Source organism: Larus michahellis, chromosome 7 (assembly GCF_964199755.1).
Source record: "Larus michahellis chromosome 7, bLarMic1.1, whole genome shotgun sequence".
NCBI lineage: Eukaryota > Metazoa > Chordata > Aves > Charadriiformes > Laridae > Larus > Larus michahellis.
Window position 1 is genome coordinate 52097955 of NC_133902.1, and position 942050 is coordinate 53040004.

At 39.6% G+C, this 942050-nt stretch overlaps 7 protein-coding genes across 23 annotated transcripts in view; 4 read left to right on the forward strand and 3 right to left on the reverse strand.

Annotated features, from left to right (window-relative positions):
• Positions 1 to 24973: 24973 nt before the first annotated feature.
• GPR39 (G protein-coupled receptor 39) lies at positions 24974 to 106573 on the forward strand. Its single transcript, XM_074593524.1, has 2 exons — positions 24974 to 25844; positions 106050 to 106573. Exons 1-2 carry the CDS (start codon positions 24977 to 24979, stop codon positions 106571 to 106573), a joined length of 1392 nt encoding a protein of 463 aa, XP_074449625.1. The 5' UTR covers positions 24974 to 24976.
• Positions 103106 to 123911, reverse strand: LYPD1 (LY6/PLAUR domain containing 1). Of its 3 annotated transcripts, XR_012588249.1 has the most exons (5): positions 123542 to 123911; positions 122360 to 122497; positions 105061 to 107160; positions 104537 to 104957; positions 103106 to 104052 (listed from the first exon to the last, which is right to left on the reverse strand). XR_012588249.1 is itself a non-coding variant. In XM_074594108.1 (3 exons), exons 1-3 carry the CDS (start codon positions 123591 to 123593, stop codon positions 106925 to 106927), a joined length of 426 nt encoding a protein of 141 aa, XP_074450209.1. In that variant the 5' UTR covers positions 123594 to 123911; the 3' UTR covers positions 104414 to 106924. The 3 variants fall into 3 exon arrangements, 1 of the variants encoding a protein (XP_074450209.1); XR_012588248.1 differs by lacking the exon at positions 103106 to 104052 and having other exon boundaries at positions 104414 to 104957; XM_074594108.1 differs by lacking the exon at positions 103106 to 104052 and having other exon boundaries at positions 104414 to 107160.
• Positions 123912 to 124752: 841 nt separating this feature from the next.
• Positions 124753 to 496261, reverse strand: NCKAP5 (NCK associated protein 5). Its single transcript, XM_074594107.1, has 19 exons — positions 495876 to 496261; positions 388170 to 388243; positions 345980 to 346043; positions 320618 to 320751; positions 270269 to 270350; positions 250772 to 250921; positions 225559 to 225627; positions 219518 to 219556; positions 213242 to 213361; positions 191102 to 191206; positions 187758 to 187949; positions 183401 to 187251; positions 182544 to 182664; positions 178207 to 178285; positions 159149 to 159463; positions 156820 to 156956; positions 154525 to 154654; positions 151661 to 151848; positions 124753 to 126377 (listed from the first exon to the last, which is right to left on the reverse strand). Exons 1-19 carry the CDS (start codon positions 495942 to 495944, stop codon positions 126096 to 126098), a joined length of 6201 nt encoding a protein of 2066 aa, XP_074450208.1. The 5' UTR covers positions 495945 to 496261; the 3' UTR covers positions 124753 to 126095.
• Positions 496262 to 629315: 133054 nt separating this feature from the next.
• MGAT5 (alpha-1,6-mannosylglycoprotein 6-beta-N-acetylglucosaminyltransferase) lies at positions 629316 to 759026 on the forward strand. 2 transcript variants are annotated; one of them, XM_074595016.1, is made up of 18 exons: positions 629428 to 629638; positions 660996 to 661039; positions 676945 to 677333; positions 681951 to 682118; positions 697205 to 697281; positions 698695 to 698784; positions 710142 to 710213; positions 711325 to 711486; positions 713149 to 713318; positions 714208 to 714342; positions 720312 to 720445; positions 724380 to 724513; positions 736193 to 736342; positions 744213 to 744359; positions 748330 to 748446; positions 749284 to 749358; positions 753882 to 754039; positions 755980 to 759026. In XM_074595016.1, exons 3-18 carry the CDS (start codon positions 677096 to 677098, stop codon positions 756176 to 756178), a joined length of 2226 nt encoding a protein of 741 aa, XP_074451117.1. In that variant the 5' UTR covers positions 629428 to 629638; positions 660996 to 661039; positions 676945 to 677095; the 3' UTR covers positions 756179 to 759026. The 2 variants fall into 2 exon arrangements, with proteins under 2 accessions (XP_074451116.1, XP_074451117.1); XM_074595015.1 differs by lacking the exon at positions 660996 to 661039 and having other exon boundaries at positions 629316 to 629638.
• Positions 759027 to 768494: 9468 nt separating this feature from the next.
• Positions 768495 to 869493, reverse strand: TMEM163 (transmembrane protein 163). Of its 2 annotated transcripts, XM_074595025.1 has the most exons (8): positions 869016 to 869493; positions 863777 to 863896; positions 808007 to 808050; positions 806844 to 806935; positions 789017 to 789113; positions 775645 to 775756; positions 771059 to 771200; positions 768495 to 769628 (listed from the first exon to the last, which is right to left on the reverse strand). In XM_074595025.1, the coding sequence occupies exons 1-8, from the start codon at positions 869167 to 869169 to the stop codon at positions 769568 to 769570; spliced, it is 822 nt and encodes a 273-aa protein (XP_074451126.1). In that variant the 5' UTR covers positions 869170 to 869493; the 3' UTR covers positions 768495 to 769567. The 2 variants fall into 2 exon arrangements, with proteins under 2 accessions (XP_074451126.1, XP_074451127.1); XM_074595026.1 differs by lacking the exon at positions 863777 to 863896 and having other exon boundaries at positions 869016 to 869455.
• Positions 869494 to 870400: 907 nt separating this feature from the next.
• On the forward strand, positions 870401 to 917637 carry ACMSD (aminocarboxymuconate semialdehyde decarboxylase). Of its 7 annotated transcripts, XM_074595018.1 has the most exons (15): positions 870401 to 870529; positions 871382 to 871542; positions 873796 to 873957; positions 874717 to 874773; positions 875690 to 875805; positions 882550 to 882657; positions 896643 to 896687; positions 901377 to 901473; positions 904743 to 904792; positions 905910 to 906146; positions 908379 to 908472; positions 910300 to 910395; positions 910868 to 911040; positions 916526 to 916624; positions 916849 to 917637. In XM_074595018.1, the coding sequence occupies exons 6-15, from the start codon at positions 882619 to 882621 to the stop codon at positions 916909 to 916911; spliced, it is 993 nt and encodes a 330-aa protein (XP_074451119.1). In that variant the 5' UTR covers positions 870401 to 870529; positions 871382 to 871542; positions 873796 to 873957; positions 874717 to 874773; positions 875690 to 875805; positions 882550 to 882618; the 3' UTR covers positions 916912 to 917637. The 7 variants fall into 7 exon arrangements, with proteins under 7 accessions (XP_074451119.1, XP_074451121.1, XP_074451123.1 ...); XM_074595020.1 differs by lacking the exon at positions 871382 to 871542; XM_074595022.1 differs by lacking the exons at positions 870401 to 870529; positions 871382 to 871542; positions 904743 to 904792 and having other exon boundaries at positions 873822 to 873957.
• Positions 917638 to 921600: 3963 nt separating this feature from the next.
• CCNT2 (cyclin T2) overlaps positions 921601 to 942050 on the forward strand; it is a 25452-nt gene continuing 5002 nt past the window's right edge. For 2 of the 7 annotated variants that reach the window (XR_012588370.1, XR_012588371.1), the window contains exons 1-7: positions 921602 to 921837; positions 922385 to 922466; positions 930369 to 930497; positions 931432 to 931492; positions 932606 to 932668; positions 939085 to 939446; positions 940465 to 940628. Coding sequence is in view for 4 of the 7 variants with exons in the window: in XM_074595027.1 (XP_074451128.1) it covers positions 921632 to 921837; positions 922385 to 922466; positions 930369 to 930497; positions 931432 to 931492; positions 932606 to 932668; positions 939085 to 939130; positions 940465 to 940628 (751 nt within the window). In the remaining 3 variants the exon portion in view is untranslated. Of the gene's footprint in view, positions 921838 to 922384; positions 922467 to 930368; positions 930498 to 931431; positions 931493 to 932605; positions 932669 to 936032; positions 936177 to 938094; positions 938305 to 939084; positions 939447 to 940464; positions 940629 to 942050 lie in introns of those variants that run through there. The other 5 variants (XR_012588369.1, XM_074595028.1, XM_074595027.1 and 2 more) reach the window with 4 other exon arrangements.

The following is a 942050-nucleotide window of genomic DNA, read 5'->3' on the forward strand; positions in this document are numbered from 1 at the left end:
TAGAAGCTACAGCTGGGATTCACAGTGCTTGAGGAACTGACCGAGGCTGCCAAAAAACCTCATCTGTATGAGACTAAGAAAAGGAGGAGAGAGAGGTAAATAGGATAGCACAAATGCAAAGTGAAGGCTGTGCAAGTCCTCTCCATCTGCTCATCTCTAATTCTGCCTCTTAAGGTAGTTATCAGCAACTCCTGAAGCTGGAAGAGGTGGATCAGATCAAGCTCAAGCTTCATACAGGACATCTCTGTAGATTAACTTGACTTTGATGAGGTGATCCCTGGAGATACCAATATATGGAAGGGACATAACATTTACATCAAATTCACAGGAACCTAACAGGTCCTGTTGCCACGCTTAGATGAAGCCAAGGCACTCAATGGTATGCTGAGGAGCAGTGCCCACCAATGTGCAGTAAAGCAGAGCCTGATCTTCAAGTTCTGGAGTTAGCCAAACACTCTGATACCAGTTGGACTCTGATGAACACAGTGCTCTTGACTTTAGGTTTATCTACATGCAGAGGTATGTCTCATTCTGGAGAGTCACCTCAGCATCCCCTTCTGCACAGCTGTGTCTTTAATGCTGCAATGTAGGACCTCTAACACAAGACTTATCCTAGTATGTGTCACCCTACTTAGCTGCTTTCATAGCCAGGAGATAACTCACAGAGAACATGACAAAACCAGGCCCAGTCTAGACACAACATTTTCCATGTTTAATTATTCTATGAGCTGTTTCTTTTTAAAACAGTGAAATCATTTTTATGTTCAGCATCCCCTTAGCCCAGATGCACCTTGCAGCATCAAAACACCCAAGAGATGTCTGCATATTTATTTTTCTGTCTTAGATAATTCTGCATATACTAAAATACATTTTGAAAACATCCTGGTAGCAATAACATCTCATTGCTCTCCACCCACGATGTATTGAGATTGAATGTTTGCTTCCTCTGAGCCACCTCGTTGCCTCTAAAAAAGCTTTTGCTGCACTCTGCAAATCACCAAGCTCAGGTTAGGTAGGAGAAATTCCTCCGCTGGTAAATGGACTGATTATAGTGGTACCCTGGTGTGGTTTTTGTCTTGTTTTTTAATCACGTGGTAGTCCCATAATCCTACTGCATTTTTCTTCTCCTCATCTCTGTATGCACAAACTTACTCCTTGGAGATAGTCTAGCTTCCAAAAGTTGGGAGTCTGAAATGTGTATCTTTTACAGAAGGGATAATTACTTACGTGTAAATTGTAGTTCTCTGAAGATATATCTAAAAAATTACCCCTCGCCCACATACTCACCTTCCCACTGAGCTGAGATTTCTCTGCATTTTATGGGCTTTAAAAATAGGGTGTCCCTCCCCCTCCTCCTTAACTTGCTGCTGTATTGGGAGGGTTTTTTTACTTTCTTTTGCAGACAAAAAGAGGACTTTTGGAGAATTCCGGATGGCAGAAACATCTCAGCAGGTGTGGCGTGAAACGCTGCTTGCTGTGAACACTAACTTACAACTTTGAGCTCACAGGCGTCCCACTGAGTCTCTGTTCAGGTGAACAAAATCCCACTTCTTCCATGTTACAGGCTGGATCATCAACTGGGACAAAAAGGCATGGCCCCATTTATTTGAATGGAGCCGTGCTAATTTGCACAGATTAAAAAAGCTGATTTTTAAAGGATAATCTGTAGCTAAACACTACAGTGGGTAAGTAACAGTCTCCAAATGTGGCCCTTATGGTACTTATTTTCTGTTAATTTAATTTTGTAACTTTTGTGTAGATTTTTTTTGCAGCAAATTAAAATTTATGTAACTGAAAGGGAGAGATATACCTGGGGCTCATTGTTACAGTGAAAGTGAGAGAGTAGGTGGAACAGAAATTTATCTTTCTCCTTGTTGATTGTGCAAGGCGATGTGGATCACGTGAATTAATTCTGTAGTTTGGTGTGTTTTCTTTGTTGCCTACCCCCTGCAAAAGTAATGCGGAGTTCTAAATTTTATCCTTCCATTTCTGTCTTAATTATTCCTTCAGTTCTTCTCCGCACTGTACTTGGAATGGCATCTTTTAATATTATTTCAGAAAATAGTTTTAGGAATTATATTAATGTTATAATAATTATATTATTGCTTATCACTTAGTAACTGAAGTGCATAGCTTCTTGGGTTTAGTAGTTTCGTGGCTACAGGCTTGTTATAAACTTTTGGATGTGGCTTAACAAAACATGCCAGGAGAGCAGAAGGCCAGACTGCCCTTTACCTTTACTGATAACTGCCATTTTTCCTGCAGGCACTGGTTCTTATGTCATTAGTCTTGATCCTTTTGTAAAGTAGATACTTGCTACTATTTTAACTTCTCTGTCTGCACAGCATCCTTTTAAGAATCAGTTACGTACACTGGAATAATTATTTACTCTAAATTAACATGCTAGTTTTATTCATGGCTATTAATGATCCCTTCCTGGTAGTCTGTTCTTTTACTTTAAATCCAGGGCTGGCAAAATTTTCCTGCCTGCCGTTGCTTGACAGAAAGGTATACAACTAATTGAACCCCTTGGCTCTAGTTGATGGCCTGTAAATGTCCATCTTGCTCAAACGGCGGTATAGGATTTTCCAGGTTAGCAGGCTGGTCTGGTATTCAGAGTCTAGCTTTATTCACTCAGTTCAATTATCATTTGTCCCAAGTGAAAGAAAGGTGAAGACACCTTGTGGTGAAGTATGCTGCAAGAATTAGGAAGCTGATTCACTCTTCAGGTGCTGAGTTATCAACCAGAGATCACGTTATCAATTACATGCTGTATGAGTTGATTTATCTAAATAGTAATATCGTGTTATGTACAATTTTTAAATTTTCAGGCAATTGCAATATAAATGCAGGAAGCCTAACCTGATAGCTGTCACAATACCTGGTGTTCAGCAGAGTATTCCTCCTTGCCCCCACAGGTAGCAAGACATGGCCAATCAGGAAGGGAGCAGATGCACGTGTTGCATTAATGGATCATCATACTGAAGTGTGTCATTCAAATTCACTTTAGGAAACAGGTCCAGGTATGTAAGGTGCAATAATGAAGTAATCATGTGTAATATTGACTGATGTTGAAGGGGTTAAATGCATTGAATTTGCAATTCTACAGGGCGTAATAGAAATTGAGTAAAAGTACTGTGTCAAAGATGGACCTAAATGGGTATATTTGTATAGATACTCTATACAGCCTTCACAGTTTTCAGCCCACAGATTCTGTGCTGGTGTCGTAGAGTTTACCGTGAAGTGAGCTAACCCGGGCAGGAGTACTAACAATGTGGTGTTCTTGTTGACCATTGCGATGCTAGTCTAAGTAGTGCCACCAAATGTTGTCTCCATCAAGAAATGAGAAGAAAAGCCTTAGCTGTTAGACCCTGTCATTCTTTCTAATCACTTCAAGCACTTAGACCAAAGGACTATTTTGCTAAATTTACATAAATGTATCCTTGTATCTTATTTTCACTTTCATATCCTGACTGATTTTTTTACAGTGTTCTTGGAGGTGGCAGGCAGCGTGCACACACCAGCAGGCCAGCTGCATGCTCCAGAACATTTCGAATCATAGAATCATTTGGGTTGGAAGAGACCTTTAAGATCATCAAGTCCAACTGTTAACCCAACTCTGCCAAGTCACCGCTAAACCATATCCCTCAGCAGTACATCTACATGTCTTTTAAGTACCTCCAGGGATGGTGACTCCACCACTTCCCCAGGCACCCTGTTCCAACGCTTGACAACCCTTTCACTGAAGAAATTTTTCCCTGGTACTTAGGAGGGAGCAAGATCCTAACAGCTGTGCTCAGCCTCCCAGGTTTAAATGTCAGAGGGAGACAAGAGAGTGAGAAGCTGCGGTTCATTGCCAGCAACCTGTGTGGATGAAGAGGGTTCTGCGAGTTCCTAACCACTGTTTTATGCTCAGCCTTATGAAGGGAAAATTCGTTGTCCGTATGTAAAGCCAGAGGTGCCTCTGCGCAGCACAAGGCAGGTGTGGTGGGCTGGCCTCAGCTGAGGGCCATGCGCCTGCCCAGCCACTCTCTCGCTCCCCCTCCTCGAGAGACCAGCGGGAAAAATAAGAGGAAAAAGCTCAGGGGTGAAGATAGAGACAGGGAGATCGCTTAGCAATCACCTTCATGGGCAAAACACACTTAACTTGGGGAAAATTAATTTCATTTATTGCTTGGGCACTGGGAGCTCCTCCTCCTCCTCCTCCTCCCCAGACCTGGGCACTCGCTGGGCTGTTTCTCACACTTTTTTCCTCACACCTCACCGCCCCTGTGGTGTTTTGCCCTTTCTTTACGGCCAGTGGTGTTGCTGATGGGCCCGGCTGTGGCAGAACCGGCTGGAACCAGCTGGAACCGGCTGGGTGTGGCAGGGGCGGCCCCGCCCTCTCCTCACAGAGGAGCCCCCACAGCCAGTGGTGGGACACGCACACCCGCTGCAGCAGGAGCCCTGGGTTGAAGTCTTCAGTCTGGGATGTTTCTGGAGGATTTTGGTGTCGACAGCTGTGGAGAGGGACAGGTAAACTCCAGAGGCTCCTGCCACAGACCCACCTGTGTGGGTATGGGGAGTTTATACTGCAGTTTGGAGTTAAGAAGCTGGCGAAGCCATCGAGTCGGTATCTGGCTCTGTTAGTTTATTCTTTCCCCACGAGGAAACATCTTTCCCTGCGTCTTTCCATAACCTTGTCCTTCCATGGCCTTCTAGTCATGACTGCACACCCACGGGTTTTCATGGACAAAGTGTTTTGCCTGTTGCCTAAATGACATGAAGTGGTTCTCAAGGACTTGCCAAAATATGGCCTTGAAATCATAATCGTATTAACATAAGCTCATAGTGGTGCTGTTTCATTTTGATCTACTTATGTGGTCTCTACAGACTTGCTTTAACATTGTCTTTGTTTCATCTGGACATTACAGTGTGGCTTACATAAATGCCTGCTGAATTTATTTTACCACTGTCTTTAGCGTGATACCATCCTACACAGCTGGCGTGCTGCGCTCATCAACGTGATCGTGTAAATAAGCTCAGAAAAACACGACAGAAATTACTAGTTTGCTTACTTAGCATGTGTGTGCTTTCACAGACTGGGAGCTATCTTCCTCCCATACGCCTTTGGTTTGGCGCGGTTTGATTGCACTGGGGAGTTTACAGGTATGTGCTTTCATTGCAAAGTCTGAGAATTCACCCCCAGCACCTATTACCCTGTTGACGGCAGCATGTCTGTGCTTGGCTTGGTCAGATGCTTGGTGGGCAGCAGGTTGCTGGCAGAGTTGAGTGTGAGTTGATGGCGATTTTCTGAGGAAGAGAGCTTGCCTTCTTTGTCCAAAGACAAAGTTTTTACTTTAGTAAAAACTTTTGAAGATCTAAAGGGGGGAGCTAAAGGACCTGAAATATAAAGTATAAAATACCAAATAATTTTGCAATAACATACGTCATTGTGTAGTCTTTTTTTACCAAGAACAAACGCGTCCATCACATATGATAGTCTTTCAGATAGTATTAACAGTAGTGTCAACTGCTCTTCTGCATGAAAAAGGAAGTGAATTCAAATAGCCAGAGTTGCCGTTGCTCCAAAAATTATCTTTCTTGAAAATGAAATAAAACAAATATACAGAACAGCAAAATAAAAAATTCTTGTCTAGAGGTAATTCTCACTTGCAGCCTCACAGCTGAAGAATTACAGAGACAGCAGATAGTCAGCCACTCAGAGACTGCAAGTTTGCATGAGAGCCAGGGTGCTTTCATTGCTTCTCAAAGCTTCTCTCCTGGTCCACAGCTGCCAAAGACACAGGCTTAGCAGCATATGGGATAACAGTAAGAAGAGTAGTTTACAGAAGGAAAAGGATACACATCAGGGAGAGGACAGTATTAGGAATTAAAAATCCATTTGCCTGCTAGTATGTGGGTTGCTTGAGCTGATGGAGATAATATCTCCGATTATTTAATTTTTACTTCTGTGTCTGGTCAGGATTTCTTCAAATATCACGTGGATGTCTCAGGAGCTCTTGAGTATAAGAGGAGAAGCAGCAAATTGTTTTGAGTTTGTCATTATATGGGTGCCTAACAAAAATCTTATATAGGTACCCCAATGGGATTGGTAAATAACTAACTACCACCACTATATTTTTTCAATAATCTATTTTTAATCTTGGCATATCAGCTTTGTTCCACTGATTTTCTAGTTCATTCTCCTTTTGCTTTCTACTCATAATCAGAACAGAGTTCTTGGTAATGTTAGCAATATTTATTTGGATAAATTTAGACCTAATAATCTTTTTGTACTAAAAATTTGACAACGTTCGTCATCACTGGTAACTGACCATTTATGAGCTTTTATCTGTGCAAGAGCAGTGATGTTCAGGATCCCCTGAGTCCCAGTTCTGAAAACATACAAAGAATGAAATTAGAACCTTACTGAAGGTAAGTTCAGTGGGAAAATACCTTCTTCAAAGAAGGGGATGAAAGAACGCTGTTTTGGGAAATGCTGGACATCCGTAAATACAAATGCATATAGTATGCCTCTTGTTATATATCACCTTCAGATCTATTAAAAGAGGCTACAATACCTGCTATGTTCTCATGGGTTTTATCCCTTTCCAGCTCCCATCACAGTGCCTTTTAGTAAGCTTTGGAATCTGTGTAAATTTCTGACTCCTAGAAATGCTTTTATTTTTAATTTAAGACTTAGAAATCTTAAATGTTGTACTCTTTGTAATGTATTCTGCAAAGGAACCATATTCAGCTGGCCTCCACAGTATCGTTGATCCAAGTAAATGCGTGGGCTAAATGAATTGTCAGGCACCAAATACCAAACGTAAGCATGCACTTACAAATAAATGAGTATGCACTATTCATTCTCATACAGCGTGAACATAGCTTTCCTATATTTCTAAGATTTTTTACAAAGCGTCGTGATGGTCTTAATTATTCAGTACCTATTACGAGCCTTCAAGAGTGGAACGAGAAGCACATTTCCTAGAAACGAAACTCTAAGCTATTTTAACGCTAATTCTTGTTCACTTTTTCAGAGGTTGAGCTTTAAACACCACAACTGTGGAAAGATCAGACCAAACTGAGAAATGTATTTTGGTCATAGAGATGAAATTGTGAATTGGCATTTAATCATGGAAAGTGATTCTGTAGCAGGTCGGTTTAGATTTTTCAATTGGTGTGAGTCAGTGAGCTTTTATGGTAACAAAATTGCACAGTAGGCTTTAATTGTGCATAATTATTGCACTGCATGGTGCAGAGTACTATATTCTAGGCATTCAACTGCATTCTGTTAAATTTTCTTATTGAACTCTGTGAAGAAGTGTACCTGATGCTATTTGATACGTGCTTGTTTAATCTGCTCATGCTTTTTTGTCTTAGGAAAATGAAAATAATTAAAATAGAATATTTCTTCCCCCTCTCCCCCAGTTTCCAGATGGCTAATTATACTGTATGGGCTACCTATGGACATCTGCTAAAATTAACTGGAGTCTTATTTCTGATTTCAGCTGCAAGAATCTTATGAAAGGTCTTTGGGGTTTAGGAGTGTAACTTTAAATAATAGAGGGTTCAGGGTTTTTTTTACATTCATCTGTGCATTCTTAAGGCTGAATGATACTTGGTGGACTTTAATTGTGTTACTTCAGTAATCTGTAGCTGTTCCCAATTTGATTATTTTCCTTTCCTGAGTGTTTTATGTCTGTTGGACAATCACAGCCGGTGATTCAGAATTAGGAAAACTTGACCTCTATAAGTAAAACATTTTTATCACTGTGGACTTAGTGATTTGTGAAATCCTGTTGTACTTTGTTTTTTCTGCTAAGCCTTTAAGTTGTCAGGAGTGATCTAATTGTTTCCCATCTTTCCACCAATAATGGAACCCAGGCCAGCACTCTGTTGCTCTCATGAATTCAGTATTACAGCTCTCAGTCATCAAAAAGCCTTTATGATGTTTCTGGGATGTGACATTTCTGCGGAAAAACACCTTTGGGTTCAGGGCTTGTTTTTTTGGGGGGGATGAAAAAATAGAGTCTGATATTATTGTAATTACTCTACCACAAGATTCTGTAGTTCTCTTTCCCTGCCAGGGATGAAAGTACTGTATAACAAAGAGTAGCTCTAGCAGATCTTTTTCCTGTCTGTATTGATGAACTTGCCATTGTTATGATGTAGATAACAAACCATACAATAATCCTCTTTCTTGTTAGCATCTTCCAGCACAGCAACATCTTTAGATGGCCTCAAAGAACAAACCCCAGGAAGAATGAATTTTGATTGTACCACTGCAAAGCCTTTTTTGTTGTTCTTGTTTGTATAGTAAAAATGAAGTAGCGGGAACAAGCTGCTTTTTTTTTTTTTTTTAATTAGCTATTCTGTATTATTCCAAGACATTCTGAAGAATATTGTTACAGGTGGGGTTAAGCCAGGTAGGGATTTCTTTTCCCCTTCCAACCTACTTACCTACACTTATACCTGGTGATCTATATAATTCAAAAGGAACACGTGAAAATTTCTCTAATGGCTTTACAGTTCTTTCCGTAAGAATGAGTGCATTCAGGAACAATGCAGGATCGTTGGCATCCCACCTTACTCTGAATTGTTGAATTTTACCAGGGAGGTGAGCAGTATCTCTAGTTTTTATGATTTCTGCTTCACTACTTATGTCAGTGGGAAGTAACTGTACAAACACAAAGTCCTGTCTGATGCCTGCCTTCCTATGGCGCTCTCGGCCAAGAGTGCAGAGAGAACGGACGCCTCTGTGGGAGGGTGAGGGGTAACTGTTGATAGGAACTGTGAAAGGAAACATTTACACACATCTTAAGACCTTTCCCTTCTTTATAGGCAGCAGCTGTTAAGTGTGGTCTGATCCTCAGTTAAATAAGGTCACTTTAAAATATGGCAGGTCTAAATGTTTATTTACTTCAAAAGCCATTTCACTTCTAGAGATAATAAAGCCTTTGACAATATGCCATAGAACCGCATCAACTGTGATGCTTCAGTCTGTTTTTTCTGTTTTGTGTTTTTGGTTTGTTTTGTTTTGTTGTTTTTTTTTTTTAAAGGTTGGTGTGGTGTGGTTTTGTGTGGTTTTTCTTTTGTTTTCTTTTTCCCTGCTTTAGTTTTTAGGGGACAGGAGGAGGAATGAGCAACAATAAAAAGGAAGAAATTCTTACTAATTATCTTACTGCCGTAGAAGACAATTTGGATGTAGTCCCAGATCATACATCTGCCCCTCTAATGTACATCTGAAATAATATCAATACCAAATCTGACATCTGTGTGCTAGATGTGTTCAGCTGCTTGCAAGTGTGCTGCTGCTGCTGCATCTGCAGAGAACAGCCTGAGCTTCCTCCTCTGCTTAGCAAGGAATGGCAAGAGGAAAGAGCAGCCTTCGTGCCTGGCCTCACCACACAATTCAGAAAGGTCTGTTTGGCATTTCAGTCTTCAGTTTTCATCCTGGTTGCTCTAACATCCATAATGTTCTCTAGCTCACACCCAGAGTCAGGTTATGCTTCAGAATTACAAAAGCAATTAAAGTAAAAATGTTTTCTCAACGTATTGTTAGCTGGATAGATGCCAGCATGGAGGTCCTGATGGATCTCTGATGGGAGGTCAGGGCAGTTTTTCCATGCAGGGTTGCAGCCTGAAATGGACAAAAATGCAATGGCCTGGCTGCACCAGTTACTCAGGTATACTCCTCTAACTGTTCTTAGCCAGTACTGTTAAATTAATTAAAGTTACTTAAACAGTTGTAGTCTTTCAAAGAGAGCTGAAGCTTTTTTGCAGCTCAGGTGAAGTTACAGGCTGGGGCAGGATAGTGAAAAGTCTTTATTTATATAAATGTATTTATATTTTGTATTTTGCTAATACATATAACTGATGTATTAGCTAATACCTCTAAGCTAGTCCCAGAGTGGAAAAACCCATTTATATTTGACATCTTTTGTGAGATAGCTTCATTTCCAATGTAGAAAGAAGACTGATATTCAGTAGGTCCCTCCTTTCAGGTTCCTTTTCCAAAGACTTAATTTATAGGTTGCCAGGTAACCAGAAGTCTTTGACTTTTAAATAATACTTCATACAGGTACAAAAAGTGAGATTTTTTTTTTTCCAGACCTGAAATGGCAAGAACTATCTGAAATGAACAGTAGCCTTGGCAAATGCCTGTGGAGCTGACCACTGATATGCATGTGCACAAACGTGAAAGAAGCAATTTGCTAAACTCTTCAGTGGCTGTATGGATCAAATTTCAAGTACAGATAGTGTGTATTTTCCTAGCTGATTATTAAATTGAATCTGCATATTCTTATTTAAGGTCATATTGCTCTTCAGTAGATAAATCATATTCTTCGTCTCCTCCAAGAAAACCAGGTGTGTGCTGCTCCCAGTCTGCTTTTGCTTCTCCACTGAGTTGACTAGGGTTTCTGAACTACAGAAGAGAGGGATAAAAAAGATAAGATTAATTAAAGTTGTCAGCATTAACATGACCAGCCAAATGTCCCTAGAGGACAGTGGCAGCTCTTCTTCCTTCTCCTCCTCCCTTGATTGTAGAAGGAGGAGGCCAGTGCTGTGGATTACCCAGACTCACTCATGGAGCTGGAAGAAATGTGGAGTGCCCCAGAACGAGCTTAGTCACCAGTTTTTCAGCCATCTGCAAGGCTCACTTACCATTTAGGTAGCTAACTTATATTGGATTAGATCCTTAGAATAAGTAGAAGTTAAATGCGTGTGTCTTACAGCCCTATGCTACTGGCATCAATGAGAGGATGCAGTTGATTTTAGTTGTAATCCCATGTAACTAAAGTGTCCCAGTCCTGACAGTGAGTAGGGACCAGAGAGGCCAAGCTGGGACATGGAGCCTAGGGACCAGGATCTTTCTCGATCTTAAAAGTTGTTGGTGTGGCCAAACACAGAATCAACCTTCACAGCAGTTAAAGTTGTGAAGCAGTTAAAGTTGTGTGTGGAGCTAGCCTTAACAGCAAGAAGCTCATGCAATAGGATTGCTTGAAGACTCCCACCCTAGCTGGCTTTGTGGTGGATCTTGCACAAGAGCAGCTTTTGGTCTGCATCGTGGCATGGTGAGTCCAAGGGGCAGTTTGCCTGCCTCGGAGTGATTGCCTCTAATTCTTGCACCTCTCTGATCTTTATTAGGAGTTGCGGTGCAGCCCTGTTGACAGGGAGCTGGCCTGAGACCAGTATCTTGTTTCATATAGTTCCCTGAGAGTCCCAGGGTGGCAACAAATTTCAGGTCTTACTTGACCAGCTTTGAGTTTAAGCTCTCCATATAATGACATATTTCCTTTCCCTTTAAAGTCTAGGTTTTGAAAGTTTTCTTTTTCACAGTATTTTTACTGCGAAGATAGCTTCTGAGGTCACTGTGAAATATCTTACTCAAACATTCCAGCCAACTCAATTCTATTTCCAGAGCTTTGTCATGGCAGCAATGTGTTAGAACAACTTAATAAAATGTTTATATCAATGTCTGAAGTTCACAGTAATCTGAGAGTGTGCAATGACATCTGTAGGATAAGTTATACAGCTCAGCACTGAGACACGACCATAGTACAAAGTATATTGTTTGGAAATCTGCTGTCAGACATGAAATCCAGCTTTGCAATTTTTACTTCAGAATTTACACTGACAACTTCTTTATCATAAATGAGAGACACTTACATGCCATCCTTTGGGCATTCAAGTCCAATCTGAGTACTTCAGAATCAAAACTAGTGCAGAAAACACAGGCTGTGTACCATTTAAAAACAGACAGACTTTTCCTAGCAGTGTGCTTATGTTAGCGATTCAGATAAAGTAAAACTGATAACACATTTACCAGGTGTTTTGCTATGTCTATACCTCTGATGGAGTGCTCTGAAATTATAGCATAAAGACTGCAAGTTTATTTCAGTAGAACCCAAAAGTCTTAATCCCTTATTGCTGCAAAAGCAAACAACTATCCTTATAATCAGCCTAAAACAAGACAACAAAACACAGAGAAGATTCCTTCCACACACTTACTGTAGTTCTTGGGTAATAGGTTCCCCACTTGTACCTCAGTATATGTTTGTTTATATATGTGAAACTAGGACTAGTTTAGTAACATAAAATAGAAATTTGACATCTACAGCCTGCATTTCTCTGTTTACATTCCCACCCAAACGCAGTAAAAAAACCACAGGTACACGCCACCCAAAAGTACCAGAAAGCCTACATCAAAGCTAATACATCAATTTGCTAAAATTGCAAATGGAAGTGATTCATCCCTTCCAGATACTGGCTTCCTACTATTAGTTCAGGAATAGTTAAGAGATGTGGGGGACCTGGAAAAGCTCATTTCAACAGCTTTTTTAAATTTGTGATTCAGTTGGGGTTGGACCCAAAACTATTGAAGAATTATTGCTGTTGATTGTGGTAGGATTATAGTATCCAGCCCTTCACAATGCAGACAGAGAAAAGAAGAGCTTAGAAATGAAATAAGGCTATGGGATGCAATGGAATATTCCAGTCAACTCGCAGCCAAATCCTTCCAGCCCTATTCAAGTGTTACGCTGTTTCCAGGTGAAGGCAGCAAAATTATTTGTAATGACTCAGAAATGTTCAGTGAAGCTTCTTGGGCGGTATCACAGGAGGATGACTGAAGCAAGTTTAAATCAGCAGAATTGGATGTCTTGCACTCCACCAAACTGAAAAGAGGATTTTTAAAAGGGCATCTCTGGCCCCTTGTGATGCTTTTTTAAGATCATGAAATATGGGGTAAATTGGCTAATGTAATAACATATTCCAAAGATTTTAAAAATTTGACGTGGGTAAGATACTCTTAGCCTTTTGTCAGTCCTGGGAAAAATAATGGAAAAGTTAATAGGGGATTTAAATGATAGAGATTCAAAGGACAGAAATATAATAAATGCTAATCAGCACAGTTTTTCTGAAAAATATAGTTTATGCAGCAAACGTGATTTTGAATGAGATTATAAATGTGTTGATAATAGTGATTGTGTAGATTTTGATAATATTTTCCTTATATTCTGATGAAAAATTTTGCATTCTACAGCTTCAGTGAAGCATGCATTAAAAATGAGCTAATGGATAGATCTCAAAAATGAGATATCACTGGCAATTATTACAGAACTCTTAAAGCGCTCTAGGGAGGTTGATTCAGGGAACCTTAAACAAAATGTGTCAGATAGACTAAGTAGCTAGTGCTAATCAAGGGCTGGAGCCAGGCATCCCCTCCGGGAATCGGAAAAACTTGGATGTATTTCAAACAACATCTGAAACTACTGGACATTTTCATCAATGATCCAGCTGCAAATACATTAATTGAAGCCTGTGACAGTGTTGCAGGATGAGGGTAGGGTATCCCAGCTTGTTGTATAGGTTTTTTGATAATCTGAGCCCATGCACAAAATGCAACCAATGCAAAAAGACAAGCTATAAAGGACATGTCTGCAGAAGACAGAATTCCCTGGAAAACACCAACTTTAAAGATGTTTTAGGAAATCAAGTGAAATTCAATGCAACTTGTCAATGTGATACTGTAGCAGAAAGGAGGAGGAGGAAGAAAGAAGCACATGCTGAGGAACAGCTGATAAGACCAAGAAGGTATCTCCCAAGTGTACCATCCTGGTGAGACTAAATGCAGTAATGCTTTTAACTGTGAAACCCTGACTTAAAAGATGTAAAAAGCTGGATACCATGTATAAAACAAACAAACACAACTACAGAGCCAGAGGTAGCACCTTGATATAAATGGAAAAAATAATCAGAAAGACCACACATAGGTGACAATACATAGGTGACTGCAACAGACTGTAAGTACTTTTTCAAGGGCTGTTTAACTTAAATTAGAGTCACAAGAACTAGTGTCTGGAGGCAAAAATCAAACAAGTACAAATGAGAAACTGTACTCAAATTTTTAAGGAACTACAAAAAGAAATGTTGGTGTCTTCATCTCTTGAGGTCTTCAGGTTAAGAAGGGTATAGATACTTTAGCCAAACAGAAGCTAATGTATTCACTGCAGGAGGACTGGGTGATTGTCATGGGATCCAACTAGCCTGTTCGCTTCTGATCTTAAATGTAATGAACCTATGAATGAAAAAGCAGAGCTTTCATTGAAGACAGTTAAATTTCGCCCAGAGAAGTACTGCAGCATAATTCCAGGTTTTTGAAAATTGAAGAAAGTTCTTGGTTCTGAATACAAATCCTGCCTTACAGTCTTGCTGTTTGCACACATCACAGAATTCTTGAGCTATTTAATCCTCATTAGTGAAGCATTATTAATCCACAACACTGAAGGACAGGAGGTATAATTTAGAGAAATCCTTATGGGAAGGATCTCATAGGAGATAAAAAGGAATTACAGTGTTTCCACAGACTAGTAATACAAATCATGGCATTCTAATGCAGTTATTTTTTAATGTTGCAAATTTAAAATTATGTGGAAGAGTTTTGGTTTCCTATGGGTGCTATAGGGTTAGAGAGTAATTTTCAGTTTTAACCTGTGTTATATCTAAACTTGGTCTATGGGGTTACCGTCTTTGGTGTTCCATAAGGCTTTACAGTACTGTAATATGTTAGAGAATCATTGAAGTGTTCGGTTTACTATCTTGAGATTATTTTCTTTTACACTCACTAGCAGTTTAACCTGTCAAAACCAATTATTAAGAAATTTGTAACATAGTAGAAAAAAAAACGGTCTCAAAAAGCTTATGGCTGAAAAAAAGAGCAATGACTTGCTGGAGCTCGCACATTTGTAGAAATCCATAATAACTTGTTTCCCAAAGGTTACAATGCTTGAAAATAATTTGGAAAGTTAGAATATTTGGAAATTATCCATCTGGATTTTTGACAACTTCCCTACTGAGATAAACATGGCCATCTTGTGCAACGGCCACCTCTTCGCTGTGGAGCAGGTGCCACATTCCTCAGACAGAAGGCCTTGCAAAGACAGTGGTGCCTTCAGCTGCACGAACCGCTATCAAATGGAGTTGTCATTCTAGTCAGCTCCTGACCCTATTAGACAGCAGTGCTCTTAACAGAAACCCCCCAAGTTTGCACTAAGTGAGCCACAGTCACCATGAAAAATAACATAGCCATGTCAGCATGGCACTGCAGAGGCAGGGCTTTTTCCCTTGACTTCCTCTCAGCATTTAAAAACAGAGCTGACCCCTCTGTCCACCCCACAACACATCTTGAGAGAAAGGGGGAAGAGCTTTACGGCCACCTGCTCAGGGAGAGAGAGAAATCCCTCTGCACATGCGACTCGCTTCCTGTGTTTTTGGTAGGCATTGTGGACAGGAGCATTTCTCAGGAACACATCCCAAGTCCCCTGTGCCTCCCCTCACTTTGAGACGCTGGGTCTGTCATTTCTCACAGCTTAAAAGTAAGAGATGCAGTGCCTTGGAAACAGCAGTCTCCATGAGCGATGCTGCAGTCAAAGTGGAAATGGAACAATGGTGCTTCACACAGCACAGTCACAGAACGGGTACAAGCGTGATACGATATTCCAAAATGTTTCAGAGTGGGAGGCAAATTATCTGTCAATAACAGCGAAGTGAGCAAATAAAAGAGCTTGTATTTTCACTTAACAAAAGGAAATGGCTGTTTTGACCACATTTAGTGCTTCCTCAGCTCCTTCTTGCTGGATTCATCCCATAGTGGTGTTAAAGACATAAAGTATTTACGTTAATACTGACATTTATTTTTACTGCAGCACTACATAACTTCCAGAGCAGCAACCTGCAGTCTGGGGCTTCTTACAACCCCCGCAGCAGGCTTGACCTCAGTGTTGGTAATATCCGACTTGGCCATTTTAGGACACAAATACTGGGCAGAGCCCAAAACAGGACAGAAACCTCAGCCTGTAGGAGTCTTTTACTGCAAGTCTGTTGACCATGGTCTAAAATATTAGATAACAGTTATTCTCTGGCAGCCACCGAGCCTCAAGCCTGTCTGTCTTGCCTAGGAGAGGAGGATGTTCATGAAACCGCACTATCCTACCCACTACAGGGTTTCTGTGTGAAAAAGGGGTCTTTAGCTCTGTTTCTCTAAGGTAGTCTTGGGTACAGATCCTCTACCAAGGATTTCTTTTGGAGATGGATGCTGAAAATTGGACTGCGGTTTTAAGTGCTACACAGCCTCCAGAGCTTCACTGTAGCTGTGAAGTCCCCGAGTCAATCATTTATTTGGAGATCTCTGTGCAAGTCTCACATAGATTTTGCAAATGTGTTTTTAAACTTCACTTACATGTAGACAAAACCCAAGACTGACTCTAATTGCAACTGCCTACACACAAAACACTTCCTAGGAGACCTTCCTGCCTTAGCACTCTATCAGGATTTTGATTTGATGTTTTGCAGTTGCAGGTTTCTTTTTTCCTAGGCAGTCTTCTCTTCCTCTGGGTAGTACAGCTAAAACTTTGTATTTTTACAAATTCCACTTCCTTCTTTCCAGGTAGTATCTGGACATAGTCTCTCCAGATGTTATCTTCCTAGGATAGTGTCTCCAGATAACTTCTACTCCTTATCAAATGTTTATTTAGGAGCAAACCAGGCAAAGTCCATCCTGGAAGAATTATTTCCTTTGGCCTAGAGCCAAGTCTTTTATCTATTTGAATGGATGTCCTGTAAAACTAATGACTTGCGAGCAGTCTGTATTGCTAGCTCTTCTCTGTGTGCAATGATTCTTCCTGATAGCTCTTAAGTGAAAGAGAAGTTAAGACTGGAAGCTACAATAACAAAGAAAAGTCACCCAACAGTTGGGCAATCAAAATAACATTCACAAAACATGTGGGATATATCAGCTGATATATACACAAAGATTGGATTTGTCTCACTTCCCTTTACGTGCTGTCTCTACAGTGTAGATATTACAGCTGTTATTTGTGCTAGGAGCCCTTTTTGTCAACAGAGAGAAATAGATGCTCCTGGGGCTGCAGGCATATTTTACACATCTTCTTTAGGATGGCATCAGTCAGGTCTCGGTTCCACTGAGGAAGATCTTCCCTGACATCAGGCAATCCTGGGATGACAGTGTCAGATGTCAGAGCGAGCCTTGTGGCAGCAGGTTGGCGTTTACAGCTGTTTAAAGCACGTATTTTCTTAGTAGGAATAGTATGCCAAGGAACAAAGATAGAAACTATTGTCAAGAGGGGAGGGAATGAGGGGGAGAGAATTAGAGATTCAGAGAGCAAAGAGAAAAAAGTGATAACTAAAATATTTTCACATGAATTTTATATAATTCGTGCTTCAAAAATTATATAATAGCATTTGGTTTGCTCCAGACAAAGGAGTTTCTGTATTTTTCCAAAACAGAAGAGCTCTACTTACCTGCTATGGGAAGTCACAACAATTTATTGATCATATATATGTACTGATAGGTAGTCCTGTTTGTTCTTTACCAACCACTTGGACAGAATATGGTACCATATAAACACACGTGAAAATACCATTGAAAAAACAGTTTGGGATCCCATTTCCTATTTATTTCCATGTTCAGTTTCAGGATTTAGATCTGTAGGACAGTGAGCAGCCACTTTCTATGTCAATGTTTAGCAGAATTTCAGAAGTAAAGGAAGTTACACAGGTAAAGTAAGCTTAACTGCATGCCCAAAGCAAATGAGGACCCCCCCCCCGCACCCCGAAGCACTGTCCAGGGCTGTCAGAAATAAGCATTGCAAGCAACACAAACGTTAACTCCTAGGTAAAGTGTGTGCTCTAAATTTAGATTAGCTCACTTTCACATTTGTTTATTTTATGTTTTCGTTGCTCGACTTACATTTACCAATATAGTACTAAATTGCCAAACAGTCCCATTACACTGTTAATATTTGCCTCTGCATTTCAATGACAGCTAAAATGCAGTGAAGAAAAAATGCAATTCTCCCATGAGTCAATAACGAATTGACTGGTGGGGAAGTATGCCACTGCCACAGAGTTAATTCATTGGCCAGCATAAGTAGAGGGGAGGAGACACACAGAGCTGCTGGGGACCAGTGGGGAGCAGTTTCACTGTGCCCCCAGGGCCCTGACATGAGGCAGTGAGCCTTGCTGAGCCTTTACTGCTTCTCACTCCCCAGCCAGGTTCTCTTTCCAGGGCTGCTCTGCATCTCCACGCCACCTCCCCTGTCCTCAGGCTGTCATTCAAGGCTCTCCAGCTCGCTTCCCCAGTTGCCCACGTGGCAATGCTTTTGCCGTGACTGGCATGCATGGGACTTTTACATCAGACCCAGTATGTTGCTGCTAGATCAAGATGGCAGGCAGCTGACCTGGAGCGAGGCTGCAGCCTAAATTATTCAAGCACAGATTGTCCTCCAAAGCTTTCTCAGATTCCCCTGGTTACTGTGTGCCAGGGTGGAGGAACAGCCCAGCATGCAGCAGCAGAGAACACCTGCCACGAGAAGCCCTGGTGACATGCACCAGCATGAGGAGAGCAGGAATGAGAACACTCCTGGTCAGTAACTGGAGTCTGGTGGTTCAGCTGGACGGTGACTGAAAGTTCAGTGTTTCACAGAGCCTGCGGTGATGGCATAGCCTGGTGCCAAAACTCCTGAAATTCACTTAGTGTTTTCCCTGAGAACAAGAACTGAAGCCCTGCATTCTGGCCAATTTTCAGCTCTGACAGATTTGACGTGTTTTACTTAGAAACCCAGATGCGGCATCCCCTACCCCCACAAATTACTATGTAATCTTAATTGTCCTGCTCTACCCAGAGGTAGCTGCACCATTGCAGCAACAGGTGAAGTGCTCTGCCTTTTTTACAAGCTACTTAAAATTGAATTTGTTCAAGTTCCTGCAAGGGAATGGACTATATAATAGTAAAATACAAGTTCCTTAAAGTGAGAAGTTGGATGTTTTGACCCTTGGCATCATGTATGTATTGTAAATGAGAAAGAACAGGGTGAGAGAAGTGCCCTTGCTGTGGTGACATGCTGCTAGGACTCCTTAGAAGCAGGTCAAAAAGCTGTCATTAGCTTGCTTCAGGCTAAACTCCATCAGCTGAGTTCTGAAGAGAGGCAAAATGATCCTGTAATAGCTCAGCTGGGCACATGAGTGCAAGTCCTGGTGGTGATGAGATGGCAAGCACAAGAAGGAAGCAAGGAGATATTTTTTTGCTTCTCCTTGCACTAGTAAACCTTAATATTGCTATAAAAATATTTTTCAGAACAAGAGTGAACTATCAACATTTTTTAGAAGATTCCCAGTTGGTTTGTTAGCAAAAAAAGAAGAGTGTGTCCTCTGAACTGCAGTGTTTTGGTACCTGCGCGTGACAACCATTTCCATACATTATTGACCTTGCAGATTCCTAAAAAAATTACGGAGAATTCAGGTTGTCAGAAGGTGCATTTTTGCAGAAGTTCTTTCTATCTTGTAACTTTAAGCAACTAGCTACATTCAGAGAAAGAAATGTGAAGTTCTTTCTAGGGAAATAGAATAACAACATCTAAAAGTATGAACCTCTGTTAAATGATGAGTTGGAAAACTACACTGCATAGAAGAGTTTTACTTTACAGCTTAAAAATATGGCATAAGGAAATAAGTATGCTCTTAAACAGGAGCTTTGAATTGTATTTTGAAGCCATTAATGTCTATTCAGACAAGGCAGTTTAGAGGTTACACAGAGAAAAATTCAGTGGGGGAATCCTTGGGGAGCCCCAGGGCTCGCAGTGGTGATTTCTTGAACCAGATGTTGTGCTTTGGTGCCACTGTGCTTCAGACAAAGTGGAGTCTGAACAGATATTTCAGGAAATGCATTCAATGCAGTCGATTCATGATTACCGAGACCTGAGCTTAGCATATGTGTTCATTTTGTTTTTAAGTTACAGCTCTTTTGTCAGGCCTGGGATATAAATAAACTCATTTCCTTTGGTGCCTCATTCCCAAAGGATGCAAAAAGGACCATCTCGTTTCAGGAGAAGACTTGCTTTACTTCCTTTTCCCACCCTGTCTAATCAGCTTCTCTCCATTTGGGGCCACAGCTGCCAGCCTTTTTTTGGCCTCCTAACAGCTACTGCTGTGTCAAGGGACAGAGAGAAGTGCATTTCTTTCCTCACTCCAAGAATGGAAAATTAACCCTTTCACTTTCTTGCCAGGCAGAGTGTACTCCCATCTAATCACAGCAATCCACAGAACTCCTGGTGCATTTGGTTTACTTCAGACAATGCCGTAGTTGAGTAAAGGCTTTGAAGAGCTTTACTGCCTTTAATTTACCAAGGTGATCAGAAAGCAGATGGTGTACTGTTCAACAATTCCAGATACGACTAAATAAAATAATTATGTGTTTTGGTGCTGTAAATGTGTTTTAATTATTATGAATTAACATCAGTTAAAACCACCAGAGCAACTAGTGAAGAGCTGTGTAAATACATTTCTTGCTCTGTAGTCTGTATGCTGCAGGTCATGTGAGGAAGTTGGCTGAAATCCAGCGTGTCAGTGAGGAGGCTCAGGTGTTGTACAGATTTTCTGTATCTTGGATAAACCATTTAGGCTCACTGTCCCCAGTTTCTTCTCATGTTGTGTGCCACACTGGAAGTAGTGAAGTGCTTTGATCTGTTTATTTAGATGGAATGATTTGGAGCAGAGATCACTTTTTACTGTGTATCCTGGAAGCACATTTGAAACCACCTTCTCTATTGTCCAGATACACAAACACTCACAATATGATATTCTAAGTTTATTCCAGGTAACACTGCACATTGTTAAATAAAAGGTGGCAGATTTCCATCTGTGACCTTTCTAGAGGTTATCTAATTAGATTAGAATTCATTATGGACATGCAGGTTACACAGCACATCATTGCCCAGATTGCATAACCCAGTCTCTCATGTTGCCAGAAGAAAAGGAGCCAAGCAGGAGAACAGTGGTTGTTAGCCCATGTTGCCCAAAACCAAACTCTTAAGGAAATGAGGAATAAATAAATTTCACAAATGACTTGTATTTATTTTATGATTAACTATCATCATAATAATCTTCCGAAGAAAAATATAATTCAAGAATAACTCACCAGAAGAATACAAAGGGACTTTAACAGTAAAGAAGTCTTATTAGATTTCAGAAAACAGAAAAGAAACCTCAATTTATCTGAATGCAGTCTTTAATTATTTAAATTTTTAATGAAAAATAATTTTAAAAGCCAACATGAGCTGTCTCACACAAATTGATTTCCTAAAACATTTAAAATCATTTGGATGATTCACTTTTGTCTGTGTTGTTTCTTCCTTTTATTCCCACAGCCCTTTCACCTCTGCCTGTGCGGATCAGAGTAGCTGACTTCTGCAGAACAGCAATCTCATTTTGTTTACCTTGTGTTTCAAAGAGAATTGAACAAGGCCAGGATTCGCCTTCTCTAAACAAATACTGGCAAGACAAAGGTATCACAGCTATTCTTGGGACAAAAGGTTTGTTGAGATGGGGAACAGTAAAGACTGGCAAAAAAAAATTCAATGTGTTTTTATCTGAAAAAAAGCTAATCCTTTTCACAGCCTCATTTTCTTTGCTTTTGAGATAGCTCTCCTTTTTCATTTAAGTTTTAGAGTTTTTCAGCTAAAGGAAGCAAGAAACCAGGGTATTTTCTTTGTTCCTGTCAAGTAGCTTGAACAGTTTGAGAACAGAAACCAGTCAGAGCAGTGTGATTAGCGTAGCCAATTAGGGTAGATTTGCATATTCACAACACAGCGATCGAGAAATAATTCTGCAGAGATAACGCAAGTGTGGCAATGCCTGTCTGCCAATCAGAGCACCCTGGCTCCCGCGCTCTATGGTGATTGAGAAATAACCATAGAGTAATTCTGCAGATTGGGCACCCTGAGCCAATCCACATGCTGGAACCATGCAGCTGGGGAAGAAAGTGCATTTGTAGGGTGGCAGCAATATGATACCCTTGCACATCGGAAAAAGTTGATCTACAATCCATTTACCTAAAATGCAACAGCATGTGTCAAATGAGTTTGTTCTTCCAAGATTCATTCCAGCTACAACTTGTGCTAACTGCCACTTTTGGGGGCCCAACCTCATCAGGAGTTTGGGGGACTTGGCTTTTAATGAGATGGCAGTTGGCCAAGAACTGAGTGTCTTGCAGCCCTCCTGCCCTTGAGCTCATCCAGTGGCCCACTGGCATGGTGGGGTGCTAGATGGTGCGCTACACAAGGTGCAGAAGGTGAGCTTTGTGCAACGGCCTAAAGGATGGTCAATAAAGCTCTGCTTTCTTCTGCCCCTAAAGGCCTTTCACCGGGGCATTATCCAAGAAAGCAAAGAGCCCTTCAGGAAACCTTGGAGATGCTCTTGGATAACAAACTGGGGCGGATGATCACAGCAGCTTTATTATTTTTGAAAGTGAAAAATCCCCTTATAAACTACAGCGACAACAATCCATGCTGCATCTCAGTGTTTCTCTGGCTCCCACCACTTGTCATCTCTTCCCAACAACTGCCTTGCCGCAAGCCTTCAGGTGAGCCTGACTGTGGCTGCACGAGTGGCGCATAGAGCCAGCTGCCACTCTGTGCCCATGTAATCTGCATCTTCGGGATGCTCTGGTTTCTTACCAAGGGGCTGACAAGTGTTTGGCTGCAGTGTGCACCATCCATGTGTGCAGATTTTAAAAATAAATATGGCGATCTCTATCCTTAATGTTCTTGACTCCTCTTCGGTGCTGGGGGCTGAAGTCATGGTGTGCAATTGTAACAAATTAGGTCGGGGGGACTCCCTGCAGTGTTCTCCTGGGTACAGCTACAGAGGCCACAATCACTTTGAAAACTGCTAAGGGAAAGGCAACAACACAAAAATTAACTTGTGGTACTTGCTGCAACAAGGTATCAAGGAAAACTTAACAAAATCCCTAAAATTAGACCATTACACAAATCGTAAGTTTTTAAACTGATATATCCACCAGGGTTAGATGATGAGCTCCATGCCACAAAGAGGCATTAAGCACATTTAACTGGGGAGAAATGTCTCCCTCCAGGAAGATATATTTTTTTATAATCATCCATGATAGGGATTTTATACCTATCTCTGGAATACTCACTGCTGGTTTATCTAGTCCAGTAACCTATGCAAGATTTTTTTTTTAATGGTCTCCGTCTGTGAGCATCCAGAATTGTCACTTTCCTTCCTATCCCCTTTGTGGCACCAGCTCTTTATTAGAAAGTTAATAAACTTTGTGTATGTTCTAAAGATAATATTGAAAACTGCAAAATTGTGTTCTGCATTTTATAATTGGTGTGGAAAAAAGGGGGAGATCTAATCCTATTGGGCCTTCTCTCTCTTTTGCTCTCTCTCGCTCCCTTTCTCCCTTTTGATGGTAAGCAGCAAATTTTAATTAGCTTCATTTCCACAATTCAGTCATGCATATGTAATCTTTGTTCACACTTTTATAAAGTAAAATTAAGTGAAAGAAATTGGGTAATAATAGAAAGCTTGTCTGAGCAGAACAAATGTGAATTATCAAACATAAGGAAAGATGACTGGGACTACAGGGCTTGAAGTTGTGCAAGGTTTGAGGTGATTTTTCTGAAACAGGAATGCATAAATAATGCATAGAAACAGGTGCTGATTATCCTGTTTTGGGCATCTTTTGTTCATTATATACTTGGGCTGCTGAGGTACAGTGATAACCACTGAATGTGAGGAGACTGCTTAATAACAGCTTTCTAATGTTTCTCTTTTATCATGAGCTGAAAGTGTCACATGAGCTTGTCTAGCTAATAAAAATCACTTTGTGAACGCACTGTTCTTAGATTTGGTATTGGAGCAGATCACTGTACTGGGCCTCTCTCTTGATTATAGCTGCAAAAGCTGTTCTGCTGTTTTGCATTGTAATTTAAAGGTTCCCTAATCCATATACACACCCTCTAATTAAATGTTTCCAGGGGTTACCTTGGGAGCCTTCAGTGCTATGGTTTGAAACTAAAACTAAAGAGTGCATTAAATTCATTCCCCCTGGGGTGAGACACAGGAGGGGGAAGTACGTTTTCATCCCCTGTTACTCTGGATTGTTTGAAAGCATGAGTATTATTGGGATTACTAACTTCATTATTTTTGTTATCTAGCATGAGGAGATGGCAATTTGAAGGGAGACAATCAATGTGTCTAAATCTACAGTTCAGCTTGTTTTATAACTTCTGAGAAGAATCTTTAGAGTGTAAACAGTTATTTTAAGAAGTTACCAGTTCAGCAACAGCAACTAAAAACCAGAACATCCTGGTGATGTAAATCAGTCTATGGCTGCACAGCCTGTGTAACAAATACTGCTGTGGCTGATACCAAGGTCTTCATTAAAGAAAATGCAGAGTAGAGAAGTGTTGGCATTAGCGCATACAGAAGTAAAGTCTGAAGCCCAGTTAATGTTAAACTCACGAGCAGATATTTTCTCTTCAGCGCCTGCTCACACGTTCAGCCTGACCCCACCAATCTAACAGCTTTAGGAGAAACACCTCTTTTTGTCCCTGAGAAGGAGCTCCTGTTACAGGAAGTGAATTTCTGACATGGGTGGCTTGCCCTTTTTTTTTTTTTCTAAACCTGCTTTGCTGCCGGTGACTAGGGATAGCCAAGATTTAGGTTAATGGTTAACAGAGCAGCTATAACCACACAGAAACTCTTTGACTTCCTCCTGCTGGGGCCAGGACCAAAAGCTGCCTTTGCTTGCAGAGGTAGAGGCAAGCGTTGAAAGGAGAGCAGTTCACACCGCAAAGAGCTGAAGAACGGCAGCTTCACTCAGTAGAGAAAGGAGGAGGAAAATCCAAAAGGAGCAAGAGGTGTTTGCCATAAAAATAGGTAAGAGCTAAAACACTTTCCTGCTTGGCTTATTGACCCAGTGGCTGTCACTAACAAAACCGACAGGTGTGGCTAGTTGAGACACATTCGTTGTACCTGACTGCTCTCACCTGTGTGTCTCAGTGAGAGGGGCAAAGTGAGAAAGGATCTATTTGCTGTGAATTTGAACGTCAGAGAGGACAGGAAGGCTATTCCTCCTTGCTCCTCCCCTCCCCAGGGGTTGCTCATGGCAGGGCAGATGTCCCCTTCAGACTGTTCTCATCTCATAGACCACAGCCACGTTCCTGAGTTTGAGGTGTCTCTTTGGATCAAGATCACTCTGGCCTTAGTGTATGTCTGCATCTTTGTTGTGGGCATCCTGGGCAACAGCATCACCATCAAGACCACCAGGGTCCTGCAGAAGAAAGGGTACCTGCAGAAGGAGGTCACGGACCACATGGTGAGCCTGGCCTGTTCTGACCTGCTGGTCATCCTGCTGGGCATGCCCATGGAGTTCTTCAGTGCCATCTGGAGCCCCTTTTCCACCCCCAATGGTAACATAGCTTGCAAGCTCTACTACTTCCTCTTCGAAGCCTGCAGTTATGCCACTGTGCTGCATGTGGCCACCCTCAGCTTTGAGAGGTACGTGGCTATCTGCCACCCCTTCAAGTTCAAGGCAGTCTCTGGATCTCGCACGGTGAAGCTGCTCATCGCCTTTGTCTGGGGGACATCTTTCATAGTGGCTCTGCCCCTGCTCTTTGCCATGGGCACAGAATATCCTTTGGAAACCATCGAGGGCTACCAAGGTACGACTGCCTGTGTCAAGCCTACACCAAGGCACCACCTCCCTCAGCTGAAGCACAATATGACCATCTGTACCAGCCTCTCCTCCAAGTGGTCTGTCTTTCAGGCCAGCATCTTCAGTGCCTTCGCTGTGTACATCATAGTGCTGGGATCTGTCACTTTCATGTGCCGCAGTATGATGAAAACCCTGATGATCCACAAGGAAGGAACTGTGGCTGTGAAGGGTGGACTAAGACACCAGGATCAGTACCTAAGAAAAAGTGAGAGCTCAGAGGGCAAGAGCTCCAGGAGACAGATCATTTTATTCCTGGGTAAGAGCCCCATCCTACTCTGCCTCCCCTCCACTGCCCCTTTTCCACATAGGAGGAAAACCCAGAGACCTCCATTTTATCTCACCAAGTTCCCCCAAATGGAGGATGTATGGTTTGAAACTGATGCGAAATGAGGGAGAGGGATACTTCTGGTTGCGATGATATATTTTAAGAAACCTGATTTCCCTTTATGGTTTTGACTCACTCTTTTTGTCATTAGAACAGGTGGGAGGGAAGAAAAAAGAAAAATCCATTTACTCTCTGCTATCTATGTTGATTGATTATACTGCATGCCTACATGCAGCAATATGGGTAACAGGGTGTTACTGCTTGACCTTTGGGTAGCAATAGGCAATGGTTGCCTGTATATAAAGTAGCTCTACTTGCGCGTTTTCCCATTAAATTACAAATATGTGCATATTTAGTAAGGCTCTTGATGGGAGCGAAGACTGTCTTGCAAGATGTGAAGCTTGTCCCGCTCCAAAGGCATGTCCCTGTTAATTCAGGATGCTGCCTGGAGGGTATAGATTGCCTAGGTTGGAAGGGACCTTTCAGATCACCTAGTCCAACCATCAACCTAACTCTGACAAAAACCATCACTAAACTTTAAGCACTATGTCTATCAATCTTTTAAATACCTCCAGGGTTGGTGCCTCAACCACTTCCCTGGGCAGCCTGTTCCAGTGCTTAATAACCCTTTCAGTGTAAAAATTTTTCCTAATATTCAGTTTAAAGCTCCCCTGGTGCAATTTAAGGCCATTTCCTCTTGTCCTGTCACCTGTTACTTGGGAGAAGAGACCAAACCCCACGTGGCTACACCCTCCTTTCAGGTAGCTGTAGGGAGCGAGAAGGTCTCCCCTCAGCTGCCTTTTCTCCAGGCTGAACACCTCCAGCTCCCTCAGCCGCTCCTCATAAGACTTGTTCTCCAGACCCCTCACCAGCTCCGTTGCCCTTCTCTGGACCTGCTCCAGTGCCTCAGTGTCTTTTGTGTAGTGAGGGGCCCAAAACTGGACACAGCACTCGAGGTGGGGCCTCGCCAGCACCAAGTACAGGCAGGGGCATGGTCACTTCCCTAAGTGGCTGTGTTGCATCTGGGCATTAAGAAAACTGGGCTGGAGAGTTGATTTGGTCTTGCAAATTGCTGTTGCCCTCTGATTCCTGTCCCCCCCCCCGCCCCCCCTTTTTATTTGAGGCCTGTACCCTTGGAATTATGTTTGGTTCTGATCTCTCTTGCCACATTTGTCAGACAAAAACTAATCAAGCTGTCATTTCACCAACTTGGAATCTTTCTGGGCTGTGATCCATGTAGTCTCCATGTTTGTTGATGTTCTTAGAAGCACCCTTAATCATGCCCTGGCTGAATTACTGCTAGTTCTTGTTTTGTTGGGTTGCTTAATACGATACTGGATATAATAAATGAACCATCTAGAGTGTGAATGCACAGTAGACCTAGTATTCTGTGTTGCTTTTTGGTGCTTTGCCTGATATTACAGGGGGGGAATTGAAACTCATGTGTCTGTCCACTTCTACAGCTTTAAGTACTTTTTTTTTCTTTTTTTTTTCTTTTTTTTTTTTGAGCATTCTCTGCTTCCTCATCTAGTCCTGAGCCCTGGCTGCACCCAGCTCCTTGTCCGCTTCACCTGTGTTAGATTTGGGAACATGGTGAAAACCTGTCATACAGAAAATGCTTGTGCCTCGGAGGTTTGGGGAAAGCGTGGAGCTACACACTGTACCAGTAGGGATGGTGACAAAGGCTACAAATGGGACATGTGACACTCCAGGCTATACAGAGCCCTTCCTCATGCCCAGGGTGTACATCTAACAATAAATCATCTCCTCGCACAAGATGTCTGTTAGTCTGGAACAAGAGGCCCCAGATCTGTGTGATTAAAAGGGCTCTCAGTATCCTTAGTCCACCAAAAGTACTGATTTCAGGGGTAGAGGCTTGGCAGCTAACGCTAAATACAGCACTTTGCACAAAGCAGAGAAAGAAATAAGACTCTGCTCTTTAAGTGCTACTATGGGATCCTTAAATGTCTGTGGGTCTCTCTCCCCTTGTAAATTATCATCCACGTCTACATTAAAGCCCAGTCTAAGATCCAGACCCTGCAGCAAGTTCTAGCTAGGTTGGGATATGAAGGCAAATTGCCACAGCTTTTCTTCCCCTCCTTGATTATTGTACCTGCTTGGTGATGGTCTAGTGTAAAATAGGGCAGACCCAGTGCTGCTGCAGAAGTGTTAAAAAGCTAAATGAAAGCTTATCTTAATAGAATTTGCCGCCAATATCTGATGCTTTCTCTGTGCTCTCAGCTTTCTGGAGCCAGGAGATGCTTCCGTGAATTCCCCAAAATGATTTCAGTGGCAAGACTCTTAATACGAGTCTTGCTAATTTACTTGGGTTGGGAAATAAATTAATAAACTGAGGAGGAAGAAACTGTGGCCTGCATCCTTGAGAACAATGCAAAGCAATTTAATTTGGAGATTTCATAAGAGTGATGCTTTAGGGCAGTTTTAACCCAGAAGAAACGAACATATAAATTGTTTACAAATCACTGAATTTAAATATAGTGATTTAGAAGTCCTCTTTGTTTTTCATTTAACAGATGGGTCAAATTAAAATGAATACTTGTGCATTCCCAACATATTTCACTTTTAATGTGAAATGTAAATGACAGTATATAGCATGATGTCTTTGAACTTCTAACAGTAATAAAAACAATTTAGCATTTTCTTCTTCCAGTTGTTAAAAGTGATAAGTTCTACAAAACAGAGATTAAATTATTATATCTCCTGACGATGAGAAAAAACTAAGTTGAAGGAGGCACAAGAAGGAACTGATCCTTTTTTAGTGTCATGTTATTGTGTGGCACTTGAGAAAATTTACAAAAATGAATTGTAAATGTTGCAAGTGGAAGTCTACTTGCTGTAGGTAGAATTGCAGGATGGCCTCCAGATGGGGTGACACCACTGCTGTGACGGATGAGGAAGGTGACAAGGGCCAAGCGAGGAAAGCACCAGCATGCTGGGCAGCCTGAGCTCATGTGAGAAAGAGCTTTTGTCCAAGGAAGGTGGCTACAAGGTTCAAATCTTTCAGCTTATAGCCCAGATGGTCTGGTTGGGGATTTGAAGTCCTTGATGTAGAGATGTCAGTTTCTTCTGTTTCTAGCTACCTTGGTACTCTCATGGTGCAGAGGAGGGACTGGCCCAATGGCTTCAATAACAACTCTATGCCTGGTGTTGGGGAGGGGGTACTTCCAGGGGCTGTTCAGTTCAAATTTTGGTAATTTGCCCCAGTGGAGGAATGCAAATTTGTCTCAGTATTTTGGAGAAAATCAATTCTGTTTTTATAAAGTAGGCTGTGCAGTGCTGTTCCTTCCAACTTCCTTCCCAGTATTGCCGTTGGCTTCAAGAAAAACGTGATAGCACATGTAATTCTCTGCTTAATGCTCCTGCTGTTGAAATAAGGCATTTTGTGCTTTTGGGTAGACTGGGGCATACGTCCCGCGATCTCTGTGTGTGCGATTTAATTAGTCATCTTCTGAGTCATGTGGTAAAACTCTGCTGCCTCCAGTGCGTCAGCCCATCTGTATGAGCAGCATAGATCAGACTGGTTGAGACTGCGTGGGTTACCTATGTTTGTTGTTCTTAAAGCAGCTTTGTTCGCATCGGGACAGCAGATTTTTCTTCTAGTGAAGGGCTACATTGGTCTGGATGAGTGTAGCCTGTCACGAATAGCAGGGAAAACATAGCTGAACTTAATTTTTTGAGTGGTTCATGGCAGCATTTGCTAATAAAAGTTTCTCCACTCCCAGCAGCAGAAACTGGATAGCTATAGTGCTTATGAAAATACTTGGCTGATGGCATTTTGACGAAACACAACATTTTAACAGTATTTAAAACCTCCTAATGCTTGGCCCATCCTGACAGGGATTGATTCAGTCTTTGTGGCTGCTTGATCTTGTCTTTGTCCTGTGGCTGTGAAGGCCATGGCAGTGATCAGAAGGCTACCTAAATGGTCACGAGGTGCTGCTGGGGACCTCTTGCTGCTCCAACACCGGAGCTCAGGCCCCTGCAGTGAGCTCTTAGGAAGGGGTGAGCTTGGAGACTTACATGTATTATTATATATATTATAACTGGGTTATACCAAACAAAGAAGGAGAATGTAATGGAAGGATCCTGTAGAAGAGAGATCCAGCTAGTGCCGTAATTATAAATGTTAAAAAAAGAAGGCCCTTTCATAGCTGAAACTATGTAAGTTAAAAATCTTTAGGAAATGTTAACAGGTGACCTGTTCACTGGGAAAGGGTAGCGGTATGGGACAGCCACCATGCAAGCTGCTGGTGGGGTGGGCTTTGGCACCAGCAGCTCCATGCTAGCAGTGCCCACTCGCTGGCCATGGCTACATCCTTTTTAATCTGGTCAATAATATAAAGCCACATTTATACAAAAGCAGCTGTATGGTTTGTCATCAAGTCTGACTGACCTGAACATGTACTCTACAACGAAGTGAGTTTTGACTATCCCAGATGAAAAATTTATCGTTTCTAAAGCTTCTGTGATATTTCCTTGGCAGCTTCAGTTTTGTGCTTCTGCTAAAAGCCTTAATTATTTTGTATAAAGCAGCTTCAAGCCTACCACAGTAAACACGTTGAAATAACGAAGTCCTTTAGTGTTGCTACATCATCTACTCTTCTTTGTATATGCTTCCAACGTGCCCCTTAGAGCAATACTCTTCTGTGTGCACAGCAGAGGGGTCCCACAGCATGGGGCTGCTGGGCACTGTGGGTGGTTTGCCATTTGCCAGTCAGCATCCAGGCAGAGTTTTTCTGTCTCCTGACTGTGATGAGAAGTCCATCCTGAAGTCTTCCTTCTAGAAGAGAGAAATATCAAAGTAAACTGGCTGCTATGAAAGTGTTGAGGTGGATCCATTAAAACACTGTTGTAGCTGCAATGGTTGACAGGAGTCACAGATGCAGCTGGACCTACCTGGCTGGAGACCCTGGTACTACCAGCCCAACTCCGCCAGCTCCCTCATGCCAAGCGAGACAGATAATTCTCTCTGCTGTCTCTTTCCCATCACTACTGAACTGCAGCTTTTCTGCTTTGGGAGCTTCTGCTGTAAGACGAATCTTACTTACGTACCTGGACAGCAAATATCTTACAGCTCCTTTAATGAGCAGGGAAGGGAATTGCTTATCATAACCTATGGCAGTACCTCCATTCGAGAAAGGCAGTGTGGTGGTGACTTTTTAAAAATTTTTTCTTTGGTCTAATGTTTAAGTATGTCAAATACACCAAGTGTCAACCTGAAGGCAGTAGCAGTGGTGATTTTGTGTGATGTGGTATGGTACAGGTAGATTCAGGTCTGGTCTGATTTACAGAGCAATAGCAGCTAGAGGCTTTACTGAGACTCTGGTAAGTGCTGTAGAAAGAGGGAGAGTCCCTGTCTTTAAATCCTAATAAAATGGGCAAAAGGGAGAGGCTGGAAAAGCTAGACAGAAAGAGGTCAGTGACCTGACCCAAGGTCACAAATGCTATGGAGAGTCACAAATGCAGCTACTGAATCTTGTACTGGTGCTCTGTATGCTGGGATGCCTGGCCTCTCTCCTGCCGCTTTGGTGGCGACTGTTAAAACAATGCCGGCCTGTTCTATAATAATACCAATGCCACTGTAAGCACCATGAATACATCTGTACCTATCCGTAAGCTAATAGCTAGGTAAAACTCTGAGTCAGAAGTGAAAAGATCTCTTAGAACATAAGCTGGAGCACTGGGGTTTTTTTCTCATATGCTCGTGCTGGCAGTTAGTGTTTTGTTCAGAATAAAGGTATTGTATGTAGAAATAGCCTTTCCAAAGATCACTAAGGAGATGTATTTCATAAGGCACTTTGCAAGTGGGTTTTCAGGAGGCAGATTACTTCAAGTAGTTGTGAAAAATATGTGGTTGTCATCTTGAGATGACTCAGGCACAATATAACTTGACAATGGTAGAACTTCTGTTACAGGAAAATTAGATGCTTCTTCATAGTCTGGAAATTGGCTGGGTTTTTTCCTTACCAAAAAAGGTAAAGCTTGGAGATAGAACAAAAATTCGAAGAATAACCTAATTGATTAGATTCCAGAATACAGCTCCAGCCCATGTTCTTTAAACTCAGCTTCATTGACTCCTCTTGGTTCATTTCTTTCATCATTCCACTCAGCTGCCTTTCTTCAGAGACTTTGTTGGAGAGGTGCCTGAAGATAAATACGTTGTAGGCTAGATATGATTTTCATCTCTTGTGTTTTATATGGTGTTTCCATCCATTATTTCCCTGAGCAGGGCTTTGAATTACACAAGACAAGTAGGAGACTGAATGCACTGAAATGGGTAGCAGGGGCTGCCCAGGGAACGTGAAATACTTAGACCAACAGACCAGGGTCTGGCCATTCAACTGAATGGGACACCCATCCTCTGTCACTAGTAAGATTCTTCTTTTAGGTGCTGCTTTCTGGAAAAGAGATAAAAGCAAAGGATTTACCCACTGGTGTTCAGTAAAACTTGCTTTCCTCTTTTCTGCAAAAGTAGTAACCTGGTGTCAATGACAAAACCAATTAATGCTACTGAATGCTGGTAGCACAAAACCGACGCTCAGCTATTCAACAGATGAAAATGGAAAGGCTGCATTCAGGGATCATGGCTTTTCAGGCCATCTGTGTACAAACAACCTCCTCTGAAGAGCTGTGGGACTTCTGTTGGTTTTAAAAAAAATACATAGCCATAGTAAAATAGACTCACGGCAAACTTCCAAAATCTAGATATCTGTATGTTCAGTTTTCCCACACTGTAATTTAAAAATGAACATAAGCAGAAACCAGCATAATTTTCCTCCCTATTGTACAGAAAGCAATTTGTCTACTGCTGCTTTTAACTGGACTCATATAATAGAAAATCGTGCTTTTGGCTTAAGTAGACAGTCTTCCTGTCCTCCTATGCCGAGGGATGGCAAAACGGTATGGAGAGAAAAAGAATGGGAGAATAGGGACTAATTGAGGCCAGCACCCCCAGGGTATTTAAGACTTTTGTAGTTTTAATGGAAAAATCAATGTGTGATTACACTTTGCATTAGAGTACTTAAAAATTGCTTCAACATGAAACGTCTGCAGCTTTAAAAACAACCTAACCCTGCAAATACTTTAGTCAGAGAACCAAATTCACTACTAGTGTAATATACATAATTCTCCATATGTGATATCGTGGCAGATATGGTCTCTATGGACACGTGACTACTGTCTTTGCTTCTGTGCACGAGAAGCCCACGAGGATGATGAGTGCTTTATTGGTGCTTAGTGGTGTCTTTCAGCTGATGCCTACAAGGAAACTGGTATTTTACCTGGTCTGATAGTGAGCTACAGGTGTTGGCATGCTGCTTCAGCCTAGCTCATCCTGTGGCACAGGAAGCACAAGTATCTTTCTACTTCTTTATGCTCTACCATCTGTGTTGTCTAGAGACTAAGTGTACAGCTGAGATTTCTTAAGTATTTCTGCCTTATGCTTGCCTCTGCCCAAAGTCTTTAAGCCTCATTAAAGACTGTTACCAGTGTTGGCCTTAAACTTAGTATTATTAATATCTCTCTCACGAGCTGTAGATAATAAACCTATCAGCCGTTGGTTCTTACGGCATCTCTAGGTATATGCTAAGAGAAGGAAGGAGGGAAGTGTAGGCAAGATCCCTTGCTGTGGCAGTGTGAACCAAGAAACAGGCAGGGGGCTGCTGCCTTTGGGGAGCTAAGGTCTGGCGGTGTCATTTCAGCTTCTGAAAAATACATTCTGTATCATGGCAAACCCTCTCTAGGACATGTTTTCTTAAAAGTAGAAGCTTTGGAAGCTGTCTTGTTCTTCAAAGAGTGGATAAGAATGCAGGAAGATATATTTCTCTCAAAGTGGAGAAATACAGATGTTGTTCCAGGTATGAAATGAATTGAGGGGGATAGTCCTCAGACAAAATACAGCAGTCATACATTAAGTAACCTTGTCCCATCAATTTTGGTCTACTGCCCTCATTCTTTGGTCAAGACACTATTGTTTTAAGCATTAATTTTCCAATTTCTCTCTGTTTTCTTGCTATGTCTTCTGAGCCAGACACCATCTCAAATGTAAATTGCTCTTGCAGCTCCCCAGTTTCAGTAGAGAGGACTTATTTGTGGCAAGTTTACACATGATTTATTGAAGTCTTCACCTGTGAGAACTAAATGCATTATCTATTCCTCTATTGTTTCATATTCCAATTATACCACATTTCACAAAATTAAATCTTTTGTTTTCCTAGCTGATGTTAAGACCATTATCTTTAAACAATGATTGCTAGCCTGTGAATTGTAATGGAAGAGAGCTTTAATATCTGAGCATTTATTAGTAATATGAAGCTTTCAATTTTATCCTACATAACTTCTTGGTTTCCTAGAGGCAACATTTGTGTTAGAAACTGAGAACCAACCAACTGCCAACCCTTAGGTTAATAATTATTTTCTTCCCTTTCATTGTTGCAAGCGAGTTCCTAAGCCTACAGTTTTGCTGGAGAAGTAGTATGGTTGAAAAAGTAGTAAGAAAGAATTTTAGAATTATGTTTTCCACTGAAGATAAACAGTTAAGATTTCAACTTACGTTTGGCACAATGTGCTGTAGCACTTTTTTAGGCTTTTTTGAGGGCATCATAAGCATGTTTATGCTGCTAGATGCCAGCTCTATATTTAAATTAGAAAGCAGTTATCCTTCTGATCTCTGTTCTGGATGCATGAGTAATATCAAGGTCAAAATATTATGGATTAAATGAGTCTGCCAAGAACCTCTTAATCGTATAAATAGTGACTTACAAGGAAAGGTGAAACTGAGAAAGAGGCCTCGTATTGTTATGAGCTAACTTTTCCTTCTTTCCCCTGAAGCCGTTTTCAAGCCTCTGGTTTAATTCTCTCTTAAAAGCATTTATTATGTTTGTTCTTATGAATTTTTAGAAGAAAGTATTTAAGTTGAAAGTGCAGCTTATGGGGTTAGAGTAGGGGATCTCTCTGTCAGCAAGTGTATACTTGTTATGGAAGCATATAGAGAGAGTTCTGTGAGCACTCAAAAAACACTTGACATCCACCTGCAGACAGGTGCACATACCTAATAATTACTGGGAAACTAAACTTTACTCATGAGTATAAAGAAACCCAGACACAGAGGTGCATTAGAGAAGATAACGTTGCTTAGCTATCCATCCTTGTCCTCACTCAGCTTTCTTTTCTCATGTTTTATTAGGTAGCATCTGCACAGATATTCAAGAAGCTGTTCTGCTCCAATCTCTAGCTGAACCCTGTAAAAGAGCTCAGATACAAGTCCTTTCAGAGGGTTGTCTAAATATTTTGTCCATGTTCATATAGAATTTCTGCAAATCCACCTTGCTTTGCTCCTCCATATAATATTGCCAGCTTGCTTTTTGTGGATGTAATGATTGTCTTATATAGCTAAAGGAGGGGCAGCCTCACGCTCAGCCATTCGTTTTAGTGGTATATCTAGTAAGGTGCTGCTGAAGGTGATTTTGATTTGAAGAAATATTAGAAGACTGTCCTGATTGCTCCTTCCTACAAAAATCCCTGGAGTTCAGTATTTGTTTACCCCTTCTATTAAATTGCAATATCTACAATTATTCTAGCACTTCTTACATAAAATGTAAAACTTAAATTGTGGATTTATTGTTGTGGAGGCCAAATGTAAAAGTGGGCTCCAGAAGAGATTAAATGTAACCTTGAAGGATAGTGCTGTCAAGAACAAGATATAATCTCCACTTCAGAAAGTCCTGATATTGCACTGTGCCAAAAACTTGGTGTGAATAGTACAGGAAAATCCCTCTATGCTTATTCCTTCTCCCGCAGGTGTCTATGTAGGATCATCACAGAGAGAAATGAATGGGCAGGTGAGTCCTTGGTCTGTCCCAGTATGTCTGCTCTTAATCTGAAACTTTCTGTATATGCCAAACCAGGCAAGTAATCAGAGTCTGCCTTCAGCCAGGTACAGGAACACGAGGTTTTTAAGATGGTAGAACAAAAAGTTTGATTGGACAAGAAAAAATTGCTTAAAATGCTGTCCCTCAAATTTTGGTTATTTTTTTCCTACACCCCGCTGCCCCTCAAACATAAACTTTTAAAGAAAAAAAAACATTTCTTCATTACTGGGTGTGGGTTTTATCTGCGTGTATGTCTGTATCAAAATGCATCTCATTTGATTAGCTCCAGTATTTGTTGATTTTTTCCCTTCCTGTGCCTCACATTCTGTCTCTCCAATAAAGACAACTTTTGAGCTCCCTGATTTTGAAAATAAAACTGAACTTAAATTTTTCCCTTACGGGCATTAAGAATGAAGGTCTTCAAGAACTGAGTCTCTTAGTAATGCTTAAGGATATCTATAGAAGCGAAGTTCTCGAAAGTGCTATGACTGAGCCAACAATCAGAATTAAACTTTTAAAGTAACTAAAGATTGCAGTACCTCAGCAATAAGGTACACAGAGATTCAAACAGTCTTTATTGTGGACATGACTTTTAACATGTCAGGTTTTTAACCATTAGATAAGCACTAACGTGGTATGGTGAAGGACAAACAGAAGTCAAAAGCAAGCACGCTGGTCAAGTCTGCCCTTGCCCTTCAGATAGTGAAATTGCTAAAAGCCTAATGACTTTCTGTCACAAGTTTATTCAACAGATCTTTCTGATCGGTTGACAGAAATGCAGGTCTAAAATAGATGGAATGGGTTGTGTAACAGGTGTTCAAAATATGGTATTTGAGTTTGTTTTTTTTTTCCTTGAAAGCCAAAATACCTAAATTCTAGTGGTGGCAATGATGACATCAGCTCCTGCCAAAATGCGTAAAAGCATCTATTGGTATTTGCAGCTTTGAAAATCTTGGACAATGGTTCTACGGGGGTAACTTAGCTACTGAAGTATAATGAGTTAAAATATATATTTTTTTTAAACTTGAACTTTTGAAAAAATGCAATGTCTAACTACCCATGTTGAGGCTGGAGAAAAGGACTACTAAGATGACTGGAGAATAGGGAGACAAATAGAAGCTAAAACAAGGTCGTATTGTTTAATGTAGCAAAATGAAGAATACGTCTGTCTTTGAGTTGCCAATAAGTTCATTGGGGCAGCAAGTACCAAGGAAAAAGCAAGATCTGGTTTATACCCTGATTTGAAAATTTTGCAAAACTGATTCAGTAACAGCCATATGCAGAGTGACTCTGGGTACAATCAGTCTGATCTCATTATGCAATGGGTTAAGCTTAGCAGCCTTGATGTGCATCTTTAGAATCTGCCCAGGGAGCCCAGCCTGTTTAAGTTAGGCCTTCCATCAAGGAGTTTGCAATTACCTTTGTTTCAGTTGTAGGGCCAAGGATCTTCCATTCAGCATGCACAAATCCTCCTCTTCAGCTTAGAGACTTGAGTCTGAAAGTTGTAGTACCCTTGATTAACTCTGAATTTACAGAGCTTTAAATCCATGCTGAGCATGGTTTTGCTAAATTGGTCTATAAAAAAACCCCAGCAATAGAAGACCAAAAAAAAAGAGTTCTTCTGAAACTGCTGTCTGCTGCTGTGGTGGGTATGAAGGGCCATCCATCACCCCTCAGTTGGAGCAGTCTCGGAGCAAAGCCAGAGCACAGCTGACCTCTGTGGCTGTGGAGGTCTATGAGTGTATACCTATTCTCTCTTTCAGTGCTTCTCTTGTGCCCTTTCTTAAAAGATTTTCCCCACATGGTGTACTTGGAGGAAGTTCATTGTTAAAAGTTAATGTCCAGAGATTGAAACTTTCCACTGTCTTGATTCCCTTCCCTTTTCCTATTCCTGCTCACATACGCGTCTACTGAATTCTAACAAGCTTTTTGTTAGCAACTTGAAATTCAAATGTCCCCTTTCTGTTTGTCTTCTGGTCAAGCCAACATTTAAATGCATTCTTTTCTATTATAAAGAGCATATTGACAATTTAGGAAACATTGTCTTGCAGTGCAAACTCTCTGATATTACAAAATATTGCCATGTTCTCTGCATTGACCTAAATGATGGTGTTGGCACAAGAGCTAATAGGTCTATAGGGGCCATGAATGAGTACAGACAGAAATGAGAAAATTTCTAATAATGAGAAGGACATGTTCAGGCACAGTCTTCCAAATGGAGAGCTGGACCAAACTAGTTCAATTTCTGGGGTAGAGACTATGATTGTTTCTGCAAGTCCACGACGTAGTTGCCTGTGCCGGGAGTGGAGGCATGTCTCTGCTCATAAAGCCCAGATCTCCACTGGGTTAGAAGGAAGAGGATATGTTTATTGCTCCTTGGTGTGGCACTGTGTGAGTCTGTATGCTTCTTTGGGAGGGTGCTGAACTTCAAAAGAAGGTCCAGCAAGCTTAACCAAGCTGAACATATTCTTAGCAAACACCTGTTGCCAAAAGGAGACTTTCAGAAAGCTGGCCTGGGACCACACTGCTTGGTGCACACATGGGTCTCTGCTCGTAAGTGAAGGATCCATTTCCTACATGTTTTGGTCTCTGAATCAAGGGCAAGGTATCACCTGTGCTGCTCTTGCTGCTGCAGATCCACTCTGCCAGCCTGCCTTCATACGCTCCTTCACAACCTATGTGGCCATCAGTCTCCCAGTGACTAAAGTTCAAAAGCCTGCATGTGAGTCCCTATCTCCAAGAAAGAATTGCTTTAACCTTATCAAGTAGAAGTGAAATTTAAAATGACTTAATGTTTATTTGCTGACAGGAAGGAATGTTATCTAAATTGACTGTCACAGCTTGAACGCCATGCTGTAGGACCAGATCATAACCTCTTGTTGGCCTTCAAGGAAACAATGTTAAGTTTGGGGAGTGGAAGTATTATTTTGGCCTCCCCCTGGATGTATGGATAGCATTCTCATTTTGAAGTTTTATACAATGGAGTTATATTTTATATTTGCATAATTCAAATAGATGAAATCCTCAAACAGGCACAGCAGACTTGATTTCATTAACTAGGGATGCAGTCATTCCCATCTCTCATGCAAATGGCAAATACCTTTCCTGTAAGTATACTTTAAAAGATTCATTTCTTTCTCTAATCAAGTGGTGAAATCCTACCCACAGGAACTAGAATTGATTTCTTTTCCCTTCAGACTGAATAGCTTAGACCTTATTTGGGTTAACTTCTGTCATGAATGTAAGGTTAACCCTTCTGTGTGCTGCAAATCGGCTAAATGGGTTCCTGTTTGCTGCTCCAACACACTGAAAATGTACCTGGTGCAGTCGTCCTGCAAATGTAGCTGTCAGCTCTGCTAAGCTCGGGGAAGCTCTGCCAATTGTCAACAAGGATCTATTTCCACTGAAACCCTGACCTTGAAAGCTGGTTTTTAAATTTTCTCCTGGGCCTTGAACACTGTAATTGATTATGGTTGTTTTGGTTTTAGTCTTTTAACAATCAAGGTGAAGAATTGCTGCCAAATTTGTTAAGATGTCAGGAGTAAGGCAGCTTCCCCACACCCCATGTCAAGGAGCCACAATGGACTCTTCCAAGCCTTTTGCGAAGCACTCATGTTTTTGGTTGGAAATGGAAATCGGATAGAAATGCCCTCTCTTGGAGCTGGCACCTGTGCCTTGCTCTCTAGGGGGGACCTCTCGGGGCATGAGAGCTCCACTGCATTTATGCAATTTAATAGGCATCAGTGGAGAAGTGAAAATATCTGATGTTGGTCCAAGTAGTCTTTGGTAATAGTCCTTCACACTATGTAGTCTGAGCACACATCTGGGACTCCTGTCCATAGCAGTCCTTAGGTGAATTTCCCCCTCTCCTTACTACTGAATTGTCCGCATATCTTTGTATGCTATTTTCTGGTTCACCTTCTTGATAATAGAGCTCTGCATTTATTTTCTGTCATCCAGATGTATCACTTTTCACTTCAATTGTCTTATATTAGTTGAAACTGATAGCCTGACCCCTTGGCCACTGTGATTCTCTGAAACATTTCCCAGTGCTTTCATCGAAAGCTGGATGCTCTGCTACATTCTAATGAAGACCTGCTGTAAAAAAAAAAAAAAAAAAAAAAAAAAAGAGAGAGAAAAAGAAAAAAATGTATTTTTCTTGCTAATTTGGGATTCTTGGTTTTCTGGTTCTGTTTGTCTTAGAACACAAAGTAGTCATTGGGGAGGGTTTTTTTTCTCTGCACTGAAAGTGAATTTATGGTGTGCTCTCTGCCTCCTACCTACTAGCCTGCCCTATAGAAGATGGCAGTAGGAGGTCAGCTGCATTGAACGGCTCAAGAAAAGCCAAGATGTCCTGGGTTTTCCTCTTGTATTAAAGAAGATTTTACTTTGTAACTGGTACTAATTAGTAAACCCTCCCTTAAGTGTATACACGTTGTGGTATATGACCTCTACAATTCCTAGTGCAGGAATGCACACTGGGTAGCAAGCACTGAGCTTGCTCTGGTGGTTTGGTTCCTACATCAGATGTCAGCTGCCTTTCACAAATGAGTTTTAAAGTTCAGCACTGTGATTCCTGAGAGCTTTTCATCCATCCGGCTTTACTGTTTCATTTAGTTAAACCTTGCATTGCCCCTTCAAATCTCTGGGTTGGCTGCAGTGCTGGGGCATGCAAGGCCTGAAACCTGATATCAGCTCAAAGGCAGCAGCAAACTGAGATATGCTCCGTCTCTGCTTTTCTGAGTGTTCATGTGACACCAAAAAATGTGAGGGTTTGACACCAGGGAATGCTGAAACAGTCTATATACGCAGACATGTGTGTATGTGTATATATATACATACATATATAAGAGTATTGACTAATTAGGAGTAGCCATTCTCCCCAAACAATCTGTTGTATCTCAAGGCATGTTCCTAATTCTGAGCAGCTTCCTCACGCTTTGAAGTAACAGCAGCCCAGAGTCCTCTTGGTTGGCAACATGTTGCATTTTACAAGAAAAGCAGCCCAAAATAAGAGGGCTTGAAACAACTGTGTCACCTTTGAGTTTCTGGAAATTTTGGAGGTTTCTCTTAATTTTTGGGGTGGGTTTTTGGTTTGTTGGATTATTTGTTTTAGTCTTTAAGCAGACGCAGCTCAAGGCCCCCTAGCTCCCGTACCGAGCAGGCATATTTTGGAAAAAGCCTCATTCAGCAGAAGCCCCAAGAGCCTAGAGAGTGAGGCAACTACCACGCTTGTCAGGGTGCAGTGGAGATCAATGCCCTGAATTCAGGAGGAGCTAGAAGCATTTCAGACTCTTGGTGACGAAAATCTTGTTGACTGAACTCTACTGCACTCTACGTTCAAGTCATTTCAGGTCAGGAGTAATCGCCATCTTTACATCACCATTTTCAAATTCTTTATCCCTTGAAGCAACATGAAGAAAGTCACTGTCCCTAAGGTTCAAATCTTCTTTATTTAATTTTCCTTCTGCTTTAATATGTCAATGGTTCTGATCATTTTTGCTCAATATGGTTTTGAGGAGAAAATTCTGAGGTGTGAAAAAATCTGTTTAAAGTGAAACATCATGCTTTTGATCCAAGGACTGATGTTCTATAGGAGGAATAGAAACAAAAATCTCATGATAACCCCTCTGCTTTCCTAAAATAGAAAACCTGCCTAGTTAATGAATATAAATGAATGTACATTCACTTCCTTTTTTTTGAGGTTACTAAAGCTGATTAACATTAGGTACCACAATTTATTTAAAGCAGTTGAGTAATTATTCTGCTTCCTATCCCATGAACATGCAACTTATTTATTACGGAGGGTCTGGGTTTTTTTTAAAGTGTATCCTTGAAATCACATTGGAGACATATCTTTGTCATCATCAGAGTTTTAAAATAAGTATTTTACTAGAAGTAATTCTGGTACAGAAGGGAAGAAGAAAAATTGGGCAATGCTATAGAAATTCAATAAACTTGTGATGCATTGTCTTACAGGAAAGGACCTGAAATCCTTAGGAGTGAAATAATGTATTGACAATTTGGGGTTACACAAGTAGAATTCAATATTCAGCATAATTAAATTAGAAATTGATAGCTTCAGCAAAACAAAACAGTTTTTCATATAAAATTTAAAATGAGTGAAGCTACTTTTCTTTATTGTGACACTGGGTGGATCAAGGTGCTTTGGCTGAGAGTTGTTTTCCAGCAGATCATCATAAAGTGACTTGCGTGTGTTGGCCTTTCCTGTTATGTTAGTCTAATGAGAATTTATTCTCTGCTTGCTAGTACACGCTGCCATAGCTTCTGCTGTGTTGTTAGTTATGCCAGACAGGTTAAGTTACTCTGTCTAGGTCTGTCTTTGCTAAAATTGCATCTTCCCTTCTCTCCAACCATCCATGCTCAGGACTGACAAAGACAAACAGAGAAGTGAGCAAAACTGGCTGCTGCCGGAGGTGGCCAGGAGCTGTGCAGTTGTGGAGATTTTGCAGGCTTGTTCTTTGTTGTCCCTTTTGTTAACTTTAATGAGCTTGCTGTTGAACAGAAAGCCCTTTAACCCGGTTAAAAGTTGTTCTCTAATTTTGCATAGTTTGAGATATTATCGGAGTCTTATTTGGGCTGGGAGCACTTTAATTCCTCATGCTCGGTAATTGTCAGAAAGGGCATGTAAAATTGTGTGTGAAGGAAAAGAAACACTGAGATTCTTAAGCACAATATTATTATTTAAATGTAGTAACACCATTTTATATTAGCCATCACACCAGTGTGAAAATTCTATTTCAGAATTAATGACTAAATCATAGGCACCTCTAGCCAAAATAAATGAAACTGTTGGAGTGAGCACTGTAACAGAGCAGAGAGTTTCAGTATTAGGTCTGCCTTCCCACAGGAACACATGCATGGCTCTCATTAATATTTGCAAGTTCTGTTTATGTACCAGTAGAGTACTACTGATCAGTAGAGGAACATACACGACTTAGAAACTGGGGGAAAATCAAAAAGAATCTGCTCTGAAAATTTCCCCGCCAAAGCACTTGAACCTCATCTAAGGAGTGTTATGGAACAGAAAAAAAGTTCTGCAGCTGGTGAACTTTATGGCAAAGTTGCATTTCATCCTCAGACCACTTGTAAAAAGACAACTTAAAATAAATCTTCTACATTCCGCAGATGTGCAGACAATTAATGAATAAAACGTAATTCTGCAAGCAACCTATGATGGCTATAATAACAAGTTTAAAAGAATCTAAGCAGCTGGATGCTGCTCGTTTAGAATCACCAGCTTCTGAAAACAATGATATCTGGTGGTCTGTCCTGACTTAGCAGAAGCAGTATTGATTTATACAAATGCAGGTACTTCAGTGAAGTATCTTGTAATTTCTCTATAACGTGGTAGTATTTTGGAGCCCAATCTGAGACCGAGAACCCATTGTAGTATTCACCGTACAGACAAGAAGAAAGAATCTCTACATCAAAACATACACAATCTACGTAGTTAGAACCAGAGAGAATGGTAAAAAGGAAATTTGACATACGCAGTTGATCTTCTCTAGTTTTTATTAACACAGTGGTTGTGTCTTAAGTGCATGTATTAAAGATTTTGAAACCAGATAAGAAACGTTTATTTACTGAAGAAAAGTGGCACAGCTACTTCTGAGAACTACAGGCTATGTAACAACTGTGTAGCATGTTTTAGGTAATTCAGTTTTGCATTTCCTGAAAATGCACATGCAAGAATCTCCCTTGTAAAAACAATTATTTTTCTTTGAAGAGTTCACCGTTACTGGGAGCTCCAACACTTGTTGCATTTTTAACAATATTCATCATGGGTTAGTAGATGAAAATGAACTGCAGTCAGCTGTCAAGGGGAGATGGATTTGAGTAGCAAGAAATGCCGCTAGCAGACTTTCATTGTCAGTCACCTCTGATGCTGGTGTTGCAAGATGAAGAGGATTATTTGCACCAGCTTGTAGCTGCTCAGAGGAAAAATAACTTATGTGTGTTTGCAGATTAGGCTAGACATAGGCTTGGCTTCTCTGAAGAAAACTCCTTAATATAACTTGCATTGAGGCTCTGAAATGCAGCCTGTTTGTATTCCTCCCTTGGCAGTGTTAGAAAATCTCATCTCTGCCTGATCTGCATTTGAACAGTCTTCATTTTTATCTCTTTTAGATAAGGGACTTCTCTGCTTTAAACACTTCCTCTCTTTCTCTCTTATTTAAGCATGAAGATGTTGGGAGTTACTTCTCTTTTTTTTTTTTTTTTTTTTTCCCCATCTTGAGCCTGTGCAATAGTCCAACTATTTGCTTTATAGTGTCTCTGGTTTGTCATTGATGGGCAGTTATATTTCCAAAAGGACTGACTACAGCTCTCCTGGGTGAGTCTGTTTTGTCTGCTTGTGTCTTGGAGTAACACAGGGAGAGCCTGCAGGCTTGTTTGTTCATTGTCTCCACATTCAGGCTCATTGGTGCATTAGATGTCTGTGTTCTATGCATTTAGGATGGCAGGCTTCCCGTGACACGCAGAGTGTAGGTTTATAATTCCTAATAAATCTGCAGTTTCATGTGCAAAAGAATTATATGGAGTGTAGAAAAATTAAGAGAGCAATGAAACTGTACAGTTTAATTCAGGCACCCATCACTCCACAGGAATAACCATTTGTGTGAGTGATGTGGATGTCACTTTAATGCTTGGTGCACAACCAAATATTTTTGACTTTTGAAAAGACCAGCGTCTGATGCTAGTAGTCCAGGTTTCCTGAGCCCATGATATCAAGATGTGAAGAAATGAATCTGAAACCTCTCCTTCCTTTCCCTTTCTTCATTTACATCTTCTACCCATATGCCGGTTCTAGGTCAGTCAACAACGAACAAATGTGCAGGATCTCTAAATGGGATAAATGCATGCAGTTTACTACTGGCATTTGATTTGAGACCAAACATGAGTAATTAATCACTTTTGGGAGACTGCTTTTCCATTTTGCCCTAGCTGCAATCTCTTTCTCCTCAGCTGGCTGAACAGCAATCTGTGAGTATGTACCTGCAGATAATACAAGAAATTGCTTTGAAGCCTTCTCTCTCTGAGTATCTTCCCTGACTTTAATTTGGCAGCTTATGCGTGGAAAATACGATTATATAAGCTGTGATTGGACAGAGGCTGTTCTCCTCTTGAATGCCCGTAAGACCAAAAGTGATTGTGAAGTGTCCACCACTTTATGCTTCAAAGACAACTTCCTCTTTGTAGCTTATAAAATCCTGTAAGCCAGCAATGTCTCATGTTCATAAAAGCTATGGCTCCCTCTTGCATCCTAGCCATAACCGTTTTTTTAAAGCTCTTGTGCTCTTTCTCAAGTGGGCAGGACAGTTGCCTGAAAACAAGCACCATTGACTGGAGGTATATGCATAGTCTGATTGAGGAAGAGGTAATATTGTCTGCTCTCTTGTTTTGGAGCCAGGCCTAATAGGATTTTTTTAATTCTCTGGTTGGAGAAAGAGGTGGCAGCTTCATAAAGCCGTATTACTTGTTAACTGTTACAGATGAAGATAATCTGAAACACAAGAACTATCAATAACAGAAAGCACTGGACAGAAGAAGATTTTCTATATGGGAAATTGCCCATCCACAGCATACTAAAGATTTTATGCCTTTCATAAGTCAGGATTCTGACTTCACCCAAAGCTTTTACAACTTCCAATTTTAATCCTACTGTCCAGCTGCCTATTTGTTTCTTTTGGAGAACCAGTTAGTGGTTTTCTTTTTAAAACACCTTTTCCATGCTCCAGCACCAGACACCAAAGTAGATGCATATCCTTTGCTTACAGTCTGGCCAGGGTTATTTATTATTTAACTTACTTGCAATTCAGATTCTAAAACTGAAACGAGTTTTATCCCTTCACAGTTATGGAGCAAACAGCAACTTTCTTAGTGCTCAGTAGTGCTTCATTCTCCCCTTCTTCCCCCAAATCAAAAGTAAACAGGATTTCATTTCATTCCCCCAGCCCCTACCTTAAGTTGTTCTGTCTCAATGGCACCATCACCATGATTTTATTTAACAAGTTTTGTTCTTTACACCTTTTGAAATAAACACGTTTACTAGCAATAACTTTTCTAAATTTGTAACCCTTGCACTAAGGGACTATGCCCTCAGGTCCTCCGTGTTTTTGCTATAGAAGGATTGGACAGAATTTCAAATGGTGTAGCTGGAAGAACAACCACCTTCTGAGTATCTTTTCTTTTAAAAAGCAGCAGAAATTATTTCAATGACACACACAAAGATTTGTGTTGCAGAATAGCTGGAAAGAGGGTTTCCCTCCACTTGTATTCATGACAGCTTCTACATCTCCAACTATCAAAACCTATTATGAAGAGCTGTATTGTAGTGCAGATAGATTTTTATGCTTGTCATAATACAGACCTATAGGTAAATTTGTCAATGATACACTCACTGTCATGTTGCCACATTTCTTATAGAAAATATTCTTAATAAGAACTACCAACTTAAATATCCTTACTGTGTAAGCCGGAGTTTATTTTGTTGCTCGGTCTTAAGGAGAATGTTTTAAGTTATCAGGGTTTTTTCAGTTTAGAGCAAATTTAGAAACACAGCACTGAAACCAAAAGTAATTTACTGGGTTAGTTACTTTCTACATCCTGTTTTTTAATAAGGTATGCACGGTCCAACAAGCGTCTTTCTATGACTTACAGTGCTAGATTTTTCCTTCTTCTCATTTATACATGAGTTGTCCGTCCCATTGTAGCAACTTATTCTGGAATGAATTTTGACAGTTTGAAAAAAATCAACCCTCCTTGATTCCCATTTTGAAGGTAGGGTTTGTTTGAGCTCTAGGGCTGTCTTTAAAACTAAAAAAGAAAAATCCTCTGTGTGCTTTTGTTAGAAAATCTCCCAATGAAAGGAGTAACTTCCTCCATTTCTTCAGTGTTTTGGTTCTCATCCTGTCCTCGCTCCCGTGTTTCTCCATTCCCTGTTATTTGCTGAAATGGGGCTGAGGGTGGGGTAACCGTGCAGTTATAGGGAGGGAGCGTGAGGGAAAGGAATGGGGGGAGGGGGATGGGGACAAAAGGGTCATCCATTTGTTTCAGAACTGAAGCTCAGGATTTTTTTCTCATCGAACTGCAGATACTTAGAACAACACTTTTGTTTTCTAAAAATCTTTTTTTTCCTCACAAAGATTAAAATAAAAGTTCTTGGTCTCTTTAGCTCAGCACTTAGGAATACAAAGCCCCTAATATATCAAGAAGATAAAGCCAAAAGGCATTGTCATGATGGTTTGGTCTGATCTGCAAAATCAACAGTTGATGTGTCCCCTCTTCCTCCCAGCCCATAAACAGCAAACACATCTGGGGCAGGGGAGAAGGAAGAACTGAGGACGCACCCTGGTTTTGGGGCTCTCCAGGTTGTGCCACATCCGTGGTGACACTCCCTAATGCCCACTAATGCACACTAACCTCACTTCTCACACGCATAGACCCAGAGGCGTACATTTGTGCAGTACCAGAAATAACTGCTGTTATCCTTAAGCTCTGACTAATTTCCTTTCCAAACATAAAGATGACATCAGCCACTGACTGAAAAATGAACTAGGTGATGCCAAGCGGAAAAAGAAAGCAAGAGCTAAAAGATGCCCCTCCCCAAGGAAAATTCCATGAGAGTGTTGGGAGTGCCCAGTTATAAGTGCCCTGTGGAGGTGACAGAGCCCAGCCACACCAGGAAAACTAAGTATGTGCTAATGGGACGGCTCAGCTGGCGCAAGTCAGTTATTGCATGTTGACTTGCCCCGTGGGCGGTTGGGGATCCACCCAAAACATGCCTTGGTGTGAGGTGTGACACAAAGGACAACTGGTATTCCCTGCACACAGTGCTTTCCCCGAGTCAGGAGCTGAGTGGTGTGACCTTTCTCTGCAGTGATTTGCAGGGCCTGGTTTTCAAATGAACACGTGTTTGTCCACTTGAAACTAAAGCTTATGTATGGGCACTGCACTCTGCAGGTACTAACAGCCAGTTGAGGCACCCATGCAGTATGGTTTGGCAGTATTGAGTTGGATCTGCCCACAACTATAAGCCTGCTCTGTGTGAGATTTCTGCTAGATCTCTGCATCTGTTTCTGGGTTCATTCACCTCTCCCAGTCACTCCCTGTCTCTGCAAGCTCTGTCATAGCTTCCGGTTTGGGTACTGAGAACATGCAAAAATCTGCAAATTAGCTAATTTCTGAGACACAATGCATAGCTTCCCTGCTGAAGGACTTGTGCTCTGAAGAAAAAGGTATAAATCTAGTCTGAAGGACTTGTGCTCTGAAGAAAAAGGTATAAATCTAGTCAGAGGAGCCTTTCTGACTCCATTTTACTGGGATTCTTCTGTGTTTTTTTCCCAAATTGCCCTGCAGGTTAAACCACTACTCTGTGTTCCCTATCACTCAGCCCCAGTTACAGTATATACTGTGGCGACAGCATTCAAGTTTCTGAAGGAGAATAATGATAAACCCAAATTAGGTCTGTGTCTGCGAGGGACACAAAATAAAAAGAGCAAACAACTAGTTTAATTACTCCCCATTCATACGTAATTCATTTGCATTGCACTAAGAAAAATAAATGCTGCTGGGATGTTATGAGACAATTAGTAAGATAATGGAAAATAGTTAATACCCCTCATGTCTGTGAAAGAATGCTCTCCCTTCTGCTTCGGAGTAGTCTTGAAAGGGTTTTCTGAATTGTATTTCCAAGCAAGAATATCTTTTCCCTTTGGAAATATAATAAAATCCTGTCACAGTCCAAAATGGTTATTTACAGTTTAGAAATCATACAGCTCAAAGAAATCACCTTGGTTCTGAGCCAGCCACAGGGCGCAGATCCAGACGCTGTGAGAATACTCCTCCTTTGGGAATGAGGAGTGATAGGTACATTTTCTCACCCGGCAGTTTGGAGTGCGCCCTGTGTTTCCTAGCAGACATATCTAAACGTATCCTTGGGCCTTTCACAGTAGCCATTCAAAACGTTTCACTAATATCTCAGGCACTCAAATGTGTCACAAGTATCTTCCTTTATTACATTTGAGATGGAGGACTTTTTCCTCTTCCACTGTGACAGCAAAGTTAGGACAGCAAATTTGCCATAAACTTGTCAGCTTATCTTCCCAGCACCCATCAGCCATAAGCGCACTTGCCCCTTGGCTACGGCATCTGAGACTGGGGCTCTGATCCCAGCTGCTCTACAGTCCCGCTGAGTGACCTTGTTCAAACTGTACGGTCTCCCTGTGCCTCGGACACTTCTGCACCATAGGGATAATGATTTCTGATTCCTTTTTAAGTGTGTTTTATTTGCTACAGTAGAGTCAATTATCCTGGCTTTTGCCACTGAATGAATTACCAGCTACCAGCACCCGTGGGCACAGCAGGGTGAGCTTGAGCACGTGTAGGCATTAACACAGATTTCCTCACTTCTCTTGTTTTGAAGTTCTTCCCTAGGGATAAGGAGTTTGGGGATTTTTTTTCTGTGTGTTAGTCTCTCAGCTCTGCAACTCCCATTAAAAGTCAACCTTCCTGTGCGACTTCATCGAAAAAAAAGTCCTGTTTAATGTGAGATTAGTTTAGGCTTTTGTACTTGGTTTCCTTGGGACTCTAATGGCAGTCTGAAAAAGAAAATCACCCCTGAGAACGTCTAGCACATTGGGTTTCACATGAATGTAATCCAATTACCTCAGTCTAGGCCATGCAGAACTATTTGGTCTGAGGTATACATCAATCTAGGAGAACTACAATATACTGAACTGAAAAGAAAGCAGATTGGGCATATTTCTTAATAGCATAACACAATGCAATTGCCAAAGGAAAGGCATATGCTTCTGTCCTGCATTACTCAGTGCCTGAACTGAGTAATTTCGGGGGGGAGAAGGAGTGAAGTCCTTGCAGGGAGGGATTTTAGAGGTATCTTCCCTGGAGGCCAGTTTTGTAAAGGCATACCATCTGGTGCATTCAAAATGCAGAAAGATTTGTTCTTCAGAAGTCTGAGCCAGGGATAAAAGTCCATCCCTGCCAGGGATGGCTTAGCTGTATCCAGAGAGAGGGATGAGTTTTATCACAAACAGTGAAATTCTCCTTTTCCTCCGCCCTTAACCTCTAATTCAAACATCAAATAGACTGATCTTACTGTAGCTGCTGGTTTCTGTAATGAAAGTTTCTGATGCCCTTGCTTACTGTGAACCGAGCAATGAACTGTTTCATTACTATTTCTGCTTTGCTTCCAGGCACCTTCATTTTACACAGGGGTCAAAAAGGGGTTAAACACAAATGCTGACTTTATCCCAAGCAAAGCCTGTACTGTGACTCAAACTGTCTACTCCTCCCTCGCATGCCTTGAGCACCAGTCAGACCACTGTGGTGCAGAAGCTTATGGCTGCACTCAGTATCAGCCTCAATGTTGGCATCTCTCAGGCCTGAGCTGAAATGGTTGAGTCTCTTTGCAGAATTAAGCATTTTTTGCCCCGTGCCTTGCAGGGTAGATTTCAAATTGCCTTTTAGAAGAATGGTTGGATGTTAGCTTGCCTGGGAGACACCGCTGGCTCTGGTGATGGAAGCCCTCAGTGCATCACTGTCACAACTGAAGTTCTCTGAGGAGGCTGAAGGCCTGCAGGAGGCAGCCGCTGGCTCATGCTTTCTCCAAGCACAAGCTATTTGGGGCTTACAGTGTGCTTAACGCTCCTATCGGATGGGCTCAGGCTATTCACGAGCTGACCAAGGGAATTTGCTGTCTAAGTAGAAGTTAAGAGTTTACAACAAAAGATAGTGTAATCACCGGACAAAAAGACATTATTGCATCGTGCCTGAATGTGATCACAGCCCCACAGCTCTTGGCATAGCTCATGGCTATGAGGTGAGTTTCCCTCTGGAAACTGGGTCTGGGAGCCATAAAACAGGAATCTTGAAATACAGAGAAATTATGCTAATCTCTAGCTATTAGTGCTGTGTATATCTGCGCCTGCACAAAAGCAGCAAGACAAGCGCTGTGAGCTGCACCTGCTTTAACTCAGCGGAGCATAACACTCCTGTGGCTCCCCAGGTCTCAGGTATGCTGCGTGCACAGTGATGTGATCCCCATGGACCACTTTCCCGCAGCTGGTGTCCTGGCAGCCCTGCTCCTCGCTGTTCATGTCTGCAGAGCTTCAAGCTTGTCTTTAATTCGTTAACTTTAACTTCTCTTTAGCATGCAGCAAATTGATGCGAGATCTGAGCTCTGTCAAACCTCTTTCAGATGTTGCTTTTTGGTCTAAGCAGATATAAAAGAAAAGCTAACCTTAATCAATTACTTTATTTAAAAACACACCTTACACTGGCTTTTCTCATACTAGTGAAAAAAAATCCTGTCTGCCAAGTAGAAGAAGCCTGTGCAACTTCATCTTCCACAGGTACTTCTGCAAGTGAGAAACTCATAGAAAATAACTTCTGGTCTACTCCTTTTAATTTCTTCTGCGCTTCCTCCAGATTTGTGGATAGACTTTCCTGTGTCTTTGAAGCTTGATAGCTTTAATCTCTTTCCAGACTTCCTTCAATTTGGGCACCTAATGTGTAATATCATGGACCTCAGAGGGTAGTAACTCACTGAAAAGTTATTGGGCATCTTCCTGACGCCCTGTAACTAATGGATGCTTCAGCCTTGAGGAAGTGAGCTGGGTCCTAGTGGTGATGCTTTGCTTTGTGTTCCCTTTATTTGTTCCTTATTGATCTCTGAAATCCATTTGCTGCAATATTATTGAGTTCTAACAACTCCCACGTGAAATCTGGTTTTTGTCACTAATTTTGTGATGCTTTCTTGGTTAAGCGCTTACCTGGGTATAAGTACACCTTTTAACATTGGCCGCAGCTTCTGCCCTGCCCATCTTATTCCTGTCAACCGAAGGAGAAGAGACAGCACAAGAGCAAAATCTGTTTTCTTATTGTGATAACCTATGTGATCAGGCAAATTAACGCAAAATAAATCTGTTACAGAGCAGCAATAACAGAGCCCTTGCATTGTCCTTTGTGTGGCTATGGTAGGGCTGGCTATTATGAATAAATCATTATTTAAACTGAGGCTTTTTCCTGGTAAGTCTTCCTTTCTTATATTCTCTGTCTGTCCTTTACCTTGCTGGGAGGATCTTTGTGGACTTGACAGAGCTCAAGAGCTGAGGGAATCTTATTCAAATATAACTTGTATGGTAGGGTTAAACACTGCTCTTTGCTTTCCCCGTGTGTATGTTCCCCTTCACACCTACCTCAACTGATAGAGCACCACGTCAGTGAGGCCAAAGGAGTGTAGTCACTATCAAACTTGGGAGAATGTATTAAACCCCTCTGAAAACTTGTTAAAGGTCAAGTTAGAAGCAGTGTTATTCTTCACCCACCCATTCCTTTTAAGCTCTTTTCTAACCATCCATGTTGTAAATATCTCTGACCCAGAAGAGTGTTTCAGGTGGAGGCCAGAGCAAAACAAAAAATGTGGCTTAATTTAAAGGCTTCCTGGGAAAAAATGTGTTGACCGTTACAGCAAAAGGCCAAAGCATCATTAAGTGCTGTAAATATCCTATTAATAAAATACAGTTATTTAGAATGGTTAGCCTTAATTTACCATGCTGTGCAAAGGACTTGTGATTTAAAACTTTTTTTTTTTCCCCCTGTCATCCTGAATAAGGAAGAGCTTGCAGATTAATGGTGAGATGGTGAAGGGGAGAACCAGCGAAAGAGGCGGTAGCTAGAATAAATTACCCTCAACTTCCCACTTTAAAAGTCAGTACTGCTGCTCTTCTCCTTCTTTTTGTGGCACCCTTTCCTCCTTAGCTCTGAGAAACCCTCCAGAGGCTCATTGAGGGCTCAGCCAGAAGGGTAAACTGCTTTATGCTCTTTATATGCCCACGGTCCTTTTGTGCCATACGGGACCTTGAGTGATTTCAGCTGTGAGGGTCAAATTTCCCTTCTGTCTCCGAGGGTATAGCACTTCTAGAAGTCACTGAACTGTTGTTGGCAACGAGCAGGAAAGGTGTATGATGTTGATGTGAGTAAATGCCAAGGCTGTAATGATACAGCTTTCCTTCTGTCTCGTTCCTCCCTGGAAATGCTCAAGACAGGCAGGACATTTCAAGTGTCTGTAATTGAAGGCATTAAGTTCTCTGCTTAAATCAGTGGTCTCAAGCATGTAGTCCACTGCAATTACATATTGCTCTGTGCTTGATTTTATGGTTCTGCTCACATAAGCTTCTGCTGGAGCTTTTTCAGGCATAAGTAAATCTGAAATGTACAGATCATTAGAGGAAGTATTGAACCATTTACGTGTAGAATAGACATAGATTAACTGGGAATGGATCAGTGCGCTTTTATCACATAGCATCAATAGTAACACTGAAAATTTCTTTGGGATAAAAAAATTGTTTGCAGTTACAAGGAGATGAGAGCATGGCGTGAGATGCACGGCAGCATGCATACTCTAAAGAGAAGTAAATATTTGTAAGCAGACCTCAGTCCTAGTTTAAGTGAAATTTCAGAAGTAAAAATAAAACACTGAGGGCGTACACAGGGAAAAGAGACTGGCACTGAGCCGCGCTTTCTCCCCTCACCTGCTTGGGTGCTGGTAACTTGCTCTCTGTCACCGAGTCTCTACCCTCCAGCGTGGTGTGGAGAAGTGTTGCTCTCCCTCCTTCCTCCATGCTGCAGTGGCAGCAGAGATCGATTCAGGGGGAGAGTCCTATGGCCCACGTTTATTGAGTGGGTCAGACTAGGAGATTATAGTGGTTCATTCTGCCTTTCTAATCTAATAACCTGCTTTTATCCAGTTACCCTCTGGACTTTAATTTGAGCTACTATTCGATCAGAGTACAAACAAATGATAGAAACCCTCAATGACAGCATGCCAGAGGAAATGCTACAAAAACAGAATTAATTGAAAATATATATTCCAAGAGTGAGATATGGACCCTTTTTCTAACAGACTTAGACTTGGATATTATTACTGAAATACTGGCAAATTCACACATCAATGTAAATTGTCGTGCTGCATCTGTCAACAGGCACCTAAAGCAGTAATAAAGGCAGAATAGCTCCTCATAAATATCCAATATCCTAATTATCAGAGCTTGACTTAACCAATGGCAGGGTAATAAAAAATGAGATTTTTTTGATCTTTTGCCATGAAAAATGCATACTTTATTCTTTGAAGACTGACTGCAGTGTCACAACTTTTGTGGCAAATAGAGCATGAAGCGTATTGTCAAAAATATGGTTAGGGAATATGAAGCCACTAAATATTTTATCTTCCTGGCAATGTACTAGGAGAAAAGTATAAACCTTAAATCTATCAAGTTTCTCCTCCCACCTCCCAAGCTGTTTTAATAATATAGAAATTCAAGTTCCTGAGAGAAAAGCAACACATCCATTTTCCAGTATGCTTTGATATAGTGAGTATCATGAATTATGTAGTGTTTGCATTGGGGTTTAAAATGTCATCAGTGTATATCTCTAAGAATTGTTTAGCAGTTGTGCCTTATGAATGTCCATTTTTTTCCTTTTTACTTCTCAATCAAGATGTGCTAGTTGTATGCAAACCTCTTCTGACTCGGTGTTGAGGGGCAATGGGAGATGGGAGGCAGGAGGGACCCCAGGGAGGGACAGGTGGTCACATCTGCTGGAAGAAAGCATTGTACCTCCTAGCATGCTGTTCCTTTCACACAGCCTCTGCCAGCCATTTTGTCACTGAATCTCCTCTCTGAAAACCTGGCAGGACATCCTGCCTGCCTGGCTGTGGCACAGCCAGCGCTGGCCCACTGGGACGGATGCCCCAGCTCTGCAGCGAGCTGGCCTGCGGGTCAGGCAACACTACAGTATGGCATTGGCTTGCGATGCACCTCCTGGGCTTTTCACATGGTGCTTGCCTGTGGCCAAGTTGGAGTTCAGCCATGAGATTAACTCTATGGCAAAGAACAAACCATGTTCTTCTCTGTAACTTGTATCTCTCAAAGAGTAAGCGTGACTAAATGAGCCTTCCCCCTTCCTCATCACTTTTATGAAAATCAAAGCTTTACGATGTATTACTCCTGTTAGCTTTGTGGCATGGTGCGAGACTTTAGTCTTAAGAGACCCTGTGTTTGATTGCCAGCATGGTCTTTGACTTTGCATGAGTAAGGAGATGATCTGCTCTGCCTCTTTTCCTCATTATGCACCCTGTCTTACCTTGCAGGGGCACCTGATTTTCTCATTAATGAGTATTTGTCTCCAGGTGCTTTTAGGGAGAGGGTAGGAACCATGACACTACTTGAAGCAGTTATCCTCTGGATGTCAAAGATCCCTCCAGCAAAACAGCTGGATTAATAGAGTTACACTTGAAGGGAGATGAATGGAGAGGCTCCAGAAGTAACAGGATCCATCCCGTTTTTTCCCTCCTGTGAGTGAAATTGCTGTGGTTGGGGACACATGACTTAGTGAATTGGTGAAAATAAGTACTAAAACTATGGATCTATACTGAGCACCTGGATTTATGCTTTAGTTCACAATTTATTAAAACAAAGCACCTTTTTACAGTGTAATCAGGACGTATTACCTTCATGGCAAGGATACATAGAGCCCTTGACTGACTGCTGACATTCACCTGACCCTTGTGAAAAAAGATGTGCTGATGAGAAAGTGTCTGGGTCATAAAATGTTGTTTTCTGCTGTTCATTACTATATAAAGCAAAGGGGTTTCTGTTACATCAGTGATGTGGGGACAAATGATTTCAGGGTGAGAAATCAATTCCTGCTTTATAAGTAGGAATCTCTAGGCTTAAATGCTGCCTTTTCCCTCCTTGGACTCCTTGAAAGAGACAAAGGGAGGTTTCTGAGACTTGCCCCACACATGTCTGTGGCCACAGCCTCTATCAGCCTGACGGGGAGGAGAGCTGGCCTTCCTCCTGGGGAGGACGTGTGGGGCTCACATCCTCCTCGCAGACTGAGTGAAAGCTGGTGTTTGCTTGAAGTGTCAAAATCCTGTGCATCTAATTATTTTTTGAGGAGACCTGGAAACAGGAATACATTACATACAGTGTAACATTACATACAGTATTGGTGAACTCTGCTCTTTTGGTGTAGGGATTTAAGTGCTTTGTATGATGGTGCTGGCATAAAAATATTGCATTCACTACACTCCACGTGGTTTGAAATAAAAAGGACTTCAAGCATATAGTAATGTTTTGACACCAGTGCTTTTTGGGAGGCTTTATAACAGAGACTGTTGCTTTTTTGATGACAAAAGCTTACAAATGAATGTGCGTAAAGCAGAGGAATCCAATTTTTCACAACATGGGGAAAAAAAAAAAGCTCTTTTTCATAACACATCGCTCATGCTCCAAGTGTGTTCACCTCTCTGTTTTAAAGCATGAGAATGTGTAACAGCCAGGACAGCTCTGAGAGTACCTCCTTTAGAAAGGATAGTCTATCATCTTGTCTCCAGCTTTATACTCTCTGTTGAACAAATCTGCCAACACGACACTGGATACTGATGAGCAATTTTTATGGTTATAAAAATATTGGCAGAACTCCATTGTTTTGTTATTTAATTCTTAATTTACATTTTTAATGTGCTGTGTCCTCATTCATATTACAGGTTTTACTCTTGTGTGTACATCTATAATAGAATGAATTTTTTTCTAAAAAATATTTATGAATACTAAAGAGCTGTTACAATTGCACTGTGTTTGAATTAAGTTCTGCACTTGTCTTTTAAGATACACTTCCTTAGGAAGGGAGCACATTTGCAAGGGACGGGAAAATAGAGTCGCTGTGTGGTATAGAATAGGTATATTTTTAAGTGTTCTGCCTGAGCTAGAGATTGCCTTCCAGTAATCAGACTGGCAAAAAATGTAATGAATGATGGGGACTGGAGACCCAACCTCTAAATGGCCTGTCTCAATGTATTTATTAGTCTTCCCTCCCTCCCTCCTTCTCCACCCCCAGTTTTTGATGAGAAGGATGGCATGTTTTTTGTCAACCCAAGGAAATAAGGGCTTAGCAACAGTACCTTCACTATCTGTATCCACGCTGTGTTTTTAAATTGCTGTGTCCAGTAAAACTTTTTTACTGGACTATGATTTGCGCTAGAACTGAACTGCTGGTAATTGGTTTGGTTTTCACCTCCAGAACAACTCACCCACAGAAAGCATCCTAATATGAGCGTATTTTTTGTGCTGTATTCACATAAGGCTTGAGCTGTTAGGGGAGGCAGAGAAATACCACGTCTGCTGGCTGAAACGGGCTGAGCAGTAGGAGTGAGCTGCAGCCACCCAGGTCCTGCCCTGTCCTGCCTGCCCCGCGAGGGGAGCTGGGAGTGAGCAGCCCTGCCGTGGAGGTACCACCTCCTGCACAGAGAAACCGTGTAAGCTGCCATAGGGAGAACTGTCTGCAAGCATTTTGTTCTATTAAATAGACCATCGTTCCCGGTGATTAATGACTTATGGAATAGCAATACAGTGAAAACATTGACAGTAGGCTTAAAGTGTAGTTTCAGGACTCTGAACCCAGAGAAATAACAGCAAACAATTGTATGTGGGACAGGCTTATAAAGTTGCTGCTGTGAGAAACTAGTGCAAAACACAAGAAGAGAAAATGGATGTGTTGCTGAGAGCAGTGGATGCGCAGGACACCTCAGTGCTCCCGTGCCAGTGCTGTGATTCCTGTGTCCTGCAAATGCACTGGGGAAGACTTTTTACTTAAAATGGTTTGCTCCAGCAGAGAGCTTTGAAGTTGCCATGAAACCTGGCAACTTTAGGGCCCCTTTCCTTTGTGCATGCTTTCCCCCGGCGGGGACCATGTGTGTGCCCATGCTGAGGGCAGGCACCAGCCTGTGAGGGTGCAGCAGAAGCAGTTTTTGCTGTGTAGTCACAGAGGGACTTGCAGGAAGACTTGGAGAGAGTAGGAATTAGACTAGAAACCAGGTTTCCATTAAGTTATGGTTGAGATAAAAGGGCTACGGGGAGCGGGAACCAAGTTGTTCAATGGAAGAAATAGGATATTGGTTTGATTTGGGACATATAGTGAACAGTGTTGAACCAAGAAACTCTTCTTTGGGAGGTGCTCCTGGGAGAGCTTTCTTGAAGTTTAAAGCACGGATTTTGCTCAGGGAACCTGGAAAATACAGCAATTCTTGTAGTGAGGCGCCCCACTGTGCTGCTAGGAGCTGAAGACCTGCAGGGCACAAGCGGAGGAAGGGGAGAGGGTGAGCAGAGGGGGATCATTAAAAGAGAGCCCACGGCCCTGCTCAGTCTGGCTCAGCTCTCACTGAATCCCAGGGTTACCTGTTCATCCCTATCCTTCTCCTCCCTTTAAAATCTCTTAAAATCTCTGTGTGCAGATTACAGGGTCTGTGGGCCGGTGAAAGTGGTGGGAGCTGGGAGCAGAAGCCCTCGCGGGTGTGGGGGAAGCAGAGGTGAACAGTGGAGTGGGTGTCACTTGCCTATGCCCCAGTGGGAGAAGGATGACACGAAGGGGTGCTTTGCATCAGGAATAAAAGGGGACAAAGGTGCCCAACCAGACCACAGGGCTTTTGTTCTTGTTGCTGTCAAAGTGCAGCTCCCAGGGCACACTGAGGACTTGCAAGTACTGGAGACAGAAATGCTCAATGAAGCTTGGACATCTTAGGAAATAAGACAAATCTGATCGACGCAGTCTCCTCGTTCGGCACTTACACTCCAAAGTTAGATTAAGCCTTGCAGTGTAGGGGAGATGCACAGATGCATGTTTAAAATGAAATAAAGGCAGTCAGGAGAGCTCTGTTGTGAACATTGTGACTAATCTGTGCAGTCAACAAAGCACACCTGCACCCTGTACATTAATGTATCTCTCAGTGAGCTTTCAAGGTACAAAAATGTCTGCAGAAACTTGTTTGACCCCTGGCTTATTCTGTATTTGAATGTAATATTTTACAGTTATCAAAATCTGTGATGAGCCAGCTTACTCTCTGAGCTTGGTTCCTGAGCCTTTTTCTCAAACATGCTCAAGTTTGGAAGAAAATGATACTGTGTCATTCGGGGGCACTTTGCTGCTAAATGTTGTGTATGTGAGAATTGTTAAGTAAAGCTCTTGGTAAGTCTCTTGTTCTGAACAAACATTAAAAGCTGAAGTATGATTTAGGAGCCCAGACAACTGGTTTCTTTGACTGCAAGATATTGATGCTAGGTGTTTGCAAACTGGAATAATGCTTGCTTTTGTGAGTAGTCCCACTGGTTGCTTAGTAGAAAGCTCTTTGTGGGCACTAAGACTTTTTTAGGCTGAGGACCTTACTAAGCAGCTCTTTGAAATGAGACCACTGTCTTTAGATCTGTTTCTAAGATACCCACGTTGTTTTTAAGCTGATGTGCTTACCTAAGAGAAACATAAAAAATTTAATTAATCTACTCTGTTTTGAATTCGTAAGACACTCTGCATCCTGCGCAGTTTTGCTTGGATCACTGGAGATCTGTGAGGTATATTTGGACCCTAAAAGCTCATTGTATGGATTTATACTCTTAACTAATCATTTAATGCTTTATTTTCTTCTACATTGAGTAGTCACAATACTGATACTGATAAAAATAAATGTAGGGGAGTTTATTTGTCCAGATTTTGATTTCTCTTGAATCTACCAGTCTTTCGAAGACATTGGTGGGGAAAGAACTGGGGCATCCTCTGACTCTCATGTAAGAGGAGTTTACCATCTTGGTGGCGCTTTATTTGTTTGTTTTTTCTTTTAGTTCTGCACATATTAGATGTTTATTAAAAGAAAAACCATTACCCAAAGAAATTACATAGGCCCCAGTGAAAGTCAGTTCTCTCCTATGTGATTTCATGTAGTCATACTTCCTTCAGAAACACTAGTTGAGTGTTTGGGAATTTTTGAAAAGTGTCTTTTGCAATGATTTTCCTCTTAAAAGCAGGCTAAGAGCGCACGGCAGTGCACGTGAGAGCTTTGGGTGAGATGCTGGAGGGGAAGAGCTCCCCGCAGACCTGCTGTTTTAGCGCATCCCCAGGACTGTTGAGGTGGTCTTCGTCTGGGATGGGACACTTCCAGTCCTGCCCTTCTTCCCGGCGTCAGGGTTTCTAAAACGTGGGGTAGGTCAGAAAGCACAGAAAGCACAGCCCCTGGAAGGGACGCTGCCGTCTCTGCTCTGCCAGCTGAGGCCCTGGGAAGGGCACGGCAGCCGGGCCGGGGCCGGTTGCCAGCCGCCGGAGGTCGCCCACCCCGGCGGGCAGGAGGGGGCGGCAGCGCTCGCGGGGACTCGGTACTCACCAAGCGGCCGCCTGGAAGGTGTCCAGGGCGGGAGGGGGATGCACCGGGAAGGGTTTATACCTGCTGCTTGTGCCTTTTCCAAAGAAATATATTGGAAATGCCACCCTCGGCTCCCTGGACAAACGTTCTTTTCCTTCCTCAGAGCTGCATAGGGTGTAATAAACTGTTACTGCAGGGAGTCCACCAAGCGCTTTAGTTTTAATTCAAAAGATGTCTTTAATCTTCCTGTTGCTTTGTGTAAGTTGTAAATTACACAACCCTGCAGAAAATTATATGTAAAGTAGGATTATGATCCTCATTTTTATTATAAAACTGTCTCTGCATGGCAAAACCTGATTCTCACAATCACTTAATTTTTCATTTACTCTCTGATTTACATTTCTTGTATTAAATTCCTTAAAATCTGTGTGGATTATTGTAACTGGGATATTCCAAATTTATTTATAAAGAAACTAGCTAAACAGATGCTGTACACATCAACTATAAATGCCCATAATAGTTGGGCCTGACATGTACATGTAGCAGCCTCAGTGTGCCAGAGGCTGTTTCCATGCCTAGGGCTGTGCAGAGCAAGAGCTACTGGGGCAGAGGCTGCAGTCTGAGACGGCTACAGAGGTGTGGGGCAGCAGGGTGCTCAGTGCTACAGCTGGACCACAGCAAGTGGCATCCCCACAGCACCCACTGCCCTGCCCTAGGGGTGTGGGGACAGGGTTCAGGGAAGGTTAGAAGTCAGATTTTGAAGCAGTGCTGCAGACTTTTATGGGAAGGCTGTACTGCGAGTGAAGAGGGCACAGAAACAGAGGGAGCATCTCAGAAACTTGACATTGGCTGTAATGCCTGCTAGTGGGGGCAGTGCTGGGATAGGGCAGTGACTTGATAACATTTAGACGTTTACTGTGTTCTTACTGAGTTCTGCATTTCTCTGTATCCTCACTGTTTACTGCTTTGGGGGTTGCAGTGGCTCTGACAAGGGAAGGAGAGTGCAGTAGGTGAGCTGAGGTGCGGAAGGCTTTCCTGAAGGGTCAACTTGAGGTGGGAGTGGGAACAGAACATCAAAGGGAAGGGAAATTAAAAATCCTGACAGGACTTTGTCTCTGATGCTCCAGATCCCTGCAGGCAGCGGTGGGTGGTACCAATGCTGCACTGGCCAGTAGACACTTCCCTCTGGGAAGTTCAGCCTCTCCCTGCCATCGCTTTCCAGCTGGCATTGGAGTTATGGTACTAATTGGATCTTTGGATTAAAATAAGGGTAAAAAAAAACCCTCCAGGTACTATGCAGCGCCATTTGCTTGCCACCTTTGTAGGACTGCAAACTGGGTGCCATGGTGCTGCATGGGAAGAGAAAGGGGGAAGAGGCTCAGTGAGGACATAGGGATAACTCCCAGCAGCACAGTGGAAGGTGAGGAATGCCCTTCTCTGTGGGATGTCCTGGGTGCGACTTGGGAGTACCCACATGTTGAGCCCACAGCTGCCTGCAGCACTGCCCTGTACCCAGCCCCTCCTGGGGCCGGGCTGCACAGGATCCCCATAATTTCTGCCTTGCCTGGCATGCTTTCCCCCTACTCCTTTCTGTTCCCTGTCCTATATTGTAACACCCTCTCCCATGCCCTGAGGCTTACAGCTCCTGCCTCTGGAAAGCACAGAAAGGATGGTCAGGTTTGGTTGATGGAGGAAGTGTAGCTGCAAATCTTGAGCAATGGTGAAGTCCTTGGCAGTCTCTGAGTCGGTCCTAAATGGCACCTGAAAAATCTGCTGAAGACCATTGCTTTTGTGGGGATGGATAAGACTGGATCTGCCTCAAGTGGCAGGGGGAGATCTGGCTTGTACATCTGTGTCCCACTAATACATAGTCATATGAATGGCAAGGAGGAACGGAGGAGCTAGAGAGAAGTAAGGAGGCTCAGTAGGACAGTAGAAGTGGGGGAAATGAAGAGGAAATAACTAAATGCAAGAACAGGAGAAGATTTAGTATAGCACATTAGGCACTAGCTCAAGTAATGTGAAGATCCTCAATGACTTTCTGAGATTTTAATCCTAAAATAAAATAATATAAAGTAGTGCATTATTTCACTGCTGATGTGGAGTGCTCAAATGTTTCCTGTTAGGGATTTAATTTTTTCCCCACCTTAGGTTGAAGTTTTTGTATTTAGCCTTTCCCTTCTTTCCTCTCTCTTTCTTCCTTCCTTCCTCAACCCTCTTTCCTTCCTCTCTCTCTCTCTGTCTTTCTAATTTAAGCAAAATTGGTTCAGCTGTTTTTGATTTATGCAAGCATGGGGAAAATGTGTTTTCCCCATATCTTCAGAATAAAATATGTGCACACTCATAAGTCTAAGCTGGCTGGAACTAGCGATGTCAAATTAGCTTGTTTATAGCCCTCACTGGGGAGTTCCAAGTTTTGGAGAAAATTGGTTCCATGTATTTAAGTTCTGAATGCGCTGGAAGTCAGCGTTTTCATGTACACACATTAGGTGGTGTTTGTTTGTTGTTTTTTTTCTCCTTCCCCTAATGCTTTTAACCTGCATCGGCTTTGAGCATTTAAGGATGCATTGCTAGGAGACTTACATTCAGTTCAAGTTGTCTTGCTAAAGCACTTTGGTCACACATGGGTGCAGAGAGTAGCACACTTTCCTTCCTTCTAAATAAACGTATATGAGAAGCAAAATGCAGTGGGGAATCTTGAATAATGCAAGCCTAGTGTTTCTAATGCAATTTTAACCATGGGAGATACTTAGTTTTCAGAACGATTGGATTTGTTTCAAAGACCTCTACCACAACATTTACGGCAGCTGCTGAATGATACGCTCTGTAGCACACAGTATCAAACAGGTGTACAGTAATCTATAAGTGCTTTAAATGGCACCAATGTGTGCCACCCGTTGTGCCTGTGTCCTCTTGGGGAAGCCCTGTGGGTACGAGCCTCGTACCTCTCTCTGGGGTTGAATCTGTCCCTGTGATCCCAGCCATGGCCTCAGCAGCCCGGCCAGAGTTCAGACCTGCTACTTACTCTGCTTCAAGACTTGGACTCACTGTTAATACAGATCCTGCTTTAGACAAGTGTTGGCTGATGTTAACTCTGGGAATAGAGTGCTAAGAGCCGAGGGCTAAAAATAACAAGCAAATTAACCTAACCATAAAGTCCTTACCCAGCCTTTTAGCAGTTCCTGGCCTACTTGCTTAGAAAGATCTTTGCTGGGTAAAGACCCAGCTTCCTCCTGTGGCCATGCTGCCAGTGTGCAAATGCTGCTGCCCCCTCCCAGCCAGCACTGCCTCGCTCCAGCTGGGGTGCTTGGACTTCGCAACCTTTGGAGTGTTAGCATTTCCTTATTTTTGTCTGTACATGATATTTTTTTCCTCTCCTGTTTAAGCTGATCCCTGGCTGCCTTCAAGTGCAAGCAGGTGGTAGTACAAAATTTAACAGGGACCCCTATTTGCACAAAATAATTCACACCTCAGAGCTGTTCTCACTGGAGAGGAGGAAAGAAAAGGAGTTGGAGGCGCTCTCTCTTCTTTACCTCAGTACTTTAGTCAGTGAGTGGAGCTCTTGGTGCCCGTCTCCCCACCCAGGAGAGATAAGAAAGCGGGGAGGATCACTGCTGGCACAGGAAAGGAAATGTCAGGCTTGAGGCACCTGGTGAAAACCCCTGTAAAAGCAAAGGCAAGTCGCAGGAAGGATGGGGCTCAGAATTTGAGGGGCACAGAGGGCATGCAGTGGATGCCGGGCAGCACAGCATGTCCCTGTCCATGCACACTTTGGCACCTGCTCCCAAGCCCTGGGGAAACACCTTTATGCTGCAGCATTTAACCCAAGTGGCTGCATTTGCCTGTCTGGGAAAGTGATCCACTTTTGTGCTGTATTAATGTACCACATCTCTAACGTAAAATCTGATAGTTAGACTGTGGGTTGGAAAGACAGTTCCTTAACTCCTGGTGGATGTGTTTGACTCTTGTACATAACAGTGCTTATTGGTAGCCCTTCAGCATAACCCACTTCCGTGCAAATGTATCCAAAATCCCTCTCTATCATCGTTAACATTTATCATTGTTAATGAAATTACTTACTTAATCATCTTAACCTTGATGCTACCCTGGATAAAAGACCTGTGATATATGTGTAAAGGAATAACTACACATTCGATACAGTTGAAAAGATAGCACTAATTTATTTTAGTCTGATTTATGATTAGTAATGCACAGCATGAAGCATGCTGTGCTGCTCCGAACATCACTTATGGTCCATAGGGTAAATAATTGCTGTACTCACCATCCTAGAAGCTGCATGCGTGGCACTGTGTGTGGCGTGATTTTAGTTTCCACAAAATATGTTTGTGTTTGGGCAATAAAAAGGCAGCTACATGTGCAGCAACAGGCGTTTGTGTTATTGCCCCTGCAGTGTCTGTGTGCATAATACCTGCTGTGGGTGTTGGCGTGCTCCCACCGCGGGGAGATGCTGAGCCAAGAGAGGGTGGGAAAGAGCCCAAAGGGCTTCTGGAATGCCAGGTATTGACTCCATCAGAACAACAAAAAAAGGCTTAATCAGGATCTTACACACTTCTTTTCTTTTAAGAGTAGTCACCTCCAAAGTCTTTCCCCTTTGGCCAACAGAATGACTGTTCAGGGCCCAGATTTCCCCAATAAAGATGGCCAGGTTTAAAAGCTGCCTTTGTCATTGTGCCGGGCAGTCTGACAGTGAAGCAAGATATGCTGTATTATTTTTGGTTCTTAATTTTAATTTAAGATGACTTTTTCAGCCATACCTTAATCACGTAGTGCATCTCCAATCTACAGAGAGGACTGGAACATTAGGATAATTAGAAGTCATTAAGAGTATAGGATAATATCACTATAAAGCTGTACAGATGTTCTGTATTCTTCAGGTCTCTGTCAAAGGAAGAAATTTAACATATGTCAAGTCCTATCGGTGATGTCTACTTTATTCCTGTAGCACATAGGAAGCTTGGAGGGATTCGTCATGCTGGAATCAGAATATTTTTTCCTTCCTTGTTTTCCAGTAAAAAAGTGTTTTCTTCTTAAAATCAGTAAAGATACTTTTCTCTCGCTCCATTACCCCCTCCCAGTATTTGGACTCAGAGGTATAAAACTGGGAGCTCTTGCCAGTTGTTATTTCTCTCTGAATTGCTTGCCTTTTTGTCCCTTGCATTTATTCAGCCTGTGATCATCAATTCTGCATTACATGAACCTGTCTAACCTATCATATTTTACTCCAGTAAATGGAAGGGATGGCTCTGTGTAACTGTTCCCATCTGTGATAGCTGTGGCACTGGGACTGGACCTCGTACACCCACATGTCCAGGCTGTGACAACTGTCCCCACAATATGGTCACACTTTAAATGAGACTTACACCTAGATGACCCCTGATAATTCTGTGGGTAAATCCAGGTGTTGGTGATTTTATACACCATTTTCAATAAAATTTGTTATTGGTATTTTTTTAGAGAAATGTGGTTGCTTTGTCATGTTGCAATATGTAATTTTAGACCGCACTATTTAGATTTTGCCTCCTCTCAAATGTATATTTTAAGGTGGTTGTCATTTTAGATAGCATCTCTGAAATAGATTTCCAGATGATTTGAATGGATACCAAAAGGTATTTTAAGTCTTAATGTTAGATTTGGTTCATATCTTTCACTCACTCTCTTTTGCTTGAAAGATGCTTTCAAAATACAGAGCTCTGGTCCTGCATCTGAATGATTGGCACAAAGATTTAATAATCTCTTTTGTCTTTATGGCAGTTCCATTTGTAGCAATTTAAGCATCAGTCTCCAGTGAGCCTGAGTCAAAAACTTTATTTAATATGAGCCGGCTAAATATAATTTCCTACTTCTTTGATCTCCCCTATTTTAATTTGCTTCTTATCAGGTACCTGTAGGGCTAATAGATACAGTTGATGGTTTTCTGCTTATGGAAAGATCTCGTTTAAGCTGCACAGATTATTGTTGGTGAGATATTGCGGTATTCTTCTCATTACGGATGTGGTAGTATAGGTTAGAGACGTTGTTGCTAACAAACAACCTGCAGCTGTTGTGGGTAAAGGTTTTGCTTCTGAATCTCCTTCCAGAAACTTCATTAAAATACAGGGAAGGGATCTGATAAACAACATCTGAAGTAAGTGCCTGTTGGTTAACACTGGGGTTTGTACCTCTGTCACTTCAATGTGGCCATGGAGGGGTGCTGAGAAACCAGAGGCATGCCAGGCTGTCCTGAAGATTAGGAAAATGTGAGCACAAGCACACCATTTGTCTTTTGCCCTGCAGCAGCAGTTGGGATGGCTGGGTCAGGATCAGGCCTCTCAGGCTCCCATGCCCTCTGCCTGGCCCAAAGCGTTGACGTGCTGCTCCGCGGTGCAGGTTGATGCCACCAGTGTTATGCTCTGGGGACCATAGTCTTAGCTGTGAAGTTGCGGAGAGAGCACCCCTTCTTGAATAGCATCAAATTCGGGTGTAAGCAAGGCAAGGATGAAAGAAATGCAAAGAATAACTGAGTGTGGCCATCGGGTGTCCCAGCTGCCTGGACTCACCTGCACGTCTCCTCAGCCAGGGCCACCTTTTGCAAGCAAATTGCATCCTGAAATGCCTTTTGTGGAGGCAGCTGGGGAAGAGGGAAACATCCAAGCCTCCAGTTTTTCTTTTGCTGCATCACTTGTTAGTCAGAGCAGCAAGAGGCAAATAGTGCTTCAGAAACCCTGGAGGAAAGCATCTCAGGAACAAGTGTGAAAAGCAAGAAGGACGAGCCAGGCTTGACTGATGTTTTGTGCTGTCACCTGTGCCCACTGGAGATTTAACCTGCTGTTTGCATGTTCCTTTGCCTGAAGATGAGTGTTGAGAATTGGTGAGGGTTGCTCTGTCCCTGTGTCCTCCTCACCTGTGGAGACCACCTGAACATGTATTTGTAGAAGAAAAAAGCAGCAATCTTTCATGTTGTGGATTTTGGTGCTTCTGTTCAGTAGTCTGATAAAAACCCTGGTGCTTGTGAAGTAGAGATCAGGTGTGCGCATGCACGCACAAGTACATTATACTAATTAGAGGCAATTTAAAAACCAAACTCTTCTGCACTATTTAAAACACAATAAACAGCTTTGCTCCCTAAGTGTTAATCATCTCCTGCTGTTCAGTCTCTGAAGCTAAAACCCTCTACTCACTTCAAAACACTCTCAGTAACCAAGTGTGACATCGCAAAAAGGATTTTGAGAACTTCAGTCTGGGAAAAAGCAGATGTGTTTAGGAGAATAAAATCGCCAAGGTCTTTGCATCTACAAAGAAACTCCAGGCAAGAGAAGGAGAAGAAATGAAAAAAAAAACCCTAGTCAGTGTTAGTGGAAGTGCTCCAAAATTAGGTTTCTCAAGTCTCTCTGGAAGATGGCGCAGGCGCTGTGTTGAGTGCGCACATGTCCGGGAGGAGTGCAGCAAGGAGGGAGAGGAGGTGTTGGTCTGTGGTGCTTTGAGGATCCCCAGCGTATGCCACGTGCGCTTGGGAAAGGACTCGAGGAGGGCATGGCTGTCGCTTTACCTGAAAGTCCAAATGTGAGAGCAGGCACATCATGCTCTAGGTCAATTACGTGAAATCTGTACGCTCCCAACAATTATCCACCATACAGACGCATGTAGTCATCTCTCTGCAGAGAGGAGCCATGCAGCTGGGGGTGTGGGGTACTGCTGGGGGCCTTGAACTCGCTGTGGGGTGAGGCTTGCAGGTGGGCTTCTGCCAGGCAGAGGGAGCCCGTCCCCTGGCTCTGTCACCTCCTGCTTTCTCAACCACACTGACGATCAGATCCTGCCACACTGTCACCACTGTGAGATGGAGTGTGTTATTAAGCTGAACCTAGAAATAAAGAAAGGGTTGAGAAATTGCTACAATCACTGACCCATGCATTTATTATAATCGAGTCCATTAGCCTTAATTTTATAATTTCTAAATTAACTTTGCAGATTTACAAATGGCCTTAATTGCTTGATGGAGGGAGTTAGGCTTTAACAAAGCTAAATGCATAAAAACTGTATCAGTTACATCAGTATCAGTGGATTCGTTTGCAATATAATGCTGCCAATTTAGATCAAGCAAATTGTTTAGAAAATACATTGTTGAAGCATCAAAGTTACTTTAAGTCATTTTAGCTAGTAAGAAAAAAACCCAAACCTCAACTGGCTGATTCCACATGCAGGTTCCTTCCTATGCTGAAGCCTTTGTGCATGTTAAGCACCTATTTTCAGCACTATTTTAGTGCTTGCAAAAGGTGTCAGCGTGCAAACATTGAACCTGAAATTACCTCTCTTGACTAACAGTAGCCTATCTATATCAAAGTCCTCATCCAGAATTCAGGGTCATTCTCTGGAATTTTGATGCCAATCTGCAAAGAAAGTTCAATTTTTGTATTATAATCTTCAATGTGGCTTTCTTTTGGACCTGCTGGAAGTACATTCCAGTTTCTGGTCCCACAGCCTGGTGAGGGAAGGACACCTAGACAGGAGCTATTTAACCTACAGATGCGTATTAGAGGAAACCATGTTCTTAGGGGACCGTGCTGGAGAGCAACCAAATCCCTAATATTTATTTTTTTGTAGCAAATATAGCGAATAAAAGAAGGTTCCTCCAGTCCATTAAGAGATGTGAAGTGATGAGTGGTTTCAGAGGGCTTATGGGCTCTGCCTACTGGAAACAGCTGTAAGGAAGCAGACGATAAAAAATCAGTTGCCTTTCAACTTGTCGTGATTTTTTTTTTTATTATTTTTTTTTTTAAATTCACATAAATGCAAAAAACCTCCACGCCTCTTAGAAACCTTACTTTCCTTTTGAGGAAATTATCCTTATGATGTTGAGACTTGAATTCAGTCCAACTGCCACATTACCCCAAACATTGTTGCTGGCATCCATGTCCTGACACGAATTTTTTCAGATTGTTTTCCTGATTGACAAATGCGAAACTGTAACGCTGAAATGCCTTTGTTGCCAATGACTGCAAGGTGAATATTTTAATGTTTTCCATGAAACTTTTATGCTTGGCCTTCTTCATAGGTAGCATTTCCTGAAGGCACCGTATCAGCTACTGCGGCCACAAAATTGCTGCTGTACTAAACTTTTTAGAGCAAGATGTTAAAGCTGAAATTTTACTTTTGAATACTTTTGTTCAAAGTAAGAAGGGATATGAATTAGAAGTTGTAGTTTTCTCATCTTCATCTAGAGGAAGTAAATTGAGGGGAGTAAGAAAAACAAGGGTTGGAAAGTAATGTATTCAAAAGAAAAGAGAATTTTATATATTAGGGGTTATTAATATGCAGCAGTGGCATCTGTGCTTGAGAAGAAAGTGAACATAGAGACTTCAGCAGACAGCTCCGGTACAACATATGACGTTACAGTATGTTTGATTGTCAGTAGTTCCCTGCAACTGACATCGAATTGGGACAGGAAAGACCAATTTACACATGTTTTTATTTGAAGATGGCAAATGTTTCTTTGCAGATGTGGATGCTTTGATTGAAGCTTAGAAGCGGAAGACTCTTAAAAAGTAGGCAGTAGCAAGAGGTATAGCTAGATTAAATACTTTTTTCCCTTCCATCTTCGATTTCAAAATATCAGTGCTTTTCTCTTCTTCTGCACCAGGATGAACTCCCTCCACCTTTCCTCCCCTTACTCCCTCAAAAGAAAACCTACCAGTAATTTGATGGTAGGGGTATTGTTGAAGGTAAACAGCAGAGCCAAGGCTATGACCTAGTGTGAACTTCCAGATTATTGGCTATTTTGAGGTTGTGTCTCTGTGGCTACGTCAGAATTTTCCCCTGTGACTGGACGATCTTTTCCTGGGGAAGGTTTTGTTTAAAACTATACATACATTTCTATAAAAACTTAGGTTAATACATATTTTTTCCAAGCTTGGGAGTGGAGAAAACAAACCCCAGATAGAGAATCCTCTGGAGTTCTGATCCCAGTGGGGCCTAGGTTATTTTCAGAAAATATGGACCTCTTTAATGGTGTTTTTATTATTATACTTTAACAACTTATTCTGTTGCTTACTTAGTTGGTTATGAATCTGAAATACCTCTGAGAAAAGGGGGAAAAAAACCCAACAACCAACTTTAAAGAACCAGTGTATGGGGAACAGACAATATTTCAGATGGTGGTGATTTTAAAGACGTCACCCATGAATTGTAGCATTCAGGTGCCAGGTGAGCTTTGGTGCCCTTCACATTTGTGTTGCTACGTTACTAGTAACAGGAGTCAGAGAGGGAGTTGAGGAAATCTTTGCAGAAGTAGCTCACGCTGCTGTCACTGTACCGATTTCCACTGTCTAATCTTTCACCTCCGTGGCCTCCACTAGATGCTACGGTCCTCTTAAGTGCAGAATAGCAAATATTTCCCAGTGTGCAAGGATGTATCCCAAACCCATTACATTCTTCAGCTCAATTATTTTGTTGGAGTACCTGGCCTGGAGGTTATAGCATTTGTTTTTTCTAAGGGCACTGAAGTCCTCTTCAGTTACAAGTACTGGAAGGAGTCAAAGAGTCCATTTAAACTGTGCATGACCCTTTTGTCTTGATCACTGTCTGACTTTATTTGACTTGGGTTTTCCTTTATTTTTGTTGAAGATTGCAATGTTAAAGCCTATAAATATTAAAAGTTTAGAGAAAAGGGAAAGTGACAGGACGCAAAGGGTCTTGTTGAGGACCTGTAAAATCCAGAAAGGCAGTTTCTTCCTTTTTTTTTCTTCTCAGAGATAAATGAGCAATGAGATAAATTAGATGGACTTCTTGAAGTTTTGTTGTACTCTTTCATTGAGTAAAAAGCATCTGTAGAGTTACAGGAATCTGGGCTCTCTGAACAAGGCCTGTAGAGAGCTGTCATGTGAAGACGGTGTAGAAATTAATATAGGTGGTGGTCATGACCTAACTGAAAACTACCTTTTTGATTTGCAAGAAGTTGCAGTACAGATGATAATGTTCAGATTGGGGGCTTTAATGGGATGATATGTACTGCATCCTTTGATGTTTGATAACAATCAACATCCTTTTATGTTTAATAATACAGAAACAGCAGCCACAAGCTGTGATCGAATCTTGGTGAGGCCTGAGCCACAGGGCTAAGCTCATTGTCCTCCTCCCTGCAGCTGTCCTGCCCTACTGAATCTCATCTGCCTGATGCCTGGTTTGTGTAGAGGCTTGTTAGCTCAGAAGAGCCCATGGGTGTCTAAGTTTGGTCTCCCCGTGGCAGTGGTGTGAGCTGGAAACCCCGCAATTAAATGAAAGAATTTTCGACCCCGGACAGTCCTAGAACCACTGCACTACCACGCAGAGAAGAAATGCCTTTCTCTTCAGTGAGGCTTGGAAAAAGCTGGCGCTATGTTTTGTGAGGCACTGGAGGTGAGGTGCTCTTTGGAATTCACCTCCTTAGGGGACTGTTGGGGAAAGGAAAACCCCTTTGCTGCATCCCCAATGAACTGAGTCCATGAATATGACCCCAGTTCATTTCAGACTGGGGAGTCAAGGTGACCCCATGGTGCCCCATGTGCTTCCATGCCCATGACGGCCTGCAGTGGCCCACCACACTAGGGTTGGGCACCTGAGTTTGGGAGAGGCTTTGCAGCTCCTGTGTGACACCGGTATCATGGGTTCCAGGCTTGAGAGGCCTTCATAACTTTCACCTATCACAGGTCTTTTCAGATAAGAGTCTGCAAACCATAATCTTTGAGATTTAAAATTTTGGATTTAAATAGAGCACTTGGTTTTCCTACCAAGAAAATAGCGGGGTTCATGAAAAGTGTGTTCGTTGTAAGGTAATGACATGTAGAGGTTAGAACTGCAGATGAGCTACGTACAGCTACAGGGGTTTCCTTCAGGCTTCTTAGCAATGAGGCAATTGTGATCCAAGAGAAGCCTTCCTGGGAAGTTGGGGTAATGGACACTTTTTCTGTCAGTGAGGTTTCCTCTGGAATATGGTGGGGACTTTGGGGGCATTCAAGAAATGGAGTCCAATGGAAATGATGTCAGGATGAACACAGGGATGGTGCGATTTGGTTGCACTAGGGTATTAGAATAGCCTCCTTGTTTATCCCAGCATAATGAAAGTGGAGAGGGGATGTGAATTGCTGTCTATAAATACATTGGAGAAGTAAACACCAGGGAGAGTACGAAGCTAGTTCAGCTAGAGGACAGTGCTGGCACAAGAACAAATTGGTAATAAACTGGCCATGAATAAATTTCAGATGGAAATTAGAAGCAGCTTTTTAATCAGTAAAAAGGTGAGGTTCTGGAAAAGGCTTTCACTGGGATTTTGGGGGCAAAAACCTAACTAGTTTGCAGATGGATCTTAATCAGTTTATTAAAGGATTGTGTGATGTGGTTGTCTCCACTATCAAGGGACTGAGCTCCTTGACCTATACATCCCTTTAGTGCTATGTTCCTACATATTATATTTAGTAATTCTCTCTGAGTTGCCGAAGTGCACTGAGGACAGAGAAATGCTGTATTCTTCTGATGCAATGTTATTTTTCAAAAGGCATATCAAACTGTAAATGCACAGGGATAAGGATAGTGCTGGGCACCTTTTTATTTAACCTACTTTAAAATGAAACCTAGGGACTAAATGGCTTTAGTCACTCAGAGGACATTGGCCATATCTCTCCCCTGTCTATAACTAATTTCATTTCTGAAACTTGCGCTTCCAAAAAATATTGGCTGCTTAGAATTGGAGGTGTTAGAGGCTATATAATATTCAAGGTTACTGTATGATTAAGGACAGCAAGCTGCCATCGCATACACGAGGTGTTAGCACAGCCTTGTCCACAAAAAGACCAGAAACTAATCATTACTGCTTGCTACTTCCCATAGTGGTAGACACTTCAAGCAATAGAGAAAGCAATTTCTTACCTAGAAATTGTTTTTACCCTTTTTCCTTTGAACATCTAGAACCATCACTCTCATGTCCCTCCCTTCTGATCGATTGATTGACAGTTGCAATGGAAAATGCAGTTGACTGCTAAAAAAAGCCCAAACCCCTCTCTGTAGTTTTGTACTTTGGAATGTGAGTTTTGAAATGAATCCTGTGAGACTAATTGAATGTGATTGGCATCTGCCACTGGTACAGTGAGGAGGGGAGAGACCTCCATTCCAGACTGGGAGAAAACTGACACCTTGCACAAAGCTATTCTTTTTCCTTCATTCATCGTCTCTCAGAGTTCACAACAATAGCTAAATGACAGAAAACAAATTCTAGATTCTGAGTCTGCTTTTTGAAATGCTAAAAAGCAAATCAACAGCCTGATTCTTCCTAGGCTAAGAGGTCTCAGAAATTAAGTCAAACTATGATGAATGTACTATAATGCTGAAATTCCAGCAATGATTACTGTGTAAACATTGTAAACAACTAGTTTGAGGGAATAATTTGTTTTGCATTGAACAGAGTGCTCTAGTTGTGACTGTCAGCAGAATCTAATACTGGTCCTAAAACTCATTTTTATTTTAAAAAAGGTGTAATAAGCAGATCAAAGGATGTGAGAGAAGAAAGAAATCTAAATACAACCTCATATAAGCTCAGAAAATATCTTCTGCACGAAGGATGAGCAGTCATAAAATGCAATTTGTTTATGTAGGTTTTAAGAGATTTTTGTGCATCTTATTGACTGTTGTGTGTAACAAAGCTTTTTGCGTTTGAGCATGGAATTCTGCTTTATGCCCCATTGCTGGGGCAAGCACTGGGTGGCCCAGAGCTGCTTGTGTTGGCAGGTGTAAAAGTGGAGGGTCTCCTTCGTGCAAGTCGGATCTACTTTGTGTCCCCAGTCGATAATTGCCTCAAATTTTGACAGAGCTCTGATACGTCAGATTTCTGACATGTCTGCCAATTGCCTCAGCAACACATACAGTGCAACTGCTCCGCACACGCAGAAAGGTTGGTGCTTTGGGGCTGTATCTGCAGTAGATGCTTGCTCAGAGCACTATGAATTAGCACTTCGATTACTGGGAAGAAAACGGTAATCTACTGCCAAAGTACATTGAATCGGGAGGTCTCCTGCAAAGACTGGAGGTTAGCCCCAGATTTCCATATGTTCTAGTCCCTTTAACCAAGTTACTATTTATTAATGCTGGAGTCTGTTTTCCTTCTAGCCAAGGGGTAAGTGTTAGGAGGGGAAACCCTGATTAAATGGTGTTTTGCAGGACTTGACGTTGTGAGTGCTTTTCCGTCTAAATCTCTTATTCTCTGTACTGGATGGCCAACTTCTCCTTCAAATTTAGTTTGTTGAACATGCTAGGTAAATAAGAAATGAAATACTCCATTTTCCAGGGGAAGAAAGGAAATATGACCCGATGGACGCTTAGGATGCAAACTGAAAGTAATCTTTCAAACCTTAAACATTTTTTTTTAATGTAGGTATGACTCATTTCATTACCTACTAGACCAAATTAATGCATTTTGAGCATTTCTGTTTGGTAATGCTGGTAACACTCTTGGGTCCTTAAGTATCTACTCTGTGCCCTTTGCAGCCTGAACGTGCAGCAACAGTAAACTGAGCTTGTGTAAGAGCCCAGCTGAGGGATTTTGACACAAGAAGTTATTTCTGAAAAACATGATGTTGGACTAATCTACCATGGAGCAATCTCCTGCTGCAGTGGATTTTCCCTGTCCCCTGGCAGCAGCTTGTTAGGAAAAGGGAGTGAGTGGATTTCAAAGCATTGGTTTGAGAGCTCTATGGAAGAGGCTGTGCTACAGGAGGGGATGGAGAGAGCGTACCACAGGGACCACAGCTCCCACCGTGTGAGCTGCTCTGCCCCAAATGTGTAAATTCCCAAGTCAGGAGTTCATCCTGGAAAATTGTGAATAATGGTTGAGGCTTTCTTGGCCTTTTGATTTTCAGAGTGAGAAGGAGCAGAGAGGAGCTGAGATTTCACCTGGGCATAGGCTCCTGGAAATCAATGCTCGCAGATGGTCAGCAAAGGCTGTGGCGCTCACTGCCCGTGGAGGCACTGTCTTCTGGGTTGCTGTTGCTCTAGTTAAACCTCACTTCCTTGAAGTGTATTTATTCTGTTTTCATTTCAATAGTAAAGAGTGGCAGTATTACAAACTTGCAGCACTGAAACTCGTAGCAGCCTGTGTCAGGTAACCAAGTGCCATTTTATAAGTACAAAGAATTCTAAAAAGAAATGTAAGCAACCAAATACTGCAAAAAGTCCTATAGAGATTGAAAGGTTTCTGGAATAAGCTGAGTCCAGTTTTGCAAGTGTTCACAGTGTGAGGAAACACCTGGGACAGAACACGAATTGCTGATTAAAACCAAGAAGAGTATAAGAAATTCTGACGCTATGGGCAGAGGAGATGTGGACATCAACATCTCATCTGCTAGTAAGGAGTCAATGTTCAGCAGGAACAGGCTGCAAATTATGTCACTACTTGGCATTCCTTCTTTTATTTGGTGTAAGGGAGAAGCGGGAGGCAGAGGGTGAGGTGTTCATCTCAGCAGCATGGGAAAAAGGTCTGTTGAGGACTTTGAATGGATGCAAGCAAAGCACAGCAACATTTGCTAAGGCTGATGAAGAAATGAATGCAGTGTGTGCCGTATAATGAAAGGTCAGGTCAGTCCCAGGCATTCAGTGAGGATGAAGCCCAGGTTGGTAAGCCCCACCAAAGGCCAGACAGGCGGCTGAGCTGCAGGCCAGGGAGATGGGCAGTGAGGTGGCAGGGTCTGGAAAAGATCAGGAAAAGTGCTGGTGGTGAGAGGGGGACTTCAATTTTTGCTCTAGCCAAACTGTTCACAAGCTGACAGCTGGACATCCAAGGGTACGTCAGGGAGACAGGCTGAGCCTCTCGCTGGGACACATGGAGACAGGTCTGTAATGGAGAGGCAGATCTGCGTTGTCAGCATGGAAATGGCAGCTGAATTTGTGCTGACAGCAGAGTGGGGACCCAGCACTGATCTGTGCGATCCTACAGGAAGGAGAGTGAGGAATTAATTGTTCCGGTGATTAGATGAAGCAGGAAAAAAATCAAAGAGGCTGAGCTACTTGGGGCTGTGGAATGTTTTCCATTTAGTAAAATTATGATGATTGAAACTATTAATTTTTCATTTTAATAGTTTTTTTTGGGAATCGCATGCTCCAGATAACCAACAGCCTCACACTTGCTAGAAGGACACGGCATCCAAAAGGTGTGTCCTAACTTGAAAATCCACCCTGTGACCAAAGAGCTCTTTTCCATCATCAGCAAAACCAATATATCACAGCTAGAAGTGCTGTGGACAAAACTTCAAAACAGAACTGCAGAACAAATGTTTTCAACATGCTGGTTTGGTGGGACCAGCTCTGATGATCGATTATCTTCAGCTCACTTGTGCGAGGGTACCCACAGCAAGCTGGGTGGGCTGTTTATGCCCTTGCAATAACGGAGATTTTCGTTTCATATAGCAGGAGCTAGAAGAGTGGAGAAGACAAAAATAGTGTGGTTCGTAAATCACACAGCCATTGCTCTACTGCGAGTACTGTAGTCAAACATCAAAGCCTATGGATGTATTAATGGGGAGGCAAAGATCAAGGAGTACTGGCAGAGCAAATAGCGTGGTGGCAGCTGTACGCAAGCAGGCAGGCTGCTCCTCTCAAAGCTGTAATTTAAAAATGAAAGAAATGCCCCTGCATTGACAGGAGGTATATTTGTCACCATTCAGTAGCGTGACGTGGCTTTTAGCAGTGGCATGTTGTGCTTGCAGCTCTTCAAAATCCCATGCCTTGTCTTGCCTTAGGTTCTCTCTCCCCGTGCCTGTACCCGCAGATTCCTGTTACGTGTGGCAAGTGGAGTGATGGCCAGGAGCTGGTGTGTGCTGAGCTTCTGCATATGCTGGCTGGGTGCTAAACCCTGCTGACTTCCACAACTGTCCGACTTGTGCACTGCAGAGATCCACAGTGAACCAACACACACAGTAAGGAGAGGGAGTGATCCAGTGTCTGTGCAAGGTCCTGACAGTGCACCAAAATTCCCAGATAAACAGGGCAAGTGGGTGGCCAGAAGCCCCAGGCTGAGCAGGGCTGTGGGCAGGATTCCTTGCTGAGCTGTAGCTTTCTGATGCCACTTTTCTTTGCATTTTTTTAAACTTTTTGAGTAATGTACAATAGCTGTGTAAATTATTAAAGGCAATTAATGCAGAGGGCTTGCTTGTGAGAACACAGTAGGGTGCTTTGCTTTGGAAGATGCATGGTAGCCTTAGTGAGTTCAGTAGCCATGCCAGCAGGAGGTGTGTGGTAGCAGTGATGTAGTAAAGGATTAAATGGGTGCTGCTGCCTCCCTCTTTTTGGCACTAAGAGCTGCCCTTGGCTTCAATATCTTGGTGCGAAACAAACCACAGAGGAAGGAACGCTGAGCTGAATGCAGTCTGTTCCCCCAAACCTGCCGGGTGGGAAACTCCATCAAAGGTGGAGCAGCAGAGACCAAGAGTTGCCAGAGACTGCAAATGAGTTTTAAGGCCAAATCCTATGACTTTGGGAGCATCATTATCTTTTCAAAGCTATTTCTTAGAAGAAGGAATTCACAGAAACCCAGATGTTTGCATGCAAATCAGTCTGTTAGAGGAAATCAACAGGAAATAAAAGACTTGTTTAGCATTTTCCCCTCTGACCCTATTCTATCCTGGCATGATTGCTTGGAAAGGCAGCAGTGCTGAGGTCTCCCTTGCCATGAACCCCAGCACAGTTGCCACGTAATCAAACAGAAGTGCAGCAAAAATGTTGCCAAACTACCTTGCAATCATTGGATTTACTAGGGAGGAAGCAGAGAAAAAACTGTGAAAAGCAGTCACTTCAGCAGGGCAAGAAAAGGGACGAAACTGTCATTGTTAACCTAGTGGTTGCATTGCTGGAAGGTTGCAGAGTTTTTTTCTATAGCAATGCCAACTGCTGGTTTTATTTACACTATCTTAATTTTTTTATACCTCTTGTTAAGTTTTCTTTTATAAAGACACACATGAGGCTCCCAGCAGCATTAGCTCAGGGACTGTCTTTGTGTATTTCCTGCGTGCAGTTGCAGACTGCCATGGAAACAATTCCTGGTCCAATTGGAAGACCTTTTTTTTTAAAAAAAAATAACTTTCTCCTGGGTCCTCAGTTATTTTTATTTTTAAATATTTTGATGCGTGAGTGAAATTTTTATAAAAAGTATCATCAATTGACTTATGGAATGCAATTTTAGTTAAATTGCAGAAACAGTATCTGCTACAGTACTAACAAACTATGTTATTAAAGTAATAAAAGTGAAAGAAACAATTTATTGAGGACAAAATAGAGGAAAGCAAGAGCAGAAAGATAGCTAATGAAAGGCAAGTAAGGATTTGGCAGCCCTCTACAGGGCAGAGTGGAGCTGGCAAAAGTCCAGCTGGAATATGTTTCCTAATTAACTTTAATTCTCCCCTTTTAAATTCAGACTGGATTGCAATATTGTCATTTCTCTGTCATGTGCGTTTCTCTTGCTGAGTTCTTCTCCTGAGCAGAAATTTTACGCTGAATGGCGAGCGAGTAAATAAATAAATAAAATCAATTGCCATGAACCATTTCAGTTTTCAAGACTACAGGATATGCTTTTAATGCCCCTCTCGGAGCTCCGCGCTCAACTGCGGGAACTTCATTAACACGCTCATTAGCGCTATCTGATTCACTGCTGCAGCCTCTCACTGGGAGCTGCGAGCAGCAGCTGGGAGAGCGGATCAGCTTGAGCTAATGCATATGTTAATAACACTAATGTTGTAGCATTTGGTGTTGCTGGAAGAGAGAGACAGTAAAATATCTGCGCCGTCTCCTGCAACACTTAAAAAGAAAAAAAGACCAATGCAACATAAAATAAAGCTATCTGCTAGGAATGTTTATAGTCAGTATTTATACATTAGTGCAGTATGTTGGAAAATCAAACACTACAATGCACACATGAAGACCCATTCAATGAATTATTCAGGAAGACCTATTGTAAAGTGCTCCACTGACAAGGAAAGCAAACTAATGTTTCAGAAAGTTGAACTGAATCCGCCACCTCTGACCCACCAGCCTTGTACTGTCAATAGACCTCTGCCAGCCTAAACTCGGTTTTCCATCTGCTCTTTGCGTGTTGCTGGTGGTGGCACGAAGGAGGTGCCGCTGCCACAGCAGCACCTTGGGGTTGGGCTGGAGGTCCTGTGAGGAGTCAGGCAAATTAGCACCTTCTCCGCTGTCGGTGGGGCAATGAGCCAGGTTGCTCCACTCCAAAACACACCTGTGTGGCTCCATATTTGTTGATTTGAAAAGTGTTTGGTCTAGCCCTGTGCATTTGCTGTGTTGAGTGAAATGACCAAAGTAGGCAGAAAAAGCAACCTGTTCATATTTCAGCAGCACTGTAGGCTTTCCAGATTTGTGGATGTGTGTTGGCCCGTTTCAGTCCAGTTCGCTGTGAATTTCAGTGTCTCCACCATGAAAGGTCAAATTTGGATCCAAGGTTAAGGCCTTTTTTTTAATTACACCTGCTAGGCTTGTTGGCTTGTGTCCTTTTCCTGTGGCCTTAGAAGGTCGACATGGGGGTCAATGAGCAGTGTCTGGTGTCAGGGGAGTTTCTCTGCTCCTGTTTCCCACTCACTAAAATCATGTTAATGTCACATTAGCAAATTGTGCCCTTGGACACCATGGGAGAGCTCTCTAGACAGTAAATGCTTGTGAAGGGGACAGGATTAACCGTGATGAATAGTTTAAAAAGGTGGGCTGACTTTTAATAAAAAGATCTTGTACATGCTGCCTTAAAAATTTAACTTAATTCTGGTATGAAAGGTGGTCTCAGTGCCTCTGGACACTCACCGGGGCTAAGATACTGTGTAAAGTGCACCTCAATTCGTAAATAAGGGAAACTTTAATTTTGCATTAACTGCTTAAAGCTAAAATAGGTTTTCATCCCTCTTGAACTCATTGCAGTATTGCCACCTGGTTCCTCTTATTCACATGGGATAAATCTTCACTTCTGGCCTTCAGTGTATGCTTGAACTTGTGGATTTGTCATGCTATTTACTGTGGTTTTGTTTTCCTGAACATAGTCCCTGTTAAATACTGATACATTTTTCAATTATTTTTTAAATCTGATAAAGCTTTCAGCTAATTTTATTTGAGCTAATAAGCATTTCACCCTTCCAAACTGTGTTTTCAGATCTTTTATCTGGAATCACAATCTCCATTGCAAATGCTGCTTTCTGCTCACCCACTGAGGCTTTGCACACTGAGATGATGTACAGCACACTCGAGTGACTCCGTGATTGTAGACTTGAAAAGTATTTGGTCCAGCACTGGGCGTTTTTTTTTCCGCTCCATATCTTTATATTTCACATTTGAATGTATCATAGTGCTGTATTGATATTACAGTGATACTGCCTTTGTACCCACAAAGTCTTTTATTGCTGTAAACAACAGATGCCCTTCAAGCTGCGGTGTGGTGGCAAAATCTGAGATACTCTGTAGAGCTGCAGTATGTGAGGAGGACTGGAGTGAGAGGGATGTGGAAAGCCTCAGCTCCTTCCTTCTAATAAATTCACGCCTGGTCAGCGCATCATTTTGGTTATAACCTCTGAGGAGAAGGCTTAGCCAGCGGCAACTCTGACTGAATCAACAGCAAATTCCCCAGTGACCTGGATACACTTTTATTGGTACAGGGTGAATGAGTTGTGTTTAATGAAAATTACAGGGGATTTCCTATTTATATTACAAAACAAAGTGCTCTCATCTTCCTCATCAGTCTTGCATGGACAACTTGCCTCATGCCGTAACTGCAGCCCAGTTTGTGTGCCGCATGGGTGGGATCTCTCTCTTACAAGCAGTGGATATTTTCAATTTTCTTTTCTGTGCTCTGGAATTAACAAGTTAAAATAAGAGCCAGGACCCACCCTCTCCCCCTGGAGCAGTGAGAATATTTATGGCACGAGGGTGTTTATATTGTGTGCACTGACCTTTGCTATTGAGAGGATGTGTACGGGAGGTCAGGGTTGCAAAGCCGGGCGCAGCCGCTGCCGTCCATCAGAAAGTCACTGCAGTGCCGGCTGTGAGCCGTGCGCCTGGTCCGCTGAGCTGGGGCTGGTTCTCTGGGCTTTTTGTGATGCCCCATCCTATACATACAGCTCTGCTATTAAAGCCAACATGATTGTAGCATGTTATGAATTACCTACTGTTTCTGACACATATGGGGACCTTGCATACAAAGTATTGTCACGGAGCCAATTTTTACTGTTGAATCAAATCCCTTAGAAACTACTTTCTAATGGAAATTATAATGAAACTTTAATTATAACTGTGCTACTTGGTTCCCTGAGCGTACACATCCCATTAGATGGTTTCTGCTAAGATAGTGACATCTTTCAAGCTCAATTCCAAGCATATTAAAAAAAAAAAAAGGATGGTATTTTACCTGTGACATGTTACAACTGTTGGTATTTTTTCTGGGTTCATCAAAATCTCATTAGCATTAATCAGAGATGTGACCAGAGAATAATATAATTCCTTCGGTTGTAGACTGAACAAAAATATCTGCATGAGCCAGAAACGTATTTTTTCATGAAGTTTTAGATTTTTAATTTTTTAGGAATTTTCAGTACAGCAGAAGGGCTTGTACAGATAATTGTTTGGGCAGTGTGCAATACACAGAATCATAGAATGGTTTAGGTTGGAAGTGACCTTAAAGACCACATAGTTCCAACCTCCCTGCCATGGGCAGGGACACCTCCCACTAGACCAGGTTGCTCAAAGCCCCATCCAGCCTGGCCTTGAACACCTCCAGGGATGGGGCAGCCACAGCTTCTCTGGGCAAACTGTTCCAGTGTCGCATCACCCTCATTGTGAAAAATTTCTTCCAAATATCTAATCTAAATCTCTTCTCTTTCAGTTTAAAACCATTACCCCTCGTCCTATCATTACACTCCCCGATAAAGAGTCCCTCCCCAGCTTTCCTGTAGGTTCCCTTTAGGTACTGCAAGGGGCTGTAAGGTCTCCCTGGAGCCTTCTCTTCTCCAGGCTGAACAGCCCCAACTCTCTCAGCCTGTCTTCATAGCAGAGGTGCTCCAGCCCTCTGAACATCTTCATGGCCTCCTCTGAACCAGTTCCAACAGGTCCATGTCCTTCTTGTGCTGAGGACTCCAGAGCTGGACGCAATACTCCAGGTGGGGTCTCAACAGAGCAGAGGGGCAGAATCACCTCCCTTGACCTGCTGGCCAGGATTCTTTTGATGCAGCCCAATACAGGTTTTATTCAGGCGATTAAGCATCGTGTTCCCACATAACTAGTAAAGTAAAAATACAGTGTAGTCTTTCCTTGCTCATATCTGTATCATCGTCCTAGGCAATAATTTTGCAAAAAGGGATATTTAACTTATTTTTATCAAATGAGCCATTCCATTAGCTTCAGTTGCAGGACCTGCGTGTAGGATTAGCCATTACTGCAATTCAGAAACGTGTAGCTGGAACTAGACTACATTAACCTGGCTATTAATGAGATTATTTGTAGAGAAGCTACAAAACCCCAGATCTTTTCTGCATGAGAAACACAGCGCAGTTTAACGGTTTGTGGATTAAATGCAGGTTGCTATGCGTCTCTGGTAAGAAATAATCCAGGATTATTCCAGATGTCGGAGTGTATTGGAATCTGATTGCTCCTGGCACGAATGAGCAGGAGCCTTTCCTATGCTTACCTGGGGTGTCCCCTCAGGCCACCCTTTTCTTGGTGGCTTGGCATATTGAAGGGCTGTGTGCATGGAGGCAAGAGTTGGCAGACACATAAACAGGGCTTGAAAGGGATTTGTGTCTTCAGCCTCAGCGCTTTGGGGTGTAACCAACCCATGTAACATCACCAGCAACGATAAACAGCTTTAAGACAGGCGCCTCTGCATACTGGTGCTGGGATGCAAACAGGCAGGTTAGCCCAAGGCACTGTCTGCTCTCAGGTGTTACGTGACTCAGCTTGGCTGTCCAGGGTGGCGGATGGCGGAGTCCAGGTTTTAGAACCCAAGTCTTTGTCCTTTTCTATGTGGACTTGAAAAAGAAGAAGAAGGAAAAAAAAGTGGCGCAATCTTTCTGATACGGCTGGCTAACAGGGACAGGAGAGGCCTTTGCAGCATTACAACACTGGAAAGTTAGGAGAGAATTTTCACTGTTGATTTTTGAAAAGGGGAAGAAAAAAGGCAGCCGCACCAGTGCAGGAGAGTGTAAGAAAGGCCAATGTTCTTAGTTTAAAATAGCCCCAGAAAGCAATTACTCTTCTTGTGGGAAGTGCAGGATTCCTGGGTACATCTTAAGCTTGTCCTGCAGGTACAAATGTGCCTTTTAAAGTTTAACCTGCTCTGTGAATCCTGCTGGGAACTCTGTTTTCTCTCCTTGGCTTTGTTGCTGTATCTCCAGCTTGTCTGTGTGAGCAATGCCAGATTGCAGTAAAGAAAAGTTGACATTAGAACTTGGAATAAAGTCGCCTTCCCTTTGCGACGCAAGGGGCTTGCTTTTTAGAGATAAGGTTAGCACCTTCGGCTCCAGAAGTACCCTCGAGTTAATGATTATCATATCCCAAATGCAGAAGTAGGGGAATGAGGATGGTGCCGGTAAAGGGAAAGATACTGGAGGGATGCGCTGCCTTTGACATGACAGCATATATCAGCTGTGAGCTGAGGGCCTGATCTGTTACTTAGTGCCTACAGTACCCTGGGTGTTACTTTGAGTGCTTTCCCTCTGCTTTCATTTCAGCTTTGTATTCCAGCTATTAATTTATATAAGATACTGGGATCAGGAGAAGCAAGGGAAGATAATTCAGGCCAAATACCTCACTATGGGGTCAGGCCTTTGCTCCTCGCTGCTAAGCAAAGTGACAGAGGAGCTGCGGGACAAGGTAGATGCAGTGTTTCCAGGTGTGTATTACCTGTTCCGCATATACTGAACCCAGCTAGTGAACAGTCCAATCTGTCTGTATTTGGGAAAAAAAGAGAAAGAAAAACCTGTGTATGCTGCTCAGGAGAATATTTTAACATCTGGAATAGCCAACCTGTGTAGATCTGGTTCAGCATCTTCTTAATAGGCACTTTCCTTAATGAGCTAATTGGTTGCAACACAAAGTGGCTATATGAAATTGATATAGCAGGTTGCTGCACAGTGGCTGCACGAACATCATGCCCGTAACTTTAAATCATCTCACTTCACAGTGGTGCATCTTCTTGGGGTCTCAGAACCCCTGGTCTGCTCCTTGTCTGTCTGGTGTGTCTCCCTGCCGGCTTAGGGAGAGCTTCTCTCCACCAAGGGAACGCGGGGCAGCACTGTGACCTCGCTCCTCACTGCCCCAGGCCTGGAAACAGGCTGCTGTCTCCGCCCAAAACACCTCTCATTCGCACAGGCAAGATATGAGTTTATGTACCCTCCTTTTCGACAGAAAAAAAATATCTCTTGTGCCTGAACAGTCCGTGCAGAATGGATTTTATGTCTGCACTGTCTCAGGTTGTGTCATCTCCGTTGTTCCTCTGCGCGCAGGGAGATGGGCGTCTAAAGACAGGAGTTCAGGGAGCCGGGGCAGCTATGGGCCCCCACTGGGGTGCAGGAAAAGGTGGGGAGGTGCAAAGCAAATTTGCACACACCAGGTTTCTTCTTGCATTGCTTGTGCAGAGCCAAACCAGGGGAGGAACGATGTCTAAATGATACCAGGTGGATCCAGAAGGGAGAGATGCAAAATCAGAGAGGGGGATCAGAAAGGAAGAGGTGCAAATTGCCTCTGCCTGCACGCTGGGCAGTTGGGTGCAGCGCAGCACGTGCCCAGCGTGGTGTTCACCGAGGGCAGGGTGCACCCCGCACAGTGTGCCTGCTGGGCCAGATGGGGAAGGTGGAGAAGCTGGAGCACTCCCAGCAGAATCGGTGACCAGCTCTGTGAGCTTTCAGGCCCCTCAGTCGTCCCCTGCCACACGTTACAGGGATGGCCCTTCACCTGTGGAGTGGTGGCACGTTGCAGTGGGGATGTCCCTGTGCAATGCAGTACTTGGTACGGAGCCTGTCCTTTCCTCTGGGAACAGAGACTGAGCCTGAATGCAAGTGCTTTGTTATTTCATATATATTGGAGGATTTCTCATTTAATAATTTTGTCCTTAACATGGTACTCTTAATTTCTACTTCACGATCTCCCGATTTCAAATGAACTTGCTCTGTGGAGCACCAATGTGCATGGGAATCTTTACAAATCTGGGGGAAAGCGCTCTTTGTCTCTGCAGTTTGACTTTCTATTCCAGAAAGTTCCTTCAAACATAAATCTGTACAATTCCAGTTAAAAAAAAATTACTGTGACACATGAATTTTGTTTTAAATTAGACTCTTAAAGCACAAGCTTTACAACTGAGTCAGGCCAAGATCTGTAAGGTTTCAGTACCCGATATTATAAGCCTAAATCCACGTTTACAAATTTACCCCTCAAACATCCCCCAAGTGTTCCTTCCTGCCCCACACACAGGCACCAGCAGCTGAAAACCCCCGGCACCAGCAGCCTCCCTTCTTTTCAGGGAACAGTCTGGAATACAGAAAATCTCTGCAAAACAAAGTGCACATTTTATTATACAACCTCTAAATTGCAATTTAGAAAACAAAGTGAAGGCCAGCTTCTCTTTTGGCTGCCTAAAGCTACTGTGAAGAGAGATACACTTTGTCTTACCAAAATATCTAATCTGATCTACCGTGTCCCTGTTTTTAATTGCTATGATAGTATGGGAATTACGGAGAAGAATACCAACCTGCAGGTTAGGGACGAATCAGAGCAACCCCCCCAGCTTTCCAGGGGGGCTCTACAGAGGCTGAAGGAGCTGATTTCAGTAGTACTGTGGAAGTGTAACCTGATGAACTGGAAGGACAACCAGATTACAATGCAGCCAGGACCAAGATTTTGAATTAAAAGAAAAGCGTGCATTGGTGCACAAGCAGATACAAATAACCAAAGCCTCTTCATTTGAGGGCTTGCAGAGGAATATCTTTGTAAGGTATGCTTTTATAAGCATTAAACAGTTTTTGGCACTTGTGATAATCACAAGGTCCAAAAAACTGAGGGTAGAAAATTGCCTTTTTCTGGGAAAGAGCACTGTTAATATTGAAATCATTAAAGCAGCCAAACTGTGTGAAGGGCATCTTTATTCCCCTTTGGCACGTCATGACTACACTTCGATCAATGCAAGCTACGTCTCCACGGTTTTCTTTGTCTAAACCAGCTTTGATCAACTCAATTGCACAAATTTCTTCAGGCTGCCTCCATAGTAAGGATGTTTGTGCTAGGCTGGTCGCTGGTGACCTGTCCTTATCCATATGACCCTTATGATGAAGAAATAAGATTTAGAAATGAGATTTTTAGATGAAGAAATAACATTTAGGTCTCAGTGGAGTTAGCGAAAGGAAACGATTGTGAATTGCTGCCTGTCACTGGAGCCGCTGGGGTTTATTCCAGCCAGTGGCATGGGGTACCCGCTCCTTCGCATGGCCACCATCAAAATGTGGAAACTTCATTGCTCTTCAAGAGGGGAGCCATAAGCAAAAGACTGATGGTTAAATAGAAATGCCTCCTGCGGTTGTGGGTTGAGCAGGCTGGGTCCAGCCAGGTTTGGCAGCCTGGACTGGGAGGGGAGGCTTCAGGGGCAGATGGTTTGGTGGGAGCCGGGGGTGCCTGCGGCATCAGGAAAGGGAGAGAGGGGAGAAGGGGAGGATTCAACAGGCAGAAAAAAACACCTGCTTTTAAGGGCTGGGTAGAGAGAAGGTTCAGCTGATAAAATGCTTCTGTTTTTAATCTCCTGCTTGAACCGGTGACTCTTCTCTCCCTCGATTCTCTCCCCAGTGGGAGCAGGGTGCCTCACAGCCGGGCGGGCAAGCCTTTCCCTCTCACCTGCCCCAGGCAAAGCAGAGAAGTGGGGAAGGACACAGGAGACATACAAAACTCTGGCATGTGTGGAGAGTAAATCAGGGTGTTAAACAAAACCTCTGCTCTGAGCTGGCTAATGTTTCAAAGGAAAACATTTCAAACGCTGAGAGAGATTGTGCAGTTAGCCGGTGATGCAATTACATGGCTGTAAGCTGTAGAAACTCTTTCAATGTGGCACATATTAAACCTTTCAGAGGTAATGCTTTGATTTTTAATTTTACGCTGTTGGCAGGCAATCAGGGTCTTTAATAGTATGGGGGCCAGAGGGAAAATGTTTCAAAACAGCAAGGATCTTATCATAGTGTGCAATTAATGAATAATTATTAAAAACCAGAAATAGCTGGAAGAGCAGGCAAGAGCTGGCAATGCAATTCTTTGGTTTCAGGCCTATAATGAAATCTCAAGAGAGGGAAGTATGATATGCAGCTTTGTGCAATTAAAGCTGGGATTTTTTCCCCTTAGTTGAAAGATCAGTGATCTTGAAAAAATATACCTGTCACTTGGTTTTGTTTTCAAGTCATTTAATTGTCGTGGTAAAGCATTTAACATCTAACAAGCATAGAGACATTCTTCTATAAATTATGGAATTTGGGGGTTCTTTTTTTTTAAACAGGAATATTTTTATATTGGGGGGTTTTTTGTTTTGGTTTGGTTTGGTTTTTATTTTTAAGATGGTTGAAAAAAGTCTGCCATCATAGTTTGAATGTGTTAACCATGGGAAAGGGCTGCAGTAATGCTTTCGGATTGCTCTGGCTGGTAAGTTTGACCAGGAAGACATCAGGGCTGAGAAGGAAAGGCCTGATGTGGACATCCAGATCTGTTTGATGCTTTGCCACAGGATAGTGCTTTCTCTGTGATGTCGGGGAAATTTAACACCTGTGGTGTCTTTCCATTTCCAATCTATTAAAAAAAAAACAAACAAGAAAAAAACCCTTTTGCATTCTCTAATGGAGGCCTGTACATTTTCCCTGTGTGTTTATGCATTTCACCTGTTCTGTGTTCAGGCAGGAATCTTACTGCTAGGTCTGTATCGTACCCAGCACAGTTCAGCTGCGACCTCACTGAAATAAGGCAGCTCGATGTCCTTGCTGACGCTGCTTGGGAGTCCTAATTGTACATCTTTGGATATCAGACACTTCTTCACATGAGGCAGGTGCAGTCTCCAGCCTGGTGCAATATCCCGGTCCCAACAACTGAAACTATGTGTAAATTAGGAGCCGAGAACCAGTGTCTAAAGGGCCTTGGTGCTCTACCAAGCCAGGGAATGCTGACACGCGTTGTGCTCAGCTTCAGCATGATGTAAGAAGAACCCTTTAAACCAAAAAGTACATTATGGCCTTACCAAATAACAAGAAATGTTAAACTCCTCCACCAAGGAGGCCTTTGGAAGGAGCAACCGTGATCTTCAGATTCAAGGCTTTATGTTTTCTTTTTTCCTAAAGTGCAGCTATGGCTGTGTGTTATCACTGGTCTTGTTTTCCTAATCAAAAGTGAACTTATGGTTTGCATTTTCACTTGGAGAGAATAGGACCTTCCTGCTTGGAAGTGGGGACAACTGTTTTGCTTTTAAAGCTGCATAACAAATCTAATAGATAAAGGTGTAACGCTTGCATTTTGTCACTGAAATCCATTAGTCTGTGGCACAGTGAGAGTGGCTCTGGCATCCAGGCTTGAAGATGCATTTGCTTGAGCAGCCTCTTCTTTTGAGTACTGAGCCGCATTGGCTCGCTGCTGTTTCATTATATATGAACTAAACACACAAAAAGTTATTTACAACTATCAGGCATTTCTACATGCAATATTAAGGGAGGTTTTTCCATTAGCTTCGAGATAGAACAGCTTAAATTGTGTGTGCGTATTTGAGAGTGTGGGTGTTTCTTGGCTGCTAGTATCTTGCATTCTTGTCCCTGGTGTTAATCCTGTTGTATTGGCACACTGCAGGAGCGTGAGGTGTTGCACCCTTCCGTACCAGTTCGTGTGCTCTAGTGCATGACTGGTGCTGACAGAAACAAAGGGTGAACTACTTGGATCCACGCTGAACGGGGAAAAAACTCTCTTGGTTCCTTGGAAGGCTTTCTGGCTTGAGCACACTTTTGCATATTTATTTAGACACTTTGATTGCCATGGAGCATGGCAGCTCTAAAGAACTTCACGAGCTAGAAAGTGCTTTCAGAAACAATTAGATTTCCCAGACACATTACACTGAAAACCAATGGCACGCAGTTGGGGAGGATGCCAAATTGGCTGGTGGGGGGCAAGCAAAACCCAGAGTGGATCAGCATAAACGAGCTGTGGCGTTTTCTTGAAACTAGGAGACAGAAGTCAATCTTCACCACTGCGCCTGGTTTCTCTGTGCCGGTGTTTTGTTTCCTGGCCTCGGGGTTTTTTCTGTTTTTCTTCTCTCACAACTCTGATGCCCCCTCTTTGCTGCAGGGCGTTGGTAATTCGGTGGTGTGAATGTTCGCTGGCTTGTGAGGGAGTCTCCCCAGAGCCCTGTCCTGGCTCGGGACAGGGACTTCCCGAGGAGACGTGGAGGAGGGGAGCCTCGCTGAGCTTTGCCAGCCAGCGGTGTGGGGAAGCTGCTCCTCTGAGTGGACAACTGCAGGCGTAAGAAAATGGACCTGTTTTGGCAGAGATTTTGCTGTCCCTGACCCTATTCCCAGGCAGGGCAGGTGGGTGCACCGCTGTCCCAGCCAGTGTTGTGTGCCTGTGAGTGCTGTGGTACCAACCGGGAGTGGTGTGTGCTCTGCTCCGCACATCACACTGGTTTTGGGGATGGTCCCCATGGCGTTTGGCTGCTGCTTTGGCCCAGCAGCCCGTCATCCTGGGGAAGTGCTTTGAACCTTGCGTCCAGTTCTCACCAGGATTTGAGAGTGGAGGCCATTGCCCTTCTCTGGGGATTTCTCTCAGGTCTGAGAAGTACCGGCCACTCTCGGGCTCACGGGAAGTTCTCTTTACCGCAAGGTGTTCTTAGCGCTCATGAAAAGTAGGTTGCTACTGTTAATTTGTTCCTGAAAGACCTTCTGCAGGCAGCAGCTTTTTTCTTTTTTCTCCCTTAAAACCATCGAGGCAGAGTGCGCACCAATGGAGTTCATTACAGTGTCGTAACTGGCTCCAGCTCCTGTCATTAATTGATAATCTTGCCGTATCTGCTACAACACAGTGCCAGCTCAGCAAGCTCCAAGGAACTCTTGGGTAAAGTGCTCTCCATTTTGAGACCATCGTCGGCAGCTTATCACTTGATTTACCTCCTATTTCCAGGTGTGGAACTAAAAGTAAACTGTCATTGTAAATCACTAATTCCAGCAGAGTGAGAGAACGGCGCACAGTTTGCATATTTCAATACCCCTTAATTGGAAAAAAAAAATATCCCTTGTTCCATACAAATGTACAATACAAATTCTTTCTCTTAATGCTTCAGACGGATAAAATGTCCTTTTGAGTCCCACATGTCTGACGCTGCTGCTCATCTTGTTACAACAGACTTTTAATTTTGCCCCTGGGACCAGACTGGGAAGTAGCTTTCTTTAAAGCCCAACCCAGTCCGTGTCTCCATCTGGGAGAGAGTCCCTGCCTGCTGCTGGCACATGCACCAGTGCTGACACCTCCTAAACCAGCCTTGAGCCTCCTGACCGTACTTATTTATTTTTTAGTTAAAATAGCCTTTTGTGCTTGCTAATTGTGTAACTGCCAGTGTATGTCCTAGTAGTCCTAGATGAGGTTGAGCTATGCGTGTACCCTAAATGTGTTCTCATCTGACTCTTGTTCAAAATCAGCTTCCAGCTGCAAATTGTGCTTTTGCATGACTACAGCTTCTTCTCTGCCAGCCCCTTATTTCCTTGAAGCCACCTCCATGGAAAACAGAATCATTTACTGGATCAGTGCGAGTAACATTTACTTGTGGCATGCCACTTCGGAAAAATAAGTGATTCTTGATACGATCACTGCCTTCAACCCTCCTTCTCTTACTGTCCCCCTCTCTCCTTCTTCCATTACCCTTTATGCTCCTGCTGCGCTGCTGGATGACTGCACCTCCAGCATTTGCATCTTGTCCCTCCCTCTGCTCTTCGTCTTGGCAGTATAAATTGCTCCAGCAACCTCATAATTTTGATCCGCAATAATTTTGCTCCACTAGCTTATGGCAGCGCACAAACCAAGCACTCGCCTTCTTTTCAGACCGGCCTGACTGCTGGTGTACTGATCTCAGAGCAACTTTGGAGCTGAGAGGTTTGTGAGGTACCAGGTGCACCAAAATATGGATTAAATATTAAAGCCAGAAGACAGACCATCCTTTTTAAGAAAACACCCAACGTTTCCATTCCTGTTTTTTCCCTTTCAGCACATGGCAGTTGCTATTTAAACACAAACCCACTATCCCGTTATAAAATGAAATATCCTGCTTTAGAAACAAACAATAACACCACCTTTGATTTATTGGTGTGATTCTTTTTTCAAGGGTGATCTCTAACAGGCTTTTCTATTGTGGCTAAAAACATTGCATTGTACATAAGATTTTCTTGTTCAGATCAATTTGCTAAATTTTCATTTAGTTTCAAAGTGGTTCATTTTGTTGAGGCTTCATTTTGTTCAGACTAGCAACTCGAGAGGTTTCCTGTAGCTTAGAGAGATTGCTTTTGAATTGGTACATTATTCAGTCATGAATTGTTCCTTTAGTATATGAGCAGCCGAGTGGGGTTTTTATTACAAATATGAGTTTGAGCGCAGAACAACCACTATTTTGGCCAAATAAAGAATGTAAAATTAAGCACAAGTCTTCATAGTATGCTGTGATGGTTTTTTACACTGTGTGCATTGGGGGTTTTTTTTGAGTACTTAGCAAAAACCTCCTGTAGGGCATGGTAATATGATTGACTACACACAGAATTTTAAAAATAATACCGTATACTGTAGAAATATGGCTACGCTAGTAAGAACTGAAATCGGTTTCCTATTATCAGAAGATACAAGCGAGTAAATTTTGGTCTTTGTTATCAACTACTAATTAAATAGGTCTTCAGCTGCATTCAGCATCTGATCCTATTGCAATGTTCTGAGAGAGTGTAACAGGATTTCTGCAATCAGTGAGGTAACGAGGTGGCGTTGGGTAGCAGAGCAGGCGCAATCCCAGTGTTATGCACCAGCCTTTTGAAATATGGGTTTCCTCTGTGTTGTTTCGTGTTGTTTACCAGTCGACATGATTGCTTTTACCTACCTGGAATTAGTTTCCACCTCTGCAGGATTTTTTTTGTCTGATATAGTTAACTCGGGTAAATGAAAAGCAGTAGGAAAGAAATGGCTGGTTTTTGAAGATGCCACCTCTGGATTTAGGGAGATTCTGTCGATGGAAGATTCTTGTAGCATACGAGGTGACATTTGCTTAGCGTGTGACAGCGAATTAAAAGACCTTGTGTGTTCCTGCTGCCTTAGTAAAGACATGGAGGATCTTGTCAGTGCCCCAAAGCAGATTTCCTGCTGTGTTTTGCTGTAAGAGGCTTTGCTGGTACAGTCACCAAAAATCATGTTCACTGACTTTTGGAGGGAGCGCAGGGTTCGCAAGGGCAGCCTCCTGCCTGCAGCGCAGCTGCCCGCGGTTCACTCTAGCACCAAGTCCAGGCCTGGGGCTCTCGGACTTCAAGGTGGTAAGAGTCCATTTTTGCTCTGATATCTTAAGAGAAAGCTGCTTGTCTTTTGCTACATGACTTACTGGTTAAAGAAGTTTAGTGCCACATGAGGACATGATTTAGACATTTTATTTTAATCTCTTAATCGTGAGTATTTTAAGAAAAATTAGTTCTATTAGCTATTGGGAGTTAGAGTTTCACTCATTAGTAGGTGAAAACCTTACAAAGCTCAGTAAGAAGGTATCTAGAAGCCTCTGTTCCCAAGACATCTTAGGTCTGAGTAGAAAAACTTGTTTCAAAGTAAGAGACCATTCTGGAAAGAGGATGACAAATGAAAGCCTAGTGGATATAGCTATGTTAATGGGGGCAGAGCAGCTATTTAATTACATAGCAATGTCAGAAGCAATAGGATTATCTATTTCTGTCATGATACAGGTCAAACTGAAAACCAGCAGTTGAACTTAAGGTGCTATATAAATGCATAAGAAAGTTCCCAAATGCTTATAATTGCCCTCTCAGTTGCTGTAAATTCTGATATTTAGTGATCTTCTTTCTCTATTTCATAGTCGTATATTTATTACATGTGAAAGGGTTATTGTAAAAGTCTTTTCTCCGTTACTGTGGTCCTGCGTGCCCAAAGCTGGAGCCAGCTGCATGAGGCTGGAAGATGAAATGTGTTTTGTAATTTACAAGTAAGGTAGATTTAGCCCTTGCTAAAATCCCCTGCATCTTCACTGTGCTCCAGAAAACATCATCTTTGTCACCAGATTCCAGAATTTACATTAAAAATGGCATAATTGAATCAAATACGTTGCCACATCATGATTGCTCTTCTTTGTTTATAGGGTTTCCTCTAAAAAGCACTGTCTTGTTCCTTATTTTCTAGGAGAGAGCTGTCGGGTAGTTGGAGCTCTGCCTTAATTAGTTTTCTCAGGTCTGCAGTAATATCTTATAGTTCTTAGTGTTTCTTGGAAAGGTGCTACAAAAGATAGAGAGCGCTGCATGCTCCAATTCCACATGGAATACTCTAGTTAGCTGTGGATTCACCTCAAGGAAATAAAAGAGAGTTAAAAGGCTGGCAAAAATGTACCCTGTGAGGCTTGGATAAAGAAAGGAACATGCACTGTTTTTTTCTGAAGTTAAAAATCATTATAAGGGAGTTTACTTCAAATAAATTATATATAACAAAATGATCTGACATCTTTTACTAATACTGAGATACAAGACTGAGATTGCACTGGTGGAGGAGAGGAAGAAACGCTGTCTGCTCTTCGCTGTGAGCCATTGCTGCGTGCCGGCGGGCTGAGACATTTTGGAAGTCCCCAGCAGCTCTCTGAAAGCAAAGTGCAAATATCACAGCACAGACACAAGGCTCCCAAACCAAACGGTGCCCGTGAGCTTGGCGGAGCCATGTTCAGGTGTTTATTTGAATGCCATTTCGCAGAGCACGTTCACCTTCGCACCTGATACGGGGAGACTTTGAGTCTCACAGGCTTTGAATTAGGCTGCTGCCAAGGCTGTGGCGAGGGGGAGGAATACTCTTTATCTTGTATATATGTTGCTTGAAAAGGTTTGGGAAAGGAGTTTTTGACATGTTTGCACTCATTACAATTCTCTGGACAGGTCTGAAATGTAAATAAAATCAGATTCAGGTGTCAGCAGAGAAGAGACTTCGCTGAAATACTGCTGCTCCCTGAACAGCCTTCTGGGAGGGAAGCCACAAACAAGCCCTATGTGGCCAGTCTTCTGAGTGCCCTTTCCAGTAGCTTCACCACCACCCAAGGCTTTGATAAAAATTATCAAAGGTTAGGCCTAATTTAAAGAATAAAACTGTCTTATTGTGTAATGGGTACTTTATGTTTCCCCCATTAACACCATAGCCAGGACATACTTTAAGGAGACTGGAACTCGGTCTTCATTCACTTGCGGTGTTGGAATTGCCGCTGCGGCTGTATTGGAGGTGGCTGAATCAGAGATTTGCCCTCTCCCCACCCTTTCCAAAAGATAACTGCCTGCTGCCCCAAAATACCTCATTTCCTTTCTCACGAGACTGTTTCCAGGCAAGAAAGTCTTCTGTGCTCTCCTGCAGATTATGATCTTCCTTAAACCTTAAAACAAATTAGTTCTGAAGATGTGTGAAAATTCAGCTTTCATTTTGACTGAATTTGTTTACTGTTTTCCCTCTGAAAAGAAGAGGAATCTGTTCAGAGCAGAAAAAGGCTCACTGTTGTCAGAAAGAGCAGCTGTTGGTGTGTTTAGAAGAATGTGAGTCCTTCAGGCAGCCTTTCACCTGCCCATGCCAGAAAAAGAAATAGTTGGGCTGTGTAGGTGCTTTCCTGGATGATTTTAGAATCATAGAATCATAAAATAGTTTGGGTTGGAAGGCACCTTTAAAGGTCATCTAGTCTAACTCCCCTGCAATGAGCAGGGACATCTTCAACTACATCAGGTTGCTCAGAGCCCCGTCCAACCTGACCTTGGATGTGTCCAGGGATGGGGCATCTACCACCTCTCTGGGCAACCTGTTCCAGTGTTTCACCACCCTCATTGCAAAGAATTTCTTCCTTATATCTAGTCTAAATCTTCCCTCTTTTGGTTTAAAGCCATTACCCCTTGTCCTATTGCAACAGGCCCTGCTAAAAAGCCTGTCACCATCTTTCTTATAAGCCCCCTTTAGGTACTGGAAGGCCACAATAAGGTCTCCACGGAGCCTTCTCTTCTCCAGGCTGAAGAACCCCAACTCTCTCAGCCTGTCTTCGTAGGAGAGGTGCTCCAGCCCATTTTACCTGAGGATTAGCTCCTGGGGACTAGCAGCTCCTGGGTCCTGGTCTATGGTGGGACCTGTTTGTACCCACAGTTTGCTGCGATGTCCCTGTCCCCCCACTGCCCTCTTATACCACACTGCGGCCCTGTCTGCCTTGGTGCGTTTCTGCTCTTCCCCTCCCTGGATCCTGCTTCCTCTTGTGGGTTTTGGTGTAGAATTTGGATAACTGCACATAATTTTTATGGCAATTTGCTTTGGTTTCTCTTCTCAATTAGGCTGCTGAACATAAACTCCAATTGCATTTGTTTTTTAAAGCAGCTGGCAAGCATGATCTTGCTACCATTTGTGCATCAATAATTCCTTTTTCATCTCACTCTCTACAGAACAGCAGGTTTTCTTCATTTGAGGGTTTTTGGTCAAAAATCTGAGTGGGAGATTGATAATATCTCTCATTTAGGAAGAGCTTTGCTGATTCCCCCATGATGGTTGGCTCCATATAACATATAGCTCAAGCTTATCTTTCTGGTGGAGCTCAGGAGTATCGCATGTATCTGCGGAGTTAATATATTGTCTTTCTGTATTTGTATTCTGCAGTTGATTGTTCAATGATTTCTCCTGCTGAATTGCAATAGATGAGCTGTTTAATGTTGCAACGGCTGAGTTTGTAATGTAAAAACAAAAAAACCTCTGAATTCCAAATTGTGTTTGCTAGTTAGAACGCAGAATTTAAATGAGATATATATGGAAGATGTATTTTTTCCATTGTTTTGCCAATGCAGAAAGAAAACAAGTCTTCACTCTTTCTAAAAGAAAATCAAAGCACGCACGGCAAGAATTTGTTTTGCAAGGAAGAAGCATCAATAAAAACAAAACCCGTTCCTTTCTACACATTTGTGTCCATGTCAGTGTTTTTTTAAAAATACTTTCTCAATGCAGAAATAACAATTATCAATGAGCATGTCTTTTCTGACAGCTGGAATGTTAAAATTTCTAAAAACAAGCAGCTTAAAATACATTTATTTTACCATGGCATGTCTTCTGGTGCTGAGTCTATGTGTATTTCCACAATATTCCTGATCTTTTTGCCAAAGTAGCCCTGATTTGACATTTCTTTTATGTTTTTACTGGAGAATTGTTGCAGTGAATGGAAATGAATGACTCAAAAGTAGATGTTGGATTTTGTAGCTTTTATTGACAAACTGCATGAGGTAGGCACCTAAATGAAACTGTGAACCGTTGCTTCAAATGCCAAGTTGGTATTTACTGTAAGGCGTAACAATTTCATGACTGTTTACCCACCTATGTGAAGGAAAGCACCAAAGAGGACAAGGGAGTATATGAAATGCTCCTATTAGCTGGTATTTTTTGCAGCAGCTGCGGCCACTTGCTTCCTCCACAGAGCTGGGATGCCCAGAAGAGCACGGCAGCGTGTCGGCGCAGTGACCTGAAAGGCCAACCCACACACCGTGGGCTCACCGCCCTGCGGGGATGCTGCGTCGGCACGCCGCTTCGGAAAGGAATTACCCAGTTACAGTATCATAGACTAAACCATCATTTCTGTGTAAAGTTGGACACATTTAAGACTGAATTATAGCTGATGAGGAGTGCTAAGATGAAGTTTGTGATCGGAAGATTAAAGCTGAGGAGCAAGATAAACTCGTATTTGAAATACAAATTTTAACATAATGAACAGAAGAAATAAATGACCATTAAAGGTACAAACTTGTGTGGGGAGGATTTTCAAAGGTGCTGTTGTTGCTGTGTAACAGTGGCTATGAATGTGTTACCGTCTCCATAATAATTTTTAAGTATTAAAACTAACATTATTTTCTCTGGTAATGTATGAGCATGTATGGCTTTTAAAAGCATATCATGACTTTAATCACTGTTTTGCAAAAAAGCTGCTCATGTTCAGTAACAATACTTCTGTCATGTAACTTCCTTGAGTATTTTTAGCTTACTAGTGTTTGCACTGTGAAATGACAGTATTTAAAAATATTTGAGAAGCAAAACTTGACCCTGCTAAGAACTGAAGGTAATTGTCAGAGACTTTAAATTGCTATGAAGTAAAACTGTTAACACTTGTGTCCTCACTAATTATATTCTGCATATCTATGTTCCCCTGACAACTTCTGATGCATCCGGTATCACTCTACCGAATGGCTGAGGGCTGTTAAGTGACGGTGCAAAGCAAAAATAGCTTATTCCTCCAAAAAGCTCTGTTTGCCATGGCTTGTGGAGAAGTGTGTGAGGGAATCTCCAGAAGCTGTTACGTTTTAGTGCTGCGATCAGAAGAGGTGTTATTGTATTGCCCTGTAAGGCCCAGAGGGGTGGATCAATGATACACAGACCTGAAACTTTGGTTCAGCTCCGTGTAGCTCTTTCATTATCTTCTCCTTGTTTATTGTGAATATCCGAGTTTCTCAACCCAATACACTGTTTATCAGTTGCAGAGGACTGAAGTACAACGGAGACTGAAGGATTGTCACTCTGGACGAAAGTGCAGGTTCTTCTGGGCAGGTTCCTTCAGCGTTAGTTTCTATTAGAGGTCAGGTTGCTGGAATCACAAAATTCATATCACTCTTTGCCACTGAGATGTGGTATTGCTGTGCCGCGTCCAGCCTAGAGCAGCTCTTTGTTGCCAGTCAAGGAGAAGGAATGTCTGCAGCAGAGCAGGGAGGACCTGAACTGAGCAAACCCTTGGGTGATGCAGGGATTTCTACTGGAGAGGGGAGTTGTGGTCGTGCTGTTGTTCCATTGTGTCATTGATTTGACCCAATGACACAACACTGGGACAAAACCTCTGACAAGCCAATTTGGTGTCAGTGATTTCGTAGCCCCCTTAGGTGCTTTGAGGAGTGGAGAGTGTAGTCCACGCCAAATGGGAAGACGTATGCTTCTGCTAACATCTCCTGAGTCTTAGTGCTGATTTACATTGGTGTGTAGTCACCTGTGAAATGAAGTATCAAAACCATCTGCAGGTGGTTTTCTGATGCCAAAGGGTGTCAGATACTTGTGTGAAATTCTCAATACGTCTGACAACTCCCTTTATCTATGGAAGCTTTTAATAAGGGTAAAAATTTCCCCATGTTGTCATTGCCCCACACTTGAACACATTGCTGTTTGGAGGAAAGAATGGCTGTTTACGGGAAGACTGCACGCATCGCTTTAGCATTTGTGATTTAGCGAGACCATTAATGGTGTCTTCTGTTGGAAGAAAGATGACTTTACGTGCAATAGAACAGCAACATATTTATTAACATTTTGCAGGTTTGGTTCATTTATTGCACCAAGAGGCAGCTTGGTTCATCTTAGTGCCTTTCATTTATTACACCACTTGATGGGACAGCACTGTCCTATCCCCCAGCCGTGCTCGCTAATGAGACACGGCCTCGTGGTACAGCACCCTTGGGGCTGGGAGGAGCATCATGAACACTAGATGGACCCAAATTCCCCTTAAGGCCTTGGGAGTTGCTGGCCCATTGTTTTTTTGCCAGAAGGTGTTGACAGGATCAGATGTTCATGGAGCCGGTTTTCAAATGCTTGTCCCAGGCCTTACACTTAGTCCTTCCAGTGGTATTTATGAAAATAACTAGTTTGCTACTGGCTTCTGTTCACTCTAAACCCGTTATGAGAAGGGCTGTGGGGTGTTTGCCAGAGCCTCTGTGTGAGTGCTTGGAGATTTGCCTGCTTGGTGCTGGTGACAAAAATGCTGTCTCGCTGCGTCCTTTGTCCTTGTTACCCCTGCAGCACCAGCGCAGGCAGGAGCAGGGGCTGGGCTTTTCTCTGTTTTGCTTTGCCAGTGGAAGCCCTGTCTGTGTGGTCTATACGCGAGGTGGCTCCACAGCAAAGGCAGTGAGACGCTGATGGGCAGCGGTGGGGAAAATCCTGTTCTCTGTGGAGGCCGCACACTTAGCAGCCAGCCCGGATCCAGCGTCAATTCCCAAAGAGAGCCTGCAGATCTCCCTGCTGGTTAGAAGACCTCTGATGGGCAAATCACTGGGAGATAAACACTGGCCATATCTTCTCCCTGTAGTTACTGCCAGAGTGGGGATAGTTTACTTATTCCTGCTTCCCTTCCAGAGAAGCATTTTTGAAAGGCAAATCTGCGATTCTGAAAGTTGAGGATAAAAGGAACAGAGTTGCTGAATAATTTGAGCTTATACAAAATGTATGTAGCAATGCACATATTGACTTATTTCAGTGAATATCAAAATTTATTGTCCCTTGAACTAAATATTGACATAGACAAAGAAGTATCAATATTTATCTCTCAGGTTAATACATTTTTATATTCACCTCAACATACATCAATATGTGCTTATTATTATTATAATGTTTGTCCTTCAGCAGAAGAAACTTGCATGTGGTTGAGAGGGAAAAGGGAGGTTTATATTACTATTCTTCTCCCATTTTAAACTTCATCAGGTGCTTTAGCCCGCACGTGGAGCACGCCGCAGCCCTCGTTCAAGCAAAACCCTTGGTGGTGGTTGTGACACTCTATGCAGTGAATACAGGATTGAGCAATTGATTTGGGGGCAATGTGACATTAACTGTCACTAGTGAAAGGGGCAGCAAAGCCACCGCTTCTGTCTTATAGCCTAGTTGTTTGGTGGCGCATCGTGTAGTAACTCTAAGAGTGAGCTATTTCCCAGCTCACAGCTCCGGAGGCGTAGCGCGGAGTGCAGGACACAAACTGACAAGACTTTGATTCTGAGATCCAGCTGTGACTCGCTGCCTACGAAGTGATGCTGTTAACGCTGAACAGGGGGACACCTGCAGATCTGTTAGGAACCTTGTGGTGAGCTTGTCTCATGCCGGTGTTACGTGTGGCACTCCGTGCCTGCGTGCCAGCTGGAGCTGTTTATGGGCTGTCTTTAATACCGTAGCGAATGCGGTGGCCTACTTGGGCCTCTTGTTCCAGGAAGCAGGGGTGTGTGGGCAAGATGCGTGTGGGCACTTCACTGTCTCTGAAGGATTATCCTTCCAATGTGTCCCATCACCACCTTATCCTAATTCTCAGTCTCAGAGAACAAGATGACAGAGGTTTTCTAGCTAGATGATGAGGGCAGGCTGCACAAAAAGGACGCAGGCATGACTGCACTGAATGTCACAAGACTTGTTTGGGATCTACAAAGGCCTTTTAGCACATGATTTACACTATAGGGACCCATTCACGTGGAGGTGCCAGCTCTGGCAGTTAGGCAGAAACACTGTAAGTTCCACAGAAGCGCTGAAGAAATCCCGCTCTTCCTCTCTGGGTCTTGTTTTTAAACCTGCTGACCTTAAGCACAAGGGGGCTGAAGGGGTGGGCAATAACCAGGCTGGGAGCAGTAGTAAAAGGTCTGTTCCTCCCTGCCACCCCACGCGCCCTGCTGCTCACCAACAGCTCTGTAGGTCAGAGTCAGCGAGGGGTTTGAGTCACGTGTCGATCTGGATGGTGGCTGAGCACCAGATATTCACAGAAGCTGTTAAAAGCTGAAAGTTTGGATCTGAAATTCTACCCAGCTGCTGGCAGATCAGAGAAATGCTTACCTGCCAGAAGAAGCAGTGTAGGAAATCCTTGAGGCTGGAGAGCCGAGAAGACAGTCCCCTCCTTGAGGTGCTCCAGTCTTCCTCAGGTTACCACTGCTGAGGAAGCGCAGTCTGCATCACTCCTGCTGCCGAGCAGTGCCAGCAGCCATCCGGCATCATTGGGGTTGGTTTCCTTGCTGCACTCACGAGTCAGACTCGCAGCAATGAAACCACAGCTGTTTGTAACCTGACATTTAAATGACAATTGTCAGTAGACAATAAGCATATGGTAGGTGACTGCTCACATGCAGACAACTGCAGCGGCGGAGGCACAGAGCCGCTGCAGATGCTGGAAGACAGCACCGCATTGATCTGCAGTTGGGAAGGTCATCTCAGTGATTGAAGACTGAGTTTTGTGGCTTGGCTTTTTTGTTAAAAGCAAGAGAGACGATAAACTATTGACTTATTTCCCTATTTCTAATGAAAAGGAAGATTTTTGAGTCCTGGTTAAAATAATAAACATAATATAAATAACTGCCAAAACCCCACCTCCTGAAAGTCGCATTTTTAATTAGCGCTGGAGTCTTTGCTTTTTACCTTCTCCCAAGTTCGTAGTGACTGGTATTATGACCATCAAGAACTGGGTTTGTGAGAAGGTGTATTTGCGTGTGTGTTTGTAGCAGAATCAAATAGGGACCAAGGACTTTCCTCATGATTAGTGTTGCTTTATGACAGCAGACTTAATAATGAGGGATGGATTCAGTACGTTTCCTCTTCTGGGAGCAGATACCCTTGATGTGTGGTTGGGAGGCTTTGTGAGTAAGACACAGGGCATTGATGGCATGTTATACTTTTGGGTATAGTCGGGCCAAGTATGCAAATGTGAACTGAGCACTAACAACCCTCTCCCTCTGAACCAACTGCATCGCGGCTTGCACTTGACTCATAACTCAGTAACCATATGTTTATATGCCACTGACAATTGCCATTTAAATGTCAGTTTACAAGCAGATGTTGGGAACCCGCCTTTGTGCCATTAATTAAATCAGAGAAAAGCAAAGTTTGAGTTTAACGCTGCTCAGGCTAACTGCGATGAGAGTAGCAGCAGAGCCCAGCAGACCGTCTCGCACCAGGGCAGTCAGGGTTGAGTGGCACAGGCAAAGGCCCATGTACATGGGGTCACCGCAACAACCCCGGTTAATGGGCTATGGCAGCCAAATAAAGCCTGTTGTTGGCATTTCCCAGTGACAGTTATGATTTTGTAGACAATTCCAAGTTTTGTGGGACAGCCGGCAGTGGCCAGGATAGAGGGGAAATGTTGGACTATAAAATGAGACAGATTGAAGTGCTCAGGTGCAGCGAAAAAAGTCAATAATCTGTTCAATAGAAGAACAAGCAAACTCTGGAAGGGTGGAGATGGAAGCCCTCTCCACTCTACCAGACATTTGCACATATTTTAAATCCTTCCCAATAAAGTTCATAATGAATTTAATTCAGTCCCCTATGGCCCAGAGGAATGTTCTGAGTAATAAAAAAGTATTGCTAAGGGACAGATGACTGCCAAACTCCTATTCTGAGCCGGCAATGCATATTTATATTATTGGCACTTAAACGCTAGGTTTATTTTACTACATAAATGATCCTTTGTCACATATTAAGAATTAATACTGCAAGATCCACTTTTGGGAAGTTACAATAACAATTCCCAAATTTAAGTCATTGTTAAATTTGCATGCTTAATTTTTAAAGAGGTTTGGGGTGGGTTTTTCTCCAAATTAAAACAGTAGTTGAATGTGGAAATTCCTGTGTTGGGTAAACTATTTTGTGGCTGGCTTACGGCTTAGCTTTTTAAAAGGGTTTTAGTCAAGGATCTTTTCATGTCCTTTTTTTTTTTTACCTTGAAATATCTACATCAATGTTAAATAAATTATAAAATCAAACACTTACTTAAAGGTTGAGATGTATTCACTTACACATAGTCAACTAGATAATACAAGGGCTCCCGGCTTCTGTTGGCATGGTCTAATGCACTTTTGATGATTAAACCGAGTAATTCAAATGCGTGTTAGAAATTTGAAGTGCCAGTGATGGAGGTCACTGGTCCACAGCATTGCTTTGTTTATAAACATCATTATTCCATGGAGGATAAATCTCTGCTCTCATCTAGTGTGTCACTTCAGCGCAGTTGTCAGGAAAATGGGAAAAAAAATGGAGCTACTAATTTTTTTTCACTTTAGTAAGAGGAGTGGAAGGGAAAGTTAGATATGAGATGAAACGTGAAGGAGTTTAATTCCTATTAGGATGCAAACGCTAGTGAAAAACGGATCCGTATCCATGTAAGATGCAGTTTAGTTTACATTCAAGCTGATACAATGTTCTTTAAGCACCTTCTGCTCATTACAGTACAATACAAACTTCTACAGCCTGTGTACCACTTCAAATTGATGGCAGCAGTGATTCAGTCAAAATATTTAATATGCTAAGGTCTGAACATAAAGCTTCTCCTCTGATGCACTTCAGTTTACTTCATACCTCCATGTCAAGTGTGAACAGTTGGAAAAAATATGGTGAATTTGTCAGCATGTTTATTTACATGGTGCATCTCCTTTGAATCAACAAGCACTTTTTTCAAGTGTAAAAATGAACAATTACTCATCCCTGGAAAACACGAAAGTTTTACAGGCATCTCCTCCCGTCCTGCAAAAGCCTGTCCTCGCTGCACTGTGCAAGGGCACAAGCAGCTCATTTTTCACTCGCTGTACATGCAACGAAATATTCAATTCCCCAGAACAAAAGTGTCAGAAGAATATAAGGGGAAATCTTAAGCATTCCACAGTTTGAACTAAAAAAGAAAGGTCAATGGCAAAGAATTCAGATACAAGCAAAAAATCACAAATCTCAGAGCACTGCATTTGAGCTTTAAAACTGAATGCACGCATTGTTTGCTCGCAGTTTTTCACAGCAGCATTCATAATTTAGGAAACTATTAATCAGCACGATGAAGTATCCTGTTTCTAATGAAGAACAAAAAAATTACTCTATAGAGCTTGTTTTCTCTTCCCTTGAAAGAGATCATCTGGTCAACTTTGACGAGAATTCTGCAGAGCTGGGTTTGTGGGCTTTGTGTTTAAGTTGCATGGGACAAAAAGCCACAACAGAGCGGTACCATCCTTTCGCTGCCTCTTTATAAGTCACTGCTCAGAGCTCCTTTGTTATGCTGAGAGAAGAGAAAAAAGCACTGAAGGCTGGAAAACTTGCAGGATTAATACAAAATTGAGATCAGCTTATAACAGAGACACAACAGCTTCTGAAAAACGAGGCAAGAAGGCAGGGGAAGCGTAAGGCAGCCAAGCAAAGGGACATGGGATTGTGTAGGAATGGGAATAAAGAGATAAAGAGACTTTGTCTGAGGAGAGTTATGGTGGATAAAGAACAGAAAAGAGCAAAGGTAACTGCATTTATCACCTGCCTCCTAAGAACAGCCTTCCAGGGCCCTTCATCTAGTGCTATAGATTGAAGATACGCTACTTCCCCATCCTAGCAAAATTATTGTGACATTAAGTGATTACAGAAGCAGATGATCAAAAAGACAACTTTTATTTAGTATCTCAGTGACATCATAAAGTTGTTAAAGTAATTATAGATTTCATTAGGAAAACTAATTTCTTAAAAAAAAAGAAAAAATAAAAGACAGTTCATACCTTTGCTTGAGGGTGGTGGTGGAGAGCACTCGGACATACCCTGTTTAAGCTCTGGCAATTTCAAAGTTATAAAAAAATCTTTTTCCTCTGTTCTGCTCCCCTTCCCCATTACATTCACGTCTTCCCACCACTGAAGTATCATTTTCCTGGCTTGAAAAAATCAGTGTGCACTATTTCAGAAGTGCCTTCCTACAGCGATCTGTTCAATGCGGGCAATCTGACTTAGTCTAGACAGACAAGAATTAAAACATTTCTGTGCTTCTGTTGAGAAAGGAGGCTAGACGTTGAAGATTAACAACAAAAGTCTACTGAAGTGCAAACTGTGCACCTTCAGGGTACTCTCTGCAGTTTTGTGCCTCTGCAGCAGGGAAGCCAACCTGCAGCTTCTGCTCCCTTTAAGTGTTCACACGAGACACGTTTCCTGCAAAGAGAAAAACAAAGTGGAAACAATGAACTGGTGGCTGTATTGTGTTTCAGAACTAACGCTTGGTGGGGGGGACACCAAGAGGAATTATTTTGTGTACCTGGTATTTCATGCAAGATGCCTGGATTTCCTGTGCTTACGTGCACCAGAAGCAGCGGATGCCAGTGAGGATTTGAGCGCCTTTCCCCGGCTGCAGCTCCTGCCCGGGAACAGAGTCTGCTCAACTTCACCCGTGTGTTTCTTCAGGGCTGCCGTTCTGATGACAGCATCGCCGCTGCAGCCCTGGGGAACACCGGTCCACAGAGGCAGAATTTTCAGACATCCAACACTTAAGTCACCCTCTTTTTAATGCCATTAGTGATGCAGCAACATGTATTTATATTTACATATAAATACAAAATGGTCAGATACCACCTTTTTAAGCATAATTTATAATCTGAAACTGCTTACACTTTCATGACTAGGCTTGGGTTTTTCTCATTTACATTCGTAATTTAATTCCACTGGAATTTGATTTTTAAGAAAGCCCAACATATCTTAATTACCATAAAAAGATCCATACATATTTTACTTAAAAATATCTTCTGTAACTGGAAATTTACCAAAAATAACACGAAATATATTATTATGCATACATATTTTTTTTTGTAAGGTACAAACAAGAATCTGATCTCTTCTGGGTATTGCCTGATCTAATATGGCTATAGGTTCTATTTATTTTGTTTGTTTTTCAAAGTAAAGGGAAAGACATAAGAAATGTAAGAACACAAACAACAAAAAAAATCGCATTCTTTCCAAAGATACAGATTTCAATGAAAGAATGCTTTGAAAACTAATAAATGACAATAGGTACCAAGAAACACTATCCAAGCACTATGCAGTCTTTTGTCAGAGCATGTGCTGCAGTGACCTTGTAACAGTTATTAAAAACAACAAACAAAAAAATGCTACTGGCAGAAAAAGCTGTCAAGCAAAACATTGAGAAATTGGTACTACTTCCTAACAATTAAGTGCAGAACTGATACTAAGTATTTTATGGGCTTTTCCCCCCATGTATGCACACTTCTTTCTTCCCCTCTCTGTTCGCAGGACTGATTGTTGCAACTCTGGCAATATGCTGGATGCCAAACCAGGTTAGAAGGATCATGGCTGCTGCTAAACCAAAGCAGGACTGGACTGTCCCCTACTTCAGAGCGTACATCTCTCTTCTCCCCATCGCCGACATCTTCTTCTACCTCAGCTCGGTGGTGAACCCCCTCCTCTACAACATCTCTTCTCAGCAGTTCCGCAGTGTGTTTCTGCAGGTCCTCCGCTGCCGCCTGACAATAGAGCACGCCAACAAGGAGAAGTTTCTCAGAGCCAACCTGAGCTCCAGACCAAGGAGCAGCCGGTCTCTACGCCCACTGCTCTTCATGTCGTCTAGGCGCAATTCTTCTACAAGGGACAATAAAAAAGTTTCCTTAAGTACTTTTCAGAATGAGACCAAGCCTGACTGCAGTCCACAGAAACGGGGTCTTGAACCACTGGAACCCAGCTTGGAAGTCGTGCCACTAGAGAGTAGCTCAGAGCCCAGTCCAGACGCACAAAACGGCCTTTGTGAACATCAAGTATGACTTCATAAGGCAAAGTTAATGATTAGCAATGAACTTAAAAACATGGGAATTAAAATGACGGAGGAATTGCCTGCATTTTAAAAGGAATAACACAGATGGATTTGTTTCCAATTATGCAAAAAGAGCAGGAGTTCTGTATCCTGCTGCTGGGATTTTTAAGTGCACACTGGAAATTCAATCTGCTAACCGAATTCATTAGCTGCCAAAAATATCAGCCCCTCTCTCCCCACAGCCACTGAGCTTCCCTCGCTGTTGACAGGGATTTGGAAACAAACAGAAAATAATTGCAGTGGCTTTGAAGAAAGGAAGAAACAGAACAAACTGTGTCAGGGCAAAAAACTTGCTTGAAGTTTAGCAATACAAAAACAAAAGAGCCAATTTAAGGAGCAGAATGGTGGTTATCGTGTGTGCCCTCGGCACCACACCAGAATTCCCTCTCTTCTTCGGCCGGGGTCCGTTGCAGAGTGGAGTGTTGCAGCAGCTGATACAAACAGAGTTCACCTTCCCTGGAGAGCAAAAGGACTGGTACCCAGCAGAGGCTATCAGACACGCTGCCGAAGACGCGCAGGATTTGCGATACATGATTCCTGTGACACAGAACAAATGTTACTTAGTTTGATATGAACACAGTTTTGCTTTACAACACAATTCATGCTTGCAAACTGTTGCAAACCCAGTTTACGTTTCCAAAGCAATGCTGGCGATGAAGCCAAGACACCTCAGCTGTGACACAGCTAGCAGCTCTGCACTGCAGGAGAATCACTCTGGTTTGGAATTTTCTTTTATTTGATTCTGGTTGGAACCAAAAACATTACAAACTTGATTTACATAATGTTTATCAAACGATGCATTTTATCTCCAGAATTCTTCATCTTTTGGAATAAGCTGTTTGAATAGCTGTAACTGAAATGCAGTTAATTTGAAAACGTCTTCTGTTCCTCTTGCTGAACGTGTCTGAATTGTTTAAGGTGTCAAAGTCATTACAGTTTTCTATGCTGTTAATTTGTCTTTTGAGCATTTTTTTCCTTTTCTTGTTCATTGCCACATAGAGACAAGTAACCAAGAGTAAAAGGAGAATGACTATCAGCAAAACTTTAGGCTCTCCCCCCTTTTATTTTTTAAAGAAAAACTAGAAGTACTGTTCCAGGTAATCTCAGTTCTTGCCGTCTTTGAAGCTTAATACCCTCAAGAACAAGAATTTCCATTTGTACAGAAATGGCTTTTCTGAGTTTAAAGTCTTCCTTTTTTAATGTAATTTAATTTAATCTAATTTTAATTAATAATCTAATTAAGGTTACAATTTCTCAAATTGTTTTTATCTGGAAAAAGTACATTCTGATACACATAGCTGTTATTTTAAAATGGTTTATAAAGGCTTTAAAATACATAGTTGCATTTTCCCCTGTCACAGTGGGAAATGGCTGTGGCAGTTCCACTTTTCATTACTCTAAAATTTTCCCGCAAGTGATACAGTAGAAATTATGTGTTGGGAAAACATAGACATAAATAGATAATGGTGGTTCGCTTGTATTGCCATGCAGTTACAAAAAGAGGTAAATATTTCTAAGGATAATAAAATCACTATTCCTTTTGAATATGGGATTCTCAAAAGTTTCTTTTTCTTCTGAAGAGCTCGGGAACAGGACGCCCTTGGAGAAGGGTGCCTCTGCATCCTGTAGCATGGTCCCAGAATGTTTTTAAATCAAGACTTTTTTGGAGGGGGTGAAGCAAGAATATTACCTGTAGCTACTGAATTTACAGCACCTGCAGATACTTGTTCAGTCCCTGGGGACTTCAGAAATAAGCACTGCTGCACCTACACAGTCCAGCAGATATCCCTGCAGGAGCGACTGCCACTGTGCTACTATGTGCTGTGTAGAGCAGCAACAGACTGTTTGTTTGGGTTATGCTCAGAAAAGATTTCGTGTCTTCAGAGAGTTTTAATTAAAGCAATTCTTTTATACTGTCACCACATCACTGCCATCCCAACAATGCAGGGGTTTCCCTGTTTTGTGTTCTCCCTCTGCAAATCTAAACTCTGAAACGTGTTTTAAGGCTATCTGTCTAGTTAAATTTATGAAGAGAAGCCCCCAAGTCAGTGTTAAATCTTCCTCTGCCTCCAGTGAGCTTCAATCAATCAAAACAGCAGGTAGAGCCTTTTTTCAAGAAGGAAGAGGAGCTACAGGCTGTTCTAGCTGTAACAGCAAAGGCACACAGATCAAGAGGCAGAATCTTTATTACTACAGTTTGCAAAAAGAAGAGCGCTCTGTCTCTATTGACAAACCACTGCTGTCAAGGAGCCTCAACTGTGCTGCCACTGATCGGCTTACAATACTGAAGCCTCAACTATGTTTCCCACAAAGTCCTGGTGCTTTGTCCATGTTCCTCCTGCAGCCTTCCAAGAGCCGAGGCAAACATGACCCTTCCCATAGCTACAATTAACTTTTTTCCTTCCCCTTCCCTCTCAAAAAAAGAATCCTGTATTCAGTGAAAGTAGGCACAGTGATTGTTTTCCCATCTCTAATCCCGCATCTCCTCATCACAGATTCCTTCCCTGCGGCTACAGCCACCCATCAAATGCAGCCATTCCTCAGTCTTCCCTATGAAGAGCGGTGAATCTCGACTTGCCCCTCAAAGACGAAGCCTCTAAAAAGCTTTTGACGTTGGCAGATTTCCTATTACTGTTGTTTTATAGATCACTCTCTTCCTGCCATTTCCTTTTCACAGGATTCCTGCAAAGCCCTGTTCACATTTTGAACTAGTAAGTGATTTATTAGTTAGGTCCCTGAAATATCATATACTTTGCAGTTTTCCTATAGACTAGGAGACTAGAATTGTTCAGTGCTGTGAACAATCAGATAATGCCCTCTGAGGCATGATTTTCACCAGGCAATTCCAGGACACCTCTTCTGCAAAAAAAATCAAAGTCCTGCAGCTTAACTCTGTGTGTTCTAGAACAGTTCTGTTCTCCAGCATAAATTCCACAGAATAATCCCGAGCTCCTTTTGAAGTCAAAGCACAGCATTCCTCCACAAACTGAAATTTTACAACTCAAAGTTTCACACACAGATGGACCGTGTTCATGCCTAAACAGAGAGAATAATCTAGCTAGTAGTAAAACCTTATTGTAATGCTTCTCCTGTGGCTTTTCTGTAAATATGTCTTACAATAGGAAATTCCACTCCCAAATGATTGTTTATTCCCATTCCCAGCTCTAGAAATCTGAATTGTAACAAGATTCTTTACATAATTAAAAAAGTCAGCACTTCCATGAAGTTTTCAATAGCTACTTGGCTGAAGACATGCCCTTCACATCCAAGTTTTTTTTCTTTAAGTACTAATAGATTATTTTGAGCTCACTAATCAGCTGCTATCCTACACTAACTGTGCTTTTTACGAAGCATCAGGGATGAACTAAACGTGATCAGCACAGAAAGGCTCTGCTTTTTTCTCGGAGTATCTTTATAGCAAGATACAATGAAAAGAGGCATAGAAGATTGACGGGAAAAAAAGAGAGAATGTTAGCACTACAGGAGTGGCATTTTTAAAACACTTCAGCTGTGATTTCCACTTTTTTTTTTACCATGAGTGTGAAAAAGCAATGACACTTTAAACAGTATGAAGTAAAGAAAGGCAGGATAAATACTCTTAAACCTTCTTCCTATCATATTGTGAGTCCAACTTAATTGTGGTAGGAAACAAATCATTACAACTGACTTCCATGGTATGATGCCAGGGTCACTACTCTCGTTGCTCCAGCAAACAGGTTAACGTACCCCAGTTACTGCAGTTCACCCACTGAGTTCAGATGGGACAGCTGCATCCTTTTGGGCTTATCTCTAGAGATTTTTCCTCAGACTCCTCTTGTGCAGTGGTTTATGGTTCTGTTGAGCCAGTTCTGAAACTGTTTCTGAGATCTTCCCAAATCATTTGCCACCAGCAGGCTGAACTGCTGACAGTTCTTCAAAGTGGTTATCTGCCTCATAAGACTCATACCACAGACATAACTGCTAATGACCGGATATTCTTGCTTGAGCAATCAGCTTGATACATTCATTAACACATCACCTAGAAATACAATTGCGAACTTTTCTGGGGGCTTTTCTTCTACCTCAGACTCTTCCTAGTTGCTGGCTAGGCAAGGGGACTACACTCTGCTTTTACTGGGATGGCATCATTCCCAGCTACCTACCCTCAACAGCTTATACTAGTGCTCAATTAGTATATTTACTGCCTAATCTCTTGATGGATGAGTACCAAATAATCTTTTTTCATGGATTAGCAGCCCCCCAACAGCAGTGTGGGTTGTGCGTATGCACAGGCACTATAATGATGTTTTACTATGAAGTACCTACTACTGACCAGTTGATTTTCCTTCATTTTGGCTTTGAGGTTTGTGGGGTTCGCTGAGGATGTAGTTCAAGTACAAGTTCTTGAAGAGAGGGGAGTACACAAGGCTAGAATATCTGTGTGATAACGCAGTAATATCCCACACCCTCTCCTTCCATGTACACCAACTACTTTTTCTTTTTTCTTAAAAAAAAAAAAAAGGTTTGGACTTAAATCAGGTATTGAAAGTTTACAAAAATTTACTCCTAGACTGAATAACTTTCCCTTTGTTACACCTCTCTCCGCCCCATATGTGATCACACATTTAGATAGTGTCAAGGCCCAAGCTACTGTTTCTGCAGGATTTCTGCCTTATTCCATGCAATGAAATGATGTTGTAAATCTCACGGCTTTTCTATAGCTCCTGCGTGTAATACTGATTTGCTCACCTACATCCATTCTATTCACATGTGCCCCCCCGTCAGCTCAACCCCCTGCTTAGCCGCAGTCTTGTGCATCCACACCCTGGCACTCTGTTTTGGCCACATGCAGATGCATTCAGTCTTGGTAGCATCAAATAATTCATGCTACAATTTATTCAAATCCAAAAGTGAGAGTTCTTCCACCTACCCTGTCTGCAGAGCTCAGTACACACTCTCTTGAATAACAGCTTAACTTGTTACTAGGACAACCAAAAAAGGTGACATCACACCTACTTTTTACACTGTGTGTATGCAGAAGGCACCAGAAGATCCAAGCTTTTCCTCTTACTGCTCAAAAAGGATCTTATTAGGCACCTCTGACTCTTCTGTTACAGCAGGTACAGACAAAAAAAGAGCAAGTGTAAGCATGACTCTCCAACCATAATCCTAATAGTATGTAGCTTTCGTTAGCACCTCTACTCTCAAGCCTGTCCTTCAGCAAAGTACACAGAGAGTCTCTGAAGCTGAAATAGGCAACTAGGATATCGCCTTTGAGATCAGTGACCTAATTTCTAAAAAAGACAGTCACCTTCCCACTCTATGACCCAACTACTCTGAAACTACTTTCTGCAAGAGCACACCTCAGCGGGAAACTGCAGCCCTCTGCTTCACCACAGAACAGTCTATGGCCTCATGGCCATGAAACTCTTAAAAGTTTGACTCCCGTCAAGTAGATGATGTCGCTTTGACTAACACTAACTTTTCCAAGCCAAATGCTCTATCTCATGGGCAATGACTGACACTCCTCATTTTTAAAAAAATATTTTGCTACAGTGTTTTGTACATATACAATTTCGTAGGCATACATAAAGTCAGATTTCTCTTCTGCAACTCATTCCACAAATACTGCTTTCGCAAAATCTTCTGTACCGAATCTTTCAGAGCATTAGAAAACAGTCTGTGCCCAGCTAGGGTCCAGGAACAAGGCATCCTTGAGCAGTCACAAAACTGTCTTCTCGAGATTGGCCCAGGAGTTGGGGATATACACTGAGACACAACTTAACACAACCCAGAAGGTTAGCAGGCAGATCAAGGCAAGTTTTGAGGTGTGCCATTAAGACTTCGCAGCATTTCTCCACTCAACTCTTTGATTTGGTGCTTAATCTTGCCCATCTCCTCCAAGCAAAAAGCAGAAAATGAGCAAACAGTGGACCATTCGTTTTGTGGCACACACAACCCACGTGAAGCCTCCAACAGTTGTCCCAGCTCTAGCATTAGCATGCTTTCATGATTTGTATGTGATGTGGTTTGGGTATTCTCTTAATGTTGTTCATAAAGACAAGTATGAGGACTATGTGCATGAACTGATACTGCTCTGTTGTTTTAGTACTCTGAATAGTTCCAATTACCTTATTTCACTGAAACTTTCAATTTTCTGGTCTTGGTGAATCTGCAAGTTTTCCTTCTTTTTAGTTTTTTAGTTTTCATATTAGTTTTTATGCCCATCTTTTTATGCCTTCAGTGGTTTTGGTATGATAATTGTCTATTCCTTAGCTGGTACCTGTTCACATACATCATACAGTGACAGACTGCAAAAGGTCCTATTGTGATTCGCTCTCTGTTTTCTAGAGAAAGTGATTATAAATATTTTATCTAATAAGGTTCTGAATATGTTAGAAGGTGATTGAATGTTGAAAAAGCAATCATTCTTCTGATAGCGTGCTTCCCCAGACAGATCAAGTTTTCAGTGGTTTAAAATATGAATTAAGGTTCCCCAACACAAATCCTGTCATCTATGATTGTAAATGCACTGTTAAAGTAACAGTTTAAGCCAGTGTAAGGTATAACCATATCCAACCATGTCCTCTGTGTTTCATTTTACAGTAACTCTTCCTCTCCTTGTATTCTCAACGTTCTCTCTGGAGCTTATGACTGGTTTAAATAATTTGCACCTTGCCAGAATTTTTATCATGAAATTTACTAATTGACTTACAAACAGCTAATTAAATACCGTAAGTATTATTACTGTAAGAAAATCAGTGTTTTCCAGATGAAAAAACAAAGGCACTGAAATTAAGTGACTTGAAATCTATCGCAAAGCTCAGACTTCCTGATTTTTAGTCCTGTGTTTTAGGACTGCAGCTATTTCATCCGGCTCCCCTCCCTTTGATGCATTTGGTAGACAAGATAAAAGCATATACATGCCATTAGGCTCTTACAGAATATACCATTCTGTAAAAAAAAAAAACCAGACAAAACCAAAATAAAATACCCCCCACCAAACGCTACCTGGTTGAATTAGCATATTTTCTTCATAATTTCTATGAAAACTTACTCAATATCATCACAACTTCTACATACATTTGGCACTTTTGAAAAGTGGCACTTTTTTGCAGAAACTAATAAGGGGCTTCTGACAATGAAAGACAGGCCTCCTCACTTTCCTTCTGACCCTAAATGATATGGCATCTTGTGGAAATTAAATCACCTTCAAAGAAAACTGGACAATTGTTGACCGACAAAGGACAAGGGTTTGGATTACCATGGTATCTCTAAGTCATGCCTTCTAATTCTGGTACCGGAAATATGAATCAAAACTGCATTGTTAATAATGTAAATAATGGCGCAAATAAGTCTTTGTCATTGCTCGCAGTATCACAAAGCAGAAACAAGGTATTAAACTACTTAAAAATGCATAGGCTGAGAAAGTTAAGTACAGCTATTAATGGTGATATTATCAAATATTTTTTTAATGCCACAGAAGGCTACAAACCAGAAGTCAAAGCTCAACTTTCACCTGCAGATCTGATTCTTTTGTTTTCTACTGTTCATATTCATTTCTCTGCTCATTAACATGGACTTAAGAGTCAAGCACTAAAACATACAATCTTTCAAACAAAGCTGGCTCACAACCTTCCATATCTATGCTTTCCTGATACAAAGGTAAGTAAAAGCCTTGGATATCAAGATCAAAATATACATTATCTTCCAGCAAGAGAGGTGAACTTAATTTTCAGAATCGTGTATTAGCATTTTTCTTGACAATCCTTATCTGTTGAAGCAAACTGGGAAGCTGCAGTCCTTATGCCTTTACCAATGTTAAAGTGCTGTACTCTTGTAGTAAGCCCCATAAATAATTTTACACGTGAATAGTCTTGTTGCATCTTACTAATTAATGTTCTTACAAATTTCAATGGAAGGGCTCACGTTTGCACTTGCATGCCAGTACCTTTGAAATCCGTTCAGCTTTTGTATCATTAGCTATTTTCATGCTTACAGTTTTACAGCCTGTTCAACTTCAGAGTAGGATTTGCCTGGTTTTTATTTTACTTTTTCCCCGTTCAGAGACTCATTGATAATTTGGAAAAATAGGTTGCATCAAGTTTTCTAAAAAAAAATATACAGTCTACAAATGAAAAGTGGAAATGAAAACAGTTTGGATTAATTAAAACATGCTTACCAATGTTTTGATAAGGTCACTGGGAACTAAGGCAAATGACAAGGTCAGATGACAAGAACTTTTTGGAAGCACAGGCTCATTTGTATGTGAAAAGCGAGAGGAAATGCTTAAAAGAGGTTTAAGAGACCCGAGGCTGTGGGCACTGTATTCTCACAAAATTCATCTGTATATCTTTCATACAAGTATGAGAAATAAAATAACATAAAAAGCTATTGTCCATGTCCTGTGAAAAATGAAATTCACTGAACCAGATACCACAAAATTCCTTAAAATAATAAAGCCCTTCATCACTTCTGCTCTTGGATCTTTGTCCTGACTTTCAAGTCATAAACTGCTTGAACTGTTAACTCCACTGTTGCTTTTCGATATTAAAAGGCAGACAGAATAGCAATCTACTAAATACTGCCTGCGATTTCTCCTTAGCTGACGCACGTAGTTCAGTTCATCCCATATGTGGCTGAAAGTTTTCCGAGCAACCCAAAGATTGGAAGGAATTTACTAGTAAGAAAACAGCTTTGGCATCTGAAAAAGTGTTTCTGAACGGTAATACATCCACAGCTCCAAGCTTTCAGCATATACCTTATTCATATTATATGAGTATATATTATATATTCATATTCAGTGATCTACCTGGACTTATGCAAAGCATCCTGCATGACATCCTGGTCTCTAAATTGGAAAGGCATGGATTTGATAGATGGACCACGCAGTGGATAAGGAACTGGCTAGATGGCCGCACTCAAAGGGTTGCGGTCAATGGCTCAATGTTCATGTGGAAACCAGTGACGAGCGGCGTTCCTCAGGGGTCAGTACTGGGACCAGTGCTGTTTAACATCTTTGCTGGCGACATGGACAGTGGGACTGAGTACAGCCTCAGCAAGTTTGCTGATGACACCACCTTGTGTGGCGCGGTTGACATGCTGGAGGGAAGGGATGCCATCCAGAGGGACTTTGACAGGCTTGAGAGGTGGACCCATGCAAACCTCCTGAAGTTCAACAAGGCTAAGTGCAAGGTCCTGCACCTGTGTCATGGCAATCCCAGGCACAAATACAGGTTGGGTGGAGAATGGCTTGAGAGCAGGCCTGAGGAGAAGGACTTGCGGGTGCTGGTGGATGAGAAGCTCAACATGAGCCAGCTATGTGCGCTTGCAGCCCAGAAAGCCAAGCGCATCCTGGGCTGTATCAAAAGAAGTGTGGCCAGCAGGGCAAGGGAGGGGACTCTCCCCCTCTACTCCACTCTGGTGAGACCCCACCTGGAGTACTGCATCCAGTTCTGGAGTCCTCAGCACAAGAAGGACACGGACCTGTTGGAATGGGTCCAGCAGAGGGCCACTAAGATGATCAGAGAGCTGGAGCACCTATGCTATGAGGACAGGCTGAGAGAGTTGGGGCTGTTCAGCCTGGAGAAGAGAAGGCTCCAGGGAGACCTTATAGCAGCCTTCGAGTAACTAAGGGGGTCTTACAGGAAAGCTGGGGAGGGACTCTTGATCAGGGAGTGTGATGATAGGATGAGGAGTAACAGCTTCAAACCAAAAGAGGGTAGATTTAGATTGGATATCAGGAAGAAATTCTTTACTGTGGGGGTGGTGAGACACTGGCACAGGTTGCCTACGGAAGTTGTGGCTGCCCCATCCCTGGAGGTGTTCAAGGCCAGGCTGGATGGGGCTTGGAGCAACCTGGTCTGGTGGGAGGTGTCCCTGCCCAGGGCAGGGGGGTTGGAACTAGATGATCTTTAACGTCCCTTCCAACCCGAACCATTCTATGATTCTATGATATAGTACAAATTAACAACATATATTGCAAGTCTCTATTCAGCATCAAAAATAACTGCATGTTTCCAATATTGGTTACAATGTCTTCATTTCATTGGGCACCAAGTAGCACCAGACAAATTGCTATAGGTAACAACTGTCACATGCCAAGTTTTTCTTTATTAATTGTCAGTAAAGATTTATTATATTATACTTTTCTTTGATTAAAAAAAACCCCACAAAAACTTCTTTTGAGTTATGTTGATATGCTTTGACCAAAAGAGACAGTGTAGAAGACGACCAGGCTGGATGGGGCTTTGAGCAGCCTGGTCTAGTGGGAGGTGTCCCTGCCCATGGCAGGAGGGTTAGAACTAGGTGATCTTTAAGGTCCCCTCCAACCCGAACCATTGTTATGATTCTAACATAAATAAATAAATAAATAAATAAAAAATCCACCACCAGCTCAGTGGTTGTTTCTTACTGTTTCTAAAGGGATACTGGGGATGCAGCTATTACCTATAAAACTTTAATGCCTACAGTGATTATGAAGACATTAAACTTTGTTTGCTGTTTTAATCACTTTGTCAATAAACAGACACCAGAGTATAATCTCCCCTTGATACGAGTATACAATTAGTATTAGTACTAATGGAAGTACTATACATGAAAACAGAAAAAAGTATGTGCTTCTGTAATCCTGAACACAAAACAGCTTAATCATGGCAGCAACACAGTAAGATATAAAAAAAATAATAATCATGGGTAAAGAATTTACCATAGGCCAACTCATCACACAATTTAGACAAATTTTCCTCTGCCTGATAAAACAAATGATTGGGAAACCAATACTGAGAAGACTTAAATAAATAAATTAAATGCAATAAATAATAAATTCATATTCAATAATTGAATAAAGTTCAACAGTGAGATGATGATCTTTTTCATGATGTTCCCATGCACTGCTTTTAAGCACACAATTACAGCAATTGCTTTAATTACACTGCATTATTATATCCTATGTAAATTCATTAAAAGGACTATTGTAAACCAAACAAATAAGAGAAGTTTCTTAATGCAGGTTAATAGAAATAATGAGGCTGTTTCCCAATTCGCTTGCAAAGGAAAATTCATAAACAATCAGAGTTTTATATAGACAGACATTTTAATGTTTTGCCACTGTGGATCTTTTTTTTTTTTTCCTTGCAATAGTAAAAGTTTATGAAAGTACGTTCACAACTGCATTAGGGCATATGGTATATTGTTCAAAACATACACATGGGAAGGTTTACTTACAGAGAGTTCTGAGAAATTTACACTGGCTGCCTTTCTGGGCTGATTGTCTCATCCTTCCTGGTGTATTCCTTTCTGATCTATTCACATTGCAAGTTTCGTTTTGCCTTAAGTAGGTTTTAGATCAGCCTTAACGCTCAGACAGCTCTTGCCTTCAATAAAAGGTAAGCTTCATTATCAGTATGTTTTCTATGATATAGGTATAAAATCATATATACGTTATATACATATCATCAAGAAGTTTCATCTGATCCCAATATACTGTGGGATTTCTTTGTTCCTATGTATATTATAAAAATTAAGGAGCACTAACATTTCTAAGTTAAAAGTTCATGGATGGGAAGGAGAGAGGCAAGTGGGAGAGGGCAATCTGCCATGGGTATTTCCTCAAAATATCTGCAAGTGGAAGTATTATAAGCAAGAACTTTGATCCTTTGTCAAACATTTAATTTACACACTACTAGAAAAGTATCACTTATGTTAATTTCTGTGGAACAAAAATTACTTCCTGTAGTCTACAGGGCCACTTCCCACACCCACCATTCTTCCCTCAAAGGAAGAAAGCACTGATTTTTAAAATTTTTTTAATTTTTTTTTTTTAGGATTAAATTAATAAATTAGTTTGTAAGATTTTGCATTGCAGGCAAAATATTGTCCTGTATTTCTGTATCTCCCACTGGGACGGAATGTTAACAAAACTGCATAAAACTTGTTCTAGCAAAATTTTTAAGTACAACTCTGCTTTAAGTGAGAAAAATATTTTGTCATTTACTTCACAAAGCCTCCAATTCTGTGCACTGACAGATCCCCAAAGTGCAACTGCAGTATAAACTGCCATAACAAAGTGCATGTTTGCAGGGGAGGCAGAATTATACTAGTTCCACATAATCACTTAATCAGATACATGCTGACGTACTGCTCAATTCATTTTAAGTTGTGAAATGGAGCTAATTTCTACCTGATACTACAAACAGCTGGGATAACATGCCTGCCAATCTAATCCAAAACATTAGTGACTAAGACCTGCATTCTTAGCTAGTCACATCAGACGCTGTCACAGTAACAGCCACTTTCTAAGCTCTGGGTTAGGAACATGCTACTGTTATTTCTCACCTGAAGCCAAAAAGTACTTCCAAAGATTGGTTCTCCAGAAATAGAGATAATGTTCTGAAAGAGCACAGTGACATTTAAAGCACTAACGCTAATTTTATAGGAACTGGAGTGGTCTGTTTAACTATGATCAGGCATAAGGAACTATTTACAATATAAATGAAAAAAACTGCACAGTTGTAGATCTCCACTGCCTTGTTTATAGAAAGCTTAATACAGAAACGAAGCTCAGCCTAGAGCCGTCACTGCACAACTCAGTGAACACTAACATATACGTAAGAAGGAAAAAAAAAGTCACTGGCTACACGCTGTGGACTATATTGTAGGCACACCACAGAATGTGTCAGTGACCCCCTTGATAGCAAAACACACAGATTAATGCGTACTGCAAAGGAAGGGTGACTACATCAATAGGTTACTGATTCAGACCATGAACTTTATCTCAAAATATTGCATTTAACTTTTAAATAAGGTTTAGCAGAACTTGTAACATTTTGCTCACTGACACAGCTATATTTTATTAAGGACAAAAATGGGTTAGTCTATACAAATTAAATTATACTCCTTGACTGTATCTAGTCAAGAGGAAAAACTCTTAATTATGAGACTACGCTGTCAAATAAATGCAAATTCACATCTTTCATATTCTGGGTTAAAAAAATTCAAACTCAAGTCTATTATAAATTAAAATCAATATTTGAAACATTTCAGCTTTCGGTGATAAGCAACAACCAAAAGAATCAAGTTATGAAATATGCTGGTAGAAGTAGAATGAATTATTAAATAAAACTTGGGAGAATAAGGCATTTATATTACAGACATTTAAATATCAATTAGGAAAAAAAACAATAAAGGATGATGAACTGAATCGTCTCTGTTTTACAACCAATCCTCTCTAGAATTGACTGAGGATAACAGAGAAACCAAGCTTGCAATGTAAATTTCACTTAATTTGAAATAGTTGGGTTAAAAATTTAAATTTATTCACTAGCTGAAATTTACAATCTCTAAGCTTAAAATGAATAAGAACCACATTTATAGAAGTAAATTAAATAAAATAGAACAGTGGTACCTGCTATGCACAGCATGCTATTTACCTCCTAAAGGGAGAAATCCAAGGATCTGCTCAGAGACAATATAAAATTCTACAGGAAAAAAAAAGAAAAAACACCCAGAAGTTTCTTTTAAGAGCTCCTTATTTACTATATTGCAAACCAATTTCTTCACAGGAGCCCAGACAAGTTATGCATCAATGTATTTCTAAAATCCATTAAAACAGTTCCAGTTTGCATTTTTCAATGAGGCACAGTCACACTGGCCAGACTGCAACCTTGCCTGCCCGTCTGCGAGAAGATGCATGGCTGCCTGCCCCATCCTACCCAGGCAGCACCCAAGTGGCTGCCTCTTAACACATCCGCAGGTGTGTGTATGCACACGTGCAAGCCCACTGATCCGGAAGACTTGCACTTTAATCTGTGAGGGGTTTACTTGACTGAAAACACTTCTCTAACATTCACCTGAAGAGAAGATTACAGATATGTTTCTGGAAGGCTGATACAGTCTGAGATTGTACTGAAATGAAAACATGAAGGAACCAGGGAAGGTACTTAAAAAAAACCCCAAAAAAAACCCTAAATCAAAAAAACCAAATACCAAACACCTGTTAAGAATTAAGTGAGAATTGACTTTTCTGTCCATGTCTACATACCATGTTTACAGCCCTTCAAATCATCATAGCATCCATTCAAAGATATTCAAAGTATTATAGAAGCTGTGGTGTGCAATCGCAAAGCCTTCATTCATTTAGAGATACTCGGACTTTAAAAGTACCTTGCAAGCCCTAACTCTCTCCCATCCCCACCACCCTTTCCACGTAAACTTGAAATAAAATATTCAAATAACGTATAGCTTGAAAGAGACTGATCTTCCTTTAAATGTACAGCTTTTTTTCTCTACACTGGAGAGCTTTAAATATTTTACAGAAATACTGTCACTGTGGCTGGTGTTACCCAGGATGAAACAAAGTGCCAGCAGTTCAGCTGCTGTTGACAGGTAACACCAATTCTTACTACTTTTCTATGACTCCTACTACTGTAGTGATCTGAATCCACCAGCACAAATGGACCTGGCCAATTGATAAGCACCTTGAAAATATTAATGAATAGTTTCCTAACACAAAGAAACAGTGTTAGTGTTCAAGATGGAACAGTGTTTGTGTTCAAGGGGCTGCACACATTTGCTAGGTAGAGGGGGATCCTGCTGTTACTGAAGGACTCGGTGAGAAAGGACAGACTACAGCTTGATTTATATTAACAGTGTTAACAGTCCTTCACATCAGCGAACTCCAGGCAGATGCACAATCCCAGAGAGCAGCTTCCCCTTCAATCAGGGTTCTGAAGTCCCAACCTGCCCTCTGCTCCTAAGCCTACCACTTGGTACAGAGGCCACATCTACGCTGAGGCACACCAGCAAGTTACGTCTACCTTGCCCTTTTTAACACCTAGTGCCTTAACGGCTGTCGGCAGCAAGAGCAGGATGCTGCAGGAACTCCAGCTCCCCCCCCCCCCCACTTCCTTGCCACCCCACCCAGCCCTGAAGTCCCTAATAAAGCTGTAGTCTTCTACTCACATAGATAGCTACAGAGCAACATGGTGGTCTAAAAACTAAGACAGTTCTCCCTAAATCTCAAATGCTGTCCATGATGCTGAATAAAAAAAAAAAAAAAAAAAAAAGTAATTCATAGCACAGCTCAAAAGACAACAGAAATGAGAGACAGAATCCAGCTAGTTTCCAATTGAGCATTTATCTCCAGATACGCTAACTTTCATTTCAATTACAGTATGGGAAAAGCCACCTTAGACTTAGAAAAATGAGAATGGCAAATATGTCCATTTGTGTCCTCCTCTCCCCCACAAACTCACAAAAATGTTTTTTTATCCCCCACTTTTGCTTGATGCTTTTTTTTTATGGATGAAAGCAAAGATGACTACACTTCCCTTCCCTCAAGATGAACCTTCAGAGTATATGAATTGCTAGAGTAAATAAAAGAAAGGAGGGAATTACTAATTTAATGCTCTTCCATCTCCTGGGGAAAAAGCCCATGTAATTAACTGTAATGAGATTAAACTAACTTGTTGTTATTAATTTCCCAGTGCAGGGAAACTAAATCTGAGACCCGTAAGACTGTGTATTAACAGCTTTATCAACATTTGGCTGGCATCCTTCAGTCTTTACACCAGTTTTAAAGGAAAATGATTAACTTTATTGAGTTGCAAAGTCACTCAGAAGTCCAAGAAATTGAATCTGGTCCCTTTAGGTAGGAACACCAGATTCATCTGTAGCTGAAGACTGTGAATGGGTGAAGCCAAAACAAATAAATGCCACTCAACACAAATAAATAGAAGCATAATTATTAATTTCTTACCAAAACTTTTTTCCATTACTTCTTTCTGACACATATCTTGAACATTCACTGTACAATTCACAATGAACTCTGGAGCAGAGCAGTCATTATTTAGCTGGAACTCCTCACACTGGTAGCATTGTATCTGCAAACCCAAGCCTAGAACAGAGAGGATTTTGCTCAGAAAAATAGTAGTAATAATATTAAAAAAAAAAACCAAAACACCACAATCAACATGTGACAGAAATCGTCCTTATCTTTCCCTCATCGTATTTTGCTGCTCCTAACTACTCTGCAGCTCAGCAAAAGTACGACTTTGACAACAATAACGTAAAACAAACGTGTCGCCCACTCAGCTGAGGATATGCCTTACGTGCTCAGCACCTGCTTAGGAAGTGGGCTCCTTTCCGCGGGGACTCCGGCGGTGCCGCCGCTCTAGCCCGGCCTCCCCGCCGCGGCGCGGGGGACGCTGCCGCCAGCAGGCGGCGGGGCACCGGCACCACACGGGCACCGGCACGCCAGCCGCTGCCCCTCGCCCGCCCGGCCCCGGGGTTGCCCTCTGCGCTGCGGGATAAAAACTATCCGCGCTCCCTAGAGAGCGACCCGGCTAATAGATACGCTGCGGCTCTTATCTGTGCCGACGGGTTTACTTAGCTACTAATTAATTACAAATGATTTAATTACTATTTTGCCATGCACAATTACAGCTGCGGAGCATCCTTCACCTCCCTCCTTTATCATGCAAACGAGACTTCTCCTCTCAGCCCTCCGCCGAGCACCGCAGCAGCTCCCGGAGCCCCGTCGGGGAGCAGCGAGGACCCCCCAGCCCGCGCCTCCCCTCCGCAGGGAGCGCTGCCGCGGCGGGACCGAGCCCGTTTCCCGCAGGGGCTGCCCGCCAGCCCAGGAGAGGAGTGCGCGGCGCCGGTGGTCAGCAGGCGGCATCCTCCGCGTCCGGTGCCGGGCGCTGCCTGCGGAGCGCACCGTGCCTCGCCCGCGGGTGGCCAGCGCCGGGGACACCGGGCTGCGCCCTCGCCAGTGGCAAGGAGCTCTCCGGGCCGCGGGCAGGACGGCGGGCTCCGCTGCACCGTTCCCGCTGAGCGCCGGCGCCAGCTCCGTCGAGGGGCTGTGAGGGCACGAAGCCTCCCTGCGGTCAGCGCCGGGCTCGGCGTAGGCGCCTCCGGGAAGCGGTGCGAAGCCCCTTACCTGGAGCCAGGCACAATCCCCAGAAAGTTGCGGCGAGGAGGAAGAGCCGCATCCTCCCGGAGCCGCGGCCGCCGGGCTGGCGTGCAGGCGCGAAGGGGCATCAGAAGGAGGGAGGCAGCGGGGGCGCCGCGCACTTTTGCCGCTTCCCCGCCGCCTCCGCTGCCGAGAGGCGCCCCGGCAGCAGGCGGCGGAGCCCGCCCGGCTCCCGCCCTGCCCAGCCCTGCGCTGCGCTCCAGCCTCACCGGAGTTGAGTGCTGAGGCTGGAAGAAACTGTACGAGAAGCGAGAGCTGGGGGCGGCTCCCTCCTCCTCCCCCCCCGCACCATGTGATGCCGGCGGAGCGGGGCGGGGATGCCCGCAAGCCGCCCCGCACAGTGCCACGCCTCGCCAGGCACGCTTCGGAGACGGGGAAACTTCAGCGAGCGAGCGGATGCCCCGTTCCTGCCCCCGCACACGTCGCGTCGCGGCGGGTTCCCGCCACCCTCCGCCCCGGCTCGCTCACCCCTCCTCCCCTCCCCGGCGGCGGCTCGCCCCGGCCCCCTCTGCTTCCCCGCCCGCCCGAAGCCTACAGGTGGCTGCAGTGCTGTTACAGGCCGGGCCCGGCTGCCACAAACGCCCCGCAAAGCCCACCTTCCCCGGGAGGGACTGAGGGAAGGCGCGGCCCCCGCCTGGCCCCTCGCCCTGGCAGACGCCGTCCTCGGCCCCCTGAAGGGGAATTAAACCGTACAAGTGAACGGGCGCGAGTGGCCGCGTACGTGGCGGTGCGGCGCTCCCTTGCCTCCTCCGCGGACACTCGCCTGGGCGGTTCCGGAGCCGCCGGGCAGCCCCAGCCCGGGGCGGGGGCTGAGGGAGCGCGAGCCGCGGGAGCCGTTGGCGGCGGGGGCTGAGGGAGCGCGAGCCGTTGGCGGGGCGGGCTGAGGCGGCGGCGGCCGTTGACGGCCGCCCGCCCCGGTGGAGGGCCGGGGAGCGAAGGCCGGGGCGCTGCTGCCAGGTCGTCGGTGCTCGAACGGTCTTTTTCTCCCGGTTTTAACCCAGCCTGAGGGGTGACTCGCCCCGCCCCCCGGGTAACCACGGCAGGGCTGCACAGACGGGCCTGCCCGCACTCACCCTCCGGCGCTGCTCCCCGGCCGAGCGGCTCGGTGGGCAGCGGGGGCTGCGCTCGGCCTCACGCTGAGGTGTCTCACCGTCCAAAAACCCCTCCTCAGGCACAGGTATGCGAGAGAAGTTTTATTTACGAAAGATGTTTCAATGAAAATGTCTTAAAAGTCGAAAAAGACGATGCAAGTTTACGGCGGAAATTACTTAAAATATAACAAATTGCACAAAATATTAACACTGATCATACAATATTTCAAAGATTAACAGGCATGTGCTAAAGAAACTGTAGAGTCTAGAAATATCCCAAATATATCTAGTTTACAGATTGCTGTACAAAAAGCAGTTATAAATACTTCACATCTAGAAAAAATACACAGAACCTTTGAAATAGACTTTCCCTTACATATAAACAACCTTTGTAGAAAAAAACCAAAAACACCCAACACAGGCCAATCCCCCGGCTCCTAGATATGTTTGAACTGGTTAGCACCAACATCTTCTTTAAGTGTGTCACAAACAGGAGTTGAGTTTCGACTGTTTAAAAAAATTATTTTAGCATTTACAATTTAATTAAGACCAGATGGGAGACTACAAAGGGTAACACACCACGGTACATTCAGAAACCGATAGGAAATGAGTACGGGGGGGTGGGAGCAGAGAAGCTGCATCGCGGTCAGAAGTAGAGGGTGGTTTGAGCAGTTCTCATTCCTACGAGGCTCCTGTTTGTGTCAGCGGTGAATTAGTTTGACCCCGATCTTTCAAACAGTTATGCACATGATTGATGAAGTCAATACCAGCAGTATCGGGTCTTTTAATCTATTCATTTTCTCGACATGTCAAAAGTCAAAACCCTTTCGAAATTAGACGCCTGTTGTGAAGTCACAGTAACTGAAATGCACATTTCCCTAGACCACCTGTATGGAATTGCGCTAAGAAGAAAAAATAAAGTATGTTTTGTAACAGGGAGTTGAAGAAAGTTTGTTACAGACAATTTGGCAGGCTCAGGTTTATGGTAATGCAGTGTTTCTACATACAGTTTTAAGACTAGAACAATTATAAATCTTTTTTTAAAAATCTACTAACTTTTCTTGTTAATATTAACATCAATTTCTTTTAAGTTAGTAATCTGCCATTACGGGAGCATAGCACCAATTTAGTATTTATTGCTGTCGTTTATCCCTACAAATATATTTTCGCAAGATATTTACAACTGTACAAATATTCACAAAAGTGCAAAATTAAGACTCTTTTCTGTGTAACCATTCGTCGTGTTCCGTGTTGCATCTGATGCAGTGCGATGTCTGCCGTCCTGACTTTCTTATTGCTGCGCGGGGACAGTCGGAGCCCCCTGCCGTGAGGATGGCGATCTGGAGGGACAACTTTCATCCACCGTCTCTGCTCCCCACTTGCCTCCAGCTCCGTTACATGCCGCAGTCACGGCCCACTGGGAAGTGTCTCTATACATCGTTGGAGCCTTGGCTGGCACAAGAGGAGAAGCTATCGTATAGAGAATCGCTCAAGGATTCTAAATTGTCCACGTCGTGCCTACTCGAGCTATTTAAGGAAGCTTCTTCGTTCTTTCCATTTTCTTCCTTTTGTCCTTCAACTGTGTTCAGACAGTTCTTCTCCTTTTCTAATAAAAGTACGTTATTGCTGTTAAATTTATTGAGAGACTCCAGGGAAATTTTAGATAATCTATTCTGGGAATCCTCTTTTGTTTCTTCAGTTTGCTTCAATTTCTGTAATAAGCAAGGGAAATATTAGAAACATATTTCTTACAAAAATGAAGTTATCCTACTGTACACCATTAATTTCTGTCTTTCCAAAGTTCACAGGGTTAACAGAAACAGATTGTTCGACGCTTAAATCTCCATTATAATTAAATAGAACATTAATGTCCATTTTAGGATAAATCATAACTTTAATGATTCTGCTGAGACAAATAGGACTGCATTTACAAAACAGTTAAGTGCTATTAATGACTTAAGTAGCAGATCCGGGGTATGCATGTGTTAAGCATCTCCAGCATCTTCACAGTAATTTATATCTTCTCCTTTAAGAATACTTTGGGGGGTATGTTTAAACAGGCATTTGTTTAAGTAGAGTTTGGAGTCTGCTAAAAAAATGGTGCACAGACACGTTCAGAGGAGAAAATAGCATTTTCCATAGATTACAGACGCAAATGAAACTTGCTAGAGAATAACCTCACGTTTTGCATGTGTAAGCCTATTGATTTCCACCGACCCAAACCCTCTCTAATAGACAAGAAAGCAACAAGACAGGAAATTATACTGAACTGGGCCAATCCCCACAGACCAGAATCAATCAGATATTGGCCAGGCCTACTCGGAGAAGTGCTGTAATTCTGCAGGAACACCGGACGGTGTATTAGCACATTATATTAAAAATGCACAGTAGGATTATACAGGAGTAATTTTATCCCTTTGTTAGCTACTGGTATTTTCAATCGGAGATCTGACCAAGGAAGAGTTAGGGAACTGTGTAGGGAGCAGTTCAATAAAAATGCCCCGCCGTTCATACACAGGGTGCTTCAAAATCCGTGTAACTAACTCCTCTTACCGATAATATTATCACAGGAATACGAGATAACATTCAACATTTTACATTCAGCATCCAACAGCCTCGCGGAGAGGTAAGATGCACGAAAGTTGAGATACGCTGTCAGAGTGCAAGCCGTTCCTCAGTTTTGGTATTGCCATCAGATAGCGAAAGCTCAATCATTAAATTACTGTCAATCCAAGACATTAATATTTTGGTTTAGACACAAAATGAAATGGTATTTTAAGCACACTGAAAATAAAGCATGGCCAGATGTATGGATGATGTGGGTCATTACATACGCAGTTGTGAAGGGTCATAAGAATTTTTTGAAGAAATCAAGTTCCAAGTAAGTCAAGTGTTGTGCATGCTGTGCTGCTTATCCTTGGAAATCTTGAGCAAGAGGAAGACAAAATTGTTAAACAGTTTGATTGCTTGTTTTTATGGCTAGTTAGATAAAAATTGAAATGCCAGTCCAATGACTGTTTATATTGTGATCCTGTCATATTTCATAAGCTGACAATGCCTGGATTGGGTTAGTATTTCTATCAAATGTTTCAAGCAAACTTAGGTAAAGGAACAGGAGATGCTAAAGTCTTGGAAAGTGAAAATTTGCTGTTTGGTTCATTAACTAATCTTCAGTCTAAAAGGTTTTAGGGGACGTTATGTTAGATTCTGATTTTAGATGACAGTTAAAACTAAGGTCTTCAATATCTGTAATTACAATGTTTTCCAAAATAGTCATATAACCCTTGGTGAGAGGAACAAACACAAATTTAGGACCCTTCAATAGAAGTTCTCCACAATTCCAGCTTAAAATGTTCTTCCCTTTGCCCTCATTTGAAATATTATACAATCCTACTGAAACAGTTGTTTCACTTCTCTGTAGGCCAGATGAGGAAATTCTCAGACATGGCATCAATAACATACGTAGTTGCACTTTCTGCTCTTCAGAGTACTAAACCTAAAATACTTTATTATATGACAGACTAAATGAATTTTCTTTGTGTATATTTTTCCCACTTCACCGCTTTTCTTTAGATAAATTGCATGTGGCTGCTTAGCACAGACTTGGGGCTGCAAGAACTCGATACTGGTCTTAGTAAGGTCTATGATAAAAATTTTATTGATTCAAATGGGGGCAATTTCAACTCCTGGGTAAGAGGAGCAGAGACACCTGGAGTATTTGCTGCACAGGGCAGTCCAGGTGAAGTATCAAAATGAGAGCAAATGGAACTAATTCAGTGGTATATTCTGCATATATGTAGTATCAATAATTTATTATCCCCTACAAGCACAACCTGGGCTACAATCCTACTTTAATCACACCCTAGTTCGTCATTTAATATAAGGCTATAAAATATATTTGAGAAACTGCAGGGAACAGAAGTATTCTCTACAAATTTTAAGTAAAATCATTGAATCAAATGGAAGTGAAGTGAAGCCCATCAGTGAAACCCACTGGCAAAAGATACAGAGTAGCGAACAGTACATCCAGGATACATCAAGAATTAAAGGAAAAAGTCATTCTACAAGTTGCTGTAGCAAAATTTATTACTAAAATAGAGACAGAATTCAGAAATAAGTTATGGATTTTTTTGGACATATTGTCCTTTTTAGATGTCTTAATGCTTTTTTCTTTTAAAAAAAAGGAAAGTAATTACTGCAATAGTATGCAAGTATGCAAAGGTAATGCTCATGTGATGTGGACTGTAATACTTTGCATTTTTTCATTTGCTGTAGGTGTAACCTATTTGGCTACAATATACTGTTTCAGACACAGCATTGTTCTAGGAGCTATGGCCACCTATTGCTAATTTTATAATCAGGTAAGAATGTGGGGTCATCTGGATGGGACTTTTGGTAGGGAAAATTAATATGCTAGAACTCTACTCAGATAGCAGATGTACAATATGTACCAATATGATGTTATCTCACGATTTCATTAGTACAGCTGTACTTATATCTATTCATTTTTCTGTTAAATTTTATATGAAATAAAAATATTTTTGTAGTTAGAGAATTAAAATAGGATATTCTAGTCCTTGACACATCTTGAGCTCCATGAGCAAAAATAAAGAAAACTTTAAGCAGAGATACTAATGTAAGAATCTGCATGATCCACAAATCATTTTCTCCCACAATAACAAAATTAGGTACATTCCTAGAGTTGAAAAGTCACTGATAATTTCTTTAAAATTGGTGTGCCAGAGCAAATGTCACCCCCAGTTCTTTAAGATTTTTTTTCTGTAGTTACTAGAGAGACAATTTGGAAAAATTACCAAAGAGTATTTATTTAGATTCATCCTTAATTAAAGTTTCTTATTTTTCATGGCAGTCACAACAGCTGCTAGATGAATCAAAAGGCAAAACCAAAGCAACTATTATTAGAATTTGTTTGATAAATTGCGTATGTGGTTAAGTAGTGTCTTTAGTTTTGTTCATGTCGATTTGTTACTGACCTCAGCAGAGTCACAGATATAACAAAGAACAAGGGTTAGCCCAAAGATGTTAGTATTGTGCATTTTAAAGCAATTAGTTCATTAAAGCATTTCAGAGTCACACTAATGTGAGCCAGCAGCTTTTCCTGCAGATAGGAACATTTGGCAGCAGATCAGATGCGTTTTGCATCCACAAGAACTGGGTGAGATTTGGTAACGGTGTAGAGAGCACCTCACCCCTAGGTCATGGGTTCCAGTCATATCTTTCCTATATTAGTAGCAACTTTCTGCATAATGAATATATGGTTTTATCACCTCAGGAAAAAAAAGGACTTGGTGATTTTGCTCAGTGTTGCTAGAAAAGCCAAGATGGGACCAACAGTATGTGCTTGCTCTGAGACACGATTCTTCTCAGAAATAATACTTAAAGCTATTTCAGCCTGGAGGTGTTGACTTCGTTGCTGACTATTCTGCATCTGTTCTGTGAATAAATAAGATGTCTGCTGCATTCAGTGTGGTCAGTTAGATGTTTTCCTGAGTACGAACTTAAGGGGAAAGATAAAAAGATGTAGTCATGGGTTTTGGTCTAAGCAAAAAGAAAAAGAAAGGCTCAGCACTGAAAAGGACTGATTTTCACATTGCCTCTAAAAGCACTGGTCCATCACCCTAAGGCAGATCAATGGATAGCTTGTTTTACTTATACTAACTGTATTTTTGTATAGAAAATCTATATTGTTATAGCCTTAGGATATGAGGAACATTTGTTGTTCTACTCTGTGTAAGTGGAGAGCTTCCCATCATTGGAGTTTCTTAGCTAGGTGCTTCATACCACCTGAGAGTAGTGACTAGTTGTCAGAAGAGGAGAAACTCTATCTGACATAATACAGACATTCATCACAAGTCACATCACTTTGAAATAAACTCATGAGTCATGAATCAGAATAATGTTTCCTTGTTGGCAACATCCTAAAGGGAATAACTAAAACCCATTAGTGATATAATAAAATTTGGCATGTCACTTCAAGCACAGCAAATTAGGAAAACAAAACTAGCCTGCAGTTACACTGATACATTATAAATAGGTGTTATTTCTACATTAACACATCAAATTAGATTATTTTTAAACTTTAAAAATGAGAGGTTAGATGTGGTTAGAATGCATTTTCAGTGCTGTGTGATCAAGGACCAGTCACAAGTGTAGTTGTGAATGGCACAAAGACTCTGCAGGTCTAAAAGGAAGGAGCGGGGAAGGACGGGCTCGTTCCTGGGTACAAAGGACCCACAGCTGGCTTGCAGAAAGGAATGCAATAGTAAGTCCATTTCTTCTGTATAGTAACATGCAGAAGCTCTGATTGCCTGGAGGTCAGGCTATGCTTATAAGGCACGGCAGTGCCCAATATTAGCAATGAACCATTCTGCAGGATAAATGTATTTTCCAGCTGTCTAAGTTTAGTTAACCAGCACTTTAAAGGGTTCAGAATCAGTTACACACAAGAATAAAATGAACTTTATTTATGTCTCTCATGCACTGGGCAATTTAGTTTTTAGATTAACACAAAAGCAAGAAGGGCATTGCTTCAAGTGAAGTATAACTGCAAAACACTATTGGGTAAAAACAACTAAATTGCTATGAGAATTAAATATAGATCAACAAAATCAATACTTAATTGTATAACTCAAGGTCTTGCATTTCAGATCTGATCTCTAATAGGAGATACAAAGTATGTTCCCTTTTTATTTTTTTAGTTATTATTTAAAACTTTATTGTGAAGGAACGATTTTCTAGATTTTTATCTTTTTAAAAAATTGTTAGTTACTTTTCTGCATATGTTCAAGGTAAATTTGATCCCACAATGCCACTGTTTCTTATTTTAAATTCAGAGTTTTACCAATTTAGATATCCTCTGGTCCTACAATTGCTTTGTATTTATGACACAATGGTTCTAAGTGAGATATGCAGTTACAGCATTACATAGGTTGCTGATATATAACATAACCTGTTTAGTAGGACATTTTTAATATGTTCACAGCCTCTTGTAAGACAGGTGTATTGAGATACAGAGCAGTATTCTGATCAGAGATATGCTGGGGTAATCAGAAGTAACTTCCCACTGAATTCAGTGGTGTTACACGACCAGTTTACAGTAGAAAGGCGTAACATAAAAGGGTTGGTTTTGAGCTACCAGGTAGTAGCTTTCTATCAGCCGGCCAGGACAGAATGCAATGGCAGACGCTCTGTGGAATGTGAACAATCTCCAGATCTCATTTAATGTCAGGTGGACAGGTAACACTCTACAGTGAAAATGGTTGTACAGTCACATCCAGGAAACTACAAAGGTGAAAGCTGTAACTGCGTGACCTCTGCTGTATTACAGCTGAGCTAAAGATGTGATGTTTGAACTTCTTTCTCTTTAAAGCATAACCTTAAATAATAAGTTAAGCCTTGCTCTCACTTGTATATTGTCAGAAGCTTTCATCTATTTTCTTGGACTGACAGTAAAATAATTTTTGAAATAATGAATCACTTTTCTTTTTTCTACTTGAGCAGAAATCCCACAATTATTTTGCTGTACCAGACAATGACATTCTCAAAGACACACCATCAGATTTTCAAGATAAACAGTAAGTGCCAGTTTCTTTTCTTGGGAAAAAGTGCATCGATATGGAGTATTTTAAAGTTCATTAGTCCGTTCAGCAATTTATCGGAAAGCCATATATACATATACATATATCATCCACTTATGGCATTATGGGTAATATAACAATGGCAAGAGAACCAAAGCTTGCCTACCGTATTTAAGAGTATAACGATCTACAAATATATGTTAGTATCATAAGGACAGCATTTCTGATGATCCTGAATTGTAAATAAATTACCTTAGAGGAAATAAAGCTGATTAGCATGAACTGTGTATGATTCATAACTGCAAATCTGGACAAAACAGCTATTGCTTAATGAATGCTTAATGAATGACTGAGGAGTTGAGACTTACATTGTCTATAGCTTGAATTCTTGTGTGGTTTAGGAGATAAAAGATGGTTTAGTGAATTAAGCTTTATGCTTTCTAAAGTGTAATTTTCATAAAATGATGAGATGAATAGGTACATTCAGCATTCTAATGCCAAGAATATCATCCTCATAATTCACAAAGTATATAAATATTTTGTTGATATGACAAGACTGTTTGACCTGATTAGGTATATTCCAACCCTCTTTGAACTTTTGCAGAATTTAATAAACCAGGATTTTCAGGTCCCATTTTCCATATCGGCAAATCCAGCTTTCAGCCTTCTGCTCAATTATGTACTGAATGCCACAAATACGGTTGTTTTCTCATAGTGCCGCAGAATGGCCACTGGATGCATCGAGTATGCGTGGATGAAGTTTATTTAAAACAGAATGAGAAACTATAATTCTAAGTGCCAATACCTTGGAAAATGGTCACAATGCAGGTGCTCAGTCAAGTGTGTTGAGAGGAGTTATTAAAAAGAAAAGCAATTAAACACTGATACTTTCTCCAGAAGGTAAAGCAGGGCCTCACTCTATTCACATTGGTGGAATCACCAATTTTGCTTCTCACAGAGGGAATCTACCCACTAAAAGCAATGCTTACTGCAATCAGAGGCTCATCACAAGGCATTAAAGAAGAAATATCCATGGTGAGAAAGGAAGTTGATACTCAGTTTGTAGAACCTGATAGACTGAAAATGAGCAAGACATGCACAGGATACACTTTACTTTTCAGAGATCCTTTTAGCTTTCCTAGTAGAGGGAGTTAAATAACAAAATTGTTCTGATTTTACAGTAATGGGAAAAAACTCATAGTGAAAAAAATTCATACTGAAAGATAAGATTGCTGATGAAGTTATTGAACATGACTTAACCATTTGAAGTTCAGTACTATTCCTTGACAGAATTATGTTGAGGGTTATGTTGCCAGTGATAACCTACTGAATGGTACTGGAACTATGCAGTGCAAAGTCACTTCACTATTTCAGTCCTCATTAGACTGTGTTTAACCACACAGCATTTAAGTATACAGAGCTTTGTCCTACTGAATGAAAGTACTTGTCCTTGCCTTGATGAAAGTATGGTTGATTGTTTCAATAAAGAAGGGGGCTTATGAAAAAAGGGCTACAATTTTATCCTAGATTAGAGGCTTAGAGGATTTTTTTTTTTTTTTAAATTGGGATACTTACTCAGAACTGACTCAAGAAGCAGAAAAAAGTATAGTTCAAGAAAGATTTTTAAATCTTATACAAAACGTGGTTCGTAAAAAGACAGACTCTATCCCACATTACACTGTAGCAAAAAATTCCTCTCAAAATCAGTAAATGCAGGATAGTACTCATACAACATATAATCTCACTGACATTTTCAGTAATCGGGGTCATTCTTCTCTATGGCTGAACTGTTCTCAGACTACGGTTCGTAAGTATTAGCTGTGTTCTTACCTGTCTTCATCTTCCACCTTTGGCTTTTTGAACAAGACTATTTATTTTGGTAATTACAAAGACACTTATCCTCTCACTCTCCAGTGATGTCTGAGTTTCTGGCCTGTAATGTCTGTATGTCAGTCACCCAGCATACCGATGGAAAACGGGATTGCACTTAAAGACTGCACTGCAAATGGTAATTGGTAGTGGGTCATGATTTTCCACACTAGTAATCCTCTCTTTTGAGTACTGGACTAAGTTTCACTTCAGGTTAGCCTGCGACTGTCCAAGGTACATCAGCTGACCTAAGGGCAAAAAGACAGAAGCAGCAGATAGAGAAGGAGCAACGTTATGTGGCAGCATCAAGAGCAAATCAGCAGTATGAAGAAACCATGTAGAAATAATTCTCCCAGCTATGAAAATTGGCATGCATGCACTGAGGGCTGCACTGTCTGCAGGGGAGTTCAAAGAGGATGAATCTCTGCTAGAAGATCAGCAGAGGAAAGAAAGGGAACGTCCCCTCTTATGAGTTTTAAAGATGACTCATAGAAGTCATTTAAACAAAGGAGTGAGCTCCACAGCAAATAGTTTTCTCATTTTTAGCCTTTCAGGAGGACAGCTGGGAAGAGACAAACAATCTTTCCAGACCCATCAGCCCTCCTCTGTATGACTGCCCATTTGTTCACTGTGGAGGGAGCCTCCATGTTCGCATACATGGTGCACACACATCAGAATGATACGTCTTCCAAGCTCTCACCGAGAAGAAATACAGAGGTGATAATTTTCACATTTGGAAGCAGGATTTTCTTTAAACAAATCTGAATTAGCATGCTTAAACCCCACCCCAACAAAATAGCTTACTTAGGAGCCTGAAGTTGTCATTTTCCTTTCCACTCCAGATTGTAATCAACTCTCTACATATCAGAGTTTTTTTTATCTCTAATGAATCTAACAAAAAAACATTGCCCTTTCTTTCTGCTTCTGTGAAAACTAGCCCCTGGAAGACACTAATGAAACCCACCAGGTGTACCCTCCTCTAAAGGACATGGACACCACCTTCCTTAAGTGAGGGTTAAGGGATGCAGCTGGGCAATCATGCCACATGTTGCCCTGGTAAGTGCTCCAGGAGGCAGCAGAGGAAGAGGCTGTAGCCCAGGTTGCCTTCCCAGTAAACCTGATGCAGCCTGAGCTATGTGCATACTGTTTTCTGACCCTGTGCAATGAGACTACAAAAGTTCCTTTGTAATCAGACAAAACTGGGACAGGATAGATGCAAATAATGATGCTGGTTACATGACTGCACTTGCCACCTCTTCAGCTGACATTATGATCTGCACAATTTTCAGTACTGATTCATGAAAACCATGAACTGCAGAATGAAAACCTATGTTTAAGTTAATCTGCCATCAAATCCTCCACAACAGTACAGTTATTTACATGGGCTTTCCAAATTTATGCAAACAATTTATCTTTGCTGTAGGGAAGAATATTTTGAGGGACAGAGGCACAACATGCACAAAAATCTGAGCAACAGTTTCAGATATAGGCTGCAGAACCAAATTAAAGTAGAAGGATAAATCCTCTCTTGCAATTTTTAGTTCATTTCAGTACAGCAAGTTGTATCAATAAAGAGCCCATAGTATAAGTCAGCCAGAAAATAAATGCTGTGAAGGATGTTCCATTTTATGTCGTTTGAATTTGATTAGTGATTAGTCTTGGTGGTTAAACCACATGGGAACAGTAATCAAGGTTTCTCTACTGCGGTTCTGTAACAACTGGAAAACACTGTTGGCTCATGTCCTATACCACGATGGGATATTAACCTAAAATCTAATTAATCTATGAATGAATAACGGTTCTAGAAACATACTATATTACAATCAATTTTAAGTGAGTTCCTAACAGAAGATAAGATGAAGAAAAAGCTGTAAAATTACCAGAGGTTGATAAATTCTGTTTACTATGACTGATGATTTTTATGGATGATACTTTTACAATCCATCAAACTTTTGTCAGTTCAAGAATCATGCTGCCAAACGTATGCAGTAAATTAATTTTTAAATTTACATATTTATTAAAAATCTTATTGAAAACAGCAGGAAGTAAGCCTTGTTTGAATAATAAAATAACTTGTTATTCTACTGGAAAGAAAATAAAAAAAAAACAACAAACCTTCTATTAAGATGATTTTATGGTAAGGCAATAATTATAAACAGCTACATGAATTAGTTAACCAAACAATGTATTAAATAGCCAACCTCAAATTAATCAAGAATTAAAAAAACTGTTGGAAGATAATCAAGTAAAAAATGTAATCTAAAAGCTGAGAAATTCATGGCTGAGTTTCAGATGTGCTTGAGGACATGTTTGTTAACTCGGGCCCATTGGCAGGGGCTCCCTGTGGTTCCCTGTGAAAAGCATGGGGAGCTACAGGTGTCTGTCTGCGTGGCTTCCCCACTCAAGGTGCTGAAGAGGAAAGGCGTGTTAGCAATCTTCTCCTGCACGTGGCCGCAGGAATGTGCCCAGTGTGATGTGCTGCTGGCTCAGGAAATCATTCTGTCACCTCAGCCTGTGTTTATTCTCACAGAACAGAAGTCCGCTGTAAGAAGGTGTTAGACCTGCACCCTGGGCACCTCCCAATAAAGGCTGAACAAGAACCATAGGGACATCTGCTGAACAAGGGAATAAACAGAGACAACAAAGGAGCAAAGTCCACGGCATGTGGTAGAACGTGGCATACCCATGAGGAGAGGAAGAACTACTTCCCCACCATTTCTACAGGGAAGGATGCAGAAGTGTGCCAAAATGGTGGAAATGTGAAGCACGGTGATATGATCTGAGGCAAGTAAGGCACCTCAGAGACCAGACAAGCAGAGTTCTTGGCCACGTCTGCTCGCAAGGCCTCATCTCACTGTTACCCATCAGTTACGTTACGAGGATTTTCTGTTTCACCTTTGACGTATTACTCCACTGCTGTGATTCCTGTGCTGTCTATTATCTCACAGACATGCTCCTGGTATCAAAAAAAACACTGGAGCCAGATCTCATTGTTCTCTTTGTTTTCTTCCCTGGTCTCACCTCCACAATTGCTGCATTTTTCTTTGACCACTACCATTGCTGGGGCCAGCCATACACACTCGTAAAATTCCTACTTTGTGTATACAAAATACATAAGCCATCCTGCCTGCATCTATCAGAAATGAGACTTGCAGTAACTGTAACAATTGTGCTTCCTCGTCCAGCCCTCTCACTTGTCTCATGGGAGACTAGGGGTCAAGGAACAGGCCAACTTATTTGATTTATGGATTATGGAGTACCTGGTGTGTGTTCATATACGACAGTATGCCTGGTACCTGAGAGCATCCGTGTCATTTGGGGTGTCCGCCACAGTTACCAGGAGAAAGTACTATGCCTGTGCTCGTGGTGACACCACTGAAAACAGAAACAGGCTAAGATTAGATTTAATAATTTAGCCAGAGGACTAAAATATATCTTGATGGAAAAAATATAGATTGTAACTAATCTCATGTTTACCAGACAACTCAAGGATACAGTCCTGGGCTGTGACTCAGTAGCCACATGGATTAATCTAAAAGGAAACGAAAGAGACAGGGCTACGTGCAGGGAATAGGGAATTTATGTCATAAATGCAGATTGTGGATTATATTCCTTTGCCCAGCTCTAAAGGATGATCAAAAAGAAGCACTGTGACATAAGCAGAGTAAAGCTGGGCACCAAGATGACCACTGCTGGAGATGCCAATGGAATTTCCTACAGCCAGGAGATTTATGAATTGTTCAACTTGCCTCCTCACAAAATTAAAGCAGTGATATAAATTTTGATTAATACACATATCATTTGGCTGTGATCCGAGGGGAATTTTAGTTAATTTACGGGTTTAAATTTGTTTGCTTCATCTTTTAGATACATCTGTTTCTGGTCATGAGAACCTCTGTCCTACTTTGTGGACTTTGTGGATAGCCAGGCATACAAAATGTCTCTCACTTGGATCTGGTAGGAGGCATCAGTGAGAAAACTTTCTGTGAGGGGCACAGCCTCGAAACAGAAGGGAGTCAAGGACAAGTGTGCTGGACAGACCTTTGCATCTCCACCTTTGCCTTTCCTGGGTACCAGCAAGGTTCAGGATCAAAAAGGCTGGTAAACATTTGTGCTGGGTCCACCTGGGCAATAAAAGTCCCCTCTTAGAATGTGAGGTGTGCTTTTGACAAGGCTTTGGAGGCTTTTTCAGAGCAAGGAAGTACAGTGAAAATATATATTGGGAATCCCAGTTCTGTGGGGTCTCACCCCCCTATTTGGCTGTGAGAAAACCTTTGCTGGGAATGATCAAAGAAGGAATTCAGTGTGAGGAACCAGGACAGGCTCCTCTTCCCACAGCGGACTACCTGCAGTGACAGAATAATGTAGTATTTTTTGTATTGATTTTGCTACAATTTGTGTATAAATAAAGAAATGTGTACACGAAGTGATAGCCAGTCACATTAATGTACTTGGACAAACGCTTTAGAAGACTTATTTACCTTAGCAATACAGAACTGTTACTGCAGTATCAACACTGCAAACTGCTGTGAGATACTGGCAATACAGAACCAGTTCCTATGCCTAAAATACAGATTATAATATTGTTAATATAATAGGCCACTAGGAGGACTAAAATACAACCGGAATTCATGCAGACACGCTGTAGAGCTAACATGGACTCATTTTCTGAATGACCAAAGAGGATACAAACAGGAAACTTGGATAAAAATAGAGAACAAAGCAGTTCCTGCGCCCTATTAGCCAATGAATAATTTGAAAAGCGTTGCTGAAGATGAGCAGGCATTTGGTATTTATTGTAATACAAAACCCCCCATCTTTAAAGTGCTGATTCCTTTGATATTTTAGATTATTCAGGATTCAAATATTTGTAAGAATGGAGTAATAATTTCCTCCATGTGTGGACATTGTTAAGAACCCTGTATGGACAGCAGGACTGCTCAAGGCGGTATAGTTCTGCTCATGCAAAACTCTTTGCAGGATCAGGGTGTGAATTTGCTTCTGACATCCTGAAAATTCCTCAGCAGAGGGGCGATGTGTTTGCAGTTAGCCCTTGTAATGCAAGATCCCATCTTGAGTAAGAATGCTTGATAAGAATATTAAGTGATAATGGTTATTTGCTTAGCACTGCTATGGGGCCTTCAAAGCCCTCAAAGCAGCCTGCTAACAGTACTGGATTAAATTCTAAATGCAGCTGGAAGGTATTATTTATATTCTTTATTTAAAAATGCGAAACTTAATAGCAAGAGAGGTTTAGCAATTTGGACAGTTAGCCAGAGCACCATCCTGATCTTCACAGTCCTGCACTCTTAACTGCTAAGATTTTTGTCACTATTTGAATATCTATTTTTGTCTTTGCAGGCAGAAAATTCTCTGCGGAAAGAGAGACGCCTGTATCGTTCTCCTCACTAGAGAGCATCTGAAATGCTCTTCAACATACAGGACCTGGCATTTTATCCAGTGTATGTGGTAGTTAATCAAATGTTTTGCACTGACTTCAGGAGACTTTGGATCAGACTCTTGATGCATTAGAGAGATAAATTATTTAACTTGCTGAGTTCCCCTAGAAACAAAATATTGAGCTGCAAACAAAGCTAACAAACACCAAATGGGACACCATCTGCTGCAATGAACAGAACATGACCAGTTTCCTCCATGCTTGAGATTCTTCCAAAATACAATCTGAAATAGGTTTGTTAAACTCCCAACTGTCTCACAAAATTGGCTTAGCACAGGTTAGCAAATGCTAATGCCACCAGCAACAGCAAGCCAGACTCTGATATATCAATTCAAGTTGTCTGTGATTTTATTTCTATTGGACTGCCCTGCATAAAAGCTCAGGGGTTTTCTCTTATCCAGAGCCTATCGAGCCTATGGAGATGCTTCTGTTCATGCCGCGTGTCCTAGGGCCTATGGACACTGAGTAGTTTCTGCCACTAGGTAAATATGAATGGTAATTATCTACATCTATGTCTATTATTTAAGCAATCATAAATCTGTATTCTTCTATCCTTTGACATCCAGACTCTATGCCTTACAACATCCTGGAGGAACAGGATATGGAGGCAAAAGAAGCTCTATCTCCCACAGGAGTGGCAGGAGATACCTGAAATCCCAAGTCCCTACTTGGTATCGAAGTTTTCGGCTGTGGTGGAGAACGTGTGGCTTCCCAAACACTTTCATAGGAACAGAAGGACACTCCTGTGAGTGCATGTGACACTAGTGAGTGCCATCAACATTAGCACTATTCCCACTTAGAAAACATACTAATTGAGCAACCAAATTGAGCAACTAGTTTTTATGTAACGTGAGGAAAAACCCCAAGAGTATTCGCCTTGTAGAACAAGAAGATAAACGTCTTCATACCTAAATTTCCTACATAGCCAGACACTTCATCTTCTAGTATCACCACTACAAGTGACGAAACTACCATGAGCAAACAGAACCTCCAAAGACTATTCAGTCTTCAGCAGTTAACCAGAAGGGCTACAGGTCTCCACACTATGCAGCTCTTTTAGATGCTGACTGTTCTTTGCCTTGCTCTACTGCCTCTGTTTTCATCACTGTGCTGCTAATGATGTCATAATACAGATTCCATGTTTTTACAATGGATTTTATTTATAGAAATGCTTTATTATAAATGTTGAACTCTAACTCTCTGGTACCGTGGCTTGTTATAGTGGTTCTCAGAAACATGATAAGAAAGGAAGGTGTTCCAATAATAGTAATAATAAAAATATTCCGTAGAATGATACAGATCAAAGTTTTAGCATTTTCCTCATACTCTAATGTTATGGAAAATGCGATAAAGAAATGGGTTTAAAAAAACAAAGAGTTTCATTATGATATGATCTTCACTGTACATTGTAGGACCAGATTAAAAAATACACAGTATTTGGCCTTCCTTTTGACTCAGGTGAAAATGTCTGCTGACGTTCCATGACATTGCTCACAGAAACAATGTACAGAAGTACGGTGCTACAGATCCAAATTCTGACAGATAGATGGAGAATATCTAAACCAATTTTCGAGCACCTATATAAACACCATGATTTTCACAGGGTCCAAGTACGTGCATCTGTCAGAGAAATCATCAAAAGTTGCATATTTCCAGCACCTTTGAAAACTGGGCAGCTGAAGTGTCTAAATATGAATTTAGGCATACCCATTAGGAAATGAAGCTTCAAAAAAATGGCCTATGTTTTTACCCATTAGGGGCCACAAAAAAGACTCTCCAGTTAGGCTATGCAGGGCAAAATAATTCTTGTAACAGTGATCAGGAAGTCTTGTTGGCTGCTTTGCTACTTCTGTTCCTCGGTTTCAGGCATTGCCTGAAAAGCTCTTAAATTTCAAATCTGCTTTGCATCTTAGTACATGTGTTACCAACGGGTTTCCCAATCTGGTAACTTTTCTCTGGATACAGTGTCTTGGTGAAGTTTAGACACTCCTATTATAAGAAATATCATAGATTATTACTGCATGATTAACATTTTAATTTTATATTGCTCAGCAATATAATTTATTCATATTTAATTTCTTCATTCCCACGCACTTCTGCTTTACTCTTCATCCACCCAAATCTATCTGAGGTCTTGTTTTACAGTATGCTTTATGGAGCATTCAATAGCCCATGGGATATACGCATATGTAATAGGATGTCAGAAAAATCACTTTTAAATGTTTGACTGGCAATTATTCAAATAATTTTTCAAATAATCACTTGGGTTTTATTTGCTGAGAATAACACTAGAGTAGTTAAGGGAAGTTCTTAAGGCTACAGCTTTTTATAGTATGTAAAAGTTTTAGTGACCTCTATTAATGATCAGGCAAAGAATGGAGTAATCCAGAAAAAAGCAGCAGTTATGGAAGTGGAGCTCTCAGGATGTGTCTCACCGATTGATGGATTGATGGGCAGTTCAGGCTGTGAGGACTCTGACATGTGCTATGAAAACTTGTATCACTCTTCTTAGCCTTTGTGAAGGATAATTAGACATTTAAATTACATATCTATATCTTACAAACTTCCCAGACTTCCCTGTGTCACCTACTGCCAATAAAGCTGCTAAAACCCATGTTTGTTATTCCTACGAAATACAAATATGACTTTCCATTAAAATAATATAGATGCTGCAGAAGGCCTGGAATTCATGTACCAGGGCCAAAAAATACATTAAGAAATAAAATATTTCCCTTTGGGACTTGCTATAGAGTGTTTAATTTCGCAAAAAATATTTAACCAATATTTTTCTTAAGGATTTAGACAATCTGCACAAAATCCAGTATAACTTCTCATTTAAATAAAAGGCGAGTCACTTTTGAGAGATGACAACAGCTTGTGGAACAAACTATAAACACCTGCAAATTATTTCAATATGATTTTTCCTGATATTTGACATAAAATTTGCCTTCTTTTCAAAGAATACATTAATTAGGATATAATTGTCTGTGTACATATGCAAAGAAAAAGCACCCTCTTAAAAAAAAATAGTTTGCTAGTATATTTTCAGTATACTGCCATAGTTCCTGCTACCATCAGCTGTGTAGCTTACTCCTCATATTCTGCTCAGAACAGAACTCTCATACTAAAAGATCAGTCATTTCCTACCCTTCCCTGCATGATGTTTGAGTGCTTTATGCAAAACATATCACTGTTACAGATGGGGAAGGCAAGTTTCAGCTGGAAAAACAATTCACAAAAATATTACAGCATTATTCATCTCATTTAACTCTGCTAATCAGATGCTCCTCTCGGAGTCAAAATATTTTCCAGCTTCAGAAAACAAACAGCTCACTGAATACCTCTCTGCCCTACTGCTCTTATCTTGATTGAGTCAATCCAATGTTTATTGTATCCAATTTATTTTTTAGCTTTTTCTTTTACTGCTAATAATAAATTTCTACCATTACAACAATTACACTATCTCACAAGCTTACTAATATTTATCATTTGTTGCTGTTAATGTGCCCTGAATTCCATTTTGGCCTCCTGTATTATTATAATATTCCAATTCAACACAGAGAGAAATGAAACCTAAAGCTTTATTTCCAAAGATGGAGGACTGAAGAGTTTCTGGTTACAAATGGCAGAAACATTAGTGCACTTTGGGCCATGCTGCAAATCACAGCAGCTCCATCTGTCAAACCTTTGAAAAACAGCTCAGAACATTTTCCACTCAGGGAAATCACTAGCAAATGATACTTTTATTCAATATGTACTTTTGGTTCTTATTAGACTAAAGGATCTACCTACTTACTCCTAAGAGCCACAGTGTCTATTAAATCCTTATGAACTCTTCAGTTATATAGGCAAATTGACATTATAGTGCTCAGGGTGTATCTGCAAGGCACAGTGCAGCGTGCTGCAAAGGTACTGGTGAGCAAGCTGGGTGCGCTGGGACCAAATGTGGTGGCGTCTTATCAACACCCTGCTTATTTCAGCTACTCAGCCCTGCTGAGAAATGGCCTGGAGTAACCAGGCCATAAGGAGCTGTGCTAACACTGTGCCCAAGCAGGCTCACTGTAAATTATCTCTGTACAGCTCTGCGTTGCTCTGGGCATTCGTACACGAGCAGTTTTGGACCGTTTCTCTGGGGACTCCGGCAAATGAGCTGCAGGACTTTTTGTGACATCTGGGCCAGTGTGTAATGTGGTTACGCAGCTCCTACATGCTGAAAAGACAAGGTTCTCTCTGTAATTTGAAATTACTTGCTGAGATGGTGGGATATGGGGTTTCTGCTCCAGTGATCAAGTTTTTCCACTCAAAAAAGGGCAAAGTTCTTCCCTCCTCACAGTGCCAAAGGGCTTATATTCTGTGAGCACAACACTCCAGCTGTGGCCACAGGACAGCTCAGTGTGTTGCCTTAAATCAGACAAGCCCACACATCTGTATCTGGCACTTGACAAACCTCATAGGCACATTTCACTCCGTGCTGTGAGTTATTTGGGGATTTAGAGTTACATGACACTGTGCCATAGGCACTAGAACTGCACCTAAATGCCAATGATGCTTCAAGTCCTTAACTTTCCTCCTGTAGCTACAGCTTTTCACTTCCTCCGCGTCTTCTCTCAGACTCACATCCAAACTATTCTCCTGCTAGCCTTGCACACCATGTGTTTCAAATGCCACGCAGCCTGCTGTACTATGCCAAAGACTTTCTGTCCCTCACCAATATCCAAATACTCTTTTAAAAAATGCTGTGCTGAAAGATATTTGAGTTAAAATGTCGCCACCTACCCATCCCCATAAATACCCTAACCAAACATTAAATAGAGAACGTTTACACCAGCTGGAGGGCGTTAGAATGGGACTTGGTGGCACAGTACTAAAACTAGTGAGTCCATTAGTGCTAGAAGCAGAACTGTATCAGCAGATAACAGCTTCCAGCTTTTTTAGGGTATGCTTTTCCTAAAAATATCCCTTGCATACCATTAAAAAAGTTATTTTCTCTGGCGGACTCTGCCTTCCAAATGTCATTTTGCCTTGCCAAAGCCTTTTAAAAACTTGAAAAAGTTATGGAGAATGTTATCATCCTCCTTGCTGAGCCACACGCCATTGCATGACTTTTTCCTAAAACTCTCAGCAGTGTAAGAAGCCTCAGTTGTTTCACCTAGAAGGCACACGGAGAGAAATGAGTCTCTGTATAACTGCAGCTTTTTATTGTTGCCAAGCTAGTTCCTCAGGCTAACTGTAAGAATGTTCTTCCACACTACACAACATTTCTTTTAAGTGATACACGTCAAGTGAGACTTTGGTCCCAGGAGACTGCCTAGCGGTCTTCAAATTGCTTGTTTTGCTGTCTCTTCACTTTACTTTTTTGGAGGCAACTTTGATGGCAAGATACTAGAAACAATAAGACTTGATTAGGAATATAAGGCTCGGTAGCAGATCTCGGAATGCGAACCTGCCCTATGGAGGGGAAAAAACATGCAGAGACGTGGGATTTGTTGACGTTCAGAGACATTGTAGCCTATTTCTAATTTCATGTTTCCCCACATGAGTTGAATCAGACTTGAGGCTAGGAAAAGTATTTTTAATTCTGTACTACTCCCATGGGTGGTATGGTAAAATCTGTTTTCTTATCAGATCATGCTCCTGTCGTTTTTGTCACTTACGTTGTCAAATACTCCTATAAAATTCCCCTGACAATAGATCTTAAATCAACTTGGGTAATTACTCGGAGAGTCTTTGCTTTGACGGAACAAGTATTGCATCATTCATCTGAGAATCAAAACCCTTCGATTCAATAGAAAGGAAGTCTCGCAGCCCCAAGCCTGTCAGTGGGTAAATTCTATTCAGACAATTTTGGCAAATGGAAACGTGTAGCTTAAAGACCTCCATACATACCATGTTGAGGGAGAGTGGCGAGGCTGTGGTGCAGAGAGTGGCTATTTCAGTAGCGCAGTCCATGCCCAGTGAGGCCTTGTGCGAGTGCTCTCAGTGGCCTCCTGGTGGTGATGGCAGACAGATGTGACCTTTCCTGGCAGCACCAGCTCCAGAGGCAGAGGTCCAGGGCAGCTCTGAGCAAGCATGCACAAGGCAAGTGAGCACAGGGGCACCCAAGCTCCACCTGGGCCACTTCAGGGCTGCCATGACTGGACGGCACTCTGACCTGAGTGGGTACCTCTGCATGGCTTTACAACACCGTGAGACTTCTGGCTTGGTCCTTGCCCATTTGAGCACAGTGCTCAGTACGTGCTCCTTTTCTGTGGGTGAGGTAGTTCACTCTGCTTTCAAAACAGAGGTGAGTCCTACATGGACATACAAGTCTGCGGGGCAGTTTACTTTCCCTTTGTAACACTGCCCTTTTTAAAACTGCTGCTGGATATTCTACATACACCCTGTGCTAACATGATCTGAGTTTTGAAGATCTAATACAAAAAGATAAATACAGAAAATGTTATTTTCAGTTTCTGTGGCAGGGAGGATGAAAGGATAGCTGATCCCGACTGAATTAGAACCTCTGGTTCTAGGCTGGCATCACCTAATGTTTGCATTAATAAACCATCTCCCCAAACATATGCAATGATTTTATATACTGATTCCTTACATAAAAGAAAAGCATTGATCTTGAAACACAAAAGCCAGGTGAATGAGTCTGCAGACTTATTCCCTATCTTCAAATTGTAATATGGTAGTATCTTCCTTAACATCTTAGTTTCATCAGAGCAAGGAAAGGAAATACAACTGATTCCTTCCTCACCTCATAAGCTTCTGCTGTCTTAAACCTGTCAAGGAAAATAGCAAAGAGGAGGTGAGGTTCCTGTGCTTGATACACAGTAACTGAATTATACAATCAGTACACAGAAATCCATAACCAACTAATTCCTGGATTCAATCCAGACCATCTAGATACTTTCTCTCATTGACAAGGGACCCCTTGTATCTTCTATTACTTTCTAGTATAATAGCTTGTAAGAGTTGCTTCAAATTCTATATTTGCAATAACACACACATTGTACAAAATAAGCTGAGACCTAGGTCATCTAGAGCATTTGCTGTTCTCTTTCTGTTTGTGACATGAGACAGGTATTGCTGTCCCCAATTTACAGACAGTGAAACTGAGATCCTGAGACCAAGCAACTAGCCAAATAGCACCCAGTGCTGCCCCAGCCTCTGGAACTCTTGTTATTATGAAAGTATAAGAAAGGTAATTATTTAGTGCTCACCTGAGGGTGCACTGAGACACAGTTTTATTCTCTAAAACACAAATGGTAGCTACAATAGCTGCTTTTTACTAGTTCCCCGCAGAGGAAAGCTTGGAGTGATATTCATCTTGCTAACTTTGGGTTGAAAGTTTAGTACTCGGTATAAGCTAGCTGTGCAGGCTCCCGTTCCCTGGTCAATGCAAGGAAGCAAGTAGTTCCATAGGTCAATACCTCCTCCCCACTTTAAACTCTTAGGATGCAGCTCTTTCCAACTGCTAATTGGACCCAAATCATTATCTTAGGCTTTTTCACATGTGATAAGCAGAATCTCTCCCTAAGCATATCTGATAATGTGAAAAAAATTAGTTCTCTGTGAAAGCAGAGTGCACACGGTCTCCCTGGAACTACTTCAGACATTTAAATATGGAGAGTCTCTTTCAAGAGGAGCTCCATTTAAGAGCCTAAGAGCTTCTCTCTTTCAGAGAGAATAAGGCGCCTTCAGAACGTGACTCAGAGAACCCAAACCAGGCACATAAACCTTGCTGGCGCGTTCTCCAAGAGCTGCCTAAACAGGCGAACAGTGCAAAGTGCCCAGCATGCTGCCAATTCATACCCTAACTCAAGACTTACTGATCTCTGCAGGAGACTAGACGCAAGCAGAAGGAGCTCGTGCCTGCCTTTGTTTTCCCCTTACTTTTGTTTAGTGTAGCCTGCAGAAGTGTCTAGGCTGCTTTAACTATTGCTGTAATTCAGGAATGCTGGAACATCCTCTATAGTATCAGCTTAATGCTCTGGGATCCTTGAGGATGGCAATTTTTGTGCAATTACCAAACTTTCTTCTTATTCTTGCTTCTAGTCCTTTTGTGGATATTCCCCTCTGTTAATATGACACATTAGAAGGCTCATGAGCACAATGAGTCAATCATACAGCATTAACTCCCAATCAGCTTACTCAGCTGTAAAAAACCTTGAGTTTATCTGGGAATGCCGCCACGTCAGTCCCATTTGTAAGTGCAGCCAAAACAGCAGCAACTTCTCTAATTTTCCCTTTTTCTCTACTTGCCAGCAAGCTCTAATATCTGCTTGAATTGCAAGACATGGTGATTTGAGCATTTGGTGTCCTTCATGTATCATCCGTACAACACATACAAACTCTGCCATGTTGAGTAAGACCATAACTTCACATTGCACATACAAGCCTCTTTTGTTACATGAGCCCCCTCATGTACATTGTAACTGTGCCGGAAATGTGAGATTTCTCATGTAAGTCATCACAACTGAGGGAAAACAAGAGGATTTAGAAACTTGTGATGGGCACCAAACCCTTCCATAAAGAATCTTTTCTTTAAAGTATTAACTCATGGCTTGAAATACAAGCAAGCCTTGATGATAACTCAAACTGAGTAAATCAGGGACAAAAGAAACCAAGAAGGGCTGTGTTACAGAAAAAAAGTATGTGATGGTTGGTTAAGGACAGAGAAGAAAACAATTTTTCATGATGTATTGGGATAATAAGGGTCATTAAGTAATAAAATCTTTGCCAAATCAGTTACTTCTCCAAGAGAACAAAGAAGACAAGAAAAAGTTTTGTGTCAGTTCTCATTTGGTCATAAAATAAGTTAACAAACAATGGGCGTGGGTGATAGAAATTTATCTTGTTTTTTGAACTGTTGTAAGAAAAAATAAATCACTGAGCCTTTAAAGTCTAAACAGTTAATTAATTGCAATGTGAAACAATTTTTTCATTGCAAAAATATGGTAGCAATCATGATGTCAGCAAACTGCTCAAGGCACTACCAGTTACTGCCACAAAGAAGAGGAACAGCTGTCTAATGCAGGACTCTGAAGTTTCACTGAATGGGGTGATTCACGGTCCCATGGGGTGACTGCAGTGGACTTTGGAGCAGGTGCTGCATATGCTTTATTAAATCAGAAAAATTTCTGTTTAATTAAAAATAATTCAACTGATACATATAAAAATTACTGTTTCTAGTTTTCAAAATCCTACATGAGAAAAATACACCACAGTTGTTAATTTAAGTGAAAGTTCTATGTCCATGATTCAATGCATTTTATTCCTTTCTTTGAAATTCTGATTTGTTTTCCTTGTCCAAAATTCTGCAGTGTACAGAAGGATGACATTATTTAAGAATATGTTTCCCAGGTCAAAATAAATGTAACATCAAATTGGTCTTAGCGCCAAGATAATTTAACCAGGATTCTGTCCAAGACTTGGCAGATAAGAAACTGGAACAATAAATATTTCTCCTTTCAATGTGTAAAAGCTTTTTTTTATTCCTGAAACTGTCCATTCGGTGTCCCTTTATCATCGTAATTGCCTATTGGTTGTTTCCCTTCTGAAACTCCTGTGCAACACTTTTTTGCTGATAAAATTGTTGTGTATATACTTTGGGGGTAACACCGGTGGATATGCTGGGTGAGAAGGAGACAATTCAAATGACAGTAAGTCTGGGTTAACGGAGCTTCCTGCTAGAACGGCTCATTAGAGCACCCAGTCTGAAGCCACTATTGTACTGGTGCTGTGCAGTCCCATTTAATTGGGCTGAGGGACTGATACAGCACACTGCTCTTTCGACAAGCGGTGTGAACTCATCACGACACTTTGTTGTTATTTTTTTTTCAAGGCTTCACACACACCATTTAGGAATGAAATTCAAAGCACGTAGCATTTCAAAATGCCAAATATTCTGCATAAAAGCTGCATTTCCCCCCCCACCCCCAAAATTTGTCTGGTTCTTTTAGAGTTGTTGGCCATAAGTGCCTCAGTTTGTGGTGTCCCCCTTTTTTGTGGGTAATGTTGCAAATCACACAGTTCCCATTTAAACAGACTGTGGATCTTCTTGGGTTGGACAAATTACAGCTTAGAAAAATTTGCCATGCTGGTTCAAACAAGGAGTTCAGGGCAACCTGCTTTTCATGGTTAGTGCTTCTCATTTGTCATTCTAAAAAGTTTAATACTAATAGGCAAATCTCTAGTGCTTTATTGAGGTTTCACTGTTCACTGAGAGGCAGTGCTGTTTGGAGAGCTATTTCAGATCCTCAAAAAGTAATCTCAAAAGCGCCGCAACATAATGCACAAAAAATGCTAGTGCTGAGTTATACCTGTTGCCTTCTAGTTTAATGATGGATTTTTACAAGGCTCCTAAGGCTATTTCAATGAGTTTTGTTCACGTTTTGATGTTGATTGGGCACATTGCAGAGATGTCATATACAAGAAATGCACGAGAAGAACGAATTAAAAGTAGATGCAACTCTGAGCCATTTTTCTATAGTGGAACCAAACCTAATTGCTCTGTTGATAGCAAACGACCTTGTCCTTCAGAAGGCAGAACTGATTTTTATATATTTTTATATATATATATACATACATGCATTTATATATAATTCATCTCATCTGCATAATTAAGCTATGAATTTCTAGATGCTCAAGATTAAGAACTAAGTGGGTGCTCAAATTATTTTCTTTCATCTATCTTTTTTAATACTCTTCTGCTACCTTTTTTGTTTTCCTTTTCTTCTTCCTAACTATGAAGACGGATTCTTTAAAATTGTTCTTTCTAATATGACTCAAATATATTCAAATTAGATCATATTCTGGGTACTAGTGGAATTTGGTTGATTGGGAAAGGAGGCAGATACATTTCAGGATTTTTCTTTTGAAGTTTGTGAGTCAATTTAATATTCAGTTAAGCAGGGCTTTCATGCCAGCAGAGATGGAATAAACAGGGGCATTGCCAGTTTGTTCCACACACTCCTTCTGCATGTTTGGCCCAGATTCCTGAAAGCTGTAGGACTCTAACTTTGGTTAATCACCTATGCAGTTACAATACACAGTGATTTTCTGAAGCTGAAAATGGGGGGCAGGGAAGAGATAAAAATTCTTTTTCACCTATGTACTACACCAGTATGCTGCAAAACCGCAGCTCATTCATTATTTTCTGCTACCACCTTTGTTTATACGGTGACATACCCAAAAAGTGCTGAGTGCTACACACAGAAATAAAAGAGCTTGTATTTAAAAAGAAAAAGAGCTGGGGAAAGAGAATGAACATGGAGGCAAAATGATTATAGTGGATCATGGCTGGGTGACTCTATTTTCAAACAAATAGGCTTGTTAGAGCAGAGGACAGAAAAAATGAGAAAGAAGTGTGACGATGAGAGGAGAAGGCATAAGAAAGGAGTACAAGAGCAGGTTGAGAAGCTGCCTTTCAGGGTTGTTGAGAGTGCATGATGTCAGGTTCAATGTTTTTAGAGGCAGAAATAAATAGCAAGCGGATTCACATGAAGTAAGTGCAGAAAACAAAATTGTTTCAGTTTAGCATCAAGATCTGGATTGGTCAGGAACAGATCAGGACTGATCTTCATCAAAATAATGTTTAAAACCCTCAAATCAGGAATTTCAGAGCTAACACCAAGAGTTATTTCAAAAGGGATCAGAAGGATAGCTGACTTCCATAGCATAGTTCCATCTGAATTTTCAGGAATACTACTTTAGATGTTTAAATCATTTACTACATGTTGTGCTATACACATTAACTATATGTGAAGGAGCAGCCTTAAAAGATGAATTCTGTGTTTTCTTGCTAGCCTTAGATTTCAACTCCTCTCTAACGGCAGAGTGCTAGCACTAGCCTGTCTCTACTTGTCAATTTTGGAAGTCTAATTCTATGACAGGTGAGCATCAGAATGTAACATTCTGTTCTAAAAATATTTAGAACTTTACTCTTGTGCAGGTTGTGCTGTTTTTTTTTCAAGTCCGCCTGGTTTTTGTAATCAATCAACACACTGAGGAAAAAGACAAGAGGCAAACAAAAACAATAATGAGGAAAATGAGAAGCAACATAAAAATCACAGTAACTCACACTTGGGCTCTCCTTGCCCTTGATGTCTTTACTGGAAGCTCCACTCAGCTGCTCAATTAAACTGTAATGTGTTAATTGTTCAGGTCCATCCTCTCCAAAATGGCCATAGAGACTGTGCTGGTATAAATCCAAGATTGACATCGGGTTCCCCAGAAACGACTTTCTCTGATTTTGTTTTTCCTGCTCAGCTGTAAGAGATGTTCAAAATAATATCGTTATGGCATATTTAATTGATGAAATGCAGTCTACATATATTGTAATGTAATTTTACAATTTTTAAATGTATTTCAAATGTTTTAAGCTATCTGGAATTCAATGTAATAAAAGCATTAAATACTAGGTTCTAACTCTCCAATCAAAGCATATACAGGGGACTGTTCATATTTAATATTGAAGGTGAAGGAGATGGTATGAGACAGCCAGAATTAATTTCCTTTCTTTTTAAATTACAGACGAGGTGGTTAATTTGGGGGGATCGTTCTACTTATGTATTTTCTGTAAGATTTTCTTCTTCTATCTTAATAGCCTTACATGGCAGATGTGCTAAGTTCCTTTAGCATGTCTTTCAGTTTGACTATATTTGATAATTCTTTCCTTTTCACTACATTTTTAGCTAATGAATTCAACAGTATAAAAAAATACACTAGTACCGTAAGAAACAGGTCCTACCCATTTGTTATAGATCCTACTGTAATACAAGAACATTAGGAATAAAATCTCAGTTTCAAAGTCCAAGGCTGAAAACTCATTCAGAAGTTCAGAACAAAAGCAAACAGATTTTCTGCAGCTTCATGCAAATACACAGGAGTCGGAGGCCTACATGATCATTAGCTTCTTTCCTCATACTTTTTGTTACACAAACTTCAACTCTGCCTTATAACCTATAGCATTAGAAGAGCCTCTGCCTCCAGCGCCTCCAACAGAATCACATCAGGATAAAACCTTAATGGAACTGGAATCAAAACATTTTCATGGTTGAAATGGAAGAACCTGGAATGTTTGGCTTATTCCCTGCTATTCTACTGACTTTCTCCGTAACATTGGGCAATGTGCTGGGAGTCTCATCTGAACCCCACTAAATCAATGCAGGTCTTACCATTGACTTTTAATAGCCTTTGCATTGGGCATTCAGTGTCTCAGCTTCCCTCCAATCACTCCAACATTATAACTGTGCAACCAGTGAAAGTTCATTAATATTTTGGGGACTCATCTAATAAATATAATTATCTATATATTCTCTATGAGGCCCCTGCCACAGCCTCATGTGGATATTTTGAGGTTATATCACTTATGTGCATAAAGAAGCTAAGATCTTTGAACACAGCGTGGAATAAAGTATTGTTATTAATACGATGTGAGAATTGCATTTATAGAGCACAGAACAAAAATCCTGACCATTAAGAATGACCACAGCAGAAGTACTTTATAATGCTTTATAATTTTCTTTTCTACTTGTCTCAATCACAATTATGAATTTTAGTTCTGTTACTCACCCAAAAATTAGGCATATGCACAAAATTAATGATTTGCTATGGAAATTGGTGACTTCAAGTCATGCTTAGTTGTTAAACTTGGAATCTGCTGCCATTTAATGCAACTGCTTACACATGATAAAATTCTTTTTTTTGCAAATTGTGATCAATACAGAAAAAAATGCTTATCTACCTCTTTAACAAAACACATTTTTCTTGTACTAGAACATGATTTGTACAAAGCAAAATCTGTAAAAAGAAGTGTACATGGGCTGAGTTAAATGACTTGCAACATTTCTTACAGATTAAAAATACAAAGTTACAGGAGTAATGTAAATAAACCCTCCTAGCTTCCTACTCTGCTCTCTCTCTGGTGGAATCACAAAAAATGGATTTGCTCGGGAAATGCCGAATGTTTAAGCCCAACTCCCAGCAGACACCAAAGAGCACAGTACGTTTGTCGACAATACCTAGCTGTCCACGGCATTTTTAATACCGTAACCACTGTGGTATCTACTGTAGGTGCTAATCTCTGCTAGGTCAAGCTCACTGCTGTGCAGAGGGTCAGCACAAATCCCATGAATCACTGAAGTACTGCTTAAGCTCTCAGGGCTTCTGTGGTGCAGAGACCTTGCAGTGGCCTTTGCACTTGCCAGAATTTATCTCCTGCAGGGAAGCCATCGGCTGCGTAGGCAAGGATATGAGCCACGCTCTCCTCCCCCTCCCAGAGGGCACACAGCTGCGCTGGAAGGTGGCTTGCAGCATGGGAAGCTGGTGGTCAAGACAAGACAGCAATTTCTTGGGTTATTAAACACACAGAAAACTATTATCTCAAGAACTACACTTAATGTGTTTTTATCTACTGGATTTCAGTAAATTCCAAATTGCCATCAATTCTTGCAAAAAGGTTTGATACTTGAAAATGGCAATATAGGGGGGGCCTATATGGCAAAGAGGGGACAATGAGAGTCTTCACTATGGCACCATAACCAACATCACTTTGATACAGAGGTTGGAAAACTATGGCATCGATCATTGGGTTATTTCAACTGGCTACTATAATTAAAAAGAAAAAAAGGGAAGCTATCTTTATAGTTGCCTTTTAAATTTTGTAATAATGTAACAGAAGACTTCTTTTTACTTACACTGCAGGGATTTATGCATGAAAACCTACAAGTTAAGCCCCTACTAGCAAAAACTGTGAAAGAGAGGAAAAAAAGATACACAGAAGAAAAGCCAGAAGTAATAAAAAGCTAATGGAAAATTTGACTGAAGGAATATCTGGGGTTAGAAAGTTAAATCTAGACAGAAAGTTCAATGAAGGACACTATCTGCTGCTGAGTCAGGGTGGAGATGAGGGATATACATTTTTACGTACAGATTTTCAATTACCTTGTTTGTTTTTCTTTGTTAACTCTACAAAAGTCTCCTCTGCAGTTTTAAAATAATTTGTTTCATCCTCTGGCTCCGGCTCTGTGTCACTGCTGCTCGCAGAGTAAGTACACACTCTCAGAGCTATGTCCTGTACAAATAAGGGTATTGCAATCATTCAGATGATGCATATATATCAAAATAACACCAAAGATGATATTAGGAGTGGAACACTCTATATTCATCATGCAGTATAAATGGATAATTCAACTAGAAAAAAGTCTGCAGTACCAGTTTAACTAACCACTTCTTCAAGTAAGTAATCATCAGTCCCATGTGGGAGAAATAACGCATTCTTGTCCTGGGTTAAGTCTGGCAGGCACAGTGCAGATTTTACCGTATTTTTCACTGTAGCATTGTTTTCAAATCTACCAACATTTTTAGATAATTTCAACCACCTAGTTCAATTTTAAAACTTCTCAAGTATGTTTAATACAGCATATTCGTAACATATAAAATTATCACACCACAAATGGGTTGCTGCAAGCAATTCTAGAGGCAATTAGGATGGTCAGTAGACACCACTCATGTTCTCTATAGCAGTAAATACTAAATTCTTCCTAAATTCATGTCCCTTGTCCTGGCATTTACATTGCAGTACTGGAGAGCCCGTAATTCCCAGCTGATTCCTATCCCATTTCTCCTCAGGAAGCAACACTAAGGGTTTTCTTCTGGGAGTAAAGAGGAATGCTGACAGCTCTGGACAGCTTCTAATCATGGAAGGCCTGAAGGCTTAAACCTTTCAGGAGCAGCAGCTCAGTACAATAAACCCCACAAAACAGGTATGGGGAAGCCAGGCCTGATACTGCGCAGTTAATGGCATCTAGGGGTACAATACCACCTACTATCCTAAACACAATTGCCTGTTAGTGGCTCAAAAGTTTTTAATTCCGTTTTTCAAAGAGTGATATTAATTTCCCAGTCTTCCCATCCATGTTGCAGTTTTTACCTGATGCAGAAGGACATCCATTTGATAGGAAGTACATACTTGTGGAGAGGGGACCAGACCTGAGCATACCTGCATGTAGCCAGCTATGCCCAACACTACCCGTAAAATTGGGAGATTGCAAGTCAGCTGGAGTCCCAAAGCCATTTAGACACACTCACTCCAGCTACACCCACAGTAACCTTCTGACTCTTAGGCAGACTAATTAGCCATAGCACATGTATCATGTTAAGATGGTTTTGGGACTGGAGGTGTTCCATCATGACTGGTTCAAGGTGACGACCACACTGATGTGGTTATTACTTGGAAGCCAACACTACTGCACTACAGAGGATTCACCACTGGTTTGTCGATGATACGCAAGACAAGTAATTGTATCTCTCTATTTCTGTTCTAAATATCCAGAGCATGGGCCATATAAAACATGCGAGATACCCCAGTCACTAAATACATGGATAAAGCAGACGTGCAAAAAAGTTACTCAACAAAATGTTTTTAGCCTCTTGTAACATAAGGCTTATTAGCTAGTAGTGACTGACAATTTCCTTGCCTAATGCCCACTTTATGATAAAGTTTTTTTCTCTCTTTGCTAACCTGCTGACCCGGTGCTTCTCTCAGGGCTTGAGAGCCAGGCATTGCTGAATATGAATAACGTGACAACCATCAGCACTAGCTTTTATTACACAAGTATATGCATTTGCCTGTTTGTTCTTTCTGCAGTTTTCGTGAGAAGACTGATGGACAGACAGATCATTGCAGGGATTAACCAAAACCACACAGAAAGATATAAGAAGAGTATTTTCCCTTTCACAATACTTTCATAGCACATCTGCTCAAACGCTCATGCTACGCAGCCAGACAGACAAGGAAACCTAGGCCTGGGGAATAAAAAAGAGATCCAAATCTCATGGAAACAAACAAACAAGATCAAGTTTCTTGAAGAGAAAAACAGGGTAAAAGGTCTCCATTTTCTTGTCTATAAAATGCCTGTGACGTTTTTAATTAAAACATGTTTATAAACCATGAGGACAAAGCACCTTTGGGTGCTGTATTATTATTAATAATTATTAATTATTTTTAGTATTATTTTTATTTAATATTTTTATTTATTTAATATAAGTATTATTATTTAATAATAATAAAAGTATTATTATTAATAATAAATAATGAGATTGCAAATGAAGGGCAAGAAAGGAAATGTAGCTGTTAAATTGCTAGTTACTCTCCCCGCTATATTAAAAACATTCACCATTTATGATTCTTTACACCACAATACATATCTCATTTAATAGATGACACTTAATTTGTACCTTTGTTTTAGTAGTTTTCTTGGTGGTCCACTCTGGAAGAACTTTTCTATTTTCCACAGTTTCTTCAGTGTGCTCTAATGAGGCAGAGGTCACAGAACTTGGTTCTTGTTCACTTTGCTTTGCAAGGTTAATTATTCCTGAATTAAGAGAGACATTATTTAAACTGGAGGTCTCATCAGCATCTTCATGACAGTGTTTCAATTATAATTCAGTAAAAACTGGGGGCAAGTCATGATACTTTCATTATGTCAAATAAACTCTTACTACTCAAAGGAACAACTTACTAACTTACTGGAAAAATTCTGACAACTACAGTGGCAGAATTTGATCCAAAGCCTTTTCCAGTCAACAAGAGAAGAGGAAGGCATGGATTTAAATCCCTCTATTAGTTTTAAAATATATACTCTTTCAAATAAGAAACAACATTCAGTAACTACTTCTAGGCGTTGTAGGATCTGCTTTGCTATTTTATGTTCTCAGAGAGAGAACAGTCTGTTAACATAAATATAATTAGAAGTACCTTTCTAGCAGAAATTCTCAATCAGCTAGCCTTTTTATTTGCTATATTTGCACTATGCAAAATCGGAACATCAAAGAAGATAGATGGTGCATATGAAATAGAGTGATAATTGTAATTTGGATGAGAAAGTGAGGGAGAGAAGAATCGAATGAAAATATTCTAGTAAAGAATGAGTTGACCCCACCATCTGATGTATACTACCTTTTTTTAACATCTCTTCATGACAATTTAATTAAGATACAAACCTTACAAGGTTGGTGCAGCGAATATTAGCATTAAGATCAGAACAGTCTTACTGCTACTGACTTCTTATGAAGCAATTCAGTGCTTGCAGTTTCTGTTCAATTTGTTATAATGACAGTGTTTAATCATGGACTCTATAGCACACTGCTGAATTGAGGTCACACATGTGGCTATTCAAGCATGTAGCATATAATCTATAACTAAGATTTCTCTTCTGAATCCTTCTTAGCTCTACCATTAATTAACAGTGCATGTATTTAAAAAATAGTAAATATTAAAATATCTTTTATTTAGGTTTGATTTGAAACAAGTTGGGGAGTCTGCAATGAAGCATGCAATGTGTGTTTGCAATCTATTATACCATAACAATACTGCACTGGGAATACTGCTAAATCAACTAAGTTCTAAGATGTTTAATTAGAATTCTTCTGTTATGCATCTTATGATGATATAAAAGAGGCTTCTTTCCTCCTAGGCTCAATATACATCACCTCATTAGCTGAACACATATTTGATGGCCTTAAACTAAGCTCAAACTTGATATTTAACCTTAGATGCTAATTACATGGAATCTCTCTTATAGACAGAGTGATACAGATTTATGCAATTTAAACACTGACAACTTTTATAGGAGCAATAAATACTTATGCTGACAAAGTTCTAACAACCATAACCCCAATAAATACATGACATTGCATTTGGCCAAGATAAAACAATACTCTTCTCCATTAAACCAATTACTTTTACTGCGTTTTGTACCATATCTATCATGCTGACTATGAAAAATTCCGTTATAAACCCTATATGTAATGATTTCTAATGTTATTGACATAGATATTAATAACGCAAAAACCTTCAAAAATGTATATAAATGGTCAGTGTGCATTTATAAAGAATTGCACAGAGTTCCATGGAACTATTTACTAATACAAAGTTATTTGTTGGTGCTTTGCCGAATTGCTAGTCCTTTTATTTGTTTGTCAGCTTTTGTTTTATAGTTTAAACACACACGTAGCTGATAAGTGAAAGTAAGTTATTTTATACTTGTATATAGAAATGTATTTGTATAATGTACTAATGAGAGCCTTGTTTGAGGTCAAGGCCATATATTCATTGGGACAGAATTTAGGCATTGAGTACAGATGAGTCCTTAGTCCAAATCTGGTTTCAAAAACAAGCCCTTATGAATATTTTTCTCCTATGTCACAACATGGCTATGCTTTGTACTTTGCCGCAAAATCTGATCCTGAGTATTGCTGAACATCTGCACTCTTATTCAAGTCAAATTCCAAGGCTGGCATATGTTTTTTTCTTCAAATACTGTTTCTTGAGAAAAGGATTTAAGTACTTAACACATTTTTCTTCCTCAGATAAGCATTATGTGTAACAAAATTTCCATATGGCTCAGGTCACAAACTTGTTAACCTTATGAATTCATAAAAAGAATATCTTCTGCTCTGCATTTAACATTTTCTGTTATCAATTGTCATTATTATAAGACTTCTGCTAATCAAAACTGATGTCAGGACAGAAATAATGTGATTTTCAGTGTAATTGACATTTTACCTGAGGAAGCTGGTTTTGGAAGGCGACTTTGAAAAGGTCGTATACCTTTGGCAGTCATGGCTGGATCAGACGTTGAGTGACTAATTATGCTTTCCACAGACTCCTGGCTCTTAGTTATTGAAGGCACTTCTCGCTCAAGAGTTTTGCTTTTTACTGAAGGATCTGAAAGAAGAACTTGCTCAGATGGTGCACGGACTTCTGTTTCCAAGGTAGATTCTTGCTTAGAGACGTGTCGCCCTGTAGATCGGTTCCCTGAGTCGGGGAGGGGGAAGGTTCCAATCCCGCTGTCCAGTGTCCTCATCTGGCAGCAAGACTCTAAGACACAGGAAAATTGTGTGACAGGGTGGAGCTAAAGGTGTCGCTGGTATTTAAAGACACTGAAAGGGTCTATGGGAAAAACGGGCATCTTCAAGGGAAGGTTTCAAGAAAAAAAAAACATTTTGCATTTTGTGAGTATGCTGTTACCTATCATTTGTATGCTTTTGACACAATACACCTATCTAACAGAATACAGTGAAATACCATTTTGAGGTGAAACTGAACTAACAGATGCTGAAACATTGAAACTGGCCTGCTTCAGAGTTGCAATGTGACAATGAATAAGAAGGGCATGTCCCAGAAAGTGATTACAGTTGAATTTAGTTTGAAGGCCCACAGAAAGTCTGAAGAGTACCAATGTGAGGGATCCAGTAGTGCAATGCATTTCTTCCTACATAAACCCACACTCCACAAAAGCTTGGTCTCTCCCTACCTCTGCTTTCTTCACGGTTTCTCTTACAAGAAGGCGTTAATTGAAATGTATCATTTATTCTTACACAAAATAAAGATCTACAGAAATTTCCTAGAGATAGCCATCTCTCAGAGCATCCTGAAAAACTTGGACAGCAACAGCCATGCCTTTGTTTACCTTGTTACGCTCTCATTCTGCACATCCCATTTTGGGTAAGCGTACACTTTCCAACACAATGCCAGAGAAGGACACCTTAAGTACTTAGTTTGGAAGCAGTATAGTCACACACTGCCCTCCAGCTAATTCATCCTCCTGCAAAGGTGCTCTACTAACCATGGAACAGAGAAAGACGCAAGTGTGGAGAGCTGCACATTGCTATTCTGGCAGCTACGATGTAACAGCACCATTTTCTAGAGATTCTGCCCTGTCATTTTCTAGAGATTTCCAGAGACTTGCCTTTTGTTTGTATAATGAGCAAACAATATCAAAGGGACTATGATGGCACAGTCCTTCTGAGAGGTACAAACGCCAAGGAGGGAACTTCAGCACTAATGGTTGGAAAACGAGCATAATTTAGGTTAAATGTCTGGAAACATCCCTTGACAATGAGATCTTCAGTCTGTGGCAGACAATCCCAAAGGAGGTAGAGGAATTTCCATTGCTGTGAAAAATTTAAGACTACACTGGATAAAAGATATACTGCAGTGAACAACTGTACTCTAGCAGGAGATGCAGAATATGACTCAATATATCTTTCCCATCTCTATTTTCTGTGTTCTTGAGTATTGATTTTTTTTAATGATATGCCCATTTGTTATTTAAGTCTGTTGTCGTTAGCGGTCCTCTGTCAAGTCATTTTCATGATTTTTTCCTCTGCAGTGTTTCTAATCCTCTCAGAAATTCAGAAATATTTGTCTTCTATGGGCTTTGCCTGTTTGTTTTTGAAATAAGAACACGAACGTGGTCATTTTCTGTTAATATCTTAATCTCAATGGGCCTTATTTGATAGCAAGTAAGAAATTACTTAGAGATAAATTAGATGTCTATTTATGTTTCCTGGTTCTTGTCAGAAGAGGAGCAGTCTATATTTACACGGTCCTCATTACCTTATCCTCGTCACTCAGGATGAAAGAAAGATTGAAAGTCATACTGAGCACATTAACCTTGCAAGGCCTCGCTGAGCTGCCACAGCAAAACGAACTCCACACTATCTTCAAAAAGGGCAACAAGTGACTGATTTCTCTCACACAATTGCTGCATCCCAATTAATTCTTTACATAGGTGTCCTGGTTCCGGCGGGGACAGGGTTAATTCTCCCCAGGCTCCGGCAGGGACACAGGTATCCCACCCCATGTGAGCCAGGCCCACCCTGAGCTGCCGGGGCAGGAAGTCGCCACTTGGAGCCGGGTGGGGCGTCCGGGGTCTGGTTGGGGAGCTGCAGTTCCGTAATCGTGTTTGCATATTCCTCTATCCGTATTATTGTTGTTGTTTTCTTGTTCCCTTTGCTGTTCTGTTAAACTGCCTTTGTCTCAACCCAAGAGTTTTGCCTTTTTCTTCTGATTCTTCCCTTATTGGGAAAGCCCGAGCGAGCGGCACGTGGTTCTTTGTTGCCGTCTGAGGCCAAAGCATGACAATAGGTAAAAGAAGATAAGATGTGGAAGCCACAGGTAGCTGGTGACTAGGTTTTCCATGACATTTTTGAGCTAACGTGCCATAATGATTTTAGAAGTTGCTAAAGGTTATCCAGGAAATGTGAAAAAGAAGAGAATTATATTTGGATCTGCTGCATCAAAGGGAGGTATCCCAGACACTGAACCCTCTTACTGCAGTTATCCTTTCCCTAGGATATTTTTTTGTTTTGTTTTTGAACAGTAAAATGCCTAGCTAGAAGTGGGTGAAGTGCTCCTTTCAGGATATAACAAAGTGCAGAAAAGTAAGTTAAAATGCTAGGTGTCTGTCCTTGCCATTTACTCTGTAGATAATCAAGCTTAAACAGCGTGTTAGCTCATGGACAGGCAATGCTTCAACTAAGGACTATCAGGGACAGAGTTAGTACATCAAGGGAAATATAGAATAAGAAAGGACTTCCATTAGTTTCCACTTGACCAGAAGACAGACATTTGTGCAACTGGTTATGTTGGATAGGCAGAGCTCTTCAGAAGAGACGTGGCGGAAACTGGAAGCACCACAGAAAAGCGCACACTGAAAACAAAAATCTGAAGAATCTCCCCTCTACTCTCTGTATGATTAATGCTGAACCTGATTTTGCAACCCAGTTCCTCAGGCACTTTCAATGATTTTGTAGCATTGTTTCCTTTTCAAGCATTCTCTAAGACACTAAAAAGTCCGTCCCTCCTAATTATTACAGGAGTGAGTCTATTACAGTAGACTCAAAATCTATACCAAAGAGCAAAGCTCAGTCTTTTGCTCAGGGCAAACTGGAAGATGAACCCTGTTTTATCTTCTACGGTCCTGTTTCTTAAAATGACATAAGGATTTGTCTTACTCACTCTTACCTTGTGTATGTCTAGGAACGGACCATGAAAGCAACGGCATAAAATCAAAAGAAATGAATACCGAGGGCCGTATTTCCAAGAAAATAGTCTCCTGCTGTTCCCAAAATAATTGGAAGAGTGATGGAGGAGCACACCAGCAGTGTCACATTTAATTAAAAGGAAAAATAGTTTTAATCGATTATAGAGATGTTCCTTCATAGAGACGTTATCCATGATAAAGGAAATACACCATGTGGAAAACAGATTCTTAAAACAGCTCACTAATTTTTAATTCTGAACAACCACAAAAGGGCCTGGCTTTCAAAGTACTCAAAGCTCAGCAGCTCCCATTGTGACACTCGAAGACAGATTTTTGAAAAATCCTGTGACTCAGCTATGTTGAGCAATTCTCAAAACGCTAGTGCTAAATCTACAGAATATACCACAAAGTTCTTTATACATGTTAATTTTTCACTAATAAAAGTAACTAATTCACCCCTAAAGCTATATTATAGAAATAGAAAACTATCTCTCAGAACAATTTGTATTACTGAATGAATGAATATACATTATCTTGCGTTGTTTTTAAACTTTTATGAAGCAACTGCAAAATAAAAAAATACATTATATATCTCAGTGACAGCTTTCAAACCAAACCGTTCATGGTCCATCTGATTTCATCAGTTGCACTGACACTTCAAATGACTGTTATCAGCGAAAGCTGCACAAGACTGCATAATGAAAATATGTAAAGTTAAATCTCTGATGCTGCGACAGTACTACTCAATAGATGAAAAACGATTCTGCAAAACATTAAAGTCTGAAAAGAGTTATATATGAGCTTAATTGCTTTTGCTTGCAAATTTTCCCTGGCATATAAGCCAAATTCCTTGCCTGATTCTGTTTCTTTTTGCCTCTTTCCCCGCCAGGAAAGAAGCTCCCACAACGGTATGAGTTTTTATAGTGGACACAGACAGACTCACCATCTGCCATTCCACTGAACAATAGGACTAGAAGCAAAAGCCTGAAACATAGAAATAGCTCCTTCCCTCCCTCCCATCATGTAGACTTGAGTCTGGGCAGAAAACAAAGTCCCTGGAAGTCCTACTGTAGAGCAATATTTCTCAAAACTGAAAAAAGAAATAAGGAAGGATTTAGAGAAATTTCTTGGAGATCAAGAAACTCCTTACTGCAAGGGAATCTTGTGATGACAGGGCGTTGTGGCCAATCTGAAGAAGACCTTTAATGTTGAGAAGCTTCTCAGCCACTAAGCAAAAGGAGTTAGAACTGCATGGAAAGTTTTTTGAAAGTTTGTTGAAGACTCTACTCCTTAATAATTTTCAGATTTAATATTTTCACAGGCAAGGTGGTCATGCAGTTCATGTCCTACATCAGCTGGACATGATGGTAATTTTTACAGTTGGACAGGCTTTGGTGTATTCCAACATGATTGGTGTTTTGCCAGAGTCTTTTGCTATCAGTAGACCATTAAGACCTCTTCAACATAGAGTCAGCACCCAAATGAGATGGAATAAAAAAGATCTTTGAAAATTGTGCGCAGTTCTGAGGGTATGAACAAGGGAAGAATAGAAAAGGGACATTCAGGCTGGTAGGTATCAGGAATTCTAAAAATGAGATCATCACTGGAGAAAATTACAATAGCAGCTCCTTCTGTGCGTTTTTTTATATCTTTGAAATGCAAAAATTAAAGAGTTAGAAGTAAACATAGCCCACTGATGAGAACTGACAAGCTAGAATTCATTACAGTCTTTTAGGGCATTCTCTTGCGCCTATGTAAAAATGCAACTTAAATATCAGCAACAGATCATCAAACCTAATTATTTTTCAACTTTTTTTTAATTTCTTCTGAAACATTTGCCACAAAGATACCATAAACACACCACCTCCAGCTCAGAAACTACCTTTGGTACGAATCATTGGAGACTGGGAGAGAATACACAGGAAAGCTGACTGCTGACCTTGCTTTTGTGTTCCTTCAGCGGCACTGGTATCGGTCACTCTGTGAGTGAGAGGAGCTCTCAGACTGACCTGGTACCGTGCTGTTTTATGTTGTATATAGCAACCTTCTCTGTTAATCTTTACACAATGCATGTGAAAGAAAAATCCATTTGGGAAAAAAAAAAAGAAAACATGGAACAGCTACTATGAAGGGAATTGCTTCCAGCACAACACAAGAAACGTGGGTCCAGCCTCTCTCAGGCTAGGTTCTATGCTGATGGTTGCAAAATAGGGTACTACTCAAAATAAGCAATGGAGCAAAATCTGTCCCACTTTTAGATTAGGTACATGTTAGTCTTTCTAATGTTGAACTTCTGTAAACCTATGTTGAGTCCTAGCACATATCCAAGAGATTTCATGAATTTCATACAAGCGAAGACATAAGGTGATGATATAGCTTTTAAACACAGCTTCTGATACACAGTTCTTCAATAATGTGAAATGATACTTTTACTAAGGGGGATCTGATGACTTGTTATTCTAAAAAAACCTTTACTTGAATAACTGGAGAGTGTTTAAAAATGTTTCCTCAGGTAAAATAAAGATTCATATTCTAATAAAGTCTTTTTATGTTGTATCTTAAAAAGAGTTTCACAGATGCTTAGTCTATTCACAAATCACATACCAGTCTTTCTTTACATAGGGACTGTTATACTTTGAAGAAATCTATATATTCACTCATGGTTATTTTGACCATCTAGTTAAAACAAAATGTGAGCTTTAATATGATGCTTAAATCATCCATAAAAATCTTTACAGAAACCACGAGATCAAAAGTTTTACCCACAGAGCTAAAATAAGGTGTCGATCAACAATTCTGTTAAGCAGGTATATTGCCTTATGTGCATACATAATGTAATTCAAAATGGTCAGGCAATTCAGCCACTTTGAATTAAACATAATAAGGCGAGACATTTCTGGATGTGAGCATAGAGGGAAGGACATAAAGGTCCCAAGAGGAAATAATTATAGGCCCTACTGTGTTGTAAGTAAAGTTTTGCCTCTCTCCTGACTTGTGCCATGACTGAGAGAGGGCAGCCACCTCTCAGTGCTGCTTGAGGGGGTCAGGATTTCCAGAAGCAGCTCAATAACCTCAGCCATTCCCTGTCAGGTAGAACCACAATCTCACTAATGAAACATACTGATGGATACCAGAAGCAATTATTGCAAACAGACATTATCTTTACTTCAAATGTCTGACACAAACTAAGTTTCTGTTTGGAGGTAGGAAAGTTGCAGAAGTGTGTATGTTACTTAACTTTGACGGCCAATCTATCTTAACATTAAAAATAAACAGTAACAAAGAGGACAACCATATTTTAGGTCAAAAAGATCACAGGTAGTTCTGCTTACAGTAGGTTTTCTATGTATAATGCTAGTAGCGGAGTGATGCATTTTCTTTCAAAGAAACATCCCACCTCATGAAAAATGTGGAATTCTCCCTTGTGCTCACCACTACAGCTGGTTTGAGATCTTCCTCACATAAATTTGCAAGTTTTGGCCTACAAAACTGCGCATGATTGACACAGATTTCAGCTGAAATCTTTGAGGAACCACCAGAATTTTCCACAGAAAGCAGACATTTTCAGGAAAAAAAGTATCAGTCAAAAATAGCTCTGTATCAAGAACAGTTTCACTGGGAAATTTCCAGCAAGCTGTTTTCAGAAGTACAGACTCACTTCAGCCTTTAAAGAAAGTTTTGAGAGATATGTATCACTGAATGGGCTTTCTTCAAGGAGTATCTAGGACGCAAAAAATAAACGGGCATAATTCCCATCAGTAACAGAATACAGAAGTTCTAACAAATTACCTTTCTTTGCATTATAAAGTTCAAGGCTTCCTACTAAGCTGACACATGGAACCAGAGAACATGTAATTGGTTTTTTCCGACACACAAAGGGAGTCCAATTTTTCTAGTATTTTGAAACATGCCAAATTATTAATTAGCACTTTTTCTTTTTTCAGAATAATATTGCAAATGTAACTAGGTCTCTGCAAAATTGCTTTATCAGTTAATAAACATCTTTAAGCTACATGTGGCATTGGCAGGAAGAACTTAAACTACAGATGGTAAAACAGATCTCTTTATTTGCACATCCTTCTCTTCATCTGCAATGCTAAAGCAACCACAAAAAAATGAATGTATTTCTGCCAAATCAATGTCAATTTTAAGTAGATTATTCCTTCTGGGTTTATACCATAATTTGATCCAATTAGTCAAAGATGAATGCATTATTGTTTTCTATCTAGATCTGAAGTACAACTAGTATGCAAAACTAAAAAACCCCGAAGGCTATCCTAGGTAAAACTAGAAAAGACACGAGTTTTCACAGCCCTGATACTCCCATGGGTACTGCATTGGTGAAATGGAATTATTTCTAGTGTATACTAAGTAAGGGTAAACGGGAGGACTGTGCAGCGTATTTTCAATGTAGATCCATCAATCTACATTCATGGCTGCTTGAATCTCGGATTACAATTTATGCTTATTCATAATATCAATAACAAACACAATAAATACAGACTTTACTGACTTATTCAGTGTTCTATTGCTTCTTCCTAGTCAAGCTTTTTTTTTGCAAAACCCACCAACTTCAATATGTCATTTGTCCAATAGTTTGACAGTTATCTTAACAGTTTTCCATGACCACAATCCCATCTTCGAAATGTATTTTCTGAGTTGAAACAGATAATTGCTGCCTCATTTTAATTCCAGTCCCACCTTAAAATACTAGTAAGTCAAAAGATTAGTTTTAATTATTAGTGAGTACTAATAATCTTGTACTCCAGTCTGGCAGTCATCTATAGGTTTATTTTTTATTTGCAATAAGTACTTCCCATCCCCCTCCAGGCATTCAGATCCCTTCCTTGCATCTGTGAAAGAATGGAGAACAAAACTTTAAATGAGTTGGAAAAAGAACTTGGATAATTCTTGGAATTTTCTACTCCACATCTCACAGTGTCTATTAAATACAAAGGTCATAAATACATAAATACATGCAGCTTCCACCTGGGAAAGTCCCACAACTGATGATGTCTGGAATAATCCCTCTGTATTACACTGTTACACTTTCTAAAAATCTACTTTAGTCCTACTAGAAAAGAAACACTGAGACTTATAATTCACATGAAGAGCAACTTTAAGCTCTGCGTAGAAGATAACTAAACACAGTCCAGCTGCAGCCTGGCTGTCAACGAGGCCAGCCTAGAAATACTTTGGAGAGCTATCACTCTTCTTTTTTGGCTGTATGTCCCCCTTTGGTTTTACTTCAGCACTTGCCAATCAGCCTTACAGATTTGCAACTATCTTTAAGAAATCCTTATAGATGAGTAATAGTTGAGAAGAAAGAGAAGTTCTCACATCTGATGCAAGATGTGAATCCAAGGTAAGCAATAGATCTGCTGCAATGCAGAAATGTGGCTTTTCCACGTTCTTTCACTGAGAAAGAACAGCCTTCTGTTTCCCTTAGTACCCTGAAATGTAAAGGTTGGGAGCTAACAATTGCACACTGTCTAAGGAACACCTTACTGGGGATTGCTCATTCAAGGCATGGGCAGATGCTTCCCTTTATTTGCTGTTCTCTAACAGAAAAGACATATCCCAGTTCTCAGAAATTGTACCTATAAGTAGCAAAGCCCAAGAAAGGAGGGTTTATTATTTATAGAAACATAGAATCACAGAATACTTTGGGTTGGAAGGGACCTTTAAGGTCATCCAATCTAACCTCCCCTGCAACGAGCAGGGACATCTTCAACAACATCAGGAGCCCCGTCCAACCTGACCTTGAATGTTTCCAGGGAAGGGGCATCTACCACCTCTCTGGGCAACCTGGGCCAGCGTTTCACCAGTCTCATTGCAAAAAATGTCTTCCTTCTATCTAGTCTAAATCTACCCTCTTTCAGTTTAAAACCATTACCCCTTGTCCTATTGCAACAGGCCCTGCTAAAAAGTCTGTCCCCATCTTTCTTATAAGCCACCTTTAAGGACTGAAAGGCTTGGATATATAATTGGTATAATTGATAACTCAGGTGAAAATGTATTTTTCACAAAAATTCTACTAGACGTCATTGTAGAAAAGGAGCACAAAGTCCACATGAGCACAGTTGAAATAAATGTTTACAATAACTCAACACATACTCATTCAAAATGCTTTTCAGTTTGCTCAGTTGTACTTCAGGTATATGAATTAGAGTTAATAGGAAATGCATGACTGAGGCTTCATACACACATCTACAGATGGTCCTAGCCAGAAGCAAAAACCATGTAAAGTAGAAAAGTTTCAAATAGAAGGTCTCATACTGTTATAGAGAATACTGGCATGTACTATCCTGTAGTAAGTATGATAATCAGGCACAGTCCTGATCTGAGGGATAAAAACGAATATAGATTGGGCCAGACTGTAAAGCAGTGCAAATCAGCATTGCAGCATTAACTTTGGAGTTGAAGAACCTGGCCATCCTGTTTAATTGACATTTTAAGCCTGAATGAGACCAGCAGATTCTCAGTATCTTGAATAATAATTAGACTTTATCCTATACATAATGTGTAAAGAGCCACGCTTCTTCTCGTTCTAGTGATAAAATTTGGTACTTCTGGGTGAATAAATGTAATGACAAAGAAGGAAATTAACAGCAAATCATTGTGGCTAATAAGAAAGTGTTGATCCAAAGTATTAATTCTCTCCACAGAAGGACGAAAAGCTAGACAGTAGACTGCAGCGGTGCTGCAAAAGAATTGGCAATTAGACAAGTGCTATGTGTACTATCTTTTAAAGTACAAAGAAATGATTTGTCATTGACAGACTGTGAAGAAGGTAAGCTGACATAAATTAGAAGACACTAATGGACGTTAGTTTCTTATTATTCACATTGGCAAGGTTCTCCATCATCTTCAAGGAACATAAGTAACAACTAGAAAAATACACAGAAAGTTTCACTCTATTATTATAGGCTCCTTCAGACCATCACTTCAAAATTAATCCCTGCAGAAATGCCCAAGTGCCAAACAAGACTGAAGAACACAGTACAGCAGACACTATTCACCCCATTTCCAGTGGCCCAAACCCACATAATACTGTTCCTCTCGTAGGTCTCTCCATTCTGCAAATTCTGTTTGTTCTGCAAAGCCTGTTCACCGTCTCACCCGTACGAAAAACACGCACTAATAAAATGCCACTGAAAAGATGCAGAGCAATTCAGTAGAACGAGAGGATATTTAACCAGCTTTATACATCCGTGTGAGTTGTTTCTGATGAGCAAGTCCTGGGATGGTACATGCAGAATGTGGCTCCACATCGCCCTGGAAGGCCACTCAACAGCATCACCACCCCATATCTTCAGTAACATGAGTACTGCAGTATAAGCACACAGGACTGCTAAATGTTGTGTAAAGCCTCACAAAGAAATGGCGCATTGGTCACGGACAGATTTAGAACAATATGCTTGAAGATACTAAAAACTCAACTAATGAAGTCCCTGAGCAGGAGGACTTCCAACCTATGTGCTTCTAGTGTAAGTTTCTACACACACGACCGTCAGTTGTTCTTGCAATGCCTACTGGTTATTAAAGATTTCCCCTCAGCGATGCCTCATTTTAGCTACTCTCGTTCAGAAAAGTAAGTAAACCACAGACATAGGTAATTTCAGTGCTGTTGAAGGATCAGAAAGTGAAGAATTTGAAGTACAAACTGGGAAAAACTGTGCTTGATAATTGTATTAAAACGTAAATGCTTTGGGAATATTAGATGAAGGCATGAAATGGCATAAACTTTGAGGAACTGACAGAGGCATTTGGGTGAGTGAAAGTACAAATGTAACTGCCTTTTACCCAGCTGACCTCAGTTCTGTTTGTGGACTTTCACACGTCTCCTGTTTGAAGTATTCTGAGGGCAGTGAGACCATGATAGATAAGGAGATTGTGAAGGTCTCTTCCATATCTTCCAGGCCCCTTATGGCACTAGGTTTTGAGACTTTTTTGTTTTGGCTTGGTTTGGTTTTTTTTAATGAACAAGTTTGGATCCTGATGTTGCTAGAGGCAAGCAGCTTATTTTAGTATTTATTAATTCATCATTGTTTTAGCAATTGGGAACCTAGTCCTTTGGATTAACGTCCTAGCTGGTTAGATGTAGCAAGTGAGGTTGCTGTTAAGTCGCCTGCTACACTGAAGTCCCATTTCAAAGCTCCAGCCCAGGAAGCACGCTTACTAAAGCAATACAGTCAGCACCTACAGATTTAACACCCACCCCCAGCTTCCACACGCACACAGGGCTTTAGAAAATGGCTTTGTTACTGCTGTACAAACGAACACATGCATACTTGTACCATTACTCCTGTATAGGGGATTCACGGAATATCTCATACCTTGTCATAACTTGTATCAAAACATAACTTTTTGAGCATGCAGATCTGAAATAGGAACAGACCCAGATTGGAAATGGATTCGGTGATAACTGGTTTTGTTTGACGGCTTTTACAGACAGCAGCCTCACAGGTAGAGACTTCTAGGTATTCCACGGCTTTACTGGGTGGATGGGGAAGATAAAACAAACATTTTTCCTTTATCTGATCATGTGTAAATGAATGATTCAACTGCTGTATCAGTGACAAGACGATTGCTAAATGGTTCTTCTCAACTTCTATCAATGGCCTGATGAAAGGAATTAACACTGACAGTGATAAGTTGTTTTCTCAGGCATTGAGACTCCATGACAGGAGAGGATTTCTTTTGCGGTCAAAAGACATTTTATCAGTTGAATATTGTTCTTCATTAAATGCATTAGAAGCGTCCCAAGGATTTGCCTGACATTTAAGCAACTTCTGGATTATCCTTTTGCCTCTCCACAGTGATGTGGATCACCTCTTTTTACTGAATGCACAGGCTGTAATGCAGATCAATTTGTTCACCATCTTTCCTCTGTCACTTATTCTGTTACATTTATCTCAGTAATTCATTACAGACCTCACCTAATCTGCCTCCAGGTTTTGAGGGTTCTTTAATGTAAATGTGTTTGCTCAAATATGTCAGGCTTAATGGACATGTTTTAGGATGATGCATGTCAGACTTAATGTATTTACCACATTAATCAGGCTTGTTTCCTTCACATCTATTTCCATTCCCTGAGAATGAGAAAACATGAATTCAACAGCTGTTTACTTAGTACTCCAGTAAAAACACCCAAAGTTTAAGTAGTTTACATAATGGTGGATAAACCCAAGTCTTTTGTTTGTCAGAGGGGGGTGTCCAGTACTTTTTCTTCTCTTACTGGAAGCTGGGTACAAGCTTATTCAACAAGCAAATGAAGTGCTATTATTTTCATCAGGCTTCATCAATTCATTGGCAATTGGATAATTAAGCATTATGAGTATGTACATTAAACAGCACATTCAGAAATTAAATCTGAAACATACTTTTTCAGTTCCAGTGTTCATCAGATCTAGATTTCAGAAAGAAACCAAGATAAAAAACGCAGATGACACCGGAGCAAGGATCTGTTGTTTAGAAATGGTATCGGTATGGAACAAAAAGACAGACTCTATATAGTGGTCTACATTAATGGGGAGTCAGGTAATGAGGCACCACACAAGCAGTAAAGAGTGACAACCAGTTTTAAATGATGCAGGTGAACAAACATGAGGGGAAAGGTGAGTAAAAAATATCTTGGCAGTAAATGGGTATATCTGCAGGAAAACCATACAGAAGAACCAGACAGAAAAGAGGAGTCATAGAGAAACAAATTAAGCTGGGGTACTAGAACGAATGCAGGTCCTCCTCCTCATAGAAAAGTCTGCTTATCAAGTGTGGCTTTTTATGCTTATATATAGTCTCATAGTATGGCTACTGGGTGCTGAATAAAACAATACCAGAATACACAGATAAGGCTATCATCTTTAGTATTTTGATACTACAATACAAATAATTGTAATGCTGACATTTCATTTTAAGTCAAACCCACTTACATGTACAACGTATTATATGTCCTATGTTTGCTACTGGTATATCTGTAAAATTGCTATCAAGGTGCTAGCAACTTATCTATAAAACTTGCTGTGAAGGATATTCCTGCTTTCCACTGAAAATGTAGTTTGATCACTTTTCTTTGTTGCATATAAAGCTTAAAGGAATGGACTTTAAAACACAACACACTGTACAAACTACCAACAACACTTCCTTTCTGGAACATTGGGCATCTACGGGATTCAACCAAATGTTCTCTAAAGAAAAAAAATCTCCAAAAAGTTGCTTAAAAGACAGACCTCCCTTTTTCTGACCAGATAGCCTTTAAATTAAACTGCAAAACCCTTCTGCAAGGTTGTTCTTGGAAAGTAGAAAAAAAAGATTATAAAGCCTGCTATAAGGCAGATGATTATCAAGAACTTTAATGGAATTGAGCGCTGGGCTACAGCAGAGCTACAAAAGAATCCCTTGACCTCAGTGTGTGTTTTTGTTCTAGCACAAAGCACCAAAGTCTACAATGCACTTTTAATGTTGCTTTGATAGTGTGGAAGCCCAACCCTCTACCTAGCTAGAGACTTTTCAAAAGCTTTTTAAGTATCTGCAGGCGTTTTCTCTGTATTATAGAAATGCCAGTATCTACAAGGCTCCCATTTAATGTTGGATGAATCAATTTTGAGCAAGTGACCTGGACCTCTAATGAAAATTTGACCAAAATTAGACCCAAGTCTTTCTTCAAAGTTCCAAAAATATTGACTACATTTATCTTCGTAATCTTCATCTGGCTCTGAATTTCACCTGAAATACTCCAAACAAACAATAGGGGTCAATGCCACAGTTGGATAATTTCTTTCCAAGAACTGTGAATCTTTCTACTGTGAATCTTTCTAACCCCAGCCTGCCTCAGGGAATTAACTCCCCATACAACTTCAGCAGGTAGCATCTGGTGCTTCCAGTGGAGCAGATAGTACCAACGCCACCCAGATAGATTTGGGATTGCTACTAACAATTTTTGTGTTATCAAGTATCTATATCTAGAGTACCCACGATGCTCAAACAAACTGCAGGTCTATTCAGACTTTTTAAATTTATTTTTACCAGTGATGTCATTCTGAGGGCAAAACCAACCTGCAGTGATGTCCCTGATGTCAAAGCTCATGCTTTTATTAAAGAATTAATCTGGCCTTTTTGTTCAATCAGTGACACAAAACTAACATTTGAAAGCAAAAAAATTTCCAGTTCAATAAAATAATTCCTTTAGGTGAACTGTCCATGCTTTCATGTACTCCCTGAACTTCAGTGCTTTGAGCTACAAGTGCTTGTTTGATTCATTTAGAAATTGCTAAGGATAGAATGGAAATCCACTATGGTGAATAACATATTTACGCATAGAAATATCTGTGACAAAAAAAAAAAAATCATCTTTCTTTGTATTGAAACCTGAGTATAAATTTAAGAATAGACTTGAAACCTTCTCAGACATGTCTCATCAGCCAATTTAGGCTGGTGAGTATATGCTGAGATTGTGTTTTGTGTGAAGCTTGAGTATATCATTAGAAAAAAGCATATTCAATGGTGACTTGCTTCTCTAGTGAATTTGTCACCCATTTGGGGTGACGAAGAGAAAAGGGGGCTGGACCCAGAAAAATGATTGTCATGCAGCTTTCAAACATGGGGTTTGACAAATCACCAAAGTGTTGATGTCTGAGAAAACAGCACACTGAGTCTTTCCTCCTTCAGCACCAGCATAGGTTTATGTCAACACTGAAGAATTATATGAATAATTATGACGAGTTTTCCTCTTCATTACAGATACGTATTCCTAAAAAGAAAACAAGGTCAGGAACCTTTTAATCTGTGTAGTGACCTGTATAGCCAAAATACTTTTGCTCCTTCAAAGTGCCTGTATTTTAGCTATAGCAGATGAGTATTAAAATCAAGGAAACTGTCTTTGGTGTGACTGCTACTGTATACCATAGTATTCACGTGTCAAGCTGTCTGAAAGAATTAATTCTTCAGTAATTAGCATGTGTTTGCTTGTGCCATGGATTTTTGGCTTTTCCCTTGAAGCTGTTTATCAATGAAAACTCTTAATACATTATAATTAATACAATCACACTTTTCCAGAAGTGGCTGCTAATTTGAAACAGTACTTGAAATATGAAACATTAAACTTTCCCACAAATACTTTTTTCTTCTCAACATGTCCAATTATTAACTTCTCTATGTAAAGATGTCATTTTTAACTGCCTTGCAATTTTTTTGGCCATTGTGACAATGGGAAATTTCAAGAAAAACACTGACACTTCTACTCCCTTGGGGGAAACAGAATTCTTTTTCTTTGTAAAATTAAGGCTTTTTTATGTTTACAAGGGAGCAAGACTGGCAGAAGCTTGACACATCGTCTTTGCATTCAATAAAAGAATTTTATTTATAGGAATATTTAGAGACCCTGCTGTACCTGTCTGAGCTGTGGAGTCTCTCATGACATGAAGAGAAAGTCAACCTTTTCATCATGTCCTTCCTCTTATTAGGTACTTCAGCATCTCCCACTTCATCACGCTTTCAAAACCCAACTATTTTATTGCAAAGGGCTTGAGGAAGGAGCTCTGAGGATGACTGGACCTGAAAGTGGTAATTGTGGATTCTTGCGTCTCCTGTCTGTGGGAAGTGGGAGCACAAGCAGCATCTGTGCTGCCTGGGCCACATTTGGCATCCTCACTGACAGTACAGCAGAAGCATCCGGGGTATAACATACTTTGGTTTTAAATTTAAAAAAAATATTTAAAATATATGTTTAAGTACAATATGGCACAATATAAATGACTGCTTCATATGGAAATGATCACATGTTCCTGCGATACAGGCATAGCAGAAGGGAAATTTTATATTACTGGGCATTCTTGTATTCTTTCAATTTAGCAAATCAAAAGAGTCAGCAAAATACTTAAATTTGTTTAGATCAACAACTGACAATAAATTAAAACCTTAGCAACTGGCATTTTACATGCTTTTTCTTTAACACACCCAAGAGTAATTCATTATTAGCAAGCGATGAACCAGCATTGGTTCCAGAACGTGATATCAACCCTGAAGACTGTTCAGTTATATGTATCTTGTTTATTAGCTAACTGTTCTGTGAGAACCCCCAACACTGTGAAACTGTTCCATGAGAACAATCAACCAAAAGCCTCCACCAGGATGTGAACTGCCCGCTTTGATCAGCCTGGCTCACAGTCATGGGCTTGACGGCAGCGAAGCATAACATTTACAGAGCCATCCTTCCTGTATAATTCCCTTCTGCTTCTGACAACTAGAAGCTTAGGAGTTGATAACAAAGAAAGCTGAATTTAGTGCTCTCACATCTCAGGTAATTCTCCATACCAACAAGGTTCTTTATAATCTTCACAAGTTCTTCCTTGTGTATTTTTTTCATTAAAAATCTCAAAATGACATGGGAAATGTTCTAAATGAACTTTTTTAAAAGCTGCATAGAGTTTCAGTCTCGAAAAAAATCAGTATCTTTCTAAGAAAACCTTTGTATCAGAAAAATGCCAGAATCTCTATCAAGGAATTTGGTAAAAGAATCTCAACGATATGTAGGAAAGCTCGCTATTCACAAAGAGCAATGTAGACATATAGCAGCAAAAATACTAATGTAAAATAAAACATAGCCTGATGAGAGTGTAATAAAATACAGCACAATACTGATTTAGGGGTATTCAGGAAGTGCACTTAGATCCATGTTTCTAATTTCCCAGGCTTGGGCTTGTCCTGCTGAAATAAGTAATGACCGGCACATTCTGCATTAGGACTCAACATGCTAATGTTAACAAATTTGCTTAGACTTCTATAATTTTTACTGTGCCAATACTATCTATTGCACATAACGTCTCTCATCATCAAAGAGTTTCCTGACATTAACAACTAGATCCCCAGAGCAAAGTCCTTGAGTTATTTTAGATGGTTTGACAAGGCAGAACAAGGATAGCTGGAATCCTGTGTTGAGCCTTTAAGAGATGGCATTGTCTAGGGAAAAGAAGATGCTTTTGTAATTGGTATAATTCAGATGATGGAAAGGTCTTTGTATGAGCTATTGGAATTTCCAAAGGGCAGCACTGCCTGGCATCTCTGTGGACTTCTACAGACCTGGGCCATAGACCTACCTGTCACTTTCTTCACGTCATCAGCCCTGAAAAAGGTGAAGAAAAAGGTATTTTCTTTGCTAAAAAGGACTTTGGTGCACAGGTGGGCTGGACCCACAGTGATGATCTCTCCTAACTGAGGGCATCATGAACACAAGGCACAACCGAAGTCTGACTTTGGGGAACGCCAACCAACCTGCTCCATAACCACTACGTCCTGTCAGAGACTCAGATTTGGTGTCAGTAGGAGAAGCAACACATTAATGCTCTCAAAAGCCACCTGCATGACATATTACAGGAGCCAATAACAAAGTAATATATCGAAATATATAGCAATTAGGTCTCAGCCACAACCACCAAATACACTGATGAACACCATGGAAGCACTGGAGTCTTTTAAGATAAAAGTTCTGCAAATAGCTGTTTTTTCTTGTTCAGTATCTGCATTAAAAAAAAATTAAACCCAAACATTTCACATCAAGTCAAAGTCAAAGTTTTAAGAATTTTTGGGTGGAAGCAAAAAAATTACTTCAGTCTGAGGAAAAATAATTCTGAACAATCTTAAGTGAGTTATATTCTTTTGGGCAATTTCTAGTAACAGAAAGAAAGTCCTTTATTCACAGAGTGAGGAGCATGTATTTCTCTTCTCAGGGCTAGTGCCTGCCCACTCACAGAATCCTCCCAGAGCCTCACACTGCATTGTTCAAAGTTCTGGTCACTTAGTTGCTGTGATGGAGCCAAGTTATGGCTGGGTTCTTAGAGAGGGAAGAGTTTAGGGATCTTTTCTGCAAGTAAGCCAGACAGACTTTATTTGGTTGAATTTGGGACTGAAAAGGCTGTTCAAGTCAATAAAGCATGCAAACATTTTCCTACTACCCCAAAGAGAAATGTGTTTCGACATGATACATCTATTCAGCCCCACTTGCTGATTGACAGTATTAGTGAAATGAAAGAGCTTCTTGCTAGCAAAATCACTTATAGTGTCCTGAAAACACTGAATCAGATTTTAACTATTGCTGCAGCCTCTGCCTGCAAAGGGAACTTGCTAAAGGAGAATCTTTGTCATTCGGAGTTGGTTCCTTATGCTGGTGACATACTGCTCGAATACAGATCCCAAACAGAGTTCTGTTTTGTCCCCCATTGCCTATTAAATATTTTAACATGTACTGAGGTTAAAAATTAGTACATGCCAATCAAGAAACAGGGCGGATAGTGCTACCCTCCTGAAATGTGTAGAGCACAGGCACCTTTATTTTCAATAACAGCTTTAAGGTTTTCTGAACAGACATCTGGTTTGCTACTCCTGATTTAGTTTATCACAGTAGTTATTATGCTATTCAGAATTTTATTCTGAATTTTACTAACTCAAGGCCAGATGACAGAGTTACAGTATATCAGTATTATTCCCACTGCAAATATCATGCACGACAACCCTCGAGTTAAGCCACTATATGTAACCCACTAGTTTTGCAGGTTGAAATGATCTTTCATAGCCAGATTCCAAAGCCCTTCTGTTGAGCATTACTTTGATTCACAATTGGTAATAGGACCTACTCATCTTTTATACAGTTGGTGAAATATGGCTTTCCAGGAACAGATCTAAATAAATGCTAAAGCTGACGTTAGGTGGGCATACAAATAAAGTAATGAGAATTAAACATGTTTTTTTCCAAGATTTGAGACAGCAATAAAATCCAGTGTAAAATATAATTTTGTACCTATCACATGACTCTGACATGTAGTCCTTGTCATGGTGTCCTCGTCGTCTTCTTGCAGGTTTTCTGTGACTACTTTAGCCTGTACATAGTACAACAACAAAAGTGAAGAACATCTGTGACTCTGTTTATGTTGCTTCATGATAACTACAGAATATCTTTTCAGAAATAAACCAGAGTAAAGTTACAGGGCAGCTAGAAGTGGAAGCATATGTCTGTCTCATTGTATGAATGATTTCGGAGGATAACAACTTTTAACTTCATTCAAAGTCACAACATGCAGCAGTCAAAAAATACCCTTGGAAGATGCAATTTCTCAAGAAATTATGCTCAGGTCTCCTGACCTCTTTGTTTCTCTCTAGAAAAAACATGTTTCAGATTCTCTGCTAAGAAAATGTGAACTTAATACATGATGTGGTATCTCTCTAGTTTAGTTTGCAAACACTGAACTTTGGTGGTTTTGCTTCCACCTCTGTTTAAAAGCATTTATTAGCTAAACGGGGAGAAAAGATTAGTTTAAGAATGCAGTGCACACTAAGATCCTGTATATGTCGTTCAAGTATGTGTTATTCAAATACCCTAGATAGTCTATTTTTCAGATGAAGGCGTATTTTCGCTCTGTTCTTCTGCACTCCTATTTCCAAAATGTATACATAATCTCAGCATCTTCCTAACATACAGTGAAAACCCCCTCCATTACATGCCATCAGATGCCATAATTCAGATCCAGGGACATATTTTTCTGCCACACTACATAAATCAAACAGGAATGAAGATACTTTCAGGGTGATGAGAGGAGGAAAGCCAGCACTGCAGAAAAAATTACTTTCGATATCTCAGAGATCTTAAATTATTTGTTAATCACTCTCTGCTGTTTTAAACCACATATAGCACATTCACAGTAACATTAAATATGTTCTATAATCTAAACCAGTAGAAGTTATCATCATTTGCATGACATATCTTTGATCATAGTATATATTTTGCTTGTCTGGCTTACACAAGTAGCCCTGTTGACCTCTTGTGACTAGCCTCAGTAAGACATGAAAGACTCGCTCTCTATATTTATAAAAGTGCATTTATAATCTCTTCATCCCAGGGATCTGATGACATCTTTTTTCTTCTGAAATGAGGCTCTTCAGACTATGGGAAATGAAGAGGAGAGTATGTGATCATTTGGTATCGAATTCTGGGTAAAACAGTTTCTGCCACTTGCATGCTGCGTGGCGGTCTGTGGCTTGCTGCTCGTGTGTCATTTCACAATATTAGGATAGATCTCTGGGTATTCCCCAAACACCCAGACTGCAGACAGACAGTGCTATACAAAACCCTGGGTGTCTTGATTTTGGTGCCACGCTTCCACCTCACAAAGTAAAGCCCATGGCTTTTCTAAATTACAATGGGCTGTAATAAAATCACAAAGATGAAATGAAGCAGTGCAGCACAAAAATGATTGTATCTCACCTTAAGCTCCAGCCAAGGACACGGAAAAGTATTGGAGAATGTGGAATATCCTTGGTGTGGGCTAAAATATTATGTATTTCTGTTGGCTGGCCTTTAGAGCAAAGTGCTTTTTTGATGAACACTAACGGGAAGCGTATCCCTCTGAAGGTGAATGCACAAGGCTGCCATTGGTGGAACATTGCTTTTTCCATAAATTCAGTGGCAGTCAAGCAATAACATTCTTTGCACGAACAGAAATCAGAGGTAATTGGTGCATATGTTATGGCATAATAGTGCCCCAAGTCTTTACCTGGTATATCATAAGATAAGAGATTTAATCATCAAAAATTAAATAGGTTTTTAAAGAAAAAATGCTAGAAAATTAATGTTAAGAAATGTTATGGCCAGGATTTAAAGAAGCAGTATATATATGATGTGCACTTTTGAAATACAGAAGCTTCTGCACTGAACCTGTATGACTAAATACACTTCACATTGTTCAAAAAAGAAAAGAAATCTTCCTAAGTTTAGGGCTTTTGAAAAGATTTGTGCTGTTTTCTCCAAAAGCATTCATTTTGTCTTTTTACAAGTAAAAAAATGCACAACACGCCAGTCTACGCATGTGACTGTTTTCACTCACAGCTATCTCCCAGTCCTTTGCAAACTGCTTCAAAGTGAGCAGACACCAAAGAATAACTGGAAAGATAGTAATAAGATGCATGAACTTTGAATTTAAAGACTTTCCATTGTTTTTCTTATACAAGTTTGGAGGACAAGATGAGATTCCACAAACCGTGTATTTTACGGTATATCTCTTTCATAAATTAGCATTAAGAACTGTAAGTATGTTTTTAATCTCATTATTTTAGATGTCCTCAGTCTTTTGGCACTAGATATTTCTTTCAGGAATTAAGTGCCACAAAAAATACAATATGAAACTCACAATGATGAAGCATATCATGTAACTTAATCTTCAAGACAATACAAAAATACTTTGATTCCCAGCGAAAAAAAAGTGTATGGTATAGGACAGGTAATGCCTTTTCCCTATGACTAACATGTCCTTAAATAGTATAATTAGCACTTCTCCGTTATTTATGTATATTAAGGACAATCTTTGTAGTTCCCTGATAAAACAAAGTGTGTTTCTTGAAGATATACTTAAAGTCCTAAGTGACTATTACTGCTGCATTTAGAAAGACTTCTCAAAATGACAGACAAGAAGCACAGCAAATTATTGCAGCATTAGAAAATAAAAAGCTAGCAAGAAATTGTAGAAGCAATGTGTAGAGTTTTTTGTACTTCTGTACAGTGAAGATATACCCTAAGCTGTCAGGACCATATTAAATGGGGCATAGTTAAACTGAGTGGCTCTGATAAGGGGCTCTGCTTTGCTATCAAAGTTCTAGATCAGTTGGATTGAATTTCCTGCATATTGCACATTTCCAGACTTTCATTCTCTCTCTTTCCTTTCAGTGACACTACAAGGACAGCCTTAGATATGCTTATAATTTGTGGTTTTATAATGCAGGAGACATCTACATTTTCGAAGAAGAGACGATACCACAGGAGTCAGGAGGAAAAAGTCTTCCAACACATTCATTCTGCATACGTTCCCCATAAGTTTTAAAAAATGACCTTGCAGATGTTCTTAGGAACGACATCTGCATTAAAGTAAAAAAACATTTGCCTGAAGTTGAAACCATGTGTGGGATACTTAAGCACCCTAAACACCAGTACTTAGCTAAAAGTTTTTCCAGTTCCCATTATGAAGATTTTTGAAATTTGTTTTACCCTTGAAACACATCCCAAAGAATTTGTATTTCAAATTCTCTCAGATGTAATAGTTGCATGTGCTGTACTTCAGTAACTCAGTTTTATCAGAACAACAAAAGTAATAGGCTCAAATTCATGTTCAGAATTATATTTGGCACAAGTTTTCAAACTATTTTCTGAAAATTGTGATTATTTTTAATAATCATAATAATAATACAGTCAAGACAGCTATCAGGAATGAGAAAATAATGCTCACTGAGTTAAAGCACATCTGTTCTCCTGGTGCTTCTACTTTAAAACATCATGGGAAAGGTCCCTGTTAGGCAAGAAATTGCTCACTAAATTCTAAGGTTAATTATTAGAAACTTCACAAGGAAGGGAACCCATTCAATCTGACTTTAGGCTACAATCCTAGACTCTGTGTGTATGCTTCTGGATGCAGAAAAGTTAGCCACTCACATAATCTTTCGAGAACCAGAATCTAGCAGCTAACAGAAAATAAAATTATTTTTCTTCTAAATTGCAACTTTTCTACTCGCTGGGTAAATTAAAGTATCAAGTATAGCTAATACCTTATGGAAGCATAAAACTAACTACAGGGCATTAACAGGAAAATTTTCCATGGTACAAAGAGAGACATGGGTCAAATATACGTTTTAGCTTTTGAGACTCCCTCTTAAGTGAAAAATATTCCCAAACGTGGTCAAATACTTTGCCTTTTCCCCGCCAGCATTGCACTTTTCAGGTTTACTGATTTCTATAACGTTCAGAGGAATGTTTAATACTGGCACGCAATTTTGAGGGAAAGGAGGAAAAATAATAAAAAAAAAGCAAATGGTCTTATTATTTCACTGTACTGCAGTATGATTATAGCATCATTGTGCATATATCTCCACTGGAATTGAACTGCCAGCAGAAGCAGTAGAATCTCCATGACTAGCTGTATAATCTGGCCTATAGTCAAGCTGCCAACTTTCATACTAATTCAGAATTCTCTAGCTAGACAAGGTCTTTCTATCATATATAAACACTTACTATCCCGTGTGTCTGTACCGGCAATAAGGAACACATCCAGAAGTTAAAAAGAAGGTAATAATGTTTTCATGTACCAAAGCACTTACCAGGGTCTGATTCTGCATTTCCATATCAGCTTTTGTGTTGCTGTTTTTCTTGTGGTTTCCTTGAGAGCTGATAGAGTTGCCGTGAAGAGAGGAGCCCTGGGAGCTGCCCTTCGACACACTCCTGTAGGAAACATTATTTGATCCACTTTCTGTCTGCTGAGCTGCTTTCTTATCAGCTCTGCAGGTAGAGAGTGATTCCTCTGATAAATTACATTGCCCTTCTTCAATCACTCTACTTTTCCATTCCTTTAATGTTTAAAGTAACCTCTCTGTATCTTTCTGTCTCTAGACCTTTGAGTGATAAATGTTTCTAACTAGCCTTGATCAAATCTGTCACTTGCAATTTCAGGTAGTATATCAATTTAGTCTTTCACATATAATGATTTATATTATATTTTGGACTGCTGTGGGGCAAACGTGCAAACAGAGTATAGCAATTGCTAAGTTCTTCTATGACCAGAGGCTGTAGTAGTTAGAAATGTAATTAATTCTGACTAGTTACCAAGTATGTTTGCTGGTTACAATACACGAAGATGGAATACATTAAAACATGTACCTAATTATCCTCTATCTTTACGCACCATCTGCTTAGATTCTTGATTACTGGAATCATTTGAATCTCTCTGAACTTGGATGTAACTTGCCATTCTTTAATTTCAGAGTTTGGTTAACGAAGTAACATGAACAAAAACATTATTAATGTTTGTTCCTGTAGAGATTAAAGTCCTGATAGTGTACCTACTGATTGCTACTATGCATTCTTTGTCAAAAAGGAAAATACACTGAACTCAGCATCTGGGCATCTATAAAGCTAAAGCATACAACACCACATCCCAAATTCTGTTCCAGAGTTTTACCTGTTTAAAAGCTCTTTCATAAAACTGTCTTTTGGTGAGTATGTAGCTGTGGTGGAACCTTTGACTTTTTCACACTCAATCTCACCAGGCGTGTCTCGTGAAGATTTCATAATTTTGCACTCCATGACATCAGCTAAAATGTCACCACCGTCTGTTTTCTTGTTAATTTCATTTTCTATTTCACAGTGTTCAGTTTTCTTTTTCTCTTTTCTTCTTTCTAATTTTGCCTGCTTAATTCCAAATCCTGGAACTTTTGCATCTTTTTTTTCTACCTTTGTTTTAGGAACATCAGTTTTCCTGCTACTCAGTGCTGGGAGCTTACTCTTTCGAAAGCCAAACCAACTAGCTATAGAGGGCCCAGTTTTTTGTTTAGTCTCCGCAGTGGGAGATCTGGTTTGTCCCTGACCCTTTTGCATATTTTCTTGGATGCATAACATGACTTTCTCCTCTATTGTAGGTTGTAGAGCTGGTGAACTCAAAACATCGGTAACCTTCTCAGAGGCTTCTGCTAACTTCAAAGACATTTGCTGTCTTTGTGACTTTGTTCCTTCCAGTTTATGAGGACACTTTATTCGATCCGAGCTTTGAAACGACGAAACTTGTTTGGAAGATACAGAAGCTGACGCTTCTAAGTCCAATTCTGCTGGCAGAACACTTTTTTTACTTAGAGCTTCATGTTTAAAACTTTCAATGCTTTTCTCACTCTGGACAGATAGACTGTGTGCATCCTTCTGAGAAAATGGTTTGTTTCCATCACATTTTGAAGTGTTGTGAAACAAGTCTACTTTTGAAGATGATCTGAAGGGCAGTTTGCTTGGGCTTCCCTGCTGGCTATTGCAACTACCCATATTTCCAAGAGAATCTTGTCTAGAATAAGAATTTTCTGTGGTTTTAGGAGTATATGAAAGAGTCTCTGGTGTCACTGCTGACCCAGGACTGGCCTTGATTTGAAGTCCTTCCATGGCTGAGTTCTGCCTTGTTAGAGAATTTCCTCTATCGGAAGTATTTGTAATTATCTGAGTCCGTACTTTTCCGAGACCTTCTGTCACAGGGGCAGATGGCTTTTCCCCTGTATGAATGCTAAAACTCTGACTACGAGCTTTTGCTCCATTCATGCCCAGTGCTGGCTTCAAGTGCGACTTGTTACTAGAAGAAACAGATCTCTTAACTAATTTGTTTTCTAATCCATCTACTCTGTCTACCACCAAGTTGCAGTTCTCATGTGAATAAGGTGATGCTGTATCCATACTAAGTCCCACAGCAAAATTATTTTTTCCTTCGGTATCAGATGTAGAGTCTTTTAATTCAGCATCTGTTGCACCTCTAGTGCTTAGACTTATAGATTCATTTTGCTTGTACTTACTGGAACTCACATTACTCTTGGAAGCTGCATTTATACTGTCTTTTTCCTGCTTCCCTGGTACAGTGGAGCTCTTTCGGAGAAGTTGGGGAGATTTGACAAATAATTTCAGTCCTACAGGGAGACGGGTTTTCATTCCTTTCTCATTAGAGTTTTGGGTAGCATGTGCAGTGTCACTACCATGAAACAGTGTTGACAACGGGGAATTGTTTACCTGAGACAGTAAAGGCTCACTTGTGCTTGTTGTACGACATTGAGGAGTTGCGGGGAGAATGTTTGGCATCTTTTGTGGCTGATCCACCCCACTGTCACTGGAAATAACTTTTTTGCTGGAATGTGTGTTTTGTGAAGAAGTTGTTTCCAATGACGGACAACCTAGAGAAAAGGACCTGTCTGTTTGAAAATCTGTGTTGGAAAATTCATGATTCCTGTGGAGACCCAGCTGATTAGAGCTTTTTGGGCAGACTTGCTTTGTGGAAACTTTGGAAAGTCCTTGGCATGCACTATGGGGTTGCTGAGATATGCAGTTATTTTGCCTAATTGCTTCTGCATTTTCTTGAAGGTAAGATAATTCAGTTTTGGCCCCAGAAGATACATTTTTTGCTTGCATTTCATGACTAGATTGATTATGAAAGCCAGAGTTCACAGTTCCTTTTAATGGTGATGATTTCAGTATATTTTTTGCGGTTTCGCTGGGACCAGCTCCTCCTAACTTTACCGCTACAGGTGGTGAATGAGCATAATTAGGCCGAATCAACAGGGATGTTGACCTGCCTGGGGGAACAGGTGGGGATGGTGATCGGGCTTCCACAGTTGCTAAATCACAATGAAAGTCTCTGGTTGGAGGTTCTCCATAGTCACTGGGATCTATAAGGTGCTGAGGCAAAAGTGGTGATGCTGGGCTCTGACTCTTTGGATACTTTGACCTGTTGCCTCTGCCTGGACGTTTCAAGCCGGGCAGGAGGTGGGCAGGGGGCTTTGGAACCTGGAAGTTGACTTTTGAGTCAAAATTATGAGGTGGACTTTGTGCCTTTTTGAATTTTGAAAGCTTTACAGGTGGCAGAGCAGGTGATTTTTCAAGGGTTACAGGGCCCACTGGTTGAGCTACAGGTGTGTCCTCGCTCTCTGTCATCACAGTTTTTTGTGGAGAAAATTTACCTCTGCCAGGTATTTTAGTCAAGTTTGCCTTTTGACTGATTCCTGCATGCACAGTGGAGCTTGAATTGGCCTTGTATGACACATCATACACTGGCTTCACTAGTTTTTGTCGGGGAGTATTTTGCAGTGTCACTCTTCCACAGTGTGAAAATTCACTGGTGGTCATGGGGACAACTGTATTTTTATTCCCTGTATTATCTTCAAGAGTCTGTGTCTCGGTTTCATCTTCAGGTCTTTGTAAAGCAGTGTAGTTTCTAGCATTGGTTCCTGTCTGCAAATCAGTTATTCCCTGAGGTATAAGTTCAGTATATTCTGCACTGGACCTAGTTTGTGGCTCGTTGATTGAAATTTCATTTCTTGTTACAGTGACAACTCCTGTTTGATGTGAGCTGAATTCAATAGGCTCACCATCCTCAGCATCAAATATTACGGTAATGCACTCTTCAGAAGAGGTCTTTTTTATAACCTTTTGTTGTTTAATGAAATTACATGTCTTTGGCCTAGCGTCTGAGTGAGCAGATATGTGTTCTTCCTCTTTGTCAGTAGATACAAACTGAGAATTCTCCGTGACTTTGAGCACGTCAGAGATCTTTGTGTACTTCTCAGAAAAAGGAGTTGCTAATAAATCTGATGGACTTTTCTCATCACTGCTTTCTATATGCAATTCATCCAAGACTTCATTGTCATCAGTATCTGAAAGCTGAAAATTAAGGTCCTTCCAGCCTGTATTAGCATGGCTTTGATTTAACTGTAACTCAGGCAGCTTTGCTCTGGTGCACGATTTTACTTCTGCCTGAAAACCACTGACAAAACTTGTCAATTTTTCAGGTCTTTCCTTTGAATTAAAATATGAACTTCTTTCTGGCAAATGTTTCCTATTAGGATCCCAGTCAAAGAAACTGTCAGAAACGCTGTGAGTTAATTTGTTGCAATAGGTCCTGCAGTCTTTGCTTGGTACTTCCTGCAGCATCAGTAAGGATGAAGAGTCATCATCTGCATCATCATGTGAATCTGAATCATAAGAGAAAGTTTTGTTATGTTCAATGCAAATACTTCCTATTTCCATTGGCTTACAATGAGCCTGTTCATTATGGCTGCCGCATTTAATGCCAGGGGAATATATTCCTTCATTAGAGTTCATGCAATCTTTGTAACCCCATTTTGATATTACTGAAGGTGATTCAAGTAATATTTTTTGCTTCTGTAATTTCTTCAGCCCTTCTAAGATATGGTTTTCCTTGATACGAGTTGGAGGTAGATCATCTGCAGGACTTGAGAGGTTGCTTGGGAGCGAAGCACCAATGCTTATTCTTTTATCCCAGCTCACGGACGACTGTTGAAACAAAATAAAACTCACATATTACTCACAAATGCTGTTAATAAAAAGTGTTACTGTTTTAGTAAAGAGATTTAGGAGTTGCACAGAGCATTACATTTCATCCATTGCTATTAATAGTAATGTTCTTTTTTTAATAAAGGATTTCGTAGTGGTGTGAAGGCTGCAGCGCACTTAAAACCTGTAGGAAGAACAATACGAATGAAAGGATTAAGATAAAAAGAAGAACAATTTGGATTGTGAAAGACAGAATAAATGCCAGAATAAATGAGGAAACTGTGAGCAAATGGGAGTGATAAAGGAATTGTTAAAAAAAAATTAAAAGAGAGGAGAATGAGAGGGAGGGAGACATCGGGGAGAGAACTCTTACTGGGTTTAGTGATGACTGTTTTAAATATAAAAGTGAGAAGAAAGTGAAAAAAAATTCTGAAATAGCAGCTTTTCAATTAATCTTGTTTCAGATGAATTTAAGCTAATAAATGAAGAAAATTAATTTGATTTACCCTTTTGCTGCATGTCTTTCCATCATTCCAAGTGTAGGAGGAACCGCTGGAATATTCGCTGCAAGCACTTGAGAGGGAAAGTTCACTGCTACTGCAGCTGCTCCGGGGATACAGGCGGCTAGGACCTGTCATATTTAATTGACTCTGGCATTTCAAGACAGGTGTACTGGATTTCACATTGTGCCGGCATTCCTAAAATATGAGAAGAAATAGAAATATCTTATGGGTGGAAAAAGATCATTTAACTTCCCCTTGATTAAGAAGGACAAAGAAAAAGCAAGCAAGCTACTTACATCTTCCTGTTCTGCCATTAGCATCTGGTGAATTTAATACAGAGAACCAAATTAAAAATTGCTAACATTTTCATTTGTCAGCGGGATAATCTACGATCCTCCATTTTTTTCTTCTTTATTCTCAAACTGATATTCCGCTCTTGTTGCTAAGTATTATTCTGAGTCTATTTGAATTATGCTTCCTACATAAGCAGCGTGCTCCAGTAAGATACAGAAAACAAAGTTATAAGAATACAAGTACATCTTGACAACTGCATTATAGCCCTACAATGTAACAGATGAGGCTGTACACCCTGGACAAGGTAAATTAATTTAGTATCTCAACCAGAATGTCCACTGAGAATGGAATCTCTCCATTACAGTCTAATTTTGGTTTCCTATCTAGTTCAAAGCTTTGTCTAAGAAACTCTCTGACGTAGGACAATCCATCTTTGTGTCGCTCGCAGACAGCTGAAGCCTCTTGCTTATGCAATTTATTGACACTTTATGGCTGCCTTTAGTACTTGTGTAGTTATCGCCCCTCTCCAAATGCAATTTCAGCTGACTGTGACTAAGTGCCAGCTTTGAGGAAGAGAGTAATGAAGAGCAGATAGCACTTTAGGTAAAATATTAAACCTCTGTAGGAGTATCTAGGATGCCTTTAATTTGTTTTCAAACTAATACTCTTGTGCCTAACAGTGTTAGAGCTTCTTTAATGTTAAGTGCCTGCACCATTCTTTTACGCTATTCTCCAGTTTCCTCGCAGAATCAGACATCTTTTTAATTACCAGGAACACCAGACAGTGCCATGACTCTCTTCCATAAAACTTTGCTTTGGATTTAATTAAGGCAGAATATAATTGTGCAAGCTCAAACAATATTTATTGATTTTTGTATGTAGATATAGCCCAAATTAATTTTGCTTAGATGAAAATTTTACGTTCATATTCAGAAGACACAAGAAATCTGGTTATAGAATCTACAAAGCAATTATCAAAACTCTATATGCAGCAGATACAGCTTCTTCATGCAAGCCTCTGGAAAAACGCTCAGTTTATAGGCACTTCCCATACGCCAACATGTTTGTTAGACTTCTGCTAATTTCTTCCATTTATTCCCTCATGTCCTTCCATTTATTACTACTAGGGTTGAACCTTTTTTCAGTTAAATGGGAGAGAGCAGAATCTTTACTGCTGAGGAGTTCATCAGTACAGCTGTTCATTGCTCAACTGACATAATAATGTTCTGTTTTTGACAAACGTAACTACAGGGCAAATCATTATTCTCTGTCACAGGCAAAACCTATGAATGGGAAAATCATTTAGAGGTAGCAAGAGCACATTTCACCTCTGGGAGTTATTGGTACATGTTCTCCTAGGAAGTCAAATGGATGCAGGAGGAATAGCCTTTAAATCCACTGGCTCTGGGAAGAATCCATCTTTCAGCATCAGAGGCAGGCTGATGCCTGTGTTTTTGGCTCTGAAACAGACTTTCTCGCTTTGTTGAGACAAATTACTCTTTATTTCTGACATCGTGGTTCCCATGGGAGACCCTCTCTCATCAGTTTCCTCAGCTATGACGGCGTCATTCCCTGTAAGGTTGACTGTGTAGAGGCCAACGGCAGCATCTGCTTGTTCTGGCTATTTCATTGTTTTTCAGCTGCGGCACTGGGAAAACATGTCATGTCAAATTTCTGCCCTTTATACTAGGCTATGTCCCAGTCATCACAGTGTTTAGGGGAAGGATGCCCGTAAAATCCTTTCCTGTAAGAATCTGCTGCAGGAGAAAAGAGGAGATCAGAGGACAGTGACAAGTACTGCCTTCCCTTCCTGTCATCTTCAGCTAGCCTGAGAGCCTTTCCACCCCCTCACTTGGTTTCCTTTGCACCTCGAGAGAGGAGAAAGGCATTTGGTCCTACAGTTTTAGCATCGGGGCAAATGGCGATATCTAAGCAAAGCAAAAGAACAGTACATTACTGTAATCATCTTTATTGTTTAAGAGATGAGAAAATGTGCAAAAAATATCATGCTATTACAAGTTCTGAAGTAGGATATCTACCCAATTTCTAGATTGCATTCAGATCACTAAAGAGAGAGTGGGATTTTCTCCTGTGATTTGCCTTTATTCTCTAAATTATCCGAGAAAGTACTTTGAACAGTAAGTTTATGATGCATTAATTAAATATATTTAACTTGCATATGGGTCTATTAACTGACATGGTGGAATTTTAGTTTTTTGTAATCATGACTCTTAAGTCATTACCTTTAACGAAATTAGAGTAAATAGGCCTCAACGTAGTATTACAATTTAAATACCTAATTTTTGCTAGAAATCACAGAAAATTGAAAGATCAGACTACTAAACCCACAAAACTCTGTATTAGAAAAACCTAACCTGAAGGCTTAATTACATATAATGCAAAGGTTCATTAGCATTTTTGTGAACCTTTGAAACAATGCCTTTTCATTAAAGTATGCATTACAAAGGAGATTACATTTTTGTTGACACTACTATACTTCAAGATCAAAGGCACACACAGGTTCAATGTTCTGCTCTTGTCCTCTTTGTTTCCCTCTATCTGTATGTGACTTTTGTTTTTTAAGCTACTTTTCTCTTTGACAATGAAACATGAAAGCCACACTGGCTAACGTTTTGCCAAATAAGCACAAAGCTAACCCCATCTGAAAAAAAAAAAAGCAGAGCCCATGAATTTTTAAAAGTTCATACATAATATATCATAAAAGTAGGATGAATAATATGGTGTATGGGCTTTAATAAAAAGCTCCTTGACCGTTTCTCAGAGATTCTGAGATGTAATCAATACCCAAAAAGGTATCTCGGGGACATTGCTAAGATTTACGCTTTTTTGCACAGAGTGACACTATCTGCTTACTATATCAACTGAGGACACAATATTGAATTTCAGAGAACAGAAGGAAGAAGAAGTATTGTTATCTGCCTCAACAGTGTTTCAATTCAGAGATCAGCTTTACGGCTCATCCCTGACATCAGACTTCGGAGGCCAAAAGGAGGGTTCCAAACAAGGGGTACAAGGACAGCACAAAAACTCACGTGGATCTGAGCCTCAGCAGCTCGAGATTGCATCAGGCTTCTGTTTCGTTCTACTTCTGAAAGCAAATCCCCAGATGAGAGGTCCAAGATGCGTGAATGGAGTTTCTGGGGGGGCAGACGGGAATGAGCAGAGCATAAGCATTTGTCAAATAAGCAGCAGATCAGCATTTTTAAAATTCCAAACTCTGCTGTTAAATTTCAAGGGAAATGAAGAGCCCGAGGTAAAAGGATTTGTTCTAATTTGAAATGTTGCTCCTTGTGCTTAGTTTATCCAAGACTTCCCGTCTGCAGAACAGATCATTCTTCATCGAAAACAAACTCTGCTTTTTCTTCTAGTCACTGTTTTGCAACTTATCATTACTTCACATGCAACAATGAAAAATGAACACAAGTCCCACCATTATCCGTAGTTTGACAGGCTTCAGGAAAAAAGCATAAAAATGAACTCCAAAATTAACATTTATAAACCAATCAACATGTTAATGTTGTTTTATTTACGAGCTGTTACACCTTAAGTGAATGATTGCAAAAATGACCCTATTTTTAAACAGCATTGATCTGCTGAAGGCCTCCTTTGCGCACATTTTAACTCAAAGTCATTAATGTCATCTGTTAGGAACAATTAATGTGAATAGAAAATAATTGCATCAGGGAACTAGGGACTCAGAGGATTTTGTGCATTAATATTCACATGCTGTTCGATTATATACACAGTTCTTTTTTCAGTTTTGCTTGGAAGGATGGCTAAGCTTGTGCCTTTTCCTCTATGTTCACCTGTATACTAATTACTAAGGCTTTCAGTGTGCATTAAGCCTGATTTGTTTTAATTGCAGTTTCAATAAAATCCATGATTCATGTGAATGCCTTGACCGATAACTTAAAAAGAAGAAATATCTGCAGTCTTGTCAGTCACTGGACCAACATATCATGTAACAGGCAGTATGGATCTGACTCATAGTCCACTCAAATTAATGAAAAAGAACTTTTAAAAAGCCTTCAAACAAAAGGACTTCGGATTAGGCTCTTTTCATTTTCCCATTAATTCTCCGGGCTTGCAACCTGAGAGACCACATCTACCTCCTCCTCAGCACCAGGGTGCTCAGCTTGGAGGAACAAATGGTGCAGACCCTGCCAGGGTGCTTTGCCAGCGCGACCCTGTGAAGGATGCAAACCACGGAGACTTGTTGAGGCTGCATGAGTGGCCCATCAACCTGTCCATCCAAAAACCCTGGTCAAAGAGGAAAAAAGAATCTGTGGACCCAAAAGCCCTTCCATGCTGTGCAGTAGTAGTAATGGTAAGACAGTTCTTTGCAGGGCCCTGAAACATCAGTCATGCGGTATCTTATGTCCCGCTACTCCCCAGCCTGCTCTCTTGGTACCCACTGCAGAAATTCATCTGCTAGAGAACAAAGCAGGCAGCCACTCCTGCAGCCTCTGTAATTTATCTACATGCTGTGCTTCAGGCATCTATTCCAGAGAATCTAGCAATTTTTTTAAAAACTGCTAATTATAAATTTGGGAGTGATTTCTCAAGAGTTACATATTCATCCAGGTTTTTCCACAAGGTATTATCTGTTGCAGACTGATTATGGAAAATATTTTCAATGATCAATATTCTGTAAAAACTTACTTTGTCCAATATATTGTTGAACAGATTAAAATGCTATATGCATTCAGTATCCAAGATATTTTTCATTATAAATATTAACTACATCCAGGCTATGTGGTTTTTAACACCAGTGATACCCACCGCCTAGTTATTCAGTGTGCACCTTTTAAAGTTTTATTACTAGAGCTACTGTCAGGCGTTTGTTCAAGATTTAAGCTCCAGGTAAAATGCCTTCCCAAACTCATAGATTTACTTAGTGTATGTGTTATTCTTGACAATAATTCCAACTGCATTGCTGAACCACCAGAGAATTCCACTGTTTTCAGAATCAGAAGTCACCGATGTTATGAACAAGCGGTGTACTTGCTCTTTGCAGAGGAATTAATTACTTCCTCCAGTGAAACCAGTCACCTGATTTTTGCTTACAGATACTTTTTAGCGGAAGTTACTCTAGTCAGATCTGTGCGTTAGAGATGATGACTGGGGACATCTGAGATGGATGAACGTTTATATTTGAACATCTATTTTCCCAGAAAAAAATATCCTAGAAAAACTGCTATAGGAGTTTTACAGTTGTAAAACTGTCTTCCCATTTTTCCAGCAAGGCATTTTAAATACTTCATTGCCTAAATGGGAACACGTATGCATCTCAATAAGGGAAACTAAATATACCCCTATAATGTCATCCAGTGGAATTTCATGTGCTGCTGTTATTGCCCATATCAGACATAAGACCAGAGATCAGCCTGATTGGAACAGGCAGAAAACAGGAACAATTTTTGGGCAGTGATAAGACGTAGCCCAGCAGAGCACGCTGTAAACGGCTCGGAGGTAGGGCGGTCCCTCCACACTGGCTCAGTGACCAGAAGGACTGGGCTGCACAAGGGTCATGCTTTGTTTGAATCATCTTTGCCAGTGTTAAACTCTGTGACTCTATAAAACTGTAATAACAAAGGTGAATCAGCAGACTAAAATGATTAACAAAGAAGGAAAGTGTGTTTTCAAGATGTATAATGTGATTATATTTCTGTATCAAACAAGAGATCACCACACTGGGAATATTCTCCCCCACACATATGCAAATAAACTAACAGACACACAGCCAGCACAATGACTAGCATTAACAAACAGCATAACAAAGTTTGAGATCATTAATTAAATATAGTCACAAAGCACTGAAGCAAGTCATCCAATTACAAAAGAAAAATGATAAGAAAATTGTTTTTCTTTCATTTATTTTTTCTTTTTCCTTCTCCATTTTCTAATTCAAAAATGGTAAAACTCTACTATTTGTTAAAAAACCTCATTAATGATCCGTTTAAAATCAAGTATCAGATTGTGCTAACTATGTATCCTGATTCTGAGTTCTTCTCAGATGCGCAAAATGTGCTGTGTCCTTTATGGTTATTTTCAGACGACAGTCACATAACTAGATCAAGGAGTTACTGCTGCTTTGAAAATTGTACAATATTAAAATCACTGTTGATGCTATCATGATGCAATGGAACAAAAGGTAGACCAGAGCACAGAAGGACTTCCACAAAGATCACATCAGTTTAAGTGAATACTTTTAAACATGAAACCGAGGAGTTACAGCTATAAATCCAAGTCACCTGCCCCATTTGTTGGTGCCCTGTATAATGATATGGGGAAACTGGGCAATATTTGTACATGGTGGGGAATATCTGGGCCCTTCTGAACAGAGGAAGCCACCAGGAACACTGGACTGCAAAACAGAAAACCATTTTGGAAGTGAATACAGCATGGGCTGGGCCAATTTGCTTGGAAATTACCCCATACTGAGTACTGCTGGGGCAGGTGCAGATCAAAAATTTCGCGGCATCTTAGCTAGGCTGGACCCATGTCTCTACAGAAAGTGGGTGCTGAGAGGTACAGAGGGCAGGGCAGAGCAGAAAGGGCCTCTCCGTGGCTGCCTGTGACCGGCAGCAGCAAAGCCCCTCCTTCACCTGTGAGACTGACAAAGAAAAGGCAGTGCCCTTTGTGGCTCAATGTCAAGATTAACTCCTGTAACCCACATAAAAAATAAAAACAAAGTAATTGATAATTTAGGTGGAAACCTATTATATCAAGTGCAATAGGAAATACAATTATCTGGCAGGCAGATAACCAATCCATCAAATAGTAGGCCAGTTCCCTCTCCCCCTAGCAGCATCCTTATTAAGGCTTTCTAGGAAGATAAAAGAAGGCTACTACCTGCTGGCATGAGGCAATATTACAGAGAGACTCCCCTAACTATTGTGCCTCTTGCCTGTATCTGTGCAGAATATCTATCAGTTCCCATCTACTTTTTGAAACGTCTAATGGCCTGCAGCATTGCCAGAACAATTTTCAATGAATTATGCCAAACTGTACACGGCTCTCCAATATTGGATGAGTTAATTGCTATTAAATCAATTGGCTTTGCTTTTCTCACATGAGCCAAAGTCCATCATTCACAAGAAAGAAATTCTCTCACTAGGTTCTAAGGAGACATTTTCATCCTGGTGCTCGGTGCCAGAGCTGTAAATGTTTGTTTGGTTTGTGTGGCCTCCTCCCATCTCTGCTGTTACCTGGGGCATCACAAACCTGAACTGGCGTACTCCGGACCGCTCTCCTATATAACCTGACCACTGTAATTGGACTGGCAGCGAATACCTTTTCTGCAGGCTGATGAATTTTAACAATTCCTCTCAATTTTAATAAGCACTCAATTTTAATAATTCTCTGCACAAAGAAGATTCTGCACAAATCCACCAGTCTGATTCCACCCTTTTTGTACTAAATGAGATAAGTCTCAGTAACTCTACCAAAAACATGCAAAAAAATGTGCAACAGGAGTGTTGGAAAGTGATCTCTTTATAGGTGTGATAGAGGCTCATAAAAGACAGCTCTTTCTAGCTGACTTTTTTTCACAATCATCTGACTTGTCTTCCTCTTCCTGTTCCCTTGTTCATCTTTTAACTGTTATATTCATCAGAAGCAGAGTGCAGCCATGAATTAATGACCAATGACGAGCTTCAGTTTCAAAAGTCTTAAGGAAATAGTGCTCTTTACTACATTCCCATTACACCACAGAACATCGCAAACCAACGAAAGAAAAAAAATATGATCAGGTACGCAATTTATATTGTATTAATTTATGCAGAAATATAATTTGTCATGAAACCAAATCTTGATTTTTTTAGTCATTAGATGCATTGCAGAGCGGATGTTCAGCTGGAGATGAGGGAACATCCTTTACCTACCCCACCAGAGGTTACCTAGATTAAGAATACACACTATTCAAAGTATGAAGTGTGAACATCTCATACGCTAAATACTCTGAAATAAAGGAGACAGTCAAGTATAAGGACAAAATAATAAAACCTCTGAAAGCACAAACAGATTTTGCCTTTAGACAAATCAGAGTTAGTAAAACATATGCTTTTGACATATGGTAATTCTGCTTTCTAAAGAGAGCAGAACAAGTGGTTGTCAACAGAAAACAGCCAAATCTGAAGCAAAAGTGAAAGCAGCAAAAAGATGTTTCCATTTTAGTTAATTCTAATAATCACTAACATCGAAATGTACTTGCAATTGTATACTGTGCACATACAGCAATGCCTCATGGTTTGTTATATACAATTGATGTATTGAAAATAAAATTATAATAATTTTTTCAGCTCTTGAAAGTTATATATTTAATAGAAAATTCAGAATTATGATCCTACTTTCCTACTATTCACTTCCTATAAACAGAACTTCATGGCCATCACTGTTTAGCTTTCTAGTAAAAGAATATTATTCTTTCCATTTTCACAGTTGACAACAGCAATAGCAATTGTCATACCGAGCACTTTACACTAGTTAACCAGCTTGGTTAGGGACTTGCCTTCATCTTTCCAGCTGCTTACTGCATGTGAAGGGAGGCAGCTTCCCAGCAGAGTTATTGTGCATGGTACGTGCCATCCCAGATTCCTTTTTATACCTACATCCTTCGTGGTAATTTCAAGGACATGTCACTGTGGAAGTAGCCGTGCTTTTTTCCTTCTAATTCTCTAACAATTTGCTTTGCAATCATCATTTATCCTAACAGTGTGAAGTCAGGATGTGGCTGTGGCTTCTGACTGTGGCTGTTTCTTATAAATATTTCAGACTAACATGAAGTCTGGCATTCTGGTGGTTCAGCTGCAGAATACTACGTGTCTTTAAGAAGCACTCCTGTCCTTTTCACCACTTTTCAGCACTGTCTTTACGTGAAATAAAGTCCCCTACGCACAATCATATTCTTGCATTTCTGCCCAGAAGTGAACAGTTAATAGTGTGATTTTTTTGGTGCCAGTTCTGGGAAGAAAACATGACCTTATCTTAAAAGCTACATTAGACAGGTGTATGTCGCTCTAGGTTTTCACAAGTGCATGAAAAAGAGACCAAGCTTTAAAGGATGAGGAAATAAGAAAACAACTGTTATTCCTGGGGGGGGTAGGGGGTAGGGGGGAGTTCAGCTTTTTCAAAGGAAGCAACACTAGGTTTAGATAATAACTTTCCTTGCTCTCAGTATTAGGGTAGCGTTCTGAGTCCCTGTTCACTTTCACTGGTAGTAACATCACAGCTCAGCAATTCTTCTGGATTTAGATCTTTTGTTTATAATATTTGTTACACGTTTACAGGTAAAACACACAGGTTTGACTATATGAGATTATTTTGCAACATATATTTAGACTCATATTTTCACTTGTACATATAGCAACCATGACCAATCAATCTGTACCTGTGCATTTCCTTAAGCACCAAAATTTTGCATCAAGCAGCCAGGGAAAAGAAAATGGCAAAGTACCAGTGAAGCACAGCAGCAAACAGAGCTCTGTCCTGGCCTCGTTCTTTTGCTGCAGAGCATCTTCTAGAGAAAGTGAATGAAGCTCTGCAACATGGCTAACAGGAGTTAGTCACAGGAGACATCTAGGAGAACATGTGATATGCAATCAACTTGTCAAGCAACTCCTCTGTTGGGCCATGTTTAACCAGGTACAGGATTGGGGCTAAAATTGGAGTGAGAAGCTAAGAGCCATTAAAATACTCCTCTCTCACCTGAAGTAGTTCTATGCTCATCACTTCTTAGACCTGTAGAAGCTATTAATACACCTCTGTGCAGCAAGAACTTCTGACTGTAAAACTCATGCATCACACTAAGCTATTTTTTCTATTTCTCTGTCGCTCCTCCAATTTCCAACACCATTTCCAATAGACCAAACTGTTAATACTTGATATTTGGCAAAAGCTCGTAACATAAAACGTTATAGAGCTCAGTCTGGAACAGGCAAAGCAACTCAGAAGTCTTATATCCCTTTGCATTTAGTATGAACATGAATGTTGTCTTTGATATTTAATATTCTGTTCTTTCTTAAGGTATGTCTGACAGGTTAACTGAAATTAGTTTGCTCTATATGTTGCTGCAAGGCTTCTCAACAGCTGTATCTCAGGAGATTTACCACTAGAGCTGGTTGGATTTATTTTTGGTGGGAGGAAGGGGTTAATACACAGTAAGTGAACCCCAGGATAACTCTTACAGTGGTACTAGCAAGCAGGCGGAGACTGTTATTGGTCTTACCTACAGCTGTGTAAAATACAGAAAACAATCACAAACATGCAGCGGTAACAGGAGGGAGAGTCATACATAAAATGAATATTAAAGGATTAACTGTAAAATACATTTCAGTAAGCTAAATCAGTTCTTAGCACAAAAACTCCAAGGTTCCAGCTATTCCAGAAATTTCAAGTCAAGTGGATTTGAATTTTCCATTCATCTAACAAAAATGCTTCCAGGAAAGTTCTAATTTGATATTTTCCATTTGGTTTTGTGGTTTTTCCCACCTCGTAGGCTGACTTTGCTAAAAATCCTAGAAGCCTGGTGATACCAAAGACGCTAGACTTTAAATTGAAACCCAGTATTAATAGGGTTTGTCAGTTTTGCTGGCAAATCCTCCAGGCAAGTTTACTGAGACTTAACTGACAACATCCAAGACAAAGTACAAGGGTATGACATTACAAACATTTGTATGGAAGATCAGGGTGCTAAAACTACATCAGAAAATCCTGTTAACAAGGCAAATCCAGCACAAAAAATAAAACAAAGGTTTCACTCGTGTCTGCTTCAGATTTTCCAGGCTTGCTGCTCTCCGTTATTATCGAGCCATCCAGAGATGGCAAAACCCAGTGAATTACATTCCAAAGTAACTTGGAAGGTTGAAAACCTTATATCCTAGGGTATAAATTGGGAGGTATTAAGCAGATATTTGATGCATAAACATAAATAACACAATCTCTCTGTATTCTTCAGAGAGTTGACAACATTCATGTAAGCCTAAAATTACTCCTGTTCCAAATCCCTTAGTTTTATTAATTTTTATAAACTGCTTTAAATAAAAGTTACATTGAAAGGCACAAAGTAATCCTCTCTGATCCTAGTTTTCATTTTATAACTCTATCAGTGTTTCCAAGCTCTGAGACTCCAAAGTGTTAGTTCTCATTTTAATAGCACTATGGCAGGAGTCTGTAAATATTGCAGTAATAATAAAATGAGCTAATTTAATTTCTTAGAAAAATGTATGTATAAAGTTCCCTGTGGTTTGTAATTACTGTAAAGTCAACAGTTTACATCAATGACCCGGTAATCAGCTAGTCAGAATGTAAATAATTAATGAAATAAATGTTTTCAATGAGCTTGCTCATGGAAGACTCCTTGGAGTATGGTAAACCAGCAGTTTTGTGAGAACAGTATTGTAAAAGAGTTGAGCGTCTTATTAAGTACGTATTTGTATTTTGTTTCTAATTAATTTGGTACAAAGCAGTGAATGCTTTTTATAAATACCTTTCTGTTGATCTAATACTAATTAATATGTTAATTCCACTTTGCTATATGAGTGCCAACATCACATAGCCGCTAGGAATTATGGGAACACCAAAGAGTGAAAGGCAGAATCCTGCACATCCCGACACCTTCTCTTGTTACCTTGCTCACAAACAAAACTATTTTTTCTTAACATTTCAGCATGGTCAGAATCAGATTAGGAAACAACTTTATACTGAACCCCTGTGACAAGGAAGAACTATACCATTAATCTTTTATGGCATGCCCTACACATCCTATCTATGCTTTAGCAGTAAGAAGGTGGGCTTTTTTTTATTATTTCATGCTATTTAAGAAATGCTTTAACACGAAAACACAGATGAGAAGTACTGATGTTTCAGTCTCACACAACAGGCATTGCATCATCAATAATTATCTGATTAAATGCTGCCCACTAATTCCAACGCACTGCTAAATTGCTGGTACTATGGCAGTCAGTGATATTCCTGGTAGCACAACATAATTTTGGTCTTTGTCTTTGTGATTCCCATGGTTTAAAATTCATTTTCACATTCACTTTCTGACTATGCCCCAAAATCATCTAAAGGAATTAGGCAGACCTCAGTACGATCTTGTTATTGACATTTATGTTGATCGATGTTGGCTCTCACAGAATTGGAATCTACAGATCAATTCCCTTATTAGATTCGTTCTCAGTGCTGCCATGATCATTTTATCACAGAAGCTACTGCCATCAAATGCTGCTTTATCACTTTATAATGGGATAAGCTGAAGCTTTCCTCTAGCATATAGTTGGAAATGAAAACTGTCTGAGCTCTAAAAATTTCTTCCACAGATTTTCAAAAATATCCCTATTAACTGCATATGCCTATTTTAAAAGCTATTTTAAACTCAATTTACCTAACCACTAATAATTTTCGCTCACAAGAAAATTCCAGTTCTCAGGGTGGTAAAAAAAAAAAAAAGGCTAATGCTGGAGACTGGATCTATTAATCACCTTCTTCCTGCTGAGTCTATGAGTCAGATGATGGGAAAAAATGAGGTTAAGAATGAAGATATGACAGAAAAAAACAAAGTTGTCTCAGGAATGGTAAGTAGTATTATGTGAACATACAAAGACACTCTCAAATACTCAAAAAGCCCATGGAACATACACAAGGTTTGTCACAAATGTTTTATCTGGTTTTGAAAATATACAGGGCCATGGTATTTTTCTAAGAGTGGTGTTACATCTCCTGTTGAGAGAGGAGTTCATCACATTAATTTAAATCTCCGATAAAATAAATTAGCTTTTTTATTGCCAGGTTGAACTACGGGGCTATGATTGTTATATATTGCTACAATCTAAGTCTTAATGGCATTTTAGCCCTGTGGTGGTCAAACAGAAACCATTTCAAACCTTCTAAAGGCTATTAAAACATGTGCAGATGTCTGGAAAATTAATACTATTATCTAACTCTAACCTTTTGCCTGTAGGAGGAAAAAGAGAGAGAAGGCTCAGCGAAGATGTTTCAGATCAATACATGGCAACAGAGGAGGGCAAGCGCTGTTTCACATGGAAGTTCATTGGCTGTGAACAGGTGATTCAAGTGAACAGATCCATCTTTATTTGGATTTCATTGAAATCATTCATTTGCTCAGAAAAATAATTTAAGAGAGATGAGCATCATTTTTAAAGTCCTTCCTCACTGCTGTTTCCAAGGTCCAGCAAGGCAGACACTGGAAAGGTTCATTCATTTAAATGACAAGAGCACGAATTTGTCAAGGTTAATGCTGAACAAGCCATATTTTCCTTGCCTCAGTATTATGCATTTAAAAGGTTTCTCCATCTCTTCACCCTCTTTTCTTTTCTTTTTAATGTTTTTTGGTTTAATATTGTTGAAATGTCAGAGAGACTGAAAGGAGTTTCAAAGTAGGAGGAGGATTTCAAGAAATACTTCTATTGTTACTTTAAGGCTTTTACATACATATGTTCTCTCCAACTCTAATGCATTCTTTTTGGCTCTGACAGAATAATTTCAAATAAGGAGAGACTTTTTAAGAAGGTTTTCTTGAATACCTGGATACAAGGTACTTTATCCTTGTCCCTCAAAGCACTTACTTGAGGTATGGTTTACAAGGAGTAAGTGGGCAGATTCCCAGCTGGTAAGAATTACTGGCTCCACTTGTATTGAAATTAAAAGAACTTCTGCCAGAAATAAAGCTTCTAGAGGGTCATGTTGTGCGTGTGTTGTGGTATTTCATTCTTGAAAGTCTCAAATCTGACCACAAGATCTCCAAATGGCAGTTCAAGCTCTGCAACATTTATTCTGATATACAAAAATCTTGTATGCAGGCTTGTCTGCAGGACAGATGATCTGAATAAGCATCTCAAATCCTGGCTTCAAACCTCTGTAATTCCACCGACCTACTCCACAGTGGTAAGAAACCGCAGAAGGATCTCGCAATCAGCCTTGCCATGCAAGCCAAGAAATCTTAGTAAGGCTGAAACTCAGGTGAGGTGGGAGAGCCAGTGCTGGTACCAACAAGGAGGACGCACCATACTGGACGACATGAGGACACAGACCTGCCCTGCCCATGTTCATCTGCACCTTGCTCCTATTGCTGTAGCCAGGAGCAATACCAGGAAATGGAAAAGGGGAAGTGTCAGTCGTTGCTGTGCTTTTGCAAGGGAAGGTACAGTGCCCTCTAAGCACTGTCCAGGACCTGGACCAGCCTTGGGAGTGGCAGGCCCTGGCACACGATGACATTGAAGAGTCCCCTCTTCCACCCTGCAGCCAGTACCAGGCTTGAAGCAGCTGTGAGCAGCACCTCCAGCATAGACGGCCAATAGCTGCAGTGCCTTTCGGCAGCTGTCTGTCCTCAGAAGAAGTGGTGCCAACAGTTGATTAGGAATCTGTGCCCTCGTGAATAGATCGCTTTTTCATGGTAGATAAAAGCAGGGCTTAGGAGTTATTATATAGGAATTTCAAAAGGGGTCAGCTCCCAGTTCGGCACCAATAAGTAGCCAGATTTTTAGAAGAGCTCAGCACTATGCCTGAACACCTGAAAGTCTGGTCCCATGTGCATGAAGGACCTAAAGACCTAAATTAAAGGTTAATTCCATTTGTTATTCCCTCATGAACTGGTGAAGACTGGTAAGAGAGCTGAGAGTACCCATATTTCTAATTATCGTCAAGATCTCCTAAGGACCATTTAGTGTAATAAAGTGAGCCTCTAAAATACAGTGCTAATCTCCGATTCATGTTCACACTTGCAGTATCTATAATCTATAATAATTGTGTCTAGACCTGTGCCTGTGTCTGTATCTACCGTACAGGAAAAGTACACAAAGCTTGTTTAGAGAAAAAAATGAAGGGTGAGTAATGGGAAACTGTAAAAAAAAAAAAAAAAAAAGATGGAGCATTTCTGCTTTTAAAATATGACTGAATATAAAAATTTAGACTCAAAACGCTACAAAATTAAGTAGTTCATCTCTGAAACTGTATACCAGAAAGATGAACTGAAGAGTGGGCGTATATTTGAGATTTTTAAAGCATTGATATTAATTTAAGATGCCATTACTTTGGCAGCCTGGTTTCCATACTTTTAATGCAGTAAGATGGAGTTTAATTCATGATGTTGAAGATGCCCTTGTAATGTACACAGGACACAGACAAATCAGTGCTCCTCCCTGCACCCAGACATCAGTTATTGACTAATGAAACACAGCTTGCTCACACCCAGAGGAAGAAATGAGCATGAATGCAATCTACACATGCTAAAAATACAGAAAGACTACAGTCTGTCAATATCACATTGTTAAAGATTTAATGACAAAGGTAACTTTTCCTTTTAGCTTGTCCTTATCAAGAGAGATACCCCGATGGTAATTTAAGAGTTAAGGCACTAATGGACTCTTCAGTTTCACTGAGCACCTACGTGCTGATTTTATCTTGCAATACAGTATTTCACATTCTCAGCGAAGTCAACAGAGATTTAGTCAATAGTGTCATGGCCTTTGGATGAGGATTTGAATCTTACCAGTATCCAAACCATCATTAAAGAAGATACGTTATTTGGGAAACAAAGGAGAGCATTAGTAAAATTCAATACTAAAAGATGGGGCTGGTTCAGTAGGTGTTTTATGATTCATTATGAATAGCTTTTTATTCTAATTACCACCCCTTTCTTCTATTCGCAGTATCTATAAGAGTATACAAACCATACAAAGCATATCACAGGAAAATTAATCTTTTCATAACAGATGGCAACAGTAAATACCTATTGAGTAATCTTATGTGCTAAAACCCACTTAGCATAATGTCAGTTTGATTCATTTGATGGAATGTATAATTTAAAATTACTAGCAAATTACACTGACCTGATATAATCTGAATAGCTTAAATGTTACCAAATGGAATACTTATTGGCACACCTATTTTTAAGTAAAAGAGCCATAATTCCATATTGCTTCATGTCTGCAAAGTGCCACTACACTTAAATAACAGTAACAAAACCATGGTTATAAAGTAAAACATAAATTTTTACATGTATTGAGTGTGACAACAGATGAAATTAATCCTTTACCCATTGTTATTTGTTTCATATACACACACTTTTGCAATTATCCTTCATTTAAGTTTCGAAGTCTTAAGAAAACAAAAATGAACTACATACTTAGCTCCATTAGTCCAATAAGAAGAAAATGGCACATCTGTAATAATAATGGTTATATTTCTATACTGCTTTAGCATTTCAATAGATTCCCACTTTACCACAACAAGAAGAAGCCCTCTAAATCTTTGAATCATTTAATTTTATGCATTCTTTTGGTATTTCATTTGGGAGTTATGGAGTGTGAAATATGCACCATGATGAGAAAACAATTATCTAGCACACCTGTTGTTTGTGCATACTGTATTTAAGCTGGGCTTGCAGTGGCTACTATTTTATTCCACTGTGAAATGCAAAACAGGGAGTCTTGAGAAGCTGACATGATGACATGAACTTACACTTTTATATGTAACATGTGGCTTGTACTTACCACATCACATACTGTGATAACATGAGAACTAATCCATGCTAATTTTTGCTATCAGAATGTCAGCAAGGAAGATTTTTCCATTTCAAAAGGAAACCTGAATGAATTATTCTTGACTTAAATGCACCAAATATATTACAAAAAATTTTAAATGTTATCAAAACCAGAAACATCAGAAAACCAAATGAATCTGTTTGTCATACAAAGCATAACAACCCCAAGCAGCGCGACGGGCTTGGGGAAGAGTGGCTAGAAAGCTGCCCGGCAGAAAAGGACCTTGGGGGTGCTGGTGGATGGCCAGCTTAACATGAGCCAGCAGCGTGCCCAGGTGGGCAAGAAGGCCAATAGCATCCTGGCTTGTATCAGGAATAGGGTGGCCAGCAGGAGCAGGGAAGTGACCGTGCCTCTGTACTTGGCACTGGTGAGGCCTCACCTCGAGTGCTGTGTTCAGTTCTGGGCCCCTCTGTACAAGAGGGACATGAAGTGCTGGAGCGTGTCCAGAGGAGAGCTACCAGGCTGGTGAGGGCTCTGGAGACCAGGTCATATGAGGAGAGGCTGAGGGAGCTGGGCATGTTTAGGTTGGAGAAGAGGAGGCTCATTGCCCTCTACAACTACCTGAAAGGAGGTTGGAGAGAGGTGGGTGTTGGCCTCTTCTCCCAAGTGAATAATGACAGGACCAGAGGAAATGGTCTGAAGCTGTGGCAGGGGAGGTTTAGATTAGATACTAGGAAGAATTACTTTACTGCAAGAGTGGTCAGGCACTGGAACAGCCTGCCCAGGGAGGTGGTCGAGTCACCATCCCTAGAGGTATTTAAGAAACACATAGATGTGGGGCTTCAGGGCATGCTCTAGTGGCAGAGATTGTAGGTTGTTTGGTTGGACTTGATGATCTTAAGGGTCCTTTCCAACCATGAAGATTCTGTGATTCTGTGAAGTAGCTCATGGAGTTTTCACAAAGTTCACAATCTCGAATAAAGGCTGCCTCTACCCAGCCTCTGTACTTACACTTTGACCATCCATAAGTTGCTAATACATTCAGCAAACAGCAGGCTGAAAGAGCATGCAACAAGTTAAGCATTGGTATAAGTTAAATATTACTGCATGGAATAAAAAAGGCACATCTTTTTAATGTTAATTAGAAGTCTGAAGCACAGGGCAAGTTGGAAAGGAATATAGCAATAGTATTTCCTATTGTGGAACTCCTTCCATTTTTTCATAGATTTATTCCCACATTGAACATTCACAATAATAGGAAAAACCATGAAAAACATTCTTGTACTTTATGAGTCTGCCCACATGCTTGCTTAGGGTTTCAAATGCCGTATTGGATTCCTGCCATCATGTGTATCACCACTGATAATAAAAATCTATGCATAAAATAAAGAGAAATCTATGGTTCACCCAGTGTCAGTTGCTTATTTTTCTTTGTCTAAGAAAAAGGCAGTAAAATCTCACTTTTGTTGTTAAGACCCGTCACATCAGTACAGCCCCGTGTACTTATTCTGCAAGACTGTCTTTGCTCTTGAGAACAATGCCTGTATATTTCAAAACTTAAAAAATATTGCTCTGCTTAGTCAAAATAATTCATAAATACTTCACCAAAGATCACTTCTGTATTTCCTAAAGATTATTTGCTCATTTGATTTACTGGTTTTGGTATCCCTCTAGCAATTTATTGTCATTAGGATGATGGAAAAACTCACTTTTATACTTGGTATCTGAAAATGATATATTTAAAATTGTATCACGAAATGTCATGTTTGTGTATATATGGAAAGCCTTTCAGTGCTTTTCTTTGGAACTTCTCAAGACTAGTTAAAGTACTTGGACATATGAAATTCTGGCAGTCGGGGGTCATTTTCTTTTAAAACCATTACCATTCTCATCAGGACTACATGCCTAGTGAGCTTACATTAATATTTCCTTTTTGTTTGCGAGCAAATTGGTAAGAATTGAGGTTCTGAAACAAGGGACAACAGTCTGACAAGAAGAGAGACCACCAAAACACAAATTACAGATGGAGCAAACTCATCAGGTCAGTTGATCTAACTCCCTCATAATAAAATACTGTTCTCCACTGAACATTTAGCTGTGCTTTATTTGCTTTAGTTTTAAATGTTGTGAGGGACAATGCCCTACCTCTCCTCTCATACATCATACCACAGTCTATAGCAAAATTTTTTGTGATCCTGAATTAGATTTACATCCAGCAAATCATTTGGCAAATGTTTTATTTTAAGAAATTAAAGTTTTGTAGTTTCCTTAGTCAGGAAAGAGCACATCGGGATTCCCCCATGTTCTTGAGGGACAAGAAAAGCCGCCTCAGCCATTTCACTCAAGGGATGTCACAAAGCTGCTTGGAGGTCTACACATCACAGCTGTGATTTACATACTTAGAAGCATAAGTCCCTGTGATTAGAGATGGCCTGTAGAGAGCGACTGCTGCGGATGACATCCAGTGATTCTCAGTGCTCTCCCAAAAAACTGCTTATCTCAGAGCCTCCTTCCAGAGCTGGATGGGTATCAGTTATCCAGACTAATTCTGTCAGGTATTACGCTGCTGCTGTTCATTCAAAACTAGCAGTCATAAGGCTCAGGGAGGTTAGATGGAGTTTCTTTGGAGGGGGCTATTTCCTTTCCTTCTCTCATCACTGACTTTGGTCACCCATTCATCCAACCAGTAGGCTCTCATGAACACTTCTTCTGTAACATTTCTTCAGCATGTATTTGAAGCTGCAAATAGGGCAAATACGAAAAATGATTTATGATGTATTATTACATGTTGATGATTTAAGCTGAGATGAAAAGCTGAGATTCAAAGCTTTTTATTTCTGCCTTCTCAGATGTTATTGGTGAGTGAAGACATGACAGAAACAGAAAGTAGGTACCACTTTACTGAGAGAACACGAGACTGGAAATAATGATGTCAGCATCTTCACCTGAAGAAATGTTCCTTTAATTTGTTCTTGAAAGTCTCAGAAATCTTTATGCTTTCCTTATTAGATCGCTGTCTTCATTCCTGATACACAGGAGCATTCTTATAATTTCTGACTGCTACAAGACTGGATGCTCTTTCTTGGGACAGGATCTTCAGGACAGTAATTGTGAACCTTTGGCAGCCTTGATCTGGAGAAAGCACTCCAGCAGGCCTATGGCCTGAAATCTTTTGAGAACTGCAAATGGTGTAAAAAACACCACCTCACTTCTTAGTAGGTGCTCTACTGGCAATGTAATTCTTGGATAAAGTTTAATGTAATAATTTAAACATTACCGTTTCTCAAACATGCTTTAAATTTATTTGATTACCTCTTTGTCTGTTGATACAGCCTTTGAGATTGTCGTAACTTTTAAGCAGTTTTCCACTACTGCTGAAACAATTAGCAGATCTGACATTAATTTCTCCTTCAACCCACCAGTCCCAATTCCCAAGTAAATATCACTACAGATACTGTGACATCTGATTTATATTTATATGTTTACTGAGAAGAAAAAGAAAGTGTTTGTTCTGGAGCTGGAACTTTTCAGATTTGCAGGTAAGAGTTCCCTGACAATCTGATGGATACAAAGGAACAAACGTGAAGAAAATAAGCAGGTCAACTGCAGGAGTTTCAGATACAATTTGCTGATCTTGGTGTCAAGTCTGCCTGCTCTCTGAAGAGCCCAGAGGCACAAGGCAAGACTAGTAGCTGGCTTCTGTCAGATGGGAATTATGCTGCTGCTCAGCATATACCGATCCAGTTATTTAAATATACTTTGGACTGCTGACAAACTGTTTTCTAACAGTGTGTGATGATCTTGAGTTTTAATTTCAAACCCTCAGATACTTACTTTCTGAAACACTTAAATACTTCGGGTATTTGACTGCTGTAAAGCAATGCAACTTCACTTTTAACCTTCTGCATTCAGACATCACCATGTCTAACGATGTCTGAACCAGAGGTCAGGCTCTGAGGCCAGACATTCCATCTCCTTTTGTCAGGTGTTAGGGCAATTAATTGTCCTCTTTTTCTTCCCATATATAATAATGTCGTTGGTGCAATTTACCCCTTCCTGCTAAGTTGTACAACTGTTTCCATCTAAGTATGTACAGCTACACTCTACCTCATATGTCAGGGCATAGTTGTCAGGTTATTAAAAGAGCTAATATTAATGCAGTTGTAACAAAGTAGTTATTATTTAAATTGACCTGCTGAGAATTCAGCGGAATGTGCTGTAGCATTCTAGACAAAGTTTTAGACATAAAATTAAACAATGTGGATGGTCCATGAGTAATAAATTAAACTAATCTAGCCAGACAAACACAAGGAGAGAATAGATGCTTCAAGAGTCCTCTCTGCTTTGTTCTGGAGTTGATAAAGTAGAATTTTTATGATGGAAATAAAATGGCAATGAAAATATAGTTTAGGATCAGAGATACTGTAAATCTTACAATGAGAAATATTATTTTATACTTTTCCAACTATGAAAATTTTATTACTTATTTAATCAAATAAATCAACCCAATAAACGGTGCTACTTGCCTCTTTTTAACACATCTCACTGAAGGTTCTCTGCATACTTTATAAAAAAAACTGTGACAGCAAACTTCTGGGCAAAAAGGGAAAGCAAATCTTCATCCATAGGGAGTATTCAGCTAACAAACATGTTGAATTTATGTAAAAAGAGATACATAATATAAAGAAATTACTAACATACCTATAAGAAAGCAAACCTTGACCCCCATTATCTTCAGTAACTATACAAGTCATCATTGTTGTAAAAGAAGGATATGTAATATCAGAATCAAGTTCAATGTCATTAGTTATATTTTCAGTTAGGAGCCGAAAGGGAGGGCTAACTAGAAGGAAAGGATCTGTGTCTCAAGACTGAGCATCCCACACCCGATAAAGTTAAAACAAGTCTGTAAGACAACATTGCTAAGAAGTGGAAAAACTGTAATTTTGTGACTTCAGTAGTTTAAGGTTTCTTTGAAGAAAATACTGCATCATTGAGAAAAAAAGAAGGCAAAGACAGAAATATAGTGATATTGACATTTACAATTTCATAGATGCTATACGCGGCCATGGGCAAAGCAGAAGTGTTAAGTTTTGTCTAAGGCTTCTTATTCCTACTCTTGTATCCTCTCTGGATTTATCTTACCTCTTCAGCAACCTTCTGTATATCACCTCCACAAATTTCCCTCTTCACTTCCAAGCTGTTTCTCTCTACCCAATTTTAAATCTTAAGTCTATTATTCCCAACTGTTTCTCCCACTGCCAGATGAAATACAAGGTGGCTCACTAAAATGGAGTTCCTGGGTTTCTTTTCCCAAACCTCTCTTGGTATGACAGGCAGAATTTAATCTCTTTTTAGCAACCACATTAACTGAGGAAAATGAAGGTTGCTTTGGCAGTAGCTACTCCTCTGTGCTAGATTTTAACTAAAACTATTGCTCTTCCCCAGATGGTGCTGAGACAGAAACACTTTTCCAAGGCTTTTTCATTTTAAGACCAGAGATTGGCTGAATAAAATAAAATTCTAAAAAAATAGGTGATTAGGCTCCTTTTTATTTATCTACTCTAATACCAGCTCAGTAAAGCACACTCTTCAGCTAGAAAGAATATCCCCAGAAAGACAGGGCAGCTCCTAAAATCATCTACAATAGGAAAGAGCTGACAAAAAAAGAAAAAAAGAAGCTTGAGTTATCTCTTTTTCCTCCGTACATTTTGCATCAGTATTACTTAATCTTTTCACGACAGGAGTGACGTATCCTCTGTGTCATTCTCCCTACAAGCAGTAAGCGCACCAAAATTTCTAGTAGCAGAGAACTTATACGGCTATATACATAATCACATGCCTCAAGAAAACACGCATATTTCTTTTAAAATACTGTTAGGCCCTTTGATTTCACAAGTACTTACACTTCTGTAAATCCATGAAAGTGTAATACTTTTTAATAATAGTTTTACAGTGAAGGATTCCTGAAGCAGACATGAAAACCTTACTACATGATTTTTTTGGTAAATTGGTAGCAATCAGTTTTTCTTTTGATCCATATGAGAAGCATGAGGAAAACCACACAGTGCAATTGGTACAGTATATGGGCCGTTATTCTGCCGCCAAATTCAGGACACTGGTACCAATCTTTTCATCAAAAAAAATGTGAATGATTGGATTTCTAAGAAGATGATACCTGAATCATGTATTATTTGCTTAAAATCAAATATACAAAAATCCTAGGACAATGGTGAAACTGTTGGGGTTTTTTTGCATGTAAATAAAGTTGAACCGTATTGTATTAGACAGTACAGGAAAGGTGAAATTAACACCACATACAGCCCCGCCGTTAACAGTATTTGCCCAATCACTTTGATTAGGGTCATGATTTAACAGGAATGTCCTTAACCACATATTTAGTACTCCTCTGTAGAGTGACAGATTTAAACAAATATTTAGCTACTGCTCTAAATCTGGGAGATATGCATTTCCAGAAAGACATAATCCAAACTGTGCTTCAATTCTATGTGGGCACACAACAATATTTGCTTAATTTCAGTCCTAAGGAAACACCCTTCTTCAGATTTTACGTCTCAGGCTGCAAGATCACAGACTACACACCATTTATTCAAGTCCGGAGTAAAGTTAGAGGATAAATTTCTGGAAACAAATTTACTGGGGTTTTTTTTGGTAAAAATGACACATGAAGTGTTTTAATAGAAGCTCTTCATTTTCTGATGTACACTGCAACTTGTTCTCTGCTTTTTTAATCCTCAAGGGGGTTAAAATCTGTTGACAGCAAGCACAGGGACATAACATCAAATTTTGCTGCTGCCTGGGAGACACAGACTTTGCAAATGATCTTAATTCTCTTTTTACTTCAGCCAATAAAGACAAAGCAAGTGAAAAGGGGGAAACAAAAATCTATACACATTAGTTCCTGCCAAACTGTGCAGGAACAATGATGTAAAATAGCCTGAATCCCTCAGGAAAACTTGCAAGATCATTTGGTTCTTTCTTACACTTCATGCAGGTTCATCTCTTTCATCTTCTTTCACAGCAGTGGCACAATCCAGTTCCAAGGAACTTAAGTCAAAGCATTGATCTCACTTTTCAGATGCTATCTAACACTTCTATAACATTCCCGGAATAACCCCGCTTTATTGTTGCCACACAAGGAATTGGGAAGAAGTGCCATATCTGTAATAAAGAAGGTGCAATGTACGACTTTTGTGCAAGCTAACCCAATACTAACATAGACTAGAGTCAGATACTAGAAGGAAAGAAAGAAAGACAGAAAGACAGAAAGAAAGAAAGAGAAAAAGAGAGAAAGAAAGAGAGAAAGAAGGAGAGAGAGAGAGAAAGAGAGAGAGAAAGAGAGAGAGAGAGAGAGAGAGAGAGAAAGAGAGAGAGAGAGAAAGAGAGAAAGAGAGAGAGAGAGAAAGAGAGAGAGAGAGAAAGAGAGAGAGAGAGAAAGAGAGAAAGAGAGAAAGAGAGAAAGAGAGAAAGAAAAAGAAAGCAAGAAAGACCAGAAAGAAGGAGCACGTGATGTGACTGGCAAAAGCACATATTATCAATAAAGGTCCAAATCAACAGAAAATCAAGAGACAGAAGAAGAACCTGAGGATAGTGCAAGAACCTAGATCCCTGTGATGGTGACCTGGCACCGCTCTGCCTCTGCTTTAGATTTTCACAGGAAGTGAGTATAGCCATTTGCCCTCACTGTGGAGATGCCCTTGCCTATAAGCACCAGTTGGTGAGGAGACCATGTTTCCTCAATAAACAGCCCAAGCTGATGAGAGTTAGGAACCCACAGCTGTTGAGCAACAGTGCAAGGGCCAAATTTTATTTTGAGATATAGATGCACAGAATCAGGGGATTTAAATAAGATACACATTTAATATCACTTACCTAGCTGACATGATTCAAATTTTTCCTCCACACTTAATGAATTTTTCTCTAATAAGAAATAACATATATTGCTAAAACCACAATTTGCCCATTGTTAGAAACTGTCAGTTTTAATTAGGCCTTTTACCATTCTCCTAGCTCGTGGTCAGATTTGTCAGAACTTCTGCAAAGCAATTCTACTTCTACAATAGGATGACAAAGCAACGGATTCGTTCACAATAATGGACTTTGCCAAATGAAAAGGTATACTGAAACATCTCTTATTATTCCAGAACAGCAAAGGAGTGGGAGATGGGTCAATTGGTTTCTCAGCTATATCCTCCCATAAAATGTTGGGGAAAAAAAAAATCACTCTAAGCCTGTGAAGATGTACTTAAGTCCTTGTAACACATATGGCAAAAGTTAAATAAATGGGCTGTCTTCTCACAGGAAATTACACTGTTCACCATCAAGCAGAACGTTAAGGAATCTGAGCTTCTCCCCTGCAGAGGGATAATGAACCCATATCATTCCATTTATCATAGTGAAGAAGCACCTAAAAAAGTAAGTTACTCTGCAGGTGTGCTCCTTTCTCCACATTTGCACATAATATGTAGTCATAGCTCATTGGCGTACACTTTCAATGGTATCAGATAACAGATATTCTTCTAATATATTAAATCTATCAACTGCCATTTCCCGCCTATTGACATGACCTCAAAAAGAACAAAAATATTTTATAATTGTGAGAAATATAAAGCTCATAGCTTGCTTTCTGCAAAGGCCATTTCCTACCTGAAGAAGGAGGTCAGAAGCTGGTTTGACTCTCTGCTGGAATAGCACACTTAATGTTCGATTCTGTTGTTCCAAATCAAAAACTCTCGTTTTCAGCTTTATACATTCCTCCCTCAGATCCTGCAACAGAAGGGTAATTAGGAAGATTAAAAAGCAGGTAACAGAAGCACTTAAAAAGCTCAAAGTAGTGTTAGATACTAAGAAGAAATACATATGCAATTTTTAAAATAGTACAAATCAGAGAAATGTGCCACTTCATTTTCTCTGGTTGTTTGATCATCCCAGGATAACATTAAAAAACACTTGTGATGAGAAACAGTAGTTACCTGATACATCCTTTTGGAGTTTTCTGTTAATATAAAAAGTGACTTTGCTAGCAATGTGTTTCATTTTGCAGCCAACACAAAGCAGAAAGCAGCAATTAGGATATGAATATTGTAATAAGCATAAGCTAAGGAAAAAGCATAAGCTATACCAAACCAGGAAGAAGTTCAAAGTGGCACTGTGCCTTCAAGGTACTCTTCTGAAGTCTGATCCCCTCCTTGCTTTTTCTGGAATAACCAAGTCAGCATTGCTGGCTGGCAAATTGTGGATGGGCTGTATCTTCCCCACTGTAACTTGTCACTGTAGAGGTGGCTAGGCCATAGTAAGATGTTGGTGCACCAGACACATGTGATAATATGATCCTGCCTGACATTTCCAACATGGGGTACTAAAAAGCCTTAAAACAGGCCACTAGAAGCAGAGGTGGAGTGTAAAACCTCTGCATCTTAAAGTACGTGACATCACTGTCAAAACTGAAAGATGCAGATCTTTTAGCCAAGGCTGAGTCAGGTTCATCATGAACAAGCCATTAATGGCTTTCAGATACAGCAAATACCTATGTTCAATGTAAGGCCTGCTTTTCCTGCCCACTTGAAGGAATACAGGATTCTATGAGAAAGAGGATTCCGGAGAGAGAACAGAACCTGATGCTCCCAGACTTTCAGCATAATTTGTGCAGTTGTCCATTTTGAGGTGTGAGCGCTTCAAAAATCAAGAAGAGTGGTCTCCTAATAAAGATTAAATGTAAAAATAATAAGCTGCAGCCACATCTAGCTTTATTGAAAAAAAAATAAAAATCTCCAAAATACTTTCCTGTATTCCTTTAAATTTAGGCCAGTTGCTGCCCTGTGGTATTGCCTAGCTGATATTCCTTTCTGCCATATGAAGGTGGAGAAACAGGCCTCTGGATCCCCATATGCTGTCCTGTCAATACCATTACCAACACGATGACCTAGCCTTATGAGAAAACAACTCAGAGGAGGAAATTGTAGTCAGATGTAGCTTAAATTCTTGCCTACAGTTGCTCTAGTCTCCACTGTAACCAGCACTGAGGTTATAAGAGGTGAACACACAATAAAATAAGCTCATCTTGAGACTTTCAGAAAACTGTAAACATCTTTTTATGCATATAGTGTGTATCATTTTATGATGCTACTGAATGAATGCAGTTATTTTCTCTTGATAGTTTCTTCATATTAGTTTTAGGTAGCTGTCAAGTGGCTGTTCAAGTAAAATTGCTAGAGCCTTCCAACATAACCTCAAAGAAACTTGAGTTTGATGTTTGGTAAAGCCCTAAAGCTTTGAATTCTGCCAGTGAGACCTCTTATCTCTGGTCTTGCACAAGGCAAGCTCTATTAGAAAACTACAAGCATCAAGACCCATCATTATCTGCCTTTCACAAATAATCAGACAATTTAAAACAGAGCCTTAGCTGTTACTAAATTAGTGTTTAACATTTCAACACTACTATGTGCACTGAAAGGGAAAATGATTCTCAGAAACTGACTATGTAAAAAAAGAATTAAATCTCAGCAACACCTCTGCTCAAAACTTTCCTATCTTACCATTTTAAAACCATAAGATTTATGTTTCAAACTTTAGACTTTCTGCAAAAAGTGAAATATAAAACAGTAGATTACCCACCCAGATGCTATAAACCATGCCAATGGTAAAGCCAGACATAATCCAGAGGAGAAATGAGGCACATTAAGGTGGCAATATTCTGGTAAAATAAAGTCCGAGTTTAGAAAGCTGGAGTCCTAAAATTGCCAATTAATACAACTACCAAATGTCTGAAGTACATAATTCCTCTCCTGTGGGCAAAACAACCAGCTATTAAGATAATAATCTCCCAAATATCTAAGGTATTCCTATGGCCTCACTATAGTAATATCCAAGCATCTCTGTATTATTACTTTTTCTCTTCAGTAGGAGACTCACTCTTCTCCAAACTGGGATTCAATGCCCTCATTAGAGGTTCCAGAAATACGCTGCTCTTCCTTTGAAGATGGTTCTTCTGTTTTAACACTTAATTCACTTCTTTTTTATCTCATTGATAAAAAGGAGGAAGAAATAACTTTCATAGAGAACCCAGAGTAAAAAAGTATTCTCCTGAATACACTGCTGTGGAGGAGGGTAATATGCAAAGAGCAGATATACAGATCTCAAAACAATTTCATTAAGTGGCGTAACTCAAATTTCAAACTGCTGATCCAGGTCTTGTATGGGGAGGAAAAAAAAAAAAAAGAAAAAAAAAATCCAGTTTCCAGCACTCCTGTCATCTCATGTGATATGTCTTTGGGTGGAAGGAGAAAGCATGGATACATCCAGTAAGTATCAGAGCACACAGGTTTATCTCAAATCACTTTGTTGTTTTTCTGACTTTTTAAATTTCCCAGAGGTAAAGTTTTCTATTAGTAAGTGGTAAAAAATCCATATAATTTTGCTACATAGAATTATGAAATTTTGCTGTGTGGCTAATTCAGCACAAATCTCAATTTAATACAGCTTCTCCATAGTCACAACAGAAAAAAAGCCTCTCATATTAGAGAAATTCTATATGTATTGTAACAAATTATATACTTGAAAAGTGCACATTTAAGACTGTAATTCCATTTCAAGGTTTCAGTGACATTGATAAATCACTCAAGCTTTGCTCACTCAATTTGTGTCACCAGAATCTCTCGGTGGAATCACAGTCTTTCCACATACTGGCGAGTACACAGTGCTTTTTTCGTTACATTACAGCATGTACTTAATTTAAACAAAAATTAGTCCTTGAGGGACAATTTCAAATTCACAGCAAAGCCTACGCAGTGTGCATTACTGTACAAAATCACTCTTCTCCATTTTCTGAAAGCTCTCAGCTTTTCTTCATGTCTTGCTATGTCCCAGAGGTATGTTATCTCACTGTGGCATGACTGGCTCTGTCTTACTGCTTAGCTGCACGACGGTAGATTTATCTGTTTACTAGTTACTATTTGGATTCCGATATCTACCTATTTGGGACTGGTGTGGGGAGTCCAATTTCCTCTTTATTGTATGCTATTGTGTTCCTGTCTTTTCTTATAAAAGGACTCGTATGAATGGTGTCAGGAACACTGTAACAGTTAACATTCATTAGCATTTAGAAGAGTACCCTCTTTCCTCTTCCTATGGATATTAAATTAGCTGTTATTACTCAGTAATAGGTAAGCAGCTGTTAAATCCCATCAATACTAAGTAAGTCACTTTATTAAATGTATTCAAGTCTGTTTTTATTGTATCCATATGAACTCCTTGGCTCCTATGGGTTTGGGAGGATTCATTACCGAGAAAGTATGTAGTCATCAAAATGTCTGACACCTTTGCGAAGGGACTCAGGAAGCTCCTCTCTTCATTTGTGAAACAACCATAATATTCCCAAACCAGACATTAATATATTGAGATTAACCCTCTGGTAAATATTTAATCTCATATGGTTTTATATTACAAAATGTGTATGAGGTTTTGTGTATATTAATATGAGAAAATGCCTCCATTTCCATTTAAGCTGCATCGAAACACATATTTGGGATTTTTTAAAAAAATAGATGAAGTTATGTTTCTGAAAGGTGTTACAGCAATAGCTCTGCAGACTGCAGTCCTCTGACGATACACAGACCACACAGCATATGTGTATACAGAGTACAGGAAGAGCAATACAGCACAGACAGCAACAGTGCGAGCTGCCCCATATGTTGTGGTTTGCACAAATCACCTCCAAGCTACAATACTTCCAACGGCTGTAAGGCAATATCCCTCTTCTAGAGTAACAGGCTTTGTTGTGCATCAAAAAGCCATGGGATTGAACAATGAAACTTTCAACCCTAACCTGTGCTAACAGCTGTATGGCTGTTTTGTGGCCACAGCTGTCGGGTGAAGAGATTTAGGGAATGTTATTTCTTCTGGATTCCTGATGTGAGCTTGGGCCACAGGAATGTGTAATCTATATAACAGGCAACTGCACCCTCCAGAGTCTTGCATCACTCACCTACAGGTCACCTAGATGTCTCCGTCTTCAGGGCAGGACATCCAAGGGCAGACTTAAAGGGGTCAGAACATCTCCTTGCACATCTTTTATCCAGAATGTCATAAAATTGATTCACAAAAAATCTGCCCAGTACAGAACTGAGATGGATATCCAGCCTTCTCCTTGATGTGCAGATGGTCAGATGCAACCTTCTACACCTAGCTACCACTCACTTAGGTGCAGATGTTTATGGGTGTGATGTTTGTCTATCCTGCTGTGAGGGCACACTCCCCACTCTGAGTTCAAGATCATCTCGTTCCCCTCTGAGTCGTGCAGCAGCCACCTTGCAGCTATGCCCACACCCACCCTTCTGCCTCCTTGATCCTGAGCTGCGTTCTGAGTCCCTGGCTCGGCTGCGCTTGGACCTGCCTCCTGCCCATAGATGTGCCCAGCAGACACAGGACCAAGGCTGACCCTGATCACTGCCTCCAGGCCTGACCCTGACACTTGGTGCTCAGCATCCTGCCTGCCCTGTTGTCACGCTTGGTCCCAGCTCACTCCCTTTGCGGGGCTGTTCTGCTGTTCTGAATGCTGTCCGTGATAGAGGCTTTGGAGCCAGTCCTCAAAATCTATTCCAGTTCTTTGCTCTATTTGCATCTAGAAAGCTTCTGGGCGCATGGCAGAGGTTTTTGATTATCTTAACTTGGTGTTTCTTGCTGCATTTTAAGAACATTAGTTCTTGTCCTGTCATTCAGTGTAGACAAAACCGTTTATATTCTTCTTTGCTCTGTCTGCACTGAAAGACTGCATGTATGTCTTTTTCAGACTTGTCTTTTTAAAGCTAAATGATCCAAAGCATTTTAATAATGCGACATTCATCAAGTGGTCTAGATCTCACAAAGAATCATTTCATGAATATTGAAAGCGTCATAGCTTATTATTATAAATCTTTATATTTTGTTTGTCTTTTTTTTCCCCCCCTCAACAAGATGACATAATGGAATCATGTTCAACTCGAAGACCACTTTTTTGTAGAATTTTCCTAACCGTTATGCCCCACCTTCTCTGGGCAGCTATGTTCATTCTCTGGAGCGTGTCCAGAGAAGGGCTACAAAGCTGGTGAGAGGTCTGGAGGACAAACCTTATGAAGAACGACTGAGGGAGCTGGGGTTGTTTAGCCTGGAGAAGAGGAGGCTGAGGGGAGACCTTATCACCCTCTACAACTACCTGAAAGGAGGTTGTAGAGAGATGGGGGCTGACCTCTTCTGCCTGGTGACAAGTGATAGGACGAGGGGAAACGGGTTCAAGTTACGTCAGGGGAGGTTTAGATTAGATATTAGGAGACATTTTTTCACTGAAAGGGTTATTAAACATTGGAATAGGCTGCCCAGGGAGGTGGTGGATTCACCATCCCTGGAGGTGTTTAAAAAAAGGGTAGATGGGGCACTTAGGGACATGGTTTAGAAGTGGCTCTTGTCAGGGTAGGCTAAAGGTTGGACTCGATGATCTTAAAGGTCCCTTCCAACCTCAACAATTCTATGATTCTATGATTCTACGGCAGCTATTGACATGCACTGTAATTTATCTGTTTTACATTCCACAGGAATGGACTGTGGGAGCAACATAACTCCTTATGGATAGGGAATGGAAAAATCACTCTCTGGAGGAAGGATTTTCAGATGCTATTGTCTCAATATAGGTAAACAATAAAAATTGGATATGGGTCCTATATGATCAAGCCTTAAAGATTTATGGTCTCATAGATTTTTATTCACTTTATTCACCTTTATTCACTTGGATTACAAAGACTTACCTTTGGGCCTGACATGTGTCAGCCTTGGTAATTAAATGTGTGAACATCATTTTAAAAACATATGCTGTATAAGAATATATATCTCTCAAATGAACAATGAACATCTGCAAGCTTTAAGTTATACCACAATATGCAAACCGCAACTTACCTTTTGAGTTAGTAGAGCCTGAACAACCTGATTAGCTACCTAAAATAAATAAATAAAATAGTTTAAGTATGTTATCATGTGCATTTATGCATAACAATATCTTCTTTTGTGGCTTTAAACTCCACTTCCCATGTACAACCACCACCAATTCTAGCGTTTTCATTATTCACTAGTATTTTCACCAGATAATGCTCGTAAAAATACATGAAATGGACGCTAACTGCTTCTATGCTACTCCTGATTATAAAAAAAACATGTATCAATTGCAGTACAACATGATGGACATTTGGTTAACTTCTGCCATCTCTTCGTTGGACTAGATTAAACTTTCACCATTCTATATGCAGCTGCTGTGCACCAGCACAGATTGACTGCGTTCACTAGAGCTGATTTTTACCAGCCGAGGATGGAGTCCTGAATGTTTTCATGAAGTTTAATTGTTTCTTGATTCAATATTGACAAAATGGTACATCTATCATGACAAGCAGAAACCATAGTGCCACAGAAAATTAAAGTACCTACTGTCTTGAGAACGTGGTTGGAAGGCATTCACACCACATAGCATAATTGACTTGAATGAGATTACACACCATTGATCAGTAGAACTATATTCTCAACAGGGAATTTTTTAAGTTATTTATTTTATACATCCTTTCTAATTTACATTTACCAGCAGGCATAGAGGCAAGGAAGGGGAAGAAGGATGGACAAAAAGAGGGACTGAGATAAGATTTTCTGTTGATGATGTCTAACTTGTATGTTACGTTTCTAATGTAATGTGAGTTGTGAGGAAAGAGTTGACGCTAATTCATTTCTGTAAATCATTCAGTTCTGTTAGATCCAGAAGTTACATTTGATTCATACTCTCATAAAATTTCCCAATATCTTTTTTTTTCTCCAAACTTGTCCCTAACTTAAGGCAGCCCATGGAACACTGGTCCCATAAAATAGCTCTGTACATGATTTAACAGAAGACACAGACTAATATTAGAACAGTAATAACCAACAGAAGTAAATATGTTAGAGTTTTGAAAAACCACGTGCCTTGCCCTATAGGCTTTCAGGATCTACATCTGACAACGTTCCTTCTGGTATGTACTTTTAACGTCTGTTTGCTCTACCTGAAAATTGAACAAACCATACCAAATACATTATTTCTTTACTTTCTGACATGGAGTTACTTTACCAAGGAAGAACTAAAAGGTTCTTTGAAGTGTGTACAAGTCACTCACAACAGAATAGCCTACAAAATTACTCCTATAGCTTTATATATTGCACAGAGGAGTGCAAAAAGCATAATCTTCCAAAAGGGAAAAAACAGAACTTGCTGATGCATATGTGACAAATTTTCCAATTTGAGTGTATGAAGTGAGGTATCTAAATGAAAGTACCTGCCAGAGATCGATAACTCCCATAGATCTCAGTGAGAGAGGTATATAACTAGTTTCTTTACAAAATGAGGTTATTTTATTCTGGTATCTGGCAACTTGGCAAATTGTGTTGCTATTACCATTCAAAGATTTTCAAGTCTGTATTCTTGGTTTTCAGCAGGAACAGAGGTGGGAAGCCTTCAGTGAAATGTTCTGCAGTTACTAAAATTAATTTAGGAGTCAATAAGTGGAATCATATCCAAACTTTTGCATTTCAAATGAGGTTGCCATTCCACTCCTACAGCAGCGCTAGTGTCCAGATGGAAATAAACTGCTAAGCTAGCGGACCTACTTCATTTTTACTTACAGGTGTCAAGAGACACCACAGATATGGATGAACAACATAAGCCAGCACTACAAAACTGATAATCACGACTACCGAAAACTGAGACCACTGAAGGAAGAGAGACTGACTTCTGAGATGCAGAATATGTGAACTTCCCACTGATACGAGGCAGAACTGCAGCTCAATCCCAGTAAAAAGCGGGCTGTAAAATGACTTGACCTGTGATTCATGCAGTTAATCAAGGTGAAAGAAGGAATAGAATAGAGACAGCCGGATCCTTAGTCTGCTATTGTGTAGTAGATGACACTGCTTGCCTTCACACTGTCTGCCTTTCCTGTGAACTTAATAGCCAAGATCTTTAGGTGAGGTTTCCTTTTGTGGATTGCAATAAAAGAGATAAAAGATCCAGCTTCACTTTTTCCTTACACAGTTATGTTTACATATACATGTTATAAAGCGGTCTTAATAGAAAAGGTATAAAAGAATGAATCAGAAAAAAGAGACTCTAGTGTAACATCTATTATACCTTTTACAAGTACTGAGATTTTACACAGCTGCCTTTAAAGTATGGTTTCATACACACAAAGACATTTCAAGTGTACTGAAATGAAAGGTCTTATACTTTATTCAAATCTTAAAAAAAACAATGTCTTTTAAAGATAAATCTGTATTTTTGATTAGCTAATTCTTAAAACATCAGCAAAAATATTATCTACCCTAAGTTGCACAATTTCCTGCATGTAAGTATGGTGAAGCTTGACAGAATTCTCAGCTGGCACAGTGATGTGAATAAATATGACACCAGTTACCAATCAACTGACAGCTGAATTCCAGGATAGGAAACTAGGATTAAGCATGTTAACCTCAAACCCCAAAGGTAAAAGAGAACAATCCTGCGTTTTGCATTAAATTTTTCAGAGACAGAAAGATACGTTTATGGAGTAGTTCTGAAATTAAATGACTCATTTCTTATTTATCAAGTACTGGAATATATCAATGACAATTTCTTCCAAATACTGTTCTAAAGTTGTTTACCTGTACAACATATGTACATATGTATATGTATGTTTATATGTATATATGTTATGTGTACAACATATGTACATATGTATATAGACGTGAATATTTATTAAAATTCATAAATGACTCACTTCAGATTTACTCATATTCTTTTCAGATTTTATCTCTATGAACATCAGAGTTTCCCTGAATTTTACCATGAAAATGATTACAGAGCATGTGTTTTTAAGTCACAGGTGCAAGCATTCATACAATATTAAATGTGGGACATTATATGAATGAAGAGAACTATGTAAAATAATTGATAACAAAAAGAAAACAGAGAAAATAATGGCAGGCATATATTTAAAAACTCAGCTCTGGTATCTTTTTGTGAGACATAGACAGAAAATCATGGTGGCTATTTTTACTTCCTTCATGTGCAGCTTAATGGTCGCCAACATCTCAGCAGAATGCCAACAGTGCATAGCGAGTTTCCTTATCACACTGCTGTAGAGGCCTGAGGGACCAAGCAGGGACACTATTGGCAGGGTGGCCAGATTAAATGGAGCTTTAGTGCCCTGAGCAGAGTTTGCCTGTGCCCAGGGGAGAGAAGCTGCAATTTGAGATTGCTCAATGATGAATGGAAGATGGCAACATTCTCCCAATAATTACCAAACAATGTTCCCAACCTTTATCACCTCAAGGGACCGTCAAGCATCCCAAACACATAACGAGCCAGAATGGCTACGTACGAGCTTTGGAAGTTAGTCCTCCTTGTCTATCAGCCCAGGAGAAGTTCAATACACTCATAACTAATTGGACTGCAGAGGCAAAATTAAAATAATGGTTGTAACAGGCACTCAAGCTTTTTGGTGGCAGGCTTAGCTGTCTCAGTCTTGGGTGTGATCACAGCCTTGTGTTCTCAGGAACATCTGTGTTCCTCCCTTTAAACACATCAGGTCTCCCCGGGGCAAAATGTAGCTGCAGCACAAACAGATACATAGCTGTAGAGGATATGTCTGCTCATAAAAACTGTTGAAGAAGTCCTGAAGCCCAAACTACGGAAGGTCTGAGGAGATTTTCACCTTCAAGAAGCTGGGTTGGTGTAGGGTGAGTTATGAACAGAGGAAGCATCAGACTTAAAGTCTTAAAGGAAAGAAAGTTTCAAGTGTAAGTAATTGTATTTTTTTTTTTAATTAAAATATTTACAGGAAGAATTTTATTTTCTTAAGATCTCCAGTAAGAATCCCTGTTTGGAAAGGACTTTGTCACATACAACACATCCTCAGAAGATTCTGGTTGGAGGTGAAGGTTCTCACTATCACTGATTGGGTTATTCATTAATTACATTTATGTCTCATCTCCTATTCTCTTTATTGCTGCTATAGGTTGCTAAGTAGGTTGAGAATGTGTGATTCTTTGTGAAGTTCCACCCAGGGAATGAGCTCAGGTGAGTGCAAAGCTGGGACTCCCGCAGAACTTGCAATTATTAAATATGGTTTTGTTGCTTGAGTCACTGGCAACAACTTCACCTCAGTGATCAGAAAGGATTAGGTCCAAGTATTTTTCGGCTAAAATAATGCTGGTTATGGTGCAACTGCCAAAGCATTGTGGGGGCTGAAAGGAGAAGGAGAATAAAAAAGTGATACCAAGCCTGGAGAAAGACAAGAGAGGTCACTGCACACGAAACAGAAGACAAAAAGAGGAAGAAGATAAGCAAACAAAAAATAAAGCAGGGAAGCACAAAACCACAGGTGATGAGAAGCACTTTCTCCTGAAAAATTTGACACAGTGGGAGAAGATGGATACAGCTGTGATAATACGGAAGAACTGAAAACAGATAACGTAATATTGAAGATAATAAAGTTTAGAGCATAGTTTGATATAATTATTTGCTCTTTAAACTGCAACAGCATGTAAAAAACACAACCCTGGGTCAGAAACCCATCATGTTACTGCAAACACAATAAAAACATATCTTCTGTCCTTATAATCTGTATGGAATATTTTGTTGGAATGGATAGTTATGGTGCTTTACTCATTTACAAAATTAATTATGTAGGCAGATTTTGTCCTAGACAATCAGAAAATAATTTTAAGTTAAACTCCGTAATTTAAACTAAAGTCAGTAATTATATGGTAATTTCATCCTTATCACCAAGATGTCCAAATATAATTCAAATGTGCACTGAATACAGTGACTCAGGCCAATGTAGACCAAGGTTCTGCTGGTATCGAAGTGCCACAGAACAGAGCGTAACCTAGTAGGAAAGTGTATCTGCAAGTCTTTTACTCCAGATCCCTGATAAAAATATGCTATAATGGCAAAAGTGTGGATTTACTGATGAAAATCTGCACTAAACTAGAGGCTTCTTGTACCAAAGCTGCATTGCTCATGCCAGTAACACTTCAGCAAATCCCAATAAAAAACTTAAAAAGCTAGCATGAAGACATGAATTGTCATCTGCTATGCACAGTCATGCACTCTTTTCTCAAAGGTACAGCTGAGAAGTCCGTGTAGTTTTGTTTTGTTTTGTTTGCATGTCAGCTAACTACTTACGCTACTATGCATTCTTATTATGGAATGGGGAAATGATTCCTACTAAGCAACTCTTTGAGCTACTAAAAGTCTTAAAACTATTTTAAGCTCTTGCACATGCTGAAGAGCCTTATTTCAGGATAAATGAGAGGAACAAGTAAGCATCAGTAAATGTATGGAGAAAGCTGCATGCAATAGGAGATTCTAGACGTTTCTGGAATGGTAAGCATTGCTGGAGCGCTCAGACAGTAACTGATGGGTGAATTATATTGTAGCTGTAACTGGAAGGTCTCATCAGAAGCTGAGCCATGTAGCAGCAGTGAGCCAACAGCTAGTAAAAACCCAGCGTAAAAAGCTGTGTATGTAACCTTTGGGGGGAGCTGAGAGACTAAATTCCCTGGTTACAGAATACATTACATAGGAAGGCTGGGGGACCTTTGATGGAAGAAGCCACTGCCACCTGCGTTCCACTCTACAGAAAAGGAGGAGTACACACCTAATAGGTAAATTATCATTTTCTCCTCCTAATGAAAGCAAACCAGTTACAAATGTTGGTCACAGGGAAATCAACTTTTTGGTGAAGAGGTGTGGTCAAAACAGGATTTACAGCAGAGGTCATGGAGAACATTACCTATGACTGCCAGACACATGTTCCTGGAATTAATTAGAATGAGGTAATACTAGTAAATTGCAGAACAATGTCAACCTTGAGAGAGAAGGAGAGATTCATTTCTATTCATCTAATTATAGTACCAGGTAAGAACAACCTTTTTATCTACCTTACCTCATCAAGACATCTTTCATACTGTTCTCTCTGATTTTCATTTTCCAGAGCCAGCGCTGAATTCTCTGCCTACAGTAAAGTAGAATAAACAAATAAATATATATGTAAACTAATCAAAGGGTATCTTGTACTACATGACAATTGATAAAAATTGTCAGGGTGCTTATTTTATGTACTTCTTCAAGATCCAGAATAAAAAGAACCATACAATTTATTTTGCTACAAGTTGGTATTTTGAGTAAAAACAGAAGCGACATTCGTTTATGAGATTATTCACACCATGCATTTACAATTTAGAACAACATCAGAGCAGATATTCAAAGTATGCCCATGATTTCATCTTGTCAGGTGCAATAGAGTTGGCAATGAAACGTTATAAAAGATATTGGTATAACTTTTCTTCCCTCCCCAGGTCTGTTTAGAGTGAACTTGTTGCCTGAGAAAGCCACTTGGAAGCTGAGGCAGCTACTATCAAAAGGAAACAAAAAGCAATCTTATGTAAACTTTTAACTGTGGCAGCTCTTCATAAGCCTGGTTTCTGCAGTGGGTAACTCCAGATGCACTGGTCATACTACCTCTAATTGGTTAATTATACCCTTTAACTGAACCAGAGAAATTTGTTAGTCTTTAGTTAAAAAACAATTCCTATCATTTCAAGAGTGAGAGTGGTATTTTACTACATGTAAATGCAATCTTAAAGTCAGAATTTTTTTCTCTCACATATGTCAGTTTAAATATGATAAAGTTTCCGGTATAGTAGTGCCTTTCATCTATCTTTAATTTCCATTACACTCATATTTTTGCATAGCGCAGACTTCAAAATGGCACAATCTGGTATGTAGATTACAGTAAATCAATGAGTTTTTCTATATATTTTGACTTGACTTTAGGAATTCTTTCAGCTTTGGAAAAGGAAAATCTCTGAAGTGTGCTGTATACAGTTGCATCAGAGCAAGTTTCAACTAGTCTCCTCTTAGAGACTGAGAAACCAAAATATATACCAATATAACCAATATATAAACCAATATATAAAAACCTGTGAGTTAAAACTGGCTCTAGAAACCTCTCTGGCTCCCTTGCATAACTTCACATCACGTAACCATAACACCAAAATCAATGCACTCACATAATTACAACTATTATACAATTTACACTACCTGCTTCACTTTAACCTTCTGTCAACCTATAAAAGTTAAACAAATGCTGCTTCAAAAGAATTGTGGTTATACAAAACAACAGTAATAAACTAATTTTAGAGAAAAATTTAGTGTAATGTATGGAAAGATTCTGTGGAAAGATGCACACTTCTCTCTTCCTTATTAAGAAAAGTCAATGATTGAACAAAATGAAAAACCCAAAGTCCAATAAATTGATTCATTAACAACAATTTCAAATTCAGCTAAATCCTAAAAATCAGATAAGGAAGAAAAATATCCAGCATATTGAAAAAGAGTAAAGAACAAAAGAGTGGTAAGAAACAAGGGCATATAGAGTTTACTTATTTACAAGTCTAAATAAACAACTGTACGGAATCAGTGCTTTATCTTGAGGGTATAATCAAAGCCAGCAAAGGCGGTAAAATGCTCTGCATCATATTTTCACAATGTCACCTACCAATGGATTCAACATATGGCTATAAAAAGTCTATGGGTGATCCTGCAGAGAGCACTGTGAGAGGAGGCAGCAAAAAGTACAGATGCAGAAGTAAGTGGCAAAGTAGAAGCAGAAGCCGCAAAACCAGCAGTACGAAATCAGAAGCTGGAGGGTAAAGAGTCCTCCATACTGAAGACGCTATCATATACAGTTATCAGGTTGCTTTTACAGACACGTTCTTGTAGACTGGTTGATAAAAATAAAAAGATAATTGCTACATAAAAATGTATTTCTATGAGTTAAAGATTTTCAGATGTTTTCTGTATGAATACCACCCAAAAATGCAATCCAAAATAAATTCTTCTTACTGTTTTGAAGCAATCATTAAACGATTAGTCTGCACAGCCTTTAACTCATGCATGTTAGTATACCTATGGGTTTACTCTTTTAGATTTTCATTTTCACTAACATAAAAATATATTGTATGATTTTATCCTAAAATAGTTGGGGCAGACTGCTCCCATATAGTTGTCTACAAGAACTACAACATATAGTTGTACATACAAAATACCCAGAGAGCTCTCCATATTTCCGTTAAACCATTTTTTTTTTTTTTTGAATGCTGTAAGGCTGTAAAATGGAAGCTAAGTCTTCATGGAACTGTTAGCTGAATCTCTGATTCCAGTGAGTTATTCCTTTACAAACAGGCTACCAAAATTAGGAAATCTGAACTTGACAGCATTATAAATAAATGCTACATTTCCCCTCTTATCAAGCCACAGTGGAAACATCTGTATAATAAAACCCCTTCTCACACCACTGGCTTCGAAAGTGTAGTGAAAGGATGTAATGCAGTCAATGTTAGCTTGACTTCTGTGCTTCTTGATTGCTGAGCAAATCATGCCTATTTATTTGGCATTTTTGTAATGAGGACTGGACTACAAGGGAACACTTGACTGCCCTTGCTTAAGATCCTGTGCCAGTTCCCACAACATGGGAAAACCAGTACTTGATATACTAAATCACTCTATATTGCAACTGAATACTTGATAATAATCCTCACTCGCCCAAAAGTATTCATTTGGAAAATTTGTAATAGCACTCGTGGTCTCAAAACCCTGCCTCCTAATCCAAACCTTCATTTATTTAACAGAAACCTCTGGGTTTTTATGTTATTGAAAGTCCGATCAATTTTTGCTCAGAGGAATCTGCCTACCTCCAGTATTGCGTACTCTAGGCATCTTTTGCCAGTTAAGCAAAGTAGGTCTCCTTAGAGGAAACCACTATTACATTTTATTTTAATTTTTCTTTTCAGGCCATACTTACATTAGGCTAAAGTGCAATAAGAAGCCCACGCTTCTCACAGCCTGAAAGCTATTGCTCACTTGCAGGCATCCAGAGGCAGTGGTAGCAGGCACTTCTCCTGTATATAACCTAGCAGGGGACTACGCAGGAAAAAAGACTAGATTACTGAGAGCAGTACTCAGATATCAACTGATTTGTATAGTGATTTCTAGTTTTAGGTATAGCTGTCCTCTAGGAATTCATGTATATTTTACGTTACACACAGAAATAAGCCATCTCTGTCCCTCAGCCTCACAAACACTAAAAGTGATGCAGCCCAGCAAACTGCTGCAGACAAGCCACACTCAATGCCTGCCACCAGCACCTACAGGCAAGCATGGCTTTACCTGGGGGGTCTGCTCTCAAAGCACAGCACCATTCAGTCAGCCAAAAATAACTGTGGCATAACTTACCATTAAATGGTACCATTAAACAACTTGCCATGATGCTTTTGGATCATTATAGATTCAAGGATCCTAAAATGTCAAAACAGAGGTACTTCCTAGTTTTAATTTGAAAGAAAGTATTTTGCGCAAAAGTCTCTCCAAACATTGGAAAATTTAAAGATTTCAGCCTTCAACTGCCTAAATTAGAGACAATTTTGCTCTGAATTGTGAGACTGAGTTTATGGAAAATCAATTGGAAAGTGAAAACTTCAGACTACTTTATATAAACCAGAGGTTGACTTGTATTGATACCATTGCTAAGACACAATCAGTACGAGAGACGTTGTCAACTCTGATTTTAATCCCTTTCTCAGGATGGAAAACATAGCTCTAGTAATGAAGAAGAGTACCTTTAGTTCAGCTAAGAGCTTTCTCTCTCCTTCAGAGATGTTGAAGAACACTCTATATTTTCTCCTGTAGGCAGCTGTTTGCACAGTTTCTTTCAAGGCTAGTAACAGACAGGCTACACACCTGATGGACTGAGGTTTAGTCCTGCTCCTGCTGAAGTCAATAAGAATCTGCTATTTATTTCCCATGAATGTAGACACAAGACAGATGCAACAAAATAAACCCTATTTGTTTCACAATACACAATCTTTCCTTAAAATTTCTTCGGGGCAAGAGGAAGTTCCTTAGTTCATGATGATTTGTTGTTCATTAAGGATAGAAGAAACAAGGAGACAGATGGCAGCCTTAGCCTTTTTCATGTTTCTGTAAATGTGTTACATACTGGATCAGTAAACGCAGGCCAATTAATTACAGTTCTTAAAAACAATTCTAAAATGGTCATGCTAATTAACTTTAGGATACCCTTAACACCAAAACACAGGAAGCATCCACTCAGGCAGTGCAACCACCTAAACTTTAAATCCTTGTGAAAATGCATCTTCACCTGAAGTCTAAAATGCATCTCAAATATATCTGTATTGTGGTCATATTTTCATTTTTGTTAATGAACAACAACAGACACTACAGCTTTTTTGTGTCATAGGAAAAAAACATAAATATAAGCCACCCCACCCCCTTGCTCCAAAACAGAGGGAAAGGGTGTCTCCCGAAAACCATTCATTATCAGCAGGCTATGAGCCAAAAAGTGCTCTGCTCCTTTCCAGTTCGCAGCCTTTTTTTCTAGGTTTACATGGTCAAGGCACGAGATCTCCCACCAGTCTCATTGTGCCAAACGTGAGATTTTTTGGGAGGGTCAGTCCTCACCTACACTCATAGATCATAGCACCTTTCAGCTGAATAACAGCAGCAGACTACAAATAGCTGAAATAAATATACACTAAATAAACATATTCTTACATTGATATAGACATTTAGGATGAATTCTTCATTCTCTCCTCTTTGTTTTTAACAATTTTAGAGAGGATTATTACAAGCAGTTAAGGACTGTCTGCTAACTATACTTTGTTAACATGTACCTCTCTTTGGTAGAAGTGGCAGACACATTCTCATTCCTGAGAATGTCATGAGATGTCCATGTCTCCTCCAGATTTGCCTCTCTAAGTGGAAATTGAGAGGACAATTTTCACTTAACATCCTGCAAAAGCCATTTCCGTGTGCTTCTTGAAAGAGCGAACTGAAGCACCTAAATCATGTTTGAAAATAAGATTTGGATTTAAGTGTTTTTCAAAAAGTTTAAACCTTACCTTTCTGTGCCTTGATTTATTAAGTCAAGAGAACAGGAACAACAACATTTTGTTATCTAGCTAGCCTGTTCCAACGATTTATGAATTAAGATATATTTGGTGCACTGGGGTCTTTAAGAGAAGAATTATTTCATGTACCTATTAGGAGGTCTTCAACAGACAATCCTCTACACTTTTATGACCACAATGAAATGAATTAAAACACTGAATTTTCTCCTAGAAGACACAAATAAAAGAGAAGCACATACAACAGTTTTCCTTACTCAACCATTGTAGAGTTGAGACAAAACAAAAGGATGGGAGGAGGAAGAGACACGAAAGAGGAGAGTAGTATGTATTTTCCACAAAGGGAAAAGGAGATCATAGAATCATAGAATGGTTTGGATCAGAAGGGACCTTTAAAGATCATCTAGTCCACCCCCCCTGCCATGGGCAGGAGATGAAGGTCTAAAGGTTGTATGTCAAGTTAGCAGCTCAACATGCTTTGAAGGTATCATCAATAAAGGTCAAGAGAAACAAAGTTATGACAGTGAACTTTAAAATCCCTGACAGAATGCTACAACACCAGTTACCATGTGCACTTCTTTGTTATTCATACTAAACCATTTGTCCGTTTATAGAAAGCGTTATTGATTTACACAGACACCCATTTGTCATGCCCTGTGCAGTGTATTAATAGCTGTCCAAGCACTTCAAATGTGCTCAGCAATTTTTACCTGCTTTCAGCCTCTGATTTTGTATATTTTTGTGGTCACAGCTCTATATGGTGCACATGAGAGGTCAAAACCTAGATCAAAGCCTGCTGTTGGTAAAGTAAGAAACAGTGTTGTTGCAATCCTTCCTTAGGTCCTTATGGCATTTTTTTTAGTAAGCTGCTCTTCTAGGTAGCGTCTATCACTAGAACCATCTCCCTATCTTTGGTCACAGGAAACTCTTTGTATTATTCTGTCCATGTTACACAAAAAATTTGTCCAACAAATTGTCAGAGAGAAGTTTAACAGCATAGTTAATGTTGGTTAGAAGTACTGAAAATTACATTAATGTTTTTAAATCAACACAATTATAGCAACAAAAGCCTTATTTTAATTCTAGCACTACAAAAGCATTTCCACTGGCCACTTTCCAGTGCCTTTTATATTGCTATAGACAGCTCTTTGCTAGGAGTACAATGGGAACTGCACCTCATGACCTGCCTGTCAACATTTGGATGCTTCCACCTTCTGCTTTACCCTTTCCACAGTAGAGGAACGCTGGGGCAACCATGGAGCGCCTCCCTGCTGAACTGCAGCCCATGTGCTACAGCTCTGCTCCCTGGTGCCCTGGCCCCAGGACAGAAACCAAGACTGGAGAATGCTAGCTACTCATGAAATAAGCAAGTGAACTTAGCAGACTAATACTTCACAAAGTATTACTGTATGCTTTTTCAAATGTCCCAGTCTTAACTATTTCTTCCAGCTCAAGGAGATGGGGAAAAAACCCAAAAGGACAAATTAGTGATATGATGACAGCCAGGCTTCTCAACCTTGCTTCAAAACAAATAGGCCCTTAGCCTTCTCAGTTGCATCATTTTCTTATTTTTAGCATGATAAAATAGCCTATTCTCTTTAACCACACTTAAAGCATTTGACACGTTTTATCTGAAACACTCAGACAATGTTCAATTCACAAATCACATAAAAGCAACACATATGTGATGTTAAATAATAAAATACAGAACAATACAAGTGTTAATTATAATTCTGTTTATAAAAAGGCCATATTAAACCTTACTGGGCAGTACTGTTAGGCCTCATTCTTGCAATTCGAAATTTCAATAATACGTTTTTTAATTCTTTACTAACATAAAACCACAGTGACATTAGAACAAGTTGTCATAAGCAGTCTGTCTCACAGGCCATGCTATGCTATAGCTGTGATACCAAGAAAATGGGTTTGTAGCTTCCCAGACAGCAGTATAACCTTCTTCGTCTAATGTATGCTAGAAATCAGAAGATATTTATTCAACGTCAGAAAGCTAACCACTTAACATTACGTAAAAACTTGGGCTTACTTGCTCCTAACTTGCTCCTAACAAAAAGTAGCCCAAGGCCTGTGCAGCTGCATATATTTTACAAATTATTGATGAGCTGATTCATGTATTTAAACATGAATTTACACCGGAAGCTATGTAACAGCTTTCAAAATTGTACAGATTTCCTGCTGCCGGAGATCAGAAAACAGAACTCGCTTGTTTATCTGCAGCAGATTGCAGGAAGGGACCCCCACCCAGGGTCCCATACTGGGCTCATAACCACACAGCTCTTCTCGGGTCTGTCGAGTGCTTCCCCGTTCCCATGAGAAGAAACAATGAATGTTCAACCTAAATGATGAAGCCTCCTTCTTGAAAGAAGGGGATAACTAGAATTTAATCCTTCAAATCTACTTATATTGGATAAATATATGAACTTCAGGAGTTCAATCAAACAAACCACACACAAATGTGATTCACACACTGCTGATGAGACTGTCTCCTAAAAATAAACCTCATATTCCTGGGAATTCCTCTGGGAAACACCTTTACTTTTTTATTATTTTTCAGAAGTTGAGGCCAGAAATTTTTAACTGGTTCAAGAATGGTAATATTTGCCGGTTTTATTTCAGTTGACTCTAAAGTAGTTAAGAATGACGAGTCTTTAAAACCTTCAACATTTTCCTTTCTGACACCACAGAAATGTCTGGAGCTGACATTTTGAAGAGAAGGTTAGGAACTGATCTAGCAAAACAGACTGCATTATAAGCCCAGGCTTATCTTCCAGCAAATAAGTATCTAGGCTACTAACAGATACATCAATAATAGCTTTGTATGTTTACCTTCACGCAAATCGCAGAACACAGCAAATTCTACCATTATTTACAGAAAATATAATAGACTTACAATATATCCACTGTCAATACAGGCCTTTGAACAAATAGGTTAAAATTATGAAAGATGCCTTTTTTTCTCCAAAATTCTTCCAAATGATCACATATAAAACATTTTTTGAGGACAAGGATTAAAAGAGATCTAAGTACGTAGAGACAGGCAGCTGTGTGTATTTCCTGATGTTAAAGACATACACACGATGGTCTATATAATGCATATACACTTGATAAAGCATAGAAGTACGAGCATGGAAAACCAGAAGTCCCAGCAGGACTCCTGTTTTTTATCGCTCATCCTCTGAACAAAGTGCTGAGCTGCGTGTCTCAGTGCGATGCATTGCTCCGCACAGAGACCAAGGCACTCATCTCCCATAAACAATACTCCTCGGCTGCCTAAAGAGAAGCAGCTGCTATTAATGAGAGGTAAAATGCCAGACGAGAGAAAGTTCTCTCACTCACAGTCAGGCAGACCCATGAAGCCATCTGATGCCAATCCTGTCATACAGCAACACTGGCTTGGGCAGTCAGGAAGGAGGAACGCTGAAAGTCCTTCACTGTGGTCACAGCACAGGGTGTCTCCCTAGGAGAGTGCACTCAGGCTCACATCGTGTACGGGCCCCGATGCCATCACACAAATGTAAGACATCAGACTGAATGTTCATGCAAGAAAGAGTGCATGCGTGTCGTGAAATTTGTTTGTTTTCTGATTTTCCAATATTTACACTTGGTAATCCCTCCCCTTGCAAACTGTGAATCAGATGCAGCTGTTCCATCTCGTTCTTTTTTGTTTTTTTCTCTTGTATTAAGTGATTTGTTCCCTTATGGAACTGTTCTCCCTTAAGAACTGAGAGCATTTCACTCTGACAGACTTACTGTGCTTTCCCATGAAATATTAACGGGCAGTTATTTCCTCTATCAAAGAACTAAAAATAAAATCCCTGGTCCATGAAAAAAGTATGAGATCCTGAAATTGTAAGTGAAACTAAGATTCTTACAATTAACACAGGCAGATAAAGGCAAGCGGTGTGGACCTGATTAATCTTAAAGGGCATTTTGTGTTTAATATCATCTTGTATTTAACACATACATAAACATCTTTGCATTGAAAACTCTTATATGAATTAATCATATCATATTTGGTCAGCCGCATTTGTTTCAATTTTTCTTGCAAAAAGCCCAAACTCTTCAGGGAAAATTCTAATTCTTTGAAATACTAATTCTTTGAAATTAGTAAAGAATAGTTGAAAACCATTTGCTATCTATACATCCAACACTGAAGCTCAATAAAAATCTTTTCAGTGCAGCCATTTCCAAAGAAAATATTTTGCAAAAGATTTTGATTAAATTTAGAAGTGACATAGAAACCTGTACAAACACTTCCAGGGCTTTGGGTCCTTCTGAAATGATGCATATGGCAACCACTTTTTAAAAAATTCACTTGCCTAGTCACAAAACAGAAGGTTTTTTTTCTTTTTTAAAATTCAGATCTTGAGGAAAACTCATATGCATTCAGGACAGTTTTTCAAACAATAAGAAAGGCAACTTCAGAATTTACTTTAAATGAGTTATCCTTCAAACCTTTGCAATTTTGACCATGAGGTTACTGACACAGCGACAGTTTTCTACCTTCTGTGACTCCATTATCCCTATCTTCCTGAGTAGCATACTCAACTTCAAGGTTAATCTAATGCAGAGTTTGAAAAAAATAGGGCATTTCAGATCTATGTATGACAATTAATCTTTGGGCAACTTTATTCCAACAGAACCCATTTCTTATTTTCTTCACTTGTCTGGATGAGATATTCATAGTAAATACAGGCAACACTACTACCGATTCATGGCACTGGGAAGCGGGTGTGGAAAAAGAAGCCCCAGAGACAAACAGTTTGTCTTTACAGGACACACCTCAATATCTAAGTATAGGAATAAGTCACAAAGGCCTTAAGCTCATTTTTCTGTAAAAGCTGAAATTCAAGAATTTAGCTGTTCCTTTTAGCTAACTTAATTTACCTTCAGAAATTTTGGCAGGTCACACTAAAATACTGAATTCAGGAATAGAATGTAATTTTAGAATCTAATAAATTAAAACAAATTGTGACTTATTTTTCATTAAAGTTAGATAAATTAAAAATCATAGGTAATGCAATTAAGTAGAAAACCTTGAAATCAAGTGCCAGGAAGCCAAGGATTACACTTATGTATATAGAGGAATTTTTTTCTTTTAATTTCTAGAAATTCTACCTATCAAGAGCAGCTCTTCTCCTTTAAAGTGGCTTTTATATATTTTTTTCTAATACCATTGGAATGAACATGAAATATAATTTCATAGGTCAATGCAAAAAATAGCCCTAATGCCATAATCGCTCAATGCATGTGAACTGAAGGGCCGCTATTAAATGATAGTAAACAGTTCAAATCTGGAGCTAAATTTGGCAGTAGCTTCAAGGAACACCAACACCAACCTCCTCCTCACTCACTCACTTCCCTCCCCCAGGAAACTAAGGAATTGAGTGTGTTTGTGGTTGATGATAGAAAGAGAAGATTCAAAACTTTCTGTCTTTTTTCCCTGAGTGTCTTTTAATGTATAATCAACAATACTATTAATTGTCTCCCATAACCAGTTGTTTTGGCTCTCACTGGAAGGCGAAACAACAGATGTTTTGCTCTGTCTTCAGAGAAAGCGAATGCTGAATTCTTATCAAGAAATACTTTCCCCCCAATTATTTATCCTAAGTTTCTTCATTTAGTTCAACCAAAAATAATTATTAAATAAAGTGATTTAAACTGACAGCCTGGAAAACACTGATCCCATATGCTTAAATGTCACGTTCACTGGCTGTGTGGGAAACTCGTATCGGTTCTCTGTTACCAATGATTCTTTAAGTGGGAAAACCTGATTTTTTTTCTTCTCCAAAGAAACACATGTGACTTTTTATGAAATGGAAAAAAATACAAAACTGGTTTTTCTTTTTAAAAATATCCTTTGAGCTAATTTTTATTTGAATTCTGAGAAAAAGAGTGACTTTTCTTTGCTATAATATGCAATAGATTTAAGGTATTACATGATGTTATAATTGATATTGTCACAAAATATTTTTAGACATAGTAAAATATATAATATATTATTTTCCTTCTCCTATAATGAATCATTTTACTCTATTCTTTTAAAGACTTGGAGTTAAAAGGTTTCCACCACAATAAGCTATTAATGTGCACCGTTTCACAATTCATAACATAAATTTATAACAAGTTTCTCTGTTTTTAACTACACGGGAGCATTGAGTTATTTCTGAAGGCAATGTTTCCTGCAATTTCCCTTTCTTCATCAGAAGTCACCCATGAGTCAGCAGCCCCAGGTATTTCAAAATGAACTTCTTTTGATGGCTTCAGTTATTTCTCTCCCTTCCAGCTAAGGAGTTGTGAAGCAAAGCGAAGCAGAACAGGTATTGGTGCACCGTATTACGAACAGGATCAAATGCCATGTAACATGCAGCAATTGTTTTGTAGCCAATAGCTAACTTCTAATAACCGAAACACAAAATTACTGTTCATTTCTTGCTAACTGAAATAAAACTCTATTTGCAAACATCACCTTGCTTCTCCTGAAAGCTCTGAACATTTTTCTCTTTTGCTTTTATAGGCACAGTAAGTAGCAAACAATGCCCCTCACTCCACGCAGCAATATGCGGTAGGTTGATTTCTGCACTGACATTTGCTAAATTAAAAGTTCTGATTCATTTCATTTTTAATCTTTTAGAGTGGAATAGTGAATTTGCAGAGTAATTGTATTTTGCTCAAACGAACAACAACCCACACCCCAAATTCTGTCTCTTCTAAAAGCTTCAACAGTTTGGAGTCGTGGCTGCCTTTTCTGCCCTGCAGACTGTGCTCACTTCAGAGAAGATGGATGTAGAGGGATAAGGATCCTTTAGAAACTGTCTAATGTGTCAGTACCCGAATGTTATCCTAACTAGTCATATGAAATTTCTCCTATTGTGCTGGCTGGCATCAGGTGCATCTACATCAGCTTTATGGCTTGGAGGAGCAGTGAATGTCCTTCTCAAGTTATTTTTCTGCTAATCGCACAGACCAGGCTACACTTCACACCTCGGTGTAGCCTTGGAACCAAAGGACTGGATTTCTTTTACATAACGTTGGAAAAGGAACTCCAACTGCTGCTGGGCTTAACTAGAGCTCAGCCAAAGTAAACTCCCCGAAATGTATACAATGTGGACCTCAGGTTCTTAGCACAAAGAGCCTGGCTCTTGAGGATGTGCTCCTGTTACACTGCGCTGCTTGCTCAGACAGACATATAATTACAACAGGCTATCTTCAGAACCTAAATTAATCGGGATAGGCCTAAGGAAGTCAACGGCCAGGATAAGAACGTAGCCCGTAACACCAAAATAAAAGACAAGGCTGTTGGGAAGGCTTTTTCCTACACACAACAGAGATGTGCCAGAGGCATTTTTTAACTGGATAATTTTACAGCTTTGCACTTTTGAAAATAGAAAATACGAAACTGTACAGAAAAAATATACATTAAAGCCAGCTACATGGAAAAGAAATTCTATTTTTATTATATACTATTGTTACTGTGCAATACTAAATACTTTCCCATTCTTTACATAACCTTGCTCTTCGGCATATAAAATTTATCTCAGATTTTGTTCTTTCTACTTATATTTGTTGGTAAATTACCTCCCTAGGAGGCTTACGAAAAGCCTTAGACTACACACTTTGGGAGAATGTAGCAGTACTGTAGAAGTTCTTAGAAGAACAGGCTTTGGATGACAGTAAGTGTGTCACATGGAACATAGATTAAATCAAAGTTGATGGGTTCAGTGGTGCTCCAGTAAGAAGCTCAGGCATGAAAAGCGCAGCAGCAGCAGCCCCACAGCCTGGCTCTGATCTCCATAACGAGCCAAATTCACTTCACACATAAGTGAGCACAACTCAAGTGCAGCCACTGGGAATGCACCCACCTTCACATGTTCAAATTTAATAGCCAAATACACTAACACTATTATCAAACATGAGGAAACGTTGCTGTTATCTCATTCCAAGCTGCTGTTTAAGAGCAGTATCAGTGATTAGTCAGTTTGTCTAATGGGAAAACGTGAAGAACAAAAATAAATCAATGTATGAAATACTGTGCAATGTAATATATACCTAGGATCGATCACATTACTGCTCTGTCAGATTGGCCTGCAATTGGGAAATATTCCTGCCTGGCAGAGGTCACTATCAGGGCAAATCAGTTGCTTAAAAACATGAGAAGTTCTCACCTCTTATTTCTATTAAATTTCACTGGGAAAAATACAGGTTTTGTCTATACTAGCAAGTTCTTTTTTTACAATCAACTAAGAATACCTGTTTTTACCCATCTAATTGGGTAAAATTTTGAATAGTTACCCCAGGGTCACTGTGAAGGACAAAATATTTGATAAAAAGAGTACAAAGACGACCACCACTGGAATGGAAAAAAAATTATAATCTGCCACATCAAGAGAAGCCAAAAGGAAGACACAAGCTGTTTCCTTAGCAGTGAAGTTATGTCAACACTGCACCAAGCAGCTCTGCAAAGATCCACTAAAGCTGGCTCAGGTTGCTAATGCATTATTCTACTGGGATAATACCCCGGTTTTCAAGAAGAGTCAATTAGTCCAAATGAACACTATGCCATGCAGCTACACTGCTTCTGCTACCTGAACTACCTTGCATGGCAGGGCACTATATAAAAAGGCTATATTGTTTATGAAGCTTGTAATGGCCTACTTCTCTGTTTCACTCATCCTATCTTAATTTAATCAAATTAATACATGAATGAACAGAACGGCTACCTCTGCATGGCACTGGGGAGACACTACAATGTCTAACTAAATTGTTTTTGTGATGATGAAGATCAGATTTAAGGTTACAGAAAGAAAATTCATTGCTTATTTAAGAAAAATAATATTACAACTGCCATTACTGGTAATAGCAGTTAAAGTATAATGTTATGAAATGCAATATAGGACTGAAGGAAATTATCAAGGAGGAGGCAACAGGCTTTTCTCTGGCACATGTCTACAGTCTAAAGAAGCAAGCTCCATAACGTTTAGAAGAAGGAAAAAAAGGAGCTATTAGGAGGCAAGTAAGGAGAAACTTCAGTGGTTTCAGCCATGTAACCTTTTCACTGAAAATCATTCTGATTTCACTCTGATCATTTCCAACTTACTATAAACTGTTAAGAGAAATGCTAACCAAGTATTTCATCAGAAGAGATGCAATACAAGAAAAGATTTTAGATTCTTCCATCTAAATGCACAAGAGTATCACATAATGCACAATCCTCAGACCCATTTCTTCAGCTGAGCTGAAACCATTGCTGCAATAACTTTACAGAGGACTTTGTCTAGCAGAGTAACCAATTTATAAGTACTCTCTTTCTTACAGTTTACCAAAAAGCTGAATGACAAACCTAGGTCTTACTTGCTTCCTCTTTTTAAAATAACTTTTTCCTAAAGAACTTAAACATTAAGACACAGACCATTTAAAATCAGAAGGATTATTCTGGAGGAACAGACCATTTGACTGATTGAAGACAAGGAAACCTGCAGGCTTACTGAAGGGAAACAGCTGTAATTACTAACTGAGTGTTTCTTTTCTCCAAAATAATTTCCCAGCTTTGGCCTTGTATGAGTGCATGCTAACCAGAAGAGGAATAGGAAAATGCATGAATGGCAAAGATGAATGAGCACTGTCACCACATGTGATGGAAGGCTGTCAGAGACCACAGGTATTCCTGTGGGAAGGGAAGAAACTCAGCCCTCTAGATGGCATTATGCACCTGTATATCCCAGATGCAACTGGAGAGCCCTGACAGACAACCTGATCATTTCTCCACCTGCACAGGTGAATGGCAGAACAGAGGCTATCCTGGGGCAGAGACCCTGTTTTAGCTGTTTGATGTGGGAAGCAGAGGAAAGGTGCTCAACTTGAGATGAAACAGAATGGTGGATCTCCCTGTCCTCATATGGGGAAAGGCAACTTACAACTGTCAGGGATGGGTGATATGTGAAAAATTATAATTTAAAAAAAAAATAGGGAAAGAAAAAAGGCTGTTCTATGAAAAAAACACCTCTTGTTCTACTTGGCATTTAATAGTCCTGCAGATCTTAACCAGACAAATGTACATTAAAACATGTATGTGTGTGTGTGGGTATACGTGTCCATGCATATAAGGTTATATTGTACCCATATATAGCTGTTTTGATGATACACTGAAATTAAATAATTAGTGAGTAATCAGATATCTAAGGAACCAACAGCAAAAATCAGTCACTTTTAATGGACCAAAGTCAGACTATTCCATATTTGATTTACCTGTTCTCTTTATATGTTTATAACTAACCTTAAAATCTTTGCTTGTCACCATGACAGATTATGCAGACTTAAAAATAATCGTTTGAGTATTTTCTGCTGTGGACTATTAAAGTGGCTGCATAATAAAGCCAGTGACTATTGAATTTCATGAGTATGTTAATCATACAGATTTCACACGTGTAGTGCAACATATGGCCACCACAGGAGCCAAGACCCTTATATGCTAGAAGTCAGCACAGCTCCAGTAATTCTAGTAATGTGAATGTAACTATACCTGCCCAGAATCCAGCTATGATCTCCAATTCTGTATTTCTACAAGACGAACAAAAAGGAAATCACTATCAAATTAAGAAAAAGTGCACCACCACACAGATCTCATTACTGTTTCGTCATTTTCCAAGACCAGTAAAGAGAAATGAAACAAGATATGTTATTTTGCTATGTAAGAGTTGTAAGGGATTCAGTTCTAACAGCTCAGGTAAATTAATTGGAATTTCCTATACAGCCAGCGGAGAATGACCACAGAATACCAGCATTTTCTTAATAATGTTAATTGGACATGAACTGCAGCACTTCATTTAGTTTATGAACTATACAACTGTCATTACTGTCAGTGAAATTGCATGCATTAGTATGTAAATTAAAAATATAAGGCATGATTCTAAATTCTCTGTCACAGAATCTTTCCTCTGGAAGAAGTGCCACTGTGAGCAATGAGAAGGCTCACAGAAAGTGCTTGTGTAGAACCGGGCCCAGAGTGCATACCTGATAGGAACTATTTTAAAAACATACTGAGTCTCACCCTCTGAAATGATAGATGTGTTGGGATAAACACAGTCACCTAGATCTATAACATAGTGTTGGAAAATCTCATTTCATTCAGCGAGGAGAGTGAATTTTCAATTGCACCACATGCCTGATTGCTAAAAAAGGTAAGTTACATTATCTACTGATTACGTGCAAGGAGGTACTACACACAGCAAGAAGGGCACTGAAAAACTATCATTATTTAAATTATAAAAGTCACACTGAAATATCGGATTCCTCCACTGCAACCTAGCAAGGACTTTTTGCAGAACATGGTTAACATTTATTTCAATAGAGAAAATTTGACAGGTTTAATAAAACCAAGATGATTTTCCTTGACTTCCGTGACTTACCTTTTCTTCACTGACTACACCTATTTCTCAGACCTTCTGGCACCAAATCATTCTTCTTGTAGCCGTATTCAATACTTTGAACTATTTAAAGAGTGTTTGTTATGTCAGCCAAGTAACTACCACAGAGATTTCCCTGTCGTACATAACTGTAAGAAGAGTCGTACTGAAATTTGTAATATCATAGAAAAAAACCCGAATTTATAATCTGCTTTTACATTAAATATATGAAATTACATTTGGTTGTGCTAAAATGAACAATAAATGCTTATCTATGTTCTCCTTATTTTTCCAGAGCTCATTTTACTATCTTGAGTATCCTATAGTTCACCTATAATTTTCACAACAGTATGCACGTAGTTTAGGCAAAAAATCGACACTATAGGTAAACTAAAGGATCTTTTAAACAGTATCCTGACTAAAATATCAATGTGAATTAAAAACTGCATGTAAGAAATGTTTCTTCCACCTGGAAGATGATGGATTGACTGCCCTAGAAAAGGATATTTCATGTCATTCTACCTTGAGAAGGTACAAATCAGGAACTCTGCCTTTCCAATGTGCCTTGTCCCTCACTTGGATAGATTGATGTGTGTGATAAGAGCACTGAAATATCTGATGCTAGAAAGCTAGTAGCTTTTATTGAAATCTAAATTGACTGCATGATCAGGCTAAAGGAGAAAAATTCTGACACCCAGCAAAATTCCCTTTATACAAGTAGTTGATGCGATATGACATAATGTCACACTTAAAACAATTAAGCACAGTTTTAAAAGTTAACAGAACAGGAACATGAGTCAGAGCATATCCTATTGAGCACTTCACGGAATTAGCAAATTTTGACACGCTACTGCTTTGTGGGTATCTCATAGTAGAAAGCAGAGTTCATCTGAAAGTTTTCACCTTTTCAACATGTGCCAAAAACTCAGAAGCTCTGCATGTTGAGACCCAAAACATTTAACTTCTGAACCGCTGTTGTGGTGCTTCACAGGAGATGCGATTCAATATTCTTTTTTTTCCCTAGACTTAGTTAGAAAAGAAAACAATACCATCTGTTACTCAGACTAAAATTCCCAGGAGGCACCACGGCTGATTTTAGAAACCAAGTATTTTAAGTTTTCATTGAACTGAATATTCATAAAAATGCAGATATGCATGGCCTCCTCCATGCCTCTTCCACCAGTCATGGAGGCAATGACTTAATGTACAGACTTATTTATATTAAGGCACTCTCCCATTTCAGGAGATGGAACTGTTTGGTGGAACGGTGGACCAGCAGTCTCTCCCTAATGATAGCGGCAAATGGATGCAGCAAATAGTTACGACAATGAAAAAGAGAGAAAATCTGAACTGTTCTTCCTACATCTAGTGGACAAAGCTATTTTCAACATCCCTGGGTAAATTCATATCCCTACTAGATCATCTTGATTTTTGCATGCCAAAAAAGAATTTGCCATGAATTTTGACTGGCTTAGAAAAAAAAGTTTAAAAGGAGAGAGAAAACAAGAAAGTCCTTCAAGATCCTCAATATTCTACATGTGTGCAAGAAGCATATTCTCTTCTCTTAAATACTCATCACATACTAACTGAATTTAACTCTCTACCCAGAAGAGGTTTCTATTAGTCTTCCTTTTCTATATGAACATATTATTGCTATTAACATCCCAACTGATGAGGAGCATCGACCACTGAAAGCTATTCAGTTTCATTGCCAGCTATGGAGAATGCAGTTTCATGCACTCATGGGCAGCATGTAGGATGGACAGAAAAGACGAAGTGGAAGATGTAAACAGCAGGAAGGCATGAGCTGGCAGAAGGGAGGGTACAATCATCTGGGAAGGAGCTGCATTTAAAGACTGCAGCAGGAGTGGGTGAGGACAGCTGGCAAAGAGGAAAGCACCCAAGAGCACACGGAGAAGCATGTAGCAGCCATGAGATCTGCTCCTCAAAGACTAGGAACAACTAAGCCCCTGAACACCTACAGTAGAAGAGTTCAAGCATCAACAGATTACAGAATACATTCAGCTTGATAGTACTTGTTTGGTTTTAATTTAAAATTTACTCAGCTATTGGGAAGCTAAAACAGTTTGCCAATATTATTACCAGCAAAGGGCTGGAATAAACTGGGCTGTTTTTGAAACCGGTGACGCAAGTCAATGCTGATTCATTATCAGCCACTGGATAAGTTTGGAAATAAGACCTTCCCTGCCTCATCGTCTGATCCTTGGCTATAAAAAAGAAAAAAAAAGTGTTCTTAGGCACATTTCAGAAAACTAATTATAAAAGTCTCCTATTGAAAAGATTTAAAAGTAAAATAATCCAGTAATTAGGATTAAGTAGGTTGGCCTTTGGTGACTGATCAGCATAATGAATCTAGTTATGTGGATGGCCAAGGCACTGAGCTAAGAAGAGGCTTTTGGCTGAATCAGATTAAATGCATTGGCTGGAACAAGACTGGTTGCTACAAAATATTTAGAACATTGCTACAAAATATTTAAAAGTTTCATTATTTTTCTATGCATCTAAGTAAAGTGATTCCAATTTCCCAGAAACCAAAGTGAAGCAGCTGACTTTCAGTAAGAAAAAAGTTTTTCTTCACAGTTATTTTAGAAACTCAAGCTCTTTTCCTCTGCATACTGTATGTTTCTTAATATGATTATTAATTTTCTTATAATTTTACATTGTAGTACATGGAAAATGAGGAATTAAAAGAGGGAAAATAGGAAAATAATGCAAAAGCAAAACAAAACCACCAGCACCCCACTCAAAATAGTTATCTTCTCAATCCACTCAAAGGAAATACATACCCTTCTCGTATTTCTTTTTTATCTTTTTTATAGTTCATTGATATCATGCCTTTCTTCCTCTGCAGGGTAGTAAAAACATAATATGGGAAATACTTGACATACTTCCTCATTTGTTTAATGGTGATGATACAAGGGAAATTACCCCTCTAATATATTTGAACATTTAGCTTATTATCCTGAGTGAGTTTCCCCCCAAAGCTCAATTTATTAAAACAAAACACATCTTTCTACGATGAACTGCAAAGGGCAAGAGGGCAAAATTCTATAATTAAAATTAGAGTGGTTTTGCGGCTCTTCCCTAGCAGATACTGCTTCTACTGCAGCTTAGTTTACTGAAACTTTCATTGAGCCTCACTCACCCGCAAGCAATGAGATTTTCACACATGAATTAGGCTTTTCACTAGATAACTTCAAGGTTACAATTTAATGTTACCCCAGTGGCTTGCTATTTGGTGAAAAATGCAAGGTTGTGAGCAGCCTTCAGTCATTATTTTTTGAGGCCAATGGAACTCGTGATCATTGCAGAACTTCTGTGAGGGAAGGGGGCTACTCAGCAAACCAGGGGAACCACTTCCTTGTTGAACATTGTTTATTTTAATTTGACTGTTAATACTGTGTTTTTAGCAAGGCGTTTGTTGTGTGCCATCATGGGCTAAAGTGGGCAAAACATCTCTTCCGAAGAGTGGGAACTGCCTGCACATAACCAGAACTCATGATTTCCCCATAACAAGATGATGGTGCGCTGCCCATCTAACAGAGGGGAGTGGAATGGGACTGTGTGTGATCAAATGACACATGCGCATACAGCCATGAAACAGAATAGGTGCCAGGAAAATATATGATGTTCTATCCTAAATGCAGGCACTACTCATCCCGTAACACATAGACAGCTTGCCATAAGACAAGCATGCTGCACCATATGATGCAGCGTACAAGCCGACTCCTGCCACGCAGATCTACTCACAGGCCTCACAGGAAGGAGCACACCTGCTTATGTGAAAGACCTTAGGGATCTCTGGGAGGAAGGGCTGTGGGCTCGTCAGAAATGCAGATAAGAAGCCAATCCTGTGCCTGCCTTCACAGGGGAAGCAGCACAGAGAGAGGGCTGGAGTGAGCAGGGGCAATTCATATTCTTTTTTCCTGCAGAGTGGATATAGCATCTACAGTTCAGATGTTCCTTATATGTGGTAACTCAGCACCTAAGAGCTGGACAGACACATCTAAACTCGAAACCTTAACTCCACCTTTTCTGTAATGTGTTTTCCTCTTTGTTTCCTGTGTAAAACATGTTACCCTACCAGACTAAACCAGAGCATTACAGCCCCCTCCTCTGAGTTGTTTCCAGTTCCATGTCTTTGAGTCAAAGTGTAAGAATACATTCAGATGGAAGAAGCCAGAGGAAGCCAGCCAGCTTCCCAAGGTATTTGACCGCATGCCACATTCTAGCTCTTTACCGGCCTACAGATGCGGTACGAAAGCACAAATAGATGAAACAGACTGTACAGGATGCAGGAAATCTGCAGCTGAGATGGGAACTGAATCCAGTCTTCTTGAGTCTTCATACAATACCTGCTCATACCCCCCTTTCTTTTTGAGGAATTGAGAGGACACGCACCATGTGAAAGGACATAACACCATAAAAAAAGACTTTTGTATCTCACAGATACCTTTTTTTTTATTAGCAAAGCAGAGCATTGTCCAAAACAACCTTCATTAAGTACTCTTTGGTCATTTAGTTTGGAACAATCCCAGTCAACTTACCTTCTTCATAATCAACCAAAAGCAAATACTTTCTAAGAAAGTTTCACTACTGCAGTTGCAAAGAAGGAAGTCCAGGAGAGCTGTAACATTTCATGAAGTCAGACATAGTTAATTCATACTGAATTATCCTCACTGCATAAATGTCTGTGCAAATGACAGACTTTAATAAGCCTTCAAAGCCGACACAGTATTTATCACTGATTAAATTTTTAAAATCAAAGTAACTATAGCTTTTACAGACATGTTTAGATTAAGACTGACACTAACTCAGTATATCAGTTTAATTCACTTGCAATTATGCAGGTGCTCGGGCAGCCTGTATTTCAGTCATTTAAGGCTAAATTGGGGCAGAGAGCCCAGAGCTCCGTACTGGATAATAAAGCCCTGGGACAGTCTTGAGGCCTTTACAGACACTGTTTTTCAAATGCAGAATATTCTCAAGGCTTTCCACTGTGCACTGTGACTTTGTAAACTGTTCTAGCTGGAAACAAGAAATAGTATACAATCTCGCAATGAGAGTCCGTATAACATCTAACATACCCAGAAGCGCAAATTAAGGTTTTGTGAAAATTTTCTTAACTTAATGCATATTCCTTTGGAGATACAACATTATTGTTTTACTGTAATTGTGCATATACCTACATATACCTGAAATTGCTGTATAGGGGTTGATGCACATTCAGAATTAATTATATTTTTATTATGTTTCTGACTACCATTTAAAAAAAAAATAATTGCAATTCTTCTGGTGTGATGAAAACGGGCTAAAAAAATGAAATTCCACAAAGGAGTTGATATGTTATTCACCATACTTCATTAATATTTCATTTTTTGCAGCAATCCAAATACACAGAGAAGTTATCAGAGAATTTTTTTTTTTTTTTGCTTTGTAAGAGTTAGAAGGCATTTGATCATAACTGCTGAAGTAAATTAAGTGGCATTTCAAGAGCAGCCAACTAAAAATGCTGAAGGCACAAAGGAGTTTTGATATCCAGGAAATCACAATTAATTTCAACTACATAAAATGGGATACGAGACGGTATGAACCATTTGTTATTTGTCATCTGTTTCATTTGATTAGAAACGTATGGTATTTATCAGTCAGTAGAGTGGAAATAGAATTCGCTGTAAACGATAAAGGATGTAAAAAGATTATAGGTAAAGGGTGCAGTGGGAGAATACTTATATATATTTCTTATCAAAGTACATGATAGCTTTCACTTGGGCTGACTACAAAGAAACTTTATTATACTGATTTGTATTGTTCAGTGAGAAAATTTCTACTTTAAGCAGAAGTTAATAAAACCTAAAAAGCATTACAGAAATTTGTTTGGCAATACATTTGACAACACCCAAGTATAAGAAAAAAAAACCAGAAATGGTAAACACAACTCAACTGATATGGAAATCACTTAACAAAGGTTTTCTGTGAAAATGAAGTTTCATCCCTTTTTTTTACACTTAGATTTCGTAATTTGCTGGTCCATATCTAACAGTTGAAGATGACTACCGTTTTCCTCACATTGACAGAAATTCCTCAAGAAAACCACCACTCACCTCATATCTACCATGCCAGTACTCCAGTAAGGGCAGAAACAATTTATTTCATGTATGGAGCAGGAATGTTTTTCCCATATCCATATTCAAAAGAAAAGACAGTAAATAAGCTATTACACTGAATATGTACTGGCTACTACCATTTATCCCTGTGCTGATGGATAGAATTTCTCTTTTGGTACTTCATTCACTTGAAACTTAGCTTGGACTTATCCAACTCTCTGTTTTAATGGGACCAGTCGATAGAAGCTATTAACCAGAAAAAAACTTACCCCTGAATCTGAACGTTTACATAATGAAACCATTACACCACTTTCTCAAAGATGTATACACTGTAGTATACATTTATATACATGTATGTACATATATACATATAGTCCCCTCATTTCAAGAGAAGCTCACTCTAGCAACAGGACAATGAATACAGGCAGGCAGGAAGGATGGAATATTTTTACAATGCTCTAACAGACTAGGCTACATCTTGTCATGAGCTACACTTGAGTAAAAAACAAACTAATGTGAAGAGATATAAAAAGATGTCTTAAAAGTGCTAATATTCATGAAATTATATTAATAGGCATTAATGGCTTAGGTCCCTTATTTTGACTAGTACTTCTACTAGGTTCAGTTCATAGGCAGTCTTCAGATTCTGCAGTGCACAGACGGAGGACCAAGTTTAGAAAGTACTTTATTAGCCTTGCTGATTTTATTAATTGTGTATGATACAGTAACATCTAATCATGTAAAGTAAGATTAAACATTCTGCACCCACAGCATGGGAGCTAACAAACAGCAATTTTTTGTTCTTTTCTATATAAATTAATAAAGTATTTAGAATAATTACTCTGCAACCAGTAAAGGATTAGAACTGCTAATTGCATATAACTTTAAAAAAGTATGTCTTTTAACTAATTAGCAATAGTCTTTGACATTACAATTTATATTCTTCAAGAGAAAAATCAAGGGCGAGAATATATAACATTAAACAACACAAAATTAACAACACTTTGTTTCAATTATCTTGGGCCACAATTAATGCTGGCCCTGCAGTTCATCTTTCTACTTCGATAGCTCCTTAGACTACTTACGTAGATTAATTCTTGAAGTATTGGCATTCCCTATTACTTGTTTTTGGACAAGCCACTGCACAACACTGACATCAGTAAGAAGACCTATTCACTGACCTTCCAGAACTAGACTCTGTTTCTCCATAACATCACGTTATGTATCTGGGCAATTTGCCACAACTGATAAAGGTTGTGACATTATTGAACAACTTCCTATCAACTGAGGATTTAAAGAACTTCAACTGTCATTCAGACTGATTAAGAATAAGGTGATGCAAACACAAGTCATGCATAGTTGGAAATAAAAAACCACAAGGAACATAAAGTCATTCTCCATAGATAGAGAAAGCAAGACTATAGTAAACTGCACATTTATCAGTTTTATGGGCCTCAAAAATTTAGTATCATGTGTTTTTTTTCCCAGGGCAAAATTAGAGTTAATTAATATTAAATGCATTTGTTTTACAAATGGCCTAAGATTTTAAAGGAAAGAAAAATCTGAGACACTGCCTATACCTTTCAGATTGCAGATTCTGTATTTAGATCCAGACATGCCTATAACTGTTCATGTTTTACTTTTAACAAGGTCCTCAAGAAAAAAAATACAGTTTTCACTTGATCAGAGTACAACTCAAAATAAAAATCATGACGCGAAAGAACTTTCACACTTAACCAAAAATGTATAGGCCCAGCGATGAAGTCTGTGTTTACCAAGACCCTACATGGGAAAAATGCCACTAAGATCATTCTAAGGCATTCATTTATCCATACATTTAACACTGCATAGATACTTGAACAGAAGAGAATGGAGGAAACACTTGATAATTTAAAAATATGCCTTTGTACTAGTTCAAAATTATATTAAAATATGCACAGCCTTATTTTTTGATACACGTTGAAACTCATGCTTCTATCAAGGAGCACAAATGAGTCCATACACATAGCAGCTACAGTCTTACCTGCACCTTGTCCATGATTGCCTAACAAAACTTTAAAACTTTTCCTCTAGTTAGGAAGTACCACAAGGTGCACTGTTTTGTACATCCTATTTTTCCAGAAATGCACTCAAAATATAGGTGCAGTTCTCCATGTGGTCTACAAGGAAATAGATTTTCCACAGTCTTACAGTAAAAAGACGTGAGCTGAGTCTTCCAGCAAGCAGTCCAGCAATTAAAAGCTGAGCAATAAACTACAATGAAGCAACACTGGGTTTATGACAGTTGTTAAACCACCTATATTAGTCTTAGAATATTAATAATTGAAACAAAACCAATAAAACCAATTTTTCTTATTAAATAGTCTAAGCTAAATTAAAATAATACATGAAGTTATTTTTAAAGATATCTATTCTCAGCACTAGAGAGGGATCCTTTCAGAGGTTCTAAGACTAAGCTTCTTGTTCATCCTTGGTAAATGAATCATTAAAAAAATACCCCATAACACGAGTACAGGTGAAGTGTGAAAGATTAGATTTATACTACAGGGTGATTCAGTGCCAATAAATGAATGAGGCAAGGAGCAGAGTGGTCTTTTTATGTGTGAAACCGTTGTACTTCTTACCTCCAAAGCTTTTAAACGCTCCAATAGCAATTTCGTCTTTTCTTTTTCCTCTTCAGTGCTGCTGCTCTCATTTCTTGAATCTTCATCTGCTGGCGTGTGAATTTTTTCCATGCCTTCTTTACATTTCCTACTGTCTTCTGACAGCTTTTCCTGAAATGATTTTTTAAAATGTCATTACTCCAAGGCGGAAATTAAGTTAACTATGCAAATATCTTCAAATCTCCCATGTATATGTATGAAAAAAACACCGAGCAAGTTGCTACGTACACGATTACAGTATTAAATAAGTGGAGTCATGAAGGGTCTATGAAACATGCTGATATGCACAACTTAACTGCTACATCTACTTAAGATTTTTTAGAAGTGGAACTCATAATCTTTTTAATAAAATAACTTGTGTATTCTTCTTGCACAGAAGTTGCAATGAAAATTGCGCCTACCAGATTTCAATGGAAGCATTTTGCCACTGAGATATAAAGCAATTTATTGAGGAAAAGCTAACATATGTTCATGCCTAATGTATTTCACCTTTCTTCATCTAGAGCTAATATTTGAAATACTAAATAATGGGCTGAGAACCAAGCTACCAACTGAATACTGATTTAAGACCCACACTAATATATAACTGGAGAGAATCAAAGTGACAGCAAAATTTTCAGAAGTGCCCCAGTCTATTACAAGTCAGTCAGTTTGGGTTATTATTAGCTGCTGCTGCTGAGTGGACTATGGCTGCTGAGTTTTACAAGAGGTCTATAAAAATCATAGGACTGAACAGTGAATCCTACTAACTCCATTAATTATGTGTCCAAGTTCCGTGTTGAGAGAGAGAATGAGACAGAGCAAGCGAAACATCAAGACCACAAGCAGGCAATGTAAAATATTGCTCAAACAACAAGGCAGGCATAAGGGGTAAAAAGAGAACTACACAGATGTACGGAGTGAATTATCATCTGAGTGCAACACAAAGTGGACAGTCTACCTTGTAAACCATGTTCTGTAACTGTATAAGCAGATGCAGTGTGACAACTAATGAGAAGATTAAGAATGGAAAATTTGAGGTAAATCATCATTAAATAATGGATGTCAGCACAAATCTAGAAAAGTGCTTTAATGAGCATTTAGTTTTCTTTGTGTGCCTTTTTGATAATTCTTATATACAAAGGCACATACTTCATGATCTTTGGGTTAGTCTACAAGTGAGATGTATTTCCTGCAACTACTACAGAATGCAAACTCTAAGCATAAAAATATGTATTTTCATGAAGAACTGATCCAGCTTGAGTAACTATGCAAATATAACTCTTCGAGAGTTAACAGTAAGACATTATCTTAAAACCCATAAACACAACTGAATTAAAAATCAGCACTGTAAATCACATTTCTAACAATGTCTTTTTAAAATATTAACTAGCTTAGAAATTGACTATTACTATGTTAAAACTTTAATCAAGAATCAATTTTATAAGCCATGGGCTTAATCACTGAATACTCTTAAACAAACCATGAGGCACAAATCTCTTTCTGAGCCTCAAAACATAGATGTCAAAGAGCCAGTCCCTCACGTGGCCAGCATCAGTGCTATCCTGATCACAAAGGAACCATAAATACAGTAGGTTGTGGGCGTCTGGGGTTTTTTCTTTTTTTTGTTGTTTTTTTTTTTTCACACTCACTACTCACTGGTGCAACGATCAAGCATCTGTAGAAGAGCCATTAAACCATTTTCCCTTCAAGTTGCCCTGACGAGTGCATTGGCATAAAACACTTCGATGAACTCGGGAAAAAAAAATAATTGACAAAGGTACCTCTTTGATGTAATTCAAACACAAACAATCACTTTTAGAAGAGAATGTGACATCACATAGATGTGGCCAACAATGAAAGAAAATATAAACATCTGCACCTTTCCTGCTCAAACTAGAGGACAAAATTCAAAGGACAGGTAGAAGAAAGCATAGGTTATGACATTTCATCACAGAACGGGGCCTAATGCAACTTTTCACAGAGTAAATCCCAGATGCCTGAAGAAGTAGCCCATTCATCTTCTAGTTACAAAATTTTATGAACTTTACACGCTAGTGGCATAATCAAGAATGCACACCCTGTTTTACTATGATGTCCACTAGAACACCTCAAGATAATTACTAATGTTACCTCTGCTCGAGTGTTTAAGTACAGCTCACATATTTTTGAAACTTGTTTATTACTGAGTAACAATAAATTTGTTTCAGTGTTTCAGGCATGGGCTAAAAAGGTCCCTGATGTGTCATCTACCCGGAAAAGCTACAGAACAGAGGAAAAAATTACTAACCTGAGAAATTGTCCTTAGGCTTGCAATTTGCTGAGGGCACTGTCCCGTCACTTTAACCAGTTCTACCTGGGTGACATACAGAAAGGGTGGAATGGAAAATCCACACTCAAGAAAGCAAAGAAAATAGGTGCTTCTAAACACCCTTTGTGTTTAAAGTCAAGTCAAGTAAGAGGGAGGATGACAAAGGCTTTTGGAACAACAGAATCCTCTTAAGAGTGAAAAATCTGCTAATATAGAATCATAGAATCATAGAATTGTTGAGGTTGGAAGGGACCTTTAAGATCATCGAGTCCAACCTTTAGCCTACCCTGACAAGAGCCACTTCTAAACCATGTCCCTCAGTGCCCCATCTACCCTTTTTTTAAACACCTCCAGAGATGGTGAATCCACCACCTCCCTGGGCAGCCTATTCCAATGTTTAATAACCCTTTCAGTGAAAAAATGTCTCCTAATATCTAATCTAAACCTCCCCTGACGTAACTTGAACCCGTTTCCCCTCGTCCTATCACTTGTCACCAGGGAGAAGAGGTCAGCCCCCATCTCTCTACAACCTCCTTTCAGGTAGTTGTAGAGGGTGATAAGGTCTCCCCTCAGCCTCCTCTTCTCCAGGCTAAACAACCCCAGCTCCCTCAGTCGTTCCTCATAAGGTTTGTTGGCATAAGGTTTGTTATGGCATAAGGTTTGTTCCTCATAAGGTATGAAAGGCAGCTGCCTGCTGGGAGGAGGCAGGAAGAGGCAGCGAGAGAGCGAGCGAGCTGCAAGAGGAAATCTCTGTCTCCAGAACGATGTTGATCAAATCCTACAGAAAACTCTGCAGCGAGCACGCTGCATGTTGCAAACAATGGTGTAGAGCAGCTTATTCCCTCTTTTTCCTAGATAGCTATACTTGTGTTATCTTGACTAAAGACCATATTTGAATCTTCTGAACAGTCTCTGTTGTATGCCTCAGGTATTGCACAATTAAAGGCAGGCTGGGTTTTCAAGCTGAAGAGCAAAATGCTCTCCAGGTCAGAAGTCCAGCAAAGGCAGAGTAAGTGCTATCCTGCTGATCAATGCAGTTTCGTTTCTGTGAAAAGGTAAGAGATGGAAATGGTGCTCTGGAAGTGCGCTGGACAGGGGGGGAAAAAAAGGGCAATAAAAGCAACAACCCAGCTCTTGTTCTCCCCAGACCAGTAAGTTTAAGACATGCCTGTACTGTGAGAAGATGCAAACACAGCAACCTGATAAAAATTCTACAGTAAAGGCTCATCTACATCTCTAATGGTCTTTGTCAACAAAGAGACAATAAAAATATTAAATATTCACATTTCACTAAAAGGAAACTAGGATTATGGTGCTCCCTGTAGACCTGTTCCCACGGAAATTAATGAGAAACTTACAATCAAGTCCCATATTGTGTAGCTTCCCAAGCTGGCTTAAACTGTCATTGCTTTTCTGAAAGCAACAGTATTTTGCAAATCTAAAATGACATCCTGCCCTGACCATTATTTCTAAGTATTCAGTTTGTTCTATAAATCAAACAAATAGTACACTGATGGTGAACCCTTTGATCAAACACTATGAGCCCTATAGCCAATAGAAAACAGCAGATGAAAACAGAGCCTGCAGTCTGGAAATGGCAAGCTTTCTAGAATCAATGAGAAGATATAAATCACTGAAGACATTGATCTATGAAGCTGTACAATGCAGCGACCTGACTGAGACTTATCAGAAAGCTGGTTTTCAGTTAGACGAAGTAGTAAGGAGCAGTTTAACACTCCTTCTTTCCACTAATAAATAAAAGTAAGACCAATAAATTAAGAGAGCAGGAAATCCACCTGAAATTCCAAATGATAATTTACTGGAATTTGTAGAACATAAAGAAATATATAGAATATAAAGCCAACCTTCTCCCTTTCACCCACCTTTCAGAATACCAAACAAGAAAGCATTTTCACTGTTTATAAACAAAAGGAGTAACTATAGTGATAGAAAAGATCATATTGAAGCTTTCAAAAGATAAGAGACCAAACTGCCTATTTCAGAAATTACCTCCGCCTTCATCCCAAGAAAGGGAAAAGGCTGCTGACCCTCTGGACACAGTGTTAGTCATTGGGATGCCTTTCCTCTAAGACTCGTCACCTTTTCCAGGAACAGACAAGTGTTAAAGGGACACTTAGCCAGCTATTTCTTAGCCATTATTACTTCAGAAATTACTATACTTTTAAAGTTTTATTGGTAGTACCACCAGTTGTCTGTTCTTTGTCCCTTCTTCTTTCTTAAGATGCTTTCTAGGAATTACACGCATACAGAAAAAAAAAAGGAAAAAATGAACTCACTTTAAAATATTTCCATTTGTAACTATGAAATTTCAAACCAAGAAGAGTAAATCTCAGATGACACAGTGAAAAAAAAAAAAAGGAAGCTAGCAAAAATCTAGTCTAGATTTTCTTTTTCACAGTGAAAACCTTGATTAGGCCCTAACTGGAATAAGGGCTCATCTCTGGTAGTAACAACAAAAACATGATACAACATGATCATACGGTTTCCCCCAGGTAACTCATGTTCCAATTTTTCCTAATTTGACATTTTACAATGCAGGAACTACCTACCCAAGGAAGAAGCCTTTAAGAAAACAGAAATCATTAACACTGTTAACCAGCAGATGGGCTTCCAGAGGAGGAGGCCAAACAGAACCAGCAGCAGCATAGCCCCTGCCACAGCCCTCAGCAATGGGAAACGCAGAGTCCTGCACCTGGGGGAGGAACAAGCCCCTGCACCAGCAGAGGCTGGGAGTCAACTGCAGAGGAAGGTTCTGTTGCAGGGAAGAGAGAAGATGGAGCCAGGCTTTTCTTGGAAGTGGCATGATGACAAGAGCAGATACAATGGACACAGCTTGGAACATGAGAAATTCTAATTAGATATTAGGAAAATTTTTTTTTTTTTTTATTCCCCTCCCATGAAGGTGGTCATATGGTAACTGGAACTGGTTATCCAGGGAGGTTCCTGAATCACAGAGATATTGCAAAGTTCACTGTACAAGTGGTTATAGTAATACAACATAGCATAATCTATTCCTGATATAATTGAATCTGGACTCTACAGGACTGATTATAAACAGCAATCTTTCACAAGGACATATGACAAAATTCTGCTTGAACCAAACAAGAGTTAAAAAAATATAACGATCGTTGAAATGCTGATTTTCCCAGTGAGTGCCGGATGACATGAATTGCTTGTCTGGAAACTGATAAGTAATAATTAGAGATGACACCTTTGCTTACAGAAGCTAAAGATCATTTTTGTGTGATAAACACAGGTCCTCCAGAGAAGTATTTCAGATGCAATATGGTAAAGATCCCTCAGATACAAACGATCTCTATTTCAATTTTGGGTGTCAGATTGTGATACCTGAGTGGGTTTTTTATTCTGAATTCCTTTTAATTCTTCAGCTTCTGAAATTTATTACAGACAATGGTTTTATAATGGTTACAAATTCAAATTCTTCTGACAATCGTGCCTGCAATTTTCCAAAAACACACTCTAATCACATGTTTAACCCAAGAATAAAACATACGTAGGATATATAATTAAATACTGCTTACGATTGCTTATAACCACTTATTTGAGAAAAAAAACTCAAAATGACTCACAATGTAGTTATCAACAGACTGTATACAGAGGCAATGGTAACAGGCATCCAAGAATCCAATCAATATTGCACCCAAGTTAAGTGGCTAACTCAGCATCTCAAAATATTTAGCACTCTCCACGGTGTCTCAGGAGCTTCCACAAGACCTTCTAAATAAGATATTTACTATATTGTTCAGATACACTATGCTATACTTGTAACACTCTTCCCTGCTATAATAAAGGCAGACTCTTAACCTCCAAACTCAAACTGCAATTTACAAATCCATACACAGAATTGTTTATGTAGTAATAAATTGTGAATGTTGCTTCTTGCAAGGCCATTCTATAGTCTTGATGTATTCTTAGATGATGTACTTTCAGTGTTATTTCCACTGCAGACCTCCTAGTGTTCAGCACTATTCTTCGCTGAGAGTGAGCGATATGAAATGAGAATTTTCAGACTGTTGATGTAGATAAAAACTGTAGATGCGGGTTTCTTTGTACTTTCATGAAAAAAACAGCCCCAAGCTATGCACAAGTAGCTCTGACTGCACAAGCTGAAAAAAGGCAGCAATTGCACCACGGACTATTGACTCAAAATTCCAACAAGGTTAAAATTGTTTTCCAGTGGCACCTTGCTCCCCTTTCTCCTCCCACCATGATGTTTTTTTCCTTAATCATAACTAACACTTGTTTACAGTGGCCTCTTAAATATGTCCTTTGAAATTTTGCAGTTTCTTCTGATATGCTTTAGAACGTATTTCATTTGGTGAAACCTGAGATGTATAAAAGACAAGTGTATGTTAATTCAGAGCAACGTGAGGTAAGACTGATGAATTCATAGAATTACCGAATCATAGAATGGTTTGGGTTGGAAGTTCCACCCCCCCTGCCCTGGGCAGGGACACATTCCACCAGACCAGGTTGCTCCAAGCCCCATCCAACTTGGCCTTGAACACCTCCAGGGATGGGGCATCCACAACTTCTCAGGCAACATGTTCCAGTGTCTCACCACCCTCATAATGAATTTCTTCCAAATATCTAATCCAAATCTACCCTCTTCCAGTTTGAAGCCACTACCCCTCATCCTATCTGTAAAAGGTCCCTCCACCTTTCCTGAAGGCCTCCTTTAGGTACTGGAAGGCTGGGATAAGGTCTCCCCAGAGCCTTCTCTTCTCCAGACTGAACAACCCCAACTCTGTCAGCCTGTCCTCATAGGAGAGGTGCTCCTGGATCCTCCTCGTGGCTCTCCTTTGGATCCGCTCCAACATTCACAAAGTGTTTCCTGCAAGATGCCTGGTACAGGAGTAGTCACTGATGTCACTGTGACCTTAATATGTCTGTTCCACCTGCAACCTTTGTTTTTATATTTTCTTTATTTGCTAACGGGAATCCCATTAAACACCATGACCGTAACTGAGCAAACAAGTTAGAATGCAAAAAAAAAATTATTACATGCAACTACACAGTGCAATTTAAATGATGTCTGAGTATAAGGCTACAAACATGACTTCTGGTTTTACCTTGCTTACTTCTATCTATGTATTCAGCTGTTTTCTCTTGCTTTATTTTCTCCCAGTGGAAGAAGAGACTAAAATATAGCTTTGCTTTAGACAGCACACCAGCAAGTGTAGTAATAATATATTTCTATTTAGCTAACAGCTTTTGTTCAGAACAAGCTGACCAAAATTGAAGGAAAAGAAAGGAATGCACATATATCACAAAATTTTACAGAAACATCCCAAATTGTTCACAGTTTACCATTACTGTTGTCAGGAAAAACATATAAAATTCTTCTTTTTCATTTCTGGATTTCACTTACAAAGCGAACAGAGTGAGCAGTAACACTCCCTAGATTAAATATCTGTGATGGATAAGAGAACAAAGTACTTTCTTTATGTTTCTGATATGAGCCTCCCACCACTTGCATATCAATCTAAATATACTACATATTATTCTTCATTCAAAACACTCTTCACTACTACAAGCTATCACCCTTACTGAACAGTTCTGCAGTTACATTAATAGATTTCCCGATGATGTTTTTATTGGCTGTTCCATGCATCAGAAACACCTATTTCTTTTGAAAAAGTTCAGACAAAAAAGGACTGTAAAAGAAGAAAACCTTCACAGTGGAGTTCACTATTAAATGTATTTATCAGATCAGTAAGAGTAGATGGAGTTTCTCATCTTCTGGTTCCCAGCTGAATGTCAGTCCTGGGTGTCAAAGTGAGCTATGCTAACCTTGTGACCAAATACCGCTGTTGACACCATCCTGTCTTTAGTGAGTGCACCCTCGCCCCTGGCACTTCATCTGTTAGAGGCGAAACCAAAGACTGACCATTCTGGAGATGACTCTTCCAAGAAAGGTTTCAGGCACGGTGGTGGCAGGGCAGTGTGGCAGTAGCTCACTGTGGTTGTTCCTTTTGAATCTGAAAGACTTCAGCTACACTGAATAGCAAAGTTATCAGCAAAAGAAAAAATGTTCTAGAAACTAAGCTGTTCCTTCTTCATACGTGTACATATGATATTATGAGAAGAATATGCAGTGTGATTTTTCATGCAGATATTCTCTTATAAATTGGTTCATTATAGTACCATACTTAAAGTAATCATCTTTCCTCCCAGGAAACCTATATGCAGCATTTAAACTTTCCTGAAGGAGTTTGTAAGTATTAAAGTAACTACACTTGACTAAAGTGACAGTATCAAAATACCTACCTTTGATTGAAGTACAAACAAGCCAAAGTATTCTGAAAATTAAATTCAGTAAATTTTATGTAACAGCAATTAAGGCAATAGAATTACTCTAGATTTAAATTGCTAGAAATAAGCCAATTTTCCTTCCCTTTGCAGCTCTTTACTTTTTTTTTTTTTTTAAATAATGTCTTTTCACTACTTGGATGAAGGCCAAATTACTCTTTTTAATGACATGAAAAACTTCAAGTGCAATTTTTTTCTTTTTGGCACCAGAAAGTCTCCCAAGTACTTATACTTGTTGATAGTTTTCTATAGATGGTTTCTCTAGGGAACAGCACAAAGAGGCTCTAAAGGACATACCTGAAGATGAGTATTAACTGGTATTTTGGAATGACAGCAATACATTAATTGACTCGTTCTGACCATAAGCACAATTGCAGAAGATGACCTAAGAAGTTACCTGTGCGATTAGGACAAAAAAATTAGTATATTATCACATAACCAGGTAATTTTTTGCAAATGCCAGGCAATAGTTGGTTTGTTGCACCATCTTGTCAGGAAAACTCCTGAAAGAAGCTCAGAATGCATCTTCACATAAAAATAAAATGTAGATACAATCATTCTGGATCAGATTAGAACTTCAACTTTTCAAATACGTTATTATAGCTCAAATTAAGAATAATTTTCTTGATCAGCAGTGCACATTTTTTCCAAAATAAATACACTGGTGTATTGGTAAGTGTGTTCTTCTGTTAAAATAATTTTCAAAGAGAGAATGTTTGTGAATGCAGCATAATCTCTTTTTTTTCCCTCAGGAAATAAGCAAAATTTTAGATCTTTTTCAACTTTTTAAAATTTAAAAAATAGCATTGCTTTCTGCTGGCTTGAAAACATAAATCAATCACAGTTCAAAGTGCAGAGTGAACCATATCTTTTATGGAGACGTGGAAATAGGGAGAGAGCAAGTGAGTTGGCCATACCTAAGACCCAACCTTGCAATACCAAGGAATACAAACTGTTTTTTCAACTTCTCTGTCCAAACACTTCTGTTGCTAGACAGCTGATTGCAGTAAATGGTTTGTATTTATTGTTTCTTCATCATGATCCTTACTCAGAAAAAACAAAGGATTTGATAAATAAAAATGCTTCTTATTTCCTTGCCAGACCCTCTTGCCCAACCAGAACCTCATCAATACCAGCCCAGGATGGGCAATGCTGTGTCAGGTCAACAAAGCACATCTGGATCCCAACAGGGATCTGGCTAGGCTACAGATAGGTAAGACCCACTTATTAAAATCTTTTGGTCAAGAGCCAGGAGACACACTACAGACCTGGGAGCTCTAAAAACAGTTGCCAGATGGGAGATGACAACAGCTCCCTAGGGATCTCATTGCTCTGCTGAGAAACAGAGCGGGGCTGGAAGTGGCACTGGGTGCCACGGCAAGCGTGCCGCAGCAGCCCCGCAGCCTTGTTTTCTCACCCAGTCACAGCGTGGGCTGCCCTCAGCCTGCCTGCCAGCACAGCCCTGCTGCTGGTAGCCCTCATGTGACCTGCCTGAGGAATACAAGCAGATAAAGGGCTACAAGGTGGCCTTCATATACAAAGATACCGGCATCTCTCCAAGCAACAGATACATTATCTTAAAACTGATATTTGCTAAAAACTCCAGGAGGTTATTCCAGTCTCTTAGGACTACCAAGCAGAGGCATGTTAGAACCGCACTCTTTTCCCTCAAATCCATCCCCTGAATTAGAAAAAAGGCAACCAGAACACCACCATTAAGGTCAAGATTAAGGCTGCAGAAAACCTGCTGTGCATAAATGGGAAGTCCCCGTATGCACTAGGATGACCTGTGCCAGTCAGGCTGTGAACCACATCATCACCTTGCTTTCCCAGGAGTGCCTCTGAATTTCCATTATGACTGTTTCATATGTATAGGGTTCAGGCAATGTATACGGGCTGATTTTTGCGGATTCATTCCAAAAGTATGAACTAGAAGAAAGATATAGCAAAAGATAGAAACACTATATTGTAGAGGAAAATCCAAATGTAGAATTACAATCAGTATAATACGTAATAGTTCCATCAAATCAGTCAATCTTCACCCCTTGCTACTGTAGATATATAGAGGATTTTGGGAAGGAAAGAACAGCTTGTTTTCTGAAAAACAAGCACACAAACGGAATATTTCAGTTATGAGACTTTGCTGCGTTAAAACATAACTCCATTGCTCTGTTACTGTTACTAAAAGGGAAAATTATTTGCACATATGTTCCTTGCAACAAAACTGCAATTCTGAACAGTGTCTGAGGAGCACCATCACTCTCCTTTGGGGGCAAGAATCCAATCTCAATTTAGTTAAATATGTGAACAAATATTTATCAGAATCTTTGCACAGTGGTGGCAAACTACCAGAAGAAAAGCCATAAGGAATCAGTTGCTACTGAGCTAGCCCTGAATTTCTCTGGATGGAAAAGCACAACAGACAATGTTGTGTCCTTGACAGCCTGGGGTTTCCGGTGGAGCTCCCAAGAGTGCGAGTGGCTCCTCTTCTGTCCTTCTCTGGGAGACACAAAACTGCTAAGCTTTTCCTAGTAATACTCTCCTTAATAACTTAGGAGGCCTGGCTGCTGCAGTCTCTTGTGTGTACTTCCAATCCAGAGATATAAGTTTAATTTTAAGGATATATTTCCTCTTTCTGCAATAAAAGTTAGTATTAAAAATCCTATGTGGATTTCAGCTAGGGAATTCAACTACTGCCTCTTTTTCAATTCATGGCCATGCCCCATCTATAAAATGCTACGTATCAATGGCCTGAACATTAAGCTTGTATAATTTTGTGTTAAGATAAAATTATATTGCCAATAGATACAGTTTTTCTTCTCATGAAAGAGCTGTTGACACCAACGGCTGTGCAAATTAGAAGTGACAGTCGCAACAACTGTTCCATATTTGAGTCTCACAAAGCACGCAGAAAAAAAAAATGGGTTGGTATGGCCAACAATGCCACCTGAACTGTGCCAATATCACTTATGTAGTCACACCTCTCTGACACCTGCTTCGGAAAGCCATTGGTAAAATGCTCCAGACTTCATGACTAAGAGCTAGAAGTCTTGTAGGACTGGACATTGAATTTATCAGTATTGAGTCCTTACAGATAAATATTCTGTCTTAGTTTTGGATAAGGAAGGCACATGTTCTTGTATTTATATCCAGCAAGAGGACAGGAAATGGAATTGAACTTTCTTACGTTCAAAGCCACTCCCCCTGTGAAGCTGCAGCGTGAGTTAATGATTGCAATCGTGGTGATGCCCTGCACATGGGACAGATGTGGAGCTGAGTGCCATTCTTCTCATGGTGCACACTGAAGCCTGAGAAATCTCTTCTGAAGTCATTACTTCTCAAAATCTTCTCATCCCTCCAGAGTGAGAAAAAGAACAGAGCTGAACCACAGTCACCCAGCCAGCTCCTACTCGGGGAGAAGAGCCCATCAAAACGCTTAGGCTGCAATTACTCAAACCGTCTGCCATCACTTTGATGTCAGCATAGTCAGATGCGTGCCGAAATGAGCAGTGAAGCAAAAATGAGACAGGACACATAGAACTTTCAGAAATAAATGGAAGGAAGCAAGATGCTCGTCTCCATTGCACTCAGGGCCTAAGAAACCTGAAAAAGTGCCCTACTATTAAGGCTACCTGTAACCCTCATGGAGTCTTTGAGCCAGACTTCTCTTGCTGTAGACTCAACAGCATTGACTTCAGCACAGGGGTCGTTCTCCTTGACAAACTCCCTACCCCATTACTCATATCTTTCTCTTGAATTTGTATAGTCAATCTCTGAAGACCTGTGCTGTCCACCATGATGAAAATCCTTTCTGCTAAAAAGTAGTCTAGGTCACGTCAGCTGGTGAACAAGCACTGTCAGAGACACTCTGCACTAGCACAGAAGTTGAGGGATGATGGGGCCCGTAACATCAGATGGGGCAGGTTTCAGGCTGCCTAAAACCCAGGATTTCAGTTCCTGCTGATCAAAAGAACATGCCTGGTCCCCACAGTAGTATTTGTTTGGAGTGTAGATCTCAAGGAAGCACAATGGGGTTCTGAAAAGGTTACAATCCCTGCAGTCATGAGTTTTTATTTCCCTAAGTTTTTCATACGAATTCATGCATCAAAATCCCCAGATTTCCAACAGCAAAAACTCACTCCCATATTTTTTTAATACAAGACCGGATAGTCCCGCTTGAAGATCATCCACGCTCCACTTTGAAATTGATTCCTTTTCTATTAAAAGTATTCTATGTTAAGCAAACTCCTTGGAGGAATTAAGCCTTGGTTTCCAAGTTTACAAGGAAATACGAAAAGCCTTTTTTCTTTTTTTAATCTCTTTATCTGGCTCAGTACTACTCAGTTCCTGTTATGGCAGAAGCAGTAGTTCATATATATTGATGACATCTAAAACATACCTGAGATTAAATGATACATCGTTATACTCTTTTTACAGACAAAGGTTAAAGATGGACAGATAAAGTGAATTTGTCCAAGGAAATGGACAAATTTGTTGTAGCAAATCACAGAATCACGGAATTTCAGAGTTGCAAGGGACCTCCAGAGATCATCTAGTCCAACTCCCCTGCTTAAAGCAGGATTGCCTAGAGCACGTTACTCAGGACTGCATCCAGACGGGTCTTGAAAATCTCCAGAGAAGGAGACTCCACAACCTCCCTGGGCAGCCTGTTCCAGTGCTCTGTCACCCTCACCGTAAAGAAGAAGTTTTTTCTCATATTTGATCGGAACTTCCTATGTTCCAGCTTGTGCCCTTTACCCCTCGTCCTGTTACTGGGAACCACTGAAAAGAGTCTGGCTCCATCCTCCTTAAACCCAACCTTTAGATACCTGTAAACATTAATAAGGTCTCCCCTCAGCCTTCTCTTCTCCGGGCTAAAGAGTCCCAGCTCTCTCAGCCTTTCCTCATAAGGGAGATGCTCCAGTCCCTCAATCACCTTTGTTGCCCTACGCTGGACTCTCTCCAGTAGTTCCCTGTCTCTCTTGAACTGCGGAGCCCAGAGCTGGACACAGTATTCCAGTTGTGGCCTCACCAGTGCAGAGCAGAGGGGGAGAATGACCTCCCTTGACCTGCTGTCCACACTCTTCCCTATGCAGCCCTATTGCTGGCTCATGGATAATTTACTGTCTACCAAGACCCCCAGATCCTTTTCTTCAGAACTGCTTTCTGGCAGGTCCACCCCTAACCTATATTGGTGTCTGACATACTTCCTCCCCAGATGCAGGACCCTACACTTGTCCTTGTTGAACCTCATTAGGTTCTTCTCTGCCCAGCTCTCCAGCCTGTCTAGGTCACACTGGATGGCAGCACGGTCCTCTGGGGTGTCAGCCACCCCACCAATTTGGTATCATCAGTGAACTTGCTGAGGATACACTCTGTCCCCTCGTCCAGGTCGTTGACGAATATGTTAAACAACAGTGGTCCAAGTATTGACCCCTGGGGGACGCCACTGGCTACAGGCCTCCAACTCCACCCTGCTCCATTAATCACAACCCTCTGAGTCCTGTCACACAGCCAGCTCTCAATCCACCTCACTGTCTCCTCATCTAGTCCACACTTCCTCAGTTTCCTAAGGAGGATGTTATGAGAGACAGTGTCAAAAGCCTTGCTGAAGTCAAAGTAGATGACATCTGCTGCTCTGCCCTCATCCAGCCAACCAGTTATAACATCATAGAAGGCTATGAGATTGGTCAAACATGATTTTCTTGGTAAATCCATGTTGACCACTTCCAGTAACTTCCTGCTCCTGAACGTGCTTGGATATGACATCCAGAACAAGTCACTCCATTACCTTCCCAGGGACAGAGGTGAAACTAACCGGTCTGCAGTTCCCTGGGTCCTCCTTCTTGCCCTTTTTGAAGACTGGAGTGATATTGGCCTTCCTCCAGTCCTCAGGCACCTCTCCTGTTCTCCACGACCTTTCAAAGATGATGGAGAGTGGCCAAGCAATAACATCTGCCAGCTCTCTCAGCACTCGCGGGTGCATCTTGCCAGGGCCCATGGACTTATAAATGTCCAGTTTGGCCAAGTGGTCTCTAACCTGATCTTTCTCTACTGGGGAAAACTCTTCCTCTCTCCAGACCTTTTCCCCCTTGCCTCCAGGGCCTGGGATTCATGAGGGACAGCTTTAGCAGTGAAGACTGAAGCAAAGGAGGTATTCAGTAGCTCTGCCTTCTCTGTGTCTTCCACCAGTAGGGCACCCATCTCATTCGTTAGCGGGCCTACATTTTCCCTAGTCTTCTTTTTTCTATTGATATACTCAAAGAACCTCTTCTTGTTATCTTTAACCATGGTGGCCAAGATGAGAAAGAACTAAAATCTAGTCTCCCGAACACAGCAGTTTAAGCAGCAGATCACCCTTCCTCTCCGATGTGACTGCACCATGTCTCTCCTGAGCATTAGTGCACATACTGACAATTACAGAATTATAACAAATGGTGAATTTACAACAAACTGTCTTCCTCATCTATTTTGATCACTTTACCCTGACATAAAGTCAAAAGGAGTTAAAAAAACCCAAACTTGAAGGTCTTTGAGTGATCTGTAATCAGGTAAGACTCTACCTAGATACCCAGTATAGTGTTCAAACAGGAAAGAGACTCTAGTTTTTGATATCCAAATCACAAGGACAAACTTAGGAAGCTGGGAAACTTGAGGTGCTTGTTTGAATGTCTCGGGTTCAAGTACTGCACACAATTGTTTCTGGGGATCACTCTCCCTCTTAGATAAAGTACATGTGTCTTGAATGAGAATACTATTAATATATGAGGTATTGGTTTGGCTCTTCATGGTCTTACTTTCAGGTGGACGATGAATCCTGGAAACATCACAAAGCTCTTACATACTAGAGCCTTTTAGTCAAGTAAACTTTTAAGCAAGAGATACAATGGTTCATGGCAATTCAAATAACACATATTCTTGCTCACATTTACATGAGCGTTCATTATAAATCCTCCCCCAAGTTATACTTATGTAAAATGATAACAGAGGAAAATTTTATTTACAATCCTGCTTCTAAATTCATTTACCCTAAAGAAATCATATCATCCATCTCTAAGTCCAGCAAATTAAATTACCATAGGGCAGCTAGCTCTATGGAAAGGGTTAGAATATTTTGCTTCAAGTAAGAATCCCAGCAAGACCTAACACAATATCACAATAATACTGCACACTCTGGGCTCCATGTTGTTATTATTCTTCTAACATGATCACTATGCAACATTTCATGTTCATTAGCAAGAATATTTATTCTGGAGTCAGGCATATTGATATTATAATAAGAACTCAATTTCATACATCCCAGAAGAATAATTAGATTTGTAAAATACAAATATGTAGACAACGGTCAATAGATCAAAAGCGTTTATTGCACAGAGGTATCTTTTATGACTATTCAGATATTAATTTGAATGGACCTCACACACTAAAACTACCCTACCATGGAGTCAGAGAATATGAGACATATGTTGATAAGTCACACTGGAGATCGTCTAGGTCATGTCCTCCTTTGTTATGAAATACATGGTTGTGAAACTGCAGTAAAATCTGATACTCTATTGCACTAAGTACTGATCATATACTTCTGATCATATCATAGTAATCACAGAGAACGGGTACGATTCAGAATGTGTTTTACAAGGTAACTGTTCGAGTGTAGAGGATGGCTTTCAAAACAATGTTTTTATGTATTTATACATTCAATAAGTTTTGTGTACGTATATGAATATATATACATATCTCACCTGGAATTCAGATCATAAAAATCTTTTTTTTGCACATGTTAGCTCACAACTATACTTCATTTACAAATACAGGATGACAATATGGTTACCATGTTCCCAAAAACCTGAGTACATCAGTGTTTTTAAGAAATATTACCTAGGTTGTACATTCAAGTTCTGTTCCCATTTGTGAATTACGCTTATACATGTATCAAAAAACTGTCTGAATGCATTTGGAAAGATACAAACAAAATGCTTCTATTGCAATATTGATGCCTCTTGCCAAACCTGGACACAGTATTTGCAATAAAATTCATCATATATTTAGATGATGTGTTTCTCCATGATTTCTACACAGTTGGTTTCAATAACATATTAAGGATTCATATAATGCTTTATTAATATGTTTTCCAAAGTTAAAATACTTTGTACACATTTCAAATCACAGATTTTTTGCCAATTATTTGTTTTGAGGAGCTTTCAGGTATTAGCTTTTATTATTACACAGAGTTGTTGCCTAAAACACACTGGAGAGTTTTTACCGTGTGACTGAATAACAAATACACATCAAGTGAACCCACTACTGACCTACATAGCAGGTAGCCATATGAGGGCAGGAATGCACTGTTTTGTATGTGAATAGAGCCATTCCTTGCAGCTCCCAGAAAACAAACTATTTGTTCAGAAGTTTGTCATAAAAGTGAACAAAAGGGATGCGAGGATGAATGAGTCAAAGAGACATTCAGACAAAACACAACACTCATGGCAACGTTCCGTATTTTTGACCTGTTTTACCAATCACAGACCAGTATACGATGCAGTAGCCTAGCTATTCCTCCAAGGAAAAGAAAAAACATTGGTTTTGAGTCATGAATTAGGAAAAGAAATTCATAAGCAAAGAAAATTGCATATTGGCAATACAGAAGAAACGAAAATTTCTAAAAAACAAGCCCACTTTGATACCATGAGCAAAAGTGTTCCAAGAGAACAGGCAAAGAAGGAAGCTGTTATATGCAACGTGGACTACAAGATTAAAAATAATCCTAGAGTAACGGGGAAATGGGTGGCTTAAGGTCCTGGGACACAGACGGCTTCACTCTGTAAGAGAGCTAGGCTGAGGTTTGGGGAATCAGGCCTGTCTACCACCTAGCAGATTCAAACAAAACTCCATGTCCAGAAAGAAGGGAAAAAAGGGTTAGATGGCAGTTTGCTAGGTGGAGGGTGCTGTTTGCTAGAACCGACAGGAAACAAAGAATTAGTGGTTTTGTTATTAACTGGGCAGAACTGCCTTGTTCTTTTGTTTGTCAGAAAATAAACACAGGATATTTTACACTAAATACACCACAGTACCCATTCCCCTGGCTGGCAGGAGACAACAAACGCCTATGTCAGTATGGCCCCAAAGGAAAAAAATAAATCCAAAACAAACCCAAATTCTCTCTTTTTTCAAAAATTAAGAAACAAATAAAACGTGATGGAAAAACCACACAGAAATACACAAGCACTGGAATTGGAATGACTAGTTTATCTCCCGTCTAGGGCAGCAGCACACAAAATTTCAAATTTAAAAAAGACTCCATAGCTAATTTTTGTCCAGCTCAAAAGAAAAATAAAGAATACCCAAACCCTCAGTTCAACTGAAATCAAAATACTTTATTGCTTTCCTTGTTGAAAGTGCAAAAAAAACCAAACAAAAAAACAACCAAAGAAGCTAAAACCTAATCGTGGTAGCACCTTACTGTGGTTTCCAAGGTAAGACAGCATACAGAAAAGTAGATAATAAAATCATTCCAGCTGTCTGTTATAAATAGAGAGACAAGTAATCCACCCAAAGGAGAGACTGACACCAAGCCCACTTCAGAACACCTACTGTATGGTGGCAGGAGAGAGCAGGAAGTATAGATTTAAACTGAACAAAGAGGAGGGAACAGAGTTTCATTTTTCCATCCCAAAAGGGTAGTGAGTAAAATACAGATGCTTTTATCACCATTTTCTAAAAGCACAATGTTCTATTATAACTTCAACAAAAAGTTTAATTTGTCTTGAAATTAAATTTTACAGGCTATAATTTTAGCAAAAAAAATTTATTATTTTGGAAGGTTAATCTCAAAGACTCTTTTCCCTTCAATCCAAGCTTAAAATGAAAATTTAATTACAGTGATATATACTCTTTAATATACATTTTTGTTTAGCTATATTGCTGTATTTTTGATCCATCAGTTGTAAGAATGGACTGATATAACTAGAGTTTTTGAAAAGTGTTTTATCTGAAGGATCACTACCTAGTATAGACTTTCATATATTACTTCAGCATTTTATATCTTTATATAGAATGCTTATTCTGTTTAAAAAGACACAGGATAGAATTGACTTCATTAAGTGATGGTGTGTTGTGGTTTTTTTTTAATTCATGCACAGAATATCTGATTAACTGGGATGTATCTTATTCCTGTTTCCAGACACTTGAAAAGGCTTTCCATGACCTCAGGTTCACTGCTTCCAGAATACAGCAGTACATTAGGAAAATGTAAAACTCTCCTTCCTTATGAACAGCATAAACAGACCTAGTTCCCGTTGAAAAACCTCTAGAATCTTTGCTCTCCTAAATTCTATCCTGAAACACTCTCTCTCTACTCCAAGTGAGGCTGATAAAACGCACCTGTCACAAACAGAGATAAGAAACTATGGAGCTTGATAGGGAAACCTCACACCCAATAAGAATATGAGCGGATAAAATTATCTACCACAATCTGAAGGTCAAGTTGTCAAAAGCATCTTTTTCTAGAGATGCTAGGATATATTACTTTTTAAGTAATACATTAGGTACTTTAATAGTCTTCAAAAGTAGTTTCTCTGTAGAGGAGCAACAACTGCAGACAACACAATGACAATAAAAATGAAAAACCTTAAACTGTGGTGAGAGAACACCTGCAAAAATGTAGATGGTACCAACCACCATTTACAAGTATTCATAACTAATAAACAAATAGAGGAAACAAAGTCAAACAGGTTTACCTCAGTGGTGCAATTTTTGTTTTAAAGAACTTTTCTATCACAAGAAAACAAGTAATAAGTCACTAATACCTGATATACCTTCATGATATTGACAGTTCCTTCTCCGTGCTGGCCTGGGGATCCTTGGCTCTGTAGTAGATTTCTCACCGTCTCCTCCATTCTAGAGAACAAAAATATATATGAGTCAACTGCGTGGAAAAAAATTAAGAGTTGCATTCAGTCTTTTTGCTGTTTACTAGAGCCTAATGCATCCATGGCTACCATGAAATTAATATTTAAAGACAATCCTGGCCTTATAATGTTCTCATACTCCATGTTATGAATAACACATTAAGAGCACTCTTTTATCTTTTGAATATGCACAGTAATTAGTTGCATTGTTAAAATCCTACTGGAGCTCAGTTACAAAAATTGTATTAAAAATTGTGCAAAAGATATCAACTTGTCAACAGTGTAACCAAACACCATGATAAAATTACTGTCATTTAGGAACAAAATCAGTCAGATTAAAAAAAACCCAAACTGCTGTATGTCTAACCAATTGTCAGGTTTGTGCAATTTAGACAGACTGTCAAACACATTACTAGTATTTACTCTCTCTGTTATAGGTGCAGCAGCGTGTGCCAGTACATTTGTTTATAGAGGCACAGCTGCTGAACACATTCACCCTCCTCTGCCCTTTTGAAGGGATGTAAAAAGCAAGTGTAGGCTACAATCTGGTACTACCATCTCATGAAAACGTAATCAACTTCAGTTCCATCAGTGAAAGGAGGAAGGTTTGCACATTCATTTTAAAAGGTGTTAATAAACACCATCCAAAGTTGTCTTTGATCTACACGCATTCATCAAGCAAGTTAAAACTGATAATAATGCTAACCCTCCTGAATGGAGGCTGAACAGAATAAAGAGTTCTGCTCCTTTGCACAATAGGATGGCTGGGGATAACAGAAGCCACCTACGAAACACTGGTCTCATTCAAGATAGATTAGAAATTAAATTCATGGGCTTAGGAGATGTCATTGAAGCTGACCACAAATAAAGGCTCTGGGACTACAGCTGGTTTCAACCCTCTGAGTACTGATTAGAGGAGGAAAGGGATCAAAAGCCAGAGAAGCAGTGATGGGACACAACAACAAAGATGCTGGATTTTTAAAAAAATTAAAAAATGCTGAGTGCCAATTCCAGCTGAAGGTCCTCAAGCTTCTCCCCAGTCCCATCTTCTCACCCAAATTCTCACCCCTGTACAGCTGCTTCAGCTGTGTGGATGCAACTGTATTTCTCACCCTCACTTACATGTTTTCTGTTCTTTCCCTTTGAAGCAGTCTCCAGCCCTTGATAGGCCTGGGCATGGGTGCCATGTGCGTGTGGTGACATGAAGGCAGGAAAGAGAGAGGCATACCTTAAGCCATATTGCCAGATATGCTGTATATTAAAACTGTGACCTTGAAAAAAGAGCCAGTATTCATAGGCATATCAGACCAGAAACTGCCTGCTGTTGTTTATTTCTACTGTGTTTAGGGAAACATGACTTTTGTGTCGCGTTTTTGCAAATGCAATTGAGCAGAAGAATTATTCACAGCATATCAAAGTTTTTTATTTCTAAGGTAACAATCCAGCGAGACAGCAAATATTAGCTAACTGCTCTGGCCAAAGCCCAATAACGTTATCTTTTATATAAGCCTCATTGTCTTTCTGTTCTTTCAGTCTTATCAGAATGAACGCTATTGGCTAATATAGCAATAATATCATGTTTTGCTAGCTTTTCTCCTTTCAAGTCAGCCAGCTACGCTACTTTTCAAGAAGCCGACACTAGGTATTCATTCTACTCAGATGAACACTGATATTTTACTTATTCGTATGATGGGTTTTTGTCATTGATGTGCAGACTTCTACATTGCCAGAATGCCCACAGAATAGTTGGACCATCTGTTGACCAAATGTGAATAAAAACAAGCCAGCTCTAATCTCTAGTGCAGACAGTGGTGCAGTTTTTCAGTTGCAGATTGGAACCGTTTCTGCTCATAGGCTGACCTTAATCAGATGCCTTTTACACAAAAGAACAAATCATTTTTGGTTCGTAATATAAATTCCTCTGCAGTCCGCACCGAAAGATTTCATTTCTTAACATGCTACTCATTTCATTTTTAAATTAATGATGTAATGGGATGCTTAATTATTGTGTTTATATATGCATGTACAGTTCCATAAAGTTCTTACAAATTAATGAACAAGCAAAAATGGAAGAAAGAATAGATTCAACTAAAATCAGAGTTTTTCAGTGTAGGCCTAATAGTATTAATGAAAATATGAAAAATATTAAAATAGTCTAGTTGCATATTAGTATCATCAGTTAAACCAGCTCAGAAAAATTTTGAAGAATTCTTAAATTCAATGGGTCATTTCATCTTCAGTCAAATTCAGATGGCCTATTTTGGACAACAGGCCCATCTTGTTGAACAGCCCCATAGGGACCAGCGAGCACACAATTTCATGTGGCAATTAGAAACACCTCCCATCAGCACTCAGATTTCCATGCAACAGATATGCATATGTTTCTATCCAACATCTTTGCAACACACCGAAGAGCTCAGTTAAACACAGTTAAGAGTTTTGTTATTTGCAGCTATTATAAAAGTTTGTAAGAGTTGACAGCCATAAAGCCGAACCGCAGGCGTAACAGAGACACTGTCTGTGTGGTCAAGTCACTATAAAACCAGCACTGAAAGGATCTTACCACTTTTAGAAACCCATGAAATATCTGAAAAAGGAAAGAGAAAACTAGTTTCTGTCAAACGAGGAGGTGAAATTTGCTTACAGTCAAGTTTACTGCAGAGCTCTGATGGCCAGTGCTCTTGCAGTATAGAAGCTGCTGCTTCTCCACTGACATCCCAGTTGTCCATTTGAAGGAAGGACTGCCTAACCAAAACACAGGACAATAATCAAGACTTCGTTTCTTATAAATTAGAAACTTTGAAGCATGAATTAATGTCACCTTAATTGAAAAGTGACTGTTATATTATGATCTATAATACCCTGAACAGTGACCGTACATGCCAGAAAGATTTAGTGTAAATTCTTTTAAAGAATGCAAGAATGGCTGAGCCTCTATAAATTTAATTTGAAGTCTCACGTTTTGCTCCCTGAACAAGGGTTCCAAAGGACACGTAAATTTTGGAAGTGAAGCAGAAAAATTAGGAGCTTTATGAAAGGCTATTTCTACACATCAACCTATATTTTTCTCCCTTCTGGTAACCACGAAAGGTTGGCTTTTCTTGGTTATGATTCTAATATCCAGATGGACCCACTCCAACATCAAGCACTTTCCAATTACATTTAGAATAGCTATCCCCCACGCGTGTATTCTGCCTGCTTGCTGGCCTGTGCTAAAAAACCTGTTTTGCCAAGGATCCTGTGTTTCTTATGTAACTATCAAGCTGTTACAATCTGCAAAAACAGTCTCTAAAGCTCACCATTCCTGAGTCTACATTCTTCAATCACTATTTAAGAACATTTATTTTCCCCTTTCTTCAGTGTTCTATTTACTGCCTATTCACCTGAAGTGCCTCAGTACCATTTTTTTTTTTGTTACATCTATTATTTGAATAGAAAATTCAAGTTTTCTTGAAACTGAAGCGTTCCTTTCAATTTTTCTTTTTTTTTTTTTTTTAAAGCTATTTTCTTTAGGGGAAAAATAAATGAAACCTATGCTTGATAGAAGCTTCTTAAGTTTCTTGACAAAATGTCAGTTTAGAGTAGGGAAACAGTCCTCCACCAGTCCTAACCTAAGGATAAATTTCTCAAAGCATTAAACAGAAGAAGAAATGAGGCACTCTGAAACCAGAATCTGTTCGTGCTATATGAGAGTTTAAGTAACATAAAATATTAATGCTACAGTGGAAAACGCTGTCAAGATTTCATCTGGAATATTATCTGCAATTACGATCACCAGTGTTCACAAGCAGCTCGTTCAGACAGGGTTCGGTGAAGAGACAGCTCTGAGGTTGTTTAGAAGAATAGAGAATCTTGGCCATGACAAGAGACTAAACAACTTATCTTGCTAAACCTAAGGGACTCAGGGCTTACACAGGTATGACTTCCACAAAAGAATCAGTGACAAAAAGTAAAATGGGAAAGAAAACTACATCGACCTAAGGCCAATGACTGACAAAACAAGATGAGAATAGAGTGGTTACAAATACATTTAGGCTGGAATTAGGATGGTTTTAATGATTGAAAAAGTGAGACTCTGAACCAGTCTGCCAAGTAGAGTAACGGAATGAGAAACCTAAACAGTTTTAAGCCAGAGCTGTGCAGTTTATGAAATTAATTACACAGCTGGGTTGAGCCAAGGACTTGAATTTACGATCCACAGGTCCTTGCTGCTATTCCTCCTGAAACAAAATCAGTCATTCCTACATTTAAAAATGTAATTTGTCCTGCGCTGTTGAGAGAATACTAAGAAATCAATCCAGCTTCAATGTATAGTTACTTATTTTGCCTTTGCTTCTGTGTGTGTTTCTGGTCAAGGGAGCCAAGGGAATCTCTGGAAAGGAGTAAACATCGTTCCCTGCCCAGGGATCAGCACACAGGGAGTTCTCAGGTCCATCTCCTCCATAAATAGGCACCTCCTTTGTGCCCTTCCCCAGCAATGCTGGGAGCATGGTCAGAAAACCTGCCGCCTTTGTGCCTCTCCCAGTTCTGTTGGGAAGCTATTTTGTTGGGGTCCTCCCCAAGAACAGATTTTAAGACCATAAAGGAATTAATCTTTCCTCAAATATACAAATGCAAGGAGGCACAAGAGTTCTCTCAGCCCTCCAACTCTGCAAAACCTTCCCCATATATTTCTCTGACCAACCTCTACACTGTGTAGGACATGTCTGTGTGTCCTGTCTCACTGCAGAGGAAACCTGTTCTCTTCTCCTTTCTTCTGTAGCAGATCCCTTAGAGGGGTTTATCTCCCCAAAATGTTTCCTTGACAGAGCAAGCTTTCCCTGAAAAAAAATCACTCCCATATATCCTGCTCTTTGATTCCCCTTCTAGCTTAGAGAATAAATACTCTCTATAGCCCGTGCTCTGCTCAGCCATGTCCCACACAGCCCTTTTCACGATTCTCCCTCCAAGGGATAGGCAGCATGTAGTTGTTCCAGCTCTAGAAGGTGCATGACAGTTTCAACCCCTTCTCCATTGACTTAATTCCTTCAAGATTTCCACATGCTAGCAGCTACCTTTTGCTGGGTGCTATCACCTTCCCTTTTCATCATCCTCAGGCTGAGATGACAGTACTCGGTGGTTATTTCAAATGCACGTCACAAGAATTCCTTCAAATTGATACTGACTTCCATCCTTAGAGATGTGTCCAAAAGGTTCTATAGAATCTTACTGCAGCAGTTGAAGTTTGTATTTCAGGTTTTTCCATCTCCTCATGCCATGCAGCAGGTGCAGGACTCTTCAGTCTTAGAGAAAATTATCAATGACATATCTTTCTCCATCTTTAGCTTAACCTTTGTGTAATCAAAATTCTCAGGTGGGTATTTTCTTCCAGCTTCTATCTGTGAGACAGTGAAGCTTCCTGGCTCTCTCCAGTCTCCAGCTTAAGTCTCTTCACTTCCATTTTCAGTTATAGCCTTAATGGAAATGTGGCCTGGGTTTCCACTCCTTGAGCTGTCTGGCCCCTCCCTGCTGCTGCCTGATCATGGACCAAGGAACAGGTTCCCATGTGGTTTCTCAGCTCTTTCAGCTCTTGGTTCAGCTGTGAACCAGTCAGCACTTTCACCAGCTGGATTTTGGTCATCTTTGGAGGCTGTAATCTGTCTGGCTTTGGTTGCAGACTTCTGTGCCTCTGTCCAAGTCTTGCAGCTCTCCCTCCAAACCCACAATCCAACCAAATGAAAAGCTTCTGTCTCTCTCGGCTCCCACATAAATTTGTTTGCTTACTCATACATAGTTTCAAACTTCAGGTTTGGGGTTACCTGCATCTCAGTTCCCTCACTACTCCATTCAAAGCTCTCCAAAGGATCAGGTTAGACTTTCTCCTTCCAGTGAGTTTCTCAAACTAACAAAAGACTTCAAACACACACAACGCCCCTTCCTGAACAAATAAACCCCAAATATTTTAGATTAATCATCAGATTTTTTTTAAGGAGGAAAAATATGAAAGTGGCTTTACAAGACATAACAGAAACAAAGACAGCTCATCGAATAACGGTTCCTGTTCACTGCATCCTTGCAGGAGTGTCTTTCCTTCTACCTGGTTTCAATTAAATTAGTAACTTTCTGAACCGCAGACTCTGCCTACTCCCCTCTGGCCCCGACAATTTCCATTACTTCTAGATATGGCTGCCTGCTCTCCTCAGCTCTCCCTCTGATCTGCAGGCTCATCTCCAGACTCTGTAGTGACCTGCCAGCCACACCTACAGTCCCAAGACCCTCTGTTCTCTGCCATGAGCCATGGTGATCCTCAGGATGAAGTGGTCCCGCCTTCCTGGGGCTGAGTCCAAGCCCGCCGTTCTCAGTGCACCTACTGCCGAGAGCCTGCAGCATGCTGTTAGGCCATTGCTTCAAACGGGTAGGTAGCCAGGAGACAGACGTAAGCTTCTCCAAAGAATTAAGATATTGAAAATGGATTAAAAAAAGCAAAGAGAGAAGTGAAAACAGATACGCGATAAACTCAAAAGGGAACTGACAGATGGGAAATGCTGAGGCTTTAAACCCTAAGGGGTTTTCTCTGCATTTTCAGTTCTGCTTAGTATATGACATTGGTACGTGCCTTACAGCAGTATGCTGGGCAAAGCCTATAGAATGCACAATATCCATCCTTAATATTTCAGTTGGAAAATAAAGTTATAATATCCTCCATAACAGCAACAGAAAGACACACATAATGTATAATTTATGTTTATTCTTTCTGTTCATCAGTATAGGTAGGTGCTTTTCAATCCAGAAATACCAAGGCAAATTCTCCTCCTGCAGCATCATCACAGCCCTTTCCCCATCATGGGCTCTGAACAGCCAGTTCAACCCTGTGGTATTTGCTACTGGTAAATCCAAACTGTACAAGCCATGCTCTTTTCGCATACTCATGCTAAACCCTCCTTCTAAAAACATCCTTAAAGCATACTTAAACTGATGCCTGAAGGGCAAACTATCTAAAGAAGAGAAGCACATCACATAAAGTATCTTTTACATGATGAGGGCAACTAGTGGAAGGCTGTGATGGAATGAAACAGGTCTCAAGCTCTATTTACACAAGTGGAAATGGATCTTTCTTTTGAGCGGACAATCTAATCGGGTGTCCTGTCTGCTAGACCATACCACCACCTGAAAATAAAACAGAATTGAAAGACTGAGCACAACATTAACTTAGTTGAACCACTGTCCATTGAACCCACTGGAATTTTTCAAGTAATCCTTAAAATAACGTGAGTATGTGCCTTGAGTGTCTGATAAGTCGGGTAGGACTTTGAAAGACCTCAGCGTTGGAGTATCACTGCTCCCACACAAGTCTGAATTCTGTCATCACACAATGGCAGACCTAATACTTCTCTGAAACTGCCGTAACTACCTTCTGAGCCACGAAATGTTGGAAATGTTTCCATTGTCTCTTTCAGCCATAGAGGTTTCACTCATCAAACTAATACCTACAGCAAAAAGTTTCTGAACTGCAACAGAAACCAGTGGTAATGTTTCTTTCTGTGTTGACAAATGCCATGTGCACTGTATGGGTGACTTCCATCACCAGCCCAATATATGATTTTGTAAGTTACAGGCAAAGACTAAACCTCACAGAAAAGCTTCTCACAAGCAACTGAAAGGATTTTTCAAATGGAGGGACCATCCCTCCCACAATTTCCCAGTAACATACTCGGGACCTTAAGATAGGAGATATTTTCATTAACTCTAAGTGGATAAACCAGACACTTGCAGAAAGCTAATTCTCATGTCAGCTTAAACATATGCTCGTAAATTCAAACTCTACTCATGCTGGGGGCACCAGAAATAGTCAGAGTGTTTCAGCATAACTAAAAGCATCAGAAATATTACAGACTACACAATCAGACTGCAAATATTTCCAATTTCAAATAATGGGGTTTTTACATTTTTTCTTGTTTTCTACATTTTAAACAAATACTTGTTTTTCCATGTTTGCAAATATATAGACAGATGGATAGATATATCTACCAGCTCCTCCAAATACACATAATTAATTTGTCATATAAGGACCCTGTTAGAGACAAATCACTATTGCTTTAAATTACTTACAGGAATGTAAGACCACTCAAAATTAAAAAGCTCTTGTTCCATTCTGAGTTACAGCTTCAAGGGGGTACCAAGACCACCTTGACATAACTACCTAAATTTCTGTGTTTTCCATGAATAGCAAAGATGCTATATGGAGGGAGGCAATTTTTGTGCGGTTGAAGTAGGTACAAGAGAAATACAAGATGAAAAAGAGGTCTGTCATCAACGAGCATTTGCAGAACCCTCTGCAATGCAAAAAAAATTATTCTTACGAATTTTCACGCTACCCACCCCATGGTGAAGCTTTCAGGCTCAGACTGCACAGTGTTGTGGTAGACACCAACTTGTGCTGTGCAGAATACAGACGGCAGCTCAAAGAGAGCTACCCTACAAAGAGGGACTTTTTTTTTTCCCTCTGCAGAAATTATCATTACTTTTTTCCAGCCTCTGACTCTGCAGTGAAGGTTTTCTTAGGCCATTGGATTCCAGACTTCAATCTTAAGGTCTATGTAATATAAAGTTATTTCATTCTCCTCATAGCTCTACCTCTTTGCAAATCTTACAGGAGTTCTGAGACAGTTCCACTGTTGTAAGCAATACCTTGTGAAGATGGGTGGATATGGTTTTCTATAAAACAACAACTTCATGGAACCAATAAATAATAGTATTTTCTTCACTGTAACATATTCCACTTTCTAAATTTACACGAAGTATTGCAAAGTATTGACATTTTCCAATTAGTGAACAACTGCAGTAAAATTCCAAGGATGATCTATCACAAAGTTGAGTTTAATCTTCTAACTGACAAATCACACTAGCTTTAATTATCATGACTCTTCATGTGCTAGTAAACATGGTTATTCTATTAGAAAGATCAGTGATGTGAGGCCTCATCCCAGGATATACCAAGTCCCTGCTTGTAAGAGCTCTGAGGTCCCAGCTTTTGTGCTGTGAATATGCAGGTTAACGTAATATACTGTGTTTTCATCTTACAGGTGAACAAACAGGCAGAGCAAGGTCAACCAACATGGCCAGTATCAGCAATTTTTAGAACTCAGGATGCCAACTCTTCACCCTGCTGGGTCTAAGCAGTGGATGACATGTCCTCTCTGTATCATTTTGTTGGCATGGCTGTACAAATCTTCAGCTCTTTCCATCAGTGATCCGAGCTCTGTAGCTTAAAAAAGATTTCAGTAACTTCAAATAAATCTGCAGTTTTGCTATATCTTTACTGCTATGTTAACGTTTCACACATTTCATATGAATAGCTTATGCTAGTGCTTGCATAACCTTAAACAAGCCTTTCGATCTGGAACGAAGCATCATATCGAAAGCTTTGTTCTGTCTTTTTATCATTCCGACATTTCTGTTCTGCACTGAAATGAAACCTGGAGGATTTGTGGGAGGATATAGAGAGATATTTATACCTCACCATTCTACAATTGTTCAGCATTAAGAAATTGCAAAACACTTAATCAGAAGAATTTTAAGTGACTAGTGAGCATGCATATTGTTGCTATGTAGAGAGATATGTAATTCTTTTGATCAAGTGACTAAGTATGCATACCGTTAAAGTTGTTCAGAAAGTTTCATTATATTGAATGCATCATGCAATATGCCCTGATGCCTTCAGAGGCAAAGACTGTAAAGTTTATTAAAGTCTTGCATTCTTTTTATGTTGTTTGTGAATTTAAAGCCTTTAAAAAACTAACTACTAATGAAGCTAATGGGACTCTAAATAAACAAACATTCAAGAAATCCCTCCTGGTTTGGTTCAATAACCTAAATTTTACATCAAAAATCAAATTCACAAGAAAGCACCAGTCCCTTCCTGACACTGTACAGCCAACTGCAAAGGCCCAAAGGCCAAACGCCTGCAAATGTAACTACACAAGACGCAAGTATGACAGGAAAATTTCCCTCTTTGAATCTGTATCCCCCTAAAATGGGTCACCTCAGATATTCACAAATACAAAGAACAGCAACAATCAAGAGAACAGCAAGAAACAATGACTCTAGTTCCCAACCATGAGATTCGCTTAAAAGTACTTTAAAGGACAACATGAAGTCTTAATAAATATAATTTCTTTTGGCTTTCTGGACTTCAGCCTTTCTAAATCTCAGCTCATAGAGACTACAATAAGAAAAGAAAAAAATTGAGATTTTCAATTCAGCTGTTACTTCCTGAAAGCCTCTATATGTAAGATCAGCAAAGATGGATTAAATGTGTACGGATATTCCAAATGATGTCTGTGCTACAAATAACGAAATGATAATATTTTAATTCCTAAAGGGGATAATGGGCTGATGTAGGTATATCCCAAATTTATCTTTCCTTTTTTCTCCTCAGCAGAGACGTTTGGATGTTCAAACAGACGTTCACAAACAGAGACAGCTCTTGGCCGATCAGCTACGATCAAGTATTTTCTCTGTACCCTTCATGAACACGTGATGCCCTGATGCCCTCTCTGTGGGACTATAGGACTTTCTCACACGACAAACCCTCCACATTTCCAAATTATGGAATGAAAAATATATAAATAAAATGCCTCCATATGTTTTTCCCCAAAGTAGATTGGGAATGACTGCCAGGGTAGTGAATGCCAAGTAGCTTCTCCTGAGCCTGAAGAATGCCTCGTTATGTGCAGGTTTCCCACAGCACTGCCCTGGAACAACACAGTTTCTTGTTCTAATGGTGCCCCAGCTCAAAAGCAGTTTAGCCTTCTGGAGGACAGATTCAGTAAACAGCCATACATATCTACTACCAAAGAAACCCAAGATGTGGAAGCAATTACTCTTCCAGTCTTAAATTTCAGGTGTTTAGAAAACAACCACAAAGCCAAGTCATGTCAGAGACACAGGAATGAAAGCTTACTGGTTGTAGACTTACAAACCCTAGCAGCATAGCAAAATGGCCTAAACAAGTAATATATGGTTAGAATAATGGTCTCCAAGGGCTTAATTACCTGTATCATTAGGTAGTGGTAGTCTCTCTAAAATTATATTGACAGCTCTTCTACAAGCAAGCAGTTGATAATGAGGCAATAAAAATACATGACAATGCACACAGAAGAGGGCTGGAATAGCATCATATATAGCATCATCAGCTTTGATGCCAACAAACACGAAGGGCTGAATTAAATTATTTGTGAACTGGTCACAAAAAATTAAGAAGAACCTAGATACATTTTGTCATTAATAACTTTTAATGTTCTCCCTTTCTGTACGTGTGCAAGCCCAACAAAAGCCAAGGAAGCTAAGAAAAAGAAGGGAAGAAAAAGAGCATCAAGGTGCCAATGAGATGCAAGAAGAAAGAAATAACAGCTGCATTTAAAAAAAAAAAAAGAAAAAGGAACGGACACTTTCATACCTCTATGTTAAGTGCCATAAAGCACTCCCCGTATCTTTCCAAACACATTACTCTGTCACAGCCTTTATCCACTGTATGAACTAACAACAGGAAAAAAAAAACACACCAGAAAACACAGGCTCAACATGCCAAATTTGTCACTATTGAAGCCCATCTCTTTAAATTGCATTATCATGGAGACAAAGTGAATAAAAGCAGGGGAAAGTTTCTGTATGTGGGATTTGCACTGAAATATACAGAAAGAACACTGGCTCTCTGCTGCAGCTTTGTGCTTCCACTACTGCCTGCTTCTGTTTTCCCCTTGCTGAAGGCATGCAGAATGCTGCCCCTGTATCAAAGTGTCTGAAATCTCTCTCACCTCATATGTTCAGAAGATAAGTGTACAACGCCAGAAATCTGGTGAGAAGAGTAAAGGACACTTTGGAGGGATAACCAGCTGTCAACACGGAAAACAAAAGGAATAGAGGAGAGTAAAGGGCTCTGGAAAGACATATCCCATTATTTTGGCCCACAAAGTAGAGCAACTGGACAAACTAAGAGTTGGATTAGGAGAAGAGAGAAGAAAGAAATACTCATAAACAGAGAAGGAAAGCAGAGGAAAACATTTGAGAAAGCATCCTAAGGAAAGAGGAGAAGAACAGCACAAGACACGAGGACCAGAAATAAAGGCAACAGTAGCATAAAAGATGTAAGGGAACTTTGAGGAGAGGAAAAAAGGACATGAAAATGTACGGAAGACGTAAGAAAACAGAAAAAGAATAAAGTGGAACAGCAACAAAAAAGGTAAGCATAAATAGAAGTGACAGGACATCTAGACATCTCTAAGGTGCAAATGTTTATTGTAATTATTTGTAATGTAGTAGCTCTTTTGCAGAAACAGGGAGAGCTATTAGCTGGGACTTTCAACAGATCATTTAAGAAGTATTTAGAAAAGGATTTTTAGTCTAACTGCAGACCTCAATGGAGAATCACTACATCACTCCCTCCTCCCTGTTCAAGCACTCATTCTTTAATCATCTATCTTCAGCACAGCACGGGATACATTTTCAAACTGCTCTGCAGGATTTTAGCCACGCGGCCCCCATTGTGTTTAATGGGAATCCTGTGGACAGAGCTCTGTATGAGGCTTTCAAAATGTACTCCAAAAATCTCTAAATAATGCACTAGTTGAACATTACCTTGTTTACTTCTCATAGGACATGACTAAAATGAAACAAAGGTTAGGTCATTTATAAAAGTAGTATTTATTGGGAAGCTCATCAATGTTTCCTATAGGGATATTTTTCCTCTATAGAAATATTTAACACAACTATTTAGGATTTACCTTTTCCATAGCATCTAAAACTGAGAACAAAACCAACTCAAATCACATTTACTTCAGAAAGAAGATCCAGCAGTTAACACATCAGCCTAAGATTCGAGAATTCCCTCTTTAAGACTTTTCACTGTCATAGGATAACTTCGTGGCTTTGTTTCAGATTTTCCTCTGAAAATGGATTTAACAGTTTCTATTTCATAACAGCTTTATGATGACAATAAACACCAGTGAAGCATTAATCAAAGATTCATCAGATACAGAAAAAAATGCTACAATACTAATTCCCTCTCTTCCTTCAAGAGGAGGGCTGTTTCTGTGATCAGAATAACATGAGATAACATGAAAGTTTTGGGAAATGTAAATCCTTGGCATCTGTGCTCTATAAAGAAAAGCCTTCATTTCTGTGCTATCGCCTTTCAGAAGCAGCGTTCAGAGTAAATACATGAAGATGCAATTTTAATCAGCTTTCATGCACCCAAATAGCGGATCATATTCCATCATCCTTTGGAATATGAACCAGACAGGCTCAGCTACATTAAAAGCTTCAGGGGTTTCAATTTAGGGGACAGATCCTCAACCTGTGCAAAGCAAACAGCGTTACTGCAGAGAAAAGAAGGCTGGTACATTCACTAGGCAAGAATTTAGCTAAGGAACCGCAAACATTACACACAGAGCCTACATTTCTGGCTTCAGAAATGAACCTTAGATGTAATATTAACACTAACAGTTTACTATAAACTGTTACCTTATCCATGCAATTTGTGCCACCATGAAAGTGGAAGATCACCTTAGGAATACATATATTTATGTTAGGATATCTCAGAGAATTGGGCTCAGCAGATAAAATTCTTTGGTCGTGAAGTAGTTCAGCACTTTTTTCCTGGACCTACAGAACAGATACTGGACATGAAGGTCTTCTTGTAGACCTCGGGAAATACCTCTAACACAAGAAGTTCAGCATTTTGCAAGATTCTGAGTTTATGTCAATGGAATGCTGAAAAATTAGATGACACTAGAAACTACTATGCCTACCAACCTCAAACTGTACCGGCATGAATTATTGCAAAATTGAATAACTTTGGGCAGAAGTCATTCTATTGAACTTAACAGTTCATTTCATAGAATCGGGGCCTTTGTGACTTACGTGAACAGACAGCATGTATTTTAGCTAATCTGGTGGAAACAAAGCCTCACAAGCCTGCCTTACTAAGAAATAATTTAGTAGTTCTCCTGAGGGACTTTCTTCCCCCTCTAACCCAGAATCAACACAAAGAAAAAGATCCTTTTGAATCCTTAATTAAATATTATAAAAAGTTGAAAGAAAACAAACATTATCTTATAATACACCATTACAATGCAGGAGTTCTATTTCTGAAAAACCAATTTAGATATCCATGTCCAGGAGGGAGAAAGGGCAGTAACAACAAAAAAAACCGGAATGATACATGAGGCTGGGTTGGACATGCAGGGAAGGTAGGGTAAGTGCTCCACAGCAGCACCTCAAAGCTTTTTTGTTCTTCTTTTTTGTCCATTTGTTCTTCAGAAAGGAAGGATAGTTTACCTTCATCATGAGGAAAAATGCTACATAGAGCAGGAAATTTTGTGCGTGACAGGGGATTCTATTAACGTGAGAAGAAGCTACATCAGGGTCCTTTTATATGCGTAGCTGGGGAGGGGGAAAGGCAGGACTCCCACCCAGTTATACAAAGGCAATGTAACCTGTGGGTAGAGGAGACATTTAAGGCTCCTGCTCCCTCAGTTACAAAGTTAAGCTCTGTTTTATGACACAATTACAATAATCCACTCAGGTTTTAATGTCGTGTAGTTATAAGGAAAAAAGATCACGTTTATTACAGATGTGACCTAGAGAGGCCGAGTCAGCGTTGTGCCCTCCTGCTGCTGCAGAGGAGCCAGGCAGAGATGCGCAATGTGGGTTATGACTAACAGAAACCAGCACCTTGCCAAAAAATCGCATCCAGACCAGACCCTGGTTTTGCACACCCCTGCAGAGCTTGTAGAGTAGATTTATCTGCTGGTTATCTTCACTGCAAAGACAATCCTGCCTGACACAAATGCAAGTATCGTCATCTTGCAGAAAATCTAATACTGGCATTGACTGTAAAATGAAACTAAAGTGAGACTGAATTATTTTAGATCATCCATATTAACTTTATTTTTGAAATAACTTCTGTAATAGTAATTTGTAAATTATCCATATTTGCCTGCTTTGTGTCTTCTAAACAGCATTTTTATTTCAAGATTATTATAAAATAAAGATGCTGACAGTCTTTTTATTAGCACAGTGCTAGCACAGTGTTTTTATACCTTTGTTAAGCTCATTGCTAATGATTCATTCCAAAGTAATTTCAGATTACTAAAAGGAAGTGTAATAGATTTCCTTAATCTTCATCATCTTAAACGCTCATTTGTTGTTCATGCCACAAAGCACATGGTATGTTTTGAGAAATTGCCTGGCCTGCAAATGGCATAAACTAAACCTGCTAAAAAAATAACCTTATTGTTTGGAAATGTAAAAACTGTAAATTCAACACTATTTGGAATTGCTGAAGGAATATGGTAACTCATTTGGCAACAAAGGCCACATTCTTCTGTAAAACACAGTCTTTTTTGTTTTGATATTTACCCTGATGCATCTTCAAATGGAAAATAGTCTAGGGGGAGGAAGAGAGACAAATCTGTATCTGGTGGGGTGATCACTTTCAGCATTTGACTCCTAACACTGTTTGTTAAAGACAAATCTTTTAAAATTTGAGCAAATACATCTTCATTTTGTAGATTACATGCACACCTCTCTGAGCAAGTGGAAAGCTTCTGGATTTTGAACTCATTTGGGAGCAAATCTTTCAATATATCACTGATGAGAAATTATGGAGAGAGAAAAAAGCTATTCTTAACTTAAAATGCAAGCAATCATCTACTCATTTTATTATTGAGTACTATTTATTATTTATCAGAGGCTGCTGTTAAGAGAGTTGTTTTAAGGAGCTGCTTACAAACAATATAGCGACAAATACAAACTGGAGGAATCTGAGTGCAAGTATTAAGGGCTGAAAAATGGTTAATACACCTAAAAGAGTGTATATTATCGGAAAATTTAAAGAAAAAATGTACCTCTACTACAAATTTGCCTTGTAATAAATAACAGTTTTCAATTGTGAATATAATAATCACATATTCCTATATTCTGTAGGATACCCGATGATACAAAGATACCCGATATTCCTTTACTTTTATAACTTATCTCACTAAGGCAATCACACAGTTAAAAAGTCAAACACTAGTTGTTCTAGGTGCCAAGAGCTAATGATGGGAATCTGCACCTGAACGGTATCTTACACAAAGATCCACCCATTACTGAAGTTTTTCAAAACTAGCAAGTGGACTGTATATGCTGTCCTTTCTGAGTCTACTTTAAACAGGAATAGGTTTCACAACAATAAATTTCCACCTTGGGAAACCAAGGACATTTTAGCAAGCCTCATGTTGGGTAACCAAGAAAAAAGACATCCAAAATCATTCAGCACTTCTCACACTCTGTGTTTTGACCTACTGCTTTCAGGTTTTTGCTAAAAATAAAAGCCACAGGACAAGTTAGTTAACATGACTAGAATCAGTCAGTCAGAAGGGTTCAAACTTCCTTTCAGATTTCATTGACAGCAATATCTGGCTGGGTTAATAATTTAGTCAAGAACAAAACCCAGCAGCCCAGCTAAGTCTTTTATTTCCAAACCATGCCAACTATAATTTGCCTCCTATTTTCTTTAATAATGTAAAGACATTCTTTTACATCTTATTTCTTTATGTAGACACAATACGAACTCTATGGTTTGGTTTAATCTTTGCTCTGAAATCCCAATATTTAGAGAGTAATGCAAAGGCAAATTGTAAGGTATTTTTGTCTAAGCATTAATATGACTTTCCCTAGCACATGAACAGCACATGCAGAACAGAAACAGAAATAATAAACAAATAAGAGTTAATAATTTGTACTGTCTTGGTATGGCTACAGAAAAAAAACACAGTATGAGAGCAATGTACATTAAGAATTACAGGGAAGTTGACTGACAAAAAAGCAGGTTTCTTCTAAAGTTCGGAGAATTTTTTTACCAATTATAAGTGTAACAATCATAATAAAGTCAGATGCATGCATAACTGGCTATTTGCCAGGCTGACTAAGATTTACCTCAATCAGAGCAACCAGCCAGCCATTACACAGAGGGAGGAAAAGCTATGGATGGATACGAGCTGCACCACCGGATTTAACTGCTAGAATATTCACAGACCTAGTATATTTGTCATACTCAACATTTAATATGTATGCCTGAATATTACTTCTGAGAGTTTGTTTTGAGTTGAGAAACCACTCAGATTCCACAAAGGACAGCAATATAAAACCATGACAGGCAGGTAATATCTACCAAAATATCCTGTAAGGGTGCCTGGTCTTTAACACTAAGTCAGACAGACAGTATCATTCCTTGCGTTCAGCTACTCGTGGTGTCTAACGGATATAAATTCAGAGCACTTAAAACTTTTGCATGTCTCTACATTGCTGCTGCTAGATTACTGCAAACCAATGTCCAGGCATCAGCACTGGATGTGTAATGTCAGTGCTGTGAGCACCTTCCCTCTGCACTCCCCAGGTGTGACTGGGCTTTACACGCTTTAGATAAATCTGGTACAGTCCCTAAAACACACAACTGGATTAAGACAGCAGTCGCCATCATGAGTTCAGGCTCCTCAGCAAAGATTTTTCAAAGGCAGTGTTATTTACAGCAGGACAAAACCATAAGGCAGGCTCATGGATTATGGCCAGTGGAAAATAAGATGTCCCACTCTACCCAGGGAGGCATGAAACAGACTGTTTCAGAGCTTGAAAAAAAATAATCAAAAATTCAAGCTCGTGAGGATACAAAGTGATAGTATAGATGGCACTTGGAAGAAAAGAAAGTCTGAATTCAGTTAAAATTTTACAGGATTACCATATACAGATAGGCAATCTGAAAGGCTCTTCTGTTCAAAGTAGTCAGAACCAGAGCTTACACATCCCTCTCCACCAGGTACTTAAGGAAGAACAAGGAGAAATCCCGACTTGAAATTTGCTTTGATACTAGCAGCCTGCTTTTCATATTCACTAAGATTTTCATATAAATTCCAGCAGAATGCCAAATACATAGTCCCTTAACAGAAACAGACAGTTTAGAGAAGCGATGCAAACTTACTTAGCATTGTCCAGAAACTTCAGAAGTGGAAGGAAAACTGCAACAGCTCACTGAACATATATCAGTGTGTGAGAGTCCCTTTCCTAGTAACGCTCAAGAGGAAAGTATCATCTACAGTATCAATATATACTATCAAAGTACAATCAAACTATAATTGTTTTGGTAAAAAAAGAAAGTATCCTTTCAAACTGGGCTTTGAAAACTTACATTCAGTATAGATCTAGGACAATGAATATTTTATGACATAATATTGTGCTGGGTTTAAAACACTTTTTCAATACATGGAAAAAATGTTTAATCTTTTAAAAATTAAAAAGATATTTCATTTGCCAGTAGAAATGAACTAAACATACATACATACATAAACATACATAAACCTGGGAATCCATACATAAAACCTGTTTTTAAAAAAAATATTACAATCCATGCTATATGAATGTGTAGCAATATATAAATGTGAGAGTACCGTAAATGTGAAAGGCTGATTTAGAAGAAAAATATTTTTTAAATTGCAATCTATTCAAGTTATAGAAGTTGAACTTTAACCTTGCTAAAGAAAAGCCAGTTCCAACATTAAGTATTTTTAAAATAGCTTGGGAAAAATGTTATCAATATCTATTTTTTCACTTGTGTTTGCTTTGGGATACAAAATTTTGCTTGAGGTTTTCAAGCCATGTAGACTGCACAGATTATACTGAATTACAAAACTCATGCTTTATTAAAAGTCACAAGTATATATACTAATGAATGGTCACCTCATATAAAATTTATATATTTTTGCCCACACATTGCATAAAATTAAGATAAGATGTCACATATATAAACAAATGATAGCTAAAGTTTTATGAACTATAAACACAAGGTCAGTAACACTTCAGTTCTGCAAGATAAATTTGACATTTGTACAGGGTTGTGAATCACAACCAGAAATACAATGGCCAGGGAATATAAGCTGCCTATTAAAAAAATGAACAAAAAATACAGCAAAACACTCTCACATGGAGTTCCCAAACACTGAACCACCAAAAGCTAATGCTTCTTTCAGCTGCTGCTGAAACTGTACCATCCTCCAAAGAATGACAAAATCATCTTCTGAGCCAAGGTCTTTTAATACAATTTTCAATACTTGTATACAGAATTTTTATATGATCTAGTAATATAAACTTTACTTTAACCTAGTGGTGCCCATTTTTGTCGCCTTTTTTTTTTCCAGGAGGTATCCATGCTCAACACCATAAGAAGGCACGCCTTGCTGTAGCAGTATATAACGGTTCTGCCATACATTCTTAAGTCTAAATATTGACAGGAAAATACAGTCAGAAAAACAGCTGTATGTTAAATAAAAAGACATGCATATTAAAAGTCTATTTAATTACAATGAATATATTAAATTTTTTGGTTGAGTTTTTTGGTGAGTGTGCCTGCATTTAGGTCTTTGTATTTCATCATGCAACAGGAATGACAGGCAGAGGAAGCCACTCATGTATGTTGTTAAAATAATCGTCTCATTCAGGCTATCTCCTAGAACACAAGTCTTAGTAGTTCGAAACAGCTCCTCAAACTTCTTCATTGAGAAAATGTTCAAACCTAGAGTTGGATGATTGAATAGCTACATTCACACAGTGCCGACTGGAAAAAAAGGCAACATTGGCCAACATACAGAATCTGCAATGTTAAAGATCTGCCCAACTCTGTTCTTGTGAAAGACACAGAGCTGAAGTAAAATACTACACATGGTTCAGGTTTTGTGGCATTTGAGCAGTGTTACAAAAATGCTGGGTTTTTTTGGTTTTTAAAAGAAGAATCTTTTAACTCTACCTTTGCTACTTTAGAGTTCCATTGTCATTTTGATTGAATGTTACTTACACCATTACATATGCACTTTATCAAGCTGGTTCCAGGGCTTCATTCTTGGTGCCCTATTTTTAAATCTCAATAGAAACTCAGTCCCTGTGCTAGATTACTATGTTTACTGCTGATACTGCTACAGACATGATAGGCAGATTTAATTTACTCACATCCTGAGCTACCTTGACTTTTCAGATGAACTTAATGTTTAGTTAGAGGAAAAAATGGCAAAGAAGAAAGAATTACCATGAACATAATTTTTAAAATTCTGCTTTTCCTTATATATTTTGACTGCTTTTATTTCCACAGTTAAGAAAATGGTATCTCAGAGAATTAGCGTTACTTTCAAAGTGAACTTATGATTGTATTTTTTATTTTTTTTATCTAAGAGTAACTGACTGAGTACACCAAGCACTATAAAAAGCAAGCTTGGGGATCTTAATGCACTATTTTTCTAACTTCTGAACTAGATAATAAATGCATACTTAGGAACACTTAAAATCTATTCATAAATTTCAACAACACATTCTCCAGGAGATGCTCTGACAGCCTACTCTGCATTGTCCTAAAGATTTACTTTGATTATCACTTTGTTGAGGAATGTATTATTATGGGTCCAGTCCAACCAACAGTGGAGTACAGATTTTCAAAGTTTACACATTCACACCAATTTAACCAACAATTCACACCAGTTTAACAGTAATTTACAACTTTTTCTTTTTAAACAGAGAACCTTCTTTTAATGCTGACTTGTTTTCCTCTATACATTCCATTATGAACAGAAACACTCAGACATTACTCATAAGGAGAGCCACGGAAGTGATCACCAATACATAAATGCTTTAGGAGGCGGCTACCTTTTCTTCTATATTGGGCTTTCATTTTTATAAGCAAATATTGATTTACAGAATGTTAAGAAAAAAATGTACTAAAAATGTAAATGGAGACGTAAAAATGTAAGAGCTCGAAAGCAAGAGGAAAAAACTACCCCACTTCTGGTCCAACCCCAGTCTGCAATCACAGGGTTATTCCCCAAGCCCACTGCACAACACCATCCTTAGAAAAGGATAATTGGGAGCTGGAATCAAGTGGATATTGCTGAAAAGTATGATAAAAGATGACATAAGCACTCCAGAAATACTTCCAATGTCATTAACTCTTCAAAACTGACAATTAACAGAGACATAACATCTACGAATTGCAAGAAGCTTTAAAATTACTGAAACCTTTTGTATCTACCCTCCTCGTGGGGAATATAATCAAATAAATTCACTTGTAATTACATGGGACTCGTATTCAATTTAATTTTAATTATTTGAAATGTGTACACACTCCAGGAAACCCTCATTAAGATGGCTCAGCCAGTTTGTTTTCAAATGGGACCGGTAAGTCGACATTTACGATTATCCATCACAACAGCCATCCATTCACTCTAACGGTTCAGATTAATCAGTTATTACAGTCAATTCAAATCAGTAAGTAATAATGAATATTATTGTTCTCTGGTTGTGTAAGGAAGATCTGATCTTCCAAACAAGAAAAAGACACTGTTGGAAATTTTTGTTTCCGTTGCTGCCTCCTACTTTTCCTTTACTATAGCACATTATATTGTGGGGATGCTATCCCCACTGTTTTCCTCAAACAAAACAGACTTAAAATTCTATGGATTCCTACTAGAAGCAGAGTATTGCAATAAAGAGGAATGTTTTGACGTCAACTTCAACAGCAATAGGCTGATTTTAGTATACTGCCTATCTGGAATACATTAAACAGCAATGTCTTTCCATTTTGCCCTAAGTAAGAGTACAATCAACTGTTCAGAAAAAAATCCTTCATGCATGGCTGTTACATTTTTCCGTTTCTCCCCTTTCATGTCTTCCTCTCCCCATCTTAAATACTGTTTCTCCCTTTCTCTGAGTAATTCTTGGAACACAAGACTAAACCACTGCAGAACAAACAGCAAGTGTTTGTGACACATTACTGTGATTAAGGGAAACTTTTGAGCAATGAAATAGATTTTTCTTTTAATCTTGGCATCTAAAAAGCCAAAATATGTTTCTTTTCCCACTACCTGGCATATTTTTGTAACATCAAAATCATTAGCATATTAAATCTGCTGGTTTGATGACAACAAATGTAACAAGACCTCAGGCATGAACAGGAGCCCATTTCCAAAAGCACTTCTGTGAAGTCAGCCAAATCTAAATCCTGGGGTTCAGTGGTAGGTCAGTACATAGCTCTTTCCAGTTCAAGTAAACAATTGAAAAAGAAATCAACAATATCGGGAAACCTTGTTTGAAATCCTTATTAAAATACATTGTTAGTAAACCCAATCCTTTTCTTCATGGGATCCCTCTCCCAGAAGTATCACCAATCATGCTGTCCGTGTATTATTACTATGCTTTTCTGTATTGGTCACAACAGATACTTCAAAAAAATTATTCATACATTCATTTCCCCAATTATAATGAAATTTCATTTAAAAAAACCCCAAACCAGTAGTTATTTTATTCTCAGCCTAAAATTCACACAGCATTAAGATGAAACAATCATAGAACGCTTCACTCTCATTAGCTGGTCATTAGCTTCTCCAAATTATCAACATCCAAATGCTGTATAACTCACTTCCTAGATCCCATTTTGTCCAGTTCTTGTCTGGAAGCTCTCAGCTCATTTTTCTATCTTCAATTTTCACTTTTTATTAATAGAGTCATTGGCTGGGAGCCATTACAAAAGTTCTGGGTTTTGCCATTCCCTGCAACATGTCTGGGGGGGTCATTTAGTTTCTGTAAGAGTAGCTGCCCTGAATGGAAATGATGCTGATAACAGGTGAAGAAACTGTGGAGGGTCTGACTGAGTTCAGTAGAACGCAACCAAAATTAGGTTTATGTTTTAGGTGATGTAACTTTACTACCAGCGCAAGTATTTTGCAATAGCAGTAACTTCTACTTAAAAGAAGAGAAAAGGAGTATGAGTTTACGTCCTTCAACTTACAGGAAACAAGAAAGGTATTTTAGAAAGGCAAAATAGTTGCATTTTTCCCACTGTGTAAACATATAAATTCAAACACTGCATCTTCCCCAATGACATGGGGAGTTATGACAAACAATCACAGACTGTAAGTTCAATAAACGTTCACACATCTGCATTGCTGCTACACATGAAAATTTTGTAATATTTTTAGAAAAGCAACGTACTGTAAAGTAGGAACGCAATAGGTTTAATTTTGTTCCAGGACTAAGTGTGCGCAAGTAATGTTTTTGTGAAGCACTAACATTATCCCACAGTAAAGAATTGTTAGAAAATAGATGTTAACCAAATACTTGAACTAAATATACTGTAACATATACAGTCAATAAGGTTCAGTGGTTAAGCTTGAATACTTATCTCTGCACTGCACCCATCATCTCTTGTTACTATTCATGTCATTACTTAGCTGTAGGTCAGTCAAATTAATTTTCCCAGGGTAATATTATAACCTTGCAGGTATTTGAAGCAGGCATAATAAAACAAAAAGGTTAATTGTGCAGTCTGTCAGGACCATGTGGCATCAGGCCATGACCATCATTTGCCTGGTAAATCTTATCTCAGTTTTCTTTGTTATTTAAACTCTCCCTGGCTGAATGATAATTTTTCATTGTCTAAGCTGCCTAAAGGGTAGGTTTCAAAATAAAGTTTTGGTTTCTTTTGCTTATACCTTGGGTTAACTTTCTAAAATCCCTAATTTTGGGAATGCTTACTGTACTCTTACAAGCTCTCTCACCCCCTAATTATTTAATATTATTTGCTTTTGTAGCTTAAATGTATTATGAGACTAGTTGCCTTAGTACATGGTTACAAGTGAATGCATAAACCAACTCAATAATATACACTTAACAAATTGTATTCCTTGCTATCAGCAATCAAGACACAATGAGGTTTGTGCACAATATAAAGCAGGTTGAAACATTAAGCACTGTAGCAAATTTTGATTCTTTTGTCCAAATTTAATTCATACAGGAGAAAGCCCAGCCATACCAAGGACAGTTTAGGACTTCATCACTAAGATCGCTGTGAGTTGGACCCATAAATAAGCTTGCGCATCTGAGACAGAGAGCTGAGTCTTGAGGAATCAGAATGGTGGAGAGCAGCACTAGAGTCTTCCACAAGCACCAGATGTGGTGCACACACTTGGAGTACAGCTATCACTTATGCTAAGGGCCAAAACTCTCTTAAAATATAGTCAAAATAACCATATTTTGTGGGGAGAGGAAGGTGATATTGACCTTCTATGTGCCAGCTCTGGAGTCAGAACACACATTCAACAACAGGAACAGCCAGTGTGAAGAACAGCACAAAGGGTTTCTAAATTAATGTTTGGGACACTCAGCTAGGAGACATGGACAATTTTATCCAATGACTGCATAGTTATATGGATCCATGTAAAATGAACTAATTCCAGAAGTCCAGCTTTAGGGGAAAAGAGGAGACTATTTCCAGGAAGAGGCCACCAATGTGCCAGTTAGGGAACACCCTCCCAAAAGACAGGATAAAGCAGCTAGACTCCCTCAGTTTAAGCAGTGCATAGTACTATGTCTTCCAATTCTGGCTCAAATGCTGACTTCATTTAGCAGTCAGAAGAGAGGTCCCTCTCCACCATCATTTCTTCTTCCAACCAGTTTAAAGACAAATTCCGAGCAGTTCGCCTGTAGCACTGGTTTACATGCATGAGCTCTATGAAGGCACATAGTCTTTCCCTCAGCTGTAGCCAGCTTCTCACTCAGCATGAAGGCTTTATGAATCACCCTTCAGAAGCACCTTTCTCCGTGCATTATAAAGGGAACTTGAGCATCTAATTTTGGCTTTTTTATTCCCTCTGCAGGTATCTGTTTATTTCACTTGAAAGTCCTTTACTTTTTCGTATTATATTCCAAATATACAACAGACAGACAAAGCTCAGAGAAAGTGGAACTAATTCAGGCCTGTGTTCCTTAAAGATGGCAAATGCTTTCTAATGCCATTTAATACGATACTGGGCGTATAGGAGCAGCCGGGCAAGGATATTAATATGATCACTCTGTTCCAGTAATTAATAGCAACTCCCCTCATAGCTCTGATAAGCTAGGAAACACATTTCATTTCTTGTCCTTTCCTGCTTGTAAAATACTAATGGAAGACAAGAGTCTTGCAGTGACCTTGTATTAGGACTGCAGCTCCTTTAAACTAACCCAGAATCAGTATGGAGCCATTACGAGTCTCCAGCAGTAAATGGTATGGGACACTCACTAAAAATTTAGAGAGCGTGCAGCTCAATGAGGCATTTCAATTCTATCACAACACATTATTAATGCCAATTATAGCATGAAAGATGCTAATGCAAGGTACTTCAGAGACTAAGCAAAACATGGATCAATTTTGAAGATGTTTGTCTAAGTTACCGGTTTCCCCTCCCAAGCACAGATTTATCTGTTGAAATTTTGCAGCCTGCTTCTTTCCCTGTCACTTTCAGAGGTACATAGAGCTGTAGAAATGGAAAGCTAGGTACAAGCTTCCCTCTCCAGAAGAAGAAATAAATCTCTCCTCTTACTCACTGTGGAAGAGTGACACACGCATCCACATGTAGCTTGGGGAGGGGTGTGGAACAGACAAGACAGACATTGCCTCAGTTACATTTCTTCAGTGAGTCACACTTCGACACTGCTGCCTGGAGAGATACTAATGCAGTTTCATAAACCAGAAAGACAGTATATGTTGAGAGCAAGGTATATCTATGACAGCAAACGGCACAAAACTCTCTTTAGACCCTGACAAAGCGTATAGAAAGAAATATACTTGTCCAATGCTAGACCTCAAGATCCTCAGAAGATGGTACATGAAATTTTCGGGTATTTTAAGAAAACTTTTTTTTTTTTTAAGAAATAAAGGCATATAGGTGCTGACCACCAGCATGCAACTCAAAGGACTTGAATTGTAAGTCCTTGGAAAAAACCTGAGGATTTTAAAACAAAAAGCTAAATAAACCTTTTAAGAAAGAAATTAGGATATTATCAAAGAACACGTGGAGTCAAAACACATTTGACTACCACATGTTCTCTTGATATTTATTTTTCTTGTGATTTCTGCTGTGTAAGAGCCATCACTAGCAAATCAATCGAATTTCTAAAGGGAATAAAGTGTGCTCTTCCAATAAAAGCAAACAGAAGTTCTCATTAAAAAGCAAAACAAAACAATAGGGTTTGACTTTCTCACTCTATATAACTCCCCTACCCAGTGCCTGCCATCCCCTCGCACAAGTTTCATGGCACAGGCATTGGGCTGGGGCTACACTGAGCGAATCCAGGTAATTGAAAGAGATCTTACTTGTCATCAATATCCTGGCAATCATAAGTAACATGAGATCTACAAGCTACTAAAAACCATTTAAATGGCAATAAGGTTTGAGTAAAATAATTTAAAGTAATTTTAATTATAACAGCATCTATGTTTCAGGCGTAACTAGCCATGGGGAAGACACTTGCACCACAGAAGTATGAAGCTCTGCTGAAATCAGTGGGAGGTTTTTCCCAATAGAATAAGAATATCAGAAATTTAGTAAGGATATCAGAAATTTAGTAAGGATATCAGAAATTTAGTAAGGATATCAGGCTCAGATGCAAAATCACAAGAAGAATTCAAGATACGATTTTCTTGTACAAGGCAAAGCTTTTGCTTAAGGACTTCTAACAAAGATGACAGTGGGCAGCAAATGAGATGCTAACCATGTATTAACATGACTTACTCCAACATCAGCCACCACATTCATCCTCAGCTGGAAGACATTTACTTTCCTCACTTGCAACTTCCTCTCTTCAGCAATAGCTACAGGGATTGTTGCAATCTATATTCACGTATATATTTCAGTACAAAGACATGATTCTGAAGTATTATGAAAGCCTGGTTTATGTGCATGGTAATGTATGCCTATGAATTATGTAAGTGCAAGGAGAGCCAAAGAATACATCATAGAATATCTACTTACTTCTATTCACATAATGTCTAACAGTATGGCTTCACAGCAGAAAGGTGACAGCCACAATTCACACAGTTTAGGTTTTGACTGCTCTTAAGTAGCTTCACGTCCTTTTGCTTCTACATGCCTGTTGGCAGCAGAGGTCTGTACTCCACTATAGGGGGATTTTCAATCTAAACTAATTACATTTCAGATCCGTAAGAGCAAAACACCAAAAAGAAAGCTCCTATGTGAACTAGCAGTATTTGTTCTTTCTGGTTAAGTATCTTGGTTTATTTTGCTCCAGATGGCCACAGTGGTGCCCAATTTCTTTATCAACAAATACCTTCCCTATGTCTTTCTTCTGCATCCACTGAGATAACTTCTTGAAGCTATAAATGAAACAAATTCTATTTTTACTCTCACGTAGTTTTAGTAACAGATGCAGGCATATATCTGTCTTTGGACAAGTTGATAATCCTCCACAAAATCTGAGTATATTAGGACTTTGCTTATCTATACTGCACTAAGCTTCAGCTTCACAGTTTAGAATCACCGCTAGAATATTTAACTGCAGGACATTGCAACAAAGACTTTTCCTTGCTTTTTACTATATTTGTAAGACATTCGATACAATCAACAAACTTCATAGCAGTTACATAAAATACTTTTTTTTTCCACTTGCAAGTGGAATTTGGGAATTATATGAACAAAAGGTATTTTCCTGCTTTTTCCTTTTTTCTCACGTGCATATTTCAGCAACTACAAGTCACAGGTGTCATATACCCAGCTATGGGCAAAATATGTAAAATTTTCTTTTGGTTTGTGGGTTTTATCCTTTCAATTAAAATAGTTCTCTAAAAACATCTCAACTTCCTATGCCCTTTACAGACACAGAAGCAGATTTCCTGATTAAGTGGAAAAGATTTTGTATGACTAATTGGATAAATTTGGATTTCCTCTATATAGTCTCTTCATTTTTGGAACTGAACACCATCAATTATGTTTTGACAGAGGCTTATGGTCAATGAATCTCCTGAGCACAGCACTGCAGCATGGAATGCTTAAACACCAGATTTTATACCGGGTAACTTCCCTGCAAGAACAAAAGATATTCATGACATTTTAAGCACATGAGAATTCATCATTGATAGAATTTGGTTTAACAAATGAGTACCTTTAATTCAGGCTTAAATTATGATTCAGAAGACAGATGAAAACTGAAATGCAAACTTAAACCACTGAAGAACAGAAAATTCATAAAATAATTTCAGAATGGCACTATCAAAAACTGTCCTATTTATAATTCTTTGAGTTGTGAATACAGATAAGTTCTTGCAAGTCCAACATGTGAACGCTTAACACATGAGAGCTCAAACTGAGGAAAACAAGCCTACATAGTGATTCCTGTCAGAAACCATTAACTTCACCTGCTAAAAAAGTCCCTGTTGTAGCTGAAACAATCCCCCAGAATACAGTTCACCAGTTTGAAAGACAGGCTGCACACTTATCACAAAATTCCTCTGATTTTATGCAGTGCTGAGACATACAGAAATGCCTATAGATAAGTTTTCCCATTGAACTGCTGTATTACACTGTGTAATACCCGTGTAAGCAGCACTGTTAGAGCTGCTATATGACCAAAATTGCCGTTTGTATTAATGTAACTGCAGAAGTTGAACTTAAAGGGACTGATGGTGAAGAATGTGATTCCTGGAACTAGAACATCTTATTATATACTCGTACATCAAAAACCACGTGGCAAAAGGAAAGAAAATCCCAGCTGTCAGGAACCTGTAGTCTAAATAAACCTCTCACCATCTCACCTCAACTATTTTCACATAGGATAACACTGTAGATAAAAGTCCTACGCTATTTTTGATATCCCTAGATATTACATATAGCCAAACTTTTAAAAAGATTTTTTTTATCCATAGAATCTTCTCAGAAAGCTGTCTATCCAAACTAGACAATGAAAAGAAATACCCAAAACCTCTACATCAACCTTATCCTCCCAGAGTGCTGGCAGTAGACTGGAAGGAGGATAGACAGTGTTTTCCAATAAATGTATGGAAAATAGTCTCCTGATGCCATCACCTGCAAATGAGAACACTTATACTGGAAGGACACAATGTTCTACAATGAAAAATGCCCACAAGAAGTCTTCAGAGATGTTTAAGCTACAGCTTTTACAATAACAATATCAATGCACAACTACTTTGATCAGCAAACCAACAAAACACAATACAGCACTTTTAATTCTTACATTTCTTTTGAAATTCCGCCACTAATCTTTTTCATGAGGCACCCATTCAAAAGACGTGATAGAAACCAAACAAGGGGAATGATGATGATGATTTCATTATCTGACCTTGGAATTTAAGATTTCTAGCATAAAATTAAGTTGCCAATAATTGAAAAATAAAAAAGTTAAAAACTGACAGATTTTCTGCTTCTTACAAAGACTGCACAGTACCATATTAAGAACTTTTCGCTTTCTAACAATCCTTCCATACAATTTAAAAACCTGTGCACTGTCTGTTCCTAGACACCAAGGGTCTTTCTTGATATCAAAGCTTAAAAACTCAGGGACTTAACAGCATAGACACAATCCTCCATTTTTATTCTACACCTTTGATGACTAAACTGAGCAACTTCAGACAGTGGAAGCAAGAATTTTTTTTTTTTTTAAATTATGCCTAGTATTGGGTTTATTAGCATGGGTTTTTTTCCAACTGTTTACAACTACACTCTGTCTTTGATCGTATTTCTAACTACTAGCCCTTAAAAGAGCAACATGTTATTGAGCAGCAAAAATATAAAAAAATGTAAATGTTAACTGTAAGAGTGAAAACATCTAAAAAATTATAAATAGGATAGATGCTTAATGACAACTGTAAATTTGTCTATAAAGAAGGCAATACTTCTAAAGATCCACAGTCAGAGATGCAAATGAGATTGAGCTGGTCTATGTGCAGTCAGTTCTCAGAAGTTATTGACATGACAGTTTTCCAAATAACAGGAATTTTAAATTCAGACTAAAAATGGAGAGGAAAAAGGCAGAAGACGACTAAAATTTGGCAATTAATTTCTAAGTCAACAATACCATTATCACAACTTGCAAATGAGATTAAGAAAGCCTTCTGAATGTTTTTTCTGCAATGGAACTAGCCCATGATAAATCTATGAAACTATTGTACGTATAATAGTAGTATCTAAACGACGGGTAAATGACACTTAAATTTGTGTCTTGCATAAATCACACATTGCTATACATCAGAGTTACACGCTTTCCGTGGCATGAAAAATGATGAGATTTCACATAAAACACTGAAAGAAGAAACAGTTCTTCAGACCAACATTTACAGTGCTATAAAAGAGGTCTTAAGACCTCTTCAAATTCATTGCCCACAAGTGTGAACTCTAACTATTAGTAATATAATCAGCTTTATGAATTTCATGGTATCATTCATCTTAAATTCTCTCAGACTTAACACAACCAATAAGAAAAGTTTCTCCAGAAAGATGCAGTACCTGCAAACAGCCTCTCTTAGCATGAAATTAAAGTCAGGCTCCTGTGAATAGGCTCTCGCGGGGACACTCCTCTTGTGCATGTTCCGGGACATTGCCAGTTCCTTTTTCTGACTTGGACAAATGACTTCTCACAAAAGGCTACTCAGGAACTGAGCTGCTTTTTAAAAAAGCATTAACGTGGCCCCACACTGTGCAGTCAGAGAGTCTTCTGCATGAAGCCTTCATTACTCATACATTTCAAATCTGTTGCATAGCACGCAGGACATCAAAACTAATCATTCTGTCCGGTCCTCTGCTTCAAAGTCTGCAGAGCTACTGTTCCCACTTGCTACTGTGGAAAACAGGCTTTTTCTTCACCACGTGTTTGCTAGTGTCTGACCTACATCATGAAGAAGAATGAATCTTCCACTAATCCACATCCTAATAGCCAGACTTTCTTAAACCCCAAACAGGAAAGCCAGGCATGTGACAAGAAGCATTATTCCTGCCCCCACCTTTTATTTAATATTCTTGCTCCTCAACTTCTTTTTCATCTCCTTTTGTTCTCTTGGCAAAAACATATCAGAGTGAATTAATGACATTTATAATAATCTACTATGTTCATAAATTACAAAGATATGATCTGCCAGTACTCTGTTTATCAGAAAGCTAGGTATCTCTGTTGTAGTTTTTAATACAATAAACCTTTTAAATCAGCTTTAACAGAACTCAATCAGAATGTGCTTACACTAAGTAATATTCTGTACTGCACCTGCAACTTTTTTATTGAAATACTGTCATCTATGCCACATCGAATTTTGAAACCCAAAATTATACAGTGGATTTTTTTTCTTTCCAAAGATTTTCTTCTTAAGCCGATCTGGGAGCCTACAGACTTAGAGCATCAGGTAACTGGAGCTTTCATCTTCTCAGTTAATGAGAAGACTGGTGCTGACTGAAAACTTCATTACACTGGACAGGCATCTCTGGAAATGGGTATCGGCTATTTTTCAATTTAGGGTGGTTTTCTCTCCCCTCTTTTAGAAAAGGTAATTGTAAAAGGTCTTGTGCTATCAGTAGCATACTGGCAGTTAGACCATGAAGCTTGGAAATACAAACAGGAAAACAGTTTCCTGACACCCAACAATGCTGTTCTCTCCCACCCACCTCATTTTTCATGTGCAATTTAAACATTTTTAAATTTTTTTTTAGGTTTGTTTGTATTGTGGGTTGGGTTTTTTATTATTACCATTATTAATTCAGTGCTGCTTAATAGGCTTGATCAACTATTACCTCACTATGCTTTTCAGGTTAGCATTCAATGCCTGATGAAGAACTCAATCCTATCACGCGCCTTATAAAGTTCATCACAGAGACAAGACCAGGATTTTTAGTCCTGGGGACTCCTGGGGAAGCTCTTGGGTCCCTGTTCTGAAGACCTCAAGTCCTAAAAACCATCGTCAAACCAAAAATTTTGTGACAAATTTTTGGCCTTGCTTTGTTTTTTAATGTGCTTTTTCAAAATTTTATTTAAAATTCTTGACAAGAAGCATTTTGGTATTTGCTTCCTCATTAAGCACAAGTTACCTGAATTTACCATTCCTGATTCTGGAAAGGGAGACAAGACATAAAACACATCTTCCCTTTTCCTGCTTGATTCCCTCAACATTGGCTGCTCTGTATCCTTTTAAATGTTAGTTGGCTAGGTCTGAGCAAAGGCATATATTTTCCATGGTATAACCACTGTCTCTGCCCATATATCCCATTTCATAAGGTAAGTGTGTGACTGATTAATCACACCTGATACAAGTGGACTGTGCTCTTTGTTTATAATTCATTAAGAACACAATACCAAACAACGTACTGGATTATGTAATTGCAGGGCTCTTTTCAGAGGTCCACAAGGCAGATTTTCTTATGAGCATACATGTACTACTTTGAAAGACATCAGGTCTGATGTCCTGCCACTGAGTATGGGGTTAGAAACAATGGGGGCAGAAGCCACCTTAACCATTTATATGGCTTCCATTAAATGCAATCTGCCTGTGAAAGACTTGGTTAAAGTTCATTTGTGTCTTTTCATTTGCACACGTCTTTTTTCACCAGGTAGCTGGATCAGATTTGCAGTTACCAAGGTTTTCTTCCAGTGTTTAAGTATTTCCCATTCTATTTCTTAATGCTACATCAGTATTAGTTAGTAAATTGTTCAGAATTTCTCTGCTTGCTTAGCTGTAAAACGTCATTATTTTCATTTAGCAGCCAACAGAGGAAACAAATCCTAAGAGATTTTGAATCATTTTCATAATCTCTTTTTATAGCCAACTGATTTAGATACAGAAAGAATGAAACATGTTTACACCAGTGTTTCTTCAGGTCAGAAACAGAAGATTTCAAGCTAAGTACGGACTGAATTATTAGGAAAAGACAATATTGTTTATTGGACTTGTTTGTATCAGCTTCTGTAACGAAAGACAATACCAATCTATACAAATCTTCTCTATTTCCATGGACCAGGAAGGCAATGACACTATTACTACCATGAGATAATCCTTCTTCCATTTTTTTAAATTAATGTAGTTTTCAAATGTAGATTTTAAATTTCTGAAAGTGTGATTATTTGCCCTCTAAAGCACTGCTTATCTTCCTAATGTAATTTGCTGAATGTTATTTCTGCAAGACACGCATGCTCTTCATCAAAACCATTGTTGCAGCTCAAATAACCAAGCTAACTTTAAATGAGCTGGCTTAGATCCTGACCAACAGCACTGCATGAAGGAGCTCACTGCAGGGCAGTCAACAGAATACTCATCCAGAGAACAGGCAGGCTTAGAGAATACACTGATAAACACGCTATTTCTGGTGCTGTGTTACTCACTGAATGCCAGCTCAGATACTTGCATGTTAGCTACGGTCATAATTTGGACTTATCTTTAAATATCCCAGTGGGAGTAGGAGCGATATTTACCTTTTTAATTTACCTCTCTAGCTTGACAGGTTACTAGTTAATGGTAAAACCAACACTTGTCTTGGAAAATCATAAAAGAGCAGGTCAGTCAAGCATGTTCTCAGCCTAAAATGTGCGCTTGTGCATTCTTACTAGTTTGAGCAATAGTATGTAAACACACCACATAGCGGCAGATGCAATTCAGAGGTTTTACTGAGAAGTATTAGTACAAAATATTAAGAAATAAAAGATAGAGAATATAATACTCATCTTTTTTATTTAATCCCAATGCATTTATGAAATTGACAGCCATATCATTTACAGAAAAATCAGCAATGTTTTGGTTTTGTCTATATAGCAGAAATAAACACAATTAGTACAAGAACTGGCTAGTACTTTTTGTATTTTAAATTAATCCCAATACTGCAGACATAAATTTCTGTTACAATTTATATAAGAATATACGTAGACTAAACAAGATGCTTAAAATAAAATACAGTCTAATCTGCTATATTTATGGGATCGCAAAATCACTGGCCCTCTTCAATTTAAGCATGATAGAATAAAATCACATCCTCAAAAGAATTAGTTAAACAGTCCTAATCCTTCATCTTCTAAATCCAACCTTACCTCTTGGCCTTCATATTGTTTAATCTGAAGAGTAAAGAGGACTGTCATCTAGTTCTCTGAACTCCATGATGATTAACCCTTCAAAATGAGGATGTAAGGCACAGACTGAAGATTGAAAGTGATTAAGATTCCACATCTGACTCAGGCAGTATTTTTAACTAGAAATGTGCCTAACTATATAAGCTTTGCTAAACAACAGCAAATACACAGCAAATAGCAGTTTCTCCTGGATGCAAGAATTATACTACTGGCCATTCAGAAACTCAGCTGGGTGTTTTAAGTGAAGGAGAAACCAGATAAAGAGAGACTGAAGGAAGAACAGATAAGAGAAGATAGATGGGAAAGGATTCAGGACAGCAAGAAGAGAAGACACAGGAATAGATCAGAAAGAGAGATGCGTGTGGGCAGCATGAACACCAAGCGTGCTGGGAACTTAGCCTGTGCTTCCACTCCCTGTAAGGGTACTGCTAAAGAAAGTCCAGAAATTTACTCTCAAACAAGTCACCTACAGACACCTATGGGCATCTTACTCTGTGCCAGGTATATTTCCTGGCAGTATTCTCCTCTCATCTATACTGAGGAACTAAATCCAACGTGAGGAAAAGCACCTGTTCTAGGAAGACGGCAGTAACAGACATAAAATACCTGTGAAAATGGTAAAACCCATCTGAAATACATGTTCAGACTGCGTATCTTCAAGAAAAATTAAGAAAAATTAACTTATATTGCAACAGGCACAGGAAAGAGGCTAAAAAAGATGGGCACGTTTAGTCTTGTAAAGCAAAGGCTGGGGACAGGATTAGTCAGTATGTATTTATAAAATGAACCTGATATAAGAACAAATATGCATAAACTGAGCAGTAGTGTATGTACTACAATTAAGAGCGGTTCAGTACAGAACAGGCGTGCAATAGCAACAGTCGAACAAAACAACTATTCTACAGCGGGTGTGATCAGATTATGGAAGGATTATGTGCCATGATTGCTTCTGACAAAGTGGGGGATGAAGCCTCTTGGCCTAATTTTGGACCCTAAAATTTATGGGCAATAAATACCTGTCAAATAAGTAGAATAAGTCAAGAAATTGGAAAGAGTGAGCTAAATTACCTGATTATAGTATGAATTACAAATTATTCTCCACCACATGCATGTTATTTTGTATTTATAACTAGATTAATATCCATATTAAAATGTCAGGTTACTATACATAAAGACTCTGTGTCTTTTATCTTTAAAACAATATTAACTACTCAATAACCTTCATAAATTGGAGGGCACGGTTCTGAAGAAGCTAGGCAAAATAATGAAGCACGAGTGTTTCTCAGTGCATAGTATTTCATTTCATTAGAACTTCATCAATGCCAATACTGCTCCAGTAGCATGTGCCAACCTAATGATAAAAGGTTATTTCACATTTTTATATACTCCAGATGGCAATGATTCAGAAAGAATCTCACTCCTTAGTTCAGCAGGATTAGGAAACCTCTTACAACCACCTCAATTGACATTTCTCATCCTGCCAGCACCACAATGGAACATGATGCATGTGTTTCACATTGCAGTTGCCAGTATAATTGTCCTATTACAAACATACTGATTGAGAAAACACATATAGCACTGCAATAAGCACTAAATATGTCACAAAATATGCAACAGAGGGCTCACAACGAAATGCAGGGAAGTCTGGGATGGGAAAACATTGCTCGTTATTTTGCAATGATATATTTCAGAAATTCAGCACATGACTACAAGAGCTGAATGAAACCCAAAATACTTAAAGTATTTTTACAACACAATACTCACTGCAGTATGAAGCCAGTGACCCATTATTCTTCCCTGTATACACTAACATTGTCTTCAACTAATATTTCAGAAATAGATCCAAGTGGCCTCCATGAAACTCAAATACATATATATTTTTTAAACTGTAAGTTTCCCTCATTCTTTCTTTAACAGGTTCTACAATAAATTCACACCTAAATAACATACTCTCCCACTATTCACTACTGCATAGTCTCAGACAAAATGAGCTCTTTTCTCTGTGAACGGTTGAGACATAAGAATTGAACTTGATAGATATTTGCCTTTTAAGGAAGACATTGACAATTGGGTTGTTGGTTGTTTTTTCTCTTCAATTTAAGACTACAAGCGTAGCAGCAGAAGAAGAAATTTACATTATTTGCAAAGATTAAGAAATACTTTGTCTTGAACAGAATTCATATTCTGAGATACACTTGCATTCAACAAGCCATGGGCAGGGTTCTCTGCTGTAGACCACTTTTAGCACAGATGCACTTTGATATACCATAATTGTAACTGTAATTTTGAAGTCAGTCAATCTCTGGCTTTTTAATCTACTGATTACCTCTCTCTGACAAACTTGCCTTTCTGAAAGTAGTACAGGTGGTCAGAATTTTCTGGTTTCTTAGTGATTTTTCCAGTAAAAAGGAATATACACAAAGGCTTACTGTTATTTGCTTATCATCTGTATGTGATCTATACATGATTAGTTTTCTTATGGTTAGTAGCTACAAGCTGGAAGGTACCTGGCAACTGAAGACAAATGGAACACAGCAATAAAACCACAATCAACCCGGTGCCTCTAAAAAGGCTTTAGGATGAAGGATGAAACCTATAGCTAAAGACAGGAAAAGGTTACCTTCTGATCAGGTGAGACAGTATATCAACCCATGACACATTCATTCAATTAATAGACTCTGCAGCTTGCAAACACCGATAAGGGCACTACAACTTAATGATCTAATCTGTATTCCTAGAGAATGAAAACTCAGTTCAAAAAAAACAGTTTACTTGGATTTCCAGTGCAGGCACAACGTATGTTAGGATGTGTTTTCTCTGCTAGGTACTAGTATGAAAAACTGGACAATTAAAATCCCAAAAATATAGAACAAAAAGGAGGGTTAAAAATGCTTGCAGAAGAAGGTACGTCAAGTTCTAAAATGCAGCACAACTTCCTGTGCCAAAACAAGAGAATACAGAAATCCCTGTTCCCTTGCAGCGTTAAGCCTCATCGTCTCACATCTCTTCGTAACCACTTTTCTCATGACAAATGCAACTCTTCCTCAGCGTGCCACTTTTTCCCTCCTATCTGGAATGGTGGTGAAAACCAAGAAGAGTAAAATCCCTTATCTTGAAGAAAGCAATTGAACTGGGATTCAGTTATCATGAAACAGAATGATGCAAAAGAAAAATCTTCTCCAGGGTATATGTAAACTAAGAGTGTGCATCAACAACCTATAATACTCAGCGTTCTCTGGGATGTGACTTGTTCTGAATGGGATTTGTAGTTTCTCTGCATCCTTTTGCAGCATATCCTTAGCTATCTGATTCTCAGAAGAGGAACCTATCATTTTATGCAACATTATTCTATTGACATCCTTCGGACAATGTTTTCAGAATAAACCATCCATAATTATTATACTGCATGCTTGGAAGATAATGGAAGCTTTCTGAAATACATATTTAATTAATGCTATTTAATTAATACACAACACAACTGAAGGGTACCAGTGCCCAATTTGTAAAATTTGAGATGATGAGGCAGGCACTACACATGGAATTAAAACCATGTTATACTGTAACAATCATTCAAATCAATCCACATTTTCTTACAGCACCTAGAAATGGAAGCATACATTATGACCAAAGATAATCACGTTAAAATTTTTGGCAATGCTTTACAATAAAAGCTATCTGCAATAGTAGACAGTAATTGTTACTAAATTGTAGCAGAATCCCTATGGAGTTAGGTATTATAACCATATTAGTCATATCAGTTCAGCGTGATTAATGATACCGCAAAAAATATCAAGATTTTAAGCAATAAATCCCTTACGAGCAAAGCCCATGATAATTATTTATGTCCATTCCTGCCATAAGCCTGATATAGTCGACTCTTGTTGCATTTTCAGTGCTGTCATCTAGCACCTTTCAGGAGCCGGTGAGGATCTGGCCCACCAATTTTCCTTATTTATTTGAATAGTTCAAATAATGTCAGATGACTTAAAACTAGCATTTGTCCTTCAATGCTTTCTTCATCCTTAAGAAGGGAAATGCCAATTCCTTTCCAGGGGCCATTTCCTCTGACAGGTCAAGATCCAAACTCTGTGAGAATCCTAAGCCCTTCCTTCAAAGAGGAGTGAAGGAAGACCTCACAGCCATCCTTACTGACACTGATGGACTAAAACCAAGTATCTTTTTTTTTTTAAGACCCATTTTTTCTCTAACCAAGTTCCATTACATATATCAAGAAAATACACAAGCAACATCCACGCAGCTGAAACAAACTTCTTATGCCTTCAGTGCATAAAACCCTGAGGATGTACCTGTAGAGTATCTAACAAAAGGTAGTCTCAGACTAAGGGATGAATAATTACAAGATCTAGGTCTAGAAGACTATACAAGAAAAGCAAATCCCATCCTGTTCTCTTAATGTTTATCTGAGAAGAAAAACTCCAAAGCAGTTTGCACCCAATATAATAGCTTTTCATCTTTAAATGTACTTGCTGCAACTTTTAATAATCATATTTGAAATGTGCTCATAGAGGAAAACACACACCCAAAACATTTTTATAAAATAAAAAGATTAAAACTAAGTTTTTAAGTTGCCCTGTCCAATTTTGAGCACTGACAGAGAGATGAACTACCGCATGGCCTGTTACATTAGAACAATACTGTGGAATAATTACAAGTTCTAAGATAAAATTAAAATTACCATAATAATTCTCCTGTGAAACAATCCAATCTATGCAGACTACAAATTGCTACTAGGTTGAAAAAATGTATTACCACCTCAAGTCAGGCAGATAAACTATTCTATTTCCATTAGTTAGTGTAGGTACTTAAGAGGTTATGCAGAGCAGGATGACAAACTGATTATATTTGCAAATTATGCCTTGGTCACATTTAAAGACCAGCTCTTTACTTGCACACCAGCATTAGAAAGTCAGCTATGCAAACTGTGAGCAAAGATATGATCCTACAACAGTTTCTCACTGTTGAGAAAGTGAGAAGCAAAAGTCCCAACCTATAGGGCCCACCGTCAGAGAACACAGGCGATACCAAGTCAGGACATCGTTGTGCGTGTTTTCCTGTTCTGTTGCCTGTACCACTTCCTTTAGAGTACTTTAGAGAAAGTCCTTTTCTCATCCCTGCCTCATACACACATTTTCTGTATGAAAAACAGAAAACCTTGCTTTGAAATCTAAGACAAAAGATTCCCCTAAGATTCCCCTATTATTCTACTCAGAGGGATAACATCCAGGCTTTCATGTTCTTATCCCTTGTACCACAAATCTGCACATCTGTACTATTTAATGCACCAAACTCCCCAAAGGTACCTGAAGCACTCCTTTCCTTCTGCCCTAAAAGAGAGCAGAAGGCACACCAGTTTCTCAAAAAGGCTGAGCATTTTTCTGGATCAGATTTTATGTGTTTGCGAGTAGAATGGGAGTGTAGGCTCCCTGTTTTAGTTTGTTGTAAAATTGTAAAGATGAAATTTAGACTCGGTCAACCAATGATCCTTTGAAAATTCCAATCATGCTCATAAAAGAGAATTATAACTATCAACATCATTTGGTTTTATGTCAGATTTTTAATCATAATATTCCCTCATGGTTTAATTTGCTCTGTACCTACCACCATCAATCTGAATATACACCGCTGCCCATTAATGATACATTTACAGTTTATAACACAACTTTTATAGTATAGGAAAATTATTAATACAAGCCACCTCAAGCATCTAACAGAAAAACAACACAAAGATCGTGATCACAAACTCAAGCTTCTCTCTGACCCATTAGTAAAGAGAAATGGTCTATAATCTGCAAATGGCATATCAGATATGGCTTTTAAGTACAGGTTTACAGTCATATGTCAAAAGGAACCCCAAGCGTGATGAGACCAGAAAATTAAAATGGGATAAATCCATGTTATCTGGGTAGTGACTTAAATCTAATCATGGAATCAGAAGATCAGTCTTAACTAACATTATACGCATTGATTTTAAAAGCGTGTCTCTTTTTGACTGTCCAAGAGAACTGCTCACTTCGAAGAAATTAGTCTCAAAGCACGGACAGCACATGTATGCCTGGCATGAGCATACGTAAGGTTCTCAGTTATGAAAAGCACATGCAATGGAGGTTTCAAAACATTCTTGTCATTTCCGTTTCATATCCTCTCCCTTCCTAGGAATGGGTAATTAATAAAAGGTAATACTTTACAACACCACAGGGAATCGGAATATTATAAAGAGAAACTGAGCCATCGTGTTGGTGTAGTAAACAACTGTGGTAGACAATCCTGTAGCTCAAACCAGATCGATGCTTTTAAAAAGTCTTTAAATTTACCACAGTCATCCATGACAGACCCCAAGGTAACATCTGTTCTTTACCAGCTTTCCTCTTGCCCATTCTTCTTACCTAGTTTAACTTCTCTAATCATTTCACTGGGATGTAATTTTCATTTACACAGACCTCTTTGAATTATTGGATTCAGAAATGTAAATGACAATGATGTTTCAAAGGTGATTCTCGGTAGTATATTCTGCTGTAAGGATTCAAGATCTTCATTACCACATTGTCCTTCTCTCAGAGGTATTCCCTCCATTTCCTTTTTAATATTCTTTTGTTATACAGGTATTACGAAATTAAGAGAATACTTTTAAAAGACAAAGGTTCACATACAATCTAAAGTAGAAAATTTTTCCATGAATACACTGTTGAAGACTTCTACACCACCAAAATTAAAAAGAAAACTCTGTCTTATTTATTTTGGTAGGAAACATGGCAGAAAGAATTACTGGTAGTTTTAAAAGCACTTAGTTATTTGAAAGGCCGCCTTTTTTGAAACAGAAGAATTTTCAGATTACATGGAGCCATTACTATATGCTTCTTCAAAGTATGTCATTGGTAAAGTCCTTTAACAAGGAGACGAATAGTATATATAATTGACAAAATTAGGAGGTCTCATAAGCAAAGGCAATCTTCCATTTTAATATCTTTAAACCACATGTGAACACATATACAAAAGTGATTTACAGTTTTATGATTGCAATCTAGACTGAAGCTTGTCACCTTTGAATACATTGCCTACCATCTTTTCTGCAAAATATTGTAAAGTTATTCTAATACATTTGGTTGGTTCCTAATGGGTCAAGTAAGGGATTAACCTCCCATCACAGGACATGGGAATATCGCAATTTTTTTCCATCATGAAAAAGTTTTCCTAAAGTAGTTCATCTCTAGCTGCCACTAAGGATGTGGCATCTGATTCTAGCCATGTTCTAACTTCAAAAGCACTTCAAGAGAAACACTACAGAGCACTGTTAACCATGGCAGTTCTTCTCTGAGTATATTAAATTTAATAAAAATATTTGTCCTGGAATAGTTTCTCAGAAGCTAACGATTACAGCACAGGCAACTGAACTGAGCACTGGGACCACAACTGTTTAGTCTTCTTCATGAAGACTATTATGGAACCATATCTAAATTTTATTAACAACAAATCAGTCTAATGTTTCTGTGCACAATTTCTTAGTTATATATAAGTAAATAGCACTCCTTTGGGACTTCACTCATTCTTCAACTGCCTACACATATAATTGTCAGAAGTTGTTTGACTACAGTTGGTGTCTGTGAGTATGATCAAGACATTCTGGCTGTATCTACTTCTCTTAATTCTTTAACTGGTTACCTTTCACATTCTATCTTGCGATCTCAGATCATCCTTGTCAATCTTTATTGACATAACATGTATGCTGTTATTTTCCTTTAGGGAAAACTAAGACAGAACAGCTGTTAAGCATTTCTACTTTCTCGTCTATTATATGCCCTTCTATCCTCCTAGCTTCTACCTGATTTTTGGTTTAAAATTACTTTTCATCCTTTTATAATCTTTGTTAAAACACCTTAGTTTATCCTATTAGTTTATAAATATCTAGATACATCATACCTCCAAATAAAAAGGTGACCTAAGTACCGGGAACAAACTTTTTAGGAGGGCCTACTGTGATAGGACAAGAGGTAATGGTTTTAAACTAAAAGAGGGAAGATTCAGACTAGATATAAGGAAGACATTTTTTTACAATGAGGCTGGTGAAACACTGGCCCAGGTTGCCCAGAGAGGTGGTAGATGCACCATCCCTGGACACATTCAAGGTCAGGTTGGACGGGGCTCTGAGCAACCTGATCTAGTTGAAGATGTCCCTGCTCATTGCAGGGGGGGTTGGACTAGACGAGCTTTAAAGGTCCCATCTGACCCAAACTATTCTATGATTCTATGAAGGAGTTTGGTCTTTCACATAGAGAGATATCATGCATGGGATAATCAAGGCAAACTATGAAGAAAAAAAGATTATGATCTTCCAGTGTAATCAGAGCAGGTTCTTTCTCAAAAAATGGCTCAGAATTGACAATATAATGTTAAAAGAAAGCATTTTAAAACACTTCTTTTAGACCACAGCTAATTAATATCAAATGGCTTGACTTAAGGGAAAAAATAAACTAAAGGAAAACAAATCATTTTGTGCTGATCTTTGCAGATCTTTTTCTGGCAGATCTGCTGATCCTTCTGCTGGTCCTTGGAATTAAGGTATCTGTAATGTCTAACAAAAGAATCTTCTTACAAAATATGTGAAGGAATGTGTTGGTTTGGATCAGTGTCTTTACCTTATATGGCATCAAGGAACTGCAGAATAGCACGTGATACATCTGTGACTTTCCAGATTTCCCAAGATTGAAAGAAACCAAACTATGGCAAGTTCCACAGGAAAGAAACAGTCACTACTTTGTATGTTCCAACGCAATTTTAAAAATACATCTATAAAACCAGCAAACCACCAATAAGTAACAGAAGTCCTCCTTACCACCAATCGTCCTGTCTTACCATACATCTTACATCTTACCATACATGAGAGCACAGCTCTTAGACAGCAACGTTACTCAGTAATAGAACTCAGCTCCTATATCAGCACTGTCCTTTCATAAATCTGAACATATTTTACAATGGAGAATTATCTGTAGCTAGAAATACTTGCAAAAAAATGCCTATTATTGTGCAAAATAAAATGCACAGAGCTGTGAACTTTGACAGGTACAGGGTTTCACAGCAAAAAACCACCAAACGCGAACCTCAATCTCTTTAAACAGCAGTAGCAAGGGAGTCTGCAATTTCACCAAAATGAGGTTCTCACTGTCCTCCAACATAAAAGGGTCTGTAAACCCAATCTGCACAGGAATCCCTGCTATTACTCTCGAGCGCAGTATTATTTGGTACATGCTTCCAGGAGCTTCCTTCAGCACCGGTGGAGATCTCTCACTTTGGGAATGAAACAGACGTAGAACAAGAGAGATTATGGACCCATACCCCACACTATCTAATATAGACAGGTTCTGCGTGGTCGGGACCATGGCACGGGAGTGCAAAGAATGTTCAAATCATCTTCCTATTACAAAAATTACTGCATGGAGGGGATTATATGCTATGTGTGGACAGAGTGTACAGGGGCATTGGTAACCTAATGTTAGATTGTGGTAAAAATGTTAATATATTGTTTTTATGTTAAGCTTTGTCTTGTATGTTTTAAAAGACAGGGTAAACCAAAGGATTAACACTGCAACCTAGCACTACTTTAGTGCTAATCTGTCACAGTATGTAAAGGGAAAAAACCACTATATCCTATTAAACTGTAATGCTACCTAGAATAGAGGAAGCAGAGTATCATTTCATGCCCTGATAAATCAGTAAAAGGCCATAGATGCAACCTTCCAGAAATACAAGTATGACGCGTACTGTCAGCATATAAATAAATACAAACCAAACCCAGGATTTTCTGAGCAAACAGATAGCCATTTTTTTGTCTGTGGAAGACAAAAATTACCTATTTCCCTGGACCCCTTGAAAGAAGCTTTCAGCAACTAAGAACTGCCATGAAACACCACCACATGATTTACTAGTGCATCAGGGTACTGAAATAGGACTGGCTCTTAATGTAGCTTCAGCGCCTGAAGTCCATAGAAGATTCAGAAACTGCATGTACCTCTACGTGCATCTTTAATAATGCCTGAAGCAAAGCAATCCATTGCTCTCTAAAAGTGTTACCTAAGTCAATATACGTCACATAATATAGTCTGCTATAACTTCTGGTCCTTGCATGACTTCTGTGCTTTGAGTTTAGATTGGTTCTTCAGTTCTCTGCAGTCACTCTGACCTCATTGCTTTGGTTCTTTCTCAAGTTCTGTATGAAAATATGTATTTCAAACTGATGGTTTCTATCATAAGAATGAGAATTGTAGTTTTTGAAGACAACTGAGATAACGCATTCTTTGAAAATATTTCTTATGTGCATGTACTTTCAAAACCACCATATTCATACACAGAACAGAAGAGTGGAAAAAGTGATGCCTGGTATGAAAAATTACAAAATTCCTTTTTTTCTTCTTGTTGGTAAAACAACAGTAAACCAGCACATTTAGTTCAAAGCAGCGCACAAACTGAGTGGGGCCAGACTCCACATATAACTCAGGGCAACCTCCTCTTTGGGTTTAATTCCATGGGTGTAGCAAAACCATTCCTTTATTTTCTGTGAGATAAAAACTATTCACACAAAAGCTCCTCAATTTTACTTAAAATACTGCTTGACACTTCTAAGCAACGATTAGAGATGAAATATGTACCTAAGTGTCTTACATGCACATAAATAAAAATACTAATATACTCACCCCATCAGTGTTAATCTAAAAGAAACTTCATCCTTTTACTCTGTCAATGCTAATCAAAAGACAAGATCGATATCCTAAGCATTAGGTCAAAGCCCTAGTAAAACATTATTCACACCACCTCCTGGGGCTCAGCAAGTCCAGCCGAGAGCTAAGCAGTCCTCCAGTGAAAGCACTCTGCCCACCGCGCTGCTGTCTGTGAAGTCGACCCCCCCACCATACACCGGAGAGGCCTCCCAGCACTCTAAGACCACGGTGGGAGGGACCCCACGCTGGAGCAGGGTAAAAGTGTGAGGAGGAGGGAGCAGCAGAGACAACGTGCTTTGAGCTGATCACAGCAGCTCCCTCCCCACCTGCTGCCCACCATGCTGCTCAGGGGAGGAGGTAGAAGACTTGGGAACGAAGGAATGAAGCTGAGCCTAGGAAGAAGGGAGGGTGGGAGAAAGTGTTATTAGTTTTGTCTTTGTTTCTCACTATCCTAAACTATTTTTAATTGGCAATAAATTAAATTGATCTTTCCTGAATCGAGTCTGCTTTCCCCTTGATGGTAATTGGTTAGTGATCTCCCTGTCCTTATCTCAACCCATGAGGTTTTTATTATTTTCTCTCCCAGTCCTGTTGAGGAGGGTGAGTGAGAGAGTGGCTGGGTGGGCACCTCGCAGCCAGCCAAGATCAACCTACAACAACATGTTTGAAGATGGACACGTTGTCGTCAGCAGCAAAGGAGGAAGTAAGTGTACAAGTGAGATATGCACCAGACATGGAGCACTTCCAAGTCAGCAAGTTGTGTTTTATACTTATTCACTAGTTTTCTTTGTAATGTTTCATACAGCCACATCTAATAAAATCTGGCAGTATCTAAAAACATAGGGCAGGATGACAAGGTCAGCCTTTGATATTGACTCTATCTTTGTGACAATCTGCCTCCCCCAATAACCCTACCTACATGCCACTTAGGGAGGATGATAAGAGATTACTGCAGAACTACACAAAAGAAGAGAACTGTAAACAGATCCTTCCGTAACCCTCCTCTGAGACAAGGAGTGAATTCCCACATAGTAGTTTACTCATCCCTGCTATGACAGAATCAAAGGAATACCGTCAACGGCTGCCAGGAGAGCATTTTAACCTCCCCAGAAACTAAATACAAAAGTTATTAATGGTTTAAATTGGCATTTAATGGACATTAGACAAACTGACGAACCACAGGGGCTACTGAAGTGTTCTACTAGTTTATACTTTCCAGACATGGTCTCTATTGCATGTGGATTACCAGTCATGGCAGTAAGGCCACTGAAGTGCAAGCAGGTGGTGACCTCTAGACCAAGCAGACGCAATACGTTAGAAATTATGATGTGATGATGCAACATCAACATGCTGATGCAATGCAAAAAATCTCTTTATCACAGCTGCTAGGAAAACAATTACCATTTCCACTCACCTGCTGACAAGCCAGAATGGAGCAAGGGGAATTAACAATAATTGGAGAAAAGCAAGTAGAATGTGCTTAAAGCAACACCACACAGTCCTTTTATGCGAAGTGTTATCAGATTTGTAGTAGTCATTTTTCCCCTTGTCAGAAGTGACAGGCTTAACCCTCCGGTCAATATTAATGTGAGGGGAACGCTGAAATACAATCTAATGAGAACTGCACTCATCCCATTCGCAGGACCCTGTTAGATCAAACAAGGACCATTTCCTACTTTTCCAATAACATCCATTCTTAAAAGCCTGAGGCAGTTTTCCAGTCACAGACATTGATACCTATAAACAACATCATCTTAACTGAAAGAATTTTTGAAATTTACCCAAGGGGGATTTTAAGATTTAATACTAGCCTCTTCAATTACTGTTTATAGATATATTTTACAATAGTGTGTTTTATTGAACTTGTTTCATTTAGACCAAAATAGTAATCAAAATAACTTAAGTAAAGCCACCTCTTTTACTGCTTTAACATTTAATCCCAGTTTGAAGTCACATGTACTGTACACACTCAGCAGACAACAATTTCTATTGCTCTACTGATGTACAGCAGAGAAATGTAATCAATTTATGTTGGGTGTATTAGTGTGCTTTTTAGAGTGATACTATAAATCACACCTACTGCTTTGGGCAGGGTTGTTGCATTTCTGTTTCTACTGTTGTAGGAAGATGCTGAAAGTAGGAAGAGCACAGCTGAAACCAAGAACAAGGAGGTACACAGCGTATTTTCTTCTCTAACATCCAAGATATAAGAAGAAACTAATGTTAAACTGTTAGCAACCAAAAAAAATCCAAACCCAAAATGAACAAACAAAAAACAAACCAAAAAGAATAAACTTAATTTCTTCCAGAGCTGGATAAAGACGCAGCAGGCAAAATACTAACTTAAATGGTGACCCACCAGTATATACACGACGTTTGCCAATAATCAAAATGGGAAAGTCAGACTGTCTGACACTGTCTTGGAAGAGACTGGGCTGATCGGTATTTATAGGGATAGTGTCGTGGCTCGGGCCGGCCTGCCACTGAAACCAAAAACAGGTGCTCTTCCCATACCTCTCCCTGGAGGCGCGGGGCTCAAACCCACGACCCTGGAGGGGTCTTTGTGCATTGAACAACATTCATCTATACATTATCATGCCAAAAGGGGCCTTAAAAAATTTAACAGGACAGGTGCAGCAAGCAACAGATCTCAGTGGTTTTGAGAATGAAAACATCAAGGATTTTACCTAAAGGTGAGATTATACTAAGGCAATGCAAAAATAACTGTATTCAACTACAGTGCAAAATCCTAGCTTTAGCATTAAATGGTTTTCCTGTAGGATCTTTCCACACCTTAAATATATTCACCTCCAATAAAATTGGAAAACAAAATTAAAACTACATGGGTACGCCACAGTAAAATTCTGGAAAATAAATTTGGTTTTAAAAGCTTTTTCTCTTTCTACAGAAACTGTCATATATTTATCAAACTAACCACTGTGTCACTTTAAGGCTCTGGCAGATTTATACACATGTTAAGAAAGAGAACTTCGATTTATTTCAGAGTCTTAGCCTGGAATATTGCTTACTTGGTAAGAACAGAAATGTCAATCAATAAAAAAAACCCTTGCCTTCTGAACTCTTCCATCTCAAACTATATGCTTATATGACAGATTAAAATTTTCACACAATTTCAGATAGGAATAGGCAGCTTTCCTCCCCGGATTACAAAGGTCATTGTACAGCTTTCCACAAACTATTATGTTTCATTCTTTCAAAGATGCAGAGAAAATATTTTGAGATGCAAAGAAACATCTCCAAATAACAGTTAAACCTACTGCACTGCATGTATATGTAGGAATGTCTGTGTAAATCCACTCTGTTCAGGAATTACACAGATATAAAAGATTTGTGCTATATGTTCTTATGTTAGCCTATCTGCACCTGAAAGCCAGAATGTTTGGGCCTAAAGTATTACTCTCTAGCCATCTTCTTCCAAAGTAATTCTAATTTGCTTGATTTTAACATCTCTTCCCATCACCACCAGTCTTGTCCCATTTAATTGTTCTCAAACTGAGAAAAGAGTCTCAAATCCTTCAAACAATACAAAATCCGTAAGCAGCACAAGATTATCTAGTTGCCGGTTTCATTAATTGCTCAGCACACTAAAAAAAAGTACACTCATTTAGGGAGAAAGTCTGTTTTTGTAAGCAAATATCTTAATATTCTACTAAACATAAGAAAAAGTAAGGTCTAATATTCATCATAACAAACGTAATGTTTTAAAAGCAAATTAAGTATTTAAGTGATGTGTTCCCTTCCTAGCATCTGGTCTACACTAAAACAAAATCATAGCCCAATGAAGCCAATGGCAGTTTTCAACGCTGGTAATAACAAGGCCAATCTCAGGTGCCATTAAAGAAAAGCAATATTTAAATTTGCCTTCAAACACGATAGCTAACGTGCAGACAGCCTCACAAAAAACGTAATACTGATTTAGACAGCATTCACCTTTATCTAAATCAGAGGTATGAAATTAAAGAGACAAACAAATTTAATCCAAAGAACTTGCATTCCTCTGCCTCTTCATAGACCAGAGCAAGTTAGACTGCAAATAGTAACAGAAGAAAAAGAATGGATTAATTTGAAGATAGTGGACTTCAGGGATCCTAACTAATAATATAGTTATTCTTTTCAGAAACACTGTAGAACTGGATCTTATTACCAGAGTTTCACAGGAATAATGAAGGGTTATCCCGAAAAGATCTGAATATGCAACAGTTAAAATTTTACCAAGTTACTGGGTGCATTACTCTGGAGACTGGTTTCGCCTCACCTCCTCTTTGCTTTTTTTCTTAATCAGGGCTGCTCCATCTTTAAAGTTTATTTCAAAGGCTTCTAGCTATTGTAACAATAGTACTGTTCTAAATTCAGGACCTCAGGAAATTCTTCCATAAACAAAGATTAATATATAATAGAGAAAAATATTCTAACCAAAAATACTCATAGCATGGATTTATTTTGTGTATATTACTTAGGGAGTCTCATCAGAATAAGTAAAAAATTAAACCAAAGAGGAAAAAAAACACCAACAAAAAACTAAAAAAGAAATATCCTTAGCATTTTTAGTAAAAGAAACACTTTGATAGTTTTTTTAAACCTGAAGAGGATTAATGGAAATTTTCCAAAAACAAAATAACAGATCAGAAAAAAAATTATTATTGCTATTAACGGCTTTTGCAGCGTTGCCTAGAAACCCAATCTCAGATCAGAGAAGCAGCATGGCACACACTGAGGAAAAAAACCCACAAAAAATGCCTAACACAGAAAACCCTAAAAAAACTCCCAACAAAAATAACCGAAGCAAAAACCCACCCCACAGCTTGTTTTCACCATATTAAACTGAACTTGAACTTTTCAACAATTCAGGGGCCTGAGGGAATGAGTTAATATTCAGTCTTGATGGAAAAGACACAACATAAAATTCCATTTTCTCTTTTGGTTTTGTTTTGATTGTTTTGTTTCTGCTCATGTGACAAAAAACAATAAAAAAAATCAATTTCATGTAGAAGATCTCATCATGCATCACAAAAATAATAAATAAATCAAATCCTTACTGTCAGCACATGAATGAACAGTTTGTCTTAAATCCCAGTTCTAAGATGGTTCCCTTGTAAGTGGAGCTCTGTTGTAGCACAAAGCTCTGGTGCAGTCAATGCAGGAAGCGATCTGAAGCATGCTCAAGCAGGATGATTACCCAGCTGGTAAAAGTCATCACTTTTTTTTTCCTTTATTCAGATTGATTGAACCCATTCTTGTTGGTTAACAGAAATAAGCAGCCAAATATCGACTTATCAATGGCATGCACTTTTTGAGAAGTGAAGACTTGTACTTGGGAATTGTAAAAAATGCAAAATCTCTAGAAATGAAAATTTTCACTGTTTCATAGAATGATGGTATAAGCCTTTTAAGTTTTATAGGATGCTAACAGTCATTTAGCCAAAAGCCCACCATGTGTACAGAATTTCAGAGGGAGAGCAGTTTTTGCCTTAGATTACATCCATTCAAGCTATCAACAGGTTTGATCAATCTTTTTGCACCAAAGTATGTTCTTCCCATATTTTGAATATAGTTTACTTATGCAACATACCTGGAAAACTGTTCTTGCAGCCCACGCATCTGAGCTCTGCTACGCTCCGACTCCAGTGTCACCTCCCGTAATCTTTTTTCACTCTCAAGTCTTAAATGTCTTTCTTCCTCCAACTCATGTATCAGCTTCTCACGCTGAAAGACCATAAAAGATTATTTATTAATTGTACACATAAAACATACTTTTAGCAAAAACTTCAGATTTGAAAAAAATCATCAAACAATCAAAATAATTACCTTAACTACCCAGTCCCATCATTTTTTTGTATAGCATACATAGAATAATAAACTAGAGCTGGAAAGACTCTCAGAATATCCCCATCATGCTGAGCTACTCTTACTCAGCTCAGACTCACAGAAGTCAACATATTTAAAAACAAACACCTACCCTCTCATTCAAAGCTCTTTTTCTTTACCTCCACTCAAAATAAATGTAAAAAATTATATTTGAGATTTCCGATCTATCTTGCTTGAAGGCAGATATGGGAAGCATGAAACAAGTCAAGAGGACAACTTGTCACCCATCTCCTAATGCTTCAGTTTCACAAGCAGAGAAGGACCAGATCCTGCAGCCACTGGTTTTCTTGTTTTGGCTGAGAGGAGGATCCCCATCAGTAGGACAGAGTCTATTTGAATCTCTTTATTGAAATACTATGACAAAGAATATGCTTTAAAAAACTGAGTACCAATCAAACAAATATGAGAGAAATAAAAATGTCATTAATTTTACTAATATTTCTCAAAGGCAAATACCATATGGTTGTCGCTAATTCTTAAAACTTAGGACCAAAAAACTCAGCTCACAACATACTGTCTGCATATGTCATGGCCTAATCTTTTTTTTTTTTTTAAAAAAAGAAAGAACATCATATAAAAGGGTACCTAATGATTTTAAAATCCTATTTTAAAAGTACCTAAATGCAATTTGGGAGGAGGAGGGGAATGAACTGAAAAGTTATAAAAAATGTATTGAAATTAAATAAATGTATCTGCAGTCTTTTCCATGTGACTCTGTTAAACGGAAACTAAATTAAATTAAATTTTTCCTTGCCCACTTAAATGACATAACAAATCAATAAAAAAACCCAAGCAATTTACGTGGTAGTACGTTATACTCCATCAGCAAAGGGGTTCCAATGTCAGTTGCCTAAGAAAAGGTTAAGTCATTGTAAAGCTACAGTGGGTTCACCACCTCTGTGCTTTGAAAAATCTCTGTGCCCATGGTGCAGTGCAATTTGTAGCCTGTCAAACAGTCTGACGTAGTTCCATTGCTGACCTAGATTTTCATTACATACCTGCGAAAATTTATCTGGAAATTATACATACAGTTTCATTAGAAAATAACAAAGGCATCTTAGTGTTAAGCCATTAAATGGTGGAGACAGATTATTTGTACAAGTCTCACAGCTATAAATCTTGCTGGATAATAATTTACAATAGCAGTAACCAAGGGACCAAAAATATGAACATTACCAAGTGCAAAAGGGATCTTAAAGACAGTGATAAATAAGCAGATGCCACAAAGGGAGGCTGCAAGGGATTAAATGAAATATCTATATGCTTGTGAAAAAATAGGGGGAATTACTCAGAGAGAGAGGGCTTCTGTCTAGTTGGTCATATGTAATATCTGGAAAATGGAAAATGTAAAACAAGAAACAAATTACTGGAAAATAAATACATTGTTCTAACTAAATTATCTAATTACTGTCCTTACTATTTCATAACCATGTTCTGCCAGGTGCTGAGTAATCCTTGGTTTCTGCCAGGAAGAGCAGAAAGTGCTCAGCACCAGGCAGAAGATACACAGCACCTTCAGTACAGAGAGTACGGCTCGTGAAGGATAACTCAGGCTACTACACGGGAAGAATATTCAAAGCAGTTAGTATTTCTCCAGCTTAGATCCCACCAACGCCAGCTTCAAAATAATACTCTTCCAGAGGACCTTGCTGAACACTGTTAGCATCTTCTCTTATAGATGCCTTTCACTGCTGCTAACAGTCACCCAGGGCTTCCAGAGATTAGCAAGGAAAATGACATAAAAGAAATATATGGTTACCACCCAGGGCTTAAGACAAGCTTTCAGAAGATACTGGTGTCTACAGAAATTGGGCTCAAAACCAAATTTGTAACTGTCCCCACGGTAACGGATAAGCCACCTCGGAGGAAAATCAGGTACTGCTATGAACCCCTGAGTGCCCAAGCTGACTCAAAGCAGGCTGTGCCTGAGCTACCTCATGCAGTAACTATGGTAATGGACTCAAGACCAGTGATTCAGACATGCCTTCAACGCTCATTCAGCATCATTACTGCCACAATGATCTTACTCTGATACAGCAGCTACCTTTATATCTCTGCTACGCTGACCATGCTCTCGTCCTCAAATAAACCTTCTTTCTACATTAAGTACAAAGCCAGATCTCCACGGGGGGAGAGACAAAACGTGACATTTCAGAAAGCAGATGAGTATCCTGTCCTCCATGTCACTGCCAGGATGTTTTGCAGGTTGCAGACATCTCCACTGACTGTCCTGCAGAAAGAGTGTGCTGTATCTACATGCATGGCCATGCTGTTGCTAATCACAAAACCACATTTCCAGTAGAGCATTGAATATACAGCAGAGATTCACAAATCCAAACTTTCCCCTACAGGTCAAAGAGCTACATAAGCTATTTCTAGGTTTCATTTACCTCTTGCTGATAGGTCAGAGAATGCTGTTGCTACCATTTACTCCTTCTATTCATGTAGGGAGGTCTGTATTATCGCCTTACACAAAAAGATCAGCACATCCACTTTTTTTTTTTTTTTAAAGAAGAAAGGACCTGGCAATTACCTTAAGAAAAGTACCCATAAACCAGCAACAAATTCACACTGCAAGAACAATAATGTTACAGGAAGGAAATGCCTAAACATTAGGAACTTCTGGAATTAGTTAAATATCCAATTCCAAGTCAGCCACCTCATGGGCGAGCATTATGACACAGTATTAGTTAGATGAGCACATACTGTTGCTGTACAAAACTTGTGCTCCTTTCAGGGTAATGGATGAACAATGAACAAGTCAAAAGGCTACAAGACCAGAAACAAAAGCACTAACCAATCGCCCTGAAATTCTCGGTTTTCTTCCCAGCTACCAAAAATGCCCTGTATGAATGGGGAGAAGACTGCCCAAAGGACAGCTTTACAGCAGTAACACCATCAGCCTACATTTTCCTTGCTCTTCACAAGAATTTATTGGCCGCCTTGAGGCACTTCTGCCATGTCTTGCAGGCAGAAAGCAGATTCGTTTTCAGCCAGATGACAGACATTAAATACTGTACAGGGAGGGGAAAAAAGGAGTAAGAGACCACCCACACTTGGAAAGTTTTCGGTCTCTGGGACGCAAAACACTCATATACAACGCTGTATACTACACAGAGAAAGTAGCTCCCAGCATTGGTGATCTTATCTACAAGAAAAGAGAAGTATATTTTTATTCAAACCCAGAAAAGTCATAACGAAGTGTCAGAAGACAGAAGTGAGCCTAACGTACAGAAAGGCCAGGATTAAGCAGAGATTTTTTTTTTCGTCTCCTGGAAGCAGATAATATATCCCTGAATTCTCCAGAAATTTCACGTTGTCATAACCTCTTTTATAAGCTCTTCTGTGCTAACCCCACTTTATTCCTGTGCAAAACTAAGGTGTGTGAAAGGAAATGAACTAGTCAGAAATGGTTCAAGGTTTTATAGTGAATATAAGCTTACTGGAAAGGGATACAATTAGCATGCCATGCGAAGAAAAGGTTAAATAAAAAGAGAGTCATGTGAAATGCATCAGTATGTTTTAACACCAGGAAAATCACTGCCATCTTCCAGTGAAGTTATATGTGCTACCACTTGCCAATTCCTCTTTAATTGCAGCTTCTTCTCTCCATGAGCTCTGCTCAGACTATTTTCCCCTGCTTCCTCTCCCTGCCTTCTGCAGCACAGCTATAACCTTCTCCTCTTAGAAGTATAACCCTTACTTCACTCTTGCTTCCCTTTTTCAGCCTCTCCAGATAGCCTGACTTTCTTCACTTCACCCTGTCAAATTTCTGACAACTTTCCAATATGCAAAAATTTTATGTGAACAAACTAGAGTGAAAGACAGGGTTAGCAAACTCCACCAGTACTTTTGTGCAAGTACTGGCATATTTTAACACTTGAACAAATACTGTTTGCAATTACTTTTTCATGAACGTTTCAGCAATCAAGTTTCACTAGCTGCTCATTATGCTCATGAGCCAGCCCTTGCACTTCAACAAGTTCCTTTTTGTGTAGCTGTAGAAATGTTCGTGTCAAAATGTTTCATTTCTCAACCAGTCAGGGACATGTACCACACATTAACTCATCTTCTCAAAGTTAAGGAAGGAATCCAATTTAAGATACTTGTGATCAAAACAAGACGCATGAATACTATTTAAGGCTAGACTGAAAATAGTACATGTATTTGACAGAAAATTTTGAATTGCTGCTCAGCACTCTGTGAAGAGACCAAGAGATAACACTTATTTTCAGAGTTACTGATTAATAGCCATGCTCTCGGTCTAAGGACTGACCCAGTGCAGCTATGAGATAGATGCCTGTCTCCTAAGAGGTGCTTAACTGTTTATGTCTCCTTCAATTCATTTGGGATGAACATCAACACCTGGTTCCTTCATGTTCTACCAAACTGCAAACATCTCTCTTGAGGGACCCCTGACGTTGCAACAGCCAGCAGAAAACACAGAAATGACAGAACATGAAGGCAGACATGGTGGGCGGCTGCCACAGGAGGCAGATGGCAGTGGATGGTGCTGTGGGGCCCGGAGCTACACAACAGGCCCTTCATTTCTGGACAGAGTTTGGCACCGAGCATGCAGACAGAACATGTAGCACCTTAAGGTTTTGTACAGAAGGGCTGCCGCCTTACCTCTTTTTCCTTTCTGGGCTACTTTGCTGTCAACTTTAAATTTAGACATGGACGACACTCAAGCCTTCCAAGTCAGGGACTTGCAGTTTAACTCCTTCACCTGTCATTACATATAAGATCAGCAGATGCCTCAGTTGAATGAGGCGACCGACTCCATGACAATACCTTGTCAGAGAAGTACTCAGGGACTTATCGCCACCAGACTCAAGCATTTGCCTAACTCAAGCAAATCTCTTATTCCAAAACCCTCTAGTCTTATCCCACGCTTTCTGCTGGACCTGCTTGACTCCCCTCCTCAGGACTGACGATCTTGTACCCTCCGAGCTAAAACTCTTTTGTTGACAGCTCATTCCTCCATAATGTGCCACCCTAATAACCTTACTTTTTCTTAATGTCGGTGGATCAGATGTGCTCTGTGTCTGTGGCCGGCTGTTGGCAGTGGACGGCTGAGGGGGCTCCTCTGTGAGGAGAGGCCCGGGCACACAGCCGGTTCCAGCCGGTTCCGGCCAACTCCACCACAGCCCCACCACAGGGCACAGCCGGGCCCATCAGTGGCACCGGCGGCCCTCAAGAAAGGGCAAAACACCACAGGGGCAGTGAGGTGTGAGGAAAAAAGTGTGAGAAACAGCCCAGCGAGTGCCCAGGTCTGGGGAGGGGCAGCAGGAGGAGGTGCTCCCGGGGCTGAGGCGGGCGTTTCCCTGCAGCCCGTGGAGGGACCATGGGGGACATTCCCGGAAGGACCACAGCCTGCGGAAAGCCCACGCTGGAGCTGGGGAAACTTGTGAGGAGGAAGGTCCAGCAGAGAGGGACTGTCAGGGACTGACCTCAACCCACATCCCCGTCCCTGTGCACCGCTCAGCAGGGGCACATGGGGAGTCAAACTCCCCAAACTGCACTTTGGAAAGTGTTGTCTTACATTAATCTTCCCCAAGCTGAGTTTGTTTTGCCCGTAAGGGTAAAACGGTAAGCAAATCTCCATGTCTTTATCTTGATCCATGAGCTTTTTCATCTTGTTTTCTCCCCGGGTCCTGTCGAGGAAGGGGAGTGAGAGAGCGGCTGGGTGGGTGCAGGGCCAACATCAACACACCACACCAGAGTATTTTCTTTTTAAATTTGTAATTTATATTTCACATTAAAATCATACTACTCCTTTGATCAATAATGTTACCTATATGTTAAACGAAAATGTGGCTGTGCATCAAGATTTAGAACGATAGATAATTGCAAGTGAAAAATTAAAGGGATGTGGTATACACACACCATGCATACTATACAGAGCACTGCTATTCATAAGGGAGTCAGCCCAGCATCTGCGGAGGAACTGGTCCCTCCTTTTTCTGTTTAGCTTATGTTTGAGTCTTATGGAAAGCAATTCTTAAGAACAGCTAGGTATAACTGGACTGATTAGTTCAGATACCAAAACTGTCCTGAAAGAGGCACAAATGTAATCTCTTCTCATCTGTAAGGTTACCTTATAAGTAGTGAAAAGGGCTACTGTTTCAGTAAAAATAAGATTCTTCTGTATTCCTGAATTTGTTCTTTGCTTCCCCAGTGCATTGTTAGAAGGGTTTTACTATGGTACTACTAATTATGCTAACACGGGAGCACTATTTCGTCAAAAAAAGTCTACATGAGAATATTTAACACAGGCGTAATGTTGCTCAAAATCAGGCTAATAACCTTCACATTAATTTTTTAACAACTATTTTAAAGCATTTGCTAAAGAGGGTCACAATTTCTGTGTAATTAATATTGATTTCAAACAGATACTTTGCTATGAATTTAAATGAGGGGAAGAAAAGAATACAATTTTTTTGTTTACATTTTAAAGTATCATTAAGTCATTGCTAACCGAAACTGAGTATTTATGTGTTTATTTTTAATGCATTTTCTGATGCTATGCATCTGATACCTTGCCATAAAAGTCATAATACAATAGAATCATAGCCTGGTCTGTATACAAAATCCTACAAGCCAGAGAGAATCAACTGGCCACAAAATAGATGACGACAACACCACCACAAAGGTAGACAACGATGACAACAGAATTAAGCAAACAAATAGCAACTACTAGAAGCACATTAGTTTTTCTAGCAAGTCAATGCCCAATACTGATATGAATAAATATGCATATTCAAAGTACTCAAAAACACTATTTTATCATGCTTGTATGCCACTTTTGAAAGACTGCTGTAGGCAGGAGCCACGGAACAGCCTGGGATAAGGGATGAGAGAGGGACTGTGAAACAGTTCCATTTTTCACAAATTAATTATGAAATATTAATTGAAATAGAAACTGGAATTTGCAACTTGGTCTCCCAGTTGGTTACTCTAACAAAGTAACTAATTTTTTCCAATGCAATGAATATTTAATTCCCCCAACATAATGCATGGTGATCAAATGGTATTTGTCCAAGTGCACAGAATATATCTGAGCCCCAGCCCCACAGCCCAAGCTGTTGTTTAAAGGGAAGTGCAAGTTGTTCTCTATGTTATCGGTATTTCGTGAGATCTTATGTTTGGGTCTTGCAAAAAAACCCAAACAAACAGGTCAAAGAGTCCAAGGTGGTCCCCCCTCATCTGTCTTACACAGAAGGTGGGTGAAATCTCTTTGGTATGGTCACCTCCAGAGACAGAAGGACCTGGCTGTCACCCTTCTTCAAAACCCAGGACCTCCACAGGAGGCAGGAGTCCTCCATCCAAACCTCCCTTGTGCAACCTGGTCCCACACCCAGCGCACAGTCCTCTGTCTGTCTAAACTTATTTCACCCACAGATGACAGGAAAGAAATGTGATTACAAGAACAGACAGCAGATACCATTTTTTATTTCATCATAAATTGCACCACGTACTGTATTTTCGTTCAAATTAGAATGAGTCAAACTTCAGAGTGTCCTTTGTTTGCTTCTCATCGATCGCTGTTAAACCAAATGTTTCTCATTCTGTAATCAATACTTCTCTGCAAAAATAAACCCAGGCACTGACAAACAACTTTGCAGCACATTGCAGCGTTCCTTGTAGTGGACTCTGACAGCATGAAAAAACACTACCCCAAAGAGCGGGGAAAAGAAGTGCATTGCTTATTGTGCTTATTACAATTTTTACAGGCTGCTTACAGCTGAATCATTTTACTGTAACAAGACTTTATTAAATTAGCCAGCTATTGAAACCAGAGCTTTCCAACAGTGGCAGTTAATATGGCTTTGTCCCTCGTTACTGTTTCCAGCTATACTGGGAATACTGACAAATACCCTTAAACACTCAAAGCTTTCCCAGGGATGAAGTTACATGTGTTTTTAAAGCACAGTGAAGCATTAAGGTATGAACAGTAATAACTTAAACACCTGGACGGTTCATGGAGGGAGAGGTAGCTTTATTTACACATCTCTTCAAAATAAGAAAGCTAAGGGTGAAGTTTTGTGGCTGCTTTGTAATCAAAATCAATTACCCTTTCACCTGATACAGATTTGTACTGCAGAGTCTAAAGAAGAAATTTCCTTGATTTATATTAGGCTCTACTTTTGTCCACAATTATTTTATGATGTAATCATTTTTCCTAAACTTATTCCCTCTAAAAATCTGCAACAGCAAGATATAAATACTATAAAAAGCAGTATCCTAATTTTAGGCTGGTATCTTCTAGATTCTCATTCCAGTAAGAAAAAATGATGGTTCTTTAGAAGAGGATTCTGTTCCCAAAATGACGGGCTGCCCAAATAAGCCAGGAAAATCTAATTGACACTAAATAATTTCTATTAGCATTTTCTAAAACTGCCTTGAAAACAGTTAAAGTAAATAATTTGACGCAAATAATTTATTTTCCACTATGAGATTTTAATATGCTAATGTATCTCTCTCTTTAGCCCCATAACAGCCTAGCACATGTATCCCATGACTACCAGATGTAAACTTCAAGCTTTGCTTGGCTCTAAAATGAAGAGCAAGATAGGAAACGCTTATTATTATTAGTGATATTTTAGTGACAGTAGTTTACACACTTTATATTCTTGGGCGATAACACTGCTCCAGAGCAATTCAAGTAAATTGGAAACTCTTTTCTCCTTCTGAATAAAATAAGACACTAGCTTTCATTGTGCACTAGCTCAAAATTGCCACCATGTGGCAGGACAGCAACTTAATTTAGCATTATTTATACTGCACTGATACGGTTTTAATTGCATCTGTACGACAGAGTAACTGCTGTGCTGAAGCTCCTTTATCATTGCAAGCCTACAATTAATCTGAATTAGGCAGGCTATTACACGAGCAGTACTGTATATATAGTTGGAGTTGTGACAACACTTGTGGTACAGAAAAAAAAATAATTAAATGATTCATAAACGCTTCCATCCCAGAGCTAGATGGCGAGCACCACACTCTGCCCATCGCTTTCAACTGCTACGGTCTACGGCCAGCCCTCTGAAAGGGAGCGCTTTAATTCTGTGAAACACACAACAACAGGCCACACAAAATTGGAGTCACCTTTAAAAAAAAAAAATTAAATACCAAAACCCCCCATTTACCGTATTCCAGACACTAATAAACTTGAGACAACTATGTGGACCTCTTTTAGCACCTTTCCGGGAGACGCACCTACAGCCACAGTGGTTACACCCAAGCCAGGACAGCAATACAGGTGCAGACGTGCCTTCTCCAGGTGCAACACCTGCACCCCCAGGAGGCGCCGTTCCCTCAGCTTCTTAAAGTTCATCTCTCTATCGTATTTTCAACGTTGAACAAAGGCAAGCAATACATATTTTGATAATCCTGCCTCCTTAATAGAAAAATTGCTATTCATTCAAATTCACAATTGATAGCCCAATATCAAAGACTTGTACTGATCTTCAGTTCTTAGCATAATTAATTTTTCCATTTGAGACATTATTTCCTTATAGGGGGAGGGGTGCAGAGACTACTCTTAGTGAACTTGAAAGTCCCACATAGTCTGATCATGGATATTTTTTTATTATTATTAATCTTAAAATGATAATGCTTTTAAAAAATGAATTTGCAAATGTAATTGAGCTTCCAATAGCTCCCACACACAGTAATTAAAGAAATCTTCTTTGTCTAACTTAAACATAATGAAATGCTTTTTGAGATCAAATAAAAACTTGAAAACAATACTAAGACAGACATAATTCCTACGAATGCCTAATAGTTGGAAGTGTGTGGAAAAAAGTGTGTGGGGAAAAAACCAAAATGAAAAATGGTGGAATTAATAAGTAATATGTTATTTTTTTCCCATGAAACATTTTAGATTATAATGGCTAATTATAATTCCAAACCCTTTGCTACACTTTTGGTTGTTTTTTTTTCTATAAGGTGACTTGCATTATATTAAGATGTCTAACCAAGCATAAAGGTGTTGCTTGTTTTCTTCACCAGGTACATACAATCTTTTCTTATGAGAAACAGAGTTTTATAACCGAGGTAACTTGTTGACAATGTACTTTTATTAATTCAGTTGCAATCAAGCAAAAATCCCCAAGCTGTGCCAGTTGCTAGTTTACGTTTCCCACTTGTTTGATTCGAGAAAATTTATAATTATGGTGTTTGCACCATAAAACAGCACAAAAGAGTGCGTATAGACAACAACTTGCAAGAGAACACAGCCAACCCACCTGGGCCAGCAAAGTGTCGATTGTTTGATATCACCTACCATTTCCTATCAGCTCTGCAATTCTTGAACACTTCCTAAAGAGACACCAATGCAGCAACATATGAAGCACAGAAGGGAAAGGTTTTTGGACAAACAAAAGTGACAGTGTCTGCAAAACTGACGTTTTGCAATTTTATTTTTTCAGCAGAACAAAACTAAGTCTTTGAATAAATAAAAGTCACACCAAAACTTTAAGCGGTGACAGTTATCGCCTGCATTTAACTATATAGAGATTTCACAGACTTAAGAGCTACATTGGTAGATTTGAATTGTCTACTGATAACTGAGTGCAAGTCTCTCTAGTAGATTTATTGAAATAAATAGGCCATGGGAATGAACTCCCCCCACACAGAACAAAAATTAGGAACAAATGAACCCAGAGGTGCATGAGATGAGCTCTGGGCTGCATGATTTAGCAGGGTTTCCACATTTGCACTTGCTCAGATTACATTTAATTTTTCATATGGCATGGTTTTGTTTTATAGTTAAATAACAGAGATTTCTTGTCAGTTTTGGATAAAATTCAGGCCTAGGCATAGACTTGAAGAGGAAAGAGGGAAGAGATCCCTTGAGCTCTGTAAACCAGTGTAGTTCCACAGCTGATACTCTTTGAAAATTTAAGAAAGATTCTCAAAGGGGGTTTTAAAAGGCAGGCAGTTTCCAGATCTTGTCTGCATTGTTTGGAGTGTTTATAAAAGATAATCCCATGAACTATGGCAGCCAATGGTCAGTTCAGACTCAAAAGATTTGTTCAAGTTCCTTTTAACCAGGTAACTATATTTTGATAAACCACTATGTAAACATTACTGCAAACCAGTATTTTTGGCATACTTGCAAACAGCTAGGAAGTCTAGACAGAGTGGGGAGGAAGAAGTCATGAATTCACAGTCATGCTGGGTTTTGATGTCTGAAACACTGATGCCTATCCATTTAAGGGGACTTGCTGCAATGGACCAGTGCCCCGACAGAAATAAAGCATAAAGGGTGACCAAGAAGACAAAGGACAGATAAAAAGACAATGAAAGGTAACATGTCACTCAAACTACACAGTTTATACCTGGTATTGATTTTAACCTATGGAATTCATATGAAGCAATACAGTATCTGCAGTATTTATTCCTATGCTTTCCACAGTATGCAAGGAAGGGGCACGGTCCCAGAGTACCAGTGACAGGGAGGGCACAGCCACCAGGTTTCTTCTAGATCCGGCTGTAATGGCAGAAGAGGTCACCGTCTCACTCTGATCACTCCTGATCACTAGCTGGAGGTCACCTGCCTTTCAAGTCGGCAAAGAATTGCTTGAGGCTGGGATGGGGTACAAGGCAGCCGGTTTGACTGAACCCACCACCAGACGTGCTTCGAAGCAACCTGACAGGCTGTGCAATGAAGCAGAAGATGGAGCACGAGTATAATCCCCCCCAACTCCACTGTGGTGGCAGTAACCCCCAGCAGGGAGACGGTGACATCCTAAATGACTCTCCCTTATCTGCAATGCCTGTGTGCCTGCGCCCAAAGTGAATGGGTTTTCTCCCCTGTAACTGACCGACGTGTTCTTTAGATGATATAAATGGGTTATTTTCTAAAGGACTGTATGCTCGCAGAACAAATGGGCATGTGGCTGAATCAAGCGTTTCCCACTTGGATCTGTATTAGTGAGATAGGAGTTAGGCAGCAGGACACATATAGGATAAGCACTAAGAAAAAACAATGCTTCTAAGAGTTTTATTTGGCTCTAAAGGATCGGCCAGTGGAACTCTGCTTCGTTGCTCTAGGGAGCTCTGGGATTTACTCACAAGCTAGGAGTAGCATGTGTTTCTTGCCCTGATGCTGGGGAGAATGAGGGCTTCTTCACTTTCTGGACTTCTCATGAATGTATTTGTACTTCCCGTTAATAAATAGGATATCAAGAAGTTAGCTGAAATAGATGTAAGGCTAAACAAAAATTCGGAGGATGGGAGAAGTAGAACGTAACCATGCGAATTGTGGCTCAGAACTGTTTGCAGTGCCACCAGACCCCATGGATCTGGGATATGCTGGTATTTCAGGTTTTCACACACACACTTCTATTTGCTGACACACTCAACGCCTCCAGCATCACCACTTTGCTGCTAGCTACCTTTCCATACAGCATTTCTTTTTGCCAGGCTCTTTACAGCATTGCTCATGAACATGTCAGATCTTATTACAATTTTTCTGTGTTCTCTTGTAAAGTCCATTTATGGTTGGTAAGTAACTGCAAAAAAAAGGTACTCAGCTGTTACTCGCATGTATTCCAGAGTCCTACCGCTTGAGTTTTCTGACAAATGTATCTCTTTATCGCATTCAATCCTTTAGCACTGCAGGCACTGCTATAGGCGATTGGGAAATGCAGTGGGTTTTTTGTTGGCTGCTGCATCTTCAATGGTACTTTTAACAGAGCTGCCACTGCAAAAATCTTTATTAGTGCTGACAACGCACACATGCAGAAGAACTGACTCAACTTTCAGAGGCCAGACTGAGTTTGCAAGCCTGATACCTGGGAGAGCTTGAAAAACTTAAATAAACTAACAAGTTTGCATGCTGCTTTTAATTTGTTCACTGGTCAAACTGGAGTAATTGAAAGACCGTGTCTCCACATGACACCATTTTGTGGTATCAGTTTTCAGTAACAGGTTCACTGGATTGTCTGTTCATGTTTCCAGAGACCAAATTCAGCTCAACTCCCAGTGCCAGCCAGACTCTACTGCTTTAGTTCCCTTTCCTTAACAGAACAGGTAGGTTAGATACGCTTCTACAGCAGAAAATCAAAACCAGATACACAAACTCTGACACTTAGTTCTCTGGTCTTCATTTCCATGTTTATCTTCTTACACAGGATGTAACTCTTTACTGTATCTAACCATAGTTTATTCCAATCTAGTAATTGCACAGTCACGTACACGCCTGTCATTTAAGACATGACTAAAAAAAAAAAATCTGCTGTTTTTTAACTTAACAGCAAGTGTTGACAATTACAAGTGGTAGTTTGATTTTCTTGAAGAGAAAAAAGAAAATATGTTTCTTTCTCTGCAGAAAAAAACAACTACTAAACCCAAAGAGTGCAGCCCTCCTCTCTTCTGCCTCTTCCACCTTCAGCACTGGTTCAAAGAAAACCCAACAGAAGTAGTTGCAGTTATTAGGCTGCTCCTGGGTAACAAAACACACATTCATGTAATTAACACGCAAGAATTTCCATGTGCACTCTCTACTGCGTAGTTATGAGAGTTGCTCTAAGTTTTTTGGTACGTTTTGGCCAGCATACCAAGGTTTCACATCACTTCCACACACAGTTCCCTCGTTTTTTGCAGTGGCAGATACTCTGTAAAAGAAAGAGACTGACCTCCTCGAACCAGGGCAGCCCAGCAATGCTTTAGACTTCCCAAATCACAGCCATACCAGCTTGTCTGTCCACTGCATACAAGCAGCATGAAAAGTGGGTTGAGAAACTCTTTGTAATTATATAGTATTTAAGCTTTAGCAAGGAAGAAATTTTGCTGTGCATCTGCAGAACAGGGAACTTGCTCTTCACCAGTGCTTCTGTGGACTGCTGTAATACATTACTACAACAAACAACTTCCTATCACTCGCTCAAGACATCAAGTTTGATATCAAATTCAATACAGGAGAAACATGAACAATCTTTGTCTAAATGGAAAAGAAACACCCTACGTGCACTGACCATGCAAGCAAAGCCAAGCAGAGCTGGGTTCATGGGAGTCAGGGTGCGCAAGTGCTGAGTTCCACTCTTCAGCTGTTGTGGGGTAGGGGATGAACCCCATCGAGTACTGCTGGTCCCACTCCTGCCCTGCCATCTACATGTAAGGCAATAGCTACATGAAAAGAACAAAGCCAAGAAAAGTTTCTCCTTCCCATCTCTGTTAGATTAAACACATTTCCAGAAGCTGATACTCTTGTTTCCTGGGGGTTCACAAGGACATTTCTGCTCATCTGTTTATGTTCCTTCCAAAGCTTTTCCCTTTGAAATGTGTTAGATTGCACACCTCGACTTCCACGCGCCTCCTCCTACATCTTTCAGTTATGAACACCTTTCCCTTATCAACTGATGGAAGATACAACCAGTGGAAACCAGCCTTTAGACTACCACAGCTAGCAACTCTGAAAGTCTAGTTTTAGTGTGAAAATAATTTTCAGTTTCTCATTTAAGGCATGTATTTTCCTATGATGTTTCCTACACCACCAGTTTTCCCTTCTGATGCAATTCATTATCAATGAACATAACGCAACACTTCCAACAACAACCTGGGAATTCTGACCAGCTCCTCTAGTAACAGCCACGGAAAAAGTTTCTTAAATGGAAAACTCTGCCAGTCACTGCCGCAGCGCACTTGTTAATAGATACTACCAGGAAGAGGATTTTCCCAAGAGATAATAATTTTTGTCCAACAATCAGAAATAATTTCTAAATAAGCAGTGTCACCATGGATGCTGATCACAAACGTGCAGCGTAAAGATGTAACTACAAAATGACAGGCGTATGGACTGCAGATACTGAGCCAAATCCCCTCTTGGTATTCATCCCAAGTCGCCGGGCTGTGATTATTCGTGGCATATCGGCACCCCAGGCTCCAAGCGGCTCTAGGCACTATTTAGATGCCCAGTAAGACCCCGCCTCTTCCCCAAAGAGTTCACCACCTACACAGGCAATGAGACAAACAGCAGCAGAGTCAGAATAAAGCCTGATTTAGAAATAAGCGATTTAGATCAGAAATTAAATATTTTCCAAGATTATAAAGAAATTAAGTGGCAAAAGTAGTAGCAGGCCTTGCAGGATACCAAAGTTAAAGAGTCTGACCCTTGAAAAGTGTAGTGAAGAGGGGTTTTAGCAGCTGGTTATTTGAAGTCACGCGACAGGGGACAGCGCAGAACACACAGCTTATCGCTACAGTTTGGAGAATGAGCGAAAGCCACTTCACAGCCAGGTAAGGTCCCGTATCAGGCCTGGTACTTTCATTGGTTTCCAGAATAACTACAGAGTGCATCATGCCAAGCGGTATGGAAGTAACACAATCCAAACATCACAGCCATTCCCACAGTCTAGACAGTCTCCTCTCGCAGGACGTGCAAGCAAGTCTGGTCACCAGTTCCAGACTTGGAAAACTATGTCATGAGATCTTCATAGAATATCAAAAGATGCCTTATCACAATGCAACAGACACAGAGCCAAAACAAACAGAAAGTACGTAAAAGCAAATTCCTGACAAAGCAAAAACTGAATTAAAGTTTAGGAGACTGGAGTAGGGAGGGAAAGAAAGGAAGGATCACGCTTACTAGCTCAAGCTATATGAATCTATACAAAGCTACATAATTGTAGGCTAGGAAGACATTATTTTCTTACTATGCTTTAACATTTCTTTTAAATCTTAAACAGAAGTTGCAGAGAGGGGTGATTACGCTCTGCCAAGAGAAAAAACCAACAAAGCTAATGGGGCTGAATGGCACAAAGAACATTGACAGGTTCAAATCTTGCTCAGATGAGCTGTGACTAGTTTTCATGTCTACCTGCAAAGTGGTCAGTGGCCAGAAATGGGCCAACAGTTTTTCCCAGTTTCTGCTGTCTCTCTTTTATTCACCTCTGACAGACTACTTTCTGTGTATATATACACGTGTATATAGGTGTATGTGTATATATTTATATATATATATGTTTTGTCTCCGCCCAGAGACTGGCCAAGACAACAGTACCTTACCATGCTATCCTAGTGCCATGGAGCAATTATGGATCAGGGCTCCATTGCGCAAGATGCTGAACAAAGACTTGTTGCATAAAGACATTTTAGTCTAACAGGAGGCAATCTAAAGCACTGCTCGACCTGACTTGTTCCAAGGGCCAGCACCGACTTCACGGTACAAGCTCCAAAAGCACCGCGTTCATTTAAATAAATGGGCATTTACTGGAAACAGCACAACTGAGCAATGCTCTTGGTACATAAATTTTGTCCTTCCCTATACAGAAACTTTCTCTCCCTCCTGAAAATCTTTTCTGTCCCATTTGGGGGAAACAGGTAATTCTTCTGGACCCAGACAAAAAAAACAACCTTGGTTTGTGCAGGGACTAGTGCCACACATCGTGAAAAATAAAAATCACTAGAGCGATACTGAAGTTCACCTTTAGATGACAATAACAACGCAGAAATTAAAGACCGTACTCCCTGTCCAGCAGGGAAAATGCTCACCTACGCTGGTCGGCTTGATTAGACTGAGGCGAATCTGGGGAATTGGTATTTCTGCACCATCTTGTCCTCTCTGCTTTAACTACACTTTACAAGAGAAATCATTAACGAGCCCAAATCACCACGAGGCTGACTGTAATGCATCCCACAGAACCCCTGGAAGAGCTGATACAAGTAGGGAAACAACAGGAAAAGGCTGGAATTGTTGCAATGGGTATGGTGAGCAGATTTGAATCAACCGACTCAAACCAGTGAGACAAGTTTTTATTTGGTCTTACAAATGGGCCTACAAGATTTAAGAACAAAACCTGAAAATACTAGTAAAGGGTTTTATTTTTAAAAATAAGTATGAACAAAATCTTAAGAAGATAGGATTTTTCTCTTAAGAATTCTTAAGAATGGATTTTTCTCTGTTCCCAGAACTAACGCTGCAAACAGACCTTTTAGATGGACGTTACAGTTACCGGTGAGTGTTATAAATTCTACTCTAACAGTTTAACTACTGACCACCAAAAAAAAAACCAAACAAACAAAAACCTAATGATTTCTTTTATTTGTAATATGCTAATTTTCCCCACCTACTTCAAAAAAAAGTTACAACACCAAGTATATCACAGCAGTTTCGCTGCTATTAATCTGTATAAATGTACCTTCCTAGTTTGCATAAAATTCAGGTTGCTGGCCCAGCGCAGACATTCACCTTCCCCCTTCAGAGCCTCAGACATCGCGACTAATTCTGTCCTAGCGCAGATCCCTTTCTTCCACGAGATAAAACCCGACCATAAATGTTCTGCCTCTTCAGCCCGCAGATCGGTGGCTCTATTCAGGTCATCCTTGCAAAAATATTAATCCAGTGAGTGTGTGGCTTGCTCGAGTCAACTCCTGCCATTGCCTGGAGGAGCTCGGGATTGCAGAGCTTAACCTTTGATATGAAAATGGCTGCAATTCACTGCTATTAGTGCATGGGCGCATCACTCCTATTAGGCGGTGAGCTATTGCCTAGAGCAGGATACATCTGTTTCTAGTCATAAAGCGGGATTTGCTTCATGCTGAAGCCAACTGCCATTCCGATATTCCATACACCCATGGACGCTATGAGACTGCATGCGCCCCTTCTGTACTTCAGCATCCCCTGCCTTTGTTATCTAATGTATAAATGGCAATTTCTACTTGAGGGCAATTTAGTTGCTATGACATACTTTCTACAGATTGCCTGTGTTTTACTTTCAGACCTTATATAAATGCATTTTTATGTATTTCTTTCTGTGTTCAGTGATTCTTACATAATTCTACTTGACTCTTTTTTTTATGTCGACTAAATACTAGCAGGAACTCGTTGAAGAGACTTCGGTAAGTGAGGGGCAAAACTTATTTCCACACCTTTGGATATAGAAATGGTCGTTACGGTGCTGGTACCTACAACATCCTTGGCAAAAAAAAAAGCAAGAAAACCCCAAACCCAAGGTTGGCGTACGGCAAGGACTTGCTATGGCAGGTACCAAGAGCCCCCTCAAAGCCCTGCGTGTTTTAAAATACTGCAGCTAATATCTTCCAGCTCCACAAAAGCGATATCCCAGGGAAGGCCAGAGGACTGCACTGCCAGCACGGCCGTGTTCCAGCGGGGCCGTGGAGGCGGGAGGTGTTTCCCGTGGCTGCAGCTCCCTCTCCTGGTGGAAAGCCGGAGCCAGGGAGCCCCAGCAGCTTCCCCGGCGCCCTCCGCACCGCTTCTGCCACGCTTTAAACAACAAGGGAACAAAAGGAAACCGATTTTAACAATATTTTGGGGAAATTGGTGAATAAAGCAGACTCTGAAATTAATTAGGCAGGTTTGAAAGCTGGTTTTGAACAGCACTGACCAGAGGCAATGGGGCTCTTGGTACTTCTGCTTCTGGAAGAGAGAGCAACGCGGTGGATTTTTTTCATTGGAGAAACACTGTTGAAAGATCTCAGCAGCTTTAATTCATAAAGAATCCTTAGATTCATAAAAGCCTTAAAATACAAAACCTGAAAATATTTGCAAATTCAAAGCAAACAACAAAAAAGACTCAGGACACAAGACGAACTAAAAAAATCTTCTATTTTAAAACCACCGCTGGCGTTAAAACTGCAAAGTTTTGAATGAGGACATTTGGCCTAATGAAGTATGAACAATTAATGAGGTTCAGGAGCATTAAACTAGGCTTGTAAAGAATTTCAATAATCATTATTGATGCTAACTACTACTAATGTCACTGAGTTTCCGCGAGGGCCGTATGATGAAGTTTCTAAGAAAAAGGAGCTAGACAGCACGGGTAGCTGGGTGTCAATACACAGCGTCACAGAGAAGACAGCACCAGGGTCAGACTGCTGCTTTACGGTTCAGGATGTTTAATATTCAAACACATATTTTAAAACGGCGACTTTGCTTCTCTCTCTGCTACTTTCTAATTAAAGCACAGATAGATACTTTCATAGACCTAAGGACCCAGAAGTTGGGAAAGACAATTTAGCCTTTTGTATCGCATCTTTAACACTTCATTTATTACTAAATATCATCTATTTTTGAATGACCTGGGTTCTTCTGCAACAACAGCCTTCCCAGATGCTGGAGGCTATTGCAGAGATTCATCACGCCGGTGACAGAAAGTGCCTCGGCGCTCGTGGCAGTACATTGTGCTGCCATCTGTAAGACTCCAGCTCAAAAGCAACCTCAGGATTCCCCCTCCTCCATAAAACAAAGGTACATAGTGCAGATGTTAGGAGCCGGGCCTCCGAAAATGCTGACCGTGCTCCTTTTCAGAGGGCTCCCTGCTCACTGATGAATGGGGCAGCATTAGTATCAGCTGTGGTGCTGACCACAGAGCCAGGATGGTGGCCTGAGACAGTGACCTGGCCAGGAGACATAAAGGCAGCTCTCGAGAGACGTGTGGAAAAAGCACAATTTCTTACAATCATGGGCTGCCGCTATAACTGTGCATTTTCAGCCTCCTACAGAAAAAAAGAGATGGAGATTAGGCTTTCTTTCATTTCACTCAGCTCAACAAAGCATCGTCAAGCCAGGGTCTGATCTCCTCTTTCTTCTCACCAAAAACCAGCACCCACATTAAAAGTCTAAATTTGAGCAAGAGAGCAAACAACTAAAATTACACATAAAACACCCTGGAGTTTAGAAAAGCAGAGAATACGGTGAGACCTTCTACTGATTTTAATACAATTTCAATCAAGACCTTTTCTGCACTTCAACACATCCGTCTCCATGTGAACGCTCCAGTTCAGCAGCGCGTGATGAGGAGAAGAGGCAGAGATCTTATCAAATCTGATTACTTTAAAAGTTCGGTTTCAATCTGGAAAAAAGACCGGTTTGCACTTCCTGTGGTTTCGTAAGAGGCTATTACATATATCTAAACACATTACATTAAAGAAAGTTGTAACAAGCAGAAGTGACTCTCTTCCTAGTAATAATGCAATATCTTACTGACAGTGCGATTTTTTTCTGCCTTTCCTTTTTACTTCTTCCATTCTTTATTTAAAAACTTGCAGTCTCTACTGTTTCACAGCAAAAACTGTTTGTAAAGCAAGAATTGTGCTGATCTCATCAAAACTCATTAATATAACTTGTTTTTCCATTATTAGCACCATCTGAGCCTGTTGAAAGCCTTAACCAGAGCTTTAATTTTTCCACAGAGAGCTTTAAATTAATTAGTGGTTTACATGCTAACAAAGAATCTGATACATTCATAAATCAATCTAATGCAGAAGGATTACCAGAGGGTGGAAACCTATTTACTGGGGACCTCACATTCACTTAACATGGTGGGTTTTTAACAAAAGGGTGCAGGTGTGGAATAGACGGGTACCGGGAAGAGCCCATGATAATCACTTTGCATCACTTAAAGACGCAGCAGGACTCACAGTAAATCAGAGCCCAGGGCCCACCCTAAGTGAAAGCCATGTAGATATAAAAGGCAGTATCATCCCACTTTAACCTTCACAGCTAAATTGCCAGAGTGGTACAATTTCTTTTGTGTAGGTTACAGGCCACTGAACTAATGGAATATAGAGTAGAATTAAAGGACTTGGATGCAGAAATACAAACTAGAAAAAACCCATATAAAATATACGTAAATAAAGGCGGTTTTTCTGGGAAATTATTAAATGAATTAAAAGTTATTAAAAGATTATAATAATTGTGTATATATTTGGTTCATTTTAGGTTTTTAATCTAGGTTTCTCCTAACACAACACTCACTCTGCCACGAGAACTCTGCTATGTAACCATGGCAGCATTTTTATCCCATTTCTCCTAACCTGCACCGTTTACTATTAAGAAAATTTCACAAAAATGAACACTTGACCTGGTCTTGTTCTGTGTCCTGAAGGTCCAAAGTCATGGGTTTAAAGGCAAAAAAAAAAAAAAAAGAAAAGAAAAGAAAAAAGGAAGCCTTTGATGACTAAAGCAGTTTTCAGTCTTTACTATGTTTTGAAATAAACTTGCGATCTATTTTGAAAGCTGCTCATTGTAATAATGGAATCTCTGTCACCACAGACACCTGCACAGTCTCCATCAAATGCTGTAGGAACTGCACACATATGAACTAATCATCTTTTCCTTTACAGAAAGGTAAAATATCCTTGATGAGTCAGAAGAAACACGACTAAGAAAATTGCGAACATGCACGTTAAGAAATTAAAGACCATAAGCAACAGGAAGAGCCACCCAGCAATCCAGGCTCGGTGCTGCTGAAACTTTCGGTAGGTGGACTGGCAGTAATTGTGCATTTTGATAATGAATAAACAGTATTTATTGATGGTGGTTCATAAAATAAAGACACCTGAGCAATTGTCAGGCTTCTGAATTTATTATTTATTACTGAATTGTCAGTCTGAATTTACTCAGTTCTCCAAGTAATTTATAAACACATCCACGCTCAACCCTATACATGAGGTATCAGGTTTTCCATACAACCACATGGAAAAAATGTATTACAGGTTATTCATATGTTTTTGGCGATAAACATTTATCATTAAATGAAATATCTTAATTTAAACTTTTATAATAGCTTCCGGTACATATCTACTTCCAATAATAAATCGGTCATGAAAAACGTAACTCTGGGACATATTAAAAAATTCCTTTCTTACGGGGCGCTCTGTGGGGCAGACACATTGGTGCCATATACAAGTACCTACTGCCTGATCTTCAGCCTCAGCTGAGGTCTCCCCAGAAAAAGTTCTCCTCATAAAAATGCATTTCATTATCACCCACCGTATGTTATTTATACAAATGTGCAAACCCATTTTTGAACAAAGATATCACAGTATAAGTAGTTTCTACAGCACATGCTTCCTATTTGTTTGTTGTTAGTGATTTTATGCATGTGGCCACCTCGCTGCAGCAGTTCCTGTGACACTGGGCGAATCCGACCACCGGGAGCCTTTCCCGCCCATCACCTCCAAGGACCACATGCAAAAAGGCAACGGCTGGTTGCAGGTTACAGCAAAGGCTAACTGGCGACTCCCCACGCAGGAAAACAAATCCCACACAGCATATTCTCTTCTTGATTTGTGCTGGGAAGGCAATAGGGAAGAGTATCCACAGCTTTCTCATGCTCTGATCAAAAAAGGTGCCAAACGGGAAGCAGGAAGGAGAGGGCAAACGCACTGCCCCGTGTCCCCCCAGCACGCACAGGGACAGGGCACACTCCCTGCTCACCCTACAACGGGTGGGGTTTGACATAACATGCTCACCCCTTGCCCTCATGACCTATCCATGACTGCAAAACCCAAATATGAAAAGAAGCAGTATTAAACGAGGTGCCGTCCTGAGGAAGGCTTGCGTGATGTTGTGCAGGGCTCCCGCGACGCGGGGAGTGGTGTGGCAGCCCGACTCCTCCTGCTCTCTGCCCTCGGCACGACTGGTGGAAGAAAGGCTCTCCATGAGACCGAGCGAGGCACTGAAGGTGGCATTAAAGGTGGCATGTGCTGCCACCTGTGCCCTTCCCAAATGAAGGACTTAGTTCACAGAAAACCTTCACGCCAATCTAACTAGCACAACAAACAAAAAAGAAAATGTGAGTAAAGGCGATTAGCTAATTAGTGATTAAATAAAGCTGTGGCCTGTCACAGACTGCGTTGGCAGGGCTGCTGCGGGGGGTGCCATCCCTTTTATCCGGAGCCGCAGCCGGTGGCAGCATGGCAAAACCCCTCGGGCGCCCTGTGGCTGGCGGGTACCACTGCCCAGCATCCTCACCGTCAGCCCCAGAGGAGTCCGTGCCGTCTCCGGGGGGATGTCCATCACACCAACAAGAGCAGCATATGCGATTCGGTACCCTGCGGGCACGCTGCTGACTGCCAGCACTTCTCCAGAGAAAGCCTTGCCGTTTGCTGAAGGCTTGCTTGCTCAGAATCCCTTGCCGAAATTTCTCTGTGAATCTTTCTGAAGTATTTGCCCCGAAACTGGTATGTGCCGCAGGCTCCTTGCCACATGCCCCGAGAACGCAGCCTACACAACTTACTTCATCGCTGGCCTCCCCTGTGTTCAAACACTCCATCTCCTGGACCCTTACTGCTCCTGTACTGCTCACAGCCAAGCAAGTTCATTAATGTTAATTAATGACTGCTGTGTTTCATATTAAAATCACTGGTTCTGAGCTCTGAGACACAAAGAAGTTTCCATACATCAACAGCTTCAAAGCAATTTTCTCTATGGGCGCACTCATCCTTGGCTGTAGTTGCAGGATAATTGTGGAAATTACCCCTCGGGGAAGAGGAGAAAAACTACCTAGTATTTACCTTGGGGGAAGATTGCACCCCCAGAGAGCTACCTATCAGCTCCTAATGGGTTACAACACTCAGCCTCTCAACAAATTATACAAAATTACACTCTGGTTAGCAGGGCGATGTGATTAACACCACCACCCCACAGTAAAAGCACAAAAAGCGTCTGACCCTCATGAGATAAAGCCACGAGGTGGGTGCCTATACCAAAAGCATTACCAGGTCCAGAAGGTTAATCAATATTGCGGATTACATAAAGTCTTGAATTATTCCACTAACTGTATTTTACACTCAATGCATTATATTATTTCTATGCCTCCAAGGGAAAGCTAGTCTAAAAAAATTAAAGGAAACATTTCAAATAGAGTAAACAGCTCTCCAGATTTTGAAAATTGGTTACACTGAAAAATAAAGTGCAACTGCAAATCCAATGCCCGATCTTCGTCATTCTTCCTCAGACAAAATTCCTCCTGGAGGTAGCAGGAATTTTATCTCAGTCACAGACTCCTGGATTACAGCTTAACCTCATAAAAGTTTGTTTCTCGGTTCCTACAGGTCTCCTGCCCCAAAAGACACAAAACATTACCCAGTGGACAGTCTTCCCAACTGCTGACACACCATCTCAAAGTCTTCTGGTGGCCAAACCCGCCATGCTGCAGGTGGCGTTGGGATGGGAGAGGCCACCGGCTCCCATGGCCGAGCTGGGCACGCAGTGGGGGGTCAGAGCAAATCAGCAGTGTCTGCCTGAGCAAACCCCACTCGTCTTCTTCCCTTCAGTACCAGGCATTCAGACCTCCCAAAAGCCCCTGTCCCAGCAGAGCCCCCACAAGGCACCACTAGCTCTTCCGGAGCCATGTGTGGGCATGGTGAGAGCAATAGATTCACGGCAGGTCTTTCTTACTTAGATCCCTCCAAATCTCATTTCATTGTATTAGTCACTAATAATGATTTATAAAATGCACTCTCTGGAGATAGGTGGGGTTTTAAGGACCCTGCATCGCACAACTAACAGAGCATCCGCTCCACAGAGACCCTCTACAGCTCCTCTCCACTGAGTTAAACTTTGGACAAAATTCTCTCAGAGCCAACTATGCAAGTCACTCAAATCAGCAGCAGTTTCATGAGTATGTTCAAGGGGACTGGTCTGGGTTTTAAGGTTTTTGAACTGGTCTGCTTTATCCCATGGAAGCCTAAGACATTTTATCTGAAGACAAGGACAAACAAACTCCTTAACAGATGGGAAGAGTTCCTTAGATATTAAGTAATTAAGCACACTCAGCATATGTTGGCTCCCAAAGAAAATTGTTTTGAAGAGATAAGGCACTCTATAAATTGAGATTTGCAGTTAACCAAAAATCTCCCACTTCAACTTTTGCTCACAAACGTAATCTCATAAATTGCTACGTGAAAAATTAAGATATAAGGAGCATTACATGATTTACAAAATTATCAGATTGAGGTTTTTTTAAGCTTCCATGCTTGTATTCTTCCATTTTTCTGCAGTGGGCTAAGATTTAACAGGCAAGTAAACCTACTGCATTTTGAGCTGAAATTGCCTTTCCCTGTTCGCCCTGCTCCCAATTCCAGCAAGCATCACCAGCAGGGAAAAGGAAACAGCTTTTCCCTACCGCAGCTCTTCCAAGGAAGCCAAGATAGAGCCTTGAGTTTCCTCAGATTTATGAATGGCAACCCATCATTTTGTCCAAGACAGCCTTAATGCTCTGGTGACCACCTTCAGCAAGACAAAATGCACCTTAAGGCCTGAAGCAGTAAGACAAGAATTGCAAAGCAGCGAGTTGCCGCAGCTTACCATTGCTCCTTCCCTCTTACTTTGTGCAACTTCTCGCTGCAGCCGAGCCACAGACAGCTTCTCCCTACAGAAAGAAAAGCGTGTGAGTAGCAGTTCATTTTTCACCAGCAGGGAGAACGCGCCGCTGCCCTGTCGGGGTGGCATTCCCACACATCGCTCGGGCAACCCTCCCGGCAGACCCCGCTCTCCTCCCCATGTGCCTCTGCAATATTAGAAGGCTGCGTTATTGTTTCATTTTGTGGCAGTTTGTCAGAACTGTCAATAAATCAACTGAATCTAAACATCATTTGCTCCATTCAAACAACACAGTAGCTCATCACGTCGGGGATATGGAAACAGCCTGTGCAAATCACGTTGTGTTATTTATTTTCCTACAGCCTTGCACATCAGCTTTATCTGCACTACATCAACGCAAGTTGGAAAGCTGTTATATTATCAATAAATGTATGCATAAACATGAAATCAAAAAATCCATTTTATTCCTAAACATACTGTGCTGCACTTTGTAACTACTGAATTATTAGACTATTTTTTTTAAATTAGCCTTTCTTCAAGTAAGATCCTTACCCAAATGTTTGGCTCGACTCAAGTAGCAATTAACTTGCCTAATTAAGGATTTGGCGATCACAACACACTTTCACCTGAAAAGTTGTATGAAAGGAATGAGTATATGTAGGACAGGAAAGAGATTTCCATAGCGTATGGACTGGGAGAATGTAGAGCACGTACCAAATATGTGAACTGCAAAACCCAGACAGCGGCAGGTGGCTGCAGGAGGGGTACGGGAAGAGGAGAATTTGCTCTGGAAGCTCAGCAAAGAAGAAAAATACTTTACAGAACAAGTGGGACTTAAGTAACCTACCATAATTTTTAAAGGATTTAAGAAAAACAAAGACACTTTCTCAAGTAGGCTATTTTCAAAGAAGAGTATCTATTTTTGAAAGAAAAGCACCCTGCACGAATGGCAGAGGAATTTATTAGCGCATGAAGAATTTATCGTTACACAACAAAACATAAATTTGCACATGAATAAATTATTTACAAAAGATGATCAGCTTTCAAAACGTCCAGCAAAAGGATTTTAAAATGAGAATATATCCTTTATCAAGTTTGAAATTTTCTATTTACTCCTGGCTTGCCCAGAAATTCTATTTGGTCTAATTGGAAAGACAGATCTGAACCATCCCAACGCAGCACCCCGGCACCTCCCTGGGATATTCAGAATCTCTGTCCCTGTGACTGCTCAGTATAATGCAAATGTCAGAGTGCCACAGCTCAGGCCTGCTGAGACATGGCAGCAGGACGGCAGCCTCTGCCCTCACATTGCCCACCAAGGGCTCCCACCGGCCACGAGTCCGCCAGCCACAGCGCCCGACTTTACTGAGACATTTTGAGTTCAGGAAAGAAAACCTTCCTGCTGGGCACAGAGTCCTGAAAATGCAGAGACACATCTCCCAGCTCTCGTGGCAGAGAATAGCAGGGGCTGGAAACTCCTGTCCCTCAAAACCTGCAAAGGTGCCCAGCCGGGGCTGAGGGAGGACCCAGCAGATGATGATCTGCCGGGGTTCTGTAGGCACTGCGGTCACTGACCAGGGAGGTGATCTGCTCAGCACTGGTGAGGTCCCACCTCAAGTGCTGTGTCCAGTTTTGGGCCCCTCACTACAAGAAATACATTGAGGTGCTGGAGTGGGTCCAGAGAAGGGCAAAGAAGCTGGTGAGGGGTCTGGAGAACGAGTCTTGTGAGGAGCGACCAAGGGAGCTGGGGGTGTTCAGCCTGGAGAAAAGGAGGCTGAGGGGAGACCTTCTCGCTCTCTACAGCTGCCTGAAAGGAGGGTGTAGGAAAAGTGAGGGTCGGTCTCTTCTCCCAAGTAACAGGTGATGGGACAAGAAGAAACGGCCTCAAGCTGTGCCAGGGGAGGTTTAGATGATTGGATATTAGGAAAATTTTTACACTGAAAGGGTTATTAAACATTGGCACAGGCTACCCAGGGAAGTGTGGAGGCACCATGCCTGGAGGTATTTAAAAGACGGGTAGACACAGTGCTTAGAGATATGGTTTAGTGATGGTTTTTGTCAGAGTTGGGTTGATGGTTGGACTAGATGATCTGAAAGGTCCCTTCCAACCTTGGCGATTCTTTCATTCTATGACTGGGTCACTCTCATGCAGCATGAAAAGGTAAATGTTCTACGATATTTTATTCCCGATCGTGTAATAAAAGTAGCCTTTAAACCATTTCTCAGGAACCATTTCTGCTGAGGAAGATGTGCGCCTACCTGCCTAATTACTGCAGGAATGACAGCACTCATGTCACTCAGCCATAGCTCAACATAGGCTTGGGTCACCAAGCCAGTCCTCCCTCCCCGCTTCAGCGGAAGACATGGTATCTAAGTCTCCCTAACAGTCACCTGCCCCCAGGTGCTCGCTGCACCCCCACAACACTCCCCATACAGCCGGCTGGTGGCACCCTGCAAGCACAATTATCGGATTAATACCAGGTATTGCTAATATTGTGATTTGTAAACATACACGATATTGAAACCACTGAATATTGGCAAAACCTACAGATGATACAGCCACAGCTCAGTGAAGTGTTATTTGCACTACTCCAACATGATATCAAGATCCTCTTTTGCGCATCTAAAAAATTACCGACAATTGAGAAGTGGCATTAGTACAGCATTGATAGCCTTAACGCAAGTATCCCAAAAACAGTTTCGAAAAGACACATACTGCCCTCCCTCTTCCTTGCTCAGATACCATCACAGGGAAATTACAAAATTGGTTAATCCTATTTTAAGGATTTAGTTGATCTGCTGGAAATAGCCCTTTGCATTTTTGCACTGCTTCAGTGCCCTAATTTTTTTTTGTGAAGAAAGCGAGTATACCCTTTGAGGGGGTTTTGACTTTTTCATTGCAAAACAAGTGCCTGAAGATATTTTATGAGAAAAGATGCAGGGGGAAAAAGAACAAACAAACAAAAAAAAACCACAAAGCACTCCTCCATACACTTTCTGCCAGTGGTCTGCAGAGATTTATTTAGTTATTCCTCCTGCATGAGGAATACTCCTACTTTCCTCTCTCTGTGTTACCTCCATCAGTTCCACGTATCTGGAATTCTGGAATTTTATCACAGTAAATTCCATTCGAGCTCCATCCGCATAGAGGGCTCCTCCTAACGAGGCCAGGTCTTCCCCCTCTCTGGGTGAGAGATGTTCAGGAAGGGCCTCCTTAATAATTTTCCCACCAAAGAAGAGCATAGACTGCCACTCTTGTACTGTTTTTGTAATATTCCTGCCACTTTACATTAGCAGAAAACAAAAAAGAAACTAAATAATCACGTATGAGAAAAAAACGGCAACTGGGGATACAGAAGAGCCATCTGTTCCCATGGTGTCTAAAAATCAATCAACTTGGAGGCAAGCAGACTCTGTGCTCCCACTTCAAACAGGTCCCAAAGCATCTTCTCCATCCCGCCTGCACTCCCCAGGTGAAGGAGCTGTGCACGCACAACCAGACCTCTGCAGATGGTCACCTTCATCTAGGCAGGACAGCAGCAGAGGCTCAGCATGCCTCTGGACCACAGTCATCCCCCAGATCATTCCAGGGAGCTTCATTTGTCATGCACTTGGCCCATCGCCCGCAGCAAGCCGTTTCCCACCACCTCTGTGCAAACGTATGCCGCTACACTGGGTGAGAAGTGTCATCAAAATCCTGCTACGAGCCAACAGCATTTAACACCAATCTGCAGTGTTGGACGTTTTCATACAAGATACGTGGTAAGAAAGAACAAGGGGAAAGACAGAACAAGGACCTTCATGTCTAAGCACGACCAAATAAACCCACTGGTTACTCCCCACCATCTCAGACAGTTTTGATTAAGACAGCATCTTCAGCGACTATTCTCAGCCCCCGTTTTTTAACACAGTGTTACAATTGGATAAGCATTTTACTATGACTGAGCTGCAAAAATAATAAGCTTTTAGCTGCTTTAGCCTTTCAGATGTTTCAAATGCAAAGAACATTTGACATGCAGCTTCAAAGTTAATCTTGTTTTTTTAATCTTTGCCTGTAAATAGGAAAAATCAGTAGCATTACTTTGTTGCTATATGGTTTTATTTATTTTTAATCAAGCATGTTTCATCCCTATAGCATGATTAATTAACAAAGTTAATTAGCAACTACAGCCAACCTGCAAGAAAACAAAATCTTCTCTGAGGATTAAAAAAATTAAAACATGTTCATTGAGAAGTTCTCATGTTCGCTTTTGAAAAACCGCCACATGATAAAAGGTTTACAAAAACGCTCTTTGAAAGCACAGTTTATGCTCTTAAGTTTGAATATTTGCATTGTAAGCAGCAAAATTCCGAGCCAAGGACTTTGCAATGAGATAATTAAAGGAGCCAAACAAGGATTCAATTATATCCTTTCCAGATCGAACGAAGCACACAAGTATTCACTGTGTGGATGGAAGAGAGATACATTTCAAGTCTCAATATCGCTAGTAGATATTGCAGTAGCTTGTTCTAAAAAACAACAGTTTGAGGAAGCCCATTTAGTCCAAGAAAAACACAAGTGTGCTAAATAATCCTGCAAATTCTGGACTCTCCTTAAACTACACTTTCTCCTTCGCTCTCCCTTCCCATCAGTTCAACTCATTCAACTACCAGACAAAAAAAAACCAGAATCGTATGACGGTATGATGAGCTAACACGCACAGCTCATGGCTCCGCTACAAAACTGTGCTACTTGAACTTCTCCTGCATAAAGGTATCTAAGTTGATATATCACAAGCCCCCACTTATCACATAATTTTGAACAAATGCCAACATGGTTCCTGATCTGGTAAGAGGTATCCTCTGGTCAAACAGCACAATAAAAGCTACACCGGATGCCTCATGCTCCCCTTTTTCTTAGTTCTCCTTCTCTAGATTGCTATTTTACAGAGGTGCAACAAACAAGAAATCCTAGCAGTGAACTTCAGCTTCCCAAATTTTGAAATAAGATTTTCATTTGTATGTTCAAACCTCAGATTCAGAAGCTCTTAGACACAGGGTTTTGCTTCTCCATCTAATACAGAAAGGTATGACATAAAATAGCTTCTGGATAAAGTTGTGAAATAAAGATTCCCATATAATGTGCTGAATTATATCTATTTGCCAAGATCTCAGCCATACAGGACCAAGATAGACTTTCAGTGGCAAATAAAAATTTTCCAATTTTAATGAAATAAAATAATTTTATAGGTTTGACGAAGAACACGATCGAAACTCAAAAGAATGGAAAATGTCTTAGTAACGCCATCCAAAAGTTAATGCTTTGGTGAACTGTAATCTCCATGATCCACTGGGAAGACAATGGTCATACCAAACCCTGACATTGTCCTTTCCTGTCTTGATCACACACAGCAGTCCCACAACCTCCCAGCGCCTATAGACAAGTCTTCCATTTTCAACATTGACATGAAGATTTTTGACTTTTCCAATTTTTTGTTTCCTAAGTAAATTAATACTTTGCTACCCAGAGAAATAATGAGGACAAAATTTAATAGGTATGACAGCTTCCAAGTTACTCATTTAATAGTTTCTCGCCTTTTTTTCCATGAACAGGAAGGTGTCTCCTTCATCTTTCATCCTTCCTCGTAAACTTTCACTGAAACTTTCACTCCAAAGTGATTTCATTCAGAAGTGGTTGATTCTGCACCATAAAATGAAGCCCAGCTTCTCCTTTCATTTTATAGCTTTCACTGTACATAAAGCCAGAAAACAACCACTTGACCTACTGAAAAAGTCAAGCTTTGAAAATACACTTTTAACACTCATTTTTCGTGATTGTGTCCAATCTGAGCAGCCAAGACATATGCCAGCGAGACCTTCTCTGCCTTCTGCAGGACATTCTGGAGCAGAGAAATTCAAACCAATTTTTGCTGTGAGACTCAGAAAGTGAATAAATACTTTGTGCAGATAAAAAGCAAACAGGAAAGTGATAGAGACTCAGAATCTGAATTTGCAAGGCCTCCCTAACCACTCTGCCTTGGAACTGCTCCTTATTTATCACCTTCCAAAATAATTTAACGTTTTTTCCCCCTACGTCATCACTTATTGCCACAGCGTTGTTTTTCAAATGAACCAGAAAAAACACCACTAAAATCCATTAAACGTGGATTAAACATAGTGTGGTGCTAACAACTGACCTAGGGGCAGGGTGTTAGTCTGTGCTGAGAGCCACAAGCCCAGCTGCTTTCAGCTCCTGGTTTTCCAGGGAGGTTTCCCATCCGAACGCTGACCAGGCTTGACCCCGTCGAGTATATGAGATCTGACAAGGGAAGAGCCGAGGGTGGAACAGCTGCAGTGAACTAATGCGCCTCTTTCAGCTCCTATTGGGATCGCGGTGGGTAGCGATGCTGCAACCTTCCCCCCTGCCGGAGCTCACGTACAACCGAGGCGTTCGGCGCTTTAGAAACGTCAGCGTCGGGTGCGTTTTGAAACTGGTCTGTTACAGTGGCAACAGTTTAACAAGAGCTGGCAATAAGAGAGTCACCTCGCAAAGAAATGTTCATTGCGAATTTAATGCTGATAAAGTACAACTTTATTTAATTATTTTTACAATAACAGCAAAGACTGGAGTTACACTAATGGAAGCACTAACGCTGTCAAGCAGAAGCCGAATAGATAGGATAGAGCCACCAGTAAAGGCACAGGCTCCTATTTATTACTAATTTATTTGTATTCATTTCTGAATAAAAGATAAGCATACAGAAAACATCGTTTACATGAAACTTCTCTTCTACAGGACATGATACTTCCAAATTCAGACAAGCAAAACAGGTAGTAACTTATTTAAACTGTACTTTCTTTGGGCAATACTAACGATAGGGAAAAAAAAAACCACCCAAGAATTACAACCATAATCTAAAATATACATCAAAAATCCCCAGGGGCCCCTCAACGATTTCCAGGGGTTTTTAATGTATATGAAATCTGAATTAGAAGTTCAAAGAAGACCATCTTTCCAGAAGTATCCTAACGACATTAACTACAAAGAAATTCCATGGAAGAAGCTGACGGGGTAACACAGGGCTGAGTCACGTTCCTGGTCAGAAAGGAGGAGGCAGAGGAGGAACATAGTGGGGGCAGAGCCTTCACTGGAGATGCAAAAAGGTTGCCTTTGGCTAGCAAAGAGGGGCAGAGCCATGACAGAGAAATCGGAAAAGCAAAGGTTATCAGAAGTCCATGGCAGATCATGACGGGATTGTTTTCATGACAAATTACTCTCCCAGCAGCAGCACGGCAGCCAAGGGCAGCCGGCACTTGAGCTCGGGGACTCCGTCCTAAGCACATACGCAGGGACGGGCAGCGACGCATTTTCAACAGAAGCATCTTCTCTCACACTGGTAATCATTATAGCTTCACTGACATTTATTGTTTTCAGCACTGAAATTATGGATGCAAGACTGCACACTTCAATGATTCACCAGTACTTTAGACAACGCTTCAAATGCATATATTTGTTAATGTTGGGAGGGGGATCTCATTCCACTATTAGCGCTGACTCCACAACGCTGCCCACCTCTCAAATTCTCTATAGATTTTGGCCAACAGTATCAGACATAGTCAGGGAGGTCTAGACCCAAAGTTTGAAATGTTGGGTTTTCTTCTCTCAAGCTTTTGAGATGGTTTTTAACCTTGGTAATGCAGAGAAGCCAGAAAAGCCAGCAAGTGAAGAGCAAAGCTTTTTAAATAGAGATCTTTAAATAACGGTCATTAGCAACTGCTAAATAATTATAATGACAATAACTGGAGCCACCAACCTGCCTTTCAGTTCCTTGGCAAGACATGGAGACGGTACCAACCATCACAATCAATGCAGTTTCTTGTTAAGAAAAAAAAAAACGAAAAAAAAACCAAACCAAAAAACAGGCAAAAAAGCGCGATTCCTTCCCCATGATGCACACATACAGTTGTAGGATAAAAGATTAATGTCTGTATGACACAATGCCGAATCATCAGGATAATTATGAATTATACCAAGTAATCATTTTACAAATCTCCTGGAACATCTCACTTATGACCATTATTCATAAGATAATACATTCGGTTGCAGTTTTTCTTCAGATACATTCCTCTGAAGCCTTTCTTTTGGGCTGAGATTCCAGACGGAATAAGAAAATGGGTGGGTAAAGAAAGCTGATTTTTTTTTTTTTTTTTTTTTCACGAAACCGAAAAACAGAGGGGAAAAAAAAAAATTAACATTTTCCTAAGAATTTCTAAAGTCTGCTGACAGTAGTGAGAGATACTTTAAGATTTATTTTAAAAATCAGCCCAAGCACAAAACAGTAAACTGCAGCAGGGAAGGGAGTTACACCTGGCTCTCAACTTTAATGCAACATCGAGTATGAAACATCAAACACCGAAGTGCCAAGAAGCACCAAGTAAACAGCACTACAGTACTGAACTCTGAAATACATCTGAAGTACAGGTTTTCACATTATAAATTAAATAGTTCATGCATTATGTAAACCTTGCATTTATCAAACAGCATAGTTCAGGTTTTAGCCGGGTCAAATTCTGTGCAGATTTGCTCCCTGTTTAAACCTATTGATTGAATATATCCCATAAACTACTGAAACCACTACTTCTAATAACCGAGCACAGGATTGGTCTCACAAAAGTTATTATTGAAAGTGGTACATTAACCATAAACTTTATTGTCTCTATTCTGCAATCCACACATTAACTATAAAATACCTAGCAAAAGCAATCTGACAAATTCACACTGTTGTAGTTTGGAATTTCTTGACATAAGTGATTGATTTATCAATTTTAATGTTACATTAACAGTAATATTTGTATTTAATGCTGTATTATTTCTGCCAATAAGTTGCAATCCAAGAAGCATACAGTGGGAATTTGTATGATTAGGCAAGCTGCCAAGTTCTCAAAGACTTACCATCATGGAAAACCTCAGTGTTCAAACAGGGAAAAAAAAGGAGAAAAGGACTAATAGAAGTCAGTTTGGAATATTAAATCAGCAAAAGAAACTTTAAATTATAATATAGGCAGCTGTTGCACACCAGTCCCCATCCTCTACTATAAGAATGACTGCTTGCTCTTCTTTTCAGGTGCTACTTTAAAATATCTTACACAAATTAAAGCATCTGTTTAATGAAAGTCCTAACATGCTCTATAATGGTACCGAATTTCTTCCTGAGAACTCTTTCACAGTTTGCACTTTCCTAATTAAAACAAAATAGTAATGTCTATCTTCTTTTTGACAGCACCCTCAGAGCCCCTGCATCACTGTTACGACCCTCTCCAGTACTGGTCACTGCGAAACGCAAATTTCACGCTACCATCTTTCCCTTCTGGTACACTACTAATTCACCTGATCCTCCATTAGTAGTATGTGGTCCAGGAGCTCCACTTCATTAAATGGGACGATGAGACAGTAAGGCAGGCTGCTAAAAACCTCCCAGTTTAGCTTGATAGTGCAGCTGGGTTCAAAGTGGGTAATGAAAGAGGCACACGGTCATTGCTACATGACAGTCTGGGCCATGGGAGAAAGACAACAGTTTAAGCCACCACCTTTTACCCCCTCTTATTTCCAACACACACAACTGCCACTCTTGGCCGTGGTTGGACTCAATGATCTTAAACGTCCCTTCAAACCTAGACGATTCTATGATTCTTCAATTCACATGCCCACAAGATGCTTTTTTTGGTCCTGATCCCCAAACAGACCTGCTCTCGTTGCTGAAGTACCAGAGTGGGTGACATGTGCTTGTCTGGCGGAGCTGACACCACCCTGGCAACACATCAGTCACCAATCCAAGGAAGATGCTGCTCAAGCAGATGCCACTTTCAAGAGAGTCAGATTTTGATTTCTGTGCTTCAGTAAATTGAAAGCAACAGCCGCTTACAAATTGAATACAAGCCCTCTCTCTGCGTAGCTATCGAAAGATTATTTTTTTTAATGCACATTCAAGAAAGAAGAGATCGAGCAAGGACTAGAAAGAAACCACTACGTATAAGGGTGCTTTTCACATCTTGCCTTTCTTCAGCATGTCCTTCAGCACTTCTACTCTACTCTAGATTTAAAACCATCCTATTGTTGTAGGTTGTGCACTGCATCCCCCGTTAGGGAAAGCATAGCTGTTTCTCCTCAGTTTAATTACTCCTAACAGTATCTTTCAGCTTGTGAGTGTGTGAGTTCTTACTTGGTGCTTTGCTGTTCATTTTTAAGCTGGGTCAAGCCGTTCTCTAGACCAGATGGAGTATCAGTTCTTCTGTTTCTGGTTGGAGCATTCTGTATGGTCTGAATTACTAGATCCTTACAGCATACGGATTTATACTATTTTTATTGCATTGTTTACTTGTGTTAGTTTAAAAAAAATATATATTTGGAATCCAGAAGATATCTCCTGATACATGAAGAATTTTCTGGATTGTGACCCAAACAGAATTAGCTGTGAATCCGCAACACCTTCAGCCATTTCAAGCAAAAGTCGATTCTTTTTTTTTTCCACTAAGCCTGGACTTAAGAAGACCTTGAAAAATGAAAAACAAAGGAAGAAACAAGCAAACAAGGTTTTCTTTTTGCAAGGGACTTGGAAGTTGAGCTAACAAATCCCCCAAATCACTGGTTGCTCATATATACTTTTTCTCTGGAGATTTGTCACATGGAGATGATGTGCTGTGGAAATTCTTTTGAAAGGATATGTATTTCCCTAAAGGATTTTTAATGAGAATTTATTGCTCATGAAAGATTCAGGATTGGCAGCACTTCAGTCTTCAGTTAATGATCTTTGTTTATTAACATAAAATGCATCACACTTACCAGGAGTGTAACTTTCCCAACCAATGCATCAAAGCACGAAAGAATTCTCACTCTTTCAGTCTTATCCCCTGAGGTTGTCTGACGGGGTGCAAGCTGAAATTTATATGGTTGTCCTCTATAAAAATGAAGTCAGAACCCGTGTTTCATATAAGTCTGAAAATTATGGAAACGTTTTTTCATAACCAAAATTACTCAGACATCAACTAATAGCAAGAAATGGATGCAGACTGCTACTACTTCTCACAGTGTCTCTTCCTTCCTTGCAAAACTTTTACCAGCATCAGCAGATCTTTGCTTAGTCCTCATCCTAATTGCTCTTAAACTCCGTGGGTAACACTCATGCAAAGTGCTGATTCCACATCCTGTTAGGAAATTACCACCTTCTGAAACTCAATTTGCAAGAGAGTGATGAAGGCTATAGACAACCGGGTCTGCAAACCCGCGATCCCAGAAACACACCACTAATAATACTATTGTAGTTCTATGGAAATAAAAAGGCAGAAGTGCATTTCTTCAGACAAAAAGGACCAAAGGCACAACTGAAGAAAAATGGGGTGTAAGGCACAAAACCCAAATACATTGTTTTGGACACAAAGCCTAATACGACTTGGGCACTAAGCTAAACCAAACTCGTAGATCCCACTGTTTTCTTCATAACTAGCTTTGCTTCTGCTCTGCCGGAGTGACACATCCAGTTTGCATTTGCTCATGAGAATTTTTAGAAAGATTTTTGTCCCTGTTCTCTACGAAGCTTTTCAGTTTTGCTCTTACAATTCAAAGAAGATATCTGATTTTGCTTCATTATTGGTTGACCTCTTACCTCTGTTTTCCAGTCCTTTGTTCCCAGATCATCACAACATATTTCTGGTATTTTTCTTTGTAATCTCTTTTTTAGGGGGGATGTTACACAGTGTGATGTGGTTTTATCCATCCAGAAAGACCACCGCATGAGGACTTCTGTTTTTCTTCACAGGTTGTGCTCACTATGCCTTTTCTCTCTCTGAGCTACGTTTATTGCACCCTCTCTAACCTTCCAGTTGTCACTCATGTCCTGTTCTAATCGAACATTAAAATACCTCAGAAAAATCATCCTTTGTTGTTGTTGTGGACAAGGAACAAAAGTGATTTTATTCCATTTCACTTACTGGACTTCCCCTCTCTCTTGACTTTTTTTCTTTATGCAATTGTTCAACACTTAAGTATTCTGGCACAAATCGCTAGAAATCTGCAGTGACCTTCCACTCAAACAGAAACTACAAAAGAGAATCAAAGTTGTTCAGAAATAGTCCTTTTCTTTACTGCTTAAATTGGTTTTATGTTGTTTCTTGTAACTTCACTTCACACCCTCAAGAATAATAATACTATTCTATTAAGACCCAGAAATACTGCTTAGCCAGGTGGACACATTTCTGCTGGGGACTGTCTCCATTTTAAGGCCAGAGGCAGCTGAAACTCCAATCAGGTCCCCAGAATAGCATTTTGTGCTGCAACCCACCTTTGCTTTCCACTACCAACTCACCCGAGAGATGAGAGAATTTCTTCTCACATCATTTTACAGGAAATTAAATAAACTGAAGAGTGAGATGCCACATACGCCTTTGGGTACAGCAGCAGAACAGCAGCACTGGTTTCCATGGGTGTTACCTGCACACCTCTAGACTGAGCATCGGGCACTAGGATTACAGAGCAGTAACAGGGAGTAATTTATACTTAGGAAATCATCAGAATCAGTCAAAGTATATACCAGACCAGTTTATCAGATATAAATACCGATGCTCTCTATACAAGGGAAAACACCCACATGTAGACCACACACCTCCTGTATTTGTACTTCCGCATTTCCATTCTGTGACACAGCATCTAGAAACCGCGTACAGGAGGCTGTGGGTGCCCAACAAGAACATGCAGCAAAGGGAGCAGAGTTAAAAACTAAATGAATGCATACAAGAAAAATTATTTTTTTTTAATACACTTTGAAGCCACAAGCAATATGAGGGAAAAAGGCTACTAAAATGACAGAAATGCGGTTTGCAGCATTCAGTCTAATAATTGGTCAATAATGAGCATATATGCTCAAAGACATGCAGTTTTTGCCATTTTTACAAGATTGCCGTGAAATCAGCAATTTGGTTTTACATGTGTATATCCATAATCTCCATCAATCATTCAATCATTTGAATTTACACTGTAGTAGTAAAAAAAAAAAGAAAATAATTTCAGAAATCCATCCATTTTTCATAATTCTGAAAGTAAAAAGCATGTTTCACAGTTAGAAAGGACATTTAAGATAAGCTCTGCCAAGATCACCTTTTGTAAAATTATCCGCTTTTGGTAAAAATGTAAAATGGACGATTTGTACTTCCAGAGCAACAGGTCCTTTAGAGATGTGCAACAGCTGGTTCTTGGGCCACCAGACAGCCACCAGCACAAACGCTTCACTCACGGCATGCACTTGGCATCAATGCAGAGCCTGGAGGCGCCTTCCAATAGGGCTCCCAGCAAGGTGACAGGTAAATTAAATGAAATAACCATTTTCTGAGAGCATTTCTCAAATGTCTACATAAAATATATTTTGGATGTATCGATAGGCAATAACTGCCACTTAGTTTTCAGATTCAGGAATGCGATCCTGTTTATTGACTCCAAAGATCCAGAGAGAGAAGGCAATTCAAACTTTTCTATAAATCTCTGTGAACTTCAGTAACCTATTAGTTTTGGGAAGAGAAAAAAAGAGGAAGGATAATAACAGGGAATTTTTTGTTTGTTTGTTTTTTTAAAGTGACGCCATAACAAATTTCCGTGGAAAAAGTTATAAACTGCTGGGCTTCCCTCAGTCCTTTCCCAGGGTAGGGAACATGCTTCAGTACTCTGTACACAAAATAATGCTCTCTAAACCATGTCTCACTATGCCAGAAAGACAAAAAACTGTGTTGAAAATCACTTTGAAGTATCCTTCAGTAACCCAACTCACAAATTCATATTCATGCAGCCTTACAGCAATGAAATCACTTCCATGCTAATGATATAATTGTTTCTTCTATCACTCTGTCTACAAAAGACAACTAGATAAAGTCAAAGACAGTGGCCTCTGGCTGATTATGTGTTTTGACAAATTAGATGATTAACTGGAACCTCAAATTCAAGCTTCATTGTCTCAGTAGACCTAAAAGAGGAGAAGAAAAGACTTGCTTTTGAAAGGACACGGATCTACAGGGACCCCAGCCCGGACTGAGAAACTTGTACGGAACCAAACCGTGGCTGGCATGCACACAGGCTAATTTTAATATAGAAATTATAGTTGTCACTTTAAATAATGGATGCCGCATATGGTAATACATGCAAAACACTTTACAACGTGTGCAAGTAGAGATGGAGAAACTAAGTTATCAATGACAGTTTTATCACATAATATACCAGTATAACACTTAACAACACTGACAATGAAATCCAGAGCACATCAGAAATATTAGTGGAGCAATGACAGTATTTTTGTGTGTATTTATGAAGCCATTCAAATTCACATATAGTCAAATAACAACCCTAGCCATTGCCTAGGGATGAAACAGAGAAGACTCAATAGCAACGGGCACAAGGTCCACCTGTGTTACTGAACTTGTTCTACTGAGCTCACTTCAAACACTCACATGTGGTGACCTGAACTTGCTTCAGCACAACATGTTTAAAACCTGCTCTTCCCCAAACAGTAAATGAAAAGACATTATCAGATGAAACCTGGGTACTGTCTATCCTTTCAGCTACTACAGCTCAACAAAATTGGCCAGAACTGTTACTTAAAACTTTTCCAATTCGTGATGTGATTGAAAATCCTATTATGAAAAAGTGTGCTGCCATCATGTTACAAGTAAACACAATCTAAAAAAAAAAAAATAGCTTTCTGTTTAAAACCTGAATCAGGGAAGCAAACACCTTCAAGAAATCACAGACAAATTAAAGCCTCTTGGGGCATCTGAAATGATTCTCCCCAAAGACATCAGCCAGATCTGCTTCGTGAATGAGGCCAGCTTCTCAAAGCTCAAATAGCACCAACTTCAACAGACCGTCAACTTTAGCAAACAAAAACAACTAATTTAAAAGATTCGGGTGGAAAAGGATTAAGATGTGTCAGCATTCAGGCATTTCCAGACATATTAAATGTAGATTAAGATATACTTAAAATATTAACTGTCTGAAGCATTAAAATGGAAAGTTTTTCAGCAGGTCAAATGTCAACCAAATGCTTAGGCAAATCTGCATTTCTCCAGTTCCCACAATTCCACAAACAACATGTTTTGAAACCAACTTGATGTTTGAATAAAGCTCCTTGCCATTTTTCACAGCAGAAAGATTCTACTATTGTACCTGGGTAATGAACTGTGCTCTGAAATGACTTCTTATAGTCATCACCACAGCCAGCTACATCACCTTTAGTAGGAAGCAAAATAAAAATCACTCACAATGCTCACATAGCATCACCACAACTATTACCTCATTTACAGAATCAGGAAAGAGTCCATTTCAAATCAAGGTATTGATTATTTCTTCAAAATTTAGTTCCCCAGTCAAAAGCTATACCAAGAAAATAAATCCGGTAAAGGGCATCTGCCAACTTAATAAGTGAGCCTAATCTTGATTTTAAGTCACGTTGATATTAGAGATCATAAAACTAGAACCACTCTTTAAGTACCTGTGTTAATAGAGTAGGAAAAAAGCAGCCATATACAAAATCGGTGATAAGCTTTGTAGATAAATCGCCTGTGTCACTACATGGCTATGCCTTTAGTTTATGAGAGACCAAAACAGCTGCCAGAAAAGACAGACATAGGCATTTTGAATTTTTGCTGCTTAAGCCTAAAGTACACATTTACCTTGAATTCAAAGGATCGGAATGGGGCTGCGATCGGCACTTACTTGAACATTCACCACCAATAATTAGAATTTTCTTAGAGAAAGCCAACAGAAGCAATCTCCTCAATACCCAGGACTCATTAGCAAAATTGTAACAGTGGCTCTTCTTAACAGTGCTTTACAAGAGTGCAAAAAGAACTGGAAGTACTTTTATATACATAATATATGTTATTAATGGCTTAAGTTGCTATACAGGTGTTCAGAGCTTTTCCAAACTCAAGGGATCAATATCTAAGAGATGTTTGCATTCACTTTCCTTTCTGAAAGTCCCCAAAGCTTCTCCTTTTTCATCATGCTGCAAGAACAAGCGTATTTTGATACGCGAAGATACTTCCATGTTGACATATTTTTCTTAATAACATATTGTCTTAATTAGTTTCATCTATCATTTGGAGGTTATGTGGAAGACACTTTAAGGATATTTTTTAGTGAAGCAGAAAAAAACCATATGGTTTTAGATTGTGTATTATTTCTTACTATAAAACCAGTACTTGCTCATTACTGCACATCCCATAAAAACAGTTTTCATAGTTGAGACGGAAAGCCGCTATCACCTAATTTCAGGTGAAAATTAAATGCTAGGATTTTATTCTGCATGAAATACTCACATATTCATCCCTTCATTAAACATGGTGGGTGAGAAGGCACGACCAAGACACAAAAGGTCTTTCTTTGCCCCGCTGCTGGCTCTGGCAATGAGGTAAGGCATCGCATCAGCGGCTCTTCTGCTGGACTCCGTCAACAATGCTCTCATGATGCTGAGATCAATATGACATCCCGGTGTGTTAAATGATTATACAGCTACTTGCTAAATTCAGAATTATTTTAGTTCTCATCCTCATGCGTTTTTTGCAATCTCAGATGTAGGAAAAGATAAACTCCCCAGGTACACGAGGTCTGTCAACAGGTACTTTCCCCCAGTACTGTCTTGTGAAAACATTATGAAAAACTTCACCTACCTACAGACAGTACCTTCTGTATGCACACCTTAAAAACTACAGCTTTACTTAAAAATCCAAAGCTTACAATTTCTCAGAATTGCAAGTGACAGAGAAAATTATTAATTTTCTAGATAGGTACTGAATAATTTTCATTTTCTTCTATATACAGGTCACATTTTAAAAGGCTTCCCAAAGCCGTATTTTCTTTACAAATAGTGATATCTTTTAGAACCGCACAACTTACAATAAACCAACATCAATCAACTTTCTTTTTATGAGGAAAATGTTTCTAAGTAAATGCACCCACGTACCTCATAAGCGTCAAAGGTATCAATGAAGAAAAGTATTTAAAAACCCTAGAAGATCACGCCCATCACACCGAGAAGCAATTACAAACTTTAAAGAGGCAGCCAGATGGCTGGTTTCAGTCTGCCTGTTTCCACTGACGCGTATTTAATCAGCTGGGTTACCTCACAGATAACGACCCTGGATTTTTAAGGGACCGTCAATGACAGAGAGGGACAGCTCTAGCGCTGGTGACCAGCGGGGTTTAGCCATTCCTTAAGGCCAGGGGCGGCGGGGCTCGGCATCCCCGCAGCACAAGCACCAGTAGCCTTGGGCGTACAACATTGCTTTCGCTAGAGCCTAGGTGGCCAGCCAAAACTTGGGCAGGTAGAGTTCTACCAGAGCGGAAGGGGAAGAAAATGCTCTAATTGCCACAAAGCAAAATGGCCCATTGACCCTTCAGACTTTTAGTTTATTCATCTCCTCTGCAGTAGAGGCCTCCAGCCACCCTCACAGTCGGGTTGGAGTTTTTCATTACAAGGTTGTAAACCTGCTCCTTCCTCAACAGGCAGAGGATTTTCCCAGGAGTTCGCTGGCCAGCCATCAAATGGCCGCACTGAAGGACGGGGCCATGCTTCCATGTTTCGGTGATGGCTCTCCTAAGCAAATTTGGTTTGACCCTGAAGTCAATGATTATGGTCAAAGCCATTTAGCGCTGTCCCTAGACAGCACAGAAGAGGACAAACCTGAGGAGTGAGAGCCAACGTTAAGACCTCTGAAGAGGTCAGAGTATGGCGGCTGCTTGGGAGAACAGTAACAGCAGCTGGATCTATAACTGCAGAGAGCAGACAGAGTCCCTTCCATTACTTTGCATAGAGAGACTGAGAAAAGGTGTCATAAATTTACACAAATTGCTCAAATATTATGATCTGAGTACTCAAACACTTATTTCTGCCTCAGCAATCTACGGGAAATGTGCTGTTTGAGCTGGGAATCCAACCACGTGTTAATGACTCCCAGGACCAGCCTCAGCTTGGAAGCAGCATGCCCTGAAGCCTCATCGCACAGCAAAATGAAGACATTACCCACGCTAACCTCAAGAAAGAATCTCATACTCAATGCTTATTTTCATACAACAGACTGACGTAGTATTTACTGCCCTTTTATGCTCTACTATACGCAAGAGGCACACAGAATTGTTTTTATTTTAAAACAGTGAAAGTTCAAGAGCTTCTCTCACAGGTTGGGTTGGGGTTTTTTTCCATGTCATTTTTAAAAGGAATTAAAAATCTAGATCACAACATCCAACTTGAAGCAACGGTGAAAGTCAGCGCCAGGCTCGCTTATTCTCAGGCATAAAGTTGAGCAGTTTCAGGACCTCGTCTTTTGAGCATAGATTGCATTCTAGCATATCAGATGCTGCAGTAATGGGATTTTGTAAATCTGAAATGCATTCATATTGTGTACATAAAGAAATCTCTTGATGTTTTACTTAGTTTAATGCGCTTTTTCATCATATGTACCCATCCATGCCCCCCTGCTTTCAACAGCTAATAACCAATACATCTGATGAAAATTAATTGTCTTGACAGCTTGCATAAAAACTAAAAAGGTCCAAAGGAAAAATGCTGTGGCAGCATTTTCTTTCTCTGTAGGACAGTAGCTATGGAAACTATCTTTAGAGGCCAACTGGCCTTCATCCCAGTACAACACAAAAAAAATCAAAATGCTACTTTCAGTGGGTTAGTCAGTGGCACCAGTCTTAATTGTCAACCTCTACAAGGTTGCTGCGTGTTAGCACAGCAAAATATTCATTGATTTGTTGGGAGCAAAGCTGATGTGACATTATAGTACTATTACAGACTTAGATAATACAGAGTCTTTTGAACTTATGATAACCTGTCACAAAGAACCTATAAAACATGTAAAACTAGACATATATCTAAAATATCAATGTGCAAATTATCCATTTTCTTAATAGAAAATATTTTATTAATTTTTATGATAGAAACAATCTAGTCTTATCCTCAGGTAAGCACTTTCAGCCAAAGAGGAAATCTCTGATCTTATTTAACTGTCACATTTCACTAACTGAAACTCCTACCCTTTTGGGGGGGTTCTATCCCATATAGCTAGCCTGAACAAAAGCCATGATTTGTAATACAGCCTGAAAAAATCATCATTTTTCTTGAATGTTGAGAGATTATGAAGGGGTTTTTCCTCAAAAGGTAAGACACAAAGGAGCCAGAGGCTCCTTTGCAAATGCATGTGGCAACTTCCATTGCCAACCACAGAAGAGCTCCTGTAGAACAGCAATCATAGGTCATTAACGAGGCGCTCAAACTTTTGAAGAGAGATGTCTTTCATCCAGAATGGTATTCAAAAAGTAGTGAAAGATTTCAGTCATTAAGAAACCTACCTGTAAGGAAGGAAGACGAAGTATACATATACCTCAAGCATACATACATTGCCGTCTTTGCAGAGGTTGGTATTTCACCCAACCGTACCATTTTGCGACACTGCGGCACTCTGATACCTTTCTCTTAGTTTTCTGGAAAATTTCTTCCGCCCACACTAGCAATTCTTATTTAAACGGCTCATGGGGACTACGCAGACAGGACAGAATTACATGGATCAGGTTCATGCCCAGTCAAGACCCAAATCCTCCCCCGTGCCACTTGACAGGAGCTGGGTGTGGGTCTACCGGGGGCTATGGACATGCAACATCTTGAAGGATCTGGCTTGAAACATTGGTACTTTGAAGTGCACTACAAAAACCAAACCTGAGTGTACGATTCGCAGGCCAATGTACCAAGAGAGGCACTGGGATGGCTGTTAGCTGATTATCCCGGTAATCACCGAGCATCCACAAATCAATTCTGGTTGCATTCAAAAAAGTCTATGCCTATTAGCAGAAGATAACTAAAAAGCAAGGAGTGTGCCTAAAACACAGGATACCTACAAAACTTCAAAACGTAATTTAGCTCACAGATCACAATCACCGCTATTCATGGACATCTAGATCTCCATCCCACCGCTTTCACAGAGAAGTTATGCTTCATCTCCTCCTCACCTCAAGAGGATCTGCTTATAAGAGGTTAGACACACACAAGCTGGATTTGCAGCAAGGCTGTGTTGGTGTAGCTCCATTTTGTCCATTGGAGATACACTTCTCTAAACCAACTACTACACTGGCCAACTCATTTTAAATTGAAGCCAAACATGTTATTTTCGGGCCATTAAACCAATAATGATTATTATAAGTACCAAAGCAGGTCTAGACCACATTTGTTACTGCATTTTCTCCCACTCACAACTAATAACCAATTTATTACCCCTGCAGGTCCCTCGTCAGGGTGGTACCGCCATCCCTTTGGGGTGGATGGGCACAGGTGCCACAGCTTCCCAGGGGCAGCCCCGGGGAAAGCCCACCCAGTATTTTCTGGCCACCCCAGTCTGCCTCCTTGTAACCTTAGCAATGACCTTCACCAATCTTTCAGGTGCTGTATGATTTTCCACAGACAAAAGCTTCTTTCTCTTACTAGAGGAAAGAAGAACTTCCAGCTGTATTTATGAAAGATCCAGCAATGAATGTCTGTTCCTTCTTTTTAATAAATTAGCACCGTGTCGAGCAGCTTTCTCTATAAAGCAGTGGATACGGTCTCTCAGAAATATGTATTTAGTTGCACCGCATATAAGACAGTCAAAGAAATAGATTAAGACCTTCAATAAAGTCTTAATCCAAAATGTTTCACTGGCCGACTGCTTGTCTCACCATACGGGAAAGGAGCTTTCACATTACCTACCCAGACCTCACTGATGGGATATTTTGTAATATCACTGTAAAAAACCAAAAAGGGGCAAGAAGGCAGAGAGAAATTCACTACTGATCCAGATGGGAGAAGGGTGCAGACACCCTTCATCTTGTCACATAGGAGCTCTGCATCTGAAATACAGACTGGGGGGACTGGAGGGAAGAGGTCCATGCCATGCCTAGGTCCCCTCAGTGCCATCAATAAAGCCATGCCTGACTGGAACGACAAGTTATATTTTAGATCTAACAGTAGTTCTCATTAATTTACTTTCTACCTTTAAATAGATTTATCAGTGTAAGACTGCAGCAAAACACACCAGAACTATTTATTATGTGCCTCACACTGAGGTTTGATCCAGCTACTACTAAACAAAACAAGTATGTTTCAAACAACTTGGATCTGACTCAAAAATATGTGGTCCATGCTGCCATCATAAAAGAGAGGAGATAACAGAACTGAAAGGACAGATAATAGGGCTTATGGGCCAAAAGCCTGACTTCTTTTCCTGTGTTAATCTCATAAGAGACACCCATGACTGAAACCTTGTCTTGCTTACCATCCTTAAGGCTATCATGGCTACACGACTGCTGAGTGAAGATGTCAAGGAGATTAATCCAGACTCTAATAATATTTATCTAAGTATTGCTATAAATACCTTTCTTAGAAAAGCCTTTACGTGACAAGGGAGAGATAAATCGCATATTAATACATCCCAACCTATCCAGCCTTCATTCACCCTAGCACAAAACTGAAAATCAGCCCACAAAACGCACAATAAATACCCAAGCATGTTTTCATTACTCTATCAGGGACCACTGCCATCATTTCCTTTACGTTAAGCGCATACTATACCAATGAGTTATGGCATTAGCTTTTATCAAAGCTATGAAAAATTTGATCCTTTCTTTGATGCAAGTATCTCCACCCCAAAAAACAAGTCCCAGTAAAACAAAAGATTTCTAACATCTGTTAATACCACACTTGCTCTCCTCCAGTTTCACAACTTGGTTTCCTCCCTCACTGAAATACATGGTTTTGCAGATCCCAGTATCTTTCTCCACTCCTGCCTTCACACTTCGTAACATCTGTATCACAAATCTCAAGACCTGACAGACTGTTCCACTGCAATTTCTTTTTATTCCTTTAGTTCTGACACTTTCCTAACACAGCTTTTCAAACTTAATAGAATATCCCTTCGCAGTTGAGCATTTTCTTCCTTTGATTAATTCCTGTGTACCTACAGTTCTCTTCCTGAGCCCAACTTCACCATTTTCTTCCAAGAGGAAGTAAATCAAAATCCAACAATTTCTTCCTTCTCTCCTGCCAAGATGGTGTTGATCTCCCAGTCCCCCCTCTCACCTGTTCACATCGCCTGCCCTACTCTTCCCTAGGGTTCTGCTGCCCCTGGTTCCTGTTCCTGGGCATACAGGTCTATTACAGTCTTTCCTGGCTTAAAAAAAAGCCAAGAGTCATCCGTGGTCCTACTTCATTCCCTGGGATCACTGAACACGGTCTAGACTGCCACTCATCCTCCCCATTTGTCACCTAGCAAAATACCAGAACCAGTGTCCAACCCTCTGTGAGTCTGGTACCAACTTCTAGCTCCCCGCCAGGGAACCAGGAAGCCCCAAAAATCCTAGCTCAGATCATGAGCTCCTTTACGCGGGGTCCGAAGCTGGAAACCTGGGGATGTTTTGGGACTTTCTGGCTTTCAGACATGGAGTCTGGACAGAGGCAGTCCATGTTTACAAGTTAGGAGACACTGCGTTTGTAGGCTCCTTTTACCTAACAGCCTGGTACGGATCTGTAAGACACAATGCCAGCCATGGACAGTCGTAGCAGTTTAGAAATAACTTCCAACATCTGATTTTGTGAGAATGTCGGACTTTGAGAACAAACAGAAGTCTTGATTTCAGAAGAAATCTACTCCTGCTCTCTGACCAATGTCTCCTCCTTTTTCCTTGTACTCTGTAGCCTGTTTCTCTGATCATTTGCTGTCCTTTGTTTCATATGTACCTTGTCAGGTTTTTGGGCCACATTCTTTCTGACCATATTTTAATCCACTAGGTGTATTTGCACTGGTACCAAGGGGTACTTCTTAGGTGAAAAATTGTCTTGCATCAACTTTAAAGGTCTTGAGCACACTGTTCATAAGGTTGTAGATTCCCTCCTGCAGTTGTGCACCAGGACAACCAGCAGTGTAATGTAGACACAAGGTCCCCAGCAGTTGACCCAATCCCCTGGTGCACGCCCAGGACCAGCAGCTGGTGCAATCTCTAAGGCCAACCGGGAGACAAACTGCAGGGGTGGTCCTGGACCCACAAAGGATCGCAGCAAATAATCCAGTTATTTTCTTATTTGTGCCATGTCAATCAATAATACTGATGCGTCTATTGAGTCCTTGGCTAGGCCTCTACTACAATGCTAATGCAAATATAAAAGTACTTCTTTTAACAAGAGAAAGCATTAAAAAAAAATAATCAAACTATAGCAGCATATTACAATACAGTAATTCTTCATTTTGTTTAAGTAACTCTGAAAACGATGACTGGATGCTGATACTAACTTACTTATCTACAAGAGACAAGCTATAGCAGTCGTAGTAAAGCCAGTGCTACATGGGAGAGAACCCTGCAGTGAAACACACAGCAAGTCGTTCCTACTTCATGAACAACAAATACCCCTCCAAAGCTTAGACACCAGAGGCATCCCCAGCAGTCCCCTGTATTACCACATGTGCTAATTAAATGACAAAATATTTTTATATGTAGTAAATTATTTTGAAAGTTGGCGTGTCAGATTGCCATTAGCACCAACAGGAACGATTACGGCTCAATCTCATTTTCAGTAGCCACCAGGAATCACTTTGCTGCAGAAGTCAAGAAGGCCAGGGCGTTCCTCTACATGTTGAGTGTGGCTCAGTTGGTAGCTTTGGATTTCATCCAAAGTCACCAGAAAGATGCGTTTACGGCAGTGGGTTTGGCTTACGCTACCACTTAGTGCATTTTACACAGTCATGTTTTTATTAAGGATATAGCTGCCCTTCAGGATGCAGTAAGTCAGCAGGGTCATCATTTCACAAACTGCAGGTTGGCTTTTATACCTGAGATGAGGAACACAGGCTGGAACAGAGACACAGTGGGCATGGAGAAGAGGTACACGGGCAATTAATTCAAAGAAGGAGAAAGGGAAAGAAAGAGCAGAAAAGTTCTGTAAAGCTCAACTTCTTTGCCATGGAAATGGCTGTGCTTATGGCAATGAAACCTGGAATTATTCTAAAAGCATATAGCTCATCTTCAGAAAAAACTAACTGGTGAGAACAAGGAAGTAGTATACTCAGTCACAAGTAATTTATTATCAGCAAATATACAATGGGATAAAATTTCAGCTTCCTGTAGTGGCTCAGACCAACAACACGGGCAAAATCTTGGCAGGGAGAAGAACTGAAAAGTCTAAAGGACTCAAGTGAACATAACGAGAGAGCAGCTGCATTGTCTATTTAGAACAACACGGGCCACCAGGAGCCAAGAGTCTATTTAAAGGGGTTTATACACAATGCAAGGAAAGTTATTAGAAGATGGAACAAAGATGTACATGGAAAGCAACTGGTAAATGTTTGGCTCAGATACTCAGAACCACATGGATTTAAGCAAAATCCTAAGAAGAGAGATGGGGAAAAGGAGAACGTTTCATTTTGTTCTGCACGCAGCAGTGTTGAAAACCCTGTTTCTGCGATATATCAAACTTTTTTTCCCATGTCTTGGTTTTTCCTTCCTGATTTTACTTGCATTCTGATTATTCTGAGGAATAATTTATGTTTCAGATGTGAACTGTCAGTGCACACACCACAGCAAGAGAGGCAGAAGTACTTGACTCTCCTTTATGAGCCATTAATTTCTGTATTTTAAAGATTCTCTCCTTCAAAAAAAAAAACCCAAAAACTTCCCATTTTCATTTCAAGGGATAAGTATAGAAGAAAAATAAATTCTCAATGAACTAGAGAACTCCAGGGTCTCCGACTTTTAGAAGAATTTTGCATATAGGAGTCTTGCTGGCAGAACACCCAGTCGTTCTCTTAATGTTTAAATCATTTGAATATATTTTTAAACAAACAAAAAAAAAGACACTGCCTTTTTTTAAATTTTTTTTTATTTCATCCACATCAGCTTGGGTCTATATCCATCAGCTAATATCCGACTACTATCAATTCTTTGGTCATTCCTAGGAGTTTCCATTACACGTAGAACCATAGAATCGTAGAACCATAGAATCATAGAACCTTCGTGGCTGGAAGGGACCTTTGAGATCATTGAGTCCAAATGTAAATGAGATCTAAATATCAAAGAGTTAGAAACAGTAGACAGAAGTTTGCTGTAGTAATCCCTCCAGACCTTCTTCAGAATGGAAGCACACAAATGCTACCAGGCTTCTCGTTGGTGTTTTTACACGAGTGTTATTAAAATGGCCTTTTCATCAACTGGTTTCTGAGCAGTGGCAATGCTGCATTAGGGCTCTGACAGCCTCAGCCTCACCATCGGGCAGGTTCAGGTGGAAAAAGCAGCCTCAAACCTCCATGGAAACATCAGCCAAAAAGCAGAAACACAATTCCTGCTGCTTAAACACCAGTCCCAAGCCAGCTCCATCACACTATGCAATTACATTTTAACTAAGTAACCAAGCCAAGAGCAGCTACCTACCATAATTCCTGAGAATAGAAGAAAAGCAAAAGAGGCTTGGGCTGTTTTGGGGTTTTTTTTGTACAGCACCTCTGTGCAAGCTTTAAAGCTGTGAACACCACTACAGACATGTTTAACTTGTCACACAGAGCGGCCTATCTATTTCAATGCTGTAGCTCTAAGGCTAAGCAGGTGTCTAACTGGTTGCAAAACCAGGGTCTTAAATGGAAAATTAATCAGTGTAAGAAGTGGTTTTATGCACAACACCTGGCTGCTGCTGCTGAGCTTATCTGTGTAAGGATTTATCTGGCCAAGTCAAGCAGTGGTGTAGCAGTAATGCTCTACAACAGTTGTAACTGACCCTACATAGCACACAAGTGGAGCAGTTAACCATTAATAATTATCGCAGAAAGGGAGGTTCTTTGCTTAAGAAAGGTGAGACTAAATACCTATGAAGTATACATTTATACCTTACTCCAGCAAGAAAACTTGTCAGCAAGTGTGTGCTACATGCAATTAAGAGCAAAGACGCAGATCAGAAAAAGCTGAAGTGGGAATAACATTCCTAGGAAACTCTCTAAAAACACCAAGGTACAAAGAGACCAAACTGAAAAAGCCAAAAAGTACAACACATAATAGGATACAACAGCTAAAGGATATAGTGTTTCCCATACACAATGTTCATCAAAAGAGGAAACTACATGAGAGATGCCGAAAAGATCCTGAAGTTTCGATTTTTTCCGTCAGAGCTCTGCACTGAACTTCCAGTTCATCCTTAACCATCAGCACACCACCGCGCTGGGGAGGCTGCACCATATGGCTCACTTTAACCGCGTAAATTGTACGCTGTGACATGAATGGGACTGCTCCGTGCAGACAGTCCATCAATAGTTTCCAGGATTTGGCGGAACGGGGATCGCACCGCACACTGGAGCCACTGCCGGAACAAGCTGGGCTTCAGAGAGGGGCAGCACAGAGTCAGGCTCTGGCTGCTCTTCTGCACCTCCAAAATCTGCTGGGTCGCAACAAGTTCTGGCAGCATTTTAACCTGGATAACTCAAAATTTCATTTGAGTACTTTAATGCAACGGCAGTCTAACAATGTACTTTTTCATACTGTTTTCCTGCACAGCACAGTAATTTTCAAGTTTTACAAGGAACACATAAATCTCCAACAGCAGTGACTTGATGATACTTTTATTCCTGCTACTGGCAAGCCTCATCTAGTGCCAGTGACATTAATCCCAGTGTTCACTGGCAAAAAGAACTAAGTCCTGGTAAATGCAACTGAGGTGGCTTCATTCTGAAAGGGAATACTGTATTTAGCTTATATGATTGGTTTCCTCTTTTAACAAGAAATGGGAAAACATTTTCAGTATTCAAGACAAAAAAAAGTATTTTTGGTTCATCTTCAGTGACCAGCATCAAAATTCAGAGAAAAAAATTCCTTAGCGTTCTGATTACTGCCTAGTTATTCCCCAACCACATTTGAAAATCCAGCCTGCCCATTCCAGCATTTCAGTGCAATTTTTATTGACCTACTAACCTGTAACTCTGGGAAGCCTGGAGCTAAGAATGCAATAATGGCTAGCAAATACAAGTCTCCAAACAGAGTGTAATAACCTTAAGTAAACTACTGCCAAGCAAAAGTCCTGCAGATCAAACAGTTCCCACGAAGCCTTATGCTATTAACTAGCAAAAAAGTCCCATGATATCTCCATAGTCATGCACAATAACAGAGCACTGCGCTTCTGTTTACTTACATAGCTTATCTGCAATCCAGTAATGTATACAGTCAATCCCTCAGATGTAAATCACTTGTCTATTTAATGTTACTTCACTTGTTAAAAACTTTGCTAGCTTTCTAATGGTAAACAAGGGGTTTATCTGGAATATCAATTTTTAAGGGATGTAAAAATTTACAGTGGACGTTTATAAACCATTTCAAGTCGGGAGTCAATTTTGTATCATTACATGGAGAAAAAGAATTGCAAATGCATAAAGTTTGCGACAACGCGATATTTGCATGGCTGTGCTTTCTTCCTGAAGGAAAATGCAAGGCCTGGTCTCGCTTATTCTACCTTACTTCAGTCATTTTCTGGGTAAACCCACCTCAGCATACAGACAGAGGATCTAACACCCTACTAAAGCCACCAGAATCAACAGCGGCGAGCCTGGTGGGACAGCAGCGGGTCACTTCCCACTCTGCATTCACTTTACACCCTATTGCTTTGTGTACTTTAACTCATCTCAAAAGGATCTCTTTTCAGCCCAGTGTACTTATTCCATCAGCACAGCCTCCTCCCGGTGACCTGTGCAACGTGGAGGAGTCAAGCTTTAAACCAAGGGGAATAAAAATAAAAAAGAAATAGAGCTCCTTAGGATGCTGCCGCCAGACTCGCAGCACAAGAAAACCTGCTGCCTCTGAAGCAACAGGGCTCGAACGCGGAGACACCGCCGGTCCCCTCCCGGAGGGGAAAAAAGAGGAAGAGGAGAGAAAAGAGGGAAAAAAAAAAAAAAAAAAGAGGCAAAACAATCGCATTGCACTTTCCCCCCCGGCTGAGGAGGGCCAAGCCCCGGCCGGGCCGGGCGCGCACACGGGCGGTGCGGGGCTCGGGGCCGGGCCGGGGAAACGCTCCCGGCGGCCGCGGGGTGTCGGTGCCCCGGCGGCGGCCCAGCCTTCCCCGCGCGGGGCGCTGCGGGCCGGCGGGGCGGGGAGGAGGCCGGGCCGGCGGCGGGGGAGCGGCGGCAGGTGCCTCCCCCCGCCCGCGGGCCGCGCCCGGCCCCGCACGGCCCCGCGTCCCCCGGGCGGGCGGGGGAGCGGCGGGCGCCGCCGGGGCCGGCCGAGGGGAGGAGACGGCGGCGGGGCGGGCAGGTGAGGGAGGGGAGGCGCGGGCGGGTCCTTACCTGCTGGGCGGTGGGGCATGCTGCGGCGGGCGGGGGCAGCGCGTCCCGGCGGGCCGGGGAGCCTGCCGCTGCCGCCCCCCGGGCCGGCCGCCCCGCCGCCTCCGCCGCTCGCCTCTTCCGCTTTGTTCCGCCGCGGCGGCTTCTGCTCCCGCTCCCGCCGCGACCGCGGGACGCGTAACATGTGCCTGGGGAGGGAGAGGGGGCGGGCGGGGGCCCGGGGTGGCACTTTCGGCGGGGCGGGGAGCGCGGCGGACGGGCCCCCTCCGCCCCCGGCCCCGCGGAGGAGCGGGGCTGTCAGATCCAGCCCATCTGCCGCGATCGCAATCGGTCGCAACTGAATGGCTCCGGCAAATCTGCGCCGGCAGCAGCAGGGGCTCGCCGCGGCGGGGGCGGGGGGGGAGAGGCCGGGCGGGGGCGGCCATTGTCTGCGGCGGCGGGGCCGGGGCCGCCGGGCTCCCCCGGGCCCCCCCCGGGCGGGAGTTGCCCGGGGACGCGGTGTCCGGGTGTCCCCCCGGCGGCACCGGGGCAGCTGCCCTCCAGCCGCCCTTCTGCAGGGCCTGGGCAGCTCTGCCCCGTGGTTTTGCACAGCACCATGAGAGCCCTGATTCCACGTAGCCCCTAATTAAATGCTAATCTCAAGTTGACATCATTTCACGTGTCCCCAAAAGTCAGAGGAGAGGCCACCCAGCCTGGTGAGGCTGCCGGGGGTGCGACAGGGAGGTACCAGACTTCTGGGGGATGGAGAGTCACAGGCATACACGGCACGTAACTTAAAACCTCGTGTTTTGTGGGAAAACAGTTTCTCAAGAATCACTGAAAGCTTTGTCATCTGGTAGTCAAAAAAGCGCAAGTCAAAAATGATTCCCAGTTCCAATTGATCACATTGGTGCCATTTTCAGATGTGGTCAGATCATTTCTGGATACAATACGTTTAAGAGAACCTAAGTGGAGAGCAAGCAAGAGCTCAGGCAGGATTTTCTGCTTTAATTAGTGAGAGATAGGGGTCTTGGAAACAAAGTGAGAACACCTGAGATGATGGAAACGAGAGATAGCTGGGTATGCTGGAGGCAAGAGGCTGCAGGAAACACACCAAAGTAAATCCTCATTGTGCTGAGACAAGAATTAAAGGGTAAAGCTGTATCTGAGAATCAGAAATGAAAATAAATACTGGAGAAATAAAGCTTCAAAAATGCAGGTGGCAGGAGTTTTTCTGCATTTTGAATTTGGAGGCATCTCAGCAAAGGAGCGATATGCTCTCAAGAATGAATAAATCATTGGAATTAAATATAGCACCAGAACTAATACCCAGATTTTACTTAACAGATTGGCTGCAGCTGGAGACAGTGCATTTTGCAGAAGGAACCTCCTCCTGTGGTGGTACAGAGAGCAGTCTTTGCAGCCAACTACATGACTGTGGTGTTTTAGATAAACCGGTAGCCAGGTCTGTTAGCCTGCCAGATTTTCTTCCAGGTTGAGAATTCCTGTTTCCAGTGTAGAATGGGAACCTCCAAAATTATTTGAATATGTAAAATTTAAAGTGTCCTTTCCAGGACAGCAGCTTACACAGGCACCTGGGACTCTCCTGATTCAACGGTTCAATTTTCTGAGGGCTGATACAGAGTCCTGGGCTAGTCAAAGCCCTTGGGTTTAATTCAGTGTAATTGGGTGAAGTATAAAGCCTATAATGTGCTGCGAATCAGAGTAGATGATAGAGTGATGTTCTTGGATACTACAAAACTCTGTTACAGAAAGCCGCAAAGAAGCGTGAGAAGGGAACTGGGCAGAAGGGCGGTAAAAGGTCAGAGTCTCCAAATCCAGCAGAATTTGGGAGCTCCAGATGGATTCTAACTGTCTGTTAGAACAGGGCTGTCATGGTTTAAGCCATGATCCTGTCGCAGTCACATAGCACTGAAGTGATGTCTACTGACGTGCTTTAATTGCTTTGTTGTGCAGGGAAACACCTTGAGCCACTCTCCTAAGAGCTAATTTTAATTACTGACTTTAAAACATGTTAATTTTCTGTTTAAATAAAAATAAAAACATCCCAGTGTAATCACATTATAATGCCTGTTGCTTGCACAGTCCACCTAAACCGCCTACTGGATTCCTTTATAATTAACGATTGAAACTGCAAAGGCTGAACGGTTTTTGAGAGTTGGGTACCACACGAGTGGCTGCACTGGATCTGCCCAAAAGGCCTGTGTAGCTCAGTATCATTTCTCTTCAGTGGCAAAACCCAATATCCAGGGAAAGATACAACGCCTTTCCACTTTCCAGCTACCTGGGAGCTCAGGGACTTCCTGAGCCTCTTTGAGTTTAGTTCGTCTCACTGGATCTCTTCCATGTCTTTGTCCAGTTTCCAGCTGAACCCACGTATGCTTTTAACATCCATGATACCCTGTTGCAGATGCTCTGAACCTTGCTTACATGAAAAATCTCTTCCTTTTGTTTTCAATGTGCCACCTCTTAGTTTCATCCGATATCCTGTATTTCTTGCACTGACAGAAACAGTGGACAATCTGCTCCTCTCCACGCTTCTCACATTCTCAGCTCTGTCATTCCCCTGCCTCAGTTACTGCTTTTTCAGAGTCCAGAGTCTTAGTTGTTCCATAAATGAAAACCACCTCCTGCTTCTGATTACCCTTTTCTGCCCTCCTCTGAACTTTTCCAGTTCTGGTGCGCCTTTTCTGAAGCTGGGGGCCAGAACTGCAACTAGTGTTCAAGATGCAGTAAAATCACCCGCATAATTATGATCCCTTTCTAGGTGTAGCACTGCAGATCTTAAAATACTGTTCTAATTTACTCAACAGATCTTTCTATTAGTCTGTAAATTATTGCCTAGAAAGCCTTTCTTTAAAGACCACATCTGTCTTTCCATAGTTCTCCTTTCCCGAATTCCTAGTGCAATCATTGATTTCACCAGATATGCTAGGTTAACCGGGACTATAGGAATGAAAACAAATATTGTTAGTTCTTTAATTACTTTCAGGCCTGAGCTTAAATCTACTGAAATCAAGAGCAACGGAATTGGATTCCTGCTCTGTAACTAGAAGTGATATAGAATTATAGAGAAATAGTATTTATCTACAATTTAAAGCTATAATTACAACTTGAAAGTATTTTTATGCACATCGAGCTGTACTGTTCCTGACAGCTGAGATACTGTTCTTCTGTGTCTCTTTTAGATTAATAGTATCTCAGTTTCATACACAGCAATAAGTACATGTTCTAAATCATTAATTACGTCTTGTCCCTAGGCTTGCGCAATTTTATCTAGCATAGACGTTTAGAAGATAATACACTAGTCTTCAAACAAAATTAATGATTTTTTGCTTACCATTGCTTTGGAAGGATACTAAACAGCAATGCTCGTACTTCAGAACGCTAAAATGAAGTGGCATTAGCTCGATACATTAATGGTAGCCGTAGTTTTAAATATAGAAACCTAACAGCTGGCACTGACAAATGCAGTAATTGCCCAGTATAGGAATTTTGTCATTTTCTCAGAGACACCAAGCTCCTGTTGGAGGGACAGATGCTCCTTGAACTGAATTCTGATTCTTGCCTGGCAGTGTACATGCAGAGGTGATTTACTTCTGCTTGCTGTTGCATTCCGCAGCTCCTTCAAATGGGAGACACCTGGGACAGAACAGGTACGCTGACAGGCTGGAAGTGACCAACTTGCTCAGTAATCAATAATGCCAAAATTACCGTGTAATCTTCAAGAGTGTCTGTGCTTCAGGGAGAAACTTCATATGTAAAAATCTGGGGAGAAGAAACCTTCAGACAGGTACAGTTTTTAACTCGCTTCTTGTCCTTTTTAATCGTGATTTATTTACTTAGGACTGAAGCTATATATTGGTGATGTAATACTAGATTTTCAGATATTCTACCTAAAGGTTACTAGCACTTAACACTAGCCGTGTTCCAAAACTCTGTTATAAACATGAGCAGGGTAGAGATCGCGTGCACTGATGTCATTTATAGAAACAGTTGCTCTTTCAGCCTGAGACAGGACACTGTTCAGTGAGACCTGAGGCAGCGCTGCCCTTTTGGGGACTTCAGTTAAAATATCAGGACGATTGCCTGCGCATCTGGGAAAACTGCCAGGCCAGGCTATTACACAAAAAGCTGCGCAGTAGAAGCTGATGGGGACACTCACTGAGCACCCTGCGCTGGCAGGAAGAGTCACAGATCAGTCACTCGAGGAGAGAATCCGAGAGGGTCTACAACAAGCTGGTCCCCAATAACCATGTTGGTATTTCCCAGTACAGTCTGGTAAGCAGGACTACAGGAGGACTTGACATCTGTTACCGTCAGCTCCTGCTGCTGATGGTTACGTTCAGCCTGAAAAATAGACTATCAAAGTTTTCTCTTGATCTCAATGGAAATTTAGAATTCAGATCCTTCATGGGAATTCTGAGTATCTTTTGAATTGGCTGAAGAAAGGGCCAGGCGCTGCCATTTGCACATTTCCACATTGCAGAACAGAAGCGAAAGGAAATCTTGACATTCCCATCAGTGGGAGAAGGACAGCAGCTGGCCATTTTTTCAAGCATTTATAACAGTGTTATTAGAGACAAGGAGAAGAGGGATGGAGAGTGCTTACAGCTTTTGATCTGTGTTTCTGGACCAATCTCTCCAGGGCTCTGCAGGAAGATAGGTACTTCCTTTGCATTTGATCTCTCTTCCCCTACCAGGAAGAGTGTAAGACCATAAAAATACAGGAAGCCTTAGAGGAACCACGCGATACATACTTGTTTCTCTCAAAAGGGCTTAAGAGGCTCTCGACTTGCCTGGCAGAGGACTAAGAATCTGCTGTATGAAAATGAATATTGGATTTATTACGGCAGCATCCAGAACTGAACTGGGAAGAATTTGAGAGGTAGCATCAAACTAGCATCAGACCTCCTCAAGTACTGGGCAATACAAGCGTGTGCCTGTTCTGGCACCACGTGGAAGGAGATGGGCTTATCCCTCTGCTCTCTGTAAAGGTGCTGCATAAACTACAGCAAACTAAATACCCTGCAAAAGCTGGTGTCTCCTTGCTGCTAAGCATTTGCTGGAGATTAATCTAGTTTTTCTATTTTTTGCTAATTTAAGTTACACTTTCTAGACTCTGCTTGACTAATCAGGTGGTAATAAAACTAAGAGCTCTGTATTTTGCAAGCTTTTATTCATTTTTTTAAATCTATGGGGAATATCTACATAAGCAAGAGTTTGCAAATTCTGAGCTATGCTGATTTAAGTAGGAAAAAAATACGCTCAGGTCTTTAATAACTGATGAATGCTGCCTTATATTTGAAACCTGGTCCCTAGTGGAACCCATTACAATAATGTTTATACAGGTTTTTGCTGTAAATGCATGATATTTTCCCTACAGCAGAATATGTTGGAATTTACTCCTGATTAAAAAAAAATAACGTGCAAATGGGCCTTATCCCAGAATATGGGTTGCTATAGACATAATTATGTCCTTTCATTAATGAATAAAGCAATGGAAAATATAATCTGTTAACATAAAAAAGCATTTCATGCAGCAGGCAGAATTGATAGGAAGCGCACCCTGCATCTCCTGCAACGTGTCTAAACAGGAAACCAGCCAAATCCTACAGAATTAAAGGAAACTTTCAGAAAGCTGTGGATTACCTCCCCAAGCTCTTCCAGAGAGCTGATTACAGTCACTGCTAGAGAAACAGGAGACCAGGTGAGGCTCCTGCTAGCTACGCTAGGTATCCTGCTAGCTAGACAAAGGCTAGCTGCAGATCTAAACTTCTGCAGAACTAGACTCCTGTACATCTGGAGCTTTAGCTGCCAAGTGCACCCAAAGCCTGGAGAGCCCCGATGAGTGTCACGGGCGAAAGCGGGAAGATGACAGTGATGGATCAGCGCACACTTGACATTAAATAGCAGGAAGAGGTGATGTCACAGCTATCTACATCCGTGGTTTTCTCTATATTAAAAATATTTGCACCAGCAGATCAACATCAATATACTTTAAAATAAACTGTTTCATGAGAAGAGGGTAGAGCCCTTCTCTCCTCCCCTTGACAATACCCATCTCCTGACAGAGATCATTTACATGGACTTTATACTGCGGAGGGCCAAGGGCCAAGGACAGGAGTTGGAGGGGGCACTTCCAAAGACAGCTCTCTTTTTCCACGCCTCATCACGCCATGAACCATAGACACAAGAAAGTGCTTCTCCATCACGGAGCGTGGAATAAGATTGTCACCGAGCCTGCTTTAAGCTGTAAAACCTTTTAAAGATTCAAGCAGTGATGTGGGAACTTCATCCCCCAGATAGGAGTGAGCAGGCTGATAACACACAGTGCTGTGACATGAGACGTACAACCTTATTATTGATACACTGAAGTGGAACACAGAAGAACTCTGGCTTAGACACAGATCTCTTGGATAAGCTCCATTACTTAGAATATTCACGAATTTATTTTTCTCTGTAAAAGGGGAATTATGTTATTTCTGGTTTCATCTTTGGGGCTGAGGAGATGAAAACAATTTCTCACGTTGTGTATAAACTGGAACAATGAAGCCCTGTTCTCACTTGGGGTCTTAAAGTCTTGTTTTAATGTAATTTAGAAAAAATAAAAATGGTTGAGCATTACAGAATGAAATAGAAATGCTACGCTTGATTATTTAAATTCTCTTTCATGAGTGAAACTGATTTACAGGGAAAGGCGCTAACCTGACTCCCATGACTTCATGTACATTTTCTCACCGGCCTCTTCTACGTCTGCCATCAGCACTGCCCTGTTTGTAGGCTTTATTAGTGAAACACATCAGTGACGTACCATTCCTTTAAAAATAACAAATTCATACATTCTCCACTTCTTCTTCCTCAAACCCACCATCCCATCTAAACCCCTGCCTCACAACCTGCGCCTGTGCACTACTTATTTCTATAACACATTTTGACATCCTGTTTTTATAAGAGCCCAAATTCTCGTTTGTTGCCTTGATGTAAATCCACGGGTTTTCCTCTCCCAAATAGGAAACAGAGGCTCCGAGTAAAGATAGGGTTTTTCAGTCTTAGAGAAGACTTGAGGGCAATGTCACTGTTACTCATAGGAATTATTCTTTGCTCTGTGAATAATTCCAATAAAATCATTGGAATTATCTGAGGAGTGAAATATGATTCAACGTGAATAAGCGTGGCTGTGCCTAGACATTAGTGGAAGACTAAATTCAACCCCAAATAACAAAAAGAGACTGCAGAGAAGTTTCCCTTTGGAAATGTTTGATTTTTTAAAAAGGACTAGATGATCTGTGAGCAACAACAACCGATAATTGCATATGCGCTTCTTGTAAATTGTTACTTCGACCCGTTATTTGGTTTTGCATCTGAAAACTGAGGTATCATTTCGGATGAGTGGGGGGTCTGATGTCTCCCCATGCGGCCTGTGCTTTGGGAAAGGCCTGTGTTTCCCCCATGCGGCGCCGCAGTGGTTGTGCCCGGTGCCGGCTACCTGAGCCCATGTCTGCACTCAGGAGACACATACAAAAATCCTGCCGTACACACTTCCCTTCAGATAAAATCAGCTCAAAGCATTTTTTTTTTCCTAACCCTAAGTAGCCACTAAGGTAGTATGCGTATCTGCATACACAGAAGAGTTTGTTCTTATAAAAAATCCAAACCAAACAGAGACCCATGCCAAGATTATACATTTCATTTCCCAGCATACAAATGAGGATCTAATTTACTCTGGGCTGTTCATGCATTTTGCTTTTAACAAACATCCATATGTCAAATAGACCTTCCATATACTTCCCTGCTGGAGTTTTTTTTTCCTTTCAACTTGGTAGGGAACATTTGTGATCCTTATTCTACCAAATATATCTGAAGAATATATTTTGCTCAAGGCTTTCTATTTTTTAATTTAAGAGAAACAAATCAATTCGTGGCTCTGGCAGTCTCGCTATTATGACAAGCACACATCTGTGCAAAAATACCCCAATCCCTAATTAATGTTATTAACATTTTTAAATTTAAATTGGTTAATTTATTTAATTTTATAAATATGACCAGATGAAGTTACTTTTTGAAGAGCGCTTTTTCATCTTTTGTCTGCAGTTTTGATATCTGCGTAGTTTAGCATAGACATGGAGATATTTGCTTGTTTCAAAATAACTTTATATTCAGATGGTTCCAAATCCTTTATGTAATGACTTCAGTAACTGAGGCTTGACACTTCACTCCTGACTCACGCAGCGCTGATGCCCAGTGTTAATGGGAGTTTTCTCCAATTAAAGGAAACAGGCTGAGAGTCATATTCTTTAAAATTAATACTTGTTACTATGAATGTATAATTCAAAAACCATCCCAGATCATATTTCTCGTATACCACAGCGCATAAAATTGAGCTTAATTTTAAGTCATCTTAGTAAATACTGCACAGAAATATGCCCAGTCAGAGTTAAAATGACTCATTGTTGAAAGAGATTTAGTTATTGATCAGGTAAAGAGTTGCACATAAAATGGCTATCAATCAACTTTAATCAGTTGAGGTCAGTTATTTTATATGATTGGTGGAACCAATAAATTTTGAACAGCTGTAAACTTTTGTAAGATGTCTATTTTACTTTCTATTTCTTTAAAAGACAGTGATGAGTCTTGAACATTGAGATAAATTATACGGAAATAGGCACTTCTTTACTGCAACAAGTGTTCTAGCGGCCATCCAGTCTTTTCCCTTAGTTACCAGTTTAGTATTTATAGTGGACTGATGTCATATCTAGGGTTCATTTGGAACCTTTAACCTATTCTGTCTTACTTTTCTGTGATCCTATTAAAAAATATGATTTATAAGGCAAACAGTAATACACTTGCTTTCCTATATACTCGTATTCACGTTACTCTCATCCAGCTCAGTCGTGAAAAGGTATCTTTAACAAGTGTGGTGGGAGAGGGGCATTGTGCCGGGGAGTCAAAGGAAGCGAGGGGTTTCCATTCACAGATAATACAATGGCGGTGCTTTTTGTGGCCTGTAACTACATCTGCACTGCTCACTGAACCATCCAAATTTACACTCAGCTAAAGAAAAGCACATTTGGCCAAAAATCAGATACATTTTTAATTGGTATCCTAATGCGCATATTCAAATACTAATCCCTGGTAGAAATGCATATCTGAAGCAGTATTGTGAACTGTTATACAACTTGGTAGCCTTATATGGTTTTTATCTACATTTTTGTGTTAATTTATTCACGCATAAAGTCACAAATCCAACGCCTCAGCTTTAGAGAGGCACGTGTGATGTTATAATGTTAGTTGGCAACATCTGAGTACCTGTGGTGACTGACTGACTCCTAATTGCCAGGCTGGGTTCTGCCTTGCTTCAGCCAGCCTCGCCTCCAAACACTAAGGAAACTGGAAGGAATACATCAGTGCTTTCATGGATTTTACAGATTTATTATATATATCCACTTCTGTATCCAGCAGTGGTGTAGAGATGTAGCAAAAACTACCTCCAAAAACCACCACCCCCAAAAGAACACAGCAAAACAAAAAAATGTGAAAGAGATGAGGCAGGTGTTAGTGGCTAATAGCACAAAACACCTTTGTCCTGGCTTTATCCATTGCCAAGATGGTGTGGCCAGACAGGTGGATCGAGAAGCAAAGAAGAAGGAAGCCTCGTGCTCTTACAAACCAAACCAACCAACCAAGTCAAACCAAACCAAACCAAACCGAACCAAACCAATCTCTGCCTGCTGATCATGGGGTACAACAACGATTTTGGAAGATAACTCATTCCAAATACAGTCTAGAACTCATGTTCACATCATAGACCAGAGGCAATGTTTGTTATCAGAAACTTCCAGAAAGGGTTAAAACGGGGTGTCAGCCCCAGGACCTGGCTTGCTTTGACCTTAATTCCGCTCGGGCCAAGTTACTAAGCTCCTGACAAGAAAAAGATACTTGTGCAGAGCATGACCTTATGTAGCTGGGGTGGCATTTGGTTTTTTTCACAGCCTTCTTTACTGTAATATCATACATAGGGTTTTTCATTTGTTTGCCGTGCAACTTATTCCACTAAGATTAGTCCTTTTCTAGTCAAGCAGTTTAAAGCTAATCACAGTTGTTATTTTAATCTGTGCTCACCATTAAGAATTCTTGCAGAGCTCTTTTGCTTGTTAGCAATTATGGTCTCCCAGTGGAAGTTTATGATTACAGCAGAAGCAACCTGTTTAATGCTTGGCACCTCTTTAGTATACAAGCATTAAACCCAGGAGCATAGAAGGATGCTAATGCTGGTCATGAAAAGTATAGCAAATCTATTTAACAAACTCTGTTTTGAAAATACAGCGTTGGAGAAATGCCATGCAGTCCTCATGCACATTTGTGGCCCTCCCCCTCTGTGTCTTTCATTACTGTAATACGGTAATTAGGTGCTGTTGATCCTACATTCATTTTATGATTGTCATGTGTGACATGCAGGATATCCTCGTGCTGTTACCATGACAGACTACTGGTTCCAGCAGCACTGATAATAAAATTCCTTTGAAAGGTCTTAAGAACAGAGTCTGACCCTTCCATATTCAGGCAAGCATCCTATGCTGAAATACGAATTCTTTCTGCTGTTAAGGGAACTAGTAATTGCTCTCACTGATCCATGTGTCCAGACTTAAAAATTATCATCTACTGTCAAGGTCAATTAGCAAAGACTGCAGGAGCAAATTTCTGCTTTTCATGTTGATTGTCCATGTGATTCTGCCATAAAAATTATACATAGTAATAGACATTAGCTGAATTAGAGTATTAATAGACTATGTGAGAAAAACCACTGCAGGGGAATCCCCTACCCCTGACTAAACTCTATCCTATTTAAATCTCTTTCCAGACAGGGTAGAGCAGAGAAATCTAAAATAATCCAGTGTTCTGGTTCAAGCTGATACAGGGAGATGTGCAATCACTATTGGACATCACCTCCAGTGATAAATGTTGGTGATTTGCATCAACGGGGGTCAAATTTGTCTCATGTTGGATAAATTCATTTTGTTCAAACTTGAGAAATGGGAGAACCACTGACAAGCCAAATATGCTCTCATTTTCATCATTCTTCATGTGAAAATAATTATTATAGAATGTTCAGTGTAAGAAAAGCTGTGTTAAAAAAAGTCTGCATTTCCACATAGTAGTGAGGTACCTTCACTCGTTGTTGTAAAGGTTTTAAAGAACAGAACATCTGAAGCTGGGCTAGAGGTCTATTTTAGTAGAAAGCTATAAAACGTGACCTGACCATAGTCAGTTCTCCTGGGACGGCAATTACAGCAATAAATGTTCCACAGCAGATGCTAATGCCGTGTATAAACAGTCGTCCTCTAAAATGAAAAGAAATTTTTGCCCCCACATGTCTTTTAGGGTCCCATTGTACGTGTGGAAATGTAAAGGAAATGTAAAATTGATATGCGCACCATGACATCGGCTTTAGTCTCCTCTGTCTTAGCCTGGCCGCTATAAATCTGGCCGGGCTGTAAGTAATGCTGAAGGAGCTAAATGGTCAGAATTTGTGTCTGTCTGTTTTATTAGCTCGCCTGGAGTAAAGTAGGGGTTATCGGTCAATGTCAGGTTCAGCGCCCAGTGACCCACTGGGTTAAAATCATGGTAGTCACAAATCAAGAGCATAATGAAGTCTGAGAAGAGGGCTATGCTGATTTATTAGGACATCTGTCTGGCTGTAGGCAGCCTAGTACGGCCCCTGCGTAGGGCGAGCTATTAGCATAATCCTCACCATCAAACATTTTAGAGATTTAAAAGAGAGAAATAAAGTGTTCAAAGAAGACCGGCAAAACCAGAAGGGTTTATCTTGTAGTGCTTATTGTAAGTCTTAACTTTTTATACCAATGCCCCATAAAAATGATATTAAAAATAAATTAATATTAAAAAGAAATTACTGTCTTCAGTTTTCAAAAACCACTGGATTTTCAGAACGCATCTGAATGTCTGTTCATATCAACCCCTGCTACTTTTCAAAGACTTTTTGATCTTTTAATTTTTTATTATTCGTTTATATTTAACCATAGTAGTGTCATCCACATATAAAGTTATCACCTTCATTCTCACAAAAATAATCTCCTGAATTCTGTAATCTTAAACGTAAACTTCTATTTTTTGTGGCCACTTTTAAAGGAAAGCAGGAATTTTACACAGACTTTCTGAGTTTTGCCTGTAAGACTAAGTCCATATCACAACTGCTGTACGCTGTAAATACTATAATACTACTTTATATCCTATAGGCCAGGAAGTGTGTGAGCTGCATACCAACTCCTACTGCCATGTGCAAAGCTACTTTTTTTTGTACATGAGAGGCATTCAACTGAAAAATCACACGGATCGTTATTTCTTCCTTGATCAGAACTAGGGTGAAATAGGTTTTAATCTATGAAGATTAAGTTATTCCCTGAAGACTATTTTATATTTGACTATGCATTAATAAAGATTGTCGCCGCTCATACGCCTTCAGAAAAAAAAAGTTAAATATTGCATTTAAAAAAATATATGGCTGTGAAGGTTGAATGAGTCTCATCACTGGTATTATTCCATTTCCTCTCTATTAATAGTTATTCCAGACAGGAATTTAGCTTGTAGCTATAAAAATATGAGGTGGTGAGTAGTTAATAAATAGATACTAAATACTTAAGAAAATACAAAGTAAAAGCAAATACTGCAAAGCGCTGTCATCCAGATCTGTTTAAACCAGCTGTGATAACAACAATTCTATACAAATGAAAAGTCTGGAAGAATTAATTTTAAAATGATCAAGAGATAATTAACTCATTAAGGGTGTGAGACTTCTGAGGTTTCTGAAGAGTAGGTAATTTCTTTGCTATTTTTACCATGTCATACCAGAACAGCCCTGAGACAACAGCTAGAGAACAGTACTGCTGAAATACAATAAAGAATCTATAGATCGAGACATTATTGCCATGACGTCACTGTTATGAATGACGCTTGATCAATTTTGGAAGGATGCAAACAATGCACAACCTCTCGTCCTACCTAACGAAGGCATCAGCAGCCACCCAGCAGCAAAGCCACTGAAGTACACGATGTAATAAAATTGCTGTTGCAAAGAGGAAACTATGTCTGGAATGAGGTGAGCACCTTTTTGTGAGAGCTGACGACCTCCCCCTGCGAGTAGACGACATTTCCTAGATCAGACCAAAGCATGGAGGTTTGCAAGGTCCTATAGCCATCTTACCAGAGGGACGCAGAGTTTGAGGAGATCTTCAAAGTGCCCATGCAGTTATCACACGTGCTGTACGGCAGAGTAGAAACACCCACTAGCTGCCCACCAGCATGTGGAAATCACGGCTTTGCTTAAGCCAGAGTTAAGTCTGGGCAGCCTGCACTGAGCAACGTGAACAGAGAAGAAATAGAAAATCTGGACAATCAAGAGTAGTGCAAAATTTTACACCCATGTTTATTTTACTTTCACAACTCTCAGTTCCTCATGCTGACAGTTTGTACGCCATGCAGTGAAAACACCTATACTCAAGAATATAAGACCATTTCTTAAATTCAGTCCAATTAAAAGAATCTGAAGTAGAGTTAACACCCGCTGCTTAGAAAATGAAACATGAGGAACCCCATGCATGTGTGTGACTGCCCTGATTAGCAAAGGCAAGATTCAACTCATGTGTGATCCGTACTTATTTCACTTAGGTAAGATTTGCTAGTCTGCAAAGCATTAAAAAGTGGAGAAACTAAATACCCAATCATTTATTTGAACTCAAGAATGAAAACTATGGAGTGCAGTATTTTTTCCAAAATAGCAACATAAATAAATATGTATGTGAATAATACTTGCCTCCATAAATTCCAGCGTTGTTCTTCCAGCTGAGTCACTAAATGCTCTATGTATTTGTTTGAGTCCATATATTCCTAAATGAAAAATGATTAAAGGTTAGTTTTTCAATGTGCAAAGCATTTGTAAAATTTTGAGTAAAAGACAGTCAGAGTCAGTTTGTGGAGTCCACTTTCATTTTGCATCCAAGGTTATCCCATGTACACAGAAATCACAATGATGTAAAAATCTAGATTAAAGCCAAATTTGGATTCATACCAAGTGTACAGGGCAGTAGCACAATACATTTTTCAGAGATTATTTGAGCGGAAGACAAAAGGCGGTGAGGATATTCAAGCTGCAAAAATAAATTAGAATACATATGAATACGTATACCCATATTCTAAGACCAGAATTATCTTCCCTCGATCGAGACTGAAAAATAGCTTCTCAACAGTGCAGTCACCATTTTGGTGCACGTTTTGTTTACTTTAGGTATAAATCAAAGTGAACCCAAGATTTGAGTCAAATATTTATTTAATGGAGAGTATGAAAGATATTATACTAGGTACCCTATTTGAAAACGAAACTCTAACTCAGCTCCTATATAATTTTCCAGTTCAACTTTTGCAGATGCTATAACTTGCAATATCAGCTATATGAAGGCTACTGTATTTGTGTCTAGACAGAATTTCTGATAAATAATCATGTTCAGATGAACAATTCAGATTTTTTTCTTATTGAAGGCTATTCTTTAAACTCAATGCAAAGAGGTGATGCTTATTCTCAGCACAGAAATACGTCAGTAATAGAAATACACCACTTTATTTCCAGGAGGAAGGCAACTTCAGTGTGATTTATATAAAATATTTCAGAGTGATCCCATAGAATAACATGTGATATAATATGATATATTTGTATGACAGCAGTACCAACACAGCCACATTACTATTATTCTGAGAACCTATCAGTAATAATATAACTATCTTGAAATATCTCAGCAAACCAAAAATATGATTCAAACCTCATACTTCAGGAAATAACAAGTATTGGAGTACTGTATGGAAACAAATCCATCTTCACTTTCTGGAGACAAAAACTCCACTTTTTTAGCTTTGGACTCATCACAGAACCACTTCACGGGGGTCTAGTTTGCCTTAGGGATTGTTTCTATACTATTATTATTTATTTTGTGTACAAATACGGATTTTTGTTGCAAAGTAGTTGGTTCTTCTTAGCCATTTGTCTTCATGTCCAGGAATATGAGATAGCTACTACAGGGACAGTACATCACCGTGGCTTCTCAAGGTGAAGATAAATGTTAGCTGATTTTAATTATCATAATTTATATATAGATGTACATTTTTATTTTTCAGGACTGGAATTGGAAGTGATTTTGTGTTTCTGCCCATAGTAATTATTTTCTTGTTCTGATTGAGAGAGAGAGAGAGAGAGTGCCTGGTTCCCCAAAGGCTATCGTGACACAAAGGAATGGTCCCTGGCACAGACGGGAAGGAAGAGTAAGACTCTGCTCCCGAGGAGTCTCTGCAAATGCATCGGGGCCAGATCCTGTTCCAACTGCCTTGCTCGAAAACCTTTGGGTGTTGTGAAACTTTCCATTAAACTCTGTGGTTGCCCCAAGCTTAAATTTTAGTCTAGATAGATGTATCTTGTAGTTGTTACTTTCATAAAACATTGAATAATGTAAATCCCGAGAAAAGCCATGAAGTTCAGCGGCATTAGTATAGCTTTTGTACCAGTGCTGCTTGGATTAGATGCTGGCTTCAGCACCACCTCTTACTCTCCCTGTTGCTCGCCTGAATTGAATTTTACTTAGAGTACACCACGTCAATTAAGCAGCAAGTTTTTTCTAAGCCAATACAGGTAAAGTCACTCTGTAATACACGTATGTTACAGTTTAGAAAAATTATACTGTACAAACGTATAATGATGATTAGTTGCAGTACCAAGTTCATTAAAACAAGCTGCCTTCGTTTACTTTATATTTTTTACTACATTGAACCTGGTATAAATTAGTATTAATACCTTTATATCTTTTTAATGTAATATTAAACAATATTCCTGATTTATTCATCAGTGCACTTTGCCCTACAGGCAAGGATAGAATCAGCAGTTTTATTCTGCATGGTTCTACCATGATAATTTAAAAATCTCATTCTGAAGCAATTTTCTCAAAAACATTGTCTAGAAATAAAGCCAATGGGGAAAAAGAAATCAGTGCGTTTATCCTGTATGACTGCCTTAATGTTAAGTTTTTCCTGTGCGAATCAGAAATATTATTGTATTTCTCTTTGAAGACCTGCATCTCAGGAGTATGTAACCTGTCAGTGTGCAAAAGTGATGTAAAAAAATCAACCAAGATTTGACAGAAACATCACGATTAGAAGTACCTCCTTTCTTCTATGCTGCTATGGCACGTTCATGTGCCAGCTGTGTCCAAAGCAAGCCATCTGCTTCAGCCAAGGTTCCCAAGCCCAGGTTTCTGCTCTTTCCTGTTATCAGCTATCCCAATAAGCCAAATTCTGCAAACCCTGGGTCAGAACCTGGTATTATCATTTTGTCTACATGAAGCAAATAGCAAACAGTCATTTGAGATTTAGAGCATTAGAGCAACTCTGTGATTTAGAATAACTCGGCACATTCGGTGAAAGCATAAAATCTGAGAAAAGCCCCATACTAATCACACTTGTTCACAAAGACTATTTATACAATTCAGGAAAGTACTGACATTTTTCAGTACCAAATAGATCACATTGAGAGGAGTAAGACAAATATTTCATAGCTTCCTTGGAGCTCTGTCATACGAGTGCTTGCATCAGGTAGACTTTGAGTAGCATGGCTAACTGTCGAGTCTGAGAAATTAGATAAAGCATCGTTTTCTGATGCAAGCGTATGACTTCAGGAGTTTGCGTTATTGGAAGGAGGATCCAAGTGACTCATACATACGTAAAAAAAATACCTTTTCATTATTGAAATGGAGACAAGATCCAATAACTGAGTAAGGATAAGAATCATTTAGGTAGACACGACCGGTACTTATACTAGATACTAATAAGACAGATCAATCAAACAGGAGAGAAAGGCTGTGAACGCACAATGGCCCCAGGGCTTCAGAAGTCGCTCACAATTCTGCCTGCTCCCACCAGAAGGCTCAGCACTGAGCACCTGAAAAGCTGGGGAGGGGGGTGAGGCTGTGTAAGGCCAAGTTAACATTTTCAAAATTATACGGCATTTTTAATCTGAAATTGGAGGCTTCAAATTAGTGTATTTTTTATAAATCTGATGATATTGTATAGTAATTCTGCCGGTTGTGGAATCACCATCTGTGCTGTTATTCACCATTGGACTAGAGCTCCGCAGCCTGAGCTGCGCTGGCTCTGCTTCGAGCCCCACTCTGATCTCCAGCTATTCCTCCCAACCTACAGGATTACTGAGGAGTCCATGATTAAAAATAAAAAAATAATTAAAAAAAAAATTTTAAATCCTTTTCAGAATAATGGGTGAAACCTGTTCCCTTTCCTCTCAATTACTTAGCTTCCAGCCAGGAGGATTTCTCCTGTGATGCCATATAACTTCACTGTTTTAAGGAAAAAGAAAAAGCCTTCTGTAATAAGTTTAAATGCAGTAGAAAATCTTTCTAACAGCTGCATAGATTCTGGCATCCAGGAGGAGTTGGTATGCAAATGTCACATACCAGCTCATCTAATTTAGAGAGCATTAGAGAATTGCTTTACCAAAATTGTCACTGTTTTGAGCTGAAGCACAAGCCTAAAAATATACCTAAGTATGTTTTTTTGACAGAACTAAATATCTAACTTCGCAATGCGTAATTGTTTTGCTTTTTTTTTTTTTCTTTTCTTTGTTAGCTGGACGGCTGTCAGGAAAAAAAGAGGAAGAGAAAGGAAATGAAGTGCCTCCACTGAGGCCCGGGATCCACTGCTCGGTATTTTGGTTGGTTACGTGGGTATTTGTTCTGGCATGCCCATGTTGTTGTGCTGGGCAGGGTATCAAAAATTATACAGCACACAGAACATTTTCCCATCCATTGTTACAGAGCAAACCCTTAGGGCAACCTTCGGCTTATAACACAGGAGTCCCTCGCTGGAAGCTGGAGGTGATAAATTTAAGCTAAAGAAATAGCACGTAGTCTCTGCCTCTCTTAAGGAACTTGCACAGCTTGGTATCAAAGAGAGTTTAATGAGCTTAGCAATATGTGAAAAGGATTAAGGATACAGTCGTCGATCCAGCAAATCACTTGATTACGCACTTAATTCAATAGGGCTACTCATGTGCTAGAAGTTCAGCATGTGCTTCAGCGCTTTCGCTGGGCAGTGGTCACTGGGAGGGGGGCGGTGCGGTGGTGGTGGACCAGGCCATCCTGTGGCTGTTGTGCCCCAGATCCTGGAGCCGCTAAACCCAGGCTCCTCCATCAGGCATGCAGGGACACAGCGGCTGCCCTGCCACTGCTCTCCCTGTTACGAACAAGCTCCCAGGGAAAGACCTGGGCATACAGCTGAGATGCCGGCATTGTGCAGAAAATAGGGAAATCGGGATAGAACCTAGAATCATAGAATAGTTTCAGTTGGAAGAGACCTTTAAAGGCCATCTAGTCCAACCTCCCTGCAATGAGCAGGGACATCTTCAACTACATCAGGTTGCTCAGAGCCCCGTCCAACCTGATCTTGAGTGTTTCCAGGGATGGGGCATCTACCACCTCTTTGGGCAACCTGGTCCAGTGGTTCACCACCCTCATTGTAAAAACTTTCTTCCTTAATATCTAGTGTAAATCCACCCCTTTTTAATGTAAAGCCGTTACCCCATTACCCATAACCTAGGCTGGCACTCATCTTCCTGCAGACCAGCTTTGAAACCGGGCTGGGAGGTGAAAGTCATACACAGCCCCATAGAGCCCAAAGGGTCCCTTTCTCCCTCTGGCACATCTAACACTGCTCCTGGTTCAGTTGGGACAGACATGGAGCAGACAACCCTAATGCAACCCTACCCTTTGACTCCACTAATATTTTTATACCAGACAGGAAAACATCAGCATGAATTCAGGCTGTTGTGCTTCAGAGAGGAGGATGTTTGTTGTTGGGGAGTAGAGAAAAACACGGAATGAACAACCTGATAAACGCACAGACAAGTTCCTGCGAGTATCTGGAATCATCCAGCCTCGGAGACAGGGAGCCGCACAGAGAGCCCCCAGTCATCTGCCACAATGCGGAAAGTCGTATTTTCACAGGGAAAGGTTATTAGAAATCAAACAACAACAAAGCTGTCTGCAGCCAAACAGCAGACTGTTGCAATTAGGAAATGATGTTAGCAAAGCAACGAGTGGATGGGATTGACCTGTGAGGGGCAGATCTAAGCTGTTACACCAAGTGTGGAGACAGAAGTCATCTTTGAAGGATCTTGGAAGAGTGCCCTGGGGTAAAGATTTAGATGTAGGGAGAGTGCCTTCAGAGACTATTAGAGACTATTATAACTTTTGTAAAATATTTATTTTTGTTATCATCCTGCTGCATAAACCTTTGATAGAAAATAGGCTTTTTTCCAGCAGCCCAAGAGGACATACACATATGTATGTATTCTTGTCTGGACTGTGTTTTTCGCATGTCTGAAAGTGTTATAATTAAGGATTTGAGTCAGCTGTCTGTTATACAACATTACACAGCTGCACACTAAAAATAAATCAGGTATAAAAAAAGATAAAATCTCTTTGCATTAGATTTTTTTTGTCACTCCCTTCAATACCACACCTGGCTAGACTGCTCACCTTTGGTGCTAAATAGCAATAAAAGCTAAACCGTGCAGCTCAAGAAAAGATCTTTTAAAACTGCCATTATTGCTGATTTATTCTTTTCCTACCTGATTTCACCATGTTATTTTAATTGTCAGTTTTATTAACAATGGGCACGGAAGTGTACACTTAGAGCATCTGCAATGGAGCAGAAGGCTGGCAAGAGCCCTCGTGCACATACTGTGGAATTACACCATTATGGTAAAAACCAGTAATGATTATTTTAATAAATATGTTGAGCAAATTTCTTAATTGTTCAAAATCACTTAAGCCTCAGTGAACAGTTTATATTACATCTCAGCTGCAGTCATTAAAACTGATTTACCGACTCATCTGCAGCCAGTTGTTTTTGTAAAAAATCAGCTGGGTTTTCCTCCTGCTGCTGCTTGGCTTCCGCTTTGCACCCTGTTAAATGGCTCTATCCACAGAGGACAGCAGAGTTTAATAAAGCCTGAAATAGCACAAGCTCGTTAGCTAACAGACAGATTCTGCACCCTGTGCACTGTGAATGCGGAGATGGTTCGCAGAGGAACGCTATCCACATTCACAGCTGGCATCCAGAGCTCCACTGCATTGGAATTTTTGCCAGTTTGTCCCTGAAGATATACAAGCTCTGGGATAACCAGTGGATACTCTGCTACTCAGTGACACCCGATGTTCGTGTTCTTCCCAAAAGGGGCCGTGGAGAATGCTGTAGTTTTACGTTATCTTCCACCAGCTTATAAAACCTTCTGTTTTCCAGTAAGACACTTTCTGCAAGGAAATCTCATGGCTCAGGCAGGCATGTGCAGACCAATATCCTGCGAGGGCTCTTCCCTGGCTTAGTAGACCATAGCTGGAAAGTGAAGAACAGATTTGGTGAAAACCACCGCCACCATTCAGATTTCCAGACGCTTGGCTGGTTTGGGTGGCTCACACTTTAAGGGTTTTACATGTCCATTATACAACCTACATGGGCCCTGCCATGAAGGATAAATCGTAGCAGGTAGGAGGATAGCCATGATGCTGGACTTAAATTCTGGAAAAGAAAAAGCTAAAAAGTTGACCTAATTGAGGTTAATTACATTAAAGTAGATTTGCAGTAAATCAGCAAAGTACCTTGGTACTGGGGATAAAGGAAAGAATTCCAGAGCTTCCCAGCTGCTACCCCATGATGCTACAGAATGAAACTAAAAAGACGGAAATATATTTGTCAGCTTTCCAAAGGGAAGCCTGATGACAGACACAGGCAGAAAAATAGCAGAGTTTTCAGCTGGACTGAATCAGTATGCCTCTGCTGAATTCCACCTTTTTTGATACGAGTGCTGTAATCTCAGAGGATGCTGCAAAATTCACAGTAATACAATATTGTATCTCCCTTGTAAGACCTTTCCTTCTAAGGAATGCCCTGCTGTCTTCTAGCAAGGACACACAGCTTCAGTTCAAAGCTACCTGATTTCTCAGTGTCCTGATTCCTCACCAAAAGCAGATGTCTATGCAGAGGACACAGCAATCCTTGCAGCATCACCTGCAGGCTGCATCTCTGTAACCCAAGCCATTAGGATCAAGGTAAAAATAACGGAGAAGCTCCAGCAGATGCCTGCATTTTTCCATGACCTAGAAAATCTCTGGCAGCAGTAAAACCAACATACTGGATCTCCCATCGATTTAGTACCCTGACCCCTAACTGTCTAAGCAGTTAATGGTTTAAGCAACAGCTGGATTAAAGGACGAATGTCAATTCATAAAACAGCGTGACAGCTGTCCTCTTTCAGGGCAATGGGGCAGAGCCCAAGATCAAGTAGGTGAGTGCTGGGATAAATTCCAAAGATCAAACAAATAGATGAAAATAATATTTTACAGAAAATAGGCACTTGGACAGACGATTTCAAACTGGGATTCATTAAAAAAAAATTAAAAAGTGCTTATTTGACAGACTGGAATATTTTTCAAAATAAGATAGGATATAAAGTAAGATAGTGAGGAGTGAAGTCAGAACCAAGAAGATGGATGAAATACAAGAGAAAGGGATAACTAAAAGCAGAAAGAAGGACAGCAGGAGCAAGTAAGTACAGTGAACATGTCTAGAACTTGACATTGCTTTTGTACAATATTCTTTACTCCAAAACTTCCGCATTTCTTGGCCCTAAAAGTCTCTGTGTAAGTAACAGGCGATGGAAGTTTTGTCATTTCACTAAATACTGAGCAAATGATTCTGTTTGGCTGTATAAGTAAAGAAACTGGACATTTTGTCCAGCATGCAAATCCATGCTAATTTTAGCTGAATTTCTTTCCCTGAAAGAAGTGTAAATCAGTAAAAGCATTAACTGGAATTTACTAGAATTATAGAAACATAGAATCATAGAATCTTCATGGGTGGAAAGGACTTTTGAGATCAAGTGCAACCATACACACAAAAAAACCCAAACTTACAATCTCTGCCACTAGAGCATGCCCTGAAGTGCCAAATCTAGACATTTCTTAAACACCTCTAGGGATGGTGACTCGACCCCCTCCCTGGGCAGGCTGTTCCAGGGCCTGACCACTCTTTCAGTAAAGTAATTCTTCCCAATATCTAATCTAAACCTCCCCTGCCACAACTTCAGACCATTTCCTCTGGTCCTGTCATTATTCACTTGGGAGAAGAGGCCAACACCCACCTCTCTCCAACCTCCTTTCAGGTAGTTGTAGAGGGCAATGAGCCTCCTCTTCTCCAAGCTAAACATGCCCAGCTCCCTCAGCCTCTCCTCACATGACCTGGTCTCCAGACCCCTCACCAGCCTGGTAGCTCTCCTCTGGACACGCTCCAGCACTTCCATGTCCCTCTTGTACAGAGGGGCCCAGAACTGAACACAGCACTTGAGGTGAGGCCTCACCAGTGCCAAGTACAGAGGCACCATCACTTCCCTACTCCTGCTGGCCACCCTATTCCTGATACAAGCCAGAATGCTGTTGGCCTTCTTGGCCACCTGGGCACACTGCTGGCTCATGTTAAGCTGGCCATCCACCAGCACCCCCAAGGTCCTTTTCTGCCGGGCAGCTTTCCAGCCACTCTTCCCCAAGCCCCTAGCGTTGCTTGGGGTTGTTGTGACCAAAATGCAGGACCCGGCACTTGGCCTTATCAAACCTCATACGGTTGGCCTTGGCCCATCGATCCAGCCTGTCCAGGTCCCTCTGTAGAGCCTTCCTACCCTCAAGCAGATCAACACTCCCACCTATTTTCGTTTAATATCTTTATTATCTTGAAATAGAAAAGGATGATATTGTACCAGAAAAGTTTGAATTTATTAGGCATCCTCTGAGTCATGGAGCTTTTAACACCAGTTCACAGCTTCATTGAGCAGCACATCAGGGGTACACGCTGTTACTGCAAGGAACAAGAACCAAGATCATACAGCAGTGTGTCCTACAGCATCAACAGGTGGATGCCCTTGATTTGTATTTGGGGTCAAACCAGGAGATCTTTTTGGTCATCAGTCTACATAAAGGCCAAGTGCCCATGGATACCCATCTATCCAGAGAGTAGCTCACTGGGAATGAAGTTCAAGCAGGCTGGTTGGGGACTGATCCTGAGCAGAGACAAGGCGCAGGAACTGCAGCAAATGCAGATGACGGTGCAGATGATAGGCTCTGCTTACCTGTGCTAGTCCCAGAGGAAGGAAAAGCACCAAGAACTCTCTGAGCTTCTAAACTACCAAAAAAATCAACAAGGCCATTGCAGCAAGGACTTCATAGGGAAATGGGAAAAACCTGCCTTTTTGCCAGGAAGAGGAAGGGATATGGACGAGCAGGTTGCACCACGGCGCCCTGAGCCATGTCTCCTGGGCAGGTTTGGGGCTGTTCTCCCAGTTACCTCAGCATATGGAAAGTTCTTGCCCTCAGTCAGTATAAAAAACCTCTCTATATAGTGAAATACAAAATGAGTATACAAAGTGAAGCTTAGCATAGTGGTGCATGTGACATTGCCCGGTTGTTCGGAGTTATTGATGACTGTGTGTAAGTTAAGGAGGTGTCAGAGTGACAGAAATGTTTATATCCCAGAAATTCCACAGATGAGAAGGCATCAGTGTTATTTCGGGCAATAGGAATTTGCTGTATAGCTAAACCAGACATTCAGAGTCAAGAAAAATGAGTGCAAGAAGATGCGCAGATTTTATGAGTTTGCTGCTACGCAATATGCATATTTACATGAAATAATTAGCTGCAGTCTTGTTTATGTCAAATCCAATTTACAGTCATAAACTTCACCCGGCAAAGACAGTGATGCTGTAAGAAAATGCCCAGAAATGTTAGCAGCTATAAAGATGCAGAGTAAACACTGAAGCATTTAATTATTCAATTTCTGACATTACCAGGTAATTACAATTTGAATAATTTCTTGGATGTTTTTTTTGAATATAAATCAACCACAACACACAGAAGAACTGCTGGTTGGAGGCATTTGACTTGCGTAGACATATGGCGCTTGCATGTGACTCACGGTGACTAAAGAAGACAAGGAGTTATAACAAGGATAGAAAAACATTCATGGGATCTACTGCAGAGTTGGGGAAATCTAACTCTAAGGTTATTACAGACATTTGGAATTCACAGATAAAGACTTGCTTCATTCTCAGTTTGTATCAAACTTGTTAACTCATTTGGAACAACTGCTATCATCCATCCTAACAACAAATACCTTGGAACCTGAAGTTTTCTACCATTTTCTTGCGCTGCTTCGTTATCACTTGTCCTCACATTTAATCTGGCAACTTCTCACAAGGAACAAGGTACACACATGCAAATCAAGCGTATCTACATATGTTTTTATTTCTACTTAAAATCAAACTAAATACAAAAACCATCGTAGAAGACACTCATCAGTTCAGTTGCTCTCTTACTGAAAGTCCATAGAAAAAATATTAAAATATTTTTATTCTAATATTATAGGGATATCAAGCTGATGATCCCAAAATGTTTCAAGCATCAGTGGGCAAAACAAGGCGAGGAAAAATTCTGAGGGTTTCCAGCTTCCATCCCCTGCTTTAGGTACCAGGGTCACCTGGGGTTTAGCAAAATCCAAATTATCGACCCTTTAGGGTTTGTATGAACGCAAACCAGAGAGACTGGAGATGAGCCGAGAGAAAGAACGTGTAGCCCCAGAGGCTGAGACTTTTGTTCCAGACAGGTCTCACTTGCTTTCTCCTGCTCTTCCTCCTTCACCCACTTGCCAGCACACTCTGCTCTAGCCACAAACTTTTTCAAACAGAGGAGGGAACTCGTTATGGCACATTTTGAAAATTAATCTCTGTGGCAGCCACTCTGCTTGCAATACATTGCATGTGCATATCTATAGTCAAGAAAAATTCATCTCAGTGTTAAAAATGTAGGAATGCTCAAGAATTTTCAGAAGCTGCATCTAGCGCTCTGCCTCTTCCCGGTACACTGAATTCAGTGGAACTACTCTATCTCATCTACATGATACACTCACATATATGATAAATGATAGAATATGCAAATAAATATGCTCCTAAACATCCCCTGTTCATTGGTTTAATTTTTCACTCTGCGTTTGTATAGAGAAAAAAGTAACGAAACAGAAGTTAACACGTAAATATACCTATGCATTTTCAGAGTTCTATTATAAACAAGCCAGCAGCCGTGATCTCATGCTCTACCTGAAGCACATTTACTGTCAGCTGTCATTACCAGGGCTTGCAGCTGGTTCAACTTAGGGCATTGATTGATTATAGGACACGACGGAGTCTAAGGCATGAATTAGTTGTAAACTGTTGCCCAAATCACACTTTTTCTTCAACCAAAATTCCCACTAATTTCCATAAGTTATTCAAGAAAGTATAAACATTCATGAATGCAACAGAAATGGCTCTGCTTGTATTATTTGTGCAAATGAAAAACAAAAAAAATCTCTAAAACTTTCAGTGTATTCTCTTGCAGGTAACAATTCAATGCAATGCATGTGGGGAAGCTCACTGTGCCCTGATGGTTTGGCAAAGCGGGTCTCCCCGAAGGAGCCCTGACCCCAAGCGCTGCAGCTCAGACAGCCATCCGCTGTCACCGCTTATAAGAGGAGCTGGCGGTCCCAGCGCAGGGCAGGCGAGCACACGCTCTAACCTGACTTTCTGCGGTTGGGGGATTAATCATAAGAAGTATGGCATTTCCTAAGTGGTGCATGGGCTAGACGGCATCATGTGATACTGCTTGGAGATAAACTTTAAGTATATCAGGGATTTAGTGAAAGTGGATTTAGTGGAAGGAAAATGTTTCACTTTAATGTAAGCGATAAGGAGAAAGTTCAGTAAAGTCCCAGAAAGAGAATAAGAACTGGAACATTTGTGTCAGCAAACAGCACACAAGCATGCATTTACATTGTGTAGGCCTGTTAAATACTTAAGCCAAAGCAGTGCCTTTAGTTATAGCCACTAATTCTTGCTAAATTCTGGATGGAACAGAAAGCACAAAAGCCCTGAAAGCACAGTTTCTTGCCAGGCTGCAACTCCAACCCTGTCATCCCTAACAATGCTACAAATGCTCACAGGCATCCGTGTCAGCCTGGGACAGTAGTGGCAATTAGACGCATGAACTAGATTAGAGCGTACGTGGACTAAATGGGATGCGAAGTGACACAACAGAGTGCTGCTTGGGTGCGGTTCCCACCCAAGACTGGGTCGGATTTTGACATGAGCACAATGCTCCAGCTCTTCAGTTGGCCTCAGTGACAGGAGTGGCTGACGCACCAGAAGGCTGTGCTGCCATTCAGCGAGACCTGGACAGGCTGGAGAGTTGGGCAGAGGGGAACCTAATGAAGTTCCACAAAGGCAAGGTGCTGCACCTGGGGAGGAATAACCCCATATGCCAGTACAGGTTAGGGGTTGACCTGCTGGAAAGCAGCTCTGCAGAGTGAGACCTGGGAGTCCTGGTGGACCATGAGCCAGCAATGTGCCCTTGCGGCCAAGAAGGCCAATGGTCTCCTGGGGTGCATTAAAAAGAGCCTGGCCAGCAGGCCGAGGGCGGTCATCCTTCCCCTCTACTCTGCCTTGGTGAGGCCACATCAGGAGTACTGTGTCCAGTTCTGGGCTTCCCAATGCAAGAAAGACAAGAAACTACTGGAGAGAGTCCAGCAGAGGGCTATGAAGATGATCAAGGGACTGGAGCATCTCTCTCTTACGAGGAAAGGCTGAGACACCTGGGTCTCTTTTAGCCTGGAGAAGAGAGAAGACTGAGAGGGGATCTCATCAATGCTTATCAATATCTAAAGGATGGGTGTCAAGAGGATGGGGCTACACTGTTTTCAGTCTTGCCCAGTGACGGGATAAGGAGCAACGGACACAAACTGGAACACAGGAAATTCTGTCTGAACATAAGGAAAAACTTCTTTACTTTGAGGGTGACGGAGCACTGGAACAGGCTGCCCAGAGAGGTGGTGGAGTCCCCTTTTATGGAGATATTCAAAACCTGCCTGGATGCGTTCTCTCCAACCTGCTCTAGGTGACCCTGCTCTGGCAGAGGGTTGGCCTAGATGATCTCTGAAGGTCCCTTCCAACCCCTGCCATCCTGTGATTCTGTGACAGGCATGTTACAAGTGGCCATGCAGTAGCCTCTGTGTCCTTTTGAAAGCCAGAGCGAGCTGTGCACCAGCCGAGGAAGGCAAGTATAAAAGGTTCCTTTGGTGGAAAGCCAAGAGCTAGAGCCATGCTCCCAGAGCAGCTGCAGCACATGGAGAGGGGATTTTGGGGGACACCTTTATTGACCTGTAGTCAGAAGTGGAGCAGGGAGATGCTGCACTTGGGTGAATATAGATGCAAATTGTTGAGTTTAATGTGTAGGAGTAACTGAGCCTAACGTAAAGGTTTTCATAAAGTAGAGATTGGTAGTTTTTCCTCCTCACTTACGTTTCAAACAAAGCAAAGAACTGCCTGCTCAATTCCTGCATATAGGAAATTTATTAATAATCATTATTATCTTGTGCTTTTATAAATGGTCTAATGCATTATTAATGTTTTATCTTCTGAACGCGTGTAACTTCAGTATGCCATGTGCAGTAGACAACTAAACAAATATAATGACACTATTCAATTTAACGAGAATCTATTCCCTGTTCATAAAAATTAAAGTGAACCTTTAATTTCATTCAGCATTTTAGAATTCACAGGTACATGCAGTACCTGTGAAATCAAAGCTGTAATTTAGCTCCTGGGTAACGCTAATAATTTTTCTGCAGTTGAGTATCGCTGCACTGAATTGTAGATCCATCTCAAATGTGACGTGCTTAGAGATATTAGTTACAGTTATTGCAAAACATTCCATTTATCCAAATAAGACTGAAAAAACATAAACTGTAGCATGAGAGGCTTGAAAATACTTGTTTAGATAAGTATTCAGTTGGCTGCTAGGCAGAATATATAGTGACAATTCAGATTACATGATAGCTTTTTGTTTTATACACTCTCTTGCCAGTTAGCATTCAAAAATGTAACTTCAAAAATGCCCTTAATTTTATGTGTGAAATAGCAAGTGATATACTTAGCTGTCCATGTTTCTTAAACATGAATCTTTCAATCCACAGGGAACATAATGTAAATGAACAGTGAGAACATAAGCATAAACCTTTATATTGCTATTAATTTTTGTCACTAACAGCGGCTTACTGGAAAAGCTCTTTACAATATTTAACTGAATTACATTTTAAAGATTTTTACCATCATTATCTGGAAAATCTATGACAACAAGTCATGAGTCATGTTAGTGTACCTGCTGCTCTACTGACGACTTGGTGATGTTTAGATACCACATCTCTCTCTTGGGAAACAGAGATATACACAACTTCCTGCAGAAGCCTTGGTTCTCTCACTGCTCTCAGACACAGAGGACAAATTAAAACAAAATATGTATCAATCCTGTACCTAAAAGCATTTTTTTTCACACAAAGGTGAGATCCCGTTTTCTGCATGTAAGGGTGTTCTGGGTCAGCTTCAGCTGGAATCGTGCCGACCTCGATGGAATTAACTGTCAGTCCAAAATGAAGACAGACAAGAGTAATCACTTTTTCCTCTCTGCTGTTAATGAGTGATTTTTAGAGTAATAGGACAAAAAGATTTTTAAACACTGGTTTGAAAAAGTGTCTTTGGGAGATACTAATTATTTTACATAAACACGCCGATACATACTGACCGCTTGCTGTCATCTGGCATTTGTTAAGCATCTCGTGTTTCTGAGTATTCAAAACTAGTGGCATTAATTGATATACAACAGAAGGGTTGAAATACTGCATCTGAACTGTGTAGGTGCTCCATGTGTGAATCACAGACAATTTACTGTATGATCCTTGCACGGGCCGATGATTTAGATTAATTTCCATAAGCCTTAAGATGTTTGCATGCATACTCCAGATCAGAAATACGGAGCTTATATTAAATCACGGGAGAAAAAAAACAACACGACTTTAAGAAACGTTTCAACGTTAAGATTCCATCCCAAAAAGTACTAAAGAATGAAGGACACGTTCCTTTTCAAATTTTGCTCATCTACGCTAACATGCATTTCATGTGTATTATCATGGCAAAGGTTGATTAGTCCTGGCGGCTCTGCCCTGTCTCACGGCGTAGGCGGTGGCAGAGCCCCGAGCAGGTAGGTACAGCGGTGGTGGGGCTGGTCTCGCAGGGGTCCAGCTCCCACGGGAAGCCTGCAGAAGTGGTAGGAACTTCTCAGATCTCGCTTTGCACATAGAGAGAAGCCTACCACGGAAGTATGGTTATAAGGTGTTACAGACATCAAGGTAGTCGTAAAACTGAACCATTGTACCCACTCAGCCGTACTCATGTAATCTTGCTTGGCTTCGCTGTGAAAAGTGCTGAGTGTCTGCAAGTCTCATTGACACTGCAGAATTAAACTTATTCAGGGGAGGAAAAGCAATTTTCAAACTTTAGATACACTCCTTAATCATTCATTTAAAAAGCATTTCCATAGCCATCAACTTGACAGTATTTAAATGAAAAGACTCTGAAAATCTCTTGTTTTCCAACAGGAAATGTTTTCAGGGATTGGCATTTCACATGTATAGAGAAATTTACAGTAATCATATCCTGATGACAAGTCTGGGAGAGGATTTACATCTAACAGGAATGATCTAATTTATCTGTCATACAGTAATACCCAGTGGCTATTGTGAACATTTCATTATCAAGGAAATTAAAGACAACACAAGAAAATTAATGTTTTAAGAGAAAGTTGTATGGTCCATTTAACTCTTCTTTTGACTGTCCACATAACGTAATAAGATAATTTGCTTCTTTTCATATGCCTGAGTAATAGAAATAACACTTTTCATAAATCATCTACAAAAGCTTTAAGAACAAAAGCAAGCTAGTCAGTATAAAGCTTTCAAATTACTTCTATATAAATGCATATCTTGTGTACTTCAGCAATCTCCCTCTCAAAGAAAAAGCCCTTACACTGAACAGTAACCTTCCTTCTCTTCTCCTTCCCAACTGTTTCTGTTTGGATATCAAACACCCTCACTGCACAACAGCACTATGCTCTGGTCGTACAGGACCCAATGGAAATTTTGTCACAAATCCAAGTGTCACAAGCTCACTATTTGGACGTGGAGACAGTGGCATGCTATGAAAGCACGGCAAACTCTCTCAGCAGAGAGATGCCTCAACGCTTCATGGTTGGAGATTTGTAGGGAAGTGCTCAAAAGTTTTGTTGGTGAGCAGAACCATTTCTCTGTCTCACCTCCCTTTCTTCCAAGCACCCTTTATAATTCCAAGTCTTGTAAAACAAAACTGTTTGACTAAAAGCTTTTTGCAGTAGCAGTGAAGGAATAGGACCTTAAAAGAGAATGCTTCCTCCATGCCCCTGGGATGTGGCTAAAACAGCCTCCCTGCAGAAGAGGCCCTAGACCCGGCATCCCCATGAGTTCTGACACACCGGAAGGCTGTGCCGCCATACAGAGAGACCTGGACAGGTAGGAGATCTGGGCAGAGAGGAACCTTATGAAATTCAACAAGGGCAAGTGCAGGGTGCTGCACCTGGGGAGCAATAACCCCATGCACCAGGACAGGTTGGGGGCTGACCTGCTGGAGAGCAGCTCAGCTGAAAGAGACCTGGGAGTCCTGGTGGACAACAGGATGACCATGAGCAGCAACGTGCCCTCGTGGCCAAGAAGGCCAATGGCATCCTGGGGTGCATCAAGAAGAGTGTGGCTAGCAGGTCGAGGGGGGTCATCCTCCCCCTCTACTCTGCCTTGGTGAGGCCGCACCTGGAGTCCTGTGTCCAGTTCTGGGCTCCCCGGTTCAAGAGGGACAGGGAACTGCTGGAGAGGGTGCAGCAAAGAGCTACCAAGATGATGAGGGGACTGGAGCACCTCTCTTATGAAGAAAGGCTGAGGGATTTGGGTCTCTTCAGTCTGGAAAAAAGACGGCTGAGGGGGGCTCTTATCAATGCTTATAAAAACTTAAAGGGTGGGTGTCAGGAGGATGGGGCCAGGCTCTTTTCAGTGGTGCCTGGCAACAGGACAAGAGGTAATGGGCACAAACTTGAACATAGGAAGTTCCACCTAAACATGAGGAGGAACTTCTTTCCTTTGAGGGTGGCAGAGCACTGGCACAGGCTGCCCAGAGAGGTGGTGGAGTCTCCATCTCTGGAGACATTCAAAACCCGCCTGGATGTGTTCCTGTGTAACCTGCTCTGGGTGACCCTGCTGTGGCAGGGGGGTTGGACTAGATGATCTCCAGAGGTCCCTTCCAATCCTGTGATTCTATGATTCTATGATTCTCCTGCTGTAGTCTCTCCTGATGAGGATGCTCAGGGTAGTATTTCACATTATGCCCAACCCTGCAGTGCTCACTTAACCAATTATATCTTGGAGCTCAGTATGGCCTGAGTCTGTCAGTCTAGCCACTCTTGCCTGTGTCACTCCTGTTGAAGGGAGAAGCAAAAATCACAAAGGAATCAAAACAGCATGGGGTTAGATGGGGCATCTAAAGATGGAGATAGGCACCTAATGAGATTTTAATGAGAATGTGCTCATTCTGCTCCCTTGGAGATTTCTGGAATGCCTCTAGAGTTTTGGTCAATTTTCAGTTCTGTCTCCCCATCCCTTCCTACGTATCCAACAGCTTTACTTTTCTCTTTCTGAGAAGGGGAGGGCAAGGAAGCCCAGCATATAAATTCCTTTCTTTTGATACTTGCATTCATACCACGTAAGGTAAAAAAAACACAACCTCCTCTGTACATATTTGAAAGACACAATCATTTCTGTGGGTAGCTGCATTCCCCCTTATATTACTTTGCATTCACGCATCAGATGCCTGGGGCCAGAAGGACATGCTGCATGTGAGAGAGTCTGTCTAGCCACAAAGTAAATAAGGTGCACAGGGAGGACTAAGACAAGGTAAATGAGTCTGCTATTTCAGACTGCAAAACTTTGCAGGCTCTCCTGCGATGCCAGAAGAGTAAAGAAAGTCAGCAAGCTGATCAGACTGATCTCCATGCCGGGGAAACTGAGTCACTGAACAAGTCCCGTTCTTTGGGTCATTCTGGCAAGACCCTGTCTGAAAGCAAGATGTCCTCAGTCCTTCCAGTCCTTTAATCTGATTACATCCATCTCTCTAACCTGCCATCAGAAACATACCAATTAGGTATGTGCATTATACGTACTCACACGCACATGTACAAAAAGTAAGCTAATTCAAACAGTGTGTATTTAGTTAGGCTCCGGTGACTTAATCTTACGGTCTTCAAAATTGGAGAGGCCCTTCCCAAAAGAGAGTCATGCAGTCAGCTGTAGTGACATCTCAGGGACAAGTGATGTTTTGCTGCTTTGATAGATTGTACTGCCTGTGCTAAAGTGTATCAGCTGATAGGTCTCAAGCCATATTGAATGGTTTTATCTTTGAAATTTTGATGAAAAAGACCTTTAGATCATTTGTCTCCTAAAATGCTCCTGATTAGAGGTTCTTCTTTCAAATCTAATACTGACTTATTAATCAAGGCAGAGTTTTCTGTTTTTCACAAATCAGTAATTATTCGTTTAGCTATGATTAGTGCTACATGGGGAAAACCTTTGTTTTAAAAAAGGCAGCATTCAACTCTTAACAGATATGGTACACCATAAATGTAGCTTGGAGCTGGAATAATGCGGAGGTGGACTATTCTTCTGGGACATCTGAGGATTTCCTCCTCATCTAATTTTAATTTGTAGCACTGATATGCTATAACTCCTTTATCTGACAATGGGTATGCACACCAAAGATAAGAGATACATACTAATATCCACCAAGAGGAAATTCTTGAACACGATTGCAAACTCCAGAAGTATTTACTAACTTATAATCTATATGGGAACACTAATGAGTTCCACAATGATTATATGCATCCCCTCAAAGCCTTGGGAAAGTCTGCAAAACAGGCTGCTTTCCGGTGGATAGCACAGGAGTACAATATTAGGCTAGATTTCACCACTTCTACTGCCAATTTACATTATGATTTTCATCGGCATGTATTAGCTCCCAGAGAGACAGTCAGACGTGCAGCCCAGCTATACTGCTGTACAAAGGCACCGTTCCTGCCTTGGCCACCCCAAGGTCAGAGGAAAACCTCAGTCTAACCGAGTTTGCAGCTAGGACTGCGTTTTGAAAAGAGCTCCAGGTTCAGGCTCTACGTGAACAACGGCAGAGGAAGGGATGCAGTCCGATATCGATATCAGATATTCATTAAGAGAGGTAAAATATTATTGCTATCAATGAAAATGATAGAAGAGCATGTGCCTGCATTGCTAAATGCAAAGAGCAGCGTCAAAGCCCTTGCTGTGCGCATCCTCTCTCTGGACCAGCCCGTGGAGCTCTGTCAGATTCACGGCGCCGCGGCACAGGCATCCTCCCTGCTCCGTCGAGGTGTGCTACCCAGGGCAAAACCAGCAAGGAAAAGGAACAATAAAGAGTTCACGCCATTCTCCGAACTTGAAAAATTTCAGTTAATTATTAAATAATATCATATGGGGACTTGCGGCTCAGGGACAATGAACTTAGACTTGTCAATTAATGTTTTAATTTTGGGCATTTAGAGGCTCGCTCATGCATGCAAACAGCTTTTCCAAGACACAACTGGTGACATTTCCCACTTCCTCCTCTGTTTTTCTCCTGTTGCTCCTGTTATGACTAAAAGCAGCAGGATTATATTTTTCTCAGTGGGAAATGTGTCACCTGCTGTTGAAAGGAAAGCAATTATTGTGTCCTCGCTAAATCTTGGGCCTATTTGTGTAGAGCTTTAGAGCTTAAAAACACAAACATCCCGCTCTGTGCCAGTGTAAGTGGTTAGGCACTTGGGAACCCCAGCTGGGATCCCCCTGGATGTCACCTTCGGCGCCTGTTAAGCGCAGGGAAAGATGCCAAACCCGACTGCCTTTCCCGTAACTGTGTCTAATCAACGGAATGTAAAAGTGAATGATGTGCTCTTAGTTTCTGCACAGGACACCTCAAAACATTACGTTCTCCCTCTCCCCTCTTATTCCAGGAGTCAGATTAGGCTTTTCAGCTTTACTGAAACAAGATTTATGTCTGCCCTGCATTTGTGCCGTTGTTTTCACTCCTTTTGTGTGTTTTTCTGTGACTATAAACCTGTCTGACAAAGCGACAGGTATTTTATTTGCACACTGTCAGATGCTATTTCTCTGTGCAGTCTCCTGTTATCAAACAGCAAAAGTCTTATAATCAAAATGGGAAATAAAGCAACTGGACATTTACATTTGCAGCTGGCCAAAAGCAATAAAAGAACGAAACTCACAAAATGTGTGTATTGATATATAGAGAGATGTATACTCACACACATGAAAGGATGAATAGGTGCATGCTAAAAGACAGTAGCTTTTAATACACAAAGTTTGTTTCTGATGAGTCTATTGCTATTTAGATATTATTTTTTTTCCATAGAAGTGAAGAAAATGCATATAAATACTGGAAAGGGAAAGAGCACAAGAATGACTAAATCTAAGAAAAAAATAATTTTACACTAATTATGAAAGGAAGCTTCTAACACTGTTGATCAGTGCCCTAGGATCTGGGAAGTGGATCTAGAATTACCTCTAGGAAAGGATCAGCAGCCTCAGTATTGGGCATCATTTCAGGTAGTAAAAGTGTTCTCAATTTTTACTACCGTATGATCCCAGCCAATAATAATAATGATCACGAAGATTATTTTCCCTAACATAAACATTAATATTTAAAACAGGGATAACATACAAGCACATTTAGGAGGTACTGTCTATGTAACTGTGGTATTTTGGGTGAAAATACACCCTTATACATATTCTCATTTCTAACAAAGCATGCAAATACAAGCTGGAAAGCCATTTTTTCATATGAAGCACTACATGTAGTGACCATATTTATAGAGAACTGCCTATTTATAGGCATTTCTAAAGTATCTGTCTTATATTAACCATGTTGGATGGACCACAAAGGTCTAGTATCTGTTTACTGAGATAATAATTATACTGATACTTTTGCTGTCTTCTATAACTTAATAAAAATGGATATCTGAGATTTACTGAACCCAATACATCTACTCCATTGGCCCTGTCTCCTATGAGCCTGAGGAACAGCATAGAATAATTTAGGTTGAAAGGGACCTCTGAGTTATCTGGTGGAACCCCCGCTACGCAAAGCAGTGTCAACTTCAAAGTTAGATCATGGTAAAGAAGGTCATATCCAGCCAAGTTTTGAATGTGTCCAAGAGTCCACAGCCTCTCTGAGCACCCTGTTCCAGTGTTCACTCACCCTGAGGGTAAAATTTTTCTCCTAATACCAAACCCAAATTTCCCTTCAAGCAACTGTTGCCCATTGCTCTTTCTTTCACTGTGCACCTCCAAGGAGAGACTAGCTCCATCTTCCCCATTACCCTTCCCTTAGGTAGATGTAGACAGCGATGAAATCTCCCCTCAGCCTTCTCTTTGTACTCCTGAACAAACCAGCTCGCTCACCCTCTCCATCTACTGTCCCAGGCCCATCTTGGTGGGCAGCTCTGCACCAGCTCCAGCATGTCCAGAATGAACCAGAAAGGAACCACTGTGCAAGATGGACTCCTCTGGGTTCCCATCAGCTAGGCAGCTCCTGCTCTGAAGCCCACAGCTTCCTATTTATTCTTCAAAACGCCTATTTTATGTTAAGTAGCTGTGGATATACTTAGAGACATATGAATGTCTAAATCCTAAATCTACATAGCTTCTGAAATCTGTGGTAAGTAATGTAACAGATGAATTATGTATTAAAATCTATAGTGTTTACAATATATTTTCTATCACATTTCTGTAAATCTTGGATACAGCCGGTTGACATCAAAACAGACACGTACAAATTTTCAATGAGTACATTGAAATAGGGAAATTTTACCCCTCTGCAAGCTAGCGCTAAATAGAGCGATTCAGAGAATAGTAGTCACATAGTAAATTAAACATCTTCCCCAGTTCAGATAAAGTATGCAGGCTGCTCCTTCAACAGCCACTGAGAACTAGTCGCTCTGCTGGTGAAATGCTATTAGCTGCGGAGGTCCAAGCACTGTTTACTTGCTGATAGTGTTCAGCAGGGTTCAGAAAGGATCTGAAGTGCTACAATCCTTCCTCAATTCCAAAGGCTGCAGGAGACATGTATTATCCTACTACACAGTGTACAGCATACATAGCATGCTGCAACTTAGCATTTAAATTTAAATATGTAGCATTAAAATATTCAAGGAAAATTCTACAAAGAACACTAGATTTGCGGTCTTTGTTTCAAAAAATATCCCAAATTCTGTTTGCAATGTTTGATTACTGACAGCTTTCCTCTGTTTTGTTTTACCACGAGCGTACATGGTGCTCCATGTACTTTCAATGTGTACTTTCCCAAAGACACCAATTCTTGCCGGCCAAGAATTAAATTGAGGTGAAGAAGGAACATTGTATAATAGAGTAAATACAATATTGCCCCAGCTTGTCCCTTTCTGAACCACCACACTCTTCTCTAAGAGAATCCTTTTATCACAAAATTAAATATTGTGCTTTAATGCAGTGTATTATTAGGGAAGAGAGGAACATTGCCATGCTGATCACCTAGCTGCAACCATCCTCTTCTGTTTTATTACCGAATTTCTGATCAGAAGCCCAGAAACAGCTCAGTAAAAACCAGAGGGCTACACATCACAGATCAAGTTTCCTTCACATGATCTGCTAGAAACAAGAGCTTTTAGCATTCAGCCAAATTCAAACACTCTGGCATGTGCATAGGTAACTGTTGAAAATTGCAGCCCATGAAATAAAATGGTATTTAACAGCTTGACCTATAAAATCTTTCCTAAGTTGTGACTTTGAAAATAAATACAGCATATGGTCTTTGCTGAGACATACCAAAAGATTCAGCGATAATATAAACACACAAAGGCTGGGTGCTTCCTTTCCAAATCTTTTTGTATATGGGTTGCCAAAATCTGTAGCATATGGATGTATTTTATTTTATTTTATTTTATTTTATTTTATTTTATTTTATTTTATTTTATTTTATTTTATTTTATTTCATTTCATTTCATTTCATTTATTTCATTTCATTTCATTTCATTTCATTTCATTTCATTTCATTTATCTTCTGTTTTTCTTTTCTTAAAACACTCTGGAAAAACTGACTTTTAATTCCAGATTCATTATTACAGCCGCTTTGATCAGGAAATCACAGCCATCTCAGTACGCCCAGTGAAAGTTCATGAGGTTCACTATGGCTCTTGAAATAGCACTTTGTATCCTCTGCTTTCTAACTTTGTATGGCCTTCTGATGTTGAGTCACAACTAGTATCACAGTCGTATCTACAACAGATTTGTACTGGAGACTACAAAAGAGACATACTTTATTTCTATTCTTTTCTCAGCTGTGGATAAAAATGGTACCAGACCACTAATCCTTTCTATATGGGCAGATGGCCGTTTGATGTATGTACTCATCTACAAACAAAATTCAGAAATTCATTTGGCTTTATCTCCATTCATTATGTATTATTGGTCTCTCTTCATTTAACATCAAAAGTGCAAGTAAAGAGGACTGCCATTCTTTATGTTAATTGTTCAGTTGATTACTCATGAATAATAACACTTAGCATTTATATAGTTCTTTACATCTCTAAATTACTTTATAAATCTTGGCTCATCAAAAAGTCTTAGACTTCTTACTAGAACTTACCTTCTAGGAATAATGTCTAACCAAAAGAAAAAAAGCCCAGTGTCACAGTCTTATTTGTTAAATATTTAGTAGTTTGAGGCACCAAAGCAACTCAGTGCATGAGCTTTGACAAGGTTTTGCGTTTCAGTCTTATGTCATAAATTTTTCTCTTCTGCCTACGTGGAAGCAAGCAGCTACAGAGGAGATGAGAAATGGGAGAAAGCGCAGGGAAGCATTATGCCACTGAAGATGAATTTATTGAAGGATTTTATGCCACACCTCCTGTTCCCTGAGTGCCCAGTACAGGTCAAATTTCAGAACAAACGTCGCCTGCACAGTGCTCCTATCTAAGGCTTCACCCAGTTTTGAGAGTGAAGACTAGTGATGGATAAATTGCATCTCTGTGGCTCTCCATACCCTTTTTGCTCAGAACCTGCTGCTGGTGTTTGGCAGATTTTTGATACCAGATTCAGGGTAATAATATTCCTAATTAACGCTGACCTGCCCCTCAACTTATAGAGCTTCTTGCACCAGTTTTCTTTGTATACGGCTGCTAAATTACCCAACATAATGGCCATAAGTAATGAGACCAAGGACTCAAATGAGTACACTCACGAAGTTATAGATGTCAACAGAATGTCCTTGTAATAAGAAAGGAAAAAAATTAATCATAACGTAACTCAGTGGCCGTGTAGTTCAAGATAAGCGGTACCTGCTGGATGCAGGCGTGCAGCTGGCAGCCTGGCTGCGTGTTATGCCTGACACAGGGTGTCAAGAACTTTCCCTTTGCATTATTTCAAGTAAATGAGAAAGTGTATTATACCTCAGTGTATTTTGTAGGAGGTTTAAGCATGGAGTTTATCCAAGATGCTGCAAAACCAACTTTCTATCTCAAGCAATATATTCTCCTCTAGGCAGAGCAAAAACAATACAGCTTGTGTGTCTAAATGCAAGACAATTTACATATAGATTTGTATGACAATAGATTTTGCTGAAAATAATAGGATTATCATGGAAGTGGTCACTATGTCACAGAGCAGTGCATGGAAACACGTTCATGAAAGAATCCTAGTCCTTTCTGTAGGGAGCTAAACACACCTTCATGCCATGAGCAGATGCACAAATAGACACGTAAAGGTGCCGATGCCTATTTTGGTTGCTGGCCCATCACAATTACTAGGGCTGCCTTAGGTATATGATGGTAGGTCTATATGTTGCGACACGTGTCAGGGCCAGCTGTGCTCCTGCCAGCTCGCTTTAAATACTAGGTGACTCTACAGCTATTCTCTACCTCTGCGCTGCATAAGCAAGAACTATTAAAATTTGTCTTCGATGGAACAGCTCACTTGAATGTTACTTATTGTTCAAGCATTTGCCAGACTGAAAATTCAAGTAATGTAAAAAAGAAATAATTTCTCGATATTAGTTAAAACCAATGTTTTAACAATTGTAAAAACAATTGCAGGCTTCAAAATGTGCTATTTAAGTGAGGCAATTAAAAGCAATGGTCCAGTGTCAATGATAGCTTCTAGGGGTTGAACGAAACAAATAATGAAATAATAAATAACGAATTAAAGTAAGTGGATGCCTAACCTCAAATCATCAAATGATGTTGGGTATTATTTAGAACATTTTTGCTCATTTGCAAATGACAATGTCATTGCAGTATAATTTTTGTCATTAACTGTCCAGAAGTCAAGAAGACTCCAGCGATGTAAGGCAAAATGTGGCCTCGTACCGGTAAGAGTAGTCAGCCCAGGCTGCAGTTACACTGTTTTATACAACCTTTCAACCCAGTAAGTCTAGTTAGAATTTGAATCAAATGCAGACGCCACAATGTCATCATACCACAATTTTCACATGGTGACCAGCGCAGGTATAGTATGCTGTTACTGAGAGTTAAAAGCAAACTGGAGGAGCAAATACAAAGGCATTTCCTTACCTAACTTTCTCCCGTATTCCTTTTTTTGTTTGTTTAGGACCAGCTTGCTAGGAAATCTGCTGGAAACTGCTACAGCAAACAAACAGCAATATGTCCTTGGGGAACAGCTGTGACATCATTTATATTATTCAAATATGTAATACAAACCAATGGCTAGGGTTTTTTTCACTTGGGCAACAAATGTGCCAGTGTATCCAACTTCTTTCAGAAATCTTTACATTTTAATGTGTAAACTTGGTATTTTATGATGCCGTTGAGTATGTGCAAATACATGAATTTGTGCACATCAGTGGAAGAATTCCTTCATACAAATTTATAACTTTACATCACCCCCCAAAACTGTGCGGAAAAAAAAAGCCACTAACTGAATTTTGCATAAGCAGCAAGAGATACTGAAGTTTTCAGGCTGAGAATGGCAACTTGGAACATTTTAAATTAATCTGATTTTGTGTTTCCTCTATATGTAACAAAAGTCAGGGCTCATAAAGGCATCTCCTGTCAGATACTTCAGCTTTGGAATTATGGAATGGTCAATTCCTTGAGATTAAAACTTCATTTCTGTCATGGCAATGCTCATATAAGGAGGAAGGAGTTAGGGGACCACAGCACTTGGAAGTCCTGCAATCTTAGGGCCATTTTTAGTCTGTGCAGGCAAATTCTTGCCCCATGTTGGCAGAAAACTGCAGAAACAGAAACACTATATGTGCAATTGTTTGTAATATCAGGAGTCAACACAGTTTTCTAAAGGAGTCCTAACATTTTAAGTCTTTCAATTTCGGATAGATTTCTGATCTTCTTTGTTTTAAGCATGTATTACTGCCGCAGTAGTTAGAGATGTAAGTCTTCTTGTGAGGTTCTAAAGCACATTAGCCAAAAGCTGAGTACTGTGAATGTTTCATTTCATCCCTATGGCTGTTAGTGTTAGGTTAAATAGTAACATGCAATAAGCCCCTATGTTTAAAACAAATAATAATAATGTAATTGACAAGAACTAATTCAAGTATCTAATTTCTTTTTTGCTTGATGGAAAATTTGGTCATTGACTTCACTAACAGTAAAATGATTGAAACAGCAAGAACAGTAGTAATAGTCATGCAATCCATCTGGACCATAAATACTTCGAAAAATCTACTTTACCAAAAATGTTTTGATTAAATAAAAGTGGTTTCCTTTTTTAAATAACTATGCAATTCATCTTTATTATAGTTATAGTGAATGTAATAGAACCTTGACAACACAAGAAAGGATATAAAGGAATTAACAGCCCATTTTAGCCATCTTGACGTGATTATTTTGTAGCATATATTTTGCCACGTATCAATTGCATTACGACTTGCTGGAGATTCTTGTACATTACAAAAATGACAGATATTTAGGCTCCTGTGCATTTTTTAGATTCATTTTAAAAGTGGTCTCATGGGCTTTTGCTTAATAAAAACCAAGTACATTGCTCTAGTTGTAAGTCATAAATAAGCCTGGGCTTGGGTCAGGGCTAGCAGAGGGATCCTGGACTCCAGAGGCAATGAAGAAATGCCAACGACATTTGACATCTTGCAATTTTTGTGCATGACTTCATGGGGATGGGCGGGTGGGTTGTTGTGATTGCAAACAGTTGAACAAATTTCACTGGGAGCCCTGAGAGCTTCATAGGAGGTAATAAATTCTGAATGCAGGCATTCAGAAAGAAACATTGAAGGCAGATCATTAAGATCTCAGGAGGAACTTTAAATTACTCAAGAGAACCCCATTACAAGTGAGCACACCCTTCAAAACTGACCTCTTCTGAAAGGCTTTTAACCTCAGGCTGTCCCCAGACTTCTGTGTGGAATAACCTGACAGCTTTCCATCCTCCTGTATTCCCTAAGCATCATGTGCCAGATGATCTCTTCCTGTTTCTTTGAACTAAAATGCGTAAAAGATCGTGAGGAAGAGAGGACAGAGATAGAGAATTCTGGGTCCTCTGTTTTCAGCAGTACTGACTACAGGTCATTCAGAAGAACAGGTAAATTTTAGTGCAGGAGTCAGGGACATCCCTGAGTCCCTTAAACAGCCATTCAGTTCCTTGCAGGGCTTGTGATAATTAAAAGGTAGCACTGAACCCAGCTGAATTTTACCTTTTATCCAAGCATGTCAAAAATTTCTGTTCATTGTAAGTCACTAATATGTAGTGCACTGCTCTCCTCCCACCAGAACACGAACAGAGTGAACAGTAATACATGTACTAGGGCTACAGCAACTAGATCTGCTTGTGCTGTCGGCATCAAGGGGGGGGAACTGGGGCTGGCAAAGAGTAGGTGGCTCATTCCTATAAGCTCCCATTTCTGTAAGCACTGCTGCTGGCAATGGTGTGGGGTAGGTTTGGACTTCAGGCGGGAGGTGTCAGCACTCCTGGGCACTGGTTCATGTAGCCCTTTCACTGAAGGCTCAAGATTCCAAGAAGCTCAAAAAGGCCTCAGGTTTCAGTAAAGAAATGTGACCTTTCATAAAATAAGGGGAAAAAATGCGGGGACCGGTGTTTGCTTGCGGATTACCTCAATCCGTTGCTGTCGGCTCCAGAAGCAAAGTCCATTACTACAACTCTGCTGCTGCCTCGAACAAGTTTTTACAGTGTAAATGAAATGATTCTTATTATCTGCCCACGACGGTGATAAGTTTGCACTTTACAGGAACAGCTCACTGCTCTCAATTGCCTCATCATTGATTTTCTCTAGGCCATGCCTCTCCTGTCATACCGCAGACAGAAAGCCTCCTTCTGTGAGGTTAGTCCAGATGCAATGAATTTCACTGCTGCTGAAACGCACTTTATCCCAGTGGAAATTTGCAGAGATGGAGCTAATGGAAAATCCCATTACCTTCTCCTTGCTGGCTCTGCCATTTGCTTCCTGCAATCCACCCCACTGTGTTCCCACCAAGGGCCTGATTTCTCATCAGGAAGGTAAAAGCCCATCGCAGAGGACAGAGCAGAGAGAGGACGAGCCAGCACAAGTCCCTCCACTGACAGGAGATGGGCCGTGTTGTAACTCACACCTGCTCAGTGAGAGGCACTAAGCCTGCATCCTCCTGTGTCGTACGAGATAGGTGTACGGGTGTCAGTGGAAAATTAAGGGTGAAAGAACCTGAAAAGCTCACAGGATAAATGTGATTACATTTTTAAAAACCTCTAAAACTCAAAAGCCTGAACCATATATATATCTCTCTAAAGAAAAACATTTCACTCCATCTCACTTAGGCTCAGAATTTCTTTCCCACTGGTATACCAAAATTAGAAACACATTTTCAGAGAAAGCCTAAGTCCCAAATTGATGCGTGGCCTTCAGAAAGGCAGCTTGGTCCCTACAGCCTTCTCATCTTCCTCTGAGCAGCCATCTGTTTGGCCAATTAGATGTCTGACTATTAAAAATCCAATTCCAGGGAAAATGGTCTGATTCATATATAGTGGCTATACACCTTTTCTCCCTTGCACAGAGCGAAATGCAGAGGCTAACACCAATCCGTCTGCCTTATGACACAGATATACAGCCATCAGTTCCTCTGTCTGTCAAGCTCCAACCAAACTCTGCTTCCCTCTGAGTTGAAGCACGGTGATAATAAGAGCATGACAAATTGATCTTCTGCTGTGGCGAGTCCTTTGACGCTGCTCTAAGAGCAGTTTGAATTTGTTGGGAACATGAGATTAAAGCAAATCTGAAGTTTAAAGATCAGATCGAATTGCTCACTGTATCTGCAATAACTGAGTGGTTCCTGACTGGTAAATGTGAGCCATTGTTTTCTTCAGCTACTTCCACAAAATATCTAAAATAGATGATAAAGATGATAAACTCACATAATTAGTTATGGTTAATCAACACATGAAAGGTTAGCATTGTACTGTGATCAGTAATTACCAGTTATTTCAGATTCAGTCTTGTGACTGCTACTTGTCTGTGACTTATCTATGTGTGGTAAGTCAATTTATCATAGGCTAATAACGATGCCTCAGAAGTGGCTCAGAGACTATCCACTTTCTGGGCTTAAACATTATCTGTTAGCCCTTTTGTGCATAAGAAAATAAAATGAATATTTAAATTTTTTTTTGGAGTAAAATATTTTTTTTGTCACAAGGCTCCATGCACAGCTTGCATTGGCATGAAAGGGAACCGAGTGCATAGACTTGAGCCCGTCCCACAGCAATGTAGTGGTTTAAGCTTTGCCTATGGACTTCTGCGACTACTTAGCATTTTCCTTTTTTTTTTATTTTATATATTTATTCTATTTTCAATGTTAAGTCAAAATAGGTACACATGTAAACTGAGGTAGCTTCGACTGCTTCCCCATGTTGTCTCGCACACCCTCTGCCCATTTATCACCCTCTGTCACCAAGCTGTGCACTCCTTGGCACGGGGACATTGCCTCCTGGGGAGTGAATAGCCCACAATTTGGAAGCTTCAACAACAGCAGAACTGAAGTGAAGGAGTTTTCTGTGAAATTCTCAAAGATCATGCATAGTGAGTGGCAGCAGACTGTACTGAACTTTGTGAGACCTCCTTGCGAAAGCACGTGGTTTGGGCCCTTGTTCCCATGTCTGCTAGAAACTAAAAGCAGAAGAGGATGTGCTCAGCCTGCAAAGGGAGAGAGCGCTGTCTCCCAGTTCAGAGAGTGAGGGCACTGGGTGAACTACAGATATTCTGACCCTTCCTCCTGGAATATGAATTAGTTTATGACTATAAACTATGGGGCCATAGTTATGGAAATGGGCTGGAAGATTTCAATCAGATCCCAGCACAAAACACTGCTCTCCAGAGCAAATGTGGTAAGTGGAGTATGGGAAAAATGAAACAGATTTGGATCTCATTTGTGCCCGTACAAATCTGGCTCTTTGTACTAATTCCCTCTGTATGTAATTTGCAATCAGTATGAACCTTCCTTGCAGCTTAAGTTAATACACTCAGTGAAGAGGACAGGAACATCCTGCCCGGTACTAGGAGGGAGTGGAACACTGCAGCAGACCAGAGCGTCCCCTTACACACTGTCCAATTCCCTCCTCTCTTCCTCATCTTCAATCCACGTAACTTTCAAAAAATACAGAAAGAGCTAAAGTTTATAAAACTTTGTGTCAAGACCCCTAGGACAAACCAGCATGAAAATGTATTTAGAAAATGCCTTCTCTTTTGGCAGACCTGCTGAAAACCTTTTATCATAATTAGAACTACTAAGTAGCTTTATAACTGCTTTCAATATAAGGTGTTCATAATATCTGAAAAAGAGCAACACTTCTGTAAGCTTTTTGAGCTCTGGCATAGAATGACGGGAAACACAATACATATATCGTTTAAGCACACTATGGAACAGAGTGCAGCATCAACACAAAGCCAAACATAAAAAATACCGAGGAGCTTTTTGTTAAGATAATTCCCAAAATGCTGTGTAAGACAAACATAAATACTTCCTTGGAATAAAATGACAACATTTTGTCTATCTTCAGCTTTGCCAGCTCATTCTAAAGTATTTCAGTAATGTACATGAATGATTATGAAGGTTGTCTTAGATGGTTGCCCATTGCCCTGAAGAAAATGTTTATGACCTGAATAGATTAATTATATTCTCCTCTTAAATATCATTCCTTCAGGACTAGTTATTGTTGAGTGTAAATGTGCCACTTTATATGCAAATAAAATGGACTGAGAGTGGAATAAAAAGTTTGGCATATATCTACTGACAAATCATCTTATTATGTTTTATATTAGCAGACGGAACATCTTGTGGTATGAAATGTTAATAGAGTTCAACAGGATGCAGTACTTGCTTCCTTGTTTCTATAAAATCTTAGTCAAACTTTCAATTATTTTCTGTTAGTCACCTTTGCTTCATTTGGAAAGCATTTTGACTGAATAATAAGAAAAAGCGATGCATCGAATGCAAGAAAAATATTTAAAATCATTAATACTTAATATTAGTGAACCTATTTAATAGAAGAGACATAAATTAAAAATAAAAGCTAATGTAATGTTGATCGCTCTATAAAAGAGGATTCGAAACAAATAATTCATATTAGTGCAAGTCAATAGAATCAAAGCCCAGAGAATCCTGGCATAAAAAAACTTGCTTATAGTTAACATGGCTTATCGTTAGACAGCCAAGGCTATTCCACTTTAGCACTACACACTTCAGTCATGCAAATGTTTAGATGTTCATGAGAAGAAGGAATCGCAAGACATAGACTTTAAATTTTGTCCTTAGTCTTAGTTGTATGTCTGAGTATTGACCACCATCTGGCTACATGGCAACAGACAATTGGTGATAATTTTCAGATATTTTAAACAAAAAAAAAAAAAAGGAAGTTGCCTACGCCTTCATTCATAATTTGTCAGTAGTCCAAACAACTCTTTTATTACTAACTGCCGATAATATTTGTTTAGCTTGTTACTCATTTTTATAGAAAAAGATGCTTTGGAGTTTGCCATGCCGTGACATTTGTTTCTGAGGTGCCCAAAGTGACAGCCCGCTGCCTGCCAGCAGCCATAAGAAAAGTGAAGATACTTACCAGCTCTTGGAAGACAAGACCTTTGGCTTTTAAATAAAGGAAAGATCCAGAAGACCTGAAGAGGAAAAGATGATGTCTCTAGAGGACTGGAAAGTGTAAGGGCAGAGAAATGTCTTTGATTCTCACATGGGAGTTTCATAAAGGATTAAAAATTCTTGAAATTAAAAATTACTCATCGCTCAGGGACAAGAAAAACATGGACTAGGAATCATGCTCAGATCTTGGTTTAACTTCCCTTGTCTATGAACAAAACTGAGAGTCTTCAATAAGGTAAATTTTTAATGTGAATATGTTAATGGGGTAGCATATTAAAACCACTTCTGCTCTGCCTGTGATCTGCTGTTTGAGGAAGACAATCTTGGAATGAAGTTGAATTTTTGCATAAAATATTAAATGTAATAAGTTATCCATTCATATGGCTTAAATTTGTTTGGGACTGAAATAAATCTTTGGATTTAAATAAATCACATAACATTAGTTGAACAGAAATAGTTGAATGAAATTTTATGGATCGGTTTAGTACATCTTCTTCTCCCATATTTTTAGCCAAAATTTTAATTGAAGTGATTATACCATTTTTATATGGCATTACTCAAAATCAGCTGAAGTCAATGTCAAAGTACCTGACTGCATTCAGAAGAGCCAGGTTAGATCTAGAGCTCTGGATCAGGACATGATAATTGAAAGAAAATCACCATCACAATGATTTAATCATAGATATGTCTTGACACAGGATATTGCCCTTGAAGCATGAACTTAATTATTGAATCTGCTGCTCGGAATCCTCAAATACTATTGAAGCTGAAAATACTTTGGACCCCTGAGATGCCCCCACTTCTGAGATGGACCCGCTCCAACAATGGGATCATTGGGTTCATCAGCACAGGAATATATAAGCAGAATATATAATCTATGTGTTGCATTTACACTGCTAATGTGTTTGCTAATGCTACAGAATGATTATATTCACCAGTGGATTGGCTCTTAATCTAGGATGTCGTACAAAGTGCTATGAGCACAGTAAGAAAGAAAAAACACTGCAGTATGCATAAAACAATAATTTCCCTTGATCTTCCATCCTCTCCCTAAATCCATGTGTAGTTTTGAAAACAAAAACTATGAAAAAGCCCTTCTTTTGCTAGCTATCTGCTCACGTGGAAGGTATGGCAATCTTTGAATTCCGGACAGATAGATAAATAAATAAATAGATAGATAGATACAGATCACTAAAGAAGGATGATGACAAAACTCCCCATAATTTTTTCAAGCTCATGTTAATCAATCTATCCAGACTGAAAAAAAATTTGAAAAAAAACAAAACCCCAAACAAAAAAACCAATCGAACCCTGCTGCATTTAAATCTTGCATGCCAAGTTACATCTCAAAGATCATTTTTATAACTGTAATAATTCTATGAAAGTGGGGTAAAATTGCTGCTGGCATTCATCAAACTGTTGTGGCACTATCAGGAACCTCTATATTATGAGGAGATATTTGAGCCCATCATCTCCAATTTCCAGATAATGTACTGACTTAATCACCACTCTCCACAATGCAAAGCAGGCAATCTTTCTCTCTTTTGTTCATTTTTTACATCTTAGAACAGTTGCGTTTCAGTCCTCTATACACCATCTACTCCCACATCTGTCTCACACTATATAGCTATTCTTTACAATTCCCGCCATGCTTATTTTTGTTGCTACATTGAAATCTTGTGCATAATTATGTGAGGTTGCTATGGAGATTATGTGTGATTTGTCGTGAGGAAAATCTATTGTGTTTGAGATAATTCTGCACGCTAATGACCACCAAATCTTTCTTCTCCCCCGCCCCGGGGATTAGGAGAAACTACCTGCCTGGATGTTCACAGCTACAAACCAAACATTTTATAAACAGAAAAGTTTGTGTTCTGCACAGAGGACAAGAAATTTCCCTTTTTTAGGCAGATGGATATGAACTGGTACCAGGTGATGGCTTCACAAAATGTTGATGTCCATGTTTCTGAAGAATGCATCAGAGGTAGTTTTAAAGTGTCAGTAAAATTAATTTTTTCCTTCAATGAAAATGTCTTTAGGCAACGATTTCCCATGTAAAAGACATGGTGCAGTATAAATTTGAACTAGATACAATTGAGTGGACAAAACTTTGACAATGATGTAGACAACAGTACTTTGAAACGTTAACTTCTCTGTCCCAAGCTCTGTCTGCTTTTCAGAGCTGGGAAAGCTTACAGTGTGATTGATCACCGCACATCAGTCACAAGCAATTCAGACCATCCAGCCCGGGCTGAACAATAGCTGGAGGCTCACACACAGCTTTTAACCAAGGTCACGGGTTAGTCCTTCCTCACCCCAGCCAGCAACTTCCCTCCTTCCTCGGGCTGGGACTGTCTCCGAAAGCACACGTATTTGCATAGTGAGTGGGCAGGAAAACACAGAAACATGTCAAACGTTTCCACCGTGGAAGATTCAACTAAAGAAATCACAGGGATTAGGTAGGAAAATCCCTCCCGTTGAAACGGCAGAGGTAGAGCACAAAGACAGCGAGTTGCTGGGAGTGAAGAAATGTGCTCATAGAAACAGGGCTTTCATAAGGAAAGTGCAATTCAAGGAGCTGTTTTAAAAAAAACAACCTGTTCCTGTGACAACTCTAAATTAAAATCTAAAGCCTTGCACAGTCACAGACTCTGCAGTTCAGGTCATCATCATGTGGTTGCCTTTAAGTTTGCAGGTGTGATAGCCATTACTGCCCTGGTAACGCTGGATGGAAGGGAAAGAGCAAAAAGTAGAGATGCAGAAAAATAATGAGATCTTTAAAAACTTCAAAACATTCATCATCTTCTGCCATTCTTTCATTCCTCATAAGTGACCCTCATCATTTTTACTGCCCTCCTACAGATCACCTTGTAGTTTTTACTTTTATGCAATTAGTGATGAATGTTTGCCGGCCTAAGCATTTCTCAAATCACCAGTAACAGAAAAAACCATTAAGATGCAGCTTGTAACAGAAGGACAAACACACCCTGAGGTGTATGTATCTTTATGCAGAGCAACTGCTGTCTTCCCCACATAATCTTATATTAACCTGCTGCTCAGGACTGCTGACTATGAGCACAGGAATAAATCCGAAATGGAGAGACTCCTTAATTAAAACCTGACTTTTGATAAAAAATGTAACTACTACAGCCAAGTCTTTGAAAAAAAAAAAAATCCATATGACACTCTTTCACTCAGTGATTTAGACTTCAGAAGCAACAGGACTTTGAATGATTCTTTTGTATCTTCCATCCCCTTCATTGCCCGCTTACGGTACAGCCTGGCTGAGGTTTGCAATACTTTGATTGCTGCCCTACCATGCTCTGAAGGGGTAATCTGCCTCAAAAGCTGCGGAAATTGATTGGCCTGACTTTGGTGACATTCAAAAAAGAATTGGAGTTTGCTCTGGTGGTTCATAATGTTGCCAGAATCCTCCAAGGAATTTACAACCTCATTATGCACAAATGGGAATATATTATTCTATATATTTCTAATGTTACAGTAGTGTTGAATAATGGAGTTTTTTAGTATTTGAAAAGCTCTTCTATAGCGCCTTTTGAAGGGAGTTGATAAAATACAGTCAGGTAAAGCCAATTATTGACTTTAACAAAGCTGTTATACTACTCTATGCATTTTTAAGCACATTTTTTTGTGGTTAGAATTAACACAGAAGTCTGAAAGAGTTATTTTAAAATAAGAATAACTGGGAGAAAAGGGAGGAATAGTGGTTAAACACTCAACTGCGTGCCTTCCTTACACAGCTCAGGCTTGCAGGTTTTGAAATGCTGCATACAAGAAAATTGTGCAATTCACTGTGTCCCAGATATACGCCAAAGAAGTTCTCCAAAAGAAAGGGTGAGTAGAGGTGATCTGTAAAGGGCTTTTAATCCATGTGATAAATTGCCAAATACCATTACATTTAATGAGTCCCATCAATGCAATGCTGGAATAGCAGAAATAAATAAATAAATGAACGTATAAAGCCCTATCAAAAAACTAGTATAAACAATTATATGAATTAATAATAAGAATCCCATTAATGCCTGCATAATTTAGAGAAGTTAATGAAGCAATTTTTTAAGTTTTAGTAATGTATATTTGTTGCTTTGAAGTCTAATTTTCTAAAGAGATCTTAATGCTCCTTTTCCCTATTTATTCCCCCCACCCCACCCCCCATTAAAGGAATGAGCTCGTCTGGAAAAAAGCATGAAATTTAATGGAAAATTGTATTTTCTGCAGGATCTAAGAACTGTATTGTGAATCTCTCTTTCCTGTAGAATACCCAGTGGCTTCAATAAACAAGCCTATGAGAAGCACAGAGCCATCATTTACATCTGTAACAATTGAGAAAAATGTCCATTCGACCCTTGGAAGCCCAGTAGAAGAATCTATTGTTTCCAGTATTCAGATCCTATTACTGTCATTTTATTGAAATAAAAAACCCTTGAGGAAAAGCTTCATATTTGCCCAAATGTTAAGGAAATATTCAAAGGAGAACCATCATGCATATACATATTTTCAGGAGAAGACTTTTACACCTTAGCACTTTCACACAGGAAAACAGACCCATTGTGATCTGCAATGCAGAAATTAGGTTATGAGTTAAAATTCTCCTACACTTTTTTCTAAGCAGGAGATACTATTTGTGCATTTCGAAGAAATAATTCCTGGTCACTTGATGATTAAAAAAATTTAAGACAGTATGTTTTGAGCAGAGAATCAGAGTCATGAATGAGAGGCATCTATACTCAGAAATAATGAAATACAAGTCTTGGGTAGTTCTACAGTAGAGAAATGAGAAAAATGTTGTTTGGCATCAACATGTCTTTGCTGAAAATATTGGTTGTAATTTTCAGGTACTGGCTGTGGCAAATCCACTTTTGCCCCAGCTCCAGAAATGACTTCTGTAGTCAGCAATTGTGAATTACTGGGAGTTAACGTACTGATCAGTGTCTGGGATGAACCCCTGATCCCTGCATAGACCGATGTCTAAAGCTCACATTGGCTTCAGCAAGGTCACCATGATATTCCCTGCCCTTGCCTCCCACAAATAGGGTTTATTTGGCTGATCGTAAGTCTCCCCATAAAATTCATTTAGAGAAGTAGTTTCCAGATTACAGTGAAAGGGACAGTCTCACCCTCTGCTTTACCCAGCTAAGCAGAGATCCAGACTCCTAAATTTGTTCCACGTCTAGCGAGCACAGAAAGGCAGATACCTCCAGGCTAAACCAGAAGCCTGCAGGTAGGTAATGTGCAGTTAAGCAATGTGAAGACCTTGCAGGACACCATTTGCTCCGTGGCTCTGTGAAGTGTTTACCCACTCTCTATAAATAATTCTCTAAACCTGGATGTTTACAGCTGACACCCGGGCTGTCAGAAAGTAGAGGTTTGACTTCAGCTCCGGTAGCAAGTGGGCTTTTTATTAAGGGTCTGCGCTGAGACAGTGTTGAGTCAGTCTGGGAAATGCTCCTGCACATCACCTTTAATCATCCTGGTATTTGCGGTATATTTATAACCCCAGTTTTTCACCTCATCTCTGAATAGAGGGATTCAGGTTTTTTGGGTTATCCTCTTGGCTTGTCTCACCACGCAGCACATTTGCAGGCGGTCACTTTAGTTTTGCCCAATTAATTTGGGGCACTTTTACCTGAGAAAATTCTTGTGTATGGCACAAGATTCTTTTATTTACCTTTTCTTACACAAAAAATGATCTGTGAAAAAAAAAAAAAAAGATTGAATTTGAACTGCCAAAAATTTACAATAGCTCCACTGGAAGAGTGCCAGAGACGAATGAAGAGGGCAACGTGTTATCCTGTAAGGCACGGGGCTTCGTGATATGACTCTGCGGAAATAAAATGACATTTAAAAGCTCCTGGTGATGTCTGTTTTAAGTTACAGTGCAACTGACAGTGAATGTTACCAGCTGACATCTATCACAGACCTACACTTTAACAAGGAAAGAATTCACAGATATGTATTCTCTTAAAAGCAGAGAGCGGTGATATTGTTTGCTGCTCTTTTCTCCTCCTCAAGTGGTACACTCAGTTATGCTTTGAAATTCTTATCTTCTATTCGGTAAGCATATCAGATCCCTTCTGTTTTGCTGTGCAGCAAGTGGTAATTATTTATCTGTTATGAGAACGTATTTAAGAAAATATAAGATATGAAAAATTGCTGATGATAACCCATCTATGGCGAGGGCTGTACACTTATATCTATGTTTACGTTTCAAGCTAAACTAATAAAAATAAGTAAATAAAAGTAAGGTAGAAATTGGTTTATGTGCTCAATACATTGAACGCAACAAAGCTCAAGCTCACCTAAAAAGCTATGCATTATATGAGCAATGTGATGTAGTTGAAGGTGTCCCTGCTCAGTGCGGGGGGGCTGGACTCCATGACCTTTAAAGGTCCTTTCCATCCCAAACTATTCTATGATTCTCTGATTTTACGTTCAGTCCAAACACACGAGAGAGTAAACATTTTAGGTTTAGGTGATTTTCATTAAAGATAGTAAAAACTACAGAGAAATATCTGAGAAATATTTCAATTAAACTTGTTTTTAAATGAGCTATTTCAGCTTTCTGCCCTGCGAGGCCAATAGAGAGAAAACCTGACCATGAAAGCTGGGGAAAGAGAGCAGCGAGCAGCAAGCACCTTAAGAAGCTGACTCCGCAGCTGGATACTGGTGAAGCCTTTGTATTTCTGGCTGGAGTGAGAAAATTTAAATCTATCTGCCAGTGTCCAGCATTTCCAATTAGCGACGTTTGCAGAGGTGTTGAGCCAGAAGAGGAGAGTTTACACTGCACTTCAGCTCCACACTTATCTCAGTCTGAGGGGATACAGTTTCAGGTCTCTAAAAAAACTACTGTTCACCTCTGTTCAACCCCAGTTCCCTAAAAACTGAATATGCCTTTCCAAAGAGTCACAACACTATTTACCTTGTTCAACTGCAAACCAGATACTAGAGCTCTACATGTCCTCTAAGGTATGAAATTTAATTCTAAAGGATTCAGACTCATCCTAGCTCTCCTCCTTCATTTCAGCAATATTTTTCTCACTCAGTTGCTTGCAAAAGCCTAAGCTCATTACCTGCTGTCCAACACTCATCAGAAGATTATCATGTATTAATTTTCAAACCTAATATTGCATTTCTTCCTTGTGATAAAGTTTCTCAGAACAGAGAGCGAGAAATTACTTTAGAGTGGCAATTTGTAAAGAAGATTAGTCTGGCAAAGTGGATCTGAAGAGTTTGTTTCTAATTATTTCCATAAATGAGCTTTACAGGAAATTCTAATAAGAAGTTCCAATAATCAAGCAATTTATGCCAAAATAAGCTCTAGTATTCTCCACCTTCAGATACTGCATTTATTCCATTAAGATCTATAGACGTTTGTGAATAACACTAGAGTCCTAAAGTAACAATGAACATTTATTTTATTATCCAATTTATAAAGTACACACATTGTGTGCTTGTGTTTGGATTCTGTGTAATTGTGCCTTATACCAAGAGGAGTTTTATCACATTAGGTGGACTGTGTTATGCATCTGTGATCAATTCTAAGCATTATTTCACAGCTCAGTGCCTTGAGCAAAATAAGGAGAAGCTAAAGGCTTTGGCTATCATTTTGCATATGCATTAAAGTTGACCTGGAAAAGATTGCAGCCTTTAATAACATCTTGCAACTTTTAGGTTCCTCATGACAGAACAAACAATCATTCTGGGATGCATCATCTTCCCTCAGTATCAGCTTTCCAAACCTCAGAATTACGAGATCAAAGTGACAGCAAAGAAAACTTCGCACATGTCACGCAGGCTCAGACAGGACCTTGACCCACACATGTACCCTCCTTTCAAAATGTACAGGCACTCACTACCTCCATTTGGATGGGAATTATGCAAAACTGTAACACAGCAAACCAAAAAAATGAACATTTGAACACCAGTGAACCCATCACTTCATATATGGGCTCCAACATTTCTTTATGAGAGCATCCATTTGTGTTCGTGTCTTATATAGCTATATATATACAACAGAGAAAGATCTCTGTGAACAGCCACTCTGCCAGTCTTTGACTAGCCCCTATCCCAAAGCAGAAGAACCGTAAGACTGACATTTCTGAAGCAAGGTTCATGTTGAAATGCCGGCTGCAATGCGGCGCTGAGCACCTGGTGACAAGCAGTGCTGTTATTCTGGAGGTGACAGTCCTGCTGATTCCTGCCAGCTGCTTCCCAGATGGGAGGATCTGAGGGGACTGATCTCATTGAGGATAGCACGTTAAATAATGTCTAACTAAATATGAAATTTGTTGCCAATCAGGACCATAGTAATATTCTTAGTTCAGTGTCACTAGGAGAGAAAGTATTTCCACACTTCAGTCTTTTGGGTTAATTAATAAAAATTGCTGATAACATCTATTATTCATTTGCACTCTTAATATTTTTGGTTTCGGTGATGCAGCCCGGATAGCATCAAACAAAGCAAGCACAAAAGAACAAAAAACAGAAAAAACTGCTGGGACTCATTGGTGAAGTACCCCCTATTCGCGTTCCATGCATGCACATATGCCCACTGACAGGTAAGAAGCAGAAATCATGGAAAAAACACCCAACTGCAGGTCTTTCTGGCCTATTTCATACATCTTCCCTAAGCTGCTATCCCTCCACCAGCTTATCCAAGAAACTCAGGGCATCTATAAGGAGAAATAATAAACCATCCACTTTATCTTTCCCTTCTCATTCTACAGGATAAATAGCCTAATTTACTGTGTGTCCATCTGTGTACTCAACTGAGCCAGTTGAGTAGGTTATACGTGGGATGAAATTACTGATGTAAATGTAAAACTGAAGAAACAAATTTGACCTTTAATTCTGGGAAGAGCTGATATTACCCGTATTTTACATGGCTTCTGGAAAAAATTGTATTTCCTAGTGTCTCAAACTTCCGACAGGAAAAAAGTAGCTGCTCTGCTCTTTGGGATGCAGCTGTTTTGAAGATGTTAGTCATGGAAGGAGAAGTGATCTCAAAGGCAGCAAGGGCCAGTCAATAGATGGCTTTTAAAGATGCGGGGTTGAGAGCTTGGGCTGATCTGTCTACTCAACAGAGCGTCAGCATAGGGAACAGAGAACCAAGGTGATGTCCATAATGACTTACATTGCTACGTGGACTGGCACTCCACTTGGACATTTTTCAGGCTGTTTGGCTTCATTCTGATATATAATGCTCTGTAATAATCAAAATTATGAACATTGAACGTGTTCATGGGGTTGGCCAGGTGTATGTCCAATAGCTTGGGTTGCAACCTACCGACTGGTTGCAGATGAAGCTGAAAAAGTAGCTGCCAGAGAGCACTTCCCACAAGTGCACAAAGCAGCTCCACTCAGTAGAGGGCAATTAAAAGAAGAGGCCGTCATGCTGTTGTAGCAAGCATCAATTGTGCTTTCATCAGTCCTCCGGCAGAGCCCCTTCGTTCCTGCCAAGACTCCCTCTGTGCCTCTCTGTCTGCTTGGATTGCTGCGCAGGAATGTCAGTCAGCTAACAAACAATGAATTTAAAGGCTAACGAGTAGGGCTTTGTTGAATGCTCCTTTTGATATAAGTTCAACCATGATCGAATTTGCTCACAAACAAAGCTGAAGGGCTAGCAAAAACACTGGGGAGAAGAAGAAAATTGTAGTGACCTATAATATCAGGACACATGGAAGCTTGCAATTATTTCATGCTTTGGAGTGAATTAGCATAGAGAAAATAGTGTAAAAGGGTACCTAGGAAATTTTGATAGATTACGCAGAAGTCTGGTGATATAGTTCAGATATTTCACAGAAGTGCGACATAACTGTGTTGTCATCGCCAGGAAATGCTTTGTGGGATTTTAGGACAAAAAAGAACCACAAAAACATATTAGAAAAAGTTCAGCTTCTGCTGTTTGTAGATTGACATCTGATCTGTGAAAACAGTTCAAATTTGAGATGTTACTTTATTTTAAGGCTATACGGCAACCACCACCACAGCTGGTAGGTGCAATACGTAACCCAAGCATCATTTAAAAAACTGAAAGGAGCTGACATACAGAACTTTACCCGGTGCTTTCTGATAATAAGCAAGAACTCTGTAAAAAGTTGAGGAACTGAAATTCTTCAGTTGAGAGAAGAGTTTTGGGTTTTTTTTATCATGGAGTTCTCTTGTAATAAATTCAACCTTACATGGCTGAAAGGGTGTTAAATCTTGGTTTTCAGCAGGAATTCAGGAACCAGCTACTGACCGCTTGTTTTATTTATTTAACCTTCAGAGGAAGACATGTAGGGCTGAAGCCATCGCAGCTGTGCCTACAAAGGTACATCATTCATGAGCTTTCTGTATCTGACACTAGTACAAAGTGCACAGAGTATCAGGGATGTTAGAGATAGTGAGAAAAGGACTGAGCTGATGTTAAAATTATTTTCTCCATTTCATCATGGAGACAGAGTAATCATTTTCTTTCCGTTTTGCATACTGAAAATAAGTTTTCCTAAGAGTTTTTAGCAGCTAATCCACATTTTATTACTCTCTTCACTAACTCTGAGGAAATATGTAGCTTATTTTAGTGAAAATTCACTGTAGATTATGGCGGCTTGAAAGTTATGTGATGAAACCCAAAACCAGACTCAGTGCTGGAGATTTTCCACTTCATTTCAAATGAAAGGTGTGCCAAGCTCACAAATATTCCTACGAAGGCAGCCAAGCAAGTACAGGATAATACAGCATCTGAGTTTTGGTTGTCACAAATAACTAAAACCCCAAGTCAAGCAAACTTTCGTTCATGTGAAAATCCAAAGAGCAGTTGTAAAAAAGCTCACAAAACCTCCGTGACACTTCTGATTTGTCCACCTGCTTTCCCAGAGCACCTTTCGGGGTACAAAGAACAGCCGAAGTAATGCACCTCCTCTATCCTACACTGCAATGAGTTGGACAAAACATGTACACAGCATTTTAAAAAGCATTAAATGGCTATTCAGTGTAACTGCATACTTGATCACATTCATTCTGATTAAATAAGAAATACATAAAGTAAAGCTACTGTGTTCCTCTGGAGATCTCATCTTTTGTGCAGACTGCAACACACTTCAGGAGATATTCATTGTAGCTTTTGCCTAAGACTGGCTCCACTATGACAATTCCACCACAGAGCAGCATAGTCTAATTTATTTACTCTAGAAAATAATCTGCCGAGTCTGACCCAGTAATACAGATTACAGCCATTTACATATGTTTGAAATACTGCTTAAAAAGGTAAAGAGATAACTTAGTGAGTCTATCTATAGCATGTAATCAGTAGAGTATGCCCTGATACTGATACTCTGCAGATACTCTACTGATACTCATAATCTATAGTACGAAGAGAGAGAATCCATTCATCATAGAGCAGATTATTATTTATAAAAACCACTCTAATTCTGAAACCTTTCATCATCTAGGTTATAACAGATCAGTGAACCAATAAACACAACTGGGGAATCCAGATGTGCCTTTCTTTACCAGAGCAAAGCCTGCCTGCTCTGCACCCTCGGATATAGAGTTAAGCCCCTTCTTCAATAAAGACAAGCTCAATAGATGTAGGGAAGCTACTGTCCCTGTGTTAGGGCCTTTGGTAGTATTTAAAGGTGCAGGCTTTTAAAGTTGGATTGATACATCCCTAGCTATAATTAAAAAAATGTTATAATGAATTTATATAGTAATCATGTAAAGGCAAATTCCAAAACAGTCTGTGGTACAAAAGAGTTCCTTCATCATTACCTAGCTGTTTTAATAAATGAAGATTTTTATATTTAATCTGAATCCCATGGTATGTATTATTCATTGTTATGGTCACATGCTACGTGGTATTTAATTCCTTCCCTGGGTGACTGAAGCACTGACAGTGTCAGGGATGCACTGAGGATCTCTGGCCACTCAACCAAAGCGACACGTGGTACTGGTGAGACGATTTAAATACATGACAGTCGGTACCTGGGTATCCAAACCCTCCAGTCTAACCAATCTGAAGTCGCAAGCTGTGCTGAAGTAACGGGCAGAATCCCAGGTGGGAGACCCAGGCTCAAGAGACAGAGAGGATACTTCCTCATTCGGTATCTTGTAAGTTACCGCTTGACTTGTTCTTTATACAGAAAAACTGCAACTTATTTCAGGCTAAAAAAATATTCAAGTGCTGCGAAGTACTTGAGAAGTGTAATACAAGCGATGAAGACAAATATGGTAAGCACTAATTGTTTCTCTGTGTGGCATTTCTTTTATTTCTGATAATATGCTCACACTACCACAACGTTGTTAGCTCAGACTTAGGAGATGGCCATATTGCATCTCAATTTGTATTTGTGAAGAAAGCACACAAAGGTAAAACTGCTCCCTAACCTGCAAGAGGCTGATGGCTGCCGAAGTGAGGAACAGCACACTGAAAATAGAAAGTGTTTTTAAGTTGTTGTTTTAGTCTGGTGTCCTTTGTGAGCTTAATACTACCTAGAGTTTCTTTTCACAGGCTTTTAAAATGTAAGCGCTCTCTTGGTAAAAAACAAAAACAAAACCAAACCCCCGTTTCTCTAAAGCATGCAGGGATGCAGACTTCCAGGACTGCTCCATACACAGAGCTTCTCATGGGGATAGGCAGGGAAGAAGGGTCGGACTCAGGGCTCCCATCCCACCCTCACCCATCTCTCCACGGGAACTCGTGTCCACTGACACACTGCACTCATCTGCGCCCTCTCCCTCTTTTTCCTCTTTCAATGCTCTTTATAAATACTGTCATTTCCTGGTAACTCGCCGTGCTATTTTATGCTTTTTTTACTATTTTGTTTACATTTAAACTTCCTCTTCTTTACAATTCCCTGGACATATTTACATTCACATGGAAGAGTAACCCCCCTGGGTGCAGAGCAGCACACTGGGAAGCTCTGGAGGGCTTCCTGACCGGGGGGAGCAGCTCGTTGCTGTTCTATTTTAAACCCAATGTTTGTTAGTTATCTCCAAGATAACATCAGATGCTGACTTACATGGATCAAGGAGAAAAACCCAGTTCTCCTTCATTAAAAGTGTTTTCCCTATTCTGCCCGAAGCCAATATAGAGTAGACATAAATTTCAGAGCTAATGAATGGTATCTCAAGGAGCTGAGCTTTAGCGGGGAGCATTACTAGAGTCCTGTCATGAAAGTCATTTCTGTCCTTGCTGAATCCTGGATAAACAGAGGTTTTAAATGCTGGAACAGTGTCAAGGGTTTTATAAAGCTGCCACCATTTATTTACTCATGCAGCAGAGTTTGAAAGAGTCTAAAAGAGTGTATGCTTGTAAATTACTCTGCGGACTGGGGGACCAGAAGATGTGTGACTGTTTTGTGTAATTAAGAGGGAACCAAGGAAACTATTAATAACATATGAGACCTGTGTTATTAATACCCTATATTATTTCTCATGTTAAACAGGCAGTATCTTCAGCCCCCCAGATCCATCTGTGGCCTTAGCTCTGCTCACCAGAGATACCTCTGGGCAGATCACACAGCTTCGTGCCCAGCACAGAAACAGTAACCAGTACATCTGTCTGCCGGAATGAATTCTGATTTTTAAACATGGTTCGTCACATTTAATTCCAAGTTGGGAGCACAAGAAGTAACTGAAAACTGATAATCGGAGTGTAAAGAAAGCACAGATTAATGTCAGGCGAGAACAGAAAAACCCTAGTGATGCTCGCCAGATTTTCTATTCCTGGTCTGTCTTTGTACAGTATATAACCAACTATGCAAGATGTCTAAAACACAGAGCTTTGGCAAATAAAAGACTTTCACTTATAATTTTCCCACTCTCCCTTCTCCTTGTAGTTATATATCCTATAAAAGGAAGATATATTGAGGCATGTTCCAATAAATGCTATGCATTAGCTATAGCTATGTATATCCTTAACATGTCAATCCTTGAAGTTCTGTACTTCACACCAATTTTTATTACAGGAGCCCAAATCCAGTCCTTACACTAATTGTTCCCTCATTTCAATCCACGAAGCATTTGCCAGGGTTAAAACTTACAGGTAAAACCACAGCCTCTCGATCTCTGTGGGATCTTCAGTCAGACAATAGACAGAGAGTTTGCTCTTCAACATGGTCCTCTTGGCAGGACCCTAGCTAGAGGATGCTCTGCTATGGAGTCTTTGCTTTAGATAACCACTGAATTAAAAAAACAAACTAAAGGAGAACTAGAATGTACCTATCTATTATGTACTGGCAGTGATTAGTAAATATTTTGCCAAACAGATGTTTGTTTGATTGTTATTGTAGGGGAAATAGCCGTCCAGAGATAGCTCTGGACTCTTGATTATGATTGTTGGGATGGTGTTTGCCTGCAGCCTCCGAACCCGGCCCCCGACAGGCAGTGAGTAGAGCAAGGCACCTCCGTCCTCAGCTTGCTGGCTACCGTGCAGCCCCACATGAGGCACTGCCCCTCCTTATTCTGCAAAGGCTCTAAATGCACCAGAAACACGGCACCCCATACTTGGTGCCAGGCTCTGGGGTCCATAGTCATGGAGGGCAGACATTGCAACAGCTCCGACTTTTATGGGCCCCAGTCTCAACTGTCCCCTTGGAGAACCGAGCAGAGTTCACCCAAGAGAGTTTCCCCCGTCCCTGGCAAAGCTCAGTGTGAGCTGATCCTTGTTGTCGCAGTCTCGGCTCAGACAGCATCGGCAGCTGAATGAGGTATTTCCCTCCCTAAGACCTGAGGCTTTCCTGAGCCTTTCTTGAGGGTCAGGTTTTGAGCCCAGCTGCTGCCACTTAGGAACCAACAGAGCGTCAGTACGTCATCCTGGGCTGGTGACAGAAAGGTGACATGAAGTGCTGAGAGCCAGCTGAAAGGTTCGGCTCTAGCTCAGCCTTTGATTTATCCCGGCCCAGCAGAAGCGCTGGGGAGCACTGCGCAGTGCAGCAACATACTTTTTATCTAAACTTTTGTCATGGGCTGGTGAGTTTGAAAAACTTAGGGGAAAAAAAACCCAGCTACCTGATAGATTTTCTTTGGGATTATAAAATTCTAATTAAGATTTTCAATGAAGTTATTAGAAGCACGGGTTAAGCTGAAGTCCTTGTCACCAAACATGACAGAGTATTAAAATATTACACAATGAAGCATAAACAACAATGTGCTTCATTTGTCCATTTACTTTACAGTCAGCTGAAAGAGTATTTAGGTCATTACATTTAAAATGCCATTGCATTAACTCATCTCTCAAACGACACGATATCCAGACATTAGCAGACCTGCTAGGTTTCCTAATGCCTTCCTGGAAAGATAAAGAAGTTCTGATCACTACGACAAAATATTTCATAGAAAAGTTGTTCATAGATATTTTGGTGGCTTCTAAATAAATGTCTTATGTCAAGCCACAGCTGAACTCTGTGCGATGCAGAGGACTGATGTAAATTGATGCCAGTTAAGGAAGAGGTGGACCGACGCTGGGAGCGCAGCTGTCTGTGTTGGTGACTGATAGTGAGGATAGTGATGAGGGGCAAAGAGGTTTGGCTGACGTCAGAAATGCCATTTCAGGATGTCAGATTTGAAAAACAATCCCACAGGAAACACAGCCAAGATCTGGAATAAGAGAGGAAAGATTACAGAAGAGCATGAGAGATAAAAGATAATGAACACCAGATAAAAGACAACGAACATCAAGCATGAAAGAGCGAGGTGCCCACACAGAGCCTCTCCAGCATGAGCCAAAACTGCAGTGCCGGGAGCTGCACCCAGGAGCCCAAGGGTGTCTATGTACAGCAGTTAGCATTGACAACACTCTGCAATTTAGACTGCAAGCAGAAAAAAACCCAAACATAAAAATAATAAAGTTCTTGAGAACACATTTTATAAAGCAGAGACAAATCCAGGATTTAGATGTATGTCAGAATTGGAGCAGAGAATAATTCAGAAGAGATCTCCCTGTCTGCATTATACTTGTCTACTTTTGAGTATTGCTGCATCAAGCATGCCAGCAAGAACTCTTACTTCTAGTTCAAAAATATTTTAAACTGGGGGATTTCTTTGCCCGGATTGCGTCTCTCTAGCTGACCTGTTTCCTCAGGACTCCCAAGCTTCTGCAGAACAGACTTGTATCTCTCACTAGTGCAGTTTACATCATATACAAGCGAAAACCACTGCTACTGGTAAAAGGAGTGAGAAAATTAATAATATCAGTACTGACTTCCACGAACGTGTGTACATATAGTATGTGAAGCAAAATTTCAATTCTGAGAACAAAGATGTAACACACTTAAATATAGTCAAAGCTGAGCATACATAGGGCATGGAGTACCATTGTCCTTGACACCTGCTGTGTCAAACAGTCCAGTCCACCACCAGTTCAGGAAAGCCCTTATGTCAATGTTTGCTAGCTATCAAAGCATCTCTAAAATCATGTCCCCAACCACCACTCACAGTTACAGGGACTACCTACCTTTTAGCATTGCATTCACTGACTGTCTTTTTCTATCCTGTTTTTTCTATAATTCCTCAGTCGGTGTTTTCTGTATGTGCCTTATCAGGCACTGGCATTGACTAGTAAATATTTTGCCAAACAGATGTTTGTTTGATTAAAATTATGGGGGAACTAGATTGATTTCTGTGACTGTGTACTGTAAATAACTTCTCTGCTTTTGAATGCCTATGAATTAAGAACTGGAGATGTGCAATAATAATTCAATAAGGCTAGAAAATGTCTGCAGTGACTCACCTGACAATCAGCACGTTCAAATGTGATATGGAGAAAAACAAACCCTTTGAGCCAACCGGACCTTACTGCAGAATATCTGAAGGCTTTAGCTGGCCTGTCATTGTACGTGCAATCCAAGCTTTTCTTTTCCCATATGTCTGGCAGTCTGCAGATAGACCATATGGAATCACAGCAAACTGTGGTAACAGAGGGGCCATCACTATCTCGGATGATACGCTGAAGGGACAGACAGGCTTCGCCCGCTTTTTGTGACAACAGATTTACCTGTAAGATGCTACTTGATTGTTTCCTATAAAACAGGCAATAATTCACAAAGCCATTCTTTACTCTCATATAGAACATAAAGAGGCCTTATTATAAGCTAAGATTTATTTACAAATAAATAAATAAAATCTTTCATCCTTTTTATTTTTAGAAGTAAATTTCTTTTACTACACACTGCTGACACACTGCATTTCTGTTCCTGCTTCTACAAACGCATAGCTATTTCCAGAGTTTATTTTCCTATTAGGCTTTGAAGATATTCAACATATTCCATACAGTACTGCTTTAAAAATATCATTTTATGTCATATTTTGGAACCCGAAGAGTGGATTACATAGAGAAATGAACACAGTAGACAGAGAAGTTTGAGAAGGATTCAAGTCACATTTCAAAACTAAAATCCCCAAATTGGATTTTAAAGCCCCAATCTCAGGGAGGAGTTGCCGTGCAATTTTATTTCTGTCCTAGGCAGGGCCAAGGATCAGAACACAATCCAAAGAAAATACAAGTTGCAAAGATTCTTTCCTCAAAACTCAGCCTGAGTTGAAACTATACCCTTCACAGAGATATTACGATTAGGGAGAGCTACACAGTACTGGGATCTCAAGAAAGGGAAGCAACTGGGTCAGCCTTGTATTACGGCCACAGAACCAGAGACATCCCTGTTTATTTACAGGAAGGTGGTTCTGCATGAGGATAACGTACTGCATTAATGGACAAATCCGAGTTTCTTTCCAAGGCAAAATTCCTTTTGATACCAAAAGGAACTTTACCAGAAACACCAAATGTAACTAAAGAAAACTGTTTTCTGTAGCATTTGTAGGGAGAGCCTGATGAAACCCCTTGTGTCTGACCCAAATGTGATTACATTCTATTGCCTGCTTGTGTGGAGTGGTTATTAATCACTTTTAAAGCCAATTTGTGAACTTGGCTTAGAAATCTGTTCTTACAACATCTTTGCTGTTCTCCTTGGCTTTGTTTAAATTGATAAAAAAATACAATGAAAAACATTACCAAAACAGATGTTGTATTCTTTTTCAAACTAGCATGAAAACCCAAACTACCTTGCTTCATATGGGAGACTTTACATGCAATTTATTTTCACCCATTTAATCACAAAGTAAAATTTTGTTCGTCTCAAGCTTCTGTTTCCATAGTTAAACAAAACCAGACACCAAAAGGAGCATCTTCTAATTTTTAAAATCCCCATTCTCCTGCCAAACATTTGGTTTAGCTCAATCACACAGAATAGCTCCAGGGTTTCACTGCATAAATAGGAGTATGATATTAAGTGAGAACTGACTAAAAAATAATATGTTAAGTCTGCTCATTCAAAGTTAAGTTTGACCCAAACTGCAGTCCTTTGTTACAAGTTTCTGAGAGGCAGATGAAAAGCATTTCCGGATTTGTTCAAAATGTTTTATATGCTTCTATAAGTAAACATTTTCTCTGACTGCAGTGAAACAAGCAGGAGAATCAAATCAACTTCATTATATTTATTTTATTTCATAACCTCTGGGCCAGATTCAATAAAAGCTCAATCTGATTTTAGTCTGTGTGACAGAACATTAAAAAGACATGGTATTTATTTAATTTAGCACTCACTACTTTTTGAGCAAGGAATGATAACTTCCTGCTGACTCTTGTTTACTATGACTTATTCATGGGAATTGTGCTTTAAATAGCTGACGTCCATAGGATGTCAAAATCTGGAGTTTGGACTGGAATGCACACAGATCTTATTAATTAACGAGGCCTGGGAAAATAAATGGGACAGAGAAAATATATTTGGGCTCTGGATTCAGCATGAGAACGGAGTCAGCATTCAGATTCAAAGCCAAATCATGCTACCATTCAAGTACGTGTGGCATGAGGTCCCTAGCAGTGGTTATTGTAAGATTCCTACCCTGTCAGAAATCTCCTGATATTTCCTTCATTTCTAGCCAACTCAGAGCAACTGTCTTGATTTCTCTGTCTCTTTATTCACCTGGTTTTAGACCCAGGGATTGATATCCTCGTCCTGCAAATTCGAACCATACACTTAAGGCTGATTCACGATGAGGCTCTCTTTGGGAAGAATGTTACCACGGAGAAGAGGTGCGATTGCAAGTTGTCTGCGCATCGCTAAGTGCTGGGCAGCTTTTGGAGCGAGGCACAAAGCAAGGAGCTTCTCTCAGGATAAAGTAGCTACTTTAGCTGCTACTTGAGCCCTTTTTTTCATAGAAGAGGTAAAACTGAGCACACTCTGTCCACTTGCAGCAATGAAAAATGAGAAAACCTTGAACCTGATGTCTTGCCCCAACTTTGTCTTAAACCACGTTTTGTCCACCTGCACATGCACTTCCTCTTCGTTAAGGCTTATTGCAACATTTTGCAAGAACTGCCAAAAGAATGAATAGAGGATATCTTACACTCGCAATATGGCTGGGCTTCGTTTGCAAAAGAAATGATTCTTCCTTCAATAGAAGCCAAAAGAAAATGTAACTGCTCATTGTACTGACTGGCATTCATTGTCCTGCTAGGCATTCATGACTCTTCCCTGGAGAATGGGCTGATAATCTCCGGGGGGTTTAATCAGATTTCCAAAGTATTTGCACAGCTTTGATGTACGGGAACATATGTGTGAGCTCTGTGCATCACTCCCAGCAGACAGTCCTTTATGTCCGCTTTTACAGAAATTTACCTTTCTGCGTTTTAGCTTGTGCTCTGGCAAAGCACATGCCTGAGAACATGCACTTCTGCTTCAACTTCTGTCTGCAGATTTTCTTTCCTAGCTTCACCCATACCGAAAATTTGAGGGGTATTTCTTTTCTTTGCTCTTTTACATGAAGTTTTCATTTAAAGAAAGTCACTATGCTTTTGAAAGCCTGAGGGCACATGCAGGCAGTCTCTCTATATTAAGAATCCCCGGTGGGAAATCCATAGTTGCATTCCTTTCTGCATCAGCACCAGGAAAGCAGGAACATGAGGTCACCAACAGCAGTGCAGAGAACATACAACCCTACCAGGCGCTTGCCCCAAGAGGGTCAAATTCAGCCCAGGTGAATGCAACGAAACCCGTGACTGCAAAAGCTATATGAAGATTCATGTAGTACCTCAGAGTACTTTCCTTAAATCACGTCTGCCCTTCCCCACACCCGTATATATTGTTGCATCTTTCAAGTAGGTTGTTTGAACTGTGTCACTAAATTGTTTGCAAAAAAGGTGCAATTCCATTATTTGTTATATATACTAATGTCAGTTCCTTATATTGGATTGGATTCCTAGCCCCATTTTTCCTTTCTGAAAAACTATATTCAGTTTGGAAGCCTTTCCATGTGCAGAATTCCCTCCTGGATTAACAAGGCTGATGTCACCACTGTGCAATTCTGGGTTAAGCCGCAGTAACTCCCCTGATCTCAATAAAGCTGCAACAGCAGAAAACTCCAGTAACGCAACAGTGAGTCACACCCAGGCGGCTCTACATGTGGAAGGGTTCTGGATGTGTCCAAAGAGTAATCAACAAATGCTTTTCATTTTTTACCAAATGCTCGCTGCATTACACTGCAAAACATGGATTCAATATGCCAATGTACACTTGGAAAACTTACGCAAAACAAAAAACCAAAGCTGATTTTGATGTTAGTGATCTATACACATCGGTGACCTGAAGCTATTTGAGGTACCAAGGTTTATCATGTTATAAGGCAGCAAAATTGATTAAATTTTCCTAATGAGATGAAGTCACAGCATACTAATCCTTAATCAAATAGTGTCACATATGGCTTTCTTCTCAGTTTTGTACCTTGGCTGTAGCACCAAGGGACAGGCTCCAAGTTTTTTATCAAGCAACGTGCTTGTGATTTCTGCCTAAGAACAAAACAGGAATTCAGTGTTGCGCCCAGTGTTTGCAGAACAAGGCAATGTTGATTGTACCTTCGTTTGCATATATGTTAGACTTTCCTCTTTCCGTAACCCTCTTATTTTCCTGTAACAATTCATATTGAGGGACTACTAACAAAAAAAAGAGTGCAGGGAATTTCCCAGCTTTAGAAGCAACAAACATCAAATTTAATGTGCCCAGCATCATTCTATTTAAAGCACTGGTAAATGAGCCAACAAACTACTGTCCATGAGCATTACATTGCATGTTGCCACGTTTCTCTAAGGGTATATAAAGCTGTAATATGTTCACTAATGAATTGCACGGTATGTTCAGGCCATATGGCACACTGGAATCGTACAGTACAATGCTCTGGTTATGGGGGTACATAACAATCAATATCTGACATCTATATCATCACATGTTTATGAAATGTCTCCCAAGGAGACTACATGTTAAAATAAATAGTGAATATTTTATTGCTTGCTCTCTTGTGTGCTTGTTACAATTTGGTTTATATATTATTTGTTTATAAAATCATTTGTGCTAATAACCCAAAATGCTAACACATTTTTTATTTTCTTCTATGTCCTGATTTCACTGCTGCTGTGGGAATAGAGAGAAGGTGATTGGCTCCTGTTATTTTGTTTCAAAAGTTCCAGCTGCTGACTAATTACCCTGTCGGAAAAGCAAACACGGCTGTTTCCCATATCTACACTACATTTTCTTATTTCCAAATATGAAACTACAGGAATCCAAGGCAGTTAATATGTCAGGTTCTATTTACATAGCTCTTCAGTTATCATGTGGAGCAGCATCTCTGCCCAACCTTTTGGATTATAAAAGAATTTTGTTTAAAGATAAAATGCTAGGGAAGGAGTTAAAGTATGTAAATAAATTTAAACAAACACATAAACAAAAAGCAGAACACTTGGACTATCTCTGTGCATTATGGAAAATGAAGCCATAATCTCCTAATACCCCTGACAATGAGGTCTCTCCATTAGCTAATAGCCGGTTTTAAATACAGCCTTATAATAATTCTACCAACTAAATAAACATTTTAAAATGAACACACACACACATGTGCATAATCATTCCAATTTACATGGCAGAAAATGTACAACATTATCTTTCACTGACTATTTTTCATTCATTAAATTTTGAAGAGCGTAAGCCTGCATTCATCTGCGTGACCCGTGATAAAAACACCCCCTCGAAGTTAAACCAGCTTTGAGTTATCCACCCGGCTTCCTCCCAGGGTGCTGCACCTACAGGAGCTGCCTTTCTGGGAGAACAGACCTACCTTTAACAACTGAAGAAATGATAAGCCACGGAGGTCATTATACTGGGCTGGATCATTCGAGTTCCTGCAGCCATTCATTCTGCGTATGAAAATCCTGGATGTGCTCAATCAGAAAAGCAAGAGCGTGCTTTGCTCTTCAGCCCGAGTGCTGCTGCTCTTCCGCTTCTTGTCAATATTTAACTAGTTTGTCAAGTTGGATTATATCGCCTGTCCTAAATCCTACTCCTTTAATTCCAACTAAGTGGGTGTGCTTCCAACGCAGCCTCTTAGTCAAATATTGATAGCTTATCAAAGTCATTTGTTTGACCTGAAAGGTTTCTTCCTGAGTGCATTATCATATATAGGTGATACAGTTGCCAAACCAATGCACCAGAGAAACCAACATGGTAAACAAGCAGCCATGATTTCTGTGTTCCATAGCAACATGCACAGAAAATAAGGACTTCACTGGATTTTCAGCATTTCTTGATGATTATTTGCCACAGAATGAAGGCTATATAAAAACATCTTTCACAGCAATGGGAGGAATTCCAATATACACATACTTTTTGACAGATTAGTATAAAATAACATGTTTTTTCAGACTTTTTTTTAAAGGAGGCTGAAGGAAGTGTTTCTGCAGGGCTGACCCCACCTTCAGACGTGGCCTGCAGCCGCCCTCTCCCTGCAACCACTCCACCACGACAGGAGCTATTTCTGCTGACTGCAAACAAGCCATTTCTCTTTGACCCACTGAAGATGCAACTACACACTGCTGTGAACAGGCTCGTATGAATTCATTTTGTGTTCCACTTATGTACATTTATTTGCAGGCTAAGTGTGTCTCTAAGGCACAGGCAATTTGCCCATACCGTCCTCAATGGAACAAAATTTTGCTCTCCAAATTTAAAGGCACTAATAATATCAAGCAGCAAAAACAATGATGCAAAGCCCATATGCTGTTTCAAGCTACAGTAGTTAACATTAAAAAGTCAATTATTACCAGCCCATTGCAATATTTTGTCTCAGGAGGCAGAATTTTAAAAGAAATGTTACAATGTCTCAGTTATTTTTTGGGGGGGAATATGCTGACTTTTAACAACAAACTTGGCTTATTCCAAATAGGGACAGGAGGCAAAAAGGCTTTGGGTTTCGGAATAATACATTACATAAAAATATTCCTCTCTTCTTCCCTGTTCTCCCTCTAGTCTTTCTAACAACAAAAAAAAAAAAAAAAAAGAGATATTTGGAGCCAAAGTCCAACCATATCATGGGAGAAACTAGATTCACACTGCTTGCAAGGAGCAGTGAAGGTACAAGAAGGTGCAGTCTACCCAGTCCTATTCCCCAGCTAAACTTCTGGAAATTTGTGGCTGCTGGGCAATTTCCCATGTCTTTGAAAATACAGAAGGTTTACATTCCTGTAGAGTCATTTAGTGTTATCCAGTCGTTATTAATAACTAAGGTCTGAAAATATCTATCTACACATGGATGTACATGTTGAGTTCTCATAATAAGTTATCAAGTCAAGATCATTATAACTGTGCATGACCCAAAGGCCGCTGCAGCAACTGGAAGTTTTCCTGCTTATTCTCCACACTTTGGGCTGGGCCAGGCTTCATCCACACGCCTGCGCTGGAGGTATTCAGGGTGGCTTATTCCATTCCCATACCTCTGGCTCCAAGAGAACAAACTCTCCATGTCCAAAAACATCACAAGGTGGCTCAGGGTTGATGTATAGGGTCTTGTCCATCATGACGTGATTTTAGATCATATTGTTCAGCCTGAAGAGAAGGCTCTGGGGAGACCTTATAGCAGCCTTCCAGTACCTAAAGGGGGCCTACAGGAGAGATGGGGAGGGACTCTTGATCAGGGAGTGTAGTGATAGGATGAGGGGTAACAGTTTTAAACTGAAAGAGGGTAGATTTAGATTAGGCATTAGGAAGAAATTATTTTTTCTGAGAGTGGTGAGGCACTGGCACAGGTTGCCCAGAGAAGCTGTGGCTGCCCCATCCCTGGAGGTGTTCAAGGCCAGGCTGGATGGGGCTTTGAGTAGCCTGGTCTAGTGGGAGGTGTCCCTGCCCAGGGCAGGGGGTTGGAACTAGATGATCTTTAAGGTCCCTGCAACCCAAACCACTCTATGATGATTCTGTGATGATGAAAAACTGGTAGAAGCTCACATCTGCTATTCAGATAGATGGCCACTAATCTTCAGGTTACAGTTATCAACTAGTGAAATTGTATATGCAATACAAATGGTTATTCTAGATATAAAGGGATTCTTAACCTATATACAATCTCTTGAGCAACTTAATTCCCCACCCCTTTCCCCAGTGCTTCTCTGAAACCCACAGCCTGCACTGAAATAGATGCTGAGCCTCAAACAGTCAAAACGATTTTGTAGTTCTAAATCCAAACCATGCACAATTGGTCTCTGGAACTAGTGGAACAAATGCTACTCTCTTGCAGCAAGATATTTTTGTCTTTGATAAATATTAACTGACGTGCAATAGTCATAGCCAAAGCAGCTGACCCATATTTCATAACTAGTGGAGCTCTGCAATGGGGAAGTTTTCTTTGACACTGTCATTAGAAGCACTCAGCTGCTGGGGGCTGTGAGCCGGATCCTGGTGCAAAACTCCTTCTCAGATCCCCGAGTACAAGATCACTGCTTGTGGCCTCAACAAGCATCGGAGCTCACTTGACAGAAGGTTTTAATGTGGTCCATTACATCTTTTTAATTGCTTAAAAAAAGTTAAAAAAGGAAAAATTGGGGACATTCCAGTTATGTCTTATTAAATGTTATTTTTTACCGGGAAACTCTCTAGACTCATCACTACCAGCACATAGAATCAAGGGGAAGAAGCAGATACTGGGGGTGTGTGTGGAGTTTTGTCACAAGGATATCGTGTGACAGAGCTCACCTAGCTGCTGGGATTACAAGATAACATACATCAATTTGCCATGAGGTCATCTTCAGTGTAATTGAATTCCTATTTTAAAAAAAACTATTATTGAATGTAATTTTGTGAAAATTATTTAATACCTGAAATCTGCAGATCTGAACAAGAATGCTAGAAATCAAAAAGTCTTTATAAAAGACTACATTCTTGAGCCTAGAAGGTTTTTTATTATGGAGCTGAAATACTGCTAATGTTTTCAGGGTTGTGTTGAAGTTTGGGTGTTTTCTGCTTTTTTGCAAATACTAATTAGATTCACAGTTCACAAACCAAAAGAGGAGTGCAGAAAACCTGAAAACAGTCAAATTCTGACTAATATTTTCAGTAATATAAAATACCATGAACCTCAGAAGAAAATATGACAAATCTGGTACAGGAAAATCTTTGTTTACTTAATGCAATTCTGACTCCTTATTTATTATTTATTTATTTAAGTATTGCGTGAACTTCCCCAGCCAAGCTGTTCGGGTTGCCAACATGAATAGCTTTCCACATCTGCTGCCAACTGATGTCTCCCCTGATGGTATTCAGAGCTAAAGACCAAAAAATTCAGAATTAGCTCTTTAATAAATGAGCCTGTGGAGCAGTTCAGCCTAGTATAAAGCAGCTGTTTGAGCGGTCGTATGGCTTCTGGCAATTGTCTCCAAAACTTGCCTTTGCCACAGCATCCATGTCAAGGAGTTACCCTGTGATTCCATTGCAAGGCCCCACTTTTGCATTCTTAAAAAATATTTTAAGTGAAATGGGGACCTTGAAGGCTGTATTTGCATTGCTCAACATTCTGTGTTGTTTGGGAAACGAGGGTAAATTCTGACCTTTAGATCTCACTGAAGATTTTTCATGCTTTTCTTGAAGCCCGTTAACGCATGTTAATGGTTTCGCCCGTGTATAGAGGCAACATTTCCTGCCACAATTGTAACTCACAGACTCACTTATGCATCTTAAACAAATCATTTGAGGTCTTACCATCTTACAATGACTGCTGAGCTAGTTCTGTCAAACTCCCATTGCCCTCAGTGTAAATTCATCCAAACTGAAATGAAAAAAACCTGGACCACGCTCTGTGTTTGGGAGAAAAATGAACTGTCTTGGTAGCTGCCACATTTGTGTGCCAGAAATTGTTGTGTGGGATTTTAAAAGGTGCTTACTTTCGGCCTCTGTTCCCAGTGAAATCAGTCAGTGATTAAACTTCCATTGACCTCAGTGGGAACAGATTTAAACTCCCATTAAGCATTTTAAAATCCAAGAAGGCAGGTTTTCCGTATTGGACAACATACCTTCCCGAGCACTATTATAAAGCTTTTTGTCCCATCAAATCTATTGGCAATGCATCTCTTGCAGTAGATGTTGGAAGAAACTGAATGAGTGCAATTGTTTTCCAATGTCACTTAAATATATTGCAGATAGTGCCATAGGCTGAATATGAAGAGACAAATTTTGATAAGCTCATAATGTTTTTCTTTGTCTTAGAATGTGCTCATTAAACTTTGAACAGTGTACACCTCGCAGCATCTGATATAACTGCTGTGCTAACACTGCCATGTCTGCCCCATCACGCAACAAACCGAACATGACTTTTTCATGAGAAACAATAAAAAACATTCATCAATTATTAAAATTTTCTTTTCACTATGTATGGTGGAAAAAACATATAAATAAAATAAAAACATATATCTTCCTACATGTCACTTACTTACACACACACTAAATATTTTGGTTTTCTTGTAGTAGGCCCAGCCACCCCAATACCTTGTTTAGAGCATTGTCTGATATCTATAGTTCACTATTTCAGGCATGAAGGAATTCAAGACCCTCACTGCTGTCCTACACACAGCTATGGCCTTGGGCTAAAGCATAAATACCTGCCTTTCACAGAATGCAGTAGGCAGTTAAGCATTTCCACAAATAAAATGATACTTCCTCCATATCGTCTATTTTGATCTTTTCAGAAAGAATCAATTAGGCAAAAAAATCTCTGAAACTTTAAATATTTTTGAATGCAGCAATGTCGATAAAACCGATGGCGCACACAGCGTGGAGAAGGTAATTAGTGCTGCAGCCCAGCACTCCCTCGCATGAGTGGGAACACTCTGCCTCTGCGGCTTTCAGTGACCTGAAGGTCATTCTTCTGTATAAGGACATTTGCTACAAGGAGGTCACTAGGCTTTTTTTAAACCAACAGAGAAAACAAGGAAACTGCTTTTCTCCTCTGCCAGCTTCTCTGCAGAGCATCACTACATCCCTTCCAAACTTCTGCTGCCTTCTGCCCCACACTACAGCCTGAGCAGTGGACTTTCTTTTCTTTGCACTTCTTTGCCTTTCATCAAGAAAGCGTCTTATCAGGTGGAAAAGACCCTCCTCTGACCACACTTTTCTCAGTTTTTCTGTATTTATGGATGCCAAGGGAGAATGATGTGGAAATTGGTCGTTTCCTTCCCTCCCCTTCCCACTCATGTCCCTGTTTCCCAAGAGCGATCACAGTGGAGCTTGTAAAAGCTTATCTCCCCAGTGCCTCACCCTATGCATCCTATACTTCCCTTATCTCATCCAAGAGATAGCACCTGGGCTAGTACAGTGAGTATTAGCTCATTCTGGGGTTCTGTAGTGGATCTGAGGTGAGTGTGTCACCCAAGAGCTACAAACACCATTTCCCATGGTATCCATATATTGAAAGGCTGGAAAATCTAACATCCAAATATTGGCCAGACAAACTTGGCGTAATGCAAGATTGGAAGAGATCACAGCCCAGGGAAGGATGGCTGCAGGCCATAAATGCAAATAGCTGTGCGATTAACAACATGTTATACCCATAAAATTCAAATCAAACGTTGGTTAGCTGAAGGTCATTAAAGAAAGTCCCTTAGTTCTCTTTCACTCTGCTCTGAAAGGCTGATACTCGCCAGTGCAGGGTACAGTGGACTAAGAGGAAAAACACAGAGATCTAAAAAGATTTTGTTTCAAAAAGTAAAATGGATTTGCTGAATATTATGGTGAGCCTAATCTGTGCATGGAAAGCAGTAATAAGCTATAAATTACGAGGAATAACAAAAAGAAGACCTTGTTCATTTGAGTGACTATGGTCAATACGTAACACTTCCCTAGCACCCGGAGAGAGCACTCCCAGCACCAACGTTATAAAACTTTCTGGAGTGCTCTGGACGCTTTGCCAGCTTTTGTCAGCAGAGTTCAAGAAATGTGAAACTACTTATTGTCAAATGGCTACTTGCTGACTCTGAATAGTCACCTTTTACAAGGGCTAGAGGAGATTTGAATGTTGTTTCTACAAGACTTAGAGCTCCTCAAAGCAGGGGAGGAGACTTTGATACCTAAGTGCAGGTACCGTCAGCTGTGCAACACATCAGGTCACGCTAGTATGAAATAACTTCTGAATAAACAGGATCTGCTTAATTTGACCACTATCTCCGTATAAATCAAACCATGCCTGCCGGCAGTACAAATGCTAGCTTTTTTTTATCTCCACTGCTGGACTGAATAAAAATTTGCTGGATTTAAACCAAATGGAGAAAAAGACTTTTAATCCTTGATGAAAATGCCTATGACCAAGGTATGTGTTCTGTATCTATAGTAAGATAGAAGATTATAAACATTTAACTCATAAATTCATTTAAGAATTACAGGCTAGTGAAAGAAACTCAGGGAAATTGATCCAGAGTTGCACATCACCAGAAAAGTGAAATGCTGATGTGCACTTGAATAGTTGGAGGAAAAATTAGCTTCTTTGGAAGGTGTTGCAGCTTGTGACTCTTTCAAACTTTAACAAGGGATTAATTTTCCTTGGCAGGTACCAAACAATAGGAAAGATCAGTAGAAGTCCAAAACTGGCCAGCTGAGAAGCATCTATTACACCTGGCCCAGGATTCAATGGCAGAATGTGTGAAAAAGTCCAAAGAGCAATGAACCTCTACAATGAAATTAGCGAATTCAGTACATTCACGTAAACATTGATTTAAGTGTGTTTACAGTGGTTTATATATTTATGAACATATTACTATTGCATTATCTTCCTTGGCTTCTTTGTAAAGTTAAAAGGAAAAGAAAATCATTCTGGTCTTTGTCTGGGAAGTTTTTCTGATGTTGACTTTATTTATTTGTTTATTGCCAAGTAGAAGCCTTAAGGATGTGTAAAGTATCTGTTGTGACACACAGCCTTTCTTACTAGATCAAATCTACCTCTCCATAGACAGCAGATAATAGCACAAAGGGGGAAGTGTGAGATGAACTCACACTAGAATTAGAAAAAGAAAGGATTTAAAGCTGAAGGATTTGAGGGAAAACATCCATTATGATACACTTCACATTCACCATTAGGCCGCCTTTGGGAGGGAGAGAATCAAGAAGCTGTAAAACAGGGTTTAAAATGGGCTTCCTGGGACTTGAGGAACAAGTAGACCTCCATTAGACAGACTTTTGACAGGCCTCTAAGTTAGGATATCCTATATATAAAAATAAATACAGCTCTAGCTGACAGACTATTGTTTCTACAGCAGCGTAGATCAAGACCAGCCAGAACTCTTCGAAGACTTTGAAACCAAACTATTTTCTAAAACGACAGTGAGCACACAGTACAGATAAGGCATTGTTCATGGCTTGGAGTTGGTTAGTGACATCTGCCTTCTTTCTTAAAGCCCGTGCCCCCGGGGCTGGGCAGGACGCGTGGGCTGCTCTGGGTTTGCTTTCGCGGGGAGGCGTCTGAGTATCTGGGACTCTTGGGACTCAGCAAATGCGAAACTGTCGATGCCCAAACCAAAAGGTCTGAGCCAACCAGGCAAACATGACAAATGTCAAATATATGTTTTCATTCTCCTGTTTTGTAAACCAGTTTTATCATTTTTGGTACAGTAATGTTAACTATTGCTTTTCCTAATTCTGACCATGCAGATACAGAGTAGAAAACTGATGAATCCATTCAATTCTGCTCAATTTGAACCCTGTTTTCTCAGTTACTTCAGCTTTTATCATTCTGTTCCCTTTGGAGAAGACTCTATTCTGATTTTTGCAAATCTCTAGAGAACATTTGCAGCAGGACAGGTTCTGTCACGTGAAGAAATGTGTGTTGGAATATTGCTCTGTAAAGGCGAAGAAAAGGGCTGATTTGAAAGTGATTAAAGACTGAGAAATAGAGGAGCTTTGAGGATGGAATACATTGTTTTACACAAAAAAAGTTCCTTGGTCAGGCTCTCTTGTTGATTTACTAGACTACAAAGGGTTTTACCAATGGGAAACAAAAGCAGAAGGGGCAGGCTGAGCTCAGGGCAGTGGTTTTAAATGAGGCTGTATTCTCTTAATCTCTTGTTTCTGGAAGAAAATCCAGAAGAGAGATAAATCTATGGCAATGAAAATATATGCATTATAACAGTATTGGTAAAGTATATATTTATTTTGGAATGCCCTTAGCAAGCTTAATAAGAACTGACCGAATTTAATAAAGGAAATATTTGCTTTCTTGTTGATCATTCATGTATGGATCTGCATCCTTTGCTTTCCACAATTCAGCCTCAGAATCTAAGCAGAAACATCATCTTCTCCACTGCGTGTTTTTTAAACAGAAGGTTATTTACAACACCCAAGTTAAACAGCTGAACACAGCCACGTAAGGCAAAGCTGGATAATGCATCATCTTCCCCAGTGGAAATCTTAGCTTCAGGAGCATCCTCTGAGTTCAGCAAAAATATTTCAGTACATTCACAAGTTGTCAGGATGGTAACACAGGGTTCGGATCGGGAGATTTGTTTGTAAGTAAATTCTTCTCCCACTACTACAGCTGTGTCAAGGCTTATGCCAACTGGCACTTGAAGCTGTTCTGGTGCCAAAATTTGCTGTCTCCAAAGCAAATGGGAATGAGCCAGCATCCCGTGGATCTCGACTGTAAGTAGCCATCTAAGCAGAATATAAAATGAGTTTGCAGAAGAGACCAGCGATTTCCATAGGAACAGTAAACCCGGAGACAGAGAAAGAGCGAGAAAGAGAGAGGGAGGTTATGTATATTGGATAAACAGGGTTCATTTTTGTCTCCTGACTAATATTTAGGATCAGATTCTCCACTGGGGAGATTAGAGCATCTTTAGCCCTGCGTTTGCAAAAATCTTGACATCATTGTATAAACCATATTATTTGAGATGATAAATCTGGGGTCTGTTTTCTTTGCCTTATAGTTTAAAGGGCCTCTAGGCTATTGTTTTCAAGGCTCTTTCCAACATCAGACAGGCAAGACACTTAGTCACACTTCATCTTCGTGCAAATGGAGACTGCATGTAGTTCCCTGAGTCTGGGTTTCAGGGAATGAAAGAAAAACCTGGAACCAAACACCACAAGGCAAGTATCAAAACCATGAGAGCTAGTGGCTGCAAAATCTGTCCAGCTCCAGCTCACATCACTGGAAGTATGTGATTTTGTGCCAGCTGAGGACCCAGCCCTCAGTCTAAATATTGACTCAGTGTTTGGTCTCATGGACTAAACAAGAAGTTTCATGAGGCATTTCCCAACCCAGTTGAGTTTGGAGGGCCTGAAAGCCTCCACTTCGGCCTTTCTGTGATCAAAGTTGAGAGCTCTATTTGAGTTTGCCCCCGAATACAGTCAAGAGATTTTTCAGCTGCTTTAAGGTTTGGTTCTTATATATGCTTGCTGCAGCACCTACAATCTAATAAGTATTCTCCACAAATACAAGGAAAAAAATATTCCTGCCCCTGTAGTCATATTTAAAGCTGGACAAAATACTTAAGAATTATTTTTCCCCTCAAAAACCAAGTGATTTATATGATTCAGGAAAAGGAAATCAATCTTTACTGCTATGCCTGAAGTGAAAATTATCTTCTACCCTACTGAGAGCTTTGTGTTTTATTTGGCCAACTAAGTATGTTCTATAGGAACTTGGGAAAAAAGGCAAATTGCAAGCATTTGAACATTTATCAAATTCTTTCAAAAATATGGCAATAATTGAAAGACTTATATTTTTTAAACATTAAAATAGTAAAAGGATTTTTCTGTAACCAAGGAGAAGGCATCAAATATCATCTTCTGCATTAGATGTGTAAGTTCGATCTTACCCCAGGATGACAAGCAGAGTAGAGTACGTATTTTTGCTTAAGAATTTCATTTCTTCAATCCATTTTCGTCCCTACAGCCACTAGAAATCCGAATTTTCTTTGACACTTGTTCTGTCTTGAGCCTGATCCTCCATTCTCAGCATACTGACTGTACTGCAAATTTTGGAAAAAGAATGAATCCTTGTCCTGAGCAATTGCCTGTTTTTCTCTGATACTGTTTGTTGGCTCTGAATTCCTATAAACTGCTTTTCTAGATTGGACTCCTCTTTTACAGGCTCTGTCAGTAGATCTCATCAATGTACCATCCTCTGTTCTCATCCTGTTTTTGTAACTGCCGTAATCAAGGTAAAAGCTCTTAGTTAATTATTTGCTTCCTTAAAGGGTTATTGGAAGATTATAGAAAGAAGACAGGTACATTATTGTTAGCTATAATACCGCTGCCTCACTCGAAGGCCATAAAAACCTCTTAGAGATCAAAGTTCCATAGTGAGAATTTACACTGTGCCATATCCTAAGGAGTACAGGCTGGGATCAGGAGTCCTCAGGGCTCAGAAAAGAAAATCACCTCTTTTTATCTGTAACCTTTTCTTGTGGCTGTTTTCCTTCACTGCTTAAGTGCTCTTACTTTCCTTCACTCCTTAAGTGCTCTTGTGCACCAGACTCCAGCCTCCGTTTACAAAGGGGTTACCCCACCAAAGGGACAAAAGCTACATTACCTCCAGCTTTGAGAGCAGCCACATACGCTGGGAATTTTTTCCAATAGAAAAATATAAATGCTTTTTGCTACCTACATTTTCAATTTGCCACATCCGCCTAAAATGGGATCCTTTCTGTTCACCTCGCAATGACAACAGCAAAAGCAAGCGCACGTCTGTCCCCCATTCACTGCCCGACTGCCTGACACAGCGTAATGGACATCGCCGGTGGGGACACACTCGGGTGAATGCCATCTGTGCTGAGGGAAATTGCCTACGTACAAATGGATGGGGCAAAAAGCACCTTATGAAGAGGAGAAGAAAATTCTATCTGTTTTGAAGGGCTATCAAGGATTTCAATAAAGGGCAATATATGCATTGCTTTTGATCAGCTCATAAACCCCCCTATTACCATTATGGGGAAATAAAGCTCTACTTAACAGTCTCTGCTTTTTCTCATAGAGATGGGTGGAATTTATCTCTGATGGCTCTTCACTGAAAAAGAGTCATCACTTATATCCCAAGAAATACTAGGATAATGAAAACTGCCATACACAGCGCAGATACTTCCCCCATTTTCTTTTTGGAAGCTTATTAATTATCAGGACTTTCTGAGAGGTTTGTAAATAAGAAGCTGCTTAAATAATCTATGAATGTGTAATAATGCTCGTTATTTTCAGAAAAACAAGCCCATTCCTACCCATAAGTCCCATAAACCAGGCAATTCCATCACCACAGCAGCACGCTTGTTCAGCCAAATGAGTGTGGGAGGATCCCCAGTCTGTAAATATGAGACATCTTTTCTGTATTTCCTATTCAATGACACAAAGCAGCAGTAATTGTTTACCAGGGATTCAGCTAAAGGTCTTTATTTTATAATATCTATGTCCTTTTAAGCCATTTGTTTGCATTTGTCTTAGGAGATGTGCTACCTTCTAAGAAAAACACACAACGGCAACAGACACCTGGAGAAGAGCCGCATCACAAGAAACACCTGAAGTCTGCTTAGGAAAAGGGATCAGACAGGCACACCCTTAAAATAAACAGAAAAAATCGTCAGCTCTCACTTGATCCCCTGCCTTCCCACCGCTCCTCCTGCCCTCGAGCCCGTGCTCAGCCACCGCGGGGGAAGGGGCAGCTTTACAGGGCCATCGCCACCTTTCCCTCCCCACTCGAATCCAGCCGGGGACACGAGATGCCCCACACGCAGGTGCACAGAGACGCAATTCAGAGACTCCTGAACCAGTTTGAAAGAATACAGTCCAATAATTTCACAGGGAGTTTGGTCAGAGGAGGCCCACGGGGCTCATTCACTTAAGGAAAAGAAAAAAAGAGCAGGACTGACTTCTGCAATGCAAGTATTTACACAGGCAGATCACAAATGCAGTGGTTTTAGCTGATCAGTCATGGGGAATGACTCGGTAAGGCCAGAACAAAAAACAACACTTGGGAAGAGCTTAATTTCATTGTCTGAAGGTTTCTCTGCTGAGTTTAACCAGCCCTGCCCTCTGCTTGTTTAGGCAGCTTTTCTCAGTAACAAAAGACTTTCACACTCCAACATACATGAGAGAGACAATCTTCAGAAGCACTGACGTGACGCAGGCTTGGCGCAGACCGAATGTCATTAGGTCCTGGTCACTGGTCTGCGGGGAAACACCAGCTTTCCATCCGCCGATTAATTCATCTTTAGCCAGCACAGTGACATCCAAAATCGACACAATTCACAGTGGGGAAGGGGGAGATTGGGAGGTTAGAAAATTATCTTTTAAGATTTTTAGAAAATCCTGTGGTACAATACTGTATGCTACAAATATCCAGAATGTGTACCCCAAACTGAGGGGCTGCGAAAAGCACAATTCTCCTTTCTGTACGGTACCAACAAGTGTGTAGGGAGTAACTCACCCTATTCTTCGGTTTGTCAGACACCTTCCTCTATCCCTATCTCTGCTGGCACCACTTCCTGAGCTTTGCTAATTAGTGCATTGAGCCATACACATGGATATATAAATATAGATTAGATATAAAGACCTTGTGTTTCTGAGCTTTAAGAATACCCCTAAAAATAGATGGTAATTGTGTCTAATATGGAGCACTGTTCTCCATATTTCCTTCCTTGCCTCCATTTTGTGACTACAGTATAAACAATGATTTTACCATCATAAATAATTCAAGTCAGTCCACAAGATATCAGTAATGTCAATTAGACATGTTTCTTCCCATCAATGAGAATTTCCTGTTTTCTGCTACGCTTTGGGAAAATCACTCTTAGCCTTGATGCATAAGGAACCAAAAAAAGAGTCTTCTGTTTCTCATTCCCGGCATTCAGAGTTCACCTTGTACACTGTGAGCCCGGATTCACAGGTTTGTGCTTCCTGAAGTTTGTATCCTCATTTCAAAGTGCCGTCCAGCAATTCACGCAAGGCTGGCCAACTTACGGTCCTTGTTGTGAAAGCACCATAATGCAAGTTTATTGGGCCTGTAAGTGACATATGTCCTCACATCACCGGCCCTGAAAAATATGTAATCCATATTAAATAAAACCCTGAGCCATTTTCAATAACATTTGCTCAGTTTTAAAAGGTGATTAGAGGGTGAGCAAAGGTTGAGGGAGAACTTTATGTAATGGACAAGAATAACACAGCGCAGATGTAACGTTTCTGGTGGGTGATCCACCAGGTTTTACAAACATTAATTAAGCCTCACATGTTCCATATGAGGTAGGTAAACACTGTCACTCCCTTGCTCTCAGGTCTGTAAAACAAGGCCAGTAAAAGACTTGTGACTCATAAGACATCAGAAGAGCCAAGAGCAAAATTAAAAAAGACTTATCAGCCAGCCCACATTCTAACAACTTGAATTAATTCAGTCAGTGATGGGATCCTGTGCTGTACTCATGCAGGGTCAGGTCCCGTTTCCCTTGCCAATGACAGCAGATTCCTGTCTGTGTTTGACTTCCAGTTTTGCATAACTATAAATAATCTGCTACGTCTCATTCTCCCAGAGTCCAGTCATCTCTAATTTCCAACGTGACTTCTTTCCTCCTCCTCCTCTACTCCACTGCTTCGACGCTTAACCCCTCAGTTCTTTTCTTTGCAGCGTGGTATTATGAGAAACCTCTGAAGAGAGGGAAGCTGTGAACCAAATGATGAACATATTCAGCGTAGAGTCGACAGCTGTGAGAAATTCAATGTTAACAAAAGCCAGCAGGAAAGTGTTTAAATTCTCCCTTCTGTCCTCAGACCTGAATATCAGCAGGGTGTAAGTCGTTCACGGACATTGTACCTCTCATCTTCACCATGGGATGAATTTCACTTAAACACCACAGTCATATCTCACAGCTTTGGTCTCATTTCCTACCTATTTTCAGTTCTGAGACATATCCAACACAAACTATACCTAATAATAAATAATAAAGCATGCTTACACTAACCTTCAAACAGCTGTGTACCTGTAAATCCTAAGTGCTGCCCCAGGCACGTGGAATCAGAGATGCCACAAGACTCGAGATGAATACATTAGAAAAAAAAGAAGGAAGTTCATATACCCCTACTCCAAATTTCCTATGCTGCTGGGCTTTCTATATTACATAAAACAGATAACCACACTTTCTCTTTCTGTAGTGAGTCAAAGATGTTCAAAATTCTGTCCTCAAGAGGACTTTTGAAATGAATGCACTAGGAAGTTGCTTAGGACAGAAGTTTCAACTATGAAATACAGGCTCGCAATCAGAATTACTGTAAGGGTAATTGCATATCCAATTATTGAATCTGAGGTCCCATTTGCCTAAGTTATTGAGAAAAACATATTTTATTATTTTTAACTCTTTGAGCCAACAATCCTGCAGGAAAGAACTTCACTCTGTTCTCTTTCAAACACTAACAAAACAACTGCCAGAAAATTTTTACCTGTAGCATTCGTCCCTGATGCAAACCCATTTATATTTGTCAGCTCTGAAATTAGATTCATTGTGCTGGTAGTCAAAAGAATCAAAATGATGGTGGAAAATGGTGATGGAAAATAGATACAAATCCTTTACCTGAGTATCAGGGCACAATCAGCTCTAAGAAGCCCCACTGCCTTATGTTCACAACCAGATGCATTAAAATTAGCAGTATTTGTGTAATTTTTTTGAAATATTGTATTAATATCTACACTCGATCATGGAGTTCCCATTTGTTTCTACTTGAATTCAGTGGGTACTGCTGAGGGCAAAAGAGGGTCAAGTCACCTCTTGACCTGTGCATGAAAGTCCTGCATGATTAATGAGATGAGAAAGGAAGCGCCACATTTAGGCAGGTGATCCAGCAGAATAAGTCTCTTGAGCTGGAATCACGTAGTTAATTCCACTGCATCAATATTTCAAATGTGTCAGGTTCAGAGGAAAATACACTTGCCAAAAACAACAACAGTTTGGCTTAAAATCAAAACCTGTAACCTGTATTAAGTGCCAATGTTCTTAAAACGCTTCCTGGTTTTATGAATACAACCTGCAATTCAAGTGCTATCATGTAACCAGGATAGAAGACATTTGAAAAATAAAGGTATAAAGGTATAAAATGCAGCATATTTGGCTTAAGAACATAAATAAATGTAGAGTCAAGCCATTGTTCATAAAGTATCTTTTCAATAATGTCAGTGAATGACCTAGTTTGTCTAGATGGCTTGTATGTGGTGGTAAATATGCTGCTATTTTAAAAGCTCACAGGCTCCTTTAAGACTGACAGGGTTGGAAATCCTAAGCTATACTGTGCCAAACAGGCTTCAGTTTATTCGGATATAACATGTTCTGGGATCTGAAGAGGTGCGTTCAGTCTTTCAGTACAGCGTTGACCAAGCCTAACTTGCTTTCTCAGTTGAAATTCACTGAATATTATATTTTACTCAGGTTCTTCTTGTACTGGTGTGACGGTGCCTTGCAGCTGCCTACCGCTGCCAGCATCTCATTTCTCCGGACAGTGAGGCCAGAAATTCATTGCAACATCCTGAGAAAAAATAATAGAAAGCATAAGACCCGCAATGCTGGAGACATCCCATGCTTGGGACCACAGCGTGGTTTGGACAAAACTGATGAACCGAGGACACGCCACTGGAACTGATAATTTGAGTAAGCCTGAGATAAGTGATTCTCGAATGGGTCTCTCCCTCTCTTTGTGTTCAAGCTTCCCCACTTTGCACTGAATACTTAATTAGCCAGAAAGGTTTTCTTGTTCTATAGTGGGAGATTTAGATTCCTATTCCTGTACCAGTGGACAGTCAATTATTTATACAAAGTAGAAGAGAGTCAACAGAAGGGACTGCGAATGCCCCGTGCAACAAAATGACCTATCGCTCGGAGGCTGCGATGCTCTCGAGGCAGAGGAGAGAACTGAACCTTAGAAAAGCAGGACAAAATCATCTCCTTCTCCCTGGATAATATAGCTCTTGTGCTGTTTTGCTTCTTTTCTTTTTTTTTTTTTTCCTGAAATGAGAAGGAAAATTTGACCCAAATTCACAAGCAGTTTCCAGGCAACTGAACTTTGCCAGAACATGTAATGAAGCTCTGAAATGCTATTTGCCATCCTGCTGTAAAAACTTAATGGACTGCAGTCGTACCACGAGGTAAACTAAGGACAGCCAGCTACTTCTGAAAGGCAGGGTGGAGAAGTTTCCCTCACTGAGGAAACACTACCTACTTATCACCAGGATGTATTTTCATCTCCAAAGGATTATTATCCAGATCTTGAAAGTGATGGGAGTCCTTCCCCCCCACCATCAAGAATCTTGTTTACATTTCTGCTGTATGAAATTACTATTAGTTCCCTACACTATCTGAGGACCTAGAAGACCCACTTATCATCCAGAACCCTCACTGATTCGATGCTGTATAAGTTGTGGATTTTGGTCAACAGAATAATCAGAACAGGAGGCACCCTAACCATTTTTTTTCAATACACGGGGCAGTAAATATGTGTTTTAAAGGCTCTTGAAGGAGAGCAGTGAAGCATCTTTTGGCTATTGATGGAGTATTTTTCCGAAGCATGAGGAAGACGTGGGAAGTAGTACGAATGCCTTTCAATACCTCTCCAAGCGGAGCGGGGAGTTGAGCTTGACACTAATGGCGGGTCAGAGAGCCAAGTCAACTCTTCACAAGAGGCCTCGAGAGGGACATTTCCTTCAAATGTACCTAGGGAAAGCCGAGCTCATGAACTACCACAAAGAAAGAGACAACCTGACTGTGTGAGCAGATTGCAAAATTAGTCTCTCCCTTTGACAGACCTAAATTAGTGGGTTTTACCTCTAACCTGGCTAATAGATTCTATGATAACAGATTACTGAAGAAAATCCAAATTGACCTCTATTGCACTCTCTGATCAGCTTAGAGAAAACTGTGTTCCAGTCAAGTTCCCACATTTCACTCTCATACTGTGTGACCATCATCACATATGGTGATAGCCTGCTACGACGGCTCAGCCTGGCGTACTGACGAAGGTCCTCAGAACTTCCAGCGAGATGGCTCCTGCTGGAAGGGAGACTCTCAGATGGCTGACAAGCAAATGCTGAGTTTTTTTTTTTGGAGACAAGCCACGCAGTTTTAGCACAAGGTTGAATGTCACACAGAAAGTAGAAGCCTGAAATCTTTTAATATCTTAAAATTTAACCAATTTATTTAGTAACAGACTTCTATCCATTTCTAATTCTGGATAAAGCCATGTTAATTAGCCCTTGAGTTTAACGATATGCCAAGTACTACCAGCTGTCTTTTCCCTATTCTTCCTAGATATATGTGTATGAAGACAGAGATACTTAAGAGGATAATTGCACCCCAGCTCTTTGTTCACAGAAGAAATCCCCCATTGCAGGTTGTGCTTCCTTCTCGCATTGAGAAACCCATCAGGGCAGCTCATTGCAGAACTGGGGAGGAGCATAAATCATCTGTACATTTTATTTTGTTTGCCTCATTGTGTTTTAATTATTGGCAGTAGTCCAGTCCCTCAACTATATTCTATATATGATACTTTCATTCTATATATGATACTTTCTCTCTCAGGTTGCCCAATAAATACAGATTATATTGTTCAATAAAATAACAACAACAAAAAAAGATACACTGGTTTGGATAGAAACACTTCAGAAAAAATAAATATTTCCTCCAACTGTTTTTTACTTTGTGGCTTGAATGATCATATTCCACATTAATATAATTATAACACCCATTTTCATTTGAGTTATTCTACTGACACTGGTAAAGTGCATCACTGGTTAAGATAAATATCGTCTAACACTATGTCAGTTTTGTACTTTTATTGCCCCCTGCCATTCAGCATGGAGGGCACAGGAGAGGAGATCATCTTCTTTCTTCAATTAAATATATGGCTATTTATTTCTTCTGCAGTCAGTGGGGTTTTTTATGGTCTCTCAGATAAAGATGTGGGAAACAGTTTGTGTCCAGATTTGCAAGGCAAAACAAAACACAGTATAACTACTGCCGAGTATTACATTCTTCTGTATGTCACAGTGAGTGAACTTAATTACGGTTCATTAACCCCAAATCCACTTTCTCATTCATGTACCCAACAGTGTGGTACCAAGTCATCTCTCATAACTTCAGCATGATGTTCTTAAATCAATGTGGACTCCTTTTATATCAACATACCCTATAGTCCTTGCATTTTTCATTATATTTATAAATGGAAACATGGCACATTATAATTAATGATTTCAGGAGCTAGTTTTGAAGAGAAATAAACTGGGATTATCAAATCTCTTCCCTGAGGACAGAGACAGTCTGATTAAGTGCTTCAGAAAGTTCCTTTTAGATATCTTTTGCAGAAAATGCCCCTGCTGTGTCTGCCCTCTGGTTATTAGTTTCACCTGTAAACAGTTCACTGCCACTGCTGACTCCACTAAACATCTTCTTTGTACTTCAATCTGCATTTTATGTGAACTCTGGAGCTATTAGCCACTAATATCAACAGCATTGCACAGTCTAGGAACATTTATTGCTCCCCTGCTTAGTTTAATGTTTCTGCCTTAGTACCGTAATATTATTAATAGTCACAAAGTACAATAAAAGAAAATTAAGTGTTTATTTTGTTTAGGCTTTCGCCACTTTACCTGCAGCCTTTTTCCATTACATTTGCACATAAATGAGCATACACTACATTTTTTAGATGCAAATCAGGGTTTAACTCCCGTCATCATATTGTTCTATTTTCAGTCATCTTCCAGGCCACTTTATTTGTTATTGCAAATGCAAGTATATTCTGGTAAATTTATACATGTATGTATTTTATATAAATGCAGAGCATGCATTTGGTAGCTATTCACCTTGCTAATAGACTTCATTTGTATATTTTTCCCTCTTTTAAAACAAATATTTTATAAAAAGATGGTCTTCAGTAGAGGCATGACATAGTTTGCAGAATATGCTGACATCACATGCGTGCCAAAATAGCCTATTTGCTGCTTGTGGTGCTGCTTTATTTTTCCCCTCAGTTTCATAGACATAAAACCAAAATTAAGGTTAGGCATTGATTCAGACATGTTTCAAACTAATGTGCATGAGATCTGGAGACAGTTGCCTTCAAATAGACAATGAAATTCTGAAGTGTCCACTTTCTCAAGAAACATTGACCTCCACAGACAACGTGCTGATAAAAAGCGAGCCAAGTCATATCTGGCCACAAGAATATAAACTGAAGTGCTTCCCATGGATATACACAATTATGCGTAAGAATAGCATTAACCACATTCTTTCCAAAGACCAGCTCAAGTACATATTCCTATTAAAGAAACTAGATGGTGGATCAAATTAAAGATTACGTGGTTAATGAGTATGTAAAACTGCAGCTGCCCAAAGCCTCTTGCCATATGGCGCAGGTTTGTGTGGCACCGTAGTGGGCACAGCCCTGGCGGCTCCTCTCCCACCGCGTGGCAGAGGCTGCCAGTGTCTCAACAGCCAGTTCAAGAGGTACCTGTAGGGAAATGGGATATAAAATAACACTTTCTGGGGCCCACATACTAACAGAGTTAAAATTTAACCAGGCCCATAATCTCTTTAGTAGAGAGAAGTTAGTCATTTTCCCTGGCTAGATAATTGAGCTACGCAGGTGTCCCAGACAGCTCTGCCGAACTTGCACAACTTTGTACGATGGCAGCATGAATTCCCTAAACCAGACGAAATTTTGCTTGTGAAAGTGCAGTTCCAGGGAAGCCTGATGGGCCCTGATTTCCCAAATGGTCCTTGGAGTGGCCTTCTGCCAGCCTGGCACAAGTATCCACCACTATTGGGCTCGGCACCTCAGATTCAACTCTCCGTGGTTAAAGCTTCACGCTTCTAAGCGGCTTAATGAAAGACAGTAGGTGGCTTACATTTTTTCTGAACCGCTTCTAATTTGACAGTATTTTTCCAGTATTCAGGGGCTTAGATTATATGCCAGGAGTCCTGGCACCATAGGAAAGTATCAGGTTCTCTATTCTTTCCCTATGAATCTAGATTAATAGCCCCAAATTCCTGCTCCCAGTGAACTGAAAAGAGATGCTTCGAAAAGTATGCATTTGTTGGGCTATATTCGTTTGTACACATAACTAATTATAAAGTAATTAGTATTATCTCACTACATCTAAACAGGCAAGCAAGGGAAGACAGAACCATTTATTATAGTGACAAAGGGAATCAGCATTTTCTTATGATAAAAATCCAAGTTATCTTGTTTTCTTGTATGTCGGTGTAATTAATCACTGTATTTAGCATTCATAGATAATAACACCCAGTATCTGCTTTGATGAGATACAAACAAGCATATTATGAATCACTTCACATCCAGACCATCTTAATTGCTAAAATTACTGTCTTCATGTCTGCTGCTTCCGTAACAGCAGTTAACGCAATGAAACGCCTGCAACACCCGCATACTTTGGCAACCAGTTTAGCTACCGAACTAATACGGCATTTGTCATTCTTATTGCGAAGCCATATTCTTCCTTCATTTACAGTTGCATCAAGCCAGAGAAGTCCACGGGGTGATGCGGGGCATAAACAAGGGCATAATCAGACTTCCTATAGTGGATGACTGAGGCAGTGAAAAACACTGTCAAATTCACTAATTCGCTAATCGCATCTAAATAAACCTCTTAACTGGATGGAACACAAAGTGAAATCTTACTTTTATCTTTAACTGAGTAATAAAATAAAATTAAAAAATAAAAGAACCTTTATCAGTTAATTGAGATTGTCTTCAATTATATAAATATGACTGACTAACCTTTAGGGCTTTTCATTAACCAAGGTTCATCAATTCTAATCATCTGACACTCAAATACACTAATGGCCATGCCAATGTAATTAAAGTTGCCAATTCTGCTGACAAAGTTCTTAGGTTACAAGTACAGTTATCAATGTAGGATAAGTAATCTTGTACCACACTGATTTCATAGATACTGTCCTATCCCATTAATACCTCAACTGGTGAGAGATTTTATTAATGAAATTAATCTTTAAATATGTACTCAGTCGTTACTTTCTGTTCAAAATCAGAAGTAGCCACCGGTTAGCAATCCTGTGTGATATTTTATCACAGTTAATAAACACAATAGGAATCCTGGTAGAATGAATCATCATCTTTAATCAAAATAATTAAGGCTTTAATCTTCTAAGGGTAATTTCTTTGACCCCATCCTACCAAATACATTCTCAAGCATTCTGCTGTATGGATTGTGACTGCGGGCAGAAGGAGAGCTGGGGTGTAAGAAACAAATTCAGCAGCTGCTTTAGAGTGTCTTTCATATTGCACTAATATCCACATGCAAGACACAAAGATTTCTTATGGCTACAAGATGACTTTCCAGTTAAGTCATAAATTTGTTCAAAAATGTGCAAAAATTCATTTAAACAGCATATAATACTATCTATTAGAATAATTAAAAAGCATTCTACAAGCTACTATGCAGCTGCAGGCATCCAAGCAACTGCCAGACATTACACACTGGAAAAGTTTCATTGACTTCCATTAGGCTGAAGACAAGAGTTCTCAGTTCCTCTTGTCTGAGGACAAGAACAAATCTTGTTCAGATTTGTTTTTCTTCCTCCAGAATCGCTATAGGATATTTAGGAATAAGTTTTCAACAAGAGGTATCCCCTTTCTGCCTTCCATGACTTGCTAAACATTGTTGCTCATGAGCCATTGAAAGTTACAGGTTGTCGTCTCCCTGCTCTGCTTGCAGAATTGCTTCTGACAGAATTGCAGGATTGTGCCCACATTGAAAGGAAGAATAATAGTACTAATTTACTTATATCTTGTAAGAGTTGCTAAGCAAACCCATACTGAAAATTTACATCAGCACTTGAGCTAGCCAAGAGTAAACGTAAAGCTGAAAGCAGGCAAAGGTTTGGGTTTGTTGTTGGGTTTTTTTAGTTTCGCAAATAAATTACTTCAGTAACTACATAAGCTTCTACCTACACTACCTTGGGGCTGCATCAGCTTAGGTCTTAGCTTCCAATGAATTACTTTGTGTATTCTTTGACCTAGAGCCAATCCTGTTCAGAATATTATCTGCCCAACTATTCTGGAGTCAGTAAAGCCTTGAACTTGCAGGCTGAAGCACATGCTTTTTTATACACTGCAAATAGGCTGGCTGATGTCAATGAGAAAAGGCACAATGAATAAGAACTGAAATATATATAAGAGTTTGTAGGAGGAGTGCCTACAGAAACAGCACTTGACTCACAGGTTTTTGGTATAAAGGCGTATTTCTACATGCGTTTCAAGAACATTTGACACTTTGTAAACCACATTGCTCAGAAAGAAAATGTAGAAGCTACAATGAGAGCTTAGCACAAGTTCGTGGTACATCTGCATCACTTCATTAGTTATATGCAGCTGTCCTCATACACCACGAATGGTTATGAGCCACACACTCACACAAGGGTATATGAAAGAGCTCTCTCTATTCAGGCTGAACAACGGGACAAGAGGTGGCAGTGAAGTGCAACGTTGTCTCAGAGAAGTGCCTGAGAGGTTCAGCGAGCTACCTGGAGAAGTATACGGCAAATTCAAGAATGCAGGTCTGTTCTCAAAATACAACCTCACTTTTTTCCTCATGACCACCAAGTAGATGCACGTGTCAAACACCGTAAAAAAAAAACCTAGGGAATCATATTATTTCCTTGACATTCCACCATTCTCAGTTGGGCTGTCAGAAAATGTATGGTAGCAATGCTAGGCACTGAATTTGTCCGCAGTGGAAAGAAAATCAGAAGCAATTAGAGAGCAATATTAGTCAAAATTATCTCAATTCTTAGAACCATTTCTTCCCACAACCCACATTTAAGGACAAATTCTGGAAACTCCACTCAATTTTTATTCAGCTTAACAGGCACTAACCCTCTGAAGTTCCTGGGAATTGTTTTCAAAAGGGGGCTGAAAAACAATGTCAACTTTTGGCCCGAAGTCAGCTGGAAACAAGCCACAACGTAGACACAGTTGGCCCTCAGGATATGCTTGCAAAGACCTTGACAAACTTAAAATTAAATTTTAATTATCCCTGTTCAGTTTGATTTATAAGAATTGTCAATATCTGTGGTTTGAAATAACACATTTTACAACATGATCAGTCAGAGAAAATATTTTCCTAATGACGAACGGGAGGAAGAGTAGGCAGTGAGTCCAAGAATTATATTATCAATCTTATTTATTATTTTTTTAAACCATAACACACAAACATTTAGGAGACATTGATTTGAAATTGGGGTGAAAGGCTGAAGAATACTATGTTTTCCTGGTTTTGCAGCAGTCAGATTTAGGAGTCTAATCCTGTAGACACGAGACCAGCTGAGGCCCCAGGAGTTCACAGAGATAATTAATGGCATTTGAAATGTTCACAAATTTTGAAGAGTCCATAGAACCATAAAAAAATGTCTTGCCAATTATTTTTTTAAAAATAATTATGATATGCCGAGAGTTGATAATCATTCATTTGGACAAAGATTCCTGTGATGTTCTTCACAGCAAGTAAACCCACAACCATTTGGTACCCACAACAAGTGCTGTTAAAATATTCAGCTCTTTCTGTTCCTATAGAGCTGCAAGGAAAAGGTCACTTTTAACACTGGACTTTCAAGCTTACCAGCTTCTGGGCGATATTTCTGAAGTAAACTGCCATGACTGATACCAGGCAGAACAACAAACAAACTCTCTTTCTCAACTGGTGTCAGTGTTTCTTGCCTTCAAGCGATGGCCACTCGCAGAACCACAGGCTCAAGCTGTGGTTGTGCCAGGAATTTTCTAAATCAATACTTCAAGTTGCTCAGAAATCATCTGCTTTCCTGCTTTGAATCTACTTACAAAGAAATTACTGCATATGCTTTTAAACAAGAGGAGTAAAAGGGCAGATTAAAAATATAAGAGCAACTCAATTCATGTGAAATAAGAGCTGCTAAGCTACAGTGAAAAATAGATCCCAATAATGTCAGCAGAGGAGCGTTCAGAGGTCATAAACCACAGAAATATTGCAGTTACTGTCCCTGCCCTGAGTAAACGGCTCACCAGAAACAAATCCCATTATTTGCAACTGTTGTATTGGCAGGCCAGTGTAACAGATGATGTACATATTCTCAACGATTTTTTTTTTCCTATATAAAATGGATAAAACTAATACACGTTTCCGTTTTGATTTTTTTGCAGCTTGACTCTGAAATTGCTTCTGCCATGGGTCTGTGAATTCCCGGCCATTGCTTGATTCGTTCTTACCAGCAGTCACTTCAGCTGAAAAGATATTATAAGCTTTTGGAATTTTGTTTTCTTTTTAAAGGTAGCCTCCTGTAACAACTTCTTTCTAATAAGCTATTTGTTTTTCATAATACCAATTGAGTGAAACATTTTGCTTTATGCTTCAAACCTTCCCTCATTTGCAACATTAATCTATTTTGGCTATAAATAAAATTATCATTGCCTTTATTTTAAATAACTAAGGTGAGTAAAACTTGCTGATCCTGAACCTCATATACAGTGGGGAAAAAAGAGGACTTTCCAGCTTTTCTGCATTTTACCCCTCAAACATACAATTCCTAAACCAAGAGGCTTCCTCACGCAAGTTCTTTGCTTATTACCAAACACAAGCTTAGAAACCCCACATATCATCTAGAAGACTGTATATTAAACCTATTGATTATCTCGTGCCCTGCCTTAAATCAAAATTTCTCCTTTAAGAATTACAGTGCATTATTCTATAACAATATTTTTCCTCTCCTCTCACCCAGGCAGCAGAAACACGAGAAGGTGGTGAAAACCTCGGTGGGAGTCCACTGAAAGCCACAGGAGGGTGAAGTCTACGGCTCAGCTCAGCTCCAGACTTTACGCTGAAGTCTGATTCTCTGCCTCTTAGAGTAATACAGCTTTTAAATGTTTTTTGACAGACTTTTCTAAAGTTATAGCATCAGTTATTGTCCATGTATATGTAACACTGGCAGCTGTTATGGGCTGCACGGAGGCCTCAAGTAATTCTGCACAGAATCTGTCCTCCCAGAAAGGAGGAAGAACTTATGCCCAAGATCACTAAATTTGAGCACAGACTCTTCTACAGCCTCACAAACCATGAAAACCCTCCTGGTTTCTAGACTGCTGTCCAAAGCAATGTTTAGAAGGATGAGCAGGCAAGACTTACACAGCAATTCAAGAGAACAGGAACAATCGTTGCTGCAGAGGAAGAAGTCTTTAACAGCAACGGTATAAAAATATTATTGGGTATTGAAATTCCATTAGGCATTTTGGGGAAGTGATCAGTGGGGTTTTAGAGGGCTGTAGGCAGGGGAAGACGCACTCAGTTTGTGTTCCCTGGCCTGTGTGATCTTAGGATAGAATAGGAAGGCAGGGTCCTACCCCTGAATAAATTTTGCCTGTGCTGGAGGTCACAGTAATTGCCCCTTCAGTCACCTGGAGGAAAGGTCTCTTTGTTGCCTCTTCCAGAACTGACAGATCTCAACCCTGCTGTGCTGAAACCATATTTATTTATACAGAGCATAAATGCCATAGGAGCTGGTGCTCCAGGGGACAGCTTCACTCCAACATACAGCATCCTTGCTCCATTCAGTTCCTTTTGATCGAAGGAGTACCCCGCTATGGGATATTTAACCACAGAGAAGAAACTGAAGAGTTCTGATACACCCCATTGCAAAGCCTTGAACCCTATGTAAAGGCTTCTCTGCATTTTTTGGGGGGAATTAATTTATCAATCAAAGAACAAGTCACGATCATGGCTCCTGCTCTGAGCCTGTGAATCACTCAGACAACTTCTTAGCTCAGAGAAAGGCAGCAGGCCATTGCAACAGCACGTAAACACAGCCACACGTGCATGGACGAGACTTCTTTGGCCTTGAAGTGTCTAGTCCAGATTTAAACTCCCGGGCTATTGGCTTGGCATCAGGCTGTCAGTTGTACAGCCTCAGATGGCAGCCCACATTTTTCTGCTAACTCCGTGCCTTCTGTTCCCAAGCAATGGACACTGGATCTTTGCAGGAGTCAGGAATTATTGGATGCATTTTAAAGGACCTTTAGGAGACAAGTAGGAGGTAATAATAAAGATGAAAAAAAAATATTAGATTGATTCAAGTTTTGATTTAAAACCCATCTCTCTCAATTAGACTCTACTCTCTTCAATGGATTTACATCATATAAATACATCAAATGCAATTGCAGAGGTTTTCAGCACAAATGTGAACTGATCTAAGTAATGTTAAATTAGTTTTTAAAGTTCTGTTAAATAAATGGTATGGGTCAACATAAACACATGAGATTTCACACTCCCTTCAAGGGCCACAGTAAGAAGAACTTTTCCTTACTGTTGCATGTGCTTTGCTCCTCTCTTTCACAAAGTTACATTGGTGAGTTCTACAGGTGTTCGGAACAAACAGCATAACCAGGAGAGGGAAGCATGCGGGGAACAGCTTCTCTGAGTCTCTGGCATCTCCTTCACCTCTGAGCTGAATCCCACTTGGGAAAACAGGATTAGTTAATGCCAAAATGGCTTTTCTGAGTCCCAGCAGCTCTTGACTCACTGTTCTAGCCTGCACAAATATAAAAGGCAGCACAGCCAAACACAAATGGTGTGCTGTACATCATACAGGGACTGCAAATAGCACAGGGTGATGACAGCCGAAGCTATGCAGTCCAAAAGAGACCAAGATTTCCCTTGGTTTCCTTCCCTTTCCCCCATCCTGTCTCTCTTCCATTCTTGCAGCTGAAAGTGGGAAACCCATAGGGATGTGGGCAACCCAGCATCCAGAGAGATACACCCCCATGGTCTTGGTCTGCCATCCCTACAAGAGCACAGAGATTGTAGAATGCAAGAGGAATTTCCAGTCTGTCATTTCTAAGACCTGTTACTACACATTGTAACACATGACGCATGAAGGATCCCAGAAATGACACCGCTGTGTATGTTCTTTGGTATGCGGAGAATCACACTTATAACACATGCAGGAACAGATCCATAGAGTGGCTCCACGTACCACATTTTCATTTGATTTTCATTTCACCCTTAGATATTCAATATTTAAATATTACCTGTCTAATTCATAAGTTTTTTGAGCGATGGTATCTCTTCAAATGAGACAATGTGACAAAACTACTATTTTTGCCAGTAAAATTAAGTCCTTTGCCACTTCCATGTGTACCCTGTACATGTGCAAGACCTTTAGCCAAAATATATGTGGAGTGATTTCTTCTTCTGTCAACAGTACGTGCACTGACTGCTGAGTGCAGGATAATCTAAAAATTTTAACTTCAGCTTTCAGTTTTCCTAACTTTATACAATCACTACAGTCATGTCTCACTTGATATGAGTTGACTATAAATGTTTTTTGCTTACCTAGAGGGCAAAAAAAACAGAAACAGAAGACAGAATATAGCATTTCAAAAGAAATATTGTAGCCATTAGTTCCACAAATACACTGTACCTAACTCAGAACCAAATTCTGCCCTCAAAAAATGATGTGTCATTTATAATTATGTGTATGTGTGTAGATACAGAAAGTGAAGGGGACAGATAGAATATGAGAGGACAGTCAAGCCCCTAATTTTATAAAGAAATGTCTGCCTCAGGTGTCTCAATGTTGTGGAGGTCTATCATATCGTTATCTTTGTTTAAGAAGACGTAGAGTGTATTGCAAATGGAGTTCATCAAGAAAATGAATTAATTATTTTACAGAAAAAGTTAGGGTTTATTTTTGCACTGACTTTTATTTTTAATTCAGACTGCTTCTACCAGCTCTAGCTGTCAACATTGGTTAAAATAAAACAGGCAAGCAGGAGATCTGGACCAATTTTAGCATACTTTATATGATAAAAAATGTATAACGTCAAAATAGCTAATAGAAATCTGGCACAATATTCATACATTGCAATTTCATTCGAATATGATTCACAAATCCTTGTGGGTTAAGTATTACTATTTCTGTGATATGGAAAGACTAGCTAGAAAGTCAGTGTCAGAATAAGCTCCTAGCTTGTGTTTCTGTGCTCACCCCACTCCTGTCCTATAGCTCCCCTTTGAAGAAATCTCCCATTTCAACATACGTTCACACCATTTATGCCGGTTCTCCTAGGAAAAGGTAATTTTTGTGTGATGTGTCAATGGCACAACCTAAGATATCCCACAGTGGGTGCAAAGACTGTGAATAGAGTTTGGCAAGAAATGTCTCAGCATGTAACATTTTAGAATTTTCCTATGCTGAACTGGGAAATGACAGAGACCTTTGTAAATAAAAATGGGATACGTTTCAGCATGAAATTTCATAATTTTCAAACTGACATTTTACAACAGAAAGAAAAAAAGTAACGATATTCCTTTTACTCTACTGGATGCAAACCAAAGTGATAAAGGCATCTATCTGAGACTCATCACATGGTCTGCACTGGTTGGGGCAGTCCTCGAAAACAGTTCCCCAGGTCTTCTTTGGAATGCTTCTCTGTCTTGGAAAATCCATAGTTAAAAATCAAACTGTGGATTTTCCCCATGTTCCCCTCTTGAGTTTTGGCCCTAATGCGAAGAACATGATGCAACGAGTTGTCATGTTTCAAACATCCCACTTTTCTTCTTACTTTTTCCTTTTTTCTTTAATTTGTACCAGATCACCTTGGTCTTTGATAGATCAGTTTGAAAATTCCATTGGGATTCTAAAAGCAAAAGCAAAAGCAAAGCACCTGCAATACGTGGCAAAGATAAAACAAATAGCTCTAAAAATTGCTGGAGGATCAGCACAGTGCTGATAGAGTAGTGAGTCAAAAGACACACATTCTTTAAGGTTTCATTGTGACAGTCCTGCAATGAAGGCATGAGAAAACTCAGATGAGTCATACTGCATTAGAACATTTATCATAAATCAATGCTATTAATGCAAGCAGACAAGACAAGTCACAATCTGATGCATTAGTCCAGAGAGAACAGGAACAGACAGATTTTCTACAAACCAGCTTAACACAAAAAAAATATAAAAGCATCTTTGTTCTTTGAAACAGCCCTCTCATTGGTGAAAAAAAATTCACCCACTGTTCATACTTTTTTTAGAAATTCTTGGTTTTAAATTGAAGTTTTGAGTACAGTTTGAGTACAGCATTTTCCTCTGGCCAAAAGGTCAAAGAAATTTTAAAGCTGGTACATTTCTGTTAAAAGTACAGTGGCTCTTCCCTCTGTCCCCAAAGTCAGGGAAAGGAGAGGAGCTCAAGGCAATCGGCTGCTGCATTAGATGGTGAAACAATTCCGCCTTGGTTCTTCCCTTAACTACCCTTGTTTCCCTTCACACAACTTCCCTCACTACTATTCATACACCGCTTCCAGCTACTCTTCACGCACTGCTTCCACTCAGGATGATGAAAGTTTGTCCATGTGTCAAATTATAGGGAGTCACTTCTACCTATAAAATAAAAAAGTGACATACCATAATGATACCCTGTCCTCCAGAGCACTCTCACAAGATTGCAAAGCACTTCAGAAAAGGTATAAACTATCAGCCTCAAGGTACTGGTGATGAAACCGAGACACAGCATTAGCCACAGTAAAAGGACAGCCATCACTGGAAGCAGCCACTAATTTCTGGTTTCTCTTTTTTACCACCATTTTGCCCATCATCTTTGAAAAGTTATGCCAGATCTTGCTTTCCCTGGTTCTTTGTTTACAAAGAAGAATAAACTTCTGCAAATCTCTTTTCCCTCCGAGAACAACACTAGTGACATCGTGGCTTCATAGCATTACAGAGCTCAATAACAAGGAGAGGTACTGCCAGGGCTTGACATTGAAATCCAGTTCCTGATCCTTAACCCTCTAGAACTGCAGAAGAACTAGATTTCATAGGCAGCAGGACCGTCATTATCTTCAAGTCTGACCTCCTGCATAATGAAGGCCACAGAATTTCTTCAGTAATTCAATCAGTGGAGGGAACTAATAAGGGATGCTTGACTCTGCCTGCTAAAGCAGCTCTTGAGACTACTGAGGTAGTAGTGGTAAGGTTAAAAGGAGGGTAAGGTTATCTGTTGGATGCTCCATTCCAGACAGTAAAACCTGGGTTAACTCTGTACTGTCCAAACATAAAAAATGGCAGATTTTGTTTATAAGCCTTTATCCTCATTTTTCTGCTCATTTATCAATTCTTCCAGGCTGTATCTACAAGGACAGAGCCATCACCCTGAAGCTCTGAGCTACTGGCCACCTATACAGCAGATTTGCTTAAACCTAACCGCAGTCCAGCCCAATCCTGGAGCCTTCACCAAGGAGAGGAGCCAATCCCTTTCACCATCTCCCTTCTAATATATACTGTTCTATGGTTTATTTCATATTCATTTGTACGAACTTATGCCATGAACTCAGAAAGTCCATCAGCAATTCACAGGTGACCACAAACACATAAACAGCTTTGTAGGTCTGACTAGAGATGTCCAGCATCTCTGATATGACTTGGAGCATCTCAGTTTGGTAATGTTGAATTAGGGTTAGCCTTGTGCAGAGGCAAAGGTCAGCTGCCCTACGAATTTAGCTTTGTATTCTGAATTACTTTAACTCCTGACATTGTTTGTGTATTGGGACTGATAGAGTATACAAGACCGATGCCTGAAAGTTGTATTTGAATTTAATGTTGTTGCCATGTCTAATAGAAAATACAACATTAAGGGGAATGTTTCTCAAAGACAGAGTTCTAAGGCTAGATGCAACATCCCTCTGTTTTTCAGGGTAGCACACGTTGCTTGTTTGTCATGAACAAAAATTAAACTGTGTGTTACTCACAGTTACAGAAAGCACAAAAGATCAAAATGTTGCTGGGGATGCACACTGCCTTTTCTTATCCCATTTTTTCCAGTTCTGTACTGCCTAGAAACCTCAGTAGGGAAGGGAAAGAAAATGGAGGAAAACAGTCTTTGAAAAGAAGTTTGGCAAGGCTTTTGTATCTCAAATACAAGAAAAACATCATACTAGAAAAACACTGCATAAACCTTGCTTCGAGGATTACTTTTATCCTTATTTTATAGAGATAAAACAATGAAGAATGAGCAGAATGAAAAACAAGAAAATACTAATAGCATCAAATTTACAGGAGAGAAATCACAGTAAAAAACACAGCAGTATTGCCCTCCTTCAAGCAAGTACATAGACAGAAGTGTCCATGCTAAACAGTTCAGAACATGGGCCAATTTCTCAAACACAGAGATTCACCATGAGCTGTGAGTTGTCAGCATTTTAAGCAAATGAACAGTAGCCCATTGTGTACATTCTACCTTCTTAAAGTACATCAATTGCAACAGATGTTCCCCCCAGTACGAGATCCCTCTTGCAGAGCTTTCCTGATTCCCACCTGGGGATTTTGTTACGAAGCAGTTCACTGTGGCCAGGCTGGGGACATTTGCTGTCCACAGGAACCACAGGAGAGTCCGTTCCCCAAACACTCCGTGTGCCCCAACACCGCAGTGAGGACAGCCACAAGAAGACAAGTCCCTCACAGAGCTCTGACCTTTCCTTTTCTGCCAGGACAGCACAATCCTCCAAACCCCATGCCTGTACCTGCGCCAAGGCATCCCACAACCACTATCTTCCTGCAGTGGCCTATGATGATAGCGGTGGTTCCCTCAACAGCCCTACTTTTTCAGAGGGTTCCTGTGAACACCTAATTTCACTTCTTTTCAGAGAGGCCTTGATGATAACTGGTCATGCCCCAGGCCTCCTAATTTGATCAAATGTTACATTCTACCATATCAAATGTGCCTCCTCCCGTGTAACTCACAGGCTTGTACTTGTCTGGAAAATTGTAACTTAATGATATTTAAAATACTGCAGTTACTTCATTCTTTGTACGTGTGGAAATGCTGCAACTTTACAAAGGTGGCTTTCCACTGCCCGTACCGTGATACGATGGATGCACTCTGTGTATGCCCATTTGGCAGGAATTGGTTTGGGTCAGTGGTTTATTAGCCATTTGTTTGCTGTTTGAAAGCCCCTGCAGAGATGCTGGATGTTTTGTTTTCTTTTCCTGATTGCTTTCACACATGAAGCTGTAAGGACATGTGGATTGATCAAATGAAACTATTGCATACTTAATCCCACATGGAGCGTGCCAGAGGAAGAGTCCATGTAATTGCCTGCCTTGGTCAGTGCTGCTTGTCACAACCTGTCATCTCTGTGGCTTCCTCCACTTCCAAAATAGTTCAAGTGTTCAAAAGCTCCAGTCCCATCCCATTTGTGCACCCCAGAACAAAGGTCACCCTCCAAATAAACACCCTTAATTTATATTTTACAAACTTTTATGAAGATAGCCAAAATTTGCAATACAAGAAGTCTCCTGTCATGAAACTGTAGTGGAATTACTGGCAAAAAAGCGTCATTGCCTCTACTGGATGGATTTAGACCCAATTTTAACCATTTTGCCCTCCAGTGGCTCTTATTGACTACATGGCAATAGTCTCCTTTAACCTCATCAGTTCCGGTTCAATTATAGGCACTTTGAATCCAAAGGCTAATTCCATTTTTTCAGCTATAACACATAGATATGTTAAATAAATCCATTAAATAAATTTAAAAAATTGTCCAGTTTTTAAACTATGCTCATTTACTTATTTATTTTATCATTAGAGAAAAATTATTCTAAAGTATTGAACTTGTTACATACACTTTGTCAAAACATTAGGTTTAAAACACAAGTTTTAAAGAATTATAAAGATTTATATATATACATATATATAAATATAAAGAATTATTAAAGATTTATAGAATCGTATTATGAGTGCAATTTCTCTTTCTGCAGTTTCATCTGTTGCGAAGCTGAAGATACAGCTTTTTTAGCAAGGACAGTCATTATATTTTTGAACAAACAGAATTCATTCAGTGACAGGTTTATTGCTTGTTTATCTCAGAAATATTTGCTACAATGGACATCATAGAAAATTGCAAGAAACCAAAATATTGAATGTGTTTTGAATTGCATTATATGGAATTCTACAGCTGGAGTGGTATTTGATAAAACAATGTTCTCAACTCACATTGTCACATCCATGAAGGATGTTTGGGTTCACTAGAAAAAGACGCTTGAGTACACTAGAAAAAGCTGGATCTTATTTGTTTTCTGTCAATATTTTCGGTTGACTAAAGAAAGGCCTGAATCTTCTTGACATCATAATTTCATTGTATCCCAGGTTCTGCACAGAACTGAATAACTGCTTGCTTGAACTGCCAATGTTATTGCTTTAAAAGTTTAGGGAAGCAAGGAGTGCACTGTAAATTTGACAATGCTGTAGGATATAGAAATGTCTCATTTAAAAATATCCCTCAAAATGCTTTTTCAAAATGGCAGGATTAGGGACCAAGGTCACATTTTTGACATTATTTACAGTCAAGTTGCTCAGATTACTTATGGAGAAAGCAGCCATGAGACTTATTATACCCACAACCACCCATCATTGTGATATATGTTGTGGTGAAAAGATAAGACCAGCTCCACTGGGGGGAATGACTGAGATGAGAAATGCTGGGTACTACATGTGGCAGCATTTCAACCTGCAAACTCCCCATACATAAAGAGTTAAGAGTCAATCTAAGGCCTCTCCCTAAATACTGTATTCTCCTCCCCACAGCAAGAGAGCTGCAGCTGTGGGAGCACTAAATCAGGGAAGAGACAATATAAACTTTAAATGAACAGGAGATTTCAAGAGGTCTTAGAGAAGTTAATTCTGTTTCCCACTAGAAAATGAATTTTCTTACCTGACTGGAATATGAAAAAGCAAACTCTGAAAGGTCTGTCCTTGTACTCTAACTGAGTATAATTCACCTTATAATTTCCCTGGCATTCCTTAAAATTGACTTAAACGGGTGCCTAAGCAGCACTGGTACACAAGCTCTTGAGAAGTATCAACAAAGCCTGCTAATGCGATGCTGCACTAACCACTGTAATGTCAACGCTTTGGGCTCAAACTTAAATATACTTTCCCTGCCCTGGATCCTTCCTTACCTTTCCCACCCTCGTCAAAGATGAGCCTCAGTAAATGAACATGGTATGTGAATTCCTTAGACAGTCACCTGCATTTAAAAGTTACAGATGAGCAAATCCTCTCCCCCATCCACTCGGCAGTGTTTTGAAAAGCTGAACTTCTGTGGCAGCAAGTCACCCCCAAAAAGGAGCCGCACATACAAAGGCAGCACGGGGTACCTCTCCGCAGCAACATGTTGGAAGGAAGAGCTGAAGGCAATGCTTAGATAGAAAAAAAAAAGCCAAGGCTGAGCTGGGGGTGTTCAGGCAGGGTGAGTCAAACCCCATTCAAAGACACAGAATAACAAATTGTAACAGTATCTGACTTGAAAGGATTTTTTTTTTTTTACATTATTTTGTTCTGGAACTTGTAATAACCTGACATTTCTTAAAATATAAAAATTGAAGTACAAAGAGTCCAATTAAGTAATCCTGAGACTATGAAACAAACCAGGTGCGGCAAGAAAATTCAAATTAACACTCATCTCAAGCTTCAAATCAAGTGTCAGTTTGTTCCTTTTTATTTTAATTTATTGTAGTCAACATTAGTTAAAGCTGGAGACATTTGTTCTCCTGCTAATGATATACACATAACTCCCACTTACATCCCCTTACTCCTTCCAATTAAGAACTTCTTCTGAACATTCCAGCTAGAAGGCTTATCTGGCACAGATTATTCACTGTATCATATGGATTCAGGTTCTTATGTCTGCAAGCTCTTTAGAGCAGCAATTTGTTCTTTGCTTAGCATATTTTGCAGTGTACAGTGCTAAATAAGCTTAGGGAGTGCTATTCACTGAGGCATGTTTGTGCTCAGTGGGTTCAGCGTTGCCTTGTGCTTTGTTGTTCCAATCTGTGCAAAACCCCTCTCCAATGCACTGTAGAAAATCCAAGCCGCCTGTAAGTCAATCTGTTTCTTAAGAAAATCTTCAGACTAAACACACAGAAATTAGCTGGTCTGTGAAGCACTGTAGGTGGAAATGTAGCACGCATTATATTACCTTGCTATTCCCCAAGTATACACAACGAGCACCAGCTCACTGCTTATCTTCTCTGCACAACTAATTGCTTTCCTTACCACATGGTTTTGACACATCTTGCGTGCTCACTGGGAATATTTAACACCAACTGAGCAACAAAACAACACCCGTTTCTTCACTTGTTAAATTCAACACAGCTCATCCAAGTTAACCATGTCTTTGTTGCGTTATTTCTTTACTTTTCGGTCTTATTGAAATAAACTTTGGAAAGTATAAAGACACGGTATTATTCCTCCAAGAACCATGGAACAGGCTCCCCCCGCTGATGCAGAGCACGTGACATTTTATGAAAGCATCACATCTGTTTAGCTGCCAGCTCCATCCTGTGAACTCTCAGGCTCTCTGGACAAGCAAAACAGATATGGGGTAGATGGTCCCTGCTGCCACGTTGTCTGTGGGGTGGGAGAAAGCTACAGAGCTGCCTCTTTTCCCCTTCAGGGGTCTGAGAAGGCCTTACTAGCAAACTGCATGAGAGCAGGGCTTTGTCAGGTCAAGCTTATGGTCAAACAGAACAGCACCATCTGACATGTCCTTCCAACAAATATCAGGTAGCAACTTAGCAAATACCATTACTCTTAACACCATTAATCTAGACGCCTTTTATTTTCTCCCGTGTCAAGCTAGCAAGCAGCACCATGGCTCTGGACCAGGCGGGGCATGGACACCAGAGTCTGCAACACACAGTCTTGGAATTCATTTCTGTAGAGAGGCAAAATCTTTGGTCTTTGAAATGCCCTCTGTGAGAAAGAAATGCTTTCCTCTAAGAAAATATAGGGGAATGTCCTCAGTTTTATTTCAATAAAACTTTCTAATCATTACCGTTGTTAAGGGACTTGGAAAAAGCTAATTAGTAATTTTTACTCTTTATAGGTTTTCCCTGAGGGAAAGGGAGATTTAACATAACACATCTTATATCTTGTGTGACACTCATCCTCCTGGCTCATACATCAGAGACTGAGCAAGGGATGTTTTGATAAGACACCATAAGTTGTTACAAGGACTGTGTAGCCAAGGGGTGAAAATATTCATGCTCTCAGTTGACTGATACAGGAGAGGACTTGTAATACCTACAGGTTATAAGACATTTGAACCCAGCCTGAATCCCTAGGATGACTGGAAGGATACTTGAATTCTGAAGTTGCTATACAAGCCAAGCAATCTGTTCAAAACACCGAAAAAGGCTTAAGCACTTAAGCTATGGAGAGTTCTTTCTCTGATGGAGATCCATGAAAACCAGAGACGAGAGTATGCTGATGAGATTTCCACTGAGGGAACAAAGCGATTTCAGAGCTACAGGGCCAGGCTGCTGCCTTCACACAGACCAGCAGCAATCTGTAGAAACTTCACCAGCCTGTCCTTCATGGAACAGCATCAAACCTTTAACAGCTTTAACCAAAGGAAATATTTCAGGTTTCTAGTCTACTGACCTGATTTTAGTCACACTTGCTTGACTGCGAAGCTCTTAATTGCAGCTGAATCTAACTCAGTATAAACTGAAATAGCTTGATTATCGTCAGTGCCGACTTGTATCACATAAGAGCTTGGTCCACTGACTTTCATAAAATGATTCTTGATTTACTCTGAAGCTTATGGGGGTGAAATCAGGCCTTGTCTCTTCTTTACATTGAAGCTTCAAGCTGCAAGCCTAATTTTGAAAAGGAGGTTGACAGAAAAGTTCTTCTGTAATATGTAGATTAGCAAGGCAGAAAGTGTGCCAATTAGCATTAAACCTAACTGCCCCCCCACTCCTTCTGCCCGTCTTAACCTACCATATCATTTAACGTACTCTTTAAATAAACAAGAACTGGTTCAGGTTGCATATTTTATCTCACAACTGCTTCTGGTGCTCCAAGATCACATTAAAAGTGATTTTAAACACATATATTGTATATAGGTTTATATGTTCCCTATCTTGCCTGTAGGGACTGATAGTTTCCTGAAATTTTACATATGATTGTATATGAATGAAAATAAGAGCAAGTTCAAAGCCCAAGTAGTGTGCTTAGGACTTCGTATTTTAATAAGCATAACAGGCAATGATAAAAAGACCTATCAACCTCCAGTCCTAAAGGAAGAAAAGGACTGAAATTACAACTCAAACAGTCAAAACAAGGTAAACAAGAGTTAGAAGGTTTCTCCTTATTTATTTGCAACAAAACTTGATTTTTTTCTGCTTTTCAAATATGGTACATCTCTCTTTTGAAATTGGAAACCTGTATCTCCAAACTTCTATGTATTAAGACATCTCCCGAAATACGTCCGAGGTTTTAACATTAATGGCAGAAAAAGGAATTCAATATTGGTTGTAGTATTAATCTTATTTCTATTTCATACATGCTAAAACACTGAACTCTCTTTCTTGATGTTTGTTTATCTTTTAATCCTATAGGAACACACATGACAGAACACAGATCAAACCAGACACCTATTGAGTCAGCTACCTGCCGTACTGGGATCTTAGTGAAAGGCCAGGAAAGGACAAACTCTCTCCTGATTTTACAGGAGACCATGTAATACCCTGCAGCGAGAGATCAAATTACGGTTACCACCATTAGCCAAGGTTGGAAAATTATTGAATATTATAAAAAGTTCATCCACAGTATTTATCTCAGCAACCTCCAGCAACATTGAATTCCACTGGGGGACAATATATTGGCTTAGTTATTGCTTCTTATTTCAGATGGACCCTAAACTAAACATATGAAGAAAGGATTTGGGTGAACATAGTTTTAATTCCCAGTAATTCTTTCATTTCAGAAAGTGTCTTATTTCCTCCTCTCGGGCATCTGTCTGAGAACATGCAAATCATGATGAGCACGCTTGACTAAAAGCTCACCATACAGTATCATTAACCTCAGCTGATTACACTTATGGCCTCGGGACTGCGGACCATCACAGAAATAAATACCAGAGGCTAGTCTTACAAAAGGATTGGACACATTTATGGTTGTTAATAATACATGTGTCTCTGCAAGGTAAGTTGAGGCATACAGGTAGGAGTTTCAAATGCATCTCACCGAGTTAAGTGTAACAAGCACATTCAAATCAGTACATTGACCCAGCGTCAGTTTATAGGGCACCCCATCTCCATCCCTCCTGTAGACCCTGTGTCAACTGAACTTTCCATGTGAGGGCGGACCTGACAGCATGTCTGCACAGAACCACAGAACTATACTAACTAAATTATCAGTGCAAAAGGGCTAAAACTAGAGTTGACACTATCAGCAGAAGGCTACAGGCAAAAGCATTGCAAAGATATTTTAATTATCTTGAAAAGCAAGCATTACAAATTTGGAGCCAAAGATTTAAGGAGGTATACGCACATTAGGGTGTAAAACTCACAGGCACGGAGGTTAGCTCTGGTAATGAAAAGCATTTGGCATATAATTGTGATCAGCAGTAGTGCAGTCTACAGCTCTGTATGTGGTTATTTTAATTTTCAAACTTTTTTTTTTTTTGGCTGCACTGCATTATCAAAGTACAGGGTATTACAATTGCTTCAAGACTATCTTGAATTCAGGCTCAAAGTGGTAAAACTCTTCAAAAGAAGGCCACAACTATGAGTGCCACTAGGGACACAGTGGGTAAGAAAGCTGCAGGCTGTGTTGGACTTCCTTTCCTTGGACTAATATTTGTCCCAACTATGAGCATGGAGTTGTAAGGGACACTGTCCTTGGCCCAAATATCAGCGACACCTATAGTCAATAACGGGCAGACAAGTCAGTCACAGCATCCTTCTTAGAAAGGCCTGAGATTATGAGATGAGTCAATATGAGTCAACATTATGCCTTAACTCAGTCTGTCTTCAACCACTGTGAGCTCTGGGAGTGCAGGAACTGACCTTCTGCCTTGCCCATCCTCTGCAGGTAGCAGAGACGCACAGCACATGGATAAAAAGCCAACATCTTTCCAGTCTTGCCCCATCCCAAGTAATGCATTTTTCAAGAAAGAACCTATGCTCTCTGCTCTATGCAAATGGAAGAATATGGAGTATGTGTTTACCATCTGGAAGGAAAAAGAATATTGCGCATGAGTCTGCTGAAGAAGAAACTTTTAGCTATGAAGAACAGTGTGAAAAAAATTTTAAATGTACTTACTGTAAGCCTGACGTTTTTGAAAGTTTAAAGAGTTGGTACTATTCCTCTATTAATATAATTTTTAAAATTATTTCACAATCCTGAAATACTTAAAATATTTCTTTTTTAATTAATGAATTAACTAATATAATTGCTCATTTCAGAAAGTTAATTCTGTTCTCAAAAGAGTAGATGCTGTAATTTTGGTAACACATAAACTATACTTTATAGATAATAAAGTAGTTTTAATTGTCAAATCCACATTAGCGAAGTTTTGGCAGATGGAGAATTCTTTGATCTGTGAAAAATTACAAATCTTTACCTTTGCATGGTAGGTAAGGCTTGCATTTCTGCAGCTAGCAACTCCCTGTCAAACACACCTTTGTAAATGTAATTTCTAGAGAGGTGAAGGCTTACTGGTTAAGACTTTCAAAGGAACGGGTGACTTAAGGCATCTGAACGTTTCTAGTGTCCCAATTAATGGAGCCTGTGTTTCAAGATTTCCAACATTTCTATAAATAAAGTACCCGAAGTTGAATGCCCAAAGCAATACACCTGCAGTCACGAGTCAACTGAAAATCAGAACCAAGCAACTATAAATCAAAAAGCATTCATTTAGTTGCTAACCAGTAGTCATAAAACTGGTGAATGCAAAAAAAACTTAATTACTTCGAATCACGCAGCCTCCATCGAAGGAGATTCCCAGGTCACTTAGGACTTTGAAAGGAAACAGAGTTTCTGCACGAGAGGGAAACAGCAACACGATGACACCAGCGGTGTCTGACTCCCTCAAGGTCAGTAAGTGAGTGGAGCCTGCGAGACAATCCTCTTCAATGATGTATGTTATGCTCATAAAATTAATTCATACAGCATACAAACACTGGGATAGTCCAAGACGCAGACATGTGGGGAGGGAAGCATATTTAAAACTTACTTGGTTTAAAGAATGCCACATTCAAAAATAATTCACTGCCTTGTATAGGTGTGGCATGCTGACTCCTGGGCACGTTTAACTGTGTGTCCTTTAGCCCATATAGTGAATTTTGCACAAACTTCAGAATACCATGTAGCAGCCAATCTGGGAGTTTGTGAGCCAGCTACTGCAATAATTCGACTTGTGCTGTTATCTAGACATAAATCAAACCTTCTGCGTCCTGCTGAGACAGCAAGACCTGAGCTTTGCTGAATTCCTACATGGATAAAAAAAAAAAAGCCTTGACAATGTAGTTGATGTGGTACTCAAAGGAAAGCCTGAAGTCGCAGATGAAACCAAGATTACAAGGTGGTTGGAAAGTAAATAACAATCCCATCAAACAGAACCACACACGGAAGAGGGTTAGGAGGAACCTGCTGTTTAGCCAGTGACAACCAGCGTGCTTCAGTATCACAAGAAGATCCAATTTACAAAGACAAAACATGAAAGAAAAGTCCTATCCAACTCTCAGTAACAGCAGGAGAAACAGGTATGAGACACTAGTGGATAACTAAAAATGTTTAAATCAAAACAGCTATAGAATAAACAGAGGATGTTAACTTGATTCTTGTATAATTTAGACAGATTAACATCAGGAAAAAGCCCACTGAGGTTCCTGGAGCTGAAGGGATACAAAAGACACCAATGAACTAAGTTGTAAACACTTGCAATGTCAGATTCTGTCACCGTAACCTACTGGAGTATGTGCTTTCCTGGTGAGATGTCTATCTAACCAGTGCCACTGAAGTTTCTACTTAGTGGAATAACGCAATAGATAGATAGATTGGTCAAAGGTAAAAGCATCATCTTGTATTTCTATCGACTAGTCTAGAGGAGATGGCAGTTTCCACAAGAAAAATCAGATTTTTTGAAGGAAAATGGCAATATTATTATTAAAAAATGGGTTTACACTAGGATAATAGAAAATATTTGATTTCTGGGAGCAATTCACACAAATTTAATGCACACACACATGCCCACACACCCCTTCTTACTATGAGTCAGAAAGTTCTTGTTTGTACTCTCAGGCATGGCGTGTTTAAGGTCACAAAGAGCTCTGTAGTTCCCCTGCTGAGTACCCCCACCTCCTCCATCTCGTGCACCAGGTAGAGTCTGGGGTTGCTTCCCCTCCGGAGACAGCACTTCAGAGGATGACAGCTGTGTAACCCGGGGCTCCACACGTGCCATAGGGTAGCTGGGCAGCAGGGGAACGTACAGCATAGAAATGATGACTCTCTGATGGCATTGCAGCAAAAATGGGAAGAAAGTAAATTCAGTAAATTCAGTTTAAGAGGAGATATTTTCAATATTTCTAAGTAAAAAAATAGTTTTAGTTGACAAGAAAAAAAAATCAAAAGAATGAATTGAATTTTCTAGGATGGAAATACCTATTCTGTCCCGGTCTAATGCTTCAGTCTAAGAGGAATTCTGCATTACAGCTTGTGGACTCACTTGATTCAAGCACTTGTCTTTCAGGAAAGCTCTTTGACAAAGGTATATTTGAACCTACTTACAGAGCAATACAAACAAAAGAATTTTCATTAAGAGTCAAATCTTGCTCTTTTTGACTAGGACTGCAATTTATGCCATAAAAACTTTGAAAGAAGTTGGGAAGTAAATAGTACTTCAAAAAACTGCTTCAATACACTACACAATGAATAATACACTGGACGTGAAAACAGATTGGTAGGATTTTGGAGAGCCAAGTCCCATATGCGTACATCGCCAAAGACACAGAGGAGCTTTCTGAACAGTTACACGTTGGTTTGGGATTCAGCGCAAGAAACCACTACCCTGAAACACGATCATATTGTGAGTTATCTTGGCCAAAACTCATAAATTCAAGCAAAGGGAAAACATATTGGGTGTCTGGAAACAGTGGAGGTAATTTTTCCCTTCAGACCTGCTGGAGATTTTCACTATAATGAAAAACTCTGAGGTATTATTACAGAAATAAGTTGTGAAACTGTTTCCCAGCCAAAATTACTTGGATCCACTTTATACGCTAGAAAAGATACCCATTGAAATCATAAAAACTCTCTGGATTTACACTGTTAGCTTCCCATAAAGCCAGCTGTTGATACCCAATTATTTTAAATGCTTCGCGATGATCCCAGCTCACTTCCTATCTGGGTCAAACGAGGCCCTAAAAGCAAAAGCAGACAGGCGAGCTCAGAGGCGCAAGAACAGAACTAAGTAGAAATGAACTGCGAGCAGAGCCATTCACAGCAATTAGAGCTCGACAAGCACTTACAGACTCCCTAGAAAAGAAAAATGTCTGCTATCGGAGTATCTACCCTTGAATGTCCCTGCCTCCAGGGGTGCTGAGCAAAAGACATATTTACACTGCAGAGTTTTGTGTAGCTCTGTTGACAGCATGAAGCAGAATATTTTCCATGTGAAAGATTTAGCTAGTTCTTTGGCAGCTTGCTTTTTAACCAGAAAACACTGATTCCATAAAGGCAAAGCATAGTGTGATTTAACTGAAATTTTCAGTAAGACACAATTTATCTAAAGATCAAAAGTGTAACCTTGTGGAGCAAAACAGTGTATGTCACGTCTTTTAGTGCACATCATCTATTACAGCTATAGAATTAAATGAGAAAGAGGGCCAAAAGTATATATACATTTTTTTAGAACAAAACCAGGATTTTGCAGCTGGGACTAAACCAAGTATCAATATCAAAGTCTCAGAATTTTTAACACAGGCTGGAAATTCTGGTTTGCAGGCTGTTCAAAGCTGTAGCTTGATTTGAGGCTATCCCAAATTCACTGTGATTAAGTGGACAAAATAAGTAAAATTCAAGAAGAGCAGGGTAGGTTGAGCTATCTGGATATGCCTACATACCTTTTTGCAGAGATATTTTTTCCCTTTGTACATTTAAATGCACACAAGTCCATGAGACAAATGTAGATTCTTCTAGGGATGCAACAATATTCAAAACAGGACATTTGAGAGGATGCTGTGACTGAACTAGCAGGAGGTGTACTCATTATCCATTCTCGGTCTTGCGGGGTAGGGAATTATATCAACACTGTAAAACAACATCGGGTATAATTTCTCTCTCTCTTCTCCCCGGGACTGTATTCAAGTGGAATCAGGCAACTGTGAGAGACAGAGGAAACCTGTCCTTCTCAGGGTGTGTGTTATGTTTAATTGCTGAAGGCATGAAGCATTTTAAAACGTTTGTCAATAAAATCCCTATTTAGTTAACCCCAATCTCCTCAGATCTCTTGTTACAGGCGGCCTTCTGCTCTTAACATCTGGGCAGGCAAAGCCTCCAATTACACTGCTGCATTTGGTGGCTTAATAGACCTAGATAAGGGTCCCTGCTATATCCATTTCCCTTGGCGACTGCTTATCTCTGGCTAGTCCGATGATACGCAGCCTTTATGTCACAGCGAGGCACATAATCATGCGGCAGGCCACGCAGCGTGTGTGCATATTCACATTAAATCCAAAGCTTCCCGTGACCTTTCCTCTTCTGGGGCTGGACTTACATCTGTCACAGCTACACTTTGTAACTGATGGGGAAGGGACAGGGGGAAAGGGAGAGAGTGGTCCAAGATCGCGGCCCGGAGCAGGCTCGCACTTGCTCCAGCTCTTCTCCCCTGTGTTGCAGCCTGCTCCTTGCCGGCATCTTTGAGGAGGAGGGCAGGAGCAGGCAGGAGCAGGCAGGAGCAGGCAGGGTGCTGCTGAGCCGGCTGGGGACGAGATGGCAGGCACTTGCCAGCTACTCCCGCAGGCCCCGGGGAACAGAGCTTGGTGCACGTGTTGCAAATCATCAAAACTCCTCTGAATCATGATGTGAGGCTCCATCCAGAATGAAGATCTACTATCAGTCGAATAGCTCCACAGTAAGATTTCTCCTTCGCGTGTCCCTAACTGGATGGTATTGAAGAAAACCTGTAAACATCAGCTCTCAGCACCCAGCTGTCTCCTCTGCACTGCGATGAATCTATGACCATTTGCTGCTAAGCCTTGCTATGCAAAACTGTAAATCACCAGAAACCTCACATAATTCAGTCTCTGGAGTTTGTCAACTTGAATATTTGACACCCATTTCTTTTTGTTGCACCCAAATTTTGTATTGTACCATGCTGAGATTTCCTTCCTGAATAACTCTCAATAGAAATGCAGACACTTGCCCTGCTTTTTCCTTCGTTTTCATTTTTAGTTCCCCTTCTGCAGCAAAATCAGTGTCTTCAAAAGCTTTTTAGAAATTGTTTCAGATTTAATATTTTGATGTTGAAAGGAAATTTGCTGAAATTCTGTGGCAATACGGACTGCTTTTCCTGCTTTTTTTAAAGGCCATAGAATATCATTGCCCTCTGGTTTTCTCAGTCCATCTGCCGGCTAATTGGCAGGCACTAGTAAAATCAGCTTTTCTGTTCTCTGTACTTCTTAGTTTTCCTCCACTTTTGCATCAAGTTCTGTGACAATGAACAAGGGCAGATCAGCTACAGAAATTTCTCTTAAAGCTTTTATTTTAACCTTCAAGTCTCATGTTTGTCGCTTTAAGTTTATGTGCCAAAGACATGAGAAAGCAAAAGCCAGCAGTTTGTCAAAGCAAGCTCTCCAGGGACTTGGGCTCTGTTTCAGCTGTCACCCTGTCGCCATATATACCTATTGATGTAACTTCTGCTGTGCAGCAACAAATGGTGAATAATTCCTCTCTCGGAGCGCGCTTCTGCCTGTGTTGGTGTCAGAGTTTTTGATCAATAAACCATTGAGGCATCTTCCATCAGAAATATTGTTTCGACTGTTGCTCAGGAGCAACACGTTCCACACACTATTTCCTTGTTTTCAATGCTAGATATGGGCTTTTTACTTTTATTTTCTCCTCAAGCAGCATCCTCTCTAGCTTACTATGCAGCTACTGCTCACTGTTTATTCACATCTCCAGTTCTTGAAAAGGCTCACTGGTTTCTATTGGTGTAAACTAGCTTTAATCAAAGTATTAGGTATCTGTATTACTCCAAGCAAGGATTTCAGTTCTTTCTGTGGCATTGGCACATAATAGAGCCATTTCTTCCCATTAGGCCTAACACTTAGTTCTTCTAATGCAATTCCCTGGGTTCACTCAGTCCTTTTGAACTTGCAGCCCCTGTATTTTTTTATTATGATGTTAGGTTTTGCCAGGCTGCTCCAGAGCCCAGGAATGGCACTTACAGTAACTGCCTGCTAGCAGAACACCCAGTGCTTTACACGCTTCTCTGTTTTTGAATCCCTCTTCTGCAAATGAAATCCAACTCAGACATCTCCAGCACTGCTACATGGAAGTGCCATCATCCATCTTACTTGGTGAAACTAGTGACTTTATGCTGCCTTTATCCAAGCTGATACGGATTCTACTTCTAGTACCTTAAATGGACTGCTGTGCTGCTAAACGATGTCCTTAAACCCATGGCAGACCATAGTGTTTCCCACATTATTAGCATTAGTGGTACGCTAATACCAGTAAAGCCTAAGCACTGCTGTCCCACACCAGTGGTTTTGCTTTTCTCCTCACCTGTCCCCAGCTTCTGCTGTGAATTGACCCATTCAGGTGGTTCCTTTCTTGTGTATTTTCTCATGCCTGATATACCAGAGCTCTTGTTCCGATTTCCACTTTATTAAAAATGCAAATGCAGACAAGTATGTGCTATTGGCAATACATTTATAGATAGCTCCATTTTTGCAAAGTCTTGGTGTTTAAAGGCACTGGGTGTGCACAACAGACAATCTGTTCTTCTTCTGTTTAGATGGTTTTTACACACTCTACCTCCACCGGAATTTTCTTTTTCCACAGTTTCGAGCAGATTTCAGGGCTGTCTGTTATACAGACAGCTGATAGCACTTCATTTGCCCAGTCTGTGGAGGAGATGCCTTTACTGTCAGATTTGCAGAATAGTGCAATCAATACTAATCTTACCATAAGGAATAGACTTTTCTAATATTGCCTTAGTAATTTGATTTACCAAGTCCTATGTCACTTCTATATTTTAGGGTTTTCCCTACAAATGTGCAAACATTAACCTATTAAGTTACTAACACTACCTGTACTTCATTGCTGTTTTTTCCTGTATTTTGCCTTCTACCTCAAAACAACACACTTGTCACCTTTATTAAACCGTTCTCCTTGACTTACGCTCCAGCTGTATGTGCTGAATGTTACGGATGCGTTAGCTTGCCTCTGCAACACACTCTGAAAACTATTTGTTTGAGGGACACATTCTGCATGTCTTTTCCAGTGCTGCACCGTGCTTTTGCAGTGCCTGATTAGGCCCTTGGCACATGCTTTTCTTCTGATGTATCCAGATGAATAAAATTCCAAAGCATAAATTCACACACAAATAAATACACAGGAAAATATTTGCAGTTTCATAAGGAATTCGGCTGCAGTTTTAGGTGGGAAAAAAAAAAAATCAGGCTGCAAATGTTAGAACATTAGCCAACATCTGACTAGACAATATTTTTAATGCCACCTTTCACTTCAAAATGCTGGATTACATTATGTTACACAGCGATGTTAGACATACCGTGAATGTCACAGTCAACTAGCAAAGACTCAGGGCTATTCCCTTCACTGAATTTAATTCCCATATAGGAAGAGTTCCCCTCCCGCCTTGCTGGCGCAGCACTCTTCACAGCTTTGCTATTATGTCGCTTTCTCCGTGGCACCTTTCATCTAAAGATATCAAAGCAAGCTACAGACACATGTTAATAACAGACTGTTCTTAGAATATTTATGAGGTAAGAAATTATTATAATCTCCAATTTATTGATGAGAAAACTGAACTAGAAATTTGTTAAACTGTGTTAGAAATTGATTAGAGGTCACAGATGTTGGATTTACCCCCCAAATGGGGGCTCCCAGCCCCCTGCATTACTCACAGGCAACGCACACTTCTCAAAAAAGGTCTCCCATTCAACTTAGTGTTTTTGCACATGATGCCAATACAACTGCAGGTACGAAGGTATTACTCCCACGCCCCAGTACAATTCATTATATTACACTGCTACCCTTATTACAACAAAGTGGTGTCATTAAAGCTAATCCTACAGAGCCCCACGGGAGCGTGTGACCAGAATGAAAGCAGCAGGGCACAGTTCACGAGCCACCAGAGAAGTACTTCACCGAGCTTGCTTTCAGAAGAAAAAGCCTCATTTTAAATAAAACAAAAACTTTTACTTTGATAAATGCTGGCTGCTTCAAAAAGATATTCTGTTCTCAAATCTCCCCAGCTAAATGCCACCACAGCTGTAAGGGCCAACCACGTGTGTAGTCAGCCTGGGAATTACCCACACAAATAAAGAGCACAGCTTGAAACATTGACTTTTTCCTGATCAAAAGGGTCTGGGAGACAACTGGACAGTTTGGATCAGGCAAAGGACAGGGCTTTTTTTCTTTTCAAAGAGCACCCCTGTGAATAGAGTAGGCAATGTGGCCCTGGTGGCAGCGATACGTTCTAACACTCTCCTCATCCCACACAGGTTACTTAAAAGCTTGGCTTTGGGTCTGTGCAGGGTTTGGGTTTTTTCCATTTTTCATTTTGTTGAAGAACTTCTGTACGAAAAACCTGAAATACAATCAATCCTTTCATTAGCTTTTTTAATAGCATTCCCTGTCTAAGCTGCTTCCTCCACGTACCAGTTAATAAATTGCAAATGTTACCAAAGAAACCTTGTCACATCAAAAATGTCTTCGCTATACCCATATTCAGGAAATACAGGCTTTAATTTTATTAAAGTACAATTTTTAATTTTCTATGTATTTCCATATTAATTGTCTTCAAATATCTCAGTTAAGTGAATAAAGAATACAGGAAAATCCCTTTCTATCCTGGTTTTACCTAGATTAATTCACTAGTTATTTTCAACTACATATGCTGAAATGAAAGATTTAAATGGAAAAAATATTAATGAAAAAATTTAAAATAATGAAATATTCACACTATTTCACTTTGTAAAGCTGTTCTTTTTAACAAAACCTAAAGGAGTTAAGGATTTAAGCCACATGATAAGGCAGAATGTTCTTCAGAAAGATCTGTTTCTCTTTTAATAGCCATATATCCCAGCCTAAACAGAAAACAATCTGACATGGAGGTATGTGACAGCTAAGCAATATATTCCAAATAAATATATTCCATCAACATTATGAATTTTGCAGTTTATTTTAATTCTAAAAAGAAGCGCTACAGCAATAACAGCAATGGCTTTGGTCTCAATTTCTTACACAGCAATCCAGAAGGACATAGAGTTCTACCTTATTCTCCAGTTCTTGTCTATCTTATCATCTTATAACCACATATATGATGAAATATCTTTACTAATGTCATAACAACATGATGGGATGGAGATCTGTTATTTAGAACCAAAAAAGAATCAGAGATCTTCTTTAGTCCTCCTATGTCAAACCAGTTTGATTTTCAGAGTTGTGCTGTTTTGATTGTAATCAATTTGCAGAAGAAAATTTATAAAAACAAAACAGGGTATCATCACTTGTACAACAGATGAAACAAGAAGGTAGTATAAAATGATATTGAAACTGTAAGAAGTATACCCTTCTTGGGTGGTACATTTTGTTTTTTAAATATCAGGCAGAAATTACAAAGATATTATTTTCTTTAACTGATCTCATAGCATTACCTGTAAGAATTGTTATGAAGTTAATATTTCATAATTGTTTCACATGAACATGAAGCTATAAAACATCACTGTCACTGCAGGCTTACCTGGTTTGTCTGCAAATGTAAATTAGCATCTGAGTGTATATAAAAAATCTCCAACTTGTTGCCAATATTGGAAACCTACAGAGCAATAACAGCCATTGGCTATACTAGAGATTTCTGGAATAATACCTGTGATATTAAGACTAAAAGCTGATAGGGATCTAATTTCATTGAAGTGAACAGCAAGATTCCCCCTTGACCTGGGTGGCAGTTATATTGATTCCTCTGTTGCATTATCTGGCATTTCTTAACAGCAGTAGAATTCTGAATCTTGTTAAAATACATGGCTTCAAAGTACCAACTTCCAGTAAAGCATTAATTCAAATATTCATGAGGCCCATAATCACTCGCTAAAAGAACATAGCCTGTCAAGCACATTCCATGAAAATATTTGTGCATTTATATTTTTTAGTTTTAAAAAGGTTTATTTGCCCTCATTGTAAAGCTTATTTCCCCAAGACACCAGCTGGAAAGGGGTAGAGTAGTATATGAAACAACACTGAACTTTACTCCTTTATCTGAGGTGATCAAAAAGTAGTTACTCTGCCTGTCGTGTGAGGAAGAGTGTTTTAATGTCTATGAAATTTCCCACTGGCATGTTGTTTGAAGGATGGTTCTGAAATGGGTCCTCCTCATCTGAAGCCTGAAACTCATTGTTTGATGGGATAGGCCTGAATACAAAACACTCTGATGCAATTTATGTTCATATTTTGAAGGCCCAGATCCATATTCTATGGAGTTTGAAGCCATGTCTTTTTTTTTCTTTTTTTTTTTTTTTCAGAAACAACTCTTTCCTTTTCTCACTCTTCCATCAAAAACCATCACAGCCTATATATTCAAGGTCCGTAAGATGAGGGATGAAGAGGGAATTTTTTTGTTTTAAACATCAGTATGCAATACTTATAGATTAAATCATGGAAAAAACATTCCAGAAGAAGATTACAATCTGATGCAGATGGGAAAAGCAGCCCAGCCAGGCAGGGTGAGGAATGTTATCAGAAACGCCTATTTGTATCTCATGGTCCAGAGTACAAAAGTAGAAACATGTTTCCTTTAAACACACAGAATTTGGAATTCTTTCAGCGATACGATAATGCTGGAAGACTCCACCAAACAAGGAGAAGCTGGTTTTGAGCAAATCAGGGCCAGATTTTCCAAGCAGAGTGTCCAGCCCTGAATGCCTGAGAGGTTAAACACGAAACCTTTGGGAAGAGATATGAGAAGAGAGACAGAAGGACTTGTACAGGCAGGGGACTGGACTCAAACATAGTGCTCAGAATTCAGTAACGGAGTGAATACAGGGGTAATGAAGGCAGACATACAGTACGAAGGCAACAATTAAGAGGAGGTACAGGAGAATAGGAATTTGCGGAACATAAGAGGAACACAAAGTGCTTTGTTTTGCCTGGTTGAATTTCATGGACTCAGAGAGCATCCGGTGTGATTTACTAACAGGCTGCTGAAGGCACTTGAATCTCAAACCATTTCTCCCAATTTATTATGAAATAATAATAGCTGGCAGTAAATAACAATCAGTGCTCACATCTTTCTAATTAAATGTATGGATTACACTCTTTAGTTATACATATGCTACTCAATATAAGGCTTCGATGGACACTGACCTGTAACACACAAGTACTGAAACTGGATGTATGCACTGAGAAACTCTACAGGCAAGCAAAACCTGTAAACGCCACGTGGAGCAGAAGACATTGTTTTAAAACTGTGTGTGTCAGCCTCATTGCATGATGGGTTTATATGTTCAAAATAGTGAAATATTGCAATATTTCATCTTCCCCTCACGTGTTTCCTTCAACACCTTCGCAGCAACATGGGCCAATCAGACACAGATCTTCAGCTGGCACTTACTGGCAGAAATTCATTGACCTCAAGCCAGGGCCTGAAGAGTGTTTTCATGGGTACAGCCTCCCACCCTACTTACCACTTGCTGAAGAACAGAGAGAAAGCTTCACCTTCTCATGCAGCCACAGTTTCTGTTTCTCCTCTAATTTAGTCATTATAGGCATTTTAATATACAGGTAGCACTGATTATTACACAAAGTACTTTTTGATAGTGTTACACATGCAACATTCCGTATGACATTGGCAAATGTCTCTCTCTCACTCCCCCTCCCTGATGGGAAAGGGTAAGAATTAAGCATAGTGCACTATCTTGGCTATAAATTAAGCCCAAACTAGCAGTAGGTGGGACTGGAAGCCAGACGTACCTAGTTCCTTGTTCCCATCCACACAGCAGACCTCATCTCAGGGGAAAGAAAATTTCTATCTTAATGCATTAAGTAAAGGCTAACTCTAGTCCATTGCAGCAGTGAAAACATTTAGGGAAAACCAGCGATGATTCACCGTACTAAGCAATATCTTCACGCAAAATTCACAATTGCTAGCATTTCCCTCAGCTTTCAGTACCCAGTTACTATGAGTGTTCTTTTCTCCAGGCAAATATTGATAGTTTGTGGCCTATTGTTTGGAGGGCAGCAGTACATGTTAGCTGCAGGATTTAGGCTGGAGACTGAAAACCCAAAATACAAGTATAAATCTAGAACGTAATCTCAGTGAATTAAAAGGAAATTACATAGTTGTAATAATGTGCAAAATTCAAGGTAGACTAATCATCTTAAATTTGCCTGAGACAAATGGTCACCACAAATTAGGGCAACACATTACAGCATGGGGGTACAGAAGTCAGACCAAAGAGATGGGACAGGAGAGTTTCTATTTTCTAGGAGGTCTTTGCAGCTTTTTGGTGGAGAAAATCTCAACAGCAAGCCACAGTGAGGGCAAGGCAGGAGTGGTTGGCCAGAGTGGGCTGTGGGCAGCTCCTGCAATGGGGTTAGCACAGGCGTGGGTGAGTCCTTGCTACCCAGGCTGGCGGGCAACAGGGCTCTGGGGTCCCATAGTCACTACGTGTGTGTAAAGAGATGTTAAAGGAGATGGCAAATGTCTGCTCAAGAAGTCAGCAGAGATGAAAACTTCAAATGACTATTGGTACCCTCTGGGAAGGGAGTGCTTGTTTATTCTCTAATGTCTGGTTGCCTTGCTGCTCTGCTTTCCTCCTGTTAATCACGTACTGTTTCGTGAATCATTTGACTCATTATTTATGAGTGAAGAAGTACAGTTCATTGGGCAAAGTTAAATATTTTTGGCTTTCATGTCAGGACCCAAACTGGTGTTCATTACTGACCCCTAAAAAGTGAACCCAGCCCTAGCAGCTACCGATGCCAAATCCACCAGCTCCCAGCACTTCCCAGCATCACTCCCAGCAACACAAGTACTCAAAATAAGAGGCAGCTCTATTATCAACACCCAGGAAAAAACTTCTTCCTTGGAAGACAACCTCTGAATGTCAAAAAGATGGCATAAGTCTACTTGGCTCTCTCAGCTTTGCTTGTTTCAGTATTTGTTACACTAGCACGCTGAGTACTTGACATGGTTGTGTGTTTATCCTCTTACACAACTGCTCAGCATCCATGAGCATTTTCCGGTCATGTATCCATAGTAGAGCTATAAAAATTCCATGTTAATCTCAGTCATCATTTGAGAACATTAACTAAAAATAAATCTAGAATGTAATCTCAATGAATTAAAATCCTATGTATAGCAAAAACAATTATTTTACAGCATGTGGCATTTACATTTCTCTTTTAGGTGCTATTACAGTAGTTTATACATTCACTGTGGTGAACAAATTTTTCCTAGTATCCTCAACAGTAAAACAAGCATTTCTGATTAGATGACCTCAGGTACCTACAGCTCTCATACACTAAGTATAAAGCAATAACGAGTGATGCCACAGAGACTGAGTAGGATTTTAATTGCAAGTTTGGTATATTTGTCTGGATTCCTTGCTTGTGTAAATCCAATGAATTCAGGGACATGCTTCCACATGATGACATTTTTTCTATTTAAGATGCTGTAAAATTCCTCCAGCACTTTCGCTCTGGAGAATCTTAAAAATCACGAAAGGCTGTGATATTGTGATGAATAGATAAACATCTTTAAAATGTACATCATTATGAGTATTGCCTCTAACAACTATATTTTTATGACAGAAAATCTATTCAGTAAATTCAGTAAATATTCATTCTTACCACAAGACTGCTGTCCAGAGAAAGTCTTTTCCCAAATTCCCTTTTTTGTAGCTGTCTCTTTCTCTCCATAGCTGAGGTTATTTGTTTTCCTTTTGATCAACTAGAAATGTCAGACTGTTTCCATCATCACTGCAAAAAAAAAAAAAAAAAAAAAATTAAATGCACATTTCAATATCCTACTTAGCAGTTTCTGTCTTTCATCATTAACTTTGTAATAACCCAGCAGCTAATGACTTTGTGTCTATAGTAGGCTGTGTTCCAGGAACAAATTTTCTGTGCCAAAAACGTTAAACTCTCCAGACAGAAATATTACCAATATGTTTGGGTCACTTCTCAAAGAAAAAAAATAATAATCTGCTACTACTGTCTTTATCAATACATCCCGTGTTTTCATAGTCTCTTCTGGACTGGGCTGGGAGCTGGGTTTGCAGAGCCAATGGACTACCTGGGGCCGAGGAGGGGGAGGCGGGGAGGGAAACAGTTTGTTTCACATTAATTGCACTCCTCAGTAAGCCCTGCTTGTTGGCACATCTGTGCTGCTACTATGATGTACAAATTTTGGACTTAGTCCTGAAGAGTTCTAAAAGCTTTCAACTCCCATTATCCTTAATGAGAGACGAATGCCCTCAGCACTTTCCTTACATTTTTAAGGTCAAAGATTCTGCTGTGATAATCAGACATTCCCACTGCCCCTACAGAATGGCTGGGGAACTTCATCCCGTAAAGCTATCACAGAGGGAATTAGTCTTTCCAGTTTTGTAGGGTTTGGTTATTCCTGGCTGATGGTTTCTCCCAAAACCAAGCCACAGCTTACAAGTAACAACTACCAGCTCTCTCTTTTCCTGAATGTTCTTGATGATATATGCATTTGAAAGTTTTAGCTTGTATTTTAAGGTAATATTTATTATGTGTAATACAGGAACATGGGCAAAGCTAATGAATTTATTCAGGATTTACAGAAAGTAGTAGAATAATAACAGAAATCAGAATCTACCCTAAATTAAGGCAGGCAGATACGCTCATAAATACAGAATCAAATACAGGAATTTTCTCCTGCATCTCAAGGGGATGCATTTGCTGTATCAGAGGGCAACATGCTATGTCTCTTCATCTGGGCTAACTCCCATTAAGGACAAAGAGCTTCCACTACAAGAATTGTCCACATTTTTAAGTCAACATTTGATGTGGAAGCCTATTTAAAAACATCATTCTGGTAAGGCTGAGATATTCATACAGTGCTACTTAATGTTAATCCTAGAGCAATTAATTGCTTTTGACTGAAAAACAAGACTAAGCAAAAGACAAATCTGTCTGTTTCTGCTCCTTTTTATTTATTGCAAATAGCACCTTCCGTCACAAACAGCCAGGTGACGCATGAATAGCACTGGGCTTGGCTGTAGTGTAGCACAGCTGGCATTCCCAAAAGAAGCCCTGCATGTGCCCTCCAGATGTACTTACACGCCTGTAGACAGACTTGACTTCTCATGCACCTGTGAATGATCCCATCTGTCGCAGTGCTGATATCAAGCAGATAAAACCACAATTCTTTCCCCAAGCTGCCCCCAAATGCTCTGCCACGAGGGCACAGAGGAGTCTGCGCGTGGGGCAAGCACAGGCCGCCTGCGAGCAGAGCAGGATGCCCCATGCAAAGCCTCTGAAGCCAGCTGGAATTCAGAGGGGTCCCAGGGCCACACAAACTGGGATCGTCAGGAGCAATGTGGACATCACAACTGGGACTGCCCTTGTAAAACACTTTCCGGGGAAGTGTTTTACAGGGAAACCGTAATTGTTGCAGCTACCAAGCCACCCAGTGGTAAATTCAGCCTTCTATTAAACAGCACCTGGCATCTACTACACTTGTTCTGTACTTCTGGTTTACACTTATGCAAGACCAGAATTCAAGCTATTTTCTCCAAAATGGATAAAAATTAGCCTCTATACACATTCACCCGAAGAACACATGCAATGAGAACATGTAGACGCAATGGCAGGAAAATCTCAGTTACTGCATTACGATCATTCTTTCCTTGTTTGGTTGGTTTTTTTCCAGGTTTACCTGGAAACCCTTGCTTCCTTTCTGTAGTACCAATCCTAAAGCTACACACAGTTTTTAATTCAGCTAATAAGGAACCTCAGTGGTGTGCTATCACATAATTACCATTGTTTCCTGATTAGCTATCATTTCTCAAAAGAAATACCACAATAGAATTGAACGAACAGAGGCAATGTATTATACTGTTCTTGCGATTATGCCAGAAATTAGCAGAAGAAAGACCTTATGTAATCTTTATATCATTCTTCCGTGCGTTCGTCATGCCTGGAGAGCATGACTTCCACCGAGGGAGTCTTTGTTGATCAGTGAGCACAGAACCACTTAGGAGTGAGCGAGTGAGAGCTATAGTCGGATCCAGTTATCCCAGTAAAAGGTCAAGTATTTAATATGAATAAGCGCCTGAAGTTTCTGTCTGCAGGTATTTGGTGGAACTACCCCGAATCCTAGTTTAGAAGTAAAAGGAGAAAGGATTATTATTAACTATTCCTATATGCCATGCTGCCTTGGGCACTTCAAGGAGTGGATTTACTGTAGCCCTACCCATCACAGCACATGGACCTACTCATATAATGGAGAAGAAACCTCAGACCTGCAGACTCCGCTCCTTCACCCCCACACACCACGGGAGCTGAAATCTCTGGGCATGTTACCATTAGCAGGCTGTCATGGATCTCTCCTGAAGAGTTAACAACCTAAGGCTGAACCCATTTAAAGTTTTGAATCAAAGGTAATTATCAGACAAGACAATACAACACATCGCCTGTACCAACATATGCCGGTGCCTCAAAATACTCAACTCAGGAGCCTTTAAAGAAAACTGATCATCAGAGTGAAGCACTTAAGAAAAACAGAACAATTTTCCATCTTGGAATGGTCATTTTTGTACATCATACTGGTTGTCACAGAGAAAAAACGACCCTCTCAGGTAAATCTCTCTTCCTCTGAGACCAACCAAAAGACTAACAATTCAAAATGAAGTAACACATCCCCTGGAAAGCTCAGCAGAGGAGAATGGTTGTCCAGATGGAACAGTCTTGAAATGTAAAAGCACTGAGAATCAGTTTGCCCCATCATCAGAAATACTATTTTTGTGTTACCAAGAGAACAGACTGTAAAAATGTATTCGCTTTCCCTGACCTATTTGCTTTTCGATATCTTTACAGCAGAGACCCCGGTGATCAGCATTCAGACCTTGACTGTCCCATTTAGCTCGGCCAAACTGTGAACTATTGCAAAGTCACTTCTGATTTACGGTGTCTTCACTGATACTGCGCTCACATATATACATTGCCTAGTCTTTGGGGGCACATCTTACAGTTCTTTGTGCCGCAGGAAAATTTTCCATGGTAGGACTCTACCCTAAGGGACTATAGACTTCATCTGTGCTGAGCATACTGGGGAAGGAAGCACTCGGCGATTAAGCCTGTATCCTCAAGAAGCGTATGGGGATCAGTCTAAGAGAATGCATGTCTCAGATGTTTGCCTAATGCTTTCTCAGTTTTGCATTGAGCTCAGGGAAGAAGGTTTTTGTGCGGACACGGAAAAAACTCTTGGGGGAAGACCTAAATGTGATCTTGCTTCAATATGGTATACCCTCACTTTCATCAAGCCAGCCATCCAGAGGCATCAGCTTGATTATGTATCCTAAAGTGCAGTATTTTTAGTATTCAATACAAGAATGTTCATTACTTCAGGAGATGGCTCTAAAACTATGCCCCAGAGAAATGGTGTGATTAACATAGAAAAGCCGTCTCTAAAATCTATGCAAGAAATTTCTTGGATTATAACACCTTCTTCATTTCTAGTAGTAACAAAGGATGATTGATGTATATTGCTTTAGCTGATGAAAACGTATAACATTCTATTCCTCAGATCCAAGATATTTTCAGACAGTTTGAAACTGCAGTTATGTTTCAACAGAGCTATGCCAACATATGCCAACTGAGAACTAGCACACAGTATATCTCTTTGGTAACTGGAAACGGACTGTATTTATTTTTCTGTCTCTTACAAATTAGTATAAATTCAGCAGTTATGACACATGACAAAAATGACAGCTCTGCAAACTAGCATCATTTAGTTTAAATTCAGAATAGATAGAATGCAGCCACCCCACCCTCTGTAAGCACACCTTAATGCTGCCAGAAGTCAAAACCCCCGTAGTGCAGCAAGGTATTCCCTCTCGGAGGTCTGCTTCTCTTTCCAAGCTGTTAATGAGGGGACAGGGTTTGTGATGTGGACATCAAACTGTTGGGTAATGGAATGAGGCCAAAGTGATCACCATCAAGCACTTTTTTCTACTCTGATAGTCCTGCTTGTTCAACAGCCATACTTGAAGGTGAAAGGGAATAACCAGAACTGGTATTATCCCTCAGCAATGAAGAGAGACAGAAAATAACATCACTAGCATAGGTCAGGAAGCAGCTATGAGAAAGTAAAAATTGTCATCAATGCAAATGTTAGTTAGAATGAACAGGTGACCTAAAGGTGAAAGATTTTCTATCTCATTACCAGTCTCTGGAGTGATTCAGTTTCCTGAGAACCTAATTGAATTGAATTGAATCTGTCATTGTCCGGCTGTGTTTCTTTTGCGGCCTCTGGTGCTAACACCAATGTTTTCTTGTGGTATTTGTAGGAAAAGGAGGAGAAATAAGTACAGTACACTTTGTCTGGACCTTCTCACAACTGAAAGAAAAAAAGATTCCAGAATTATGAATTTGATCTGTATTTAACAGATCACAGATTGTTCAGTTCTATAAAATCACTACATTTATCTTCCCAGTCAAAAATGTTTTTTGAGTATTTCCCTGATTTTTAAAACGGTAGAGTGGTTAAACATCAGAGCAGTAACAGCACAAAACCCCACCTTCTCAAAAGATGAGAAAATTCTGCACAGTGATTAAAAGTGAGGCATGAAAATGGTTTCAGTACCACACCCCTATCTCTCCCTGTCATGGTATTTAGCCTGGTCATGACTTCAAGTGACGAAGTGGAAAAGTAATTCCAAAATTCTCTTTTGAGCTGATGTTTCAGACTTCACCAGTTGGCAAATGGAAAACTACAGCGACATCTGCATTTCTGCAACCTGAAACTTAGCTAAATGTTTTTTGTTTTGCCCACAGTGTATTTCCTAGTGATACTGCATGCAGGGCCTGCCTGCCTAATGCCCAATACTCCCAGGTATTTGCTTAGACTGGTCAGCAGTTTGTTAGTGCTAATGTATGCATTGTACATTCACACCCACTGGATTAGGTTGCTATTTAGATAAGCAAGCCGCATTTTTGCAGAGAGGGAAGGAGAATGTGCCATGTGCCAGCATTAATGAGTTAATTAAATTAGAAAAATTCCAATGCAGGAACCTAAAATGCTTAGATAAGTAGAATACTATGGGAATTACAAGGCAGCAAACACAGCACTGCTGTACCATTCTGCCTACATATCTAGATATTCTGACTGGCTTTGGAAAATTATATTAAATTAAATTTGTCTAGTCAGTCAGAAAATATCTAGCTAGTAAAAGACTCTTTCCTAGACCTCCTTTTTTGTTTTGCTGTGGGATGATTCATTTTGATACACCCTGAATTTCCTATAATCTCTAAAATTCTTCCAAAGGATATTGGAACTGTACAGGCAGCGCACAGAGCCAGCCATGCCCTACAAGTAACGTTGTGATTCAAACCACTCCCTAATCCAGTAGTCCTCTAATTCTGGTTGAAAACTGTCCAGTGGTCATCCACAAGGCTATGATAAAGTAGCCCCAAGGAAGTGCGGGAGGGGCCGGAGCTAGACGAGGAACCTTCTCATCTTTGTTGGGATTTTAGTTAAGTATGATGGCACTGACACATGGCCGTCTACAAAGAAACTGAAGGTTAACTAACTTGAGAGCCAAATGCTGTGGATCTCTTCTGCCCTCACCCCATCCCTTGAAAGGGAATCAGCAGAGCACATAGGATGGCCTTGTGCAATTTTTGACTGGTGATCACTTGCCAGCAAAGAACAGGCTCTTAGTACAATGTTCTAGAAACATAGCATTTAAAATAAAGTGTCTCAGCTACTAAATTCCACCCTATTTCAACCTCAGTTTTCAATATACATTTATGCTTTCTTCATGCAAGATAATCTTCCATTTATTCAGCAAACTAAACAACCAGTAAAGCTTTCTATAGCATTGCTTCTAGGATTTAAACAAGTTAAGATTAAGGGCTTAAATCTAGCAAACCTATCAGTGCGCTCAAAATAATACTAGGAATTTCAATAAATCAGAAAATAAAGAATATGGCATTAAAGATGTTATTACTACGACAGCTGTCAAGATGAATTGCATGAGAAGCATTTAAAAGATTTATATCTCAGTATCTCACCAGGTTAATTAAATGGATGCATGCATTCATTTAAGAGGATAAGGTGGGTTGCAGTGACATAAAATGAGAGGGCACAAGATTATGTTCTTTCAGCATTAACAAGAATGGGTTGAACCGATATCATTTCCGTATTCTGTAATAAGTATGATTCATCCATTGCCATTTTCAGCTCTCATTTTCTTTCTGGCAAAAAGAAAAAAAAAAAAGACTACGAACATTTATAGACTAACATAATCAAAGCTTTAACCTTTTCAGCGTTTTCTGTTTGGATTGGCTGTCCATTTTTATCATGGGGTTCCAGGGCCATGCCGCAGGGAGGAGAAGAATCACCAGTAAATTACACCAAAGAATGCTGGAGAGGTCAAAGGATTACCCTCCCCTGTTTGCTTTTATGGGACATATGAAGCATTCATATCATGCAATAAAATTATTGAGAGAAAAATGATGAAAGCAAGCATGAATCTGTGTCAGGATAGCAACCGACCAGCATGGAAGAGAAGGATATATTACAGTGTTATCATCAATAAAAAATAGATTATGACAGCGGTGTTTGTGTATCCTTAGTTTCTGCACTGAAATAAAATCCTTCTGAACGTTATAAGACCTGCAGCCAAGAAAGGATATCCAAGCAAAACTGAGGCTATTCAGGCTCAAGAAAATGTTAGATGCAAAGCTCCCATTTCTTGGGGGAGTTTCTAATCACTCATTATGATATATTATTTATTACTATATACTATTATAAATTATATGATGCAAATTATTATATGGTAAAGACAGATTCCCTTAACCATTGAGCCTCCTCCAGCAGAGTTTTGCAATCTAGGCTGTTAATCTCCAAAAGGCATTTTCTGAACACATCTACAGCATCAGCTACCTCTGGGGGCTTCAACACACATTTGTCTCCCTTGAGAACCACTGCTGAACTTAGCTCAGGAATGGGCAGTTCCAGGTCCCTGGAGAAGCAAATTCCAGGACCTGAGGAAATTTCACTCAGGAAACTGCTACTATTCATACACCTAAAAGGTTATGTAGAGATTTTGAGGTTCAAAAACAAATGACCCCTTTATGAAGACTCCTCTGGCATTTTCTGGCTTAAGGCTGCTAAATATGAAATGTTAGATGCAACTTCTGCAATCTAGTATATCATTAGTAGAGCTAGCTGTTTCTCATGGTAAAATGGTTGGTTGGCAGCAGAGAACCAAGAGGGAATCTCATTAGGTTTCAAACACTGAATTACAAATCTTCATCAAAGGAAGTGGCATCCCATTTAGGAGGCAAATAAAGAAAATTCATACGTATTCATCTAATATATTGCAATGCTCAGAAAACTGCATGCAATTGAATCCAACACCTGAATGGGTCTGACAGACAACTGGAGGGAAGAATTTAAAATATACGGTCAAGTTTCCTACATTTTGGTCAGTTTGATTTGTGTTTTCTTCTCATTTTTCTTTCTTTGGTGTAAATCAAGGCCCTACTCAAGAAAGTACAAGAATTTCAAACCCATATGTAAGACCTGTATTGGGGTCTCTGCTGGAAGCGATGGTAGATTACAATTCAATTTTGGAAACTAGAACTAGGAGCTTGTGCCTAAAGATCCCTTCTTTGAGATAGATGCGTTTCAGTCTGCCTGCCCATCTGTCCTAATCATAGTCCAGAGGGACCACTTAAAATCATCAGTTCTTTGTGCACGCTCCACCCCTTCCACCTGCCGTGCTGAAAGGGATGATGGCTGCGATGGACACAGGGTGGCTCCGTGATTTGAACGCAAGCCCGTCAGACACCAGGGACTGAATCTACTTAGGAGCTTTTTGTCACTATCGCCTCTCTTGTGTCTCATTCACTCATTCTGCAGTCTGCGCACAATAAAGTATTTTGCTAGGAACATTTTCTAACAGTCCATTTTGGTAAATGAAAGCACGTTTGTGAGATGAAGAATCCCAAATGAATGCTACTCGGTTTGGTCCTCCCTGGCAGCAGAGATGAAAGGAATGAAAGATCATTTATTTACTGATATATTCGAGCTCATGGATATGAGGAATTATTAAAATCATCTTAACTTAGTGATAGTGTTCAGGCATCTGGTTTTACTCCACAGAGCACTGGGTAACACTTCAAAATGTTCACGTGACTCAGAGGAAAACTCCCAATATAAAATAAGTATTGTAAAAATATTTCCTCGGGTACTAGTTACACCTTCAGCACCCAGCTCTGCACATCCTCCTTAGATAACCAAAGTAATTTGCATCAGAGGGAATATTTCAATGTCTACACTGCAGAGTTTGTTTCTAATGAATCTGGGGCTTTGTGGGTTGTAACATGGTGTCTCACATTTCACCTTGCTGTACAGGCATTCCCCGTGGACCAGGGCCTATCCTTACATTACAGGCAATAACATTATAATGAAGGTACTAGTTCAGTAACAGCCCAGAAAAGAAACTGAATCAAGCTCATAATCCTCTCTTTCATATGCAAAATAAGGGAGGATAAGGTACAGTGAAGTATATGTCACCTCCATGATCCAGGAAGAGGGTAACCGAGAAAGGGCTCTATTCATCTACCTGAAAATAGCCCCTGCACCCCACCATGACTGAAGCCCATCCTGGGGAAGAGCAAGAGAGGAAAGACAGCACCGATCTCTCTCAGTGCAGCAAACCCAGAACTGAGACCCTGGTTTGAAAGAATGGACTGTAGCAGGGGAACCAAGCAAGAACATGCAGCCTCATTAGGCTGAGTAGCTCCAGGTGCTTCCCACACAGGACACCATGGATATTTTTATCAGAAAAATTCTTCATATTTCACTCATTTTGCTGTGCATATACCTTCACTGAGTCCTGTAAATCTGTACGGTTAGGCCAACTATAACTACAGCTGCAGCTCCTTGGACTCTGCTGTCACCTCCATTCATTGCTACGGAGAGCACACACAAAAGAGATGCTGTACTGCAGCTGAGTTTGGAGGTGTCAGAACTAACTTAGTTCCTGTAAGGGTGGGCAATAAAATCCTTCAGCTGGCTCCCCAGCTGTTCAGCCTTTGCAGAAGTTAGAAGTCTACTCTAATTTCAGCCGACCTAACATCATCCAAGGATCAGACCCAAAGGAATTCAGCTTCAGCATTTCCAAACATGCTTCAGTGACATCTCTCCTTCATGCTCATTTCTTGTGGGATGTATTCCCTATACATCAATGAGCATACATAAAGAAAAACTCCAGAGAGATTTCCCCTGCCAATTCAAATTCACTTTATTCTTACACAACAGAGCATGTAGGGATATCAAGGCTGTAAAATTAAAAGGAACAGATACACATTGATTAAACTCCATCTTCAGCTTATGGCCAAGAAAACTATTATGAAAACGTTAAAAATGAAAGATGTCTGTCCTCATCCGTATTTCCTTAGATGGCAACAGAACACTGAACAGCACTGGCACACCGAACAGCCCTTCACCTCTTTTTTCTCTGCAATTCTGTAGTGATCTCATCTCAAACGCTGAATTCAGTTCTGGGCCAAAAGGGTATAGGCAAACTTGATGGAATTCAGACAATAGCAGCAAAGACGATTAAAGTATCGACTTGTTGGGAAACGATTAACAAGTCCCTTCATAGTAGCCTCCAACAAAGACAAAGAGTGGACTAAAATGGGAAGGAACAACCATCTACGCAAGTTTGAGGCACATATACTAACACTAGAGACAGTGAGGAATTGATTAGGTTATTGACAATAGGCTGAAGAGAAGTAAAGAGGGGGAAACAATGCTGAGTATCTGAAGAAATTACCTAAAGTGAAATCCACTACAGATTGATTCCCAGAGAATCAAAGGAACATTTGTCATATAAAAAAAATAAGGCAGGATGAAGTACAATAAAATACACTGAAAGTGAGGATGCCGCCAGGAATGAGTTGTCTGAAGACCCTGATGGGGAAGAAAAGAGCCCTGTCTCCCTTTCTTCTCAGTCTCTCTTTATACATTGCGGTGGTTGATCCACTTTAGAGACAATTAGAGTGAAAGGCTTTCGCTCTGGGGGGAAAAAAAAGAGCCACTCCTTCCATCCCCCCGTGCAGTCAGCTGCTGGCAGTGCTTACTCCAGTTTCGCTGTGTGAAGACTGGCTGTCACACACTGATTTCTAATTTCTCCATCTGCCAGAAACTTAATAAAAATGTAAATTAAAAAACATTCATGAATTTCCTACTTAAAAGGTTCATAACTCTCCTATGTTTTATGTCATTCTACCAGTTTTTAACTCATCTGCACTTCGTTCTACCAAATGAAATGGGAGAGAACATATAGTCTGCCATCACACATAATAATCCAACAAATTGGGATTATGGATACAGTACTATCCAGAATTTATTAGAAAGATAGGAGGCATACTATTAAAATTCTCTAGCATCTCTCTCTCTCAAGCTTCTGTCTGTTTAGAATGCAAAGTAAAAACTCTTTAAACTACCAAAACTAGCACAAAAGAAAAAAAAAAAACAGCAAACCACTATTGAGATTTCAGAAGTTCATCATCCACTAAAATCTAAAAGATATTTTTGCTTGCAGTAGCAACAGTTTGGTTGGCACAGGGTTATTCTTTCACTTTTTCTTATAGAATTCATGTCAATGCCTTAAACGGGATTTTTTTCCATAGATTATTTCTTGGAAGTAATGCCATGCAGGTTTAGATGAAAGTTTTTAAGATTAGAGTTCATGCACCTCCCATCTTGGAATAATATAAATTATTCAATACTACTGTTTAGCTTGAACTTTGTCTGGGAAAAAAAGTAATTTTAATGGGGAAGGGGAAAGCATTAATACACTTGCATGTTCTAAGTGATCCACTTTGAATTTTAAAGTGTGTTTTGAGACTAAATATAAGTGGTTTAAGTATTTTGTGCTGCATAAGGTTTATTAATTTGGCAGGGGAGTAGAAAGAGTTTTGGACATAAGCAAGGAAGAAAGAAGGTGTACTTGGTTCATTTCAGGTAAGCCCTAAGTGTTTGCCCATATTTTGAGTTGGATCCCTGCTCTTGAGTGGGTGGTTTAGGTTGATTCACTAACTTCCACTGTCTCGTTTTTTCTGCTATACGGTGAAGGTAATAATATATAGTATATATAAGTGCCATTTACAGAATAATTCCTCCTTGTCAAAGACTTCAATAGTGAAACTTTCTATTAGTGCTGATGCTCTGTGTCATTACTTTTCTCTATCTGCCAGATGTGTACATCACTATACACCCAAACAGGGGAATGATTCTTTCTCCAAATTCTGCATGAGGCAGCGGAAGACTCTCAGTTCTCATTCACCTCTTGGCTATTCTGTCAAAACGAATCTGACTGTAGAAATGCAGCTAGGACAGAATTAAAACCAACAAAAAGGCAGCGAAGAGTCTGCCACCAACCAAGTGAAGGCACCTACGTAGGCAATGAGCCAGATATCCTTGACTCCATCCACAGATTTAAGCCCAGCTCTCATTCCGGTGCAAATCAGGAACCCCTAAAGCAGCATTTAAAAAAAAAAAATTAGAACAGTCCCCTGTTTTTCTGTAATAGTTGGGGGTCTTAAGCAGGATGCTGCAGCCTTTAGTGCTGTTCACCTTTGGTGTTCCCTGTTGGCTCACAGTGATGTTACCTGGAGCTATGGGAGAGAAGAGAACCTCTGAATGGGACTCCAGGAAGGGGAAAAGGAAAGAAAGGAGAAAGCCTGGTGGGGTCTTCATGGGACTTCTTGTGCAAGGGTATGTCCCAAACCCACCAGAAAGTGTCATATCCTTCCTGTCTTCTTGGGTGAGTTCCTTTGAGTTAAATCTTAACCTCTGCTTTGCTCCGCACCTGGGTGAGCCACCCCATCTCATCGGAGTATGACAGGAGCTAAGGGCATCTAGCCTCCCACTGCTGCTGGTTAAGTTAGATATTTCATGGGGGGTCAGAAATATGCCCCCCGGGATTATAAACTCTTGAACTATGCGCCCAAGCTCAGAATCCCCCTGTGACCTGGAGTTCAGGTAGAGTGGAATAAGTAAAACAAGTAAAGAATAACTTGCTTCTACAACAGATGATAGCCAGTGGGTGGAAGTGAGATTTTAGTGCTTTAGTAGGGAGACAGGAGCCATCAGTAAGATTACCTCCCTGCCACGAGCAAGGGAAACATCACCTGGGGTTTGTGGCATATGCCTGCCTCTGCATTGTCATGCTGCCCATGGCTGTCTGCCTTATGAACCTTTCCTTTCTCAGGACTGTGCTGAAAACTATCATCTGGTCGACAAATTCTTGTCAATGTCTGTTTAAAGCTTTTTCTTGTGACAGGAGATTTTTGTGGTAATCAAGAAGAAAAGCAATTCACTTGATTAAAGATTGGTAAATATAGATGACAGAAATGGTTTCCTACGAACATCATGATGTATTCCCAATCAATAATACCATGACAGAATTGCAGTTTAAGGGAAGGAAGTTATTAGTTTTAGGAAAGGCACATAATTAAATACAAGATAAGTCTACAGATTCTCAAGCAGAGAGACAAGGAAAATGGCCAACTCAAGTCTTTGTAGATTGTGCTACTGTTGTCTCTTTTCAGTTCATTTGGTGCTGTCTTTCATTTACTTGTGCAACATTAAAAAAAGATGACGGTCTTAGTCTCAAATGTTAGGGCTAACAGCCAGTGACATAACAGAGAGCTGTTTATTAAAATGTTAGACCAGGTTTCACTTTAATACTTTCCTTCAGTAGCAGCTACTAGTGGATGTTAAAAATCCCTAATGATTTAGCTGAACTTTTAGTAATTCCTAAATGTTTCTCATGTGTAACTGCAAAGAGGACCTAGGCCTTTTCCCACCAGCTTGATATGGGGATTGGCTAGATCTGATTATTGGTAACTGGGATTTTAGCCTTTCACCTCTGGATAGTGTTTCAAACCCAGACCAGGTTGGTATTGAATAATAGTCATTTTCATCAGCTGGCTGTTCAGTGACCTCTATGAAATATTACAAGTTGGTAGTGGACAGGTGTCTATATAATTAAAACACACTTCGCAAGCACAGTTGGCACCCTGGAATTTTCTTATTACGAATCTGTAAACTGCTCCCCCCAGCTCATAAATAGGAAGTATTCAGGAGCACTGAGATGTCATTTAAAAACAAAGAGGATACAGTGCTCTTTGTTAATCCCACAAACAAAGTACCTCTGTTTCTAGAGCAGTTTTCAATCCCCGGACAAATGCTTTTGTGAACTGCAAAGATTATTATTCAGGCTAATAAAATTCATGAATTAGAAATAAAAGATCAACTTCAAAAACCGATAAAAACCTAGAGCTGTAGGTTATGTTGCAAAATCTCACAGCCAGCACTATTTATGGTGTTCACTGTAAAGAAAATATATTTCCACACAGTATCAAAAAAGCAGAATCACACAGGACATCCCAAAAATCCATGAATCTGCATTAATTGAGCCAATATTCCCAGACATCCACACCAAATTCAAGTATTTTTTGTAGCCAAAAATACAAAAAGGGTTTTGACAGGAGAAGGTATGCGCAGTCTCAACAGGAGGGGGTTCCTCTGACTAGGAATCGAGGCAACAGTTTTATGTTTGAGTAGGATTTGGGCGATGGGCAGGGGGAACAGCACAATATTTTATGGCTTTTGAATAACCAGGCTCATAATTCAAGCCTCAAGCCTTCAATCTGTTTCTCTTCTTTAACCCGTTCCAAGGTTTTGCCAGGGAACGTGTGAGAAAATACTCTCCATTGCCTTTGCTTTCTTATACTAGTTCTGAAGTAAGCAAGGCAGAGCACTTCAGCCTGAGGACCTGTGAGAGATGCAGCTCCATAGCACAACGTCTGTGGGATGTTCAGAGGCTATCATGGAAATCTATGTGGACTTGCCAATGACTCACATCTGTGTCAACGAAAGAAGGAAGGAAAACGTTATATGGAATCCAAACAACATTTAAGTACAAGTAAACCCCCAGTAGCAAAATACATGTGCAAGATGCTTCACTTCTCTGAAAAGAAACATTGTTTGGTCTGACCTAGTTCAAGATGTTAAAAGATTTATAAGAACATAAAACAACAGTTGGTAAGCTTGGCACTGGTGTGCTGTAGGAGAAGAGCTATGAATCCACCGGAGAAGAGAGCCCTCATCTCAATGTGGGAACACAACAGAGAAGAGATTAGTTAGCTCAAGAATTGAGTAATATTAATGTTGCGAGAAGGTGAAAAGAGAAAAGAGCCACGAAAAAAAAAAAAACAATCAAAAAACAAGCAAACCCAAAGTTTTCTCATGATCCTACTAGGGACCTACTAGGAAAGTCCTACTATAAATTTTCTGCTACTAGGAATTTTCTTCTTAAACTGGTTTTCTCAGCCACTAATTTCCTCTGCAATTGGCAACTGAAATATAGGGACAAGAGTACTTCTAAGCCAATTTCAGCATTTACCCCTCCAGTCTCCAATTGATAAGCATTACGACTAGACTGCTTTTTACATACAATTCAGACAGAATGCTTAAAAGGAAGAGGAAAAACAGGAATGTGAGGAATCAAAGCAAGTATTCACACACCTATTTTTCACACATTTCTGTCACATCCAGAAGAACATCTATAACCTGCTCAAACTGAACCACAAAACCAAAAAGTTAAATGCTGAAGACAGCCACCGTTAACAAATTGCAGATGCACAAGGCTCATCCAGAAAGACCTCACAAATCAGCAATGAGGGGAAGGGAGAGCAAATCATGCAGAAACTATTTAATCAATGAGTAAAGACAATTATAACATCTGTTAATCTTTTGTGTAGGTTATAATTAGATGCTGTGGAGGAGTAGCCTTTAAGGGGGGAGGCAGGGAATCCTTTAACATCTGCTAGAAGGGCAAACACTGTGCAATAAATGACTTTAAATGCAATCAGCAAAATGAGAGCTGTGCAGAGTTTACAAAAGGCCTGTATAAAAGATTGAGGATAACAAAATATTTTGCCAAAGGTCAACTCCTGCAGCACTACAGCCTGAATAATGACTGCTAGTTTAGAGGCCACATCAAAAACAAACGTGATTGTACCTCTGAAAAACAATTCTTTTCTCATTTGTGTCATTATAGCAAAAGCACACGCTGCTGCTGTATATCACGTCAGCTTAATGACTTATTAGGGCTGTATCTATCAACCTTGAACAGTTTAGAATAAACAGGTAGGTATGATGTATCTTAAAGACCAGAATTTGGTCTAATTAGACTGACACAGAACTGTGTTGTACTGTAAAAGTGATGTGATTCTGATTTTAAATAATTAATCATTCAGTAGCTTCTAAAAAATCCAATTATTTACTCATTTTGCCCTTGAAAACAACCATATGCTTTAAGCTGTTACTCACTGAAAATGTGAGACCAAGAGGGAGCTATTTTATCCAGTTTAACACGGCCCTCTACTGGTAAAATAACCCCCCAAAATCTTATCACTATGAACCATTTTGTCACAGATCATTTGAGAGCAGCTGAAAAGATCCTACATTTTACAGCAAAGTTACACCAAATCTTAGAAGACTGCAGCATAGATTGGAGCTTGAGGAATTTGCATAAATTAAGTCATCGCTAAATCTCTCTAGAATTCCCTTGCCGAGAGCACTACTTTTACCCAGCAGATGCAGCTCAGGCCATCACCAGGGAACCAAAGAAAAAAAGCAAGTGCTCATATCTAGTGGAGTAAGTCATTTTAGAAGCAAATGCAATCCTTTTCCTCACATCCAGTTGTGCTGTATTCCTCGAGGAGTGCCACTGCTTCCCAACTGGATCAGTGCACACATGTGATTTCGGTTTGCACAATTAGGAAATACTAAGTATAGGCGAAGTAAGCAAGATATAGTCCAGCTGCAAAAAGAATACTGTGCAAAATACAAATGCTAACTACCACCAAAAAAGCAACTTCACTCTGAAATAATTCCTGCTTCCTTCTTTTCTCCACCATTACTGAAAATCCACAGTGGTGATTCAACACAGCTTCAATCAAAGCGAAGCAGACAATGAAATTCCCCTCTGTTGTTGCATGCAGTAATTAACTCTTACTATTTGTATTATGTCTGAGCAATGAAGAAACAAAGGAATACGGTAAACTGTTGAATTTAACAATTTAGATAATGATGAATTATAATAATCAATTAGCGCTGTCAAAGAAAATAATTAGTGACATGCATTTGATTCTGCACAGACCTATTGTGTGCACACACTAGCCAAGGCTAGTTTGTCCTGGAAAACAAATAGTGTTGTCCTGGGGAAAGCTTATCAAACATGCAGTTTAACAGTAGCATTTGTTCTTGCTGTGTGTCAATACTAATAGACCATTTTTCAGCAACATAATTTTCATCCCCTGCTTTATAATCCAACCTGCTTTTCAGGGTCTGCATCGTTCACAGCCCACAGACAATGTTACTGCCAGCTTCCAGAAGCCACTGCTGCTGTACAAACCAGGTTTATGTGATTCACCTGAATGCCAGTCAATGGAATCATAAAAGATTTCCAAGTGTTTCTCACACAATAGCTATCTAACTTTTCATTCCCCAAACATCATGACTAATTTATGCAACCATCAGGGAGTACCTAATGTAATTCAGGTTTCTGCATGCTACATGAGCGGTATCATTAGACAGCACAGAACAGAGTATTACAAGTGTTAATGGTTCGTGTTCTATTTACATTGTACATTTATCCTGTTTTAGTAATAAAACTGCATATTAGATGCTATAACTTCCAAAGATGTTCTGGCAGCTTTGGCATGGATTTTTTTTAAGCATGACTCCGATCCTGCCAGGAGCTGAACACGTGCAGGACCGCAGAGGAGCTGTGGAGCATCACACCACATTTGGCCCTAGCTGTGCTGTGCTGAGCTCCCCGGCCAACAGGGCTTCCCTTTGGCACCTTTGTTCTGGGGCTTTTATCCCAAACTCAGTCCCACTTGTCAGAGGATGACAGGCTGGAGTCTGCACTTATTCTGTTTCTTTTCAGATGGTGAGAAAGCCCAAAGAATTTACATTCTGCTGGCAATTGTCCCCTTTAATGCCATCCCAGAATGTTATCAGATTATATGCGGTATCCTTGGGCAGATTTCTCAGACCCAGGGAAAATTCAACCAGGGGATCCCTCTGCTGAAAAGTGACTTTGCTCTAGATCCTAATTTGCTACCCTGGAATATAAGAAAGAAAATGTAAATGTGAGAAGGGAAATGTAAGAGAGGAAAATGAAAATCAAATGCCCCTGGGTTCATCAGGTTTTGAGAGTCTGCTTCTGCTCTTAAGGTAATTAGCTGAAGATTTGCTCTTGTCTGAAGTGGAAGTGGAATTATACCCTACCGCTTTACATTTACTGGGGCAGGATTTCTACTTCTTTAAATCTGTCTCTAAACAGTTATACACAACTCACGCACAGGAACAACAGCAGAGAAGTCCATGAAGTTTTCTTAAAAAGCAGTAAAATTCACATTTGTACGATCGGGACTTGCACTTCAATTCAAGTGAGACCTGAGCATTTTTTTAATCTCACTTTGTTCAAAATATTTTGAGGATTTTGTAGGCGTTTGCCAACATGATACCTGACTGCTTTGCAAGTGTAAATACCCTTATCGGTTCACAGCAGTAGATCATCATCATTGCTCACAAGGTGACAGGGGAAAGGAAAGACTGGCCCACAGGAGTCAGTGTGGTAGGGATCAAACCACCTAACCTTAACCCCATTCCTTCTCCCCACGAAAGGCTCTATCACGACTCTCTGTTCTTCACCCTGGCATTCAGTGGAAGTTTCCGGGCTACAAGAACATCTTTTAAAGAACACATAAACTTTTTTTTGTACTATTTCTGAAGGAGGAGGAGGAACACCTAAAGAATAAAACTCTATGCTCTTATTTAAGCGCCTACTTAAAACCCCCAGAGCCTTTGCCATTCTCATGGCATCAATGGGGAGCTAAATTTAGGGCTTCCCCCCGCTCCCCAGCAGGAGAATCTGCTTCAGTTCCAAAGACAGAACAATGACTCCTAAGTTGCACAATATCTTGACATGCCAAGCCACATTATAACATCAAAAGAAGAGACAGACAGGTTTTGATCTGCTGTAGAAACGGGGTCACTTGAGAGGGGCATCTGCAGTTGTAGCCACCCAAACCTTAATAGGAAGCCCCCAAAAATCCGTTGCTGGGAGGCCTTGTAAACAAAGTCAGTAGCAAGAAAAGCAAACCCAAATCAATAGCACTAATAATTCACAAGGAATTCTCCAATTCCTATTTGAGTGCTTTGTACTGATTTACCCTCATACACTTGCCAATCATAGTTTTCTGATTACATTCTTCAGAAATGTGCTTTGTCTCCACAAAGACAGATTATTAAGTAGAGGTAAACTGTAATAAAAGAGTTCCTCATACACAGGACTGTGATCTGGTTACTCCCTGGAAAAGCCACTACAACTGAAATTGCAGTAATTTAGAACGGGCTTCTGGTGAAGGGGTGAAATGAAAAGCAGTAGACCTGGGGTTTGTTACCAGTTTTTGAAGTGGGTAAACTAAGTTTTAATAAATCACATCTATGGGCCAGTTTCCCCCTCTGTAAAATGGGAATAAGCCCATGCCAATCACAGCTAGTTGTCTTGAAAATGAGTTAATCGGTGGTCAGAAACATAGTTCTGTCCCACAAACAGCAGGCAGTATAGAAACAGGTTTTTTCACAGCAGTTACCAGTGTACTAATGTTTATGCTCTGATGTTTCAGGATTTGTTGGATTTCTAACATAAACACTCGAAACAAAGCAAAAATAACTGTTTCTCACATAATTGACAACTCATTTTATCCAAATGGCTTCAGATTTCAAAGCACTGTATGATTCTTTCTTTTAAACTTATACACCTCCAGAACTTGAATGGGGGCTAAAAGTAAAAATAGTCACGTTTCACTTTAAATCAATGCCTGCATAAGGAGCAAAACATTTTTTGAAAGAAAACTGTAGTAAAAACTATAAGGAAATTATATTAAAAATTCAAATTAATTTTGAATACTCAAATAGATACCACGAAAATATAAAAGAACAATGTTAAGACAGACTAGTTTTTGTTCAGTTAATAACAGTACTCATGAGAGTTTAAGAATCTTCAAGCTTCATCACTTAAATTAAGAGAGAGCCACTTCAGTGTAATCTCATGCAAACAAAAGCCAGAACCAAGTTTTCATTTGTCCTTTAATCTGTTGCTGAACCACACTCAGATGCATGGCTGTAATTACTCCTAACAACTACATACTTGCCGCTCTTTTAATTAAAGCAAAACTACAAATAGCAGTGCTGACACACTTCTACAGAAAATAAGCTTTACAGAGATGATAAAAACACCAAAACAGCAAAAGTCTTACTTGCAGTAGTTCAGTCAAAACATGCCAGCCCTGGAGAACTCAGAACCGTAAGAAGTCTTTGCAGTCCAGAAATTCTCTTGAGTTTATCCAGTGTTTATTTACCAAGCTTTAAAAGTCTGTGGTCAGAAGAACAGAGTTAGCTTTCTACACCATCCACAGCACTCCTCAACTCCTCCAGTAAGAGCAGACATGAAGTTTGCTGATAGTTGGGTTTGCTGCTGCTATGTAGTTGCTCAGTACTTGTAAATACAAGCTCTGTGGACAAAGTCCCAAATGACATCACAGGCAGCTGCTTATTGTTGAGTCTTTATTAACCGACTGTCAAAAAAGAAAAGCGAAGAGGAAAGAAAAGCACAAACTATCTTCCCTGCAGCATAATTTGCATCTTAGTAGGAGTTGCAGTGCTACACATATAAATACTTCTGTTTACCCAACTGATGTTTTCTTAGAATGAATAAACAGTGTTTGCAGGGAAAGCAGAAAAATAAGAACAACTTAAACAGCTTCAACATGGAAAGAGTGCAGGGAGAAAAAGAAAAATTTAAACTGCCAGCGGTGCCTTTTCAGAATTTACCCCTGCATTCTCCTAATTCTTTTGTTTATTTGAAAATATGTAACTAGAAGTGCAAATCTGCATGGATTTTAAAGAACAGAGCAGAGGACTTAGTAAATTGAAGTGAAAGTTTCAACTCATTCCTAATTTTAAAAGTTACAGAATTACAAATCTTTGCAAGATTTAAGACAGCTCAACTTCAGTTACAATGTGTTTTGAAGAAAATTCTCTCACTTTCCAAAGATGAAAATATAAGAAAGCACGAAACAGCATCAAACGTAGTTATTCACCAGGTGGGTGCTAAAAGCATTAATACTGACCTTTCCTTCTCAGAGGCGGAGGTCCAAGACTAAGCAGCGCTTTGGAGCTGAAAACACACTCAGTTCCCAGCGAGGCACGGGGTACTCACTCGAGAACTCGAGTTCAGCTGCTGATCTGAATCTCTCCTCTGTCATTGAGAGTTCCCGCTGAAAGAGAGGGGCTGGGACTCTGTGCCTTGATTTCTCAGAAGTCAGTCCTTTCAAGTCAGAACTTCAAATGCTGGAAGGGCACCACCAAGGGTTGTGACAGACAGAGCTCTGTTATCTATGTACGCTTCCACACGAAGAGCTTCAATATTGGGAAACACCTGGCCACTCGCATCCAAACACCCTAGACTGCACGTTCCACAAACAACAAAACAACCGAAACCTGAGCTCAGTGAGGAGCTGAAGCCAAGTTTTTGCTACATTTTTAATTGCTACATGTAAGAGCATCAACCCAAATTCTGCCTGTATTTGCAGAGAGTAAATCAACCTTGGGTCAGACCCTCAGCTGATGTAAATCAAGCTAGATGTAATGACACAACTGAACAACAGCAGTCAGCAGTGGCTGAAGATCCTGCTTTTCCCTGCAAGACTGCCATTAAAAAGACTTGTGTGACCTTAATGACAGAGTGCCTGATTTTCTTGGCGCTTGCCCTGAGTGGCAGCAATACCCTGCTGACATAGTGCCGCTGAGCTCGCTAGAACCGCTCACACGGGCAATCCCCAGCTCTGCCACTTGCTGCCTCTAAAACATAAGTTTGTGCTTTTGAAGGAGATCTGTTATAAATCCCCCTACATTTATTCCTGTGGCTAATCAGCCTGCAGCACACAAGAAACACCACACTGTGTAACTATGAGTTATATTTACCGCCCTGACTCAAACATGCGGGCTTGCGTTCCTCTTCCATTACAGTCAGCGAGGTTTTATATCTTGCTCATTAAGAGCTTGCTACTTTGATCCAGGAAGTCTCCAAAATACTTTGAAGATGAAGTGGGCTATGGGAGTAATAAGTACTAACATATAATATTCAGCAACATGAATTTCAAAACATAAAGCTTTATTCCTAGCTTCTCAAGTGCCGTAGTGCAGCTCCTCTATTTAAGCAAACATGAAGGAGGCCATGTGTTTGCATATACAACTCCATAAAGCTTCAGCTCATTCCAGCAGGAACAAGTCCATCCATAAGATCAGCAGAAGAGTCAGATTTTGTTTAAACTTGATGCTGATTTACAGTGTGATTTCTCAGGCCAAGCATAAGATTCATTTTTTCACCTGCCATTTATAAAATTGCAAAACACGGGTTACGCTATAGCTCTCTTGATAACAAAACTGGCTTGTCCTGGGGCACTAATGCAGACACATACATGGAGAAGAAAGGAAGAGTGTACAGATTCATCAAACAAGCAAACAACTGATTTCATTGAAAAAGCCAAATATTTAATGAAATAAAAAAGATCAAGCCTTAAGGAAAAGTGCAGCCTGTTCCCAGGAAGAATTTGTATTATTTAGCAAAACGTAGCACTTACTAAACTTTCTAGAGAATGTTAATGCATTTCCGGGCCACGCGCACCCAGGCGAAGGCAGCACTGCAGAGCCAGTGACTTCAATTGCCTGAAGGCAATGTTTCAGAGACTTCCATCTAAGCAAGTTCTACCTCAATCATTTCCAGAACTGGTGGATCTTGTAAAAATAAATGTGCAAAGAAACAAGTATTGAGAATTGTGGGTTTAACCAGCAAGCTATTCTTCCCAAGAGGAGAATTCCCATGCGGGCGGACATACAGATTCTGCATTCTTCAAATTACGGCCCTTATTAAGGGAGTGGCCATTAGCTCACCCTGTCAGTGCATTTATCCATCTAATTTCTATTCTAAGTCATCGTAAGATATAGCTACTGGCTGAGCAGATACAGCTTATTTTTAGCAGCAATGCCACAGCTTTAGTTAGGACAAAATTCAGGACAGAATTCAGTGGTTGACTAGCTACAGGTTGAGTGAAAAGATAAAGAAGTTGAAGTCACGGGCTGCAGTGGTTGCTCCTGGCCTGATCCGCAATAGGCTGAACTGAGTCAGGCATCTGAGGAAATACTTCCTACTGCCTCATTTTCAATGGGCAAACAGGCAAGATGAGATATAATGAACTGATCTCAGTACACATAGGTATTACTAAAGCTTATCAATTAACCTGCTGCAGTATAGGATCTGTTAAACATCCCGTGTCTCATACTGACACAAAAGCTATACTGTCTTCAGATACACTGTCCACATTTGATTTTTCTTTGTTATTAACTTAGAAAGTTCCTCCTCACTGAAGAAGCCAAAACAAAGGTCTGATCTCAGAAAACATGAGAAGTGGATGGGATCGAGCCACCTAAACTGCACAACCTTTTCCCTGAAGCACTGCAGAAGTCCCTGCAGTCGTGTGAAGTCCCGATGCGCATGTTCACTTCATACCAGCACAAGAGCAGAAAACGGCTCAGACACAGGTGCCTCCGGGTCCACTCTCTCATTACAGACCCATAAAGCTGTGGCATGAGGTGACCAGCCTCACAGCCTGGCGGGTTAAAAGGGAGGTGGTAAGAGCTAAGAGCATTTCCCCTGGGCTTGTCTAACTATGCCGCCAGCTGTGTGTGGTTCAGTACAGCTGCAGATGGTGAGCCTGCGGGCCACCTAAAAGCCTTGTTCTACCCTCTGATACTGCTCCTGGGGCTAGGACAGACAAGCCGACAGACTGAAGAGCAGTTTAGTCTAGGACTAAATTGCAGGACATTAAAATCCCAACAGATGGGAATAGAATAGAATAGAATAGAATAGAATAGAATAGAATAGAATAGAATAGAATAGAATAGAATAGAATCCTAAACTGCTATATTTTCAGCCCACAATAAACACTCAGATCTCTAGAGGGCAAGTTTTAAAAAACAGTAAAATAAATCGGAGGCTGCAGAATTTGCCCTCCTTGGAGTTGCATATGGTTAGGGGTCTTGAGCTGGTTCCTAAAATATCACAGACATTTCTCCTGAATGACACCAGGGTACTGAAGAGCAAAATGCTCTTTGAAAATTACTATTATTCTCACTTTTACCAACACAGCTAAGTTAATCTCAAAAAACAAATACCTACAAGCACGTGGGATCCTCACAAGTTAGCAGAGTAAACACTTTTCTGAGCCTGGGGTAGCTGGCAGAGAGGATAAACAACTGAACCAAGTAAAAATATGTGGAGCGAATAAAAGGAAGCGTGTGGGGGCGGTGTATGAATCTCCTCAGATACTCACTGTCAGTTGAAGTGGTTTGATCAGGCTGGTACGCTTTTGATCACAAAGATAGTTTGGTTTTTAACCTTACTAGGTGATTTTTCAAAGCTTTTTACCTCCCCTGCATGTCAAGAATAGGGGAAAGGTCTTTAGCAAAGGCAGGTTTCAGCGCTGGAACGAACAATAGCTCTCTCCTCTGTCACATTTCTGAATTTAAGCTTCAGAGAAAGCAGCAAACAACATATAACAATAATAACTGCCTTCCGATCGGCCATTCCGCTCCATATGGGGTCATGGGATATTATCAATCTGGTTTGTCCTTTTCCCAATGCCTGGCACTGCCATTCTCCCCCTCCAAGAGCTCCTGCACAGCTTTCTGTAATGACCTGCGTGCTCCCCAGTACCTGCCACTCCAGCAGCTGAAAAGAGGAGATTCTGCCTCTTGGAAGAGGACATTTATATAGCAACATTTACTCTAGCTCCCATCCTACACTATGGGAAATCCTGTCCTTAAGTGTCAGGATGAAGCCTTAACACCCTATTGTGACGCATAAGAAAAAGAATGGCTGAAATGAAATGTTTTATCTAACCTTTTCAGATGAGCTGAAAACTAAAATGAGCATATATGATTTTTCCAGCCATAGCAGTGATTTGCAATCAATTTCTAAGACTTTTTCAGTTCCATAATTTTTGCTTCAGTAGAATTCTATGAAAAGCATTCATTGGAGAAAATTGATGGGATGTCTTTAAAGGACATTGGATTTCACTATAAATTTCCTCATCGTAAAATGCGATGTTAAGCAAATCATACAAAGTCTGTTTTGAGTGCTGCCACTTGAAACTGGAAGAGGTAGGCAGAAGGTGGATTTTTGACTTACAAGAGAAATCAGAAACATTACAAATGCGATTACTAAATATAAGTACATAGGACTGGCTCTCATTAATTCCATGGGTTAAGCCACTATTCCTTTTTTGCCTTTCCTGTTGTTTCTGGAATCAGGCAATTGATTCAGCCACCAGCGACCATATCCAGAGTTAATTGAAATCAATGGCATTAGTGGATTCTGGAGCAGACCCAAAACCAATGTGTGTTCAAGGGCTTTTGTATATCCTTAATCACACAGATAAGCCTCCGCAAATTTAGATTCCAATGGATCCAATTATTAAATCAGTTATGCAGTGTTTAACTTCACATATGGACAGTGGTCCCCTGCTGGTTATTGAAAGTGGTCTCTATTAAGAGAAGTTTATGTCCATAATCTATTTCTGATGAAAACATGTATTTATACAGGTGTCAGTGTACCAGCAAGGTTGGCACCTAATGGGAAGGCTGACTAATTTGCGCTCTCCTCCTGCCTTTTCGGACATGTCGCTGTGTGTCAGAAAGCAGAGGTACTGGCTTGTGAAACACACATTCCTCTGATGCAAGCGTCTGGCTTCTTGGCAGCCAAGTCGTGACAGGTTCTGCAGCAGCTGTGATGGCTCCATGCGCTTTCAAATGGTTGAATAGTCTTGTTTTTTAGCCTAGCTGTTTGTTTTCTGCTATACTCCTGGATGAAAGCCCATTTGCCCTTTTAATCAATGAACTGGCCATTGGATTGGAGTAATCAGTTACATTTTTGTACATGTCAGAGCAGAGATTCTTGCCTGGAGACTGCCAGCTATCCAGCCCTGTGCTCTTGACTGGATGCTTAACCTTGTCCTGCTCTGTCCCGACACCTTTATGCACCAAAGGAAGGGTCATCCTCCCAAAGTGAGAGCAAGCACTAGAATAGCTTTCTTTATCCCTCAGGCATAGCATTTCATAGCTTCTGCTTTGTTACAGGAGGTGGTAACCAGATCAAACAGAGCAAATAAGGAATACAATTTATTTATTTCAGATGGCTTTATAAACTGTCCTCCCATGTGCACACACCAGATGGAGATAAGAATCTGGCTGGAAGCTTTAGCCTTACGCTGTGCGGCACAGAGGTAGCAGCACATCAAATTATTACGAGAAAAAATTCTTCAGAGAAGATTACATAAATTGGAATTAAATTTTACTTAAATTGCCTTTAAACATATTATGCAAATCCACAATATAACAAGCAGTTCCAAGTAGTTCCCTCGAACAAATGAGCACACGGCACTCCTAACACCGAATGTGATAACACAATATTAAAAAGGAATTTTCACAGGGATACCATGAAGATCAAAAGCTGCCATCTACCTCTCAGCCATTTGTAAGCCCATCTCCACCTTTTCAACCCAAATGATAATCTGTGTCCCTCAGTGATAGATATCCTTCCTCCTTTTTCCCCATGTATTGCTGATTGAAAAATAAGTAATAAACTGACTGAGGCAGGCTATGTTCTCCCTTGCCAGGCTTTTACTCCATGTTCTTCTTGTGCTTGCTCTTCCTGTGGGGTTATTTCTATCTTCCCTAGAACAGGGAAACTGCAAGAACAGGCCAATTTCTGTTCCTGCCGCAGAGAGATCTTGAGGAGGAAACAACCCTTCCTCTCTATCTACCTTCAGGTGTTTCATCGATCCCTTGATGAGGGCCTAGTAACAACCTGATCAGTCCTACCATCCACTCTATTTGCCAAATACGCACATACTCAGTTAATCAGTACCCACAAGTAGCTCTGGTCACTGGCCAAACAACGCCTGTGAAAACAATACATCAGTGTCACCACGGGTCACAACCACACTGAGTCATGCATAGCCAAACAGTGACCAAAATCAGCACTCAGCACCATCCTTTTCCAAAGACTCTAAGAGAACAACAATCCTAAAACTGTTTGAGATATATCAGTATCATTTAAAGTTCTCTTTGGGTCTTTCAATTCCATCTTCAAAGCAGGACAGGGAGGAACCACTACCAGCTTATGACTTATTAAATGAGAGCTGCGACAACATGCCTCATTTTAATACAATATAATTCCATATTGTGGCATACAATATAAGTTGATAAAAGCATCCCATTTTACTGAGTGACTGTTATCAACAAGGGTCTATTTATCTGAAACATATTGCCAGTATTCTGGTCTCTTAACACCTCTAAGATCCACAGAAAGCTGATCCATGTCACAGGTAAAATACTCAGGGGGTAAGCTGCTTGCTTAACGCCCGAGTGGAGCCACCAATCAATTAAAGTCTAGGAATTACTGCTCCCAGTAGTTCCAGCAAAGCCCTGGACAATACCGTGAAGTCTTACCCAAAGGTACCTCAGTGCAAGTCCTCAGGCCTCTCTCTGCTCTCCTTTTGAAAAATCCTGGATTGCTGTAGAAAGCAGTAATAAATTGTACATGCACTAGGATTCCAACAATATGCTATGATTACTTTAAATCTACAAAATATAACAACTCGTAACAGCTAGCTAGACACTTTCCAGGGAAGGAGACCAAAGTGTATCTTTGCAAAAAGGATGATGAAACAGCCTGAAATTATTTTTGTGAGGAGAAAGGTTTCTTAGTTTTCCTGCAAGAAAAAAACCCTCTATTCTGTTTGTCTGGATAGAAAAGGGCAGGTATATCAAATGAAGGCTGTTCTGGTTTATCACGCTGCCTTCTCGACTACAGTACTGAAGATTTTATTGCATGCTATAAACAGAGAAAAAACTCATCTTGTAATCATATAAACACAGTGAACAACACAGAATAAGTATCAATTACTTTTGCAAGTTTCAGTGATAGCCTCAACCCCTGTGGATAATTTCAAATGGTATGATAAAGACTTCAGTTACATTAAAAGCATCAAAAGCAAACTAGCATTCAAAAACAAACAATTCCAACTCTGCTATGTAAGTTACAATAAATTTTCTGAACTGGCAGATTTTCCTCTTAGCTGTTCAGCTGTTCCTTCCCCACAGGTAAAACAAGTCAATCTGTTTGAGAAGACAATTTGCCACCCAGCTTACTTAATGCCACACATTAAAATAAAATGACTGAATAATCTTGATGTCAAAAGCTGTTTTAATGTGAATCCATGGTTAAAAGAAACAAGCGCAACAGAGAAATGCAATCAGACAATGCTGACTTCCATGTGAATTAGATCTAAATAAAATAACTGTCCAACTTTTGTCTCATCTTTTACATGGAACATTTCTCAAATCCTTCAACAGGTCCATGCATATATGTTATTCACTGTTTACTTTAATCCCACGATCCAAATTTTGCTCAGTGACGTTAGTATAAACACAAACGTGACTAAAAGACATTAGTAGATCTGTGATAAACTTTTATTTGTCTGGAATGAAACATGATAAAGTCCCGTAGCATACTAGCAAGTCAATGTAGCTGCGTTTTCCATTCCCTTTGTGCCAACATATGTGACTATGGAAAGTGCACAGAAGCGCAGAAGACTGGTGCTAGGTGATACTCAGCGCAGTGCAATCACTTCCAGAGATGTTTGGAGTAGCTTTGAATAAGCTACTTTGGTTCTGGGAAGCAACTTGGCCACCTTAGCTCCCCAGCATGGAGCAGAACGCAGGAAATACCCTCAGCCAAGCCCAATGCGAGCGTGGTTACAGCCCTGCCCCGGCCCAGCGGGCAGGTTCAGAGCCAGCTCAGTTATCTCCGCATGGCACTGCCACGCTTCCCAGGCCAAGTTGCTTTCCAGAACCAAAGTAGCTTATTCAGAAAGAGAAAGCAGGAAAATGCTTTATCTTCACAGTGTAAGTCACGACCTGAAAAGGCTTTCCTAGTCATGGTGTGAGCTCATTTGATTCATCCTAAAACACCATTTTTAGCTGAAAAATAAAAGCAGCTCTGAAGTTGAGCACCAAATCTGAAATGGTCTGTGATAATATGAAAACTCACGCTTGTTTTTTGATTAAATGAAGAGCTAGGGGTCAGGCCAATTAACTGGCTTACTATACCTGCTAAAGATCAAGAAACTTAAGTGCATACTGACCAGCATTGCTAGTGCCTGCTCTGTGTTCCATTGATTTCAAATACAAGTGTAGCCATTCAGATGAGCAATTCCAACCTGCTGTCAAAGGCTGAGTGCCATGCACTTTGCTTTCATACGCTCATGGACATATGTATTAATGAAAGGGATTAGCCGTCACTAGGCAAAACCAGTTCCTTAATATATTTGTTATATCCTGAAAATATGAAGTCTTTACAGTTTTAATCCAGATATTCCTACTCTGCTTTATGTTTTATGTTGGTTTGCTGAACTACTTGGATCAAGCCTTGTGTGTTGATCAAGAGGTTGGCCATTGCAGACACCTGGAACAGCTGCTCTGATGTCTCCCCTGCCCTGTTGCTGCTTCCTTACCGCTCCAACATTACAGATACAGCAGCTCCCAGCATGCAGAAGTGTATCTTACTCTGTATGAGTTGGCATTTTCAGTTAGTATTGTTTATATAATGTCCCAGGTAAATGGTCACTGTCTAAGAATTTTAAATAAGGCCCATTCTGCTCATTGTCCACAATATCGACAACTTCCCTTTAGAGCTCTTCCAAACATCCCAGAAACTTGGACATGAATAATTTCTACAGTGCTCTAACCTTGGCACACTTCTTTAAACAGATGGGAATTATTGTTATGCAGCCTTAGGACATATCAAGATCTCTTTTTGTTTCTGTAATGAGACCCAATTAATACCTAGGACTTCCTGCCACTCAAAGGATTTCAAAATATCGGGTTTTCAGCCAGAACTGTAATACTGATGCGTACTTTTATGATACAATCTAACTATAATTACCTAAACCAATATCAACATAGGTAATGATAGTCATTCTAATTCTGTAGGAAACTTAGGTATTCCACCGTATTCAAAAAATGTCTACTATAAAAGTCTTTTCTCTTTCCATTGGAGGGTCAGCATCCCACATTATAGAGCTAGACAGTCTTTGGGCTCGTCTCCATGAAAATTTTGCTGCAAAATAAGATGGGGTAGTACAGTTGTCACTCTGTGCCGTCTTACCACATAGAGGGCGTTAGAAATATCTGCACAGAGAATTGGTGTAGAATAGCGATTTTGTAGTGATTTACTGCTAATTTTGCAGTAACTTCTCCATGTAGACAAAGCCCTAGAACTAGGTTTTTCTTTTTAAGGCTTACGCATTTCAGAAGATTTACATAAAATGATAACAATGAAAAACAGTATTTATAAAACATCACAGAGTAATAACTTAATTATAGCTTATTCACCTGGCAGGACCGTTCCACCCTGAAAAAGCCAGTTTATGAATGCTTGAAATGCCTACGGTAATTTTTCAACTTTGTCTTGTTCATGAGAAGTTTGCTCTGATTATTTAGCAGTTCTGGGCAAATGATAAGATGACGCTTCCTCCTAATTAGCTTTACAGTTCACCTTTTTTTTTTCCTCCGCCTGCAGCACTAGGAACCCCCTGAATTAAATCTCAGCATCTTTGCTGGATCCAATAGGACTGTTCACTGGATCCAATAGGACTGTTCACTGGATCCAACAGGACTGTTCGCTAACTGTGGTTTCCAGCTGCCACCTGAGATACCTGAAAATTTCCACCAAACTCAGAATCCTGGCCATCATACTCTGAACAGATTGACACTGAATTAGATGCATTGCAAAACAGAAATTTACAAGGAGGACTAAACTGAACCAATGTTATTTAAATATAGAGAAACTGAATGCAAACAAGCTTGGTATCTTCTTTCCTCTCCTTCCCTCCTCTCCTCAGAAAGATTCAATCACCACATAGTTGGCAAGATAAACAGTAAATGCCACTGTAACTTAATGGGAACTATGCACCAGAAATGGTAAATATAATGACAGGAGTTGGTTTAATATTACATGTTATGTTTTTTAAAAATATATTTAATGACTACTGTCAGAAACTGTGCTAAAAATAGGCTATTGAGTTGCATTTTTTCTAAATGACAGATAACTGTAGGAATGCAGCATTCACAAGGAACTGTTTGTACTAGGCACTGTATTTCCTCTCCACCCAGCAGAACTTCCAGAAGAACATTAATCTGAATTTTGCAAATATATCAAGGAGAGAATAGACACCAAAGGCTGTAAAAACTAGAAGATCACAGACATGCAAGTATATACAGGTGCCATAAGCAAAGCACATTTTCTTCCTGCCAAAAAGGCCTCTCTAATCTCCAAGTTAGTGAGAATGTCCTCATCGCTCCAATATTTTCCCTGCAGCCACAACAATTTTTTTAATACATATGCAGCCATTTGATTTTATCACCTAGAATGACAAACTTAGCAAGTGACAGTGTCCATCAAGTCCCTTGAAGGTTACATACATTTTATATACATCTTGCAAATTAGTCTATATATTGAGGCTCTCTGTCCAGTTATTAAAATACTATCCTCAGTTTTCAAGAAAGAGAAGGAAGAATTTGGATTTTAGCTATTCCTATAGCCCTGACTCAGGCATAATTGTCCCTAAATTGAGTGGAGAATCAAACCTTATGAGGCAATTAAATGACTTCAGCTCACTGCTCCACTACATCATCCATACAGAGCTGTTTTTGGTCGGAAACGTTTGGTCTCAGGAGCTGAAACCACAATTGCTCGTAATCTAAGCAGCTGCTTAGGATGAGATACCCCACGCTGCAGGAGGCTGTGGGTAAGGCAGGGCAGTGTGCTGGAGCGGGGCTGGCTGACACCAGGCACTTGTGCCCCCCTCACAAGGGAGAACTGTCTCTCAAGCCACTCAAGACAGCACAACTTTAATTTACTCAAAATAAGGGTATGGTCGTGCCTTATATACTTATATGAATGCCCCTGCTTCCACTGGGAATAGCAGTGTTGTCTGGTGCTATGAACTAGAATACCAGTTGCCCAAAATGATTGTGACTCGATGATCTTAAAGGTCTTTTCCAACCTAAATGATTCTATGATTCTAAGCAATGCCAAAGCAGAGGAGAAACAGCGCAGCTCCTGTGCTGCCTCTCCTGCGGCTGCCTCTGCAACTCAGTATCTCCTGGCCTGGCCGGGTAGCAGGGAGTGCCTGACTTCTCCAGAAAATGCCCAGAAGCCACCTCAAAACTATTAATGTCACATCTTCCACCTATAAAGTATTCATTTTCTATCGATATCTATGGAAAAAATTTGCCTTCAAGATGGCATATTGTGGAAATATTTTTGAGGAAAACAACACGGGTGTTGGGAACAAGCCAGGAGCAGAGACACTTCTCAGAGGCAGATGTTCACTTGGACTATCTTCCATCTGCATACCCTTGAGTGCTCAAGCAGTCTAACCGGCCACCTCAGCTGCAAACAGACTTTATGGCAATGTTTTCTGTCTGCCTGGGAATTACACAACGACCAAGTGTCTGCGTCTCACCACAACACTTACCCCTTGCTCTAGAATTTAAGCTTTAATTAAAAATTTCTACACCTTATGCCTGGAAGGAAGATTTATCAAAACATGAGCAGAACACAAACCTTCAACCTATATAAAGCCTGAGACAACAGCTCGGAAATTCTGTTATTCTTCTTAGCACAGCGCTGAAATGAAATAACAGCATTTCCTAGAGGCAGCTTCACTGAGAACACCAGCTTTTTAATAAACATTAAAGTGCAGTTCTTGGTGGTTTTTCGCCATCCTTCCCAAAGTGGCCTAACAGATTTTGCCTTCAGCCCAACTGCTCCCCCCTCTACAATCCCAAACAGAAACCTATATTGTTTTCCTATCTAAAACATATTTAAAGACAAGATATTAACAGACTACAATAAATTGAACTGAACAACAGTATAAGGGATTTATTTAGTGCAGCTTTCCTAAAGGCATGTATTTACACATTTGTTTAGGTGAAATCTCCTCCTTTCAAATAAGCTTGAGCTGCAACCAAGAGTTTCAGAAAATACCGTGAGGCGCGAGGGCTGGGCAAGGCCCCTCCACGGGGGACAGAGAGGTTGCTTCATTAGCGTCTGTGTCACAGCCCTTCAGAAACTGCCCCTTGTCCACATATTTACCACCACCATTAAAAACCTGATCTAAAGCCCGTTGATGTCAATGGGAATCCGTTACCTTCCGCGGGATCTGGGTAAGTGTACCGCCAGCTGCACCGCGCCAAGCACCGCCGAAGGAGGAGCACTCCACAAAGAGCATTCCCGAACAAGACCCAAAACCACAGGGGCAAGTCAAACCCTGCTTGTGGCTGATCCCTATCGTGCAGTCCTGTCTCAGACAGCAAATCTCCCAGCCTCCAGGGAACGGCAGACAAACACTTTAGTCATGGCACACTGCGGAGGGCATACAAAACCAGTTTTGTTTCAGGACAAAACCACAGAAACAATGAGGCACAGCAGCGGTTTCACAAATCTGCAGTCACTCATGTCACAGTTTCACATTATGCCAGGTCCGGTGCTGCACGGGGAGCTGCCAGAAGCCACGGTCCCTCTCCCCAGGTCAGGAATGCCCTCCCGCCTCCTCTCCCATGCCCTGTCACACAGCTGAAGGGTGACTCAGCTCACCTCCCTCCCAGATGGAAATCATACCTGCTGCTCATGCACACAAAATCTGTCTGTCCATAGAGATACACACACACACGCTGAGCGGAATCACCCTGCGGCCATGCAATCATGGGACACTGTGAGAAGAAGGGAGGAAGAGAAACCCTTCCCCATCTGGGGAATGGTGGGGTAGAGATCGACTGGCAGCCACAGCCACAGTTATCCTAGATTAAAATGAAGCTACATTCAGGTGGGTTTCCAGGAAAAAGTCTGCTATGTGATCTTCCATTGCACATCATTCAGCACAGTGAGGTGTTCTGTGCTTGAAGGAAATACCCTCAAACTCTTGCATATTGGTTTTATTCCCTGCTGTAATAAAGAGATAAAGCTACTAAAACTTCCCCGTACAAAAATCAAATTTATGATCAATACTGAGCCAAATGTATGGATGTTGCAATGCCACCAATATCCACTGAAGAGGGTTATAGTAGGCAGTTCTTTTGCACAGATTGTCTTTAAAGTCTTGGACACCTCTGCACTGTCAGAAATCTATCCAGTATTTATTGCTTTCAGTCACTTGCCTTATTACTATGCAAGTGCCCTCATGGGATTATATGGGGGAAGAGAGGAAAACAAAGGGGAACCCGATGTATCATCCTCTCTTCTACCTTAACTGAATTCCGGAGATTGCCCCCTATTCCCATTTCTCTTTCTTCATTCCTGATCAAGTACGAATGATAGCACCCAGAGGACATAACCCTAGGAAGAATGGAACTTCCTTCACTGTAGAAATGCTGCTCTTTTAAAATGCTTCAAGCTGCTAAGTATCCTTAAAACACACAGGTTCAAGGGATAGGTCCTCTGCCTCCATAGCACTCAGCAACCATACTGGTGCTAAAAAGATTAATTAAGCTCTACCTACACGCTCTGTCAGAGAGAAAAAAAGACGAAAAAAGCCAGTGGTCCTCACTCCTTTTAATGTAAATACATTTTCTAATCTCATGTTCCCAATCACGCATTCATAGGCTGGTTGTATGCAGGGTCTGATAGATACTGAGCCAGTTCAAGATTAACATATGCTGCTAAAAGATCAGTCTACAGAAGTGAAAGGTTTGGACAAGAGGAAACAACTTCAGATTGTTGTTAGGGCAGTGCTTTTTTGCACCATACAGACTGAACAGCTCCAAGACCAAGGCTGGTACAAAGATGGGAATTCAGCTGAAACATGAAGAAGCTCTTCCCGCTGCTACCGGTGCTTACTCATGGAGCCGCAACCAAAGAATGCCTCTCACCTGAATTTTGTTAAGACACAAAAATGAACTACCATATGATTCACCATTTCTAAGTTTCTTACTGAACAAGAGCAAACGCAAACATTTTACAAACCACTTTGTGCAACACAATTTCCAATACGTTGCCAAAGACACAAATCACTAAAAAACCCCCAGGCCCAAGCGACGCTGCATGGCAGGGAAACATTTGTGTTTTGAGCTCTACCAATTCTATTTGCCAAGATATACTACTGTAGCCACTGAGCACCTCGGGGGATTAAAGAGTTAATAAAAACATAAGAAAATGCACAATTACATAAAATACAATCTGTCAATCAGATACTGGAATGGCCTATGAAGATGCCAGTATAAGTGCATGTACTTATACCCAGAGAATACTTTAAACAGTCGACTGTGATTTATACATGCTGCAGCTGTCACACACACCATTTCTGGTGTTCAAGAGCCTATGCATACTGTCAGTTGAAGAAGTTTCTAGTTATTTGCTATTTTGTAGATCTGTAAATCACATAAATGTTCGTATTATTACCATGTGCTCTGACAGTTTGCATCAACAGACCATCTCGGAAGAACTACAGTGATGAATTATTGATAGTATCTCACATAGCTGGCAAACATTTATTTGAAATGCTGTGATACAGAACCTGCCTCTTTCCAGTCTCGGGATCGACCCTAATGTAAACTATAGCATACAACAGATCAAAAAATATATAGCCTAGCTCTCAATTCATGATCTCATTTTTATCATTCGATGGTTCCCATAAAGATTGTTTATTATTGATGTGAAACGCTGGAACCAAAATATCCTGTAGCTGGAAGCTGGAAGTCTCAGCAACTGAGTCAGCGTGACTCTTTTGGCCTCCTCTCAATATGCTTTATTTCTTGTATTGAATAAACAAACAGTCCCAGTCTGTAATGACAAAGCAAGCCAGGATTTTCCCATATTGTTTTGACAGATGTTGTCAGGGACCGATTACAAAAACCTGTATACCTAGTAGATATTTACTGCTGAGATTTTCCATAATGTAACTGAACTACACACAGAATAAACTAATGTCATAGGAAGTTGTGCTAACGAAAAGCCTCTGACTATGGAAATTATACTGCAAAATAACTTTTCCAACTGCAGCAAAATCTATTTTTAAAGGCATTGGAGGAAAAAATATGTTATTTGTTACATTGTACTAACAGGACACAGAAGACTATGATGGAGATGAAAGGACCGATTATCAAAACACCTCAATGTCTGGTTCAGACACCTTGCAGGAAAAGATCCAATCTTTTTCCAAAGGTCTCATTACTCAAAAGCTCTCAACAAGAACAGCCAGACCAACCTTCATCTGCCTGCTACTTAGCTCAGTACATTCAGTCAGCATTTAGTCTATTAATAATGTTTTTGTGCTCTGTTTTTGCTGGTAGTTGGAAAATGCATCAAAGCTGCTGGGGTTCAATTATAACAAATTATTTTAAAGGGGTTTCTGGGTTTTGTGTTGCAGGGGAGTTAGGGGAGGATGCTGTTCAACTGACCACACCTGTGCATTATTTTAAAAAACCATAAATAAAAGTAGACCAATGCCCCATTACAATTACACGCAGAATTGTGAAACAGAATGATTTTCTATTATCAGGTGTTAATGTGCCCTTTGTAACTGCTAAAAGGAAGACCTTAGACACTGCAACATCACAGGGCTTCCTTTTGAGTATTATTTTTCAGGTTTGCAGCCCCCACTGGCTCTGACATTTACTTGTTAGATAGGAAATCACAAGTGAATAACAAGAGGACAATATACTTTTGAAGCTAAGGGAAAATGAGACCTACAGGATAAGGGGCATCACTGCAAGGGTATCTGGACCAGCAGATTTACATAGCCAATGGGTGGTTTTGCAAGTCCAGGGGACTAATAACTCTGGAAATTAAAAACCTGTATCTCTGTATGACTGACAAAAGAGATATTTCATTATATCATTTTGTCTGTGCAGAGTGAAGAAATACACAAATCATACGTAAAAGTGTATTTCCCCAATATTTCTCTAGATTCTGCACAGCCACAGAAATAGATGTGCATGTATGTACGCATACACGCTACACCTAGGACTGAAAGAATAAATATAAATAAAAAGACATCAACAACACATTGCACATTTACATCAACTGAATCCTTGTGTGGTTGGCTGGAGTAAGATCTTAACATGGTATGAGCCAAAAGGTCTAAAAAGTTTCAGTGATCAAAAGTTTTCACTACTCTCTCTAATAAAATAGTTCCTTTAGTGAAAAAAATAGAGGGTTTTTAATTATCTGTGGAAATGTATCATTTGATGGCTTTTCTTATGTTGTTTGTCTTCCGGTGTGTTAAACAAGCCCAAACCTGAGTGTTTTGCAATCTTTCAACTTAGAATTAACTTTAAATGAAAACAACAACTGAAAAAAAGGCATAATCCTTCACCAGTGTGAAGGAAAGTTGAAATATATTCGTGCAACTCAGTGCAGTTAGCATCTGGGAGGTGAAGTATTTAGGTGGGAATTCGGGTATCTTATCTCTCGAGGGATATGAGCCTAAGTGATTTAGGCTTCCCTGGATATCAAGGATAAGATCCAAAGCCCATTTTAAAAGCCATACATTTTTCCAATGACTTACTTTACCATTTGACTACAGACCTGATTTGACAGAAATTTCACAAAAGTGGAAATGACTTTTTTGGTTAACATGTGTCTTTTCTTAAAACCTTAACTTTCTTCATAGTAAAATATATAAAAAGCATTTGTTTAATAAACACAATACCACTGAGCTGAAAGCAAGACAGCTGCCTGGGTATGGCAGACTCGTGTCTGTTGCCATACTCTGAGAAGGATAATGAACTGCTTATCATCCCCCTGTGCCATAAGTAGGGTCAATGTGTCATTCCTTCCATGCAGATTATCACATAAGAAATTACAAAGGGGCCCTATTTAGATGACATTTCTTTTTATTTCATATTCTAATTGCCCAGGAATGGCAAGGTGAACAGAACTTATTAACCCAGCGGAAATTTTAGGAATAGCACTGAGCGAGATGCGTGTACAGTAACAATTACATATGTACTCTGACCACTCTCAACGCTACAGATCCTTTTCTAATTTCCAAAAGTTTCCAAGAGGAGGCAAAGGAAGTCGTCTCTGTCTATCTGATGTCTCAGTGACATTTCACCGAGATGATAGCTCACTGGGATTTGCACATCTAAAACTCTCTCCGGGGAAGCTTGTGAAAAAAATCGGTCTAACCTACTTTCAGGACTCAGCGGAGTAATTCTGTTTCAAGCACCAGCAGCCGCTGTGGTCGGGAGGATGCAAGGGAGTGCAAAGGGACCTGCTTCAGCTCAGCCCCGTAGGGCCTGGTAAGGCCTAAAAGCAGCTCATAGAAATAAAATGCCCCCATGAAGTTATTTAAAATTGAGATATGATTTAAGGAAGAAAGCAAAATCTTTGGGGGATGATATTATTGAACTAACACAAAAACAAAATCTATGACAAATATGCCTACAGATGAGAATCAAGCAAAACCTTTTTTCAAAAAAATACTCCCTTGAAATAACGCATTCACCCTCCAATAACTTTGAAATCACTTATGCTTCCAGCTAAAAAAACTGTCGTTGTGAGAGATACGTGATGATAGTCATAATATTTCTAGCTACAGGTTGCATTAGGCATTTGGAAAAACAGAGGCAGGCTAAATCCAGCCCGATCTTTGTTACCCGAATTCCAGATTGGAAGTAGCCACGGCAGAGCAGAGTGCTCTCCTGATACATTCTCAAACCCTCACACTAAACTCTTTAATGATGCCCCCCCAGATAGCACAAGTTATGGGTGTTTCCTCCTCCTTCTTTTTTTAATTTGTCTCACACCAGAGAGTCCCCAGGGCTATATGATATACTACATTTTAAACCCTTACTTCTTAGTGCCTCCTGAACCCAATTTAAACTTCAGACTTCATTTGATTGAAGGGAGATGGTGCTTAGTACCCCTGTGGAAAAAATAAAGACTGTCAAAACCATGAGCAAGTGATTCATCTTTCAGATGAAATGAGCACCAACAGAAAACAGTGGAATACAATAGACACCCAAAAAACCCAAAATGGGCAGGCATCACCTTTAATTCAAATACCATAATTCACACAGTTCTGGTCACCTTCAGCAACTGTAACTTACTGCATACAATGAAAGCAATGTAAACCACAGCCAGTATGTGAACGCAAGATGCTAAGGAAACAGAGTGAATCAAAAAGGAAGGAGAATTTCAGCTAGACTGACATGCAGAAGCACTTTTCTTGAGCGATACATGACTAGAGTGAGAGATAGGATGAGCTCTGATTGATTTCCTTGCAATTATACGAGTAAAGACAAGAGGGCATAGCATTGCTCATTATACCACCATCATCCCAGGGGGTTATATACAAATAAGGACTAGCCAAGCAAAGTTGAGGTATCCTTGTAAACAGCAATTACAGCAGATGGACACAAACTGGGTCACACGTGCTTCACCCAAAGGTTGGCTGTGTAAGTGCTGATTCCAACCCAAAAGACGTCAGCCTTGCTAATATCAGAGCTTCCCGCTTTATGTTACCCAGCACAATGTATTTTACACAGTAAGCCAAGTTGCACTTCTCCCTTTCTTTCCGATGCTTCCCAAACCATATGAGAGGAATGAATCCCTTAAATTCACTTCCATTACACCTTAACTAATAGGGCTACAGGAAAATGCTGTTTCCCCGCCCAGGAAGCTCCGGCAGCCAGCACTGCCCACCAGCTCCGGCATCCCACAGAAGCCACACTCAGGGGTAACCACAAGTTACAACAACCAAAAGATGCGCAAGTCCATGCATAAAGAGGAAGACTTCACACAGCTGCTCTTCTTATGATCTCTCTAGATAAGGGTAAGGCAGCGTGCCCTGCTGCTGCTTCTTGGCCGGGAAATGAAGGTGTGGGCTTTGCCTCACAGCAGTCTAGGAAGACTTTACAGAAATTTGAATCCTCATTCTGTGGGAAGAGAAACTCTTGAAGCACTACAAATATAAAGTAAAAAAGTGCTGTTGGCCACAACTCCTGCAATCTAATTGATCCAAGTAAGAAATACTTGTAGCTATCCATGGCTGTCAATAATTCCAGAAAAAGTTTTGCTTGGTTGAATCTACCCAGCTGAAGCCTCTTCCATTAAAATTTCCTGGGCTTTATATACAAAGCTCTACGGATTTATTTCATATCGATGTTATGTTACTCATATAAAGTTGTCATTTGAAATTATTTTAGGCATAATATTTACAAAATTAAGTCAGTCAGAAAGCTTATTGCAGAGGGATTCCAGTTTTGACTGCTGAAAGCGCTTGGTCCAATCATTTATGGTAGTAAATAAATGTTATGAAGCTTCATGGAGAAACTATTATCCAAATTACTGAACAACAAGAGAAAAGCCTTTATTATGTTCCAGGAATGCATTTCTGGCAGAGAAAATAACATTCGTATACAATGTCTTTTTATAGATTAGTGAGAGGAAAAAATGACTGCATTGATGTACTGCAAACTGTAGGGATTTTTTTCTTTCCTGAGGAATTACAAGTGACATCAGTTTTCATAATATCGGAGAAAAAGAGAATATACTTTGTTGAAAGAATTCCAGCTTTTTTATTCTGCTAAATTGTGTTACTGAGACAAACTTTCCATTGTTTATTGTTTGCCAAGTTGTGGCTCTGGTGTACATAAAGAAAAAGTGTTTCAGGCCCTCAAATATTTTTTCTGAATAATTATTTTATTGTTTTCTCTCGAGCAAAGCTGCAAAATGACCCTACTGAGATCTGTGACAGCATTTGCCAGGGGCTTGATGCCTCCACCTCCAATGCACAAAATAACATTCTTTGTGAGAATGTCTGTCTCAGCAGGCTGTTCTCAGGATGGTTACTCCTGGATCATGTTAGTTCAAGAAATCCTCTTCAATGGTCAAAAATCTTGTTCAAAAAACTAAGCAGTAAGTACTGGGGTTCTGCAGAGGAAAACAGTTTACAAGATTTTCCCCAAGGTGGTAAACAAAATATGAGGTGTAGAGGGAAAAAAAAAAGAGCCAATATATTGGGATTTTAAGGTAAATCTCCAGGGAATTCCACTTCATCACTGTGTAACAGGCAGAGCTTTGGGCCACACTGGTGAAGCTCTCTGATCCATCAAACAAATCTTTGCTCTGAAATAATCCTGAAGATCTATCAGACGCACAGGATGTATTGTCTATCCCAGAACAAGACTCTCTATGTAGCATTTTTTCCCATGCAGAAACAAGAAGGACAAACTTCCACTCTGCAAGTTAAACTTTTCATATAAATGATTCATTACACCGTATTTTTGTTAGCAAGGGAATCAACAGGTTGACTACGCTGTTGACTCAAACTTCAGCAGTTCAAGAATTCTTTTGGTCATTTCAATGGGAAATGGACTAAAAACATGTGTGACATCATTGGTGAGCTACTGAAATTGCCACATTGCCACCAGTTACTACCATCATCTACGTCTGCATCACAAAACCTTTCTTAATACAAGTAGACTCATATGAAGAATGGACAGTTTTGCCAGCCCTGTACTCTTACCACTCACTCTGTGGGAAGTGAGTTACTTTTTGCAGATAAGGAAATCCCAATATTCGTTATATGTAATTCTATGACAGGCCAAGAAAAATCACACTTGACAATTGCAGTCACAAAGGAAGAGTTTCTTAGTGTACATACTTCATTGTGAAAAAAAAAAAAAGCTTTATTTTTAAACCACATCTATTAAATATATTTATTTGTCTTCAGCATGTGCTTTTTTTAAAAAAAAACAATGATGTAGATATACAGGTGCCAGCTCCTTTCTGGTCTAAACTGGCTCCCCTGACAAAAGTGGACTACAAAAGTTTGTGCCAGTATAATTTTTCCTCTATTTCTTAACTGCATCCAGATATTTCATTCAAGAGTATTTCCCCTTTATTTTTGCACTGATAATACCTTACATTTTGTGTTTAAAAAATTAATTTTGGTGTGGCATACCTTCCCTCATAATGAGTGACCCCAAATGATTTGTTGTGTCAATTATTTGTATCCCCAGCATGTCTTAGCATCTCTGTTTTGCAAAAGACAGACATAGTGTGGTGCAGTGACTGTCCCACATGTCGAAAGCAGGACCTCCTGCACTGGTCATGGTTCAGAGTGAGGGGCAGAAATTGGGCGAAACATCTGGACTCGTGGTTTTGTGCAGCCATGTTTTCAGATTGGTGTTGGTCTTTTGCTTGTGGTGGAATCCTGATCTCACAAGAGCCAGCAGAAGTATTTTTCCCCCCATCCAGGACATCCTTACTGTCATTGTCTAAAATCAAAACTACTAAAATCTTTGACAAACTTAGTCTCACTGCAGAGGGTCATTCTTTGGCCCTTGAGACCAAACGCATATCCTAAGTACTCACTGCAGGGTATCAGCAGAATTTCACAGCAGAATGTGTTATGCAGCTGTCTGCCTAGTGAGCGATGTCACACAAAATTACTTTTTATTCCCTTTTCTTTATTAAGAGGAACACTTGACAAAAGACGAACTCTGCTGTTGAGTCAAACGTCAGCAGGTGTTCCACCAGCCGCTGCTCTACGGGAGGTACAGAGCAGCAGCTCCATACAATCAGCATTCATTTCTGGAAGTTGTTCTTTTGCAAAGCAAAGATTATAATAGTTCAAAGAAAATAATCTGTGCAACTGTCAAAAGGCAAGACCATGCTCATCTTTTGAAGATATTCTATGACAAAGACTGTCATTCTGATGAATAAAATTATTCAGGAGCTTCACAATCAGAGGAATGGTAATGTGGTTGTTAAAGTACAAACAATTAAGATGATTTGGGTCAGCCTTTTTTTTTTTTTAAAATCAAACTTTACCACTGTCACCTGTGTGAGTTTTGGCCAACCACTTGCGTGCATTTCCGCTGCACTCTGTACCTCTCTCACTTTGAAATAGCCTTTTTTCCAACTTTGTTCATTCTGACTGTCAAAATCTTGGTGCAGGCAGCAGCAGCAGGAGCAGCAGCAGGAGCAGCAGTGAGGCTGAGATGAATGAAATGCCCTGGGGAGAAAGACATTAACCAAGCACCTGGAGTATCACTGCAGGATTGCTTGTGCTGCCCAGCACCTGCTGCATGAACATGGATCCTTCTTTGGACTTAGCGAAGTCCAAAATAAGCTGCACCTAGATTCTGACGTCTTAAATCATACTGAAGAATACGTTACTCTCTAAAGCCACCTCAATCTGTCAATAAAGCATGTTCTTGGATGACACCAATTGTCACAGCTGCACTGAGGCTCAGCAACCAAGTTCAATATAGCAACGACAATAAATCCCATCTTAGGATTCATTCCAATGATAAAAAATTAAGTATTTCCTCATGTTTGCTCTGCTCTTTTCTTCCCTCCTCCCCCTTCTTGGATTTTTTTCTTGTGTATGAAGGAAATAGCTTTGTAGGGGAAAAAAATCCCTTCAATTAAATGTCCTTGCACATAGATCAGCCTGCTGCCTTGCAGAAAGAGCAACAGTTTTGCCATTAAAGAAAATGTGTCATTGCTCACAGTACAACCTGTGTGAAATTGTTAGTAATCAATGAAAGAAACACCTCATTAACAGATCTTCCATGAGGGAGGAAAGGTTAGCTCAGAAGAGATGGAAGGCAATCTCGAAGAGCCAATGCAAACTTCAGGGTTATAAATTGCATTCTGGTGAAACTGTAGAGCGTGCCTCACATTGCTAGAAAAGATCTTGTTAGAAGTACCCACATCTTGATTCAAACACAGTCTTTGGGTTGCACAACAAAGCCATGATGTTCCCCAAAGAAGCCTCCATGCTCTTCCCTCTATCTCCTTTAAATGGACAAAGAATCCATTTACAGATGCTTAGTTTCAAAACTACTCAGTTTTGGCACTCCATCACAGTCTGCTGAGGGGACCAAGGGCAGTACAGGGGATTTGCATTCTGTTCTTGTCATTGAGAGCTAGTCAATAAAATATTCTTTCAGTTTGTACTGTCAATAGTGATACATCATGTTTGCATCAGGCACACCAAGCCAGGCAATCACGAAGCACTTTACAATACCTGATTTCACAGCACAGCTGTAAATGCACGTCCCCCACATTCAAAGAGAACCCTGCAGCGCTGAGTTAGAGTGGGGCCTGCGCTGTCGGATCACCGTGGCCATTACCTGCGCAGCCTGGGGAAGCCTTCAAACCCCCCAGCCCAGTGCTTACCCAGCCCAACTGGATTTAGATTGCAAGAGAAAGCAGGATTATATTATTCTCTACAGGGTTTTGTAAACCGTGTTACAAGAGTGCATAACAATTCATGCTTTTCTGAAAAGCAAATATACATTGCAATATTGAAAGTAAGGTCTTAGCAACAAAAATGGCAAAAGAAAAGAAAATCAGCTCTGTGTTTCTCCACAGGAGCATCAAGGAGGTATAAAATAAGGAGGGGATGGAGTGGAAAGAGTAGGAACTACACAGCTACTGTTATTTTCTCTGGAAGGGCGATTTGGAAAGAATAAAGAATTGACTTTTCCTTTAGGACCAGTCACAAAACCGAGCCAGTGTGGGTGAAAGGCTGGAAAATAGAAGTAAATTACTTTTCTTCCAACAAATTAAGGAAATAAAGGCAGTTCCTTCCTTGTAGCAATCACATTTATGCAAATCGGTGTCTAGAGACACAGCTTAACCCTACAGAAACAAAGCTCACAGTAGTGAGTCCGACTGCCTATCCAGGCAAAGTTCTCCTGGGCTGATGTGACAAAGACAACGTTCATGTGGGCTACCACAGAAGAAGTCATATAAAAATTATCCTGAATTCCTGCTTAGTGGAAGACAGGAAGGAGACAACTCCTTGACTTTTGACAGGAAATTTACTTTGGTCCTGTAGACAGGGTGTATGTCTGAAACAATAATTTCATTAAGGTCCAGGATCCATTTTGTGATTCACAGCTATCCTACTGATCACCACGGCCTTAAAAATCGTTTAAGTGCAATGTCCTCATTTATCAACTCTAGTTATCACAACAAGATTAAGGTTCCGGACTACTGCCCTGAATTGTCAAACTCTGGTTAACTAAAATAGTATTTCCATTAGAATTGTTTTCTAGAGAGTAAAGGATCGTCAGCAACTTCCTTGTATGCATGATGATTTTATTGCTTAGGTGAGAGGCTGGGGAGTTGCCCGTTCTGCCACCAACAAACTGCACAAGCAACTTTGAGCAGGTTAATCTTCTCAATTTATCCATAGGCTCTCGGATAGTGTGAGATTTGAAATGATTGCATTAAATAAATTAAGAGAGACTCACCATTGTGGTGAAGTTCTGCAGAGAGAGGGCTGCCAGAGCTCTTAGAGCTTCCGAATTTTGAAGGACAACCTGAACCAGTATTGCCAGTCCCATAATTTGGGTAATTAAAGGATAGGTCTACATTTATGCTTTGTCACTGACTATTGATCATTTGTCATTGACTCAGCAATGACTATTGATCACGCCCCTTACCCTTATGACATAAGAATCTAACACGAAGAATAAAGATTACCACAGAACTAGCTCCACAAATAGTAACAAGTGCTCACACAGCCCTGCCAGTAAGAGATCTCCTGCAATATATTCTGATTTGCCCTATTTACCTTCTACTATTTCCTAATGGAAATCATTCCTACCAAAATTATATTCCTTGTGATATACATATCTGGTACACATTACTCTTCCATTTAGGTTTTCCACTAACCATGTTAGATGGTGTAACCATTTATATTACTTTAGCATTTCTTCTCTTCCTCTACACATTACACAACTTCTATGTTTGGTAATAATCATCTGTCCTCGAACAACTTGTCCCCCAACTTTCCTGCATTTGATCCATAGAAAATACTAGCCAAATCAATGACTGACCAAACAAAATGGAAAAATTATTTTAAAAAATCCCACAAAACCAAAAATCTCAGAAATGAAGCCCCAATAGCCTTTATTTTGTAATAGAAGACATGCTCAAAGTGCAACAGCAATCCACAGTGGGGCTTTACGATACCACCAGCAAGGGACATGGAATGTTCTTTTGTTGTCCTTTGTGAGTAAATTACTAGTAAGAGAAGAATGAGGAAAGAACTAGTCACCTCACTGAAGACCAAAACCTAGTGTTTGGTAAAGCTGAAGAAACATTATTATTCTAGTTTCTTCCAACAATTTCTTTATAAATACACAGTGCAGTACTTACTCTTGCTTTCAGCTCACAAGTCACAAGGTTACGAGCAAACTATCAGACGCAACTTTGGTGTAAATGACAAATTCAACTTTGTAATAAACATCGGGATTTTCACTTTTAATCTGGAAACCAAACACCATCCTTTTGGCTTTAAAATATTTTGTTCCAAGTTGTTCGTGCTCTGAACGTCACTCTCAAGTCCTTCATGACTCTCAAATCTCAAAAGATGTCTCCACCACCATGTTGCACATTGTCGTAGTGATATTTATCTGGCCAGCACTGATAAATAGAAGACTCATAACAATACAGGGTTTTCACGGAACATCACCCTGGAATGGTCATGGAAATTTAATGATGTTCGCCATGCTTATTAGAAAAGGCTATCATCATGTTTACCGATTACTCTGAAATTACTGGAATCTGAGTGTGGTAATACTAAGGGTAAAATGAAGAACTCATTTGCAAAATTCAAAATACAGGCAACATAATTCCAGTTAACAGAAATGAACACAAAAATCAAGAATATAGCCACTTATTTCCTTCATGTTTCTGACCCTGCATAATCCACCTAATGGTCTGCTAGATATTCACAGCTGAAGATCCAATTTTTATAGAAAAATTTGTGTTCTTACACTGCGTTTGTGGAAAAGGATCTAGACATGAGGATCTCACTTCCCATTACTCTCTGACACTCTTTGAAAGAGCCACAATCACCTTTTCCACCTCTTCTCTCCCGCTTCCCCCAAGATTTCCTCATCCTTATCTGACTTGGGAATAGGGTTTGATCCTTCCCAGGCACTAGTTCTGTCTTCAGCATGGCCAGGTGTGACAAATCCCCCTTCTGCTCAGGTAGAAGGAGTTTTGATACTAGCTAGGCTCAAGGTTGGGTGAGACTTTCATCTTTACCCACTGATTAGCTTGATCTGCTGCTGTACCACTTCCCAAAAGTATGGGGCCAGGTTCTGTCCTCAAGAGTTCTCCAGAGCACCAGCAAAATTATAAGAAAAAGAATAGTAAATTCTACCTCAAATTAATAGATTTTTTAATGTAGAAACCAAAGTGCACTTTGCTTTTCAGGAAACCAGCAGAATAGCCATTCTCCAGTCCTATGGGCAGTATAAGCATTACAGACTCCATGCAAGTCTTTCAATAAAGGAGGGTATATGTTCAGATACCCAAAGATTTCCGAGTTTGACCTGCCAAAGACATGAAGTAGTAGTGGCTTTTACTGTAGCAGAATCACTGAGTAATACCACCCAGGGGAAAACTCCAGGAAAGTTCTCATCTGTTTGCCATTATAAATTATGCCGACCCTTCAGTTGGCCTTATGTAATTTTCCCTGTGGAGACACACTGAAGTTGTACAACTTTTCAGCAAGTCATTCTGGGGAAAAGCCCAATAGAAACCTGCCTGTGTTTTGGCAGAATTTAAGGGCTAATAACCAAGGAAACAATCCAGAAAACCAGCTTTCCAAAGGATATTTAACCTTGGGGACACCTAAAAGTTTTTAAGTATTCCCAAACTATTTCCTCAACACCTGTGCAGAAGTGCACTGTAGTTTGGAAAGTTTCATACGTAACTTCACTTAAGCTCCACCAAGCTCCAGAGACCAGGCAGCCATGTGCCTACAGGTCAGAGAGTTTCCTGGAGGGACACTTGCTCACTGTTTAATTGTGCAGCAAAGGCGACTCTGGTTTGCAAACAGCTAAACCCCAGCCTAATGCTGGTACAATGAGATCAAGAGGGAAATACAGAAGTGCCAATACATTGTCTTCGCCTGTGTCTTTGGATACTTTCTAAGCACCTCTCTTGCTTTCCTTAAGGTAACTGATGTAATAGATGAATCACTGGACCTAGGAGATACATCTATCATTGCACATATGCATAAAGGAAAAGTAAATGACATGAAAAATATTATTATGCAGGAGGACCTAGATTCATCTTTTGATTTATAGTGAGTGAGTCAAGCCTGTTTAAGACAGAGGCTTAGTTTGAAACAAGTTTTGTCACCGTTAGCCCTGAGGTTCCATCAAAAAAAGACAACAGCCTGCTTTTTGGTGGGTCTACACTCAGTTATCAGCTTCCTCATTTACCAACTTTAGAAGGTTTATGTGGCGTTTTGTAATAAAAATTTACTTATATTGCACTGTCCATCTGCAGATCTCAGAAGTACCCTGAACTGGCAGTTTATTAAAAGTCAGATAGCATACAAAAGCAATTTCTACTAGTATTAGCAAGATATCATAGTCTTAGCTGTTTGGGACTGTCCCACTTCCTTATGATGAGCTAACTCTTCTTTGCACTCTGCTGTACTCCTACTGCCTTTGGGCTTGTATCGAATCTTTAATGCTGTTATAGACCAGGTGCTGCCAAAACCTATAGGCATTATTTTTTTATTATTTTATGTATACTATCTGTTTCATAAACATACAGACCTCTCTATTTCCATAATACTTATTTCAATTAAATTTTTAACAGTGGCTGGTGATGGGACTCACCCAAACAAAGCAATTTCAATCTATTCAATAGATTTCCCTCTGTGAATTACTGACAATCAATAAGGGTATTTGAAAACTCTTTGATTCAGAGATTTTTAGCGTTGATTCTCTTGAATTTTCTTGGGTTTAACTGCATTACAGTTATTTTCATAGCAAATGTGTATTCATGTTTATGTTTCTTGACAAATGCCTTTACAACTTGATTTTATAATTTTATTGACATTTATTTTGGCAATAAGCTGATTTCTTACAAGCCTCCCTTTGGCACGTGCTCTGTGCTATTTACACATGAACAATTAACAAGGCACATTTAACTGACCCCCTACTGCTGCAAAATGATCTGTCGCTATGAAATTTGCAGGAGTCTTTACTCACAGTTAACAAAAGTGAAGCCAAAACAGACTGACTGAGCATGATATTCTGGAATAGGAAGGAATCAGAAATTTCAAATGATTTCATATGAAATTCATGGGAATTCAAATGAAATGAAATTTCTGATTCCTTGAATCATATAACAACAGGCAGAAACCAACACTTGTTAGTTCCGTAAGACATTTTTCAGATTTCATTTATTACTTCCTGATACAATTAAGAAAAACATGAGACAATATAGGAAACCCTTTTCATTCAACGAATTTCAACTGTTTGTTTAATACCAAATGGGTAAAGACAGTATTCTCAAATAAAATATTACATACAAAAAAACCCACTCTGAACTGTGTATAAAAATCTTTGTTTCCATTTCTAAAATCAGCACAATGATCTATTAAACAGATTAAAATTAAATTTTATAAAGGTATCTTAAAAGCAGAAAAAAATTGAAATCTCACTTTTAGGCAGATGCAGGCGTGCTCATAACATGTCTGGAAACTTTCAAATATAGTTGTGTATTAAAAAGTCTGTAGAGGTTTGTGCACCTATCGGACACGGTCACCCCACACAGCTACTTCCTGGGTAATGTCTTTTACCTATTTACACCATCTGTTTCATCAGCTGAGCTTTTTCGCAAAACATGAGGTTAAATCAAAAGTGTTAATGGCATCTTTCAGTGCTACTAACTATAAACCTCTTTTATAATAACATTTAAAACATTAAACAAAAAATCTGTCCTTACTTACAAGGCAAAGCAGAAAAGGAAGGTCATTCATTACACCCCATTCACTATTTTCTGTTTCATTCTGTAAATATTATAGTGCTACTGAGAAAAAATATAATGTCTGAGGTTCTCAGATCTTCCCTCAGAGTTTTAATCATTTGCTTCCCAAGAAGGGGTTTAACAAATACCACACTGTTCTGTCAATATTTGTATGCAGCACCACATAGGGCACGCTGCCAAACTCGCATGGTTTAAAAAGCCAAGGGTAGAAAACTGACACCCGAACAAACACACTCCCACTTTGTCTCTTTTAAGGTGGTGGTAAAAGTGTCATCTTTGCTTCTGACTGCAGTTTCGGAAAGCTCTTTGTTTGATTGCTTTACTTCTCCAGAAATGCCATTATTTAATAATCGCCGTTCACCAAACTTCAGGGATTTGTTTCATGCCCAAATGTTTCTTACGCAATTATAAGCCTTTTGCTCTCCACCAGCTGCACTTTAAATGTATTTTAATTGGCTGGAATTTAGAAAGAATCCATTTGGCAGTCATTTACATTTGCAGCACGCCCCTAGCAGCTGAAACAGGCCCCAGAAGCAGCCCGATTACTTCATCAAAAGAAACTGCTTGAATACCGGTGACTCCTACATAACTACAGCGAACTCCATTATATAGGTGTGGTGATGTAATTAATAATTCTCTGTTAAATTTTTGCTTATACTGGGGGCAGAATGTATTACCAACTGATACATTTCCAGAGCAGCCTGCAGAATAAGTGCTCAGCATCAGCTTTCAAACATCCCTGCGTTTCCAGAGAGGCCTTTCTTGTGCTTTTTCTCTATCTGATCTAAACAGCGACGTGGCTCGAACACTGGTATTATTGTTTCTGTACTTGCAGCACATCAAGAATGTTACCAGCTGGATTTTTGTACATAATATTATTTTAAAAGCTTCTAATGTGCTAGTTATTCAAGGATCAAAGTATAAACTAAGTTTAGTACATTACATTAGGAATGGCTCAGTTTTCCATTTCTCTTTATTTTTGGGTTCCTAATGTGTATCGTAAGCCAACTTTGCAGAGCCTTAATTTAATGGCGTAAGTTCACCCTACTCTGCAGTTTGTAATGCAGAGGTTTAAGAGTTGACAGCAGTAGGGAGAGCTACCAACAGCTGCTCAGAAAAAAAGAATGATAAGATATTAAGGAGAGAACCACAAGAATTCACGCTGTAAAATGCAGTATTTAGGATGAATGTAGCGACATTAACAAGTCAGATTTAAAAACAGAGAGACATTCCAAGTGATGCTGATTGAACGCATGGTATCTGAAAAACCCAGAGCTCTGCAATCCATGAAAGCTCCTGTGAAATTGTAACTGCTTGAGAGTTCACTTATCATCAGTGTACCACGGAGGATGAAGGAGCGAAAGAAAAGGGATTATTCTCTAGCTGAAGTACAATGAGAACTGTTTTCTACATTTAAAAGGTGAATAGTTCTTGAAGTGAAGTTATGACAATACTTGCCGCCTACAGAGAAAAGCAGCGTTTCAAGTGCATTGTATGAAAAAGAGAAGGATTAATGCCACAGAGAGAGACCATTATACTATAGAAGAGCTGCATATTTTAATAATTTGACTCCATCCAACTCTGGAAATTTCCATAGTTGACTGGCTTATACTCCTAAGAAATGGAAACCCTCAGTATACTGAGGTCTTAAGGGAACTGGAAGTACTACTTCGGAAAAAAAAAAAAAAACCCAAACAACAAAAAACCGCAAATGGCCAAAGCAGATCATAGAATAGAATATTTTAGGTTGGAAAAGACCTTTAAGGTCATCGAATTCAACCGTTAACCTGGCACTGCCAAGTCCACCACTAAACCATGTCCCTCAGCAACACATCTACCCATCCTTTAAATACCTCCAGGGATGGCGACTCCGCCACTTCCCTGGGCAGCCTGTTCCAATGCTTGACAACCCTTTCGGTGAAGAAATTTTTCCTAATATTCAATCTAAACCTCCCCTGGTGCAACTTGAGGCTCTTTCCTCTCGTCCTATTGCTTGTTACTTGGGAGAGGAGACCGATCGCCAGCTTCCTACACCCTCCTTTCAGGTAGTTGTAGAGAGCGATAAGGTCTCCCCTCAGCCTCCTTTTCTCCAGGCTGAACAGCCCCAGTTCCCTCAGCCACTCCTCACAAGACTTGTGCTTTAGACCCTTCACCAGCTTCCTTGCCCTTCTTTGGCTTCCTATCAGAAGCTCAATCTTAGTATCTTTTAACTAACTTCACTGAGAGAGGGCCAAGCAGCTGCCCAAACTCAGTCTGCATTGTTATGGTAAGCCACTGTATCACACTCACTTCGTGTATTTCATCTTCAGCTACGTTAATGACATACAGAAATATTCTCGCTTTCCTCCTTTTGAAGGCACGATGCCAATGACCAAGCTGGGACATGAACCCAGCTCCTCAATGTGTTCCTTCCTCCACTGCATCATGCATTTATAATTGTCCCACGTAGAGACACTTGTGGCTACAGCCGAGATCAGAGCTGACTCAGGTTAACAGCTGAAAAGTACAAGGAAGCATCTTAGATATTTGAAAGCCAAATGAAACAGAAGTGGAGGCTTAAATCCAGACCTCTTTCACCCTCATCTAAGCAGAAATGGAAGATTAGAGAGCTGCTTACCTTTATCTCATCTATAGCCTACGAAAACAGATGACAAAACTCCCACTGAGTTCAAAAGTTGGTGTGGGTGGGAGAAAAAGAGAAGAATTGCAGAACTACTTGTGACCTCAGCTATAAATGAAAAGAAAATCCTAGATCATTACAAACAACGAAAATACACCATATTTGAATCCTTACCCATGCATCACTGAAAACTTTACACTCTTGCCACATGACTTTATGTGTTTATTTAAAATAAATAAAATACCTTCCTGATAATGCTGCAGTGTAAATATCCAGGGAAGTATCAGTATGAACTGTGTGGTGGATGACGAGGAGTTGCAGACAGGAGGGCAAACGGCAGCATGCGTAACAGCCTGCTCCTGTCCTCCTGCCTCTGCCAAGTGGCAAGCAGCAAACCTTGGAAAGAGAAAGGTCAGCGCTCTATTCATGCTGTCACTCTGGGAATCCCCTGCGTTGTCATGGGCTGCGTGATGACAGCCATGAAGCCTAGATGTGCCATTGATTGTTAGAGGACATTGAAGACAATTGGCCATTATTTAGCTTCAATATCTATCTTCACAATTATTTAAATGTGAGACACTGGCAAACGTTTCCAAAGAAACGGTACCAGTGTGATTTTCAAAAGAGGAGGACTGATTTATTTCCAAGCTTCATGTGAGATTCGAGTCACAGCCACAATAAGCCTCAGAAAATCTGTACACTAAACTGATTTTCTGGTAGCAGTTCTGCAAGAAAACCCTTGCACTGACAAAACTTAAGCATATGAAACATTTACTATTAAGACAGTTAATAGCCCTAAGCACAGTGAAAAGGAAAAGCATTACTTTGAAATTTCAGAAACTATAAAAAAAAGAAGGCAGAGAGAGAAATACGGGTGCTATCAAAGGAAAGATAATCAATCCTTCAAAAGCAGAGATATCAAGCAGCAAAGAATACTTCCACCGTGCCTAATGGCAATTCTTTGCTGCCTTCCTTCCCTAACTGCTGTTGGCGTTCAGCTGGACGAGAGGGAAAAAAAACAACTTTACAGTAGTACACACAAGCAAAAACAAACTATGACAAAGGAGAAACCCCACAGTGAATGAAAAGCTGGTTTTCTCTTATGCAAATGCTATGCATCAATGAACCACTTCCCAGTCTAACAGAACCATCTTCAGGAGATATATAAGGCTATTAGTATAACTGATACCTGGTTAAAAATGAAGGAGGTGAGGGGCATAAGAATGCAAGCGTGTAGGATTTATTAAAACAGCAGCCCAGCAGAGTCCTTGTGACACATATGACAAAAGACGAGGAGAATGGTGTCTCTAAAGAGGACACTAGAAAGAATGTGTCATCTAACTGGTGTACCAGAAACCAGGAGGTGGAAGTATTAAAACAAGGCTTATTACAGGCTTTTAAAAACTAGGTGAGAACACTGACCACTCAATTATTTTTCTTTAATCCACAGATTGCCCATGTGAAATGCTGGGAAAGCAAGTAATTGGATGATCAGACTCTACCTGGTCCTAACTGAGGTGGGCAGGCAGAGGACAAACTGCAGCCTTTGCGCTCACAAAGTGGCATTACCTCTGTACATTTTACATCACTTTCTGCCTCCCCATCTTCCTTCTGTACATTTCAAGATTTCCAGATCTGTGTAGGCAAGTATAGGAAAAAAGTAGACTTAAGCTCTGCTAGCCTGTAACATTCTCCTACGCATCACCCAAAAGATGTCACAGCACATGCACAACTCCACCATGCTATGGTGTATGGGAAAGAATGTTTATTTATGAAAATACATTTCCTTCTCTGACCTTCTTTTGAAGTCCGGTTCTGCATTCGTTGCCCTCTTCCTTGAAGGAACTACATCCAATTCAGCCCTACATACATATAGGGTGTATCTTCATGAAGACCATATAAAAAAAACCTGAAACTCACAGCATGGATGCCAGGTCCTTGGCACAATTATACTCCACTACACCACTCCTGCTGCGTTGCACTCCATACTCAGGTTGACATATCCCCAGTGGAAACAGAGTTTAACGAAAGCAAGATGCCCAGTTTTATTTAGATATCTTATGCTTATGCTTCTGAATAGCAAAGTCAAGGCCTTGTAAACAAAAGAATATATACAAAAGATACCTGATTTTTTTTTGATGGCGGTGACTTGATTACAAGAGCTTGATACTGTGCAGAAGTGGAATGGGTGAGGAAGACAATCATCTTCCTTGTGCATTTACACCTCACTTTCTTGAGAACAACAGCAAGGGATTTGGGGATTTTAGAAATAAGCTACCTCCTTTGCAGTAAGCAGCACTCTGAGAAATGCTTCCATGTCATCAGTCTACTGGGAGTTCAGACATCATCTGTCTGTTCCTGCTTTGAAGGAACGAAATCTCTGATACTGGAACTGAAACACAGGGCACGTTATGGAAATACCAAGAGCTGAGATGATAGACACCCTTTGACAGATCAATTCCCTAAAGCTAAGATGCATTGTTGGTCCACTGTCTGCTACACATACTCCTGTGACAAGGTATTTGCAGCCCTATTACATTCTTCTAGTAGGCCCCAAACAGTGCTAATTATGGAAAAGATTTTTCAAAAAATAACAATTAGTTTGTGTCCAAGGCCAAATTCATACCCTCAGCAAATCTGGCTAGGCACAAAGTCATATTACTCAGCATTAACGCCAATTTGGAAGCTTGTTGTAGTATCAGTGTCCATGGGTTTCTTACCATCACTTCTCAGTTTTTCCCTGCAAAATATTATCACTTTCTTTTTGCCTCATATCACTTGAAAAGGGAAAAGATCTTTTAAACATAAGTTTGCATTCAGAATTGCTGGAATCATACATCTTGCAAATCACTGCTGTCAGAGAAGGTAGTAATCTTCTCAGGAAGAGGAGAGTAAGACCAAACATGGCTGATATGAAAAACTTCAGACCATTCCTGTGCAAGGGCATGGTCTGAGAGTCCAGGTTTTCAAGGCAGAAGACAGGCATGTGCAGAAGACACCAAAGGCTGTGGGATAATGCGGCTGACTACAAGCAGGTCTGGACAACATAACTGACTGGAGGGCAAAAGTAAACAGGGGTGGAGCAAAAACAACCCAAATTATGCGTCCTGCGTGGATGCACATTCACCTTCAGGGGAGTCAGCCTGCTGCCCTGGAGAGATGTGTCATCTTCAAGTGAACAGTATTTACTTTGATGCATTAAGACAAATGTCATTTTCAGTTGCTGCATGCTGGCTTACCTCATGACCAAGCAGATTCACATGTCAAGCTGTGACAACTTGAAAAGAAATACAAAAGAATATAGAAAAACTATATATATAGAAAAAGTATCAATGTGTCACTCTTCCCTCGTAGATAACATATAACACCCCATTTTAGATATTTAAAAATATTTAAAACACCTACTGCTGTTCTAGGACTTTTCACTGAGGATTAAGTTACAGAAGTTGGGGGAGACAGAGAAATCCGTGGCTGCTCATTCTTATTACCTTTATACACTTAAATTTCTATTATGCAAACAATTAGGTTGAAGAAGACTAATAGACAGTCAGCATATGAGATTTAGGACCTCTAGAAAAGCTGAATGTTTTGTTTATGCACATTCTTATCAATCTTTTGGTCATAAGGACTCACAACTTGTAATAAAATAATGCCGGAAAATTCATTTCAAGGACATTATTTTCAATAAATATTAGAAACTATGACATTCTCATTAGCTTAACAGCACAGAATGGTAATGCACAGTGTTACCAATGTGACTGGTAAAATACTGATTTTTGTGAAATAAGGCTCTGATCCAGGACACCAGCCACACCAGCAGATCGTTAGGACCACCGGTGTTGGGGAATTTCTATATGAGCAAGGAATTCTATTATTTCAGAAGAAAGTTCCAGATCACACTTTTATCACTCAGGTTTTCACCACTACTTAGCAATTATTATAACAATGCATACATTAAGAATCCTGTTTCACATATTCTTTTAATAATAGCACTTGAAACTTTATACAGTATTAGAGGATTCAGCATCTAAACCTTCCCAGAGGCAGGCAAATAGCAAATGTCATACTCTCATAATGCATTTAGGTACTGTATAGATGGGACATAATTAAAGTAGGACTTAATTAAAGCTTTTCTTCTCCAGAGGCAGACAGGTAAAACATAACTTACTGTATTCTCGAGTACAAAAGAGTCTAAAATTGTCTTCACAATTACACAACTGTAGACTATCAGTACAGCAAAGGAGAAATACAGTAACAGTTTGGAGTAAGTTTTGCTTCCACCTGTTCCCATTTCAGTCTGAACTAATTTCTAATCCCTTGAAACAAAGCAGCCAGGATCTATTCTGCTTAGTATAGAAAACTTGACTTTTGTAGCACACAGTTAAAAGATTGTATAGGCGATCCCTTCTGCTCATGCTAAGCTGTACTGTTTTCAGTGGTGCACCACAAAAATCCACCTGGGTGGAACCAGCCACTTCAAAGTGTGTCCTTGGGCAAGTTACTTAACTTTCTTGGTTAACAACCTGGTTTCTTTGTGGTGGTACTCACCACTCACTATCTGTAGGTAGAGAAAGTACATCCAACTAGGGAGCCTCAGCTGCCACATTACTGAACACTATATAAACTTAGTGTTGGTCACTTTATGTTTGGAGGAAGATCTCTGAGATGATGGCTGGCCTCAATGTCCTGTATGCTGCATGGGGAGAGACTGGGAAAAAAAAAAAACAAAAAATCAGCAGCATGTGCTGAAGTCAGGACTTTAATATGAAGTCACATACTAAACCTCAGTCCCTCTTGTACCTGAGGCACTGATTCAAGCCTGCATAGAAATCTTTCTGCCTACTTCTAATCTATGGCTCCACCTCTTAAAGGTATTTGGCAATAACAGTTCTCTGAAAAGTCTTACACATAAAGCCGACAGAGGAAGCAACCTACCACTCTGTGCTTTCTGAAGAGCAGCTAAAGGTAAAGCATGTTGAGGAAAGGTGCCACCAGTCAGTATTTTCTAAGTGAGCAGCGAGTCAGGAACAGACATGTACCGCAGCAGTGTGGTTCCTACTGGAGAATCCCTCCTGGTTAGCTGTGATGAATGGGATGTCTGTGCTTCAGGCACTAGTCTCTCTTAAAGGCTAACTTTCAAGCTAGGTGCCAAGACGGAGCCCTGCGAGAGGGGAACAGAGACTCTCCTTCTGCAGACACCCCCACACCTCCACTGCAGGTGGGCGAGGGAAGTGCAGTCTGCTTGCTCAGTGCCCTCGCCAGGTAAAACTGTCGGCCAGCAATTGGTTTTGCCAAGGGAATATAACCAAGAAGGCTGGGACGCATTAATATTGAGAGCTGATTATTTTAGATCCACTTTAGGGCTTCTGTATTCCTTTGGACTAAAGAAGAGCCTAAAACAATGTGAAATAACCACCTTTTGAAAGCTAGCTTGTCTGTGTTAAAATATTAACCTAAATAGTGAAGTTACAGGTGGCCTTAAGCTTGGCTGCAAAGGTCTGAATGGCTTTAATGCTTATTGCATGAATGTGGGTGACTGTGCTCTCAGCAGCCACTGGTGTGGTTGTTGGTTTGAGATTCTGGGTGATGCAGAGGCAAAATCCAGCATGGAAAGGCAGAGCTGGGCCAGGAATCACAGCCACGAGAACTGGCATCTGCCAGTCAGCTACAGATTTACTGTCATTGTCTCTTCTTTCAGTTCCTCACCCTGCAGAATGGGGAGAACCTTTTCCTCAAATGACTGTGGCAGCAAGAGGCAAGGAATTTATCTATGAAATCCTCTGCTGGAAGCAGTTACAGGAGTTAAACATTGTATTATTACATGAGAAATATTATTCTTTAAAAAATCTATTCTAGTCACAATGCTGTACTAAATTTTCCTGAGCATAGGTGATATTTTAGCAGAGTTTTCTTTGTTTATAGAGGCATGGGAAAGAGAATGGGACAAAGAGTTACAGCATGACTAGTAAACAAGTCCAAATTTCCTAAGATCGTAAAAATACAGCAGGACACAGAGCTCTGTATATTAGCTGTAAGATCTTCCAATCGCTTCACTCTTCCTTCAAAAGCCATTGAAGCTTTCTGAACACAGCAGAGAATGATATGGTTGAACCTCCTGCATCAAGTAATTATGCGGTTGAATTCTCAACAAACTGAGAGCACTGTAGGATAGTGGCACTTACAATTACTCAAATTAGTGGACATGAGCATATATAAACACTCCAACCAGAACGAGAGCATTTTGGTCAATGAATGAGCAAATGAGAGAAAGAAAAAGGCAAAAGAGTTGACAAAAAAAGGATAAGACTAAAACAGCCACGGTCTGGGAAGAAGCAGCAAGTTTGGCATTTCAATTTGTCAGACCTGAAATTCAGGTTTAAGGAGTTTTTCCTTCTTCACATCACTCCTGCACTTTCTGAGGCCCTTAGGTGCTACAGTATGGGAAGATGAATTTTCTGTTCTGTTTCTATTTCGAAGACCACAATAAGTATTTACCAGATGAAATGAGATTTGCGCCAGGACAGTTTTTGCCCCATGTCTTCTTGACCACACAGCCAACATACATACAACTTTTCACAGATGGGTTTTATCTAAGTGCAAAATAATACAACGGATTACTTAAAACATCTCCTGATGACAAAGCACGTTAAGCATATTCATAGAGCAGGACTGAGAAAGGACAGCTGGATATCTGCAGGAACAAATGGGGGATTTGTTTATAGTTGGAGTTTCCAGAGCCTCAGCAGTCATGCTCTGAGTCACCGCACCCTTTAGCTACCCAGGTCAGTACCATGTATGTGGAGGTCACATTAACCCTTCTCCACTTGCAACAGAGATTCAAACACACCATGTTCCCGCAAATGATTGCTTACACCATCTTTCTACTCCAGAAATCCTATTCAAGGGCTTGTGTTGATACACACTGACAGAGAATCAGGCCTCAAGTATTTTGACAGTAGAGCAGCACTTAACTTTTAAATATACTGCCCAGCTGTGGACTTATTAAATCCAAATAAACTGCATGTCTAAGGCGATTTTCTTCCTTGCATGACAAACCTAGGTTGCTTTTATTTGGATCCCTAAATAGACCTCTCCCATTTGTATTTAGCCAAATATTTTTTTGCTGTAAAACTTTAACAAGGGGAATGATGATTCACCTGAATTATAGCTATACATCTGCAGTAACTGTTTGCAAGGATGCTTGGATGCTCAACACACCCATGGGATGGCTTGCAAAATAATCCACAGGAATGTATATTAGAAAAAAACAGCCATAAACATACCAAGATGAAGGTTTGACTGGGATTTAGTCGGTTAAAACAAATATTTTTGCATTGAGCAATTAGAATCACAATTAAAAGATGTTCTCTTCACTATGCGGTACATGCATATGGTTCACATAAAAGAAATTGTTAGCTCTTAGGTCAGTAAATGCATTCTTAACAATTGCAAGCAGAAGGGGCAGATACAGAGCCCGAGACCAGGTTGGCCTCATATCACGCATGAAGATTGATTGAGCCAGAGCAATTGCAATAACAGGCATTTCAATCATGCCCTAGGCCTCGCTAGAAAAGCGCTTTTAAAAGGCAACAATAGAGACACAACTGCTGATACAGGAAAACTACAGTGTGTATCATCTGGATCTCCCAGATGCTCGGCTGTGCACTCATGATGGATTGACTTGTCTATACCAGGAGAGCACGTGGGGAGCAGCTCATTGTTCTCTTCTTCTGCCACTATTCTTTGGACTTACTCCCTGCAGTAATTGGGGACCGGGCTGCATGGGGGCTCGATGGCATCACATTACTTCTTTCTTGAACTATCATCGCTATGTTCTGGTTATTACTTTTCTTCAAAAAAAAAATTGTACAAGCTCTGCTTTTCATTGCACAGAAAGCAGTTGAAAATGAAGACCCAGAAGATAAGCCTTAACAACCTTAGCAGATATAACATATTTGATATCCTATTTTTATTCTACTGTCATGTTGCAATTAAAAGGAGAGATTTGCCACCTCCTTCTTCCCAATTAAAAATCTCCAGATGGAAGTTGACTGGGCATGCCAGATAGCACTCAAAAAAAAAAAAAAAAAAACCCTAAAATGAAATGTAGAGGGAATTTATCTTGATATTGACAACAAATCAAGCTGTAGGGGAATAAGAAGTTACATTCTTCCAGGAAAATAGCAATGCTGTTTGTCTACAGCACCAAAGCAGTAGCCTGCAGCTGCACAGTGGGAATCTACAGGGATGCAGCAACATTTCCATAAGGAAAAGAAACACTGGATGAAAAATATAATAGGAGGAGGATACATTCAGTTGGTCACTGATCAGAGAAATCCCAGGACTACGAATCACTGCACAAGTGATGCTGCAGCTTTGCAGCACAGGAGCTATGTTGGTCTTTGTGGATCTTCAGGTTGTCTGAGTGGTTTCCATTCTGTGTTGTGGGATGGATTCTATTTGGCGTGGAGTTGCTGCTATAATTCCTCTTTATTCTGACTGTACAAGAAGGGAACACTGGATATTTGTGGGACTCAGTGTAATTTCATAGAAAAAAAAGATGCAGAAAAGCTGACCAAGCCATAGAACAGTAAAGATGATCTGGGAAGAGAGAGAGAAGAAAAAGCAATGTTTTATAGAAAAAGATTTTGGAGCACTGGAAGACTGTTGTAGCAAAAAACAATGACCTGAGTGGAAATTAGACTTTGATAGATAAACAAGAGGGAGGATGGGCTCCTCAGAGCTGCATGGTGAAGAGTTCTGCTCCTTCTGCTCCATCACCTACTCATGTCATTTTCTAGTGCAGAAAACAGAGTCTCAGGGTCGCTGAAGGTTTAAAGATAGATCTGCTAATCTGTGGTTTAATAATTATAAGCAAAGAGTGTACAATTTGTTACGTTTCGGGCCAAGTTTAGTCATATTTCCCCAGCACAGCAAATCCACCTACCCCTCTGGCAAGAAAATGAAAGACATAAGAATCAAGAACTAACACGTACTACTGGAGGACACACATTGCATTTTTAAGCTCAGACGCTTAGAAGCTTTCACTATAAAGCAGTTAATGATGGGCCAAAACCCCAAAGGTTTTTTCTTCTCCTTCACCAGCTGTCAGCTTCAGCTGCAGATAAAACAGGATCCTCCTTCATAGATCAATTCAGCAAAGCATGCAAAGTTTAGGTCATCCCCACAAACACTGGTAAGTACCTTACACACAAGACTATGATGCTTCTCAGTATGCCTTTATCTTTTCTTCTATTTTGCAAATAGCAAAAACATTTACTTTATACTTTTGTTTCTGGGAAGTTCAGTTGTCTCCATAAACCTCTGAACTTGGCCCAAGAGTCAAAGGCCTTAAAGCAGTTATGGCAAATTGAGACAAGAGTTCAGTGTTGCAGCACATGTCTGATGGATGTAAAGCAGCCCCAAGTGCACTTGGTGCCACTAGGGATCTTTACAGTAAGTGGATTGGTATGGTTTCCTTCTACTGACTTCATTACCCACTTGATTTCAGACACGTAATTCAGCTCTGTAAGCAAAATGCTCGAATTCAGATTGACAGAGCCTGTGAAATCTGTGGATACAATGATTTTTACTAAAAAGCAGAAGGAAGAAAAAAAAATTCCCGACCTCCTCAAATCATGAAGTTTGCATACAAAACAAGACAATAAAATTAATCTGCAGTTATTTTATGGGTCTCTACATAAGGTATGATAGCTGAGTTACTGATTAGCACTGAGAGAACATACCTAGAGAGGAAAATCACTTCACAGGAATAAGAACATGAAGAGTTTCAGGCAATGAAAACTGTATCAGTCATACATTTCTCTGAAATAGGCATCATTTATCTTAATATACCTCCTTGTCCTCTTGCTTCATTTGAGTTGGAAAAGAATCTGATAAAACTTGGTATATTTTTGATACAAATGAAGCAGTGAAAGAATTATTTGATGTGAGTATTACCTAAACCTGAATACATCGTCATTTTTTAAAAAACATAGATTAGGATGAAGACTTTTTTTTTCATTTTACACATACCAGATCTATAAAGGAAATATAACCTAGCTTTCGATTCCGGTGAAACCACAGAGTACTTTTCCAAATCTACATCTACATGAATGCTACTGTTCTTCATATTTGAAAAAAAAACAAACCAAACATTTAACAAAAAGAAAAGACAGGATATTAAGTGATTTAAATCACAGTACAGCCTACAGAACTGACTCAACAACCAGCTGTGAAAAGAGTCAGATTCTAGATGAAATGAACTGTAACATATTTACAAAAGAAAGCAAGGAACATAACCTTCGACTTTCCCTTAGGCCTCATAAAAGAGATTCAGTTGTGATTTAAGAGACCTCAGGCATGAAGGTATCACAGAGCATAGTAGGCTCATTTGGTGAAAAAAAAAACAAACCCCAAAACAAATTTAGTTGCTTAAACATTATAGACAAGATTATTTGCAATTAATTATATATCTTTCATCCTTTCTTCTTCTCCTATCCCAAAAAGTATAAAAATCTATTACTATGTTGATGTGATTCCTTACAAAGTATTCTTGAGGAAGAAAAAAAAATTAAAAATTTAGAAGTACTCTTTGTAGCACAATGAAACCAAAGCAACAGCAGGTAAGCAGGAGGAAGTCCCGCTCTATCCGTCTGCCTGTGAAATGAAGTTCAGACCTGCACCAAAACCCTAACCTTCCACCCAAGAGAGTTTCTCAGTACAGTCTGAAAAACTGAGGGTAAACTAGAGGGGAATTCAGAATTTATTTAATGATTATTTAACAACTTCATTTTACCATAGTATTCACCACCTTCCTAGTGCCTTACATGTATGCAGAAAGCCATTGACCCAAGGCACTGGCAGCCAAAGCTACACTCTCAGCAGCACTAAAACGTTGAGGCTTCAATGGGGCTTCACTGAAGACGAGCCTCGCAGCCTTTCCTTTACAGTAAAAAAGGCGCTGTTTGCCTTCCCATCTCACCACACAGTTTCATTTCAGGTCAACCTTTCGTAGCTCTGTTTCAGTTTATGTCAACCTAATGTTACTCGCTCCATTTCTCCTCCACTTACACAACTTTGGAGCAGACATGCTACTCAAGGAATCCTCCCCCATGCTTCCAGTTTATCAGACACCAACACAAGCCTCCTGGTAAACCTGTGGTGTAGCATCAGGCAGTTCCATAATTAGAGGAAATATGCCCCGTAAGACATTTTCATATTTAGTGAGGAGGAAAAAAGAAATCGAGAAGCAAAAAAAATTCAGTCAGGTGCTCTATGAATCATGATGTGGTTTGAAGTCTGAATTCCTTAATAATAATGTTTTTGCTGACACATGTTGTTTGTATTTGCCTTCAGAACTGTCTGTGTTAATAATGAGTAATTCCACTTGGAAAATATTTACATAAAAGTATTTATTCTTATGTCACAGGCATAGATAGTGTCTTCTTTAAAGGGAAAGAGCAGTGAGGAAATGACTAACACTGCAGATAATTTTAATGTGCTGCCCTGGGATATCCCACCAGAAATCTCTACACCCGCAAGGGCTGTGACTCCAACCTCAGTTACCACCACTTGGAAGAAGCAAGGCTGCGCTGGCCCTCAGGTTTTGGACACTATGCTGCATTCTGCCAGTCAGACACAAACTTCAGATGTTCCCAACACTGTGATGGTTTTCAAAGCCACTCCAGTGAGGCCTGCAACCACAATTTAGATGCACGGGTATAACATTTACAGGAAGAATTAATATGTCAGATAGAGAACTGTTTATCATATTTCACTAAAACCACACTATTTTCCTGTACTAATACTAAATTTAGTCTACACAGACATTTTCATTGGGAGATAGAGGGAATGCAATGCTCTGTAAAGTAGGTGGAAGGGATTAATGCTCTCTTCTGGAGCCTGTGCAGAACAAAAATAATAATTCAGGGCTGTGCTGATAGATTTTAGATGTCAGGCAATAAGGACCACGGTGACTCTGAACTCAACTACGAAGACAGCAAAGCTCCGGAAAAAAGCTGCACTGGACATCAGCCATCAATAATTCAAGCATGGTTCTCCTCCAGGAACAGTTAGGTTACATCCAAAATCAAGTTTTCAGACTAACTTTTACACCCAGTAGGAAAATCATCTGAGAGAGCAGGACAAGGAAGGTAAAACAGAAGGATCCGTACAGAATGTTGTTCCTACTAATTATTTTCTGTAATTACCACTAAACAATACCTAATCACACTTTTTAAAGAACAATTTGCATTTGCACTAAAGAGTTTGTAAATTATGTACCAGGGATAAGATTAGAAAGATGTTTACTGATGCTTTTGTTTTTCAAAGCATCAAAGATGCTTCTGCTTTTTCTTTGCATCGTTTTTAAAGATACTCAGTTGTAGGTAAGAAATATAACAGCTTGTGTTTGTGTTAGGTTTAACAGTTAAAAATTACGTGGTCTACTGTGGTTTCAAACCTGCCAATTGCAATTGAATGTATCCTTCTGAAAACAAAGATGTTGCCTCTGTAAAAAATCTTGCCCAGGAAAACTTCTCCACTTGCTGTTTGCTGTAAAAGAGCTGCCCAGTTCAGGCAGAAACAAGCTCTTCTGAGAAGCTGGGAAATTGTAGTTAAAAACATAAAAAGTGGACCGGAAGGGAACTTCCCATTGATGAAACCAAGGAGTAAAGACAATGCAAAGTGCTGCTGAGCACCAAGATCAAAAGATTTCCCACAGTTATCAAAGTAGACTATAGGTAAACCACCCCAGCAGACTGACATGCAGAATGTGGCTGTGCCTATAATACCCATTTGAAACCGAGAACGGAGAAATAAAACTTAAAGAAAAACAATAAAACATTACCCACATCATGTATTTTTCTACACAGCTGTATCCAAAGCTGAACATCCCAGGAATTCTGCTGATGTCTCCCTTAAATTCCTAGCAGAAGACAAACATCTGCTGAGGCTGAAACAGAACCAAGTGGATAAACATCTCAGGTTGAAAATACCCAAAGGACTTTGCATGTCTTCAATATCTTTTTGGACTCTTGGACCGTGGGAGACAGCGATGAAATACAGTGTGAAGCAAAGCCGTTTAACAGACCCACAATTAAGATATGCCCTAGCCTCTAAAAATTCTAGCTCCCAAACTCAGCAGGTTCTCTGTTTGCTTTGCATGACTGAAGGAGAAAATCCAAACATGATACATTACTTTCCCTTTTGAACTTGCACTTTTAAACATTTCCAACAGCCTGTGCAGGAGGCAATCAAGAAACTAATGAGATCACTACATATGGCCTTTGGATGTTGCAGCCATTGTAAGCTCCACAAGCCACACTGCCTGCTGTATATCATTCGTTAATGACATCTGTCTCTTCGTAGGACAATCCACCCCAGCAGCACCTATACGTGGGAGAGCCAGTTGTCTCTGTTGTGGCCAGGGACAAAAGGCTGACATGGGCACTATTCATGCAGTTCAGTGACAGATTGTGTGACACAGCATGGCTCCTTGCACTGTCTTCTGCTCAAAGTATCATACTGAATGGAACGGGTTACAAGCAAAGTTTTTTCCAAAAAGCTATTATCATTTCTAAATTATGAATGGATAAACGGTGCAAAAGGCTTGCAATCATTTTGTCGGTGGTCCGACCCACAAGCCGTCCTTAGTTTTCCAGATTGCTTTGCAGATACAGAGCCAGCTGGTGATTGCGCGTAACCTGTACGATGGACTGGCTAATACCTTGGTTGTCTGGCAGGTTGTGTATTTGATGACTTATCCGTGGTTACGAATCACACCATTATATTGTGCTACTTTTATAAATGTTTCTAGGCCTGCTTTTAAAAAATGGCCATGATTTCCAAAAGTGACCGGTCCACAGTCCTTTCAGGTGAACCGGAGCTAACTGAAGTACAGCTCTGGTTCTCTAAATCTCTGACAGTTTGCTCAAGAGATGGATGAATTTAGCAAAGCCGGAAAGCATCGCTTCCAAGAAAGGTGACATGAGACAGCTGCTAGTCGTATTCCCTTATTTTTTTTCCTGAGACGCACAAACATGAGATGAAATTTACCTCTGACATGAAATAATATGTAAACTCTTGTTTCTCTGCCTTGAAAAAAAAAAAAAAAGCTGTTTATTTTTTTCCAGGGCAAAATATACAAAGACATGCCTGAATATCACCACAGGCATCTTTAATGAAGATTTAAAAGACATTTCAAATGGAAACCTTGGCAAACCTCCCCTCCTCCCCAAAAAATCAACTGCCAGCAGCAAATATTTCTGCTGGCAAACACTCTTCTGCTCTATAAAATTCTTCCCCATTAGGAACCTCCTTCCCCAAAGGCCTGGTAAAAAGGGTTTGAGAGAGCTCCACGAATATTGTCAAGTGGAGGCTGCGATTTGCCTTAGGGCCACAAGGGACCATTAGATCATCTCATCTAACACCTGCATTTAAAAAACAAAACAAAACAAACCAAACAACAAATCAACAAAAAAACCCCCATAATTTCCCCCACTCACTTCTGCATACAGTCAGCAAAATGTGTTTAGTTAGCAAATATCTTCCAGAAACTCATTCCTCCACCCTTGATCATCGAGAAATGGAGAGTCCATTCAGCAGTTCCCAGATTTTTATCTCTACAGAAAAACTACATAATACATCTCAAGAAATGCTTCCTTGTAAAGAGCCACCCCTGTTCTGCTACTAGTATCTGTGTTTGTATTTCTCAAATGCCTCTCTCTAAATGCAGATTCTACATCTCACTGGGATGTACTTGAATGTTCGGTGAATGTTATTGTGCAATATTGAACGTATTAGCAATTTAGGAGCCATCCTGTTCTAAAGTTCACAGTATGCCCATCGGTAAGTGTACTGTGCTAAATGTATAAGACAGACATATGTTCTAGCACTATCAAGCCTAAGAGTGAATTTGGAGACAGATCTTTTTTGACGCTGAACTACATTGATTCACGGTCATCTGTAAAGTAAAAGGACTCCACCTGTTAGAGCTTCTGGGTATGGTTTCTATGCTAGACAGTTAATTTACCTGCTTATGCAGAAGTATTGCATTTTTAAATACACAACAAAAGTCTTAAAGTAAACACAAAACAAGAGAGAAAAAATTCTTCACTACATTTTTGTTTTAAAGTTATAAAATATTTTAAATTTCTAATCAATTTGTATCTTACTGTATCCATATTAAAAATCATGGCACTGGCACATAACTTTCACATAAAATTTACATTAATATCTGATGTATTTAACATTGTAACACATTACCAAACAGTTTGCTAGCACTTCACATTTATAATGCATTACACGATTTTTTCTTACCCTCACTTGCTGGAACATTTCCCATTTGGGGGAAAAAATCCAGATTGGAGTTATTTATCCATGAGGTAGTTTAGGTCTCCATTTATCAGCATATGATTATGTTGGCTCCTGGTTTGTATAACTATGTTGTTTTCCCACAGTGTCAAGAGGAGAAGACATTTCTGCCTTTTTGTGAGGAAGTGTAATGATGACACAAATTGACGTCCATTGTCCTCATAAAAAGATAAAAGATAAAGAGGTAGAGAATAAAAGGAGAACAGAAGTTTAACCAGGAATAAATCCAACAAAAATGGAGGAATGCAAACTTTTGAAATGGTAGTTAGTGTGCCATAGATCTCAAAGTCAGCACAATTAAAGCCTGTGTTTGGGTATATACGTGACATAGAACTGCATCATTGTCCCGCCAGGGATACCAGGAAGTATCGTGCTCAACAGTAACCGTTTGCAGGATTGGCCTTCACGTGGTCAGATCTGACACCTAGTAAACAGCTTTAATACGAAAAATTTGTTTGCTCTTCTGTGAGTGGTTTTGCCAAGAGAAGAACTAAATGATGACATCATTGGAAAAAAATCTTTCCAAATTACATTCTTACCTGAACAATAGTCCAACTCGATGTTTTATGCTGTTTGCGTACAATAGCTGTAAGTAAGTATTTCAAAGCAATCATTGCCAGTACTTCTAAATTTGCATCCTTGCCCATCCAAAGATAATGAAGTGCTTTGCAAACACTGGCTTTTAATCATTTGGGGAAATACATTCATCGTCAAACACCACCCTTCTGAGGCACGTATGGGAAATTGCTTTCTCCAACACTGATGAATGTAGGCTTTCTTAAGGAAAAATATAGAAGTATTTTATACCACACAGCCCTCTTATCTCTGCATAGCATCATTATAAGCTTTCTCAAAAACTACGCTAGCCATCTGCAATAGGCAGATGTTTTTTCTCTGGGAGAAAAAAAAAAAAAGAAAGAAAAATGAAGATTTACTGGTTTACCATAATTTATGGAAGAACCTTCATCATTATAGAAGAGACTTCATCTTTCACAGCTATTAAAAAAGCACCATGCTCTGTTTTCAGATGCCTCCACTGGGAGGCATCCCTCAAACACTAGATAACACTGGCAGACGAAAGACTGGAACTCCAGTCTCCTCCAGGAGTGGAAGTGGAATTGAAGCTCAGACTTCAGGATTTATAAAATTGCTTGAGGAAAGCAACTGCAATTAGAAGGCGTATGCTTAAAAAAAATTTCTTAGAATTTGTGAAAATCTGCAGGACTGAGCCATCTACCTAAGGCTAATATAAGTTTGAATGCTTTCTTGATTTAGGACCACAGCTGGGAGGGAAGAGTTTCTCATGGGAGTCAGCTCAGGCTCCCAAATGTCTGTCAATGGGGAAATTAGAAAGCGGATACCTATTTGCCCCCATTCAGTTTCTACGCTAAATAACCTGCACTGACTAGAGGTTTACACCAAATCTTGCTCAAAACCATGTGCTAGCTGAGGAAAGAAAGAAGTCATTAGTACAAAATGAGGGAATCAACGTTATGAACACATCTGTGAAAACCTACAGGAAGACACTGCTTTCTTATAGAACTCAAATGGATCATTTCTGTAGCTCCTATGTAAGAACTGTGTATAGACAGTTCAGTGCTTTACACACAGCATAACAATAATTCCCCTCAAACAGCTACAAGATGAAATAGATCACACTACCTCATTTACATGCACAGCGGTTTAAATCTCAATGGATATCAAAGCATTTAATAAATTACAGCCTGTGATAAGCAGACATAATAGATGATGAACTGTGTTGTATGTTCCTGGACACTGCAGAAAATCTCCCACGGCGTCTTTTAGGAAGATAAAATAGCAGATAGCTGGTTGGAATTAATTCCCTGAAGTACAATATAAGCTACTTATCCAAATTAATGAATAACTTAATGTTAATTTCAGCCCTGTTGCAAACATACATCCATGGACCATCAATATGAAATTGTTTCCAGAATTGTTGCAGAATAGTAATCGATTATCTGATACAGTATAAAAGCAGAATAATCTCCTCCCCTTAGCTATGTAACCTTTTCTGGCTGGAAGTTTGTTGGTTACAAGAGGTTCTATTTCCTCTGAGATATAGCCACACACAGGAGGATTTTGTTATGTTGTGGACAGAAACAATGAGCGTGTTTTATGAACCTGACATAGGTGGGGAAAGTGGTCTGTTCTGAAGTTCAAGGAATTACAAAAAGCCCCTATTGATGAAGGGCTGTATTCAGCTAAAGAATTAAGATCATATTGTCTTAATTTTGTCTTAACATGTTACATTTTGGTATACTGTCCTCTTAGAAATATTATAGTTCAAGCGAAGTGATCAGAGCCCACTGAGCACAGATCAGCTGTGCATTAAAGATGAATTAAAGTCTTAATTTAATTAAAGGCTAGTTAAAAACTGTGCATAAAGAACCCTCCAGACCAAGTGCTTGTTGCCTTATCTGAGCATGGCTACTGAAGTCATTTCTACAGCTGTCCTTGCAAATCTTTATACATAACATCAATGCTGCAATTCCTCTTCAAGTCTTTTCAAAGTGCCTATCCAGTGTCTCATTTTTACTGCTTTTCTCCATTTCCAGATTTGTCAGACACAATTTATTCCTTATGAATCAGAAATAGCTTGCTCTTGTCAGCTGATATTTCTCCAGATGTTTTGTGATCTCACATCTTATTAATGTCCCCAGGATCTTGCCTGCCAGTAAGGTTACGCACATAAACCTGTAACTGTCTCTTGCCCTTCCAAGCGGCTCCTATGCTAACAGGTCTCGTCAGCAAGGTCAGCCAGAGAAAGCATGTGTATAGCCGTTCACTAGTCATACGCTGTGTGTTTTTCATTCATTCAGTGACCATCTAAAATATATAGCTACTGGCACAAAACCTGCAAATCCAATGGTGAAATGGGAATGAAACAGTTATAAATAAAAAGAGAAAAAAGAAAGAGGGGGAGATGTTTCCCACACCTATCATTTGAAATCATTGAAATCATCATTGAAAGAAAATCTCTCTCTGTGTCTTACAAATACTCTTTTGTGTCTGGTGTATTTCCAGTTGCTACTAGTCTTCAGATTATGCCCTGAAAAGAGCCGAAACACTAGAAAGAGCAAGATATGACAAGAGAACTGGCAGGAATCCAGAAGACATAATTTGCACAGTATAGATTTGAGACAGCCTTAATATTGGGGATAAGTTACTGGGGGCTTCGAGGATGAAATCTTAGGCGTTTAAATTCTATTTATGCTAAGATCTAACGAGTATTTCTGTAAGGGTGGTGTCATTGCCATCTTTACAGTTGGTTTAGACCAGGTAATGGTGAAACAACAACAATGTTAACTACCCAACATTTGTTAATTCTTCTGTCCTTTGAACTAAACAACCTCAAGTACACTTGGAGACAGCATGGATGTAGCAGAAAGCTAAGTATGAATGATCACCTCATAGAAACTTTGCTGGCACTAGACAGCTACACAAAATCTTCTAACTGCTTCTGCTGCTATACCAAATTCACATTTGCCTCCATGTCATTAAACAGTATTTTTCCAAAATCCGTGACTTTGCATAGTTTTAGAGTAAAAAACAGCATGTCCGTGCTTGTGCAGACGCTTCCCTCCTCTCCTCTTTTGAATGTTTGAAAAGTCCAGACACAGATATCTCCCTATTTACACATTGATTAAACATCCTGGTTACTGGCCGCGCAATTTCATCCATTAGTTCATTCAGCATGCTACAATGGAGATGATTTAGATTATCCTAAAGGATGTCATCAACATTTTTGAAAACTATGTCAAATGATCATTCAGAATTGGACTTTACACAGATTACCCTTGAGGTTCTGTACACAACAGGCCCTCCTAGCTCTTTTGATTGTATATCTGTACTGAGAATCTCTGGGCAAGATCCAGTTCAACCGGGTTTTCAGTCCTTCTCCTTTCTTTGCTTATTCCTAACATCAAGCTTTAAGTTCTTGCCCACTGAGAGGCACTTGGCCCATTCCCCAGCTCTTCTTTTTTGTAGGTTTGGATTTAAAGTTTCAGATTGTGTCTCTATTTTTAGCTGTAGTTCCAGGCTGTCTCTAGATTGATATCCTTGTGCTCATTAGTTTTGCAAGCACTGCTAACACCCTAAGCATCACAGCACTCAACCCCAGGTTTATACTCATCTTTTTCTACCTTAAAACTGAACGGAATTCATTTGTGATGATTCGGTCCCGGTTGATGGCCAGCCAAAATTGGCATTTCTTGTTGGTTCACTTACTATTCAATGTTATGATCTAATTCCTATCAAGTCCAGGGGTATCTCAGCCCTGCCTTTTATTTTTCTAATCTAATTCTGGGAAATTAAATTCTTCCATTATTGCACAGCTAGTAATTTTACTTATTTTTCTTGTAATCTAATAGATTATTGTACTACTGGACACCACAACCAACTCTACCATCATCTCTGGTTTATTCCACAGATACTTTCTTTCAGAAATTCCCTCATTCCTTCCTCTCATTGTCTCCAATGGCCTGTCTGTTCCTTGTTGACACTCCGTCACACACTACTGGTCCCCTTTCTCCCTCGCATCCTATTTAGCTCTGTTTTCCTGCACTAGCTGATTTCTCCATCATCCATCCTCACATTCACATTCTTCCATTTATTAACCTCCTCACAAAAGGGTCTGCTACTTAGATCCTCTTGGGCATTAGCTATCTGCAACTTACAGGCTTATGACCTGGCTCATCCCCCTCAAGAGTCTCTCAAAATTCAATTAGAAATCCCAGGATTTCTTTGATTGCATTTCTACTGTATGGATTTTTCTGTCCACAAGGTTTATTAAGTGCTCTTTTATACCAGCTGCACAATTCCATAAATCACTTTTCTATCTTCCTTATCCTTACCAGATATAGAGGGGGAGATGCCCCCTCTTTACTTATATGGGCACTAAAAAGCTCATATAAACTCTCACAAACAAAAATTTGCTGACTTGTCCTACTTGCTGGACTTCCAGTGAACACAGTATGTTGTGCTTTCAAAGCCTTCTCCCTCACACAGCTCCCAAATAAATATAATCTGTGACCACAGGCAGGAAAGAGGTGCCAAGCCTGTCAGCAATAACACCTCCTATAATGTGTTCCGGAGAAGGACTCCACTGACAACCAACTGCTACAAGTTGATGGTACCATACTACATAAAAAATCTGCTCCACAGGCAGCCTTTGTGCAAACCCTCCTTCCTCATGCTCTGCTCCCTCTTTTCCACCGGTCAGTTGGACTGAAATGTCTCTCTACTCCTCCTATTAAAATGTGCTTGGGAAGGATCATCATCCAAGGTGAAATCTTGGCATCAGGCAAGCCAAGTGGCCATTAACATCAAAGGAAGCAAGACTTTGCCCAAAGGTTCCAGTGCCCAAAGGAACCAGTACAGTCATTTTGTCAAGTTTCTGCATGCAGAGCTGGATTAACTCTGTAGATTAAGGCACTCTATCATCTTCTGAGTATTTACACTTTATTTCATCTAATACCAAGTATGAATTTTGTAACTAGCTAGTGCATATTAGGCTGCTTCATTTTCATGATTTATGTTGCTAGTCTCTTGGCATCCACCTCAGAATATAAATCAAACCACATATAAAAATGATTGCCAAAAAGAAAAAAGATTTATGCACAACTCACAGTGGTCATGCAGCATCTCTAACTGTAAAAGATGTTCTCTAATCAATTTAAGATACATCATCTTTCCCATCTCAGAGCTTTAAAAATATACATTATATTGAAAACCTATTCACAGTACTCCTCAAAGGCTGCACTTTAAACCCTCAGTCAGTTCTGCAGCCAAATAATGCAGAAATACATCTTACAGAATTACATCATATAAATACAGTCAAAAGCAAACTCCTAGTATTAAGAGAACTACTTTTGTCCTAATATTTAACAAAGAATTATTACTAATGAAATTCAGTGTTCTTAAGGCACAAATGAAAGGTAACACCTAATGACAACTATTTCCATCATCCCTTATGTGATTCAGAATGTTTTTTTTCTGTTGCTATTGTTCTCATTATGTGAATATAATTACTTTTAGAATTATAGGTGTTAGTAAAGTCTGTAAAGACAAAGCAAGCCATATCTATCATAGAGATTATTACAAAAAATTCAGTGCTGCTGCTCTTTAAAATTTTTCATGGAAGAGTTGCATATCATAAAGGGTAAACTTACCTTCACTAAGTGTGAAAACATCATTTTTTTACATTTCCAAAATAGTCATTATGTTTTTAAATTTTTGACAAGCTTTCTTCTGTAGTTTTTCTTTTAAAGCTTCCTTAAAAATGTTCTAAAACCAAATAAAATTCCATGTAAAATCTGTAAAAAAATTGCAACTTTTGAAGTTATACTCTTATGATATTTGTGGAAATGTAAAAAAAAGCACATTTTTCATGCTCAGAAATTAGGATGAAGTCACAGATCCACAGTTTTCAAAAAAATCATCTTTCTTATAAAAAAAAAAAGACCCCCCACTAAAGAAACACAGCTTCAAATATTTTTGTCAGTCCTGTCAGCTAATACATGGATGGAAACTCACTGCACCCCTCCTCTAGATGCTTCAGTGCTAGTAAAAATGTAAATCAAGAAGCATAAAAGCCCAAGGAAAATTATCAAGGCAGACCTCCCATTTATCATAATCATTAATTAAAATAAAAATAATTGCATTTATATAGATCTCTAGCTACTGGATGAGAGACACAGATTCTTCCACACAATTCTCCCCCCCATACCATTAAGAGCCCTGTTCCAGGGCAGGAGAATGGACGGTAGCATCCCCCCTGCATAATACTTTCTCAATTTAGTGCCTTCACCTACATGAACCGACCTCTCCCTCATACAGGGGAGTTTAATGGCGTGGGTTTCAGTCTAACCCCGACACCTGAAAATCCTGGCTGCCCAGTTCAGCCCAAATGGCCTGCAAGTCTGTGCGTGGTTCCCCAAGTATTTCTTTGTGCAGCTCAGTGAAGGCCTGCAGGGTTTAGGACTGAATAGGGATCTCTCTCCAGCTGATTTCCAGCTCTCATTCCTAAGCAAATGTCTGGTGGTTTTAAAAACAAGACCCTCATGTTTTACGGCCCTGACCAGGCATTTGATTTTCACAAGGAAAATAATATAGAAATTATGATAAATTGTCCAATAAGTCCTCCAGTAGGAATGCAGAGAGAGAAGACATTGAAGAACTTAAAATTAAAAGTAGGAGACACAATTTAACAGCACAATGGTTTTGTTTTGGAAGAGTGCATGTGAAATGTTACTGTTGACTGCTTGTTTTTTTAACTAGGTTACTTCTGCTGAGAATATTTGTTCAAAGTGACCATGACACGTGGAACTCATTCTGTGAACATTGCTGTAGTTCTCTGTAGCTCAGTGCGGCTTGCCCCTGAAAGCAGGGTTTACAATCTTGCAGTGCAAGCAAAGACTAAAATCTTGCAGTACAACTGCAGAAATAAACATTTGCTTATTTAGTATGTCCTTTAATCACCATGTGAATCTCAGCAGTCTGCTGCAGTCTTGCCAAGAGTCATACTCTGAAAACTCATCATACAAGTGATGGGAGAAGAAGGAAAAAGGTGTATCCTCTTCTGTTTTCTCACTCAGGATACAAGAATTATCCCAGCTCTTGGGGAACTCGTTAACAATTTACACAGGTTGTAAAGATGTCTGTTTATATGCATACAGCAGCACATGCATATACTCATGCACCATATACTCATGTCTTTCCTTGTAAAGGAAAAGAACAGGTAACCCTCATGGCTGAAAGATTATCATCCTTGATTTAAAAGTCATATTACTAAACTCTAGTAGAATTGAACTTTTTTCATGGAGATCTGGCTGTGCCTCGTGACATTTAAGTATAATGAGAGAGGGACAGTCATAAAACACCGTGTAAAAATTTTGGCTATACTGACATCAGTGCTAAACCTCCCATTTCACTTCAGAAGGGCCAGAATTTTAGTTTGAATCTCAGTGAGGCGATGACACAAAGCCAAGGTCAACCCCCCAAAAATCACAGATAACTGAAAGTAGTTGATTTACAGCATTAAAAAGGAATACGATCAATGCCCTCCTGATGAAAGCAGAATGAATCATACCAAACTACCCAATCCAGACAAGAGACATATGTCAGGAAAGCTTCAGAAAAGTTTAGCAATGATCTTTGCAGCGCTCCTTTTCATTCCTGTGACTTTGTAATTGTAAAACACATTTCAATTCATTCATTCAGAGCCAGCTTGAAACACATTCCAGTAAGAGCTCTTTGCCTTGGTTCTGCATAATGCAGAAAAAACAACTAGTTAAAAGAAATGCTGCAAATGACTTAACTTACTTAGACAACATGGACATTAATTTCACCGCATGGTATATGTGCACCCAAAAAAGTACAAAATAAATACAACTCAAATAAAAACCCACAGAGATCAGAGACGTTATTTGTCCACAAGACAAGACTTCTTTCAGGATACAGGGAGTAAGGTACTGGATCATTAGGAGAATGACTGCTTGTCCTTTTCAGTCACAGAAACATTTAATTCCCTACATTCTCATCCACCTTGACAGAGGGCACAGAACAGATGCAGTTGACACTTTCACAAATTCTCCCTCTTTGAACGCTGAATGCTAAAATACTAGTTTGCTTTAAACCCGTTTTTGCATCTTCATATAAGGCAATAGGACTGGGGCACTCACATCCCATTGTAGCCAAAGAGAAGTGTGAGCCTTTTGTCAAAAACTCCCTCTGATCTTTTATGTTTTTATATTAATGCAAATTCTCTAGGAATACTCTAAATTGTTACTCCTGCTGAACGTCTTCATGCAATTCAGCACCAAATATACCTCCATTATGCATTCAGAGCCCACTGTTCATTACTAATGTTATTTACCTCAGAAATAAAGTCACTAGAAGGACTTATTACCTGGTGTGAGCTTTTCTGCAAAGTACTTATCTATGTGCATGTATGCGAGCAGGCATTTTTCAGTGTCCCTTATCTGTATCACTGGCACCGCATAGTCTATTTAGGCTTTTGCAGGTGGTGGGCTATGCCTCTGTGCCAGGTTTCACGTGCATATTGTAAGAGTAACCACTGCAGTGACGTCAGGATGACAGCTATAAAAAACTATTACTGACTTCTTCACTCTTGCTTTTGTCTTGGGTTGAAGAGATAGCACTCTTAGCAACAATACCAACATTTCATATTTACAGTTTATAGTAGTGAATCAGTTTTTCCATATTCAGTCATTAACATACCATATCCTGTGATTATAAATTACATGTATAAGAGTCACCAAAAGGAAGCTGCTGCTAGAAATACCTATTAAATGAGAGATGTTCTTGCTGGTTTTCAGGACCATTGTATGATGTTTTGGTGCACTGCAGCAATGTCATTTCTGACTCAAAAGCTCTGTGCAGGGGATTTGGGAAGATAGGATAGACTGTAAATCGTCTAAAAAAAACCCTGAGAAATTTGGGACAACTTCATTGTGAACAAACTTCCATTCATCCACTGAGTGTAATATGGTGAGTGACAGCTTATACAGAACTTGGCAGGCTTCAAAAAAAGAGAAATAAAAGAAAACTTTTAGCCTGTGATAAGCTTTATGACAGGGCAGTAAAATCTTAATTGAGATACACTGAGCCATACAAAGAAGTTTGTATAATACAATACAGGTTTAAATGAATAGACACAGTCAGAAGAAGATGAAAGAAACCTCCTTTAATGATAGATCCCCTGAATTTTTTAGAGTATTAATTTTTATAATTCTTGGATTTGCTGATTTTCTTACCTATTCTTGTCATTTATATTATGAATAAGCAGATAAATTGTCATATTTCCTATCATTATTGTAATTATTTTGACAAGCTTTAATTGTACTCATCATTTTTAATTCCCCTTTTTATAGGAATACATAGCATGGCCTCAAAACTTGTACCATCTTGCCTTAAAAATTGTGTTACTCCAAACAAAATTCTAAACCTGCTGAAATCCAACAGATGTTTAGTTCAATACTACGTATGGAGTGTGGGAATAGCTTTTACCATGGTCCTATTTCAATGCACTCTCACTACAGGATTTAGTATGGCAGGATGACCTTTATAGAAATTTAGTCAGCTGTAACTATAGAACAGGAGATATTCAAGTTGCAATCGACAGAATTCAGCACAGCTCAGATGTTCGTGCAGACATACCACCTGAAACAGTCACGTTGACATTGAAAGACTCATAAAGGAAATAAAAATAGATAGCTGATGGCAGGGATTTATTTTATATCCTCTTTTGCAACATCATGACAAGGCATCTGTGAGGACATGATCTGTTGAACTCTAGTCTCTCAGAAGGTGCCGCATGATTTGGTCTGCATGAAATAACGACCACATAAAAGGCTGCATGATTTTTAACTCAGACTAGAAGCATTTCTGAATATAGTAACAACCCTAGCTCTGATCCCAAACTCAGATCCAGGTCTGCCTTTATCTACCCCAGTAATTCTTCCTAAACGGGATCTAAACTTGTGGTCCAGATAGACGAGAAACAGCCCTAAAATCAGACCAGATGCCCATCCCTGATCTCTAGGGTCTTGTCTGGATCTGGATCTCTAGGAGTCCTATGTCCCTTTTAGACCCATCAATAAACTCATCTCACCAGACTCTGCCAGTTCATATTCTGTCCTTGGTGCTATCCCAATGCTAACTGGTAATTCCTGAAGGCATCTGCCCTGACTCTGCCCCAACAACCCCTAGTTCATCAGCCCTTTTGACCTTCATCTCTGCCCCCTGCTCTTAATTCAGATTTGTTCTACACATACTCTAGACCATGTTCTGTACTCTGAGCCCATATTTCTATCAACTCATCATTTCTATCACTCATCTTTAAAGGTGCTAGAAAATAATTTCTGTAATAAAAGGAGGTTTAGTCAAGTTTGTTTGTGGTGTCTCCGCTTTCTGTTAAGCCATGTAGTAACTGCATGGATTACTATTTTGGAATCATGCTGATACAGTACGTGGCCACTATTAGGTAAATTTGAAACAAACAGGGAAACCACTGTATTCCAAAAACCAACTACCATGCCACCACTGCCTGATCAGAAAACATGAGGCAAGGATATCGGTCCCCGTGAGACCAGGTACAGGATGAACTAATGGCTGTTATTTTCTATTTGGTTACCTTGACTACAGTTTTTTTCTATGAAATAGTCTGTAAAGTTAGGAGTTCACTTTGCAAACATATGATCCTAACCTTTCGGTGGGGTATTGCTGAGCCTCTTTCATCAGACATTGATAAAAGTTCCCCTCCAAGATAAAGGATCAGATGAATACAGACTTTCTTGATTCTTTCATTTTAGCTCCAATTTCCCCATTGAAATCTGAGCTTTAAGGATGAGACAAGCCAATTCCCCTTCAATGTGTTTTGCTCTGCATGATTGCTTTGATGCCTACAAATTATAAACTTACGTTTATGACATTTTTCAATTTAGTGAGTGACCTTCATACCTGGTTGCCATGTGGAGTTCATACATGTATGCCAGTACTTAAATGCTATCCAAGTGGAACATCTTCTTTTTGAACACTTCATTGAAAACTCTTCAAAATTTAAAATCATTAACAGTTTCTGTCAGTTATGTTTGCATAAACCATCACCATTATCCAGGAACGGCAAGAGGATGAAGATGTACCTACCACAGTTGAAAAGAGCCCATTCATTGCTTGAAAAACTTCTATCTTACAAATACCTGGCTTTGACCTCAAAGCAGTTTTATATTTAATTTTGGAGAAAAAGAGGAGAGGAATGCTTGAAAATCCAGGGAGAGATTCTCACCTTGTCATTTGACACTGCTTCATCAATTTCAACAAATTTATTCACTCAATATTAGCTGGTGAGGTAACTCTCGGTATTTAATTATTAGGGTTTTACTTACATTTTAGCATGGCTACAGTTTTAAAGAAACAGATACTGTCTGAGAGAAACAGACTGAAAAAGGAGGAGAGTGTAAAACTGTTTCCATGGCAACTCTTGAGATAACAGTAACAGCCTACCTAGCCTAGAGGGATAGGTGAGACTAAAATACGTATTCAAGAGAAATACTTTCAAGGTCCCTTTTCAGTTTAAATACATAAATTTGAATTTAGGTACTGCCTGAAAACCCTAGATATTATGAACCCTGTATGTTCAATATAAACAGTAAAAGAGCATCTGTTTTACACTGAATAGAATGATTTAGGTGAGAAAACGTTTTCTGAGAAAAGCCTAGTATCTTTCCATGGAAAAACATCAAGACATGACTATACCTTCCCTACGTAAGTTGCATGGGCTTTGTGTCATTTAAAAGTCACACCAAAGTGGCAATGAAACGGATCTCTGTACTATCTTGCATTTTGTTTCAGCATGTAAGTGGTTGACTTAGAAGGTCTAAACAATTATTTTGTCATCATTAGCTAGAAAACAGTTTCTGACTTCCCACACCAACACCCTTTGCACTAGCACCATGAGAACGCCCTGTCGTGGCAAGAATTTGAGCAGCAAGGAAAGGCCAGCGGCATGGCTGGCAAAACCAGAGCAAGCAAAAAAGCTTGAAAAATACGTAGGAAAGAAAGGTATTAGTGGAGAGCGTCAGACAGTAATAGAAGGGTATTTAAAAAAATAGAGAGCTTGGGCAAAAAAGCTCAGAATAGATCATGGATAACACTGAGATAATCCCAGTCACAATGAGCTCCATGTTTCACATTCAGAGGCAGGAACTGTGGTGGGGAGGCCAGTCGAGGCGATTGCCCCAGCCACACTGCAGGATGGCTTAGGAAGCAGACTCTGGACTGCAGAAATTTTAGCCCAGTATATTTAGACAAAATAATACCAATCACAATTTTCTCAAGAGCATGTTGAAATTTACCCCATAAGGGGTTTAGCTGTTCTGCAGTGAGGCTGTGGCTACACCTCCACCATCTCACCTCTGCCTAAAACGCCTCTCTCCTCAGACAGCAATTAGAAATCCAACTAAAAACCTCAAATCCTGTGCAAATCTTTGCTGCAACTTAAATGATTCCTTTTTTCTTTGAGGGGGAAGAAATAATCATCATTTATCTCCAATCTCATGTCTTCTAAACCACATGCTGTTCTCATTACTCTCCTCTAAACTCTTTCTAACTCCTTCTGGAAGCGCGGTGCCCAGAGCTGAAGGCAGGATTCCAGCTGAGCCTTCACCAGCACAGAGGTGAGCAGAGTAGTTACATCTGACACTCCTCCTACGACATTCTGGAATGATATTTGCCTTTTTACAACTGCATCATGTAGTTGGCACACAGCTGAGTAGCCAAAGCTCTGTGGTACATATGTATTTGATTTCCAAAAATAGACCTTCACTTCAATCTCAGTTTAGCCTCTATTCTGATGCCATCCTTCAGAGATTTTCTTTCCCCTCCTCTTCTTCATTTTTTGTCATAACAAATTTTGTTATTGCACTTGTTGCTTCATTATCTAAGTTATTAAAGGAAAGTGCTGACCAGAACTGAATGTACAACAGATCTGGTCTGCCCCAACTGCAGAAGCCCTCCCAGTTCCATACTAAGCCACTGCTCACCACTCAGACAGGTGAACAATTGGCTTTAAAAAAATTTTTTTAAAGCTATTGTGTTATGGCAATGACCTCTAGAGCAGCTTACCTAGCTGGTTATAAGCAATAGCATTTGGGACTGTCAAAAAAATCTTTACCTAGAAAGTACTTAAAAACCCTCAGATATATCAAAGATACTACTTCCACCCAGTCGGTATTTCAGTTATTCTACCACAATTACATTATTTGTCAAGATAAAAGTCTTGATTGTCTTAGCTCAGAATCCATAAGGAATCAAAATTTGACTGACTGCTCTAGTATCCACTCGATCTTCCACATTTTTTCACTGTAAAGGTAATTGCTATTTTCTCCTCTCCCTTGGGATATAACTCATAAAATCTTACAGATCAGCACTAATAGTTGAGAAATCACGCCAGTGAACTCCACAGGTACTCTAGACCAAGCCTGAGATTCACTGAGCCCTTTAACTAGAAAACACAAAACTTATTCTTTCCTTGCATTGGCCTGCACGCTTATCCCCTTGCCTATCCCCTGGTTTCAGCTGGGATAGAGATAATTTTATTTCTAGTAGCTGTTGTGTTTTGGGCTTGGCATGAGAATGGTGCTGATGGCACACATTCTTTTCATTGTTGCCAGGTGATGTTTTACATTAGTCAAGGACCTTTCCAGCTTCCCATAGAAGCTGAGAGGAAGCATTGACAGGACAAGCTGGCCAAAGGAATACTCCATACCACAGAAGTCACACTCAGTATATAAATGGGGGTTGGCCGGGGGGCAGGAATCCTCAATCGCTGCTCGGGATAGGATGGGCAACCAATCATCGGGTGGTGAGAGCAACATGTGTTGTACCACTTTATTTTGTATGTTCTCTTACAACTATTGTTATCATTATTATTTTCCTTTTCCATTATTTTTCTATTAAACTGTCTTTATCTCAACATATGAGGGTTTTTTTCCTTTCCTCTCCTTTTCTCCCTCTTCTGCCTCCCCTTCTGGGGGAGTGGGGGAGCAGTGAGCAAGCGGCTGCGTGCTCCTAGCTGCCAGCTGGGTTTAAACCACGACACCTCTTACTAAAATTAATTTCATTAACCATCTGATCACAATTAACTCTTTGGTGAAGACTGAAACAAAGGTAGCATTGACTATTCCAGCCCTGTCTGCCTCACTCTTTATTTCCTCTCTTCCTCTATTAAGCAGGGAATCTACATTTTTCCTTTGTTTTGTTTTGTTTTTTTTCTTTTTTCCTTATTCCTAACACATTCCTAGAACCCACAGGTTATCTTTTACACCTCTTCTGAAGCAAAACATTCAGGAGTCATCTCACTAAATAGGACTAACATGACTGAGACTCATATAACTGGGTAGTTCTCATTTTAACCCATAAAACTGTTTTTGAGACGTTCCAAACAAATGCTTGCTCGCTCTCATGCTACTGATAAATATCAGCTGTGGATCAGCTCAATTCAAGTAGATTTCACAGGAAGAGCAGTTCATCAGCTACCAAATATCTTCCCCCTCACACAGAATCCACTGCAGAGAGCTCAAAGGCGACATTTCTACTGAGCGTCCAGTCTGAGTCTAACCTGCACCTTGTTGTTAAAAAGTCAAAGCTCACACTTAACCATTCCCTTACTCTCACTTCAAAACGCACCGTGTTCTCTAGCACCAGTGTGATGAGTGATTTCTACCACAGACCAGTAGGGACTGTAAAAGTATTTCAGCCGCTACTTCAGGGTTAGTCTTTTTTAAGTTCTTGCCTTCTAGGATCATTACGAACTTCCTTCTATTTTTTCCAATACTCAGCTGTTACTATAGGGCTTCGCACTTGTACCTAGCTCCCTCTTCATAAATTGTCAAGTAACTGCTTAAACAGTTTAAAAAAAAATCATAAATTCTCTGCAGAGTTTTAAATTATTTATCATTGGCAAGTATCTGGAAATTAGCCTACATACGTCTGTCCAAGAGATAAAGAGACATAACATTTTACTGACTGCTAGAGAAAGAATGGCAGCGCTACAGAGGGAGCTGTCAATAGTAATGTAGGGAAAAACGGAAAACAAAAAATATTCTGCTCTTTTCTTCCTTCCCTCCTTCCTTCCTCCCCTTATTCCTCTGGTGACTTTAGTACGATTTCCTAGCAGCCCATCTTCTCCACTGGCCTTCTGAACCCAGCCAATAACCTTATTTAAAGCACCTACAGCACCAAGCATGACAAACACAAAGTAGCAGAATGCTAACAGCATTTATCAAGCACTTACAACTCCCTCTGTAAAATTCTATAATCGATATTCTATGTGTAAATGGAGAACCTGAAACGGTAATGCTATTCCTCATAGAAAATGCTCGTACCAGCAGATCCTGTAGATGAGGTTAAAAGGCTATGAATTGGGTCTTATTTGAAATATGAATGTATTGAAGGATTACTCCTGTATTCTTCACTCTTGAGGTAGGTTTGAAAAGGGAAAAGAAAAAACTATACTACTAGGTTAGAATACATAAATTCATACAGTTTTGATAGATTTTATCATATTAACATATACTTAGAAATCCTTTGGCAATTAAGTACAGCGCAGTCAAGAATACAAGCGCTGCAGGTTCTTCAGGAGGCCTCATTTTGCCTCAATTTGTGCCTCACTCTCTCTTGATTCTTTCACTCTTAACAAGCAGTAATTACTATACTACAGAAGAATTATATTTGAAAGCTTTATTCTAGTAACATGAAGTCTGATTTAGCATTCCAGAACCAGAAACCAACTTCAAACCAAACAAAAAAGTAGGTAGGACGTTAAATTTTTGCACCAGTAAACAGTACTGAATGCAATGTATTATAAGTCTTACAAGAAAGTCCTGTGTAATGAAATGCAGTATTATATTGGGTTACATTATATCAGTGTATATACCTGAACTAACTCTGAATCATCTCACACAAGCCTGAGTTGGCAGCATAGCTATGTCAGCACGATGCCTGCGCTACTTATCCCAACCCAAACCATCATACCCAACTGCAGTTAATGCAGCTATATTGCTTCTGGGGTCCCAGAACTAGCTCAAAACCTACATTGTGCCATGTAGACGTACACAGAGCAGTAGCAAAAAGTGCAGTTTGAATGGATAAACTGTGCCATTTTTCAATTAAGTGACTTAATGGATGCAGCACTTCAAATCTGTTCCCATGGCAATGTAGAAACAGCAGTGGAAATACAGGCAGTTTCCTCTTATACTCGCAGTACAAGGAGGAGAACAAAAACCTTTTCTCCATTTGAATGAACAAAAGCAGGAGCATTTTCCAGTGCAAACATGTAAAGCCAAAATCTTTCCCATGTCCTGACCACAGCAAAATTCATGAATAAATAGAAAAGACTTGCCAACAAGGTCAAAAAACTTGGGTTTCGCTTTGTCAGACCAACAGAGGTTAGGGCTGATTCACAGAGAACATCCTGCTCCCATTCCTCCTGAGCTAAAAATCAAAGCGCTCTTCGAAGAAGACTCCCAGATGTTCTTTCAAGAGGGTGAATAAAAGGGAGAGAGAGCCTGTAAGGTAGTCTCAGCTTCCCTGATTACTCATCATTTTCCATTGTGTTTGGAAACAGACAGCTAGCGCAGTAGAGGAAGCACCGCACTAAAAGTGATCACCCAGAACATCTCCAATCCTGAGGGCAAACAAAGCACAGGCAGCTATCACCTGGTTTACACCAAAAAAAATAGCAAGTTCCAAGACAAACAAAATTCAAACCAATTCTTCTAGTTGCCTCTGCTGCCTCAGGAGTCTGCACCCTCCCATCACTCCCAAACAGAAAATACCTCTTAAGCTTGAAACCTCATTAACCGAGGGTATTTCCTCTGGAAAAAGATATCCCTTTCACCACATTGTCCTACTGTCTTGCATCATCTTAGTCTCGTCTAACTTTGGAAAAGCTTCCTTTTAGGCAGGCCCCTAAATCAGGAGACTGCATCATTGGGCTGTGATTGAAGTGAACGCGATGGATATGCATACCCAGCTGTCCAGGTATGTATCTCATTGTGTATCGTAGCAGCTTGTTATTAATATTTGCATTCTGGTTGTACCTAAAAACACCGCTCAGAAGCAAGAACTCCATTCTGACAGACTCGTACTCACATCTGTCTACAACTGCCTCATGCACACACAGCAGACATACTGAAGTAGTACAACAGGCTGTCCTGCGTACTGGAGAACTAAACTAGAACGTAACTAGCTTTGCTGACTTTCTAAGCTCAAACACCTGAAAAACTAGTGCAAAGATCACCTTGCTAAAGTACTTGTAGCAGTAGTGGTAAGTTCGTAGGAAGATTCCTTAACTGATTCAAAGGAAACTGCAGATCCTGAGTTTAATCAGAAACCTGACCAAAGAACACAGACATTTCATAGCATTTTCCTTAAGGAAATACAAAGATTCAAAAGGAAACAGATGAAGATTCAGAATAAGCATCCTGACCCTTAATGCTATGTAAAATATTGTTATCATGCCACATACCACCCATCACCTCTTGTCTATCTTCAGAGGCCTAGGTCAAGTTCCCCTGTTTCTTTTGTGGAGTCCAGGAAACCAGTTTCCTTATTTTTTCCAAATGGATTTGTCATTAAGAGCTTAATTTAGGCCTTGCTTCCAGCCATCATTTCAGATCTAGATCTGGCAGTAAATCTGGTACAAGGCATAGCTTAAGTCTAGAAAAGGAAAGTGAGAGCAGGGAGTTTTGAAAGCAGACCCCCCCATAAAAACACCATTCTGATTACATTGTCTGTCCACCTTATTGAAAAGTCCTTTGTCTGCCTTCCTTGTTTTCTTCTCCTGAGCATTAGTCATGAAGCAACAAGATGCAATAATATACATCTTTTCAATGAACACACAGTATTGTCACTGTGCCCTGAAATCCAGGACACTGCTTGGGCAGCTGCTTTCCACCTCATACTGCATGACACAAAGCTGAGCACTAAAAAGTGAAGGGCTCCAACAGAGGAAATGCAGGTCTCCCGCTACCGTGCCTTTTAATTAAATAATAAACAGGATTAAATGGAACTTAATTTAATTCCATGGGAAACTCACACCCACACCATGGGACTGCATCACTTGCTAGCAGTCAGCACTGTATGGACGTCTCTTTTTATTAATAAATGCTCCTCCACCCCAGACGCCGTGTTTGTGTGTCTGTCTCCATGTCACTCTCGACATGGGGGTTTTCTAATCTCTTGCCTATAAACCCTCAAAAATCCATCATTGGGTTATCCTGAAAGAATTAGGACTGGATGTCTTTGCACATGTAAGCTGCAATATATTCAAACATTCACAATACATTCTTGAATTTAACCCGACAAATGTGGCTGGGTATTTTTTGTTAATATTAATGAGACAATTATTTTCTTTACAAAGGACACAGAGGCAGCTTCTCTTTGCTGACTGTCCTGTGACAGCCCATAATCCTCAGCTGCAAGGAATAGTCTTTATACCCACCGTGAACTCTGAGTGATGAGAATTTGGGATGTTCGCTTTTGCAATGGTTTTCTAACTGTATGAGATAAACGTGGTTTGGAGACACAGTGTATTTGGTTTCTCACAGAAAGCACTGACACCTTATGCCACTTCATCCCTGGTGTAACGTTAGCTGAGTCAGTGGAACTTAGCTGGCCCCGGTATGATTTATATATGTGCTGTACAGACTACTGCAGTAATTTCAGAACAAGAATATCACGGTGACCTTGACATGCCTTCTGTTCTCTGTTATTTTTAGCAGTTTTAATGAATACGTCTTTCTTGAGCAAAGGATCAAGATATGGTCCCTTAGATTACCCACACAGATGATGGCTTCTAAATTCATTTTAAAATCGCAGCAAACAGATTTAAGAGTTATTACGAACAATTCAGAGATGGTGCCTGCCGGAAGCCTGATTATGCTCCCAGCCATCATTTTTCAGACATGGGGAAATCTGTTAAAGTAAATCTCCAATTAGGATGCTTGTGTTCTTTTAAATTAATGTTTCATTTCAATTTTGTTTCCTAGTTCCTCCTGTCATTTTCTGAGGAATACATGTGCTGCAATCATTCCTTTGATGAGGCGCAGACAAGAAGCTTAGTGTGCTTTGATGTGGAAAAGGAAAATGGGCCCTTTTTGTTTCTATGGAACCAGCTTGCAAGTCAAGGAATGATCACAATCGCTGTAGTTAATGCAGGGTAAGCCCAAATTTTTTTTCAACCAATAAAGAAGGCTGGAAGAAGCAGCTTATTCAAAGAGTTATGAGCAACCAAGTAAACACAAGACCTCCCATAATTACCCAAGCTTCCATTCTCCTTTTTCTTCAAAGCATCATGAACCAGTGGACTGGGAAACCAAACTATGTTTGGATGGGGAGCTCCGCAGGACAAAGCCATGCCAGCTAGGCATCAAAGAGCTACAAACCTCTGGCATATCACTCGTATGGAAACTTTGCATACCTATGCAACCTTTGCATCTCTTAACCAGTAAGTAGCAGGACTGAACCACAGTGAGAAGTTCATCTTTGGCTGTATTTGTTACTCTTACTTCCCTGTACCCCTCAAAGAGAGGAGGAAAGGGCCGAGGACATCCAGAGCACTCGTACTAGATACATTCCAACTATGCAGACAGAGGGAGCAGACTTGGACTACAGATGAAACACATTACATAAGGCTGTAATGTACTTTGGTGTGTGAACAAAAGAGCTCCAACTGTACAACCACAATCTTCCCCTATAAATACTGGTCCCTTGATTTCATCTTTTAGAAAAATCAGAGGAAAGGCTTAAAATTGCCCCAGCGAAGTCAAGAACAGAAGTATTTTTTATGTCAGTGTAAGAAGGGTCAAGTCTACTTTCTGCTGATGGGGAAGACACCCTGCTATTACAAACTGGAAATGTGCATATTTCAAACCTTTACATGCTGAAAATTGTGAAACAACTTTGTCTATCTTGCTAACTTCTCTAGCTGTCAATCTAGAGTCAGAGGCAGTTGCTATCAGACCTTGTACTTTCTGACCTTGCTGCATCTAGAAACATTAGCAATAACATCATATTGCTGTATCTATCTGGTTTACATATACAACATGATGCTTCAAAGTGAAAGTCACATTAAAAATGGACTAGTTTAGATGCGCTAAGTGCCTACTGCAAAGTGCAGCATGCCCTCAACTCCCATGGACTTCTGTGAGAAAGGAAAGTACCAAGCATTCGGCAAGAGTTGGTCAGTTATGACAGGCATGTTTCCTTTTAGTGTTTCAGCACCTTCCCATACACACTATTAGTAAAAGGAATAACTTCTCCTGTATTTATTATGAGCTGGATCATATATAACACATAAAACGTTTATTCCTCACATACCTGGTTCAGTAAAAACTACACTGTTAACTTTAGAATTAGAAATACGCGGTTGTGCTAAGTTTCACGGTTCCTTTGCCTAATTGCACACAGCAGAGAGAAGGCTGCTACTTCACTTTATGCTACAAGGGAATTTTTAATGCTTTTTTGAGCAAGTTTCTTCCAGGTCAATTCCATGTACAAAGTAGGCTGAGAATTAATAATGTTAATAAAAATGTGCATTAATCAACCAATTCATTTTTAAGACACTCTTAGTCAGCAAAAGCTGTCATAATGAATGATATATCGTCACTCTGCTTCCACAAGCCACCTGCAGCTTTCCATGAAGCTATAAAGTAAACTCTTCAAAGAGAGACTAACAATCTTCAGATCCAAAAAAATAGAAAGAATGAAAGGAAACAACACATTCCCTCCATTGTGAGTCAGCTCTCCTGCAAAAAGAGAAACCTGGAGCAGTTACATTTGAGGAGCTGTCATGTTCCTACTTCTATATTCTTTTCCATTTCTTTGATCTAAAAAATCTCAGTCACTGGGGGCTAAACCAATCCAGGAGATTTACATGGCTTCTCTGTTCTCTCTTGGGTACTTATCATATTCTCTACTGCAGGCACTTTTTAACAATTCATTTTATTTTCAATCTGGAAAACACAGACGCTATTATGGAACAGACCTTAGCAGGGGAGGCTGCCTCTCTTAAACCACCACTGACCTCCAGGTTAAGAAACTGAGATTCTGTTCCTGGCTCTGCCGCAGATCCATGCAAATCACTTTGGTGCTGGGTTCCTCTCTCTTACACAAGTGCATACCATTTTCTTACACTATCCTTCATTGGTGAAAAGGGTGCGAATTAGTTAATACCGTGCTTTGATCAGCCAAACTTTTTTTCTGAAGACAATTTCTTTCCTGAGAGGAATCATCAATGCCTCTAGCCAAAGACGGATACGCTCTCACTGTAATGCCCATAAGTCCTCTGCAGCAGGAAGGATATGGAGACCTGCAGAAAGAAAGAGCTTTTACACCACTAACAGAGGGCGAAAATCTGAGCTCTCTGCCTCACATTAAATTACACTTTCTGGTAAAACACTCCTAGGCAAATTAGCAACACAGGGTAGTAGCTGTTGTTGGCAGCCATACAGCAAACTCAACTACATAGACATACCCTGTCCTTCCTTGCCAGGCAACCCATGAAGAAGCATCTTAAATCCCAGAGAAGCCAATGAATGACATGTCTGCTGGTAGGTGCATAATGCAGAACCACACAAAGGAAAGGTGGTAGCAGGACTAAGCCTAAGTGTACATGCCATAGAAATATAAAGACTCTGTTTTACCTATCTGAAATCAGAAAATCCTTCCAATATGCTGTAAGACAAACTTCTGAGAGTGACAGATGAGTTCCGATACATTTTAGACTGCCATTGTGCTGCCTCCTACATGTACACAGAGACCTCTAGCTGCAATTTCGCTTAGGACAAGCATTTGCCTGAGAATACCACTTAATATCATTTTAATTGAATAGTCAGGTTTCATTTTTAGCAACCACCACATGAAGCTGCAAGACTGTATAATGCCATTGCCCTATACAGTATACTTGGCGAGGTCTCACAAATTTCCAGTGGCAAAAGTTTGTCAATCATCTATGCAGTTTTCCACTGAAAGTTCTTGGCTGAAGGGTAGCTAAAATGTACATTATTCCCTATAGAAGTAATCAGAACAGTCTGTCTCTGAGCAGTATGATATCTACCTCAAAACTCTGTGAAAACAGATGTACCACCGGGCATTATTTGGTTCTTATGAGAGACGCACTGGGAAGCTCTTTAAAAGTCGGTTACATGACCTTTTATGCTTAGATGAAGTGCTGCCTCCCCACTGCTTTCAAGTTCCCCAGCTCACAGGCAGTCCCAAAGATGGGATGCACGTAGCTCTGGAAGCGCAACAGGAACAGATCTGAGACTGGCGGCACAGGGCAGACTGCAGAGCAGCTGTAGGCATGCCTGCCCCCAGAGCCAGCCTCCTGCCTACAGAGCTGCCAGACAAGCCTAACTGAGCTGGAGTCTAACTACATGTGCCAGATCCCTACTACAATGCCAGACATGCCCGGGCACACAGGTTCTGACCACCCTCCTCTGGAGGGCTGCCTTGAGGCCAGACACAACAAATGACAGATGTGGCCAGAGCCAGGCACAAGCTGAGCCAGGTCCATTTTGGGGACAGTTTACTTGTGTCCTTGTTGTTCCTGCTTAACTCTGTGTTCACACCTCACTACTAAGATTCCCCCTTTCCTCTGTGCTCTTGGAACAGTATTTGTATCCTCCTCTCTCGACACAAATACAGTTACTGATTCAGCGAGGAAGTGAAAGCCATACTTGCCCTTACACTTTCTATTTGTAAACTGATTTGTGTGAACACCAAGAAACACATGATCCCGCAGGAGTGATATATGCTTCCCTATTTCTCTCGCTAAAACAAAAAAAGATTTAAAATCACTTACAGCTTCATAGGATCAGCACGTTCACCAGGAGAACTGCTTATATCAGCTGACTCACTTAACACAGTAATGAGCTTTTGGCCAGGTGATAGGTTACGTTGAATCCTACTGGATCAATGTGAAGGTGAAAAAGCTCAGCTTATTTGAGTATTACATCCTCTAAATGTACAAAGCAAGATGCCATGATGGCCCACATACACTATACAAAGGAAATTCAAACTAATTCTACAACATTATATTGCCTTTTCCTATCTATCTTGCTTTCTCTCACTTATGCTCAAGATATTATGATTTTAGCAAATAAAACCTGAAGGGAAGAAAAAAGGGTGAGACCTCATTACATCTTCTTTCCAAATCTTCTGCCACTTCAGTTAAATTCAATCAATTTTCACTGGTAAAATATCTTTTGGAGAAAATCAATAGAATGATCAGCTGAAGTACTAACTCTCCATTTGAATGCAAATATTGATGAGCAAAGCTCTTAAGCAAAAAAATACTGAAAAATATGTACAAAAGGCAAATGAGATTGTAGCTGAGCATGTTACTGAAGTGGAAGAGATGCAAAAGCTAGACAGAGGAACGGGAGACTACAGTCGTGTTCCTGTTGCTCACATAAAGATGATCATATTCTTTTTTTTTGCCCTAATTTAAAGCAAAATCTCAATATCAAAGCAACTTCTGACATGTTCCCCACAGAAAACAAGCTCTGCAGGGAGGGCAGGAGCACCTGGACAAGGGCAGCACATCAGCTGCTCTACATGTATCCCAGGTGCCTGCTTTCACCTGCAATAATCGCAGAGGAGCTCTTTGAACAACTTTGCATTTAGAGGCACACAGCTGTGTACCACACTGCAATGTATTGACCCATATATGAAGATAAGTGGGCAAGCAGGAGAAGAAGAGCAATGCACTGTGAGGCCCAAGAGCAGTGCTGGATTCTTCATTGCTCTAGTTCAGGTAAGGGGAATATCTACCTCTCACAAGTCAGCTCTGAGCTAATCCTAAACGAACTAGTGCTGGGACCTGAAGAGCTGCAGCCACAGGTGGTTTGTGCTTAGGCTGATGAGCCCAGCTGAGAGCATCAGCACCATGTTCCTGCAGCCACACGGCCTCCAGGTGCTTGCCCAGTAAGTCCCTACAGAAACCAGCTGGGCTGTGTAGATGTATCAACCTATTCCAACTCATATGTATTTTATAGGCATATCCAATATAGTCTTGCCATATATCGCTTCACCAAAATATTTAGAAACACATTACAGTACAATACAATACCAAAGAGCATTGTTTTGGACATTCATGGCTGGGAAACGCTCTCCTGAAAACAAACAAGCAAACACCATAGTGAAGACTGACTCACTTTGTTCACCTGCATCCCAAAGTAATTTTTCTGGCCCAGAGTTTGTCATACAATACTTCAGGCTAAATAACAACCCTATGCACATAGGAACAACCTGATACAATGATCTCCAATAAAGGTTTCTAACTATGGCAATGAGCAAGCAGCTAATTCCTCCCTCTACTCATTGAAAAGAAAGGAATTTACTATATGTGAGCACATTCAGAGAAGAAATGTCCCATTAAGGACAAAGGTAAGTCGCATTTTCATTTCAAAGGAGATAAATTTGGCTTCCTAAACTCTAAAGTATCATGAGGGGGATTTTCTACCTGCTCTGCCAGTCATTAACAAGAAGTCACTCATCTGACACAACTGTCTATAAAAGAGACAGATCATGAAAGCGCCCGAGTCTCTGAAAAGAAAGAGATCTATGAATAAAAAGTGCTATGGCACAAAAGTAGATATGCAGGACAGTGGTTATTCATCATCCTTGACTTCTAATAAGACAGCTTTCCAGACACCTAAGCAATTTCTGAAAAATAGTTTCAACAGTTTTGATTAATGGTGGCTTTATTGCTTTCCTTGTTCAAAAAAAAAAAAAAAAAAGATATTTTAAAAACATCTATAAATGTGTGATCAAGGTATATGTTGGAACACCTCTTAAAACAAAGCATTTCTTAGTTTCAGTCCAGCATCCAAAGAATACTCTCATCAGATCGGAGAAAGTGAACAGGCACGTTTAGGCTAATAGCTAACTATCTACACAACTTTAGAAAAGTATGGACTGGTATGTAAGGATTAAAGGGCTATAAGACAGCACATCTTCACCCGTGGTTAACAGAGGGAGATTTAGAACTCTCATAAATTCTTTAATGTAGAAGTTAAGTATAAAAATCACGTGTGAGTAGAGTGACATGAGGTTTTTGGGAAGCAGCTGACAGTTGCTAGAAATTAATTGCAAAGCATATGAATTTTGACCTTCCCTTTACAACCAACCAAGTTATCAGCAAAGGCCAAGTATTTGCCGTTCTACTTTTTCCTGCTTCAGGCTACAAATCTTAATGTTATCTCAATAGGCATTATGAATTCATGCACTTCATTAGGAATAACTAGGCAGGGAAACATGAAATAGGCACTTTAAGGGCTGTACAATATTTCTCACTGTGAGGAAGAATGCCAAGGAATTTGGGAGAGCTCATTTCGGGGGGGATACACCAGCTCTGAAGTAAGGGTCACTCCAGAAATGCAACTTATTAACACCTAACGTGTAGGACATCAAAATGTATTTGAAGAAACGTTTTGGGTTTTTTAAAAATATACGTTACAGTTATTTATGCCACTGCAATTACTCAGCGTCCCACTGATTCTGTATTCCTTGTTGACTCCTGTGGAACCAGACGGAGCCTATCTCAGTAACACCAGCAGCCTGCATGCCCGTGCGAGCCACTCAGAGCTTCCACGGTGCCACGCTGGTGCTCGCAGGCTCCGTGTGTCCCCCGGCACCCCCCGCAACCCCCGCAGGCTCCGTGTGTCCCCCGGCACCCCCCGCAACCCCCGCGTGTCCCCCCGAGCCCTCCGGCGTTCCCAGCCCTTTGCTGCCACCTGGCGGGAAGCGACCGCCCCGGTCCCGGTCGCCGTCCCACTCGTTTGGGGAGGGGGTGGCCCCTCATAGCTGTGAACCAGCGGCCTGGCACCGGTCCCGGCTTGCCTTGCCGGAGCGCCCCGGTGCGCAGAGCTGGAAGAGGTTACGGACGAGAAGCCACGGGGCCTAATGCAGCTGGGGGGAACGGCACTGAAATCACCCGGGTACAAACACGCCGACGATGAATCTCTCTCATCCTTTGTCTAGATTATTTAACAAGTGAAGGATGGGCACTGTAGGCTGTTTTTCACCCAGCCAACCCCTTTTCTCATGCATGCAAATCAGCACACAGGGGATTTTATGCCCATTTTTCATTTAGAAGGGAGCTAGAAGAGTATAAATTCGTCTCAGTCCTTCACGCTTCTCCTGTTCGCAACTGGTCATAATTTTCATTTATTGTTTGTGCTACCCTTTAAAACTAATCACACTTTGCTTTTCTAGCTTTCCATTCCGCTGTCTTCTGTTATTGCATGACAAATGGCAGCACTTTTCCAAGAAGTGCCTCAGGAAACAACTCGGAGGAATAATGTGGCGGGTACCCTCTGGCTGACTGGCAGCTCTGGCGCCTGGTGGGCTTCCAGCTCTCCTGCTTCCCCCCCCCAGGCCTTCCCTGGCTTTTCCTGGCTTCCTGCTCCCCTCTGGCCTTTCCCGGTTTTTCCACACCTTCGTACTGAGTCAAAACAAACTTATGAAGAATCACCAGAGTCATGGCTGGACCAGCTGGTCATGTGTCACTATGAAGCGTGTTGCTCATTTTAGGACTGTAGGTACTACTGCTGCCACACAAATTTCATACCTTTCTTACTGAGAATTTTCTTACTGAAAATACATAAATTTCATACCTTTCTTTTCATACCTTTCTTACTGAAAATACATAAATTTCATACCTTTCTTTTCATACCTTTCTTACTGAAAATTCTTAACATTAAAAAAAATACGGATACAGAAGTGCTGGAACAGAAGTACAAGACAGCTGCTAAGAGAAAAGAGACATATTCAATACGACATGAGCTTTCAGAAAAGCCAACTGCAAAGTCTGAAGTTATATCCTGATTTTTCTGCCAGAGGAAGTGGCATTCACTGTGAAGGCAGCAAAAAAAACAACCCAAAAACACCCCCAAAAAAAGCAAGTGATTGTTTCAAATGCCAGATTTGTCAAATAATAGGTAATTTCTGAAACCTCATCTGCAAGGAATAACTAGAGCTGAACCAGGTCACGTCCAGAGGATCTCAGTAAATCACAGTAAGGAACAGCATGCATCACTCACAATCATTTCAGTTTCTGCAATTACATGGGTCAGCAGAAAATTAAGTAGAAAGAACTCTGTACTTAACAGATCTTTTTTACTTATTGTGCCCATACTGTCCTTTGCTGCATCTCAGCTTCTCCATACTTGAAGAGTACAATGTGCCCACGTGGCACAGTGCAGAGCAGAACAGTACTCTCTCCAGAAGCTGGTACACTCTTGGAGACGGAGGACCAAGGGAATTCTAAAAGAGGACTACCCATTATAATACAGCACCTCACTTATAACCCTAAGAGGTGCACACACACTTGCTATCTCTGTCATAGGCCTTAGAAAGCTTCACAGCTTTTCAATAGGGCTTGTGAAAAGTGGCACCTGGTTCTATAATCTGTTCCTGGGGGTTGACCATAGTTCACTTTTATTTTATGGCTTCTTCACAGCAAAGACCTTTGATGAAAATCACAAGCCACTAAAGTTATCTTTAAGTTTTACCACGGATGTTAGCTAGCCAAAATATTTCCCCTTTTTTGTAACACTTCTGTACTGGGACTTGTTCCTTCTGCTGAGTGAACAGGCTGTGAGTGAACAGGCTGGCAAGCCTCGGGGAGAAAGAGCACCTTGTAGCTACATGTAATGAAGGGGGTTGCAGTTAAGGCAGGGGACCTCAACCTGATTTGGAACAGAATGCATATTATTTTTTAATCCAAAACCACTTGCATGGTGTCATCTAGTGAGGTTTTTCTGCTGCAGAGTGACTGCATAGAGGCCTATCTTAGAACCTATGCACTAGGTGAGAAACCTAGGCCAGCTAACCTCTCTCTGGAATATCGGCCCTTCTTACACTTCATTTAGCTACACACAAAAAAAAAAATCAAGATATGATGAGAAAAGGTTTCAGAACAAATGAAGAAACCCTAAAATTATCATTCAGAGGCTAAATGGTGTCTCACACAATTTTAACTGAGTGACTGGGTTGATCCTGCTAAGAATTAAACATTCTAATCTAAGAAATATAGTTTTAATTAAACCTAGCCCAGTACACATCAGGAACAGGAGCCACTGCTCTTATACATGTCTTTCCATCTAGATAACAAATGGCCACAGGCTTCTCCTAAAACTCCTTAACCTTGGATGGAGTCTACTGGGAGCGAGGAAGCACATTTCAAAAGCAGCACGGCATTTTGGGGAGACAAAGCTCTTTAGGCATTGATGTGGCTTCGCAACATTGGTATTGAATCGTTACAGCGAGAGATAGAAGAGGGAGTTAGAGTGACACCTTGCTGGGAGGCACCCACAAACTGCCTGTTGATTGCTCTCACAACTGAACTATACAAAGGCAAGAGGAACAAGGTGGCAGCAAGAAGGTGATGACGAGTGCAACAGACAGCACTTACAGCAGCTCTAGCACTCAGAAGAGCTCCAGCTTTCCAGATAATAAAGTGAAAACCTCTTTAGAAAGAACAGAGGTACCAAGCACCGGGCTGAGAATGTTTGTGCTGATGAGATGCCTCTGTAACACCTGCATCCAAAAATTGTCCATTAATAGGCACAAGCAATAGTCACCTTGCATGACTTGTGATCTCTTCCTCTCTTCTGTTTTAGTACAAACTACAAATGGTTAAAAGCAACCAGCTTTTCTCTGAACTGGAAGAGAACAGAGTGGCTTATAGATGCAGAAGCAACTGAAAGGTATTTAAGGAAATGACAGACTTTGATCTGAGACCACTTCCTGACTAGTACTGCAGATAGACTAATACACATTATCATCAAACACATAGGTATGCTGATAAGTATGTGCGATGGAGCTTCCAACCACTACATCTGTTGTGTAATCATGCCAGCATACCCTAGTGTTATTCCAGACATAAATTTAAATGTAGGAAACATAGACTGATGGTATATGTTTGGCATAAAGGGAAGCTAGATCAAAGCTGGGTGTCAAAGCTGAAGGCTTTTCCTGATTGGAGGGAGGAAATGTCAGGACAGCCTGAACAGTGCAGAACTTTATTTTTGTATGTTTCCAATCTTACCAAAATGAGTAACCTCAAAAGGATTTCACAGACAAGTTTACAAGCAGAGGCATACCTTGACTATTGAAATCAATCATTTTCAGTGGCAAAACATTACAACGGGATGAATGTTCAACCACCTGTAGGTCGCAGCAATTACAGGAACATTACAGAAGAGGAATCCTCCAAGCCGCCATAAATGTTTTAGAAAATATTTCCTTCGCCGCTCATTTGTTGCCTTCCCCGGCGATCCAGGAAACACGTCCAAATCATGCGAACGCACACTTTCTAGCATTCATTCGCTCTGAAGCAAGAACATGCTTTACCTGCCCCTGCACATCACAACTCATTCTTCCAACACAAAGCAATGCCAGTGCAGCAGGATGCAGAACAGTTTGCTGTGACAGCTGTGTGGCTGTAGCTAATCTTGTGATTCGCAGCCCTTCTCAGCCCTTTATTATCAGAGAAAAAGACAAACAAGAAAACCTGTTGGTATTCTGTTGTCTCTATAGATTGTTGCAGGTAAGAGCTGCAGGAGTCCAGAAAACAGTGCTCTTTCAGTGCAAACCAGTACATTGCTGGCAACTCGCACTCAGCAAGGGATGCTCGATTTGAATTGGCACCAGTTACAGAGCTGCTAGTCTTCTGGGTGCACCTTCCCCAGAAGCTATTGAGGGAGATACCTTAAGGACATTTTCCTTCCATCGAGATAGCATGGGGCACCAGTTCAACCACTAACCTAAGACAAGAAATGTAGGCTCAACTACCTGTTCAATTACAAGTTCTTGTATGACCTTCTACAATTCCCTCAGTTTCTCACCACTTCGGTTCCTTTACTGGAAAATGGCACTCATGGTAGAAGAGGAGTTTAGACACCCAGAACATATGCATGTTGGAATAAAAATGTATGAGACAGACATGCAGTGCAAGGAGTGATAACCCTCTGACATGCATTTCTGTATAATACAGTCTGTTGTTTCTTTTCCTCTCCAGCAATACACCTTATACTACCTCCAGCACTTCCCAATATTGCATGTAAAGTAGGTCCCATGGCAGTGAAACAAGCACCCCCTGCCTGGCCGCCCATCCTTCATCTGCACTGCAGTGGCATCCAGCCCTGTCTGCAAACATATTTTCCCCAGTGAACAGCTGCAGGCTGATAGGGCTTAGCAAAGAAATGGTTCTCCTCCATTAGCTTTCACCCCCATGCACTGTTGTGTTCTGATACTATTGTGACGGGGAAATAAACAGGCCGTTTTTAAGCCAGCTGTGTCTGCTGCAATGTATTACCAATAGCCTCAGTCAAACTAGCTTCAATTTCTCAATCATGTTTGCTATCCAACTCTCCAAGCACTCCAGCTCTGCACACACTCCAGCACAGACTAGTAAGGCAAAGCCAGGGCAGCCTTCTTGACTGGCTTCTCCATTGGTCTAATGCCACAGTCACAACAGTACCGAAGATATAAGGCTTAAGCTGGCCACCACGTGTCCTGGTTTCAACCTTTTAGATGAAAAAAACGTGAAAAAGTGCCAGATACAGTGTAGGAAATTAGTTTTGGAGATATTTTATGGCTTCTCCTCTTGTTATCTATTGCACCCAAGATTTGACTTTGATTCTGGTGCACTGAAATATAGGTATAGTGGGTATTTTTTTTTTTTTAGTAGGGGTAATTTACTCTTCCAATCATTTACAAGTATATGAACGTAAAGCAAATGGGAATCTTTCTCGCCTCAGAAAAAAAAGTTTACAGCAACACTGTTAGAAGGAGGGGTACCCAAGAGAGCTCATTTCATCCTTTCTCCCACTCACAAGTGGTTCCTAAAATTGATTTTCCTTCCCATAAGCTATCTGGATCTTTAATGAAAGTTACTTTAAGAGAAAGTAGCACTTTCATTCATGCCTTACAGGGAGACGGTAAACCCGTGACACTTTTGCTACATGCTCAAAATACTACCATCCCACTTCAGAAAATGGAAAACAGAAACAAAGAGATCAAATGCTTGCCTGTTTAACCACCCAAAATCAAATGGGTACTTGGTCTCAACATCTAGGATTTTATACTCCTGGACACTAAACAACAGTTAGGTTTTGCTGTTATAAAACAGAAAGCTTACGAATACAATAATATTTAAGAGCTCATGTGGAAACTAAATATTGCCACCATTATGGACAGATCTCTCTAAAGGACTACAAATGAAGACAGAACTTCAGTAATTTCAAAATCTTGAGCTAAAGAATCCATCTGGAAAGTCCAGTTTGTCTCTGCCTCTGAATTTGACTGTCCACTTCAAAAAGCAGTGGCTGACAGAAGAATCTCAATCCTGTAAGAAATGGCTAATTCCAGAGCACATTCTGCCTGTTTCAAATTCCACACATAGCAATTATGAGTGAAACACACATCATAAGCTTATATACATATTAAAGTGTTAGAGGTTCACTTCAACAATAAGCACATTCCATTCTCTTGCATGGTAAGTAGCATTTTTCTTTTAATCTTCTTTAATTAATATCCTTCAGCCAATTTTTAATTCGCCTGTGTATTATGACCAATGGGCAGATGATTCATAAACTGATACAGCATTTCAAAAACTCTTTAATCAGTAGTTTGCATTCTTAATTATTTTGAAACTTCTATATTTGTCAAAACCCACAGTGCTTTATCTTCATTTGTATTTTGCCTGAAGGTTTCAGTGAAGAGTCCATAATAAGTGAATGAAGTTTTGATGGAGCCTGAGAAGTCGTGAATACGTCCTTCTCCTTTGCTTGCTTTGTACTTTTATGTTTCACAAACATAACTGTCTAAAGAAACATGGATTTGGCATGATGCCTACGGATTGAACTGCTGTGGATAACCCCAGGTCGTTAAAAATGTAATTGAATGGAATCTCTATATACCTTACATAGACCTTAAATAAAGCAAGTGGTGAGATTTTAGTCTATAAAAGAGGGATTTTACCTGCTCAGATGACAAAATCCCATACAGAACAGCTTACTCAACAATCAGAAACACAAAATATCTTTTTTTGAGCAATAATTTGTTGACTGTCTGGGGTTCTGTACAAAGCAAATGCTTAGGACTGACCTGCTTTATGCATCTCAACATTGAACTTGCGGGACTAAACAAAGTGCAAGAGAGAAGGAAACAACTTCCATTTAATTCTCACCTCAGGTCTCAATACTGCACGCGCAATTTACATTAAACAATCATCTCTCTCTGATCTCCTCTTTGCCTCAGGAATACTGCACAGTGACCCACTTTTTAAATGTGGAAAATCAGACTGGGCATGAGATTTCTCCCTCCATTTATAGCCTAATGATGAGAGCCTCTTTGGTGAAAAAGAAATGGGAAATTACAGCCACTGAAGTCACTGAAAGCTATATTTGGGAGCAGGTTGTGAACTTCAGAGCATCAGCTCTCTTCAGGTGCCATAATCTCCCTAAACAAGGCGAAAGATCTCAGATATAGATAGCACCTAGCATTTCCTATGGGCTGCTTCAAGTCTCTGCATTCAGCACACATCTGAGATGCCATACTGAATTCTACTTTCATTTTGCTTTGGCTGTTGTCTCTCACTCCCTTGTTCTTTCATAACACTTCTCACTCCTAAACACGCAGTGTGCCTCGTGATGACTACACTGCTTCTAGAGCTTTGAAAGACTGTAAGCCAGTCCCTGTGAGCTGTGACATCCACAGTGCATGATGTCCAAGGTGGAAAGGCCTGAGCAGTTCTGTAAGTTGCCCCTGACCTGAAAATCCAAACTATAAAATCTAGTTCTAATAAGGAATGAATTTTCAACACACAGTTGAAAAGCACTTCCAGGACAATGGTGCTGTTTTCAGGTGCATCCACATTCCTTTAAAATGCAGCAATCATGAGCTGCTTCAATTCACCTTAAAATTTCAATATAGGCAAAACTAGATCTATTATTACATTTTTGCCTCTGAAATGCAAACTTTGAGAAACTGAAGAAACTAATTAGCAAGGTTGTCCAGAGTAACTCAAGTGTGTGAATAATGAAAACCACTGAAATCAAATCTCAAAAGAAAGAAAAACTCATCAAAGTAGACACCTCAATGTAAAACATGACTAAGTAGAGAACTCGTATAGGAATGGAAAGGGCATTCATTGGCAAATAGCATTCTTCACATGGGAAAGGTACGGAAATACACTCAGAAGGGTTTAGATGGACCTACAAAGAAAACAGAACCCTGGCTTTTAAGTTCATAAGTAGAGAAAGGCGAGAGAGGGAAGAAGTAAGGCCTTTACCCAGTCACGGTGTGGTGAAGCCAAAGGTTAACTTAGATTTGGCCTAGCAATTAATATGCAACTTTTCTTCTATTTTCAATAGGGTTGATTACATTCACCACAAAAAGAGCAGGGCACCTCATGGAAGTGAAGCATTTACCACATCCTATGAATTACCAAAATTTGGACCATCACAACAAAACTGAAAATAAAGCAGTAAATAGTCTGCATTCAAAGGTGTAAAAAAATCACTGGTACAGCAGATAGGATATTTGTTCCTACAGTTTGACAGCAATACCCTGTGACCCAGAGCAACAAAATGTTCTATGTGCATTTTTAAAATGAGCAAGTGAGGAGACAGAACTGGCATTTTGCAAGACTTCAGTGCCATTACTGTAGAATGAGTAAATCTAGAACAGAGAGGTAAATTAAAACTGTGATAAAATGCCACATGGTTTTATCAAGCTAGATTGTGGAAGTCTATAGTGTCTCTCTTCAATAAGATACCTGTTTTTTTAGACAAGCTTAATGCATTAGAACTAATCTCTATAGACTTAAACCAAGAATTGCTTTCACTGCCTCAAGGGAGATTAATTATTAAAGTGGAAAAAAAGGAGATTAAAAGAATAACTATTAGGTAGGTAAGAAGAAGAGATTATAACTGTTTATACTATTGGGAAGAAAAGGGGTGTCTTTCTGAAATCAGTGCCAGTCGCTGTTCTTAGTATTTTAATTAAAATATTGGTCCAGGGAGAAGATGGTCCAAAAAGCTACATTATACTGAAGCTTCAGGTAACACCGGTAGTGCCAATTACTAGAACAAGTTTTCATGCAAAAAGAATTGCACAGCCCTATGGCGTAAAGTCACAGAGATGAAAAGAAATTCAACAATGCCAAGGCCTGCATTTATAAGCAAGCACTTTGTTGGAGCCTGGGCCTTATTACATGAAGGTGACAGTAAAGAAAAAAAGCAAAAGTTAATGGTAAGATAACAACATCGTGCCACACCAGTTACCTCCAGGGACCACCAGGGCTGCTCGTAGGTGATACTCCACTATATATTTACTTCTAGAAAAGAGTCAAAATGTACGCAAAGTTGCTGGGTTTAAGCTCTATCCCTGTTAAAGAGCAAAAGGGATAAAGAATATTAAATTAGAAGTTTGTAAACCAGAGTACCAGTTGACAAGGACAGATATGAACTAAAATCTTGATTTTGAAAATAAACTCATGTTCATATTGGGATGAATTCAAACTTCAGGAATGCCTCAGTTTAAGCCCGGATCTCAAACTCAGGAACATTCAGATCTGATGCTGGAGTCAAGGCTTGTATCTCTGACACTGTTCCATTGCATAAAATGAGAAGCGACACAGAGTAGGCCATAAAGGGCATGCTGCCCTGTTCCTGCAGTGCATGACCAGTTTATTTTATTGATTAGACTTAGAGAGGAGCAAGGTTCCTCTCCCACCCGTACCCGAAGAACAGGGAAGATGAATCAGTGAGCAGGAGAGGGGTCTAGACAGCTACTGCATGCAGGCTCTGAACGGCCTGGAAATGGATGTCCGGCCCTCACTGAATGAGAAGGTTGCTTATAACCTAGGTGTGTCTTGATCCACGTTCTCCCCCTCCTGTGAAAAGCCTTTCTGGAAAAAACGTCATTATATCAGATAGTAATGTTGGGACACTGTTCTCCCAGTCTACTTGCTCTAATTTTCTTTATCCTTTTCATGAGATTTGGTTTTGAGTTTAGAAATTAGGAACCGGTCATGCTTACCAGAACAAGAGATGAGCAGGTTCTTACTTCCCAGCACCCCAGTATAAACAAAAAGTAAGCAGGAGAATTATTATAAATGCTCAGGGATTTTCCTCTGCTCCTTAAATGTATTTACACTAAACGGGTATTATAAGTGATGAACATAGACACTTCAGTCAAGCCTATTGAAAAACCTGAAGCAGCTCTAGCTCAATTTGCTACACGCATTCTGTACGGCCTCCAGCTGGGGACAGTGAGAGGAGGAAGAAGTGAGTCCAGAAATGGAGAAATACAGTGCCTTTGCCAAGTCCTTGGCTTCAGATTATGGACTTTTTACCACAGTGAAGGTAAAGTAGAGCTAATAATGACAGCAACGAGATCTGAAGTACATACCTGCATTTAACTAAACTAGTCACTAGATGTCACTGTAAAATGTGTCGAAGTCAACAGAGGAAAAAATATACTTGTCAGTAAACATGGTCGCCACCACTCAGCACATCCCAGCGACGACAGTGCATTCTTCATAAAGAACCAGGAAATTGCAAAGCCTTAGTTGAAACAGTAAAAAACTTGCAGAATCAGATATCCATCGAAAAGTTTGGGCACCAAATGTCCCGGGTGCTGAACACAGATCTCAGACTTGCTGGAATTTCAGCATTCTCAATGTCAAGCATTAATGGGAAACAAAACCATGAGTCAAAGGTAGCTTATACTTGTCGTACTAAAATGTTTGAGTTTCACTCTACACCTATAAAATATCTACCTGGGACCTTTTGCCAAGGTTATCTCATTTTAAGCACCACGAAAGCCACTGCTGAAACCAAATCTTTTTAAAGGATTAAACTGTCTCCTCACAGGAATGAATACTTAGCAGCAGCTACAACATAATCATCTGGGTCATGTGCACTTCATAGGAAGTTATGGCAATTAAACTGCTTTTCTCTCTGACAGAGAATTCTGGATAGCTGTCTTGCAAAAGTGAATTTTTAATGCCATCATGTTTACAGTTCTAGTTACTGCTTTTTACTCAGCATTACTAGATGGAAATTTTAGTTTCTTGATTATGAATCTGATTCCCATGGTACTGCCTTTCTAGCAAAAAAATTCTTGTGGGCCTGATCCAACTGGAAAAAGTTGTAATTTTGATTTTTTCACTTTAATAAACCAAACAGGAAGGTTCCTATGGTTTGGGGGGTTTCTTCCCGTAATAAAAGAAAGATCAAATCTTCATTCCTTATTTTATAGGAAAGATTCTTTGATGACTTGCTGACACAAATACATATCCAATGAAAGTCAGCCTTCTGTAACTCTGCTCCCCACAGAACATTTAATCACTGTCAATGTAGCACTGGAGCTCCTTTTCTGTCTTTTTTTTTTTTTTCCCACTTCTAATGAATTTATAATATACTATCCCTTCCTCTACTTCTCTCTCCACACTTTCACTTCTCCCCTTTCTGTAGAGGATGTGAATTACTGTTTCTCACTTCTTTCTCACATACCCGTTCTTCCTATTTTCCCACCTACAGTGGAAGAGGCTCAGTTCTTGTGAAAATGCATTTGTTTCTCCATCCCATCTCAGGCATGACACCTACTCTAATGTAACAGCTGTTAGTTTCTATGCCTGTCTTTCCTCCTTGTTGAGTGCTTATGCAGCTACTCAGTTTCCAGTAATTCTCTAACAGTCACTGCTGTCTGGGCAGTTCCAGCAACTGGACTCTCTAGTACTGATATTCCTTTCACAGCAGCAAGAATCAGGGGTAAATCCATAACCTTGCTGCAATCAACAGTAAAATTCCCACTGGTGTGAAGAAAATTAGGATTTTTTACACTTATACCACTAGAAAAGAAAGGAAGTAGGGCTTCCAATTTTGGATTTGTCTGTCTAAGTTATTAAATAAATTCATCTGCAATAATTCTGTGTTAGTTGTGATTCAGCAGGTCATTCATAGCGGATTTGATGAATGAATGATTTTGTGATTCCTACTCTGTGAAAGTATTTTTGACAGGTCTCATAATGTTACAAAAACCCACACTGATTATTTATTTCCATGATTAGAGATCATAATTCTCTATATAAATTTGAATATATCTTTCAATGATTTGTACTTTAAGTACTTTTATGTGATTTTAAATTTTAATGTACATTTTAATTTTCTTTTTCCCCGCTCTTTCCTAAGTCACTTCAAAATACCATTAAAAGTCACTTGAGCTTGCAGCAGCTGTACCAAGCAGAACAGTGGGAAAGGAGGCATTATTTCCCTCACAAAAAGATGAATTAAACTTATATTGTAGGACCATTTTAACTTTGGTCAACTTGAATTCCCAGCTATGAACAAAAAACACTAGAAGTCTGCCTGCATGAGGGCTTCAGGACTGATCCCAGCACTTGGAAAAATAAATGACAAATGACAGGGTATTTCTTAGTTCTTATCTCTATATTATACATGCAAAAAATGTTTTAAAACTAGATTTTAGAAGACTTCACAAATAATCTGGAGACCTTTCTACTGAGTGCAGCATGTTTCGCCTTTGCAATTCAGACACGTTGAGGGATATAGTTTCCAAAACACAAATAAAATCTACAGAAAGTGTATTTGTCTCCACTTCCTAACTAGGGAGCTCAGATACGAGATTGCTGGAGTGCCTAATTTAAGCACCACGGCTGGCTGGCTGCGTTCTGGAGTCAGGACTACTTCTCACCACAGATTGTATAGGAAGTCTGACTCTGACAGCTGAGGGAGGCTGGCAGACTAAATCACTTGTTGCTCTTTTGAACTATGTATCGTAACACCCAATGCAGTCCCGTATATTAAGGAGACAGAATTCCATTTTTCAGCGTTGTACCTCCACAGAAGCCTGTGAACAGACAGCTTTAAGACAAAGACCCTAACTTGTTACCAGCATCATTTGTCAGACCTTCAGGGCTAGCGCAGCAACCTGTATTTCATTTTGCTTTACATATTTTCAGTAGAATCACTGATGATGCATGAGTTAGGAAAAAATCCCCAGGCTGACCGTTTTGGGTCCCAGGGTGAGTACACAGTGCTTATTGTCAAGGAGAAGGGTAGAAAAGAAAGGCATAATTGTCTGCAAGAGAAAGCTAGAGATTTTAAAACAAAAGGGTCATAAAATGACCGCTTTCATGAGGTCACTGATCAGCATTTAGCCCTATGGCACTAAATTAAATAGATTATTTAAATGTAAGCATTCCAAGCTTAAGACACTGAAAAAAAATCACTAAGCGTTTAATGAAAAATCCAAAGAATTGGATTGCTTGGACGATGCAACTGATTTAGCGACAGGAGATTTTAGACTTAGGCAGCACAGCTGTACTTCCTTCCAAAGTGAAACAAAGCAGGTTGAAAACAAAAGTTTGTGTTACACACAAAGTTTTAGGATGAGTTTGGTTTCTGAAACAAGATTTCAGTCCACTGGGACCAAATCCAAGAATCTTCAAGGATGGAAATTTGGCAGTGATTTTGTTTGAGAAATAATATAAAGCATGTTTCAGATATGTAATAAGCTGTCTGGCCCAAGCAGCGTTATGTTACTGGCTACTTAGAACTGGGCTCTTAAACTTCCCAATGCAAATCCTGAGATCTCCGGAAAAACTGCCTGCTTGGATTCCCAGGGCTGCCAAGCCTGAAGCGGTTTAGCTGGCAGGTCTGCCTTAGAGCTACTGATCGTGGAAAACTTAGGTTTCAATGCCAGTGTTCCAGTAAATTTGTTTTGATTTGGTGGAATGAAAAATATTGCCACAGCAACAGCAGACAAACAACAATCCTTAAGTATGTGTTACATGCATCGTTAATGCCTAGGAAAATGAATACATTGAAATTACTCTGTAAGACAATGAATTCTGTTGTGCATATGAAAGCTACAGGAACTATTCAAACGCTTCCTTTTCATGCCTTGGTGACCACGATCTTAAAAGAAGTCCCATTATTTCTATTTAAATCATCAGATAAAGCTTTCCCTTTGGAAATATGAGGAAGAGATGATTCTCTTTGAATCCTACAACAATGGACACGGTCATGTATATTTTTATTATGTAAAATATAAAATAGGTTTTTGACATAGACACAAAAGGATTGATTTCTTTTCAGTCGTTAGTATATAAACAATCTTGGGAAATGTTAGAAGATGCTTTCAGTATTATTTTATGTGGCAGCTGGTTACAAGTAAAAGACCTTTTTTTGTTATGGAATGATTAACACAGATAAACTTTTAGGAAATATTCCCAAAGGCAATTTAGAGAGATTTTGCTATTTGCAGAAGGCACTGTTACTATTTAATTTATAAAGTTAATAAAATTACTTCTAAATTATTTAATAAGTTAGGGAGTAATCACAAAGTTAATACTTGTCTGCTTTGTTAGTGGTATGAATCATACACCAGATTGAAACATTCTGGTCATGAAATAAACAACTATAACAATTTCATTTTAAATAAAAAATAATCACAAAGCAAATGGATTTAGTTTTACTGTTTTACAAAGAGGGAGGCAGGTGTTGTGCCAGGGAAATGTTTTTTTATTTTATCTAAAAACTTTTTACTATTTTTTTTCCTTTTAATGCATGCATTTTTACATTCCTTTTTCTTTATTATTGTAACGTGTCACTAATTTATAGCATTATTGAATGCAAGCACTTTATTTTAGGCTTTAGTTAGTTGCCACAGTATTTCTAGGGCAGGGTGATCTGAGGGCAGAAAGAAACCACTTATGGTTCCAATCTCAATATAAATCCTTGGCAAGAGGCAGAGAGAAGATCTCAGTCTAAAGATCAAGCCTTTCAAATCCCTTATAATACACTTTCAAAAAGATTGAAGTCGCTACAAGTAGCAGAGTGTCTGTCTCATTGTGGGTTCGGCCCTTCTCTGCTGCTAGTTGATAGAGGTAACATCATGCAATCTGTGTACGTATAGTGTGTCTGTGTGCGCACACAGTGAAGAACTGACCATGTAAATAAAACTGTATAAGTCTAAAATAGATGGAGAGCTTTGTATTTTTCATTTGACCAGTGCCTAATGTTGCACTACGTGCAGAGCTATTATTAAAACTTACCTGCAATCAAACTGTTGTTCAAAGGCTTAGAAATATTTGGGGAACATTAAGAGAAAAAACCCAAGTAATTGTGTCAAATAGCCAGGACTCTTGCATTTAAGAAAAATAAAATATTTTTTTCCTGTTGTTAAGTAGAAAACAATGAATATCTCCTCCTTTTCAGTTTCCCAATCAAGACTGAAAATGGAAGAGAAGTTTTCATTTGTCTTGGAGTCATATTTTTAATTAACAACAACTGTTATTATCTACCTTGATCTATAGCTTCAGGATGTGCATGGCTTCCATAAGAACTTCTTAGTAAATCCACAGTGAATCACTCGAATTCACGTCTCAGTGTAACAGCCTCCTATTACAATTACAGCCTGGCATTTAGCAAGTACAAGCGGAGCAAAGCAGGACAATAAAGAAGATTCTCAGAAGCCAAGGGAGAGCTGTCTGTAAGTGGTGTTGGCTCTTCCTTCCCTAAACCATTCTGACAGCTGAGTCTCCTAGCCTGACCACACTGTAGTAAGGTAAGCAGCATGGAAAATCAATCATGCAGAGTAAAATACTTGATTCCCACTGATTTCATAAAGGTTGTGCACAGAGGGGCAGCATCCATTGCTTTCACTTAACCAGTGGTCATATGAAGTCAAGTTCATTCAAGACTTACCTCGTGGAGCTTCTTTTCACTTTTAAGGATTGTTGGTCTGGCAGGCACATGTGATGCAAGAAGAGGAGGAAAATGACACTGTCTCCTCAGGCACATTTGGCAGAATACTGCAGAGAGCATCCCAACCTTCAGCTTTACTGTGGCCAGATGAGCTTTGGGAAGGAAGACTCTCTTCTCACCTATCTGCAGACATGTCTGTCTCTGAGCTCCACCAAACCCACTCCCACCCCCAATCCGCTACCTCCCCAGCCCTCCCTAGCAGCGATTGCCAAGTGCATCCTCCTGTTCCTCCCACAGCCTCACCCAGAGAGTCAGGGATAGACTTGGCAGTCCCCTCCTTTAGAACAAAACCAGCCACCGCTGCCTCTCTCTGTGGCAGGCACAGGAGGGCTGATTCAGCCATGTGGTCTACCTTCATCCCTTGAACAGCTGCTCCCTGTCTCCTCCAGCAAAGCGGTGGTAAGCCAGATGAAAGCATTGGACAGGCCACAAGCTGAGCCGCACTCACCGTGCAGCATTCCAAGGGGTTTAGTTCTGATCCTAGGGACAAAACTTCTCACGAACCTTGCTACCGGTAAACACTGGAGCCAATCTCATCTTGTTCCTTCCTTCCCTGCCCCACTGGCACACACCAGAACAGCGGATGTTAATTAATGGCTTGCAGACATAAAAGTGTAAGTCACTCACATATTCTTTCTTGCCAACCTGTTCTTTCTTGCTTCAGTCAATCCATTTGTCAGTCACTACAGCAAACTCCATATACCAACTCTTTCTGAACAAAGACTTCTACATACACCTGATGAAGCTGCTACTATGACTGTTAGTGCTAAAAAAATATTATCTTATGCCAATGTTTGTTTTAATAAAAGAACTGTAATAGGAAGCTGCCGTTCAAACTAGAAATATGGAAAGGGCTGCAAGGTAGCTCCTGAGTCATGCAGAGCTTGCTTTTCATGATAGGGGACTGAATATAACTTAATTCCTTTGATCTATGTCTCTCACAACACATACGTGCACATGCATACTCTTACCTTGCTGCTCTTACTATTAAAAACTTTTCTTTAAAGTTATTACACTTGGCTGATTTATAATACAGATTTCAGAGGTCAGGGTGACATACATGAGAGCTAAGGATAGACCGCGGTTAGTCATAAGGATCTAGCTATGAATATTGCAGAGGAGATTAGATGATTTCAGAGTCCAGGCATCTTTAGAGAAGATGGCAAGACAAGCTTTCCTTTAAATAAGTCCACCATGACACAAACGACTCCCACAATACCCACCAATCCCTGTTTCCCAGATACAAACACATCTATAGCAAGGGGCAATGAAGCAGTCGGGGCACGGGGGGGAAGGGAATAAATACATTTTCATTGGAAACCGTAGAACATGACAGTAAAGCACATACAGTAAACGAAATTAGTAAAAACTGAAAGTAAAATCATATCCCACATTAATTTCTCAAGCAGAGATAAAAAGGCCCCAAAAAGAAAAGAAATAGAAAGATACCATTTAGTCCCTTTACGGACTTCTTGTGCTGGGTAAATTACAAGATATTATTCAGGGGCACCATGGAACTCCAGGGTATGCAGCCAGATGTTACTTACCCTGACTTCTTCTGAAGACGTAGCAATGTAAGTACATTGTTTTCTGCCAACAGTAGTCAAAGACATCGTTTGTACTAGGATGCGTGTACTAATTTTAGTTACATGTATGTTCCCCAAGGACTTCTCATCAGTGAATGTCGTGAAGGCATGCTGCTCCTCTCCAAATCAATCTTTGTATCAGTGTCTTGATAAGCTAACTGATAAAGGCGTTTTGTACTATTGCTTTCTAGTAATTGGTTCTCAAGGCTTGCTTTTTTCAGACTGCTCCTTTGATATGCTGTAATGCCATAGACTGTCTTTGAATAGTGGATAATAATGGAGAGCTTTAAAGAGACTTGTAAAAATTATGAAGTCATAAAACTACTTGATTCCTCCTTCAGTCTGCTTTCTGAAAGTGTGCTGAATTTTAATAGTGAAGAGATCTTATGGGCTTTGAATGAAAGATTCTTTTTCTTCTCAAGCTACAGTTTCTACTGCGTTAGCCTCATTGATATTTCATTGCCTTCAGGATGACGGGGTGTCCACAGGATTTTTTTTCCAAGTCCCTTATCAACAGTGTTTTATGACATTCGGCCAAAAAAACTGCATACCTACTTTCTAGGGTTTCCTTTAGAAATGTATGGTATAAATCAATGCTGTATGGAGCTACAGTCATTGTGATAAAGAAGGTATTCCAAAACACACTTTTGCAAATAGGGGTCTTACTTCTTTTCCTTTCCCTCCTTGTTCCTGGCAACTGTGTATAGGAGCTTCCCATAAATTGAGTCCATTTCTTTTCTTCTTTTTCCTAAGGTGTGACTATGTTGTGAATAATTGATGTTTCTGCAAAGAAAAATAGCTTTCTTAGTCATGTTGCACAGTTTCAACTTCCACCAGCCCATTAACTCAAAATAAACTACTAAGCATTCTAACTGTCTGCTCGGTGTCTGCACAGTGATGTTTACCAGGAGAGAAGCAGACAAGAAATACTCAGTGACTGGAGATTTTTATGGACCAGAATAGTGACACTGTAATCTTGCTCTTTCCCTCCCTATACCCGTCAACCCCTTTTCCAATCTCTATGTCCTTTTCTAGACACAGCTAAAATGACAGGCAGAAGTGCCCCTTGACATGTGTTCAAATCTTCAAATCCAAAATACAGGTATTAGAATTCACTTGAAATTAAAAAAAAAAAAAGAAAAAGAAGAAAAAAAGCTATTTAAGCATTCTCTGGTTCCAGGACATATAGCAGAAAAGACATTACCGTTACTAAGCTCATTTCTGAAGTCAACAAACGATACTGCTACATTTAGAGCACTTGGAAGTTGTTTGCTCTATTCTTTGTTACAGGAAAAACCTTGCAAGTAGTTTCAAAAGACTGTATCCAAAAGGCTTTATGCCAATCCTACTTAAACCAGCATTTCTGATATAGCTGAAAACAACTTTCACAGTTGTGAGTACATATAAATGTCACAGGACATTTGTAAGTACACAAGAGCCAAATTAGAAACAACAAAAGAAAGCCTGATGTTATCTCCCCAGGATATTCCATGCAGCCAGTCAGTGACAGGAGACCACAGATGCTGAGGCCAGAGATGCTTTGGTAAATAGAACAATTTGCAGCACTGTATGAGCCATCAACATAGCAAAATAAACTTCTTGGAGGCATGTGGTTATGCCTCTTCCTGAAAAAAAAAATTGAAAAGCACAAAATAACCTCTTATCTACAAGAGTTCGTAAGACAAGAGTATAGTACAAGCGGAAGCAAGAGCTATTTCAATGGTAACTTATGGAGGTACTATGGCACTTGAGTAATTAATACAATGCCCTTGTATAAACTACCTTTGTGTCTTGCTTTAAGGAAAAAACTCACACCTTTTTCTTGTCATGGTCTTATACTGCTATCAAACACATGATACACAGATGATCAATATTTAACATTTCTCCCTACCCTTGTCACATCCAGCCTTATCTAGTAATTGATGATTCATTCACAGCAACTCCTTGCAATTATCACCACAAAGATTGGGAAGAGATAGGCATACTAAAACTGAATATCCACAAAGTATTTCACCCATGCATTCTCCATTTGCTTCCTCCATTTATGGATAATAGCACTATTTGCAGACAACGGCACCAAAACTTTTCTCCAGAGATTTATTTGTATCACTGTATTTCTTGGATTATGATTTGTACTTTCTAGTGTAATAAGTGCCCCAGAGAAACACCTAAGTGCAGCAATCAAGAGAGGAGATCATTTTCCTGCCCAATAATCCCTACATCCTAAGCCATTCAATAGGAGTGCATTAATGCCACACTGTACTGCGAACTGCATTCACCCTTCCCCAGCCTCCACTACTACTAACAGAGGACAGAGGGATTGCAGTCTTCCTTACTCAAAGGTAAATAATTAACTCATGTCAACTATGCCCATGGACTGGTGAAAGCAAAAATATAGCTTCTGTGTTTTAGTAGTGTTTGCATTTTTAAGTTATGACCCAAAGATATTGTTAAAGTCCACTAATAGAAAGAGATGGTGAGTGAAAGACTGGGTTATTGACATGCCTTTCCTGTGAAAAACTTGAGACAAAGGTGAAATAGTGGTCTACTTCTTTGTAATTTTTTATGTATTAATTGGTATAGATAGAATGTACTCTCAGTGATGCCCTGTGCTTCTTATGTAGATTATCTAACGTCCATTGTCCTGTGTCCTAAATTACAAGTCCCTGCTGCCTATGCTGAATAATAAGGTACTTGTAACAGCAGCTGAAAGGAATAAAAACAAGCAACCAAAACCAAAGCTTTTACCTCCTTTCATTCTTACTTTTCTCTGTCCTTTTAACATCCAGCAGGCTACAAAATGAATGACAAGGATTAAATTATTTGGCTGACAGATTATCTCAGTGGCTGTTCTTAGCAGAATATCCATGCAAATCATTGAGAGAGCAGGATATGAGCAGGTGAATCAGTCTCTGCAGGGTCACTGCACATCTGACTCTCACTGTATTAGCTGCTCCCTGGTATTAGAAAGACTCAGGAAAAAAAGATATCCCATCTAAACGAATGCTAAATATTGAATTAAATTGAAGCAAATAGATGTAGACTTCGATCCTGTAACAAATCTGACCTAAAAGGAATAGAAATTCTGCAGGTGACCTACCTAAAAACCCCCATCATGCTTGCACCTGCCCATCCTTTGAGGTACATTTTGTTTAGTTCCTATAAAATAAAGACATGCATCACTAACAGAACATACTAAAGTGTAGAAACTAAAATTCCAAAGCTACCATCTTGTCTTCAGAAACCTTAAACTATGATTTCAAAATGCTCATTGTTATGATGCAGTCCCATTGTTTCTTTGCTACATACATTTTCTCATTAGATTGAAAGGTGGTTGGAAGAGCGGACATCCCCCTGTATTTTACCTGTGCAGTGCTTTGAGCAATGAAATATTCATCTCCAAATGGAGATTCCAGGCTTTATTACTACATGAATAATATATGTAACTTGAATTATAACCTCCCAAAGACCTATTTACAAGTCAATTTTTCTGTCTGTTCAGCATTGTTCTTCCTAACTACAGCCAATGATAATATTTTCTTACTTTACAATGAAGCTTGTATTTTAAATAACCTCACTGCTCTAGGTATCAGTTAACTGTTCTTTCTCCCCTTGTCTGAAGTACACCACTTATTTAAATTAAACTACTTATTTTTAAAAAAATTCTCTCCCTCAACTCACGAAAAGTTGCTGTTAGCAACTTAACCTAATGAGCAAGTTACCCCAGTGGATGAGACATCCAAATGTTTAACTTAAATAAAGAACAAAAGAATTTGCTATGATCATAGGGCATCGTTTGGCGGGTAAAACCAGCAGATGAAAAAATTGATTCTCATGACAAGCACCTACAAAGACAACACCTTTTATATTCCTCAGATACACGCTCCACTTTTTACAAACCACTTTAGGACAATGGACTGTGCTTCTACTCAGCACAGCTTAATAGAAGAGAAAAAAAGATTTTATTGAATTTTTTTATAGAGAGGAGAAAGAACTGAGACAACACAATTTGCTTGTCTAGTCACTCAAGTTTTCCCTGATTCCTCTACATAACTGAAGAGAAGCTAATTTCTAAGGATATTCAAAGTGCTACTTAGCCCAGACATACTGTCAATTCTGGAACAATCTCTCTCATGCTAAAGATGCTTAGCATTGGCTGCCCTCTAAAAGGCATTCTGTAAAAATAACTGAACTTAGTCAACAGATGTAATAGAGTAAGTCAAGAGCATTTGTGTTTAGTCACCTTGGATTTTTAGATATCTTTAGATAAATGCCTCTCTGTATATTTAAGTGGATGTTCCTTTGGGAACATTACTAAGCAGTGGTGCTACAGGGAAGAATCTACTACATAAAAAGCTAAAAAAAAAAAAAAGTTCCTCAGCCATTGTGCACTTATCTTGGGCTTTCTAAGATGGACTGCACTTTCCAAGTCTGACTAAAACACTAAATGAAAAAGCTACAGTTGCCTTCTTAGTTATACGGGCTTAACATCTTCCATTGTGTCTCAGACTCTTTTAGAGTTGAAATGTCCAATAGGCCAGAAAACTGGAAAAACTGAAAAAGAAATGACACTTTACTTAAGCCTGTTGATTAGGCTAAAAGTTTCCAAATGCTAAGTACTACAGATAAGGCATTTTTCCCAGCAGTGGAAAATTGAATATTGAGTTATAAAAATTACAAGTGCCATTTCTGAGCCGTCTAAGTGATGAGTGGTTTCATTACAGACAATGTTGACAGCATGACAGCTCTCTGTGAGACAGTATAAATACCTGCCATACAGCTAATACAGTGTGCTTACCTGCTGCTGGCAGCCAGAAGAAACTATCAATGCATACGACAAGACACTAGAATGGGCTTCCTAAATTAACAAATTCAGCCCCTGCTATCAGCCAGATATATCACACAATCCCCTTCATAAACTGTTGGGGAGAAAGGGACTTTTTTCTCCCATTACTTTTCCTGAAAGGACATTGCAGAACTTCAAACGTCTGACATTTAGAAACTTCTGATTTCCTGCCTAAATGTAATTATAATACAATTTGTTCTTATGCCAAATTTTCCTTTTGGGTAAATGGTGGTTTTCCCTCTCTGGTGTTTTTCAACCAATACATCTGTATGCAGCAACTGCATTTTCTCTAAGCCTTAGCTTTGATAAGGTAAACAAACCAAGTTATCTTATTCCTTCTTTCTTAGGATAAAAAGACTTCATCCTAGACTGTTTGCCTTTGTCAGTTTTTTCTGGCTTATATTCCAGTATTAGTTAATCCTTCTTAAACAGAAGCACCTGTACATAGTGAGAACAGTATATAGTACTGTAGACCTTACAGGATGGATCCATGCATCCTCATGTCTACCCATCTAACTCATCAAAGATTATTTCTTTTATGGCTGCATCATATAGTCAGATCTTTCATATTGTTCCTAATATTTGAATCTTCTCTGCTACTGGCATTTTGAACAGATAATCTCCCAGTTGATAGCAAACATTCTTTGTTTTATCTGCCTAAATTAGGACTTTGCATTTTATATCACTAAATTGATATCCATTTCTACAAGCAAGGTAGTTTAGCTCTTCTCATACATTTGCAAGTCCCTGTGGGGAATTCAATATTTTCCATCTTTGGGGCATCATTTTATCCCTTAGTTCTTAGCAAAAATAGAAAATAAAACTGGTTACTACCTCAACTGAGGAGCTTCATTGTTATTCCTTCTCCAGTATTATATATCAGCATAACCTCTTTTTAATACTAATTGTGGTCCTTTAGGCTGTTCCTCAAGTCTGTTTATATTTTTTACACTAATACCAGTTTTAAAATTATCTAACATGTAAGTTTATGTAAATGTAACATGCTCTATCTCAACCCTCTTCCCGGTCTGCAACTATGGTGTTCAAGTACTTTTCTTAGTATAAGAAACTTGCTTTTTGCAGGAGACACTTGCCAGAACCCAAACCACAAAAAATGGCGGTTTCCTGCACAATAAGAAGGTTTCTTAAGAAGTTATTCTGGTAAATAATACAGTAATAGAGTCCAGAGCTTCTAATATTTTGTCATGGCAGACTATCCATACAGATATTTCCACACAGTAGACAGAGCCCAAAATTTTGTACTAATGAGGGCCCTCCTTTTCTTCCCCAGTCCTTTTCTTCCCCATTCCCACCCCTTCCTCCTTGTGGTAGGTTGGCCCCAGCCAGCAGCTGCACCACACTGTCACTCACTCACTCACCCCAGCCAGCAGGATGGTGGAGAGATTAGGAAGAGCAGAAGTGGGAAAACTCGCTGATCCAGATAAAGTCAGTTTAATAAGTGAAAGAAAGTGGAAGAAAAAAACCCAAAACAAGTGATGCGAAGACCATCACTCACCACTTCCCTCAAATACACCTATGTCCAGCCAGTCTCTGTGCAATGGCCACCTCCACAAAACCCCCATTCCCATATTTTTTATTGCTGAGCATGACGCTATCTGGTATGGAATATCCCTTTGGTCATTTTGGGTCAGCTGTCCACATTGTGTCTCCTCACAACTTCTTGTCCACCCCCAGCCAACTTGCTGAGGGAGCTGAGTGAGAAAAAGAGGAAGCCTTGCCACTGTGCAAGGGCTGCTCAGCAATAGCCAAGCACTGGTGTGCTGTCAACACTGCTTTACTCACACATCCAAAACACAGCACCATATGGGCTGCTATGAAGAAAATTAACTCACTCCCAGCCAGAGCCAGTACACCTCCAAAGCCATCGCCAAAGCTTTCAAACTGCAGACAAAGAGGAGGAGTCACATGCACTTTCAGTTGCCTAAAAGAATCTTGCTTTTCAGAGAAGTTGTCATACTAATTTACATGTCATGTCTGCTTTCAAGGACAGCACGTCAGTGCTGCCAGCATGTGAAGGAAAAACATGAATGGTGCCAGAGTTCTCATTCACTCATTCTTTCATAATGGATACTTTAAGGTTTACTGAGGTCGGAACCACACATACATCCATAATACAAGAAAGCACTAAAACAATGTATTTGTTGAGATAAAGAGGCAGGAAAACCAAACAAAAAAGACACCCATGCTGTAGCTGATTTTACTTTTAAAAGAGTCCATTAGATGTCTTTTGGCAAATTACTTACACAGTTATTTAAGCCAATGGACAGCTCAGGGAATTGTTTCTGTGGCTTCTAATAGAATTCTAAATTTCTTTATTCGACTTCTTTTATTGCCATTGGTTGCATCACACATCTGGGAACAAGTTAAAGAAAACCCAACAACAAAAAAGATTTTTGACTCTGAGGTCAGAGAATAAAAAGCTGCACTGAGAGATCAAACCTACCACAATGAACAAGGCGTATCCGGCAAGGAAAGGAGGACCCCTTCTTTTTTTCCCAGGGCAATACCATTTTCCTATGTGAATATATACAAAGAGCTCAAATTATTCATGCAAACGTTTCCATTAGGGTCAACGGGAGTGCAGTGAGCAGGATGTGTAATAGCATTTCCTTGAAATCAGCAGGGACCAGGAACTCTGTTGTGCTAGATATAGTTTATACACACTGAAAGGTCTTTTGGGCTTTTACTGTCTAAACTATAAAAAACTAAGAGGAAGAGAGAACAAGAGGCACAGTGCAATCATACCTTCAAGTATATAAACGTTAGTTTCTCATTGTACACATCTTTAATTTTTTGCTGGACCAGGGCCAAGCTGACTTGACAAAGGTCACATACATAATTTCTGTGGAAGAGTTAAACATTGAGTTCCGTTATTTTAAAATCCAAGGTACATCAGTATTCAGCCCCAGACAGTTAATCCTGTTGTGCCAAATCCAGGCAATAACATGCTACACACATTTACTTCTGTAACAGCAGTTTTACTGTATCTTTGTAAAGTGATAAAAAAGATTAAGAATAATAAAAAAGATCTAACAGTACATGAAAAGTTTTTTTTTTCCTTAATTTAAATGATGGAAAAAACCTAGAAAGAATAAAAGCAATCAGGTCAGATTCCTCGATAGCACCTGCTATATATTATTCATGTCCCTAAAGCATTTATAATGAGTAAAACCATTCATTTTAAAATAAATATTGTAAAACTGCCTCATTTACTATCATTTTAAATGTACTTGCCTGTAGGGGATATGATAACATTCTCTATGACAGAACAGAGCTATCTTTTTTTTTTCCTTAATCAAGCCAAATATCTGCTAGAACAAGTTAAAATCAAATCCTCCTCTTAAGCAGTATTTGCAGTATGTAGTCTTTCCAGAATAGGCGGTTGCATGTTGCATTTATGAAGTTTCTGAAGTCATGGTTGGACAACATGACAGCACATAGCATGAACTCTTTGACTGAAGCAGCTACAATACAAAAGGAAATCACGGAGTGTCACATCAAACAGGAGGTATCTGACAGAAACCTCCTGTGACAAATTAGAACCTCTTCGGTCACTGAAAAGTGGGTAGCAAAGCAATGCCCTAAATAAGATTCACTATTCATCAGTCTTTGTATTTGCAATGTTTCTCAGTCATTTATTTCTGGTTTTGCCTCATTCCTCCTCAAATCATGTAGTTAGCAGGAGCTGCCAGTCTTTAAGGAATGTGCTGTCTGATGCACTATCTGATGCTGGATTTATTTTGTTCTGTTCATAACAAAAATGGATCACTTCAAAAGTAAAATCAGCTACAACAGTGATGTCTTTGTTTTGTTTAATTTGCTCAGTTTTAAATGCTGGAGATGGATTCAACTTAGATCTGTAAGTACGAAATAATACACCAAAATAAAGACATGGAGACTTTTCCTTTTTGTCAGAGGAGATGATAGGCTATTATACAAAATGTATGTTTTTACCCAGATAGTACAACACAGCTTATGGAAATTCTATAGAGCCCTTATAAAGCTCTGTTCTAAGAGCTGACAGGACCTTACAGCACTCAGCATCTCACAGAGCTGAGCTCTTCAAATAGATAAGTCATCTACACATACATTTATGTAATTACATGCCAAAGACCCTTAACAGTTCGTAAATAGAGAAAAACAGCCATGTCCACCAGACACCACCCACATGACCAACTTCCACACGTATCTATATGCATTTGCCTCAGGAAATGCATTATTAAGGACCTGCCAATCATTTTTTCTGGATTCTAAATATTTTTCTATGAAGTACTGAGAAATTTTTAGCAATTGCATAACTGCAGCTCATCTGGGAATTACTCAAACCCCAAACAGTTTCCTAGTTTAAGTTTTGTCTCCCTAAAAAGCTGCCTTATCTTTATTTCGTATAGCAATGCTTCCTCATATAATTAAGTAAGTAAAAATAAACAACTGAACTCTAGTGGCTATGGTGAATCGTTTTACATAGATTGCTGCCATGCATTGCTTCATTTCCGCAATGGTAGTTCACTGCATACTGACAACTGAAAACTGTTCCTTTAGAAATCTCTTTCCACATGCCTTAGTCTTCACTCACCAATAGCTTATTTATTTATCTTTTCAGTATAGACACTGACAGGTCACATGTATCAGAACATAAAAAGTTGTCACGGCAGATCAGACTACTGGTCCATCAAGCCTGGTATTCTGTCTTTACTATATCTCAGAGGAAGGTGCAAATCCTCATAATGCAATAAGCAATTATGCAATGGTATCCATAAGGGCAACATTTCTTTTCCACTTTGACAATCAGCTTATACAGAGAAGCAAAGATGCTATTAAGCTTTAAACAGTTTCCTATGCTGTGCATGACTGAGTCCCCTCCCTATGATTGATATTCAACAGGACACTGTCATGGCTAATAGGCTCAAAATCTAATTTGGCCAAAAAAGAACAAGACTAAAAAGCAAGGTTAGCAGTAAAACTGTTTTTCAAAATGAAGACTGAAGCGTAGAGAAAAAGCTGGATTTACTTTAACTTTGTTAAATTTTTATGTGCAAGCTGTTTGATGATTTCAGATTCCCACACGACTAATAAGGAAGACAAAACAAATTTCAAGATCATATGTTAACAGCCATTTGGAACAGTCATGGAGTCCATGACCTACAGTAAGTTCTGAATATTAGCCTTTAATGGCAAAAATCACTCATATAAAGATACTGCTTTAATTCATGTTTCCTGGTGGTATTTTGCATGTCAGCTCCCCTGAAAAGGACTGTCCAAAAGAGTAGCAGTGATGTTTTACTGAAATTAATCAAAGCCTATAATCCCGTTATCCTGTGATTCTAGCATTTCTGGATCTACTGCTCAACAGCCTGCTGATCTTGCAATAACTCAATTTACGTAATTTCCAGACGACTTTGTAATTATTTTCCATAATTTATAGCAGATTATGCAGAATGTCTCACAGAAATCAGCAAACCATCTGAACTCTCTCTAGCTCTGACAAAAATCATTGAGATGTCAGATGACTCTGTGTTCAGATTTCCTTTCTATTAATGGCTATTGCCATTCTTTGGAACCCTTATTTTTATCCAAAATCTGACATCTTCTCCCTTGAAAGGAGTCAGCTATTAATCCATGCTGGCATTTGAACTTAATCAGTGGGAAGGAAGATCAGAAGTAGAAAAATGAGAAAGAATATCCAGGCAACATTTAGGAAAAAGGAAGTTGTATAGAAATTCATAATAGAAAGAAAAAATAAGTATGTTTTCAGGGACAAATGAGCTACCTATTGAAGATTATTAGCTTTGTAGTTTATACTAGAACATGTTATTTCCCAAAACATTTGAAAGATCAAAAAACACAGGAGAGGAATTTTTCTGAGTTCTGTAAATGGAGACAACTGGAAGTAATTACCTGAAACCAAAACTGAAGGAATTAATGAGATAAAAGCAAAGAGAGAGCTGTTAGTTTCCAGAACATCAGTTAAATATGGTATGTCAAGCTCAATAAAGTGTAAGAAATTGGAAAGTTCTTAAAAACAGATAAAAGAACATTAGCAAATACACTGTGTGGGAGAAGGAGATTCTACATGCGTAGCAGGATAGACATGCCCTGACTGGTCTTTTCTATTTATAACTGTTGCAATTCTGTGCATGTAAGTAACATGACAGCAGAACGAAAAAGTTTCTGACTTTTTGAATAAGTACATATAAATGAGTACATTTATGATTAATTTCCATGAAAGCAAATGTAAAATAAACATTTTAAATACGATGTGCATTGGGTTATCTGCAGTACGTACATATTTCTAAAATAAATATACCATCTAAAAGGGAAATGCCTACAGGCTTCTAAGTTTATAGGAGTCGGTATTGTTTGTCCAGAGTTTGCTGTTAAATTAGTCTCTATTTTAGCAGCTGTTTTCATACAGGACGTTTTCACCAGAGGATTGCTTGTGGAATTTTCAGTGATACGACATCTAGGAATGTTGGTATAAAACAGACAACTAAAAGTTGTGTGTATGTTTTCAAAAGGGACTTTACTGTTTTTAAGCACCTTCATAATAAAAGACCAATCTAGAGCTCTCCAGAAAATTGTCAAAGACCCACTGATGCATCTCAGAGTATCTAAGCCCATGGGCTAGAACTGCACTCGCTTTACAAGGCCTTTCTGAAGGAAGAGCAGTTTGAACCTAAGCAGCTCTAAGTCTGCTGCAATCATCTGCAGTTACACCTATCTGAGCTGATAGGATGGGTCTGGTATTTACTACACTATTGATACACTATTAGATTTACTGAAGTAAACATTTCATCTGCCTGATCTGATGGACTGATATAACTCCACCTGCAGTATTTTCAGGCAACAACTAACAGTAAATTAGCCAGCATATGAAAAATACCCTCTTTCCTGCTGGCATCCTATGTCTCATTGATATATCTCCCTGTAATATATATAAAAAGATGACATTTCTTTAAACACTGGCTTTGTCACTTGGCAATAACCCTAGCTCCTAATGACTTCAAAAAAACAAGTCTTCAAACCACTAACTTGTATATTATTTAGCCAGATTTACTTAAACTTCAGGCATGTCCTAAATCACCTGCTACTCTCCTAAACTATATTGGTAACATAAAAATATATAATGTGATTGAACACAGTAAATTAATGACAATCCATTGCCATCCCTATACAGACACATTTTCCAGCTTGCTAAGATTTAAATGATTGCCTCTAGGGCCTCTACCATGTGCAAATGTGAGGCTGCTAAGGGTCAATGGGTTATAACCTGAAACTCTCAGTCACACCTCTCCAGACTGGGCTGATGGAGTCTATATTAAAAGGTTTTGTCCACTGATCCTTCTCTAGCAAGAAATAAGAAAAGATACTTAGAAGGTTGATGCTGAAATAGTATCTCAGCTATAAATCTGGTCAATATGCAGTTCCACATGTTTGGATGAAGCCACCCAATCTTTCCTTGTATCTCATGGTTGTTAGGCACTTATGTCTAAGGAGATACAATTGCCTATGAGAAATATATTCTAGAATGTCTAAGAAGAAAGTAATTTGAAACCAGAGACCTAATAAGGAATGCATTAAAATTCGAGGCTCCTAGCTGTACTAGAAAACTCAAAAGTTTGACTGCATCTGCTTAACATTGGGCTGTATCTCCAGGGATAACCAAGTATGTCTTCCTGCTTCCAATCCACAGGGACTATTACGGGTCAAAGACTGGAGTGACGTGAGAACAGGATTTGGAGACTGTCCTCTTGAATATTGCTTGAGATTGTTAATTTTTTTATAATGATGGCAAAGAGCAAGGCAAAAAAACCCAAAAACAAACCCAAAAAAAACCCCAAAACCAAAAAACCCAAACCCAAACAGGCTTATTTCAGTGTTTGGACAACCCACAGAACACCTGAATTCCAGAAGAAAAAGTATCTGCCCGTTTTCTAGCAGACATTTCATGTAGAAATAACATTGATTAGACTGGACAAACTGCTGTAAGTTCATTGAGTCATGTTCCACATTTGGTCCCAATTCCTTTCTGGCTGCAGTTCAAGTTGTTTTTTGTCACATTTACAAAGCCTTGAATAGCTTGGGGTCTTAGTACATTGGAAAGTTATTTTCTTAAGCTTCACTGTAGAATCTTCCACAGATGACTTGTTTCATTGGCCATCTACAATACAGAACTTCTTCCAGAGGTGGTAGATCCTGGTAACAGCAGAAGTGATGGCAGAAGACAGAACATAGAAGGAAACTGAGCTTTTGAAATGACTTAATAAAATTAGAGGGTAAAGACAAAGAAAATAACAATTCCATAAAACTTGATTTTTTTTCATATGAAGTCTAGATCTTGGAAGAAGAAGTCTTAGATTACCTAAATCAAAACTTCCCTGAATTCATGTGTATTGATTGATACTCCCTCCTGAGACCTTTTCTGTTAATACTTCTTATTTGATAAGAGATATGCAATTCACTCTCTTTTGTGATCCTGAAGAATTTGAATTTTACAGTTGCAGAAAGCAAATATAACTGATCCAGCTTTGACTTTTCAGCTCTGTCTCACAATGTCTATACATTGCCAGAGAGCAGACCCGGGTGAAGTGACAAAGATGTATTGTTATTTTTCACATTTGCAGGTTTAGGTTGTTGGGGGTTTTTTTTGTAAAAGGACTGCATTTCTGAATAAGCAAAAACTTTCCAATGTTCCAGTTAGAGTGCTTTCCATTTAAATAGATCGTCTGACAAAAGAAATATTTTCCCTTCAGGAAGCCTACACTTTCTGACTTCCTAGAGCAAGACTTCTCTCACAGCACTTATAAATGTTTCTACTATGTCTTTTGCTCCTGTGTTGTAGGTTGGCATATGCATCAGGTCAAATGACTCAGTGCATGTCCAGTGGCTGCATTTACCATTGTGTAGCTTATTATTTTAAAAGACCTTGTACAGAGGTCTTCCTTTCTCGTACGAATTTCTCTTCAAATATCTTTTTCTCATGCATAACATGTCCTTGTTCAAGAAAAGCACCTCAAAGAAAGCAGTCTGTCTGGTTAAGTTTAAGATACTTCAAAGTCAGCATAGCCCATTTCCAGAAAGGCTTATGTATTATATAACTGCAAAAAATAAACAGCATTTTCTTAAAAGATCTTCAGCTCCATGGAGTAAAAATACATTAAAATAGCAAGTGGTTTGAGAGGGGAAGGTAAAAGATGGAAGGCAGTGTAGGACAGAGAAGATGCGATAATTCTTCTAGTAAGTAATGAAGACGTTTAATTTGATAAATTCTTGTAAGAGTCAATTTAGGAACTCCATTGTATTTTGTCAATTCTAAATATATTAAGTGAATATTGACTTTGGGCTAAACTTTGCATAGTCAAGCACCAAACTCAAAAAACCCCATAGAAGTAAAGGTGCTTTTCCTCTTTTTGCAATAGGAATACTATCCATAGACACTCTATTTACAGAAGTTTCCAGTAACAAGATGAGAACACTTAGAGGTCACTGAAATTCCAGATGGATGAACATTCCTCTGAGACTTTTGCAGTGCTTGAAAGATTGCACGTACCGTCTCTGTTGTACAAACTCAGTGGGACTACAGATTGCAAAATGTCAGCGGTTCCAGGCAACTGCAAGCACCTCAAAGATTCTCACCAAAGTCAGATTAAAATTTTCCAGATGATACTTTAAATCACGTTTAAGGAGAGATCATTTAGGGTAACCTACAAAATTCAGTTATTATTTAGCAACTAAAATTCCACCAAAACTTTCATTTACCATCAACAATGCGAACACATGCTGAGTATTGTCCAGACCTTAGCCAACCTGATTTTTTCTCTATTAATAACACAGAATAACAATATAAATAGACGTCAGCCTGGAATTCATTGACCACAGGACTCTCAACCTTTTAGATTTTTGAATTAGACCAAAGGGGACCTACTAGATCTGTTTAACCAGGAGGAAGCCTACAGGTAAGCACTCATATGTGGTAATTCTACAGTCAAGAACCCTCTCTTTATTGCGCACCTCATAAAAAAACAGACAAGACCTACTGTAAATAATTTCTTGGTACTGGAACATATTTCAGGATTTCAGACATGGGGTACTCTACAGTGTACCCTACATAAAATTTCACTCATTTGAGGGTCTGAGGGGAAAAGAGTGTTTGAAGCTGATGATCTAAATCTCACAGTTTGAATTTGTTTCTAATAACAACAGAAGCTTCACCTACCTCCTGTTGAAGCAAGAGACTGTTTTGTCACACTTCATAAATTGCTGAAAACAGTTTCCTTTTTGTGAAGTTTTATAATCAGTCCTTTTTAGCTTTATAAAGCAGTCGCCAGTTTAATGTCTTCTATAAATCAAATGCCTCCCACTTTCAAACTTTAATTGCCAAAATAGTGACAACAGCTCCCTTTTAAGTAGGTAGAAAGTAAACTAAATTTGTTTTTAACACTCTGGTTTAACAGTTCCCATAAGTGAAATGTCACCCGGCTATTTGAGAGAGAAAAGATGCCAATTTCAGCGATTGCCTACATGATGTGTTTTCTTCACCCTTGTGTGATAATGCATGTAGCATTAATGAAGAGTTAACTTGATAAGGGACATTTCCGAGTATGTATATCCTTTTGAGTTTCAAATGAACAAGTTAATAAAATATTTTAAAGAAAGAAAAGAACAATTAAGGGTCACTTAAGAAAAATTACAGGTGTGTACAACAGTACTATCCAGATTGTGAAGTCTGTCAAAGGTACTGGAGATTACCTAAAGCAGTAGGCCTGATGTTGAAATCACAATTCATATCTTAGTTCGAACTGTAAAATCAGATTTGAAAATAAGGATTATTTGGCTCCTACTACTTGTTTGGGGTATCAAATAACAACACAAATGTAGATACACTTAACTTAGTTAGGGTTGAAAAAGAATTGACTTCATAATTTCATCTTGGCTTGACTTGGAGTCTTTTGTTACACTAGTGATAATGTAGTAGAGATCCAAGTAGATACTCTATATTCCGTATTCATTGCTCTGTCACATGGGCCACAACCACACTATAGCACTAAGGGTGCACATTAGTTAAAAATTAGGAATTTGACTTTTCGCTACCAAGATTTTCCAGATTTTGTCCATGAGACACAGTTCCATGAGATGCGGTACAACAGCAGCAAATGACTGGGGCTATACTGGGGGTAAAGAGGCATGGAGAGGTACACATATAAAGTTCACCTGGGACACAGCAGAGTAAAATTTCCAGGATGTTTTTTAAAACTGTTGTTTTGACATCATACCAGCTCATAGGTCATTTCTGTTAAGGTGAGGGAGTCAGACCTTAGAAAAGAAGCACATCCCCAGATGAGTTAGCAAATAAAAACAAGGAATAAGGACAGAGTAACAGTTGCACTGAGTCAGATGAAGGACCAGTTGCTCAGTACCTCAAAGAAAGAACATGAGGAGATGCTTTTGTGAGCAGTGTAAGAAACAGGACAAATACAGAATGTGATGCCTCCCAGGGAATATTTCCCCAGCTTCCTAATGGTCAGAGACTTAGAAGCTTCTTTTAAGTTGTTACCTATTTAACAGTCACCAAAAGCCCCTAAAAGACCTCTTATCCTCAAACCATGTAACTCTTTCTTGAATCCATTTATATTTTTAGCCTCCAGAAAATTCTGTGGATTCTGCAATTTAACTTTGATTTTGCCTGGACAAGTTTTTTGGGTTTTGTTGTTTTGGTTGTTTTTGTTTTTTTTTTTTTTAAATCCACTATTCAAAATTTCATTGGGTGCCACAGGGTTTTTTTGCTGTGACAAATACTGAACAACTCTGACCGATTCATTCTTGTGTGATCTGTGATTTCATAATCTTGTTTTATTCAATCTTTACCACCTCTTTCCCAAGTTCTGCTCTTCTCTAATTTCTAGTGAGCTGCTTCTCTTCTCAGATGATGTAATTCAAAGTCTCTAATCACTCTTATCATCCTTTATCGTTTTACTATACTATTTTTGAGGTAGGGAAAATGAACCACCAGATTCAAATTTGAGTGTATCATGGATCTATACAGACATAGGGATGTTTTTGTTTTGTTCACAAATCCTTTCTTAATAATTACCAACATACTGGTTTTTGATCACTGTTGAACATTGAGCTGATATTTTTCAGAGATTCTTCAAAAGTAATTTCACAGTCTCATTCCTGATTAGTAATATCAAAAATGCTTTTGGTTATATAGGTAGTCACTTTTCATTTTTTAATGTAATTTTGCATTTATCATACAAAGTAATATCAACACTAAATTATATCTGCTGTTTTATTTTCCTGTCATGTAGTATCATAGTATTCTTCTGCAACATTTTTCAATCAGATTTAGATTTTATTATCCTCAGCATTTTTATATCATCTGCAATTGTTACCTCAATATTCCTTCCATTCCCGGATCATTTACATATATGCTGAAAAGCAAGGTCACAAAACAAGGCCCTGAGTGATTCCAAAGTTAAAATACCTCCACAGCAACAAAAGATCCCATATCCCTACTTCTGTTTTCTATCTTTTTCTACTTTTCTACTCCTATCTTTTAAGCATCTTATGACAAATCCCATGACGATCCCATTTCTTTAATGACAGCAACCATTTCACTCAAGATTTTGTGAAAAAATTTATAGATATAAATCGAGACTACTATCCAGATCAGAGACATAGTTACTGAATCCTTCAAATAACAAACCAACCTGTGATCTTATTGTTTACCTCTATAGAAGAGGATCATGTATAGATATTAACCTATTAAGCATATGCTATCTACATATATCTTAACTATATTTCCTGATGACTCATCAGTGCAGAAGTCAGACTAAGCCATCCATTTCAGGCCTCTCTGAAATTGATGCTTCTGATAATTATGAAAAGAGGCTGATTAGACAACATAGCAGAGAAAACCACTCAGAAATTTACTACCTAAGTTCCTTCAAAACTCTTGGACAAATACCGTCAAGCCCTGGTACTGTTACTTTTATTGATTCAATCTAAAAACTCTTTTATTGATTCTTCAATCTGAGACCATAGCTCCATAAAGCTTATACTGGAGGGGAAACTTACAAAACTACTACCTCAATACTGAACACCGATACAAATAACCCATCCAGATTTTCTATTAGGTCCTTACTGCCTTTGTTCTTTCTTAGCCTTTCTCCTTTTACACCTAAATCATTTATCTGCTGCACAGTCTCTTTGGCAAATCTCCATGAGTGGCCAGTGACTTGTTTCCTCAGGAAAGTCTCCAACTCCCCCAGGTCCAATGAAATCTCTAAAATAAATAATGATGCAATTTCAGTTTGCATTCAGATGAGAATACAGAGTATCTCTTGCACCTTGAGCAGTCATTCAAACCTGTGCAAGATGGATGTAAAATATGACCGTTCTTACCAATTACAAAGAGAAGAAGACAGCAGAGAATCAGCTCTACCAGATTTATACTATGCCTATGAAATTGTACAATTACATGCCACTTTGCACTGAAACACTACTGTGATGTCTGAAAAGAAATCTCAAATAATTTCTGCAAATGGAGAGCTCCTCAGTACATTTCTTGCACACATTAAGTACCTATTGGAAATGTCTGGTTTGGTACCTAAAAACAAGGGTTTATTTCCTGTTTGATAACTCAGTGCAAAGTTAATGGAAACATTTGTACAATTTATGTTTACGATGTCTGTAGTAATGGGAAGATCTGTTGGAATATAGATCAATGTTTTCTGGTGATGGAAAATTTTATAGCCCAGTTGTTACATTTATGAACAGGGGACAGAATAAAACATTCAAAGGCAAGAGTCAAATAATAATTTATGGGTTTGCTCTTTTCTCCTGGGCAGAGTTTATAATACCTTTTAAAAAATTGACTTTTTCATATCCATAAAAGCTTGGTGGGAAGGATACAGTTAAAGCCTAACTGCAAAGTCTTACTCATGTTAAAAAACAAGGGGGTTATCTGAATACGGGGAAAGGACAGGAACATTTTCTATTTCCTATGCTTCTGATATTTAATCAGAGTTAAACCAAGGCTATCCTACAGCAACTTTGAATTGTGAATAAGGAGCAAAAGGGAGGGAGAGGGTGACTCTTCAAGATTTTACTTTGTGATCAGAATATCATTAGGGTTGAAAATGACACCTTTTCAGAATTATATTGTACTGTAGTTCAAAAAACATAAATGAGGTCCTGAGAAATCAGAGCAATCAAGTGAAAAAGAAAGATACATTCTTGAACAAGAACACATAGGTTTTCTGATCTCCAGCACAGAGGTTGGAGTCGGTTATCATTTTGAAGTAAATGCATTTGTATCAACAAAGCTGAGGGAGACATCAAACAGAAAGCTTTAAAAGCGTTATGTTGGAAGCCTCAAGACACAGTTACTGTGTTTGGCAACAAAGAGACAAAGATACTTTTCAGGAAGGTCTTTTTTTATCTTATCTCTGGTTCAAATTTCAGTTTTTCCTTCTTCTTTTTCCTCTTCTCCGTTTTCATTTTATTGAAATCATGTTCAACATTAATAATACAATACTCAGCCTACAACCAAAGAATCCACTTAGTATCTGCAAAACTAGCAACTAACCCTTTATTTAGAGGAGCATATGGGGGGTTTATAAAAGAAAGTAAGAAACCCTGCACAAAGGGATGGAAACCTTCCAGAGACCAAGCAACAGGGCTTTGAAGGAGATGCAGATTGTAACGCAGATGCTCCCTAGTTCCTGTCCCAAGTGCTTTATTGCTGTGCTGATGCAAGTGTAACATGGTGTAATGCTGTCTCTATCTACCGGAGACAAGAGGGGGCTATCAACTGGCGTGAATGTTGGATGTAGTCCATCTCAGAAGAAAGAGATTTCCATATCAAAAAAAAAATCTGTATCGATATTCTCTAATAATATATATCTCCTAATAACAAATTTTGCTATTAAGAAAGGCAAACTAAATGTTATTATATGCATGCTGCAATTTTGTTATACAGTGTTACAAGCCAAAAGGAAACACAGTTTACAGGTACCTCCCTAAGGAAAGGTTTATGTAAGTATTGTCTGTAAATAATCACAGAATTCTTCTATGTTCTAGACACATTTCTCCACATTACAGTAGCTTATTTTTGGGGCAGAGGTGGAAAATTCAATGAGTACACTACTTTAAAGGTGACATTAAGCAATTCTGGAATTAGCACTGGTGAATTCTGTGCACCTACATTTTAGGTTATCACCCAGTGCTGGTCCCTAATCAGAATTCTCCAAAAGTCAGTATAGAGAAGTGCAAGGAATTGGTCTCACAACACAAACACTCCTTAAACAGTCCCACTGCATTCAATGTCTTCTGAGGATTACTTCTGCCCTTTTATGTTGAGTTTAGAGTAAGCAAGCAGAAGTTGGTACAGGTGTGACTTCTTAACCTGGTCTACCTGAGTTCTCTACTAATCTGAAGCTGCGACTGACACAGAATCACACAAGGGAGTTTTTGTTATCCACCCAGGCCAGGGCTGTACCCGCACCTTTTGGACACAAAATCAAGCAAGAAAACAGTATCAGTAGGTGATATATTGAATGTCTCCACCTCAGAGTAATCCAAAATTTCTCCACTAACAACACGTATAGCCAAGATCTTCAGTCATAGCCTTCTAGAACGTTTAGGTGTTTTCACACATCCAACAGACCTACCAGCTAATCTTCTTTATTCACTAAACATTGGCTCACAGGATATGTTTGGTTGCAGGTAGGGCAGCTATACATGTGGGGACACTCAGGAAGCACATGTGGTGTCACATGGTGGAGTGTGACTACCTCTGGGAAGTATGCTTCCTGGCAGATCCTTGAACAGATAGGGCACCCTTAGGAGACTCCCTAAATTGCAGTGTAGCACTTCCTTACCATTCCTCCCTGTACCCAAGGGTGATGGGATCAGTACGCAGAGTCCTGGAACTGGAAAGAGCCTGTGGCTCTGAGATGCAAACAGGCAAGATGAGATGCCAGCATCAGGGCCCTCCCTGTTGGAATTAACAGGCCTTAATGGTCCTAATCAGCTTCACCTGGGGCCTCCACCCACACTCTCTTCCCAGTGGCACAGAATGAGTAAGCAGATGGGTGAAGCTTTAACAGTGTGAGCTGAATGTGGGACAGGCCTGAGATAGATAAATCTGAATAATTGGTGGCCTACTTGTTACACACTAAAATGAGGAATAAACATGTAAAACATGCTCTTGGATTCTCCTAATACTTTAATGCTGCAGGGGTTTATGTTCTCTCTTCTTTCAGTTTCTTGCTCCCTATGCTCCAAAAACCCAATCTTTTGTCAGGGAATACTCCTTGAGCAGGGAGACTACTCTCCTACGCAGTTTTCACTTCCTTAATAAATGCACATAGTTTGTTCACCTCTGATGTATTTTTTCATTTACCTATGTCAGACATACATACTGTAAAATATGTAGTGTAAGTTCCTACTCCTGAATGAAGGATCTGGTTGGTACGTTTCAGTTTGAAAACTGTTAGCTAATAAGATCTGCTGTTCCCTTCCCACTGTTGTTATTTTCTGATATATAATATTGCTATAACAGAACATTTCAAACTCAAAAGCAACTGCAATGTTAGGTCAGCTCCTGCATATGAGCTTCCTAAATTAAAAGCATAATAAATGGAAAAGAATGAAAGCACTGTAGATGCTGTTATTTCACCTGCTTTGTTTCTCTGTGACAAGAGCCTGTTCCACAAATCATAGCAGATCTTTTTAAAAGTTACCCGTCTTACACAGAAAGAGGCCCAAGCCTTTGATCATTCATCACATTGTAAAACTTTCAAATCCCTAGCCTCTCATTTAATGTCAGTGAGAACTAGGACCACAGCATAGTGCTGGGTGAGAAGTAAAACTCCAAATTGCACATCATTATGCTTGTGGGTACAAACAAGTGTCCTTCAGCATGCATTGTCCACATCACAATTTTCTGTCCTGTGTGGAAAAACCCAAAATGAATAGTGCTGAACGCTAGCAGAGATTTTTTTGCATTGTCACCAAAACCATACTCATTTACTTGATTTTTTGGATTTATTTTTTTTGTGTAACCATTTTTTGATGATTCATGGCACATGAAGATTATTGTAACAGATATTGATCTAAATTATGCACCTTATTACAAGCAATACCTACTCTAACTTATATTAGGTTGTAGAGGTAAGCAGAAACATATTTTTTCACTTTGATCTTGACCTGCTGCTTATGAAAGAAGCCTTTATCAGTACCAGAGAGTAGGATTGGCCACCAGGTGTCACCCATCTCCTGTTAGCTACCCCCAAATCTGCGTATGCAGGCTTGGGAAAACACCATTCTCAGAAGCTGTGCTAAATAGAGACTGTCTCGCCACTACAAAATACAGTCATCTTCTCATTACAAAAATACATTCTCTTCCTTTGCTCTAATGGTTCCCAAACCCTGATACTCTAATAGCTTGTCGACTGTGTGTTAAAGACAACCTAAGAAGTAGATGAACACCCTACAACTCCTGGCACAAATACCTATGTCTGTGTAATGCTTAGAAAAAATGTTAGCTGATATAATGCGTCCACCTAGTCCGGCCAAAACCGCAACCGCTACCGAAGACGAGATGCACGCCTAACCTTACGTGTTTGCCGGGGCTGTGAGGATTTCGGTGGACAAGCTGGGGAAGGCAGGAGCGGGCTCGTAGGATGCCATTTCGGGGTGCAGGGTCAAGACAGCGGCCTTCCAGCCGTGTCTACCTGTCCCTGCTCTCCCGACCTCTGGCTGACAGACTGACATGACCCGGGAGGCGGCAGCCGCCCTTTCCCAGGCTGTTCCTCTCCGCCGGCCCCTCGGCGGGCTCCGCCAGGCCTGGGCGCGGCCTACCGCCGGCTGAGAGGGCCCCGTGGGGGCGGCCGGGCCGGCCACGAACAGGTGTGAGGGGGGAAAAGGACCTGCTCGAGGGAGGGCGAGGCCGGGGCTGCGGCGGGGGCCAAGGCCGCCCCTCAGAAACGCCGGGCTGAGGCGTCGCCTCAGCCGGCGGGCTCGTGGGCGTTCCCCACCGGAGAAAGGAGCGCGTTTCTCCTCACACCCGCGGACGCCCAGCTCAGCGCCGCGCCCCCGCCCCGCAGCCGGGCAGGCACTTTGCACACGCTCCCTTCGCTCTGCCTCGGCCTGTCACAGCCGCTTCCGGCCTGGGCAAGGCCGTTCGCGCGCGCTCTCCTCCTCTCCTCACGCGCCCGCCTGCACACGGGCGGGTGCTGCCTGTGCCGCGCCGCGCCCTTGCTGGCGGCTGGCAGTTTGCAGACGCTCCCTTGCGCCCGCCCGCCTCCAGGTGGCCCGGCCCCCACGGCGGGCGCGGCGGCCGCCCCTCAGCCCGCGCCGGCCTCCGCCGCGGACCATGGGCGATGCGCTCCTGCCGGCGCGGGGGGCTGCGCACCGGCGGCGCCGGAGGAGGTGAGGCGGCGCCGGGCTCGGGGGTGGCGGGGGAACCGGTGCCGCGCCCAGCCCCGCTGGAGGTTGCGGGGGGGTCGCCGCCGCCGTTGCCCCGTCCCCCGCCCCCCCAGCCTCCCCTCAGGCCGCTGCGGCTCCGCGGGCCGTGAGGGAGAGTGGTCTCCTCAGTGTCCCCGCCGCGGCTGTGCGGGGCCGGGGGCGGCACAGCGCGAGTGCCGGGCAGGAGGGATGGAGGGAGGGGGATCGCGGAGGCAGCCGCTCCGGTGCGGCGGGGCCCGTCCTTGCGGCGGACCGGCCGCCCCCGTCACCTTGCGTAACGACCTTCCGCGGCCAGCCCCGCCGCGGAGCGTCTCGGCTGCCGCCCCCCAAGCGGAGCCGGGCCCCGGGAGGTGCCTCCGGAGGTGGCGGGGGCGGCCCCAGGGAGCCCGGCGGTGGCCGCCCGCCGTGTGCTGGGCTGGGCTGGGCGGGCGGAGGTTGGAGCGAAGCGCGGGTGGGAAGCGTTGCAGCGGGTGGGAGGATGGATCTGGGGCGAAAGTCCGTTGAGATGTCCCCCTTGCGATCCCTTGACGGAGCTCTGGGTTCCACCCGATGCTGGTTTCGTTTCCTCTTCGGACTTCGTAAACCTCTAGGAAGCGAATTTGGGAGAAAGGTGCCTGAAAACTGTCATCTGTGCGCCAACGGTAACGGTGCTGTGCTCTGCCATGGCTACTACTTTATCGCCAGAGGTGCATTGAGCTTGAGGTTGGAAGTAACAATTTGTCAGGTTTGGTATTTCTTACGCATCATCTTGTGGTTTGGTCGTAGGGATTTATCTGTCTGTGAAAAGCAGTGCCTGACCTGATGTGGCTGCATAGGGGTGCGGACCTATGTGAAACAAGAATTGCAGGGGCCACTTTAATTGTCTCCCTTGAGTTTTAGCAACTATTTAAGATAAATTTATTTTTCAATGTATTTAGGGGCAAAATAAATGTCACTCAGTTTTGAGGAATTAAATCTCGCTAGAGGCTTCCTAGGTGTTAACGTAGGGAGTGTAGGTTCCATCTTTTCCAGATATGGTATAATATCAATCTTGTCTTCTGAGTGCACATTTCTCTTTCTGGCATTGTGGTAGGTAGACTTGGGAGAATGAATTCCTAATTCTTACATTAGGTCTTGATACATCAGTCTTGCTTGATAACTGCAACAAGAATAAAATACTCTTTAAATGAAGGCTCACTCTTGAGATTCATGTTATACTAGTATACAGTCTTACTTGTCTAAAAAGCTGTATCACCTTGTCCCCATGAAATAGTATGATAGCTTTTTCAACAGCATGACTCATAATCCTAAATACAGGAATGAATTTTGACTTAGTGCAGTGCAAGTGCTTTATCTCAGCAAGCAGCCTTGTGTGTAGAAAATGCAAGTAAGGTGGAGGGAATGTCTGGTGCTGTATCTGTTAATCTTTGTCCTCAGGAGGACAGCATTTGAAGTTGTTTGCAAGCTAGGGGTATGTCTTTACTCCCAAATCAATGAGGTGATCTCATTTCTTTCAAAATACTTTCGCCATTTCATAAGAGACTGAAAAGCTTGCAAAAAAGGAGGAACCGGTTAGTTCTTGTTATTTATTATTGAAACCATTTTGCCTGGGGACATGGAGTCCAATTTAGTCTGAGTGGATGATTTACCTTTTTCCTTCTTCATCTCTGTGTAATGACTCTCACTGTTCTTCATGAGAAACTCTGCCTACTGCAACACCCACAGTTCATATAATTACTGGTGGCTGTCCTGAGCCTAATAGTAGGAAAGAAACCTTCGCTTTTTCTTTTCTGGTGGTTTTGTTACATATAAGGTAACTTTCACTATTGCTTCCTGATCTTTACCTGTATGAGATGATGTAGGGAGTAGTTTGCTCTTAAAATGGCACATGGAGCACTATGCGTAGGGAAAGGAATGTATCTATCTTGTTCATAATTTAACTTATGCAGACAGTTTTCTGTTCCTCTTATATAGAATATGGATTTATTCTGTACAAGCAGAATAAGGATTAAATAAGAACATATGCTTCCTCTTTCCTGGGCGATAAATCCATCGTGCTGTCCAAGAGGAAGGCAGCTTATACAGCCTGGACTGAAATGATGCTGAAAGACAAAGTGACTGAATATAAGAAGATCAGGTTGTTTAAGCTCCCAAAACTAAACTGCCTAAAACTTAGGAAGCAGCCAGCAATGCTGGATGCAGATCATCTAAAATCCTTAATCTGTTTCATGAAATCGAATCTGGCAAAATAATCAAGTGTTCTGAATTCCTAAAATGACTTAGAATAAAGAAAATTGCTGTACAATTTTAAGTCATTGCCCTCCAACCAGATTCCCTTCCTTTCCCTTTTTTTAAAAAAAAAAAAAAGAAAGCTTTATACCATTAACTTCTGTGCTTGAGATAATATGTAGAATTTTATTAGCGCCACACATGTCCCCTCAAGTTCGAATCTTTATTTTTTTTATTTTGTTTGCAAGGCTATGTTTTTGGCATTGTATGCTATTGTCATCTAACAACTTCACTCTGCTTTTGCTTCTGTTTAATAAAATAGCTTAGTATGCAGTTTTCTTTCTCATCTTGGCTCTAAAATTCTAATAGAACTTCAGGAGTAGTTGGCTTTAACTGCCCTTTGCTGATATAGTAACTTGATTATTAGCTATGTGGTACGTGTTTCAAAGGCTTATGTGAATGCAGTGTTCATGTTTTGAGCAGATTGAGACCTGAAGAAGACCATATCAGTGTTTGATGAGAGAGTGGGAGAATTAGTTGAGTTTTATTGATAGGAAGAGGAGTGATAAGGGAGATTCAGTGGCAAACATTACTTTTTTTGTTATTTGCCAACAGATTGTGTGACTTAGTCTATCTTTAATAGTTGGTGAAATAGTTTAAATAGTTGGTGGAAAGAAATACAATATGATGAATATCAAAAAAGCTAGGTTCTGATAGTATTTTCATTTATGTCATGTTATTCCCAAAGTGTCTGCAGAACTCTTCTGTGTAGCCTGGTTTGGAACCAGAGCAATACTCCAGCAGCAGCACTTGGTAATGAACATCGGAAGCATCTGCTGAAAGAAATGAACATGCTGCACAGTGCTAATCAGCTGGGAATCAGATGAGTGGAAACTCTTTCAGGAATCAAGCAGTTTTGCTATTACTGCATCTTCAATTTCAAAAAATTCTGAACTGATTGGAGCGGAATAAGGTCATCCTTTATTCCTTTATTCCTCTCTGCTTTTGCTAAGTATTTATGCATCTCTGCATTTCATATACCACATATACATATGGACTTAAACAAACAAAAAAACCCCAACACCAAAACCTAAAAACTATTTTGTATTTACCTCTGTGTGTATGCATGCACACTCAAAACCCTGTTGTTTTGTTCTTTTAGCCTCCTGTTATTGGCATGCATTATTGAAGTTGTAAAGGCTTCATGATCTGTTTCACTTTGTTTTCTTGAAGACCCCAGATCTATAACATAAGGAAGTATAAATTCTGTGAGAATAAGTCTCATTGAGATCGTGTTTTGAATAGTGGCTTGATTTCCATTACTTCTGACCCCATCTTTTTTCACCACTTCTTGTTTGTTTATGTGAGTTGATAACTCACGTACTGTAACTCATCACTACAAAGAGAAGCTGACTAGAGTTTTATGCAAACTTATATTAGTTCAGTTTTGGATATTGGCATGGGCTCTCTGAGCTGGATGGCATTTGAGGAGCAGCCACCATAATGATGGAGAATTGGTGACACAAGTGCTGACACAGCCTCCCAGATATGAGGCGGCATCTCTTTCTGACAGTGCAAACTCTTATCAGGGTGGATAGCCTTATTCTTCTATTCAAGCTGGAATAGTTCAGCTGTCTTAAGATGAATTCGTGGGCTTTTGTTCTTGGCTTACAACAAGAAGTCTTGTCCGATTTAATCAGGTGAATCCTTCAAGCCCAAGGTCTATGCGTGCGCTCAGGCCAGGATGTAGGTCCTTTGAGGAACTTCTGCTAAAATTATGGCATTTTCCTATGTCTGTAGTGGCTTGCGTACTAGGGCGACACTGCAGTGAAAGAACAGAGAAGAGCAAATTAGTTTGGGGGACAGGGATTCCCTCCTAGAGTACTCTAAGTAGCAACATCCTGTTCATGAGGAGAGCTTAAGTCAATGCTGTGATTCATTTGATTTATTATTTATGGTTTGTATGAGAAGAATCCTGTGATCCTGGGCCTTTGAGTCTCACAAGGTCCTCTTATTCCTGTTAGCTAAACGGTATTTCTTCATACATACCACAGGCATTCCCAACTGTTTAACCTTGATTATTAGTCTAACCTACTGACGTTTGTCTTACTGATTTTTATATCCTGATAAAAGCCTGTAATCTTTGAAAGCTATCAACTGCCTCTTTTGACCTTTTTGTCCTTTAGACAAAGGGATTTTTGTTGGTTACAAGTTTTCAGGCAGAACCTGATTTTACTTTTATTGGTTGTTGCTCATGCGTCGTGTAGTTTGTTGCATTTCTTTGTATATACATTTTTGCCATATAACGTATTCCTTGTGGTTGCATTTACCTAGAATAGTTTATAACTAAAACCTTTTCATCATTCTTGTTAGAGTTAGGTAATGAAGTTTATTGCTTCTTTTTTTCCATTGCCTGTTAAGGTTGTGTTCCTCCCTTCCCTAGGAAACAGACAAGTCATACGTGCACCCTGACTGGTACAGCTTTTTATATAACCTGTACTGAGGTCCTAGCAAAGCATTTTCAGATAGCTACTAATCAAGTAGTAGATAGCATACGAGGAAAAATTTCTTCACTGAAAGTGTTATCAAGCATTGGAACAGGCTGCCCAGGGTAGTGGTTGAGTCACCATCCCTGGAGGTATTTAAAAGATAGGTAGATGTGGCGCTGAGGAACATGGTTTAGTGGTGGACTTGGTAGTGTTAGGTTTACAGTTGGACTCAATCATCAAAGGTCTTTTCCAGCCTAAATGATTTTATGATTCTAAGTTGTCATGAAAGGCACAAGCTGCAATGAATTATCATTCCTGCTAAGGTTATATTTTATGATCTGTGTGTTTTTTGGACATGTGACATCTCAAGATGCTGAACCTTTAGACTCTACCACGTTGTCTAATAGTCCTCTTGTCTGTGATATGTGTGACTAAAGTGGATTAACACGTTCTTACATAAGATCCTTGTTAGTACAAAGGTATCTGCATATATTCACTTAGGCAGTAGTTCTCTTGCATGTAAAATGCTTTTTCCTTTTTGTTTTTTTTTGGTCCCCTCCCTCTTTTGTCCCTCTGTGTGTTTCTTTTCTCCAGAGAATTAATACAGTGCAGTGCAGCTTCAATGCATTTTTTTTGGGTTTCCCTGGAACTCTGCAGAGCATGACTGTAGTATGCATGTGGTACACCTGGAAGATAATTTCAAATATGAGGGACCATGTAACTAAACTTGTATTTTTTTTGCTATTATGACCCTTTTTTTCTTTTTTTGTAAAATGTCTTTTGATTGAAGGTGATCTATCTGAAATGTTTCATTAGTCATGTAAACCTTGTCTACATAGAATACATGAGTTAAGAAAAATATACGTAACTCCTTCATTCAATTAATTGGAACATTGATATGGTATTCATAGCAAAAATCTTTGAACAGATCATCTACTTCCTAACAATCTTTTAAGTAACTTCCATGAATCTTTCTTGACAGATTCTGTTCAAGTACAGTTTGTGCAACAATTTAATTTTCTATATGGTAGATAAAGAAGAGCGAAAATATTAGCTTTAAGTTTCTCTTGAGAAAGTTTTATGCTGTACCGTTAGACCTCTGTATCAGACATACTTTTTTTCTGAAAAGCTTGTTTAAAAAACCCACAAAACAAAACCAAAGCCTAGAATAAATGTGAGGAATGTTTCTAAACTGGTAGTTACCCAGGTTTGATGTTATTTATCCATTCTACACCAAGACATTGTAACATGATTGTATTGAATGATGAATGAAACTGTTTGCATGACCTAGCTGTAGAAGTCCTGCACTGTTCCAATGCGCTGTAGTGTGAAGGCTATTTCTGCCTAAAAGAAATGCTTCCAGTACTAATGCCGTGAAAATATTACTACAAGTAACATGAACCATGACATAGTTTGCTTCTCCTGATGTTGGTTTAAATTGCCCATTTCTGTGTAGATGTAATTAAAGCTTGCTTTTTTAAATAATTAAAATAGCAATAAATAAGGAAAACACAGAATCTGTCTAGAAATATTCAGCAAAGAGCAGCAACCAGATCTTCATCTTCAGATTCTCAGGATGAGTTTTCTCTTTGTCTTGCTTTTGGTATGAATTGTACATTAAAATGGGCCCATTTTTCCTAAAAAGAATATAGAGTATTATCTTGGTGTGTCTTTGTTTGTTTACCTGATCTTGGAATTTCTGAGCCGCATGGCAAAGGAGCTGTCTCCCTGAAAAAAAAAAAAAATTAAGCAGACAGATATATTTCATACCTAGGAAAAACCTGTAATATTCTTAACATAGAAACTTTCACACCTATTTGGCAAACTCCTGCAGTAAAGTTAAAGGAGCTTGACAACAGTGTTCTCTTTAGGTACTAGTACATTGTATATGGATACGAACTTTCCCACCTACTTCACACACACAAGTACATGCATACCAAAAGAAAAAGAAAAATCAAGAGATGCCTCCAAAACCCTCCAGCACCTCAGCTCTTGAAACATTCTAACAATCCTGACAAAAATGCATTTGGTTAATGGTAGACATATAGTGGATTCAGAGATGATACTGTCAGGAAGAGGGTCTGCAAAAGCTATTCCTTGGGTAGCAATGAGATGTTTAAAAAAAAAAAAAAAACAAGGGGGCAAGCAGTCTAAGTGAGGCACCAATGTGATGCTCGGGTTGTGGAGGTCTTAGAAGCATATTTGCAAGCAGTGAGTAGAAGCATAAAAATGAGTATTTCTTGGTCTCCGTGTTGGTGGAGTTTAAGGTAGGAAATGTTAAAATACATACATCTACTGCAGGGATTGTGGAAAAAAGTTCCAGAGAGATCAGGAAAAAGTCTGAAAAAATATTTGGAGGACTGAACCAAACGAATTGTTTGAGAGAGGCTTTTGAAAAGCTCAGACTGTTTGTCTGGACGTCAACTACATTTAGGAATTGGACATTAAATTTGAATAGGCATATAGCCAAATTAGAATATCTAATGTTTTTCTTAGATTTAATTAAGAGCTGTCACTTCTGTATTTTGGTAGGATTTGTCGGTGAAATCAGTATTTGTGTTTCCTGATCTGACAGAACAGGAAAAGGATGTGGAACACTCTGTATAAGGGGGGAAACAGACACAAAGATTTCTCAATCTTTACCGCTCAGACTTCAGCCTAGGTTGTACATGATTTGACCAGATTATTAAAGCGATATTATTCCAATCAGTTCTGTAGCACATTGATTTGTTTTTGTAAGTTCTTGTGAAAATGAACAGTTTCCCTTCCTCTATTTCTCTTCATGAAATGCAGGTTCTCAGTCAGTGCTATTGATCCACCAAGAACATGGTGAAATGCAGTATTGTTCTGTTTATGCTTAACATATATTTGTGTTGTGCAGCTACTTTTCTTTTACTAGTCTGGGAAAAAGCATGCAGGAGGAGAATGCTGCAAAAAAATGCTTCCAGTGGTTTTTCTACTTAAGCTAAAAGCTATTTTACTATAGATAAAATCAACCAGTTCTGAATACTTAGTCTAATTTTAAAAGCCTGAAATCAAGTTAAATTAATATGTTACGGTTATACTTTAAAATATTAGATTATTATTTCTAATAGTTATTTTCTAAGATATCAGTTGAATTTTTTTATAAATCAGTTCTAGAAAAATATTTTTTTGTTTTGATATCATAACTTCTCTTGAAAGCAAAATATAAACTGTACTCCTTATAGATAAGATAGTAATCTGTAGTTCTTGTTAGAATACTTTCCCAGATTTTTTCGGTAGCTTCACAGTCATATGTTCAAGAAATTAGATAATCAGTAAAATAAAAACTTCTGACTTCTTTAATGATGTGCAAAATGAAACTGAGTTGGATGAGTGTTTGACAAAGCGATTTGACATATGTCTGAACCTAGATCTGAGTGGTTTGAGACTTCTGCAGAAGCTTATTGTTCTCATTTTATGGCCCCCGTGGTTAATCTTTGTGAAATCTTTGTTTGAGTCTCTTAAGTGACTCTCCTTGGGTTCTGGATTGATAACCATATAGGACTACACATGATTCCTTTCAGGAAAAGGTTACAGTAACCTTCACCTAACCTGTGTTAACAAAATTCTCACCGTGGTAAGTTAAAGAATATTTGAGGGAGCAAGGAAGAGCTTTAGGCTGGAAAATTATTAAGGTTTTGGCCTCTCTGCTGGAGTCCATTACAAATTGCTGCTTACTAGCAGCTGAGATGAAGTTCTGTGAAAATAGTACTTTGCCCACTGGAAGTTTAAAATTTGAGTTCACTAGTTGATCCATGCTGAATGTCCAGGGAGTGAGCAACTGTTGCAGTGCTGTTGGTATGCTACCAGCAGTGATTCAGTCTGCCATCGGCCTGTAGTGAAAGGAATGCATTTTTGTAATGATATAATGAGAATTTAAGTGCAGCATATAAAGTTCTGTACTGGTGTAAAAGTCATATTGCAGTTTACTTAAGCTCTTTTTGAGTTGATGCTACTTAAACCCCTGGCTCTGCGTATTGAAACTAGTACAATGAGGCCCGAGTGTGCACTTAAATTTCCTTTGAGGGCTGTACTGACTGATGCAGAGCAAAAACTTGTAACAGGTTTAGCTTCTGTTCAGCTTCTATTAAAGTCTTTGTACTTTGATTCATTTCCTGACATAGTAGTGTGTATCGTATAACCATGTGTACCGGTTGCATAGCTTGTGCACTGTGTAATGTTACAGAAGAATGCCAGTATTGATTAAGCTCTTAAAACATGTCCAAGAACGCTTTCTTACATACTCAGATATTGTCATGCGTGTGGCCACATCTAGAGCAAAGAAAACAGTGAGTCTTATAAATGGAAAAAAAGATACCTTTTAAAAAACCTGTACTTGAAAAATAGTATTATAATTTAAATATATGGGAAAAACCATTTTACATAAATCTTGTATTTCTTAGACCTAAAAAGGGGGCTTAGATGGAGATCTGAAGAATCTAATTTCTCATAATTGAGGTTAAAAAAAAATATAAATTAGCAAGGGGCTCTTTTCCTTGCATTCGAAGTACAGGTTTTCTACATCCCATGTATTTGAAGAACTGATCTTTTTTTTTCTCATCCACTGTTTTTTTAGAATTGTCTCGGTCTCTAGTCAGACTGTTGTTTGTCTCTCAAGTCTTGTTCTGCCCTTGAGTATTGTTCCTGTTGAATAGGGCAAACTCAAATTTTGTTGCCCAACTCATAATCTTGTACTTCAGGATATGGTGTTCAGAATACTCTGTGTAAATCGGTAGTCTTATAATGCAGTTTTATGATTTGTACTACGTCTCTCAGGGCAGAATTAACACCAGCATTTGCTGGTGCTTTTACCTGGAAACGCCATTGGTCTTCCTGGTCTTCACCAAGACTGCAGTTAGATGAAATTTAAAATCTAACTGTCTTCACCTTTTAACCACATAGGCTGGGGAAGGAGGTTGGAGAGGGATAAAAAAGCTGCTTTCAGTGAGAGTGCTGGCTTGAGGTGGTTGAACATGGGTCTAATTTAGAAGATTGTGTTGTTATTACTTCTTAAAATGTTAGGTTAACAGAGGGTTAATGCTCTGTCCAGTAGGTCAAATGGCCCTAGTTTTATCTAGCCAATTAATGTGTGTTTTTTTCCAAAAAGACTTACTTTATGTAAATACTATCAATATACACTTTGTTTGTTTATCCAATTTTTAAAAAAATAAATCTTTCTCATTGTATAAATTCATGATATATACCTCAGAATTCACACTATTGATTTTGGATGTGTCTTATGAAAAGAGTTTTTTAATGAAGGTGTACTCTTGCCCTTTCACAAGCTACAGAGTATTTTTAAATATGCCACCCACCTCATTCTTTAAATAACTAAAATTTGACATTTCATTAAAAAGGCTGCTGATGCAGTGTTGTAGTTTGGCAGAAATTACTCTAGGAACGTTACAGCACTCAACATGTCCACCTTCCCTGTACTATGGGGATCAAGCCTACTGCTTAGGATAAAAATGTTTGTCCAGGCCACAAAAATACAGGATTAACACCTTTTCATTGTTTATTTTGTACTGACCAGCTCTGTTATCCTTGCATGTGACGAATAGGGGAAGAAATCTGTCAAATGTTATTAGCATACTTTTTTTTTTTTTTCTTTAATCTCACTTGGCTTGTGTCTGTGGCTGAGTGCACTGCTGACAGTTGTCCAGTTTATTACGCTGTTAGGGTCTTTATTTCCTCATAAAAATTTATTTAGAATATCACATAAAGTACACCAGTGTTTGAAGTGTGAAAGTGATTAAAAAAAAAAATAAATGGGGACAAATCTTAGAAATTCTCTGGAGTACTGTGTTACAGGGTTTTGGTCATACTTTTCCTTCTATCTTAGCTTGTGTTTGTTTCCTTCCTCCCCTATTTTGTGTAATTTGAAACATGTTTTCTTTGTCACCGCTTCTTAATTACTGCTATTACCACTGCCTCCACTGTTCCACATCCTAAAAGACTGAAGGGCTAATCATATTGTGCCCGCTTTTCATTTAGCCTTCAGGAGCTATGCAGGCAGTATATGTATTTTCTTTTCTGTTCAGCACTGGAAATATCCTTCCACTAGACTGTGAAGATTTTAGCAAATATAATCTCTTATTCAGCAGATGTGTTAAAATTCAGCTGTCTGAATTCTAAGGATGCTTATTTTGTGTTTGGGTTTTTTTGTTGTTGGTCAAGCTGGATTTCAGTTATGTGTGAGAAATGCTTTGCGTATCCTCTGCTGTGCTTGGAAAGAAGCAAAATCTCCTTAATCCAGACTTCTGAATGGCTTTTGTCTTTTTTTCTCCAAACATCTGATCTTCAAGGATGAGACTTCACCATATGACTTGAAATTTTTTCACACACGTTACACTTACACTTTACCTCATGCATTCCTTCCCATCCCCCAAAGTGTACTTCTGAAATATTTCTCATGTTCGTGGAACCTGTTTCTTTATTAAATCATTTAGGAAATGCCCTTATTTGCTGAACTCATTGACTTCTAGAATTGGACTAAAACAGAACTCCTCATCCTGCCCCACCCACCCAACAAATCTGGATGGATTTTTTTTTTTTTTTCTGTAGAATTAAATTGAAGTCTCTGAAGTCTCTGAATGGTATATGCGCAGTTGCGCTGAATCTTTGTTGTAATCAGCTAATAATAGATAGAAGATGAACTAGAACCTTTCTATTGGATTCCTCACCACCTAATTATCAAAACAGATACTTTCAAGCAAGGATTGTATGCCTTCAGAAGGCCAGTTGATCTTGCATCTTTTTCTTTGTCACATCAATAACTCTTTCACACATATCCCCTTTCCTGTCTTTTTTCTTATGTGGCTTTTTCAACTCTCCTCAAGCAACTGTCTGTAATGATTGAGGCCATTTTTGCTGAAGGTTTGACTCTCTGCCTGTGTTGCACAAGCTTTGAATCTACAGAAAATGAAAGTAGCGCACTGAAGAGGCGAGTGATCACTGATCACTGAGTGTCCTGTAGTTTGCCTGAATCTGCAGATTTTTTTTCCCTGAGGGTTATTGGGACCAGAATTGACTTCCATATTTTTTGATACAGTATTCAGTATATTATTGCAATAATATATTTGGCTTGATTATTCTAAATGTTTGTATAGGAATCTCTTATAAGGCTGTTGTTATAACCCCCAAAAAAAGCCAGTTGGGATAAAAAACCGAAAATGTTATGGAGAAAATATAAGTTCACTGCTTTAACAGGCCAGTGAGACAATTTAGAACATAGGAAAGCCGAGCAAAGCAAGGCATCAAATAAATCTGAATTTTGACAACTGTTTGAATAGTATCTTCTGCAATTTCTGGTAAATCCATGCTAGCTACTGTCTTTTTGTAATTAAGCTGCTTCTTTTGTAAGCTGGCTTTTTTGAATCTCTTTTTGAATTTTCATTGTATAGAGATTTTAGGTGTCTAATGTGCAATTGTGAATGTCATAGCAGCCATGTTTACTTACGGCCCTGAAGCAATAGTTGGTTTTACTTTTTATTTTTTAAAATAAATGAAGGAAAAATCCTTCCAATTCTTAAGAATCTTACAGTATGATAGGTAGAGGAAGATCCGGTAGTATTGATGGTGAAGTTGTTCTTAAGGAGTAATTAAATTCACGGGTCGGGTGCTGCTCTCTTTATGTAAAGCAGATGAGTGTGAAGAGCAGGAACAATGCAGTTAATGGGAGAGAGGCTAGGAGTTAGATGAAACCTTACCTATGGGAAAAACAACTTAGCTGCTCAGCTGTCTTGAGGATCAGGTATTTTCTCAGGTTTGTGAAATTAATGAAAGCCCCTCAAAAGTCATATGACAAAATAATTGTATGCAATAATAATTTTGTGTTGAAATAGATATTACAAGAGCATAGAGATGACTTCCAAAGCACTCTTCAGACTTAAACATCAAGCCATGTCAGACTTACGCATCAAGTCCAAACTGTAGGATACATCTTTTCTCAGCTTTAAAACAGCAGCCTAAGTTGGAGTAAAGCCTGGAAGCTATTAAGTGATACAAAGCTGTATTAAAGAAATATCATATCCCTCTGAAATACAGAGGGAAATGCTGAATAAATATATCCCTCCTTTTGTCAAGCTATTAGCATGAACAGTTCTTCTCTTTAAAACCAGACCTAATGAACTTCGGGAACTGACTGCTGTTGGGTTTTGGTTTTTTCCCCCCTCTCTAATTAGAGATACTGTTATACACGTATACATGAGCATGCATGTGGCTCGAATACAGGTTTACCCACTTTCTACAGTGGAACACAGGTGTAAGCCAGCAGGCTAAGATATGATAGAGTGGTAGGATAGTCTGTGTTGGATCCTTGTGGCTGTAGCTCACAAAGCAAATAGACTGCTCTGGATGTTGAAATATGCTTAAGATAATCTGCAGGTTATCTGTCAAATCCTAGCTGTTACAAAGATAAATCAATGTAGCCCAGTGATGCGGAGTTTAAAAGAGAAAGTCTTTTTGTAACAGCTTACCTTTTAAAGACCTGTTTGCCAGCATGTTTTCCCAGTAAGTAGAAAGGAATGAGTATTTTCATAATATTACAGAATCTGTTCCCCTGTCTCTGCCTTTTTCTCTTCATTAGCTATGACTAAACAGTAAAGAAATCCATTCTTCTGTAGTAGTGTCAGTCTAGTGGTCTCTCTTCCTCTCTGGTAGTACTACAGTACTGTTTCAAGACCATTTAAATTCTGCTCAGAGCTGTAAGTGATCTTTTTGTCAGCCTTATATGCATTTACGTTATCTGTTGGATTGCAATAACTTTCAAAAGGATTGTTTGAAAGTAGATTTATATTTTTTTTGGTACATGTTTATAGATGTGTATTCATGTCTTAGAATTGTGGGTTTATTTCATGTCTTTTCCCTTTACCTAGCTGACATTAACTTGATTCTAGGAAGATGCTTCCTGATGCGGGCTGGGAGAATGGATGCTGAACCTGCCCTGGAAGTCCAGAAGAAAATTAGCAAGTAGAAATAATTGTACTGGTCTTCCACCTTTAATACCAAGTGTCTTCTCTAAGAGCTCTTTTATCTAATTAAACATCAGGTAGAGTATATGGTATACTGCAAGAAAGTGTCGTCCTTGCTACTAGTGGAAGTTCCTTTTGAGGCAAACCTCCTGTCACTGTATTTGTCCTGAGAAGTCTGCTAACTTTCCCTTGTTAGCTCAAATCACACTGTTTTTCACTGTCACCATTGTAGAGATGGACAATATTGCCTATTGAATTTCCTTTCTGATTCTGGAAACCATTTTGGTTTAGAACACTAAAGAGGTTTGCAGTAGGATGTGTCCTACTGTAGATGTTGGCTAGAGTTTAGCATGCAGCTATAGTGGAAGGATGTTATCTAGATTATAGCCATAGCAGCTGTTCTTCAGCTGCTAATGGCACTAATTGTCATAACTGGAGATATTTTTTTAGGGCGCTTTTTTTCTTTTAATGTTGGGAGAAAGGAGGAAGGAAGCCTTGATGCTTACATTTATAATGCATTTGTACTGTTGAAACGCTAGAGACATAACCTAATAACTAAGCTAATGTGTTTGAATGGACCATGGAAGTCTGACTTAACTGACTTGTAAGTCTTGCCCATATGATTCAGATAATATTTGACAAATATGTGGATACTTTGTTGTACATGTGTGCTGTTTTAAAATTATATTAATCTCTGTAGTGTGTGAAGGAGTTGTATGCTGCAAGATTTTCTGCTAGAAGGGACCTGGTTTTCTTCTTCCCCTTCCATCCATACAACTATGAACAACATCTAGACTGGTCTCCGTTGTGGTGTCAAAGAGATTTGCTAATGTTAAGTTTTATGTGCCCTTTTAGAGAGTACTTACTGAAGTGTATCTGTTTATGCTTGTTTTTAGACAACCATTTAATGTGATGAGAATGCTTTAGTTTATATGTGTTGTCTAAGAACTGACTTGTGTTCGCAGCTCTGAAGGGAGAAAAGCTTGAGAACACGCCATGGAGTATGCATGGTGGAATTCCAGGACAGGTGAAAATGTGAGAAGAGGGTAACAGGTATTCAATGTGGCTACATAGGTTTAGATGATATAATTCTTGTACAGTTCAGCCAAGTGCAGAATGACCTCACCAGATTTGTCTCTCTCTTTTTTTTTTTTTTTCTTTTTAAAATTGATTTAAAAACACGGAGAGGTACAGAATTACTTAAACTGAGAAAGTTCAGAAAACTATGTTAGGCAGGTGAGAAAAATAATTCTCTGATGTGGTTCAGACTGAAAAACATAAGATTACATCCATAGTAAGGCAAATATAATCTCATTTTATAGTTACATAAGACTGTATAAAGTGGGTCATCAGTGTTGGTGAAAAACATGCCTTCATTTTTCTAGGGGTGTTTTGGTGTTTTTGGTTTTTTTTCAACATACCAAATAAGGTTGTTTTTTTCTCCTCCCCTTCCCACACTAGAAGGAACCCTTTTCTCTGCGGACAAAGATAGGATGAAGCTAAATATATCACTTGTCTACTTTATTCTCCATCATGTTTCTTCAGTGGTAATCACTTGTTTGAGATTTACCTTCAGAGATTCTGCCTGACATATGGTGATGTGCATAATGAATATATGCAAACATATAGCAATTTAAAATTCATTCTTTATTGCACTTTGGTTTTAGTTTACAAATGGCTTTAACAAGTAAAGGGATTTTGTAAGCATTAATCTATGGATTTAGGAGAAATTTCACCTTAATTCTTTATTATTTGTGTGCAGTGGAGAAAAAGCAGCTTAGGGCCCTGCATGAGAGTTGGAGTTCTTTTGTTTTCTAGTTTCCAATGATATACAGGAAAGTTAAGTTTCGCTTCGTTGAAAGTACCACCCTTTTCAGGGAAGGAGAGGAAGTCGATAGAGTTTGAGGATCACGGCCTGTGTGGCTAAGTTATGGATTTGGTTAGTGTTCTTTTTTTGTTGGTGGTGGTTTTTTGTTTTGTTTTTATGAAGCACCAGCTAGAAGAATCTGAAGAAGGCCAGGCTGAGGAAAGGGGAGAGTTGTCTCATGCATCTGTAAGAGGAGGAGGCCTGAGGCGTAACAGCTACACAGAGATTTTAGGTAGAAAGGGAATGGCTTCTTCAGCAGCCCTTCAGAACTGAGAGATACAAAGGGAAGTGCACCTAGCTGTCCTCTAGACATCAAAAACTTGGTTATCTCTCAGACTCTTTTTTTGTACTGTGTTTTGGGTAATTGGGGAAAGGACTGAAATGTTCGCTTTCCCATTCATAATGGGAACCATGCAATGATGAGGAAAAAGTACATACTGCTGTAAATACTGCTGAAACTGTAGCTCATCCTTTGATACTCATGACTCTGTCAGAATAGGCATAATTCATTGCCAGCAATGGGAGTTGTGTTCAAAAAATCCAGCTTGCAACTTCTGATGATTGAGATAATTTACTTTGACTTCCCATTCAGCAGCTAAGTCCTCTTAATCCAGCTTCTAGTTCATCCTGTATTTAAATTCTTTATAGGAGTTGACAGTAAAATTTTTCAGTTCATGCTGAAAACTGCATGTTGGCAAATAAACAGGTAACCATTATAATACACATCAAATGAGCATCTATTCAAGCTTTATGTGGGCCTTTGATGAAGTACTTGATAGTAAGTCATTATGTCAGTATGCTGAACCAGAAGAGGACAACAGAACGGTGGTAGAAAAGATTCCTGCAGTCTTGATGGAAAGGCCAGTTTATACTGTCTGAACTATGCTAATCAAAATAGCCAGACCAGCTTTGTAGTTCAAATAGCATATTACTTCTTGCCCAGCTTATTTTGACTGAAGTGTCTAGGGAACACTCAGGTTAATTCCATGGGCAGATGTGAGGAGGCAATGACTTCTGGTTGGAGAAGTCTGCTGGCACAGATGGATCCAGAATAGCTCATGTCTTCCTGGCCGCAGCCTGTCACACTCAGAAATTTAATCAATCATGTGTGCCATGTAATTTACATTTATCAAATCACAAAACCATTTTCCCCTTCGCTGTCTACACTGTTTCAATTTCACTGCAATAGCTTCTGTTACCAAAAATGGCTGCTGGTAAGCATGAGCATTTTTTGTTTTCTAAATTATTATTCTTCATGATCAGCAAGAGACTAAAAATTTGCTCATGCTGTATTGGGAAACACTATTGGGAAGTAAGAACAAAAGAGATAAAGCTTTGAATGAGTTACAAGCAATAATGGTTCCTTAATATTAGCTGTGCCATAGAATATTGGGGAGTGTGGAGAAGGGGAAGAGAAGGGATAAAAGCACACAGTAATTTGAGTTTAGGAAGGTCAGGTCTTTGCATAGTCAATACAGAGGATGAGGCTTTTGGGGCTGCTGCTTTGAATTTCTCCCTAAAAGAGTAAGAAGGGCTAAGCTAAACAGCTCTTTGCTACCAACAGATACAATTTCTCCTTTTCGTTTTCACTAGCTCTGCTACACACCTGACCCATCTGTTAGACAGCTTGGTTTGCAAAACAAGCAGAAAGCTAATGTAAGAAAAAAGCTTCTTTTGTTTTCATGATCTGAATCAGCTCATCGAGGGATCTGTTGATTTGGCACATCTAGCACAAAGGAGGGTGTGAGAGTTGAGTGGCTTGGAGCAGCAGGATGAGAAGTGTGGAGTGAGACCAGCCTGCTCCTCTGGTGCGGCTGGGCCCTCTCGGGTGGGTCTCCAAGGACCCCAGCTCTCTTCACTGACTACTGAGGGATAAAATGACCCACAACTTCCCCTTGTGCTGTGGTGGCAATGGTGGGTGCTGTTGTCATCTTTGAACATTACCTTTTCCTTCCCCTTCTTCCACCCTGTGTAATCTTGATTTTTTTATTTAAAAGCAGGAGATATGGTATACTTAGTAAATCTTTGTACCTTCTTAGGTATAAAGTCAGTAACTAAATGATGTGAGGGTTTCTGTGGTAGAAAAAAAAGGCTAACTTTAACTTTTCAGTTGTTTCAGTACTGTCATTGCTATCTGCTCTACTGATGCTGCAGAATTTTTTTTGTAAGCAATACCTCAAAAGTAAGGAGTATCGAGAGCTTTTGCTTTAAAGATAGGCTGAAGAAGAATGCACTTAAAATATACTGCTGAGTGAGCGTGTCCTGCCACACCTGTAGCAGTGTCAGAGATCAGCGCTAAGCCTAGTGAAGCTTCCTTTTACTTACCACATCTGTGTTCTTTGCGTTTTGGCAAGCAGTCAAAAACCAGTTTAGCCCTTTACAGGAATTAAGCGTTGTGCTCAAACATCATAACTCAAAAGACCGTGTCCAGTGTATGGTGTGAAATTAATCAAAAGGAAAGAAAATTAATGACCTGCTGTGGTGCCATCCATCAGGATATCACTCAGCAGGTGTGAAATTAACTTGCCTTGACTGTGGATTAAATTTAACGGCATGACGTAAAACTACAGAAACTGTTTCCATTTTTACTATGGAGCAAGCAAGTGTTTTTGAAGATTCCAGCTTAATGAACTGCTTATGCCATACAGTGGATAGTCCTGTGATCATTTAACATCATGAGTTTAGATTATGTTCCCTAAGAAGATAAAGTATTACTGTATCAGTAAAAATTGTTAAAGGCAGGCCACAGAAATGCGGTTTTAATTTCTATAATTACTGTGCACCAGATGGTGGATGTATACTTTTTTCCAACATAAGTACTTCAGCTCAAATGTAAGCAGTTGTGATCTTTATTTACAATTCATCAGATTTTAAACTAGGTGATCAAAATTCTTTTGTTATGGCCCATTATGATGACCTTCAAAGAAATAAGTGAACAAAGCCTCACTATTGTTTGTTATAGTTACAAAAAAGTCTTTTTAATTTTTTGTTTTCCAGATCTTATTATGAGGATAGCAAAACTTCTCACTAATGTTAACTACTCGCTAAACATTAATTACTTGCTAACTTTATTTTGGAATAAGTAATATTAGATTATGGACTTAAAGCATTTGGTAAATCTTAGTTAATTTAAATATTGGTTCTGAAAAAGCAGTGCTACAAAGATGCAAAATATGTTACAGGTTATTAACAGCTCAATAGAAACGAGGAAGATAAAGGATATCTATTTCTTAATTTGAATCTAAAGATCTTCATATTCTGCCAACTATTTTCTTCTTCTGTCCCATCCTAGTTCCAGTGTATCCACTTTTTCCTCTATAGCTGCCCTGATTATTATTTCTTTTTTTGAATGGAGTGTTTATCACTGTTGTGGAAGCTGCTTTTGACTTCTGAGTTCTTAGTGGGTTTTTGCTGAATATGCCTTGAATATCCTCCTCTAAAATGTTCAGAGTCATCTTAGTGTATTTTGGAATTCCTGATGTTTTTGCCCTTGTCAGAAAATAGTCATGTATGATTTTTTTTTTTTCATCTACTTCCCCACCCCCCAACCCTTCAAATCTGAATACACATTTTGACAAGTTAAAGAATTCGCATGTTTTTGATGAGGAGGGAGACTTAGTTATGACTTGTACAGTAGCTTTCTTTGAAGTGAGGCTGTCACATATCTGTTGATATATTTTCAGGATAAGTGTCCACAGTATATTGGCACATATTTGATTATCTGGTCTTTATATGTTGACTTATTTGGTTTGTAAAAGCAGTACTCTTTTTTGTTTAAATATTGCTGATCAGAAAGCTGTTAGATTGGTGAAGGTCTAATTAATGCTTCACATTTGCAGTAACAAAGTTCTGTAGATTTTGTGTCAAAAGATAATTCTGACATTAGCATTAGTAAAATGGTTTTGATTTACAACAAATATGATGTAACTCCTGAGAAATGTTAGGGTTTTAGATTTATTGTACTCAGTTGCTGCTGTGTCGCTGGCAGGATTTTGTTCAAGGATAAACCCATAAGTAGTAGCTCCAGGATCACGGGATCTGTACTGTTCTGGAACTTAAATGAGGAGCTCTGTAGTCCTTGTGAAGAATATTCATTTGGGTAGAGCTGACAAGATATTTTAGAAGTTTCTTCTTTCTTTGAAAAGAAACATCAGTCATGGTACCCATTTCAAAATGAGGAGGTGAGCAAGTCACGGAGGAGGCCTAATGCTTTGTAACATTATAAACATTAACAATGTGGGTGAGGCTTTTAACAGGGAACAAAGGTTAGATGATTACTAGAGCAGTTATATTTCAGATGGAGCTTTGGGGTTCTTTCTTTTCCTGCTTTAAAAAAAATGAGTGTTTTGATATGCCGGTCTAAAGAAACTTGCTCATAAGGCTTAGATTGTAACATAATGCTCTTGCAACCTTGTTTACCTTCAAGTCAACCCTGAAATACTGCGTTCAATTGCCTGCCTGCAATTTCAGGTTTACATTATTTGGTTTATTTAATTGTACTTCTGACTGTCTCTTGTTGATGGCTTTTATAGTTGCCTAAGCTTTTATGATTCATTTGTAGCACTGGGGGAGGTGGGGAGAGAAGAGGAAGAGAGATAAGTTTAACTCTTTCTATGGAACTTCTCCTGTCATTTTTGAAGACAAGTGAAAACCCAAGCAGGAGTGCTCTGGCAGTTGTGGCAGCAAGAAAGTTCAGCTGTCCTGACAAACCTTTTTGTTGGTCCGTCTTTCTAGGAAGAAGTCTTCGCATGCCTTGTCTTCCATAACAGGTTGCGTAGGCTGGGTCATATAGCTCTTCCTTCTGCCTTGCATTTAAGCTGACTATGTGTTGGCTGTTTTTGCTGTTTTCTTTATCCTCTCATATCTATAATATCCTGTCGTGAGGGATCATGAAGTTAATTATGGTGTCTTCACAGCAGTGTGTGTTTTGATTGGTTTTTATGCAGCACTACTAAGTTGTAATATGAAGAGAACTTGGATTTCTCTACATTGCCTGTAACACGAATATGCAGAATTGCTTTGTCAGCATGTTCAGAGTTAAGCAGTGTTACATTATATGCCTGTGAGTATGGGTTCCTGAGAAGATGTTTGGATTTCTCATGATCCAGCATGACTGAGGACTCCAGCTGAAATTAGCAGAGATGCTCCACTGCAAGCATGCTGATCCAAGGGAGTAAAAAGCAGAAGTCAGGCAAAAAAACTGGTAGTTCAATGCAATTTGCATAACTAATATTGACCCAAATAGGAGAAGGGGGACTGTCTTTTCTGGTTGCACCAAAGGATTTGTTCATGTTCCATGTTATGCTGACAATGCTGTTTAGTTTCTGATGGGCTCAGAGCACATGAGGAAATGGACCTTGAGTCTGCTAGCAAAGATGAGGCAGTAGCCATTGGTTAAGTCTTTGGGTAGGGTGGGGTTTTTTTTGTGGATCTGTGTGATGAGTGAAGATTTTGTTTGGCTTTTCTCATGACATTTGCTGTATTTTCTCAAACTGCAGTCAATAAATGTCCCTTCCCAAAGGAATTGCCAGTCTGTAGACTTGTGATTGTTATTGTAACTCAGCCAGGGATAGACAACTTGTTATATAACAAGTCAAAAATGATGATTATTAAATAAGAGATTTATTCTGCATGGCAAAAAATTAAAATATTGTTTAATTAGCAGTCAAACCACTTATTTTGCCCTCTAGTTCTTTGTATGTTAAGTAGGTTTATGCCACTGATTCATATAGCTCATTACAGCTCATAAATATCACTGTAAAATTACCCAAATTAAGAGTGTTAAAAGTGTCTTGCTGTCATTAGTTATGCAGTTGGTTTGGTTTTGGTGACAAGTTTGTAGATAAAGTGTGAATTTTATAGTTGAACATGTCATAGGACTTGGATAGCGTGCTGCTTCTCATTACGGAAAGAAACAGCCTATATCTAAAAGCTGTAGCTGAAACTTTTTTCTGGTCATAGATAGTACCTGCCTCTCCTCATCAGCAGTGTCAGTCAAGGTACTGTACCAAGTTTAAAAGCAGTACATGCAATGGTGATAATTGTCAGTAAGTCACTGATGCCACTTCTGGGAACACAGTAGAAATGGGATGCTTTCATTGAATCTTTGTGTTCTTTGCCCAAATGGCAGTCAGTCAGGATCTGGAGTGTAACGGCGTAAGCTGAAGTGGCCACTTCCTCAATAGGGCAGTTGATGATTTTTCAGGTGGAAATTATTGTATTATGCTGAAATACTTTACATGTAGGTAAGATCCTGGAGTCTGCATCTCGGAAGATTGTTGGCATTGTGAAAAGGAAATTAGGCTTATAGTACAGAAAGTGATTTACATCAATCACTTGACCAATTGATCAATCACTTGATATTATAATAAGATTCTATCACTTGATAATATAATAAAGAGTCTCAGTACTTTACAATAGCAGGTTGTAATAATAAACATATAATGTGTCTGTTGGCAAATGACACTGGAAGATTTCGTACACGGTATATGTTGTAAATTCCAGTTAAGTTGAATGGAACTCTTTGAGGCTAAAACTTCACACTGTTTTATTTTAACAGATTCAGGGCCCAAGTCTCTTGATACGTACAAAAATGCCAGCTCCAATTGCCACAGCCCTACAGGTATCAATTACTTTGGTATGTTTTACGTCAATAGATTTCAAAGATTTGGGGCTATTATATGCTGTTTATTACATTTTATATGTAGCAAATAAGGGAATGTACAGGGATAGCAGGCCAGTGGCAGAGTCATATCTCTCAAGTTCCAGTGTGCAGCTCATCTGTGAGATGAGACTACGGATGTGCAGAATTGAAATAGGAACAGCTTCTCTGCTTTTGGGGGTAGGGTATGTTAATCTGCTAGAAATTAGGCACAGAATTTGGTGAAGAAAGGAATTGTATGGTCAGTTTGCAGTGTCAGAAGTACTGCCACATGATCCCAGATCATTTTAAGGAAATCCTAAAGCAGTCTGGTAGGTAGCTTTTCTTTGTTTGCTTGATAGGGGTACGATTAGGGATGTATATCTTAAGTGACTGAAGATAAACTTATTAATATGTCTTTTTAAAACTGTAGCGTTAAACTGGAATGTCGCTTTTGGTTAGTCTCTGTTCAAAGAGAGATCTCCTCTGTTTTTAATAATTTATGTGGAAAGTATGAAAGATTTAAAATGTGACAGCTCTGAAATAAGAAGATTGATGCTACTCGAGTGTTATCTGATTTGGATTCTGACCTAATTTCTTTTAGTTAATGATTGGTATAGGACTTTGTGGGGTACATGAGCTTGTGACTTTTGGAGATTACTGGCTGATATTTTTAGGTTACCAGCTAATCCTGTTTAGGAATAGGATTTTCATCTGAAAACGGACAGGTCCTTAAATTCTTCCTGTTTTGCTTTAGAATGACAACTGGAAAGTGTTCAGAAAAAGCAAAGGATTGTTTGCTTATTTCAAACTGTCTCATGCTGTTGCTTTCTTCTACGTAATGATTTTCTGTGTGCATGGGTTTAAAAAGTGTTATTTTTCCTTAATGCTTGAACAGAAGGAAAATCTTCCATTGAAGTTGTTAATTTTGCACACACTCTAAAAGACGTATGGAAAAGCGTTGCATACACATTGCCCCAAAAACGTTTTGAGCCTTTCTTTCTGGATTTTTCTGATGTTGCCTTGTAGCTGTTTGCATAGTAGCCAGAGTACAGATAAACTAACAAATGCAAATTTCACAGTTCCATTTCCTTAGTCAACAACTGTGTTCCATATACAAACACTATCTTCCAGATGTTTTCTCCTTGTTATCACTTGCTTTTGTGTCCTTGTAACGTATGGCAAAGAGAACTTCGTTCTCCAATTCCACACTTAGTGCAGGGTTGCCATCTGCTTTGTGTGTTAATTTGGAAGGTAAGCATTTTGTCACCTCTTTCTACGGATCGAGTCCAAAATGCTTACCAGTCCTATGTATGAGGTCACCTTTGTGAAATTTTGTATTAAACTTTGTAAAGTGTCTAAAGAAGCAGAAAAATAAAGGCCATTGTAGCTTGAATGTTGGAGTGTTATATGTAGGATTGTAGCTCCCTTATAGCTGTTTCATTTCCTTTTTGTTGTATGCCTCTTGATGGGAAGGGAAGCCAAAGCGAGGTGGAGAAATGAGAATTTGCACTAAAAGTGTAATGTGTATGAGCAATACTGTGAAAATATTGCTCAAACTGTGTGGGTTTTGTTCCTAGTTTGGCATGTTAATTTTAATAGGTGTTGCTCATTTTAGTGAAAGGGCATGTAATGGACCGAGTTTGATGTAAATTTCTGTGGCCCCCCTGCCCCAAGATTTACTGCCTCAAAAGAGCCCTTGCAATACATACTTTGTACACTGAAATCTCTTCTATTGCCATTTCACAGAGAATTGCCATGATGGCTTGGTGAGGTCTTCATCTGGTTGTTAATGGAGGCTGAAGGGAAAGGGAGGAGAGTAGGAGGATGTCACATTCACATGGGCGATGTCATGCCTTACGTGACATGGTGACATCCCTGCATCTTAGCACACACAGTTTATAATCACGCTCTTGTCTCCTGAAAGCAGAAAAGGTTGCAGTTCTGTGGGCAGTGTTAGCAGTGAGAGAGAGCAACCAGCTCCCAAGAGTTCTCCCACATAAGTCAAGACAAATTTTGCAGTTCTGCAGAGCAGTGTGGGTTTTTATCCCCCCTTTTTTTTCCCCTGTTGCCTTCCACACGGACTCTTGAGAGTTATCTGAGAAGAAACTGATTGAGCTTATCCAACAGCCATTAGGGTAGATGGAGCATTATCTCTCACTGAGGCTTTCTGTGTCTCCTTTGGTCCTTCAGAACTTCCTTAACAACTGTCTGTGTCTATTTCCTTATCATCTTCCTTTTCCTTCCTCTTTCCTCTCCAGTTTCTGTGTATCACTTATGGTTTTTATTTGCTCCCACAGTATAGAAATAAATAATAGCAAATACTTGCAGAACTTTATTAATTTGTGAAAGTTTTCTATATCTGAAAATGCTGAAGCTGTAGAGATTTTGCAAACTTATTTAATTATCTTTGCAGCTGACCTGAATATTGCATCAATCACACAGAGCTTCAGCTTTCTGCTTTTTACTTACCCGGTTTAGATATGCTGGCAGCATTCACATGGAAAGAGGTTATGCTGCCTAGATACCCAAGTTGTTTGGATAATTTTTTTAAATCACACAAATCAGATGTGAGTCATCAAAAGGAGGCTGTTTGTGGCAATGATTTTGACTTAATTTATATTTGGATGTACGGGATTAAGTGCATTCGTTACACTTGGGGAGACTTCTGTTTTAAGAGCTGCTAGTCAAGTTCTACTCATTTCCAGCATATTTCTGAAGAGTGCATAGTTCTATGGATACTTGGGAACAGACATTTTAAAGCAGAATTCTGAAGTCACTCACAAGGCAACACAGGAAAGCCAGAATCCTCCTTTGAGGATAAAGGTACCTGAAAGAAGGTACTACTGAAAAAAGTCAACGGGAAGATTGGTGTTTAGAAAGGGACCTGAAATAAGGCAACAACAGAATACAGTACACCTAAGCTTAAAAATGAGAGTTGACCAAACTTGTCTTTAATTGCTTAGGGTGAAAGTAGATGCTTTTCACAGGCTTGCTTAATGATACTGCGCAATGTATTCTGGGACTGTCTGGAAAACAGAATGGGCTTTGTAGTAACCTGCATAAAATTTCATTGACAGAATACTGTAATTGTGGAAAGCTGTTGAGTGGGCTAATGTCTGTAACTATCCTTTCTTTCATACTGGGAATAGAATTCTTTCAAAGCAGTTTCAAAAGAATTGTGTTATTTACTTGGCTAAATGCAGCCAAAGTTTGTGGCCAAAATACATTTACTTGCATCTGACGCTTGGTAGAAACTGTGTTGATGAAGGGATAAGTTTTTGCAAAATTTTAATGGCTTTATCTAGTAAATGATTACAAGAATTGTGGTATTGCCTCCAAACTTCTTGTTAGTAAAAGCCAACTGTGCGTAAACCAAATAAGATGCTTGGAATAGATACTTGAAGCATGAAACTTACACATTTATTCTTTGAAGTTTTAGTAAGCCTTCAAAAGTCTGTATAACATGCCAACTTGGTACCTTGGACTTTCTCTCCAATGTGTATATTCTCGCTTGGGTTGATGTTGACTGCTGCTGGTGTTACTCACTCTGAGTCTAGTTACATATAGACTAATATTGATGCCGTTCCTTGGTATTTACAGTTGTGTTAAAAATATTTCACTTGGAGCAAATCAAGGCTTCTGAGATGGGCAAATGTTGGTTTATGACAGTAACAATATAATTCTTCAAATAAGTGTGAGCCATGTTAAAATACCTATTGTTTTTTAAAACACCTTCACAGTTAACAACACCATTGAAACTGTAAATTGTCCTCAAACCCTGAGTCATTTTATGCTTAGCATTTCATGCTATAGTGTATTTAAGTATTATTTCAATGTCATTAACAGTATTTGGTTTTTCACAGATGATGCCATGCTAGCTGGAATATTAACTAAATTGCTTCCACAATGTGTATGGGTACTTCTAGAATAGCCAGGACGTGGACCTGTTGGAGCAGGTCCAGAGGAGGCCACGAAGATGATCAGAGAGTCAGAGCACCTCTCCTATGAGAACATGCTGAGAGAGTTGGGGTTGTTTAGCCTCAAGAAGAGAAGGCTCTGGGGACACCTTATAGCAGCTTCCCAGTAACTGAAGGGGGCCTACAAGAAAGCTGTAGAGCAACTTTATATAAGGGCATGTAGTGATAGGACAAGGGGTAATGGCTTCAAACTGGAAGAGGGGAGATTTAGATCAGATACTGGGAAGAAATTTTTCACCATGAGGGTGGTGAGGCACTGGGACAGGTTGCCCAGGGAAGCTGTGGATGCCCTATCCCTGGAGGTGTTCAAGGCCAGGCTGGATGGGGCTTTGAGCAACCTGGTCTGGTGCGAGGTGTCCCTGCCCATGGCAGGGGGGTTGGAACTAGGTGATCTTTAAGGTCCTTTCCAACCCAAACCATTCTGTGATTCTGTAATCCTGAAAACATAAATGTGAAGAGAAAGATGCTGCTTTTGGGTCATACTTTTTCTTCTGCTGCTGCATAGTAGTACATTGCTAATGATCTTTTATTAAAAGAGATTGAAGTGCATTCAATAGTGGGTTCTTCTTCTCAAGTGTTATCAGCATAATCACTCAATGTATTATGTTTTATTTTCCTAAATGAAACTGTCTGCTGTTTTCATTACTTAACAAAAAAAGAAACAAAAACGTATGAGTGGAGATGATTTTTATAGTAGTCTTTATTTTCTCAGTACTGTAAACAAATGCACTTTTCTAAGTTGAGTAGCATTGAGTTGGATTTCTGAATGATGGAAATTATTCCTTCTTAAATTGTTGTAAGCCATGATGTGGTTTTTTTAATGGTATAATCCTTTTCCTTAGACCAGCTTCTAATTATTTTGACTGAGTCTGTTACTTGGTACCAGCTATCCTTCTTTTTCTTTCTTCCTGTCCCTGAACACCCAGCATGGATAATTCCATGTTCAAGATCAAATGAATTATTGGAAAAAGAACAGATTAATTTTTCATGCTCAAGAAATCAACTGTGCTTATGCGTAATTCTTTGTAAGTAATCCAACAATAAATCTGTGTACCTTCAAAATAATGTTTTGCGCTTCTGGGTAGCTTTCTAGTTTTATGTCCTTTGATACAATGCAATGAAGTAGTTGAGGATAGCTTTCATATTAATGAGTTATTGGTAGCCAGTCTGGTAATTTCATGAACGAGAAGAGTAAGACTGGCCTACTCTGGTCACAGCATGTATTGGTTGGAGGGCAACAGGAGGCACCCATGAGCTCTGACTCTTCACGCTAACCTTTGAGTCTGTGACTGCCGTATTTATCAGGACTGATGGTGGTAGGGGATAATGGTGTTTTGTGATAATGTACCAAGAGTGTATTGCTAGCTAATACTTTGAGCACACAGACTAGAATTCATATCTAAACAGTGTGTGTAGCACTGTGTCCTCTTGAATTAATCGGGAGCTCTTGCAACTTACTCAAAGTGAAAATAGCATCCTTCACCTAAGATACAAGTAGTCAAGCCACCTCTTCACTTCCAGTTCTCTGGCATTTCTAAAGAAAGCTAATCCTCTGGAGGCTCACTGTGACATGCATCCAACCTTCAGAAGTAGATCTGTCAGAGAACTCACCAGGAAAATCATAGAATTGCTTAGGTTGGAAAAGACCCTTCAGACCAACGAGTCCAACCGTTAACCTGACACTACCAAGTCCACCACCAAACCGTGTCCCTAAGCCCCACGTCCCTCAGCACTACATCTATGTGTCTTTTAAACATCTCCGGGGTGGTGACTCACGCACTTGCCTGGGCAGCCTTTTCCCAGTGTTTGGCAATCCTTTCGGTGATAACCCATTCACCTGCTTCTACTATTAAATCTGTTTCAGTTTTAAAAGACGTTTTAGCCTTTGCAAATTTGTCTTCTAATCTTTTTCTTCTTACCTTGGCTGCAACCTGTGTGGGATCCCTCAGGGCTGTCATTGTCACTGTGCGGCATCAGCTGTGCAATGCTAATGAGTTTCAAGAAAACACAACAGCAGTCTCTGCCGGGTGTAGCCCCTGCAGGATCTTTATCACTCTTGTCCTGTTTTCAACACGGCCACGTTTCTCAATAACCTTAACTTTAATAATAGCAACAAATTCTTCTGCAGCAGCAGCTTACTAGCACTTTGGTGAAGAAGTCCTGGCTGTAGTACATATAGATTTTACTGAATTTATTTGAGTCTGCAGAACTTGAAGAACTTATAATACTGTTAGCTCTTCAGGTTTGAGTGACTGACCCAGACAAATGTTTAGTGAACTAACTCGTGACAGAAAATTGCGGTGTTCCTAAAATATGCTGTCCCATCTGCCCATGGGTTAAATGAGTCCTGTCCTAAAAGGTCAGTCTGTCCTGCCTATGAGCTACATTTTTATTCCATCTGTTAATATGAATGTTCTGAAGATGATGCCAAGAAAGAATTTACTAAATATGTACACTTTTTATGGGAATGGATAGTCCTTGAACCAATCAAGTTTTCCTGAATACTAAAATTAAACAGCTTTTGACCACCCTCTCAAAAGACAGGTGATGGAAAATGACTTCATGTGACTTTCATCACATATACATTTCCTTTCTCCTCATTTCTTCATGCATTTGGGAAGTTAGTCTGTATTAGAACTATTTTTGTATTAATTTGTATTCATATATGTAATTTATATTATTAATGTTCGTATATTCATAACAAAAATATAAAATATATGATTATTAATAATATCCTAAATTCAGGTAGAAAACTGCTACAATGTAAAAAGCAGAGCAGTAAACTATGGTTTCTTGTTATGAGGATAACTGGGAATATGTAAAGCTTAAAGTGTGCATCCCCTCAGTTTTTCAGTGTTTAAGCAAATCACAAGAAGTAGTTGAAAAGATAACTTGCAGTAACAGTTCTCTAAATCTCAAGAAAAATTTTCTCATTCTTATGGATTCTTGAGTTACAGCTGTGATTTAAATTGACTTTCCAAATGTAGCAACTATAATACACCAAATCCTGTCTTTTTCTTTTTTTTTTCTTTTTTTTTTTTTTATTTTTCCTCTTAGGCACATTAAGAAGGATGGGGGGAGAAAAAGCTGGCGTTGAAAAATTCAGACCTCACTCCTACTCTGTAATAAATTGCTGTTGGTATTCCTGTCTCCATGTATGAGCCTGAGGTCCAGGCTTGTGTTTTAAACTATAAACAGCGATGAGATACTTTTATGTGAGAATAAATGTGCACAGATGGAGATAATCAGAAGTGACTATAACGTGTAGGGTTTTTTAGAGGTGCCAAAAGCCCACAATACAAAGTTGATGTTGATGAGGACTACAGGTGTGAAGTATGCTAAGGCATATCCTTAAGAGTCTGGTTTGTAGAAGGTGTTCAGACACCTACAGGAGTACTCAGGAGTGTCTCATTAACTGCAGTGGCAGTTGTTCATAAATCTCTTAGATGCCTTTTTGCATCTTTATTTAGATTTCTTTAAAATTCTTGATTTTTGCTGTACTGTTGACAGTTGCCATAATTAAAGGGAATTTTTTTTTTTTTAGGGTTTGCCTTACAGTTCTCAGTTAATTATAAGAAATCCTAATGTGAGCTAAAGGGTACAAACGACAAAAACTTTCAAGGACACTACTTTACATAACATGAAGGATTTATGTGTGATTCTTTAACCTGTTTGCTACACTAAAATTCAGGAAAATGACCTGTGCTTTAAAAGTTCTTAATGATAAATGAAAAAAGAAAAACAAAAAAAAAAAAAAAAAAACAAAAAAGCCCAAAACCTTCTGTAGTTACACCTCTGAGACATCTAGTCTTTGAAACTTAGAAGAAAAAATATTTTAGAATCTGTTAACAAATCCTGAGCATTTTTTATTGACAGTCATCTGGCATGACTGACAAAAACCCTCTTGTTTTTCTTTGTGTGTTACTTCCATTTAAGGCACACTTCTGTAGTAAAGGAAAATGTTGGTGTTGGCAGAGATTCAGAATTTGTTCTTGTTCCTTAATAGTCATAGTGATTAAATGTGCAGAGTAACATAGCTTTTTTTATTTAATAATAAAAACTGTAAATGCGTATATTTTTGTAATGACATATTCCTGCATGTAATTCCTATATTGCACAGTAAGCCTCTATTAAGCGAACAAATCATATTTTATGTTCTTGAAAACATTTTCATCTCCATTCCCAGTCGTTCCTAGCCACTGTATTGGCCTCTCCTTCCAAATTCTGAATGTGAGGACATTTAAAAAAAAAAAAAAAAAAAAAAAAAAAAAAAAAGCCTGAGTCTTGCAGAGTTTTGACATACTTTCTGTGAGGTGTGGCCATTTTCATCCTGTCCTGTAACATAATTATTTTGACAGGCAAACACCCCTCTTCCCTTTCTAATCTCAGTTTAGTGTAATGTGATTTTTTTCACTGCCTTTCACTAGTGTGGCCGTGCTGTGCTGACAGCTCTCTTAAGTTCCGTATTTTCCTGTCCGTACTACTTTGACTGTGTTCCCCTTGACCATCCTTCCTTCCAGTCCTGCTCTCCCCACTGAAACATCATCTTCTTGTCTTTCCCTTCCCAGTCTCCCCATCCATTCAGCAATGAGGGCTTGCATTCTCCCTCCACCTGGGCCATGTGCTGCCCGTGTTAGACTTTCCCGTCAGATACAGACTCTGTAAAAAGCATCTTTTTGCTTTCTCCCTTGTTCCTCCCTAACATGGATAGGAATTCTCCCTTTAATCTTGGAAAAATCACTGTTCTCCTCAGATCTCTTCTGAAAACTCAACTTTGCTGGGATGCCTATAGGAAAAAAAGGAACTGAGACTCCCTGTCTCGTTAGCACTACTTCCGAAGGTTTGTTTCTTTGTGTTTCCAGTCCGTCCCCTCATTCTTATAATCTGTTTTTTGCATGCTGTGACTGCTGGGCACAAGATGTATCTTTGCCTTTGGTACTGCCGTATGACCAAAGTCTCCTAATCCATACGCAGGATTTGCTGTAATGCAAATACTAGTCTGGATGGGTAGGTCTGACTCTGAAAATTCTGTGTGTACGATATGACGTGCTCCCTTGTGTACTCCTCTGAAATCCAACTACTTGGCTAGGAGATAGCAATTGTGGTAATTTCTTTTTCTTTTTCTTTCTTTTTCTCTTTAGTTGTTCTACAGGCTATACTGTACTGTACAGTTTGACACATTTAGGTACGTAGAATTTAACTTTCCAGCAAGAAAAGTACATATGAGAATTGCAACTTGACTTGTGAAAAATGTGGTCAGGTTTTTGTGATTCACAGGAATCACACTTCACTTGTGTATCTTTTTTTCCATGTAAGTGTTACGTGAGTTCTGTGCTGCGTTCTTTCATCTTATATATTGACTCAAAACCTCTTAACTATGTAACCTTTAACTATAATGTTAGATGAGCAAGTTTCTCTGTCCTTCTGCTTAAATTGGAAGCTTAGGTCAGGTGGAGATGAGTGGGTTATCTGTCTCACTGGAATTTGTAACCAGATTTCTTATAAATTTCTTATAAATTATATTATTCCTTTAGTTTCTTTTAATTCTATTTTTGTTGTAAGTGGTACGTAAGATTATGCAATCTGTTGAAACCTAGGGGTTGCTGCTTTTCTTCCTTGCCTCAGTTCTCTCTCTTTTTTTTTTTGTTTTGGATTGGGATTTGTTTTGTTTCAGCGAGTCATATTTAATTGCTTTTCTTGAAAAAATGCACAACAGTTACTTAATTTAATATTCTTTCCAAACTTGATCTTCTGAAACTTTCTTGCCATATTGAAATAAAATTAAAAAAATCTGGAGGAGGAAGAATAAGAAATGTTAGTGAATGTATTTTTGTATAAAATAAATTGAATTCAGTGGAGTACCTTTTCTTTTTTTTTTTTTTTTTTTTTTGTAGTTATGCATCGCTAAGTTTAAAATGAATTCTTGTCAGGGTTCTTGAATAAAAATTGTGGGATGTCTTGTCACCTTTCTCTTTTTGAGAGGGAAAACCTATCTGCTCTTTCTCTGAAAATGGGTTTCTTGGAGTTGGCTGTAGCGTGGGGAGGTTTTTTTGTTAGTGGTTTCGCTGATATTTCTCGAAGGCTTGCTGCTTTGCATTTTTAATCTCCCTGATGTTTATTTGCTTGTGGTGTTTGCAATGTCTCTTCAGTTTTGCCCATGAAACTTTTTCGGCATTTATCCTTCACCCATTGCTAATGTTAGATGTTTGTTATGCTTCATTCCTACTTTGTCCTTCAAACTCCTCCTCCCTTCTCCCTATCCCCTAGAAAGACTGAAATGTCAACTAAAGAGGGGAAAAATGCCAATCTTGTGGGTTATCTTTTCATTATCATACAGTCTCAAAAGTGGCTTTCTTCCGTATTTTTGTAAGGCACATTTTATAAAAAGTCCTGTATGTTGGTTTTTGGTTTTGTTTTTTAATCTCTATGTATACATGTACAAATTGCTTGTCTCATGTTGTGCATCTTTGTCAAAAATACACTTAATGCTTTTCTCCCCACTGAACTTCTTATTCTGAAGTGTTGAATGTGTTCCTGTTTGATTGTTGAGAGCTGCCTCAGAGATGGCTGGCTTTCAGTGGAGAATGAAATGGGTTTTCATGAAGTTTTCTCTTTAATGCGTTATAATACTCAAAAGTACGAGAATTACCATTATTCTTTTTAGAGGCTGGTGCTATATCACATTTTGTCCTTTGTTTTGAGAGAAAGTATAAAAAAAATCAGGTAATAATTTTCCCTACCCCCTCAAAAGGCTAAATTGTCAACTGAAGTCGGGGAAAAGGCCTATCTATTTTTTCATTACTGTGCAGAGGAAAAAAAAATTTTGACAAGTGAGTTTTCATCTTGTTTTAATTGGAAACTACCAAGGAATTAGGCCATAATATGGTGGAGGCACAGTGCATTTAGTAGTATAAAATAATGTAAGGGGTATTGTATATAAACCGGTACTTTGAGGAAATTGGTAGAAGGAAACTTCAAGGCATCAGGGACAAATGTTTCTACCAATGCTGTTTGTAATGTTTGCCTTTAATGCTTTACATGCTTCCCCATCCCTTTTGTGGCACCTGACTGCTGTGGGAGGCAGGGTGTGTGGGGAAGGTGGACCGACACTGGAGGGTTTCCTCCTTGTTGGCCGGCAGGGAAGACATCAGGAGAGAGCATGGGGACGTGATAGGAGAATGCAGATGATATATGCTGGCCAGCGGTGGCACAGTGTTCCTTTGAAGGTTCATGTAATGAAGGAAGGAAGAACACTCTGTCCCACTCCCACCACAGAACCTTCTAGCTGAGGGGGATTTTTCTGCCTTTGCTCCCTGGCCACGGAACCTAAGTGAAGTTGCAACGGGGTTTTTGAGGACTGTTTTGTTCCTTTGCAATTTAAATCTAACGTGTGGTCTTCCTCCTAGAATTGTGAAATAGAAGCCAATCAGACTTGCCAATCCAGATTTTTCTGCTGTACTGCAAACTGAGTGAGGCTAGTAATGGATATTTTGGATTTTTACATTACCTAGATTGAGAACTAGGTACAAAAACATTTATTTGGGTGCATACGCAGTCAGTTGCTCTGTCATTAACTGGGGCAACTATTGCAAGGGAAATGCTACCTGTATTAGAGGCTAACAAGCCATACCTTCTTAACTTCAGTGACCTCTGGTTTGCAGCCATAAATCCCAAGGAGCTCCTGCAGTCAGTGCATTGAGTACCGTGCAGGTTGCAAGCCGGCTGAAAGCGTTGACTGTGTCTGTTGGAAAAAGCTTTTCTTTAATGACACAGATGCATTTGGCTGGTATCTTTTCTCTTGGTCAAGCTGATAGAAGCTTTCTCTGGTTTCTAGTCCTCTGTCTACTTTGGTTTATTGATGAAGATAATGGCATGACAAGATGGGTTTTGCTTCTCAGTGCTTAGCAGTGACTCTTGCAAGCAGAGCTCTGGTTGGGGCTTCACGAGTAGCAGACCTGACAAATTGGAACCTTGTGCTTTCAGCCAAACTCAGAAAACTTGTTGCCTCTACAAAACAAGTATTTGGTGGGTCGTTCTTTGGTTGGATTTGGAGTTTGAAGTTTAGATGGCATATAAGCAAAGGAGAAGAGGGAATGGATGAGATATTTAAATCATACTTGAAAAAGAAATCCGAAAAATCTGATATGCACCAAAATCATTCTGTTCTCTAGCAAGATGTGCTGCTTGCTATGGGCTTATATAAAAATGCAGAAAGGATGTTATGCAAGTAAGTGTTTCTTTGCTTGACACTCACTACGCAGCCACCTGTTAAAACATAACAGTATGGATGATTCCCAGTAGAGATATGAAAGCTTTGCTGCTTGTGATGAAGTGTGTTTACTAACCTTCAGAAAGCAAATTCTGTTGCTAGCAAAGTAGAATTTGAAAGCCTGATAAAGTGAATGCATACAAACTTTGAAAGTGGTACATAGGTTGGAAGATAGTGTTGTGCTAGTAACAGAAACAGAGCAGTGAGTTGACTCATTCTGTAGAAAACTTCATTTACTTTGTACTTCCTAAACTACAACTGTGCACAAAGGTGGGTTTAAAAACATGTTCTTTCTTGGCTATCTTCAGGTTTAGTAGTATCAAAAATCCCCTCTTGACTGTCCTGTGCAATATTTAATGTGAGAACACTTGACTGGAAGCCTAAACTCAGTATCAATAAACATAATTAATTATGTATTGTCAGACCATTGAGGGGAATTTATTCTCAAAATAAACGTGGAGAAACTAATGGAAATTGCCAGAGTCTATGAACGATGGTTAGTTCTGTCTCTTCTGTCACCTGTGGTTAGATATGTGGGTGTACAGTGTTTCCGAGTATCTCTGCCTACTTGACTCTGTGTGTAAAATGTGTTGAAGAGGGTGGCTGTTTTGGAACATTTGAAAGCATTACTTAGAGTTTTGAAAAACATTAAGTTTAAAGGAACTCTGAATTGTCACTGACCACATGGAAGGAGGTAATGTTCATCAATTTATTTTAGTAATAAATGTGACCATAGACCTTGGAGTTCCTGAGCTGTAAATGCTTAATATGTAATTTATACCAAATATTTTCATATGCATGTAAATCTTGAATATGTTCTTGCAGTGTCTTTGGTTTTATTTCCTATTATTGTTTCCAGCATCCTCTTACTGCCTGTGCAGCAACCTTAACATAGACCCATAACGTCTTACGCAAAGATAATGTAATGGTTTTGTCCCTGATGACTACTGAGACCTGTAGAAATCATTATACTTGTGAATGTATATAAGTGTAGTGGAACAGATCTTATTTACACACTAAGGGCCAGATCCTTATGGTGTAAATGAGTGCAAGTGTTTGGAAGATAAATTGCATAGACATCTCACCCTATGAGAATTTCGTTTTTGTGTGTAGTTGGTGTATTTATAAGACTAACAGTAATATTGAGGAATAGTAGTCCTGAAGGAGTTTCCTGTTATCTTGGATAATTTATTTAAGGAAGATCTTGAAATAGGACGTTCTAATCACTGTTTGTGGCTTTCTCATAAATGAAAAACTCTGTCTGTTCCTCGTTGGAGGTGGAAGCTTTATCAGCTTAAGTATATCAGGAAACACCGATAACTTTTGACAAGCGAACTATTTCCTCTAGTAATAGTTTGTCCTATTTGTATATGGAAACTTATTAGTTATGCGTTACCAGTTGCGCTTGTAATCTCCTTTGTGTCTGTTGGCATATCACTCATAAAGTTGATTTAGTATTATTTAATGTTCTTTGATCTGTTTCCTTGGTCTCGTGTGACCCAGTGTATTCAGCCAGTCAGTTAGTTTAGCCCTCATCTGTCAGGTTGCTCTTTCTAGTTCCTTTTCATCTGCTTGACATGCATTTTGTTTACTCTCTCTTGGACCTGCATTGAAAAGTTTTGATACCTCATCTCACTTGGGGCGTTTTTTTTTCTTCTCCCTGTCTCACCTTTTGCTTTCTTGACCAGCTTAATACTTGGTCTTTCTTATACTGATTTCCCCCCACCCCCCTTAGATTTTCAAGCTGGTCTTCCCCCTTCTTCACACAAATTGTGTTATGTTACTTGAGAGGATAACTGCAGGTAATTGATTTATGAATTTATTTCCTTGGCAATTTCTGTGATGAGTATCTATGGTACGAATGAGTTTGGTAGTTCAGAGTGGTTTGGCATGTTTTCAAACATAGGTTTGAATGAGAGATGCTTTTTTAAGTGAATTGATAACCCTGCTAAAAACACCACAGTTTATATAGTGGAATGCTCTTGGAGATCACAAACTGAATTCCTCTTTAATGAAAATATTCCAGGAATGCAAGTAATGTCCTTGAACTGTTGATACTTAGTCATTAAGACCAGAGTAGATACAATCCCCAGCACTGTCCTCCCAGTACTGCTACCCACACCCCTGAGCTGAAATGCCTATGGTGTGAAGGTCAGGTCCTCAAAACCTATCGTTTCGTTTTGCACATATGCCAGATATGCCTCTGTTCTGCTGTGGTACTTGCTACAGTAAATAGAGATTTTATGTTTATTAAAGACAGACCTTAGGCTTCATTTCCTGGTTTATTTAAGGATAACTTTCTGTTGTAAATTCTAACTAGTTCCTTTGAGAAGGAAAAGGAAATTCATGGCCACTCAAGTGTTTGATATGGTAAATAATTAAATTTGCCAAAATGCTGACGTTAACATTTACTTTGGAACTGCACTGCAGGAGGAATAAAGGTTTGCTTTCAGCACTGAAAATGAAGCTACTTTTGCTACCAGATCTTGAATGAGAGTATTGACAATAGGCTCAACAAAACATGCTTTGGGAAGGAGGCCTTTCCAGTCATTTGGATGATTTATTAAAATCATTGAGGCATTAAAGAAAGTTCATTACCCAAACCATTACTGCACTGTGGACCAGAACCAGGAGATGAAATAGCTTTCTCAAGTAATAGTAGCTTATAGCTATCTAGGGAACCTGAAAACTTGGCAGTGAGAGAGGCTGCAAAGAGGAACGTTGTTGTTAATGATAGGGTATAAGCAATGAAGAGAGCTTATGGGGGTTCTGCATCCATCCTTTAGAACTATGTTGTGCAGAACATCAGCTCAGAAACCTTTGTTGCGTTCTAGGACTTTTTGATATTATTTCCTGAATTATGGAGGGTTTTGTGTGTCCTCCCACCTCTGCTCCCTGCCTGTCAGTCTAGAGAGAAGCTACAAAGTGATATTACTTTCCTTATGCTGCCTATGCAGGCTGTTTTCTACACTTCACTTTTTTCTTTTTTTTTTTTTTTTTCTTTCCCATTTAGCTTTGTAAGGGCTTCAGCTGAAACAGAGCTATTCCTCAGAGTTTGCCAGTACAAGTTGTTCTACAGCTGTCTAGGGATGGCGAAAGAGGGGAGGCTGTTTTCTACCTACTGAAAGTAGTTCATACATTGTGCCCTATGATATACTAAGTACAGCAGATACATTTGCAAAGGAAGCTTGTATAGTTTACTAGATCTTGCAGATAACTGGAAAGCTGATGGCCTTCCAGTGGCACAGTGTTTATAATACACTAGCTGACAGGTTAGAATGTAGTCATGCTTGGCCTGGTACCGGCTATCCATTGAAAACACTGTCGTGGTCATGGCCAAGTTGTTTGTTGTTTGCCGTAGATTATGCTGACCCAGTAACACTATACTTAGTCATCAGTTTAGGTGGGAAAGATTGTCTTTTTTAATATAATGCAAAGCTGATCTCTGTGTGACAAATTGTTGCTACTTACAAAGAGAAATAAGAAACATTAACAACTTTAATTTCAATGAAAGTGCTCTTCTAATCTTTGGTGATATTAGCTGTTGATAAATACCAGTGTTGATCAACGGGATATAGGCAGGTGATGCAGGACATAGGTTAAAATATTTTGCTGACCTACTAACTTTCAAATTAGCTATGAAGCAAATCGCAACTTCATCCTTTTCAATAATAAAAAGAAGGATTTACATGCAGAAACCCGAGCAATGGAATAATCAGCAGCACTGATGCTTCCAAACAGGTGACTGTGTTGAAATTTTAATTCCATTAACTTTCGTGCTTTGGAGATACAGCTTGTATTTTCAGCCGTTTGTCTAGCCACATAAGCTGGAATGTGTTCAAAATGCTTGCCAAGAACAAATCCGTTGGAAGAAATGTTATACTTTGACCCAGGTTCAAGATGTTCTAAAGCAACAAGAAATAAATATTTCTGAAGAGTTGCTTAATGTTCAGCTTAGATAGTTGTGGGTTTTTTCCCTCTCCATGATCTGATATACACTTACTTAATAACATATACGTACTAATTTCCTATATATTTCTTTCTACTTTTCCTTTATTTTAACTTGACTCTTCTATCTTCTTCTATTGGCATTTGTCCTTTATAGAAAGTTTGGATGTAGAATCCTGTAGTGACAATTTATTTAAACCCAATTTAACAAGAATTTCTTTTTGTTTTGATTATCCACCATCCCCAGAAAATGTTAAGAAATTCAAGAAAGGTATTTTTCTTTCACAGATGTACTTACATTTTTGTCTTCTATTTTTGAAAAACTTTTTCAGTAAGATGTAGTGAGTATTTTGAGCGTGAACATGTTTGGATCTTTCCTTAAATCTTGTGCATTCTTTTCGGCTGTCTGTCTGGGGTCCAGCACAATTGCCAAAGACTACATTTCGTGTGTTGACCATCAACTTGACAAGGGATGATAGTTGGGCATCCACATTGATGAGAGCTTTCTTGCTGAATACAAAGAACTTTTTGACTTCCCTCTGTGAGTTGGACAGAGCTGCTGTTGAGAGTTACTTGTTTTTTCTCTTGGACAGACTGCAAGATGTGATGTAACAGGCTGATTTGTGGTTAATAGCAATGGGTGAGACTGGAGCCTGGAGTATCTGCTTGATGCAAGAAATGAGCTAATGGATCCAGTTTCTATATAATAAACTTATTTCTTCTTGGAATGCTAAGTAATTTGGTTACTTTGATTATAAGCTGAAGCTAATTTTATTATTGATTAAAAATAAAGTTTTCTGAATAAGTTAATAGCGATGCTTGTAACTCTTGCTACCACAGTTACACTGTGTCCTAAAGAGAATTACCAGAAACCAAGTTGCACACACGGGGTTGCTGTGTAAGAAGCACGGACATTTTGCTCATAACTTTGGAGAAGGTCCAGGTGATCTGAAAAGAATGAGACCATGCTTCTCAGCAGGTGCCATATTTATGCCTTTCAGAGGACAAATGCCAAATGTAAAATTGAGAATGACATAAGAGGATGCCTTTGACTGAGGGTAGTTTTGAGGAGGGGAAGAGAGAAAGGTATGTACTTGTATCAACAGTAGAAATATGATTAAACTTGTTGGCCATGAGTTCTCTTGTTAAAATTAATTCAAATTAGTGAAGTAACTTAAAGGTTTGTTTGTTCAGTTACAGGGGAGTTTTGAAGGCCTGAAAGCATGACTTGTGCTTACTTCTTTCGCTAGTTTTAGGGATGTCGTAGGTGATGACTGCGGCTCTCAGTCTCTCTAAGTTACTTTCTTGCAAAATAAAAATAAAACCAACCAACCAAACAAAACCCAACTGTTTCCTTATCTCTTGATCAGCATGCTGACAGCCCAAATTGTTATTTTTCAGTGAGAAAATGCTATTTTGGGCATCTTTTTTTAATGTAGCAACAAGACATAGGTTATTAATATAGCCTTTGCTTTGCCTGTAAATGGCTGTAAAAATGTAAATTTCTTTTTTTTTTTTTTTTTTTTTGTTCAAGACCAGGAATATTTCGGGTTTTTTTGAAGTTCAGGGTAGTCCTATTCCTAATCCTACAATTAATTCAGTTTTTTGATCTCTAAGCACTTTATTAAAAAAGGTCAGGTTAGTTTGTGATTGTGGCTTTAATGCATTGCCTGGAGTGTTTTTAATCAATAAACAGTATTTGAACCATAAAGATTTTTCTTTATGGATTTTCCTATTCCTTTTTTTCTAAAGGAAAATCCTTTTTTCCATTGTCTTCTGTGCAAACCTTCCTCCCCTTTTCACTCTTTTGTCCCTGAAGTATCAGGGTAAGCAAACAACATGAAAGGAAGAACATCTGATGATTTAATTTCTGTAGGATGAAACTACAGAAAATGGTGTGCTAGGTAGAAAACTGGAAACATTTGAGTGTTCTGTGAAACCACAGACCCACATGGGGAAATTACGGTACAGTTGCCACCCAAACTGTTTCTAAGTGGAGAAATTTATTTTTGAAAGTGAAGGCAAGCTGCTTGCTCAAGATGAAAATTTACTTGTTTTGATGGCATCATATCAAAGGCTGCTTTTCTCTCCTTCAACTTTCATCCCACCACCTCCTGACAATTTCTACTACATGCGCACAGAAGCAGATATGCCCCCTCCCAACCTAAAAAAAGCCCAAACTCGGACTATTTATACTCTTACTCTCCCTCAGTCCATCTGTCCTGTTTCTACTGTTGTGACCCAGTGGTGTTCTGTTTTTCTCACTTCATGGGATTGCATCGAAAATTGGCACTTCAGGCACGGTACGTGGTGCCATTTCAACTGTGGATGGGTGGTGAGAGAGAAGACATAGTGACATCTGTCAGCTAGAAGAAAAGAATGGGCTGGCAGAAGCGATGCTCAAAATAAAGTTGAGCAGCAGAAGGGAGAGCAAAACTAAGACTCCAGAATTCAGCTAAGAAAACTGTTTTATACATTTATTTTATATACTAAAGAACTTAAATTATAAAATGTGCCGTTAGCAAAAGTGTGCGTAACCAGATGAGTCTGGTATATATAGTTGCACAATTTTTCAGCTACCTCATCTTCCTGAGGTGCTGGGAGTGGAGACTGCCTGGGAGGTGTGTAGGGAACGTGCACACCTTCAACCAGTTGGAAGCCTCACCTAGACTTTGGACTTGCAGATGTGGGTTAATATTATCAGCTTTGCTAGCATGTTTCTGCTTCTTCCAGAACATGCTATCATGGAGTCTTCTGTAGGGCTGATCACAGCTGAATGATGAAAGTTTATTTTAAGATTAACAACAATGTTTTGAGCTGCCTTAAAATTTATGACTTGAACTATTGAAATAAATGAATTATTTACTGATTAGTTGCTGAAATCGGTGGAGTCTTCCAGACTTAGTTGTAACTAACTCTGATCTGATCATATTTTCCCTCTCTTTGGAGTAAGAACCACTGCTTCTGAACCCTCGGGGTACCAACTGAGGGCCTGAGTTTTGTTTAAATGAGGGAATGGTTTTATGTTGATAGAATATATTTCCTAAGTTTATTGGTTATTTAATTGACGTGTCAGTACTGGAGACAAAATATATGTAGTATGAAGACACTTGATATGGTATGAGCACACACCGTGTTGAAGTGAAAGTATTCTTATCAGAAATCAGGCTTCTTTTTCCTTCTCTTATCTAGTTTATCCTTTCTTATCTTCTCCCAACACAGCATGTGACTGTTGTTTGATTTCGCTTGACTGTATTAATTAGTAAGCTGTAGCTTATCCCACTGTTAATGCTGTATTTTGAAAGAAGGAAAGGTAGATTCAGCCTCTAAAAGGACGAAAGCAAGCCAGCATCTTACACATAAGTAAAAGGGGGGCAGGGTGTCTTTAGCACAGATTGCACTATTTCAGAACACAGATCGGCCAACTGGGGTGGGACATCTGCTGAGGTATTCCCGCAGGAATAAAGAACTGTAGTACCAGGAAATCCATTAATTTGCATTCAGTTGGGCTGTAGTGCACATCTGTTTAGGCAGTGCAGCTGCAGCAGGAGACAGTGGTTAACATCAGCCTGGAATTCTAGTTTATGTACATGTTGAAGCATGTCTGGTTTAAACTATTAAAGCCTAGCAGTCCCAGTTGGACTCATTACTCCTAGAAAGGAGGTTTTAGGGGATTGCCTATCCCTTTTAAGATGCATTACATCAGTTTCTGCATGAAGCATGACTCCTGGCATCCCTTAGCAGAGAAGTCCTGGGATACGACAGGTGTTTCCACTCATCGCTGTGTTTTCTGGCTGTAGCTCTGGTGTGTTGGCAGCCCACTGGATTGACACGAATTATCACTCACTTTTAGGTTAACACACCCTTCATAAGAATAGAGGAAATTCACATTTTGATGTTTGTCCTCTGATGGTCTGTAACAAGTTGTTCTACAGAATCAGAGAGTTGCAAGCAGAAGTGCAGCGTGCCCTCTTCGGAAAACAATCTGGAAAATAGGATCCTGATGTCTGTTTTTTTAAGGGCACCTCTTTGAGCTGGTTGGGATACAATAACAAGTCGTGTGGGGTCAGGCATGGTGGCATGACGCTGCTCCTGAGTACAGGTTGTTTGTGCATTGATAGAAGTAAGAAGAGAATGAGAAATTGCTGTGACTTGAACGTTTAGAAGGCTGATGAAACAAGTTTTAAACCAGCTTTAAACGTTATAACAAAACTTCACTAGATGGATGTCATTAATAACACACATTGCTAATGGCTAGTTCTTATTCATTCCTGGTTGTTACCGCTGCATATTCAAAACAATTAGTCTGTAACAATCTCATTATACACTAATTGTGAGCACACAGTACTAGAGAGCTGGTGCCATGTATTTAGCACTGCTATTGCTCCTATTGAAAGAAAAGCAGTTTTTTTTCCAAAATCTCAAGGTTGCACTTCATCAGTGACTAATAATTGACGATCACTGAGTTGCTTACAGTTCTGGGGCCTCTGCTTTCAACCTGTACCTGTATTTTCAAGGCCTGTGTTCTTGCATCTAACCTGTATGCTGTAATAAGAGGCACCTGATACCTGTGTGAGCTCTAGCTCACACAACAAGTTCTCTTAATAATTTCACAAGCATAAGAGGCCAGAATTTGGGCCTTGTGCATTTGGCATAGGAACCCAGTTGGTATAAGGCCTGAGGCCTGTTCCTAGCAGTGGCCATACTATTTTTGCTGAGCCACTTGTAACAAAAATGTATATACATTGTTTACTAGTCATGCTGTATAGGTTGCCTTATGTTTGAATTCCTAACAAGCTAATAATTAAATACTGTTCAATCTGTTGCTACTTCTGTGGGTGCAACAGCTCCTGCTTTGGCTACAGACAGGTAAGGTTTTATAACTGTGAAGCTAGGGATGAACAGTGCATTCAGCTGATGAACAGTTGAATCCTGACTGTCCTGAGGATAGTGCAGATCCAGGTTTACCCTGCGTAAGTACCGTGTCTTATATAGGTACAGACTGGACACACAGCATCAAGCTTTGTATATGTACATACTTATAAAGAGACTTTGCTTAATCTCTTATAGATGATTAATTCCCCTTTTTAAAAAGGGAAGAGGAATACATGGATATGTGTCACCAAAATCTTTTCACGTGAAGATTAACTGTTTGTACTCTATTTTAAGCATTTATTTTAAAAAAAAAAAAGGCTTAAAACGCTGAGAAATGTGTGGTTTGCATCCCCAATGTACGGATCACTTAAGCATTGGGATACTCTCCTGAAACGATTCTAAATAGTGCGAGGGTTTTTTTGTTGTGATCACATAGGCATGGTAATGTTATCCACTGTAACTAATGAACTAACCAGCTGTTGAGCAGGATTTTATTAAATATAGAACAGAAAAATTGTGGTTTTAATGAAGCTGTTAGAAATACTAAAAGTACTAAGACTATTAAAATTCTTATGCCTGTGTAAATGGGTGTAAGGGTAGTCCTTTTCCAAAGAAATATGCTAATCGTTGTTAAGGGCAGAGGCAGTTCTGTTATGAACTGTGTTTATCACAAAGGGTGTAACTGGTCTGTGTAAAACAAAACAAAACAGTGATGCATTGGTTCAGTTGCGGTGAGACTTTGGCTGGTTAGAATTGAAGAAGAACATAACAAAGCTGCTCTTTATTAAAGGCTTTCTTGCCTTGTATATCTTTTCACTTTCACCCTGTTTTTCACACTTGGTGTTTAGTTAGGGTACATTAGCTACTCAGTAAATCTGGAGGAATTATCTTCCTAACAGTTTCACAAAAAACTTCACGACTATGACATATCCAGTTTCCAGAGGGGTGCTGGAAGTACTTCAAGAGTTGTCTTAGAGTGAGACCACCTCTTTCCAAAGCTTAAAAAAAAAAACCCCAAAGGCTGTCATTCTGTAGAGGCACGTACAAATATGTGTTTCCATATCCTCTTTAGATATGACTCCCATTGGGCATTTTGCAGACTAGAACTAGGAAAAAGGCCTTCGTAGTTAACAGGATCAGCTCCTTTGAGAACATTTATAAGGCAAGAGGGAGAATAAGGGACATAAGCTACCACCTTAAGTTTGGGAATGGCTTACTTGGTATGGGCAGAGAGATAAGTCATCAGGCACTATGAAAGTCCATGAGTGATTACAGCAGACAAACGTGTTTATTGCTTCAACTATTGCTCACTTCGGTTATTAATTTCCTGTCAAAACAGAAATATCACAGAGATGTTTCTATGCTGCTATCTTCATGCATTTCCACATAACCTCTTGATATCTTCTGACCACTGTCCACTTAGATACCAAATAACGAGTCATTATCAGTGTGTATTAATCATTAACTGTGGAATAGTTGTGTTGCAGTCCTTGACAACTGTCAAATCTAGGATTAAACATATACCGAAGTCAGTGCGGGTGTGCATGCCACCATGGAAGCAGTGGGAGGACAGAGATTCTTCTCCTGTGCACTTCACAAACCTCCATGGCCACCAGCAGTGCTGTAAAGTTAATTAGTTAAGTACATGTTGTTGGGCATTCATCAAGTTGCTAGCCACTGGAATTGCTTAAATGGCAGTAAAAATAGGGCTGGTTTGTGGTGTTTGGGGTTTTTCCTTGGTTTTTTTTTTTTTTGCTTTTAGCACTTGAAATAGCAGGTGCCATTCTTCTGTCTGTCAGTGAATTTTAATCCTTTCTTATGGCAAAACTTTAAGATTTCCTGTCTACCTTCTTACAGTTTTTGAGTGGATTTAAGGCTTTTTATTTTTTCTGCTGATAAACAGAATAGAAAAGTCAACAGCTGTTATGTAAGTAGATCATACATATAGGTTAGACATACACTGTTTTTTGTAATCATCCTTGTTTCTGTTCTAGAACTTTAAAAAGATGACTGTGAAATACTTGCATTTTTTTTATTGCTGTTTTTAATGTGACTTGTGTTCTGCGGGTTTTTTTCCTGAACAATGTGTCATCAAAATATCGTTAGCACTTGTCTGTTAAAACATAGTGGGGATAGGTTTGCTTTCTTAATCAGTGTTTTCCACTTCTCAAACAACAGATAGTTGGGGAAGAAATACTGTTATAGGCACAGATCTTATTGCTGTAAAGGACGCTGTCAATTCTTTCTTGAGATTAAATCATTGAGGGAATTAATCTTGAATGTTTCAGATTTCTTTTTAAAGTTGTTACGTTGTTTTAAACTATGGAATTTTCTACATTTTATCACATGAGATATTGCAAGAAAATAGTAAAACGTTCAGTTTTTAATGAAATAACAATACTCTATTTTTCAGTCAGCCCAAGAGTGTCCCAAGGCTATAGTTAAATAAACTGCAAGAAGTGAAACTTCCCTCTGCCATTTCTTGGAAAATTAACTTAAGTTTATGGAGAGCAGCATTAAACAGACTCCTTCATTTTCTCTGTTGAGACCATTCATTTTCTTTATTGAGGTATTTTAAGTGCAGAAAAAGTCAATTTGAGGGCTTTATAATCTTTTTCACTGTACTTGCAATTCATTTTTCTGCACCATTCCTCCTTTAAGCAAAAGATGGCTACAAATTGTTCTTTTAGCAACGTAAATGCATGGTACAGTCGCTGCCTTGTCTGCTTTTCGTTTACAGTGTAATGCACATCCACTTCTACAATCGATAGTAACCAATAATGCTAAAGGCACACACAAGACATGTTGGAAGATAAGTGGTCCAAAGGAATTTCTGTCCCTTTACAGAACTGCTGGTTCAACTGAAAGCAGAAGATCTAAAGGGAATTTTAACAAACGGGGCACTGCTAGCAGGCATCTCTGTAATTATCCTATTAAAACAGAGTAACATCTGCATTATCTGTGCAAGTGCAGAATGGAAGGGAACATTATGTTCTCTAATCCTGTCTGGGAGCATTATGAAGTTAAAAGGATAACATTTTACCAAATCTGTGTTTTAACATGATAGGTTACACTTAATTACCTTTTAATTACCTTTCTTGTTGGGTTTTATGCTAAGGACCCTGCCTCTAGCCCTCATCACAGAGCTTTTCTTGCCTTTGGATTGTTTATGCCAGGTTTTATCTTTGATTTTACTGTGAAAAGATGGTCTTACTGTGTCTTGAAGGCCATTATTACATTCTTTTTCCCTAGTGTGTGAAAATCTCTGAGAATATTAATTTTATATACAAAAGACATTTTGTAGCATTCAGAATTATGTGTTTTGAATTTAGTTGTGAAGAGCAAACTCATTGGACTATGTGTTATGAATAAGGAGTAACGATGCATGGCAGAAGCCATGCAGGAGCACGAGGAGATTATTCCGGCCCTCTGACTGCCTGCACTTTAAGGCAGGAGAGTGTATTGGCTTAAATAATGTAGATTTCTCTTTTCCTCTTTACCCCTGAGGGAGTCTGATTTCCTGATCACCTATCTAGCCATATGCCGTAGCTCTTGCCAGGAACTCCGAGCGGTGTCACTGCCAGCTGAAATTACTTGTTTTCTGAGAACTGAATTATGTTGAGAATTGTCTTAAATTGCTACGCTGGCAACATCACAAAGTTTTGGGTACACACACAAAAAAATTGTGCAAAAGCAGCCCTACCTTGAAATTCGGCTTAGAAACCGCTTCAAGCATTGAATTTGATCCAGATACTGAGAGGTGTTCTACACCTGCTCAGGCGCATCACGCCCTCTTTGTTCTCTTTCCAGTGCTTTTCTCAGCTTCTTTGTGCTCTGGCTAGTACAGTACAATGTTGATACAGACAAATTAAACATTTACAAAGAGAGCATATTGTCTGCTCCTATTCTGTACCAGTTAGAGCGAAGACCTAGTATAGTTAGTAAAACCTTCTAATATGTTGTGATAACTATGCTCCTTTTCTTTCCTCTTTCAACAGGATGGAACTGAAATACGGATATACGTTGACTAAGGAGTTGGAATAAGACTGAGTCCTGCTCTGTGTTACCTGTATACTTGGACCATGAACTTGCTGTTTGGCTTCACGCTTTAGGAACCTTTGTAGCAACTGTGTGAAGCTGTTGGGAATCATGGCATTCTCTCCATGGAAGCTGTCCTCTCAGAAACTCGGCTTTTTTCTGGTGACTTTTGGTTTCATTTGGGGAATGATGCTTCTGCATTTTACTATTCAGCAGCAAACACAACACGAAAGCAGTTCAGTCCTGCGCGAGCAAATTTTGGATCTCAGCAAAAGATACATCAAAGCATTAGCTGAAGAAAATAAAAATGTGGTTGATGGGCCTTATGTTGGGACAGTGACAGCATACGGTAAGTGTGTGCTCTAGATTACATGATACTCTGATTAAGGGTTTTTATAAATTGTCCAAATATTTTACTTCATAATGCTGCTCAATTGACAATACTTTGCACTGTGGATTTTCTGCACAGATGGAGAAAACAGTCTTCACTTATAAGTATGAAATGGGACAAATTTTACATTCCCAGTCACTTGGAAATAAAGTTGTCTACTAATTTTTACTACATCTGTCTAGTAGCTATAATGGGTATGCCTCAAGTTATTTGTTAGAACTTCATTTAAAAAAAACTTTTTTGCTGATTTTGAGAAACTTGGAAGGCTTTTCAGTTTGTGTGTCAGTGATCTAAGTAAGAAATTCCTTGTGGAAGAAGAACTTGCCTTGCTGATAAAGTGGAGACTTGCTACGTTTATTTCTCCTTCTTTCCAACTTCACTTCTTTGTTCAGTCAATTTACTTCATGTTTAAGTTCGTGTCTGGCTTAAGCTTAAATTAAGCTTAAATATATCATGTTTGCCTCAGGGTAGAGAACTCTTTTTGTGAGTTTCAGTGCTTTGTTCAGCAGTAAGTTTTGATGCTTACTCTCTTCCATTTTCTAGAACATGAGAGTTAAGTTTGTGTGCATGTGTGAGAGAAAGCATGCAGAAAAGTATGAAACATATTGCCAGAAAATATTATGAAAATAAAAACATAATCTAATTTCAGGTTAGGTGTGGCCCCTTTTCAGTCTGACAAGATCACACCGTACACCTTACTTGATTAGCCTTTTTTAAGCTAACTTCATTTTCTACTCACCTATGCACTTTCAGACTATCTGGAAAGTTAATGGCTAATTAGTCATCTAGATTTGTTTCCTTTTATAGTTGCCTTAATATTCAGCTCTGAAGAAATTGGATAGATGTCTTTTGTAGGCTTAGACAAAGAATAAAGACTAGGATGCAACAGACAATAGCTGCACCTTTTCCTCTAGTTTTCTCTTAGTACTCTTTGCTTTTTGGTGTCTGTGATGAAAATACGCTCTCGGGAGATTCTCTCCATGTCTTGTTTCTGTTACCACTTTTCCTCTAAAAAAAAATAATCTTTTAGTTTGTGTGAAGGTGCTTGCCTGTAAGCCTGAGATTATCATCGCAAACATAGCTAACAATTATATTGCTTTGTTGCTTAAATAAGACGCCATCCTGTAGTGGTTTAAGCCCAGCCAGCAACTAAAGAGCACACAGCCGCTCGCTCGCTCGAGGTGGGATGGGGGAGAGAATTGGACGAGTAAAAATGAGAAAACTTGAGATAAAGCTTGAGATAAAGACAGCTTAATAGGTAAAGCAAAAGCCATGCATGCAAGAAAAGCAAAAGAAGGAATTCATTCAGAGCTTCCCATCGGCGGGCAGGTGTTCAGCCGTCTCCAGGAAAGCAGGGCTCCATCATGAGTAATTGTTACTTGGGAAGACCAACACCATACTCTGAACATTCCCCCCCTTTCCTCCTCCTTCCCCAGCTTTAAATTGCTGAGCATGATGTCCTATGGTATGGAATATCCCTTTGGTCAGTTGGGGTCAGCTGTCCTGGCTGTGTCTCCTCCCAACTTCTTGTGCACCCCCTGGCTGCTTGCTGGTGGGGTGGTGTGAGAAGCAGAAAATGCCTTGACTCTGTGTAAGCACTGCTCAGCAATCATGAAAACATCCCTGTGTTATCAACACTGTTTTCAGCAGAAGTCCAAAACATAGCCCCATACTCACTACTATGAAGAGAATTAACTCTACCCCAGCCAGCCAAAACCAGCACACATCCTTTTTCTGTAACTTCTACTCATTTGAGTCTGCATGTTGAGCTATACACGCATGGTAATCTTACAAAGAGACACAAGCTAAATAGAGTGGTACTAAATCAATATTTAGACTGAAGATTTCCAAGCAAGCAGAGGTCCTTAGGGAATTGTGTGTAGGCTTAAAACAAAACCCTACCTGCTATATAGCCATCATCAGTGTCCCGTTACCTTGTAAGGGTGCTTGATGGTAGATGAATTGAAGAAGAGGAAAAAAAAACCACAATAAACCAAACAAAAACAATATGTCTTGAGACATTGAAGATATAAGTGCATTGATCTGTGCCATAGCTAGATCTGATGGTACAGAATATCCATAAGCTAAGTTCCCCCTGGAGCTTGTTACCCGAGGCGTTCATTTCCTGTTCCAAATCCTGCTGAGGAGTAAGTTGACTTGCTGCCAAACAGCGGTCAAGTTCCCCAGAAGTTAAACTGCATTTGAACGTGGGTGAAATAACTTTGTAAGGCTTCTGTGGAGGCAAAGCTAAGTTTTGTGTAGAAATCTCAAGTTCTGTTGCTAAGAAGAATTTTAAGTTTAAAACCAAGTTTGGACAGGTGTTTTCAATTAAGGAGTCTGAAAAGATGCAAAATAATGGTAATATATTTATTTAAAATATTAGGGTGAGTGGTGCTATCATGAGTGAATGACACCATATTAACTAATACTTTATGAAACTGAGTAAGATAATTACTTAATAAGTAAGTTAGTTTGTCCTGTTTTGGCATACCAAATGATTTGTTGATAGCAAATGATCAGGTTAGCAGTTCAGGAATAAACACACCAATGACTAAAGTCAATGATAATGGGTAGAAGTTGGTTCACTGTTCTACGAAAATTAAAGCCCTTGCTATTTAGCCTTTTTACTTTATTTATTTTAATCCTGTCCTCTTTTTGCTATTAGCAAGCACAGTCATGATTTCCGTGTTAAAGTTTTAAGTTTGCTTGGTTTGGCAGCTTTTACCCACTCAAAAGTTTTTCGGTCATTCCTTAATTATGATTGCACAGATTGTTTGCTTTTTCTTTCTACCGTATATTGATCGACCTGACAGGTAGGTGGATCAAACACTTTCCTTTTAAAAGCTCTAGTCCAAATATATATAATGAGTATTAGATTTTTGTAGCAGTAAACAGTTGTTTTCCAAAAATTATTATGAATCTGTGCTTCTGCCCTCCCTTTGTCTAACGAGCCTCCAATTGCTTTGTTGTTCAGGTGAGCAGTCTCTTGTATCAGTGTTAAAAAATTACCATCTTTAACCATTTTTCTCTTTATGTTCTCTGTATGCCTTTACGTATGCTATGTTTCTTCCTCATTGTTCCCTGACTTTTTTTTTTTTTTTACTACCTTTTTTGCCTAGATTTTTTCCTCCTTCTGTACCATGGTTTTGTTCATGTTAAATCCCCACTCCACTCTTTCCTTCTCTTCTGCACACTGTACCATTAAGTGACTTCTGGACCACTTTTAAGATAGTCCAGATCATTAGTGATTAAGATTCCTTTTAATCTTAAAAAGGACATCTTCTGATCTTTAAAAGGACAAAAGAAAACACACAGTTATAAAGAAAAAAATTTACTTTATGGCTCCATGGAATAAATATAACTCTCCTTTTATTTGGAAAAAAGAATCATAAGCTTTCTAAAAGTAACAGCCTTTTCTTATTTACTCTCTCATTTGCACTAGAATTGGGCCAGTCATGGAAAAAATAATAATAAAGGGAGCACAAAATAAGTGTGGCAAAAATAAAACTGATGTTCGGGCAGAGGAATCTCTTCAGATGTATGGAGAAATCTTCTATTACAGATCAGAAAGTTATTTGATTCTACAGCTGTGGAAAGCAGAAAATGTATTATACATATGCACATGTAATTATTTTGTGTAATTAAATGGGAAAATAATGTAAATTCATCATAACAAATTCTTTAATCCTGAGACAAGGGTAAATGAACAAAGAACAATGCTTTCTTTCATCTTCTTTGGCTTGTTGCCACTATAATTATATGGTTCAGTCTGACAGTGGTCTGTTTTCCCCCTCTTGCCCATAGTTCTTTTAGCTTGCCCAACCATCTCTGCTACTTCAAGAATTCTGAACAAAAGAAAAGGGAAAGAAAAAATATCAGAAATCTCTTTCTGGGTTGTCATTTGATATGCAAACTCCTGTTAGCGTATCTTGCTTTCCACGCGAAGGAAGCGCTGTGTCAGACCAAATAGATAGGTAGAGGCAATCACCAACAGAGTGAAGAAAAGAAACAGGTGATTTATGGTGGTTTGTGTATACGACAGAAAGGTTGAATTTAACTTTTTTTTTTGCCAGTGCAGAACCTGGTTGTGGTGGAGGAGATGCAGAAGGTTTTTGTACTGGCTTAAAGATATTGCTTTTGGGAAGGGGATTTTTGTTTCCAGGTGGATGAGCGTCTAACAGACTGTTCCTCTGATAGCGCTTAAATATGGATTTAGGTTTAGATTCATTATTATTTATGTAACTTTTTATTATTGAGCTATTACAAGGCATGCATTTTTTTTGTTCCGCTGTGCGTACCCATAAAGGTGCACACTTCACCTTGAATATAGGATATGTATATGAGTGGTAGTGCGTTTTATAAAATACACAGGAAGACAAGTTATGTGTCCAGGGAAACTTGTATCTGAGGCTGAACAAGAAGGGAACGTTGGTGCATAGAACTGCTAATGACAAAGATTTGCACTGAGAAAGTGTCTATATATATTCCAGTCTCATTCTTGTATCTATTTTTTGATTCTGTCTGGCAGTGTGCATTGCATTATTAAGCATTTTAACTTTTCCTTTTCACTTGTAGATTTGAAGAAGACACTTGCTGTCTTGTTGGATAATATCTTGCAGCGCATTGGGAAGCTAGAGTCCAAGGTGGAAAATCTTGTACTTAATGGAACAGGAGCAAACTCTACCAATAATACTACCACTCCTGCTCCCAGCTTAGGAGCAGTCGAAAAGCTTAATGTAGCAGGTGGGTATGGCAATTGTTTAAAATATTTATGGGCTGTTTAATCTGTATTTTTCTCTCTTGGCTAAAAAAGATTTTTCAGTGTTTAACGCTGTTTAATAGCTGTTGTGATTCGACACACAGCGATGACCTACCTGGTACCTTCAGTTTAAATAAATATGTTTTAAAATATCATTTGAAGTCATTAATTTTGTCTTCAGTGAATGGACTGTTCGCTACCCTTACAACTTCTCAAAGCATTTGAGTCATCCTGCGGTGGTGGAAAGCCTTGCTGGCCTCTTCACTTGCACGTCTCTGTTCCTGTAGCGTTCCCAGCTGTGAATGTGGCTGGTACACTGCATAAGCCTTGTTGTTTATACTGCCTCGTCTATTGCACTGCATTTGGCTCTGCCACCAGGTGTAAACAGATGCTGACTGTCCTGGCCTATAGGAAGATCTGAGTCTGCCCTGCTAATGATCTTTGCAGTCCCAAAAAAGGAGCAGAGCGGAAGAGTTAGGGCAACTTGGTAAATACATTGATAGCTGTGCTTACAAGTCTTGCCTGTGCTTGGGTTTTCTGTATAAAAACTTCTGTTGAGAGGGTGTTACTTTCTTAAATTTGTCAAAACAGAGAAGGAGATGCTACCTTTGGGAGGGCAATGCCACTGAAAGGAAGTCTGGGAGAGCAGATGGACAAGTGATTACCCAAGTACAGTATTCCAGCAGAGTTGCTGTGTCAGCTGCTCTGTCCATTGGTACCAGGACGTTAAAAGCATATTATCTCTTGGTGAGACAGACCTTTCTGGCTCTCTTGCCACATAGTAAAAATACGCTTATAAGCATTTACAACAGCCCTTTGCATGTGTGGTTTACTATGCTTGCCTTGTGGTACCTTTTTTTTTTCTCGTGTGTCTCTTTGTTAAAATGAAGGCAGATTAGAAACAAGTAACTGAAGGTGTAGAGCACCTGCAGACTACTAATAGGATGAGCCATGTTACCACCACAAGGAATACAACACAAGATCTTTGCTGGAAGATATGCCACTTTGATGGAAAGTGAGCTAGTACAGTATTGTTATAGTTTCTGGGCTATATATAAAATGAAAAACATTCCTATATATTTTCTTTTTGTAGCTGGACAAAAGAGAGACTTCACACTATTATTTCAATAGATTTGCAGATAACTGGAAAAAGGATACTCATGTTGTTGTTTATACATTTATAGGCAAAGGATCATTGTTCTTATCTGACTGGGAAACATCTCATCAGTTCTTAGGGTGAATTGAGTTTTGTTTGTTATTCTTGGAGTTTGCTAGATTCACAATTTTAATACTCAGAAGCAACATTTAATGAGCTTGGTGGGAGTTTTCAGTTTGCGGTGTTTACATGGCTTTTTGCTGCCTGAGGCTTGCTCTGTGGCAAAGAACACTATTTCTCTTATTAGAGCTTCAGTTTTTTACCTTTGACTCTTGGTCCACTAAGTTTAAAATATCTGAAGCAACTATATTAAACAGCAACAACAGAAAAACCTTTAGGAAACCATTTCTTAAGGTTTGATTAACTATTGTTCCGGTGCCTGTTTTGGATAATGTGACTGTTGAGGTATCTCCAGGCTGAATAGTACCAGTGGGTAGAATAGAGCTTGAAGCTAATCCTTGTGTTAAAGTGCCTGCTATTCATCCATTTGAAGCAATCAGTGGAAATTCAGCTGATCAGAGGAAGCCAAATGGAAATGAAAAACTTGTTTTGACTTCTGTCTTCTTAGCAATTTCCTGACAGTAGCAAACTCTGGAAGCCGTATGGCTCCAGTAAAATCATAATATAAATGTCTTCTCTGTTAGGAAGGAATTGTTCAGAAAATAAGCTAGGTGAGTAAATAATGTGATTACAGTATCAGCTACAGCATTGGTTTTGTCTGTCGTATTTCAACAGCATCCTTTTTTGTTGTGCTAGAGCAGTTGAGATAATCTGAAAATTGTTGTAGAGAGGGCATTTTGTCACCCAACAGTTTGTCGTTTTACTGGAGCTAAAACATGTATATATACAAATACACATGACACTTCCACTGTTTCCTTTATAATAGTTTATTCAGCTGTTACTCTATGAAGTGATCACAGAACGCAAACATTTTAAGATTACTGTTTCTCTCTTTATCAGCTGTAATATTTTACTGCTGACTTTAGACAAATTCATGTTAGTAATTTCACCCTTTCTGTATGGACAACCATAGTATTCATGGAGCATGCTAACCAACATCGTGTTTAATATTTTTAGTAATGTTTTTTGAAGACTTCTTGAGTTTGTTTGTTTTTTTTGCAAATCTTTTTTGATGCAGAGTTGCTGCTTAAAACTCTGAAGTAAATGAAGCATTTTATAGCCTCATTCATCAGTGCAGCAGTGCAGTGTCATTAGCAGACTTTCCTTGAAAATTTGTGCTTCCAGTGGAGCTACTTCATGCATTTATTATTTTTGGATTGAGCTGCCACAGTACACTGAGACCTGATTCTATAATCTGTGTAACTATGTCCCTTTACCTATGGAAAGCCTTTCTTAAATAAATGAAGCTTCATGCAGGCTTAAGCTGCACCTTAGCATCTACTGACACTGCTTATAAACCTTGGTAGTATATAGTGGAGTCACTATTCGTCCCGAAGTCTGCATTTTTCTCCTCACTGACCTTGTATAAAGTTTACTGTGTGTTATATACCACCTTGAGTAGATGCAAGTGATAAAATAAGACATAAGAGAATGACAGGAAGGTGATTATATTGTAAATATTTGATTATGACTGGACACAAACTCAAGAGCAAAACAGTATTTTTCTTGTAATTTAAAACTGTCTGTCCTGGCAAGCTAGACATGTCAATCTGAATGTGCTATGGGCTTTTCTTCATTGTGTATTTTAATTATTAATAACACTTGGGAAAAAGTGTTATTTTTTCTTATAGTATTATAGTGTTATAGTATTATTTTATCTGCAAGCTAGAAGAACAGAAATGATGATGATTAGTCAACATTTCTCCTCCTAAAGTGTCTCTGCAAGTGGGATTTTCTTTTATTAGGTACATTGCTGTATTCAGAAAGCAGTCCTACGAACAGTATCCATATGCTACAGGTGGATTGTGATAATGCAAGAATCCTGGTTTAATTAGAATCCTGGTCAAGCTATTGAAATCAGTCCAGGTTATGGTTTTATGTGACTTTTTATGGTTTATGTGACTTCTTATGGTTTTTATATGACGCAACTGGTATGTGACCATGGTGCAGATTTATGCATTGAAAAAAATCTTTTCTTTGAGATTAAGGACACGGGCAATTGGATCAGATATGGATTTTTAAAAAATAATTCCACTCCTGCCCACCTTTTCTGTATAAACAACTAGAATAATGGTATAAAAAGGGGGAATATTTATAGTTTTGAAACATATGGATGTTTTCTTCAGTTCGTACATACGTTGTTTTTAGCTTAGCTCAGCTACAGGTTTGAATGTGACTATGTAAGAATTTAGGTAGCAATGAAGAGAATGTATGATGATTAATGGTTGTCAGTTGCAAAGTGGTTGAAAAATCAATTTGTTTAAAATGCTGACATTTCTCAATGAACCAAGGTCAGAGGGCATTTAATTTTTGCCCAGTATACGTCTTGATGGCAAAATGTCTGTTGGTCCAGGAAAGTTTGTTTTTATAGTTAATAGACTTGCAAGGTTACTTCTTCTAATGCCCTACACTTGAGCTGGAACTACCTTGTTACCACAGTCCCTTGGTATCACAACACGGAATCTATCATCCTTCTTTCTAATGAAGAAAAAAAAAAATCTTCCATGTACTTTTTGATATTTTTAATAGTCTTTTGGGGACGTTGATATCCAGACTTTGAGAGTGGTCACTGTAGCTGCCGGGGTAAATAAATTTGAGTGGTTCACATTCCCCTAAGGAACAGATACGACAGTAGTGGGAAGCAGTTGCCTGTAACTCGATGGCAGTGGTAATAAAGGAATACACAGCCTTTGCAGCCTTGCAGGTGTCAAAGCAGATGAAAAATTTCCTCTGAACTGTATGGATGAGAAAAGACCTAATAATAATGAGTTTTGTAGCTCCTTTTAAAACAACTAACTGCTGTTTCTAGTCAGGATGTCATTTGAAGGCCTACCAAATGGCTTCTAAAACTTTTATCAGCAACTTCTGTAGGTTTTCCTGGTGGATAAATGGTAGCACCAGTAGCAGAAAGATGAAGTAGGACAGTTTCTTGAGGAAAAGAAAAAACACTAGGGAACTACCTCGCTATCAAAGATTTTATTTAAAAAAAAAAAAAGTTCAACAAAACAAAATGTGGTCTTTACTGTGGAAAGTGTTAGGCAAAGCCTGGGAAGCTCTAGATAAGCAGTGGACCTGGAGGTGTTATAACCTGGAGTATTATGCTAAGATAATCCATTATAAATTACTTCATGAGGGAATGAGCAATGCCCTCTCCGAAAGAGCCTGTCAGCAAAGGAAAAAGGAGGCACTGGCATGGGAAATAAACTGTTCAATGGTTTCAAAAAAATTGTCTATCTTTGTTTTAGGGTTATTATTACAGCCAGAAGTTGAGTAATCTCTGGCCAAACAGTAGCCATCGTGGCTATTTATGCCTTGTAACAGCCTAATAGAAATGTTGCTGGGTTCCTAAAAGCAGTTTTGACCAATTTTTAGCCTGTGCTTTGGCCACTGTAGCCTGAACAAACAATTTATGTGATAGGTATTACTTGATACAGAGCCCATAACTTTTTCTTTTAGTAGCCTCTTCATTACCATACTGCAACCTTGACATATGCTGGTAATTGGAGATTACCTAGCATAAGGAAAACATATTCTTTGACCTAGAATTATAATTGTACTTTGGGCAGACATGCAAACATCTTAAGAGTATGACTCAGTGTTTAAAATTTAGGCGCTGTTTGGAAGTGAAGTTGTTCATCACTTTCACTTCATCATCTCTTCATCAGTTATGCTCTTTATTGGGCGAGATGCAGAGAAAAGTGTTTTCTTTTGTTTTTTAAAATTGTTTCACCTCTGGCTGTCAAGCGCGGTGTAGAACTGAGGTGGCAGGGGTGAAATCTGCAGTGGAAAATATCAGTCTGTGGTGGTGTGTAGAGTTTTTGGCAGATAAAAGTAGATGAAGAAAATCCATCTGGATTATGCTCGTTCATAATAAGAAGGTGACAGCAGTTGGTAGGAGGAAATGTTGATGATTTAGCAAGGACTGTAACTCGGCTGTCTCTGAAGTAGGTGAACTCAAACTTTTATTTGATTCATTTGCGACTTCCCATTTAGAGACCAGAAATCGCTCTCTTCCTTTTCAGACTCTCAGATAACTAGCATTAATTTATATGTAGACTGTACTGTGTATTCATAACCTTACTGTGTTTTTACATTTAGTGTTTGTAACTTGGTGCTACACCTGTTTTTTTCCTCTGAAGTTAGTTTTACAGAATCTTTCATTGAGGGAAGCTCAAGAGCAAAACAGCTTCGCTTCTCTTTTGGGTTGTGTGAAAGGATAATAGAGCATGAGCTCTTAGTATCATCCAGTCCCAAAGGAGCTGAGGATGGGACATCTGCTGGAGGGCGAGGCTGCATGATTATGTTAAAAAACAAAGCCATGGAGCACCTTGGGTAACTTGCGTGGGAGGTTAGATGTTACTTTTTTTTTTCCCTCTTTAGATCCATGTGTAAAACCATAAGCATACTTTCCTTTTTCTTCTTACCTCCTCAAAACCATCAAACAGTCTGGTTGTTTTGATAGTGATAATTTTCAACTGGTTTTTCAGAACCTCCATTTTGTTTATGAAAGAGTGAATTGTTAATAAAGTGCTTATAAGGCTTCAGCTAACTGGTTTCAGGAGCAATAAATTTCCTTCTCTCTCTCTCTCTCTCCTGTCTTTATTTATCCAAGTTGCATCTGAAAAGCTTTTAAGATATTTGGTAGCCATCCTTTCTGCATTTGTGGGAAGTAATGTATTCCCGTACACACAAGAAAGTATTAATCTAAACCTTGGGTGCCTAGCAGATAAGATTTTTCATTAGCCTTCAGAACAGGAAGCTTTGAGCCACTGCCACAAATAACACCCTAGGTAAATTTAAAGTTGCTGTTTTGGAGATGATTAAACGGAAATGGAGAAATATGAAAGCATGGCACTTTATAGCAGAGCTTGTCTACGTGGCTGCTTCTGTTGTAGCTGAATCCTTGGTTCCATGTGACAGGCACAAGATCAGTTTGGTTTAGGCAACTTGGCTTTTAACAGTTGGGCTTTTCTAAGGTAACTATGAAAGAAATCCTTGATCTTTGTGGGACAGTTGCACTAAGGATATTTCATGGGATAGGGCAATCTGCTTGCACAAACATGATCAAAGAATCAGTCCTCTGTTTTCTTCATATGATTTTTTTTTTTTTTTGTAAGCAGGGATGTGGGGTTTGTGTGTTGTGGGTTGGGTTTGATTTGGGCTTTGTTTTGGGGTGGTTTTTTTTAGTTTCTAAATTGCAAGCTCTTGCTGTGTTCTTCTGGCAGCTATGGGAAAAATTTGATTTAAGCAAACTGAAAGAAACTGTTTCAATTCCTCAGGCTTTAAAACTCTAGTAAATAATAATGGTATGAATTCTGAATATGCATGTTGCAAAACAACTTTTTAAAAATAAAAATGTTGATTTAAAGCAAAGGCCAAGGTGCTCCGAGGCTATTGTCATCACTGTACTGTGCTTGTTCAGTGAAAAGCTAAAGTTTTGATAAGTGTAACTATCTAACACCTCAGATAGTATAATTGCACAGAAACCATGGCAGACTGGTTGTTTACAAAATGTTCTTTTGCCTTGAAAAGTGTCACTTTGTAAGATTTTAATTGTGCGTCTTTGATCCCATAAAAATGAGTAGGTTTGCATCAAGGTTCGCATCAAATCCTCCTCCCCACCTCCCTAGTACATAGCTGGTGCTTGGAGAACTCTTTCGAAGACTAAGAACAGTTAAGTACCAGGTTGCTGTATGTAGCGCTGCTCAGTGAGGGAGAATATTTTTTGTGTTACCTATTCAAAGCTTCCGTAGCTTTTCTGCCTTATGCATTAACTTGTTCTGCTGTATTGGCTGTTGAGTTCTCTTTTAACAACTTTAGTGTTAACATCTTTAAAGTCACTCATTAGGATGCAGACTTCAGTATTTACTTGTCATCTAAGACATGATGGCTTGGATGCCTGTCAGGTATCTGGCATCCTTCGTGAATATGTAGCAAGGCAGGCTGACAAGTCAGCTTTGGCAATGCTGCAAGCAGGCTGCTTTTTTTAAACGTTACTATGGTGAGAAGGACCTTTATCGTGGTATTTCCACGTCCCTCTTCCTAAAAACTTGGGGCTGACACACTGAAGCCTTTCAGGTGGGGAGGAAGACTCGGGTAACTTCATGATCGGTTGATTTATTTCCATTGCTCTATTTCCGATTAAATTTGTTATACATCTAACAGCCTCATTAGTTTTAACAGTCTGCAACCATAGGTCACCCCAATAGTTCTGTACTTGCAGAGACAAACTAGGTTAAAAAAAGCTAAGATATATTGCATATTATTTTGAATTTCTAAAGCTGTCCTCCTGTTTTAAGAGGACTACAGTAAGCTTTTCTTTGGTTAATGTAGTACCTACAATGTTCTGTATGGTCACGCCTTAAAAAACAAACTAGTTGTCTCCGCAGAACGTCAGGGTGTACCAGCTGTAATAGGATGTGGGCTGCACTGGTTCTAGTAGCCAAGACTACAGCTTTCTCGGGGTAATGCTTGGCTTTGACTCGTATTTATTGTGCCTTATCCATTGTATTCTTTTTCCACACTGTATATAATACCAAGCAGTTTTTCCCATTTTGCTGTCCATTTGCCTCCCACAAAGGCAGTAGCGTGGAGCTGGGGAGAATCGTGTGTTTTCAAGCCTCGCTGTTGCAGCCCAGCATAATGACTGTGCAGAAGACCACACGTGAATATTTTCCTCTGCAGTGCTAAGCTGTATTAGTAATGCTGAAGGGGGCTGTTAGTGGTCCCCTGGGCTGCATTTTGATTAACCACTTGACTACTACTTGAATTCTCCTAACACTGCATTGATTTCAGTAGCGTTAATGGAACACAGCAGCACAGCTGGTGTGAGGATGGACTAGCAGTAGAAAAGTTAATTTTCTTTAAATCATACCAATGCTTTGCTACTGAAGTTTCTAAAATGTTAGTAGAAAGCATTTTGTGCTCTGCATTTAAAATCTTGAAACCTTGAGCTCATTTCGTTGAATATGTTCATAGTGCTTTCAGCTCACACTGCAAATTCTGTCTTTTATGAAATCTTACCAGCTGGAGATGAAAAATGTGAATTAAATTGAGAATGTGTTAATTAGTGTGAGAAGAGAAGGGAGACCTTACACAAACTAAACTAGCCTAACTACAGTGTTGTGTCTAACCGTAGATACTACATTTCATAACTGAAATAGAAACAAGAGAAGGGTTCCATGAATTAAAGTAAGAATAATGCTTTTATTTAATGATCAAAACCAGGAAGAGAACAAATAGATATAAAATTGTTGAATAGACTTGATCAGATACGATTACTCTGTCCTTTTAATACTAAGGAGGTTCCTGATTTTATGAGATCTGCTGATGGGAAAGACTTTGGGTTGAGCCATTATCTGTGCTATATGTCATCAAAAGATAGCCTAATGTGCGTTTTTGCACTAGTCTAAAAATTTGGGGTTTGGCCTCAAGGTTCCAAAGTGTACAAAGTTTTGCGTCATGTTAAATTCTCAAGAAATTTGTATTCTCTAAAGAATGAAGCGTTGGTCCTTAGTAGACTAGATAGGCTGCTGGTGTCACAGTTTGCAACTTCAACAATATTGTGGCTTTTTCATTTGCTTTTTTTTCATTTGTTGTTTTAAAAACAACAAATAGACAAATAGAATACTTATCAATAAGCAATCACTACTGAGTAACTAATTATAACTGTTATTCAGCTTACTGTTTTAGTGGATTATTTCTAGATGTCCTAACTGTCTGGTGGAGAAAAACTGAAGCAGATTTTTTTAGCCTCTTACAAAGCACAGTATTTGAAGCGTGGTGCAATATAGGAAAGGGGCAAAATATGTATGTAGTGCTCACTATTGCTTATTTTTACTGTTTTGTTAAAAAGTAACTAGGAAGTAAACAAAAATCAATTCTGTATCGCAGATTGTGCTTTTAACCACATAATTATCTCTTGAGTGTTGTAGACTTTCACTAAAACAAACTAAACCTGTGGACATAGAGTTTATTTGCAAGAGATGATGAAGACCTGTACCTGTGAACTGATGTTTAAAGAGAATGGTGTCAAAGGCATGGGACTTTAGCCAGTGTAGTGGTTCATCCCTGGAGGTGTTCAAGGCCAGGCTGGATGGGGCTTTGAGCAGCCTGGTCTAGTGGGAGGTGTCCCTGCCCAGGGCAGGGGGTTGGAACTACATGAGCTTTAAGGTCCCTTCCAACCCGAACCACTCTCTGATTCTATATAGAGCTACAAGGGAGAAGTATCTTTTCCAGTGCAAGGTTGGGTGGCTTAGCTTAAATCCGCCAAGTCATTCATGCTAACGTGCCAGACTTTGCACTGAAATAACTGATGATTGTTCACAAGTTCAGTTTCACCTGCTGTGCACTAACGATCTCTGATGCAGAGCTGTGTATCTTTAAACAGCCACAGACATTTGCAAAGTGAACATATGGCTCCTTTCTAAACATGGGGATGGAATTTGTTAGTTATATATTGAATATCCCAGGACCTCACAAACAGTATTTAAAGAGTTTTTTCTAGAGTTGCATGGTGTTTTGTCAATTTTTTTCCAGCGTAATCTGTAAAAACTGTGTGCTCTTAGGCTTATAATATGCTCACATTCATATTTTCAATTTGTCAATGCACTGGCTTTTAATGTAACATCATATGAGATAAATGTTTAATAATTATGTCTTTGCATAACAGCAGTCAAGAGGAAATAAGCTGTGCATGACTTCAAAAACACCTAGGAGTCTGCAGAATAGGAATTAATATTATGGCTCACACAAAGCTCAAGAGAAAAAAGTGTGTGTATTAATTCTGTTGCTTTGTACTGACTTGACAGTTGCTGTATTTCCAACTTTTTTGGCTGTAAGTTCTAAGTTTTGGCTGGGAAAAGAGATCTCAGAACTTGCATTTTAAATGACATAAATCCTAATTAAGGGTAAAGATCCTTGTGGTTTCTCAAATACTATTTTCCAACAAAAGTAACTTTAATGTCTGGCTTAATAATATATTTTTCCCCTTCAGGAAAGAACTATCCAACATGAATTTGGTAACAGTGTGATACCTCTACCCAGACCTTTTTAACAATAATCTTCATAAGATATTAGTGTTTGGGTTTTTTTGTCATCTCCAAATGATGACTTAAACCTTAATACTTGCTTTTCATGTTTTGGAAGGTCCAGATGTGTAGATCAGCATCCTCGGGGTTCCACTTGCTTTATCTCCCCTGTCTTTGTGATCCATTCAACAGTGTAAATTGCTGGTATGTGGTTGAGGTTGGTCCCAACTGTCCATGGAATACATGGACAGTTCACCTTTGGATTCCTATTCAGAAGAGCCAGCTCCTAGTTAGCATGGATGATGGGAGCCTGTGAACGAAAAATGGATTGAGCTGATTTGGCAGTATGGGCCCACGCTGAGCTAGGGACTACTGTCCAACCACTGCTGCTTCTGCTGGTCCAGCTCTGCAGCACGGTTTGATGAGGACAAGCTGGACTGGTAATTTGTAGCTATGAATTTGTATTTAAAGAGGCTGGCCACAGCTTCCTTGACTTCAGATATTTTACAAGGATGTTTCCTATGTTTATAACAGTAGTTCAGAACAGCTGGTTTAGTAAGGTTGGGGAAAGGAGCCTTTTTGTTGCCCACAGGCTCCAGGACACCCTCCACGCCTAGTTAGGAGTGAGCAGCTGAAGTGTAACTCTTCATATGGGTTCTGGTCAGTAAGGAAGAAAAAAGTTGTGAGGGATGTTTCTCAACCTAGAACTCACACTGACTATGGCCAAGAAGAAAGTGTACGGCAAGGCAAGCCGTAATTGACTGGAACCATCAAAATTATTCACAAGTGAATTCAGATTTTGCATTTAATTCTCAGGCTTACGTGTGGGAACCAGTGTGTTCAAAACTTGCCCATTTCTGCAGACAGTGTATTGCTTTGGACAACTCTTCTTGATGTAGATGTGTTTCCAGTCTGATTACTGGAACCAGCCAGTTCCTGTTTGCAGGCACAAAGGAAAGATTGCTTGTCTAGGGAGCACTCAGATGGAACAGAGTTGCTTTTCTCTCTTGCTTCTCCTATTCTTTCACATTCATTTCGTCTTGTATGCATGTATTGCTACATTTTGTTCTGCCCTGGATAATGCTTTATGTAAATTGTTTCATGGGACAGTTTATATTTAAGCTTTATAGAACTGCCTTCACTCTGCTATTACCTGATTAGTAGCTATGAATGAAGCAAGTGGAAGTTGTTGTAGATGTTTGGGATAGATCCATGGTAAGGCTGAGTGGGAAGCTGGTGTGCAAGTGAAGCATCTTCAGAGTCTGTAATGGTGGAAAAAAGGTGTTATTTTTGAGGAAGGTGAAACTTAGGAGCATTTACTGTTGCTAGCAAAGAGAGGAAAAGATGTCAGGTATTCTTGGAAATACTACTAGAGGCATTAATACTTCTCCAAGCATTTTATCATGGTAAGAGGTGATAAAGGTGGGCATTACTGTTCTGTGTTCTCTATACGTATAGATTATCCTGCGGAGATCAGTATGCTGTTTGTATGTAAATCATCACAGTAGAAGAGCAAGAGTGGGACTGCTCTGGAAAAGCCCTAGTGTTGCTGGCCCCAGGGGAGACCAGAAGCCTGAGAAAATCTGCAGCTTATGCTGACATCAATGTCTGGCTCTTGCTTTTTACTTCTTGGAATGGGCAGGAGCAGGGAGAGCTGGTAAAGTTGGCTTTCTGCTTGGGAAGTATCTGTATGTAGTACTGCCACAGCTCATGTGAGCTATTGAAGTGTGTGGTGGGTGCAGTATGTGACTTGTAAGAAGGCAATTTTTATTCTTGCAAGTAGATCTTGCAAATACAGGGATCCCGTAAAACTTTTTGACCAATGAACAGTAGCAAAGATCGCAGCCCATCTAGAAAAACACATTTGTGTGCAGAAAATGTGTTTACACATGACAGAAGCAAACAGGTATCTAGACTACCATTGTGTATCTACCAAAACTGAGGCCATTCTCTGTACCTTGTGTTTTTTTCTCTGTTCTTTCTTTCTTTGACAGATTATGAGATACTCATTAAAATGCAATATGATATAAGTGAGAAACTTGGCACGCTAGGTGTTTATGCTGTAAAATAAAGAATTATAGCTTGTGTTTATGTATTACCCTGAACTTCAGAAGAAGAGAGTGTTCTCTTGACTAACCCTCTGAACTGGAAGGCAGTCATATGACAGCACAGTTAGCTTGAGATAGAAGACAAAGTTCATGGATCCTTCATGTTGGCAAGCTATACTTCTGATCAACAGAAAGGGCAGAACAGCAGCTTTTGTGTACTTTTCAACTTTCGACAAATAAGGAACTGAAGGAGTAACATGAAGTCTAAGGAGGAATGGCCATCTTGCAGAGGAGGATTGTTTAGCCTGGGGCGAGCAGTGCAAAGGCTGGATGTTATGCTTCCTTCAGTGGCCTTGCTAGGCTCTGCCAGCAGCACCTCCTGCAGCCACAGGCCCTCGGGAACTGTCGTTCCCACCTCTGCTTTGCTTCCTTCTCTGGTGCCAATCCAAAAATTGTTTCTGGTTTAAAGTAATATTTTTGGGCAAGAACTATTTTTAATATATCAGTGGTCCAGCCAAGAGTCAAGTGAAAGGTAGTGCTGGCATGGTGAGGGGTGGGTAGTGGCTGAGGAAGGATACCCCTTAAAAAAAGCACTGCTGCAGTGGAAAAGGTATGTGGAAATGCATGCCGATTATCATTAAAAATACCTTCTCTTTAAGGGTTTAATAAATTGTTTCTTACCTTTCTGAAAATTGCTAATTACAGTTAGTTGGTTCTATGAATAGTAGCTACAGGAGGGAAGAAAAAAAACCTTTGAGCATGGTAAGTGTAACTTGTCCAGGTGCAGCTGAAATTGATAGAGAGACATGTTTGATTGAATAGAATTACCCAGATGTTCAGAATTTTCAACACTAAGTTCTGCAGTGAACTTTCCCTGTGATTGAACTGCATCTCTGGTGTTATATCATAGATTTAAGATGTCTTTTATGTTTTTGGAAGATCTGAATTTGACATGCCTTATAGAAAGCTCTGTACTTATTTTGTATTCACGCTTATGAGTTTGTAAAAAAAAAAAAAAAAAAAAAAAGAAAAAAGCCCACAGTCCAGACCATACAGCTCTTCTAATGGCATTGTATCGATTACTGAAAATTGCCATAATTTAACCATGCCTCTTTTCGGTGTAAGGTAGGTTTGTTACTGTTTGATCTCAGGCACTGATTTCTGTGTGATTCAAGTGGAAGGTCTGATTCCTGAACTGTAGTAAAGCAAAAAGTCCCACTGTTATCTAGCTGCACTGACTGAATTTAGAACATACTTTTAAATTGTTAATGTCTCTACGTATGCTCTGTATGTTCTCACTTGGAGCAGAAACCAGAGTCATAGATGTCGCTGGTCTAGTCTGCAAGAATCGTATAAGGGTAAGAAGATAAGGGAGAATATTTTGAAAGTGCTTATTGATTTGAAATTACAAAGTCATCTTAAAAACTACTTTGCTTCAGTGTTACTGTCAGTGGCAGTACAGCTCAGTTTGTCAAATTACTGCTGCTGCAGAGACTGCCAAATAAGTGTCTTCTTCCTGGCACAATTCTTCTTTCCCCATCAGTTCCATTTTGCAATGCTTCACTCACATTTCACGTTTTATCTTTAAAAGAAACTATGTGCAAAAACATGGAAAATATTCATATAAACCAGGAGGTGGTTTTCGTATATAATACAATGTTCTAACTTTTACCCACTGATCTTGGATACTTGTCCTACTCTATTCTAATGCTGCAGCCTTTTTTTTTTCCCCCCCCGAGATCTCTAATTAGCATATTCTGGGAGAAGTCATGCACTATAACTGCCATAGCATGAAACGTTCCTGGGTTGATGGATAGCTGGCTTTAATGATCTTGATTCTTGCCTATGGGAAAAGCCAGAAATGATGCAGGTATAATTTAGATAACTCTGGGATGAACTACCTAAATTGAAAACCTTATCTTCCGCTGCCTTTGGCACGAATCTCTGCACCATGTTAATAATTTTCTTGCCTTAAAGGCCTGCGTTAGAGGGTTCTTCTAAGTTCTTAGAAGAAGGTCCCGTCCTGGGGTTGATGTGGTAATGCCCTTTAAAACTGCTTCTTTTTCCTTGGCTCATGGGCTAGAAGTGTTGCTCTGTATTACCCTCTTTAATGTGTTGCAACGATCTAGAGTGACAAAATTTTAAAATAGGCAAAAAAGAACAGAATTCTTGGGAGACCATAGGAGATTTTTCTCATGAGATGTGATGTAGTGCTACTCAGTTGTAAATTTAGATCATATTGCAACACCTGTTAATCGGGTCATATATTCGATGCCAAGCTGCACATCATGGGTATTTCATAATATGATAACAGAACTTGAAAAACTAGGTTTTATGTTTAAGAGCAAAATATATCTTACAAATGTTTGACAATTGGAAACAAATTCTTCCAATTTAGTAGTTTTAAGCAAACTTCACTTAGGAAGATATTTTACTTTTTATTATTCTCGGTATGGATTAGCTTAATTTTTAAGTCTTCATAGACCAGTTTTTGTAATTCATCACTTTTACTGCAAGTCAGAGTTGAAATCTATGAAACCATTTTATTCTATAGTCAGAAGAGAGCATGCTGAGTTTTAATGTTATAACAAATATTACACAGTAGGGCTCTTCAGTCAGTCTGGATTGTGGATTCATGAAAATGAAAGGAAGGATTCATTAGGCTATCTGTCAGAACTGTAAAATTAAATTCACTTATGGTCTATGTTTCTCTTTAGATCTCATAAATGGAGCCCAAGAACAGTGTGAATTGCCTCCTATGGATGGTTTTCCTCACTGTGAAGGGAAAATAAAGGTAAGTGAACTGTTTTTAATCTTATTATGTGTGTTCTGTTAAAAAGTGAACATAAGTTGTAAAAGGTCACTACTCAGACAATGGCATAAACCAAGAACAACTAGGTCAAAAAAGACGATATTTAGAAGCCCGCGTCAGTACAGTATTGCTCACTTCAGGCCTTTAATACTACTTCTGCAAAGAAATAAAGTGGCATCCTATTAAGACAGGAATAAAATGTCATATTATATTCAAATGCTACATTATTTAATAAAATGCCTTATTATTTGAATGCCATCTTGTTATTCAGAAACTTTGTTTTTGAAAAGCCCTGTTTTCTTCCCCATTATGAGTCATTTGGCATTCCCCTACCCCAGGACTGGGATTCTGTGTGTACCTCACTCCAGCCCTCTCCCCGTTTCAGCAAGACGCTTGTTTACACTTCTTTCCCCTCTTTGCCAACAGCTCTGTCCGGTTCCTCCTTCCTCTTTTCCGTTCAAAGCATTTCTGCTCACAGGCGAGGTGCTGCACTAAGTGTGCAACCAGAACTTCGGGGTTCACAGTTGATTCCACATAAATCCTATATTTTACTAATAATGCAGTTGGAAAGGCCAAATATTGAAAGCCATCAAACTTTGGTTGGAAAGACTGAAAAACAAAGAAAACCCCCAACGAACTTGCAGAGGTGGAGGTAACTGGGGTTTTTTGTCCCCAAGGTACATCTCAAATGTAAGGATACTGTTTTAGTAGTAGGGGACAAAAGTAAAATTGCTGGACACTTAAATATCAAGTATCACAATTTATTTATGAAAGTGAAAACAAATAACAACTAAAGTATATGTGAAATTATGCTGTCTTTTTTCTCTAAATAAAATTCTTAGACAATAGTATTAAAAATTAATCTGTAAGTTTTAAATCTTGTGTCTGTGTTTTGATCCATTTTGACAAACTGGCTGCATAGTGACTATGTAATGCATTATCTGAATATTAAAATATGAATTAAAATTAATTACTTCTGCAGAAATGGCAGATTCTTGGCAGAATCAGGCAGATTTCAATCTTGATAACTGAAATGATCTGTTAAATTCCAGTGCAAGCGTAAAGGGGGGGGACGACAATGCAGTCAGCTCCAGCCACACCCAAATGTCTGGATCCTGATTATATTCTCCTTTTGATATTTGTCTCTGCTTGCCCGGCTACCAGTTCGTATAAACTGTGCTCACAGCTGGTATGTAGTTACTTCTCCAACATAGCTGAATACAGAGCTGCAGTATGCTGCAAAATATGAATAAAATTCATTTTTTGTTATTTGTGATATCTAGTTGGATACAGTCGCTTTGCAGCTTTCCCCTGTTATTCCTGAGTTGTGTGAAATAATATGGAGTTATTATGTGGTGCTTAAACCTAACAGACTGTGGTTTTGTTCTGTTACAGTGGATGAAAGATATGTGGCGATCGGATCCCTGTTACGCAAGTTACGGTGTAGATGGGTCCACGTGCTCCTTTTTTATTTACCTCAGTGAGGTCAGTAATCTTTTAATCTGCAGAGGGGGAACATCATACTGCCTCCATATTTTTGGTAACTGTTTGCAAACTTTTCTCAAAAGAAATCATAACTTTCTTCAGAAAAATTCCTATAAAGAGGAAAAAGCTATTAAAACAGAATTATTATGCAGTGTGTTGCTATTAATCATAAGTCTTCCAGGGATTTCTAGCCTGGAGAATTCTGGTGTTTATAACTGAAGTGATGTAAGCAGCAACTCTCCAGGGAGTCCATGCTAGGTATCCTGTTAAACCGAAATACAAAGTTCAGTCATAGAGCCTTGCCTCTGAACACTTCTTTCTGTTGCTTTCTATGTAGCTCCTGAGTAGTAATAGGGAGGCATTTTAGGGGAGGCATTTGGAATGTAAAATTTGGAAAGTGGAGTTAGATGGTACATCCTCCTAAGTAGCATGGCTGCTTCCTGCTTGGAGGCTGTTTGTGAATTGCAGTTTGTAAGCAGAAAACAAAATAACCTGAAAGTCACATTTTTGAGTGAAGTTGCAGACGTACTGACTAAAGCTTATGGTACCTGTCAGAACCAAAGGCCCAGTTTTGTACACAAATGAGTAAGGTGCTTGGCCTGCTGGTTTTTGTACAGTCTTCCTGTTTCCTTGTTTGACAAGAACGAATTTTGTTAATCAGTTATTATGAGCTCTATTACTGGCTTGTAGTGTGTGTGCCAAAACAGCCGGGTGTATTTGGTCACTGACCTCTTCTTTCTTATTAGTAAAATTCTGATAACTTACAGCAACTGATCTTGGAAGTGGTCTTGGCATCTGGTGGCTTACTGCTTGTTAAGAACTGCAAGAGCCAATGTGGCTGCAGAAATGCAAACGAATATTAAATTTGTAGTTTCTGCAGGACTGGGGGATGGGGCTGGGTTTTTAAATTACGTATCTGAGATTAAAACGGTAAGTCTATTATATAAGTAACTCAGTTGTAATGAAAGCACTTTCTGTTAATTTACTCAGTTGACTGTCATTGAACTTTAGGGGGCATTGCTTGAATCAGTAGTAATAGTTAAATGCATATCCAAAACACGTGTCTGAAGAAACAAATAAGGCTGCGTTGAATCATAAATTTGACTCATTCCATTGCTAGTACCAAGGGTTGATTTATTTATGGGCTATAAAGCTAGGAAAGGAAAAGATACAGGATGACTACGTTATTTAGCCTGTTATTTTTCATAGAAGCTAGAGATATGGTTTCATAATCATCTTAAGTAGATCTAAGTTTCTACTAAAAGGTTATGTTTTATCATCAGTGGAGTTATGTTCATGCATATATATATAGTACTCTGTCAACCAGCAGGTGCTTCACGTTTTTAATGCAGATGTATCTTAAAAATGAAGATACGTGCCAACTGAATATGGGAATCTAATATTCTTAAATGACATTTATTACTTTGTAATTCTGTTAAATCACAGTATTTTCTGTGACAATCTTCTCTGATCATTAGTTTTGAAAACTCAGTTGATGCGGTTAGTTTTTTGGTAATTGATCTTTCAGCTCATCCTCATGGCAAAATGCAAGCAGATTTACAGAGGCAAAATGGTTGTTTTTTCAAGGGTCTAAGGATTTGAAATTTTTCTTTAAGCAGCAATATTGAATTTGAGCAACTTCTCATTTTGTGATGGAAGAACAGTACAATTAGTTAATGTGTATATTTGGTAACTTCAGGCAAAGGTCTTGTACTTTTTTTTTTTAAGTGCTTTCCCATGACTGAGTGTAAAACTCATATTGGGTGAGCGTGTTATTAACCTTCAGTTTAAATTTGGCATTCTTAATCCTATGATTAATTCCATGATTAATGTCCAGCAGCAGAGGTTGAAAGCTTAAATGTTTGCAAATGCAAGCATGAAATGAAATTCTAATAACACTACAATGATGTGGATTTATGAGGTGTGCTGGCTGCTAGGGATAACTTGGAAATGCTGTTGTGAGAGTAATTTGTCAAAGTGGACAGTGATGAAGAGTTGACAGTTTATACTATGGTTGCACAGCTGAATGATAAATGTGTCTACAGAGCTCTCAAGTCAAAACTGCTGATTTGAAATATTAAAATGCATATAGGGTACTGGAAGGGTTTTACTGTTAAGATTTTTCTTTTTTACTTTAAGGTTGCCGTATAGGAGTAAGACGGTTGTTTACACATGCTCTGTGTGAAAAGGCATTATATGCATCAAATTACGGACAACCTCAGTTTGAAAAGACAGAATATGCATCAAATAGTGCATATGTCTACTTTTGCTCTTAAAATCACCTCTACAATCTAGTGCAACAAGTAACTGTGCTCTTTCGTACTCTTTTGGGATCTGCTTTTTTCTCCTGAAGCAGTTCAGTTAGGGTATTCTGTTATGCTCGTCTAGCACTCTTTGTAATACAATTTTAAACTTGTAAACAAAGGGGCCCGAAATACTACATTTTGGTGTGTAATATGGGTCAGAACCACAGAGACGCAAAGTAACTTGCCTACAGTTTATGCAAAGGTTTAGAAACAAAGCTTGGAATAAACCCCAGTCTTTGCGTGTCTGTCATGTGCCCTTGTTATGTTTCCACCACGTGTGTCTGCAAAATAGAAACGGCACAGTCAAAATCCAGGCTGCCACAAGCCTTCTCTTTTGAAAAGCCTGCACCGAGTGTATTAGCAGTTCTGCCTCCTCTGGTTCCCGTTGGATGGCACTCCAGCAGGAACACAGCCACAGCTACCTGAACTTCTCCACTTCTCTGCTTCTGTCTTGGCTGCTTGAGCAGAAGGGGAGGGATTGTATCAGCAGAAGGAAAGCAAGAAGCAGTCCAGCACATTCACGGAATCGTGGAATTTCAGAGTTGGAAGGGACCTCCAGAGATCATCTAGTCCAACTCCCCTGCTTAAAGCAGGATTGCCTAGAGCACGTTACTCAGGACTGCATCCAGACGGGTCTTGAAAATCTCCAGAGAAGGAGACTCCACAACCTCCCTGGGCAGCCTGTTCCAGTGCTCTGTCACCCTCACCGTAAAGAAGTTTTTTCTCATATTTGATCGGAACTTCCTATGTTCCAGCTTGTGCCCGTTACCCCTCGTCCTGTTACTGGGAACCACTGAAAAGAGTCTGGCTCCATCCTCCTTAAACCCACCCTTTAGATACCTGTAAACATTAATAAGGTCTCCCCTCAGCCTTCTCTTCTCCGGGCTAAAGAGTCCCAGCTCTCTCAGCCTTTCCTCATAGGGACGATGCTCCAGTCCCTCAATCACCTTTGTTGCCCTACGCTGGACTCTCTCCAGTAGTTCCCTGTCTCTCTTGAACTGGGGAGCCCAACCATCCCCTAAACAGACTTGCAGATAAAGCTGCAAGAATTTTTGCACTTCTGTCTTGCTGTTTTGCTGCAGGCACTGGATCAATCCTGTTGGATAATATGCAACTGTGTAGTCCTCATAACGCTAATTGAGCTGGAGCCTTTGGAGACTGGAGGAGACACAAATGGCCTGAATAGCAAAACCAGATTTGCATTCTCTTGAATTACAGAGCAAGACAGGGGTTAGAAAAATTGAAAAGCAAGTTAACTCTAAGGTTTCTGGATAGCTGGTACTTGTTTCTTTTTAACTGTGATACAAACTTGCCTATTGAGAGGAGTTATTCCTTTTAAACTTAGCATTTAGTTATGAAAAAGTCAGTTGTTTAACACTTGTAATGTCACTGGCACAGTTATAATTTTCACGGATGGCATTGCCTCTGGGGAGAAATGTGAAAAAATTAATTTCTAGACAGTACAAAAATATATTTCACTGCAAAATGTCAGTCTGTAGCTGAAGAATGACGCTTTTAAAAATATCTGCTAGAAAATGAATTTTTCGCACAGTTTCCCAGCTCTACCAAAAAAAAACCAACCCCAAACCAGTGGAGGGGTCTTATCGCTACTTTTCTTTGTCTAGATATGTGCTTTCTTTGAGAGAACTGCCTGCTGCACGGGAGCGGGACTGCTGCTGTGCCTGCTGCTCAGCCAGTAGCTGTGGTGCAAGTTACCACCGCCCAGGGGTCACTACATTGGCACTTACCTGCTGGAGCTGGGAGGGTCTCATTCAAATCCCAGGCTTTGGATCTCCAGCTCGCCTTTCAGGTGCAAGTGTAATTTTTGGTACCCATCTTGGAAGTGGACCCAAGGCTTCAAAAGAATCATAGAATCGTAGAATGGTTTGTGTTGGAAGGGACCTTAAAGATCATGTAGTTCTAATCCCCTGCCCTGGGTAGGGACACCTCCCACTAGACCAGGCTGCTCAAAGCCCCATCCAGCCTGGCCTTGAACACCTCCAGGGATGGGGCAGCCACAGCTTCTCTGGGCAACCTGTGCCAGTGCCTCACCACCCTCACAGTAAAGAATTTCTTCCTGATATCTAATCTAAATCTGCCCTCTTCCAGTTTGAAGCCATTACCCATCACCCTATCAATGAATCAAAAGACTAAAACCGTTTCAAACACCAGTCTTTGAGGTTTCTCTAGCTTGTGCGTGTGCTAGTGTACCACTAGAGAGAAGTCTTGTTTCCAGTCCTTCAGACTTGATGGAAACAGAATGCATGGTTTGGTTGCAGGAGTATTTTTCTTTACAGTGTTAATTTTGTTTTGAGGGATAAAGCAGAAAAATGCAAACTGAAGGTGATTTTGAATGCGGGTTTTTTTCCAGAATGTAAGTTGTAGTCTGAGGCACATTTTAGTGAAAACACCAGGGAATAATAATTATACAGGTTCCTCAAATCCTTGTGGTTTTGCTAGTTTACTGCAGTTTGCTCATGTCTGTGTGGAAGTCCCCTTTCCACAACTTCTGCTGCATGTGTAAGTGAATTTCTGACACTAAGGCAAGTTAATGATTTGCATTTCTTCAGTGTAATGTCACGTCAAAGCACCTTCTTTGAATTCTGTGCAATTACTCAGAAAATTGACAAAAATAGTATTGTTGTCTGAAATGTAAAACAACAAAAGCTCAAACTCATTTAGTCATCTTACATGTGTTCCTAAGGAATTGAAATGCTGATGGTAGTCAGCACTTTGTCCCCAAATCATCCATTATTGTATTGTCCTGGATTTGGGAGATTTGGACTCAGTTATCTTTTCTACTTCTGTTACTTTAAACTGGGATTGGTCTTTTTCTATCTTGTTGGAAAAGGCGTAGATGCCAGTGTAAGAGAGGAATCAAATTTAGTGCACGTTACTGAAGTTAAGTAAGAGACCATTTGTTGATTGATGGTTATGTATAAAATGTCATGTTGCAGTGTCACTGGGGCTGCGGGTACCAAACACCTTATGTTTGAGATTGCCTTTGGAAATGCTCCTCCATTTCACTAAGCAGGCAAACAGTCATCTTGCACACTGCAGATTTTGTAGCACCTTCAAAATGACTACTTACCACTGAGGAAATGCTAAATAAAATATAGGTATTACAGCTTCTAGAGGAGTTGAGAAAGTCACCTTCCCAGTGGGAGCAGTTCTTTCGCATCAAATTCTCAAATGGATTTTCTAAGTGAACATTAGGAGTTCTCTTCTCTGCCTGCCTTCATAGTACCTAATACATTTAAAGATGCACCTTCTTCCACCATATGCAGCACTGCTTGTTTTGTTTTGGGTTTTTTTTTTGTTGTTTCCCACTCTGGGACTGGCCTAACAGCAGCACTTCACCATGGATAGAAGTACACCGAGCAATAATGCTGTTCCCCTGATACACAAAGAAAGGTGCTTTGGTTTCCCCATAGATGGGCTGCACCTGCCCTTCAGAAGAGTCCAAAACGAAGATTATCCCAGGTGTTTAGAGAGAGTACCCTTCAGCTTCTGCTGTATTAAACTCCCGCTATGACTCTTCAAAAGCTTAAAGGACTTCCTGAAATTTTGGATGTGGAGAGCTGCTGGCAGAGTATACTGTCATTCCGTTTGGAGGATGCTCAGACTACCTCAGTGCTGCAGTTTGCCAGGTTCTTATAACTGTGCTTGAAGTACTTGCTCTTAATACGTGTGAGTGCTGCAACCTTCACTTCCCTTCTGTGTCACTCTCTTTCTGAGGAAGAGTTACTGAACAGATACCTGCAAAGCTTCTATAAAACACACTCTTCTGCTTTCTTAGGTTTGGTTGGTTGGTTTTTTTCGTGTTAACTCACTTACCATTAAGCTACATAAAGTTAACGTTACTGTGAGAGTTGACTGTCTCTTATAAGGGACCAGAGAAACTCCTGACTTCAGTTTAAGCAGAATCTAGGCATTCACACCCCAAAGCAGTTTGGAACACTGACTTCTCACTAACGTCTGGAATCATGAAGCACTTGTTTTGAACTTCTAAACTACCATGCAGCCTAACCCTATGGAGCTAGCTATATATACTCTAGACACTGCTGTCTCCTGCAGTTCGAAACCAAGTAGGGAACACTTGACTTCTCAGGTGGACCTAGTTTCTTGAGCATGATCAAAGACTACCTAATGCAATTGATTAGTATTGAGTTCAAAACTAGGTACAGGAAGAACAGCTGGCCTTATTCAAAAATATGATGGTACGAAGATAAATATAGTGTGTTCTAAATAACAGCTTAGCGTTTATATCACGTATCCAAAAAATGGTCGGTCTTCAAATCTGCAGTTGTTGCTTCCCAACAATCTTCAACTGCTAATCTGTAGTCTAATATCACATCCTTCCTCTTAAATCATGAGCATGACAGTGTAACGGTTGCTATGGAGAGAATAAGCTGGAGAAAGAACTGATGCTAACCCAGCGAGAAGAAGGTTTTCCTGAAAAGGGGGAAGAATCCTGGTTCCTTCTTGGTAAACAACTTCAGTGTTTTGTCTTAAATGACCAAATGAAATGCATAAACAAGTTGAAGAGCAGGATCTAAATGAACACCACTGCTCTCCTTCCACTTGCCTCAGACTTAGGGCTTGTTGCTTGGGCGTATTCTGTACCTAAACAAATGCAAAGCTGAAGTACTTGTGTACTTCTGGTGGAGATTTCATCTAGACCCACTTTAGCGTTATCATAATCCTTTCTGTCATCATTGCCAATGACAGGGAAAAGGTGGGTATGCATGGAGCAATACCAGATTTCTAACTGTGTACTGCAGCCTTAGCACATGCTATATTATATTCCTGTTTATAATCATATACATACACATCTATACACACATTTATATGTATACACACACATTTGTATGTATACACACACACACTTCTTTTCCCATTGTATATGTTATTTAATCACAAATATTCCTAGCCCAGGACAAGCTACATTTTAATGGTGTTGCATTTACTGCAGACTTTGTTATGAACAACCAAAGCAGGTTTTTTGACCCTCGTCCCCCTGTCACCCTGTTCTGTGTTAGGAGCTTCCAGAAAATGTGTTGCAAAATGAAGTCCCTAATTCTTCTCGCCACGTTTCCTGCCCTGTCTCTGCCTCGTCCCTGTTAGTTTCATTGAAAGCTGATAGGCTTTCTTTAGGCAATTTGGGAGCAAGGGCAGAAAAGCAAATTCCAGGCACCACGTGTTTACACAGACTGTTTGTTCACTGTTCGTGCTTATTTGTCGCACAAGACGAAGGAGGTTGAAGGTGTCAAGTCAATCTGAGCAGTGTTAGACATTCCTTACTTTTCTTTCTCCCACATCTATGGCTGGAAGTTAGTACTCACTGAAGTAAAACCTGACTTCTACTTATCTCACATCAATAAGTCTGAGAAAAATGTATTAAGTTTTCACTGGTATTTCTTGGAAAAAGATAATTTCATGAGCGTCCTCCTGGATTTTTCAATAACTATAGCACCCACCTTTGTTTTCTCTTGGCAGTGGTTAATAGTCTGAATCTGAGAATAGCTGCAGAACTTGTTCAGAAATGATGAGTACAACTAGAGTTGCTATTGTGGGCCATATTTGGGTCATGCAAGGCCACCAGGAAAATTACTTCACCACGTAGGTTTCATATTTAGTTATAGGCATCCTTGTGGTGTTCCGTATTGGAAACCTTGAAGTGATTAGCTGAAGTGGCAATACTTAGTTCTTAAAAAAACCCCACCAGCCCACTTCCTAGCTCATCTGAAGCTCTCATGAAACTGTAGATCCTGCCAAGAGCTGCAATTAGAAGTAGTTCCTAGGCTTAGAGGTGAGAGATTGCATGTTCTGGTCAGGGAGCGCTTAAGTGCTCAGTTTGAATTGCATTCTGGTGCACTGGGCAAGAGAGGAAGGCCAAGTCATGGAAGAGCAAGGGGAAGAGCAGAAAGTGGTTGTGTTGAAAAACGCCAACAATATGGTTATTTAAATTAATTGCAACAGAAGTTGTATGATACTGTGTACCATTACATGTGGCTAAATCAAGAGGAACACAAAGTTCATTTTGCCGCTTGTCTGGGTTGGTGCGAATGGTTTCTTTTAATTCTGACGTGAATTATTGAGTGCTATTTTTTACAGGATTTTTAAGCAGTCTTTACTGAGGCTTTGTACTGTTAGAGACCTTAATTTTACATAGTGCAATGCAAAAATACAGTTAACTGGAAGCTTTTTATTTGAAATACATATAAAAATGCAGTTGCTGTGGTTTTGAGGAAAGCAGCAATAAAATTTAGTAGCCTGCTAAATATCTTGTATAAGTAACGTCGAATCAGCAGGCTTTTTAATTCTGTAGTAGAAGTCAATGCTATCATCTCCTTTTCCAACAGTTCTACAAAGGCTGTTTCTCAAGTCTTGGCTATCTTGTGTAGTTGTGTCTCCCTTTCACCAAAGCGTATATAGACTGTTGGTCATCTCTTATTCTCACTGAACAGGGATGCAAGACCCAGAGATGGAGAGAAATCTCTCTGTTCCCTCTGAAAACCTTGTTTTTGTTGGAATTGTGATATTTCTTGAGTACTAGACACCTCTAAATACAGAAGTTACAACTTGTGTAGGCTTCCCTGCTGTGGTTTTTCACTTCTGCTTTCTTCGCTCTGTATCTACCTGACAATATCTACTGTAATCTCAAAGTGTCTTCTGGTGCATGAGCTTCGGTGTCGAGTGTTTGCATGTTCTGCCCTCTGCCATCACTCTAATCGTATCCTGATTTTCCTCTCAATTTCTCTTGGAACTATGACTTATTAATTCCAGTTGATTCTTTAATTATCTGCAAAATTATCTCATGTTCTGAACAACAGAATTTGTGTTAGCATTTTGGCTGGTTTTGCTATCATATTGTTTCCAGCTTAGGGGCATGTATACCCCTGATCTTTTTTGCCCAAGAATACCTGAAATTCACTGTTAAAGTAATCTTCATTTGGCTGGTCTGTCAGACAGTATTTTGCCTCTCGATCCTCACTTTCCCTTGTGTCAATACGTTAAATTAATAAGGTTTTTTCCTTCTTTCCCCTTCCCATGGTATGTCTGACTCGTTTGCTTCATCTTTGTTTTCTTGGTGTTCTTAGTAATTATTATCCTCCCATCTAACAGCTCTTGTGAGCCACAGTTCTTGTGGCTCATAAAAATAGCACAATTCCTTCGTTTTTCTATAAGACAATGCCGATGCATTCTTCCCAGTGCATTTATTGGTCCTGAAAATAACAAAACAACTGGAATACTTTGAAGAGTATGTGTTTAAAAATCCTCTGGTCCGTTAAGTTGGTCTTTCCAATGAAAAGAGGAATTGCTTGAATATCAGTAGGGAAAAATGCGCACTCTGCGTACACTGGTATTAATTTGAGTCTATTCCCTAGGTGTTTACTTGTGATTAGAATTACTATAATTTAATTTAGACTAGAAGGAATATTTCTAAAAGCAGAAAAGAGCTATATTTGTTTTTCAGTCAGCAAGGCGTGCAGCTGACTGTCCTTGGCAGCTCTGAAAAATCTTCAGTTCCTTTAGGATGCCTGATGGTGTGATGTGAAATACAGGAATCCAGAAAAGGGGCGCATACAGTAGTCCTTGAAATGTCATATCTTAATTTAGATCCGTTTTAATGCTAGGAATAATTCAAAATCATTTATACTATTAAAAAAAAAAAAAAAAGATTGTGTATGATTTGTAATATGGAGTTTGCAACTCTTTTCAACCCGTGTTTCCACAATTTATGTTAGTAAACGTTAGGATTGTTAATTGCTCCCATTTCTAGTATGTTTCCGGAGTTGGAGACCACTCTTTTCAAACCAAATGTTTTCAAATGAGGTTGATCAAGTCACTGCTTTCAAATGTTGTATTAAATATATTGAGTAGATTAAGTCATAGCATTCAAATTAATGCTTTTATATAATTTGTCTGAGGAACATAAGCTTGATGCATTTCTTCTCTTTAATGAGGTTATGATGTCTATTAATTTATTTTCACGTGATTGGTCTTCTAGGCAATCATTTGGTATGATCCTAAGCTTTTAATCTCTAATGCTTCAGGCTTACTGCAGCATGATTAAGCTAAAATTGTGTTTTGACAGGTCTGTGACTGGAGGAACCATAAGAGCAACTCCGACTTCTAATTTGGCTTCTAATTCTCTGGGAGCTGGGAACTTAATCAGTAGTGATGGGATATCTTAACCGGCCTATAAATTTTTGCATTTCTCCCTTTTCACAGTACAGTTATGTTTCTGTTTACATGGGTTTGCCTCCAACAGTGAGATTCCTTTTTCCCCAAAGCAATTTCTTAAGGCACATGAATAATAAAGATTCTGCAGGACAAGCAAGATCCCTAGGGAAAGCACAGGGAGTGTTCAGTGACTTGCATCCATTTCCTGTTTCTTCCCTCGCTACCAGCTGTTGTACTTTTTTTTTTTTTTCCCTTAGTAGACAGTAGTGGAAGTATTGCATTTGCACTGATGATGTTTCTCTAAGAATTACAGGTATTAGTACTTATGGATGTTGTTAGTTATACCCTTCAAATAGGACAGTTTTGGTTTTAGTCTTCTTCCAACTTTTTGTCTAGATTGCTACAAGGTAGAGCTTTGATCCTTGGGTTTTATTAGACTTTGCCTTTTTATAAAGATATTCTAGGGAGATGGGAAATGTTCCAAAATACATATTATTTTTTTTTAAGGTCTAGAAACTTAGTGCTTTTTCAAAACATTTAGGTACTGCTCAGAGAAACAGTATTTAGTGCATTCAACAGCTGACTCTGTCTTGGAAGGGTTTTACCTCCTGTATTCATTATCCTGAATGAATATCTAAATGCCACTTTTGGTTGCAAATTTGCAAGGTTAAAATAGTATGGAATTGCAAAAAGTCTTCTTAAGCTTTTCTTGCAAAAAGCAGTTTTACCTTGCAGTGACTTACTAATCAGCTGATGCCTTACTTAAGCCTTAGAAAGGTGTAATATAAAGGCGGTAAGAGACTTTGGTAGACCAGCTGGAATTAGAATAGAATGTTTTATTTTCATGTGGTTGTTTTACAGGTTGAAAACTGGTGTCCTCGTTTACCTTGGAGAGCAAAGAATCCTAATGAAGAAACCGATCAAAAAACAGTGGTAAGAACAAGATTAAAATACGAGAAATAATTCAGTAATTGGGATTCACGCAAAAGATCCTAGAATCCTGCGCCACATAAATGCTAATAAGACTAGAATTTACCATTTTTATTCCTCAGCTCCTCAAAACTGAAGGGGAACATCCTTGACTATATATTTATATATATATATGTAGCTCATCATGTAGTTTCTCCAGTTGGTATACTGCACTGCAGTCCTGGTGGTAGATTTCCATGAAAAACACTTTTGTGTTTAAATCTATGAAATATTGTACACAGATACTGAGGAAAAATTATAAATCCACGCACTGTTCACTAATGTTAAGTGACCGTATGTGAAAGTGTTCATTTTTATCATCCCATAAATCTGGGCCTTATATAGAAAAATGCCTTAATGGAAGGGCCTTATATACACTTCGATTTTCTAGTAACATTTTGACTACTCCTAATTTTTTTCCTTTAAAAACTCTACAGCATGCAGAGTTGTTTCTAAACTGTTATAGCCTAATTGTATAGCACTTAAGTATTTTTTAAGATAATTGCTGGGCTGTATATGAACATTGCTTACATAGTTTTGATATAGGCTGTCTTATTTTGTAAAACCAATTGTTTTTATATCGGTCTAGCTTTAAAATTAGTATTTCCTTTAAAATTTATACTCTAGTAACATTTTTCCCTTCATGGTATAATAGGAGAATTCCTTGTATTTGGAAGATTCATGATGTACATCAATCTTCAGCGTACTGTTCTGATTTTATATTGTGTTTTAGAGATAATTTAACCTCATTTTGAAGCATATGAACAAAACCAAATCTTGTACTGCAGGACTAAATACATTGTGAAACATTGCAAACATATTCTGGGGCTACCAAATACTATTAATAAAAATAACAGTAATTTATGTGGTTTAGAAGTGTCTATTTAAAGATACCTTAAATGTTTGAACTAAAATCTCAACTTGACTTAAGCATTAGGAGTGTGGGTTTCTTTGCTTTTTTTAATGAGGAATGTAAAGCACAGAGCTCACATTTGAGAAGTTTTTTCACTTCTGGAAAGTACACTATCTGAAGAATAACTAATGTTTTGGGGTTTGTTTAATGCTATAATTGAAGGCTGAAATTCGTATCAACTTTGATAATCTCTACAAAATGATGTCACGACATGAGGAATTCAGGTGGATGATGTTACGCATCAGACGAATGGCTGATACCTGGATTGAAGCAATTAAATCACTTGCAGAAAAACAAAATTTGGAGAAGAGAAAAAGAAAAAAGGTAAATTAAAACATTTTTCATTCCTGCCACTTGCAGTCATATAGGTTCTTTTAAGCTTCCCTTTCCAGAAGTAACTTCAGAGTGGAAATACCAAATATGTCTAAAAGGCTTGTGTTTTATACTTGTGCCTCTTTTCAAGAAGTGTTTCACTGTTTGAAATTACTGTTACGATGTGTATTTGCTTTACAAATAGTTTTACATATTTCCCATAAGTCAACCTTTGGGTAAGTTTTCTGACCTCTTTAATTTTGGATAAAATAGAGAATATGTAGAAGTTTCTAGATGGAGAAACTGTGAATTTACTGCAAGCTGATGACACTGAAGTGTTTTACATCGTTGTAGAAAACAACAATTGTACATCATCTTTGTCCAAAATTGAGACTTTCAGTGGTGCATTTCTGTTTTGGATTTGAGTAGACTTGAAGTTAACTTTGGATTGGATCAGTTTAAGTCTCCGGTAATGTGTTCAGTGTAAACACCGTGAGATTCTTGAAGTGAAAAGTTCTGTTTTATCTGATTTTTTTTTTATTTTTTTTTTTAAATTACCTCAACTAGTTAAGATAAAGCCAAAAGTTATAAACACAACACTGGGTTTCCCCTCCTGCCTTGTTCTTACTGGAGCCAGTCCTGGCACAGTCATGTTTCTACCCTCTCTTAGCCTGGCTGGCTGCAGCTCAGCGCCTTGCTTGAGGTTCTCAATCCTCACGTGAGGTCTAGGCTCCGTGCTGCAGCTCTAATGTCTGTCACATACCACACTCCTGGGGTAGGCTCCCCCTCTGTCAAGGAGCAAGCCCTCTCTTTCAAGCAGCCCTCCAGCCTGTTTTATTAAAGAAACATAGCAACTGAGAATACGTGAACTCAAGAACAAACAGAAGCAGTGCTGTCCTGCACAGGCAGTTTCGTTGGGATGCTCTGGGGCTTATTCTTTACTTTTAAAAGTCCTTTGAGGTTGCTCTGTAAAAGATATGATGATTTCATTTTAATATGTCCGGTTCGGTTCTGGGAGCTGCAAGAGATTAGAACAAAATGGTTTTTTGAATACTCTTCTTTATAAAGAGTGAGGGGAAAAGGTTTTTGGTGTTTGGGAGTTATTATATTTGACAATCGTATGTGTCACAGTCCAGGTATGTAGTAAAGTGTTTGGAATTCCTGTGCTTCATTAGAAAGGCAAGCACAGATTTCAAGGAACTACAGAGAAAGCTCTCTCCATTGGCAAGGGAGAGGAGAGGTTCAGAAAGCATCCTACTACTCTTAAGCAGTCTTCCCAAATTCTTAATGTTCACAACAGTATATCCTTCCTTAACTATACTGTCTTACATAAGCAAGTATATCCTACTTGGGAATATACATGGTTATTCAATCAAAATGAGTTAACAACTTTCTGTGCAGAATTACAGATTATTTTGTCAATAATGCCGATTTTGGGTGTTTGTTTAATTACTGATCTGGTGGCAGATAATAGTTCAAAACAATGCAGTAACATTCTTATAATTACTGTTCTAGAGATCCATTGCAAAATTAAATTATTGGGGTGGGAGTAATGGATTTTTTTTGTTGATTTTTTTGGCCATAGTTGTAGTTTAATAGAAAGAAAAAATGCTGTGAGATATAATAGTTGCATGTTTAATGTTGATAACTCTAACATATGACTTTCCTTTCCAGATTCTTGTTCATCTGGGGCTTTTGACAAAAGAATCTGGATTCAAAATTGCAGAAAATGCGTTTAGCGGTGGCCCACTTGGTGAATTAGTCCAGTGGAGTGATTTAATTACATCTCTCTACTTACTGGGCCATGACATCAGGATTTCAGCTTCACTGGCAGAGCTCAAGGAGTAAGGAGATTACTTTCACTTTTGAAACTGGAATAAAAAAAATGAATTGTAAACTCTTGAAGCTTCTATTAACAGTATATAATTTCTTGAAGCATAAAATGAAAGTGATAATTCACTCAAACAGACGATAAGATTATTTTCATGAGCTAAGTATATGTGCTATGAAAAGGATAATGTGTTTTCATTGTAGCTTCAGGCTCCCGAGACTTCATAAATGAATGTTGTAAAATTCAAACTAAGCAGCTTATTCTTTAACATTCCAGGTGCTTTAACCACCTGCAATAGGAAATGTTAGAGACTATGTCCTCTTCTTCAGTTTCTGCTATTCTTCACTCAGTGTCTCATTTTAAAATGAAGGTTTAAATCCTTCAAACACGTTACTTTTGATGTAGTTAATTGCTTCTGTTAGGTCATATTGCTGCCTCACTCATCTTTGTCTTGCTTTGCCATACTAGTTCAGCATTAGGCATAAAACACCACTTTTAAGCTTGAGCACATACGCTTTTTCCGCAGCTTTCACTTTTTTATAACAAACATGACAGCATCATTTCATAGAGGGCTCTTATATTATAAAGCTGTCAATAGAAGTCAGAAATTATTTCAAATAATTTCAGAGCACACTATTTTTAAACATTCCAACCATATTACTCCCCTGTCTAAACTAGATGAGGTTTCTAGTGAAAATGAGCTCTTTACTGATGTATAAACAGTTCTTTGATAAATGCTGAGCATCTTTAGCAGTTGAATGTTCTCACGTGGTTCCTGATTTGGAAAAAATTAGAGGAAGGCGCTTTTGTAAAGGGGAATACTTGGTATAAATAGTATTACAGCATCTATTCAAGGTATTTGGAAAGTAATGTTTTTCCATATTCCTTCTTTCTTTGTTTAGGATTATGAAGAAAGTTGTTGGTAACAGATCTGGCTGCCCCACCCAGGGGGATAAAGTTGTAGAACTCATTTACATTGATATTGTGGGACTCACTCAGTTTAAGAAAACCCTTGGTCCATCCTGGGTGCATTACCAGTAAGTGTAACACGTATTTGACCTCTTAACTGCTTTGTTAAAGAGCTTTTGTTGAATAACATATGTCAAAATACTGAGGTAGGTACATCCATGTGAATTTGAATTTATTTAAAACTAAAAATGTGGTTCTCTGTTGTCTTTCACTCTTAGGAATAAAAGGGCTATTACCTGTTTGTTGCATACCATCTTTATCCCACACAGCAAGTTTGGGATTCTTGGATTCAGACATTTTTAATCTTACTGAATTATATTATCTTGTTGAGTCATCATCTTTGCCTTTCTTTCCCTCCCTTCTTTACCTTTCTCCTCATCCCCACACTTTGTTCTGTAAATTAGTAGATGAGTTGAGAGATAATTGGATTTTGTTGTATAGTTGGAATACCAAAGGCATGTTTTGTTTGTTAGTGTTTGTAGCCATACTGGATTGATGATTGTGGAGCTTTATCTATTTTAATTCTATTACCCAACAACCACAACGCAATTTTTTCTGTTCCATCCCTTAAAATGCTGGGCAGAGAGTTGTCTTCAGGGGTAGGTCTAAAGAATGAATCTGGTAACTGTAGTTGTTGTTACTTCTGTAATCTATAAACATCTTTCCATTAGAAATGGAAGATGGTAGTGTCAAGAAATTACTTTATACAGCCTTCTTAGTGTCTGCAGTTCTAGAACCGCATTTCTCTTTGTCAATAACTTTAAATCAGCAAGCCTCGCGTGTGTTGTACGAATACATAGCAGCATGAAATAAAACCAAATCTCAATTACTGACTTTGATTTTTCTATACCTAATCGAATTAGCTGTGTTTCATGATCCATAAAGTTCAGTAAATCCGACTTGAAGGAAGGTATTGAAAGGCGTTCACTGCAGGCAGAAAAATTGTTTTCTTTCTACCTCAGGATTTTCTAGAGCATTGGATCTTTTCAGCGTAATTTTAAATGAAAGTACTGTGATCAATGTTGCAGATTAGATTATTCTTACTCTCTTTTTTGAAGCAGAGGAGTAAACGGATATTCTGGTTTTTAGGAGCCTGCTAATAAAGATAATCCCATTTTCCACTGAGCTACAGTTGGTTGTGTGCCTGCCAGATGTAATTGTCACCAGGCGATCACCTACATACAGTATTGTGGTCAGGATATAAAACCATACTTATAAATTTAAAATGTTTCTTCCCTTTTGCTTTCAATTTCCCACTTGGTATATTCTGTAATGAAGATATGGAAATACACCATGACATTCAGATTATTAGATTAGCTCTTCAATTTTTCTTGCTTATTTCATGAATCATTAAATCATAAATTGTCAATCTGTTTTTCATTGATTCCTAATTTGTCATAATGACCAACTTTTTCTGGTTTAGGAGAGCAGAATTAAAATTAACTCTAAATAAATACCTTAGGATAGTATAGGAGTTTTTGTTAGGCTTTTGAAGAAGAAAAAAATTACTTAATGCCTCTCTTCTGCAACACTGCATTTTATGGGATGGAAGGGGACCTCATCTAGTCCATACCCTTGCTGAAAAGTAGATTGGATGTATTTGTCCTTCTTGACAGATTTTTGCTTAATCTTTTACTGGAGACTCCAAAAGATGCCCCAGCCGTTATTTTATATTGTTACAGTTTTCTTTAAAATGTTTTTCTTGGCCCAATTTCTTGCAACCTGCGCGTCGTTACTGCTTATTCTATTATGGTTCTGGGGAATAAATTACTTCCTTCCCCTCTCTGCCAGCTTCTAGAACATCTTATATACTGATTTTCCTTCAGTTTGCTTTTCTTCAAAAGAAATTTAGAGGTTTGGATCATTCCTTATAATTCAGGTTTTATAGATCTTTCATCAAGCTTATTGCATTTGTTGGGAATCTCTCTAATAATTTCTTCAAGTTCAGTGTACAAAATGGGGTCCAGAGTCTAGCAGAGACTACCAGAATTGATTAGAGTAGAATAATTAATTCATAGCTTCGTGCAGGCTATGTCCTATTTGAGAATCCTCTTGCAATCTTTTTTTTTTCTCTCAACATCATGAGTTACCTCATAAATTTTGTTATTAAAATATTTTTAAGTTAAAACTAGCAGGTCCAGTGTAAGCATAATTACACATCTTTGTTTAATTCATTCCAGTAAAATAAACATTATCACAAATAAAGCTGTCTTACAACCCTTGTTCTTTACAAACTTCACTTTCTCACTCAGTTGTATTTATTGTCAGTAGGAATAATTCTTTGTCTTGAAAGAAGCGTTTTGTTTTATGCTATATATTTTTTCAGCAGACATGCTGGTCGGCTCAGTCTGGTTTATGCAGACCAGACTCAAATACAAATAAAAACTTGTGTAGTCACTTCAGATTGGAATAGAGTGGTAGAATACACTCATGCCTTCAGAACAGTCTCTTGATAAGAGTGTCCTTCATCATCTTTGTGAGTGAACCTGGCCCCTGAGGACGTGTTTGGTAATTGCAAATCAGGTTTCTAGAACTGCTAGCTCAAAAGAATGGCCCTGCTGCTCTGAGGGGTGAGTGTTTCTGAACAACTCAAATACTGTTTTGTACGTCTGAGATCTCTAGCACCAATGACTTTTGGTAGTTCATGCTTTACCTGTGCTGTAATTGGTGCTGTAAATAGCCACGAGTACAGCAAAACAGATCTCATTTTTGAGTGCACCTTATTCAGGCAGAAGAATGCCGGAATGTGCTATATTTTTCAGTTCCGAAGTCTGGATATTTGAATGCAGTTTATGTGCAACGAAGCAACATAAAAATTAGTAGCTTAATATAGTTAGAGGAGTGCAGCTCGTTGCCTTTCTTAGCACCTCCATCCTCCGTACGGCATATAAGAATCTGGTATTTTTTTCATTTTTCTACAGTCTCTCTGGCAATGACTCATTCCCATATGCCAGAAATCCAGCTGGCTTTAACCTTGAAATAAATTAACATGACAGCTATCCTGAAAAATGAGCAACATTCCTGCTTCTTACATGTTCTCTAGAATACATCTGTTTTAGGAGGCTTATTTTCTGACTAAGTTTTTACATTTTAAATGCAAGTACTGAGTGGCCTGAAAGTAAATGTGTGTGTCTGCAAGGGTTTCTCCAGGCAGATATGACCTGTTCATCATCTGAGCTGGCCGGACATGAGCCGAAACAGTCGGGAATCTGTGTATCTGCGCTGGCACGTTGCTGTGCCTGAGCTCAGCACACCTACAGAGCTTCCAAACCAGAACTGGTTGGGTTTTGACCAGCTTGTTTGACCTGCTGGACAGCATTGCTTGTGTAGACCAAGATGAAGTCAGTAGAGTAATATTATAACCTCAATTATGCCCAATATTTAAGGAAAAACAGGTGCTTTAAAAATGGTCTTAATCCTGGGTTACTTTTGTTTAAGTCTTTATTATGAGCCCCAAAATTGTCACTTCTAATGTCTTAGAAAACTGCAATATGGATGTTTCTGTAAGTAGTTTGCTATCCACCAATCCTCTTTTTAATTAGTCATTGAATAGACAAATCAGTCTGACACCAATTCCAAGGCATGTTGTAATTCTCTGCAACTTCCTGCTAAAGCTAGGTGATGCTTTCGGAGGGAGGAGGAAACAGAGTGAATAACTAAAGTTGAAATCACACTAAATTAACATTTTTATTTGAAATGTATCCCTGCTTTAAAAAAAAATACTGTTTTTTTCAATATAATTAGTTCACTTTAGAAATGCTAAAACATTATATATAAGATCAAAATGTTGTTCTAAAATAGTTCAATTGAAAGAAATTTAAATCGCAAAGTGAAACAAATGGTGAGCGTTTGATCCTCTCATACCATTTCTGCACACACTTGCACTTTCTCCTGTGATCTTTTTCTTTTTTCCAACTTACTTTATGCCTGAATCCTATAAATATTTTTTGTTTTCCCTGCTTCCTGGTTTAGCTTAGTTTCCGTTGCATCACGTTTCCTGTCCTACTGCTTCAGAGACCCTGTGTATTGGACATAGTTACACATGTCCCTCTCAACAATGGGTGCTACATACCTTACGTCTGAATCCAGGAAAAAGAGAAGAAACAAAGCCCTTTGAGCTGATCACATGCGCTGCCGTGCTCCTTACATATATAATTCGCCAAACTCCAGTAATGTTGCAGTTTTTCAGTAGCTTTCACTCATTTTTCATTCCCCTGTACTCAAGTACCTGCCCAAAAGCTGTATATTTGATAAGGATTTTGTTTTAAGGCCTGCCAAGAAATAAGAGGGCTTTTATTACTGAATGATTCATCAGTGCAGAAGTTGTTTTGGTCCTGCTGGAGTGTTTTGTATGATGCAGGGATAATTGCCACTGTTGTAAAATATTTTCATTGAGAACAGTTGACATAAAACAGGGCACAGAAACTGATCTGTCAGCTTTGTTGTTTGGTGAATCATAATGTGTTGTATATTTTGACTTTCTTTTTGCTTGAAAGGTCTCTGTGAAGATTAAAATAAAAATAAATTTGCTCTATTTGTACTTTCAAACACAAAGGTGGCATTTCATATGAGAGTTTAAAAGTTGCTAGGGTTTTTTCTGTTTCCCAATTTAATAGGTACTTTAGAGAAAGGAGCAACATATAAGAAATATGTAAATGTATTTTTGGGACTAAATTCTTTCATCTTTTAAAACCGAAAATTAGTTGGAGCTAAGTTCTCTTGCCTTTTGGGGGCTAAATTCTTTCACGTTTTAAAGCCAAAATCCTAGTGTTTTACTGAACAGAACATATATGGGCTTGGAGCACGGGAGATGTTGAAGACTGAGAAATATAGCCATTTTTAATAGTAACTTTTGCAGCTACCTCCCTTCTCTGCCACCCGTGAGGTTGTGTCTCTTCCTTAGCACGTACAAGCCCAGCGATATGATGGGCAGTGATAAGAGTTCATGTCTTTATAACATAGTGGCCCATGATGTAGGAACACGTCCTATGTAAGTCTTTTCTGAAAATGTTGTTTGTGGAGGGCTGAAGAATGGTGTTGGGTCAGCAGCTGTGGAGCCTTATAACCCAGTTCATTTGGAGTAGAGCAATGGTTGGTATGACAGCCGGAAAGCTCCTGTCCAAGCCATGCCAAAGGTTTGGCAGGCTGCATTTTGGAAACATAACTTCTAGAATGCGTGTACTAGAATGTGTGCTGCCTTATTCCTACTGAGACTTTTTGTGCCTCTTGTGTACTATGGCCCTTTTTCGAAAGGAGCCACTCATAAATGAAGTAGTTTTTTTCCCAAGGAATTAACAGGAGTTTAAATAAAGGACTGAGTGTGATTCTGACATCCCAGACCCTTTGTAATCCAATGCCAAGGTTTCTTTCAGTTGTAGACTGGTTGTTGCAGACATTTGACTTTTGCATTGCTTCTTCAGAAGTCTGTGACAAAATGTTTCATAAACAAATAAATGGTCTGTCTGACTGCGAGCATTCAGCAAATTAACTGTCTTCAGTGCTCCAGTAGGTCTAATTGACCCAAAAGTCAGAACCTGGAGACTAAATACAATTGTCTAAAGACAAAGTGCTATTCTGCTCTGATCTTTTTGGCATGTGGCCCTTGGCTGTTGCATTTGATTTTGTGGTAATGGGTGAGAACATTAGAAAATAGATGAAGAATCCTCTCTTCTTCTGCCTAAATTCGGCTTCAGAGCCCCAGGAATGTAGGTGACCACAGTAGCATTCCCAGAAACTCTAGTTGGACGTTAAAGTATAACTTAATTATGTAAGAACAAAGAAACCCAAAATAAGCTTCAGGGTTGCTATGTGAATGTCTGATATATCCTTGAATTTGCTGATCGTAATGTCTTTGTGAAATGTAATACGAACAGAAATGTTTGAAATTGAAATGTACCTTCAGTTTATAAATCATCCACAGTTGCAAATGAAAGCAAAACACATCTTCTTAATTATCATAACTATGTATATATACACACACATGCTTATATATACATATGCATGTGTACCTACAGTAAATTATTTTTTTTTCTTTTAGGTGTATGCTAAGGGTTCTGGATTCCTTTGGAACTGAACCAGAGTTTAACCATGCCCATTATGCCCAGTCTAAAGGCCACAAGACACCATGGGGAAAGTGGAACCTTAATCCACAGCAGTTTTATACAATGTTCCGTAAGTATCCCTGTGTTTATAAATATTTCAGAGCTTTAAAAAGGAACGTTGTCATTGAGAACGATTTTTGTATTATGAAAGACAAATTCATGGTTTAGTAAAACGTAGCTGCTAAGTGGACAGTATCGTAAGCGTCAATAAGTGTCTGTAGTCTATGCAAAAGCTCTGTCATGCTTCGATCCAGCAACTGCAAAATAACAATATCAGCTGAATATAAATAATGGTAGGGAACTTTATTCGCAGGGTACCTGTGGAAAGTTGTGATTGGCTTTTCCTTCAAGTGTCAGTGAGTTTGCTTTTGTTAGTTTTGCACTCTCAAATCCTGCTATGAAGCAATGTGTTTTTGAGGAACTTGCTAGATTGCATTTTTATAAACCGCACTCTTGCATTTCATCATGTTAAACTGAAGTTTAACAATGTTGTATTTCTGCTTTTTTCCCCTCAACAACTGAGCAGCGCAATTCCTTCGCTAATTTTTGCACTCAAGATTAATAACTGAAACTCCACAAAAATAATTTTTTGTCTCTACTTCTTTGTGGATTTCTCAAATTTTTCAGCTAGGTGGTTTTCATGTTGTGAGCATCCATCGTGAGGTGAACTGATTCACGTTTATTTGCCAGCACTGTACAAAGCTATTGAAAAACAAGTAGTAGTTTTCAGCATTGATGTAGACCTTTGAAGGACCGTTAAATATCTTAAAAAAACAAACAAACAAAAAAAAAACCACTAAAAAAGAAACAGAACACACAAAAAATATAAATTGTATATAAATTAGGTCAGATTAAATGATTACTGTGACCTGCCCTAGTAGGTTTTTGACTTGACTAAAGTCGTTGACTTTATGGCACTAGGTTCTAGCATCAAAGGATCTTTCTCTTCCATGTTGTAGTGGTAGTTCAATAGTAGTTGTTATCTCTGAAAGGTGCAGAAAGCTTTCAGAGCTGGCTGGCTTGAGGCTAAGTGAGACTTAGGGAAGAAGAAGGTGCATGCTGTTGTGTGCAGCAACTTCTCAGCCCAAGTCTGTAAAGAAAAACTTGGTAGTGACCAGCCTGACCTCCAAAGTTTGATGGTGGTCCCTGTCTTGAGACCAAGGCCAGAGCATACACAGTTCTCTCTCACCAGCCTTCATAGTCAAATCTTTCAAACTTTTCTGCATTTCGTAGCAGAATTATACATGCGGCTGTCTGCTTGACATGCTTTTGATTTCTGTTGCCCCGTAAAATTCTTGAGAGGGGCCTATTTTGTCTGTCAACATTTGCTGTGCAAGTTTTTCCAGACAAATATAAGTGAAGGTTGTTCAAAAGATAAAAGACGGCATTCACAGTTGTTTCGAAGCAAGTAACAAAACGTGCGGTGGGGAAATGTGACTTGGAAGTGGTTGCAGAGTTTGTGTCTGGACATTAGTAAGCAGAGCTTGTTCTGTACCCACATGATTTGCTAATATTTATTGGTTTATGTCCTAAATGGAAAAGGAGCTGAAAGCTCAATTCCGCTGTATTTAAGTAGTCCAGCTGTTGGGAAATTTGTGTGTTAAGGTCCTGTTCAAGATAGGACCAAGGGTGATGATGCATTTGGAAAATAGTTGCTTGAATACTTGTGGTACAGCTGCGTGCTGTGTGTGCGCTCCTCAATCCCACCCCATGAAATGCAGAAGAAAGTAAATCTTCTCTATAGAGAAGGTCTCTGTCGTGGCAGGATAGAGTACTGTTACAGTCTCTTGTTCAGAGCAAATCACTTCATAATGAATTTTCAGAATGGTATGACTATCTTGGAATTTCAATAAATAACCATTTCCAATTTTTCCTACTGGAAATGACTGCGGGTATTTCTATGCAGGAAAAGTGGTAAATAGATTGCAAGGAAACTCATTCTGAAGCACGAGTGATTCCAGAGCTAGAGACTATTCAAGGATTTTGCTTCTTTTTGCACTAGGTGCAGAAGAGTCAGCGTGTTTTGTGACATTTAAAGTTAATTTTTGTTTTTTCTTCTCTGCTGCAGAGATAGCACCATCTTTATAGGCTTGTTATTAAAAGTGCATGTTATGCATCAGTAAAGATTTTATGACAGATTGGAACACTGGATGGCTTCCCAAGATCCCCAGACTCTATTATGTTTTGAGAACTCTGATTATAAGGGCAGAAAATTATTGCTGAGCAACAAGCAGGCCATATTCAAACCTGTGGCATATTACCAAATGCTTGACTTCTGTGAGCCTTCCAGAACCATGAGGGCTTTTTTTCCCCCTTTAAGGTTTTTTTTATTTAAAGCCTTTTATGCAAAATAAAAGCACTGGTACTTTTAAAACTGCATGATCTTGCATAAAAATCCATCTGACTGCTTCCCGTCAGTGATGTTTGAGGCACTGAATTCCACCAGTTCTAAGTGCTAACTTTAACAAAGGTTTATTTTTCTTTTGAGTGTGTACTGCCTTGCCTCTGCTTTGAATGCAATCTCTCATCCAAAAATATGAAAAGATGGAAAAAATGCCCCTTTTCAGGCATATTTGCAATGTGCCATTTGCTATGCTAAATTCTAAAAAGTCCTTGGGTCTAAGTGAGTGCCGAGCTGTTGCTGAGGCATTTTTTTGTGAAAAAGAGTAATTGTCATTTGAAAGACTAAATGTAATGGCAGGGGGAAGTGTCCACTGTGTATGGTTTCTCTGTTCTCCTGCATTATCCAGTTGGCTGATTTTCAGGAATCAAAAAGCAAAACCTCATAATTGCAATAGAATTTTATTATTTTTTTTTATAACTCTGACTTTAGGTTTAGCATTGCATGTATCGTAAGTGCCTGGGGCATTGTCCTTGGGGTTTTGTTTGTTTGGGGGTTCATTAACTTTGCAAAGTGTGCTTAGTAAGAAGTTGTCAGCTTGCGTGCCAGAATTTAAAAGGGAGGATTATAGAGGAGTTTCTAGTGTTTATTGCCGCCTATTTCTACGTAGACTTGTGAGGTTATGACACATTTTAGAGAGGCGCAAAAATCTGACATGTTGGAGTAATTTTTATATAGTAGGGGTGGATTTTTATCTGAAGCCTTGAATATTGGAGTCCATCCCTGGAATTATACAGCCTGTCTATAAAAAGAGAAAAAAAAAACATAAACAAACAAAACAATTAAAAAAATGTTGTTTTAATGAGCCTATAGGTCTGTGTCTTTATAGGAGCAGAACAGTGGCTAGTATTACTGGATGTCCCTGCTGGAAAAAGGGCAACAGAGGCTGAAAGTAAGACAGAAAACTACGACTAAATTGCATATCTTTCGCATGCACTTTTTTTGTCTGGGTGCTGGATTAACAACAATTTTGCCAACTTCAGTTGTCACCGTCCAGTGTTTTCAGATAGATATAACTGAGTGAATTGGCGGTGAAATTTGTATTTGGATCTGTGTAGTGTGATTTTGTAGGGTAGTAATTAGCATGGATAGATAATACGCAGTGAGTTGGGTGGCTGGTGGTTGCCCTTCCAATACAGGAGGCGAACCCAAGAAATTTACTAAAATTAATTATGACATTGAGCAAGATACAGCTTTGTTCACAAGCAGAAATCCAGGGTTTTTTCAAATTCTTGGCATTGCGTCTCTGAGATTGTCAAGCTGGATTCTCTTATCTCTAGTTCTCTTATCTCTAATAATAAAATAAAGCTTAGCACACAAAAAATCATTATCATTGGCCTCGGTCCAGCTACAGAATTTTTATTGTCAGAAACAAGCCAGAAAAGAGCTGCTTACTTCAGCAGACATATGCAGCAGGACTTAAAATCAGTAAGAACTATTCTCGATAATAAACAAGCAAATGTATCTCTCATCAGTCTGAATGTGAAGGAAAAGTGATCTGTTGACTAATTTGCTCCTTATACCTACTTTTCTGACAACATTCATGCTTTTGTACCATTAACTGATACATTAAAAGGTTTTGAATATGCTCCATGTCTTACAGCTCACACTCCGGATAACAGCTTCCTTGGATTTGTGGTAGAGCAGCATCTGAATTCCAGTGACATTAAACACATTAACGACATCAAAAGGCAGAATCAATCTCTCGTTTATGGCAAAGTAGATAATTTCTGGAAGGTGAGTTTTCTATGCTAGTGTACTTGAGCAAATTTATTTTGATCAATATAATAAAGCAATCTAAATTTAAAAGTATCCCTTCTCTCTAAATCTATTAAGTTCTTTTTTCTGAAAATAAGCATATTTAAATAATTAAATTGAACATTTTGAAATCTTTCTGATGAGGAAACTTCTGTCTAGATTAAATGTGGATCCTTTGCTATTTATGTACACCTTTGATAGAATAAACAATGTTTATAGTCTTGGTATCACAACAATTTTGGAAAATGCAGAAGCCATTAAAAGTAATGGGAAATTGAAGGTGTCAGAGGCTTTGTGAACTTTAATCAGTCATAAGCAAATTATTTCTTTTCTTATATCTACTTACATCTTATATCTCCTTACATCTTTTCTTATATCTACAACCAAAAATATGCTGCATTTTGAACTGGAAATTGTGTTTCACTAAAGACCCTAGAAGCGAGTTGGATGGTTGGTGGTTACTCTTCCAATATAGGAAGTGAACCCTAGAAGTGTTCAGTCTCATTTTATCTCCCTGTAATAATATCAGAGTTTTGTTTCTTAAATATTGCAATTACTGCATTGTCTCCCATCTGCAGATGAGAGCTGCAGAATAACAACACCAAGATTTGGTCATAATTTCATCAATTTAAAATATATTGTGGTGTTAAGCTCATAGTGGTCTCTGCTTTTTGTCCCCGTTCTGGAGCTCCTTCTTCCAGGCTGCCACACCTGGGAGTGTCTCTCTCATGCAGTTTTCAAAGAAAAGTAATTACTTACTAATAACTGGATTTCTCCCAAGTTACCTCTAGCTCTGTGTGCCCATATACTCTGTATGCCTCCCCTCTTGCCTAGGAAGACCTTATTTTAAGTCTCTTGTCAACTGAAAAAGGAACTGATCGGTACATGCTGTGCCACATTTAGGACCAAACGATATGAGAGTGAGAGCACCCACCTCTCACATTTTCCATCCTTTTCTCTTCAGTGGCATGAGAATATCAGCCTTGCACAGTTTTCTGAACCACAGAAGCAACATTTAGTCTGAGAACTCTGATTATACAGAATAAATTCTTGAAAAGTGAGGGCTACAAGTAACCGATCCATCTGTGAGACAAAACAAAACAAAACCTTAAGAGAAATGAGAGAGTGTTGCCAGCAGTAGCAAAAAGGAAGAGTTGCATCCTTCTTGGCTACTCTGCTGAGAAAAATATATATATTAGCTGTGCGTGTTCGATTGTGATCCCTCAGGTTCATGTTTGGGCCTGTTGCACTAAGCCATGTAATCTGTGTCTTAAAAGGGAATTTTGCTTTAAATTGTAGTAAATACTGTGACAGTTATTCTGTTTGGCTTGTGGAGTAGAACAACTTAGTATGCCCCCGTCTGCCGTCTCTTTTTCTACCTGCAGATGCGGGAGCAGAGCTGGGATCCTTTCATTCGAGTCTCTTCTAGCTGAGGCTTTTGTACTTTTAGTTCCCGGTCTCATTATCAGTCTCTCAGGAACAGTTGCATGTAATAATAGTCTATACTTCCTGACCTGATTTGTAGTGTATATCAGCAGAACAACCTGTTGAGTGCTGTTGGATTTAAGGAACAAGATAGTTGCTTAGTCACCAGGGTTTTTTTTCACTGACATATATATCTCTCTCAGTTTATTAAGTCTGCGTGAATTCAGAAATATGTATTAATAGCTTATATGCCCAGAGGGGAGATTTGTGATTGCCTAGTCTGAGATTCTGTATGACACATAGGATATTCATGGGCTGATTAAGACAAAAACATGATTTTTTGGAAAAGAACATCCAATCTTGATTTTTAAATAGCACACAATGGAAATCACGCTATTTTCTCTGGTAAAATCCTTGAGTAATTGCCTTCTCCCTTAAGACTTGCATTACTTCTGGTACAGATTTCCAAATGGCAATTTCCAGTCTTAGTGGCAGTTATAGACTTTGTCTACTGGACTGATGATGTTTCTGTTCTGTTTCCCTGTAGGAATATATAGGTTGAGGTGAAAGTAACCCATAGTCATCTCCTGAAAAGCCTGTATGTGCTGAACCACTGGGAGCTTTGTGCTTTCTAATCCTTAAGTGTTCTCACGTGTCTGTTTTCTCTGAACCTTTTCAAGATTATTCACATTCCTCTTGAAATGTGAACGTTAGCAAAGGTCACATGGGCTGTACCAGCACCAAATCAAAAAGAAATACCACATGCATTGTTAGGCATGTCCCCTTTTCACCATTAGGAACTCGTGTTTAGATGACTTCTCAGCTAAGACCCTTGTATTATTTTTTAGAGCTGCCGCTTTTCAAGTTGCTGCTCCATTTCTATAAGTATTGCCTGTCTTGTTTCTTCGAAGATGTATGACTTAATACCTGGCCATATTAAAATGCTTAGTGTATGCTTGTAACATCAAGCACATTAAAACTGTAACTTGCAGACTGTAACTGCCGTCATGCCCATATGCATTGGTACATAAATGCAATCACTGCAGATAGGCTTTGAATCGGTGACAGCGTGGGATGTCTTATCTGGAGTGATAAAATCCAATTCTTCTGATCAACAGAAAGCCTGAACTAATCTTGTGTCTGTGTAATTTGCTTATTTCATGTTTCCTTCATTTTCCCTGTTCAGTGCTCTTTTCATCTGCCACCGTGGCTGGTACGGAATCAGACTAATCTATTTATTCTGCTCCTTTTCTTTATATTGAACATGGCCAATTAACAAAAAGTGTAATCTCCACAGAATACACATGTCACCACTTGGTCTAATCAGTCGTTAGAGGAGCACAGTGTGGAGGGGAGAGCGTTCCAGTCCCTGGACTGAGGTGCTTTTGGGGAATACCAGTTGCAAATAAATGGTATAATTTTAAACCAAGCAGGCTGAACTGGAACTGAGGTATGCGCAGGATCTTTTTTCCCTGGGGGTGGGACTAGAATAGTTAACAAACAGTTATCTAACTGCCATCATAGTTTTATATAGCCATGGACAGACGATGTTCTGTCTTCCCATATCATTCAGTGAGGCTAAACTGTGGTATGAACATAACAAGTAACCCGGGGGTGGGGGGGGAGCAGGGGGGGAGGGAAATAAAGTGAGGACTTCTGTCAGCTCTGCTGGATACATAAAAAACGGTCAGCCCATGGCCTGAGACCAGCATCATTCGTCCCGTGTTACAGCGGGCAGCTCTGGGTACGTCTTGCTGGAGGGAAGGAAGGATTTAAGCGGCACAGACTGGAAGATACATCTTACTTCCCTCTGATAAGTAAATCAGTCTTTAATGGGTTGAGGATTGCAAATAGGAGACTCTAGAGAACTTTGCCACATTTCTAAAGGTTATCCTTAGAGGTAACCTATCAAGGGCAATGTTTGCCAAGTTTTGGATGTGTTTGTTGCCATCAAAAGTTTGTGTTTTTGTCTGGGATTTCTGGCAGTACTAAGGAGTAAAGAGAGTCCTATCTCTGCCTAAGTTAAAAAGAAGGAATGAATAAGATGTGACTGAAACCCATAATGCTCCCCATTATCAAAATGGATTTAATTGCAGAACATTTCAATTAAAAGGGAATGTGTGAAGCTTTTCATGTCATCTTAGCTCCTGTTTTGGTCTAAGGCTTTTCTTTGTTCTTCCTTCAACTTCCTGTCACACTATTCCAATACTTCTACCCTTAATCCTAGAAAGATAAAAGACTCAAGATTCATTTTACATTATCTGCTATTTCTTTTTTATGGGGTGCTGGGAGAGAAGTCGGAATTATGCTTGTGTCAGAAAACAGCCATTAATGCATAACATGCAATTGTATGATGATTGCTTTAGTAGATTTTATTACAGTCTATTGGAATTGCCTGAAAAATATTTATATATTTAAAGGCAAATAATATGTGTTACTAATGCCACACAATGAGATGGGCATTATTCTTAAATGTATACTGTCTGCATAACGAGTTTTAAAGAATCAGAGATGGGAAGTGGTTACATTTAGCTTGTTCTTAATGGGAAAGTACATAACCAAAGCTGTTCTTGCTAATGTCTCCCCTTCACAGCTCCATGTGACATATGTAATTTCCCCATTGTGTGCCCTCTTGCATGAAGGTGGAGGAAGAAAATGAGAAGTCAGAGAGGAAAAATTGTACTTCTAGGAACAGTTCTGTTACATGCAGAGATCAATGTCTTGCTGCTGGCAGCATTGCCTTTTCCCTTCCTTCTGATTGGTTTTTCTGCTTCATATTTGGAACATTTCATTCCATTTTTTTTAAACTAAAAGAAACATAAGAAAAGGGAGAAAAGATCCTTCTCACCTTTTCTCTCCCACATGGTCAGTGCACTCTCAAACTTTTCTTGTGGTGGTTTTATTTTGTCTTCCTCCAAATTTGCAGCAGCACTGTGGGCTTATCTATCGATCAAAACTTACCCTAGTAGCTGTCACCAGGAACACTGTCCTGCTTTATGCCACATAACAAATTGAAATGAGACAAATTCTTTAGTTCAGCAACATTTCTGAAATTCACCATTTGCTTCTTAAAGCTGTATGGATCAAAAAACCAAGTAAATCAAAGGAACTGAGCAGCTATAGGTGCAGTAAATAAGTATACATGTATGTACACTTTTGAAGGCTTATTCTTTAACAGGGATTACAAAAATTAGAATTTTGTTTATTATGAAGAAATTTTAAAAAAATGTTTTCCATTAATGTTTACCTTTCAGAGAGGTCAGTGATCAGCTTTTCTTTTTCCAGAACTCTCCAACTGCAAAATGGAGTACCAGTTTATGCAATCCGGTACCAATTAATGCAATCACCTACTAGTATTTGAGTATCACAAAACAAACGTGACCTTTCTTCCTGTGGTCTCGCTTCCTATTTTCATCTGTACCTCTGCATTTTTCAGCTTCAGCACTTACAGTGCACAAATGGGTCTCATTGTTAGTTCTGGAAATTTCCATGCAAAGGACAAGAAATGCCTGGTTAGGGGTTAATGCACATTAAATGACAGTAAAATTATCAAACCTTTCAAAAACCTCAGTCTAAAAAAAAAAGGGGGGGGGGAGGGAGAAAACTTCATGGATGAAGAACTGCAAGAAATGATGAATTAAATAGATAAAGATGAGTCTGGGGAACTGAATAAGCAGGATTCCTGGCAGATCTTGAAGAACCGAGTCTTTACTGAGGTTTTTTACTCATTCTTTGTGCAAAGATTATATATGTGCAAATAAACTTCATAGATACGTATGTATATATATGTGCACACTGGTGTGTATTTATGGAGATGTGTGTGGTAGGTGCCTAGCAAAGGGGCTGTAAATGGACACTCAAGGGAGAGCAAAGGCATGGCAAGGTTATGGACTACTTCCTTTGCATATTCTCTCTCTTTCCAGCTTTTTTCAGCTCAGGGAATTTTCTGAATCTGTTTGTCTATTGACAAACTAAGTGTCTGTTGACAAACTTTTGAGATCTCAGTAAGAGCTGTTTTCAGAGTTCTTGTCTGATCATGAACCTTTGCAAACTTAATTGCATCCACAATGTTCTCTGTCATGGAGTCCCTCAAATCTCTGACCTGTTGCAGGAGGAGCCGTTAACTTTGGGGTTTTCCTAAACCTGCCTCCTACCAGCTTTGTTTGGCTTCCTTTGTGTCAGGACATTATGATTAGTCAGTCTCTATCCATATTCTTTATGCCAATTATGGTTTTGTAAACCTGTCTCATATTCTGCCAAGTTGTCTTTTCCAAGCTGAAGAATCGTTAATGAATTCATTATAGATTTCTGTATGTAACGATGGAAACCATTCTGTAGCTTGGATCCTTCTTACCTGTCTCAGAACCACATCCAGCGTTTTTTGCTTCTTTTTGCGGAAAGGCACGAGAACCACAACAGTGTTTGAGGAGGGAGAGAACTGTGTTGTTATAGAACAGTTCAGTGATATTCTCTTTATTTCTCTATTCCTTTCCAGTAATTCTTATCACTAACTGATACTGAACATTATACTATGGGGTTTTTTTCATGGATCATAATCGTATTTTATCATAATGCAAAGACTTCAGTCTTGAGTGACACTGGTTAGCTCAGTTCCATTATTCATATGTGAAGCTAGGACTGGTTTTCAACACATGCATCACTTTGTTTATTTATATTGAATTTATCATTCATTCTATTTCCTAGTCACTTTTTCCCATAGATTACTGAGAGGGCTTTTTCAAAAGCTTTGCAACTCCAAGTCTTCACTATTGTGATGTTTTTCTCTGACATTTTGAAGTTAGTTTCAGTTTTGCTACTCTGAACGGTACACGTTGACTGCACACTTCGGCACTTCTCTTTCGCATGATGACTATTCAGTCACAAAGGTGATTCCCTTCTATCCCAGAGAGACTTAATTCCTTTAAGAACTTTTAAAAAGCTTCCACATACTCATTGGCTTCTTCAGAGAACACTACCAATGTGGTGAGAGAGGATTTCCTTCTACTGAAAGAATTGACTATTGTAATTTTGTTGGTTTTGTATAGTTTTATAGTTAAAACATTATTTAAGTTTCAGATAATTTGTTCAGTGTAGAATTCACACTTGCTAGTCCTGAATCACAGGATAATCTCCAGATCCATTTATAAATTCAGTACTCTGCATTAAGTACTTCGTGGTTAGCAGTTTGAAAGGCTCGTATTTGAGCTCCAAGAGACATCATCTACTCTTTGTAATTTACCACTGTATCTCTTTAACTCTTTTAACATTATTGTACATTGAATTCTCCAGCATTTGTTCTCTCTCCTAGTTCCCTGGTAGACTGGATTTTCATTATTCAAGGATGTCTTGAAAAGTTTTTGACAGTGTGACGGCTGTCAAAAAGAGAGGTTTTTTCCAATCTTATATTTGTGTCAGAATCTCAATTGTCATACTTTGTGTATACATTGGATTTTGGCTTACCGTGGACTCGACACTTTGGCAAATGAGCACCCAGATGTTAGGACTTCTAGACTTAACAGTATGCATTTAGGATACACACAAAGTTCTCTTCCAGGACTTACTTTTCTGAGTTACATTTGTCAAGCTTTATAATACCATTTTCTGACTTTTCCAACATAAGAAGGTGGGACAGGGTATACGGGCTGGTTTACGTACATTTTGCAGTTTGAACTTTCAACCTCATAAACCAGTTTGGGACTCTGACTCACTCTCTTCTATAATGGAACCGGCCTGTAGTTCTGCCTGTGTGGGGCTTAGTTTTGTTCAGTGCTGAGCTTCTGATGTTCTGTGAGGGTACCTGAATGGCCTAAAATTGCAAAAATCTCTGATAACCTCAGACTGACAAACTGGTGGGAAAGCGGAGTTCTTGATTCCCACCATCTACCACATCAAGAAAACTAAAAGCAGGATTTAGTTCTTAGTGCATCGTGTTTCTACCGTGTATTTTTTGTAGCTTTTACACTTCTTAAATTTTTCAGCCACCAAACTTAAAATTTCAACCCTGCAGCCTGTGTCTTCTTGACAACATTGTCTTAGGGAAAGACTTATCAGACAGTTGCCATTTGATTTCTCTGATGAGAAAGGCTTTATCATGATGCTTTTAAAAGCAGGTGGAAATAATTGATGAACAGTAATAACAGTTCTGCAGTCGATGATCAACAAAAATTACTTTCCTGAATTGCATGTTTATTTTAGCTGCTGAAAAACTGTTTCAGAAAAGGTTTGTATGACTGTTACTCACAGTTTTCTTCCATTTTGATTTTGAGGAGAAATAATTTGACTTTTTTTTTTTTTTTAACATGGTTGTATTTCATGCTCGAAGTCTAGATTTACAGTACAGCCAGCAGACATGGGTGAATAGCACAGTCTGACCCAAACTCTGCAGGGAATGTTGATTTTGCATTACTAGCCAGCAGCCCGTGATCTTTTCTCTTTGAATTCAATTTGGAGAAAGTAAAAAGCTGGAGTTTACTGTCAAATGATTGAAGATAAAAGAATATTTACATCTGCATCCAAGCAGGCAAACGCAGGAAGTGGCTTAACAGTTGAAGGAATGTTGATATTTTGTTTGCAAATCTTATTTCTTGATTTATCTACTTGTATAGCCTTTCTATTTATAAATGCCATATTTACGCTCCTTCATTTTCTAATTCAGTGTTTTTAATGTTTAGAATTGACTTATGTGCCCTGATTATTTTTTGGTGGAGCAGCTTATTGCAATATATACTTTTATGATCCAAAATAACACTTTTCTACAAGGAAGTGGAAATTCAGGACTACTTAAATGCAAAAGGAGACAAATGTTAGTGAGATTTGTGTAAGGCATAAGGTGCTAACTGTTTTTATAGTGCTTTACAGGTGGTTATGAAAGCAGTAGCTTTTTACTCAAAGTGAATAAGGGAAGAAGGGAGTGATTGTTTTGTGGGTTGTGCCTTGTGAGTTTTTGGTTGGGGTTTTTTTTTGTTTGTTTGTTTCCTTCAGAAAGAAAGACTTTTGGAAAAATTAAAAACAGTTGTTTTATGTACAGGGAATAAAGAGAAGATGCTACTTGGTGTTCCAGTTGTTCTTTAAAAATTTCATTTGATTAAAAGAAAGAGATTCCCATTTGGCGGACGAAAAGATTTTGCCCAGCTTCTGTGTGTTGTTTTTTCATGGTTTTACTCTTGTGGTTTGAAAACTAATTAATAAAATTTTTACATATTGATCCCTTTACTTATACCCATCTATCTATAAAGTTTCCTTTGTGAGGAAAAACATTTCTATAGACTCTGTAACACAGTCTACAGTAGTTACTCTGTCTTGTGGAGATGAAAACCCAGCAACACCATTTAAAAGTCCATTATTTTTCTAAATATTACACATGGAAGAATTGATTCTGTTTGGGATACTAAATGTGTTATCTCTAGTTTTAGACTGAATCAGGAAAGAAGTCAGTCGTATGGTTAAGTAATGTTCCCAATGGATAGTTAATTTAATGTTTTGTTGGCGCTTGCAGAGATGCTTAAAACATGCTGATTTTATCACTGCTTTTGCTTTGTCTTCCTAAATTGTATTGATTGGTTACATATTAATTTTAAATATAATTTGTATGTCTGCTCCGTTAATTTGAATTTATTAGTAATATTTATTACATGGTTTTGTAACTTTAAGGGTTTAAGTAAAAACTCTCCCTCTGCCCCTAGAAAATACTACTGTAAATACAGCATGGAAGCCTGTTCTAATCATCCCATCGTCGTAGACACCTTTTTTTTTTTAATCCTGTATTCCCTGTTTTGTAGTCATCAAGTGCTGGTATTTATATAGAGGACAGCAGATGGATATAGTAGGAAGATTCACTTTGTTATTAACAAGATGATTTGCATAATATTTCGGGCTAAATTCAAAGTCCATTGTATGTATCAGAGTGTTTCCAGCAGAATTTAAGCAAGGAACTTCACAGATGCTTCTCAGAATCCTCCTAGATTTCTACTGGCATCACATATAAACAGGAGACGTGAAAATACTGCATTTCTTTTGGTCTGTTTTACATGCATCTTTGAAAATGAGCTAAGAAAGATAAGATAGGAGCAAGGCCAGTTCAGATAAAAGATTTATCTAGTCCAAAAATAGCAAAAACCTGATGCGTAAGGGAGAATGCAAAATCAGGTGTTTCACAGCCATCAGAGACAACTGGTTCCTGAACTGCTTGGGCCAAAAGTTGTGTGTCTCCGATCAATAACAATTCGTGGATTTTTCTTCCATAATTTCTTTTTGAACCTATATAAAATCTTCCATAATCCTACAGTCAATAATGCCGTTTCTCAGGAACCATAAGAAAGAGTGTAAACACTGAATAATTTTAGTGTCAAATATTTTATTTCAGAGCAGCTAAATATTCTGTAGCAGAGGTTTGTGAAATTGCCATTGATACCGTTAAAATAAATAAGTGCCATTTTGGGTAATGCTGGTTTTGTTCTTTTTAGCTCCTTACTTCCCATATTTTTCTTAAGTTAGAGTGCAACCGTGTCATCAATTTGTGTGATATGAGCCAATAAAATCCGAGGCATGTGTGTTAGTGTTCTTATTGTAGACACATCACGTCAGTAGTAGCTGTGCTTCATTCCCTTCTCTTCCCATTCAGGACATCAACTAGAACCTTAGGCATTGTACTAAAAGCCAGGCAGGCAGGATTAAGGTGTGCCTCCAGCGCCAGCCCACTGCTGTATTCTGCAAATAAGACCAGGCCGCTCCTTTTATATTTCTCACATTTGCAAAGAAAAAGTTCTACAATGGATTTTCTTTTAACAAAGGAGATAACGCTTCTCAACAGCTTTTAATTATGCCACTCTACTTTACAAATAATGGAAAGACCATCTCTGTCAGAGTGATTCAAATTTGAAGTAAAAGGAAAAATAAAAAACAGAGCAAGCTTTTTGTTTTGTTTTTTTTTTTAAATAATTTGTGTTAATTAACAATAACAGCAACCACATCAAACAAGAAAGCACATTTGTCTGAATTTTTTGGGTGTTTTATATAATACTTAGCCTGGCACATTGTCTGATTGGTCCAAACTTGGCATCACTACTGGAACAGGGGGATTTAATAATGGGGCCGACAATCGACTTCTTCACAAGCAGTATCGCCAGTAGAGCAAGCTAAAGCTAGAAGCCGGTTGTTATGTGACACTAAATACCCTGTGTATTCGAATGCATACCAACAACTAATTTAGCAAGGAAATTTTAAGAAGTGATAGTGTTTGTTCACCTGGGCTTGATGCCTTACTGCTCCTCCAAGATGAGAAAAGACAGGGTTTTCACAGGTCTGCTTGCCCTTTGAATGAACTTCAGTAAAATTGTTGGCCAGCTTTCACACAGGGCTGGGAATTTACATGACAAAAATAGTGAGTGAAAGTAGAATTCTTAAAAACTCCCTCACTGCCAAGAAGTACAGAAACTTGTTGCCTGATTTTAGAGCTATTACTAAGACTATGTGCAAATATTGAGGGAAAGTCTCTCTGATCTGTGCTGCATCCTGGCTGTGAATACAGTCTACAGCTAATTGCTTTTGGAATGCTAGTAGTCTTTAAAACTCAAAAAACATATGGCATTGAAAATTAAAGTAACTCTTGTTTGCAAACTAGGGTGGTATACTATTTTTATTTTTTTTTAATGCAGCACTAAAGCCATTACTCTTCTTTAGGTCTTTTCCAAAATGCCTTTAAATCTTTAGGTAAGTGGAATATTTGTAGGTACCTCATGGGACTCAGATACTAGGTATTTAGATAAAGGTGCGTATTCAGTTATTCAGTTGGCAAAAGTGCATCTTACTAAGGTGAGATTCGCCCATTTCTTTACAAAAAAGAAAACAATTACTAAGTATTTTGCATCTCTGACAAAAACAGAGTGAAAATTTGCTATTTCAAAATGAGTTTTTTAGTATTTTTAGGCCAAGTATTGCTGAGATTACAGCTCTCTGATGGTTACCTGTTTTTTGTCCATTTAGAAATTAATAGGACCTTCGTATAGATTTATTTATACCTATGCTATGAATAAAAAAGCTGCAGTTTTCTTCCAACCTAGTAGAAAACAAAACTAATAATGTAATAAAAGATCAACTATTATAGAAATCATATAGAAATGAGTGAACTTTGTGTCTTTCTGGCTTTTGTGGTACAGGAGATAAAAACCAGCTCTGATGGAACACTACTGCTTGAAATGTGTAAAGACTGAAAATGTTTTATTGTTGCTCTTACAGGATAAGAAGGCCTATCTGGACATCATCCACACCTATATGGAAGTCCATGGAACTGTTCACGGGACAAGCACTATTTACATTCCCGGCTACGTAAAAAACCATGGTATACTCAGTGGGCGGGATTTGCAGTTTCTACTGAGGGAAACCAAAGTAAGTTTGTCAAGAGGGAGCAGTGGCAAAAATAGCACCAGAGAGACAGTATCTGAAGTGCATGCATTTCACCTCCTAATGAAATGAGCTCCTAATTTAAAAGCATTGGAAAAATAAATGACCAAATGTAAAGGAGCTTGAGATGTCTTCTGTGTGCTAAGAATACGTTTTTCATCACGTCCATGTTTTGTGAACTGACAGCTGTTATTAGAAAATTGGGACGACAACCTACAGACGCATTTAACAACCAGCTTGAGAAATGTTTATAAATGCGTTTTTCATTGTCTTAAATGTGATATTCAGCTCAAGGAGATTATCAGATGAGAATGGGCTTTGTTTTAAATCCCTGATGTGAAAGTTAGGTAATATCTGAAAGCTGTACGATAGGTGTGCTTGCTCTGCCCTACCAATGACTTTAATGCGGAGTTACCCTACTCTCTTGGGGAGAAAAGCAGAAAGGCGAGCATTTCATTCGCCATTCAGATCCTTCCTCTGCTTCAGCTGTGCAGAGAGAGCGAGCAAAAGAGTCTGCTTTTTATGGTATGCTTTGTTGTGGGCCTATAGGCAAGGTAACTCAAGATAAAGGACAGTACATACATTGAAATAAATAAACTTTTGTCCATAGTTAGAATGCTTTGTGGGAGTTTCTGTGCCATTCCCATAATCTTTGTGGCACTTTACAACATTAAAACACTTTAGTAGATTACATTTAAATAGGATGTTTAACTTCCAGTTGGTGAAAGAATTAGTTTGTGTGTTTAAAATTAGCAAAATGTGTGGAACTGCACCACTTACTCCCCATTGTTGATAGTTTCTTGCTGTGCACTTCTACAGAAGAATCTATTAAAAAAACAAAAGAAAAAAGCAAGCACTTCCCAGTCTTCCCACACTACTGCAGAGATCTCCTTTTTGAAATATTTGGGAAAATGATGGTAATTTGACATCTCTGTGTGACAGCTGTTGGCAAATTATGCCTTTTTAAAGGCAACCACTGTGTGTATGTACTTGATGCATACAGATACACATAATGTTGCAGATTAAAAAGTCAACATTTACTTTCATCATAGATAATACTCAGATTACACAGCTTTTGCCTGTGTGGAGTATGAAATCACTGTGTTAATCATAGTACTAACGTGGGAAGAATATTGACATTGTTATAACCCCAAGCACAAACAGTGACTTCTTTCTGGGAAAAAAAAAAAAAAAAAGTTTTATTCACTGGAATAGTAAAATAAGCTAATGGACTTCCTACAGAATTGCTGAAGTCCTTAAAATTTTCAAAGTACAGTTCATAATAATAGTTATGTTCGAGTAAATCTTCCTCTAATTCTTTATCAGCCATCCATGTATTACGCTAAATAGCTTGATTTTCAATACTAAGTAGATATCTTATCTAGATGTTATTAGTTATATTTGCTGTGCTCTAAGATGCAATGTAAAGATAGATTCAATTTAGGACAAATTCAAGTTGATACATACATATTAAGCAACTCAGCATAGTGCAGTAATAGGGGGGGCTGTGACACGGGAAGCAGCCAGGCTAGTTTCACTCAGGTTTTGACTAGCAATTTAAATATCAGATAGGAGATACTGTCTTGTGACTGTGAAATACTCTTGAGATCAGCAAATTGCATATTTTTCACAGACTATTTTTGTGAAAAGGGTGGGTCCACACTGTACTGTTTTCAGAATCCTACAAGCATTTTAGACTTTAATGATTTTCTATACTATTGTTGTGCATTGTTTTTTAGTGGTGAGGGGTTTTTTTTCTTCCTAACGTTAGGGAAAATCCTTGGAGAATTTGCTGCATTTCTTAGGATGTGGCACTGAGAAACACATCAATGTGTTTCAGAATCCTGTATCAGGAAACCAGTGTTTTTATCTCATTATCTTTTTGATACGATCTCTCATAATAAACTATTTTAATATTTTTTTTGTCAAGTCTGCAAACAGTATTTTCATGTGGCTTTTCTGAACTTTTGTTAGCAGATTTGCAAATGACAAAAGCTGTTTTCCTTTTAAGGCAATTATTTATTTATGATGCAGCCAGGCTAACAAAACAAAACTTCCACCTGATGATAAGCAGTTAAGAGTCCATCTGCTTCTCCTAATACTTATTATTGTCAGGCAAATGGGAGTGCAATGTATTGCTGATGTTGCAACAAAAGGAAATGAAATACGGCTTACTGCATCATGAATTTTGGTTATTATTCCTGTCTAATACTTACTTGTTCCAACATACCGAGTTTAACAGAAAAAGTAAAACAGCAGCTCCCGAGATTGAAAGTGGAGACTGAGGTTTACCATCTAGTGTGTGTGGACTTTTGTTGGAGGTGGATTTAGAGGGTTTTTTGTGTTGTGGTTTTTTTTCGCTAGCTGCTACTTAGCCTCTCGCAGGTACACCGGCGGTTCTGCCGTAGCACATGGCTGCCTCTCAGTGTCGATCGACAGACAGACTTCCTCTAAGTCGTCTTGTTACCTGCATGTTCACGGTTTCAGATTTTGGTATCTTTTAAGAGACAATGCTTTAACGTAGCTTAGCATAAAACACCACTCACCTGCCTCTGCTGGCCATCTGCTGCGTGTGTGGGTCAGTTGTGTTTATATCAAATGGGTCATGGATTGAATTGCGAAAGTAAGTGCAGGTTTTCCACAAAATCAAGCTGACTTGAATGGGAGCTTTGTGCCCTGAGGAGACTCATGTATGCGTGCACATGCATCCAGTGATGTTCAAGGACACTTTTTAACCATAATCACTTTAATCGCTAGGCAACGTGACCAGAGCCCCATAATGAATTTAGTTATGGGGTTTTGTCACTAGACAATCAGTGTGCTGAAAGTATGTGAATAATGGGAGCCGTAACTCAGGGATGGTAACATCTGTGGGTACAATGCTCGCTTGAGCCACCTAGGCCTGTTATTTACTGTCTCCAAGCAACAAACTTTGTCTTTAAGCTTCCAGAAACTTTCAGATTTTTCTTTTTCTAAACATATGTTTTCATACCCAAGGGCAAGGATTGTCTTTCGTTGCTTGTGATAACAACATTGTGTTAGCAAGTTTTTGTTAGGTCAGCTGAAAAATGATCTAGTTTTCAGAAAGTAATAATAATTTAACAAATTGCACAGTCCAGTGTACTCAGAAGTGTCAGTTTATGTTGCACTGCTTCGTTTTGCCCTTGGATAGCAAAATACCGATGGGTAACGACGGCTCAGTCATGATTCTTGCTCAGAGCTTTACATTCCCCAAATGTATGAGTTGGTACAGGACACAGTTATTCTCAAAAGCCTGCAGCTGCCAGTTCATTCTGGTGTGTATCGTAAAGCAACGCGTTTCAGAATAAGTGCGTTTTCCAAGCAGGAGGGGGCTGTTTGAGATTCTTCATGGCTAGTTCAGCTGTGTAGTGCATGACAAAAACGAGACATGTCAACAGTTCCTAATGAGAAGATGTAAAACCATTCATCACGTCAGAGGAAAATAGGGTAGGCGAGCTGGCAGCCTTCCTGCCAATTTACTTGGCTTCTTGCCAAGTGGGCAGCTGGAGGAGTTGGACCAGGCTCTTAGAAGAACCAGGACTGAATTCTTGAGAAATATTCCTCCTTTCAAGAAAGTTTCAGATGCAACTTTTTGCCTCGAGCCACTTGTGAATTTTTGAGGGAATCCAAATTCTTTTACTTAGTGGAATGTACAATTTCCGAATGGTGATTAATAAAAGTAGGAGCAACCACCCTGTTTAGACAGTTTGGGAAAAATCCCATTGCAATGATGGATAAGCAGAAATAGGAAAGGAAACTTTTCATATTGCCTTTTAGGAAGTAATATATTTTTTACTTCCACACGCTTCACAAGATCAGCTGAAAAGACATTTAACTAGTGATTCTATTCTAAAGTTGTTTCAATCACAAAAGGATTGACTGTTCCAGAAAGTATTTTATATTCATGAGAAAAATATATCAAGATAGTTAACAACAGCCTTTGTTGCACTTCTCTTTCTGTACTTCAGAAGAGAATACGTAAGTTCAGTATGAAGGCATACAAAAGTGGTGATAAACCTACCGACCCAACAGAATAAATTCGATGAAGTGCAGTAATGTTAGAAAGGGGAGAGGAGAAGATAAACACTTTTGTTCATGGAAATATAGCGTTTAGTCTCTGGAATATGCAGTTTTTCTCTTAAATATTCAGCTGGTCAGAATTACAGTCAATGAGGTAAAACATTCGCTCCTTCTTTTATACCTTTGGCTATAATTTAGAAAGACTGTTTGTTGAAGAACTCATTTTAATAATAGTCTGATCTGGTGCCATGAACTCCACAAATAAATTGCTTAGTGTCAACTGAAAGTCAGTGGTTTCCAAAAAATAAAACAAAACCCCACTGTTCTGTCACGGGAGTGATTGTGAAGCACTCTTCATGTCAAGAGAAGTTTCCACTTAGCTACTACACCGTGAAAGGACTGCCTGCATTATAATCAGAAAAGAATGGTGTCTTGGCTGCTCTGATGCTGGGTGGCCAACTCAAAAGCCTGAAATTCCAAACCAGGGGTGCAGCTCACAGCAAAGGCAGAAAAGGTTCCTAAGGAGCCTTTCTTACGAAAACCAAAGTATTCCTGCTTAAGGGTTTCAACACCTGCTTTACTCAAGTTGAGCAAGCGAGATTGCAGATATGAATCCCCTTTTTTGATTCATGCAGACCTACAGGCACAGACACACCTGGGTAGCAGACCTTGTAAACAAGGAAATGGTTTTAAAAAAACCCCCACCACTGTTACCATGATCATTTTACATCTGTATTTATTTGCTGTTTTCTCATTTAGATGTACTTTCGTACTGTAAACTCTTCCTGGCAATCATCTCGCTATGCAAGGCGCTAGCATACAGAGCCTACTGTGGCGTGTGCCCGCCTAAAGCCCTGCACGAAAAATAATGGTTCTGGCTTTCAAAAACATTTGAAAGGTGAGAAGAATGCTCACGTACAGAAAAAGAAATGGTTTCAAGCACTAATCAACCAGTAAAGTATAAAGGAATTCTACTCTATATCGCAATTCTGCTGCAGCTAACAAAACCAGATCAGGGCTAACATTTTTGAACCACAGTTACGTCCCCAGCAACGTCAGATTTGGAGTTTTGCATTCCAGATCTTCAGCCATAGGGTGAAGGTGGCTGCCCGTGGTGGACTCCGTTACCAGGCACAGCATCTGGTAAGAGAGTACCCTAAAAGCCATAGTCAGCAACCTTATGTGGAGGCAACAGTGTGTATTTATATCATAAAATAGTGGAAACACAGTGTGTTCTAAATTTTCATCATTTTGTGGGAAGGAGCCTTCTCTTCCACACAGCTTCAGCTGTACTGAGGATGGGTGTTTGCTTTGCTGGGACCACAAAACAGTTATCTGTTAGTTGTATCTTTTCCTTTTTTTCCCCTTCTTTTTCAGTTGCGGACTTGCAGCATTTGTTACATACTTTTAGGAAGTACCTTGACAGATTGTTTTAGCCTGTCTGGAAATAACAAGTTGCATGTAATTCAAAGGATTAGCAAATTAGCACATCATGAGAATAAGTTACAGAAATGACCCGTTGTCTTCAATGCTTGCTTTTTGAATCATAATGAATGTGACTTTCCTGAGGCAGTTAAGATATTCCTCAGTTTTGCTCTTTATACCATACAAAACTACTACCTCCCTAACCAAGGAACGTTAATAAAGGGCAATTTTCAGGAGCAGGGTCTAGATTCAGTTTGGGAGTTTCAGCTGACCTGGTGTCGACGTGATGGAGAGTGACAGAAGATTTTTGGAGGGTTGAAAGAAGGAGCTGGGGCAGGGGGGGTTGTGGGCAGGTGTGAGCCGGGCTAAAACCTGAGGCCAACAGTCAGCACACACGCGTGCACCGCTCTAGCAGTCGGACTCATCCTTCTTTCTTCAAAGGTATGGTGCTGCTTAGAGGTGAGGCTGGAAATGGATGCGAAACAGGTGGTGAGCTATTTATTATAGATTAAGTGTTGACAGCGCGCTTTGGGCTGTCAAAACATAAAAACCATGTTTCTTTCCCCGTGGAGCTTCCTCCTAAATAAACGGAGCAGTCAGAGACAGAACTGTTCAGCAGTGCACAGCAGCAGTTTATTAAAAAAAGTGAAAAACGAAGGAAACAAACCAGCATTCTCTACAGAAGAGACAAACACAGGATCATAGGAGAATTGATACTTCAGATGGTTTTAATTGCTGGTTCTCAGCTGGTTTTCTGCCTGAACTAAGGAGTAGTTTAAATAAATAACATTAGGTGTGCAGATTGCGTGAAATGGTTTCATGCCCCTAATTCATTATTTTCAAGACATTACCTTTCTTTAAATTAAGCCTCTTCTGAGATGAAATTTTGTATGTATTTTTTCTGAATGAAAGGTAATGTATCTTACGCCATATACAAAACCCAAATACAGATAATCTAGCTTTAGTGGAGATAGTCTTCCAGAGTTTTTTTTTTATCAGCCACTGGAGAGTTTCCTGTAAGATTTTAATCTGTAAGATAGCTGAGAAACTTTTTGCGAGTAGGTGACTTTTTTAACCTAAAAATTGAAAATTGGAATAAGAGTATTCAGCTCCATGCAGTGAAAATTGTATGTCCCCAACTATGCTGAGAAGTGTTAACTTTCTCTTTAAAATGAGCCAACTCAGAATTTACACTGTTGTTGCCATGGGTTGGCGGGGATAGATGCTGCAATGCTTGTGCCCAACACTACTGGGCTTGACGAACTTAAAGGCCTTTTCCAGCCTTTCCTAACCATAGAGTAAACGATTCTATGATTCTGTGACCCCGGGTTTATGCATCAGTGTTAAAATCAGCCCCTAGAAGGGGCCTTCAGTTTTGAATCTTTTCTTACTAGGGTTCACCTCCATGTTGTGGAAAATTTAATGCAGAATAGTATAATTTGACCTCTTTGAATATGTACATCCTGAATACACGACCCTAACGGTTTTGAAGATTGTTCTTTATTTTCTTGAAAAAAGCAGTAGCTATATGTATATACATGTTAAGTCATGCAGCAGTGCTGAGAAATTGCTGTTACAGATCAGAGCTTATAATTCTTCCATTATACACGGACATTCAAATAAAAATCAAGACTCCTATATATAATTCAAGGGTTTTAACTCTGTTGGGCCAGGAAAAGGGGTCAAGATCCAAATAAATGCCAGACAACTCGGAAAAAAATACTAAATTTCTTTACATTGGAGAAAAGCATTGCCTTTTCTAGAGCACCTATAATCTCGGCTGATGTCAGAACTTTGTGATGCATTTTTCCTCCTTCAATTTACCTTGGAGGGGTTGAACCCTCAGTCCTGTGCAAGCTCTTGCTGCCCGGGCACGGTGTCTTCAGCTGATGTTTGCTGCCATCTACCGTTTTAATTAGAAGACTTAATCAGATTGGCAGGAGCATGTTCCTGTTGGCAAAACCAGCAGGTTAGCTCATGTGGGAGAGAGGGGAAAACAGTGGTGTAGCTGTTCGTGAGGTTACTGCATAAAACCTATACCTGCAAGAGAGGCCCAGCAGTTCCATTTCAACACCAATCAAACCACCAAATAACTCCTTTTTTTTTTTTTTTTTCCCAAAAAAATGACTGAAAGGGTCCGTTGTTGCCTCAGCTCCATGAAATACCACCTCAGCTCATTACAGAAGATTATTGTCAAATGTGTTTTACAGGACATTCCGTTACCGCTTGGGTAGGAGCGGGTGAGCTGCTGAATTTCTCCCATTTTCTTAACATTAGATTTTTTTTTTAGGCTGGTATATTTAGAGTGCCTTATTGTTTAAATTACCTCTTAGCTTTCAGTTTTTTTAAAGAACAGAAATTAAGACAGTCCTTGTTTTCTGTTTTTCAGCTGTTCGTTGGTCTTGGATTTCCATATGAAGGGCCGGCTCCTTTAGAGGCTATTGCTAATGGATGTGCTTTTCTAAATTTAAGATTTGACCCACCAAAAAGTAGCAAAAACACAGAATTTTTCAAAGGCAAACCTACACTCCGAGAGGTAAGCTTTATCCATCTTGGTAATTTCATTATTGAAAGTGACTGTAGATCTCTTTTTAGTAACACAATATAGGAAAAATTGTGTAAATGTTCACAGTTTATTGCGTAAGGTGGGCAACTGTCATTTTCTTTAGCCCTTGATGGGATTATCAGTCCTTACATTTATAGGATAATCAAAATTTTTCATTAACATACTGTTAAACTTTACCCCTAGATTTGCCTATATGTACATTCTGCTAATTCTTATTGATAGATCATAAACTGAAGTTTCACTTGAAGCCCTGATGCTTCTCCCAGGACAGGTCATGTCATCTGATACACGATGTGTCATTTGAAAGTGGTTTTATTTCGTTGAAGAAACAAACATTACTGTGTACTGCGTAGGAAGTAAATAGGTGTTTAAGTAAATAATAAAAATGCCATTTGTGGGTTGTTGTGTGTGTTTTGGGATACATTTTTTTTTTCTGCAGACAAGCCCTGCTCAAGACACTGTTGAGCTACGGTGTTAATGGTCACAGCCCACCGTGTTTGTGGTTAAACACAGAAGACATGGGGAGAACTGACTTTTTAAGAGAACAGGAAAACCACACCTCGAGTTTTCGAAACAGGCAGTGTGTTTAGACTCCAGTAAGAGAAAAATGAGGCTGAGTAAACCAGCCCCTCATCCTGGCACTGGCTTTGGAATATTTTTCTTCTTTGGTGTAGGTAAAATTCCACCTATACCACTTGCAAGCATTTAACCGTCATGTGGCTGTTTCTGACATTAGTATTTTGCTTGTGACCATGGCTTATTCATAGGTGGATATATGTATTTTCTTTACGTACTTAACTGAAGGGAAAGCTCTCTGGTAGCACTTAGATAACGAGAACTTTGCACAGTCGTATTTCCCAATTCAGGTTATGTTTGGTCTATATAAATTGCGTACGGAGGTAGTAGATAAGGAAAGGACAGTTTCCCATTTTAAACCAGGAACATAAATTCCTTATGATTTTATCATCCGGGACTGTAATTGCCTTCATTCAGTAGGGACAGGGCATGAGTTCAAACTCGCCCCTTCTCACAGCTTGCATTGCTAAGAAAAGAAAAAGCAATAAGGGGGAAAAAAAGTCTGTTCAAACTTTCTCCTTGGGCTTGGCACCTTTCAGAGCTTTTCTTCTGTGGGTCGCTCGACTGGGTCTCGTTTCCCCTTGTTCTGTGCCCAGACACTACAACTCGTCAGGCTCAGTAAATAATCTGGACCCATCTAACTCTTTAGTAGGAATTTTAGTCCTTGGAATGCTGTGCTAAATCCCGCTGGCATGTGTCACCACTGCCAGAAATGCTCTGCACCTGACTGGCACAGAAGAATAATCCCTGCTTTAGTACAAAATAATATAACGAACATTCGTCACGAACATCACTGTGTTCACATGCCCCGATGACCTATCCTAAGAGTAACCTTTTCTCTTAACTTTCTCAACTGCGTTTAGATCCGATTGCCAGTAATCCATGTGCTGGTTCTTTGGGATTAAGAAAGTCCTTAAATCCTTCTCTCTGTTTTTTCAAGTGTTAAAGGAGAACAAAAAAAAGCTTGTGTAGTTCTGTGAATTGATTATCCATAGCCCAATTTGAAGATAACGTCTGTGTTTAGTACTTTTGTAAAGTAACCACTGCAAGCCACTATTTCTCTCTTGTTTTAGGTAGAATTTATTATGGGGGGAGAGGGGGGTAACTGTTTCCCCTCTACCTGCAAGATGGAGTCCTGTAGTGAAGACTCTGTACAAAAACTGGAAATGACCATTTTGATTTTAGTTCAGCAGTTGTTTTATCTTGGGACATGATTTTGCTGGGGAAAAGAGCCAGGAAAAAAAAAATCACCTTCAAGGAGCTTGTTTTGTACCAGTATTTGTAGGGATATTTCTTCTCCCTTTGCCCCCCCAAGAAAGCATTGTATGCTAAATCTAGTTGGAATGTTTACTTGGTCGGTGTGATTTCTTTCCTTTTTCTGCTTTTAGGAAGGAAAAATAAAGACCTGAAATTAGAAATTAATTCCAAATCTATTTATAAGAATTCTTACAGATTTTAATTACAGGCAGAAGGAGTACGTCCTGAATATCTAAAACATTAAGCCTCAGCTAATTAAAGCATTTCAGTATTAGGAAACAGCCTTAATATTTTTTGAGAGCACAGATGTAGAATAACTGGTGCAATACAAATATGTTACTAGTTACTCTTGATACTTAAAACAGCTACTAGTCTGAGAAGTTTAGTTTTTCATCTTCCAGATCAGATCTGGCTTTAATGTTGCCATCGGCCTGTCTGAGATGGTAGAGAAAGAGTGGTCTAAGGCGTAATTCCTAAAGATCTGTGGAATTTAAAACACTAGTTTATGTTCATGTTTTTAAAGGTGTGATAGAAGGCTTTTTGTTGTTACCGAAAGCAATAGGAACGTAGCTTCTGCCATCCGAAGTCCAGAGAGAAGTGCCCTGGGAACTCAGTCTTAAAAACCAAATTTTTAAGTACGTATATTTTTAGTGGCAATAGTATATGCCCAGTGCAGGAGAAAGTTCTTTAGTACTTCAAAACTTTGGTACTGTCTAGATTTTTCTTTGTGTCATGCATAAAGAGGCAGCTGGATAAAAATTGGCTATGAATTATCTGTCCTGGGGAGTTTGTATGTGTTATATTTATTTTAAAAGCAATTTTCTTCTGAGGCCTTTGTGAAGCATTCCCCCTCTCTTCTGCAGCTTTTGCTTCCTCTCTCTGTGTTCATTTGCACGTTCCTCTCACTCCTGTGCAACCTGTCACAAAAATTACTTTTAGTGCCATCCTGCTAGTTCTGAAAGCAATCTCTGATATAACTTTTCTTAGTTATCTATTTTGGTATTTATTTAATTTGTTTTCTGACAAAGTGGTGAACAAAATACCAGTTAACACTCTTAGTGAGGTCAAATCACTCTTGAACTACCAGCAGGGAGAGTCAGAATTCGTCTGAGTGATAGAAATTCTGGAGCGGGTCCAGAGAAGGGCAACGGAGCTGGTGAGGGGTCTGGAGAACAAGTCTTGTGAGGAGCGGCTGAGGGAGCTGGGGGTGTTCAGCCTGGAGAAAAGGCAGCTGAGGGGAGACCTTCTCGCTCTCTACAGCTACCTGAAAGGAGATTGTAGCAAGGTGGGGGTCGGTCTCTTCTCCCAAGCAACAGGTGATAGGACAAGAGGGAACTGCCTCAAGTTGCACCAGGGGAGGTTTAGATTGGATATTAGGAAAACTTTCTTCACCAAAAGGGTTATCAAGCATCGGAACAGGCTGCCCAGGGAAGTGGTTGAGTCGCCATCCCTGGAGGTATTTAAAAGCTGGGTAGACGTGGTGCTGAGGGACATAGTTTAGTGATGTATTTGATGGAGTTAGGCTGATGGTTGGACTCGATGATCTGAAAGGTCCCTTCCAACCTAGACAGTTCTAAATGGTGCTTTATTCACTACTACTCACAGAAGCTTGGAAATGTTTGAAATCTGAAGGAGAGACGGGGCGAGGACATTGTCTGAAGGTGAGACAGGCCAAGGGTGACATCTCCTGAAGGCAGTCCTGCAGGTCTAACCAGGACTGGTAGCAATTAGGGGTTGTGAAAACGTGGGGCTGGCCTGTGAACGAGCTGTGGGGAAGCAGGGGCGTGTTGTGAAAGTAATTTCAGTAAGCAGCAAGTCCACTGTGATGTGGGTCGTTAGGTGGATTAAAGCCACAAATGAGAGATGCACTAATGTTACTTGTGATCTGTGTTGTTATCCGATATTCAGTTTTCCAACTAAATTCACTCTCTAAATTTAAACACAGAAAATCTGAAAGGTAACTCAGAAGGAATGATGTTGACTGTTAAATTCCAGCTGAATTCTTGCATTAATCCCAGTGTGCTTCATCCAACAATCTGATGAAGAGAGTGAGAGGGAAAGATATCTTGACGCATTAATTTTTACCAATATTATTTCTTCTCTTCAGTTGACATCTCAGCATCCCTATGCTGAGGTTTACATTGGGAAGCCCCATGTCTGGACTGTAGACATCAATGATCTTTCTGAAGTTGAGAAGGCTGTGAAATCAATTTTGAATCAAAAGGTGAGAAGCGTATCCTCAATTTGTCATCAACACTTGAGGAGGTGTATTGTGTATTGCATGTGGAGTGCTTCCTAATGTTAGTCTAATCAAGCAGAGTGCTTTAATTAGGTAGGATATTGGGGGAAAAAATTGTTATTACATCTCTGTGGTATCTGATTATCATGTTTTAGTGCTGGGTAAGTCAGAGTTTTACCTAAAAAAAAAAAAAATAAAAGAGCATGAGTGAGTTTGTACAGAATTGTGAATTTCATATGTAAATTATCCAGCAATCTGTATTTTCTGCGCATTCAGTGCAGGAGTTTCCGTGTTGATTCTTAGAGCATTGCAGGCTGCCCAAGTACATGCTCAACGCCTTTGATTTTGTAGCCTTGACACAAGCAGCGCTGAAATGCTTGTGCACTTACGGTGAGGAATTGTAATGAGGGCACTTCAAAGGGGGGTGGGGGGGAAGTTTGAAGTAATTTTCAAAGGTATCACATTCTTTTATTGTCATAATGTTCTCTTTTTCACTTCAACTCCAGAACTGAAATTTAGTTAAAACAGGAGCTGTGGAATCCCGCAGGGTCTCAGGCCAGCTTTATATCTAGTGCTTTGCAGTATAGCCTGAGTTTCCTTAAAGCTAATCACTGTGCAACTTCTATTGCCTTTACAAAGGAGTGAAAATCAGCTTAAACTGCTGATGGTTTTGTGAAATTGTGATTTGCTAATGAGTTTATTTGCATTTATTGTTGCTACTTAAGCTGTAATGTAGTATTTGGAAAGCACGCTGCTACCACACAGCGCACCACGAAGTTCATTTAAACAAAATCCCCTAACCTTAACACGCTGTTTCCACAGATTGACCCTTATTTGCCCTATGAATTTACATGTGAGGGGATGCTTCAGAGGATGAATGCATTTATTGAAAGACAGGTATGAACTTTCATTGTGGATTGTCTTTTATTTTATGTTGGAAAGAGAGGACCCTGTACATTTTAAAGCTTCTCAGGGTTGTTGCTGTTCAAGTAGGAACAGCAGCTGCGCAGGCCTTGTCCGGGCATTGTTTGCTCAGATGAAGTTCCCTTGGGAGGTCCACACGGACTCAGAGATTCACTTCTGTGGATTTGGCCCTGTGGGGCTTGGGAGGCCTGGGACTTGGGGTCTTAGCTTTTTCATGCGTAAAGAGACTGACTAGAAATTACGACAAAGCGCTGGCTACCAGAATATTCAACCTGCTCCTCACTTTTTGGGTTCTGATTCATCTGTGAGTGTCTGATTTACCATATGTCTTTGCAAAAATGGAGATACGTGCCTGAATTTCAGGAGCTATAGGAGCTTTTAAATTTTTAATTTTTAAAAAAATTTATTGATTGATTATTTCATTGATTGATTTACAAAGAACCTTCCTTCCTTCTGATGTTGTATCAAAGCAGAAAGGCAAAGTAATTTTTCAATGTATGTGTGACATTCTTTAACTGTGTACACACAACAAAATCTTTGGATCATGAAGTATCACGTAAATATTGAGATTCTTTTGTGGTAGAATTGCACTTAGGCTAAAACCTCTGGGCGGATTTTTCAAGTATTTAGTTTCAATCGATAAAGCTTTAAATGGTTTGGAAACCAGTTACTTAAAGGACTTCTGGTCCCCATGTATTGTTGCCAGCTGAGAGCAGCAGAAGATGCTGAGTTGGAGTAAGAAACTGCAGAGATTTATATGGGATACAGATTTCTAGAAACTGTGTGTGTGCTTGGACTTCTGCCCAAGGCCAGATCTGCTGCAATGGCCGGCTCTGCCTTTTGTGCTGGCGGCTGCAGAGGAGAGACAGGAATAACTTCTATCTCTGTTTTGCCAATTAACTTCCAGGATTTCTTTCAAAAGCGCTGCACGCGCTCCTGTACCTGTGTTTCTGAAAGAGGACAATATTACAGACAGTAATAAAGAATAACAGCTTCAGACGAGAAGCGCAGTTAACGCAACATAGTTATTTCCAGTTTCCTGCCAGTAAACGCCTTGTGCTTTTTGCTGCGGTGTTGATGGCATGGCCTGTACAAGTATCGCTGCTGCTTCTGATTCTTCTACCTGGGTTAGCTCTAGTGGGGAGGTTTTGTCAATGCAGGAGGAAACGGAGCTCAGTGTGAGGGAGAAGAGGAGACAATTTAGAGATAGCATCTGTGGGGCAAAACTGTCAGTCCCTTCTGGACCTGCCCCAAGGGCTCAGCCCTGGCCTGTGCTCGTGCTTTTCGGGAATAAATACAGCACTGTGAGGATGTTCAGTGCTTTGACTAATTGTCAAAAGCCATTATTGTTTCACAGCCCTCAGGATGCTCAAGCACCATTATTAGCTGCATGTGCTTAGCACTGTGCCTGATTAACGTGTCAGATGAAGCAAAAAGAAAGATTGAGATCTTATTTTGAAGAGTTTGTGGTGGGAGGTGGACAGAACAGGGAAGGCAGCACAAGCTTGGAACGGGAACAAAGATGCACGGGCCTGATCTGGTTCAGAGGTGATGGGTGCATTAACCGTGAGAGTGTGGTCTTCAGGGGATGTCTGAATGTGAAGAGGATGGGGCCAAGTACACTGACCCAGAAGTCACCCCATGGGACAGTGAGACTGTGGGATGTAACGGAGTTGTCTGGAGTTCCCCTTTTGGTGCTTTTTGGCTCAGGAGCAGGAGGGAGGACAGCGTTCACAAGAAAGGCTTAGTGAATTCCCTGAACCTTCAGATCTGACAGCTGAGCTGAAGGTCTTTGGGGTCTGGAGTCAGAGAACTGCTGTGAGCTGTGGTTTCACGTTTAGCGGTGCCACCTTCAGCTGGAATAAAACAGCTTTCACTCCAAGCTGCTCCTTCTGCCAGCGCGCTGCCCCCGCCAGCAGCCCAGCGTGGCGGTAGGTGCGTCTGCCGTCTGCTGAGTCCATCCCTTGTTCCTGGTTGCTCTGTGGCTCTGCAAACAGTTGAGTCAGCTCTGCAAAGCGGCAGCGCAGGGTGGGAACCAAAGGGTGGGACCGCTTAAATTGGCACTGCCATCAAAGGAGCAGGCAGGCAACTGCAGCCGGAGCAGCTGCAGGATTCCCTGTTGGAAATTTGGGAGCTGTTGGATGAGGCAGGCTGGGCTGATGAAACAGACATGCTGACTTTGAAAAATGTGGCCAAGCAGAGTTCTTGGTAACCCAGCAGAAAATTATTTTGGCAAGGCTCTACTGGGTTGGCAAACTGACTTGGCTCAGCAGAGGGTGAGCTGAGCACCAGGGCCTGGCAAAGGGAGTGGAGCGGGGACATTCCTCCAAGGGCAGGAAAAGCCAGAGGGAGGAGGACACCTCCTTTGACGACAGGGCTAAGCCTGTCTCACCTTGAAATTGTGGGTGTAGGTAAACCAAACATAAACGCAGTCTCTGGTGAAGCTTCACCTGCTGTTTTACACAACATCTGTTCTTCATTTTACCCTTATGCACGTAGGGATATGAGACAAGATGGACTGGGCTGAAGATGATGGACTGGGGTGAAGATCCCAACTTTAGGTTACTTCTAATGGTTGATAGCAAAACTAGCCAGAGAGACAGCAAACTGAAACAGAGCTCTCTGTGCTGGTACCAGTGACGGTGATGTACTCTGAGCCACGCTTCAAGGTGGCATAAGCTGAGGAAGGCTTCCCACTGGGCTACGGGCTGGAAATGGGAGGCTGTGCCCAGTTATTGAGGAGAATTTTCATCTAAGAGCTGAAGCCCCCAGCAAATGGTGAAGCCTCACAAGTGATTCCCTGTCTTTGAGAAAATTTAGCTGTGAATCCAATCCAGTATCACTGTATTACATTGTATATCTTGCATTAGTATATATTATAGTATTATATAGTATATATATTACAGTGTTGGATTGGATTTTGAACCTATTTAGATTTCCTTCTGCATCTGGCATTTCAAATACTGATTTATAAAAGGAGAGAGGAAGCAGGGCGCTTAAGTCCAAAATGACCTTTTTGAAACAACCTCATTAAAAAGTACCTCCAACCATCTCTTGTTAACCTGGCTTTTTAGATGCTGTTAAAATTATTCTGCCATAAATATGCTCTAAAATGACTCAGTTTTTTCAAATATGGCAGGAGGGGGGTGGCTTAGAGCTGCATCAAGGGAAGTTCAGAATGGATATTGGGAGTAAACTCTTCACTGAGAGGGTGGTCAAGCACTGGAACAGTCTCCCCAGGGAACTGGTCATGGCCCCAAGCCTGTCAGTGTCCCAGCAGTGTTTGGAAAACACTCTTAGATGTGTGGTTTAGCTTTTAGGTTGCCCTGTGTGGAGTCAGGACTTGGACTCTGTGATCTTCCTGGGTACCTTCCAACTCAGGATATTCTGTGATTCGTGGCTGTGTAATAGTAAATTTATGGTGAGACCTGGGAGCATGAGAACTTCCTCCTTCAGCAGAGGAAACCTAAACAGAGAAAAAAACCACAAACTGATACTGAGAACTGGTAAATGATTTGGGGTTTTAGCTTCATTAACATTTCAAGTAGTTCAGCCTTCCTAAGCTTCGGGTCACAGTGGGACCCGTACATACAAGTACTGGTTTTGTCAGGAGAAAGCAAACCATGATGGACTGCGCCCAGATTTTTTGATCACCTTCAGATGAGAGTCGCCAAATGTTAAACTAATGGCTGAGTATCACGGACTGTTATGTAAAACCAGCGATTAAAATTTCCTCTTTGCTTTTTCTCATTTTAAATGTCAAGACCATAAGAACTTGTCTGTGAAGAGTTTCCGCTAGCAGGTGTGTTTAGATCCTGTTTCTTTCCGCTGTGGTGACACTTGACTGCATGCGTTATTTATTGCCAGGTTTTTTCACTGTTGGGAGAGCACTTTTACTAGCGGTTCAACCAAGAAGTGCAAACAAACTCTTTGAATCCTGGTCTCTTTATAGAAATCTTCGGTCTTTTATGAGCTGAGCTCCCTCTGTGGCGCTGCCGGTCCCCTGATCCTTTCCAGATGCCTCTCCACCGGGGCCCCTTGAGACATTTCTTGCCTACAGGGGAACAGGCCTCTGAAATTCTTCTCCTACCAGAACTTCCCCCTGATATTTGTGCTGTTACGAAAATAGTTCCGCCAGCACCAAGTTAGGGAAACAGGAGTCACTGAGAAAGCCAACATGGGTTGGGTACGTGGAAGTAAAGAGAATATCTGGAGGTGCTCATGATACACTGAAAGATAAAGGTAGGGAAGAAGCTTCTTTGGGAAGAAAGATATTACCACATTTCAAGTCGCAATCAAAGGTGATAATTCCTTCATGCTAAAAATAAATAAATAAATAAATAAATTTTAACTGTGCTTAAACTATTGATTTTAATACAACCGAAACGAGTTGCAAAACAAGTGTTTGGGTGATAATAACCACTTATTTTACTAATGGGGAAAATCGCCAGCAAGGGACTGGATGCGTTATAATAAAATGTGATCTGTCACTGCAGGATTTCTGTCACGGGCAGGTGATGTGGCCCCCATTAAGTGCCCTTCAAGTAAAAATCGCCGAACCTGGGAAATCCTGTAAACAAGTTTGTCAGGAAAGCCAGCTCATCTGTGAGCCTTCCTTCTTCCAGCATCTTAACAAGGACAAAGCTCTGCTTAGGTAGGTACTTAAAAGCACCAACGTATTATTTTGTCTCTTTGTTGCACTGGGTTTTGCCACACGTGAAGTTTAGCATACGAACCCCGTGAGAAGGGAAGGAGGGGAGAGACGCACTGTCTGTGTGGCAGCAGCGAGCCGAGGTTGGCTCTGGGGCCTCCCTAGCAGTGGGTGGTGGAAGTTGCAGCTGCCTTGAGAGCACCCGTCCATGGAGCGTGTCTTTTTTGCATGTGTGTACAGCACCGAGGCCAGAAATTTACACCTTTTCCTCCCCCCCCTCCATCTCCTACGTGTGTGCACCTTTGATGTGGGTTGCTTGCAGCAAGCAGAGATGCTCGTGCTGCAGGGATCGCAGGTGCCAGGGCTGGAATTGTGTTTGCCTGGGCAGCCCTGGCTGAGCAGGGGCACAGTTCCGTAGCTTTTGCCGTATCCTTCCGAGAGGGAGGGGACTTGCACTAACCCTAACGCTGCTTGGCCAGCTGGCTCAGAAATAAATGCGTTTTGCTGCAGGAAGTAGAACTCCATACACATTGTGTGATTTCCATCATTTGTTCCCATGATTTTAAATACAGCACTTGGAAAGTATTGCTTTGCTTCTATTTATTGAGCTCCCTCTTTGGCCATGATTGACATCCATATTGAAACATCTGTATTCATTGGCAATTAGCAATTACTCTTTCGGCAAACCTTTTGTGGGTATTGTCCTAGGTAAAGAACTGTAAACCCTTGCACATTAGAGGTATTAGTGCCAATTTATAAAGCTTACCAGCTATGCATTAAGGCAATTAATGGTGCTTTCAGGTGCTGCCTCTTTGGGAGTACGTCTGTGTTCCTTTCAGAACGAAAACAAAGCACTCAAAGCTGGGCTCCCACAAATGGCTGCTACGGAATCTGCTTCCTAGGTTTTCTATCTCCACTTTTTGATAAATTAAATTGCAGAGGGTTCTTACTTTTGTATTTTGCTTGAAAAGTTGTAATTTCCAGCAGAGTTCAGAAGCAGCTCATGCAAAAACTTTGTCAGGCTTTTTTTTCTAGCTGTCTAGACAAAATTATAATTCTGTGGGAAAAAAATCTGTTAAATGCTGAAAGCAACCAATGTTTCCAGAATAAGTGAAAAACAAGCCTCTGCTGGAATTGCTACCCTCATGCTTAAGCTTTGTGGTCAGAAAATGGCAAGTCGAAGTTTTCTCTTTTCAGCTGGCTCACACTAGCGGGTGCCTCGGAGCAGCGGCTCCTGCTCTGACCGGCTCCTGCCCTAACGCAGCAGCATCCCCTGGTCCTCACTGCATCCCTTCGTCCTGCAGCATCCCTTCGTCCTGCAGCATCCCTTCGTCCTGCAGCATCCCTTCATCCTGCAGCATCCCTTCGTCCTGCAGCATCCCCTGGTCCTCGCTGCATCCCCTCGTCCTGCAGCATCCCCTGGTCCTCGCTGCATCCCCTCGTCCTGTAGCATCCCCTGGTCCTCGCTGCATCCCCTCGTCCTGCAGCATCCCCTGGTCCTCGCTGCATCCTCTGGTCCTCGGCTGGGCTGGTGGCAGCCCCGGCTCCCCAGAGCGGCCTGGCACCCTGTGGCTTGCCAGGGGAGATCCCTGTGATACCAACCAGAAAATCTCCTGATTTCGGATACTTTGGTTTTGTCTTACTAGAAATCTGTGGTGTATTTAAATATTACACTTTGGGGAACAGTCAAAAGCATTTTTTTCAACTTCTTTCATTAATATTTAGGAAAAGAGTAAAGCTGGAAAGGCTGTGCTGCCCTCTGCAGAGAGAATCTATGCAGGCAAAAAGAAATGAGAGTCATGTTCTGGCAATCTGCAATTCTAAATGTACTTGATTTAGGATGTAATAGAGCATTTCCTTTTATTTTTAGTGAGGAAGGATGAAAACTGTACCGAACTCCTGTAAACTCCACTGTGATTTAGATCATGTGCTTTGCTTTTTAGGCATAATATCGAATGTCTTACCATGGAGTCTGCAAATGATATTCTGGTCCCCTCTTTTGATGGAAGAAGGAAGCACTGTGTTTTCCAAGGTGACCTCTTATTGTTCAGCTGTGCCGGCTCCCACCCAACCCACAGAAGAATCTGCCCCTGCAGAGACTATATCAAGGGGCAGGTTGCGCTTTGTAAAGACTGCCTATAGCAGCAGCAGAGCTTCTTTTGAGTTGAGGACAAAATGTAAGTAGTTTGGAGAGGAGCTACTTATTACTTCCTGCACTTTTGTCCAGGTTTTTCGCTGCAGGCAGAGCTATCATTGCTGGGCAGAATTATCTACTAAGAGACGAGGGATTCATAACAAACAGCTAACTGATCTTTTTTTCCTATAAGAACGTTTGCAGTGTAACTCTTCCGATTCCTTCATCTGTTTGCGAAGAGAAACGAGTCTCATGTTCTACAGTGATTTGAAGATGACAGCACAGAATAGTTTGTAGAAAATTCCCAGACTCATCAAACTTCTTTTTTTCTGTTGTTTTGGTGAAGTCTTTTCTATTTTTTTAATGAGTTAGGACATCCCCCATCATGGTTAGCTAAAGGATCTCAACTTCATTCCAGTAGAAAATTGAAAAAAGTGTGCTTGAGGGAGGGGGGTGCAGGGGAGGGAGGACTAACATTTTATTCTAGGTGCACTGTTTTGGGTACTGCTTTAGCCCGAATGGCTATAAAGCGGTTTAATTCACAAGAGCTCGGAATCACAAGATAGCTCTGTACCCTGTTCTTGGGTTATCTGGGCCCAGTCCTTTTTTTCTTTTTCTTTCTTTTTTTTTTTTTTTTTTTTTAAATCTTGTCGACAAGAAGGCATTGTCTGCATCACAGCTGCTGCATCAGAGCAGCCTAAACAGAGAGTATCGTGACTGAGCAAATCGGCAGTTGCCAGCGGGTGACACATCATCTCGGTGACTCGACAACCGACTGGGGTTGTGGCATTCTTCAGTGTGGAAAAGCTACAAAAACATACTGCCATTTTCGGAATGGACTTGTCACAGTTTACTGGTCCCATTTAGAGAGTAATCCTTGGAATTTGCCCATGCTTCTGTTGTAGTCTGTCTACTAGAAATACTGTGTGAAGCAAAAAGTATTCAGCATCCTTGGAGCAATATTATTGTTAGAGCCTCAGTTTGCTACGGCTTCCAGTAGTTAAAGTGTTGCTGAATGACATAGAAAGGTTAAACTAAGCTAACTATAATTATTGTATGGTAGAAATGTAAAATGTCTTCATAACTAGCTAGGTTTTTAAAGAGAAATTTTTTCTGAAGAACAAGTAAGAGGAGACAAACAACTGCTAAAAAGCATTCATCAATCTCGTGGGTTCTTTGTTTGTTTTTCTGTTTTGGGGGGGCTGTTTGTTTGGGGTTTTTGTGTTGGTTTTTTTTTTTAGCAGGCATGCCAGTTACAAATTTAGACAAAAAACAATTCAAGAGTTTGGAATTCAAGTCAAACTTCATTTTTTTAGAGCAGCAGGTTGCGTCTTCTAAACCGCCTTCTTTTTATAGAGGTAATTTTTGTTATTTTCAGCAGAAGGTGGCATGCTTGGCAGCACCATTTGTAGTCAGCAAATGACACGCTAAGATGAGTGAGAAACAAACCTGCGGGATGTTTTGCAAGCGGTCATAGTCTGCAGGTTTACAGTTGGACGTGCTCTGATCATACTGGAAAAAAACTAAAATCAACGTGGAGGTTTTTTTCCATAAAAATTAACATTGCCAGGTAATGGTGAAAAGCATAGATATTTAAAATTTTCCTTTCTTGGCTATATCTGGTTGGTTTGGATTTTTGTCGTAACCGGCGTTCATTATCTGTGTGTGAATATCGATGTGTCTCTTGACCTACCAAAGACCAAGCAAGGGAAATGCTGTTTAATCTTGGATCACTTCTCAAGACAAGAGAACAGAAGGGTGTACATTTAAAGTTTTAATTTAAAAGCAATTAATTAGCTTTTTCAAGTTTTTTGTTTCCTGCCTCAGCACTCCTGATGTGTTATCCTGTAACGCTCCGTAACGTGCTGTGGGCTGCACGGGAACTTCATCCCGAGATTGTTGAGAACCCAAACAGAGTAAGTGGGAGCTGCCGAACGGCACGATCAGCAGTAACTGGGGTGTCACGATCATAGAATCGGCTGTATTTTAGTCATTTTCCAGAACCAGAACAGCTGGGCTCTCAAGTGGGAGGCAAACTTTTTGTATGAAAAGAAAACAAACACAAACTAGTATGAAAATCCTTAGTGTTGCCGTAGCTCAGCATTTGCTTCACTCAGCACATAAGTCGGTTGCAATAGTTTTAATACGCTGGAAAATCCGGGGGGAGGAGGATTGGAAGTGGGTCTGAGCAGGCTCAACAATTCATTTTGTATTTATATAAAATATTCCCCGCATACCTGTGCATATTTGTGCGACTGGAAAATCCTGTGTTGTAAAATGTATACACTGATACCTGGTGCTGAAAGCAAAGGCAACAGCAGAATTTGCCTTTGCCTGTTCAGCCTGAGGTTCTTCAGGCAGGAAATGAGTTTGGAACGAGATATCACAGAACTACGTCAGAAACAAAGATTTGTATCTGTGCACTTAAAGAATGCAAAACACGTAGGTTTTGCTGTAGTATAATTCTTTGCTGTAAATACATATTTGCTTGTTTCCCCCTCACTGTATGGTCCACATGGCATTCTGCATTTTATTTTGCCTCTAAACCTGTAAAGATGGGAGGGTTTGGGTATTTGTTATTATGAGATTTTCTGGTCTAGTGCTTTGCTGAATGCTAAGTTTGCCTTTACCAGAGCAGGGAGAGGCTGGTCTAAGCTCGGGCTCTTTCACGCTGTAGCGCTCTTTCTTTCTAGTCTGCTGAAGTGAATTACTGCACCGTGGCCAAAACGAAACAGCAAACCCCGACGCCGCTTGCGTTTCAGCCAGGGACACAACATCCAAATTGGCTTCAGGATCGGTTGGGTCTGATCCTATTTCCACTGAAATCTAGAGAGAAGACTCGTTAATCTTAAAGCAAAAAAAAAAAAAAAAAAAAGAATCAAGACCTATAATTTGATGGGCCTCTAGTATTAATTTTAAACTCTTTTTTCAGAAGAAATGCTACTTTTATGAAAGAGCTTCAGTCTAAGTTTCTATAAAAGGAGACTATCGTGAGAGAGCTGTAAGTGCATAAACTTTGTAAACGTTACTCACCCAACCTGCCCCCGCGCTCCCCCGTCACAACCAGGGTTTGTCCCTGCACTCAGAACTAACCGAATCCTTCCGCACATAAAGCGCTCAGGCAAATCCCCGCAGGGCTATTTCAAAGTTTGAGTTATTTACTAAAACATCTAATAGATATCCGCGTTTCAGGATAGAGAGCAGCCTTCTGTCCAAGTTCTGTAACCGTTTTCCTCCCCAGCTGAAGCCTAGAGGTGGGGCCCAATCCTGGCACTTCAGCGAGGCTGGCGGGGCGGGGGCTGCGCTGCTCTTGCACTCTGACGGTGAAGCTCGCGGCTTCCCTTCCTCAGAAATCAGGTTCTTGCATGACTTGCATTTGAATAGATTGATCAGCGATTGATGGGCACAAAGGTGTCAACAAAAGTTGCATATAAAAACATTTTCCAAGCTTTTAAACATATCTCTCATATCAAGACATTCTTTGTTTTAAACTTTTGTATTTTTGTATGTGACCTAGTTTTTTTCAAAAATCTTGTTCCTACGAGATTAGAAAACTTGAGAGAAGCATTTACATATTTATTAAAATTAACATAAAAGGCTTGCCTTTGAAAGGTAAAGTTGGTAAATACACACTGTTTAAAAATGCCAATAAAAACCTCATTTATTTCATATATGCAAGTTGATTTGCACATGTATAAATAGAGTTGCTTTTTGCATTTTTTGCTTAGTTTCTATGTTTCTTTTTGTAATTTATAGTTGCAGCTGTGTGTTGGCTTGTTTATATCAGATTATGTTTCTCCTACAAATATTTAATGTTTTATGTGCCTTTTTTTTACTTTCTTGGGGGTTTGGATGAGTGTTTGGAATATGGGCACTGTCTGAACAAGTATAATGGAACACTAATTCCAGGTAAAAATAGCGCTTGGTGACTCTGTGATACACACAAGCGGTGTGAATTTTGAATGGGTTTAAGTAGTGGAGAAATCTGTTCTGAAACTCTAAGGTAAGGGTTAGTAAGATGAAAGATACTAGAACTTTAATAATTCTTGCAAAACGTTGCTACGCTTTACAGAGTATCTGTAATTTGCCGTGAGAGCTCCTGCTGGGATGGGATGTCTGTTCGATGACCAGAGAGCAAACTAAAGCCGTTCATTCCCCAAGGAAAACCTCTAGAAACAGCTGTAGCTGATTTTTGACCAGCAGGAAAATTGAAGATCCACATTAAAGTTTGTGAGGTGTTGGGTTTTTGGATAAAGCCCCGCGTAGATGGAGGTGCAGGGGGTGATTCCTGGCGCTACCAGGAGAATAGAGTTCTTTGACGATACCTAAATTGACAGCTCTCAGCGGGGAGGCAACTCTGGATATTCAGCTGGAAGGTTCCGTGGGTATCGGGCACAAATGGGGTTGTTAACCGACGTGTCTCTCCTCACCTCATCTTGTACTACCATCCCTTAAACTCCTAGTCAAGGTCCTTGGTTTATCCTGGACACAAAAGACGTGCCCTCCCCTCGCAAAAATGAGCGGCCCGGCTAAATTACAAAGGTGATTTACGAGCTTGCAGCACTTCTCATGTAAACAAAACCCCAATTGCGTTCTCAGGTATGTATTTTGGTCCTAGTGCATTTCAGGACCAGATTTTGCTAGTAACATAAATTAAGTGGGATGGATCGGGCTGGATACAATCTCATCCAAGTCTAATTAACTTCATGACTCCCACTGGCTTCAGTGGTAGCAGAACTCCTCCGTTCATTTTTCTTCAAATTAAAAAAGCAGCTCTCCCTTTTTAATAATTATAAAGCACTGTATCTTCCAAGATAAAGACCAGACGCTGCAGGTTATATTGTACACATAGCAGCAGCCGGCTTCTCTTGCTGCTACAGCGTGTATCATCTCTAAGTTGGTGTTACTTATTATTAAAATGTCAGTTGAAAACTTGGCTAAATGGCTGTTCCGTCTACAGTTTGGAGCTGGGTTGGGGTGTTTGTTTTGTTGTTTGGTGTCTTTTTTTTTAAGAGGTTAGTAGTTACCAGTTTTTAATTTCACAGTCGTTTTTCCAGGGGTGCTATAACATTTTGGCATGGCTGTTTCTCAGTGGCGTTTGCCCTCCAGCTGCTCTGCCTTCAACTTCGGACTTGCCATCTCTTTCCATCTCTGGTTCTCCTTCGGTCCCATCGGTTTAGGGAGGGCTGTGAAGCGGAGGAGAATAATGCACTGACAGATGTACGCTTTCGTTCAGGCTGAAAAAGGCCAGGGACAGACATGGTTTCGTTGAGATATGCTTTAATAATCTTGCTGTAAATGTAACATCAAAACATATTGTTTTATGGGCAGTAACTTAAATCTCATCTTCATATTTTTAAGCAGCTCTATAGCATTTTTTTAAAATTAGTTTGTAATTTCCGAATATTATATTTAAATGGAATGTGTAAACAGCAAACTCCGTGTATCAAGTGTAAAATGTTTACTGTAGGAATGTGTTGAAAATACCAGAGGCTGGACCCCAGAATGCCTCCGATGAGGCTCGCTTGTGTTCTTTCTTAAGGGAAAAACAACAAGGTGCAACCGTTGCCAGCGTGTCTTGCTTTTGTAGGTGTAATCCTTCGCGTGTTCATAGAATTAGGAACATACGATAGTATGTTTTAATTTGGCAGAGCTCTCAAGAGCACTAAGCCACCTGTTTATGAAATGGGTAAACAAAATCAGGTCCTCAAAGATTTGATGAAACGAGTGATAACTCCGCCTGCCGCACACACAGGCTGCTTTTTAAACATTCAGTTGTGATCAGGTGCACGATACCCCTCTCTCTGCTGGGGAAGATGAGGGAGGTCCCTCTAACTCAGGTGGGCTATGCACGCCACAGGATTTGTCCCCTTGTGTCAGGGCTCGCAGATGTGCAGCCTTGCGGCCCCGCTGTCCTCACGTTTCACAGCAGCGACAACACGCGGCTGCTGCCCTGCACAGGGCAACGTGTCCGTGCTGCGCTCTCGAACACTAGCCCTTGCTCACCGCTGCTCCGCTCGTGGGCGGCCACAGGGCAGGGGCTCCATCCTCCAGGAGCCAGCAAAATCCTTGGTTTTAAGGAGAGCATGTAAATACCACGTTCACTGGAGCCATCCAGGCACTTGGCAAAGGCCACGCGACGCGTCCTGGCTCGCGTTCCACCAGCTGCAAAGTAGTTTGAAATATCAGATAGGTCCACCATCAATCAAGTCTAACTTGCTGTCTGAAGGCAGTTAATTTTAATAGGGTTATACCCCGAACTAATTTGTTGCCTTCATTAACAGGTCTGTTGCAGTACAGCGACAGGGAAAACCATTTTTAAGAAGTCATGGGTTTATTTGGGTTTCGCAAAGGAATGCAGCAGAGGAGGAGGAGGAGGAGATGGCAGTTTTTACCAGAGGAAAAAAGGAGTAAATTTTATGAGAAAAGTTACCCTGAAGATTCTGAGAGAGCTAAAGGAAAAACAGAAGGGAATATTTACGAAGCTAGTTTGAGCTTGGAGAAGTTGTTCTCCTTGAGCTTTGAGGCTGACCCCTGCGGGACCGGCCTCCAGGGGGCAACTGGGGGCAGCTCTTGGCCTTCTGGGCTGAACCTTTCCCGGGAGGAGCCTCTGGCTCCATGGGCCAAGGGGGGCAAAGTCTGAATGATCCCTGTAGCACCCTAAATTCAAACAAAACCTCCAGAAATCTGCAAAAATGAAAGATTGCTGCTTTTTGCAGATAATAATTTGGAGTCAGTGAGAGTTTTTAGATGCACGTAAGAACTTCAGGGTCGGGCTGGTACTATGGGTGTTTGGTTTGAATTCTCTCCTAAAAGGTTGATCCTTTGTTTTATTTAAATGGTTGTGTTCCACTATATTATGTTCAAGCAGTTTGATGCAGAAAGAACAGAACACAGTGGTTCAGATACCGTCAAGTTACTGGGGTTCAATAGGATTGGATTTTTTTAATTATTTTTTTTTTTTTTTAGAAAAGTAAATGTCTGTACTTTAATGGCATAGAAAAATGCTTTGTTTTCACTGTTGTAGAAAAAAACTAGGGAGAACTTTATTTTTCAATAAACCTTTTTCTTGTGTGATTTGGATTATTAATTGCTTTGTGCTTAAATGGGAAGTCTGTGAGCTGCCCTTTATCCAAAACTGCCTTCGTGTGGTTTATCCTGGCAATTCCGCAGCTGGGCATTTCTCTTGCTGGCCACAGAGGGGAGCACGGACAGTCCCATCCACCCGCATCTTGGCCATAGGAACAACAGGCGAGTACTTACCTTTTGCTTTGTTTTGTTTTAAATCCAAGTTGGATAATGGATAAAATCAAGGTTCATTCTAGGAGGGCAGTTTTTCCAGCCCGGTAGTTAGGAATTCGTGGTTTCCTAGAAATTTCCAGCACAAGTATATCAAAAAAGATGTACAATAGAAATGTCCACAGAGTGAAACTTCTGCGGAACGGCCCGTTCGTTTCAGTTGCAGCCGTTCTGCCGAAGGGCTCTTTCTGCCCACCCCATTTTCCATGAGCCCGGCCGAGACCCAGGGAAGGCTCCTCTGTCCTCAGCTTCTGCTGGGAATGCTGCGAGGTTTCGGTGGAGGTGGCCAAGAGCAATAGAACAACCAATGCTGGCGCAGCAGGGAGCAGTAAAATGAATAGTAAAAAAATCACCCAACCAACAAACCAAAAAAACCCCAAAGACCAGCTTTTTTTAATCTGTTCTGAAAATGTGTGTCTGTAAGGTAGCTGCTACGTACTTTTTAAAACTACACTGGAGAGAAGCAGCTCCTCGCTTTCTTACAATACCTTTTTCCAAGGGTGGTTCTTTTTATGTTGGGGTGGTTTTTTTTTACATGGGGTCACACATACCTGAGTAATGCAAAATCAGAGTAGTACAGAAGTCAGGAACTAGCGACTTGGGATCCTTTTTGTTTTCCCTGTCCCAATTAAGGACACAGCACACTGATGAGCAATAGCATCAATCCAAATGTCAAACTGAAGGGGAAGGCGAAAGGCCTGCGGGGTGGGAGAGGGCTCGTGGCTTGGGCTTGGATATTCACTAGCCAGAATTAGGGAGTTTAGTGCGTCGTGGCTACACATGATGGTTTCCTGCTGCCCAGTGCTGGCGGCGCCTCTGCAAGAGCCTTTTATTACCGTTCCAGCGAGTTGAAGTACGGGAATGTCCTGCGTGTTGCCCCTTTTTATGGGTATTTCCTCGGCATACTTTACCTTGGATTAAAATGGGTGAAAATTGTGTTGGTTCGGTGTTGCTATTCAACATACCACAATTCCCAAATGTTTCCTAACATCTAAATGAATTAGCGGAGAACACTGCTCGTTCAGTCCCTTGTTCTGGTTATTTTTGGAAACGTTTTCCTTCCTGTTTCATTCCCCTAATTATTGTTCAGCTTTGACATTATAAGGAGACATCTGTAAAATGGTGAGCAGCAAGAGTCAGATGTGGGCTGCGTTGCAGTCACATAATGGAAAAAAATTGTATGAAAATTGGAACTTGGAATAAAAAAAAAATACACACGCCATGCAGCTGTATTGGAAAGATCATTGGGGGAGCTTAAATACTAAATACTTCAACTCTCACACACTTAGACTGGGTTCAGTCAGGCTCCATCTGGTAGAGGAGAGGCCACAGATGGAAACGTTTTGCAGGGACTTTGTGCTGCTCTCAAAAGCCTCACCTCACACCGACGCTTCCTCTCCAGCGTGCAAGAGACGGAGCAGCCCAGCAGCCTTACGATGGCCAGTATTCCTGGCTGTGCTTGTGGGTCTTGCGCATTTTATTATTTTACTGATTATGGAGACTGCATTTAACTAAAATCACGGTAGTAAAGTAAAGCATTGTTGCCAAAAAAATTGAACATTGTTTGCACCGAAGAGGCCCCAGCTGGTAAGTCTCACTGTGTGACCTGCTTTGTCCCGTGTCCCCTTGGCTTGGAGGTCATCCCTCCCTGGGGACTCGCTGCAGGAGCTGGGAGCGCTGGCTGGCCGAAGGCATCTGCCTCCTGCACATCTGTGAGCACGTTTGTGGGGAGGGACACTTCAAAGCAGGAAAGTGCTGGACAAAAGTGCTGAAACAGTAATTCCACCTCTAAAGACGATGTACCAAAGTGTGAGCCTTTGGTGTTTCAGCAAGAACCAACTGTTGCCTGCAATGTAAGTAATCGGTACAGCGGATCTTTGAAGTGAAAGCCGCTAAACCACTAGAGACCCCTCAGCTTTAATTTCCTCCCTGCTGCCGGAGGGGGAGATCGATGGGATTTGCCCAAGGCCGCCCTGCAGGCTTGGGTTCTGCTTGAGGCTCAGCCCTGGTAAAAGGAAGTTGATGTCACTTGGTCCTTTTGAATAGGTGCCGCCCTGACTCTGCTCCTTGCTCTGTGGTGACGGGTGACCATCCTGCAAGGCCCGTGTCATTAAGAGGCGAGTTCAGAATAACAGGGTTGGCTGCAACAGCGTGAGCTGACAAAATGGGATGTTTCCTACTTATCTGCCAAACTCACTTAGAAGAGCAGCCCTTCTGCCCAGGCTTTGGCTAAATGTACTTTCAGCCTCCCTGCATCCCAGCGTTTTTGCTGGTGCCCATGTCAGTCCCTGCTGGATCTGGATGCTGGGGTTCTCCTGATCCGCTCCCAGTGAGCGGGCTGGAGGCTGCCAGAGGAGCAGCAGAGTGGGCAACTGATCACATTAAACAGGTAAAAAGTCAAGAAACGTTTAGTGCTGCCTCAAATACCGCTCCTGTGGCTGAAAGGAAAACATCAGCTCCCAAACGTGGGAGGAACAGGAGAGGGAAATATCCCTGGCTTGTCTGCTATTTGATTTAATTACGCTCTCCGATTGCGTAACCCGGCCCCACATGCCAGGCCGCAGGAATGTGTTTTTGTGCGCGCCTCCTGCGCGGTTACTGCTCCTCCATAAACACGGCCACGGGCTCCCTGATGTGCTTTGTCACAGCACCACTTGGTGGCAGCGCACCCAGGCAGGCTCTTGGGAGTCGTGGTGAGAAATTACAGGTGCTGCGAGCACAGCCAAACACTTCCCTACCTGCAGGCTGCGACATCCACACAAGCCCGTGCTCCCCAGGGATACTCGCTGGGCAACAGCTTCAGCGGTTCCTTCTCTCTGGCGCTGCGGAGGCAGCTGGCTGCTCTCGGGGCCTCGTTAATGCTCCAGCCTCACAGACTTGAAAAGAAAACGGTTAGTAAAGATATTCCTTGAGTATAAATTTGACTAGCTAGGAAAAATGCACTGCCATTGTGGATTAATAAGGCTTAATACTTATCTAGTGACCTAGCAGCTCCATGAGCTGGCCCACCAAAAAAAACACAGAACGCCAGAAACAGCTGCATTTTCTTCCCAGGCAGCTGGGACTGCAGAACTGCGAATGGTGCTATTAGTGGTGTGCAACGCTATGGTGCATTCCCAGATGCAGGTGTGCCTAGAGCTGAATTTGACCACGTCTGAGAAGCATCTTGTCTGGGGTCGTTACTTCAGATCCATTTCTGGAGCACCATTTTCAGCAAGGAGCTTCTTTTGAGGCTCCATTTTTCCATCATGGTTGGATGAAGCTTATTTATGGCTTATCTAATATTGCTAGAAGTGAAATGGATCTAAATCAGCAAATTTCTGGATGACAATCTGGGTTCAAAGAATCTAGCGTTTAGCTGTAAGTGGACCACTATCATTTTCCATTATTAAAAACAGACCTCATGCCTACCTGGGGCACACGGGGCATGGCTTGGGATTCAAGACTGCAGCTGGTATAATCCTTACTGTAAGAGTTCCCGATAGCTTCCTTCTCTGCTGAACAATATGGCCAAATTCAAAGCCCCTGCTCAGACTCGTAGTCACTTTCAGGGATTAATTTGCAATTCTGAGTCTGGCCAGACTTTAATAAGTGTCAGTTTGCAGTCTCTGTACTGGCCAGTGCTGTTTCTTGTGTGAAGACTGAAGCTCCTGCCCTGTGTCCTGTGCACACCAAAGAGGACTTGGCAGTGCTGACATGCTTCTGCGGCCTGTGATCACCAAGCAAAGTATTATGTTGGGCAGTGCCCAGTTTTGGGTGATTAGTCCAAGTGCTTTTGAGCTATTTCAGCTTTTGAAAAAAAGTCCACCTTCGCTTAGCTCAGCTGGAAGCACGCTTGTTATTGCATAGATAGAAAAATCAACTGGCACAGACATTTAATAAAGGAAACTAATATAGAAACGGTTACCTTTGAGGGTGGCTGGCTAGAGCATAGTAGCTCCGTGAATTGGATGAGCAGTTATTTTCTCTTCTATTGTCATGTACCACACAAAGGCTCCCTGATGCTCGCTGGCTTTAGCAGCAGGTATTTGCTTTCATTTCCGAGTATCATTATCTTCTGGTCTTTTACGTATCACAAGTATTTCAGTTATTTTCTTGTATTTACCTGCTAATATCAGAAATGCTTTGAAGCACCTGTGGTAACCGAAAAGCTTTTGCAATTGATTTAATTTAATCTGATAAGAAAAAGTATGATTAACTTTTTTAACCGCATCTCCTTTTCAAAGGCTACGCAGCTGGAGTCTGTACTTACTAAACATCCCCTGAGAGCATTCCAGAGCTGCAGGAAGAAGTGTGAAACGTCATTGGATAAGGATAACTTCATTGGATCCAAGGATAATGGATCAGGAACTTGTGTAGGAAGAAAGGGTCTTGGGGTGGTATTTGATGCTTAAAAATCCACCTGGGATGAGGACAGTGACAACTCCTATACTTTCTGGAGTCCTTGCTGAATGCATTTATGAAGTGGTGCTTTGTAAGCGTTGTACGTGCTTACATGAGTGACATGATGATCTCTGACATCATCCTATGACAGCAAGGCACAAGCAGCATCACCACTGAGAGCAACAGTATTATAAAGTTTGCATACAAATATTTATAGAAACTTAACTGACCCAAAATATGTGTAAACAAACTATAGGAGCAGAAAAAAAAAAATCATTTTGCCGTAAAGTGTCATCCGTATTGTGCAGCTCATGTAGGCACTGGCAGGTCAGGGAAACCTTTGGGTGGTCTGGAGTTGGCCTTTACTAAAGATTCTTAAGGATCTGGCTTGCTAAGTGCCATATGATGGGAAATACGGTTTTAGCATCACAAGGCACCAGTAAAAAAAAAAAAAAAAAAATCAGTCTAATTGTACATCTACTCGAGTTTGTGTAGCCTATTGTCATGTAGACATGGGCATTTCTGGCTACTTGGCTACTTACTGTGGTCCTATTTCAAACTGTAAGGTGTAAACAGAAGCAACAATTCTGGTTCTGTGTTGTGAAAACCAACCTGGAATATATAAAGTCAAGAGAAAATAGATATAGCCAGAGAATCCAGTTTAATAGGCTGCTATACAGGAAGACTTTGTTCTATGATACATTCTGGAAATAAGTTTTCAAATGTTACTTACAGATACTGTATAAAATAGATACCAGTTTTATTGATTATACATCAAGACTCTTTGATAATTTAACCTGCTATTAAGTAATATAGAAGATGCGTGATGGAAGGTGAGCAACACCTTTACAGGACAATCTAAATCTAATAAATAGATCTGTACCTGGCCACCAGATTGAGCCACTGCTGTGCCATCATCAGACTACAGAGCAACCACAAAGTCACGCACGCTGGTACCTCTGTGTAAAGTACAACAGGAGATGAAAATCCCATTCCCCAAGCAGCTCCTCTTCCTTGCACGACTTTTTGCCTTTGGTCTGTACAGTAATACTGTGTGTGCTTGTTTGGTCCATGCAAAGCTATGAACAGTGTCTCGTTAAGAAAAATAGAATTTAAATTGAAGAGGTATAGTTTCTGTTAATTTAGGATAAAATGAATTATCTCTCTGATCACAGAAGGGTTTGTACCCGCTCTTTCTGTGCGTCTATTTGAATGGAAGGGGAGGAAGTAGCTACTTAAGTGTTTTAAGCAACACAGCTCTTGGTGTCAGGACTCTACATAGGATACTCTGTTAGCCGAAGAGGTTAGCGAGGATTGTACTCCTGGTACAGCATGTGTTTGGGAAAATACAGGCCAGGGGAGGAAAAAACCAAGATCTGAAACTGGCACTTCTTTACCCACAGGCTTATCACACCATTAAGAACACTTTCACTCTGGAATATACAACATGGCAGCTGGGTTAAAACTGCAAACTGCATGTTTTCTATTGTCACAGGAATCAATAGCGTACTTGAAAAAAAATGCTGCTGTTTCGCTGAATTGCAAGCAGTGTGCACATATGCCAGTTTTACAGAGAGATTTCCCATTAAAACAAACGTCAACAAAACCAGACCACGGGAAACAAACTGCATATTTAGTAAAATACCGTTGGCACCACTTGCCAAAATGTACGATGCTGTAGTTTTACAGTCCTTACAGAGGAGAAGGTGTGATCTTCACTCAAACATTTCATAGTGGCGCGTTTGCCTTACGCGGGGTACCATATCGATAAGCAACCTGCAGAGGAAAGCACAAGAGCGTTGATGCAGAGACCAGGAAAGCCCGGGAACTGGGGTGTTCTCTTTACTTATAAATATTCATTTATTTTATGAATTAAAAAGAACTCCGCTGTTGTAACAGCCTCATCGAGCTTTCTCCCGATCAGAATTAATTCCGTCCTACAATTAATTCTGCCTAAAAGGGGGTGTAAAACGAACTGTGTGGAGAGGGGGCTCTCCTTTAGGAAGCCTGGCCGCAGGGCTGCCTTGAGAAATTCAAACGCACAGCAGCACTCGCTTTTGGCCGGAGACGCCGTGGGGGCTTCGGAAAGGGAGTATTGTAGCAACCTGTTTCACACCAGGCTGCTGCAAGACGTAGAGGAGAACTGCAGAAGTTTCACGAACTATATAACCGGGTAGTCGCCAAATCAGAATTTAGTTTTATCCTTCGTTGTGTCTTGGTGACACAATGGCTGAGCACGCTGTCAAGCAGCGCGATGGCATGTACGTAGCATGAGTTTCAGTAGCAGTACAAAATGCTTCTGATGCTGTTTGGGATGTTTAAATAAATACTTTTGTATGGATTTACCTCTACAGTTTTCCAGAACAGTTAGTTTTACAATGGAAATAGCGATTATAGTGATTTTTTTCCAAGAAAGGTATTCCCCATTAAAATGTTAATTTAATTTTCCAGGTTTAAAAAAAACCCAGACAGCTTCCAGATGACAGCTTACTGCAGCCTGGCCAAAGTCTGCTTCTCACCAGGCACAATTCCAATTAACTAAGATGCTACAGCTCTCCTGTTCTCTGATGGCAGAAAGGGGGATAAAAGACAAAATCCTTAGTTAGATTCCATGCAGCCAAGGGAAATTGTGGCAGCAATGAAGCGCATGGCAAAATTTCATTCTATTTTATTCTATTTCTGGTGTCGTGAATCAAGAAAACATCTTAAAATTCAGTAGAAACAACATTTGAAACACGACTGGCTAACCTTCAGTTCAGAAGTTGCTAGAGGGTAGGGATACGATGGAACTCACTAGCAAGGTCATTCTTTAAACTCGGGTGCCTTACCTTTAACCTAGACTTTCTTTGGGAAAAAGCAGTGCTTTGAAATGTGCCATAAAGGCAATAAGGACTATTTTTATCCAAGATTTGTGGTTATTTTTCAAATATTTCAAACCTGGTATTTCCAAATTCACATATACAAAAGTCTTCTAAAATTATTCCAATTTCTTCGTAAGCCCTGGCTTCTTTCCAGCTGATGTGAGACACACACAATCTTTTAACCCTTGCCACACCCTCTGCTTCAGCACTGGCAGCTAGTCTGCTAAATTCCAGTGACTGATTTTACTGGAGTGATATAAGCATTTAAGAGCTACAGCTTATTACATTAGAGAGCCAGCCCATCTGCTGTACGTGCCGAAATACCTGCTAGCAGGAGATACTCACTTGACTCCATAGGCAAATATTGTAAGTCCAATTAAAACTCCTATACTGCCATCCAGATACCAGACAGAAGAGTTGTGTTTAAAAACTTCTGCGCTAAGGAGGATGGAAAATCCCATTATTCCACCTACAAGAGAGTTGAAACCTAGAAGAGGGGGAAAGAAATAATTAAAGGAAGAACCAAATCTCCAGGAATTTGCTTTAACCGTCTCACCTAAGAAGAGGTAATCTGTAGGGAGAGAAGGCGTTACTATACCAGTGCCACCAGTGAGGAGCACAGAGCCTTGGGAGAGGTTACACAGTGGCACCTATGCGCTCTTGCCCTGTATAACATGTGGTTACCCAGAGGTCTTTGCCACCCTTCGTTTCAGCAGAGCAAACACGGAATAGCTGGTGTCTGACCAGCATTTAAGAACACTGTTACTCATCCTGGCTGATATAAATAATTTACATTAATTTCCCTGTACTGTGCGTCTTGATTTTTTCATTCTGTGTTTAGCTCTAAATCACAATTCTAACTGCTCTTTACTTCATAGACTTTCACCTCTTGATGGTCATTTTCCAAGCAGCAATATTCCTTCAAAATACTGGACCTGCTCCATGTTGACTCTGACAGTCAAGCACTTATCCCTTGTAGCTTATCACCATGAATGAAGTATCTTTGAGCTGTAAAACACTGGCTGGCTGGTTGCAGCCCTGGGTACGATGCTGCAGCCCAGTTATCTTCCAAAGAACCTCTGCGTAATACATGTACCATTGCTGCACGTGCAAATAGCCCTGGTTTGAACTTTATAAGGTACCCAAGGGCTCTCACTTTCTCCGAAAAGGCGGACACTGGAGTCCAGTATACCCAAGGAGCTCATGAAAAGGAAAATGGTTTTGCACAGTACCGTTTCAAAGACGTCCTCCTGAAGCTTTTCACCCCATTTCATGTATTTACTTCCATGTATTTGGCACTACATCTTAGAGCTGCATACGCTGCTGAATGCATTAGGGAAGACATACAGGATAATCCTACAAGCATTTTCTGTTTATGCCTTGGATATATCACAGGGGCTTCCTATCAATTTATTCACAATTTTTATGAACATCCTCTTAGATTCCTCTTTCTTTTTCAAACCTTTTCTCTTTGTCTCCAAGATTGTCCCTTCAAAATTCTCCCAGAGCTTTTGGAATAATTAATGCTATTTTTCCTTCAACTCTTGTTTGATTGGTTATTGTTTTGGGTTGTTTTTTTTTAAGTCATTCCTTGTGTTCATGTTTTTTTCCCCTAAATTCCCTTTTTCTGATTTTTTTTTTTTCTCAATGATCCAAAAGACATTACTGTTGTTCTACAAAAAGAAAGTCACTGATAATGCATTCGTTTGGTAGATACATATACTATTTAACCTAGTTAACAAATGAAAAATAGAACTTCAGCTATTCTGTATTGTTTGGTGAGTCAACTCTAGTCAGCTGCTGCTTATAGTCCTTAGCCGGCTTTCTTCCAATTCCCCATGACTGCCAACAGCCACGTACACGACACATTCCTGAATGTCTCCTTTGATCCAGACCTCTCACAGTCAGTCCTTACCTAAATCACGTTAGTCTTTCTGAAAGATGTAGCTAAAAAGTGACCTTTCCTAGGTATCCCTACAGCTGAACTAGTTGTAGAAACCCTCGATATTGTGATGAAGATGCATCAGATCCCCAGCAGTAGGTCCATCAAAGCAAAGGAAACCCCGGCAGGGAAAAGCACGTGTTACTCAGCAAGTCTGGGGCAGAACGGGGCATACAAAGGTTTCCGGCTTCCAGCCCTGCAAAGAAAAAGGGGTCGGGGTTTTTTGCACTTGGGCAGTACATGCTACCATTGGTATCGCAGGTGTTGCACGTAAATGCCTGATTATTGGATTAATTATACCCGTAGAGTTAAACCAAAATAGATATTATCACTCTGTCAACACTCTGGCCTAGATGAATCCCGATCCTTTTTTATTCCCAGGCAATATAACTTAATAGTGCTAATACATGTCAATGAAATATATTGTGTGTGTGTGTGTATTTAAAGAAGTATAAATTAATTAACTACGATTTTAAACCAGGATTACTTCCCCTGCTCCATCTTAAGTCAGAACCTATAACCACGATAGGCAAAAGGCGGTAATAATACATTTTCTTGCCATTATTGTCTGATGTTTCCAAAGGATCTAAAATCTACTGCCAAAGGAAGTTGTTTTCTCTTCCTGACTGTCTTTTTCCATCAAACCTTTCTTTGCTGGTGAGGCAGGAAATGATGTAATGTCTGCAGGTATTCACCCAGACACCACGTTCTGCACATAAGGCCACCACAGGAAAAAACAGGCGGCTAAATCTGGGAAGGAAACAGGTATCTGAAACCTACAGGAAAGTTGGCTGACAACACCCAACTGCCACATCTCTGCATTTCTCCTCCGAGATGTTACAAAATTCAAGATAGGAAACGAATGGTTTTATTAACTAAAAGGTCATGAGCTTTTGCTATAAACAAATTGTACAAATAACATTTTGCCTTATTAGGATTCATACATTTAGGCTTTAAAGAGATATTGTTATCAAGCCCTACTCTAAAACAAAATTATTCTTTAAAAAAATCAATAATATACTTTGACGCGTACGACAGAGAATTTGCTGTTTTGAAAATAAACCTATTTTTCAGGAAGAAAAATATGTGCTCTTGTTACTCAAAACAGTTTGTTGGTCTACAGCCAGTGATCGCAGGAGGTAAATTAGCAGGAAACAGAAAACACTAAAAAAAGATATGCAAGGGAGTGCTAAATCTGCCTCAGCTGCTGAATCACATTGTCTCCTCCTGACTGTTAATAAATCAAGTATATATGTAAATACGTCTTGTGAAAGAAGATATTTAACCTCACACGGTAAGATCAGCCTCCTACATTTTCTAAAGTAGTTCCGAAGGAGAGAAAAGAGAGATAAAACCAGACCGAGGTAATTGTGTACTTTATTCCCTAATTTTTTTAATCAAAGAATGAGCAATCTCCAGCTCAGAAGCAATATAATTAGCACGAGGATGTAATTATGGGGGAAGAGATTTCTGTGCCATACAGGAGACCAATTCAGAGCTAGCCTTATTCAGGAATTTTTCAGCTAATATTTTGTCTGAAAAAACTGCTCTGTTGCAAAAACAAGCCACTATTTTTAAAGGGAGGGTTAATAATTTGCCTGCCTAGACCCAGTTCTGAAACAGCGGATGTGTCCCACTTGCACTCTGACAGCGAAGGCAGACAGAGGCACTGGTCTGCACTTCCCAGGATCCTTTGTGCAGGTTGGACAACTTTTTGTTTCAGAATGTCTAGGGTGGCAGAGTCCATAGCAAAGAATAAGATCACTGAAGAGCGTGGTCTGCTGGGAGAGACTCACAAACGCAGGGAGGCAGTAGCTGAGTCGTAACCCCCGCACTGCTGGTTTGATTCCTTTTTCTTGCTTATTTTTTATTTAAAGTACAAATATTCGTGAAGTATTTATATAAATGGGACAATATAAAATATAAATACTGATAATATGTGTTATCACGAAAAAAATTCTGAGTATGTTTAAATTACTTAAAATAAAGCAATTGTGTGTATCCCTAGAGTAAGCTGAAAATTGAATTTCCTTAAAGTGAAATCTTTAGTGGAGTAAAATAATTTATGTACCACAATCCACGAATCATTAACACCCTACTGTGTATGTTTACAGAGTATTTCAGACTGCCCTGTGCTTGCAGATAAAAACGGGTAGAAATCTGTAGGGCGCTGTGAAGTCTCCGCCATCAGTGGCCTCGCTTGTTTGCAGAGTAGATCCCTGTGGCTTTCTGAAGGTTCACAAGCTTGAGCCCTGTCAGTAAGAGGTGTATCTGGACCCACTTTTAAAATGTGACTTTAAACACGGCTTTAAAACCAGCAACAGTCAGGCACTACACACCCGAGCCAACAGAGTACCGGCAGTGCAGTCTTCTAAGGATATAGTGGATGAGATTCACCTTGTGCCAAACTGCAGCAGGGCAGGAGGAGTGTGGGGCAGGCAAAGGCTTTGTTTTACACATGTGATGGTCCACCAGCCCTACTGAGTGGCAGGAACAGCACTACTGTGGCAAGTTAAGGCTACAGGGGGTACATAAGAATGATGGTTGCGATTCCTGCTCAAGGCAGGGAGGCGTTTTCTGCAATAGACTTGCTTCATTCTAACTGTAGGGACGAAACTGTTCACCAGGCATGGGCGGTGAGGACAGACGTGACAACCAAACCTATATAAAGTGGTGTCATATCCCCCCTCTGTAGTCTAACCTCTGACTAATACACACCTAAGTCATTCTATGCTCTACCTCTAACTCTCCCTTATTGCTTACTATCCACACGTTAACTGTTTGACTTCCACCACACACACCCATTTCAGCTGAGAGGCTAGTGGTACCACAGACTGTTCTGGGTTTGGGTTTTTTTCCGTTTCCCAGTGGCCACCTTATTTCAATGCTCTTTCACAGTTGCCATCATGTGGGGGTCACTCGTATCCTCTGTGTCTACAACATTCCCTGGAAGAGTCTATAAATGTAGCAGGATCAACTTCACACTCACCATCGGTTATCAGCGCTCTGCTTGTGAGGACCTTTCCCAGCATAAATTTGATTACTGCCAAGACAGTGCAAAGGATTCCACTTAGAACAGAGACACTATACAGAAAATCGTCCTGAAAAAAAAGATATCAGACATTAGTATATCTTCTGGTCATGCCTCACATATTAAATGACAAATAGTACTAGTTATTGTGCAATTATTTGTGCCACTGAAGTATATAACCTGAGAAAAAGATTTCCCAAGTTAGGACTTTCACAAAAGCTGGTGTTTATTTTGCTTATACTGCTGTCTGTAATTGCTTTTGCAAACATAATTAATGATGGTTCCAAGCAACAAATTTTGAATTGACCCAAACTCCTCAGAATCGGGAGGTTATATACCTGCAGGGCTGACTGCAGACGGCCTAGTGATCTAGCGTCTAATGCAATCAGTAACCAAGTTCCCACATGCAGGACAAAGGCTTGAGAGTAGAATCCAACTTACCAGACCTTTGGTGATTTTTGGTGTGAGAAATAACCATTTAATATTGATTCCGATTCTGCACTTGCTTTGGGTTTGTTTGGTTTCCTTCTTGTAAGGTAAAGTCTGGTCCAAACTACATCCGTAAGAGTTTTGATACTGATGTGCAAAGTAAAGTTTGGCTCTTTCTTAGAAAACAGATTTTCCATGGGCTTTCATTTCACAGCTACAGAAATACCCACATTGCTTACTCTGAACGTGTAAGATGGGCTCCCTCAACAGAAGGCTGCGTGTCTAGGTAGGGCAAATAAAAGGTCATCTGTAGGCACCGACCTCTCTGTGCTGACTACTTAGTGTTTGGTTGGGGTGGGAGGAAACACTCCAGGGTGATGAAACATCAGCATTGCAAGAAGGTGCCTAAAGGAGTCCCTCTGCCTTCTCCCCCCTGAGGTACATCAGCCCACGGGCTATGCAGAAAAACCCAAGCGAGCTCTTAGCACGCTTGCCTGCCACAGAGCTTTGAAATAGATTAATTTATTACTCTTAATAGAAGCTTTATTTTAAGCTGCTGCAACATCAGTACAAACAAAGGAAATAGGAAGAATTATTTATTTATTTTATCTGCAGGTCTAAGTGGGCCAGTGCCACTGGGACCCCGCTACTGATTAAAACATTCTGGCAAAAATCCCCGTTGATAGTAAACGTTGTCATGATGATTCATCGTCAGCTCCCTCCATTTTCATTATTTTAGCAGCAATTCAAAACCCAAAGAAATCAAAAAATGGTTTTGAAAGCTGCTTAGGAAGATACTGGGAATTAGATTACCGGTATAATGTACTCACATCCCTAAATAAATCATTCAATATATTTTTATACCATTTTTTATGTCATATAATTTTCAAAGTCTACTTCACTCACTCTCAGTCATGAGCTCATTCTCTCTGCTCCTGGTACAATATTGAATATTAAGACAAAATGGACTGAGGGAAAGAGAGTAAAATAGAAGCGGTGAGAACATAGAACTCGAGGACTGAGTAAAGCAAGATAAAAAGGATTTGTAAAATTATTCTAACAAAACAACTGGAAAATACCCAAGCAATTTTGAAGCACTAAGCCTAAGGAAGGACTGGTAATATTTGCTTGCTGTCAGCCTAGCAAGGAAAGCTGGGAGCTTCCAGAAGATCTGAAGTGACACCAAAGCACTGGATAAGCTTTGCAAAAAGTACTTGAAATTTGAGATCCTTGCCAAATTCATGCCTCTGAACTTTGTGCATCCTTCTCAAAAATGTATGTACACCATGCCCAAAGACTTAACTTTGATCGCCTGACAAAATCTAAGTGGTCTTGAGATTTTATCTAATCTCTTCTACTATTTTATTAGATATTTAATATACAGCATATGTGTAAGACTTCAGAATAATCTGAAGCAGAACGATATGCTCCATCAACCTCGACAACGATCGACAGTTTAATGCTGTTTTTCTCTCCCATCTCACTTGCCAATACTCAATGACTACATGAGATCTCTTATTTCAGCATCAGACTCTCCAAAACCTTACTAATGGCTCCCCGGCATCCCTATCTCTTGTCTTCCTCTTCCTCCTCAGCAAAGCACCAGCTTTGTCACTAGCCCAGAACTGAATGTTGTAGACCCAGTGGAGGTGACAGCACAAATTACTCTGCTCTCAAAAGTTATGTTACTGTCAGCCCAAGGCTGACAAAATGCAGTTTTCCCACACCTATAAAATTCTTGGGGATGGACCTGCAAACAATTACAAATTCACATAGTTTGGGAAAAAAACTGTGAATCCCAATACAAGAGATTTTGAAAATTACTGATACAGTCCAATTATTAATTCAGAATCTTGAAAATGTTATGCCTTATTCCTTGTGTTATAGTGCGAGGTTTCATCCTCTGCATGGCACATTATTCTGAGCTGGTTTGGTTTTTCCCTGTCATGGTACATACCATAGATTTTTGGGGTGAATTCAGGGGGTTTTCTGCATGTGTCACTAAACTCACGGTATGTAGAAATGTGTCTTGCCATTTGTTCTGACTATGCAATTGTGATCAAAATTAGTCTAGCTTCTTTACTGGAATCCAAGAATGACTTAAATGTGATACAGATTTTGGAATCAACTCATAAAAAGTGAATTAATGAACAAGCTTTTAATAGCGGATTCAGGAACTAGAAATTCTTCCTAAGTTTGGTGGTTTTTTCATTGAATCACAGGAGACAAGCTCATGTTGTTGCTGACACTAATCCAATAACCACTGCTGATGCAGAAGACCTGACAAATCAAAGCTCCTTTGTCATCACAGTGGACACAGAAAGGGAAGAAATTAAAAAACACTGCTCTTAATGCAAACGCCTCAGCAGCTTCTTGCCTTAGTCTGTGCCAAACAGATTTTCAGAATACGATATTCCTTTTTTCCCCCCCCCCTAAACCCTAAATCTATGTAGTAATCTAAAATCAGTTTCCAGTTGTGTGCAGCTTTTCGCAGCACCCACGGGGAGGCGGCAGATACCTCAGTAACTGAGCACATCACACACAAAGACAAAAGCGAAGAACAAAAAAAAAAAAAAAAAATCTTTCCAATTCACTTTCCTCAGTACTTTGCTATGCTTTCTGGGTGTCCAGGCACCCAAGAGCTGGAAGAAGAGGAGCGAGGCTACTTGCTAGTAACAAGAAGGTTTTGCAGATGTAAGAGATCAGGCCAAAATACATGGCAAAGCCCAGCAGCACGGGCAGCCCCCGCGGCAGGTTGCCCGAGCAGGTGAGGCGGTAACGGGAGAGAAATGGTTCAAAATGCTGCCTTGATCGGAAGATGGGACCAGTTTAGTACAGCAGCTGGTTGCACTGGTTGGAAGCCCCTGCTAAGAGGGATTCAACAGATGAGCGGAGGGAGGGTGGGCTGCTGTGGGCTCAGCAGCTGGGATGGAGCCTCGCCGAGGTGGCCGGCCGACGGGACACACGCCAATGGGACACACCACTGACACACATGCTTTGCAGCAGTGCTACGGGCTACGAAGAGTTAAACACATCCTACTGTGGCTGTGAAATGATTCCCATCCAACTAACTCATCCTTTGGAGAAATGAAGAAAAGCGAAGCCGTAATGGAGATCTAAATTAATAAAATAAGCCTGGCCATCTGGCACCATCTCCCTCCGGATCTTCCCGCAGCCCTGCCCTCTCTGTACCCCTTGCCTTCCCATCTGACACTCATTAAGAGCACGAAGCATATCTAGCCAGGCTCACTGTACACGTCCTTGGTGTTACTTTAATTAAAGCAGCAGCAAATTGTGACAGATGATAAAAATTTAAATTCTGATCATTTCCATATGATAAAGGCTTCTCAGCGTGGTAAATAAAGCTCTTTCCTTTTCCATTTCTTGTCATCATATTCCCTCATTACTACTACACTGTACATGAGACCTTAATTAAAGGACACATATATCTTATTAGATGGTTTCATGTATAAAACAGCACTGTACATAAAGCGAGGTGCCCATCCTGCACCGCCATCTCATCACACAGCACTCTAATAGCTGCCATGTCCCTGTTTAAGATTTATTTTATGCAAGATTTTATGCTGTGACAGTTTCCCAAAAGAAAGCTTTCCTAGGATGCTCTTTTTTTGACCCTGGGAAAGGAATAACAGAAGCCAGCAGGCAGCTTTCCTCCACCTTATCCAAGCCATTGTCCCCACCAGTGCAGCCGAGAAGAAGGGTCTTCAAAACCGTGACAACAGTTCTGTCCCCGCTTTCAAGGAAAGCAAAAGCAGCAGTAATCTTATGGCTTAAGGAAAACTTGTTGATGATGATGTTGTGACTTTGATCTCTTTCTGAATCTACTGTAGAAATTAACAAAAAAAAAAAAAAAAAGCCACAGGGGATGCTTCAGTGCTTGGCTTATTAGGTGGCAAAATTTTAACCCAGTTCCCAGCCGAGTAACTAAATTTTAGCTCCTCGTCTTTTCCTAGAATGCATCTTGCTAATTCTGGCCCAAAAACTTTGCCCTAATTTCATATATTATTTCTACTAGCTCCCCTCCTCCCCCTCTCCTTTAACTACAGCCCTTTCACTTCCACTTCTGGGATGTAAAAATATTCTCCTTTCACAGCATTGAGTGAAAAGGTATTCAGCAGCATGGCAGGAAAAAGGCACGTTCACTGTGCCTCCCCACTGGTCGCAACACATACAATATTACGATTCAAATCTAGCTGTGATCCTCCTCTCTGGCCCTCCTTGGTAGCTCAATTGCAATCCCAAAACCAGCTGCTTCTCCCACCCCCCACCAGCTGCAGGCTTCTTTCCTCTCTTCTGCGCTCTCCTTAGCTTCTCCCGGGAACCAGCCAAAGGCTGAACCACCTCCCCACTCCCGCAGGAGCTGGGAATTACTGGTACCACCTTTTTCATGCCACTTTTCCCCTTGAACCTTTTCTTGCTAAGCTTCATTTATCTTGGCTGAGGAGACAGGGATGCAGTTCTGGAACACTACAGATGCTGTTGGCAGGAGCGATGTCATGGCTAGCCCAAAACGAGCTATGTTTGTGTTGTTAAATATTAATTTTGCCCATCTCCACAACTCACCATCTGTCTCACAGGTCCTAACAATGACCCTTCTTCAGTCCAGGTGAAGAAGAAGAGGTGGTCACGGTCCTCCCTAGTGCCTGTTGGGTCCTGCTACCACCCTGCTTCTCATCCCCACCACCTCCACACGCTTTCCGCTGCCTCCCGCTCCTCCAGGTCCCCCAGCAGCTCTCATGCCATATGGGCGCACTGGCTGTCAGATCGCTAAAAGCCGCTCTATGCAGCATGTCACTTAAAAAAGGACTGGTTTCCTCCCCACTCTCCCCCTGAAGGATTCTGTTTATATAGATATTAAGAGAGATGTTTCTAATACAAACACTTTTTTTGAAAAAGGAAAATTAGGTCCAAATCTCTGTCACACTTTCTCCCAAGTAATCGTTAGTTTATGTAATCAGTCTAGAGGGAGCTTCTGGGAAGGCAGCGGGTCCCTCTCACCAGCTAACTTCAAAAGGGACAAGAGTTTTAATTGCACTTCACTGTCAGAAAACAAACCAACAGCCCCGTGTCTGACTCGAGGAGGAGAGACAGTCTCTTCACATGGAGATATAAAGATCTATTATTAGTACAAAAAAAAAAAATCTTATGAATGTTTAAACTTGTATCCCTGGTGCTGAAGTGCTGTGACAAAGCAATTCCACTGCGCAGAGCACTTCTTCAAGAAAAAATAGATAACAAAGACAGGATACACCGAATGCTGTGGTGGGGGCACGGGGGCCAGGACCGAGGGGCTACGAACTCCAGAGAACTATCTTAGGTCACCTCTGGGCTCCTCCAAAGGGTCTGCTTGAAACTCTGCAATCACTCGTGCTCCACATTTTCCCAGAATTCATTTATATTTTTTTAGCATCAAAAAGCTATAAAACATAATTTAAAATGGTATTTGTGCACCCTTGGAAGTGTCTCTCTAGTGACACTGCCATTTCTCCAAGTAGCAGGGCATTGAGACCAGCAATACATTTCACATAACTACCAAGCGGCTGGCACTTGCCATTTTATTTCTTATCCCTGTGTGGTAAAGTCTGAAAACAAGACTCTCCACCAATCACTTGAACAGAGTGAAGTGCAGTTGATACGTTTTCCTAACCCTGGCGTACTAGCTAGTTCAAGTATCCACAGTGTTCTCAACAAACTGTAAGAAACGTGTGTTTCAGGATTAAATTAATTGCTTAAGGCCAAACACCAAACCACCAAACCATACGTAATAGGTAACATCATAAAACAGGATTCTAATGTATACTCAATATAGATGGTACTTTGACTTGAAATGGTAATAAATTACATACATATGAAAGAGATTAGAAATGCATAGGGAAGTATGTGTAAAGACAGATTATGTGTATATAATCACAAGTATTATTTGTTATATTGCTATTGAGCTATGATTCAACTGCTGACATTGATGCATATATTTATGTTGTATTTATTATAAACGATTAAATTAGTAAATAAATTAGAACTTATAAAGCTACACTGTGCCACCCCTACCTTCCCATTTCAACTGTAATCAATAGGATACGATAGAATTACATGCCGCCTGATCTTTCAAATGATTTCATTTATAAAAGCATTGGAGGCGCCACATCAGATGTGCTGCACGTCTTTTGTACACAAACTGATTACATTTTTCCTTCTTTGTTCTGCAGGAAATGTCAGAAATATGGCATGATGCGTGCTTACTCTTGCAAAAAAGTGTCCTTTGCCATACTAATGAGGACAAATGCCAAACTGCATTGACATTACATGTGTTACACTATTACCAAGGGAAATGCAAGCAGTAACCGAATAGTAAATGGATATTGATTTACAACCCCAGGTGAAATTAAAACAGTCATTCTCAGTGTGGCTGGGTTGGGCTTTGTTAGCCTTCTTTAATGAACAAGAAAAGGTCTGCAGATTCTTTGTGGCAACAGTCAAAATAAAATACGCTATTTACACTTAAATTATATTTATACTACCCAAGAATATATAGTAATTGACAGGAAGAAGACAAATGAGAAAGGATTTTTATCAGGGAGCTGACAAGCATTAACACTAGCAAATGCAAACGCAAAACAATGCTCGAAACCTATGATTAATTTGACTTTTAAATTCCTTTCTCAATATATTAACAAAACATAAAAAAAAATCACTAAAATTTACAGAAATCCAAGCATGATGTCATCAACAGTATGCAATATCACTCTATTCCTCCCAATTTGTACTGAAACGTGAGCGTACCAAATCCTCAGGGTCAGCACTGGCTGTGGATATAACTCTCTGAAACATCAATAAAGGAATGGCAATTCCTTTTCCTACTGGGAATTATCTTATTATGGCTAACATAGGTTGGAGAACAAATGCTGCGAGTAACAACAGAGGAAATGCTCTGAATCTGATAGCTAGGGGAAAAAAACCATAGTCAATCATTTCTGAGCCAACAAGAAGTGATCTATTTTAGGTTCAACACTCAACATTGTAGAAAAAAACCCCTTAAATTACATGATCTGAGAAATATTAATTTAAAATTAAATGTAAGGGTAAACAGAAAGGTCTTCTATTCCAAATGTCAAATACTGATTGAGTAGCTTTGTAAGTCAGGTACTGAAAAACAGCTAAAATTATCAGAAATGTTAGTTCCAAACACCCCAGAAAGAAGAGCAGCTGGCCTACTTCTTCTAACGCTAGTGTATTAGGAACAAAGAAAAAGAGGAGTGAGAGACAAAAAAAAAAAAAAAGATCTGATCCTTGAAAAATATTTCCTTAGGTGTCAATGATATGGAACTGAAATAATAACTGCAGCATGTCATGCTGAAGCAGACCCTCAAAGAGTACTCACAGCTCTATACAAAAAAATGAAGAGCATAGAAATAAGTGGAATTTGTAGCTGTAAGGTTCCCACATATTAATGGCACACGTCTTTCCCATAAAAAAAAATTGTTTTCTTTGGATTTTGTGATCTTTCTGTATTTTTTTAAATTGAATTTCCAGAAATGCTTCATCTTCCTTTGGAGGTAAAATTTGTGTGGGGGTGTGTATGTAGACACATGTAGATTCATGACTTCCTGAATTAATTCATTTAAAAACACAATAACTAATACAACTCTATGGATCAATTGGAAATCGCTGCTTTACAGCACAAATATTGAAAACGCTAGCACAAGGGATTGTATTTTGAACGCTGGGGATTAATATATATCTCAATTACTTTACAAGAAAATTTTCCCCATGATAGCAAAAAGTGTATAATTAATACAAATACAGAATTATATAGTCAGTGTATAATTAATTCACCGGTCAACTCTCCTGACAGAGACTGTCATTTTTCAGGGCAGGCCTCTTTTTAATTATAATATAAAGTACTGTGTGCAGGGAAAACCCTAAATTTACCTACTAGCGACAATTTCTGAACTTGCCATTAACTGCAGGAGATGGAATCTACAGTTAAAGTTCTGTAAAAATATCAATTCAGTGCTTAATAGTAATTTGCAAAAATTAACATATTGTACAACTCTCTGGTGACCCCTATACCTTGAATCCTGTGGGCTCTTCAGGCTTTCTCATCTGAAAATAGAGATAAAACTAAAAAGAGAGGTACAAAGAAAGTCAGTGATGACCAAGGATGGGCCTTTAGCCCGACCAGGTATGGCCACGGTTGCTGTTGCATATCGAAAACACACTACCAGGAGTCAAAATTCCAGACAAAGACTTACCATTAAACTTATCCATATTTTAAACCTATGGATAAGTTTAGGTTTGTCTACCTAATTAGGTAGACAAATTAATTAATTTGTCTACCTAATTAATCTACCTAGTCATTCATATGCTGCCTGATAGGCTAGTTCTAAATTAACTACAGTCCTTGGCATATCAAGCAAGGGAACCGAAAGGAGAAATACACCATTTGTGTGTTTCCCAAGGTTTTGAAGCGTTCAAAAGAATTACAAAAAACATTGCCTGTGCTGAAAGCATGTGTAGTGACATCCATTACCTATTATTTATTTTTACTTAACACAGAGAAAGAGGTAAAACAAACAACAAGCAGAAATGAAAGGCAGAAGCAGTATTAAGAAATGCAGGAAGTCGGGAGCTCTAATTGCCCTCTCTTCTAGGCCAGCGCAGATCAGGAGTGCTGTCATTCACAGCGTTTCACCAAAATTACATTGGGAATGGAATAAAAGAGAATACAAATAGGTGACTGAAAAAGGCCTGACCGAGCTAAACTCCTCTTTCTAAATGTCTACATAAGTAAATGAAAATCCGTGTTCAAAACATTTGAAAAAGCATTTCAAATGATTTCTTAGTCATGTGAATTTTATATCATTTCTTATTGGTAGTATTTTCATGAAAGCATCTCTTCTGAGATCCACTTCAAGGACAACAGAATCTCTACATTAAAGATCTCATAAATTATTTCCAAGAAAATAACTTCCTTGCTACGTACGTACTAATAACTGACAGATACGTAACCGATGTTATCTTATATGCAACAAGAAATACAATGAACTTCGTATAATTGATCCAGAATTATTCAGAAGTGACTGACTATGCTTTTAGGATTTTAATCATGGCACCTTACAATGAGCAAGCACATACTTAATTGCTTGATCTGTTTAATTTCTGAAATTAAACTTGTCCATATCATACTGTTTTCTCTAAAACTTAGGCAAATTAAAATAAGCTCAGAGAAATTTTAATTATTCCCGATTTTCAACTCTGACAAAGTCACTGAAGTTTATCACACATTAAGATGTAAAAAGGATTTATATTTCTGAGAATGATGCGGTCAGTCATGTTGCTCTGCAGTAACATCCCATTAATCTTGGATCCTCCACAAACAGTACAGCAATGTATTCCAAACCATTTCTGTCTTCAAGATTGACAATAGTAGCTTTGTGCTCAGCATCTGAACACCAAGAGCAACATTTTCCAGTTGGGTTTTAGCCACTTTATCTCCCCTAAAATTGAAGTCACACATCTAAAATTTCACAAGATGCTTTGAAAAGTACCCACATCTTTAACGACCTTTCCTTCAAGAAAGACTAATAAAGAGGTAAACTGTACAAAAATAATCATGCGACTATGACTCATGTGTGAAACTTCTGTTGAAGCATACGTCCTCTTAATCTAGTGCAGAGCTCTTCACCCTGGTTTTATACCAGTTTGGGACTCCAGTGGAGTTACACAACCTTTCCTTGGTCTTAATGTTCTGTTCTTGCTCACACCACTAAGATACTTCCCTGGCATCAGAGTAGCACGCTAATATAAAATCTCAGTAACACAGAAATCACCACCAGAAAATATTTTAGGTCACTGTTTGGATGCAGAAGTACTTCACTGCTATGCAAAAATCCATTAGCAGAAAATGCTGTTCTATTGCTTTTCCATATACGTTCATACATGATAGCTAAATTACATGATATTACAGAAGTTAGTTCTATTAACAGTTTGTTCATTGGTGGTCCAAGAAGTGGAAAACAGCATAAGACAGATAAAAGAGTAGAGGCAGAAACTTCTCCCTTTTGCAGATTTAATTTGAGCAGATTCCCACTCTTCTAAGATACTAATGACATCGCCCGGGCAGCTGCAGATTAGCTGGGAACATACTCGATCAGCAAAGACCCAAACAACCGGGATGAATGACTACTTCTGCTGAGACACAGAGCAGCTAAGGGAGCACTACACCAACAGAAAATCAGCATCAGATTCGGGCACAGCTAGAGCAACTGGAAGGGTTTCTATAAAACAACACCCTTCTCCCCAACTATTTTTAACGTAGCAACTCTTCGGCATAACACCTCACTGGCCATGACTTGCAGCAGTAATGCTGTTCTCTCAGTCTCCTCATTTTTCAGTGTTATTTTTAGTTTACACAGAGGTATTTCACCTGTCATACAACCCTTACTCAATCAGTTTCCCACCGTGAGATGTACTGAAAGACTTTGAAATGAGCATCCTTGCCATGTCATTTAAGAGACACTGAACAGAAGTACCATCTTTTTCCATCCCTGGTTCTAATCTACTTTCCAGGCAGAGTTTTAAGGTATGAAAATCCTTTACGTGTGTGCATGTGGCTTTTACCCTGCCTCTAGTCATCCACAGTCCATGCCCTGCCAGACACATCTTCCAAACTGTTGATAGTACTTGAGTACCTAAATGAGGCAGAACAGTCAGCCTGATGTCACAGGAACAAAATTATCTATTTATCCTGATAACAGGTCAAATATAAGCAGTATCCACCCTAACTTTTACCTACTCAACACAGTTTTAGTGCACCAAAGTCTGAATCCAAGGCAGTCTGTGACAAGAAGGATCTGTACAAATTATTCTTACAGGACACTTGAAATGTAATGGGATCTTCTGTTTGGGGATACCTTTCTGTAGCTCTGATTTCATATTTTTTCCTGTTGTAAATGCATTGCAAAGATTAAAGACGAGGAAGTACAACATGTCTGCAAGTCCTAAATAACACTGATGTTACAAATAGGAGTCATACCTCCCCATGTAAGAAACAGAGCCCTCACCTGTAGACAGTACCTGTAACGATGGAAGAGTAAGACATAGATGCCATACTTTTTAAACTTTTGTTCCTACTGCTGGAATTATTAGAGCATTTGTCCACAAAGAATTAAGACTGAGATATCCAAATTAATCTGATCTATGCTACCATCAACTCACCAAATGAGTGATCTAATGATTATTGCAGCCTCCCTTCTTACCTTACTTCTGCTTCACACACTCAAGACTATCTATTTAATTGTCCCACTAAATGGAAGTGAAACTGTAGCCAGATTCACTGTCTGGGTACAGCCAAGTTCAGAGGTTGTCCTTTTGCAGGCCATCACTGTAGGGTCTCCCGTTACCCTTAGCAGAATCTCTTTCAGCCTTACTGGCACAATGGCAACCATGCTCACTCCCTAACCTAGTTCTGTCAAAATGTTTTGGTCGAGTTTAAGAACTGACTATTAAAAGTGTTTAAGCTAACCTAGATCACTTTGACAGAACCAGGCTGGTGAACAACTACAAGTGTTGTTACACTGACAGAGCTGAGGAGGCAGTAAATTATGAAGACTGGAAAAGAGGAAAAGTAAAATGCAAAGAGAACATGAATCATCTGCAGCCAAACAATGCACCTGGCTGCAATTCAGTAACACACTGGTTCATGGGCTTTTGCTACGCTACTCATCATTACCCGAATTTTGCTAAACTACTGAAAATAAGTTGCTGTAGTTGGCCAGCTTCTTGGAAGTTTCCATGAGAGCACAGGACCCAGGAGGTCATCTGCACTACTAACAGTTTAGAAAACAAGTTGAAATTCCATTTTGGCTTTTTTTTCCAGCTCTGCCTCCATCTCCCGGTTGAAAGCAAGGAGTTCAGCTTTCTCTCTAGTAATGTGTTGAGAATGGTACTCGGCAGGGCAAAGCCCCAACGCAAAAGTCTGCACACACTTACAAATAGACTAAACTTCACGAAAGCTGAATACAAAGGTCCAAGTCAGGTTGTATATACAATATCTGAACCGAAGCCTCATTTTGTTTGAGCACATCAGGAAGAATCCTCTGGGAGTGGAACCATTGCCAAACAGTTCTCCCAGTGAGTAGCCGGTTTGGATGAGTAGAGCTCACGGAAGCTAATACCCAGTACTGGAAGGAAGGCAAGCAGGACAGGACAGAGCAGAGCTGAGAGAAAGGCCGCTGGGGAGAGCTGCTCTATAGGCCAGGTAGGGGCTGGCTTTCATGACCAAAAGAAAGCAGAGAGCAGAAGAAAAGCCCTTTGTGATGCTCCATGGTGAGCCAGTTGAAAAGCCAGCTCTTTCACCCAGCATGCTCCCCTCACCTGTTTCATTCCTGCTACTCGTACATGGCTCTGGAATTGGAGGCAAGAGCTGGAAAACAAAAAAATACAATCCAAAAATACTTTTTTTTTTTGCATTAAAAATAAAATACTGTAGCCGCTGGAGTAGAAAACTGTGGAAACATTCTTCTCATAAAATTCTACCACTTTCATTAAGCCCAGAGAGACCTCCTCTCTGTAAGCGAACTCCTACAGTCCTGTATAAAAGCTTTAAGTGATTATGCTGAGAAAGATTTGGCCCACAGAAGTAACCATGAAGAAGAGATGGGGTCAAGTCTATAAAAACCCATAAAGATTAGACTCCATCACATAAGGAAAAAGTACTGCTTGAATACTACGACCAGTATGTGTAGACAGGCAGGATACGCACCTACTACAGCTTTGCCGAGTCCAACAGGGCTTGTTGAAAGGAGACACTGGCCTTTCTTAGTCTCGCTGGCAGTGCAGCGAATAAAGAGAACATTTTAAAGAACATGAATCACCTTACCACTTCTGGAAACTCCTTCTTCGCAAGATCATGGATCGCTTTGATCACAATACATATAGATGACAGGAGGAATATGACACCCAAGATAACACAAGCTCTGAGGAAAAAAAGAGAAAAACAGAAAGAAATGTTAAGAACATATTAGGAGTTGTCAACTCTCCCACTGCTGAAGGATAACACACAACACGAAGTTAATAATAAAAAAATCTTAAGGAGCTAGAGACTTGAATTAAAGATAACGAAAAGAAATGTCTAGTTCCTCTCCAGTTCTTAAAATCTGCATTATATGTGAGAACACAGGGCAGACCAGATGATGTTTCAGAGTGAGATAGAAAGACATGTCTCTTCTGCTCCTGATGATTCATCCCAGAGTCCTCTAAAGGTCTGTTTCTCTTTGTTTGTTTTGCTAGGCTCTCACATTAGAAATAATAAGGGAACTTCATTCTCTTTACCAAACCAGGACAGATTTTTTTGGTCTATCTGGTCAGTAGCATAACAGAACCTGAAACATCTGTTTCCTCCCCAGACCTCCAAGTAAAAAAGATTTTAACTGCAGATATTAAAAAAAAACAATAGCAGGTGAGGTGCATCACTTCGTAGGCTGTCCAAGGGGCTCACAATACCCAAATAAGGATCAAAGTCTCATCAGATTAGGTGCTGTGCAGAATTAAGACACTCTATTCCCGCTCTGCAGAGCCTACAACCCAGTCTTATAAAAAGCAAACAAATGGGTTAATGAAGAGAGGATAAAGTAACAGAGAATAATTAACAGAGAATAATTAAGTTTTGTATAGGACACAGGCACGACAAGGCTTACAAAGCACAGAATGCACACCCAGAACTTCACAGTAAAGAACAGAACTCTTGCTTTTGTTCAAACATACAGACCAATACTACTCTGAGATGAAGTTCCACTTGCTGTGAAATACTACAGGATATAAGGTTTTGATTTCGTCTACACAAACAATAACAGCCAGTCTATCACAGTATTGATATATCCGTACCTCCATTTTACTAATTGCACTTCAGATAAAATTCTATTACTATGGACAGATATACACTAAGAGAAATTTTAATGTTAAAAGCATGAAATAGTTAAGAAGTGATACCTGTATATACATCTTTTTCTCCAAAAGTTGTGTTTCCTTTGCTTGTTATTCATCATTTTTTAGCTCAGTTTACAGATGCTATAATTATTCCAGTAGCATGCTACTATTTTCAACAACTCAGACATCAGGCCATCTGGTGGTTGGCAGCACATGCAATGTTCACATCAAGCTCAGTCTAGAGACTGCAGCTGAGATGGCGTTGCTCTGCCCAGGTCAGAAGACGCAGCTGCAGCAGTGGCGCAGGTGAGTAGCTGGTCATTTTATATCCCAATACAAGCAACGCTAAAGCACACTCCAAAAGACAGTCCAAATATTCCTCCAGACAAGTCCTCAGTAAAGGGGCTGCCCTTCTACAGCGCAGGACAGCCAACAAAGAGGCTAGCTTCCTTCCTAGCAATGGAGTGGTGTGCTAGATGAGGGACTCGTCTCAGGTAGACAAAACTCTGCCACACAGATGTTGAGAGATGTTTATCTCCTTTGTAGTAAATTGCAACATAGCCCTCATTCTTGTTAAACATAGCCTGTTGTAAAAAGTAGGCAGAAAAGGTTTATGACAGTCTCATTACCCTAGAGTCCTTCCCCAACTCAAACACAAGAACAAAAATCCAGCCCATCATCGGTGATAAAGGAAGAAACTCACGGGATGGATTCTCTGCAACCCTGCAGCAAGAGGTGATCATTAAATGGTAATATGGATGGGAGGAAAGTTCATTTCCCAAAAAGAATGAATAAAATTGAAGATTAGAGGGCTTTCCATTTTCCATTGCATATTTGCAAGCAGGTCCCTGTTTTGCAATAGATTCTTTTCAGAGATCTGCAGTTTCACTCTATCTGAGCAGATCACCGCACTGAGATCCCTCCGGAGACTCTTGACCTACTTTGGTCAAACTCAAAACTCTTCAGTACCACCTTTATGTATTACTTCTGTAATATTTAGCACTGCCATAACCTAAGAAGCTTATACTGCACAATACTTCACAATAAATTCTGTTGTAATGTTTATTTTATTTTTGTGGATGAGGTACAGAAACATATACTAAAAGTTCTGCTCATTTACCTGGGACAAATGCAGGTATTAAGTAACTTGAACACAGAACTGCTCCACAAAAACTGGCTGACTTGTCTAATGCTGTTTGCTGAGCCAGTGACAGGTTGAAATAAGATACATACACCTCACGCAAGAATATGCTGAGATTTCATCTGAGAGCAACACTGAAAATCAAGGTTTTCTATCATTTCCGGCAGGGTTAAACCAACATAGCCACAAAAATGTGAGCTGGAAACAACGGATTAAACTTCCTTGTGCTAATAAGGATTGTTGAATGCCAAGAGCATAGGGAAAAAGACAGCGAAGCACCATTCCTTTCCCTCAGCATACCTTCTATTACCTGCACACGTCTTCTGAGGAAGCCAGGCAAACATTCCCCACGTGCTTGACAGAAGCCTGGCTGGCACAAGTCTAATGCGTCCAGGGAACCAGCCCTTGCCCTGACCTGGCTGGATTCAGTTCTCACGTATGTTGGAGAGTTTGGAGTTATCTCTGTAAACTCTCCAATCACCCAAACCCAAGAGCAAACATTTTGCATCTTTGCCTATGCCAGCAGATAAGTAATGACTTCAGCAATCTTGAGCTGCTTCTCTTATTCCCCAGATCAGTTTTACTGTGTCAAAAGAATTCCCATACACTTACTTAACCAGAAATAGCTAAAAGTAGAAAAAAAAAAAAAAGGAAGATGTTAATAACAGTGACAAGGGTATTAATAGCAGACAGAAATGCAGTCTGAGGTTTGAATCAGCACTCAGTCATCATATTTAGCAAGCCTAGCATCTCCTTTATATGCTGGCTTTTGGAATTCACAGGCATGCAAAATTCATGAGTAATGGCATAGTACTTTAAGTGCAAAAATACATGTTTCCTGTCTCCTTGAGTGTATCAATTTATCTGCAGTACCACTAGAACAAGATACTGCATAGTATCTTCTTTTAATCTCATTTGCCAGAAAAATAATTTCTATCTAGACTGCAAATCATGCAAATTCTAACTACAAATGTACGAAATAAGAAACCTCCAAAAATTAACCTGAAATTTTAACTGTAGTGCATAGCAAACAGATCGCAACTGCTTGTTGCAAGCTTGCTTTATTTTCAAGCCATTAGACAACGAAAACTTTAATATAAGTCTGCTAACCTCCATCTGCTAACAATTACTCAACTGCTTTGTAACTAAATAGCGTCTCCAACTGCACATGAAGGGTGTTAGTGCCAAGGTTGTTGGCAAATGCAATTTCATTAATAACATTCAATTAAATTAGATGAGCCAACTGCCATTTCTAAACAAGTTCAAGTCAACTTAGAAGTACCCATAAAAATTAATGAAAGAGGAGTTATACAGAAGTGAGTTTTGACTGAAAACCTAGTGATGACTTTACAGATACCCCTGGCTTGGAATCACCATAGTGTAATAAATGCTTCTCAATCTCCAGGTTGCCCATGACCACTCTCAGCAATTCAGACACTCTGGAGCAACTGGTAGTGCGCCTAATGCCTTCATATTCCAGAACACTGGTATCTTCTTACTAAGACACACGGGTACGCTCTGTCAAGCGACACCCAGATCTCCACACATCATATGCCACCTGTACCACTTACTTACACCTCCAGCTCCTATTGAATATCGTGTACTTATTTTACAGTCATTTCTACGCGAGTTTGTATAAGAGCTTCCCACTAAATATGTACTACATCATTAGAGATATAATTGATCTATAATGCAAAATAATTTATCACTACAGGTTTGACAGGCAACAGAAAAGATCTAGCAAAAAATGCATGAATCTGAAATCTCAGTTTCATGTAATGTATTGCTTCTAAAAAGAAAGAGGGACAGAGTCAATTTAGTCAAAACATTCTAAAACATAATGGAAAATCATGATTTGATTTTCAGAAACAGTAAGCTCTCTTGAATCTTTCAGAATGCAGTATAGTTTAAAGAATAAGAGACTAATTTTGAAAGGACAGGGTGAGGGCATCTCTCTGATATCCAGGCAATAATCAACTTTTAGGTCAACTAAAGCTCAAACTTCCAAAAGGTTTTCTTAGAGCAATGGTACTTGGAATGCAAGAGTAATTAAAACTATATAATTAAGTTGTCAGTAAAGAGAAATTAATATTACAATTTTAACAGTGAAACCACCAAGCCTTCTTTAGCTTGCTGTAAGTCTTGGTAGCAGATCATGATCTGCTGAAGATACTTCTGGATGTATTTTTGAGGCAGTATTTCTATCTGAAAATGCAGAAGATAATATAAAGTATAATTCATTGTATTTGAAAATGAACTCATCAGTTCTTCAACTTTTCAATATAACTTTGTCACAGATGAAACATACTGTTAAATCAGCTGTGGTGCAGCCTCAGCCATTGAGAATGAAACTATTTGGACTTTCAAAACTGCCAAAGACTTTATACAGCTTTTGAGCTTCAGTTACTGCTAGTTCACTTCTAGTGGAATTCAGAAACATGATTACATCTAAATCCTAAAAACTAAACTCATGTCTCCAGTCTAAAGCTTGGTTCTGGGTGTGCTACAACCAGACAATTTCCAGAAGACATTCTTCTGAAAGCAGTACTACACCCCATATACAACCTATTTATATTTATACAACCCTATAAATACCCATTTTGCATGACACCAGTCCTAGATATTTGCAATCACACCCATAAAAATAACATCAGTGTAACTGTATTAGAGGACATATAGCTGCCACCTCATCTTTTCTGTAACACATTCCCTCTATGGAGCTTTAATAGACACAATCCTTCATTTTGATGACAAATTCTCACAACTCATAAGGAAACCAGAAAAGGAAATGTATCACTGTAAGCACCTGATCGTCTTTCCCTTAATCAACATTTTGTTACTTTGCATAAATTAATGGCTTTTAAACAAGTAGCTATGAAAAGTACTGAGATTCAGACGGTTCCATCTCCACAAACTGTCCATTTTCAAGCTGCTATTACTAATTTAACATGTTTTTTCCTCTTTTTATCACAAAATTACTTTCCTAAGGAGAAAAAGTCCAACTATTCAATTAATTTGCATCTAGCAGACACAGCAAAACAGCCTTCTAATTCATGGATTTATCCTTAATTCTGTCTTATATTTGTAATTACTTGTTGCAATTCCCTACAGGTAGTGATAAGACTAAAATTCTGTAATATCTCCATCATAGAATGAAGACTAGTCTCACTCAGATCTCTATGGTGATTAATCGTCAACGTAATAAAGCAATTTTACCTTTAGCATGGCTCTTGCCACACTGACTACTCTTTACATGAGCTGCCCCATTCCAGCCAAAGGGACTGCCCTTCGGTGTAAGCAGCACGCAGCCTGAAGTAAGACTACAGATTTTAGACTCCCAGCTACTTGTTTTATAACATTTGGCGGGGCGGGGGGGGGGGGACAACCCAAAAAAGAGGTAATAAGTTACAAATATATCCCCAGTGACAAGCTCTGCTATATACTACCTCAAAAGAGATCTGGGGTAAGCTACGCAATGGTGACTGATAACAGTTTTCCTCATATCAATTGACTGCTATAAAATAGTCACTGCAAGAGGCTTCCCTTCTTAATTATCATCCTGCTAGCTTTCTGGCAAATGGAATACACTAACACAGTACCAACAAGGGTTTGTAATGAAACTTTTGGTAATTACTCCGCTCAAGTCAATCTGCTCTTATATGCAGCAAAGGTGGCGTAACAGAATTTAGATTCAGAAAAAATAAGCGACGCATACGAATACAATCTGCAAAAATGTGTTAACTTTCTCTTAGTAGCTCACAGAGACAGTTGCTTTGGGGCAGTGGAGAGAGAAAAGGGTCTCGTATCCATTACATCCTGGAACTTATTTTACCACCACAGCTGAAGTTCATTAAAACATTAAAATAGTCCCTGAAATGTGATGACACCGTGTGGAATAAAACAAGATTGTCAGTAGCAATCTAATTACTTCCCAGTTTTGTTAACATATGATACAGCTAAAATGCAATATTAAAAACCTAACCTCCTTGGCAAATATTGCTCTGTTCCCCCACCTTTTTTACTCATTGCTGTATCTCAGATTACTTGATCTTTTTTGATTACATGGGTTATTTGGGGGTTTTTTTGTTACTTTCCCCCATGTAAAGAACCTCACAGAACAGCCCAGGTTGGAAGGGACCTCAAAAAATCATCTGATGCAACCTTTCATGGGAGAAGGAGCCTAGACGACATTATCTAGCACCCTGTCCAATCGCATCTTGAAAACCTCCCGCGATGGGGACTCTAACATGTCCCTGGGGAGCTTGTTCCAGTGATTGATTGTTCTCATTGTAAAAAAAATCTCCTATATCAAGATTACTTACGTCATTCACTGAAAACATTGCTTACCTTATTCATGGAAAATATTTTAATAATTTCAGCAGAGCTACAGAGATAAACATGACAAAGAAAACTGTGAGAAAAGTCATTATAAAACATTAGCATTTTTATTAATATTCTTGAGGTAGAAACCATGTTCTCACATTTGCAAAGCTGCCATCAAAACAAGCTTCAGTTCCTCATCTAAGCCTCTGCCAGCTACAATACTTATAAATAAAAGATAACACTCCTAATTCCTACATATAATTGTGTTACCTTCCAAGAGCTGGAAGGTCTAGTTTATTTTAATTCTGTATTCTCTTGACTGTTAAGAATGTTACCGTGATATATTTTTTTAAGAGAAATAAGTTTTCCATCATGGGAACAGTGGAACAGTTTGCCCAGAGAGGTTGCAGAGTCTCCATCCTTAGAACGTTTCAAGACATGACTGGATAAAGTTCTGGGTAACCTATTCTGATCTCACAGCTGACTCTGCTTTGAGCAAGAGCCTGGGCTAGAGACCTCCTGAGGTCCCTTCCAACTTGAATTATCCTATGATCCTATGAATTTTTATTCACAAAATCTTTACCTCTGCAGGCTCTGTCAAGATCTTTCAGCACTGATGGCTCCTAATAGCCCACAGAAAAAGAAACGTTAAAATCTCTACAGGCTGTTTTCACCACTGGAGTGAAGAGGTAGTGTTGAAACTATTACTTCGCAAGGAACTGGAACTTAAAATGAGTTGCAGGGCGATAAGAGCAAGATGAGCTCTAAGCCCACGAGTAACATGAGCTTTTTCAGCAAAGCTGAGCAAATCAATTTTATCATGGATGCAGGATTGAATCTCTGAATAAACCCACTAATGAAACCTCTGGAGTTTAAGTAAGAAAAAAATTAAATGATAGAAGTAATTAATTTAGTAAAAACTATAAATGTGCTAATTCCTGTTTCCCTATGATTTGAAAGGATTTTAGTATTAGTGGGTGACAGAGGGAATATCATGTATGGAATCATTCAGGGGAAGTCATATGGCACAACACACAAGGCAACTGCCCAAGAGGTTTTGCTATGTCAGGAGTAGCAATAGCCACCGCGGCACACACCCCCGACACTGCAGGGGCAGGTGACAGCGAGACCTCTATGGCTGGGTACCGCATCTCCATGGCAGGACAGGGCCTGTTCAGTCTACTGCACAACTGTGCCAGAAGCACAGCTCCGCTGCCCATTATTTTAAAAAGAGGCATTAAAATTACAATGCAGCTCTTCACTAGCATTTGCTCCTTGCTACCCATTCTGCAATATTGCTGCGATAATTCTAGCCACGTTTTTCACTAGAGTGACATCCAGAAGTGTAAAGACTGTAAAATCTGCCTCTTAAACCCATTAAAGGGTTACTCTAAAAAGAACAATTACTAGTCACTGTGGCGCGTTACTCTAATGCACAGGCAAAAGATGCAATATCGGCCTCAGTCTCAAGATTCCTGCATCTTTGTCATGCTCTCTGCTAATCTTAAACTTCTTTGTGTCCAATTAGACAGTTATATTGCTTGTCCATGTTTGTGGTGTAGCTTATCTATTATCAGGTTTAGTTACTGAGGACGGCTTGGACACCAAACTGTACACAATCGCAGCTTTCCAGGGTATTCACACCTGCCTGTTGCTGGGTGAAGAGGGAATAGAGTCACTTTAAGATGCACTTTAAAAGGAACAAAGTGGGCACACTTCTCATCACACATGTTCCATAATCCACCTCCAACTGCCAGAATTCAGATCAGAATCGTTACAGCTACTCCTTTTTCTCACCATTAAAAAAAACCCAAACCAGATTACAAAATAAAGAGAATTCAAGTAATAATCCAAATTATCACTGAAAACCAATTTCTCAATTATTATATTAAAAAATAAACTGCATTATCACACAGTCTAACCTCTTCTTAAAGAACATGGAGGGGAAATGCTGTTTATATCTGAGACTCAGATTAACTATGCTAGGGATCCATTTCATGTTGAAAATGTTATAGGCCTTCTAAAACTTTTATTATCCTCAGGAGTTCAACTAGTCACCGCAGAACAGGGTACTTACATCCTTTAAAATCACGCAACTGAACTGAGGCAACAGTCCCATAAATAATTTGATTCTCCAGGTATTAAATATCTGCCAATAAAAGCTAACAGGCACTTCTACAACTCAGATTTTGAAAACTCTTACGACCTATTTTGTAGTTCCTGGTCTGCACAGACTGTACAGTTGCACTTATGGAAGACCTGCCTTACAACCACCCTCCCGGCTTGTGAAGAGCTGGTCACCGCTCCTGGCCTTGTAGAATCAGAGATTCTGTCATTCCCGAGGCTGGAAATTAAAGCCTGTGGAGAATTTCCATAATACTCCTTTTTATGGCACTCATCAAATTCCAGTACAGAGCACCATCATATCCCTGATTTTATATATATCTATATATGTGTGTGTGTGTGTGTAAATACTAGGCAATATACACAAATACTGCCTAATCAACTAGCCGTGAAGTAAAAGGAAAGGCTTTCACAAATTAAATAGATTTTGGATCTAGCTCCAGTAAAATCATTGCCAACTCTACAGATGCCACACTTTTAGAAACAGATTTTAGAATGTATAAATATATACATTCGCTATTTCATATTTAATATAAATTCTACGTGTGAGGATTTGGTGTGTGTGCGTGCATAAATGTATGCATACACGCATTTCTGCCTGGATAAGAGCAAAGTTTATGATTGATTCACTTTTGCCTGAATATGGGATAGTGGATTTATGGAGAAATAACGCATTTTAATAAGTCAGCCTAATGAAGCACCTCTAAAACTTGTATCTAGCGCTGTACCTGCATATAGTATTTTGGCTAAATATTTCAGAAGAAAGTATGGTGTAGAATTTTTCAGTGTGGTTAAAAAGAAACTATATTTCTCCTCCTATAAAGCAGATATCCAAGTTTTGCAAACTCTGCACTGTGCCTCACTGCGTAGGAGAGATGTGCATGTGCCATGTGAGGACCAACCCATGGCAGCCGAGAACTAAACAAGAGGTAGGTTCTTAGCTATTTGCAGTTTGTAGGCTACATCCATGCATTTGACATTTTTCCAGATCACTTAGCTATTCCATTCACTCATCACAAAGGAGTTTTTCCTCCAGCCACAGAGGTTTGCCCTGAACTGTGGGTAGGTGTGGATTTTGCCATCTGTGCTTCAAGTCTCTTTCGTATGTATGGCATAGATAAAATTATCCACGGTTTTTTCAATGTGACTGATATGTTGGGTCTGAATTGAGAGGATTATTTTCATTCAACACTACCTAAACAGACAGTGCTCATTTAGTTGGGCTAACCAGTACAGGAGAGCCAATCTGCACACGAAAATTTAAATACAGTACTAATACTGAAAATTAGGGGTTTTTAATTCTATGAACCAAGAGTGAATATACTCTGCAACCATATAGATCAGTATGCACTCTTATTTGAATCAGAGTAAAAGAAAGAAGAGCCAGACCTAACCTGGCAGTATGACAGCCATTTCCTCCCATAAAAAGTAGTTTCTAATTCTTTTAAGCTTTAGGTGCAAGAGTAGGATACGTCACAGTCCCCATATTCCATGCGTAAATGTAATACAAATATACACAGTATAACTTTAGTGAGGCTCCCCATCCCAGACCCTGGGGTACATATTCTCAAGTGGTGTCATCTGAACACAAGCAAGGGACAAAAAGGGGGTTTGGTCAGTTTGGAACGAGAGGCTCCCTCCACCTTAGGGTCTTACCTGTCATCACATTTTCTCAGTAAGAAAGAACTCTTTACACGAACTCCCCACGTTTCCCCAGCAGCCAGAGAGACACACTCACTTCCTTCGCCAGCAGACATGGCTCTACAGGAGGCGGCAATGGTGATGGCTCTTTACAGAATTGGCACAGGGCAGTCACAAAGTAATAAAGGGCAACTCCAACGATTACCCTCAAAGCAAAAATCACTGGTGGGATGAAAGCCTCCGGAGTGCTCTGGACTAGGCCATAAGCAACTGGACAAGAGACTATAGAGCAAAAGTAGATTTGCAACTAAGAGAGATAACGTAGTGCGAAGCAGTAAGGTATCATTTCATGAAGCCACACAGCACTTTCCCCTAGCAACTGAAGAAGGATACCACACACACATCCCATTTCCCCCATCTTCCAGAAATTAATTGCACCAGAAAGTAAAGAGCAGGGGGACAAGGTGTCAAAGGAGCATTTGTCCATAAGATACTCATGCTGACAAAGAGAACACCACAGCAAAGGGCAGTTCCTTCGGGTATATTCAATTCAGAGTGGGTATCTACTTACCATACACAGACTTATACAGATGATTTTATTATTACTGTTTACTTAAGTCTAAATTCCAGAGAGAAGGTAGCTAAGCAACTGGTAAGGGTTTCCAATCATTTCACTAGGCTGCTCCAAAGGTCACATGCCTAAGAAGATGCGAGGTTATATAGGCAAAAGTGTTCAAAGCTGTATGCTTCTGCTTGATAAACATCTATAGATTCACAGCATTATTTAAAACACTAACATGCCTACTTGCTGCACTGTCCCATTTACCTGAAGAAGTTACTTACAACCAAAAACCAAACGCAAGGCATATTCTGTGAAAAGATGACTGACAGAGAGTATGCACCCAGGAGGCTATCAAACAGCCCAGGAAAGCGACTGGTAATTTTGTAGTCATTGGGCATTCTAAAAAAATTGTTGATATTATTAATATGCTTCATAAAATGTTTTCCAATAGCCTAACACCGATGTCATACTGTTACATAGACATAAATTTCACCCCTAGTACAAAAAGTCCTCGGAAAGGGTCAGAATATCCTTATTTCCTTCCTTTCTCTCTTCGTTACATATCCCTACCTAACAGATAAGCCAGATATATGGATATTCACATAGTGGATTCCTAGAGTTCTCTGACAACTGAAAACCCCAGAGAATCACCAGGTTCTTCCTTCATCAGACAGAAAAAAGCACAACAATGCTGAGCATTTATAAACTGAAGATATATGTACACATGTGTGTAAATATGTATACACACACACACAGATTGGAAATAAGATGTGCATCTTTACCAGTGAGAATAATTAAATATAGGTGTAGGGTAGTGAAGAATGTAAGAAATTTTCTAATTGTTGCATCCAGCATGCTCATCATCAGTCAGGCTTCTTATTTATCTGTCCCTAAGAAGCAGTCAAGTATCTTACTTAGAGATTGCTTTTAGCTCAAACTAAGCTAGAAATTCTTGGGTTAAGCTCTTACAGTTGTGCTTTTCTGGATGTCAAAATAGATGAGAATACCGGTCCATTCTATGATTCTCCCCATAATTTAAGAATCTATTAAGAATCAAATCCTCAGGGCAGGCGCTTTTCACTTGGCCAGTGGGTTCAGCACTATGACAGCATCAACTCCAGCTGCCGCGGCTGAGGTATAACGTACGGAGGTGAAAGTTAAGTTACTGACACATACCAAAGTTTTCAGACAATGTCTAATTGCAAAGCTGCAAAGCCTGCAAGACCTTCCCAATTCTTGATGTATTGTTTCTAAACCTAGCACAAGGTGAGAAAAGAGATGCAAAATAAATAAAGGAACAAAGACAACTGAAGCCACCTACTGTTCCAGGTAAAGTGTCATCTTACCCACGAGGAAAGAGCACTCCAGAATCTTACATTGCCCCACCAAGGACAGAAATGACTGTCTTCTCCTGGCAAAAAGCTTTTTCAGCAGCAGGTGGAGGTCTGACAGATATCTGCACCCTCATCTGCCACAAGATAATTCTTGTTATTTTAATATTACTGCCAATATTTTGGCTTCAGCAATATAAGAAAAAAAAAAAAACCATCCATATCTGCATTCATTATGTACCATGTCATGGCAACACAGAGCGCCATGAGTTCATTGGCAATTATTTGCCCATGATACAATTTAATTTTCTTATTACAGTAATAAGGGAAAGAATAGCTGGAGTCTGACATATGCAATCAAAAAAACCCCACCGACCCAACAGTGAAAGAAATGTGAGCTTTCTGCTCGTGGCTTTATCCAGCACGCTCATTATGAGTAAGGTTTCCTTTTTACTCTGGCACGGGGTTAAGAAAGATGTTGACAGGCTGGTTCTTGGGAAACACAGAATTTAACTTGATACCACCAACAAAATAATATATAATAAACACCAGCTGCAACTGTCAAGAATCACTCGTAAAATATGCTGCACAAAGTTAGTTTTTGCAATACTGAACATACAAGCTCAAACAAAACCCATTAGACAAAAATAAAAACAACTTCTAGCAATGGATTCTACGGGCATAAGCAGATACTCGGTCCTGCACCGCATTGTACAGAAATGCAAGATTGTCGCTCTGTAACATAACAATAAGGATATTGCTTTATAGCCTAAGAAGTAGCACTACTCCATTTACTCCATTTGACCTGAGCTGCTGCCAACTAACTCTATTTAAACTTACCATGAGCAAAGTCCTGCTTTCCTGAGCAGAAGGAATCAAACAAGAGATGTTTCCTTTGTTCACGGTTTTGAGATCTTTCCAACCAGCTATACATAAAAAGCTACATCTTTTACAGCTTTTTTCACAGGGCTGTGTGTCTGAAGTTTTTTATTCTGTTTTCTTAATCTTTCATTTTTTAGTGGTATTTCTCACTTTCTTCTCACACACAGTTCCAGCACTGCAACCCATGTCCTTCATTCCTGAATTTAACAGATCAAAGAGCTGCCCTTTGGCTGTAAAGCTAGTTACTTGTTCAGCCTCTCATGAGACCTTTTTCCAGGTCCCTAATGCTTCAGTCTTCTATTAAGAAATTAGTCCTACTGCTATTTACTTGGTTTATTTATGCACATGAAAGACCACTGTTGCCACATCAATTTCAATAAATTTCTTCCTTCAACAGAATTTAAATTTGCTTCAGCAGCCCAATAAGCTATTATGTTGCTAAAGATTTACTAAAAGGTAGAAGAGTAGGAAGAAATTCTTTACTGTGAGGGTGGTGAGGCACCGGAACAGGTTGCCCAGAGAAGCTGTGGCTGCCCCATCCCTGGAGGTGTTGAAGGCCAGGCTGGATGGGGCTTTGAGCAACCTGGTCTCGTGGGAGGTGTCTCTGCCCCAGGCAGGGGGCTTAGAATTAGATGATCTTTAAGGTCCCTTCCAACCCAAACCATTCTATGATTCTATGATAATATTCAAGAATATTTGTACACTGATTATGGAGAGCAGGAAGGGGGACCATTCATATTTCTTTGCGCATCTTGAATGGCTGAGTGATCATTCAATGTTCAAATCACAAAAGAGAAGATTGGGTTCAGACCTTTACCCGGACAACCTGCTCTAACTGACCCTGCTTTGAGCAGGGAGTTGGACCAATGAGCTCCAGAGGTGCCTGCCAACCCCAGCTGTCCTACGGCAGAGCACTGCACAAAACTCTTACCATGAAGTAATAAGCTGTACCTAGCCCAAAGTGCACAGGTAGTGGGGTCTACTATACTTTCACAGTTTCTGGTTTATCAGCTACATCAGAGTACATTCCTTCCTCTTAGTTTCTCCTCTTATAAAGAAAAACAGGCAATCATAAGAATTTTATTTTTGTCGTAAATTTTCATCTTTTTCTGAGATTCAAAATTATTTCTCAAGTTACTTCAGCACTCTTTCCTTTCTTGGATTTCTTGATCATTGCTTTGTTGATGATTTGTTCAGCACCTCTTAAGTTGCCTGCATGTTAACTTGCAACCCAGCAGATCACACTGAGCAAATCAAGGACTCGTGAATGATGTACTCTGACTCTCTTCCCAAATCTCTGTGGTCCTTCGCAATTTTTGCATCTCCTCAAGACCCACAATTCTTTCAGACACTCTTCTAAAACTCATAAAAAGTAGTAGCCTGTTTTTACCCTCTGTTTTTACCCTGCCAAAACAGGACGATGGTGAAGTGCAAAACTATCAAAAAAGTACCAGTAACAAACACATCAAATATTCATCCCACTCCTACACACTCTTTCATTAATGAGCCAGCTAGGAAGAATCAAGCAGTGTCTCATATGGCCTGCAATCTTAACAGTGGTTTATACCTGATCTTGGTAAATATTCATTATATTTTCAAAGCCACTTGGTATATTTAAACATAAAGCATAAAATTTTATTTCATCATAATTTCATCGCTATTTAAGGCATACTTTGAACATCACCAGATATATCTTTTCACAATGACTTAAGAAAAATTCTCATTGATAGACTTGAAAAGCCTGCCAGCTTTAGCTTCTCAGGCCATCAATATCAAAGAATTTTCAAGGAGGGCAAATTGCAAAGGTAGGTTAAAATATATTTTGCAATTACTGTATGTGAACCACCATGAGAATCAACAAAGATGCACATTGTATAACTTTCGGCATGCATACACTGAAAAAGCACCTTCTCATCTTGCCCCAGAAAATGAGAGAAATCAATCTAGTAAAACTGAAACCCATTAAACTGAGTTAAACACAGCAAGACAAATTTTCATGATAGTTTCAGCACTATAGTTCCCCTGAAGTCAAATGGAAATGCACTGGTTCAGCTTAGCAGAACTTGGCACAGCAGGCAGTTTTGTACTGTTCATTCTGAGTACCAGCCCATGAAACGTTGCATCTCTAACTTCCATATGGCTGCATCTTAAGATTATGCAGTTCTTTTACATCTTAGCATTTTATTCTAAGTATTTAATTCATAGCACATCATGAGTCAGGCTGTATTCTCTGTGTCTTTTTCTGGGGTTTTGTTTTCCGTTCTATCTTTACATTCTCTCTCAGTGACATCCAACATTCAGGGTTGGATCTAACATTGCCCTTCCATGAGAGGCTTTCCACTGATTTCAACAGATTTTGGATCAGTTTCTTGCTGACAAGTTTATGAAACAGGAAGTTGTATAAATTTGCAATACATAATTAATTGGCAATTCCACTTTTTCACGTTATTTTCAGATATGATAGGAAACACAGACAAACGTAATATTTCAATCAATAAAAGACAGACCTGTAAATAAAGAACTAAACTGAAGAAATCACTCTGACACACCTTACTCTGGTAAACAGTAGTAATGCTTCTGCAGAAACCCAGGGTTTTGCACGGCCTCCTGCACTAAGGCAGAATACGACTAGGCGCATGGAAACAGGAATAACGCAGAGCATGACCTAAGCACCTACGTGAATTTGCACCCAACTGCCCAGGAGCCGGAGGGCAGGCTTCCCCAGTGAGGCACTGGCACACAGCAAACAAGGACTGTGGAAGACCAGGTGTAGTTCAAGGCACATACGATACAAAGATTATTTACAAGATAAGCAAGCAGCCAGGAGGAGTCATGCAACACTTTCCCGGCATAGAGGAAAAATAATTACAGTCTTTCAAGCAAGAGATTGATTAAACACAACATGAAATTAGAAATGTGCCTCCCTCAAAAATCTGACACAGTAAGAGTTGCCTTAAGAGACACAACCATCTCTTTGCTTGTCGGTACTATGTTGATTCTCACATCAATTCTAGAAAACCAGACTGCCTATCCAGTGATTCATATTCCCAGCATATGGCAACATTCTTTCACTCAGTACTGATCTCATCATGTAACCTTAGCTGTCTTCAACTAGAGGGCACGACAAGTAATTCGTTGACTTAATTTAGCCTTATGTAAAGCAGAGGGATTATATGAAAGCAAATTAAAAATGGGCATAAAAAGCAGGAAAACATGTTTGCTACTTTGCTTGTTCATTTCACTGGTTTAGCCATAGGGATATGTTGATTCTTCTTTTGTACTGGGATTTATTTTCTCTATAAAGTACTTTACAAGGTTCACTTGAAAAAGCTCAACAGAAGGAGATTTCAAAAATATGTTAATTGAATGTTGACAGGAATCTCTGTGGACGCCCACAAAAGCAAGATACTCAGGAAATGTCTGTTAAGATCTCCAAATTTGTGCAGAAAGACTAATTTTAATCACATATTTCTGGATTTATTTTTATGAATCAATGCCACATCAATCTTCTATGGCCTTTTATTCCAAACTGTTAAATATGGAGCCCTGCCAGAAAGGAACTCACAGCGCTGGCAAGCTGTTGCATGAGCCTGAGTTAATGTATGTAAAAATACTGCTTCTTGTTTTCTTAGTTTTTAGGAAAGGATTATGAAGACAAGTTATAGTCCCCTCTGTGTGGCTTTTTTTTTTCTTGATCCTACCAGTTACGTAAAAGCTCAGTTTCATCAGGCTTCCCTTCTTGTAGGAGGGACTTCATTAGGGGTGTTTCAGAACAAAAACCACCTTATCCCCCTTTATTGTAAAATTGTAATGCCTTCCAAGGGATAGTTGAAATATCTTCGAACAAGCCAGATGGGATACTGCTAGAAATGGCAGCACGGAACAAAACCAAAGAAGATAAACGTGCTGCAATGCTCCATCTAGAGGTATCCAAAGCTTTAGTAGGAGGTTAAAGTCTTCTTTATGCACTAGCTGGCACAATTCTTGAGCCCATCTCCACCTGATCTTCTCAGCTACCACATGCAGAATGTAATTTCCACTGTGATCAATACTGCAATGCAAATTAAAGACTTTTTTTCCCCATACGATCTATATAACAAGCATTAAATATGCTTACTGCAAGCGTATACTTTTTTCCATAAAGACGACAGGCAAGTATTGATATACTCTTACTTACCAAAACGGCAACAGTTCTGTAATAAAAAGGGTGTGTCTGTCTCTCTCTTTGTACAGCTGTTATAATAAACTGTGTCGCCCTGCTATCATATCACTAATACAGGCTCAATCTTATCAGATGCTCTGTAATCTCAACTTCTAATATTATCACTAGCAGTTGAAGCGATTTACATTCAAAGAGAAGGGGTTCATATTCCAATCTTGTTAAGGGAAGCACAAACATAATACAAGCATTAATTTTAAAAACATACTCTAGGAACAATAATGGAGTAAGATGCAAAATAGAAGATTTAAAAATCCATTACAGTTTGCAAATACATTTCATTTGATACAGATGCTGGAGGGGGAAAAAAATAAAAAATCGCAAAGACCTAACAAGCACTATCTTGGCTAAAAAGAAACTGAAAATCACAATCACAGGGAGGTTTGCTTAAAGAAAGGCTGCATGTTTGGGACCAAACAGTAAGTTGGCAGAAGGAAAGAATACTTGCTGACATGACAAAATGTTTTTTGTCAAAGCTCTGGAATCTGTAGCATCACAGCTTGACAGCAAAAGCTCTGCAGGCCTCTACCAAAGCCAGAAGTAATTAAGTGTACTTACATATACTCCCTGTGTGCAGAATGCACAGCAGCTGCGTTGCTGTAACGCCACAAAACTATCGCTGATGACAAAACATCCAGGGTAGCATCAAACTGAAAGAGATACAGAGTCAATTGTTTTGTGGGACATTAAATGTGCCCTGCATTAACAGTAATGCATTTACTATCCTGCTGCACAGGCACAAAGCTGCTTCAAATAAACCACTGTAATGAACGCAGGATTTACATTTATTAAATTGATCTTCACATTTTTGCCATGTATTATTGCACAACGATACACTTCAGAGCTCAGGAAGTCAACCACAGGATTAAAAACTTTTTATTTGTAATCCATCACCTGTGGAGAAATGAAGAAAAAAACCCTCCACAATCTGCCACTGTGGTACCACAAGAGTTAAAATACTAATACGAATCTTATGTAAAGACTCTAAAAAGAAAGTGTTTGAAAATGCGTGGCAAGTATTCCTTTTTCCTGCAAAGCAACTAATTTTCTGCAATAGAAGGTTTTGTTTCAAACAAAGCAAATATTATCTTTTTTTCAAAATCCCATTGTATCCAGATTTCATATTATTCTGTATCATCAGCAAAATTGCCATGTCTGTGTTTCCAGTTAATGAAGACATGATGTCAGGTAACACCAAAAAATAGGCTTGTCCCACTGTATGAACTTTCATCCTTAGGTCAAACCTTCTATAGACTCAATACAACCTTCAAATTTGAAAGCAAAAGACAAATTATTTGAAATGAGTCATTTTGCTTGTCGTTAGAAATTTTTTGGTCTGACGCTAATCAGGAAAGTCAAGGCAACTACTAGAGAGGAAAGCTGTCATCCCAAAGTCAATAGGAGTTTTACTGTAGACTTCAATACAAAAAGGGTTACAAAAAGTTCAGAAGGTTTTGCAGAAGCAAACCACAGCTGGTGGATTATACCTATCAATGATGAGTCATGCATTGATATTAACTCCAATATAAGACTTAGTAGTACAATGAAATTATCTTTACTATCCTTTCCAAGGTATGACTTCAACAGTATCTTTTTCTAATCCATCATTGACTTTGCACACCTTGCCGTGAACTTACAGTAAGAAAAAATACAGTATTTCATGTTCAGAAAAAGCCCATGGAAAAAAAGGTAGAGAATATTTAAGTTGTATCTCTACTTACAGCAAATCCAAATGATGATGCACTGTATCTCATTACGGAGACAGCTAAAGGAAAGAAAATATTATTTAGAATCACTTTAAAGCTTTCTAATATCCTTTCTTCTTCTCTTGTCTGAGAGTTACAAAACTAATTTCAACACACGGGCTTAGTTTCACCCATTTCCCACTAGAATGACCTGACCGACCCTTAAAAAGTTCCACAAGGCCTCATGCTGCAGAAAATGGTTAGGTCACTCGAGAGATGCTTTTCTTTCTTCCAAAACCATAACGGGGCAGACCTTAGTGTAGCATTCAGAAACAGTCTGTTTATGAAACATGCTGCATTTCAGATGCAGTTTTGAGTAAAAATGTGTTGAAAACACAATTTCAAACTCTCAGAAAACTTTACATGTCTCAAAGTGCTCCTTGCTCCAGCTAGGCACCAAAGTCCACCTGAACTGGTTGACAGGAAACTATGCAGGCCAATACACCCTTCTTGACTGCCATCTTTTTGACAAAAAGCCCGAGGTTAATTCACACAGCCTCAAGAAATAATTCAAATTCCATCCATTTTTCATTTCCAATGGAAAAAGCATTAGCAGGAAAAATTTTGACCAGCTTTGATTTTGACTGCATACTGCCTCTAAGAAAATAAAGAAGAGTCTAAAAATGGGCAAACATCTAGAAAAAAATTTATAATTTTATTTCATGCATCCTAATTCTGTCATCTCAAAGTTCCCAATTCTAGGAGGTACTGTGCAAGGAAAAGTACCTTCCAGCAGCCCAGAGGCATACCAGGGAAGAAGCAGGCAGCAACGGAAGAGGCCACCACCTGGAGATGGGACTTCATCGAACTGCAGATCTCACAGGTTAATAGCAACACTACAGCTATGCCAAGCTGTTGAGCACTGAGCAGTTCTAACGTTCTTGCTGTGCTTTGTAGACTGTTGAGTGAGAACGGGACTGTTCCAAACCTCTGTTCCCTGAATAAAACGCATAGCACTCCAATTCTAATACTAAGAGGGCTTGGAATAAAACCTATAAGGATTAATTTTACTACTCTTATATGAACAGATACCAGCTAACTTACGAAGAAAAATAGATTTTTGTAAAAATAAAAATACTTGAACAACAAAAAAAAACCCACAACAGACTCATCAACGACTTTGTCAATCTTAGGCTGACAAACACAGTATCTAATTTTCAGTATTCCAGTACTCATTAGAACAGCTTGGCAGAACAGAGCTGCTAGGGTTTGACTGTTCTTTTCAGTAACAGCAAGCTGCAGTTCTGTGGCACTTATCTGGATAAACAGAAATTAAAATCTTGGAAAAAAATAACCCTTTTTTTACTGATCTATGGCATAGCTGTGGCCACAAGCATTGAAGATATCACAAATATTTGGACTTTATCATTACAGTTGGCCAAAGCACAAAGAAAAGTCATCAAGTTCATTTCCAGATTCCCATTTTCTCAGAGTTGCAGAGCACTGAAACAGTTAGTATGGGTTTACATCTCCCTCTCATTGTTAAATCACGATTTCCCACACTTCATCTCCTAGGTGAAAAAAGAGGTTATCTATCTTGGTCAGACTTCCCAGGCAAGAGCTACACTTGACAAGCTGACACTAGCTTGCAGTGATCCTGCTGCAAATTTGAACACTTCACTCCATAATAATATATCACCTATCAAATTTTCATTGTATGCCTCCTTAGAGGCATACAGTTTCAAAAACTGCAGAAGTTGCATCAAAAAAACCAGTGGCATTCACAGGTACACACAAGTTTGCAATGTTCCTGTCGTTACTGCTTTCATATGATGCAGTTCAAAGCCACACTTTTACTCCTACTCCTATTTCTAGCCTGCCTCTGTAGTGGAATTAGCTCCTCAGGTTTTACTAAATTGCCAGGTTTTTTCCCCACTCTGTTCCAGACTTATGCAAATTAACTCTATGGTTCCCTTAAAAATGAAGATATAATTTCTATGGGTGCTGAAGGGTATACAGATAGCCACACCCTAAGAATGCTTTAGGGGACATATTTGGTGTATTTAAAGCATAAGGTGTCTGGCGTGAGAATTGTCTTTATGTATTCTAACACAGTGAATATCCACAGCACTAACACACAATCTGTTTGGCCTGAGCTATCTAAAACAGGAATGAAAAACAAGTATTAACTAACAGTGTCACAAATCTGCTTAAACCCTTTTGTTAGCTAGTGAATATGACTGCCGGAAAGACTTTTCAAGGACTGGTACCCTACAGCACTAACTTGTAGTGGTAAAAGGTCATAATAAAAGTAGTAAGATCCATTTAAGCACTGGAAAGATATATTTTTATATTGCTTATTTACGTACTGGTTTTCTAATGGGAAAAATAACCCATTTGTCTGTCTTTCAGAGTCAAATAACATTAAAGCACCTGACTTAAGCGCATTAATACTTCTGCTGACAAGTACAGTCGTAAAGCTCACCAGCAAGTCACCCCAGCTTAAGTGGGATGTTTATCCACTAGTCTAGGCTCTATGGCAGAGAAAGCAACTGTAATATTGGCTTACAAGGTATCAACCAATACAGGTTGCCACAGACTGACCACAACCTCTAAAGACAACGACTGGCTCCCATTCACTCACTGAAGCTGAAAGGACTATTAGGGAAGTACTTCTTCACATCCAAGAACTTCAGACCCTCGGGCAAAGGAATAACCAGTTGGTCCTTATGCCTCCAGTAACACGGCTGTGTTCCAGGAGCAATGTACATCGCTGAAGGAATGGATCATGGAGTTTTTGCTGAACCCTTCCTTCTTCTCAATACACATTTTCGGTTATTCCCAGATGAGCCTCTGATGTAAAAAAAACCCCAGAGATTCCTAATCTCCATATTGAATCAGTACAATGGGGGGAAACAAATAATGAGGAAAGATCAGAGCAGGCAGCTTAAAAATCCTATGGAGCCACTGTATACATGTAGCAGCTACGCTGCCATGACAGTGGGAGCCTACTTTTAGCCTTTTTATTGGCTAAATTGGACAGCATTTTATTACCTCTACAATAAAGCAGATAATCCTAATGCATTTTCGTGACATTTGTAAACGGAACTTGCAAGCAGTCAGAAACTAAAAATAGAGCGAGCACAGTAAGCCACAAATCTACCACTGCCTCCACCTGCACAGCAACATCAATTTGTGAAGTCTGTCAAACTATAGGTCAGATTTTGCTCTAATTCCTTCAGCCCTTCCAAAGTGATCTCAAATAAAGAAAAATACCCTAGTTCCCACACATTCTACCCTCAACAAAATAAGAGGTTTATTCATTTCCATGTGCCCACAAAAAAATCATATGACTACGAGGGAGGTGATTCTGCCCCTCTACTCTGCTCCGGTGAGACCCCACCTGGAGTACTGCACACAGCTCTGGAGTCCTCAGCACAAGAAGGACATGGACCTGTTGGAGTGAGTCCAGAGGAGGCCATGAAGATGTTCAGAGGGCTGGAGCACCTCTGCTATGAAGACAGGCTGAGAGAGTTGGGGTTGTTCAGCCTGGAGAAGAGAAGGCTCCAGGGAGACCTTATAGCCCCTTGCAGTACCTAAAGGGGCCTACAAAAAAGCTGGAGAGGGACTTTTTACAAGGGCACGTAGCGATAGGACGAGGGGTAATGGCTTCAAACTAGAAGAGGGGAGATTTAGATCAGATGTCAGAAAGAAATTTTTCACTCTGAGGGTGGCGAGACACTGGCACAGGTTGCCCAGAGAAGCTGTGGATGCTCCATCCCTGGAGGTGTTCAAGGTGAGGCTGGATGGGGCTTTGAGCAACCTGGTCTAGTGGTTGGTGTCCTTGCCCATGGCAAGGGGGTTGGAACTGGATGGTCTTTAAGGTCCCTTCCAACCTAAACCATTCTATGATTCTACGACTAGCGCCCTAACCCTACAAAATCATTCCATTTTAACTCTTCAGCCATCTAAGTCTCCCACCAGCCTTTGCCAGGTTTAATCCATCTAAAATGTGTTCCTGGAGAGACAGGACGCCACAGTGACCCTGGGCCTCTCCTTTCCTTCTCTGCATTGGGACAGCACCCTGGTACCTTTGTGCACAAATGTAGTAGGCAAAAAATAGGACAGGAAATTATCTCTGCCTCCAATTCTCCCAAACAGAAATCTTTGGGATGAGTCTGGCTACAAATGAGAGATGGTACATACAAACAGCTCCTCCTCCTGCCATAAAAATCTCTCCTTACCTACTCAGAGAGGGGAAGACTATTTTTAGGAAGCTCCTCTTGATGGGACAATCGCTCCATCATGTTTGCTTTGAAATTAATCTTTTTGAAAGACATGCCTGGATGTCAGCACATAAAACAGCACGGCTTCAAAGCAAATGACCTGCACTTCACAGAAATCAGGTCGGCGATCTGAACATCACTGAAAGTGTTGAGTTTATTTCTATATATATTACCACACACATCTTGCAGGTTGTACAGAGTCACAAGCAACCAAAACTGGAAGTTGTGCTGAGTCAGAAGTGAAACTGAAATACAGTCTGCTTTTATTGCCCAGTGTTGGTAAAACATCAAAAACTAATGTTACAATAAATATTTCAAAATAAATCCATTCCAAGCAGAGAAAACCAAATGAGTAATACTTTCTAAAAATCCCTCACAACAACTGAAGGCAAGGAACAGACATGACTACCTGACACATGACTACATGATACCATTAATACTTACAAAAAACACTACTGACCAGGACCAACAGGCACACTACATTTCCCCAGGCACCTTCTCCCCTCCCCAAAATTCTAGTAGAGCAAAATGTATGGATTTTTATGCACATGCCCAAAATTTCTGCAATCAGCACAGTAGCTACAGATGGCTGCTAAACATCCAGTCTCTCAGACACCAGTCTGCCAGACATCTCATCTACACAGGCAGATCCAGTGCTATCCATCAGTGTCAGGTTCCTACACCCACACTTCTATCCCATAGCCGTTGGAATAACCGTACCAACCCTATCTATACAAAATCTTCAGCTCATTTTCCCAGTTTATAATTGCATCAACATGGTGAAGACCCTTATTTATGAGCAATACCATTTTACCGTTAGGTATGTATTTACTAAGTGGAAGCATAAGATTAATGTATATTAAACTTTTATATTTAAGAATATAAAAATATATTATATATATAAACTTGTATATTTGGAAGATGATCCAAGGGCTGGAGCACCTCTCCTGTGAAGACAGGCTGAGAGAATTGGGGTTGTTCAGCCCAGAGAAGAGAAGGCTCCGGGGAGACCTTATAGCCCCTTCCAGTCCCTGAAGGGGGCCTACAAGGAAGCTGGGGAGGGGCTGTTTGCAAGGGTATGTAGCAATAGGACAAGGGGCAATGGCTTTAAACTAGAGCAGGGTAGGTTTAGATTAGACATTAGGAAGAAGTTCTTTACAATGAGAGTGGTGAAACACTGGAACAGGTTGCCCAGAGAGGTGGTGGAGGCCCCATCCCCAGAGACATTCAAGGCCAGGCTTGATGAGGCTCTGAGCAACCTGATCTAGTTGAAGATGTCCCTGCTTACTGCAGGGGGGTTGGACTAGATGACCTTTAAAGGTCCCTTCCAACCCCATACATTCTATGATTCTATAATTCTAAACCTGGATCTTGATCTCATTAGAATTTATGACGATTTGTAAAGAAGTCCCTAAGACGGTTTGTTTTTCCACCTGCCTGAACGGTGTCATAGCGACTCTGTGCAGAATGAACTGCAGCAGAGTCCCAGGAGACTTCTGTCCTCGGGGAAGACTCAGCTGTGGGATGTGAGTCAGTGAATGGGGGAGCCAGATGCCATGTCCTCAGCTCTGCCACTGCCTGGACTACGGGCAGGGCTGGAACTTCTGCCTTGTAAATGTCTACAAAAGCAATAAAGCTAAGGAATCTAGGATTTACTACACCCTTCCTTTAAAAAGAAAGTGCAATCCCACCAAAACTATTACTCAGCTTTACCTTTTCCTTCATTTTTTTAAAGGACTGAGATCCTTAACATAAACGAGTGACTCTACTGCATTTTTAATAACAATCTACTTTACTTCTTCCGTTAACAACAACAACAAAAAAATCCTCAAGGTATCCTAAAAATCTTTGCAGATTCAGTCTGGTAACAAATTCTGCTATTGGTAGTGGTAAAGCTTTCCAGGAGTATCTTTTTTCCCTCGTCTATTGCTTATTTAATATTCTTAGGTGTTGTTTTCATCTATGGCAGTGGTCAAATCTTTAGCAGCTGCAAACTCCCACATCATTTACTTCTGCGAACTACAACAGTGTATATCAGTTGAATATTTTCCTCATTTCTTGTTACAGAAACAGTAGAATTTCAGGGCTTTGTGCAAAACTTTTCCTTTTAGTTTAATACAAACAATTCTTCCCAGCTTGCTGACACGTTAGCAAAAAAAATATTTTATTATTATTATTACTATTATTATTATTATTATTATCATCATCATCTGTGACTTCAGGATTTTCTATCTTAAATCATTAATTTTTCAATGTTTCAATTTCAGAATTTTTTAAAAACCTATCTTTTCTGGTTCTTGCAAAGAATTAAATGTCATTTCTCCCTTAATTCCCTTTGTTTACATTTTTTCTGATTATATTTGTCTCGTGGCTGCATCAGTGCCTCATGGTAAAAGATCAGAAGACTTCTGTTTCAGGGGTTAAATATTCACAGCATTGGCTTTCAGGCAGGCAGCAGGGATGTCGTTATCCCAGACCAATTATTCGTTATGCCATGGTGCTCACCAGTAGTTGCAACCTCAAAGAACAGCAAAGCAGTCCAGTCCTAAAGCTTACTCAGTTTCCTGGTTCACTTCTGTTTAATTTGCTTTCCCATTTACCATGGAAAGGGCACCCATGCCCCCACCAGCAAGTCCCACAAAGGAACAGAACAGACTGGGCAACTGAGCAGGACTGCACAATCCTGAACTACGAAACAATCCTACTACAAAAAATAGGGTATAACTTATCGAATGACAAAAAGATTAACCATGTGGAGAAAACAGGGAACCAGCTTTCTCTGCAATACACGGTAGACAGTCCCCAAGAGCATACCAGTAATATTAAAAAAAAAAAAAAAAACAAACAAACAAGCAAACACTGAATGATAGAGACACACATACACTGAGGGTAAATCTGTTCTGATTTCAGAAAAAATAATGCCTGGGCTCTCTTTTAACAGCTGCTGAAATATCTTCAATATACTAGAAGCCTTCACTGCCACCCTTCAGTGAGTACAACACTAAAAAATGCTCAGCCAAACATACCAGAGCAGTCAATTTTCTACGACGCTCTTTCCAGCGCAGCTAGAGATGAACACGAGAAACCATTTGTTGAGGGAAAGCTTTCTGTAAAACCAGAAAGCAAGCAACTCCAATAAGGCAGAGTTATGAGCAATTTCCAGGGTTGCTCAGAAGTGCACCGAGGGGTAACAGGAGAGGATGCGCAGTCCCTGTGCGGAGCAGGGCGCTGCAGTGCCCGTCTGGGAGAAAGCAGGACCTCTCCTGTCCAGCATCCCGCTGCTTCTCACACTCCTGTGCTTCCTTTCTCAGCTGCCAACCTTCTGTTTTCAAACAAGATCAGCTCAAAAAAAGAACACAAATACATGAGAGAAAAGGAGGAGTGGTATTTTTGTTCAGTTTTGGCTTTCCAGGGGGCAGGAACTAAAAGAAGGCCCATATGTTATAGCTCCAGTTGAGCTTTATCGGGATACTAAATGCATATGTTTGCATTTAAGAATAGGATTAAAACAACTTGAAGGTCTATAAGAAACATACTAGTTTTCCTTCCGGGCACACAGTGCAAACTCTCTGCAATTGAATATACAGGTGCATAGTTTTATCTGTTCTATTTCAAATGGGGTCACTGGAATCACCCAAAATAACTCAGTGCAATGACATTAAAGCACATTGTCTTTTAATGAAACTATGTATTATTGATGCCCCAACTCCAAAAATAACACCTGAAATGGTCTAGAATGTTGCAAATGCCCGTAACTGCACATTTACCAGGGAAGCTTTTGCAGCTTATACCTACGATCTACAGACTTTGTAATTTCGAGCCTGAAACTTCCAAAGCCAAAGGAAGCAGTTTGGCCCTGGACAGGACCAAGGAATGAGCAGCACCTTGGCTAAAAAAGCCATAAATGACCAGAAGTGTTGAGTGATACCAGACACACTCAACAGCTGTTTCTAAAGCCCCGTGGCCAGGATTTGTAACTCACTGTGTCCAAATGAAGGTTATCTAGATTTAATGACCTAGGAGACTCTCCAAAGGCAAATTTTTTCCCATTTTTTGTGTTTTACTGACTGGAGGCAAAGCTAGCAAAGAGGCATTCAGGCTCTACACAGCATAAATTCTTGGGAGTTTGGCCAGTTGCTTTAAAGCAAGTTTTACCTAATTTAACAGAATAAGCCAGAAGAGTGAGGTAAAGGTTTGTACACCCTTATCTGACTTAAATGGGTTTCTGGAAGCTTCAAAGAGATCCAGCAAACTCATATTTTATACATGTAAACCCAGACCTGTAACAGCTTGGACACAGGCTAAACATTTTTACCAGTCATTGAAGGTTTTGAATTGTTAATAAAAGAGCTGAAATACTGCCATTATTCTCAGGTTCTAGTAAGTTCCTTTCCTAAGGTCACATTAGAGAGATGAAAAGATCCTTTCAAAAAGATAATTAAAGAATGATATCATACACAAGCTACAGCTCAGATGTATTAACACAGAATTTACACGCAAGGATTCAGGCTAAGTGCAGCACAACCAACAATAAATACATGAATATCATTGGTTGTGCTATGTATTGTGCTATGTATTGGTGTATATATGAAAAAAATCTTGTTAATTAACTTTTATTATGAACATACGCACATTTAAAAGAATATAACCAGTGAGAACTGCATTCCCCCACCCCTGTTATTTGTCTCCATTACTGTAAAGAAGGCTAGTGGTTTAATTTTGAAAAGATGCTTAACTTGAAGTTTGCCAAATTTAGACTAAATTAAATATATCAGAGAAGTTCAAATGCCAAACCTCCAGATTCAGCATCTTTTTTATTTGTTTTTTGCCTATTTTCATGCTACTATTTCAAACTTGACTTGATTGTGAATTTTATTTTCAAGAGTTGTGGTATATCAGGCCTCAAGAGCATTACAATAAATCATCAATGCTGCTGTTAAAAACACAAGCAAGTCCAGTTTGAAAGCACTTCTAAGAAATTTAAATTATTGTCCACCATCATAAAACCTAATTCTCAGCATGCTACAAAGATTCAGTTGATAGGCCTTATAGTGCAGACAAACAGTATTTCATTGGTTGGTATTTCAGGTTCAAAATCCTCACACCAGCAGACGAACGTAACACAGCTTTAAATACCTGGAATCACACTACAGTATAACCTCTGCTCCATATAAATTGGCTGACCGAACTGCAACACGGAGGATTTAGACCAAGAGAGGATTTCATTAGCTCTGCCATATATCATATTTCTTTCTAGTACTCCAACTATCCCATACCTTAAATAAGACATTTTTTAAAATTATAAAAAAAAAAAATATATCTATCTGTGGTTTAAGTCTACTCAAGTTGGATTCTTCCTGGTGTTCTTTAAATTTAGGGAAAAGAAATACATTTTAGCCATGGTAAACATTCAAAACCAGTGCAAAAAAAACCTGCCTAAATTCTCACTTTTCCACATTAACTCTAAGAACCCTTTCTTAGCATCTGCTATCCACAATAAAACACAGGTGAATTTTCTAGTTTTAAACAAATACAGACATGCCAGATAATAATATTTTCACTGGAGTTCCATGTGAACTTCAACATATTTTTGAACAATTTTTGATCAAAGGTCCTTTTTTCCTAGAATTTCAGTAAAATTTTAAGCAGCTCGATGGATGCAGCAATGAATTGCAAAATTTTGAATTTACCACAGAAATTTTTCCAAATAAATTAGAATCTATTTCATTTTATTCGATGGATTTTAACTTTTTCATTCAGCGTGCGTGTGTGTAGAAAGTCATATTGTTTGAGGTCATTACAGACATATAACTACATTTACGATTTCCTCAAATAATAAATCAAAACAAACAATTAAAGTAGTCTCCCAATTTCACAGATACGGAAACAGAACTGGAACAGGGATCCAAGCAGACACTTGAAGATAGGGATGCAGAATAAGTTTAACAGACAGAACAACACGAAAGAGTATCATTGAAAAGGCAGCTAGGACCAGGTGGTTGGCAGAGTCTCGCACATTATGATGTCTTACTAAGTAACTTTTGACAAAACCCTTAAACATGCCCTTTTTTAGGATTCTTATCTATAAAATGGGATGAAAGTACTTCTATGCTTCAGGATGTTACACACAGGGAAAATCATTTTACCATATGGAAGCATCTAGTAATTCTGCAAAGAGTGACAGCAGGCACCATGAATATCTTATCTGCTTGAATAAACTGTTTAGTATCATGATCGGCCTTTTATGATATTTCACATTCTCAAAGTACTGCCTTAACTTTCAGAAATGCAAACTTTAACTACAGAAAGTGGTAACCGAATTAGAAATGATCTGCGTGATCTTTACGGCATTCCCACAGTTTAACAGTTGTAAGATACTCTATTTTTATAATAGAAGACTTCCTTTAACACAGAAATACAGCAGTACTTCAGAAGTGCATCGAGTGCTGAAAAAACATTCACATTGAAAATAACATTGTATTGCCCTTTTACTTGCATTACTATAATATAATTACCGAAACTAATTGAGTAGTACACCCCATCACTGGGTAACTACAAGCTCATTTTTGTCCTGCTGAAACCTCTCAAACACAAATGCAGTGAGACCCGTGAATGCAAAGGTCACTATTTTAAGCATCCTCCATTTTAGATACTTTTGAAAGGTTCTGAATTTGGAATGCAGAAAAATGAGTCCATGCAAAATTCTCAGTTGGAGACCCAATAATGAAGACACCCAAAATAATTATGAGAAAGAGCTATTAAAAACTACATTCAAATTCAGGTAAATGAGAATATATTGACAGGTTGATGCTTTTTTCCTTTTTTATTTAACAATTTCTAGTGTAATGATTTATCTGTGCTTTTTTTTTCTTTTTTTTTTTTTTTTTCAAAAATCACACAAATGCAACAGGAAATCTGTCAGAAGGAATGAAGGTAAAATAAGATCTTTGCTTGTCATTTTCTTTGGTATTTTTATCTGGTTCCTCCTTCAACTAACAGGTGGCTAAGTCCTGCAATTCTGTTCTTGAGGAAGATAAACAGGATTAGAATAAATTCTCTGCACACACACATTTGTGATTTAGAAACCTACGGCTGCTACCCTGGCTGGAGCCCATCCGCGCCTGGTTCAATGGATCTTGGGACAAGGAATAGCCACTCTAACCTGGAAGCCGGAGGGCACAGAGCATGATCCGGCGCAGAAGGACCCCACACAGCGGAACAGCGGGCTGCTGCTCCCAAACCAACTCTTCTGCTCTGTACATGCACTGGTGCCTTCCCCAGCACACCCTACACTGCCCAGTGACTAACGGCATGACTGAGTCCCTCTATGGTCAGTGGGAACAACACAAGAGAGGAGTGTAATAATGCAAAGATTGACAGGTTATCCTTAACATAATAAAAAAAAACAAACGAACCACTAAACAAAAAACTGGAGGCTTATATTAATTTCTCTATGCTTGGCTTTTCTGCATATGCAAAGAATGGAACATGGTGAGTGAAAACAAAACCAGAAGAAATTCACACTCATGACATTTAGCCTCGTATTAAATGTTCATTCTCTGGGAATTTTAATGACCTTAGAAATATGAAAACCAGGGAAAATTTGAACTGAAAAGCTTTGGTCATTGAAAAATAAGTAGTCATCTTCACAGCCTTTTTCATCATTCCTATCAATTTCAGAGATAAGACATGTATCATGGTACCCCCCCATTTTAATTAGATGGCTAGTGAGATGCTCCAGAACCAAAACAAGCTGCCAAATACAGTTAAGCAGCCTGCCAGAACATGGCACAATATTACAGAGATTTTCTTTTCACAAAGTGAGATTAAGAATGCAAACCATCCCAGCTGCCTCAGTGAATTAGTGGAGAAACTTTAAAACCTAGATTCGCATATGCATTTTAAAAAACAACATTCCAATTTCAAGTTGCTTTTTGGTGCAAAAATGTTTAGATACCTCAAGCTGGCTGTGGGAGAGGACATTTGATCAGACTTCTCCAGCTGGAGACACGCAGTCCATTTTAGTACGTAGGATCCTGAAGCCCGTTCTCAGAGGTGAAGATGTCAGACACGGAGCGCGTCATGCTAAGGACACCTCTATGTACTACTAGACAAGAAATAAGCTGCTCCATACCTCATGAAATCCTTCCATTTCATCTTCAGTTTTAACAACTGAAGAGTTCAGTTCCTGCTATTTAACATCTTAAACTTGTAAAACTCTCATGGGTGCGTTCCCTCACTCTAAAAATCTGCACTTTAAAAAATGCAAAATCACTTGCAGTTCCTTTACTGGTCTGTACGTTCAAGAATTTCTGTATGGGGCATATTCGACAAAGCACTAAAATTTGAACATGGAAGAGTTATACTGGAATAAAGTAATATTTATTTTGGAGCTGAGGGTAAATTGGGAAAACTGTCACAATTTTACACAATAGATTTTACTGGCCAATTTTGTCAATAAGCCTGAAAAATCCCAAAACAACTATGTTTTTTCTGAAGCAGCAAATATTTTCATAACTTATTTCAGTACTGTCTTATCAATATTTATTTACATTTAATGTATTGTCAGATAGTTTGTGGCAGTTTATCACCTAGATTCTTACACTATAAACTCATTTCTGTGGCCAGATAACTGGAAAGCAAGAGATGACTGACAATGTTACCTTTTTGTTTATTCAGTTAGACCAACTGGCAGATTTTAATCACCTATTTCAGTATATTGTATCATGGGTCCTGATCAAAGTGACATTTAACTAACGTTCCTATCTCTATTTGGGAAGATTATTTTATTTGCACAAAGTAGTTAAATAGTCCAGGTAACTGCAAGTAAAATGTATTGATAAAGAAGGGAGGAAACTGCAAGCTTACGTGTTGCCATTCACTGTGTGTAAGCAAACTGGTGAACATACTGACTTCCACCCAAGTCAACAGGGCTCTGAGGGACAAGGGGTTTGCTCACAAAATAAATGACGTAACTAGGACCTACTACGTATAAAGCCATGCATTTGAATTCTCAAAGCATAGAGGAAATGACGTTTGCCATTTTGCAGCCCAAAAGAGAAGGCAGGAAGCCGTACAAGTATAAATGTTTAAGACAGGCACTTCCTACAGCTCTTATGCTACAAAAGCTACCCATTCTTAGTTTTATTTTAGCATCGTCTTCAATGGAAGGCATGTTGGTTCATTCTTGTCTAGTAATTTTACTCTTTTCTATTCCCAAATACACTTTAAAGTACGTAAGTCCAGAGATTCTCTTTGCCCACGCTTTTTTGACTAAAAGATATTTTGCATGGTTTTTTGTCAGGATTTCAGCCCAACAACTAAAAGATGGCAGACGCTTTACTTCTCATATGGCTGCTGAAACGTAAAGAAATCTTAAAGTTTGAACTGGATTATTAATGCTCCTTTAATACAGATCATTAAGCAATAAAAATTCACCCTACTTATGCAAATTTAATTAAACATCCAAGTTGTGAACACAGACAATTCTGATACATAAATCAAAAGTCAGGATGGAGGGAAGGAAAAAAAAAAGAAGGAAATTCTCTGTGTTATCTTTTTATCTTTCTAGGCTGAAATACACACCAACCTTTTGGGAGAGAAGCAACTGCCTGATGCCTCTCTGTTGAATTTAACTGTAGGAAGGAATTGCAAGCCCTTCAGACAAATCTTTTCCTCAGACAACACGCTAATCTTAACAATCTATTGCTAAGGGCTGCAATAAAGAAGGCTGTCATCAATCCTACTTCAGTGGTGTAATATGGAGATGCTCCGCTAGCAAGCATGACACAGACACACTGTACACACAAAATAGCACTGCAGTCAAGAGCAAAACGGTGTATTAAGTTAGCTGTGGGCTCTAAGTCACTAAGTAAAAATTACAATGAAATGTGAGTCTTAGTAAAAAATTTCCTTTGTTCTGTGGCTTTTAATTGAGTAGTAGCTTTTTAAAGCAGTGGTTCTAAATAAACGTTCTCGGAAACACATAATGCTGATTTTCTAACAAAAACATTTTAAAACTGTCACAGTTTTCTTCCAGTTGCACAGTCTTGACAACAGGTAGCAGTAGGAAATTCTACTCAGCAATTCACAAGACCAAGAAGATTGTAACAGCATCCCTGAAGGATGCAGAGTAAAAGAAAAACCAGCAAATTATTGACATACCACACTACTTTGTCTCTCTCCAATTTTAGAGTAATTGGCTTGACACATCTACTCCTAATTGTGATCAAAGTAATAGAAAACTTCCAATCCTGTCTCTATGAGATGAGCTTAATTTGTTTGGACAAAAATCACTCCAGGTAACATCAGAAAAAACGTGGTGATAAGACAGGAGGATATTACAAAGTTGTACATTGCTATTTACAACATACAACCATGTCAATAAAGCTCGAACTACATGAATTATTATTTTGTGTACCATGCACAACTACTCCAAGGAGCAAGCTCTTGAAAAGTGGTGAAACATATCCCGGTATAAAACCCTGCATGTCAAGCAGCGTACACCTCTTCTTTTAACATACAAAGGGCTTTTGCTGTTGCTCTTTTGGGTGGGTTTTTTTTCTGTTATGCAGGCTTATTATTAGCATAAATAGCATCAAAACTAAGAAGAAAATTTCTACATTTCACTATACAGGGAATGTTTAAAGCAGAGCTGACATGTACCTGACTTGCAATCAAAATGACTTTTCAGTGGAAGACCCTAAGCACCAACAACCCATGGAGTCATCTAAAATATCCTGACCTAATTTTTCTAAAACGATAAGCATAGTCTCTGAAAATCCATTCTCAAGTTTTCTGCCAGTAGCACTTCTGAAAATGGAGCTAACTTTAAAAGGGTTAACATGTTTTCTACAATCATGACACCAACAGTTCTAAAAATTTTTGTTGGCAATGATGTATTTCTAAAAACATTGCTTCAGATTATTTAAAGTGAAAAAACACAAACATACATTTTTATCATTCTAAGATCCTCATCTGCTCTGCTTTTAGAGGTCAGCCAGTACCTAGTCATTCTCTGCTCTGTGCATAAAGTAATGATGCTTTTTCTTGTTTTTAAAATTTGTAAATCATGTTGAGAATACTTGCTTATTTATAAAAAGAGAAACATAGAATTCCTAATAGCATAATGCTGGACTTGATTTAAAAAAATCCAGTGGTCTGAATTTGTAGTCACCAACCCTGATCTTTGAGTCTGAGATAAACTTACTAGAACTGGTAGCTTTGTAACACTGCTGTAGCATTTCATACTGGCCAAAGTTGTCTTGCTCACTGTTCTCACTGTGCTGGACTTAACTGCTTCCCTTATTGGCGATGAAAGGCTTTGAACTTTCTTGGCCTGATGCACCAGTACGGCTTCAGTCCGATTCCCTCAATGACGCAAACACCACTGCCCCTAGTGATTTCAGCTGCCTGCTGCCTGATGAGGAAAAGATGTTCCTTTTGCAAAACCTTCCAAGCCAAAATAGGTATTTCATATTCAATTACAGCTATAATTATGTTAACTTATTCACTGCTTTTGATGACCTCTAGCCTCCCTCCCATGTAAGACATCCTTTTAAGTTTACAAGTTATTGTATCATTTTCCCTGCACTGCTTTTACTCATCTTTCCTTTCCATCTGCGCAGTGGTCAGAGCCATACTACCATGTTAAGTATGCTTCGCAGCAAACAGAAACTGCAGCACGTTCAATCAGCCACTTTAAGAGAAAATCAAGAATAAAATCAGCAGTGTAAAACTAATGTAAATGATCCGAAGGTAATGTGTACAAGCACAGAATTTAGATAACTTTGTAGCGATGTTTATAGAGGAGTCTAATATATATTTTCCCTCTACCCCAAGCAGGTCAGCTCTGAAGTTAGAAAACATTATTGCAACATTCAAACAAGGAGACTATATCACTACATTAAATAATATCATATGAGAAAAAGTCACTTTCTTTTGGAAAGTGGAAAAAGCAAGCTACTTCTATTGACTGGGCATACTGGTAAACTAGGGTCCAAAATAAGCCACTTCATTAATAACTTGGTAATTACTTCTGACAAACTACTGCTTTTGTTGAAAATGAGGTGTTTACTCAACAGCAAATACAATCAAGGATTAAAAGGTGCTTATCAGGAGTTAGTAAGTAAATATGATGGCAAGAACTTTAAATAAAACTGTGAATGATTTTTGTTGATGTTATACATTACTCAATGGAAATTATTTTCTCAATTGTTTCTATTATTCTATGTCACAGAGCAACGTGCAACAGTCATTATTTGATCCATATCTTTGATGTTCTTTAATAAATTCTGGATTAAAAGTTTGCAGCTCTGTACTGACGGAAGTGGAATCAATGAATTCTTAAGTTCTACTGAGAGCTTGTATTCTGTTCTATTCTAATGTTCTGTTGGGAACTTCTACTGGGAAATTGTAAACACAGGCGTTGGCATTTGGGAACTGTAGTACTGAACACAGACCAGATGATTCATTTCACAACAGGTAGCACAGGGAACAGTCCTAAAGAGAAAAGTTAATGGAGACAGCTAGAAGAATATATGCATGAAACAAATAAAAAAATTTTATAAATATTCAGTAAAATTAGTTATTTAAAATTAATTCAAATTGGCTGAACATGCCAATTCTGGTTCCCTTTATAATTCAGGTTCCACCTATCTAAAATACACTGTCTTTACCTTTTACTGACACAATTAGTTTGGCTAATGCAGACAGGAGTCTGAATTAGCATTGAGCAATACACAGATTCTGATTTTTATGCGTTAAGAAAAGGTTAAATATTTACTGTAGCTTTGATTATTTGCAATTTTGGATCTAGCATTAGTCACACTAGAATAGCTTGATCTTTAACACCGTGTGATGGTCAGATGTGCTCTCAGAAAAGCCATTCTACAGGTGCCAAGTTTTTTTTTAATTTCGGTCTTGCAGCTGACCTGAAGTAGATGCACAGCATCTGTTTCCTCTCAGAACCATTTTCGATTTATACAGTTCCCTACCAAAAAATATACTTTCTACCGAAAAAATCTCACTTCAAAAACACAGCTTTAAACAAAGAACCTCAAATACTTAATTACCTTCATATGACTATTGGAAAGAAAAATTTTTGTTCCTGTACAATGAGACAACTGGTTTGGTCTGTTTTGAAATATAAAATACTACTCTGTCACCTTTTCTAGGCCCTTTTCAAAGCAAACCCACTGACAATGACAAAGGCTAATCTCTCTGCATGATTAGCCTCCCTCCTCTATAACATGGTATTTACAAAATCTTGTTGACCACATTTCTATATGGTTCCCATAGCTTGAGGAAGATTAACCATTGCCACTGGATAAACAAGGAGAGAAATGACAAACAATCACAAAATGTCAATGTGGTTATAGACCTGTTTATTCTATTTCATTTTAATATAGAATTTGTCATTAAAATCAGGTCTTATCCAGCGCCCAACAAAAATCAATGGAATGACTTCAACCGATCTTAGCATCCACCAGACCACATCTACAGTTTGTTTAGAAATATTATTTTGTTGTTGTTCATTTTCCACGTAGTAAGTATGTATACCTACGTAAGTGGATTTATAACCCTTTCTAAAAGTGCATTAAAACCTACTAAAAGTGAAGCAGCGTCCTAATTCACTCTTGAAGGTAGCTCACTGCAAAGCTCTAGACTTAAAGATCTTCAAAGAAAATGTCTTATTTTTGAAGCTAATCTACTCTAACAAAATGAAAGCACTAACACTCTTTCAATGTTACTTAAGCCCTATGCCTGAATACCGATGTTTCAGTAGTTCTTCCACAACAACTTGAGAACATTTTCCATTCCTTTTAAAATTAACTATAAGAAGAAATTCTGATCCATAGGCAAAAAAAATGTCAAATTAAAGCACATCAGTAAGGTTCTTCAGTAAGGTTCATCCTTCAACTTAAAAAGAAATACTTAAGAATCCTCCTAAAAGTTTATTACAGCAAGGAAAATGAAAATATCTTTTCTTTCTAAAAGAAACACTAATGTAGCTTGAAGAAAAATACGTAACTACCTTTTATTTTACAACCAGACAGAAATGTTGACTGAATAAAAGTATACAGAAACAGCATCAGAGAAAACCCTGTATGTTACTACACAGATCTGTATAATTATTAAAAATGTTGTAAGACAAAGAAATGTCTGCATAGCGAGTTCTGCAGAGATGACCTGATTTCCAGGAGAATTTGGTCAATTAATTGTATACCTTTTATGTTACTTTAAAGATGCAAGTCCTCTCTTTATTACAGATTTTAGTGTAATGTGTTCTTGTGACACATAATGACATTATTAGAACATGAAACTTAAACAAGCATGTATTCTTATATTTCCTTTGCTTTTTGGAACTACTGCAGAGCTAGCACCACCTCCAAAGCTGCTCAAATAACAAAAACCACAAAGAAAACAAATGGCCAAAACCAATCCCTCAGACCCTACACATTACTAAGAATTTGAGAAGCTGCAATGAAGCATAATTCACATTGAATCAAAACAAATGCGAAATAGTCATTTCTACACATCTTACAACTAAAAAAAAAGGACCATCTTAGCACAGCAAAGTAAGATATGCTTCCATGTGCTTTACGTGTATATGGAGGAACGAATACATACACAGTGGGAGGATGGAAAGTAAACCCAACTGAGCTGACAGATGTGGCAATGTACTACATTTGTAGAAACACAGAATGGTGGTAATACTGAGCTAGTCTGTGGGATAAGCTGGAAGAAGTAGAGTTGGCCTGAAACATCAAGGAGCAAGACGGAATAGGCACACTTGTCAACATCCATCACCAGCAGAAACTTACTCAGGTCCCAGCCTTGTGTCATCAGCAGAAAACGCTTCCAATGGGGCACAGCAAAGGGAATTGTATACGGGCTTAAACAAAGTCTTCAAACTCAAGTACCCAAAGCCAGCTACTCCTTCTCCTACCTAATACAATATATGGCACCAAAGCAAAACAAGAGAAGCAACATTCGGCTGGTTAAGTTGCAGGTTCAAAATAATAGACAAGGTGTTGGCTTCAGCCTGGGCAAGCCTAAGACTTCTGCTTCGTCCATTTATGACACATCTTCAGCTGTTGCCATGACAACACTGACATCTCCCCATGCTGTGAAGTGCTCTTAGTTTAAATATTGTATAAATGAACATAAATCTTTCATATATCTCATGCAGCTATTGTTTGTGAAATGGGGGCAATATTCCTCTTCTCTGTTTTGTTAGAGGAAGAAATATTATACAAATCAGTCATATCGTTATTCACTGAACACTGAAAAATTTCAATAGCCCAACCCAGCATAACATTAATATTTTTTACGAAAAGCAGTATAGTAAGGCTCCCTGCATCTTGAGTGCAGGAAAGGACGGTTTCAACAAATTTTCTTTCCTGAAAAATTCAGATGTGTTGGAAAACAAGACCTCCATGATAACTTACTTTCCATGTAGAAATTTAAGCTAGCTTAAGTAAAATAATTTTTTAAAATGTTTCCATCTTCTAAGTGAGCATTCTGCAGAGATTTCCAATAAATAGTTTTTGAGAATTTAATTGCTTTTGGATGTCATTCATAAACACTGAAAATTTTCTTAGGATAACAACACTCACATCTGTCTTTAGCTGAGTTTCAAAGCACAAACAAGATGCCATACTTTCTCTCAGGGCATTCTGCACTTCAAAGTAAAAATCCTTACAGACAAGGTACAGTTTCTATTATCACATACATGTAAACCTGTAAACAGTAATTCCGTTATTTTCAATTCTAAATTCATAAAAGTATTTGAGATAAATCTAGAAATAAATTAGATCTTCCTGCTTTTCTATTCGATTCAAGAAATTTTAGAACACAAACACAAAGAGAAAAAAGAACAGTCAGCTCTTTTTAAAAAAACCAGTACTTTTCCACTGTAAAGGCCTATAAAGACATTCACGTAGGTATTATGATGTAAAACTGGCACCCAGTTCATATGCTGTTATCACTTTACGTCACTGCTTTTGATACCGATCGGTTGTTTTAATAGGGTCATCTCCTAGGGGGTGGACCTATGTCTTTGCAGACAGAGCTGATAATTTCCATCCACACTGGTGCAAAACAAGCGTGAGTTTATTTAGGGCTGAATGTAGCTCATAGGACTGGGAGGGCGCACACTGCACCAGACACTGCTAACATTAGACAGCGTGTTTTGACTACCCCAATAAATCCACATCCTTCAGATCCTTTGCCCACAACAGAAATCAGCCTCTTCTGTGAGCTCTCTATCCTGCGCCCTTCTCTCCATACAGAGAATAGGGAGCTTCTACTAACATCTCGTAACATACATGTAAATATTCTATTACTTATATACAGATATTCCAGAATAAGATGACACTGGGGAGCAGGGCATTTTTGTTTGCAAATACACAGCAATGTTGTAATGACCTATAAGGAAATGCATGAGATAAGATCAGGCTCATCTTTAATCACGCCCTGTATTTTCTTTATAGACAAGGCAGATAGATAGATATTTCACCTTCTCACTTTTCTTTTAGGTTCACTTTTCATGGCTGCTGTAGCCTTTAAATAGAGTTAATCAGTTCCCTCTGGAGTAAAGGCGAGTACTATAAACAGAGCTGCATGGCTCAAGGGATGTTCAGCAAATGTGTTCAATCAACACTTGCTCCTTCTGGAATAAAGAGGATGTGCCTCTGCATCACATTTAGCCCTTGTCTACTGTTTGAATAGTGCGGCAGTCTCTATCTATGCCATAATATGATTTAGATTGAGGGGAAAAGGGTATAGGGTTATATTCTAAAACTGTACTGCAACGCCCAGTTTTCATCTAATGAGGATTATCTAATTTACATCTGAAAACCTGTACCTACTGTAAATGTACAAGTTACAAAAGAAGGTGTGTGCAGGGCTGGAGCTGCTGGTGGGAAGGCAGATTCAAATTTACTCTGCTAGGACTCTCATTCTATATGAGCGTGTTCATTATTAACACTAGAATAATGGTTTTATTAAGAAAATTAATAAAATCTTGAATCACAATATTATCCTTTTTTTCTGATTAATGTACATACCTCTAAGTTAATTATAATTGAAAATAACAAGCTTACAAGCATAGCATTTGCTGGCACATGAGGTGGTGTGCTGCTTTAAACGGTGAGAGTGATAGATAAGTCATTAAATCGTAATATGCATTAAAGAAAGGATTCCTATGAATGTAATCAATAACTGTCAAATAGTAGTTCTGATGCTGTAAACACTCACAGCAACTGGCAATTTCAGCCATGTTTAATATCTCATTTAAACTGGTAAGATTATCCAAATTCTCACAAGTAATTCTCTCTCTCATTATTTTAGTACATTATAGGTTAATTATGAAAAGATTTGGAGCCTTCCTGACCTATCACTTTACATCCCTGAAATCCATTAGGGAAAGATAACACGGGGCCATTGTTGCACGCAGACACATAGGTTCCTTTCATCTCTAGAGCCAAGTTGTATGACTCCAATTTCCCATTAATTAGATAATCTTTCAGAGGATTATTTGCTAATTATCCTCTGTAGGATTTCACCATGTGAAAAAATACACGGGGAAAAAAAACCCAGAGACTTCTCTAAGAAACCTGGCATACCATAGGGAGCACAGCACGGAATAGCCCACAGATGCTTGGGGATCCTTCAACCGTGACATTCCATGTGTAACAACCTAGTTGTGTTAACTGCTCCTGGGCAACACAGTACCCAGAGTCTATTATATTTCAAAATCATCCAACACCACACAGGACTTTAAAATAAGATTATTTTACTAAAACGCATGTTTAAGCAACTGCTTGACAGATTTGGAAACAGGCACAGAAAATAAGTGTGATATCTAATAGCTATGTGTCGTTTATTAGCTATGGGAATTTCCTTCTTTTTCATTCTGCTAGCAGAGCTGAAGACAGACACAGGAGGGATTTTCACACTCGTAATGACCAAGGACCAATTCTTCGATGCAGCAAGTTTTCCAAGCGGTCTCCTCCCAAACAGAAACGCTTGCTTGGGTGGGAATCTTCCCTTATAAACCACCCTACTAGGAACTCCTTAATTCCTCAGGTTTTCCTGCAACGTTTAATTCAATCAATTCAATTCAACCAAGAAATTCAAGCAAATTCAATCAAGAAATATTTGTGACTTTCTTACTAATGAAATACTATTTGTGGCAGTCTTACTTTTAGCTATACAATGGTGCTTTTGAAACATGTAGCCCTTCCCGCCAGACCTAAAAAGTATTAACGTGGTTTATTAATACTATTTGGAGGGCGTGATTTTCTATACATTCTTGCTGCCTATATGCTTTTTGCAATAAGACATAAATAAGGGTATTAAGATGATTCAATATACTGGTCAAATGGGCTAAACGTCGAACTGCTGCTTCCATTCGAGCTGAATGTGGTAAACAAAAAGCACTTTCAGACAGTATGTGCTTGAAGAAACCTTCTTTTTTTCAGTCTTGCAATTATAACTATCCATGCTTTACAGAATTTCTTTCACAGTCCTGCACTTTCCTTCAGCAGTTAAACCACAGTTGCCTGACACTCACGTTACCAGCTGACATAAGAAGTCTAGTTCTGGGGCTTGAGTTACAGGTTACATCTGTAACTAGTAAAACTCTCTGAAACTGCTACTCAGCTGACAAATTAGACATCTGTAACCAGAAAGGATGAAACGGGAAGAGAGAGCTGTCAGACTTCTCCTAGCAGTAGCAGAGGTTTATTCCTTCACCTCCTCCCACCTAACCAAACTATGGCACAGAGTTTTGGCTGCTGCTGTCCTTGAATGTTCTGACTTGCTGCTGCCATACCCCTCCTCTTCCATTATTTCCAAGACAGGAATGCCAGTTCTGTTCCAGGATCTCCTACACCCAGAATCTGAGCAGCAATATGCAATCACATGACTTGATGCAACAGAGATAAGCAAAATGATACCTCAGCCAACTATCCAGCAACCAGAAAAGTGATGTATCAATGCTGGCAGCTGCAGACCACAGTCTTGTTTGCTGCTGAGTCAAGTATTTGCAGCACGTTTGACAGCAGCAGCCACAGCCAAGTGTCTTTAAGTTCCAGCAGCGTGGAAGCATCCTGCCAGCAACCCTATAGCCACAAAAATCCTAGTGAAGACATCATCTAAGTTCATTAGCCTACCAGTACTTACCGGATCTGAACTTTGGTCACTGAAGTTAAAAGAGCTACGCAGAGAAAGTCAAGCATTGTTTAAGCAGTTGTACAACTTGGGTGCCTTGGGTATGCATAAGAAATTTGAAAAATAAACCAAAAATGTTCTGTACATGTCTATACTTGAAAAAAGTGCCTACATCATGTGGTGATTTAGAGAAAGGTAAAAATCCTTACCTATCACAGATTCATAAATACTTCTTATGCTACATTTCTGGTGTAATGTGCTGATGTCTTGACTTACTGTAGGTCAACTATACTCAAGAAGATAAATATCACTGTTCTGTAGCACTTGTATATAGCCTGAGATAACAAGAATATTTTTTATTTTAACAGAAAGGAAAGAAAAAAAAAATGTACGAACTGCTCAACAAGAGCTGATGGTTTACCAGTAAAGATGACTTATAGCACTTTAGAGACATCTGGATTAAGTGTACACCTCACAGCACTGCCTATACTTTTTTAAAGAAGTAAGGCACCTACGTTTTAAAGTTAAAATAATGAAATAAAAGATACTCCAGTCTTATGTTCTTCTAATTATCATGGAAGTAATAACTGTCAAAATGTGTTATATTTCAAAGTCTTGCTTTTAAAATTTTCTACTATTTTCAAACCCACCACTGAAGTGATGTATGTTATTCAGCACATCAATCCTTGTGATAAAATTTAGAAATCTAAGGGATATTTTGTTATTGTTACAAACTCTGTGGCTATAAAGATACTGTAAATAGATTATTCTCATTATACCCCATTGAAGACTTCCAAGCACAGATACTCTTATTCACGTGCACCAAAGGGTAAGGAATGCAGTCTTCAAAAAAGGAAAAATAATCATCACTACATATATTTAATGCATGTCTGGTGGCCCAGCTTCAAAAATTGCTAATTTCTCTTTCATCAATAAATGATTTTATATATATCTAACCACGTTGTCGTGCATATGATCTGAAAGCAGGACACTAACACAATGTTACTTGTCCAGCCCACCTAATAGCCTCCTCCAAAGGAAGGCAAACACATCTTGTTCAGAAAAGATAAATTATAGAACATAATATGAAATTGTTAGACTGTCTGTGGCATATAAGTGAAAGGTCCATTGGTTAATATGCTGGGTATTCTTGCAGATGTTACAGATGCAGTCACCATACTGCCATATTCACAGAATTCCCAGAGCAAGCAAAGCAAACAGGGAGATACTCAAATCAAAGCCATCTGGACAGTACATTTAAGCAAAACCACGTCCCACATTAATGAACGTGCAACTAAGAGCTTAGCTATTCTTCTCGCTTAGTACAGCTAAGGTCGAGGAGGAGAAAACATCTCTAATCTCTGCATTACCATTATGAGAATCATTTTTAATTTAAATTCTCTAGTACATGCATTTGCCACCAAAATGGGCTCCCTTTATACTTGTTCCCTGAGGATACAAATATAGTGATGCTTCAGACTCACTTCTGGACAGTGTAATGGGCTGCATCTAGTGTGTACCTATACATAATTATTACATTTCTATTGGCATCAAACTGCAACAAAATGTCCGAGTTCCTTGGTTGTACCACACAAACGCTGCTGGCATTAAAACTTAACGAGCAGAAGCATTTGCATTTTTATTTTTCCAGTTGTCTGCAATGCAGGCCTTGCATCAGATACAATATGCATATTAAAAAAAAATCTGTTTGATTTCTATTTTTAAAATAACTGGATGAAAACAATGGGTACAAAGTTTCATATGTATAATGAGCAGTCCTGAAACAGACTTCATTTTCCCTGGCAAACTTCCCATTACAAATGCAGACCTTGAAACACAAATATTAATGTCAACAACAAAAATAATTTGTATTTATATCTATTTGTGGGCAAAATAGATGCACTTAATGACACCAATCATGCCACTATAGTCTACCATAATAATATATTTTAGAAAATTATATAAATACCTTACAAGTAAGGTGGTTTTTTTTAAAGACTCATTACAATCTCCCTGATAAATATTGGATGTTCTAGTATTTTTAGAACCACTGTATTGTTTTAGCCAGTTGTTTCCCAAAAACAACACTTAAAACTGCAATATACCTTAAGAGGTTATAGAGAGTTTAGAATTCTAAACTTACATGATGCCAGTTCTGTTTATCCAAACAAAACCAGCAACCATATATGTTCAAACTGATCAGATTTTATTTTACACTAAAAAGAAAAAACACTCACAAAAGACCACAGTAAAATTTCCACGAGTACAAAACCCATACTGCTCTGGTATAGTGTAATATCAATTTTGCTGCTGAAAATGCTTCTGCACATGCCAAGTTCCTAGAAACTCACTTTTTTCAACTCTCACTCAGGAGTCACATGCAAACCTTTATACAATTGACAACTTGCAGTCTAAAGTCATCCTGGAGATGATTAACACAATTTGGCTGAAAATAAGAAAAGATTTCAATCATGAAGCAGTTTGAATTCAGGCTCTAGCACATGCACTGAGGCAGTCCTGTTGATGTCAAATTGTACTCATATTTAAACAAATTTAAATAAATAAATTTAAATAAACAATAGATATAATATTGCTGCTTATTCTGAAACTTCCATTTCTCCCAATCCTTCCCCTCCCTCCCATCCTTCTGATATAGTAAGAATATGCTCCAGTAAATCTTGGATTTACCAATGAAATAGCCAAAAAAACCCCACAACCAAACCTGTTGTGAATAAGGATCACCATATGAATCTGATGATCTATATTCTTCTTTTCTCAGTTTTTATATGCATTTTCTTTATGATATACCAGATTGATGAATTACAGGACTGACAACTGTCATAATAAAGAACTATTCCTAAAATGAGCCCTAAACATTTCTGAACTCGATTTTATAGTGAGCCAGCTGTCTGGGGTGGTTCAAAGTTCAGAATCTCCTATGTCTGATTTTCAGCTGCTGAAATTCTGAATTTGACAAGCAGCAGCCGTTGTAACTTATTCTACAAAATGGGGTGTTATACAGACATCAGCTCACAAACCACCCGAACCTCAGAGTAAAGCTGCCTCCTGGTGCTCACAGAATCAACACGTAGTTTTTACCATTACATAGGCAACCCATTAGTATTTCAATTCTTTAGTTAACTACAGCCATGGACAGTATAGTTAAACACAATCTATTAAAATACGTAACAAGAACAGGAATTTGCATTTAACACAACAGCCGTTTGCTACTCCTCTGCCAAAACAGCCTCAAAGGATTTCCAATTTCAAAAATCTGAATAAGAGGTGAGAAAAAATAATTGACTTGGAACCATTAATCTTCAATGAAGGACCTTCACTGGTCAAGGCTTATGGCAGCTGATGACAGCAGTAGGTATTGTACTACAAATTGAAGATGAAATCCTGGCTCCAAAGCCCATGCCAAATTCCAACAGTACTTTTGAGCAATTCTTAGCCCTTCTGACTCAGTTTTTGAACTGTCAGTTGAGTGGGAGGTGTGAATTGAGGAAATGTTTTCATGAGTTTCCTCATTTAGCCATTTTTCCATAACATACATTGGCAGAGCTCAGAGGAAAAAAAAAAAAAAGAAAAAAAAAAAGAAAAAACCACCACTCTGCAGACTGTTCACTGTTTTCCGAGTGAATTACTCAGCTTTTTAGCTAAGCCAACGCTTACACCTCCCAGGGTTTCCAGAAATGCTGAAGGCTGCAGTTCTTACTCCTCAACGCAAAGAACCAAAGCCTAGGAACAATTCTCTATGATCATATTTTTGCAGATCCCTCATCATATAGATATACGCATGAAACCTATTAAATATCAAGCTATTACTGAAAGGAAAAAAATGCTTGGAGACTTTAATGCAAAGAAGAAACATGTATGCATTCATAACATCAATTATCGCCATAACTTGAATACTTATCATAGCTTTAACTTCAGAAAAACTTGAGCAGGCTGGGGTAGGTAGGAATTCCAGAGCAAGAAGGCAAAGATGTCTCCAACTACCACTTAAGCCAGGAGTTGGCAGTCTGATCTCTGGGGTCCCATTTCCAGCTCTGCTACTGTCCGACTGTGTGACTTCAGAGAGTATGATACAAAATGTAAAATGTAGAATCCTGTAGGGCCCAGTCAGCTTCATAAGTTTTTGAAGCTTTTATGCCTTTATGAATTCATAACAGAGAGAATAAGAAACATCCATCTGTCTTTGAAATGCTAACTTGAAAGGGGATGAACCTTCAGCGTTCCTTGTCTGAGAGAACAAAATGTCAGGATCCAAGTCATCGCTACAAACAAAAGACATAAAGCTGCTGGGTGAAGGCAGATGGAATAGGTGCACAGGGATTCAATTTTGTTCAGCAAAAGCCTTTTAATGTGTGGGGACATGAAAACATGGAGGAACCCATTACTAAATCTAAATAGATTCATTTCAGTTCTGATGTTACGGCACCTTTAAACACTGCAACAGTTTCTTGGGCTATATAGAACAAACAGGTGTTGGGTGAAACTGTAAGAGAAGATCAGGTTCATGACCACCTGAGCAACCTGAACCTACAGCAGTCTATGGGACCTGACGAGTTGCATCGCAGAGTCCTGAGGGAACTGGCTGATGTAGTTACCAAGCCGCTCTCCATGATATTTGAAAAGTCATGGCAGTCAGGTCAAGTGCTCGGTGACTGGAAAAAGGGAAACATTGCACCTATTTTTAAAAAGGGTAGAAAGGAGGACCTGTGCCTGGGAAGATAACAGAACAGATCTTCCTAGAAGCTATGCTAAGGCACGTTGAGGACAGGGAGGTGATTTGAGACAGCCAGCATGGCTTCACCAAGGGCAAGTCCTGCCTGACCAACCTAGTGGCCTTCTATGATGAAGTGGCTTCATCCGTGGACAAAGGATGAGCTACAGATGTCATCTGTCTTGATGTAAGGCCTCTGACATGGTCCCTCTTTCTCTCTAAACTGGAGAGATATGGATTTGATGAGTGGAGTATGCAGTAGATGAGGAATTGGTTGGATGGTCACATCCAGAGGGCTCAATGTCCAGATGGAGATCGGTGACACATGGTGTCCCTCAGGGGTCCATACTGGGACCAGTACTGTTTAACATCTTCATCAGTGACACAGACAGTGAGATTGAGTGCACCCTCAGCAACTTTGCAGGCGATGCAGTTGACGCTCCTGAGGGACAAGATGCCATCCAGAGGGACCTAGACAAGCTTGAGAAGTGGGTCTGTGTGAACCTCGTGAGGTTCAGTAAGGTCAGATGCAGGGTCCTGCACCTGTGTTGTGGCAATCCCTGGCATCAATACAGGCTGGGGGATGAAGGGATTGAGAGCAGCTCCACCAAGGGGGACTTGGGGGTACTGGTGGATGAAAAGCTGGACATGAGCCACCAATGTACACTCACGGCCCAGAAAACCAACCATATCCTGGACTGCATCAAAAGAAATGTCACCAGCAGGTCAGGGGAGGTGATTCTGCACCTCTACTCTGCTCTGGCGAGACCCCACCTGGAGTACTGCGTCCAGCTCTGGAAAGCACAGGAAAGATATGGATCTGTTGGAATGAGTCCAGAGGAGGGCCACAAAAATAATCAGAGGGCTTCCTATGAGGACAGGCTAAGAGGGTTGGGGTTGTTCAGCCTGGAGAATAGAAGGCTCCAGGGAGAACTTACTGCAGCCTTTCGGTACTTAAAGAGGCCTACAGGGAAGATGGGGACAAACTTTTTAGCAGGGCCTGTTGCAATAGGACAAGGGGTAATGGTTTTAAACTAAAAGAGGGAAGATTCAGACTAGATATAAGGAAGAAATGTTTTACAATGAAGTTGCCCAGAGAGGTGATAGATGCCCCATCTCTGGCAACATTCAAGATCAGGTTGGACGGGGCTCTGAGCAACCCGATGTAGTTGAAGATGTCCCTGCTCATTGCAGGGGGCTTAGACTAGACGACCTTTAAAGGTCCCTTCCATCCCAAACTGTTCTATAATTCTATGAATGCAGCAATTAGCTTTTGCTTAACTTTGTGAAGGTCTATGAAAAGGTCAGGCCTAGAGTTTTCAACAGTAGGACTCTCCAGGCTTTAACTGCTTCATAGTTTCAGGACCCCAAGTATTTTAAAAACTTGCTGAGGTGCCTGCCTGGCCAACCGTTGGCAAAATGGCCTCAAGAACAGCTGTCAAGATATGGGTGTAAAGCGTAAAAACTACAAGTGAATGAAACACTCAAAAAACTGTGTAAAAAGTGTCTGCCCAAAACTGACTGTGCTAAAGAAGATGACATAAGGGGAAGCACCAAGGAACTTTTAAAACAAAAGTACACATTTGTAATAACAGCAGAGAAGCAGTGGTGGAAACAGGAGTAGCCCAGGGAGACAGTGTGGGGTACAACAGGTAGGGACGCTGTGTGCATATGACCTTGCAGGGTGCACAAGGATGTGGGTTAGCAGACATATAAAGTAAGAACACCCACATCTCCAACCAGAGGGGTGTGACAGGCCCGGCACATGCCCAGAGAAGACATGTTCTCATAACCCTTTCTTTCTGTAATGATGGAATGGGGCTGCACATATAACCTTGGGGGGGAATAGTGTTAGTTATAAAAGAGTATTTAGAGATTTGCTGTCGCATATAAATATTTTGTAAGTGTCTAATACTATGGTTTATCCATTGCATTGCTGATATTGATCCTTAATGTATAATTTACTGATTGCCAGTTAATTACATGTCATTAATAAATCAACAAACCGCTTCGATCCTTGTTCAATTTAATCTATGTTAACTGAGTAGTTTGTCCCTGCAACCAGCGTTCAAATCAAGTGCCACTGCAGGAAGAAACCCCGAAGTCACTATTGCCTAAATAATTACCCAGATGGTCCCAAATAAAAAATTCCTTTGTGGGCCACAAGATACATGTAGAGCTCCAGGGCACACAGCATTTCCAGTCCGAACAGCAGTGCTCTCCAGATACACTATTATTTACAACACGTAAGTCCAGGCTATCATTAGATTGCTGTATGCCATTATGCATGCATAGAGTACTTTACAATGGCTGGGAGAGAGACCATACTCTAATAAATAAAATCTAAACTTCGTTGCAGTCACGATTGGGAAAAGTGCATTTTAAGTACAATGTACCACCAAGATGCTTTGGGATCATCTCAGTTTGAGACAATATTGGCATGGCAACAGCAATTATGCGCAAAGTCTGCAGAAATGCATTTCAATGGATCTGTAAGCCCATTACAGCTGATTTTATTTAAAAGATAACAACAATGAAATTAGCAGGGAGATAAAAAAAAATAAAATCCAAATACATTTTAAACTTAATCCTTTCCAATGGGTCAAATTACTTATCCTTCCCATGTCTACCGTTATGAGAGCAGTTTTCAGTTACGCTGGTTTACTAATTGCCAGTCTCCCCACAAAATGTTGACAAAACAAAACCAAAAATAACAAACAGTAGAATACACAGCACTGGTTTCTCAAGGGACCCATATATGTGTTGATGCATGACTGCAACATGAATAATTCAGAATCTTTCCTATCTTAAAATGGTTTTTACATAACTGAGGCCTAAAACTCCTTACATTCATCAAGAAAGATTAATAGCAACAACTGCAAATTCTGGGATTTCTTATTGTCGTTAGACCTAATGGTTAGAATGTGAGTTTTATACAGGTACGGGACAATGGTCTCCTGTCCGCGTTCTACATCTCCTGAATAAATCATTCAATAGCTTTTCCTTAAAATGCATTTTAATGATATTGATCACTCAGGTGCGTCACATTAAAAATGCACTATTTAAAATAATGTTAGGGTAAACAGCTAAATAAAAAGCTAAAAGGAAGCTTCTAATAAGCAACAGCATGAAGTCTGTCAACCAGACAACGATATGCCATTTTCTGTCATATCACTGGTGAATCTGAGCAAATACTACATGGTTCTCAGGGACTCACCCTGATGCAAAAGAAAACTGTTAGCAGGAGGAAGGAAAGGCAGTGGATCCTACAACAGCCACCTTCTATTCTATTAGGGGAAGACATTAACAGCAAGAGAGAGAAAATGCTCTAGGCTACCATTTTTGCAGTGTCCTAAGTCCAGTTAATTGTGTTGCGTGGAGTTCAAGTAGACACCAGTGAAGCCCTACAAAATTCTCTACTATATTCTCACTTGAGTGTTAGCAAAGGATAATGTGCAATTTTTTGTTAGCTTTAAACATTTTTTAAAGCAGAAAAATGCATTTATGCTTCCAAAGAGCAGCCTCTTCCAAGAAAAACAGTCAAAGCACCAAACCATAAATAAAATATCCCATAACCTTTTTTAAGTGATCCTTCTAATATTAAATAAGGTTAAATGAGCCTCACTAAAACAATTCCATTGACGTATTTATGTTTTGTATTTGTGGCTTTTGTGTTCCTCTGCAGAGCCCACTAATGATAATAGGGCAATTCAATATACATGCATTACCCAGTACTATCCCGTTAGCAAAAATATAAAGCCCAGCTATCAAAAAATGTCTGATGATTGTGATCCTTAAACTGTATACAGACAATTTAAGGGCTGCCTGTGCAACTCCATCAAATTTTTAAGGATTTAAATGCATTAGAAGAGCAAATACTGAAAAGTAGTCAGGTTCCTCATGCCAGACTGACTGATATCAGGCATCTAAGTCCATAGCCTAAGTTTTAATTCGTTAACTACTTCAGAAGTGGCATATGCACTGATCAACAACTTAGATATGTTTCTTTCTTCAAAGTAGAACATTATTCTGTAAAAGACAAGAGCTTTAGACATTGTCACTTACTAATTTCTGGGTTTTGCTGAAGACACGTCTGCAGCATCAGTGTTGTCCTAACAGAACCTTGAGATTAAACTACAGTTAGACTTAAAGGTACAGAAAATGAGTTAAACACCTCTTTCCATGCAGGTATAGCAAGATCTGCACGAGCAAATACATGTTAAAGAGCTGAAATGCATCTGCTCATAAATCTAAATAAAACATGTGATCAACTGTTTTAATAAGAGTGAACAGTGAATGTCCAAGAGGACAAAATAAGCAGGAAACCAGAGAATTGCTACAAGGTAGCTGCGCAGCAAGGACGCACCACTTCCTATGCCATTTGCCGTTTCATTGCTCTCTTCAATACTTTTGGTCCAGGTCTGCACAAAGCAAGCCCACAGGCCAAGTACAACTTGCAGCCACCACTAAGACTATACTGTATTATGTTACAAATGATATTTCAAGAACACTGAATAATTTATATCAAGTATCACTTTTATACTTCCAAATGCTAAGACATCAGAAGGCACTATTCCAGGATAGGAAATAATCACTGCATAAGTTGGAAGAAGCTGTTCCCCTTAGGCAAAATATTAGCTACCAAAAATATAAGTGAGATCTTCAAGTTCCTCCAAATGTTTTCGACTTGCAAAATCAGAACCAAAAAAGCTCATGCTGTGAAGTCACTAGTGTGGCAAAGCACACAGTCCAACCATTCCCTTCAGGTACAAGTATTTAATTGGTCTTAAAAGACTATATGTATGAGTAAAGTCAGCATTAGGCAACAAACACATGAAAAACTTGGGCTAACTTAAAATTATCCAGTAAAAACACTGCATCTGGGAGACAAAACAGACAGAATTCATTACAGAGGGAAACATTCTCATATTGCAGTAGGGGAAACAGGGTCTATTCTTGGATATATAGATTTTACACATTACCCAACTACTATCCAAATGATAAAATACTCTTCAATATGGAGGGCTTTCAGCCCTTGCACATTAGATTCTCTAAGTCCAATATTTCTGCAGGAAAGATATTTCACACACTTTATTTGGTGTGGAACTCCACAGTAGGCTTTTGATTTAGTTCAAAAAACATTTATTCTCTAATGCAATGAGATATTTTAAAGAATGGAATTTTTAAAAGAAACTTTCTAGCAGAAAGTCCTGTGCCAGACATTTGAGCTGCTGATGACAGCATGACATTTTTAAGTTTCTATATAATCCTCTCACGGCATTTCGTGTCACTTTGGAAATTTCTATACCATTTCTTTTAGTGGTCTTTCTTATTCTAGGTCCATTAACATCTTTTTCTTGATACACGAAATTTTAGGGATCAAGAAAGTGCACAGTAGCCCCAAAGAAGTTTCTATTTCTACACAAGCCCTTCATTTCCAACTTTGCCTTAACCAAAACTTTTCGCATGAATGGTTCATTGCATAATTACCATTTCATTATCAGACGAAATAGATCAGAGACCTCGAAGGCACCTCCTTTGATAGTCTTGTTGTTTTAATAGCATTGCATCCTACCCAGCTGACATGTGACGTGCGAAAGCTGATGGTGTAGAACTCCACAGTGGTAGCACCTTTAGGTTCTGACACAAACATAGCTTTAATCTATTAATTTATACAGTGCACAGCTTGTTAAAATAGCTTGGTGTTTTCAGTTGGTATAAATTTAACTTATGGCGTAAATTTTAAAATTACAATTTCCCTCAGTAGATTGCATCAAAGCAGAGCTGTAAATTTATAAGACTCCTCCTGAACCCTTGCACTAATAAAATAAATATTTAATTGGAAATAATTTTGCCTTTTTTTCCATTTTTCAAAAATAAATGCACATTTAGCACTACTATTCAGTGAACTCAATTATATTTATTATTGGAAGTACCCATGAGGACTATTACCATCCCCTGCTTTCTTTCTGATAATTATAGTGCTGTTACACATGGAAAATCAACGTATGCCCAAATCAGAATACAGATCAGATTCTGACTATACATAAGTATTTGTTACTAATTCATTAATATACTTCTCAGCTACACGACAAGCTCTTTATCTTTGATTCTAATGAAATGTGCTTCAACATTTTGTGTTTCCCAAAGATATTTGTTGCAAAAACATGCCTCACAAACAGTTATTGAACACTCTTTTCATTAATGCTCACAGGCTTCCTACTGAAATTCTGAATGCTTACTGAGCATTGACTCAAACTTCAAAACTTCATAAACTTCAAAACCTGACTTCATAAATTTCAAAAACTTCCTGTTGACACAGGGCACATCATGACAAACACAATGTTAACCTTCAATGTTCTGAAAGCCTGAGTTGCCAATCCTGAGCACGTACGGGGTTAAGACTTTGAAAACAAGAGAGCTGATAGAAGACCAATGTCCTGGCCTATGAGTCCTTTGGAATTAATAAACATAGATGGGATTTTGAAAACATTACAGACAAATTTCCCTTAAAATGAAGAACATATGGAAAAAAGTTGCAATATTTCTATAACAACTCATCTTAAACAGTTTAAGAAAAACATCGTGTAATGCAAAACTATCCTCTGGGAGAACATTCAAAGAGATGATATGAGATACTAAGAGTCAAAATTAGGCCCCTGAAATCAGTATTCAAATGATTCTTCTTCAATGTAAACTTCCCAGTGGCATGGAATAGTAAATATGATCCAATTCACGGGCATTTAGTTGCTAGTGATAAATAATAAACCAAAAACATAAAATACTGCAACATAATACGGATTCAGGATCTGGAACTGTAGGTTTGAGACAGGATCGAGACAACAGCAAAGTTAGGCACAGGGAAACCACAGAAACAAAGAGGACCTTGTTAAAATGCCCTTGAAACTACATAGCAAGGTTATCAATGTTAATCTTATTTAAAACCAGGGAACAGCATAAGAACAGGCACCTGCCCCTGAAGTCAATAATTAAGTAATTCTTCCTAATATCTAATCTAAACCTCCCCTGCCGCAACTTCAGACCATTTCCTCTGGTCCTGTCATTATTCACTTGGGAGAAGAGGCCAACACCCACCTCTCTCCAACCCCCTTTCAGGTAGTTGTAGAGGGCAACGAGGTCTCCCCTCAGTCTCCTCTTCTTCAAGCTAAACATACCCAGCTCCCTCAGCCCCTCCTCATATGACCTGGTCTCCAGACTTTACTGCAAGAGTGGTCAGGCACTGGAACAGCCTGCCCAGGCAGGTGGTTGAGTCACCATCCCTAGCGGTATTCAAGAAATGTCTAGATGTGGCACTTCAGGGCATGCTCTAGTGGCAGAGATTGTAGGTTGTTTGGTTGGACTCGATGATCTTAAGGGTCCTTTCCAACCATGAAGATTCTGTGATTCTGTGATTGCTGTATATATAACCTAGACAGCAGACTTTCACCTAAGAACGATAAAAATGTAATAAACAGTATAACGTTCAGTGATCAGAATGGTTTAAAATGTGCTGTTTAAGCACTTGAACAAAGCATAGCTTAAGATCCAAAACAAATGGGCACTTGGGGAAAGAAAAAAAAAAAAAAAACAGGGATGGGGAAAAAGGGAGGGAAGTGGAAGAGAAAGGCACTCAGCAGTTCTTTTAAGTTTTATAACTTCTAAAATAGTATCTTAAATTATTAAGCATGTAATTTAATTCTAATGGAATTTTTATTCTAGAGGCTATTTCTTCAGAAGAGAAATAAAATAATGATCAGAGGGGACAAATTATCCATTGATTTGTATCCCAACAACTCACCATGTCCACTAGACCTGACTCTGAATTTGCATTCATCTTCCTTTAAGAATGAGTAGCACCACAACAGAAATGTGGAATTTACACTGCATCCGTTTTCTCATTCTCTCCAGCTGGGAGAGAGGAGCAGAAGCACGCTACTTGTGTACTCCTCCAGAGGTTGAAGTACAGGCAAACACAATTCCTGTCTTTCTTAGAACCGTCAATCTCTCACTCAACAAAGAGCATTTAACATTTGTTTTCCAGAATGAGATTGCTTCTCCTTCTCCAACGTTTTGTTTTCAATTTTGAACCTCAATTACAAAACAATTGCTTTCTCAAGTACTTCTGGAAAACCTAATTTAATTTTTTAAGATGACAAGCTATTCAGTTGCTAGGGACTGAAAACCATTCAAACAAATGTCAACTGCTTTGAAGTCCACTACTTACAAGGCTGACCTAACTCCAGCTAAAGGCAATTAACCGTATGAACTACATCAGCAAAACAGACTCCTATCATGAAATATCAGGAACACCACATCAGTACCGGTGCAGTGAGCACAGAAGAGAGGAGGCTGCTTAATATTCTTAATCTGCTAGATACATCGTCTATCTTCCCATTACAAAAAAAAAAAAATTGCTAAGAAACTTCTCTGATTTGAAAAAGGGTTTCATCTGACAGATAAGAGTCGAAATGTATAACTTCATGTCTCCAGGTTCTGTTGCTTTCACACCACCCCTTAAAGCTAAATTCTGCCTTTCTATAATCCAAGCAAATCAGGGGAGAAAGAAAAGAAATTGTCAATTAATTTTGGACGCACAAGCTTGACAGTTGTTCAAAGCAGCTACTCCTGCTATTTTTACTAATCTCAAAATTCAACATGCACTATGTGCAGCGTTATGAATCACTATGTTATTTTCTAAACCAGCTCAGATTTAATCATCACTTCACAAAACAGAAAAGTAACATGATGTTCTGGATCCTTCACCAGTATCTGTGGAAGTGGGCACAGCACTAGAGGCAGACGCCATCTATGAGCTCTGAAGTGTGATTCAGGATCATAGCCTACGTGAAATAAAGTACAGAGTACAGTAGCGCTTGCCAACAAGAAGGTGAACCAAAAATTTCAGAAGATTAATAACTGTCAATGACCAAACTTTGTCGTCTTTCCATCTGTCAAGCAGACAAAAGTTTGTGTCTGAATGGAGTAAGAAGGAAAAACACCTCTGTATTGCTGTTTGCCACTGAAAACAGCATCCAGCACTATTTTTAGGCTTAGATTTTCAAACAGCGTATTGTACTCTCAAGTAGCCATTTCCATATGGGAAATAGAATAAATAATAGTAATATAAAAATGCCCATATCACATCATATTTTCTACTACCACAAAACAATAATTAAAGCTTTGAAAGTTATTAACAAATACTGAAGACCATCAGACCTCATTTTTTTTAATCAGAATAATACAATTAGTTTAATAAAAAGAAGTTAAATTCCAAAATGGCATACTTCTTCCAGGATGGAGACACCTTTGAAAACACCAGCCTTAACTTTCATTTGTCAGGAAAAGAAAGTTATTGTAAGTTATAGGGAAAGGTGGGTACCACACACTGAGGCATACACAGCAAAACAGACCACCTGCTTAATTCTTAGCATAGCCCCCCCAAAAACAAGCAGTCCTTAGAGAAAGCCCACACTTCAGAGATGTCATCTGAACAGTACCTGCAGTGTATGTTGTGCTAGTCTCTTCTTCCAGCACTTTACGGGCACTGATCCACAACACCTTATGCTATTTTAATGGCAATTTCCCTGAACGGCTGTAGTGATGAGGGCAGGAGCAAAGGTAAAATGAACTGTACAGCTTTGTAGCCTTCTCCCATAGCCTGTGATCTGAAGCACCTTTCTTACTGGGCAGTGCTAATGGGGTTTAGCAAGTCACTCTTTTTGGAACAGAAATAAAACATTACTATTTCCATCTGCTACCGGAAAAAGGCAACAGAGGGTATAAAACCTTGGCCTAGAAAGCAGAGCACGCCAGTGTACAACACGGAACTGAAACATGATGCTTCTTCCTGTGGGTAAGAAAGTCAGTCTTACTGCGTACATAAAAGAAAAAGGGCTTGTTTTTACTATTCTCTATGTAAAAAAACTTAAAACTGAATAGCCAAATTTTCAACAGTGGCTACTGCTCCTTCTCTGGTTCTCAGTGAACACCATTATATAATCAAAGCTTATAAGCCTTTCAAAACGGAACTTAAATCGCACTTAAAAATGACAGAATCTAAAATCAAAGGGTGTTTTTCTCATCATTTTCTCATCAGTCCCCACTGCCCCACAGGCAGCGTTCCACTCCGTATCATTAGCACTTCAATGAAAAAATAATATAAATTTAATTTTTAGATATTCCGTAAAATCACAGCCTGTTATAAACCACAGGAATTCACTCAAATTTCAGAGTCTGAATTTGTTTTTTCATTTTTTTAAAACCCCACTTCCAGATACTATAACACAATAGAATTGCTCCTGTACAATCCTTCTTTGCTCTAACCTTTTGTCCTTCCAGAGAGCAAGAAGCAAAAAAAGCAATGTTTTTCTAAGTAGCCATTAGATTTCTCCTAAAATAAGAATGGGAATGGATGAGGCAATAGAGACATAAAGCACTGTTAAAATATAATTGTGGGGACATGAAGGGCTAGGTTTCGTTCTAACACCATCACTGAATCTGAACACAGCAAAATTAACAATTCACGAACAGAAAACTTTATTCAAGTCATAAAATTTCATCATAGCAACCAAAGACAGAAAACATTCCAAAAAGGCTGTACGAGCCAAACGGAATGTTTTTAAAGGGGAAAAGCAAATACTCCTTGCAATTCTTAATGCTGTTAGCAAATGACGTTCTGGACCTACTGAAGAAAGAGGAAGAATCCTACAAAAGCCTCCCTGGGGCCAGGGTTCTCATCCTTACCTGAAATTCTATAGTGTTATACCTATGGGTGACACAGAAGCGTGAAGTTTTGATCCCATCCCACCCAACCTCAGCAGGAGGACTGAAGATGATGTAAAACGACAGAATTCTGAATGATCTTGATTTTTTTTGATAGATGAAGCTAAAGGGAAGAAATTCAACAAAACCATAGGCAACTACATTTAAACCTCCTTCAAGATAGTATGTACCTTCTTCTGTATTTCTGTGACTTCCATAACTATCCTAGCACTGTCATTTTTACCTAAAACTGGTGTAATTCTATACTATACCGTACACAATACCAACACTTAGAAAAATATTCTTTCCTGAAAATCTCAAAGCCTAAGACCATGATCTCCCTAAGGCTTATGAATATGATGTGAATAATCTCAATGAAAACAAAACATCAGTCATGTAAAGTTCTAATTTCTATTTAATTTCTAATTCTTCATCTTAAATTAGAATAACCAGAACTGAATGCAGCCCTCAAAATCCAAGTGCAATGTGGTGACAGAAAAATTAAGTGACCTATCAGCACCAGAACTAATAACCGAATTCAGATTTTCTAGAGCCTATCATTTGCCTAAGCTAAAACAATTAACTTACATGAAAGAAAAAAATCTGGACTTTACGAGGTAGTAAATGAAACACAGGTAGTTAATGAATGCACTCCATCCTGCTAACTCTATTGTAGGGTCAGTATCTAGAGGCAAAGGGACAGAGGAGACATTTGAGGAAAGTTTACTGGTAACTTCTTAAACCACAGTAGCAAGATTCACAGAGCTTGATTGCTTCAGTGAAAATCCCATCTCTAAAGCACGAACAAGTGCTCACGGGAAGTATCTTCATAATGTGAATGTCTTTCTTTGAAGCAGATTGATTCTTAGGTTCATTATTCTGCTGTTTCCAAACAGCTACAGTGCTGAGGGCATAGTGCTTGGTTTACCCTCCATGCTTATTGGTTTCATTTTTTTTGTGGCTACTATGTAACAGTGAATTGGAAAACATAACTTAACTAGCTCTTTTTTATATTTTTATTCTTTGCATTTCGTGCACTTTTTTGCAAAGTCAAATTTTCCCAGCTATTGATCTCATCCCATGTCAAATAATTTCTATTGACTGCAGTGAAGATAATGAATACCAACTATCTCCTAAACAGAACCCCTTTATCAACATCCACTGCTGACCCAGGATGCTGACTTTCCTTAATTTTTTCAGTATCACAAGACACATACCATAGCTCATGAATGTAAAAAATCAGTTTGCATTAAAGTTACACAAGTGAAATCAGACCTGATACGTTACTGTGAAGAGGAGAGCTACGCATCATCATTAATGGGATAAATTATATTAATTTCCCTGCATCTTACCTAACTCCCTAGTGAAATCGTTGTATACACATACAAAAAGTTAGAACGTAGAAAACAGATTGTAAATGTTTAGCTTTAAAAGGTGTTCTTGCACCATGTAGTAACTAAGACTTTTTGCAGTTCCAGCTCACTGCAAACTTGAAAGCCCAGGCCACCAAGAAAGGAAAAGCACACAATTTGCATTCATTCCTAACTGGACCCCAGAGATGGACACAAACTGAAGATCAAATCTGCTGCTTTTTGGAATAAAACTGCTGTCTAACTGCAACACTGCTGTAAAGCACAGGTAGCAGTATCACTTCTTAAACTACAGTTAACTGTGAAATGTATCACTTGGATGATAGTTAAATAGATTCATTACAAGCAAAGGTCAGGTCCTCATGTGTCCTCTACTTTTGATGAATAACCTATTCATACTTCCATGAGAAATTCTGGGGGGAAAAAAAGACATAGCTGAACACCACGAGCATCAGCAAACACAATTCTTCACCTTCAAAAGTGCCTTTCTCCAAAGATTTCTGAGTGTTTCAAAAACTGACAGTCTGGGACACTCTCCTGAATTAAATCAGTTTTGTATCATTATTTGCCATAAGTAACCTTGCTCACTGTGCCAAACAGCAAAAGAATTGACTGTAGTGCTCAAGAGTGCAAGCCTGGTTTCATAACCCTTGTCCCTTAGCTACACCAACTCTCTTGAGAGTTTACTTTGTCTGAAACTGAGAACACATTTTTAGAAACACTGCTTTCACGCAATGCAATTCCTCATTACGTAGTACTTAGCAAGACACCACACAGTTTGTGCTCTTGCTTTAAATCACAGTATCTGCATGCTTATGATTACACATTCACATTAGATTTCCAAACCAATTTATTAGTCTTGCAGCTTCTTTGCAACGCAATTGTGCAATTTGTTTTCCCATGTGCCCACTATTATGTAGGACAGGATGCCTGAATATCACCTCCTTGTTTAGAAAGTGGTGTGCTGCCTAGTTTGGCACGTTTTACCCTGGATGATCCACTTCAGAGTCTGTTTCCGTATTGACATCACTGGATTCCATTCCTCCTTTCCAACTGGAAGCATGTTTGCTTTCTTGAATTACGTGAAAGTCATGGAAATCCTCAGGTCCATCTACATTTTTAAGACAGCCATTAAAAGAAAGGCTGATTGTGCTACCTCAATACACTACCACAGTAAAACAAAGAATACCCAAGGGGAATGCAAAAACCAAGAAACCCCCATCTTTAAAAGCACTCAAGTGATCTGCCCGTATGACGATTAGACAAGCCTTTGGCTTTTCCTCATTCCAGGGACATCAAGCATTGCCAACGCACACGAGAACAGCGAAGACACTGGGACTGAAAGCAGCTCCGTAAGCAAAGTCTGTTTCAAAGACTTGACAACCACAACTTGTGACACCCAAGACATCGAAACTTTCTCAGGACTGACCTGTGGACCCAGAAGATTCACTCTTAGCACGTAATCTTCTATCCCTAAGAACTCCTCTATATGTCTTTCCTAATTCCCATCTGCATCCTCAAATGCTGACTATGCCATATGAGGCTGCAATAGCTGTGAAGATTAGGCAAGACAATAATTCTTCTGTAGCTCTTCCTCAAACCACCTACCCAATGATCCTCTCCATGCCAGGCATTGAAATGACAAGTATAACAGGTTCAAAAAAGAATACATCATCACAGTGTACCTTGTACACTCAATAAGTGACGTGCATGAAAAATGAAAATCATGAAGAAATGAAGATCATGAAAAATGGATGGCATCAGTGATAAGGACTGTCTGTCTTAATTTTTAAACAAACTTAACACAGTATATGGGGTGCTTTTTTGTTTTGTTTAAATCAGTACCATATTTAGCAAACCTTTTCTCCTGTACTACAGAAGCTTGCATATTATTTTGTCTTGTTCTTTCTAGAGCAAAATCTAGCAAGGTTTTTTTCCACTCAGCAGAAAACTGCATTGCAGCAGGAAGCCTATGCAGAAAATGCATACAGTACATACCAAGAGCAACAAATCACCAGCTCCACTGAACTCCAGCGTGCCTAACAGTCACTGCAAAACAGCATTTATTTCACAGTGAACTCTGGGCATACCAGGAGGAAATATAAAGTGAAACTTAACATACAGAAAGTTGTTTATTATGGTTGTTGAGACAACACGGCAAGACTGGCTTCTCCATTCTAAAATAGGTGGATACAAACTCTCAGCCACCTAAGAAGGCCATCAGGGACACCGTTCTGGTTGACAGTATGAATGCTCACGATGCCTTAGCCTTCATAAATGGATTCTTGCTAAGTTTTTCAGCTAAAAGGATTAGGGGAACATCCTCCAACACCATAGCAATCTTCAGGGACATACAAGCTCTAGCTAGTCTGACCCATTAGACTCCCATTTCACTTCCCGGTGTTACGCCCTGAAAAATATTCACAGCTCACTTACAAATTATCAGCATATTCTTACAGAGTAGTAAATGCAGTGACCAATCTGTCCACGTATTCTGTGAAAGATGTAACTTACCTAGTCTTAGAAAGCCACACCTGAGCCAGCCAAACCCCAAATGCCTGTTCAACTCCTGGCAAAAAGAAAAAAAGTGAAGAAGAATAAAGGAGAAAACATTTGGTAACCTCATGGAATCCAACTGCACTTTTGATACAGCTTTCAAACCTTACTTTTGAAGCATGGACTGCTGAGCTTCATTACAAAAACCTCCTATTTTCAAAACCTCAGGCTCAGATTTTTCCAAAAAAAGTAAAAGTACGTGCAAGAAACCTAGCATAGTCCTGCAAAAAATAACATCAGACTTGTGCTGACATGAAAAGTTGCACTGAACATCGGGTCAAACACACAGCTAAAGAAAAGAAGTTCTTTCTTGAAAATCAAGACCTTGCTAATGTGTTCCTGACAACTCTCAATGGTTAAAGCCATCTCACTTGCTGCTCAAAGACACTTCAAATTTTTTCAGCTGCCACACTCCATTAGGATCTCTTCTTTCATCTCAAAATCTTCATGCACTTAATATTCAAGGCAGGTTATTTCCTGGAATTCTCCTGTCTTTTTTTATTTCTCAATGGTACTCATTTGACAGCAGTTTTAAGTTGTAGAAGCTCTTTCCAACATCTATCTGACCAATGAAAATGGTTACTCAAAGAAACAGAAGAAACACCAGTTTCCTAGCACTGCAAAACAAATGTTAATAGCATTCACCTTTCCCTACCACCTATGAAGGGGGGTGGGGGGGGGGGAAGAAAAAAAAGAAGAAGATCCAAGTCCCTAAGTACTTCACTTCATGAACCTCGAGAGGCACTGCACAATGTGGTGCTATTTCACCAAGTCACCACCATACACAACTCACAATCCTGTCCTCTTACTATTAATTGTCTAGCAGGGCCTCTACTCTGTTCCAAGTCAGCAGCAGGCGCACTAACTGCATCACCAAAATACAAATAAGAGTAACACCACGTTCCTCAAAACCCACCAACCCAAAGCACATCACTCAACTGTGAAGTTACTACTGCCCAGGCAACAAAAAGTCAAATACATCTGAGTACGTTCAATCACAAGCATTACAGCACTAAGAATTATGTGACTTTGAAAGAGCTTTCACAAGGTAAACCATGACAACTGATGGAGATTATTGCACAAATCAGTAGGTTTAGTACTGAGACGAAGCAGCCTGCAACACCTGCCTAGAACATATAAAATTCAGAGCATGTTGTCACTATGGAAGACTTAGGATACACATAAACGTGTCAACTACTATATAGCAAAACACTCCAGTTTTTTGGCAGAAAATTCAGTTACTTTTTCATGTATCAAAACCTGATGTGCGCAGATGGAGAACATGCTGACGGATGTAAAATCCTTTTCCCAAGTCTACAAAGAAAGCTCGAACTATGCCCAGGATTGGAGTAGCCCCTGGAGCAAATTCTTGGCCCAGTCTCTGTGAACCCAGCAGTTACTGTTAATTCACCTTTTTTCCTCAGCATTTAAAAATGCTTGCGAAAGTTTAAACAGGCTGCCTTAAACAAACACTGTCTCACAAAAATGAGACACAAAACAAGAAAATGCTAAAAAGAGATACAAGTCTGAAAACACCTCATCTAGTCTAAGTTCATCATTTGCCATAAGCTTTAGGGACAGATGCTTGTCTGTTTCAAATTGAAATAAACCCATGGAAGTCTACAAATCTATGTACTCCAACTGAAGATCTGTCCTTATAAATTAGTTTAAGTGTATTTAGATTTCAAGCCTAAAGATTCCCTGAGCCATTAAACATTACTTGCAACATTATCCCTTAAATCCAAGTCTTGTTTGCACCCACCAGATGCTTCTCAGCAGGCCAATGTACACAAGATAACCCAATGAGTATCTCTTAGTGGGAGTAGTGGGAAATCTCCCTTTTAGCAGAGTTTGCTTGAGCGTGTTCACCAGGATTCAAAATAAAAAAATTGGATCATTTTGCTGCCCACATCTTAATATCAGATTTTTTGGGGGTTGTTTTTGTTCGTGGTTGTTTTGTGGGGTTTTTTTAACACATGCACAAGCAGTAATTACGGGTTTCCCACAATCAGAACTATGAATTTTACCTCCTTAACTAACAATCTGTATAAATTAATTTGCTGACTTTTTTTTTCATGGCTAGGAAGAGAATTGTTAAACAATCTCTTTTTCTTGTTGCAGCTAATTACACACAGAAATATCAAGTCACACTAAATAAAAAGGAGACACAGTTTATTACTAGTTTCTAATGTGCCACAAAGATAAGCAAACGAATTGGCTCTTTTGGGTACTATTAGTTCCACATAGTTAGACATTATAGTCTGATAAATGTTACCCGCAGCAGCAAGTCAGAGAATAGTGATGCCTGTCAAGTCAGGAGGTAGATAATAGTCCTCCAGCCATACATATAGCCCTCATTTGGTCTCTTACAAAACAACCAGCTAAGATTGATGCCTTTCATCTGTCTTTGTGTCCCTAGCAGCATGCACTTACACGTATACAAATTGATCAACATAAAACAATGCTAGTACCAGCTGTCTTACTTTTTTTTTGTGTGCTGTTTAGCATTTTTCTCATAACTCCATGTAGTTAGGAAGTGATCTGCCACCAGTGCAATCACTATCAGTTTCGTCACTAGCTTCCATGATGCTAGCCAGGTCTGATACTAGTTACTTGGCTCTGCCCTATGTTTTCCATGGAACTATTAGAAACGTTTTTCTAGGATTAACTCAATTCACACTAAATGTGAATTTAACTGTTTCAAGCATCAAAAATCTGTTATTCAATATCTGAAGCCATTTTTTTGTCTGAAAGAGCATTCTTACCATGGAAGGATCACAAATCATTCTTTTTATCATGGTAAAGTAAGTTATTTGGTTTCCACAATATACTATATCTAAGGAACTCCTTTGTAATTTGGACTTCAGCATTTCAAGTATACCTTAACCTGTCTATCAGTTGTCTATCAGGCCTACCAGCACGGGAACACGTGGAGCTACTTCTGTTTTCCCCAGCTACCCATTCTGACACTGCAGGCTACATTTCCATTCTATTAAATCTCCCACTGAACAATAATAAATCTTTCCTCTAAAACTTTAGATTTTTCTTTTCAGAGCCTGGGGAAATACTGTCATTCTTTGGCCATTGAAGTGTTTCATTAAAAAATGTGATATGAGGACAATGCACTTAGAGGTATTTTTTCTTCACCTCAATATACTGAAAAGATACATTATACTTAACGGTTCCTTGATGCATAATCTTTAAGAGCAGAAGATAAACAGTCTTCATATCTGATGAGAAATCTGCATTTAGGATTCAGCTGTGAATCCTGTTCTGCATTAGATCTTACTCATGTTCTCAGCATCACACCTAGCAGGAAAATGGCCCTGAGATCTCTCCAGAAAGTCAGAGTTTGGGGTGCAAGTACCAAAAGCCACTTATTCTGCAGCAGTTCCTGGAAGGCAGATAGATGCCTTTTGTCTAACTATTTTTACGGTATTTGTCAGACTATCCCACTTCCTCTGCAGTTTTTCTGTCTAGCAAAAATACCAGCTGGTTATTTCTGGTCACTCTTCTTTGACTAAGCACTGACTAATCTGCTTCTTCTAACTCTGAAGCAGAGCTTATCTGACCCCTTTTCTGCACATCCAGAGAAGAAAAGAATGGTAATGGGTCATACAGAAAGTCCAAAGAGATACTTAAAAGCTCTTTATGGTTCTCTGGAGAAGGCTGGTTTGCAGATGAAGGTTATTGTCTATTAAAAGTTATCTTGCCTCCCCCAATATCCAGACTTTTGGTCTCAGTCTTTACCAAAGACTTACGACAATCTTTATTTGAACATAATTAATTTGACCAGGTTGCACTACCCTTTAAATACAATGTATCAAAGTTTTCCAATCGTTCAACCTGAAAGACTTGACCAACTGACACTACAGTTGCTTGACAGGATATCAAAATCTATGAATGCATAATAGAGATCTGTAGACCCTTATCATTCAAGTACCATCCCTTCCATGAAAAAAAAAAAAAACAAACAACCAAACAACCCAACCCCACTGTATTTTTACATATTTTTATTTTAGACTAGTATGTCTGTAATATTTTCAGTAAAGTACAGTAACAGATTGATGAAACCACAAACCCGCATTGTTTACAACGCATCGGAAATGCGCACCACTACAGTGAACAAGCACAGCTGTTTAACAGAGTATAATGGGGTTCTAGTACAGCGTATCACCTACAATGATAAATAATAATTTTTTCAAATTAAATAGTAGATTAATTTATCAAACTGCATTTTTCACAAGATCAGTATTAACTTGTCTTTTCTCAAAAAGTGTCATAGCATGTAACAAATAGGAGTATCTAGGACATAAGTTTAATGCTCTTGGTGGTGGTATTTTCAGAAACAGGTGTGTCCTTCAGTTAATACTGGGTTCTCAGCCTCAGAAGGGGCAGTGCCACCTATTCAAACAACATCACTCTCTGTTCTAATAGATTTTCTCTGCTACCACTCTGTATATAGCCACAGACTCTCAGATGGTCCCATTTCTCATCTAGCACTATCATTGCTTCACCAGTGTTGGCACGTGCGTCAGGCAACCAAAAGTATGTTTCACTGAAACATGGTATAGACCTGCTGGGAGTTATATTGCATTGTAAAGCAGCAGATATTATTTATGTGATTATTCCACTGTTAATAAGTTCCTCCTATAGTGGCAGGCATACCAAAACAAGATGAGTCAACTGCAAATAGAATTCTGTACTGAAAAAGCATTAAAATATAACAAACTTCACAAGGAGTAAGCACCAAGAAGTAAACAGCAAGCACTATCAACCTCCCCAGTAAAGCAAAAGTTATAAATGTTATTAAAATTAAGTCAGGTACAAGTTTACATTTTGTTGTTTACATTTTGTTGTCTGCTAGGTTAAAACACATGAGTATTTTACAATTTCTGGCAGAAGAAAATCTAAAGAAAGGAAAGCCGTGTTCTGATTTTCATCACTTTCACTGCTGCCTGAGGAGTTTTGTTTTAATTCAGTACTGCTTCACAGCCTCAAAAACTTCAAACAATAAAGTGATACTGTACAATGAATATTAAACATCCATTTTCTTTCATTATTCTTAATTTTCAGCTCCAGATACAAAGAATTACAAGTTCATCTCTGCCAATAAGCAAAGAAGCGCATTTTTAAATTGGGAGAGCAGAGAAAAAATTACCTCATGATCTATGAAAATCAAATTCTACTAGTATATCAGGTATGCATAAAGAAATCGGCTAACACATTCGTGCCTGTGCACAAGAGGTAAGCTTGCAACAGCTGAGGTACTACTTTGTGGAACTGATACTAGAGCGATTGATTGAAAATACATTTGACTTTTAAGACTGCAGTGATGTTCCTCCAAAGGACAGATGTCCATCCACTTACTCATGTGACATACCGAATAAAGCAAGAGCAGCAATTCAGACTTGTATTAGAGGATCATTTGAATTCAATTTTATACAGAAAAATACACACTTTTTTTATGGACAACAGTTAATACCAATTACATGCAATAAACCTAATATTCCTTTCTTTTCTAACTATTTTTGCCTACGTTTAGCCAAGATACAAAGTTTTCATCCACTACAGGGTAGGGATGGCTGTAGGGCACGTCATTCCCACACCACCCAATTACTTCCAAGTTGTGTGCCTATAATCCTCCCCATTAAGTTCTTCTTTGCCCATAAGCAAAATTCACCCCCTGTCTACATCTGTCTCTAATGGCACAGCATAACTCTCTCAGGGGTATGAGTAGGATCCATGACACCAGCCCAATTACTTAACACCGCCTAGTTATTTACCTTACTTATTTGTATATTGTACCTTGCAACACAACTGTATTGTCATAGCTGGAACCTCTGAATCATCAAACGCAAAGCTGCCTTTAATGGAATCCTAGTAGAGATCTGATGGCAAAACTGAAGACCAGATTTCAAATGTCTAAAATCTCTGGCTATAAAATGGGATGATCTTCTCTCATGAGAAGGGAATCAATACTTAGCACAAGGAACGATTAAATTCCAATTTTCTAATGCAAAAATACAACAGGCTCGTATGTTTTAAAAGTTAGCATTTAAATATAAACTCAGATGTTTTAATAAACTTCCACCAGTACAATAATTTTTTAAGTTGTTTACTGTTCAAATACATAGACAGAGACCATTATATAGCCTGTTCTGGATTTCACAGACTTCTATCATCATTTTGCCTGCCAACTAAGGAAAAGACTTCATGACGTGTGAAGCACTGCAGATTTTAGACCTCTACTTCTGTTCAACAGCTATCAGTCTTGAACTTGACATCCATATGCTATTTTCTCCTCCCAAGAAAGTCACTTACAGTTTTGTATGCCTAAAAAAAGACAGGCCCTTACTGGCCTCTCATTTCATTTTCAGTGAATGAAAATTGCATTTTGCTGTTGCTAAGTACAGACTGACCTATACAAAAGGCTATCTTTTTGCCAGTGCTGCACAGGCAATGGATTTTTTTTGTCCTTTAGATGTTATGTATAAAATGGTTAGGACCAAACTCTGTTTTATACCGTAGTGATGGAGCTATAACAAGGACAATAGGGTTGCACAGGTGTCACCAGTATCAGAACTTTACCGTGGGAATTTAAATTCTATATTTCATTAACACTTCTGTGAGACTACAGCCCTGAAGCATCTGTCTGTTTGTAACTGATGTAATTAAACACCCTGACAAATATGCAAAATGAGGGATCTTCATACTAACACACAGCAGTTCTATTCTGTATTTACTTGGGATTAAGGGTCTGCATGATATTGTGACCTGAAATGTAACTTTCTGAATAAATGTAATGTGCTCTACTGCAAAAAAACCCCACAAACCTCTCAGGTCTTTAGGAATGAGAAACGCAATTCTGTGTAGCTCCTCCAAGAGAAAACACAAAAACCAAGACTTTTCATGTGGTCAGTGATCCTGGAGAATTCTGTTTAGGTACCCAGCTGAGACACTCTAAAACAGGCCTGAATTCTGAATGACCATCATTTTTCTGAAGTTCAGTGACCTTTAAAGAATGTTGAATTGGATATCCAAACTAAAGAGCCTCAGAACCATAAACCTTCACCTATATTCTTTAATAGCAGTAGTAGTAGTATTATACAAAGCTGTGCCCAGGATATACTAAGTACTGTGCAAACATAAGGGAAAACTTGCATATATTTGATTTTTCAATGGATCGCTGGGAAAATGATATATTCATCAATAAATTAATATAGTCACTCCCCAAATCCCTTGTCCAAGTAGCATGCCTGAGATGAGGAGTGACAGATTACATCAATACATCCACATCCAAGCATCCAGAGGATAACACCTTCAACTGCTCAATGTCTGTCCCATATAACTCCATTTGCAGTGCACCAGAGTAGCATAATTGGGTAGGAGAATAAGCAGTTATGTCCTATAGCTAACCAAAATGAGATTTTATGGCTCAATTTAGTCATTCCAATGAAGAAAGTGGACCTGGATCCATACTTTCTAAGGCTTGTTGGCATTTGAATCTGTTAGAGAATCTGAAATGGGATGAAACTTTAATCTAAAAGCAAGCTCTACCCTGAAATTTTTAAGTGTATGGACCCTGCATTTCAAACAAAATGCCTCTCTAATCCCAGTATGTGGAAACTCACTTTAACAAGTTATTTTTCAGTAACTCATTTGGAAACACAAATGATTTTGTATACAAAATCAGAGTGTCAGTTTCTTTGTGTTTACTTGTAATATCTTATCTGTGGGCCAATAGCTAAGCCTATAAAGTACTCCCACTTACAGAATTGTATCTACTAAGTTTCCATCCAAGATACTATACAGATTAATAGAATTACAGAATCATTTAGGTTGAAAGACCTTTATCATCAAGCCCAACCATTTAGGTAGCACTGCCAAGTCCACCACTAAACCACGTCCCTCAGCACCACATCTACACATCTTTTAAATACCTCCAGGGATGGTGACTCCACCACTTCCCCGGGCAGCCTGTTACAATGCTTGACAACCCTTTCAGTGAAAATTTTTTTCCTAATATCCAATCTAAACCTCCCCTGGCACAGCTTGAGGCCATTTCCTCTTGTCCTCTCACTTGTCACTTGGTGGAAGAGACCAATCCCCACCTTCCTACAGCCTCCGTTCAGGCAGCTGTAGAGAGCAATAAGGCCTCCCCTCAGCCTCCTCTTCTCCAGGCTGAACAACCCCAGTTCCCTCAGGCGCTCCTCAGAAGACTTGTTCTCCACACCCCTCAGCAGCTTCACTGCCCGTCTCTGGACTCATTCCAGAATCAAAATGTCTTTTTTGTAGTGAGTGAAATTCTCCTTCTCAAAATAACAACGCATATTTACTACACCAGATACCAGGATAGGACCCCAAACCACGGACCTATTGGTTGCACTCAAGTTTTCAGTTATTTCTATGAAGTTAAACCCTTAAATATGTCCGTGGTGACTTAAACGGAGTGATCTCTAAAGAAACCATGAGGACAGATTTCATAACCTGCCTGCTATTTCCCCAGCATTTTGCTAATAGCCCAGCATCAACCCTTCCCATGATGAATGAGCGTACAGGGCCTACTCAGGCGTGCTCTGACCACACTGGGACGGGCTGTCTGCAAGTTCCATCTCAACGGCTGCCTCACGAAAGCCCTTTACAAAGCTTTACAAAGGCATACATTCTAGATTTTTACCCAATCTTTGACTACAAAAAGAGCTTTTAGTGCAGAATTTGGTCTATACATTGTTTTGATATATTGACATAACTACTCCATTCACCATGAAACTATTTTAGCTAATCAAGTCAGGAAGATGAATGAACAAACTACATTCTGTGAATCACAAGTCTACACTGGACAAGAAATACCAGATAGAATGAGAGTTTGTTTTCCGTTTTGACAATACTATCACAGATTAGCTGCTTGAGCAGAAATCACACTGTAATAGCAAAAGCTATATTTGCATACTTTTCAAAATTATGTTTTAGTAACATAAGTGTCAAGAAACTATGAATAATGGGTTTCAAAACACCAGAATTCCATTCCACTGTAACAGTCCCTTGTCCTCTATTATGACTCTGAAACTACTCAGTATGAACCTACAATACTGCAGCTACAGAAAGAAGTTATAGTTGTTATGAAATGATTTAGACTGCAGCCTTATACTACACACACATATGTTCCAAAAAATGTTCATATTATGTTGTCATTCTTTTCTTACATTATTATAAAGCAGAAACAAACAATTGTATTAAAATTATTATTCCAGTACATACTTGGGGTGCTGAGGAATACATTAATGTTCATTTTAGTAATTTTTATCATGCCCAGTCTCAGTTTATTACTATGTATTTATAAAAATGTAACTCCACTCTTGATAAGAATTCTACAAGCATACATATTTCACACAGCATTGAAATGAAAAGCGAAATGAACTTATTCCTCAGGCTTTGCTCAGCATCTGACCATTAAAGTATTGCACAAAACCACAAATGTCAGAATATGCATAACTGATTCTAAGTGAGCCTAACTTTCAGTTGCTAAAGATGATACCATAATACCATAGGGCTCCACTGACCTCAAGGATCTTAGAAATTTAATTCTCTGAAGATTTTACTGGCGCCTTGTACAACTATATGCTGGAAAGCAACACCTTCAACAGCATCCCATGCCAATGAGACCACAATCATTACCACAGAGTGCAGGAGCTGTATTTACAGACAGCAACTGAAGGTTCCAAATGTTCTTTTACAAGTTCAGCACTTCTGCAGTAAAATTCAGCATATTAAGTGCACAATACTAAGTGATCTGTTCTTACAGCTAAAGCAAAATCTGGTTTTGTGGTTTGTGTATGTCCTACTTCTCCATATTAGTGAATGAAAGATGACAATTTCATTTTCCCTTAAGCAGCCGTCCTGCTCTATATCCAGCCTACCCTAGTTTAGATTTCCAAGCCTAAAGAGACCAAATTCACTTTGATGTATACATCAGCATTTCACCTTCTGCATTCCAATATTTCGGGCCACAAAACAGCCCATCACAGAGAGAATACATACTATACACCTGTTATGTAGCAAATGTACAACGTATATAGGCATATCATAATTTGAATTTCTACACTTTTATAACACACTATACACAGGTTCTTTTTAATAGTAAGTCTAACACAGAGTTCAGACCAATGGATCTTACGCCTCATGTGCCATAGATCATTACCTAATAAAGAAACTACTTTATGCGTTCAGATCAAAGTAAGATTCATCAATCTCTTGCAATATAACCAAGCAAAAGTTCAGCTGGGGCATCATCATAATGATCAAAATCATCAAAATACCTCATACCTGTCAAGATAAACCATTCCAATTTACTCTAATGCTGGAAAAATATAGCTTTGGAAGTAGACTGACTAGTTTGAAAGGAAGGATGATTATCAAGCTGCAGCACTCAAGGGAGGGGGCAGACCATAAAAAAGGAAAGGAAGTCTAGTTACAAACACTGGGTTGGAAAAGGAGGCTCCTAAATCACTTCCCCACTCTCCAGGCAGACCACGCACACGTGTATCACTCCCCTTAGTATTTTTCTTATCCTCCATGTCCTTCATTTCTTCAACGACAGTTATCAACTAATGTCAGTTCCCTGGCCTGATATCTTTACATATTGTGTGCTGCTGCAAAAGCAGCACCATAAGATACACTTGCAAGAAAATATTTTGAAGCATATAAGAGGATAAAACAGAAATTTGCAGGAAGAATTTCTAGGGGAATCAGCAAGAGTAGGGAGAATACAGTCAGCGTAGCCTGACAATTAGCACAGCAGGTCCCCCATTTTTCACTGAAATGGAACATCAGGGCTGTATTGCTAACACTTTACTATTACAGACAAGAGGTAAAACAGAAATGGGATGCTTTAAATAGTAGGTGTTTGCAAAGAATTGGCAGTGTCAGACACCTCAAAGTGACAACTAGTCATTTATATCAAACAAGTGGCAAACTCTGGTCACCTGGCATGTCTCCCAAAACATGGATTTGGCTAGAAGAACCTGCTAAAAGGACAGCACAAAGGAAGAGAGCAGACAATAAGAGACGATAAACTGAGTAGAACTGCTGAAATTGCACAGTGGAGCAGTGTTTCTAGAAGAATGTATTTTCCTCAAAGATTAAAAAGTTATAATACTAAGCATATCAAAAGCCCTGGCAATGCTTTTGTGGCATGTAAGTTATCTGTCAACTGTCAATTAAGAGTTTGTCTATACCGATTTAATACTTATCTGTGTGCTGCTTCCTCTTTTGTTCTTTATAAATTTAGCCCCTTCAAACCACTAGGAAAAATACATTTCAAAGACACCTAACTAGTCCAGTACTAACAGCTGATTTCAGTAGTTCAATACCTATCCACTCCAGCTGAGTATGCAGTCATTGTATATCCAGGCAGGGACTACCTTCTCTGCTGTTTTTTTGTAGGCTTTCTAAACACTGCCAAAATGCCACAAATAAGGAAAACAGAAAACAAAAGCTTTCAGATAGCCTTACCCTTTAAGACCCTTTAAAAGAAATGGAGTGTTTTAGTTATCCATTTTATACTTATGTCTTGCAACTCTGACAAATGAAAATGTAAAATAAAATGAAGCCATTTCTCAATAGTCCCTAAAATCATATTGTTAATAGGTAACAAAATTATTCTATAACGTAGTACTTACTTTTATGTTGCTTCAGTAGCAAAGGCAGACTATTGCATTTTCATGAAGCAGAACAAACTGGAAACTCAGATGTCCTGCTTTCTTGTATACATTCAAATTCTTTACAGTGTTAGATTCTCCTTTTAAGTGTTCCTTCTCTTTGCTCTTCTTTTTGAATAAAGTTATTGTACCTGTGTTTCTATATAAATCGCTCCAAGTAGTGTACGTTGAGTTTTCAAAGACCATTTGGTCAGATTCTAATAATCTCTCCTGGGAGCTGACACCAACTTCCAGCAGCAGGTTGTACGCTGCAGATTAGAATAATAAAACACATGCTGCTGCAGCTTCAAAAAAAATGCAAGTCTGTCTTTATCAAGCTGAAGAATAATGTTTTGAGACATCTTAGATGTCTTGTCTCCTAGACAGAGCTTTCCTTTTGTTTATATAAACATGTAAATCCATCATTTCTGGTTTTTTCTTCTTTTAAACAGAGAATGCGCCATTGCAAAGATTCTGTTTCAGATTCCACATTTCTTTTTGTCCTTACAGTAATGCAGTGTTACCTAATTGACCAAGATAGAAAGCTGGTATTTTACAAATTTGCATTGAATTAAAATATATGTTTATTTACACAATGTAGTATTTTTTCCTGTTTTGAAGTAAAATAAATATATTTCATTTTTTCCATATAAAAGTGGTTCGGGTTTGGGTTTTTTTCAAATTCTTTGTGTAAAGGTAAACTAGACAAATGTCTTGAAACTTAAAGAAAAAACACTGGCTTAAAAAGAAACTGGTATTTCTCCTCCAGATTAGCATTGTGTTAGGGTCATCTGTCTGTGTAATAAAGATAAATTTTATATTTCTCCCTTAGAATTCACTATTCTTTATTATAGCATTCCCACTACAAATCCCAGGTGGATTAAGACTTGTCATATTTGACGTCTTTGGTTAAAGGCATCCACTGCATAATGATTTTTACACTATACTGTAAAATGAACAGTTCCACATGCATACATGCTAACAGGAATCAACGTCTCCTGTTTCTTTCTCTGACCTTCAACAACCCTATCCTCTGCAGAAAAAAAAACAGTTTTACTAATTTATAAGCACCATGCAGACGCAAGCAGTCTAGAGAGAAACCTCTTTAGCAGTTGTGAAGAAAAAAACATGAGAAAGCTTCCACAAAAGACAGAAATTCTGAGAGCCCAAAGAAAAGAAAAGAAAAAGGAAGAGGCATGAAGATTTAAAATATTCCCAATACTCACTGAAAGCAGCCACTGCAAGCGCCAGTGTGACAATAATGGAGACCCAGGAAACCCACAATGCCTTCTTTCTGTAGCTTTGAGCTTCATGAGGTTTTAGCCTTGTACTGCTTTCTAGCAAACCTGATAAGCAATAAGCAGAGAGGGTATGAACAATACATTGTTCCTTTTAAAAACACAGCTGTGCTAGCTCAGACCTAGATCACATATTTACATTCTGTATTACCTATAGAATCAATACAGAATCAAATCCTGCTCACATTATTAAGGTTAAGTGAATGAAGCCACCAGAAACACATGAGTAAGCAAGGAGAGCACACAGAAGTTTTGATTTCACATAGGAAGACCCACACATCAGTCACTTCAAAAAAGCACTGCAATTGTAGGGCAGTTACGGAAATTCACATCACTTAGGTTTTCCACCTGTACATCTACACAAGAAAGGGCTCGGTCCTATACTCACTCGGATCAAAACTCATTTCAGAACTTCAGGATCCTGAACATAATTAACATAGGAGAAAAACTTGTGCTCACCAGCCTCTGCAAAACAACCTACCGATGCACAGGAATTACGGCACATATTGAGCATAGAAGTAGAAGCAGATGTACTTTAAAATCAAAGCTATCACAGCTGAAAAAAAACTCTTGAAGCATTATGTCCTTCATGTGAGGCAAGAATACATCCCCATCTAGAACTAACTGAAGAACTAATTCTGTCCTTATTGCAAACAGCACAGAAGCCTGCTGAACACAAGGGAATGGGATTGCTTTCTCTTTTTTGATGCTTTCAATTTGTAGAAGTCTTTTCTCCATTCATCTTAAAACACAGTGAAGAATTCAGGTTAAAAATAAAGAAAACAACAACATTCTTTGGTTTTCATTCTCCCAGTCTGAGTCTTAAGTCACTTTTACAATGCATTCAGAATGTAATATGTTTGCCTTCCATATATCCCATCCACATTCTTTTGTGCTTAATACATGCATTTAATTTGAAACATACATTCTTTTTCACCAGCAAGTTCCGGCTCAAATCTGCTTAACTAGTGAGAATACCTGATGGTTTTTAACTTTCTTAATGAATTACTCCAAAACATGTGGGTGGTTCCTATTAGATGATGATCACTTTTCAGAGGGACTTGCCTGCACTGAATGCATTGACCTGCAGCACTGGCACAACCTTTCAGTAGCTGGTCTAATGTCTTAGACAAAGGGTTGGGAACAGGGGCTCTGTCAGACTCGGCAGCAGATTAAAACATAACAGCTGAAGCTGTTACTATCCTCACCTTCCCCGCTTTCCTCTCGGATGGCTATTACCACTTTCAAGGCAGGGACACTTGATCTAGTTATCGGTGTACTCCTGAACCCACACCATGTTTCACCAAGTTTATTAACGTTAACAGATAATAATTTCAACTGACTGTAATACACTGGCTGAAAACTGCAATGGTTTTTGAATCAATTCAGAAGTGAATCAGACATCCCTGCCTCAGGGGCAGCAATGTGTCAGCAGTGGGGCAGGCATCCAGGGGTGGCAACAATTTGAGCCACCAGATCTTATTGTGCCACTTGAAGTCTGTCAAAATTACTGGTTCTAATCCTAGCATAATTGGTGGGATTCATGCTGTCTTGGAAAGATTCTTCATGCTTTTTTCACCTCAATTACAATAAAGCAGAGTTTCTTTACGGTAGTTCAGAAAACCACTGTGAGAATTTCATGCTTGTACCATGTTTTTAGAAAATTTAAAATATTACCTCACTTTTGTGCTACACACTCGCCTCTTTATGAACGGAAAAGAATTTGAAAACTTGCAATGCAGGAGAATTACTAGGCCCTATATTGAAATGATAGCTGTTTCTTATTATGCGCATTCTTTGTCTATTTAATACATGAAAATACCAGATGACAATTCTGAAAGATTTGAGTCTTTTACCGATAGTACTGCACAGCTATTTCTCACATAGCCCACTTTAATTTGTGTGAAGAAATTTTTTTTTCCCCCCAATGTTTGGCCTATCTTCTGACACTACATATAACGATGCACAGTTTAATTGCTGTCTGATATGAGGTAATTTAACAACACATCTTGAAAGGACAGATTTCTACTAACATAACCATAGAGAAAACACATCTTCTCCCATTTTGTGTGTTCGCCCCTCCTGCCCCCTCCACAAACCAAGGATTTTAAATCACGGCCCAAATCTTGTTGAAACGTACAGCAAAGTAGGTTTTCTTAGTCAATTTTGATTATCAATATTTCAAACCTCAAATAAACATGGATCAGAATGACAGACATCCCCACCTGTTTCTTTCTTTAACGGCATCCTATAATTATGGCTACAGCTCACTATTACCTGGGAACTCCAACACACACAGTTGATACTTACAAATCAAGTATTCTAATTAAATTGAGAAATGAATAATAAGCCCCACAGCTAGTGCAGCACTGCTGATTATTATTCACATGTCAAGCACGTGTCCAGTATGACAGAGACTGCAATCCTTATAAAACTGAACCACTTCTGCTCTGTGTGTGTCTTTCTCGCTCTCTCTCAAAATGGCTGGCATATTCTAGCTGTCAGAGATGTGATCCCTTCCTTCCTAAAATAATTCAAATAATTTTTTTGTATTTACAGTTTTCATCATGGAGAAAGATCATATTATTCTTACAAGTGTCCTAAGGGACGGCACATCAAAATACGAACTCATTCACATGACTACCAAGCCCACAGCATAAAAATTATTTAGAAGCTCATTAATTTACACCCAACACCACAATTCACAAGGTAAACCTCCGTATTTTTTCCACTGTCTCTAAGAAAACAAGTTTTAAGCATACACAGGAGGCTGAAAGATAATCTTTCAGTATGACCTGCATTGCTACAAAAATAAAAGCTAGCATCTTCTGATAAAATTTCTCTGCCCTGAAATTAACACACTGAATAATTTTATTGCCACTAATTTATTTAACACATAGATATCCTTATGGTAAAGAAAAGATGATGAGCCGGTGAAATCCACTGGATTTTTACTTTATCTTTCAGTACCTTCATATATTAACAGATTTTCTTCACATAAAAAAAATCAGAAGGAGAAAAAACCTGCCTAACAGTTGCAGAACACAAGCTTGGCATATTTGTGAAGTGATTCTAGGATATTCTTTACCATATGCTGACTTACCAGAAGTACTTTTCTATTTGGCTAAGGGATCATTTTAAAATGTCAAGCTAGAATTTTTGTAAGAGATAAGGCTAATAGAAAAATTGTTCACCTAAGATGTTAATTTAAGGACCGCATCCACAAAATTATCACTGATTTTTGATACGGCTCTTAAAGAGCAAATATCTCGTTCCAAAATTTAGGGTTAGTTTTTATTTTTAGCAAACACGGAAGTATCATCTCTATAACTGGATCTGCTATGATTCATTGGAAAGGATCATAAGAAAAAGTACAATCTAAAAGGACAGACTGTAACAATTTCAGCAGGGACAACCTGCAAAAAGCATACCAGATTTTCCTCTACAATGCCTGGGAATTATCCTGGTAGATGGAATCAGTGACTATAGGAAAGGCTAAACGAAAGCTACTGCAAGGGCCATAAAAAGAGTGTGAAGGCAGAGAAGGAAATAAAATCAGCAGCTTTAGTCTCATCTCTCTCCTAGAAAGAGATATGGTTAGCTACAACAGACACCCTATTTTCGGAATTACCCTTAATACCAAAAGGGCCAGCTTTCATCTTTAGCTCTGTCATACTGGGCACAAATTAAAAAATTTCTGTAATCAAGCTTCCAAGTTTGAACCATAATCAAAATTCCCAATTCCCGTTATTTAAAAGAGAACTGAAGCCTCAAATTCCCTCAGTCATAATGTCTGTCCTCTGCCATCGGTGGTGACAGCAAGAGTACCCCTGGAAAAAAGGCTGTCCCCAGCCCCGACATGACTGAAACCTGCCAGAGACAATGGTGACTGCTCTTTGCCTTTACTCCTCTACTTCGTATCTAGGATTTATGAGCAAGCACGGGCATTTGGAAAGCTGGGGGAAGAACGGGAGATGCAATGGTAACGTGTAGGATGGGATGAAGACGGAGAACACAAAAGGGACTCCAGGATGCTGAAAGCAAAAAGAGAAAGGAAGAAAAAGCAACAGAGAGGCTAAGGAAAACCATGAAATAAAAATTCAGACAAATCGTGAGGAAGAGGAGTCTGGCAGCGTTAAAGACAGGGCAATGAGGAGGGTTAAAATGGCAGCTGCCTTTATGGGCAGCAGGTCAGCGAGCGCCTCACAGATGACCGAGAAAGGTGTGCTTCGTATTTGAGAGTAACACGGTTTGAAAGCAGGCACCTTTCCAGTCCTGCTCAGATATTTAGGCAAATAATACAAAACGAGTGATGCGCCAGGGGAAGGGAAACGAGGAGTCAGGTAAGAGCCCTGACCCCGCTGCCCAGCCGGGGTTGTGGCGGACCACGGCAGCCCCTACTCGGAAGGCTGCTGTCTCAAGCCCCGCCGGCAAGTAACCTCACCGGCCTCCCTCCCTCCTTCCCTCCCTTCAGCGGCGAGAAAACCTTCGGCACCGCCGGCCCCTCCCGGGAACCCCCAGGGCCCCCCGCCGCCACCTGCGCCCCTCGCCTGTGGGGCGGGAGCGGCGCCATGTGCCGCCGGCAGCCGTTCCCCCGCTAGGCCGGCAAGTTTCCGGGCGAGGTGGGAACAGCCACGAATAGAGTTTATAAAAAAATATTTTAAAGCTGTTGCGGGGTGCTGGCACGAGAACTAAAACGGGGAAAAGCTTCGAGGGCGGCGCGGGGAGGTGGGGGGGGGATGTTAAGCGAGTGCCGGCGGCGGGCTGAGGGGAGGCGGCGGGGGGCGCTGAGACGGCGGCAGGGCGGGAGCGGGGCCTGCAGGCCCGCTTGGGAGTCCGGGGGGGGTCGAGGGCAGAGCAGCGGGGGTCGAGAGGACAGCGGGGCGCTGAGAAGCGCGGCGGGCGGCTGCGGGCAGAGAGCTACTGGTGGGGGCAGTTAGGAGCCGGTGCGGGGCTGCCAGGGCTGACAGGAGAGGGGGCGGGAAGGGCTGCTGTGGCGGAATGAGGAGGAGAGCAGGGTTCCGGGAGAGCGAGGCGGGAGGGTGTTGTGGGGAAGGTGGAGGAGAAGCTGTCGGGGCCGGGTGTCCGGTGTTTCGAGTCGGAGGGGAGGTGATGGGGCATGCCAGAGGCGGGCAGCGTGCGGAGCGAGGGACGGACGGGCGCTCACCTCTGTCCTCCAGCCCCTCGCTGAACTGCCCGCTCTCCCCGATCCGCAGCTGCTCCTGCTGCTGCTCCCGAGGGGGCACCGGCGGGCTGGCCCCGGGGGGCTGCACGATGGCGGGGTCCGGAGTGGCGTCCAGGGGGGCAGCGGAGGGCTCCATGTCTTGCGGGGCGGCGGGAAGCGGCTGGCGACTGTGGCAGCGAAGCGAGGAGCGAGCGGAGCATCCAGCCCGGGTGCGAGCCCGGGGAGAAGGAGGAGACTCCGGCTCAGAGCATCAGGGAGACGGGGACAGGCAGCAAACAAACTCCTCCGGTTGCTCACCGCCAGCCGCTCCCCGCGGCCGCCTCATCACTAACCTCGCCGGCGGCGGAGGGGAGGGGTGGGCAGGTGGGAGAGCGGTGCCGCCTCCCCGCGCTGCCCTTCCCCTCCCCGCCCCGGGGAGCACCTCCGGCGGCGGGAGCGGCTCCTGGCCCCGCAGCGAGGCGGGGGGGAGCGGCAGCAGGGGCCGGGCGGCAGCTCGCCCCCGTGCGGAGCGGCCTGTGAGGGTGAGGAGAGGTGGGCGGGAAGGGCTCTGGTGAGTCGCTCTCGGGGAAGCTCCTCGTCCTCGAGAGCCCGCAGGCAACCTGCGAAAGGTGCGGCAGGACCTTGGGCTTGAGGTGCGTCTCCGGGGCCGGCCGAGGGAGCGGGAGACCTGTCAGGCTCCCCTCGCCATGGCGGGCTCTGCCTTCCTCCTCCTCCCTACCGACTCTTTCAGGGGGAAGAGTTGTCCAGTGGCTCGGAGCCCTGGTGCAGCAGAGCGAGAGGCGAATGCCTCACGCTGCTCCCGAGGGCAGCGGGTGCTGGCCCTGAGGTGCGAGGCCCCGGCCACCTCGCCTCCCCTCACACAGGTTAAACGCGGCCCTCCCCTTCGCCGGGGGATTTGGTCATTCTCCATCCACCCCTTTTTGAGGATCAGAGCTGAATCGACACACACACGCACCTCTCAGCCACCCCCAGCACTGATGTTTTGTTACGCCGACGGTTGGTTTTACCCGTGTTAGCCTAAAAACTGGCCTAGAGCATACAGCAGTCTCATGCTGAAGCATGAGATTAGAGCTGGAGACTTGCTGGCATTCAGGGCTGTTCTTGGTTCACTCACCTACTGGTCCTAGGCCTGCAGAAAAACATAGGGGAAAAAATGAAAACCTTAGGAGAACAGAAATGTAGAAAAACCCTGAAAATTTTACTCATAGATCTGTGCCAGAGCTGTTATCTTCTTCTCCGCTGGTTTCTAATGACTAGATAGAGAGGCGCAAATAAACAAAAGCGGTTTCTGTGCTAGCACAGTCTCACAATTGCGTGCTCACTAGCATGCAGATAAATACTGAAACTGTATTGTGTTTTGTCTTCAGTCTAGGAAAATATCAGAAGACAATCAGACATTGCAGCCTGGGTCCTCAGCTGATATATATGGATATAATCCCCATTTAAGTTATGTGAAGATCAAGTTGCCTTTCTCTTTTGACAAATAAGCAAATTTGGTGAGTATAGTAAGGCCAGTGGGAAATTAATATTTATGCTGCCATAGGGACATGATTTTATAAGCAGTCAGAATCTTGCTGATGTCAGCGTTAAAAAAAGTTTTGCAGTACTTTAGTAATACCTATTTGGGAATGGTTGGTGAAACAGTACTACCAAAGTCTCTTAATTCTAAACAATGCCTCTTAATGCTGTATGCTGATCTTTAAAATTTTTTCAGCTGTATTTTAAAGCATTAATTATTTGAAAAAGTAAATATAAGTAAATGTTAAGGTAAGTGACTTTAAAATATTGGTTTAGAAACTGGCATTCTGGCAGCCTTGTGGAATGAAGATGGCTGTTGTGGTGTGAGGGATTGGTGTTTGCTTTTTACCTAATCTTATGATTTCTTTCTGTATAGTCTGCCATACCTACAATATGAAATTTTTTTCCTCTTGCCTAAATTTCATCTTCACTCTTAGCTATCCTAGACTGTTAATGACATGTTAATGTCAACAGGTTCTCATGTGCATAAGATAATGCAAGTGAGTTCTTTTGAGGGAAGTGTTATTTCTGGAGTTCAGGCTGAATTGGGAGGGGTTGGAAACTAGTAACTCCATAAAACAAATATGGTTATTTTCTTTATGGGCTGTTTATTAAGCTCTGGTGATCTTGAACCTGTGAGATACGAGAGATTTGTATGTGTATGAGAGAGATGAATGAAAAGTAGAAAAGACTTACCTTTTGTTACTTGCCATAAATACTAGCTTTTCATGTCTCTCTGCCATTTAAAACGTATTTGTAATCCTTAAATGAGTAGAACCAGTTTTGTAACCTGGTCAGAGGCAAGGGATTGGGGCTAAATCACTTTTCAGGACCTGGCAGTGATATAGACGTCTTTGGTGAGTCAGTCTGGGGAGACACTGTCCCGTGCAGAGTGCATCCAGTAGCAAGCCATGAAGAGTCCCTTGAAATGGCTGCAACGGATATAACGCTCCCTACTGCAATCATTGCAGGATCCTTCCTCTCTAGGGAGGTAAGTCCATATCTTATCCATTCCAGTAGGAACTCTCTTTTTCCTTACATAAATGAAAAATCGACTAGTGACTCCCATTGAACACTACCTCCTTTCTGTAAGTCTCTCTAAGCTATTCTGGTATTCTTATAATTTCCAGAAATTAACCCAAGAGGGAAGTCCCTGGAGATTTCTAATTCCATGTCTTTAGAAGGAGGTGAAAGGGGTATATTTCCAAGTGATTTGGAGGAAAACAGGAACTAGGAACACCAAACCACAAGTTTTAAACTTTAATATGTTCCTTTTTCTTTTTTTTTTTTCAGTTGTTCTCAATTGCTGTTCTGACATAAAATTGTGTCTGGCAGGAGTTGCAGCTGTCTCCATTTATATAATGCTATAGTGTTCAGGCTTTGCAAGCTTCATATTCTTTGCTATAGTGTATTGTGGTTTCTTTTAAATGACTCTCTTCAGCGCTTTCTAGTAGGTCCTTGTGTGAGAAGGAATATACTCTGCATTTAGCAAATACAAATTCAAAACATTAAGCAGATCCACAATGAAGAGCTTTTCAGATCAGACCATTATTTATATAAGCTAGCTACTAAGAAGCAGAAAGACTGCCATATCATAGCAACTGGAAGCTGCTTTCCAGCATTGCCTCTTACTTCTCTTTACACTTCTTTCACCCAAAATATAGTCCATTGGATAAAGACATGGGGCTAGGGTTTTAAAGATGTGGATCATATTTTTCAGCCCTGTTGGACTTCTTGTGTAGGAAGCCTGTAGGCAAAGTCAATTAAGAGAAAAAGGCCTGACCCTGATAGCTGTATTATTATATGATTTTATTTCATGGCCCCTCTAACCTCCTTGGATATGAATAAGGAGAAGCCAAAATCAATTAAAAAAAAAAAAAAAAAAGCCACATCTCTGGCTTCAGTCACAGTAGATGTCATCCCATATTCTAAAGCTGGTGCAAGATTGATACACACTTGCAGAACTTTGTTCCCAGATGAAACTGCCTTTAATTTCCATAATATTTTGACTTCCAGAGAAAGGTGATTCTAAACAAGATGGAGGTCTCTTGCATCACAGCAACCAGCAACAATGAAGAGAACTTCTCTTGTTTTTGTCCATGTGGATTGCTTGTGGTCTGTTTTTGTCGTGGTTATTTGTGGTGGTTCTTTTCTTTCTTTCTGCCCTTCCTCCTTCCTTCTATTGAATAAATGAAAAATATCAATCAGATTTGAGATTCTTCCTCCAGGCCCACGCTAACTCTCAGCAATGCCAGAGAAAGAACTTCAATTATAGTTGACGAAAATTGGATTAGGTCCATCATTTTATTCTTTTCTAAGGTAGGCGTTTTCCTGAGGGAATAAGCAATCTCTTGCCAGTAGGTTGGCCTGCTGTCCTAAGTTACAGTCCCTTTGTTTCACTGAAACGTTATTCGCATACTACCATCAGCACCCATTACGGGGTGACAAAGAGTAGCACGGTGCAAAAAGGCAGAAAGGATGTGGTGCTATTGCATTATATAGAGTGAAAGAGAACCAGTGGGTGACAGTGGCAAAACACGTCCTGGTCTGTCAGTGAGATAGTGGTCACTATTATGAATGAAGAACATTTGTTACTCCTCTTCAGTCTGTGTGGAGTTGAAATAAATCTGTTTTCATTGTAAGGAAGTTTGGATATGTTATCATTGTATGTTCGTCATTCTGAAAATGAGAGTTGCATCTATTCTGGACTCTCTGTTTTTTCTTTTCTTTTTAGTGCTACTGACTGGAATGTTTTTACCTGAATTAGCAGAACACAGTGGTGCATTCGGTGGCTTCTAAGAAGGAACTTTGCTTGATTTCATTGATGTTAACTAGTCAATGTTACATATTGACCATCATCTTAAGTGCAGCACTTAATTTAAGAGCACTCTTGCGTATTTGGAAAGAGTTGGTCAGCTGGCCCAGTGATTGTTTTTTAGTATGTTTAAAGGCATAAAAGCAAGGTAATGATACTGTGGCCATTCACCATTTTGTTTGCAGGGCTGTATTTCATACACATACTAAACACAAAACTGACTTTTTCTGGCAACAAAGTACTATATTTGTCACTGACATTGTATTGTAGTATCAGGGAGTGCTAGTGTAAGACAGGATGGTTTATTAGTTTGGTCTATCAGACGTCTCATGTCTGACATTCCAAAGAAAATACTCACCAGTTACTTAATCAGTATGCCTTTCATGAAACTACAGCAGGAGGTAATAGCATCCCCATTCACTTTTACAGGAGCCACATCTGAAACAAAAACAAATACCAATCCAATTCTAAATGGACAGGCAGACATCGGTCCTGTAAAGGTCATCACTATAGATAATCTTCAGTGTTACTCCTCTAGGACCAAAGTCTGAGACTGATTTATCCTGATATTCCTAAAGGAAACACCTCCGAGTAAGTGTTTATTCTGTTTAAATGCTCTGATAGTTTCCACTACAGCTACCATTTTGTGCCTGTTGTGTGGATAAGATGATAAAATACTTCAGATCATTCTTGCCATTTAGAGACATCGACTCTGCTAAATGAATAGATGAAATTAAGTCTCTTTAGCGATGGAAGCCTTTAGATTCTGTATTTCACAGGCTTTTTTCATGAACCTCATCTTTTCTTTTAATAGTCCCTTAACCATCTTGTGCAATATTGCCTACTATAGTTTTCTTCTACAGATACAAATTAGGCTACATTTTGTACATCTTGTAGGATGTTTTTAAACTTGTATTTTATTTGCTGGCTTACTTGGTGGCATATAGGCAGAGGCAGATTCATATTTTGCTGTTGTTTTGTAGATGACCCATAGTCCCGCAGCATGTTTAGTGGTCAATAGGATGAGAAATTCTACACTGGTTCTTTTAACTTGGTCTAGTTACCTCTCAGCCTAGTATTAGTCACTGTATTTTTTAATCTAAAATAAAACAATAATGATGATGGCAGTACAACAATGCTACGTTAATTTTTAAACTGCAGAGCATGCCTAAATTATTACCCAATGTATGTAGGTAATTTACTGTTTTTCTCTTGCACTGGGTTAAGTAGAGTTTAAATTGAAATCATCTCTCTTCTTGGCATTTTTAGACTGAATATTAACTTAGGTCAAAAATAATCAGAATGTTATTTTGAAAAAAGAATATGATAATCCAATATCTTTCCCTTCAGGCTAGGAAAGAGTGCCTATAATGTGATTCCCAGAGAATACAGCATGTGGTAACCTTGGTAAGTAATTGATGACACCTCACATAAGCACCTACTCTTCCTCTATGTGATGTTGCAGGATCACATTTGCAAAAAATGCCAAAGGTAGCAAGAGCCACAAGCATTAATAAAGTCCATTATGTCAACAAAAGAGGAATAAAAATGTGGAATGCAAAATACCTCATCTTAAAGCGTGCAGAAGATCTTGAAAAAGACTTCACAGTGGTCATTGTCCATCTTGAACTATTTAAAAAGCTGTTTTTGAGTTGAAATTGACATATAAATATGGGAAACCAAACACTTACCCACAAAAACTAAACTTATGTTTTGTTCAGAAACATAATGGAGTCATGCAAGACTACATGCCTCTATTCCAAACAATGTTATTTCTTTATGTCACTGAAGATGTTTTGTTTCCAGTTTTTATGTAACTGAGTAAAACTGACTTATTTGACAGTGGCTTTATTTCATTGGTAATATTCACAAGTATTGAAGAGGAATGGAAAGGAAAATTAATTTAATTTTACTGGGGTAGGCTTCTTCTTTTGCTTTTTTTTTTTTTTTCCTGCTTCCCATGTTACGTGGAGAGATTTTTCTTCTTCCATTGAGACTCTAACTAATAGATGACAAGAGTATAAGCAGCTGAGATTTCATTTGCGCATCAAAGAAAAGAAAAAAAGAAAGCTAGGAAATTCCTAGGATGCAAAATTCAATATAATTTTGCAATAAACTTTTCCAATGACCTATAATTACTTGATGATAATTCCTATCTAAAAGCATCTTACCAACTAGACACTTCAAACATATTTGCATAAGTTCATGTTTTCTTCCATACCTTTGCAAAAATCATGCACCATTTTCCATAAAGTTTGTATGATTAACCATAAGATGAAGTGAACTACAGAAATCAAAAAAACATTCTTTTTATTATATGCAGATTGGGTCACTTTTCCTATTGTCAAGCCAATGCTCATTCCTCCTGATGCACCTGTCTACCAAGGCCTTTTCCCACCATGTCAGACCTAAGTTTTGTGAAGAAGTCTGTATGCAAAGGTAGGCATATGTTCGTTTCCTACTCAGGTTAGACTCATGCATTTATGAAATATTTATAAATTTAACCTTATGCATTAAAAAAAAAAATTAAGAGTCATAATCCCTAGCTTGAAGGTAAGGATTTAATGAGTAAAGGACTAGTTGCATTTACTTATGGGATTTAACTGTGTCAGAAAAGTGATATAGTAGGTTTTATGGGGAATAGCACTCAATTCACATTTATTTTCTTTTCTGGTATTTTAAACTCTAATTTGTGATTTGGGTTATTATCTTATTATTTGGTAATTAGTGTCATCAGCAAAGGAGTAATTTTTTTTTATCAAAAGATCATGCCTAAGTATTTGAGGGAATGACCTTTTTAGTAATCTATAGCAATAATATTTATATTGTTTCTATTCTATCAGTAAGTAAGTATTCCACAGCTCACTTTTGCTGTGAGTTGTTTGATAAACTGTATGACATGATAATATTTATGTCGTGTTTTGAGTAGCTAATCCATACTGTTTAGTGAGTTGGAAAATAATATCTTATCCTTTTCTTATGCCAAGTGAATTGTAACTACAGTTCTGCACGTTCCCACTTGAGTATTTAGCTAGCATGATTATAGAAAGGGTTTGAAAAAAGAATGATAGCCACAGCCAAAATTAACATTTGTCAAAACATATTCTTCATAACCAGGAAGCTATATTTGTTCCATTTTGTGCCAATTTTGGGTTTTTTTACATCTGCTTAAGCAGATGTTTGACACTTTAAATCATTTAACTCTTCTAGGTTTTGATGGACATCAAATTCCCAAGTACCTAGTGGAATTGGTTACCCTTTTAATGTTGTTTGTTTGGTTTTGTTTCTGTTTTTTTTTGCTGGAGGAAGTAGAATTAGTTTCCTGAGTCCTGGCATGCAATTTGAGTTTGAGTACTTCATTTTAATGGGAGATGCTGTAGGTAAAATCATTAAATTCTTCACATAATAATTTTTGGAAGAGGCAAAAATAATGCATTAGACAAAAATAATGTCAACAACATACAGAGCAGTTTTAATAGGTTTCTGCGCCCTTTATTCTTGTGATATATTCATTGTTTCTCATCCTCTTAGGTAAAAATTTCAGTTGGCAACGGGAAAAATACGAGACCGTGACAATCCCTTTTGTAATTTTAAGAGAGTGAATCATGTAATTCATGGCATTCTTCTTGTAAGAAGAAATGGGAGCCCTTTTTTTTTTTTATGTGCAATTCAAACCCAAAAGTTTCTACTCTGTTGCAGCCAAGCCTTTCTCCATGTCCAGCAGTAGCAAAAGCAACAGATCTCTTTTGATTTAGCATGGTGAAATATGGTGTGAATATTGACATTTATCTATCCATAGCGAATACTCCCTGCTCTGGAATTATATAAGATGGGTAGAGTAGTTGGTTAATAAGCCTACTAAAACATTGATATTACACTTAGCAGTGATATAGAGTTTGCGCATGGCTATTAGCATTTGCTAATTTTACAAGGAAGAGGAGCATCTTTAGGAAATTGAAGCAGCACTTTTCTCTGTAGAATAAAGAGTGCTAAGCAGACTTCACCTATGAATGTGTTTTTAAGCAACCAGTAAAATTCAAATTTAAAGGCAGTTGAGTTTGAAATGTCAGTGAAATTTTGAACTTCTGCTGCAATAGAATTGTCCTGTAACCAAAAAGAGGGACATGTCAGTCATATAATTTAATCAGATTATGATAAAATTCAATTTCTGTCTCTTTCATATTTTCCCTAAAGCTATTGATGGTGCGTAAAAGTAGTCAAGGGACAGGTAGTCGTATAGTAACGCAGACAGCTTCCTCTCCACCATCAAGACTACACATATTTTCAGTAACGGGGTGCAGGGATGCTTCAGTAGCCACAGAAGTTTCACTTAATTTTCAGAATGTTTTATTAGAAAATGTGCGTTTTAAGACATTTTATTTTACTGACAAAGTTTATATACTTAATTTTATTTTATCCATTGACTGTTACAGCTGTCACTGGACTATACAAATTAGGTATAGCTGTACTTATAAATTTAGGCAAACTGAGGCAAGATCTATAAAAAGAAGTAATATGTTTTATTAAAGCAGCTGGTGTAATTAATTTCCAACTAGTATGCTCAGAAAATGTAGCTAGGTGTACAGTCTTCATGACTTCTAGAAGGGTTTGTATGTCCAAAAGTTCCTGGTTTTTTCACCTGTTTGTTTAATTAAAAGAAATATCTATAGACCTTGTCTTATCTTTGTACCAAAGTTTCTTCATTTCGTATGTCTGGTTTTTGTCATATTTAAGATCGGGAACAGTGTATAATTTGTTAGCAGGACATGCGTCATAAAATAACCTTTCAGGTTGCATCAACTATGAGCTATATTTGGATCAGATAGGATTTTTTTTGTGTCACAAGGAAAATAATTTCTTTCTATAAAGTTTGAAATTCTTCAGCAGAAGGAAATATAGCAAGAGTGCTCAAAACTTTGATTTTTATTTCAGTTCCTAGAACCACCTCAGTTTCACTTTAGTGAGTTCTACAAATGTAGTCCTTCATTTGAGACTCAACTCATTGCTTACAAAGAAATACTTCGTTGCTGTTTTGATAATGCTGTGTACCAGCACTATATCTTGCCCTGCTGGCTGGTGAATCGTAGATTGGGCTGGCAAGCTGAATTTAGTAGGTGGGGCTCCCGAGCAGGCAGTTAACCATGGCAGTGTGCTGTAAGTGCAGGAAATACAGACTTGGCCGTAGGACAGTACTGCTCGGGTGCGCATTTCCCTGGGGTCCATGCTCAGTGTATGAGACTTGACAGTTCTGCCTTGTGCTGCACGAGGTTTGATGATCTACATCGCTCATGGTGGTCATTATCAGTTGATGGTTTGAACTGCTGGAAGGGATGCAGCTGATGGTGGAGCTCAGTTATGGGTTTTGGTAGTTCAAGTCTGGAATTGTAGTAGAGTGTCTGTGCCGTGGCCACATCTGTACTCCATGCCACCCATGCCAGCAGCTGTTCAGATGAAGGTGAAATAAAGATGCAAGGGGGTAAGGTGACATGGTTTTTAATTAGCTGGACTTCTAACAAGTAGGTTAATATTACAGCACAGATATGTGAAGAAGATAAAGGCCTCACTGTGTCAGTTCCAACCCCAAAATATTCTTACAGACCCACTGTACATTTCATGTAGAAGGAGAGCCCAGTTTCTGCTACTGGAGCAGCCGAAAGCACTTCTTACATCAGACAGTACTTGTCAGAGGTTATTAGTCATAGAATCATAGGGTTGGAAGGGACCTCTGGAGAGCATCTAGTCCAACCCCCCTGCCAGAGCAGGGTCACCTAGAGCAGGTTGCACAGGAACACATCCAGGCAGGTTTTGAATGTCTCCAAAGTTGGAGACTCCACCACCTCTCTGGGCAGCCTGTGCCAGTGCTCTGCCACCCTCAAAGGAAAGAAGTTCCTCCTCATGTTTTGGTGGAACTTCCTATGTTCAAGTTTGTGCCCGTTACCTCTTGTCCTGTCCCCGGGCACCACTGAAAAGAGCCTGGCCCCATCCTCCTGACACCCATCCTTTAAGTATTTATAAGTGTTGATAAGATCCCCCCTCAGCCGTCTTTTTTCCAGACTGAAGAGACCCAAATCCTTCAGCTTTTCTTCATAAGAGAGGTGTTCGAGTCCCCTCATCATCTTGGTAGCTCTTTGCTGTACCCTGTCCAGCAGTTCCGTGTCGTTCTTGAACCGGGGAGCCCAGAACTGGACACAGGACTCCAGGTGCGGCCTCACCAAGGCAGAGTAGAAGGGGAGGATGACCTCCCTCGACCTGCTGGCCACACTCTTCTTGATGCACCCCAGGATGCCATTGGCCTTTTTGGCCACAAGGGCACGTTGCTGGCTCGTGGTCATCCTGTTGTCCACCAGGACTCCCAGGTCTCTTTCCACTGAGCTGCTCTCCAGCAGGTCAGCCCCCAACCTGTACTGGTGCATGGGGTTATTCCTCCCCAGGTGCAGCACCCTACACTTGCCCTTGTTGAATTTCATAAGGTTCCTCTCTGCCCAACTCTCCAGCCTGTCCAGGTCTCTCTGTATGGCGGCACAGCCTTCCGGTGTGTCAGCCACCACCCCCGGCTTTGTGTCATCAGCAAACTTGCTGAGGGTGCACTCTATCCCCTCGTCCAGGTCATTGATGAATATATTGGAGAGGACTGGACCCAGTACTGACCCCTGGGGAACACCACTCGTCACTGACCTCCAATTAGACTCTGTGCCCCTAATCTCTACCCTCTGAGCTCTGTCTTTCAACCAGTTATCTATCCACCTTACTGTCCATTCATCAAGCCCACTCTTCCTAAGCTTCCCTATGAGGATGCTGTGGGAGACGATGTCGAACACCTTGCTTAAGTCAAGGCAGACCACATCTACCGCCCTCCCCTCATCTATCCATCCAGTCATGCCATCATAGAAGTCTATCAGATTAGTCAGACATGATTTCCCCTTCGTGAATCCACGTTGAGTACTTCTGATTGATAGCTTTCTTTTCCTCCACATGCCTTGAAATGACGCCCAGAACAAGCTGTTCCGTCATCTTTCCAGGGATGGAGGTGAGGCTGACCGGCCTGTAGTTCCCCGGCTCCTCCTTCTTGCCTTTTTTGAAGACTGGAGTGACCTTAAGTCCTTAAGTATAGTTCTTATTTAGTTATAAAATAGATCTGGCTTTTTGCTTCTTGGCTATTAACTTACACCTCTCCAACTTTGCTATGCATCAGCACTATCCTGGCTCGTTTATTTGAGCTTTGCCTGGAGATTCAGAATTTGGACACACACAGTCAGTTCATGCCCATAAGATACATTTTTTCCATTATTCTTCTGTGCAAAATATGTTTAGCTTCTTCAATACAGTAGCTTGTTTTTCCTCCCTTTTCAAAAGCAAAGAGGAAAAATAAGCAGTTTCATAAGAATGGATAGCCTGAAACAGTGGTCACAAACTGTGTCTTGAGAGGTTCAGATAGGACATTAGGAAAATATTTTTCACTATGATGTTAGTACAGCACTAGAAGAGGTTACTGAGAGAGGTGGTGGAATCTTTCCCCTTGGAGGATTTCTAAATCCAGCTAGCAAAAAAGCTACAGATAACCGCAGCGGACCTTATAATAGCAGTGCTTCTAGTTCTTCTCAGAAAAGAGAGTTGAACTAAATGATCTCCATGAGGTCCTTCAGTTCCACACTTGTATGATTCAACCAATATAAACCTCAGGGGGTATGTAACTGTAAGGTTTTACCTAGTAAATGATAAATTAAGTAATATCAAAATAGGTTGACGCGAAATGTGCAGAGGTTTAGAAACAGTGCTAATTCAGGCCTAAGAGCAGGTTAATTCACCAATAAAGGGTAAGTGCTATGTTTTTATGAAGGATAAAATTCTGATGACTTACTCCTCTTTTTTTTTTCCTTTCCTGTTAATTTTAGAAGGGCTTTTAATGGAGTATATTACTTATCTGATACAGATAGTCTCTCTAGGCCCCTTATTCTACCCTAGTCTTTTTATGACAAGCCTATTTCCTTTACCGTATAGAACTTTGATTTTTAGGCTCTTTTTTCACTGTTTCCTCTTTTATCTATGGGCATAGAAAGGTGACTTCATAGTTATAAAGATGAAGATCATCAATACTGAAACTCTCAGAAATTACAGGTTGTTCTGGCTGATGTACCAGTAAACTCTTTGGACTGTCTCCTTTATCATCTCGAAGTGTGTGTTACTCTGTTGACCAAAAAAATCAATTTCTAAATAAAATTAAATTAGGAAAGAAAATCAAGAGCCCTCCAATGTCTGTTTCACATCCTACAATCATTATAAATACAAGTTCATTGAAATTGTTTTGCCTCTCTTAACTTTGAGGATAAAATATCTTTGGAAGATACTTAAATTTTTGTGAAGGTCTTTTTCCATGGAGGTTTTGAAAATTAAGTTATAGTTCTTTTGCTTTAAATTTAATTCAGTATTAAAACTGTCAAGTAGTTGCAGCACTAATTAGATTCATATTGCATGGGATATCTAGACAGACTTGTTGCATCTCTACTTGTTGATTTTTCCACTAGATGGCATTATGCATTGGCTGCAAGTTAATTTATGAGCTTAACTGTAATTGCACATGCTAAAGATTTAAAAAATAAGAAATGATCTGTTGTACTTGCGCTTATTCTATACAAGGGTGAAAGAAGCGTGGCTTAAAAATCATTTGACCTACTTCTACCTAACAGTAACCCAGTCCATCCTTAATGCATCGAATATGGATTTACTCAAAGCAATAAATGAAGTCAGCCATGGCAACAATATCTGATCCTGTGTGCAGCGTGTCTTTTAGCATAAAACTCTTGCAACCTTTTCTGCATTTAACGTTTAAAGAGTGACTTCAGTGCTGCAAATTGCTTCCTTTCTGGCTACATGGCTTCAACTGAAGTGATAGGAGGCATCCTAAGTAGAGCTACAATACTGAAGATTGCTTTTAAATGATGAGCTGCATGTGAGCATTTTTTTTTTTATTTAGTAGCTAATTCAGGATAGATTATCAGAATAATTTATCACTGCAAGTTTAAATATAGATATGCTGCTGTTTCCTCCATCCAGATGAAATGAACTGTTAGCGATCCCCTACAAAATTATATGGTTCTTGAGAGTGAGGTTACTGGAACTTAAGGTCCTGACCAGTGAACCACCATCTTTTTCCCAACACTAATTTCTCCTTTCTTAATCCCTCAGCTCGTATTGCAGAGGCCAGAATCTGCTCACAGGTACATCGCTGTATGATGGAGACTGTAACACAAGTTAATGCTGGTGGAAATGTCTGTCACCTCCTGTCATGCTGAGGTATGGATCCATTTATTTATTCCAACCAATTTAGGCTCTCTCTCTGCTCTTGTGAGATCTTTTGTTTACCTGGGGCTTTGCTCTTCTTCAGTTTTTTTGCTATGAACAGAGGGAGGCACCATCAATTAGGGAGGAGAGGTGCATAAGTTTGGAATTGCAGTAGCATCCTTCAACAGTATCTGTACTTCTAGTCAGTGACCAACAGCCAGGCTGTGAAGGAAAAAGAAGGAAGGAGTAAATACTTGGCAGCTGGCTCAGCAGGGGATCCTGTTTCATTCCTAGCAGCACAGGTCTTCATAAACTCGTGATTCCACCGGACCTAACTATAGGCATCCAGACATTGATGTCTGAACATTATTATTTCTGGTTCCCAAAGGGCAAAATACACTTGCAGCGTACATGGGGTTTATGTTAGGGAAAAAAAAAAAACACAAAAAAGCCCCCAGCAAACCAGTAAAGGAATTAAATATGAAGACTCCATGGGAACATAGCAGAGAGTCGATCTTCCTGTGGTGGCCCACCTTTGCTATTTCCTGGCCAACTCCCTAGCAAGCAGGCAAGTGTCTGAAAGAGGTGGTATGCACAACGTATAGTAATACAGGTGAGAATGAAACAAATTCTGAGATTCAAGGTGAACTACAGAGAACCACATAAAACAGACTAATTTAAGAAGTCATCTAACTGTATTTCAGTTATATTTTTGAAGCACCTACAAACTGCAAGTACAGACTAGCATATAGTTCCACTGAATTAGAGCAACTGGTTTCCGTTTGTCTCTTGAGATGAAGAGTTTGAATGTAGGTTTTAGTTGGTTAGTAAATTAATTGGTTGGTTAGAAATTAATTATTATTAATTGTATCATTCATTAATTTTTATAAGCATACGTATTGCATTACTAGGATCCAAAACTTGAGAGCTTCACAAGTGGTATCAAATCTTATTACTAATTAGCAGCTTTTCATGTGAAAAAAGTTAGTGACAAGAACTTCCTTTATTATTTGGTAAGTGGTGAGCATTTACTGAAAATCAACATACAAACCCTAGTGTTTGAAGTGTGTTGTATTCTACATTGTGATTCAAATGGTAGTGCTCTAAGCCTCCAGGAGATTTTAATATACCCAGTTGTTTAAGAACATACAGCAGAGATGAGCAAGGGTGTTTGAAAAATGGATATTTGGAAGCATGTATATTCTTTCTGTTCCTAAAAATGCTGTGTTACTAGAGACAAAGGAATTTTAAAAGACTCATTCACCAAACATTGAATTATATGAAGGCATAAAACATTCATTATAAATCCACCTTATTTAGCAGCAGTTCAACCCAGTTTTACTTTTGACATTGCAGCGCCAGTCACAAAATCAGACAGCACAAGCGTGCGTCACTTACTGCAGGCAAAATCCATTTCAATCAATATGAAATAAGTGCTCTATGTGTATATTGCAATCACTGTTCAGTGCTCCACTTAATGCACTACAAATTGCAACCTGTAGTGTTCACAGTGAGCTGCACAAACATTATTAACAAATTTATGATTTATAGTGCAGCTCTCTTTTTTTGAGGTACCATACTGACATGGGCAATCAGACATAATCCAAAACCAGCTCTCTGAACTGCCCTTACGTTTAATTGCTGAACTCTGTGCAAAGTTTACCTGTAATTCTTCATTTAAATTGGTCTGTCTTTCCAGTGGCTCAAAACTACTTTTTGAGCCATTGTTTGATAGATCCCTTCTGAAAAGACTGGATTTCATGGTGGCTTCATTGGGCTTTCTGTTGGGTTCAAAATGATTAATTGGAATAGAGTACTTCTAAAACACCTGCAATATTTTTTAGGTCATAAAAAAGTTAACATGAAATATTAGGTTGAGATGAGTGGCAATGTCCTGAAGGCAAAAATATATCTTATCTAGGAAGTAGGCTTGTTTATGACCTTCACACTCAGAAGTGAACACAGATATTTTGATGTATCTGCAGTACAGTCCTGGCTGTTCCTGTGACCAAGAAAGTGCAAATTTCTTAATCTTTTTCAGCAAATAAAGAAAAATAATCAAGCAAACTAATAAAGCATACTTAAACACAGCCAGGAAGTCATGGATCTTTTTTAGTAATTGTGAAGAAGGTTGTTCATCCTGAGAGGATGTTGTTAAATTCCAAATGTTGGAATTGAAAAAGACAGTACCTGCCTTTTCCCAAGAGGAAAACAAAGTATGACAGTTGAGAAAAGAATTCAAGTTTCAATGTTAGTTCTAAATACATCAGCAGTTGCATTGGGTCTTTTGTCTAGATTTTATATGACACAAATTGTAAATCAAAGTGCACTTGAAAGGCTTTTCAGGGAAAGGAAGTTTGATTTTTTTTTAAATGGATAACAGGATTGTTTAGTTGTAACTATATTATAAATTTACTGAATCATTTTTGAAAACACACGCTTTAAGACTGTATCTTGGTGGAGCTTTTATGCTTGCTAGTGCATATGGAACCAAAATGACTCCTCAGTGAAGTTCCTGGGTGAGTCATCTGGACTCACTCCACAGTGCTTTCAGTATAAATCTTGAAGCCAGTCTTTCTGTGCTTCCTTTGTGTGCATGTAATTTTAGTAGAGCTTGTCACATGTAAATATAAGCAGGATTTAGGTGAACAATCAGACACTCAACCATATCCTGGGCTACATCAAAAGAAGCGTGGCCAGCAGGTCAAGGGAGGTGATTCTGCACCTCTACTCTGCTCTGGCGAGACCCCATCTGGAGTACTGCGTCCAGCTCTGGAGCCCTCAGCACAGGAAAGGCATGGACTTGTTGAAGCATGTCCAGAGGAGGCCACAAAAATGATCAGAGGGGTGGAACACTTCTCCTATGAGGACAGGCTGAGAGAGTTGGGGTTGTTCAGCCTGGAGAAGGGAATTCTCTGGGAAGAACTTATTGCGGCCTTTCAGTACTTAAAGGCAGCCTACAGGAAAGATGGGGACAAACATTTTAGCAGGGCCTGTTGCGATAGGGCAAGGGGTAATGGTTTTAAACTAAAAGAGGGAAGATTCAGACTAGATACAAGGAAGAAATTTTTTACAATGAGACTGGTGAACCACTGGAACAGGTTGCCCAGAGAGGCGGTAGGTGCCTCATCCCTGGCAACATTCAAGGTCAGGTTGAGCGGGACGCTGAGCAACCTGATGTAGTTGAAGATGTCCCTGCTCATTGCAGGGGGCTTAGACTAGATGACCTTTAAAGGTCCCTTCCATCCCAAACTGTTCTATGATTCTATGAATGCGGCAATTAGCATTTGCTTAACTTAGTAGTGATACTAATTCCAATGGTCCTACTGGGCTTTAAAGTTAAGCATCAATTTAAATATTTAATAATGGACATGAAAGAAAGAACATGTTTCCATTTAGAATGGAACCCCAGCCAGGAAAGGCAAACTGAAGGTATCTTATTGGGGAAACAAAAAATCTTTCTTAAAAGCCATGGTAAAAATGTTAATGAGTAGCCTTCTAAAGCAGAAAAGCCAATACAACAGGTAATATTCTTTCCTGTTACACCTGTGGAACTCACAGGCTGAAAGAAAATTATCAGAGCTGGTTGACTGAATTCAATCATGGTGTAAGCCAAATTCGTTGAATTTTCTAGTCAGCGATGGATTTGGCTTTGGGATAATAGTTATTTGTAAGAGTAACCAGGATTTGCAAAACTTTTCTTTTAGTTGAAGCATTATTTCTAGACGTGTTCTGTGTTTATTAATACATGGCCTTATGTTACTTGTCATAGTTGGTTTGCTAAAGTAATCCAAGTCCTAGCCACTGTCATGTTAGGACTTGAAATAAGTGAGCACATCAGCCGTGTATGTTGTTGTAAGTATGCTTATTTACCTGTTATATAAATGTCTTACTGCATATTTCTAAACTATTTGTTACTCAAGATCAGAATAAAATGCATGATCCCATTGTCTATCTTCACATAGCAAAATCTAAGCATTTGTTGCTTTAGCTGAAGGTAAAGAAATGACCAGATAATTTAGAAAGGAAATAGGTACTAGTTTTGCTGTCTGGTTAACATTAGTCACAATTTTGCAGTTTGGATATCACTTTTCAATCAAATTGCTAGGGAACTTGTTTTACCTAGTAATACTTTCCTTGTGTTAAACAGTTACTCATTAAGTTATCTTAATACAATGAACTGCTAATAGGATATTCTGTAAACCTTTACTGAATAACAGTTCTGAGCCTGTAGAGCAGCAGCGTGGCCTCTTCTAAGTTACAGAAACGTAGTCTGATCTGTAGCATCACTTTCTGATTCAACTGTATATTCGCTTGACCAGACAACACAGCAATACTTCCAGCAGCACTCACATTAGATTTGCTTGAAGTAATACTAACCATCACGTAATCCACCGTAGTGCTAATCTTCACTCAGGGACAACACCAGTGGGAAAGTATGAGTATTGTGACTATCTCATAGTCCCCCAGCAACAACCAATGTTTTTTTCCAGCTGACAGCATTTTCTGTGAGATGTTTGCATTGAGGTAGTAATCATTGGGCTAAAAGTTTGCTTTGATTGCTGATTTGGCTTCTGTGCAAGAAGTGGAATGAGTTAAAGCTTCGATATTTGGATCTTTCTTAATTCCTGTGATAATCTGAACTGTAGTCTCACTCTGGTCCATAATTTTAATATCTTGTGGATTTCAAAAGAATCAGTTTTGAGGTGTATATCCTATTTTGGAATTAATGTATGTGAAAGACAGAAAAGTGTTTGTATCTGAACTCAGCAAGTGAAAGCAGGATCCAGAAATCCTCTGTGGAGGCATTCCTTTGCCAAGCTCCCTCCTCCAGATGAATGAACAAAGGCAGCTGCCGTACTAAACACTAAATGTTTACATCGTAAACATCTGCATAGTTGGAAGGGTCTTTGCTTTGGCACTCACTGCTGTAATCTACAGATATCAATAGAGATTCTGAGATTCCCGACTCTCAGAAAATCAGTAAATGCATCATCAGTGTAAAGCCATGGCTAACCACTTGCACAACACTTACTGGGAGCCAGGGTTGCATCTTAGTCCCTTGCAGAAGATCTCTTTGGTGACAGGGATTCACAGCTACTCAGAAATGATGGAACATCAAACTTCATGCTCAAGCAGACCTTGAGGACCCAGGAAGAAGCCTGTTTCATTAGGCCAGTCCTGGTAGCACAGAGGAGGCATAAGCATGCTTCTGCAGAGTTTTAGAGGCAGGTGTAGGAATTCAAATTTGTTCATCTGCTTCAACAGATACTCAGAACATGTTGGTTCCTTGGCTTCCTTTCAGTAAAAGCTCTGAGAAGAGCAGTAGCACAGAGAGGTCTCTGCAAGGAGAAAGAGGTGTGGATTTGAGTATCTATCTCACAGGAAAAAAAGTTGTGAAGATAACATTTGTCAACAGTTACTATCTATTTATTTTAGACACCAACCTTCTAAATAATTGCAACAATCTCAGATGTTACCATGGGGTATTAACTTGAAAATTATGACTTTTTAATATCAGTATCTGTAAGCTTCATTCCATCTGTTCTTTCTGGCCCACGTTTGTGCTACTGGTATCTGGTTGCTCCTGCTGCACAAGAGTGACACTTGGCGTGATACATGCTTAAATAGAGTCTTTTTTATTTGTTTGTGTCTACACATGGGAAAAAATTAAAATTCTATTTTACTTGTACTCACATTTTGGAAAATATCTATTTAATTATCATTTTTGATAGAACATTTCTATGCAAAATAAATGCATGGTAATTGTAAATTGCAAAATTGCAATTTTAGTGTATTAAGAAAATAATGATATTGTTTGAAAGATAGCCATATATTTTTATTTTGATTTAGAATATTGAGTTTCAGCAATGTACTATTTTCTAGAAACCTGAAAATAAATGAGGATTTATTACGGCTTAACTTACACAGCGGAGAACACAGTAATGGTCAGGAATTTGGCACAGGACACATTGTTTGCTTTCACCACTGTGTGATTCATCAGAACTCTTGCTAGGCCGGTAGTCACAAAGCAGTGCAGTGTGCTGCCAAAGGCGTCAGCAATCTTGGCCATCTTTACACAATAAATTTTAGCGACACAACTGTGGTGGCTGTGGCAGGTGTAATAGAGAGACCGCCTGGTGGGTATCATCCTGAGCTTCTACAACCATGAAGCTTCACTATGCAAATTTAATAGCTTAGATCTTGGAAGCATCAGAAATGCATCAGTACAGCATCACATCTGAGATAAAAAGCCCAACTTCTCTGCAAGGCTAAACTGACTCTGCTACAGACCAGCATCAGCTATGATGTTTGTCTAAACAGAGGCTCTTTCATTTGTTTGCTTCTGCAAAGGCTTTTGAATAACAAAATGAAAAATCTCGCTACTTGCCTTCTGTATTTAATGATGAATAGCTGCTGCCATCTTGAGCTGATTTAGTTGGCTCTAGATTGGAGTTGTGTGTACCTTTCCTATTGCGTTCTGTAGATGTGTCTAAATGAAATGCAGACATTGCAATCCAGCTAGCCATGCAAGCCATCCGGAGCTTAGACAGTCACACTGGAGTGTTTGGTACATGGCATTTAAGAATGGGGAATCATAGTGCCACCTACTTTCTGGGATACATCTTTGTTAAGGACTTTACTGGTGTAACTGTAGCTGGACGTGTCCTCCTGGTGTAGCTGTGCTGGGTATACTAATGTCATTCTATCAAAAATAGTATCTGCTGTAAAGCACTTGGGATCTATGTACAGAAAGTGCTACATGGGAACTGCATAACGTTATACCTTATTAGAAGGGAAACCATAACTATTGTTATTATTGCCTGTAGAAGGGAAACCATACCACTTTCACTGAAGCCTGTGTTCTCTGGAGTCCCAGAAGAGGATTAAGTTCTGTGATTAGGCTAATTTAATAGGAGAGGTTTAATTATTTGATACCACACAAAAAATAGAATTACTGACTTTTGCATCCTTTCCAAATGTGACATTTCCAAGCATGTCTGTAATGGCAGTCTCAAGGGACCAGTGCAGTCCCCAGCACAGCCAAAGGACAACCTGTTGCTAAGCAACCAATATAAGTGCACTGCTCAACATTTATTTCATTTGGAAAAGGACATATTCTTTAAGTACTTCATCGTAGCTACTGAGCACAAAGAGTTTTCCAGTTGTTTTTCCAGACATGTGCCTCTATATAAAATAGACAGTTTTCACAAACAAATGTGCAATTTAAAGAGCAGGTGCCAGAGAAGAGCGTACCGTTTTTTCAAACCGGTACAAGTATTTTAGCACTTTCTAACATCGGTGTCCTGAATTTGCCTCTCGGTTTGTGTTCATCCCAACTGAAAATGGGCTGCCTTGATAAGCATGTATGTGTCAGAGCTGCCTACAGAGTTTGACAATGTTTGTTGATGCACCCTCTTTTGAAGAGTTTGTTGATGCACCCTGAAGAGTCCAAATCTGAGATTCTGTAATGGTTTCAGAAAAGAAGCTAATAGCTTTGGAAAAGAGCATTTAATGCCCTACGTCTAACACCACTTTCACTTCAGTGCTTGTCCCTGTAGTGAAATAAACCCCTATAGTTTTGCTAGATTTGTGTCTGCATATAGGAAATCAGCCCTGGCCTGAATAGTCTCTAGCTAAATTGTCCTGAAGGAGTTGTTCATCATGTTTCCCACTTTTCCAGTCTAAACCCACACAAACAGAAATCAGATAATGCACCAAAAGAATACGGGAAGTTGATCAAAATCAAGAGTACAGTTTGGTTTCTAATGGCCACAATAAATGCATGTTTTATTGCATGTGATCTTAAAGACACATATACCATGCATAAATGTACTGAGGCAGGTGGGGCATGCCATCTTAATGTATGTCCCATTTTAAGGTATGGAGGAGGCTACTTCTGGCTGGGAAGAAGTCTGTACGTGTTTTAGTTCTCCTCTCTAGCAGATGTAGCAAGTACATTCATTGACTGATCTTTTCTTTTTTTCCGACCAGCTTTGTATTCTCATCCAAATGCTCTAGGATATAAATTATTTCTGGATAGCCCAAGAATGGGTACAGGTCAGGTCTTATATGGGCCCACAAATGGTAAAATACAACTTTCTGTTGCCCCAGACGTGGTGCATGTGAGAGTTTCCATCTGGTCATGAGCTCCTGCCTGACAGTACATTGAATTTAATCTCAACTCTGTCTGTGTAGGGCCATCTGACACAGCTGCAGGTTTTCCTGGCTATTGTTGGTAATTCCTGCACCTCTGTGTCACACTCACAACCATTCACAACCAGGTGGAGACAGGTAGCAAGGGCCATGCTAAAAGCCAACGTGGTGCACTTGGAGAGAAACTCAGCATAAAGACCGAGAGGCATAAGTCACTCACTGTTATCAGGCGGATTGTCCAAAGCAGCGGTGACAGTGTCCTGTTTTTCAAACCCACACACTCAAAGTAGGTAGGGTGCCTGGGTAGCTGAAGATGCTTTTGTTTGTAGCCACTGATGGTCTTTCTGCTGCTGACCCAAAGGATCATATCAGATATAGACAGATGTCTCACTGTTCCTTTGATCAAGTGAAATGGATACAAATTTTGCCTTTGACTGTCGTGGTTTCTAGATGATCTGTTTTGTTAAATGAAATGTAGTGTGGGAGTACTGCACTGTTTGCAAGCTAAGCTGTGTCTTGGGAGAAGCAACTAGCAACTACATCTTTTTTTAGAGCTGACAAAAGTAAAGCACAGAGTTGAAGAAGTGCTGCCGATCTCTGCATGGTAGCCTGCAGCTATGGTGACTTAAGAGAAGAAACTAGGTGTCAGGCTATTCAGGTACCCAGATCTCTTCCTGCCCCTCTCCTTCACTAGAACCTCTGCTTTCTATACTTAAATAGGAAATTGTCTTCCAGACATCTCTTTATTGAAAGACTCTCACCTTAACTCTTTGCCTCGTGTCTATGGATTCAAAGGATTCATGACACGGAGTTCCCACAGCTGAATCGATACTTCTTTCTTATCTCTGCTGTTGTATGTGCAGGAACATTTACGTATATGCTTGCCAACAGGCTAACGCTATAGTGCCAGATCACATAACGTAGCTGTCACCTTTGGGAGCAAGAGAGCAAATTTGCCGCTTAACCTGGCAGTCTGGTCATGAGGAGATTGGTTTGGTTTTTGAGATGGAAATAATTGCTATTTTCAATCCCATGGTTTTGATCTGTTAAAGTGAATTATTGGCTGTCCTGCTTTGTTTAGGGAATACTCTTCCAAACCTGCTGCTTCCTATTTCTTTTGGACATTCATTCTTCAGTGATCTCACGTTACAGAGAAGCACACCATCAAGCAAACAACCAACCCTGTCACAAGGAATTGATTTGAAGAATAACTAGGAAGGTTTACTGACCAAGTCAAAAGCAGACTTGCTTAATGAGTGAACAAGCAGGGAAACACAAGAGTCCATTTTTTTTTTTATCAAGTCCAAAGAAAATAACAAAGTCAGAAAAAGGATGAAACAAAACGGGCTGCTTGTTTTTCAGGTTGACTTCAGGAAGCAAGATTCACAACAGCATGTAGATTTGAAAAAAACCAGCATTTTTCACTAGAAACAAATTAATCAAGAAATGGTTAATCAGCTTTTGCAGGAGGACACCCTGTGAGTAGCATAGATTGAAATAAAACTATAGAGGAAATAAATTACAGAGAAAAATACAGCACAAATAAAAGGCAAGGGTATCTTGAGGAAAGATGCGTAATACTAAATTGAGTAAAGGGAAAACATGAGATGTAGTTTCACAGAAAATCTGAGCTAGCTCCATTAAGCTTAACTTAGAATGCAGGAGCTGTTTCCCATATTAGCTGGTGAATTCCACCAGCATTAATTACTAAGGTAATCTGAGCCATTCTCCTGCCAGGTCTGGAGCCAGCTTGAGAGGCTGTAAGCACCAGTATGCAGTAGCATGTGTAAATATCCAAAGTCAGCCAATAATGAGAGGGGAGAAATAAAGTGCAGAGAAGAGATTTGGCTACAATTCAATATTTCTGTGATTTTTTAAATGTAATTTTAAAGAAAATGCAAGGGAAGGAAAAGAGACTAGATGAGACTATCTACCAAGGATATATTACGTGCTCTCTACAAATCATTTCAGAAGAGGTCAGCATGTTTAATACATTTATTCTAATTCAATTTTATGGAATGATTTTCAACTGTAAACAAGCTTGCATTTTAGATTTTGTGTAAAATAAATCCCTTCATAGTACCAGTATAAACATACATCTTCCCTTTGCCCTCAGTCCGCTGTAGTTTATGCATTAACCGGGACTTTCTGCTGGAAGCCTTTTGTTCTTTTAGAGAGCCACTCCTCTGGGACTTAGGCTCCCTGGTTGGCCGCTGTGCCAAGCTCTCCTGATAAGACAGCAGGTGGATCTGAACAGCCACCAAAGTTAATAACCTGCTAAACCAGGGACAGGAAGGGCAGTAACAATTATACAGAATACATTTTCATTGAAAGAGTATTTCTCCTTTGATACTTCAAAAATGAAAATTGATATTCATAGCCACATTCTACCTAAGGAATGGCCTGACCTAAAAAAGGTAATAAGAGTTTAGATATTCAGTGCCTTATGTTATCAGCAACCATTTCTACCAATGTAATTTTTGAAAGAACAATGAATTAAGGGTTCTGTTATAAATATCTCTAGGGTTTTGTCTAATTTGATTTTTATTCAGCTTTAAGATATTTGTACTGCATTACTTTGCAAAGCAAGACTCCCAGCAAGAACCGGGCTCTGTTCCCCGCTGTTTATTTAGTCTGAAGCAATTCTTATATTTTTGCTTGGTTTTTTGAGAGACCTAAAATTGTCATATGATGAGGCATAAATTCCACTTTCTTGATAAAACCAGAGCTGTCAGGTTCCCCAACGGTATTTACTTTTGTTTTAAATAAGAGAAATAAGCAAATATTAGACAAGATTAATGTTACCTAAGACAAATTTCATTCACATCTTATACCCACAGGCACGAAAGTCATGATCTTCAACAGGAGTGGGGTCATTCTAAGTATGGTTAATTGATGAAGATGATCATTTTACTAATATCTGATATTTTTTTCAGTTACTGGAAAGTAGTAGCATATTGCATTAAAAATAAAAAATCCCAGTTGTCATAACACTGAAGCTATAAGTCAGCTTGTCTTAACTTTGAATCTTTGTGTGGTATTATTATCATTCAATGACATGAATTTATTCTTGTCAGTAATAATTTTCATGATCCTGTGAAAAGTATTTGAGAATGGGAAGTGTCATTTAGGTTTTCAAGTAATAAATCTAATCCTTTTCTTATTTCAGCTTATCAGAAGCCATGTAGTCATCGCATTCTGAATTAGGTTTTAGAGGTGCTGCCTAAATAATTAAAACCACAATTTAATATAGAGATATCTGATCACTTTTTGACTCATAAGGGATAAGCATCTCCAATACTACAAAGATACTGAAAAAGATAACACAGAACTATATTTATGTATAGTTTATACACACATATGTATAAAATTATTTGCGATTAAAAATTGCATTCAGATTTCCAGGATATCTATTTTTTATAATTCTTCAATGTTTCCATTCATGATAAAAAATCAGAGTAGAAAAGAGATGACCTGCATTGTTGCTTCTTTCCTTATTGTAATTCTGTGTTGGTTGTAGTTTGAACACATTCCCTGTGTCTGACAATAGCATGGAACCACTTGATTTCATTGTGCCTGTCTGACAACAAAAGAATGCCATTATTTCAGCCATGCTCTTAGACATCTGACATACTAACTGAAACTTTGTTTTACACTTTACATTTCTTTAACTTAATTATTTTGAGGTTGATGGTGCCAAATTGTCAGGTAGGTGTCTCATCTGTATTTTCTGATTTTAAGCATGACAGCCCAGTGTCAGTTCAATATTAGCCAGAGACCAGCTGGAAAATGTAAACAGCATATTTGAAAAAAGTCATGAGAAAACCTGGCATTAAGAACATATATAGTGTTATTTCTTGATTAGTAGTGAAAAATAACATTGTTATGCATAAAATGTTTGTTTCCTTGTTTACCTAGGAAGATCTTTTCAAACATCTATATGAACTTCCTTTTTGTAATCATAAGAGCTCCTCAATGAAAAAACACATACACACTGTATAATGTAGATGAGATAACATATTTTTAGAACAATTACGTCTGTTTTAAATGGGTAGGAGGTTAAATATCCAGACTACAAAGACAGGTTACTCTTGCTTGTTTCAGATTTTGTTGTCCTTGTTCATGCAATATCCCTATAAAAACACCTATAAAATTCCTTCATTCTGATTTTACATTATTTTAAAAGATTGTCTTTTTTGTCTGTAAATACTTTAAAAGGGCAATAAATTCATGGAGATAAAATCACCCCAGGAATCCCTTGACGTTCACGGATATACATCAAGGCTGAATTTGCTACTGTTAGACCCTGTACGCCAGTGTGGCATTTATTTAAACACAGATAAAGAGGCAAATACCAAATTTTTTAAAGTTAATTTCCAGCTGCTAGTTTTTGTTTCCTCTGTGCCAAAGGTTGAGTGATTCAATGGTTTATTAATGGGCCCAGAATAGAAAACAAGTCTCAAAATTCCCTGGAGTCCTCTGAAAATTCAAGCCATTAACATAGTTCTATACATCTCATGCATGGAGAACAAATCAGGCAATCCTAACATGCACACACAGTGCTAAACTTTTCCTTTTCCCAGCCTTATAGATACTGAACCTTGAACCTATGACTAGAAAATTCTAATGTCAAGATACTTAAGAGCTTACAAACCCATAATAAGTATAAAAATTAAGAGAAATAAATCAAATAAGGACTGTCAATACATCCAACTAATAACTCAGGGGAATAAAGAAGAAATTAAGTTCAAAAACAGACAAGTGCGTTTCTCTATTGCCTAAATGCTCCTTGAGCACCTTTAAGGTACTTGTTTTCTGCACAGCTTACAATTGTGATTAGCATGGACCTCGTAAAAACTTAAAAGTTCTCATTAGGTGACACTTACAAAATTTTCTCTGAATTTAAATATTATATCTATAAAAACCTATAAATTTATAAATTTAAATAAAATACACATAGCTAAACATAGCTAAATAAAACATACATAGCCTCAGTCATTAGCATCTCTGATTGGCTGAGGTCAGGAGGCTTGGCTCTACACACCTACTTTAGGAAAGCTCACAGTGGCATTAAGTAATGATTCGTTATCTCAGGAAATTCAGAACTATTCCAATTGTTTACACTTCAGTGAGAGAAATGCCTGCTTTTTCACAGTTTCCTTTGAAATGTTTCTTTACAGAAAAATGGGAATTCTGAGCGTTGTTTTTAGTCTATTATATTTCGAGATTTCATTTATTTCTAATCTGATAATTTATGAAAATAAAAGGAAATCAGCATCTTTTGTAGGTTTGGGGTCTTTTGCGTAAACAATTTTGTGTCTCTCTGGAAGAATCAATGAGCATCTAAGCTGCTCCTTTTTAGCTTTTCTTGGCTGTTTAAATATTAATAGACAAGAGACTGACCTTCAGTCGTGCTGCTGAATCATGGAAGCTGAAAAGTGGAATCGATACATCCTTATGCTAATGATTAACTGATCACAGATTGGAAAATTGTCAGCTCAGTTTTCATATTGCCAAATGCTTGATTTAATTTTTTCTGTGTTAAAATTATTCTCATTAGAATGCCAATATAGTGAGCAACTTTAAGCACTTGGAAGTCAGTTGTAAGACTGACTATAAAATGTTGAACCGAGCTAAAAGTTCAGATCTACAAACACCATTAGTCCAGTCCAATTGAACTTCAGCACTTCCGAAGGAGTAGGGGCTCCTCGTAAACTCAAAGCTGAGCATATGCATGAGTGTGTCTCCTGAATAAGGTGCTGCTGGATTGTAAGAACTGAGGTTTTTATTATTATTGCAGAGTGCTAACTAGCACTGGCTTTTTCTTCTTTCTTTCACAGAGATATGGATATGGTGGATGGGTACAGCTGGATCATCACTGCAAGGTTTGGGCTGTTTGGTGCTCTAAGCTGATCTTGTGTTGTCAAGAATACAAACTCACAGTAAATCTATTAAAAAGCAAAATGGCAATAAGATTGACTATGTCTTTGATACATATTTCTCTAGAGGTCTATCTTCTATCAAGTAATATCACTCTAAGTCCTAATATACCTCAGTAAAAATTTTTGCTTAAGAGGTGAAACTCACATTCTCTTTTATGAACCAGTATCCATTTTTCATCATCATCTCATTTAAACACTTGGAATGGATAACTCTAAGGATTTCTTTTCAATAAGATAGGTCAACCTAAGGCAGATTGTACGTAGATTTTTTTTTTCAGTTAAATGCAAGTCATCTGTATGAGAAGCAAAAGCAAAAGGAACTGGTATTTTAATAAAAGTTAAAGAAATCATCTGAAAATGTCTTCACATCTGAATGAGAGGGAAAGGGTAATTTCTGTAACTTCATGACAAGGAGAACGAGTAGCAGAACAATAAGGACAATCCATAGGTTTGGGGACCATTATGTAGAAAAGTAGGAGTCTGAGGTTTATTGGCAAGTAAAGGGCAGACTGGGTCTGATTTTACTTCACCTTTTTATCCCCATTCACTCTATTAACTTTACAAAGGCAGTTCTGAGCTACATGAGGACAACTGGAACAACGTGTCTCCAGATGCCGTGAGTCTATGCTAACAGTCCATCTGCATCCAGAATCCATCCTGGATTCTGGTACTGAAGTTAGCAGAATACATGTATTTACTCTGATGAGGACAGAACTGATTCCTTAAAGGCTTGACTCTGATCTCACTCAGAGTAGAGCAAATCGGCAGTAATTTCAGTGACGTTCACAGTGACACAACAATGTAAAACTTCTAAAAGCAGGATCAACGTGTTGCAGTTCATCTTTTGATAAGAGCATTAAAAAATTACCAGTATTAGTGCTTATTTTACAGGAGGGCACAAGGATGTAAGAGGTAAGGTTGATGTGGCAAAATAATTCCCTTTGTACGTTACTGTGCCGGTTAACTGTACCAGCTAGTTTTAAAGACGTTATGTCTGTTACCGTATAACAACTTTGGCAGTCAGATATCCCTGTCTATCTCAAACACTGTCACAGGAAGCCAGCTTCCTCCTGTGATCTGTCAGCCCCCCACTCCTAGGAATCTTTTGGAGAGCCTGTCACTGCAAATGGCATTGGCCTCTGTTTCTTTTTGTGACTTGGCTAATTCATTCATTCTCTGTAGAGATGCAACTTCTGTTATCTTTAGAGAAGCAAAACTTGCATCTTCCAGGTAGTCAAAGTATTTAAATATATAGTTACTGTTAACTTCAGTGGAACTGGACATTCCCTCATCCCTTTGTCACTTCGCAAAATCATACTTTGTGATGTGTAGTAGTAGATGCATATAGTAACTGAAAAAAGGTGATAAAATGGATACAACACCATGTCTATTTATTGCAACCTAATGATATACACACTGTTGTCATTCTATAATGTGCAAGGCTACCAACCCTTTATGAAAAAGGACCACAGAATATGAAGGTTGGGACTGAGAATGAAGAGCAAACAAATATTACGCTCAGATTATTCAGATCCGAGTCTAAGCAGGAATAGGAGGAGAGAACAAGCCACCTGCTGAACCAAAGTGTGGATGGCACAGCTTCTGAGATACATGGTAGGTGCAGGAAGGGGAGAATTGTTGGAGACATTCTTAGCAGCTTAGCTGCTCGTTACAGCTTTGATGCTAAAATTCCTTGCTAAAAATAGTTTGCAAAGGAACTTGGTGGCAAGTCAGTAATAGCCTTCTACATTCTGCAGAGAATTCTGTCTAGCCTACTTCTGTCTGAAAGTGCATGGCAAAATGAATTCCGGTTCAGGTATGTGCAGCTGGGAAAGTTAACTCATAAAATTAAAAAAAAGAAAAGCTTTTCATATCATTCTGTGAAGAAGCATCAGGATCAAACTGGAGGAAAATAGTTACATATGTTTTTAAAGAAGTGCGGTGGGATGTGTCTGAGTATTTTAGTGATGGGATAATTTTAAATGTAGCTTGATGAACCAAATCAGCCTGCTGGACTTAATTCTTTTACATTTCTTTCTTAATTTCCACATTAATTAATTAAAGCCTTAAATATCAGATAGTGTTTGGGGTGTGGTGGGATGGGATGGGATAGAATAGAATAGAATGATAAAATATATGATAGAACTCTTCAGCCATGCCCTTAAAAAATTGTGCTGGCCTTGCAAATAAAAATCTCTTGTCTTTTATGAGATTTTCAGCACTGCTTCCATTGCTTTGTAACCAGAAAATTTTTTTCCTGATCGTTGCTTTATTCTTGCTACTGCAAAAAGCCCTGAGAATTGTTTCCCACTTGAGGGGTCTGAGTAATTTCTTGTCTTAAAAATATCAGGTGCAGTAGTGGCAGTGTCTAGGGACTATAGCCGTATGACTCATTTTCCAGTCACAGTGTTGCAGGAACAGATCTTTATATCCTTACGTACAAGAGCATGAATCTATTCAAATGGTCATGTTTTGCTTTCCTGCATAATCAAGTTTGTTGTTGCCAACAGACAATGATGTGAGCTTAGCCTTGACCTGTAGTGTGTTCACAAAGAGTCGGTTAATGCAAATGAAAATAGCAAAGTGTTCAACTGATTCTTCAGTGAGAACAGCACTTGGCTTATTAGAAACCTTTCCTGTATTGCAAACTCTGTTGCAGAATTCAGAGAACAACTATTTATCTCAACATTTAGGTATGAGCACTGTGAAAGTTGCTAGTAAAATTACAATCTATCTAACACTGTTTTCAGTTTTAGCAGAAGAAAGTACAGATGAGCAGGTCAGCTGCTATGCCTTAGCTGTGTGTGAGGAAAGAATTAAAAGTCACCTGTGTTCCCAGAAATTCTCCCAGCAGTAATCCAATAAAGGCCACATGATCTATTTGTATGTGTTGCAATGCTCAGCTCTACTCTGTCTTTTTCTCTACTCACACCCTGAATCTTTTTCTGTTTACTAGGCAATCTGCAGCAATACACTGGTATTTTTGTAATGTATTGGAATGTATGGCTAGAGTGAACCTTTCTGTCAGGTTGGAAAATCAATTTTACAAGAACCTGAAGTATTTTACCAAAGGATCGGGACTATGTAGTTGTTATTACTGGCTGTAATATTTCAAGTAATGTTCACAACCTGTGATACAGCTAACAAGTAACCTGACAGTTTTGCAAGGCAACGCAGTTAGATTTGTTGAAGAAAGCTTTAAAATATTCATTAGGGCAGTATATTTGTGAATGATGCATGAAGTTAATAACAAATGCAAGGTTAAGAACAGTCTGACTTCTCAGGAGGGGACAGAAACCCAGCTCTGTGAGAAGTAGTGAAATTTTATTCGTTATTTCTGTTTTAGCATACTAATCAGGAATATTCTGATTTAACAGGGTTTTTATTTAGAAAAATAGACAGGATCCTAAGCAAACAAATTTTGTGAGGAAAAATAAAGTGGCCTTTGGAGAGAGAGAATTCCTTTCCCAGAAGGGTCAGTAGACTGCACTGCGCATAGCTTCTGGTTACAGTGAAGGTGCAGGAATAGCTGCTGTGTTTTCTCATGTGGTTTTCAATTTTCAGCTGCAGATGCAGCGTGTTCCCTGTCCCATACATGTGCTGCATGACTGCACTTACCCATCCCAAATACCCGGGGTCACGTGCATCTTCTGAGTTTCACCCATTTCTGTTTTTCCCTATAGTAGCTTCAAGCAACCAAGAAATACTCAGGCCTTGCAAGTATTGGTGAATTGTATCTCATCAATTTGTGCAAGCGTAAGCCAACAGAAAAGCTGTTTTGTCTGTCCAAAGAAGCATGTGGATACATACAACTGAAACAGACAATTTACTTTGCTTAATGTGACAATGCTGTGCCTTCTCAACCTTTTGGAGAAAGGACAAATCAACCAAAAATTAAGTTTAAAAAGGAAGTTTCCATGTTCATAGTTAAAGGAATAGTATTACATTTCATGACCTTGTCAATATCTTGAAGTTTGTAAATTTGGGAATTGGTGGCAGGCAGGGAAGATATTACACTGATTCACATAATGGTTTTATACTGCATTTAGGGTTTGTTGGGGAAAAAAACATCAAACAAACAAAAACCAAATCCTTCAATAATTCTTGTTTTCCCAAGGAGAAAATGTAATCTCAAGACAATATAATAGGTCTCCTGTTGTCTCAGTATCACTGGTGGTATGAAACAACTGGACTGAAATTAACAGAGTTCCACAATTGTTTCTGTAGTTGCTGGAATCATCGTGATGCTATTGACTTTAAAAGAATACATACATACCCAAGGGGAAAATTTAGCACAGGGTTAATTAGAGCATTGTTTTGAGGTCAAAATTTGGTTTGAGGATAAACTTGGATTAAGGTACCTGGTATCTTTTCCAAACAAATGTAGGGTGATGAACATTGCAAAAGAAAGGGGATTTTTTTATTTTGAAGAATTAAAACTGAACTATAAATAACTGTTTTATTAATGACAATTTTAAAATATTCTTTGATTAAAAAATACCTACTGAATAAAAATAGAAGAACAAAATTCTGTCACTGAATTTCTGTAGGGAGCATAATATACTCAAGCGACTATAAATTAGCATGTAATACTTTGTCACATTTATAATATATGAAAATGTCATTTCACAGGGACAGGCAAAGATGATGAAGGATGGAAAGGTTTTTAGAGTTATTCAAGAGAACTGCTGGGATCCAGAAGTACGGATTAAAGAGATGGACCTCTCAGGTACCTCCATAAAGGAACTGAAATCATTGTGTCTCATTTAGAATAATAGCAACGTGTCTGTTAGTGCATCTCAAAGTGCTCAATAACAATATCAAAATTAAAAGGTTTAGCATAATGATTCATTAGTTTAAATCTGTTGGAAGTCCGTGAAAATTGATATGCTTTATATTCAGACTCAAAAGGACATGTTCTCCTAACTTACCTCATTTTCAGTAGCAATTTATTCCCCCATGGGCTCACTGATTCTGGTGGGATTGTTAATACAGTAAGGAGCTAGCTGACGTAAGTAAGGATGACTGACTGTGACCTTGACCTGCATTCCAGGTACAAAAGTGTTTTACATAAAAGAGGAAGCCCTTCCATTTTTGCTCCAAATGTTAAAAAGATTCTGTTTACTCATAGGATTTTTTGTATGTTTGATTCCTTTTCTAATATATTTTCCTGTTTGGATATTGCATCTTCATTCTGTATTTTTGCTAGAGGACTCTGAGCCTGCAGAAATGGTACAATTACTTTCTCAGAAAAGAGTTTTCCTGATTTGAAAGAAACTTAACCAGATGCCAAATTTGCAAATTTATTTTCCATCAAGTTACTTACATGCCACTAAATAAAGTTTGTAAGATGGGAGACTGAGAATGGGAGAAGAAACTTTTCGTCTGATCAGTTATTTTTGTTAGTTCTTATTAACACTGTAATTCCAAATTACTTTTGTGAGAGAAATATTATATTACTAAAGATTATTTTTTCTTAGATTGAGGCCTGAATAATTCCCTACATCAGCTTCTCAGTAGACACAAATTGAATATCTTCTCTAATTTTTCATAAGGAATAAACATCTGAATTACTTCACAGAGTGGGTATTTTAGAAGTAGCATCTTTATGATTATCATTTCCTCCTCTCATGGGATAGCATGTTAGAAGATCCTTTGGGTCATTCTCCTTATGGAGGTTTACTGCAACCCATAGCATAGGCCAATTTAGGAACTCAAGGTCTGATGGGCAATTTATGTAAATACAACTTAAATAATTTTCAACTACGTCATCTTCACCTTGGAGGAGCAGTATTTCAAACCATTAGACTATTGATGGGAATGCTAGAATGTCTTTGCAACCTCTCTGAAATATGCTGCCTTGAGCAGACTGTAATCATTCCCTGAGTTAGCTGAGGGATTTGAGGGATTTCCGCATCATTCAACCACAGTGCAGATGATAAATAGCCTTTGGGCATCTTTCCTTTTCAGTTATTTCCCCTAACACTAATGGCAAGTTTCTATAAAACAATTCTGCCCCATCTATTTGCTGCAGACAAAGGGAAAACACAGGAATAATTCTTTCAAATTTTTGCAGCCGCTCTCCAGAAAAGAAAATGTATCATAAAGCCAACACCACAATATTTCTCCACAAACTAAACAGTGCTCACTTGATTAAAAAAAATAAAAATCTAAAACTGTGTGTTACAGCACCACCTGGTGACTTGTGCCGTAAAAATGTCCCCTTTTATTACAGCACTCCAGAGATACAGGCATCAGCCAATTAAGTGTAAAAAAAAAAGGTCTTAATGTTTTTCATTCTTACTGGTCTTCTAATGATAAAGACTATGGTCCACATTTACTCTTTTTCCAGTTTACAAAGCTGTAGCTACTTAGTTCAAAGACCACTTTCTGTAACACAGGCTGACGTAGATTATACCCAAAAATTTAACCTCCAAACATGGCATAATTTTGGAGCAAAAATGCAAGGAGTCTCTCAGCTGAACAAAACTAGTATCAGTCACTGCAAGATATGTCGTGGTTTAGCCCCAATGAGCAACTATTCACCAGACAGCCACTCATTCGCTCCCCTCCCCGGTGGGATGGGGGAGAGAATCGGAAGGGTAAAAGTGAGAAAACTCATGAGTTGAGATAAAGACAGTTTAATAGATAAAGCAAAAACCATGCACATAAGCAAAGCGAAACAAGGAATTCATTCACTACTCCCCATCAGCAGGCAGGTGTTCAGCCATCTCCAGGAAAGTAAGGCTCCATCATGCATAATGGTTGCTTGGGAAAATAAGACACCATAATTCCAAATGTCCTTCCCCTTCCTTCTTCCCCCAGCTTTATATACTGAGCATGATGTCCTGTGGTATGGAATATCCCTTTGGTCAGTTGGGGTCAGCTGTCCTGGCTGTGACTCCTCCCAACTTCCTGTGTACCCCCCGGCTGCTCACTGGTGGGGCGGTGTGAGGAGCAGAAAAGGCTTTGACTCTGTGTAAGCACTGCTTGGCAATAATGAAAACATATCTGTGTTATCAATGCTGTTTTCAGCACAAATCCAAAACATGGACCCATACTATGAAGAAAATTATTAAATTAGAGAGATAACTTACAGCTTGGTTGCTAAAAGGCTTTGTGCAGTGCCCAAGAAATCTTGCCAGTAATAAGAAATGGTCACCAATGTACCAAAGGGACTAAACTAGTTCTCATAGTCCTATGTCATACAATCAGATCTAAAATTAAAAGAAAGTAGTTTTGCATGTAACTATTTAGTGAAGTCCGAATTATTGTTTATTGTTTCTTCTGTTGTTAATCTGCTAGGTTTGTTGTGTTCATTCCTGTAACCTGTCACACACGAAGTTATGATATAGAGTTGCATTTAAACAGAAACCAAACAACATAGACTTAATTCTCTTTATTGCTAACATCAAAGTTATTTCTAAAAACAGACAGAATTTCTTATATTTACAACCTCTGTAGCCCAGACACTGGATGAATGAAACCTATCACAAGGGGCTTTGGGGAACACATTGTTTAACAACCATTGTTAACATAACGTTGCTTATCTTTGAGCTAATTTACATATTTAATTATTAAATATGTATGAAAAACATGACCCCAAAGTAAACTTAAGATACTGTATTCTGTTGGCTTAATGTCACATTCATTTATGTGAGAGTAACATTAAATTGCTATTTTAATTAATTGTACACATGCATACCAAATACTTCAAAAATCAAAATACTTAGTTTCTCAAAATAATCTAGTATCAGTATGAAAGTGTTATTTTTCTTCCTACTTAGCAAAAATATTCCAATCCTAATAAACTGATACACTACAAGATTTGTTACTGTGATCCTCAACTAGCAAAAAAAGATTCCATCCATATCACTGTTAAATCAGTCTTTCTTACCATCAAAGCTTTTACTTTCTACCTTTCAAACCAAAATCTTTTGTATTTTTAACATTTTACTAAAAAAAAGGCAACATTAACAACTGCTTTTTCTTACTCAGGAGTCACAGTCCAAGTCCTTTCCACAGTCCCTGTAATGTTCAGCTACTGGGTAGGTTCCTACTTGCATATTTTGTAATTCATATGTTACAAAATTTTTAAAAAATAAATGCATCCTCTTGTAAATTACGTGACTGAAGTGGTCGCTAGAACACTGGATTAAATGGGGAACTGTTCTGCTGTGAAAAACAAAAGACAAAAAAATAGTCCAGGTATCAGAAGAGCCAGCGGGGTGGTTGTCCTGGCAGAGCTCCACTCTGTGGTACACCCAGTAAGAAAGAATGAGACAAAAGAATTTCTTCTGGGGACCTTATGGGTGGTGCTAGAAACACAGAGAATTTACACAGCGTGAATCCATGGTTAGCAGGTAGACATATATGTACAGATTCCATACTATTCTAAATATGTTCTCAATTTGACTATTTAGCTATGTGTGCAAGTCAAGTTGTTATATGTAAACAGATAGGCTACATTGAAAGTCATTGTGTTAAGCCCATAACATAGTGGTACTACTACATATAAGTACTACCACTGATCTTCAGAATTTCTTGTTGGGTGACATATCGTTAAAATTTTATTGTGGTATTTATGGGAATATTTTCCATTAAATATGTATTAGGGGGGAAAATGGGAGACTGATTGTATGGATATTGCAGTTCCCTTATTAGAATTATGACTGTTATCTCCTTTTAAATGTTAGAGAGGTTTGACCATGTTTTCTCTGTAGAATTCTCATGCTCCAGCATCTCACGTTTCTTGTTTTTATCTCTTCAGCTCCAATAATAGGAGAGTAAATATTAATTTCTATGTTTAAAAATTATATGCTGAGGTTTTTGCATTGGGATAAACAAAAACAGAGGACTGGTTTACACAAAAGACCAGATACTTAAGTGCATCGGCAACTTGGGCTTTATTATGCTCATGCTGAGCAGTAAAGGCAACAGCAGTTGATAAAATATTCAAGACAAGAAGCAGAACTGCACCCATAGGTTTTAGAATGAGGCGGAATTTAGCCCTATTGGTTTCCAGCCATTCAGAACAGTAAAGTAAATTTTAGATTCAAACCCTGTCTCTGAATTGTTTGCTGTGACATTTATCCAATATCTTCCAAAGGTGATAACATTTGAGAACTATATTTTAATGTACTAATCTGCTTGATATCTTACCAGGCCAAACCTCAGGATACTTTAGATCTAGCCCAGATATTAAATGATGACTTAGCTGCTACAGTAAAAAAGTACCCCAAGAGGTTTATCGGCTTGGGTACGTTACCTTTGCAAGCTCCAGACCTGGCTGTGAAGGAAATGCATCGCTGCGTGAATGAACTTGGGTTTCCTGGAGTACAAATAGGATCTCATGTCAATGAATGGGACCTGAATGCACCAGAACTGTACGATATTTATGCTGTGAGTAAATGTTTCTTTCCTTTTTTTAGGGAATTCTGTGGTATGGAATTCTGTCTAAAAATCTTGGGACACAGTCATCAACTAAATTTATAGACACATTAAAACATTTGAGCCTTCTAATCTGCTTAGTGATCACAGCTTTAATTATATATGATAATTCATTATAGGTTATAATTATATAGGATATAATGACAATAATACAATATAAAACATTCTGAAACATACTTTATAATAATGAATAACAAAATCTTTTTATTACATGAGTTCTGATTGTAGAGTTGCCTTCTTGGTTTGTGAGATAAGTGCAGTATCAAATAAAGCATTTCTGCACTGTTTGCTTTTGGGTTCAAGTTACTGTATCCAATACTACTGAGATAATTGATGCAACTCCCTGAGATTTTCGGATACCTATAGAGCCAAAGTACCATACAGAATTATGCAAATGTGACCAAAAGTTCTAAACTGAATTTATTGATTATAAAATGAATTTGATTGTATTTCTTAAATAGCCTGAGGTCCAAATGAGGATGGTCATTTGTCTAAATTACAGGATTTAATTAATGTACATTCTGTATCTGTTTCACAGGTTATTGTAGCTGTCAGCTTGAAATTGATCCATAGAGGTTATTCTTCAGAATGCCCAATTTATCAAGAATTCTGTTAGTATAGCATCTGGACTATTTGTTTTTATGGTCATATACAGTCAGTTATCAACTTCCACTCTTGAAGATGCACACATTCACAGAATCACAGCATGGCTGAGGTTGGAAGGGACCTCTGCGTCTCATCTGGTCCAACCCCCTGCTCAAGCAGGGCCACCTAGAGCCAGGTACCCAGGGCCGTACCCAGATGGCTTTTGAGTATCTCCAAGGGTGGAAATTCCACAGCGCGTCTGGGCAACCTGTGCCAGTGGTCAGTCACCCTCACAGTAAAAAAGTGTTTCCTGATGTTCAGAGGGAACCTCCTGTGTTTCAGTCTGTGCCTGTTGCCTCTGGTCCTGTCACAGGGCACCACAAAAGGAGCCCGACTCCATCTTCTTTACACCCTCCCTTCAAGTATTAATATACATTGATGAGATCCCCTCCAAACCTTCTTTTCTCAGGGCAAAACAGTCCCAGCTCTCTCAGCATTTCCTTACAGGAGAGATGCTCCAGTCCCTTCATCATCTTTGGACTCTCTCCAGTAGCTCCATTTCTCTCTTACACTGGGATTCCTCTCTTGTACTAGGATTTCTCTCTTATACTGTACATTCTTCAGCTTATGTTTAACACATGCAGGAAGTAACCTCTATCAATTTTAGAAACATCTCTGGATAATAAAGATTGTGAAAATAAGGCATATTTGATAATTATCAGTCTACCAAGGTAGTTATTGAATTGCTATTTTTAGTTTACAAATGTAGATGGCAATTACTCCCTACAATCCAAAAGTTGCAGCTTTATTTATGCATGTATGGGTAAATAAACCCAAATTTTTCAAATGTGTGATAATCTCCTTAGCAACAAGAGGAGGTCCAGAAATACATCTGACAAAATGAAGCTGTTAAATCCTGGTTAAGCATATGAATGACTCTGATGACTGTATATTTAAATTTAAGCACATAGTTAAATTACTCAGTCATAATCAGCTTCCTGTATTATTCTTCTGTTTTCATTTCCAAAGATGTCAGTAGTCTGGGAAAATTTAATATACTTGAGTGGAGATGGATTATTGATCAGAATACAGCTAGATTTCAAACTGTTAGGGTGGATTAGGAATGTTTTTTTAAGCCAGGCAGAGGGCCAAAGGGGACAAATGTAGTGCAACAGCAATGAAATTCTGCAAAACCATCCTAAACCGGTTCTATAAAACATTATGAGAATTCATCCTTATATGTGTAATGAAACCAAAGGAGTGCTAGTTTGAACCAAGTTTTATGCTGCAGGATGCCTACAAACACAGCTAAAAAAGCATTTTTGTACCACATTATTCTGAGGAACATTTGGCTTACTGAAAAGACATTATCATCAGCGTTTCCAATCGTGTAGTCTCAAAAAGAACTTTGAAACTTCAGGATATGGCCCAGAGGAGTAAATATAACCAACTATTGCTTATAGGTTTTACTTCTGGGCCTATTTTCATTATTAGTACTAATGCTCAGTAGTTTTGCAGATAATCTTTAAAGCATAGCTAAGAACTATGATGCATTTTGGTATGATTAATCAAGATTTAGATTTTTTGGTTTTGCTGCAGGCTGCCGAAAAATTAAATTGCAGTCTCTTTGTACATCCCTGGGACATGCAGATAGACGGAAGAATGTCCAAATACTGGTTTCCCTGGCTAATAGGTGAGTTTATATTTACTTTGCTTAATCTAAATCTATGAACTGTCACTGGATGATGCCCAGAAGACTGTTGCAAAGGGGAAAGTACAGAGAAAAATCACATGATTTTCCTATCAATCTTTTTATTTTAAACCAAGTACTACAATTAATCTGTTGTGTTAATTCAGCAGTCATTCATTTTTAAGCTTGTTTACTTTGTCTAACTTAAAAACCTAGAATTAACTAATTATTCAGACTAGCAACAGAATCTAGTATTCTCTTTTGTCCTAAATACAAAGAGCAGATTACTAAGGAAAAGTGAATTGTCTCTGAAACGAGCTCCTCAAAAATAATGTGAGTAAATGAAGGAGTAGGGAAAACTAAACATCACTTCCTAGAATTTCTTGGAATATTTCCTAGAAATAGGTTGATCAGAGGAAATAAATCCAAGTTCGCATCAACTGTAGCTGCAAACAACATGTACTTTGAAAGCTCCCCATAAATGTAGGGAATTGGCTAGTTTCTGTTTTTTCCCCATCTGCTAGGTAAATCAGAAGAACATTGAATAACAGGAGGTAGGTTATACTGCTACCTAGAAATATTTAGATCTGATTCTGGCCGCATCTGGAGTCCTGTGTCCAGTTCTGCACTCCCTGGTTCAAGAAGGACAGGGAACTGCTGGAGAGGGTGCAGCAAAGGGCTACCAAGATGATGAGGGGACTCGAACACCTCTCTTGTGAAGAAAGGCTGAAGGATTTGGGTCTCTTCAGTCTGGAAAAAAGATGGCTGAGGGGGGATTTTATCAATGCTTATAAATACTGAAAGGGTGGGTGTCAGGAGGATGGGGCCAGGCTCTTTTCAGTGGTGCCTGGCAACAGGACAAGAGGTAATGGGCACAAACTTGAACATAGGAAGTTCCACCCAAACATCAGGAGGAACTTCTTTCCTGTGAGGGTGGCAGAGCCCTGGCACAGGCTGCCCAGAGAGGTGGTGGAGTCTCCATCTCTGGAGACATTCAAAACCTGCCTGGATGTGTTCCTGTGCAACCTGTTCTAGGTGACCCTGCTCTGGCAGGGGGTTGGACTAGATGCTCTCCAGAGGTCCCTTCCAACCCCTGCCATTCTGTGATTCTGTGATTCCATCTTCACTTATTCTGTTTTGCATTGTTTTGTATTGCATGGTTTTGCATTGCCTTTAATCGAGGTGTTCTGAAAAACACAATATATATATAATACATATTCTACAATATACGCTGGAAAATCTCAGTGTCCCAATCACCAGTGCATTATCTTAAAACAATATCAATTAGTCTTAAGCAGAGCAGGCTCAACAACACAGATTTAAAAAGAGACTAAAATTATTGCATTTACTTAACAAAGTATAATTAAAATATTTTCCTACATGTCGTAACTAAACCCCAAATCTGTGTTGGAATATCCACTGACATATCTGCCCCACATTCCACGCAAAAGAAACCCAGAAGCACGGGTGAGAAGAGAACCTGGCGTATTCCAGACTTGTCTTTGAGCTTGGATAACAGGGGAATCGAGCCTGTAGTGCGCAGTTCAGGACATATCCAACCCGCCTGTCAGCTGTCCTAGTGATGTAGGATAAAAACTGGTCTTAGAATTCAGATCTTAGCTTCCAGTCCTGTGTCCTCATTTCAGTTAATTAATGTTCAACTCTGTGTTCCTCTAGTAGAAATAATGCATAACCTTTGGCAGCTGCTCTGTAACTATTATTTTTTCAGTAGGCTCAAGGCTAATTGAAGAAAATGAAGATAGCATTTAAAACTCAAATGGGAAAATAAAAATTAAAATTCTCATACAATAAAGCTTTTTTTGTTCTTAGGCATGCCAGCAGAAACAACCATAGCCATTTGCTCCATGATCATGGGAGGAATTTTTGAAAAATTTCCTAAACTGAAAGTTTGCTTTGCACACGGAGGTAAGTAATATACCATATGAAACACCTGCTCTTCAGTTGAGCATGATACAATTGTATTTTCTGGTATGCCAGCTAATAGAGTTACCATCTTAAGTCTGCCACCAGCTGAGTACTCTTTATCCCAAAGAAGATAATCTGCCAGATTGTCTGCATGTATGAACACTCTCTAGCCTGTTTCAGCCAGTGTTTGAACTGTTAAAACAGCCTTTCAGGGAAACGAGGAGGAAGGGGAGACAGGAAATCGTTTGGGGAAAGGGACAAGGAAGCAGCAGGAGGAATTTGGGCGTCACAGTAGTGAAGAAGTGGGAAAACGGAGAAAGCAGCTAATGAAGGGGAAGGAACAAAAACTTGCTAGTGCACTTTCTTTCTTTCTAAATAGCTGACAGTAAAACTTACGGATCTCTGTTGATAAAGTGGCTTTTTTTCCTCCTGCGTATTTTCAGCTTCTGTTATTAAAAATTTCTTCTTGCAGGTGGAGCTTTTCCATACACAGTGGGGCGAATCTCCCATGGATTCAACATGCGCCCTGACTTGTGTGCAGTGGATAATAAGGTGGATCCAAGAAAATACCTTGGTTCGTTTTACACGGACTCTCTTGTCCATGATCGTGGTGCACTAAAGCTGCTGACAAGTGTAATAGGAGAGGTGAGTTTTAATGCTTCCAGAAGCAGGTGAGTCATTCTTTATTTAATTCTCTATGAAACAGCAAAAGGAGAAAAGAGGAAGAAAGCAGGAAGAAGACAGCGTATTCACTCAGTAAAATCATAACCTGAGCTATTACAAACTGATGTGCTTCTGCCACGTTGATAATGTTTCTACTATATGGAGTTACTGAAATGGTTTTAATCCAGGAAATCACGCGCTGTGAACCTTAGTTCAGTGAGGCTACTTCCTTGTGTAAGGCTGTTCAGGATGGAACTGCAAGCAGAGACTGCTTCATTTGGAGCCTTGTTTTCAAATGGTTTAATTTTCACACTCAAGTGTGTACTTGAAGAAATCAGATTGTATTTCCACTTGGGAAGCTATAGGCAGAAGAAAATCAATACTAAATTTTTTGCGAGGATCCTGGAGAGCACATTAAATGTCATGGGTTTGCAAAAATTTTTTAATTGTTAGAGTGTAAAGAAATCTCTGTAGTTTAGCAACCTGTTTAAATTAGGTACAGAATGGGAGAGAAAAATCCAAGAACATTTAAATAATTCCTTCTCATTAGCAAATGTTCAGAAAGGGGTTGAAGATGGCATTGCTCATGCCAGCTTCCAGTGGATCACTACAAATCAGTAAGAGACCTGTATTTGTGTCTTGATCTCTGGACCTCATGGAGTTTCTGCAGCTAGCAGGCAGGTACCTACCAGATGTCAAAAACAGAAATGCAAGCTCTGATATTGACTTTCTTGTCTCAACAACTGTAGCTGCCATTTCCTGTTCATTAGTTTCTAGGCTCACATAGTACTTCCTCACATACGGGGCTGTTGCTGTTGTCAGGGCCTCTTGTATGACCAAAGTTTACAAAGACAGCTAAGCCGCGTGTTTTCTTTTTCTCTACAGAAAAGATACTGTTGAATTCCCATTTTCATCTCTTAACGGTGTGAACAGGTTGCTGCAATGAATCTGTACTAGAACTGGTACAGAGGTGACTTGCCTAGGCCAGCCAAAAATAATAATGCAGAAGAAACTATCGCTTTCCTTTATCGTGGTACTCTGTCCTATCTCAGCCTTTTGAAATTCATGCGTTTTCAGTCTGTGCTGCACAGGAAATCCGTAGCTTTGGGACTGGACTTCTGCCTGCAGCTCCCCTACAGTTATGCCTTTTAGGAAAACTTTGTATTTGAAGATGAATGAAAAATTCAACAATGTGACAGCACAACCACAGCTTGAAACAATATTATAGAAAGTTTTTGTAAAGTGTGTATGTATGTACGCATACAATAACACTACAGCTCTGAGGAGAGGAGAGAGAATACCTCTTTCTTAAATCCACCATGAGCCAAAAATAGATTTATGGCAGGAGCTCCATAAAATATGCAAAGAAACTACCATTCAGCCTAGTTCCGTGAGAAACAAATAAGATAAAAAGCAGGTCAATTTACTTGTCAGAAGACCTGCTAATAAGCTGTTAGTATTGGAAAGTTCTTATAACATCAGTGGGTATTAACTTGGGTGCCATTTGTTAATTTCTTTCTATCTATATAGACATGTTATAGCATTTTTTTTGTCAGTGCTAGTCCTAGCAAACACTGATGGAGAGATTTCTGTGCCAGGGATGAAGGTATAGGCACCAGATGGGTTATTAACAAAATACTAGGGCTCCAGCCCAATATCAATTGATTTCTGTTAATTTCTGTTACGGACTTCTAAATAGTAAATACATCATGGTCAACATCCCAGGAATTTTTACTATGCATTACCTTTTGAAGCAAACTGTAGCTTACAATACTCAAGTGGCTTTAAGTAGTTTTTACAATAGATTTAAAAACTTTGCTAGATGTGATGTGCACTTCCAGGTTACAAGACACCCAAAGGCTTATGGAGTAACAGTTCAGCAGCACTTGCCTTCAGTTGTGTCCTTTTCTGAGAAGTCTCCCCAAATTTAGACCATGTTCATCCTAAAGTCAGAAATTAAGTTTCTTAGCACACTAAATTTGACCAGTGTACCATGTAAATTTGACCGTGGGATGTTTCTATCATCTTTAATTCTCCTCTGAATACTTTGAGCTCAAGCAATGTGACGTGAGGTGGAACCCCAATGCTGAAAAGTCAGATCCCAAAAACTTACATGCTTTTAACACTCCAGAGAACTTGAAAAAAAGTATATTTTCTTTATCTTTTTCATAGCCTAAGGCATTTTATCCTTGAAAGAAACATTCACTTCACATTTTCAAGCTTTACTTTATAACCATGAAGATGAAAAAGCTTTCTCTTTTTTCTGATGAAAGTTGATATTCTTACATAATACTATTCCAAGTGTCAAATGCATAAAAAAATGCCAAATATCTCAGCCTTTTCAGTGCAGTCATGTGTTGGCAGAGTAACACGTAGAAGATGAATAAATGCTGGGCTAAAAACAGTGTGGTTGGGTCCTGAGGATAACAGTGTAACTTTACAAGCTGAAGGTTTGAAATAGGACAGGTCTCTAGAGTACAGCCAGGAGCTGCGCAGGAAGGGCATCGGTGTGTGTAAAGATGTGCTTAGACATGGCTTCGGGGCCTCAGGGAACAGCCATTACCTGGCACCAGAATGTGAAGCCTTGGCTTTGAGCTTATGAATATTAAAATCCACAGTGACAGCTGTGATGAGTCATGCAGATTTAACTTCATCCCTCCTTAGTTTTGGGTGCAGGTTAATTGGAGCCTATATCCCAGTTAAAGGAAGCAGAAGGATAAATTCCTGAGAAAGAATTGTGTAAGACTGCAAAATTGCTGTAGTTCTTCGCTCCTCCCATGATGAGGTAGCTTGAAGTGAATATAAATAAACACAAAATCCCTAATGATGCTGGCTCTAAAAAGTGAAGAACTGGGTTGACAGGTGATTAAATGATTCAGTGTATCTCTGCAAAAACTTCCCCGTGGTGATTCCTCAAGAGCCATCACCCAAAGGTAAAACGTTCTCTGGCCAGAAGTTGGAGCTGAATTGGCTATAGCAACCTGGCCTTTTTTTGAGAGGTATCCCAATAGTAGGAAAGAAGGTGAGATTCAAGGCAAATACAATTTCTCACTAATGTAAGAGGTCAAACTCATGCTTGATGCCCTTTGAGATTCATTTTAAGATTCAGGTCCCTATTTCTGTGAAAAAGTTCTATTGGGTAAAAGGGTCCATGGGCATTAATAATTAGCTGTATGTACCTTTTTAAAAGGAGACATGCACAAATTAAGACATTGAACTAAAAGCCCTCTAGGGAAAACTGATTATATACTTTGGAATAATACAATAATACATCAGTTATGCTAGGAGTATTACTTATCTGCAGAAACTTCACAGGACTTCTCTGAGGCTGGTTGCTAAAGACAGTTATCGCAATCCCCATTTTATAGATGGGTACAAAACTGAAGCTCAAGAGTAGAAATTAATAACCTAATATCACTAGTAGCAGAGCAATAATGCTGCTTCTAAATTTTTCTTATTAATTTACAGCTCTTAATTTTACTGCTAACGAACAGATAACATGATTAGCTGTGAAACACTTTAAACTAGAGGAAAAGAAAAATATAATTGAAATAATACATACATTATCCCAATGAGGGCGTGTGATTTCTTTCTGCTCTGGTATATAGGAGATGTAAACAAGAATGTACAAACCTTCCTGGCTTACTTCATCTTGACTAATAACCAGCTGGGCAAATACTGTGTTTCTTCGCCTTTGCTTAGAAATCCATTTTCTCATATAAACCCAGTATGCATATTCGTTGGCGTTTTTAATATGACACACATTTGTTTATTGTATCTGAAGAAAATGTCTTGGTATCAGATTGACCGTTATAAATAAAAGAATGTATTTAGTTGCTTAAACGTACACACATCCAAATATATTTTGTTTAATTACACTCAAAACTTCATTTAGTAGACAGAGGGTATAAATTCTCCTAATCTTATGGCAAGGCTTCTATAATAAATTATAACACAACAATATAGGACAGAACAATAGAATGCATGTCTTCTGTTTGGATTTCTTGTAAGATTTTTTATAGGTTCTTTCAGAGACTCTCGGGTGACATCTACTGGAAATGAAAAAAAATAAAAATTAGAAAAAGAAAACATTTGACAAATAAGAGAAATGAATCATTTTATAAAATAAAATAACTGAATTATATTTTCTTCATCCTATTTCAGCATTGGTAGCGGAGTTCAAATATTATAACAAGTGCCACAAATTCATGAGCTTGACTTCAAATTCCTGAGACATTTAAAAACATATATTTTTAATGAAAACTGTGGTTTTCAAATATTCATGTCTCCAGGAGATGAAGCTTAAAGGAAAATAGACTTTTGATAAAATAAAGAGAGTTTGCAGTATGCAATCTCCAAGGCAGATAAAATGGGGAAATATCATTCCAGTGTGAAAATGAACCAATAAGAATGTGGACCTATTGAGGATCTGCCTGTTTCTTTTCAGCTCTGATAATAGAAATTATGCATACAGACTTTTATTGAATTTTCTTTCCACTGCTTTCAGAAACAAATCATAGCATGTCACTCATATTCTCAGATATGTGTTTCAAACACACAGCTAATATCTGATCCCAGTTAAAGACAATGGCATTTTAAAAACATTATAGACTTCCAAAAATACGTGAAATTTTGTGAGATTTTGGTTTTGTTATCTGAAGCTGAATACTAGTTAAATTAAATTAAATTAAATTAGTTTTTTTATTTAAGTGTTTGTGGTAATTCTATATTGTGCCATGCTTTAAGTATTATCACATAGCAGTTATTACAGCTTTTAAAGTATCACATAAAAGATAATTTTGATTGCTTTGTATTTTTCATTACACATTTTTCTCATATATATATAATTTTAAGTTTGTGTGTGTCTGTGTGCGTGTGTAGTCAAGAACTTCAAATTCAGGAATGCAAATTCAAGCATCTTTTCTGAGTTTGGTGGAGAACTTTCTGAGATTCTTAAAGAAATGTGTCAAAAACGCTCATACTCATTTTGGACTGTACACAGCAGTGCAGAACATGCAATGAGCATGAAAAAGAACCAAAAAGTAAGCCAAGAGACAGAAAGAAGAATTCTGTTTACCCTTTATTGGCTGCTTACTTATGGCAACACTTAACCAAGATTAATCATTGCATTTTAGGTGAACTACTCTCAGAAGCAGTATGAGTAGTATTAGGAGACAATAGATGCCTTTCTGTTACATTTCAAACCAGCACCACAGTACAGAAAATCAACCTGAGTAGGAAATTACCATCTGTGCTGTATCCATCTAAGCTATACATAGTCAAGTCATTGTTTTAAAGCTTTCTTTTTTCCTAATGAAAGTCAGAACACAAAGATTATCTTCATATTCACTTTTGTAATTAATCAGTCCAATATATACATGTAATTTCCTGTGGTTTATTATAAATTCCAGAAAGCACTTACAACTATATTGTTTAATGTTACTATAAAATGCTTTCTTATTACCAGGACAAAGTTATTTTGGGGACGGATTACCCTTTTCCACTTGGGGAACTGGAACCTGGAAAATTGATTGATTCAATGGATGACTTTGACAATAAATTGAAGGTATGACCTTTACATTTGGGGGGTTTTTATCACCTTTTTAAGCCTCTAGTTTTAGGCCTGAGATAAAACACTGAAAAAATCAGTGTAGTACACTGATTTCTGCAAAGGCTGGAAGAGGACCTTTAGTCTCTTTGCATCAGTTCACTTTAAAGAACAAGTAAAAGCTTTTGAGTAAAACATGAGTTAAGCACACACAAACATATATATGTGTTTTGTTTTTACAGGATAAACTTAAGGCTGGAAATGCTCTGGAATTTTTGGGTCTTAGCAGAAATCAATTTGAATAATTATGACGATACTAGAGAGACCAAACTTCGGAAATAGCTCTGAATGCTTAGGGAAACTTCAATTTGTATGTGCAATTATACAGATGAAAAATAAATTTGACAAGTATATTACAGTCTAGTGTTATTTCCAAACCAATAGCAAGGGTACTAGAAATGAGTACCCACAGGTATTTCTGTGCATTTGAGGATGTAGGTTGTCTTTAAACAATTTTTAAATCCCTGCTTTCATAAAAAAAAAAAAGGAAAGATTTCATCTTTTGCAGTTGTAATAAGAATCTCTGAATGATAATCACCGTCATGTTATTAGGACTTGATTCCCAGGAAAAAAGAAAATTATGAGAAAATTATGACTTGCATCCGTTACATGTCAATCTTTGTTATGCCCCCCAAAAAAATTTAAAAGAACCTTAAAATGGAATTTAAACATAATTTTGTTGGTGCCCAATAAAAGGCAACATTTGCCTTTATCCGCTGATTGAGATTGCGGCGTACCACGCTTCAGCTCAGCACTGCAAGTATAGCACTGACACCTTGTAAATGTTGTGATAGGATGAAAAAGGTTTATGTGGGGACTTGTGCTTTTCAGCTGCCTCCTACACCACTGGCAACTTACTAATCAGAAACAATTTGAACAATATGGTTGTAGGTGCAGAAATGATGTATTTGTGTGGGTAATACTTTATGCATCACTGTCACTGTCAAAATAAATACTAGTGTTTGGCAACAGTATGGTTTAATGTTCCATTCCTTAAAAAATACTTCCTACAAGTAAGGCTGGGTACTTTAAATGTTGAAACGCTAATGCTCTATCTAGTTTTGAGTCCTGCTATAGGAATGGAAAGATGGTTTACTTTATGGACTCTCGATTGAAATGGGTTTTCATGATTATCCAGTGAGTGCACAGGCATCCTCCTCCCGAGTCAGAAAAATGCTAATGAGCACTTGCAGTCTCCATTCTCATAGGATCGTTTGCCGGCTACGTGTGGTGTCACCATTCCTCTGTTTAGTCTTAGAACACTCCAGGAAGAAACAGTATTAGACAGAATTCGGTTTGTAGCTGTGTCTATAACTGTCCTTTTGTCACAGACTGAACGTGAAGGATGCTGAACATCAGCAGCTCCTGCTGATACCAGCCTCTGTTGGACTACAAAGAAGGCTTTGTCCTTCTTCACAGCGTCAAAAAACAAAACAAGTAGTTTGTGCAGGTTAATTATATGTGTTCCTAACTATTGTATTTGGATCTTTACTATATTGCTTCTCCAAATGTATTCCATAAATAAAAGACCATTGGACATCAGAAGCTGAAGTAGACAGCAGCTCACAGGTTTATGCCCTGCGAATATCATGTTTTCATGTAAGAGGAAAAGACGACCTAGATAAAATAGCTTTAACAATATCTGTTGTGCTCAGGTTTGCAAGACTTCTGTTGACCTTTTTTATTTAAATATCTATATGCAAGCATTGAGCTACTTATATGTACAATTTTTCAACCAGATTATTTTAATTAAATTTCAAAGTAGAAGAAAGGCAACTTCCTTCTCATGTAGTATTCTTTTCCTTCAGCATATTTGATTTTCACAGATGCTTAAATGGATTTAAGAGGAAAATGTATTGTGATTCCTACAGTACATTTTAATTGGATTAATTCTTCGGGGTTTTTTATGAATGAAACCTGTTAAGTGAGTGCGAATGCAATGTTATATCTTTGGGGACTAAGGTCCGGAACCTCTCCAATAACAAGAACGGTAGTTAATTACCTTAACCTGTGACTGAATAGGTGATTGCAGCACTCTGTATGGCAATTAATTAATGTGCATACCCTGCATAAATCATATTCATTATGCGCTGTCACTATTTAATGATGTTCTCCTTATTCTCAATGTGTTAAGATTTTTAAGACAGGGATATATATAATCTTCCCTACATCTTCCTTTATTTTCATTAACAAAGCTAATGTAAAATTCTAATCACAGTCAGACAAGAACATTCTTAATACTCTTTCAGCAATTATTGAAGGAATAATAAAAGCAAGTTGAACACCCAAACTCCATTAGTTTTACACAGTGATTTAAACAATGAGGTAAAACATTGAACTTCAAGATTGTTAAAGACACAAAAATACAAAGGGAAAAATCAGCTCCTAATTACAACAGAAGTTTTTGTAGTTAAATTTCCTCTGCAAATGCAGAATCTTAAAGATGATTTACAATTGGGAATATCAGGCAAGTAATGCATGGCTGTCCGTGCTGCATTATACATCAATATATTTTGTTAGTGTTCTGTTGGGTGTGGTTATAAAACTATAACTGCTTGTAGAAAATTTGCACTGAAGTTGTAAAAGAACAAGTTGTAACATAACTTTAGGTCAACAAAACTGCTGTAGAGTGCTAGTGGCGTATGACTAAACATGAGAAGTTTTTTGGAGCTCTCATTTTGACTAATGATGATCAGAACTTTAAGTAAAGACAAGTACCTTTTTGTACCCTTTGAACCCCAGATCCAGTAATCTCAAGCTATTGCTGAAAATCAGTAACTGAATACATAAAGCACTTAAGTTTTTTTCTGTCCTCTGTATACCTGAGTGCCCAGTGAGAACTATCTGCAAGCTGCATTACAGCAGGTGTTAGCATAGATTTAAATGGAGTTGCTGAGTAGACCGTGCTTGAAATGTAAGGAAATTTAGGAGGACTATTTTTTTTCCTGAAGGGAGGAGAGAAGGCTGCATTTCTTCACCCCACAGCCGTAAGAGACAGGATGTTTCATTCCAGCACTTTACCACGTAGGCTGTGTCACTGCTCGGGCACCTGAGTTCATCTGGGAACAAGCTAGAGGCTTAATGCTAGCCACACAAAAATAACATTTGGTAGCATATTATTATTTCAGGGTGAAATAGGAATGGTCAAAAGGTTTAGAAAGGGATCTTAATTCTTAGAGGTAGCTGAAGTGGGGGAGTTCGGAGAAGTTTCTGTTCAATGCAATGTGAGCATATGCATCTTCTCTGTGTACAGCAGAGTACCTGACTTGCTGGAGCCATCAATCTGGAGGGACACCAGGTATCGCTGGACAGCTTTAATTCCACCTTTTTGGCACCGAATTCCTGAGAAGTACTACCTGTAGAAGTTAGTTATTGCTTATAGAGGTGTGATTATCATACGCACCATACTCTGGAGATGTAGGAATTGCTGTGGGATTCTTAAGTGTTCCTGCACTGAAGAGAGACATGCTTTGCCTAGATGTTTGCTACTGTCGGTACCAGGAACAGAATTACAGGTGCATCATGCCTTTCACAAGCTTGACTTTTTCTTGCAGAATGATTGTAGTGACTTCAAATACATTAGAGCTTCCCACCTTCTCCCTGCAGCCTCTATTCACAGCTTTTTGCTCTGTCCAACACAACAATCAATTAGGATTTCCAGACATTTTAGCCCTTAAGACAGATGGTCTTTTATTCTGATGCCCCCAAACAACTTATTTCAAATCTGCAAGAATCAGAAAGGCAAATTTACGTTGTCCTCTCCATATGACAGCTTCTGCCCCCTTGTTTGTGCCGCTGTGCACTGTCTGTGAGGCAATACATGGGATCACTTGAAACACTTAAGAATGATACATAATCCATATGGATACACACATCACCATACTATAATTGTCAGACACGCACCATGCTAGCACCACCACTGACTTCACTGAGAAAAATGTGTGCTCCTACACAGCAGCTGTTCAAACTACAGCACGTAAGCACCAGCCAGATTCAAAACATCTAAATGCATTCTTCACACATATAAAATGTGATTGCTGATGGTGCCTATTTTTTTATTTCGATGGCAGAGATAAAATTTAATTGCCCCTAGTTAAAATAATTCAAAGTTGAAAAGAAGTATCATTGTGGTTTCTAAACCACTGCTAGAATTCCTACAAACTGACCAAAATTTACAATGTAGCAAAGGAGTAGAACCTTATTGAATGTTCATGATAAAATAAAGAGATTCATCTTTTATGTGACCAACGTTATGGTCTAGCCCAGAGCAGACCTTGGTCTACCAAAGGGCAGAATGGTGCAAACCTCGCACTGTGGTATTTGGGCAGGGTGACAGCGTCAGCCAACGCTTTTGCCTGGCAGGAAGAGGCTATTTACCCCGCTCGTGTTCCCAACTGACCGCCCCTCAACCGGGGAGACAGGACTGGAGCCCACGCAGAGGGCAGCCGCAGCTCCGGCAGGAGGCCGCCATAGAGAGCCGGGACAGAGACACGCACCCTGACCCTGCTGCTGTCAGAGGGAGTTTCCCCTCTCAGACGAGGAAAAACCCCTCGGTTCACCGCCGTTTCCCGAGGGCCACTGTCCTCCCCAGCCCGCCCCACTAAGCCGCCACCAACGGACCCTCAAGCAACCACCACCTCACACACCAACCACCGCCGCCACGGGAGGGCTTATCCACGCCGCACCACCCACAGCCAATCAGCGCCCGGCAGCCAGCCAATGAAGAGGCGTGCGGCGAAGACGTCACTTCCGTAATTCTAGAGCTCCCCTCTGAGGTGCGGCCGTTTATGTCCCACTATGGCTGCCTGCGGCAGGCCACGTGACTCTCCCCACTGGGTGGCCGCTCTTGCTGCGCGGCCGCCGGACTCTATAGTTCGGGGCGCATAGGCGGGAGGCTGGGGAGTTCTCGCGAGAGTTGGGATGGAGGGCGGGGGGGCGGTGGCGGAGGGAGGGGGAGGAAGTGTCATGGCGGCGGCGGTAGCGGGCTCAGGCGCGGGCTCCTCGGTGCGGGGCGGCGGCGGCGGCTCCTCGACGGCGTCGCGCTGGTTCTTCAGCCGTGACCAGCTGGAGAACACCCCATCCCGTCGCTGCGGCGTGGAGGCCGACAAGGAGCTCTCGTACCGGCAGCAGGCCGCCAACCTCATTCAAGATATGGGCCAGCGCCTCAACGTGTATCCCAGCGGGGCCTTGTGGGGTGGCCGGGGACGGGGCTGAGGGAGGTGAGGCGGCGGGGGCGGCGGGAGCACCTTTTTTCACCCCCCCCCACCTCTCCCCGTTGTGAGGAGCCTCCCCGGGACTCTTCCTGCTCCCTCTCGGGGGATGGAGCTGTGGCCTTGAGGCACAAAATGGGAGGAGGAGCCTGGCCAAGCCCCCGCTTCGCCGCCTTTGTCGGCGTGTGAGCGAGGCTCGGGATGGAGGTAGAGTCGCCTCAGGTCTCCGACTTACGGCTGGGTCGGAGACCTGAGGCGACTCCACCTCTGGCCGCCTTTGTATCCATTGCTGCGGGTTTAGACACTTTTAAAGTGATCCCAGTTGCTTACAGACCCGTTTTTTCCTTGAAATGTGCATCTCCTCATTACCCATTACTTGATTTTTATTTATTTTTTTTAATCAAAGTAGGACTAAAACCTCAAATCCCCTTCTGAAGCCAGTACGTCGCTTTTGGTTCTTGTAAGCTGTTTCCTGAATATGCAGCCTTTCCTTAACTTAATCTTCCAGATCTCAGCTTACCATAAACACAGCAATTGTTTACATGCACAGGTTTTATATGCATCATTCCTTCACAAAATTTAATCGAAATGTAAGTATGGTTTTATACGCAGTAATAATATGCCCGTAATTTTGGCAGTCTAACTGAAAAGTGTTCTGTTCCTTTGCTGCATCGTAAATTTTGGTCTGTTTATAGGAATTTTAGCTTCTTGCCAGTGGTTTAGGAGCCATAATGATACTTCTTTTCAACTTTGAATTATTTTAACTAGGGGCAATTAGATTTTATCTTCTGCCATCGAAATAAAAAAAATAGGCACCATCAGCAAACACATTTCAGATATGTGAAGAATGCATTTAGATGTTTCAGATGCATTTAGATGTTTTAAATCTGGCTGGTGCTTATGTGCTGTAGTTTGAACGGCTGATGTGTAGGAGCACGCGTTTTTCTTAATGAAGTCAGTGGTGGTGCTAGCGTGGTGCGTGTCTGACAATTATAGTATGGTGATGTGTGTATCCATATGGATTATGTATCTGCATTTAAAAACCAGTGTAAATTCATTTAACTAGTTCAGTCTTAAGTGGCTTGATGGTAAGTCATGTTAGACAAGGAAAATGCTTAAATCTGATGAGAAAGTGCTGGCTCTTTTGTTTCAATTAATGAACTATTCAGCTGTGCTGAATCTGAATAGAGGCTATGTTATAAAGAAATGAATTCTTCTGTAAAATATTTTCTGTAATTGAGGGATTTTTCTAATAGGTATGGAACTGGAAATCCCAACCTGAAAATTTTAATCCTTTTTTATGTCCAGTATTGGATGCGATAGTTAGAAAGACAGTGATATTCTAGGTATTTGTTCATTTTAAAAAATAAAAGTATTTTGCATCAATATTTTATACCAACTTTGCAAAACAGTTAATAATGGTGGTGGTAGTATCAGTAGTTGGCGAGGGTGTTTTTTCTCAGATCTTGGCTTTTCATGATAAAAACCAGATTGAGCGTGTGACAGATGTTGTAGTCTAGACCAGAGCAGACTTTGGTCTGCCAAGGGGTAGAATCTTGCAGACCTTGCACTGTATGAAATTTGGGCAGGTACACGTGGGTTACAGCATTAGCCAACTCTTTTCCCTGGCATGAATTTGTTTATCGTTGGCTGAGCAAATGGACATCTTATTTGATGTTTATTCAGCAGGAATTACATATTAGTTTGTTGGTACGTTTCAGAAGTTTATTTAATTATTTTTGTGCAAAATCTGAGGTAAATTCTAAATTCCAGCAAGCTTGTTACCATAACTGTGGTGTTACAGGTCTTTGTATAATGAAAGCTAAGTGTTTAAGTACAACCTCATCTAAGTGTGCATAAGCCTGAAACACTTTAACTGGAAGAAATATATAATGTAGGTTTTGTATGTGTAGTGATAAAGAGCTGCGTATTGAATGGATATACGTATTAATTCAAATGTACTTCCCTAAAACAGTTTTCTAGTTTTAGAGCAAGAATAGCACACATGAGAATCAAGCAGGCTTTGTGGTGGAATGTGCTCTGTGAAAGTGTTTCTGTAATACATCAAGTGAAGGCAGTAAAACAGTCACTCTATCTTTCTCCCCTCCGCATAGCTGCCTGTGTAGCAGTAACCTGTAGCCAGTGGAAGAGGAGCTGGTGAGGCATCCAGCGTTTTCTGTGACTGTGGATGGTTTGTGGACTTGATAAACTTGGCAGAGCTGCTTGGAATGGAGAGGTCACTCTGTGTAGAGCTGCTGTAGCTGGGTCTTGTGTTATCTACATCGCCAGCTAGATTACTGTTTGTACTGTCATCTGGTAATCTAGGATAGATTTAGGTAGCAAGAAGCTTTAGCTGGTGTGTTCGGGTTTTTACCGGACGCTGGAAAATGCTGATCACTTTGAACTGGAGGCACAGTAGTATTTGGATATATAGTGCCCCTGTTATCAAAACTAAACCTTAAATCATACTTATAAATCTTAAAACTCACAAGTAAGCTATGTAAGGGCATAATGCCCTGGAAACTGCAACTATGACAGGAGGGGGAAAGAGGGAAAGTGTGTTTTTAAATTAATTCTCAGATAATAGTATTCAAATAAAAGTTAAAGGCAAGTGCGCTGCAAGTGAGCAGTCAGTAATACTGATTCCTGCTGAATTACTTTCTGTAGTTCTTAATGAGTGTAAGGTGAAACAGCAGCTTTGAGTGTGTACTGATGGACAAATGGATTTTCTTATTTTTCTATAGGGTAAAGGGGTTGGTCTCAAAGTGAATGTGAGTCACTTTTAAAATACTCCCAAACCATCTGGCAGGTTCTCTGTAGAGAAAGCAAAAACTGAGGACTGTAATAAATACTTAATATCAAATCTCCAGAGTACTTGGCAAGCTAAAAAATGTAGCTATTCATCCACTGCAGGAAGAAACTAGCCCTTAGAAATTAAATAGTAAGGTACTGGCAGCCTTGGAGCTAAGACCTAGCTAAAATTTTCTCCAGTGTGTGCAGAATATGTCTAATGATTTTTTGGGGTGTGTGTGTGTAGTGATGTTTATCCATGGCAAGAAGGAATCTGAAGGCTGGGGCTAGAAAATTAGATGCCCATTAGTCAGAATGCCTTATGATCTCCAGGTGAAAAAACATAGCCTTTGTTTTCTTGTTTTATTGGCAGGTTAACGTTTTTAGTCATGTAATAAACACTTGCATATTTATCAACATGTGTAACTCCTGAGTTATACAAATACCTATGTATGTCTTACATATAGGTCACATGCACTTAATTGTTAATAAACAGGTCTTCTAGTGGAAGGTCACTTACTGAATAGCTGTTCTCTTAATTCTTTTTTTCTTCAGTAGAAGTTTCTGCTAAACAATTTTACAGGCTTTCAAGATTTTGAGTCAACTGTGAATAAGGAACAGAATTCCCAACAGTATCTTCAATCTGTAGAGCTACAGGTGTGGCATGCACCAGTTAATGTAGTCTTTGTTCATTTTGAATGTGTTACACTTACTGCTCTAATGACCAACTGTCCCTGGTTTTATGAAGTTACTGTGGGCTAGCAAGTCACTTCAGAATTGCTATAGTTTATTTGCAAAGTACATACATCTAGGTGCAAAGAAGAACATATTGAAGTTTTGAGGTTGCAATGAAAGCAGGATAAGACCTTGCAAGGTTGGTGTGCTCCAGTAATAGGGAGGAAACTTGCTTTACCAATCCTGGTAAGCAGAACTGGATGCCCTGACTACTAATTTTCCCTAATCATGCAAATGATGTTTCAGGAACTACTATGAACCTCCTCAGCAGTAGTACAAATTATTCTTTCTAAATTACTGTTGACCAGGGCATAGTAACTTTAGTTTGCTGTGTATAAAGTTAGTCAGTGCTAATATCAGGGTGGAGAGGAATCTTGCTGGCTTTTTGTAGGAAGTACTAGCCTGACTGTTTACTTTAAAATATCTTGAAAATTAAAATTCTTCTGGAAATACTGTTTCTGTAGTACTTGGTGTGTTTGATATTATACAGCAAATACCTCTCTAAGAGGCTTATTCTTCAGTACACTGTGATTTGAAGAATAGAGAAGGGGGGAAAATCCTTGGTATGCTGTAAACGAGAGGTAAGGCATCCAAGTGGTTGCTGTATTTTCAAATATAACCCTTAGAAATGCCATGTGGAATACCAAACAACCAGTAGAAAATATACTTGATGATGTCAGGGTTTTTTTGTGTGTGACATGCAGTGGAACTTAGTATAAGTGCCTAAGGGAGGGTGCAGGGGGAATTTTTTCCCTAAGTGCAAGGTAGGTGAGTTGTGCAGAGGGTATTTTTTTTGTTTCCCATCCTCTATATTCCCTTGGTGTCTGTTGTGCCCTGCCCAAATTGCAGTATTAAACAGTTGACTTTGCACTTACGCAAAGTTCTTAAAACTTTCATAGTATGCAACAAGCTTTATCAAGGCTGTTTTGGGCACTTCAGTTCTGGTTTTAATCTTGCAGTTTAACATATTTGCTGGTTTTATGCAATGTGAGATCCTGGTTATAATTAAAAAAAAAAAACAACAAAACAACTTGCAACTCTTTGTGTTCACATTTGAAAAACATTTATCACAGACTGGGACCACTTAACATCTTAAGCTAATTTGTATCAAGTCAAAAAACATACTAATATTGTCATTAAAAGGGAGAGGGAGTTCTCAGGAAAACTTCTGTGCATGCTGCAGATGTAGCCTGAAATTATTCCAAATGCCTTTGTTGTAGCAACAGTGGTTTTACAATGTCTTGTACTTTTTAAGTGAAAAAGGGTTTGTACCACGTTTACCAATAAAACTTGCTGTATAATGCTTTTCGACGGTCATAATAAGGCTGTTGTGTTTTGATTTTTCTGTTTCAGTGGGACTTGGTTTCTGAGATTCTCAGCTAGTACAAAAATGGGGTTTAATTTCATAAATCATGTGTGTTCTTCTGAAGATATTTCTCAAAGTCTTAAAGAATTTGAGTGCATGATAGATAACATCTTTAAATCATTTCATTTGTTTTATAATAAATGAATACGTTTACATATAGGAAGCTTACAGCTTTGTCAGTTCTGTGTCTTTAATTTTGCTCTTTCTACTTTGCTTTTTCTGTCATTTTTGAGAATTGGGAATGAATGAAAGCATTTGAGTAACTTTGCCAATTATATGCTCAGCAGGGTGTGTTGTCTTCACTGAAGACTGTATGCATGCCAAGTCTGAAATTTTATTAGGATGTCTATTTTCCTGAATAAGTACCAAGGGAGACAAAAATACTGACCTACTCTAAACTGGGAATGAGAACCACGACAAAGATATGAGATTCTTTGGCCAGAAGCCAACGCTTCTTTTTTAAGGAAATGGATAATTGGGGTGCACATAGATTTCTAATGAACCAGAGTTAAATGGCAGTTAATCAGTTTGACTTCAGTCAGCCTCCAGAACTGTGTTTTATGTAAGGTCTTGGAGATCAGGAATTGTGTGGAGATTTCTTGGCCAGAACTGATCTGTTTCAGTAAATTAGAAAATATCCTGAAGTCAGCCTGATGAAGGAGGTACTTTTTTGGAATGAAGTAAAACTTCAGTGCAGTCAAACATAGAATAATAGTGAGTGGGAATTTTCTGATAATTTAATTGTGCAGTTATTGGTGACTTGGTTTGAAGAATGTCTCTGTGAAATGTAAATTTTTTCAGCCATGGTCATTGTTGGAAGTTGATTTTTCAGAAAGGTAAATTGTGAACATTTCATGTATGTGAAACTACCCACAAACGGTGTGGAAAGAAACCTTGTGTTAGGATATCTTTCAACTAAACTTGTACACAGAGCTAGGAAAAACTGCAAGGCTTGAATGCAGGTTCTTGGGGATGAGCGTGTGGTGCTTGGTGGGGATGGTAAGGCTAGAGAGAGGCAGGGAAGAGCAGGGAGCAACAGTTCATTGCTCACAGTGCAGTTGCTTTTGTTCTTCTTCAGCCCAGCAGTCAGGCACTGCTACAGGTTACTGACTGAATATCTGGTTTGTTTTAAATTTTTCAAAAAAAGGGAGAAATTGTGTGGTCCTGGGGAGATGGAAAGGATCTTCTACTTACTTTCAACTAAAGCTTCTTCCCATCTTCCATTCTGTTTCCGATTCCATACGTGTCATGACTTAACTTTCCTTCCGTAGTGACTTCACTACATTAAGTCTTAGTTCTCAGTCCAACGTGATCTACCTCGCTATATCCTTTTTCCTGAGTTAAAAAAAAATAAAATGAAGCAGTTCTAGTCTCCTTGGTGTCCTCATTAATACCTCCTCGTTTCTGTCCAATGTCTTGTTGTCAAATTTTTTTCTTTATAACTTGGTTGATCCTTTCAACATTCCCCATTTTGTTTCTTCTCTGTTGTTCATGTTTCTCTGCTTTCCCAGCCCTGTCTGCTAATCTGGCTTTTCCCAAAAGTTTCGGATTATGTCTGAGAATGTAACCCTTCCTCTTGGGCTGGCCCTGGTGTAGAAGGTACTAGCCTCAGACACACCTTCCTCACTTCTGCCTGCCCTAAATCAGTGAAGTACCCTGGGGAGAGGTTACCACAGGGCTATCACAGGGCTTATATGGATGAAACAACTGTAGACAAGAGATGTTTGCCTGGGTTCATGCATTACTGGGCTGGAGCACAGTTTGTCTGCACAATAAAATATCTTTATATGGCATGCGTATGTTGGGTTATACTTGGGCGTGCTACTTTACATCTTCTGTTGCTTCAAAGCTGTTGATACTCTAGCTTTCTGAACTCCAGAAAGTCTTTCCTTCACCTTTAGTGTTTAAAAGTTTATCTCCCACTTTAAGTGAGATATATTTCAAGTAGTGTGTCCCTAGCAAAGGGAATTTCTTCCAGAATTTTGAATCGTTACTTCAAGCAATGTGAGTAGGAACTTCTCAAAAATCATCAGAAGTCTTAAGTGGCAGTGTTAACATGGTCGGGTTACCTGACCATGCAACACCTGACTTCAGGTTTTTATTTCAGTCATTTGTAAGGCTTAAGTTACAAGGTTCTTAAAAAGAAAGTAGTTCTCTTGTCTCCATTGTGGAAGAATTTGCTCCCTGTGACTTGTTTTGGGTGGTTTGGGGTTTTTTCTTTTTTTTTGTTTTTTTAGAATACTAGATTTCTTCATGGCACATTTCTGTTCATGAAAGGGTATCACCTTCCCAGGGTGTCAGCTTTCCTCAAGTCTGCCAACTTACAAGTTTTACTTTAAGATCTGAGTGGACGTTCCAAAGTCATCTAGGGAAGCAAAAAGTACTCCCTCAATACATTCGAAAGCTCCTGAAATATAATGGGCAATCACTTAAATATTCAATTCTAATTAGTTTTGTTGCAGGTTTTCGTGTGTTGCGAATCATTATAGCAAGTGTTTCATTTGGACATAACAAAGTGCTGCTTGCTGACCAAAAAAAGAAAAGCAGTCCTCACTTTAGGGGGGAAGCACGGCTGCTATTCAGTTCGTTCAGTCGTTCTACTTGGCTGTTGAATGAGAAATCCAATACCTGCACTGCTTGCACCATGCATTAATTAAATACTCGACAAACAGCTATTTCGGTACCTGAATAAATGCTTAATACTGGCTTAATTTAACCAACTTAATCTGCTCATGTCTACATGAAGATTTCTACTGTCATTTTAGTTTCTGTTCAGCATGGGCAACTTTTGCACACAAAGAGGACCCTGGTTCTTCTGTTACGGTTATCCATGTTCTGTATATAGATACATCAGTCATTCTAGCTGACAACTAGGCATCAAAACTCTACTTCGTAGCTAACTCATAGGTGATGCTGAACTGTGAACGTGCTTTCCTGCCAGCTTATGACACCTAAGAGTTTTATTAACGTTTTTATCCTTAGATGTAATTTGTAGTCTCTACTAACATTTAACTACTGTGTTGTGAATCCTTGTGCTTTGTTCACTGCTGGTATATAGTAAAGTTTTTACTTATACAACCTATATTTATATAACAAGCTGCTTTCCTTAAAGTTCTCAGCAAAGTTTCTTGCTTCTTAGGAGAATCAAATGCTAGCAGAGCTGTTTTGACTTTTACTGGAAAGATGGTGTAATGGCTTACTACTGGGCAAGAAACTGGATGAACTTTCTCACAAAGTATATTTAACTTGAAACAGCCTGTTCTAGTGTGACTAAATCTTCTGGACTAAATCTATTCTTTTTATGTTGAACTAGAATTAGTCTGACCTCAGATGTCTTACTCACAAATGTAATTTAGTATTTATGCTACTCCTTCCCTGTGCTGCTGAGAGGATTATGTCACTTATAAAAGAAAACATGACTGGTTATTTTTGTTGCTTTGCATGGTTTCAGGACTGTTTAAAAACAAAAGCAAAAAACCCCCCAAACTCCCAAACAAATCCAACTTCTTAAACCTTTTCTAATTACCACTTTAGACTCTCCATAAAAATTCAAGTCCTACTCGTAAAAAGTTAAAAAAATGCATGTGTTTTTCTTCTTCAGATAATATCTCCTACGGCATTGTTTTTGGCTGCAAAAGTGGAAGAACAGCCACGGAAACTTGAACATGTTATTAAAGTAGCACATGCCTGTCTTCATCCTCAAGAGCCACAACTGGATACAAAGAGTGATGTAGGTGGAAGTCATGGTTTTAAAGATATTCGGATGACACTTCATCTAATGATCTGTTACATTGTCTTGACTGGATTATTGCTGTCTGCAAAGTAGAAAAAAACCCTTGTTTTTACACCATTTAAGTCTTTTGTATTACTTAATATAACTTACTAAAGGCTTGAATGTTTGTGTTATGAAACTTGAAGAGATTGCACTGTCTTGAACTTGTGTTATTTTTAAGACTTCTACATGTATAGTAGAAGACTGGACGTTAAGTAAGAGGTTTCATAAGTTACACCGTTTGCACTCTGTGTGTGTCTTTCTCAACCAGCAGCTCACTGTGCACTATTATCTATATTCTGTTTTAAAGGATGCGATACAGTTGTCAGCTGCTATCTCTGCTGTACATTGGTCTTCCTTTCATTTGCCAAAGTTTGTACAGCTTCCACTTACTTCGTAGTTCACATTTTCTTTCCTGAGATGAGTCTTCCTGAAACCAAATGTAGGAGGAAGTATGCTGGAAATGCACCAGAGTTGTTCAGCCTGAAGGTCGGGCTGAGCTAGTTATACCCAGCTGGACGTCAGCTGATGTATAAAACTATTTGAGCACCTTTGCTGTGCTCCCAGTTCTTGGATTGACACATGGAGGGGTGTGTATATATATGTGTGTGTGAGCCCACAAGCTTAAGCTAGCTTAACAGAGGCCAACTGAGTATTCCCAGCTGTATTTTAAAGTCCTTGTAAAATGGATAACCTGCCTAGGGATATTTGAGTTGATTTGCACTGGCAAGCCTTCATAATTCTTACAGCATCCCCCCCTTCTCCCCAAAATGCCAGTGGGTTTCTCGGGTAGAAACTTGTTTCTAATACCAGTGTTCAAATAGGAAGTGTATGATTAAAATTTTGAGACAATAGCTAGCTACATCTTGACTTGTTTGCTTATTTGTTTCAGGCATACCTTCAGCAAGCCCAAGAGCTGGTTATACTTGAAACAATAATGCTTCAAACTTTAGGTATGTCTTTCTCCGTATCTCCTGTGCAGCCAGCTTACCATGAAGAAGTAATGGGACCCAAGTAATTGCATTTTTTATGTGCTATTGGTACACTAGAATTTTACTGGTTTTGTGTACAACTGACCTGTGATTTTAGTTTCGTATTAGCAGTTGTGTTGTGTTCACTTTGGAGGAAAAAAAGGCATTATCTATACTTGTGAAATAGATGTTTGTGACAATTTGATGGGGTAGAAATGTGTACCTTTCACAACAGATTTTACCCCAAAGTAGTGAGTAAGTTGATTTTTCTTCATATAAGGTAGCATGTTATACTAGATTAGCTGTGTATGTGTTCTGAAGCAATTGGGAAGAGCTTTATACCAAGTGTTTTTCCCCATTTTGCCTTTCAATAGAAGAATGTGATGTAATTGAGCAGGGTTACTACCTCTGAATGTCACAAGTTGGAGTGTAACCATTTAATGGTTTGGGCAATTCCAAAATTTGAAATGGAATGCTCTTATCAAGAAACTCTTTGGACTACAATAAATAGAGACAATTACAGCTAGCAAGCCTGAGAACACAGACTTACTCAGATACTCTTAAATACCACTTTCAGTAGATTGTTTTTTTTAAAAAAAAGCTAACAGTAGTGACCTAATTCTTAAAACAGTGTCATAAACAAAGACAGGTTTCTTAAGGCACTGATCTACAAATTAACTTAATTTGTAATTTCATAGATGCAACATGTTTAAGTCCCAGAAATCAATGAATAAAGTATGTGTGCACACGGGTGTATTTCAGTGTGTCTGTAATATAGCTTTTATGGACTTATTTATGTATTAGAAACTGTTCAGATATGTTCAATTTTAAAAATACTGTGAATTCCCAAGTATATGTATTTTTAGGACTTGCAATTACTGAGGAATGTTTTACTAATTGATCTTGAAATGGCTATACCATCCACCATTCCGATGTGTGAAAAAGTGCAGAATAAGAGGCAGTTAAATAGTGTTACTTAATCTTCCGTGCAAAGGTTTAGCAAGCATTTTAGGTCTGTGGGGAAAGGAAAGGGGTTTGGTTTTTTATTTAACAGATGGAAATGTATAGCTCTAAAATGTATTCTTAACTCTTCAGGTTTTGAGATTACCATTGAACATCCGCACACAGATGTTGTGAAATGTACGCAGTTAGTGAGAGGTCAGTGACTTTTAACCACTTCTGTAAGTCCTTTTTTACCTTTCTAGTAAAATTTGAAGGTGATGTTGTTTGTCTAATATGATCTTCACCAACTGTGTTATCCAAAGAGTTTGTTTAAAGCTAATTACAAAAAGCTTGATCTTAACCTTTAGAGTCTGATAAAGAGTCCAGTTCTGCCCTTAATAATTTTTTTACTTGCTTATTAGCTTTGATTTTAATAACATCTGTTCCATGTTTTCTTAAATGACAGAAGCAGTTAGTAGTTGAAAACTGAATAATCAACTACTTAGAATTGTTCTGGATTGATTGTTTTCACCCTGAAGTAGTTTTACCAAGTAAAGTTTAGTCTGCATATTGGCTAGTTTCCTGCCTAGCAAATCTTTTTATGAATGCTTTTTTAAATCTTTTTTAATGAACCCTAATAAAGACAGTGCATAACAGGTCTGTGATCACATGCAAATACCTTAAGTGACTTAATTCTTTTTTCTGAGCAGGGTGTACTTACTTGTTTTGGATAGTAGCACAAATCCCCAAACCTTTTGTTTAACAATCATTTCCTCTAACTTGAATGCAGCTCATAAATGTGACTCTACTTAAATACCTGTTTTGTTCTTTTTTTTTTTGTTGTTGTTGAATTTTGGCACTCCTTTAATTCTTAAAATGGTTTCCTTTGGAGTTTAAAAAAAGAAAAAAAATCCTCTCATGAGATGGGGGATAAAAAAAATGAGGAATCAGTTGTAAAAGCACCTAAAATAAACTTTTCACTTTATGTTCCTTAATTAAAAAGTGTATGGTAACGAGTAGACCATGATTTTTACTCTTCAGTCATTAGCTGTTGTTGCACTGAAAAATGCAAAGTTAAGTGCTTCAATTTTTTTTTTCCCCTCTATAAATATAGGAAAGTTAGGTGCAACTTAATCATCTTAACTAGATCTGTTTTGTAGTAACTCTAGAATTAAAGTTGTTCTTTGAAGGAAAAGTATCTCTCCTTTCTCATTTTAAAGTGGCTTACTGGTTGTCTTCAGAGATTGATTCAGAGTATGAGTGGTGCTGTGTGTAAAGTAGCTTTATTGCCATTCTTGCTGTAAGGTAATGATTCTTTGCTTTCTGTCCAGATTTGATTGTGACTCGGTGCCGAAGTCTAGTTGCACCTAAAGTCTCAATAGTCTGCATCAGCAGCTCTGTAGGGTTTTGCTTTGGATTTTCTTAGCTGTGGGTCAGTGCAAATGCGAGCACATACTTCACTGTTTTGTGTGAGTCCCTGCACTTCTGCTTGGTGTTTGGGGCTGTGGGGAGGGGTGGCAGGCACAGGATTTCCACACTAGCAAGTGTATTTTACTCGGGCCTACAAGAGGAAAGGCATGCTTCTACACAAACTTTATTTCCTTTAGTCAAGGGTAGAGACTGCTCTAAGACAGTTGAGCTTTTTCCTTTCTGTTTTGTGTGCTACTTTTGTGTACTGACAAAATGCATACATCGAAGGTCCATGCTAACTTTTAAATTTGACATTTTAAAGCTAGTATTTAATATCAGCACAGTTTAACAAAATACGTAGAATTCTAAAATTATACCAAGACTTGAAATCTGAAGACTCTAATGAGTGCTGAAAATCCATGTTCCTCAAGCGCTGGTGCAAAGTGAATGTAACACACGTGATGCTTGGAAGCCTGCTCACTGGAGTAGGTGTGCTTGTTAGTATGTGTGTATGCAAATGGCATTCTTGTCAGCATATGCCCCTCTAAGGGGACGGGGGGGTGTGACTCGTGACACAAGACTCAAGTACCTCATATTAAAAAAAAAGACAATAAATTAATCCATAAATTAAAAACATTGAGCATGAAATCTGTAGTCAAGCATGCAAGTCAAGCAAGTAGACAATAATTGCTGTGGAACGTTAGTCATATATTGAGTGAATAAAGAGATGGGCTTGTAGGCACAGTGATAGGTCTTCAAAGGTGCAGTGGTATGATTTTAGTTCTCTGTTTCTTAACACTTACTTATTGGACAGTGTGGTGTTTTAATGGGAATAGGTGCAATGCTTAGATACCAAGTCCTGAAGCTTTCAAAATGTATCTAAGAATTGTCACTGTTAAGCCTTTAGTGCTAAAGGGATTGAGAAGTTAAAGAAATGCAAGGTTGCTTCATCTAGTTCTGGCAACATGTTGTTTTGGACAAAAAGCACTATTTCAGAAGGCAGAGATGCCTTTTTTTTTTTAATTAAAGGTGATTAACTTATTCAAGACAGTTATGATTAAGACCTCCATCTGTATGTCTGGGGAGAGAAGAAAAGGAGGAACATAATGTGGCTGACTGTTAAGTATCAAAAGAGAGGCAACAAAGTTAGCTGAGGTACCCAAGCGTACTTAAGGTTTTGGCTTGGCATGTGTGCACTGAATTGCTGTGGGGTGAGAAGATGCCCTTGTGATGGCTAAGCTTAATGGCTAAGAGGATGGCTGATTCTCCAGATCACTTTTTATTGTCTTGCATCTAGGGTAATGTGCTTTATGCTGTCACTGTTGCGTGTATTAATCTGTAAGCTATCCCCTTTTAAAAACAAAATAAATAATAAAAAAACCAAACCAAAAACAAACAAAGCACGTTCTGTTGATGATGCTCAAAAGATTCAGCCACATCCTTTGTCAGAAGACTGTCTAGTCTCATAGTGGCATACCAGAATCAGTTGCTGGAAGCTGAAGGTGAACTAGTAAGTGGGAATTGGTGCAAATAAATATAATTGCTTCAACATAGAACTCAAGAAAAAGTTTAATTCTTCATCTCTAATCAAAAGCCTTTCTGAAGGTAGTATTAGACAACAGAGATCACTGTAGATAAGGGGTGACTGGATGGATACATAATGGCTCGTGATGTTCAGGCATAAGGAATCTAATTATTTCTTCTGGTTTTTAAAGATTCGTGGGTTCATGAAACTGTTCCATCTTTACAATTTGGTCAGTATAGTAGACAAGGGAAATGGTGTGGGCTCAGTCTTTTTTCTGCACCATTCTTCCTCAGTGTCAAGAGACTGAGAAGAGGAGACAGGATCATCATTCCTTAGGATTCCACATGTCCTCTAAAGAATCTGGAGGCAGTGGATCTGTGAAGGCCTGTCAGCAAGCTCCAGTGCCCATGCCAAGGATGCTCCAGTGCCCATTCCAAGGATGTTCCAGTACTGAAGAGAGAAGAAAAGGAAAAAGAAAAAAAAAAAAAAACAACACCAAAAACTTCTCCTGGTATCGAACTACCTTAGTGGCTTGAATGCCAGATGAATGATCATCAGTGAAACTGCCCTAGAATCATGACATGGTCCTCTTAGGGTCTGGTGCAAAATCAGTGTGTTCCCAGCCTGCTTCTGGTAGAACTTGAAGTGGAGGAGTCTGTAGCCTCATCTCCATCTTGGGAAGTCTTCAGTCATTCCTTTTTCTGTATTGGTTACACAACCTTTTTTTGGAATGGAAGATCGGATCCCAAGGATTTCTGGCATTGTTCTGGCTGTTCTACAGGTTATCAGGTATCTTGAACACCCATGATCCTTACTAATCTTTTGTGGAAATTGCACTGTCAAATTCTTCAAACATACCATAGTATCTGTGTGCGTGGCTGCCATTGGTTAAATTGGGCTGATAAAGGCAAGGAGGCAGAAGAGGAGATTAATCGGAATGAACCTGCTTTTTCAGAGGGTATTCTGATGAGAAAAATTTAAATCTTAGTATACTAAGTGGTGTGGAAAGATCTTAAACACCAGCTGCACTCCAACATTGCTACAGGTGGCCTTCGCATTCTGAACAGGCTTCTACAGGCCTGTTCCCAAGGTTTAAATACTTTCTTGAAAGTAAAGCCACCAGGACTGCTCAGACTGGAATGCCTATGCCATGGCCTCCTCCAGCCCTTTCCAGATCCAACAGGCATCCACCACCATACCTCCAGTCAGAGCCTGTGGCTTTCTTCCTTTTGCCCAGGAGGACTTCAGCACGCTTCCTGTCTTCTCGTGTTGACTGGCTTATCTGCAGTCTTCTCTTTCCGGGGAATGCTTACGTGTGTTGTCAGGGTCCCAGGCACAGCCAGATACCACTCTCCTAAGGGTGACTTGGCAATCACGTTTTCATGATTATCTGAAGATCCAAGATAACGTAGTGTTGAAGAAAAGACTCAGATATCTTGGAATTGCACCAGCTGAACTGTGTGGCTGTGCCCAGTAAAAAGTATTTTGGTTTCCACTTGGGAAATTCTTGGAGACAGTAGCCTTTTGGAAGGTGTATCGGACAGCAAGTCCCATTTCAAAATCTTGATTACTACTTTAGTAATCCCCTGCCTTATGGTTGCTTCTGCAGCAGTGAGACAGGGTGGGTGTTTTAAATCACTCCCAAATTATAAAATATAAAACGTAATGGCTGGCATCAGTCATCAATCCTGCGACTTGCGAGTTATAACAGAGCAGTTCTGCTGGCATGTTTTAACCTCTCCTTCAAGATTATTTTAATTTGGAGGTGCACTTTCCCCTACTATAAAGGAAACAACACACCAAAATACAGGAACCAAAATTCATTAGCTTTAATTGTAGTGATGGATTCTACTAAACCAAAGCCGTCCTGAATGTATGAGAAGAGTTTGGGACAGATGTTTTCAATTTTGCCTTGTGTGACCATAGGCTTGAGTTGTGAGCTGAAATTTCTTGCTGATTTTGGCAATGATGATTATTCAGCTTTAAATAAGTTGGAGCAGTAACATCCTGCTTGTAGTATAGGTAAGGTATTTAGCACATTAATTTTTGATTGAGGCTAAAATGTGTGTTTCAAGGTGTGATTCTTTTCTTCCAGGTATGTGTTTTGATTTACTTAACTTTCAAGCTGATGTTAAGTAGAAGTTTTCCGGCATCTGCTTTTCTTCCCTGTTCAAAAGGGACGTTTCAGTGAGAGTAGAGACGCTTCTTGATCCGGTCCCTTAATTCAAACATTTTGTAACTTTACAGAATGTAGAAATCATTGAAGATCCTTTAAACATTACTTTGATGAAAAATGAAGAGCAAGACATCTATTTCAGTCTTATTCAACCATTCTGTGTTTTCATTTGTTTGGTTATTATGGTCTCGTTTCACTTTTTTGGTAATATTGCCTTACACTTTTTTGATGGGAGGGAGAGGAAAAGGTTGAACTCCATCATTATTTGTCATGCAGTTACCATTAAATACCATTACTAAATATTATAGTATAACACTGTCACGTTGTCAGTTCACGCTGTGGTTATAGTGGATTAGTAGAATCTGTGTGTAGGAAGGGATCCTGTTACCTCGCTACTTTCACATTCTTCTCGGATCATGGCACTGCCCAACTGTGTGGCATAGAGACAAATCTGATTTGTGCTCCTTGGCAATTATTAGAAGTCAAGTTAAATCACATCTCTAATATGCTGTTTAAAAATTAAATCTTAAAAGCCATTGCAATCTTTCTCAAACTTTATGGAAAGCTTATTATTAAAATAAAAGTTTAACAATATTCCCTTTGACATAAAATTAAACAATACACTTTCTGCAGGTAGCACTGATTTCAAGTGATAGTGTCAAAGTAAGAATTCAATGAAGGCTGCATTCAATCTTCAGTTAAAAGCATTGTGCCCAGCTATTCCATTATATGCATGTTACAGTAAGTTCTCTTACTCGAGTGAGGAGTGTTGGGGTTTCACTGGAAGGGGTCAGCGCTGGGTGGCTGTAACGGCCTTAATCGTCAGCTTTTTGTTTCTGGCACGTTGCAGTCTTGTGTGGGGTTTTTTTTCCTGACTGTAACTAAAACGAAGTTGTTTATTTTCTATCGAAGCTTTGCCGTAGGTTAAACAAATGCGGAACAAAATGTTATGAGTCCCTCTTGGTTAGAGGGAGGAGAAAACTTGTTTAATTTTTTTTACCATCTATCTTGGGAGCTTGCTGTGTTGCAGGGCATTGGGAGAGAGCTGTGGCTGGTTTCGGGGAGGTGCTGGGGGTGGGAGGGTGTTCTCCGCATGTCCTGCCACACTCCGCTCTGAGAGCAGAACTTGCGCTGTGCTACGAACTGGCGTTTACTGCCTGCCTTGCTGCAGGCCAGGGTTATGCTAGGGACCATCCGGGGATGCGGGTGGGGAAGCAGGTATTCCTGGAAGAGCGCGCTCATGCCTGAGGTGTTTGGGGTAAATAAGCAAAGGGAAATTGTCCCATGGGTTGTACAGCGGGAGGGTCAGGGAACGGAATGACTGGTCCATCTCCAGTTACTGAATGTAACGGGCTCTTCTGTATCGTGGAAAAGATTCTTTTAAAGGCTAGTTAGCTAGATTCAGATCAGTTCTGTGGAAATACCAAGTGGTGCTTTTGGAAGGTAAAACCGTTTTCATTTTGGAATGGCGCTGACCAGTGAGTGCAGATACCTAATCTCTCTGTTTTTCTTTTCTTACAGCAAGCAAGGATTTGGCACAGACATCCTATTTCATGGCTACCAACAGGTTGTTACCCTGAACCTCTTTGTTGCACTGTTGTAGCACACTATAGCTTCCTTTACTGCAGGGCCCCCTCCATGTGTCTTACCCTTGTTGCAGCAGGAGACTGGGCCATCTACAGTGGTGGTACCTTCCTGTTTGCAGTGCGGTGTATTGTACAAGGGCCTGACGGCACAAAGGGGTTAAATGCACAATGAGAAGTGTAGTGGTGCTTTCTGATGACATTTTCTCGATTGTGAGTGCATAAGTCTAAAATTGGTAGCCTGAATAGCAGCTAAAGATTACAAAGAGCTAAACTTAACCTAGAAATTCGAGCATCTTGGTAAGTACAAAACTATTTTTAGTTTACACTTGTAGTTAATGGCAGTTTTCTCTTAACTTTAAATATATTGATCCAATTTTAACTTATAAAATTGTAGCGAGCCTAAGATCTTTTCAACTAGCTGATTTTTCTTTTCAGATAGACTAGTAGTAGTCCAGTGTTCTTCCTTTTAGAAACAGGTCTTAAGTTTTACAACTATATATAAAGATTAAAGTACTTACATAAATTAAAAGTTATAGGATTCCAAATGGGGATTGTGTATACATAGCCTGCTGTAGAAAGATGGAATTTGAGAGCAGACTTAAGTCTTGATTTCTCGATGACTTCAATTTACTTCTTGCAAAACAACTTTGAGCTTTATTTAATAGGATTACATTGTGTGTAGATAGTTTTTAAGCAATTATCTGCTGGCTATTGGAAGTCTTCCAAATAAATATTTCTTGGTGGCTCCTTGATGGGCAGGGTACTGTATTTGAAACAGCTGTTAAGAAAAGCTGTGATAAAGCAGTGAAACCGAATCATGATCTTTGTGCTGCTGCCAGCTGGAAGCTGAAGGCGAGTTCACAAATACCACAAATACCTAGTGAAAGCTAAGCCCACGAGTCATTCACTCGGCCTCCCTGGACCCATTGCGTACCTTCCTCTAATCGTCTCATCTAGAGACTGCATAGTCAGCTGTATGCTCTTCACTGTAAAATTTTAATTGACCATATTATACTACTTTCTTTTAAGCACTTAAGTACAGTAGACAGACTGGTAAATTTATTTACTGTTCATCACACTTTTCATAGCAATAGCAAATTCAGCTTTTCAACTAGATAAATGCCCTGCCCTTTGTTTTCTGAAGGCAGTAAGATAGCTTACAAACTTAATTCATAAAAATGTTCCATGAACTATTGTTTAACTGCTGTTGCTTGACAAGTTATCTTATTCTGTGTGTTAATGGTTGATTTGTTTGGGTTTTCTGTTTTACATGTTTGATTTCCTTTGGTTCCTCATTACGAAATTTGTGCAACAGTCTTCACCTTACTACATTCTGTCTTCAGTACAAGCCCACAGTCATAGCATGTGTGTGCATTCACTTGGCCTGCAAGTGGTCCAACTGGGAGATTCCAGTATCAACTGATGGAAAACACTGGTGGGAATATGTAGATCCTTCAGTTACTCTAGAATTACTAGATGGTAAGTAATACTGCCTTTTCACATCTCAAAATTCAAGGGTTTATTAATGTAAAAATGGGAGCATAGTATAGTAAGAGCATAGCTTTATGGCTAAAGTAAGCCTCGCTGACTTCACATACCAGATCCTTGGGTGAAAAGTAGAGGAGAGGAGAGAACTTGACTTTTGAGAGCCTTTTCATTTCATCCTGTGGGCTGGGGCATCCACATACCTTTTGTAGGTGCAGGTTAGAATCTTGCTTTTAAGTGCTTTCCAGAACCAGAAAGGAGATGGAGATACACCAATGGAAAACCATGTAGTCCCGATCGTTTTATGTACATCAGTGGGCCACGTGTATGGCTTCACTGTCCCTGAGACAACTGTCTTTCAGGCTATACATAAAATTGCCATATTTATGAAAGTAGTTCTATGTTAACAATTTGGTATAGCTTATGAGACCACAAACCCCTGTAAAATATTTTGTTAAATGGCTTCTTTCCAGAAGGCGGCATATACCTAGAAGACCGTATACCTGGAAGTTTACTATCTTTTTAGTAGTACTTATTAGAGTGGAGTCTGAATTTGAGGTCTACATATGCTGCTGTAGTGGAGGTGGTGGCTTCTGGGGCTTTCAGATCTATGTATTGGACTTTGCTGTTAGTTCTAGAGTGAAGCACTTGTTTCGGAGTAGTGGTGGAGGCCTCCAGGTTTGGTAAGGCCCAGCATAGCTCCCCATGGCCTGCTCTTCTCCTCTGCTGAGCTTTTATTTCTTAATGGCAATAATATTATTTTTTTGAAAGGGGAAACTTGAGTAGATGTCATGCGAAGCACAGAACCAGAGTGAGCAAGTTGAAATGTCTCTGTCTAATAGGCTTCTTGAAGTTGTATCTGTGGTTTCAAATACCAGCCTGCCTTCCTTCTCATCTGGCCATTGGTTTTGTGTGCTTGGTCATGACATCATTTTGATTTTTAAAATCCCACGAGATGTGTGCTGTGAGCTGACGGTGAACACTGCTTAATTCCTCAAGTATTTCCAGAGGTGGGGTGTGTAACAGACTGGGGCAGACCAAAGCGCTGAGGCAGGTTTGTGCTGGGGAGCAGTGTTAGTTTATAACTTGCTCGTGGAGTTCTGGAGAAGCCAGTTCTTCCCGACCTGCAGGAGATCTACTTTTGCATTCAAATTCTGACTGTACCTAATTATTTTTAGCTTGTGAGTAAAATTAAATTTCAGTGGAAAGTATTTTTATTTGCAGGTGACCAGCATAGAGATCTGTGTTTCCCTGTGGACATAATAAATGGAAGGATCTTTGGGTTTTTAACACAGCCAGCTGCTTGCCCTTGAACACAAATTAATGACAAACTGCTGTTTAAAACAGGGTGCTTCAAAGGTCCGATGGCTCATATTTTGTTCAGAGCTGCTGTTGGTTGTTCCTAAAGTTCGGTGG

What these genes read in the sequence shown, in the direction of transcription:
- GPR39 (XM_074593524.1), top strand. Translation starts at nt 24,977, where the DNA reads ATGGCAGGGCAGATGTCCCCTTCAGACTGTTCTCATCTCATAGACCAC. An exon ending in ACAGATCATTTTATTCCTGG is followed by an intron (nt 25,845 to 106,049) that starts GTAAGAGCCCCA and finishes CTCTGTTCGCAG; the next exon opens with GACTGATTGTTGCAACTCTG.
- NCKAP5 (XM_074594107.1), bottom strand. Translation starts at nt 495,944, where the DNA reads ATGGAGAGAAAGAGACAGCTACAAAAAAGGGAATTTGGGAAAAGACTT. An exon ending in GTAAGAGGGAAGGAGCAATG is followed by an intron (nt 320,752 to 345,979) that starts GTAAGCTGCGGC and finishes ATGGTCTTTCAG; the next exon opens with CGTGAGAAGCTGATACATGA. An exon ending in ATGAAAGATGTCTTGATGAG is followed by an intron (nt 219,557 to 225,558) that starts GTAAGGTAGATA and finishes TATTTATTTTAG; the next exon opens with GTAGCTAATCAGGTTGTTCA.
- MGAT5 (XM_074595015.1), top strand. Translation starts at nt 677,096, where the DNA reads ATGGCATTCTCTCCATGGAAGCTGTCCTCTCAGAAACTCGGCTTTTTT. An exon ending in CGAAAAGCTTAATGTAGCAG is followed by an intron (nt 682,119 to 697,204) that starts GTGGGTATGGCA and finishes GTTTCTCTTTAG; the next exon opens with ATCTCATAAATGGAGCCCAA. An exon ending in AATCAATTTTGAATCAAAAG is followed by an intron (nt 748,447 to 749,283) that starts GTGAGAAGCGTA and finishes CTGTTTCCACAG; the next exon opens with ATTGACCCTTATTTGCCCTA.
- LYPD1 (XM_074594108.1), bottom strand. Translation starts at nt 123,593, where the DNA reads ATGCGGCTCTTCCTCCTCGCCGCAACTTTCTGGGGATTGTGCCTGGCT. An exon ending in GGGATTGTGCCTGGCTCCAG is followed by an intron (nt 122,498 to 123,541) that starts GTAAGGGGCTTC and finishes TCTCTGTTCTAG; the next exon opens with GCTTGGGTTTGCAGATACAA. An exon ending in AGTAATGGAAAAAAGTTTTG is followed by an intron (nt 107,161 to 122,359) that starts GTAAGAAATTAA and finishes TCTGTGTCACAG; the next exon opens with GAATCATGTATCGCAAATCC.
- TMEM163 (XM_074595025.1), bottom strand. Translation starts at nt 869,169, where the DNA reads ATGGAGCCCTCCGCTGCCCCCCTGGACGCCACTCCGGACCCCGCCATC. An exon ending in TCTGCACACAGGGAGTATAT is followed by an intron (nt 789,114 to 806,843) that starts GTAAGTACACTT and finishes TTTTTTCCTCAG; the next exon opens with AGCTTGTGTTATCTTGGGTG. An exon ending in ATATTTGCCTATGGAGTCAA is followed by an intron (nt 769,629 to 771,058) that starts GTGAGTATCTCC and finishes TTTCCTCTGCAG; the next exon opens with GTTGCTTATCGATATGGTAC.
- ACMSD (XM_074595017.1), top strand. Translation starts at nt 893,163, where the DNA reads ATGAAAATTGATATTCATAGCCACATTCTACCTAAGGAATGGCCTGAC. An exon ending in TAAAGAGATGGACCTCTCAG is followed by an intron (nt 901,474 to 904,742) that starts GTACCTCCATAA and finishes TTTCTTACTCAG; the next exon opens with GAGTCACAGTCCAAGTCCTT. An exon ending in ACTTTGACAATAAATTGAAG is followed by an intron (nt 916,625 to 916,848) that starts GTATGACCTTTA and finishes TTGTTTTTACAG; the next exon opens with GATAAACTTAAGGCTGGAAA.